General features: G+C 42.6%; 36 protein-coding genes and 3 long non-coding RNA genes across 82 annotated transcripts; 16 read left to right on the top strand and 23 right to left on the bottom strand.

Annotated features, from left to right (window-relative positions):
- Window positions 1-1,596: 1,596 nt before the first annotated feature.
- Window positions 1,597-12,780, bottom strand: LOC143344358 (uncharacterized). The gene is made up of 8 exons (XM_076770347.1): window positions 12,449-12,780; window positions 11,215-11,370; window positions 10,111-10,562; window positions 9,505-9,751; window positions 8,433-8,618; window positions 8,101-8,350; window positions 7,814-8,013; window positions 1,597-7,738 (listed from the first exon to the last, which is right to left on the bottom strand). The coding sequence occupies exons 1-8, from the start codon at window positions 12,584-12,586 to the stop codon at window positions 7,604-7,606; spliced, it is 1,764 nt and encodes a 587-aa protein (XP_076626462.1). The 5' UTR covers window positions 12,587-12,780; the 3' UTR covers window positions 1,597-7,603.
- Window positions 12,781-14,735: 1,955 nt separating this feature from the next.
- On the bottom strand, window positions 14,736-20,215 carry LOC143344675 (thioredoxin domain-containing protein 11). The gene is made up of 10 exons (XM_076770947.1): window positions 19,392-20,215; window positions 18,935-19,145; window positions 18,386-18,616; window positions 18,104-18,310; window positions 17,784-17,981; window positions 17,277-17,716; window positions 16,907-17,216; window positions 16,609-16,839; window positions 16,326-16,519; window positions 14,736-16,253 (listed from the first exon to the last, which is right to left on the bottom strand). Exons 1-10 carry the CDS (start codon window positions 19,601-19,603, stop codon window positions 15,755-15,757), a joined length of 2,733 nt encoding a protein of 910 aa, XP_076627062.1. The 5' UTR covers window positions 19,604-20,215; the 3' UTR covers window positions 14,736-15,754.
- Window positions 20,216-20,352: 137 nt separating this feature from the next.
- On the top strand, window positions 20,353-25,193 carry Pig-q (phosphatidylinositol glycan anchor biosynthesis class Q). The gene is made up of 8 exons (XM_076771199.1): window positions 20,353-21,685; window positions 21,773-22,053; window positions 22,110-22,302; window positions 22,366-22,480; window positions 22,549-22,716; window positions 24,063-24,324; window positions 24,388-24,568; window positions 24,651-25,193. The coding sequence occupies exons 1-8, from the start codon at window positions 20,888-20,890 to the stop codon at window positions 24,924-24,926; spliced, it is 2,274 nt and encodes a 757-aa protein (XP_076627314.1). The 5' UTR covers window positions 20,353-20,887; the 3' UTR covers window positions 24,927-25,193.
- Window positions 22,486-23,831, bottom strand: LOC143344791 (uncharacterized). 2 transcript variants are annotated; one of them, XM_076771197.1, is made up of 3 exons: window positions 23,335-23,831; window positions 22,988-23,149; window positions 22,486-22,924 (listed from the first exon to the last, which is right to left on the bottom strand). In XM_076771197.1, the coding sequence occupies exons 1-3, from the start codon at window positions 23,397-23,399 to the stop codon at window positions 22,807-22,809; spliced, it is 345 nt and encodes a 114-aa protein (XP_076627312.1). In that variant the 5' UTR covers window positions 23,400-23,831; the 3' UTR covers window positions 22,486-22,806. The 2 variants fall into 2 exon arrangements, with proteins under 2 accessions (XP_076627312.1, XP_076627311.1); XM_076771196.1 differs by having other exon boundaries at window positions 22,486-23,149; window positions 23,335-23,828.
- A 29-nt stretch (window positions 25,194-25,222) lies between the features above and the next one.
- LOC143344790 (thioredoxin, mitochondrial) lies at window positions 25,223-26,170 on the bottom strand. The gene is made up of 3 exons (XM_076771195.1): window positions 25,825-26,170; window positions 25,629-25,752; window positions 25,223-25,555 (listed from the first exon to the last, which is right to left on the bottom strand). The coding sequence occupies exons 1-3, from the start codon at window positions 25,995-25,997 to the stop codon at window positions 25,442-25,444; spliced, it is 411 nt and encodes a 136-aa protein (XP_076627310.1). The 5' UTR covers window positions 25,998-26,170; the 3' UTR covers window positions 25,223-25,441.
- A 349-nt stretch (window positions 26,171-26,519) lies between these two features.
- Kri (uracil phosphoribosyltransferase krishah) lies at window positions 26,520-33,549 on the top strand. Its single transcript, XM_076771189.1, has 7 exons — window positions 26,520-26,956; window positions 27,086-27,128; window positions 27,562-27,711; window positions 27,783-27,927; window positions 28,075-28,205; window positions 28,321-28,384; window positions 32,036-33,549. The coding sequence occupies exons 1-7, from the start codon at window positions 26,823-26,825 to the stop codon at window positions 32,089-32,091; spliced, it is 723 nt and encodes a 240-aa protein (XP_076627304.1). The 5' UTR covers window positions 26,520-26,822; the 3' UTR covers window positions 32,092-33,549.
- Window positions 33,550-33,685: 136 nt separating this feature from the next.
- On the bottom strand, window positions 33,686-36,695 carry LOC143344788 (SH3 domain-binding glutamic acid-rich protein homolog). 2 transcript variants are annotated; one of them, XM_076771191.1, is made up of 5 exons: window positions 36,141-36,695; window positions 35,210-35,392; window positions 34,922-35,068; window positions 34,708-34,748; window positions 33,686-34,527 (listed from the first exon to the last, which is right to left on the bottom strand). In XM_076771191.1, the coding sequence occupies exons 1-5, from the start codon at window positions 36,183-36,185 to the stop codon at window positions 34,359-34,361; spliced, it is 585 nt and encodes a 194-aa protein (XP_076627306.1). In that variant the 5' UTR covers window positions 36,186-36,695; the 3' UTR covers window positions 33,686-34,358. The 2 variants fall into 2 exon arrangements, with proteins under 2 accessions (XP_076627306.1, XP_076627308.1); XM_076771193.1 differs by lacking the exon at window positions 36,141-36,695 and adding an exon at window positions 35,616-36,071.
- A 56-nt stretch (window positions 36,696-36,751) lies between these two features.
- On the top strand, window positions 36,752-37,831 carry Rpl37a (ribosomal protein L37A). The gene is made up of 3 exons (XM_076771198.1): window positions 36,752-36,902; window positions 37,368-37,496; window positions 37,656-37,831. The coding sequence occupies exons 1-3, from the start codon at window positions 36,789-36,791 to the stop codon at window positions 37,800-37,802; spliced, it is 390 nt and encodes a 129-aa protein (XP_076627313.1). The 5' UTR covers window positions 36,752-36,788; the 3' UTR covers window positions 37,803-37,831.
- A 146-nt stretch (window positions 37,832-37,977) lies between these two features.
- On the bottom strand, window positions 37,978-64,056 carry Pgant5 (polypeptide N-acetylgalactosaminyltransferase 5). Of its 4 annotated transcripts, XM_076771187.1 has the most exons (9): window positions 63,743-64,054; window positions 63,203-63,326; window positions 44,867-45,652; window positions 44,429-44,747; window positions 44,033-44,210; window positions 43,228-43,408; window positions 41,055-41,293; window positions 40,806-40,940; window positions 37,978-40,674 (listed from the first exon to the last, which is right to left on the bottom strand). In XM_076771187.1, the coding sequence occupies exons 3-9, from the start codon at window positions 45,471-45,473 to the stop codon at window positions 40,525-40,527; spliced, it is 1,809 nt and encodes a 602-aa protein (XP_076627302.1). In that variant the 5' UTR covers window positions 45,474-45,652; window positions 63,203-63,326; window positions 63,743-64,054; the 3' UTR covers window positions 37,978-40,524. The 4 variants fall into 4 exon arrangements, with proteins under 4 accessions (XP_076627302.1, XP_076627303.1, XP_076627300.1 ...); XM_076771188.1 differs by lacking the exons at window positions 43,228-43,408; window positions 63,203-63,326 and adding an exon at window positions 41,917-42,097 and having other exon boundaries at window positions 63,743-64,056; XM_076771185.1 differs by lacking the exon at window positions 63,203-63,326.
- On the top strand, window positions 47,963-50,923 carry LOC143344711 (uncharacterized). Its single transcript, XR_013080128.1, has 3 exons — window positions 47,963-48,120; window positions 48,209-48,988; window positions 49,360-50,923. It is a non-coding gene; the product is annotated as an uncharacterized LOC143344711 (long non-coding RNA).
- A 10,798-nt stretch (window positions 64,057-74,854) lies between the features above and the next one.
- On the bottom strand, window positions 74,855-106,324 carry LOC143344282 (ras-related protein Rap-2a). Its single transcript, XM_076770168.1, has 4 exons — window positions 106,038-106,324; window positions 79,217-79,327; window positions 77,924-78,347; window positions 74,855-77,188 (listed from the first exon to the last, which is right to left on the bottom strand). Exons 2-4 carry the CDS (start codon window positions 79,309-79,311, stop codon window positions 76,889-76,891), a joined length of 819 nt encoding a protein of 272 aa, XP_076626283.1. The 5' UTR covers window positions 79,312-79,327; window positions 106,038-106,324; the 3' UTR covers window positions 74,855-76,888.
- Window positions 106,325-130,184: 23,860 nt separating this feature from the next.
- On the bottom strand, window positions 130,185-138,068 carry LOC143344797 (uncharacterized). The gene is made up of 3 exons (XM_076771231.1): window positions 137,950-138,068; window positions 135,228-135,410; window positions 130,185-130,376 (listed from the first exon to the last, which is right to left on the bottom strand). Exons 1-3 carry the CDS (start codon window positions 138,004-138,006, stop codon window positions 130,215-130,217), a joined length of 402 nt encoding a protein of 133 aa, XP_076627346.1. The 5' UTR covers window positions 138,007-138,068; the 3' UTR covers window positions 130,185-130,214.
- A 29,601-nt stretch (window positions 138,069-167,669) lies between these two features.
- On the top strand, window positions 167,670-310,645 carry Mthl1 (adhesion G-protein coupled receptor methuselah-like 1). The gene is made up of 7 exons (XM_076770940.1): window positions 167,670-168,509; window positions 171,968-172,240; window positions 174,833-175,068; window positions 222,158-222,236; window positions 281,269-281,453; window positions 301,721-301,859; window positions 310,219-310,645. The coding sequence occupies exons 1-7, from the start codon at window positions 167,986-167,988 to the stop codon at window positions 310,550-310,552; spliced, it is 1,770 nt and encodes a 589-aa protein (XP_076627055.1). The 5' UTR covers window positions 167,670-167,985; the 3' UTR covers window positions 310,553-310,645.
- A 6,418-nt stretch (window positions 310,646-317,063) lies between these two features.
- On the bottom strand, window positions 317,064-324,885 carry LOC143344264 (5-taurinomethyluridine-[tRNA] synthase subunit MTO1, mitochondrial). Of its 2 annotated transcripts, XM_076770134.1 has the most exons (10): window positions 324,493-324,884; window positions 320,081-320,361; window positions 319,474-319,917; window positions 319,218-319,394; window positions 318,732-319,139; window positions 318,485-318,657; window positions 317,959-318,411; window positions 317,398-317,501; window positions 317,264-317,324; window positions 317,064-317,202 (listed from the first exon to the last, which is right to left on the bottom strand). In XM_076770134.1, the coding sequence occupies exons 3-10, from the start codon at window positions 319,817-319,819 to the stop codon at window positions 317,107-317,109; spliced, it is 1,818 nt and encodes a 605-aa protein (XP_076626249.1). In that variant the 5' UTR covers window positions 319,820-319,917; window positions 320,081-320,361; window positions 324,493-324,884; the 3' UTR covers window positions 317,064-317,106. The 2 variants fall into 2 exon arrangements, with proteins under 2 accessions (XP_076626249.1, XP_076626247.1); XM_076770132.1 differs by having other exon boundaries at window positions 319,474-320,361; window positions 324,493-324,885.
- Window positions 324,886-325,951: 1,066 nt separating this feature from the next.
- Window positions 325,952-505,499, bottom strand: Tpst (tyrosylprotein sulfotransferase). Of its 2 annotated transcripts, XM_076771876.1 has the most exons (12): window positions 505,196-505,499; window positions 463,836-463,913; window positions 397,026-397,069; window positions 376,604-376,663; window positions 363,524-363,581; window positions 339,077-339,332; window positions 331,721-331,854; window positions 331,467-331,575; window positions 328,915-329,109; window positions 328,256-328,509; window positions 327,898-328,095; window positions 325,952-327,366 (listed from the first exon to the last, which is right to left on the bottom strand). In XM_076771876.1, exons 6-12 carry the CDS (start codon window positions 339,218-339,220, stop codon window positions 327,258-327,260), a joined length of 1,143 nt encoding a protein of 380 aa, XP_076627991.1. In that variant the 5' UTR covers window positions 339,221-339,332; window positions 363,524-363,581; window positions 376,604-376,663; window positions 397,026-397,069; window positions 463,836-463,913; window positions 505,196-505,499; the 3' UTR covers window positions 325,952-327,257. The 2 variants fall into 2 exon arrangements, with proteins under 2 accessions (XP_076627991.1, XP_076627992.1); XM_076771877.1 differs by lacking the exons at window positions 463,836-463,913; window positions 505,196-505,499 and adding an exon at window positions 459,781-459,802.
- A 697-nt stretch (window positions 505,500-506,196) lies between these two features.
- On the top strand, window positions 506,197-507,552 carry LOC143345095 (MKRN2 opposite strand protein-like). 2 transcript variants are annotated; one of them, XM_076771879.1, is made up of 2 exons: window positions 506,197-506,524; window positions 506,742-507,552. In XM_076771879.1, exon 2 carries the CDS (start codon window positions 506,749-506,751, stop codon window positions 507,349-507,351), a length of 603 nt encoding a protein of 200 aa, XP_076627994.1. In that variant the 5' UTR covers window positions 506,197-506,524; window positions 506,742-506,748; the 3' UTR covers window positions 507,352-507,552. The 2 variants fall into 2 exon arrangements, with proteins under 2 accessions (XP_076627994.1, XP_076627993.1); XM_076771878.1 differs by having other exon boundaries at window positions 506,202-506,524; window positions 506,607-507,552.
- A 581-nt stretch (window positions 507,553-508,133) lies between these two features.
- On the bottom strand, window positions 508,134-516,630 carry Lama (phospholipase B domain containing lamina ancestor). Its single transcript, XM_076771875.1, has 7 exons — window positions 516,431-516,630; window positions 512,187-512,449; window positions 510,263-510,412; window positions 509,932-510,178; window positions 509,610-509,857; window positions 509,102-509,342; window positions 508,134-509,014 (listed from the first exon to the last, which is right to left on the bottom strand). The coding sequence occupies exons 2-7, from the start codon at window positions 512,294-512,296 to the stop codon at window positions 508,364-508,366; spliced, it is 1,647 nt and encodes a 548-aa protein (XP_076627990.1). The 5' UTR covers window positions 512,297-512,449; window positions 516,431-516,630; the 3' UTR covers window positions 508,134-508,363.
- A 4,937-nt stretch (window positions 516,631-521,567) lies between these two features.
- Window positions 521,568-524,847, top strand: Tbh (tyramine beta hydroxylase). Its single transcript, XM_076771874.1, has 10 exons — window positions 521,568-522,194; window positions 522,257-522,410; window positions 522,492-522,638; window positions 522,710-522,957; window positions 523,039-523,192; window positions 523,355-523,618; window positions 523,699-523,929; window positions 524,001-524,129; window positions 524,254-524,428; window positions 524,490-524,847. The coding sequence occupies exons 1-10, from the start codon at window positions 522,019-522,021 to the stop codon at window positions 524,633-524,635; spliced, it is 1,824 nt and encodes a 607-aa protein (XP_076627989.1). The 5' UTR covers window positions 521,568-522,018; the 3' UTR covers window positions 524,636-524,847.
- A 398-nt stretch (window positions 524,848-525,245) lies between these two features.
- On the bottom strand, window positions 525,246-533,357 carry Rhogap1a (Rho GTPase activating protein at 1A). 3 transcript variants are annotated; one of them, XM_076771870.1, is made up of 13 exons: window positions 532,479-533,357; window positions 531,171-531,645; window positions 530,866-531,100; window positions 530,494-530,773; window positions 530,235-530,414; window positions 529,931-530,143; window positions 529,647-529,766; window positions 529,325-529,569; window positions 528,844-529,141; window positions 528,404-528,686; window positions 528,052-528,322; window positions 527,800-527,971; window positions 525,246-527,713 (listed from the first exon to the last, which is right to left on the bottom strand). In XM_076771870.1, the coding sequence occupies exons 1-13, from the start codon at window positions 532,590-532,592 to the stop codon at window positions 527,297-527,299; spliced, it is 3,303 nt and encodes a 1,100-aa protein (XP_076627985.1). In that variant the 5' UTR covers window positions 532,593-533,357; the 3' UTR covers window positions 525,246-527,296. The 3 variants fall into 3 exon arrangements, with proteins under 3 accessions (XP_076627985.1, XP_076627986.1, XP_076627987.1); XM_076771871.1 differs by having other exon boundaries at window positions 530,866-531,076; XM_076771872.1 differs by having other exon boundaries at window positions 528,880-529,141; window positions 532,479-533,356.
- A 968-nt stretch (window positions 533,358-534,325) lies between these two features.
- Window positions 534,326-537,427, top strand: Rnb (BTB/POZ domain-containing protein Rnb). The gene is made up of 6 exons (XM_076770418.1): window positions 534,326-534,688; window positions 534,844-535,064; window positions 535,151-535,861; window positions 535,931-536,106; window positions 536,187-536,436; window positions 536,497-537,427. Exons 1-6 carry the CDS (start codon window positions 534,434-534,436, stop codon window positions 537,425-537,427), a joined length of 2,544 nt encoding a protein of 847 aa, XP_076626533.1. The 5' UTR covers window positions 534,326-534,433.
- A 353-nt stretch (window positions 537,428-537,780) lies between these two features.
- Window positions 537,781-541,141, bottom strand: Sad (Cytochrome P450 family protein sad). Of its 2 annotated transcripts, XM_076770419.1 has the most exons (6): window positions 539,474-541,136; window positions 539,110-539,300; window positions 538,694-539,028; window positions 538,341-538,565; window positions 538,032-538,244; window positions 537,781-537,932 (listed from the first exon to the last, which is right to left on the bottom strand). In XM_076770419.1, the coding sequence occupies exons 1-6, from the start codon at window positions 540,001-540,003 to the stop codon at window positions 537,819-537,821; spliced, it is 1,608 nt and encodes a 535-aa protein (XP_076626534.1). In that variant the 5' UTR covers window positions 540,004-541,136; the 3' UTR covers window positions 537,781-537,818. The 2 variants fall into 2 exon arrangements, with proteins under 2 accessions (XP_076626534.1, XP_076626535.1); XM_076770420.1 differs by lacking the exon at window positions 537,781-537,932 and having other exon boundaries at window positions 538,058-538,244; window positions 538,364-538,565; window positions 539,474-541,141.
- A 2,315-nt stretch (window positions 541,142-543,456) lies between these two features.
- LOC143344882 (transmembrane protein 120 homolog) lies at window positions 543,457-546,233 on the top strand. 4 transcript variants are annotated; one of them, XM_076771440.1, is made up of 7 exons: window positions 543,457-543,620; window positions 544,256-544,503; window positions 544,826-544,944; window positions 545,018-545,176; window positions 545,261-545,353; window positions 545,440-545,657; window positions 545,759-546,233. In XM_076771440.1, exons 2-7 carry the CDS (start codon window positions 544,435-544,437, stop codon window positions 546,166-546,168), a joined length of 1,068 nt encoding a protein of 355 aa, XP_076627555.1. In that variant the 5' UTR covers window positions 543,457-543,620; window positions 544,256-544,434; the 3' UTR covers window positions 546,169-546,233. The 4 variants fall into 4 exon arrangements, with proteins under 4 accessions (XP_076627555.1, XP_076627553.1, XP_076627554.1 ...); XM_076771438.1 differs by lacking the exon at window positions 543,457-543,620 and adding an exon at window positions 543,809-543,935; XM_076771439.1 differs by lacking the exon at window positions 543,457-543,620 and adding an exon at window positions 544,001-544,149.
- A 155-nt stretch (window positions 546,234-546,388) lies between these two features.
- Window positions 546,389-549,325, top strand: Tspo (Translocator protein). Its single transcript, XM_076771454.1, has 3 exons — window positions 546,389-548,076; window positions 548,743-548,955; window positions 549,030-549,325. Exons 1-3 carry the CDS (start codon window positions 547,969-547,971, stop codon window positions 549,222-549,224), a joined length of 516 nt encoding a protein of 171 aa, XP_076627569.1. The 5' UTR covers window positions 546,389-547,968; the 3' UTR covers window positions 549,225-549,325.
- A 52-nt stretch (window positions 549,326-549,377) lies between these two features.
- Atg1 (serine/threonine-protein kinase unc-51-like protein Atg1) lies at window positions 549,378-553,781 on the bottom strand. 2 transcript variants are annotated; one of them, XM_076771434.1, is made up of 13 exons: window positions 553,647-553,781; window positions 553,444-553,536; window positions 552,962-553,012; window positions 552,788-552,857; window positions 552,504-552,680; window positions 552,176-552,410; window positions 551,761-552,075; window positions 551,420-551,689; window positions 551,092-551,345; window positions 550,427-550,795; window positions 550,214-550,341; window positions 549,995-550,130; window positions 549,378-549,890 (listed from the first exon to the last, which is right to left on the bottom strand). In XM_076771434.1, exons 1-13 carry the CDS (start codon window positions 553,734-553,736, stop codon window positions 549,817-549,819), a joined length of 2,262 nt encoding a protein of 753 aa, XP_076627549.1. In that variant the 5' UTR covers window positions 553,737-553,781; the 3' UTR covers window positions 549,378-549,816. The 2 variants fall into 2 exon arrangements, with proteins under 2 accessions (XP_076627549.1, XP_076627550.1); XM_076771435.1 differs by lacking the exon at window positions 552,962-553,012.
- A 95-nt stretch (window positions 553,782-553,876) lies between these two features.
- On the top strand, window positions 553,877-558,954 carry Crcp (CGRP receptor component). 5 transcript variants are annotated; one of them, XM_076771452.1, is made up of 4 exons: window positions 553,877-554,016; window positions 556,918-557,188; window positions 557,271-557,374; window positions 558,641-558,818. In XM_076771452.1, exons 2-4 carry the CDS (start codon window positions 557,000-557,002, stop codon window positions 558,807-558,809), a joined length of 462 nt encoding a protein of 153 aa, XP_076627567.1. In that variant the 5' UTR covers window positions 553,877-554,016; window positions 556,918-556,999; the 3' UTR covers window positions 558,810-558,818. The 5 variants fall into 5 exon arrangements, with proteins under 5 accessions (XP_076627567.1, XP_076627568.1, XP_076627565.1 ...); XM_076771453.1 differs by lacking the exon at window positions 553,877-554,016 and adding an exon at window positions 554,324-554,465; XM_076771450.1 differs by lacking the exon at window positions 553,877-554,016 and adding an exon at window positions 556,064-556,193.
- Window positions 557,407-558,697, bottom strand: Denr (density-regulated protein). 5 transcript variants are annotated; one of them, XM_076771444.1, is made up of 6 exons: window positions 558,569-558,697; window positions 558,309-558,434; window positions 558,114-558,198; window positions 557,854-558,033; window positions 557,621-557,760; window positions 557,407-557,552 (listed from the first exon to the last, which is right to left on the bottom strand). In XM_076771444.1, exons 2-6 carry the CDS (start codon window positions 558,408-558,410, stop codon window positions 557,508-557,510), a joined length of 552 nt encoding a protein of 183 aa, XP_076627559.1. In that variant the 5' UTR covers window positions 558,411-558,434; window positions 558,569-558,697; the 3' UTR covers window positions 557,407-557,507. The 5 variants fall into 5 exon arrangements, with proteins under 5 accessions (XP_076627559.1, XP_076627558.1, XP_076627557.1 ...); XM_076771443.1 differs by having other exon boundaries at window positions 558,497-558,622; XM_076771442.1 differs by having other exon boundaries at window positions 558,309-558,440; window positions 558,497-558,613.
- A 44-nt stretch (window positions 558,955-558,998) lies between the features above and the next one.
- Clu (clustered mitochondria protein homolog) lies at window positions 558,999-570,718 on the top strand. Its single transcript, XM_076771432.1, has 17 exons — window positions 558,999-559,136; window positions 563,255-563,538; window positions 563,748-564,170; window positions 564,245-564,611; window positions 564,690-564,826; window positions 564,894-565,174; window positions 565,309-565,435; window positions 565,517-565,691; window positions 565,929-566,131; window positions 566,209-566,350; window positions 566,420-566,625; window positions 566,716-566,925; window positions 567,003-567,101; window positions 567,186-567,530; window positions 567,663-567,935; window positions 568,036-568,161; window positions 568,244-570,718. The coding sequence occupies exons 1-17, from the start codon at window positions 559,046-559,048 to the stop codon at window positions 568,898-568,900; spliced, it is 4,146 nt and encodes a 1,381-aa protein (XP_076627547.1). The 5' UTR covers window positions 558,999-559,045; the 3' UTR covers window positions 568,901-570,718.
- Window positions 568,659-573,256, bottom strand: LOC143344881 (U6 small nuclear RNA (adenine-(43)-N(6))-methyltransferase). 3 transcript variants are annotated; one of them, XR_013080169.1, is made up of 7 exons: window positions 572,654-573,256; window positions 572,360-572,579; window positions 572,147-572,287; window positions 571,708-572,065; window positions 571,446-571,644; window positions 570,725-571,367; window positions 568,659-570,095 (listed from the first exon to the last, which is right to left on the bottom strand). XR_013080169.1 is itself a non-coding variant. In XM_076771437.1 (7 exons), exons 2-7 carry the CDS (start codon window positions 572,756-572,758, stop codon window positions 570,792-570,794), a joined length of 1,599 nt encoding a protein of 532 aa, XP_076627552.1. In that variant the 5' UTR covers window positions 572,759-572,806; window positions 572,888-573,256; the 3' UTR covers window positions 568,659-570,791. The 3 variants fall into 3 exon arrangements, 2 of the variants coding, with proteins under 2 accessions (XP_076627552.1, XP_076627551.1); XM_076771437.1 differs by having other exon boundaries at window positions 568,659-571,367; window positions 572,654-572,806; window positions 572,888-573,256; XM_076771436.1 differs by having other exon boundaries at window positions 568,659-571,367.
- Window positions 573,257-574,156: 900 nt separating this feature from the next.
- On the top strand, window positions 574,157-1,046,426 carry Evi5 (ecotropic viral integration site 5). Of its 11 annotated transcripts, XR_013080152.1 has the most exons (12): window positions 581,417-581,678; window positions 582,930-583,163; window positions 584,199-584,462; window positions 584,945-585,209; window positions 585,330-585,692; window positions 585,875-586,552; window positions 586,625-587,107; window positions 587,206-587,304; window positions 591,748-591,903; window positions 593,775-593,883; window positions 593,962-594,281; window positions 594,622-597,264. XR_013080152.1 is itself a non-coding variant. In XM_076771247.1 (10 exons), exons 1-10 carry the CDS (start codon window positions 581,614-581,616, stop codon window positions 591,752-591,754), a joined length of 2,508 nt encoding a protein of 835 aa, XP_076627362.1. In that variant the 5' UTR covers window positions 581,415-581,613; the 3' UTR covers window positions 591,755-591,890. The 11 variants fall into 11 exon arrangements, 3 of the variants coding, with proteins under 3 accessions (XP_076627362.1, XP_076627363.1, XP_076627361.1); XR_013080156.1 differs by lacking the exon at window positions 581,417-581,678 and adding an exon at window positions 574,157-574,316 and having other exon boundaries at window positions 593,962-597,264; XR_013080158.1 differs by lacking the exon at window positions 581,417-581,678 and adding an exon at window positions 575,170-575,256 and having other exon boundaries at window positions 593,962-597,264.
- Fax (failed axon connections) lies at window positions 598,531-628,831 on the top strand. 2 transcript variants are annotated; one of them, XM_076770162.1, is made up of 4 exons: window positions 598,531-599,171; window positions 625,794-626,132; window positions 626,340-626,492; window positions 626,766-628,831. In XM_076770162.1, the coding sequence occupies exons 1-4, from the start codon at window positions 598,830-598,832 to the stop codon at window positions 627,120-627,122; spliced, it is 1,191 nt and encodes a 396-aa protein (XP_076626277.1). In that variant the 5' UTR covers window positions 598,531-598,829; the 3' UTR covers window positions 627,123-628,831. The 2 variants fall into 2 exon arrangements, with proteins under 2 accessions (XP_076626277.1, XP_076626278.1); XM_076770163.1 differs by having other exon boundaries at window positions 598,542-599,171; window positions 626,355-626,492.
- LOC143344280 (uncharacterized) lies at window positions 630,254-636,656 on the bottom strand. 2 transcript variants are annotated; one of them, XM_076770165.1, is made up of 6 exons: window positions 635,855-636,319; window positions 634,804-635,035; window positions 634,338-634,499; window positions 633,347-633,554; window positions 633,072-633,267; window positions 630,254-632,979 (listed from the first exon to the last, which is right to left on the bottom strand). In XM_076770165.1, exons 1-6 carry the CDS (start codon window positions 635,887-635,889, stop codon window positions 632,787-632,789), a joined length of 1,026 nt encoding a protein of 341 aa, XP_076626280.1. In that variant the 5' UTR covers window positions 635,890-636,319; the 3' UTR covers window positions 630,254-632,786. The 2 variants fall into 2 exon arrangements, with proteins under 2 accessions (XP_076626280.1, XP_076626281.1); XM_076770166.1 differs by lacking the exon at window positions 635,855-636,319 and adding an exon at window positions 636,380-636,656 and having other exon boundaries at window positions 630,255-632,979.
- On the bottom strand, window positions 637,272-638,486 carry Sec61beta (Sec61 translocon subunit beta). The gene is made up of 3 exons (XM_076770167.1): window positions 638,187-638,486; window positions 637,898-638,094; window positions 637,272-637,765 (listed from the first exon to the last, which is right to left on the bottom strand). The coding sequence occupies exons 1-3, from the start codon at window positions 638,187-638,189 to the stop codon at window positions 637,678-637,680; spliced, it is 288 nt and encodes a 95-aa protein (XP_076626282.1). The 5' UTR covers window positions 638,190-638,486; the 3' UTR covers window positions 637,272-637,677.
- LOC143344660 (uncharacterized) lies at window positions 643,908-645,827 on the top strand. The gene is made up of 3 exons (XM_076770925.1): window positions 643,908-644,246; window positions 644,357-645,278; window positions 645,351-645,827. Exons 1-2 carry the CDS (start codon window positions 644,097-644,099, stop codon window positions 645,167-645,169), a joined length of 963 nt encoding a protein of 320 aa, XP_076627040.1. The 5' UTR covers window positions 643,908-644,096; the 3' UTR covers window positions 645,170-645,278; window positions 645,351-645,827.
- LOC143344661 (tax1-binding protein 3 homolog) lies at window positions 646,157-648,699 on the bottom strand. The gene is made up of 3 exons (XM_076770926.1): window positions 648,037-648,699; window positions 647,611-647,739; window positions 646,157-647,534 (listed from the first exon to the last, which is right to left on the bottom strand). The coding sequence occupies exons 1-3, from the start codon at window positions 648,091-648,093 to the stop codon at window positions 647,346-647,348; spliced, it is 375 nt and encodes a 124-aa protein (XP_076627041.1). The 5' UTR covers window positions 648,094-648,699; the 3' UTR covers window positions 646,157-647,345.
- On the bottom strand, window positions 652,043-832,101 carry Dscam3 (Down syndrome cell adhesion molecule 3). Of its 4 annotated transcripts, XM_076771880.1 has the most exons (35): window positions 831,981-832,101; window positions 831,385-831,497; window positions 783,189-783,251; window positions 741,460-741,549; window positions 690,466-690,652; window positions 685,405-685,547; window positions 677,562-677,726; window positions 666,747-666,893; window positions 666,449-666,589; window positions 666,027-666,217; window positions 665,352-665,592; window positions 664,778-664,931; window positions 664,564-664,715; window positions 663,659-663,928; window positions 662,781-662,926; window positions 662,108-662,543; window positions 661,438-661,731; window positions 660,765-660,995; window positions 659,858-660,013; window positions 659,699-659,769; window positions 659,388-659,631; window positions 659,161-659,307; window positions 658,901-659,062; window positions 658,567-658,783; window positions 658,408-658,496; window positions 658,159-658,338; window positions 657,895-658,083; window positions 657,516-657,701; window positions 656,996-657,443; window positions 656,699-656,922; window positions 656,459-656,627; window positions 656,154-656,317; window positions 655,978-656,080; window positions 655,184-655,390; window positions 652,043-654,062 (listed from the first exon to the last, which is right to left on the bottom strand). In XM_076771880.1, the coding sequence occupies exons 4-35, from the start codon at window positions 741,545-741,547 to the stop codon at window positions 654,011-654,013; spliced, it is 5,994 nt and encodes a 1,997-aa protein (XP_076627995.1). In that variant the 5' UTR covers window positions 741,548-741,549; window positions 783,189-783,251; window positions 831,385-831,497; window positions 831,981-832,101; the 3' UTR covers window positions 652,043-654,010. The 4 variants fall into 4 exon arrangements, with proteins under 4 accessions (XP_076627995.1, XP_076627998.1, XP_076627999.1 ...); XM_076771883.1 differs by lacking the exon at window positions 655,184-655,390 and having other exon boundaries at window positions 655,969-656,080; window positions 657,877-658,083; XM_076771884.1 differs by lacking the exons at window positions 652,043-654,062; window positions 655,184-655,390 and adding an exon at window positions 654,086-654,619 and having other exon boundaries at window positions 655,969-656,080; window positions 657,877-658,083.
- E23 (ABC transporter G family member E23) lies at window positions 839,258-1,010,890 on the bottom strand. Of its 3 annotated transcripts, none has more exons than XM_076771885.1 (13): window positions 1,009,943-1,010,890; window positions 1,003,138-1,003,874; window positions 867,141-867,301; window positions 864,156-864,325; window positions 860,696-860,801; window positions 859,111-859,211; window positions 858,575-858,830; window positions 857,914-858,084; window positions 856,270-856,391; window positions 852,759-852,966; window positions 850,640-850,854; window positions 849,316-849,524; window positions 839,258-847,897 (listed from the first exon to the last, which is right to left on the bottom strand). In XM_076771885.1, the coding sequence occupies exons 2-13, from the start codon at window positions 1,003,248-1,003,250 to the stop codon at window positions 847,702-847,704; spliced, it is 2,028 nt and encodes a 675-aa protein (XP_076628000.1). In that variant the 5' UTR covers window positions 1,003,251-1,003,874; window positions 1,009,943-1,010,890; the 3' UTR covers window positions 839,258-847,701. The 3 variants fall into 3 exon arrangements, with proteins under 3 accessions (XP_076628000.1, XP_076628001.1, XP_076628002.1); XM_076771886.1 differs by lacking the exon at window positions 1,009,943-1,010,890 and adding an exon at window positions 913,022-913,114 and having other exon boundaries at window positions 1,003,138-1,003,162; XM_076771887.1 differs by lacking the exons at window positions 1,003,138-1,003,874; window positions 1,009,943-1,010,890 and adding an exon at window positions 887,027-887,105.
- On the bottom strand, window positions 1,011,827-1,013,162 carry LOC143344443 (uncharacterized). 2 transcript variants are annotated; one of them, XR_013080103.1, is made up of 3 exons: window positions 1,012,546-1,013,162; window positions 1,012,278-1,012,459; window positions 1,011,827-1,012,095 (listed from the first exon to the last, which is right to left on the bottom strand). It is a non-coding gene; the product is annotated as an uncharacterized LOC143344443 (long non-coding RNA). The 2 variants fall into 2 exon arrangements; XR_013080104.1 differs by having other exon boundaries at window positions 1,011,827-1,012,084.
- Window positions 1,013,776-1,021,209, bottom strand: LOC143344807 (polycomb group protein Pc). Its single transcript, XM_076771249.1, has 5 exons — window positions 1,020,209-1,021,209; window positions 1,018,812-1,018,855; window positions 1,018,607-1,018,733; window positions 1,018,076-1,018,501; window positions 1,013,776-1,017,996 (listed from the first exon to the last, which is right to left on the bottom strand). The coding sequence occupies exons 1-5, from the start codon at window positions 1,020,266-1,020,268 to the stop codon at window positions 1,017,373-1,017,375; spliced, it is 1,281 nt and encodes a 426-aa protein (XP_076627364.1). The 5' UTR covers window positions 1,020,269-1,021,209; the 3' UTR covers window positions 1,013,776-1,017,372.
- LOC143344810 (uncharacterized) lies at window positions 1,021,312-1,096,276 on the top strand. The gene is made up of 5 exons (XR_013080159.1): window positions 1,021,312-1,021,442; window positions 1,024,136-1,024,375; window positions 1,040,808-1,040,930; window positions 1,061,620-1,061,719; window positions 1,092,503-1,096,276. It is a non-coding gene; the product is annotated as an uncharacterized LOC143344810 (long non-coding RNA).
- The last annotated feature ends 16,644 nt before the right edge of the window (window positions 1,096,277-1,112,920 follow it).

Raw genomic sequence — 1,112,920 nt, 5'->3', positions numbered from 1 at the left:
CATCTGTAGTATCACAACAATGCCCTTGCAATTAGATGCTCCCCAAAAAATAATCTGTCAACATCGCTTAAAAATCCTCGGACTTCCGATACATACTACAGCTTCGATCGTTTTATTACACGTTATAAAAACGAATCGGTACCAACCGTAAGAAAGGGCAAACGTAATTGTTGTACATTTTGGTCCTTTGCCCGCTGATCGCCCTGTGTCTGTCGCGTCGACATGTTCGCGCGAAAAATTGAAACAACATCTCGCGGTTTTCGTCTCGCAAACTGAAGATCGATCGTCGAAAATCAAAGGCAAACGCGCCAACAAACACAGTTCCGCGCAATACTCTTTGACTTAGCTAGGCGGTAGGCGCAAAATAAGAGACGTCGAGTGATCACAATTCTCTCTCTCTTTTCTTTTTTTTTTTTTACAATTTTTTTTTCTTACTTTTCATTCGAAATATTCGTCAACGAACCGCCGCTGCTGGCCTCTACGCGTAACGTGTCGTCTCGGAAATAGTAGAGAAAAAAGTTATCTCAAAATAATTTCCAACAAATCACATAGGAGCCCAATAAATAGCTTAAAATGTCTAACAGGCTTTCCGCTTATCGTTACAATACAAAAAGAGATTCGAAGTTAGTCTGAAGTAAGAAAGATAGAGCGGGACAAATAGGATAGAATTAGAGAAAGACACGATAGAAATTAAAATAACATCCGATGGTTTCAAGTTAGACTCGTAAGTTGATCGAAGTTAGGTACACCCGTCATGGGAGGTTCTGTGTAATGTGCTTCGATATTTATAAATTAAAACGTCTCAACGATTCCGTGTGTAAGACCCACGGTTCGTTATAGTACGATATTAAAATATGTATATATATACAGGGTGTTACATAACATGTGATATCTACTTCAGTAACGAACAGAGGATATAAAAATAATGAAAAAAGTTCATATAAATGCGCGCTCTATTTGACATTGTTCCCGAGTTATAATCATTTTTGTACTCCACTGATTCTTAGTTACAAACAAAACTAGTATAACTGATTCTACTAAACTATTTATATACAATGTTCAATAATTGCTTGTTGTTCTTATTGAAGAATTAATAAATCAATCTTACGTCAATTTCTTGAGTAATCAGTTACACGAGATATCGAAAGAAGCTCCATTAGATGTATATTATATGTAGTTTATGCACGACAGTGCACTGATACGTTTCCGCCGAATAAGCAGTTTTTAAATGAACGATTTCTAATAAGCAACTATATATTACCAAGGCACAAAGTGACTATAATTTAGAAACAAGTTCAAATAGTACATATGCTTATATGAACTTTTGTTCATTATTTTGATGTCTTCGTCCACCCCTGAATCAAGTACATGTTATGAAGCACTCTATATATTCGTGTGTATATATGTATGTACAGAGAGTCTTACAATTCAGAATGGAATAAAAAAAAAAAAAAAAAAAAAAAAATAGAGAGAGGCGATCTCTGACTCAAAAATAAGTCGTAAATATAGAACAAAATCGATTCGTACGAGGCTTTATTTTCAAACTTGAACCGTCGAATCTTTAGAGAATGGTGATTTGTACTGAAACAAGAGTCGAGAATCTTCAAAGCCGATTTATTTAAAAATAAAACCTCGTACGAAAAAATTTTATTCCACGTTCTTGATTTATCTTTGTACGAGAGACCGTTTCCTCTCCGATTGTATTACAAATTACGGACAGACTGTATAAAACACACGGACGAAGTAAACTCAGCAGGTCGATCGCACGGAGTAAACATTATCATTATTTATGAGGGGAAAAACAAGTCTGACATTTGAATACTTGAGACCGAACTTGGACGACGCGACGTCTCTTGGTTTATCCGTGGGCGCGGGACGTCGCCCCGTTCAAGCCACCGCTTACACTATTTACTATTCAACAATTCAAAATACTTATAATGATATACACAACCTTGAATAATCTCAACAGCTGCTGGCCTTAGCTCGAACTAACTTATGTCGTATAGATCGTGGATACAAAAGTAATTTTTCTTTCCCGCTATTGCTAACGACGCGTTTTCCGTGCCATCAGTATTAAGTTAGCTTCCGGCCAACCAAAAACTCCGCAACGCTCTACGAACTTTCGCATTATTACAATCTTCCGCGCTATAATATTCCTCTTTGTTGCTTCTAGTTTTTTACCTTTTTTTTTTGTATTTTCTTTTTTTCGTTTGCTTGCTTGGTTTTCACGGTTGTATACAAAATATGTAATCAGGGCACTCACAATCATCAGACACGTGCGTTCTTTTTTCTTTTTTTTTTTTGTTCATTCGGAACGGAATGGTCCACTGGTACGCTATATTATCGCATTCCGGTTCTTGTTCTTCTTATATAAAAAAAAAAAAAAAAAAACAAGAGAAAAAAACGCATCGTTACCACTGCTTTACTTAATTCTCTCAGGTTTCACCGTACGGTATAAACCATTCCGCCTCGCATTTAATTTATCCATTAATATTACGCTCGATATAAAAATAATACTCAGTCGATTAGTACAAATTTAATACTCAGTGTAGAACCGGGGAAGGGGTCTTGGCGTTTTCGGTTTGCGTGTTCTGCACAATGCGCGTTTACACGCGTGCAACCTCTTCTGCGTTATTGTTCCATTTTCTGTTACTTATGAGTTACGTTACATACATTGTGACTTAGGAGTCCCACTGGAGGAACCCGGGTGTGAAATCAGAACGCCCATGGGTCAAGCAGACGGACGGAACAGTGCTGCGAGTTGGGTTGCATTGAGATCACCAACGAATGCTTAATGCCAATTAATTTCATCGATACCGACTTTCACGAACATAAATAACGATCAACAACGCATGTTACAGTAGAACCTTATTCATCGTATTGCGCCAACAATGAGTCTTGTTTGTTTGAGACAAAAGCAGACTGTACCGTGACAAATCATTTGAATGGACAAACTTCGATAGCACTAAAAATAAGAGAAAGTTTACATAAACGGTAGGTTCGTGATCCTAGTTTTCAAAACACACGGTAGTTTACAGTAATTCGAGACGATCGTGTAATAAATCGGTAAAGACGAAGATTTTTTTAAGACACGAATGCGCGAATGTATCATTGAGAATACATTACGAGAAATACGTCGTCGGTGATTTCAATGCAACCCCGCGAGTTACTCTCTCGACGAGCAGGGCGTCGACGATGGCCCTCCCTTTATCGTTTCGCGAAAACCCCTTCTCTTTGTCGTGTACAATTATGCGTCGTTTTCATTTTGTTTTCTTTCTTCTCGTCCTCGAGGCTTTCGTATACATTTATTCATTATTGACATATCTCGAAGTTTTGTACGAGATACTTCGTAGCCACGGTCGCTTTTACAAAAAGACAAGCTCTCGTGCTATTACCGCGCGGTGGCGAAGCACCTCGAGTCGGTTTCGATCTATTTACAACCCACTAGCTTCGCGTTGGCTGCATCGCCCGAGTTTCTAACAATTAAGTTCGCGTCTGCGATTCCAACTGTCGACCATCGTGTATAGAAAATCAGATTTTTCGTGTCAGCGAAATACCGTAGAAGTACGTAAATTCTTAGAGACACGCTTATCAAGCCGATGGGTTGCAAGCAGAACTTTCCAATCTTGTTGGATCGAATCGCAACAGCGAACGACTCGGTGGAATTGTTCACGCGTTAATAGCGATTAGTCGTGTACACGCACGTTGTACACACTATTATTATTATTATTATTATTGTTGTTATTATTAGTAGTATTACTTGAACATTTGTATTCAACTAACATCTCCAGGTGGAAGGCACCTAAAGCATTGACCGTCCGCATCTCGTACAGCATATGTCGAGTGTCTCTGGAGGAAATGACCATATGCGCGCAGTGCCTGATCATACGAACTTATTACTTGTTTACAAAAAGAAAAAAAAAAGAAAGAGAGAAAAAAAAGAGTGAAACTCGTATATAAAGTACAATGTAGAAACAATAAATTAAGCCAGTCGTTGCCAAATGTCTTACGCAAACGTCGGTGCAAAAAACAGTGAATACAATAAATTATAGTTTAAATAATATTCAGGGATGGTCGCTTATGTAAAAATAGACGTACAAAAACAAGGAAGGGATTTGGGGAGAGGGGGGAGAGGGGGGGAGGTAATAGGGTAAGGGAACGGAGGAGATAACTAAATAATTTAATAATTAAGTAAGACAAATCTCGCCGTCGGGGATCATTTTAAGTAGTGTTGGTTAAAACTTCTTAACAGCTAAAGTCAAACGCGTAGAATACTGATACATAAAAAAAATCTATAAGAAGCCTCAGCTTTTTTTTTTTTTACCATTGTTAAAAACGAGCCATTCGAGTGGCGACCTTGCAACTAAATCTTACTTTGAAAAAAGGACATATTATCATTATAGTTTAATCAACTGATACTTCCATAATATAATAGCAATATTCGACTCCTCGTTTCTAATAATTATAAAAAATATCGTCTAGTTTTCAGAATTAGTAGAGAGCTCAAACCTATATTCTACTTACGCGCCTACGTTGGTAATAATAATAAAAAAAAATATATATATAAGAATAATAATAATTATGTTTCTATGTTGTTTAATATACTACTACGAGCCAATGTATAATTGAAAGAAAAAAAAATGCCTAACGAATCAACTGTCCATTTCTTTTTCTTCTTCTATCGATGTTATTCATAAATTAATTCATTCTCTTCGCGTATGGTACACTTAAAATGGTATGCTACACAATGTTTTGTCAACATAATTTAAAACTGGCGATCTAGGACTGACAAAGTATCAAATCCTACGTACTTGTAATACATGTTTACTTTCAGTTTCATTCCCTATTAAGGAGATGTTAAGCTTAAAAACGGTAAGTATCTTTTAAATAAGTGTCACGCTTAACACAGGAAAACGTTTGCAAATTAAATTTCATTTCTCACCAATTATTATAAATCAAAAAACTTTATAAATTATTTTTTATAACTGGCTAAATCGTTTAATTTACAATAATAAATCAGATGCAGGATGTTTGAAAAGCAGATGTAAAAAGACTGAAATAAATATCCTTTTTTTTCTTTTTTGTTAAACTCTTCCTGTAGCGAAAGCAAGAAAGACACAAAGATTGTGTTTTTCAAGACTTATTTAAAAGATGACACTCTTCGATCTACTTGTGAAACAAGAAATATATCGAATACGTACTAAATGGAAGAATCATTTCGACGCATGAGAGAAGTTTAGCGACCTGTAATTCGGATCGCACTAGTAAGAAATCTCATCATCGCTTATGTCTCTTCCTCCAATACTCGTGTTATTAATATTGGGATACCACATTCACAGTGCGTTTCTCGTTTAGAAATTAAATTCCAGTAGATTTGAAATACATTGCGTATATTATTATTCCTTAAATACATTATATACATACTATTCCCCATTAATTGAAACTAGAACATTACACAATGTAAATCATATAAACCAATCATTGATTTTCATATATACATTGTATATAAAAACTGACCTTTAAGTTTAAAAAAGATGAACGAACAAAAAAAGAAACTGCACTGATTTGTGGTATCGATTGAACTCGTATAATAATATATATAACATATATACATATACGAGTGCGTTTATAAGGCTCCTTTGATAATGACTAACACTAAGTTGCTCCACAAATTACTGTAAGCAAATTTAAAAGCTCTACAAAGCAGCTGACCAAGAGATATCACTGATAAGAAGACACACAAGAAGGGGAAAAATGAAGGAGAAATGTGTAAATATTGTGCATGACGTGAAAGAGAAAGATAAAACATTAATTTTTATCGTATGCCCTTAACTATACTCTATGTTACATAGACTAAATCTATTTTTGGCAAAGTTGTTTAGGTATACAATGTTAGATATAACGATACATGAGTAGATGCACTGGCCATCGTATTATGTGCTATTTAGGTTTGCTTACTACCTGTTTATTAACACAAGATCTGTACATTCTGGAAAAAAATAGATCAGTGATAGCCCTTAGGGAGATAATGGGTTAATCAATGACGGAAATCGAAAGTTTGATCCTATTATGCTCGATAACAAGCAACTCTATTTATCATCATCGAGGATATCGATTCCTGTTTTATAATAATACGAATAAAATAAGACTAACACGACATACAATAACATGAGAGTTAAGGAAGAAATTTTTAAAAAGATTGCGAGGTTTATGGATGCCTACAGTAGCTGTGGAGCAATAAAATTTGTTACTTTTAACATCCGGCATACAAGTGAATGTTATCTAAGTATTACTTCCTGAAATTCTTGTATGTTTGTTAATTGTCGTCGAGAGAGCATGTCAACGAGTATTGTATGACGACAATCTATCCTACGTACCATCGCGTTTCTTATTGCTTTCGGAGTCTTAGCTTACATGGTGGTGCGCTGCTTTGCCTATTAAGTACAAATTATTGATGACTGCGTCAACAGTCGAGAAGCCTTCCGAGACATAATGGGAAAGGGGGAGATAATACATAAAAGGTAGAAACAGTATTAAATGTGTTTACACCGGCAGTCTCGTGCTCATGTAAAAAAAGTACCTACATCGTCTAAATTAAGATTTTATCTGTAAGTAAATTATCTGCACTTACTATGCAAGATAAGAGCTAACAAGGAAGAGGAAAATGATAAATCGTTGAAAGGCCACTAGAATATGATGATACTGGCATAAACGTAATTTGACGAAGCTCAAATTACTGAGTACGTATCGGGTATTTTAGTAAACATTTGTCACATCATGCAACCGTTTTCTGTTCTGTTAGTTTTTTTCTGATTATTCTTTTCCTTCTTAACCCGAGAAACATTTACGTTCCTTATTAAAGCCGATTAAAAAATACATGTTTTCTGTTCACTAGTTGAGTTCAGCCGAGTCGTTTTTAGCTTAATATTACGCAAGACAACGAGAGTATTATGATTGTTACGTCACTGACAGCTAAAAGCCCGTGGAACAAAACGGTGAAATTTTGTTCGTTAATATCTTTTAGTGACTAATCCTTTTCTTTTCTTATTTTACTTCTAAACTTGACCGAACAGTAAATCTAGCACCGTTCTAGACACTTTCACTGGTGACGGATTTCCTTACGTCACTAAGAAAACAGACAACGACCACCATTTTTTCGACGCGAAAATACGTGCGACACCGAAAGAACAATTTGCGCGTGTATGTACAACGATCGCCCGTCGCTCTCTAGCTGCAAGCGTAGAAAATTTTGTATAAAAATATTCTTCGTATTCATGTATATATATGTACATAATTTGAATAACCACGTAATTAATACTGCGTATTTAATATCATCGTTCCTTCGTGCGCTCTGCACCACGGGCTTGGTAGCTCACGGGAAGTACATCCCAATATTCTACCACCTCAAATTCTCGAGACCGTGAAAGAGAGAAAAGAGAGAACAGAGAGCTGATAAGGGGTATTTATGGACGAGAACTGGTGGCAAAAAGGAGGAGAACAATCTCGTCTTCTACGCCCTGTGTATCACTGGACAGACTATTCTGTCTAGAGATTCTTTGTTATATATACCTAGCGAAGTCGTTCTGAAGCTGGCCAAAGTGTTTCAGTGTGTCTCTTCGGATAATGACGTCGCAACTAGATTCAGCGGTACATCCGAAACATTCTCTTCATCTCCCTCTTCTGTTTCTTCTGCCTCCGCAGATAAATGACACTGTTCTAGTCCTTCTGCTTTTACATGCTGCCATAAAAATTACATTAGATAGACAATTCTATGCTCCATCGATCATAGGCGATTGAATCGTTTGATACTTACGTGCATCATGTAACTAGGTAAAGGAAGGGAGTAATTAAGTTGAGCGGCGGAGGGCGGTGGATGGGCACCAGATAAACGCGGTGGCGTTAACGCAGCCATCATTAAATGAGGCTGGATTTGTCGTCGTAGGGCCGCTAACATGTCTGCACTTTCTGCATCCATTTGTTCTGATTGCGGTGCCAAAATTGTGTCTCCTTTTTCTAAAAAGTACAATAAAAACAGGTAACAAATATTATTACTATTATTATTATTATACACACTCGCGCACAAACAACTGTAATTCTTACTTCTATGCCTCGTTGGTTTTTCGCCCTTGGGTCTACGTCTACGCGTGTGTATCGTGTCCCTTCGCATGGTAACTGGACGATTTACTCCATGCAGTTTGTAATAAAGTCCACAAGCGTTACAAACCATTTCCCCTTTCATATTTCTTCTCCAAATAGTTGTAGTCATAGTACCGCAATTTGTGCAGGACATGTCAACCTTTTTTGCCATATTACCACTGTGTTGATCAAATTGTTGTTTTTGATCCTCTACCTACGAATGACGAAATTAAACGTAATATATTTAAATTAAACATGATGTTTCATGATCGGTATTTTTATATCATCAAACATACCTTAACCTTCATTTTGTTTGTCCATGCTGTAAAATCTTGTGCTTGTTCTTCGTTAGGTTCATGTTGGTAATTAACAATATCTGGACTCATAGGAGCTTTACTGGGATAACTTTGTTTTCTACGACCCTTGGTTTCTTTTCGTCCAATACTGGCGGGGCTAGATGGATTGCTATCCATGGAAGTACCCTAAATACAATAAAAAAAACATTTATTTATTATTGCATAAATTAAATATATATATTATAATTATTTAAATGTGAATTTCTAGTCGACTAAACTCAACTACAAATGCGGAACATTTGTAATTTGAAATTTGGTCGACACAGGTACTTTTCCAAGGATTTGGAAAAGTTGCAGTAATTCCTTACAGGTACTTGTTATCAGGACAAAAAGCCAATAGAATAGAAAGTGACACAAAGGATACTACCAGCCCTGTTTCTTATTATAGACAAAATTGAAGAATTCCTTGCGCGGAACAAAGCACGTTTTAAAATCTATAGAAACCAAACTTATCTGAACATCTGTTAACAGTGGGTCGACATGGTGGGCTTTGCGCTTATGGCCTATCACAAAGAACTTCTCAGTTATCTATTATCTACAAGGCCTACCACGTTTCTTACCTGCAAGCAGATGGGACCTGAATAGTCCCAAAGGGATCCCTTGACACCCAAGGGTCACCTGATCTGTCTTCTTTTCTATACCTGCAGATCTCTTCTGGTATTTGCATTGAATAAACTGCAAGGACTTCCCATGGAAAAACTTTATTTGCACGAAGATCAGGATCAAAAGGAAATGAACATAAACGAAAGCAAAGATTTCCCGTTTTTTTCATAAGTCGTAAAATTTTGCCTCAACTTATAACTTCGAAAAAAAGTCAGATTTTATTTCTATTTACATATACTAAGATTACAAATTACATTGATATCAATTTATTATTTTTATTTTAAAAATATATTTGGAAAGGCCAAGAGGGAAATACAGCATTCTTGAATTTTGTTTAGAACACCCACAACCATAAATATCGACACAATATAAAAATTTAATTATATATAATATTGTAATTTATACAAACCTTATTTTCTATACACGAGACATTAGTACGATTGCCGAGAATAGAACAGTCAGGTATGGTACGTTCGATTGTTGTCCCTTGAGTGTCCCTGTAAAACCTAATTTGTGGTGATACTTTGTCAGAATCGACAGCAGTAATACCAATTTGTCTATTGTTGATTAGAGAACGAAGAAGATTAGTTGCCTCGCCAGTAAATCCATTATTGAGTTTGTCACCATTTGTCCTTGTAATCTCCAAACTCCTGTTGCTATATGAAAAGTAAAACAAAAGATGTGTTGCTCCAATACTACATAGATGTAGTAATACAATGATGGAAAAGTATATACAACTATGGTAAACAGTTTTGTAGTTAATTAAATATTTAGTTTAATACCATAATGTGTTAGGCATACAAAAGCATGCTTGAATACCCTTAAGAAGTAATGGTATAGACTTGTAGTAAAAATCTATGTTTGGATTGTAAGATTACTCAAGTATGTATTTATTAAATAAATAAGAACACTCAACACTGATATATTATTTCTCTACATTCTTATTAACTCTACACAATACAAAATATTTTTGCAAATGCACACTATAGAAAGAATTTAAAAATGTATTACTTACTTTGCTAATGCTTGCCACAATTTTGTTGTTTCCTGATCGATATTTGTATCTGAGCAATTGCTCTCTGGTGTGTCCATTCTATTCACTGGACTGTGATTAGGGGTACTTGGTTTCGATTCTTCATAATTTGTTTCCACTTTCATTCTCTTATTAATGGTCATATCATAACCATTTTCTTCCCCTTCTGTATCCTGCTCATCCCGATCTTCTATTTCTAATCTGTCTGGATCGGAACTGTTCGAATACGTGTCATCCTCTGGTTCACACTTAACGTTGTCATGCTCAGGCATGTCATTGGTGCGTAATTCCAAATGATGCGTTTGCGTCTGAGGTATAATGTTTTGATTAATGCTGGCCGGAGAGTTAGGCTCCTCATTGAACAATGTTTTGTTCAATTGGAGAAATGACTGTAGTGGGCTTAAACCTGCTACTTTGGCAGTGGAGAAAGACTTCTGAAACAAAACAAATCAATATTGTTTTTCTAACATTTGCTAGCACTTTATAGAGTTTATATTTTCATCAAACTAGTACAATCAATGCGAGTGAAAACAATATTCTGCAATGTGAACAACAAATAATAAATGATTTAACAATAACAAGTAAATTCAGAGAAATACATATAAACACATGTTTATTGGTTTCATACAAGGTTTCATCTAACACAAACACTTAAAGATAACATCTTGACATTTGTACCTTGCACCTGTTCAGAACTAACTTGCAAGAAAATAATTAGCCATGTACAATTTTTTCTACAAGACAATCAGAATCAAACTGATAAGGTTAAAGTTGACTGCATCAAAGGAAACCTTGAAATGTCTTACATAATTAGTGTCATATCAGGGTACAGGAACAAACAAATGGTATCTTACATGTATTACAAATGTGTTTGGAATATATGGTATACAGATGTGCTGAAGCATTCTTATCTACAATCAGACATTGCACATTCACAATTACATCATTACTTGGAATCAAATGGCTACTACTACTGTTGGTATATTAGTCTAATTCTTATTTTTGATATAATGATCAAATGATTCCTCTTAACAAACATTGTAATATGTTTTCATTGTTTGCATGCAAAAACTATTTAACAAATACCTGATCATCGTGTGATGATAACTGCTTGGCATAATCCAGGTACTGTTTGAGTATGACATCAGATTTGTGTGACACTTCACGAAAATTGTGCAGTACATCCAATTTGTACACGCATCGGTGACAAATAATTGGTGGCAAAGAATCTCCATCTTTTACCTGAATAAATTGCCAGATTGATTTTACAATCAACCTAAATATTCTTGTATCTCTATTTCAAAGGTCTTAGATTGTTACAAGTTAAATAATTCTACGACTTAATATGTTACTAACACTAATAACAATAATGTTTTTATAATAAATTTAATTCAATTTATTATTCTTTCATTTACATGTAGTAGGCTTATTTTTAGAATTCAAACTAAACAAAAACTGATGATATAAAAATAAAGTGAAATTATTTACATAATAAACAATTGCATTTTTTCAAATGTATATAATATATATAGTAGAATGTATAATATAAACATTGTTTATATGACAAACAATTGCGTTTGTTTATCGATCATTTAGTCATAACTTATAATATTTGAACAATTCTCCAGATTCATTTAAAACGATAAATAATAATTTCTCAACTTTAAGGCCAATAAAATACGAACGTGCGTAATTCGGTACAGTTTCTACGCAGATTCACAGTAAAGACAGCAGTGCCGAATAGGAAGTATTTTTGTTTAAAGTAGGTTGGACGGAAGCAGAGCTTTCCTCCAGAAGAGTAGAGTGAACTGTGTACAAGAAGAAATCATGAAACACGGAGGGAGAAGAATAATAACACGCAGAGAGCAGAGTGAAATGTGACAGCGACTCGTGGAATCCGCGTGTGAAACCTGATAACAGGCCGACTAAATAAGGAGCTGCTCCCCTCTCCATGAGTTCTGCACAAGCGAGGAGCAGAGCTTATCACTGCCATTTTAAATGCCCCCGTGAGTAGTCGGCTTATCTCGCGGACACATCTCTTGCCAAACTTTCTCCCGTGGCACGCGCACACACACCACATATACACACACGTACACACGCTCACTCACACATACACATACGCACCCTTGAGAGACAGCAAGAGAAACAGAGACGATGACCAACGTAGACGAAGACAGACTGGTTAAGACGAAGCAAGAGACATAGGAGTACGCGTGAGAGAGAGGGAGACACATTACTAGTGCGAGAACCACAGATGGTCGCGTCTGATTTATCATCGTTACGGCACGAGGACCCGGTGAAAACTCTGAACAAGACTCACCGTAATCGAGAGGCACGTCAGTATCTTGTCGGCGAAGTTCCGCTGGGCGCCCTCCTCCTTGAATATGGACAATTTGACACCGTCCGACGATAAACAAAGACGACACAGCTCGTAAAACTTGGGCGGTACATCGAACATAATTGTGAGCTCCGGCTACGTTGCGCCCTACGTAAAGCGCGAGTCATCAAGAGGTAGACTCTTTCCTTGGCCGACGTACTATCTTTCTCCACTGCCACTACGCGTTTAGCGACGAGGAAGGGTACGCGATCACTTATCACAGTCACCGCCGCGGCTCATTGTCAGCGGCACAGTACACACAGTCATACAGTTACGATTCTACATAGAGGGGAGGCTCCGAAGGAGCCAAGGTTCTTTGGGTTCGTTTTGCGATCACTGCCGCTAGGAGGGGCTGACGATCGTAGTCGGGCAAATTTTATTTCAAATTGAACAAGAAATATTAAACCACTCGAAGTAATGCATCAATCTTTTATTTACGATAATGTTATTTGATATTGATTGAAATATCGATTTATTTGAAATAAGCTCTTTCGAGCAGTGGAAATGTTTCGTTCATTTTATTTTTTCAAATACCGATATGAAAATAATAGAAGAACAATCACGTTTAATACATATGTCTCATTTTCCTCAACGTAACGATGAATGAACTTATCTTTATCTTATAACTTGGCAATGTAAAATATACGGTAAGAATTCTAGTCGGGAGACAGTTTAATGTAAACATCTCAAATGTTTAAAATAGTATTTTAAAACAGTACTTTATTTTCGACGCTTTGAAAATAGAAATCCTCTTTTATTTAAAATAATTTATTGAAAATAAATAAATACGAACGTAAGTATGTATTTGAAATACTATTCCACCGGAGTACTTAATAATTTCAGATCAAGCATCGCGCCATCTTAATTCTGCCATTTTTATGGATCGTCTGATTTTCTTGTTACACTTGTTATGTAATTAAACTTGCGAAAAGTGCGAAATATTATCAGAATCTGCGAATACACGGTTAAAATGAAGAAATTTCTCAGTCATATCGTGAATTTGATTATTTAGATTTGTTATGATCTTTAATAATACTTTAGATTTTTCAATGAAAACCTATACGAGTTCCAGTTTTTTAATTACAGTTGTTTAACTCATTTATATTCACGTAATAGATACTCCTTTCTCATGTCTATGCATCTCGTAAAGCATAACTGTACTTTATTGCTAAGGCGGCAAAGTAGAAGTTCTTAAATATCAATCATCTTATTGCATAGAAAATTTTGAAAACTGTTCTAAATCGATCGACTATAATGTAATATGATATACATATATTATAAACAAAGAATTTTACAGCTAAATCAATAATACTGAATTAAAATGATATTCTGACACCATTGTAAATACTATGAAAACTATTAAGAATATACTTAACAATTTTTTGGTCCAATGTCATGCATTGATCAGGGATCAGCAAGTGAATCGATAGAAGGAACAGGTTTCTTATCACGCGTCATTTTACTAGGAATTTCATTACATCGAATAAGTAGCCCAACCCATAAATAAATCAGGCAAACGGGGGGAATGACTAACGCAAGATTACGCGACCCATCGGCCACTTTCGGCCCACGCTATTTTATCACGCGTTTAATCCGATCTTCGTACATATAAGGTTATGATACTACAATCTATAATTTTGACTAGTAGCATTATCAAAATAATCTAACACTCTTCTCCTTCAGATATGCTGTTGAGCACTAAAATCTATATAGAGATATATGTTTTTATTTGTATTTAATCTCAAATTTAAGGGATGAAACAGCCCTTCGAAAATTATTTTATCAACACAAATTTCAAATATCTTGCAGATAAAATATATTATAGTGGAAACATGTATTATAAAGCGAACGCGTATTAAAATTATTTATTTTAAAATAACGATCATTACTAAAATAACGTACCTTATCGCAAGTTATAGTTATATAAAACCTTATATAATTATTATGTAATACTACTATATACAAAGAATTTAAGATAACGTATCTTATCACAGGTTATAATTACAAAAATCTTATATAATTATTATATAATATTCTTATTATGTTTATCTTTTTATTTCACTTATCTGTCTGTATATCTATCTATATCACACAACTTATTTATAAACGAAAAATGATGTCCTGACGAAATAACCGATTTCATCCCTTCTACCGTTCGCGGTTTCCTTTACGAAGGGGGCTAATTCACCCCTAAAATTGGAGATTCAGTACAAATAAAAAAACGCGTATCTCTAAAGTTTTATTACTTAATAACATGTCTATTTTTATATATCAACATAGTTTTTATTATTATTGTGTATAACAATATTTACACAAATGTACAAGTAACACATATTTTAGTAAATGTATGCTAGAATTACATAACATACTAGGTGAAGATAGGGCACAGAAAAATTGAATTGTTATTTCACATTAGAGAGTCAGAAAGTAATAAGTTTTCTTTAAATTTTACACTTCAAAAAACAAGTTGTGAAAATTAAAGCTTATTACATATGTCATTTCTTGTTACCTTAGGTTTATGACAGTATGAGTTTTATTTCTCTATTCTAGCATTAAACATCATGAATATTAATCAATGATGAGTAATTCTACTGCATGTACACGCCCTGCATAAAACTATGATGCACTGAAATCCTCTGCAAGAATAGTAACTATAAATATCTTCCTTTTATACAAATTTTTACTAAAATTTTTTTAAATAAAATAAGAGAAAAATCATGTTTACTGTCATATATTTTTACAAGTATATAGCAGAAATTTTCTGCACCATATGTAATATAATAAGTGCACAAGTTTTTGCATTGTTCCATAATTGAAATTTATCTTCATTATCACTTTTGTCTTATAATCATTCAAATATTATAAATTTATCAATAAGAAACTAAAATCATTTTAATTAGCTTAATATAATAGCCTAAAGTAATTTATTTCGTATCATACAAAATTGAAGATCTTTCCAGACGTAGGTATACGTAAATATTCAATTTGAGTATTAGAAAGGAATGTTTTGTACCAAAATCACAAAAAAAATGTTCATCTGTTTTAAACATATACTCACGAAAGCAACACAGAATTGTTTAAATATATTATCATATTCATTTGCATGAGACACACAAACTTCAACAGGACACATTTTGCTTCTGCAGAATACAAAGTTTTGTGAGGTATAGACTGTACATTTAGTATGAGGTCATTAAAGAACTTAATTAACATAACATTTATCAGAAAATATCTATTATTAAATTGATATCACAATTCGCTTTTAATTGTTTTTCTTTCAAAAACATTTTTTTGTAGAATAGCTTTTTCAAATTGATGGCTATTCATTTTACTATCTAATTCGATTAACCTAATACTTTTATAATATTTTCTATATTTTTTCCTGATAACTTTTACTTTGTGTTGATCCTCTCTGAGATCGATAGTGGAACCTAATATCAAGTGTATATCCTTAATATGTGCCAGCTTTAGTAAAATGATTTTTCTCTTGTTCCTAACATTCTTTTTTCCTAATAAGTTTACGTGTCTTATTAGCTTTCGATAATCTCTAAGTAGTTGTTGAATGATATCTAGACACAGCCAACGTGTTCGAACAATACACGAATCTGATAATTCACCGGTTCCAGATTGACAAATATTTACAAGTGCCTCGACATGCGAATCTCCATCTAAATTCGCTAAAATGAAGTTAATGAAATTAGGAATGGTAATTGGTAGAGAAAACGGATACACCGTGCTATCCTCTTTTCTGAAATAAAGATATTTTTACTATAGGAAAACTGCTACAAAAATCAATTACAATCAACTTAATTTTAATTACCTTTTAGCAGGAAAAAAAAGAATAGATGGAAATCGATTCATATTATACTCCCATGGTAAATCATTGTTATCACCATCAACTCTTACAAATAAAAGATGATCCATTTCGCGCAAGTAATGAGCCACAGTTAAGTATATATAAGAAATTGCACTACAAAATGCACAATAAGGAGAGTAGTACATTACAATCACATCCTGTGAGAAAAATCATTAAGGTTAATATATTCCTTAATTATAGTTTTATTATATACCATTGCAGCGTGTTAAAATTTCTTTCAAATTACCTTTGTTGGATCTAAAATAGTACTTAAGAAGGTTTCTGTTGTTAATTCCGGTATACATATACTCTGATCATCTTTCGGTTCACAATTAATTTTGTTTTTAAACTTTTGTACAAAACGCCTTGAATTATTAGACCGTAGTGTACGTTGTAAAAAACCTTCAGTATAATTATTTATAAATTGTATAAGTGTATATCGATTAAAATCGCCTTGCATGACATATTGACTTTCATGCTACAATAAATAATTACACATTAATATACCGAATGATAGAGAGACAAAACAAAACTATAAAACTTACAGCAGAATCTAATATAACAACAGCAGTCTTATCTTTCTTTTTTAGAATATCTATTCCAAGACCTTCTGCAAAATGGAAATAATGCAAACTATCGATTGCTATCAATGCCAGTGTTTTATTAATTTTGCACACTGACTCAGTTAGAGTTATATTAGGATGTTCAGGGGAATCACGTGGAAATACAGGTTGATGATACTTGTTTCCAGTTATCCACCTTTTACAATCTTGTTTTAAATATGCTTGCTTTATTGCGTTTGCAGATCGTATATCGTATTCATTTGCTGTAAATAACGGTGTCTTGTATCTTTGGCTAAAAATAAAATAAAAATTATTAATTAAAGAATGACATTTAAGTTAAACATTTTTGTACCTTCTAAATTTAGATCCTTCTTGTAATTTTACTGTTACATGATCCTTATTACAACAGACATCGTGTTTCTCTTGCAGATCTTCCATGGTGGAAATTTTAAAAATATCTGCACCTTTACATACATGATTAAGTTTATTGGAAACAAGCTTACAAACGGACGCTTCTCTTTCTGCATTGCTTAATTCAAGTTTCTTACATACAGAACATTTATTTATGACAATATTAGCACAGCAACTATCATTGATCCACCGTTGAATGGAAACACTGACAGTCGATTCATTTAACTGATTTTTATTTTCCTTTAAGAGCTTAATACATTGTCTACTTTTCTCAAAATGCCTGGCAATAGCCGTGCGACGATTAAAGCTGAGATGTTCAATTATTTTCTTAGCCATCAGATTATCTACACAGACATAATCTTGCAGTCCAATTTCTCTGATCTAAAGGACCAATGTAATACTTATTACATATCCTTCGGATTGCATTTGTGCTTACTTTACTACGCACCAGATTGTAATTGTAATTTTCAGGGTGTAAAGGATTGCGAGGTGTGAAGAGAAAAAGTACAGGCCCTTCCTTCAAATATGGTGCTAATGTTAGTGCTTTTATCCCAGGAGGCTGAAGCCATAGTGCTGATTGATGAATGGAGTTGCTAATCCAATTTAATATGTTTTCGGAAGTCCATTCAGAGTCTTCTGGATACCTCTACACATTTCAATTCTCAAACTCATTTAATTGTGCTATATATGCAAATGTTTCTGCTTTATGTATCCCATGTATTTATACCATTGCATACATGTAAATATAAAATGGTTTCTTGTACTTACTAAAGATTCATTCCACATGAGCAAATTTGCAGATGGAAATTTATAAACATTATGGTCTCTTTCACTAGACAATGCACTGGTGATAATAGCAAACGCCAGCTCTCTATTAGGATCTCTTTCTAATACACGTATAGCAGCATTATAAAATTCTCTGTAACCTGGAGTTCTATCCAACCGTGTGAAATTAAAATAACCTACCACCACAGCCTACAATAACAATAATAAATTATTTTCTTTTTCTCTAAAGCAATCTAGAATTGTAAATTAGTTATTCATATTTACATCATAATTCACAAATAACTCTATCAACTGTTTTGTATGAGTTATTCTAACAATTGGATTCATGACTGCATTAAGAAAACGAATCATGTATGGTGAAGTACGAATACCCCTGTATTCAATGCCAGAGTCCCTTGATGGATAAAGCATTAACAATGGATAACTTTGAATTTTACTATATTGAGCTCTACACTCTGAGCTTGGATGCCAACAATTAATAGCAGCAAAAAATATCTAAAATTCAAACATTGTCTTTAATTTTACAATGTCTAATCTATATAACTAAATGCAGAATATTCTGCAAACATTGAATTACCTATATTATCAAATGTGAAACAATCTACAAATAATATAATAATCTAGAGAAAGTAAAATTATCAATGACACAAGTTAGTTGTCATCTGAGCATCGATATTATAGATAGCTTATAATATATATTTTATACAGAATCAAATTGAATTTTGAAGGGTCTGTTTCAAAGATTATACAATTTTGCTTGTAAATTACTCTGTATACAGTGATATGAGTCAATTTTATAAATATTTTTGATACCTGTGTGCGATAATACTGAGCAACATTTTCAAATTCCAGACGTACTGCTTGACTTTCTGCATCCCAAGGAGCATAATACATAACAAAACTAAAATCTGCTTCAGTAACTCTTTCTATCATAGCTCCTAGATGACCTTTATAAAAATCTAAGACAATCGAGCTCTGATTAAAAAATGGTTTAGCTGATGGTGGCTTTGATATCTTAGGAGGTCTAGAATAAAAATAATAAATGTACATAACATTTAAAAAAAATATATATGAAATGTAATTTACCAAGAACAACATAATCGACTTTTATTATTGAAAAATACTTGTATTTTATAATACTTTCAAGCCACAGAACATCTGTTCCACGGTGTCAAAAACTTGGATGTTACATTACTTTTAGCACAATACCAATGTCACGTTGAATCGCAATGAATTTTTAACCAGAGAATTGACATAACCTAAAACTTACGAGCTGTGAAGGGCAGTCAGGGCGGTAAAAGTGACTGCAAGGAAAAAACAGATTTCCCTGACGTACGGAAACATCTTTCTGGCCAATTTGTCTTCTATCGCAAGCCTCTGATTCGACTCCTTGGCCACGTCGTTACTTCCTGAGTCTGGTGTACTCGTGTACGAGTTATCAGCATTTCTCGGCGTGCGTGCTTCAAACTCTTGTTTCAACATTATCCGTAACAACCGAAAAGAAATTAAAGGAGGAAAATTTATCACGTGTTAAAATTTCATCACACACTCCTTATATACTCTGGTTTAGCAGACGAACTACCACTTATTTAATTAAACGTAATTAGCCGGGTTTTTCGTGGGTTTCTATTGAACCACCTGTATTTTCATAGACCGGAAACAGCTGACCGCTTGTCAACATATCGTCAATACACGATTGAAAAAAATAACATCGGATTGGACTTCCCTTGAACTGACAGAAACAGTTAGAAACAATGTGAAGTGACGAACACAAAGCTCCATTAATTTGTTCCGTTTAAGGAGAATATAATACGCCAAACGCATCCCCTTTTCCTTCTCGACAATCTTCTAATTGTCGCGCGACTGAAATGCTAGATGCAATGTCATTAGATAGAGACTATCTGACAGGCAAGGTTTTAGCGCATGCGCGTCGTAAAAGGCGTCAGGAAAGTGCTGTAATTGGGTGAAAAGAGAGCTAGCTACATGATCCCTTGTTTGGCTGTTTATGAAAATCATCAAAAATAAAATGCAATAAAAAACGTGAAATAAGATGAGATGAAATATGTACATGTTTCTATTTTAACATTACATGTACATTATTCTATAAATAAACTATTAGTAATATGTAATCTAAAATAAAAATTTTACTTGACAAAAATTACAAAAAATACATTTAAAAAATTTTATTTGACATTCTCATTTGTTGGGACCTGTCAAAACTTTGGGTAATGTCGCAGGTTAATGTACCTCCGTACTCCGTACGCGGTCACTGTTTAGCTGTCAATGGACCGCGCATGCGCAAAAAACCTGGCTTATCTAATACACGATACGCTGGTTGGTTTCGTGTATACAAGGCATGCATTGTACATTAATATGTCATCTATCCCCACTGTTTTCTTAGATAATATAGTAAATTCACCGTAATTTAAATTCCCAATGAGTTATTTGTAACTCCATTGTCTTAAATGGCAATAATTAATGAAGAAGTATACATTTTTCAACGCCTACCAAAAGCACGTAGTTGTTATTGGTGATCATCAATCGAAAATCAAACTTGTTCGAAAATAAAATTCATTTAAAAACTAATATTGTTTCATTGTCGAACTGAAGGTTTATACTAGTAATATTTCTATTACTTTCATTTCAATTTAGTTTATTCAACTATAAATGTTAATTTGAAGATCTCATTAAAATACAAACAAACATTGAGCTCCATTGTAACTTGTATCGTACAAGTAATGCATAATTCACTTTAAGAATACTATCATGAAAAGTCTATTGATTTTTGTACCTGATAGTCTTTGCAAAGAAAAGCCTGGGTATATGTTTGGTAAAGTAAAATATGATGATGACACAGGAGTAAAAAAATTTTATGTAATTGGAATATGTAGAATTGATAATTTTGAAACAATGAAATTCAACAGTAATATAATTGGATATTATTCTGCAACAGAACATAAACGTGGATATGTGGATAAAAAATATTTAGATTGGATTAATATATATTTACACCCGAGCTTGTCTTTTGGAGAAAATAATTATGATTATAGTATAAAAGGTATTATTATCAACAATAAAAAAATGTCAACTTTACATTGTCATGCAGTTATTACAGTATACGATCAAATAGTCCTTAGAGAAACAGAATTATTTAGTCAGAAAGCAGTATTGGGAAATCATTTTTATGAATTAATGGAAATGATACAAAACAAACAGGTTGAAGGAGAATTACGAAAGAAGGGAAAATTTACTTATATAAAAGAAACTCTATTAATCTATCATATGTTTTTGTATTTTTATCCAATTCTCCTACTTAGTAAAATAACAAGTAAATTATTACCAATATTTAAATATTCTTTCCTTGGTTTACACGTTCATGGATGGTTGAAAAATGTTAAATGGATGTTAATTACTATAATAAAAAACAAGCGATTTACATTAAAAACTGGCAATTATGTTTTTGCATTGATAATAGACATGTTATTGGGAATATTTATTTTGCAATTGTTATTGCACTACTTTGAATATACATTTCCCTCTCAAATACTTTTGAGTAATGCAGAGGTAAGTTGAGAATGCAAAGATATTAAAATAATATAATAATATTACCTAACATTCATTTTAATGTTTAAGTCCATATATGCTTTGCAGAAAGTGGTGACATTTTTAAAGGATTTAATACACTGGTTAATGGGTGTACCAGCTGGATTAAAATTAAATCATGCCCTAAACAATATGCTTGGAAAATTTTTTCTTTATCATATACATTTATGGTGGACATTCTTAATATTTATGAACTCTGTAATGGATTTTGCTTTTGAAGTATTAGTATTATTTGGAAGATTGGGTATCACATTTCAAATAGCAATTGCAGCTGACCTTTTAGCTCTTGTCAGTTTTCATGCATACTGTATTTATGTATATGCAGCAAGGTATCTATATATAACAATCAAAATATAATTAAAATATTAATTCAGTTTTTTATTAGGCTCTTCAATATTCAACTAAAGTGTATTACTGCTTTATTTCGATTATTTTTGGGCAAGAAAATGAATCCACTGCGAGAGAGAGTTGATTCTTGCCAATATCAACCAGACCAATTGTTTGTGGGGACATTATTATTTACGATTTTGCTTTTTCTTATGCCAACAACATGGGTGTATTATGCAGTTTTTACCACGGTATATTAAAGACAATGTATTAAGAATTTTGATAATTATTCAAAATATAATCATTTATTACAGCTTAGATTAGCATTGATTAGTTTTGGAGGTTTCTTAACAAGAATGAAATTTTATCTTCAAGTTATGCCTGTGTACACATTATTTAAATGGTTATTTCATTCTTATAATACACGTAGTAAGTAAAATATCTAACATTTAATTTATTAATTATTAAATTTACATGCATGACAATTTATGTCTTAGGTATTGTAAACATTAAAGTACATTCACACCATGCAGAAGGACCAGTAATATTAATAATGACCATGGTGGTAGCACCGTGGCATCAAACATGGGATAAGTGTATACCAGATACAATTGGTCGACATCCACCCATTGAATGGAATAAGATAATAAATAATATAATATGGGGTGAATTGCTATATCCACTATAAATATTTATTCATAATCTCTCTTAATAGTAAAATCATGTTTTTATAATACATTGCTGTAATAAATTATTTACATTTGTTTTTTCATTTCTCTATTTCTTTGGTCAGCAGCTTTAATGCCATATAAATATTCCTTCATCTCTGGAGACATTTCAGAAGTAAGCTTTTCATCAATGTCATTTTCTTCCCTTAATATACCAAAGTAAAGAAAGAAAGCAGCTAAGCTTAATGTTATCAATATTGTTTGATACCACGGTTCATTAGAGCGTCTGTGTGAGCCAGCTTCCCATGTTGCAGCTTTTGAAGTCGAATATTTTATAGGCGTATCGAACTCATCGTGTTTTTTGTCTCCTTTAATTGTTTTTGAACTAGTATTATGATTTGAAGCATAACACATGTGAGGAATAACACACCTATAACATGTTAATTTTTCCATTACATTAATCGAAGGTATTAAAAAAATAAAGTACATTACTTTTGTTCAAACACATAAGTTAATTAAATGTAGAAACACGGTTCTTTATAATACATAACCTTATTAATATAAATGTTTTAGTACAAAGAAAAACTATTTTTCAAATTATGTATTTTAATATACCTTTTTAATAGTATGTTTCCAATTTTAATTTGCGATTTAGTCTCGATAAATTTTAAACACAACATCTTCGTAAATAGTTTGCACCAACACCAATGAAACTACTTATTGCTAGTTCATAGCTTATACCAGCTCGTATTGAATGATAATCTATTCAGACTGTACATCTATACAATTTTTTTCCAAGGTTACTTAATAAACATATACAACTTAATAATAAATACACTCTTTTGTATTAAACTTGTCTTGAAATTGAATAAAAGTCAATAGTTGTGTCATGTGATTATAATTGTTAAAAGTATCCACATGCATGTGCAGCGGCAATCAATTTTGAAAGCGTGTGATATTTTCGTTAGTTTCTCACACTTCTTATTTAATTTTCATACCACATTAATATCAAGAATGTTATTATAACTTTGTAAATTTGATATTACGTTCATACGTAAAGTAAATAACTAATCGTTCGTTACGATGGGTTCCGATAGCACGTCAAAAGTTGAGGTTAAGAATCCAAAATCACGTAAAAGAACAAAAAAAAAAGAAAAACCGGAAGGTGAATATTCAGTAATTTAATAATTTTTTTTTCTTTTTTTTTTTTAAATATTTTATTAGTGACAGTAATGTTCTTTTGAATTTTTTTTCTAAATAAATTTTACTAAGGTTAAAATCTATCTAGCCGACTCGTAATATTTCTATTGTAGAACAGGAGTATTTTAATTGAATTTTTACAGATATTAATAATAAAAAAGATTGCAATACAAATGCATCGCAAGACGATGTTAATCAAATAAAGGAAATAAATGAACAGAACATGATATGCAAAAAAAGAAAGCAAAGAAAACAAACATCAAATATTAATCATAACTTAAATGGTATGTATAAAGAAACAATAAAGAATGATGAACAAGAAAATAATTTTTATGATATACAAGATCAGGACCAAAAGGAATCAAGTGACGAATCAACTTCTCCGAAAAAATGTCAAAGAACAAAGTAAGTTAATAGTTGCATTGTTACTTTAATTTTTTAGAATTTTGAAATAAAAAAATTTTTTAGTACTATGAATATGGATAATAATTTAGAAGGTACAACAGAAGCTCGTAAAAGCGATATAAAAAAGCCAAAACAACCTTCTAAACGGCAATTGAAGAGAGAAAAGGCTGAGAAAAAAGAGAATGAAAAGAAGGAGGCTAATAGACTGGATGCAATGAAAAAGGGTTTAACCTATGTTTCAAAGGTATTTTGAAGATTATGTCATCAATTGAGGTTAAATAAATATCAGTTTTCTAATTTCTTTATGCAATCTTTTTTATCTATAGTGGAAACATGCACAAAGCGAATGGAAATTTGAAAAACTAAGACAAATTTGGTTAATAGATAACTTATTAGACGAAACTTCCATTCCAGACGACATTTTTCCTACAGTTTTAGAATATTTTGAAGGATGTAAAGGAATGGCAAGAGAACAACTTTTAAAAAAAGGCATGGATGTTATAAAAAAAGTAGAAGAAAGCGAAGAAAATAAAGATGAATTGGAATCTGTTGCTTACCAAAGGGCAAGAAAACTTTTGCAAGCTTTACCCACTGAAACTTAATTGATTTAAAATATACAGAAGAAGCAACACATCATTTTGTTTCAAGACTGAAACTATAATGAATGTTAGATGTATTAGCAGATTAAATACTAGATATTGAATTACATCTGAAAATTTGATTATTACTTTGTTTGTAAATTTTTAATTTCACTGTTTTTAGCAAGATGTTTACATTTTAGGAGTTTAATTGTGAAAATGTAATTGAAATTATAGCATGTAATTATGTATTGTGTCATTCATAAAACATACATTAATAACTACAAATGTATGTACTTGTATTAAATATTTGTAAATAATTAAACAATAAAATTTATCTGTTTATTACACAAAAAATATTTATTTAACAATTTAACAATTCCCTAAAAGTTAGTATATATAAAGCTGGAGCTATACATTATTAAAAATTGTACTTTATACTTATTACACAAGGTAGCATCCTTGTACAAAATATTGTACAAAGTACCCCATTGACTACAGAGTTTTTTAATAGTAAGTTGTAATTAGAATAAATTACATTATTCTGAATACTTATCTACAAATTGTTTAATTTTATCTATATCTTGAAGACCAACAATTCTGTCTAAAACTTTTCCATCCTTCATAGCAATTAATACTGGAATAGATCCAACCTATGTATAAAGATAATTTGTATTATTCTGATAGAAACAAACTGTCAATGAACAATTAAATAACAAAACTAACCTGATAATCCAAAGCAAGATCGCTATTCTCGTCTATATCAACCTTTGCCAATAGAACCTTCCCTTGCTTTTCTGCAATTACTGACTCTACACGAGGAGTGAGCATACGACAAGGATTGCACCATCTATAAAATGAATTATACACGATAGTATCTTTTACTTCATAATTTGATGGTTTAAGATAAATATTTACATACGTTGCAAAAAAGTCAACGATCACAGGCACTTTAGAGTTTTTAACGCGGTCGTCGAAATCTTTTGGATCTTGAACTTTGAAAACAGTTGAAACTGCTTGCTCTTGGGCTGGAGCGTTTGCAAATGTTCTGTATCCCAAAGCATTACGGGCAGATCTGATGCCGACACGAAACATATTTTAATATTTCGTAAATACACAATACTCGCAATAAATTATTTTCAAAATAACAATGTATTAATACAGACTATGAAACGCAATACGCGATTCATTTAATCTTAACCTATACTTTTACTCTTAAGTCACACGACGGTAGACGGATATATACAGCAGATACGTCAATAAATAGTCTGTAGACTATATAGTGTGGCCAGATTTGGCATAATTGAATAAGTGTAAAATGGTCGAATGGCGGCAAAACATAGGACACAGACATATTTTACAAAGATATTTTCTTGACCTGTCCAAATGAAAAATATTTTTCTTCAAGTAGTTTTTTGTAGAAATATCTACAAAACCCGAAATGATATTGGGGGAAAAGAATATAGAGTCTATACTTCTGTGATTTTTCTCTTAGCTAATACAAATTCATGTTTCGAAATATTTCTCCAAGCTAGATGATTGGGGCATCTGGTGTCCAATTACGACGTAGTTTATGATATTTCTTCTTCTATGTGCAATTAAAAGTTTAATATATTTATGTTGATCGATGATATTGCGTAAAAGATACATTGATGCAATGTTTGTGGTAAAAACTGTACTGTTACGAAGTTGCATCTCTACCGAAGGCGCTAACAGTCAATTTCAATCTCTCGATGTTGCTAACATCTTTTCACCAAATCATTATATAGTTTTTCCGCGAAAGCATATTCTCTAGTAGTCAGTTTATCAGTGACAAAATTGTACTCGTCAGTTTTGTTGTACACGCTGCCGTGTATTGTTCGATTTAGTTTAATCGACGTCCGAAGAAGTGGTGTTTAAACACGTGAAGAATAATTTGAGATGGGTAGCACAGATATAGCAGCTATAAAGAAATCGAGCGAGAGCAATGGTACTAATGATTTGTACGGTCCACATTTAAAAATTCTTCCGTCTAACAATCAAGTGAAAGAATTGCAGACTATATTACGGGACAAGTAAGTAAATCAACCGTGAAAATCAGCGTATGTAGCATGTTTTTCTTTCTTTTTTTTAATATAAAAAAACGTTGACATAATGCCAGTCTATCATGTCGATTAAATGACACGTTGTATCATTCTTTACAGAAACACCACGAGGAGCGATTTTAAGTTCTACGCTGATCGATTGGTGAGCATGTTTGATTTTCGTTTAATAATACTATCCGGCGTTTTATCACGTAATTCGGAAAGAATTTTTATCATTTTAAAGTATTTTTAATCAAGAAGTCTCGTACTCTGTGAAAGCACATGTGTCTTGTAAGAAATGGAAAGTTATTCGTATTTGTCCCTTGTTTTTTACGAATCATATTTATAGTCTCATATCTTCGTATCATTGCACAATATTGTACGGTTAAATTTCTATGATTTATCCCCACTTTTCCTCCGCAATTCAGCGAAACTTGACTCAGCAAAGACGGAAAGAGAAAATTTAATAGAAAATTGTTCACCTTCTGTAATTTTCATCTTATATTTTTGGAAATGATACCAACGAATTCTTAATATAAATATTTATGATTTATTCGTACGATTATATCTCATTTATTGCAACTTCACATTTTTAGATAAGGCTAGTTATAGAAGAAAGTTTAAATCAACTACCATTTTCCAAATGTGTGGTAACTACACCAACAGGTGCCAAATACCATGGTTTGAAATACCAAAAAGGAAACTGTGGTGTGTCAATAGTAAGAAGTGGAGAAGCCATGGAACAGGTATAATGTAAATTCTACAATTATTGAGAATTTAAATTTATAGGTTGTATTAATTGCATTTTTTCTTTTAGGGTTTAAGGGATTGTTGTAGAAGTATAAGAATTGGGAAGATACTAGTTGAAAGTGATGTGGATACGCATGAAGCCAAGGTAGTTTATGCAAAATTTCCAGATGATATATCCGAGAGGAAAGTATTGTTAATGTATCCTATAATGAGTAAGTATAAAATTATATATCACAGTTATCAGCTAGAACTAATACATAATTTATATTTATAATTAAAACAATATCTCACTGTATTCATTATCAGTTAAAATAGGTATTTTGTATATTGTAAAATCATAATTTTATTTTGAATTAAAGGTACTGGGAATACTGTGATAAAGGCAATAGCTGTTCTAAAAGAACATAATGTACTTGAAGAAAATATTATTTTATCAAATTTATTTTGTACACCAATTGCAGCAAAATCTTTAGTTGCTGCCTTTCCCAAGGTATGTTCTGATTGCATAACACACATAGTTGTTTTCTATAAATTTTACCAAAATTGATTATCATTGCAACATTTGAAATTAACAAATGTTATTTAAGTTGTATTTCCTTTTACAGATGAAAATTTTGACGTCTGAGATTCATAGTATAGCCCCAAATCACTTTGGACAAAAATACTTTGGTACGGATTAACTAAATTTTACTAGTATACGGTATAATAAATTAGAATTTATTATAAGAAAATAACAGAAAATCAATAATGGAAGGTAACATGATGCATTAAAATACATTATAGAATGCAGAATAATACATTTTATGAAATGAAACATTATAAAATGATACCTGTTGACAATTTATCTGTAGCATTGCTGATACTGGTTTCTATCTGTTATTACACTCAGTACACAAAAGATAAAAACTTAACACAAATAATTTTCATTTAGAATTCATTGTTGTATTATTATTTTTTATGTTGTCTGTTAGTATAATTATGCATATTATTTAAAAAAATTAAATTCTGGTGATCTTCACCAATAGTATAATCTATATTTTGCATCGAAGTTGTGATTTCAGTGCTTAAATTTTTATTTTATTGCTAATTTCTTAAAACCTTTAATTAGATTACATTTACTTTAATTGAAATGTAATAATTATATAATAAGATTTAAATTATTATATTGCATAATAATATTTATTTATTTATATTTTCTTAATAAACGTGTATATTTACATTTGTGATCATTTTAATTTTAACATACTTATAGGAAAGTTAAATAAACTTTATAATTTTGTATTAGTACAAAATGCACGTATTTAAAGAGTTCTATGCAGCATTGGCAACACTGTATCATATTATTTGTTTCAAATTTCATAAAAGCATTTACTTTTGTATGTATTATATACTAATTTTTATAATACTTTATTCGAATTATGTGAAATGTGCCATTATAAATATTGACCCCAACATTTTATAACTACTTCTATCGTGCAATCTCATTTCATAATTTATTATAAATTTTCAAATGGTGGAAATTAATAACTTTTTACTTACTAACTTAATACTACCTTCTAATACAAGCCAAATAAGTAACGTTTTAACTTCTAATTTCAACGCTTGTACGAGTATGTATGATGTGAATGTAATTTCTTTTCACTTGCATATTGTAATACAGAACTGTGTTTGAGATAGTATTTTGAATATTTGTATTTACACAATCATGTAAACCTTCCATAGATTAATTTTCTGCACTTAGTGTAAGACTGGAAGTAACATAGTTTATTACTATTCAACCAAGGTAAATCAGTCGCATTTCGATTGATTACTCATTTCAGCATAATATGCCAGTTCAAATTTTTTTCCATTTTTTACTCTCCATATTGTAAACTGTGAATTTTAAATGCGATAAAGTAAGTATTCCCATTAAAAAAACATGCATTAAATCAAGCGAAAGATGTGACAATAGATTTTGCTTAAAATATGTATCACATATATTTATTTATTAAAGTCACAGTTCTACTAAAAAAAAATTTGAATAGCCTCAAGTAAATTTTATTCCAACATTTTTAATTTTAGTTATATATCTATAATCAGTATACATATGTATATGTGATATAAATATTATGAATCTCAAGACTTTTCATTTGTAAAGTTTGAGTTTGTAGAGTTATAAGGGTAATTAAGAATAGAGTTTCCAAATATTGCATGAATTCACAGTAATTTGGTCAATTTTTTTTTCTTTTTTTTTTTTGCATCGTTAGAAGTAAGATAATTCGTAAGCATACTATTACATAGATCTATATTATGAATTACAGTGCTCGAGAATTTTCATAACCAAGTATGCATAATATTTTGATGACTGTTAATTTTTTGGTATGATCATAACGAGAAACATAAAATATTGCAGAATATTTCATTGTCTGAATGGCAAAGCACAATTTTTATTCAACACTCAAAAATATAATCTGTTTGATTCAGCACTCCTTTTACAGGTGCAAATAGTATCTTAAAATAAATCTTTTTGTTAAAATTGTTATACAGATAATTAAACGAAACTAGTAATATTAAAAATTATACATCTGAATTTACACAAATATTTTATTTGTAAATACATATTCTATAATTTGTTTAATAAGTATTTAAGACCGTTTTTTTATGTTGGTAACTTGCAATCAAATCTTAAACTACCAATTTTCTATCTTACATATTCGTAAAAATATCAGTTTTTCTATAAAAAGAAATTGTTACAATATATTGAACAATATGAGAACATTCAACGTCTAGTTGCAATATCAAACATTATCTTCGGTGGTGGTTATAGTATTTTAATTTTTCTTCGAATTTTTATTGAATTAGTCATATATATTAATAGCTCGAATTATATTTGTTTTATACAAATAGAATAAGTACAAAATTTAGTGTAAAATGCAACACAGAATAAACCATAATTTTTCAAATGCATATATTGGAATGATGTCTAATTATGAGCAATGTATTTATTAATTGCTTTCATTTTCGATGAATAGTAACAGATTAAAACAGCAACAATTTCTGTTACAATGAAGATCATTTCATAAATGTTACATGTTATTAAAATGTATACTAATATACAAACTATGAAAAATGTTAAACCATAATTCGATGAAGCTTATTGCCATTTGTATTAATTAAATTTTTTGTGTGTTTGTTGAATGAAATCTAGAATTGATTATGCAGCTTTTACAAGTAGACAATTTTCGATTTGTGTAGAACGATAACATTTTGAAAATTATGTTTCTTATTATATATTTTATTTAAATTTCATTCTAACTTTTTCTTTCCATTTTTTATCGCAAAATATATAAAATTGGAATATTAAAATATCTACACCATTGTTAATTCACCTTGCAATGTGCCTATAAGAAAGCTGCATTACAGTATCTAGAACTGTGATTTTAGAAATCGTATATGAACTATGTGCATTATATTATGACATTTGAGTGTAGATAAATGTCTGTTATTACGAACAACATCTGTACACTTATTACACTGTAAGTTGTCCAAGAGTACTTTTTAATATTTAATAGTAGTTCTTGCATTCAAAATGAATGTGTACTTCGTAAAGATATTGTATTTATATACATTGAAAAATATGAATAAATATGCACATCAAGCACTAATTATCTAACACATGATCTAAAATAAATAGAATTTCATAAAACCAATATATGCTTTTTATTTTTTATTTATTTAAAAATAAATGTTTATCGTTTTTCCATTTCGAGCAATGCAATAACAATTTTTTACCATTTACACAGGGTGTTCTCGAATAACATGTAAAAGCGGGCTGGAGGCGATCCCTTATGAAAAAATAAGAAAAATATAAAGAATAAAATTTGTTCGATTTCGTCTTCGTTTTCAAGATAATTGAGTTTGAGAATTCGCTTTGTGTTCCCGCGCTTACGACTAAGATACGATTTACCCATTAACGTATATTGTTTATCGTGCTTGTAAATAATGTTTATGTGATATTTATGAGTTATTGTATCGTTCTCTGATCGGGAACCCCTACGATTAAGTAGGGACACCCTGTATATGTTACCATACTATTATAAAAATTTATTGAAAGAATTGGATTTCACTTCTACCTAAATTATCTATAAAATGATTTAAATATATTGTTTTTAATGTTCCTGAAATAAACAAAAAATACTTCTTGAATTATATAAAAAAAATTTGCTTCTTAATAACTAAGCATTTACTTTAAATTATTTCAAAGTTTGTATTTTATCGTAATTAATTATGTTATAGATTGTCTATGAGTATCAAAAACACTTTGAAAATTATTGTTTCCAGGCTGTTCTCGATTCATCGTAGGAGAGACTGCAAACATACAAGGGAAAGATATTTGAAGAATTTACGTTGTACAGACAACGTAGATCTCCGAATTTTGTTTTATTTCTGTGAACAAACAACTCTGAATTGATAATAGGTACACAAAAAACACTTTTCTTTAATTCAGACAGTCAATCGATGCTCGAAATTTGTACGAAGCCTAATCTTTGTACATTTACAAGTATGTTGTTCTTTCATGCGATATTACGAAAATACTCATAAACGTAGATATTTTATTTGTGTATGTATTAACATTAATCATAGTTCTTTAAATTATTATTGGTACAAAAAATAGATATTTATTTTAAAATAGTAAAATTAAATGTTAGCATATATGATCAGTTTATACATATAGATTATAGTGCTTTAAGAGTTAATGTATTTATAATATATTACTTACCACATTGTAAGACAAATATACCTGAAATGAAAATTTGTCGATCTTCGTATTTGCATAATTTCAATATTTAACAAATCACATTATCTTCCATATGAAATTTCTTCAAGTGCCAGTGTTACAAAATGTATGTCAGATTACAAAATTAATATATGTACAGGATTATTTAAACAGATTTTTAAACTTCTTTCATGATATTTATTAGTAAATTCTTATATGCATGTAACAATGATCGGCATGATTCATATACATCGTGTATAATGAATATTGTTCTCGCAAATATACATTTTGAATATATATCATGTTAAAATTTATTAACTGTAATGTTCATGTCCAACACCTATTATTTACGGATATAGTGTTCTATGATAACAACACGAAGGACAATCACGATTTACTTCGGTAAAGCTTTATAATTTTCTTCCTAATTCGTTTCTAGTAGCACAAAAAGCTTGCTGTACGCTATATTAAAATTAGTCAGGCTTATTATCTCATGTACAATTATCGTATCATGAAGTTCTCATATTATATTTCATTTTGCCTTATATCAAAACAGTTCATAACATTTGCATAAAGCTTCCATTTGTTCGTGATTAATACCCGCTTAGTATTTGATTAGCATTGAGCGGTATGTATAAAATAATTAAAATTATTTTAAGCTATTCCGACAAGTAACCAGGTCCGATAAAATACGTTTCATTGATACTAATTTTTATAGAAACGCTCATAAGTAGGCCTTCGATAACAGGGTTCAAGATTTTCAAAAATTCGGTAATTCACATTTAATCATACAATTATAAGTAAATATTTTTATCATCAAAAAAGGAAATTAGCTATTGCTATAGATTACTCTATGCATATTTTATTTTTAGTTCTGGAATATCTGTACGAATTATATTAATAATAACAAGAATAGGGTTGATACAAATGTAATTATAACAAATTAGTACGTAATTTTGTCAGATACATTATGCAAAACTAAGAAATCTGTTCTAAATTAATCCTAACTTTCTTAGAAATAATATGAAGAATCATTTCAGAATCTATGTATTCGGCAATAAAGAATTGTTAGTGCGTATGATATTGGTAAAATTGTAATATAACTAATTTTGTGTCGTCTTTTGTAATAATTGCACTTTATGCAAAACTGAGTGTTGTACTGTCCGAACTTATTTATCTTACACAACAGGAAGCAGTAATCTTAAAAACCTTGTATAAAACTAAAAGAATGGGACTAAAATTTTTTAGATGTCAATATGACCTACAGTTGATATTATGGAAGTCATTTTTCAGTACAAATGGTAAGCGAATAGTATATATCTTAGACCATGAAGAAACGCACGAAGACTTCTAGAAAACTCTTAAAGCAATTGAAATTGTAATTAGAAAATTAATAGTTCGGTATAACGTTTCAAACGAAACGATAAACATAATTTTAAAATACGATAAATTTACCTAATTTTGTCAGTATACTTTTAACAAGTAAAAGGACAGAAAGCAATCGCAATATTGCAAATTTATTACTCCTAGTACATTGTTAGAATTGCAATTAAATATAATAAAATATTAAAAACATTATATTAATTAACGATATGAAGAAAGATGAAATTAATTCATATCTTCTAGCCTGATCTATCAAAAATCTATTGGCGAAAACATATTCGGTCGCAATATAAAATAGTTCTATAAAAGTATCGCTTATATTTCATTTATACTGTTCATTCAATATATCTTCTGCAGAGCAGAAATATTATCTTGGCAGTACCTTCACTCAGCCTTAAAAATGTGATAAATATAGCTTTTTATAAAATACCCTTATTGGTGGAAAACTAAGGATGTCAAAAAAATATAAAATGTCCCAAAATCGTATGGATTTATTTTACACACCTACTCTTCTTTCTCTTGGTTGTCGGATTTTTCTTCGTTTTTTTCGACATTGTCCTTTGGATGTTCCGCGACTTCATCGGTCGCAATATTTGTCCCGCCATCGTGTTCTACTGGTTTAGATTCGGCCGGCTCTACACTTTCATTTGGCAGAGTCGTCCTTTCCTCTGTGCTAAGATGACAAAACCAGGAAGTGATTGAATTGTCCAATAAAATATTTTTATTTTTAAAGCAATAGTCATACATAAACGAAGCTAAATAATTTTGTTTAGATATATCTACAGTTATAGCTATTATCTAATTTAAATGAACGATTACAGAATTATGCAATAAGTATGTCTATAGTACTTACCTTTCTGCTTGCACTGCAGTTGCATCTTTGTCTGTGGAGGGCTAAAATAAATATGTAGTAGTTAGTATGTGTATAGTATAAATTTAGTGCCAAGGGCAAATCACAGATGAATGAACATAACTAAAACAATTAAAAATGGAAAAATCTTAAAGCTACTTAAATTAGACAACACAATTGTATTTAACATTTTGTTAAGGTATTATTAGACACTTACTTCTCGACTCGTAGTATTTCCATTTTCTTGGATGTTCTTACTCTGATTTGAGTCAAGAGCAGTTTCTGTTGCACTAGCAGGAGGTGCCACTCTCAAAAATTCTTCTAATTCATCCGTTTCATTTGCCAAATCGAAATCTTCATAATCCTGCAAGATGATTCATTATAAGCATTTATAGTGCATGTTTAAAAGTTTGGAAATTTAAAGCTTGTTCTAAAAATACTTTTTGTTGATAACATTATTGGTTATTATGCTTTAAATTATCAGAATTCATGTAATCATAATTACCCCACAATATTCCTCTTCATTAAATATTTGTGGAGGTAAAGGATATTTACTCTCTCTTGCAATACCATTGGTTTGCATAAATTCTTTCTCTAATTCTTTTCCTGGTTCTGTTATGTCAATGGTTTCATATTCTACATTTTTACTATCTAATATCATTAAAACACGTTGTTGCCTCTTTTTCACCTAAAAAAATGCAATGGTATTATAAAACATAAATTTCATTACAGTGGGACAAAATGATAACATATTAATGACCAGTTAGAGAAATGTGTAAGACATTAGGCAATAAAATAGTGAAATTAATATTGTTATTAATATTTAACACAATAATTATTTAAAACGTCCTATCATTCTATCGTATACTATGCTAGAACGAATATAAACATTCATCGAAAGGTTCAATTACCCAGGAACCGCGGCTCTATTTTCCATAAATATTGTTCCACTTCCTTTCTATGATACCTACGAACATTCCCGTCGACGTCCGGATACGTATCGCGTTCGATTTTACGTAAAACATATTGTTCGCTCGGGGCCTCGGTCGACGTCCGAGAGTTTAACATATCGTTTCCGCGGTACCGAGTGCATCTGATCGAATGAAAACTGCGTTCGAAAGATGCATGAATCATTATCACGGTGAGTCTCACCGTGAGACCGTAATGCGTGTGGTTGCATCGAATAACGATCCGCAGGGTCGGTGACAGCGTTGATTAACAATCGACGCTACGGTCGCGCAAAGAGTTCCCGACGTAACCCGATCCGAAGTAGCCGTGAAATATCGTAAGAATTCAGGTGCCCAGTAAATCTGGCATTCTCCTCGATTCGTGCACACACGCGCAATCACACGCACATATACACACACTCTCTCTATGTGCGCTCTCACAAAAAGTATCATTATGTTCGTTGGTCACCAAGGGTGTTTCGCACTCACTTCCTTGTTGCCGCTGATACCCGATATGTAGATTTTGACGACCATCGTTAGCCGGCGCCCTCGTATCAATCGACACGTTCGCACTCCTGTTCGGTATGTGTTCCACGATCAGCGGGTTCCGCGAAGTGATAAGCGATCAGTGAATCGCTATAGACTATTTATTAGTCCCGGATATCGCCGACGATGAGCAACACTGATTTAACGCGCACGGGTCTGGCTGGTCTGGGATCCACTGGCTACGTCATTTCAGGCCGGTTTAACGAGTGTTCTCATGCACGACTGCACGCGAATCCTTTCTACGTCGCGGCTATGATCAAACTGTGATCCTGATACCGACGTGCACCCTCGTTGAAAGCTAACGGTGCTGCATCGAGGTCAATACGCACGACTACCTGTCCGTGGAAATTTTTCGACGGTACCGCGATTGCATACTCGCCGTGGCCCGCGCGTTCTTCGTCTTGTATATGCGATTTTAACGCGTCGCGAATTTCAATTTGGTATCGACAACGACGTTCGATTGTTCGTCGGCGTTCGTGAGATAAATCACGAACAATTTTTTCGCGTTTACTTGTCGTTAATGACACGTGAATGAGAACGACGTGGGTTGCACTTTTTGTTTGATACGATTTGAATTCGCGCTTCCCGTGAATGCGCCATTGCATCGCGGCTTCCGGTTTCCTAGCGCGCGCGGTGAAGATCGGACTTTACAGTCTCTGTCCTTTTCCGGTTCTTTTGGAAAGTACCTTATATTTGTACAAAATGGTAAGAATTGTTATTGAGAAATATTTTGCAAATCTCATCGAAACATCGATAGAATTGAGTGTAATGTGTCGAAGATGATCTTTAACGAAACACTGCTATACATATTGTGCAATAATATTAGCTTTAAATAATACTTTACATCGAAATAGTGGCTTATGGTTATGTTTAATTTTTGCGAAAAAAATAAACATTTATCACTTATTTTATCGAATTAAATATCGCGATGCATTTAACTAGTTTTAAAGATTAAGAAAACCGAAACAATAGTGTCGTAATAATTTCAGCTGTCTTAATCTATACGTGACAACTAAGTGCACCAAATATTTTGCATTATTAGAAAAAGTGTATATTTTATAAGTACTAAATTTTGTTGTGAGATGTCTATCTGTTTCGTTACTTCAAACGACGTCATTACTTCACTGTTACATGTGCATTGAGTTTATGATTTTTATTTACGATTGTTAGGCGAAGCGCACGAAGAAGGTTGGAATCACAGGAAAGTATGGTACCCGATATGGTGCCTCACTTAGGAAAATGGTTAAGAAGATGGAAATTACCCAACACAGCAAATATACCTGTACATTCTGTGGCAAGGTAAAGATTACTGAATTTAAAAATGAACAAATTTTTCACAAAAAATGAAGTCATCAAATTTGTTTACTGAACTACTTTCTGCATCTGTACTTCATTTTTTGTGTTTATTAACATTGGGAAAAGATTACTGAGTTATATTTTTTTTTTCTTTTGCAACAGGATGCAATGAAACGAAGTGTTGTGGGTATCTGGTCATGTAAACGTTGTAAAAGGACAGTTGCAGGAGGTGCATGGGTTTATTCGACAACAGCTGCTGCATCTGTTAGGTCTGCTGTCAGGAGATTGCGCGAAGTTAAAGAACAATAAGTAAATATAATAAATATATTGTAATAATATTTCAGGACTTCACTTTATTTGAATCCCTAATTCATTGCTTAAAACTTTGTTAAACTGATAGCTGTTTAATTGGATGTCATTTAAATTTGCAATCAGTTAAACAAGAAATATACATAGACCTTTCAAGGATTATTTTAGTACAGGAGTGACATTAACACAATGTACAATTTTTTCTAAATTTAATAAGTTTCTGACAATTCAATATATGATACATCAGAATCATAGATTGTTTTAAGCAATATTTCATAGTATATATAAGTCAGAATTTTATTATTACCTTTGTTAGAAAGTATATTTAAAAATTATTCTGGAGGCACGTTGAAACCATAGCCAATGTATCTATTTACATTCACATTTTCTCAGAGTTCTGATGTATATATTAAATTTTACTAGGATTAGATACATGATCTCTTTCTTTACAATTTCGTATAGCGCGTTTCACTCTGTGAGAGAATTGGGTTAATAATGTATTACCTTGTATGCAAGTTTTATGAAACATGGACATATATCATTTTGTTTAAATTAATTAAGCTAACTAATGCTTAAAAATGTATTAAGATTTTAGAAAATATGTGAAAGTATTAATTTAATCATAAAGATTAAATACTATACATATACATTATTAATATGATTAGAGAAGAACCTAATGGAACATACATAGTTATTGTCTTTTAAGCTGTATTAATTTCGGAGTGAATTTTTTATTATGAAGGATGAAAAAAATTATTTCTTTATACCAAAATAGTATTTTGGTATATATACGTAAGTTTATGTATAAAATAAACATTTTAGGACTGCTTTCCAAATAATTTTTTATACACATTTTCTTTAAAAGAAATTTGCATCAGTAAGCGATTTATGTTTCAATAGAATGTTTGGATGTATTTTAATTAACGGTATAACGTTAATTTTATGAATAATTGGAGCAATATTCTGATAAAATAAATTAAAATGTAAATAGTAAAATAGTATGTATGTACTAATAACAAGTAGTTTCAATGGATAACTTTTGAGATTAAAGATGTGTTTACAAATTATTATTGACTTTATTTTTTTTCTATGTTTATGAACTTACTCTGAGTTTACTTAAACTTAACTTTATCAGTTTAAACAACTAACAACTATCTACAAATTTTGCTAATACAATTCTTAATTCAACGTACATTCAAATAATGTATTGATTTAATAAAAATCAAATAGTCCTGTACAAAAATAAATACTATAGCTTTGCATGAATAATTAAATATATAATTATGCTGTAAACGATAATCTGTTGCACCATCACCATTCCTTCAAGTAACATAAAATTGAGTATATTCTTTGCCATTAGAATTGTCCTAAATTGAAATTTTAGAATCGTGTATAATATACTTTAAATATTATAAATGTAGCTTTATGTTCGTATTGAAAGTTACAGAATCAGCTATGCTTTTTCTCAACTGCAAATGTGTTTAATTGTCAGTCAACATTTTCCAGGCAAAGTGTTTCACTTCGTCGATCGTCTTTTTTTTTTTTTTGGACTGTGAAAAAATTATTAACTCGAATCTACCGTAATATAAGGGAAGGGCGCCAGAATCTAATAACATTTTTACATTACTTACAGGAAACTGTTCTCTATGTATCTCACTCAACAAGTATATTGCACTCTAAACTTTCGGCATATTTCTAGTACGTAGAAGATAAAAAGAGTCTGAATCCATTAAGAATTGTAACTATGCAAGATAGTAGGAATATCATAAAAATATTTTGCATTTTTGTTGTAAGAATATACGGAAGACATTCTGTCTCGAATTTAAGAAAGTATTTAAAATATAACATTACATTGAATAACAGTCGATAGTTTTTCATATTCTTAAACAATATTTCGTAAATGTAATCTCATATTGCTATGGCGAATTCAAGTATAAGTACATTTCTCCTTCCAAACAAATAAGAAGAAAATAACAACTAAATCATACGAACGAGATGCAGCAAGGAACTGTTAGAAATATCAGTATAAAAAGATTCAGTGCTCTTCCCTAATTGCTAGAAACTTGTACAGTATAAGTCCTAAATCGTAACCAGTAGTGTCACAATAATTTCACTTGCATTCTAACATTCACTCCATCATAATGGTGACATTTATGTCACAAACATATCTGTGGTTTACCACACTGATATATCTTGCAGTCATCCGGCATTGCACTCATCCCATATTATCAAATATGTCTCTCTTCTTTTGTATTAATAATGATTTATTTATAACAGTGGTCTGATATGCTTTCCTCTCTACTGTTTACTAAAAAAAAAGTGTTCACATACATGTCTCTTCATATCACTTGTATACATTCACTCACAGTTGGAAATATTTTTTTCTTCAACACTCTTGTGTATTAGTAATCAAGGCATACCATGAAAACTGGCAGTAAATACACGATACTGCTATTAACAGTAAATAAATCTTATATAACTAAAAGCATTAACTTCGATTTCTCAGTTTTAAGGTATAAGTCAATTTTTGTCGCACTGCCGATACCATTGATATTTAATGGATCGACGAAAGATGATACTAGAGTTTATGGAATATAATACTATTTTCTGTCTTGATCTTGCATGTAGAGAAGTCTCTCTCGACTGTTAGCTCTTGATTGTAGTATATTAAATACGTCAACAAGTGTTACACACAGTTGTTGCATTTATTAGTTAGTTGGTATTAGCTGGCTTGCCATTTGAATTTACTACGCATAATCCATTTCTGACCAATGTTACGAGATTCGCATGGTAATAGAACAGGTTGTAAGACATCGTTCGGACGAGGTTTTGACAAACAATGTCCAGTATTAGTGTGTTTGATCATCTTCGTCTATAAAAAGATAAATGTGTTTATCAAAAGGACAACACTTACGTCGCCGTTATAATATGTTTTTATCCTTTTGCGAGCTCCAGTTTATGAAACGCTGATTTATTTAATCTAAATTTATATTTCTACTATACCTCTTCATTGTAAACCCATGCTTGATTTCCACCCATACCGTGGCATCGTACTATTTTGACAAAATCTTGGGGACTAGCTGCATCAAGGCACATATCATCGGACATAATTTGCTGCCGTTTAGTATAAGCAAATACCTAAAGGCAAAGACTTTCGTTAAAATTGATAAATATTTAACATTTCGGTCGAACGGATACATTTCTGTCACTAAACAATGATGAAAAATCATGTTTTCAAATTTCGTTACTGACCTGATTACCACCCAATCCATGACAATAGCTAATTCCAACATTTTCTCCTGTTCTTCTACCCATAGTGTCTAAACAAGATTGCGTGTCAACATTTTGTACATCTCCCAAATAGTAATAATCTAGTGGCATTGGAGATTCAGGGTAAATATTCTCCAAATACCACCTGAAGCTTTTACACTTGAGACGTTCTCTCAGTTTAACTCGTTCAGATACGTCGCCAACAGCTACATTTCGAGCTCCTATAAGTAAAACAATCATTTGAACATCACTTAATTTGTACACTTTTTAAATCTATGTGATGCAATAATGTGCTTGCATATATGAATGGTCACTGAAAGTAGAGTGTGTCGGAAATATGTGCCAAAATGAAGGAATTGCCATGTGTGGTGTATTAATGCTGTATGCTTGCCCTTGGAAATAACTGCTACTGTACTGCAACTTCTATTAAGTTGTCAAATTGGAAAGAAAAATTTTCATTTCTTTCGAAATTGACCATAAACTTTGAATTTAGTACATCAGTTTTTATTTCGCATATTCGTATCTCTTTTTTTTCGATATTACAATCCTCTTTCTTCGGGTTACGTCTATTAGTTGTGACACTTTCTCATTTAAAAAATACATGAAACAAATGGAGTATTTTTATCATTCTCCCATACATACAGTGGTTAACGGGTATCTGATATACATGTAGCTGGTACCCGGCTGCAGGAAGCTTATAGCGTTTGCAACTTATAAAAAGCATGCCAATCTCCCGACAGAAAAAAAACATGCTAGGTAGATAAGCTAAAGAATACATAAAGACACATAAGGACTCAGCGACATTGCAGTTTGTTCGTTTTCCAAATGCTGGTGTTAGTGCTACCTGGATTAATGTTGTAATAGAAGTACTTCCACTGGTCCAACCAGACCTCTGCGAGTCGCGCATTGTTGTGGTTCACTATCTTGCTCGTACCACCAGGAAACGTGTATGGTGTTGATTTACGGAATACATGACCGACGTGCGAGCACGTTGCGATTTCCAATGTCCCACCACACATCCATATCTAACCAACTCAGTTCTGTTAGTATGTTAGCAATTACAATTAAGAGTTCATAACATGACAAGAAAAAGAGCTAATGCATTAGATTTAGAATTGTTCAGACGGATCTCGCTCTCCTCTGCAGTACCTATAATATAGTTTATAAATGTATCAACTAAAAGCAAAGAAACTTATTTTGTTAGTCGGCTGGATGGATGAGTGGTTAAGACTATACTGTAGTGTATCAAAATGAAAAGAAATTAATTATATATTCCTGTAAATCAAATTTTACGGCTAAATATAACAACTACATCCCAGAATCCATGTTGCATGTATAAACGTATCGGTAAAAATATTTGGGAAAAGTATGTGATGTAGTAATAATAACATACTTATGTAGAAACACACGTGTTAATATCAAACTGTATGGTGGATGCACAAACAATATGGTTAATATCACAATAGTAAATATATTCAAAGTTAATCTTACAACCGAGTATAAATCGAACTACATAACTATGAGCGTTAATATTTTTAATGCTTAGTTTATTGTACGCATTGTCGACTATAATAGAAGTTATGGAAATTTGTTCATTGTGTATCTAATTTTACATAACATTTGTTATAAGAAAACATGTCAAATGCATATTTTTCTATAGTCAAAAGTAGACAAGTTATTCAGGTGGCCTCTTTTAAATGCTTCATCCTGCATATTGCAATGAATATAGTAACATAGTTATTACTGAAACCAAACAAACTAGGAAGAAATAAAAAGAAAGTAATGTGTTATAAGATGCTCTCTCTTTGTATCAATAATATTATATCATAGCTTGTATCAGATACCCGTCCAGTATGTATGCATATCTATAAATATTTTTAAATATATTCTAACACTATACAAATGTATTTTGTGTTAGAGTTTATTAACACTATATGAGCACAAGCATTAAACGACTAATCAATTTTACCTTATGCATTTTCTTTTGTAGAAAAGCCATTTTCTTATTATAAAATTGCAATAATCGCACACTTTTCTGAAGCAAAATTGAACGATTAAAAAGTAATTTCCTATTAAATAATTAACGTTGTTAGTTTATGGAATTCATGTAAGAGCAAAAGAAAAACAAATGAAATTAAACACGTTATTATCTAACCTGGATTCATGGCATAGTAAAAATCTCTCCACTCATCCATCCAGACTTCGGCCACCCTAGCCGCATTGTGTAGTACTACTTTGCTGACACCACCAGGGAATGTATATGGACTCTTGTCTCGGAATACATGTCCAACATGTGAACATGGACTGATTTCTAACGTCCCACCGCATTGCCATACCTACAAGGTACTTATGACTTCACAAATGAAGGTGAATGTATCCATAGTTAAACCCTCTAATTGGAATCAAACATTTAAATCTTGCTTTTGTTTTACACCATCCAGTATCCCAATACAAAATTATCCATTTAACACTAGAACCTCATAGATGCGTCCACATTTTAGTATTCTAAATACAAATTACTCTATGTATACATTACGAAAATTAATTTCAATTTTCAACCAGATAAAGCGCGCAGGCTAGAAGTTCTAGTATTAATTTTTAAACTACTATGTTAATGTTACATTACAGTATTAAATACATTAAAATCTCGACGTACAAAGAACTCAATGTAACTACAACTGAAAAACATTATTGTAAATAATCTTTCTATGAAGACAACGGCTGAAAAAGCAAACAAAAAAGGATGTTTACTCGAGCTTTCTCGAGTAATCAAAATTTATTTTTCCTGGGAATCACCTGTAAATTTTACAGCCACCATAATCTGTATTAAAAAAATAATAATCAAATACTATACAGTTTGCATTTATTGTTTCTCGCTTGCTTGCGTTTTCTTTGGAATTGCATTATTTGTTTAAGTAATTTCGATTAGAAACTAAACGTTATCGTTAATTAATACTCACCCGGAAACTCATTTCGAGATTTTCACCGCCCCAAATGTCCATGCCTTCGTCATACGCGCCCAACTCGTAAAAATAGTCCTTATCGATAGAAAATAATCCGCCAGCCATTGTCGGCGTTCGTAGGGGAGCAGTTCTATCTCCTAATCTTCTGTCCATTTCTCTTTGCGCTACTCTGTACCTTGAAAGTTCAAGACATTTGGTTTCGTTAGCGTTTCTGTATTATTCTAGTAATTGATCAAACTTAGTCTCGGTAACCGATTGTTCTAAATTCACCTAGAACCCTAACAATTAATGTTTTGATTGTAATTAAAATTGGACGAATTAGAAGACAATTAATTATCAGTAGACACAGTTGAATTTAGCTTTAGTTCTGGAAAATAATCAATAATTCCTTACCATCTGAAGTTTAGTTTCCAATTGAAACCACCCCATGTCATGTCGCTGGCTGGAATATATTCAAAAGTATCGTCGCTGATTACGTCAATGATGGGACAGACAACCGTGGTTCTGTCTTCAGCGATTCTCGAAAGCAGGGGTTCCAGCCAGCCTTCCGTGCACTCGCAATGCGCGTCCAAGAACGTTATAACTTGACCCTTGACGTGCTTTGCCCCGAGCAGTCTGGCTCTTATTAGGCCCGATCTTTTCTCGGTACGGTACACATACGTAGGGACGGGTAACGTTTTTACGTAGTCCTCCAAGTCTTGCTTCAAGTGATCTACGGGTCAAGCATTATGTAATTATTAAGTAACACGGACGAGGCTGAATTTTTCTTCTTCTAGTTAAATAAAAATATTATCTTATCGCGAATAGTTTACGCGTAAGGTAAAATTTCACCTTGTTCGCTTTTGTCGTCCACCAGAATGATCTCCTTGAGCAAAGTTCTGGGCGATCGGTTTATAACCGACCAAACGGTCCTCAGCAACGTGCTCCATGCCTCGTTGTGGAACACAACGACGATGCTGGTGTCCGGAAGGTACTTGTTGTGCTTCTTCGTCTTGCATCCCTCGAGTCTGATGTCTTTCAGGGACCGATTCAAGGATATCATGTCGCTGGCCATGATATTGAACTGATTCAGCTTGAAGAGCTCCTGTTGTCTGGCTTCGTCCTCCGGCGAAATGTGCACTGCTGCGCCCATCTCGCCAGGATTACCCTTGTTCTCGCGCACGGCCTTCGCCGGCCTCCAGAAATGAAGCTCGGACTGCTTGTAACGCCTCTTGCTCTGATGGCTGGTCGGCTGAACCTGTTCCTCCTTCAACGCTTTCGGATGCGGCAGGCTCTCCTCCGTCAACGTCTGCTGCTTGTTGTTCTCCGTGCAACCCCATCCGGACCCTCCGATACAGTCCGAATAGAGCATCAGCACCATCACGTCCACGAGGAACCATACCAGCGACGTGAGCAGTATCACTTGGCACGTGTGAATGCGAATCTTGAAACGGAACATTTTATGACGGGGCTTGTCACCTTGTACCCTGAGCTCATCACCCGATTTTCGCAGCCGGAAGTGCAGAGAGGTCTGACGGGGATTCTAACCGGGGGGGATTAATCACAACCAAATCTGAGAGATCGCCTTCTTTTTGTCGGGGGAATCACATGACTACGACCTGTGCCCAGGTTCGGTATCTGGAACAGAACAAGTCGAAGATTATTGCGTACACGCGATGCTATCGATGACTTTTAATTTCGACGGTGTGATCTTTTCTTTTATCGAGTATTCGACACCTCAAACGAGGCTTATTTCAGCTTACAAGCGCGATGTTATGTTTCTGTAATATAAAGTGTTACATCTAATGTAAATTACGATTGTGTGTGTAGATCCTTCTGGCAGAGTTCGGTAGCATCATCCTCCCAGGAAGAAAAGAATGCGTGAGTACGCTATCATTAATTATTTCATAAAAACTGTGTTCATTTTTTACTTTGAATTGTTGTAAATCTTTCTATTCCCTTGTATCCAAATTAATTTTTATTTCTAGATATTCTATTCCACAAAAAAGGTAACAAACTGAAAAAGAAGTATATATTGCAAGCACGTACTTTTCTGACAAAAGCTTGTTAAAGTTTCGACCAATTAGATCGCGTAGAATGGTTCCCGGAAGGCGGTTTCCCCCCCCTCTTGGTATCGCGCTATTAGCTCGCGCGATGCGCGCATGCTCCGTCCAAATACGTCGCGTAGAGTGGGGGAAACACTTCGATCTCGAGAGCTGTTACGCGCGATCTAATTGGTCAAAACTTTAACAGTCTTTTGTGAGAAAACGGTTCGTTTGGGGCATATAGTTCCTTTTGAACATTTTTACCTTTTCGTGAGGTAGAATACACGGAAGTAAACAAAAGTTGAATTTATTTTTTAAATATTCACGAAACCTGGCGACAAATATATTTGATCCTCGATATAAATCAAAACGATACATTTCCTCGTAGCAAGCTACGTTACCCAGAAAAATGAATTTGGAAATGGTATTCTTTTCCGTAGATGTGCTTGTTGCGTCGTATCATCGGTTCGTAAACACGGTGCATATTTGTTATTCTTTTCGCCCGGCTCGACGGAGCCCGGAAGTCACGCGAGAACCGACTGTTTATTTATCGGGTACGTAGTACATAAGACGATTTACCATTATCGATTCGTTTCTATTTGCTTTCGGTGTGCACGCGAGAGCAGTGTCAGTGTTCCCTTTTCCTGACGCGAGAATCCGAGTGCATGGCGTTGCAATTCTTGCATTCCGCGCGCTTCGATTCTCGCTCGGTGCAGATTTGATAACGACCGTCTCCCGCTGGGAAGTCGTTGATGCATTCAGCGGCAGAATATCGCGCGGAGTCGCAAGAGCGGAGCAGGAAATTCATTTGGCAGATCGTCATTTTCGAGAGAACAATGAACGTTCTATTCCGCGTTTTACGCCTTTTTGGTCAGCGAAGAACTGAAAGACCGACTCCCACTGGGTCGAACGGCTTCTTTCTTTTTTTTTTCTACGGGTGTGATAGCAGATAAGGGGAACAAGAAAGACTTTGACTTAATCAAATATTTTCCGTGGGGAGAGCTCCTCCTTGGTTTTAATTAAAAATTTTCCTTCCGGGCAAGGTGTTCCGCGACGCCGATCTAAATTGGTTTCTCGTCTTCGACCGTTTGACCGCATCTTTGTCGAAAATAATTTTCTGCTTGCGTATGCTGCAAAACCGCGCTTGATAAAGGCATCGTGGCAGCGAGTCGAACGAAATTTGCTGCAATTGCTGCTTGCGTTACAGTTCGTAAAGCTGCGCGAAGAAACCGGGACGAATAAAATGTAAAAGTAGAACGTTCGATCTCTGTGCTTGTTTTAGAATCTTCGAGAGGAACCGGTGGCACGAATTTTCTAAAAATTAGTTACCCGCTGTACCGAATACGAATTTATTATTTACAGACGTCGAGGTGAAATGAAGAATCAGAGGAATAGAATAAAATTAGCTACGGTTAAAGGCTTGTCCAGATAATAATAACCCAGATAATTATTTTTTTATAAGATTCATCCAGCGAATGTAGAACACGGGAACTGAAATAACTGAACCTTTGACGACAAAAAGGTCTCGATTCCTATTTTACAATCCATCTTCCAGGGAAGAAACTTCGTAGTTTGTTACAATTATTTTCAGAATAAACAGATCAAGACAGCTACTTTTAAACCTGATTCTGAATGTATAAAGTTTAGAAAGGACAGCAGGAAATTAATAATCAAATCTTTGCTGACAGAAACTCGATAGTCTTCCAGCAATTCACTCCCACAACACTCTCCAAAACTAATTTTTGAAACCGCTATCATTCCCAAAAATGATTCTCAGTACTCGGATAATGTGAGATAAGATAAATATACGCATGAAATGTTTTCAATTATACTATTGCTAAAGTATTCTTATTAAACAAGTATAACACAAGTATTCTTCATTCACAATCTGTCTTTCGAGGAATCGCTCTTACAACATCATGCTGACATAGCTCTTGATACTCCATATCATTCTTAGAAATGCTACTTTGTTCTTAAACGCTGCAGAATGTGATAAGTAGACTTAATGGGAACAGAAGAAAATTAATAGGAGCTGGTGCTTATGCAAGGATCGTTTGAAAAGTTTGCGGTTCGAGTTTTAAATTGCTTTTATTCTCCAACGTAATCTACTTCACTTTCAATATATTTCATACAGTTCTGTTTGTTGTAGGTCTTACGGTATCCATCGATTCATTCGATGAAAATTGTCGACCATCAAGAAATTTCTTCAATTTTGAAGATCAAGTATGTAAACGTGTTATAAGAAGCTTGCAAAATTTTTACTTGAGTTTCCAAAGATTCGTTGGAATTATTGGACTTTGCACAATCTTCCGAATGGACCAAACACAACTAGGACAACTAAAAACTTTTCTAACAAAGACAGAATAGTTCTTCGGAGACTGTCTATACAACCATTCGGAGACCGACTTCGACATTGCTCTTAAATTACTTCTTGATCCCAACATCACTCTCAGAAATAACTCTCCCTTTGCAAACATTGTAAAATAAGATAGAGAGTCGCAACGGGAACGGGAAAAAATTAATCAAAGTTACTATTATACAATTTTTACTTGTGAAGCGTAGAGACATGCTGTAAAGAGGGTAAAATTAACTGGCGCTATTAAAGATTCATCAGAGTTATCGGATCATTTTGTAAGATTAAAAGATTACCAGCTCTAAGTGATCCTCTGTTGAATTCTTAAAGCGTGGAGGTAATTTTGGCCCGAAATTTAGAGTAGCATTGGGTTTAATGATTACCTTTGTTTCAAAGATAGCTTTTCTCTTTTCAGACTTTATAAAATAAAATAAAGTAACACGGCAGGATCAGAAGAAAAGTAGCGCGAGTTGGAACTTGTGCAGTTTATAAACTTTGTGAATGGCCGGATATAAGTGAAAAATCTACTTGTAATTATTCAAGGAAGAATACATTCACAGGTGCAGGAAAACGGAGGTAAAAGATACCAGTAAAAATACATAAATATTTTCTAATGAAAGACACAATTTTTCAAAGACTCACCGCACGATATATCAAAGATCAAATCCTATTATTTCTTGATCTCGCTATAACTCATGCTCTCTTTTCGAATGCCACAAAGTAAAATAAAGAGACGCAGCTGGATCAGAAGAAAAATATTGCAAGCCATAACTTACAAATAAATTTTATGAATGGCTTAGTATGAGTGAAACATGGAATTGGCAAATAAAAACATACATTCAGCGATAACAATGTTTCTGATCGTACTATATTTCATGGAATAATACGTTTCTCGATGCTTGATCTCGGTTATCGCAGTCACTAAACGATTTTCTCTTTCTTCCCAGATGTTGCAAAGGAAGATAGAACGACGCAGAAGGACCAAAAGAAAAGCTGTTGTAACTTGTACAGTTCACAATGACTGGGAGTTACTCGGTACAAGTGAGACCGTGCAATTGTAATTCGTGAATGAAATTTTCCAAATGCTAAATATCTGAATATTCTTTGACAGTAGCTCTACAATCGAGTTACTATCACTTTTCCCCAGTGGCTGAAAAGTAAAATCAAGAAAAATATTGTGAACTACGACTGGTACGGCTCATAAATTTTATGAATGGCGCGGGCGAAACGTGAAGTGTAAGGAAACCATTTCGATAATAAAAATGTTCTTGATTATGCTACGTTTCACGGAAGAATATGTTCTTAAATGCTTGATTTAGCTATCGGTCTCGGAAACGACTCTCTTTCTCCGCGCGGACGTTGCAGAAGAAGATAAAGAGACGTAACGAGAACAGAACGAAAGTTTTACCTGCGTCTATTACTTATACAGTTCGTAAGCTTCTTAAGTCCCGCGGGTCGACGAAGGCCGTGCCGAAAGCGAGAAGCGCCGCCGGCGGTTAACAATGATTAAGCGATAGCGACAACGTGGAAGTGTTCCGTGGAAATTCTCCGGAAACGTCGCGAACAACGCACCGCTGGTCGTGACTTTAACGAGGACGTTCCAACGTCTGGGAAAATGATATCGCGGCGTGCCCGCAATGCCTCCGCCACCGATACTAATTAATTAGCGGCTGCTGAATAATTCACTTTCATCGCGATAGCTAGCAGACGGGTAATAGTACCAGATAATTGCACACCGCTCGGGGAATAACGAAAATGCCAGGCTACGGATACGCCGTGATGGAACTTTCCCGCTTTTAAACCATAGGAAGACGTCCAGGGTCTCCAATGACCCTGGAGAACTGATTTTAATAATTTTAGAAGTACGTGTTCGCTGCATACAAACGAAGCAATATTTTGTATCGATAAAAATGTTATTTTTAGAATCGTAGAATCGGTTTATATTTATCTTTCGAGTGTTTTGTTATTCGCTAATGATTCGCGTAAACGTGTGGCTCCACCAAAACGTAGGTAGTATGTAAGTGATACAAACTCTTATAATTAGCTTTGTAGACTGATCCGGCAGGACTATCAAGGCGAAATTCAATTTTTATCTTCCCGATCTTTTCTTTGAGGTATACCGAAACGTGGACTGGTTGGACAGATCCGGTCCAGAGTGGACGACCTCGGAAGTCAATCTCGATAGAAGTCATCCCATGGTTAATATCAACCTCTGCACCGAGCTCGCACGTTCCAGGCATCCGACATCGCCGCGCGTTTGCGCAAGTTTTGCCCAAGAGTCTGCCACTGGTCGCTGCGGGGCTGCTCGAAGTTTGATGAGCCTGGTTCGAGGACTCTGTTCGAGGCTCGAACGCAACCCGCCAGGCAATAAGCGAGGACGACCCGGGCAACTTCCACCCGGTCGACAGGGAACGTCAAACAAAATATGCCGGTGTCGACTTTCGACCGCGAGGATCGTAGCAAATTCGAGTTTGTGTTACATCGAGGTTGTCGGATAGGAAAATCGAGGCGCTTTCGTGGCATTTTTTGACGCTTTGAGGCGGTCGGAGATAGCATCAAAGCTTTCAAAAGTGTTTTGCAGCAATAAGATGCGAAACCAAGGCAGACGGTGGTGAATTTTCGCATAAATTGGCGTTCACCTCGGGCTCCGCGTGTTTTGAGCTCGACGAACTACAACCCTTGGTCTTTTACGCGATGGCTTGCGGTCGCTCGATCTTTCTAGGGTTAATAGGGGTCGGGGGCTAAAGTAATTTCGTACTTAGAAAGTAATTTTGTTATTTGAAATATGGGGAATTGTTGAGTCTCGGGCTTATCGAAGGCCGTCGAGTATCTGATTCTGTAAAAGAAAGATCATATAAATAAGATGGTAACTTTTATACGTTTCGAGGTTGGAAAGTTTAGATCTGCGCGACTTTCGAACAGAAACGACACGGCGGAACTTTTTAACGACACCACGAACAATAGGACAATTTTTACAACCCGGAGATATCGTTGTAACGGCAGAAATTGCGAGCGGTTAGAAAAGTTTCGCGTTTAATTCGAATTTAGAAGAGTCGAGGAGTACCTACGGTCTCCCGGAATTGTTAATTACGAACTCGAAGTCGCAGGTGTTCCGAGAGGCTCTCCGGCTAACCAAGCAAGTCATGCAAATTAATTACAACACTCGCCAATTTTTTCTTCCCTGCTCCTCCGCGGGTGACGCAAAATTTTTCGTAACTTTGCCGGCTTTTCGCAATCAGTTGTTGCACTACGGCGTAAGATCGCGAATTGCGACAGCGAAGATACTTGGATTTCAAGATTATTCCAGTTTTCACAATCCCACGCGTTAATGTATCGCACGGTTGCTAATTAAATATTCCGAATATTTTAACGAATCATAAGAAACATGTAAATGTATTAATCCGTTGTTACGCGAGTTCATCTGTATTTTAAATCGTGAAATGGACGTCTTTAGAGCTCTTCGGAACGATCTTGTGTTTTCGAGTTCTCGTAATAATCGGACGTTGCATCAGAGAGCGGGTAGTAGTTAACAATAAATTCGAAATCACGGCGAGTGCCGAATATCTCGTGGAAGGCATCGGCGATTTCGCAAGAATGAGCCCACGCGGAGGATAGGAAGGCAAATTAGCAGAATAATAACGAAGCTAGGATGTAATGCACTTGTGCAAACGAGATACGAAAATGGAAATTCCGGCGTTGCTCAATCGGGGGGCTCGGGTGTTTCGAGCTAAGGTTCTTCTCCCAAGACGGAGGACAGAATCGTAGTCGATGAAACGTTGATCGCACGCGGAATTTGCGGAAGTTGCGGAATCGCCGGGTTAATTGAAGACCCCGCGATTGCGAATCAACCTAAACGCATCGACGACCGCAAATCGCTATTCTTTCGTAGCCTCGCTACAATGTAAAACGACCTATAATATTCTAAGAAATAATTTACGGTTCGCTGCCTCGTACGAATATCGCTATCTGCGCTTGAATGAAACGCAAAGAAACGTAGTATTACAAATATTTTTTGCAACAATATCGAGGGACACTATCCGGTACCGTTTCAAGTTTCGTTTTCCTTGTGGTTTCCCTTGCGATTAAATTATATACACAAGGACGGTCCCAGTCGGAAAGATAACGATAATCGCCCGGGTTTCCTAAAAACATGAATCATCGAAAGGCTTGAAAGATACGTGAAGCAATAAAAAGTTTGTCGGAATTATCAAAAGAAACAGAGTATTTAGGCGGTTCGTTCGAACGTTTACCTCTATGTTTCTTTCCTTTGCATCGCGACTGTCCCCGCGGAGGAGTGGAAAGAGTCCAAAAGGTGGATAAAAATAGTTTTATCAGCAGCCTTGAAAATCGCGACGGTTTTACCTCTGTGAACACTGAATCACCGAACAATCGTAGCTCTCGTATCATCTTAACGTGTCGCGATAACGAAACGAGACGACGGCAGCGTTTAGTTGTATGCAATCAACGATTTTTCAAATTATGGGTGCTCGGTGGCCAGCTATTACGAGTCGAGCGTGGTAATATAACGACATGGAGAAATCTGTCGATATTACCGCCAAGTAATATCGTGAAATTCTATTCGTGGGAGGTGCAACGATGCGAGAAGTATTGCTTTGGAGTTCATGTCCTTTGACGATAACATCCACACACACACACACACGCGCGCGTGTACGTTTCCCGATATGCAAGTATCGGCGAAAAGAAGCCTTTCTCCCTCGATCGTCGATTGGCTGAGCGAGAATCGAACGTTCTACTAAATTTCTGGCCGAATTAATACGGGTCGTAGGATTCTCTGATGTCGGAGATCGCATTGCCCTATCGATTCTCACTCGATCGCGAGTGTTACTCCCGCCTGATTAACGAGAACCGATTCATGGGTTAATTTCGTTAAAACACGAATGACCTTCGTAATTTTTAACTACCGACGAACGTATGGAATTTGTCAGTGCTTCGGATATTTAGAAAATAAATTAAGAAACGTTTATATATTACAAGTTTTGTATTGCATTCGAGATCGATAATTTGTATCGTGAGTCATGCAACATCTCGTTTCCTTGGTCGAGAACAGAATTGCGAAACTGATGAGGATAGTTTTGCACAGAGTTGGGCAATATCTTATTCGATTTGTTGTGAAAGAATTGATTCTATCATTGAAACTACTGTCTTCATACTTTCAAGGGTGTTTATATTACGCTAGATTTTTTTTAAATGGACACTCAACTCGAACCAAAACGTCTGCCTCTGTTGTTATCGCGCTTTGCCCATCATGAGGAATTTATTATCCGTTCCATTTTACGTGTACATCGCGTCGAAGAGAACCTAAAAGTAAGGTCGAAACGTTTATGTTTAATAAACTAAACTATACTCGTGAAAGCTACTTTCTTCATTTATTTGTTTGCTCTGTTGGACACGACGCGATAAAGCGTTTCTCCAAATCGTGTTTACTTACATTTTCCAGAGCGTATAATAGTATAATGCGGATTAAAAGAATCTGTTATATACGACCCCTACTTTTAAGTCCTCTTCAAGACTAAAGCTTAGATTGAACTACAGTAAACGTAAAAAATGTTTTTGTATTAACAAACGATATAACAAATATCGTTGTAATTCTAGTTGAACTCTGCTTTAATTTTGTATTTCGAGCTAGCTGCTCTACGTCAATTATCACGTGACTGAAAGTCACGTTCAGTACATACGCGGCATCGGTGAGGCAAATACCATAGATCGTAATTACGATAGTCACTTGTTCAAACATCATGCCGAATCTTAATTTATTTGTTTCTCATTAGTGCGTTCAGTCCCCTGTATTTAACGAAATTACGTTACCAGTTACGTTTATCAGCCGGTATGTATTTTGGACGGTTTTTGCTAATTTAGACAATGTTTAATTATCCGGCATTATATTATACCAACTTGTTCGTTGAAAATCTCCACTTTCTTACGATATTTAAAAGTTAGTGTCCCTTAATTGGCTTGATTTGGAAAATGTTCATCTTTCGATAACTACTTCGACTTTGAGAACAACCGGAAGTCTAATGGTGCCGAATTAAGAACGTATCGCGTTAAAAAATCCATTGTTCGGTTGATTGTACCTAACTCCGAAGTCAAACTCGCGATACATGACACTGTTATGCAACGACGCTGCACAGGAAACTGAAAATTTGCACGTTTAGATTAAATACTCGAGGTTACCGAATGCAGGTTGTAATTTGTTTATATCTTCACTGTTCTCACAGCGGCGCTATTGGAGATTTTAGCTATTAATCGACGATATCTTTTCATTAATTCATTACAAATATTTCCACGGCACACGTGTTGATAAACAACGAACTAATTAATATTTCAGCTTGAATAAATTTGCCATACGAATAAATTCAACGACTCCTCTTTACTTAAAACGAAGAATAAGTATACCAGCGAGGTAATTAAATGCAAACATGGCAAAATTGATGAAAATATAACATACTACGGTCTACTTTATCGCCATCTTTCAGCGAAGCTTCTAAAATAACAATTATTTAATTTGTTCTCGCGAATGTTTGCCTTCCTCCCGGTATCGTTGCACTCTGGCTGTCAGTAAACGAACATTCTCCTAGTAAATTCTCGTTTGCGTTTCATTTGATCGATCTATCTAGCGCTCATTTGTAATTATAATCTCTTACGGTTCATGTTCGAGTTTGTACGAAGTTCCGATCGCAAACACGGGCCCCGCCAGAACTCGAGTTTAACAATGCAATTTCCATTTCCCTGTGCCGCGATGATGGATGCGGTGTACACCATTTTCGAGACATAAGTCTTCGGGCGGGAATCCGAGAGCGAGCCGCGAGTTTCTCGCGTATTTCTCTCCGGCGGCAATAACTTTTCCAGAAACACGTACAAAACGTTCGACCTGACGCGTTATGGATTTTACAAAGCGTTTCAACTTCGCGGCGACGTCGACGTCGCGCAATATATCGTCGAAACTATAACTCTCCGTCAATTTCGTGGCGCGATGCAACTTGAAATTCTCCACGGGCCAGACACACCCGACGAAAAACTTGTGCTCGAAACCAGTCCCCGGTAATCGTTTCCCCCGAAAATCGATATTAATGGGTCAACATCGAACAAAAGTATCAGTTTACGATTTTACGACATAAATCAGTATGGGTCGATGAACTCTGGGTAACGATGCTGCGGATAGGCCTTCGAAAGAAGCACTACACATCATTCCATGGTGCACTGTATCGATACCCTATCAAGACCACAAAAGGTTGATAACATCTCCTATCAAAGAACTTGAAATGAAACCCTGGGAAATTTTTTAAATCGAGTAACAGATGGTGGAAAGGTCCTCCCAATAGAAGAAATCAAGCCCTTCTAAATAGGATCTAGATTGTCTGCACTGTCAATATCCCCCGTCCCTCGAACATATATTGTTATTTTCTCCCACACTCGCCAAAAAGGGACACGTTCAACCTTTGGTTCTCGACTTTTTAACAAAGCCTCAATCAACAAATTGGTATTCTTGATTTTCGTCTTATTTTGGCCTCTAGAACCTCCCATTAAAATTTTTCCCAGAGGTGGTCGAACACCTCTAAAAATACGTCCGTTCCGACCGTCGAGTGTCCCGAAGGCAGGGCCCGTTAGGTTGCCTTACCGATGAGTCCCATTAGCAGGCCCCACACGAAACCTTTCCTTCCCTCCCTTTCAACCCTCGATATGTGTCAACGACGTCTATTCTCAGCTCGAATCGCATTGACGTTGAGGAACTTTAATAAAAATGCAGCACAAATAGCTCGTTTCGAAATGGAGGAGGTACCCCGTTCGCCAACATCTGAGTGCACTTACGAAAAGAGGCATCGGCCCGTTTTGTTTCCATAGAGCAATCAATTTTCTATCGATAGAATCGCGTTTCAATTGCGAACAGATGTGACTGGGGAATCAAACGCGCGTTGGTACTCGCACGTACGCGGAGCGCACATCGACTACGGTGCGATACCTGGTTCAAAAATGAATGAAAATTGCGGAATAAATTTCTGTCGCGCGAGGCTTTATTTTCGGGAGAATCGATTTTGAAGATCGACCGGTCGTGCGCGCGCATAACCGAGATTCTGCTGTGCTCCAGCAAGTGTCGCGTGTTTTATTCACGTTGTTGAAACAATGTTCGCGTCTTCTGTTAATTCAGGTGTTTTTTAACATACGTTCCCGAACAATTTCAGATTTTAAAAACTGGGACAATCCGGCCTCCGTGCGTGACCATCTTTTACAGAATTGTTTCGTTCGGCGCAACGGTGAATACGCGCTTGCATCGTTTCGCGTGTAAAAGTGTTAAGGCGAGAGTATTAAAAATGCAATATTTTACGAGATATATCGCGTTTTACGGTCGGGATGTTACTATATACCCAGCAGGTGTTCAAACGTTTCGCTATGAGCGCATAGACATTTTATTACTCGCTTCCTTACGTTTTTCATTACATTCTTAACACGTTCCCTGCCGAACCAATTTTCGACGACTTCACGTCCACGCGGCGTGGGCCGTACGCGTTCCACGTTGTCGAGAGTTTTGCTTATAATACTCGTAAGACTGCAGAAAACCATCGTTATCGAGAAAGAGGAAGTAGAACGAAGCAACAATTTTTATCTGAAATGTTTTCAAGAACGCACTTGTTTACGTAGATTACGAAGAAACTTGAAATTGTGCAAAGGAAGGTTTAAAAATATACTTTAGCATATTTGGTCTCAACTCGCTGAGCAAACCTGGATCCGCCCTTACTCATCTCGTTGGAAGTATTTTAAATTGCATCGTCGCTGAAGCGGGACGTCATCGAATAAAGGTGCATAGCGTGAATTCTAAGAAATTCCGATATCATCGACCATTTAAAATGCCATCTTGTTTCTTCGTTTCCCTTTTTACGTCAATTATTTTTAAAATTGTCGAAAAGTTCTATCCCCTGCTTTCTAGAGCTTAGTATCGTGTTAATTATATCTCACCGGCTCTCATTATTTTTCTTTCCGATCCGCGAGACCCAGAGCCTGCGACAATTTCTCAGGCAATATCGTATTCATCTATTCCGATTTATACAAACTCGATTAGTTGAATATATGCCCGACCGATTTTCTAAGCTGTTTCTCACGATAGCGAAAGGACGTAGAAAAAAAATTCCGTTCAACGTTTTCGAATAATTTGCGTTATTTGGTAAATCAAAGCAACAACTGTGGTACGTGTTTATAAACTTGTTTCGCATATCACCCAACCGGATAATAGGTGGCATGTCCAATTTCCGTGGGTGGTCCTGATATGGTCGAAGAAAGACATAACTGGAGCACAATTATTTGCTTCCATCAGTGAAATTACATGAATTTATTTTCATATTTTATCAATGGTCACCGGTGGGAGGAATTGTGCTCCAGTTATGTATTTCTTCGACCATATCAGGACCATCCACGACAATTGAACGTCTTAATAACTGCTATTTATTAGAGTAAAATATAAAAAATATAATTCGCCGAGACGCGAGTGCGATTAAAATGCATAGACTTATATGCCTAGAATGATGCGGAAAAAAAGGGAATTCCCCGAGTGTCCTATGTTGAGCGTGGAGTTAGAAAATTTCCCAAGATTTCGGGACAGTCGATACGGCTATTTAAAAACTTGAATACAAACGTTAAGTCAGCTATAAATACATTTATAGTCTGATTTACCAGAGAAGACATGAGAAAGGCCGGGGAACATGCGGCGTTGCCGATTGTTCGTTTACCACTTAGCCAATCGTGTTCGAGCACTGACTCGTGCTATTTTCCGTTCTTTGCACATGTTGCTATTCTTTTTTAAGGCGCCAAAATCCCCGTCATCTCCATGGTGACGACGGGTTGACCACCTAGCGATCTTACGAGGAGAGTTAAAGTTTCGCTATTCTATAAAAATACAATTTTAATTCTGAAACGTAACGTAAGAAAGACCTACCCGGCAGGTTCGAGTTCCTTGTAATTACGACACGTGACCGACGCAGAGTATTTCAAGTCTGCGCGTAATTTCGTTACGAAATCCAGAGCTTCTGACGATGATCGTCTCCGGAACGAACGAGGTGAAATTCATTTTTGATCGAGAAATTCAACAGAAATTATCCTATTTCCGGGCGTACCGCAGTCATGGCCGCGCCCCTGTGTAACATGCGGTGTCCGTGTCAATACTTGTTCCCGTGGTAAAACGAGCCATAAAGCGAGCCGATCCAATACAGCGGAATTCATTGCACTGTCATTCTCGCGCTATCGCGCCGCGAGTGTAATTAACACGCGCGACGATTTAAATTCTCGCGCCCCGATCCATTGTTTCCCCCTCCCCGTCGCCGGAAATTCCGACCGTTAAAAATCGCGCCCACTCGCGCCACTCTGCCCGCTGCAGTCTGCGATCACGATCACACCGTGATTTATTGGCCGAAGAAAACGTACCAGAGACCGTACGAAGGGACAAAAGTGACCCGTAGACACGGACCGAGTTTAGTTCTTTGTCTAGAGCTGACAGTATTATTGCTTTGCAATCTATATGGTCGTGGACACGATGGTCGCGAGGCGTTTAGCGTGGCAGGGATCGCAAACATACGAGACTCGCGTGAACAAATAAAATTCATTTGCACAGTACGCGATGAAAGCGTAGCGCGCCATTATTTGAATATTCATTTTTAGTTTGAATATAACCTCTGCTGAGATTATTAAGTCGATAGGTTTCTTGTTCTTCGAATTTTTTATAAATAAACGAGATCAGAGGGGGGAAAACTAATAATGATTTTAACCGTAAAACGTAATAATAGTATTTACGATAACGAATATACTTTTGGGGATGTCTTATCAGGAATAAAGTTTTACAAGCAGCTGTTACTGAATTGTTTATGTAAATCGATCTGACGTGACATATGTTCTATTTATACTTATCTATATTGGATCCTAAGGATTATTTGCAGGTATTATGCATACGCTGATGCAAGAATTAAATTTAATAATAAAACGTACGACAACCATCCACTGGTATTTTAACAACTCGAAGCTTCGTTAATTTGCATGAATTTTTAACCAAAAGCCATCCACACTCGACGATACTCCACTATCGCCATTAGCCCCGTTTCCAACATTTTATCTTACGTTTCAAGATTCGCAATACCGGTAGTACTTTCAATTATGCTGGCGAAGTTCCGACAATACCAGCGATACAATGTAGAGACCGCGGTATCGTACGAATACCGTTATTACGCACCGTTTTATACGGGTCACAAAACCGGCGTAAAGTTTTCCGGGTAATGGAGAATGGATTAACAATGGAACACGTACAGGAAATGCGCCGAATGATTGATACATTATTTCAGAATTGCCTCGTGAAAAACTGATGCCGTCATCGTGACGCTTTAATGCATATACTTCCCACTTTCGGAGGTGGAATCAATTAAAACCTTTATTCGACATCGATACGAGAATTCGCGATTATTTAAATGATAAATGGAACAATTAAACTTCATATTGCTGTAAGAGTTGCTGGAAATATGGCGCTGCTTTTGCTGCGGGTAGGAACTCGGGAAATTCGTAGGAGGACAGAAAAAGAAAGGAGGAGGCCTGTTAGTGGGCTCATCAGTAAGGCTTTCTAGCAGGTCCTGCCTTAAACGATTGGGATATTGGGAAGTCGGTCGAGCGCTTGTGAGAGCGCAAACCCCTCTGGTGGCGAGCATGAGAGGCGACGTCACAGTACTTTGGAAAGGCCAGCAAGATCTCCGAGCTCGACATTATTGAAAATTGTTGGGGGACAATTTCAAAATATTAACGATTAGAGTAGGAGAATATTAGCCAAAGAAGTATTAAACAATTGTATTGCATAATACACGCATAATACGCATACGTTAACGTGCTGTGAGAGTTCTGTTCGTTGGAATGATCCAGATATCGTGCAATTAGTAGACCTAACCCATCGATCCAGTTCAATGTATCAAGTATCCCGCATCTCACAACATGTATGCCGTAACGTTCGAGCATGTAGTGTTACAAATCGAATAACAAGAGGTCCGCGTGGTTCATTGAAAGCTGCGAGCAGTACGGGTCGAGTGTCGCGAACAATTCTCGTTTAAGCGCAACGAGCAGTCTTTAAAGGTTTCTCGAACGGGCGGCAATAACGGTGTTTCATAAAGCTCGCGAATAATGTGAGCGCGTGTGCGTCGATGAACGAACCAAAGGAGAAATAAAAAGAGATGTCAGACGCGTGAGACGTTGGGCATTGTGTCTAGATAATTGCGAACGCCACCGGCACGGTTTACGACGCGCTACCGGAGGCGTAGATTTCTACGAGACCTCCAGTGAAATCGCTCCTTTAGATAATGCTCGCGAGGACGCGTGAAAAGTAACAGCCAGGCCTCTTATCATTCAATTACCAATACAATCTACGACCTTGTGCCTTATCGGGAAGATGGAACGCAACTGTTTACCAGCGCTAGTTGTCTATGCAGTTTTCCTTATTCTCTACCATCTTGTTCTCGACTATTTCGTAACTTTCAACAAGCTCGATTAGGATGCATTTGGACGTCCAAACGAGGTCTCTGGAAAAACAGCATTTTTAAGTGATTTCAATCTAAAAATTTTGTATATTCTTTTCAAAATTGTTATAACGAAGTTGCTCAACGAAAAAGGGGGGAAAAAATCACGTAGCAGTTACATCTACGAAATGAACGTAGCTTTAAAAAAGTGATGTGCCTTTGAAGTTTCCTGGACGAAAAAAAAACTACGATTCGCGTGCACCAACGTAACACAAATTGCCCTTTTTACACGACCCCGTAGCTTGTTCAGTGTTTTATTTCGCTTTTCAAAGTCAGTTCGTGGACCGCCGTCTCGTTGCCCTCCGGCAGTTTATATATCCATCCTTTCCTAATGTCGTAATGGTTACGAGAGACGATAAGATCGCATTATATGTTATGACCGTTAACGCGTACGTTTAAAATTCCGTCGCGTGGAATTAATCGCGTAACAAAACGCGACATCGATGGAGGAAAAAAGGTCGTCGCTGAACCGACGAATTTGAAAACGCAGCGGATGTAGTGCATAAAATATGAGGCCGCTCGACATTCTACCGCTTCGCGCATAATTAACGCGAGACGAAGAAAAGAGCAATCCGTGGGGATACGTTTATGGCAACAGAAGTATATACATCCGCGACCACGTTGAAGCGCCTAATTCCATCTGTATAACGATACAAAAAAGTGGTTAATTGCCAATCGTTCAACAAGTATAATTCCTCGTTGCTAACAGGGGGGGAAGGAAAACAATATTTTAGAACCAATTATGCAGTCAAGTTGATTCATCTCGCACGTTCTACTTTCCAATTCACGACAACGTGATTATTACCTCGATGTGAATCACTCGAAGTAACCTTATCTGTTTTTTTTTTTTTAAACACGTTCTTCTAAAAAAAGTTCTCGGTCAATAGAAAATTAATTGCAGAATAAGATTCCTCTTCGTTGAGAATTCTATATTCTATAGGTATAGTATTTGCACAGTAATGCACACGTAAATGGATCTTTTAGTAAATATTTACCAGAGGAGTTGTCAGTCTGTGCGCGATCGAAAAAGTGGGGGTGTCATAATTCTATACAGTTATGTATACATAGGCGAAAATTTGACATTCAGCAGATAAAAATCTCCGATCCTCTTTTTGCAGGTTAACTCTATACATTTTCCCCGGTAAACGCGCGCGTAAATTGCGTTTAACCGTACAATTTCATCAACGGACGTACAAAATAATCGTATTAATTGTTGAAACGAACGGCCACGCTTTTCGTCTGAAAATGCGGACGCTATTACGCCGACCTCACGTTAATACTCAAGCATCGAAAATTCATTTACCGTGGTACTGTACGCTACATGCAATTTTCCCAAATTCCTGTACACTATGCTTTACGAGTAATGAAATTGTATCGCATTCCGATCAACCGTGCGCAGATCGTACGCGTATTTATCGTAAACGTTAAGCTAAATTTCCTAATCGCTCCATTATCGTTCCGATACGATTTCGCGAATATCGTCTTCGTAACGAGCAACAATAACTCGGCGAGTCTCACGCGTTTCACAGTAATTGCGTTTCCAAGCCTATTGTATCTATGCGAGCGCGGTGCAGCAATGAGAATAGTTGGTCTTAACTGCATAAGGAGAGGATCGAATCTGGGTACACGTGTCCTTGCAGGCCGAGCAACGCGTCGTCTTTAACCGGTCAATTCGCTCATCACCATGAACGAACTTCACGGCGAACCTTTCACTCGTATTCATCATTATCAAAGTATGCTGCGTTTGCCTATTTAACAGTCTGGACGAGGAAAGAAAAACTGGCCTCTCTTTGTGAATAATTTATCTTAACGAATCTTATTGGTATTCATCGGTTCGTTCTCGTTCTCGTTCGGTGTATCGTCGATCGAGAACGATTTCGAACGATGCTTTATAACGTTTCGTGGTTAGGGGGGCCGACTGCGGACCTTGGGAATACAGTAAAAGACGAGCAGGTGTGCCGCATTCCTTTAAACGGAACACCGACGTAGCCGGTGGAATAAGATTACTCGTTCGACGACTGGATCAGCAAGAAGAACGAAACGGAATTCGCGTGTACGGTGTTATCGAACGCGTAACGTACGCACTGTAATAACGTGCGTAGCGTGGCAAACCGAGAAACAATCTGGCCACACGTTAAGGTAGAAACGAGTAAGGCCGCGGATATATCGCGCATCACCGTTAAGTCGCACACCACATGGTCGACTATCGGTCGCGTGTCGCTCGGCTTAAAAAGACATTTACCCAGTTTTATCGTGGTCGTGAGCGCGCTCTTTCGATCGTCGCTCGGCCAGCCTCCGGTTCAGCCAACTGTCTTGTCCGTCTCGGCCACGACGTAATTACCACGAGCGTCCGACGTGTTTCGATTCTAAGATCCAGCACAGAAATCTGTTAGTAAACGCACACACTGTAGCCACCGGTGCGGAATTCGTTACAGGCATGTAACAGTTCTTGGCTCACTGGGGTACGTGCACAACGATCCCGGACACAAGAAACGTTTTATGATCGACGGTGCCGCGAAATCCGATACCGACGAAATGTTCGCGTAGCACGAGATTCACGGAACAGGACGAAAGGAAAGCAGGACGCAGAGTGCACACACGGAGCCGAGGGATCAGACTCGCGAGAGGCGCCAGGTGCGAGCGGACGATCGGTCAAACTTGAACGAGTGCACTTTTACGCGACGAGGGTGCTCGTTGTCGCACGCGGACCGCTCCCGTGACTGCGTGCGACTGCTTTCCACGGACGAACGGGTCGATTAGCACGAATTTCATTGATACACACCTCTTATGACCTAGTAACGAGAACGCCTCCAGGTGCACATCTCGTACGCAGCACATACGTATACATTCGACACTGCAGAGCCACTGAACATCGCCGAGGTTAGGGCATCGAAGTGGGGACACCTGTTCGACATTCGTAGTAGCACTTTCTACGCTCTCTGACGGCGGTGCGTGGCCGCCTATCGATAGCAGCTATGAACGCCGATGTACGCACAATCGAGAACCCCGTCGACACAGTCGAGATTTATCGGACGCGAAAGGATTGTTCCGTGTTCTTCATTCACGGTCGACTCACTCTCATTGATTCCGCAACGGCGACTGTCGCTCCGCGTGTGGTCGTTTCACGAATCATTTTCATGATTTGGCTTTGTTGTTAATGGAAGAAACCTTTCGATATGAATTCCAGTTATAAAATGTGGACTTTAACGATGTACAGAGTAAATCGATCATTCGGTATATTTTTCTGTCCACGATTTGAGGAATCCTATAACCCCGTTATTATTTCAGAGTCACGTACAACGTGACTGACAGAGTCCAGAAACAGATCGTAGCGCTGCACTTGGTACGGAATAGGAGTTAACATGGGCACATCTAGGTCACTCGAAACCCGCGATTTTTAAATGGGAAGTCCACAATAAAGATAAGTGATAAAAGAACTATTATATCTGTTAATTGTAATAATCAGTAATTTACATGAAGCAATTTAATCATCATTTTAATCATCATTTATTCCTGGCCACACATTATGTGGCCAGAAACGTTTTTGTAATTTCATTTTCTGTCTCATTTCCCCTTGTATTCATTTCTGTAATCTGTTGGTAATGTTGCGAGTGACATAAAAATAGTAATGGGGCTCTAGAGCCCCAGAAAAATGGGCCGGAAAAATACATTGGATGTAAGGTCTACTTGTATACCTCGTCTGTGGTTGTTTATAAATATATAAAGTTGAAAATATTAAACTTGTATCTTGACTTTAGAACCATACGATTGTGCAATGCGTAATTAATTTTTTATCAATACTTTTATCGATATTGCATGAGAAGTAAAATTCGTGAATTTGCTAACGTTACCGACGTCGATGAACGAGTTAAATATGATTCATGGAGTCATTGTCTTTAAGAACAGAGTGCGCTGTAACACCATTAGTTGTTTACGTGATCAGTATTTCGGTTCGTTCGAACCCAACCTCGCATTGAATCGGTGGTGCAAACAACAAGTAATTAGTCATTAAACTATTATTTATAATCGATCTATTTATTCCAAAACGTGTGAGTTAGATACGGTGAGTGCTACGGAACAGGAAGTGTCGACAGTTTCGCGATATTCTAACGTTACAATCGATTATCGATTGTAAACAACGACTGAATTTTCATAAAATACGTACCATATTACTTTTTGACAATTGTTGAATACTCTGCCGGAAGAAGAATCAATTTTTGATCAGATTCTGTATTAAACTGTCTTTGACAATCATTTTATTGTGTTTTGTTGGAAGAACAAAAATTCTTTGATCGATAATCGAATGGAAACGTTCGTCGTGTCACGTACGCACTCTATGCGTAAAAAATGTAACTTTGTGATTCGTAATTACTTAGGTATAATCGTCGAAGTGAATAATGTGAATCAATTCAAGAATCTTTTCATCCATCAATATGGTTCTACAGTCAAGGTATTTACTTTGTTCTAGGACGTAGGCTTATTTTCGTTCTTTTTCTTTTGTATCCGCGGTTTCTACCTAAGGCATCCGTTATTTCGTGAATTAACCAAGTTTCGAAATACAAGCTTCGGGAATCATCGGTGGCGCCCCCCCTTCTCCCAACTAATTCGCGAGTGATGCTGGGTACAGCGAGCAATCGCCATTACTATTGTAAAAATCGGCGGGGTAAGACGTGTCTGAACGTGTCGAGACTTGTTCCGCGACCGAGGTGAGCATTTCTAACCCGCTATTTCCTCTATTACTACTCGCGTTCACTTTTAACGATGCTTTCGTTTAAAATTAATACATTTCTACCATAAATCGAGTCGGAATTGTGAGAAAAGTTGAATCGTATTTCGCACGTTTCTTTCGATAGCCGACCGGCGTCGGTTCTTTATATTTCTCTAAACGAAATTACATATTCTATACATATTATTTCAAGTTCATTTATCATTTAATTATATTTACTGTAATGCATTTGCTTTTATTTTGTATTTTATTTCTGTTACTGTCTCTGAAATTCAAAGTCATGGAATTTCGTTTTAAAATGGAAGCTTCGGGAATCATCGGTGGCGCCCCCCCCTTCTCCCAACTAATTCGCGAGTGATGCTGGGTACAGCGAGCAGTCGCCATTACTATTGTAAAAATCGGCGGGGTAAGACGTGTCGAGACTTGTTCCGCGACCGAGGTGAGCATTTCTAACCCGCTATTTCCTCTATTACTACTCGCGTTCACTTTTAACGATGCTTGCGTTTAAAAGTAATACATTTCTACCATAAATCGAGTCGGAATTGTGAGAAAAGTTGAATCGTATTTCGCACGTTTCTTTCGATAGCTGACCGGCGTCGGTCCTTTATATTTCTCTAAACGAAATTACATATTCTATACATATTATTTCAAGTTCATTTATCATTTAATTATATTTACTGTAATGCATTTGCCTTTATTTTGTATTTTATTTCTGTTACTGTCTCTGAAATTCAAAGTCATGGAATTTCGTTTTAAAATGGAAGCTTCGGGAATCATCGGTGGCGCCCCCCCCTTCTCCCAACTAATTCGCGAGTGATGCTGGGTAGCGAGCGGTCGCCATTACGATTGTAAAAGTTAGCGGGGTAAGACGTGTCTGAACGTGTCGAGACTTTTTCCGCGACCGAGGTGAGCATTTCTAACCCGCTATTTCCTTTATTACTACTCACGTTCACTTTTAACGATGCTTTCGTTTAAAATTAATACATTTCTACCATAAATCGAGTCGGAATTGTGAGAAAAGTTGAATCGTATTTCGCACGTTTCTTTCGATAGCCGACCGGCGTCGGTTCTTTATATTTCTCTAAACGAAATTACATATTCTATACATATTATTTCAAGTTCATTTATCATTTAATTATATTTACTCTAATGCATTTGCCTTTAATTTGTATTTTATTTCTGTTACTGTCTCTGAAATTCGAAGTCATGGAATTTCGTTTTAAAATGGAAGCTTCGGGAATCATCGGTGGCGCCCCCCCCTTCTCCCAACTAATTCGCGAGTGATGCTGGGTAGCGAGCGGTCGCCATTACGATTGTAAAAGTTAACGGGGTGAAACGTGTCGGCGTCTCACGACCAACGAGGTACGTATTTCGAACTTTTTGATATCTCCCCATTATTATTACTCGCGTTTACTCTCTAACGGTGCTGCTTTTGTTTAGTCGTTTTGTTTATTAATACGTTTCTATAATAAATTAAGTTCGAATTATGAGAAAAAGTGAATCGTATTTCGAACGTTTTCTTCGATATTTAACTGGCGTCGATTTATTATATCTCTTTAAAAACTCTTCTATGTATTATTTCGAGTTTAATTATTGCTTAATTATGATTAGATATGTTTATTGTGATGCATTTGATCTTCATTTGTATTTTATTTCTGTCGCAGTCTCTCATTGAAATTCAAATACGAGGCAAGCTAACGACATGGAATCAACGCCATTACATTTGGAAATTTTCAAATGGCGTCATCTTCAAATGGTCTAATAAGTATTGGTATATACATTCTTTACATATTTTACATTCTTCATATATTTTTAACATTTTATCGAGTAATTATTTGTTGGAAGAATGATAATATCAGTGTTCAGATTAAATGATTGAGATTAAATAAATCATTTTTTAATTTGCTTTATAATCAATTTCGATGAAGTAGCAAATTAAATTGGAATTGATATTTATATACTTTTATCTATTTTTTACATTAACGGTAAATTTGAATGATTTATATTTAACTGTATTATGATCGCGAGTATTATTTATTTAATTGATTGTGTACAATTCTGTCTTTATGAATTGTTGTTAATTGCAATTTGCATACATATTTCAATGCAGGTTTTAAGAAAATGTAGAAACTACGTACTTGGAATATGCTATTCAAGCATAAATAGTCATTGAACTTTAATTTTTGTAAATTTCAGAATATATATAAAAATTACGAGGTATTCAAACATTCGATAAAATAAATATAATCATTCTTACAATTTTAACTGTGAAAGTTAGTGATATTACATTTATAAATTGAATAATTACTTTAAAGTAATTATTTTCTTGAATAATATTTTATATGTTGTCACGACAAACTATATACGCAATTCTAAATAAAGCAGTATTTCTGTTGATGAATATCGAATAAGGTAGAAGAAGATAAAACCAGTAGGAGAGGCACACGTGTGCTCATTGTATTTCTTGTATCCTATTTCACCTTTATTTTCAGCATTCTTTTCCAGCTTTGTTGGCCGCGCGCAAGGCGGCCGGTAGAATCAGTGTTTGCTGCGTAGCAACAGTTTGTTTTCCAGGGCAAAGTGACCCTGGTCGTTTACATGTTAGGCAAACGCGACAGTAGAAGCAGTGTTTCTGACGCAATTTTTAAGTATTTCCAGAGCATCGTGGCTCTCCTTGTTTTCTGAATCGCGAGAATAGATTCATTTGTTCGCCGTTTTCAATCCTCGGTCGTGATAAATTAATTTAATACCTTGTAATAAACACAATAATTTCTTTTCATTTGAAATTAAAACTCGTTTGCGGTATTAGAATCAGTGCATTACTGAATAGGAGTATTGGGCGGTGCTCCACAAGCAAACAATGTAAGTATAAATTTCAAAACATTCAAATTTTTAATTAAAAATCTCTACAGTTTTGACAATAGATTCAAATTGTTTTCTTACAGTTTTCTTACAGCCTCATCCTGGAAACCAGCAGGACTGACTTCTCTGATGACTTCCAGTGGCCAACATCGTCACCCGGGCATATTTACATTCTACAATTGAGTGAGTTGCATGCATTTATGTTCCTCTGGTCCCCAACCATGTTGTAGGATGAAAGATCCAAATCAACACGGGTGACCAGTTGTATATTTAATATTTTTGACGAGTCAAGTGACCACGGGTATGAAAAATACCCGTGAGTAGTAACAAAATTGTCATATTCTTTAGTGCAGGCTAGAGTCTTCTTGCACTCGCGTTTTTCAATGTTACAAATATATATTATATAATTTCATTATTATAAAATTTGTATAGAATTTGATTTTCATTAACTTTGTATGAATTATAGATTGAATAGAATATAAATTGATATATTATGAAAACATATTGATCATTTGATGGAAAATATAAATATTAATTACTATAACATATAGTAATTTTGATAACATTAATATAATTCTTAAATATTGTTCGTATTTAATGTATTTTATGTGCAAGAAGACATTTCGCGACTGATCGATTTTTGAGTCAAAGTAACATGTATTGTTTACTAGTTTCATCTTTTTAGAAATTTACTTTGACGACAGAATCGATTATGGATTGTTGAATTTTTTAAATAATTTTATTTATTAAATTTCAATTATTTCAATTTTCAAATAAATCAATTCAATTTTAAAGTAAATTATAAAATCTTAAAGTCTGTTGTCTCGCATAATTAAATTAGAAACATAATAATTTTCTTGAATAATAATATTTTTCAATATTAAAGTATTTTGTCCTTGATATATTTGATATAACAAGTCGAGTCACTTTGATTTAAAATTAAATAATAAATACCGTTTAGCCACATTTAATTAACCAATGTTTCTAGTTAGGATTTTCAGATTAATCTTTCCGTGTTCGTTGCCCAAGTTCATGCACACGCCCAGGTGCTACTTGCATGAGCGAAGGTAACGGGCACGATGACTTAGATTATAACAATTCATAATAAAAATTGACGATTGACATTGGCTAGTGAATCGTGCGCGACGTACTATCCACATTGTGTGTTGTGGTTAGGTTGTGGTAGTGCGTCGTTTCAGATGTTTTTATAATTGTAATTCACATGCAGAATTTTATAACATTAGATTTTTATCAATAATAACATGAAATTTCAATTTACCATTTATTTGAAAACTATTGATCTTAATGGATTTAAATCTTAATATTTTTCAATCTTGCATAATTATACATGCGTACAATATATTTTATTAAAGACTATATTCTTCAGATTCAAACACATAAAATGTTTTTCTATATAATAAAAATACGCAAAGATCACTAGTCCTTTGTCAGTCGGTTTCAGGAAATGGTACGTACATTTAGAGTATGAATGTAGTGTTATGTCCGGGTGTCGGAGGAACCCCGGGGAGTCCTCTCTAGTTTAGGTCGCGCCCGGACATTCAGAATGAGAACCGTGGAGTGTTTGTTTGCGAGAATGAGTTTTGCTATTTTTTAAATATAGGGTTAGGTAGGTAGGTAACTTCCTTTCTGGTATGTGTGTTAAATGTAAGTAGGTAGGGCCAGGGCAGGGCTGTCACATTAGTTATTCGGGTAGGCGCGTTTTCGCGTGGCAGTTCTGTTTCTGTAGTTACGATCTCGAGAGTAGAAATGTTGCTGATTCAAACGGTGTATGCTGTTTGTTTTAGCTTTAGTTTCGACTCCTCGAATCGCGCGACTCTTAAAGTCGCTCTCTCGCGCTCGCGGTCGCGATTAGGTCCCTTACGAAACGCTCGTCCCGCTCGAGATTCACCACGTATGCTCGACCAACAATTCGTATATTGTTGGAAGACTGCGTATTGCACGAAATCTCGAGCCCAGTCTTAAGTAAGTTTCAGACATCGGCAGGACCGCCGAAGAAAAGAAAAGACTCGATGGAGTTGAAGAGGCCCTGACAAATTGTTTTAAGAGTGGGCTGCAACAAATGGCTTTTCATCTTCATCCTCGGATGAGGATGGAAAGTCATTATTGTTACTACTTTGTCACTTTATCTCGTCAGTAGTTTTGTAGTTTGTTTCTTTCATTGGCTCACGTATGCATGTACTTTGTACATGATTGCACCATACATGCCAATCATCCCCTACATTCTGTTGGCTGGCTCATGTATGCATCTACTTTTTGTAGATGATTGCACCATACATGCCAGCCATCAGGGCAACTCGCGTTTTAAATATGAATATTAACACGTTCACTGTCATTTCAAACTTGTATTAATTCTTTAATAATACTTTAAACGAATTCTAATATTTTCAATATAATTATAAAATATCATCGAACATATTTAAACATGATAGTCAATGTGTTAATAACTTTTTTCGTTATATATTCATAGAGTTGCGAATATACGATAATCGCGTTGGCTTTAGAGTTGCGAATTCCTACTTTTCGCGTTTCCTTTTCAGGGTAGTGTCGCGAATAATTACCATCTCGCGATTGTTTTTGTGCAAACCTAGGTACCGGTAGTTTGCTTTAAAAATAGCGTAGCGAACAATTCATAAACGCGATTGATATCAGAGTTGCGAATCGCTATTTTTCGCGTTTGCTTTTCAGGGTAGTGTTGCGAACAATCACGACTCGCGTTGCTTTTTCACTCTTTTGTACATATAATGGACATCAACCGCGTTTGCAATTTTCACATTATAAATTAGCGTTGCGATACTGATTCATCGTGCGATATTTTACTTAGCGTTGCGATTCTTTCAATGCCAAAATTCTTCCCCGATTGTAGTATTAGAAGTAGTTAGTATATTTTGTGGCCAGTACATGTGCATTCACATGTACCATGATTCCCTTGATTAAAGTTAGAGTTGCGAATAATATAAAATATTCGCGTTTGTTCGTAGAGTTGCGAATAAACATTTATCGCGTTGACATGTTAGCGTTGCTTCTAAACACGATTCGCGTTTCTTTTATGCAAACTTAGGCACCGGGAGTTTGCTTTAAAGTAACGTTGCGAATTATTAGTAAACGCGATTGCAATTAGAGTTGCGTATTACTATTTTTCGCGTTTGCTTTTCAGGGTAGCGTTGCGATTAATTACCATTCGCGGTTGCTTTTATTGTTGCAAATCGCGTTTGAAATTTTTCTATTATAAATTAGCGTTGCGATTGTTGATTTATCGCGTTGTTTGCCCCGTAGTGTTGCGATATTTAAAACATCTAACTTTATCCCAACATCTGCCACTGTAGTTAATAGTAGTTTGCAGTAGATAGTTTATTTTATGCATGTGTATTTGCATCTATACGGAAGACACCAGCATCAAATCTAGCAGTTTTGGGCAAAACGCGATTTTTATTAGAGTTGCGAGATATAAGTATAATATTTTCACTAAAAATAGAGTTGCGAATGCACAATAATCGCGTTTGCTTATAGAGTTGCGACTTTCTATTTTTCGCGTTTCCTTTTCAGGGTAGTGTCGCGAATTCAATACGCGATTGCTTTTATTGTTATTTAAGAATAGTGTTGCGAATGATCGGTTTGCTCTTAGCGTTGCGAATTACTATTTTTCGCGCTTGCTTTTCAGGGTAGTGTTGCGAGCAATCACAATTCGCGGTTGTTTTTATTATTACAAATCGCGTTTGGAATTTTTCTATTATAAATTAGCGTTGCGATATTGATTTATCGCGTTTTTATTGATTAGAGTTGCGATTCATTGCCCAAAATTTGTCGCTGGCCACTGCCTCAAGATCATCACGAAGAAGCTGCTGTTCTACAAAGCCTCAGAAGGCTCAACGTTATTATCTAAATTAGTGTTGCGTATTATTTAACATGGGTGCACGCGATATAATTAATAAAGCAACCCTGTGTGGTTCATTTTTTCGAACAACAAGCACCACTCGCGTATACTTTTCTATTTTCTAAATTAGAGTTGCGAAAGAAACAATGGTCCACTCGCGGGTTGTTTTTTCAATTTATGAGTGGACGTTTAATTATGTGTAATATATCTTCTTTTTATCAATGGAAATACTGCTCGAAAAGATTGTTGTACATGAACGAAATGTTTTATTATTCGTAACGCGTAAATATCTGTACTTTTAACGAATACATTTTTGTCACAAATTTGCGATGCATGTAAAAATGATATATTATGATTAAATTGATCATAGATTTCATTCAACCGTAATATTTATTTATAAATAGTGAATTTTTTTTTATAAATATTCAGAATACTTTGCATAAATTAAAGTTTGTCCGCGATCATTGTTTGAATCGATGTAAAATAAAATGCTTGCATTAAAAGGGTATGCAAATTCCAGTTCGATATTTCATATTGAGAGATAATTTCCGCGTTGAATCGACATCTGTGTTCGTTATTGGTTTTTTTCTATGAATCTAATTTAGTTTTCGATACAGTAAAATATAATTATTGCACTACATACGTCTTATTATATCAGGAATGAAATTTATTCGGTATTTATCTTAACACTGAAATAAAATTAACTTTTCATTAAATTTCGATTACGTAATATTTATGTTTCCAAATTTTGTAACGTAAATTTTTGCTCGTGGAAAATCTGATTCAAATATTAATTTTATATCAATTGTACTAGTACATAATTATTGTTTTCGGGTCCGCTAATACATTTTTATTTCAGCTTACTAATCCTTTGAGCAAGTTCTTCTTACAGAGTATAGAAGCATAGATGAATGGAATACGAAGAGGAAGATTCAATATGAATTCGAAGTAATTAATGGTCAAAATTACTACAACGTATGGGATTCAAACTGGATCGTTCTTAGGGAAGCAACTATTTCATACAGTTATTTATTATCTGAATTTATGTTTCAGGAAAACATCGTGGGATCAACAAAGAGAAGAAACAGAAAATATCTTCTCGTATTTTTCTATTTTATGTGATTTCTATCTATTGTGTATGAGTGTATGTTTTAGCAAATCATCGTGGGATTAACGAAGACGCCAAGAAGAAAATATCTTCGTGTTTCTGCAGATTGCGTTGCGTTAGAATTAAGCACAAATGTATATAGATTGTAAAGTAAATATGCGATCGCTGGGGTATCGTAATAAGTAATACAGAAGTAAAAACGTACGTTTAGGTAGGAGCAATTGCTATTAAGGTGCACATTGGTATTCTACTAAACAAGGTTCATACGTGCAGTTGCACTTTCCTACTTCGTTTCCCAGTGTCTTGTGAGGCACTATCAACATATAATCCATCCATTTGAATTGGAGCAATTAATATCAAGATGCATATTGGTATTTTAATAGTCTGGTTTCCTACGTGTTGTTGCAACACTCATATTTCGTTTCCAGAAAACATGTGGTGGACTGTCTCACATGTATCGCGATTTTGTTAGGTTTTTTGGTCTGTTGATCAGACAACTCTTCAGTAAACTCTTCCTTTGTGATTCGAATTTAGATAGCTTTTCTCATAAAAGAAAATATCCAAATCTGTTAGTTAGGATTCCTCGCCAAAGGTTGGGTGGTTGGGGCGGGGCTAGGGTGGGTCTCCATTCGCAGCAACCTCCGCGTGGTGAGACCTGGGTCATATTATTTACTATGTAATTAATTTCATCGCTTGTTACTGTATAATATAATTATTTAATAATTAATTACATAGTAAATAATGTGAGCTAATGGCTGCGATATTCCTCGTGTAGTTTAGCTTCTTCATCTGATTCAGAGCGATCAATTCTTCGATCGTTTATCAAATCTTGGTTTTAATTCTCATAATTGATAGCGTTATAGTTTAGAAATCAATCGATCGATGCCCAACTCTGGATCGTACAGCTTTCGTTCCGTTAAAGAAAGAATTCTTGTAATTTCATTTCCCACCATAGAAAGCGCCATGATCGCTTTTTATGGCCTGTCGGTAATGTAGTGGGTGACACAGAAATAGGGTATTTTCCTTACCTTGTGTGGTTATATTATCTGACAGAGGTAAATAAGTTTGCGACTGACGTTGAAGAAGATATTCGAGCATAGATGGAGTGGGTATTTCATTTTGTGGGATTTGGTGTTATCAAAGACGAGATATATAGCCAAATATTGCAAACAATATTTTTTCCCTATTACTAAATTTGGAATTGAGAGAAACTATCGAAACAAATAATTATTTCTCAAATAGTCAAAATGAATCGTATCAGGATTTAGGTGAATAGGAGAGCGAAACGAGAGCAGTTTTCGTGGAAGTTGACTATGACACACGCCTTTTATTTAATTCCTGGTAATGCAATGATACAAAGTCGAGGGTCTTACACTACTTGTATTTTGTTACCACATATTTTTATCTGGAACTAAGCTAGAAATAGTTACAGTCGCGTTGTGTGTGGCTTGACAAGTTTCGTGTATGGTAAATTCTAATATTCGCGTGTTAAATTTTGGATTTGCATATTTGATTGTTTGTTGAATCTAAGTTGAATCATTAAATCTAAGTGACACCGATTAACGTGATTTGCAAGTTCAGGTAAATGCGTAATTCAGCAAAGATATCGGCTATACATGTAGATTTTCGAACAGTCGGGAAGTTTACGCTCGAACGCGGTTTTACATTCAGTTAGATTTGTTCTCTTATCGTGACGTACGATATTTCGTAATCATTAATTACGTAGATAACGGGACACGCCCGTGACTGTCATAGTTATATGTATATTTATGTAAAATTATACCCAATGTGGGTTTCGATTCGACGAGATACCCACATCACAATGTTCTGTTATTTACATAGACTTTCTATATTTATTCTAACGAAGTGTATATATATATATATATATTTTTTTTTTTTGTATGTATAACGAAGTATTTATATAGTATATATGTATAATAATACAAAGATGACACTCTTTTGAACTACATCGTTACATATCGTTTAATAAGTTTAAATAACACATTCTGCACCTAATCTTAAAATCAATAATCGTTGCACAAAGTTTTCTTGAAGTTCGTTTATAGATGCATTGCCATTACTACACATCGTGCGACAGTATTAACAGAAATTACAAAATACACGTCAGTTTATTTAAATATTTGCCACGCATAATAAACGCTATTTAAAAAGCTATCTGCGATCGAACAGAGTTAGTTTTTGCCCAAACGTTATTGTATTTACAGCAACTCAGGCTGGGGCAAGGCAATCGTGTACAATAATTTTACATTTGTATATATTGTAATTGACAAATAATTCGATATTTCGCTTAAACGGGAGAACCGTGTTTTATACATTGCAATACTTTCTCTTCAGAGATAGATTATTTTGTAATTAACGAATACAGTGGTTGTTACGACTCGTTTAAATAAATCGTATACGCAAGCAATCGTTTAATGCAAATTCAATCGACTGGTAAACGATACTTTACAAAACGTTTTTTGGACATTTGCTCGTAATGGATAATACGATAGTGACTGGGCAGTGGGAGACAACCCTGAAATAGGATATTTCCATAGGATACTTTGGAACACCTGTAAAAATGGGATTCTACGTTTCTATAATTCGGAATAATGTTGTCGAACCCGGTGAATACACCGTTTTCGGGTCGTTTACAATATGTCGGTATTAAATCAGTAGTTGGAATATAATCGTAACTCTTTTCGCGAGAGACAATTTAAATGGACTTTTATATATATAAAAAAAAAGGAAGAATTATATCCAAGGAGAAATTCGTCGTAGTCGTGAAATGTTTCTTTTTAGCCAAAGACGGAAACAGATACATCGAGTATCAAGTAGAACAACGAACATTAAGTTATCCTTCTTCGTTCGTGCTAATCCCTCGTGCGAAGTTCCTAGGGACAAATCGTTCCTTCTCGAATACAGGTGTACTCGTTCTACAAAACTTTATTGTACGCGAACGCCCGTAGGAAATGTTAAAATTCCTCGTGGATCGAATTGGAGGCCGCCTCTACGATGAAAGTTCCCCTAGAAGTTAAATCGTGGAATACCGATACGGTCGTAACGTCGAGTCTCCTCGTTTCTCGGAACAATCGAAGAAGAAATTACCGCGTTCCACGGAAAGTCGGCTTTATCGTTTCGCCTCGGACGTCTCTGGGTCGTCTAATTCCTTCGAGAAGAGCCGTTCGACGATCGATCGCTGTCGAACAGGGAACGTCGATCGATTCCTGTTGAATCGTCGACGGGCATAGTTCCCCTCCCCATTTTCCTCTCTTCGTTCCATCGACGCCGTTTCTCGTTGAAATCGGCAGAAACGTTGCATCGAGGGGGGGAGGTTCCTTTACGAGAGAATACAGGAATTCCTCTTGGACTCTGATCGCTTGCGGATCTGCTGCAAATGCTGCAGTTGCGCCGGCGACGGCACGTGGGCGCTGCTGCTGCGAGAATTTAAATGTTGCGGCGGCGGCAACGACTGTCGTCGACGGCGTTGCAGCGCCGGGCTCAAATTGTACTTGAGCTTCGCCTGGATCAGTAATTCTTTGAACACCAGAGACACGTTGGTGTTATCCTTCGCCGACACTTCGACGAATCCGTTTTTCCACTTCATCGTGACAAGCTCTCTGGTGCTCTCGGGGTCCACCTGCGATAGAAACTCAATTTATACCGGCGTTCACCAAAATGGCGCCCCTTAACGCGTCGACTGCCAGACCTAATCTCTAAAATTGTCCACGAAATCGAGACTTTGTTCTTAGACAATTAGAAACTATCGCAATTTGTCCCATCTGGATTTATTTTCTTTAACATATAATCTTGAGGATCAATTTTTTTACAGCTTGAGGGCTCGATGAAACTTTCGATGAATCCTTCGTAATAATAATTATTTGAACTATGTTTATCGTATAATTGAATTAGAAATTTATCGCGAGAATCAGTTTGTTTGGATTTCAATTCATACGACGCGTAGTACCATTATGAACAACAGATCAAAGGAAAGAAATGCTAGACTGCACGCCGATCAACAATCGTCGAATAACATTTATTATTTTATCACAAAGTCGATAAAACGTAACGAAAAGAAAAGTATTTGTATCTTGAAATGTCAAAGAATATACGTGGAAAGTGGCGGAAAGTTTCATCGAACCTTTATGCTGCAAAAAAATTGTCAAATATCGCTTCTCGTTTCACCATTTCACACGAGTCTCCCCTCTTAAGTCCAACACAGTCGGGCAAATTTTATTCGCGATCGATTCGTTCTAAAACTGGATATAGGTTTGAAACATTGATTTCTAGATTCTAATTTACGGATGTCTCTCCAATCGAAACGTAAATGGAAGTTAGTTTACGAGTGCTCAGTTTTGTTCTTCGCTGTATTTACCTCTTGCTTGGAGTCGACCAGGTCGACTTTGTTGCCGACGACGACGATCGGGACCGCGCCCTTCGTGCTGCAGATCTGCGTCTTGAGAGTCTCGACCTCGAGGAACGTGTTGGCGTCGTTTACGTCGTACACGAGTATAAAAGCGTCCGCGGACTTGATGGAGAGGTCTCTCATGGCGGGGAACTCGTACGAGCCGGACGTGTCCAGGATGTCCAGCGTCAGTTGTATCCCGGAAACGTTGAAATCGCCGTGATGCATTTCCTCCACCGTTCGCTTATACTTGGGCGTGAATGTGTTGTAAAGGAACTGATTTATGATGGCCGATTTCCCGACCTTCGCGGCGCCCATCACGACGATCTTGTGCCTGATGGAACTTTCCGCCGGTTTTCCGCCGCCGCTGTCCGATTCCGATAGTCCCTCGTTTCTGGGAACAGATCGATCGAAAATTGGAAAGTAAAGCTACGTTTCCACCGACGGGGCTCGCGGTTTAATCGGGCGCCGCGAACACGAGCCAAGTCTCTCGCGGCGACGTACCAAAATCGCGAACGGAAACGTAGGAAATCTTTTCGTATTGTTCCTCGATCCCCCTAAATCGTCGATTTTTCTCGAACGAGGCCAGACGGCAGAAATAAGAGAGCCCGCGAAGTGTCCTGCGTTTAAGAGGACAACAGCCCGACGAAGAGAATAGCGCCAATGAACGCTAACGATCTCTTTCACCGACGCCACGCGTTATTCAATACTCGTTTCGTGTGGGGGTGTCCTAAATTCGAGCCACCATTACTCCCTGGAATATCTCTTCCCTGTGCTCCTTCGCTTTTGCATGCACCAGATAACAACTGTTTCTAAGTATCTTCGTCTTCGTAATCATCCACGCTTATTACAAGAAGGAGTCAGCCACGGTTATTACCGGCTGCACAAAGGAGGAGCGCCGAGCTTCCCTTTTTGCGAAGACTCGCCGCAAAATTAAAGCTCGGGCCCGCCCTAAGAGCGAGTCAAGAGGAGGCCAGGGACGAGGAGGGTCGACCCGGAAAGAGAAAAGGCGAAAGAGAGAGTTAACGGTTGATGGCCGGAATGTGTTTCGCGTACCGCGAAACGATGCATTTTTTTTTCCTTTACCAGGCGTTTCGTTCGTTTCTCGGGGGTGGTTGACGCAACTTTCAAAGAATGGAAAACTCGCGATATTCTCCGACGAGAAAAAATTCTATCGAGTCCCGTTGAATTCGATTTACACTGGTAGAATTTCTACTATTCTAAAGATTCTTTAAAAACACTACAGAGTGTACGTTTCCTTACCTAGCGTGCTTCGTCGTTCCATCTTCTTGTCCCTCCTTCAAGGACGATGGTTGTAGACTGAAACGGCGACGGATCTGATGCCGACCTTTCATCATTTGTGCCCAGGTATTTCTATAAAACGGGAATTCGTGAAAGAGGACTTGTCGGTCGAACGTAAAAGAGAAAATCGAAAAGTAAAGGGCGGTAAAACGGTCCTCCGGTACCGTGAAGTATTCGTCGTTAAAACATCCCCTTTTCTCTCTTTTTTTTACAATTTTTACGAGGCGCGAACGGATCCTTTGGAAGCTGGTCGCGAGTAATGGCCGAAGAAGACGACAGTTATTACAGTGTCTGCGCGGGGTTACAGCTCTTTTGTGCGCGAAATATAAAAAGGTTATGAAAGAGGAGAGATGATACACCGTCCCTATCACGTTACAGGCGATCTCTTTTACTTTGTGCGTCACCGCCATTCGAGAACGCGTCCGCCTCGATACTACCCCAAGAAACGTTTCTCCGACAATAACAATTTTCCAACGCGTTAACGCGTCCATTGAATAGTTTGTTCTTGACTTTTTTATCCGTAACCATGCCCATTACGTTTCGGAACCAGTTTATCGATGCGATACGTTGAGTCTGTATGGAAAATAATTTTTCTTTTAAATTGCAAGGTATCGAGAGGATCGGGCGGTTTTAAGGACCGATGTACGAACGGGTCGTTAAAACTTTGGAACGTTTGACGCGAGACGAGTTTGCGGCGGATAACGGTGACCAACGAAACCGATTGATCCACCTACAGATAGACAGATAGATATTCGCGTTTCTACTGATAAAGCTGGACGAACCACACGCGTCGAATGTCGTATCGATCGGTCTGCCGAGCTTAATAGCGTTACTACATTGATACGAACAAAACTTTCTTGGCAGACTCTTCTGCTTCTTGAGCAAATCTCTATTTAAGGGATCTTTTGCCATTTGGAAACGATCAAAACATCGAATTTGTCTTTGTCCGCAGGTTCGGTGTCTTGAATATATATCTGCAGCGATGCTAGTACGTCTCGTAAGACTTGTTTTTCTTTTTACGGATGCTTAAACGCTAAAAATAATCCGACGAGCGAAGTTGTTGGAAAGAATTCCGAAAAATCCCTCTGTTTCGCGCTCTCGAAAGGCGAAAGCTACCGCAAGCGGGATTAAAGCAATGGAAGACTCTAATCTCGCGGTGCAACCGGGAATATTACTAGCTTAACGAAGAACTTTGCGGCCAAAGAAGTGTCGAATTAAAGGAATTATTTACTCGTCTCCAGCTGACGGTGACTCGTCCGCTTCGGCAACTTTCGCGAATTACATTTTGCAGTTCCGTCGAACGAGATTTATTTGGATCGATTAATATATTTGTAATCTCGCGTGGGCTAAGCCGGGATTAAAGCGCGAATGGCAGTTCTTTAGGGTAGACGATCGAGGAAATCGTATGAATTTACAAAGAGCGCAGAAAATTATTCACTACGTAAATCTCGGAAGAAACGGTCGTCCGTTCGCCGGGAAATTAACGACGAAAATAAAGTGCAAGGGAAACGTACGTTTCATTCTATAATTCGATCAACGTTACAAGTTTCGTTGGAAGAGTCTCGCGATAAATTGCAGTATGTCCAATTTCCAGTTTGGCTGCTCCATAGATCGTAACGCGTGAGAGTCGTTTAGCAGTTTCAGGTTCAATTAGGAAACAATCGGAAATTCGCAATCCTCGTAAGGAAGTTTCTCGTGGGTCTCGCTCGTCGCGAAGTCGCTGTTTTCGCTGTTTTCGGAGATCCAAATCGATTTAGGAAACGGGCGAATTCTGTAAAAAAGGGATCTCCTGGAAATTCATTAGACCGGGAAACAGGGCGAACTTTTTCCTCTCTTCGAACTAGTAAATCTGCCGCCAAAAAGAGACCCGAGTCGCGATTTATCGCGATTCTCGTCCTCGTTTGATTCTGGACGGATTCGCGGGGCCGCAATATCGCTTAATATCGAGCAAAAGCCGGAATCAGCGTCCGATGGGCGGTCTTTTGTTCTTGGTCGTAGGTGGTGACAGTCTCTAATCTTGGCCAACCGGGGGTTGTCGATGTTCCCCATGGATAAACACGTAAACTCGCTACCGCGAACGTTTTGCAGCGGGATCGATACGTCGACGCGTAACGCATTTTCCCATCGCGATAAGCGATACCGTGTGTTCCACATAGACCAACGGGACACCAGACGTACGCATTTCGAGAACAGAACTACGGAGATCGATAGCGCGACGTGATAATTGCCAAGCAACCGTGTGAAAACGGTGCCGATATCGTCCACGAATGTTTTGATCGAACCCTTCGAGCTAGGTGCAACGTCGGTTTCGATCTCACCTTCGATAGAAATAATTATTTTGCCATCGTGAAGGTTTCTTGGAATACTCATGGAGGTATATTTATTAGCAAGTTAGGTTTTTTTGATTGTATCTTTGGACTAGATAGAAGACTACTTTTTTATATAGCTATGTCTAGCCCACTGTGTTATAAAGATCATGCAAGAGAAGCTTTTTGCAAAAAATTGCCCCTCGAGACCCTTCTGTTTAAGTGCTTATAAATCGCGCAACAACATTAAAGCCATACCGTTTCTATGGACCCATAAATCTGTACGAGACATTACTATCTCCAGAAGAAATATGCGTTACACAAATTTTGCGTCAATGTACTGAAAAATGGGCTCGAACGTGAATTTGTCACTGAAGTTGAATTGGAAGCCACGGTAACAAAGTGTAAATTGTCGAGAGACATTTATTTATTATGTAGAGAGTCTCCATTTGAGAATACGTGGAAAATATCAAATTTCGTTGTATATTTTCCGCAAACTCCTGGACGGAGAAGACGTATCTCGGTTACGAATTACGAAATGCACGATTGTGTCTCGCGACGGAGGCGCGTGTTTCCGTTTCGCGTCAACGTCCGGTTTTATTTTCCGTCGACGGAAACGCTATTGTGCGTCGGTTAAAAATTTGACGCCGCGTGTATCGTGGCAACTCGTGCATTTAGAGTAACGCACTTTGAAGGAAAGTCAGAGAAAGTCGTCGAGAAGTTTCACGGTACGTTGGAGGATTAAAGAGCTTCGCGACGAATGGTGCGTGCCTCGCTTTTCCCCGGCCATTATGAATTACGCCTCGAGCCAGCCACTTGTTAATGTCCCCCTCCGCGTTTAATACTTAATGTTTGTCTTACGAATTCCCTGCCAGCGATAAGAACCGTACGTCCCGATTGTCGGAGAAACGTTCGCTATCGAAGCGTTTATCGGGGTTTCTGGATCGATCGGTACCAAAATAATAAAGTAAAATTTCACCGATTTCGCCAACACCGACAAGAACGTTTTAATCTCCGCGTTTATTGCCTCGTAAAGCCTCGAAGAACCTGCATCGATGCGGGTTATCGATCAACGGTTCCCCGGCGATATTGCTGCTATAAACTATCGAAACGCTTTGTCCGACTTTTAATCCAGTTCCTTGGAGAATTTATTTCCAACGGATTGTCGCGCGCATCGCGACGAAAATCGCGAATTTTTTAATCTCTCTACTCCCCTCCGGGTGGATCTTTTCCGCGGATTTTAAACGATTCAGATCCCTTCGCGCGATTCGATTAGAAAACGCGACGATCAAGCGCGCTAATAAATGCGTTATGATTCGCAATTAACTATAGGGGAACGGGTATCGTTCCCCCGGGAGGCTGGTAATTACTGTTCTACGGCTCTTTGGGAAACATGTCCAATAATGGCGAGCGTGATTATTATTAGCGACGCGGTTCGTGCAGTCCGCGACGCTTCGGGAAAAGGCAAAATATTTATATTATTACTATATATATTTAGCTATTTTTAAACCTTTTATCGAAATTACGTACATCGATGTGAGAAAGTGGAGGAAGAAAATGTGTAATCTCCCCGAAAGTTATCGTTACGATCCTCGTTTACGCGAAACGTGGGTAAATTTTGCCATCGATTAATCCTTTCTTATCCGCGGTACGATCAAAGATGTTCCACCCGTAAAAGGAGAGAAACGAATTCTGTACCGCGCTGTTCGGGATGGAAATTGAATGATCAGAAAATGGAAGGAAGTCTCGAGAGCGAAACTTATCAGGGGATGGTAGCGTTACGGCTTTGTTCGCGTAATCAGGTGCATCCCTAAACCCCCTGCCTTTCGAAATAATCCGTATTAAGCTAATTCGGGAACGAGTTCCTCTTCGGGATCCCGCTCTCGCTTCTTCCTGCAAATCTTTTCGTCTCGATGGCTTCGAGAAGTTTCTCAAAGGTGTGTATCCGGGAGTGGCTCAACGGATTACACGCTGTCCAATAGGAATTTCGATCCTAGAGTTTCTCGACCCAAACACGGAACCGCAAATAAAACTCGACCGCCCCCGGCGTTTAAAAATCGTGAAAATTAACCCTTAAGTGGACTCCCAAGGGAATTATTTTACTTAACAACTTTCCTTCGAAGCGTTTAAAAAATAATAAACCAATAGAGGATTACATATTGTCAGGAGTAACTAGACAGAATATAATCGTAAATCTCTCTTGTGTCTGATCACTTATCGATTACAAATCAACACGTGTATCAAACAATTATTAGTTTAGACTTGCGATGGCCTCAATAATCCACTTAAGGATTAAAATGCTAGGAATTTGAATTTAGTTTCGGAAGATCTTGAGAAATCAAACGCACGTTCTCCATCTTTTTCGTTTCAAATCGCGTTTTCTTTATAAATTGAAAACAACGAAATCGAAAAGAAAGATTTAAATTTATTTGGACAGTGTTGTTCGACGAAACGTTGTTTGTCAGGATTAGTAGACCCGTTGTTTATGCGGTGCGGGTATCGCCGGGGAGGCTAAAATTATGCGGAAGCGGGTGATATACTGCGGATCGATATTCAGATTATCCGAAAAAATGATGCGGGTGGGCGTTCCGTCCTATCGAGTGGCACACCGCGTAGCGATAACGTCTCCCCGCGATTTATAGTCAATTTGACGAAACGCGTTTCCTCGTATCCCGCCCTCTTTCTCGCCCGTCAATACGCGGAATATTTCGCGCAAGTATTATCGGTACGAATTCGCCAGGAGCGCGATAACGCGGGACTTGGACGTCGTTTCGAAATTTTTATGCATTTTGTAATTAATGGAGGGGAAAAGCTCGACAATTTGTACGGACCGTGCCTCGATCAAAATGACGCGCAGCCTTCGCGCGTCGTCGCTCGACGCGTTGTACTCTGACATTAATTAAATTCAACGACTGCGTTAATGCCGGCGTTAACGGGTCGCTGAAAAAGTCGCCCGATTGTTTTCCGATAAAGGACGTCACGGCGTGTTAACGTCGATTCGACGTCGAATCGATCCTACGTTCCATCTATCTCGACGAATTAGGTATTATTAGGAAAATACTCGGGGTTTCGGACTCGAGACGGATCTTTGTTTAGTAAAATTTTCGCTCGTTATTCGCGTATTGTCTTCAAAATATTATCGACGTAAAACAATTACACGTCCGGAGCCTGTAACAATTTAGCAGAGTGCAAAATGGCCCTCGGGTCAGAACGAGTTTGACATGCCTGCTGTACACAAACAAATATAGCTTGCGGTGGTCCGTAACTCGTGGTGCAAACTAGGTCAGTGGGATTCTGTAGCTCAAACCAAGACGAAAATCAAGAATAACGAAATTCCGACAGAAATTCTGATTTCACAACGACTGTGCTCGTTGCAAAGCCTCGTACATTTAAGGTCAATACATTTCGTATACGAATTCGAATAAAAGTAAATATCGTACGTATGAAAAGTTGTCTTATTTATAAAGATGAAAAGTATCTTACTTTGAGCTACAGAATTGTGAAAACGGGGAATTTTAAAGGAACCGTGTACAGCTTGAAACAATCGAACGTCGAGAAAAGTACGGTCGGCTGGATTTTTGCTGGAAAGAGAATTGAAAACGTTTGGGGGACCTCGAGGAGAACCACCGATTTTTCTTCTCGGGGATTTCATTCCACGGTATTCTCCCTATGCGTGATTTACGACGCCGCACAACAGGTCACGGGGGCATCAATGGCTTCCGGATGTCGAACCGTACGAGTAATTCCGATTGCTCTTCGGGGACTGTAAGAGTTCTACGAGTTAATTCCCCTACTCGATTTATCGTTTCTTTACGCGGCACGTGCCTCAACCATTGTCGTGGATCGGAATTTTTCAACCCTTTTATCGAAAGATTATGGAGCGTAAATGGGGTACTGTCAATTATAATTAATAACCATATATCTCGGTCGTGGTTTTTTTCTCGCGTCGGTGCCCTCAAAGCGAAAGGTCCCTTTTCGTTGGCAATTATTCTAATTGCTGGCTCTTGACACTTTCATCGCGGGTAACGGGAGCTTCTAAGGAATTCCTGATAATTTAAGATTTGACGAAGAAAGGACCCCGACTCTCATTACCAGCTTTTTGTCAAGAAATGAAAATAGCCTCCATTATCCCGCGTCGCTGCAGCCTCGGGCCAGCGTTTTTTTAATTAAGGAAATTGCAAACCGCCACGTGAATATTCACAGCATATTCATATAGGGGTAGCGTTCTGACGTAGTGGTATCGATACCGCTATTCCGTAATTAAGGAAAATTCAAATGATATTGTAGCTTTATGAGAATTCGAGATTTCAAGAACCCTGTCCTTAGAAATTAAATTTATTTTTTTTTTTTCGTATTCGTACACTTTCCCCAGAAAAATACAGAACATGGAGTTTTTTGTGTAACGCTTCGATGCACAATACGAATTAGGCTTTAAGTCCAGGGCGTTGTAGTAAATATTAATGGATGTACACGCGACACCAACCCTTCTATATTCAAGAGTATAACTAATACGAAAGGTACACGCTCGTAAAATCCCCTGTTAAAGCGTTCTTCTGCATCGCTGGAAATTGTTACGTAACGCGAAAGGGCTTCCCGTCCTATGAGCTTTCTCAAAATCTCGCGTTATTTGTCGTCGTAAAGGTGTTTGCCGGTAGTGGGTACATGTACACGGTATAAACGCCCGGCCCTAGCGGAAAATGCTTTTACGAACCTCGTTCAACCTCGTAAATTACGCGTCTAGGGTAGAGGCAACAAGTTCGCGACAGTTTCTCGGCTCTTCGCGCGACCCGACCGATAATCGATCGCCTTCAATTCGAGTCTACTTATCACCCTCACGCAACAATTGATTACACGAATCGCTACGCACCGTCGAAAGACCAGGGACGGGATTTTTCTACTCCTGAAACTGTGGGAATTTTAATATCACACGAGCAAAGATCGGATAAAGACGAGCAGGAAGTCAAAATATGATTCTTGTTTTTATCCGCCCCTTTAAAACGCTGAACATTTAACGTGGCTGAAATTGCTATCCAAGATAAGCTCCTATGCAAATGTTTGAGCCTTCCGGCACGTTCCGTTTGAGAGATACAAGCGAATTAAGATTTGAAACGCATCCTACGACCGAACGTGACTCGACCGCTTAATCAGCCATGCTCTTTATTCGCATATTTTTACGGAACATCCAACGTCTATTGTAAATTGTTAACTAACGACAGGCCACGTACGTCTTTGAAAGAAAGTTGCGAAACTTATCAAGCGTGCACCGCTCGGAAAGAAACTTCCGCCAAGTGCTGGCACAGTTGCAAACTTCCAAAACCCATCTCTCAATTAATCATGGCGGTGAAAAAGCGAGGATCGAAAAAGGTGAAATTGTAAGTCGATCCAACAGAAGGGGACGAAAGGGGCGGACAAGCAAGGGGACAGATTCGCGACGCGTTCGTTTTTCCGGGACGATATTTTTCTCCGGTTGCTGACTCGGCTGGCATATTCCGGGTCCGACGTCCAATTCAACCCTTCGTCGGACGTAACGCGTGGAGAAACCGGGGACGATCCCAAAGGTGACGTCTCCCCTATATCGATAACGCGCGGGTGGAGGGAGCGACGGGGTCGACGATGGGCGAAATAAGAAAGAGGGTAGAAAAAGGGGGCGTGAGTCGAGTTTCTTCCGCGACGGGACGTCGGGATCGTGACTGGCCGGGTAAGAGGGGAGAAAAGAAGAGGGAATCGCGTTCCCAGCACGTCGACGTCGGGCGTCGTCGTCGCCCTTGCTTCTGCTCGTATGAACTGGATCGGTGCAATACGACGAAACCCGACAGCATGGAGCCGCTCGGTTCCGACGACTGACTTCCGTCCCGGTCGTTGCTCCACTTTGCTCGCACACGCATTCCACCCACACGCCACCCGACCGATCCTAGTTCAACACTGGACTCGACCGGGGCGATCACACGCCCGCACCTCTAGTTACACGCACCGACGCGTAGAAATTTACTCGGTCATTTGTGTCCCATCGCTTTGAACTTACACGCGCGATGTTCGCGTGTCGACGCTTCGCACAGCCACGCGTTTCAGCGCAGGTTAAACCACCGGCCACCGTGTCGCTAAACCTCCTATCAAATTAATTTCGGATTTAACCCTACCCACGGATGTATGTAAACTCGTTTAACAAAATTCAGTCACCAGAAATACTAGGATCCTTAGAGACGTAGGAAGATTGAAATTTAATAATGAACGGGTACAGAGAGATTTAGGCAGAATCTGTCGATCGAGAACAGGGAAACACAGAGTAGGATTAAAGGTAACGTCCAGAGTCTCGTAACCGTTTCACAAATATTTTGAGCTAATGGACATTTACTAACGAGGTACTTAATGGGCTCCCTTTTCGCCCAGTTCGGTAAACGGGGGTTTTACCGTGCAATTGCACATCGTCGCGTGACTCACGCGATTGATTAGCATAGAAAGTGCGTGGTGTTCATAGATCAGGCACAGTTTTCCGTGTCCGATTCGATAGATTTCGAAGGCACCGAGTACAAACGTCGCAAACATTCAATTTAACCGATGAAATATTTCTTTGCGCGCGTGGTTGTCTCTGTATATTTGCCAGCAAACATTTTATTTTCGTCGGATTCGTTGATCACTGGGAATTCCTACGTTGGCTTTTTCCGGCAAATATTTACTTACCCAGATAGATTTTCTATGTTTTTGCAGCACGGGAAACAGTGACTATTTTTAGCGATAACTACTTAGGATTTCTAGTATATTTTTTTTCGATTACAATTATCGAACGGAGAGGGACGAAATGCGTGAGAACCGAAGCAGAAACTGCGGTTCTGTGCAGTGTGCAATGCGAAACGTGTTGCTGCACTGCGTCACCCTGAGTCACCCCGCGCTCAATATGCCTTTAGGCTAAATCTACAATCAATTTTCTGTCGACAACACTGCTTAATTTATACGATTCAAAGCACGAGCCTACACTGGGGATCAGAAAATATGCACGATCCCACGTTAGCTTATACCTTTTGTCGCATCGATTCAACGATCGTTTGACAGATAGTCGATGGTAGGCCTAATCAGGCTACTTTGTAATTTTCTGTGGTACTGATACACAAGTTCCGGTAATAGTTTCTGTTTTTTCGGCATATTAGTTTGCTATAGCAGAGGTGGAAACTCGACTGTTCTGACCCTTCTTCTCCTACAAGAGCAGCGAGGGAGGAAAACGAAGTTTTGCTCGATGCTTCCATAATGATTCAACTAAGACGTCTTCTAATACTATCGATACATTTGCGTTTGAGTCGTCCACGAAGAATTTAGAACTCGTTGATAATCCAAGTGCAAAATGTCGGATATAAAGAATTGCAATCTTTCCTATACAATAAGATATTTCATAGAATAATTGTTATCGATGCAGATTTTCGAAGCGTGGCGCTTAAAAGACCAACCCTCTGGGGAGATTTCTAGCAGCTCCGTGATATAGTAGTCCTCCTTAAGTCTTGTAGGATATCTTGTGAATTATGCGATCCCGTTGCCAGCAGGCTTGGCGAGCTTCCGAAACGCGACCGGTTTCGTTGACCTTAATGCGGAGGAGAACCGCGCACGTCGTTTACGGGGAATTTTTCGAGCAACGAATGGGGTTGTTGGCGAGGCCCAGGCGAGAATATAGGGTATTTTGGTCAATAGCTTTGGGGAAAAGTAATTTCGCTTATCGTTCTTCCATCCTTCCGTATCGTCGGTTCAGGATTACGGGTACCCGTGGCGTCGACCCTCGGAAAAGACCGCACCGCCATCTTCCAAGTCCTTTCCCGAGGGCTTGTTTCGCGGTAGTCAGAATTAAACGCGCACGCGGTCGTTTCGTAAAACCCTGTGGAACGAAACGATCCGACCCAAACGTAACTTTGCCGACCGACGCAGTTCGAAATGTCCTCCGCAGAAGGTAGGATTCGCGAGGGACCGGGCGAATGTGGTCGCGGGGACGCTCCCACGGTTATCCCACGTCGAAATTCTCGCCTCTCTATTAACCGTCGCAACCCAGATATTGTTTAGTTACGAAACACTACCCCTCGCTGTTGAGGGTATTTCGGTTATCGTTTAAATTAAACTCGTACTCGTCCACGTGGACGAAAATTTCTGACGATCGCGTAAGATTAAATTACGCAAATGCAGAATGTTCGAGGAAAGAATTAAACGCTTATACATTACCCAGGTCATCGTCGTATTTTATAAACTTTGTACGCGACCCGGAGTCGTATCTTCCGCGGGATTAGGGTCGAAAATCATCCCCGTCTAGACTACTCGAAAATGTAGGTTAAATGAAACGGTGGCCTGAGAATTTCGACTCGGTAGCGTGTGCGTGGTTGGCTACACGTACGAACAAGGACGTTTTCGGAGCAGCGATCCACAGTGGCCAAGCCATCTCCGTCGCCCTCTACCCCGGCGACGTCTTGACACGCAAGAAATTTACTATTACCTCCGACCGACTGCCGGGTCCAACTGGGACGTTCGGGGCATTACTCCAGTTACACACGATGTTTTGGGCGGTGGTAACCGTTGATCCCAACGTTAGGATGATCTTTTCTCTCGAACGAGAATAGCCAATTCTATCCCGCCAACGGCAACGCGTTCAATATGAGTTACGGCCGCTTTTTTCCTCGTTGCGTTCCTCGACGATCGTTGCTACGTTCGCCATCGCGACGCGTATTTATCGCTCGACATTTGTCACCGAGATTTCGGCCCGGATGGTCGAAGATCGCCGCCAGGTCTGCTTCTTGCGTTTCGCCGAAGTATTCTAATGAGATGGAAAGCCGTTGTTCCAGTTTCGCTGACCCGTTTCGACCTCTTCTCCGTTTCACGCTAATGACGTCGACCAGGTTTTAAGGCGTTCTTCGAGATCAGCGAAACACCTTCATTTTCGTAGATTCGAATTTCTGTACACGTTCCTCCGTGGAAACCCTTCGACTTCTAAACTCTGATCTGGTCGAATTACCCTAAAAGATCCTTCGTTCTCGACACTGACAAATAGAAGCAACGATGTATTCTCGCGATTCCGTGACAGGGTTCCACGCGATAGTAAATACCGTGCTACCACCCTATCGCTACCCTGGGAGAAGATCCCTTTTCACGGTGAGTAATTCGATGTTTTTTTTTTCTGGCCCGTGAAAGACGACATAATACAGATTCAGACGCGTCGGGATGGATAGGCGAACGAACAGAGGCGTAAAAGCGACGGTGGATGTTCATTCTTTATCACGATCCCTTAAGAAAGGACTTTGATGGCTCGTTGTGTAGGTTTGATGCGGTAGATATACGAGAAAGGGGATGCAAGTTCCCTAACGCGTATATTATAGTTGAAATATAAATAGGAATAGAATATGTCGACAGAAGATTAAAACAAGCGTTGTTTTTTTCGAAAAAATCGACGTATTCTAGGAGGGATACAGTTTCCGACGTCTTCACTAATAACATAAAACCTCTAAAGTGCATCGACACAGATAAGAACAAGATTTCTACGCCAGACGTTCGGGATACATGTAGACTAATCCCGATCTTGGAGAGTTTGAAGGAGGTCAGTGGCTTCCAGATTGTTAATACCCTCTTAATGTCTTTGTCGGGCTATACCGTACGTCTGCACTACTTGCCTCGTTTCGTATCAGCGATAGCGCTCGCGATTTCCATCCCCGTTTCCCGAGAACATAATTTCGAAACGTTTCGCCCAGAGAAATAATAAAAAGAAGACTTCGACTCGACCATCGAAGAACCAAAAATCTCCGGCTTCGTTCGGAATCTCCTTTCCAAATTGTTTTATCCCTCTCTTATCTCGTTCGGAGTTTTTGGCAAAGCCCCCACTGTGTCTTGTCCGGAGGTATTTTTATGGTCGCGTTAAGTGAAATAGAGAAGCAACTTTTTTTCGTAAGCTTCCACAAATTATCTCCCGCTGAATTGCTTTTACAGTTTCCCGTGGAATTTTATATTAAAATACACGTAACAAAAAGTAGAGAAAACTAGAGACAATTCTTCGGACTCGAACAAGTAACTTTGAAATTTCTAGAGGCGTCGATAGTAGCTCGTAGTAAAAAAGGAAGGTCGTCGGGGGAACACGTGGCCCTCGAAGAACAGACTGCTCACCTGTATTCGTGTCGCGGCACAAGGCGGATACACACGTGACACTTGTTACAGTATATTTGGGTTAAGCCGCGATAACGCACAGACGGCGCGACACACGATAAATACCGAGTGGATCGTTGCGACGCATAAATTTCTGGTATCATTAGCGGGGTCAGTCGAGCGCCTCTTTGTTCCCCAGCTCGACGACCTCTTCCGCGTTGTTTGGTACGGTGGGAAAAGAAAAAAATTATCATATTTCATCGACCGAAAGTGCACGGCGCCAGCCGCTCGTTAAGGCCGGCGACCTGTGAAATTTCGAAACGACCAAGAAATACAATCGAATACGATGACACGAAGGGCACGACTCGGCGACGATTTTTCACAGCCGAGTGGAACTCGCGTTCATTTCATTGAAATCGTAAAAATGCTCATGTTCTCGCGGAACGCTGCGTAAAATGTTTTTTCAGCGACCTACGCGACTCCGTCATTTTCATTGAGGCACTAAATCGAGTTAGAATACCAAAGGTCACCGAGCTTGAGTTTCATTAGTAACGTCTGTTATTAAGTTGCAAAGTTTTTCCGCGAGGTTCCTCGAAACTACGTGGGTTTTTCACGATCTTGGCATTTGTTTTCACAGACATTGTAAATTTACTATATATCGTAAATTAAGAATTGCCCACATCGAACTAGATTTAATTGTGATCCGTAATTCCGGTTAAGAAAAGGAAAATTGAGTTTCGAGAGGAGCGTTGGGGAGGATTACAAAATCATTTTCCCGGTTAACCGAGCAGCTCTCGGTGAACGAGGCTCGGAGGCGTCGCCTTATGCTGCTTTAATGTTTATGTACTACCGTACACGTCGAGGAGACTTTAATGCCACGGAACGAGAAGTTAAGACACTGCAGAGAATATTTTCTTCGCTGTCGTATCATAAATGGAGGGGGAGAGTCTAAAAGTCGTCTCGACTCGCGGCTGCGTTTAGCCTCGATTAAGGAACAAAGTTAACTTTAATTCATTTTTCCGGCACTCGTTAAACTTGGTCGCGAAAACATGAATCTTAATATCTGTTTTCCATAATCCATTTTTCCGAGGTTCAGTGCAAGTTCCACCGGAACCTTTCGATTCTCGCAACGCGTTCGATTCAATTTCCACGGTTTATTCGCCAACTTTGCGGTTGTTTCGGCCGAGTAGGAAAACGCGAGGGGTCGAGGTTGCCGAGGAGAAACTGGAAATGTAAACCAGATCGTGAGTCGGGACTGGAATATTCTGCAAGGATTGGAAAATGGAATAGACCGGTCTAAGATGCGACTAAAGACAAACGACTTTTCACGACGAAATCCACTCGGGAGAGTAAACAACGACGCGAACGCGAACCGAATACACAAGTCATGCCGCAGTCGTGGAATTTCGTAGAAGAATAGATTTTTTCACTCTGTATTTTCAAGATTTCGCTGAGAATCGGGTCGTCGATATTACTTTCCGCGTTTGCCAAACAGTGGCCGCGAGTTTGTCGAAAGAAAATCACATTTCTTTCTAATGTCATAATTTTTTAAGACGCGTATTTTCAAGATTTTCGTCTTTTAGCCGCGATTTTAATTAAACCAGTTCCACCCCTGTTCTGATAATATTTTTCGTCAGCCTAAACAATCCCTCATAAATTTTATATGGGGCTCGTGTCAAAACTGTTTCCATGCAATGGGGTTACATTTACATACTTCTCGTCCTAAAACTTTCTCGCTTATAACGAATATAGGTATCCTCCGTATAACACGGTAGTTTGGTTCTTAAGCAAAGCCCTGTTACGCGAACTCGCGTTATATGAAACAAAGAACTAGTTCAAAGATCGAGGTCATCTTTAAAAAAAATAATGGAAATCACACCTTTATTTTATCAAGCAAATAGAACGAAGCCAGGTGTAAAAATAAAGAGAAGCGTCTTCGTTGAATCGCAAATTAGGAAGCTTTTAAAAGATAGAAATTTCAAATCGAAGCTAAGCGACGTTGTAGAGCTAGGGAGTTTCGAAAGCGTTTGAAAATCTGTGCCAGAACTTCTTAAGCAAAAAGGAAGCACTTAGGTCCAATATGTCTTTAAAAATACATTTCATACATTCTTTATAAATTTTTTTTTTTTAGAAGATTCGAAGAAGGAACGGGCAAAGTAAAGAGAATAGTTTAGCACAGACTTCAAAGTAAAGTTTCATTACAGAAAAGTACGACTAACTCCTAGATTTAAATTTAAAGAAAAGTTGATTTCCATTTACCAATTTGGTAATAATCAACGTTAAGTAAAATAATTCAGTTAAGATTGAGTTCAGATTCAGTTCTCTTTCGCCGATTGGAAAAATATTAATTTCCCTGCGTCTGTCGCGAGAGACAATAGTCCCGAACGAGAACGTGTCCGAGGTAGCGAAGGAACACGACTGAAAATATATAAATGTGATCGTAAGAGGCGGGGAATATTTTTCGAGACATCGATAAAGATCGATCGGTAGCGTCGCGTCCCGCGAAGCGGGCATCGACAAACCGTGCAATTTCCTGCGACGCGTGAAATCCATTTTGAAAGAGAAATCGTCAAGCGTTGCATTCTCCGCGCGACCTGTGCAAATTCCCAGCCCGGGGGACGTCTTTTTCTCCTCGCGAGATTTATACGGGAACGTTCACGCTCGCCCCGAGGAATGCGAGAAAGAAATCGAGAATCGCGACGTCGCGAAAATTTCGTTCGAGGTGTATCGCGCGATAACGGATCTGTCGATTACTTTGTTCGAGGGTGCGACAGAGTTTGACAAACGATAAGAGCGCGAGAAAAATGCACGCGTTGCGTGCTGGGAACGCATTCGTCTCGAATTAAACATTTACAGTGTTTTTTTTTTTATAGATAAACAGCTTTGAATTCATCGTTGATCCGGTAATGGCAAAATGGCTCGGAAATGGTCGTCGAAAGTTTCATAAAAATAAATGGCGCGCTAGCGATCATTATTCAAACGAGTTTAATTGAAATGCTTTCGTTGAAAAATTGCTCGTTTAATTGGTCGCGGACAAAGCGTTTCGCGCGTTCGCTAGCGGGAATTAATTCGAAAAAAATTCAAAACGACCGATAAACGTTGCAAAGTTTTTGCTTTTCAAATTCGTTTAGTCGAGTTACTGTTACCAGCATGCCTCGCGGGCATTCGAAACGAATAATATTTCGAATTAAACCGATTAATTTCGACGGCCGCTAGCGGCGATTAAACTGTTGATAGATCGCTCCGGACGTTTTATCGCGTATCGCGTTTGATTAGGTAACCGGTGAATTTACGCGAAAGAGATTATCGTAATAGAAACAACAAACATCGAGGGGGCAAAAGATTATAAACGATGATTCGATTTGTCCGCATTGGTGATCGAGGTGCGGAATATTTACTACGTTACGGTGCTCGTTGTGTCGAAAATAAAGCAAGCGAAATTAACGTTGCGTTAAATTTTCGTCACGTTCGGTTACAAATTATTCGCCGATAAATTGCTCGGCGAGCGAATTCGCAGAGATTCGTTTTCGAAATTTTCGTATTAAGATTTCCCGTTTAGTACGATCTTATCTCTCGGGCGCGGAAATTCTCTGCTTTATTCGCAGACAGTCATGAACTCCTTAATTTGCATGGACGCTCTATCGCGCCTCGGAATCTTAACCCAGACAAGTTTCCACGCTATTACGCGACATCGTACTTTCCACGGTGTTATACAGGATAAAGCGGAAAGAGAATTCTTCGACGGATATCGGAATCGGTAAAAGTCGAACGGAAACGCGAAAAACTACGATTCAGCTCGGTTCTTTGCTACCATATTGTCGAAATTAATACGGATTAATACGCGAAACGAAGCACGTAGTAATATTTCGACTCGAGCGTTCGTCGATAAATACTAGAAACTTGAAAACTGGTTAGTTCGATTTTTTTTCAACGCAAGAGAACGCAATCAATTCTTCGTGATCCATTCGACACGTTCCATTAGCTTTTTTCCTCCGATTGGTAAACGTCTTAGAAATAGAAGGAAATGGAATTCTGTCCTATTTGTCGGGCTTGTACGGTCACTCCGCGTCATCGATGCGTTTTTAATCCCTGGCCATAGACAGCCGGTTTTCCAGGATATATCGTTCACCGCGCGAAACAGTAAGCCCCGGATACAAGCGACGCGAAAAAAGACGAGTTCTCTTCAAATGTCGAGTTGGTTATTTCACGGTATCAGAGAACACTTAATCCTTACGAGCCGTAGCATGAAATACCCCTCGCACCAGCGGGATTTAATCATTTTCCCGTTCGCTTCTTCCTCGTTTTTCTATTTTTTTTTTTTTTACCGAAGAGTTTTCTTTATGCAACTTCCGTTATCCAATTGCTCCGTCGAAACGCTTTACCATTCGATCGCTGTGGCCTTGCATAATAGAAGGTTCGAATCAATTCGGATAGTGTATAAAGCCTTTTCAGGAACAAGACAGAAATTAATATATTTGAAAGAACCGTAATGTCAACAAGAATGTATTAGAAAAACGAAGAAGAGGTAAAAGTAACGTTCCCTTGTGTTACTCTTTCATTGTTATGTTTCCATCGTTGTTGCAAGATCGTAGGAAACATGATTCCTGACCGGTATCATGTTAATACGTATAATGGGCTGTACGGTGTATTTTCTAGCAGTGTCTGGTTCTAGGAAAGCGCAAGCGCGATGCTCTCTTTCGCAAATGAAACATAGAACCCTCAGGATTGATTAAAAAGGTCTTGCGCACGAATTATTGGATTTCAGTGGAACTATCCGTTTCCGATTCGTCGGGAAACGAAACTCTCGATCGTATCATCGACGGTGTAATCGATTCGAGAGCAACGATGGAAATTCGTGCAACATTTCCGTCGAGTGGGAGTAATTGAAAAGTTGCACGCGATTCGGTAAACGTACGGAGCGCCGGCATTAGAAGTTGTTGCCTCGAAGACTATCGAGGAGTAATACGCGACGTGAACCGTGGAAAGCATTGAGAAATCCTTCGTATATTCAAAAATCCACGGAGTGGCGTTCGTTTCGGAAAGAACGTGATCGATCTGGGGTAGCTTTGCGGAATATACAACGGCTTTCCCCGTTGGCGTTGGCGTGCGTGGAACCGCCTCAGCGATAGAAAATGAAAAAAGTTTGCAGAAAACGTGTTTCGTTTGATATGATTCTGGCGTTACATCGAGTTCGGTGGAATAATTCCTCCGGAAGATGGACATTGTCGAGCTCGATACTCGACTTTGGGCCTTGCATTTTGTAAAAGTTTCCTCTTAGAATGCCTCTGACGTGTTTTCATACGAACATTTTACATTTACTTTTATGTAGAAAATCCATTGGTGAAGCGGTTCCCTCGGAGCACACACAGCGTATACCGTGTTTGCGCTTTAGAAACTTTACGTTGCAACGAGTTTCTCGGTTGTTTTTGCAGCTCGATCGGGTTTCGGCAATTGAAAAGCTACAACGAAGAACGTTTCTGGGTTAATTGCTCTTTAATCGAGAGCGTGGTTTCGACTCGAAACGATCTTTTCGTAGTGCACGGGAACTATCGCGAACTCGGTTGCAAGAAACGTTACTACGGCTCCGTATTCTCCGTGTATGCGTTTACGGGTTTTGCGGAAAGCTACGAAATTGAACGGTCCTCCTTTGCCGGTTGTTTCTTACGTTTCTATCCGCATGTGCAACAGACCGGAAGATCGAGGGGGGTGAAAGAAAGCAAACGAGGGGAGGGAATACCAGAGGGGAAGCAACGCGATCATTTTTCACTGACAAACTTTTAGCAGCTGGCGCACGACAAATCGCCACTGTCGCGTTGATTCAGAAGTGATTTCTCATTGCGTGAATTTCCGGCTGAAATTCCACACGGAGCATCTCGCGCGTTATAAAACGTCACCGTGACAGCGTATGAAAACGGCCGTGGTAATTGCGTGCAACGGGAATATTTCACGAAATATTCTCTTGGACCTTTTCCCTCGACCCGCGTCATTATCGTTCGTCTAATTTGCTGTTCGGTGTAAATAAATTAGTACAAGGCGATAGCATTACTGTGGAAACGTTTAACGTTTCGATCTGATCCTCTTCGGGAATAATGGAGAAATGCCTCGTGTAATCTAATCGGAAACGCGCGAAAGAACGAACGCGAGTTTATACAACGCGATAAAAAAGTTGAGACAAATAGTCGATGCGAGCATCATCATTATTTAGAATAATATACGTTATTAATTGGTTAGGTCATTCTCGATTTACAGAATTATATTCTTGGAATAGAGAGGGCAAAATAAAAATTTCTATGGTTTTCTCAGGCATCTCATATTTTTCTAATTCGTAAATTAAATTCCCCTATACAGGGTGTTCGGCCATCCTGGGGAAAATTTGAATGGGGGATTCTAGAGGCCAAAATAAGACGAAAATCAAGAACATCAATTTGTTGATGAAGGCTTCGTTAAACAGTTATTAACGTTCAAAGTTCCGCCCGTATTGAATTTTTTTCTAGAAAGTGAGTAGGATTTCGAGGGTATGTGTAATGATCAAAAATGATTGTATTTGACCCCCGCAACTGAAAATAATTTTTTTAGAACGATTCGAAAATTTTTTTTTTCGCCGAAAAATTTAGGCACCTACCCCCTGTCGATTTTTCTTAAAAATTCCTTTTTCATTTTTAGTAATATTGTTTAACGCCCTACAGAAAAGTTGTCTAATACTTTTTTGTAGGTACCCATGAGCTCTACTTCAGAAAAAAATTTCACTGAAATATATTCACAATTGTAGGAGTTATGGCTGTTTGAAAATTGGACCATTTTTTATGGGGTTTTTCTCATTTTGCGGGGTCAAGGACCAACTTTTCGAATATTTTTGCGATTTGTACATATTCTCCACCAAAATACGCGTAGTTTGCTTTTTTAAACATTAAAATCGTCCAATCCGTTCAGGAGTTATGATATTTTAAACATACGCATGAAATTTCAGTGAAACATATCAATGTATGGTCAGACATTGTATTTTCGGTAAGGAATTTTTTTCTCGAAACTGAGTAGGATTTCGGGGGTATGTTTATTGACCAAAAATGCTTGCAATTGACCCCTGCAACTAAAAATAATTTTTTCAAGACGATTCGAAAGACTTTTTTTTCACCCAAAACTTTCAGCACTTACTCGAATTTTCCCAGGGGTGGCCGAATACCCTGTATATTACTTTGCAAGGGTCCTAGCAAAAATTATATAGTAGAATTTTTTCCTACAAGAAAATCTATTTTCGTGAATCACTTTGAAAGGTTCTGCATTTTTGTTAAAATTTGAAGATTAAGATCGTCTTGGCGAACGTTAAATATAAGGTCTGATCAGTGGATCGTGAGTTTAGCGGCAATATAAACCAGTCTATACGGGGGACGATATAAATTACGGGCGTCCGTCGGCACTATAATTAAACGACAGATAAAAAAGGAGGAAAAACGAGCGCCCCATTATCGAGTGACTATTATAGCGGCCCGCGAAGAATCGCAATGTTTTTCAGCCCCGGCAAAGAACGCTGGTCGTTCGTCTTTCTCGAAAGGTGCCGTGCATTCGAACGGTCGATTTTTACGCGAACGGAAGCTGCGAACGAAAACAAAGCATTTTATCTCTGTGACTGACTTAATCGTTCGGTCTTTGTCACGCGAGAGAATTGCGCGGAAAGCTCGAGCCCGAGCTTTCGATCGACAGGGTTGAATCGAAAAGCCGCGCGCGTAGAAAGAACCGACGCCGACGCCGACGGGCGTCTGTTCGTTTTTCATCGGCAAAGTTTCGCGTGACAAATTGTCCCCGCTATCGAATCGCTACCGACAGAGAGATCTCTCGACGAAGGAATTCCACGGGAAAATGCATTTGCATAATGCGATAAAGTACACAGACCGCGTCGCGAGCCTGCTCCACCGATTCGACCACTTTACGAATTGCCCGGAACTTTGAAAACATTCCTCGGTTGGAGCTCGAGTGGCTTATAAGAGGCAGCCGTGTGACGTAATTCGAATCAAAGCGAGTCGGGTACTGTACAATAACGGAACTGTTGCCAGCCGTGTAGTTAAAACCAGCTACAATGGAAAGGAATAATGTACGTCGAAGCCATTATTCAGAGTACCAAACCTCGACGCTTTTGGATCGCGGCAGGAAGAGGCTTTGCTTGATTTTCCTGTATTATTTAACACCGTGACGATAGAACCCGTTGCTTTAACAGTATCACTCGTGTTCACGTATTAACAGGTTTATTGGGTAAGGAAATTCTCTGGGAATCTCGTAATCCCGGTCGTCGAAAATAACGAATAACAGCTTCTTCCACGCGTTTCTGAAAAATAGAAGACGAGAAAGACGTTTAAGTTGCTCGACTCTGAGAAAGTATTTTGTCCACGTAATTCCGTGGAATGGATTCATCGCGTTTCATTTGCATTGTAGGAAAATTCATTGAAATCGTCTCTCGCGTCTTCCGCGGTGGATCTAAATCCTCGAAACAGCGAGATCCCGGATTCGAGACACGCAGGCTATATCGGATTCGACTCGTGTCCGGAACGAAGCTCGACGAATCAATGCTCCCCCGGAAGATAGACTCGCGGGATTTATAAATCCCTTCGTACGCGACGAAGAGACGACGCGTAAAAATGGAAAACACGATACTGGGTATAATGTGCAACGTTAACGCGGCGAAATGTCCCCGCAAAGTCGATTTCTCCGTCGCGATTTCGCTTTAATGGTCGCCATTTCACTCGAAATTTACATTTTAATTCAAGAGTTAACTATTTGACTGGTATCGCGTATTTATCGAACGAATTTCAAGTATTTTTATATACTTTTTATTATAAAATAGAAAGGTAATAAAATACAAAGAATATATTTTACGATAGAATAATCTAAAGTGGACTAATTATTGCGTAAGTCAATTTATGGTTTCGAGCGGTAAATTGTTAAGAACCGAACAAAGGCAAGGTAACCGGGGGACAAAATGAAATTATCTTTCGCAACCGTCGGTCTTTTAAACATAGCGCGACGAAACAGAATTATTCTTCGTTCGCCCAGATATTATTTCACAAAAGCACTCGCCTCGTTCGATATATTATACAGAGTGTCATAACATGCTTTCAGTCTAGATCTTTTGGAAGACGTTCCATTAGATGTTGTTCCTCGCATGTGGTTTATGCACGACGGAGCATCGTTCCACGTTGTACAGTCATCCCAGCCAGACAGTTTACTAGTAAATTGGTTTTCCAATCTGGCCTGCTCATTTTTATTTGTTGTTACTTTACATTATTCTGTATTCAAACTCTCCCAATCGTCGTCTCCTCGCGTGTATAAAAATGTCTAGTAATAATAAACGAAGTAGAATGTTCGATCGTCGATTCTAGATCGAATTAGCTTGATCGATCGATGAAGATTGGTCCTTGATTCCAAGCTCTTGCCAGCTCGTCGGCAGTCCCTGTCCAAGTTCCGTCTTTTCGTCGCTGATAATCGATATCAGTGTCCGTGGCGCAGGGTGCAGGGAGTCAAACATTATCGATAACGTGTCTTTTGTCCCTCGTTTCGTTGCGTCTGCTGTGTGCAACGTTGATTGGACGTACTCGCGGATCCTGTGGGCGTACGGACGAAAAACCGTCCGCTCCTCCTCGTCCTTTACTCGCAGAGACGTTTCTCGTGACGCAATTGTTTTCTGGCCCTCGCAGCGTCCGTAACAAACCGCGTTTCAGGGACTTCATTGTTCCGGACTAATGCAGCCGGGAGCGTATTGCGATTAATCGTTACCGTCGCGCGAACAACGCTGCGCGAATTTGTATTCCACGGCCCGTTGTTATTGTTAACCGCGGTCGACGCTGCAAAGCGACGGTGGCGCGTTGCGGTTCGAAACTGGACTCCCACCCCTTCCCGCGATTCACGCGAATTTTACATACCGGACACGAGAAACGAGCGTCGAAGAATTTTTCATCCGATTTTAGTTTTCTTTAAATAACGACGAACGAATCGAAAATTGTGAGTCGAATGAGTTAAAGCCACGGTAATTAGAAGTAATCCAGAGACTTTTGGAGCACTGAAATAATAGAGATATATAAAAGTCCGGGGATCGTTGGGAACATCTCAAAACTCGTTGGAGAGAGTGCTGCACATCTGACCAGTGCTTTAATGGGTTCGACGTGTTTCCAGTGGTTCTGAACTTTTCAGTAATTCTATTTAACGTAGTATATGTATTAAACGTTAGCTTATTCCATAAGTCGTATCCAAGCGATGATTTAGAGCGATATTTTGTATAGAAAAAGGTCTAGAAAGTGTTAAAAGAGATTCTGAATAGAGCATCCTTCTCAGAAAATAAGAAAGTAAGAATCGTTCGGAGGCACGGATGTTTCCTACAATAACTTTTGATAAGTAGTATTGCGTATTAGGCGACGTCGTCGTCGGTAGATTGTAGAATGAGGAAGGCGTCGGTATAGCGTAAAGCGTTGTAGCGTCTACCGTTTACCGGAACGTTGTTCAGTCAGCGTTACAAACGCAATTTGCTGAAACGATCGTTCTGTAATATCGCTTGAAATGACCTATGTAGCACAATGACATTACCTGACCCGACCTAAACCTCGTTACAATTTACCTTGACGATCAGAGGGCCTCGTTTAGCATAGTCGCCGAACATAGACGCAACAGATGTCCGAATGAAAACCGAGCGTGCATCGTCCGTCGGCTCGATCCGATCGATTTTTGCGCGTTAATATCGAAGATTCGTACGATAATCGCCGAAGTTACGCAAACGGATTCCGCGAACGGGTTTCATGCATTACAACGCGTGTTATGCAATTGGGTTTAGTCGTACTTACAACGCGTGGGATGCTTTAACAAGTTCTAACGAAAAGTGCAATTACATACGAGGATAAAAAAACCGTGAGCTTTGTTATTTTACTATTTAACCGTTCCATTCTATCTCCGTTGAAACAGGATGTACGATTGTGTCGTGTAAACCTTATATGCAATTCAGATATAAGAGAACGATCAAGGTGGGACATTGATGAAGAAACTGCCGTAGGGAAACTAATTTTCTTTCTATTATTTATAGTCACGTATGCACCACGGGATTGCTCCAAAGGAAACCACTAATCATGGAACCGTTGTAATATCATTTCACAACGATATATCGAATTATTCGAATGGCCACTATAATCCCGTGGAACGCGTACGTGGTACGTTAAACAAATTACTGCAGAGGTGAATTCTTTACCTTGTTTAATCTATTCTCACGTGCCGGGGAAAACCGGGAATTTCGCGTTAAAAATTCCGTTTTAAAAAACATTTTCACCACGAACAACAGCGTCGAGAAATTAATTATTCAGCGGTTTTATAAATGAAACTTAAGCCGTTTAGCCATTACATTGGCCTTCCATGTTGTCGTCCCCCCTAATATGTCCAAACGACGCCCTGGAGCTTATTGTTACTTTAAACGCTTTTGAAGAAAGAATTTTGTGCCCCCTTGGGGGGGCGTTATCGCCCACGCTGCAAAACTGTACCGAGTCTTTCTGTGCTCTATCGCCGGGATATCAAATTTTAAACTCGTATTTTTATTGCTTTCGTAACGAAAAGTATCGCGCAAATAATATCACAGGCAAAGATATTTCAATTACGTAGGAAGTAACTGACGCGATAACGACTGATTTTGCCAGCGACAGCGAATCAGTGCGTATAATAAATTTAATTTCATCGAATTTTCCGCCAGTAGTTGCGAATTATGATCGCGAAACGGTCGAAAGCTTTGCAAAACAGCACACGTGCTCGTCGGTTAGGTGACTCGTGACACCCGAGCATCTCTTCCTCACAATGGGGGGTGTCGAAAGTTATTCGGTCTGACCATCGTTAAGCAAACGTAACGGGGTGAAACAACTTCGAGGAAATCGCCGGAAGTGAGTTAGACAAAGAGAAACACCGGTTTCCATAGGAGCGGTTCGACCGAGCGACGATGTTTTGCGCTAAGCTCGGCGAGCATTAAACCGGAAACTAATTAATTTGACAAGGAACAACGACACGTCGCGAACTATAATGTCGCGGGTAACGAGCGTCGTCGAGATTTTCCAGAAAGTAAAAGATCTATTAACCTTGTTTGCGTCGCGATACTCGACTTTTCTCGTATTCTTCTTATACGAATTTTTCCATTTCCATGCACCGTTTCAGGGAAACGATACTACCATGTTCGCACCCATATATTTACAGAGTAAACTTTTGGTAGTAAATCGTGGCCCGTAGAAGTTTCACCCACTGTCTATCGTATCAACGATCGAAAAGATTCGAGTTGGCAGCGTCGATCGGTGGTTGCAACGCGCGATAATCCGCGGATAAAGTCCGGCCAGCTCGCTAACTTTGAAAGCGCACGACGACCTGGACTCGACTGAAATAAGAAATACGAAAAATCTATTACGGAGTACTCGGTCCAAGTTCCGGGTCCAGGCTGCAGCGATGATTATATAAAAACTTCTCGAGGTACTTCCTGTTCGCGTTTTCATACACGCGAAACGAGCCGCGTCGCCTCTATTTAAACTTGTCGCGAAGTTCGTTCCAACTAATTATCGATGCCTCTGTGTCTTGAACCCGCGAGACAAACAGTTTTACAAACGGATCTCGAAATTAATCTCGTCCAAGTATACCTCGCGAATAATTTCCTCTCGGAGGCTATTTTGCACGTTGGGCGTCCGATGTTCTCAACGCGGTCATTTGCTTTCCGTTGCGTTATCGTCTCGAGCGTCGGTGGTGTCGGAAGGAAACGCGACTGGAAAAGAAACGCGCACTGTTTTGCTTCCATTAAAAATATACGAACACCGTCGTCCACGGGAGTCGCTAACTTCGAAAGAAAACACCCGCAGGAAATTGCGACGCGTTTCTTTGTAATAACAACGGGGCGCAGCTGCAGCCTCGCGTAACTAATATTTCTAATGCTTGATCCTGTCTCTGTCGCGTAACGGGACGCTCGATGAAAAATAATTTCCGTAAAGTTTTTTTTATAAATGCAATTCCTATTTAGGAAATTGCAGTTTCCACGCTTTAAAGCCTCTCTTCGATCGTTCTCAAGAAATTGTTATTCCATAGAGTCTAAAAAAAAAATGAAATTCGAGGGCCAGAATGCTTGAAAAGTCTCTGGATTTTCGATCGTACGTCAGAGTGTTTGGCAGGCGGTATTTCTTTCGAATCGTTACGCGTTGTCCGAAAGCCGATGGTCGAATCTGGAGTATCGAAATCGAACGCCATCGGGCGAGATGCACGGCCCGTTAAAAGTGGCGGCGAATATTGCGGCAAAGCAGCGATTCGAGAGAGCTTTGGGAGCCGTTTCCGACAGCTGACGGAACGGTTGCTCGGATAGGGCCAGAAGGAAATTAAGAAACATCGACGCGCAGACCCTCGCGATTGGAAACCGTAACGTTTCCTTCGGACGAGGAGTAGAAATCGTGGGTGGTTATTCTCTTAAAACGCGGATTACCCTTCAAAGACGAGACTCTGGGTCTGGAAAGACACCAGCTTTATGCAGGATTCTCGAGATTACCGTTTGCCGGCGTGCACTAGGTTTAATAACGGTGAAATTTGTTGCTGCCTTGTAGGCGATAAACGGAAGACGGAAGCAGGGGCGGAGTCCGTTATTAAAATAACTACAAAGCGCAGCTTCGCTCTCGCGGAAGCTATAGCAGGCTTGTAAACAAACTTTACGAGAGTAGACCAGTCGGGTGTTTACCATCTTGCTCGTTTTACATTAATTTTGTCGCTACGACGGGAAAATCAGTCCCTGGTTCGCGACTTCCTTTGCTCGCGTGGCGTCAATGAGAAACGAAAATTGAAGATGCTCGGCGAAGAAATTGCTATAAAATCGAATAATTATCTCCCCCTCCCCCTCCCGTGAGCTAGATCTACGAGGAACGTGCGAGTTTTATCGAAATACTCGAGGGGAACGTTCCTAACGCAGGTGTTCATCCACCTGGAAATCCGCGTGGGTAGATTAGAGGTTACGGTTGCGGTGGATAATGCAGCGAAAACGCATTCTCCACATTATCGGGTGTAATAGCATTAATATCCCATCAAACACGCGCGATAGTCCCGAGACTGGCAAATTACTTCCGTGTACGAGAACGATTTCGGTAACAAGTCACCGGTTACATCGAAAATTAATACCCTTAACCGTGAAAAGTGTCATCGTTGAATCTACGGAAACTTTTCGTCGACGAAGTTTTCGAGTCTTCGCTCTCGACTGTTCGTCGATCACCGGAAATTGATATTCGAAATCGAAAATCCGACGATTCCGAATCCGGGACTCTGGCACGAGGCATCGCGTAGTTTGTCACTGTCACTTTCGAGCACGATACTCGGAGGTCCGTTTGGAGAAAAATAGTAAAACTCGGTGCGGTACTTACCTGTACAAAGTCCTCCGAGAAGAAGAGTGCGACGGCTCGGTTAACAGGTGAAAACCGTAGTCGGAGTCGGAGCGCGGGAAAGGTTCGAGTGGCTCTTCGAATCCGCCGGTAACTCGCAACGGTGTGTGCGTGTAACGTCTCTCTCGACTGGTCGATTCACGGCGTGCTCGGGGGCGAAACTCGGTAGCGAATCACGACGTGGATCGCAGGTGAACGTGTGTTTAAAGAGTGTCCTGGTTGCCCTGAGTGTGCCTGTCGGACGAACACAGCGATGCGGACGAGCTAGCTCTGTCCGGTACTTCGGTACCGTGCCGGGTGCTATCCTCGATGCTTTCGGTCGGCGTCTGCGCTCTTGTAACCTTCCGACCTTCTCTTCCACCTGCACACCCCCGCCGTACGCCAGGCGTATTTTAGACCGCAACCGTCCTAGCTGCGGATCTCTTTCCCTCCATAGAGGTTCCCTCCACCTTCCACCTATCCTCTCTCTCTCTGTAGGTTGGTTCACCTGACTCCCTACTAACTCGAAAGCACCTGACGGTGCACCTGAGCCTAGGGTCAATGCTTCTGCTTGTACCTTACACGAGGAGCTGCTTTAAGAGGACGTCGAACGCCGTCGAATACCACCGACGTTGCTTCGAAGTAAATATTTTGTGGAACGCTTCGGACAACAATTGCAGGTGGTTGTTGATCGTTCATTTAAAAGTTATAATTCCGTTTTGACTCGACGAGTCGCCCCCGACCGGTATAAAACGCGGTCGAATAGGCGGTTGATGTCGAAGTAAATATTTTGTTCCTTCGAGCAACATTCGCGGGCGTTGATAATTTAATTAACGTTCGTTCGAGTGCCCGACATTTGCATTTGGATATTTTGTTTTCGGATCCGTAGCGCATGGAGCACGTATTTCGTTGCTCGTCGGTTAGTTTGGGTCACATTCAAGCGAGACGGTTCCGAGGGTACGACGATATATTAAGGAAATTCTGATTTCCAATACGTCGAGTATCTCAAATAATTTAATTACCCTCGTATAACTACGTTTAAACCGGGCGCCTCCGAGACAGGTTCAATGCTTTCGCTCGTATTTTCGATGTTGTTCCGGCAAGACGTCGAAGTGGTTGTTGATACTCGCGGAAGTAAATATTTTCGTTTGGAAAGCTCGATAAATTGCATTCGAAGACTTTTGTTTCGACAGTTTTCTTACTTGATATGATAAGAAGTATATTTAATTAGACGAAAGTGCGGTCGGTTGAAGCGAAATCGGATATTCGAGAGTGCACTCTGTGCACATACACAAAATATACACGAGGATACGTGGGGGAACATGATCGTATTTGATTACGCGTTGGCTAGTTTGATACTTTATTGAAGAGAAATAGTTCCTCTATAATCCAAAGATACATAACAATAGTAGGTAAACGGTGGCTAGCGAATTGTATGCGGCTCCTCTAAACCCTTACCGTGGCTCACATATTGCTGTACAATTCATTACTACTACTGTTTGCGATTAACAAATCAACAACCGAAGGAATTAGAACGGACTGCGATTACCAAGCACAAACTTAATTTTAAATTGTTTGAGAAACGAAAGATAAATGGTATGCATTCGTATACAAAGAAAAAGAATTAGTATATTAAAGTGATATATTTTAAAATACTGTTCCAATGTGGCTCCTACAGCGACGAGCTTTGGCTACCGCCGACGTGCAACGTTCAGAAAATTCTAATTTGAATTACACAGGGTATCTGAAATTGTTTAATTAGTTTCGTAGAACTATATCTACTGGCGCATCCGAAACACGTTTTGATGGCTTCTCTCGCGTCTTCGACGAGGAGTAGCTCCGAAAAGATATCGAACGGACTAGATTGCTAATCCTCGTGTGTGTAAATATTTTGTTTCGAAAGATTCAAACAACAATCGCAGGTGGTTGTTGATCGTTTAGTTAACGTTTGTTCGAAAGCTTTGCTTTTGGATTATAGTGTTGGATCAGTTTTACCCGTAAAAAAGTATATTTATATTAAAATATACTTTCAATTCTCGCATACTCGCTGTTTATATTTAATATGGCTCGAGTATTTGTCCAGAAGCGGATTTTATTAATAAGTGTACCATCGAATATTAGCGAATGAATGCCACGGTGAAGTACCTGCTAATAGACTTATTTTCAGTCTCTCTTGTCCAGTAAATTCATGTAATATCGAGGGCTGTGCTTGCCCATTGTCGTTATCATTTTCATTATTAGTATTTTCATAGCCATTATTATCGCTACTTTCAGACAAATCATATTTTTTCCTCGCTAATTACAAAAGATATTGAATTCGTATTTTCTTTATAATCGATTACATTTTTATCATCTATCCCTTATCAAAAGTTTATTATTATAATAATATCGACATTATATACTTGCCTTTATATTGTAGCTGCTTTACGACGATGACTTAAAATAACGCGATAAAAATTCCAGACCACGCACGTTGGTCGCGTATTAAACTAATACTAGGGTTACGAGATATTCGGCGTACATTTCGATTGTTTATAGGGTCGTCAAACAAAGGATCAATCGTGACTTGTACAAAATTTTTATTTCTAATAAGCAAGATATCCAACATATTTAAACTAACTTTGTATAAATATCTATTTAGCGCACTCGAGGTTCATTATTTTCGACATCATCTTCCAAGGGGATTTGTTGCGGAAAGACGATACGGGCAACGTTAAACAGATCATTGATGCTTCGTTGCGCCAAGTATCGAGGAGTAGCGAACACTTTATTTCGAAAGACGCCGATAATGAGAGTAAACTTCTTGATAAACTGTTTAATATTCATCCTCAAATTACCGTAGTTGTTCGCGAATCGGTAACCGTAGTTTAAATATTTCTACGTTTCCCGTGCGTATCGTATCGATTCCACGTACGTCCGGAAGAGTGTTTCGCGAACGAGCGAAATCTTATAATGTATTAAAAATTCTTATTTCCGATACGGAGAATATACGGAATAATTCAATACGGGAGATAAGGTTGTCGCGGTTTCCACTTCGTCCTTTACAGCCACGGCTGTAATACATATTCGGTACTCTGGCTGGAATTTTTTATAACATCCGACCGACGAAGGTTTCAATAACCCCTCTGACACACATTCAGCGTTTCGATCACCGGCGGTCGGTCAGGTTTTTTTCGGCTGAAATCCGACGAAGGTACCCCGAGATAGAGTGGACGCGTTTACCTTGTATTTTTCCGCCGTTATTTTGCTCGGGTAGCAAAGGCCAAACAAATATTACCGTAGTTCCGATGCAAACGCGCGTTATCGTTCGTCTCGAGGACCCGGCGAGTAAGACGCATCGCCCCGGGAAAATATTCCGAAGATCGGCGGAGAACGATCCGGCGTGGGTTGCTTTTCCGTGCAGTTTGCTCGTCGTCGAGGCTTCCTTTTTAAATAACGCGATCGACGGTGACCCGCGACACCGAATCTGAGTCCGTGGTCAACGGCCTCCGGGTTAAATTCTCCGACAAAGCTAATCAAACTTCGCCGGGAGACGAAAAAATGTCGGTCGACCGATCCTCGCGGAGATTTTTCACGATTTACGAGCGTGGATTCGGGCTTAAACCACGCGCCAGGTGTGCGTCGGACGCGTTATGCACTCGAACCGTGGAGTACCGTGGCTTGTGTAGTTACCGCGAGTTTCCTCCCTTGGTTCGTCCGGGATGAAAGCCTCGATGCACCTGAGATGGGGCCAATGCTTGCACGTGCAACTTCGATGAGATTGAACTTACCCTCTCGGACGGTATCTGGCGGATGCAAGGACTAGACGTATCGACCGCGACCAGGACCGAACGACACCAGTCATTTAATTTTATCCTGGAAAGTTTTCCAATTTCGCTGTGTGTTCCGTCACGTGTCCGCAAAGTTCCGTGTTCCTACAATTTTTCGAGCTCGTATATTTTTCATAAACATCGGTCACCGGGACACAGGCAGGGTGCTGTCGATCGCGCGGGGGATGATTCTTGTACGATTAAAAATGTGGTTTGCGAGCACTTCGAAAGGCGATCCCTCCAAACGAGCTCCGAGGGTTTTAATCACGGCGTTTTATTTCTGGCTTGGATGTTCGTGCATCTGGAAATGCGAGCAATAAATATATTTGATAATAATAACGTTTGGAGTCGAGGGAAAAAGAAAGGCACAAATTGGACTCGATCTGGGCACATCGGGATTGATGACAGTCGTTTTTGCAATGCGCCATCACCGAATCGCTTCTATTCCGGTCTTCTAGATTGGGTGTTCTCAATGGCGACCGTGTTTTCTAATTTTAGAAACAGGCGTTTCTTTTAATTTGAACATCGTGATTGCACATCGTGATCGTGTTAGTCTTGTTTCCATTATCTGAACAAGTTAGTTTGAAGTACAAGTACTTTGGAGAATGGTTACTATTAGCAAGTTTTGGATAAAACGAGAAACAGAAATACTGTGCCCATACTGTGTTTTATCGCATATTTCGTGTCAGGATATTTTGTTATGTATCGTAAATAAATTCGACGATAGATAACAATTGCAAGATTGAGAAACACTGTTCTTCTTCCTCCGGGTAAGAGGGTTCGATCCCACAATAATAAAAATAATTCCTTCCGGGGCTAATCTTTCTTTTTCCCCTACGTAAGAGGGGAACGTGGACAGCGTCGAGTAATTTTCGCTTAATTGCAGATCTTACGAAGACCGAAACATTTGATCCGATACGATTAGCAATTCCATCTTATCTTCTCCCTACAATACCGGTATCACAGTCGATGCTTCTAAACGGTAGATATTGTTTCTAATGGACAGATATAAATTAGAACAGTTAACTCCAGAATACCCGTTTGGGGTTAAATATGTTACGTTAGCCAAAGTATCGTTCTCGCTGAAAATTACGCGTGGAATCGTCGATTTTGTGTCAGCCATATCCGGAACTGTTGGCTCATCTATGTTTACGTCGAAGCAGGACAAAGCTCTGGAAGTTTGCCCTGTAACTTCAGCCCCGTCAATGAAAGAGCGCGGAAAGTTGGGAAAGGATCGTATAAGCGAGGAAAAGTTCTCGCGACGGTTCTTGGCAAACGTTTCGGGAGGCAACAGCCGAAACCATGGCGACTTGTTTCCTTCTAGCAATCCGTGGCGGAATCGGCGTCAGCAAATATCGGCGATCCACTTGACGGAGAATGGCCGGATTTCCTTTTGCGCTTTTGACCCGTTTCTTGCGTGACCGCCTCGTCACGGCGGACCGTGAATGCACCTTTTCTACTTGAAAGGAGAAAATGTCCAATCTGTGCAACAGACGCGACGATCACTGATCCGAAATATGGAGGAGATTCTGGGTCAATGGTGTCCCCCGATACGCGCAGTTAATCCCTTAAGAGGGGGGGAAAAAATTTTTGTTCGAACTGTTCGCTTCGGTGAAATAATCTAAAAATATTGTTTCGGAAAGTTAGACGATAGAAAGTGCTCGTCGCTGTTCTACACTGTCGAAGAACAGCATTGTTTCTAATTTGAAAAGAAAATTTCTTGAAATTTGGATTTATGGATCGCTTTCGTACGATTAATTAATTATCACGAAATTTCAATTAATTCGGCCTCGCGATTGGTTCCGGTGGTTATCGAGAAACGGAGGTATTAATTGCTAAATATACGATCGGTTATTGCCGCCAATTAGCCACAGCTGACATCATAAATTTCTGTTTTTACGAGGCTAATAGACAATAACAAACCAAATAGAAGAGACTCGATATTATTCTCGGTTTTCAAATGCAGCTTCACTGTCATCGAACAACATGACTGTTGGTTGTAGAATATGGGTCATCCTATGTTTCGTACTGGCCATAGTTGTCAATCCAATATTAATTAATTGGACGTTGACCATTTTTGGAATTAATTAAATTTTATGTTCCATCCAGGGTGTTTATAGCCATCGCAAAATTCACTTCGTTAAATATATAGAGAGATAAACGATAACGCAGATATTTTTTCATTGGTATCAGTCCTAAAATAAGTCGTGTTAGGGCCCAGCCAGTTCGTTCACGAACCACAACTTCTTTGTCTTTCGAAACGAAGTGTGAATAATACATTTCGAAGGGATTTACCGTGGTCCTCTTGGATTTTCCGATTTTATCGTCCTGCTACTCCGACTCCCTTTGGTGGAAAACGATTAGGAGCGGAGAGATACATCTAGAACTTTATTTCACGCGACCCACAGCTTTTATCCCATAATTTCGTCACGACAAAACGAAAAGTATCAAAGTCAGCGATAGCGGGACTATCTTCGAGGATCAAATGGGATCTACGGACTGTTAATTTTACGACCAGGGTTCAGGCAATCTACGATCTATTTGTGGCCGGACAAAGATCCTTGCGGATTTCTTCTTGCGAAATTCCACTGCCATTTTTTACTTTCGCGAACTGAGACCTTTTAGACGAAAAACGTCACAGTGTTTCTTCTCTAATATCAAAACGATTTCTTAACAGTAGTATTCATAAACATTTCCATTGTGCCAAGTTACAGGAGAAATTTAATATTGGGAAATTGTTCGACACGGATACACTTCGAAAATGCCGAAAACACGCGAGTATCGTTTTGCATTTGCTTAAAAATCGGAAAACTGTTGAGCAGCGTTTCACGTTTTTGGAAATAGGATCCGTTTCATTTTTCCGTCGCGATACTATACTAGCTATTTTTGTTCGAACAACTTGGCTATTTTTGACCTTTTAAAAAAACATGCAATATTAAAACATTAATATTTTCTGATCGAAAATTGTTTTTGTGTTAATCGCAACGTTGCTCCGTAATCAGTGTAGGAAATAATCCGACGATCGACTTTGACTCTCGAGTATTAGCACTGTAAACGGTGTAAACAAGAGCTATTAGCTTGCTATGCTTTGGAAGATATTGTTCAGTGGCGAGGGAAACATGCATGGAGATACGATGCTTTCTAAGCTGTTTATCATTTGCTCGACGCGTAAGAAGTTGTTTCAACGTAAGAGGATATCCTTTCACGCTCGCGAAGCTCACGCAAAAGCTTGATGGAAAACACGTAATAAATCGTTATTACCACCACGTCATGTTTATTATTAACTTACACCCATCTCGACGAGAGAACCTCGTGTACAATTACATGGCTCGCGAAGATACAATTTTAGATATTCTTCAAACGTTAAACTCGAGAACGTTAGCTACCAATTATTTTTTATCGTAATAGAAGACTGTTAGAAAAATTACGTTTCACTGGATGGACAATTTGGATAAACTCGAACTTCCGAATAATACTTGTAGAGGGTTGTTTCCACGAAATCAAGTTTCCACAGGTTCATTAAGCCGTTGTCTCTTATACAGGAGTCACGTTCAACCACGCATAAATTGCGTCTAACAAGGGAAACCCGTGAACTATGGTCGCAATTTTTTTATTCCTTTCTTTTTTTAGACGTAGAGGAGACTTTAAAAAATAAAAAAGGTTCGATGTTGGTATTCACAGACTTTGGAGGAATTTCGAGGGCTCGGGCGTCCCCATTCCTGGTTCCTAATAAATGCACAAGTTATGCAAGGCGTCGGAGTTCGATAGGAACGAAGCCCGCGCGCAACGAGAACGAGCAAGCAGTTACAGTTTGTCCGTCAGCAGGAAATAGAACTCAATGTGTGGCGGTATGCGTTTCATTCGAAGACACGACATTGAAACCGAAACGCGACAGAACGGAATTTCCAATCTCCTCTCATCCTCGAGCAAAATCAAGCGTCGAAAAGCCGCGATGGTATGCATCGGACTTGCAAGGTTGTCACTCCCTTCCATCCAATCGCTTCCGACGCTACGAATTCTCGCGTTCCCGCGTCCAACGCTGTTAAATATTCCACCACCTGGATAACCGATATTCCATTAAGTTGAAAGCCTAATTTGTCCCGAGAACCTTGTACGACCAGCTCGATATAATCTGTATCTCCTCCCGCTGGCATAATCTCATTTCCACCCACGCTTTCTTCGCGGTCCAAAGTAGTAGCGAGAGAAGGGAGATACTCTGCCCGATACAAATTAGATGCAAAACGAATTTAACCTGACCGCGACCTATAGACTTCGCCTTTCGCCAGTTCCATTTGCCAGCGTTTCGGAAATTTACTCGGAAGTAAGATACAAACGTTTATCGCCGGGAAAATCAGAGTCGAACGGTTTTTGTCCCCGTTTCCCAACCAACGACGAATGTTTATGGGTTTTCGAGAATCCTGCGTTTCCAGTTTACTCTCCAGTCTTTCAGCGTTCAACCCGGGACGCAAAAATATCGTTGAAATGCGTTCTCCGTTCCTGTGACGCGTTTAGGTCGCACCGTGGAACCAGGCTTCCTGTTTTCCGATAGATCGCGTTCATCGATGTATCGACGACCACGGTGAAAGGCACGCGGAAGTTGTGATATCCGCTATCAGTTGCCTTTGTAATTTGTTGAAAAGACGTCTGGTTCATCGGCCGTGGAAGATTTTGCTTCTAGAATACAAGGGGAAATTTGAAACACGCGTGTTCGTTTGTTTACCGAATTAATACGAAGCGAGGACAAATTTTTTCGTATTCTCGACAGTTATCAATCGCCTTTCAAGAATTTTTTAGACGACAAAAATCGAACAACGATTCACGGTTACGACGGGACTAGAAACCGACCAAATACTTGTAACGCGAAACCACTGCCGGACATCGAGTCGGGGATGCTTGAAATTCTTTCTCACGCGCGAACGCGCATAAAACGGGAGCTTTTCTCGTCGGGGTTAAAGGGGATGCAGTCCGTTCTTTCGTGGCTGTTCTTTTTGCCCACCGCCTTTGAGAGTTTCCGTTGCGACGACATGTTCGGAATCACCCTTTAACCGTTTCACGACGCTCGAAGATTTACTGGCCGCGCGATCTGCTTCCTCTAATACGCGATGATTCCTCGATCGTAGAGTCGCATATCGATTTAGCTCGACGAGCACGCGGCGCCACCGACAACAATAAAAACCGATACCCGTAGCGCGGACCAGTAAATAACGAAACGAATCGCAATTTTTACCGAACCTTTCACCGGTTTTCGCGAAAAACTATTAATCTTCGGGGCTCTTTCTCTCTCTCTCGGACCCGTACAAAGTGGCGGATACGCGGTAACGCGGGAGTCGGTTCATGACACCGGAGATCTTTATGCCGGAGCTCGGGGAGTTTATTTCGCGGGGAGAAAAGTAAATTTAGAACGGTGGATAAATCTTCCCTGCGCTACGCTTCGGTTTACTTAAACGAAATTCAGTGCCCTCGTTCGCATCGGCGACATTTTTTAACGAAAATTCGAACGCGGATCCGGTGCACGATTGCAATTTTATTTTATGGAATTATTTGGAAATTCGCCAAATAAGTTCAAATTAAATAGTACCCCCCGTTCTCAGTACGCGATTTAAAATCATTTTGGATCGTCGTAACGTGGTGGGGACGAAGAATCGCGACTTAAGCTTACGTTTTTAAGTCGCGCTCACCCGGGCTCCGCGAAATGGCGTAACGATCCTCGGATTTTTCTGTACGCGGAAGAACGTGCCTGCCCCAGACGAGCCTGGTGCTCGAATAAAATCCAGGAACATTACGAAATCGGCTCCATACACGCAAACCGTATCGCGGAGGCGTTGTGTAATTGCGAAGGGTCTTCGTTCCTCGATACGCGCGCTCCTCCGATGGAATTGCACGATCACTCGTTTCACACGTGAATTCCGTCGTAACAACGACAAGGGACGGCTCTTCCTCGCCAGGGTACGGAGACGAAGTATTTTTGAAACTCTGGCGAGTCTTCGCAAAGTGCTTCTCTACGTAACGGGAGACAGTATCCGTGGCCGATACTTGCTCGAACAATGGAATTCTATCGCTGGCGCGTCGCGACGCCTCGTTACATCGACTTTCCCTCGGCGTGTTGCTGAAATCTCGAATTTCAAATCGAATCTCCGAACTTCCGGAAGTTTCAATTTAAATCATCGTTTCGTATCATAGGGAAACAATTGGAATTCAATCTGGGAAATAATACGGTTTGTAAATGATTCAAGCGAGGTCTCTCTTTGCAACGATGTTCTTCGAGTATTTAAACTATTCTTCGGTCAAGACAGGTTCATTATTAATCCTCTTAAACATATTTCTTTGCGCGATAAAATTATGTCCTTAGCGAGGGGATTTCTTTTCGTCCGGGGGCTGCGTTTTAAACAACCGGTTGATGGCGTCCTCGAGGTCGGCGATAAAAATTTTACAGCGTCGAACGTACGTATAAGATCAACGAACCCTCGTTTCGATCAAGATACAACTTGTATACCATTAAGCCACGAGGATTTATGTTCCGCGGTAAATGCACCATCGAGGCATTCAGGTATTAATGTTAATGGTGTTTCGCCATTAATAACCGTACTGGGCGATGTTAACGGCCTGATTACGATCTTGAAAGTACCCTATAACACTGAATAAACAGACCTCGGATTGAAAGCGAATATCCACTCGCCCCGTTTCGGCTGAAATTACAATCTAACAAGTTCGATTTCATTAACCGGATATTTTTTCAAACACCGAGCGATATTGGCGCGCGACAGACACCAATTTTATTTAACGACTGTCCACGTTAAAAACATAAAAGCAAACACGTAGGAGTATAACGAGCCGAACTTAATCCTTATAATCTCGAACCCAAGACGACCAAGACGATCAAATGGATTCTTGATTCTTCCAAGTAAAAGAAAACGCGAATATAGACACCTGGTGAAGGTAGTAAATCAAGCATTTTTCAAACAAGGCAGTAGGCACAACAATTTGAATAGTTTTCCTACTTTCTGCGCGCGAGACGGAAGACGACCATAAATCACTTGGAAATAATCGAACGAGGGGACCACCAGGGACCGAGAAGTTTTAAGTTTAAGTTAATCGATTTCTCTCTATCGGAGACAAATTTCTTGACGTCTCTCGGTACAGAGTCGAGGAAAGTTTCGCGACGCAATTTCTCAGCCGGATGAGAGTTACGCGGAAGCAAATTCGAGTTCACTTTTATCCGATGCACATCGGCCTCATTTTTCGGTTTCTCCTTCTTCGCACGGCTTCATCGATCATTTGGAAAGCGACTCGATTTGATAAAGCAGAGGGTCCGTTGCGCTTAAATATTTTACGAGCACCGGTGGAAAAGCGTGCTCGACCTTCAGCGTTTGAATTTCATTTCACCTTTACGAGCGGCGGCGGATTTATTGTCGGCGCGCGTCGATGAAATTTCGAAGTCGCTCGAATATTGGATTTTCTCGAGAGCGACGCTTGTCCCGTTAGCGAAAAGTAATTTCCGGACGGGTGATTATTGGCCGGGCGAGAAACGATTTTAAAAAAAGGGACGGTAATCCCCGTCGACCAAGTTCTCCTTTTTTTTCGCCTTCATTTAGCTTCGTTGCGAATTTCCGTTTTGGCAGTTTGCGTAGTATCGGGGCACGGTTTGTTTTTTTTTATTCTTTTTTTTTTTTTATCTGGCTGGAACATAATTGCTCGTCTCTGTGACGTTTAACAAACTGCACAATAGAATCCGCGCCTCGACCACCGCCAGGCTGCATCGATCGTTTCAACGAGTTCTGAAACCTGTTGCGATGGGACGAAACGACCTAATGTCACCCTCGCGTCGAATCCGTTTGCTTTTCCGCCTCTTTCGCGCCACTGTCCGACTCCCCCGCTAAACACCCTCGCGTTCGAGACTCGATTCTCCGCGGAGGAACGAATTTTATTTGGCTTTTCTGTCCTTTCGGTGTCGCTCTAAATTTTACTACGCCCGGTACTTGACGCAAGCAAAACAGAATTAAATTACCGTTCGATCAATATACAATATTTTATGCGTGTTCTTGATCGGTGTGTTTGTAGCGATTTCACGAACCTCAACATCAAACTACACGAATTAATAGTTAAATGATTGTCGAAGCGAATTTCATACACCTGGTTTCGAGCGACGTTATTAGGCGATCAAGTAATATTTGGGAGTAATTATCGTTAAATACTGATCGATCGTTAATTAATATTATTTTGACAACGAGCGATATGGACCAACTTTTCGTCGATAGGAAATTTCATAGAGTATAATTTTACTCTATCGACGCGTTACCGTATAAAGTTTCTTAAACTGGGATCTACGATGTTCGCGAGCTTTTACAAGAAAACAAATTAATTATATCCTAGAGTAAAATTAGTTTAACGTAAAATTCGTGGGTTCGAGGAACTCTTATGGGATCGCATTGGACGAGGTCGAGGGTAAACCGAAGATCGAAGTAACCGAGAAAAATTTTAGCCGCGAAAATAGAATCTGCGAGAAAACGAGAACAAACGTCGCATTGCTTTGATCGCGTTGTCATCCGAGGTTACTTCGCCGTAGGAAATTCAACGCGAGTACGGACGGAAATGCTATTGACTCTCTAACTTCCGGGTACACATCCAAGACGGAAACAACTGTTCTTCCCAGGGAGCACTGCTCGCTTATTAGGGTCGCTCCCCCGCGAACAAAAGCTTCGCTGAAAACTTCCGCGCGAGCATCGCCGGGATACGTCGGATGAAATTTTCTCGAATTCTGCTTTTCTATAACAATTTTACGGCCCTCCTACACCGTCCTCCTGCACTTTATAAAAGACAGAGACACTGCAAGATCGCGTTTCTTTACTAAAAACATTCGTGTTTGAATTAAAATGTCACGAAGAAATGAAATAATATGGGAACAATACTTTTATTTATAAGAATTGGAATTATTCTCGTCGAAGTGTTAAATACAGCAGGGGGCGAATTTTAACCAATTTCTCTCAACACGGTTCCCGAAACCTAAAACAAGAACTACGCGTTACATTCGTTATATGGAACATTAAAATACATTAATCTAAAGTTGCTTAATTTCAGCATCCTCCCGGTGCAATTGCTCGAATAACGAGTAATTAGTACAAACGGTGCATAACACGGAACGATATCGCGAATGCTCGCGTACGGGTACGAAACGGTTTAACCGTGCTCGATCTTGAAACTTGCAATCAACATTGTTAAGTTGCTTATTCAGGCGTTAATAGAGTTCAGGTGAAACGCACGGGCTCAAAATTGATCGATTGTCCACTCTGCGAACGGAATTCGAATATCACGACACGGGGCTCATTGTCGATGCATTCTCGTTTACTTTGTCGATCGTGCTTCATTTACTCTTTCCACGAAGCTCCGTCTAATTACGCTCGCATAATTGGACAGAGGCAAGAGTAGCGAAAACTCGCAAGCTGATGTTTCGTTAAACGCGCGTTCGACAAACAAACAAATTTATCGGCGCTTTTGTGCCCTGGCTAACGATGCCGTTACATTCCATTGTGCCCTCGACTCGTTGCCATGAATTATTCCTATTCATTTGGTAGCGAAATCCACGAACACGAGGATTAATTCGCTGGAAGCGTAACCGATGCGATAAGAAATATTATTCGATATTATTTCGTGATATTTTCCGACTGATCAAAATATATTCCTTCCGCTGGATGCAGCAACACGCGTAATTCGAGGCTCATTAATATTCCCGTTGCTTTATGAAATTACGCGGATCCGTTCCCGGGCCACGTTTCCTTGCTTTTTCGAAAACATTTTCCGATGAAATTTTCACCGCAGTTGTTGGGTGTGCTGTTTTTTTTTGTAAAAAAAAAAATTCACGCTGACGGCCATAAGCGACACGCTAATTGCGCCGCGATGTAACGCAACGTTAATCGGCCAGCTGGTTTTTCAGGCAGAAATTTTACGAGTCGAAATAAATTGGAAATGTAAAATAAAATTTTTTAAAATTCGTCCCTTCGATTTAGATTTCTATTCACGAATATCGACTTACGTTAATCAGCTGCGATTAATTAAGATAGGTAGTAATTTACCAGCGTCGACGCAAGTAGAAACGGTGAGCAATGGTCAGACGTGTCGGCGAAATCGCACAGAATTACGATGAATTTTCAATGTTCATTTTCGAAATTGAATTTGTTTCTGGCTATGGAATCTCGTTCTTCTCTATTTACGTATATTTAACCTTATGTTTTTTGCGGATAACGCATATTGAAAAAAATCCCCCATCTGCGAACAGCAACGTTAAAAGTGAAACTTTCAACATATCCCATTATTAATTTCACGCAAATCGGAAAATATCGAGAGCGCGAAAAGGCGGTTGCAGTAAAAATAAATATTTTCTCTGGGGTTTCGGTCAGTTCGCGCGGTTAATTGAATTTTTATCGATTCTCGCAAAATTTCATGAATTTTTGTCGGTCGACCGCCAGAAAGACAGTGACCACATCCTTTTGCACGGGATTACGTCGACGGATCCGTCGTAATACCTTCGTAACACCGTCTGCGTTGTCCCCTGCTCGGAATTAAATAACCAGCGAGTTAACGCTCGAAACGACGTGCTTTTAATTACGAGCGAAACGTTGGTATGTCGCGCGAAATATTCTTGATTCTGACGGGCTGATGATAAACGACTCGAACCTCAGGAACCGTAAAAAAAGATCCCATACGCGAAATTCCACGAAAAGTTCCGCGAATTAAAGCCTCGAGCATTTTCTTAATTAAAGTTTACAAGTTGCGGTTCGAATTGTTTCGAGTCGATGGTTCGAGGTTCCCGGGGTTCCTTTTTACCATTTTTCGAGAACGGATCGGCCACGTAGCCGCGATATACGTGTCCGACATTTTCGATCGGATCATCTTGGACGCAGAAATTGTCGTTCGTTGGTAACCGGCGCACGTAAAGCGCGGAGGATATATTAATTGACACTTGGCGCGCTTGTAACGCAAGCTTTTCGAAAACTGCTCGTCGTTAACTCGAATATAAAGTCTTCTTTTCGTGGGAGAAAGGAAACAAAGCGTGGCTAAGCGATCCGCTTTGAGGGGGATGAGAAAAAGAAATACAGACGGATTCTTGGCACGGACGAAAGTTTATAGTTTATTGCCTCGTCGACGGAATCGATCTCGTTGTTCCGTGTCCCCGGGGCTCTCGAGCATCTTTCGAATAAAAATTGAATTTTAATTTCACAACGTTTCGTCGAGTCTATTTTGTGGGGAATCTGTTGCGTTCAAAGATGTCGATCCAGATTGATCAACGTCGAACGATATAGCGTATCATGGACTTTGGATCTCTTCCGAAGAAGCTTCATTTCCATTTTCAGAATATCCCGAACGCTCCACGGTGGCTAAATATAGATCTCTGTGACAGCAATTTGCATTCGATGAGTGGCTTAATTGCCAAACTTGCTTGAAATCAAGCCGCGGCGCCGACTTTGATAATACACACCTCGGATTGAATTTAAATGCGCTAATTTTCTGCGTGGCAGATTCTTATTTGCGTTTCCTATTGTCGAATGAATTTCGCGAGACTGCATTTTCGCTTTAAATCGTACATAGTCTAAATATAGTTTTTTATATTTAGTTTTGCTCGAACAAGATAGTTGACATTATCCAGTTAGAAACCGTAGTGGTTTACAAAAATCGGAGTACACTATGAAAATTGAAACTCGTAATAGCGCCGATAATTGGCTCTTGCATAATATATCTGTAATAGGGATAATAATGATGTTTAGGGTATCGTAAACAGGTTGTTTACCGGATTTTGCGTTGGCGAGCAATTAAATTTAATTCCTCGATGGAGATCGCTGCTGACGCGCGAGTGTATTCGGCCGATTGCTCCGGGCTACGGGCAAAGTCCCGCTCGAAATTTTCGTGCCAAGCTCCGACACGGGCCGCGGAAGGGAGGATTACGTTTAAATTTACGGACGCAATTATGGATTTGCGGCGCCTGCTCGGGATTCCCCAGTGGCCTCGCGGCAAATTATCCCCCGACGGTTCGATGCACCATTGTTTCAGGGCGGGCCTGTTCAACGCGGGCCACTTTCTACAATCGAAAAGTTGCTATCGCGTTATCGTGTAAACGACAGGTGGGAAAAAACAATCTCGTTTCGCTTTGTTCCATTTTCGAGCTCAAACTTCTGGCTAATTCGAACGCGTTGCAATCGTAGAAATATCAATATTTCTTTTTCTAATCTCGCGTGTGTTTTTCCACGATTTTACCCTTCGAACGAGTCTCCAAAGGTTTAAAGTTTCATTCGCCCGAGACGCTTTCTCTGCGAAATATTTTCCGCCCGGAGGTTCCGGCGTGCCACGTAGCTTGGCACATAGTATAAAAATAATGGAAGCTGTATCACCTTGGAAGAACTGATAGCGGGTGGCCGTGCTAATCGCGAGAACGTCGTCCCGTCGCGCGTTTCCGGGTCTCGTGTCACGATCCTGTTAGGAATTCATACGATGCTCGTATGCAAGCGCATGCATAAACGTCCTGGCGGTTATACATATGCATACGATTCGGCCTGTCGGATTTAGGATATCCACAGGTTGTCTCGCGACAGAAATCTCGCGGAAATTTCCGAATTCGATACGCTTCTTCGACTATTTTTCTCCCCGATGTTTCGCGGTCGTTGATCTCGATTCGCGCTGACCCGGTGAACTTTGTTCCGCGGTGTGTGTGTGTGTGTTTTTTCCTCTTCTTTTAATTAACAGTTGCTAGGAACAACATCTGCGGAATAACGCCGCGCAGAATCCTACAGATTGTTTATTTCCAACGCGTTGTTCGAAAGTAACAACTACTTCGCCTCTCTTGTCGAGAACACACTGGCCTACTTTGAACTTTATCTAGACGATACATGCCCCCGACCTGGCTGAAACAGTCTGCTGGCCGCTCTTCGAGCTTTCGGGGGGCTCGTTCCTCGTCGTTTAATTTACTCGGTTCATTACCATCAACGTGCACCACCGTGTACGCGTTTCGTATCAATTATAAAATTTTCCATCCTCTTCGTAATTTACAAACTTTCGGGGAGATCACGCTGAAATTTAAAAACAGTCTATCGAAGCGTCTGTGAGATTTTCGAAGCGACCTCGATCATGGTCTTATTTGCTCTTAAACGATCGTTAAAAATACATATTCCTCCATCTCCATCTTCATCGCGTTCCGCTGACCGCGATTCGTTGTTCTATGTACGTGTTTCTGCATTAATTACTTGGTGCGTACTACTCAGCAGAAAAGTCACTGAAAAGTTGGTTCATCGCCCTCTCGTTTTGTCAAAATTACGAAAGTTCGATGGAAATCCGGATCAGCTTCCCTGAACCAAGCTATCGCATTTCTCGGACGAACAAGCGTTCGTCTGCGTTCGTTAATTAATAATTAGCAGTTTGGAAATTTGCTCTCGTCGTGTCCGTAAGTGCGTTACCAGGCTGTGCGTCGACGACACGACGAACCCGTTAGCGTGTGCACGTTTGATAAACCGGTAAAACGACGCTTCACCGAATTAATAGATGGTACGATGCACGTCAGCCTATTAATGCGATGTATGCACCCGACGCGTGTCTGTCACTTTCGCGTTAAACTTTCGGCTCGATTGATATCGCAGCAGTCACCGTCCCAAACGAACCGTTTCAAACACGCTGGGTCTGTCGATAGTTTACGGGGAAAAATGTTCAAGAGCGTGCGTAGAGGAAATAGACTTTGGAAAGTCTGATTAGTAGTTCCTGGTGGTTCGTCGATGCTCAAATGAAATATTAAAAGTAAAAAGTGATACGAGGTGTACGTTTCGAGGAACGTGCAGCTTCTTCAAGGCACGATAAAGCGGTTCGTCCGTGGAAAAAAAAGAATACTTCGACGGGGGAACGTTGTTGTAATTTATCGAGGACATCGAAGGCTCCGATTAAACCCAGATTTCGTTCTAAGTGCGTCGTAAAACTGATGTATGTAGGTCTCGCGCAGAGAACGCGTTCTCGATATTTCTCGGGCCACCATCGCGAGATTTCCACGGAAAAACGGTATAACTCCTAGACGAACTTGGACCCCGGGGTGAAATCTTACGCCGGTACGACGTTTGTTCGGGATCTAAATGCGAACTAGAATTAAAGCTTCGCGTTCCGTAATCGCTCGCTCGATGCGCTGCACCGTCTCTGTAGACGTATTTTCATGAGAAGCGATTTAACCGTACTTCGCCGGGAGAATTTCATTAAGTACCGAGGACTTAACGCTTTGAGGACAACAACGTCCTATTATTATTTAAATACGAGCTCCCTGGTGGCGCGATATCGTTGTTACTCTTCTACGTGCATTCAAACATTGACTGAAATCTTAGTAGTTTGTCTGCGCAGCGAGGGAAATGTACGTTTACTGTTCTTGGAAAAATTCGTGACTCGAAAGTGTTCTTGCTTTTATTATTCAAGCGTTGTACGAACGTTACTTCAATTTCTTAGACATTTTATTCGCGACTACCGAACACCAAGTTTTTTATTCGTTCGTAAATAAATTTTCGTGCAAGTTTGTTCGTTATTTTTGAGTAAAATTTGTCCGATTCTGTCGTCGATTCTGGTGGGATTCTGTTATTGTTTATAACGTTAGCTGTAAGTGCGTGCAATAACGTACAACAAAAACGTCTCTGGGGCGCGAATCTAAGCGTCGATCGCCCGTCGCGAAGCAACGGGAGAAATAACGAACCCTGAGAGGTTTTTTTAATGTTCCACCGCCTGCTGTTCGTACGATGAATCAGGTGGAGTGCTTGTACCATCGATTTCCCAGAATAACACTCGGGATTCGTGAAACAGCCCCTTGAATCGGAATTACAAAGCAGCCTTTTCGTCCAACTTCTCTCAGGAAGTTGTTCAACGTCGAAGTCGTATCAATGGATCGCAGTCGCGGTCAAGATTCGAGCTCGGCGTCGAAGCCATTTCCTTTATCGAGAAGACTAACAAGCCCCGGTCGAAATTCCTCCTTATTTGTCCTTTCGAGACCTCGCGTCGACTTCTTCAGCCTCCTGGGTGTCAGGTCAAATTAATTAGCCTATCATCGATTTCTCGTCGATCTTGTTGGAAGGCGATCGGTAGCTTTTTGCAGAAGAAACGACACGTCGACCGTCTAGACGAGTTTTTCCTCGATCTTTATCGGTTCGCGGATCGTTTCTGATTTATAGTATTTGAAGCGTAGACTAAGAATTTCGACCAGTAGATCGCAAATTACAGCGAACCGACGGAAATTCAATGCTCATTAATCGTCGCGCGAGTAACATCAACAATCAGTATGCGAAATTTCGCGAGATAGACCGCCTGGAAGCTGTGACAATCAACGAGATTCAATCGATGAGATTTATTAGACTCAGGGTTGAATTCGTGGAAAGCATGCATCACGACGAACAATACCAGGTTTCGGTGCACGCTGTATACAGGGTGTTTGGCCAACCCTGAGATAAATTTTAATGGGAGATTCTAGAGGCTAAAATCAAGGATACTAATTTGACGATCGAAGCATCGTTAAAAAGTTATAGAAACACTTTCGGCCATACAGTATATTTTCGGTAAAGATCTTTTCCTCGAAAGTGTGTAGGAATTCGAGGATATGTCTATTGACCAAAAATTTTTCCAGAACGATTTGAAATTTTTTTTTAGGCACTTACCCCTGTCGATTTTTCTTAAAAATTCGTTTTTCATTTTTAATTCATTTGGTTGACGCTGTACGGAAAAGTTGTTTAATACTTCGTTGTAGGTATCTATGAGCTCTACTTCTATACTAAATTTCAATGCAATCCATTCACTATTGTAGGAATTATGGCCGTTTGAAAATTGGACTATTTTTATGGGGGTTTTTTCATTTTGCGGGGTCAAGGACCAATTTTTCGAATATTTTTGCGATTTGTACATATTCTCCACCAAAATACGCGTAGTTTGCTTTTTTAAACATTAAAATCGTCCAATCCGTTCAGGAGTTATGATATTTTAAACATACGCATGAAATTTCAGTGAAACATATCAATGTATGGTCAGACATTGTATTTTCGGTAAGGAATTTTTTTCTCAAAAATGGTTAGGATTTCGAGGGTATGTCTATCCACCAAAAATGATTGTAATTTACCCCTGCAACTAAAAATAATTTTTTCAGAATGATTTGAAATTTTTTAATTTAATTTTTTAATAACTTTTTAACGAAGCCTCAATCGACAAATTGATATTCTCAATTTTCGTCTTATTTTTACTTCTAGAATCTCCCATTAAAGTTTTTCCTAGGGGTGGCTGAACACCCTGTTTTGTGGATCTTGTCGTGCAACACAATGTCGCGTTGGCTACCGATAATGGATAATATATGCCTCTTTACCGCGACGATGTGCTTTGGACACTACGATTATCGTTAAAATTATCCATCAAATTCATTTTGGATGCGTCGAAATCCATTAAAAATTTTTCGTCGCACAAGACTTCGTGCAAAAACGATTCGTCTCTGCCAGTTCTGTCACGGTGATTTAAATTCGATTTCCCTGATCACGGTGCAACGCATTTTTAAACTAATTTCATTCTTCCCTATCGCGGATGGTTACAATTTTAGCATTCGAACGGGAACGAGAGGTTTTTGACAGACGTTAATGCTTTTCGACGTGACCGTAATGGAATGAACAGGCGAAATGCATTCGAATTTGACAAATGGTATCGCGTTGAAAAGTTTCGACCACGCTCGATTCGCGCGCGAAAGTACACTGGGCCGGATATGCAGTCGATTCAGATGCCTCTTTGTGGCGAGAATATTGCTTCTTTTCCGGAGGAAAGTCGAGAAACCAGACAGGCAGGAATACCTTCTTATCGAATCGTTCGTTTTTCCGCGTGCACGAACTGTATTTAAACGCATACGCCCGGAAGTAGACTGGAATATATGAGAAGCTGCATGAAACGTCGAAGGTGACGTTTGATCTTGACTCGTTCGATACAAGGTTCCACCTACGCGTGTCCAGGGGCGGATTCCAGAAGGCTCTTGCAACATTTGAAACACGCGTATAATTTATTTACGTTGGAAATGATCTAAAATTGTCTTTCGAGCCCCCAGATTGTTGCTTCTTCGCCGTGGATGCTAATTTTATCGAACGACGAAGTCAAAGTCAATATTTAGTCGATATATACAGATTCCGTAGGTGAGAATTTGAGCTCGGGTATGTTGTGAAATAATACTATTAAGTTCGGGGAATAACTCGCTCAGGTTTGAGCGAACTTTCCTCCCGCATACTTTGGAATTTCCGAGGACGAACAACTTCGCAGTATGTCCCGACAGCTTCTTGCAGGAATTTCCGAACCGGCAGCTGCCATTGTCAGCCATTACGTAGCGCGTGTACGTCAAAACTGCGACTCGTGACATTCGATTTATGGGATTCGACTTTTCCGATGCTGCACGCGTAACAGTAGAATTCCACGATGCGAAAGAAAGTCGTTATTACTTCTTTAGAAACTTACATAAGAATAATAGAAATATATTAGTTATCGATTTACGCGACAGAGAATCATGATCAGTAGCGGAATAAACTGTTGAGAAAATTTCGAAAAAATGCAAGATGCGTTGAAAATGAAGTAGAGTCTACTATTTAGTTAACAATTTCAAGGAAGAGATACAAACGCAGTACGGATAACGACGGTGTTCGCCTTTAACGAGCCAGTACGTCAGGCTGAAATACGCAAGTTTGGTTAGAACGAGCAAAGAAAACACGGGAGTCAGCGAATTTCTCTCCAAGAGGGTAATATCTTCGCGATAAATTACCCTCTTTACTCGTTAACTCCGAGTACAATGCTGTCGGGATCCCGGTATCCACGACTACGCCGCGCGTTCCTTTCGTACAAATCCGAACTTCCATCGCAGCAGACTGTTTAGCGTGCAGCCTCGCTTAAAGAAACCACCCTCCACCCTTTTCTCGCCCGTCGATTACCACAACAATACGAAAGTTCGTGTTTACCCCGGATTGGGCCAATTCAAACTCGACATCAACACCGCTTGTACCACTCCCGTCGATCGATAGTGTTCTCATCGGTGAGAAACCCCTTAACAATTCTTCCTACAACCCTCTGGGCGATACAGCAGATCCAAACTATACAATCTTTAGAAGCTTTTAGTCAACTCTATATTTTAAATAATCAAGCCACGGTTTTTTTAAACACATTTTCTTAACGTCTCGAGCGCGTGGAATATTTTAATATTGTAACTGCAGGGGTAGGAATACCAGGGTCATGGAAAAGGACGAGGTCCAACAATGCTTTGAAGGACTACGTCCACAAAAATCCTCTTCCGCGAGTCGAGGATGGCTCGATCGACGAGGAGTGGGCGAGCTTTTAAAATTCGATCGCGGAAAATTCCAACGGAAGCTTGAATTCCGTTACTCGGTCGACGGTTTTGAAAAATGTAACCGCGAACCAGGGTAGAAACAAGGAGTGCAAATCAGGTTACGAGTTGTCGATTAATTTTTGTGCCCGGGCCCTCCCGGATCCAACCGATATAATTAAATTCCAAGAGCAAGTTTGGAAAGTTTCGCGGTAATATCTCATGTTTGGCCGCGGGCCGCGAGATACAAATTTCGAGAGGCAGGATGATAGAGGAGAGAAAAGCGGCATTTAATCACCGTATCGGTTCGAACGTGTATTCGAACGGACGCGCTCCTTCCGCGTCGAAACCATCCGAAAGATGGATGCTGCGATCGCGTGCCCCTAGCTGGACGAATCTAATTAACCCGCCGAAATGGAATCTAGCTGAATTACGAGGCCACGTAATCCGCGAGGCACGATCGAATCGCGGTTTTCCGTGCCAAAAACGTCGTTCCGCCTCCCTCTCACCCCCCAGAATCGACATTAACCCCGTTGTTAATGAGACTGGGAGATTTTATTTCGTTCTTCCGTCCTCGGCCATCTTTGTTTCCACTTTCGTCCCCCGGATCGTTTAATTCACCGAGGAACAATCGAGAGATAAGAAAGGAACGGAGAAAACGTGCCAGCATCGCGACGAAAATGAATTGCGACTCCGAGGCTCGCTAATGAATTACACTGTCACTTTATACTTTTCCCTAATTAATGGACGCTGTCTATATTAAGCGCCTGGAACGTCGCTGAATCGCTTTTCTTCGTTCTTTTTTTTTTTGTCTTTTATCGTTACGTCTTGGAAGAATCTATTCTTGGAGCGTGTGCGACCCCCGTTAGAAATCCGCTTCTCTCGTCCTCGTTAGTCGAAGACGCGTCATAAAAGGGGGAGCTTTCGAAGGGTAGCTCCGGACACATGTTTGTAACGGTGAAAACGATTTCTGGAAGATCTGCCAGACGTTGCTGATCGCAATCACCCTCGCAGAACGCGACACCCTTCTTCGACGAGCGTGCTAAGGGGTGCTTCTCGTCGCGATTAGGCTCGCTGATTGGCTTTCCCAAATGTTGACGATTACCAATCGGCCAGTACTAGGACGATGCAAGGGTCAGCAATATAAATATTGGGCTGATCAAACAGTGTGAAAATTTGATCTATATTCACTGCACTGCACTAGTTAGACATTTTAATATTTACACTTATGAATTAATCGGATACAACAAAGTAACAATAAACACTCGAGATCCCTGAAGTTCAATTTCCACGAAAATGGAGCCCCGATGCTGATGCACGAAACAACGAAACAACGAGGTTCCCGGGGAAGAATCGCATTAAACGCGACCCGTATTTTACAAGTAATATTCCGCATAACTCTTTATAACCGCAAATTTACGCGCCGCCCGAGCAAGTAAATAAGAGATGACGAAGACGCCGCGGCTTTTAACGAACGCAACACCGAGTATACGTTAAGGTTTAACGAAAACGAATCGCTGTTTCTGGCGCGATAATGAATTCAAATCGATTCCCTTTCTTTACAGGGGCTCGCGAAGACCCGGAACGATCGCGATCTCGAGTGATCGATGCAACCCGCGAGAGATCTACGACGTACAACGGGCCAGCGTTGATTTACTCTGGCGGTCGCGTGGAATAAATTCCAAATACCGCGGGGCGTCGCTCGAATTTTACGATTTATCCCCGAGTTAAACAGATTTATTTGCAAAACACGCGAACGACCGGTGGTGTACGCGTATCGCGCAAATAAAAAGCGCACTACGCGCGCGTCGTATCGCCGGGATAAACAAATAATCCCGTTCCCGCGAATACCGATCGAGCAAATAATTTTATCCCATAAATCGTTCGCGCCTCGGCGAAGCCCCAACGAGCGATTTCAACGTGACTTTACGAACGCATGTTTACCGATATCGCGGTGTAAAAAAGGCACTAAATAGGAAAAGAGTTCTGGAGGGGCTGTTCGAAATAAAAACAGGGGGTCGAAGAACGCGCCGGATGAACGACGACCGTTCACGAGGACTCGTCCTTGGACGAGAAGGCATGATTCTCGCGGGATTCTTGAGCCTTTCGACGCTCCTTGGAGCTGGTATCGTCCTTGTTGATGGCGTCGTCGGATGTCGCCGGGACGCTGATCACTTCCGTTAGTTGCATCGCCGTAGCGAACCTCATCGCCTGAAAACAGAGTTGCAAATCGTCAGGATTCGACCCTCGATTTTTCTTTACTTAATTAGGAATTGTAGAAAATATATTTATATGGAGCAGAGGAATTTCGATGGGATTATAAAAATAGGGTTGCACAGCTGGGGAATCTAAATTTGCTCGAATGTTGGAATCGACAAGTTTACGAGTATAGATAACGAATGATACGGACGCTCGCGAGTACATTTAGACAAACTTTACCATCGTATTAAACTGCATTGAATTTATCGAACACTCGTCTAAATTATAATTCGCTGCGCGGGCGTTTCGATGCATAGGTAATCCGCGATTTTAGAAATTGGGACGTGCCCGGTAGTTCTCTAACCGAAGATTCAGAAAATTAACGCGGAGAGACTATCTCTCGACGATATAATTTTTGGAAGTAGTTAGTGAAATATGCGTCGTTTGCCTTCGAAGATAAATCATTGCTTTGTTTCTAAATTAATATAAATTGCGATGAACTCCTGAATTTCCGATCGATCGATTAATCGAGGGAAATTGGTCGATCGATGTCCAGCTCTGTCTCGTAGATCGAATTGGTCGATAGGAAGTATGCGGGCGGAACGTCGGCGCCGCTCGGACTTCAACCCAGATCAAAGTAATCGCTGGACGTCGATCCGAACAGACCGACGCGACGCTCCGTAGTCTTCCTTATAGATACGAAATATGCGTCGGGAACGTCGGCGCCGCGTGGACTTCGACCGAGATTGAGGAAAGTCGGATCGGTTCCCGTAAACTTGGTTTAAAACTTTTATTCGAACAAGGCTATTTCATGCCCACGAATATCGAAACAAACTATTATCCTCGCGAGTTATTCGATACAAATAATTCTATTCGCAAACTGATTCGAACAATTCCTATCCCCCAGCAACGGAGAAAGATTTTTGCGTTGTATAATATAATTTAAATAATTTATCTTTTGAATAAAAATTTCCAAAGTTCGTGCGAGTCTTCGTTCTTGAGATAATTTACGTGTCTGACCCGTCACTTGGTGTTTCTACTTATTTTTGGCACTTGGAAGAATCGACGTTGGAACTCCATTATTTGGTTCGATCGGTTAATTCTTAACAACGTCGATATAAGTAGAAATAACGTGCGAGTTTTCTCGAAAATCATCACTTTCTCGCGTAGAACAGTCACATCTCCATTTGGGATCGGTGGTTGATCGTACGCCATATATATTCAAGGATTTATTACCCCTTTGTAATCCCACGTCTAGACTCTCTGGATTTTCCTTTCAGCTAGTCCAGTGTCAAAACAGTCTGAGCGCGGAAATTTATGATAATTTATTTTTTATTTCTTAAAATCCCAAAGTACAGGAGAAATTTTATTAAAAATCACGCCGTCATATTTACCTACGCAAGATTGTTTCCTTTATCTCGCGCGTCCCAATATCAGATTACAACCGCAATAATTACATCTTCGTATTTACCCGTACTAACGTTTGAAAATTATTCTCAACTTTATTTTCCCCGGTTGGATAAACCCGAAAGGGCGGAATTAACCCGCGGGGCAGACTTTGCGTATCTCCCGATTTAAAAAGTCCGGGAAAAATTTTAATCTCCTCGGCGGTTCTATCCGAGAACGTTAATATAAATTTTGTATAAAAATTTCGCTACGTTTTGACGCGCTCGAGGCACCGTGCTCGGACGCAACAATTAAACTTGATTAAAGTTACAACGCGCGTAATTTGAATAGTTAATTAACCGATACAGGGAGAAAATACTCTGTAGGTTCATTAAAAAAATTACGTTTCCCGCGGTTCTTTTCGCGTTAGCAACAGATAGATCCCGCGAAGCTAGCTCCACTTTCAGTTCTCATAAATCACGAATCCTACCTGGAAGTAGATAACCTCGTTTTATGTTATCAACTAACCTTGTTCCAGTTTAGACTGACTTTCTGTACTCTGCTTACTTTAACCGTTTTTTTTTTTCTTTCGCCTCGTAAATTACTCCTTCTATTTTCCTGTCCCGCGTTGATGGTACACGTTTCCGATTAAGACTTCGCAGCGAGTTTGCTCCGTCGTAACGGCGCAACGTTCCGTTTCTTCTGCTCCAGATTCGTTTTCTGGCCACCTTGCGTCTCGACTCTGTAATTCCTCGTTCAAGTTTCGCAAAAATGAAACGCGACCCGTCGCGAAAAAAAAAAACTGAACCTGCTCGCGCAGAGGCTGTCGCGTGCGACAAAAACCAAAAAAGAAAAAAAAAAATAACTGGAAATTCGGTGCCGCGCGCGGACCGTTGGCTGCATTTCATTTTCCCATTCGTTGGTCGCGACAGACGCAATGTTTCGCGCAAATAAACACGCGCAACTAAAATTAGCTCCCGGGTGATTGTTCGTCGGTTATTAGCGAAAGTTCATGAAATATTAAATACCCTATGAAAACGGAATTAATATTCATTTCATTAGAGATGATTAATTTCGACGAAATTTAATTTTCTAATTACGACACGATAAATTTAGCCGTACCGGCGCGACGTTTTAAAGGATAACACCGCGCGTAGCGAAGATCAGAGATTTATTCAACTAATGAAACGCGTTCGCCCTTTGCGTTGTCGCCTCGACGACTCTGTTCCTTTTCCTGGCTGCCTGATAAATTCATATGCAAATGAAAATTGTTACTTAAAAAATGTCTAATCAACGCTCGTCGGGAATCTCGAGAATCCTCGTTAACGCGCGGCCATCGAACGAATTTCTCGCGTAATAGAATCGCCACCGGCTCTGGTTTTCAGCCAATTTAATTACTTTCTGCGCCATCGGACGCACCCGGACCCGAAACGAACATGTCGCTTATTACAAGATTAAAAGTGGCCCGACCGGGGGATAAAAACCGCCTCGCACGCTCTAATTTTCCACCCCTAACGGGCGTTGCTTTTTCCGATTTTGCGAAGCTGCGTTTATTTCCGAACTTCATCCCTGTTCAATTACTCGTTTCGACCTTTTCGAAACGGTTTCGAACACGTTCCAGCAAAAATTGAAGAGAAGTTAATCATTCTTTGAATTCTGAAGGCAATAAAAATGTAAACGACTCGTGGACTCGTTGTAAAAAGTATCTGAATCTTTTCGAGATATGTCTGCGTATTCTATGGAGAACGATTGAAAAAATTGATTGTAATATCGCGGGTGAAATAACGCGGAAGGAACCCACGAAGTTTCTTTAACAAATGAGCGTTAATGGAACATTCTGGCTCGACAGGGGATCGGTGAAGTTTAAGTTCCGTTGAAAAGGTGCTTCAGAATTCAATCGACTCACGATGGCCGTCGACGTCTTTATGAAAAACCGCCAAAGTTTTATCTCGAGAGACGAACAGCTACGAAGTACCTTCTCGCTTTTTTCTCACCCATATTGGAGGGCTTTTTCCCCCCCTTCGGGAACAGAAAAATTTAAGTACCTTGTTTCGCTTAATTTCGTCCGATGTTAGCCGCGGCTCCGGGGCGAATTCAGAAGCTTTTCTCGACAGTTCGTAATTGCAACCGCGGGTCGCGGTGTATTTCGAAACTTTAAAATACCCGAGACGAAAGCTTTCGAAAATTAGGTAGTCTGGATCTGGCTGTTTCAAAAGTGAAAAAACTATTGAGTTTTCCTTCGATATGTCCGGATGAATAAAATACGCAGGAAACTTAATAAATAAGCGTTTACGACGAAGAGGAAGATCGTGTTATTTTTTAGGGTCGTTTGACGAGAATATTAAAGCATCGTTGGAGTAATTAAGCGATGGACCAAGGGTGGAAAAGTTGTTTCACGAGCGTTCTAATTTCCTATCGAACCACGTGCACTTGTAGGGCCTTACTACATTGTCCTCGATAGCGATTGAATTATCATAAACGTGGCTCAGAGCTTGCACTTGGTGGCCTTGCCAGATACGCAACCCTCCTCGTCCAATTTTCCTACGTCCTATTAGGTTGCGGTCTAACAAACCCGCACACCGCAAGGTGGCCTAGAGTCCGAACATTTCGTAAGATACAAATCAAATTATTAATTCTCCTTCCCCATTAATTTCGCGCAATTGTATTTGCACTTTAGCGCATATATGCTTTGAAGCTCGTAGAAAGAGAACAGGGAACTCTGTATAATAATATATAACGACAAAACGATGTATGCGATTTTCAATCAGCCTCGAGTCTTTGAATTTTCGTTTCCGAAATCATGTAAGCTTTACTTTGCTCTCCTGTCGATCGAGCATAATAGATTGTGCTGTATCGTGTACTGTGACTTTTTGCTGTTTCTTTCGCTCTCTGTATCAATGTGTGCAATGAATCGCATTCGGAATACGGTTGGCCGTTTTCCATAAATTTCATATAATTTTCCCATGATTTTATTTTTATTTTACCCGCGCGTCTAAAAATGCGAGGAAACGCGCCACCGAATCGGGCGAGTTTTACAGATATTTGCGGAAACAAATTTCGATAAATCTGTTAATTTTGCAGCGCGCAAGGTTCGTAGAAAATTCGAAGGATGAAATTCAGCCACCGTTATCCGACCGTGTTTGGTTCTGAGCTTTATCCTGGAATTGTGTCAGTTCCATTTCGTGGGTCAAATATTTTCACGACGTTATCCTACTGGAAATTCACCGGAAACGCGGAAAAATTTAGCGCGGGAGCAGGGCTGTATTTAAATCGGCGAGAATAACGCGGTCGTCGGTTGATCGAGCTCGTTGCAAACTATAACACCCCGAGTTTCGTGCCCGGAAATTCCTGCCCGAATATTCTGTAAACATTTAACAAACCCATTGGCAATTTTCCAGTGTCTCTTCCGAACCCCTTGTCCCCGATTCGACCGTTTCCAGAAAGAGCAAGAGAGCGATGTGATTTAAAACTCGTTACCTTTCGCCTGTCCCGGTGGGCGGAATACAAAATCCAGACAATGTAGGACACCATTATTATGAGTGGTATGCAGACGCCAGTTATGGTCGATGTGTCCCGCAAAAGGACATGATGCAGAGCGAGCAACGTGACCGCGAGCAATGCTCCGCCAGCGATGTATCTTCCGGTGCGTCGTTGCTGCTCCTGCCAACAAATGACAAATATCCGGTTAGCGTTTCGACAGTTTCCATTCTGGTAAATTTTCGTCGATGTCGTCGATATTTTTAGGGTTTAGTTCAAGTTTCGTCGCTAAACAGATTCCGGTTCTTTTATTTACTCGAAAATAGGTGATTTAGTTTATCAGTTAAAAGTATCCAAGATTTCCAAAAAATTCGTACTTCATAGAAATCAGGCGCAGATTGGGATAAATGGGGTTATTTTTATTTTTCCAAGCCATTATTTTCCCGATCCGACGAACGGTCACGTTGTTTCAAGTTCAAAGGAGGCGCGTGCACGACCAGATCATAGATCACGAACGAGCATGTTCCTTGTATATTTGTTCAGAATTAAAAATAGCTTGTTTAAATCTTTTTGAATGTTCCGAAAACACAAGATTCAACGCGAATCGGTACTTTGTAGAAGCTGTTCTATTTATAAGGAAATCGCGCGAATCGCTATGCACTGTTTTTGAGGGAAATTCGAGGGCAAGCGGAAAAGCGAACCATATTTCGCCCAAATTTGGCCATTTACGTAGATATCGATCGTCGAGATGGACTAATTCGCCGTAGAATAGGATTCTACGAAGATTCATTGAGTTATTTACGGTTATTCGCGAATTCGTCTCCGCGTTCTGTTGTACGTTTCACTTAGAATTGATACACCGCTATGCTGTAAACACGGCGATAAACAAGCGAAACAAAGGGTAACGGTTCTATGTTTCATAGAAAATAGACGATATATATCAGCGGAGGAAGAGTAACGCGAATGTAACAGCGTGATGGACGGGGATTCGGTAAAAGTTGCTGCTATAAAATGTGATCCTGAAAGAGAAATACTCCGAGATTGAAAGGAAAATACCGTCTGGGATGGGCGACGTGTCACCGAAATTTTAAAGATACGCGATCAAGGAACAAGACGATCTTTCCAATTAATTTTTCCAATACCGTTTCCATAATCGAAAGGAGTAGATTTATAGACGGTGAACAAACAACAAAGTACCTGTTTGAATGAGGAATAAGGGTCGCAAATATGCAGTTTGGGGCACGGTTGAAGCAAAAGGAGGTCACGCGGGACAGCGAGACCAAAAAATCCAAGGAACACAGGAGGGGCGTGAACGAACCTCAGATCAATACGTTTCGGAAATTGCAGCAATTTTCAAACGTCATCCAAGTTTTAATGCAATTGAAACTAAAAGCTCTGTCGTTTCCTCTCCGCGTGGGCAAGAAAAACTTGAGAAACATCTTTAACAGACACCTTCAGCGCGAGAGCGAAAAAATAAAAAATTATTCCGCAGAAGCCAGTAACGAATCTGACGTCACGGAGGATGGTATTAAGACACAAAGAGCTGCGGAAATGCCAAGCGAGGAAGGAGCATCGAGTTTGTTTGTCCGATCGACGAGCGCGGGGAACGCAAGGATTTTTCGTTGGACGAGTTTTTCGCGGGCAACGAGAAAACGAGATATAAAAAAAAAACGTCCCAGCCGGCTCGGACGCCATTAAATTTTCGGGATAACGATCGCGAGCGAAGCGACAGCTCCATTTCCATTCGCGCGACGCCGATGCAATTTAACCTGTCGCGAGGCTATTTTGCATTCCGCGTCGGCGTACGTGTGCGCGTAAATACGTGTACGGGGGCGCGTACCGACGTTTTCCTATTATTATCATATTCAAATTGAACCGCCACCGGATGTAGATAGCCCCTATGCACGGAGGCGGGACGCTCGGCGATCTATTTCGCCGGTAAGCCGCGTAAGCAACGCCCGAGGCGCGCCTCGCAAATACGCGACTATCAGTACCGTGTGCAGAAACTCACGATTCCGATATCCGCTTCCAGAAACCTGCGACGAGCCGTTTTCACCCCCCACTTCTCCCTTTCCACGGAAAAATCGTACCACGACGCGTCAGTTTTTCGAACGTGTTTCGTTTCAGGGAAGCGCGACTAATTTTAAGAGAACTAGATCGCAGCTATTATGACAGTTGCTCTGGAATGCGCATTGAAACTTGTCGGAGACTCTGAAAGGGATCGTCGTTGGGGAAAGTTGAAGCGATCCGAGCGTAAAGCGAGCACCTCGGAACGGAAGTCGCGTCGAACTGTACTAAATTTTCAATAGCGAACGAGTACGAGTCGCTGGAAAACGGTTGTCTTCGAAGTTTAGTAAACCTTCGTAACCGATAGATTGAAATTATTGCGTTTCGAAACGGCGGTAATTGAAATCTTCAAGCCGAGATGAGACTCGAGAAAGCAATTATCGAGTTTTTAAGAAAGTCCTTAAAAACGGTTATAGAATCTTCGAAACTTTTGTTCTTTTTTTGAAATAACACGGTCTCCTTATAGAAGCTTGAAAAATAACGACAAATTTATTATTAATAATTTCGTATCAGACTATCGTCCTTTTATATTCCCAACGTCTCGAACAGACATCCGTAACGCGAGCGAGCAAAAAGCCAAACATAGAATCGACGTTATTTTATATAATGTACATCGTGTCACTGAAAGATAATTACGTTCTCTAATCGAACTAACCGTGGTCGTAACAGTGTCGAGGGTGTCCCTCGAGGAGCAGTGTTCCGACAGAGGCATGACCGTGGCAATGACACGAAGCACCTTTCGTCGACAGACTTAAATAATCCACTGCGATGAAAATATCCGGAGCGGTCTTTCTTCCTCCGCGAGCATAGATCACCAGAGTTGGCCCGCGATCGAATCTTCTGCATTCGAAACGAGACGTAGAAAACGTCGAAGCACCAGGCAGATTCTCGTCGCGCGCATTTTATCGTTGAATTCACTCTCGTCGGTCGGTGGAAAACGCGATACAAAATTCCTTGATAAAATTCGCGGGCACAGTCGGCGTGTCAAACGAAATGCCTCGTGTTCGCGAGAGGGACGCGGTTTAATTGGAAGACGCGACGACGCCGAGCCACCGCGGAGGCGGACGAGAAATTGAAATTACTGGCGTCGCGAAAGCGCCGATGGGAAACGTGATCGCTCGGGATGCTCGTTGGAAACTTTTCGGACAAGATCATCCCGCGGCTAGTGAACTTTCGAAGAATTATCGAATCCGACGACGCGACGGGAGCAGCGGGATACGCGAATTCGCGATCGATCCTCGAGCTCGCGCGACAGCGAGTAAAGTGAAATCGCGAGAGATCGAACGCGGTGGATGTGTATCGAACGCAGTTTCGAGAACAGCGCCAGCCCCGCGCGTTTACAACGCCCCGGCACAATATAAGCGAGCGAAACCGGCTAGGATAATAAACGAATAACAGGACGGAGCAACACACCCACGGAGATAGACACGGCACCAAGTCCCTCAAACATGGTGCGCCGCGGATCGAAGATCGAAGCTGTGGCCGCACACTTTGCCAAAATTAGACGATCCTTTCCCGCTTCGCGGAATCCGACCATTACCGATACGCAAGGAAAATTCCTTGGGTCGCTGAATTTTCCTTCCGCGGACTGTAACCGTACTCGGCGAATGAGAACAAAAATGTACGCGGAGGAATTAATAAAAATTAATCGTAAATTAATGAATCGAATGAAACGTAAGGGGAAACGAAAGGATTTTGCCAAGCAGAATAGTATAGCATTCTAGGAAATGGGGAAGAATAAAATAACTCATGTTTACTGGAGGTTTTACTACAGAACGGATATTAACTGGGAGCGAGTAATAATAGCAGACACGTAGGAAATGGAGGTTCGAAATTTATTATTGCGGCGAACAGGTGCATCATTCTTGCGGGATGATAGATCGGAAATCGGTGAACCAAGCAGAACGCACGGACTAATTTCTTTTATATTTTTCTATCGAATACCAGCCAGGGAAGCAATGACAGGATAAGAATGTTTGAACGAAATTCAAAGAATCGACAAAATTACGAGAGTTTGAAGAGGATGGCATGTTGCCGCGCATCCGGAAACTTTTTGAAACGGGTTTTCTCGAAACCATATTTTTCAAGTTTGCGAGAGTGAGATCTCGAAGCTAATACGATCCCCTAGTTGAAATTCTAACAGCTTACATCGAACATTGGAAATTGGATGGCTAACCATGCTTCTTGTATTAATACAACAGCCTTCCAAAATAATATTGAGTAACGTGCACGGATCTTTGAATATTTCTCGTTTTGAATTCCGTTGAACTAGAGACCATCTTGCGCCGCGGCGTTGATCCTGCTTAGACGCAATGCGTCGGAAAGACGAAGTAAAGATCGCGTTGACCGTGCTCGTTGAAACACAATTTCTTTCGTTTCTGCGGTTTGTTGAAGTCGGGAAGAATATTAAGCTCGTGGTATCCGATTGAAAATACCGCGCAAATTGAGTTTTATTTGTCTCTAAAGTTCTCCCGGTTCTCTTTCTTCGCTATCCCGCTCGGGGTTTATGCTTCCAGGATTTGTAAATCCTTCCAGAGGCTTTGGGCTCGGAGACCGAGAGAAATCAACGCGACGGTATTTACATTCTTACTCCATTTATTTAACAGTGAATTTAAAAAAAGAGTATATATCTAGAACTAAATAAATAACGAGAAGTAAACGAGAAGCATATACGTGGGCAAATAATGTACAGAAAAAGTTACAATGCGAGGTTTTGAACAACAGTTGCCCTGAATTGTTAATACGAAGCTCGAAGAAAAGAACGTTTATATGCATGGTATGAATCGCAAAAAAGGTCGACGGAATTATTAGCCAGCATGCTCACGCAATTTATGCAATTTTATTTCCCGTACAGAGTGCAACGCGGTTCTAAATAAAGTAAGTCATGCTGTCTCAGATTTGTTTATAATACAGACAGTTTGTACCGTTAAGTATAACCCCGGTTTCTAATTGGAGCTACGGTAAAAAAGAAGAAGAATAATATAAATTATTAAGTTACGGAAGAATTGTAATGCATTTAAATAAACTTTAGCAAAACAATATTTCACTGTAGGCTTCAAGATCAATATTCAATCATTCTTTCGAACAGACTTCGACAGTAATTAATTACTTCGGTGATCAATTGGTATCAAAACTTACGCGTACAATAAAGGAAGATAAATTTTGACAGTATTATCAAACTTTCTACTTATGGTTTCGATTCTACGACCATATATCGAACTCGAGAAGGCAATTTAAACTTGGAAAGATTTGGTAATGATTTATATAAATTACGTATTTGCGGGGTCGTTCGACAGATTTTCTCTGCCAACACATTCGGTTGCTAGGTCCAAGAAAAAGAACAGAATCGTCCAAGAACAATCAGATCCAATTTTGGCTGCTGTCCTTTCGAAAGAGCTTCCTTGGATCGACTGTCGGGCTTCGGTGTACGTCGCGACAGGTTTTGAATCAAAGAACGAGTATAATCGGACAAATTGAACGTCCTCGTGAAACAACCATAACGCGATCATTTCATGGAACCGCAGCTGGTTGGAATGCCCCGACGTTACGACTCAACGTTGTTACAGTTTCCGTCGAAACGTTCTAATGAAGAAATAAAAGCGTTCTATATCGGGCCGCCACAAAACGTTTCACGATCGAATAAAAGACTAGTCGAAGCCGTTCCATCGGGCCACGGCAATAAGGCCGTGGGATATTCGATCAGTTTCTTCCATTTCTGACACGGGGCTTACGACATCGTCTTAGGGCCGACGATTACGCGATGATGTTTCCGTGTATCCCGGTTCGTTGGCTTTTTTCCCCGCTGGGGGAAAGAAAAAAAAAAAAACGACGAGCCTGTCTTTTACGAGCGGACCGACCCTTAACGACGCCCAGAGCGTCGATTCTGTGCCAGGCATACAGATCGATCTTAACCGAGACAATCCTGGCGTGGAATTCCGTCCACGTAGGATCAGCTTTTCAATCATATATGAGCGACCGTGCCGTTTCGCGGAAAAATCACTGGTAAACCGGTCCGTTTATGCACGATCGAACGACGTCCGGGAATCCTCCGGGTTAAGTAACGTCCCGAGAAAGATGGCCGACCTCTGACCTTAATGGAGAGGGCACGGTTGACCGGCGGAATGATAACTGGCACACCAACGATCCTGGAGAACTTTTCGCTGCTTGTTCCCTTTTTTTGCCTGCTCTTTTTTGGCTTGCTCGCGATGCCACGACCCAGTTGCTACACGCGTCCAAGATCGAGACTAACGCGATCCATCTCCGGGACTCGCGTTCCTTCCCCGACGAGATTTCGCGCGCAAGTTATTTCTCGCGATATCGAGACTGAAACTGGTCCTGCGATACGTGGATGCGATACTGTTTGCTTATGAACGTGCACGAAATTTCTAAGCAGCGATGATATTGTTCACGAATCTTATTATAGCGTTTTGCATAGGCTTTTACTGCCAACCCTGTTATTTGTTTCCCAGAAGACAAGTTTCTGGCTTGACAATTTCCTCTATATTTTGTTTGCAGACTTATTTCCGTTTCCAATAAACCTTGTCCTTAATAACTTAAATAAATTCATAGAATAAGTCGTTCTTTTATGAACGAACTTTATTCGCAATCGTCGAGAAACGTTTGTTCCAGCGAAACGTTTCGTCGCTCGCGAACGATATTCAGTTTATTTTCAAATCTACAGAAACTTTATTTAAATGTTTATTTGATTAACGTTCTCATACATCTTTTAAACGGTTGTTTCGAACTTACGTTGTGAAAACGTGAAGTATCTCGAAAATTATCTCGGGAATAGTAACAGCAGAAAATTAAAACCGATATACCAATATTTTTCCTGATCATTATGAGATCACACCGATATTTTCACATCTCCACAGCGACGAGAATATAAATAGGGCAATGTTTATTTTTAAATTCGACTGTCTGTGATTTCACAGATCTTGTTTTTATTCGTTTATGTAAGATACAATTTCGAACTACGTTCTGTGTTATTTTAAATAATCATCGTTAAGAGACTTGGATATTTTATTTAGAACATCCAACTACGTATATTTACGCGTCATAGGGGAGACAAGAATTTCTCTTATTCGGATAGCAAAGTAATGACAATATCGGGAAATAAAACGCATACAGGGATCGATGCAGATTATATTTCATATTCATTAAATAATTTAAATCTATTTAAATTATTGACATCGAACGGAAGTAATATATCGACTTAAACATGTTGATCCACGGTTCTTTTTACTCGACACGTTAGGCCAGGGCCACGTTTATAGTCGTTTCTGTCCACACCATCAAAGGATCCACGCTTCCTTTGAGTTAATGGTTTCAGAAGCATTTCATTTAAGCTATCGCCTATTCAACGCTGAACGTTCGTGTTTCCCATCAGAACCAAAACGATTAAATTTTGATCCGTCGCTGAAAATGTCCCCGCCTCGTTTTGGTTTCCAATCATGGTACGGTTTAACGAAGCACATTCCTCCAATTTTATTCAATCAGGACTGAAGTTTCGCGAGCAACGCATTCTTCTTTCTGCCCACATTAACATCGATCGTACATAACCGAGAAACATTGATTTCCGACTGGGTGTATAATTAAATTTTGAAACGATCTACTTTTCTTGTTAGAAAAGTTTTCGCAAGCGCGTTTCGAAGCTAGAGATAAGATAGAGATATTTCAAACCTTTAAATTTGTCGTCTATTAAGAAAATATTACAAAAATACTCGGTTCCAGGCAAAATAAAAGAAATTCAAAATAACGACATTGTTACGATGGCCACGATACCGATATTTCCTGTTTCGATATAAATTTCTGCTTCCGTGCATCCAATGTTACAAGGGGGTGGATTTCGCGTACTTCGAGGGGTTATCGATGTAAATGGAGATTAGTAAACGTCTTCGTTCGGTTTACACATCGAGTATATCTTGCGTGCTGAGTTTCCCCCGAACGTTCGATCGAGATTTTGCTATAAAATTGGGTACGCGCGAGATGTTTGATTTATTTTTTGCGTAGGTGAGTCACCCGATTCGGCGAACGACTCATCGATGCGTTACGATAGGCGGTAGGTGTGTCTATAATAAGATAGCAGCGTAATATAGGCAGATACGAATTCAACGATCACCATCCAACCGCCTGTCGAGTTCCTAATCGATCGAAAAGAAAGAAAACGGCCATACCCTTCCACGGAGAGTAGCGAATTGTGCCAACAACGCTACTCGTATTCTGATAATTGGTCCCCGGACGACAAGCGAGGAAACATCATCGGAAACGTGGCCGACAGAGGAGCTCTAGAAACTTTTAATTGCACGCTCTTCGTCCGCGAACCCAGCCGAACCGAGCATCGGCGAATTAAAAACACAACACGCTAACATGTCTCGTCCATTTCTCCAAAGACGCCATTAACCCCTTTTCTCGCTAGTGGATTTAACGGAATAAAATAACATTCGAACTTTCGAAGGTATAAAGTAATATATTTCACTGCAACGTGGATATAAGATTTGTTTAAAAATAGTCTACCCCGGGAAATTTTATCAAGGTACCTTGCTTTTTATTAGTTCCCCAAGGTTGAAAAAATATACATTGATTTTGGATTTTATGCACAACCTGTTTTTACCATATGGTCCTCGTTGCACCGAGTTACACGAGTCTCGAGACGATCGTTTTTCAACCGGGTTTCTGGGTCTTATTTTTATTCGTGTTCGAAACTAACTTTTTTAGGTTTTAAGTTTTTCTCATTTTCCGAGGTCAAGGATCAACTTTTCGAATATTTTTGCGATTTGTACATATTTTCCATCAAAATACGCGTAGTTTGCTTTTTTAAACATCAAAATCGTCCAATCCGTTCAGAAGTTATGACGTTTTAAATATTCGCATGAAAATTCGGGCAGACATTCCTGGCGAGACATTAGATTTTCGGTAAGTAATTTTTTTCTCAAAACTGAGTAGGATTTCGGGGGTATGTGTATTCACCAAAAATACTTGCAATCGATCCCTGCAACTAAAAATAATTTTTTCAAGACGATTCGAATGACTTTTTTTCAACCAAAACTTTCAGCACTTACTCGAATTTTTTTTTCGAAGGTGGTAGGATTTCGGGGGTATGTGTATTCACCAAAAACCTTGATTGTGAATATAAGTGCCATCAGAGATGTTTGTTGAGGGAATATATGATCGAAAATATTTGTATAACGTCATTGCAATTGCACAAAGGGTGCAACGCAGGAACCGAACGAGGCTATATACAGGCTAGAGTTTGTTTCAATCCTCAATGCTCGCACAGTGGCGTTGCTGGAGACCTTAGTTATCAATCGACTCTCGTAATTATTTAATGACGTCGCGATCCTTTCGTTATTCTTCTGGTCGGAGTCCCGGCGGCACGGATTCGCAATTCCGCCTCTCGGCTGATTTCCATTTACGTTTTCTTGGACGTCGGTGAGAATGCATGAATATTAACTGGCCTTCTTGAAGTGGCGATAATTGATTTTCAGCGGGCGTTCTCTTGATAGCGAGGAAAAGAAGAAATGTAACGAGCGTAGGAGGAAGAGGGAGGGGGAAAAAACGGCTCTTTTATTTGCAGACGTTACACCTGAAGAAACGTAGGCGGACGTGGCTTTTCCGGTGATCTTTTCACCGCGTACGCGATCCTACGCGCCCGTAATAAATTTTAATGCTGCGGCTAACCGAGATTTAACCCCGCGGTGCAACGAAAAGAATTCCAAACGATGGAACATTATTTCGCTGGCAAAATAAGTACTTCTGTTTCAAAGGTCCGATCGAGAAGGGCTTCCTGAATTTGAGCGTCTCTTTCTTCGCGGATTCAAGATCTTTCTCAGGAATCAGGGCGGTAATTCGCGCGGAATACGCGAACAGGTATCTGCTTTTCGTCAGTCATCGCCTCGTAAACCAACGCGAAATCGCAGCTGTAAGCTGGATGTTCCGGAAATGGTGATTCCAGTCTCAAAATATGAATCACGATGCTTCTGGCTCCGTCATCGAGAGTTATTGTTACAAGGTTTGCGTGTTTCACTTCGTGTCTGTAAGAGCTTAACTGACGAGGTTGGAGGAAGACAAATATTTGCTTTTAGTGTAACTCTGTACAATTACTGCGGCTGGTACTCCAGCGTCGCTGTGCTTTTACAATTGAAGCTTCTACAACTGAAGATTTGACAGTAATTATATATAGAAAATTATTTCCTGCCAAATTAGATATAATTTTTTTAAATATTGCAGGCGTCTATCCGTGTAGATTGCGTTGATTTTATCCGTTGTGAGTCGTCGGAGCGTTGGTCGTAGCACAGACGAGGTCTACGAGCAGACCTTACACTTTATCGACTTTCGTGGTCCAATCTGACCGCCATACCAACCGGAAAATTTTTCTTCGAAATTAAAAAATTTCAAATCGTTCTAAAAAAATTATTTTCAGTTGCAGTGGTCAATTACAATCATTTTTGGTCATTACACATATCCCCGAAATCTTACGCGCTTTCGAGAAAAAAATTCTTTTCCGAAAATATAATTTCTGACCAGAAATGAAGTATTTTAATGTTTCAAAATGCAAACAATGCGTATTAATGGGGCTCTAGAGTCCTAGAAAAATTGATCGAAAAGATACATTGGATGTAAGATCTACTTGTATACCTTGTTTTAGCCGAGTTGATTGTGATCGTAGGAAGAAGTCTGCGCACTGTACAGTTGAGTGGCCAACAGTCGATAATTTTAAGTGAAACAATATATTTTCCGCTATTTTAATTTTGCGTAGAATTGTTCGAAGGCTGTCGTATGATTAAGAAGAAATAAATAGAAACATTAATACAATTTCGGTCTTCAAAGAATTCCATGTTACCGTGCAATGGTAAGATAGGATATCCTGGCAAAAAACTTCCTCAAATTTTCATTCATCCAAATGTAAATCGTTGCCACAGAAATATCGAAAACGAATTATATAAATTAGCATTCGTCCATTAAATGAAATAATATAGTATTATCAAAGACGAGGTATACGAGTAGACCTTTCACCCAATGTATTTTTTCGGCCCATTTTTCTGGGACTGTAGAGCCCTATTACCATTTTTGTGTCACTCGCAACATTACCAACAGATTTAGAAATGAATTTCAATCCCTTTTCAAACCCTTTTCCCCTTTACACTCTTCCAAAGTGGAATAAAATGTTAAAAAGATCATGCATCAAATTGTAAGAGGATCCTCGTAAGAAGGCTTTAATCTTCGTAATGGTTTTAATGAGTCGATGATCAACAATGATTAACTTATGGTCACTGGTGGTCAACAGTGAGATTGACATCAAGGTCAGCGGTCCAGTGAAGATCCAGAAATGGTCAAGAGGTGGGACCAATCGAAATAGCGTTGTTCATTAGACCAAGCGGTTCTTAACTCTTCACGTTGACACTGCCTCCCCACTCTTCGACTTCCCCACTTAAAGACTACCGCTGGACAAATTCTTCAGTACCCCTGGAGCATCCAGGGGGATCGGGTCTCGCGGGCCGAAGTCAGGCCATTCGTGGATCGCTGACCACTGGGGGGACCAGGAGTGACCAGGACTGACCAGGAGTGACCAGGACTGACCAGGACTGACCAGAAGTGACCACTACTGACCAGTGCAGATCCGAATACTGACCACTACTGACCACTACTGACCACTACTGACCAGTGCCGGACGGTGATGACCAACGGTAAGAACTGTTTAAAAATTCTCTCCCCTCTTCTATTCTATCGTCTCATACCAATTTCTCTTCAATAAACTGATTTTGCCTTGCTTGTCTAACTGATGTTGCTATAATATGAATATTTTCTTATTTTACAGTTGGCCCAGTGGCAACAGCGGCTTAGTGGTAACTATCCTATGTACTGACGACAAGTAGTAAGTCCACTCCGGTTATTTATATTTTATTATTTTTATTTGTTTGTTTGATGTGAATTCATCTCTATTTATCTATCTGATTTTATTTGATTATTATGGATGTTCCTTTTCTCTGTTTCCATTTTTACATTGTTTGTCGAATTTATGTTATTGCTTTGATATGTATAATATTGCAGGATATAATAATGTAACTTCAGGTATTTTTATTCCACTGATTAGAATAAGATTTTTGTGGTTACGTTCTTGTTCGAATTCTCGTAATAATCTGCGGAGGTACTTTGTTTGATTCTTTCGTTTCGTTTGATTGTTTGGTGTTGATTCAATTTGGGGCCTCGATCCAAGTTTCTTTCACTATTACGAATGTTCCTTTTGATATGTATAATATGGTGTCGATGCATATATCATATCTGTTTCGATGACACTGATTAATATAAGATTTTTATTTTTATGTTTCAGCTTAAATTCTTGTAATATGTTGCTTAATTTCCTTCCATATCTCATTAATGTAAATATTAATTTTGATTTCAGTTTAAATTTAGATTAATCGCAAGGACATCGAGGGAGTACGCCACAACCACCGAGGGACTTCTAATTCCAAGTTGATTAGTCTTAAGCTTCGTCGCGAATCTTAAAATTAACGTCGAAGATTTCTTTATTGTACATATTTTCGCGTTTTACCAAGCAATTATTCAATAAGTAGCTTCTCGTTCTCTCGTTCCCTCGTTCCTAGCTTCGGTCACCGCTGTTTCATCGATTGAAACATGTGATCGGCCGTGTATCTGGTCCGAAAGATCTAATCGCCTTCCCTTGGTAAGCTTGATTGAGGGAAAACGGCACTTCGCTGGAAGGTGTGGAGTTTCCGTATTCTGCGGAAACGCATACCTTCCAGCGGAAGTCGACTCTGTTTCAGGTACTCTCTCTTTGTCAGACAACCTAAGTCGGGTCCTTCGGGCTCCCGGCGGGTTGCGTTGGAGAAATGGAGACCTCGATTCGGAGTTGCAGTTCTCTGTTTTCTTGTTGAGATCGAGTTAGCAAGGGCAGTAGGTTCGATCCTCGGATCCGCTGCACGGTACAGCATCGCGTCGCGTCGTGTCGCGTATCCCACGATTTAGCTTCATCCCTCTTTTTAACCAAATAATTGCTTGGTACAACTAAGTCAAGGAACTCTGTTTCCTTCTATCGTCCGAATTTTAGCTTCAACTTGACTAGACTGTAGCTTCGACGTTAATTTTAAGTCTCTAGTGTATGCGTCTCCCAATATTGCCAAGTAATTATTTAACAAGTAGCTTCTCTCGACTCGTTCTCTCGTTTCTCGCTTCGGTCACCACTGTTTCGTCGAACGAAACATGTGATCGGCCGTCCAGTTTGTCCGAAAGATCTAGTCGCCTGCCCATGATAGATCGATTTCTAGAAATAGAAATCAATCTACCAAGGGTAGTGTTGATTCGATCCGAAGATCTGCTGCACGGTTCAGCATCGCGTCGCGTCGCGTCTCCAACAATTTAGCTTCATCCCTTTTTAAAGAAAATAATTACTTGGTATTTAGTCTTAAGCCCCTAGTGTAGTCGCGTGTCCTGCCAAGTAATTATGTAACAAGTAGCTTCTCTTTGACTCGTCCCTCGTCCCCTCCGATCACCACTGCTTCCATGTAGAAAGCAAGTGATCGGCCGATTAGCTGGCCCGAAGGGTCAGTTGCCGTCCTCTAGCGAGACGATCCAAGGGAAAGGGTATTTCGGCCTTAGAGGGGATCAGGGACTGTTCCTGTCTATGGTAGCCCCAACTCGGGATCCCTCTCTCTGTCAGACATCCCGAGTTGGGTCCATTTGGCTCCCAACAGGCTGCTTGGGGGAAATGGGGAACCCGTGTTGGGTGCGTCGATTCCCTTTCCCTTCGATCGGACTTGCCAAGAGGCAACGAGCTGACCCTTTTGACCTCGCTATTCGGTTCGCGTCTCTCGTTCCTTGCACTATTGCATGGTGCATCGCGTCGTATCGCGTCGCGTCGCGTCACCCACGATTTAGCTTCGTCCCTCTTTTAAACAAAATAATTACTTGGCACGACTAATCTAGTTTCTAAGGATGTAAAAGGGAGATCGATGGAACTTGGATTCCATCTATCTCCCTTCGGGTCTCCACTCGCAGCAACCTCCACGTGGTGAGACCTGGTAATCGGTGTCACCCACGATAGAAAAGTTATTCTTCGTGGGTGACACCGAGCTAATGGCTGCGAATTTAGAATTGTTTCTTGATATAATAAACGAATTTAGATTTATAGTTATGCAGGTGTTTGGTTGACCATTATGTTAAGCAGGTTATTTTTATTTGAAGAGAAATTCTTTTGAAAATTCTTTCAACTCTCTCCGTTGGTTGTGCATCTTTCATTGGTTGCACTTTCGTTTGTTTCTTCTTCGACCAACGATCGTTGGTCACAGATCTTTATTAATATAGGGTGGTTGGGAATCTGTTAGTGTGGGTCTCCTTTCGCAGCAACCTCCTCGTGGTGAGACCTGGGTAATAGTATTTAGCGTTTAATTAATAATCGTGTCACTCTTAGTCGGGTAATGCAATTATTAATTAAAAACTAAATAATATTAGCAAATTGGCTGCGATCCGCTTTGCATAGGTCATCATAAATATAGAGTTTCTTTGCTAGGTCAGTTTTGATTCTCATTGATTCATCAAAGATTCTAGAGTATTGTCACAGACGAGGTATACGAGTAGATCTTTCGCCCAATGTATTTTTTCGGCCCACTTTTATGGGGTCTCGAACCCCCATTACCATTTTCGTGTCATTCGCAACGTTACCAACAGATTCAGAAATGAATTTTAATTCCTTCCACAGTAACTCACATATATTTATGCACACACTACAGCTGGCTGCCCTGAATAGCAATTCAGTGAATAGTTTCTCAACTGACCGCCATCCATGAGAAGAGAACGCTAAACTCACCTCCGAATTTTCATGTCGGTATGGCAGTCAGATAGGACCACGAAAGCCCATAAGGTGAAAGGTTTACTCGTATTCCTCGTCTGTAGTATTAACACAGACGTCGATAAACTCATCGTACTGCTCTGCCACCATCTGGCTACAGTCAGAACCTTCTTACTCGATCCGTAAAAGCGTCGAAATTACAAATAGGTTTTCAAACGAAAAAACATGATTCTTTTATAATCTATTATCATTATCGTACCAGTGCTATTCACTTATCTTCTTTTCAACTTCGTTTATAAGCGTCCAAAACGCTTTAAGGCTTCCATGCATGCATCCCTTTGAATTGAAAATCAAGCGATCGCTTTCTAGCCCAATTTCTTCGTACAGATTTATCTGTTCCCCAACTTCCAATTACTTGCAGCGAGAATATTCGAAATAACTTTCGGAACGCAAAGACGAAGGACCACCATGGAAGTCGTAAAACGCGAGAAGAGTTTCCTCGTAAATAACGTATCTAAAAGTAAACGAAAATGATTTCGCGCGAAATGAATCGGTACTGCCCCGGGTCTTTATCCCGTCCGGGCTCTCCCACATTTCATCCGTTCCAATAAAACGACCTAGACCTTCGATACTTTCCTTACTTCGCGTCCGCGTGGAATCGAGGCCAGACGGTTCTTCGACTGTAATTTCTAAAATTCTCGTGGGCCGTTCAAAGCGCTAGGGACCGGTTAAAAGATTCCGAGCGATATATTCCGCGAAGGACGATTATCCGTTTGTCGAGGAGGAAGAAGGGCGCGAGGGCCAACGGCGAAACTTGGACTTACGTAAACCTTCGATCGGCGTGGCTCGAAAATCGGTGTCCCCGCAATGAAAACTCGATATCCTTGAAGCCTCTCTTTCATAGGCGGGGTATCATTATCCTTGCCGTTATAACGACGACAATTATTTTCTTATCCCTCCCTGTTCGACGGCTACGCGACGTGAAACCGATCCGCGGCGCGGATCAAAGACCACCGAGGATCAAAGCGACGTCCGCGTCATCGTTCGTTGATCACTTTCGCCCTCCGTCGTCGTCGAGTCTCCCCGGGAAAAACTTGGAAACTGTATTTCCTCCTCGAGATACGCAAAAAGGTCTTTGGATTCTTCTCGGTCGACGGCTCTCGAAACTTTTTTCCGACAATCCCCGTTTTAGTTCTCCGCTGGACAATTCGTACAATTTTTTATTCCTTGCTCGGGAAAGTGGTAAATGGTTTTATAAAATTTCATAGAATCCTCTGTAGAATTTCTGCGTATTTTTTAACCCTTTGCACTCTGAGACTTTTCAAGCAAACATATCCTTTTTTTTACATTCTTTGCTCATGTATTCCGTCCCGTATAATCACTTTAAAACAATAAAATATCGTTGTGTTTCCTTTCTTTTCGGAGAGGACAGCCGAGTGCAAAGGGTTAATATGTGATTATCACAGACCTAAAAGAGTACACGTTTTCCCGTAGAATATTTCTTAATCCCTTGACAAAAGTGATGGAATTACGGAAAATATGAACATTGAAATTTGAAACGTGCGGTCGTAGAGTAAAAGAAAAAAAAAGCGACAGAACTTTCCACGCTCGTTGATAAATGCGCTCGCAAGTCCGGGGAAGAAAAGAGTCACGGCGTGTTACGCCGCGGAGTTGTCCGATGGCGATCATCAGTCTTCCCCGGCGTCTTCGTGTGCAACCGTTGTGAAATATTATCGGGACGACAGAAGCTCGACACGAATTTGCGCTCTTCTCGTGTCTTTTTTTCGCCCGTTGGGCGCGTTCGCGTGGAAATGGCTAGCGCCGACCGAACGACGCGAGCTGTCGCCTTCGTTCCTCGTCCCCGACGCGCGCGTTTCCGAGTGTACTCGAAACTGTCAACGCGCATCCGTTCAATGGCCGGTTAACTCGTTCGTACAAGCCATAAAAAATTACGAGATTCCTCGTCGCCGCGGAGCGTGTTCCACTTGTCTGTCCCCGATCCTCCGCGTCTTCTTCGACCGCGGCGACCCACTTTGCCGGGACGAAATCATGCTCGGAGAATCGAGGTTCCTCGAGCAGTAACTGGGATGGGCGAAATTGGGTTCGAATAATAAACGACGAACGTACAGGTTCGGTCCATGGAACCTGGTTTTATTTTTAACGCGCAAATCGACGCGGAGACGTTCGATGGATGGGTATCCGGAGCACATTCGCGATATTTCCGTGGGGAATAGAGAACGATCTTGTGGATTATAGCCTGGGTAGATTAGAAAAAGAAAGCGAGAAGCATGGGGAATGGTAATCCTCGTTAACGTCCGCTAGCTTGGACGAGGGACGTACTATAAAATTGCTAATTCGCAATAATAATCTAATTTGCAGTAGATCGATTTAAAAATAGCCAAGCCAGCATTCACCAGCGATCATCGATCCATTTTGCATCGCATTTTTAATTGCTTCGTATGTTTTTAACGCGTTCAACATCTGGTCCATATTTTTAAACCTTGTTTTCCACGTTTTCGAGGAACCATGGTCTCGCGTATGAACATTTAACGAGCAGACTTGCAACGTCGAGACGATCTAAACAGAATTGTCTCTCGCACAGAGACGTACCGTGGTCGGATGAGCAAACGTTGCACGCGTCGATTCTCGCCCTTACCGCGAAATTCTTCGAACCGACTAGTCTGCTGGTACGCGTTCGTAGTTTGTCAGGGCGAAACAGGAGAAGAAACTGTTCCTGTCCGTGTTTCAAGTCAGGAACCAGGACCGCATCACGCGATCTTAATTAACAGTGTACTCCAATTTGCTGGTTAGGAAGGCAACATCGAACGGTCCCCGGGGCGGGCGGCGTAAATTTATAGGCCGTACGGGCTGCAACTTCAAAAGCCAGCTACTCGATATAAATCAGAAAGGGAGCGAGACGAGCGAGGTAGGGCGCGACGCGAAAGGAACGAAGCCAAGGCGGAACGAAGATGTACGGCCGTGATTGTTTCGGGCGTTGGTGGCTCGCGATGAATAGATCGGGGGTCCCCCTGAACGAAGGTTAATCCGTATTCATAATCGGGCACGCAACGCGCCGCGTATACGCGCGATCTTAAGGGACGCGTCTGGCGACCGTCGCGCCATTCACTCCGTTAATTCTCTCTTTCTTCTGCCTTTCTGATACCTGAATGCAACCGGAAGCCCTTTCACGCGTCCTGATTTCGCCGGCTGAATGAGAACACGGCCGTCGAGGGCCTCCCACCTTTTCGAATCGTCTCCTCAGCGACCGTTCGCCTGCAGCCTTCGATCGAAGGATCCAGAGATTTTCGAGGTACCCTAGGATTATTTCGAGAGCGGAACATTGATCGAACCTTGTACCTTTCGAGGGGCGGGTGGTTCTCTATTCTTTGAACAACCATTATCCGAACCCGAGGTTAGAGCATTTCGTTATATGCCTTTTCACGTACGACACGGTGCTCTCCTTTCGAAACGGAAACGCTCACACGCGTGATAGTATCGGGTCAGTCCGGTATTTATTGCTTACCAAGCGCCGATCCGTATTTCTTACCGGAACTTTTTCTCCGTCGCGATCTCTTTTAGTCGAACTATTAATTTTGCAAAAATTATCGACGACAAGAGGCGAGTTTACGTAATGCTGAAAGTATGCATCGTTCGCGAAGAGTCGAAGCGCGTTGTACGGTACTCTATAGAGATTGTAACGTTAGACGAGCGGGAATAACGATTCGAAAACTGCTTGGAAATACACAGAGACGATCTAGAAGGCACAACGAAACACATAGTTCAGCACTCTGCGAGCACGTAAGCCACGATTACCGCTCGGTTTACGTTTTGAGAACATGCAGGATGAACTACGTGTTTCTTGGATCGCTGCACTCAGCAGCAGCATAAACATTGGCCTGCAGCTGCAGCCTGTAATCCTTTCTTCGTAACCTCGTAACCGTATCGCCCGTTACGCCCTTGCATCTTTGTTCCGTTCAGAAATCTCCTTCGATTATAACCGAATACGAAAAGAATGTTTTAATTTTATCATTGATGAATTCCAGTCAGGCTCGAAAGTAACTCTGACGCATGGAGGAGCGATAACGTTTTTCCTAGCAGCACAAACGGCCCTATTGTCTCGCAGAAAACGCGTTTACCCGACGTAAATTACATCTTCGCGGCTTTAATTAACAGGTAATACGCGGAGTGGCGATTTTCAGTTTGAAACGAGTCGTTGTGAACACGACGGAATGACGCAGTTCGAGGCTAGCGCAGCATATTACTTAGAGACATCGAAGAAACGGATAAACAGTAGATTCGTGGTTTGCATTACCACGAGCTGATTAGAGTCAGAATCCAACAATAAAATGTCTGTTCCTTCGTATTCCACGAGCACGAATATCGTCTGCAAAAATCGTTCGATTTTATACGAAGCGTCCTATCGGGGCGGAAGATCCAATTCGTCGGGGATTAAATACCATTCGAGCATTTTCAATTTCGTCGCTTTTCCCATTTTTGTTCTCGGAAACGTTACGGGGGAGGTTTCTCGATTAATTAAACAGACTATTCCGAGTTATCGACGTCGGTCTGCCGCGGAGAAATCACTGTTGATCTATTCGTGGATCGCGATACGGCGGAACGATATCGGATACGATGCACGTGGTGTAAATAGATAATAAAATCGGGGGGAAAATATCCGGGGTTAGGCGACTGACCGGCGTCGAGTGTAACTGCATCGCTGTTTATCTTCTGTCAACTGCAGATAGCAAAGCTTGCACGGGGCTTCAAAGTCCCCCGACGAAGACCTCGAGGCGTCCAAGGCGCTTTCGACGCCCGTCGAAAAGTCTTCGATCGCTTTGAATATCGCTGGAAGTAAATTCCATCGCGTTCCAAGCCTTTCGAAATAAATCGCAAAGCCTCTGGAATTTTCTCGTTTCGTTTTATTCCGTTTCCTTTTCTCGAGGCAGTAGGCAAATCCGTGAGGTGTAGAAAAATTTTATCCTTCTTTCTAGTCGAGTATTTTTAAACAAATACATTTAAAATTTTAAAAATCAGGTAAAGAATCGAGTATGATGGTTCGTAAGGTCACTGACATCCAGTATCATACAGTTGTCCACAGATCGAGCGATACAAATTATTCGGGGAAATCTTGGTTCAATTATATCTTGTATACTTTTGATAAAGCGTAGGCTGACGCGTTGAACCTTGCGTCAATAACAAATTTTTTACCTCAAGATTCCCCATTAAAAATAATGGAAATATTCGAGTGGCTTGCTTTATCTTATATTTAACAATTTTCATTATTAGATGTTTAACGTAATGTCAGTGATAGAAATTTCTGGTAATTCCACTTAGCAATATTTATCGAACCCCGCTATCTCGTCGCGACGCCCACCGTGGTTATTTCCTTTCTCCCACGTGTCAATTAATGTTCTCGACGATTTTCGTTTGTTCCGATTTTTACGAAACTCACCGACGCTCGGTACTGTGCTCGAGGATGGACGTTTATGGTCATGCGCGAGGCCCACGTCTGAAATGGTCGTTAAGAAAAATTATACGTCGAGGAGGGTGGAATTAAGATTCCCGTGGCCGGAACGGTCAGAGGCGTATTATTCTCGCGTGGATCGCCAAGGATGCCACTTGTTCGTCGTGTCGCGCGTAATGGTCGGTTAATTAAGTGACGCGACGAAAGTGCCAACGCTTATTGTTGCTCGACGAGGCAAACAAAACACCAGGGGCCAGATTAGTCATCGAAAGAAAACAGATTTCGTGGGCGTCGAGACTCGCGATGAACGAAACGCACCCTGCTGTTTCCTGGATCCCTGTTTCGCTCCCTTTGGCATCGGATTTCCCATGGAGATCGTTACATAAGCCATGAGCGAGGAAATATATTGTTATACACAAAGATCGTATACAAAGTTATAAGTCTAAAAGATTTGATTGCAAGAGTCTAGGCACCCGAATAAAGCAAAAGTAAAACTAAAAATTGTGAGAGCGTCCCGCGACTCTTCGTTAAACAGTTTCTGGAACGCATCGACGATTCTTCTCGGTCCTATTCTCGTTCCGCATTTACGAAGTTTCTCGAAAACTGTAAAAATACCAGTCTAGTAAATTTTTTACGAGTCACAGGCGTAACAGCTTCGCCGCGTGATGCGTTGCACAACTTTCGATCGTACGGAACGTTCGAACGACAATCGTAAAGCTGCTGCAAAAACAGAGCAGGCGCGATTTTCGAGGGTGTTTCATTTTTCATAACTCGCGATTCCAATAACGCGGAAAGAAACATCCGGTCGATTTCGAATTAAATCGTCCGTAGTACAGCGGTCGTTTTTTCCCAGCGTCGAAACGCGCGTTTGATATCCTCCTCGATGTTCAAAAATTATTCCCCCGAGCTGTTCCGGGGCCGTGCCCCTTCGCCGCAGAATTTCCACGGCTGCAGCGACGAGGAAAGAAGTACATCGAACGAATTTCTCATCGCGAACGCGAACGCGAGTCGCCATCTGTTTCACGGCGTGTCGACGATCAACGTGGCCCAACCGAGGGTTAAACAGCCCCACGAGGTTCTCCCGTCAACCCCCGTGGCGACCTGAAATGCGTTCGCAACATTACTCGGGTCTCCCGTATCCAGCCGTGCCCCACGAATTGGCCCCCACCGGTTGGTCGTTCATCCCACGAAATTGCAAGAGTAATCCCCGACCGACGCCTCTGACGCTCGCCATTTACATAAAAATAATTAAACGGCCTGCGTACGCCCCCGTCCCTCGAAAGGACGATCGAACCGCGATCGAACCATGCAAATCCACTCCGACTTTTATACAATTGTAATCTATGCAGATACGCTGGTTCTGACATTTTGGCTTTTCCTGTCCATGAATTTTAATGCGACTTTTGTCCAAGACGAAGGGTGGCTATTGGTTTTCTTCGCTAAGAACTTTCCGATCGTACGATATTTCTTTTAACTTTGTCAACTCAAACGTCTATAACATTCTATGGAATGTTTCTCTTCGAAGATGCCTTAAAATGTGATGTCTCTCGAAATTTATTTTCTTCAACATTTCAACTAAGAGAATCAATTGTTTTAATTTCATTGTTAAAAGTTCTGTAACCAGGGTTATCAAAGTACCAAATTCCTAACATCGCCTATACCAAATCGATGGAAACTTTTGCATATCCCTAGCGTTTCCACGAACTCGCATCGCGGTTAGGCGAATCGATCCGCCCCGAAAGCAAGCAAGCAACGCCACAAAGGACCTCCGTATTTGACGTTTTATTCGGTCTCGTTCGGCCCCTAGTCATTACCCCCAAAGCCCCTGTAACGGGGGCGTCTCGATTGGAAACGATGACATCCAGACGAAGAGGGGGGCTTGTAGAAAGAATACGAAGAAGACCGTCCTTCTATGGGACTCGTCCCTTCGTCGCGTGTGACTCTTTATCAAAAACAAGCGGAGGAAGGGCTCGTTTCGAGGGGGAGAGACGGGAAGTTTGGATTCCTCGGGGCAGAGGGGCAGAGGATGGATAAAGACGGTCTCGAAGGAGGCTGTGCAGAGCGCAGCAGGGTGGCGTTTGGGATACCAGGGGCCCGCATAGACACGTGTTACGCGGAGGAGACGCGTGAAAGCATCCATCAGGACCAGCACGGTGCACCGCGAGAGCATGCTAGGCGGCAGCTGATCTCCGCTGTACCGTGTCGAAGCCCCGTTTCGCTGGATGGCCAGGCTGCCGGTGAATCCGACCTGGCCTACAAGAGGGTGGAGGGTTTCGAACGGGACGCGAGGGTGAGCCCGAAGACGAGGGACCGAAGGGACAGGAGCGACGGCATTCGAGTGGATAACGCTGGCTCGCATTCGGCGAACTCGATTGGGGTGCTTACGCAACCGGAAACGACCGGGATACTGCAAGCCTCTCCGTTATCCCTGCAAGACACTTTTCTCACCCCCCTCCGGCGCTCATGCGGGACCTTTGATCGATATCTTTAATTTTTGCTTACCGAGTCGTGGCTCTCGCTCCTCCACGGAAACGGATACCGTAGACGGCGCCATTATTCCTTAACTCTCACCCTATTATTCTCGAAAATAAAATCAATCGTTCACTGTTCCGTCCAGATCTTTGCAAAACATGGTCCGTGCTAAGAAAATTATTTTTTTCCGATTCATCGCGTCCACACTCTCATCGAACGGACTGTAAATCACGAATCAACGTAGAATGTGATTTACAGTCACTTCCTAACGTACACCCCACCCGATAGTAATCGAATCCCATTAAGAACCCACTGTGCTCCGTGGAAAAGAAAAAAGTGATGGAAAAAATTGAAAAGGGAGCAAATTGGAAGTTTGGCGGTCGGCCAACTTGGCTTACACATATGTCACGGGAACCAGCGCCTACTTTGGGGGAGGGGGGTGGTTGGAAACGTTCGGATAGCGAGACGACCGGGCGAAGGAATAAAGGGAGGCTCGTCGATTCGGATTTCGCGGCGGTGAATAATGCTCGCAATACTGAATTTCTACCTGACGCTCATGAATATGTCGCGCGAGCATGTTTGTACCAGCGATGCTCTTTACGGCGTCATTATGCGTATTCAAACGAGCACCGGAGCGAGTCAGCGAACCGGTGAAAATAATCCCGGTCCTCGTTGAATCGAGACATCGAATACTTTTTCGCCCGCGTAAATCAATGCGCATTTACGCTCGCGTTTTACTGCTCTTTTATGCGAGCGCGAGGCTACGTTCATCCTTGGCTGCTTTCTTTGTCGCGCTGTTTTACTTTGATTTTAATATTAACGAAGAACGGGGAGGCCTCGATCTTTCGGAGATATTTTTATCAGGGAAATATGGGGACCTTCCGTTTCCTGGACTCATTGGAAAGCAATGCAACAAAGCTAAAGCAACTTTGGAAGCGTTTCTCTTGAAGATGGTAATTTATTCGCATAGTGATGTTTGTTATGCTTTGTCGACCACAACTCTGATCGAGAAAGATTTTTCATAGGATGTTCAAGATATACTGCCTCCACAAGTTTCAAATAATAATTGTTCAATATATACCCATTTAGTTCATTGTTTTTTAAATGGTTTAAAGAAAGGTTGATTTCCATTCACCAATTTGATAAGAATCAAAGGGTTAAAATCTATTTCATATTTTGTTAGGATAGAAAGGACGCTCTAGATTGTTTTCAGCCAGCACAGACGATATCATATTATTATTTATGATGCTTTTCGATACCAGGCTCGTAAAAGTATTTGTATAAAAAGTGAGGAAGACTTGCGTTGAACGTTGGGAGCTGTAGGTTCGGGGGCACGCGAGATATTTGGGAAAATTCCGATGGCAGGGCAGAGTGCATCGGATAATCCGGCATCTGGTCGTCGTGCACCGAGCAAGGGTGCATTGCGCGCATCGTACACGAGGGTGTATTAAGTTCGCGTCCCTACATAGCTCATTCGCGATCGCAGATAAGGCCTGCCGCGATCACGATGGGGAGCGTCGTTCGCTTTCCTCCATTCGTTATACGTACGAACGCGAAGGTCCGGAAACTCGCTTAGAGTCTGTTCCGTCTTCGCGTCGGACGATGAAGAATCTCGACGAGCCAACAACGCTAGAAGGGAACCTCTTCGATGTGATTCATCCGCGATATCTGCGATTTATCTTGCACGGAATGGTTTCTCGACGCCGTTCAACGGTCCGAGATAAAGCCTCGATTAAATTGCAAACAGTTCCCGAACGATAACATTTGCGAGGCTTTTGACGCCCGGGTAACGTCAAAGCGACGGGCGTGGAATAATAAATGTAGTATCGCGCGTGGAAATATTTTTACTTTTGTCGAATAATAGTTTGTTCGGAACGAGAAGTGGAAGTAATTTAGAGCTGAAATACGGGGCTGTCGAATCGAGAGCCAATGCAGACGCGATATTAGTCCCGTTATTTAACGGTTAGCACTCTGATAGATTCTTCTGAAAATTAGAAACGTTTTTTAAAGAAGTTTCTTTCCCGCCCTCGAGCATTCTTCCGCCCTTCGCGCAGGAATAAGGCTATCGTTCATTTTCGATCCAACAATGACTCGTTCGTAACTCGTCAATTTCTCTCTCTCGTTCGCCACACGCGCGGCTCTCAATATCGAAAGCTCCGTCCCGACATCGACAAATGAAATTCATTCAGCGCCGAACGAGCTAATTCCCTCGAACCGGGACGAGCTTATCGACAAAGTAGTCGCCGGGGCCAAACGTTTTCGCCATTTTCGTACGCGAATGCCTCGCGCAGATAACGCCCTATAAAACACCCGTTTCCAAGAGATAAACTTGGACAAAAATAATTCTATAACTTTATTTCGATTGTAACGGTCACCGTGCACCGAAAGGTACAATCGATAGAGAGGCGATTATCATCGATTCCTCGGGGGAGCGTCGCTCGTTGGGCGATAAACTCGAAAGAGGCAAGGCGCCGGTTTCACGCGCGTAATAATACGCAAATGACGGGGCAGTCTAGTAGGACAATCGTACACAGGTTCCCGTCGGGTGTCGAAACGCGATTCATCATGTTGCACCGAGCAGGGAGGGAAAAGAGTCCAGATGGAGAGCCGCGGGGAAAATAGAGAAAGATGGCGTGGAACGCGCGGAGGTGGGAGCTCGATGCCCCTGCACGCACTCGACGCATCAATCTTCTTCGCCAACAATGTTCGCGTAAATTACCCTCATCGATATCAAAGTGACGAGGGTGGCGGTGCCAGCGACGATGGCGGAAGAGACCAGCCCTTATCTCGCGCCAGTCAGAAAATTGAGTTTGCAAAGATCCCTTCGCGAAGGAGGGCCTCGATACGCGCCCTACGGTGTCCAGAAAATCTCAGCGCGTCGAAACTTATTGTTAGGCGTTTCTAGGCCATTCTACTTTTATATTTAACACTTTTACCGTCACGTCATTCATATATGGGTGATAGAATTTAATATGGTACCGAAACAATCAATTCTCAGGTTGAAATGTTTAAGGAAATAAATTTGAATATATAAAGTCAAAGTTTTACGGTTTTGGTTTGGCAGACAACGTACTTTTTCTTCGATCGAAATTCTAGAGGAGAAATTGCGAAAAATATGCAAAGCAGGAAGTCCGTGGACGTCGTATCTTGAAGGAACGCTCGTGTGCACGTCTTGACCAGCGTAGTCTGAACGGCCGGTGCAATCGGGCCATAAATTAGCCGGGTGATAGCGAGGCTGGGTGGCTCGAGCGTGCTTCCGATGTGTAGGTACATCGGTGTCGGGACTGAAACACGGCCTTAAATTTTCTTCGGACGCGTTTAAACAAGACTGGAAGGAAGGAAAAGCATCGAGCCGTCCCGCTCCGGGAAGATTAGCCCGGCGAAACTTTCGACCGTCTACGATACTCGGCTTAATGTACCGTTATGATCTTTATGGGGGCCGTTTATAGGCCATTACGATTGAGTTTTCACGCCGGAACGACGCTCATGGCCGCGGAACAGTCTGCGCGAATATCCCCCTCGTAAAGTCGCGTCCTCTCGGCATTGATAAGTCAATCATCGGGAGTTTATTTTTCCGGGATTGATCGATAGAGTCGCGGAAACGTTCGTTAATCGTCCGGTTCCGCCGATGGTTCTCCACTTTTAATTACTTCGGGCGTAATTTTCACTTTCGTCCTTTCGCCGCGTGCCGAGTTCCCGGGCTCCGTAATGAAAATCTCGGGCTAACAGGATCATCAGAGACGAATTAAGCGAATTTGCAGTAATCGCCGGGGTGCTCATCACACCCCTCTCTGTGGACCTTTAATTAACGAAGCTTATTTTAATAATCTCCGATCGGCCGACTGCCGCCCTCGACTCCGTAATAATCGCGTTCCCTGGAAAAACGTCCGTTTTAGTCGCTCGAGCCTTTTACGGCTCCTTTTGGCGTAAATCGTCCTATACATTTTATTCGTCGTTTTGAAAAATAAAAAAACACAGAATTTCTCGATTATTGGAACTGTTTTGCAATGGTTGAACGTGAGGGTGGTGGTAAAAGATTAATGAAACAGGTAGTTTGGTTCTAGTATTGTTTTATTGGGTGCTTAGATTCTTGTATACAGATCTTTTACATTGTACATTGCTTCTTCCTATAGTCTCTTATCTTAAACTCAATATCTTCTATGCTAAGGTTAAACTATATTCTCCTTATGGCTACCCTTGCTTTTTTCGTATCGTGGTTTCTCTTTATTGCACTATTTACTGAAGTTTTACTCGAACAGGTAAATATGAGATTTCGAGGCAAGGAAGATTGCATCTTTCGTGTATTCGTAGGCGCCAGGAGCTTATAAGAGATAGGTATCTTCCATTTTCGTGAGTACGTCGTCGCGATGACGAAGATAAGGGTAAATTGCTATTAGAAAAAGTTCTGGCGGCCGGAACCTGGTCGTGCGTGCTTAAGTGCACGCGACAGAATGCGTAATGCAAGATGGCCGTCGATAAAGGGAACGCGACCGCGATCCTACGGAGCTTTCGAGGCTGGCGGCGATTATCTTAAAACGGTAACGACGAGCAGTTCTCCTTCGACAAGGACCGTGTTAATTTTCTTTCCCTCCAGCCCCCTCCCCTGTTTCGGATCGCTATGATCGACGACCATCCTCCCATGGGTCCTCGTATTTATGAGGCTCGAGATTAGCTCGAGCCAAACCCCGGTTGTAACCTTTTCGCCGACGACGAGAACGAGGACTTTTACGGCATCGCGACGTAATCGAAAAACCTTATCGTCGACTCTGCCGCACGAATAACTTTATTGGTACGGCGGTGCGTTTATTCGTTCTGTTTTACTTTTTTTTTTCGGACCCGTGGATCCCTCGCGCGGATCTCGGATTCGCGGGCAAATATTTAACAGGTTGTCCGAACGGCTGCCGATGTAAATTTAACCGGTCGCTGGAACTCGACGAAGAAAAAACAAACCAGTCCAGAGAGGAGGTAATCGTCTCTAAAACACGATTTCTTTCGCGAGGGAGCAGCGGTTGCTCAAAGTCTGCTTTTATCGAGCGACTCGGGGCTGGATGCGTGCTCGATCTTTCGTTAAAATATCCCTGGAATCGTTATTTTTAGGGGCACGAACAATGTAAATTAGTTTGGTTATCGCGAGGGAGGAAATTTTCATAAATTCGTCGTCTCGGCTTTGTAATTTTCTAAAGATTTAAACTTTTAAAGTATTTCCTGAAGCTGGTCGATTATTTTCTATTTTGCGCACCGCGTCTTGCGCGTCTCGTTTAATTATTTCGCCGTTCAATTAGTCGAACGAAACCGGATCCCGCGCTCGATTGCATTTTGCAATTCGTAAACCAACGAGGGTGTAGGGGACGTTGCATTATCGCGCGGGGCCCCAAAGCGCATTATTTTCGTAGATACGATCGCCGGGCACGAGCGATTCCCTTAATGAGTAACGGTTGATCGGGCAATGATTTCACCGGATTTCGAAATCGTACGAGCAACGTGGATCAAACCGTCTGGTCCCTTCGACCGGTAGACAACGCTTTGGGGTAGATAAAATCTGTATTACGCTTAGGGATACGCGCGTGCAAACCTATTAACGTGCGCGCGGGTTGCGTCGCGACGCACGGCGTCGGAGAGCGACCGTGGATCCACGTGATTTACGCGCGCCGGGGCTGCCTCGAATTCCGAAGCTTCCTATTAAACAACGTCGCGTACGTTCGCAACGAAATTTGAAAAACGATTTTATCGGCGAGACTCGATTGCGCCGTCCAGCGTTGGTTCCTACCCGCGATATATTTCAGCGACCGGGCCGACAGCCCCGTAATTGCGGCATACATCTCCCCCACCTACTAATTTCGCTATAAGTTTCGCATTAAGTCGCAAAAAATAAAAATGCCAACTAGCTGCGCTGTGACAAACAATTTTTCAAACTTCCTCCTTTTTCCTTCGCTGCACCGAGACGTTAAGGACACTTTAAAACGACGGTTTCCCAACTTTTTGCCCGGGACGCTAAAAATAAACAGAATTTCTCGAGATTCGTATATAAAATATATTTATTATTTTTACATAATTCTTACGATCGAATTCAATTGTAATTACAGAGGGTTTTTGCGGACGAATAAGAATTTCAGAGAAACTTTCGAGGTGAAAAAACGCACCGAAACACCGACACCCCCGCGACAAACAATTTTTCCGCCTGGTTTTCTCCCTCCAGGCTCGAAGACGTTAAGGACACTTTAATTGACAAAATTTTTCCCGAGACGCCTCGGCTCGAACATAAATTCTCAATTTTGCGCGACGGCGGCGATACGGCGAAGAAGTTTAATTGGCGCGGTCCGCAACTTTTAAACCGTTTCCGCTCATCGGACCGGAACAGGCGTCTTGTTCGTCGTTTCGTAGACGACGGGCACTGGCAAAAAGTAGTCTGCGAGGCGGTTTTTACCGCGCGAGAAAGCTTCTCGATGGCACGATGGTTCAAATCAATTTTCGACCATGGATTCCGGAACGCGCGACCAACTTTCGCGAGAAAGTTTCGAACAGACTCTGATCAACGATCGGAAAACGTTTTATTTACCGTGAATCATATCTCTTCGCAATTTCTTATCCCGTCCACTGCAAAAATTTACATTCTACACCCTTGAATTTATTTTGCATAACCTTCGGAAAACTGTTTCCCGACCGAGAGCTAAATCACGTTCCGTGAATCACTCGTGATTCCGTGAAACCGTTCATCAACGTTTCCCCCGAGCGATTAGAAAATAAGCGAGGCTCGTTTCTTCGTAATCCTTTTTCCAGAACTCTTTCGCGTGATCGCGTAAAATAGAAGAGTTCAGGCGGAAACAAAACGATTCGCGGGAACGGGGCGATAATGAGAGATCGAACGATGGTTTACAGAATGCCGTCAGCTGGTGGATCTGGGCCCCATTGAACGGGATCGCGGTGTGTTGTTAATCTCGCGAACGTAATGCGACTATAAATTATCGAAACGAGCGGCACACTCTACGCGGAAAGCAGCGTGTTCTGCCTAGCAGACTTTCGCGGTCGGCTCGAGGATGGTTTATGGACTTGAACTCGCGTACTGTTACCTTCGTTCGCGGTCATTATCGTCGTCGACTTTCGCGCGATCAGGAGCTATCTCGATGAACCGCGGCCGGCCCGTCCGAGGCCAGGAAGTTCTCTTTGAAAACACATAGGCGGAGATGGTAATTCCGCGATACCGGATCGTGCACCGCGCCGGGCCGTGTTTATTCCGTCAATAGTAACGAATGCAAGGGCGTCGTTGTATATTTTCCCATGGGCTCACGCTCGACCATTCTATCTTCCCGGAAGCCGCGCGAAACGCGCCGCCTTCGAATCTTACTTCGCGATCTTCTCGATCTTTGCTCCGTCGTGCTCGCGATTTCATTTTGTACCTTTTGCTTCTAACCTATGGAGAAAATTTAATTTTTATCCTGCGTAAATTTCCTTCGTCGCTTTACATTTCAACGTTCTTCCAACGGTTGATGTTTTATAAACGGTATCGTTCAATCCCAGTGTTTCTTTGACGCTTCTAAATTATCGACGTCGTCTCTGAGTCACTTTGTGCGCGGCGTAATTGCGTATTGTGCAAGGTTCTTTTGTCACCACGAATAATAAGTATGACGCGAGACGGTTTAGTTTTGTCCAGGAAGAGTCCGAATATAACCGTTTAATTTCCGAGAGATGTAATTGGGACAAAGCCGTTTTGAAAACGCACGTGATGTCGTTTGTCGCCAAGGAGATGCTCGTTGAACGATTATCCCAGCATGATAATGACTCGAAGCATTCGGCCAAGTTCGTTTAGGAATTCGTATGCTGGATCTTCCCGCTTGAATATCAATGTTTCGAAGCGGTTAGATCGGTCTCCTAATGTAAATTCCATAGTGCTACTACGAGATTACATAAAACGAGTCACGGATGTTTAAAAAAAAAGAAATTAATTAGTTAGGGAGATCACGAAGAATGTCAAGTTTTTATCGACCATAAATTAATATTGAAGCAAAGAATATAGAACTTTAATGTATTCGTTGCATTCGTAAACCTTTATTAGTATATTTCTCAGACTTCAAAAAATGGAACAAGTAATTGAAAATAAATAACCGTGTACACCGTGTGCAAAAAATCACGCTATATCTAGGAATACTAACTTGCAGAACTCGTTTCTTAACTTTTCTTCGTAAATGTCTATTATAAGGCCCACAGACGTAACGATTTATTGTTGTAGCACCTGTCGTACAGCATGTCCGTGTCGAATTGCAGCGTGTCACCTGCCATACGACATCGCTGCGACTCGAGACGTATAAAAGGCAATGAACGAAATGATTTTACGTACAACTAACTCGTTGCAATTGTTTGTAAGTTGCGAGGGGTTGTTATGATCGTCGGTGCAACCGGTACGACTCGTAGAATAAATTGTTATGTCTGTTGCCTTCTTGCAACAATTTATTACACGTTTCCTCGACGAAATTCTGCGAAATGCGTCTGACACGTGCCCTGGTCTTTGCATCTTCTGCACTTTACAAAAGAATGTCGCTGAGTCGTTTATTTCGACGCGATAATTCCTGCCGTTCGTGGCTGGTTTCACTCGAATAAAACGTCAATATGCAGAGAAATTGGCAAATTTTTAAAGAGGATCGCACAAAGTAGTCGAAATTTTTAGCCTTATAGAGCACGTTTCGATCGAGTATGCCAGATCCTATAGCCAGAGAGCTATTTTTAAAGAAACTGGTTTTTCATAGAGCTCTCTGTGACACATTTATACGACTCACGGACTGGGAATGGGTTAAAATGGTCGAAAACTTGTCATCCTTCGGTGACATGTTTCTTTTTATTTATTCGAGTTACTCAAACTTTTCACAAAAGTTTTATACATAGGTTCAGATCTCACTGGTTACGCACGATCGATTTTAACAAACTTGCATATCCGTTGAAGAACTCGAACGTTAAGCTCAGCGGGAAAAACTGCAATGTTGTAGTAATTCGAGCCATCTTGAAATACCTTCAATAAATTAATTACTTTGCCAAACGCTTCGTACTTCGGTATTCCAAAACGTCGTTTCAGGCTGAAAGTAAACGAAAATAAGTTTCGACATCGAGGTTGATGCGAGAGCAGACCAGCGAACAGTATTTTAAACAGTCGAAATTACTTTTCGTCTTCGCTGGACGCTCGTCGGTCTATTCAGAAATGCAGATTGCAGTCGAGAATTTCGACTCGACCGCGGTCCGCATATTCGGAAACGTAACAACGAAGGAATCGTGGATTTTCATTTGGCAAATGCCGGTGGAAACGGGATGCAAATCGGGTGCAGCGAGCAACGGGCAGTCGGCATCGAGAATGAAATGGAAAGACGCGCGCCGGTTTCCCACGGAACAACAGGGCAGAGCTCCACGCAAAGTACCGTTGCACTTCCGGGAAGGTGGCCGGGTAGTGGGATCGAGCACGTGGTCGCGAATTCACCCCGCGGGGCGAGCGGCGTCGCGACGAAGGTCGTCGCGAAGAAAGAAGAAAGCTAGGCGGTTGAATAAGGGCGGGAGTAGCGAACGGTTGCGCGCGCAGTTTGAAGCCACGCTTGCTGCCGGTGGCTCGAGAGGCGGCCGCGTGGTCGGGCCGCTTCAGTAACTCCGAAACCTTCGAACGGGTGAGTCACGTCCGATCTCCAACCCGACCAACGACCGAAACGCGCCAAAATCTACGCTCCGTCACCGTAATTACGGATCACGTCGATGCTCTCGCGTCGTGCTCGTCTCTGCACACGGAACTCTAGAAAATATCGAGAATCGAAATATCAGCGTGCCACCGTCCGCGAATCGTGTTTACGTAGATCCTGACGCGTCTAGAAAAGTGATCGAATCTCATCGATCATCCGGGTAATGTTCTTGGTTTGATCGAGCAGTGCTCCGTACCGCGTATCCTCGACCGTGCGTCCGCGTGTTCCCCGTCGAAAGGCGCCATGAAGGCGTTGTTCCGTTTAGCAGCGATCCTCGCCGCGCTCGCGGTCGTCGTCTTCGCCGAGCCGAGCGATTCCGCGCGATCGAAGCTGAGGATCCTCAAGTGCTGTCGTTACAAAGAGGAACTGGTGAAAGTGTCCGACGGCGATCTAGACACGGCGACCCGTTGCGAAGCCACCGCGAACGACTGGAAACCCTTCATCTTCTCGCCGTCCAGGCAGATCAACCTGCACGATCCGCCACCGGAATGGAACGTCGTCCAGGGTAAGAAGCCAGAGTGCGGCGAGAACTCGGTGCTTACGTTCGTGCCCTACAGAAGCTCGAATCCGTTCGTGCTTTTCGAGGACGGTCAAGCGATCCTCGACGTACACGACGACAATAAATTCGAACCGGACCAATACTGCGCGGACTCCAAGGCTCTGCTGGTGTGCGTGCAGAAAAAAATGGAGGGAAATCACGCGGCAGCGACCATGAGACCGCGTGTTCGACGCTGCTGCGACGAGGACGCAGCTTTCCACGAAGAAATGTAAGTTTACCCTGGTGAAATTTCCCAACGATACGTTGTGTTCCTTCTTGTACGGCGATCGTAGCCTTCCGGGACCCTCCCATATGTTTGGACGGTTTATTAACACCTCGGGGAAACCGTGTTCGGAAGGGTTCTAATCTAAAATCTCGACGTTATATCCCTGGCGACATGTGTTAGGTCGACTGACATACTTTGACCGGAATTACGAAAATCAAGCGATAGTTCTTAGAAAAATAGACAAATTTCTACACGATTTCACGAGTCCATGAGAGAAGTAGCTTGGAATTTTAAATCGCTTGCTATTCAGAATGTATCTTTAACCCGTCGTAATAGAATTTTGCTATTTATTGCTATCGCGAATGGAGGAGAATTCGAAGCATTCCGGGTAGAGGCTTTCTCTTATATTTGGGCAAACTTCATGCAGTCGTTTCAGTAATTTATTAACTATTGCAAAATCCATCGTTGGAACGGTACAGAGTTGTATAACGTGCTCGAAACTGCTGCTTTAAAATAGGTGTACGATAGGTAGCGCGTAGTGTTTATAAACACTTTCTGGACGTATCAAGCTCAAGTGCGTCCCGAAGTCAGGTAACACAAATTCCAAGGATCCCAATATTCCGTTGTTGCGAAATACCTTCGACCCAAGTCTCCGGCTACCTGAGATTCCAATTCGTGTTATTTAGTAAAAGTGCTTTTGTACCTCTATTAAGTAGCTCTTGAATACCTACCATTGTCGTGTTCAACGTTTTATTCGAGAATTAAATTTTTAACGAAAGCGTATCGAAGCAACGCTCGTTACAAGTACTTTGTTTAATTCGGACTTGTTTTAATGTCCCTCCTCCTGCAAAAAGGAAAGATTCATTGCAATTAAATCCTGGTAAACAAGTGGGGATGGAGTTTACAGGGCCATTCCACCCTAGCCAGTGAACCTCGAAAATGTTATTCAGTGCGGCTCAGCTTATTCTTGCGTTACAGAACATAATTGGGAGCCCATTTGTAAAGTTTCCGGTAGACTAGACAAATCGGTCAACAGAACGCAAGCATATCTTTGTCCATTTAATAATCCCTCTACGTAAGAGGGTCCGGTAAGACGTTAATGTTCCACTTGGCGAAGCGAATCCAGATTATATGCAATTCACTTTACCGTGATTTGCGAATGTAGCTTGATCGATTAACGAATAGATCTCCCGAAGTAAAAGTTTCACACGTCGTACGTCCACCTTGGTACGATGCAGTAGAAAAACATTTTATACGCGATTGTTGATTCTAAAAGCTACTTAATGTGGTAAAGTTAGGTGATTGACCCTGTATGTATTCGCGTGTCTTGTACCACAGGGAGTAGGTGAACAGGTTCGACTCGTTTCGAAGCAATATCAAAGGCGAAGAATACCTCCGATGTTTACGAATCCGTCTTTTTGTCCATATATTGCGTGTTTAAAAAATTCATTCAAAATGCAATAGACATGGGTTTAAAAATACCTAAGGAGAAACGTTAAGATTAAAAAACGAACTTTGTCAATTGATTCCATTCGTTTTTCCGAAATTTACGTATCGACGGAAATGTTTGAACGTATGTATCGTTAGACACGTAAGCACGTTTCGAAGCAGCACGAGCGCGATAATATAATGTAAACGATCGCGTTAGGAGTCAGGTACAAGATAACAATGAGCGTTGCTGCATGGTAGAAGCATATCTGTTTTTTACTATTTACACAATACGAAATAATCTACCGGTCGAGATAGCTTAATTGACGGAATAGTTTCTTGACTGACGATAGATCCGGGTCCGTATACCGGCTCAACGAATCTAACGCTCTTTTTATCCCTACAATCTGTAGGTAATAAGTCGAAACTCGTTTAGCGCGTTAGGCTCGTTTGTGCCTGTCAGGATTGGACCACGAGGCCTGACATTGCCCGTATCGTAGACGCTCGTCTGGACTGTAAAAAGGTTACGTCAATATTAAAGTGAATCGTCCGGATCCGTCGAGACACGACTTTATCCAATACACCTGTTCTCGACTGTCAAAAGTTTCTTAATTTCCGAGCAACTCTCTGTTTGCGTACACGATGCTCTGATCGTAAGCATGACGTGGTTCCATAATATTCTTAGCCACCTGTACAGCCATAGGCAAACTTAAAATACTGTTTAAGTATCAACCAGGAAACTATAGTTATTTAATCGACGAGCGATGGAAAAGTTAGAATAAACAAGCCTAAAGGTCGGAATGTTATAGCAGGCGGTGCAAACTCGACTAGTCTTCCACGATCGTCTATTTCCGGTGTGTTCGATAAAAGATCGAGGAATCGAGAAATCATAAAGCTGTTGGTACGCGAAAGCAACAACCGGTAATGCGTTCTCCATTTTTCAACATCGTACGCTGACGCATTCTTGGCACACGTTGTATCGGTTGTTGCTTTCCTGTATCAACAGACCGTTTTCTCCGTTTCGTTGGACCTTCCACAGACTTTCTGGTCGAATTCCCCGGATAAATACTTGGACAGATTGCACGGAATCCGAAGAAGACGAGGATGAAACGCATCGATCGGATGGAATCGTGCTTGCCACGCATTCCGATCTATCCGCATATTTATTACGGACTTTCCCATCGCATATCAATGAAATAACCAACGGCATCCTGATTCCACGGAGCGCTAAGATTGCGTAAAAACTTTTATCCTCGACGTACCGATACCAAACGTGGCCGTTTTCGATGCATTTTTCGATTACAGAAACTTTTACTCCTTGGACTCTCAATTTCTGAGTTTGTAATTTCGAGCGTGGGGAAACGTCGATTAGCCCCGAATAAAATTTCGGGGAAATTCATTGCTTTCATCCGGTGCAGTGTATTTCCGTTGAAAGTTGTCGTTTGACACCGGGGTGAAAAATAAATGATCGAACACGGTCGCACCCGGGGGCCGGGCGTTGCTCGAACGCGTTTTGTTTGCGATGCAAGCGTGACGTTGGCGCAAACAGAGAAACGTTGGGCTCCGTTTTAATCGCGTTTCCAATCGCTCATGCTTGGGCGTTCCGTGGACTTTGTTGGCATTCTGTGCAGCCAGCGAGCGCGTTTCCCTAGATAAATGCCTGCGATACGACCTTCTTTCGCGAACCGTGATACCACTGCCTTCCATTTGTGCGGTCAAACTCTATTCGACGAAAATTAGCTCGCCGTTCAAACTCCATCGCGGTTCGAGCATAGTTGACCAAATTCTACTCGCGAATAATTAACGAAGCTTTTACCATCGGTACGCCACGATACTCTCCAATATTATTAGCTTCGAGAAACGCGATAAACGGTGAAATTAAGAATATAGAAAATTTACGTTTGAAGAATCGGAATTCCGTCGGAATTTTACACTGTCCTTTTGTATTTACGGAGCTCGATGAACGAGGATCGCAAAGAAAGGTGTTTCCAGGGGCAAGACGGGAACTCAAAGGTTGCATGTATGTTTTGCAGACACACCTGCGCCGAGCTGAAGGAGCCCGCAGATGCTGCTCCATTGTTACCGAACGCATCCTCGGCGGTCGAGATCGTGTCGGGGTTTCCAACGTGTCCGCGTTCGGATAACTTCACGATTTTGGGGGATGCGAAGGATGCCATGTTGCTGCCAGACGGAGCCCTGGAAATAGATGGGATCACCTTACCTACAGGCCAGTTTTGCGTCGAGAGGATCAAGGAACTGAACCTGGTGGTGAAAGTGTTCGCGTGCTCGGAGCATGCGTCCCAGAGGTTTGTTCGAAGCTTTATTATCGTTCCACCCTTTAGCATTTGTTCGAAAACTTTGAAGAAAAACGAGCCCAGATAACGAAAATATCGTGAAGAATCTAGAGTATAATTACGTTTCCTCGACGCGTGACACCCCACATGCGCGGCCAAACTCTCCTCTAACGAGCTACAGAAAACCCAGACTATACACGTCATAATCATTCTCGTACCAGTGACGAGCTAAATTTATCCCCTAATTCTTCTTCTTTCAATTCGACCCAAAGATAGAGCAATTTCAAACTTTCGTGTCACTGATTTAAAAATAATTATCGCGATTCGACTCTTTTCTCAGCGTGAATGTTTTAGCTCAACGCGCGGAAACAGCTTCGTCCCAGTTTCTGGATACGTTTCGTTTCGCGCGGTTGTATTTCCGCAATCAACACGGACGGAAATTTTATTATTTTCCTTTCCGTTTCTCGGCGCTACGATTTTCAACCGTTAGTTTCGCGCTACCGAAACCAGCGCAACGAGCGTTCCACTTGGCGGTGAGCTCTGGCTTCTGAAATTAAAGCAACGAACGGAAACTGGCCGGCGTCGCGTGTTTCGAACTTGGACGAAAAACTAACGGCGTTGTCGGAAATGCGACCGCGAGATCGTGAATAATGGATAAACCGTCTGAAATAATAATCGCGCATACGATTACGACTCTCGCGTTCGGGATTCGCGGATGCAAATCGGGGTTACCGGTGGCCGAAACGTTGCTCAGCGTTCCGTTTCATTTATTTTCGATCGAGCTGGATCGATGGACGACCCACTTTGTGCAGCTCCGCAAGCACGAATCGACTTTTTGTTCGGTTAAAGATCGCCTGTCCCGATCTGGATTTATCATACGGTTTAATTGCATGCTCGATCGTATACCGTGGCCGATCGATGACACCTACGGGCTCGCTTTCGTTCCTCTCTCGAAACAAGAATTTCTAGGTCGCGTCGCGTCATCCGTAAAACTCGTTCCTCCTTCAGACGATATACGCGACACTCGAAACTTTTTTCGAGTCGATCGCCAAAGACACGAGGCACTTCGATACTCGAACTTGGTATTTGGTGAAACAACAGAATGCTTTACTTGCCTCACTGTGTGCTCAAGGCGTAACAGGTACTCGAGCCCGACAAAAAAAAAAAGTTTCCTCGTTTATTTTAATTCTTCGTCGCCCATTGCAATTTCGTCGTTGACTCGATAGAATTAATATTTGCTGTCACAAAACGATCTTTAACCCCTCGTCACGAGTTCTCGACGTCAAGTTTCACAATTACGAGGCTACTTCCATTCACGAGGTATTCGAAAACAAATCTATTCTTCTTCACGACCATTCCTTGCGCGCACAAGTTTAAACGAAATTAAATAGTATACGTTTGAAAAATTATCGAATCGTACGTGTTTCGAAATTCCATTTAACCAAGTACGTTCGACTACACATAAACGGATAAACGTCGATTTTGATCAAACGAGCCACGACGCAGGAGCGTTTAATTTATCCTTGGTCGAACGGGGAGCAGGGGATGATTGCGCGTACGAAAGGGAATATCGCGACAGAAATACGAGTCGTAGCCAAAACAGAAACGGAATTTCTTGAGCAACTTTCCAGCGATGCTGGTTCGTTCCGATATTATGGATTCCGTTTGCGAGGTACGCGTGTGTTCCTCGTCCAGTCTGGGCTCGGGATTGCCGGGAACGATGGGCGGTAATAGGGTCCGTGGCGCAAGAGTCCCGGAAATTACACAGAAAACGTGTATCGCGGGTTGCTCACGGGTTTCGCGTGCAATTTGCAAAGCAACGCTCGAAACTCAATTAACGCGACCGTGTACACGTGGCCCGTGGCCGAGGAGAAGAGGCGAGCTTTTCCAACGACCACACACGGGGAAACCATCGTGTCGTTTCGTTTCGTATCGAAGGTGTTCGCCGTAGGTTTGCACAGCGGTCAGCGATCGCTCGTGGAAAAGTTAACGACGACGATCGATCGACGAAAGAAAACAAATACCATCGCGTAGAAACGGTCACGCATCGTGAAACGCGCGACGCCCGGAGCGTTCGCGATGTCCGGTTGATTACTCGGAAAATAGTTATTTCTTCTTTTCTGAGTGTTTATTCATTCGACGCGAGACGCGCGTCGACGTGACTAAGCTGAAACCATCTCGTGGAATCGGAGAAACGATTTCTCCTCCCGGTACTTTCACTCGCCTGGATCGACGAGATCGTAGATCCGCGTTTGAAATTCAGGAACCGACGGATCCGCGTCGATTCGCTTTTATTCGATTCGTGATGGAGATCGATACGATTCCGAGACGGGAATCCGATTACGCGCGATGATCGTACGGCTGTTTACGTGTTTTCTTACTTTCGCTAATTAATACGGCGCATTAAATGATTCTGGAAGCATACAAAAAGTGTACGTGTAAATAAATTGCGATTTTTGGGGATGGTTTCGTTTTTAAAAATATCTGTAAATGTTCCAATCGGTTCCTTGAACCTTAAGCGTTAGCCTGGAGGATCGCAATAAGATGAGAAGTAAATTTTCCAATGAAAATAATTGAAATTAACCGACGTTGGGAACGTTGCAGACCGAGGATGAAGGCAGCGGACATCAGATTCACCTTGTACCCCGTGGGCTTCATCATCAGCTCGGTGTTCCTGATGGCTACGTTGGTCGCTGGTTGGCTGCTGCCTGCCTCTCATCACGTTCTGCATTGGCGCTGTCAGACTCATCATGTCGCCTGCCTGATGCTCGGTGAACTCCTCATGGCCATCATTCAGCTCACCGGACATTCCCTGCGTGGCGTAAGCTGCAAGGCGCTGGGTGAGTCGACGCATTTTATCGTTCTTTTCATTCCAACCATCGTGTCTCCCCCGCGGGTCCCCTCGTTTTTCACGACAATTAAATCGAAACCAATCGGGCGACTCTAGATCCGTCATACCAGTCGATTTCTCGATTTCTTATTCTTTAAAATAATTTTGGATTCCTTAGGACTCGCAGAATGCTATTTTACAAAACGCTTTCGTTGCTCGGCTGAAATTTGAAGATTTCTCTATCGTTCTGCCAAATTTCGACGTCCCAAATATTGTGCTTTCAGCGATCGAGTTAATTTAGCGAATTAATTAACCGGTCGGGATAAGTTCGGTTCGTGGGCTCGAATTTTTGCGATGAATCGCAGCGCGTCGAAGTTATGCGACCAAACGCACCGATGGAATTCGAATTCGCCGGCAGGCCGAGTCGAGCTTTATTTGCTGCTCCTCCCCCACCTCCCCGAAACTACGCGGCTAATTATTCGGATAATCGTAGTAATCCCTCGCAGAGCGTCGCTCGTTACGATCGCGAAAATCGATTATCCGCGCACCTGCGAGCGGTGCACCGTCTCACCGCTCAGGGATTCTCATTTGCATCTCGCCTCGTTTCCGCCATTATCGCTTTGTACCGTCCTATTTTTTTATTGTACGCCGTGTCCCTGCCCTCCTCGCGAACAGATTTACCTTGGTCCATTTCGCGGGGCAATTATGTTGTACCGGGAAACCGAGGGAATTTGCATGGAACGTATTTCTTTCTCCTCGCTTCGTAATCCCTTTGCGTTTGGAGCTTCGAGTCCGCGATGGATGTCCGCTCGAAAACAACCTTCTTTCCCCCCGCTCGACGAAATGGACGATTTTATTATACGCGTAGCAATGCACTCGCGCCGTTTTACGAAACGAGGAAAAACATAGGAATTCATATTTCGCGAATGGAATTTTATTTTCCAGTTACAATTATATTACCGCGTTTGGACTCGTCGTGTTTAGACGCAACGCTATTAATCGATCGTTTGAACAATCCGTTCGAGCTAATTGTCCGGTAACAAATTAATTGGAAACTGTTCCGAATAGTAGCGCCACACAATTATCGATAATCTAGGGTATCATATCAGGGACGAGACTAATATTGCCCTTCGTACCAAATATACACGTTAATTTTTACCGAAATTCAAAATCTACGCGAGATCAAGTCTATTTCTCGCAATGCTCGATACGCGTTTTGTAAAGATTTTATTTTTAGAAAGCGTATATTTTCAACCATTACGATCCCAGATAAATTCCGATGCAGTAGATACGTTGTCCCTCCGTGTAGCAAGTTTTACGATTCCCTCGTATCGCTAGACCTTCCTCAGACTCGCTGAACAATTTCCTGAATTATTACTACGAGTCCTCGAGTTATGTAGATTCGCAGATACGCCGGTTATGCCTCCGCTTACGTCCTTGTACACGCGTTTAATTTTTCTTTCCACAAAAGAAACACGTATGAATCCGTTCGACCGCAATTAAAGTTGCTTCGATGATGTACAATTTCAAATGGAAAATATATAAAACTTTCCTATCGTATTTTACGGCTACGCAGGACGTTGTATAAACAATTTCCCGTGCCCACGGGGCGCCAAGAATGCCCGTTCGCGAACAATGTCCTTTCAACGAGGCTTCTTTTATTTATCGCGACGCCACGATCGCGGCGCTTTTCGTCGCTTCTATTGCACAACGGTGATACGATCTACGCGTCCTGTGGACACGGCACAAGTTTTACAACTTCCTCGGAGGATCGTTTTACGCCGTGAAGAGGCGAAGGGTCGTGGGCCGTCCACGAAACCTGGGAAAAGGAGAAAGTGGAACGCCGTATGCCGAGTGACCCACAATCCCCGTAGTTCGGGTTACTTGTTCTTTTTACTCCGTCGTTTCTTCTTCTCCCGGAAAGCACGCGGAAACTTTTCTTTACCCGCTGCTTATCGGCGTGTCTCATCTGGACTCTTTTACGAGCAAACTTGGCCACGTTCGTACGACTCGAAAGATTTATACGTTTAACCGTACTCGCTGTTTACGCGTCGCCGCGTTAACTCTCCGCTCGTTTATTTTTTATTTTGATAAAAAATGCCAATCTTTTTAGCAAGATTTTCATACAAACAAATTGGGATTAATCTTTCGAATTAAATTTTAAACATGCTATTTTTAACGCTAGAACTACCTACAATTATAGCGTATTTATTTGTACCGAAAATTACGGTAAATTTTCTAAAAGCGAGTGGGTCATTTCGACTTCTTTGTTCTAGTGTGAACAAATTTTGTAATCACACGGTGAGTCTCGGAAAGAATAGTCGCAAAGAGGGCCGAAATCTGTCGAAAGAAGTTGTTAATTCCGAGCTAGCAGCCCGAGTAATATAAGATTTAGGCGAGAGACGGTTGGCCGAGGAATCGAACGAAGTAACGCGCGGCGAAAACTCATTTCGCCCGGGGAGGAAGTATTAAAATTCATGAACGTTTTTAATTCGATTAGTTCTGTCGTCTTTCAGGAACCGGTGGCAACAATCCCGGTTAAAAATTCAACTCGATTATGCTCGCCGTTGGGAATCCAGTTTCCCCAATGTTAACTTCTTGCTCGACGGTCGCGCGAGCGGAATAATTCGCGGGTAGGGAATTTACTACGCTTCTTAAATCGCGGGGCGTACGGAAATTCCATTTCCGGTCGAACCGCGCCGCCGACGAATAAATCGCCTTGGAAATCCGAAACAGCGTTTGACTTTGTCGAAAATTGAAATTCACTTTCCCTTCGGAAGCTCTTGGAACTTCGTTTTCCCCGTCGTTCGTGAAATTGCGCGTGGCCACTGTGTTTCTCGAGTTTGTATTTTGCTCGTCATCGACGATTTCTTTCAGACTAAACATTTCCATCGAGTTTCTTTCGCGGTTACTGTAAGTCGATCGACCAGTTCCAGAAGCGAGGTGTTAAACAGAAAGAAATCGAAAAGGAATACACTGTTACACGAGTAGCTTGTAAAATATTACGTTTGAACTCGCTCGATGAAACGATCGCGTACGTTTCGAGCGAAAGGAACGTGTAATATCATACGTAACGAGCTAATAAATAAATAAATAAATTAGCGTCGTGCGTGTCTAGTCTTGCGTAACGCGATCTCTGGCTTCTGGACGAGTCCTCGAGAACGATCTCGGAGTAAAAATGAATTTTTCTCAGACACCGAGGGAGACGATGCTCCGCGAACAGTCTGGTTTGTGCGGTTTTGTCTCGCGTCGCGAGGAGTGTTCGGTTACGATTCGTAGACGTAGCAGAATTTAGCGCTACCGTGGCAGTCGTTTGATCGCACGTGGAATTTCCATCGCCACGGGTAACGGTAACGCGATTCTTTTTGTCGCGAGGAAACGTCCTCGTCGTCGATTGATCGCAGAAGCGACACGCATCGACGTCCTTGCCGCGACGAACCATTGAATAACGGGTTAAACGTTCTGCTCGGCAATTACTGGACGTTTTTCCAGCGTTTCGGACGACAGTAACTGTCGGTATGCGGTCAAAGCAATTACTTGGTCGAGTTATGCTGTTTTTCTTTCCAACGACAGAGATTTACGATCTCGTGGCGCGACGTCTCCGCCGGGCGCCTTTCCCTCGATAATAGCGGATCTACCAAAAATTAGTTTCGTCGTTTAATTCCATCGCGCGAGAGTAGAAGAAAATACCGGATCTACGGTCCGATCGACTCTTTTTCCACGCGGGGAATGTCTTCGTTTCGCAACGCTTTAATTGCGCTCTCCCAGTAAACAGTACAACTTAGGCGTCTCCCCTCTTTCACCAGGCTTGATTCACTTTTAATTACTTTCACGACCTTGCGAGCAGTCCGACTCCACGGAAATTCTTCTTCCGTCGAGGCGCGACTCGACCTTCGCGACAAGCACGCTCTCGCAACGCCTCTCTAATCGATCCTACCCAGCATCGATATCTCTCGAACGACCGCGTCTCGCGTGTCGACGCGCAACGCCCAACCTTCCTCGTGTTTTCTCTCGTCTCGAGAAAATATGAAACGCGCCCTCCTCGTTTCGGTTCCTCGGGCCTTTCTTCCCACGGAGAAACCGTATTTCCTAAGAAAACACCCTGACCCCGAGATTACCTCAGCGCGACTTTGGCTTTGACCGAGGACTCGCTCGCCTCTCTCGGTCGATCGGCCCTTTTACGGGTAAATCTCGTCTCGATAGTCCCGGCCACGGGGAAATCGAGAGCACAGGTTTCTATTTCTGCGCCTCGATTGGTTCCTCCGCGACCACCGTGCGAATAAATCGCCACACGTTCCTTGGTTACCTTTCCGTAAGCTTGTGGAATTTCAGAAATAGCTAGATAAGTTCACTTTTTTAGATTCGACATTTTGAAACTCGTAGCCTTTAAATTCTAGCAGCGATCGTTAAAGAACGTATTAAAAAGAGAATTTCATAATCCCATCCTTCCGCAATTTCCCGTCTTATTTTAAAAAAATTCTCGAACGTGCATTTTGCAAATCCTTACTAACAAGTATATATTTTGACATTAATATTAACGATACATCTGACCAATCAGTCTTCGGGATTAAACGTAAACGATTTCGCTGCGTTTCCTCGAGATTTCATTATTCGATCGGACTTCAGGCACGCGCGTCCAGTGCAAATTTATTCGCCGTTCTGGCGTCGGTCCAACGCAGAATCTTCATTTGCTAGAAAGTCTCTGGGTTTCCTCTATTCATGATGGTCCGGCGAACGAGTCTCGAGACTCCGTGCAGCGGCCCTGTTTTTTCTTGGTTCGTTCGTCTGGAAGACGCGGATCCATAATCTCTGTTCGTCGTACGAGGAAAGAAAGCTACCCTCGTCGTGACGTCGACGATATCCCTAGAAATTAATGACAGCAAAAACGGGTGGCTCGCCCACCCATCCCTCTGACGAAAAGTCACGAATTTTTCTCCCGCGAGCCACGCCCGGCCGTATTTGTTCTCTCGTTCGTTCAGGGGTGGTTTCTTTGATTTTTCGCTCGCGATATTTATACGCGCCAGATGACGATTTTTCTGGAGCCGTGTCTCTCTCGGTTCCTTTGTTTACGCCGGGGAATTTTCTTCGCGGAATCTGGTTTTTACAGAATTAATCGCTATAATATGTCGCTTGCAAACAGCATGCGACGAGTCAAAGATATTTTGTTGTTTTCGAATTACGATAACGACGATTACGCAATCTCGAATTATTTTATTCAAAATTTTGTTCTCAGAATTTGATAAAATAATATTACAAGGGTGTGAAATTCCTCGTCTCCTTCCAGCCATAATTTCGATAAGTCGACCGCGAGGGCGGACACTGTGGAGCGTATTGTATCGCAACCTCCCGCTCCACCAGCCCACCCATAAACAACGAGCCCTTTTATAACTATAAATCGACTGGTCTTATGAAAAATACGGGCGTCTGGCTATCGGTCCTTTGCACTCGAGCGGCGTCGGTTCAAATTTTATTTACGACGTAAGAGACCGATAAATCAAATGTAAAATATAACCATCGGTGCCAATAACCACTTTAAAAGTTTCGAAAATTTCGTCGAATTGTCTGCAAGTTTTGTGGAGCTCAAAGGGTCAACAGGTGACGCGTCGTTTGCATTGTCGCGTCTTCGGGCGCGCAAAGTTATTTACGAACTCCGCGAGTAAAAAGGTTCAGCGTTTATTTCGGTCTCCGGCGATCGCGGCGTTCCGCTTAATTAAAAGATAAGATACGCGGAGAGGAGCTTGACGTCGCGTCGTTTTGCAGTAGGCCCCCGTTATCGTAGGTCACTTTCTTTCGATGTCAAGTTCGTTCACCGTGATTGATGGGTCGGCTAATTAGCCTAAAATAGCGCGACGCGCGTTTCACGGTTCTTTTTCGTCCCCTGTCCCGTTCACCTATACAACGCACGAGCAAACGACGCGAATTCGCTGGCGTTCACTTATCTCTCGTCCCCTTCGTGAAACGCGTTTGTCTGATAATTGTCGCTTGTCCCGAACACCGGTCGCGTTTCGGCCAGGAGTCACCGGTCTGGGACGATTCGAATAATTACGAGGAATAAATTGTCGACGACGTTCTTCTAGGGTTACGTGAGACTTTAAAAAATATACTCGAGTCGAATTAATTCGAACAGAATTCGAAGATTTGGGCCGAGTTACGAAATACCGCGACAGGATAATGGAGGATCTGTTCGTACGTTTCTGTCCTTCGAGACGCGCGACGTATTCGGGTCGAGAAATTACTTGGTGCGAGATTAGAGAGCTCGAGATTCCGCGTTTTCTTCGGGACGCGTGTAAAACGCGAGGTTTCGATTCGCCGGTTTAATACGGTTTTTACGACTCCGCGAAAATTGTCACGGTTTCGCGGTTTTATTATCCCCCGGACACACGGTGCACGCTCCGGTGGCTTCTGTTGCGCGCAAGCGGAACCGCGGACAGCAGAAATCCGTTGAAAGTAGAAAAATGAAGAGCGGAAAGGATTTAGGAAGGCGAGAGAGATTACGCGGTGCACAGAGGTTGAAACGTTTCGTAACATTTGCTCGCGGGATAAAACCTTTGTATTTGCAATTAACGCGGGCGTGTCGATACTCCGCAAGGGGGTTGCAATAACTTCGATAACTTGAATGACAGAATTTGGAGTTCGCGACTTGTAACGTTCAAACTGCGAGGGAATATTATTTACAAAAGGTTGACGAGGTCGTTAAATATCTGTATTTTTAATCTCGTCTACACGCGATGATTTTATCTCGTCTAATATGTTTAATGGAGTGTACGAGGGAGACTATTTTGCAAATATTAGTATTACAACGCTAACTAAAAATAATATAAAATCTATATACGACGCCCATTAGGAATTCGGGAAGCATCGAAGCGAATAGTTAAAAAAAAAAAGAAAAGAAAATAAATACTGAACTGCGGAATTTGTCCAACGCCAGTTCCAAGAGCGTGCACGAGCATTGGGAATTTTCTCGTCCGATCGAGTCTCTGTTTATTTGCTAGCTTTATGAAAACCGGTTGCGCGATTAACGATTCGTTTTAAAGACAGTGCGCCCAATGGGGGAACACGAGACCGTTTCGCGAACAACGCCGGGCGAAGCTCGCGCTCGTAAAAGCTTTGAATGCGAATCTATGAGCGCGGGGGATTTTCTCCAGTCTCCAGTCGTTTCGCGCGAAACGCCGAATAAAAGCGGCGGCGGAGTTTTGTCTGGCGGCGCGGCAAATCGCGGCGTGCCATTTTTATGTTCGTCGAGCGCCATAGGGAGCGAGAGAAAACGCGGTGATTAAAGAGCGCCACGGCGCTCGCGAGCAAGAACAAGCCCTCGAGAGCAAAAAACGAACGAATCGTATGTCATACGCGACCGGTGAGCCCCCGGAGTACGCGGAGAACGGTGCAATAGGAACCACATGCTCCTGTTTTGCATCTTCTTTCTCGTCTCGTCCTTGTCTTCCATTTCTTTGGGGGACTACTAATTTCTCGGTACCCTTCCTGTTTTAACTCATCTATTACGGGTGATTCTCATCGGTAGGAATGATCTCGTGAGTTATATATTTCGTAATTTCAAAGTCTATCCAAAGACCACTATCCAAACAATAAAATTAATTTTCTTAGTGTATTTTCAATATTTTCGAAGCAGTTGTACGATATTATTATTTGTCAGTATTTGTTAGCATTTCCCGCCAAGGATTCTTACACGGCATGAAAATCTTTGAACCGCAGAGACGAACCAGCGAATTTTGTCGCTTTTTGGTCCCGCGAGGACGCTGACGCGACGTTGGGCGCACCCGCGAGACAAGCTGTCGCGAGTATTTTTGCCGGTTTCCCTAGAAATTTCTGAAAACGAAGGAATGAAAAATGGATGACGGGAACGTGGAGAACTTTGCCACCGATGGACCGGGAATAACAGATCGTGAAACTTGGCGCGGGAACATGTTAAGCGCGATACGTACGGTCGCCGGTTTCATAAATTTCTGTCCATTGTTCGGCGGAGCGCGGACGTTTCGATCGGAGGATCGTTGATTCGAGAAGAATCAGCGAGCATTTTCCGGTTCGCGAAAATAAGGCTGAATATTTTCCCGATAGCGGTCCGGACGGGGCTTTATCTAAGGAACCGGCCGCGATTGTCTGGCACGGATAGTCTGCAAACGTCGGCAGCCTGGGACGACGATCGGGAAATAATTGAGCAATTTAAGGTTACGTGACTGGAACGTGTCTCGAGGAGAGGAGAGAAACGAAACGGTAGAACGACGAGGGAGAGAAAGCCCTGGTCCCATGGCGCCACAGACTCCCTCGCCCCCCTTTTTTCCTGGCCGATCCTTGTCGACAAGCAGATTACGTTCCTGTCGCGCCGTAAATATGATCGATGCGTTTCGTTTCGATTGTCGCGAAAAGGGTTGCTACTCGGAGATTGGATCGAAAGCCGCGTCGGGAGGATCCTATCGTACGAAATCAACTCTAGGATTTCGTAGTGTGCGTCCCACGATCGCGGAGAAGCCAGGATTTTGAATTTTAATCTACGCGGTGACGTTTCCAAGGGAAAGACCCTCCGATCGTAATTTACCTTTGTCGGATGCTGGATCATTCCTATCGCTACGCGCGAAATGTAGGGTGATTCCCCCTGTGTTTGAAGAGGCTCTTTTCCTCGAGTTACACCCATATTACAATTATCGAGTCGCCGTGTCTCCTATGTACAAATTATAAACGTTGGGAAACTTCTTATTTCTCTTTCGAAACATCGAAACGGAAGGGCACGCGGAGGAAGAGGGGGGTCACGGTAAAAAGTTGCGTGCACGGTCGAATTAATTGGACACATGTACCTGCGGACTGGCGCGGAACGGTTTCCAGATAGACCGTCTCCCGTGTTCGTTTCAGCGTGCTGTAAATGTGATAGATGAAGCTCGTTCATTTGCTCGTAAGGACTGGAAAATATGTTACGGCGGGACGTTCGGGGCTGATCGCGATATGAAAAATTGGCCGGTACCATCGGCATGGAAATTTCATCTGTGACGGGAGCCGGGCGACCATAAATCTGAGTAAACAGCGCTAAGGAATTTTTTTTTTCTCTTCCGGCGGCGTGTACACCGAACATATCGAGCGAAGCTTCGAACTACTAGCGAACAAACTCCTTTTCCACCAGAGTATCGATATCGACATCTCTGTGTAACGATAGATAATTTAAAATGTTTCGATATTTTTTAAATATTTCAATACCGTCGATTTCCAAGGATCGATGTCCATTTGACCATTCGACGCGTTCAACGACACGTTTCGGTCCCATCGCTAGTTCGAGTTGCACGCGTCGAAAGAACAAAATACGATCCCCCGTTTTCTCTTCTCCTTTGCGTCAGCTTTCGTACCCGTCGGTCGCAGCAAAACTTCGAGTTTTGTTCCGTGGCGTATAAAAGCGAGGGAGGGAGCTCCGGCACTGTGCGAAATCCGCGATAAATAAACCGTCCTTCTATATGAGCGATATAGCTCGCACGTAGGACAATTTACTTTTTACGGGGTAGGCAGAGGCCCCCTGCGTGGAAGCTTGCACCGATCCTTCCGTGAAAAAGGGGTTTCAGGTCCAGAGACAATTGGTCTGCAGGGGTTCTCTCGTTGAGACTCTCGGGGAATTCGTACATCCTCGGTCACTCGTAAAAATGCTTGACTATTTTTGTTCGTCGAAGATTAGTCTTTCGCGATGGGGGAAAAAATTTCCTTCCATAATATTTGGGTTCGAGGTACGAAAATAAGGGTAACTCCGCGGAGGCAGATGTTTTTCCTAGGAACAAGGTTCGATATAATACTCGGGACAACGAGCCATTATTTTTCCGTACGAGTGACGTAGTCTTAAAGAAGGTTCGTATCTGGAATAATCGATTCTTCGCAGTCTGGCGTACGTATACACGAAGAGGACAGAGCAAACAAATCGAATGTGCTCTTTTGAACCGAATGTTTACGTAAACCGCACGAAGAATTTGAAGGGAAGTGTCATGGCGATGGCGCTAAGATGAATACGCAAACATTCATACGTTATTCGGGCAAACAGCTTCGAACGGATACTTTCGTCGTTGTTATCGTAACAGTGAAATCAGTTTCAAATTTTCCGGACAGTAGATCTTTCTCCAACGCGGAAAGAATCCCTTGTAATTCAGAAAGATACACGACCCCAGCAAGTTGCTAAATCGACGAGGTGTTGGCTTTCCCCTTAAGGGAGTAAAAAACGCCGAGGGATAAAGAAATCACTGATTACGTTCCCTTTCCTCCGTTCACGCGAATACCTCCTGGAAACTCCTGAGGAGCTGATCCCCATCCCCGGAAAAAGCGTCGAGTAGTGGTTGTCCCGAACTACCCTCGACGCCCAGACACTTTATCGCGAAGTCTCTGCTCTTTCAAGTTTCTCGAATTTACCGCACGTTCACCTGGATGGTTCCATGGTGGTCGACGATAAATACACGCGGGGGCGACCTCGATGATTTAACGGGACGCATCAACGAAAGCGTCGCGTCGTAGATCGTGGCTCGCGAGAGCTATTCGCGGTACGTTAGCGCGGAATAAAAATAAATAACGCCGTGATTTCGTGGAAAGCCGGTGCAATCAGTCTCCCCGGGCTTTTCCAGTCGTGGGGGGTGGGCGTCCTGGCGGAAAAGGAAGCGCAAACTCTGGAGGGAAAAATTATTTCCGTCGGTTTCGGCGGTTCTTAACTTCGTTACGCGACGAGAAGAAAGCTTCGACGATCGCCTCGTCGCGGAAAAACGCTTTTCCACTTATCGTGCGTGTTTTTCCCCGATGGGGACGAAGCTCTACCGAGAAAATGCAGTTACACGCCCCGTTCCACACGGTTTACCCCTAGACGCGTCCCTTCTACGGTGACACGCGTCGCTGCTCGATGACAATTATTTTATTTCCCCTCGCGAATGCGGAGAAAAACAAGAAATCCTGGACGGGGAGCAATTCTATCATTTATTCGGGGCAGGGGGCGTCTTATTCGATGGTGGAAATTTGACAACTTTTTATGAGATACGTAGAACTCCATACATGGGTGACAGAATTTTTTACCATGGAACTGATGCAATTAATTCTCAGGTTAAAATGTTAAAGGAAACGAATTCGAATAAAATTCGTGAATTTTAGTTAGGTTACGAAATTTAAGTTATCTAGTTTACATCTAAAATGAAAGTTTTGACGTCGACTTAGGAAAGCAAGTTTTTTAACCAAGTCGGATAGATGGTCTGGGAATTGGTGGAAAAAGAGACCGGAGAGGTGTCTAGCTCCGTAAAAGGCGAAGCAACAAGGGAGGATTTCGAGGGATTTAAGTCGAGAGACCATGCGTTACGAGCTAATTTGATATTCCAGTCAAGACGCGGGAGACCGTGGTCCCCCGCTAATTTGATTATTTTACTGTTTTAATTTCCGGTGGAGAGGCGGGAAAGTTTGTACCGTGCGACTATGGCTCGAAAGGAGAGCTCGGTAGAGCGTCGGGCTATAAAGAAAACCGGAAGACCGATGGTACTCCCGTGTATTCCGAACGCGAGGAGGGAAACTGAAAGAACAATTGGCCGGGGGACAAAAACACCGAGCGCAAATTGAAAGCAAAAGAACGAGAAGCAACGAACGACGAGAATGGATGTGTCCGAACGACGAGACGCCACCGTCGCGACGCTTCTTCGATTCGTTGTTTCGGCATCGGGTTCTGGTGGAAAGTTGCCTGGGTGGTTTCCTTGGGAAAAATGGACGCATTCCAACGAGCCCCGAACTCCGCGACGTCGCGCGTATATGCTTTCTGGCTGCAGCGTGGCAATCCTGGCGCATTCGTAAGCTGGAAAAGCCGGCGAAAAGACGATCGAGCTTTCGGTTTTCCGCTCGGATTCGCGAGACTCTGCCGCTCCGCTGGACTCGAGAAGACGACGAAGCAATCCTCTCGAAAAATTGCCTCGTGTTTCTTGCGTTGAAACGTGATTCTTGCGCATCTCGTTTTCCAAAATTTATTCATTCACGGGATTAAATACAAGTATAGAAGATAATTACATAACAAATATAAAGAGAAATACAAAATTGAATGATACGAAGTATGAGAACTGAATAATTACAAGGAGAAGTAAAGAACATTTGAATAATAGAATTGAATGATTCTGAAACATCGATCGAACCGTGTACTTCCTCAAAGTATCGACATTTTAGGATTAATTAATTTTACTACTCGAGAAAATATCGCAAGCTTGTCCTTGCGTAGGATAGAAATTTATAAACAAGGGTTATTCGAAGAGTGCGCAAATAATTATAGGCGTAGATAAACTGTTTTAGACCCTAGACATTTTGACGAAACAGAGCATTCAGATTTTAACCTCGCCGAGTACGAATCATTTCTCAACGCATCGAATAAAAACGCAATTCGGAAACCCTCGTTATTTTCGCGTACCGAGTTCGCCGGTTCCCGAAACTCGCGCCATATTTCCCAAAGTACGGTTGCGTGCTGCGAAACGTAGTCGACGTCGAGACGAATGCTCGTCGCGAAGTAACTTTCCGGACAGGACGTACGTATTAATCTTGTCGTTGGTAAAGCATTCGACGATTTCTTTTCCCGACACTGGCTCCTATCGCGAACGAGTCTCAGACGTTGCGGATCGGTACGTTCGAACGACGATCTGCAATTATCGCGTTGGACGAATCGCCTGCATAGGCGATGCAGAAAAGAAAAAGATGATTTGGGCGTAGAATCGTTGGAAACGATAATCTCGTGGCGAACGTTGCTCGGTACCGAGTTAATTCACTTAAGGGTGGCACAGCGTGTGCCATAATCGACGTCGAAGCTGCCGCTATGCTCGCTCTAATAATAATAAGCGATCGGTCCTCCGAGCGGTTGTCCACCAATTTATTATAGTCATAATCATGAATATGGTCGACGCTGTCACGCCAACGACAATTTATCGCTGCTATCATTATTATCGCGACTTCAGAGGATATATACGTTGCTCGCCAGCGTTGGCCGTATTCCCATAATCATCGTTACGGCTCGTCCTACGGCCAATTGCAATCGGCACAGAAAGATCGTAAAAACGTTTGCAAAAGCGGCACCGTCTACGTCGAACCTTCCGCGACCGTAATTTCTCGTTTTTCCGATTGGGACGCGTTAATCTCCATACGCGCCGATAAATCACGGATTCTTTTCGTGGATCGTGATGATAATTCACCTGGGCCAACAGGAAGGAACGCTTCGAACGTTTTCCAGTCGAAAGGGTGCCCGGTTTTCGGGGTCGCGTTATTTATCGATTCGCGTTGCGCGGCCAGGAGGCAGGAAAAGTCATACGGAATCGGAATATCGGGGAATCGGCAAGCTTTCGCTTTCGTTTTCGCTTTCAGGGGCTACGCGTTGAAAAGGATGTTAAAAAATTGACAAGACACGCGAAAAATCTCGGGCGCGGAAGTCGCGTCGGGCTTTCACGTCCGTCAAAAAACACAGAGATTCGGGATTTGAAGCGGCGGTGCGGACAAAGAAGCCCGAAGCAACGGAACGGATGAATGTAGGCCCCGGCGAACGGAAAATGGAGGAAGAACGCGGACAAAGCTGGTGTGGCGCTTATTGTCTGATCCTGGGATTCGTTCGCCTCGTTTCCTACGTCGGAGAAAGAAAACATTTAACGCGTTGTTATCCCCCAAAATCGAAATGGGATCGTCACGACCAAGCAGACATCTTTGGCTTGAAAATTCATTTGTAAAAACTGTAAAGAGTTTGTTAAAAAGACGATCGAGGACCACCATAGCAAACAAGACGTTCATCTGTTATTTTCCGGTCGGTGTAGAGTATTTTTGAAAATTTTTATAAAAACGCATATAGAGCCCCACGCGTACGTTCTCGAGTTATTTATTTACTCTCTCGGTGCGCTACTGCATTGGACGCGACACAGACGCGGCGCTGTTATTAAAATTAGCTGCGCGACGGGGGTGGTTAGGTAACAGAATTTCCAAGCGGCTCCGCGGAAATATTTTTCGGCGCGACCGATTAAATTCGCGCGGCCGCGCCGCCGCGTAATAATTCACGGGTGCCGCGTCGCCAGATCCTCTTCCTCGTTTTTTCCGTTCTCCCTCCCCCGACCCTTTTTTGGCAACGTTTTTAAGGTTCCACGCGCGGCTAATAGGAAAAGATTGTGTCTCGCTAGGGTGACCGTACCGCGCGGCCCCCAGAGCTCGTAGTTCTCGCGCTCGATTTATCATCCGTGACGCGCGCTGCTCTCCGTTTCGGGGGCTGAATTTCTCTCTGTCCTCTTATTCCCTCGCCCACGCGTTCTCCCGTCTCGGCGAAATTAAGGCGAATCGCGAGAGTTTCGCGTTTCACTCGTTTGCGATTAAACTTCGTCGTTGCTCGATATAAATCCTTGGCGTTTCCCAGATCCATCGACATTACAAGCGCATCTTGGTCTATCAAGTCATACAACTCATATTTCAACCCTTTGCAGTTGGTTGGTCCCCCTAAGGGGATACAAAGATTACTACTTTAACAGTAGGTTCAGATTGTAACATTACAGAACTCATAAATATTATATGTCAGCAATGTTGAATTTAATTGATGCAATCATACGAATATATACCCCCATTGAAAGAAACACTGCATTTTAATGTAACTGTCAGCACAGTAAGTTACAATAAAAATATGCACGTGCCCGTAAACCTAGTGTTAAAATGACTATATAGGGCAAGATACGTGAGCGGAAAATTAAAAAAAAAAATATATTTCCTAAGAAAGCGTATTTGGAGTTAGATATCCAAGCGCAAAGGGTTAACTGATAAATTAGTATCGGAGAAAAAAAGTTTTCCATATACTCCCAAGCAATTTTCACCCCCAAGCCTCGTGCCGTTCTCATTCTTGATATTGGGTAGTAAAATAGATATAACGGAGATCGATATAAGAGTGGAAATGCGATATGCATTCCGATTGGACGCAGAACCGCAAAAGAGGGTTGGAGTCGGTGGCGCGAATCGAGCCCGGGTGTATCGTTCGAAAATAACCCGTTCGAAGGGAGCGAAAGAAGGGACAAGATCGGGCTCTTCTCCTGGTATCCCCTTCAATTATCGGCCGGGGGTGGTCGAGTGGCATGATGAAATTCGAATTCAACGAAATTTCAGCGTGCCCGGTGGTCCACGGTTCGGTGTTCCCCTCGATCGGGCGGGAAATTCGAAATAAAAGGAAGACCGAGACCGCGGCCAGGCTGGCGCGTACCTTCGGAAATTTATTCACCGCGACGAAGCGAAGTTAAGGGAGAGAGGAATCGGTCGTGGATGGTCGATGGTCCCGCGGCGCTACCCTCTGCGAAATAGTGCTGACCATGGTGTCCGACTGTATTCCGTTTTAATACATATTCAGTCCGGGCGAGAACTTGCTCCGGAGAAGATCTCCGAGCCTCTGCCATCCACGGACTTCCGGCCGTTTCGATCTCGCTTCTTCCGCCTCGAGTCCCACGTCGCGATCTCAGCGTTAGAAAACTCTTCCTTTTAGGATATTATGGTTATTTGGATTCTTCGATCATCTACTACCAATTCAACGCACATTTTTTTACGAAATAGATAGTAAATACTCCAAGTAAACGTACCCCTTTTTCAAATTTTGCCCTATATAATCGCTGTAAACGCAACAATGGCGTCATGAAACTAGGGATCGTTCCGTAATATCGCGTCCAATATTTCTCTCCCTTCGCGGGTTCACTTGATCATCGAGTCCCTCGTTACCCCTTTTCTCGTAGGTGAAAGGCTTCCTTTCCAACCCCTTGATTTCGTTACAAAGAGGGGTGGAAAAAAGGGCGTCGAAAGTTTCCTGTCCGTTCGAAAAATGTTCGTCGCGCAGCTACGGTGTTCTTTCCGACTGGCGCCGCGGTCCTAGACGCTGGGCGTCTCGTAAAAAGGCACCTTTATCCAGCGCGTGGAAGTCTCGCGCGAGTAGCCTGAGCGGTTTTGTCGCTGAAAAGCATCGTCGAGATTCCTGTTGGCACGGGGGATGGCCCGGTCCGTTGTTCCTTTTTGCGGTGGTCGTCGCTCGGATAACTCTGACTTTTCCCTTTCCTTTACTTTCCTCTCTTCTCCGTCTCTCCGTGCTCCTCCGCCCATGAATTTCCATCCCCCAAACCACTCCTTACCGCACGGTTTCTGCTGGCTTTATTTACGTGTTTTCGGCAGAGTACAAGTGTCCCCGACTTATCCGCGAAAGTTCGCCGGCAGTTTGCAACGAGAATCCCGGTTGCCCGATTCCCTGCGTCCAAATCCACCGTGGAAACTAATGAAATCTGGATTTTTCTCATCCCTTCGAAACCGTACCCACTGGATTAACGGATCCACGGAATCCCACTATTTGCCATCCAACTCTACCGTTCTATCGGAATATTCCATATTTTACGCGATCCATCTGGTTTACAGGCACGAGTTTAGAACGGATTTAGAAGCTTAGGGGCGGTTCGTTCGATTACACTTGTCTTTTGGTAATTCGGAATTCCGATTCAGCGAGTTCACACTTTCGATACTTGATCTCTGAATTTATTTCTTCGAGCTTTGTTTATTGTATATTTCGCCGTAATCAAAATTGATATTTGAATTGTTAAATTGAGGTATGGGGAAACGTTGGAGGGGGCACACGACGTTCGAAATTCGAAATTGGGACGGTCGAAAGGTGGGAATCGCGTCGTTGTCGGACCCCAGGAAATTGAAACCCATAAAACATAATGGTCGAGCGGCACTCGGAGGAATTTACGGGCATCCTCGTTTCCCATGACCACCTCATTATTTCTCGGCCGTGTCATTTCGCATTCGCGGGTCTAGATACGTGCCTGGAATGCCTCGAACGTAGTCGCCGACACACGATCATCGTCCTCGCAGACCAGAAACCAAAAGGACCAGCGCCAGGTGTTGCTCCTCGCTGTTTCCCCATGGCTACCTAGTGCCATATGGTCGCACCATGGCTCAGTGCCGTATTATCCATGCGAGAAACCCGTCCTTTAAACCTCCGTCTCTATCGATTATACCCGAACTTTCGATCGAAAATAATAGTAATTTGAAGCCCCTTCGAACGCAAGAAAATAATATACTGGGTGCTGTAGAAAAATTTCGGAGATCATTGTACAGGCTAAGGCGATCCAAAGGTACTAGACTGCAGACCTTTGTGCCAATTCATATTTTTATTAATAGAATTAATGGAATGGAATCTTCGTAGAGAGAATAATTCGTATCTTACTTTAAGTATTTCATGAATATCCGTAGTCTACCTGTTTAATCCCTGTTTACCCATCTCATGACTTATCCACACGTTTCAAGGCATTGTTTCTTGCATCAAGATGTAAATACGACCGCGGGCGGTATAATCGATACACCACAGTACAATCGATGTACTCCGTTTGGCTGTTCCGGGGTATCAGGTGTAGCTCGGAATATATATGTGTCATAATACGGTTTACAAATCGGCTAATAATCGCTCGATCGATGGCGTTCATTAACATAGGCGAGGCCCGAGGCTCCTCGGATCTATGGACAATAGCAATCATTGAATTCTTCGACGGATCGATTCATACCGATTGTGATTCGCGACCATTGTTACTCCCTTTCCACGCTTTGCACGGACAAATCGTGTAAACGAAGACTCGATATCCGTCTTTTTCATCGTTACACACTTCGATTAAAATTAAAAATCACACGATATTCGAGTGGATTCGAATAAAATGTTTCGAACGTCCAAATGGGATAGATCCAAAGCTATTGTTTCTCCGATCGATGGGATCGAACGAGTATTTACGAGAACGTGGTAACCTTGGAGCGTCCAGGGAGATGGTTTTGGAGAAAAGGGAGGCTTTTCACGGGTAGTCGCGACAAAGGATCCGGTCCGAGCGCGGTTCGGAAAAGGGAAATAAAAGCGACGTCGGAGAGCGACCTTCTGCGCGCGTGAGGTTAATCGCCGTAGCGAAAGTACACGGCCGTATGTTCCACGATGCACTTATCGTCGGTAGAACCGCCTTCGGAGGACTCCCTATATGTTCGCTGGGACTCGCCACTTACGAGCTGACCGACATACAAAGAAGCAAAGGCGGTTCTCAACCAGCCTGGCGAGGACGCGTTGGAATGCTCTGTCGGCGGCCAGGTGGACGAACTACCTGCGCGACAGAGACTCCGTCACGGTGTCGCTGTCACGTTGCATGCCTACGTGCTTAAAGTGCCCGTGGCGCACAATCCTAACCATTGTGTTTCTCCCCGAGGCACGAGAACAGTGGCTCTCGAAGACTCTGTCCCGACTGCGAATATCCTTTCCACCTAGCCTTTGTCTCCACTCGAATCACTCTCACCATAACCCTTTGTCCAAACTTGTATTCTCAGATTCGATCAATCTCGGTTCAATTTCATGGCGAGCGATAACACCGGGTGAGCATCGATGGATTAAATATTAAACCCCCCAATCTGGAGTTCTCTGGGTACGCTGCGAGAAAAGGAAGCATTATAACAAATTGTACGTCTCCAAACGAGCAAAAATTATTTTCAAACGTGTGAAACGGTTCGGTGAGAGACTTCTTGTATACCTTCAGGAAGGTTGTAGATAGGAGATCGGTTCAGATAAAATAGGTTGACGCAGACCCAAAAATATTTTCCAAAGTTCTGTTCGTGTCTCTAACGGGACTACGCCTGCTCGCGACTTTCAACCTTCAAAGTGTGCTAAATGATCTCACGAAGATCATCGACACTTAACGTTGATTAACGCAATAGCTTCGTCCTCTGCAACATGTCGCGCAATAAGAATAAATGGAACAGCGTGTTTTAATAGTTCTTTATCGAATGCATGATTTATAGTCCTGCGACGATCGCGGTAGTCGAACGGTTTATTCGTTTATTTCTGCTTAAGGCGAGGCGAAAGGGTGAGGTTTCAGCATATTATTTTGCAACCTAATCCTAACTCAATATTTGTAATACCGTTGTGCAACGAGACGGTGTTAACGAGAGAACGTTAAAAGATATTTATCGTCCTGTAATTTATTATTCCTCGTTACTTATACTTCGCTCCTGAAATATCATACATCGATCCTCGTAAATCGAGCAATTCGTAATCGTCAGATTTCATGCAAAATATCGTGAATGAGTAAATATTTTATACCGTCTAAATTTAGCGTACGATTTTTAAATTGCAACGATAGCGTAATTTCCTGGCCCGTGTCTGCTCGTAAAACGTGCAAGCGCGATTCTTTCGATAAAACACAAGACGGTTGTAAAAACGGAGTAAATATACGCGGCGACGTAATACAGTGGCTCCGGAGTCTTGACGTATCGGAGAGAGTTCGCTTCGAAATCGTTTGACGCGAATTATTGGAAACGACCGTTTTACAACCGCTCTTCCAAGAACGAAAACGTCGAGGGCCCTTCAAACGGATCGCGTTCGACTCTTTGCGCCGGTATTCCGATAAAAAAAACAAAAAAAAAAAAAAGGAAAAAATAAAATAAAATGAAGCGCATGGAAGCATCCCCTCAAACGCGTCACGGTTAGCCAATAAATTGATGCCGCTTCTGGAGCACTTTTGAGCGCGGCGCGTTCTGCGAATCGTTATACGTATAAAACGAACGAAATTGCGTTTGCACGCTATTTTCGGCGGCTGATAATGCCGGAACGCGGTTTCATCGCGTAAAAAGGGACGCCAGAAGCGGGCCTGGTCGACCAGACTCGTCGATTTTTCTGCGCTTTCCTGGTCCACTTAACATTCTCACGGAGAACGCATCGAACTTGGATCGTTCCTACTACCCGTAGGCGCGGGAAACGGCTGAATTTATTTTTGAATAAATCGACGAATACTATGTTTCGTAATGTTTTGGGACCGATGAAGTCATCCGGCGTGGTTTCGAACGCGACTAAAAATGGACGATGGTAAAATCTCTCCGTAAACGAGCTGGGTCGATTTTTTTTAATAAATTCTTCGGAACGATAAAATCGTCGGTTGACCGGTCTTCCTCGAATTCCTGCGCATAATTTCGCGACGGAGCGAGGCCGACGAGTGCTAAGATTGCGCGGATTCCTGACGTAACCGAGCCCGATCAAACCGCAAGGAAATATTTTAATAATCCTACTTCAATTAAATATCTCGGGGACGCTTCGTCTCGCGTGGGATATCTCGATCCGTAGTTTGCTTAAGTCTTGCAGGCTTTCCAATTTGGAAATTAGATTCAAACAAAAAACAATTCAGTTGTGATTGAGAGTCCACTTAAGAGTTAAAATCAACAGAATTTTACATTCACGAGGTATTCGTGAAACAAATCTATTCTTTTTCGTGGCCATTCGTTGCACGAGTAAATTTAAACAAAATTAAATATAATAGTATTTGAAAAATTACATTAAATCGTTAAGGGGTCCTCCCACGGTGCTGTCGTGTCAGGAATAAGTCGATGCTCGTTTTCCGGCAGGAAGAAAGCGTGACTACGGTTCGCCGTATCGTTGTGTCTCGAAACGAGTCCCAATCTCCGCTCGAAGGTTGCTCGGAAGGTGATCGTGGTTCAGCAGCCAACGATCGCGTTACTCTTTGGGACTCTGGGCTAATAGCGCGAACTGGAACGCGCAACAAAGCCACGCGAGAGAGCCGGGCAAGAGGGAACTCCGGTTCTCGCTAAGTAGAGCATGAAGCATAAGTAAGCAAAGCCGGCTCCGGAGAAAATGAAACGTTGCAACGCACGAAAACAGGACCGTAGCGTGCGCGTGCTCGCCCTTTCGGGGGTCACTTCCGGCCCGGAAACCGCTCGTTCTTGGCCTTCCAGATCGACGAGACGAAAGTGTGAAGGGAAATAGTAGATGGTAATGGAGTTCGAGTGAGACTTTCCGCTTAAAAAATATCTGTGATTCACGATGTCCTTCGCTTTCGTTATCAAGGGGGCCTCTAATCGTTTCTAATCCGTCCCGGGTCTCGAAAACCTTAATCCGGTCTTGAGTCGTACGATATTCCGAACCCAGGGTGGGGGAAAAATTGTCCAGATGGACGGGGAAGAAGGCTTCGTGGCAGACCTACTCGAGACACTCGAGGAACTTTGAACCGGCTGGGAAAAGTAGTCATCGATAGATTCGAAACATTGACACCCAAAAACAGTTTACTTATTATAGTTTGTATCTGCTGCTTCTGCAGACTCGAATCGATGAAAGCTCCGGTTCTTTTTCCCCCTCCCCAAGCGGGGTCGCAATCTCCTGCGTCCAATAAACGAGAAAATGGTCGATCGCGTCACCGTCGCGCATCGTGAGTCGTATCGGTTCGTGTGCATCACGGCAGTTTATCAATCATTAAAGCAGAAATTGGAGCGCGAACATCGGATTCCGTGGCGGGAACCGTTGGGCGCGGATTAAAAGCTATGGGAATCGATAATACGAGGCGCAGCATCCTTTGACGCGTTTTAACGTCGGGGATGCAGGTTTTTTGTATGGACGACGCATGAATAAAAAGCCGGTCGGTTACACGGACGGCGCGGGATTAAAGCCGGCAAAAAATCAAACGGCTGGGCGCATGTTCGCTTTGACATCGGCCCTGCCGATGGGTTCGTTGCGCGTTCGTCGTTCTAGTCTACTAAACCCCGCGGTTTGTTGGATTAATACGGCACGCTGGGTATCGGGTATCGGGACAACCGAGCCATTGCAGATCGAGGCGCATCGATACTTTCGCGGCTCGATGAAAAATGGCCGGTGCACCTCTTCACGAAGAACCGTTACCGCGACTAAGACCAGTCGCGCGAATCGGGTCTCTGTCGTTCCGTCGACGGAATGCGGTTTTCTGGACAGACTCGATCCCACCTGAACCAAAACGTCGTAATCGTTAACGGTACTACGCTTTGATTGCGATTCGTCCTCGAGCAACCTGCAAAGAGCAGGGAAAGTAGCCTAGCAGTGATTGTTCAAGGCCTATTTTATCCCTTAGGGGTCGAGGAATAGTAAAAATCAGCGACAGTAGAGTTAAATTAAAAAATTTCAAATCGTTCTAAAAAAATCGAGTAGGTGCTGAAATCCTTCAGCGAAATGCAAAACGATAAAAGATGATATTCATCAAGTAAAACTATCTCCATTCTTTAGCTTAAATTAACAGTACTCTTTGGTATATGATTGGCCTAAGATGAACTTGGCCTGCAAGGAACGTTTCCGTATGAGATTATTAATTATAAAAAAGTTTGCCCATCTCTACTTAATTTGGTTTATCTATAACGTTTCTCTGCGCTTGCCTCTCGCATTACCAATTACGACCGTAACGAACCTATCTTTAGAATGCTTTCATACGTTAATATTCTGTCCGCATAGATTTCTTCACTAGTTAACCTCGTTTATTTAAATCTACATTAAACTAGACCTCATTAGCGCAGTTTAATTCAGCAATACCGCGTTCGTTCACATCCTCCACGTAAACTGATTTTTCGATTCTTCGTCTCTCTTTCCCGGATCGCGGTAAAAATTTTCGAAACATCTCTTCCTCCACTTAGGTTAATGCGATTCTCTCATCTCCCTTGTCATACTTGCTCGAGCATGTAGATTAGTTCAGGATGCGTATAATTTCGCGATTGCACGTGTAATCTTAATAGTTTCTAGACGTTTTAGAAACAGTTTCAAATACGAATCTCTCCGAATCCACGAAAAAACGAGAGAAAAAAAGAATTGATTAAAAATCTCGTCGCTCTCGCTCCGTGTTTGTTGCCATTAATATCACGTGGGAATCATTAACCGGGAGAGGTCCGTGTCCACTCGACATGCGAGCGTCGTCGAAAAGCGACGAGTGAATCAGAAACGGCGGTCGTTCGCTTTTTTTGCGCGACGGTTCATTGGCATTCAACGGCGTTGTCGCTCTCGAAAATTAATACCGTCACGCCGATCGAGGGTTCTCCATTACTTTACGCGTCGTACGGTCGAAAGAATTTTTCGAATCCCTTCCTGATTGACTCGCGTCGTTCGCGAAATTTCCGGCCGATCGTCGTCGATAAACGAATATCCAGAGGAAATTGAACGCGTCGACGGATGTTTTGCTGGCTCGCACCGAGCCGGACTGTCGTCCAGAGTCACGGACTAATTGCATCCTATCGCGTTTCTTGCCTCTTATAGGCGATGCTTTTTACGAGACGTCGCTATTCAGACCGGTTAGTCGCTCGAGAAAATTAACCCTTTGGGGACGGTTTCAATACCAGACGGTGTTTACATCTGCCGGGTCAAGAATGTTATAATTAACGCGGATCTTTATGCAGATTCATATTTTTCTGAATAGAATTAACGAAATAGGGGCTTCGTAGAGGTTTGTCTCGACTCCCAAACATAATATTATAATTCGTATCATTAAGTATTAACATCCTTGGTCTAATAATCAACGAAACGAAGTCCAGTGGTTCTGGCGGGGCACGGAAATTAAGTATCGTTAGGAAACGAGGATCCTTCGAACGCAGATATATCCGGCATTCCAATTATCCGTCGGAGACCCTCGAAACTTCCTGCGGAGTCCTTGTAAATTTGCCTCCCAGATTGTATACCGATTAGTCGTGGACCGAGAAGCGAACGTAATTGCAGGCCCGCAAGCAAGGGCAAGGAAAATTAACGTGGCAGCTGGACGAGTGCCGAACGTGTTCGACAGCTGCCAAATCAGTGCGGGTCCGTGTCTCTGGGTTCTGTGTTGCGCGCCGTCGGCCCTTTTTACTCCAGTCAAAAGTCTAGGGGACCATCTGTTTCACGAAGGTGTTCGACATGTGCGTATCCGAGGATATACAGTGTCTCTCGCGACGGAACTCCGTCCTTGACCCTAAATTCCTCCCTCGATGCCTGTTTGCCCGAGCATTACGCGCCATTATCGCACCCCATTGCACCCAGAACCATCGATTTTTCACGAATCTTCTCACATTACATTTTAAATACATTTTATAATTATTTACGTTTGATTATTTTTACGATAAACGATATTTAGTAGGTGTACCACTCGAGTACAGAATAATTACATAAATATAGAAAATGTAAGTAAACTTATAAAGAACATTTCTAATAATTCTCAAGAAAAATAATAACAAACTAAAAAGACATATCGAGCTTCAATTTCCGTGCGAATAAACGGGGTAACGAGGGTCGCGATGTCTCTCCGTTATGTTTCCCGAGAACTTAAGCAAACGTGCAAATATTTTTATATTCGAGAAAGAAAATATTCGAATTACCGATTCGTGGATCGAGGTTTCTGTTTGAGGGACGGGCGAACCGGGGTCTTAAATTCCAGCTGGGAAATAGAAGAAGGCGTTAAGGGTAAAGTCCACGGAGCGGCGTTCGGGTCGATGGTGGGGAAAAAGGACGCTCGTAGAGAGAGAGAGATTTTTCCAAGAGGCGACGGATTGTGCTGGTTCATCGGGACGTGCAGGAGCTCCGGGCATTCTCTCGCGAAAACGTCGCGGTGGCTCGTTGGAGCTTGTTAAAAGAACGGGAAGAAAAACAATGGCGACGAAAGCGACGCGGCCGACCACCAACACCGCCGCGGATCCTCTTAAACGGAGACACTTGAACTTCCGGCCTCCTGCGGTCGCCTCGACTCGCGCCGTAATCACTTTAATGCGACTGCTTATTATTTTAATGCGCCCTGGCCACCGTCGACCGCCAAACCGTCTAACCGGTGTCTTGGAAACTCGCCTATCCCCGTTACTTTTCACCCTTTCGAGCAACGATATCAATCCCTCGATCTAATGCAAATTCGTGTTTTTAGAATTAATGAAATGGGAACTTTGCAGAGTGCATTCTGTAGTTTTTCGTGAATTAAAATTTCCCACAAATCCGCAGTATTCTTATACGATTTACTGTTTTCCATAAAATTCCATTATATGTTTAAAATATTGCTTCAAGTTATAGTACAAAACTCGAACATACTCCATAATAGAAACAGTGAAATTTCACGCACCTGTTGGCACCTGTCGTAAAACGAAACAGTTCTGGGGAAAGGGTCGATGAAAGAATTTTCGTGGAAAGTAAGTCGTCCCGGGCAATCGGAGAAAGCGTTTTCAAGAGGGGTCGATTCGGAACGGTAGAAAGCGAGAGTAAATAATATCGATGAATAGCGCAAACGGTCGCAGATTCACCGAGAACGCTTCCACCCCCGAGCGATTCGAGTCTACTCAAATTTCCGCGGAACGACCACTCGATGCACGTTTCCGTGGATCCCGGAAAATCGGGCGCGAAAGTAGTCTCGGGGTGTCTCCTCTGCCTAGTATTTTGGGATATTCGAAGGGTGCGTTTATCGTCGCGCGAGGATTCCAACGTTGGAGCCCAAGGAGGGTTTATTCGATATTCCACTCGCGAAGGAAGCTGTCCTCCCTCGCTCCGGAATCGGTCTGCTCTTCACCCCTTTACCTTGTACCCGTTTCATCCCCGTCTCGTCCTTCCTGGATCCTCCCGGAGGCCTGACTCGAATTTTTTATTAAATCCTCAGCCACTCGATAATGGCGACTTCTCGTGTGTATCGAGATGAAATGCAATTTTCATCGGGCGAACCGTACGCGCCTACAGGGGTTTATTTACCCCTTCCCGCGACGAAAACCTTCCAATTCAATGCCCGCTGCTTGCCCTCTCGCGCCAAGCCGTTCGCGCAACCCTCCGCGAATCGGAGATAAAATTATTTCGCTTCTTTCGCGCGCCGTGCACCGATCCTCCCCCGCTCCTTTTGTGCGAGCAGGTGTATCCTGTGCCGGCATTTGCACGGAACAATACACCCAGAGTTTCTCGTTTCATTTTAATTTTCTACCTTGCTCGTCTCCTTCGAACGTGTACGCCTACATTCCAGTCATTATTTGTTTACTGCAAATTAAAATATTTTCCGAGGGTAAAAGCATTAAACAACGTTTCCGTACAGCGCCAAACCACTTTATTAAAAATCAGAAACGAATTTAAAAGGAAAGAAATTTCTGAAAAATTCTGAGAAAAAGATTCTTTACCAAAAATACAATGTCTGACCATGTATGACATTTTTCCCTGAAATTTCATGCGTATGTTTAAAAAGTTCGTGCTATTATTATCTTTTCTTTCGGTAGATAAAGTCCATTGGTGTTTGTAAAAATGATGCGTCGAGGTAATTTTTACCTTTAAATGCAAGCGGATCTGTCTTGACTTCTCTTTTGAGTTATTTATTATTTAAATTTGAATTATTACACGAGAGATGGATAAGTGACCAACGAGAATTGCTTTTTTCTACGATTCCTCCGTAACGAGGGATTAATTTTTCTGATAAATGCGATCGAGAAACGCGTACGTGGATCGTGTAAGCAAAAAGGCGCAGTCTCGGAGAGAATTGAAGCGTCCGCGGCGATGTAGCGTTCATTTCCATAAATTATACGGGGATTGCACGTAATGAGGATCCGTGGTCTAAGCCCAGAAACCGGGTCTCCGTTGATGAATGTATTTTTCACGGATTATCATTCTGGAAATAATAGGCCGGTCCGATCGAGAAACGCGGTAATTCCAGGAAGGCCTCACCGGGATCCACAGTCGCACGAATTTGACCACGATCCTCCTGTGTACATCGTGCGGCTCTCACCTTGATTACTCACCTGGGGTTCAGGGCAGCAGGTATGCATACCCGCATGTTTGCTCGAATAATTGGGAGGCTATACGTGTGCCCCGGAATAACCCCAGCGCGCGCACAGCAATCCGGCACGAAATTCAATCTACCTCCGCGACCGATCGGCCTGATAAAGATCTCCGGCTGCCTATTTGTAGCTTGCGGCCGAAATCGTTTCGCGAAATCGTGCCGATTCCGGCGGCGTTATCGTTCCCCCGCGACGCGTCGCGACGCCCCGTCCACACCCGCGACAAACCCCGTTCGCGATCAAAAATAATCCCGCCGATTTTCGGACCGATAACTACGACGCAAAATCCATATTCGATACACGGTTTCTTCGGTTACATTTTCCTTGCCTAGCACTCGTATCAGTCTCTAATTTCGATTGGAATGTAATAAAATATTCCTGATCCTTGCGAATTTTATTTATTACGCTCTGAAATACTCTCAGCTACTGTTTAATGTATACAAAAATACAAAAACTTGGCTACCCTCGCGATCGATCGGAAAAGAATCGGAACGTTTCCACATCATTCATTATTTTTAGAGACGAAACATTTCGTTTGTTATCCTCTCCCTTTGATCTCTCGATTTTTAAAGAATCGAAACGTCGTTCCGTTCAAATAGCGCGCGCTTAACGAGCAAAGTTCCCGTGGATTAATATATCGGCTCTAGGGGAAATTGGTAGCGGACGACAGCGGCGTCTAGTAAACGGCGGAATGATTAACGATCATCGCGCTTGTAATTAATGATCGGGTCGCCGTGGCCGCGACGCTAATTTCGAACGCTGTCATAATTAAATACGCGCAGCTGTAATTTCGTCGGCGCGACTAATAACCGATCCGCGGGACGCGTTTCCCGAAAGCCTCGCGGAAAATATTTCGGATAACAGAGCCAGGCCGGAAAATTTTCGATTAATTTCCACGTTGGGACGAGAGGGCTGCACCGGGGGTAAAGGATTCGTTTCGTCGACAAATATCACCCGACGGGGCTGCGAAGCGGCGACAAAGAACCGCGCGCGGATTTCTCTCCTTTCCGGGGGAACTCCCGTAAAAGAGTTTTAAAACTCGAGCCGTTAAAACGAACGGGGCGGGATTGGTTTTCGCGGTAAAGCCCCCGAAGTGCTTTGCGATCCGCGGTCTTAGATGCCGTCGAGAGCTCTGGGCGAGTCTCTCCTTCTCTCTTTCTGTGCAATCTCTCTTTTCTCGGTATTACGGGCGCTTGTTTTCTTCCGTTCCCGCGTTCCAGAAATTTACTCTCGCTCTGGAGTCGCCTTAACGCGCGCCGTGCTCGGGAAAACGGCTCTATTCCAGCTGGGAAATTGAGCAATTAAAAGCGAGAATTTTTCCATCCAGTCTCCTTTTATCGAGATAAATTTGTAGAAATTTTTGTTCCAATCGCAGATATATTTAGAAAGGTGCATTTGTTTTAATAATGGTACAGTTAGAAAATTTTAGTTATTTTTTATTTCGTGCGATGTTTATTTACACATCGAGGCATACAATTAACCCTAGATTTCAAGATTATATTCGCGAAGAAGTCCCGAAAGAAAGTTCCAACGATTCAGGTTACCTTTTTCCAGACAAAGGCGATTTTCGAATTTCATTTTCGATTTTCTGCGGAGTTTTTCACGTCCAAACGACCAGAGAGAATAGTATATCGCGTAAGAATGCAATTGCTTTCATTCGGAATGAGGGACCGGAAACAATGGATCATCGTGGTTGAAATAGCACTTTATTCTAGTTATTTAATCGGCTCGATGCTTTCGAAGGTTTCGAAGTATATATCCAGTGGCCTCCAATATCCCTGCGATTCCATCGGGCCAGAAAATGAAAATTTCCTCGAGTTTTCTCGAGCTTGTTCGTAACTGGCGGCGACGATTGAAATTACGGACGCAATTTCGCCGCGGGAGGAAGGGGGGGAGGGGGTCGGATTAATCGAAGTTCTCATCAGGATCGCCAGGCGATCCGATCGAACCACGTACGCTGAGAGCTTGGATATCGCGTTTCTGGTAACGCGTCCGCGAGATATCGTGGGTAATTCGGTAACGAGCGAACGTGGCCGACAATTTAGTCGCGATAATGCGTCGCGAGGGTGGGTCGCGGGGGGCGGCGAATAGCAGGATACGCGTTTTGGACTTTCCGCATAGGTTGTGTAAACACGCGAGCCGCGTGTGTGGGCCCCGACGTATGTACACGCGTATTGTACGTGCGTCGGAAGCGGCTTTTCAGCCGTTGCCAAAGCCGAACAATACCCCAAGAACACATACAAGGTGTCTCGGAAAAGATTGGCTTTCCACCATGGTTCCAGCCAGCTTCGATCGGTCCTTTAAATCGAGGAAACTTTTCACTTTCGAATCCGAAAACGCCCTTCGTTCTCAAACGAGGAACTCTGAGTCCATTTTACCATTTCTCTAACCATCTAGGAGCGAAAAATTCTACATTCGTCACTCAAATATACTACAGAATGCACTCGATATGCAAAAATATAAGAAATACGTAAGATAGGAATTGTTATATTTAGGGGATGAGACAACCCTCTATAAAGTTCACATTTCATTCAAAGATCGACAATCTGTTCATTACCGTTATCATCGATATCCACACCCACAGAAGTGTTTCTTTTATTACGATGAAAATTTCCAGTTGATCGGATCTTTAAAAGGGTTGAAAATTTCATCCTGAGGAAATCAATTCCCTTAAATTGTGCTTTCAGACTCGACGACGTATCGATATTAGTTTAAAAAATCGAAACCTTAAGAAACGATGGATACGACACAGAGAGCAGAAGGAAAGATCGCCTCGTTTTCGAATCGGTTACAGGTAGAGAACGGTTGGTTCGTCGGACCACCCTGTGCGTCGCGGATAAAAAGCACGTCGAGAGAGATTTCGTCTATGTACGGGAGAGCCTATATACTCGGTGACGTCCGCCATACTAGCGGCTGTAAACCGTGCAAAACCGAACGCCACTCCGCAAAAAACGAGATGCGAAATCGATCGGCGGGGAATAAAAATATACACGAGCGTTCGCACCGGGGGAGGGGGAGGGGGGCTGCTTTTTCGGCGATTCACCGAAAGGAAAAAATCGCGAGCTGGCAGCGATTCGCATTCGGTTCGATTTTTCCCTCCCGTTTTACGTAATCTGCCTTCACGAAGCTTGCAAACGATTTTTTCTAACTATCAATCTGGCGCCGATTCCGTAATTTCGACGACGCGTTGTCACCTCGTCGCGCGAAACAAAACAAATCCCAGTCGGGATCTCGATCGATGCCCATTCCCGCGCTATTCAACGTCACTCTTGTTAATTATGTCTGGCCAATTAGCCGCGGTTTCGACCGCTCTCGCGTGTCCATCAGGAACGCTAAGGTCAACGCGACAAGTGCATGTTTCGTGGCCATCGACGTTAACGAAATTCGATGCACGACGCGGTTTTTTAATTAATCGTATCTCGCCGAAACGATTCTCAATCACGATCGTCTATCGATTACCCCGATTCTTTTTTTTTATCGTCTGTAAATTTGCACGACATATCGCGGATTATCGAACGTTTAAAAAAAATTTTTGACGTACACCACAATCCCGATTTCATCCCATCGACGCATTTTTTGTTGATTTAATCGTCGATTCGATTTCGCGCTAAATTGTTTCCCGGTTGCACGGTTATAACTGTGTGTTTTTTATTTTTCCAGCGATACTCGATACCGAGCGAATCTGCACGCGAACTAAAACAATGGAAATTTCATTTTATCTCGCGACGATTCGAGATTCTTCTCGTACGTTCGAAGCGTATTTCATTTTCAGAAATTCGGGATAATCTCGGTCGCGGTCATGTTCGTCGCGTGCAAGCTGGTCGAGCGATTGGCTCGCGTTGTAACGGAGTTTCGGGCGTCGCGTGTGTCAAGGCGCATCCGCATGTCGGTCGCATCCTTTGGCACGCGTAAATGCACAACGCGATGCACACGCAGCTACCCGCACGGCACGTTCGCGCGACAGATAATCGATACTCGGTCGAGCATCGATGATTCCTGTCATTAGCTTGCTCCGACTTCCGATCCCGAATGCGCACCAATTTGTACGCGACCGATCCTCGCCCTCCCGGCCGGTCAAATAATTAATTACGAACTTGTAAATAATCGATTGCACACTTGGAAAACGGTTGCTGGCTCGGAAAGCGTCGCGCCTCGATGCCTCTCGGAAAACTGAACGAAATTAATATCGATAGATTCTGATTCGCGTGGTGGTATCGTACGTAAATTTACAAATATTTAAAAAATTAAAATTAATTCGTTCCGAGTGTTAAGAGTTAAAAGTCTGTGCTGCATGAAGGTTGTTATATAATTATTTTTTTTTTAGTGTACGTTTGTTTAAAAGTTCTTTGGCGATAAATACGCCAGTCGGAGCAATCGATCTGTTACAAGCTCTCGCCAGGAATGTCTTGGAAAGTGTTACATGAAAGTAAGCGATGTTATTTCATCGCGAGGATTTACCTACTTCGTTCGATGAATGAAAACAGTCCGTAGAAAGTACAGTTTCTATTGGAAACTAGGTTCATTCTTGGACGATGTATTCTCTCCAGGGAGCGGCGTAGAATCGGAAACACTTGATTCGCGTTCCAACGTTCTAATCGGTATTCCGGCGGAACGTGACGCGAACAATTTCCACGGCAGTCTCGCATTAACGACGTTTAGCAACGGTGTGCGCCGAATAAGTCATCGTCAACTTCCGTAAACTAATTTTCCGTGTCATAGACTGCTCCTCCAAAGTTTCCAAGAGCGCCGTTTCGAAACAAATGGACCTCGTTTCGAATATACTCGAAACATTCGTCCTTCGTGCTCGAACACGATTTTAGTTAAAAATTAAAACTAACACGATTCTTTGCTTTTTGTTTCAGGTAAGTCACAGAACCTGCACTCGGCTGTATCCGCGACTATTTGCCAAAGAAATTGCTCGTCGCAGGTATTTACCATAATTTAACGCTAGAACTACCAAAGCAGTCGAAATGAGAATAATTTCCAAAAAAACTTGTAGGAAACCCGTAATTTTTTATAAGGAAATGAATAGACGCTTAATTCCATTCTTCGTGCATCTATCGACCTAATTTCTTTGGTGCAAATAAATAGACTGTAGTTCTAGTGTTAAAGAAGTATTAGGTTATTTAATTCTTTGATTAGTGAGATAAATGGTGGTCCATTCTCTACAGTTTCTCTCCTTTCTACTAGCTTTCTAATTACTTCTATCGATCCCTCGTTCAGAGATGGAGGATCTGTGCTCGTTTCCTAAACGATTCTCAACCGTCTTGTCGATGAAAATTACAAAACATCGGTTTATTATTATTTTTACCAAAACTGTCGACCCGTCGAAACGCCCCTCGACGTCGGGGGTTAATTATTATCGGAAAAAGTAAATCCACGCGCGGTGGGGGGGGGGGGACGTAGTAAAAACGCGTAGCCGGGGGAACATCTGGTAGGAAATCGAACGATTTCCGAAATTGAATCAAACCAAAGCGGAAATTGCGTAATCGCGCGAGTTCCCGGGGGAGAGGTCGACGGGACGTTTCTGCGGACGAGTATACACGAGCTTGGACGAAAAGCTCCATCGGGAGTGGTCCATCACCTCCCCCCCCTCGAACACCACCCTCTGACCGCCTCGTCCCTCGTCACTCTTCCAGCTGGCAGCCTCGGACCGGACACCGGGTTGGATTCGGTTTGCATTCGAAGCGTGTCCACGGGGCCAAACGCGACTCGAATTCGCGCCGATATAAACGCACGCTCAGGGGCCGAAGCGTCGTTCCGGAACGACGTCCACCGTCGACGCCGAACTCTGACCGTCGCGTCGCGGTTATTAGGGATCGTCGCGCCAACTTCACCGCCACGAATGGCCATTGTAAAATCGACGCTGTTTGCTTAGGACTTTGCTGACGCTCGCCACTTCCGCCCTACGCTCGCGTCTGCGGATTCTTTGACGATTTTCGAGGGGTTACCGGCGGTCCAGAACGGAGGAAATGTCGTTTCATGCTATTTCAAGATCATATTCTCTTCGAAAGGGAGCCAAGATTGGCTCAAACTGGTTCGAGAACGGTGAAAATAGGTCCACTTTCCTACCCTTATTTTCGATGCCTGGTAACGCGTTTCCGATCTCTCTCTCAGGACCGAATCAGTCAATTTATCAATTATTAAAAACTTGATATTCTCCCAAGTAACGCTCGATGTAATTTCAAACGATTTCTAAATGACGACTCGCTTCGACCACGTCCAATATCGTACGACAATAACGCAGCATCAGCTTCTGGAACGACGAAGCAGATTCGTAAACACCGGAGCGGACCGTTTTCGCTTTCCGCGATTTTAACGAGCCGTCGGGGGTGGAATTTTTTCCGCGAGTCCCTCGGTTTAATAGCCCCCGCTGTGTGCCCGGGGTGCTCGAGCAACATTGGAAAGCGGCTTAAGCCACGAGGGCCCTCGACTCTCGTTGCGATCGAGCGGCGTTCGACGCGCTCGCACAGGAGATCGGAATACGGGGCTTCGTAAACGCGACCAGCAGCCTAAATCCACTCGTATCCGGTCCGGCGGAGGTCTGGCGAGTCCGGGGAATACCTAAGGCGGGCGTACGCGAGCGTTATTATACCGCGGGCGCAACGAAAATTCGAACTTTACCCCGGTTTCTGGCCGGCTGCCAGAACGACAATCTTCGAAGCCCTCCGTAAGCCGTTGTGCAATCGTGCGTGCTCCGTGATACATATTTTTACCCCTCCTTTGCCTTTTGTCTTACACGCTATTTCGGTTCTTTCGAATTTTTCCGTGTCCGGAATTTTCGACTAATTACTTTTCGAGGACCATGCCCTCTCTGAGTTTAGCGGATGATTACGAGGGTCGTTAAATAAGTCCTTGGAGTATCCAAGACCTGGCGCTTGTAGCATCTAAAATGGTTTGTTTTTAGCGAGCATGATGTCTTACTAGACAACTTTCAGAATTTTTATTGTCGATCGAAGCAAAGAACTTCTTGCATCAAGACAATGCAGGGGTGCACACCTGTGCAGTTTCGATGACCAAAATCATGGAATTAAAGTTCGAATTATTACATCCACCGTATTTACCGGATTTGGCTAAGGGCAGAGAGTCAGAATGGAACTTTGTATCTTCCGTGGAGTTTCTGTTCGTGACACCAGGTTACACGTTCTCTGCTCGCGATTTTCCTTTCACTGGCGTTCGCCGAAACAAAAATCCTGCCCACGGCCGATAATTTCACGGGGAGAACCGCGGCTCGCTTATTTTCGTTTTACGGGCAGCCGATCGTTTGTCTTAATTTACGACGCCGACTCGTTTTCTGTCTCCGGGGTCGTCGTACCCTGTGCTTCTCGAACGAGACGCTCGAATCTTTTGCGGACATAAATTCGTCGATAAGGCGGTATATTTATATTTCGATCGGTCTCGATAGAATTTAGATTATTTTTAAAATTATATCGCGAATATGCGTTCGCGGCTAGAAGAAACTCGATGCGTTTTTGCAAAGATTCGGTATTGGAAATGGTACAGGAAAGTGTTGTAACTAACGTGGTTGTGACGTAAAAGAAACTGCACGCACCTGTTGATTCATACGGAAAACTATTCAGTTCACAGTGTTTACTCTGTGTATAATGCACGATCTTTATGTTTTTCCGTGCATACGTGGTTTACTTACGTAATAACCGTGTTGCAACACCTTCCTCTATCGATTCTTGCACATTATATCAGATTTACAAGTTTACGAGCATTTAAATGCACTCTCCATCTCGACTGAGTTATTGGTGGTAAATGGAAATCAACTTTTGGAGCAACGGTCCCAATAATCCACTTAAGGGTTAAATGTGGGATTCAGAAATTTTCCAAGACGTTTCCTCGAGGATCGTTCTGGAGAATCTCCCGAATTTTTCGACACGAAAGTCCTCGTTCGCTAATCAACGCGACACGCGACGTCTCAGAAATTCTTCGAGACTCCGAACCCTTCGTCGCAAAATCCCTCGGAAGGACGAAAAATGGAAAATCGGACGAGGAACCGGCTAATTGACGTCCCTCGGGTACCCCGAGCGTTGTTTCTCTTTGGTCCAGCCCGCGTCCGCCTTCGTTCGTTAATTATCTGGACTCGAAGAGGAGCCACGGCGTTGTAGCTCGGGAAGGAAAAACGAGGAAGCGTCCAAGTTCTCCAGGAAGCGGGAAATTAATTACGCGGGCGGGACGAGGGTGCCCATCGACGAAGAAGCTCGCTCTTGGTGCAATTCGTCACGTGGACGTTTACACGGGGTGGTTAATGGGTCAGAAATCTACCAAGTATTTATATCCATACAAACTTAATATTTAAAAATTCCCGAGCCTCCAATTTTCTCATCCAGCGTCCGTCTGACGCTCGAAAGAATAAAGGATCGCAATTAAAAATAAAAAAATAAAAATTCTTTTGATCGTCTAAACGAGAACAGCTCCTTAAGGGGGGCGTAGCAACCTCCTCGGGGGTTGACTGACGAGCTCCTCCAGGACACGAACTCCGACGTCATCCAGCGGCAATTTCAGCAACACTCGAGACAGACACAGAGCGTGTTGGTTGACGCTCTGGCGTCGCGCGGATCCTCTTCGTCGAGCAACCATAAGTGGAGATCTCGAGTGGCACCACGCGCGCAGGCAGCGTCTCTCGGTCGATTTGTTGCTCCCCTCGCGCCTCTTTTCCACGGTTTCTGGCTCTGGTCGATTGGCCTGCACTCGTTACGTCTAAATATAACAGAATTTCAGTCGAACCGGCCGCTGATTGCTCCTCGAGGACTCCGGGCGTCGATTAGAGGGCGCACTTGGAAAGGGGAGGGAAAAGTTGCCGCGATTTTCGGGGGCTAATCGGAAGCAATCGAGACTACGGGACCGAGAGGGATTCAAGGAGGTACCAGCGACGCTGGGAAACTCGTTTGCATACTGCTCGTTGGCTGCGCGAGGCCAGAACAATGGGAAAGTCGAAATTTATTAGCTGGGATTCTGCATTGTCCGCGTTACGCGGGGATTAAATAGGAAATTTCGACCGAGTTGTTCCGGGATTCGGACGATTCGATGAATTTTCGCTGATTCCGAATTGACGCTCGCGCCGAGACCGGGTTTATTTTTGTCGGGTTTCTTTCGCGATCCGTGTGCCAGGTTCCGGCGAAATTACGAAATCTTTCTACGCGCGCGAAAACAAGGAAGTCTACGTTGAATGATTTGTTGCCACCCACCTGCTTCGCGACGATAAATCGCGGACCATTTCCTTCGCGACAATTACTATGTATCTGAACATCGAGGAAATGAGAAATTTTATTGACAGAATTAATGAAATGCTTCGTAGAGAGTTGTGTTCGGCCACCCTTAGGAAAAATTTTAATGGGGAATTCTAGAGGCCAAAATAAGACGAAAATCAAGGGTACCAATTTGTCGATGGAGGCTTTGTTAAAAAGTTATTAACGTTTAAAGTTCCGCACGTACTGAATTTTTTTCTCGAAAATGCGTAAGATTTCGGGGGTAGATCTATTCACCAAAAATTATTGTAATTCACCCCCGCAACCGAAAATAATTTTTCCAGAATGATTTGAGATTTTTCAATTTAATTTTTTAATAACTTTTTCTAGAATCTCCTATTAAAATTTTTCCCAGGGGTGGCCGAACATCCTGTATAATAATTCGTACCTCACTTTAAGTATTTCTTATATTTTTGCGTGTTAAGTGCAGTACGTGGTTATAATTTTCCATAAATACTTGGACACGAGTAGTTTGGTTATCAAAGTTATATTATAAGTGTACGCCGAGCACTTGGATGTTTCGAGTACTGAGAAGACAAAAAAATTGCGTAGAAATGTGGCCCTCCTGGGATCGTTTGTTTCGAAAGCAAGAAACTCGCACGAGGCAGAGTAATGCACTGGTCGCGGTACAATGTATCGATTACGCGGAGCAGCGTCTCTTGGCATTGTGCACCGTGGATGCAAAAACAGATAAATTATGCTCGTTGGATGGCCCGTCCGGCGACGATTGTGTCACGAATTCGCATTGGGCGGTCTCGAGCGGCGCGTGTTCCGCGTAAACGAACCTAAGGGATAGTCCGTGTATATTTATACACCCGGTACGCTGATTCACCGTGCGTTTCGTTAGAACTGCATCGTGCGAACCTGCTCCATCCGAAAGTGTCCCGAATATGGGCCACTCAGGGATCCTCAACTCGATCGATCCTTTTCGATTCCTAAAAATTCACCCTTCTCTACAAATTAAGTTCTCCAGTGTCTTTTAATTGTCCAACAGTTAATTCTGAATTATATTTTGGAAGATATTTTTTCTCGAAGGCTGACTCGGACTTAACTAACGAAATTATTATTAACAAGCGACTAACTGCCATCGATCGATAATCTCGCATAATATATAACTGCACGCGTTGCAAACCTAAAGACTGCTTACAATGTAACTCTCCTTTCGGCCATTGTTTCTGCCCGTGGTCGTCGATTCGCCTTAAATTCGCGCGAAAGGAGAAACAAATACCGGTTCTCGCGTAAATTAGGGCAAATCCAGGCGGGGCAAATGCGGGAACGATGTAAGCGACGGTTTGTTTTCTTTGGAGTCGCATAGAAGGCGGCTGGAGCAGTTCGTATACACTTCGTAATACATTCTTTCAGCGAGAAACATTATCCATCGCCCTTCGAACGGCCACATCCGCCGAAATAACGATCGCTGGTTCGCGAGGCTCGAAAACTAAAATCTTACGAGCCTCTGAAATTCCAAATATTTTTTTCGAAACTTTTTTTTCATTATATTCAAGCAACGATTAAACGATTTTCCGCTAAACGTGTCGCGACTTTTGTTTTTTCTATTTCGTAGTCAACCGGGGGATTCCGCGCAGCCGTATTTCACGCGGGATTTATACTAGCAATCCATTTCGGAATCTAATATTCGTCGCATCAGTTTTATCGCGGGCTTGATTAAATTGGTTTACAGACGCGTGGCGCCGCTCGTTGTTTGTCGACGATACGCGGCTACGCGACGACGATTTGGCTCGAAACGAGCGGATCGAAAAACCAGTCGACGATAATCATTAACGACGACCGTGTTTGCGTTGGTATCGTAGCTTCTTGGGGGTGTGAACCGTCGAACAAACATAATTGGTCGCTTAAAAAATTCTTTACACAACGTAAACACGCTACTGTAACTCATAATTACTCGACAAACAAATTTTTACGAACGATCGAGAAGAAAAATAATCGATTCGTTATAATTATTAATTTCGTACCGAGTATCGTGGTCGCCGTCGAGTCTCCACGTCCCTTTTTCACCGGTGTTTGCAAATTCCCGCAGTTTAAAACGTCTAAACGTTCGCGTCGAGGTTGTTTCCTAAATTCATTAATTTCCGCGCTTCCGTTCCATAAATTTTTGCCCGCCCTCACCGTAACATCGCGTTTATTTATTCACGTTAATCGTTTACACGGCGTATCATCTACGGTCCCGTCGACGAAATGATTTTCGACGAGACCCGCGTACCGCGTCCACCAATTAATTCCGCGCGGAATTATGGATGTAAAGTACGCATCGGCGGAACGACTCGGTTCTCGAAATAACGCTATAAAACCGCGCGGACACCGCCAACGCGCGCCGATCGCTCGTAAAAATCGCCGATCGTAATTCCTGCGGAAAAGCACGCGACTTTTATTAATCCCCGGCGAATTTATCCGTTTGCTTACGCTTGTAATTCTCGATTCTCGACCAAGACGGACCCCTCGAGTATTTTTGCTCCGCGAAATCGCTTTCGTTAGAGTCGCGCTCGACGAGGATCGCGAAGACTGTCGCCTTTGAATCGTAGACGCTACGTTAATGTCGCGTTATTATGTTGCACTAACGGTCGACCAGTTGCGTCTATATCGAATCAACGCGATGACAAATCCATATTGCAAGTATTTGGTAGCGTGGTGAAACTTTATTGGTACAGAGTATACATATTTCGTTTGTCAAATATACTCACGAGTCGTATCTTCTGGTTGAACCAGTGTCTTTACATAGTTTATTTATTTATTTGTTCATTCTTTGATATAAAACAGTTACATAATATGTAAAGCACGATGCGTACAATTCTTTTTAACAGAATTTTATATTAGGGTTATATTTCATTGTCTCAAGACAATAGATGTCACGCGTACTACTTTATCGGGTTGATTCTCAGTTATTCTTAACAACCAGTGACTTATTTTTTCAAGTTCAATTGGCGCAATATTATTGCAAAACGTAGGCAGATGGTGGCAATAACACCCCGGAATATTGGACGGAAATATATTTCTCAGCCCCAAGCGTCAGTTTTCCTCGATGAACGAGTTCGTTACACGGGCCATAGCGATAAAACTTTCGGGGATCGGGTGTCGTTGTTCGCGCCGTGGCAATGTTTTTCATTATCGCGACGACTAATTTCGTCCCGGGTCGTTGAAACCGACCCCACGCCGGCCGGGAAACGGGAAACAGGGAACGCGTAACGGGTGTTGGCCCAGAAAGAGAAGTGGAGAACGGTCGAGGGGTTAATTTAAGTCACCGTAGAGAGACTCGAAGGAAGAGGCCCCGGTGTGTTACGCGCACGACCCCAACGCGTTGCCACGGAGGGCGAGTGTCAAGGGTTGAAACGTCAGCTAGTTAAGGGCCTCCGATTTGCATGGGGTCGGAATTGGATTGCGTTGCCTTGACCCGCCGTTTATCCTTTTCTTCGTTCGCGCGTTCCTCTCTAATTGCCCCTGGGGGGATATGTAACCCTTTCGGATCCACGCGTAAACATTATCGATCTCTCGTTGAGAAAGAAAACGATTCCCATTCTCGAGACGCTCCGACACTTGGGATATTCTGTTGTTTCGTTTTGAGAACCCCTGATTCCGGTGGAACTTTTTTAAGACGTCAGGAACTTTTCTTTCGCGCGATTCGTTGCAACCCTTCGCGAGATGGGCCGCGCAGTTGTTAACACTAAAGAACGCTTTCGAAACAACTAAATTAGACGACGCATCTAGAGACATAACAGACCCAACGGACCATAAATCAGATGCCGCGGCGGGCGCCGTTGGAAACTTACTTAGTCTTTACACAACCATTCTTCGTCTTTGTCCTCGACTTTCTCGCTTTCATCGGCTCTACCGTCGCTATTTATTCTACGTTCTGTCCCATCGTTTCCACTGTTCTCTACCGGTCCGGCCCTATCTCGATTCGATAGTTTTCTTCCACTTTGTTCGATCGACTTCCGAAAGCTGGACTGAGAATTTAACAGATTTTCTGGAACGAAGTACGTTTATAAATTATATTAGACACAGTAGCAGTATCTGACTAAGTATAAAATATAATTTGAGATATAATCTTGCTGTGTACATTGAACGAGAAAGGGTGCAACTATTTACGCACGTGACGCCAACATTGACATTTTGAATACTTAACTCACCCTTCTGTGGGATAAACACGTGGTCACAGGAAACACCAGTCAGCATGACTGGCTTCTTTCACATACTTTTCTCCCTTTTTATACGTTTCAAAATTCAGTTTCCTTCGCTCAGCATATGGAAATGTCTACTCGCAGAGAAAGAGAAGCTTTTCCCCGGAGACGACGCAAGGAATCGTTCGATTCCAATTTATTATCGAGCCTGTCTCGGCCATTGTTTACGCTGTCGATGCGTGTATTATCTCGTGTCCGCGTGGCGAGATTTACAGCCTCGCGAATACCCGTTGGAATTATATAATATACGCGGGCTTCACACACCGAAACACGGGAAGGAAATTCGATTTCGAGTTAAGAATACCCAACGAGTCTTTGGAAACTCCCGCAGATCAAACGAGTCCTACGGTATCCGTTGTTCCAGTTTTCGAACGCGCAACCGTGCCAAGGAATCGTGGCTGATGATATCTCCGTTTAACCTCTGAATGGAACGAATTGAACAGCGCGAACGCGAACAGCGAGTCTCTTTAATTGCAGCCTGCACTCTCGAAACAGCGTTTCATACGCGGAACGATACGGGGAATCGATTCGCGCGAGAGAAATCGTTTCGTTCCGTTCGAAATTGCGGCTCTGTGAATGCTCAAGAACAATAAAGTGTAGGCGGAACGTGTTTAATTTTGTCCTGAAAATCTTTTTCCCCCATCCAATGGTTGCCTAGGATGCGGGTAAAGATCGTTTGAGAAGCTCTGAAACGGTCGAAAGTTGTCGAAGCAGGTTCGATCTAGCGGAAGAAACCGATTAGATCGTTAGCCACGGAGCCAGCGGGAACTCGAGGGTTTAACGTCGCGGCATTAACATCCGTGATTTAGTTAAATACTTCGGAATGGCACCGCGACGAGTCGTAATTAAATCACGCGGGATTTATTACCGAGTCCCGATTTAGACGGGATTAGAGTCTGATTCAACGCGCGCGCGTTTCGTCGCGTCTACGTCGCTCTCCTCTGTCTCGCGTAAGCCCCGAAAGGGTTGCATGAATTATGAAAGTTAACGATACCCCCGGGGACCGACGATCGGTCAGTCGAAATATTAAGCCCGGAAAAGAACGACCCACCGGGGGGTGGTCGACGTTTTGCGACGGTTCGACAAACTTTGCTCCCACGAGCACCGAAATCGCGATGTTCCAGCTCTCCTGTCGTTTATCGTCTCGTAAGCGTTCGCGATGCCAGTATTTGAAGCACAAGGGTGGTTCTAGAAACTGGGCTAGGTCCTAGGTTATAGTTCCGTTCCTGGAAATAAAAAAACATTGTCGAAGAACGGTTGATCGACCTCTATTATCTTATGACACTTTTTACCGAGTGTACGGATAAACGTGTAAAGTTTTTTTTTTAAGGAAACTGTTTATTTTTTTTTAAATAAATTGTTTTCTTGGGGTATGGAAGGTCGATAGCTCGGTAGAAATATTTTATTTTCCTTGGAACATGGTCTGGGCATTTGTACTGGGATCGGTAAATAATTGAGAAGAAAAATGGAAATAAACTAGCTATTACAAGGAGTCGGTAAACCTTAGAAAAGTTTCTCCTATACTTCGCGAAGGGGAGTTATTTATACATCTCTAATAGATTTATAAATTCTGCTATGGCTCGTGTTTCTGACAAGTGGAGAAAGAATCGAAAGGGGAGGAAGAGTCCATGTAATTGTCCGTCTAATCTAATAGGTAGAAAAGTTTCTTCTATTTCGATCACTGGAGTCATACTTCGCAAAGGGGAGATCGTTTATACATCTTTAATAAATTTATAAATTTTGCCATGAATGGTGGGGAATGGTAGGGGAAAGTTAATTCTGTCTATAGTCCGTGTAATTGTCAGTTCGAGGGTGTCGGAAGTTTCGATTCGGTTCTTTGAATCGAAATCGTGTCGCGGTGTTAATCAGTCCCCAACGAACCCCGACCGGAGAAAATAAACCCGAAATGGGAATTGAATCGAATTGCTTGAACGCCGTAATCCACTTGCGCGGCGACGCGAGTTTTACTCGAAGAAAGCAAAGGCAGCCCCCACAGGTAGGGAAGGGAGCCATTACCATATCAAAGGAGCTGCGACATCGCGAAACTCTCGATTCTCAAGTTCTACTTTCCGTGTCACTTTTCACGCTCCCTTTCGTTTCTCCTTTCGTCGCCAACCCTCCCCCCTTGAAATCTTAATAGACTGCGCGCGATAATGGGGCTCGAGAAGAAAACCGAAATCCGTGATCAATTTATCAATTAACTTACCAGTACATAAGCCAGACTCGTGACAAGTTCTTGAAATCAAGTTTCACAATCATGGGGCTACTAGTCATCGAGCCTTGTACCTTTTTACATTCTTTGTAAAAACAAAATTAAATAGTATACGTTAAAAAAAATTACATTAAGTTACAAATTACAAAGTTACGTTGTAAAGAAAACTATATTTTCGATGTTATTTTCGATTTAAAAAAATTGCATTTTCGATGTTACTCGTCTGGCGGGGGTGAGAAATTTGATTTTATTCGTGGCAGTTTCTCTGGCGGTTTATGGAGAAGAGGGGTTAATCCCCGAGAAAAAGAGGCGTCGGAAAATGGGAAACAGACCGCCGGAGCAAACAGGGTGGCCAACCGGGGTCTCCTACGGTGTCCAAACGACACGCACCGCACGGATTTCGCTCGACGAGGGCTAGAAAGAAGGGTGGAAACGATTTCGACCACCCTACGGTTTAGCCGCGAGAACCGATGGGGGGGTGTGCGTTCACGGATGAATGTCGTCGGAGTTATAATTGCAACGAGGCGTAATTAGTTTTGGAAATTTAATTATTTCCGGGCGAACGGGCGGGATGCGCGATAAATGCCGTCGGCAGCCGGTCTATGCGAAAGCCTTCTCCGACAAAGAATTATCGGAGGACTTCCTCCCCCGTCTAGCAACCCGTTAATCCCGCTTCGAGCAACCTCGAGCCAATGGAAAATCCTCGTGTTTCGAAACGCGCGAACGCATTTCCTTCGTAACACGCGGTAATCCGACGACAACCGTCACTCGTTGGTTTGTTAATCAACCCCGAACGCCCTAAGGACACGACTAATGTGCAGGTGTCGCCAGGGCCTCGCACGCAACCCTCCTGTAACCCCAACGATCGATTTTTCATTTTTACTTTCCGAATTCTTTAATTAGCGTCCTGGAAACACGGTTGTCTTTTCTTCCATTCCTTTTTTAATCGATCTATACGAGACTTGGAATAAATTCAGAATTTGCAATTTTGTGACGTGACTTTTAAAAATAAAAAATATTCCTTTCTCCTAAATTTAATTTATGTTCATATAAATGTTATAGAGGCGTCAGAGAAGTGTAAAGGGTGGATCTAACAGGAATATTAACACTAAGACTGCCGAAAATTACGGTGTATTTAGTAGTGCCAAAGAAATTAATGTTTATTTATTCTCTCATAGAAGGGTACGATAAATTTTCGAAAATCGAGTCCAGTAAATATTTTAGAATGTTCGTTAGAAATTGATACCACTTCCGGTAGTTCTACCGTGAAATGTATTTAAAGTGAGCTGACTATCGAGCATCTAGTTTCGATTATCGAGATTTTCATATTTCATCCGATCTCGTGTTTGCAATTTAAAAGCGTCGTTCGTAAATATTATCGAAAGCAAAAGAGAGGTACATTACACGGAACGTTTCGATAAGAGTCCGGGAGTCGTAATTCGACGAAACGTTATTATATCATTCGGTTTCAATTATGAACGAAGCGATTCGCACTGCAATCGCGCAGTACTCTCGATTTTATCGTGTAGATTTTTAATTTGATTTCAACTTCATTTTGCTGACCGGATTGATTCCAGTTTGCGCGTATACGGTTTAAGCGGGTTCGAACGCGAATCGATACTTTCGAACGCGCGAATTATATTTTTCAATCGCGAAAAGTTCGCTTTTACTTAGATTATTCGCGAACGGAATACGATTGTTATCCGATTCTTTTATACAATGAATTCCTGCGGCGATCACTGGTAAATAAATCTTGCTTTCTACGGTCGTAGAGATTCTCAAAATAAATCCGACAGGAACGCGTAATATTCTCTTCGTTTGCATGTAACGACGAAGAACGTACCATTGTTTGATTCGAGTCGATTTGTTGTTATAGATCGAACCGATGTTTACAAGTTCTATCGAACGCTTGTATCCCTCGTCTGTGTTTGATCTACTATTATCCCCCAGGTTTCCGCAATCTTCGATAACTGGGCGTTACACCAAATAGAAAGGAGAATTAATTCCTTGCAATGAAATCGTTCCAAGGAATTGGCTAAATAGAATTTCTTAGTAATTTCTACAATGTGATTGATTTAAAACTAATTATTTCGTCGAATCTAATTAATTTCTACGAGACTATTCAAACTAAATAAATAAAATAGGAAAGTTTCGTTAGAATGGTGTTGTTCCCTAGTCGATGATCTCTAAAAAAAAAGATTCACAGAGACTCCCGTTAGCGAGGAATCCTGAATAACGCAATAGACGATGTTTCGTCGTAGATCGACGCCGCGACGCGAGATAAAAAATTGTCAACGACGGTCGGTTGCAACGGGTCGCGACGTAAGAGTTCGCGAGAGGAAAGGAAAAATCCCGTTCCCGGCGCGCTAACGGTGCTTCTCATCGCGTCCGATCTTAGATATCGCATAGTTCGCTGGCATGATACGCACGCGTCACGGCGGACGAGCGCAGAAACGTGCCTCGTTCAAGGAACGCCGGTGACGCATGAGAAACTTTTGTAACCGAGGCTCGTTCGCCGCGATTTGCATTCACTTCGTTATGCACCGCCGGTTACCAACGGCCAGGGAACTGTTTACAATCGCGGATTTTTCCCATATGGAAGCATGGCCGTTGCTAGACCGGAGGCGTGTCGTCGTGTAATTAACGCTCGTTTACTCGAGAATCGTTCCATTAAATGTACAAACCCGGGAGAAACGCAAGCGCGGCGAAGTGTGCTTCGAAACGCCTCGATCATTCTTTCCTGGATCGAGCATTTTAAATAGAGGAAAACTAAGAAATAAAATTTTCCTTCAATCTCAATTTGCGACTACATTATTATCCAGGAAAGAATGTTTGCCGAATGTTCGAGTTGGAAAATAGGGAAACGTAACTTTGCAGACCACCGTGCAGGGGTTGCACTTTGAAAACTGCCGTCGTATAGCAGAATGTGCGTGATCCAATAAAAACAATTCCTCGTAAGGTCCGCAGAGGACACTAACGGGATTTGCGCGTGCCTTCTTATGGAGACATCCAATAGCTGTCCAGGCTCGGCCATTAATCGTTCGACTAGATAAATTCCACCGTGCAGGGATTATGTTTTACAACCGGTTGCAAACGAGCGTTGCCAAACAAAAACTCCGGCATAGAAACTTATTTCTATCGTACAGTCGAATTACCCGTACATCATAATTCCCATTAAAATGCCATCTTACCTCGCTGAAATATATCTATATACAGGGTGTTCGGCCACCCCTGAGAAAAATTTTAATAGAGGATTCCAGAGGCCAAAATAAGACGAAAATCAAGAATACCAACTTATTGATGGAGGCTTCGTTAAAAAATTATTAACACTTAAATTGAAAAGTCTCAAATCATTCTGGAAAAATTATTTTCGGTTGTGGGAGTCAATTACAATCATTTTTGGTCATTAGATATACCTTCGAAATCCTATCCACTTTCAAGAAAAAAATTCGAGTAGGTACTGAAATTTTTAGACAAAATTAAAAAATTTCAAATCATGCTAAAAAAATTATATTTAGTTACAGGGGTCAATTACAATCATTTTTGGTCATTACACATACCCCCGAAATCCTACTCAGTTTCTAGAAAAAAATTCGAGATGGTGTGAAATTTTTCGACGGTAAAAATTATGTATTTAATTAATGTAGCGAAAATGCTGTTCTTAGCTTGACGGTTTTCTGCTAACCGAGGCTCGGAAAAAGATACAAGACGCTCAGGGGGTGCAACAGAGTGTCCTCCTCAGGTAGTACTGACCTTTGCAAGGGAGGAGACTGCAATGCATATTCTCAACAGGACTATTGTTTGTGTAACGCACACCGCGCGCGATTATTCGTAACGGGAACAAGCGTTTACAATAATGTATCAATAATATCGGGGACGACTGTAATTCTCTGTTGGTATCCAAACATCGTCGAACGCTGTTAATACACCCTCGATGGGGGCCGAGCTCGACAAACATCCCCCGATCGGAACGTCGGTTTTTGTCAACGCCCGGTTGCGTGTAAACACGTCGATTGGGTTTTCAGAAATTCATGACTGTGTCGACTGACCGGGGCTCCCCCCCAGGCTCTCGGATTCGTCGCGTTGAAAAATTCAAGCCAGGCGTTACTTAGCCACGATAGACAAACCGACCACGATTGCTAGACGTTTTTCAGGACCTCTCTTTCAATGAGTAAACGGAATCGCGGGCTCTTTGTGCGATCGACGCGTGCTTTGTGTCGCCCCTGGTACCTCCTCGGCGCGTGCACGCGTCCTCGGACGATTGCGTTTTCAGAAATTAATGGCTGCTCGCGGTTAAATCTCTTCTAAGAACGACGACTCGAACGGTGAAAAATTTATCGAAACCGTCGGGCTGCCCTCTCGCATCCTGTCATCTTTTCAAACGGATCTCCACAAAAGCTGTCGCCCTACCCGAAGCTTTGTCTGGTCCTCGACAAGCCGCAACCCTGAATACAGAGACCCCCTTGTCGTTCATGAATTTTTGAGAATTCCTCTCAAACCTGGGAATCGGCGTTGCCTCCTTTTGTTTCGACGGCTTTGGTGTTCCCTTGGACCGAATCGAATTGAGGAGGGTAGAAACGTCCATTGAAATCAAAGAATCGATGATCGAAGCGTTCTCGAGTGCCCAAGGTGGCCAAATGTGTCGATCGTTTATTTAATTTACCTTTAGAAATAACAGAGTTTGAACTGCACAGAAGGTATATCTGGAACCTCGAAGTATCTAAAAATTTTGCTAGCGTTGTTTAATTTTTAAGGCTAACGAACCGTAACTTTGGCGTTTCCTACCGAATAAAAGAAAGTCATTGTGCCCCCGAGAGACGAGAATAGCGGCAACAAATAGTAATCGACCGAACTATCGGCGAAGAAGTTTGCACCGAGGTCCTATTCTTTCCCTTTCTGTTTCAGCAATCATGGCGCACTTCTTCTTCCTGGCTGCGTTCTTCTGGCTGAACACGATGTGCTTCAACATCTGGTGGACGTTCAGGTGAGTCTTGGTGTCCCCTATTGTCCGTTGGTCTATGGGGGAACGGGGCTGGTTTCGTGGCAAAAGATTTAGCCACGTGCACTCTTTCGCGTCAACGACTTCGAATCGAAACCGGAGCGAATTTACGATCGATCGTCTCTAGTGAAGATTTATTTCGTCCGTGACTGTTTCTCTTTTCGCGTTTTCCCAACCGAGCATCTCGTCGCGTCGGAGGAGAAAATTGCCAGACCTCCGATCGTGTAGAACAGCTTCCATAGCACCGCGAAAAATTGTATATTTTTCAAGGATTTTCAACAAGAAAACTAAAGTCGTTTATTGCAACAGATATTCAAATTATCCATACTTTTGAAAATTCTCTTTCGTTGTTCATTCGAATAATAAATCTACTTTGAAAACGATTTAACGATTCGATACTGCCGGCAGATCGATCGCGAGCCTTTTAATCTCTCGTTCAAATATTTGACCATTAACTAACCTCGTCGCTGATTTCCAATTGCGAGTAATGGCCACCGGAACGAATCGATTACTTTCATCGTCTGTTTACTAGCCTAAGTAGGCGTTTCCAACGAAACAGGGACGAATTTGTCCTAAATCTCGAATTACAACGCGGCTAGAATCTGGATTACGGTCCAATTAAGGCAACTCTCTCTTATCCGAAGCAGAAACACGCGAGTCGTTAGAACATACAAAAAAAAAAAGAGACAGCGTTGCAATTAAACGTCCGTTTAATCAGCGTTCCGCGAACGGCCAGCGGGCGTCGCGGTGAAAATTTAAAAAATTCGTCGCTTAATTGCCGTAGAATATTCCGTGGCGAGCTCGGTGCTCGTAACGGGAACATCGAGGCTCGTCCCGAGGCGAGATGTTTATTTATTTATTTCGGTTTATGCGAATGACCCATTAGTGCACGCGAAATTACGAATATTACGTAACGATGTTTCAAAATAATGTTCGAAATTTACGCGCGGCAGTCGCGTTCGCGTGAGTGCCTCTGCGAACAGTAAATCCCCAGGGACTGGGGAATCCGTTAGAAAAGTACACTTTGCTGCGATATTTATTCGTATTAAATTTCTCTGTATAAGATACGAACACGAGTATCTAATTGCAACGCGTACAGAATGCTTCACATTGTCACATTATCTGTTTACGTATTTTCGAAGTTTTGAACTAGTTTGGATCGATTGGACAGCGTTTGAGCCAGTCTAGCAGAAACCCACGAATATCTATCAAGCCATCTTGATTAACAAACTATCGTGGTCCCCGGTTTCCGAGGGGTTTGTGGACGTTGCTTATGACCCCGGTTTGTGCAGGTCGATGATTAACACTGGTTAGCGGGTTATCGACCCGGCCGAGTTTCGCGCGGTCGTCTTCGATCGGAAGGCCACTCGTTACTTGGCAATTACGCAATTGCCGCGCAATTACGCGCGCGCTGACGCTCGCCAGCAATTAATTCGACCCGTTCGCGCGCGATTTGCTCGCGAACGCGACGACGATCGCGAGACAAGGGTTCCATTCGCGCGAAACGTCGATCAATTTTTTATCTCTCGTTCCGGTACGATCAATCGCGGGAAACGATTGTGCGAAATCGGCACGATCGACCGTGGAGCCTGTCGAATAACAACTATTAATGCTCGTTCGATTAATGCAATTCATCGTCGTCGAGTAATAACGGATAGTTACAGGACGATGGTCGTTTATTTTGCGGCTCGCCAGAATTGCGGGGAGTTTTAAACTACGGGAACGATTGCCAACCGAAGCTGCGTCCGCGAATGATCTTTGAATCTCGCTGACTTCCGGCGAGGAGGGTAACTTGGCCCGCCATCCGACTAAACAACGATCAAAGTTTCGTAAAATATTTATACGACGGGTCATCAAATTCTGGTTAGCTTTCAATGTAAATAGGAAATACATAGCAATATATGGCTGTCTTAGAACGGTGTAACAAGGCGTATTGGAAATAGTAAACGCGTGTTAGAAGCGGTAAAGCTTCCTCTTTGAAATGATTTTTGGTTTTTGTCGATCCGACTTTCCGTTTTCGAGATATCGTAATTTATGTAAAAGTGTATTTTTGACTGACTGACCGAGTGACGTCACGTTTACTATGCACTACGGTCACGTGAGTTTATTGATCTCGCGACGTAAACAAACTCTTTGAACCCTTCTATCTCCGAAACTAGCCACCGCATCGGCTTGAAACAAAAATGGTCATATCCCCGGAACTAATAACGCTATCGACTCGTGCAAACGCTCATTTTAAAGGGGGTTTCATCCTCTAAATCTCAAAGAATTAAATAGATGTTAACCCTCGATGGAAAGACGTTGAGATTCCTATCTTAGACGTTCATTAGAGGGGTGAAGATGGTCACAACCCTCGATCATCCCGTGATCAAGGCAATCTCCGAAGTTTTCTGAAAAAGCGAAAGCTTGTATTCTGAACACTGCAGCGACGGAGGAACAACCCCGAGAGGGTGATCCAAGAGAATCGTTCCGAATTGCGCGTAGAGGTTCGATGGATTTCGCGCAGGGGGATCGTGGAGCAATCGTTAGTGGCCGGATCACGTTCGAAACGACGGGGACGGTACCCGAAGGGGAAGAAGCAGGGCGCCGCTGTGAGAGATGGGATCAAGATCACTCGGTCGACTGGTTAATGCGATGCAACACGGTCGCCGTAACGGGTCCGCTCTTCTTTCTCCTTTTCATTCGCGTCTCCGTCGATTTCTTTCGTCCGCGCCACGTACCGACTCGTTTCTCACCTTTTTTTTTTTTTGTTCTCCGCGCCCCTCGGACGCCTCTGCAGCTTCTTTCCCCTCCCGGAACCCCACGTTCTTCGACGTCTTACTTTTCTCGCGCCACGGTTCCCTCTATTTTAACCTCTGTCGGTTCTTCTTCTCCGATCGCTGTTCGATCCTTTGCAGCGGGTACGCTTCCAGCTTTATAACCCTTTCGCTCGGATCGAATCGGATCCAATTAACCGTATCCACCGTCTGTATCTCGATAGAGACGATTATGCACGCTCGCGGCTTCGTTTGCCGGTTATTATGCTCGGCGGAAAATTAAATTCGCGCTTTCCCAGTCACCGGAAGTCGCGATCTTATTTTTCCCTTCTCGAACGAGCGATAATTAACTGCACCTCGATCACAATTATCCCGATCGGGCATCGATTTTTTGCCGGCTGACAATCGTTTCGTATTTATATTACGCGCCGGAAAAAAAACACATTCCGCGCGAGTAGTTAGGGTGTCGGGACGTTATGGTCGGCCTTCGCGAGACTCGTTCGACGCTCTCCACGTTCTACTTGCTCTTAGTGCCACTTCTCCCTTAATCGAGGTCTGGCTTTTTTTTTCTTCTCTGCTGTAGTATAATTAATCGCGTGGGAGTCTGGGTACAGAAACGATCAAAATTTTATTCGATCATACAGTCACGCAGATATCATAGTTCGTATCGCGCGATAACTGTGATTCGACCAATGAAGAAACAAGTTGTTCGTTTTCTATTCATCGTTCAAAATTTTCATTCGAATAAGAATTTTATTCTCAGTTTTACTAGCCTCGCAATTTTTTGAAACGTTTGTTATTAAGTACTTGTGAACAAATTCTAATGGTACAACAAAATATATTAACGATACACGAAAGAATTTACCACGAGGTCCTCAGAAAAAAGCGATACTTTCGTCCCATACGAAATGTCAACGACACGTGTGCGCTCGCGCGAGTTGTTTCCACTTGTTGAAGTGTCACCGACACGTTGCGTTCACGGTAACTGCGCGCCCCCCGCGATTTTCCAGCCGGAAAATTAGCCCGATGTCATTTGCGGCTGTGCACCAGCGTTTTCCACGGTCCACCGTCGTCGTCACCGCATGGAAACCCCTATCTCCGTCCGGCTCGTTCCCTTTCCAAGGCGAGCCGGAGTCCGACGCGAACGGAACTTTCGACAGACAAATGGCGCAACGCTCGAACAATAACTTATCAAATTTAATTAGCAACCTTACGAGCGTCTTAATAATTGTAACCGCGCCGCTACGGTTAAGCAACGACCAGACACGTGACGTTCAAGTCCTAGGAAAATTGCATCATCCGAGAAATACTTTGTTCCTCGAATGCTCGTTGTTTGAATCACGGAGACATTCGAGAATCAAACATATTCAAATTTGGTTCATTCTCGATAATGAACCCAGAAGAGTAGAATTCGATTCCTACTTTTTCAATATAATTTGAAGAGATTTCGATCATTCTCGACGATAGATCCAGAGGAGCGGAATTAAATTCTTATATTTTTAGTATAAACCCTCCCTTAATCCCCCGAGTGTGTCCCACTCTAGTTCAAAGTAAAAAATTATTTTCCAAGTAACCGTATCTACGTATCGGCAATTTGTATTTAATTTGCAACAGTTTGTTCTCGATGAAAAAGGTTTCGAGCCGAAAGTCGAGCGGGGGAAAAGCAGTCTCGGGACAATGGTTGCCATTGAGGCGATGTTCTCGCGAGCGAAGTGGTTGCGGTGGTTGGTAGCGCAATCGCGGCACCAATTAGCGGTGGCCGCGGTATCGAAGCGTCGATGAGAAGCCGATTCCATCACCGTTACGCTTAATTGCTCGACGAGCCGCCTCCTCGATCGTCCCGAGGAGACGAGCTTCTCGAGTAGTAGGCAAGCTCCTCGAACTTGCCGCGTCCGTTCGCCTCATCCTCGACTCGCGTGCCCATTTTCTGAGAAATTCTTCAATTACCTAACGTATCCAGCAGCTTCCCACGGTCACTGCAGTCGTTGCACATACGCTCGAGCGCACACTGTATCGCCGTGACCTCGTCGGTTGCAGTTCCTGACTGCTCGGTACATACTGCGTTTCTTCTTTGAACGAATTTGCATTCTAGGGATCGGCTACGTCGCGACGAGTCGTAGCATTTTTCTCCTTCTGGAGCTCGAGGATACACTTTCGAGCGATTTTGAACTTTCGTAGAATTGCGAGGCAATATTTTATGGGGCTTGGAAAACGTGATAGTCCTGTCGATCGAAACGATTCCGGGGGAACGATGAGGCGAGTGTCACGATCGGTCGTTGTCGGTGGCGAAGGGACCCTAATCGCGATGCTCCAAGAAACAATGGTCAGTCGACGAGACACGGAGGTGAACAAAGGCAGAATGTGTCGTCTGAGAATCGTTGCACTGTGTGGCAGAGCGTGTGTGCGCGGCTGTACACACGCCGGTCGTTAAGGTCCTCCACTGTTCTCGAAGAGTAGCTCATTAACTTCGTTTATCTCGTCCCCGATAGTTGCATCGGGGACTCGACTTCTTTGACAACGCGGGATCGGAGTCCTCGGCGAATTAATAGCGCCGCGAATAACCGGAATTTACGCTCGAGGAGACTCGAAACGGAACCCTAACCCGAGTGTCTCGAGGATCGCCAAAATTCACGCTCGAAAGCATTCCAAATGTGGTATCTCGACCCCTGTATGGGAATCTAACGATCTATCGTACGCGTTTCGTCTTGTCGAGTTGCATGAAAATACCTTGAATTTTTTTGTTCCCAGTCAGAAAATGCTTTCACGCTTTTGCTTCAGGGCGACAATTATTTCGTGTACGTTTCCAGCTAGCTGCTACGAGCAGTCGTTTAACAGAGGCTCTTTGTACAGGCGTGCATTACTCACTTATAGGGTAGACAGAAATTCTAATTTTGCTTGGTTCTTGAACAATTGACAATCAACTTTGTTTGCTTTTTACGAAGCTTTAGTGCTTCAGGCATTCCAAATTGCAGCACGTCGTATTGTCAACGCTAAGTTATACAACTTGAGTCGATGCGATCGTTTGAATAATAATTGTAAATTGCGTGTAGCTATTGTGCAAGCTGCTGCACTTGGTGGTCGCGTCAGATGTCAGTATGGCGCTACCATAAATTCTAATATAATGCAGATTCGATGAACAACAGGTTGCAGCGCGTGTGGTCGTCCAAGACCGTCTCAAAGTCGAAACGAACTGAAATGGTATCAATTTCGTACGAGAATGAATATTTCTTTTCGAAAACCAGTTTCGAGAGCCATCTGTCTCCCCCTTCTATCCAATACTAACACGGTTGCTAGAATTGCTACTGTCTTTATCGACGTTAACGAATCGCCTAGAGATGCGTTACATTTCCTTTTTTTCTTTTATACTATCGACAAGATTTATCGAACCGCAGCGCGCGAAAAATGACTGATCCCCTTCGTACGATAAATTGTTTCGTGAACGATCCCTATTACCTCGAATGCAGACGAACTCGTTCCGCGAAGATAGATGGTGCAGTATCGCGCGTTAGTAAAAAATCAGGAAATTAGAAAATAATTAACGATGGAAATCCTCGTTTTCGAACGACCTTGGCGTATCGAGATCTGGTTTAAATCTGGTTAAACACGGCTCGCCTCGTGTCTGAAACGTCGCGTAAGTTAGCGTCGGCTCAACGCGGATTAACACGAACCAAGGAATCCTTGGTCTAATGCACTCCCGGTTGCCCGACGAGATCTCGATCCTGCATAACTCGAGTTAAAGATCTGGCGCGGCATACGGTCGGCGTAACTTCGTCCAGATGTTAAATGAATACGCGCGGACGGAATCTGTAATCAGCAACTCCTCTGCCAAGTAACGTTCCATAACAAGAAAGTTTCCTTATGTCGGAAGAACGTCGTTGCCTTAAACGAGCACGCGATACTCGAAGTTGGCAAGAAAGGGCGAAAAGAAAAGGAAAAAAAGAGTCCCGTAGACGCTCGGAGACGTGATCAAGAACACCGGCCGGTCTGTCGTGGCGTGCATCCCAACGAAGCTTGATTAAGGTCCCTTCTGTTCTCGAACACAGTGGCTCATTAATTCCGTTATCTCATTTTCCCGACGGACCCCGGATCTCTTGACCGCTGTACGTTCGAAACGATCGGAGCGATCGGTCTCGGTGATCGAGAAGAAAAAAATTACCGGCTCGAAATTTCAATTTCCGTCGAGATTACGTAATCGTTGCATCTTTCGTCCCCGCGTCGTCGTCGATAGAAAAGCTGTGCTCCGCGGGATTATAAATAGACTGATTCTCATTCATCGAAAATTTGCTCGGGCACCTCGAGCCCGATGCCAAGAGGAGCGTGACCCACATCCCCGAAATCGAAATCGGGTACAACGTTCTCGTCGAATTTCGTAATACCGTAACGTCGGTGCTTTATCGTCGCGATATTCGCGAAATTATTCTTCGACCGAAACTCTCGGTGAGATTACGTCGATATATCAAATAAGTTTCGTAGTTTGAAGGTTGCAGATGTATTAGGATCGCGGATCGAGTAACTTGAAATTGAAATTCAGATAAAAAGAACAGCGGAGTTTTTGTACAATTACTTTTAACGATATACACAGAGAGAGTGAACCCGGAGCGGTATGTAAATATACAAGGACGACAATCTGACATCGTCGAAGTAATTATTAATAACGCGAAAATTATGATGCTAACAACTTCACGAGGCATATCTCACTTTTAAAGTATCAAACTCTTCAAATATTCGCTCTTTGTTAGAGCACGAGCCTCACGATTAATATTTTCCCTGGACCAAATTTACTTTCGAACGCAGTTAATTAAGAAGCACACACGCGGCGCGGTAAAGAGGAATGTTCGTCCCCCGGAAGTGTAATAGTTGCATCGAAACGGTGCACATCGGTGTCCACGTCTGGACGACGGTTCGAGTTCCCTTTGACGTTCGACTAATTAATCGAATTAACTAGTTTCTGCCGTCCCCCGTGGCATTCTCGTCCGAACGAAGGAGCGGTCTTCTTTTACGGGTTAGCTATCGTGTAACGCCGATGAATACCACGGATTACAGAGAGATCTTGAAGAGACTTCTGGTTCGATGGCCTTTCAAGGGGAACTCTCCCGGGCTCAGGTAAATTAGTTTAACTCCGCGAGCATAGTCCCCGATCCGGGAGGGGGGGAAACTTCTTGGAGGGATTCTCGAGACTAGGGACGTCGTGGCAAGCAGACATCTCCGCTGACCGTCGCCGTTTGCGGTCGTCGCTGTCGGTTCGCCTCGAAATGGCGCAAAGTCGCCCCGGTGAACCGGAGTTTCCGGCGGCCAAGTTTCACCTACGTACGCGCCATTGGACGCTACGAAGTCTGTTGACGCTTCTCGGGAGCCCGAATCGAATCCAAATATCGTCGATGAAACTCGAGATGCGTGCAAATATCAGAAAACGTTCGGTAATACAAATTAAGAATATAAGAAATACGAATTATTATGTTTGATCTTTCGACGTTTCGACCGTGGTCCTCTTGAGCGATAAAATTTGATAGATCGAAGCAGTTAGGACGATCGTAGCGATTCGATCGTAATCAGAAAATTTGCAACAGCCATACGAAACAATTCCCACACGCTCAGCATTATTTTCTCTTCGCCGATCGAGAACACGATTGCTTTTTATTTTTCTGCTGTGGTTCGCTGTCGAGTAAAATTAAAAGTAGGTGAACGGGGAGGTTGAGCCCGAGAATTAGTGGGGATCGAGGTGAAAGTGTTTACGATCCATCAACGGGTTAAGCCCGCCACTATTTCTGTGCGGACTCTCGCGTGGAAAAGTTTCTTGGCAGCGGTCGCGAGATAAGGCGGATCGGTATCGCGAAGCAGGGCGAATTATATTTAACCCTTTGCACCCGGAAGTATATTTCGATTTCGTTACCAGCGGCTTTTAAGTGTTTTATTTGAAATTCACGTTAACTAAAAAATAGGGGAATTTAAACAAATTCAACGAAATATCTGTTTCATTTACACTGTTGTACTTTGTAATTTTCAAGTGTATTTTAGCCCTCGTCTGTTATATACCCGCAAAAAATAATTCACACGAATAAATCGATGCGCTTCGTGTATCGAAAATTTATTCTCAACATTTTTTAAACGTTCAAGAGCGACGAATAGAGAATCTAGAAGCAGGGACGCGATCGCGTAGCGGGCGGGACGGTCAGCGAACGGGATCGTTTTCCTCGAAGCGACCAGAAGCTTCGAACCAGTCGAACTGGTCGTCTGCTGAAGGGAATTGATTCCCGCCGTAGAAAAAGGACTCGAAACGAAACGATCGCGATGCAAAGGGGAGACGATAGTCTGATTGGACGTCGATCTAAATAGAATCGTCCTGTACCGGTAACTTTGTTACGGAAATTATGAAAATTACCGCTCGTTATCCTCGGGAACCAGTCGGCGGACGCAAGAAAATCGAGAGTGTCGATCCTGCGAGAAAACGTCTTTGGCGAATCGATCGAACGCGACGAGGGCGTGACCGGATATCCATGGACGATCGCGTCGATCGGTGGCTTCTGGATCAGCCGGAGGTTAACGACTCTATCCGTTCCTTCTCCTTTCCTTGGTTCGCGGGACTCTGGCTCGTTACGCGTTAGATAATGCATGCAAATTGCGTTAACTCAACGTGACTACCGGTTTCACGGGAGAGGAGACCACGGTCAGCTGTCGCTAGTCCAACGACCTGTCCATGTAAAGATAGACGAATCGTCACCGTCGGTTTACCGCTGCGCTTTCCAGCCCGATCTATTATGCCACTGTCAGCAGGTGAGTGTATTATGGATGACAGCCCGGAGACCACCGGGTGAATCAGCCGCGACGTTTAGAAACTTATCGTTAGAGCGACCGTGTCTTCCTTTGAGCGGATCCGCCCCCGGGTTGCTCCTCGTCTCGCGGTTTCGTTGAATCTTGGCTCACCGACACGACGACGTCTTCTCTCGCCACGGTATAGTCCGCGGAACAAATATAGCAATCTGCTCAAAGAGATACTCTGCTCTACGGCGCGCAAATTTAGACTTGTGCGAGGCAATTAGATTGAAAACGGCATCAAACCTGTTGATTTCGAACTCACGAAGAATGAATACTGTCTATGATATTTCCAAATAATTATTTAGTCCATTATTCGGGTGGTGAATATACAGCGGCTGAATCTACGTGAAAAAATAAGTTAGAAATGTGGCATTTTTTCGTACGAGAGGTTCCAGTTTTATATAAATCGATATTAACTCTTTTGCACTTATTTTTCAACGTAAATTCACCAACTTTCCGTTAGTATCATATTTGCGATCGTAAACGCGTCAATATTTGCAGTAAATTTATTTTACGCGAAGCGTGGTTTTAATTACGTGCAAATCGAGGGTCCGTACACACGCGATTGAGACCGCGCAGTTTTTGCGAGATCCAGCGAGCAGTGTGTGCGACTCTCGGGATGTTTAATTATTCTCGAAGCAGAGATCGGTGTCCTCTCTCGACTTGACAAGAGCTGTCCCGCCTTAATGCACGGTAATTAGGGACGCTACGAAGCCCCGGTGAAAATAAATTGCCCGGTATTAGTAGATAAATTGCGCTATTTCGTTACAGTCTTGTAATAACGATGATTTGTCGTAATTGACATTCCCGAACGCGTGAGTTATCGCGCGATACAGCGAGTTCGTGGCTGCTCTCGCGTCGTCTCTTCGCTCCTCGAGGATCGGTATATCGTGCATGACTCACGTATCTATTTTAAGGAGATTATGTTCGGGTATCCTATACCGGTGTCACCTCAGAGGTGGCTGGTAAGAATAGACGATAAGAGGTAGCAATTACTCGCCGATTAGATTATCCTGTTTCACGAGCGAAAACTACCCTTTGTTACGTTTCACGATTACAAAAGTTCGTTCGGTGACTGTGATACATACTTGGTAGAGATTCTTGTACCGATAAAGATTTTGTCTGTGAATCTATGCGTTAAACAGTCAGCTGCCGTTAAATAATGTACTGTCGCGTCTATTTCGACCCCATTTTGGAACGAGTCAATTACACACGGATAGGTCACTGGACTAGTTCCCGTAGTCGAGACTGTGATATTCCCCGTGGAAGAGGCACGGTATACCGCTGACGGGATCATCGTGTTCCTAGAATCGAATCGAGGTTCGAACGACAGAGAGTATGCAACTTGCCTTTCAATGTTTAATTTTGTAATGCGTTTGAGAATTCAACGAAGGGAGACACCGTTTCGAAAATGCGTACGCTGTAAATAGAAGCAAGGATTAATAGGAACGATCAATTTTCAATCAAACGAGATTCTATATTTTAAAGAGAGAACCGGTCTTCTCGCGTTTTGCCAGTCGATGGTGGACGAGTGCAGCGATCGTAGCATGCTACTCTGTCACGCGCTGCTATTACCTGGCCTCCGTGTGATCGGAATTGCTCGAGTGAATCACGCACGGTGCCCGGACGTCAGGGAACCGGCTTCCTTCGGGCTGAACATCCCCCGCCTGGGTATCACTCGACGGATAGAATTTCAATTTCTCATCATTAATACGCGGCAATGCGATTTTCGTCCCCCTGAAGCTTATTTACATTTTAGCTGGAAAGACTCGATCCGCTGTGGACGATAGCCGACGATCGAGACGTTCTTCTTCTCGTAATTGCAGCCTCGACCGGTTAGTTCAACAGATACGAGCTTGATCTTTGTTCGATCTCACCCCCTTTGCGTAGTAAACTCTTTGCTCTTTGAATCTCTAGACAGAGCCGTGCGAATGTCTCTGTCGTTAACGGTCGCAGAGTAAATCATGAACGGTCGTTAGGATTTGGAGCATGGTTCCCCCGAGAGGAGACCACGAGTTTCTCAGGGATCGGTGCCAAGGAGTTGCACCCGAGTTCGTTGCAACCCCCAGGACTCTCTGTCTTCCCATACGCGATACGTCTCTGGCCTCGTTCGAGGACTACATAATGCAGCGTCTCCCTTCCAGATCCGCGTTTTCAGCCAAGATTTCTTGCCGGGTACGTTGTTGTTCTTTTTTATTGGCCTCTCGAAGTCCCTTTTAAGTGATGCGTACGTGCTCCGATTCATCGTTGGCCGTTTTACTGCCACTGTCGAGTCTACGATCCCTGGCGCGACGTAGGAGTTTTAAAGAAAAAAATTAATTTACCCCTGCAGATCGACATTCATCGTTGACGCAGACAGTACGGTGTTAATGCGTTCGATTTTTATTCCTGCTCCTTTTTCCCCCAGGTTCGTTTGCATATGCCCGACCGTCGGTTAATTAGCTTCTCACGCTTACAGAGTTTCGCCATTTCGAATTGACCCCGACGAACGCCCCTAAATTTCTCCTCGTTATCCTTTCCGCGCCTTTCACGTCGTTATTCCGACTGTACCCGTTCGTGCATAGGTCTCGTTACACGCATGATTTGCGCGACCGAGAAACTCGAGACGCGTCGCGCATCCTTGCTCTTATCTCTTCTAATAGCTGTCGTCCTTGGGACTGTGGTCTCGATTACGTCTAGATCCGAGCCAGACCTGACCTAGACCTACGTCTGGATCTACGTTGGATCTAGAGTCGACCCAGATATAACTCACTCGAGGCGGTTCTATCATCTTGGAGCTCCAGAAGCCTTCTCAACCTTTCGATATTTACGGCTAGTGAAAATAATCGAGCTGAATATTGGTAACTTCACCCTCAAACCCCACAAAGCTTCCCATCTCATAAATTTTCAATTCAATTACCATTCCGAAGCCTCCCGAAAAAGTTTCTTCCCTTTAAAAATAGCGACTTAAAGAAACGAACCAGTGTCTGGTGTACGCTAGTAAAAATAATCGAGCTAATTATTGCTCGCGTGCGTATCGCGAGCGGAATAAATCCAAGGCGGAGATTCGTTTGGATAAGAGAGAGAGAGAAAAGGGGACTGTCCGATGATGGGGAGGAGATAAGCGTGGAAATTAAACCCCGCGAAGAGTCGTGGAGCTCGACGGAGATCGAGGGAGGGAATTACGAGCTGGACGGTGTTTCTGTGACAGTGAACCACCCGGAGCGTGACATTGTCACGGATCGTATTGCACGATACTGGTCATCTTCCTGTAACCGTGGCTCTGGTGATTGCGCGGCTTACTCGGTCAGGCTCGGTTGAATTTAAACCGTCGCGATACGCTCGCCGATAGGGACGTCCAATTTTCTCTAACTGGCGATCAAGTGGTTTTTTACGGGCCCGCGCGATTGAAACCGACTCTATAAACCGGGAATTTCGCTCCATCTACCGAACCTTTTCGGACATCGAGCGACGCGGATTACGTTTCCGAGTACTCGGTACGCCTGTTGCCGCTAATTGCAACGCTGGCGAGCGTTCTTCTTCGAGAACTGGCGAGACTAATGGACGTCTCGCGCTCGACGAGACGCTTCGAGCACTCTTTTCAGAAGGTCCTCGGGGTTAACGAATCGCGACCGTCGACCGGAAGCCTCGCGTCTATTTCCACGGACACCTGTCGCCTCGTTCTACGGATTAAAGAAACATATTCGTGGACAAAAAGTCGCTTTAGCTTCGTCTTTAGTCTTCGAAATTCGCGTCTGATCGGATTATATATATTTTTGAAATTATTCTAAATTAAATTTATTGCGAAGCAAGATTAATTGAAAGTACCACTTTTCTCAAGTGTCTGGTTAAATGTCAGGATTTTATGAATATATGAGAAGGTGTTAGCGCGGAGGACCCTGCGAGACGAGTGTTTCCTCTGCGTTTCTACGTTGCCTTTGGAAACTACTCGAGCCTCGCACAGTCGAGGGTTTCGAACCCGGTGCTCGACAGTCTTCGTTAGGAAACAAACCATCAAGATCTTCCGTTTGACACTCACGATTCGGAACGTTCGTCCTTTGAAGGCACCACCAAAAACGCTTAGTCGCGAGACGCTGGGGAAACGCTTGTCTGACAGGACCCCTAACGATGGAGAACAGTGTCAACACGCAACCGACGAGTACATACGCTGGAAAGCCAACCTCTGCTTGGGAGGGAGACGAAATAACAAGGGCAATTTAAATATCCGTTATTTCTGCACTTGTTTAATGTCAGACGAGGATAAAATTTGTGATTTAATATTAATATTTTTCATTCGAGAAATTGTCTCTTGTCGTTGGTCTTCGAAACCTGCGAAAGTAATAATTCTGCGAAACTATTTTTGTCGACTACTTTTATTAAAAATAAAACTGAATCATAAAGTCTACCATACCGTCGAAGGTTAACAAAAAAACAGAATGGACGGTTCGGTAGATGTTTGTTGGCGTTTTGTGTGATCGTGCGTTAAAGGGGTCAACCGACTTCTTTTCGAGAGGTTCGCTTCTCGCGCGACGCGAACTCGGTAACACGGTAACGGCGCGTCACGAGGAAGCAGAAAGTGGAATGAAAGAGTACAGAGCCTGGGAGGGGGGTACGGAAAGAGAGAGGAGAATGTCGACGACCCCGCCTGTATAGTGCACCTGCATCACCCGAGGCCAGAGTCTCTCGTCGCTGCACCGACGGAAACGACGATCGTCGCCCGGTTCGACCGCGCGTTGAACTTGATCTTAGCCGTGAAAAAGTTGCCCCGGCCATCTGCGACGCCGAGGAAGAAGAATTCCAGCCTCGGAAGGAGGCCTGCGCGCGGAAGAAGGAAACGCAACGCGTCGGAATCCCGCGAATTCGCGTCTCGTTTCATCTCGCGTGTTCCACCATGGCGGACGTCTTCGACGCGGCTCATTAACCGGGTAGGGTTCGTCGGGGTCGAGGCTACGCGATCCTGTAAATTATTTACCCTCCGCGGCCCCTAAAGGCGTCGTTGTTTCCTCGTCGGGGTATAACGGTATCTCGAAGCGTGTGCAACCTGCGCCTAGGATCGTCCGTAGATCTTATCCTGGTCGAAGTCGTGCAAAAGCGGAGGCATGCTCGGCCGATCGTACCTTAGGTCTTCATTGTTCGCCGCGAAACGAAGCAAAGAAATCGCTGGGGTTCGTTCTACCGTTACAGATTGCCCTCGAAACTTTCGTATAGCGTCGACGACTCATTGTTCTCCGTTGTCTCTTCTGATAAATAATGAAAGTTGAAATGATACAGAAAATGTTCTTATTTGGCCGTCGAGAGTCCGGCTGGAAAAGGAGAAATCAACGTTGACTTTTTCCTTTATTTTATTTTAATTTTAAATCAGCCATCGGAATTATTGTTAGATATTCAGGAATAATCGTAATAAATGTAATGAGTATATTCGTTCTGATCGTTTGCACGTTTACAGACAGACATAGTAAAAGATTTGCATGCTTCGAAGCCGCGGAAAAAGCCGCGCTTTCACGAGGATCGCGAACTCGTTCGCGCGAAGGTTTCTTCGAGAAATTACACGCTGCTTAATTGTTCCAAGGGGTCGTCGCGATCCCACGTTTAGACGTTCCCCCATTTCCTCGCGGAAACGAGAAAGGACTGCTTTTCGCGTACTCGAACCTGCCGATTTGTTTACGCGCACCCGTTAATTAACCTCGATAATTGGCTGCGTGCTCCGCATTCATTACCCACTTTGGACGGTCTCGTTTCTTCGCGACCCCGCACGAACAATCAAGTTTATCGGCACGCGATCGACACCTATTTAGACCCCTGCACCGACTTTGAAATTTTACATTACATTTTTTCATGCAAACAAACTGAAATTAATTTCTCCAATAGAGAAAAGCAATCCGTATTTCCGATAGGCAGCTACCAATTTCAACCCTTTCTATTTTATCAAGAATCGTGTTTTCTTTTCTCGTGTTTTTTTGATTCAATCCCTTGACTCGTTACAAGTTCTCGATGTCAAGTTTCAATCAAACAAAATTAAATAGTATACGTTTGAAAAATTATTTGAAATTAGATCGTACGTCAAGGGGTTGACACAGTGGATCGTTTTTTCGGGTGGTCACAGCCCCTGGGAGAATCTTGGCAAGCGTCGTTCGGTACATTCCGCCCACGTAGGTGCGCTTCGTATGCAAGTTTCGTCCCTCGGGTCTTTATTTCGAAAATTCCGCATTCTTCGTCTGGAATAATGGCTCCACTCGTTCCGTCGATTCATCCGCGAGCAATCTTGCGCTCGTCGCGACGCGCTCGAGTCACGAGATGAAGGAACCACGCGAAGAATGCCCCATTCGCCTCGAGTCCGCCCCACATTTTAATAAACTCGACCCCCCCCCAACTTCCGTTCGTCCTTTGACCCTCGCCCACCCCCAAGGAACATGCTCAGCCAAAGGGACAGAAGCTTTTTCGCAGGACGGGTCAAAGGCCCGTGAGAATCGATCAAAGGACCGGATTGAACGTTAATTGATGCTAGCTGGTCCATCGTCGTACTCTATTAAATTAAATCGACGATTCTCAAAATGGAAATATGACCTATGACCTGCTATCCTGTAGTTTCCTTTTCGTGACAGAGTCGAAAGTCTATAAGATTCCATATTGTGAATCCCTCGAATTTCCAAAGCTCAGTTTCTCTAGGAAATCACAGTGGTGGAACGTTTTGTATCTTGGCTCATCAAAGACGATGCTTGCCACACTCTCGCGAAATAATTGAATAATTCAAGCGGAAGATCCCTGTGGCCAGGGGTTTTCGTCGCACAACAGGCTGTTTCGGTGTCGCTTTTCGCGTCCGCTTGATACCGAAACCCTTCTTCCTGACGGGAGCCAGGGGGACAGGTTTCCACGGTAAAAGGACACCCGATACGCGGAGGCTTGTTTAAAAGGACACTTAATACTTCGTTTCTTTCTGCGACAGCCGCGCTTTCGTAAACCGGGGGGGGTTAATTTCTCTCTGCGGATCGACTTCGTGAAAGCTGGCCACGCTCACAACTCCTCTCCCTCCCTTATACATATTATTTCAAGTACATATTAGTTCGGTTCGTATCAAATTTTCTCGTTTTCAACCCCTCGCGTTGCCTCGAGTCTCCCGGATACTCCGTTTTTAATTAATTTAATTATTGTGGAAATTTCATTTCGTTGCTGGCTACTTCGAGCATATCAAGCGGGTCTTCTTATGTTCCGTTTGGTATTTTTTTATTAAAAAAACTATGCAAGCTCTCCCGTCAAAACGTTTCAAATAGTATCTTCTTCGCCCGGTAAATGAATAATTAAAAATCGAATTATTCCCCCGCGTAAGATAATCGTTCGACGCGTAGACGTCGGAGAAAATGGATTCGACGAGGACTGGTGGAACGGATGGTATACGTCGGGTATGGCAATTAGCAACGCGAGCACAACTGCGTACCCTTGATTAGGTGGTTAGAGGTAGGGTGACGTAAAATTTGAATCGAGCGTCCCCGGAGTTTCGCCAGCGATCGCATATTAATTCGGTGGGATCGCGTGATCCCAGGACGCGAAACGGATCGTTGAACGATCGCGACGTCGGTTGTTGGGCTCCGTGGAAGCTAGCGTGGCACTTATCAAAGAGGGTGGTCCTAGCGCGGAGGACGTGTCACTCTCGCCCACCGCTCAAATCAGATTTTCTTCGCTTAACGCCCCCTGTCAGTTCTCGCTTTGCAAGCGCGTTGCTCGCTTCAGGAATCACGTCGGCGTCCGTCAGGCCGGTTTATTGCATTTCCAGCGGGTTTCGTCTCGTTTTCACGGTTTGTTTCGCCCTTCATTTCCCCGCGCTTCAACGACCGTCGACGACGTTTCTTCGTCGTCTGCTGCGCGCCCCGAAGACGCCGCTCTCGCAGCTTCTGACACTTTTCGTCGGGGTCCCGTCACCCTTGTATCTTTCCTCGGGCTTCTCCCCTTTGTCGTCTCTTCCTTCCTTCCTTCCGGCGCGTCAACTCTGATACAAAGAATTCGTCTCCCTCGAACTCCCCCTTTTTCATATTCAGCCCGACAATCGGATCAATCCACTCTGTAAGAAAATTTATAATATAACCGTGCAAAGTCGGTGTGCAGCGTCAGAACCGCCGGAGGGAATTCGGTTGTGTATTTAGTATTTAGCTATCGAACCAGATTACTCGGACTCGACTTAACAGATCGAACAGATTAATCGAACTTCAATATTTAAACGTATGAACATAGTCTTTATTATAAGCGTGAAAATATTTTATCAGAGATACTTTATATTTATATAAAAGATAAAAGATTTCTCCTCTTTTCTCCTGGCTGATTGGTTTTGTTCCCGAGGTCATGTGTTTATAATAAAAATCATCAAAGAAGAATAAAAGATTCGGTGGAGGTAACGATACACGGATCGGTCTCGAGGCTGTCTTTTCTCCGGCGAATCGAATCAGCCTCGCACGCGTGCACGAGAAGAATCCTCTTTTCTATCGCGGCCACGGAGCTCCTCCATCGCGCGTGCATATGAAATTCTCGCGTAGTCGAGCTTAGACGGGCGAAAAAAGGACGTCGACTGCGGCGGATGGAATGCGACGCCTGGTATGCAACGTTCGCGGGGATACCGCTTTATTTGCTTTATCGGCGCGCTTCGCTCTTAATTGCGTCTCACGATGCACGTAAAATTCTTCTGCAACGAGCCCCTGGGGTCACGGAAAAATTCCTCGTTGCAATTCGTAAAATTGTTCGTGGGAAAGTGATCCTTCTATTTTAGAAGAAAACCTCCATTAACACGTTGACTGCCAGTCTAACACCGTAAACTTGTTTACAAACCTAAAACTTTGATTTTAAATAATCGTAAACTACGTAACTTAATAATTATAAGCCTATTAAAATTGTTTTAATTCCACTGTCAAAAGTTCTGTCACCCACATATGGGTGACGTGGCAGTCAAAGTGTTAATTGAAATAGTTAAATAAGCTTACTTTTGCGGAGATTACGAATTAAATTGTCGAATCATTTTCGTGGAACCCCTCGATGTCATTTTTCATCCGTTTCCGTGTTGGAGGACCGAATCAGAAAGTTTGGAAAGTCCTTTGATAAATCGTAGGCGCGAGGCGCGCGAGTTTCGCGGCGGAAAGATTCCGAAAAGGAAGAAAGGAGGCTGGTAGACGGGGTCTCGTTTATTTCGAATTAGGGTCTGTCCCCGCAAGGTCCTTCCACGGGTTATGAATGGAGGCTGAAAAGCGTTATTCGAGGAAGGGCGCCCTTTTGGGCTCGACGAGCAAACATGCGGGATTATTAAACCGTCTACGCGCCGCGGAGACGTTTCATCTTTGATTGGCTCCGACGTAATGGGAATACCCGGTCGATTCGAAGTTTACGAAGGGTGATACGCGCCTCGACTTCCGAGTGTACACACCGAGAGGCCCCGGCTCTTTCCCTGCTCCGTTTCCCTTTAATAATACCGTTGTGCTCGATACCGACGAGAGGTTTAATTATGCAATTCGACGCACCGCGAACTTGCGATCGTCGACGGGGAAATGAAAACGGTGCGATAGGGTCCGGCCAAATACAATCTGACCGTGACCTGGAGTCGAAAATTAGTATTTTTGCGTCTTTGTTCGCGCTCAAATTATCCACATTAGAATTAGTTAGTTAGGGGGTAAAAGTAACCCTCGAGCGGACTCCCAATAGCAACTGATTTATTTCACTTAATGTTGATTTTTACCAAATTGGTAAATGGAAACCAATGGAGGATTACATGAATTATTATTACATATACTGCACTAAATTCTGGAATACGAGAAATGTCGATTTTCCTGTCCAAAGGAGCTTCTCTAGATAGATTTGCCCTGCCTCGGAAAAACCGATGTTTCGCCAATTAGCTGCGCGATGATTAAAGCGACCGCAATTACGAGGAGCTCTCGATTCGAGTAACCGAACTTGACGGTAAATTCGTTGCTGTTTGCGTTGAGACCCACCCCTCGCGGCCAGCAAATTATCCGGAATTCGTAATTGACCCACTGAGCGGTAGCCATAATCGATAACTGTAAACAAAGAGAGCCCGGAATTTCGAACGACGACGTCCCCGCGGCATCGCGAGACGCGGGACTTTTTCTCCGTGGAAACGAGCAGCGCGTGTAGCTCGTATGCAAATTGCAGGGGCTTCCGTGTATCCTGCTCGTAACCCGATACCAGCGTTTCCATTCAGCTCCGTCGCCGGGTTTGGTAGTCGTTCCCAGCAGGACTCAGCCACCGCGAGGATAGGCAAGAAAGAAGGCACGATACGAGGAGCGAAGAGGAATGTCGAGCTCCGCGGGGGTCGTGCAGAGCACGCTGGCGACCATTTCGCCCAGCCAGATTTATGTAGCAAATATTTGCAGGGCTGCCGGGTAGCTCGTGTTGTCTCATTCCTAATGGATTGGACCGGCTCTCTCGCTCGGTGACTTTTCGTTTTTCGCGACGCCCACGCCTCTCTATCGGTACCCCGCCTCGCAATCCCCTTGAAAGCTCCCTTGGTTTTTCCGTCGGGGGCCACCTTTGCTGCGTTTCGGTCAATCACGATGCTCCTTTCGCGCGTCAGGAGTTTCGTTCCTCTTTTCTTTACTGTGATATAAGAACTCACCCATATCTACGCCAGCAATTCGAAGATCTTCCTTCTCCTAAAATAGCCTTATTTACGGGCAAGTAAACCAGGAAGAAAGGACTCTCTCACGAGTACTCTAGTCGATGTTCAAGGTAGGGCCTGCTAAGGCTGCCTCATTGATGATGAGAGACAGGATATTCCATAATTGTTAGTTTGTGAAATAATTGACAAAATCACAATTGTATAAAGAAAGACATATTCGCTTTAAGTCGACAACAATGGTTAATATTAAAATTGTGTCGTAATTAGTAGGAAGAAAGAGTTTATCGACTATACGACGCAAAAGCGACGGTGAAAGGAGCGTCACGGAGGCGTTCCAAGCTGAAAATTTCCAGGGTAAACAACAGCCAGGATCGGGAATCGCGTGTACACACGCGGGTCGTAAGCGAAGAAGCTTTGGCAAAGGAAAAGAAAATCATTCGTCGCCCCTCCGTGTTCTCTCCGCTCGTTTCACCGGTGTTTCGTTCCCTCTGTTTCGCCCCCTCCGACGACGACGGGCCGACCTTCAATTTCCGGCGAACGAAGCCAGCCCCGCACGATACACGCCGAGGAAGGCACCGGGAGTCGCTTCCGAGCACGTTGCCTCTGTTGCCAACAGCTACAAAACACCGGCTAATTGCGCGAATCAGAAACGGCGAGGCGGCGATGTTCGACCGGAGTTAAATTAATTTCGAAATTAATTGCGCCCGTCCGTTTCTATGCCCGCCATTGGATACCTGACGGGCCGTTAATTGATTCCGCGATGATTCGTTATTTTTTACGCGTCGGGGAAATGGGAATATCGAACGTTCGAACCGAGAAATTAATTACGAGATCACACGTTCGTTCGTTAACGTCAATATGCTTGGAGGATGCTTCGAAGGCAAACATGTAGTCCGATATAGACTTCCAAAGGTTTCGTGGTTGGTAGTTCGTTGCTGAATCTCCTTTGGGTGCATAGTGTTAAAGTAAATGTAAAAATAAACATAGAAGGCAGAATAAATTACAATAGTTTTTAGATTCATAGGATAGAGGATGAAATGCCCTTTAAAATGAGCGTTTGTACGGGATGATAGCTTTATTAGTTCCGGAGATATGACGATTTTAATTTCAAGTCGATCGGATGAGACCGAAGGGTTTGTTTACGTTTGTTTACGTCGTGGCATCAATGAACTCACGTGACCGTAGTAAATAGTAAACGTGACGTCACTCGGTCACTCGGTTACTAGGTCAACGTGCGACAAGGAGGTACGACGCGACGCGTCAGACGAAGACAGAGACAGTCGAATTAAGAAAAATACACTTTTACATAAATTGCGATATCTCGAAAACGAAAAGTCGGATCGTCAAAAACCAAAAGCCATTTCAAAGAGGAGGCTTTGCCGCCGCTAACAATGCCTCAATAATGGAGAAAATTCTAATTATTTCGAAACTGCAAGTAATTAAAGTTTTAGTAATTTCAGTACGCGTTACCAGTCCGTTTTAACACGGGACGCGCCGTAAGAGAATTTTTTTAAATTACCTATTTACATAAATTGCGATATCTCGAAAACGGAAAGTCGGATCGTCAAAAACCAAAAACCACATTAAAGGGGAAGGTTTACCGCTTCTAACAACGGCTCAAAAATGGATAACGCGCCAGTAGTTTCGGAACTGCACGCGTCTAAAGTTTTACTATTTTTAATACGCGTTGTCTTCTAAACAAAATTTTAAAAGCAGTCGCTTAACCTTCGTGGTAGATTTAGCGATAATTCGTCGTGGTTCTTTCGAGTATTTTAGGAAGATAGATAGTTTGACGCTAAGATAACCAAGTACATCTAGGACTGAGTAGGTCCTTGAGGCGAACCATGCACCCTAATGGATGGGGATGTTGAAGGATGCCTGGCGACTTGCAGTCGCGCAGTCATCGAGTGTCGGGTAACATTGTTTAGACAACATTTAGGAGTTTCGAAAGATGGCTACCCTGTCGTACCTCTAAAAATGCATACAGTAAATTTTCTAAACATCCACTTGTACATTATTTATATTAATCTTCGAAGAAGTAATATCGGTTCGAGTAGTGAAAGAATTTAACTCTCCAGTCTTTTCTTCTAACCTGCCATTATCAAGGAACCTTTTCACAGAATGAATTACACCGAACCTGCATCGCGTTGCATCCGAATAGGTACAGACACAGTAGAATGCACGGGTGCATCACGACTATGCAAAGCCCGTGACGAATTACACGGTACAACTCCATCCGTTCGACCTTACAGGTACGAAATTTTACTAAATGCCCGATTAACTGAACTATCGCGTCCACTTATCCGAACGCGAGCTCGCGGTTGTTCGGGCGAAAAATCAATAGGGAGAATCAGCGAGCTCCTATTATACGATCGATCCCAGTTACGCGAACTGTTTGTCCCCCGGACGGGTTTATGTAAATGGAGCCCTGTCGTTTACAATCCCGATTCTTCGAAATCTATGACAATATCATGAATAATTAATAATGTTAATCAATTGGAAAGCATACGTCTGTGAACGGTAATTCGTCCGTAACTGCAATTACCAATATTGCGAACTAATGACCGGAACCAAACGAACGCTGTACCCGGGGAAACAATATCGTTATTCACGGTGGATGATCGGAGGCGTCTTCTTCGGTCCCTGTACGGAATATAAAAATTAAAAGTCCTCGAGGAGAGCTTTGAAAAGAGACTGGGGACGAGGCATTGACGGAAGAAGTCGAGGAGAAAGGTGCAAGAAATACGGTAAAAAGGAGAGTGGCGATAAGGGAAATGGAGGTTAAAGGGAGAGAGAAGGGTCGGCTTGTGCCTGGCAGTACGTCGAAAAAGAGGGTCGGGATAAATGAGTTAAGTTGGAGCGACAGAAAGGGGCCAATCTCTACCAGGCGCCGTGTCTGTCCAGATTGCAGACCCGCGCGTACGGAACAGGAACAGAGCGAAACGAATCACGGAACAATAATGCTTGGAGAGCTACGATTAAAGTATTTCCTTTTTACGCTCGGGATAAGTAAGACGCGACTCTTTCTTCCCTAGCATTCGCGGTAATTCGATTTTGAAAATGAAAAGACTCCGACACCGTGGCCAGAGAAGCCACCCGGGACCTTTCCACGATATCTTAAAGATAAATCCTGTTTGCGAATTGTATCCTCCATTCTCGACAAACGCTCTTGCTTTTATCCTTTCGAGCATACCTTGGGCAAATTAAATCACTCCCGTTGGATCAAAGAACGTTTCGACGTTCGATTAACAATTGCATGCATGTATTTTCAATGAAAATTTGTATCCGTCGGTGCAGTCCCCTCCCTCGCAGAGCACACTCGTTTATTGCAACCCCTGAGCGTCTCACAGCATTTCCGCTACATTAATTAAATACATACTTGGCTCGAAACTCTGTCGTATTTATTTAGCAAATAAATATACAACACAGCGACCGTGGATATATGTTTTGTCGAGGTATTTCCGTATTACTTGGAAGCACGTCAGTTACGAGAAAAGAACTTGCTTCGGTGCACGCGACAAACGACAGCGTTGGTTTCGGAAATCTGACTTTAAAATGAAGATGTTTCCCACCGGAACGGCCGTATACTTTTCGACGAATGATTGTAAAACAGGAAACACGGCAGACGCGGCCTCCGGACGACGCGCGTATTGTTTTACGAAAGATATTCGCGCCTAACTCGCCGACTTCCCGTTCCGTGGTTGGCTCTTCGCTTTCTAATCTGATTCGACGAAACTTTTCTCCTCGTCGAGGCATTTACCTCAGCTTTTCTATACGCCCGTGGATTCCGCGCGTGCCTTCGGATTCGCGTTCTTCATCGCCGTCTCGGCTGCCGCGCATTCCGCCTAGTCGACCAATTAATTACAGGCGTCGAGGCGTCGAGGCGTCGCGTGAACGCGAAAAAATTCCTCGCCCCATCGAGGGAAGATTTTTTCATTCGACGGAAATATATCCTTACGGTGCGTTTCTCGAAACCAATATTTACGATTCGTGTAAAAGGAGGAGCGAAAACAAGTGGTACACGTGTGGGTCAGGGGAGCACGATGACCCAAATTCGAGTCAAAGACACGATAAATATATCAGTTCCGAGCTTTCGTTACGGATCGAACTTTTTAGAAATTCTTCCAAAATATTTTAAACGGTGTAAATCGGGCTGAGGTTAACGGATCGCCAGATGTAGGTTTATTTGCGCTGGTTAATGGCTCGATGCCCCAAATCCGCGTAATTATTTTTCTTCGAATAACCGACTTCTCAGGGTCTAGCAATAAAACTATTCGAGTAAGCAACCGAGAGAGTCTAGCGGGAAATAGAGCTAGGAACTAAGCCAAGTGCATTCGAGGTTTAGTATCGCCTAAGTTTAGTCGAGCTAACCTTTGTCCAGCGCGGCAAACTAGAATAAACATAGAGTACGGGCATAAGCTAAGTTTAGTGTTATTTAGTCTGACAACGTTCAAGTTCAGCGGTCTGACCAGGTTCGCCACAGTTTGGGCGTAGGAGTTGGTGTTTACATTGAGAACAACCTAGGTTAGTGCAGTTCAGTCGAGGTCGATTCTTTCCCATAAACGTAAATATTTCGTAGATCGAGTACGGCGTTTATTAAACTCGGCAAAACATAAATTCGACGATTTCTACGCTCCAACGGATCCTCCATTCAGCGCGTTTGTACGCTAACCTATTCAGATGTAGCGTGCTCAATTCATTCCGTGGAAAGGTTCCTTAGAAACGACTGGGCTTAGTGGGAGCTATCAAGGTAAAGGAACATCGAGGATACAGAGAATATCTAGTAGGGAAGGAAAGAATGGGATTAAGATGCTGAACTAGGATCCATTGTCGACGATATTCGAGGGACGATTATCATCAACCCCCCAACTCCAGTCTTTAATCAAGCAAAAATCTGAGGAACGTCGAGTAAGCAGAAATCTGAAAATGAAAGAGTCACGTTGAATTACTAATCGCTAGATCCTCGGTAGATCTCTTCGAATTTCCCTCGAATCCATTACGAAGTATTTTAAAAGGAAAACAATCGAGGTTTCGAACGAAACTTTCCACGCCCAGTGGACTCTGTATTCCTCTGTACTCGAGGTTTCCTGCCCTATCATCACCTCCCAGATGCAACACACCCCCAATTCAAAGACCGTTTATGTTACACGCAACCGAGGTTTAACCCCTCGCGGGACAATTAAAGTTGTTTCACTGTAATCAAATCGATGATTAATATACAGGGTGTCGGTGGGCTTCCAGGCTCCCCATGTTGTAACTCTCGTAAAGGAACAGGCGCTGTTCGCCCTTCGCGCTTCCGGATACGGCCGTGACTCATCAAAAGGGATAGGTTCGCGCGTGTGCACGCACATTTTAATTCGACAACGGGTTTTGCTTCGTTACGCGCGCCAAAGAGACACCTTGCAGGCACTACGAAAAAAAAGAATAAGAGAACGTGACGATGACTCGATGTCACGCAATGCGGGAGAATAAGCAGAAAACTTGGGAAAACTTGACGTGATTGTGTGGTCTGCGTTGGGGTGGATCGGAATAGTAATTTGTGTCATTTTTCGTGGTCTTCGAAAGTTGCTGAAAGAGCTACTTCTCGTCGAACGATTTGACACTGTGTTTATTCACTCGATCGATCAAAACTTGTCCAACGTGAACGTTAATTAAAATTAGTTCTAGTAGAGCTTGTTTTCATTCGTGCAACGTGAAACGTATGGTTGCAGTCAGTTCAATTGTAAACAATTTTGTTTTGTAATGGGATTGAATTTATCTCGTTTCTGTCTCTAATCTTGTTGGAGAGCCAATTGAAATGGAAACATTTTTTCAAACATTGTCAAGTTTGTGTACACTCGGAATGCTTTTTAGTTTCTGCATACTCGATGACCGTATGGATTGGCAGTAGACTGTAACTACCGTCGAGACAAAGTCAATTGACCGTTAGAACCCATTTCCCCTAGCGTACACCAGTCGCGATTTCTATTTTAGAAAGACAGAACTTGCGTGCACGTGCACTCCAAACGAAACATCGTTTCAAACACGATAATATCAGATCTCTTGCAATCTAAAAGTGTATTTATAAATACGATAATAAAGTTTAGATGCCTGTAAACGAGCTAAGACTCTTAAATACACTTGAATTTTTCTACGATACCTGTTAAAATAGAACTCTTACAGCAAAATCAGAGTAATTTCTCTGTTTCACAAACCGTGTGTTTGATTTTTCTTCCATATCGGAATTAATTAATAGGACAGTTGGTTCCGTGGACGACTCTGTTTAATTTTTACCACCGATTGGTGCCACCGTGAGACTGATACGTCCCGTTGAAAGAAATCCGCGGTCTTTGGAAGCTGCACGGATATTACTCTGGATGATCCATCACGGACGAATGGGTTTTAGGAGGAGGACCCATTGGGCGAGCAAGATTGCGGACAGCCGGAATCCCGTGAAATCTCGCGTCTGCTTGTAAATATTGATGTAAACCTGGTAATACCGCGCCATCTCAATATTGCAATCGATCGATTGCACAACGGGACAAACATCGTCGTGTAAACACAGACTTTCCGCGCGTATACGCTGCAGGTATTAATCCCATAATGGAAAGACACGTAATTAATCCGGTGACTGTGGTCACTCGTGCACGAGGAAACAACTTGATACCGAAATCCGGTTATCCGTTAAAACGCTTCGGGCAAACAGCACTCGGCGCGATGAGACGCGATACTTTCGAGCAGAAGTCGCATCAACTATGTATCGAGTAGAAATGGAGTTAATTTAACTTTTTATCAGCGATGTTATTAATTGTTGCGCTGATCCTGAAATTGAATCACGCAAACACACCTTGGCGTATAAAATTGAATTACTTGTAGATTTCGAGTCGGTGAACTGACGTCGATGGAAAGTTTCTAGTTGGAAACAGACGAAACGATAACCACGGACGATTATTCTCGTCGCGTTGGACGTCTACGAAGGTGCCATAAACTCGATGCAAAAGGTGTTGCGCGTCGGAGTTGCATGATCGATCACCGGTCTAATCTATTTCCGGGATAAGCGTGTCTCCGGGCGATAATGATATTCTACTACGGAGTGTTTTATGGCCCCCGGCTGATCCTTTAATTGGTCTGTCGATATTCAGGACAAATTATTCCGGTTCCGACAAGCTGAAAAGAATCGCCGGGAATGGTTGCTGGCTATCTACCGTACTTATTAACCCGTCGCGTTAAAGACCAAGGGTCATTTGCATAAAAGCTGCGTGGACACATTGGACAGAAATAATTACAACTCGCGGCCCCAACTATACTGAAATACGTCATTATAAAATTCAACGAGTAAATTAAGCGCTATTTTATCGCGTTGATACTGAATAGGCTCGTTAATGATTATAAAATACACGGAATTCAACAATTCATATGATATATCATTTTTATAAAAATTATAAATTGATAATTAGAAAATTGCTCTTTGGGGGAGGGGGGTTCTATTTTTATACTAGACTGCGGATTTTCGTGCAAATTTATATTTTTATTGATAGAATTAACGAAATGGGAACTTCGTAGAGGACTGTCTCAACCCCTAAATATAATAATTCGTATTTTACTCTAATTGGCGAAACCTGCGTTCTCGATGATATCCCAGGGGGTGGATGAATTTTCGTATATCTCGTGTAACTTCTTCGGAGTAAATAAGTCGCGATTAAATTATTGCACGTTCGTTCTCCGTTTCTTTGTTAAAATCCTGTATATACAAAATTTCTATATAAAAACTCCAAGAGAACAGGAACATCTTAACTTTAATTAAAATTTCGCAATCTATCGTCCAGAAACGTGTCGTTTAAATTGATTTCCTTTGCATCGAATTATATGTATATTCAAATCCTCCGCAGGCAGATCGTTCAAACTTTGGAACGTAGTTATGGAGCTCTATATATTCGATTTGATTTTGCACGGAAGAATCGCCCGAGTACGCTCCCATATATCTCCCGTTTCGCGTATTTCGCGACAGCTAGCCGCCAATATTAAATATTAGTTTTGAATTGTAACCCCGGAAATTCGAAGTACACGTTCCCGATCGGGACGCGAGAGCAAACCCGCGAGAATCTCTCGACCGTGAGGACGGAATGCGATTTCAATCTCGATACTTCCGCGCGCGGCTTTCAACGTTGGGAAATTCAAGATTAAAATTATATTTACACGGCCCGGAGCGAGAACCTCGATGGATTCCCAGAGTCGCGCGCGACTTTTTCCGGGAAGGGGGTGGTGGGTCCTCTGTACACACGTTTCTCTCCACCCTCTCCGACGAATTCGTCGACGCTATCTCGCAGGGAATATCTGGGCGTCGTTCGAAAAGGAGATCGAATCGCCGAGCCCTTGCAACGCTTAAAATCCTGAAGGATCTCTCGAAGGGTCCATAAATCATGCGTTTCAGGTTCCGGAGGGTCGGGATAATTAGGGCCTCTCTCCTCCGACCCATCGTCCTATCCTTTTGTCCTTCCGCCTTAATCCTTCTGGAACCCGCGTTCGGAGAAAAATCCCTCGTAGAAAACAGAAACGTAAAGTGCCAGGTCTTGTCGACGCTTGGCATCCACGACAAGTTTCGTTCGCTTTTAAGGCTTTCTAAGCAGACTACGATAATATTATTATAATAGTTAACTGAAACTTTGGTTAAACTTTGTGGTATAAAATTTGAACAGATCGTTAGGTGTCCCATAGTACCGGACATAAGTTCAACGTATCTGCTCCTCGTATCTTTTGCTAGAAAGAGTTTCTCCAGACTTGTTGATCCAGAGCAGCGTTTTATAGAAATCGAGCAATGTCGTATTAGAAGCTTTAGCCAGTCGATCTATTCCGCTGGATGGGTTTAGATCCGCCGGAGGCGTCTTGGGAGTCTCTACGATAACGCGTTTGCACGGTAGAAAGCAGTGATTAACCGCCGGGGTCCTTTTGATGTGGGATAAACAAACACTGGCGGCTCGATCGCCGCAACATATTGGCCCGGCAGCTAATAAACAGCCACGTAGCAGCTTCCTTCCTTTTAAACCGACTGGGGCGATGCCTGGGCGCGGATTAATTAAACGTTACGCGAGTGGGTCGCGGGTCCAGCGTCCTGGGATCGATCGATGCCCCCGCGACCGGGAATTAATCGAATTCCATCGGTCTGCCACGGCGGCGACGACACCCAGGTGTTTGCTTGCCCCTTGGAACCAACAATGCACGCACGAGGGTGGGAGGAGTGTCGTTAACCCTTAACCGGTACGCTCGAAGCTACGAGCACTCGGCGAAATAACACTCGCTGCGCTAATAAACCTGATCGCCTCGATGGAATGCAGCGGATACGAGCATTGTGCGAAGACGGCGAACGAGAAAGGTCACGGGTGAACGCGTACGACGCGCGTAGATCATCCTTCGCGCGCTGCAAACTGTTGTATCCCTCTTGATAACGATTTATCGAACGTTGGAATAATTGGTTACGAAAACCAGCGGCGTACAAAATCAGAATCTGCGTCTGGGGACAAAACGTGGGATATAGGAGCAGGGTAGGAAAAGCCAAAGACTCTGAGAAGACTTCCAACCGAAACAAAATCAATAAAACTAGTCTTTTCTGCAATTTTAATTCGCATCGAGTGACCCGGAAGCCAAAAGTAATATTCGATGGTCCTCCAAGATCGTACTCGGAGGGTTGATACAGGCTCGAACCGGGGCTGTTTCGGCCACGTTTGACGTAACTTTCTTTTCTCGAAGGAAAGTTTGATCGATAGACCCTCGAAAGTTCGCAAAGATCAGCAGCGACCAGTTTCAGCGTCGAAACTGGATCGCTCCCCCGGTGAAAAATTAATTATCCACGGCGAGAGGCACCCGTGGCCGAAATAGTCGCGCGTCGAAAAGCCTTTCGGTAGCCGGTTCGTTAACCGGGTTCGCCTCCATTAATTAAAAATTATCCCCGGATTGCAATTAGCTCTGACCGAAGGGATCGATCGAGGAAATATAGTAAATTAATTAAAGCCGTGAGCGCGTACGGAGCAGGCGACAGCGTCCACTCGCAGCGTTTCTCGCTTGTAAATATAATAGTATCGTTGCTATCATTATTCATTATCGACGTGCTTGAAATATATCAGCGCGCGAGCACGGGGCGTGGATAGCAGAGCCACCCCTGGTCTCCGTGTTACGAGGGCGTTAAAAGTCGAAAGAAATTAATTACACGCGTGTCTTGTAATTCAAATTATATATATTTTCAAACAATTACATTTACATATATCGAATAATTATTAATTTAAACTTAACTTACAGTTCCTTTAAAACCTTTAAAGTGGAAGAAGTAGGAGACATTTGAAAAATTCTTTAGGAATCCTTCCACGAAGCCCAGACTTATTGGGAATATAATGGTTAAAAGTCGACAGAAATTAATTACGTGTTTTGTAATTCAAATTATATTGGTTCGTAGATTCTTTGAAAGTACATGGCGCGTTCGTTGCAGCTCCGCGAGCGTCTTAAAGTTCTTTTAAAACCCTTAAAGCAGAAAAGGTAGAAGACATTCGAGATATTCGTTAGGAATTCTTCCACGTAGCTCAGAGTTATTGGGAATATAATGGTCGGCAAAGAACGACGAATATATGTTCCCGTGGATTCGCTGGACCGATGAAAAATGCCTTTTGCTCGTTTCGCGAAGGAGGATTAAGGTATTTCGACGACGAATAACCTCCCGACGTCTCCGATGAACTGGTCTTGGGCGTCGGGTAATTATCCACCCCGTTCCTTCTCTCCTTCGTCTTCCGGCTTTTTATCGTAGATTTCCTCTACCTGCCTCGTTGTACCGTAAAAACTCATGACTCACCGGTAGATTTTCCCGCTCGATGAAACGTTATCGTTCGACGCGCCGTTGCCTTAACGGATCCTACGATCATCGAGCTTGGAGGGGGTCGAATCGAGAGGGTCTCCAGCGAGGGAAAAATACACTGAAACTGAGAAATTTACTGCTGTTTATTTAGACGACTCATCGAACAAGATTATCTTATGATAACTGTTGTGAAAGTAACAGTACGCAATAATGGTTTAATCTAAACACGTAATCTATTGATATAGGATTTGAATCGCAGAATTGTGTAAATAGACTGATTAGTCATGCAAATTTTGTACACGCTAAAACTGATATAATCGAACAATCATTAGAATGTCTAAAATTATCCTTGCAACGTAAATTAATTTATTTTGTTAAAATTTTATAAGCAATAACGTTTGACTAAAATCTACATTTGTAGTTCCTTATATGATACATCTTTTGTACTAAAGGGTTTATTCCCGTTGATAAATGAATAATAATAGCTAGTATATTCCTCGACCAGGATGGAAGGCGAGGTTCACAGCCCTGCAAATGGGAAGCTATTTTAATTCCAACGCGTCTTCCTCTGGTCCTAATTCGTCGCGCTATCGTTCACAAACGTTGTTACGTATTTCGTGCGCGTATCAAACGCTCCGTGCAAACTAGCTCGGTAAAGATAATAACGTTTGCGGCGACCAGTACCCGTTCGAGGCAATTAGAAGGAAAGGTAATCCCCCGACAGAATCGCTGAACCCCAATTTTAACCCGAGCCTTCCGTTTGTCGGACTATCTGGACTGTCCTAATTAAGCTGTTCAGATCGACGACAGAGATTCCTTCTCCCTTAATATTTCCACCGACGCTCGGGCTAGCTTGATAAACGAGCAACTCGGAACTCGAGAGAAGGGGAACATTTTTTCTAGATCAAATTTTTTTAATCATTTTAAGATGTACCAAATCCTCGATCTAGTAAAAAGAAATATTTCATACTGTAACTACTCATTTCTGATGTATCGAATAACCGAAATTAATCTTCGTGTACGGTAGCAAAGCTCGACAGGGGGCCTGAGGGGGGAGGGGGGCACGAATTTTTGCCCTGGACTATCGAGACGAGAATTCCCGGCCGAATTATTTTCGACCGATAAAGACTCGCGACGGAATATTCGTAGGGAATTGCATAAAGCGCGGCGTATTATAATTATGCCGTAATAAGTCTTCTGACACGTAATGAGTCTTTTGACGGGGGTCTGTAATTAGAGTTATCCGAGTGAACATCAAAGGAGCGCGAAGGGAGAGACTGCCGGCTGCTTTTCGGGTTAATGTTCGTCTCGCGTTGGCACTTGCCGCTGCAATTTGACGCCAACTGTCCTACCGGAAGTGGATTCGGAAACCGCGTCCGCGGAGGAGCGCGAACTTTCGAGGGCCAGCACCAGAGCCGCCCCCGCGACTCGTTCCGCTCCAACGACTCCCCCAAGTATCGAAATCGAGTTTAATCGATTCGTCGTTGGACGATAACGCGTTTAATCGATCTATCGAGCGACTCTTTTGAGCGCGTCCCCGCGGATTTATCGTTCCTCCGGGCCCTAATAATTGTAACTAATTTTAAATTCTGGATAAAATTGCAATGTGCAGTCGATACGTAAAAATATAAAATACATAAATAAGTCGTGCATATTTTTGACGAAAAGTTTAGGTCGTTCGAGGTGCCATAGGTTACAGGAACTTATTTGGTTCTCTTTCGTGGAAAGAAGGTCCCGGAAAAGGGACTCACGCGGACCATCCGGCGTAGCAGAAATTAGCGTAGGTGTGCCATAAATGCATTAAACGACGGCATCCTGATTACGCGGGACGTCACGGGTGCAATTAAGCAATTGGCCGCGGTTTCCATTTCGCCGACACCCGGAAACGCGTGTATGCGCGTCGCGACGAATTTGCCCCGTCGAGACGCCTCGTTCCGACGCGACGACCGATCTATCAAGCCCCCTCCACTCCGGACGTTTCTGTCCGCGGTGTTAATTTTCGTCATTAATTCGCCGATGCACGCATATCAATGTTGTCCCGTCGATCGCGAGGAAATATCGCGCCCCGGAAACGGACGACGGGGCTCGCTTGATTTCTGATTTCTGATTTCTGTCGCGGCGCGGCCCACGCTAACGCGATGATCTATCGGCTCGCGTTCGCGTAGTAATTTTCGGACATCCTGGCGCACGATTTGCGTTATAAATTTCGATTCTGATGAACGTACACGCTAGGAAGTTGCCTCGATCGTTCGTATCGAGTCGGGAATTTTTATTGGTTCAAAGAACCTCGTGCATCGTGCATATTTTAATTGATAGAATCAACGAAACAGGTCTATTAAAATTCTCTGACAGAAAATAAATTTTCATAGATTCAGTGAACTGTTTAGTTTCGTTAGAGTATATTCCAGCGTTAAAGAAAATTCGAGCGACGAAAGAAGGCTGCGGTGTCTCGCGACCACTTTAGATAGCTTAATTGGTTCGCGGCAAAATGGCCGTCTCTCCTCGGATTCCAGCAGTCTCTAACAAGAGACATTAAGAGGGCACGCGTAGTAGCGACAATGTCAAGAATTCGAACAGCCAGGCCAGACAGTAGGGAGTCCGAAAAGCGATATTTTCCCGAAACGAGGTCTTATTTCGGGAAGAACGGACGCCGTCTCGAGAATTCTTCGCTTATTCTTAGACAACCTTTCGCGAGTAGGACTCTCGAGGTGTTTCTCCCGTCTAGCCACCGGAACAAAGGCCGTGGAAGTCGATCGCTAAACGGCAGCGTGGAAATTGGGAGCCAGCGACGATCAAAGGAAACCGGAACGAAGTGGATTAAGTGTCGCTACGCGAACGTTAACGAGATCGATTAGAGCCGCGAACCCCGGGCTGGATTAATCGATCGCCTATTTCACCGTTTCCTGTGCGATTGGTCAAAATCAGAGAGGCACGTCGAGCAATCGACGAGGGCCAGTCGGTTCGCTAATGGATTTATGATTCCGCGTCGGTTTCGTCTGCCACAAAAAGTTTCTAAAAGCGAAACATTTCCTCCTGAACGGTTCGTTAGAGACATCGTGCTTAAAGATATTCAATAATGATCGCTAAATATTAATGTGGGTGCCTTACGATGTCGACGAAATTAAAATAAAAAATTGTTTTTCCTTACTAATTGGTCCCTTTTGCTCTCTGTTGCAGGTGAGTCACGCAGATTTAACGTAAGTGGATTTGCAGCCAAAGAAATTTTTATATACAGGTATTCGATTATTCGTTATTAATAAAGAGACGTCAGACTGTGTTTCTATGAGTTAATTCTCGAAAACTACAGAATCCACTTAATATGCAAAAATATTAGACACGACACTTTGACTCCCACGTCATCCATATAGGAAATAAATATCATTCGTGAGTTCACGACTGTATAGATCATAGTTTTGCTCTCACAGAAAGTTTTACAGTTCTGCAAAGCTCCAGTTTCGTGAATTCTATTAATAAAAATATGGATACAGGTTTGGAACTCTTGTTTATCGAATAAACAAATAATATCGCGACGATTGCAACGAGCAACGAAAACTCTGAACGCGTACGGTTAATTTTAACTAAAACGTAGGGCGGAAACTGAACGCATCGCGCTTTTCCTCGGTTTAATTCGTCGCGGTTGGCCTCCGGAATCCCTCCTTCACGCTTCGATAGGATTCCTGTTATTAAGAGATAACCAAGGGAGGAAAAAGCTCCGGTTCCGTGGAATTACTGGTATACGTCGGGATAGGTTACTTAGTTCCGTTGGCACGTGCCCGTAACTTCCTGTCGCGGCCAGCAACGGGAAAACGAGCCAATACCTTGCCGCTGACAGATCGAGCAGGCGCCGGAGCAATTGGCCGGCATCGGAAATCGGAGACTTCTCTACGCTGAAAAGACTCGATAACGCGTCGACGCGACACAAAAGAGGCACGGGGAGCTGGACGCGAGGTCAGTTGCGAAATCGTAAAGGGGAGGTCGTCGACGAACCTGTCCCGGCTGACATTTCTCTCGCGGAAAAACACGTGGAAAGGGGACGCGTTAACAATGTGTAATAGGCTGACGTGGGATAAACGAATCGCGCGCGTTTACACGCGCGAACGTGCGCTCGTTGCCTTTTCGACGCTGATGTTCTCGTTCGGGAAAATTAATCGTAATAAAAATATGTTTCGAAGAGAAACGTGACAGCGTTTTGCCTATTCACCTTGAAAAGTTCAGGGATGAAATTAATTCTTAAGTGGATTCTCAATCGCAACTAGATTTAAGATTTATCTGTAGTAACGCAAACCTAATTAACGTAGAAATTTTAAAATTTTAAAAGTTGCAGAGGACCACAGAAGTTTGCCAGGTTTAAATTATAGGAGACAGTTGAATTTTTCTCTAAAGCTCGTATTTTCTGGGATTCAGTGATCAAGAACTACGTCTAATTGTGGTACCTAATTGTTATTTTCGATTCGAAGTGCACTGATCGCGAGTTACAAGTGGAAATTAGGCAAATAACCGAGGGTGAGATTGGGGGAGCGATCGAGAAGAGGAACCCTGGTGGTTTCCCGTGGCTTCTCGTAGGAATCCACGAGGACGCGGTTGCGTCAACCGCCCACGCGTTGCTAGGGTTCGTTGGCGGTTTATTTACAACAAAGTCCCAGTCGCGCGGCCGAGGAACAGCCGAATGGTAGAATTATGCAAACGCTTCCGACGTAACGAAATACGCGTAGATGTCCGTGCGGCCCACTCTTCGAACCGATCGGAAACGACGCGAAATTACGCAATTTGCACGCGATCCACGTGGAAATACGACGAAATTGCAGGGATCTCGTCTCGAACGTATCCTTCGATGTACCAGGGATCGATCCTCGCGGCCAGATATCTCCGTAAGTCACGAAGACGCGATTACTCTAACGTCTTGTTCCCCAGTTAAACTCGTTGCGTTTAGGCCCACCGATGGCGCGATAACTATTCGATAACACGCTTTCCAACCGTCCGTATCGCGCAGTACTTCAGGCATTTCAGTAAATAAATATCATCTTTTATTTTTGGGATGCTGGAAAACAAAATAAATTGGAAATTCTGCTAGTTTTCGACGTTCGTATCGCGCAGTACTTCAGGCATTTCAGCGACCAGTACCATTTTTTATTTTTGGGCATTTACACTATCTCCCCCAAAATGTTGGAGAACAAAACAAATTGGAAATTTAGCTAGTTTTTAACGTTCGTATCGCGCAGTACGTTCAGGCATTCCAACGACCGATATCAGCTTTTATTTTTGGGTATTTACATCGACTCCAAAATGCAGGAGAACAAAACAAATTGGAAATTTAGCTAGTTTTCGACGGAACGGTTTATTCTGCCCCCTTTAGTTTTCTCCGACTACCGTTTAAAATTCGTTTCTCCACTGTTTTTGCAGTTTACACTGGCCACGGTTGCACGGACAACGGTACGTCGATGCAAGCCGTGTAAAGCGCGTGTCGCATAAAGTTCCAGGGGGTACTGTGCGCCGCGTGCATTTTTATTCGTTGCTCGAAACGACCCCCGGGTGATATATCGACCGTTGGACAATCGGCCCGGACGATCTACACGGCTTGAACCGGTCGAGCGACGCGATCGATTAAAAGGGAAACAAAAATAGAGAGAAGTAAGCGCGAAAACGTAGCGAAATTGCAGTAACCGCCGTTGCACACGTGGCTCTCTACTTCTCCCTGTTGCGTTTCGTCGTATCGGAGGACCTATTATACCTTTGCTAATAACCAGCTCGCTGCTCCCTGGACCGTAACGCGATACGTTTACGAAACCGTGAGCTGTAACGTCCGGTCGACGCGCACCGCGAACGAAACTACCGTCTGCTCACGCGTGCACACGCTATATTAGCATGTTCCGCGTGTACTCCGTCCTTCGTGCAGTTTTTACCCTACGATAATTGCCACGCCACTGTACAGACAGATTCCTCGCGAAAAAAAAACAAAATTTTTCATTCGGGAGTTTGGAATCACCACTCGAAATTCGCGTCAATAATTGCATGCACGATTTAGGCACGATTACACAAAATCTCGTTAGAATATATTGCTATTCATTTTTAGTCACGCTCGATTTAATCTTCCATACGTACAATTCAACTTAAATATTAAAGGGTAAGCATTTCATCCAGCTGCGTGTCTCCACCGACATTATGTCTTTGTACCGCTAATTGAGACTGAGCTTGTTTCCTGCCCAGCAAGAATAACGATACCTTTGTCCGAGTCGAACGAGTTAACTACGTTTAATGTTCTGTTAAACGTGTGCAATGATTTGGTACTTGGATAACAAACCCCACTCAAAACATTCCAGAACGCATCATCTACAAAGCAAAAAAAAATATTCAAAAATTCCTCTCGATGACAATGTTTATGATGAAAAATGTTTACACCACCCGGGGGAGGTGGGATTTACAATATTCCAGGGGGTGATCGACGCGTTCATTGCGAACGTGGAGGGATCGTAGGATCGAATAGTCGCCCCAGGTCTGATACGTCCGGGGTAAACAGTTGGAATAATTCGCGCGACGCGCAACGCGTTCGCCGTAGGAATGATCGCCGGTCGTATTTCTTGCCGCGGAACGATGCACATGGGGTCGTCGACACGCCGTAGAAAACATTGCACCGGCTGCAGTCGCAATTGGCAAGCTGCGCCGGGAACCCCGTAGGACAACGTCGGTTGATTACGGTCTTCGCGTGGGTCGTGCTTCTTTCGCGACGACGCTGCTAGACTTCAACAGCTTGAGAATAATGCGAGAACCGGGGGCCTCGATGACGATGACGATTACGGACGCTCGTGCCTCCAGTCCCATCTTCATCGATGCTTGAACAGGCAACGATTGTTGGTATTTAAGGGGCTGGTCAATTTTTGCAATTTTGGGTTGCAATTTTTCAGGCGCAAATGTGTGAGCGTGTGTTTTTCTAATAGCTTCTCCGATAACGGTATTATTTACGACAGTGGTGCATTTCTACACTTATTAATGTATTTCTGACAGTTGAATACGTCACAGTGGTTAATTTGAAAGCTTACTTTCGGCCCGAATGCATCACCTGTCGTATAGGAAAGTTTTTAATAAAAATGGCCCGGTCGTTAACGTGTTAAAATCCTGTATATCAAAATTTGTTCGCGACGAGGCGACAGTTTATAGCTCTGGACAAACTCCGGGAGAACCGTGGACGGGCAACGTGTGGCGAACTTTTTCCGTTAACGGAATAATCGTTTAACGATTAACGCGTGGAAAGTTTGCCTCTGACGCCCCCGCGAAACACGGGACGAGCATCGCGTCGCGCAGACACCTTTTTCTCGTAGGACGAGACGAGAAGTCTGACCATCTGTCACCAGACGGAGGATACAGACACGCGGGGTTGCTGATTTGAATATCGGGAAGGGAGGCCTGGTGCCCGTAGACCGCGGCCGTTTAATTAAAACCGCTGTTTCGACCCGGAGTGCCGCCACGCGTCGCGTCTAAATGAAAATCGAGGCATCGTCCAGCATCCTTGCTCTTTTCCGCTCGTCCTAGACCTCTCGTCCTACGAACCCCATCCATCTTCCGTCAAAATCGTACCGGGCGACCTGGCTGATCGGCCCCGATGGAGCCAACCGAGTTATTCGTCATTCGTGAAATTGGAAAGCTCTCTGCGAGCGGATATTGGATGAGAGAGAGAGAGGCTGGAGACTGATTTCGCCGAAAGGAGCAGCTCCCCGGGGCGGGGCTCGTACAGGGGTTATATTAGACGAGTATTTGGGTACCCTAGGAAAACGAACTGTCGCGTTCGAACATGTTTAATCCACCCTCTGTACGTACGTCCATGCTTGGCTCGTCAAGGGACGTTCAAACGGTTCAAAAACCAGAGATCGAGGCTCCAGACCACGATGCTTTTACATAACATTCTTCTTAAAAAACTGGTACACTAGTGTTCGAATTATCCGAATAACTATAATAGAAGGTGGACAAATTTTTCGGCGAAATTCAAAACTTGAAATCGTTCTAAAAAAATTATTTTCGGTTGCAGGGACCAATTACAATCACTTTTGGTGAAAAAGAATTCTTTACCGAAAATAGAATGTCTGACCAGAGACATGACTGATTCTCCTGAAATTTCGTGCGTATGTCTCCAGAGAAAAGAATTATGCGATTCCCTGTAGCTTCTTCGCAAGTCGGAATATTCATAGAGGACTTAATTACGCTCCAGCGAACCTGGCCCTTCCGAGGAATCACAGGTATCCGCAGGAACAGGGCGCGAATTCGTGGAACGAGAGGAGACGATCGTGCAGAAATTTATTGACCAACGTTAATCGCACGGGACATGGCGGGGGCGGGTCCAAAGAATTCGAAGACATCGGTCCCGCCCGTAGTTATTGGCTTTTCGAGGATGCTCGTTCGAGCCAAAAATAGGCGAACCTTTTTCTACGTGAAATCTAAGTGCTCTTAGAAATATCGACGTTTCCGTGGACGGGATGTTTCCGCGTCGTGAACATTTTTGCAGGTCTTGGGACAAAAAGTTGCCCGTAATTGTTAATGGGTTTCTTTAGTGGACTCGGAAAGTTTGTCGTCGATCGTACGGGGGCTACAATTCTCTCAACAATGGCGCGCGCTGGAGGATGTTTACTTCCTCGCGGAAGTTGAGCCCGGACGACGTTTTCTTTCCGGTGAAAAATATTTTCGCAGCGAACTGTAAGCAAACAATAAACCCAGCTTCGGTTGCAACGGGCGTCCGCCCACGCGATAGATTCATCATCCTAGTTTGTTCGTTTCCTTCTCACGTGTCGACCACATGTTCGGTTCTCCTATTCCTTCCTTCCTGTTTCCTTTCTTTTCCTACGCGCGACGAGCCTCCCTCTCCCCCCCGCGACACGACCAAAACCAGACCGATGGGACCTCGTTTCTTCCTCGATAAATGATCGCGCGCTTCTTCAGCGATTTTCATCCGGTCCGACGAACACTTTTCCACCCTCCCTTTTCTCTCCCCTTCGGCGAAAGAATCCTTGATAAACGATCGTGGCTATCCACCGTGCACTTTCCCCTGGTCCTGTATTCGATCTGTCCGGCCAGCACGGGTTTTGCCGCCCTTTGCAAGTAAATTAGTGCCTCGTTGCCCGCCCATCCATCGACGTCACGCTTCTTCGCTCTCCGTCGCCGGCTCCATAAATTTCACGACGGATCGTTTCGTTTCGTGTCCCTCGAACGAAACCGAAACACACGGCAAAGAATATCGTTGACCATTACTTTAAACGGTTCAGAATTCACGGGTTATCCCTCCAACGGGTCCACCTTGAATCCCAACTGCGAATGGCGGGTCTGTTTTGGCCCGAGTCTCAATATTCGTAAACCTAATATCTGAAAAGCTATTTTATTTAAATCGTGCTTCTATAGGATAAATTCGTATAGTTAATTCATTTATTTAGTCTGCTTAGTTTTAGTCGAACAATACACACGTCTCGTATTACATTTTTGGAACTTGCTTTTTAAAATAAAGACTTTTATAATGCATATATTCCAAAAAATTTCACGAAACGTTAGATAATTAATTCCAGTCTCCAGAGTAGCATGCTTAAGATGTATAAATTACGGGAGGACATATCTGAAATTCATTCGAAATCTCGTATTCGTGCTGTGACAACCCCCTGGGAGGATCGAAGGTTAAGCTCGTCGAACTCACAGGGACCTTTTTACGTTTAATCTCGAATTTATCGGCGTCCAAAGAAGGTACTCGACCCTAATTATGGCATGCTCGCGAGCACAATACGTTTTCCTCTCGTCTTTCGAGGCACGGATCTCTTTTACGGTACTCTTCGCAGCTTAATTAGTTCGTCGGTCATCGAAGCGATCTTAGAGGACTCATAAATCTACCCTACGAGTCCTAGTCAAGTTCCAAGGGCTTCACGACGCGTAGGAAACCCAGAATTCTTCTCGAGAAACGGAAATAGGGTTCCTCAGGCCCGACGTCGTTCAGTTAAAAATAACCAAAGTGAAAAAACCGAACGCGGACCGATAAAAGAAGATTTTTCTCCCGGTGCCTCGTGACTCAGACTCTTGTTTCTCGTTTCTCGTTTCGAGATTCCGCGTTCCTGCGTCCGCGGGAGAAAGTGACATTCGAGAACAATGGCTGACGCGTCTTCACAGCTGGGCATTTAACTTCCCCGTTATGGACACGGTTCTCGTCGTTTAAATTTATGCAATCGGTGTCTTCGATTTTCCACGCGAGCTATATATTTATTCCTGGAGGCGTCAAAGCGTTTCAAGTAAATCTTAATGATATTAACGTTATTAATTTGTCTACAGAAATGTAGAAATTAAAATAAGCAATAGACAGTGCGATAAGCCGACAAAACCAAAATAGATAAACGACAGACTACAGGAATAAAGATAGCTGCCAAAATAAAAAATATCTTTTAAACTAACTCAAAGGGTTAAGATGGACGCTTTCGCCTAGGAATTCTTCGACTATCGCCGGGGGGGGGGGGGGGAGGGACGAAGGCGAGAAAAGTAAATCGTAGAAAGGTTGACGGTGCCTCCGTGGTCGACGCACGAAAACCGGAAGAGGTAGAGGGCTGGTCGCGACGCAAGAATGGATCCTTTGTTGGGGGCTCGTGGGTGACCGAACTTCCGCGCGGCCATGGAAGAAGAGGCTTCCCCTTTTTCCAGCGTGGTTGCCGTCTTTCAGGCGACGGGATCATAATAGAAGTCGCATGAATGCGTAACGAGCGGGTTCTCGCGGCTCCTTCGATTTTGGAATAATTCTCCGTCGATAAATAATTCCGAGAGCCTCGGCTGGCTCGCTCGGAGCGGTTCCTCCGCCCCTGCGGGGGGGAGTAACTTGGCTCGAGAAGTCGTCGCTTAAGCCGGATTCAGGCCTAATGGGCCGAGCAGTTATTCCACTCGGAGGGACCGAACTGGCTCCGTCGACCAGCTTGAAGCTTTCATCCGGCCAGACGTTTCGCTAATGGCAGCCAAACTCCGCCGCGAGAGTTGCATCTGCGAAACGCAGCTGGACGTTAATCTCGTTCCTTCGCGTACCGGGGATCTTTTCGCGACGGGGGCGTGGGGGGACATCGCGATTAGCGACGGGAATCGTCTTTTTATCGCGTGGACCACCGTGCTCGAACGCGATACGATCATCCCCCGAGCAGAGACTCCAAACGCAGGCTTAAGCGGCCCCGAAACGAGCCTGCATTCATTGTTTTCCGCGGATCAAGGGGCGAGACTCGTGCAAAATGGTAAAACGAGAAGCGATATTTGACAATTTTTTTACAGCGTAAAGGTTCGATGAAACCTTTCGCCACTTTCCACATATATTCTTTTTAACATTTCAAGATGAAAATATTGTTTCTTCGTTACGTTCTATCGACTCTGGATGAAACGATAAATGTTAACTGCGTTTATCGCGTAATTAAATTAGAAGTTTATTGCAAGAATCATTCTTTGCGTCGAAAGATGGACGGGGGATCTCGAAGTGTATCGTCTGGAGCTTCGCGAGCCTCCAAAGATAGAAACAAGTTCGCGGTTCAAGGGTCAGAGCTGCCTGACGCGAGAGTTTTTACCACTCGTCTGTACACACTATCTGACGAGCACTGTAAAAATCGACACCATGCTTGTATCGGCATAAACGTTGTTCTTTTTATCGAGAACGCGTACATCCTTAAGAGGAACGCGAAAGAAAATTGTTAGTACAGAAAGATGCCTGTACGTCCCTTTTTATCGAGGGTAAAAACTTAGCGACCAGTGACGTGGAGCTTGTGAACTCACAAGGCATTCTCAATCCTCGAACACAGTCGTTTCGAATCGTTTCTCAAATATTTTTCGGATGGAATAATAATATATTTTAATATCTGCACTGGCTGCGCGAGACTCTCAAGTATATTTCTACGAGCGCAAAAATTTCCTCATTTTTGTTAAGTGTTGAAAAATGAATATGGAATAAGACATTCTCAACCTTCGAATACAGTCATTTTGAATCATTTCTTAAATATTAATAGCTGCACTGGCTGCGCGAGACTCTCAAGTGTATTTCTACGAGCGCAGTTTCTTCTTTATTTTGAAGGGGTGTCGAAAGATCGGGTGACGGAAGATGGAGCACGGTTGGTGCATTATGCGCGGCGTCATTATCGGAGTATTTCGTTTATCGAGTGCCTTGGTTAATGCGTTTCTTGCTAACGCGACTCGTTCTTCTTACGATGTCTCCGCGGATGCATCAGACCCTTTGTGCAGAGACGTCTGCTTCTCGTCTGCTCGAAGATCACAGAGGTTTACTGGTTTCCTCAATGCCGCTGTGTCCTCCGCGCGCCTGACACGAACGAATTAATCCGGAAATTTTTAATCGTGCCTACGCGATCTTCCCGACCGCTCTTAATCCTTTGTGCCGTCCCGTGGTACTCGAGGTTGAATACGATCTTTCATTTCGCGTCACGGCGGGCTCCGGTCGCGTACAGCGTTCGTCCTTTCTTTGTAAACGCACAGCCGACCAGGGAAAAGTATCCTTTTTCATGTTTCGTCGGGAGAATTCTGCGGGAAAAGTATCGCGTTGCTCGAAACATCGTAAAAGTTCGGATCTGAAGGCAGCAGCGCGCGGTATGTGCTGATTAAAGTGTAATCGTTTGCTCCGGGGAACTTTCGGAATTTCCAACATACTTGCGGGGAGAGCAAATTGACGACACAGCGTCTGCTGTTTGTTCAGCTTTCGAAACTTCCGGCGGGTACGTTTACGCCTTCGGAAGTCTCGGGTAATGATGTTGATTCGGATAGAAAATTCGCGAGAATTTTGCGACTGATCGCCATGGGCGAGAAAAACAATATAATTATGTCTCTGAAACGACTCGGGTTTAGATTGGACTAATTTTTAAAATGGACAACTAAATTACTGGGTTCCAATGATCGCTACTCCTTGCACTAAAGATGCTATTTTGCAAAGCGTTTCTCGATTTCAGAAAGGCACTAGTTAACCCTCTGCACTCGAAGAATTCAATTGTCCTTTTCCCCCATAGAAATTTATAGACGTTCATAATTAAAAATTTCTTCGTTTGTTTTGTTAATTTGTGTTGCTATAGATAAACCTTGTGTAGAGAAAAAGCCTTTCTTACCTTTCACTTTGCGTGCCACGTTTCTCTGTCGAAAGTTCGTCCTAGAAAACAGAATTAATCTGCACCGAGCATGTCAAACGCCTACCAAAACCCTGACCACAGTGATTCCTGGCCTTCCAGGTAAATAGTTTAGCTTTTGGAAACTTGCTCTTAGAAGCACCAGGAATCTCTGCTGTCCTCGGTACGCGTTTCAGCGATATTTTAGGAAAGTTTCGGCGAGGCTACTCGTCATCGATTCTTATAAATTGAAATTCATGAGATATTCTAAAATTCTTTTTCCTGGCCATTGTAAAAGCAAATTAAAACGAAATTAAATAGTGTACGTCAACGAACAGCCCGACACGAAACAGTTTGACACTGTGGGTGCGAACAGAGCGAAAGAATGTTTCGCCATCGGCGTTACAAAGTCGAAGGAACTATCTCCGCCGGTGTTTTATTATTCCGAGGCGAGAAATCCGAGCGGTCGAAGGCACCGGGTCACGGGAAACCGCAAAAAGGATTAAAAAGCCACGAAACGCGCGGTCCAAAGGCACCCGGGACCTCCTGTGCACGGTTTTATCGCTCGTAAAGCTCGAGTTCGCGCTGCTCCTATAAACCCCACCGTTTGGGATGGCTTTCTCGTTCGCGCTCGTAACTCCCGGGGATCGTCCTGGTCGCTGGCGATCCTTTCAAACAATCCCGTGACCCCGTTCAGGTGGTTAATACGACCGGACCTGAGGTTGATATCAGTCTTCGAGCCTGTCGAGTGCAGCGGGAAGCCCAGTCGACCGAACGAGCCACAGAAGACGACGAGGAACGCGATAAAAGAGATAAAGATCGTAAAACCGAGTCCGTAGGCAGTCGATGGAGTACGCGATTGCCGTTTCGGTTGTAAAATTCAGGAAGAATTCGTAGATAGTCCCCGGGAATCGATGACGAGATGGCAGAGATCGATAGTACGTAGGTTCTTTAGAGGATTTTTACGGCTCTATTCCGGGATAGATTCTGGCGAAATTTAAATTATTGAAAATTGCAAAGAAATTTATGTGCAGAGAGTTGTGATCTTTTAATTTTTGCAATATATTTTTTTGATCTATTTTATTTCGTAGTCTTTGGTAAAAAATAGCATGATAACGCGATTACGATCGCGGTGAGTTCGTTCACGGTTCGAACGGGACGTCAATAACGATTTTTCCGCGGTTGGAACTTGGTGTACGGGGGCTTAACCGTCGGGGAAAATCGGCTTCCGGTCTATCAATGGCACGCGTGCACTTCGGTTTTGTGGGTGAACATGGCGGACTAATGGCCATTTATCGACACTATCGGCTCGGTGAATGGTGTCGAGGGGTAGGTTGGACGTTGAATGCCGCTTCCGTACACAGTTCGACGTCAAAGAGCTTCCTTCGACGTCGCTCGTATCCAAACTGCCCAAGTCTTGCGGATTTGTGGTTTTCGTCCACCGCCTGCTGTCCGAAATTCGATCGACAGTTTCTCGCCAAGTATCGATTGCGGATAGTTTCGCCACGAGACCTCGTTTTCTGAAATTTACTCGAAATCTTTTCTACCAAAGGCTTTATTCCCGTTAATGAATGAATAATAATAAAAATACACAAGCAAAGAATGTAAAAATAATGTATTATCTATTTCGTAAGAAAGTGTGCTTGAGTTAGTAGCAAGTGATCGAAGAAAAGAGTTGAATAATAATCACTGCTAATTCGTGCACCTCAGATCGTCAAGATCGATAGAATCAGTTTCGAAAATGGCGACGCCATTTGTACAAAGGATTACCATGATAAATTCGCAAAGTTGTTAAGATGATAAATCGTCTTCGAAGATGGAGTGGATCCAGATCGCGGTCTGGCAGCTATGACGTATGGACTTTTGGCAACGAAGAAGCTTTTGTTTTGGCTACTCCTTCCTGGAACCTCGTGAAAAATGCAACGCGAGGGGTAAACGATCGCGAAAAATTCACGCGGTTTCGCGGATATTTATTCGATCGTGTCGTGTTTAGATCAGAGGGGGAGGGGATTCAAAGTTTCTGGCGCGACCGTGCAATCGCGTCGCTCGATCTGAATGAGAAATCTCTGTCTTCGCGGTTCCCCCGACGACTACGGAAATTTGTTACGTCCCGATACCGAGACTCGTTTCGAAAATTGGACGATTCACAGTACGCTCGAAAGTTTGATACCTCGTCTGAGTTTAACTGGACTTTCCTAAACTCTGTTTCGACCTACAGCAACGATCATTTATTACCCGTGAATCTATAGACCATAATATACGTCTTTTGCTTTCTTCTTTTATCGAGATTGAACGTTGCTGTAAAGCTACCGTTCGATATTTCGTTTCGAAGTTTAAAATCGAATTGATCGTCGTAATATAATACTTATTATACACTTGGCGAGAAACACACGTCTGTGTCCTCACATTTATCGATAGATGACACGAATAGTATAAAACGAGTACAGGCGACGGTTCAACGATAATAATCACAGAATTTATATTTCTTCCAATGAATGCAACGCGCGTACCCTGCGAAACGTATCGCGAATTTCCCAGCCGGATCCCCATCGATTCGTTCCATTTTTGCCCAGGCGGTGGATCTCGAAATAGATCGTTTGGTTTCACCGCCTCGCGTTCGAGAGACCCGGAAGAATGGGGGGCGCCATCAAACAGAGAAAACATTCGCTTCCTGCCGCGTCGTATCCTTATCCAACGAAGTCTCCGTTCGAAGGGAACAGAAACCAGACGGCCAATCCCGCGTAAGAAGTCTGTTAGGACAATAATTCCCCGCTGGTGATCGAATTATACGCGAACAAACTACTACCAGCCACCGTGGCGACTGCCGTTTCTGTCGTGCCGTCGTCGTTCTCCCTTTACACCCACTCCACTACCTCCCACCCTTCGTTCGCCACCCCCCCTTTCTCCTTTCTTCCAACATAAACTCCAGCATCCCTGCAATTTCTCCTGGCCAACCCCGCAGACTTCTCTACTGTTCCGCATTTGTGGCCCTTCATTTGCAGATAACCACTCGTGGAACCACCAAACAATCACCAGGACCCTCAAATGCAACCTACCATTCGTTTCCTTCCTTCCTTCCTTCCTTCCTGGCACCGGCGTTCCTTTTACAATCGGCGACGCGTTTAAACAGCTACACCTGCGAAAGGATTCCAAAGTACGGACAGCGTCGGAGAAACCACCCCTTCGATCATCGAATCGGTGTTATTTCTTAACGCGAACCAGCCTCGAGTCGTGCAAAAATCGAGACAACCGTGAACAAACTTTTCCATCGTGAATAAAAACTGACCAGAACATAGATGGTTGACAGTTTCAACGATGGTAATTAATTATCCCCGTGGCAAATCTCGACGAGCGTTCGCTTCGCGAATTTATTATTTACGTTCCTCCGATCCGGGGCTCCGCGAAATATTAAGTTTCCGGCCGCATCATCGTGTCCCACGTCCGCCTCTAATTTTCCGCGCACGCACTCGCGCGTCGCCATTCGCGGAAATTTGATTCAGAACGAGGCTGCTTTATTGAAAACTGCAACGGACACGCGGCACGATAAATATCGAAAACGCGCCGCGGGATTAATTAAATCCGCGCGCGTTGTTTATATGCCGCGCGGGATCCGTTAATGAATTAATTGAAATATCTACCCGCGGACCAGCTAGTAATCCGACAATTATCGGATAGCTGTCCAATTTTCATTAACGTGGAAAATACCGAAATATCGTTCTATTACGTCCCCGTTCTGTAAAAACGAAGACGAAAGGAATTGTTACGCGAAATTGATATCCACCAGTGATCCAGGACCCCGCGCAATCGATTTCTCCGGGATCGCCGGAACGACACCGAATACGATTCTCACCCTCGTTCGGGGGTTAACGGCGGATGACGTTTCTTTTTTGGCCCTTTCTCGTCTTCCCCACCCTTCTAAGTGGATCGATACCACCAGCGGTGTTTTGAATATCAACCCTTCCCATCCCTCGACCGCTAAACACCAGTAACACGTGTCGCCTCGTCGATCGAGGAAAAGCTCCTCGACCATAATCCATTCAGGAAGACACGCGAACTACGAACCAAGATGCACCGTTTGGCAAATCGTAAAACATACTATTTAACACATTACACTCCACGTAATACATACCATAAGCATGTATAAACACCGTTCATCGTACGCAAGAAATTCTACAAGAAAGCGTGAAGTAAATCGTAAAACAATTATTTTATCAGTCTAACCCAGACCAGTTATTACATTTTACCGTACAAATCTCCAATTAGCTTGACAGTATCAATCCCTCGGAGTGCAAAGGGTTAAAGTCAAAGTCTGAAGGAATTTGCCTCGCGGAAAGAAGTCTGAGTGTCAGCCCTTAAATTTTAGGCGAGACGACGTTTTCGACATCGTCGATAGAGGACGCTGGAAGAAGTAGAGAGTCGCAGTTCGTTACAGCTCGAGGGCCAGACTTTTCGAGAGCGCCGTCGCGATAGGTTGTCCTCCTCGTAACCCTCGTGTTTGTTTTCCTTCTGGTCCCTTCTGTTTTTCCTCCATTAGCGACGTTCGCCACCCTAGCGAACGTCGCGCGCCACACTTTCGCCTCCCCTTTCCCCCGTGTCTCCCGTCTCCCCGCAGTGTTTTCGTTCGGTTATCCGCGTCAACAAACACCTGATAACTTCTCACGACTATCTCTGGAAACGACTTGTCGGGGTCTTCCCGCGCTTACGTGGCCTTTCTCGATGCTTCTTACGCGACTTTGCCCGCGTTTTCCCTCCAGTTTATAATCTCGTGGCATCGAAGAGACCTCCTACTCGCAGAAAGAGAACGTGTTCCCATCGAGCCATGTATAAATATACACAAGGGGATTATCGCCACGTAAGTGTTTCTTGGTTCCGCGTTTCTTAGTCTCTCGACGAGGGTGATTTGCAACCGTTCTTCTGCTCGTCAATTATGCAACGGTATACAACCAGTTACAGCCAAGGACGCTGCATTCCTCCGCGAGCCGACTTATCGATCATCTCAGAATTGTGTAAGTAAAACTGATTTAATTGAACAATCATTAGAAACTAGAAAGACTACGTAAAATCCACATTTGCAGCTCCTTACATATTACGTCTGCTGTACTAAAGGGTTTATTACCGTTAATAAATGAATAACAGTAATGTTGCACGGCGGGTGTCGCGAGTAAGAGACACGCGTTACGCGCAATTTGCGTTCAAATTACGTGCATTCTTGGTCACTGGAATAATTTATGGACGCGTGTGTTTCATGGAGCATTCCTCCCGGTTAACGAGAGAGTTTTCGCGGCGATCGAGTTTCCGGGTACGTCTAACTCGCGGCGATCGCGCTCTAACTTAAAAAGAGATCGACAGTTTTTCTCCCCGCGCGAGAAAGGAGTTCGTGCCGCACGCGAGGCCGCCGAGAACGTCGCGTGAAACGCCGATAACGCGATACGCGTGTACCTTTGCAACGTTCTGCCAGAACCTGACAACCTTATCGCCGAGCTGACCAGATTCTGACACTTTCAATTTTCAAAGATAACATCAATTTGCAAACCTATTTCGAGCGACGAATAATTTTATACCTCTTAATTATACAACGTCTCTGAGATAACCAGTAACAATATTGACGACATTTAGCAGCACCGTCGCCATGAAATATCAAGTGACATCAAGAGTCGAGTTTCCCCAGCGGTGTCTGGCAGACGCGTAGAAACGCGCGTCGTCCGGGAAAAAGTTCTGCGTTAGACCATTTGCTATTGTCTAACCCCTTCGGGCGGGTAACTTCTCAAGAATGCCGTGCGAGAGGGGCCACGTGTGCGGCATGAATTATTTCCCGAGGCTTTTCCTTGGTCTACGCGCAGACGGAACCCCTTCGTCTCTAATTGCTGTAATCGTTTCGGCGACGTTACTCCCGGAATATTGAAAATTCTGCGCGAGCCAGGCGTCATTGCCCTCCCGGTTCGTCTTGAATTACTCCTCGCCAGGGTATGTTAAGCCCCGTTCGCGAAGGGGCGCGTGTTACGAGGGAGGGTGAGAGAGAGTGTTCCAGCAGCGACAACGGTGAAACTCGCTGGGTCATTATCTTCTCCCGCCCGTAGTGGTAATCGACGTCTAATTCCGGAAGTACGATATTGATTATGCGGAAACCGGACGACGACCGATGCTCGATGTTCCCTGGCAAGGAGCAAACCGCCGCGACGAGCCTGTAATTCCGCGGCAGACCGACGCGTCGATACCGGGAACTTATATTCTCGTCGACGATGGAAATGCAAGAACCGCGCGCGATCGGTACGCCCTGTAATTGTCACGATCGTCGGTTATCGCGGCTAATTAACTGTCCGTTCGTTAGCTGCTCTTTTCGCTTTAACCGTCGTCCTTCTGACGGTCTACTTGGTCTTCAAGCCGTGCCCTCTCGTGCCCCGAGAAGAGCTTGAAAACCATGATCACAAGGCGGAACGTTTAAACCGCTTACTTTCGACCGTCCCCTTTCTGCTTTCGAGCGAGAATATTTCTTTGCGTCGTTTATTTATATCGATGTTCGCGGAGGGTCAACGTCTTTAATTGCAGAAAGACTTCTACAATTATTATTTTATAAAAAAAAATTGAAAAATAAGTCTTCTGTTCGAACATTTATATACCATTTATCGAGTGTAAAGGATGAATGTTGAGGGAACAATGGCTATAGGAGAATTAGAATATAGCGGGGACGCGGTTGCGTCTGCGAAACTCTCGTCAGGAATTCCAGAAGCACAATCCCGCCTACGAGGTATTAATTAATTCATCGGATCGGTCCATGGTTCCGAGCCTCGAACATATTAACGTAGATCGCGTACTACCTTATCGATTTTCAGTTACTCTTAACACGGACATTTTGGTCTCGTTTCAATTAAATAAATAATTTATAATCCAGTCGTATAGTCAGTAGGAATTGCTGAAAGCCCTTTGAGTGCATAGAGTCAAAGTAAATGTGAAAATAAACATAGAAGGGAGCATAAATTATAGTATGTGGTATAGTCATTGGATAGAGGATGAAATGCCCTTTAAAATGAGCGTTTGTACGGGATGATAGCTTTATTAGTTCCGGAGATATGACGATTTTAATTTCAAGTCGATCGGATGAGACCGAAGGGTTTGTTTACGTTTGTTTACGTCGTGGCATCAATGAACTCACGTGACCGTAGTAAGTAGTAAACGTGACGTCACTCGGTCACTCGGTCAGTGGGTCAACGTGCGACAAGGAGGTACGACGCGACGCGTCAGACGAAGACAGAGATAGTCGAATTAAGAAAAATACACTTTTACATAAATTGCGATATCTCGAAAACGGAAAGTCGGTTCGTCAAAAACCAAAAGCCATTTCAAAGAGGAGGCTTTGCCGCCGCTAACAATGCCTCAATAATGGAGAAAATTCTAATTATTTCGAAACTGCAAGTAATTAAAGTTTTAGTAATTTCAGTACGCGTCACCAGTCCGTTTTAACACGGGACGCGCCGTAAGAGAATTTTTTTAAAATTACCTATTTACATAAATTGCGATAACTCGAAAACGGAAAGTCGGATCGTCAAAAACCAAAAACCACATTAAAGGGGAAGGTTTGCCGCTTCTAACAACGGCTCAAAAACGGATAACGCGCCAGTAGTTTCGGAACTGCAAGCGTTTAAAGTTTTAGTATTTTTAATACGCGTTGACGGACTGTTGTAAGACGGGTATCGCGTGAGCGAGAGAAAGAAAGAGAGGTCCGAGCGTACAATGGAGATAGAAACAGTCGAATAGGAGAAATTACGCCTTTTTATAAATCACGATATCTCGAAAACGAAAAGTCGGATCGACATAAACAAAAAACCATTTTAAAGAGGAAGCTTTACCGCTTCTAACAGTGGCTCAATTACAGATGAAACGTTAATTGTTTCGATACTGCACGCGTCCAAAGTTTTACTACTTTTAATACGCGTTATTCCAAACGAAATTGTTCAGCGTTAATGGCCCCTCGTAAGTAGAATTCGTTTATTGGTAACTAGAAGTCGCATGAAGGATAAATGGATAGTCGCGATGGATAGATCGAGTAGTGGAATCGATCGAGGTCGTCCCGGCGAGCAGGATAAACGGGCAAATAGAACTGCCGCGGATAGATAAATTGACAGGGGTAGGTTGGACGTAGTTCGGGAGTGAGAAATTCTCTCGCGGGTCGAGGCGAACTTTCTCCCGCACTTAACCGCCTCTCGGAAACTTTTCAATAAAGCGCGGCTCACTTTCCATACGTTCCGGGGGCGAGGGTGGCAAAGTTTCGTGCCACTATCGTTCCTACGCAACATTTGCTGGATTCCCCGCGTGACACCGCTTGGAAACGTCGGGGATTATCATTCTCGATCTTCTCTCCGCGGAAAGTTCGTTCGAGGCGAGCAGCGGCCCGGGAACCGCGACGAGATAAAATTAATTCGTCCAACGACGATGGATCTTAATTTCCTGCTTGTAATTTATGTTTCACGGGGCGCCGCGCGATTAATCGTTCGCAGATAATCATTCCGATCTTCGCAGACGGAAATTTATGCAACGTGAATTCGTAACTGTCTGAAGATCGCGGGAGCGCGTATTAACAGATACATTTTTAATACTTCCTTTTCATCCCCTGCGTTTCAGCCCCGTGCACCCTCGGCGAAGTCAATTATCCGTTAATTAGTTTCCGCCGCCACGAATGGGAAATGAAGTTCTCGTTACGAAATATTGCACGTTTAATCCCCCGAGGGTTTACAGACGTCGGACATTATTACCGATATTTATTTTTAAATATATATTTAGCCGTTACGTTGTAAAAAGAGACCGGATCCGAGCGTTTCTATAACTGTACGCGTCGTTATTTACGCAAAGGTTTCTCACTGAAAGTTGAAGAGCATTTATCGCTAAATTGTTTTTCGCGTATCGTAACGAACATAACCATTTGTCGATGTCGCTGCAATTACAACGTGCCGCAAATTCGTTCGAAAATAACTCGATCTGTCAGTTTATATCGCTCTGGTATATCAACCCGAAACGGTTCGTATTATTATCGAATAAATAAAGGAACGTTTCAGCCATCGGTTTCCGCGATGTACAGAAAATATTGACGATCCCGTTCATCTTGTTTACCGTGAAATTATCAATACGCTTTCTGCTATTAGTCAGTGGGAACGATTTTTAACAAAATACATCCGTTGTTATTATACATAATTTCTATAAACCTCGATCGTGGGATTTTACAAAGCGAAATTATGAATATCAAACTCGTTCGGAAAGGATAAAACACCATTCCGGGGAAATCATTCGTTCCGAATTTCTTTGAGAGATACAGAACTTTTTTATTTCGGATCCACATTGTCAAAGAATCTGTCGCGACTCCAGCATCAAAGAGGCTCGAGTCGCGATCGAATGAAGCGACCGGACATTTTATCGCGAACCAGTTCTTCAGCGTTTACGCAGCAAGACGAGATAAATAATATCTCCTCTGTCCATCTTGCTCCCCCGTAATGACCTATCCTTCCCGTTCCGTATTCTCTGCGAGCCGTAGAGCGATACCGTCGGCTAGAACGTACCTCTAACTGCCACCACTGCTAATTGCCGTCCGTATAATTACCATATCGGGGAGATAAATATAGGGCTCTTACCTTCTGCCTACAGAGACAGTCACCGACGTTCCGTCCGCCGCGTGCGTTCCGTAGATACAGCGGCGAGAGACGGAAAATGCCGGTCTCTAATTTGCGAATATCTTTTTCGCCGCGAGTTAAGTAAAGCTAACGGCCTTGGAATACGAGATTTCGATACGAAAAGACGCCACGACTACCCACTAGCGTCCGTTTCTCTCGCCTACCAACAGCCCGCAGCGAACCCTTTCAAAGTGTCGTTGACTTGGAACGATGAGTGTCCCGATACAGCAGAGTATAAAATTCTCTGAATGTCTTTTAAGCGTCATCTTCGCGTGTTAAACTTTTATAGAATGTTCTGGGCTCGCCCACGGCTGGAATATTGTTCAATTGTCCGATGTCCTTGCTTCGATGATCTCTCCATTGCTGGCCGGAACGTGTCCGGCATAAATTTTATTACGTATCTGTGCCTCATAAATCGCGTGTGTATCTCTCTTTCTCGTGATTAATAACACGAGGAAAACGTGGATTGTTGACTTGTTGTTCTTATATAAATTAATTGTTTACCGTGTGGCACGTTCATGACATTTGACGATATATGTTGTGGATACGTGCTGGTTAGAAATCGCAGTTGTCAGAAGATAGTGCATTAGCTTTGCGTTAGCTCGACTATTTCTTCGAACATGGTCAAATGTTCGCAACAATTGTCGAAATTATGAATTTCTACCTAGTAAACCTAATATTTCTAAAAACTCCTAAACATTTCCTAAACCGTTATTATATTTTAACCCTTAAGTGGATTATCGGGGCCTCTGTGGCCCTCTGCAAGTTTAAACTAACGATTATTTAATATACGTGAATGCAATTATTTGAAAATTTATGTTACGAGAGAAAAGAAACGACATTAACGTTTTTCAGCCGCGTAGAGGGTTGCCTTCGCCTTTGCTGGCTCCATCCCCCACCCATCCCGTTCGCAAATACGTCTGGTAACAGAACACAATTAAAAGAAACTATTGCGAGACGAGTCCTTTGTCGGGATTAAGCCGACTCGTTTTCTCTGGCTTTCTTCCGCGTCGTGTGTACGCTCCGCGATAATGGAACGCGTATACTTCATCGAGCGGGTAGGAGAAATGAAAAACCCTTGCCCGGGAAATTCATTATCATAAAAATAACCTTTGTCTTCTCCCGTGCCCCGACAACGAGTTACAATCTTAACATGCGCGTAATCCTCTTCGTCACGGAAGACGTCGTCGTTCGCAAATTGCCTCCGCCTACCCACCCCCTCGCGTGGAGATACGGGAACAGAAAAATATTCGCGATACACTCTGCGCGAACAGAACTCTTAACCCCTAATTTTCTACGCTACGATATTTTGCAACGCGTTTTCCCCTGATTCCTGGCAGCGGCCCGTGGCTCTCTGGCTCCGTTTCCAGCAGAGGGTGGAAAATTATCGTGGCGCCGTTCCGACATCGAAGCGAGACATCCTCCCCCGCGCCGGCGAAACTTTCCTCCGAGGACTAATCGCGCGCGTCGACCGCGGTGACGGCTAATTAGCGGCCCCGGAAACGAACCGTGCCGCCAGGAATTAATATCTACAGACCCATCGTCATTTTTATCGTTTTCAAAGCAAACGCGCGTGGAACTCCCGATACTTTTTATAAATATCCGATAATATATTGATATGACAACCAACTGCAATGTATTATCCATTTTTATTCTGGTTTTTATCGGGGAAAAGCTGAACCAAGTTTGATTTGATATCATAATTGCCAACGCTAATATTGTTTTACAGTTTTACGCGCCCGGAATATCCCTCGAAGCTTCTTCTAGAAATTACGGTTATTTCCAGAGTGGGAGTCTAATAAGTGACGTCATAATGAGTCGTCAAAGGCCACTGTGAGCCCTGTTACACACGCTCGGTTAATCATACGTCGTGCTGTGTTATTTGAGTCGAGTGTACAATCAGATTTTTAACCCTTTGCTCTACAATTTTTCTCCAATGTCGGCGACCAGCAATTTCGAGGCAATTTCATGGTGTCGTACGTGGAAATTAAAGAGACTGTCTCGCCCCTAAAATAAGATTCGCAGTGCAAGAATTTTCTCGTCATTTTGGAATGATTCGAACCAGCAAAACAATGACTCCCGTAACCTGCATCGTATTATACAATTTAACTCTTTGCACTACGAATTACATTTCAATTTTGTTATCAGCAGCCCCCTAAAGTGTTTCATTTGAACAAATTCAATTAAATATCTGTTTTATTTACACTATATCTCTTTGGTTTGGATTTGAAAAAACGTCAAATGTTAAATTACAACATCCCTTATATCGAGCACGAAGAGCAATCAATTTCAAACGGTCCCTCCTTTTTTCGAAAAAACACGCACTCCCCAGTGGGTCGCTGTTACGCGCCAGCTTTACGACCCCGAACCTCCTCGTAATTGACTCGGTGATTAAGAGAATAATTGCGGAGGGTAATTAGGGAAAGAACACGGACTCCTTCTCGCTGAACCACCCTTTTAACGTCGCGTTGACATACTCTCGTATCTCTCGTTGAACGTGTTCTCGACTTACGTTTACGGTGGACTCGCGACAGAGATTACGTTCCATTAGCTCTTTGCCTAATCGTCCGGCTATCGTCGCGAATCAGAAACGACAAAATCCCGGCTAGTGCAAGAGTAAGATAGCAGATTTAAATTCCAACTTGCTCGCGAGTGCTGATCAATCGTAGGAAATAAAATTTATTTATTCATATATGCGACGGGCGTAGAACCGTTATTATACGCGAGTCGTACGGCACCGTGCAATTATGATAAAACTCGCTGAAACCAGAAATTCATCATCGGATAATTTAGGAAAATTTATAACCGTGCGTGAGTTACATCCCACCGCGTCGAAGGAGCCCCGCGACGGCGCCACGGAAACGTTTTCTCTCGGGTTTTGCGTTAACTTTCGCTTTTTGACAATAGGTGGTCGACGTCTGCCATATCCGTAGCAACGTCGTTCGCGATAGGGCGCGATTTACGAGCAACAACCCTCCCCGTTGGAGCCAGAACGCGGTGCCACCAGACCCCCTTTCGCGGCGCAGTTGTTATAGCGACGTTAAACTAGCCAGACAATGACAAAGCTTTACGATTCCGCGGGCCAGTCGTTGGCCCATACACGGTGGGGTCGAAATTTAACGAATTCGAAGTCTCGTTAATAATCCGCGACGATAAATTCGTCGACGACGCGATCCCGAGTGACCCTATTATCCACGGACACCGTCGCGTTTCCCGTCGAGTCTACGCGGCTAACAACCTCCTTCCAAGCCTCCCTTCCGATGCAATTAAATGCAATTCGATTCCCATTATCCTTCCTCGACGCTGGAAAAACACTTTCGCCCGGTCGTCGCCGCGGAAAAGGAAAAGAAGACCGGCTCCCATCAGCAGATGGGAAATTAAGCTCGTTTTTATTTACTTGTTTCAATTACGAACGGAATTAACTCCCCCCGATATAAAATAACGAAGTTACGTACGCGTGCAATTTACGAAAATGTTTATTCGTTCGATCCGGAAACCAGAGACGAATTCTTATCAACTGGGGACGGTTCGTTCTCGGGAGTACAAAATTTGAATGATAAAATGAGAACGTATTTCACGTCGAACGAATAATGGCTTGTCCGAATAACTGTTCGATGGAACGAATTGTTGCAAATAAATCGTTGCAACGGTTCTGATCGTCGTCTATTATTCGAGCAAAGTTTCGTCCGTTTCCGCTGGGAACCATATCGTATTTCATCCTATTTTTAAACTAACCCTTGTACTAGATACATTTACGTAGATATTAAAAAATGTCTCTCCAAGTTAATCAAAGTGTTTCCTCGCGATTTTGGGCGCTTAATGTTCCCGGGCGACGTTTCCACAGCAATTAACGCATAGCAAGGTATCCATATCTGGCGTTATTGCTCGTCACGGTTAATTAGATCGTCAACCGCGGCGAATTCGCCCGCCATATTCGGGAGTCACGAACCCTCGTAGACAGGCAAATGGCCGTCATTCCCCGGTACTCGTGTCTGATATCGCTACCGGTCGCGACATCCTTTTTATTACGTCTCGTCATCTTGTGGAGTTTCATTTTTAACTGGAACGCTGCCAACTCTACGCTGCCTCTTATTGCGCTTCGTTTAGGATCGGGGGAATCGCGATTTCCATCCACGGGACGACAGCGTAAACGTTTGCACGTTCATCGAAATAAATAATTGCAAATATACGTACAAAAATCTTATATTCTTTACTCGTTCGATATTTCACAAACCATAAATAAAATACATCGTTGTCCACGCGTAGCCATAATTAAAATTAGTTTTCATGGGAAACGTAATGTTGTAATTCATGAACAACTGCCGAGGAAATTGGTCATTTGGATAACGAGCAACGATTGCTCGCCTCTATTTATTGACGTAAAAAGTAGCGCGTTCTATATTTATACTATTTACTTTTTCTCCATTTTTCAACGAGCAACGAGCAAAGAATTCCTTTTATTTGTTCGTCGTTTGGAATTTCTGATCTAAATTTTGCCCATCTCCGGTGCACGCGTTTACGTGTCTGGTCTGCCGTACGACCGTGCACAGTTATCGTAGGATTGTCACTCAGGAGCCACCTAGGCGAACCGAAAATAGAACATCAAGAGTGTCGTTTGCAATGCCTCGAAGTTGAAACACGAGCCGCGTCTGCGAGTTGCATAATAACATCGGGAGCACGGTTGCTGCTTTGGGGGGATGCAAATGCTCGCGAAACTTTCCGGGGTAAACTGTCGGGGGCCTTTCGAAAAAAACTCTCTGGTCCGTGCTCGATGAGGAATGCATTAATTGCGTCTAAGGTAATTGTTTCGCCCGTACGATTTTCACTTCACGGTTTTACCTCTTTCGAGCTTTCTTTCCGGGTCGTTAAATATTCCGATCACGTCGGAAGCGAAACGATTAATAGTTGAGAGAGCTTTCCTCCTATTCTCGTGCAGTTCGAGTTTCAAATTTCGCTCCTCCGTAATGTTTGCAATTTTAATCCGCGTATTTATCGAACGAAACGTTAATGAAAGTGCTTGTTTGTTCCCGAGGCCGGTGACGTAATTTGGAAAAGTAGGATTCATTAACTATCGTTGATTAAGCAAAACGGCGGGGCCATCAATCTCGAGGGGGTGGAACGGTCCGTGGAACTTTTATTCCCGCTCGTTCTAATGGAACTCTCCATACGGGAAGGAGAAACTCGACTATGGGATTGTCGGAGTGTTTTATCGTTCGCGTTCCAGGGGAACGTTTAAGTGCACAGAACGATTCTGTGTTTGGTGGTTTCCGCGCCCTCGCTGACCAGCTTTTTTCCATTTTTCGTTGCAGGGACCTGAGACCAGCCAGCTTGGAGAAAGGCCAAGAGACCCGCAGACTGAGAGTGTACTCGTGCTACGCTTGGGGTGGGCCGCTCTTAGTCGCTGGCTTGGCCGCCCTTCTGGATCATCTTCCGCCCCAACCTCAGTACACGTTCCTCCGGCCCCGTTTCGGCGAGAAACAGTGTTGGTTCTACGGTAAGTTCGCTTGCTACGTCCCTATGAAGTCCTGTTCGGGCTCGCGAAGCCGAGGGAACCTTTGAACTCGTTCGCGGAAAGTTTGCTCGGGCGAGAAAGAGTCGCCGAGAGTCTGCACAGGAACTCGACTTTAATCAAAGCCCTGAGCGCCCGGTATTCATCGGGAAGACTAATTCGTACAGAGCGCTCTTAAACGGCCGTTGCAAACGTCCGGAGCCGCGCGATGAATTCATCAAAGTTTATTTCTTTTATCTACCGAGTCTTTGCGATGTACAGAGAACACGCTCCGAATTATTTATCCAAGTTTTAGTTCAAAGAAGTAACTTGTTACGTGGCTCAAGCTTTGAATAACAAATTATTATACTAAATCTACCGAGACTTCAATGTTAGAGATTCTTTGGGTGCGTAGTGTCAAAGTAAATATGAAAATAAACATAGAAGGCAACGTAAATTAGAATAGTCGTTCGGTTCATAGGAGGGAGGATGAAATGCCCTTTAAAACGAGCGTTCGAACGAGTCGATAGCATTATTAGTTCCGGAGATATGACGATTTTGGTTTCAAGTCGATCGTGTGAGTTCGAAGGGCTTCTTTACGTTCCATTGTTGACATCTGCGCGAGGTCATTGACCACACGTGACCGTAGTAAATAGTGAGTTACCCCGCAACTAAAAATAATTATTTTAGAATGATTTGGAATTTTTTCTTTTGCCGAAAAATGTTCGTTAATAATTTTTTAACGAAGCCTCAATCGACAAATTGGTATTCTTGATTTTCGTTTTATCTCGGGCCCTGGAATCTCCCATTAAAATTTTTCCCAGAGGTGCCGAGAAGCTAACCAGAATTTGATACCTAATACTATCCGCTTTGAACGAAATTTTAAAAATCGTTTGACCAGTTGTGGTAGGTTTAGTGTTGAATAAATATTTAATCTTACTCTGGTTTCGAGTCGCCCGGAATAAAACGATCGATCCTCGGGGTAAATGGGTTCGATACAGTTTACGAGGCGAAAGCTATCGCCACGGTAATAATTCTCGTAGCAAACGGAAAGAGGTTCGCGCCGACGATAATTAATTCGCGGCTCGACGCGAACGCTTGCGAATTAATTCGATCGCGTCACACGCGACTTATCAGTGAATTAATTTCCCTGAATGTTCGAGGGCGGTGATCTGGTGTTCCGTTGTTAGGACGATAGTCGGGGCCGGACTTGCTGACATTAGTAACGGATCAGTTCCACAGACGGTAATGGAGCCTATTACCGAAAGTAATACACGGAGGTGGGGCTACGGTTAACACGTAATTCTCCGTGATCCGATTATTCCGCTAATTAATAGGACTGGTCAGTCGTGTTCGAGGCGCTGATTAAATCGGTTTCGTTAATCGATCGATCGACGTCAGAGCCGCGGATTAATTGCTAATCAAGGTCCGTTCGCGGTGGCTGCGTCCACCTAGGACCTTGGCCAAGGATTCTCTAGAAATTTTACCAAATAATTGAGATTCATCTATTAAAGGGAACTCATTAATTCCATTTACTTTACTATATCAGATAGCTTCCGGGAGACGGTATTTTATTTTAATCTTGATATATCCGCGCATCCCAAGCGTATGGCATTATATCATTCGAACGCAATCGATAAATTACATTTATATATCGCGACGCGTCATCCCTATATCAAATAGGTCCCCGTCGTTTATTACATTTCCCACCCATCGATTTTCTTTCTAATTAAAAAATACGACCGATACATCGACCCCCGTAAACTGTTATAAAAGAAAATCCGTGTCCACTGTAACTTAAAATTCTCCAGGATCTCGTTGCATCCGTGGGCTCGTTAGCAAAAATGAAGATGCAGGGCGCCTTATGGCGAATATTTCCGTTAATAGGATTACGTGGTCCCCAAAATATCTCGGTTAGGGCGTGTATACGCCCTCGTTTCTGGTCGTGTACGCACAGGCGTAATCATTCCGGATAAGAAACAACGCCACGCACTATCAGCATCCGCGTAGTGGCAGGCCCAGGAATACCAAGCCGTAAGAGGATTACACAGCTCCCGAAAGATTGTATTTAAGTATGACGCAGGGTGGCCGAATAAGAAGATCGATACCCACCCAAAGTACGCTTAATACCTCGAATCCCTAATAATAACCGATGCAAGCCCCTGGGTCTCCGGTCGGTTATGCGCGCGGGTTCGCTGAATGGGGATAATAAGGAGCCGAACGGTAATGTCGCGTCTTTATTCGTGGTCGTAGGCTCCCCAGCTACGGTTGCAGGCTATTTAACGAGCACTACCCCCCCTAATCCACATCCACTGCACCCCGTAATCCGGCGAGCAGTACCCTATCTCTCTCTCTCTGTCTGTGTTTTAACCGTGACTCCGGCGCTACAGTGTAAATACTCGTTTCAAACACTGCGTACTACCGGGGTATTAATTTCCAGCGGTCGCGATATTTATCGACGCCGAGGAACCCACCCACGGCGATTAATGTTTAGCTTTTATATATCCTTTGACAAATACAAACGTCCACGCGGCCCCCGCCTCTATTTTCGTTTCGCTTTCCGGACGATGGGGGACCGCGCGATGCTGGCATTTCCCGTCGATTCCGGACTCGTTCGTTCTCACTTTGACACAATATCCACTTGTTTCAAATTTCTATGAATTGTTATGTTACTATGCTTTAAATTTCGCTTGTCCCGTCGACTGACAAATTTTCTTCGTTTTCTATTAAGCTGTTGTAAAACGAGAACACTCGTTTCCCGTTTAAGTCGATAATGTCTTAAGGAGATATTTGCACGTAGCCCATTTTTCTCGATGTTGCAAAAAACCTGGACACGAAGTACGAGGCGCAACTAAAGTCTGCGGGAAATATTTGCCCCGTACCACCGAGTATGAGAGTCCAATATGGGGTATGTTTGACCCCCGCGGAATATTAAAACGGGGGGAAAACGCGGCCGCGTTACGACGAACGTTCGAGTTAGTTTTATGGCTTCGTTCGTCGAAACAGATTGAAAAAATTGTTCGAGACGCCATAGCTGGATTCACTCTCGATTAAAAACTGGCAAGTCGATTTATTTTAGCGCGTTCAGTTCTCGATGTTCCCTCGTAACCGTGGGAGTGTGCATCGGAGGAGCTTGTTAGGAGGACCATCGCGAACACGTCCGACGTGAACTGCTCTGGGACGACAATGCCTCGACTTGGTGTCACGTAATCGCATCGGAAGGAAACGTAACGAGAGCACCGGGGATGCACGACTACTCGAACGCGCCGATCGGGTCGGTCTTCCTCCCTTTTTCGCTGAAATAAAGCTAAGCCGGACAAAGGAAGACGCGCAAGCCGGGAATCGCGTAGGAAATAGAGTCGTAGCCGTGGCGCTAAATCAGGATAATGGTGTCCCATGGGAAGCCGTGTCGTACTATCGCGAGTTGTTACGTCCTGACACAATGCTTCTGCTCCGGGAGCAGATGAGGGGTTCAGAGGGACAACCGGACCCCTGTTACCCTCTCCTTTTTCTCTATCTTTCCATTCCCCGCCCTTTTATTAACCTTTCTATTCCCGCCGTCTCATATAAAAAATATATGTCCTACGTTCTCCGTGACGAGATAACTTTTACGAGTGCAATTCTTTCATTTTTGCCTCGCTAGCAACTCCATAATCAAAAGCAGAGTTTAAGGGGAGAGGATTATCGTGTAACAGCAGGTCGAAACTAAAGTTTCCCCTTTAATTTTTCTCGTAAAGAATTAGAAGTTCTATTGCAGTAGAACACGAAGAGTTTGTTGGTTTCAAGGAGAGTAAATTGACTCAGATTTCTTTTATTAAACAGTAGTCAAGTTTTTAATTTTTAATTAAACTAAATTTAATTTTAACGCTATTACGCGGGAAATTCGAATTGTAAAAGTGACGAGAGATACGAAACGAACGCATTATTGGACCCCGATTTCGAGTCGTTATTTTCGTGGTCTCGCGTCCCTCGTGTCTGTCTCCCCTGGCACTCGATGTCCCCCACTCTGTCACTCTCTGGCACACCCCGTAACAACATAGGCCGAGACGATGGGGTCGAGAGATAAACCTGGCGCCAGCCAGTCCAACCCCTACGCGCGAAACCGGCCGAAACTTCCAACGTTCCCCCTCGTTTCGGCCCCCTTTTGTGCCCCCCCGACAAAAAGCACCTACAGGTAATATCGACAGTAAGTGAATAGGGTACGCGAAACGTTCGTGTGCGTACGGTGTGTCGTTGAATGCATAATCAGGCTGGAAACAACTTCCTCCCGGAGCGGCAGGCACGCGTTCATGCCGCCAACCTTGTCTTCGATTTCTAATTCATCGCGTGGATGACGGCTTAGAGCGTACCCGAACCCCCTTATCGATATGCAATTTTCTGAACGAGAGGAAAGCACACACGCCCCGGCGCGTCTAATACGAAAACGGGGACGAAATTAAAGCGGGTGGTTCAAGGTGAACTACCCTTAACCTTGCCGTACTGTGCCTATTAATAATTTTATTAATTCTGTGCTCCCCCCCAACTGGATTTGGTATTGGATTTACTATTGCATAAGAAAAGTAATTTTCTACGCAAGCATTGGGGCACAAAGTGAAATAAATAAATCGACGACACCCTGTCTATCCTTACTCTTGCAATCCTACGCTTATTAATAATTTTATTAATTCTGTACCCCCATCTAAACGAAGGTACACAAGTCGTTTTATTCGTGAGCAAAAATAGAAATAAACGTACGATACTGTGCGCTACATTCGAATAGAGCTTTTGAAATTTTTTTTAAAGCTGTATGGGTTCGTAGTAAATGGTCCGTGCGCCTTAATTTCCGAACGCGTCTCGCAGTAATGAGAATAATGGCGGTAATAGCGACAAACGGGATCGTAATAAGAACTCGTTTGACAGAGGATCGGGAACGGTGCACGTAGCTGGGGGCTTGGTATTCGAAACTCCCCTAACCGGGCCTGTGCACTGGCATTCTGGCGTTCCGGTGTTCTGGCGCGCCCCATAACAACGCAGCCAGAAACGATGGGGTAGAGAGATAAATCTGGTGCCAGCCAGTTCCAACCCCCGGCGCGGTGGTTTCGCGCGGCCGGAACTCTTGTTCCTCTCCCTCCGAGCCCCGACTATAGGCCCACTAAACTGCGCGTAAACGCACACGGAGCGTTTAAGCAGCCTCGAAACGAGCCCCTTTTCCTTCGCGATCGTCGATCTCGCCCGCAAAAAGTTCCAGCCTCCCGTGATCGAGCAATTTTCTGGCAGGAAATCGCGTCGTTTAGAGGCTTCCAGGTCGGGAGCCGTTATACTCCCAGAGAAATCGTTGAGTGCCTTTTGTGGTTTTGCGGCGGAACAGTTCTGGGACACCCGATGGTTCTCCGATCGAAACATGAATATCGAAATATCGAACGCATCGAACAAAAATAAATGTTCTAGCTTTGTAACGGTAGTGTTAAAAGTCAGTAATTCTAATTTATTAATTTTAGAAGAGCTCACAATTTATTCACGCGTACCCATCGACCCAGTGAACTTTGCAAAACTCTTTTCAACGAGCTCCTGGTTAAAATTATTTAGATTCAACCTTTAGCGAGTAACCTTTTATTAATTTCCGGGAGTGTGTGTTAATTTTATATTGGGGGTTTTATTTTAGATGACTAACAAATTATTACAAATCACTTCGTTCTTTGGTCAGCGGCTCACGGAATTTTTTCCTCGAAACTGGGTAGGATTTCGAGGGTATGTGTAATGACCAAAAATGATTGTACTTGACCCCAGCAACCGAAAATAATTTTTTTAGAACGATTCGAAAATTTTTTTTTTCGCCGAAAAATTTAGGCACCTTGTCGATTTTTCTTAAAAATTCGTTTTTCATTTTTAGTAATTTTTTTTGACGCCCTACAGAAAAGTTGTCTAATACTTTTTTGTAGGTACCCATGAGCTCTACTTCGGAAGAAACTTTCATTGAAATATATTCACAATTGTAGGAGTTATGGCAGTTTGAAAATTGGACCATTTTTATGGGGTTTTTCTCATTTTGCGGGGATAAGGACCAACTTTTCGAATATTTTTGCAATTTGTACATATTCTCCACCAAAATACGCGTAGTTTGCTTTTTTAAACATCAAAATCGTCCAATCCGTTCAGAAGTTATGACGTTTTAAAGATTCGCATGAGATTTCAGGGAAGCATTTCTGGCCTCACATTAGATTTTCGGTAAGGAATTTTTTTCTCGAAACTGAGTAGGATTTCGGGGGTATATCTGTTGACCAAAAATGCTTGTATTTGACCCCCACAACCGAAAATAATTTTTTTAGCATGATTTGAAATTTTTTAATTTTGTCTAAAAATTTCAGTACCTACTCGAATTTTTTTCTCGAAACTGAGTAGGATTTCGGGGGTATATCTAATGACCAAAAATGCTTGCAATTGACCCCTGCAACTAAAAATAATTTTTCCAGAACGATTTGAAATTTTTAACGAAGCCTCCATCAACAAATTGTTATTCTTGATTTTCGTCTCATTTTGGCCTCTAGAATCATCCATTAAAATTTTTCCCAGGGGTGGCCAAACACCCTGTATACGTGGTAGATATATTCGTCTCAAGATAATAGATGTCACTTGTCTGTTTCTTTCGTAGATATTAACGTAGATCGCGTATTACCTTATCGGTGTTCAGTTATTCTTAACAGTAGGAATAACGGGGGGAAAATCGACGATAGGTGGAATATCGTGGATCGAGGGGTATAAGAACGAGGTTCTCGACTTTCCGCGGCAGAGCAGGGGCCGAAAAAGCTCCGGGAAAAAAGCGTGGGATCGGAGGAGCGAAAAGGGCTGGGAGTCTCGGTAGCAGTTGCTCGCCAGGAGTGGAATATTCAACTAACGTTCGCATACATTAGAATGGTAAATCTCCGGGACTATCCTCCGTATCTATGCAATCTCATGCCCCTGGAAGTTCGGCATACCCCGTGGAACAGCGTAGACCGAAACGATAGGATTAGAGAGATAACCTGTCCAACTCGGCCGTGCGAAACCGGCGAAACGCGCCGCCCCTATCTCCCTGGACCCACTAACACGCGTATTCCGCGCGAATCCGCTCGAGCGTATGTGTGCCGAGCCCATGGACGCGTGCACCCTTCTCAACGATATTTATTATCGCTTCGTTAAAGCCGCAAACTCTTATTGAATGATACGCGGGTTGCGGCGTATTGCTCCGGAAGTGGCTTCGCCCGAAACTCCGCGGCTACGGGGGCGGTTTAATCGACTTTGGGAAACGAGAAACGCTCGTCCATGGAACTTTCGTCTCTTCAGATCGCTTTTACACGTCGTTTCGGAGCTTAGTATATTTTTAAAAAAATTTATTTCCGTGATAGACGCAGGAATTGCATGTTGCATGAATTCTTTCGTGGCTAGGAGAGCAAGGTTGCGTCGTTGGAGAGTCAACGAACGGCGAACATCGAACGTCACGGAACGAGTCGCGTGAAATTAAAACGAAACGGCCTGGCGTGATGTAATTAATAGGCGTCGTTGGTCTCGAGGACGATTAAACGAATCGGCTCGGTTCGTTTAGCCCGTAACAACGACGCGAACGATCGAAAGATGGAGGGAGGAAGTCCTTGAAACCCGCTGACCGCGTCCACGGAAGAGTCGATTTTATAATTATGGAACCCTTCCATAAAACTGACCAGAATTTTTCAATGTCGTTTTATTAAGAGAATTTCACGTAACTGTTTTATTTTCTATTTAACACGTGGAATCGTTCACGTGCGCGAAACAAACGGTAGAAGGCCTGGATATGGGAAAATATTTGAAAAACTGCCGTACCGTGACTAATTAAAAATTATAAAGGGGCTGCCAGGCTCGAGCGGACCCGAGAATTATCGGATTTGCTCGGTCGATGAGCACGAGAGCTGCGTCGATGTCGACAGTCGTTGCACCTTTTAACGGAATTAATGGAATCGAACGTCCTTCGATCGCGGTAAGAAAACGGTTACGAGGAATAAGAAACGCCGGCGAACGGATCGAGATCGATATCAATTAATTAAAACAAATCGGCGTTTCGGGGAGCGTGAAATAGACAAGCTCGAATTCGAGGACCGAATCGATCGGGGACGATTAGGGCACACGAGTTAGTAATGGAACGCAGAAGAGGGGGAATTAGCGAATGCTAAAGAGCTCCGTGGAAAGTGCTACGAGCAAAACCCCAGCACGGTCCCCCCTCGATCCTGCCTTATTTATCGCGCACTCTCGTTTTATTGGCCGCGCTGGCAATGAATTGGAAACACGAGCTTCGAAAGGAATTCTCTTGTTGTCTTTGTCGAGTCTCCAGTCTCGCGAACACAGCGAAAATTGCCACTTTTCCTACTGGAAATAAACATTTTTTAACGATCCATTTAAACGGATTCCAAAATGACGCAATGAAATTTAATTTGCAACTAAAACGAAGCAAGAATTATGGAATTATTTCTCACGCAAACCTCCTAAAAATCAGACCAACCAGATTTACTGTACAAAGAAAAAAATACTCCATTCAGGGACGTCGTTGACTTTAGAGGACCGCAACAACTATCTGAGAGAACCTCGATTATAAAATTCGACGTTAAATCCCAAAGAAAAAAGAAAAAGATACCGTGTGAAATCGTCCAAGAGTTTGCTTTCATTGGTGCGTGGGATGCAGAAAATTCGTCCAAAATTTGTTGGCAGAATTCGCGGGCTCGTTGCCCGCCGCGTCGATACAAAACTCGCGCAATCACTTTCGATTATCTGAAAAACCGTCGGTGATCAAAATGACGCCGGGCGATAAATCTGTAGTGGAAAACGCTGCGAGGAGAAACTGGAATCGAGGCACCCGCGACGCGATCGGCTAATTATATTTGACAGCGATTTGTGCGCTGGAATTTCGCGCGTTTTTCAAATTCCCCGTTGATTTACGGTCGCGCGGGTCCGTTTCCGTCGCGTCGCGCGAACATTGTAATTGATAAAGCGAGGAAAGCTTGTTGTTGAGCCCGAAGCGTCGCTCGTAAATCGCGCGACGGTGCTCGATGATCCGGAAAAACAGCGACAATTACAACGTGGCTCGACGATAAATCTTCGGGGGCCGCCTTCTCGAAACGCTCGCCATTAACGAGAGACGCGAGAAACCGTTTCTCCGGCGAAAGTTGTCCCGTTCGTGAGACGTTCGCCGACGTTGATCGCGACTTCCGGTCGTCCCCGTTGCGTATTCCGATAGTTTCGCGCTCGATACAATTGCGACGGCGCGTTCATCTTCGCGCGTTTCCATAAATAAATTCACGGCCCGCGGCGCCACGGAGTTTCGGTTCCTATTCAACCGATTCCATTCAACGCGGACCATTGTTCGCGACCAGAGAGAAATCCAGGTCACCTATCTGTCGGAGCAGCGATTTTTTACTTCCCGAACTCGCGACACGGTTTGGAAAGATCCCCATTAGGAAGACGATTCTTTAAAAGGTTCCAAATATGAGTAGAAAAATGTTAAATCGAGTAGAAAACTCTGTCCTCTCCGATAAGTAATATTTATAACGCCAATACCAGTATCCGGAGTCTGCGATGATCGATAATGTATCGGATCATCTGACGGAATCTGAGCTCGGCATATATCTTGTATTTTATATTTGCATCGAAAGAATTTTTTCCAATCGTGCTAGGCAAGTTCCAAACAACGAGTAAAATTACAATCCGAAATGTAAACCGAATTTACACGTCGAGTCGAACGAGTTGAAGTTTACACTGTTTGATCAAATCAGCGCGACAAATAAATCGCTGTATGGTGTCGGTGTTCGTCATCTATTATTCATATAAAACTTCCATTCGTCTCTGTACCTAACAAATAATGCATGTCTGGCGTTCGGCCTAGTTACGAGAAGAGGCTTCCCGACGGTCCTTATTATTCCCACAACATTTCGATCAGCAATCAGTTCCTCCGTCGAGATATCGAATTCTCGCAAGTCTACCAGAGCCCGCGAGTTTCCTTGGCAGTCTGCCGAACCAGTCCTTAGGAAGTTTGGATCGGGAACTTCTCCCTTCGGCTTCCCCTTTCGCGAAGCTACTCGTAAAATTTGTCCCAACGTCGAATCGTTGCTAGCAACCGGACCTTGTATCGTCGATAATTAATTTGCATGGCGCTCGATAGCGACTCTATTAATGCCCAGAGTACTCTTGTTATCAGCCGCGATAGAACAACGATCGGTAACAACGTTACAACGGTGTTCTGGTAGTTAACATCGTGATAAAGTTAATAGGTCGTTAACCTAACGGTTCCAAGACTCTGTTCTCCCATTCGAAACGCGTTTACTATTGCTTTAGATAGCATCTCCATTAGGAGTGTTGCGAAATATACTTTGGCTAATCGATCTTTCAATGAAAAGTTGAAGGAATAAAAATGAAGACTTCCGTAAATATATTTAAAAAAAGGTCGAATAAAAAGAATATGATCGATTTCTTCGACGCGTCTAATGGAAATCCCGGGTTAACGATGTATCCCTTCTCGTCGAGTAATCGTTGAAAATCTCGGTTTACAGGGCGCCAAAAAACGAGGCCCCCGCTAAGTGGATAATGCGAAATAAATTGCCGTCGTTAAAACGAGATTTCGCGAGAAAGAGAGGGCGATAAAAAGAGAAGAGGACGGATGACGACACTCGCCGTACGCAATTGATCTCGCGAAACGTTTTCGACGCCGCATTAATCGGGTTTGACCGCGCCACCGTAAAGTATCGAGCGGCACGCGTCGACATAATTCACTTATGTTTGTTATGGGTTGCCATGGAGTGAGATATAACCTGGCCGAAACAGCTATTGTTGGCGCACCGCCAAAACTCAGCAAATATAGACGCCAGTTTGCTCTCTGTACTCCTAAGATTCGTTACTGTCGTTTCTTTTGTTCCCCTCGTGGCTTATCGAGAGACTGGTTGTAAAATTAAAAAGCGTTACGGTAAAAAGTAATAAAATTCGGAACACGTTCTAACAGAAATAAAAAGTCCCAAGGGCGAGGGGTAAGAATAAAAGGAAGCAAAGAGAGCTTAAAATCCCAGACTTTTCGATAGATCCTAATGCACCTTATCTTCTCTAACGCGGAAAAGTAGTTATCGCAAAGACTGAGCCGCCTATCTCCAGGTTCGTCCGAGCAAAGAAACTCCATTCGAACGTGTTTCGTTTCGGTCCACTGGTTCCCAGAAGCCGGAGGGCCGCAGGGGGTCAAAGTCTGATTAGAAACTCTGATTATCGCGTATCGGTATACGTAGCGGAGAAAATATTATTTCTCCTTTCGCCGCGACAAACAAAATCCATTTGGAGTTTCCAGCCGTTCGTGGGAAGATGATAACGGATATACCTAGGGCGTTTTCCCGCGAGTATTCGAGGGACCCAGCGCACGAAGTCAGGCGAGCCTTGATAGAAAAACTTTGGCCTCGACGAGGACGTTCCTCCGGTGGACGGGGAACTCCGTGACGAAAAAGTTGTTAAATTTTGGTTGGCGGACGACCGCGGAATTTTGAGTTGGTTCGACAGACAGCTTGGAATAAAAAGACGGACGGCAGACAGGGAAGGAGCAATTCTCTTCGAGAATAACGTCGCGGTAATTTAAATGAACAATTTATAATCCAGTTCCATCGCACATCAGTCGTATAGTCAATAGGAATTGCTGAAAGCCCTTTGAGTGCATAGAGTCAAAGTAAATGTGAAAATAAACATAGAAGGGAGCATAAATTATAGTAGGTGGTATAGTCATTGGATAGAGGATGAAATGCCCTTTAAAATGAGCGTTTGTACGGGATGATAGCTTTATTAGTTCCGGAGATATGACGATTTTAATTTCAAGTCGATCGGATGAGACCGAAGGGTTTGTTTACGTTTGTTTACGTCGTGGCATCAATGAACTCACGTGACCGTAGTAAGTAGTAAACGTGACGTCACTCGGTCAGTCGGTCAGTAGGTCAACGTGCGACAAGGAGGTACGACGCGACGCGTCAGACGAAGACAGAGACAGTCGAATTAAGAAAAATACACTTTTACATAAATTGCGATATCTCGAAAACGGAAAGTCGGATCGTCAAAAACCAAAAGCCATTTCAAAGAGGAAGCTTTGCCGCCGCTAACAATGCCTCAATAATGGAGAAAATTCTAATTATTTCGAAACTGCAAGTAATTAAAGTTTTAGTAATTTCAGTACGCGTCACCAGTCCGTTTTAACACGGGACGCGCCGTAAGAGAATTTTTTTTAAATTACCTATTTACATAAATTGCGATATCTCGAAAACGGAAAGTCGGATCGTCAAAAACCAAAAACCACATTAAAGGGGAAGGTTTGCCGCTTCTAACAACGGCTCAAAAATGGATAACGCGCCAGTAGTTTCGGAACTGCAAGCGTTTAAAGTTTTAGTATTTTTAATACGCGTTGACGGGCTGTTGTAAGACGGGTATCGCGTGAGCGAGAGAAAGAAAGAGAGGTCCGAGCGTACAATGGAGATAGAGACAGTCGAATAGGAGAAATTACGCCTTTATATAAATCACGATATCTCGAAAACGAAAAGTCGGATCGACATAAACAAAAAACCATTTTAAAGAGGAAGCTTTACCGCTTCTAACAGTGGCTCAATTACAGATGAAACGTTAATTGTTTCGATACTGCACGCGTCCAAAGTTTTACTCTTTTTAATACGCGTTGTTAGACTGTTCTAAGGTAAACTGAAGATTCTCTCCTTTCGTTTTCGAAGGAATGCAATTTTTTCTGTGAAATTACCAGGCGGATCCTTTAGTATTCCACGTCGTTCTTCGCGTAGGTCGCCGTCGTCGGGACGCAAGTTGCCTCGGTTATCCGACGTTTCGAAACTTTCCTGACGAGCTTCCGCGAAGTTGACGTCGACGTCGGCCGATTTTCGCGAAATTTCAAAGCAAAACGGGATCGTCGTCGCGATCGATGCACAGGACGAAGGAGTCGAATCACAAAAGAGCCGGAAACAATGGAGTCGTCGAATGGGGGAAAAAATCCAGGGAACAACGAGGTCGTCGAAGCGCGAAAGAACGTAGAGAAGAGTCAGATTCGACTAATTAAATTGAGATCACTGGGGAAGCCGGCGATCTCGACGATACGTGTTTCGAGAACTATCGCGGGTCACGATCGAACGAAGGAATCGATAGCGCGGGTCCGGGAAGAGGAAACGTCTCTGCGCCGCGTTTCGTTTAATATTCGAGCCGCAGTTTCTTGTTGGCCCTTTACACGCTTTACATACAATACCTACTTTCGGATTAACAGCGTGAAAGTCGTTGGGAAATTATGCGAGGGGCGGGAGGGGGGTGGAAAGTGCTCAAACTTAAACTTCGGCGACGGGAATAAATTTGAAAGAATGTATTAATCACGGCAGGGCGGACGAAATTAACGTTGTAATGAAATTCTGAAATAACTTACTAGGCGTTTTACATCGGTGAACCGGATTTAATTTACTAGAAATTTTCGTTCGTTTTTTTATTCTACTCGTACCACGTTTTGTTCATTTTTTTGCCTTTAAAACCTTTAGAAAATTAGAGTACATTCTAATATATTCTCCACAGCTATCGATAATTGTCTATTTTTTAATATTCGGTGTTCCCTTTCGCTATTAAAAAAAAGTCGTAACCTCGAGTGCAGCCGAAGATGGAAAAATTTCAGCAGAATTGTAACCCGTTGGATGTAATTACCGGAGCTCGTTTACCTGTCGCCTACATTATTCGTTTCGTTCATGCCCGGAATTCCGATTCTGGATCAGAGAACACGGTGACAGCCTTTCAGCGGGGAGAACGGGCGATTGGTCGACAAAAAAGGCGTTCATTTATTCACGCGTGTCGTTGACAGTTTCGAAATCCTCCGGGCTTCCCTTCCGCTCTGTCGGGATTAAAGTGGCAACTGGGTCATCTGCAGCTCGATATCGCCGTGCATCGCCATCCATGAAAGTTGCGGCGTAAGGATTTTATTTATGAGTTTGTTTGCGGCGGTGCGCGCTACCCTCTCGCCGATAAGTGGCTATGGGGGTCCTCGTGGAAGCGTGCTTCTGGCAGATTGCACGCGCGGTTACGGGGTTGAGAGCACCGACCAGTTAACGTAGGAATGGCGGGGAGGGGGGGGATTGTCCCGATAACTGGTACAAGCCTCGCACGGTTCTTTATTTACCATAAAATTCGCGCGGTGGCCTCGCGTAACCGGAATGGATTTCGACCGCGGCCAAAATTTTATTACCGCCCGTATGACAAACTGGCCGATTACTAACCACCGATACGCTAATAGTGTCTGCGTTTCGCCCGTAAATAAAAGAAAAAACTAGACAACGCGCGCCCGTTTATGGTTAAACGTTTTCAACCAATTCGTTGGCCGTGCACAGTCGGTCTTCAAATTATTTAAATCGCTAAATTGCGACTCTGTTTCGTAGCTGTCGATCTGTAACTTTGATGTTTCGCGATTTCAAATGACACTGCATGGAGTTACTTCCAAAAATAAAAATCGCTATCGAGATTCCACTAACGGTAAAAAGAAGAGAAAAAATTTGTTTATTCTTTATTTGACGAGAGTAACACGTGCCGGGTAACCGCAGCCGAGCGTCATTCGAGTTGGAAAACACGGGTCGATGGCATGCACCGATCGTCGCGATAAAAGCACGAATAAAGGACCGTTCAACCATCGAATCGAGGGGTTTTATCGTCGAAACAACAGGCAATAGGCCGTTAGGGAGAGCAGGATCGAGCGTTTCTTCGAATCGGAAATTCATCGTCCACGCGTTCTCCATTCGTCGAGTCCAAACGGATGGGAAACGAAGAAAGTGTTCGCGTTGCACGGGCCAGCTGCTCTCGCAAACCGCCTCAATTACTTATCGACCGGGTAATTGTCCCCGGGGGTGGATTATTACAATCAAGAAAGGAAAAAAAGAAAGGTCGGTTTCTCTCGACCCTCGCGCGAGACGCACGTGCATGAAAACATTCTAAAGGGGGGAGAGAGCAACGTATCAATTTGCTCGGAAACTAGTTATCCGCGCTTCCCTACGCGCGTATACTTAGCAGATTGCCTAGTCGAAACGAGTATTCACGAAAACTGGCCCCCCTCCGGTATTACATCGGGAACGAACGGTATTCATATTCATAGGTATTCCGCGAATTCCGGGGATTTCGCGATCTTGCACGGATCTAGACACGCACCCGTCCCTCGAACCCTGCCTTCCTCCGCCCACAGGACTCGATAAGTACACGCTGCCGTGATTCTACGTAATTTCGCCAAGAACGCGCCGAGGGATCGACGGATTCGCGTGTTCGACGCGAGAATTCCGTGCCCCCGCGAATCTCGTCCGAGCACCTACACGATCCCTGCCGCTTTCTCGCCTCGAGAAGAAACGAGATTCGAGGAGAAACGATCGTGATTAGGTTCCTTCTCAAACTTCTTATTTTTCGATCTCCGGCGCCTGGTAAAAAATCATTTTGATAGATATTTCCGATATAAAAGTAGCTGTCTATCACGTGAAAAGTATTTCTAATTAGTCACCGCCCCAAGTAATTTACGGAATAAAGCACGACGATGTTTAAACCCATTTTAATATCGAAATCCCCTGGCAAAAGGAACGAGAAAATCCCTTTGGATTCGCGATGGAAGCGGCTGGTAGTGGACACGGTGGTCGATTTTCGTGCAACGCAGACTGTTCTCGAAATCGTTTCGGATAACGAGAGCGAACGAAGAGCGTAACGAAACAATGGAAATTGCGGAGAATAATGACACAGGGGGGGGGGGGCCACGTAACCGCGAGAAATATCCGAAAACGCGAATCGGTTGTAATGGAATCTTGGAAAGGGGAACAAATGGATCCAATTAACGACGTCGAAGCGCGGAATATTGAAAATATCGGAGTAATTAAAATACACGCGTACCCGGGTCCTTTTAACGAAATCATTCCGACGTTATTCGCGCGCCGGGTCGAATCATCGAAAATAAATGTAACGCAACAACGAGACGGAAGTACAGAAACGACGCGACGTTTCGTGCTGCGCGACACGTGTACGTTTCGTTACGAAAACAAACTCCTCCTGCGAATTGTACGAAAACGATCCCCTTCCCTCGAATTTTTCTCCCGGAGCTTTCAATTATTTCGCAGGGCGAAACCAACAAAAAATTTACCAAGCATCTTTTTCGCTCGATGTATCCAAAAGAAACGCATACTCTTGGCCCAGAAGCAACCATTCGTTCGTAACGTGTTCTCTGTAGAAAATTCCAAAAAAATTGACTTGCAATTCATCGATCCTCCATCGATTCTTTCTCTGAACTTTCAGAATTATTTACATTCGGAGAAATCGCCTAGTTCGAAAATAGTTTCCCTGTAAATCTGGAAGCAGTTTGATTATTGTTAATCAAGAGTTATTCGAATTTCCCAAGCAGACGCGTAGGTGGTGATTCTCGTAGAATTCAAACAGTCCTTTAATTCCGGAGTCTCGCGTACCGCGAGAGATTTTATTTATGTTCGTAGAACCCGTCTATTTTCGGTAGATTTTGCAATCGGAACGTCCCGATTAGAAGCTGTAGATGGGGCAGCAATTCAGAATACGGTATTTATGTATGAACCGATTCTTGGATCCAGCGTCTTTAAACCTCGAACCCTCGAAACGGACACATCGGTACCGTGTTTACGTTCCCAGAAATCGTCAGCTGGCGACGTATTTTACCAACGACCGATAAAGTTTAGCAATTACAAACAGCGGGTATATATTCGGAGTCATCAAACGCCGGGGACTCGATCTTTTACTGCAAGCCTTATTACTCGGTCAGGGTAATAACACCGCGTTATAAATCGCCTTTGCATCCCTAATGTATATTTAATTTTAATTCCGTGCGTTTATTCTCGTTTTCTTTCGTTCTGGATTAAGTTTACTACGACGGAAGACGTGTTATTATATACTTAGTAACGTTTCAATAATGCGAGACGCGAGAAATAATGAATCAGCACGGACTGACGCATAAAAGTTACGCTTGAAAACCAATAAAACGCGAGATTAACTAATCAACGTCCATCTTCGGCGTAAGAAAGATCATTATAGCCGGCATGCTTAAGAATAATGATGTTCGAGTCAATTAATGGCTCTACCGGTAATGTCTCTTCGTTAAAATTGTTTATTACGATGCAACCGTGCCCGGCCGTGTGTTGTGCTTTTTTCTTAGATGTATACGTTAATGTACAGTTATATATAAACGATGCGTGCACGTAAATTAACCGCTGATAAAACAGGAGACGCAGAATAAGCGTGACGCAAGAGAGCAGGACAAGAAATAATCGAAATGTCGCGTCGTGATAAATGAATTTCAACGGGAGAAATATCATCGGCGGATCGAGTCGTTAATTAACCCGAACGACATTATGCCTTTCTTCGACGTTAAAAATAACGTCGGTACAGAAATTTCATGCCAAACGTCGACGCGTTGATATTTGAAAAGCGCTGCCAAATATCTGAACAAAAAGAACGAAGAAATAATAATACATTTCGGAAGAGAAATTTTTATTTACCGCGCCTACGCCGTCTTATAAATAAAAGTATTTCGCTTATTTACATGGAGATTGTTCTCCTCCCGCCTTTGGACCTTTGAATATTTTCGGGTTCCCGGCGCAAAATAATTGTAAATTGGCCCTCGAGCCAAACTTAGTTTGGCACGACCGGTATGGGTAAACATCGATCGGGTTTTGAGGTGAAATTTAAGGACGTATCGGCGCTAAAAGCGTATTCGATTTATTTTCGAATATGCAATTTATTCGAAAATTCCGCGGTTCGCGGTCTCGCGATTCCGCGAATAGAAAAGCCGAGAATCGGAAGGCGACCGAGCGGAACGGGACGATTTATCCTGTCGTTCGTATACAAAAGAGTTTCCAGTGTTTCCCGTGAGGTCGCGGGAACCGGTCGTCGTCAGCCGTCGCCAGATTTATTTGTCTGTCATCGATTATCGAGCCGCTTCTGCCCATCGTTATTCCACGATTCCCGACGTGGTCTCGAAAACTTCAGTTCGTTTTCCATTCACCGGGAAGCGGATCTATCACGGAAATATTTCCCTCCGTTCAGCCTGTACGTATTTTTTCTTTATTTTCGAAGGAATTTGTCCTTGAATTCCTCCTCGAACGCGCCTCCTACGCGCGCCAAACTCCTTTGCATTCGGAATTACACGACCACCCATTGTCGTATATTAGCTACCCGTGCAATTGCTACTTCGGTGCTTCCATTTCCTCCACGCCCCTCGATAAATACCCGATCTCCTCTCACTGGGTGAAATTCTTGGTCGAGCACAAGGGGAAGTGGGACAGAAAATAAAAATTACAGAAACATTTCCGATCACACGTTATACTTTCGGTTAGGAATTTTTTTCGCGAAAGTGCGTAGGAATTCGGGGATATGTCTATTCACCAAAAATGATTGCAATAGACCCCAGCAACTAAAAATAATTTTTTTAGAACGGTTCGAAAATTTTTTTTTCGCCGAAAAATTTAGGCACCTTACTCCTTTGTCGATTTTTCTTAAAAATTCGTTTTTCATTTTTAGTCATTTTTTTTGACGCCCTACAGAAAAGTTGTCTAATACTTTTTTGTAGGTACCCATGAGCTCTACTTCAGAAAAAAGTTTCATTGAAATATATTCACAATTGTAGGAGTTATGGCAGTTTGAAAATTGGACCATTTTTATGAGGTTTTTCTCATTTTGCGGGGTCAAGGACCAACTTTTCGAATATTTTTGCGATTTGTACATATTCTCCATTAAAATACGCGTAGTTTGCTTTTTTAAACATCAAAATCGTCCAATCCGTTCAGAAGTTATGACGTTTTAAAGATTCGCATGAAAATTCGGGCAGACATTCCTGGCCAGAAATTAGATTTTCGGTAAGGAATTTTTTTCTCGAAACTGGGTAGGATTTCGAGGGTATGTGTAATGACCAAAAATGATTGTACTTGACCCCCGCAACCGAAAATAATTTTTTTAGAACGATTTGAAATTTTTTAATTTCGTCGAAAAATTTGTCAATCTTCCTGAATTTTTTTCTCAAAAGTGCGTAGGATTTCGGGGGTATGTCTGTTCACCAAAAATGATTGCAATAGACCCCAGCAACTAAAAATAATTTTTTTAGAACGATTTAAAATTTTTTAATTTCGTCGAAAAATGTTTTGGACATTCCGGATAACCGAATGCCCCATAATCGAAATTCTATCGTACATTTTTTCATCCCTCCTCCTAGAAGACTAGCAACCGACTGCTAGTGTCAATAGAAATGTGTCTCTAGATTTCTCGCTATTTCTTTTCACGATTTTAATGATAAGAAGGGAAGGGAAATTATTTCTGTTAATAATATCGATTCCGCTGCAGTTATTTCGAAGTCTGCTATTAGGTGCAACCGTATCCGGCTTCTGGTATTAGGTTGGGCGTTGCACCGACGGTTCAAAGCAGATTTCCGCGTCTGGCAATAGCAAACAAGAAGTTCGAAATATAATAAGCAAAGCACGACAAATAGCGTGGCTGGTCGAAGTCGTTCACCCGGTAGCCAACATTTCGCGTAATAGTTTAATCGTCGAGGGTGTACCGGTGCTCCCTGCGCGGCCTCGACTTCCGGTTTACCTCGTCCTACGTTTCCTGCGTGCGATGAATCGCGCATCTGCGAACGGATCGTGTCGAATTACACGTCGTGAGGATAAACCGGCTCGCCATTCAGCCGATCGCCGCGTTTATTATTGAACACGCCACGCCATGGACTCGGAGGCAGCGAGGATCCAGATATTTAGAGCGTTTCCAGCTCTCGTTTCTTTTCTCGCGTCGTTCGAGCGTGCTTGTACGACCACGGAAAAGTTGCAATCTCGCTCGAAGGATAAATAAAATTCGTCTCCTCTTCTAAAATTCATTTATATTTTCAATATTTTCTATCACACGCGAATAGAGAATTTTGAATTATTTCAGAGAGGTCTCCAACTCGCTTGGCAAAGTTTAATATCTGTTTACTACTTCCTGCTAAATCGCAATATACATCGTAACTCTCGATAACACGTGTTTCGCCCGAGTCCCCGTGGAAGGTTCGCCTAAATCGGAAACAAGGTCGGATAGGACAAATGTTTATATTACCTTGTTTATCATTTTCGTGCGTTAAATTCGCCCCCGAAATTACACCCGTATTTTACGAACCGCCGTAGCCTTGTATCTGTTTTGCATCTCCGATACCCGGCGCAGATCTTCAGGAGGAAGCGTGCGTAGGTAATTTTTTGTTAAACTTTCGTTCAAGGCAAGCTTTCCTTTTCCCGTTTCAGGCGACATGGAGATCCTGGCGTACTTTTTCGGGCCCATCGGCGTCCTGCTCGCGGTGAATCTGCTGTTCTTCGCGGCGACTGCTCGCGAGCTGACGTGCGGCCTATGGAAGGGCGAATTCGTCAAGAGCACCACGGAAAGGTAAGCGAATTTTCCCGGGTTCCACGACGAAACCAAAAGAGAAACTCCCTTGGAAAACTCCCGTCGCGCTAAATTAAGTTCCGTACGCGGGTCGAGATTCGATCCAGCGCCCGGATACGCCTGTTCCTCCCCCCCGTGCATATCCGCGAGAGAAAAAGAAATATTTACCTGGAAGCCAGATCCGCAAACACGGTCTCTGCGTTTCTGCGCCTTTGTTTCCAGCAAATATTTACCGCAAATCTTTTTTCCACGAACGTTTAACAGTTCTTTTACAACGTTCGAAAAAAGAATCGTGCGCGCGTCCGGTGATTCGTCTCGAAATCGTTTCGCGAAATCGCTTATTCGTGGACGGCCAAATGAATGTTTACAGGGACGTTACGGTTTCTAGAATCGTCCCGCGGGATTAAAACTTTCGAGATCCGAAGTTAGAGGGGGAACTTTGGCCGAATCTTGGCCCGTTTTAAACCGACGGTGTTTTACGTCGCGGATCGAGCCAAGTCGCTGGAGGATATTTCAAGGGTTGCGGGGTTGTTCGTGTTCGTTTCGGGAACGATTAGCGGAGCTGGCGAGCCCGTGAAACCTTAAACCGCGTTGCGGCCGTGTTAAAGAAGCTCGTTTATTCGGTTCTCCAACGCGATATACAACGATTAACAGGAGCGAGCAACGGGAAACGCGATACGCTCGAGCTGCGAGGAGAATCGCTCGTTTTATTGCCTCCACCCCTGCCGACGATGCTTTATTTCGCCGCGAAGGACAACGCTCCGGGGCAGATAAACATCAGGGATAACTGGTTCGCGACGATATTCCCGCATATTATCGAGATCTTCCGCTCGAAGGGACACCGACAACCCTTTAAAGCGGGAGAAGCGATGTTTGACAATTTTTTTACAACATAAGGGTTCAATGAAACTTTTCGCCACTTTCCACGTATATTCTTTTCAACATTTGGATGAAATAATAAATGTTATTTCTTACGTCGACTAACATCCTTCGTAATGATAATTATTTAAACTACGTTTGTTACATAATTAAATTAGAAGTTTATTGCAGGAATCATGTTTTTGCGTTTTCTAAGGAAGATTTTAGACAAGGAATAACATTTGTTATTTCATCGAAACGTAATGGGGAAAAAAGAATATTTGTATCTTGAAATGTTAAAGAATACGCTGTAAAAAAAAAATTGTCGAATATCACTTCTCGTTTTACTCGGCGCTCAGATTTTTCAGAATTTTCTGTGCATCGTAAAATTCCTCGGCCACCCCGCGAGGACGGAAAATAAAAATTAACGAAGCATGGAGGACCGTGGAAAATGTCGAAGAAAATTGTCAGATCGAAGAGTATTGTCCCTGGGATCCGATGGCCGAAGTGTCGTTTGACGAGTCGCATTTTTCCGGATATTTATGCGAGCGTGCCGCGAGCCTTTTTATAGAGCAGACTCAAAGGAGAATTTATTTTATCACGGCCGCGCCGACAGATATCAGGCATCGAATCGTTATTTTCCATTCGTTCGACCGTTCTACGGGTCCCTTCGAACCACCTTTGCTCCCTCGTACCGCGCGAAATTGATATTGACGATCTCAATTTGCGATTCTCTTTCGGTCGAGTTTCCCCTGTCTCCCGCGTCCATAATGGCGGATACGGATTCTCCCGCGCGCGTACGTTTCCGCCCCGTTCGTAATTTCGAGAAGCTCGCTCTTTTTCATCGACCCGGCCGTTACGTTAATATACAAATATTCGGTACGGGTTCGAAACGCGCCGAGTGGTCGAACGAAATTATAGTCACCGAATTAATATTGCAGGCCAACGTCGATTTACAAGCTTGGCGATAGGGATTACGGAGGGCTGAAAGAGTTGTAGGAAACGGTGAAAAATATCACCTGTTACGCGCGCCTTCGTTTGTTTCTCCATTAGAAATTTATTCGATCTTTCCAAACAGACCCCTAAAACATTTCGCGCTGTAATTTAACATCGATACACGACGATGTTCGAGGTATTAAGTTTTCAACGACCGTTCAGCGTGATCTTGGAACGAACTTGAGCAATGGAATTGGCATCGACGGGAACAGAAACGTCGCTTAACGATTTTTAAAAAATCGTCCAACCGTTGAAATTTACGACTGGTCTTGTGCACGGGGAGGGAGAGTTTATTGATATTGGTGGCGATGCTTCGCGGTACTTGGACCAATCGTATCTTTCAACGGACATGTTATCCTGATGAATCGCTACGCTCGAACTTTATTCAGTTTAAAACAAACGAAAATTGATTCCATTTATTTGCTCTGCGTAATGGCTAGATCTTTCTGAATGGAGAAGCAACGCGTTCGTGCACGATGAAGTATTACACCGTTTCTCGGACCCTTTTCAAGGTTTCTTCAATATGGGGGTTTTCTAGAAGATCTTAAATAACAATCGTGATTTAACGATTTTCGATGAAACATGGAAAGTAAGAAAAGAAGCAATTTCTGTTTAAATCGTGGACTTTTAAACCACACTGTACGGGGGGGAAAAAAAGGAAGCAAATAAATTTAGCAAGTTCGTTTCTATATTTGCCAGAATCCTCTCGAGCGTTCTTTTACGAGATACACAAAGAGGTTCATTTATCCAAGGATGACTCAGAATGGCGAACGCGCGAGCGGTTGTTAAACAATACGACTCACGCCCGAGTATTTTTCAAAGCGCGATCGTGTACGACAAGGTCTGCGTTGCAACGCGAAACGGGCACCGTAGGATCTTTTTCGCGGATCAGAAATAAATATGGCGACTTAAAAATAGAAACCATTCTTGATCTCCGGCGAAGGTTGATTCGCGGATCTATGTTAACACGATGTTCTCCTACGTTCTTCGACAGCCGCGTCTGTTTGCGAGCATCCCGTTCGTGCAGTGGCGATACTTCGTAGAGTTTAGTTTAAAAAATCATGTGAATAATGTTGCGAAGTTCCTCCACCTGGTGTCTTTCGGAACGTTCGAAATAAATCTCCCCGGAGGATCGATGGCTCGCGGAAAGCCAAACATTTGTTAACACTGTCGGAACATAGAACGACGTGGAAAAGTTCTCCGGACGGGTCGGTTGTCTGACTTTGCTCCAGCGAGAGGGAACGAAAATGAATTTTGAATAACATTGAATACGAATATAATGAGGATAATGAGGTACGAAGCTGGAGCATGTAACAGGAACCCGGCATATTTCTCTCCGAGGGCACGTCAAACATGCTTTCGAGGTTTTTGATTGTACGAATAAAAATAGTGGCGTTAAAACATACATTCGGTAAACAGAAATCGTAAAACTTTTATTCGTTCGTGCAGCCGTGAAAGAAAAATTTATAGACAAGGAAGCGATCGTGTTTGAAATTTTGAAAATTACACCTGTCCAGGATTGTATATTAAATTTTGAATGGATGTTGGTTAGGAAAGCAAGGTTTGGAATAATTTCACAGCAGCAAATCGGCTGGAGGGAGCTTGTCAATTAAAAATATAATTGTCGGGGAAACTTTTAAACGCTATTGTACCTCGTATCGCGTTGCCAATGAGCCACACGCTAAAAATATACCTCGGTAATTTCCGCGCTGTTTTCATCAAACTTTGGGAAACTCTTCTTGTTTTCGTTGCATGATAACTCACGGATTGCAACGCGTTAATTGCTAGAATAATTCATGATAATACGGCGATAGTGGGGGGCCTGAAAGCACGCGAAGGTCGTAGAAAGTTCATTCACGAAGCTCCTCTGAATGGCATATTCTAGCTTCGCGATTTAAAAGGTCCCAGTGGCCGAAATAAACGCGGCGCGAATAAAACTCGGATCGCTCAAAGGAACCCCTTCTGAATTATGCTTGGACCCGTGTCGACAAGGTTGTCGGTCGAACGCGAACGTGATAAAACACGCGCTATAATCGTCGGCTGGATGACACAGGCCTTCTCAGATGCTGTCACCACTACTCACGAGGACGAATCTTCGAGACTGAAGCTCCAAAGCAGACTCAAAGAGTCTCCCTGGAAACAGTTAAAACTACTATCTCATCATTAGCAATTTTATTCATTTAATGTATAAATAAGTTTGCAAATTCTTAACCAGATCGATGGATTAAATTTTGGTGATTAGGCTCGTCCAAGTCAACGGAAAGCACGATTTAATTTCGAGTAAATTTTCGAATGTATTTCATTTCCTTTAGAATCGCAATGCAATGTGCAATGCTTGCGGGAACCGTCGTTTCGCGAGTTCAGCCTCGTCATCGTGATACTTGAATTTCTGACGAGCCAGGCTGTACAGCAGAGGGTCAAGAACACCGTCACAAGTAGAAACAGCAACTAATGGTCGGACGCATCGCGCGAACTTTTCTCGCAAAAGTCGACGAGCAAGCCCTAAAATTCGTATTCGTTGTCCGTAAATGAAATTTCTCCGACTTCCCGTAGAGAACCGTAGTTTCTTTGATTCGACGAGACGGAAGAGAAGTCGTGGAAAGAATGACCGCGGTTACTAACCTCGCGTAATATTTCAGTATTACGTCGAGCGTGTTATTTTCAGACCGTGACCGCTAATCCCTTCGGGTTAGAAACGTGCTCTGGGATTCTTTTTATCTTAATGGACGCCGCAGAGAAGTTGATACACCGTCTATAGTTGCAAACAAGGACGTTCGTTGTACAGCTGGACAAAGTGGTCGTGAAATAAACGTCCGTCGTATTATATCGGCGGTAACGAGCGATCGGAGCCGTATATCGATGGCCATTATGACAGCTTTCCCCCCCGATTCTGTTTTTTTTTCTCTCGTTTCTCGTTATTAATGTCATCGATATTTCCAGTCCTCGGCAGAGACGCTAACAATCCATATCCACCCTTCTATCTCGTTACGTCAATTAACTAGTCGGCGATCCTTCTTTCTTTCGAAACGCGCGGACTGGCATTAATTTGAAGCATCGAACAAAAACACGACCGGGCCGTCTACAGCGAATGATTTTCCCTCGTTTCTCGATTTCCTTCGATGCCCTGTCTCGCGCGTTTTTTGGCAGATTCGGCTCTCCCTGTTTCGAGTAACTCTTTGAAGCAGTTTACGGAAACTGCCGTCGAAAGGTCTCGTTAGACGGGAATGGAAACCGAATTTTGAATATTTAAAGACGACGGGATCCCGGCTCCTTTGTCGACAAAAGCCGATTTCACGGCTTTCGATCGGTCCTCCTCCGTTCTTCTCGTATTTGGTATTCTCTCGACAACTTTTATACACATCACGGGTCGCTTTGTAACCCGTTTTCGTAGGCCCGTGTCATTACCAGCCACAGCGGCTCGTAACCGTGACGAGTTTAAAACAACGTTGGCGAATCATCGCCACTGGAAAAGTAATAAATTACGAAATGTCGGAATATTAACGATTCGCTCGTACCAAACGCTTTTGCATCGTTTATAGTTACACGTAAACAATATTCCCATTAGTTTCCGTTTACACCGTCTCTGTTTGATTTCGATTTTATCATTCGCGCGTAGCGATCGCAGTTGCTCGGTATTATTGCGATACGAGCGAACTGTGAATAATATAACAGCGGCGTTTCCGTTTAAATTAATGGACCGGATGAATAAAATAGAGATAGAAAATTATACGCGCGATCGATCCTTTTAAACGTCCGTTAATTATTTCTCGAATTTTACTCCACGGAGGACAGGAATTTTCTTCGGTTGCGTTACGAATTTTTCTTCGTTTCTGCGGTTTCTCCTTGGAAAGTCCGAGATAGATCCGCCATCCTCGCTCGTCTACACGACCCTTAATACCCTTAACCTTTCGTACCACTTAGCTGATTCTCATCCCATTCGTTACCACAGTCACCTATTTCTACTTGGAAATTTCGAGTTTCATTTCTTTAATTATCTTCTCGTTGTTACGGACCTCCTTGGCTCGTAAATTTTCCGCTTTCGAGCATCGTACCATTTGTCCAATACTTCGTATCTTCCTGATCGTGACGGTAGGAAATTAAGAAACGTTGAGATTGTCTGTTTTCACTTTATATTGTTGCAAGATATAATTAGCGTAAGGGAGGAATGGAAGAGAGGGTTGAAATGCACCCACGCACCCTAATAAAGAAAAACTGAAACCGAAACTGAATCTTCTTGATCCATTAAGACGATACACTATAAATACCACGTACATTTTCTAAATTTTTCCAAGTCTCGTAGCTTTTTCTGAATCTCTCAATTTTACTAATACGATTTTTCTATATACCGTGAAAAATAATTACCAGAAGCTTACTATATACGTTCATAGAAATAAAATTCGCTTTGCATCGGTTTTGTCCGGATAATCGTGCGGTCCTTACCGATTAAAAAAATGTTTTTCTCTGGTCGAAACGCCCCTAAATGGCCCACCGATGCGACGCAACGTTTGTTCCCGGCGCAAAGCCTGCCTCGCGTTTAATAATAATAACAATAACACAGCTTGTCGATTGCAATTCAACATACGGAACAACAAGTATTATACAACACGCTTCACCGGCGACAATGCCAACCGTACGCCGAAAATCCATCATTTCGTTGTTCACCGTTGGGTCGATCGCCCACCCGGACGCGTAACAGCCCCCAGTCAAACTTTACGCGAATGTTCGCGTCGCTGATTTGACTTTCATAATCTGGTCCCCTCCACTGATGGACGCTACATTTAGAGAGCGTCCAAAGTTGCCTGGAACCCGTAATCGCGGACCGAGAAAAGGACAGAATTAGCGACCAACAAAATCGTAAAAATTTACGGTTTAAAAATCTGACTAGGGAACGTTCAGGGAAGAAGTTTCATTTGGTTCGCGTATCCAGGAGTTAATCAACGTAGTGGCTAAACTCGCGGGGGCTACTTTCCGTGATCAAATCCCATAAAATTCGACGAACAGAAATTGGAATTGAGGGTTAACAACGCGTCAACGACTGGTAGGATCTATAGCGTACCTACTCTTGGTATCGAAAGTTCTAACAGTATATCGTTAAACCGATGGTTAAGCGTTGCTGGAAATCTAGGAAAAGACTTTCTCTGTAAGCGTATAGAATCCTAGACACGCAGGTTTGCGTCCAATGACGTCCACCGACTGAACGAAGGTACTCAAAGCGAAAGATACCTAGTGCGACAATTTAATTTCCATTCGAAGCGGTATTGAAAGATGATACTGTCGAACGAATCGAGAAGAAACTTGTTGGAATCGTGGTATACAAGAGTATAAACGTCCGCGGGGAAAGTGTATCGCATTAATCAAAGAAAGGCAGGGGGTTGAGATATGGGACACCGGTTTCTGGCAAGTGGGTGTGGACGGGGTCGAAGGGAAAGAGGGTCCCGGAGCTTTGTAACTCGGCAATTCCGCGACACGACACCGTAACGAGCCGGGAATATTCTGCCGGAACGTATTAATAATGCTTTGACTTCGACCACAATGCGATGCATACATTACGCGGGCGGCGCAACGTGTCATGACGAACAAACGGATACGTTCGCGGGGCTGATTTATGCCCGTCGTAATTGAACGTCGCGCTAATTGAATCGGGAACGTTTTTGTCGCCCGGAAATTCGTTGCGTTTCCTGCGTTGCTCGATAACGGGACGCCGCCTCTGAATGAGACACATTTTTTTTTCGCGCTGAAAAGAATCCGTCGTTGCGGTCGGGTTCTCCTACCTCCATCGTCCGATCGAACCGATATAAATCACATTCAGCGGCTTTATTTGCTTTATCCGCGACTTTTTATTGTTCCCGGTTGAAACATTGCCGCACGACCATTCGCAGCTTCTCGACGATTTAATACTCGTTCTTTTCTATCTCCAGCGAGGTGCATATTTTTCAATATCTATTCAACCTCGATGGTTTTAATTTGTATATAAAGATCGTACCTTTTCCCGGGATTAAAGAATTTGTAGATGCTCCAACTTTGAAGGATAGAATGCGAATAAAGCGGGGAACGGTTTGCAACGAACAGTTTCCGGGTGCACTTTTTAAAGGGCTCGAAATAAAGTTCTGGAAAGCAGAGCAATTGGCCACGTGGTTTACCGAATTCCTACGGCCAATCAAGACCCGGACCTGGTTTACCGTTTCGCGAACTTTTTTAATCACGGAACATTTTTCATCCCGCGGTATATTTGCGGAACTCTAGCATTCCTTTAGAACGAGAAACATATACAGGGTGTTCGGCCACCCCTGGGAAGAATTTTAATGGGGGATTCTGGAGGCCAGAATACGACGAAAATCAAGAATATCAATTTGTCGATTGAGGCTTCGTTAAAAAGTTATTAAAAAATTTCAAATCATTCGAGAGAATGTACTGTGTGGCCGGAAATATTTCTATAACTTTTTAACGAAGAGACCGTTTCGAAGTCGGATCGTTCGACGAATGAAGGGGACTTTTCTCGTTTCAGAGCCGCTCTGGGTCGAGTCTGCATGAAGCTGGTGGTCGTGATGGGCGTCACCTGGGTGGCCGACGTGGTCTCGTGGGCAGTCGGCGGCCCCCAATACATCTGGTACTTCACGGACATGATAAACGCCTTTCAGGGCGTGCTGATCTTCGCGGTGGCTGGCTGCCAGCCGCAGGTACGCGCTGCGCTGAAGAGGATCTGCAACAGGAACCCGAGGACCAACGCCGGAAGGCAGGGGAACGGGCTGAGCACCACCAGCCACGGGATGCCCAGCATGGGCGACAGCGTCACTCAGAATCCGAGCACGAAGACCGCCCCGTTGGAGACCATCTGCTAAACGACCTCGACGATCCCGCGCGTTTCCACATCCTGCCGGAAGCCACGGTTTCTTTCGTCGTTGAACAAAGATCCGCGTACAATGGACGCACAGAATCGTCGAACTTTGCGGAGGAGCATCCCGAAGCACCGTACACTGGTTTTACCTCCAGTTTTCGCGTCCGCGAGAGAAACGATTCGAGAGACTTCCGGCTCGATCGCGGGACCACGGCGAACTTTGACCGACAAGGGGTGAACTTGGCGTGGTTTGGTCGCCGGGAGGTCGTCGACCTTGAAGGCAGAAAGTTCCCCGGGCAAGAATGCTCGCCGCAGACGAGCGTCCCCGTGGGCCAGCGGAGCAAACGGTACCAGCGCACCGAGGCTGACACTTTGAATAGTTCATTGTCTCGGTAGAACACAATGGAGAAGCAGAGAAAACAACGCGAAGCGACAAATATTCATAGAGACCGCGGTTACGAGGCCTCTCGTGGGAGGAGCCCCGTCGCGGTTCCGGTTCGAGCTCGAATCGTAATTTTTGTACATCGCGACGTCAAGTTGTCCGTCTTAATACTCCGCAGTCAGAGGTGGGCAGAACCTTGAACCCGTAGAAACGTTCTGCCAAAAAACGGGCCTTAACAGGTGCTCGTTTCTTTAGACTTCGTACTTTAATCGATTTTTATTCGTTCAACTTGTAATATCATTTCGTTCTTTTTTAACGTTTCTCTAAGCTGTGCGTTAACATTGTAAGATACGCTTAGTTAACGATAAACAGGAAACCAGTTTTTATTTAGTATGGTTGCATCGATTTTATACGTTCAACGTGGAATACGATTTAATTCTGTAATACGTTGCCTGAAACTTTTCTAAGGATGTCTCGCCCATCTCTGTCTAGGATCCATCCGGTGCACTTGTTGCAACGTGATACAGAACTGAACGATGACAAACGCAACCCGCAGTGAAACGCAGCTGCCCGATCGGTTATTTATAAACGCGAATTTAACGAGACGATCCGTGGCCGATACGAGACTTTGTTCGAATTGTTATTAATAAACGGCGCCAGCCAGCGACGAGGACCCTTCAGGCTATCGATTCTCGATCCTGAGACCACGCGATAGCTATTTCTATTCGTTTTTACGCAACGACGCGGCTCTTACACGCTGTGGTTCAGTGTGTGATTCGAGAAAATAGATTTTTAATATCTGGAAAATTGGTACACACACGGTCCATTCGATCTACTTAATACTTTTTCGAACGTTCGAGGCACGATAAAATTTAACTTTGAAATATATTAATACGCGTCTGTGGAGCGTGCCAGGATTTAAGAAGAAATCGATACGACCTTGACCCTCCGTTTACGATCATCGTCCAGGAAAGGACGAGCGATTAATTCATCGCATTCTTCCTCGCCTCGTCCCCGGCATTATTCATCGGGCGTTCCCGAAGCCGCGAGCGATCGCTCTTCAATTTCTCTTAGCATAAATTTGCATCGGCGTCAATTTTCTTTAGCATAAATTTCCCCGTGTGGCAATCGTGGCGCCCATTAGCGCGGCGCGTTACCAGTTTTAAATTTCGAAGATGATTGACCCGTAGGATGCAGATCCGATTTGGAACAATAGTTACAGTTTAGCGCGAGCGTGCGTTCAATTATTCACGTACCTTCCTTCTTCTCGTCGTCCTAATTTCGCGGATCGATCGACGACGAACGCTCGTGCTTCCACCACGCTGCACTATTGTTTCTATACCCACTCCTAAATCGGGATCGTTTCAAATTTCGATCGGGTGAACCTGCGTTTCGCTGCGCCGCGTTGGCCATCGGAAAGCCATTTTCGTGGAGAATGGAGAAATCAGAGGGAAAGTATATCCGCACTGCCAAAACCGATTTTGATAATCTAGATTTAAAACGATAGCAATAGACTTTCTTCGCGATCGTATCGGTTCTATCGCCGGGAAGTACAACGAAGTATCGTTCGCGTGTCTCTGTTAGGATCGGGGAGCCATCATTTTGTACTTTTAATACGACGCCAACGATGAAACGAACAGCGAGACGATTCTTCTTAGTATTTTTGTCTTTTGTGAAACTTTTTCTCGGGCGAGTCACGTTCTCGCGAAGTCATAACGTAGGTAGGTCAGGGCATAATCGACGACAACTCGTGACAATACACTCTAGGAATTCAATGCCTTCTGAAATGCCTTCCAAATGTGGTGTTCAACGTGCCGAATTGTATACAATGGGGAACCAGACGGAGACCCGGGTGAAATCTCCTCGGTTCTCGCAACGCGTGCGACCAACGCGCGCGAGATTACCATTTCTCCGCGCGATTTCCGGCGTAACTTCCGATGACGTTCGCCGACAGATTCATTTGCCCCGTGCCGATGAATTAATCACGGTTACCCGACCGCGAAACAACAATCGAATCACGCCGAAATCCTCGCAACGTTGATCGAAGAACCGTAAACTCGTCCTCCATTTTCGGTAACTTTTTTCAAAGACTGGTGGACAAACTACGAATGTGCATCATTGCATTGCTTTCGTACATATACAAATATACGTTATCATCTGATCTGAAATGCCTTTGATCCATGCAACTTACGATTCTTCGTTGATTTAAGCGAAATTACAATGTAATCGACGGTCACGTCATCGAAAGTCGCGGGTGTGATCGCACGCACCGCATAAAAAAACCGTCTTACGTCCACGTAGAGTTAGTACCTCGCACTCGAGTTTGATATTCGTAGGAACACACGTACGCGCGCGTAGTCGTCGACGCGTAAACAGGAGTAGAGTAATAATCGTCGTTGTTTCTTCAGGTGCATCCAAGAGACTGAGCCGCATACACATCGCTCATGGTAGCAGAAACCGTCAGACTTCCGCCCTAAGATCTACCTAATCGTTTCGACGATACAGCTCCCGTATAATATCAGAGCTGCAGAATGTTCACACGAAGAAGATTGTACCCATCAGTGGTCAGACTTGATCTGCTCTCGATTCGGTATTTAATTATCAAGATCTACCAAATCGTTTCGATAATACAGAGCTGCAGAATCTTCATACGAAGGAGATTGTATCCGTCACTGGTCAGACTCGACCTGTTCTCGATTCAGTATTTAATTCAGTATTAAAGGAAAGATGCGGATCAAGCGAGAAACATTGAATTCGAGGAATAAAACCATGGACTAGTATTTCTCAAAATAAGTTTGGTAGATATAATCACTCACCCTTAGGGAAGTCTTTGGGTCAACCAGCCCCATGGAAAGTTAAATTCGTATCAGGTCCAACGTGAGTTAGGTTCATAACGTATCATTTTTTGAAACGTAAAACAATCAACATCAGATGAATGAATATTCTATAAATCGAACAGTCTCTGGTGTGTCTGTAGAAATTGAAACGAAGGGAATCTTCGCGCGGGAGCAGACGGTTTCACATATATCTCGTTAGTTCCTTCCTTTCTGGTGTGAGTGTGAGTGGAACCGCAACGTCGAAGTTTCGATACGAAACGAGCAATTCTCGTTAACGACGGGGCTAATAACGAGTCGATACTGCCGTAATAAAGTAACAAAGTATAAATATTACAGTTAATAATCTTTTAAGATTCTTAAACATATTCCATAGATCGAGCGATCTATATTTTGAAACGCTAAAATTTCGATGCTTTTGTACGGGGTCGCTGGAATGTTATCAGCGCGATTAATGCAAGTCCCGTCGCTAATTGTTCGTTAAGCGTTCCCCTCCGTGGAGGGTCGTAAAGAAAAAGAAAGATCAAGAGGAATCGAACGAGACTTCGATGGCGGTCGCGTGTGCGGTGTGCCGGAGTCGCGTGTCGCGGGTAATCGCGTGACAATGCGAGCGTGCGAAAGGCACCATGTAATTAGTATATTAACGAGCGGTAACTTCGTTATAAATCCCCTCGCTGTGTATAATCGCGACCGAACAATGCGCGACGAGGCGCGGTGACAGTCGCGGGCGGATTTTCGGAGCTTTCGCGATCGTCCATGGATCAGAGACGGGCAGAATTTTATTCGAACAACAATTTTCATTTACGACGTTCATCGAACAGTTAAATTTGTTCTCGTTTGCTGTGATAAACACTCCATTCTCGAATCCTAATTTTTATTAGCAACGGATAAAAATCGTCCGTCTTTTGTTCGAAACTGGAATTCCGCTCGTCTCTGGCTCTGATCTACAGCCGCCGAACTGACACCGAGTCACGCGCATCGATCGTCGCGCGCCATCGTATCCTTGTAGATAACATTTTCCCGTCATTATTACGTGTAATTATAGCGAATGTTAGATCACGATTAACGAACGATAACGCTGCTCTAACCACTAGGCGTATAAGTTATTATAGTCCGTCGCGACAGGCTCGAGCAGGGTTGCCACGCGAGCCAGAGATTCTCTAAAAATTGAACTTTTTGTAAAGATTACTTCGAAATTAAAATTACGAGTGGCAATCCGATTCGAGGGGAAGGCGGATCTTCGAATCGTTCTTCGTTGGAAGCTGATCGCTGGACGGACCTCACTGTACATTAACTTTATAGTTGGTCGGATAGATAGCGTAATCTGATAAGCTAAGGAACACCCGTAGCCTTAAACTAATTTATTCGGAGTAGTTGGTGAACAATAAGAGAAACGTTGCGTATAGATTAGTGCTATCGATATCAGAGACACTCGAGTACCCGGCTCAAAAACGTCAAATAATTTTACAATAAGACAAAGCTGAATATTTGTTTTTTAATTAATTGATTAGAGCTTATAGATACCTTTCGATATCGAAGAAAAGAAAAAGAATACCAATTTGTATAAATTTGAGTTTTATCCCTCGTAAAGGGAAACGAAGCTTCCGAAATTAGAAAGGTTCGAAGTCTAACTGTGAGGATTCTGAAAGGTATCTCGAGTAACAGTATCGATAGCCCCCCAGTATAGAGTATACATAAGCGTATAAACGTATACGGTAGCTTGCCAGTATAGAGGCGTAGAGTTAAGAAACTCGTGAATTACGGGGGGCACGGCGCGCGAGCGTGTTCTGGGCGAGAAAAAGGCGATCGTTTCATGGGGGGGGGAGAGCCTCGCGTAACCGATTATCGGGGACCGCGTGCCTCCGCGTAATTTACGTGCGCAGCGGAAAATCCAACGTTGAATTTAACATTGTCGAACGTTCGCGATGGAATGTCGGTATGTCGAACCGCGGCCCCCGGATTCGTAAAAAAACGATGCCCCAAAGTCACAGAGAAATCCGGAATTCCAAAGCAAACATTACTTTCGAGCGATTCAACATTTTCTATTCGAAGACTGATTTCTTTTTTGCAAAATTTGCGTCCATCTTGTACTATCGACGAATGAATTAGGCTCGACGTTGGGTCCTTCGCGCGATAGGTTTTACCAGTTTGGCCAAAATCGCTCGTCACTTTTTGTATATTTTTTACACCCCCTCCTTGCATCCAGCGACCGCTGACTGTCGATGCAGAGGAGCAAACGCGAAAATTGTTATACCGAGATGAACGTCGGACTCTTCGGAGACGCCGGAGGCTATATACAGAGAGACAATAGTATTAACTACGTCGTGCATCGAGGACGAGCTCGACCACGGGCTCGTTGTCGTTCGAGCAAACCATGTAGAAAAGAACCGACGACTATGGTAGAGAATTTATGATTGCAACGACCCTGTACTACGGCCGATCGTACACCATTCCTGTACAATGTATCGTAACAGTATTTACTATGGTACTAATGGTAATAAATGGTAACTGTTAGTACGTCTCCTACCTACCTTCATTCAGGCTCCTCGTTAAAAATTAAAGAAAAATATTCTCAATGTTTTAAAAATAGTAATACAACAAATTCAGAGGTCTGAGTTAAGTTAAAATGAGACATTAAATAATCTAACTACCGATTCGCGTGCCGCCATAAAGTAAATTAATTATTCCAATAATCTCGTAACAACGTTTGCTCTAGGTATGCATCATCGATTTGGTAGCGAGAAGTTTGGGGTCGGACGAACCCTGACTAATTCGATCACGTAACTTCTCTACCACGGACTCCCGTTGTTAGTCGCGTCGAGCGAAACGGAAACTTCGACCGCGTCGTAAGTTAGGTACAATTAACTGGTCTTAATAAACGAACGAATTTTACAGGCGTCCCGCAATTAGACTTGTCCCTCGGTAACAAGCTCGTGGCACGCGAAGAATATTCGACGAAGCCAAGTACTTGCTCGTTTTACCGACGGTTCCCTGGTAACGTTTCGAAACGGTGGCAAACATCGAGTTTCGATAATTCTTGTCAAACACTAGACAAGCCTGTATTTAAAGAGGATCGATGAACACAGTGCATTTCAGTGGTTAAATCGAGAAGGGGGCAACGACCGTCTTGTTTACTTTGCTGGTAAGTCGAACGTTTACCGTTTATCGATGTTGGTCGAGCATCGAGAATTTAGGTCGATTGTTCGGTAAACGATCTCGCCGGTTATTTTTGGTAATGTCTAACCGGTTGCATTTATCGAAGGAAACGTGGGATGATGGATATCGAATTCAGGAGAAAGTTTTGCGAAAATCATCGTGTTAAAATTCTTTATTTAAAACGATTTACATGCTACTCGTGTTACACTTATACTTCACATAATGTATCAACCGCAAAATAGCCGCCGGTGTTACGCCTGAGATTCGACTGGCTGCAGCGATCTAGTAAGTAGAAACAATGATACACATATATCGTACGAAGAGCAATAATAATCAAACTTACCGTGTACGGTTGCAATTCAGAGAGCTTCTGCCTTTCTTCTATGGATAAGCACAAACGAGGCCTGCATCGATAGTAAAGTCAACTGTTATGGTCAATAGATATCGACGACTTCCATTCCGAATAATTACACTTACATGTTATAGTCGATGTCTGGAGGTATCGTCATCTGTTCGTTCTTGCGAATTTCATCGACCTCTTGCTGTTGTTCCGCGATGTAATACTCATAAGTCGCTTCTATCTAGAAGATCAATTGATTGGTCATAACAATCAACGACGAATCTGTACTGATTTACCGATATTACTCGTAATAAGATACGACTATGGTCTTATGCGTTTCTAACGGGAACGAACTTATTCATAGGGTTTAATACACTTAAAATCTTATATTGCTCTTTGACGAAACCTATTCTAGAATATGGCAGCATAATTTGGTCTCCTTATTACAAAACATACATTGAGAACATTGAGAGAGTTCAACACAAATTTCTTCGTCTTGTTGCTAGGCATAGTGAGAGTCCCATGTCTCTTGAATCACATAATTATGATGACATATTTTGTGTTGAACGACTACTCAATTGTTTCCTTAGTATGTACCATTTGACTATGTAAAACCCACATTTGTAGTTCCTTACATATTACATCTTTGTACTACAGGGTTTAATCCCGTTAATAAATGAATAATAATGTTTGCGAACCTGTAACCTCCGAGCGATGTTGGAGTCGTCGGCGAGGTAACCAAAACGATCGGGAAACGCCGAGATTAACGTATCAACGGTCACAGAATTATCCGCTAGACTCAACATGTCGAAGGCACTTTTCACGTTAATGTTTCTAGTCGGTCGAAGTTTTAGTAATTTTCGCCACTGACTGCTCGATCGTAATTCGCGTTTGCATAAATCTATGCTGTCTTTTAATTTTGATAAAACTTCCTCGGTCTTTGCCATTCTTTTCTCGGCTACGCAACCGGTTTCGTATCCCTTTCGTGTGAGCCTATCGTCGGCGTTGTCCGATCGCAGACTCATTCGAAATTCCGCTCGGCTAGTGAACATTCTGTAGGGCTCGTTCGTCCCTTGGGTAGTGAGATCGTCGATAAGGACACCGATATAGCCCTCGGTTCGGCTTATTATCAATGGTTTCCTTTTAAGAACCTAGGTGCTGAACGTTTTAAAAGACCCGTGCGAGTAACGTGTAAAATCGATGAATCGATCGGTCGATAAATACCTTAGCTGCAGCATTAGCGCCTGCCACGATACCCTGTGCAGCTGCCTCTTCGTAGCCGGTGGTACCATTTATCTGTCCAGCTAGAAACAATCCTGGAATCTTTTTTGTTTCCAATTTGACAGTCAGTTCTCTGGGATCTATATAATCGTACTCGACACCGTAGCCAGGCGTTACTGCACAGAAAATGATACAGATTCTACCAAAGTTGATTGAACGCTTCAGAGAAAATTATAGAAAAAATACTTACACATTTTAGCATTTTCTAATCCGGGGATACATCTAATAAGCTCCTCTTGTTTCTCGGCGGGAAGCGTACACGACAATCCGGATGGATATATTATAGGAGAGTCCAAGCCTTCTGGTTCTAGCCAAATATGGTGTCGAGTTGCCGCGAATTTTAAAACTTTGCTTTCTATGCTCGGACAGTACCGTGGACCTGTTAGTTCCTCCGTTACGTGCAAATTGCAATGCAAGTTATCCTTTACTATTTTCACGACCGCTTCGTTTGTTAATGTACTGTGACAATTTAGCTGTTTTTCTGCTGGTATCCAAACGGTGTCGTTCATAAACGAGAAAGGCGTAGGTACTTTGTCTGGCAACTGTACTGTACATTTAGAAAAATCTATAGTAGATCGCTCCAATCTCGGCGGTGTCCCTAAAATGATCCAGGGCAGTGTTATAAATTTGTTGTCACATCCAAGTACAAAAAGAGCTTAAAAAGTAACACAATTACCAGTCTTTAATCTTCCAATTCTAAATCCCACTCTTTCCAAGGTATTGGCTAGACCAATGCTTGGTTCGTCGCCTAGTCTACCAGCAGGCCTCTTCTCCAAGCCAATATTAATTTGACCCTTCAGAAAGGTACCTGTTGTTATAACAACTGCTTCACTGTGTATCTTTGTTCCATCCTCTGCAACACGATTCCTTCAAAAATTGTAATTTTTCCAAAATGATTATATAATTTAATTAGACAATAGAAACAGGCATACTTAGAATTATTCCATTGCAACTTGATGTATCTCCCTGTACAATTAGATCCTCGACAGACGATTCCCAAATTTGTAGACCAGGTGTGTTGAAAAGTTCTTCCTGAAGATGTCTTTTGTATAAACTACGATCGATCTGTGCTCTGTACCCCCATACAGCCGGTCCTTTGCACTTATTTAATACAAGATAATGAATTCCAGACAAGTCACATATACGGCAACAAACTCCATCCAAAGCATCAACTTCTCTCATGAGATGTCCTTTGCCAATTCCACCAAACGACGGATTACATGACATTTCTCCTATTGTACTTTTCTTGTGGGTAACCAATAAAGTCTTGGCACCCATTCTAGCAGCAGCTGTACAAGCTTCTGTGCCAGCATGACCACCGCCAACAACAATCACATCAAATTTGTGCTGATCAGTGTTAGACGATCCATTCCTTACTAACCAACGAAACTTTTGTCTATAATTTCTACCGATTCGTTTGAAACTCATTTTCACTTTTACAACGATTATAGGTTATATGTATTGAAAGTTATTTTTAAGAAGCAAATTGTACATACATCGTACAGAATAGTTTAATGCTTGGACTGACAATCTACTTACATAGAGACTGGACAGTAAAATAACACACCTACTTAGCAGTAACCGGATGGAGTAACACCATCATGTGGTTGCACCGTAGACACTTCACTCCACTTTCTCACACTATGTCAGATCACGCGTACGTGAGCTCGTAGAGTTTCGGAGAGCGACAAAGGCAAACTGACGCATGCCCTCTTTCTCGATTCACCGAAGCTGCCCGAAGTAATTTCGGACCGTCTCGTGGGAGTCGAGAGAGAAAGGCTCGCATTTGCCTTCTCGCTCTTGATCAACAGAAATCCGACCTTACGTCAACGACATAAAATTTTGTTTTATTATTCCTATGTATCAGCGTACATATGTATGTACATTATTAATACAATTGAGTAACAATAAATAACAGAATGAATTTAACTACAGGCCCACGACAATTACTGAACCCTGCAAATCACTCCTGGTTTCTATTTGCCTCTGATGGCCTCTGATGACCAGTGCTGACAAAAGTAGAGAACTCCTGACGACTTTTGAGACCATATAGCAACTATTACTGACTGCTCCTGATTACTGCTGGCCTCTGCTGACCACCGCTTTTATTTCTGACAACGCATAACGATTACAACTTGCTACTGCTTGCCCCTGCTGGTCTCTGCATGCCTCTGCATCCCTCTGCTGGCCTCTACTGACCACTGCTGATCAAGGCTGGTATTTCTGACAATGTATAACGATTAATACTTGCTTGTGCTTGCCCCTCTAAGTCTCTGCTTGCATTTATAGATCTCTGCTTGCTTCTGCATGCCTCTGCTGGTCTCTACTGACCACTGCTGACCGTCGCTTATATTTCTGACAACGTATAACGATTACAACTGTGTACTGCCAGCCTCTTCCACCCCCTTCCAGCCTCTGCTGGCCACCGCTTTTATTTCTGACAACGCATAACGATTGCAACTTGCTACTGCTTGCCCCTGCTGGTCTCTGCATGCCTCTGCATCCCTCTGCTGGCCTCTACTGACCACTGCTGATCAAGGCTGGTATTTCTGACAGTGTATAACGATTAATACTTGCTTGTGCTTGCCCCTCTAAGTCTCTGATTGCCTTTATAGATCTCTGCTTGCCTCTGCATGCCTCTGCTGGCCTCTACTGACCACTGCTGACCGTCGCTTATATTTCTGACAACGTATAACGATTACAACTGTGTACTGCCAGCCTCTTCCACCCCCTTCCAGCCTCTGCTGACCACCGCTTATATTTCTAACAACGCATAACGATTACTACTGACTTCTGTCTGCCTCTGCTGACCGCTGCTGACCACTCCTGATACTTCTGACAACGTATAACGATTACAACTGTGTACTAGCAGCCTCCCCAAGCCTCTCCCAGCCTCTGCTGACCACTCCTGATGCTTCTGACAACGTATAACGATTACAACTTGCTCCTGCCTGCCCCTGCTGGACTCTGCTAGCCTCTGCTGACCACAGCTGACCACCCCTGATGCCTCTGACAACGTATAACGATTACAACTTGCTACTGTTGTAAATCTATGGCAATAAATAATATAATTGCAAAGAATTGTACGTGTTCTCGTCACTTTTACCTTTCTTTTCCTCTCCCCATTATTCCCTTAGTTATAAGAAACCGTTTCTCTACTTAAAACTGGAATTCCAAAGTGACCGGAGCGTTTTTTGAAATGCCGGTGACCTTGACCCACTTTCGAAACTGGGTCAAGGCCAAATCCGGATTCCCAAAGCGCCCGGAATTTTTCTAAAATTTCGAATGGCCTTGACCTACTTTCGAAATTGGGTCAAGGCCATCCGGATTTCCAAAGCGCCCGGAATTTTTCTAAGATTCGAATGGCCTTGACCTACTTTCGAAATTGGGTCAAGGCCATCCGGATTTCCAAGTCGGCCCGAAGATTTCTAAAATTTCGAATGGCCTTGACCTACTTTCGAAATTGGGTCAAGGCCATCCGGATTTCCAAGTCGGCCGGAAGATTTCTGAAATTTCGAATGGCCTTGACCTACTTTCGAAATTGGGTCAAGGCCATCCGGATTTCCAAGTCGGCCGGAAGATTTCTGAAATTTCAAATGGCCTTGACCTACTTTCGAAATTGGGTCAAGGCCATCCAGATTTCCAAGTCGGCCCGAAAATTTCTAAAATTTCGAATGGCCTTGACCTACTTTCGAAATTGGGTCAAGGCCATCCGGATTTCCAAAGCGCCCGGAATTTTTCTAAGATTCGAATGGCCTTGACCCACTTTCGAAATTGGGTCAAGGCCATCCGGATTTTCGAAGCGGCCGGAATTTTTCTAAGATTCGAATGGCCTTGACCCACTTTCGAAACTGGGCCAAGGTCAAGGTCAAATTCAGATTTACAAAGTTTCCGGAACATTTCTAAAATGCTGGTGCACTTGCGAAGAAGGTGGTACGCATCTTATAGGTAAGAGAATGATTTGGAGAGGAAAAGGACGGTAAAAAATGATGAGAACACATAGAATACTTTAAAATTATATCATTTATTGTCATAGATTTACATTATACAAAACTTTAATACGTATAAACATATTATATTATATTACATCATGTCACAAGTTGTCAGTAACGGCCAGCAGTGGTCAGCAGCGGTCAGCAGCGGTCAGCAGAGGCCAACGGAGGTCAGCAGAGGCATGCAGAGGCATGCAGAAGCAAGTAGAGTCCAGCAGGGGCAAGCAGTAACAAGTAGAAATCGTTATACGTTGTCGGAAGCATTAGGGGTGGTCAGCTGTGGTCAGCAGAGGCTAGCAGAGTCCAGCAGGGGCAGGCAGGAGCAAGTTGTAATCGTTATACGTTGTCAGAAGCATCAGGGGTGGTCAGCAGAGGCTGGGAGAGGCTGGTTGTGCAGTTGTAATCGTTATACGTTGTCAGAAGTATCAGGAGTGGTCAGCAGCGGTCAGCAGAGGCAGACAGAAGTCAGTAGTAATCGTTATGCGTTGTTAGAAATATAAGCGGTGGCCAGCAGAGGCTGGAAGAGGGTGGAAGAGGCTGGCAGTACACAGTTGTAATCGTTATACGTTGTCAGAAATATAAGCGACGGTCAGCAGTGGTCAGTAGAGGCTAGCAGAGGCATGCAGAGGCAAGCAGAGATCTATAAATGCAAGCAGGGACTTAGAGGGGCAAGCACAAGCAAGTATTAATCGTTATACACTGTCAGAAATACCAGCCTTGATCAGCAGTGGTCAGTAGAGGCCAGCAGAGGCATGCAGAGGCAAGCAGAGTCCAGCAGGGGCAGGCAGTAGCAAGTTGTAATCGTTATGCGTTGTTAGAAATATAAGCGGTGGCCAGCAGAGGCTGGAAGAGGGTGGAAGAGGCTGGTAGTACACAGTTGTAATCGTTATACGTTGTCAAAAATATAAGCGACGGTCAGCAGTGGTCAGTAGGTGCCAGCAGAGGCAAGCAGAGATCTATAAATGCAAGCACAGACTTAGAGGGGCAAGCAGAGACTTGTAGGGGCATGCAGTAGTAAGTATTAATCGTTATACATTGTCGAAAATACCAGCAGTGGTCAGTAGAGACCAGCAGAGGGATGCAGAGGCATGCAGAAACCAGCAGGGGCAAGCAGTAGCAAGTTGTAATCGTTATGCGTTGTTAGAAATATAAGCGGTGGCCAGCAGAGGCTGGAAGAGGGTGGAAGAGGCTGGCAGTACACAGTTGTAATCGTTAAACGTTGTCAGAAATATAAGCGACGGTCAGCAGTGGTCAGTAGAGGCTAGCAGAGGCATGCAGAGATCTATAAATGCAAGCAGGGACTTAGAGGGGCAAGCACTAACAAGTATTAATCATTATACATTGTCAGAAATACCAGCAGTGGTCAGTAGAGGCCAGCAAAGGCATGCAGAGGCATGCAGAGGCATGCAGAGACCAGCAGGGGCAAGCAGTATCAAGTTGTAATCATTGTACATTGTCAGAAGCATCAGGGGTGGTCAGCAGTGGTCAGCAGAGGGTGGCAGAGACTGGCAGTAGCAAGTTGTAATTGCTATACATTGTCAGTAGTATATGGACTGGTCAGCAACGGTCAGGAGAGGCCAGCAAAGGCTGGCAGAAGTTAGTAATAATCATTATACGTTGTCAGAAATATAAGCAGCGGTCAGCAATGGTCAGTAGAGGCCAGCAGAGGCATGCAGAGGCAAGCAGAGATCTACAAAGGCAATGTGAGACTTAGATGGGCAAGCACTAGCAAGTATTAATTGTTATATATTGTCTAAAATACCAGCAGTGAACAGCAGTGAGCAGTAGAAGCTAGCCGAGGCATGCAGTTTTCCACTTTTGTCACCACTGGTCATCGGAGGCCAGCAGCGGCAAATAGAAACCACGAGTTGTGTGCACAGTTCATTAATTGCAGTGGTTAACTTTGATTACAGTTGCTTTCATGTGTCTGCAATTAAATTCATTCAGTTATTTACTTACACTCAATTGTATTAACGCCAAAGGACCAAACTTATCTAAAAACAGTCTTATTCCTGTCAGAACACACTGCTAACCTAACCTCGACACTACACTCTTATTCCTAGTCTCTACGTTTCTTCGAGCAAATACACGGTTTCACATCTCGTCAAGCGTAATACACATTAACATGAGATTATATGTACGTCAGTCTAATTAATAAACACTGTCTAATTATTCCTGAAGACACCGGTAACGCGTGCTTGACACTGCACCACGTATTCTTAGTTTCTACGTTTCCTTGAGTAAATACACGGTTTCACAACACGTCAAACATAATATACATTAACTTGAGACTATATGTACCTCAATCTAATTAATAAACAGCGTCTAAAGCTTCTTACCATTGTAATAACTGCAAGTAATGTCCACAGAAATGACAGCATCTTGCCCATTTGAAAGTGTGACCCATTGGTGGTACATGATTTGCAGGGTCATCTACGGCGAAACGTCCAAGTTTGTCGTGGAATAGTTCCCTATTTTCAACTATAGATGGCGCCTATTTTTCGACCTCAAACCCCCTGGTGCTAAAACGCCCAAGTTTGTCGTCGAATAATTCGTTACCCTCAACGCTAGATGGCGCTTATTTACCGACCTCACGCCCTCTGGTGCTAAAACGCCCAAGTTTGTCGTGGAATAGTTTCTCTTGTTCACGCTAGATGGATTTCTCGACAAACTTGGGCGTTTTAGCACCAGAGGGCTTGATGTCGGTAAATAAGCGCCATCTAGCGTTGAAGGTAACGAAGTATTCGACGACAAACTTGGGCGTTTTAGCACCAGGGGGTTTGAGGTCGAAAAATGAGCGCCATCTAGCGTTAAATATAACGAACTATTCCACGCAAAACTTCAGCGTTATGATGGGTCACCGATGGGTCACACTTTCTTTAACTTATGCAACTTGAAAATTGGATCATTTTTATGGTTTTTCTCACTTTACGTGATCAAGGAACAATTTTTGCAATATTTTTACAATGTCTACATATTCTTTACTAAAATACGCGTTGTTTGCCTTTTGAAACATTAAAATCCTCCAATCCGTTCAGAAGTTATGATGTTTTAAAGATACGCATGATCTTTCAGGGAAACATTATATTTTTGATAATGAATTTTTTTCTCGAGAGTGAGTAGGATTTTGGGGGTGTATGTATTCACCAAAAATGATTGTAATTGACCCTCGCAACCGAAAATAATTTTTTCAAAGTAATTAAAAATTTTTTTGTAAGGTTTACTCGTATATCTCGTCTATGGTTATATTAGCAGCAAAGTAACGCTACATATCTTCGCGATCGAACGAGATTTAGTGTCGAGAATAATGAACTATTTTTTGATAAACTTACCTCGTTCAGATAATATCTAGTACGATCGTTGAAACAGAAAAGACAGTTTCTTCGTGTCGGGTCAATGGAAGGGGTATTGCACAAGGTTTCGTAATATTAAAATAATTTAACTGTATAATTCGATAGACAGTAACATGGTTGACACGAATGACGTAATGCCACATCGAAGTTGTATTTGTATCGATTGCCGGTTGACGAAATCTAGTAACGATCGAGAACGACGTTGTTCCGTTGGAGTCGTAATGTTCGCGACAGACATCGCTGTCCGCCATTGTTCATAGACGATAACGAAAGTACGTGGTAAATTACAAACCAAGGGAACGATTAATCGGCTAAACGGTTCGTCCGCGAACATCAACCCGGCGCACTTTCACACGTTTCGGCGGCTTATAAATATTAATACGAACGGTACAACAAGAAACTTTCGCTGGTACTACATTTCAATAGCCTACACTCCGATATTTGATGGTCCTAGTCTACTTTATAAACGTAGAAAAAAAAAAGAAGAAAGAAACATACAGAACGAAAGGAACGCCAAGGGTTTCCTTTGGCTGGTGACCAGTAAGTACCACATGCGAAAAGTCATCGCTCCTCTTCACTCCAATGTAGAATACGACGAAAGTCATTTATCATAATACACGATACACTATAAAGATTCATTTTCCACGTTAATCTCGATTATTCGTTCGTTGCTGTTAACAATACGTAAACGAGTCGCGCGTCTTATCACGAAAAGGAGATTCCATCGCGCCTCGTCGTTTTCTTCTGCCTTCTTTTCACCGTTCACGGTTATCACACAACATGTAACTTCGTCATTCTACGTTCCTAACACTGGCCGTTGGTCGAAATTGTACAGAAATTGTTCATCGTGCCTTCGACGATTTCCATTTGGTCGCGAGCGATAAAAGGGAGAAACGAAACGGAATTAATTACGAACAGTTACATGGCGTTTCGACGAGGGCAACGTGGTTGCGTCCCGAAAGAGTAAAAGGCGAATCACGTGAAGTAACTAAGCCGTTATTTACACGGTCCCCGTTCGAGTTAAACGTCTACCGTTTAAAATATACAGCGACAGAGAGACAGAGACGAATAGATTAACGATTATCGCGGTGTTGCATCGGTTGCCACGTGGATCGAGATTCTGACGCGTACGCTCGACCGAGACTTAATCTTAAACTAGAAAGATCTTCGTATTCCCTGGTTCCGCGTTGGGTTACCGGTTCGCTGTCCTCGGAATTCACCCGGGAACAGTCGGAACCACAAGAAAGTACGTTCGCTTTGACGCTCGTCGGCTAGCATTCCGTTACGAACTGGCTTCCGAAAGCGTCGTTAGACGTTACAGAAATTGTACAGGTTCAAGGTCCGCGAGTCTAGGGATAGATGTAACCGTGGTCACGCGTTTGGGGTGTTGGTGGTTTCCTCCTCGTTGCTCAGTTCTATCAGCTTCTCCAGGGAGAACTGGCGCGCTCTGGCCGCCCACACTTCCCCGTTCGCCAGCACCCTGCAAGAACAACAAAGTCGGTTGGTCCGTGACGACACTGGCTTCTCTACAGGGGATTCAACGAGGGATAGTAAAATGACAACCCAACAAGCTACCCCACAATTATTAACCGTTTATTCGCGGGTGTGGGTCACACGTAGCCACGCAATAATTTGAACACGCGGCTACGTCTTCGCCAGACTGCCCTATTACACGGTCTCTTACGGTCATTTTGCTTAACGCTCTCTTCCTTATATACAGCCTTACCCTAATAGCAAAGGGAGAGAAAAAGAGGTAGGACAGAAAGACGGAAAAACGAAACTGGAAAAGTTTAGCTGGAGTGAAAGAGGATGATAAAAGTCAAGAGGAGGCGAAACCTCGGAGGAAAACAGGCGTCTCGTACGGCTCTGGTCGCCGAGTGTTTAACAGGACGACCAGGCACGAGACTCTGGAAAAACTGGAAAAATAGAAAGCCTTTCCATTCCCATTCATACTCTGGCAAGGGCTACATACGTATCCCTTTCTTGGTTGACCGACTGGCGAATAACGTACCGTCTCGTATTTTCGCTAACCAGCCTGTCCGGCGCTCCATAGATCGGCGGATTAGCATAAGGATCATAGCCGAGGACAGAAAGCATCGGCGCGATGTCAGGCATCTCTCTGACTACGTCGTCCGGAATGTGGCCAACCCACTTGGTCAGTGCCTCCAAGTTAACCGGCTTTATGATCTGGTCCGACGATCTCTCGACCCTGCAATTCCAAAAATGTAGTCGAATATTAGCCGTCTACGTGCACAAAACCTGTCTATTCGAGATTGTCTACTCTATAGCTAATTAACAAAGGCATGGAAGATACCAAGCGACCGGATCAACTCGAATTTCTAACTTTTAATCGACGGCTGCTTTCTTACTTGCTGAGTGGCACGCCGCCCGGTTTGTTAATGAATTCCTCGTGATGCATGACAGACTCGTTCCAAGGAACGTCCAGGAAGTTCAAGATTTTCTTCATCCACTGGCGCGGGTGCAGCACCAACTGCTCGTAAGGGACCATCAGACATTTCTCCGATCCTATTTCCTTGCACTGTCCGTACATTATGGATATCGCGTGATTCCACTTGATCAGCGATTGTCGATAGGACGACAAGTCGAACCCGGTTATGGTAACCTAAAAGACGATACAATATCAGTGGTTTTCAAATGTATCTATAAGCGGTAATATTCGTAGAATATACTTCCAAGGATTCGTACTTTCAATGAGTCTAATGGAAATATATCAACGTGCTGAATCTCTTCGTAAGGAATTATTAAGAGATCTCTAACAGGGGTAACATCGGTTACAAAATGGAGTCGATGTAGTCGAGGAAAGCGGTCGATTTACATAAATTTACACAATTCGCGTTTACGTTTCGATCCTTTCGAGAGAATCGTCCGATTCTCGCGTTCTTTTCTCTTCCCGTTCGTCCCGGACGTCGTTTTAATATTTGCGAACGAGGCGGGGATACATTTGCATGCATCAAAGCGGCGCAGCGGCGGCAGCCTCTGCTCGAATGCTTCGATCGGGCATACATACCTTTCTAGAGATAATGGAATGCACGGTGGCACGGCCGTCGCGGATCATGAAGATAAACTTGGCATTTGGAAAGAGATCGAGAATGTAAGAGCCCATCTTGAGAGTGAGGGGATCCTTGTTGCACAACCTCGGAGCAGGTTCCGCGTGTCGCGCGATGATCTCCAGGCAGAACGCAGCTATCGCGCTGTCCATCACCTGGGCAAATCGTTCATTTCTTCGTTAATATCGTCATCTTTCCATACGCACGCGATCAATGTTAACGATCGATCGATATCTGCGTTGCAAAACCCTGCTGAAAGCGAATAATTACGTTTACAGTTCCTCGATCGAAATTCATTACAAATGTCTCTGCAACGACAGAAAGATATTTATCAGCCTTACTGTGCACTGATACGTTTACGAAATGAAGCAAACGTGCTGACATAACCTTAAAATTAATGTTGCATCGACGGTGACACTAGTAACGACGAACTTCTTTAGCATCTAACGAAAGAAGGCGATTGCGAGCCTTTCGAGAACAAATTTTGGAGGGAAAATTAAAATATTCCAAATCTTTCTGGAAAAATTATTTTCAGTTGCAGGGATGGATTACAATAATTTTTGGTTAATAGACGTACCCCCGAAATCCTACGCATTTTCGAGAAAAAAATTCCAATAGGTGGAAAAATTTTGGAGGGAAAATAAAAATATTCCAAATCTTTCTGGAAAAATTATTTTCGGATGCGGGAGTCAATTATAACAATTTTTGGTCAATAGACATACCTCCGAAATCCTACGCATTTTCGAGAAAAAAATTCCAATAGGTGGAAAAATTTTGGAGGGAAAATAAAAATATTCCAAATCTTTCTGGAAAAATTATTTTCGGATGCGGGAGTCAATTATAACAATTTTTGGTCAATAGACATACCTCCGAAATCCTACGCATTTTCGAGAAAAAAATTCCAATAGGTAGACAAGTTTTAGAGGGAAAATTAAAATATTCCAAATCTTTCTGGAAAAATTATTTTCGGATGCGGGGGTCAATTATAACAATTTTTGGTCAATAGACATATCCCCGAAATCCTACGCGTTTTCGAGAAAAAAATTCCAATAGGTAGACAAGTTTTGGAGGGAAAATTAAAATATACCAAATCTTTCTGGAAAAATTATTTTCAGTTGCAGGGGTCGATTACAATCATTTTTGGTCAATAGACATACCCCCAAAATCCTACGCGTTTTCGAGAAAAAAATTCCAATAGGTAGACAAACTTTTCGACGAAAATTAAAATATTTCAAATCTTTCTGGAAAAAATATTTTCGGTTGCGGAGGTCAAATACAAACATTTTTGGTTAATAGACATACCCCCGAAATCCTATGCGTTTTCGAGAAAAAAATTCCAATAGGTAGACAAACTTTTCGACGAAAATTAAAATATTCCAAATCTTTCTGGAAAAAATATTTTCGGTTGCAGAGGTCAAATACAAACATTTTTGGTCAATAGACATACCCCCGAAATCCTATGCGTTTTCGAGAAAAAAATTCCAATAGGTAGAAAAATTTTGGCGGGAAAATTAAAATATTTCGAATCGTTCTAAAAAAAATATTTTCGGTTGCGGAGGTCAAATACAAACATTTTTGGTCAATAGACATACCCCCGAAAACCTACGCATTTTCGAGAAAAAAATTCCAATAGGTAGAAAAATTTTGGAGGGAAAATTAAAATATTTCAAATCTTTCTAGAAAAATTATTTTCGGTTGCAAGAGTCGATTACAATCATCTTTTGTCATTACACATACCCCCGAAATCCTACGCATTTTCGAGAAAAAAATTCTTTACCAAAAATATAACGTGAGGTTAGAAATGTTTCCCTGAAAGATCATGCTTATGTTTCAAATATCATAACTTCTGATCAAATCGAAGGATTTTAATGTTTCAAGAGGCAAACAACACGTATTTTGGTGTAGAATATGTAGAAATTTCAAGACTAATTGGGAAGTTATTCCTTAATTACGTGATGTGACAATAACCCCATGAAAATGGTCCAATTTTCAAACGGGCATAACTCATACAATAGTTAATGGATTTCATTTAAATTTAGTCTGGAAGTAGTGCCATAACTTCGTTAAACGCTAAGGAAATTCATCGTCACTAGTGTCACCGTCACTGCACTCAATTATGCCAAATCTGGCCACACTGCACACGGTTCCTACTGTGTCGAGCAATGTGAGGTTAGGTGATTTCACCTACGTGTCCACGTCAATTCTACTTTATATATCGTATTTTTGTTTTATGTGCAATTAAGAACGTTACAAATGGTTCGGTTTAATTTAAAAATATAATCTTAAACATGTTCTGTGATAAACTAAAATATAACCTACAAGATTTCGCAATGTATGTATTAAGAATTCAAATAAAAAATTAGGTTAGGTGCACGCGGAGATACAACGTGGCTGACAGAGGTGAAGAGTTTCGTTTCTACGAGCAAATATCGTGTTTCGTCTCGAGCATCGATTCTAATAATAATTAACCTTTTCAGGCTTGTTTAATCTACAGGTTCAAAGGTGAACTCGCCTCTTTGGAAATGCCAGCTTCGGATAGTCGCAGGTTCTCTCTTTCCGACTTGAGCCAATGCATCCTCATCTGAAGGATCCTCGGGATCACTCTGGTCTCTTGGCCGCACCTGTCCCGAAAAAAAAAAAAAACGATTCGCCAATGAGTTTCCCAGATATTCGATGGCCGGTATTTTACGCGGGATTGATCGATGATACTCGACCAGGAATCGTATCGGGCGATAATTGGCAATTTGTCCCGCGAATGGAACTCACCTGACATCGGGATGTGCATCGAGCATGGCGCGTACGAGAGTGGTGCCCGATCGTGGCACACCACCGATGAATATTAGCGGCATATAACGATCGTACGTGTACCTCTTGTGATCGAACGGGCCTACCACGTATTTCTGAAAATCAAAAATACGTCGTTCCATTAATAATTCGCTCTATCGTTGCATTTCTGGTCCTAGAAATCATACGTGAAACACGAGGGTCGTCTGACAAGTTTTGAGCCTAGCACAGACATATAAGTATTTTTCTGGTCAAATATAACTTTATAAGTAAGCTACTAAGCAAGCAATAAGCTAGTGAGCAAGCAAGTAAGCTACTAAGCAAGTAGTAAGCTAGTAAGCAAGCAATAAGCTACTAAGCAAGTAGTAAACTAGTAAGCAGTAAGTTAGCAAGCAAGCAGTAAGCTAATGAGCAAGCAATAAGCTACTAAAGCAAGCAAGCAATAAGCTAGTGAGCAAGCATGTAAGCTACTAAGCAAATAGTAAACTAGTAAGCAAACAGTAAGCTACTAAGCAAGTAGTAAGCTAGTAAGCAGTAAGCTAGCAAGCAAGCAGTAAGGTAGTAAGCAAGCAATAAGCTAGTGAGCAAGCAATAAGCTACTAAGCAAGTAGTAAACTAGTAAGCAAACAGTAAGCTAAGAAGCAGTAAGCTAGCAAGCAAGCAGTAAGCTAATGAGCAAGCAATAAGCTACTAAAGCAAGCAGTAAGGTAGTAAGCAAGCAAGCAATAAGCAAGGAATAAGCTAGTGAGCAAGCATGTAAGCTACTAAGCAAGCAATAAGCTAGTGAGCAAGCAGTAAGCTACTAAGCAAGTAATAAACTAGTAAGCAAACAGTAAGCTAAGAAGCAATAAGCTAGCAAGCGAGCAGTAAGCTAATGAGCAAGCAATAAACTACTAAAGCAAGCAGTAAGGTAGTAAGCAAGCAAGCAATAAGCAAGCAATAAGCTAGTGAGCAAGCATGTAAGCTACTAAGCAAATAGTAAACTAGTAAGCAAACAGTAAGCTACTAAGCAAGTAGTAAACTAAGAAGCAGTAAGCTATCAAGCAAGCAGTAAGCTAGCAAGCGAGCAGTAAGCTAATGAGCAAGCAATAAACTACTAAAGCAAGCAGTAAGGTAGTAAGCAAGCAAGCAATAAGCAAGCAATAAGCTAGTGAGCAAGCATGTAAGCTACTAAGCAAATAGTAAACTAGTAAGCAAACAGTAAGCAACAACTGAGCGTCCAAAATTGCTGAAATTTTCACAGACAATTGTCAAAGCATTACACTATCGTACTACCAAAATGGCTTTCGTATCGAGGCTCAAAACATTTCAGATGACTCTCGTCAAAGTGCAGTTCTTATATCCGATTCTGTCTGCAAGATCGATGGTAACAAAGTTGGGATCGTACACGTCGAAGAATAATGTAAACGTCGACGATCTATTTGTATTCCAGCAAGTTTCGCTCCTGTAATTTCGTTTTATGCAAAACGAGTTGCCTAGCTGGAAAAGTTTTATGAAGGATGTAATGGACAAAGAGACGAAAATCCGGGAAATTTCTACGCCGGGATGGCTGCTCGTTAATAACAACAATCGGTATTGGCGGAGTACTGACGAGGATCGAAAGTTTCCGCAAGCTACGTACGGGAGAACATTTTGTTGAACGATTCTTAGAAAATTATAGACTGCGTTACGAGCAACTTGTACCGTAGCGGTGATCCGGCTTGATTAAACTTCAATTACGAAGAAGTTTCCGCCCGTCCTATAATATCGCCTAACGAACGAACTCGGACGAAAATACTTGGGACGAGTCGAAAGGGTAGCGGGAGGATCGATAATGCTTTGGACTTTGTACGTTAAGATCGCGGCGTACCTTTCGATGATTCGATCGAAGGAAAGTTTTAAACAAGAAAAATTTTAAACAACTTCCTAGCAATTACAAACTTCTGCGAACGACGTTTCGTTGGGTTCCTTGGAATCGACTTTCTTTTCTCATCTGGCTCTCCTCCGTTTCGTGTTTAGTTTATACGGTCGGGTAAATTTCAATTGAATTATCACCCGTGGTTCTTGCCGTTAACTGCAAAAGAAACCGTAGAACTCGTTGCTATTATTTTCATCTCGGTGACTTTGGAATCGAACCGCCCCGCAATATTTTCTGTATAATGTAAATTTTAACGAACTCCCGTTGGTCTTGTTCGCGGAAACTTATTATGAGTTCAATTTAAAATGTTATAGAGACTTTCGGTGGAAGAAAAAAATCGGAATAGATGGGATGCCCGAGCGCATTGGCCTCGTCAAAGGCCACCCCCACGGGTCAAAGTTCTTATTCGAGCCAGTAACAGATATGGCGTATATTCCATCGCGGATTTGTATCTTTTTCATAGCGTTTATATTGGAATAATCGCCTCTGCTAGAACGCCTTACCTCTTCCACAGGACCCCCAAATAATTAAATCAGTGGAATTACAATATTTATAATTTTTCGGAGACAAAGTACTCTAAGGGAGATTCGTGTAAATAAAAGGGGAGCCCAGGGGTTGCACAGTGGTGGCGTCTAATAAGACGGAAACGCAAAAAATTTTCCGGTCTTGTTTCTGTTCAACCCCGATAGAAAAAGTGGGGAGCTTTCAGCGCGAAAAGGCAGTGAAATTAAACGCGCGTGCGACGTTCGGGGCAACACAGCCGTTGTAAAAAAAAATACGTCTCGTAATTAGCATTTTTTTTACGCGTGAAAATAATGCACGCCTCTCCGTGTCTGCCGCTTTTTTTTTTTATTCCTTTGTGCCCTTGCGCGCGCGCGCGGGCCAGCGAATAAACCCCCGGCGGCTGAAATTCTACTCTCGCGATTTATGCCGCGAGAATCCTAATAAAAACCGATAATTAACGTTCTAATTAGCGGGCTCTGTTGCTTTATTTGTTGCAACGTTCGGGGGCCCCCCCAAGACTGTGTAAAATTAATCAATCGCGATCGAGTTTGAAACTTCGGCGCGTTGCTTCTTTTTAGAGGTGGCGACTCGCCATTTTTTGGCCGAGAAATTTCAACCACCGGCGCGCGAAATGAGCCCTCGTTTCGAGAATAAAGGCCGCGTTGCCGGGGTAGACGTCGTCGTTGGCGACGAAGGTGGGGGATGTAAAAAAGAAAATACATTTCGCAATTAGCATTCCAACGTGTAACGCGACGGGGGTTGGCTTCGCCGCTCATGGTGGCTGGTCGCAGAGTCTACCCACCTCTTCGTTCTCTTTTGCTTTTAGTCAGAGGCGCGCGGAGAAAAGTACGCGTGAAAATCAACCGACGCGATTTATGTTGCTCGAAGGGGTGAACCTGACAGAAACTCGTTTCTCTTCCGCTCGCGCGTTGTCGACAGGACCCTGAGCAAATACAAGCTCCTGTTTCGAGCTTGCACGTATTCACGCGTGTCGTCTCGTCTTGTCTCTCGTTTGTTTTCCCCCCTGTAAGCTCCGTCGCTTCTCGTGCTCGCCGCCAGAGGGACCGTTCCTCTCGCAAGCACTCGACTAAGACAGGTGCTGCTGGGATACCTAGGATTCTATCTGATCCCCAATTGCTATGATTCCGGGACTTTCAGGTTTTTATAATTAATACCGATCTTATATTATTTTCGAATTATCGTCGTAGGTAAAGTCTCCGTTTCTGTAGACATTAAAAAATGACGCTCTCCATCATCCCAGGATCGGGGCACATCTGTTTTCCATCGCTGCCACTATCGCGACGGAAGAGAAACGAGAAAGCGATGAAATTCTCGGAAGAAAAATAGATCTTATCGTCGTAAACGTAATATTTCTCTTGCCATTTTCCCCCCTCCAAGACTCCGCCGTTTGTTCTTTGGACTACTCGAGACCTTTACGGCGGGAATTACGGACGAGGAATATCCACCGGAAGTGCTCTTCAATTTTAACGAAACTTCGAGGGAACCTTTTAAGAGATTACCGTCTAAATTACCCGCGAACCTTAGAAATTATTGCGTATATAGGGAAGTAGTTCAAACAAATTTCTGTTTGCAAGCTCTTTGAGAGTTTTCTGTGATGCACGAGTCCAACTACTTTTTTTCAAATCGATTATTCGACGTTTAATTTGGGACCAGAAGGGGTAAATCTGTGTTCGTGTCTAATTACTTCATCGATGGGGATATTAAGTAATCGAACAGAATGGGTCCAAAGAAACGAATTAAGAAAGATTTTTCGGTGGCTGAACATCTTCAGAGAGCTTTTTCAACCCTGCTAACCGTCCATTAAATCGAGGGGACGCGTCCTTCCGCGCGTCTCATCGATCACTCTACAGGCGTAAAAGTCACGGCGGGAGAAGTTTCGCACCGATAACCAGGGTCGATTAATCGGTCACGGAGGCGAATCAGGTCGCTCGAAAGTTAAGAACCCCGCAATTATGACAAAGCAATTGGTCGGATAAATCCGTGTCGCGATCTGATCGCGACTTCCCGACCGCGGAGCCAATTTTCTTCTCCGATTCCTGGTTAAAGCCTCGAGACAGACTTCTCCGGGCTCGTTTCGATGAAAAATCGACTATTTTCAGCGAGAGGAACGCTCGAGAATGAGAACGATAACTGAAATATCTGACTCGAAGGCGATGCCTATCCTTTCGCGGCTAATCCCGACGAACAAAAATCCAATTTCAAAGTTTCTAAAGAAATTCCTTGGTCTCCCACGCACTTGGAACGAGTTCCCAGCAAGCGTCCCGCGATTGTTCTCATAAGTTATGCATAGAGACGCGTGGCTGTCGAAGCTTGGACGACGGGAAATTAAAATGCATCGTCGATGGTTCTCTGTTTTGTTTCCGCCTCTTCCCGTTCGATCGATCTCGCGTCTCGTCATCGTGTCTCTCGTCCACGGTAATTAATCGTTTCCACAATGGCGCGCCGCTGAGTGGATGCGATTAAAACTTTTATGATTTTCACGAAGATCAAAGTTAGCTCGGTATAAATAGCAAAAATTATTTTTGGGCTCGGTTGTCCGAGTAATCGAGTTTCAAAATTCCATGTACAATGTACAAACTACACGCAGAAAGAATAAAAGGATGGAGTTTGTTATTAATTAAAGAACTGCCTCGTTCTCGTATCCACAACTGTGTTTGGCAAATGTGATTTCATCTTTCGAGAATCGATTCTGACAATGTTAATTTATAGTAAACGATTCTGAGGCGCAACGAGCGAACTTTGGTCCACTGAAGTCGATGTTTTTTTCCAGTTTGTTGAATCTTAAACATCTTCGACGCCCATAGAACGCCTTCTACACGCAGAGATTAAGGTATCCCCCTTGCCCCGCGTCGAAAAAGAAGAAAGTACCCGCGAAAGGATGCCGAGGAGGAAGTTTCTGAACCGGCGATAAGGAACTTTATACGAGCCTCGTCCGACGTCACTGAATCATAATGGAATTTTCCAACAAATAAAGCAAGCGGATAAAAACTTTCGTAAACTTAATTGTCGCCGTCGACGTTGAGGATGGTCAGACAAGGGAATAAGTAGAAAGGGAACAACTGGGGACGGCAGTTTGTTCGCGCGATAAAACGCCCGGTTTGCTCGGGCGTTGCTTTAATTGCGTCTCGCCTAATTCCGTACGGATCGCCATTGAAATTTTACCCGGAATCTCGCGAGACGTAGTTGGAACTACGCTTCCACGATCGAGCTAGTAGCTCGTTCCTCCGAGTTATCCGATAAGGGTCTTCTTGTTTCTTGCGTTATTCGCGTAGGCGCGAATTCTGCCCTCCCACGCGCTCCAGTAACAAAGTATTCAAACTTTAACGCGTTCACTGTCAAATAAAAATTTTAATTTTTAAAATTTGTCACGATACTCAATTTTTTAACCTTCCTAAAATCCACAAATCCTATCCGAATTTATTTCCCTCGACATCTCAACTTGAGAATTAATTTTTATTCGTATATGGATAACATAGCAGTCAAAGTGTCATCGTTCCAAGCTGGATTTTTTATTTCAGAAATCGACCAAAGAGTTGACCTTTTTTTTAAATTAAATCGCCTAGATCTGAATCTACTAAGAGGACTCGACTTCGATCCTGTGGATACTGTTATGTTCAACCCTTAAGTGGACTCTCAACTGAATTATTCAACTTAAATTGGTGAATGGAAATCAACCTTCCCTTAAAGCATTTAAAAAATATTGAACTAATGGAGGATTGCATAAATTTTGTAAAACTTGTAAACAGACTGCGAATCTTTATGCAAATAAATATTTTTATTGACAGAATTAATGGAATGGGAGTTTCGTAGAGTCGTCTCAACCCCTGTTGATGGACCATCAGAGTGCACCGTTAGGGTCAGGGGTGGTCTCATTATTTAATTCCTTGTTTCTAAAAATCTCCCAGTTTGAAATCGGGAGATTCGTAAATAACTGGCTCGATAAAATGCTCGCGACAGGACCGAGTAAATCGTCGCCAGACGCGTCGAGATTTAAAATCACACCCTTAAATTAGGAAACTATTTTCATCTCGCGACCGTGCCGCGCATTAATAACTTATTCTCACCCCTTTCGTTCACGGACTGTCGCCCGAAGCGGGGAAAGGGGGACGGACAAAACTAGTTGTAGTTTGTTCCGAAGCTCGCGTTCGCGTACAAATAGCTCATCGCGGACAGGGGGGAAAAAATTCTGATCTACGGTGGTCGGTCCAATTAATAGCGCGATAAAACTAGCCCAGGTTAAATTCCCTTGACAAACGCCGGCTTTTTTCGAAACGTCCAGCCTCGTATCTACGCTTATATTGCATAGTTCTGACATTCCTTGTATTTAACCCTTTTAACCCTTCCCTTCGATAACCTGCTATTAACTCGAGCACACTTTCTTACGAAACAGACAGTAAATACTCCAAGCAAACATATCTTTTTCATATTCTTTGCTTCTGTATTTTGCCCTATATAATCACTTTGAAATAATAATATCGTTATGCTTGCTCAGAGGGTACATCCAAATTCTTTGCAAAGGGTTACAAGCTTCGTGATTAATTTTTATTTCTTGGATACGTGAATCAAAGCAAACATATCTTTTTTTATATTCTTTGCTTCTGTATTTTGCCCTATACAATCACTTTTAAATAATAATATCGTTATGCTTGCTCAGAGGGTACATCCAAATTCTTTGCAAAGGGCTACAAGCTTCGTGATTAATTTTTATTTCTTGGATACGTGAATCAAAGCAAACATATCTTTTTTTATATTCTTTGCTTCTGTATTTTGCCCTATATAATCACTTTTAAATAATAATATCGTTATGCTTGCTCAGAGGGTACATCCAAATTCTTTGCAAAGGGCTACAAGCTTCGTGATTAATTTTTATTTCTCGGATACGTGAATCAAATTGTCCAAGAAGGACGAATGCTCACCTCTTTGGCGACCATCACGGCGGTGGGCACGTACTTCATGGATCCACAGATGATGCCCAGCTGGTAGAGGGCGAAGATCAGGAGAATCCCGACGAAGCAGATGATGGGCCCCTTCCGGCCGCCTCGAATCAACAGGAACGACATGTCGTCGTGACGAACGTCACTCGTGGTTAAGCGTTTCGGGGGGCCACGGGGATAACTCGAGGCCAAGGTTTCAGGGCCTCGTGTTTCCGGTTACGTCATTAGCTCATCGCACCTGTCCAACGAGAAAGAACTCAATTAAACGACAGGATCGATCGTAACGAGAGGTCTCAGATCTTTTAACCCCTTGTGTCTAATAACGCGTCTGACTCGTTACAACACATATTTACGTTCTTACATTTTCTCAAGACCATTCCTTGTACGCAGAAATTTAGACAAAATTAAATAGTACACGTTTGAAAAAATACCTTTGAAAATAAGGGGTTAAAGGACAGACGATTCTTGGAGTTAGAAATATGGATCGTTGGATTTTTTTTAATGAATATTTCACGGTCGTGCTTTCGAAGTGCAACGTCTGGTATGTTAAAAGTTTGGCGAGAACGTTTCAGGGAAATACCGAGTGTCTCGAACGATCGTAAAGCCGGGTGTACGCGAAGTAGGTAAAATAAGTATAAAACGCGGAAATTTAAAAGCGTAAAGCGACCCTCGGCGACATTTTAACGTCAAAGACACCGGAATATCTTGAATCTCGAGTATCGGTACCTAAGAGTAAATGGTAAATAAATCGATACACGTTCGCGGGGCTCTTGGAGGACTGTCGTTTTTATTTCCCCGCCGAAACCACTTCCAGGAGAGAAGATTCACCGGTCGTATCGATCCCCCCTAAATCAACGAGCTTCGGGCGGATCTCGCGCCGCGCGGACCGAACATTTTTAACGCGGTGAACTATTTTTCATACGCAACGACGGGCGTAAAAAATCCTCGCGCCGTTTGTCTCGATCAAAAGTACGGATGGCAAATTTAAAGGTGAAATCTCGATGCTCGAAACGAAAAAGTTCGTTTTAAACGACGCTAAAAACACTTAGAAAATCATGCTTTTTTCGACAAGCTTGGACTAAAAGCTATCCTAAAAGCGAATGATTATACAGGGTGTTCGGCCGGCGAAAATAAGACGAAAATCAAGAATATCAATTTCTTGACTGAGGCTACATTAAAAAGTAATTGGCAAATTAAATTAAAAAATTTCAAATAAGTCTGGAAAAATTATTTTTGGTTGCAGGGGTCAATTATAAGCATTTTAGGTGAATAGACATATCCCTGAAATCCTACCCATTTTCGAGAAAAAAATTCGGATAGGTGTCTAAATTTTTCGACGAAAAAAAAATTTTTCAAATCCTTCTAAAAAAATTATTTTCAGTTGCGGGGGTCAATTACAATAATTTTTGGTGAATAGACCTACCCCCGAAATCCTACCCATTTTCGAGAAAAAAATTCATTACTGGCGGAACTTCAAACTTTAATAACTTTTTAACGAAGCCTCCATCAACAAATTGGTATTCTTGATTTTCGTCTTATTTTGACCTCTAGAATCTCCCATTAAAATTTTTCCCAGGGATGGCTGAACACCTGTATTCTTTTAATAGTATACATTCGATAAAATTGTCGTGTATCTGTGCTTGACAAATATCAAGAAATTTGTACAATTTGACAGACTCATTTAAGGGCGGATTTTATTTCCTGAGCACAAAGTAGAAAGTTCAAACTTTCAAATGCTTTTTCTCTCGTCAAACTCCAACGAATATCAATGAAATTATGGGAGCTTGAAGATCGAGCTTTCATAACAAGCTCGTCCAACTTTCCAGGCCAAACACCCTACTGTAAATCGGTTTAATTTCGAATACGTTTATTAAAGCAGTTGGAAAAGTAGCTTTCGTCGAGCACAAAATACCAATCGTTTAGTTTTCGAAACTCTCAAACGAAATATATTATTTTGCTTTCCACCGGTCTGGTAATGGAAAATGTCACCCCCGATCAGCGATAGTTTGTCAGTTTTATTACGTTCCGCGGGCTCTGCTATTAATTAACGGTTCGTGGCCCGATCGGAGGAATCGTTATCACCCAGTTCGGCCCTCGATATTTATCTTGGAGCGTAAGTCCGCGCGGGGGCCATCGTAATTTTCGTTTCGATGGCACGGTGCCCGAACCGTTGAGTTCCTTAAGCGGGTTTTGATTTAGCTGCCCCTCTTCCGTTCCCGCGGCTTTGTTTGATGTAATTTATGGATCGACGCGGGACCGCTATATGCACTTTATACGTAAGAATCACCGATGCATTAGCGCGATAAATCTCACACGGATTACGGGACGCCGAACGATCCGCTGTTAACCGATAGCAAAAGAAAAAACAGCAATCCGTCGTCCAATATTTGATCGTGCATCGCAACGATCTGGCGCGTCGACGAAACGGGAACACGGGGAAACAGAATTCTCGAAATGACACGAAAAATCGTTCCTTGGAAATTATATTCCGTTGGTCGTTTAACCCTTTGGATGTACCTTCTAAGGAAACAACGATATTATCGTTTCGAAGTGATTATACAAGAGAAAATACATATGCGAAGAATGTAAAAAAAGAAAAAGATACGTTTGTTTGGATTATTTACTGTCTATCTCGTAAGAAGGGTTAATAAATTGAGATTTAAATATCGAGTAAATAAAAATAAAGTTCTATTTCCGTTTCATGTGTTTTAAGTCTCGTTACGGAATATTTCGCGAAGAGACAAGGCGTAGTTAGATCAGCAGATTTAATCCCTTTAGATTTCTTTGCACGGGGCTTTGCCAAATCCCGTGTCCATCAGACGAAGATTACGAGCGTGGAGAATTTACGCGAACGTGTAAGAACTGTTGGAGATAACGCGATGTGTGTTTAGACCGTGGACGGGCGAAATTCTTATTTAAATATGAATCTCGAACAAGGGGAGCAAGTAAAAGGAACGTCTCGTATGGAAATGTACATATTCGAGGGTCATTGTTGGCTGCCACAAGGTTCGTGAAGCCGATTTATGTAGCAAGTATATATTATAATAATTGTTTACAATCACGTTTATTTATTAACAAATATACAGGCTGTTCGGCCACCCCTGAGAAAAATTTTAATGGGAGATTCTAGAGGCCAGAATTGACTGAAGCTTCATTAACAAGTTATTAAAAAATTCCAAATCATTCTGAAAAAATTATTTTTGGCTGTGGGGGTCAATTACAATCATTTTTGGTCATTACATATACCTTCGAAATCCTATCCACTTTCAAGAAAAAAATTCGAGTAGGTACTGAAATATTTAGATGAAATTAAAAAATTTCAAATCATACTAAAAAAATTATATTTAGTTACAGGGGTCAATTACAAGCATTTTTGGTGAATAGACATATCCCCGAATTCCTACTCACTTTCGAGAAAAAAATTCATGACCGAAAATCTAATCTGCGGCCAGAAATGCTTCCCTGAAATTTCATGCGAATCTTTAAAATGTCATAACTTCTGAACGGATTGAAGGATTTTAATGTTTAAAAAAGCAAACTACGCGTATTTTGATGGAGAATATGTACAAATTGTAAAAATATTTGGAAAGTTGCTCCTTGACCCCGTAAAATGCGAAAAACCCCATAAAAGTGGTCCCATTTTCAAACAGCCATAACTCCTACAATAGTGAACGTATCTCAATGAAATTTAGTGTGGAAGTAGAACTTATGGGTACCTACAAAAAAGTATTGCACAACTTTTTTGTAGGGTGTCAAATAAAATTACTAGAAATCAAAAACGAATTTTTAAGAAATATCGACAGGGGTTAGGTGCCTAAATTTTTCGGAGAAAAAAAACATTTTCGAATCGTTCTAAAAAAATTATTTTCGGTTGTGGGGGTCAAATAGAATCATTTTTGGTGAATAGACATACCCTCGAAATCCTACGCACTTTCGAGAAAAAAATTCATGACCGAAAATATGATGTCTGACCATACCATTGAGATGTTTCACTGAAATTTTATGCAAATCTTTAAAACATCATAACTCCTGAACGGATTGGACGATTTTAATGTTTAAAAAAGCAAACTACGCGTATTTTGATGGAGAATATGTAGAAGTTCTAACAATATTGAAAAAGTTGTTCCTTGACCCCGCAAAATGAGAAAAACCCCATAAATATGGTCCAATTTTCAAACACCCACAACTCCTACAATAGTGAATATATTTCAATGAAACTTTTTTCTGAAGTAGAGCTCATGAGTACCTACAAAAAGGTATTGCACAACTTTTTTGTAGGGTGTCAAATAAAATTACTAGAAATCAAAAACGAATTTTTAAGAAATATCGACAGTAGGTAGGTGCCTAAATGTTTCGGCGAAATTGAAAAGTTTCAAATCACTCTGGAAAAATTATGTTTGGAATTCCAAGGGGTCGTATTCGCTTTTTCGTGGCATGCAAATGGTTTAAATAGAGAATACTGATCCTGAGATAGAGGAAGAGACGAAAAACGAAAGAATGGGTGATCCATTTCGGATGGTCCAGCGATTCGTGAAACGCAGGGTAAAGGAAACGAAGGATCAAAGGGGGGCAGCGAACGAAAGAAGGAAGCTCGTGCAGCTCCGCGTATAGCCGACCCTGTATCTATTTTCCGACGACAGCTTTCAACGCAAGCTTTCTATTTCACGCCTCGTCTTTTGACCTCTCTCCTCGAGGAGCAACCTTCCGCCCTCGCGATGAAAGATGAAGACAACCGCCACATATTGCTGTCCGATCCAACCCATACCCCTTGTTCTCTTCAACCTGTTTCCAAATAAAGCTTCGTTTCCTTGCGTCGACACTGCTCTCCGTTCGATTGGACGAAACTGATACGGATAACGAACTCTCCGGGACCAGGGATGAAATAAAACTGAATTATTCTCCGTCGAAAAAAGCTTCCTCGTGGGACAGTTTCATCTCTTAAAAAATACTTATAGTACAGTTTAGATTTTTAGTTTTTTTTTTCAAAAAACAGGATCCTCTTTTAATTTGTAAACTAAACGTAAACGCGAGTGTTCGTCGAGATACACGGAATTGCAACCCCGTGTGTTTCTCGTATCGATTTCTGAATTTGTTTTCAACTTCATTCACCCCGCGAGGTAAACTCGATGAAAAAGCAGAATTGATTGGCCCAGGGAAAAGTTCCTATCGGAAACCGTACCTTTTTCGATCTCTTCGACGCGGTGTTCGTCCAAACAACCGGTAGTGTCCCGTACGGTTGCAAATCGTAAACCTAATGCGATCCCGGAGGCGCGAAACGAATAAAATTCAGACGCGTCTGCGACACGGGGGCTGATCCCCGACGAACCGTAAATCGTAACGGAACAACCGAGCGCGCGCCAGGCTTTGTCTCAAAATTTCCATCGCGGCGTAAAACACAACCTGTTCCTTTTTATCTGCCAGACAATCGACCGGATCACCGGGATTTCACGCGCGAACATTTCCCATTACGCGACGCTCGTAAAACCGTTAAATTGATTGTAAACTCTCGACGTTACCGCGATTCTCGCGCCCCGTCGCGTAATCTCGATATCCGTTTTTATTTTTCCGTCCCGTTGTCGCGCGTTCGCAGCTTCGAAATTCCTGCGAGGCCTCCGCCCGATGTCCGGTCTCGCGCGTTCGTTCCAATTAGCGACGAAACTCCTCGCGCGATTTTCCGTGTTGCCGGAACGAGCTCGTAAATTTCACTCGATGCGTCTCTATTTATCCGTTTACACCCGCGGGGGTCGATTTCCACATTTCATCGCGCGAAACGCGGCACGAAATCATTGTTCGAAAATTATTGTTGCTAAATGAAATGATAACCAGAAGCACTGTCGAACCGAGCAACATTAAGAGACCAGAACTTCGACTTTAGACAATAGTGAACTGCATAACACAAAATTCGTCTTCGGTACTACGTTCTGTTCAAATTTATTTAACATTGTCAAAGTCTTGTCACCCGTATATGGGCAACGTGGCAGTCAAAGTGTTAGTTCGAATACCTTCGAGTGAAAAATACTCGAAAGTATTACGGTTCCAAGTATTTTTAAAACAGGGAGTCGCTAATAAGCCGATCGACGCTACTGCAAGCAACTAATTAAAGAGAAAGAAGTCTTTCCCCGGGACGTATCTGTGCAAGGTAAAGTAGAATTTAATAAAAAGTGCCAATTAACCGGAGCCCGTTGCGCAACGTTGAAACAACATTTCCTGATTATACGCGGCGGCAAAACAACGTCCGTCCGGCGTAATTATTACAAATGCATCCGCGCGGGTTACCTCCTCCTCCTCCTCCCCTCCCACGGTTCCCTGGGGCGCAGTTTTTTTTCTATCGTGCACGTATCAAAGACGAGCCATTGGCGGATTGGCGGAACAGGATGAATCCGTCGCCACACGAAACGTACGGTTCCAGGGGATGCATATTGCAGTGGTAATATGCGCGGATCGACCTCGTTTCTGCCTGAAAGCGCATCGCTCTTCGCGCGGCCGCTGCATTATACGTACGAATAAGCGCGGGGAGGGGGAGGGTTCGTCGATTAATTGGATTGCTATTACAGGAAGAAAGATCTACTGCACTCCCGCGTGTTACGACGCTTTTTAACGCTAAACCTATCGTCACTTTACGTGCACCCATTTCTCCCATTACAGGTCGATTTCTTTGTTTCTTTTACGAGGGCAATGCACTCTTAAAAATTTAGATTCATTTTCAATCGAACGTTCAGTTTACAGTGCAGTTGCATCGCGTACCAGTCGTATAAAATATAGTGTCAAAGCAAATGTGAAAATAAACATGGAAGGCAGAATAAATTAGAATGGTTTTCAGGTGCGTGGGATAGAGGATGAAATGCCCTTTAAAATGAAAAGACAGTGTTTCATTTTTGAGACACTATCTATTTAAGGGTTAAACTATGCATGTACGCGCCATTGGCTTCGGAAAAGTTCAAACATGGACTATCAAAAGGTCCGCGAAAAATATTCCAGGTTCCAAAATCCCACGACCAGAAATTTTGTCCCATTAAAACAAAGTTACGAAAAATTAGTACGGACTGTTCCAAGGCTCGATAATTTATTTTCGACTTTAACGCGCTACGTAGTAAATTTATATATTTTAAACAGCCTATTTTGCTCGGAGGAACGTTTGACCCTTGCACTACTGACACGCTTCATCGATCCCCTTCGCCAGAAAAACGAGGGAGAACCCAGTGGTTAACTCTTTTGCTTGCACTTCTGACCCCCGGGTCGTCAAATTTCAGATTCTCTTGTGCATCAGCCTGACTGGCCAGATAGAGGGAACTCGTGTATCAGAACATCAGTTTCAGCGTCCGGGTATCTCTACCCTTTTCGCCATGGTTCCATTTCCGTTTTGATCTCTACGTACGCCGCCGTCCCGTTGGTTTACACCGACCAACAATTTAATTGACTATCCTTCTCTCGTCCGGTGCTCCATCCAGCTCGTTGAGCTCCAAATTGAAACCTGGTCCGAGAGTTTCGTGCCTGGAACTATCCGAATTTTACCTCCGTTGAACTTTGTTTTCTTCCCAATGCGTCCAAACTGCCTTTCGTTTATCGAACTTTTATTTTATTCAAAGACTATAGTCGAACAAGCGAACTATAAATTTTCGAACTACCCAAATAATAGTGTCAGACGTTCGAAACTTTGCGAGAACTCTTCGAAAGTCCCATCGATCGGATCAAGTTCGATTTTATTCTTACAAAAATCTCTCTCTCCATCTTCCACGTTGTAAGGAGGAACATTTCCGATCCAAGGATTACAATTTGTAACGTCTATAGTCGCTTCCCCGACACTGTCATCCACCCTTTCATTCAGCCCGCAGAGATTACTGTTGGCTCGTTCCACTTTCGCCCCCGTAGTTCGTCGATTCTTACGCGCGGTACACCCCCGCATCCATTTCCCACCCGGTTTTCCGAACTTTGATTACCATTTCAAGACGCGACCCTTTGTTCCTGTATTTCGGCTTCTATCAGTATTACGTTTCAACAGCTGCCTTCGCGTGTTTCGGGATCCCGTTTCTCCCGTTTCCTCCGTTCTTATTCGAGCATCACGAATTCCCCGCGTCGATGTCTCGATCTGAATTCCCCGCGAAACGTGTCCGGGTGGACGAAGTAATTATCGTGACGCTTCGAACAACGGGGAAACGCGGTTCAGAGAACGTACGAACAACTTCCTCCTACGGAAACGAAATAGAACTTTCCGGGGACGACAGTGTTCGTTTCTGCGTTACGCGAATCGACTTCGCCGTAATCCGATTTGTATCGCGACAAGAAAGTCAGTCAAATCAATTTTTAACATACTATTATATACATATACATTTTAAACGCGATTATATATTCTCGTAAATCGAATAATTAATTGATCGTACACAAATCTATCTTTATAAATCATTGCATTGCACTTGTATACGGTTCGATATAGTTCTATATCGATTTTTTACTTAACCAGCTAACTGTTTCTGACGAGTGTTGAGAAATAAGAACTGGCAATTTGTCTGGCAAAATATATTCGTAAACTCATGAAAAAAGTGCAAAATTTATGCGACGCAATTTAGATATGTATTGTCCAAAGGGGTCGAAACTGGTTAAGAAAGGGATTGTGAAAATATCGTGGGAACGATTGAAAAATTCTGCGAAAGGGTTGAATCAGATCGCGTTGTCGCTGCGAGAGTGGAGCAAAGTTTATTGGGACGCTGTGCTGGAAGCGTTCTGATGTAATTAGAGACACGATGTAATTTCGATAAAAGAAACTCGTAATTTCTCGCCGGTGGACAGTTTAATAAAGCCGCCAGGCCAAGCGCCCTGTAATTATTGTTAAACAAAGAGCGCGTACTCGCTGCTTGCGATAACTCCGGGTGACTCGATGTTTACTTTAAACTCAGTTTACAGTGGACCCACGTAGAACAACTCTGTTTGAGTATTGCTGTTCTCGAAGAATTTTCGGAACTGTTGGTCGACACACACGCGTACACGATGGAGGAATTAATTAAATTCTGAAACAGATTGCATTTAATTTACTTGTCCCCTCGATGCTCGCTGACACTTGCAGTTTTTATTATCATTTTGAGAAAATGGTCCGAAATGAAAATCGATCAACCTCGAGGCGTGATTTTCTGCAAAAGTAGATCGAGCCGATAAAAGTGTAACCGGTCGAGGCTAAAAAAAGAACTTCGAGTATCGCTTGAAAGGTGTCGAATAGGAAAATCGATGCCCATAATTTCCTTGGAAACTCAACTGCCTCTCTAGAGGAATCGATTCGTTCTCGTTAGCGCCAGTTAAACGACCGTCGATTGGAATATCGGCTTAAAGTTCACCGTAGCCAAACTTCTTTCATTAAACTTACAAAAATTCGAGCTTTAAAAATGTCCAGCGAACGTCGAGTCGTATTAATACCGTCGTTATTGTCTGGTTCTGTTCCTTCTGTGGACGTCTTTGGAAACTCTTAAATTTTGCAAACACCTAACTCGTTACATATTTTTATCTAAAAGATTATCAATCGAAACCGAGAAACTTATCCCCGTCTTGCAAAACTGTGCAATTTTCAATGTTCGGTGCATTCTGTCTGATTTGGCCAATATTAATTTTGAAAAATAATATTGATGGATCGCGTTCGACCTATTTAATTCTGGGTCGTTCTTCGCGACGAGCCATCGGAATATCGAATCGGCGGTGTCGGTATCGAAGTTCTTTCATTAAACTTGCTAGGATTCGTACTTCCGTGGATCCCTCGAGGGTAGCAAAGTGGCCAACGTTGACAGGACGATCGATACGGTTCGGGGTGAAACAAAGAGGGCTTTGTGGCGCGTGCAACTTCCGACCCTGACGGTCAGGCCTCGATTTCACACGAAATCGCAACCCCTAACGTCGGAATTTTTACCCCGTCGCCGCCAGGCACGCAACTTCTTACCTGTTATCGTCTGCGCGAAACCATCGTTTTGTTTAATCAACACCCGCAGCTCCGGTTCGTTCTGAAACAGTTTATCTCCGGAGCTCTTGTTATTTTGCATTAATATATGCAGAACTATTCGGGAACTATTTCAGAATAAATAGAACTCTCTTCTAATCGAGCAACTTTCGCGTCCAGCACGATCGTACGATTCATTGGGGAGCAGTAATTCAAAAAATAATCGAACGACCGTTAAATTGCAATAATACGTGAACTGTTCCAGAATAAACACTGACCAAAAATATTTATAACTGACTCGAGCAAAAATTACGGAATACCAAAATATACGGATCGACGGTACATCATTACTCGATCGTACGATTAGTTGGCGAGCAGTGATTCAAAAAATAATCGAACGACCGTTAAATTGCAATAATACGTGAACTGTTCCAGAATAAACACTGACCAAAAATATTTACAATTGACTCGAGCGAAAATTACGAAATAATATATGGATCGACGGTACATCATTATTCGACTATTAACCAGTATTTGCTCCCATACGATACGAGCCAAAAATTGAAAAATTAATGGCTGGAGGTAGCGTGTAACACTCATCAAGAATTCCGGGATCAACGATGCCCCTAATAATTAAGGGTAGAGGAGTCAAAAGTTTCCAGCGAATAGAAATTAGAAAAATGTGAAACTCTCTTTCGAAAAGTCGAATTGGGAGGTGGGGGGAAAATTGATCGTTACGTTTCTGATTGAAATCCTCGGATTATCGATAATCTATCGACGTTATCTATGCCAGGGCAGGGATGCAGGACCGAGTCTAGAAAATTGCGCGAACATAAAGGCACCGTCGGTTAGGGGCGTGTTGAGCAGGGGATGTGGTTGTCGTTCAGAGCCGGGGCGAAAAGCAACAATATGTCTAGGTGCCAGCAGCCAAACGCTATCGTAAACATCGATCTGCCAGCCTCCAGCACGGGGGGACGACGGTGTTTCGAGCAGATAGCGAAATCCCCCGATATCAATTTTACACCGACAACTCAGCCGTCGTAGACAAATGTCGAATTTAAGAAAGGCGCGATATCGATACCGTTTCAGACGGGATACGTCCCCGGCAAACGAGCTGAAAGTTGCTGCTGGCGAAAAGACTTTCCCCGTCCGAGGGATGGAAAGGGTTTGATCAAACTATCTGGGAACACTGACGAGGGGGAGAGTTTCGTGGATTCTCGACGAAATTGCCACGGGGGTGGTACGACAGGCTTATTATTAAACTTCGTCGATCGTTTTCTGCTACATTTACTCGTTCGCGTTAATTGCAGTGTCACGTGAAATGAGAAACTACGTTTTGTTTAACCCCTTGACGTACGATTCGATGTAATTTTAAAGAAAAATTAGTTTTAGTTGCAGGGGTCGATTACAATCATTTTTGGCGAAGAGACGTACTTTCGAAATCCTACGTATTTTCGAGAAAAAAATTCAGGAGGGTGGACTTTCTCAGCGAAAATAAAAAATTTCAAATCATTCTGGGAAAAATATTTTTAGCTTCAGGGGTCAATTACGATCATTTTTGGTGAACAGACGTACCCCCGAAATCCTACGCATTTTTGAGAAAAAAATTCATGACCGAAAATATGATGTCTGACCATACCATTGAGATGTTTCACTGAAATTTTATGCAAATCTTTGAAACGTCATAACTCCTGAACGGATTGGACGATTTTAATGTTTAAAAAAGCAAACTACGCGTATTTTGATGGAGAATATGTACAAATTGTAAAAATATATGGAAAGTTGCTCCTTGACCCCGTAAAATGCGAAAAACCCCATAAAAGTGGTCCCATTTTCAAACAGCCATAACTCCTACAATAGTGAACGTATCTCAATGAAATTTAGTGTGGAAGTAGAACTTATGGGTACCTACAAAAAAGTATTAGACAACTTTTCTGTAGGACGTCAAATGAAATTACTAAAAATAAAAAACGAATTTTTAAGAAAAATCGACAGGGGTTAGGTGCCTAAATTTTTCGGAGAAAAAAAACATTTTCGAATCGTTCTAAAAAAATTATTTTCGGTTGTGGGGGTCAAATACAATCATTTTTGGTGAATAGACATACCCCCGAAATCCTACTCAGTTTCGAGAAAAAAATTCATGACCGAAAATATGATGTCTGACCATACCATTGAGATGTTTCACTGAAATTTTATGCAAATCTTTGAAACGTCATAACTCCTGAACGGATTGGACGATTTTAATGTTTAAAAATGCAAACTACGCGTATTTTGATGGAGAATATTTAGAGATTTAAGAACTATTCGAAGAGTTGTTCCTTAACCCCGTAAAATGAGAAAAACGGGGTTACGGTGTGGACAAAGTTGGGAAGCACTGGTTGGGGTGGGATAAAATTAATCTTTTCTTTTCCTGTTCGTCGAGTAATAGGAACGAGAAGGGAGACTACGCAAACACGAGCACCCGGAGAGATCAGGCGCGATGTATACAGGCGGAAGTCTCGCCTGCTAATTGAAACGAATGACCCAAACAGCCCGAGCCCAGTAGCCTTTTGTTTCACCAGCGCGAGGAGAGACCAGCGTCGAATCGGAAGTGAAATTTCGAATCTAATTTCAACCCTGTGACAGACTTTCCTTCCCTTTCTGAAACTAGCCATTGAAAAAGAAAAATATGTACAATGAACGGGTGTAATATTCTTTACGTACGATGGATAACGGTGAACCAAAAAAATTGAAAACGAAGCCGTGTAACGTGTCTTTTGTTCGGTTTTCCTTTTTCTAGAAATGTTACAGTTCGATGGAAGGTTCGTCGACGAATCAAACGTCGAAATGGTCGCGTGTTTGCTTTACAACAGGACAGCGTGTAAACGTTCCACTTTGCTGTTGATCTCTGCGAAATGTGAACGTCGATGGAACGTTTTCCGCGATGATAACTCGTCGAAAAATGTGTAACTGAAAGCTGATGGGGGAAAAAAGGGTCGACGAAGCGAGCCATCGAACCGTGTAAACCGGAGATTACTTTTTTAAATCGCGGATATCGGTCGGGCGTCATTTTTGGAGAGTCCTGGTCGTTCGAGCGAGTTTCGAGTTCTCATTGCGGAAGTTTATTATTATCATCGAGCCCAAACAAAGGGTACACAGCGTTCTTCGGTTCCAACAAACCCCCGAATGAAACAAGCAACCTTTTCTATTAGGAATATTATAATTTTTCAATCCAAGCATCGCGAACCCCCGTTTTGTCAGCCAGTGGCGAACCTATAAATTCTACCCAACGGACCAAATTGCCTATAATCGAATTTCCATCATGGTAACCGTTAAAATCCACATAAATTGTAACATAATCACATTATCGAAGCCCGAAGTAACTCGCGGCGCGCCGAAGAATATTTTTTCCCCCCCTCCAAGAGAAAAAAATTCTAAAAAAGGGACGAACGGGATAAATGGGCGACAGGATTAACGATGATGGAAGTACGGAAAAGTTTCCCTAACGATAAAGTATTGCAGAACCGTGGATGTGCATAGCGTGCACCTAAATAATCGTTAGCGTACCTGGTCGGAATTATTCCGTTAAAAATTTTCATTCGCAACAGATGCACGGAGGCGATTCGCATAAACGCGAGGATATCGGCGTCCAGCGCGAAGACCTAATCCGTTCGGTTTATTACCGCTGGCCGGAAGAACTTTCCGCGGAGTAGATTGCAAACCGCTTACCCCGAGTGACCGAACGGCCATTTGTATCAGTTTCCGGGACCGTTTCGAAAGTTGGATCTCGCGGGGAAACTTCGTCGTATTTTAGTTTTCAATTCCACCGACGATTCAACGAAACCACCCACCCCCTGTGCGCGTCGCGAACAATTAGAGCCTTCCTTAGGGTTCGTTTAACATCGATCTACCGGGGGAGGGAAGGTACGTTCGAAATATACCTACGAACTCCATTTACTCGCTTCGAAACAGTCTCGAAGACATTTTATTTCGAACAAAATAACACGACTGTTCTGTGTGGCATTTTAGACTCTACACGTAATCTTATCAAGTCATCGAGTCTTGTACTAGAGGCCAAAATAGAATACCAATTTCTCGACTGAGGCTTCGTCAAAAAGTTCAAATTATTTTTGGCCTTGTTTTGGCCCCTAGAATTTCCCGTTAAAATTTTCCCCAGGGGTGTTCGACCACCCTGTATGTAAAAATCAACACATTTTTACATTCACGAGGTACTCGTAAAACGAATCTATTCCTTTTCGTGACCATTCCTTGTACGAATAAATGAAAAAAAAATTGGATAGTATACGTTCGAAAAATTACATTACACCGTACGTAAAGGGGTTAATTTAGATTGCACGGAGTACAAGTCACTGCTAAAATTACTTCAGTTGCAATCAACGTATCGTGCAACGAAATTTCCGAGTTAAGGTAAAAGATCAAGCTTGTTATTTTCCATCAAAGGGCGAAGTAAAAGAAGCAAAATTGTCGAAAGAGCGTGAAATTCACACCGAACGTGGGGAAACGTTGGCCCCGAGGGGGGGACGAGAACGATGAAGCAAAGTTTCCCGGACGATTAGCGGAGGTCAGGTTCGTCGACTCGCGTTCTCGTCGTCCGAAAACGGGATTGTTGGCCTCGTTCTCGCCTCGTCTCCGTTTCCAAACGACGCTCGAAGCTGCTCTTTTTCGCGTATCCCGGCCGTGGAGGCGCCTCTTTGGACGACATATCGGGCAAAACGAAAAGCCTCCTCCTCGCGCCGGATGCATTCTCGCTGAATGAAGGCTTGATTACACGAATCTCAGGGTAGATTCGAGGGGCTGGCACTTCTCTCGCGGACGGAGAAACGAAGGACAGAAAATGCAGTCGGGGGTGGGGATTAGACTCGAAGAAAAGGGGGGAATTCTCGTTAGCGTTACGTTCGCGACGAGCGCCCTTAAATCTCGCCCGGAAGCGGATAAAAGCGCCGCGGCGTTTCGCGGATACTCGACACCGGCGCAAAAGTTATTATTGCGATCGTTCGCTATTTTTCGTTCGCCCCTCGAGTCGTTGGTTTTTCGTTTTATTCTCGTTTTCGAGGAGGTCTCGCGTGCACAGAGAAATTACTGGCGATAGCGAGACGCGCCCATTGTCGGAGATTCGAATGACGATTTACCGGGGAAAGTGACACGCGACGGAAGAAGAGCCCCGGAATGAATGGTGTATTGTTCTTGTTCTTTTTGTCGTACGCGCGGGCGGGTCATTTGCAACAGTTACAGCGCTCGACGCGGATAACGCGACCGTATTTCTGCAACTTTTTCCGCGAGCCTCGTAAATAATAACAAATATCGCGCGATCCGCGCGACAGGTCGCGTTAAGAGACGAGGGGGAAAATTGTTTTCCTTCTTTTTATCGCCGATGCTCGTTACGACTCTCGTTGTTTGCTCTGCAACTTCTTTTTCAGACCCAGAGAGATTTCGAATCAATCTCAATGGCCTCCCCGTGGTGTTCAATGTTACAATTTTTTTAATTCTATGCTCCAACGTTGCATCCTCAATCCAGATCTTCTTCCACAAAGTTATCACGATTGTTCTTCGTTCTTAAATTTGACTTGCAACGTCCAGTTAGTAAATTATGCCAGTTACACGGTCGTTGGGCATACTATGCACGGCGATACTTCATGATTAGAGTTTTCCAGCCAGGCGTGTATCGTTCCTATAAGAAGCAGGACGAAACAGGTGGCGGGTAACAAAAAGCGTCGTTTGTTCTTTGTTGTGTTAGCCGACTGGCTCGTTGATCTCTCGCTGAAACGCCCAGCTCGTTTCAGACTTGTATTTTTAACATTCAGAAGCGTTTTCTTTTTCCGTTCTCACCGTAACTCTCGAATCCTTGGCCTCTGTTTTTATCCTGTGCCTCCGGCCAACGATATCGCCCTCCATTTTTCCTGCTGGAATCGCCATCTTCGTCGCGCGTAATTTCTCTTCTCGTTCGATCATTTAAGTCGATAAATTCGAGAAATATAATTCTCACGAGCACGATATCATATTCATTTGATCCACTATCAGCATTGTTTTCACCGAATTCACAAAAATTACATTTCAGTTTCGCTATATTCTATGTTTTATAATTTTTTTCTTTTTTTCAAATTCAAGTGTTTCAAAAATGATACACCATGCAGTACAAACATAAATAATATCGTTCAATCGCTAAGAAAAATATATAAATATATTAATAAATTATAATATATAGTAAATTTTAATTCTTGTCTGTCCTATGGAGTCGTCACGGATTAAATTTAATTCTACATTTCCCTGCAACGAGAAATATTTTTAAAATCGTTCCTCGCTATTTTTTATGCCAGTGCCGATCCATCCAGCAAAAATTACATTCATACGATGCAAATCATATCCTATTATTATTAATAAATTATAATATATAGTAAATTTTAATTCTTGTCTGTCCTATGGAGTCGTCACGGATTAAATTTAATTCCACATTTCCCTGCAACGAGAAATATTTTTAAAATCATTCCTCGGTATTTTTTATATCAGTGTAGCCGATCCATCTAGCTTATGGCAGGCTCCTACGAGCATACGTAATCCTCCATCTTGCCTCTTTGTCTGTGAAATCCGAGTTCCCGCCATTCGATCCTCCTCGAACGTTTGTCGACCTACGGGTTTAACGTATTGTGCCACGATATTGGACGGAGTAATCCGTTTCGGTTAATAATTCAGTGGCGCGAAACATTCAACAATAGCAATTATGCATGGTAATACGTAAACGCGGCACGCGTTCGCACAATATCGTGATTAACGTTAAATTACAAGTAACTTGCTCCGCGCGCTCCGAATCCACAGTGGGTCGTGTTTACGTATGCGTTTATGCGATGTTTGGCTTGTTAGCGATTCTCTGCATTCGACGATTATATCGGTGCATTATTATTTTAACCCTTTCGATACTGTAAGCACTAATTACGCGCCCGAAACGAGTCTTTTGTCCCATATTAGCTCCGCAATTGTTCGAGACATCCTGAATATTATTGGAACTCGCCTTATTTAACCCTCGAGTGGATCATTGGACGAGTTTAAACTACTAATTGTTTGACATATGTAAATTGTAATTATTTGAAAATTTATGCAATTGAAGTCAAGTTTTCCATCTACCAATTTGAGATTGATAGTCCACTTAAGGGTTGTAAAAAGTAAAAATTGCGTGGAAAAGTAGACGTTAAACGGTGAAATAAATAATCAGGCCATATTTTCCAATCCTCCTCTCGAACTGACCGCACATATGGCGTTCTCCTCCGTCTTTTTAACTTCCGGTCCGCGTTTTTCTTTCTTCCACGGCGGGGGTGGCACGCGAAAACACACGGTCGTTCCGGCAAATTGGAATTCCGGAGGGATAACCGAGTTTCGGCTCTATTCGCGTCCCCCTTTCCATGCATATTCCTACCCTCGTCGAAGGCAGCTGCCACGCGAGGGCAGAGGGTTAAAACTTGGCGAAAAGAGGCGACGGGGGAGGGTTGGAGTCGTCGAGAGGAAACGACTAGACTCGCCACGGTTAACCGCCAAGAACGGCGAGCATCGATGGAGTGCTAAGCTTTTACTGCTCGACGATCCAGCTTTAACTTTCCGCTAGGATTATCATTCCCTCGTCCCGATCACGGTTATTATTATTTTTATTATCATTAAGATCGCTGTCGTTCGCGGAATTTCACGAGATCGTCCTCGTCGCTCCTTTTTCAACGCGAACTTATCCAACGTCTAAATTTGTTTCTGTTCACTTGTATCGGAGAAATTTAAACGATAGATACGCGAAGAAATGTATTTTAATGCATTGGAAATAGGTGTCTATTCTGTTATAGAAAGCCACAGTGCAATTTGCAAAGGAACTTTTATTAGAAACTACTTTTTGACCATTTTCTACCATATACCATATGTACTCCAAACCGTACCGTGGTTAATATTCGTCTTGCATAATTAACTCGTGGTTGAAAGTCGAAATAAATAAATCCTGTACCTTTGAAGGCCCCGTACAGAATTTTGCAACTGAAAGCATCTCTCTTGGCCCCTCTGTTCGATTCGATAATGCCCGCTAAAGTAAAATGTACACCGAATCTGTTTATCCACGAGGAATTGAGCGATGCAAATCGCCAGAAACGGGCGCAAGCACAAACAACTTCGTCAGAATTATGTTTATATCGGGGCTGATGCGAATTTATCGCGCTGACCGATCCCGTAGCGACGGGATTAAAATTGCAAGTGTATCGAGTCGATGGTTTACTTTAATCACGTGCCGGTAACTAATTTTCCCCGTCGTTTCGTTCCATTTGTTTTTAATTTCTTTTCCCGCGAATCATTTCGTATCGAAAAAGCTTTCTACTCGACATCGTAGAGAACTGACTGGTTTTCGAACTGGTTTTTGAACCCCCTCGGAATCCGTGTATCGTCATTTTAATTGACGATTGTTATTTGAATTGAATCGCCCGCAATTTCTCGCGCCCCCGTCGCTGGGAATAACAAGCGAACTCGGAAATATTGAACTACGTATCGAATCCATTGTTTCAAATTTCATTGACGGAGCCAGGCATAGAAGTTTTTGGACGAAACGATCGAAATCACAATTGAAAATATTAATTAACAGCGTAACAACGGGTTCGATATATATTTTGCGGAACGATTCTTTATTAACTCTTTCTTCGTTACTGTGTGAGACGCTTTCAGTTGCCAAATTGTGAAAAATTTATTAGCGAAATCTATTCCAAACGCCTGACTGTTAAATTTAACATTCTGCGCGTCTGAATTCGCCAAAATCGCCTGAATTTCCTGGATCCGTCAGGAATAGAAATCTGTTACCCGGCACGTTGATCGATTCGTGTTAATCTGCCCCATAAATCGATCGAATCCCTTTACCGGAACGTTCGAGGTATATTTATCCTAGGATTTCGTTTATTGCTGATCGCCGTTGAAACGTTCGTTAAAAAATATTTAACTCGTCGGTACGCTCGTTATCGGATAAAATACCAATTAAAAATCAAGCACTGGCCGTGCCATTTTTACCCAAATATCGTTTAACGGCCACCAAACCCCGCCTCCCTGTAAAATTGATTTCGTTTCATTGCCGCGATAACGCACGCACACGGATTAATTCCCGCGCTGTAATTTTGCACGTTCACGGCGAATAAAACACCCTACGTACCTTATACTCGGTGTCCCGTCCTGTTTTCATTCGAATCTTCGACAGTAAATTCATTTTTCCAGCTTTCATTTAAAATTATCACTTTACTCTCATTATCGTCGGTCGAACAAAAATATATACGTGTGCCAAAAAATCACGCAGAAAATTTTACTCGCGAACCAGATTGCACATCTGTTTGAGTATCGAGGCATCCAGGGACGTTTTGAGCCATTTTGCCAATCAGAGTCGTGAATTCAATTTCGAAACACGAAACGAGCAATAGTTTACCCGTTAGGGGTCCCTGGACCGTGAAATCTCCCTTTTCCCCGAGTCTCGGTACGCTCGAGGACTCACGGAGTACACGGGCGACCATGTCCATTTCCGGTTCTTGTCGCCAGACCGCCGGCGGTCTTGCAATCCACGCACGTTTCTAATATCCTGAAGTATCCAGCGAAGAACTCATCTTCTCGCGGAGATTCTATTATCCGTTATCTAGTGCTGCAACTCCGGGGAGCCATCGTCTTCCGTTCGATGGTTTCCGGTTAAAGAAGGCTCACGTTTCCACGTCCCGACTCGCCACGTACACCGAATCGCCGAACGATCGCCCGGGAATCGAAAACCATCGTCGAGTATTTCCCGTCGAGCGTCCGTTTTTTTTATTTTTATTTTTATTTTTATTTTTTAGAACGATCTTTTCGGTTTAAATTGACACTCGGTGAAAGAACGCTCGAATCCCCGAATCTGGTTATCTTTGGTGTTCGATTTTCTATTTTTTTTTTTAATCGAGACCACACTCCTGATTCAATAGAAGTGCACTCGATTTCAGCTGTGTTTTATTATGTTTCCTAGTGCACCACTAATTCAGTTATAACGTGGACTTTTTCGTTTTTCTAACAGTTATGGAAAGAAAGGGAATCCATTCGTGTTCTCCTATTTCAATAGAAGTGTTAACATTTGTTTTATTATGTTTCGCTATAGAATAACTGTGTTTTTGAATGTTTACAATAATCTAAACGTTATTATTGGGTGCACTTCTATGTATTTATACGTTTACAATGGATACGAGTGTCCGTGTCATTGTACAAATTATAATAAAAATTTGATTCCGTCAGGATTTTGTTTTCGAACGTTTCGACGACCAAGATATCAAATTTGGAGAGTCGGTAACATCGATTTCACGCCACTGTTTGGCAGCAAAACTCATTACAAGGGCCCCGTTAAAGTTCATCGGCGCGTAATCGATTGGATCCGGGCGTTGTTCGAAATTATGCAAGTTACCGGGGGATTTTTAAGCGTTCGAGCTGCTTTACGGTGTTAAAAACGCTGGGATAATGCCATTAACGAATAATAATCGGATCAGCGAGGAGAAATCCTCGGGTGGATATTAAAATCACACGATAAATCACGAACCAACGGAAACGAAACGCAACGAATCGGAGAAACGAGGACGAAATAAAATTACGGGCGTTCCGCGTTAATGAAATCACGGCGAATTCGAGGCCTTAATTAAACATCGCGCGCCTCGTGTTTCGAAGAATCGAATCTCCTGCGCGATTCACGCGAGTTTCGAGACGGCAGAAGAGTGCAACAACGATTGCAAGGTTCCTGGATCGACCATCTTGAATGTGACACGGATCCACGTTTGTACGAACATTCTATCCACGTTAACAGAGTAAATGCAAATAGAAATCCAAGTTTTATATCTTGAAAAATTGGTGGAACGCAATTTTTTAATTTTGTGAGCGTCTTTTAACTCGATCTTTGTTTTCGATTTTAAATAAAAATACAATTGGAGGTTTTAATTTTGAAAAATTGATGGAATCGAATTCCTTTAATTTTGTCAGAGTTTTTAACCCGATCTTTGTTTTCGATTTCAAATAAAAATAAAATTGAATGCCGGCAAATACTTCAATTCTCGAATACGATATTTCGAAAACATCAACATTAAACAAAGAGAAATTGGATGCTGCTTAACGTTTCGTCGATTTATTAAACCGTTTAAAATTATGCAATTTTCCCGATCGATGATCCTCCATTGTTATTAGCTAGCGTCGCAGCTGCTAATAGTTTTTACGTTGCAAGAGACTCTAGAGACAGACGATTCTCGTGAATTTCGATTAATTTTCTCGTCCGTAAAATATTCTCGAAACGTTTAGCATTAAAATAGGATAACCTCAACGAGTACCCCCCAATTTACCGAAAGAACTCGATTTTTATAATCAAATGCGATAGAATTCCCTCTCTCGTGTTTCGCGTTTGACGCAACGCTTCGTTAATGCGTTAAGAAATTCGGTCTGCGCTTTTTTACTGAAACGGGGGTTACTAATTCAACTGACCCGGGTCTTTCACCGTAAATCGTCTGAAAAATAAAGCATCGTTAGCGTCTTGTTACCTTTTGTCGGGGCTATTTGACGGGGCCTTTGACTCGCGGCACCGTCAAAGGAAAAAGAAAGAAAAAAAAAAACACAAAATAAGCTAGATAAAATGGGGGCGGCCACGCATACGTTTTACATCTCCGCGAGGCAAACGCGGGATCGAAAGCATAAAAGGAGGGTGGCTCGCTTAAAGCGGCCTCCTCTAACGACGTTTCTACCCCGTTTCGAAAAAGAATTGCACAATATCTCTTCACGTACATCTTTTTTCGTCTCGAATAACACAGAGACGTGCAACGGAGCTTACGAGCGATACAGAAATCAGTCAAATCACCCCTTTGAAAACCGTAGGTTCGTTTATTTGTTTTTCTCTGTTCGCAAGAAAAGGATTCACCGTCGTATCTTGCTAGTAACGGTGTAAATAACAGATTTCGAGTTTACAAGCGATAAAAAAAATCAGTTAAATCACCCCTTCGAAAAGCTTACGTTCTAATTGTTTTTCTCTGCTCACAAGAGAAAAAATTCAAATAACGACGGAGTAAATAACAGATTTCATCGTCCCTTCGTCGTAATCGAATCACGGATATCGTCGATACCCCTGTGCAGCTGCGATCGTTCGTTTAACTTTTTTTTTTTCGGGTGAAGCGGCTGCGTAATTGTAGCAATTACACGAGTCGGCGAAATGTTTGTATCGAGAATATTAAACGCGATACACGCATGGACGGAGAGCGCAATTTGCGTTTCGTCGAAAAATTGCAGCGGTGAGGGGCGGAGTGGAGAACAAATAGCCGGGAATTTTCGAAACGGAACGAAAAAAGCGCGGTTATGCATCGCGCTACGAAAGCGAAATCGTCGAATTACCGGGCCAATTAAACGCGAGACGTTTCGACGGAAATTATGCGCGACAAGGAAAGTGCATTACGATTCTAAAGATTCGTTCGTTTTTACTGTTACGCCGAAAAACGTTCATCGAAGTAAGCTATTAGTACGTTATAGAGGAGCTGTAAGGTGCTTTGAGGGTTTCTAAAAAATTTAATATACGATTAAACTTCAGGATTTATAAGTACTTCTATCGATAGAAATTGTAGAGCATTGTGGGGCAGTTGCCTCGAAAACGCGGTAATAAGTTTTTAAAAAGTATACCTATAATGATACATTTATTCGTACACATTTAAATGAGCATATGGGTCGTGATTTTAATCGTAATGTTTTAAATATCATAACTTCTGAACGGATTGGAGGATTTCAAAATTATTCTCAGTTGCGGGGGTCAAATACAATCATTTTTGGTGAGTAGACATACCCTCGAAATCCTGCGCATTTTTGAAAAAAAAATTCGAGAAGGTGAGAAATTTTTCGACAAAATTAAAAAATTTCAAATCGTTCTAAAAAAATTATTTTCAATTGCAGGGGTCAATTATAACCACTTTTGGTGAATAGACATACCCCTGAAATCCTACGTACTTTCGAGGAAAAAATTCTTTACCGAAAATACACTGTGTGGCCGGAAATGTTTCTGTAACTTTTTAACGAAGCCTCGATCAACAATTTACTATCCTTGATTTTCGTGTTACTTTGGCCTCTAGAATGTCCCATTAAAATTTTTCCCAGAGTTGGTCGAACACTCTGTATATCTAAACTTTCACCGCGTTTGGCATGCATTTGCCAAACTAATAAAATTCAGTTCGAGCGTCGTCGGTTCGATGCCATGTAACTTCGTCTCGCGACGTGTCTACAATCGTTTACGAAAATGTAGCCCCCCGCAAACGCGTGGGAGGACCTGTCCAGGCGTTGATATTTCCGGTGGCCCCGAAATCTCCCGAAAAATGTAGCAATCGATTCGGAATGGAGAGGCACGATAGAGAAAAGAGTCGTCGAGAGCGCGGGCGGTCGGTCCGAGGTCGGGTCAATTTTTCAATACCGCGACTGGCAAATATCGACTGTCGATTCTCTTTCTCTCGTATCATTCCAGCCAAACGGGCCGTGTTCCCTTTCCTCGTATCGAGGGCTCGACGTTGCACGTCGCTTTGTGCGCCCCGTTGCTCCGATTGTTTCAAACGGAATAAAAAAAAAAAGGAAGGAAGGAAAATAAAGAAGGGAAAGATTGTCGCGCAAAGCGACGAGTAATTAGAACGTCCGCCGATCGTCGGCTATATTCGATCGTCGTTTTCCACCGTATTCGGTTATCGAACTGGTGAAACAGGAAGACACGATACGACGGGATGGAGACGAAATGTTTTCCGCGAGAAATTCTCGTACGCCCTTTTTCATTACCCAACGTTCACGAATGCGCACGATCGTTCCTCGTTCATCGATTTCCATCGTTTCTTTTTCGAACAGCATCGTTCGCGATAAAACGATCAATTCGCCGTCGGATTTATCGGCTGCAAATATTCTAGCAAGGAAGATCTGCTCGCCCCTTTTCTCCTTTTCCTGTCTTCTGTTCCGCAACAGCGTCGTTTAATCTCGATCTCGACGCGTTCTTATCCGTACACGGAACGTTCGACGAATAAAAAAAGAAAAAATAAATTACGATATCGTTGGAATACGAAATTTAATCGATGCCAAAAGGGCCGTGCCCTCGGCTCGATTAATTATTTACCGCTCGGAGGATTATATTTTTCTAATCCGAGGATCACCCCAGTCGAATACGTGCCGCATCGAAATATATTTTAATCAATTTCACGGGCAAACGAACCGCGAGGGCTGCGAATTTTCAAATAAAATTCGGAACAAAGTTCAAAGGGAGGCCAAGCAAGTTACATCGCGCTCGCTGATTGGAATATCGACCGGAATAATCCGCGCGAATCGAATCGTACGCGTTCGATGGCCTTCCAGTACTTAACGTTTCTTCACGCTAAGTTTCGTTTACGGGAAATATTAAAATAGCTCGCGAGATGCTCTATCGTAAATCGAATCTGTTCACCGCTCTTTGGGAGCACTGCACGGACGAATTTAATTTAAATTATATACGAAGTCTCATAATTAAATCGTACGAGGATTATAAAACTCACATTCGTGCCCTTGTTGGCGGTCGGAAGTTTCTTTGGGATCCGTACGATGCAATCGAACCTGAAAACAGAAGGAATTAAATTTCCATGGGACGCCGAGTATTCGTGTTTCATCGTCGGCGAAAGCAATCCGTACTTGTGTTTGCATTTACGGTGGGGGGGCGTTTACAAGGATTAATTAGAGACTGCGTGTTAACTGCTGCGAGCGATTTGCTCGCCATCGAGGCTGCTCGTGAACGATACACGAAGGTCAATCCCGCGAATTGAAACTCGATTAAAGTCCAGCGTGCTACGATCGACGAATCTTCGAGACGAGAAACGATATTTCAGGTGAAAAAATAAGTTAACAAACACTGGTTGCGTGATGCTTCTTTGTCGAGATAAATAAACTCGAAAATTTGGCGATCGAGTAAAATTTGCTAGCGGCGTCTGACCATTACTAGTCGTTTCTACTTGCTCTGTACATTCGAGCTTATACTCGTTCATTTATACAATTATAAAAACGAAATTTGCAAAGTGGATCGAAACAAAGGACGCAGAGAAAAATGTTTTCCGCGTTTTTGTTATCCGAAACACTTATTAGAGACCGCGATAGATATAATTGAAATCAAAATTAAATAATTTGCTCCAACGATTCGCCTAAAAGCTTTGAAAATCCATTGTTGCGTTCACCCTCCACCGCGCGAATTCAATTTCATTTTTCTAAAGGGAAATGGCCTGTCCCGGTTATTTATACGTCCGTGAATTAATAAAGGCTCGAACTAAATAACGAGCGGTCGAACTCGCGGAATTATTATTGCGTTGAACGTTTTATTCGTCTTTCGAAACGCAATAACGATCCTTCCGCGCAAATAGACGATTTTTCCGTTTTATTAAAGGGGCAGATATATGTAACATGGTAAAACAAATTTTTCTAAAAAAATTATTTTTAATCGCGGGGGGCGATTGCAATCATTTTTGGTGAATAGCCATACCCCCGAAATCCTATGCAGTTTCGAGAAAAAAATTCTTTACCGAAAATGCAATGTCTGACCATATATGTTCGATTCCACTGAAATTTCATGCGTATGATTGAAACGTCATAAATTTTGAACGGATTGGAGGATTTCAATGTTTCGAAATTCAAACAACGCGTATTTTAGCGAAGAATAAAATGAAAAACCCCTATAAAAGTTTCATCAAACCTTAACGATGTAAAAAAATTGTCAAATATCGTTTCTCGTTTTACCATTTTACACGAGTCTCTTTAATTGTATCTTTTTAGACTTACGACTGCATTCTTGCAACGATAATTGATCGGATATCGACTTCCACGGACCAGAGTCTGGAGTCTGAGCGTTTTCTGACGTTTCGCGAGCAACGATATTTCTTTCCCCGAAGTAATACACTTCGCGTATCCTTTGCCTCTGTTTACCCGACGGAACTGAAGACACTTTTATTCACTTTCCCCCGTCTGTGATTTATCGAGTCCATTTTCGAGCAAAGGTGCGGCGCAGTAGAGTGTACCCGTGTTCTGTCAGACGGAGCAAACGTTCTCGGGTTTCCCCGTCGAACGGAGATAAGGAAAACGGAAACCAAACACGAGAGCAAACAGGCTACTCGTGGACTAATAAAAGGCCATAGAAATTCGCGTTGCGAAACAAAGGAACTCGAATTACGGGCGTCGAAGGGCCAGCGATCTCTTACCAGAATCTGACCACAGTTTCGTAACAAAAATGTTACTATAAAAATTGCTTGTAACTTATTTAAATTACCGAGTAGCCCGAGGCTCTAGACGTTCGTTATATTATTATAATTCGTCGAGGACCTGGAGTCCCTTTTACCTCAAGAATTCCATTAAAATTTATAACAAGTTCCAAAGAAATAATAACGCGAAACACAAACAGACACGGTGCGTTTCGTCGTTACGATTAAAGCCAGTATTCGTGTTTCCTCGTTATTATTTTACATAATATATTCTTTTCTGTATCGTTATTCCCGCAGTTATTATTCCTCGTCTATTATTCTTTCGGTTACCGCAAAGAATTGTTCGCGAAAATCGTTCTTTGCGGGGCAAATAGAGCAAGAGGAACACACGGTTCTCGGGAGAAGTTTTACGCGACGCTTTAAGGGTCGCTGTGCCGGGAAATCGGGGTGGAATTCGCGCGCGACCGCGTAGCTTCGAATCTCTCGCAGCGTACATCCGCGACGAGAGCCAGGATAACAGAATACTCGCGACCGGGAGCCGGCAGCTTCGCGAGAATTCTTTCCAGCGAAAACTTTCGAGGCGTAAATCCGTCCGCGGCGATAGGATAAGCGACAAGCCTAATCCCCGGGCGTCGTCGAGGATCTACTGTGCCCTCCGTGGCGCGATCGAGTCCCAGACTCATCGACAGTGCGCAGAAAACCGCGAGAAAAACCAGGAGGTGCTCGGGGAAACGAAAATAGTAGCGCAACTACTCGTTTTTTCTGTGCAATGGCGTATAATGTATCGACATCGATGCGTCAAACGACGTCAAAAAAAGAAATCTTCGTCTATTATTTTCAACTACGTCAAACGCTATCAAACCCAACTTCTTGACTATCAAACTCCTTCGTATTTGCTTCTTTCTATGAGATGCTACGTAATAACGTAGCAAACATGTTCCGTTTGCAACAAAACGAAGGCTGTTGGAACGTGTTTGAAGTCGAAAGATCCTTACTTACATTGTTAGTTTGAACTAAATTTAACTAGTAGATATAGACATCGAACATAGACTCGTGGAATCGTGACTGACCGATCAGAATGCTTTCGTCTGAATCTATTTGAACGGATAATATAAATTGGCATCACAAACAGCGTCAAATGGCTATTATTGTCAACCAGATCAAACTCCTTTGTGCTTGCTTCTTTCCATGCAATGGTACACAATGTATCGACATCGATGTGTCAAACATCGTCAAACGGTGTCAAACGCGCCGTGCGAGCGACGAGCCCGCTCCCACGCGAATCGGGAGATGAAATGATCGTTCGGGGGCGATGTTTGGCCCGTGTCGGGGGCACCCACGCGCTTATCCGTCTGTTGCGACCGAGAGATTCACTCGTAACGGCTGGATGGAGAAGTTTTTCGGGTAAACAGCGAGCGTCGCGAACCGTTATGGATTCCGGACGACATAAATTTCCAGCGAACCTGTCGGCTGTTCTTCCTGCCCTCGTTTCGCCCCGCCGCCAACGCGCTTATTTCCGTTCAACCGGGGGACTCGATCCATGGTTATTCCGGCCCGTTCGAGCCTCCCTTTTCCCGAAGAACTTTCCGTCCTCGGAGACTCATACTGTTCTTCTCATGCCCGTCGATCGTGCTGGTAAACGTTCCATGTTTACGCAAAGTAAAGCGACGCTCGACGCGTCTCGTAAATCACGGTACCCCGAACTTCGACGCCCACCCCTCGACGACTTCTCGAGAACCACTTAGTCTTGACCGTTTTTATTTCATCCGGATAGTCATCTATTTTCTCATTCAAACTTCTGTAAATCTAATAAAACACGGTGTGAAAATAGATACGAACGATGTTGAAAAGTTCTTCAATCGCGGACTTGGAATTAGGTAATATACACTTCGTCTGTCGCCTTTATTCATATTCAACGAGGAGATGTCACATCCAAACTTCTATAAATCTGTTAAAATATGATATAAAAATAGATATGGACGATTTTAAAATACACTTCGTCTTTATTTAGTTTCCAGGGAAAGAATCGTGATTTTAAAAAATGGAAGGAGTAAGAAAGTTTCTCAGGACTGATGTCTGGGGCGAAATTAACGTTGATCTCCATTCTGCCACGGTAATTTAATTATCGCTGCCTAAGCTGGCGCGGAATCATTCGCGAGTCGACTGCGTTTCGCTCGAATCCCGGTGGCACCGCGTCTCCGTTTAAGTTCAATGCTTAAATCTCCGCGATAGTCGAGTAATTGGAGAGAAAATATCCACGCAATATTCCTGAACGACAGACAGACAACAGTTCGTGGCGTACCAAAAGTTGTTAATTAGAGGGGCTGTTGCGCGCGACCCCGACGCGTTATCCAAAATTCTCCGGTTTCCTTTTTTTAGACCACACCTCGTCATTTTCGTCTTTATCGCGCGTTATTTATCTCGATCTCGGTGTTCTTTTCGTTCGATAAAACTTTTTTCCAGCCCAGTCGTTGGCGAAATTACGTTTCCGCAAAGTTTGATTATCTCTGGTACGAAGTTGCAATATTATTCTCGGTATTTTCTTCATCTCGAGCACACGATAATCCTATATTCCGATCTTGTTCTCGTTACGGTGGATTCTTCTGACTTCGGATGTTACCGGGTCGTTAACGTAAATCGAGGCCCGGCGTAACACCGAAACTTCGATGCACGTCCATTATTGTTTAGTACGATTGTTGAACATAGAATCCGTGGCGAGTGGATGAAATCACCGGCATGGCAAGAACAGCGTTCCCCTTTCGCCGGTAACAATTAGTACAGCAATTATTCCATAGATGGTGGAAACAATGGTCGATTAGACACGCGGTAAAATTACTAATGTTCCGAATATGATTATCGCGTACGGCAGAGGAGCGATGTTGTTCTGCACATAAAGCGTATAGTTATGCACAAACGAACCGTGTACATCAACTGGTAAAGAGGGATCTCGATGGTTTCGATTCGTACTGAAAAATTATCGAGTACCAAATTTTTTCTTTCACTCGCATAGATATTGCATTCGACCTATCCTTTTGTTTTACGACGTAAAACTCTATTATCGTGATCCTCTCCCGTTCAACGTGAATTCTTATTTAGAGGGGCACTTTCCAAGAAATTTAGCGGAGCATTCGATGGATGTCGACGTCGGTAACATTTACAAATATCGTTTGGGGAAACGGTTTCCCGAGCACCAAGAGGGGTCAGTGGAAAAATTTCAAATCCCATCGCAATAAAAACTTCGCCGAAGGATATCATCGAGGGGGAGAGATTCAAAGGGCACCGTTCCAAGTCTCATTATTAAGGTGCCCCTTTATTTGACAAAATAAGCCCGATCTATCGGCCCCGGCTATCGATTTCGCGTCCATCGAGGATTTCAATGTTTTATGGAGGAACGACGACACTCCGCGGAGAACACGCCGGGATATCTGGCGCACGTATGTCGAAATAGTTCCCATAAATAGGGATTCCGCGTCGTTGATCCCACCGGACTTCCATGCACTTCCAGTTGCGTTTCCTCCAACTTCCCGCGAAGACTATACCAGGATTAGTCGACAACCGACGGAATTTTCAGGGGAAAACGCGCGTAAAGAAATTTCATAGATCGCCTGTTACTTTAAACGAAAAGTTACCCAACACAGATTACTTAGATACCTTCTCAGAGAGACGAAGCAATTCTCAAGACTCCATTTCTTCTTTGTAAGTAACAAGCAACGATCAACTGAATCTTTAATAATAAACGTAGTCTTTTAACACATTCGCTACCTGACGACACCCACACATGGGTGACACAAAAAATCATTTGTCAAGATTAGACGTCGACGAAAATAAATCTTGACAGGACACTCAAATTTTAACGAGGCTGTAAAAGTAAGTTCTACGACAAATTGTGAATATGCTTGTTTTCGTAGACAATTTGAGGGGTTTGCCAGTCAACGTGTTAACTCTAATCGCGAGACCCAGGCAACCCGCGACTCTTTTACACCCCTTTTCCGGGGACCACGAAGCATCGACGAGCGTGTCCGGGGTTATTAACGCGCGTTCAATTTTCCCCTGGAACGGGGCGAACGACGTTTCGCCGCAATTATTCATAATTCATTGTTTATTCACGCGGAAACGGAACCACTTGTCCCAGGAATTTATTCAGCCCGAAAGAGGATTCAGGGCGACGGGTCGGCTCTCGTAGCGGAGAAGCGCTTAATTCGCGAGAGTTCGCCGGTTTTCCTCGAGACTTTTTTCGCGGGGCAAGGTAGCTGAATTTAATTAAGAACTTCACGGGGACGCGAGCAAAAAGAAGAGCTCGTTTTACCGCGGCGAGCCCCTTTCGTCGCCGTAATATCGCCCCCCCCCCCCTGGATTTCGTTGCTTCCCGCGTCGCTTTTTCTCCTTCTTCCCGCATTCCAATGGGGGGGGGGGGGGGGGGAGGAGCAATTTCGCGGCTCAAAGGAATGTCGTGCGCGAACAGGAGACCCTCCTTTCACCCCCGAAATGTCTTCGATCATTGTGACGAGCCTCGAACGCAAGAAGCTTCCTGGAGTTTACACCTTCCTCGTTCATCTGTTGATTGCCACCGATTTTCCCTCAGAGACCCCCCCAAAGACGGTAGATTTTTAATTGACACGGTATAGATCCCTTTCACGATTATTGAATTACTGCAAAAATGACCACGATTGCGAAGGAAAATATTTAAGGGGTAAAACCACTGTAAAAACCTGAAATAAATCGTTTTTTTTTACGAATGGAAAAGTAAGAGGATAATAATATTCGAGAATGTTATTAAACACGTCGTTAAGTATTAAAAAAAGAAATAGTGCAAAAGTAGGGGATTTTATCATTTGTCAACCACAAAACAAATTTCTGACCAAGGTGTTCATATTTTGATAAAAAGGGTAAACAGCCATTTTTCTTATACAAGAAAAATTACTATAAAATTTGTTGAAACCGACAATCAAGCATCATGTTTCATTACTAATCGCGATATACGCATTTTCTAATTAGTTTGGCGTTTCAAAGAATGCAATATTAATTTAAAGCCTCGTCTCTTGATCGAGTAAGTTTTCGCGGATCGTAAAATAAAAAAAAGAAAGAAATGTGATAGTAATTGACACGGTGTGGCGTTCGCTGGTATCTCCATTGTAAAGGATGAGAGCAGAAACACGTGAAACCGACGAGTGAGACGTCGCTGAAAATATTCTATCCGCGGATGTATCGTCGATCCTAACCGGGGAATAAAATGTATCGTTAAGGGAGCGATTTTCCGTGACGCGTTCGCCCCGGTTTCTCGTTAAATTGCTCGGAGCATACGCGTCGTTTAAAATTAACGCGAGGAGACAGCCACTTGTAATCTGCTTTGAGCGACAACGACACGAACTTCCTGGAGAACGGAGTGGGTGTCAGGTACGTCGGGAAAGATGAATCGCTTTCTACTCCGTAATAACGTTGGGCGTCATCTGGCTAAGTAATGCAGGAATAAAAATGTCGATTTCCTGCCAGGATCGTTCGCGCGTAAACTCGAGGACTCGACTCGAACGTTCGACGATACGCGATTTATTACAGGGTATTCGTGAACACCGAATAACGATAACGGGTGTCAGAGAAAGAATCTCTGAGAAACGCTTGCCAGATTTATTTGGCCCTTTCCAGCCAAACTAACGCCCCTAAGGTGCATCGAGGAGAGAGCTTTCCTAAATAACGAACGAAAAGTAGAGGCGACCAGTTCAAACAAAGGAAACCGAAGTTCCTCCGGGCCCCTTTCATCTCCGGTGATCTGCATCTGGCGGTAATCAACTAGTCAAACAAGAGCAACGCTCTATCATTCCCAAATTAACATCCGCGACCTAGTTCGACCAGAGAGGAGAGCCCCTGAAACGTTGAAAGGCTCGAAACGTTCCGTGATATCGATCCCCGGGGGAGGGCGGAGAGGGGTTGCCCGCGATAGAAACCCGTCGAAATAAGGGTGAAAGCTTCGAGGAGGAGGCCTTTAAACAGGCGGCACCGGGCGGCGTCGTTAATGAATTATTCAGAACGATGATTTGCATGAGCCAGTGCAAACGTCGGACTTCATTTTGGTTCCACGGGACGGCCGGTACTAATGGCCTGGTTTTTGCGCTCCGTCGACGGCGTGTCGCGTGTCGACCGGGCTTAAAACGAGCTTCCAGGCAGACTTTATTGCCTCCCCGGTGCCGGGGACCCAGGTACGCGGTCCGAGTCATCCGAGACGAAATGAATAAATAAGACGCGGGAATGGCCTGTTTTCATTGGTACCGCGCCGCTGGAATTCAATCCTGCGCCGTTCTCACGTATTACACCGCTCGAAACAGGCGCAAATGGCGTTGCAACAACTCCCGCGAGCGGTTTTTCCTTGCAATCGAATATGGAAACATTGGTCCCTCAAGGGGGAGGAGACTCGTGTAAAATGGTAAAACGAGAAGCTGATGAAACTACCCACTTCCGAGAAAAAAATTTATTACCGAAACTTTCACGCGTAAGTTCGTTTCGATCTCGAATTTAAATTCAACGTCACAGAGCTCGTGAACATTGTTAAAGAAAATGTTAGCTTGTCGTCTGCATCAATAAAAAGTGATATTCTTTGGAGAGTTTTCGAAAGAAACGTTCTTTGTCCCGCTATTCGTCACAGCGAGTTTGGCCGAGCCTGGACGCCATCCTTCGCCCGGTTTTCCCATTAAATATGCATTACGTTCGACAAACAAGTTAATCTGTGTCGTTCCTCTCCAAGCACAATTGGACATTTTTCCCCGCACGGTCCAACAAGCTGTGGACAGCGTGGCTCGTTGGGAATACTTTATGAGACGCGGGGCAGGCAACTCCACGAATTCGAAAACATAAATAGAAATACACGTTCGCCGTGCACATTTCGTATTTTCTTCAGGCATACAAACTCCCAATATTTCCTGGGCAGATGAAATAGCCCTTGTTTCGAAGCGTGGCCCTAACATAATATTGAAATCATAACGTGAAAATGTTATCTCTAAAACGATGAATTTTTTTTTATCAACGAATTATCGTAAAGCATCGTTCGATCAGTGTTCATTCCCCGCGAAATCGTGCAACGTTCATTGGATATTTTTACGAAACTCTGTCCCGTCGCGCTTTAATGGCGAAACGGTTCCCGTATTTCGTCATCCGTGAGCCTGGGGTCGGTGACAAAGCATCTGATCGACGAATCGTAAACGCGTCTCCGCAGGGCCATCGTGACGAGTCGAGCGGAAAACCGCGAGCAGCTCGACGGACCGGTCCCAACGCGATCGATCGATCTTCGTAGACGCGGAAGTCGATCGATCCCTCGAAACCCCGGCCGCGCAGAATCGGCGCGCTTGACGAGCCGTGGACAAATTCGATGCACCGAAAAAAACTGCAATTTTCTGCGCCAGGTCGCGAAAAACATTCTTTCTCCTCGGAACGACTGTTGACGCAACCGTATTGACGAAAATGTCCGCGTCGTCGAAGAGCAGACTTTCTTAACGTCGAGACGCAGTATTTTACAGAAAAGTATTCTGAATCATGCAGAATCGAAAGGAGTTTTAATCGCGATTATTTAAATTCTTATCGGAAGAAGGAAGCACCTACGTGTACACACCTTTGTACGAATAACATTAAAATACAGAGCAATTTATCGTTATACACTATATTCGTTAACCAAGTAAATACTATAACAATATATAACAATCAACACTTTCCATTACCTTTGTTTAACACTCGTAGTCGACGTTTACGCGTAATTTTCCACGAATCGTCTTTCCTTGTGCTTCCCTACCCTCAACTGAGTCGCACCTGTTGAGCTTATTAACAAAAGTGGCTTCTCGGTGGATCCGAGCCCTTTTAATTTCAAGCTCGTTCGCGTTCCTCAAGATTTTCGATGCTACGGCGCGCGCCGGGGATCTACCCCGACGAGAAAATTTGGAATTCTTATCGAACGAGCTCCCCACTCGAGGGATTTATTTAATAAGGGAATATTTGAACTCTACCGCGACCAAGAATTTCCACGCATTTAATTTAACGGGAGTCAATAACCTCGATTCGACTAAAACATCCAACATCAAACGGAACAACTTTTATATTAAAACGTTTAAAATTGTGCAAATCTATTGGAAAGAGAATGGGAGATTCTTGGTAGAGGAAGCAGGAGAAAACATACAAATAGACCATCTACGAATGTGGAAGATAGTACGTACAAAGACAAAAATACAAGATAACATTATCTATAGTCTTGATGCCACTGAAACGTATAGAAAATACCCTGAAATATTTCTAAAAGAAACCAACATCTAACGCAAAATATAACCACATCAAAGGAAGAGAACTAAAAAATAAATAACGGAGTCAATAACCTCGTATCGATTCGAAAACAGTGGCCAACATCGAAAACACTCAACGAATAAAAAAGAAATGGACTATGTTAAAAGATTTTAAATTGAGCAAATCTTTTAGAGAATGTAGAGAATTTAAAATATACTTTCTTACCCTGGATAAAATGAAGTCTCGAATGCTGGTATTTGAAAAGGCTCGCGTGCATACGGTTGATCGCTTATTAGAATTACAAACGAGGATGACGGGAAAGGGAATCGGGTCGGTGGAAAAAGAGGCTATCAACCGCGTGCACGCGTGAATGTCCAGAGCTTTTGTGTCGACGTTGGTTCCCAGCAACAGCCGGGCAAAGTCGATGCAGGGATTTAATTAGAGAGGACGAGAAGGATCTCTTTGAAGGAAACGCCGCGCTATAAAGCCCCGTCGCGTAAACTCGACAGCTGTTTCGCCCGGCCAAGTTCTGCCGGTGACGCTAACAATAAACGCAGCTCGTCCGAAAATCACGATTCGTGTACACCGAACGTAAAACGCGAGCTTAATTCGCGCTGGTTGCGTCGCGGGGGAGGGGCCAGGTAAGACAATCGCGTCGAAAAACGGTAATCTGACCTGAAATAACGCAAACTTTCGAGATAAAAAGTTCCGCGTTACAGGCGAACGGTCTAAGCTCCCGTTAAATTTCGAATGTTCTTTGTTACGTTCCGAACGCGTGGTTAATATCCAAAATTACAGAATTTGGCTAGAAATTAACGAGAACGTTCGAAAGCTGGTCACCATCCGGTAAACATCGCGGTCGACGGTGCGTTTAAGCGAATTTCGCGACCAACGATTCCGGAATTTCGTTCGAACGAATTTTTCATCATTCCTTGTTAGCTTTTTTCGCGTGAAATTTCGCCAGAAGCTGCACTTTACCACCTGTTATATAAAGCAACGTACAACTTGGGAAACTTGGCGAAATTTATTCGCGAATAACGAATACAAATTTTAGACGCGCTCGCGAACCAACGTTTACGTAAAAAGTAATAACTACGAAAGGGTACGCGAGCTAATGCAAGATGTATACGTAGTGTTCGTTAACTGGAAATTGTTCCACGGGAAAAGGCGAACCGAAAATGTAGAATAACATTTTACCGCACGAGTTTTTTACTTCGAGAAAATTGAGTTTGAAAATTTTTGAACACGCGCGGCGAACGCGTCTGACCATTATTGGTTATTTCTACTTGTATCGACGTTCGTAAGCATTGATTCTACTTTAGTACACGTCTATGTTTCTCTAAACATTTTCTAGTTAAAACTAGTTGAAACAAACAATGTATCAACGTTAATATTTACGAAATACCCAACGCAAGTAGAAATAACGAATATTCGTGGGACACGTGAATTCCATTTTTCGGAATCAATTTTTTCGAAAACAAAGCCTCGCGCGAAAAATTGTATTTCACATTTTTCATTCAACTTTCCGCGTAGAATAACCATACTGTTCCTTTTACCACGAATAATAGACGCTTTGGATGAATTATAATTAATAGCGCTTGATGAATTTTCGTCGATTATCTCGAAGTTGCAAACTCGCAGAAAATGCAGTATCGTATGTTTTCGTGAAATTGCAATATTTTTAATCGCCGTGAAAAGAGCTTTCCAGTAAGGCGCGAGTGGATATACTTCGCTGCGACGGACGACGATGAAAATAACCGGAATCGATTAAAATCGCGCAATATTTTCCGGGGCACTCTCGACGTAAAAGAGTGAAATTTCGCTGAAAATTTCGGGGCTGCAAACAAAACGGCGCCAGCAGCGAAATCGCCGATGCAATTCCTGGGAAGAGATTTAATTGGCCGTTAAGCGACTGTTCGCTTCGACTCGATAGGACACTCTCCTCATCCAATTAACGTTAATTACACTTAACTACGATAATGACGATGTACGCGCGGCGATCGTCGTCGAAAGTATCGACGAAGCCACGTACGGTACTGACCGCTCGACAAAGGACAAAAAAAGAATCGTGTATTCCACGAACGGACCACTCGGAGAAGAAAAATGGTATACGAAACCGTTTAATTACGTGCTCCTAATTAATCACTCGATTCTCGCGAGCAATCACTGTATAAAAACATAATTAACTTTCGTGCCGTTTATGGAGTCGAGAAAAGTAAACTCTGACACGCTATTTATTCAAAGCTCTCAGATTCAGATTCTCTTTTTATTCGACAAGTATAGCGAAACCTCTATTTTTATAGAGGAAGCATTTCTCTTGAAAAAGAATTTAATTACTTCGAAAGAAGAGGACATATATTAACAATTTCAACAAGTATCTTCCATGTATATATATTTGCTAGAAATTTGTAAATTATGCATTATTTATGGAGATGCCATTAGCGTCAACGTCACGTGTTAATGTAATAAATTGCAATTCTCTGTTCTTTGTCCCGTTTCCTCCCTTTGCTTTAAAACGAGGTCGCTAAAGAAATATATAAATCTCCGTAACGTCAACAAAAAATAAAGTCCACGTTAGAGAAACTATGGCGATCGCGTAGAGCTTCAATTCTTGTCAGAATTTAGCGACCACGCATCCAGTATGTTACGTCGTCGCTTCCTTAATGCGATATCGCGTAAAAGCGACCGAATGGAAATGGGATCGCTTTAATTCATCCTGTATCCGTTTAATCCCCAAAGTACAGATGACTACAACGCTGCATAATACATCCACGTTCGCATTAAAGCGATATCATCGCGTCACTTGGGGCATTAATGATATTTCCAAACGTATCGGCTTCCGAACCTCCCAGAAAATCGTTCGAACATTAAACAGTCGATACTCGTCGCTTCGTTGCAGCTGAACGTTTCGAATAATAAATTCAAGACGATTATAAATATTCTCGATCACGTGAGACAATTCACGAAAGTCCAGAAACTATTTCCTTCGGAAATATAATTCTTAGAAGCTATCGCCTCTTGGCTAAGAAGTTTCGAACGATTAATTCAAGACGATTATAAATATTCTCGTCAACGTTTGCCTTCAGAAATATAATTCTCGCGAGATAATCGATGGTTTCAGTTAAAAAATTACGATAAAATTACCTGTGACGGGCTTATTTCGGCAATCGGTCGCGGATTCGACTCAGCTTTCGCGCCACAGGCCTGAAACAGGAAAAGATTAAGTCAGCGACGGTGAAAGGGTAAACGAAAACGCAGAATGGAGGTTCCAAATAGTCGAAGATTGCTACTCGAGCGGGAGCACGATCGAAACGCGTGACATTTTCCCCGTTAATACTCGTTCGCGATGAGAATTCGCGGCGTCCGCGTAATGGTGTAATCAACCAATGAATATCAACAACTGGGCAAACGCGGCAAATATCATTTCGCCACGGCGTTTGCCGTTGGTACATTATTGTCCAAAATAAACAATGTTTTAACGCGGCGTGTTTGCCGGCCCGATACGTGAGATCGATCGAATGCTAACTAATTAACGTACCTCGCTGGGTGTCCCCTGCGATTCCGGACAATGCGCTGGCAATTAGGATACGCTTTATTCGCGAACAATATCCTGTTGTCGCTTGCCCGAAATAAAGGTTAATACTGTCGCGTTCGACTGAAATTGGCGCTATACTTGTCCCTGATTCGACGAAAATACGACAGGTTTCGCTAATGACGATCATCGCGTCGTACGAATGCCATTCATTTTTTATTCAGCGATTACTTAAGGGAGCCGTCTCGTGTAAACGGTGCAAAATTTAACCATATTTATTAATTTTTTTAAAGTAACTATCCTTTGGGAATGCAAAATAAAGTTTTTAATCATTTTGGCGTAGCTGATTGCAGCTCTCAAAGTTGACTAAATCGATTTTGTCATGTTTCCCCGCAACTTTTTCATTAACACTAAACCTACCGCGGCCGGGTTAATGACCGGTTGCATGATTTATTTTTTGTAAAAAAAACTAGACAAAATGTGGTACCAAATTCTGGTTAGATGTAAATAGGAAACATATGTATAGTAAAGACGAGAGAATCTTCAGTCTCCACCGTCTTAGAACAGTCCATCAAAGCGCATTAAAAATAGTAAAACTTTAGACGAGTGCAGTTCCGAAACTACTAGTGCTTTATCCATTTTTGAGCCACTGTTAGAAGCGGTAAAGCTTCCTCTTTAATGTGGTTTTTGGTTTTTGACGATCCGACTTTCCGTTTTCGAGATATCGCAATTTATGTAAAGAGGTAATTTTTTTAATTCGACGTTCCGCCTTACGGAAGCCTATTCACGCGTATTAAAAGTACAAAAACTTTAGACGCGTGTAGTTCCGAAAGTACTAGTGTTTTCTCTATTATTAAGCAATCATTAGCAGCGGTAAACCTTCCTCTTTAAAATGGTTTTTGGTTTTTGACGATCCGACTTTCCGTTTTCGAGATATCGTAATTTATGTAAAGAGGTAATTTTTTAAATTCGACGTTCCGCCTTACGGAAGCCTATTCACGCGTATTAAAAGTACGAAAACTTTAGATGCGTGTAGTTCCGAAAGTACTAGTGTTTTCTCTATTATTAAGCAATCATTAGCAGCGGTAAACCTTCCTCTTTAAAATGGTTTTTGGTTTTTGACGATCCGACTTTCCGTTTTCGAGATATCGCAATTTATGTAAAGTGGTATTTTTCTTAATTCGACTATCTCTGTCTCCGTCTGACGCGTCGGACCTCCTTGTCGCACGTTGACCCACTGACCGAGTGACCGAGTGACGTCACGTTTACTACTTACTACGGTCACGTGAGTTCATTCATGTCACGACGTAAACAAACGTAAATAAACCCTTCGGTCTCATCCGATCGACTTGAAATTGAAATCGTCATATCTCCGGAACTAATAAAGCTATCGACTCGTACAAACGCTCATTTTAAAGTGCATTTCATCCTCTATCCAATGACTATACCACCTACTATAATTTATGCTCCCTTCTATGTTTATTTTTAAATTAACTTTGGCGCTACATACCCAAAGAAGTTTTAGCAACCCCTACTGATCGTACGACTAGTGTACGATAAAACTGGACCATAAATTGTTTATTTATAGAAAAATTAGTATAAAAAAGAAGGTTCTACAATCCACAATACTTAACATTTTTCTTTACTTAACGTGATATTGGCACACTAATGACGGGGCATTTTTATTAAAACTTTCCTATACAATGGGTGATTCTAATGATATAGAATTCCTTCAACATGTATATACTAGAAATGTGATAAGTAATTTGGTAATTAAGATATTTCATTGAAATTTTCGGTAGTTATATGTGGATAATACAAGAATTTTTTTCTTGTGTTATTGAAGAAATTACTAGAGAAACATACATTTGTCGCAAAACGAGAATACTCGTTTCCAGTCGATAATGCGTTATATTGATTTTTTTGGGGGTATCACACGAGACTGTCCCCCTTAGAAGAGAAATTATTTTTCGTATTTTTTTTTTCTACGCAAGAACGGTTTGTTATGGCCGAGAATCAGCAACAAATTGATAGCTAGAAGGAAACGGCGAGGCTAGAAACACTTAACAGATCGGGGGAGCTTCATCAAAGTCGAGAGCGGCTAGCCCCGGGAATGTTTCCTTGCCAGCGCTGCAGAGTGCACATGACAAGTGTTAATATCTGGCGAAGGGGTCGAAATTTTCACCGGAAGCCGGGCATAAATCCTGCCTCGTGCTCGGGACGGTCTATTGTTTTTGTCGTTTCGCTCGCGTTAAGCGTCCTAGACGATATCCTGGGGCCCACGCTTCCACCGATATTACGAAAAAATTGCAACCCTCGATCCCACACGCCCTGTTCACCGCGAAACGACCAATTTTTCCAACGTCCAAAAATATTCGTGTCTTCCAAACGCCTGGTGATTACGATTCCCTAACGTTTCGTTCGAACTTTTGGACGCCCAAACGTGGATGTCCGGTCGTAAAAGGCTTCAACAGCGAAGTGACACGTTGCGTGGCTTGTAAATTGGAAGTTCAACGATCGGATCACGGTTAAATATCGCCCAACTTCCGATCTACCAGCCACGAAGCCTGTCACTTCACGGCGCATCGCGTGTTACGTAATTTTAATTAACCCTCTGTCATACGAGTTTCACAATCACGAGGCTGCTATAGTAAAATCAATACATTTTTACATTACATTTTCTCGTGACCATTCCTTGTGCGCGGAAAGTGATTAATGAACGCGTTTCCAATTTTCGCTCTTCGTAACTTCGAACCTAAAAGTTAATAATTGCGACAGAAAGGAGCAACCGGGGGGGCTGAAAGGTCGTTGACGGTGAATTTCGGTGGTCCCGCGGTACAGTTTTCGTCACGTTTCGCGGTAATCAGTAGAGTTTTCGCAAACGAGCGATCGCACTTTCGAAGTTTCGCCACCGCCACGCCCTTTCCGCGTACTTCCAAACACCCTCGCGCCTCGGATGAAAGCGTGCTTTTACGTAACCGTTTACCAACCGCCGTTCGTTCGAATCCCCTGTCCTGTACCGTTGCTTATTTCAAAATTGCTCGGAACCCACGCGTCCACCGCGTTTCAATTTTACCCCGGTCGCGATATATCCTCTAATACCGGGGGATTTCATTTCGAAACCTTTCTCTGTCCCCCTTCGCCCTTCGATTGTGTCTTTTTTCTCGTCCGGGGGTGTTTCTTCGCCCTTTGCGCGGCCAGGTTCCCGACGAGGCGTTTTAATTACGCGCCAGGGGAGGAGTCGAAACGTTAATCGAGGGTCATAACGAGCCCAGACACCCGACGATGTTTGATCAAACTGCTCGCGGAGTCAAGGAAATCTGTCGCGTGCATATTTCGCGCAGTCTACGGGCCTCCAACGATACCATTTCTTTCAAAGGGACGTAAATTAAAGCTAAATAACCGCTCGAGCTATCAACGACACCGTCGCCAGACTTTAATTAATAGGGGGCTCGGTAATAGTCTTTGCGTCGGGTAATTTAATTAATCGTCTTTCGGTTTTAGCGAACTTCGGTGAAACCGTTCCCGTGCGAGTACTGAAATCGTTCTGTCGAACGTACGCGTTCGAAGGCTGTGAAATTATTTTTGTAAACTGTTCTCGGGGCGACAGAGAGCTGGAAAAAATATTCTCGCGCATGGAAATTCAGTTCCTGGATCGGGCTGAGTGAAAATTTCAAGGATTCAAGGTGGATGGTTACGGAGAGTCGTGCCACTCTAATTTTTCTTCCCCCGGAGTAAAGTAAAAAAGGATAGTCAGGACGGTGTCCTTTCACGATTCTAATATTCTTTCAGCGTTCGTCTTCAAGTAGTAAAAACCGCGGAAGGAATGACGCCTCCGGGGTATAACGAACAGCTTCACCGAATACCTGACCCCCGAAAACACTGACTCTCTCCGGAGGAAATAATTAATCAACGACGAGAACGTTCTGCTCGTCGAATATCGAATAATCGTACGATTCTGGAAAGTTGCTTCTCCCGATGATAAAAATTTATTCGAATTGTTCACCGACGAGCGATTCTATACGTTATTCGACGCTTTACGAGAACCGTGCAATTTTCTGCAAGACTAAAATTTCGATTCTAAACCATCGTAGACTGCGTAACATAAAATTTTGATAAGTTCTATCCAAATTTATTTTCCTAGTTTCACAGTGTCTATTTTCCCACAAATTTCCGAAGGAAGACATTTATATAGTTTCGTTAGTTAGACACTTTCTCAACGCAGATGCCAAACGCACCGCGTTCGCGAAGCATCTAAAATTAAACGTGACAAGTGGTTCTGCTCTTGGCGTGCATTTAGGCCATCTAATCTTGGCGCTAGATACCTAAGGAAAACAATTATTTTCGATCGTGACAAAGCTTTTCTAAAATCATATTCCCTCTGCTTTCCTTTTCTCGTTTGCTCTTTTTCGACGGAGCATTTCGTTCGCGGCTTTTCTCGTTCGTCTTTTGTCTCCGAGCATCCTTTGATGGCTCCCTCTCTGGAAATACGCGTTTCGCGAGACCGATTCCGCAACAATTCCGGGACGAGTATCGATAACGGCCGTAGAACACGGGAATATAAAGAGACACACGTGTGCCCTGGTAAATACACACGACGGTCTTCGAGAGGAATTCTGCCCGCGAAAGGAGTTTATCGAGAACCCGGGACATCCGAACGACCATAAATTTTGCGACGAACCGTATTAACCGGCGACGTTCGAAAAATACACTTCTTCGGAAACGTCAAGCTTTTACTTAAACAAAAAACATTTCCCCAACTTGTGGGGAAAGCATTTCATTATTATTATTCATTTACTAACGGGAATAAAACCTTTAATAGAAAAGATGTAATATGTAAGGAACTAAAACTGTGGATAGTCGAAATCTTGACCGATGGTGAACTTCTGATGTCCAAATCCGTAAAATACGACCGAAGGAAACTTTAATTCGCCCTTGAGAATTCCAAGGATCCCGTCGTTTCGCGAATATAATTGCCTCCAATTACACGATCAAAGACAGCTGCCACGAAAGAATCCTCCTCCTCGCGGAACACGATGAAATCGTTTGGTTCACAGCCACCTGTCTTTGAGAGTCTCCGAACGAAAGTTTAAATTGTTCTATAATCGTTTCCGCGTGGGAGGAACCTGTCGACACGAGGGTAGAACTCCAAAGGAACGAGAAAATAAATTTGCCATTTTGGAAGGGGAAAGAGTCAAGCTTTCTATCGGGCTTTTTCTGAAAATTCTTCGATGACCGAGTCTGAATTCCATCCAGCGACAATCTCTCTCTGGCCACGAAAACGCAATGTAAAACCGACGCGACCGCGCGGACGGGGTGTAAAAAGAAAAAAAGGAATTTCATTTCTCGTGGGTCCGTTTAGGTGGGAGATTGAATGAAATCTGGGCGACGGTTCCCAGGTTGGCGGAAAAAGTCGTTGCAGCTGTAGCCGCAAAAGGCACCAAGGGGGGTTGGGGGGGACACGACCGCGGTCTTGCATACTCGAGCGGGAAACATAAAGTGGAGGACAAGGGGAATAATTCTCGCGGGTCGTCGACCAGGAAAAATATTTACGGCTCGGCTGTTCCCGTCGACGGGCCGTAAATTTTTTGGCAAGAAGTGCTTTACCTCCGGTTTCCCCTCCCTCCCGGGTATCTCTTTCCTCCTCTAATGTATCGTCGAATCTCTCGACGCGAGCTTCCCCAACTTTCCCAACCCTCCCACGGCCACCCCTCGGCTAAATTGAGCGTTTCGCGAACGTACAAACTTCGACGACGCGCCACCGGAGAAACGTGTTATCGAACGAAACCGTGTTTCGCGAAACAACACGCGTTTGGCTCGAATTTTAACAATTTTCTTCCTTTTTTACACCATTCGTGTCGCTCGACAGGTTGTCTATTTTTTCTATCGCGATGCAACGATCAGACTTGTCGTTCGCTGATCGTATCGGACACATTATTAGCTTGCAGGTCTCTTAGCTCCATTAAAAGAATGTCAACACACTATACTGTTCCCCTATTACCACACTCGCATAGACTCGATTTAAGGTTTACGTATAGTAACACAAATTAACGAAACAAACGAAGAAATTGTGAATTATTAACATTCCTAAATTTCTCTGGAAAAAAGGGACGATTTTAATATACACTTCTATCGAAATGGATTCTTAGAGTGCAAAGGGTATCTCGTCTCGTAAATGATATATCTTATTTACAGATCTTCGAACACCTTTGCATTTATATAAAAATAATCGCAAATTGTCCGATTCGAGAGTGTCTTTTCTACCCTAAGAAGGAAACGTTTGGCGTCGATAGATGTATCGATCGTGGTGGCGCGACAGTTTTCAAGCCGCAGGAATCGCGGTGGGAAAAAGAAATTCTACTCGATTCCGTTCGCTGGGAAAAAACTGCGTTCTGTCCGACGCTACGTCCCGAGGGAGAGCTCAGGGTTCGACGGGAAGTCCTCGTGAACCTCCGTCTTCGGCGAGAAAAAGGGCAATCAGAAGCCCGGAGCTCCACGAGGCGAATCGACTTTCGCGACAATTAGGATACACGGCGCAATCGGGCTCGAAGTCGCTGCAAAGTGTCAATTAGGACGGGCAGGGCCAAACAGACGCGGTAATTTGGTTTTAGAAGCAATTAGGCTTACGACTTACGGCGTTATTATTCAATTGCAAAACGTGAATCCAATAGTTGAGATTCGTTCGTAAATCGGAATCCATTTTTGTGTTTTATTCGTTCCAGAAAACACGTTAACGCGATACAAACGAGTCACAATTTAAATAAGCGTTTACTTATTCTCTTATAGAAAATTAAACTTTCGAAGTTACGAAGAGATCTAAAGATTTCCTTTGCCGTTTCTTTTCGTAAACAAGACCTGTGCATCGTACCGGGGCACGATCTCGTCCTTGTAACGAGGGAGTATAGTTCGAAGACGTTTGAAGTGGAACCCCAAGCGAAAGTATCCGCGAATAAAGTGAAAGAAACTCTCGTTTCGAAGAATAATATTTTCGGAAGGGACGAGAACCGGGAGAAATTTTATTAAATCCTCGATTGTAATATGTAAATACGGTTTTTCAGGACGTAGACGCGGCCTCTTGTTCGCGTTGCTTTTGTCCAGTCGTCCGTGAACACCTTTTCAACCTTTTCTTCAGCGAATCCGGCTTATCGCGCGTACTCTCGCCGGACGTAACACAACCAAAGAAACCAAAGCGAGTAACGACGGATTTAATTCCGGGACGCGTTCTCGTGCGTTTAATTGTTCGTTTCTCCGCGGTCGGTAGAAAACATCGTTTGTCCCTGTACGACCCTTCGCGGCGCAGAAGCAACACGCTAAATATTTCGTTGCGCTAAATTTCAGTTTCGTTAAGGGTTAATATTTCCAGAGTCCAGAATTTTCTAACGCGTCGAATATAAATATCGGTTAATTCCAACGTCGATGATCGATTTCCAACGTGGTCGCGTGAAATCTTGCGGCGTGATTTTATTTCTCGTCCATCGAGCGACAAAAATCCGGCTAGTTCCCCGGCAGACGATGATAAAGGGGCACGTGGGAGCCGGGAAATCGTGAATTAGGTATGACACGCGAAATGGAATTTCGTCGACAACGTAATACTCTCGATGCACCCGCGGGAGAAAGGGTACACGGTCGGCTAGAAATTCATGAAAACCGTAATACGAAAGGGATGAACCTACCCACGCATTCGGTACTCGAGTTAAGTAATACTCGCGAGCTACGAGTGACGCTTTAACTCCCCGGGCGACCATAAGCCCGGGCGTCCTTTATTTAATCCGGGATCAAAATCCATTAGGCTCCGCCGTAACGTTGCATTTTTAATATTTAAATCTCTCCCTGAATGTAAATACTTAAAATATCAAGCGTGCCATAGTCGAGGCAGGGAGAAGTCATACGGCCCAGATTCGTCATTTCCACTTGTTGAGCGCGTTACTACGTGTTTACGACACACGTCATAGTTACAAGCTAGAAATACACACGTCGTGTCGCGTAGACTGTTGAAACGAGACTGAAAATGTATATTTAAGTCCTGCACGAGACCCTCTTCGGATAATTCGAATTTAATCGCTTGCACGTTGGTGCAAAATTCTATATATGGAAAGGTTATTATATCAACTATGATCCTCCATCACAGCCTATTCCCACGGCTATAATAGAATTTCTGTAATTTCATTTTCTGTCTCACTTCCTCTTGTGTACACTTCTGTGACCTGTTAGAAATGCAGCAAATGACACGAGAAAATATTCTGCAGTGGATGACTAAATTTTTCGGTGAAATTAATAAATTTCAAATCGTTCTAAAAAAATTATTTTTAGTCGCAGGGGTCGATTACAATCATTTTTGGTGAATAGGCATACCCCCGAAATCCTACCCACTTTCGAGAAAAAAATTCATTACCGAAAATATAATGTCTGACCATACATTGATATGTTTCCCTGAAATTTCGTTTCAATCTTTAAAATATCATAACTCCTGGACAGATTGGAGGATTTTAATGTTTCGAAAGACAAACAACGCGTATTTTAGCGAAGAATGTGTAGAAATTCTAAAAATATTGGAAAAGTTGTTCCTTAACCCCGTAAAGTGAGAAAACCCCCATACAAGTGATGCTTAAATTTTTCGGTGAAAAAAAAATTTCAAATCGTTCTGAAAAAATTATTTTTGATTGCAGGGGTCGATTACAATCATTTTCGGTGAACAGACATACCCTTGAAATCCTACCCGCTTTCGAGAAAAAAAATGCCAAACTGCACGTCGATCGACGTCGTCGACATAAGGAATAACATTTATTATTTCGTCCAAAGTCGATGAAACGTAATGAAAAAAATATATTTGTACGTTGAAGTGTTAAGGAATATATGTTGGAAGTGACGAAAAGTTTCATGGAACCCTAATGCTGTAAAAAAATTATCAAATATCGCTTCTCGTTTTACTATGTTACACAAGTCTCCACCCTTAACGTTCCTTTTTCCTGCTTCGAATAAACGGGTATCTTTGAATATTTCAGACCCACTTTTCACCTCGGAGAATGTAGTCGTTGTTCCCCGGTCCAGCTCGTACTTTTCCTTTAATTTAGTTTAACAGCGATAACGAACTGCCGTGCGCCAACACCCAACTGGAGTTGGACTATGATAATTCGCCCGGCTCCGTGTCGCGGAGAAGAACGAGCCCCGAGACTGCTATTTTCCAACTTAATCCTGTAACGTAACACGTGCCACGCTGATACTCTGTCGTCGAGGCGATACCGCGTACTTAGCAGGGAACGTTCGCGGAATTTCGCCGGTTACTTAACCCGCCCACGCACCGTAATCACGATACTCGTCGAAAACGTTGCTCTCGAAACGCAATTGAAACGAGCAGACTGCGGATCTTCATGCAAATTCATTTTTTCATTAACCCCTTTGCACTCATATGTCGAGGAGACATTGTTTTCAAATCCAAATCAAACAGATACACTTGAAAGTTGCAAAATGCAACGATAGTGTAAATAAAACAGATATTTAATTACAGGAAAAATTAAGAGTTAAATGACTCACCCTGTGTAGAACAGGCTTCGTAGATACTTGTTACGAATAAAATATATATGATTAAAAATTTCAACAAATAGATTCACCGAAATGGGAATCGTCACAACCCCCAAAAACTAAATATAATAATTCGTATTTCAAGTGCATTCTATAGTTTCTTTTGGGTTAAAATTTTCCATAAATGTCTAGTAATCGGTTTTCAATCGAGAATAGAATCATCGAATAATTAAATTTTATTCTCGATCGATTCTCAAGCGAAACACATCGATCAAAAATATTTAATTCCGCGCGAAATAAACGAGTTAATGGGAAAGTCTAGTCGCGTGGGCCAATCAGCGATTCGGTAATCGGGGATTTTTTTTTTAACGCCGGATACTTTGTGCGCGGTTATCGGACCAATTAGTCGCGTTTACGGGACGGTCATCCGTAACGATCGGAGCTTTTTCCAATGTATTTTCGCTGTTCGTATATATAGGTTTATCCAAATCGAGTGTCGCATCTTCCAACAGATGAGACTGCTAAACGGTTTGATCGTTCTTTGTTATATTTCAAACGCGTTCAAACATAAACAAATCGTCACGGAACACTGTGCAACAACGTGTACAAATTGTCGAAAATTATTCCAATTCTGTTCGAGATTCTTCCGATGATTTCTCGAGGAGGAATTTAAAAGAATAATGGTAACGTGTACCACGACCCAATTCAAATTTCTGATAACAAAAATTTACGAAATACACGAATGAAATTTAAATTATAGGCATTCGTTAATTTACGCGGAAAGATCACTTTACTTTTAGAAGTTGAACTTCTTAAACTTAAACGCGAAAGACTACGTTGCTCTCTCAGAGATTACGAAAGTGCGAATGGAGTCGATATCGTTGGTATTTCTTTTTTTTTTCGTCGAAATCTCCTCGAGAGGATTCGATGACAGTGTATTTACCTTTGAACACTCCTGTCAGAAGACTGATAAGCCGACACGGGGGAACATCGTTTCGATGGAGTTGCTAACTTTCTTAATTGGTTTCGAAATCAATTGAAGGTTCCACCCTCGCTCCGTCGCTCGACGCGGCTTCTCGATAATATTTCAAGTGCTGCGCGTTTTCAGACGTTGTCTGAACGGCTTACGTTCCGCGAATAAAGACCGCCCACGAACGGCGAAAGGCATTTGCAGTTAAAATTACGAGAGTTTATTTCCAACGGCGTTGCCGGGAAACGCTCGAAAGAGGGTAATTGAATCAAATTAAACGCGAACTTCGTTCGACCGGAGGAGCCCACGTAATATTTCCGTGTCTTTCCGAACGATCCAGGAAATACGTTAACCCTCCCGATGACCGTGCCCACGGGAATCGGATTTTCCGGTTTGGTGCCCTTTAATTAATCACTTTTGTACGCGAGATTACATTCGACGTTGTATTCCTGTAATTTCTGAGAATTAAATTCGTTCCGTTAACGAACAAACTTTCGATACTCGCGATCGCTTTAAAGCCAAATTGTTTTTAACGGGTAATAAAAAAAAAACACCGTTCTCCACGGTTCGCGATTAATGTTGTTAAAGGGACGATTATTATTGGATTTTTGTTACGGTATCGGTGCATCCGCGTGTCCCATTTGTTATTCGTGCACCACGCGTATCGCGTGATCCGATTACAACGCGCGAGTACCACGTTATCGACGTCTATTAACGGTTCCCGCTTTTACGATACATAAAATATTCATTTCCGCATATTTTATTACTCGTGTATCTCCGATTTCGTTCCTACTAGACGTCGTCGACCGCGATAAACAACCCATCCGCGGCTTTCATTATTCTCATGGAACGATTATTAAACTTTTTCCACCGGGTTTTCGTAAAACTCTGGGCTCCTGGCGTGGACAAGTTGCTTAAAGGCATTTCCCCTGATTGGAAAACTTCTCCCTCTCTCCGCCCCGGAGAAAATATTCCGTGGCGTTCGAGAAACAAAACAGAGGGAGAGAAAAAAAAATGAAAATCTGTTGCTGACAAGTTCGAAAAGTACGAACGATCTAAAGTTTCATAACACGGTTTTGGTTCCTCGACGCCGTGAAATATTTGGTCGATGCGGCTCGTGTTCGATGAAGCTCCGCGACAGTTTTTATCAGAATTTAGAAAGACTCGTTCCCGATGAATGTATCTGATATATTTTTAGATGTACGTTCTCTGTTTCGTCCCCGAGAAATGGACGTTCCATTCAGCCGAGTCGTCTCGAACGGTCGACGGTCCGTATTTGTCCAACGAAACGAAAGAAAAATACAGACGGTGGAATTTCTGTCAGACGAAACTGTTTTCGGCGATCGATAGACAAAAGGCGAGACCGTTTAAAACGATGCAACTTGCCCCCGACGAGCAGAAGTCTGAAAAGGTCGCCAGAGTGTAACATCTTCAAATTGAAATAAAACCAAAACTATCCGAGATATTTCAGGTTTCCTTGTTTTGATATAAAGTCCACCTCGTAACGTTAATCGTGGAACGCAATGTCATTCGAATGACCGCCGGATGATAGTTAATTATTTGATAAAGGAATCGCCTTATTTCTCGAGCTAATGCAGCGGAATTAATTTAATTAACCGAAACTCTAATAATAAATAATAAAGCCAGAAACGCAACGCAATTGCAGTTAACTGCTTCCTACAAACGTCTTAATTACATACAATAACATTTCACGATCATAAAAGGCGGCAGTTTTTCGTAAAATTTATATAAATCGGAAATTGTCTGCCAGGGGTTGTAAGTTAACTTGTGCTTTATTTTACGTGTCTGTTACCGTTACGTTTTGAGAAAGGGAACGACTGAATGCGACTTGAAAAGCGTTCGAATCTAAAAATAGAGCAGAGATCGCTACTTTATTCGATGGCTGTTCGAAACTGGTGGATGAAGAATCTATTTTCAAAGGAGTTCGACGAAGTAAATTAGCGACAGCGACGATAATGGAGCGTCCACGTCGAGGCGACGGAGTTAAAATAAATGGGGGACATCGAGAAATAAATAGAGCTTTAAAAGTGTATGGCGACTGTTCGTTCTTGCGCGATACCCAAGGAACTGCTCGCATCTCGCATTCATCCATCATTCGCTGGTGCTATCCAATAAAAGTCGCGAGAAACGTATTCAGGAGGAAGAACGAGGTCTCCGTACAGGACGATTCTCCGTTTCGGAAAAATGATCTCCGACCGAGAAATACGTACGAACGCGTCCTTATCCGACAAACGTATCCCGACAAGCGAAATCATCCGCGGAAAAATGTATCAAATCACTCGAAACCGCCCCAGACGCTTCTTTACCCCATAACTGCACGAACGACCAAGAAAACGTTAATTACGAAAGGATTACTATTTCACGATTTTCCACGCGTTTGAAAACGTTGCAAAATGCCTGGTGTAAATCTACTAACGCCACGGTCGTCTCGTCGCGGGGGTGTTTTTACTGCATCATCTATCCATCCAGTGAATTACCGGCGAGAATAGTTTCTCGTTTGGAGGAAGATAAAGGCGTGGATGTTGCCGAGATAAAAATACAAGGAAATAGGGTGATCCATCTTAGCCGGAGTATAAGCTCGCGCACACCCCCCAACCCCCTCTTGCTTTCCCTTTGAACCTCTGAAACTGTTCCTCTGAAATACGTCCCTCTGGCTCTCGTACGGGCTACGGAAATAAGTTCGCGTCCGTCTTTGTCGTTCCTTTATATATATTTACTGTCCACTAACGGACGTCCGTGAGTCGTTTGTTTATTTATCGAAACGACGAAATCTAAATTCGAACCAACAGGAACCCCTTTCCACCCACCTTGTTTCTTATCACCATACGAAACCCTAATACGATCGACGATTATCGGTTCTCGCAAGAGACAGTTTTCAGTTTTTAATTTTTAAATTAGAAATTTTAATGGGAGATTACTAAGGCGAAAATAAGACGAAAATCAAGAATATCAATTTATTGACTGAAGCTTCGTTATAAAGTTATTAAAAAGTTAAATGAAAAAGTTTCAAATCGTTCTGAAAAAATTATTTTCGGTTGCAAGGGTCGTTTACAATTATTTTTGGTCAATAGACATACCCCCGAAATCCTACCAACTTTCTAGAGAAAAATTCGAGAAGTGAAATTTTTCGATAAAATTAAAAAATTTCAAATCGTTCTAAAAAAATTATTTTTGGTTGCAGGGGTCGATTACAATCATTTTTGGTCATTACACATACCCTCGAAATCCTACTCAGTTTCGAGAAAAAAATTCCTTACCGAAAATATAATATCTGGCCAGAAGTGTCAGCCCGAATTTTCATGCGAATCTTTAAAACGTCGTAACTCCTGAACGGATTGGACGATTTTGATGTTTAAAAAAGCAAACTACGCGTATTTTGATGGAGAATATGTACAAATTGCAAAAATATTCGAGAAGTTGGTCCTTGACCCCGCAAAATGAGAAAAACCTCATAAAAATGGTCCAATTTTCAAACTGCCATAACTCATACGATAGTGAATATATTTCAATGAAACTTTTTTCTGAAGTAGAGCTCATGGGTACCTACAAAAAAGTATTAGCCAACTTTTCTGTAGTACGTCAAACAAAAATACTACAAATGAAAAAGGAATTTTTAAGAAAAATCGAAAGGTGCCTAAATTCTTCGGCGAAAAAAAAAATTTTCGAATCGTTCTAAAAAAATTATTTTCAGTTGCAGAGGTCAAATACAATCATTTTTGGTCATTACACATACCCCCGAAATCCTACCCATTTTCTAGAAAAAAATTCATTACGGGCGGAACTTCAAACGTTAATAACTTTTTAACGAAGCCTCCATCAACAAATTAGTATTCTTGATTTTGGTCTTATTTTGGCCTCTAGAATCTTGCATTAAAATTTTTCCCAGAGGTGGCCCAACACCCTGTATCTTAAAACGATTAAATTTTACTGTTTGCACTCATATTTATATTTTAATTCTCAAGTTGAGACGTCGAGGGAAATAAATTTGGATAGAATTTGTGAATTTTAACAAGGTTACAAAAGCAAGTACTGAAACGAATGTTAGATTATGTAGCTTACAATGGTGTAAAATAACAATTTTACATTCTCAAGTATCATACTGTTTTGATCTGGCAGTGAACGTGTTAAGCAGAAGACATTGTTAACGAGGGTCTCCCTAAAATGAAATACTAATGTAAATGCACGTATATGGAAAGAGATAAATAAAAATAGATACAGATATCGATACCCAAATTAGTTGTGCGGCAAGTTTGAAATATTTACATCGTTCGAGGAACCATAAATTACTCGAAGGCTTACATTCAATTATTATTTCTTGGGCTGATTTATTGCAACTCAAGGGCTATCGTGCCCTGCACAGAAGAACATTAATTCTCCTTCAGGACAGGTGTCTTGGTCGGTGCTGGATAGTATCTGGTTTTCCCCAGTCCTTTCCACGTTCTTGAGATTCGGGATCGAAGAATCCCTTGACCCAAGGATTCTTCGATCGAATCATACAAAAAAAAGACACGTACATTTGACACGGATGGCTCCATTCGTCGCTGACTTGAGACAATCGAAGACGACTGGAATTCGAAGATATCGATCATTTCTTAATTTCTTTTCGGTTTATTCCAGGCTCCTTTAATTCGCGATTTCCGGGGGAGGGAAACTTGAGAAAATAACGTCGACGCCTGCACGGTGTTGCGTCGCTTATTCCACCGTGAAATTGAACGGTGATCTCGCGTCGAGCGTATGAATCTATCTTGCGATAAAAGTTTTACGGCGACGATCGATTTACCGGGGCCGCGATAAATATTCGAGGACTATTTCCCCGAGGATAATTGAAGAGAGGGGGAAAAAAACGGACAGCTCGGTTTTCGAAACGAGCGAGAACGTTCTATATTTGGGGGAAAAGTTCGCGTTCGAAGGTGAAAAATAGCGCGATAAAATCTTTTTAAATATACCCTGACAGGGCTTGTACGAATATGAAAAATTGATTATTTAACACGTGCATAGTTTCGCCTTTGATATCGTTTCGTGAAGCTCACGGATCGTTAAAAATTCATGGGAACGAAGTATTTACATACAAATGTGATTACGATATTCATGTAAATATTCGAATGCTCGATTAACGCATTGCCGACAAGTGTGCGTTTTAATATAACGGTATTATTTATGACAGTGATGCATTTTTACGCATTTTTTCTGGCAGTTGAACGCATCACAGTGGTTAATTTGAAAGCTTTGATAAAAATGCCCCCGGTAATAAGGTAAATTTGTTTCAAAGACGAGAGAGGTTGAACCCCGAATTAAATTGCATCAAAAACTATTATACGACGTATTCATCTCTGTTCACTTAGAGGCGTCATCGTCGAGCTCCGCGAAAAGGTCGACGAAAAGTTCGAAACTCCGCGGGAAGTTCCAAGTTCGCGTAAAACGTATGGAAATTTTGGTTCCGGTTTGCTTGAATTCGCAAAACGCGTCGCGCCCATTGGAGAATCGGCAAATAAATTTAGCAACTTTCGCACGACGTCGCGTTAAATCGATTTCGACGATTATCGTGGCGATGATAAATATAGTAATTGGCGTAGAAAATTTCGAATTACCGGCCCCGTTGCGATGGGATCGTGTCAGACAGTGCTCGACGTGCACCGCGGCACGCAAAATGCGTTTATCATTATCGTTGGTATCGCGTCCGATGCCCGTCAAAACGCAATCCGGGCGCGTGAGCTTTGAATAAATCGCATCGATAAAATCAGTCGTCGGTTATATCGACGATGGTTTTAATCTTTCGTTTGCAAATCGAAGTCAATTTCGTTTATCGTCGGCGAGGATCGAGTGGAGTCGCGCGTCGGAGCGTGAAACGCCGATAGGAAAGAATGACGACAACTACCCGACGCCGATATCGACGCCGCGCGTCGCGTACTTAAATTTTGTCAGAAATTTGCATTCGAGGCTGCAACAAACAATCGACCAAAAAAGAAAGAAAATTCATGAAAATTCTAGGAAAAAACGCGAGTTCTTGAAATTGAAATTTATCATTAACGCTGAAAGGTCTCGGGCAACTTTGCCAAGGTACGGGGATAAAACTATTCGATTCGGTTTTTTCATCTTTTTAATCTCTGCGTTAAAGTTTCACGTTAAATTCCCGCGAGGATTTTCTCTTCAATTTTTATCGATTACGAAGGTTCGAAGGAAAGGGCGTATTAGGCATCTTTGTGCACCTTTGCTCGAGTAATAACGCCCCCCCCATTGGGTTTCGCTCGATTTCCCCGGGCAGCGTAAAAGTCCCTTTGCCAGGTGTAACCGCACCATCGAGGCAGTGATAAAGTTTCGCTTCTTATCCCGACGCAAAGCCAGTTAAAAAATGGCCGAATGGCAATTCCGTTTCCCCGTTGAACGTGTGCTACCTTGATTGCTACTGCTACCTAAACGACTCGAACCGCGAACGCCGCCAAAGTGGTTCTAAAGTCGCCGCCGCGAACGGGGAATTTCGAGCAATGAAAATTGCAAATTCCTCCAAACGTGCAAATTGCACCGAAACACGCTGGAACGCTTCTTTCCGGTTCCAGGGGAATTTTCTAATCTGATACGACTAAATTCAACGCTAATGGCCCGACAACTTTCGACCATTATCTCCCTAAATAAACCACCAACGCACAGTGTTTCAAATCGTACGTTATAAATCATAACTTCTGAAGCAATTCATTTTCGAGACCCCGCGATATTTTTTTAAGGAGAACGTTGCATAAAAATATATACAGTTTCTAATAACTATTGCAATTTCTTTACGAGTGCTTACCGACTAACTTTTGCCTGAGACATTTTTTCATTGAATCAACGGAAATCCTAGAAAAATCGTAATAACTTTGTATTAATTCTCAATTTCCCTTTTAAAATCCACGCATTTGATAGAAGGGAGTCAAAATTTTCTATCACTGTCCTCGCGTAAAAATTACAAATTATAAGACGATCCTCCTTATGGAGTATCCACTGTACTTTACATTATAATTTCACGTGTACTTCCACGACGAAGACTCCGAAAGCAGGTCGGGTACATCGAAACGATTCGTTTCGAGTCGCCGGGGTCGACATTCATTTCTGACAACAGAGTGCACGAGAGCGGTTGGAGCGTTCAGATAACGGAGATTTGAATAATGGAGGCCTCATTGTACTTTTCACCCCCTCCCCCCGTAAATATTTCTTCGTCGCGACGTCTTCCCCGCGGTTATTTCTTTACGATTACTAACGACACGGTCGTATCGGCATTATTCGTTCCTGCTCGTTTCTAAGAGCATTAAAGAGGAACATCGAGGTATCGTAGAGCAGGATATTGCTCGGTAAAGCATCAACCACGCGATGAAACCCTATACGCGCATGTTTCCCGGCGCAATTACTAAATTATTCTTCGGGCAGCTTCTTTCTTCGTCGTTCCATCGTGCTCGCGGCTCGTTATCTTCTTGTAAACGTGCAACGTCTGGATATCTCGCGAAAAGCGGAGTGGTTCGAGCGAACGCGAATATTTTCAAACCATTCATTGCGGAAACGAAAAGAAAAATCATATTCGTCTACATTTAAATATCTTGACAGATTACGTAAAGATTACGATGACGAGACACTTTAGAATAACGCATAATACTATTTAAGTAAACAAGACGAAAGAATTACAATACTTTAGCATATACGATAGAAATGGTTATGTAAAAATCTAAGATATTAAATCTCAAGCGTTTCATTAATATACCAATAACATTTTTGTCATGTTTCCAGCAATTGGACTGTGTTTTCTTTCGTTTGCCTCTTTTATTTCGCGTCTTTAAGAGTCCAGAGTGTTATTCAACCCCCTGTGTGTGTTCTGCCCGTGATTCCAAGCGCGGCTGACGAACAGGTTAAAACTGAATTTTTCATTTCGTCCTATTTCCGTCCGTAATTAGACCCCCGACCGTTTCATTGTTATCGTTCGTTTCGGTTCAGCGACGCCATCTCTCCCAGCGATGTCGCGACCGATACTTGAACTTTCCCCCGTTTTGTACGAGAAAACTCCAATTAATTGCCGTAAAAATTGTTTCTTTAACGACGAAATTGTCCAGGATGCTTCAACGTCGAAGCGACCAACAATTTCAGTTATTCCCTTTTCGGGATCGCGAGTTGTTCCGTTTGGTGCTCCGTGAAAGATAGCACGGACGACCTCGAAGCTGCACTTTCTCGTTGCAGCCCCGGAAAACCGGAAACTAGGCCGAAGGCGCCAACAACTGGCGAACCCGTTCCAACCCCTTTTGCGCACCACTCACGAACGTTCTCCCCTCGCGTGCAGTGATTGGCCACTCGCCGCTCGTACGGAATAAATCACGAACGATGAATATTAATACGGTCGCTAGTCGATCCGCAGTTGAAATGCGCTTCCGCGAACGAAATAGAGCAAGAAAAGAGAAAGAGAACGCGACGACGTCCCGCGTCCGAAATTTTTAAATTAGCAATTGAGAAATATTATTTACAGCAGACAAGGAGACGTGTGTAATCGTGTTCGACGCATTTCTCGTGGTGGGTATCACCGGTGATTTTAGGTCGAAGTTAGCGAAGTTTATTAAGAAAAAAAAATACCGAGAAATGGACGAAACGTAAGACCGATTTTGCAAAGTGTGTAAAAGAATAAATTGTAATAATTGTGCTGGTTCGCCTACTTCTCTTTGCCAAGAGTGTTTCAATGTAATTTCTCATGTATCGATAGAGTTATTTTTGTACGTTCTATGTGGCATTCATTTCTTCGAACCATTACAGTAACAATGGTATTATTGAAAATTTTATATCGTCGGTCACCGGTGTCGAGATCGACTCGAAACGAAAGAAGGTTCCATCAAACGCTCTATCACGCGAAAAGAAAAGCTGATAACTCTTGCGAGTCGTTTTAATTAAATAATTTCTTTTCAGGATCGCTCGAGATCGTCCAACGTATTTCGGTTGGATTTCGCGGCGAGTAAAAATATTCCCCCGCAATTTTACGACGACGAATCTGAAAGCGCGGGTTTTGGACGAGGGAAGAACGTTGCGTAATTCCAGGGAAATTCGAAATATGTGGTAATTTAAAGATGCACAAGGTTCTTTCTGCACACCGGCCTCGCTGAGCGTACCACACCTAATTATAACGAGGAGCGTGTGCCAGGGGACTCAACAAGTGTTGAGAACTTTTCATCCCCGGCGAAACAGTCGCGAATCGTACGGATAAATATTAGAGCGACGGTTCTTTAATCTAACGCTCGGTGAAAAAAAAGTTACGCGAAAAGGATTCCGTAAAAGAGTGCATCGAGCATGCGTTTCTCGGGCTGCGAAGTTGTAAGGGTGTCGCGCGAGAATTTATGTAGCTTTGATTCGGGGTTAAATAATGTTTAATCGAATTAAGACGAACGAGAAAATAAGTTCGCGTAAAACGAGAATTTATGCACGCCTCGTGGAGGTGTTTCACCATTTTTATGGCTACCCGAGAATCACCTGCGCGTTTAACGGATCTCGGCAAAGATTGAATAACAAATCTCAATTCTACTTGCCGAAACGGGAGAAAGAAGATCGTCGTCGCGTTACGCCTTGAGACCTGAAACAGAAAACAACATTCTTAACCGTCTTTGTTGGATGAAAACACTAAAGTGTCATGGCGGTCACTGGTGATCGCCACTTCGAAACTATAACCTATCGCGAAATCGTCAAAACGTTACTAAAGTCTACGTATTTCGCTCACAGATTTGCGTGACGTTATAAATAGTAGATAAAATTTCTGCACGCTTACTACACTTGCACATATTCGATCACGCTAACACCCGATCGCTAAAAGTACCGAACGAGCAAATGTACGACATGTCCAGTCGACGTTTATCGAAAAGTAATCGCGAACGAGTATTCGTTTACTTACGATCGGGTCCTTGTAGTGACGACAAGCAGTACGGGGCATTGGTAGTCCATAGTATTGAATTATATTCGAAGCACAACGCACATTTCAATCACAACACTTTTGTAGGTTAAGTCCGGTGAGCTCCACGTGCTCGTGCCGTGCCCGACGTGCGAAACTGCGTCCAAGCAACGACGACGAGTCGAGTTACGCGCACCGAGCGTGCCCGACGACGGCCGACGATACCCGATCTCTCGATCCCCAACTCCACGATTAAATGTACCAAATTGCAAATAAACTTAACTACATATAAATAAAACGATTTTTCAACAAATTAACGCGAGAGGAATTTTATAAAATCCTTCCCCCCTCCCCTCAGTAATACATTAATCAAAAGAGTTAATATTTGCGTATCCATTAAATTTAATTGCAATCCGTACGCAGTTTGCAATCAGAGGGGCTAAGTTCATTTTATTTTTCAATTTTGCAAAATATAAATGTCCATGTGGTACAGGTTTATCGATCCACTTCGTTCGTTAAAATATCTAGCAAGTGAAGAAAGACGGAAATAATTTCAAATGTTACTCTTACTATTCCTGCAGTATTGTTCTCGTAAAAAGAAGAATATAACGATGGTCTTTTCTTGTCCCATCCGCGGGCAGTTTCCCTTCCTTATATAGCGCCTATAAAGCTGGCAATTTAATTACTCGTTGCTTCGAAAGGGATTTGCATGCGAGCGTAAAACATTTCTGTTGCTCGACGTAGCCGATAAGAGCTCGCCACGAGCTACTTCCTAAAGGCTATTTTCACGCGGATATACAACGTTGCAGCTAAAAGTATCCGTATAAACCCGGCTGAAGCTGAAAAGCGCGTGATAACGGGATATACGTGCATCCAGGGGCCCCTGGATGAAACACACGCGATGCGTACGCTGGACGGACGAATTTTCGGCGGAAACCTGATATATTCGTCGAGTCTCCGGCGAGAACTGACCGTAATGCATGCGAAAGTCGCCATTTTCTAGCTTATATTAATCCCAGGAAGACCAAGGGATACAGAACAATATTTAATCGCAGGATTACGTAGCTGTTATATTTTTTAGTTTCCGTTTCGAGCCTTTGTGCAAACGTTCACCAAAGACTGGCTCGTTTCAGAATCGCTGGACAATCTTACATTTCACGGTGAGCGTCGAACGTAGACGCGAGAATTTCGTTTCTAGCGGAACAGAAAGCGCGGCGCGTAATTACTCGAATCCGAAACAGGAGGATCCTCGAGTAATGAAGAGAGATGGTCGTCCCGGGGCGTTGCCCGCATCGAAAACAAGGCAAAAACAAGAGCTTCGACCTCTGTTCGACAAATCGTTCGACTTCTATGGGGGAAATGCAAGCGCTAAATTCGTCCCGGCCAGCGAAAGCGAAATAAATCGTTTTCAATTTGCCACCGCGTGGCAGCGATTTCGTCGAAACATCGACTGGCTCAATACGCCGAAACGCGTGAAAAGCTGTTCAAAACTCAATTTTACAAAGTAACCGAACGAGTTGCGAAATCATACTTCGGAGATTTAAATTTAATACCGTACGGATATACGAGGGTGGATAGTTATTATTATTTTTATGATCATACGCGAGCACGTCGAGAGTTTGAAAAGCACGAAATTGGGGGAAAAAGTTATTTCGACCAGCTTTCATGTTTAATAAAGAAACGGGAAACGCGCTGGTCTCGCATGGAAAATATTCCTCGGACATGTTTACAACAATATTAAAAGAGAAAAAAATTGCTCGTGTTGGTTCGGAAGAAAAAGTTTTGTACTTGAAATTAAAACTAGCCGGGATTGCGATAAAATAGCTTCGCGATAGTATGTTGTAGAAATGCAACGGATCCGGTTAATGAGTATACTTCAAACAGTACTGCCGGATGTACAAAATGTGTAAAAAGTACTGCATCGGGCACCGTGAAATTATTTGTTAATTTGTACCGTGCTTCCGTCCGTGGATACGATTTTAAAAAATTTTGGAAACAACGTGAAAGAATAGTATCTGAAATTTTGACTCTACCTACAGATGTATCAATAGAGAACCGTATTATAGTTTTTTAAAGTTCATTTTTTTGGTCCACCGTCTGGCGTTTCGTTGCACGAAATCCCGTCGAAATGTTATAGTCCTGCGCGCGCGTTATGCATTTCTACATTTCCAGCTGTTATTGAATACAACAGCCAGGAAGCACTGTTGTTGATCAAAAATTTGATCTCCACCCACAACCGTTTTTTTCTCTATATTCCATACGGCCCCAGGTGCCTCGAAAACAAAATTGCAAAGGATTCGGTTACAAAATGTTTCAGGGACGATTCAACAAAAAACTCGGATCTTTCTGTAGAGGTTATCCTCAAAGTTTTGTTAAAAAAGTGTTCGTTGCGACGCGGATTACGCTTCCACGGCTTCGAAAAGTAAGTTCTCAAGCCTCTTAAAGGCGGAGCATATTTTTATTTCGGCCGCCCGTGAGGAACGTGTTCCGTTTCTGGTAAACAGATCCCGTTGGGAATTAAACTTTCCGCGCGAACATACGGAACAAAAATACACTCGCCCTTTAAGAGAATTATGTCGGTAAATAGCCTGTAGATTTGCCTTGACGCGACGCCAAAAATACAGTTTAAAATTTATTTTTACTGGAACTCGAACTCCCTGGGAATCCACGTTACGTATTCGCTCGTTGTTTGCAACTTTTACGATCCGCGATACGTCACGTCGTACCTGAACTTCTCTTGCAAGAGAAATCTTAGCTTCGTCGAACGATGGTTTCGCGTGTACGATTTCGTTGGGCGAATTTTGGCTCGTTGCTTCCTCTCCTTTCTCGCGAGAAACCTTTACCCATTCTTCTCGCGTGAAATTACATTCGTCGATGCCGCGAACCTTAAATAGAACGCTTAATTCTCTCGGTTGTCTGCCCGATATTTCGTTACTTCTTCGCGCGCAGCGGAGAAAAGAAACTACACAGGGACCGCTTTCGCGCGATTTTCGTGGCTGTCCTTCGAATCGAAGTTCTTGCCGATTAAATCCGAAATTTACTCGGTTCCGGGACTCTCGTTCGCGGAGCAATGCGTTCGAAAATATATCGCCATTACCAGCGGAGGAACGTCGAAAGAAAAACGGACGAAAAGGAACGCAAACCGTTGCCTCGAAACTGCGATGTTAATGGCTCGAACGCCGCAACGATTCTACTAGTAGGACCGGGTAAACAATTTACGACGACGAAGTTTTTGCAACTTGTTTAGCGGCGATTCGGGGCGAGAGCTATTGTTACGAATTTCCTTCCGTTTCGGAAAACAGGTGTCTGGTGCAGGTATCTGGAGCACTCGAACCGTTTTCACCGAAACGAAGCATTACCTTCTCTGCTGAAACGTTTTCGGTTGCGAGTAACGATCGTCAAAAATTCTATTCTTGTAAGTTTATCCGGTTGTGGGGTAAAAGAGATTAATTTCAAAGATACGTAATTAAATTACAAAGTTTAACATCAATCCTCGAACTACCACAGTTAAGGAAATTGTTAAAAAGACCAAGAGATGAATTTTAGAGCATGTAAACTACGAGTCACAGAGATCAGATTGATTTCTCTTCATCCATGAAAGAATAACAACTCCCGAGATCGATCATCTGCGTGTGGTTGGATCAACCACGGATCCAGACCAGCTGAAATTCGATGCACGTCAGTCTTATTCTACAGACACGTTCTCGGGGGAAATTGCGTTCGTCGGCGTTGTGATTCGAGCACAAGGGGTTGCGGTCTCGGCGTCATTGTCTCCGAACGTTCCATCGGCGCTGTCTGTTTGTGCAAGCTGTCGAGGCAAGTAAACCGACACTGACGGGGCTGCCTCGACTCCGTTATAATGGAAGTAGGTGCTAACGACTGACAATTACTTTCGCTCGAGCGCGAAAGACGCAACGCGTCGCGCATAAGACGCTAACAACACGAATTAATTTACGCGGCTTGTTAATCCACGTCCCACGCGACGACTACGTTGACCATACTCTGCGACACGACCTCCGCGAAACTCGTTCGTTCTATAAAATATGAATCTTTCAGAGTCTTAGACCAGTCAAACAGCGTGTATTAAAAATAGTTAAACTTTAACCGCGTGCAGTTCCGAAACTACTAGTGCTTTATCCATTTTTGAGCCACTGTTAGAAGCGGTAAAGCTTCCCCTTTAATGTGGTTTTTGGTTTTTGACGATCCGACTTTCCGTTTTCGAGATATCGTAATTTATATGAAAGCGGAATTTTTAAAATTTCACTGTCTCTCGCTTGCCGTCTCAGAAAAGTCCATTAAAGCGCATTAAAAATAGTAAAACTTTAGACGAGTGCAGTTACGAAACTACTAGTGCTTTATCCATTTTTGAGCCACTGTTAGAAGCGGTAAAGCTTCCCCTTTAATGTGGCTTTTGGTTTTTGACGATCCGACTTTCCGTTTTCGAGATATCGTAATTTATGTAAAGAGGTAATTTTTTAAATTCGACGCCCCGCCTTACGAAAGCCTATTCACGCGTATTAAAAGTACGAAAACTTTAGACGCGTGTAGTTCCGGAAGTACTAGTGTTTTCTCTATTATTAAGCAATCATTAGCAGCGGTAAACCTTCCTCTTTAAAATGGTTTTTTGTTTTTGACGATCCGACTTTCCGTTTTCGAGATATCGCAATTTATGTAAAGTGGTATTTTTCTTAATTCGACTATCTCTGTCTCCGTCTGACGCGTCGGGCCTCCTTGTCGCACGTTGACCCACTGACCGACTGACCGAGTGACGTCACGTTTACTACTTACTACGGTCACGTGAGTTCATTCATGTCACGACGTAAACAAACGTAAACAAACCCTTCGGTCTCATCCGATCGACTTGAAATTAAAATCGTCATATCTCCGGAACTAATAAAGCTATCGACTCGCACAAACGCTCATTTTAAAGGGCATTTCATCCTCTATCCAATGACTATACCACATACTATAATTTATGCTGTCTTCCATGTTTATTTTGACATTTACTGTGACTCTATGCACTCAAAGAACTGGTGTGCGATAAAACTGGATTCTAAATCATTTATTCAATCGAAAATGAATTTAAATTTGTATACAAGATGTTTGCGTAATTACTAGACAGCACTTTTTCATAAATAATAACTTCCTTTGGAACTAATTAAGGTATCGAAGTGTCGGTGTGGTCATTAACTTTGTAGTACGATAAAATTAGATCTAGACAATGAATTCTAGGGAAGAATTTGAGCAAAGGGTAGTATGGATAAGTGGTATGTGGACGGCGTGCAATTTTCAGTCAGACACAGAGAAAACTGACTCGAATGACTGAGCCAGTAGGATTCGCTATTCATCCCGGGACTGAAGTTACTGTCCTCGTGCAACATTCGACTGCAAGGAACATTCACGAAGAACCCTGTAACTCGATTTTCAGGAAACTTGTTCGTCCTTCCAAATATCGCGTTACTTCTACAGTAGTATTTTATATTTCTATTTCCGGGGGAAGCAGAAAAATAAACTGGAGGGTGTTTAAAACTGCAATAAATCGTGCACAGGTGGAATAAGAACAGTCGATGGATAGATTCAAGCACAGAGGACTAATATTTTCGGTTTATAAATGTGAAACTAGTTTGTAGTTCGGTTTGCAATCGGAGTCGAGATGTTAATTGCACATGGGACTATTAAGATTATATATGTGCGTTAAAATTGATCGTATAAACGATCCGGTTCGGATCAATTTGACGGTCACATCAAAATTAATTATTCGAATATCAAAATAATTAACGACAATTTTAGTTGCACGCCAAAGGTTATTGCGATTCTCGCCGGAATATTCAAATTTAAATTAGTCATTTTGCAGACCTCCCCAAACGCGAACAAATTTGCATCGCAGTTAATTACAGAAGTTATTGTTGGATAGTCAGTATTAATTACTGTGCTTCGGGCACGTACTATCACGTAGAGCAACTCGAAGTGTCTGTATCGAAGGCCAAAACAGTTTGAAGATTTATTTTCCGTATACAATTCTCGTTCTTTTTTTTCCACATAATTGCAGAAAAGCACAGCCAAATTCGCGAGTCTTCTACTATCTTCACCGACTGCAAGGAGGAATTTGACAAGACGATTGCCATCATTTTCTCTCGTAGAACGTAATGAAAACCTGCTCTCTTGGTCGGGGAACCAATTTCCTTCCGTGGAAACCATCAAATTGTCAAGGTAGGAAGTTCCCATTAAATTCATATTACAATTAGGTATTTCCCAAGAGTTCCCTCGTGTCTCGTGTCCGCTTGAAAATTCTACTCTCGAGTGCCCTTATTGTAAGTTATGCAACGTGGAGAGAAAACAAATAACTGAGGGACGAGCACGAGGCTAGAAACTTATCGAGGCTTCCCAAATAAATTAATTATTTTGAAAATCATTTCCTCGACTGTTCCCCTGCGTCCTCCGCACAATCTATTGCAATTAAAAGAACAAATTCTCGCCGTTGTCCCTTTACTATTTCATCGCGAACGCTCGGGATGTTCGCTCTGGTGATCTGTTATTCGCACAAAGCACCCATCTCCGCTTATGGCGTCGCTGTTTGGGGTCTCGAGAGCAACTCTAAAGCGGCCAGGACCATCGAGACGGTCCTGCTCGAAGTTTCCTCCGTCTCGAGGAACCGTCACGTTCGAGTCGCATCCTGCTACCAATACCAAGGATGTCAGATGTATTACGAGGGGTCGCGTCGGCAATAATGAGAACAACGCCTGAACGGGGTTACACGTGGCCCGGGTCCAGGCTGCATTAACTAACAACGTATTTCCCCGGAGAGCAGCGAATGCCGGGCAGTCGCTCCGGGGAAATATGGAATTGAATTGTTAATGTCGAACAACGCCTGTGCCCCCTGTTATCGGAAAGCGATAAGGTCGATCGGCGACGTTCGACGAACTGCTCTCGATCCCCCCTGTCGTTTCGACGTTTAACTTCGCGATTCCTTAAAAGGAACGACGACGTCGAGTGAACCGGGGGCGAATCGATTCTCGTTACGCGTAACGACGCCCCTGATTTTTGTTCCCAAGCCCCGCGGTCCTTAAAAGGCGCGATAGCAAACACCTTTTACTATTAACGGCGGCTCGATCGTGTGCTCAGCGCGGCGCTCTTTCGCCGGGGAATATCAGAGAATCCGAGGGTGGGAATTTGTAACGCTGGAACAACGTGGTTGCATCGATGAAACGTGTTGAGAAACAATCGCCATTTTTTTTTTCACGTGCACGGAACGCTTCGATATCGAACGAAATTTTATTCGTGAAACTTTTTCCCATTTTGTTGCGATACGAGAGTCATAAATGAAATGGCTGGCTTTGATAAAGGGGCTCTTCCCCGAAAATTGAAAAATAACAGGAAATGACAGTAAAACGAATACGTGGATACGTTGTTGGCCCATTTGCGACATTCGTGGGAGAGTTTCGGGGGAATACTTGCCGGGAATGCTAGCTAATTCCATCGGACTGTTTAGCAACCGTGGTCTCGTCTAGCGAAATGAAACGAAAACCGATGAAGCGGATCGCCACTGGAATACAGGCGAATTAACGGGTTAGCAAAGAGAGGACGAGAGGTTTGCGTCCTTTCGCGATTCTACGGGCAGATCGATCCACGGTATGGAATTTCCACGGTGGAATCTCACGAATTATACTCCTCCCCACGGCCTGTGTCGGTTACTATCGAGGTTGGATGCTTATGTATTTGCAACTCTTATTAGGAGGCACGCCTGGCTTTGCGCCGCACGATTCAATTAGTACGAATTTACTATCGTGCAACCACTCGCGGCGGTCGACGACGACTTCGAGGCATCGCGACGTCCCGTGGAAAGAGAGAATCGAGCACACGGCTATGGGAACGGGACGGACTGATTTCCAAGGATATATTTGCAAGGATGTAGTACCACGGTTTGGCTGTTAATTAGCTACGCGACCTGGCGTCTTCTCCAGGGATCGTGTCCCCTTGCACCGCGTACAACACGTTTCGCCCATCGAAATATCGTCTTCTTCTCGAAATTATGAATATTCTTTCGCAATTAATTCCAGCCCTCATCGAGCCTCAGATTTTCAGGATTACTTAAAAGAAAAAAGCATTTCATTACGAAAATCATATATTATAACTTTCGATTGAAATTTTATATTTTTCGTATATTTCTATCTTGTCAAGGTACGATAAATGGATAGTACCACGCGCTGTATGAACTAACATCCTTCGTAATAATTCTTACTTGTTGCTCAGCATCCCCTCCAACTTGACTCGACGAAACGAACAAGGTTTCTATGTAATAATTGGGACTTCAGGCCGCCAATTTTGGACGTTTATTTAAACTTTAACGCGAAAGCACAGTGGAACCCATCGCTGTTTGCAGAGAAGAATCCTCCACAGAGGCGCGACATCGTTATAAAATAAATTTTTTCCAATTACCGATCAATTTGCGCGAACGGTGATTTTTTAACGAGCATTCGTTCCCTTCACGGAGCGTCGAGAGCTTCAAAGGGCAACCATTAATTGGAGGTGGCCGCCATCGAGTTACGTTTCCACGTAGCTAACGGTTCACGGTTTTTACAGGAATGTTCGTTAAATTATTACAATTCTTCGCTTTCGATTTCTACTTATCTCTTTTCAGAGGCAATATGAATAACAAAGTTTCGATTCAATTTTGGGGAATAAAATAATTCCAAGCTCCTGGGGGGCCAGTTTAAACGATAAAAATTTTCCAATTTTTCCAGAATCGAGTCCAGAACGTTCCGCTCGGTGGAGAGTATCGTTTCGAGAAAACAACCGGAACTCGAAGATGATCTCCACAGCGTCGCAAGTAGTCCCATAATTTGCTCCCTCGAATTTTACGGAACTACGAGTCACTTGGGCGAGACGAAGACCGACGTTTCGCGCAGTTTCTTTGGAGAAATTGCCAGCGACGAAGAATTTAGCCGCGTCGTTGCACCGATGTATCGGAAAACAATTACGCCCTCCCTAATTGCAGGAGAAGTTACGTTACGCGAGCCTCGATTGCTCGAATGGAAGAACGTCGACGGAGTGCTTCTTTGATGATACGAGAGAAGTCGAAATTGCGAATCCGCGCGAGAAAATTGCGGTTGAGAACAACATCGAAACATAATACAACAGAATTTTATTCTACGTTCTCCACTCGCCTTTCCATCTAGAATTACCCTTTTTGGGGGGGGAATTCTGACATCAGAGTCCATTTATATAATTGCATCCGACTACGTCTGTTTGCGTATCGTCCACGGAGCAGAATTTCAACGCGAAACGTAAGTTTATAGAGCGTTGTGTAACGCTGTTTACGAAGTAGTAAGCCAGATCAGTCGCGAGACACGAACCCGTGATTGTAAACACATTTCGATGGAATCGGTTCTACTAGCTTCGAAACTATTCGAACACAAATATGGCGGAATTGGACGGAGAAGATGCAACGGAGTGGGTGTGTGAGTTACATCCTGGGGATTTGTTAATGAACTCATCGCTGATGCTTGGACGGACGTTTGATGGGCTGCTCGAGGAAACGTGGATCAATGTTTGCCCAAGATTATTGCTTCAAAGTACAACGGAACGTTAAAACAACGAATCGCCTTAAAATAAAATTTAATCCGTGTCTCTTCGCGTGGGGCCTCGTTCGCGAAATTAACATGTCCAATTTAAATCGTTTAATTAATTTCCACGTTTCCTGACACGCGTTCCACGGCGCTGTACGGCGTAATGATTCCCTCCAGTGCTCGGGAGAGGTGCCTATCTCGGCGTGATTCCGTCACGGGTGTCTGCAAATCCGTGGACTTTTACCCCGGATCCCAAGACGAGCAGGATACTCTCATAATCTTCTGGAGAGACAACGTGTTACTTCCTTCCGGCGGAGGATCTGCATCGAGGGACAAATCCGGATGACGCTAGGGCCGGGGGAGATCCTGCTGATAGGAGAAACGGAAGCAGAAAAGAAAGGAGAAAGTAAAAAAAAAAAAGGGGGAAATGAGTGGAAGTCAACCGGATTCCACCTTCTTCCTAATCCAACTTGGAATCCCTAATTCCGCCGGATGCTTTCGCAGAGTCGAGGGAACAGGTTCTGAATTCTGAAGCGATCTTTTCGTTTCCCGATGCTTTTACTCTTCCTCGGGCTCTCGCGGTGCTCTCCGCGTAATCAGGATTATTCCTGAGGATCGTCGTGTTCCACGAGCTCGTATCCCGGCGACTCGACCCAACCCACGTCTAATTTAATATAAATGTTAACGAAGAACCGTGGACGAACATTTTTCCTACGATTTATTCTCGAATCTCCAAACATGCGAGCAATATCGATAAATGTGCAAATGGACCTTTATTTTCAGCGACTCTATGTTGTCTCTCCTCGTGGAAAATTGGAAAATTCGCCGATCTAATGTAACAATGAATGTTCAAAGCGAGCAGCGTTCTTCTCTATTCGAGGCTGACAATTGACCTGACGCGTCCATAAATTGATTCCCAGGGGACAGGCTCGTTCGAGGGTCTTGATTTCTGACGGTTTTCACGAGAATAAAAACGACGACGATGCCCATCTTTCACTAGACTCTGACAAAAGGGAAATAATAACTCTTTGTTTGTCAAGGATCACAAAGTCAATGCCTTTTCGCGAAATATAAATTCACCTTCCGCGATCTATTCTTGCGTTACGATCAACAAAATGTATTCCTTTTCGAAAAATTTGTATTCGATTCTTCGTTTGCAAGAAAACATTTATTGAAAGTCAAAGAGGGACTATTCGACCAAAGAAATTACTGTATCGTCGAACAATGCATGCAAAAAATAATCAAATGTAATCGTTATTGATTGTGCTCACTATATTGAGAATATTTTGTTTTTATTCGATTCTTCGTTTGCAAGAAAACATTTATTGAAAGTCAACTCGTTCAGAGACTATTGGACCAAAGAAATTACAGTATCATCGATCAGTGCATGCAAGAAAGGCTCGAACGAAATCGTTATTAATTGCACATTATATCGAGAATATTTTCTTCCAATATTTTATTTTTATTCGATTCCTCGTTTGCAAGGAAACATTTACTGAAAGTCAACTCGTTCGGAGACTATTTGACCAAAGAAATTACAGTATCATCGATCAGTGCATGCAAGAAAGGCTCGAACGAAATCGTTATTAATTGCACATTATATCGAGAATATTTTCTTCCAATATTTTGTTTTTATTCGATTCCTCGTTTGCAAGGAAACATTTACTGAAAGTCGACTCGTTCGGAGACTATTTGACCAAAGAAATTACTGTATCATCGACCAGTGCATGCAAGAAAAGCTCAAACGAAATCGTTATTAATTGCACATTATATCGAGAATATTTTCTTCCAATATTTTGTTTTTATTCGATTCCTCGTTTGCAAGGAAACATTTACTGAAAGTCAACTCGTTCGGAGACTATTTGACCAAAGAAATTACTGTATCATCGACTAGTGCATGCAAGAAAAGCTCAAACGAAATCGTTATTAATTGCACATTATATCGAGAATATTTTCTTCCAATATTTTGTTTTTATTCGATTCTTCGTTTGCAAGGAAACATTTACTGAAAGTCAACTCGTTCGGAGACTATTTGACCAAAGAAATTACTGTATCATCGACTAGTGCATGTCAGAAAAACACAAATTACACACTATATGGAGAATATTTAGTTCGAATTGAAAAAGTATCAAACTTGTATCCAGAAGGAGAAAATGCACGAGTATTCGTTCTCGTAGCGAGTGGCGTACGCCGATAAATAATTAGACGATATAATACCGTTTGAAACGGAAGCGTCGCGCCATAAATCTTTCCGCGTAGCCGCGTTTTGCGTAAGCACGGTTCTCGATAAAACGCGATGAATTATGCGTCGAGTCGTTATTTCGATGCGCCAGAAGAAATCGCGACAGTTCATAGCGGCTGAACGAAAGAAAAGCCCTACCCGGCGGCGTTATCTTCCTGGTGGAAAGAAGAGGAAACGAAATTCTGTGGCTCGTAACGCGTATTGTCCCCGCAGATGACGAAAAAAGATAGCCAATATTCTATCCTGCGGGATTCCATGGAAGCTCGGACGTAGCATTGTCGTGAAGAGGACGCGGGCGATAGCCAATAATCCCGCGCTTTCGAGATTCCAGCCACGAGAGAGGCGGGAAGAGAGACGTCCTTTTTCCACCCCCACGACTCCTTTATGACGGAGCGGGAAAACCGAGCGCCAATAATCCTTTCGTTTCAGGACGCCGCGATTGTACCGGTAACCTCGTTGCACCTGGAATATTGTGTCGCGTCTTCGTTTCCGGATCGATCACCCACGCCACACAATACCACTAGGAAACAGAGTCAATTACGTATCTAAAATTAATTTATCGCCCTTCCAAATTCGACGATTTTATCTCAAACACCCTTCTTTTTTCCGTGTCTCTCAACCCCCACCCAGTAAAACCTGGATACCATTCTATAACGTTTTTATAATATTTGATTTATTTTCTGTTTGGAGTTTCCATCCACGTCGGTTCAGAGAATTTACGTGCACGCGATAACAATTGTAAAAATCGAACGATCGTTAATTTTGCCTGGAATTTTCCTTGACGAAACGAAAGTTGTATTTAAATTTTTCTACTTGAGAGGCTCGTAGCTTTCACGGAATGGAACGGTTCGGACAATGGTATTAGTTAAAAAAGACCGATTTGTCAGAATGCTGGCTTCGCATGAACAACGAAATGAAAATCACCGTCGCGTTTTTGTTCCTCGATCGCGCGTCGTTCTCCGTCGTCCCCTGGATCTAGATTGAATATGCAAACGCATAGCAAATGGACGGAAAGAAAGAGCATCGGAATCCTCGCGAACAATGGAATTTTTTTTCCCCACCGCTGATGGAGACGACTGAAGGGATTCCCGGATTTTAAGATCTTAAGATCACGGGAGGGGATGCTTTTCAGCATCGTGATTTCATTTCTTTGCTTCGTCTTCCAATAAGCAATGCGGACTTTCTCGGGAGCTTATGCAAAAATAAGAATTCCTCTCCTGTCCCCTTTCACTGAAATTCCTTTGATTTCATTTCGAGTAATTCCTCTCTCTTCTTTCGTTAAAATAAATCGAAGATTCCATGAAGTTAAAAATGTGAAATAATAATCATTAAACGCGTAATATATCTTTATTCGAGTACCTTCGATTCACAGTAGCAATCAATTCCATTTTAATCCAGAGAAATTAAACGAAAATTCTCCGTTTAAACGGATGAAAAGAATCGATCTAAAGGTCGCCATTTGCACGGATATCTGCAAGAAAATCGCTCGCCGACTGTGACGGAACAATAGCAACGATCCATTCCGAATCACGAGAAGCAGCGTACGAAGAATGGAAGTTCGTTAAATTAAATAGCATCGACTTTGATCTCTTCCCAAATCCGTAAATAAATATTCATAAATCGCGGTGGAAATCGAACCAAACGGTCAGAGGGGCGTATTACGCTTTCGAACGACACTCCACCATCGAATACGAACGCGGTCACAGTGTTATTGGATCGTTTGTTTCACGTATCGAAGGAAATGAGAAATAAGAAGCTGTTCGGATCGCGGGATGCTCGCGTAAATCGCGATATATCGACTCGCAGGGGAGCTTTTCCTGTTTTCTATCGTCTAGTTTTGCATGGTCTGGAGTTCAAAACAGGATGCTGGCGATAGGTACGACGGAGGTTCCCGAACGAGGATCAACTGGAGCAATTCCTGTTCCCGAAAGAAGAAAAAAGTCGATTCTCGAGAGTGGCCGCGGGGGAACGGTTTGTACGAGTCGACGAAACAACGACAAAGACCCACCAAATAGAATCAATCCCTCCCCATCGTAACGGCGATTGCTTTCTGTCCGAGTACGGTAATCCCTCGCTTAAACGACGAATTTCGGCACGGGACTCAAGACACTGGACCTCCCTTTGCATCGATCGCCAAAAACCGTCGACAATTATGGAATATTTCAACTCAAATTTTAATATCACATTGTCGAGGAAAAATGGCTCTGAGTGAAAAAAAACCAGTCAAAATGACCCATTCGTAATTTCCAATAAAACTTGTAAAACATTTACTCGAATTAATTTTCTATAAGGGAACGAATAAACGCTTATTAAAGATAAAATTAAAATTTTAGGAGGCGTTTTGAAACCTAGGAACGAACTACTTTTTCTTTGAGAAGTTTAAAAGCCTTCACTGGACTATAATTGGAGCAATCGTCGAGGAAAAAATCGAGGAAGAATAATTTCCGGACCAGTTTAAGCGAGTTTTGCACCTAACGATCCGTTCAAGGATCACTGGGAGGCACCAAGGACGAACGACGACCGCACCTGGGGGATCCATTTGCTCTCGCCCTTCCATTTGTTCTACGGTTCGGTCCTCGTCAAATTTACGTACACGGCGGTTCCGGTGGGAAACGGGACAGGTCTAGCGTAAAAAGGCTAATCTTATTTCGAGGCAAGGATCTCTGTTCGAACACGCCTCTTAAAAGCATTCCTCGATCCTTCGCGATACGCGCGTGACCGGAAACAGAGTAACGTTCGATTTATCGGAGGGTGGGTTCGAGGCTGAATGGTGAGGAGCAAAGTCGATTTTGAATAAAAGATGATGAGCCCCGATAGCGGTTGCTTGATAAACCTTCATGGTCGACTTCGAACACACCCTCAATGACGCCTGAATTTATTCATGCGCGTGTCCTTCCTCTGGACTCATTTGAATGCGACTATTTTCAATATTACGCGTGAAACTGCCTACGTTTTTCAAAGTAAGATTCGCGAGGACTCTAAATAAAAATGCAGAGGAAAGATTCCAGCGAGTTCTGTTTCGCTTTCTATAAAAATGACGATGATGATACAGGATTTTGAAATTTCTTCTTTTAACCATTCCGTTGAATCTCGAGTTTAAAATGACCTAGTATCGAAATTATCGTCGAGAACGCGTCATCGAGATTTCAATATTGCGTGAGCTAGGACGCGGGCAAACTTTTCGGGATTCTGGTCCCTAGGGATGATTAATATTCCATGAACTTGAACGGGAAATCGGGGGGGGAGGACTCCTTAACTTGGCTAACGACCTAAAGGTATAGATCGTTCAAAAGTTTCCGCCCGCGTGTGTCGACGAAAATTTCAAGTAAGAATGCCGAGGGAAAATTTGAAAGGGGTGTTCGATTTCGCGGAGGGGTCGAAATTTTGATCGCGAATGCGGACGAGGGAATGAAATTCTTATCGTCGATCCTCGAAAGTTAGAGCAACCACTTGTCTGACATCGTATCGTCCTCCTCCATTTCCGACTCGACGGACTATGCGCTGACCTACATCACTGGCTCCGCTCTGAAAACTCGGTTTATACTACTGTCTACGCGGTGGGCTTTGGGATAAGGTTCCCTTGTTCGCGACAGCCTTGATAAATAGTTGAAATTCGTACAATAACGCTCGAAATTGCGTTAAATAATAATCCAATGAGTCTGACGCGATATTAAGCCCACAAAGTTTTCAGGTTTCTTGACTCGACTAATATATTTACTTGTACCGAAGGAATATACAATGCAATGAAAATAAATGTTTATTTTCTTATGCAAAGACCCGGTCATTTTGACCATTTTCGGTAGTTCTAGTGTGAATAATTACTTTTTATTATTCACTCCAAACCGTACCGTGATCAATATTCGTCTTGCATAATTGACTCGTGATTGATGCTTCTGATGGTGAAAATAAATAAATCAAACGCTGAAAGAAGTATTAAATAATTCTTTTCGGAAAATTCGACATTCCAGGGCCCGAGATTAAAGTTCTCGATCGATTTCGACGCGAATGTTCGAAAAATGATAAAGAAATATTTAAGAAACAAGAGTCTGGCGAAATACTGGGAGAAAATATTCCATCGAAAGAGAAGAGGCGCCGCCAGCGAAGTTAATAATATGCAAACGATGAGCTCTGCTCGTCGTGCAATCTTATTAAAGAACGCGATCTCGCGAGCGTCGCCTCGAGTATCTAATTTTCTAACAACGCGAAAATGTTCCCGGGAACTTCCTCGAGAACGAAAAAAGACACCAGCCGGGGACTTTCGATCGAGAACTTTACTGCAACACGCTGCTAATAAACCGTCGAACGCTAGAGCTTTGCAGGGGGGAATTAAAAGACCTCCAAAACAGAGGATAGAGAACACTCGACTTTGAGTTTCTCGCCAACAAAGTAGCAAACAAAGGGCTTACCCTGTTTCGACGTTCAAAATTAAGGGAAAGGGAGAAATTTGTGATCAGTCTTATCAGCGAGTAACCCATAGGGGTTGTTATTTATTTCGCTTCGAATTTTCCTCCGAACGGTTGAAAACTACAGAGAATCGAAAATTGTAGAGCAACCGAGGCGTTTGTTATGCGCGAGAAAATATGAAACAGAGTACTTTCCACTGGTTTTGGTTTACCCAGCCAGAAAATATCGAGGGCGGGGAAAAATGTTCGATAATTTTTTAAAGTTTGCTCGCCCTTTACGAGTGGATGGGAAACCGAGAGAAAAAATACGTGTCTAAAATCTGTGAAATCCAGGTTTGAAAGGGTCAAGTAGAAATAAAGGAGTCAAGTTTGACGGATCGGTCCCGTCCCCGTGGCCATTCGCAATCCGGCATAACGGACGGAGCTTTGTTCTCGAATCACGCGAGAACCGAGATTACGAATTCCGGGGATGTAATTTGCCCCCGGGGGCAAGAAAGGCCACGTTAATTCTTCCGTGCGGAAAAGCGCGAAGAAAGTCGTCGCCCGGGAAACAAGGGAAGGCAACCGGGGGAACGAAAATCGCGGAACAAAGGGGCGAATTTTCATTCGCGTCCGCGCCCGGAGCGGAACGAGCAAGACTCCGGGATTACAATTTGTAATCAGCGTCAATTTTCGACGACAACTTGACCGACTTTCCGGAGGAACCCAAGGGCCATCGATCCGCCTCTATTTATAAACATTTCTCATTATTCGGGTCAAGTCCATGCTTCCTCGGACGCTCGCGAACAAACAATCGTTTCGAAACGTTGCGTATTAATTTAAAATAAATCTCGAAGCCCTAAGACTACCTTACTGGGCACTGATTTGACCAATTTTTAAAATATGCGCTCGCTAATTTATGGTTGGCTGGAAATTTTTTACACACCGAAACTGATATAATTGAAAGTCTAAAATTATCCTTGCAACGTATTGTAAATTAATTTATTTTTTCTTTTAATTTTCTACGCGATAACGTTTGTACTGAAGTGTTTATTCTCGTTAATAAATAAAAATTGCATTAAATCGTACGTTAAGGGATTAATTCGAAGCAGAACATCCCCTGTGATTCGTCGTTATCGTCCCACAGTTCAACGCAAAGTTAGTTCGATCGCAGATAGCAAATATAATATAGTTAGATACTCTGATCTATCGAAAAATTGGTCGCTTTAAACTCTTGTCCGCCACTGTAAATATACATAACATATTTGGTAGGCCATTTTGACTCTAACAAAATGCAAATACTGTAAAATGTTTGGATAATCGAATGCAGTGTTTATGGAGAAAAGCGTTATTTAAATTTCTCGTGAAATCTACCGACGAAAGCTCGTGTCGATGTATATTCTGAGACGAAAGATCCGACCAAATCTCTCGTTTCTCTCGCAGAAAGCCACCCCCCCCCCCACCGGTGAATTAATGCAATTTATCCAGACACGGAGAGGGTTTAAAGTCGACCGCGCCTCGTCACGGTTAAACGCGAAGAGTCGTTATAATCTCGTTTCGACTCGTAGACAATGTTAAACCGCGCGTTCAGCCGTTGAAGAAGAGAATCTCGGCGTCTCCGAGACGAATTCAAACCGCGTGCCTGTATGCACTCGAGGTTTTATTCCTCTAGAGAGAGAGAGGAAGCGTAAAAGATCGCGGTGCCTTCGTGTATGGCCGCGAGCTCGTAAACTGTGGGTCTTTTTAAGTTTTCAGGGCCAGCGCGAACGTTAAATCGGCTTACGACGGTCGTGCTGCAACTCCGTTAGAAGCTAGTTCTAATTCGATCCATAATTCATAACGATTTCGCCGGGCCACTGGCCGTAAATTACCTTTGAAAGCTGCGAGAAGGCTATCAGCTTTGAAAACTGACGAAAAATTCTAACGAACTCTGCTCAGTCGAGTTACATTTCATGCGTGGGAAAGAAATTTTTTTTCTGTGACTTTCTTGCAGCCTGATCTTCTGGAAATGGGTTGGTGAAATTTTCTACCGAGAAAATATATTTATTATTCATTTTACACTTTACGAACGTTAATACCTGCGACAGCGTGTTCCAAATTATTCGCGATTTAAGGCAAGAGTTAACTCCAGGGTGTTTTAATACTAAGGGTAGTAAAGAGAGGTGTTTCACCTTGACCTAATACATTGCTTGTTTCGCAGGGAAGATTAAATCTCTATCTTGTTTCGCAGAAACCGATCGTTCCTGAACTCAGCAAACGAGGTAAATCAACAGCCAGACAATTTAAAAGGTAAGTAAATACACTTCGGGGTTTGTAAATAGCTCGCTTCTGTACACAATAGAGTGTCTACGGAGCTCTTCAGTCATCGTACCGGGGGAAGGAGCGCGCGTTCGCCACCCAGTAATAAGGGCGCGTAAATACCAGCGGAATTCCAGCGATTTTCCACGCAACCGAACTCTGGACCCGAAATCCTCCGAATCACGAGGTCAGTGAAATCGAACGACACAGTATAATAAATCCACGTTTCTTTGCGAGAGCGTTGTTGGTTGAATAAAATTTTAAAGGCTGATTTATTTACCCACGAAACCATTCCTCTCCTGTAAATAGGAACCTTAACAACTGACTATACTCACTACAATTATTTATAATTACGAAACGCCGGAAATTCTCTCATCGAGAAGCAGCCAGGTCACTGAGCCTACGAACTGCTCGATCCAATGATCGCGAGCATGATCGCCCCCCCCCCCCCTCTTCGATCCTCCGCGTTTGATATTGGATTCGAAATAACCAGCCTCCTCGTCGTTATCCTCATAAAGGAACGAGTCTAAGAGACCAAGCCAGACTCTAATTGGCGTAAGGAAGTTTCCCCTTGGGTCATTCTTACCGCTGAAGTCTAATACAACTCCCCCAGGGACGTGACCTACGCTGCAGATTAACAGACTGTTAACCTTTTAACTTCTGCCCTCGAGCATGCTCGGTAACAATATTATTCCAGACGCCAGGTCCAAGGAGAACTTCTTTGTTCTTCTGGACAACCGCTTAGAACTTTTTAATCCTACGGCGAATATATAAATTTACTTTGTCGGGCTGGAAATCCTCGTGTAACTATGATTTACGACAGGTCCGAAGACAGTGTAATTTTCTCGATTCCAAAATAAAATTTAAATAGAGAGAAACGAGAGTAACATTGGCACATTTACTGCGTTTCTCTTTGTTATCTAAAAAGTCCCGCGAAGAAGTTTCTCGTTAATGGACCGCTGGGTACGTAAATATCCTGTCGAAAGTTGGCGCGTACGGAGCCCCTCGAAAACACCGAATTACTGGGAGAAACGGAATTTTCCTAGGAACTCGGGGAATTCGAAAGAGCTTCTCTCTGGTCTCGCGACAGAATCTTCTACGAACGTCTCGGGGGAAAGCAAACTCCTTGGGCTCTTGGCATTTTGGCGTTCACGATCGATTCGAGGGATTGACGATCGAGATCCCGAGAATGTTTTCCCTGTTCGCCGATCGTCGAAGGCAAACGATACTCGCGAAAACACCGAGCGGCTCTGAACCGTGTAGAACGGCAGATTTAATCCGAATTAACCAATTGCGCCAGGAATCGATTCACCGACGCGTGTGATTCGAAAACACGAGCTTCCGATAGTATCGATAATTTTGTACAGAATTATGAATTTCGAGGCGACGCGATAACTTTTTTAATAATTTTTCGGATGAAATTTTGAAACTAAGATCGATTCCGTACTTCACGCGACAAATTAGGTCGCTGTCTCAGGCACTCAGCGTCCTGTGTAACCCAAAACGGATTTTGAACCGAGTGATCCGCAAACAGGAGGAAACACTGATCACAGGAAGTGTCCTTTCTTGTTCGAAAGTGTACGCTGCTCCTCGAAAGGGAACAACGTTTACATTAAACGCACCTGTACAGCGACCTAGGAGAATATCGATCTCGTGATTTAACCACGGTTTCTCCGTACACCCCGGTAAAAATCGGAAAGTTTGGATGGGAATCGTAAAACTGTTGTTTCAGGGGAACAACAAGCACGCAATAACGGAAAATGATTCTTTGGAAGGCAAACTTGTTGCGGGAACGCAGTATGTTTTGACTTTACGATAACTGAGAATGTCCATACTCGAGGTGCACCGCGGAGTAATATAATTCTCGTACACGCGTCGTGAAAGCATCTTTGGTAAACACAGTGCTTGCTACTGCACCCCTAAGACAACAGTTTTATGGCACAACCACCCTCCGACTTCGAGGACCACAGTTCCTTGCAGAGACTTTGTTGCGAAAATTATAGGATAACAATTCTATTTACAACTAACGTAAGACATTGAGCAAATAAACGGAAAAGACAAATTTGGATTCTGAGCTACTCTTTACGAAATTCATATTCGAATTAATGGTGTCAGGAGCAACAGGACAACTTCAGGGAAAAATGTCAATATATGGTCAGACATTACATTTTTGGTAAGGAATTTTTCCCTCGAAAGCGAGTAGGATTTCGAGGATATGTCTATTCGCCAAAAATGATTGTATTTGACCCCTGCAACTAAAAATAATTTTTCCAGAACGATTTGAAATTTTTTAATTTCGCCGGAAAATTTTATATAATTACAAACGTTAATAAGTGTTTAAGGAAGCCTCAATCAAAAGATTGGCGTTCTTGATTTTCGTCTTATTTTGGCCTCTAGAATCCCCCATTAAAATTTTTCCCAGAGTTGCCCGAACACCCTGTATACATGGAAAATTCCGAATGTGGAAATCATTGCTAATTGGATTTATTTTTCAATTTTGTCTCCGTGACCTCGGGGTTAAAGTTCGTAAAGAATTCCTATTGAAATTCCCGTTCGACCGCCGACCTCGTTGCAACACGAACTTTTATTGTACCTATCGAGAAAAGGATTGCGACTTTTCCTACGACGATCCCATTGGAGGTGCGCGTTCCAGAAATTGAATCTTTTGATCCTCCTTCTATTTCTACGATATTTTACGTCCCGTGCCGTGGACGGTGAAAAGAATGACTAGAAATTTTATATAGGATTCCCTGTGTTTTCCTTGCAACGAGCAGACGTAGTCTCCGCGGAACATCAACTTTTATTGCACCTATCGAGAAAAGAGTCGCGACTTCTCGAGCGGGGGAGGTACATCTTTCTTCGACTTTGGCGATCCTTTTTATTTCCGTCTGACTCTCGAATAGTCCTGGCAAAAACAGACGGAGTCCTAACATACGGGGATCCCTTGCAAAAACAATGGAGAAAGTTCGTGTCCTCGACGGTGATCTCGTTCTCGAGTTTCAGCCAGTTTTCTACCCTTGCTCGTTAACGAAACTGTCCCAAGAAAATTTCATCGTGCTCCTCGATCGAGACTACAGTGATTACCTGCTCGATGTTATCGGTAACTCGCCTTTTCATCGCATATTTTCTTTATTTATTTCGTAAATTTTTTCAAGATTCTGTCCTACGTAATCACTAGGAATTTCTTCGCGTATCCTTAAAAAGAACATTCGACAACAAGCTATCGTTAAAAGACACGTATCAGACACGATCGTTCGAGCCGATGAAATGGAAGACAAGGAGATTGGCTGTGTCGGTTCGTTGAAGAAATAAACGCGAGAAATCCTGCGTATGCGAGCGTCGAGGGCATTGTTCTCGGCCAGCATCCGTTGAACAAACGTGAAACGCGAACCTTGATGACGAGATCCTGGGAGGAGCGTTTTCCACGGGCTCGTGGGGCGCGTCAAAGATGGAAATTCGAAGACGCTTTCGGCGTCGAATTCTGCACGCTCGACGGGCGAGAAGCTTTGTCCCGCGGAACACACCGGTGTCGTGGCAGTTCAGATAACGGGCCAGAATGTCTCGTTTCCGCGCGAGTTTCGCGCCAAGTGGCAATTGAACCGAAAGCTGAATGCACCATCCGCGAAGTTTGCGCGTTCCGTGTCGCTGCGCGACCTCCTCGAGTGGGGAACCGAGCAACGATATTAATTAGGCTACGGTCAACTTCGTTCTTTCGCCTCGTGTTCCTTGAAAATTCTGCAATCGTTTCAATCCAATAGGAACATCGAATAAAGAATAAGGAATTCGATAGGATTAGCAACCTTCGATCGAATTTTCGAGATGCAATTATATCATATTTGGAATTTCAAAGTTTCAAGTTCTATGTATCATCAAAATAATTAGGTAAACAAAACACACAGTTTTCGAACGATGCAATAAATTTCGAGCGAAGGGGGGTCGAAATGGCCAGAATTGCAATTTGTTACAACTTGCACGGTGAAATATTATCTGTACTTATTTAAATTTTCGGTTAAAATGTGGATATCGATCGAAAATAATAACGCTAGGGGCATTTAATAAAAGAGTGTCCGATCGAGGGTGTCGGGCGAGCAAATACAGTGATTATGATGGACGGGAAGGGGAGGTTTCTCGCACGAAAATGTTTTCCACCGTCGACGTTTATCGAATTAACGTCAGTCAGTCAAATTCAGAAATACTTATACCGAGACGAGTTCGCGGGAACTTTCGACCATGAAACCTTTAATGGGACTCTATAAACCGAACCGAAGCTCTCGAAACTTTTTATCGGGACTGAATTCAAATTTCAGGATTCCTAACGAAGTTGTCTTAAATTTTCTCCCCCCCCCAGCGAACGAGTTTAGTCGAAAGTTTTAGTCAAGACATTGTGAACGATCAGTGAATGTTTAACATGCAATAAGCTTTATAATCGTTTGTTCATTCGCGCAAATACTGCACATGGTTCGATCGATGTTTTTAACCATTCAATTCTATCATTCTAATACTAATACTTCGTATCTTTCAATTTTGTATTTCATGTATCAATGTATCAATCCCGTAAATAAATAAATAAATAATACGGGGTTGAGGATCGCGTGGAAAGTCAATTTCTGTCGTTGTTAATGACTTCAACGTCTCGTTAAAAGTTTCAAGATTTTTCGACGGACACGTTGGATGGAAAAGGGGCACGTACGTTGAAACGTCATTTCCAGGAAATTAATTTCAAAGCTTCCGTTGGGGCATTATTAACGAATTTTCTAAAAATATAGTAGGTCATGTTCGAACTACGACAGGTAATTTTTGTAATATCGAAATTTCAAACATTTTGAAACATTATCCATACGGGGAATTCAAAAAATCATAAAAAACTTTTCTATATTACACGGACGGAAAAATGAAGAAAAAAAATATATTAAAATTACTAAACTCGATCGAAATTGTTGGAATATGGAAATTCTTATCGTACAATGAGAACACGTCTCTCTTTGTACATAAAGTGTCGTGAATACGCAACTGCGATCTTGTCAATTATTTCACAAACCAACAGTTTGGGTACTGAATAAAATCGAGCCCTTCGGGGAAACCTGCGCGGAACACGAAACGATCGACTCTAGAATCGAATGAAAATTTGCTGCGTACGAATGCCGTGGCCATTAATTTTCCGTCGTCGAATGTCAGCGTTACGGTGTTTCGTAACAGGCCGCAACGAAGGAAAACAGCGCGGTTAGCACTAGCTAAACCCTCGATCGACTGATTTGTGGTAATGGAAATTACCAGTATCGTAATGGAAATGCAAATGTCGCGTCTGTCGGAACCGCGCGAAAGATCAAACAACGCTCCATCCGTTTCTGACCGCAAAGGATCGAGAGCCGGCCGGCTCGATCTATTATTCGCCCCGTGCTTGGCTAGAACCTCTCAATTACCTTTCTGGCGTTTCTGGGTCGATCGACCTCGACGTTTGACGAGGCTATTTATACGGGCGGGGGTTTAATCGTCCATGCTTTCCCCGTATAATGCCACTCAAAACTCCGATGCAACCCGATTGCTCGGCACAAGACGTGCCAAAAAAAAAAAACAAACAAACATCTCGAACGTTTTCATTTTACGAACTTTTATCTTTCCTCGGGAAAGTGCAGCACACGGCCAGCAACCGTGATCGAAACTCCTTTCTCCTTTATAGTTAGAAAAGCGAGGTTTCGATCGCGTTAACTAACGCTCGAGCGTGGGTGGAAGCTTTGTCTAGCGAGAATGGGAGCGTTTCGTAGAAGCGCGACGAAGGGCAGCCTATTACTCGCTCGTCATCGATTAGAGGGGACTGCTTCCGGTGCATAGAGTACGGGATTTCAATTCTCTTTCCCTCCCCTCCCCCCAGGACGGTCCTCCACCCCCGCCACGCCTCTCATTATGCAGAAAGCATACTAGAACTGGACACACTGCAGGGAAATATACCTGGAGGCGGCTTTTGGTGCGCGAGTTTGCCGACTATAGAACCGGAAATTTCAACGACCCCTTTCACGACGACCTACCCCAAGAGAAAGCGACCGTTGCTCGACTCGCGACATATCCAGATGTAGACAGCCGTGTATGCACGCGCCCCCGGGTATAGGGCAGTTTGTAAACCTTCGCATGAATCACCGGAAATCGTACGTCGGGTCTCTTCTGCCTTGGATATCGACTGTCGACTATTCTGCCCTCGTTCAGGCCTACCACGAATTTCCTTTCTTTCTTTCATCCAACGATCCTCGATAATACGGACGCAGGATCTTTCGAAAGAAATCTTCGATAACCAGACTTAATTCTCAAATACTTTAGATAGGAATTATTTAGTTTTTGGGGTTGAGACAATCCTCTACGAAGCCCCCGTTTCAGTAATTCTATTTGTCGAGGCCCTTAATGCACAGTGTGTCTTTTAATTATATACGTTTCATTCCTCAAGTATCGTGGAAACGAATTAACTATCTAAGCTTGTTACATTACGGAGCAGTATATACTATATTGGATAAACGTGTTGAACTCGCGGAGAAGAGAATCTTTTATTTTTATTTCTCGTTTAAAATTAAGAAATCCCCAAGTTGGGGGTGTAGCTTGCAAGTTTTAAAAATGTACGGGAAAGTTTCGCCGCGGATGCAACGAAAGTGGTAAGTAAATTGATTTCGAGGGGATCAGACCTGGACGAAAGCTTTTAGGATCGTTAAAGAAACGTGGGAAATTTACAAAATAGCCGACGATACGGCCACGCGCGCCGCGCAAGTTCGATGGAGTTTCGAGAGGCAGTTTCGCTTCGTCCCGCGCGTAATTTCCCCTGTAATTTCGAGATGGTATCAACATAGTACGTGGCTGCCTCGATACGCCTCATTGTAGTTTGATGTAGGTCAATGGGGGGTCCGTCTCGAAATTTCAAGCTGCGAGTTCCGGACCGCGGTATTGACCTTAATCAACTTCGGGACGAGATTAACGGATCAGATTATCGTAATTCCGGTTAACAGGCAAAATGTTCTGAATTCTATTAACGGTTCCCATCTACCATCGATTTGGCGTAATCGCCTTACAGGACGGAATTTTACGAAGAAAACGCGTCCGATGGTAACATTAAACAAATATTACCTGTTTCTCCCCAACCTTCATCGGATCACGAGGAAAAAAAATACGAAACTTTAAATCGAAGTTACAATGAAACTATCAATGCTATCAAAAGATACAATCATTCGCTTTTAGGATAGTTTTAAGATAGCTTTTAATTCAAGCTTGTGTTTTTCTGTTTTGATCAGCGAATCCTAGTTTCAGTGAAGTTAATATAATGTAGTAAAATTTTTTTATCCATAATATTTCCTGTTCATAACATATCATATGTATGAACTTATTATCACCGACAAATTTATTACTAATATATAATATATAATACGGAACTCACCCTGAAGTCAAATAATCGTAAAGAACATCACTGAATTATTGGCTATTTTCAAACATTAATAACTATACAAATATATACGATGACAAAGTAAAAACCGTTCGAAAGTGTAGTATACAGGGTGTTCGGTCAAAATAAAACGAAAATCAAGAATACCAATTTGTTGATGGTGGCTTCGTTCAGAAGTTATTAACGTTTAAAGTTCCGCCAATACGGAATTTTTTTTCTCGAAAGTGGGTAAGAATTCGGGGGTATGTCTATTCACCAAAAATGATTGTATTTGACCCCCGCAACTGAAAATAATTTTTTTAGAACGATTCGAAAATTTTTTTTTTTCGCCGAAAAATTTAGGCACCTACCCCCTGTCGATTTTTCTTAAAAATTAGTTTTTCATTTTTAGTAATTTCATTTGACCTACAGAAAAATTGTGTAATACTTTTTTGTAGATACCCATGAGCTCTACTTCAGAAAAAAGTTTCATTGAAATATATTCACTATTGTAGAAATTATAGCTGTTTGAAAGTTGGACAATTTTTTTAGGGTTTTTCTCATTTTGCGGGGTCAAGGACCAACTTTTCGAATATTTTTGCGATTTGTACATATTCTCCATCAAAATACGCGTAGTTTGCTTTTTTAAACATTAAAATCGTCCAATCCGTTCAGGAGTTATGACGTTTTAAAGATTTGCATAAAATTTCAGTGAAACATCTCAATGGTATGGTCAGACATCATATTTTCGGTCATGAATTTTTTTCTCGAAAGTGGGTAAGAATTCGGGGGTATGTCTATTCACCAAAAATGATTGTATTTGACCCCCGCAACTGACAATAATTTTTTTAGAACGATTTGAAATTTTTTAATTTTGTCGAAAAATTTCACACCTTCTCGAATTTTTTTCTCGAAACCGAGTAGGATTTCGGGGGTATGTCTATTCACCAAAAATGATTATAATTGACCCCTGCAATCGAAAAGAATTTTTTTAGAACGGTTTGATATTTTTGAATTTAATTGTTAATAACTTTTTAACGAAGCTTCCATGTCCCTAGTATATTCGACTACCACAGGTAGCAAAAATATTGTGGTTTACGTAAAATTTTTAAAATCGTTTTACGCCCGACTTTTCGGGGCAAATACCCCACTGTGCGTCAAAACCGTGGAATTATAGGGACGGTAAAGGGCGGGAGTTTTTCCATAAAGGGCGAGGAACGTCTGAGTACGCGGTACTTAATCGCCATTGTGAGATTTCTCGAGTGCGCTTCACCGTGAGGATCCCTCTCTATCTAAGGTTGAAAGATACCCTCGTCGGTTTCTGGGCATTCTGCAACCCTTTGTGATCCGGTGACCTTTCTTCGAGGGCCGCGGGAACACAATGCAAAGCAACGTTAAAGGTACTTGAATAAAGAAAGCGCGGATTGTTTCGTCGGGTTGCATCCTGCCACGGAATATTTGCGGCTTTTCGAGCCCGAAGTAAGACGATTTCGCGAGACAACCATCCCCCCGACGACTTTTTACAACCCCCGGGGAACTCGGCGGTTACCCTTAAACTAACAGTTGCTTTGTCTTCGCCCGTCGAAACGAAATTTACATTATTCAAATTACTTTGTTCCACCGGCGCGCCGGTACGTCGAAACTCTTTACTTTGCGTTCGATTAATTACGAATTCCGCCAAAGTACCCTCGATTGAATTCTTCGAGGATTCCAAGATTGGAGGGGGGGGGGGCAATTGCAGGGGAAAAATGCGACTCTTAAATTGTATGTTTGGTTTTTCGAGAACTGCACTCGACGCATCGAACGTCCCTGGAGCACGGTCAATTTTGCGCGCGCTAAATAATCGAGCAGCTAATTTTCAGAGTTTCGAACCGTAGAGACCTTTTAAATTAAGTTACGCTCGGCGATGTTGGATATCCTCAACGTTTCTCGATCGATTTCGACGCGCGAAGAACGCAAAAAGATAGAAAAAAAGAGATAACTTTCAATATGGGCTAACAGAATCTCTAAATTTGAATCATTCTCTATAGACTACGATATTAACTGGATTTTCGATGGACGAATTGATCTAGATGGCAAAAACGAGAGGGAAACGCATGGAAAATTCATAAGAACGATCGACTTTCGTCCAAAGCGGAATACCGGAATACGGGGATGATCCTTTGCTTTTTCATTTTCTCCGCGGCCAGACAAAAGAGGGACGGACAGAACGAAGAGGTGAGGGAACTTTGTATTCCCGTTCTCTTCGAGTGGAATAAAAAGTTTTTGAGAAAAAAAAGGAGAGGGGGGAGGAAAAAGTTGAAAAGTATTCACGAAGGTGGTGTCTTACTGATTTCCCCGGGGGTGTAATCCATCTCGGTTCGTACCCCCTTCGCCCAGTGCTTGGAGTTCGTGATTCAACGAGGGATCGGAATTATAATCGTCCGCGTTCGCGATCCCGTACGGAAACGTAATTAACGACCGATGAAAGAGCGCCGAGCGTTTTCCATTTTCCGAAGAAAAACAGACCGAAAAGTTCCATTTCTCGACGGAACCGGCGATCCATAAATGGGATAACCAGACTTATCTTTCCAATTTATCTTCGAACCCGGTGATTATTTGTTGAAAATTATTCCCGTACGCATCGAACTCGAAAAATAATTTTACAAATATATATTAATCCAATTTAAACATGCAACGAATGGTTTTCCTATCAACAAAAATATCAGAAATCTACGAGAGTCTTCCGACCGATAATAGGCTACCAGTTTCTCGTACGGTTCTCCCCCGCAGTAGGTCGTCGTCTATTCGCAATTTATGCTAAAAGCAAAAGTGCATCGGGCGGCATAGACCGAGGGTAGCATTCGTTCCTCGCTTCTGTGCCGCAAGATTCAATTAAAAAGTGCTTGAATAAAATTCCCGGCGTTACCGAACGGCCATTAAGGATCGCCTTTTTCCACGGACTAGCTCCAAGAATCCCTTCCGATTCGCCGGCGAAACGTTCAATACAATTAGAGCGCTCGTTATTTGCCGAACGATTTAAAAAGGCTCCAATTACTTCGAAAAGGAAGCTCGATAAGTTATTCCGCAAGACATCTCACGACGAAGTCGTCCTCCCAATAAAGATCGTTCGGCGAGTGAACCTTTCGCGTTCAAATTCGCGAAAATGGGACGGTCATAAACAATGGACGCGGGTCGGAGGGTCGCCCTATTATTTTCTGGTGATCGATCTTCTTTCCGCGTGTTTCATGCCGACCGGATAAGGGCATGGGATATCGTGTTTTTAAAGACTCGAAGAACCTCCGGGACCCCTATGTTTCTCGCGACTAGATCCAAAGGACGAACGAACAATTCAAGCGACTCTGTTCTAGGAAATCTATATCTCTCAAAAGTTGAAAATCAAGCTATCGTGCTGTGTACGAAAGTATTACGTATTATTAGGTTCGATGAAAATGGAACAAGAAGAGTTCTGGTCAGCACTGTTCGTTTCTGTCACACTCTCCGTCTTGGAAAGGCCTATTAACGCGTATTAAAAATAGTAAAACTTTAGACGAGTGCAGATCCGAAACTACTAGTGCTTTATCCATTTTTGAGCCACTGTTAGAAGCGGTAAAGCTTCCCCTTTAATGTGGTTTTTTGTTTTTGGCGATCCGACTTTCCGTTTTCGAGATATCGTAATTTATGTAAAGAGGTAATTTTTTAAATTCGACGCCCCGCCTTACGGAAGCCTATTCACGCGTATTAAAAGTACAAAAACTTTAGACGCGTGTAGTTCCGAAAGTACTAGTGTTTTCTCTATTATTAAGCAATCATTAGCAGCGGTAAACCTTCCTCTTTAAAATGGTTTTTGGTTTTTGACGATCCGACTTTCCGTTTTCGAGATATCGCAATTTATGTAAAAGTGTATTTTTCTTAATTCGACTATCTCTGTCTCCGTCTGACGCGTCGGATCTCCTTGTCGCACGTTGACCTAGTAACCGAGTGACCGAGTGACGTCACGTTTACTACTTACTACGGTCACGTGAGTTCATTGATCTCGCGACGTAAACAAACGTAAACAGACCCTTCGGACTCACGCGATCGACTTGAAATTAAAATCGCCATATCTCCGGAACTAATAAAGCTATCGACTCGTACAAACGCTCATTTTAAAGGGCACTTCATCCTCTATCCAATGACTATACCACCTACTATAATTTATGCTCCCTTCTATGTTTATTTTCACATTTACTGTGACTTTATGCACCCAGAGAACTGATTTGCAATAAAACTAGATTGTAAATTGTCTATTTAATCGAAAATGATTTTAAATTTGTATACAGGATGTTTGCGTAATTACTGGCCAGCACTTTTTCTGAAATAGTTGTTTTCTCTAGAACTAACTGCTGAAGTGTACTATTCGCTTCACAGAGGAGAAGAAAGTCACGTTAAGTATATGTTCGAGATGCATATAAAATATATCAATTATTCGCGTGTCCATTTTTGTGGATCGTGTGTTCGTACATTAAACGAAGTTTTCTTTTCGTGAAGGGGCGTATATAGGGTTCCCGTTTGCTCGACTCTTTTTATTCAACGATTTTCGTCGCGCCAAACACCACGGTGCCCGCATTGTCGCGCATTATTATCGCCGCGAGCTGGCTCGAAAGCTCGCGCGCTGGATACGAGCAGAGGAAAGCTCTCCGGATAACTTTGGACGACACTGCCTATTGTTCCACCGTTGAGACTTAACGGAGGCACAACGGAAAGCCTCGCAGCTTGACGAGTCAAAGAAACACGGACGATGATTAAGGGAACACAAAGACCCGGGCCAAACGATTCACTGTCCATCCGTGCACGTTTGGAAATCATACAGAGTTCCCAAAATCAGGCCACTTAAAATACTGTATTTTGTGTGTATTAATTACATTAACTATTCCAGCAGATAACAGAAAAGTAAACGGTTGGAAAAGCCCGTGACGGGGATATTAAAAGCGGCTGGACGCGAATAAATTCTACGTAATTAAATGGTCGGCGTGTAGTCAGGATCTACGAAGGAGCCGGGGCCCCGAAAGAAACGCATTAATTAATCACGGGGTAGACGAAAAGGAGACGACCGGCGAAAGCCACCGGGGCTAAGTGAAAAGTAAACGGAAAGCACAGTTCATTCGACTCGCAGTTGACGAGTATTTGCGAAAGACAATAAAGGAGAATCGAGTGAAACGGGAGCGCCACAAGTGCCTTTCTTCGAGTGCCCGGTGTACCTGAGGATTTCGGTTCGAGCCGGGGACTTAGCAAAGAAAGAATAAGAATCGAAAGAAACCAGACGCCCGTGGAAACCGTCTGTCGGGCTGTTCTTCCCGAGAAACCGGGAAAAAAGATTTCACGTACGATGTTACTCTTTCTATTTCCCTTTGGGGGGACGAAAATTTCGCTGAAACGCGACGCATCGACCATTGGAAAATTATTAGGTCTATTTTTCAAGCGTCGCTCTCTGATTTTATTGATTTCACGTACGCTGAAAAATTAAACAACTTATCGCATATATTCTCGAACGCTAAAAATAGAATAAGACTGTGCAAGTCGTTGTTTTCCAGGCAACTGCTTAAATAACGTTCCATTAACCGTTCGCAGCTCAAATCGTCGTAAATTGGAGTTACTGCATCAACAAACGGTCCATACAACGATGAACGTAAAAAATTCAAGACCAATGAAAGCAGCGTCGAAACGTACTAGAACGGTTTACTGTCGAGCAACTTTTATTCCCGAATAACGAATAAAAATTTTAGATTCCGTACGTCGGTTTGAAAACACCCGTTAACGGGTTTTAATTTACGTGATTGAATCTGAAATCTTTATTCGTTGTTTCGTAATGAAATTTTATAATCGCTAGGAAATACCAATGTTTTAAAATTAACAAGACGCGAGGTTCGAAATTATTTCCGGGGGAAAGTCGAGTCGTAAGAATATGTGAAAATAAAAGATGTCGATTTTGTTTCTTTTAACCCGTCAAGGTGGTAGTCCCTCTTAACGCGAGGCACGCGCGAGTCCCCGAAGCGCGGCAATTTAATTGCAACGTTTCTCTCGACGGTGATTACCCGCCGAAAGGATTTACCGAGACGAACGGTACCAGGGGTTAATTGACCCAGTGCGTTTGTTAATATCGCGAACGCGGGGGCGAAGAGAGAAAAAAGAAAACGGGAGGCTGCAGTCCCGGGCGGAAAACCAAAGAATACGTCCCCTAAGAGGACGAGTTACTTCCGTTTTACGATCACTGATACCCCGTCATGGGATCCCCTGGAAACGGAATAAAATTTCCAAAATACGAACGGACTCGAGGAACCAATGAGGCGAACGTTTAGCGACTGTTTTCATAGAAGAGTCGCGTAGCTCCGTCGTTTCGTTTATTTCGGTGAATAAAAGAATGTTCTTGCGATTTACCGAGGCGTAATTTTCTAAAATACAAACCCAGACCCGAAATAAACGATTGCATCACAGTGCTACTATAATATTACGAGTTTCTAGCCAGAACTAACCAACGAATGGATTGTTTCTGACACGATGAGTCTCTGTTTAAACGAAAAAAGAAAGATAAGTTGGTCGAAACGGTTGGAAAAAATTATTATCAGACGAGGTGTTTTAAATCTGAGAAGTTAAATGAATCTAGGAGACCACGCTCGATCCGATGTTTACCAACGTGTCGAGACAACAAATACAAGGGTAGACTGGCTTTGTACGACCGAAAAGGAGCAGGAAAATTTAATTGGCCCGCGGGAGGGCGTTTCACGCGGAGGCAACTCGTGTCGGCGATTAAAACTTTCGCAGCGCGGAACGCTGCAGCTTTAATTCCTCGAAAATCATCCGCGAGAAACCAAAAACTAGTCCATGTTATCAGGTCGTTTCGCAAGTCTCTGCATTTTGCGTGTTGAGGGTCGGGCTGCCTCGATGCGTTCGAAAAATCCCACATTTTTAACCATTTAAAACCCAATATGTTCATTTGAGACCAATAAAACATTGTAATAAAATCCCAGACCAGCCTTAACTGTGATTTGTCCATTGGGGAAAATTTACGTACTATTTCTCTAGCCTCCACTCGTTGGAAGTATTTAAATTGCGAATGTTTGATATCGCAAAGATTGATTTAGATTCCGTTTAAATATCCCTGTGGATTTCGGTCCCAATCTCCTCGTTGTTCGGAACGATTTAAATCCGATAGATGGTTGTAATTGGTTAATCAGCGCAGAGGGGAATTTCCTGGGAATTAGAGACATTTTTCATCCTTCGTCGGACAATCGAGCCAGGTTCAATCGCTCCTCGAACCGATCGATCGACCAAGGACAAATGACAGGTCCTCGGCAGCCGGACACTCGAAACATCTCGTGTTTGTCCAGGAGGCAATGGTTAGGTTTACATTAGGACCACTTCCGCCCAATTGATTAGTCTCAATCGGTTTACCCCCGACATTGGCCATCCCCGATGACCGCTTTTATCGATCTCGCCGTTGGAAAACGGTTCGCGCCAGTTCCATCGGTTGGAAACGTCGAAACGAAAGTGACTTCTGCCCGCACGTTTCGCGCGTTCGATTCCCAATTATTTTAATTTACCAGAAACGAAACGCCGTGCTCTCTGAAATTTGGAATCGAAGCTGATCAAATTTTTTGTTTGCGTTTGTTCAAATCGAAGCCACCAAGGGGGCATCGTGTTCCCAAACCATTTGCAATTTTTCTCGATACGTTTCCATCATACATTGTGTCACAGTCCGGGCGTTACAATCTGAAGTTATGGTTGAGTACAAACATAAAATAGGAAATATCTCGTAAAGTGCAACGTTTTCAATGGCCATACCTTACCAATTTCACACGCAGAACGATGAGAAAAATCCATTCGTATGGAAAAAAAAAAACTCTAACAAAATTGTCATCGAGAGACATCAATTTTTCGTCGTTAAACAAGGGACTATTTCGGCTAACACTATTTGCGTGTACATTAAACTCCGTGGAGAGTCGATCAGGGCGGACGCGCGTGAAATTTACCGATAGCAGCTACGAAAATTAATTACCGCGTTCGATGCTTCTATCCGTAACAGCCTGGCGTCGTGTATGTTAATTACAATAACACCGCTTATAAATTCGCGTTCGTCATCGATCTTGCCGTGCAACCGGGATCCATTGCCTCCGCCTACGCTTATCCCACAACATTTTACACAGTCGTTCCAACGAAGATGCAAATATTCGTTGAAACAACGCTCTCGATTGCTATCGATTCTTCTGCAAACATTTTAACGTTTCTGCCAATATACAGGGCCAGTCCGTGCAACTGTTTCAGGTCATTCTGTATTCTCAATTTTTAGGGCCAGAAGTTCGTCAAAATTCCAAGTTCGCCCGGACCTGCTATCGCTACGTTTTCTGGTCTCGATGTTTCATTGTTCCTACAAAGTTCTCGATGTTTGCTCCGTTGAAACTCGACCAGCTTTCCTTATCAACCCGTTTCTCCCGTGGCAGATCCGGGACGCGTGCACGTACCGGTCCCCGGAAAATTCATAAAGTTTACCCGGCCGCCGTATCCTATTAATATACAGGCATGCACGCGGCGCAACCACTTCGATCGTCCCTCTCGTAACTTCGACCTCTGAACTCCCGGGCAAAGTGCATTAACCAGATGAAACGGAATTCGCGAGCATAACCCTTCAATCTATCCGGGCTCTTGCCCTTATCGCGTTCGTTGGCGCGCAAACGCCCCCGGTTCCAGCCCGCTGCAATGCATTTTCCGCTCGTCCCCGCTGTCTTTCTCGACTTGGCGCAAAATTAAATTTACCCTCGCCGGTAGACATAATCGCGGCACTCGAAACAAGCAGATCAGATTTACAGAGCCTCGAGGAATCCTATTTAGAGCGAACCCAAAGTCCGGAATTGTGAAGTTGTATCCGAGCTCATTTGGTTCCCCCAGTGTTCGGAGGATCGTGCTTGGAATTTATATGTTTTGATCGGGTAACTATAATTTTACGGTCGGCCCGGTTCGTCGCGGATTTATTGCGTTTTCGATGGAAAATTGAATACGGAACTGCGCGGGGGCGGATACGGGGCGGCTCGAACCGCGGAAAATAGAACAAAGTTCCAAACTCTCGGTGCCTCGTCGCCACCAGCAACATCGCCGCAATAAGTCAACCCCTGGATTCTTCGATGCAAATTTTTAAACGGGATAATAAATATCCCCGGGCGTCTACGTGACCCGTCTGCGAAACGAGCAGCCGTCCAACAAGCGGGCGACCGTCCTTCGACCAATCTTGTCACTCGTTCGTTCCCATCTTTTGTCCTACCCTCTTCCTTTCGCCGTTTTCCGTGTCCCGCTGACTCTCTTTTCCCCCCCCCTTTCCTCCCTTTTTATTCCCGCCGCCTCCTGGGTTTTCTTCGTCTCCACCGACCAACCCGCGACACTCGCTGAATTTTAATCCCCCCGGCGCGCGATTGTTAAATTATCGCGACTTTTCTCGCGGTTATTTCCTACCAGAATTCTCGACTCGCGAATTGTACTTCTTTCCGCGATTCTTATTACTCTTTTAAAATTAACACACGGTCGAGGGAAACTCTACGCTCCTATTGTCAGCGTGTTACAGAACTTACTTGCCTCTCCGTTGAAAATTTTTTCTGAGATGTTGCTTTTAAATTCATACACTTTATCATTCACCTCGTCGTCCCCGCTTTCACGGTACGTCCGATAAAAAATTCACCGTAGAATATATAGAATTCAAAACGGAAATAAACCTTTACGAGAATCAATCGAACCGTCAAAATTATTTAGTCGCGTCCCGTGCGTCCAATATTTTTCTTTCGGCCAATTGTTTATAGAAAAAATACGTTTCTCGTTTCCTGTACGCGGGATTAAATTAACCTTCTTGAATTTCAGCAAGCACGATCGCGGCCACCGTCTGGCAAAGTTTCCCTCGCGTTTCTTTTTCCTCCCTTCCCGGCGAGAATAACGAGGCGAATGTTAATCCGAAAATTGCCGATCTCGACACCTTCTTCTCTTTGCTTTTCCACGGTAGCGTTCGCGTTCCTCGCGTCAGCTTTATTTCTCGCGAGGACATTCGAGGATCTCGAATATTTTCCTTTCCACGAACGATTGAATATGGATTCCGTCCGCTGAATATTCGATTGGATTTTGCGTAACTCGCAAGATATACTCGTGATCTCTTCTAGTTTGTTCGTCGTCCGCGATCACGACAGGCGTTCATCGGTATTCATGAAACAGCGAATCGAATTAACCCCGTACCCACGTTCTTCTTTTCGCCGTGTCGTTGCCTCCTCTCCGCGTTCATTTTTCCTTTTTTTTTTTTCGAAACAGCGAAACGTTAATCCCCCCGGGGATTATATGGTTCGTTTCAAAATGCATTTTACATACTTTGTTAAGCGAGCGAATCCCGGGGACTTACGTGGCTAATTCGTTCACGGAGTTCCGCGCGTTAATCCAAACGTATAGAGTGTCTACCCGTAAATATCCGCCTTGTTTACGAAAACATTCTGCGCAACGAAATTATAATATTTCCCAGGTTACGTATAACGAGTGGAATAAATTACTTCTCGAGCTTACTTTTTAACGAACGGCTAATTTTTTTTAATGGAATTCTATACGGTAGAATTATAAAAATTAATTTAACAGCTTTAATAACCGTAACTGAAACGTCTGACCCAATATGACTGAATCTCCTTCGTCGCGAAATCGATGCTCATTCGTAGAAAGAAAATATTGCAAAAAGTTTCATTCGACTGCATCGACAGTTGGAATACGTGAATATATTTCTTGTGTGATTTTTAACCTTTCGAAGATTCGAAATCCCTCTCCCAGGAAGAAGTTTCCTCCCACCACGATTACCGCGTACAACCGTTGCATAGAAAATTTTTAATCTGCTTCTTCCCCCGGGATTTCTACTTTTATTCCTTCCTCAAACAACTTTACCGATGTTTCAGCGCGCGCCTCCCCTCGTCGTTTGAATTTTTATCGTCTCGTCCGTGCCTCGTCGAGTTCGCAAACAAAGTTCCATTATATTAAAGGCGCGACGCGAACAAAAAATTACTTTAACCGTTCCATTATTTTTCTATTTCGCCGTGGTCTTTTTCGCCGTTGAAACTAAGAAACATTCCTTATCTCGGTTCCTATTACGTCGCTGCGTTTCGAGTTAATCCCGCCCCTTATCTTTTAATTGCCCGGATCGCAACGATGAATCTTAATTACCATCGCTAACTATTTAATCGCTAGAATTTCCCCGTGTACGAAACTACGCAGGGAATTTCCGTTATATTGTTTCTCGTTAGGAAAACCCCCCATTAACACCCTCCAACGATCGACGCGCAAAAATGTCGCTTCGAGATCCACGTTTCGACGAAGGCTGGACGCTAAATGGAGGCTCTGTGTCGGATCTAAGTTAATTCTAGCTCTATTATCCGTCGGCTTTAGAGACTGTATTGCGATCCCGGGCAAAGCTTTGCTTTCCCGTAGCCCGAGCGACTCTTTGTATTAAGCTGGACTTAGAGCCAAATATTGTCTTGCTCGTCGATACATCCGGAATCACGAAATTGCTGTTTCGGTCTCCGTTAAGCGCTATTAATACGTACGATCGCGCTTGCGTGGATCAACCCCCTTGGTCGCGTGGACATTCTCGAAACAATTAAAATACGACGACGAGCAGGCGAGAAAATACATCTGGTACGATGGAAATCTAACGATAAGTTACGCATGATGCGTTGAATAGCAGAGAAAACCGTGAGATTACAAATTTCTAAGATTAGTGTAAACGCAAGACGAGGCGTCAACTAAGTAGTCTTTCATTCAATGAACAAGTAAGACAGAAGTGTAAATTGCACTCCCCAAGGAGGGAAACGCACGGTGTAGTCAAAGTACCATTACTGCTTTAATAAGAAAATACGACGAAACAGTCAGCGTTTCTAAGAGTTGTGGTCGTCCTCGTGAAACTACTAAAATTATGAAGAATGTGAGAGGAGCCACCTTCTACGTTATCTTTGAAAATAAATGAAAGTTTGTGTTATTTTTTACATTTCGTAATCGTATGTATCAATGTGTATGATCGTAAACTTTCTGCCAGGGGTTGCAGCTAGCGAATATTCCAAACCTCCGTGTTCCTTCCGTTTCGTTTTAATCGCTCGATCCCACCTGTTTGCAAAGACGTAGGTTAAGGGACGTCTCGTTGCAAAGGCGAGGAAATAATCGGATCTCGAGCGCCAACGGGGACGGGATTTCGTCAGCGCTGCTCCCTTTAGTTGACGTTTATTCGCGAAGGAATATTTTTAGCTGGCAGGGACGGCAAACGTGACGGGCAGCCGCTAGTCCGCCCGACGTTCTGCCGGTTAATAACCCCTTCTTCAACTTTTTTCCCCCCGGCCTCTTTCGACGTACTCTCTTTTCCGCGTGCTCTCGACGCGGCTGTCGTCGGTTCCCCCGGCAATATTTCCGTCCGCCGCGAGCCTGGCGGTCGGAAAGCACGAAAAAAAAACGCGGAACAGGCGAGGCTCGTCGGTATCCGGACGACCCCTTTGACGGCGAGACGAGCCGTCGATGGATCGCGCGAATCAACGAGTTCGATGGGTCGCGAAAATTCTCCGTCAGCGATAGAGCGTCGCGAGAAACCGACGATCGAGGGCCACTCCTAAAACGCGTTTACACAGAGGCTTTGAACGTAAGCAGGCAATCGGTTAAGGGAGGGATACCCACGCGACGCGATACCAAAGAATTTTTACTCTTTCGAGGACGTGAGAACGCGTCTTTTTGACCGAAACTATCTTATATGATGGTTGGATAATTTCTTTTAAGATAACAGAATTCAGAAGTCACGATTTAACTATTAACGGAGAAACGTCGGGGACGAAACGAAACTTTTTTCAATTCTAAGGGGATATCGACGCCAGAGTTATTTTAAAGGAGATAAAACGAGCATCGTGGCTCCTTTCCTCCGGTCCATCTAATCGTATTAATGGAACCTTAACGTCGCGATTCGCGAGGCTTTCGTAGTGTGTAAAAAGTTGGAACAAAAGGTCTCTGTCGGTGCAGAAAATCAAGGAACAATGACGACAGGCGGCGGATAATAAAATCCCAACGAACCAGAGCAGCTTTTGTACGTTTTTCTATCGGGTCCCCGTCGCAGACGCTACCGGTGCAGATGTAACCCATTTCCATCAGGACGCTGATCCGCGCGAGTTCTTTCTCCGCGCATATCGCGACGAATCGCGAAATAATTCGCGTTTATGGGCGCGCTTAGAATGACGGATATCGATGGATTTAACGTTCGGTTAAACGAGAACACCAGGCTTCGTGGCTTCGAAATAAAAAAAATAATTGCGACGCTATTTTTTATCTTATTGATTTAACATAGTCGTAATTTAAGACATCAGTAGAGCTTCGTAGAGGGTCGTCTCAACCCCTAAATATAATAATTCCTAAACATTCCGAGTCTATTAATTAGTTACACAAGTTCCCGAGTTTCTAAAATCGTAGTAATAATATATATACTTCGAGATTGACGATTCTCAATATTAATTTGAATGAAAATCGTATCCACGTATTTCCTAAACAAAGGCATTCAAATGGAATCTTCCTAATGGGAATTATAATTGCAGATACTGGCTCGCATCTGAGGACGCGAAACGTTTAATTAAAGCTCGCAATGAACAATTTATTAGGTTGGTCGAATCGACAATTAACAACAATATCAAACATTTCTGAAGCTACGTCAAATAGAGGCATGGTATAGACAACCCCCGCTAACCTCAATGAAACATGGAGATAAACTGGTTAATTTGGACGCCGAAATTGCTGACTTGTTTGCTGACCATTTGGAATCAGTTTATCAACCCTATATTAATTTATCAACACGACCACAGCGGAGTAACGTAACAGGGGATAACCATGATCGCTGAAATTGCTTTTGGTCGAATATATTGCTCGTCGTTATATTTGGAAGTTTTTGAGGTACTCGCTAACTAAATACGTAAAAGAGATCCAATGATAATAGAGTATTCTAGATAATAATGAAATAAGGTGTAACATGAAAAATTATACTTAAAGTGTTCTTCTAATTAAGAGATCATTTTGCAATGATCTGCAAACTGTAAGCTCCCGAGAGAACTTTCGTTTGACGTAAGCAAATGTAATCTAATTAAAAGCTCAAGGAGCATTTATATTTCACGACAGAATCAACGGAACACCGTAATCCATAGCGAATTCAGTGCGAAGTCTACGAGTTATTTACAACCTTGCTCAGCTCCAAGGAGCAGTATAGTGGCATTGTGCAAAAGGCTCTTAAAATGCTAAGTTTCATTCGAAATCCTTGGAGCGTTTAGAATATTTAAATGCCGCTATCTTACTCCCAAATTCTATCCCATTTAAAATCATGCAACTGTGCAGCCACAGTCTGAATCCCGCAAACTCCAAAACATTCTGAATCCACTTTAGAAATATTCCTCATCGGTCCTCAAAACGTCCTGAATTAAATTCCAACTTCGCCCGTAAGATCCGTGTCTGACAAACAGTTCCTCGACGTCCACATTCTACTTACTGTCGAGACTAGCGTTCCTTTCTCTCTGCGATACGTTAAATTCTGTACAAGTTTAAATACAAAAATCTAACAAAAAAAAATGCTCGTTTCCAATTTCTCATTATCGAATAAATTCCAATAATGTCTATGAATTTTTTCTCCCGATAAGTTGTGTACATTAATAGGAAAAAATCAAGAAAATCGTAAAAATCGTAGTTTCATCGAATAATTTGTCCCGGAAAAATGGGTTGACCCGAACGACGAGGTTCCCCGGCCGCGTTTTCGATGACAAAAGTTGTTTGCCGGCGGCCTTAGTGCCCTCCCCCGCCCAGTTTCGTCGCGGAACAACAGGACATCGCCGGCAACGTTGTTCCTCTCATGCATAATGTATTCATTCGCCGGGCGTCGGCGTGCACGATAAAGCCGTATCATTGTTTACGAATCATTGAATCGACTGAATGAAATTACAGCGATACGACCGGCTGTGCCCGCGGAAACTTTCGATTCGCGTATGTTTCGCGACGACCGCACTTGGAACGCGTTATTTACAGCCGGATGCTGCACGGAGTTTACCAGATTTCCACGAGCATACGTTCTCCGTTCGATATCTCGCAACGAACCCAACCATTTCTTTCTTACGCTCCGTCGCGAAGATTAAAGCTGTTTTCGTTTCGTGACTCGCGGTAAAGAAAAGTTCCGAACAATGGAATTTTTAGCTTCACTGCCATCAACAAGTGCCTCTCACGGTTACTATTGCAATCATTGGGATCACGAAGACTTTAATCGAGAGAATTTAGATCGATGATGCCTAGATTTTCAGTACAAAATTCAGGGAGACTTTTCGTAAGATTCCAGAATACAAGACCCCTTATATTATACTAACATCGATAGAACGTGGCCAGTCATGGCCCTCGCGAAGACAGAAACGCCTGACCCAACGTGACTTCGCAAAAAAGCAACCAAGATTGCTTTTGAACCTCTCCTTAACGAATAATACGAAATTAATTTAACTTAGTCTGTCATGAGAGCGGAGTGCTTGGTTGTTCGAGGAACACAACTTGTGGCTTTTCGACCGAAATTCGCTAGAGGATTCGTCGATAAGGCTTCCCCTAGCGAACTCTGCCTCGATCGCGTCTTCGAGATGAAAACCATCTTCTATAAGAGGAGACTTTAGATTAAACTCACCGATGAGAAAGATCCGCCGTTTAATGTCTAGGTTGCTGATCAAAGTTTCAAACAGTCTCTCGCGAAGAGGATAATTCTGATCAAACATTGCCAATCCGATTCTCAAAGTGACTTCAGGACTCATTGCAATTTCAACATTTTCCGAATTCAAATTCCATCTTGAAAATTTATTCTTGCTGTTATTCACGGGTTAAAAAAGACTCCCAAACATTCAAAAATTCACAAGCACTCACGATTCTCGGTAGATGTCCCGGACGGGTGGTTAAAAATGAAATAAGGTTAATTTTGTCTCCGTCGAATATTCGAAACGCGATCCACGGGTTGTCTCGAACCAACACAGATTCCTCAGACTTCCGAATCGAAAACTTTCCAGCACGCTCGCCTTTTTAGAATGCCTGGAACCAGGCTCGACTACTTTCAAAGCTATCTGTGGACTCACGGCGGTCCGCGCGGAGAATACCAAATACTGCAGGCGTCGGTGAACACGTGTAACAGCGAAACAGAAACTAGAATCTGCTTTCGGTTTTACGAATCGTTGCCTCTGGAACTAAATTTTTTAACTCGACTCTTATCGCGAGAATTGAAAGAAAGAAAAAATAATCGTGCTATCCGCTTAATCGTCGTCTTCGTTTCGAGCTGTCGGAGTCGCCCTGTGAAATACGGACCACGGGGTGGGGAAAAAAGAACGAAAACTCGCGAGAAGCTTCTCCCCGAACTTAAAGGCGGGCCTGGATCGGGCGTGAAATCCGGGATCACCCATTTGTCACAGGATTCTTTCGAACTTCCCCGAGTTCTGCCGTTCTGTCGCCATTTTTGTAACCCCAGTGATTCCGCGGATCTTGAACCTACCACTTCCTCGGCTAAGTTACCTTTCTCCGAGTCGAAATCCAAAATTCGAGGCGCGAAAGCCGGTATTACCGTCACAAAGCTTGGCTCGAAAACGTAACGCGAGCGTCTCCGGCCCGGGAATGGTCTATCCAGGTTCGCGAAATTAACGTTGGCATGATACACGGGCTACTCGACACGTGGAACGAACTTTTAATTAATTGTAATTACGCGGGTCGTCCTTGTCCCGTGATTTACTCGAAAGAGCCAAGAGAAACGTTTCACGAATTTCACGGATTCGGTAAAGCGATTAATTTAAAGCACGGAAAATTTATAACGAGCTCTTTGTTCCATGACTCACGGTATTCCCTTGACGGAAACGACCAATTTGTTTTGTCGCAATGCACGCCGTGCACCTCAGAATTTCTGTTTAATAATCTCGCGCCCTGCCGTGTTTAACGCGCGAACGTCTGTCGCCCGTCCCCCTGTTGCAGCTCCATTTCATCCGTGTACATAAAACGCGATTAAAATTTAAATATATCGCCAGAAAAAATGCCAACGAACCCGTAAACCCCGGAGAAGAACACGTTCGAGCGATCGGTGGAAAAATAACGGGTCGGGACGGAAACTTCTCAGAAAAATAAAAGTGACGACGCGAATTCACCCGGAATCGCGCGTAAATCTTCCAAAGGACATAAACGAGTTCTCGTAGCAAAGTTCGCGTTGAAAGTGGACGGATCGCGCACGAAACTGGTTTAACGATTAAGGGAGAACACGTTGCCAGTCTCGTAACCTGGCAGCCCATCTCTCAAAGAATAATGCCAATTATGGTCGGAGAGAGCTTAAACGCGAGGAAGCTTCGCGCTAGTAAAATTAACATTGAAAGTGAACCGGCGGCGATAAACGTTTCCGAGCGCCGTTTTGCGTCGAGGAACAAGCCATCTCGGTAACTAATATATTTTTAACGACTTACGACGATCCCAAACAAATCTCGGTCTTTCAGAGCGGGCACGAAAGTCTTTTCTTTTCTTGATATTCTGTCTCTTCGTTTTTCGACCATCAAACGCGAATGAGTGATTCAGTCTAGCCCCTGTAGATGCTCGAGAAGGTTAAGATACACTGTTTTCATCGAGAAACGAAAGAAACGCCCGATACCGTGAACCCAATTCCCGCGATTGGACAAAACGATAAATCACCGTTGCAAAGTTTCTTCGTCCGTGGTTCTTGTTGCCGTGATTTCTTTCGATTAATCAAAGACGGGCATCCGACTCTCGGATTACCATTAATTCTCTCCGCTTCGACGAGGAGGCGTTCACCGAATTAATCTACTTTTTTAACAAGAGAAAACACACCGAGGAAAAGGAACTTTTCAACGGTTTAAACTCTTCGGAATTCAACGAAAGACCAGGAGAGTCCGAGTCGCAGCTGGGACGACGAGAAGCGCCCGGAAGGGAGCTAGAGTTCTTTGGCTGTCTTTCGTATGCAACGAAAAATTTGCGTCGGAAGGGAAATCTAGCGTACGCGCGAAAGAAATCGTTTGCAAAATAAATGAGAGGAAAATTTACGCTTGAAATTAATATTTACGGTTGCTATAAAAATTCACGGTGGTCTGTTTTCGATTGTCCAGAATTTTATTTGCGAGAAAGATGGCTTTCGAAGGGATCGTTGGTTGTGGTAGGACCTGTACGCGGGTGGCAAGTTTTCTTACAGGTGCTGTACGTCGCCCTCCGGGCCGTAAAGATACAACGTGACAGAAAGAAATCTCACGGGGACGCCTGAAACTGCTACTTTACGAGGCAAAGAAGCGCTTGTTCGTGAGTCGCGTAGCATACATCGATGCATTCGTGTCCCCCGTACGAGTCTCAAGGGGTAGGAGGTCACGCTTTGTAAAAGAAAAATATTCTCGCGTGTTTTTACAGCCCTCCAAGAATTGAAAGCGTTACGTTCGTCACGAAGCGAGTGCTCCTTTTCTTGTCTTTCGCGTGAAAACCGTGCAAAGAGCGAACCTGGTAAGAGGCACGCGATATCTCGGTATCGGTACTCGTCAAATATGAGTGGATCGACCGAATTTGCATACGTATCCGCGTAAAAGGTGCAAAGTGCATATAGAATGGATCGATCCTTCTATGAGAGAGACAAGGTTCAGACAGGGGTCGTTGTAACTTAATTCGCGAAATTTTGTCGAAGACTCCAGATTATTTATTACGTAAGAGAAACGACGGAGAGTAAATTGGAACCCAGATAAACAGTCTGAGGTTAATATTAATACCAGCAGCCTGATCGACGTTATAAATAGACCCACCGGCAGTTATTTTGGTCGTAGCTTCGACAGCTAACTCAGACCTGTATTATTGCCAGGAATAATTAAACGCGCCGGAGGCACGTTCGTGGATTCACGGAAACGTCTTAGCATTCGCTAGACGCCCGGAGGGCGCGATCGTGAAAGGGTTTAGGCTGCGTTCTTACGAAAGAATCTCGCTGGAAGTTCGAAGGGATATTGGAAATGGAGTTTGGATAATGCTTCGTCTTCGTAATTTCGATGCTAATTAGAAGGCTCATTCACGAGCCATAATTCACCGTCTTCGTCTTGGACTCGCGATGATTCTCGTTTATTACAATTTCTAGACCTCTTTGGGAAGGTGCAAACAATTTGTATCACTTTTATCATTTTTAAATATTTCTCGACTACGCGTCAATTAATAATAAGGCAAATAATTCGAAGAAAATAACACGTCTGAAGCGAAGACTCGGCGTGTTCTTCTGTTTCGAGCGGCGGGGATCTATTTCAGACAAGGTCGCGGTTCTCTATTTCGAGCGGAACTGTATTTCCTTCGGGCTGAAAGCCTCCGAGCAAGGTGCAAAGGCATCGCAGAGTGGTCTGAAACTTCCACGTGGAAGATACGTATCGCGCGAAAGCGTGACCATCGATGAACGCTCGCGTTTCGAGCTGGCCGCGTATCGGTCCGGAGATCCACGCCATCGAAACGAGCTTAATGGTTCGTGAAATTGAAACTTCCGGAGTTCGCGACCTTGCACCCTGGGGGAGGTGAATGTCGCCACTATCGGAGGGGCTCGTACGCGTGCTGAAAAATAGCACGTTTCGCCAATCTTCTTCAAGCCCCCGGTTTCAAGTAATCAGTAGTTTCGATCCTCCTTCGACCCCTGTTATTTTATTATTTTTCTGAACTACTTGTTGCTTCCTCAAAAAATCCTGAATCCAGTTTTTAATCGATTCAAAAGAAAATAGAGAACAGTATTAATCTATTTTCCGAAGTTGAATAAATGTTATTCGACCAAATTCGAACAGAATCCGTGAGTTTTCGGTCTAGAACACCGCAGGACTGCTCTCTCGTTAATGCAGGCGGCGATTTACTTACCCAGGGCGAGAACCAACCCCCTCGAACGAGCTATCGAACTCAAACAAAACAGAGTCGAAGATCTCGAAAACAAGTATCAGTACTTGGCCGCTTGTTTACGAACATGCAACCGCGTATAATTGCATGGAACAATCCGAGCGTGGCGGTGGTAATAATGCCTTCGGGTCTGGGAAGTCAAAAGCGGGCAACTTTGGGAGGACGGAGACGCGCGCACGGCGGTTCCGCAACTGTAAACTTACCGCGCCGCGGAAGCTCCTTTGGTATCGAAGAATCCAAAACAGCCACGGTGAACTTTCTCGCGTCGAAAACTCCCGCAGACCCCGCCTCGTCGCTCTACGACGCAACTTTAGGGGCCATTCTACTCTGGACACGGAAAAACGACACGTAAAGACTACTTGAAACGCTTCTGCTGCAATTTTTACGTATCTCGAAACGTTAAATTTCATTCGAAACGCTCGCCATTTCATGATAATTAAACTTATATTCTTTATTGGGAAATAAAATTTGGCCAAATGAATGCATACGAGCTTCCATCTCGAATTCCCTCATTTTGTATAATTTTTCTGCATGGCGCGAGCAACGAATAACACCGTTTTAAAGTATCGAAGATAGAAGAGAAATTTTTAAGAAAAAGGAGCTACGGATGAAAAACAGAGGAACGGTGTCTGTGACAAACGGAGACGTCGATGGCGGACGTCAACGCGGTTAATTTCGATTCATCGACCGTGGCCGGGAGCGATCGAGGCGAAAGAAGAAACGGGGGAAACGCGGGTAGGGGTACGCGGAGGGGGGTGTAAGAAAGAAAATTGCCCGGTCGAAAAACATCGTGAAAAGTGAAGCCGCCGGGAGAAAGCAGCGCGATCGAATCATCGCCTCCGCCACGCGTCGCTGGATGCATTCGAATGCACTTGCACCGACGGTCGCCGATTCGTCTGATAAGAGAATCGAGTGAAAATAGTAGTTCGAGCGCGAATTGCAATCGAGTATCCCGTGGAAGCTCGTGTTCCTCGATTCGAGTCAAACGTGATAGCGTTGCTTTATGTTTACCCATCTGCACCATCGATAGATACGACGGACGCAAAGAACAGACCGAATATTAGTGGAACGAGGAGGCAAAACCGGAGACGCTAACTGCATTTGCCTGAGTACTACTGAAACGCGAATACATATACCGTTTCGACGATCTGTCCACGAAGGTCAGTTCTGACCCTGTATTCTGTCATCGAACGATGATTTATTTTTATTATCTACGTTGAAGATACTTGCTTCAGTGTGAGTCTATAAAAAAAATATTTCAAAGATTCCGTATTGCGTAAATTAACGTTCAATATTGCGGTGAAAACGCACCGTACGGGTGGAAAGACCGATTTCCTTGGCACGGTAAACCTGGTACGAGATAATCTTTATGGCTCTGTGCAATAGCTTCCATTCGGGATCCGTTTTAATGCTTACGAGGGAACAATGGCTACGAAACAGGCGGGATTAAATATAAAAACGCGTTCTGAAATAGTTACTCCGTCAAAAAGAGACTATTCCCTTACAGGGATCGTGTAAAAGGCGAGATTGTAGTATGAAAAGGTTTGTTGCCACGGCCAGTCGTGCGCCAAAGACATCGTCAGGGCGAAAAATAGTAAAGACGCGAATTTCTGAATAATAATCCGAATTTTCATCCGAAAATGTTACATTCGTTCGTAAATAAAAATCCGCGAACATATTTCTACGGTGAACGAAACCGGATTTGCGAGAATTAATTTACGAACGAACGGTCGAATTTTATAACGTCGGGTGTTACGAGCCAATACAACGGATAAAAGTCGAAAAAAATCATCGCGTATTCGAATCGGAGGGTCCAATTTGCACCAGATTTGCGAGAACAGCGTTTCGAATTTGTCCTGAAGCTAAAACTGAAATTCCGCGCGACGAGAAGAAAGACAACGGGATAGGGAAATAATAAAATAGGCAACAAACAGTCGCCGGGGAATGAAAATCAACGTCGACGAGGCCCTGACGTTCACAAAGGAACGGCTGGATGGGCGGCCTAAATTTTCCGCGAGATTTTTCCGCCCGGGAGAATTTTCAGCGAGAGATCCCTTTCTCTTCATTTGCACTTTCATCCCGCCACGGCGAAATGTGGGATCGGCCAGCGTGCACGGTGGAAAGTGAAAATTACGAGGCGCGGAAGCCTGCCGGTTGCAGCCTTTTGTCTTTTAACGATGAAAATCGGTGTAACGGGAGCGTGATCGCGGCCGCGACGGCACGGCTTTGAATTACGAACGACCGCGGTTAACCTGGACACGTATTGGCCAACCGATGAGACCTGGTGAACACCAGCTCACGACGATCGACCCAAACGATTCCATCGAAAACAATTTTTTTCGTAATCAAATCCAGCGTTCGGATCACGTTCACTGCACTCCAAAAATATAATATTCTGCAGGTCTAAAATTTCGATCTTAGAGCACTGTAAGCTACAAAACCTAAAATTTCTTTCAATACTCATTTTTGAAACCTCGATATAATTCAATCCAAATTTATTTCCCTCTACATCTCAACAGATATAAACCATCCTTTGCATATTTATCTTCGATCAAACATTATTGTTATCCATGTTTTCGAATCTAAGAAACTTTCTGAGTAGTTTAGGATTTTTATTTTAAGATACGAGAGACAATTATATAAACCTTCCGTTTCCATAGACTCTTTCTCCCTAACAAATATAATCGTTGGATCGTGGAACAAGGGGAATAATTTCGCGCGATTTAAAAAAATTTCTAACGGCGAATGAAATTTTTGATAATTCGGGAAATGTTGTCTCTGAATTTCGAGTCGCTACCACCCGTCGAAAGTTGTGCTTTTTGTTCCGTCAGTGGAACAGCAGAAAGTTGAATACGGAACTTTTAATTGGTACTGAAATTGACTCGCGAACGCAACGATGTAAAAACTTCCGGCTAAACGGAAGCGAAAGAAATTTACTTAAGAAATTCACTTAGGAAAGTTTGAGGAGTACCCGGGAGTTAGTCGTACGCGACTACAATGATTCCCGCGCACGGCGCCGGAAACTTTAATCGAGAATTTGGAATAGACCGATCGAGTAAAATTACGATTATCAGGAGCGAGGCTTGTAATATCGAACGGGATGATAATGGATGCAGGCGAACCAGTTATTACGGGCGCTGAACGTTTCCAAACGACCCTTCAATTACAATATTAAGTTTCTCTCGGGTACCGTAGCTTCGCTGTACTTAATTTAATTCGAGATTACATCTATTTCGTTCTCGGGTGTAATAATTCGTACAATTTGTAGCCGCGGCTCCTTGCATACCGGAAAAGTGAAACTTTCGGATTGTTGAACGCGAAACGCGATTCTCGAAACGTGTTCTTTCGCGATACGATAATGTTATCGTTACTTTCTACATACTCGCGGGCTAAGTTCATTTTCATTCACGACGGAAAGTTAATCAAAATCCGATGGAAGTAATACTCTGGAACTCGACAACGAGGCTCTGACTCGGCGAAACTTGCTCGAACCGACTCTTCCCGATAATACTGAAAAGGAATAAACACACTCTCCAGAATTATGGTCTAAATTTGATTCCGTTGGCCATTCGTGATTACATTGAGACGTATGTACACTTTCGACACGCGACATGTAACGCTATGACCCATTTGTAATTTTTAATAAAAATTGCGAAAACTTTACACGACCGGATTTCTGTAATTCTAGCGTTGAAGAAAGGCGAGTTTCGCCAATACTTTTACCGAGTTTCGATAAGTAAAATTACGTTTCACGCGAAGACGTGGGATCACTGACGGAGCATAGAGCGAAGACCGATAGGTCATCTTTCTCGACACGAGGAAAATCATGTTTCCGTTCCCTTATTAGAGCGTCATGAATACGTTGTTCTCCGGTCGAAGTTGGGCGTTACGATCGCCATCGATCATCGAGGAGCATGCATCAGGACGCGCCAACGATTACAACGCATCCAGGAAATAGGCGAAACGGGGAATGCGCGGCAGTGCATAAAATCCAGCTATCCGTGGCTTGCATGACGGATCCTCCGTCAAACCCCGTCGTTCGATGTGCACGGGAGACCGAGTCGAACCATCAGGATACCTAACCCCGGCTCTATTGCCAGGCTCTATCGATAGTTAACCTCGAGTCGCATGGACGTACTGTATCCGAAACCCATTGTCGAGCCCGACGACTGATTTTCGATCGTAAAATCGCGATACCAATCACAAAGGAAATACTGTCAAACCGGATAGTGCCTGCATGTCCGCTGTTCAAACTAATCAAACCAAGTCGACCGCGAGATTCGTCCTTTTCCTATTAGAAATTCTATTCCGATCAGTTCAAATCCACTCTGACGGAGTGACTCCTCTCCGTTTCAGTCGCATAAACTTTACCCTGAAATTTCTTTTATTTCGTCGCTCGAAGCGGCAAACTCTATAAAGAGTTTGGAAATGTTTACGTTTTGTAAGCCCCCTTTGTCGCTGCTTCTTTCACGATTTCTTCGCGTGGACGTTTCCCCGTCGAGAGGAAACGTAGATTTTTGGCCCAAGGAACGTATATCACGTGGTTGACCACGATAAATCACCGCCGGGAACACGAATAGAACGAAAGGTTCCTACACGAAACCCGAATTTCATCCGCAGGTTGCGGCGACCACGTCTCTCTTCAAAGTTCGCCATTCGTGTCGAACGGTCTTGATATATCGACGAGCAAAACTCACTGTTGCATTGCCTGTTTATTCGTGCCAGCAACAATAGCTCCCCCCCTTCGCAACTTTACATTTTCTTTTTACGAACAGATATACATTCGAGTAGCCTCAAGCGTTATAATAAAGAGAAATTATACAAAATAAATACCCTTCGTAAAGTTCGATTATACCAATGGCTTTACATCGTTTCATATTTTATACATTTATGAAAAATATTTCGTTCGAACCGAGCGTTATCGATAATACGTCGAGAACGTTTATAAATAAATTAATTGCTTCCTCTGTCAATGAATAAACGATCTCTCGTTCGACCGCAAAAATCATCGTTTATTTTCGCGCAACGACTCACCGACGGATGCGGAACAGCGTTTCTGTGCCTTTGTGAAATATCTTTCGAAAAAAAAGCGATCGGTGCAGCGTAACACGGTAAAAATTAATAATTTCCTGCCGTGAAAATTTTCAAATAAAGTCCCGCCCCGCCGTCAAAACGATCCATTAACTAACATTTTTGCCCGACCGCATCGCAACGCGTGCACTTTCGTCCCGCAATAAAAAAGCTTTCATTACAAACGATTGCTCTTCAAATGAAAAAGAAGAAAAAAAAAATACTCGTGTCGAAACAGCTATCGCGTTTTTAATAAAATATCAACTGGAACGATTTTCAACGAGGGAAACTTCTACCTTTGTTTAGCGGAGTAACGTGTTTTTCCATCGAGTAACGTATTTGTTATTGTTACTCCGTTTTGTCCACGGGCGCGCAATGATTTGTGAAAAATATTTTTCAACGATTTTCAATAAGAAAGTCAACCTCAGGTTGTTTACCGAAGAATTAAAGCTTCTTTGTTAAATTCTGTGAAAATGAATAAAATTCGAAGGAAATGTTTGCAATCACGTTATAAAACCATTATTAATCGTGCAAAAGTTATTACTAAATGTAAATTTACCTTTCGTAATTTTGTTAATTGGTATTTGCAAGAATCGCTCGCGGAAAAATTAATACAGAATATTATGGTTTAATCGTCTGAGTGCCCAATAATTTATATTTAACGCGTGTTATCGTTTCCTGTAATGATCGAAGCGTTTTACCGTCTCTAATTGCTCGTTCTACTGCGTTACTGGCGTACGTCTCACATTTTCATCATGAAACTAATAAGCTATTTTAATAATAATAATAAAGTACTTCATGGAAAGTATATTACGAGTAATAATATGAAATAAGCTTTTCAATTTATCGATGTTACTCGGAAAGAGGAATGCTCTGAAATGGTTGATCGAACGAGCTCCCGGAAAATATTGTTCATAAACGTCACGATCTTTTTATACCTTGCTACCAAAATTCAACAAAAACCAATACGCTTAATAGATTGTAACATCAATTGCTATTTTCAATAACTTTACAACAGGACCAAAACTAAAGGATCGAAAACCATATTATTATAACGATTGCGCAAACGTAAGCTCGCTAAAAGCGTCAAAGCTCTCGAGCATCGCGAGCGTTGCTATAACAGCCAAGACTGGCTCTTAGATAATCAGCCCAAAACTAATTTTCAGCCGCTTTGCGACGCTGATTGGATTTCGCACTCTCGATTAGCTACTCCGTGCGCTCTCCGGAGCAGGATTAAACGATGGTCCATGAAATTCGCGGGACGAGATCTTCGCCAGCAGCCCTGGATCCGCAAAAATCTAGCCAACGGAGTCGCCGAGTACGCAGGATTACCGTTCTCCGTTGATCCTTCGCGAAATTAACGCCTCGAACGAGCGTTAAAAGTAAATCCCCGATCAATTTTATTAAATCTGTACCCATTATTATCGGTTTAATACGCGACTTGGAAACCTAACCATCGAAGAACGATCGTTATTTGGCCCGCGTGTGATGGGAAAGTTGTAATAAACACACCTAAAGGTCGGAATGCCGTGGCAAGTATTGTTACGAGAAAGATCAGGCCCGAGTAGAGGAGTGTTCAGACTCGTAATTTTTATGACAAACCAGATTACAATAAAAGAAAAAAAAATATATTAACAGAGAAAAACAGAAGATCTGTTCTTGATAATTATTTGATTTTTCATCTCGAAATGGGATCGTTAGAAGTCGGAAGAATACCAGGTTTATTGTTTGGAGTAAAGTTAATCGTTACCCCTGTCGTCTCCATTTGCGGCATCTGCTCCGCAAAATATCGTAACATGCAGACAATTAAATTAGGCGAATGAGCGCGGTGCACTCGTGGCTGCGGTGAGCTTTCAGCGTGGGATTAATGCTCTTCTCGCACGCTGGTGATTTCTTCGAGTTCCCCGAGTAACGATCAGGCGACGACACAGTTTTGTTTTCGCTCAAAATTACATTGAAATTGGATGCGATTGGATTCGTGACGCTTTTAGACGCTTGACAAAAATTTATTAGACAAGACAGAGAAACAGATTATTCGATACGAATGAAAAGTAAAGGTTCGTTCTCGTCTCGCGTAGAAAAAAGATTTTAATGGTTGGAAATCGGATGTTCGAAGCAAGAAGAGACGCGATTGTTCTTTCGTATCGAACTGTACGTTTTTTATGACGTCGGACATTCGTCATCGCGGTCGTATTCCGCTTATGGGTCATCTCCTATCGATCCGCTTTCCAACTGTTATTACCGCTATCGCGCAGATGAAGATTAACGCGTATCCGTGATTGACAGGAACTTCGTATTATTTAAGGAACAACTATTCAAACATTCTTGAAATCTCTACATATTCTTCGCTAAAATACGCGTTATTTGCTTTTTTAAAAATTAAAATCCTCCAATCCGTTCAGGAGTTACGATGTTATAAACATACGCATGAAATTTCAGTGAAACATCTCAACGTATGGTCAGACATTATTTTTTCGGTAAGGAATTTTTTTCTCGAAAATGGTTAGGATTTCGAGGGTATGTCTATTCACCAAAAATGATTGTAATTGACCCCTGCGACTAAAAATAATTTTTCCAGAATGATTTGAAATTTTTTAATTCCGTCGAAAAATTTCGGTACCCATCTATCGATTTTTTTTTATGGAAATGTCGTTTAATACTTTTTTGTAAGTATCCATGAGCTCTACTTTAAAAATAAATTTCAACGAAGTACACTCACTATTGTAGGAGTTGTGGTCGCTTGAAAATTGGACCACATTATGGGATTTTTCTCAGTTTACGAGGTTAATAGCTGGGATCACTGCGTCGTGTGATTACCACTGTTATTAAAGCTAGAAGCTCTGATTTCCAGCGCGAATTTCCACCGCGATTTTGGAATAATGCGACTTTGCACCTACGGCTCGACGAGTTCGATAAAATCCCCAAGGTGGTGACCCGAATGCAGAAAAGTAAGGGAACGCAACAAGACAAGTAGAATATCGCTTGAGCGTGTGTAGTTTGGCAAATTTTTTATGTCAAAAATTCGTTACACGTGCAACAAAAAATTACCATTTGAAATCTGATTCTGAAACTGAATGCAGTTCGATAATATTTTATTTCGTGATTTGATATTTTATTACTTTCTGGTAGAATTGCAATTTCCTCCGAACAAATAACGAATAAAAAAAATAAAGCAACTTTCGGGGCCAGTTATTTGCTCGACAGAGATTACGGTACGAATTGTGAAACGAAATTATATTTGACGTTAAACGAAAAAGCGCTTATCTGGATAACCATTCGGTGGATTAAATATTGGGAATAAATCGATTTCCATTCGTTATCTATCGTCCGACAAAAATTTACTCGTTTCAGTTAGCCGACGAGTCTCGTGCTATTTTGCCATATAATTCGTTTCGAGTATCTGTTGCGTATAGTCGCTTCGTCGGGATCCAGTATTATGTGGATTGTAGCAGTGATTACCACGTTTTATTTGAAATATGGTATTCACATCTCTGATTGGGGTATTTGTAAAACAAATGCAGTTATCGTAACACTATTGTCTCACGTTTATTCGTGCACATATTGACTCGATTCTCGTTTTATTAGATTACATTTATTTATGGCACATGCTCCGGATTCGAACACGCGTTTTCCAAGCACACGGATCTATTGTTTTCAATTTTTCGCTATTTAGAGACTCCTGGAGAGAACGAATATCGTTGGATCTCGATTTTCGCGTTGTACTGAATCGCGTATCGTTAATGGCCGTGATTACAAACGACGGGCACAAATAATACGATTCATAAACACATTTCTCCCGGTTCATAATAAGTCTGACTCTGATGGATGTGCGCCTGTTTTACAAATTTCGCTTATTAAACGCGTTAGATTTAATCAATGAGAAACAAGTCGTAACGTGTGTTACTGATAATGACAAAGTAGACGCGTTCAATAGGGTTCGCAAAGTGCGATATAAATTCACCGAACGCTGTAAAAACTATATAAAATCGTATGTTTACCGATGGTGGAGAACGAGGTTTTTAAATAAGGGCGAGAATCGATTTATTTCTGCAAAATAAATTGCAAAAGCGTGGGAAAAAAAAATTCTCATCATTGAAAGACAGTCCGAATCGCCGGGATTCGATATTTTCCGATATCAATATTCCGTATCTTCGCTTACAAAGGAGCTCTACAGCTTGGCCCAGTTTCTAGAATCACCCTGTATAGACGTGTTATCGTGCTCATCGATAAGCTTATCGAATATATACCCTTATCGATCCGTTCCTGACAGACGTATAGATAGACATAACCAGCCAGCGGTTCGGTTATTTTAACGAGGCGTCCGATGACACGCGAGACACGTAATAATTATCCGGCTCAATGTTATTTGATTTCAGCGAATTGTCATCGAGTCGTTCGTATGCAAAATTCACGTTTTAATAATTAATTTAATAATTAAAAAAGCACCGGGCGCAACCGAAAGGAATGTTCGAAATTGAAATTCGCGATTTTTACGGACAAAAGGGATAAAATAAAACGATCGACCGAATTTCAAGACCGAGATTCGAATCGAATTAGCTCCTATCTGTGGGAAAGGATCTCTGATCTCAATCTCCTGCGAGACGAATCGGTTTTTACGCATACTTTAACGCACAGACAAGTGCATCGACGAGATTCGATCACCCTCGTTATAGACGCTCCTTGAAAACACAGTCTACCCTAGATCTATTTGACGCACGCATGACCACAAACCTACACGCTATAACGACCTATTATGGAAGTTAATTGCTAATTATCGAGTGCAGCCGACGAGGTGCTATCGAAAGTCACGCTCGCGCAAAGTAACAGTTCCCGACTAAAAAACAGGACAGATATTATGTTTCGCGTGTTTATTAAATATTTATTTTTATTTCGTTAATTTCGCCGAGGAATTACACGATTTTCCAGACGCGGTTGCCTCGAAAAATGATGATTAACCTCGTCGCGACGGTTACTAATTATCTCGAGCGATTAAACCGTCGTGACGTAAGGACGCTAGGCCCTCGAAGGGCTATGGACTTAAACTGTCACGATGGAGAACACGCATAAACTCGAGCGCATCCTTTAGCCGTCCAATAGACCGGCTAATCAAGAGAATTAACTATAATCGAGGCTTTATGCAGCCTCGTATTACGAATGGATCTCGTTGGAAGCTCGATATCGTGATCGTTCGACGCGCTTTGTATCTAGGGATTACAATCGACTCTGGATATGGTAATTTTCATCACGGAAATGTAACTCGTAGTACAAATTATAATTACGGTCCTTTGAAACTAGTTCGTCGTTGCATCGACGTTGAATATCGAACATTCTCCGGGCGAAGATCTCGCCTTGTATTCCACTTTATTTGTTATACACAAATGTTTTATTTTAAAACAGCTCGACAGGTCGCGGTCAACGCGATAAAATTTAATAAAATTCTATGCTCAAACTGGGTCACTGTATTTGCTTGCACGCGACTCTAATAAATTTTTTGTTCAAATTCCGTGTTATCCGTTCCCACGAAAATATTTCGATGTAACAATGCTTTCTGCGAGCATGCAAACGTTCGATCGAGGACTGATACCTAGCTTTGGAATCATGTTCCCTTTATGCAAAACTCAAACAGTACGCACGGTTACTCGGTACTTACAATGCGGTGAAACCTTGGCGTTACGAATTCTATTGATCGACGAAGACCGTGCATTACGAGCGCACGATAACAACGCGTCCAGGAAATATGCGAATTAGATAGTGCAATTTGCTTTAATAATTTAATAACGTTTTCATTGTGCAACGTGTACAAAGAGAGATGCACAATGCAAACGATGATTACAGGTTGTCCTGCTGGAAACTGAATTTAATTACTTCTATTATTTTAGAGCGTATGTAAATAATTTCGGTAAATTAATGCACATATTCGCTTTGCTAGATAATTTTGTTACATCAAATAAACAATATAATTATTCTAATGCACGGTTATTACACGTACACGCGCACTTTTACGTAACTTTTCTATTTACGGTTTCATCGAATCGCACGAACTAAATTTTCTCGAAAACGAAGCCTCCTACGAATTGATTTTAGTCTTTCCCTCGGGGACGTAGACTTTATTTTTTTTTTAATATCTGATCCTGTACCGAAGGGAGTTTTCTGTTATTAAATAAGTTTCTCACGGGCGAAAGTCCTTCGGGAAGTCCTCTTTGTTGCGTATTTTTCAGTTCCTGGCATCGCCGATAGTCTTTCGCGCGAACGGATACACGGTGCCCGTTAATTAAGCGTTAATTAAAAATTTCCAATCGATTCAGTTCCGCGGCGATTTTAGAAACAAGCATAGACGAGGCGGAAGCTTCTCCGAGCGGTTCGTTATCGCGACACCGGTGAAAACAGGACGTTTAAGCGAGTCAAGGGCAGAACATGGTGTTCGACGAGCTGGATTCATGTCTCAATCCAATCCCGGTATATCTTGCACACGGTACCATAAACTCATTATCCGAGTTAACTCGTTACGGGACTTCGTGTCGTGTACTTTCGGCGTGTGTAGGTCGCGTGGCCTTATCTATGCGAAAGTGTGCCCTCGCAGGCACGTTATAGCGCTCAACGGAAGCTCATTATGTCTGCGCCAAGTTCGAGAACACGCGAGATAACCCTTTGGCGCGCACGTCGTTCGGACAATGAGCAATTTACGCTGATCTCGAGGATTATGCTTCACGACCGGTTACCGTTTTCGTTTTCGTACGAATTTCGTGCTCCAACGAGCCGACGTGTCGCCATCGCCCAAGATATTAAACCCGATCGTCCGTTAATTAATCGACACGCAATTACAAAAGTACAAGGCTACAATTTAGACGGGAAAAACTTGCACGACGGAAAAGATAAATGGGCGGGGACGGGAGTCAGGGCAAGAATGTAATCTGATTACACCCGCCACGATTCTGCTGCGTGTAACCACAAGGTAATTACGCGTAATCGCGATCGTAAATCTTCAAAATGTACGATAACTGTTTAATTATCCTGTAATTAGGGTACGATTGCTTGTAATCGTATCGCGGGCGAATGTAATCAAACTACGTTTCAGCATTCCCACGTCAAGTTTGTTTAAATTCTCCTAATCGCAACATTGTTCATAGCGTGCTATTTTAGGATAACATCTATGGTATTCTAGTATACGAGGGAACCTCACGAATTTACAGAATTATATTCACATTTTTATCGCTAAAATCGTGAGCGACGCGAAGGGTACTCGATCCTCTGTATCGTCGGAGTTTTCGAGCAGGTCGATGGTGCACCAATTATGGCAACGTACACTCCTAATTCGCCGTGACAAATGATAGCTGAGAGTAATAACGTTCTGCCTAGGGGATCGCGTCGCGAGATAATTACGGCTCCGTGCGCGGGTAACTGAAATCCCGGCGCAGGAGTCGCTCTGATAAGAAGTATCGCGTAGATTGCGATTTCGGGATGTAGTTTGCAGTTCAGAAATATGTCAACGCGACACCTTTCCCGCCGGGTAACGCTCGCGGGAAATTGCGTCGCGCTTTGAAACGAATCTGCGTTAATTATGCGCCGCGACGAGAATTTTTCCATTTCTCGGTTCGCTTCTCCATTGTTCATCCTTTCTACCGTTTTTTTTTTTTCTTTTTTATAATGGCCTTCGCAATACGGAGAACGAATTTGTTTAATTGCAATTATAGCAAGTGAAAGATACATCGGAGAATAATTTGGTTACGAAATTGCTGAAATTTGAAACCGTAACTTATTTGTTACGAACTATGAAACTCACGGGTAAGAATGCAAGGCTCTTCGGGGCTCTGAAAGAGGCAGAACCGCGAAACAAAACCTGATGGAGGAACGACGGAGTCCGTTGAAAAGGTGTAATCAGCGCGGGGGGGCGAGAGGCAAGGCGTGGAAGCGCATAAATCATTCCACGCCGGAGGACGCGTTCTCGCGAGCATCAGTCAGCTCCGACTTTCCGGTTGCTTTATTGTAAGACCCACGGAATGCGGATCATCCGTTACGCGCCCCTAAACGCGCACCGGAGGCGTCGTATTCACCTATCGTGTACGGTAATTTCACTGCTCGATTAATCTGCAATCGTCCCGCGCCGCGGCGCATACAAAACGCGCGCTGATGCACTCCGACGGAAAGAGGATGAAATTGCGACCTGGGGAACGTGGCGCGACTGCAAAACCCCTGACACGCCGGAGACATCGGCCGAGAGCCCCATCGTTCGAGCCACGGTTACGACATCGCGTCCGCGGACGATAATCCGCCACCTACACACTGTCCTTTGATTTTTTACGGGTTCGAGACGTCGAATTTCCTCGCACAATTTATAATCCAATTTTATCGCGCATCGGTCGTACAATCGGTGGGAAGGGCTGAAACTTCTTTGGGTGTATAGCGTCGAAGTAAATGTGAAAATAAACGTAGAAGACAGCATAAAATATAGTAGTTAGTATAGTCATCGGATGGAGGATGAAATGCCCTTTAAAACGAGCGTTCGTACGAGTCGATAGCTTTATTAGTTCCGGAGATATGAGGATTTTAATTTCAAGTCGATCGGATGAGACCGAAGGGTCTGTTTACGTTTGTTTACGTCGTGAGATCAATGAATTCACGTGACCGTAGTAAATAGTAAACGTGACGTCACTCGGTCACTCGGTCAGTGGGTCAACGTGCGACAAGGAGGTCCGACGCGTCAGACGGAGACAGAGATAGTCGAATTAAGAAAAATACACTTTTACATAAATTGCGATATCTCGAAAACGGAAAGTCGGATCGCCAAAAACCAAAAACCACATTAAAGGGGAAGGTTTGCCGTTTCTAACAGTGGTCCAATTATTGATAAAACACTAGTAGTTTCGGAACTGCACGCGTCTAAAGTTTTTGTACTTTTAATACGCGTGAATAGGCTTCCGTAAGGCGGAACGTCGAATTAAGAAAATTATCTCTTTACATAAATTGCGATATCTCGAAAACGGAAAGTCGTATCGACAAAAACCAAAAACCACATTAAAGGGGAAGGTTTGCCGCTTCTAACAGTGGTCCAATTATTGATAAAACACTAGTAGTTTCGGAACTGCACGCGTCTAAAGTTTTAGTACTTTTAATACGCGTGTATAGGCTTTCGTAAGGCGGAACGTCGAATTAAGAAAATTACCTTTTTACATAAATTGCGATATCTCGAAAACGGAAAGTCGTATCGACAAAAACCAAAAGCCATTTTAAAGGGGAAGGTTCACCGCCGCCAACAGTGGCTCAATTATTAAAAAAACATTAGTAATTTCGGAACTGTTCGTGTGCAAATTTTAACTATTTTTAATACGCGCTGTTAGATTGTCCTAAGATTCAGTAATTTTGCTAAGCTTCCAAACACGATAAACAGACGTGGGTCGCTGGCGACCCGATTTCGACTGGACATCGGTAAATAGCTCGTGGCTGGTTACGTCCAATTCGACGGCAAACTTCGTTTCGTCCTGCCTAACTTGGAGGACCGTTCGGAAGCATCGGTCCTCCATTTCCTCGATCGTTTACCAGGGCCGCTTATCTGCTCGACCGTTATTGCGATCATTACGCGAGCATAGAATTCAATCTCCTTATCGGCAGCGTCGTTGCATTCGCTTTCGAGAAACGGGAGCGGGAACAGGACGGTTCGCCACGGCCACGAAGAGGACGCGGACACGTAGTTCGGACGCGGGGGCGGCGAGATAGGAAAGAGACGTTCTCGGTGAGAAACAGAGAGAGAGAGAGAGAGGAACCGACGAGTCGGGGTTTAGCCGAAATTGCTTTTGGCCGGGTTCTCCGCTCGGTTGTCGCGAGAAGCGTGTCCCCTTTAGCCCTCGTAAACGAGATTTCACGGGGACGTGTGTGCACACACGTCCTCTTTTCATCGCGAGTTGCCAGTGTGCACGCGACGCGACGTGGAAACGCGCGCGCATTCCAACGAACGGGGCGACGATTGTCCAGAAACTGTCGGCGGTTTAACTGAATTTCAGAGCGGAGGCGGCAGTCGAAGGCGCGAATTGAAACGCGGGCCGGTTAATGGCTCGCAAAGTGCTCTGAATAATGCGAGGGAAAATGCGATGGGTGTTTAGCGGGTGGAACGTTTCGCGATTCCAACGCGAGAGCGCCCCGGGACGTCCCACCAGCTTGCCAGGTTGTTTGACGAGATCTTACCTCGTCGCGTTTCCCTCGATATCAGGGATTTCCACGTTTTCGCGAAAATGGTCACCGAACACCACGCGATCCACTTTCTTCGAGTAATTCGGTCACTTCGAAGGGAAGACCATTATCTATTGAGTCGACAAAGCAATTACAGTACTGGCAAAGTTATTCTCTCAAAAATTCATGAAAGGAAAAACCCAACGATCGATGTCTCCAAATCTAGCGTTAAATAAATTCTGATGCTTCGTAAGACTTTCTGGACTGTCCGTGCGGTTATTAAAATTATGAGAGGGCACGCAGAGGCCTCGTGGATCCTGCGAAATTCCCTTCCGAAAATGCAAGTTGGCCGGCGCGTGCGACCGGACAATATATCGCTGTTGATTACGCGCGCGTAATGATGTATCGCGCGGACGCGCTGGCGAGTGTATGCACTTTGCGGCAGGTGCATCCGGATCCGGGGACAAACAGAGCGTCGACTAGATAGGCCACGTATACGCGAGGCCGTGCTGCCAGCACACGTAGGAACGACGATACGTGGGTCAAATTGTTCGTAACGCGACCGATTCGACCGCGAACGACCATTTGCCTGGCCGAGCTGAACGAGAGATCGATATGGGATCCTAAGACACGGACGACGTTAATTAAACTCCAACGATCGCGAGGGTCCAACTTACGGAGACCACGAGACGCCGCGGCGCTTCTAGACAGAGGGGGACACACACGATTAATTAAATACCCCGCCATTTAAGGCGCGTCGATCCTTTTAATTGGCCGACCGATTCGCGGAACTCGTGATCAACGCGTCGGTAAAAATAAACGGAGATTTCTTAACCCTTGCAAAGACAGTTTGCAATTTAAACAAATTTTAAAGAATTTAATTCTCTGGATATTTACCCGATCGTACGCGATCCAACGAAATTAAAATGCGATGCTTGTTTATACGTATAATACTGCGCCGCGCGCAGCAAGCGGGCGGAAAAGAGTTCGTTATGGAACGTCAATTACACGCAACGATAAAACAACGCAATTAGATCGGGAATATTCGGCAGTCCGGCGATATTCAATTAACGGGTTTTAATTACGACGTTGTTATCGCGAAAACAAATTTGAACAGCGTAGTAAAACGTGCTCCCGCGGACTCTGCGATTCTGTCTTGTACCGTGGATTTTAATTTCAACGACTACGCGCGTTGTATTTCGTTCGTTCCTCTGTTCCCTTGTAACGCGCGTAACTTCAGATGTAATTTAATTGCACGCCGTGATTATCTGCGAGATCGTTCGCGGTTCTGCTATTTAAACATCTACGAACGTATTAAATTTCGTATTTCATCGGATCGGTCAAGTATAGCAATTTATTCCACTTACATAAATGATCGCCGTACCACCTTCGGTATGCAAAACTGTATCGATCGTACGTGTAGGCCGGCGAATGCCGTTAGCAATTCCGTTGACTTTTTCCAACGCTCCTCGCCGCATTCATTCCAAAAGATCCGTGCATTCGTTAATGCGTTCGAATAACCTTGCAACCTATAACGATAATAGGATGCGAAACAGCGATTCGGTATAAAAACTGATGCAATTTGACTGAAACGATACATCAAGAGATAAGAAGCATTCTGAACCTCGTACAAGAAAAATAAGGCTATAATTATATGAGATGGAACGACTTGAAAATTTCACCAGCGGTCTTCCCCGCGATCGAAGAACGTTAAATCGTGTTTTATTGTCCGATCCGCCGACAATGGGCGAGCATTTATTTTCGATGAAACGCCCTCGAACGAGATGAAATGCGACGAGCTCGATAATAGAAATATATTCGTGAGAATTGTTCGCGACAAAACATTTTCACCTAATATCGGGTACGAACGAAAAATCCCCCGCGTTTCCCTCGCATTAGACATCTGTTGAATCGATACGATTCTCTGCTCTTTATTACTTTTTCCCCCGACAGGACAATTCATTAGTCGATTTTAAATTTATTTCATAGCTTCCGAGTTCTCTTTCGTTTCGATGATTTCGCAATCAACGGTAATCAAATAGAGATAAATCGGGCGAAAACAGAGAACGTTTTATAATTTCACCATTTAATTCTATAGGTTCGTTTTATATTCAAACGAACTCGAACGCTCTAGAGCGGAAGATAAAAATTCTATATAACCGTTTCTATTTCCTTCTTTGCTTACGAAACTTTGTTTCTCGATAACTATATCGAAAAAGCCTAACGATCGAAACGCGTATTATTAAAATACGTTCGTCGTTTTTATTCTAGCTTTGTTACAAGTTTCCCGTTCGAGCTAGTATAATCGCCGCGGCACAAACGTTGCTCGTTATCGTGAACCGTAATTACACCGCGTAACCTACTCGAACGAATTAACCGACATACTGACTTATCGTCCTTTATTGGTTGTTCGTGCTGTAAAGTGCATCGTTTGCACGTTGCACAACCTTGTTTTCCAGCCACGCGGAAAATACTCGCGAGATAATTAATTCGGAAAAGTTGCTCTCAAGGTGAATGTTTTATCGGTCGCGGTTTCAAATTGACAATTCATAGACGAGCCTTTCCAAGCAAACAGCCAATTATAGGGCAAAGAACTCATTCGATCGACCAGTTCCTCTCGCCGTAAACTCTCGAAACAGATTAATATTCATTTTTATATGCTTGCAATTACGCGGAATAAAAATAAAATAAAAACTTTCCATCGAAAAAATCTGAGCGCCTCTCTTTGTAATTTTTAACTTTCGTCTCGGTTCCAGCCACGGAATAAAATGTTTATTTCGACGATGCACGAATGAAAATAACTGTTCTGACGCGGTTTGAGGCTACTATGCGGATTACTATGCGCGAAACGACGCATTCTCGTGTGCATCGTGTCCTTTCCTGTCCGTGGCACGTCGTAGACACCGCTCGGGAATTCGGGTCACCCGTTAGAGACTCTCGTTGAAACGACGCGCAATCGTACGCAGAGTTTCCCAACCGCGACTAATTCTCACGAAAAACTATGCTAATTGTAATTGCGCTAGCGCTACGGGCGTCCCTTTTCCTCTTCGACGATACGCGACATCGTCCGCGTTTCTCTCGTCAGTTTTTCGTATTCGCGGTCGACCTCTGTCACGGTTTCCCGCCTCTCTGGCCGATCAATCGCGACGTAGTCTAGCCCGTACAGGTGGCTGGATAATTGTGAGTGTTAATTGGAGCTGGTTCGCCTCCGTTCACTTCGGTGAACGGCGACAGGGAGCGTTCGAAAATCAAATTCTGCCTCTCGCGGCGCTCCAAGACGCGTGACGGTCATTTCAAACGGAAGCGCGCGAATCTGTCTTCGTCGAACCCGAGAGAAACTGAAGTCTTTCATTAACCGAGACCGAACGTTCGTCGAAAGATGGAAAAAGAACCAACTTTCTTCAGGAACAACTTCCCTGATATTTAAACGTTCAAAATATCTTTTTAAGATTTTCTGATCGAAATTTTCTCATCGAATCTGTTCAAAAATTTAAGAGGATCGTAGCTCGATTTATAGAAGACATTATTGTCGATATTGTGAATGATTATATGATTAATATTAAATACTAATATAATGATAGAAATGATTCGAGTACCAGTTGGCGTTTCAACGAAATTTGAACTTCCTGATCGCGCGAAGAAACATCAGGTGCGCGTTCCTGGGAATAAGAACGAACATTTAACGTTTCTCGAGCTCCAGTTGCTACAAATTTCCACCAGTTATAAAAACCTATGATGCGATTAACGGTTAGGAGCGCTAAACGTGTACATGGAACTATACAACTATATCCGAGCGCGTAAAACGTCGAGGAGAGCCAACGTTGTACCATTTACGATAATTTATCTTATATTTCTTGCGCAGTGCTAACTCGTACAAGACTTAATATTGAAAATTACAGCTCCGTCTTGCGGATCGTCTGTTATTACAGTTCGTTTTACCGGGAGCAAATGAATTCGTTACAAACTGTGTCGTAACGTGCTGCAAAAACTACGATTTAAGCAACTGGCTCGTTGAATCTTGGAACTTGTGAATTTGTAAAGACTAATTATTTCATCGAGACATATTTTAATGGAAATAACCAATCTGTAATAATGATCAAAAATTATCCAAGGCTAGACAATGTACTGGACTTTAATCTCGCTTTCGAAAATCGTGACCAAAATTCCGATCTCCAATTTTACACGTTCGTTCCTCGCGAACGTAGAGAGCCCTGACGAATTTTTTAACTCCACTTTTGTATTTGTTCGATTGCAAAAAAAAAAAAAAGAATTCTATGATACGCGAGCAATGAGAATCGAAATTCACGTAGCTGCCACTTTTAGTTGGATGATTTTAATTAAAACGAGCCAGAACAATCGCGATTGCTGTGAACGCGCGCATAAAGCAAAATCGTCCGCGCAAATTGGTACAGCGACGATAGATTTTATAATCTTCCGATATTAAACATTACTTTGGTCCTACGATACGGGTAACTAGTTCGAATGAATTTTAATGCCGGGCAAAGAAAATGTCGCCTAAATGAAACACTGTTAAGGTAAGCAACTGGTTCGAAGCGGGATTAAACGGGCACAGTCGAATGGATTTTCGGTAGGTGTTGCGTGTACGGTATTATTTTCACGAACGCGTCGATCGGTATGCTCGCCATAAGTTTTTAATCCTGTTCCACTCTTCGCGACGTACCTCATTCTCGATCCATTACGAAATTCGCGCGAAACGAGCTGTGATGCAAATTTCCTGTCGGTTCGTGCAACGCGGATATTCCACTGTATGCTAATATTCGCCTGTATTTTTTTTTTTTTTTTTCGTTGTCAATCGTCTCCCAAAACGGTCACTCTCGCGAGTCGAAAATCAACGGAGATCGTCGTTCGAGAAAAATGTCGCGGACAAATGAAAATTAATGCGTATAAATCGCCGGTAAACGCATCGATTCTCGTGTCCGTGCTACAACGGGAAATCTCGTTTCGGGACTCTGGCTGTTGGGATTGCAGCTCGTTTATAATTCGCGGGACTGAAACGGGAGCTCTTTAACGATACCTCTGTACGTTCGATGCGATTAATAACCATTAAACTCTCTCTATTAACCCCGTGGTTTAGAACACGCGATCGCTTTTTGCAATTACGTCGCGTTCGCTATCCCCGGACACGAGTGATTTCGTTCGTTATCCTATCAATTACGCGTTCCACGACGACCGAACTCGAGAGCCGCTCGCTTTGTTACGCCATCCAGGTTCGCCAGGAAAATTTATAAAAAGTTACGGTCCCCGTACGGTTATTAGGTTATCGATACTTCCGAGAAAGATGGTTCGATCCTTTTCTGTATTTTCTGCGTTTTAATACTCTTTGAACAAATTCGTTGATTTTTAGGAGCCGTTGACCGCGATCGTTTGTTTCGATAACTTGTTTGTTTTATCAGTTTCCTACCTGTGGAACCGGACACCGATCGGGTCGATGGCAGAAGCAGCTTTGTTTGGGCACTGGATGCGACACAGCTTGCGACACCTAGAAATTTATCACGAGTTATACAAAATTCCAGTCACTGTAAAAAGTCGTAAACAAGATTAATAAAAGTAAATAAGTAAATGTCAAACTTCGTACGTGTACGAAATTAACAAAGAACTCCGTTTATTTTGTCACTGTTTATTAGTACAGGACAATTTTTCGAATTCCGTCATAATTTCGACGCGCGGGTTTCAAAGCTCGAAATGGAAGGAACGCGAAGAGGCATAACCAGCGCATTTTATCCCCCAAACTAGAGAGGGCCCTCAAACTCGAGCGGACGCCATAAACCCGGAAGTGGAAGCCACGTCGTCGGACTTGGAACTAAACGCTTTTCCCATAACCCTCGTCGACACTTCCACTTCCTCTTCTTTGGCCCCCCTCCCCTGCCGTCGCGATAAAAGGTTTAAGAAGCAATTAGCCGCGATAACGTGTAATTAACGCCGGCGCACGTGCGCATACGAATACAGACATTAATTAAAATGTATACCGCGCCGACGCTAATGGAACGATAAAGGGGCGCACCCTTAACGATCATCCCTGTTAATACGCGGTTAGAAACGTTAAACGAATCGGAGAACCATTGCAAACCACTCGTTCTCGTTTGGTGAAATTTGTTTAACCGTTTAACTGCATTATTCGACGACTCGTTCGCCAATTTAACCGTACACGTCACTTTTGTTTTTAATTATTTCTCTTTTCTTATTAGACTGTTTTAAACTATTTCGAGTAGAAAGGATTCTTTTAGATTCTCAGTAAGTTTGTCTATTGTCTTTTAGATAATCTTGCATCGAGAAAAGGAATTGTCACTCGACACTTTTTCAAGTCCAAACCAAAGAGATTACCATAGAGCAATTTGATTAAATCGTTGGGAGCCGCTGGCAACGAAATTGAAGTATAATTCGGAGCGCAAAGGGTTAATGATACTTGCGACAACGCGAAACGAACAATTTCGAAACGATAATGGAGGTTGATTTCGTCGATACTACGTAGGCGTTTGAGTTTCGCGCGACGAAAGTGGGCGTTAGGTTCGCTTATCAGCGACGAGGAGGGTTCATCGAGGTCTGGCGACATCAAACGGGGCTCTCGTTTCACCGCGACTCCTCGCCTTTTATCCCCGCGCGCAGACCACGATGATTCGACTTTGACGAATCACCCTCCGTGAGCTCGTGACGCTTCCGTGTGACCTACTACCTTTGGAACTCGACGTACGCGTAACCCCACGGCGATACAGAGGGGTTGTTGCTGGAAGCCTAACCTCAAAAGGGACGCTCCGGGGGCTGCTTTTCTCTACCCGTTCCTACGATTCGAGCCACCCTGCGTCCGAGTCTCTCTCCACGCTTCCATCGCTCATCCAACTTCCTCCTGCTCCGCCATTTTTCATTCTTCCTTCGACCCTGACTCTCCCCTCCTCTCTGGTTCGAACAATTTTTTTTGCCCAGTCCCATTGTTCAAACGCCCCCGGAAGGAACTTTCTTTCCTGCACCAATGTCTTCTTATTTTTCAAAATAAAATATTCCGAGTCACAAACTACCCCGAAACCAGCGATATTTTTAGTTAAAATTTATGTTATAGGAAGAATTTTTTAATCCCTATTATTCTTTCTTCCTTCACGATATGGCGGGTTTACAGCCATGATGGTGTAAGAACAAATTCTTCAAATTTGAGTTAACACTGGATTTGAAACCTTCGAGCTGTCTTCTATTTATCATCAGAGTATGTCCATCTCAATAGTTACTCCACTCCAGAATTTAAAAACATTCTTCCATCGTTTCTGAGCGTGTAGAAGCGTTTTAAACAACGAACACAAAACATCATTTTACGCGGAATAGCTAAAATGTTACTTACACCGCATACTTGAGAGAATAATGGCTTGTAATTTGAAAAAAAAATCGAGTGCCCGGATACGTGGCCGGCATTTTCACCCGCTGGGATTTTTCGGATTTTTCTTGTTGTCGATTCGTAGACCGCGTGCAGGCGGCAGCTTTCGGGGCGCGTTAAAACTACCCGTTTTTTTTTTTTTTTTGCACACCATTCTTGGAGAGAAAAACTGAGGTCGCGGCGGTGGAATTTGTTTTCCCCTTTTTTATCTAATCCCTCGCGTGGGAACGTTGATTCTGGCTCGCGATAAAAAGTGTCAGTCGCTCGGGGGCTGCGTAAAGTCGCGCGTTTGCGATTTTAATGAACACATCCCGCGTTCTGGGAACTACCCTCGATTCTCCGAATTCCTCGAATACAATACGATGGAATAATTTGCGCGCGAAAATATCTCCGTTCCGTTTGCAGGTTCGATGGATTAGTCGAAAACAAAGGTCCCGGAAAGCGACTGAAAATTTCTCCAGAGACACGTACAATATAAAATAAATGAAATTTTTATATGGAACAAATAGGTTTCACCCCTCGTAGTTATTTTTAATTGCTCTAAAAATACGAGCTGTGGTTCGTACAAAATCAGAGTTTCCAGTCCTTTAAGCACGACTGGTCGAGAAATAAATTGTAAAAGGGACGCTCTAGGGGTTGCTTCCCCGCGAGACTATAGGTATCCTGAATAGATAGAAAGGCGCGCGCAGTCTAATCCGTTTCGCTGAAATTCTATGGGTGGGGGGGAAGAAAAAAAAATCTCTTTCCCGATGAAAAATGCATCCGACGTCGACGTCGCCCCGACCAGACGCTCTTTTGCTCCGGGCAACGGACCTCTTTGTTCGACGTCCTTCGTTCAACGAAAAGTATCAAACTGTCGGATTAAAGACGCTCTCTTCCCGATGAATCATCCGCTTTATCGCGATGTATTTCAAACAATACGATGAACCGTTCGCTAGAAAACGATCCTCCATCCTCGTTTCCCGCTGGCGATTTTGAAACGCTTCCCGGCGATTCGACGGAGATACAACGCTTCGTAATAATCGAAAAGAACGTTGGTAATCGGCCAGGACTTGGCCAGCGAGCGAGTATCCAGATTGTTATTCGATCCGGCCGCTGATCTGCGATACGATCGTTTGCAAACGATTTTGCTTGCGATCGCAGTTCGATTCGCGTACTCGCGTTACGCGTAACGGCGCCAATCGAGCGAAATGAGTCAGCGTTCCTGTCGCCGCGAGAACAGCAATTAACGGATAACGTCTTTCGATCAATGCCCGTCGTTACCGGAGAATCGAACTCGCGAATAACGAAAACCGTGAATCCTCTAGAAGGATAATTTCAAAATTAAAGAATAATTCTTTGGAACGGAAAATGTACAAATATTAACAGATCCGTTAAAAATGAAAGGAACTTGATAAAATTCCCGCCCATCGTAATCTTCGAAATACTGCCAAAGTTTTGTCCATCTATCGCAAACGTGAAACGTCATTACTGCTGGGGAACGGATGAACGTAAAATTGTGTCTGGAGCAGCTATTAAAATTATCCCCGTGGACGAGGAAATCCCAAAGAATTCTGCAAAGACAATGAACGACAACCCTGTTCGTTGACGTTTTGTTTGCAGCTGGAAACCGGACCGAGGATTCCTCCTTTTTCATTTCCACCAGGCTGCGCGCACATGCCAGCGCGGATATGCACGAAGCAGTCAGAAAAATATCGTACCATTATGCTACCGCGGTGAAACCGCTTATCATACGTGTACCTCGAGATCCTTGTGCTGTTTACAAAACCAGGGATCCGCTCTTCTTATTCTTTGATTCGAGATTCTTTGATGCAAGAAGTATAGTAACTGGAGTATAACTTTGTTAATATTTCTGGAAATATTCTGGATGTTCTCGAACGCTCTAAATGCGTACGAGCCATCGAAATCTAGGAACTCGAGGGCGAAATAAAGGTGGAATGCCTTACGATAGACTCCCACGCGTCAGAACTGTCTATTTATCATCGTCGGAAGAGAGACACGCGGAACACGGTTGGGGCTCGAAAGACGAACTATAATTAGTCAAGACGAAGTTCGGAGACAACCCGATGAAGGTCTGCGCCGATTGTCGCGTGTAAACCGACTGTCGCGACTGAATATACGAGGAAAAGACTAATGGGTGCCGTCTGAAAGATGGTTTCTGTTATCGTCGTACACATCGACGATCTGCTCCAGCGAAGCCGCGTGTTTGCTACGAAACAATAACGTCAAGAATCGCTAATCAAGAGGAATAATTTGGACTACCGCGAAGCTCAACGAATGAAAAACTCTATCTGAAAGCGTCATCGATCCTAAATTGCTGGTCGAGCAGGAGTTTGAGCAACTCGGTGGCAACTAATAACCTACGAGCGAGTATTCGTCGCAGGTGCATTCGGAATTTCGGGTTCAACGTGCTCACGGCGAAGAGTGTTGTATCCGGCCAACCATAATTCAGATTACCCTGTGGTAACGCGAAGCTCTAGCCGCGAAAGCCACGGGGGACCCAACCCAGCAGTCGTATTTTAATGCACTGGTAATTTAATTTCCCCGCGTTCTACGACTACCGATGGTCGAGTTCCGTTGATTTTGAAATAAGGGTGTTCCGCTGACAGGAAATCGATGGAAAGTTACCCGGGTCGCGAAATAATTGATACGCGCCGACGGAGGGAATCCATTTCCCTCCCCCCTCCTCCCCCTCCTTCCCCCAATCGTTGGGAAATTAAACATCCAGCGACGGATAGTCGACCCCGACCGATTCGATCCGGACGTTTTCATTCAAATCGTCTCGACTGGCGAAACGGTCCGGCTCTGCTCACGACGTATCTTGATCGGTTAAAAGTTTCGAGAAAGGTCGTGTTCACCCTGGAAGAGTTTCCGTTCTACGGGACCGCTTTATCCCGCGTACCAAGGCATCCGATTCAACCTGGCAAGAAAATTAAGATCTTTCTCGAACTTTGGTAAATAGCGGGGGCGTGTTCAAATATGCCACCGTTCCGGCAGCTTCTTGTTCCTACGGCTATCGCGGTTAATATAACGCCGAAAACTTTCCGTGCGTGGGTGAATATCGATATCGAACCGAACTTGCGAAGCCAACTGTCCGATTCTACGATAACACGCATTTTCTATGGCAATAATTCTCCGGAGTTTGCGATTCTGTCCGGGATTTTATTTTATATGTTCGGTTTCGAATGTTTCTCTATTTCACGGTAGAAATACCAGTAAATTTCTTCTATTTTAAAATGCAACCTGTTGAATTTCCTATTTGACTCGTCATGATACAAAAATCATCTCCACTAACGATGTTTACTGTTTCTTTCCTGTTTTGTATTAAACTTTTGTCCTCCAATAGTAACAAGTTCAAACAAGCTCATACCGAACAGATCTCTAAGATACATCTTCACGTTTGGAATAAAAACTAAATATTCACACAGTTAAATATTGAAGTTTGATTTAATCGCACAACCCATAGCCCTACAATTCCAATATTACCCTAAGTACCTCGGTAGTCTGCGATATTTCTCGCTTATTTCGCCATTCTGTGATTTCAAGAATGAAAGCTGGTCTTTGGATTCTAGTAAGATCGCAACAGTAGACTCACGGAGCGTAAGATCGAGCCATAGGGCAGAGGACACGTCCGATCGTTCAACCCCTCGGTCCATCGTGCGCACGGCGATAACGAGGTTAATTAGCTCACGACGCCTGTCGGCGGTTCGTCCTGCTCCTGAATAATTTATCGACTTGTGGCAGCCACGTGTGTACACGTACTACCTCCGTCGCCTAAGAGGCCCGTTCGACGTCGACTGGCTGTGCATACAACGCTGTCGGCCCTCCTGTGCCCTCTCCACCTTATATCCGTAGAAAATTGTTCCGTCTAATTAATTAACCCGACCGCCTTACGTGTTTCCCGATAAACTCGTTAGCGTCGGGGCGGAGTCTTGCGAGCAAAAGCTGCCCTGTTCCTCCCTTGATTAGAGGGTGGTGGCTCCAATTTATCGGGGATCGAAACGAATTGTTTCTGATTAACTTTACTGGCAGTCTCCTGTCGTCGACCGAGCGAGATTTAGACGCGACCGCTTCACCGTTCGGGCGTTAATTAACGGAGTAAACATTTCGAATACGGAGTAAACATTTCGACGTCGATCCCGCGGAGAAACGCGTGTAATTGGATCGACAATGATCGATCCCCCTCCCTGTGCTCGATTCTTTCCGCGACGATCGAAACCTTCGATACGAGGCTGCACAATGGACTCCGAAATTCAACGATTTTTAATCGTAAAATTAACGGTGAACATCTATTAACGATTGGGTTAACGACTAGGGCATTTTTATTAAAACTTTTCTACACGACGTCTGATTGTAATGATATTCCTTCATCGTGTGTATATAAAAAATGTGATAAGTGTTTTGTATGTGGATGATATTAGAATTTTTTTTCTTGTGTTGTTGGAGAAATCACTAGACTCTAGGCTATCGTAATTTTAATCGATGATATTCTCTATTGTGTTTGCTTCGTTGCTTCGTTGTTCTTTCTTTCGTCTACGTTTTTTTTCAACGAAACTTTCTCGTTACTCAGACCTTTAATCTATCTTCTGTCTTATCAGTAGCTAAACCCCAAGATTGTCTCCATTTTTGCCCCCATTCTACTCTCTCAGTTTTCTTACTCGGGTCGTTAGCCCAATTTTTACCTCTCCGCATTCTATTTGCCCTTTGTTTTCCTTCATCCACCTTTTGACGATTACTCTGCTCTTGGTACTGTAAGAAAACATTAAAGCGTACATTCGCTTGCTTTTCTACTTATATTGCACCAGCAAGGTAGAATGAAAATCAAAGAAATAAATAGAATCAGAAAACTCTTGCTTCTAAAAAAAAAACGGTAACCCTAATCCTTTAATAAACTCCAGTCGGAGAACGCGGAACCTTCGTAACGATTGAACGACTGGTCGATACTGTACAAGGACAGCAAAATGTAACAGTCATCTATAATCTAAGCGCACATCGTCTTCCCTACGAGGTTCTAAACCCGGAACGAATTACATAACAGAGAATTATGTAACTCGGAGGCAAGATTGTGCTCGCGAAGTTCCTACGTTGGAATTATGGTGCCATAGCCGTGTCACCGAGCGAAATGCTCTTTGGAAACCGTTCCTTTACCGTTTCGAATAAATAAAGCAAACTACTGTAATCGAGGCTCCGAATCTTTAGGAAACGAAATTCACGGTCCAATGTAAACTCATACGACTGGTTTGAGAAACTGTTTAATATCCTAAGATTTAAAATAAGCAAATCTACGCGCGCCTAAGTTCGTCGACCCAACGAGCCAGGATCCACGGAATATTTCGACGACGAAGTTACAGATTGGTAACGGAACGGTAATAGGATTCACAGTCGACGACGTTAATAGAAGGATTTCGACTAGACGTTCCACGTGCGCTAATTAGCCTCGTTATTTCGATCGTCCTGACAGGACATTGTCCCTCCGCCAGGAACGCTAAAGCTGCAGCCGATATGGACCTAATGAAAGACAGCTCCGTTTACAAGCTTCACCGGTAATAATCGACGGACATCGAGTTCGATGACTCTCGTGTTCTGGTTCGCCGCGTTCGCGTTAATGATCTCTGGTGTTCCTAACCGCGAACTGACCACTATTTCCTCGATCGAAATCCGATCGACGGATCCTTCCTTTTCTCGAACCTGGCGGACAAAGAATTTTTTGCCGAGTCCTTCGGGAAGCATTCGATAAATACAACTAAAGAAACGAGGAGAAATTTTGTACAATAATAACGGGAGAAACGAAAAAGTGAAACGGAATCTCCTGATCGCGTACCTTTCGAAGCAACACGGAATTAATATCGTTCTCGCGGAATGTTGTAACCGTTCGTTGTACGTCTAGAATCGAGGCTTGGAAACCGGAAGTGGAACGCGAAACGGTCCAGCGAGGGGAAAAAGAATCCGCGAGTACCCAGGAGCGAAGAGGAACGCAACAGTCAATACTGGAAGTTTGACGTTTAAATAGAAGTTAGACCCGAGTATCCGAGAAACGGGATTTTCAAACTAGCATTCCCTGGTTCTTTGAAGAGTATTCGAGGCTGGGAACCGAAAGCACCGGTGGTCTTGCCGCTTTCCTCCGAGCGAAATAACCCAAACACCGTCACGGCGGTCAGTTTTCACGGATGCTTTCGCAATACCCGTGCATTTCTCTCGTTTCACCGCGACACCGACAGAGACGGGTCCCTCTCGTCTTTACGATCTCGAGGATACCAACGTGCGTCACGGTGGGTCGCGAAATCGTCTGACCGTACCGAAACCAAACGAAAATTCCGCCCGGGAAACCAACTTCCACGACCCACCAGCGTGATTTCGCCAGCATTTGATAAATTGCACTGCGAAATACACGCACGGGTAGAGAGCCGTGGACTGTCGTAACTAATGGGAAGACGGAACGTTTACGGAGAGAATCGATCCACCGAAAAGTAAAATAAAATTTATGCGATAGAGAAATTATTATTATTCATTCACAGGAGTGAAGCCTTTATGTCAAACATTATTGCTTAGAAAATTTAAACCTTGTGGAACACTAGATGTAACGTTAATTTCTCATGAGTAATTATTATTGAATTTAACTATTCAAACTCTGTATGATAAAAAACTGAATAGCCAAGAAACCAAACAATTCCTAATGCCTTTAGAAAAGTCAGTGTAAATAGTATCAATCTGCAGGACTTTATCCATACAGTTGGTCAAATAACGACGAACTCCATAAAGTTAGTCACAGTCGATCTATCGATAACGAAACCAAACTATCCAAGAATTTTAGACCGATTCTAATCTCGACCTCGTTAAAATTTACGTTATATTCTTAACAGAGGCGAGTCGATTCCGTTACGTAGGGATTCTCTTGGGAATAGTCTCGCGATTCTTGCTTTTGAGAATCGTAGACGTGCAGTCAGATAAAGCGGAATTTACGCGGCACCGTATCGGATCGCGTACAAAACGAAACGGAACATCGAAAGAGCGTTAAATCAAACGCGAACTGTTCTTCTCGACGCCTTCGAACGAGAATCGAGACCCAAACGTGAAGGACGTCGATCAATGTCCATTTTTACCGTGATTAATTTGTAGTCATTTATTATGATAAATACCACTTTGAATATCTCATTTATGCTCGATCGAGGGACTGGTTAAATATTTGGAGGAAGCAAACGTTCGATAGAATCGATCTTTACGTTAACAAGAACCCGGAAAATCAAAGGAGTACAGACGTAATTGCAAGTCGATAAAATCGAACCATTCCAGGTGCGAGAAAGCGACCCAAATGTTGACGTTCCTGTTCAGCCACCCTCGAGGAGTGGATCCCAGATTAAGGTTCACGTTGCCACAATATCGAAGAAACGTCGAATTACTGGGCAACAGCCGTGACTCACCGAGTAATTAGAGGATAATTGTGACTGAATCGCAATTAACACCGGATACACCGGAAATCCGTTTAATTGGTCGCATGCCCACGAGCGACGACGTCTTCCTTTTCTCTATAAATTTCTTCAAAGGATTACGTGCAACGATGTGCTAACAAATCCTCGTCCTTTTTCAACGGTCGTTTCGACCTCGATTTTCGAGAAATCTTCGCTCTCAATCGGAAACTCGCTAATCTTCCAAGGACTTTTACAAATTGCAAATAAAAAAGATTTTCCTATCTACACAAAAATCGTAAGCCTTTTATCCTCGAATAAGAAGTATTTTATACTAGTTTTCGAACATCGAATGAAAGGTATCTGATTCACGAATGTGATTAAAAAATTTGAAAACTCCGACTATCGGTATCTTTCTAGCGCTCGTCGAGAAACTACGGCGAAAAGTTGAGCCATTACGTGCTTCGAACAATCGATGGTAAAAATGTCCAGTATTTCATCGAAATGTTTTAATTTGCTCGACGAAACAATAAAAATAACAGGCCTCGATCTCCAGAATGCTTTCTTTCGCCGTACCATTTATTATTGCGTTGATTTCGCGAGGACGGAAAGACAGTTTTCCGCGTCCTCCCCCGCATACCGTGCATTCTATCGATAACCCAGCTATGCCAGGGAAATTCCTTTCACGTAGTCAAAGCATCGCGACGCGAGGGAGGTTCTCTGTGTACACGACGTAAGAGCCCCATCGTGCCGCCCTGGCAGCAGCCCCGGGTTGCTACGAGGGATATCACGACTGCGTGGGAGTCGCTGTGTTGCTGGATTTGCATCCCTTGCAGCTTGGTTGACTCGCGGGCTAATGACGGAGGCGCGATTCAGAGCGTCGGGACGCTACATAAAACACGAATTAGCGAGCTATGATAACAGGGCGGTAGCTCCGGAATCGTCAACAAATCTGTTTGGTCCTCGCCGCGAGCAACGAGGAACGAAATTACGCCCCGAAGGTGTTGCAAACGGGATATTGATGAAAGACTGTGCGCGAAAACTGATCAGATTTCCTCTCGAAAGGGATTCACCTCCCTCGGTAAATTCTTTTTCCCTCGGAAGAGCTGCTCGGGGGGATCGAATCCCGGCTAGGAAATCAGCAAAACGACTAATTGGAAACCCCGGGTGTCGATGATATTATATCTCCAAGCGTTTCGTTTCTTTCTGCCCTTTCGAACCCTTCGCGTCCTGTCTCTCCCCCGTCTTTCCGCTCGGAAAAGCTTAATTCAATTTCGTCCGGGTTGGGATCGATAAGTAACGAATGACGCGAGACGGTCGTAGACGACTGCTCGCGCGCAAGAAAAGCCTTTTTTTTTTGTGTTTCAACCGTGAGGGGGGTTTAATGCCGCCTTCGCCCTATGCTTGACCCACATTCGTCGCCCCTGCACGGAGAGCATCTCGTTAAAACGCGAGGGTGAAAACGCGAGGGGGCTCGACGGCGTAAATTCGTCGCTCAAGGTCGGTCACCCTTGTGTTTTACGTTCCTTTGAAAAGGACCACGCTCGAAAATAGCCCTTTCTTGCTACGTCGAATACTAATCTTGTATTTTTCTACGAAGTAGCTATCGCGAAAAACGTTAAGGAAGTCTGTAGAAGATCTAGCGGATCCTAGAAACGATAAAACTGTTACGGATAAGTTCGACAAGTATTTAAAGCAGCCATTTTTCATCCGAACGGAGCGTTACTCGGTATTCCTCCGTAACGCGGCAGTTTAATGATTTCTTCGTTTTGCTAGACCCGACACAGACCTCCCGAACGGTTTCCTGAATAATTTCTTGGGAGAGAGATTACGTGACTGTTATTTAACTGTTTCGTAAGAAACGGATTATCGTGCCGAGAAAACTAGGTCACCAGAGTATCAATCGAACGATCTGCATTGTGGAGAGAAATATCTTCAAAGGAATACGAGCACGTACTGGGTCGGACGTTTTGGTCAAGCGAGGCTCGTGGCTGACTAAAAATTAATCGACGTCCGCGTTCTACTTGCTACGGTCCAAAGGTTCATCGCTATTGTATTTTTCTACTATATTTGTGAGGCGTTCCGTAAAAACAAAACACGACACAATTTGGACCACATTCGCTTATTTGGTGAGCGATAATAACTCCTTGTCCAAACTATGTCGAGATCTAGATTAAACTTGAACCGTTTGGAGAAGCCTTCGAGCAAATAGAAGTTTGTAACATCGATAAAATGGCCCATTCGTGATTTCTAACAAAACATGTAAATAATTTACTCGACTTAATTTTCTATACGACAATAAATAAACACTTATTTTCGCGATAAATACACTATAATCGTAGTTCAAGTGTTAAAGATAGAATTAAGATTTTTCGAGGCGTTTCGAAACTTACGAACAAAGTACTTTTTCTTTGAGAAGAAGTTTCGAAACCTTTATTGGTGCTTTTTCCTTAACTGGAGCAATCGACGAGGAGTCAGAGTTGCCAAACCAATAGCTTTCTCGCTCGAGGGGCGATCGATCCCTTAAGATTTTTTTAAATAGACTTTCCATCTTTCCGGGACATTTTAATAACGACGGGAAAGGTCGGTAGACTCGTAGGCGTTCGTTTCCGGATATCGTATCCGTTTCGCGGCGGGACTCGTCAATTTTCCGCGCGTCCAGATTAAGTTCGCCGGAACATAGATTACGGTGACGCTCTCGCGCGTTGCTGCAGCTTCCGCGTCCGGGTGTTCGAGGCCGACGAACCGTAACGTAATCCTATCTCGCAGCCCGTGGCTCGATTCGTCGCCGACACGGCTCGCCGTCCCGTTTCTGTCGGCGCGCATAAAACACGACGCTCTTGACGCGATTACAGCCGCCGCGTCACCGGAATTCGTCCTCGATACCGTGTCGCATTATGCACGCTCCTGTCGCTCGAATTACTGCCTTCGAACGTCAAATTGCTGATCCGCGGTCGATTCCGTTTTCGAACCAGAGACCAACCATCCGGACTGTTTCGCTGCTTCCCGCGACGTTATCCACGTTAACGCGATCACGTTTGGAAAGGTCTTTTTTTTTCAATGTTACATGTACACGCATAATTATCCTGAACGTAGAGAAATTAAAAGCCTCAAGGAGGATACAATGGTCTATTGGAGTACAACGCCACGTAACAACGAAGCCATCTACTGGGTACTGGGTGGAGAACGAAAGCTGATATCGTTACGTTAAATTGGCTATTTCAGTACGCTGATACTAATAATGTGCTTCGCGATATCGTCGAGTCTTCCCATTTTGTCGACGTTTGCAGACACTTAGCCATGCATTACAGACTCCATTTGTCTCACGAAAAATGTTTCAATCGATACCAGTGCACGTAGACGAGTCTCAAAAAAATGTTAAAATTCCTCCTTACGTTTGCTAACAACTTTGGAGCAAAGTGTCTATAGTAGCTATGTATAATTAGTAAGGGTGCTACGACACCTCAAAAGTATCTCTCGAGAATCTGAGATACAGAATGACGGAATCATCATTTAACATTTATAGCTTGTCTTTTCAACCTATGCTATTATCGAGCAACATAGAAAAATGTTTTCACGTAAACTCCAAATAAAATATTATATAGTTAATTACACACCTGACATTTATTTCTTATATTGGATTCTCGATATTCCTGATCGACAAGGTACTATCGAGGACTCGTCTATCAATAATTAGAAACGAAATAGTTTGTGAAAAATATAAACATCTCGTGTAATACCATCCATTACGCTTTAATGAAAACCCCGTCGTCTGGTCTTATGCTTCCCAGAAGAAAGGACTCTATTCATTATCCGAATAGCCTACCCGGACGAAGCAGTCGTTTAGCAAAGAGATCCGAGTTCGAATCACGGTTCGGTAAGCCTCGTGAACAATTTCTTTTCTCGTTACGGCACGGAACTCGAAGCAGAGTCTAACTAGTCAACGTACAGTGCTGCTCAAAAGTCTCGAGCACGATTGCCACGTAGACTGCTGTTCCACAAAGCAAAGTAAATTAAACAGTAGCTAACATGCTGACAGACGAAGATTGCTCTGGTCTACTTCGACGCCGATCTCCTCTGCGTCTGAACGGTACCCAAAGGAGAGCAATAAATCGAGAAACAGTTCAATTTAACGACTAGGAATAGATTCTATCGTATAACCTGACAATTTCTTTTCTCGATAGAGGCAAACGGAGACCTCGCTGGCGGTCGATGGCCACAAACAATAACAGAGGAACCCGTTCGCTCGTTTGCCAAGTCGACCGAGGGTTTCCTGGCGGGGAAAAAACAATTAAAATCCGAGCAACTCGTCCGCGAGGCGGAAGAGAAAGCAACGCCTCCTCGTCTCTATATGCTTAAACGCCGCGAAGCAAAAAGCAATTCGAGCGGGAAACCGATTCCCAAGGAACAGGAGCGAACCCGGGGTAATCTCGAGGCACCTAATACTCCCGAAGTCTGAACGCGCCGACTTAACGGCACCTAACTTCGCCTCGGACGGCGGCTTTGCGCCCGGCGAAATTAAAAGCGAGTTCCCTCCACTGTTTTTACGGTCCGGTGGCCATACCTCGGGCAACAGGAACTCTTTGAAGATACTACGGGAAGCCTTTCACCGAATCAAAAGGATCCGCCAAGTAGCCCCGGCCTCCTCCGGACTTTCGTTCTCGTTGCCCGTTTCATTTCGCTCCGACGAACTGAGGAATTCATTTCCAAAGGATCCTCCTCGATACTCCCGCCCGTCCCGAAACTCGAGCAAAGTTTAAGTTCTACCACCCCCCTCCCATTCTGGAATGCATCGACGAGTCTCCATCCACCGCGTTAACGAACTCCTCATCTTCTACTCCCGATCGATCATTCGCTCGCGTTCCACCGACGGTTTTCAACTCGAAACAATTTTTAATGGAACACATTTTACAACCGAACAAATGTTCGAAACATTGTTTACGTTCGAATCTGAATTTCAACGCGCCCAGAGCAGCGAGGCTGCATCAGCAATAGCCGTAATTTCATTCCGGAGCAGCGACTTCAAAGTTTCGAGTTCGACGCGATTTCGAGGGGAGCTCTGACGCTCCTGACTAATGCTCTTTGACTTCGACTCGCGCTTTTGCTTAGCCTCGCGGGGCTGCGAGCCCACGGAATTAACTTCCGTCAGGGGCCTCCCGACAGGGAATAAATCCGAAAGAGACTTCATAATCGCGGCGTTCTTTTTTCAAGGCTGTCCCGTCGCTCGATTCGACGCGTCATAAATCTACGCCCCGACGGGATGAAAGAGTCCCCAGAATTTTCTGTCGAAGAATCCCATTTCGAGACGTCTCTTGGAATTTTCGGTGGAATTATCGTCAGAAGCGTCGACCGATAATCTGCTCCCGAAGACAAGAACTAATCGGAAAGCGCTTAATTAGTAGTCCCGATCGATTGAAATTAATTCCCGGGGAACCGGTGCTGCCTAATTCCCGGCAATAAAACCCAATTTGCACACCTGTGCACAATAGGGCATCGAACACCCTGCGTCAGGGACCTTTGGACTTTGTTCGTAGACGATGGGAGTTTCCTACTCTTAGAATTACCTGGCTACGGAGCAACGGGCTCCAAGTTTCAGATTCAAAGTCTAAATATCGTAACGTTGTTTTACAGTAAATAAGTATCCGCTACGACGGATTAGCGATTTAAAATATCGTTAGATCGAAAACTACTTTCATTGGACAAATAAATACGATTAATATTGATGGATTAATGAAATTAACCTATCATGATAATTGGCGACTCGCCAATGCCCGGCGTTGATTAAATGAATATTTCATATTCGACGGTTAGTAACGCAAATTATCAAATTGAACAATATTTATTTATTTTCCTATTACGAGCGGAAATAATTTAATTACCTCTCTAAAACGAGAGTTTTCCATCGCGATTCGGACGACTGATTAAAAACTATATTGTACGAGGAGATTTAATCGGGCAAACAATAACGCAGCGTGCGAAAATTTTAGCGCGAATCAATTAAATAGATAACATCTGCATCATTAGTCGAGTAGGATTAATGACGAGCTCAATTAACGATCGTCGCTGGCGAATAAAGTTTACTTTAATCTTGATCGCGATGAACGATTGCCGCAACCGTCGTATCCGCGAACAATTAACCATTAATTCGTTTATCAATCATAAATCGTCCACGACAACTAACCATCAACCACCTTGATCGTAATCGTCAATCATTACTTTGATTAATATCCGCCACGACGATGATATTTCGTACTCGAACACAGCCGCGATGTTTAGGCAACTGATCGCCTGGCAATCGATCATGTCACTCGCTCGAAGCCCGCGTGTACACTTTGAACAATTTCAGACGAAGAGATCATCCTTTCAATATTACCATCGACACTGTTTTATGTTAATAAAGCATCGTAACGTATTAACTATCTTCTTCCACGGTAACAATAACCCCCGAGAAATCGTTTTATTCGAAAGAACTAACTGCCGTCGTCCCAAAAGAAAGAGCACACCGATGCACTTAGGGACAAAATCGCATTACAGGATAATAGGGATCCCGAACGACAGCGTCTCCCCCCTCCCCCCGGACATTTTCTTAGCAAGTTGGGAGAAAAAGCGAGTCGACCCGTCCTCTCTCGTAATTCTTCTAAAAGGAGGGTCTCGCGGTACAAAAGGAGGATCGCGAGAACGAAGATTTCCGAACCGTGTCGATCTTCGGAAGTTAACGAGCCCGAAAGACCATAGCGCCCGTTCATTGTTCAATTTCCGTACCGCGGATAAAAAAGACGGATAAGGTTTTTCCAAAGCCATGATCGACGACTGCCAGATCTCAGGATATCCCGAACCGCGCGTTGCCAGCTCGAAATGATAATGACGACCGTCGAATTCTGGCCAGTCGAGCGTACGGGTTGGGGAGGGGGGGACGGAAGTGGCTGGAAATTTGCCAGATCGTTCCACGAACTCGCTACCGGGATATCTGGAGGGCAAACGGTACGCCCTGGGTACAGACAAACCGAATTTAGTTTCCGTGCAAGATCCTTCGGGGTTGCTCGATCGACGTTCCACGGGACGATATCCCGCCACCTGCTGACCCGTCATTTCGACAAACTTCATTTTCCTTCGGGTAGACGTTGACTCGACAAGACGTCCGCGATATTAATCCAACGCGACGGAGGAAACGTCCAAAACGCAATATTGTTTTAGTACTCGAGAATCTGCTCGAAGAGAATATTTAGGAAACGAACGTCTTCCTCGACGAAATTAGTAGAATGCGCTCGACTGTGAACGACGTTAATAATTCTGTCAACCGTGAAAGCCGCGACCCCATTCGATAATTCGATTTTAGAGGATCTGCACAAATGCATTTCCGCTGCGCGGGAGCAGTAATTATTTTCTCACGTGGTGCGCGCGATACATCGAATATCAAAGAGTAAATAAATTAATTATCGTCGAGTTTCGGAGTATTCAGCGGTATCGCCGTTTTTACCAGAAAAATTCATAGATGCAGTTTTGTTATCGCGCTGGGTTCGCGTAAAAGAATTTAAATCACGAGCTTGCGTACAAAGATCCGAGTGTTTGCAACATTTATCTCGCCAAAAAGGAGGAGATATTAAGGAGAATTATTCGGAACCGTGGCTCCGCCAATGGGAAACGCGACGCCTCACGCGAGTTTCCCTGTACAATTGCCCCTAGCACGCAAACAAATCATTGCTAATGTCGTCCCTGGTGACCGTGGCGCAGTGATTCCCCACAAGAATTACGCACAAAATACATCGTTGCTCCGCGCCACGCCACGCCGCACCCAGGAACAATAAATAAACACGTCTACCGCGTGTTGGCGAACTCGCTGGCAAAGTTGCTTGCCAGCCCGAAGGGTTTTACAAGCGAAACTTCGCGCGAATTAAAGGCAACTACCGAGAACGCCAGCATCAATCAAAAGAAACGTTATCACGGACAATTATTATATTCGTAAAACAAGATGGACAATGGTTGGACAAAATTACTACGTTGTTGCATACGAAATTATACTATATGAATTTGTAAATATTCGAGATACCCAATTTAATCGAAGTTGCTCTAACCCTACATCCAGCAACCTAATTCTTAAATCCCACCAGTCATCGACCAGTCGAGTCGTAGAAACACGAAATAATCCGTTGCAAGTATCCCTAACGCAGATTGTCGCAAGTAGCGAGGCAGTACGGTGATCCACTCGGTTTCCGTGCTTTGTGCGCGCAATTCCCCCCATCATCTTTTCCAGCAGCCGCTGTAAAGCCCAGCAACGCCCCTGAACCGCGAAATTACAGCGACCAGCGGCGTCGTCTTGAAGAGAAACACGTTCGCGTGCCAATTTGCGACGCGGTGACGATTGCGACTCCCGAACGAGAGTTCGTCTGCAAACGAGAGAACTGCACCGGATTCCCCAGCCTCTATTATTAGCGTCGCTCCACCAAGTTCAACGAGTCGAGGCGTACCCCCGGTCCCCGCTGGAAGAGTCATTAGCAGCGGGAAGGTTTAAGCCGAGATAAAGGAAGTTGCTCCAGAAGTAGTTGAGCGGGGAGATATGACTACGACAGGATATACCGGGGGCTTCGTTTCATTAGAAACACAACGATGCATAATTTCATTAAACGGGGACCAACTCAGGAAGCAAATCCTCCCGCGCTAATGTTCCTCGGGTTGACGCAAACTTATCCCAGATGGGGGACATTTTGGTTCTTACAAATCTTAGGCCTTGGAAGAAGAGATTTTGTTCTCGCGACGGGATTTCGGGCGATTTTTAATCCGTTTCAGCAATAGTAATTATGCAAACATCCAGTGTACAAATTTAAATTAATTTTTAATTAAATAAACAATTTATAATCCAGTATTATCGCACACCAGTCGTATGATCGATAGGAATTGCTAAAACTGCTTTGAGTATATAGCGTCAAAGTAAATGTCAAAATAAACATAGAAGGGAGCATAAATTATAGTAGGTGATATAGTCATTGGATAGAGGATGAAATGCCCTTTAAAATGAGCGTTTGTACGAGTCGATAGCTTTATTAGTTCCGGAGATATAGCGATTTTAATTTCAAGTCGATGCGGTGGCTAGTTTCGGAGATAGGAGGGTCCGAAGCGTTTGTTTACGTTTCAGTGATGATGAATGAACTCGCGCGCGCGTAAATAGTAGCGCGTAGTAAATTCTTGGAAACACTACGCGAAACTGGGTCACGACAGTCACGTACGCGGGGTAGGTCAGCACCACGCACGTGCGACAAGGAGGTCCGACTCCGCTAGACGAAGACAAAGATAGTCGAATTAAGAAAAATTACCTTTTACATAAATTACGATATCTCGAAAACGGAAAGTCGGATCGTCAAAAACAAAAAACCACATTAAAGGGGAAGGTTTGCCGCTTCTAACAGTGGTCCAATTATTGATAAAACACTAGTAGTTTCGGAACTGCACGCGTCTAAAGTTTTAGTACCTTTAACACGCGTGAATAGGCTTTCGTAAGGCGGGACGTCGAATTTGAAAAATTACCTCTTTACATAAATTGCGATATCTCGAAAATGGAAAGTCGTATCGTCAAAAACCAAAAGCCACTTTAAAGAGGAAGCTTCACCGCTTCTAACAGTGGCTAAAAAATGGATAAAGCACTGGTAGTTTCGGAACTGCACGCTTCTAAAGTTTAACTATTTTTAATACGCTTTGTTAGACTGTTCTAAGACTGTGGAAACTGGAGATCCTCTCTTTTCGCCTTTACTATACATGTATTTCTTATTTACATGGAAAGCTAACAAGAATTTGGTACCAAATTTTATTTTTTACAAAAAAAATATGAATCAGATGACCGGTTGTGGTAGTTTTGGACAAGTAATTTACATCAAAAGCGTTGTAATTCTACTCAATTTAGGCCATGTAATTTTTAAATATTAGTTATTACGTTAAAATGCATAATAATTTCAATTTTATAACATTGCAAACGCGTTATAGTGTCCTAAAAGTCCACTAAATTATTAGCCTAGAAATATCACGTACCCTTTCAGAGAGTTTAGTATCGAGTTTGGGGCTTTTTTATTCTCCTGTAAGCGTCGATAGCGTCGCTTTCGGGCCCGGTAAAGGGTTAAAAGCGTAGAATTTGCTGATCCCTTCAAAGAATTTTGAAAACACGACAGAGAGGGCGGGGTTCGACGATACGCGGCGTCAAAGTAAGCTTTTAAACGTATCGCGTACGAACGCGAATCGCTATAGTTTTTGCCCCTTGCTGCGTTAAACGTTTGCAGCCGATAGCGAATTGCGGTCCCCGCAACGGAACGGTTTTGCCGCGTGTTACGCGGCTTCTGTGGCGGTCCACAAACCGACGCCGACAAGCGGACGAACAACCGCTAACGACGGTTAACGATCTTCAATGAAACAATGAACAACGATGCGGAACACTGCCATCCAACAGGCCGCTTGCAAATTTACCCTCACCCCTCGATCGTTCTTCTCCTAGCTAGCAACCGATTCGTTACACGTGTGTTCGCCACTCGACGCTACAATATTGCTCCATTATTACAGATTCGCCAAACGCCAGCGCGGAAACCCTTCGTTGCCAAGTATTTTGCTCGTTTATGCCAGAGCATGGAACACCGCTATGTATCTCGAACACTGGAAGAGCCGAGCGTATAATTACTATTAATTGGATCGTGGAATATTCGATACGAATAAACCAGACGTTTTGGAACGACGGACAGCTCGATGTCGTCGCGTCGACGAATCATCTACGTTCTATAATTTAATTCGACGCGTTTGGGTGTCCGGCGGGAACGTCGATCTATCTTGAATCGACATTGACGTTTCGCGTCGATTCGTCCAATCGAACGGAACGCGCGTAAACGTTAACTCCTCGGGGAATCGCGGACGAACGCCGGCCAATTGCCGAGAAATAATTCGCGCCAGTTGCTCCAATCGGTATTCGGACCCGTTCGTATCGAGGCTCGAAAACTTCGAAACACCGTTTTCAAATTACAAAAATCGACGGGAACGTAACCGAAAGTTTTTAATAAAGTTTCGACGATATTTAAAATTCTAAGGCTCAACTATCCCCCTAGGATCGTGTCCGCGTCGGGCGCTCCGATGCGAGATAGTTCCAAACAATTCGGACAATTACGCTACATTAATTTAGTCCAACTATTCCGAGCGAGTTAACTAAACGTATTTCGAGCAACACGTGGAATAATTCATGCATCTATGAATTACGGAGAGGTTAATGGGCGCCGGCAATTCCGGAGTTTCGTGCGGAGCATTATCGAAATGCCTCGAAACGATCGTTATTTAGCGAATAGCGAAACAAAACGTCCATGCATCGTTGAGGGGGTGGAAGAAAAAACGTAAATTTCGCCGCGACCAGGGACGCGCCCAGTTGTCGGATAAGTTCTATCTGGAAACGCGATTCCCTGGACGAAACGTCGATCGTTTCCCGAGATTTACGGCGGCCTAAAATCCAAGTCGATCGCGCCCAAACTAGCGTGCTCGACTTACGTAATTACCGTCGGTCGTTCTTCCAACGACAGCTAACCCGAACTGGCGCCACGGCTAGCGTGTTCCTTCGCGATTTGTACGACGTAGCCATCCGCTACGCGATCACGCTTCGGATCCTCGATAAATAATTCCTGCGCTCGAATTGAATTTCAGTCGAGATTAATTTCAACGCTGCATCGGCTCTAGAACCCGGGGGAAACGAGAGTCACGAACCCAGTTCTCTCTGTTCGGTGTCTTTTTATTCTCGCCTGCACCTAGGCATTACAAAATTCTGGATTTTTTGGAGTATCAATTTTTGCGGGACGCCTAAACTATTGAGAGATTGTTAATTTTCCTTAGCTGGGCCCTCTTGAACGCTCGATCCGCGAAATTTACCCCAGTTCTTTTGAGGCTTTAGCAATTTTCCTATACTTTCTGCTTCGTTCGTCGCTAAAGGCAGATTTCGGGCTCTCTTGGACACCGTCTCTTCGCGATGAGACATTCGATGCATGATAATGCGACGTAACACGTGAGAAAAGAGACTCTATAACGGTTCCCAATGTCCCGGAAAACAGAGTCCTCCGCAAAGAGAAACAGAAGAAAATCCAAGTCCTAAATCTACTTTCGATTTGTTTTCGAATAAAATCCCTTTGCGTTTACCCAATTTCTGCTGCTTATCGCCTCGCCCAGCCCCCAGGTATGACGTAAAACCGATAACTTACAGTGACCCGGGTAATCGGAAGTCGCGGCGAGAACTCGACAACGATACCGTACGTGCTCGGAACGCCTGGTTCCCGAATAAATAGAAAATATAAGCGTTTTTCGGGACACGCCTTCTCCGGAGGGCTCACAGGCGAACGCTTTGAAATCAAAACAACCGTGGATCGAGATTCCAATCCGCGTCGCGAATTCCGCTCACGGAACGCCGCTTGTAACGAGCCCCGCAACTTCTTTGGCGTCTGAATCGAGACGCACGAGAACGTTCGCGGAGTGGCGGCGTACTTGGTTCCCTCCATCATTGTGGAGCATGGACGCGGGGGCGGTTTGTTGCACAATGTCGTGCTCGCCTTTGTGACGGGGAACGCGACACGAGGGTAACGTTGCACGCTGACATCCGTTCTCGAACGTGGTCTCGCCACTCGACGGGGCCCCTCTGTGTGCACGCATCGCACGCTCGTCACGTACCAGAGATCTTCGAGGGTTATGAAAGCTGCGACTAACGACGAGAGGGAAGATCGAGAAGGGAAGAAGGCAGAGGAATCCATAGACACACGGGTAAACTCAATTCGATGAAACGATTTCTCCTGAATTTATTCGGTATCGAATTCTCTGCACTTCCGAGGGAGCCTTCTGGGTTCAACCCTTTAACAGGATAATACATTTAGGAAAAGATTGAAGATCAGAAATTAAATCGTGAGAAGGTTCGAGGGAGGCTCTTTTTTTAGTAAATTTTGCTATTCCACGACCGAAACAGATATTAATTTTGTTTAAACTTGTTCGTACAAGGAACAGCCACGAAAAAGAATAGATTTGTTTTACGAATATCTCGAGAATGTAAAAATGTAAGACTTGGTGACGAGTGAGTAACCTCATGATTGTAAAACTTGACATGGAGAACTTGTCAAGGGGTTAAATCCATATTAAAACTGTTTACAGCTTTTTCTATCTATAATAGACAACAGGTAAATTCGATTCGATGGGACAATATCTCATTAACCCTTGTATCAACCCCTTAACGAACCACTAAAATGAAACAGTTTCTCCTGACAAGGGTTGACAAGGTTCGAAAGAGACTGTTTTTCGTAATTTTTTTATTCCACGGCCAAAATAGATATTAAATCACAATGGAACCCAGTTGTCAATGGGCACTAAAGTTCGCTAGGAGACTCGAGCATTAATATACTCGCAGAGAGGTACACTAGAAAGCCGTATCGCGTTCGAGTAATTAAAAACAGCGTCGAATCTCGTTCGCTTCGTTGGCCCGTTGCTTTTTTATCGCCGTGCGGTATCGTTCCGCTTACATAAACTTTATTATCGCGCGTTAAAACGTCAGCGTGGTGGTTTTTGTTTCCCCTCGATAATCGGCCTCGTGTAACGCATTATTACACAACGTATCACGGGCCCTACCCGACGATGTAACGATGCTTTCAATTATTTCGAGTAACCGTGCGAACTACAGCCGACTAATCTCACGCCTGCTTAAGTTTAATCGATTCCTTCTCGCCCGGGTATCCCAAAGCGCGCATAATTGCGATACCGCGCGAATCGAGCGCACCTGTTACGAGCACAGTTTCTTCTGCGTACCACCTCCGCGCTACAATTTTAATCCTTTCGTTCTAAAATTACCCGAAAAATCCGGGAAAAAGTACACCGTGCGCGAGAATGAGATTGCAACTGCGGTCTCGGTTGGCCTCGAAAGGGCTAAAAGCCACTTTTGAATAATCCAGAGACCCGCGGAGGAGGAGAGAGAGAGTAGATTGCAAAATAAATTCCCTATTCTTCCATCGTATGCTACTCCGACGATAAAAGAAGCGCCCGCGAGGGCAGAGGGAACGGAGCCACGAATTTCCAAGCACACCTCGCTTAGAGGAGCATTTATAATTTATGGTATCGAATGGGTTCGGAGCCAACCGCCATTTCCGGCCCCTGGCGTCGTCCTGCGATGCAGGCGGCGTACACGCGGATGCTTTTCCGCGATGCCTTGCACTTTGCACGGATTCGCGCGAACGCCTCTGCGTCTGCAACTGTTGCTTCCCTTCGAGAACGACGATTCCGTGGAAGCTGCAATACCCGATATCGCGTTTAATGCGAACGCCGGAAACCACACGCGTTCCCCGTACGACGTAGGCGAACCATAAGCTTCGCAGACAAGCGCGTAACGAATCGGTGTACGGCTGCGATATTAATAACAGCGTGAAAATTAGAATCTATCGAAGACGCAGAGACAAGAACGAGGAATCCGATGTCTCTTGGTTGAGAAATTAAAATTATCTCCCGCGGCTGTTATAATTTCGAGGACGCCCGGGGGCGGTAATTGTTATTGTTCCATCCCGTTGCATTAGCTCGCTTCGACCCATCCCGGCGATGAAACATTTTACGATTTGCATACAGTGTAACGCGTTTCTTTTTACGGAACGATAAATGTTTCGGGCGAAAAAAAAGAAAGAAGCTATTTACTTAGAAAACATTTACCTAGAAAATGGATGGCGAGACGTACAAAATGTTCCGTCGCGACAATTTATTCCGCCCGGTTCTCGCGAAAGCGCGGCTCTAACTGGCGAACTCATTTTTTGTACAGTCATATCGTGCATCAGTTTAAAGGGACTCGTTATACTGGAAAAACGCTTCGTTTCATCAGACGAGCGAGCGTATATGTTTCGTCGTTTAACGGGGGAAAAAGATGGCGGTTGTTCCGTTCGCCGTTCGCCTTACAAAGGACGCTCGAGAGCTCGCGAAAACTCGATCCTAGAGAATTTATAAATATTCTACGGCAACTGGAATGACTCAAATGACCTAACCCAGACCCTTGGATCGAACTTTATTCCCCAGAAACACGATAATTCGAATGATTGATCATTTTTCGAATGCCGGGGACTCGAGGAGAAGTCAGGGCAGAGGTTGATCCATCGGATTAACCTTCGAAAAACGGTTAAACGTACGTCAAAAGGATCGCCCTGGCCGCCATTGGATTATGCTCGATCGGGTGAATGGACAAAGAAAATCGAATTACAGTTCCGGCGACGTCGGCGTCGGCGTCGATCGATCGGCTCGATTCACGGACCATGTGCCATTCGATTCGCGACTGCCTCTGTTTATCGTGGCCTTTACACGGAAATCCACTGGAAAGGAACCCCCGAGTATCTCGCAAACTTCTAACTTCGAGCAGGAAGTCAATCAGAACGAAGAACTCGAGAAGCGTAGTCCGTAAATTGGACGTCAAACAGAGCATACCCAGCAATTAGGTTCTGAGAGAATACAAGTGACGATTAGGGTGGCTAAAAAATTGTCCCGTTGTCTCGAGCAAACAATTTTTCCATTCTTTTAAATCTAATTTTCGCGTAAAAACGAGGAGGAGAAATTTGTAATCGTTATTCGTATTTCTATTTCGTTTTGAAAATGTTTTTTTCACTCGGATATTGAAACATGATTCACGCAATCGCGTTCGCGATAGTTCGCAAACGAATACTGGGAAAAGCAATCTCGCGATTCCGCGAAATTTGTTTAAAACATTATTCCTACTCCGCGGGCAGATATAATAACAGACAACGAGTCGAAACGCTATTATTAAAAAAGTTGCCAACAGACTCTGCGAGAATTTATATCGATGCAATAAATTTCACGACTAATTTAAATAGCAACATTTTTCGAAGTCGCGAACGAAAGTTACGGTGCATAAAAGTTTCCTGGCAACTTCGAGCACCGATCACCGCGAAACCGGAAGCAAGCATTAACACTTAAACGCAAGAGCGTTCCGTTTGGCGACGTTCCAAACGCTTCCTAATGCAGCGGAAAAATAACCTTCGCCGCGCAGTATTTTCGAACACGATCGGGAATATTTTATTGCTAAAAAAACGAATGGATTTTTGATCATAGTTGGGGTCCGTGGTTTTACGAGATACGAAATCGCTGTCGTTGGCTTCTAAATAAGCTACGGCAAACGTACGATGAAGTCGTAAAGGGGACTCATTGGCGATCATTTAGACGCGCGACACGCGGGAACTGGGCTTTAACGAGCATATTCCGACCGCGCGATCATCGTCCCCCGCGACTTTATTATCGAGTGTATGGTCGATGCGCGTATCTTGGCGGGAACTGCGAGATAACTGGAATTTCTCGAGCAGACGGTTCCTCGTAACGCGACGATAAAGAGCCCCGCGGATCGATCCGAAAAGAGGGACTCCCTCGCGTGTTCGCGAACCCATGCAACTGCTTCCACGGCTCGATTCGAGTGCGGAATCATGCTCGTTCCATCTGGCAATAACGACTACTAAACCAACCTCGACGGACGATCTTCGAAATTTCGACGAACCGAATCTGGAATACCAAAGAGATCCGCCAAGAGACTTTCAGTCTCGCTAATTAAATATACTTTTTGCTATTGATCCCGATAAACTGCTGGATCTCGGATTATGTTTTCGAAGTAACGTTGGTAATAATTACACGTTTTCCTCGAGTCCACCAGTGACTCGCTTTCAGGACGAACGAAACTCGCACGACCGTCAGATTTATTCGAAACCGACAAACTGTGAACTTCCAAGCTGCTTTACGACTCGTTTTTAAACATTAAGCCGCTCGAATTTACGAGTCGAATGCCCCTGTTCTGCGAAACGACCGTGAAACGACCCGAATCCCGAACATTTTCTACGTGACCGAGAAAACTGATTTCGTAGTCACCGGTTCTACGAAAGGGGACGATCTATATTCGAACAGCAAGAAAGAATAGGTTTCCTAACAGGTCACAGCGATCCGCCTGCACCTGTTAGACGGTGCCTCGAGTGCAATGCCATGATGTATGTCGCGGCTGCCTGTGCTTGACGTAACTCGTGAACGAAGCAGCTTCAATTTGGTAAGACAGGCGTGCAAGTCGATTTCCTTCGTGCTACGTGCGCCCAGATACAACGCGCGATACGTTGATGCATGGCTTCCCGTATTACCGATACCGTATTGGAAAATGGAGATCGCAACGGTTCACGAATTACGTAATTCGTCGTTGGAGAGGAGAAAACTTGCAGCTTCGCCGGGAGAATGTTGTCAGACCCTGTCCGGGCGACGCGTCGCTTCCAAGATTTACTATCGAACCCGTGGAATCCGATGTTACCAGGATCCCGAGTATAGATCCAACATCGAGTCGCGGATCGACTCCGGAGACTAGCAAATATCGATGTACAGTCTTTCGAATCTTTACAAACTTTCTTCCTTGCATAGTTATAAAGTTCTGTCTGTTCCTTTTATTCGATTGTTCAGTGTGAATTGAACTTTGTCTATCTACTCGGTTTTATTTCATTATTACGGATGTGTCTTTTGTCTCTTTCTACTTTTGCATTATTAATTCGAGTCAGTATGATTGGTTTGACATGTGAAAATGGTAATATCGTGTTGATTCATTATCATATTTGCTTCCATAATATTTCTTAAATTTTGATGATACGAATCGGAGTAAGATTTTTATTCTTGTGTTTGGTACTTGACATTATCTGTGAAATTGTTTTGGCGGTTTTACTAAACACGTAATAACAGAATTTTACCAAATTTCTCTTTCTCTTAATTTTTAAATCAGTAGGACGGTCAGTTTGGGCCACGAAAGTCTATAAAGCGTCCGTGGTCGTATTAAGAATTGTCCAGACGGGTCAATTAAACGTTCCTAGAAGAAGCGTTTAGGAGAAAATACGATTACATGGCGCTGGCACGATCGCGAAACTGAAGACGGAACTGGAAGCTGCCATTACCATACTTCTGGCGCAACGCAACGCTAAATAAGCGAACTCCGTTTCGCCGTTAACTCGTTGGCAGAAACGACGAGCCACACGCATAATGAGCATTATACACCATTGCTCCCCGGTGCCTTGTAGACCTTCCATCCTACGCGGCCCGTAATCCTGTGACGTCCCGTTAAGGACCGTTTCGTGTTACCGACGAACGAGCCACGGTATCCCCGGGGAAACAACAGAACCGTAATTGTACCACAGACAAGGTATACGAGTAGATCTTTCACCCAATGTATTCTTTCCGTCCATTTTTCGGGGGCCATAAAGCCCCACTAATACGTATTGTCTGCATTTTGAAACATTAAAATCCTCCAAATCCAGAAGTTACGATTTTTTAAACACACGCATGAAATTTCAGGGAAACATCTCAATGTATGATCAGACATGATTTTTTCGGTAAGGAATTTTTTTCTCGAAACTGAGTAGGATTTCGAGGGTATGTCTATCCACCAAAAATGATTGTACTTGACCCCTGCAACGGAAAATATTTTTTTTAGCGTGATTTGAAATTTTTTTTTTCCGTCTAAAAATTTCACATCTCGAATTTTTTTCTCGAAAGTCGGTAGGATTTCGAGGGTAGGTCTAATGACCAAAAATGCTTGTAATTGATCCCTGTAACAAAATATAATTTTTTCAGAATGATTTGAAATTTTTTAATAATTTTTTAAAGAAGCCTCAGTCAAGAAATTGATATTCTCGATTTTCGTCTTATTTTGGCCTCTAGAATCCCCCATAAAGTTTTTCCCAGGGGTGACCGAACACCCTGTATACCTCATTTGTGGCTATAGTACTATTACTTGTACTACTTGATCTACAATGAAGACAAAATTATTATTGGTTTTGCAGTAGAAGACCCCCTTAAGAAGCTTTCATTGTCTCAACTAACACACGTAGAAACGCGACACGATTAAAACGCGAAAGCGGATAATAAAGAGGGCGAAAAGATGTCGTTTTCAGGGTCGCCCATCGGGGCTTCGAACGGGGGAGGACGTTGAATCGTCGTTGTAAATTATTTGTTCGTTCCGTGGACTAATAGGCGACCGAAAATTACGCAGCGCGCCGCTCACAAAGCGGCCGCGGTCCATTGTAACGGACAAAGGGAATCGAGATACCGTCGGGCAAGGAGCGAAAATTGGACGCGTTCCAGCGCTTTTTGCGGAACCACCCCTTGTCGCGACTTACATACGTGCGCGCGACAAGCTGCTCTTTATTTTCGACGCTGTCGATACACGTCGGTTTATCGCCGGAAACCGTATGTACGTCCCGTGCGCCAGCGTCTCTCATATTCGGGACAGAATTCGCGAAACAGGGAAACGAAAGATCCTCTGATTTTATATTTTGGAAAATCGTCGAAATTAGGACCGGAGAAAATATTGTTATTACTGTCTGACAAATATCCGTCTCTACCGGTCTCGTTTCTGCGTGGGAGGATGAATCGAGTCGGTGGAAAAACATAGGAAATATGGAGACTCCCACGCTCGGGGGTTAATTTCCTAGTTTTCTTGTTATTCTTCCTTTTTGCTGTTTCAACCTCGCGTGTTTTAACCGCAACGAGATATTTTTCGCCCGAAAATCCCTCCGTTTTTAATCGTCATCGAAGAAATCGACTTGCTTATCGGCAATATAATTAGATAGTATTTGGGTGAGACTATGTGTTAGTAGAACGAATGAACAGTCGTCAGTTGTTTCAGGAGAGAAATCTTGACGGAAATTTTAGTTGTAAAATCTTAAAATTTGATTTTTGTCCCTCGATTTAAAACACCCCCGGAAAATTGGTAAATCGAATTCGATCTGCAGTACCGGATGATAATAGTTAATTATTTGATAAAGGAATTGCATTATTTCTCGTCGAGCTAATGCAGCGGAATTAATCTAATTCTTTACTGGCGCGACGGGTTACGGAGGTCGTATCGTATGATACGAACTTCATATTCTAATAGTAAGTAATAAAATCAAGCTAGTGGTAAGAGCGAATCTAGCTTGGTTTTATTATTTACTATTAAAATTTCAAGTTCGTATTTTATTATTTTATAGTTCGTAGCAATTCGACAATAATCGTTCGAATTGCTACGCCAGTCTGTTTCGATCTCCAGTATCCAGGAAGCTCGTCGATTACTAGCGTTGGAAAAAGGTTTACGATTAACAGGCTGGCCAACTCGTTCGTTCACGGTACACGAGGGGATTTCTCGCGGCATGAAGGGACGAGGGGGTTGAAAAGGGGCGGCTTGGAAGTTCGCGAAAAGGGAGAGATCGTCGTCGAAGAGCGGGGAACACGGGACGTGAGTGCAACTCGTCGTTGTTAAGGGAACGTAAAAGCGAAACATCGTCGTGGAACCTAGGCGAATAGCGAAACGGGACGCGGAGGGAAAACCGACGTCGCGCGAACTCGGGAACGACGGTTCTTTCGCCAGGTTTCGCTTGTATAGCGAGCACGAGTCGATGTTTGTACCCGAGCTACGGTGTATTTCAGAACTGCGGCGCACGGTTACAGCCACTTTGTCGACCGTGTACTTTGGGAAATTTCAACTCGAACGCCTCACGGCCGAGCGGAACGGGTTCGAATTGGCTTCGACGATTCCCAGGAAATTTACCCCCGCGTTCGAAACAATTTTCACCGTTTCGACGCGTCGCGAAGATAACTTTGGGATCGACAGATCGAAGATACGAGTATTTTTCCGTTTCGTAATTCGATTTACAATTTTGTTCGACGACACCCTCGTAAAGTACATGATTTTAGCTATTAAAATGCCTGACAGACTCCAGAGGTGTTTTGAGGATATAATTTTACAGGGAGCTTGTCAAAATTAACACGTTCACTGTCTATGACCTGGACAGTGAACAAGGAACTTCGTATAGGAAAGAATAAAATTCAGGTTTGGATCGAAATGTACCCCCAGAGTCTGTAGTTCGAGATAATTTAGAAACATGGAGGGAATATTAATTTCATTAAACTTTATTAAAGTGTCCTCCGATGAACGATCGTTCGATTAAATAGCGAAATACTATTTTCAGCGACTAAAGTAGTATTCGCTACCGTTAGCAACGCGCTGGACCGATTTCGTCGTATTTGCATGACATCGATAATTTCCTATTTTACGTCCGCATAATTAAATGGAGTATGAAATACAGGGTAGCGTCACGCGTATTAGCTGGCCTATTTAATATACATTTAAGTTGCGCATACCTGAAAGCATGCACTGCATAAAATTCAATTATAATCCGTTGGAAATAGCCGCGTACGTAGAATCGCCGAGCGGGATGAACGCAGGATACAAATGCAAATGGGAATAAACTTTATTATCCAACGTTTTCACACTGGTTGCAGTCTCTCTTCAAGAGAGTACAATGTTACCACAATGAGAGCGAGGGATTAGCTAGATGTGCTTTGTTCTTACATTTATTAGCGTGTTAAATTTCCATGTACAGCTTCCGGATACAGTTTCATCCAGCGATTACTACGTTTCGAACGTCGTTCGACAAACACGATGTACCTTGCCTCGATTTCGATCGTCTTCTTTTCGCAGCGAAATTACGGATATTGCAAGTATCGCGATAAAAAAAAAAAAGCTTCCGTTGCGACGTAAATCGATTTCCAGAGGGCAAACACAAAATCCAAGCAACGATCATGCCGGGACGGGGATCGATAGCGGATGTAGCACAATGATACGCTCGCATAAAGCAAGCATATTAGCACACATCCGCTATCGATCCGCGTTCCGGACGGATCAACGCTCGGGGTTTTGTTTGTCCTCCGAAATTGGTTTGCATCTTACGGATAACGAAAGAGTTTCACCGTGATATCGTCTCCGAACCAGTAATACAAACACACGAAACCATCCCTGCAAACTGAACCTCTGTTTTAATTGAGTGGATTATTAGAACGTAGCTCGTTATTTTTCTTAATTTGGTAAAAATCAATCAATTCTGTTGAGATTTAGAGTCCACTGAAGTTAAAGATCACGTTGTTTATTCATCGTAGAAGAATTTTGAAGTCTGGTTCTCGAAACGAATCGTGAATCTCCACGCTCGAAACGCGTAAAATAAATTTCCCCAGATTGCTACTAGAGGATCCATTCACCGTGCTTCGGAATTTCGGAAAGTAGCGGCCAAAGTTCCGCCAATGTTCGGAATCATGGACTCGATATTCAGTGTCCGATGTGCATCGAGGCGACGGTAAAATTCCGTGCGAGTAAATCGACCGGTCCACGAGTAAGGAACGTGCAACGACACGAAAACATCGAGTCCCACGACCGGCCATTCGAATCAGAAGGCCGTTTCCGGCCTGGGAGCCACGGGAAATTGAAGGCAATTCAGAAGTGGGTGCTTTCGTACGCGCCATGGGTTCGATATGGTCGTTCTTTTCCCTCGAAACGCACGGTTTCCTCCTCGATCGCGAACCACCGTGCAACGAAACCAACCCCCGCCGCCGTTTAATATTTCACGAACATCTTAAGGCGAAGTCGAGGCACGGAGTTACTAAAAATTTATGTAAACGCATAAACTCGTAACAAAGCCAATAAGAACGGCTATGAATTTTCGAACGTCATAAATGATTCCTCGACCCACGGAGCTTCTTCCATTCTCCTCGCGACTTCCAAACTTATCGTACAAATTACCAGCGACTACCAGTTGAAATTAATCCTCCACGATTGTAATTTTCTTTTCGTTTATCGAGAACGTATTTTATCGTTTAGGAATCTTTAATATAGTAGGGTCAGTTGCCCTCATATGGAATACTATATTTATGTATATTTATACATCAATATTGTAAGCAGCCTTTACAGCCTCTAACCTTATTACGTATAATATTAGGTAAAAGATTACCTTGAAAAAATCACGATTCTTTAATGTTGCAATGTTCCATATTAGGGCAACTGACTCTATATTATTCTTTGATGCACGCTGAGGCGTACAGTTTGTAAATAAATATTTTAGACGCTCAGAGACGTAACGATCGGGTCAAACTGTATCACGGTTCCGGAAAATGGTGGAAAACGGAACTAAGCGTGGGCGTAAGTCAGAGAGTCGATCGCGAGTTTTGTGCAGGTCGCGTCCGCGGATACGAATCGCGTTCCAGGGACAAATAGACGCCGGATAGACCAAACCGAGTTAAAAGGGGCATCCACCAGACGGATTCCCCTCAAAAGGGACCGCGATCCAATTACCTCGTTGTCCGCGTTTCTTGCCCGTCTCTTTCCCGCCCACGCGTCGCGTCTCTCTCGGCCGAATATTCGCGTCAGCTCCCGCGGCCAGCTACGCCCCCGCGCGAACGCCACTTCGGATTACCTCGCGCTCGCTAATCCATCGTCACGCTGTTTGAGCTATTATTCAAGCGGTTTTAGTCCACCCAGAATAAATATGCTTCCAAGAACAAGGAAGATTCGATGACTGACGACGCTCGTATCTCATCGGGAGGATCACCTTACAACCTGGAAAAGTCTCTCCGATTTCCAATTGGAAATGTTTCGTTGGATATACCTAGCTAATATCGAGAAATTTATTGCGCCTGGAATATCGAGGGAAACTCAGATGTTCGGATTCACAAATGAAAATATCGAGTTTCCGTGACAAACATTGCGAGAAGTCAAAGGAAGGTATGACTTTTAATTCGCAATAATATCCTATCGTGACGCGAAATACGGCTGCGAGGATATACCTTTGGCTCGGCAATATTTCCGTCGCAAATCACAATATCTCGATGGTTATCTCGAGCAGAGATTTTTAAGAGCTAATAATGCACCGTTTCGCGAGCATATTACGTTCTCCGAAATGCAATATTCTGAAAGCCGATTTAAACAGACAACGAAAGAGTCTTTTTTTTTCTGTTTGTTCCGAGCTTCGCGTACCTTCCGAATGAAACTCCAAAGTACACCGTGAGATTAATCCGTCCAAAGCAGCGGATTTATTTAGAGAAAAAAAAGGCGCGAACGAACTCCCCGAAGAAAAATTCGCACGGTAAAATCACGGTTCGCGTCTTCGAGGCGAGAAAGGAGGTTGTTTAGTTCTTTCCAGAAGCAAATTGCGAACGATACCGTGAACGGTAATAAAATACATATTATCGTTTAGAAACTCGTGATTCAGGGTCTCGATACAGAGCTTCAAGAATTGCAGGGAATCAATTTATTAAGATCTAACGAACCTGATCCGACTGCTCCGGATCCATCAGCAGATTCTTTCGTCCTAGATTTAATACTCAAATAGCTACCACTCAGGGGATTGAACCCATCTGTACGAAAGGCACTTCCTGAAGAGTGCCATCCGAAGTCTCGTTACTCTTTTTCCCCCCTCTTCTCTCGACGACAATATTTCACATCGCGAAACTTGCTCTAATCGACTAAATTGCGTACCCGTTTATTTATATATTTATTCACGTGATTAAATATCCACTAATACAGAAATAAACACAAGTATAGAAGATAGTTACGTAACAAAGATAAACAAAAATACAAAATTGAATGATATGTAGTATGAGACTGACTGTGAATAATTACAAGAAGTAAAGAACGTTTAAATAATAGAATTGAATGATTAAACACATCGATCGAACCACGTGCAGTAGAATGAATAAACGAATAAGGGTTATAAGGAAATAAGAGTAACATTATGAATGCACATCGGCCTGTAACGTTGTACGAAGGATCGGAGGTTTTACGGATCGATCTGACTAGATCGAGGGAGAGAGAATTCGTCGAATCGAAATCGAAATCGGTCGACTGGCGGTTGATATCTGTCCAAAGGTTAATATCACCGAAACTGTGTCACCGGCTATCGCGAAAGTTATTGATAACACTGGAACGGTGGTTACATCAGACTTGTTTACGTCCTGTCCAAGGCGAAAAAGACAGAACGCTAAGCGATTGGAACGGAAGTCGCGGCCGATCGAGCAACATTTCTGGACGAAAACCTGTCCAGGACTTTCGCGTCACGGTTTAATCGAGTGTGGAACGGCGGACTGGTTTCGACGCATCGTGTAATTCGAAGCACGCGAGCACGGTCACGCGAAACTCGTATCCGCGGCTGCAGAGAGATATTAACCGCTTCTACGCGGCGTTCTTTTTTAATATTCCCGCGAAAAACACGCAACATTCGGCAAATAACCTTTTTCCATTGCTTTCCGGTCGTTACGATCGATTTCGTTTACCGATCGGTACACGTTTATCGCGTGCTCAGATTTTTTTCGAGTAAAACCGTAAAAATCCGATATTTAACGGCGTAATCGCGCAAAGAATTTCTCGCCATTTCCCTTCCCACGAGTATTTTCCAAGCACGCGAGCAACAAACACGCGTTTTACGCGCACGACCCATTTAATAATCGCGCGAGCCGACGATTGGTTAATGAGTTTAACAACGACCAGCTTGTTTCGCCCTGGAATAGAGTTCCCCTATTACGAACGAGATCTTTCGTGCAAGCGTGAACACGAAACCGAGGAGCTAGACGTTCCAAGAAATTAAAAGATCGAAGGAATTCGAGAACACCGTAATCTGGACAATTATGATTCCTAATTGAATCTTAAATTCTTTCGAAACTGCGATTCTACTCTTCAGTTTTATCGAGACTTCAAAGTCACTTACGCTGAAGATTTTTATAAACTTGAAGCACGATAGAACTGGTGTTTAATAATTTCTTTCCTCTGAACCAGCTATAAAATTAATTTCCACCCGACAAAGAGATATTGTTGGAGTCTTAATCAGCGAGACTGCGACCTACATAAATCTAACACAGCGTGCAGAGAACGACAAAGTCGCCCGAGAGAATCATGGATGACGTTAGTGAACAAATCGCGTCACGCTTATAAGCGTACTTGCTCTAATTGGCCGAAATTGCGATAATCTGTCGCGAGAAAACGTATCTAGCTTTCGTAGAATCGAATACACGCACGTTAAAAGCTTCGACTCCGAGTCGTAAGGATAAAACGAGTTTTGTAATAGATTTTTTAAAAGAAATCTCGATCGATCCAGGCGCGTATAGCTCCCATCCTTCGAGCGCCGAGACGAATATTCTAGTCACGGCTCGCGTTTCAAATATGCGAGAATTCCTACACTTTCGTAGTCGTGGACTATGAAAATATTATGTTTAGGAATTTTTTGCGCGAAAAATCGCGATCTCTTCAAGTATTCTGCGAGGCAAAACAGAGAAAAGGGCGTGTCTTCGTTTTTGTGCGCGGACAATCGTACGTTGACGTACGAAAGAGACGAAACGGAAGCAAATCCAGCTGGTTGGAACGTTCCAGGGCCGTTCAAATAGGGGAATTTCAATGGCCGTAGGAACGGTTCCGGGTAATCGGAACGGGCGATGATTTTAATTGAAATTTCGATAGTCGAATGAACATTCCGGGATTGAAAAGGCAATTAAGATCGAAGCGGCGATATATCGGTGCCTGTGACGCAAATTCGTAATCGAACTCGGTTTTGCACGGTCTGTGTTCGATCTGGTGAAATAGAGATTGGTCCTTCGTGCGAGCGATTCGCCAAAGAAAACACCGCGATCGCGCGAGCTCGATCAAGCCCGAAACGTCCGATTTTCGCGCGAACCGATACGAACACTGAACAAACTCGATAATAAAAAAAAAGAAGAGAATGGTAACTTTTAAAAAATAAACCATTTCTAACAGTTCAAACGTGCTTTTTGCGTCGAATACTTTGCTTCCTTGTCGGAATGTAGAAATAACGGAGGTTCCGAGTGGAACGGGACGTTTATTATGTTTTTAAAGACTCGAACGCGAAAACCTTTGTCTCGTATTTTATGGACGCTGCAAAACCATCGATGCTATCGTTAACGGAGACGCTGATCCGTTCTTTGGCCGCGGAGGACATTTAAATGCCCTTTGCATCCTCTGGAAAAGGACGTTTAAATGTCCCCTGGCAGGCCTTTTAAATCAAGCGAGCTCTAAGTGCGGGAAATTTCATTAGTTTTTGAAACGCGAACGCGCCGTACGAACCGTTAATTCCCACCTTTCGGTGTCAAGGTGGAATTAAATTAACAAGAATCAAAGGGAACGGTGGCTAGGAAACAATACCTCGAAGCATGTTTAGCGGGCAGGAATATTTTTGTTTTAAATTTTATTCACGCGAGAAGTTACAACTAACCAGAATAATGAAATCTCGTGAAATCGTGAAAAGAGTAGGCGCGTAAAAGGTGCATAATAGAAGAGCGAGAAGCAGCAACCGATAAAATAGCGTAAATAATAAATGGCCTCAATAACGCATCGCGCTGTAAATGGAGCACGAGATCCATTGTTTCATACGAACATTCTCTTTAATTATTTACTATTAGAAAGTATTTTCCTTTCCTTAATATACGTGTTTGATTTAATACTCCCCTGTTCTACGGAAAATTATTAAATAATTCCATGTACCAAATCCATCGAACCCAGGTATATTAACCCATAAGTGGACCCGACTAAATTGTTTTACTTAATTTTATTTTACAAATTGATGAGCGAAAATCAACTTTACAGGATGAAGGATTACATACAGGGTGTTCGGCCAACCCTGAGAAAAATTTTAATGGGAGATTTTAGAGGCCAAAATAAGACGAAAATCGAGAATATCAATTTCTTGACTGAGGCTTCTTTAAAAAATTATTAAAAAGTTTCGAATCATTCTGAAAAAATTATATTTTGTTACAGGGATCAATTACAAGCATTTTTGGTCATTAGACCTACCCTCGAAATCCTACCCACTTTCGAGAAAAAAATTCGAGTAGGTATTGAAATTTTTAGACGAAATTAAAAAATTTCAAATCAAACTAAAAAAATTATATTTAGTTACAGGGGACAATTACAAGCATTTTTGGTCATTAGACCTACCCTCGAAATCCTACCCACTTTCGAGAAAAAAATTCGAGTAGGTATTGAAATTTTTAGACGAAATTAAAAAATTTCAAATCATACTAAAAAAATTATATTTAGTTACAGGGGTCAATTACAAGCATTTTTGGTGAATAGACATACCTCTGAATTTCTACCCAGTTTCGAGAAAAAAATTCGAGAAGATGTGAAATTTTTCGACGAAATTAAAAAATTTCAAATCATACTAAAAAAATTATATTTAGTTACAGGGGTCAATTACAAGCATTTTTGGTGAATAGACATATCCCTGAATTCCTACCCACTTTCGAGAAAAAAATTCGAGAAGATGTGAAATTTTTCGACGAAATTAACAAATTTCAAATCATACTAAAAAAATATATTTAGTTACAGGGGTCAATTACAAGCATTTTTGGTGAATAGACATACCCCTGAATTCCTACCCACTTTCGAGAAAAAAATTCTTTACCGAAAATATACTGTGTGGCCGGAAATGTTTCTATAACTTTTTAACGAAGCCTCGATCAACAAATTGGTATTCTTGATTTTCGTCTTATTTTGGCCTCTGGAATCTCCCATTAAAATTGTTCCCATGGTTGGCCGAACGTCCTGTATAATAATTATTAGTTTAAACTTGCGTACGCGATTTATGTGAATTTTTTGTCTATTCCACTACAAACATAAATGGCCAATATCGTTGCAAGTCGACGCACGACTTACCCAGTAAAATAAACGGCTATAGATCCTATTAGAAGCGACAGTAGTCGTTACAAAGTTGGCTAAAACACTGGACGGGCAGAATTTTTCAAGCTTGTGTCGCTATTGGAGGTCGTGTAACCACCCCCTAGCGTGCTCTTCCTGATTTATGGACAAGCTCGTCGACCGCGGCGGGTGTATCGCGTTCAAATATCGGAAATCGGTTCATTGTGCGCAGTCGGAAACGCGTTGATGATTCGAAATGCGGGCGGCGGGCTCGCCGGACGCATTATTTACGATATAATTATTTACGAAAAACGAACCGCGGCACCGATTTCCCAGCGACAAACGCGACCGCAACGACGTTCTTGAAATACGACGCTTTCCATCGCGCGGTCGACGCCTAATTGGACACGACGCGGTCCAATAAAAAAATATACGAACCATCCAAGTTTCAAACGCGATGACGTGTGAAAATACCAACGACTGGCACGCGAACACAGCGATTCTTCCGAGATATTTCCTGAATCAAATCCCCACTAAAGTTCGAAAGATGGAAAGTTCCCTCGACTTTGAAAGAACCTTAATCTGGCAAATGTTTTAATTAATATCGCGTTTCCCCGAACCGATCCACGTAGATAAATAAAACGATAAACGAAATCGGAAGCTCGTAGCGTGAAATACGCTCGTGATCGAGGAGCGTTCTCGAATCGTTGCTCTGATAATCAAACGAAATCGGAAATTCCACGCGAACGATCGAAACGTTCGTTTAACATCAACTAAAAATATTACGAACGCGAAAGTAAAAGATGCAACGATAGTTGAAGATCGTTAAAAGATTCTACGTTCGGAATTTGTGTTTCTGTAAGAAAGTCGTTCGGAATTCTCGTTGCAATATGCGGGAACACGTGCGTTACAAAATAAGGCACGAGTTCCGAGGAGTTAATCTCTCTTCGCTTAACCTGCTTTTCTCGCTCGCTGTTTCCTTTTGTGGGACAAAATTTCATCGTAAATTGCACGGTATTTTTCCACCTTTCGACGCGCGTCGCGTTTATGGGCGTCGCGAGCAACAATCGCAAACCGGGGACGCCAAAATCGGAAGGATCGAGATTTTTCCATAAATAAGCGTCGAGTATCATTGACAATAAACTTGAGGAAAAAGCAACGTATCGATCGAAAAGACGCTAAATACCTAAATATGCTTCGAATAAATCGTTGGAAACGGCGAAACACGTTACTCGAGGATCTCTATCTTCCACGACGCGTTATCAACGCATTAAAAATGCAACGTCCAAGGTTTTTGGTCTCACCGACGTGACGCTCTTCGTATTTCGATTACCATAGCATTTTTAATAATTTTTATTTCTGTACAAGGTAACGTTTAATTCTTGATCATTTTCGTCGACCCAAAATAAATAATTAGCAAACTATTAGTCGGTGCATAGTCTGTACGATGAGTCCACTTGGTAATTGTTGTCTCTAATTCGCTCGTTAGGCGAAGGAGTAAGTTTCGAGGGACCAGTCGTTGGAAACGAGAGACAATGATATTTAAACGAAGCGTGCGGAATTTCCATAAAGTTACGCGGCGAAAATCGTCGCAGAAGCGACGGGGGTTAAATATTTTTGCGCGCGAAGCAGCGAAAAATTTGTCGCTGGAAATAATTGCGGATTCACGAGTGCCGCCGCGTTGCGTTTATTCTTTTTCTTTTTCTCTTTTTCTGGTCGTAAGTATCCGGGCTTTTTATTACGGTCAACAAACAACGTCCCTTTCGCGACTACGCCATCATTAAAACGTCGATAACAAAAGGGTGAATGTACCGGACGCGAAAACATCCGCGTTACAAAAAAAAAGAAAAATATTGCTCGAAATATTTGAGATACCGGTGTTTGAAAAGTATAGAAACAAGAGAACAGTGTAAATAAATAGGTTAACCGGGATATTGTTGCGAGAGTTAAATTGTACAGCGAGTATGGAAAACGTGGGAAAGCAACCGGAAAATCCTGTTCGAGTTGATAACTGTGCAGCTAGTACTATACAACAACACTAATTGCATACACTGGACGTGACATCATGAATGATAACTGGTTTCACTCTGTTTCATTAACCGTTCGATTAAAAAATTACAAATTAACGCTGGTTCGAACGAAAATGAAAATAAAAAAATAATTATCCTTCCATCGCAGAGTACATTATTTTCTAAGTAAAAGATCTATGAAATTGGAACGAGCCCATTCCTTTCGAATGTGTTATTGAACCTCAGCGTCGACGGGAGAAACAGGAAATGCTCTTTATTCGTCGTGGCGTGAAATATTGACAGCCCAAATACATCGATGGAAAACTACAAGAAAAATACATTAGTGGAAAAAGTAATCGGAATTATTCATGAATAGGGATTCGTGAATAACAGTTTCAATTAGTTTTAAATTGTTAATTATACTACTAATTAACAGGGTCCTGTATACGTAATATATAAACGTTTACACATTTATTTACGGTTAATGTTGATTGCGCGATCTCTCTCGAATCTACAATGGGTAATTGCGATTCGTATGTTTCAATGCTCCTGATCCATATGAATTTCTCTTTCTTCCCACAGAATATTTTTATTACTCCTCGATTATATTACTCGTTGCATAACCATTAACGAGTATATTTTTAATACGCGTGTAAATTTATTTTTGTATTTCTACACGCGATCCTAACCTATCAACCGTCAAACCTAACCTAAAGACCGTCAATTTGTCTTCCTTATTATAGCCAGTTCAACTACCAAGAACGTTCGATATCCTCTGCGGTTTGTTGGCGCATTAGGAATGCACAGACGATGCCCTCCTGACCTTTACGTAGGCGGTTTTAAGGAAACAACGCCGAGCGTCCGCGATGCTTTTAAAGAGGAAGATCCTCGACGAGCCAATATCATACGTGGAACGCTGTTTCTGCGACAGCTGTGACCTTGAACGTGCATCGCGCGCGCGACAGCCATAGAAACGAGACAAATCTCGCGGAGGAAAGCTAAAAATACAGCATGAGCACCACTGGATTGTACACCGATGATTTAAGGACGCGTTCCGTTAACTGCGTACGTACGTATTAGGAGAATGTCTATCGTGGGATGAGACCCGCCACTCCCACGAATCCCACGACTGAAAAACACACAGCCTAGCGTCTACGCGACATAACCTATCGTCCTACTACGTTTGGCGATACGCTGCGTTCGTACGCGAACGACCAAGTTACGCGACGCAGATTAAATGCACGCGTAGCTGGCCACGGTTAGTCTTTAAAATCACACAATTGCGATCGTGCAAGACGAGGTGCACGCGACTGGTACGCGTGGTATGGTCATTGACGCATCAGGTGTCAGTCACCTCCAAAGAGTACGCGAGTCTCACGTGTGCGCCTTATACATCGATCCTCGAGAGCGATCTCGAAGCACGTGCCTGCGGTTCCAGCGATTTTACGCGATTTCGTTTTTTCACGGTGCTCGGCGTGCACGCGTACACCGTGGAACGTGGAACGAAACACTCACCCAGTTTTTTCGCGTCGGACGCCCCGGTAACTGATTCCCGCTGCTCTTCCCTCGTCGTCTTCGATCTCGCCTGGTCCGTCCTCTTTACCTTTCACTGTTTCGCAACGTGTCAGCGGTGGAATCGGTCGGATAGCACGTCCCGGGGCAGTCACTTGTCACGAGTGCCAGGCATCGAGAATCACTACGATGAAAATCACCAAGGCGAGGAGAAACGTCGGTTACGCGTACCGGTACGAACACACTTCGAAACGCGGCACGGACACGACTGCTCCACACTGCACCATGGATCAGCTGCTACTATCGCAGCGCTGCCGCGCGATACGGCACGCGTGCGAACTAAATGGTGGGGGAAGGACGGGAACAAGATAGCCAAGCATAACTATTGGTAGCGATGGGAATAATACGATATTTATCAATAACGTTCGAGCAATTCGAAACCAAAGTATCGAATATATTCACTTGGCATGAATCAATTGGAAAATTGCCCGTCATATACCATGATATATTTATTATAATACTACGTTGTTATTGATCAATATCGTATACGACCGAACAGACACCGAAACAACCGAAAGTCTATGAACAATGAGAAACTAAATCTAATCGATACGAAACGAATTGCGATACAAACACATATAAAATATAATAGAAAAATGCTTGCCGGAAGTTGTTTGCAACTGCTCATTTCGTGTAAATTAGATTTCGTTTCTTTCGATACCTACTCGGTATTACATTAACTAATTAATACGTATCGATGCTTTCGTACTAACTAATGGTTCAATTTACGAACGAGATCATGATCGAAAACCGCGAATGTCCTTCGATCGAAAGGCAAAAATCAACAAATATCGATGCTCGAGAAACCGCGAAATTTTTATGAGATTTGGACCCAATAATGTAGAAATGTAGAATAGTACTTACGTTACAGTAGTTATTTTCTGTTTTTTCTTGATTTGCAGCTAGTAAAATCGATTCCAAGTTTGCACGTTACCGATGGTCCATTGCGATATATTCTGTAATTAAACAAATTGATTATTGCATCGTAAGCTTCCATATCATTGTTATATGCAGAAAAATTCCTACTCTAAATTACCCTGAATAATCGAAAATAGTTATGATCGTAAGAAATATCAACAAACAGTTATATACCGACATTTCTTGATGCACGAAACTGTATAGAAAATGCACGCTTGATGGCTACTTATTTAACATGCGAATGACATTTGCTTTAATAATTTAAAGATTAATTGTTGAAAAACGAAATTAGTACATATAAAAAATTGTACGTATATTTATTTTACAAAGCAACTGTAACGTATATTTATATAGGTAAGCATATTTGAGTTAATTTCTACATTATTAACATCAGTTATGCATCAATAATCGATTAATGGCATTATTTTGTTTGTAGCTCTTATCACTTTACTCGTCTGAACATTAATGCGAAAAAATTAACTGAAGTTTACTCCGTTACTTCACTCAACATAACCTCAAATTTTCGAGAAACATGTTATTCGTTGTACAGTACCATTAAAATTTTTCAAAGACAGATTATGTCTCGTGATCCTGGAATAATATGTTTCCGACACTGTTGCAACAAAACCATATTTTGCAAAAGTGTTCCAGAGATATGTCCAATTTGTAGATTGTGTATTGTAAATTATAATGTAGAACCATTCCTTATTCCCTACCCATATACAAATGCAGCATACCAGCCAGCTTCTATAATTGTTAGACCATCCCAAGGCAATTTCCTAAACGAGTACTCTATTCTGGATGACTTGCACATAGGAATAACAAATTCCAAAGGAATGGTTTTCGAGTACGATAAACAAGGTGTAATAATAAATGATTATTCCAAATGGACAGATTGTATTGCGTTAAAGATAACTCCTATATCTTGGGATAATCACTGGGACGAAACATTGCAAGCATTATTGAAAGATAATAAATGGAAATCTGACAATTATGACAAAGCTACGATGAATTGTTTTAATTTTGTCATAGAGTTTATAAATAACTTGAAATATATGAATGCAATGTTTACAAGTAAAGAGAACATATGCGACAAATTGTTACTGTCAAAGATTCAAGAAGCTGTTAAATATAATTCTGTATTTAAAAACTTAAAAACTAATGATTATTTCATTACATAAGGAATCTTTTCATTTTTAAATTTATGTTTATGCATTTCTTACATTTCCTATCTTTTCCTTCCCCGAAAACATCAAAAATGTATTTTGTACGTTTGTATTTATACATTATTGCACAAAATTCAAAAGTTATATTTATTTTTGTTCACCTGATCCAACTCCTTCACTTACATAGTACGCTTCTACGTTATTCTTGAAACGTAATCATAAGTGTTTAATATGTAAGAGTTAAATCCCTGAATTGATAATCTATTTGTAGAAAGAAATTATTCTTACGTATTTTGAATGTAAGCAGTTGATCGAGTAAAGAAAATTGTGTAAGTGGGGCCCTCTATGGAAAAAGCCCCCATATAAAAAGATAGTTCCACATGGGTCACTAGATAACGCCACTTCCTGGGTTGTAGTAATAACCAACAAAACTTTATTAAAACTCAAATCAATATTTGTTAATTGCTCGGAAGCTATGCAAGGAATTAATACAAACGGTTACTGAGGGAACAAAAGATATAGGTTTTAAAATGAACGTTCACTGTGCCGACACAGGTGTTCCATGATTCGAAACTTTCTTTTATTTTTGAATAAAGATCAAAAACATTTCCATTACCAACAACTACTAACGATTTTACTAAGGCCTTTCACCCAATGTATTTTTTCGGCCCATTTTTGCTCTAAAGATCACCGTTATCCAGTACTCCATGCAACATCCTTTCTCACATTTACGAAATAAAGTGACATTTTTAGAATAACAATGCCATGGTAGTGCTTACATAATAAAATAAACTGCGGTATTTTCATTTTATTTTATTAAATTTCACCATAGGTGGCTAACATATGAGCCAGCTTAGAAAAAAATAAGATTACATTTAAATATCGATATTTAATATTTCGTCTAAAAACATGTAAAATCCAACTGCAAAGAATTGACTGGATATCGCGTCGATTCTTTAAGTATCGATATATGGTTTACAAGACTACAAGTACAGTTTAATAATATATTAATCGTTAGTTACGTTAATTAAAACCAAACCCATCTAGGGGTGATACTTTCAAAATTGAATGCGTCTGGGTGTCCTACATGCGAAATATTGGGAAACCTTTCGAACCATTTAAAGGGTTTTCGCGATTGCGACGTAGCTGGCCCTGAAGTTACTTCGAATGTTTCGAAACCATTAGAATCGACGGCTAAAATTTTCGTGTCTATAATACCGTATGTTAACGGCTCGTCTTCCAAATCTCCGCGATAGGTCAATTCTTGCAGTGGATCCAGTTTTGAATTTTGATTTTCGGCAGTGCAATCTTCCTGGCTGCACCCACGCATCATCTTTCGAAATTGCTCGAACGTGGTGACGTTCTCTTGAGCACGCGCTAAACTTGCTCTCCAGGCGTTTACGTTCTTTTTGGCAGATTGTACGACATCGTTGATACTTCGAAAATTCGATATACCTACGTAAGATATGTAACCGGCTTTCTTGAATTCCTTCGTGTAATTCATGGCGAAGGTGATGCTTGGTAATTGTTCTACTAATACCATAGTCGTAGAACGTGGCTCGAATGTAATCCACTGTACCGCGGAAGCGCCACCATTTTGATTAGATATAGTATCGAACCACGATTGGCCGTTCGTTGCCAAGCGATTTGCCGTCATCAATCTCACAGATAGCATAACCTAGTCATCGTCGTTTAATTATTTTTTTGTTTAAACAGTAAAATACGTATCTACGTTTTCGATCGTTAATGTAACGTTTAATCATACATGATCTTTTGGGTGTAAGAAGCTCCATTCGCTCCGATTTGTTGCTAATAACGATGTTCCAGTAACAACCAATTCACGATTTTTACTACGCATTAAATAAAATTCATCCCCAGATGACAATGCCCCCGGATAGGACGACATTACTATCGATCGACTTGGAGTTAATGCCGCAGTTTTCAAGCCAGGCAGTACATGATAACCGAACGTGTACTTTTTTACGAGCCTTAACATTTTAGTGTATCTATACAACGAATACACGAAGATATTTATAATTGAATAAACTTAGAATTTTATAATATACGTATTTCTATTCTGATCTTATCGGCTAACAATATATTCGGTATCCTATTATACCCACGTGTTTTGTAGCCATCCTTGCTGCTTAGAAATGTAAAACTTATCAGTTTGCACACAACATTTTTAAAATTAATCACGTTAAGGGAAAAATTATACGGAACGATGACGATCGGTGTGAATCGAATAATGTAAATAATGAATGTTTACTTACGATGCAGCAGTGTTATGACCAATTGCGATTAAAGGTTCGGAATTGTCTCTTGGAAGCGATTTGAAATAGATCATGGAACTCATAGGAATGTCTGAAACATTAAACACTTGTTGAAAGCCGGGTATGTCGGAAGCCAGAGCGAGCCAAAGGAAATCCTCCGATTCCAGTGACACCGAGACACGGCTCCGACGTACAGCGAATTTCCAACCAGCTTCCAAGCCATCCAATTGCGTGTAAAATAATCGTACCTGAAGAAAACATTAGCAGTTAGCATCGTTTATCGAACAATCTCATTGATTATGAATATCATTTGATCATGTACCATATGCCAAAAAGGATCCGTAGAATCCAATAGTTCAGCGCGTTCACGGATAACGGCAGTGTTGTCTCGAAGATATCGCGTTAACTTTTGGCACTCGACAGGTTTTGCTTCGCACTCGGGTCTGATGGTGTTGTGCCAATGATGATGAATTAATTGCCAAGTGAGGCTACCTTCTAAAAGCCCGGCGGCGTAAGCTTGTACAGTGTCCGGGTATTTTGATGACGTTTCTATTTCAATGAAAGACCATCTGTAACAATTGACGATTTCTTAAAGAGATTCCATAACGATACACTCGGTTCTTGTGACCAACATTAACGTAACGTTTACCTACCCGTTCTCGAAAATTCCAGTTTTATAATAAGCGCGAGCAGCGTGCAATGGCACGGCCATTAGATCATTACCTTGGCCCCAAAAGTCAATACGGTATCCTCCTTTGTGGTTCCATGTCACGGTTGCTGAATAAGTACCATCTTGTTCAACACTGTTAACGTATAACAATAAATAATTAGAAATTTTAAGTAGCAACTACCATATTTATTTACTTGGTAGAAACAGTGTTTTTCTGCTTTCGTGCATATGTAACCCGACACGCGGGGTGCTCGTGGACACCCAATGAAAATTGAAATACCAAATGATGATACTGTATCTAGAATCCAAACTGAAGGCTATTTGTATTGCTAAAGAGGTGAAAGAAGGTCATGAGACTTCCTAGAAGTGGGGATCTATCAGGGGTTAATGATGGAGTAAGATCTCTATTATTTAATAATGCAGACATTGAACCGTGGAATGGCTGGGCCTACTAGTGGACCCATTACTAAGGCAATCTTAGCAAACTCTGCCTCAGACTCTAGGACATTGGATGGTCAGTCGAGGAGTGTATAGGAACGGAAGGTGTTGCCACGGAACATCTAAATTGGACCAACGACCGTAGAATATTGCACGATAGGAAATTCTATAAAAACGGATAACAGTTATTGTCGTTAAAGAAGCTGCATCTGCATCATTATATGACTCTAAACCAGATGAGTCGAGAGCGAGGTGTTCTCGGGTAGGAGCCTGGGTGGCCGTGATAGGTCCATCGATTTTGTTGCGACTATAGCAGGTTGCAGTGTCTAGTGGCATCAACATTTTAGCGGTAGGAGCTCGTTGAGACCGGTCGCGACTCGAGTATCGGGTAACGCGATGTCTGGCTTCTCGGATTCGTGCTCGAGTTTTACATGTCGCGAGCCGGTTCGCAACACACATGACACCGCTCGAAGGTGTGAGCATCGTTTCGCGTGCTCGAAAACAATTTATCTCGTGTGCCCTACGCGTGTGCGTACAGACCTCCGAGGGGCACAGTTTCGTCAAAGAGATAACGCGACGTGTCAGTCATCGTTGTTTGTGCTGGCCATTATCGTTCGCGCATGGTCGGCGCTGCTAGTCGACGGCGGAACTACACAGGCCACTTAAATGGTGTTTGGTATTTGGTTCATTCGATACCCCTATGGGTCAAACCCGCGAGTTATTCGTTATGGAAATATTCGAACGTTCAATTGCACTTTATCAAACACTACAAGTTAGCGCGAAGTGGCATCAAATGACCGATTGATTTTGTTGGAACTGTAGAGCACGCATCTTAGGCGTGTCAAGCGTACAGAAAGTAATCGTGCTCCAACACAGTTGCGATGCAGACTGTTGCGGACGCATCGATCAGAAAAAGTCTCGTTCTTCCGTTGCAGTCGCTGAACCGCATTATCAAAAATATTGTTCAGGTTTTATTAGTAATAACGCAAGCCTGTTCTCGGAAGAATGAAACTTGATTCGAGCAATCGATCACTCTTGATGTACAATGATTCACAGATTTGTTCGAATAAGACCATTGTACTCGCGCGCAGATTACTTAATCTTATTCTCCATATTACAATTGACAAAAATAACTGACAAGCGATAAGTAAATGCATATAGGCTTTCACGCTCCAAGATACAGTTCGTTGATCCTCGAGAGAAACATGCGAAGAATTTATGAATATTCAAATAGAAAACTTAGTAGCCTAGTTCGCACACGCAAATGACAATTATATTTATAATATACTACCCCTGGGTGTCTTGAGCTAACCAGTTATCGATACATTTCCTTTCCCTAAAGCCTGTTAAAAAATCTCTGAGTCATCGTGACTGTTATTTCAGTATATCGAAAGATAAAGTTGTAAGATACAGTATACGCATCGTATAGTACTTGAACGGTGTCAGCGATGAATCAACAATCAACTTACTGTCCGAACTCGCCGAGAATAATAGCTCCGATTCCCAGCAGAGCTACGGCGATCAGGATGTAAGTAGAAATGCGTGTCTGCAGCCAGGAGGCTCCTACTACCTTCAGCATGGCTCATCGGTAAGCTAAAACACCTTGGTTACGAGAAAAGAAGAAAGCTGAAAAGCACGAATTTCGCGTTCTCAACCCATCGATTACAGAAGCCTGGTCCTCGGCCTCTTCAGGCGCTTTAAAAACAGCTGATATGCGCTTGTCCCGTGGTCACTGCAAACAGACAAACAAACGGTCGTTAACAGATAGGATTCAATTTAAAATATCAATTGTTACGTTAATTATTATGCAACAGTCTGCTGAATCTGATTCGAACAACGTACACTAAAGACATAGCTACATGATTGTGCTAAAAATAGCTAGATAATCTATACAAATAACACTATAGCTCAACAACGTGCCCAATTCTTTAAAAGCTTTAACGTGTTAGGCTAATTAAACCTCTGGAAAAATATATTAAAACATATTCCTTCCGTTCCTGATTTTACTTTCTAAAATCGTATGTACAGCGACACCAAATTGTCTTGAACAATGTCCATTTTGGCACTACTTCGGTGCTTAAATCCTTTCTCTATATGATGCAACGTATTATACATTTATCTTTTGAGACGTAAAGGTATTGTTAAGGTGAGAATTATCGAGAAACAGACGTGACAATTGCAGACGACATTGTATATTCATAGACCGTCCGAAACAATTAGATTTAATGATCACCTACTTAACGCACGAAGTATATAGTATTTCATTCTGCTTCTAATAACTCGTTCATTGTTCAGTGATTCAATCTTCAGCCTTAATTTGCAATAAAATTTTATTTTGTTGCATCGATAATAACGTTCTAATTTATTGCTAGAAGGTTTCAATTCCAGTTGCGTGCAACCTTGTTCGTTCTAGTGTTTATTTTCTTACAGAACGATTGCAAGTAATACGTATTAAATTACTGAACAAATCAAGGACGAACTCCTGGTATTTCCACCATTGAAAAATCGAGCTTGATCGCGTAACAACTGGATAGCGTTCGTTCCCCACAAAATGCCCTATTTGTTTCATCTGTAATTTCCTTTCTAACTCGTCTGCAGTTAATTGTATTCTTCGGGAACAAGATTATCTATCGCCTACTAGCGTGAAACAGGAACGAGACGAAGGTTGAGGTCGAATTCTCTGCAAGCATGATATTTGGCACTCGCGAGTACACGCGTAAGCAGACCGGCAAACCTACAAAAGACGAGGCTACTATTAATGTCGAGAGCAATTACTCACTCGACATATTTTTAGAAGATCGTTGAAAGCACAAGAATGGCAAGGAATTACTATTACTATTATTAGTAATAAGCATTATAGCAATCATCATAGGTAAAAGGATTTAATGCGGGTACTATAAAACTTTTCTAAGCAACCACTATGACACAGATATCTTTAGAGATGAATGGAGAACAGGGCGACGCTATTAGAAACTTGCGAATCACCGACGAAGGTTAAGGTTAGCACATTCGCAACTTCTCTGTTGATATTTGCAATTAGATACATTTAGCTACTTTTATTATCGATGCTAAATTGCGCAACTACGAAGAACTCATTTATAAGTACTAATCAGAAAAACTGTTATCAAGTAGTTTTCGCACCCTATTACAATGCTACGACCAAATTAAAATTAACATTAATTGTGAAGCAAATGAGACGTCGTAGATAAAAAATTGAACGAAGGGCGATTGTTATAAACAATAAATTAAACTTGTTATGCAAATATAAATACTAAAAGTATAACATTATTTACTGTAGTTAAATTTTAATACTTCAACGACTATTATTTTCAAGGAATGACTACCACGGAGAAATGAATTCCGTGACTTCGCAGTAACGTGTAACAACGATGTAGAAAGCGTTGAAAATCAGTGGAAACCTAATTATAGAACCGCGACCGCTAATTTAGCCTTTATACAATAGCATTAGAATACTTGTACTTACAAATTTATTATATTTATAAATGAAACTTGTCTAACTCCGATTAGTACTAATTGCAAGCGTACTAGACTCGTTAACATTACTTTCGTCGCTCGGAGCAGATTCGCAGTAACTGAGTCAACTGAAGCTTCCTCATAATCGCCACAGTTTATTTGTACATGACACAGCTAATCTTCTAGTTGTATATCGAATAGTTGTATTGTTTTCTAGAAGCGTTTTAAGTAAGGCATTAAATTTATTATTGTCGTGAGCAGTATCATTGTGTAAAGAACGCTTTCACGAGACGCTTAAGGAACACCTTGCAAATGGACGAATTAATTTAACGCATTAACTCTTCCGGTGTTAAGCCTTCAAGATTTACAAGAGGAATTTACGACCCGTACAGACTTGTACAAGAAATTGCGATACATTAGTCGGGTAACATATCTGCCTAAAAATATTTTTATCTCGAAACGTATACATTCCTCTCAGGTATTTCTTAAAAGGACATTTATCCCTCCGCGCGAAGACGCTAGAATAGCACGGGGTGTAACGTGTCTAGCGACGATCTAAAAATAATTTCCCACGCACTCGTAGTATCCCGAGACGACCAAATCTTCTGTACGAATTTAGAAAAATGCACAAACCTGCCATAAGAAAATTGCTCAAAGTGGAGAACACGTTACGGCGCGATATGTATAAATTTAAAACAAACGAGCACGGGAAGCTTGTCGTCGATGTGAAAGATAATAAGCGATATTTTCGAAAACAGCCGATATTTGTTGCACGAACGTGATAACGTGATCAATTTACAAGCACGTTCCTATAAAACCGGAAACGAATAGGAATTTTTCCATGCAATTGGGTGCGCCCTCCGAGAAAACAAGTTTGGTGCTCTTGATGCATACAGATCGCGCGATAGTAAATCCTGGCGCGTGTCATTATACAGTGTAATTACACGTTCAATTTGTATTTAATTATTCCCATGTTTTAAAAAAGATGATGTTTTGAAAAAAATATCATCGTAAGTTTATCACTCGTCTTATGGATAAATTGCGCGGCAGATAATAGGTAGACATGATACATGTATGTATAAAGCCACTGGTTTAATTAGCAATTACAAGTGCTCGTGCTCGTTATAAATTTCAATTTAATTACCCTAGTAATATCTCTGTTGTGCGTGGTGGCCATAAATCGGTGCAGCGATACTCGCTATGCTTTGGCTCATGTTGCCTATTATCATTGTGTTCAAAATTACGACCATTTTTCAGCCAAAGATAAAACAATTTTATCAGCTATAGTATTATTTGTTATGATTAATATCCTGTGACCAAAGTAAAAACGAGGACGTGGTCAGAATACAACATTTTTTCTTATATTTCCTATAGTCTGCTTTCTCGGCTCTATTGTTGCCTTTATGACATTTTTATGTTAATAACTTTCCACTGTTATCACAAAAAGCGCCAATTTATATATAAGTAACATTGTTACATATGTACTTTCCTTGACGAGGAAAGTACGTTGTTGCCTCGTGGCTCTAAATATTCCCGCCGGAAATGCACCACGTGGTCGCCAATTCGTTCGATCAAAACCAATGCACAGCGATCTAAGGCTAGTAAATGGTTTATATAAAAATCATATTGGAACGTGAATACTAAATGTTTAATTTGCAGTACGCTTTTTCGAAGAAGCAAAGTCGGAAGAGTTACAAAACGAACTCTAATCTAAAATATAATGATAATAGTGTATACAAAGTATAATTGGGCATCATTAACTACATTATCTTCTATTCGACTTTCCGCAAACCGACAATGTTCGTAGCAGATAAGTGCAACTTCGCCAGTTTGTGAAAAATGAAACAAGACATAATTATAGTTTGCGAAGTGACATGAATTTATCGAATATCGAAACTTCCTCTTAGACTTGAATAGAATATTTCCTTCCTCTGTGTTTGCGTACAATATAGTATAACAGAGGAAAAATAATAACATATAATGATAACAAGCAAGGCAGAAACGAGCCGGAACCACGTGCAGAGCCAACAGAACCACGTGCGTTTACCAAGGAGGAAAATGAACTACAACTGAAATCCAGCCGATTGCATGGTGCCAGACAGTCCCATGGATCGTGATCGATTCGAGAATCGTTTGACGCGGTCGCCTCGGAACGCTTGTAATCCCGCGTGCGCGTAGGCCACATGGACGCGCGCGATTCGATGAATTTTTCATTGACGGAGAATCGGCTGTTACTCACCGTGGGCAATCAACAGTCTGTATTGGAGCGCGTCGTAAACGGGTAGAGAATCGGTCATTCGTATGGAGATTACATTCCTTTAGTAAACTTTTTTGCCGCGGTTTTACGACGTGGACCAGTTGCTCCGACACTGAAGTCCAAGCGCGAGCACTAGCTGCTTCCCGACTGTCGCGACCCGTTCCATCCATACAATTTCGAGCGGTTGTACAGTTCCCTTTCCACTTTCCTACTCGCCAACCGGCGTCGACGTCCTTTATTGTGTGACGACGCCAGTGCCGAGACGCCACAATGTGGCACCCCGCATACACGCTCATTATTAGCAGCAACGCACAGTGGCGCAACCAGAGGGTGTGAAATTTTAGATTCGTCGGTTAACTTTTGCTCACAGATTCGCTCACCTGGACATCTGTTTAACAAAAATTTATTGATGGATTCTAACGTGCAAATTAATTTCAAATACTATAGTTAGAATAGAAACTCCGTATACTTACTCGCTGACACACGCTCCCCGTTAATCTGGTTCCACTGCTCTCGACGATGTTTCTCAAAGTTTCTGAACGCCGCTGTCTGCAAAACGATCAATAATTAGTATTCTATCGTTAATACGTAATAGCATCGAATTACAATTTGGGGAAGATCTATTTATAAACAATTATAACAGCTTTTATGTCATCTCAATCGCTTCAAATATGTTTGTGTTACGCGTAGATTATTTGTGCATTGAAATAAACTACTATGAAACAATGTAGTTTATCGTGATAATAATGTTTGTCCAAATATTTTCATGAGTGACTTGGACACAGATGAATAATACACTGCTCAAGATAGAGGATTAACTACCTTGCAACCCTCCACACGATTTTGAAGAACGAAAAAAATATCATCGATGAACACACAGCGGTGTGTATTTAACGGAGTCATGTATTGACTGATTATTCAATTTACCTGGTATAAGCAGTTTTTAAAGTGTCGGGTTATCAATTGAGTTATTAGAGATTAGATACCTTCTTGGTAGCGATTAAACTGAGCGATCTAATTGATTTTGGCCGGTTTATGCACTCGACATATCGTTATTGATTTTAAGAGTTCACCAATTAATATTTTGCGTCGAATCTTTAACTCTTTAAACATGCTTGAAGGTTTCATAAGATGATATTGGGCTTTATCGCCGCGACAGACACGTTTATTTGAGTTAACGATCTCTGATTATTTCCAGTAGTACACGAACATTCTATACAAATATTGATTTCGCACTATCTTATCAATATTTTTGTAATTTAATATGTGCAACAGTTCATTATAGTACAAAGTACTTTGAAAGAAGTATCCAGGGAAATATTCACTTAAGATAATACAGAACCAAGTTTCTGGATAGTAAGTAATAGATAGTTAAACAAGGGACATAATTATTTCATATATTATCCGTTCGAATCTAAATATAATTAAATCATTGATTATTTAAAAATTAAAAAATGCATGAGCAAATGAAATATATTTCTGTCGTAGGGAACGAACGATTGCTTGCTATGCAGTTCTTTAAGAAGACTGCCGTCGTCGCTCCAACTTAATGAGTTTTAATTGGATCTAATTGAAAATTTTAGCCACTTAGTAACTGTGACTGACCGGATAAAAACATGGATGCATTTCGTTTAACAAAACTGTAAGAAAAAGGAAAGCCAAGGCGAAAATCAAGAATACCAATTTGTTGATTGAGGCTTCGTTAAAAAGTTATTAAAAAATTAAATTGAAAAATCTCAAATCATTCTGAAAAAATTATTTTCGGTTATGGGGGTCAATTACAATCACTTTTGGTCATTAGACATACCCTCGAAATCCTACCGACTTTCGAGAAAAAAATTCAGTACGGGCGGAACTTTAAACGTTAATAACTTTTTAACGAAGCCTCCATCAACAAATTAGTATTCTTGATTTTTGTACCATTAAAATTTTTCCCAGAGGTGGCCGAACACCCTGTATACTCGCAGTAGACACGTTCTGTAACGCAAGTTTCGTTGGACAGCGCGTAATTCGATTCGTACGTTGCTAGAATGATTGATAAAGTTGGTCGTTGAATTCTCTAACGTCACAATGAATTTCATAGATTGCGTAGACACTCGAGGATACTTTCGAGGTACTTAAGAATACACGAAATGCTTGATCCGTCCACTACAATCATGCGCGGTGTCGTCGACCTTTTGTCATTCGAAGATCATCCTCGAGTTTCGGTTTGAAGAATTTTTATTCCGATTTGCGCGCGAGTTTATCACCGTCGTTCGATTTTTATTTCAGCGTTTAATCACATGCGGTGCACTGTAATAAATCGGTTTTATATTAAGCTCGCTGTCCTTTATTGTTTTTAATTTTATATTTATCATGATGGTCACTGGTGACCGGCAACTCAAACTTACAATGTGTTGCTATTCCGCGAAATTTGATAAGAAGATAAGGCACGCGATTTTCAGTGAATCACTGGATTAATACCGGTTCGCGCGATGGCGCCTATAAAAACAGCTTGCTATCAGTTTAACGATGCAATTGCGTAATAGGAGTGCCTAGACGCCTCGAGCGAGCCGTTCATGAAGCGATTAAAATTTTCAATTAAGTTCAATCCAGCTTCATCAACCTCCAGAAGTCTCTTTTTTCCGAGCAACTGTGGTTGCTTCCTGATGACTACCGATAACGGAAAAGCTTGTTTGTTTGTTTTAATGCGTGTCGTAATCATAAAAGCTATACAAATATTTGCGAAAGAAAGTATCCGGACACTTGTTAAGAATGTCAAATAAACGGTCTGCGAGACGATGTACAAGTATTTCGCAATACGCGGCTGTTCTTTCGCAACATTGCATAATCGACGGCTAGCATGCAATAATGTAAACCACAAATATATTCTGTATTGCTCAAAACAATTAGAGGGCTATCTCTTCGCATAATTTTGACTCTGAATAAGATGTTCGATATTTTAAAACCTGATCAGAGTGTGTTAAATCTACAGTGCTTCTTTCATTGTTCGTATTGGTTTACTCTTTAAAATAACTTACAGGCATAATTCTATAATTATTTTGAGCAGAATATACTTTCTCTGGCACATCTTTAGTTCATTGTGTACGACAAACTTATCACATTTGAATTGCAAATTTATCAATGGGTTAAAAATAACTTCAATCGATATGCAATATTCGTACACTGCTTCGAACAATTAGTAGGTTGGCTGTTCCGAAATGTTGATCTTAGAATGATGTATTGCATTGATATTTAATTGACAAATCGAAATATACTAATATCACGTACAATGAGAAATCGAAAAGTTCTTTACCACTGTGTAACTCGAAGCTTCGATTTCGAGATATCAGCAGTTAAAATCTACCGACGTGCGTAATTTATATCTTAGTCGTTTGATCGCAAAATCGCACATGCACGCACTGGCACGTGAGAAACGCGTGTTCGTGAACTCCGTAAACGAAAAAAAAAAAAGCTAACTGCTTATGTCTCAGAAAAAAGGTCTCAGATTGCAAAATGGCTTCTCTTTCAAACTCTAATCGCGTGAGAATTACACGAATTACTACTGAGAATTTGAAATACAATTTATTAAGCTTCCTGTGATATTATGCAATTTTATTTGTTCCCCTACTGTTATTTTATATTCGTCCTAAACAAAGTGCTATTCCAAAAACATTACAATGCTACTTGCTAATACGATTGCTTGTTCCGTTCGTTCTTTAAGGTTATCTAGAAACGTGATCCTCTACTATCAACAGCTCATTATTTGCACGAGAAGAAAAAGGTGCAAATCATCGGAGAAAGCGTCAGATTTATTTTATATACTTCGCAGACTGTGCACCTGCCGTTTAATTGCAGATTGTGCGGCCGTAGCAACTATCCGGAAGTCAAGGTCTCAGACGAGATCGTCTACCTGGGCGTCTTGCGTCGGTACGTTTGTCAATCCGTGAGACCAGGCGGACCATTGTGTTTCACACGACCGGCCCCTAGCCACGATCGACGCATTCATTGATCCTAAGGGCCGAAGCTTGCCCAACTCTTCCTTTTCTTTAGGACTGGACCAGCACACAATGAGTTACCGCTTCTTTCAACCCCCATCGTCTGGATCTTTGTTTCTGTAAAAGAGACGCAATCTTGAAGCCATCATCGCGATTTAATAATAACTTCCACGATGATAAATAATAATGCGCAGGATGTCCATAAAATAATTGCTAAAGGAAAGCAATAAGAAATACGAAGAAACTCAATAGGACTTGTTCTCGACCCCTGTCTTAAAGAGGTTAATGTAAAGTCGTTAGATGAGGAAACGAACCTAGTTTAACAAAAACGTTGTAAATAAATGGAGAATCGTATCGACGATCGAATCAATTTCGAAATTGGTGTCGTGTGATTCATGTAATTCGCTGCTGTTAAATAAAGCCTTTCGCGAAAATTCTACTCGCAATAAAAGCCGATGGAATTTCTTGATTGCGGTCGGGACGACGAGGCACGCGTCATAAATGGAATGCAATATGCGCCCTCTGGTATTCAATTATCAAGACATTTTCTCGAAGTTTCAGCATTTTTACCTCGCCCGCGTACGTTATACGTACGATCGGTGCTAATATATCGTGATATGCCACGATAGACGCTTTTCTGCGTAAATGAAAACGTTATGCTAAAATTAATCACGTTCGATGACAAAGATACGTGATCGTTCGTTAGCGTCAATACTGATGTAATTACATTTCACGCGTCACGCAAATTTCCCGAAAGACATATCTCACTTCGACGAATTTCGATAGCAAAATATTGGAAAATTACTAGAACACCTGAACAATACTGTGAATTTTATCGCCTATAATCAAAACGATCTCTCGCTTATTGGATGTTGATAACCCCGATAATCTACTTTCGAGTAAACGACGACAATGAAATTGAGCGAGAGGATGAATTCGTTTAGAAGGACGAGGCAAATTAGGGGAAAATTCCACGTAACAATCAAATTATGCGTGAAAACTAAATCGTCAACTAGTCATTATCCAAATTAATTTTTAATTCTTGCACTCTATGTTACGAGCTGTAGGTACGAAGGGATTTATAGAGTTAGAATGAATAAATAATTTTGCTTACTTTTATTTCATTGTAACCTTTTGTTAACTACTTCTCACTGTTATCTCTTGCTTCTCGCGGCTTATTGTAATGCATGAGACCCACTTTGAAGTATGCGTACCTTTCCGCATGCGCGTAAGACTAATAACTTCTCTCATCTACGCTCTGTAATATAAACTTTGCGATCCAAAATCTGCAGAATTATAAAAAGTAAATAAATTGATATACCTTTCGATAGTTCTTTGTCAGTCTCAAATATCCCTTTTTTGTAAATTATAATTTCTTTTTGTATTTTTCCCCAATACAAAATCGTATCTTCACGACAGCGGCAGTTAGTTCTGCGTGTGCGCGCCGCCCCTATTCGGCGGCAAACCGCCGTCGTATGAAATCTTCGTCCTTCCAAATCGTCCTGGCCCTGCCAGTAGCAATCGACGACGAGATAGTGAAACACTGCAAAAATACCTGTGACAGAGACACAAACGAGAATAAACAATTTTTAAATGTTATTTTTTAAATTGAAGATGTTCTCGATAATACTGCAACTGATTTTACTTTCAATTCTGAGTACCGTCTCGTGTTTATCTTGGCACAATCATCAGCAAAGCAGAGAAGATAGTTCAGAGAAAACCAATGTACACGCAATACCGCTTGGTTCGGAAGCTATGTTTCATTGGAGGTATATCTTCGAAACAGTGTCAATATACCATTTGAAGTTTTGACAAACATACAATTTTTTAGGGTTGATTTTATGAGCGAATTGATAGTCGCGGAAGTTCACTATATAGGCGTTGAGAATACCTGGTTTGCTATTGGTTTCTCTAATTATGGAGAATTACAACCCGCCGATTATTGTGTCCTGTGGATCGATTGGCATCGTCAAATTCAGTTACAAGTATGTACGATATCTTATGACATTTTACATATTCTTTATACGTAATTTTATGATTTCTTACACATAGTTTTTTAATCGTAGGATGCATGGGCGGACGACGAAGGAAAATTGAATCTTGATTCGCAACAGGACTGTGAAAATTTCGCGTGGAGAAGGAGAGGAAACGTAACGAAGTTCACTTTCTCTAGAAAATTTGATACTTGCGATGAAAATGATTATATTATGGAGGTGAATAAAATTACCGAGATATTTAACTAATTTTCAAGTACTTCCAAGTACTTTATTGCGAGCATTTTCAGAGAGGTACCACGCACTTGGTGTGGCTCCGAGGACTCGGGCCATTGTCGTCTCTGGCTGGTCTGCAAATTTCGGACGCGGAAGTCACCGGTATGTCACGAACAGAGCTCGTCAGAGTGCTCCACAGAAAGCCAACGTTTCCTTCAAATGCTTGGCACTTGGAAATGTTGGCACATCGAGTAAAGGTACCGAACAAGGAAACGACTTACTGGTGTCGCGTACAGAAATTGCCGTCAATATTGTCTCAGAAGTGAGTCGCTACTATTGCAACAATGTTAATTGTAATTGATAAATTCCAATTAATTTACTTTTCAATGCAACTCGTCCGTAGGCATCACATTCTTCAGTTTGGTCCAGTCATTCAAGCAGGTAATGAACATCTGGTTCATCACATGGAAATCTTCCATTGTGCTGGGCCCGTGGAACTCGAAATCCCGATGTACGATGGCCCTTGCGATGGAGCTGACAGACCAGAAAAGACCCAAGTGCGTTACTTAACATTTCTTTTTTATAACGAAAGATAATTTAATTTTTTTTTAGGATATAAAGTTTAGGGCATACGTACGCGAATACTTTTTTTGTAGAGATTGAAAACTACATCGAATTGTATGAAAATCAGTTTGTTAATATTCTCAATTTTTGTTCAGATTTGTAAAAAGGTCTTGGCAGCATGGGCAATGGGAGCGGATGCTTTCGTCTACCCCGAGGAAGCCGGCCTCTCGATCGGTGGTAACGATTTTAATCCTTACGTTATGTTGGAGGTCCATTACAACAATCCCGAGCTTCAGGATGGAAATATCGATTCTTCGGGGATTCGTTTCATCCTCACGAAGAGTCTCCGTAAATACGATGCTGGCGTGATCGAGTTAGGGCTAGAGTATACAGATAAAATGGCGATACCACCTCAGCAAGTAATAAATTAATGTAATAGAATTAAAGTAAAGAACATGCAGGTGTAATGAAACCAATATTGCGTTTGTTACTGTCTCAGGAAGCTTTCACTTTGTCGGGGCATTGTATACAGGAGTGTACGGGAGTTGGTCTTCCCCAGCATGGCATTCATATTTTCGCGTCTCAACTTCACACGCACCTGACAGGCATAAAAGTTATCACTCGTCACGTTAGAGACGGAGAAGAATTGCCTATGCTGAACTACGATAATCATTACTCCACTCACTTCCAAGAAATCAGACTTTTACCGAAACATGTCACCGTCTTGCCTGTAAAAATTGTTTAATATTTTGTACACTTTGTTCAAGATGTACGGTGAATTCTTTTATCGATTATTTCCAGGGCGATTCTTTAATAACAACTTGCACGTACAATACAATGGATAGGAAAAATATTACCCTTGGAGGATTCGCCATTTCCGATGAAATGTGCGTGAATTACATACATTATTACCCCAACGCTCGTTTAGAGGTACGAGATTCTTGTATTTATTTTCAAGAGAAACGCACGTTTCTACAGAATATTTTGCACCTACATCCTTCAAACCATATTTCTCAAGAAAATGTAAAAAAAATCATTAAACAATGTCCTACAGGTTTGCAAGAGCGCTATAAGTGACGATGCTTTGAGAACATATTTTCGGTACATGAGAGAATGGGAAAATCAACCGACCAGCAACGATAAAGGAATTTCGTCGAATTACGAAAGTATCGAATGGACCAAAATTCGCGTACAAGCTCTTTACGATCTTTACGAAGCTGCTCCATTAGGTTCTCGATTTACTATCCCATCCTTATCTGTTTATAAGTTGCTAATTACACGTTTAATTAGGAATGCAATGCAATGGTTCGGATGGGTCTCGACTTCCGGGACTTTGGGACAACATAGCTGCTTCTCCTGTTAAACTGCCATTACCTCCGCCGGCTCGAAGTTGTCCTGATTTGTCGCTGAAGCAAGACACAATAAATTCAATTTGAATCTTATTTTTTCTCGTTACATAATGTTATCTACATTCGGAAACGCTAATAACATAAAAATCTGTATCCTTAAGACACACATGCACACAAATTTGAAAGTTAACCTGAAACAAAATATACTAAAATGTAATCTACTTAAGTTATGTTTATTTCCGTCGAAATTAAAAAATTACCTGCTTTCACAATTATAAATAAAATACTTAGTTATTGAAACACTTTTTCAATCTATCTTCTCTTTATTACCTGTAGCCTTTCAAGATCACCTCGAAAGAATACAGCTCTCTAAAATAAAACAACAACTCTGGTTACAATACAACGTGCTCCGGCTTAAAATTAACTTTCTACATACAAAAAAAAAAAAAAAAAAAAAAAAAAAAAAATAAAAAGAAACGAAGACTACTAAACGTACCCTTGGGCGACGATAAATATTTCCGATTTATAAGTTTATAAACCGTCAGTATATTTATGTGTTTCGTGGGTTTGTTTTTTTGGCAGTACATCATCTTGCTGCGGATAAGCTAGCTTGATTGAACTTCGTAACAAATACTTGATTTGTGATTATCGGGTAATGGTAAAATGCGGAGTAATAAAAATAATAATAATCATAATATTAATAATAATAATAATAAATTGTAATAGCGGAAACTTTGTCTTTACACGTTTCATGAATGTACAAAAGAGGGACGCATCTTATGCTAAATGCGATATAAAAATTAAAGATATCCAATATTTACGATATAATACACAAGGGCGGGTTACACATACATACGCACACACGCTGAAACCACGCATACGATAGTTGCCTTCGTTCTAGCACAAAGATCACCCCCGGAAAAGTACCTCGGCGTAATATTTTTTCATTCCTTCTTTTCTTTTGTTGTTTAATACTTATATACTATTCCGTTTATCGAACACTCGTCAGACTTGTTTTTTTCTTTTTCGACCTTGATTACAAAGTAGCTCACAAACGTCCTAGCATGCAATGCGGGGATTCTATAAAGTGTTAAATTTGTACTGCCAAATGTGCTTTTCTTTCCTTCAACCCTTTGAAGCATATACCGCGGAACGTCGATTATCAGAAAACATAAACGAGACATATACTAGTTCGTATAAACGACGTTCAACAGTATTTTGAAAAATACGAGTACAGATTTAATAGAGAGCAATTTATCTGACGACGCAACTAATGCAAAGATATAGAATTAATTAGTTCTGTTATACAGAAATAGCAAAATATAATGGATGATATTATAGGGTAAGTATGTAGTAGATATTAGACTATAAATATTGCAATACTTCAAAGGGTTAACCATGGTTCTCTATTGAAGGTATGAGAGAGAATCTTTTCTCTTTGGTGCTCTATTAAGCTGTATTTAGACTTTAACAAACTCGAAGAACTGAAAAATAAATGTTAAGGATAATTTGTAAATATCCTTTTATCTCAGTAATAAGCTGACAGAGGAATGTACGCATATAATAAAATACATTTTACAATTACATATATAAAATATTTTCAACCGTGTGCTAGCAATGCTTAACGTTTAATTGCTATATAATTTATTAAACATACACTTTAAAAGTATTTAAAATATTATATTTAGAAATGTTTCTAATCATAGAAACCACTTCCAGTAGTTGGTCCAACTGAAATAAAATTAACGGCCAGGCAGTGCGAGTAAAAAACAAATACGAGTCTAATTACAGCTTAAATATTAAAAACCTGGTTTTACATTGCTTTGAAATGTTCTTTCGAAAACACTCCAGAGCAGAGATTTATTTCAAAATATTTTTATAAAGAATAGAACGGCTCACAAGTGGCGAGAAACGCGACTTCCTTTTAAAAACAGCAGCCTGTATATTACACGTTACTATTAAGCTTCAATTCGCACATCTCGAGGAACGTGCTTTCTGAAATCTTCTGTAGGAATACTTAGAAACGTTATTGTTTCGAATACGTGGACATTTTCATGGACATAGTAAAATGTATGTCACGTTGTTGCGTAAAAAAATGTAGGCTCTCTGCTAGGAACACGCCCCATTGGAAAAAATACTTATTTTCTAAAGCGTGGATACATAGCGAACCGGACTGCTTTGTGTCTCCTTTTCTCTCTCATAGGAGAAATTTTCGTTCAAAATATCTCTGAAAATGCTTCGCGTGTAAACACGCGCACAAGATCGTGGCTAGGACTTCGCGGGAATACAAGTATAAAATATATCACGGACTTTGAAGCAGGGACGATACGTTGCCGCTCCGAAGTCCACTTTGCTGCGTTACTCGTATGCGTAACAATGCAAAAGAGGAATTTCATCGATCTGGGTTTCGTCGAAGCCTGTCTACTACTTAATGCGTCTAATTCAGCGTTGTATAAACGATACGTCACAAAACTAACAGGTCAACTTACCGAAGTTTTACACAATGACTGATCCGCATGATTTTTAAGCAACCTTTTGCTTAAAATATCGCCGTCAACGACATATTTAAAAAATCATGCGGTTCAGCTATTATATAGAACCTCGGCAAGTTCGCCAACTAACGAAATATATTATAAAAAATTGTTAAATTTTTACATTCCAGCGTTAGTCGCCGCCGAGTCTCTGCCCCGTTGCGCGAAATCCCCGGTGAACAACTGACGCCACGATGAATCAACAAGAACCTCTCGACTAGAGTGACTGATTGTTCTGTTGCATATGCATCTGCAAAAAACAGTATAATATACCGGCCTGCGCCATCACGTCCACAGTGCCCGCCGCCAATGGGTCGCGGCTCTTCGCGTCAGATCGCGAATTCGTGCCAGGTCTGAGAAGCGTTGGCCCGAACACCGTCGCCAAATTGTGCAAAGACATCTTATTTTGCGTCTCGTGTTTGTTAACGCGTATCAAATGAGCGAGCAAAAAGTCAATGACTGCTTTATTTACGATTGGCAAACTTTCGTAGACTCGTCGTAAGGCGACGCTCTTCGACAACTCGCTGTTCTGAAAGGCTTCCAGGAACGCCGGGTAAAGGGCATCCGTGAAAAGAGCTTCCGGCATTTCTCGAAGGTATAACTTAAGAACACCTGTTACAGAGTGGACATCCACCTACATATAGAAACATAAAAAATCTTTCATAAATAATCTTCACATATGCAACGACTATTGGAAGGAAAAGGTTCTGTAATAATTACCTCTTTAAGTAACTGCTCTGCTTCGTACGAATTACTTTCAAACGATTTACGCAATTTCGTTAAATCTGAAGCCGAACCAGAAACGCGGTATAAACCCACTTCTCCGACGCCTCGCCTTTCCACTTCCCTAACGCATGCCGTTATTATAAAAGGAACGTCACGTTTCTCGCGTCTGTAGAACAAATGTATTTGTAAAAAATTTTAACCGAATTCGACTGTATCTGTGTTTCGCTTAAAAAGAATAAAACATACTTGCACACTTGTTGAATTTTAGCTCCGAATAAACCTTGAGGCTTAGCGGATGGTACCCGTCTTAATGTTACTTCGCTTGGAACGAAACGAAGAGCTACATCTAGAGTAGCTGGTCCCAAATTTAACGATCTCTCCACTTGATCCGACTGAAGCCAAGACCTGCTCAATCTTTGTACGCATTTACCTCGTAATACCGAACGCGTTCCACATTCCTCGTACAATAAAATCCTAACGTTTTGACTTCCTTCCAATTCAACAACAAACGTTTCACCTTAATAAAATTAAAGATAATTAATTTAAATATATTTGTATTGATAACTTTACAATTACTTTTTATTAAATAATATTTTACCCCACGTTGGCGCTTGACCCCTTGCGACACGACTTTTTGCTCGTTTAAAATAGTGCCCGTAACTGTCAACCTCAACGATAATGTAAAGATCTCCCACTCTATCTAAACCTGGTGGTATTAAACCAAGTAAAGTCAAATGAAGATCACCTAGTAATAAACTCTCATCGCGACCTGATCTTAATAAATAGCTGCCCATATCTGTTTGGAGATAGGTACGACAGGCTGTAACCCATGCCTGCAATTCGTACATTGATAACGGTAACGGTCCTGGAGGTTGTCCACCCTAAAAAATGAAAACAGACCTAACCTATTTGTTTGCGTTCGCTTTAATTATTTTCACGAGTACATTGTTACTTGGATCCTTGTGTTGAATTTAAATAAAAAATATTATTTAATATATTTAGAATATTTATATATTCGTAATCGTAAAAATTACGCACCTTTGACTTATCTAGGTACATATGGGAACGCATTACCTGTTGCAATGCCTCCACTGCTTCAACCCATTGAGAACGTTCAAATTCACTGGATAGAAAAAACGTGTACGAGTTTTGTACTCGATGTTGACTTTTATGCACAACGCGTAATACTAAATTTGGTGACGCTAATACTAGTTGAGCCTCGAGCTCAGCAAGCTTTTTCCTATTCTTTTCTGAACCTCTACCACCAAGCCTAATTCGTTTCTCATCATTTCGCTCTTCCCACAAAATTTGATCACGTACAGTACATGCTTGTGACCTATGTATTAATAATGTATTTTCATTACGAACCGATAAAAGTAAATAATACATTTTTATCAATTATCATAGTATATGTAAGTAGAAAAATGTTAATTGTTAACATCTAAAAATATAAAAGTTTATATGACCTAAAGAATCGATATAAATCGATATAAATCGATTCTTAAATATAAATACGTACCTCAGAGCTACGACATTAGCTGGACTAGTCTCACGCGGCTCAATACCATCTTCTGTCACTACCGCTTCTGCCACTGGTACATACCACTTTAACTCAAATGTAAATTTGTCTCTACCAGAAGCTTTGTATTTTGCACAGGCAATAACGTCATTAAAGAGAAACAAATGTCTCAACTTTCTATGGCCGTCAGATAACTCTACCACAAATGAATTTTTCACTAATCTTCGTTGCGCTCTGTCATGACTCTGAAAAAACTGATTTTCTTTTCTACGCGTCACAATAAATTTATACAAATTTTAAATGTTATAACACTTATTCTCACCGGAAACATTGATTTCGTTTGAATAATATTGAATTCGTCTAGAAAATTTCTAGTCATAGCAAGAGCTTCTGAAAGTGGTGCATGATCTGCGTGATTCACTGGTGTATGTTTAAGGAGATCCTACAATCGAATGAAAAAGATTTATCAATGCGAACTTCGAGATAAGATAGTATATTTCCAACTGACTGTATCGACTTAACCAATCAGCATTCATTTAACAATGGTACAGATCGGATATTCTTAAGTAACAATAGTTCAATAACTACATATAAATAGATACTTACATGTAATACTAATGCATTTTTTTGTACTCGTGCTACTGGCTTGTGTAACAGATCTTCTAGTGATAAACCTGGACCTTTGGGAAATCCTCTGAGTCTTATATCCCTTGTAATTTCACCGAATTGAGTAGAATGTGCCGAACACCTGCGTACTGTATCGGTAGCGCGAGCGTAATTGTGTAAAAAAGCTCCGTATAATCCAATGTTGCTGGCCATCTACAGTTAATATAAATATAACATCGATAAGAAAGTACAATACATTTTCTGTTCTTTAGATCCATATACTTTGTGGACATTCAATTCTTACTTTAAACTGTTCACCTATAGTAGTTTTAGTGTCCCATTTTTCTAATTTCTTCCTAAGACCGTCCAAAAATGTTTGATGTAACGCATGTAACTCGGGAATCTTGTAAAACATAGTGCCAAACTCGTCTTCGGAAATAACGGGTTGAGACGTGGTCAATGTTGCTCTGATAGCTTTCATGTACTGGAAGTAGATATTTTTGTTAGAATTGATAAAATAATATTTATTATGTATCACTTAAATCGAAAGGTAGACTACATACTTGCAACATTACGTTTAGACATTCGACATATATAGTTTCACTTTCTACTACCGAGTTTACAATACATTTAATCATAGACGTTCTATCGTCCTCACGGTCTTTACTTTTCTCTTGTCGGCGCGGTGTAGTCGGTGTCGGCGATTCTAAGCTACCTTCGCTTAAGCTTAAAGGTTCTGCGTCGCTACTACCCGTTTCATTATCGGTACTAAGAGCGCGTAGTAAAATCGGTGGCGCAGGACTTGCACCTTCTTCGTCTTCACTGTCCATTGCTGCTTTGTGCCTAAAAATAATATCAGTTCTATACAGAGTGATTTTAGGAAAGTGGGACAAGCTATACTTCTATGACATCTTGCTATGTCACAATTGACTTACTGTATAAAATAGTCGATGTTGACATAGTTACTCTGGTTCCCTGGCGAATCCGGAAGGGAAGGCGGTCTTCTTGGCGGTGGTCTATTGCCATTATTATTTCCAACGGGTGGAACACGTGCGTCGATATATACATATTCTCCAGTTTGATCTAAAGCTACAGAATCATAGTATGGTTCTTCCTCCGATGCCTCCGCATCACCGTCTTCTCCATCTTCGTTAATCGCATTTTCCAAATCTGTTCATTAAGTACGAGCATAAATGAAAGTGAATTTAATTATGAAAATATCATTTAACAAGAACAACACCTTTCTCGTCCTCTTCTTTAAGAGATTCTTCATTTTTATCTTTTTTTGAGCTCCCTGTCACTTCAATTACAGTGACATAATTACTTGGCACATCTGGGTCACTGTTTCTTCTAAGTTCAGGCACTTTATCAGGACTCCTTGGTATCTCACTTTTGGGTCTCTTACTCGTATTAAGAGTAGAACTCAATTCAGAAACACACTTATCCTGGAATTTACTTATATCTTCGCGCACAGGAAGGGGCGGGGCTGATGGCTCCACGTGTTGAGTATGAGACGTGTTTGTAGAATCTGGTAAACTGTTTTCTAGTGTTTGACACGTATGCTGATTTTGAAATTCTGTGAGCTGCTGTTTTTCAGGAGTTGTTGTAGCATTACTATTTGCCAATTGCTTATGGCGCTCAACATCAGCTAATAATCTTTCTAAATATTCAACATAAAATTCTTCTTTTTCAAGTTCTTCCCTCAAAGCTGTTACCTGTGAAAACATTAATATTTGATTAATACTCAGCTAGCTGCAATTATTTGTTCGTGTGGATATATCAGTAAAAGTAAATATAATATAAATATGTCTTTTTAGTTCATGATAACAGGTTTCAGATAAGCAAGCAATGATTCAATAAGACAGAACCACACAAAGAATTTTATAAACAAAAATTAATGTTTCTAAAACAAAAAAAATGATCCAACTTTCACCAAAGATTAAATATATTATTACATAATGATTTTATGAATGGCCCCTAATCAATGTATTTAACAAACATAAAATAAACATGTTATGCAAACTGTTAACCATGCACAACTATAAATTAAGTTAATTTCTCAATTAACTAAGAAATTAATACGATGACTCATGAAATGAGGCCCACCATTACTTCAAGAACAAGGAAAATTTTAGCAATAAGAAATTGGAAGTGTTATTACGTGAATTTCTTGAAAAAGTACTTCTAAATAAATTTTTGACAAAGGGAACTGTGATAATTTCCTAAAAATAATAAATAGTAAAGTCAACTCACTGTATTAAGATGATTCATGAATTTAAGCCAAAGCATAAAAAATTTTTATTCCGTATTCTGACCGCGAATAAGTGATTACCGATTACGATATAATGTATTTCGTAATAACTAAAGTCAAAACACAAGGGACCGTATCATACGATGTTCCACCGTGCTCGAAAAACGGTACGATCGGTGATTCGATGAAAATTGACAGGAAACGCTTGAATGAATCGTTAAAAATTCTATTCGTACAAATCCTTCGCTATAGAAATTAAACAAGAAAAGATTACAATTTCTGATTCTGAGTTATTACCTTCTGTTTATGCTTGACTAGGTTGGCCCTGACGTCCTCTTCCCAGGCCGCCGGCAAGGCGCTGTCCGGGAATCTTTGTACCCAGACACGCTGGAAATCTCCGAAAACGCTCATTACTCCACTCCAGACCGTTGAAGATAAGGACTCCTCGGGAACGGTGACGATTTCGAGCACGATTCAAGCCGCTGTGTACATTGCACGGGCGCGGCGGTCACGGCTCTTACCCGAATTTGCCCGATCACAATCTCGTTTCGAGGCAGAGTATCCACTGAGACGCGCGTACTACCGTAACGAGTCATAAGTCGTTCTTTTTATCCACGAACGATTCTTCTTCCTGGTACACGGGCAAACCTATAGCCAAGAATTAACGTAACGAGCGTCACACAGCCGCTGTCATCTTGTCGACATCTCCTGCGTAGCTCACGATCCGATCCCCATGCCCTCTCCTATCATTTTGACGCCTCTGCTATACTCTATTCGCGGACACTGCCCCTTGCCAGCAGGTGCGCTTCACGGACGATACTCTTCACGGCGTGCGCTTACGCAAAATAGAAATTCGTATTTCTTGCGAAACGCGCAACAAAATCCTGCCTCTTACTTTGGAACGATATAATTTATGTTCACCTTGATGATGCGAATTCGGTTGCGTTCGATTCGAATGTTAGATAGGAGTAGATTTAATTTTAAGCGCTTCGCCGTGAGGAAATTGCCGTGTAACGCAACGATGAACGTTGAGATTTTTATTTTACGTAATTGTTCGTAATTGCTATACTTTTTAACAACGTTCAGAAATATTTATACTCTTAATGGCATCGAAATTTTGCTATCCGTACGAATATCGTAGTAAGAAGCTTGAACTTTTATTGTACCGAAAAACATTAAAGGTAACTCATTAAAATTGAATATACATATTTTATATAATAATACAGAATACAGAACGCATATTTTATCTTTTCGATTCGACTTCGGATACTCTTGTACATTTAAAAACGAACTGAAAATACTTACATTCTAAGTCAATGCTAATTTATGATAAAATATATAAGTAACGGTGATTACCAGTGGTGTACAATGTACTTGCTATTAGTAATAACAGTTACGGATAATTATTATACTTAAATACCTTGCATGCGTCATTAATATGCTCTACAATTGTTTCAATTATGTTCCCTGATCTATGTATACAGTATCTCTACTAACTCTATCGAAATTATTATGGCGCTAGTGCGTATTTTGTGTATACACACTGTAAATTAAAATTCGACAGCGGGATATTTAAAAAACAATTGTACAAAATAATTAATTAATTATATATACACGATTATGAATTTAAACGCGAAACTATTGTAGGATATGCTATACAATAAACAGTAATATATATTTAAATTGTGGAAGACTATCAATTAAACTATTTTTCTTTCTAAATTATTTTTATACGTTACTGTACAGGCAGGGTTGCCATTTTAATAGACAAAGATACTCAATTATACATATTCTTTCTACCTAGTGCAAAATCGGACTCTCATAATGTTGCTATTTATCGTTCAACATTGCTAGTACCTACTAAAGTCGATTGTCGTTTGTTAGTTTTTAGTTATATCTATTTAACAAGATTGTAAACGATATTACTGCATTTAAATGCAATGAAATAATGTCCTTTATGTAACTTATTTTCTTGAATAACCGATTTGTACTCGTTAAGTGATTGCACTTTTATAAGTAGTAATAAATTTGTAGCTCCTCCTTTATACACTGTACTCCATATCTATATAATTACTTAGTTTATGGTTTAGCTTTTTTTTGACTTTATTTTTTGTACTACCTGGCTTGTGATAAATCTGGCAATCTGGCAACCCTGTGTACAGGTGTAGCTGTCAATTTTGTTGGCAGCGCAATTGGTTGTTTCGATTAAAAAACTAACGAATTTTCGTTAATTTCTTTATTTATTTAAAGAAATGTCAACTGTAGTTGAGAAAAAGGAGTATCTGATATTGCAAGAATTAATGAAACATTTGAAATCAGAATCCAAAGACGGAATTTCATCGTGTTTAGAACGGTTAAAAAATGAACCAAAATGCTGGAAGCAATTCGCAAAAGATGGAGGAATGGGCATCTTAGTAAATTTGCTTCGTTTTCATGATTTGAAAATATTAAACATGACACTAAGTATTTTAGCAAATGCATGTATGACTTCAGATGCAAGGCAAAAGGTATAAATGCACATAATGTTTCTACATATTTTAAATCTGTTGATATCCTTCGACTGGTTCAGTTGGATAAAGATAGATTAATTTTTGTATAAACATTATTCACTTATAATTATGCAGTGTTAATTCATAGTAATGTTAAATGTATTGTATTCTAGGTCAGAGGTTCTAAAATAGCAAGTAATGTAGTTTCTATAATAAAGCATATTAAATTAGAAAATACTTTACACTGCCGTGCGTGTAGATTAATTGGAAATTTATCAGAATGCGATTGGCATGCTAAATCATTATGCCAGGCTGGTGCAATCGAAGCTTTAGTTAATCTTTTACAATTAGATTTAAATATGCAAACCTATTTAATGGGTGTTAGAGCCATAAGGTATTTAAAAATAATAATTATTTATATACCAATGATACTTATGTACTGCAGAATATTTTTTACTAATTTACAAATTTCTTTTATAGAAATATTTGGAGTATGCACGAAGGTAGTAGAGAAAAAATTATAGAATCAGAAGTTATATTTAGAATTACATGTTTGCTGGTAAGAGCAAAGGAAAAATCAGAAACAGACTCAAAATATGTAGAATTAGTAGAAACTTGTTTAAAAGCACTGTGTGCTTTTTTGATTACACTTGATCTTCGAGTAGGACAACAAATACGAGGAGAAAAAGATATACAAGGCTATAAATGCATTGTAGAATGTTGTGATAAAAATAATAAGATGGCTACTAAGTGTTTGTATCTTCTTTGCCATATAGCAGTATGTCGTCCTATTTTGGGAAATCTTGGTGCTGTTGAAACTTGTATTGCACTCATTAACGATCGCTCGAGACGGTGTACAGAAATATTAGTCAGTTTATGTCTACTTTGTCGAGAAGCTATTAATCGTGCAAGAATTAGAATGGGATCTGGTTTAGAATTAATGTTATCTTTATTACAAGAAAGTGAAAGATATCATGACACGATATTACATGCCCTCGCACAATTTGTTTACGATGGCCCAAGCATTGCAATATTGGTGAAAAATGGTTTACTCGATGTTTTAGTACTCAGGTTAAGAAGAATGGTAACTCAAATAAGGAATGAAGAAATTGTTGCTTCTAAAAAGAGGGGGAATGATTCACCTCCGAACAGACAAACGGAATTAAAATATAATAAAATTAATTACGGACGGTATGTTCATCAAATTATTTTAAATTTAATGTTGCAAAAAACGTGGACGAGACTATTTCTATTTTACAGATTTAGTTCCGATTACTATCGTGATGATTGGAGTCCAGGTAGTGCTACCAGCGTTTCCAGTTCACCTCCTAGTACACCACCTTTACCTTTTTATGATTCTACAGAAAATGATGAGAATGCGGAAGGCAATTATAGTCCAGTTTGTAGCGATACAGAATTTATGGACAACGAAGACGGTATATTAAACTACATGCATAATTATCATAAAAATTTAATACGTACAAAAGTAAAATTCACAAATTTTACTTTATTCTAGAACCTCAAGAAGAGGTAGAATCGCTAAAAAGTTGTAAATCGGTAACTGTAGATGTAGAAGATGTTCAAAATTGGGAACATGGTTGTAAATCGTACACTTGCGTGTGGACACTAGTATTGTTAAATCGATTAAGTCAGTCGAATCGACCAATCGAAAAACTGGCCGATCGTACAACCATCGAAGCTCTAACAAATTACATTAAATATGTCAAAGATCCAGAAGCGCCTAGAATTTTAATTAAAATTACAAGGTAAGTGTAAAAAACTCATTGTAGAAATGAAATTTGTATTAATTAAATCTTTTTGTACAGGAATAGAGCATATTTAATGCCGTTATTAAAGCAGGGCTTCATTTTCGAGGCGCAAACGTTATATGATTCGGAACAGTACACAAGGCATTTATGCACGCTAGCACAAACAGCAATAAGAGAACTTAAATCTATACTAGTATTTGGAGAAGAAACTCATAAATTAGTAATTGCAATTTCGATACCATTCTTAATTAAATCTCGGCACAGTCTGGTATATCTGTTGAACGATTACGATGGTATACCGTTAATATTTCGCGTGCTTTCCGATCGGCAACATAACCTTCACGAGCAGGCTATTTGGTCGATCTGTCGACTGGCAGATACTTTGCAGGTGCAGCCTGGTTTTATAGATAAGCTTCAAATTTCACACATCACTTCGACTGATTTTCCAAGAGTGTACGATAGTCATCCGAAACTTACGACGGTCACATTCGAATTGGACGATGGCACAACCATAGATGCATGTAGGCACACATTGTGTCAAAAGTCTGATGCATTTTCCGCTATGCTTGAAGGAAACTTTTCAGAATCTGGCAAAAAACGTGTCAAACTACGAAACACGTCGAAGGAAAGCCTAAACACGTTACTATTGGCTATAAATGGAGCGAGTTTCGAAAATAGGACCATCGAATCGTTACTAGATGCCGCGTTATTGGCTGACAAATTTCTTATGGACGATATATCGGACATCCTAACGAAAACTTCGGTCTCCAAACTGAACTATACAAATTACAGTAGAGCCTGGAATTGGGCGAGAATTAACTCTTGCCACGAATTTAAATCCTGCTGCGTAGAGAGCTTTCTTAAAGCTCCAATGACACAGTCTGAACGAGTGCAAGCATTTCATGACTTTTCTACCAGTGAAAGTTTCCATGAATTTTTAAACGACGTAAGAGCAATTATTAACAACGTTTTGTTAACAATAAATTAATCCGATATAGTTGTGATATTAATAGTAGCGACATAGATGAATATTTGATCGTATAACCCACATTCTTACATGGGAGGCACTTAATAAGACTCTTTTATTATAAAACCTTTTATTCATTATGTATTCCTATTATACTTACTGTGAATATATTTTAAAATATGGAATTGATGTATATTGATGATTATACACTTTATAGGTGTAATTTGATTAAAAAAATATATATTAAAACACTAATTATTGCGTATACCGTGGCGAAAGTATTTGTAATTAATTTGTTCGTTTTAAATGTATACGAGTAAAATATAATAACAATCGAAGGAACAACAGAAATAATACGAATAAAATATTTACTTTCCTGTCAGTATACCTTTCGTGTTCTGTTTATTCCCGTTTATTCTCTTCGAGTTAATTTCAACTTCAACGACTCCGACGGGACGGAAATCATGTGCAAAATTAGTTTCACCCGATCTCTATTTACGCATTCTATCTTGAACGATTTGACCAGCTAGAACATTTTACATAAAAATGTATCGGCGATTAGTTAGAATATCTTACATTAAAACATATCAATAATTAATGTATCCCTTGTTCAAATTGTTTATACCTCTGTCAAGGCGAGCGATATCTGTGTTTCTGCGAGTTTTCGTCCAATACAACTTCTTGCTCCGAAAGCGAACGGCAGACTTGCGTGTGGGTTCAATACACCTTGGTAAGTGCCTTTTTCCGTTCTGATCCACCTTTCCGGTAGGAACTCATTTGGTCGTGAAAAATTTGCAGTGTCACGACCGCTCGAATAAATTGACAGCACGAGCAACTCCTACAACAAAAATTTGTGCAACTTATTAATATGACATTTTTTTTTCTATTTATACGATATGCTTATTTCGAATAGCGTAGTAACAAGTTCATTTACCCCTTTTGGCACAAAGTAATTACCGATCACGCTGTCTTCCGGTAAATATCGTGAAATAAATGGAGCAATGGGATATAATCTCAGCGATTCTTTGATTATGCTTTTCAATAGGGGATCACGCAGTAATTCATTCTGTGGAAGCTCCTTCAGATGTCGAAACAATTCCTCTTGTCTCTCGGGGTGATTACATATCAGCAACAATATCCATTGCAAAGTGGTCGCCGTCTATAATCCAGAATAAATAATCGATTAATTATTCTTAACTAATTGATCAATTAATTAAACGTTCACGACGATTAACGATGTTCCGAGCATCATTAATTAAATTAATCGTTATTTTTCCTATCTCGTACCGTATCGCCAGCTGCTAAGATAAAATCAGTGATGATGCAAATTGCGTTCTCCTCCTGAATTCCTTCGTCGATCATTTTTTTCAACAGGCCATCGCCGCCTAATCGAATCATTTCTGGTACCAGAATCCGAACGATTTCGAAAGCTGTATCAGTACAGGTGATGAATTTCGTCCAAACTGGTAATCGTAAATTCATCGCTATTTTAGCTGGCATTATGGACAATTTAGCCGAATACTCGAATATTTTGTGTAACATTTTCGCTAATTTCTCGAAATCCCGTGATAATTGTTGCTTATAAAAACACCAGGAAGGACCCATCAAAGCGGCCATCATTGCTGTCGATTAAAAATTATTTTTCATTTTTCTACGTTTTACAGTTCGTTATCGAACAATTTCGAGGTATAATTTATTTTTACCCTCGATAGACCATTGATAAAGTTGAACCTGTAAGTTTGATATAATGGCATCGGTCTCGATTTGCTTCTGCCATTTCAATCTAAGACCCTTAGCAACCTCTTGACACGGTTCGGCCATTAAATTCGTTGCATCCGGTACCAACATCACTTTATTTAATATTTTACGAAAATGAATCCATTCCTCTCCGTCCCTGTTCGAACGTAAGAATGCAGTCAAAATGCAATTTCCATTTTCGTTTCATCGAAGTATTAGAAATTTAACTATGCACAAACTATTTACGATGTAAAAATGTTATTTTATATCATACATAAATAACATCCCTGTTCCTTCCCCATAAGCAATAAATACTTGAAAATTATTTACATGAAAAATAAACCGCGTCGACACTTCCGTATTTCGTTGTAAAGAGTCCAAGCTTCCGGTAAAAAGTGTTTGGGCGCCGATCCCTCTAGACGGAATATTCTATGAAATTCATGGGGCGAATTGACGAACACCGCCGAGACTGGCCCGATCCGTTCCCTGTAAACCGGACCCAGCTCCTTGTGCCTTCTGTTCACATATTCGTGCTGTTGTTTCACGCCACCGGAAAACAGAAACGAGAAAAGCGTCCCGATGACAGGAAGTCCGCGCGGTTTCGGTGCTTCCTGTGCTATACTTCCGTTCGTTGCTGTCGCTGCTGTGCCGTAATTTCTCTCGCGCGATATCTCGCTGATCTCTATCTTCGATCGAGATGCACCGTCAGAGGGTTTCGAGATATCGGGCAGATCGTCGATTCTCGGTGAACTTGACGCGCCTGCATAACCGCAACCGAACACGTGACGGTCCAACGACGTGACGTTGTTGCAGTGGCCGTTTGATTTGATGTTTTTTAAAACGTTTCGCGCTACGTTCATCTTTGTGCACGCGATTGGCCCGATGGATCTGTTTTACCTACTTTTGATCAGCACGAACGATCGAAGCGATAGCGTCGATTCGTTGGCTGGCCGGGTTGTCTTACATCGACCGCACGTGTTGAATTCGAAACTTCTATTTGCGGACGTATCGCTTTCTTTTTTTTTTTTCAGAAGATGAACGTGACTTCATTCGAAGCGAAATCGCTGCGATCCTCGCGGGAACTTTCTGTTTTTATTCCCTCCCGCCATGCTTGGTACCCACACACTGGAGACCGATGACAGAGCTGGTGACAGTCTCGAGTACAAGTAGCCTGGATAATTCGTGCCTGTATGATTTAAATAATACGGTATAGCACATTGTATTTAAACGTTTTCAAATACAATGGTCCCAGATATAACGTGTTTCAGATACAACTGTCCCTATCGGAGTATTAAATGACAACCATTAGGGGATTGTCCATCTACCGAAATTAATTCGTAACAACGAGTCGCAGCCGCAACCGGAAACAGAAACGGTGACAGGAAGTATCAAATTATACGAATTTTAAAATTCACTGAAAATCACGGTTCAAGTTATACACTGATTTCAGGACGGTTTACACGTGAGAATGATCGAATACCGTTTACTATGCCGTTATCTAGAAGCCGTTTACCCCTCCGCTGGAGATTTCCACTTTCTTCCACCGAGGATTCCTTTGCTTCTTGATTCACTGCGTTCTTATTTTCTACCGATTACAGTGGCGTCGCAATTAACATAATTACGATGCACCTTGCTGTGTAAATTTTACGCGAAATTTATGTATTTGCTTACGTTCACTGCCTTACTTTGTACATTCGTGTACCTATTCATCAACGCTGTAAGTGAATTACAAATAGTATACAACAATTGTAACGATAACCATCGACACGTTGACAGCCATGCCATGCATATATGTATGATACAGCATTCAAATCCAAGTAACATTATACAAAGAACGAATAGGTGTTTGAGATTATACTCTCGGTAAAAATTTTTGAATAGATCGATCGAAACAAAAGTATCGAATTAAGAGCGTAAATAATAAAAATATAGAACAGCAATTAAATCGGTTTGGCGGTGAACGTGTTGAGGGAATTTGTAAAAATCGATAATTTAACCATTGTGCATCATTCGTATTCACAAAATCGGTGTCCTTTGAAACGCAAATTACCGATACTATAGCGTAACGTTATCTTTGTTGCAGCCGCTGCGTACGCGTTTAAAAATATTGTATATCGTTAAGGAATCGTGAAAAACAACGCACCGTGGTTATCAACGCCTCAACCAACAAATACACTAAATCATCGGATCGCAGGGATTACTCGAACCGCGCGAAACGCGTCGCTCAGCTGTTTAATTGTCGGCGAACACTGATACTTTCTCACGGTCTGATCGTGGGTATTCCGGGACTAAAGCGTCGACCACTGCACACTGTTTAACAGTTTCGAAGATATTTAAATCTCCAGCTGAAACTTCTTACACCGTGGTGGGGACCACACTAGAGATTCCAGGAATAAAGTATTACGAGGTGTATAAAACGTCGTTTGAACACGAAGACGATCCTGAGACTGGCAATTTTACGCGCGTTATACCTGTTTTTACAACTACAACAGGATATTCGTTCGTAATATATAACGGTGGACGAAACGTATTACCACGATATACGATTCGGTATACAAACATTTATAAATGCTGAAATAATTATTCTTATACATCCTTGTCTGTACGGATATTTACTCGCAATATCTTATCCATATACAAAAATAGAATAGATAAGATAAAATTTGTAAAAACGTGTTTTACAACAATAATAACGGTATAATTAAGTATCTTTTGGAGAATCCGTTTCGTTTATATCTTGTAGTCCATATTAATATTATTCCATTCTTTCAAAAGTTATCCTCCGCAGTTATTATTTAACTCAGAACTCTGTGGCAATGTTTTCAAATATTCCGCGCGATGTGCCGGAGCACAGTTTTGTTGAAAATAGAAATCAGGCGGTAAATTTAACTTTTCTCTGCTCGTTACTGTTGACTGTTTCATATACGACTATCAATGTTTGATTTGTTGTTGTATCTTCTAATACTTTGGGTTCCACCTGTGTCGCTGCGGCGACATAAACAATATGCACAACTCTGAGAAAGATATGCAAGAAGCATTTGCATAAAAAAAATTATAAACGATTCTTTTGTGCGTGCTGTTGCTCGTAAACATCTCCCGGTATCTCGGTCTTATTTACCAATCCTAAAAAGCCTCCTTTTGAAACACAAATAGTTGCAATTTGCGTAGATAAAAGGACGAGATACTCTACTTGCAAAGTTGAATATAGACAGAAGACTTTGAACAACCCGATAGCATTTATAAATAATGCAGCTGATACTCTGGTCAGGGATAAATCTGATTTTGAATAACGTACTAGACACGGTTTACTTTGAAAACTAGAACCGTCGATAAAAACCGGTATATCTTATTCTTACATTGAATAAAGATTTATTCGAATAACGAATAAATAAAACTTGTATACCGAACAAAATGCTTGTACGGAAAAATGAATATTTATCGCGTTGTACCATTCTCATCACCGACGAGAGATATCTGCTTAAGTTTATTTTCGTAACTACCTATATATAATTATGCATAACAAATTATTCATGATAAAAAGTAAAATACGTTTCTCGTTGTTGCCAGAAGCTGAAACATTTTTTTTTCATACATTTCTGACTGTGCCATTCCTTATCACAAACGAACGATACCCGAAGAATTTCTCAACGCAAGGGATCGAAATCTTAACCTCTAGGCCAGTGTTTCTCAACTATCTTCGTCTCGTAGCCCCTTACGAGTTTTATTTATTCTCGTGTTCTCTCCAATTTTTGTTAATTTCGTTAATATTTTTCGTGATCCGCTCAGAACTTTGTATGGTTCTTGATCCTTCGAATACAAAATGGCACGCTACAAAATAAGGACGTGGTAGTTGTAAAATTTTGAGTAAAATTGCGATACTCGTAGCGGTAGTTGAACTTGTCAAGATAATCGTATACTTCCGAGTTTATAACCTTGCACAGAGAAAACGTCTACAAAGTTATCGTGGGAGTTTGTAAATACAATAACGCGATTGGACGGATCGCAAGAATAGAGGCTATCGACGAATCTAAAATGTTTATTCGTTATTCGTGAATAAAATTTGCCTCGGTCTGCTGAGCACATTGTGAATCATGAGGTCAAGGGATCGTCGCTAAAAGAATCGTGAAATGTAGTACGATGGGTTGAATATAAAGCAACTTGTTTACCAGAGACTGCAAAGCACTTTTGTCTCTGTGGTTCGGTGGGAGCTCTCTCTCTTTCTCTCTCTCTCTCTCTCTGGTCAACGACCGTAAAAAAATTCGCGTGTTCAACGCGTTGCGACAGGACGCAGCGTTAAATTGGCGGACTGTATTGTGCTCCTCGGAAGCGGAGAGATTCTATGATAGTTTGCGCGTTCTGTAACGCGATCGGTTCGCGTCAGCGTGAATGTGAATAACTAGAAAGAACGAAACAAGTGCGTCTCGATTTGAGAAGTCGTTGATCGCGAGGAACTTGGAATTGGAACGAGGTCGTAATGGTACAGCAGCGAACGTTGCAATATTTGAATGTCAAGGGAAACTCACACTTCTGGGAAAAAAGATAGTACACGTGTCCTGTTTCAATGCTAATCATTTAGAATGTATTTTTTGTTCATCGACTGCTAGATAGCTTTTTTTATAGTTTATGCTTATATAATATAAGATAATCTTTCGTTTGCCGCCTTCGCAAAGTCAATCGTTAGTGTTAAGCTTCGAGGTTAACACGTCTACGTACGAATCACATTGACAACCGACTTTAACAGAATCATAATTCTATATTTGATTTATTCGAACAAAGCATTCTGGGTACCCAGGTAAATATGTCTCATTATGCTCGAATGTACCTAATTTGCGTACGATTAATTGCGATTATGGCAACGAATTGCTAATTCGTAATAACGTGTTTTGAAATATCGCTTATCGGATTCGTGTAAGAAGCAAAAGGAACGTAAAATTACGTATTCGGTATTGACATGCATTTTGCGTTCTATTCGTCATCAATTAATATTTTTCAAAGCTGTTGTATAGGTACGCATTTGTTAGGTCATCAAGTTCTGAAAGAAAGAACCACTTTTTTAATGTATTTTATTTGAAACGTCGCTTTAAATCTCTGACAAATATGTTTCCCCCACAGATATTCGAAATACGCTCTTATCATATGTCGGCCCTGAAGATCGCGATAATCGGGACGCGGCTTCTAGAGCACTCTGTCGCCAGATCCACGAGAAACTGGTCAGCCCCAGGAATACGATAGATTGTAGCGTACCTAAATTCCTAGCGAGGTCTTGACCATCATCCCTTTTTCTCGCTACGATGGACACCGATGTCGAGTCTTGTTTGAAAGATTGGAACGATTTAGCGAAAGATTACAAGGAATTAGAAGTAAGATAATTTTTCGTTAAACCTGGGTACTAATGTTGTCGGTGATTAACGTGTTGGATCATTTTATTCGAGGTTAAGTGTACTTTTTATTTATCCACAGCGATACTCGAAACCGGTATTCGAAAAATTTTCGGTGTAATACTTTGCATGCTGAAGAATGTATTCGAAAAATGTTATCGTATAAACTTTTCTTTATATGTTTTTAACTGTTCGTTGTGTGTGCAACTCTTTTCCTGGATATTTCTTCCATATTGCGAAAAACGCAAATAATGTTATACAATTTTTAAGCTAAGCAACAACGATATTTTAATTATGTTGACAGGTATTAAACAAAGAGTACCTTGTAAAATTAGACGAAATAAGCGAACTTCAAGCAAAATGTTTAAAAGGTATTTCTCATCAAAGGTACAGAATGGGTGTAATATCAAAATCCCTCAAACAGTAAGTATTCGATTCTGATAATTATGTTGTAATTATTCTCTTTAAATAACGAGAAACATTGAATCAACTTTAGATTGCATGCAGGAGATGCAAGGAAAAGTTTAAATAAAGATATGGCCAGAAGAGAACAGCAATTACACGAAATAGAACAAACATTGCCAAAACAGAATGGCACATACCTTCAAATTATTTTAGGCAGTGTTAATGTTTCCATATTAAACAAAAGTGATAAGTGAGTAAAAATTGGATTTTGATGTGACTTTGTCTAAATAAAAAGTATATTTGAAAAATTACTATTCTATTATTGTTTTGTTAGGTTCAAGTACAAAGATGAGTACGAAAAGTTTAAATTAATCCTCTCTGTAATTGGCTTTATTTTATCTGTATTAAATCTAGTAACTAATGTCAGGTAAGATATGATTTATTTTTTATTAAAAATTTAAGAAGCTATTGCAATTGTCCCAATAAAACATCCTATGGCAATTTATGTTTCAGAACTTTGGAACTTAGCTTTATGTTCCTTTTAGTCTGGTATTATTGTACCTTGACAATAAGAGAAAGTATATTAAAGGTGAATGGTTCAAAAATCAAAGGTTGGTGGAGATTTCATCATTTCCTCTCGACCGTAGTATCTGGTGTTTTATTAGTGTGGCCTAACACAGGGCCATGGTACGCATTTCGACAGCAATTTATGTGGTTCAATGTGTACATTAGTAAGTTACACTAAATAATTTCAATTGTTTGTAATACTAGACGAAATATTTTTCTTACAATTAATTACTAAAAATTGAAATTTTACTATTTCTATTTATAGGTGTAGTGCAGTATTTGCAATTTTGTTATCAGCGCGGTGTTTTATACCGTTTGAAAGCATTGGGCGAACGACATAATATGGATATTACTATCGAAGGTTTTCATTCGTGGATGTGGCGTGGACTATCATTTTTGTTGCCATTCCTTTTTGTTGGATACCTGTTTCAATTATATAATGCATATGTATTGTACACATTAACATCCCATCCAGAAGCTACGTGGCATGTTCCAGTCCTTAGTAGCATGTTTTTAGTACTATTCCTGGGTAATTTAATAACGACCATAATGGTAATTCCTCAAAAATTGAGACAACGTGTAAGAGATCATCTCCCGGGGGTATTTTCTTCTAAACCCGAGCGTAAAAGAGAGGTAAACGGTGAGAAAGATATTAAAAATCAAAAATGTGAGTGAAAGGGCACTAGTATACACCAAATAAAATTGTTTAATTAGGCGAGTATGAAAAATGATTAAATAAAGTACAGAGTACACAATTGATGAGTGCGTGAAAAAAAAAAAAATCTGTGGGGAAATATCGTTAACAGTATCCTGAAAAAGCAAGTAGTTAGATATTTTAGTTCAGTATAGAGAATTACACAGCATACCAAAAAGTAGACGAAGCATCTTAAACGATTCTTTCCTCTACGTGCCGACGTCTTTCTACGTGTATCGCCCAGCATAAAATTACGTACCAGCTTGTCGTAATGTAGAAACGATTTCTTTGAAAATATCCCCTTTTGTACGCCCTTTCATAATATTTCAAGACACTCAACTTTTTTGGCTGTATCATTTAATATTCATTTTTGTGGGTACTAATATAATATATAAAAATCGATGCATAAATAGTATATTGTTTATCTCGAATACATATCTCAAGATTTTATTAATGTATTTAAATATATTAATTCTTTTTATTATTTTTATAAATTTTTAACAATTTGGAAGATTTCATCGTTCAAAGTTTTAGCAAATGATTTTATATTGTATTATTTTTGACATTTTATTGACCTTTTACTTGCACTCAAGTAAATTTATATAACTATTTCGATTCTCCGAAATTTCACCGAATTAAATGAATTTTAATTGTTCTAAAACATAATTATATTTACAGACAGTAAAACAAAGCAGTTCTGTATGTAAAATTAATTTTACATAACCGCGTGCAGTGTCTTTTTTTTTTCTAATTCTAATGCTTTCAATTTGTGTACATGTATATATATTCCATTACGATAATTTAATGAAAAAACGAAAACCATGTACTCCACGCACACGTTTGGATGTTCAATACTCACTCTGTTACTATAATAATAGTCAGTTATGAATTGTGTATATGCATGACACTCCAAAAATGTATGTAATATAAATATATTTATTAAATTATATGTATAAATAAAAGTGATACCGTTCGCCTAATATTGAAATGGAATAACAAATTCCCATTAATATTGCATACGTTCGGTTCAACGTTCTGCCAAACTATACAATGGATGAACAAAAAGTGCGATGGTGGTATGGTTTTCGATTGGTAAAATATAATGGTTAAATTTTATCCTGCCAATCGAAAACTTGCGCCTTGCATGCATTGCATTAGTCGGTAGTACGTTTGAATCGAATTTACACATGTACCTACACGTACGTGTTCTACTTATCCCTTCTTTACGAATCTATAACCCAGAAAGACGTGAAATGCTAACGCAATGAAAACGAATCATTTTTATGTTTCAAGTATCTTCTAATATATGTAACATTTACTGTACGATATGTTATAATTCCAGTATAGCTCTATCAAATAGTGAACTATACATGCATTAATTTCACGAGACAATGGCTGTAATTTGCGCAAGTATGTATCATCGAAAGGTATTCAATTCTCAACTTGGCAAACTGTTTTCGACGTTTGTCTACAATGGTAGCAAAACGAATGATTTTTAACAGCGGCTTTTATAATTGGGAATTTATTAATTTTAACTTCTGCATTAAATAAACGCCACGGACATTGCAAATTGCGTTAGTCATGATTACGAGTACAGATAACGAACACGCGAATAAAAATGCCCAGTTAGTGCGTTCATCCTTTGAAATAGTTACATCACTGGAAAGCGTCAGTCATAGTTATAATACGTAGTGTCGTATTTTGTCGCGCATACGTTCTGCCATCGACATTCGATAAGTACGTTGTTAAGGAAGGCAAGGTAGCTTCTCTTTGTAAGTAAAATGCCTGTAAAAACAAATTGCCCGCTTGCAATAGCTGTTATCCATCCAAATATTGGTGGCTGGATCGGTGGATATATCACCAGAAAAAATATCAAACCCTGGTATGAGGTAATTAAATCGATCAATTCGTAAAATTATTCAAATTCAGTCGCATAAACGAGAACCAGAGTCGATACATTTCAAACGATACGTGTAAAGTAGTTTGTAGTTAAAATTTTCGTATTAATTATAACAATGAATTATATAATATTAGTTCGCGTACGAGTGCATGTGAAGAATGTGAAAATGAAATATAATGAATCTTTGAAAATTAAAATTTATTTAATATTCCTATCGTGTTTCTAGGAGGAAGTACGATGTTCTATTAGGACGTTGAGTCGTATTTCTTCTCTATTTAGAAAGTTTTACTTTGAATAATATTTTAAAAAATTTATTATTAAACTAATCAAACTTTATTCAGTCGAACGTAATTATTGTCAACTAATAATTATTTTTAGACAATTTTCTCAGAGATGATAAATCTTAAAAAAAAAAGACTTAACTATATACTAGAAATTCTAAGATAAGATAACTGTGCCAATGTATTTTGAATTAAGAGAACATAACATATAAGTGTACATGTAATGTTATCTTTTGTTTTAACTATAAACTACTTATTCCTCGTGTATTTTTCATTTTTAAATCTGCAATTCAAAATATTGTCAATATTTTAAACGTTTTATTGAAATTAATTTAATAAATAAATTAATCAACTACTTGTTTGATGTCCAACAGTCTTTAAAAAAGCCTGCTTGGACACCACCAAACTGGATGTTTGCTCCAGTATGGACAACTCTATATTGTACAATGGGATATTCTTCATATTTAGTATGGAGAGATGCTGGTAGTTGCAGAGGGGCTGCAATACCACTTTCTATTTATGGAGCTAATTTAATACTAAATTGGTCATGGACTCCACTGTTCTTTGGATCACACAACCTGAAATTGGTATCTTAATAGAAATAATCATGTTATCCTGATTCAATGATGATTCTAGTCAGTTACAATCCTTGTACTTTTAGGCTTTGTATGAAATCGCAGTATTGTGGGGAAGCACTGTAGCAATGGGCATTGCATTTTACAATGTAAATCCAATTGCTGGCTGTTTGGTAATTCCATATTTAGCATGGAATTCTCTAGCTGCAGCATTGAACTATGTAATTTATAGAGACAACAAGCCAAAGATAGAAGATATTACAGAAGAAAAAAAGGAATAATATCTTGTAACACACATATATATATTTTTTTTTAGCAAAATGCATTAGTGTATAATGTCACCCAATGAAACAATGCTTCATAAATTACCTCTTTTTTACAATTGTTGTATCACCAGCATTTAATAAGAAATGTGTCTTGCATTGAACGCACAATGCTGTTAGTATACGTTTTTATTATTTGATATGAAATAAAGGTTAGTTAATCAACCATACGTACATTACAATATATATATATATATATTATATACTTTATAATATATATATTATACATATATTATATAATATATATATTACATATATAATCATAATTCGCATCATTAATAAAATCATATAAAGAAACCTGTAAAGAATCACTTTCGTACTCTCATGGGGTTAATCTACCCTATTCTGTGTAGATCTAACAAAATTTACTTACTATATTACGCTTAAATCTTAGTTTTGCTTTTTATTTCTACAATGTCATCTTCGTAGTATGATCAATGAATTAACATCTTTTATACAGAATAGGGCAGAATATCTTACACAAGAGAGGAATTGAATACGGTACGGGCTTGGGCGGGTCGCTGCACTCTGCTGTTGTTTTTCACAAGCGCTATGTAGGATCTGTTGCGTAAATGTAACCTTGTTGTTGAAGAACGTACAAACGTTTTTCAACAGCATCTTTGTCTGAAATAAAGCCAAACATTATCCTTTTAGTATGTTTTTAGACAAAATATCGCATTAAAAAAAAAAAAAAAAAAAATGATAATTATTAAAGAAAAATAAATTACATTTAATAAGGAGAGCTCTATCTTGACTGTGACTGACATGCTGCGATAAAGAGTGCAACAATATCTGCGCTGTATGATATCGCTGGAAACATTCTGCAGGATTGCCAAATAATTCGTCGAGCGCCGCCGACTGACACTGTTAAAAAGAGAATATATACGCATAAGTACATATGTATTATATATTCATATAATTACGAATTAAATTAATTAAATGTATACCATTTGTATGGCATGGTTGTAGAGGATTTTGTCTGCTGTAGCTCCTGTCTGATGAAGAAGCCCAGCACTGTTGAGCTGCTTACATTCTGAGAGGCATGATTTGAATTTCTCATTCATTATATTCACAACTGAAACGATGAAATTTCAATAACGTTGACTTTTAAATACATGTTTAATTATAATTATAATTAATGTCACCGCATAAAGATTTACCTTCTTTAACAGTAGCGGTTGGTTGTAATCTGCCAGCCTTCAGTTGTTGAATTGCAAGACTCAATCCGGAACTAAGCCACTGAAGAGCTCTAACAAGTAGAATTACTTGTTCGGCTCTTCTTCTTGTCGCGGCATTACTCGCTTGTTCAATGCCGCCTAAAGGCGCGCCCAGAGGTCCTGCTCTCGTTCTTGCTACCTCACATACACATTCACACAATGCAACAACAAAGTTTAACTTCGCTAATATTTCGTTGTGTTCACGTTCCAAAAGTGTTTCCTCTGGGAGCTCGGGTGCAATGAATGTCAATGGACGATCATCTGTTATCGTAGGATTTATATCTGGTAGAAGATTTTGGAAACTTCCTGCTTCTGTAAATTCAATATAAAGTGAGATGAGATCGTTTAATAAACTCTTTCTTATTATAGTAATAAAAATGAGTTCAACACAATATATAGCATAGTTGACCGTTATTCAAATACTTTCAAATAAATCTTTACCCAGATAAAACATTTTTTCCATTTTTAATATTCGAATAACGAATAGGGAATAGTAAATGACGTTTTATTTGCTACGCGCAAATAAAAATTTACCTAGATAAAGCGTTATTCGTTATCTAGATAAAAATGTGCGTCACTCTGCTGTAAAGGTGATCGAAATTAAATACCAGATATTTCAGGAAGAGTGACAGCCCTTGTACCAAAGGGAATAACGGGTGAATGCCTTAATGTGTTGTTGTTATCTTGAAATGCTCTCGATGTAGGTGAACCCAATACCGCCAAGGGCCCTGTTAGTAATGGCGAAGATGCACTATTGTTTCCAGTTGAACGTCGTAATGGCGACGTTCCACTAGAAGTGTGCGAATGTCTTGCAACAGGACTCACTTGCCATGTATTTGGGGGTGGAGGTGTTTCACTTAATCTAGAAATTATCCCAATGGAATAATGCTACTTACAAAACGAATAAAATAATTGGAGCATGAAAAATTTACATACCTTCTGCTGGGTGGTGTACCAATGACAAATTGAACACTAGGTGGACTAAGGGAGCCAATATCGGGAGCATGACTTCTATGAGAATCTACGCCGCGTTTCATACTAATAGGTTGAGAACGTGGAACAACACTACTTCCAGACCTTGTATTGGTAGAAGGAGATGGCGGCTGTGCAATACTTCTCTGAGACGGAACAGGAATTGGTTCCGATATCGGAAGAAAGCACGGTCTTGGTGGACTCACTGCTTCTCTGCTTGTTTGTTTAACATACCTGGGTAATTCGCAATAAAATAATATCGCGAATTATAAAAAATGTTTAAAGAGTAAAATTAAATTACTTACTTAACTTGTTGCGTGTTAGGATTATTGTCTGTGTCACTGCTGAGATCACTTGGCACAAGCACAAAGTCATCTTCAGGACTGGAACACGGACTAGTTGTCTCTGGTTCTGATCTTGTAACAGCTGTTGCTCCTTCTTGAATTACTAATGTTCCTGGAGAAGCAGGTAGTTCAGCAGGAACTGGACTGGGGCTTTCTCTAGAACCTTGGAGGAAAGGATGTCCAAAAAATTCATCGAAAGGCATACGATCTCTGGCATTTCGCCGTAAAAGACCCATTAAAAGATCTGATAGTTCAGGCGACGTTCCGGGTGGAATCCTAATGCAAAAGAAATTTAAATATGTAAAACGTCACACATGTACTACCACTTAATTTGATTTCTTACTTGTAACGACAATATTTTATGTATTACACATACTTAGGTCCAAGATTTGCATTTTTCTCATAAAACAATTTCAAAGCTTGAGGTGTGTGAGCTTGAAACGGCGCTTTTCCAGTTAGACACTGAAAAACTATTGTTCCTAGTGACCAGAGATCTGCTTTTGCATCATACTGAAGTGACATTATAACTTCGGGTGCCATATACATTGGTGATCCACATAAAGTGGCAGCCATAACTCCATCTTGTAAAAATCTAGCAAAACCAAAATCCGCTGAAACATATAAGAAACATATATTGCTTGAATTTCTTTTAAATTAGAAACCTTATGTTGAATTTTTATAACATATCGTTGGTAAATACTTACCAATTTTTAATGTTATTTGATGTGGCTGTGGACAAGCTTTACCACAATTATGACTGAGCAAAATATTTTGTGGCTTAAGATCCCTGTGGACTACACCTTTGGCATGTAGTGCTTTCATTGCACCTGCTAATTGCTTCAAAAACACTCTGATAGTATCTTCAGAAAGAGTGCCTTTTGCTAATGAAAGCAATAAAGATGAAATAATAGAATCAATTCATTTGATCTTTTTGTTTTTATAAATATCATTCCAATGATCTAATATGAAACTTGTATACAAAACATACCACTTAAATAATCAGCTAAGTCCCCACCATTACAATACTCCATAACCAGGAAGACATTATGATTAGACTCCTAAAAAATAAATTTGCAATTGTAGTAACATGTAAACATTATTATATAAACTGTATAAATATATTAAATCTTTTCCACATTTAATAGCAAAGCATTGTACTAACCTTACAATCCAATAATGCTACAACATTTTCATGATGCAATTCTGTTAGTTCCTGAAATGTAATGTATTAGTCAACAATGAAAATCAATATATAGCTGTTATTAAAACACAGAATATATACGTTTTTCTTTTCTAAACAATCCAAATTAATCTTAAATGATATTGTATTAAAAAAATAAATAATAATTCTTATCTCAGTTATAAAATTCTTTTCATAACAAATACTGTACTCTTCTAAATAATTAATTCATGAAATATGGAGGAAGGATTATACTTGTATGATTCACTGTTTTAGTTAAATACATTGAAATGAATTCATTGCAAGTTAAATAGAGGCAATGTATTCGTAACATAATTTCAATAAAAACAATAAATGCAGTATGGATGCAAAATCATTCACTTCTGAAATAAGAATTCAAATGTAAAGAAATTAAACTGAAAGCCACTGCATGCATTGCGACTTTAATTATTGCAACGACAAACCTTCAGAATTTTAATCTCCTTCCCAAGCAAATTCTGTGACTTTGCCAGACTTTTTTTAGTGATACTTTTGATTGCCACTACAAAATTTGGTTTCTGCAAAGAATAGAACACGCATCAGGTTTGTAGCTGATCGAAATAAAAATCGTTTTCGTACTTTATTTACCAATCGTGTCTTAAAAATAAGAAAATTTGAGAAAACTCACTTTACGATGTCTACCCCTAAAGACCACGGCGAATGCGCCGTGGCCTATCAGATCTTTTGTGTTGTACTCGTAGTCGCCGACGATTTCCATTCTTGATCGTAATAATTCGGCGATCAAGAATGTTTCACCGATCTTTTTCAGGCAAGGTCAACAGTTTACAAACATAGAACGACAACCAAGAGAGATGCATCGCCTGTGAAAAGATCGATATGCGTTGTAAGAAAAGTCGCGGCCCGTACTATTCCCTCATGTGGATTCGTTCCTCTTCACCGACAATGTCTTCAACAGTAAAAACGATGTCGGTCTACATCTTGCCCACCCTCATGAGGTCACATTAATCACGAAGTTGTATCACCACACTGACGATTGGGTATACTCGAAAATACAAAACACAACGAATTACCCACTATGTCGTACAGTTGCCGTCGCAAAATGTCAGACGATCGCGCATAGAGGTCGTGTCCGATGTGGCTAGATTTGGCATAATTGAGTACATCGACGGCAACACTAGTAACGACGAACATCCTTAGCGTCTAACGGAGTGGTAGGGAAAGCCGACATATTCTACTGCACGAGCCATGTTACGTGGTTCAACACTTCGCACAACTTCGGGAAATCGAGAAAGAAGGCGAGTGTGAGGCCTTCTTTCTTCATACGATGAAACACACGTTTTGTATATTTGTATTTGTTGTGAGAAAGATAGTTTTGTCGTAATCGTTTGAGGTTGAGTCGGTGAATAGTTCCTCCTGCGTATCTCAGGGTCGTTGTTAGGATCTAAGGATGATAAGATTCTTGGAAGAGACAACTTGTCAATAACGTGTGAGTATACTTCGTCAAGAAGGCTTTGAAGAATACCACCAGCACGCTAAGGAGCATCTATTCTCTTACTCGCTAGGGTTTCGGCTCATAAAAACGATAATCGTTGCGGGGGTCAATTGCAATCATTTTTGGTCAATAGACATACCCCCGAAATCTTACGCACTTTCGAGAAAAAAATTCTTTACCGAAAATATAATGTGAGGTTAGAAATGTTGTCCTGAAATTTCATGCTTAAAAAAAGTTATACATAAAGTTTAATGAAAACCTAGAAATGAAACAAAATAAACATAATTCCAGTGGGCAGCACTGATCGGCAGCGATCAGCTGTTCACTGAAACAAAAAATCAATACTCCTGGCAGTTCGTGCGATCTCTAGTGGAGAGATGCAAAATACTGTTCAGTCTATGAAAGGACTAATAATAAACATTCTTTGTTATAAAATTAAAGAATTATTATTTGGAATAATACAATATTTTTAATTTTATAACAGAAATTCTTCGTCTCTCTTGTCGGTTCGTCTCGCTTGGCGGTTGAGTAATATCTCCCGCGGGCGCGCCAGGGGGCTCAGTTTTTATACAATTTATTGGGACGACTATCGACCAATCGAGACCTAACTGGCTGCTGATTGGCTCGGAGGTCGAATAATAAAATTTCTTTTTTTCAATGGTTAAAACATAATCTGTAAAGTTGTTCAAGAGCAAGAAGGAGAGGCTCCCATTCACGTTCTTAACCATATCCCGAAGTTGCATGAAGCGCTGACCTGGCGTAAGATGTGGCTCGTGCGGTAGGATATGTCGACTTTCCCCCGCCATTCCGTTAAAAGCTAAGGAACTTCGTCGTTAGTAGTGTCGTCGTCGATGCACTCAATTATGCTAAATCTAGCCACACTGGTCGTGTTAACGTCGACAGGCACGTGTTAAAATACGCAAGGCCCGTAATCTAAAATTTCAATAAATTCATACGCAAAAGAAATTACAGGCTTCTGTATAATTTTGACGAACATTATTAGTTACGTTTTTCGTGATTTTATCTTTCTCGTATCTCAAAAGGATCGTTAAACGATACTTTAATTAAAATAGAAATGATATTCTTGATTAGATTCTATGTATATGGTGTGCACTGTATGGTATGCCGATGCTAATAATAAATGAAACCATATGTCTGTTCCGGACAATAAGATACTTAACGTACATATTCTACGTCGAGACATAAAAGTAATGATTATAGAGTATCTCAATAATAAACATAGAGTATTTGAAATATTTTTTATAAATAAATTCCATGCGTCGTTCGTTGTGAAGTAGCGAATAGATCAACATTTATATTGTCTTAATTTTGAATTTGAATGGAATAACAATATTTACATCGTGCTGATTCGATTATTTAAAATATCTTTTATAAAATTAAACATCAATTTTTGTTAAAATTTTGCTTGAAAGTAATTTGAGAAAGTTATGATGTAGTACGCATTAATGTCTGATCAATAATACTATGCACTTTATCTGTATATATAATTTTCTATTTGATTTATTATTAAAGTATTTTAAGAGGATTACAATTTCTGAATATACAGCCCTGCAAGTACTAAAATATAACTACAGTCAGCTGGGATCATAGAGAGCATTCATGCACGCGTGTTATACATACATAAACTCAAATAGATCAACGTTATCTTCTTATACTTAGATATTCTACTATTCCGTAAATATTAATATAATAAATACATATGTACGTAGATCATTTCAACGGCTTCTCAATCGATTACAAAACTTTCCGAGTAGCAAATTTCAATAAGATATTGAATACTAAAACCAGTTAATCCTTCTCATTCGAGTTGGGATGATAATTCTTTGTTCATTGTTGCGAAATGTACATTTTATAACAATAACATTCTACTAAAACATAATACGCGAAATCTAGACTATTGAGATATACATATTTATGTTACATTATATAGTCAACTTCAATCTTAATTGATAGTTTTGTTATGACAAATATAAATTAAATATACTTTTGATATTAATCACGCAAGAAAACCAGTGACGATAATTAAGTACAAAATTTAAATCTTGCGCTCTTCGTACATTAATATTCGAGCAATTGTATTAGACTGCACGCCATCTAAACTGTAGTTTTCGTAGATCGAATTTTATATTTATATTTCTATTAAAAAGTGATACCACGCATATTTTTCATTGTGTATGTCGTTATCTTGCAATGCACTTAACAACAGTTTAATAAATTTTCGTGGTTATTTAATATTAAAATAGTTGCAATGCTTATGAACACATAACCTTACATTGAGATGTATGTTTGATTTTTAGTCTGTAAACAATTACAGTACAATTAAATTTTATTTGTATATTTAATATGGAAGTGTGAGTGACTAATTACTTTATTAATTGCACGATTATTTAAGATTCTAGATTCGTGATCCTAATTTTATTTTCAGGCTCAAAGATTGTTCAGCATATTTAAGCAATTATGAAGTTTTGGATATTCTGCAAAATATAAAAGCAAACAAGAAGCAAAAAATGAAACAAAATCAGTTAGCAACTATAACTTATCAGACCATAAGATATTTAGAAGAGACTCCATGTAAAAGACAATCACCTGAAAAAATTAAAGAGTTTTTGAAAGCAATAGAATCATTCAAGTTAACAAAATGTGAGAAATTAACTCTCTTAAATGTGTGCCCTAAAACAGCTCTTGAAATACAACTGGTATTATACATTGTTATTACAAAATAATGCATATAATATGTGTATCATTCAAAGCTGTACATACACTGTTGTATTTGTATAGATCGTGGAAGATAGTGAAGATCGTTTAAATGATGAAGAAGTAGAATCTTTACTTCAAGTGATAACAAGTTATCTAGGCGAGGATGAGCAAGCTGATAAAGATGGGTAATATGTTTCTACTATTTTAGCTTTATAAATTTTTTAAAAATATTTTGCATTATGTACATTTTATTCATAATAAACATGGAAATAGTATAATATTAAATACAATTGTGCATGTAAGATTTTAGTTGTCCCATTATCTTTTTTGATCTCCAAGATCATCTATTGAATCTTCATCAATCTGAAAATTCATTTAGTGATGCAAATTATACATTTTCTATTTCTATATAAGGCAATAACTGTTCTTACCTGTGGCCATTTTTCTGGAATCACCTCAAATAAATCATCCTTCACATCTCCTTGTATAACTATTTCATCATCTCCTGTTACACTGGACCCACATGCAAATTTGCTACCAAAAAATTTTGCAGCTACTTTCAAATCTATGTCTAAAAATTTTTTAAAAAAGTTGTAGGATTGTTTAAAAATTACTTTCTGTAAAAGAATTAAACATATGTATATAGATAAGTATTTTCCATTACCAAAAGTACTAAGACCAGTCACAACTGTGACAGATTTCTTTTTTCCTCTAGGTGCTCTAGACACAGTTACTAACTTTGGAACATCCTCTTTCTTTTTTGTCTTAAGCATACCTTTACCACCACGTTTTTGACGTTTCTTTTCATCTTCACCTCCACCAGCTTCTGTAGTATTATCTTCTACTATTCATTAATAAATAAAGTAATCTAAAACTACTTTAAATTAACCAAAAGTATATTTCATATATCAAAATTATAATTACCCAGTTTAACTTTTTCAAATTCTGTTGGCAAGTTTCTCTCTAGCCATTGCTTACATTTTTCATATTCTGGATAATATTCACAGTACTGTTATACAAGAGAAAAGGAAATTAAATTTTCAAACAATTTGAACATTGACACTTTGCAATGCGATATAAATTTTAAACGTTGATAGTGCAGGATCAATGTTTTCTCACCTCGATAGGAAGGGAGCAGTTCCCACAGTACTGTACTTTAATCGGATAAGTAATATTCGGATCGGGTCCTAAACGCAAATTTGACTGTTCTTCTGCCGACATTCTTAGACGCTTAACCTCACTATTCTATAACCGATCAATGTTACGTTTAAGAAAATGTTAACGATTCTGCAATTGGTCCGACTTACTCTTATGGTTTTTGGAGAATACTTTTCTATTACTCTGTAATAATTTCTGAAAAATAAAGTAGGAACTATTACCTATTCAAATGGACACCACGTAAGGTTAGAAATCCGTAATCTAGTGATATTAATTCCGTCCTATTCCGAAAGTCACCATATTCAACAATTGCTACCAATCAAAGAACGCTCCAGAAAGTTCAACTGCAGAAGGAACTGCATCCGTTTGATACACCGGCAGCAACAAATAATAAACGCCGATAAGGATATTAGGGGTGGATCACGTGACAGAACGGTCCAATCGGAGCGATTTGTTCGATAAGCCGCAAGGCTAGAAGACCAATCGCGCACATTAGACTTTGTACTTCGTTCGAAACGCACGTGCAGTAGAGAAAAGCGGCTCAGTGTGCTCCAGAGTTAGTGTGCTGCCTCGTGAAAGGAGACGAACCTCGTTTCGAGGCAAATTTTGAAAGGTGTGTGTGCGTGTTACCGTCAGATACGAGCGTGTCAAGTTAATAAAGAGTTGTGTAAAAATTCGGGAAGAATTGTCAAAGGGAAATGACACTGGGAGCACAAATCGAGCCCTCCACAGAAAACGGGAGCATGAAAATCCCTTTACTGAACGGCAATGAGGATCAAACGACTACTGGTTAGTATATGATAATTTTCTAATCTATGTCCTTCGATTTTTGTGATTTTCGAGGTTAAACGACGTCGCTGATAACGTTATGTAATGATTTGGGTGTCGTCAGGTTACCGTGTTCCGTTCACTTTAATGTGTGCCTTAACGATGCCGCCTCGGCCAAAAGCCGGGCCCTCGGTGTTATGTAACGCGCGAATTGCGCGAATCTCTATGTACCGCGGGGTCATGTGAGCCACGAGTTCGAGATGAAGGAAGCTAGCAGAAGACGCGATTCCCTGCTAGCAGACGAATTTTCATTTTCTCGTGGTTCCTATTATTACCAGTGACCATGCTCTCTTTATTCCTCGACATTCTTGCCGTTCGTTTTGCAAGCAGTTGCACAAGAACGCATGAACGTATCATTTGACGTGCTTTATCCTCCGAAGACACCATCGAATCGATGCGCAATTTTAAATTAAGCTTGCGCGAAATTTGAAGCGTTGTCACGATATTTCTATATCACGAAGGAAATTAATTCCACGGTAGCACGTGATTAGTTTCTCTTAAAATGATGAAACTGAGCGGCATGGTTTCTATCATTCGTTTCGATACGTTTTTTCCTTTTGATTGACAATTTTAATTATCTCCGAAGTGTCGTGCAGTATCTACGTTTTGTTAATTTATTTTTATTACATATTTTCGATACATCTATCGATACATGTACTATTTCGAATACTTTTCAGTCACAAATCTTATTGAACGGAAGATAATAACTAAATTAACTCATCTCTTTCATGTCTGTATGTAATAAAAAATATATACGTTAAGTTATAGAATCGCGTCTATTTATTTCGAGTGAAACGATAGTTGAGTTTGTAACAGGAGAGCACATGTTTAGTTTGTTTTTTTCATTACTAACAGTCGGCGGAAAACAAACATCGGAATTTGAAAGGAACCAGTCGTTTTTAAGGGTCTGTAATGTTATTCGTCAATGTTAATTGATATTGGGCCTGTTCTGTTGATTTGCTCTTCATTTAGAACCGTTTTTTCCCGAAAAAAGAGGCGAAGGAAAACACGTGCATGTTAATGACCTCGTACGCATAGGCGTAGCTACGAAGAAATTAGTCTTTGTAAAAATAATTTAATGGTATCGGAAAAGTGTGTTATCAAATCGTAATCGTTTTAAAACTCTGATATAAGATTCTACAATGAAATTCAAATATATTTATAACCATGTCGAAATTATTTATCGAAAAATGGAATTCATAGTTCTGTAGAGATATCATTTTTTGTTTCGACATTTTTTATGAGCATCCTCAACGATTATTACGTTAATTTAAATATTTTAAATGGTAACATATGCATGGACAAAGGTAACAAAAAGTAAAAGGTGTTTACATTTAAATTATAATGGAACAGTGGGGTTTTGCAAAAAGGTCATATGTTTTGAAAGAACAATGGTGAATTGCTGAGATTATCGATAACAGAGGTTATCGATCTCCTGTCTGACGTTGTTCCTTACTTTGAATCCAAGAGAATGAAACAATATTTTGCTGCTGTATATTGTCCGTTTTTGGTATCTAGTTAAATTACATAAGTTGCATTGCAAATTATTATAATTATTGTATAACAATATAAATACCGTTACGTCTCTATATTTATATAATCAATTTTTTAACAATTTTAAACAGTCAATAAAACTTTAAACATAATTTCATGTTTACTTTAGAAGGTGTAAAAATATAATGTTTAAACCCAAATTTGTATATATTTACTTTTAATGAACCATTATCTAAAAAAATGTTTGTTATTGATATTTGTATTTCATACAATTTTCCTATAATGTTCTACCATGTTGTAAAATCATTTATTCAAAAAACAAGTACTATCGAACTAGAAATTTATTGATCGATTTGAATATCTTTGGTTACTTCTACTTCGCCTATCAACTGCAAGATCGCGCTTCTGTTATTGCACAATCTTACTTAACCGGCAAATAAGCTAATTTTTTAAAATAGTATAAACGCAACAATGTTTGCATAACTTTTAGTTCAACATGATTGAAAGGTTATTATATCATTTACTTGATAACAATTAGCTTGAAATGGCACAAAATATAGGTTACGTTGACAATTTAACGAAACGAAGATATCGGAATGTAAATCGATTCATGTTAACTTGATTGCTTCCGGTATTTGTAAATTACGATTTATCGTTAATGAATAAATTCTATGCTTCTAATATTACACCAGATTCCTGCTTAGGCTTTTCGTTCGTCTAATTTTTTCCACAAGAAGTTCAGCGTTGGCGCTTTATTAGATATTTGAAAAAAATAATCTAAGGGAAACTAGAGAAGTAAGATAACGGGCTCTTAAACGGTTTCGTGTATGCTTTTTTCTACACGATCTTATCTTCGAGTTTCTTTTACGACTTTGTTCCTTATCTGTTTCCCGATAAAGTAGAAGTCTCAAATTTTTAGAAAGTAGAAGACTAACTGTAGAGTGAAACAGAAAAATGTGACACGATGATACAGCAGTCGGTTTGCAAAATAAACTTATGCAGACCTCGGAACATGAATATGTTTCCACACTCATGTAACTAAAAAATTTAGTTATTACGATAAGAAATTTTTATATTATAATGGTAAAATGGAACTATTTGATACAGAATGTGATTTCAATAGGGGTCACAGTGGTCAATGTGTATTTAAGCATACGCATACATATTCACGCATGTAGTTAATATATCCCTATAACTATTTAATACGCAGATGCACGGTTATTGAAATGCACACATACTCGTCAATGTTGGGCGTTATGTGGTGGAACACTAGAATTTCGATGTATAATTAATAACCATTACAAAGATCGAATGAACAAAAAGTACATATTTTTTTTATTCAAGCACAAAAATGTTTTTAATAAAATTGATTATGCTATCCGCAGTGATAATGCAGTCGTTTTAATTACACTTTGTACAGACAAAATTTTTGTATATTCTTATCAGACGTGCCTAGTCGTGTATATCATTCACGCCACTATCGAACACTAGGCAATAGTGTAAGCTTACAATATTTTAGATAACTGTTAGAAGAGTGAATCTGAGGCAATAGATATTTTAAATTTGATGGATGTTCTAAGAGATTGTACGTTAGATCGACGTGTTCGAGGTGATCTTATAAATGTCCAAATTATATTATTTTATTGATCAATTTTAGTATCAAATAAATAAACAATAATTTCTGTTACAAAAGATTTAGTTGATTAAACTGAGTCGAATGAATTGTACACGATGAACATATAATTTCAGACTTTTACAGAACATTTTTTTTTTATGGAAAAGTGATCGTAGTAAACAATTAGAAAGGATAATAGAGATTTGCAAATTGGTAGAAACTGTTTTCGCGAAGGCCGCTGAAGATCAAGGTCTCGTAAGTCTGTGAATAATTCGAAATATCTTAGCCAACAAACATCGGCGTGGAATCACGGAAGAATAATGAAAACAGATCGCCAACTTGATCGCAATTGATAATGTTATGTACTATGAAAATTAACGCACGCTAGAAATGGATGTATATCGCAAACATGGTATCGATAAAAATAGTACGGCATTTGAGTACGGACTATTTACATTGCCGTTTATTTATAAATGCATTGGTGAATGTAAGTGGTAGCCGTACGAATACCCACTGCCGTCTCTATCGAATCTGCACCCTGTTTCCAGAAGCATGGCACATGGAATTACTTATTTATATTTCTGTTATCATCAATGTACTCTAGAAAAAAAAACATTACAACGTTCAAAGCAAATAAATGATTATATACTCAAATGACTTCATCCCTTGATCCCATAATTACTTTATAGGATGTATATTTTCTATGGTATCTTTTTAATACTCAAACACTTTCTCTATATTATAAACGTACATTTTTCAATTGAAAAAGTAAAATCAAAGTTAGTGTCTGTATGATATGTTGTTAAAAATAATTAGACCATCTACTCAAGTGACTATCTCTTCTTGAAGTATCTTAAGCTTTAGTATTATCAACATTCTGTGTAAGTCATATATTTAATAAAAGTCTTACTATCTTATGTATACTGATCATTGAAATAAGCTATACTGAAGTGAGCTATGCTTATTTCAGGTATGAAACAACCCATGGAGGAAACTGGAAGCATAAGCACAATCGTGAAGACTGTTGTAGAGAAAGGTGAAGTTGAGGCCACAAAAGAGGAAGGAAGCAAGAAAGAAAAGGAAAAAGAGAAAAAGAATGAGAAAAGCGAGAAAGAAGTGGATGGTGATAAGGATAAAGATGCTGCGAATGAGCAAGAAGTTGTTTTCATTCAAGATATGGGATTCATTGTTAGAATTGTTAGTCCAGGTGCAGAACCTTTTGATATTCAAGTCTCAAGTATGGAACTGGTACAGGTAACTGATACTTTCTTAAATAATTCTTTCAATACTTATACATAATGGTGATTCTGGTAACTGTGAAACACACAATTTGAACAAAGTACAATTTTTGTTCTATCTTCGCTTAGAATTATACCTGGGCCCAGTTACTAGAAGTACTCTGTATAATGGCAAAAATAAACATCAATTTTTTTGTACATATATATTCTTATTGTTTTATTCAGGAAATCCATCAGTTGCTCATGGATCGCGAAGACACCTGCCACCGCACTTGTTTCTCTCTTCAGCTCGATGGTAATACATTGGATAACTTTGCCGAGCTGAAGAACATCGAAGGTCTAAAAGACGGTTCGATGATTAAGGTCGTAGAGGAGCCGTACACGATGCGAGAGGCCCGCATACACGTTCGACATGTACGAGATTTATTGAAGTCCGTAGATCCTGCAGATGCTTACAATGGTGTCGAATGTAGCAGTTTATCGTTTCTGAACGTAGTTACTAATGGTGACATTCTCGAGAAAAAGAAGAGCAGGGCAGATTCGGTTGACTGTACTCCACCGGATTATATTATACCCGGATGTAAAGACAGGCCTTTATTACCTCTACAACCGCAAGCTAAGGAGCAGAAATGTCCTCCATGCTTAAAAGTAAGATTTGAAGATACATACGATTTCTTTGCTACTTAGCTTATTCTTTATATCATTTATTCAATTTGTTACAGGTCCTAACAACGTCTGGATGGAATCCTCCACCTGGCCACAGGAAGCTTCACGGTGACTTGTTATACTTACACGTGGTAACCTTAGAGGACAAGCAATATTATTTAACCGCGTGTGCTAGGGGGTTTTTCGTCAATCAGTCGACGAAAGAAATGTTTAATCCAAAACCGGCGACCCCGAGTCATCTGTGTCATAGTTTAATCGAGCTACTGAATCAACTCAGTCCAACATTTAAACGGGGTTTCGCTGCTATGCAACGAAGGAGAACACAGAGACATCCTTTTGAAAGAGTTGCTACCCCTTATCAGCTTTACGCGTGGAGTGCACCTCAAATTGAACATACGATCGATGCAATACGCGCCGAAGACAGTACGTTTTATTTTAAGTAATTAAATCAGGATATACAAAATATCCATTTAATTCTATGAAATAATGTTTTTGCATTAGCTTTCTCTTCTAAATTGGGCTACGAAGAACACATCCCGGGGCAAACTCGAGATTGGAACGAGGAGTTACAAACAACGAGAGAGTTACCTCGCAAAAATTTACCAGAAAGACTGCTTAGAGAACGTGCTATTTTTAAAGTACGTTAACTCTTCTAGATTTAAATATACGGGATAAGGTACCTGTATAATTCATTTATTAATTTAGGTTCATAGTGATTTCGTCGCTGCTGCAACTCGGGGGGCAGTAGCTGTAATAGATGGTAATGTGATGGCAATAAATCCGGGAGAGGAAGCAAAAATGCAGATGTTTATTTGGAACAATATATTCTTCTCCCTTGGATTCGACGTGAGAGATCATTACAAAGAACTGGGCGGTGATGCTGCAGCTTTTGTCGCGCCTCGGAACGATTTACAAGGTGTCAGAGTTTACGCTGCAGTCGATTTACCCGGCCTTTACACTCTTGGTACCGTTGTAATCGACTATAGGTTTGTACGAATTACGTACACACATTTTGTTTCGTCGCACTATTTGTACGACGTGGGTATTTTGTAATAGCTCATTTGCACATACTAGTTCGATGGTAAGTTTTCGTGGTAATCACTTGTATTCCTCTACATAGAGGATATCGTGTCACGGCTCAGTCAATCATCCCAGGAATCTTGGAACGTGAGCAAGAGCAATCTGTTGTTTATGGTTCTATAGATTTTGGGAAAACTGTTTTAACGCACCCTAAATATCTCGAATTGGTAAGTCACTTAAGCAATAATGTTGTGCAGTTGGAAAAAATAACTTTTAAAATATCTTGTACAATGCGTCGTATTTTACAGTTAAATAAAGCCGGTCAACAATTAAAAATCCTTCCCCATAAAGTAATCAATGATGCCGGAGAAGAAGTCGAACTTTGTAGCAGCGTAGAATGCAAGGGTATCATTGGAAATGATTCTCGACATTACGTACTCGATTTATTACGGACTTTTCCTCCTGATGTCAACTTCCTTAAATGTAGGTTAATACATACAATCAACAATACAATTATTCCCCAAAGTATACGAAATGTAGTTTTGAGACTCCCATCCCCACCCTTCTCTTCAAAGCTTTGTTAACCGGAAACGATAATACAAGGATTAAGGTTAATAGTATTATTCGAGAAGTTACGAGAAAGGACAAGAATATGTCAGAAAGAATGGTGATGTATTCATCTCTGTTAATTTATTCTTTTTTTTATACCTACTTTCCTAGTGGAAGGCGTCGAACTGAGCAAAGAAGCTAGAGCATTAGGTTTTCCAATTGAACACAAGCATAGATTAGCTTGTCTTCGTCAGGAATTGATCGACTCCTTTGTCGAGGCTAGATATGTTCAATTTATTAAACATGCCGCTGCTCATCTTCAGCAGCTCACGTCTGCAAGACGAGTGCAGAAAGAAAAAGAGACCACTGCTAAGGTCAAGATTAGTCTTCTTTCCACTCTTAATGTATATCATTGAAAACAGTGCTATAATATAGTATTGCACAATTTCAGGAAGGTAAAAAGGAAGAGTCGAACGCCATCATAGTGGATAGCAACAAAGAAGATTCTACTCAATCGCTTATCGAAGCAGACGAAGCAAAGAAAATTGTAGAGAGTATTACAGACTCTATTACTGGCGGAGAGAAACAAGAACGTAAATAATATTTTTCCATTAATATCTTGACAATTATGGACTTTTGGGAATTCTTCTATCATTTTTCAGTGGAAGAAAGTACAAAAGAAATCGTTCGAAGAGCAGCATCGGCAGTGGGTAGTTTACGAGAAGCAGAATTTGACGTTAGATTTAACCCAGACGTATTTTCGCCGGGTGTACAGCATCCTGATCTAAATGGTCCTGCCTTAAAGAAACAAAAGCAATTAGTGCAAGATGCTGCTGACTTTTTATTGACCGTACAAATTCCTACGTTTGTACGTATGAAATTTTCCGTGCTGAAACTTGACCTTTACGAAATTAATATCTATTAACCATATTTAATTACAATCTTGTTTTCATTATAGATCCGTGAATGCTTGGATCACACAGCCGCAGCAATGGACGGCAGTACATTAGTAGAAGCTTTGCATGGTAGAGGTATCAATGTGCGTTATCTTGGTAAATTAGCGACTATGTTAGCAGCTACGGTGCCGCAATTGCAATATCTTCACCGTATTGCCGTTTCGGAGCTTGTTTTGCGCTCGGCAAAACACATTTTCACATTTTATATGCAGGTATGTTAATTAAAAATAAAATTACACCATTAACCTTTTAAGTTTGAGATGAAAAATTCTGACATTTATTTCTTCAGGGTACAGAATTGATGAGTCTTTCCGCCGCGATTAGTCACTTCTTGAATTGCTTATTGTCCTCGGCACAAATTATTCATCCACAGCAGAATCTGGAAGAGGTACGATGTTGTTAATACGTTAGCTAGAGTATCGTCAAGTGAACCATTTTCCTAACTGAACATTTGCGTAATTGTCTGTTTCAGCTTCAGAGTAAAACTGCAAAGCGACGCAATAAAAGGAAAGGTCGAAATAATGGTCCGCAACAGTCCGAGGTGGAATGGGCGTCATTGACGCCTAGGTCTCTGTGGCAACAAATTAAAGCTGATCTGAAAGCCTATTACGATTGGGAAACACCGAGTCCAGAGTCATTAGACGCCACAATAGATCATTTTCATTTGCAAAAGATCTCCTTGCTCCGTGGTTTCTGTATAAAGACTGGCATCCAAATATTATTGCGCGAATACAACTTTGAAAATAAAAATAGGGCTACGTTCTTTGAAGAAGATATACTCAACATATTCCCTGTCGTGAAGCATATCAATCCTAGAGTGAGTAATAAATTTCAAATTAATAATAATCATTACTCGCTACGTATATTTATATACTTAACGTTCAACTAAATTCACTTAAAACCACGAAATCTGTTGATAATAAAATTATTTAACTATTTTTGTTGTCAGGCTAGTGATGCATATAACTTTTATACAACGGGTCAAAGTAAAATTCAGCAAGGTTACTTGAAAGACGGATACGAATTGATTAGCGAAGCACTAAATCTTTTGAACAACGTTTATGGTGCTATGCATCCTGAAATCGCACAATGTCTCAGAATGCTCGCACGGTTAAATTATATAATGGGCGATCACGGTGAGGCTCTTGCTACTCAACAAAAAGCTGTTCTTATGTCGGAAAGGGTTAACGGCATCGATCATCCATATACCATTACCGAATACGTAAGTATCGGATCAAGAAATTTAATCCATCGTTTAAAATTATAGTGAGTCATATGATATTCATTACAGTTTTAATATTATTCTGTATATTTTTTTCAAGATTCATCTTGCACTTTACTCCTTCGCAAATGGTCAAGTTTCCGTGTCGCTGAGGTTACTGTATAGAGCGCGTTATTTGGCCTTATTAGTTTGCGGCGAAGATCATCCAGAAGTAGCACTCCTCGATGTAAGTGTTACTATAAATCTTGAATATTGATTTAATCTTCGACAAAGGTTGCTAATATTATCCATGTTAATTGTTCGTTCAGAGTAATATTTCGTTGATACTTCATGCTGTTGGGGAATACGAATTGTCGCTCCGCTTTTTGGAGCATGCTTTGGCCCTAAACCTTCGATACCACGGTCTACGGTCATTGAAGGTCGCTGTTTCCTACCACCTTGTCGCGAGGACTCAGTCCTGCATGGGTGATTTCCGTGCGGCTTTGAACAACGAAAAAGAAACTTATGCTATATATAAACAACAGTTGGGCGAGGACCACGAAAAGACCAAAGAAAGCAGCGACTGCCTAAGACACCTTACACAGCAGGCTGTTGTCCTGCAGAAAAAAATGAATGAAATTTACACGGGCAAGTCAGGTGTCAGCCTGCCTCCTATTCAGGTGCAACCACCCAGTATGGGGTCCGTTCTAGACATGTTGAATGTAATTAATGGCATACTGTTCGTTCAAATTAGCCAGCAGGATATAGAGAACTTCAAAGCGGAAATAGAGAAACGGCAGAAGGAACAGACACCTGACGGTGATATAAAGGCGATCCAAAATGAGAATAAGAAAAATGAAAAAGAGAATAAGAAAGACGAGAAAGAAAATAAGAAATTAGAAAAGAATATCGAAGCGCAGCAAGTAGAGTCGAAAAAACTGGAGGAAAGCAAAACTACATTAGAACCAGTAGTTGCGGAGAGCTGAGCTCGTTTCAACGCGTCAATGATGATACTTAGTAGTTTTTTTTTTCCTCCGAGTCCTAGTCTTTCCCTACCCGCGTCCGGTCTTTTCAAGGGTAACGCGAGTATGGCATATATAATTGATTGGGATACAATGAAAATAGCAGCGTTTGCTCGATGAAGCACCGTTATTATTCGGTGTATTGTACACATTTACGAAGTGCTATCATGTTTGAACTTTTACAGTGTGGTGGCGATAATCTGGGTGCTTGCGGTGCTCAGTTCATGCCAAATCACAGAATTTATTTGACTGATTTATGACTGCATACAACAAATATAAAACTGGTTCTTCACTTGTGTAAATAATTCAAGCGAAAAGGTATCATTGCCTTAGTGTGCATGCTTGAGATCATAACATTCATTATTCGATTAGTTTGCAGATCTAACGAATCATCATGAAATAAAATCGCGTTTTTGTTAAAAGTCTACGTCGCAGACAAAGGCTATCGATATTACATACGCTACACTTCTAGTAATCGAAAAAATCGAAATAATCGAAATAATCGAAATAATCGAAATAATTAGTGTTCGTTCCAGTGTATTACACAGGTGTTGCTGAACTAAAACGGAACGCGAAGTACCGAAAAAACCAAGCGGTACAACGAGTGTCTATAGAACAAATAATGGACGTTTATTATCGTAGAATGTAAGTCAATCGGTTTTCACGTTTTCGATTTGTTTTTTTCTTTTTTCTTTTTTTTGTACGTCTTTGATAACCTATTTTATTAGTACATATTTGAGTTCATTTGTTTTGTGCCATCTAGGCATCGCTGTCATTTTCCCATCCTAGCTGCCATCGATAAATTTATTGCGTATTAAATACATGAGAATATTTAGTATTTTTAGACTATTAATTTATGGTTGGCCTTGTTGGGGGTTCACTACAAATACTATAAATGATTGAACATTCTTGTCGAATACATATCTTTGTTAAATTCTGAATAACTGGGATGCTTTTAGAGTACAAAACTATTTACAAAGAATTTGAACATTTAAAAATATCAATAAATGGAGACAAAGTATCTGTATTACATTCAACAAGAACAATGCATACAGCTTTATCATTCAGTTTATTTTACCACATACATCACTTTAGAAAGCTTTCTTTCATCTTTCGATCGTTATGATTTTATCATGTTACGCTATGCGAGGGTTTGAATCTGAAAAAGATGTTGAATTTTAAAGATGTTTCTTTACTATTCCTACGAAAAATGAAATACTTTGTAAAGATTGGTAACAGCAAAAGCATGGTATAAATACGTTGTTGCATTAATGATCGTTGATAACAGTTATCGGAAACAGCTCATTAGTCAAGTTATTATAAAAGTAGTGTCAATTTAATATTACTACTAGAAATACCGCAGTTAGTCCTAGAGTTATAAGAACGAGAATCGACTGTTACCAAAATGTTAATCTACATCTTTTCGTTACTCGACCATACTTCTTCAGATCGAATTGCATCCGTTGTTAAACGAATGTTAAGAACAATATCCCATATTAAACATTAATTTTACAATCAAATCGAATTCAGTTAAAAAAAAGGAGATCGATCATGATCGATTGAAATGTTTTTTAAATAAAACATTTGTGTTCTATGTCAGTTATGTTTATACTGATAATGAAGGGCGAATGAGTGGACATGCCGTGTAGTTTCTGTTTAACAAGTTCGTACACTTTACAATATGGAATATTATATTGCACTTGTTAGTCAAAATGTACGGTAAGGAATACTAGTTAATAAGAACTATTGATTATAAATAAAGTTAAATACTTGATTTACATATATTACCTGTTACATAACTTCATAAAATCTGCGTGTGAAATAAATCATTTTGTATAGAACGCGAACTAACGTTCTAAAAAGGCTTCATATTATTTTCGAACGATGAACACTCGCCCTGTTCTAAATTGACGTTAGTTTCGTGTATATCGCTTTCAGTTTTCTTTAATCGTTTTCTTTTCTTTTTAGTTGGCCTCGCGTGTTGTGTTTGTAAATATTCTCTGACGTTTAATTTGTTTATCAAATACTGTCTGAACGTTTCTAAAGCATTCTTACCACCGCTTCCTTTCTCAAAGACCATAGATATTTTTGCATTGTCACATTCAAAGTCTTCGTCGTGCTCTATTACTTCGACAAAGAAGCTACATACTAGCAAAGGATCTTTATTAACAGATTCTTGCACTGAAATTTCAACTTGCTTTCGTTTATCTGTATTTTCTGAATTACTTTCTATTAGTTTTTCTACAGGCTTCTCTATAACATCATGTGCTATGTTTGCACAATTTGTACTCTCAGTTCCCGGTTGATCCATTTGTCGTCGAGCTAATCGACGCTTTCTACGTGCGTAAGACCACGTATCGTTTTCCGCAATTAGTTGACACGACCAGCCGTGAAAATCGTCAATTGGTAAATTCAGTTCCTTGATTTGTATCTACATATAAAATAGGATATATATCAATATCTTATGGACGCAATGTATTATAGAAACATAAATAAATTATAATATTACATTTAATTCTTCCATGGACTCTTCTAAGAAATTGATCAGGTTGTCAAGGGAAGAAAATTTATCTTTCATAGGCATCTGTATTTCTGTTGGACGTTGCTCTTTTAACAGTTTTGCAATGTAATCTCCACTTTTTCTAACAACAGGTGCATTTGTTAAATTAATAACATCCATTGGCAGAAAAGACCAAGCCAATCCCCAGCTGTGGTGAACATATAATATTATAAATGAAAGAATTCTCTAAAGAAGAAAAAATCGGTTTTACCGTTTAGTATGTCCCTGACAAAATTCCGTCCATATTTTATTTTCTATGTTTCTTTTCTTAAGTAATTTTAACAAGAACAATAAGTTACTTCTTTGGCCAAGCATTGTAGTGTAAATTTTTACTTTCTCTTTCATCACTAGGCTCTCATCGATCATTTTCATTACAAATGCTCTTTCACCACCCTGAACTGTGAGTTCATCTTTATTTCCAGTTAATGCATTTCTAGGCGGTAATCGCTTTATTACTTTTTCTTGTGATCCTCCCACTTCAAAAAAGGGTGGATTACACATTGTAAAGTGGTAAATTTTACCTTCTTCTATGATGTCTTTCAAAATTGTTTCTTTATTTACTTTAATCACTGCAAAATGTGAATTATAAATGTGGAATTAAATAAATTATATGCAATTCAATAATATCAAAGTAAATAGTCAATAATTGCCTTTTATTAAATGTTGTAAGTTATTATTTTCAACATGTTGAATGGCTGTTTCTACACTTGCTTCATCAATTTCTGTGCCAATCATTTGACTTCCATACATTTTTGCAAACAGTAAAGGATATATGCAAACTGCACCTATACCTGCAAAAAGAACCAATGTTTAAATTTTTAGTATTACTAACAGAGACATTAAAATTCATTAATTTCTGGTACCAATGTCTATGCCAAGAATTTGTTCCATTTCATTGTACGAAGCATGTTTCATTAAGTCTTCAATCCACAAAATATAATTTAAACGTAATGGCAATGTTGGTACTAATTTATTTGGAGGTATTTTAACATCAAGATCAAAGTCATGTTTTAATAATACTTCTGTAAGCACTCGTAAACTGTCTTGATTTTTAAAGTCAATCTTTACTTTGCCTGTCAAATCCTGAAAATATGAAATTAAATAAAACAGATTAAATCACGTATTTAAGGAATATTACCTTAGATATGCTTACTTACAGTAATCGCAATATTTCGAAATTCGGGATACAGTAATGCAAGTTGTTTAAAATCTGGTGCTTTTTTATATTTATTTTTTGGGTGCATAAATTTTCTTAATGACATTGTTAAAACTTCGTTCTATGTAACCACGTTAGTATGTAATTTACGACACTACAAAGTATATATCCGCAATAGTCTCGGTACGATATACAGTTTCTATTTATTTACAAGTCATACATCATTTTAACAAACATGTGCGTTGTTTATGATGAATTTTCATACAAGTCGTAGTTTCATTCTTTCTTTCAGCTGATAAAATCATCGCCGTTGAATTTGTGTACATTGAAAGTAATGTTCATAGTTACGTTGTCATGTATTAATCGTTAAAGGCATGAAATCAAAAATCATTTTCATTTTAGTTTGTGTTATTTCACAAAGAAATTGGAAAGTTTCCAATTCGATTACTAAAAATTACAACGCAATGACTTTTTTTTCACATTTGTACATCTGATGAAATAATATTTAATGTAGCTAATTAATTTCTAACGTTAACCTAATGCATTAGGCAACACGCAGAATATTATTATAATATTCTAAATACTGTAACATTTCTTGGACAAAAATATTTTCATAATATAAACCCAAAGAAACAAATGACCGATAACATAGATTTATGCCGAGGTTGGGGAAAATCACCAACCTAGATAAATAATTAGAAGATCAAACTACTATGTATTAAACATATAATATATGCCATAAGAGTATAATACATGTAATTTTAATTCATCTGTCTTATAATGCATACGATCAGTAGTGTGAATTATTGTCGAACATTATGTTCGAAGTTTACATAAATCAATGATCGAAAGATTAAACAATTTATCAAGTATATATCTTTGTATTTTAAGAATGACTTTCGGTATGTGCAATATAGATACAGTAAATAGTATGGAAAAAGAATTGACAGCAGGTTTCTAATATTATAATTTTGTAATAAGTTATCAATCCCACGAATAAATCTTTATGGAATACGTATCATTTTGTATATTCCATTTAAATAATATATGAATGATTATTAATATACAATACTACTTATTTAATAAATATTAATCTGTTCATTCGATTGGTAGTCAATTATAAAGTTTAAATATTGTTGTGGGACAATTAGAAGGAAAGGAGAGGAAACGTTATTTAGTAATTTTCTCCTGACGTGGTACAAATTCGTGTCACCCATTGATCTAGTTACTTAAAGTTCGTTATAGCAATGTAAACACGCTTAATGTAGAAACTTAACGTTAAAGAATATTTCTGATCGTAAATGCGAATACTTTGACAATTCTTTCTGCAAAATCAAGAAGCATGGACAATCGTTGTTTCCGAACTTTTTTAATTCTGTGGGACTTAAAATCAGAGATATCGGTGAAAACCGTATGCCGTACGGGAATCTTGAAAACGCGGCAAAAATAATTCTCTTGATGCTTCCGTAACGATTGTAATGTTGGTAACAGTGCGCGTGGACAATCTATCGTGATGACAATTTAAGTGGTGACAGCCGCGTATGTGCCTGTTCGTTGCTCTGATGGTAGCGTTGTATCCGATTTAGCTGACGGGAAACTTAATTTTTTGACTTAATGCGTGATTCATTTGTCGAGTAGCCTATGGAGTATTAGTCACGTCGTAGGTAAGTGTTTCACAACGGTTTTAGTCCATATCAGAAACAGATGGCCACGGTTGATTCGGCTGCCTGACAGTTTGTTAATATGGACAAGTGCCACTCTGACAGTTTTCTTTTTTCGTCGTCGTATTGTTAGTCACCTGTTACCGAACATTTGTCCTTCGTATTATGCACAGTTGATTTTCGGCACGTTGTTGTTGATTTTTGTTTCATCTGCTTAAAGAGCGACGCTCTATTAGCAAATTATATGCTAAATTAGATTTAATGATGTCACGTTGAAAATATTTATTTTTTTCTATCATAAATTCTAGCTTGAATCTAGCGAATTTGATTTATTCTTACGACGATTTAGAATAGACCTACGAATTAACATAATGTCATTTATAATTACATAAACGTTTATGAGGAATAAACATAAGATTTTATTAAAGCAAAATAAGAAAACAATCAAGAACTATGTATGATATTTTGTATATTCCAAGGCACATTTTCATTTCTTTCTTCATAGTTTCTTATAATGTATAGATTTTTAAAATTTACTTTCAAATATTGGGAAACCATCTGTCTTTAATTTGAAATAGATTTAAGAACAAATGATTTACTATAGAATAACATAATGTTCTGACATATTTTAATTATTTAGATATAAAAACTGTTTCAAGGTGTTTTTCTAGGATCTATGAAAAATTTGTAGTTTCATTTAGTCTGTCCTAATAAAGTCTATGTTAAAATAAAATTTCTATATCACTGTGGGATGGTTTCAGACGCATGAAATTTTAAATACACTAGTAGAATTAACAAAAGTAATTGTGACAATGAAGCAATTATACTATTAGTAGGAGTGAATGTAGCAATGCAGATGAAATAAAATTCAACTGTACTTATGTTGGCTAAAAAGAATTTATTTACTGCTGGCTTATTGTGATGCCAGACATACCACTTACAGGTGGATAGATATTTGTAAATGATCTTGCAGACCACTTCAAAGACATACATTTGTTGTTTTAATGTTGAAATTGAATATTGATATGTATCAACCTTTGTCATAGATCTTTATTAAGAATTTTTTCCAACTAATTATACTTATAACCCAACCTCTTTAAACCCGGATTTTGGGCGCAATTTTCGATCAAAATTTTGTTAATCAATAATTTGTTTCAAAATAGTTTTGAACAAACTGTAAATGTACAGTATAAAATATGATGTGAAAAAATCACTGTACTATTTCGTACATCCTAATATCTTCGTTATTTTTACGAATACGAGAAAACGTATAACCAATAAATTTACTTATTTTACGATAAATGAACAAAATGGTGTCCATCAGCACAGTCTGTTTCATTCTCATGTTGATACATAAAAAATAAAGTTTACAATGAAATTTTTATCGTACCGAAAAACACGAAGGAAAGAATCGTACATGCTTGCAATAACATTCCATCCGGCGCCTGAAAATGCTTGAAACCAATGGAGACCATTTTGAACGTTTACCACAAAATAATTAAGAAAAATGTAGAATTTTTCGATCGCCTTTAAACTAGCAAGATTATTTGAAGGCCATTAATATGGTCATTAAATACGTCTCATTATCTTTAAAACCTTTTTAATGTAAAATTTCATGTAGTAACGGTCGTGTAATAACGGAAAACGTTAGTAGTTACATCAGGATTATGAATTCAAGCACGGATCACGTTTCGGTGGGCGTCGAATTTGTGGTAATATCTAGCAACGTAGTAAAATGAACGGTGGAAAAAGAAACAACATACGGTGCGTTCCCCTCGAAATTCTGTTGCGGAAATCGCGAAACGTTTTAGAATCATCGCGTTCCGCGACACGGTGCACAGCTCACTCTTTCATTTCGATCGCTTTGTTCGCACACGCATTTGGACGATTGCTTTCCATGTACACGCGTGATATACGTGGTGCCGCGCGTTTTGCAACTGTAACGGTAAAGCGATCCGTCATTCATCGTCACGGAACAATTTAAAAAAAAACCATTTTGTAACGCGGACGAAAAAGTCGCGTATACACGCATTTGTAATCTTGAACAGGGCTGGGCCTATTTATCACAGTTTTCTACAGCGTAATCGGCCACCCCTGGGAAAAATTTTAATGGGAGATTCTAGAGGCCAAAATAAGACGAAAATCAAGAATACCAATTTGTTGATGGAGGCTTCGTTAAAAAGTTATTAACGTTTAAACTTCCGACCGTTCTGAATTTTTTTCTCAAAAATGAGCAGGATTTCGGGGGTATGTGTAATGACCAAAAATGATTGTAATTGACCCCTGCAACCGAAAATAATTTTTCCAAAACGATTTGAAATTTTTTTTTTCCGTCGAAAAATTTCACACCTCGAATTTTTTTCTAGAAAGTGGGTAGGATTTCGGGGGTATGTCTATTCACCAAAAATGGTTGTAATTGACCCCCGCAACCGAAAATAATTTTTTTAGAACGATTTGAAAATTTTTGAATTTAATTGTTAATAACTTTTTAACGAAGCCTCCATCAACGAATTGGTATTCTTGATTTTAGTCTTATTTTGGCCTCTAGAATCCCCCATTAAAATTTTTCCCAGGGATAGCCGAACACCCTGTATATCAGAGTTGGGCAAATATTTTTATTCGGGCCACGAATAACGGATACGAAGTTATTTCGTGCTATTCGAAGAACCGTAAAAATATTCCAATAGTCTCGACTCTAGTCTAGAAGCTAACGTAACAATATTTTTTTTTCGGTAAACGCATCGGTGAAAGGTTCGTAATTCCTGCATTCGTTGATTCTAGTTAAAACGACATGCACTTTCTGCAATTCGCTGTGCAGTTTTGCGTCGAATCAGCCTCGACGCGATACTTTATCGCGTGCGGTTTTTACTTTTTTTTCCCCCCCCCTTCCTCACGCAACACGGGAATTTTCAAAGTTAAATTGTATAATTAAAGTTAAACGCTTCGTTAGTCTTAACGAGCATGTTCAGTGACCGGACCACAATATTTTGGTTCTCTTCTGTGATATATAAAAATATATCGTAAAACGATGGAACAACATTATTTCTTGTTTACGTTCAAATTAATTTTATATTTATTGTTATATTATCGTGGTTTATACAGGCCAATATTGTCGTGTCGAAAGAGTCGTAAGAAGCGATAAAACATTTGAAGTATTAAGATAGTAGGAATATAGAGGTAATTAAATTTTCCAAACTACTTTTTTACTTAGCTATGCTCGTTCTTGAATGTCTCGTTAAATTGTATCGAATTATGTTGTCGATTAGATTTGAAGTAGAAAGGAATGTAATAAAGGGAAATTGAATGGTTTCAGATATTTCAACAATTTGCAGAATGCGTTACAGTCTGTATATTGTGCATTTATGTGCATCCGTGCGTTTGATAAGTGCAATTTCATTTTTTTAATTAAACGCCATTCTTGGTACAATAGTCACGTAAAATATAAAAAGTCGGCAAAAGTAACCCTTTCTTTACTACAAAAAACACTAGAGCCAATATTTTGATTTAATGTTACAGGTACTGGAATTGATTGCTTGGATGAGCAATACATATTTATCATTGGTCAGTGTTATCGAGAAAAATGAATCGAATGTACAGGGTGTTCCAAAGAATTGCTACCAGCCGTTGCAATCGGTTGGGTTTGATTCGTTGCACGGAAGACGTTTTAATCTCGTGCATCATGAATGTTTCTCCGTCGAACTACGGTCGAGTTCCGTTTATCAGGAACGAAGACACGTTCTCTCGGACGAGTCCTTTTATTTACTTGTTACGAAAGAGAGGTCGGTGCGCATGTGGAGTGTTCTGGCCTGCGCGGGCTCCATCGACCCTCAAACCATTTTGTACTTTCCAGTACGTGTTTGGCGATCCTACTGTGCCAGTTAATCAAAAAAGGGAACGATAAAATCAACGTCGATTGGCCAATTAATCGGTGGCCCTTGCCGGACAATCGCGCGGCCAGACTATCCAAGATCGATCGTTATCAGTGATACCGTGATTCCCGATTAAACAATTTTCCGACACCGGCCGCGAACCTTAATCCAGGAACTTATTACCGTGCTCGATAAACTCGTTTATCATCGTTAATAGTTCACCGTTTCTAACAGAAAAATAACAACAATATTAATATCAGAAACGATGCCAGAACCAATTACGCCAATGGACCGCGAAATTGTTTTTTCTTTTTTTTTAAATCGTGCCACGGTTGTATTATCTTAAGACGAATTTAAAAAAAAAAAACAATTGTTATCTTAACGAACCAACCGTATCAAAGTGTTTAGCACTCGAACGAAGGTATTCTCGATATTTTGCATGAAGTTTCAGGGTTGAGAATGAGGCGGATTCTAAAAAGGCGTTTTCCATAGATTCGTGACCTGTAAGGAACTCTTTTAGAAATTTCAGACTGATTTTACGAATTTTATTTGAAATTAAGATATATGCAACTAATGATATTATACAGAACGCGGTATACAGGGTGTTCGGCCACCCCCGGGGAAAAATTTTAATGGGGGATTCTAGAGGCTAAAATAAGACGAAGATCAAGAATACTAATTTGTCGATCGAGACTTCGTTAAAAAGTTCTCTGGCCACACAGTATATTTTCGGTCAAGAATTTTTTTCTCGAAAGTGGGTAGGATTTTTGAAAAACGATTGTAATTGATACGTACAACTGAAAATAATTTTTCCAGAACGATTTGAAATTTTTCAACTTACCATTAAAATTTTTCCCAAGGATGGTCGAACACCCTGTATAGTACAACGAGGCTGGTGTTGATTCCTCGGAAAAAAATAAGTCGAAACTGCGTGATGCTTTTTTTTCGTAGGACGTTTACTTTTCGAAACATTTAGCTTTGAAAATTGCTGCGCGTACTCTCTGTTGGTCTTCGCGCGCACCGTTATCAGAGTCTGACGCAAACACGATAGTATACGCCTTATTTTCAACTTAATTTAGAAACGGACGTGGGAAAAACAAATTAATTAACTGTCTAAATGTCGCAATAAAACATTTTCATTGAAACTCGTCATGTTGAGATTGTAAATCTAACGTCGAATGAAAATTTAAAACTACTGATTTTTACTGGTTCGGTAGTTCTGTCGTTAAGCGTAGGAAATAAAATTGCAAACGAATAATTGTCCGACCAGGGTACAGTTTGGGTTTTGTTGGAACAATTGTGGGGCTATTATACGAACTACTTGCTTCGAAAAGCGAATATGGAGCGCGAGATCTTTCAACATCGACGATTCGGTTCGGGAGTTTGGGTGTACCCGCATTGAAACGGAATATGAATTGATATCACGGTTCGGTGGCCGGCCGATTTTCGTCTGGTTCGGTTGAGAATCATCCCGAGACAAATTAGGTTGTTAGGGGAAGTCCCTTTGCGCTGCGGTTTGTCTACTAATGAGATACCGATGCTTGATCGTGGCTCGTCGAGGCTTCGATGACTTTTTAAAAGCGTCGACGCGAAACTCGACGACATTTGCGGGAGTTCAGTGAATCGTAGTCGACGGAAATTAACTTCGATTCGAACGAGCAGGAGGAAGAGAAACCGGCAAATTACGTTTCGATTAAATTTTTACAGAAACCTGGCTTAAAATGGGCGTTTCTCGTACAGTCGACGGTTTTCTTTTCAATTTTATTACCACGGATCTTGATATTAAATTTGTTGGCAAGAGTCGGATGGAATCGATCGGTTACAGTCGTTACGAGCCGTTTATTATTTATTTTTTCGACGGTTTGTAATCATTTTCTGAGTTACCGCAAAAGATTATTCACGGCTTCCGCTCTTTTGTAATCTAAATTTTTCTTTGGTAGTTTGAAAATGTCAATGGAAAATTTAAAGATTTATTTCGTGTAATGTATTTTCCCTTATATGTTTCTTTTGAAAATGACCATCGATAATGATATACAATGGTTTATTTAACCGATGAAATTTCGGTCACTAAGTGACGTGACCCACTGCAGAAAGAATTCGAGATACTATTCGTGTAAAATAAATATTACTATCGTAGCCTTGAAGTACAGTATGACGTAACTAGGATAAAAACTAAGCTATAGTTCGACGATTGACACGTTCCTTGTGTGTTGTAAAATGTCTTGTAATAAAGTATGAATCTTGACTTAGTTATAACGCTTTAATATCGACTAATATCCGTTCCAGGATTTTACGATTACAAATTCAACTCGAACGTTATCGATTCTACCGTTCTACTTCAGGACAAATCGCAAACAATTTTGTTTGTACCATCAAATCTCACACAAAGCTGTCTAATAATATTTGTTTTGCATAAATTACAAGTATATTTCCCTGTCGAGCATGATGGACGACTAAGATTTGCAACGATGTATTTGCATAGACAAAGTATCGTTTTTTAAAATACATTTCTTAAAAAATATAATTGTTTCGTTCGATAACGGTGCACGTGGACGTTTTTTTCAGCAGAACCATGTATCCTTCTAGTCGTTTTAAAAGCCCCAGTACTTGGCCTAGTTTTTAAATCCCGTCTGTACGTCTGTTCGTGAGTAGAAATAATAAAATACTCGATCATATATTCTGCGATTATGTAATTACGCGCGTAACGCTGTTTTCAATCGACTCCCGCGGATTATTAAGCGTTATCGTTCGCGTGTGGATGTTCGTACGCGCTTTAAATTCCACGGCGTCGCAGAGTATGCGCCGAGAAACGTGAATTATCCTATCTCGTGGCCAGAGCATTGCCACCGAGTGTTTCGCGCTTGTACTCGTTCGCCTGCTCTTTCGTTGGCTAATTCATTCGCACGCGCTAATTGCCTGGCTTTCTTCTCGACCTTTCGTCGTTTGTTGCGCGACTCCGTCGGACCGAAACGACGATCGAAAATTGAAAATCTCGTACGCTCCGTGTCTGTGCAAATACTTGGAATGGAAATTAAAAAAACAATTGTTTAACACGGTGATCGCGACACTAGATCGACATGACTCGTTTCCAATAATAATCTATTTCTTGAAATGTTTTATTACTCTTATTGACGCGCATGATCACTTTTATAAGATTTTTTCCCCCGATTTCTCTACACGTAGAGAACAATTATCGACTGTTTACCAAACGCAAAAATTGAAAATGATGTTTGTAGAGGAGGTCAGCGTCGAGATGTGTCCGTACCTCGAACCCGAAATAGCTTCGCGGAAAATCGTTGGAGAATTGTATACCGCAACGAACGACCGCGGTTCGCGGAAAAATCGAAAGTAATCGCTGGGAGAGCGAGACGGCCGTACCTGGACAGTTTTCGGATCGCGAGTTTCTTAAGCGAGGAACAAAAAATTCCCCGATGGTTCTTCGTGGTCTGTTGGCACCGGCGGCGGCGCGATGGGCACGAAATAAAACGTCGAAAAGGTAGACTTTAACGCGTTAACGCGTACCGTGCGTACCTCGAAACGCAAGAAAATCGAAAGAAATCGATCGCTAGGACAAATTGTAAATCAAGCACTATACGATTGTCTGGAAACAAAACGTTGATATCGTTGAAAGTTTCACGAATTTGGTTCGGCAGCCAACGCGTTAATTGAAGTTTAACGAACTTCGAACAGCATTAAGAGCGAAAGGGGAGAGAGAGGTCTATAATGAACCGTTCAACGGAACCTTCGCGTGGGGAATCGTAGGGGTTGAAAAGCTCGCGAGTTCGAGCTTTAATTGGGCTTCGATGGGCCTTCGACGCCACTCGAACCTATTAATATTTTGCATAAATAATCATTCGTTCATTAACGAATCGATGGCGGTTACATGATATCGAGTTTGTAAACGCAACGCTGGTAAAAGTAATTACTCGGTGAAATTTTTTTATCGGGTGAAGCGCATTAAAGTCGAGGACCCCGATTCGTTTATTGTGTGTAACTTTCTTATTATTCGCCTCTCAGTAAATATTAAAATTATATTGTAGTTTTAGAACAAATAAATTCGAAACGGTTCGATGCATGGGACGAAGACAAATTTTATTCATATCTTCCGGGCAGACACACATTGTGTATTTGTTTAAGATTACGGTTCTAGGAACTCGGTGCACTGTTATAGTGTTTAGGTTGCGCCAAAAAAGTTTGTTTAGACTGTCTCGATAAATAAATCTTACGTATCCTGCTATCTCTATATGAATAATAAATCTTTTTTGAAGTAAACGATATTTAGAATTTCATTTTTGTTTTTTTTATTTCGTCGAGTCCTCAGAAGGGAAAAATGTCAATGGCTTTTGAGAAAACAGCTGGTAACGCTTTGGTTGGACCGCATAGTATATGATAAAAGTATAGTTATTAAATTGTACCGAGTAGCTTATCTGCAATCATAAGATTCATATAGTAGCGTCTATACTCTTCAAGGTTGGCGAACACTGACATAAGATATTGAAGAGGCAGAAGGAATATAGACACGCGAACGTTATCATTGATCTTTTCCGTTGTATAGAGAATAATTTAATTGGCATAGAAGAAGTGGTCGTTTGTGATTATACATTTTACTTTCCACTGTAATGTACTTGCGAGTCAGAGAAAGTAACGAAACGTACACGAATATACGAGGATCTGTAACATGGAAAAAAATCAACAGATTATTTTGTGCTCGCGAATGATCTACAACTATGAATTCTTTTTTTTACAGGGGTCAAGAGAGTCAGGTAGCTGGTCAATTAGGATTATCGCGTTATGGACCGCAGGTGATGAGCGTGTTGTGTTTATGCACCTCAGTACATCAGACCGCTCAAAACAACAACCAGACTAGCAAAATACTTCAGAGCTCGCCGCCAGTTTCATCCGAGGAAGAGAGTATAAACTCGTCGCAGGAAATACCCACCGACGAGCTGGCTCTATTAGCTAAGCTGGAGGAAGCCAATAGGTGAATTAATCCTACTGACCAACGTTTACAATCGTCGTTGCATGTGCAAATGAACTACGCTTTAAATATATTAGTGCTTCGTTATTGTATTACGTGTACCACATGGCTCAAATTAATTAGGAGATCGCCAGGTCAACCGAACAAGGCTATACAGGTTGTAATTTGCACGAGTTTCATGCAAATTAACTATCCAGAAATGGTCCTTCAAGAGATATTTGTTTGCGATATTGCAATACACAAGGAGACATCTAATTACTTTGAGCACTATATTTTTATATTAAATTGTCAGTCCTGCTTATTTTTTTGTACGTATTCGTAGCTATAGGTATAACAAAAGGACCATGAGCTGTTCCATCAGAGATTTTTATGATATTTAGTAACGAAAAACATCATCAAAATCTCTGTTGGGACAACTGTAGATTCCCCTTGTAAGGTAGACAATGTTAACCCACACATCTGAGGAAAACTATACAGAGTCTTACAATATACAATTATATCTATATTAGCTGTTAGTTGTCTTCAAGACATTAGTATAATATTGGGTTGTAACATATGAAGATAGTCCTGTGAAGATCGTATATGTAGACAAAACTTTTATTTGCTTCTAATTAATTTGAATCGTTGCGGAGTTTCATTGTTGTAGAATGTTAATTTTATCGCGAGAAAGACAAAATTCTATATAGCATAACAATGTTTAGTCGTATGTTTAAAAGTGAATGACCTCAGATATAGGATCCATTATATTCACCATAGTCAGCAGATTTATATTGCATCGATTTTAACCACTCGCGGAAACGAAAAATTATAATACACGCCTTTTTAGTGATCATTGTGATTCAAAGCCTAGTAACTAGTTGAAGAAATGTCTTTATTTGTGCACCGTATATCTTATTTTGTTAAGAAAACGAAGTGCTTTTATCTCGATATATAGAAAACAAACATCTCATATGTTACAAATCAACAGTTTTGTAATACAGACAGCGATTGGATTAAGTTGAAGGAAGTGTCTCAAGAGTTTGGTGTAATCAATAACAGGCTTATCGAATCGGATGCAAAGTCGTTGAACTCGCTCCAAAGCAATCACAGTAGGAAAGGTTCCGACACATCTCAGGTGTCGGTGGCGTCGGGGGGCAGCGGAGGGAACGGCGATGCTGCGCCCCGACGCCACAATGCAGCTGATGGTGAAGAAAATACATGGACCCTGTGGGGTCATATCGTCGCTGATTGGGATTATCATTGGAAGAAGAGGAAAGAGTTCGTCAAAGAATTAGTACGTCAAGGAATACCTCACCATTTTAGGTAATAAATATTTCCGAGGGCTTCTCGAGTTAACTTGCAACACGGGAAGACTTTAAAGCAGCAGTTTCCGGTTTCCGGTTTCTTTTTTGAGAGATGTACACTTAGAAAAGAAAAAGAAGTTTTAAGGAAGGAGAGGACACTTTGTTCTTCTGTTATTTGGAACATTATAACATGAAGATTACCACTACAACTGTGAATAAATATTTGCAATTAAACAATTAAATTTCCCAATAGTGTAACATGGCAACATTGTAGTTTATACAAAGCAATACACCCCTGAAGAAGTTAAAACGAAACAAAAAAAATATCCTTTTAAATTGTTAAAGACTGATGATTAATAGAAACAGATATTGAAGTCAACATTTGCTCCACCTAAGAGTCGCGTCCTCTATTTTAGAAAAACACTTCTTTAAAGTCTTCTTAATTGTTCGGATTGAGAAACGAGTTCCAAGCGAAGCACTGATTCACGTTCATTATTGCAGAGGTATTGTTTGGCAACTACTATGTGGTGCTCACGACTCTCCTGTTAAAAAGCAATTTGCCGAATATATCAAAGCCACGTCCGCATGCGAAAGGATAATCAGAAGGGATATAGCCAGAACGTATCCTGAGCATGATTTCTTTAAGGAGAAAGACGGGCTTGGTCAGGAGAGTTTGTTTAACGTTATGAAAGCGTATAGCCTTCACGATCGTGAAGTGGGATACTGTCAAGGTTCGGGATTTATTGTAGGATTGCTCCTTATGCAGGTACACTTTATTATTTCACATGAGAAAGGGATATCGAATGATCAAGAAACATTTAAGAAATCGGTCCTGGTTACGTTGAACACTGTACAGTATTAAATAGGTATCAATCTATTGTTACAGCAAATGCCAGAAGAAGAAGCTTTCGCTGTACTGGTAGCGCTTATGCAAGAATATCGTTTGCGAGACATGTTCAAGCCAAGTATGGCTGAATTAGGGGTGTGCATGTATCAGCTAGAACATTTAGTTGCTGACACGCATCCCGAGTTACACGCTCATTTTACGGCTCAAGGTTTTCACACCTCAATGTACGCATCGTCTTGGTTTCTTACGCTTTTCACCACAGCGCTGAGCCTTCCGCTGGCCTGCCGCATTTTTGACGTATTTCTGTCCGAAGGCATGGAAATTATTTTCAAAGTTGCGCTGGCCATGTTACACTTAGGCAAGGAAGACTTACTGAGCTTGGACATGGAAGGCATGTTGAAGGTAATGTTCATCATCCACACATATGTCGTAACCATTAATAGATCCTATTATTGTATCGGCTTTCAAAGAACCGTCCGGCATTGCAAAATCAAAAACTTTAAAGAAACAATGTTTTCCCACACGCGGGTTTACGTTGGATTTTATATCGGTCTAATAATATTTATTAGTTCTTTTCAATACAGTTTTTCCAGAAACAGCTACCCGGAAAAGCTGAAAAAGACCCCGATGGCCTCATGAATCTTGCTTATGGCATGAAAATCAATCCAAGAAGAATGAAGAAACTAGAGAAAGATTATACCGTATTAAAAATGAAAGAGCAAGAGGAAATGGTAGAGCTTCGTAGACTTAGGGCGGAAAATAGGTTACTTAGACAAAGAACTGAACTGCTCGAGGCTGAGTCCGCGGAACTGGCGGATAGATTAGTTAGGGGTCAAGTTTCTCGCGCGGAGGAAGAGGAAACTGCTTTCGTTGTACAAAGGGAACTAGCAGCACTTCGACATACGCATCTCGAAACTAGCCATCAGTTAGAGCAGGCTCATGAAGAATTAAGATCCCTGTCAGTCCTGTTAGAGGAGAACGTAACATCGAAACAATCGTCTCTGGATGAAATTCTGTCAAAGCAAGAAGCGTTGTCGCAGAAAGAAGAGATGATACAGTGTTTGCAAGAGGAATTGGTTAGGGTTCGATTACACGAGGCAGAGAACGATGCAACGATAAGGGAACTTAGAGCAAGAATACAAGAATTAGAGGAAGATAAAAAAACGTTACGCGAAACCACGCCAGATAATTCCGTCGCTCACTTGCAAGAAGAATTAATCGCCGTTAAACTCCGAGAGGCGGAAGCTAACCTTTCCTTAAAGGTAAGTTTTTCTATCACGCGTCTGCAAAAAAAAAAAAGAATACTCGCTGTATTAACACGTACAATTTACTAGGATTTGCGGCAAAGAGTGGTGGAATTGAGTTCTGCCTGGCAAAGGCACTTACAAGAGCATCGTTCCGCTCAGACAGCACCTGCAAGTGATTCCACGCCGAAGAAGCTTCTATTTTGGGAAAACAGGGGCCACGAAGTGCAGAAATTCGAAGAAGATTTAATGACTACTAGGATTCGAGAGATGGAAGCTTTGACCGAAGTAAAGGAGCTTAGACTTAAAGTTATGGAGCTTGAAACTCAAGTGCAGGTCGCCACGAATCAGCTCCGTCGGCAAGACGAAGGAGGCAAACAAGTTAAAGAAGAATTGGAAGCTGCCTTAGACAGAGAGAAGGAGCTTACTGCCAAATTGCGGGAGCAACAACACAAGTATTCTGACCTGGAGTCAAAGATGAAAGACGAAGCTATGATGGCCAGGATACGTGACGCTGAACACGCGCAGCAAGTTGCGGAACTCACGCAAAAGATATCCCTTCTCAAGTTAAAAGTACTATTCTTCATTATCCATGGAATCTTTTCTAATGCCAGCATGCAGTTGCTCGCCTACGAAACGCTGAAATCACTAACTACTCTTATTTGTTACAGAATGAGGAGATGCATGCGGAGGGTGAACTTAGGAATAATTTAGACGACAGTGAGAGAGTAAGAGAATTACAGGATAAAGTTGCTGAACTGAAAGCTGAGGTATGTGGAAACTCTAAAGCTCGTTTAAGCTGCATTAATGAAAGCATTGATTTAAAAAATTGCAGTAAGGGGTGAATGGAGGGAATAATTACTGAAAAACAAATAAGCTTTGATTTTCTCGGAGTAAAGGAATCATTCGATGTCTTGTGTTTTTGTACGTACTAATAATTAGTTATCCAAGATAATTATCGGACAGTCTTAAATTTTTTAAAAACGAAATATTGTTCAGTTTTTGTTTAATTCATATTAACCTTAAAAAGCCATTAGCGTTATTCATAGTAGACGTTCTAGTATTGCAAGTTAATTATTTAAGAATGCTTTCAATTATGCACAAGTGTAATTATTTTCATATATGTTTTTAATTGTTGACGATCCTGATTAAGTTTCTTCCATTAAAATTGAAATTCATATCTTTGTTTAGTGTTTCACAACATTATATACGTATTAAGTACAAAGTATTGTCGATAGAAGTAATGGCGGTAGGTTATAAAGACGTAGAGTTATGATCATTTCACAATAGCAATATTGAATCTGCTATTGGGCTGCAATTTAGTAAATTCCGAAGCTTGTAGATTAACGAGATTTTCGTACATTTGGGAATAGAAGTAATTCCAGTTGATAGCTCATTCTATATAGCTAGGATCTTGATTTATTATTTGAATTCCTGCATATTCATACGACTCATAAACGATTATCCACATAATTTATATACTATTCTTGCAGTCTACACGGACACATTTAACGTAACTTGATTTTTAATATTTTCGTAGGGTACATATCGATAACATTTTAGGATTATATTTAGGATTTACGATCGTGATAGTTCACATTTATTTGTGGCTAATTTGTACATTCTGCTGTGTAATATAAAGTTTTCCTCATCGTGTTTATACATATATCTGTGATATTGCACCTGATATTTTTATGACACTGTTTTGTGAAGTACTTATGATTTATGAACACTTGTTTATTTCTCATCGTGAAGGTCATATGCTATTGGAGACAGGGCAATTTTCTTGTTGTTTTTGTTGCATCATTAATTCACGTGTTACCAAGGATTAAGTCTTTAATGTGTTACTAAAATATGTTTTTTTAACTAACTTCCCTAAAACCTCTTAACTAAAAAGTATGTTAAAAAAAAAAATATGTACATAATATGTATTGTTATTTTTGTTCTATTTGTGTTTATTGGGTGCGCACAATTACAACTATCGTAATTACATGTAAATTATGTGAAAATGTAATTTACGCTTCTGTATTAATGTGACTCACAAAACTGTTACGCACAAATTGCACCTCTTACTGCAATGTAATGCTGTCACGCTGACGAACGGTACTTTTCTTTTAATTAAAATGAACGCTATATAAAAAATTTCGTGTTGAGAAAAAAGAAATTGAAGATTTTTATCAGTATTTAAATGAAATTTATTTTTCGATTTCGATACTAAGATAAATATTTTATTAGATTTTCATTATTAATAAGTTAACAAAATACAACACTAACCGATACAGTACATATTTTGAATGTTTGTTATTAACAATTAACTGTTCTAGTGCCAAACAAAACACAACCTTCTCACTTGTCATATAGACAAATAACTTATTCCTGCAGAGGTACCTGTACACATTAAGAATTCATCGCGTTTCATCATCTCCAATATATTCTCAATTGTTTTTATTCGCTCATAAACTTTTCGTGCTCATGTAATTTGTATAAATTATAATTCACGTAAAAAAAAGTTGTTTACATATCAGAGCTTCGACAATAGGATGCATTCACAGCTTGTTATGTCTATGCTGCAATGCAATATAAATTATAATTGTCAAATCGCTTTATACTTAACGTTGATCGTGATTATGGTACCCGCTCATTTAATATTATTTTTGCACTGGTGGAGATGTGCTAATAATCATCATTATTTTAAGTATAAAAAACCGTATATCTTTGAGGGAACTAATATTAGCAATGTCGTTTTGAACAAAATATTTGTCTTTTTCTTTTAATTCATTATACATTGAAAATTTGCAGTAAATCTTCCATTTTCGATATGGTACCAAGATTCATTGTTTGAAATACTTCTTTAATTAGTGATTATTTTTTAATGTAATTGCCAAATTTTCAATGTCTTGGCATCAACATTCAAACTGTTCTACATGGACACATATTAAAATCATTTTATGATAAGTCAAGCTCGCTATTTATTATACTGATTGTGCTTTAATAACATTTTATTAGACATTGAGAGTTAGCACAGCACGGAGTAACAACTAATTCAAATTTCACGAATGGAATAATAATCTAATTCAACTTCTACACAAAGGAAAGAACCAGGAGATTATTCTAAGAAAATACACCTTCAAAGATATTATTCATTTGATTGAATCTTTTATGTGTATAAGCTACTCAGAAAAAATTGTATTGTAATATATCATTGAACAAAGCACTGCACAAGCAGAATTAGAAGAAAGAAATGACAATGCAGTGATACCTGAACTTAATTGTAATTACAAATGGAATTCTTATTGTGTGAAGGTACCAGACACTAACACAATGAAACTAATGGTTTTTTTTGTAAAACTAACCCTCTATTGCTGTGTTATCTCTGTCTCCCTAGTTCCCTACGCCAATCACCAGCCCGGACACTGAGCCTTGGCGTTGGCTCGAGTAAGTCTTTACCCATCTGTAAGCATTATTTTTATCCATTTCATATACGTAGCATGACGTTAATGTGAAATTTACAAATGAAACGTTTTTCCTGTGTGTAGTTTCATGTATTGTTTAATAGTATGGTCATCGTTATTATTCAATAATTGTTCATAAATTCTCTGACGTAATATCTCGAATAACTTGAACTTCGACTTTAAAGAACGTTTAGAAAAGCTTGCCCTTGCACTCGAACATAAATTTTTAATCAGAATTTATTGTATTTTGTACATTATACTTCGTGTCTTGTTATTTTCGCAAGATAAAGATATTTTCTTCATGTACGATATGTAAATAGAATTTCACGTATGTGCACGTAGAAGTGCACTCGATGGAATTGCAGGAAAAATTCATGAACACGATATGTGCTAACGATTCGTCAGTGTTAAGCTTCTCAATGGAAGATTGAAATTAGTACATGCTATATTACAGTACGGGACACTATTTAAAGAAAAATGTGAAACGAACGATAATCTTGTCCCGTGCTATAGCTACTCTTCTTACGCTAACACATCATAACATGTGTAACGATACACTGGTTGAATTTCCTCATCACGTATGATGTATGCTTTGCAGTTTTAATTGCTACGTGCTTTGCAATTATTGTACATATTGCTTTATTTAATTTCATTTCGTTTCGTCCTGTTCTTTTATTATAGGTTAGAATTGAAACTTATTACTGTACAAAGGAACGAGATACGCATTTTAACACATTGCTTACTAATGAAACGAACTTTCTAAGCAAAGTTACATGGTAATCAATGTGTTAGTGCATATTATGAATTATAATCTTCGGTATAACATTCTGATGAATATTTTCTATGCAGAAACGATACTGTAATTGGCATAAGAACAGTTTAGTAATCGTTTTAGAACCGACATAGAACCGTTTCAGAATCGATATAGAAATGTGTACATCGGTTATGGTTACGGTTGTACAGAGCCGATATAATAACGGTTCCGTACAACCATAACCATAATCAGTATGCAACAGAACCTTTTTTATTCGTAACTGTTACACTATCATTTCGGTTCTAATAACTGTTTTCAATCTTTGTTAGTAGGAGAAATATTTAGAATATCTTGTTTGTTTAAGCATTCTCTTTTTCTTTTATATAGAACTTATAGATAAAGCATAATCAAATATGAAAGTATGATTTGGTTTAACATATTAATGAACGTATAACTATGGTTTAATTTTGCATTCCTTTTTCCAAAATAACTAGTTGTTATTTGCATTTATCCGAAAAGCCATCGAATCGTTACAGAAATAGAACTCTGTGATTTTGCTCTTTGCTGCGTATTGCTAGATTTTAGGTTAAAATGCATGACATTCGCTTCGTTCGTTTCGCTACATATTTCAAGGCATATTATTTCGTTCGATATTAAACAATAAGTTTAATAAATTTCATAAACATCATCTATTGAAATTGTATTCAGCTGTGTACATATAACGTGAAAATAATTTTCGATCCAGTTGTTTCATTATTTATTTCATGATTCTCACTGTTAATAATTGAACGAACTATACTAATTAGAATGTACTATACAAAATTGCTATACAAATTACGAAGTAGTTGAATTGTACAGATTTCGATCTTGTTTTCAGAGACGGCAGCATAAAGTGTACTTTTTTTTAAAAAATTCAACAGCGACACAGAGAGTGTACCAGAACTTTCCAGGAACGATCGTTTCGTTCGATTCAACAAATATTATTGTGTATTATATGTGTGTCACAGGTCATGAGGCTAGAAAGTTGGAAGCAACGTTGGACGGGCCATGGTGGCCAAAACGTAAGAACCTTCAGTGTTGACACTGAAAGCGAACTAGACGAGCGGGATCTCAGAATTTGTTTACAGGATCATATCAACGCAACCACGCCAAACTCACCAGAGGTATAGAATTCCACGTATACAAGACATTAGGCAGCTAATTATCGTTAAACACAAGTACTCCATTGTCAGATCCAAAGTGGATCCTTTTGTTCATAACCAATGCTTTCGCCGTAGAAAGAATGACGAGTACGCACATAGAATATAAATCGAAAAAAGAAAAAACATATAGAGAATAATTATTATTATTGTTTTTTAGTTACGTGTATTACCACTAGCTCGTGATGTATTAACAGCATTTAGCGATTAACTAGGTGTAATCTGGTGGTCATTAATAGCGCAATATAAAATTGTCGACCGAGTCGATTTTTTTATTTTAATCAGGCTTCGAAGTGTTCACAAATAACTTTTAACGTTTCGAGGCACGGAATAGCGTCCAGAATATTCTACATTAGGATCCATGAAATTAGGACAAAGGCATTTTAATCGTTATTTACTACTGTCTCTGTTTTAACAGGTCAGTGTTCATCGCAATCAACGATAGTGGGTTTCACTTCGAAGTCTGATTACGATCGACGAACTCTATAGATTAGTATAACTATATGACACATACAACAGTTTTTATACGTATTACGCATTCTGTGTATTTTTTGTAATTTAAACCAAATGTAATTCCATTTAAGGAATTGTATATTGAATAGAGGTGAAGTCCGTCGACGGGGAAATCTACGATTTTCGTAGTCGTCTTTTACCAGTAAAGAGAAAACGCGTTTTTCCTCCTGAAACGACGGAATCTACGTAGAGTCTCGTTTAACGAATTGTAGCAGCGTATTGCTTCGGTTAGAATTTCGCGAAAAAAAAGAGAGAAAAAAATAGAAAAAAAAGAGAAACATATACGCTACGTCTGAATTAATCCGCAGTATTCTTCTTGTGTATTTATGCGTCCGAGAAATAAACGCGACGTTGATTTCAATACTCCGAGTCGACAGAACTTGCGCACAAAATCACAAGATATTTATTATCATTTGAATTATAATGCATGCTCGTGTGAGTGATAAATAGTAGACAAGATTAATCGTAGCGAACAAAATTAAAACAATAATTTTTATTTTCTATCTCTAGTTTTAGCTTCTTGTTAGAAAATTAGCTTTATTTACAGCATAAGTTATTAGAACGAGATACATATGTGTGATTTGATGTTGGATAATAACATTGTATTTTATGAACAAGTTTATAGTGACGATTATTAGATTAATTACATACGTTAATTTAATATTAATTATAGAAACTTCTATTAATGTATTCTATGAATATAAATCGTAATTAACGTTTCTGCTTTACAGAGGAATGGGGAACAACGTTTAGTTAAATAATATAATGAAGGATAGACAAACTTCAAATGCAAATCACTAGAATGTTGTTCATAAACTACGTCTATTTTATTCAACATGAAGGGGGTATTCTACTGTAATCTTTTGATAATTTTTTAACAAGAAACACACATATTTATTGATATTTAATGAAATATTACTACGTAGTAAAAAAAAGTCTTATGGTTTCCATAGTTTCAGCTATTCTACGCATTAGATTCTTTCAAAGGTCGTAGTATAAATAATACAATGGAATACTTGCTTGAGTTACACATGTGATGTTCATATATTTATTCGAATGGATCATTCTACTAATTTGTACCACGATTAAAACTAATTTCCTGACAGGAATCCAAAGATAGCTATTGAAACGTTGAATCATTGTTTTTGTCTTGTTTGTTAGCTACTTCTTTTTTTACTATTTACCAAATATTTACCGTTTGAACAAAGTGAACGTAAAGAAAAGATCGTTTCGGCGATTAAGAGAGAACTTCTAATTGGATCTAGCAGCTCCTGAGCGGTGGGGGTGAAGCGGTGTTCTTTAAATAAATTTACTAATTGCAGATTATTGAAACCGAAACCGAACGAGATAATCGGGAGTACTTGTAAAAGTTAATACCCGGATAGCTCGTTCCTTATAGCGACTTCCTAGGACGTGATAATTACTTCCAACGTAAGTAGTTGCGCAGATCAACATCACTGCTTTGTTCTCGACTTTTATTTTTGTTTCTTCTTAATTTTTTGTTTCCAGCTTACTTGAACCCTTAACGATCCACCTCTTGATTCTACTGTTGCATTCGTGGCGATTGTATTTGAATATACAATGCGTTAAAAATTACACTAACCGAAATGTATTTGCTTTTACGATAAGACGAACCGATGGCCGATAAGGAATGTTTTTTTTTTTATCGTCTGGGGCGATAAGCGCTAATTTCCGAACGCTTTGCGTTCGTTTTTTATTACCTTTGTTCGAGTGTAATCGGAGCACCGTTTATTTCGCAAAGAGATACCTGGAGATTCATCTTTCGATGATGAGTTGCGATACGTATTCTCGATAAATAGTGCAAATAGGTAAATTTTATCTATGATGAATTTTGTTAACTAATTTTTTTTTATACGTATATTGCTTTCAAGCGATTTTTTTTTTTTTTTTTTTGTTTATTTATAAAAGAGAGTATTTGCGAGGAAGAGTCATTTATCGTTATCGTACGAAGGTATCGTACAATTCGTAGAAAATATAAAAGTAATAATTTGTCCCGTAATGTTTATAAAAATATTCAAGAAAGCAATATTTAATTATATGTGAAATCTGTAAATGTGTATTTAATATCGACTGTAATTACGAATCGTGAGTGTTCTAGGTTTAAATTGTTTTATGTGTAACGCGTGTTTTTTTTCTTTTTGCTTACAGATAACAATTACGTTCGATACTCTTTTTACCAATCGGTAAGAATTAATCAACAATTTATAATATCCGTTTAAATACGTTTCTGTCGTTGGATCGCGGTTACAGTTGTTTATTTATATTTTTATTTCTTATTTTTCAAGACACATAGCAAGATTATTTATGGTAACTTGTGTCTCACGTGAAATATTCTCACGTAACGTTGGAACGTTAAGGGTTGCACGCGTTTACAGTGTTCTCGCTTTGGCCTAAATTGTATCTGTACACTTTTATTTTGTCACGTACAATTGGCATACACGCGCGAATATAAACGATCGCTATCGAGAAAAACGCATTTTCGCACCAATCACGCGAAAGTTTTTACGGAGGAGTGAACTTTTCCGCTTTCGTGCACGTACGATCAAGGAAAAAAAAAGCATGTACCCTTTGCAAAGTAGTGGGATAAACCCTTTTCATTGGGATAAAACGAGAAAAATTGTTTCGTTAAAGGGAAGTTCCGAAAAAAAAGATTAAATCGTCGCTTTTTCGGTCGACTGTTCTGGAAAAGTATTTTCCTACAAACCAAAAGTTTCTTATGTTAGGTATTCTTATGGAAACCCTCTGATATAGTATTTCTGTATTAAATTTACAGTATTTTTCTGTTCGAATCAAATAAAAATCAAAATATTAATAAAACGCTTTATACAGAATTTCATAACGATCCTCGTGGAAGATTACTATTCCCGATCAGTCGACAAGAAAGTCGAAACACGTATAGCTTTTACACATTGTATGGAAAAAAAAAGTTTTTATATGTCGTTACGCAATAACTTACCCAATTTTGTGAACATAGAAATTACGCTAAGGCAACGCTTACTGGCACAAGCTAAATAATTACAACTAAGAGAGGCTTAGTTTCTAACCATTTTCAGATATTTCGGCAGCGATTGAACATGTTTTTCCGTCTATGCATAAGAAGAATAATGAAATAATTTCAATACTGTCTGATAATATACCTGCCTGGATTAAGTGCAATTTGTAACGACTAAAGAAATTATCTACGAAAAGTATCGAGAAATTGCTTCTTGTCGTTTCTGCGACTGTAGATGCACGATTATCACAAAATTAGGTATGTTTTCTCAAGGCGAATCGACGGGAAATTTAACACGGTCTATCGTACTTGATTTACAGTATGTATTTCGTTTAACAATTAACAAAAGAGTGATCGATGCATAAGGCAGAAGAGAAATAACAATTTGTTGCGTTTTACTTGAGAACCATCGAAGTGCAATCTTACGTATAGAAAACGCATGCTCCCCTACTAAAAATTGTGATATACGGGTATACGCCAGTATTTCTGATTTAAACAAGAAATGATATTGATTAACAAATACATTTAGGACACCTTGACCTATTGCAAATAAGACTTTTCCTTAATATGTGCTGAATTTCATTGTTCTTCGCGGACAATGATTAAAATAAATGCGAAGCAATTTGCGAAGAAACTGAAACTTATTAATATGGATCAATCGATCTCTTGTAACTTCGAATGTTTTAATTACGAGAAAAAAGTTTAGTACGGGGAACCATATAGTTTTAAAGTGATATTTTATCTTTCCTTTTTTTTTTTCTACAAAATATATTATGAATTATCAGACTCATTTGCATTTAACGAAACCATTCCAGAAGTGCATTCTCGCAGTTATTATTTATCAGAGTGGCAAATAACTTCCTAAGCTATTTTTAATCGTAAGAATATTTAAAAGACTTAATAAGATATTTGTATCTAATTAATTATAGTCATCTCCATGTTCAATCATACTTGGACAAATTTACACTAATTGATATACTTCATTACTAATTGTTACAATTTTATTTTTTAAGAATTAGACTTTTTTGCATTTTATTCTGTTAAAAATAATCCTTGGAATTATTTTTCTAGAAGATTTTGCTTTACAGGCTTTTATAACAATTGTTTTTTTGGTCACTGAAAAGAAAAACAATCGCTTGATTCCATTAGCGCTTCGTATTGATTATACCACGGTTCATGGCATAACTTTTTATTTGAAACAATTTTTAACTCCCGTAATTTGTGTATGTATTAACATCGATGGTCCGAAAACTATTAAAGTTCAAAGTTGCCCGGGAATTTGTTGGCCACCTCCTGTCACGAAGTATGTAGTAGCACTTGATATCGATATTGTTTGTTTCGTCTCCGACAATTGTCGTTTTCAGTCGAAAGAAGTAGTTAATCGTTTAGACGTACGAAACTTTTTTCTTAACACGAAAGTATGCAAGCCCACGAGTATATTGTATTACATTGTTTGCCCCTTTCTACGCATTTCTATTTTAAGAAACTACCGCCAAACTCTTAAGGCAGATTCGTTTAAAGACTTTTCAAAGCAACGATGGTATATCTGAATATTTCAGTATCTTGTTATTCGAATCATTTCGAAGTAACTATACATATTGTATGTACGCGTTCGGCGCATTTATTATATTCCAAGCGTAAGAATTCGTAGACAGATTATTTGTTAGCGATTTCTGATTGTTGTATACAAGATTTTTCGACGGATAACGCGCACACTATGGACAACGATATAAATTTGTCATGAACATTGTGGGGAATATTATAACATCAGGAGTAAATAAATTTTTATTCACTTTTAAGGCATTTATCTTCTTCCCGTGTGTGAGAGAGCAAAATCGAAATATTTCATACGATTAAATGTACGTGCAATCATACGTATTTTCATTCATTTTTTTAATTCGTTTTCTCGAAATGACATGTATCATAAACAATGAGACACCAAGATGTTCATACGTAGTGAAAAGATAATGCTCTCGAATGACGATTTCTTAAGCAAATATTATGTCCTTTTGGTATCTCCGCAGAATGTAAATATTCTATTCTTATCGTAATCTCCGCAGAATTATTGACATTTCTGAAGAGGACATTACAATGTACTTCGTCACTTTCATTCGAAGAAGATAGCTTTGAGAATGTGACTCATAATATTTATAACGAACCATAAATATGTAAGACGTAGAAATGGAATATAAATAATACACGGTATTCATGACATTTATTGTTTTTTTCGTTGTCTTTTTACGCCTATCGCTAAATCCCGAGCAAAGCATAGCCCGCACGAAAGTGTAATCCCTCTTACAGACTTAATCTTGGAACGATATTCCAAAGGAGCAACAAGAACGGAAAGGACGAAAAGTTGGAGGAAGCGAGACCGTGTAACGTAAAGACAAAAGTAAAGAACGGGACTATCGAGTGATTCGGGGAGAGTTTGCGCCCATGGGCGGCGCAAGTTGCAGCAGGTAGTTTTCCAAATGGAGTCCATCGGCTAGAGAGTGGAAAAAAGTAATCCGTGAAAAGGGGTTCGTTGTTACGCCGGTCTGGTGCGACGTTGCCAATATGGCACGAGTGAGTGAGAAGAGCAGCTGGCCGGGTTGTCCAGTACCGAAACTAGGATGTCATAGGGCCCCGTCTATGGAGCTTTCACGCAGGGGCGTCATAATCAAAATTTATACACATTCTAAATGTCTAAGCAACAGCATCGAAACATGAATTATTCGTGAAAGTAATATTCGACGTTATACGAACGCCGAAAACAATACTGCCAGTAGCAGACTGCATTTTACGTTAATAGACGTTACAAAACTGAACAAATTTTAATAACAAAATGGTCACTATGAGATCTTTTGTACTTCGCCCCGGGGTACCTAAATACATAGTTGCGAGTTTGTCGGCCCTCTTGAGGTGGCGGTGGCGGCAGTGTTGCCAGGCGAGACTAACCACGACGAAGTGGAAGGACCCCGGTTATGGGGGTTCGTGGGAGGAAAAGGGAGAGCAAATGGGAATAAGAGGGAGAAAGAAAAGCAGAACCATAGACAGAGAGAACGAGCGGCACGCGGACCGGGCAGGGGTGGTGGACCAATTAAATATGGCGACGGCAGTGGGGTGTGGCGCTTGCGCATGCGCAAAGTTGCATTCGACTGGGGGGACAGGAGCTGCGAACAGAACGGGGCAACGTCGAGAAGGAACCGGCCGGCGAGTAGAGGGATCAACGAGTACCCGGCGTACGTTTGTGTGGTGCGCGCTGTCTTCGAGATAGGCTCCCAGTGTCGCTCGAGAAGTTGTCCCTCGACGTTTGTTTGCTCGCACGAGGAAACGTTCTGTTTTTGACTGAAACCCGGTCGAGCCTGTGCAAAAAGTAGTCAAGATGACGATGGCAACGGAGACGGAGAACACCGGGCCGGAGAGCAAGGAGATTAAGGACGTGAAAGAGAAGGAGGCGCTGAAGAACGAGATGCCGCCGGACAATAAGCAAGAGGAGAAGGATGCGGCGAAAAAGGAAGAAAGTGAGAAAAAGGAGGAGATCGCCGACGCCGCGGCCGCTACGGCATCCTCTGCACCGACGAAGGCTATCAGCGTGCATAAGACCAACTACGAGAAGGACATTGTTTATCTGTATCAGTTCTCTCGAACGCCGCTTCTGCCCTCCCTCTCGGCTTATTGTCTCAAGGTGGAGACATGGTTGCGACTCAACGGCATCAAATACGAGGTAAGTCTTCGTTTATGGTTTCCATTTGCTCGCGGGGCGTACGAATTTTCAAACTCGTAGTAGGGAGAAAATGGGAGATCGATGTGTACAATGCTCCCGAGATTGTACCCTAGGCGTCGCGTTTCTTCCGGGTAACCGACCGCGTCCCTTTAGCTATATGTTACCATATAACTTCTAATCAAAATCTAGTCTTCCCGCTATGCCAAGAATCAGGCATACGCGATCCTATCGAGTCTCCGAGCGTGATATATTCAAAGAAAGGCACAGAAGGTGGATCCTTTGCCGATTATTTCAAAATGGCGACTCTTGTCAACCTTTGTGCGCCCGGAGTAATGTTTAAATGCGCTTCCAACGTCGCCTCGAGTTGCTTTACGTTACTTGGTATGCGAATAAAATTTCGTTTCGATCGCGGATTCGCTTTACGATAGTATCGACCTCTCGTCCTCGCACGACGAAAGATTTTCACGGGAATTTTAATATACCTTCTGGTACGATATCGATTTCTGTTAAACTGCATGTTTTTGAATCGTGGCAGTATGGTATGCATGAATGTTTTCTATTTTCAGTTTATCGTTTGCGAACGTATTCGTAATTGTAATTAGACTATAATTATACCTGTGCATCTCATTTTTCTCGTTGCATACGCTCGTATCGGTAGCTTATCACAAATTTTAGACGCAAATATTTATAGAAACGTGGTGTTTACATCCGTGGTTTTTAGACAAGCGGTGATAACGTACCCACGGTTCTTTTGATGGGGCGAAGCTTAAGCGCGTAATCGCTCACACATAATAGCTAAACATGCTCGTATCTCAGCCTATTATGCGATATGTGGGCTCTCAACAATAATCCCGGACACATCAAACCTGTTACGCTTTCTCCTGTAGCCGTAACGGATTTTACCGAAACATCGATACGTAGATCGTATTCGTAATTACTGTCGGGTAGGACGTTATTATCACGTTGATTTCGTAAAAAGAAAATGGATAAGAAATTGACAGATTTTTCTTCGCGATGGCGGCGAATTTTGTAGCGTTAAATTTGATATCCGGTCGGAACGCCGTGAGCAAAGGCGCCCGGATGACGGGCACGCGATCGAAAAGCATGAAAATACATTTTCTCGCGAAAGAGGTGAAAGGCCCGGCGGCGGCACGCATTCCTACGGACTTTTAAAACGGGTTCCCAGTGGTGTCGCGTGGGGAGCGAGCAAGGGAAGCCCATTGGAGGGTTTCCAAGTTGAACAGAGCAAAATGCCCTCGTGAGCCTTGATCCTGCGCGTTCCGTTTTTGGGGGGATGGAAGGACGTACAGACCCCTACGGGCTTCAGACACACCGGGACTCGCTCGACGGGATTCACGCGTCAACCGAGAGTTGGCGTTCAGCTTAACCATGTGCTGCTGCTGGCTCGGGAAACAATGCCTCTCAATCGATATCGCGACGAAAAATGAACGCGCCTCTATGCGACAGAAAGGATCATTTACCCTTCTCCCTTCGTGAGAAATTGGCGTCGTTAGTGGTATTTTTAGTGACACGGCGCCACTCGTACGTTCCGCGAATGCTATTATTCTTTTCTGCGAGATACATGTACTTTTCTTTGCTTTACGAGACGCCACGGCCAATCGTATTTCTTCACGGCCGTTTACGCGCCTTTTCGCATCCATTTATTTATACATTTCCGAGCGAAGAGACGATATTCGACGCGAAAAAACATCGCGAGTCTTTATTACGAAATTCGTAGAACAAAGCGGTACGACCGATAATGTTATTATGCAAATACGTCTTTTTTATTGCGGTAAATGCAGTACAATACGATAACGAGGAAATAAAAAGAGACCATTGCACGTTAGTTAGAGTTACAGTTATGGTTTGAAAGACTAGATTACGGTCAAGTGCGAACTCATTTTTAATGTAAAATGAGATCAAATTTTTTATGGAGCATACGGAATACTCATAAATTCAGTTTCCTACGAATATTTCAACAAAGGAAATGCTCGCCAGTGCACAGCCCTACCGTGAGCCTCCCCCAACTACAAATTTGGGGAAAGTTGCTCAGCTCGTTGACCAACAACGGCAACTTTCTCCAACGTCCTCGAATGACGTCTTCGCTCCGACGTGACACGCACCCCCTTTCAAGGGCATGCTTACAAGGATGCTTGGAAGGGAGGAAACTGCATCGGAGTTGTTCCAACATTCGAACCACAAAACATCATTCTCGCTACATTCTAAAACATCAAACATCTTACTTAAGTGTGCAGTAAACATTAGAAAACTGAAATCAAATCTCACAAAACTCTTTTATCTTCCATCCGGAATATTTATTATCGGAATACGCGAGCTAAAAATAAGATTAATATTACAAGGAAATTGGAATGAATGGAATTTATTCCCATGGTGGTCTCCGCAATTTTTTCAACATTTTCGGGAACCTCTCGACCAACCGTCACTAGCGGCGTTCTTTTTCATCTGGCCGCCTCTTTGTCGTGGGTTCTTCCCAACGACATCTGTTGAACATAACGCTTTTCCCCCGACAGGGAACCAGATAATATTTGTAGAGGGTTCGAAAAACAGATTTTGGGAGCCTGATATTTTCTACCTAATTTTCTCTGTCTGCATGTTAGTTTTCGATCGCGCGACAGTTATAGCGTTCAGCTGTGACGGTTAATACGTATAACCATCTGTAGAAACAGTAAAAATTTTTTATCTAGATAACAATTTCGAGTAAAGAATATAAAAGACGTGCATTCGTTACTCTTCGAATAGCAATGAAAAATTTTCTCGTCTCTAATTATGCTTGTATTCTAGGAGAATCCTTGCTTTTTACTTTGGATCGTTTTTTCGATGGTTCTCATAAATTTGGGTCCTCCGTTGTCTTCGCTTTTCAGTCTTCGGGGGCTGTTAATGCTTCTTCGGTTATTTTTAGACATCCCCACGGGACGATTGCACTTTATGTAATTTATCAGTTGCGATTGTCAAGTGTTACCGACGCCCCCACTTCCGGTACCCGCTTCTGGATTCCTCGTTCGTAGCTTCGAATAAGTATATACCCCTAAACGATCGTGAAACTAATTTCTTCGTTCGACGTACATTTTTAATGTGTTTTCTATGGAGTCACAGAAATGTAAAGCATAATGTACTTGTAATCTAAGTTTGGAATATATATTTGCATTGTCAATTAATACAAGGCCAGTGAACGTAATTATTCTTTAAGCGATGAACTTACGAGATGAAAAGTGAACGTACTCTGCGTAGCGTCCCATTTAAGGGGGAATCGATTTTTTAATCGCTCGAAGAAATAGCGTGTCGTGCAATAGTATCATTTTGCGTATCGGTACGTTGTTTCGCGACGTTGAGCACGGTTAAAGGATGCTATTTACAGGATGGAAAGATCGAAAAATCTTTCCTTTGTTCTCGTGCAAACGACGGTGCGAATCGAGCGGTCTCGAACGATTATAGATTGTATTCCCATATAAAGAATCGTGGTAAACTCTTTCGTAATGAGCGCTGGTTCCGATAGTAAAACGGCAGAACTGGAACAAAAGAGGTCACAGGTAATACGGAGGAAGTCCCTATTGAACTAATCATTACTAAGATAGGTATAAATAACACGCGGAGTGGCCCGAATCAATTGATCGACTTGACCAATTTTGCTTCGGAACAAACGGTGAACGTAATTTCCAAGAAATGCTTTCCATCGTTGTGTCCAAATTCATCGCTATTCGCCTCGTTTTATCTCCATCTGTTTCGCATACGAGACGTTTATTTCCACGAGAAACCATTCTAACGTTCCTCGACGAGAAGGCCAGGGCAGCGAATAAAATTCTTTCTCTATACTACGATACTTGAAATGTTTGCAAATGTTGTTCATTCGAAAAAATTGTTTGCAAAATTTCGATACACTTCGAACGACATATGCACGCCGAAAAAATAATCCGAATTAAACTACAAATGTTGCAATTACCGACAGCTTTCCAGGTCACGTTTCATTAAAATGTTCCGGCACTCGGCGTGTTAATTGTTAAAGGTGCGCGTTTTCTCTTTTCCGACGTTTAAGGTTAGCGATTCGTACATCGAAGAATATAAAAATGGGGTATTGTATTAGAAATTGAACACAGCGAACTGAGATACTGAGTTCTACTCGTTTATTCCTTTTATTTTCATTTCTTCGTTTACGCAAACACGGATAATGGAGGTTCCACTGTACTAGAATTCTAAACAAGGATTTTGCCGTTATCCGATGCAATTCTCGGGGAAAGAGTTTGTAACAGTTTTGCGGCTGAACCCGCATTTACCAACTACCTCGCTAATTTCTTCCGAGAGTGCTCGGTAGTCCTTGAAACGGTGCATAGTTTGCATACCATTACGAAACAAAGAGAAGGAAGACGGTCGCTTTCGAAGGTGAAGACGTCGGCGAACGAAGAACCGCCTAATAGATAAATGTGGGTTATGAAAAAATCTCAAACAAGAATTCTCTGTTTCACGTATATGCTTCTCACGCTTTCTTGGCAAGACGCCGCGCTTTTCGGCGCGAAAGTTTAGCGGGACACGGGAACTGGAGAAATTGTGCTAATTTATCAAATACTTCTCTCTTTTCCTCCTCGGTATTTTAAGAGGAACAGAGCATGCGATCGCGTTGTACTTTATTTTCGAGAGGATTATTATTTTGGGGCCCTAAAAGTTCTACCGAATTCCCAGCTCTCAATATTTTCTAACAGGGTAAAATAACACTAGAAGCAAACGTAGATTATATTTTTTATCTTTCTTAATGCGCGAGAAATGTTCGTTATCAAAATACGTTCGCTGCCAGATGAAAGCTGCATAATATTCTGCAAGATAAAAATTTTGATTTTACACCATTGTAAGCTACGTGTATTAAAATCTGTTTCGGTACTTATTTTCGTAACGTTGTTAAAATTCACAAATTCCATCCAAATTTGTTTTCCCCGACGTCTTAACTTGAGAATGAATATTTTTAGTATCATAGTGGTACATTCTGTCAGCCATGTATGGTTGACGTGGCAGTCAAAGTGTTAAATCCGCGGTCTGTATTTGCACGATGCACAAGTCGATCGAAAAGGAGAAGTATTCGATATTAACGAGGCCATCGACGAGGTAGTTTTTGGCGAACGAAACCGGAGAAGGGGGAAATTAGTTGTCGTAGAGCGCGCGTACGTGGCGCGCATGCCCTCACGAAGTTCGTCGGTTGAGCCATTTGTGCCCCGGGACAATTGATTGTTTCCGACGTTTCTCCAGCACGCTAAACTCGTTTCCGGTCCGATTTACTCGCGACCGGTATCCGCGATACATACCGAACACGAAAACTCGACTACGAAAGCGATACGTTATAATTGCATCGCTCGCGAACACGTAGAGGGTTGAGAAAGGGGGGCGGCTGGTTCGGTGGAGGGGGGGATTACATTTGCACTTTTGCAATAACCAACCGGGCTCGTACGAGGATCTCTCGGTGCTCCATCGAGCATAAGTATTATACTTTCATGACGGCGTAATGAGAGAAAGCAGATCTCGTTGCAGAAAACGCTGGTAAATTCGATCGAGGTCGCGCCGCATCTCTCTCGCTTGGCACAACCTTGCGCCGCGTCCTATCGAAAATCAAATTGAAGGGGAATTACGAAATTTCTATATACGATAGAATCCAAATGTAATTGTGAATTATACGTGGGTTCGAGTCAAAGTAACTAATATATTTATTCAGCGCGTGACGATGGGCCATTTCATTTTTCCAAGCACAACAGGCGTTTCGAAAGCGCAGCCAAAAGTCACGTTTGGCGGCATTCCAACGCTGACACGCATTACAGATGCTTGCGAATCGTACGAACCACGTACACGCGCACCAGGACGACTCGGGTACAGTTTATTTATTAATAATATAGCGGACGGAAGGTTTTTTTCTGCTGTTCTGGTAGAGAACGTTAGGCTGCACAAGTATTATATAGGCGAAAGTAGTCGTTAACGTGTCAGTTTTCGAGTTATTAACGAAAAACGGATGCGAGCGATCGGTCCGACCGTCGACGCGTGAAATTTTCTATCGCTTACGATAATAAACGATTTCGAATATTTTAGTATTTCTGTTTTACAAATAACGTTAAATAAGCCATAAATTGTGCGAAAACGACTGCATGGCTGACCAGGAATGATTAGAAGTCGTCGAGCGCAAAGCATGGAAGAGAACGTTGGAATTCTTTCTCGGAAGACGTTTTAAAAGAAATAATCTAAACTTTCCCGGTTATGGCTTGGGTTGGGTCGGGATTTAACGAGCCGTGGAATGGGCTGAGTCACGGGGTTCGAGAACGTAGTTCGCAATGGAAAACAAAGTGTTGGCATTCAGGTTGAGGGAACCGGCCACGGACACCTTTTGCGATATTTATTATCTATTCGTTTCAACTGTTCTTGATTAGGCTATCATTGCAGTTCAGTTAAGTAACTAAATTGTATGATTGATCGGTCGTTCGAATCGTTGAGCCTATTTAGATACCATAAATCATGGAACTGACCTTCGTGCTTGCAGAAGCAACGATGGTCACCATTCATTGAAAGTACACCCTTTCGAGCCCCGCCATTGCGATCAATTGTTACTAAAAATAGTACCGAGGGAAAAAAACTTTGAATCGATGAAACTTCTGAAACGCCGATAGTAGGGAAAGTTACCGTTGATCCTGGCTTTGTATGGTGACTCAAGTGTAAAATAATTTATTTAAAAGAATTTGACGTGTAGCGAGGAATTTAACTTGTTTTTATCCTAGAACGTGCATAGGATATTGGGCATAGTGGACAGTATTAACGGCGGCAATCAACTTGAGTAATCGACGGGCAAAGTTATTTCATGTCCGCGATAATTTCACAATATTATCCACCTCCATTAGTTCCAATTGGCAAGCGTGTTAATTCAGCAATTATATCAGGCTATAGTACGTGAAATTGCGTTAATAAGACTTTCATTCTGGATACCACGGTTGGCCTACTGCGACGCTGATCGGCCAGCGAAACGCTGGTAGGGGGAAATGCGCGGCTACTTCACGCTTGAGGCAGGTCGGGCTCTTTAAATCACCGGAAATGTGCAGGTAGAGAAGATGTGGGTAAACCGTGTATCCCCCCCTATCTACCTCTGTTGTCGTCGTTGCCTTTTAAAACAGTTTCGTAGAAGGTACCCCACCGAAAACCCCTGTATACGTGTAACGGTACACCTTGGAAAATTAGTCGTGGGAATTTCCAAATGGGTTCGCCATGGGAGGTCAGAAATTTCGACAACAGTTATTGCTTCCGATGCTATTAGCCGTTCAAACTTACAACCAGGGGTCGAATGAAGCAGTAAACATTTATAACTAAAATTATTTAGTTTGATATAATTGTATTACCATACTCTATGTTTTAAGAGTATTACATTTTAGATTGCACGTTTTGATAAAATTATGTGGAGAATTTTCGTGGTTATTCGTTCGTAAATAAATATATTGCACTTTCTATCAATTTTCCATCATATAACAGTTAAAATTATCTGTGACTAGACATTTTTTTAACCACGATTCCAGTCAGGAAGATAAGATAATTTTAAGTATAGGGAACTTACGCAAGTACAGAGTTCGTTTGTGGGAAACAAATTGTCGTTGCTAGACAAGAGGATTTATTTTCCAAAAAGATAATTAATAGAAAACTATCTATATCTCTGCATTAACGATTCTCTTCCACGTCTCTCTTTCGATTGCAAGATGCCCCTCCCCCTCCCACTTTGGAAAACACTGCTGTAACGTGAACAAATGTTGACGACCCTAGGAACGTCTAAGGAAAGACATGGAAAACTCGCACGACGGCGAACGTGATCGGAAATTTAACGATCCTGCCGCAATAAATCTTTGTTGCACACGGCGATTAGCATATGGCACTGTTTAGCCTCGTTAAAATTTTGAGGAATGGTGTTTAAGACGTCGATGAAAGTTTGACCGTACGCTACGCACGTAATGTGTTCTCACATTATGGATGTCTGGAACATTTCTTAGGGGAGATATTAGACGAGGGAAAGTTTTATTTTTCTTTATTTGATATATACGATAGGTTAAATCAATTTTTATAATTTTTACATCGTAACAAAATATATTCAATATATTAGTACGAGTCGATTCCAGAGAATTTGTTATTGAATTCTAGTTATTATAATATTATACAGGACCGAGAACTGTGCCAGATTCTTCTGTCTCTAAACCGTGCAAGAGATTAAAAAGGTTAAGAAAAAACCGTCGCTGTAGAGAGTACACGAAGGAACATAAGTGGCGTATCTTTTCGGGTGACTTACTGCGTGTAAACAGGGTTATAAATCATCTCCTTTCAAATCAGTAAGCATATCGTCTGAGTGGTCCATTAAAATCATAAATGCTCGTGTAAACATCTTGACCTTTGATCTATCCAAGCACGGATTACTTAAAATAAAATACAAAGAATTTATCCGTGGCGCTTGAATATCCTTGGATGGTTAAATTTGCATGCATTGAGCAAGTGCATTTTTCCCATGCCTATGCGTGCACGACGATTGCCTTGCGCAGACAGCGACGTGCCTCGCGACACGTTTCTATTCTGCGCGTTCTTCGTCCTTCTTTGTTCTTCGCGGAGACATACTTTTGTTTTAATAATCAGAGAAGAATTCCAATGTTTTTGTCTCACCGTTCGTAACGATTCTTTTTTGTATTATTTATTCAATTTCACGTTTTACAAACTGTGGTAAACAGCAAAATATTGCGCCATAACGAATAACTATCGAAGAGCGTAGTTCCGAGACGACCTCTGTTCAATACCGGAGCATTCTTTCGTCCGTCTTGGTTTTGTTCTCAACATTATTTTTACGCGTCTTCTTTTTACGGTCACGGTGTTTCGACAGGTTATCGTCGTTACGACTTTTTACAGACTTTTTATTTTTTTCAACGTGTTTCGTTTCAGCTGCCGTTCGCTCGACCGAGTCTCGGTTACTTTCGAATTACGTCGAATTGCATCACGGCACGAATTTGTTTAAAAACGAAAATCAAACGAAGCTGTAAATTAATATGCTTATCATAAATAGAATAACATTTTCACAGTATAGAAGAATAAGGGATTGTAAAACGTTCCTTTGTACATTCATGCCTTAAACTATTCTGTAAAAATTTTAGCCACTATTTTGGAAAAATTATTTTCAGTTGCGGGGGTCATTTACGATCATTTTTGGTCATTAGACATATCCCCGAAATCCTACTCACTTTCGAGAAAAAAATTCGAGTAGGTGTGAAATTTTTCGTCGAAAAAAAAAATTTCAAATCGTTCTAAAAAAATTATTTTCAGTTGTAGGGGTCAATTACACTCATTTTTGGTCATTATACATACCCCCGAAATCCTACGCACTTTCGAGAAAAAAAATCCAATAGGTAGACAAATTTTGGAGGGAAAATTAAAAAACTTCAAATCGTTCTGGAAAAATTATTTTCAGTTGCGGGGGTCAATTACTATCATTTTTGGTCATTAGACATACCCCCGAAATCCTACGCACTTTCGAGAAAAAAAATCCAATAGGTAAACAAATTTTGGAGGGAAAATTAAAAAACTTCAAATCGTTCTGGAAAAATTATTTTTGGTTGTAGGGGTCAATTACACTCATTTTTGGTCATTAGACATACCCCCGAAATCCTACGCATTTTCGAGAAAAAAATTCTTTACCGAAAATATACTGTGTGGCCGGCAATGTTTCTATAACTTTTTAACGAAGCCTAGATCAACAAATTGGTATTCTTGATTTTCGTCTTATTTTGGCCTCTAGAAGCTCCCATTAAAATTTTTCCCAAGTGTGGTCGAACACCCTGCATACGAATTATTTGTGTTGCTTCTGAACTACTTTTTTACGCGCGTTTCGGGTAACATCGAACGTTCGAGCAACTGGGATTGTCGAGTAGATAGACAGTGGACTCGATGCGATAGTTAGATCTTGGGAGTCGATACGTTTGTTCCGGTTACTCGAACGGCACTACCAGGAACTCGTCTCGCATTCGCAGCTAACTTCCGCACGGAATCGAACGCGTTTCTCCACGGCGCGTGTGTAGGCACGGGTGAATTCGAGGCGAGCATCGTGCAAGCGACAAGTAAATCTGTATTCATAGAAGGACACGGAGCGAATGAATAGAGACCGAGCCACGAACGCATCGAACGGGAGGGTGCTTTATATAGTGATGGAAGGAACGCGTATATCGCGTATTGCGTCTTCGAATGGACAGTTCTCGGGCGGAAACCGCGTCGCGTCGCTATAATGCGATACCTATTGACCGCCGTCCATGGAAAAGAAACGTGCATGCGAGGCGTAACTGTTGGGGCATTTGCTGCGTGTCGCGCACCATCTAGCTTCGACCGAATGATTTATCGAAATTGGTTCTACCGCGTTGTCGATACAACGACGCAAATAATTAGACACGTTGTCCCTCTGCGTCGAACAGGAACGATTATTATCATCGTTCGCTTTAACGCGAGGTTCCCTGTCTACGCGCTATTTGAGGTTATGTCGGTTTTACCGACTCCTAATTTTTCCCTTTTCCAAGGAACTTATTACACGCTTTGTTCGTGATAAAAAATTTAGTTTGCAAATATACCCTCCGATTATTCGCCGCCAAGGTGTCGTAACCCTTGTGCACCTGATTCTACGCCAGACTTTTTATAACGTTGCAGTGAAACCGACTTGCACGCCCTAGTTCCTGTCGTTCCGATACTAAATAACGGTGAACGCTGTAAATACTACATTATACGATTCTCAGAAATCTAGTTTACGCGCGCACGAAACTACTTTTCCGTCGAACATCGATATGGCTCTATCGTCGAGTCTCTTTTATCGTAATATCAATATTTTCCCCCCTACGAGGAAAGTAAGAAATTTTTCGCCCGATCGACCGAGCAGTTCGTTTCGTACGGCGCATTCAGGTTATTAAAGCAGCTTTGCGATTATCGGCCATGAATGGATTCATCTATGGATGATAAACGCCTTATTCTAACGAGTCAGTTACAAATTAGCGAATTCTAACGTAAGGCCATTAAGCTTGGTACGCGCGTTTCTTATCGACTCCAACGATCGGAAAACTCTACGGTAATTATTCATGCCGAGTGATTCACTGGAATGGTATATCCTGGAGTTGAAATCAGTGAAGCCTCAATTGTCGTTGCGCTAGATAATAACACTTCCGTCTAGAAAATACTGCACTTGGAGCTTCGTATTTAGGTCGTCTATATTACGGTTAGTAAAACTTGGTCAAATTGAAAATGGCGAGTCACTGAAATTGAAAGTTTTTAATGCTCCTCTTTATCTCGAGTCATTTTATCCTAGTTGCAGTGTCTCTCAAACTCCAGCTTCCGGTGGACCGTTCGACGATAATTGTCGGATTTTTTGTAATACAGATGGAATTAGTATTTTATCTTCAAAATTTTAAATGACAACTCGAGAAAAACTCTTTCACAATAAATAAAATCTTAATTTCTTTGTTTTTGTGGCTCGGGTTACTTTCGTAATAACCGGCTGGTATGCTGTTGAATAATCTTGTTTGTTTGGAGTCGCTTTCTTACTGCATCGGAAAGGCAGATGAAGTTCCAGCTGTAGGAAAACATATACGTATAGTACACCTTATTCGTAATCTGTAACGCGATGCTACACTGGTATTACTGATCCCGTTACACGGTATTACTACAGTCGAAGCTGGCCTGTGGTAGTCGTTCAGCATTTAAACGCGCAGAAGTTGTGTGTGCCACCTGGTGCATCGTCGACGATGCTGTAAATAGCGAGCAATCAAGCTGCTTGAAAAACCTGCTCGAGCAAAGTACGAGAGCGTGGAATTAATATCACGATTTTTTTCTGAATTGTTTTCTTCTTTCGATATATTGATGGATCGTTAAAAGCTATTTGATTTAATCGTATAATTTACAGGTTATATAAATATTTTAAAGGCAGCTTTAAAGACATAGGTTATGTGTTCATATTAAAAATTGTAAACAATATGGAGGTTAACAACTTAAATAAGTTAATGTATCGGCTGATAATTGTACGGTTGAATTGCACGCAGTATGGTATTCTCAATGCCATAATCGCCACGCTTGAGAAGCAAGCTGACTCACCTGGCATTTAAATTCATAACAAAAATGTCGCACCAGGTGCGACGCGTCGTCATCGCGATTTGCCCACGCCACGATACGTTCTATATATAAATATATTTACATATTTTCGAACATTCTCGTTCGTGAGAGGTACAGTACGCAGAACGCAATACGAGAAACAGTATAATATACTGGTACACCGGTCGTTTGTTTCAAGTATACAACCTATTTTCATTTTTAAACGATCGATGGTATCGATCCTTTTTTTTCTTTCGTTTTAAAGCTTCAATTATTCTCGCTCTCGAACGTATGAAAACATACAGAATGTTCGGCTGGGAAAAATTTTAATAGAAGATTCTAGAGGTTAAAATGAGACGAAAATCAAGAATATCAATTTGTTGATTTAGGCTTCATTAAAACGTTATTAACAATTAAATTCAAAAATTTCAAATCGTTCTAAAAAAATTATTTTCGGTTGCGGGGTGCAATTACAATCATTTTTGGTCATTAGACGTATCCTAAAAATCCTACCCACTTTCGAGAAAAAAAATCGGGTAGGTGCTGAAATTTTTCGGCGAAAAAAAAATTTTTCATATCATTCTAAAAAAATTATTTTCGATTGCGGGGGTCAAGTACAATCATTTTTGGTCATTACACATACCCTCGAAATCCTACCCAGTTTCGTGGAAAAAATTCCTTACCGAAAATCTAATGTGAGGTCAGAAATGTTTCTATAACTTGTTAACGAAGCCTCAATCAACAAATTAGTATCCTTGATTTTTGTCTTATTTTGGCCTCTAGAGTCATTAAAATTTTTCCCAGGAGTGATCGAACGCCCTGTATATTTCGAGAACGGTGTGAACATTTTGTAGCGTTAGTTATAGTAATTAGACGTTGTTGTTTAGTAATGTTTGCTTTCTTGTGTTTTTCTTTTGTTCTTCTTCCGCTATCTTCAGAAGCGATCGCCCAGTAGAATTAGTTTTCCATTTTGTTGATTTCAAGCACGTTCATGTAAATTACGTCTCCCGAGTACATGAACAATTAGAGTTTGCATTGTTTAGCTTTCATTGTGGTACGAACGCATAAACTATTAATGCCGGCGATCCCCTAGAATCTCTTTATTTCAACGAAGGCTGTTCTAGAATAGATACGCCTGTGACAAGTGCCTTGAGCACATCGGGCTGAGTATCCACTTTCCGCATACACGCTGGAATATACTGGAAGCTATATCGTTGAGAGAGGATTTCGGGAGTCTGAAGCTCGAAAGTTTCCGAGCTTAATGGATCTGCAGAGCTTCCAGGAGAATATATCCGATGCCCTGCTTAAGGTATTATAAGTCGGTGCACGGGATAAGGGAATTGAGAAAGGTATTCAATTTCGAACGATGATACGACTGTCTTGAATAACATGTTTGCACATATTCGTCCTCTTATCGCGGAATTGCTTTCCGCGCGTGCACGGGGTGTCCGGAATGTATTCTCGTACTGTGCTTGACCTGCACTAAAATACATCGCCGCGAAACAGGAACATACGACTCTCGAACGATCGAACAAAAAGTGGTAGAAATTCGACCATTCGTTTTCGAGGTCAGAAAATATTTTTTACGCGGTACTTTCCCATCGTGTTCGTCGGTTTCGCGGCATTAGTTTCGGAGACACCGGCTTCGTTAATCGGCCGCGACACATGACGCAGATCCGAGACCGTCTTGCGCGGTCCGACGCGTCCGGGTGTATCTCTGCGGTTTATATCGTGGCAGAAAATAAAGTCGACGGAACGAATGCGGGGGCAGCGAGTTCTTAAAATAGCCCCGAGACCTCTGGAGTCGCGATTGTGCGTATATCTCTCAGCTCGGGGAACAAAGACGGCCGATCGTCGCGAGCGACGCGATGGAAGAGAACGACGAACGAGAATGCCCAACAGCGACGCGTAGAAGAAAGAAAGAAACGAACAAAAAGAATAGAACGGCGGTCACTTTGTCCCAAGGAGCTTGATTAGCGACCGCCCAATCGACGATCCTCCACGGGTCCGCATCCGTCCCCTTTTTCGCCCTGTAGAGACGCTCCCACAATGTGGGCTAATTCGAGTCGGGTTTCCTTCACGGATGATGCTCGTTTCGGGAATGTAGGGGTCGTTTAACCTTTGACTCGTTGGGTACACCCGGAATCTCGTGGAAAACATACGAGGGATTTTGAGCATCCTGGGCCTTGGAGGCTGTTTGAATCATCGGTCCTATTCATCCGACTGTTTACTTATTGATCGTGGCTAACGAGCGCCTCGATGTCGCCACTCGAAGACTCCATGGCTCTTTCTGATTAGGGTAAATCTATGCTTGCTATTATGTATCGTCGAGACGAACGGTTAAGATTCGCTGGTGACTTTAAACTTACAATGTGGTTGCATTATCGAAGAAGCGATGTAAACGTTCCAAGAAGTAATAATTAGTTGGCGACAGGTGCGGTAAATTGGGTGAGCGCGGAAGAGTTTCGTACTAGAGCTGGTTAATTTTCTGGACCGATAGACGCGCCAACATGCGGGCAGCCATTGTTATGTCACAGTATTATGCAATGTCGTTCGACCAACACCGGTTGCTCGATGCATAATTCTTCACATCGACAAACAAACAAATTTAACACACTTCTTTAACTATCTGTTTGTTTTAAGAGCTAGATTCTAATAGCGTATGGCAACATAAAAACATGCTATAAAATAATCTTTCGTTCTTTCGAAATAACATTTTCACCCCGGGGCTATTCAAATGAACACCGGCTATTAGCAGATTGCGGATATAGCGATCGACACTATTTATGGCGGCAACCATACGGTTATCTATCCAGTCTGTATAATTATATCTCTTGCCGGGGCTATTATTGTTTTATTGGTTTTCTTTTTTTAGATTGATAACCTATTTGCAGCGCGGTTCTTCACCTCCCTCGATTAAGATTAATTTTCGAGATGTTTATGGCGTCTCGATTTAATCTCGGTTTCTAAACAATCTTTTCGATAGCGGAAACGCCTGGTTAATTTATTTTTGTTTCGATAGCCCGGATAACGGAGAATTTATTATAATAGCGCGCGATACTGGTAAATATAAAAACACCGGGTGGTTTCTGTCGGTTAAATGGCAGAGAAAAGTTTCAGCATCGCGATCTAAGGGGAAGCATGACAAAGTGCATTCAACCGCGCCGCAGAAATTCCTCAGTGGCCAGATCACGCCACGAATCTCACAGGGCAATCTATTTCTATGTATCGCGGAGCAAACCGCGCATAAGTTACTCTAATGGAATTACATAACTCCAGCCGACGAGGGAAATTGATCGGTACCGTTAGCGCAGCCGCTATAATCGGACCCCGCCCATAATTAAATTACCCTTTAATTGGATTACAATGCCGACCATAGACCGGGGCCCCATTTTATGCGATCCATCGGGGGGCCCCGATACTTCTTGAATCAGCCCTGTTCGTTAATATAACCGCCACATCTGCTTGGGCTCCTCCTCCTCTTCAGTCGGCATATAAATCCTCCTTCTGCTGGCCAAATGTTCCTTCCTCCGTGATTTACTTGTTCCTCATTATCTTCGGGCTTCTATTACCGTTCCAAGGCACGTCACACGATCGACAACTTCCAGTTCCAGTTGGTGTTCCTCTACGTATATCTGAACTTAAATTATTTTCAGCCAAAGCGAAATAAAGTGTCTCTAAAAGAAGTATTTCATCCGTAACCGCGAAGTTTTCAACTTTCGTAAAAGGAAAGCGTTTAATAATTTTCAACGGTGGCGAGTCTCATAGAAATCCGTCGTAAAGTTTTCTATTTGCACTCTTCGCCACTGTCGTCGCTGTCGTCGACTTATCCCGGTCTAACCTTTTTACTTTGCAATTTTCTGTCAACAGCCGACGAGATTTCTGTGTCAAGTATTGTTTTCTTTCCCTTTTTTTTTTTACATTATATTTGTACGGTCCAGGTTTCGTTGAAAGTTCCATTTAAGCTCTCTCTCTCTCTCTCTCTCTCTGTCTGGTGAGTTCTGCATTCTCATTCTTTCCGAGTTACAGCGAAGACCTGCTCGCCAAGTTTGCTAGCATACACGCGCATCGTGCCGGCATACCGATGCAATGTACCCAATTTATCCCCTTTGCCGCGGGCCTTAATTAATTAATCTTCCAATTGAACCTCATTACTGCTTATCTTATCGCGGTGGAACGCTTGAAAGACGCCACGGACAACGCTGGCATTCCTCGACCGCGAGAAATTCGTTTTGTCGCGGGGGTTCATTGCACTGTTTCAAGAATGGATGTTGCAACGCGTGTTCGCGTGCGCGGTACGGTTCATATCGACGCACACGTTTATGTGGGACGTGTCGAATATACCCTCATCCGATAAACCTATCGATCAATTATCACGGAACTCGGAAAACTCGGGCTTATCGGAAATCAGCATTACGTTTTCGCAAATTAGTTTCGTTCGACGTTAAATTTTTCAAAGCAATATTTTTTTTGAGGTTAGGACGCGTCCATGAGTCGAACTACGAAATCTAGGACTCCACGACGACACGTGGAGGACGCGTGGAATTCGTTCGAAGAAGTTCTGCGTTTTAAATCCGAAGCAGTTAGTGCTTATCGCGTTTCTATCTGTGAAACGAGAGATTCGTGCGTCGCGTCCTCTCGAGAGTTTCGTTCCATGGTGATTCCTTATCGATGACACACGATGCCATAATCGTATTCGGTTGCGGTTCGTCAGCTACGGCTTTTTTTTTGCTACGATAATGGCGTCCACCTCGGGACTCGATGAATTAATGGTCCGTTAATATTAAACGTGGAAGATAACGATTAATTCTTCCGTCGCGAATAAATATATACGTTAAGAAAATTACGATCGTCTCGATATTAAAGTGTTTGGTTCGAGCAAATAAAAGGATTGGTCGCAGCAAATTTGCACAGCGCGCTAAGGTGTATGACGGTCCCCGTTTAAAGAGGCCATATTGTGCGGATATCAACAGAATTATCTTCGCGTTTCGTAAGATGCTTCGCGCTGCATGAAGGAAGTTCATTGTTCGATGGCTGACGATCTATCGGGAGGCAACCAGAAAAATGGTAGTTTTCAGACAATTCCGTGCGCGATGGGAAAGGAGGATCTTATCTGTTCGATTGGCTGGAAGTTGTACGCGTTTCGTTTCCCCTCGGAGTCGGTTAACGCGGTGTCGGTGTGTATGTATCACAACTTTTGCTCTAACGAGTAATTCGGTTAACAAAGATTGATATCCACGGTATTGTACCTAACTTTAATTGTACTTCTGAAATTATCGAGTTGCGACGTGCAACGTTTCGTACATAGCAACTGGGACGCGCAAGCATCCTGCACAAGTGAATTAAAGTCAAAGGCGGACAAGTTTGGTCCCTCCATTGTTCGAGCAGCCATACTGAAAATGGCGAGCAACGTGGGACTCTCGGGGTGGGTTAGCACGTCGGACCGATGCGTCTGGACTGTGACGATCAATTTTCTTGAAAACTTACGCCGCAACCTAACGTTTATTTCTCTTATGATTAAAACTAAATTTGTTTGCAGACCCGACAGGCCCCCCTATAACGTGTTATATTTAACACGTGACGATCCAGACGTGTAATCTGGCATGTTGGAAAAGTGGATTAAAATCAAAGGCCGGGCAAGTTCGGTCGTTCCCTTGTGAGTCGTGCGCGCGAGGCCTAGCAATGTCGAGTGGAGGCCACTAGCCTGGAACGTTTACACTGTTGCACATTGACGCGGAAACGCGACGAAGAAGGTGAACTATATGGACAACACACGTGTTAAACTGCTGGCCGACATGTGCCGCGGCATCGGGTATCGATACGTTGAGGTAGGCCGGCCACCGACCTCTCTACGAGTTCTCGACACGTTGGAGGCAACTTGTTCTCTGCTCGGCAAGTGTCTCGGGCCGGGGAACTGGATTTTTATCGCGCTGACCCGGCGTGTTCTCCATAACCGTAATCAGAACAGAATTCACCCACTAAATATTCGTAAAAGATCCAGCGACCACTTTTTTCACGCTACGAAATTCGACGGTCGCTGGAGACTCTTTGTGGACGAAACGATTCCAAACGATGAGGATTTTTCTTTTTAACGTGTCAAATTTGCCGATCAAAATTGAAATACGTGAAATATTTTTGATTCCTTCTATCTCCATAGGATGTAGCTACGAAGTTAACGTGGATGTAACTTTGCATAGGAACTTCTAATTGATAGTCAGGATTGCAAAAATAGCGTTGGCAAACGTGGAGTTTTCTCAAATGATTCGTGTTCGCATAATTTCCTACTTCCATCTAAACACGGTGTTTCCATCGGCATCAGAACTATTGATCGTTCGTTAAGTAGGCGTTTAGGAATAAATGTAGCTGGGATCTTCATTCCGCGTGCGTGGCTTTATATTACAACGAGGAAACCGTTGTCCTCCATAAGTAATACGACGTTGCATAAATTTTCAAATAATTACATTGTCATATATCAAACAATTATTAGTTTAAACTTGCGGAAGGCCACAGCGGCTCCAATAATCCACTTAAGGGTTAAAATTAAATTTATCTCGATAATAGTACTTTTTAATAGATGATCGTGAATTTAATCTAACAGTAGTCAGATCGACTATAATGGCGGATGAAACGTCTTGGAGAACAGTTATTGGTCGTTGCATACCACCCATGGAGCATAGTTTTATGCACATTGTACCCGCTCGACGTTAAAATCTAATTGCATGATTGTAGATCGGAATTTCTAGCTGGGGGTTGGGACAACGAGTAGGAAATTAGGCGCTGTTACGGACGAGTCGAGACGAGAGGACATCGAACGAATAGAACCGTCTTTTGTAATTCAGGCTCATAGGCTTTTCAGATTCATCGTAAGTGATACAGAGTGGCTCGTCCTACGTTGCTATTACGTACGATTTCCTTGCGGCGTTGATGGGGGGTAATTGCAAACGCAAGCTCGAGATTCATTCAAAACCAACTCGACACGAAAATTGTCTACGGTTATGAATTTTTATTCACAACAGTGGCATTATATAATCTTCGATTCTCCTCATACTTTGTTAGCCTACCCTTTTATCTCTTTCAAGTCATAGAATTGTTTTCTTCCTACGACCATGCTTCTTTCATAACTGACCACAGTCACGAGTGCCTGCGATCGATTCTTTCAAAACGCCAGGAACCCAATAAGCGCAAAAGATAACGCGACGGCGATTTATCTCAACCCTCATTGTCAGCGCCTAGTTTTGCCCGTGGTATTCGAGTCTCGGGACCCGGGGTTTTACGATCTCGTGAAATTAATCAAAAGAGGAACCGACAACCACCGAGAAGAGTGGTTCAGGGAGCGAAGAAGGACCACTCATTTTACAGCTTCTGAACATCACGACGGGGCGCCCATTACGAATATTTATGGGGTACACGATTCTGTCACGTCCAGTTGAAGATCTCTCCCTCTACCTCTCCCTGGGTTATCTGTCTTTCTCTCTTTCGTGGACGTAATCGAGCGATAGGGTCGTTTGTTAACGGTTAGATAGGCCGGGCAGCGCGCTGCTACAGACGGATGAGAATGGGGACCACTTTCAGTTCTCTCTATTACAAGGTGTACGGGGCGATCCGTGGGCGCTCGAAAGGTCGAGGCACGTCAAAGCAAACTGAGGCCAATGCGGCTGCTTTACGCAACGAGACTCCTTGGCTCATTGTTCGCGATATACGCGAAAACCTCGGTTGATTTTTTTCTGCACCGCATTATCGTCCATTCTGCTCGAAAGTATCGTCGTGGATCTATTGTCGGCTTAAGGCTGGCAATTTCGCGTTTCCGTCGCGTTTCGTGCTCTTTCTTGCGCGATGGTTAACAACGGGAACGAGCCCTTTCACGTTAACCAGCCATATCTTAAAACCGTCCATCTCCGTTTCTTTGGTCCTTGGTTATTACTCTTATTTCCTGAGGCTACGACTTACCCACGATCCTCTGTTCCGAGATTTTAATGCTTTTCTAAGTGTCCATAGACATCTTTCCTGCCGTTAACCGCCGTCGGTTGTTCGGTGAAAATTAGATCTCAAAGCGGATAGAGTTGGTCATTTCTGCGAATGACTAACGTTGATTCAACTAAAAAGAAAAAGGTTGAGAAGCACTGATCGAAGAAGTTCCGCGCGTTCTACGTCCATAAATCAAAAGACGTTCGAATCGTTTGGTGTCGGCGATAGTAAAGTGGGACACGTACTTTAACAAAAATGGTCGTTACAGTTACACCATGAATTACATTATGCCGCGGTGCTATCTATCTTCCCCCGTGAGTCACACGCGCGTGACTCATCATTGTGCATCAAATAATAATTTCGAGGTCTACGCGATACGACGTTCGATTAGAATAAGCCTCTACAGCGTGTTTCATAAATTAGTCCGCAGCAGACAATTTGTAAGGCTCTGGGCGAACAGGATTCATTAGGGTAATTACCTGACTCATCGAGTGCTGAGTAATCAGCGTTTTAATATGATCAGATGTAATTGCGCTTATTAAAAGTAGCCCGATCCGTATCGCGTTTAGGCTCGTTTTAATCTCCCGTTTCTATAAAAGAATTTCGCTGACGAATTCGATGAAATTTAACCGTGCATGGCTGTACTTGTTGCCTGACGGAATGAATTCACCTCCGTACGTGTACGGCTCGCTACCGTCTGTGTGTGTACGTGTGTACAGCAGTGTGCCAAGTCGTAAGTTCGTTGGACTTGGCAGTCGGCGCGCGTTTGCTTTCGTTTTCGGCCGATTGGTTCTCGTCGGTCATTTACGACTCCGGTAGCCTTGTAGTGAAACTATTTTCACGTGCAACCATTCACCTCGCCGGTATTTTCATCGTGCAACGTTCCCCACCATTGATGCCAAGCTGTAAGACAGCGGAAAACGATCTTTTGTGGGCACGCCAGGCGCGACATACTTATGCGAGCAAAAGCCCCGCGCGAGCGTAGGTGTTAAAACGCGCGCTTTCCTCGATTTGCGAACAATAGAAACATTATTCCACGCGTATTTATGCCCGCCTTTATTCTTCGCGTTTTCTAATCACAGCCCAGGTCGTTCGCAGCGGGAAACCGCGTTCGAATTGCTCGCTCCATATTTTTACGCGTATCATTTTGCAAGTAACTCGTTACAAACGTTTATCAAAGTGGAGCATGAACGAAATCGTTTCACCGTAGATTGTGACGAATCGTAAATATGCAGGGTGAAAAAAAAACACGCTTACGAGCGTTCACAATGGTAGGGATACTTGAATAAGAAGCCCGTTTCATCGTTTGTACCACTTCTGAGAGAACGGTTATTATGCCACCGGGAACTATTACAAACGACGGGATTTAGTGTCGTACTTTAATCAGTGTAATGTGACCAGATTTACGGACGTGAAACGCAACCCCTCTAGGAAAACTCTAATTGAAGAGTGGAAAAACGATCGTAGTCGCGAAAAGTAATGTTAAGGTATCTATCTTTTAGACATTTGCGTATGGCACCACTCTTCGCGTTGCTGTAAAATCTCAATAATATATTCGGGTCAACCATGTGCACGTAATTGCCAGCCATCTAACGTCTAGAAAAGCGATTAGTGCAGGGAGGATATGGCAAATCCGGGACTGTCACGGGCAATCCCGAACGTCTGGTTACATCGAGTCAGTATAATAAGGCCCACAGACATAACCATTTTTTTAATTGCGAAGCGTGTGGAAGCCGTTGCACAACTTGTACGTCAAGATTTAATCGACTAAAATGTCATACTGGTATCGACTGGAGATGTTGCTATCGATAATATCATTAAGATATCGATAACTTATCGATAATCGATAGCAACGCATCTGACTCTGACCAACAGGTACAAACATTTTAACAGACCTGTGAGTCATGCAACGTCACGCTTCGATAGCCAGTGGACGCAGCATGTGGGTCAGAAGAGAATTGCGAAAAATGTTGACTACCGGTGATAGTCTTCGAATAATGCATCGGTTCGAACGTGTTAAACGGAACAAACAACGCGTTAAATGCGCCAGTCATCCGTACGGTTGCGAAGCTACGCGTGTATATAATCCTCTTCCAATATCGCAGATGAACATTTACAACCGAGTTAACGGTAAAAAGTTCGTTCTACTGGCTAACAGAGCGAGGAAGAAAGATAGCGGTAGTCAGCCCCGTTTGCTTTCGTTTTTGGGCGTCGATCGCAGCGAGCAAGCCAAGTAGAAAGCCAAGGGGGTCCTATTGGCCCTTTGTAGGGCTGTGGCTAAAGCTCGCAGTTGGCCGGCGCTGAAGCAGCCAGCAACCGGCAGCATCCCGTACGATCAATACGCAGCGCAAGCTGCGTGCCACGACTACGTGGAAATACGGCAACGACTACCATGATCGTCGTCGACGAAGACGATGACACGACTACTACGTCCATGACGAGGACTGCCTACGTACGATACCACGACATAACGGCTTGGGAGCCTCAGGGTGAGGAGGAGGAAAAGGGAGGAGGTGGCGGAGGAGTAGGAGGAGGTGGTGGTGGAGGAGGAGGAGGACGTTGCCAGGCGACGGAAGCTGCCTACCGCCAGAGTTCATCGTCCTCCAGCTTGTTTCTTCTCCCTTCCACCCACCCATTCACCCTCCGTTTATCCTTCTCGGTCTCCTCGCTCGACGTTTCTCGTTTTTCATGCTCTCCCTCTAACCCCACGCGTTCCCCCCTACCCTTTACGCCGTTATACCACTCCCTGATTCCCTCTCTGGCTTCTCTTCTGCGTTCTCCCCCCCCTTTCAATCTGTTCTCTCCTTTCTCCTCCCTCTCTATTCGGGCTTCGTACTTTCCTCGCTGTTGCTCCCCCTGTGTTTCGCTCGCCTCGGTGTTCCCCGTTTTTTCTAGTTTCTCTTCTCGCTCCCTTTTTCCCTCGCGGTCTTCTCGATAGCTTCGTTTCGTCATCTTTTTTCAAACTTCCCTTGCCGCTGCGTGCGGTTTTCGTCTCCCCGTGGCATCTTCGGGACTCCTAGGATCTTTTCCTCCATTGAATCTGTCTTATCGATTCACTTAACCCTTCTCCCATCTCGTTACTCGCGTTACACAAGCTATCCAACGATGCAACCAGAGATTATTTCTTGCTAGAAGATGGAAAGTAAACTCGAAGAAGTACCATACGTACATTTACTTTTCAACAATAAATCACTCGCCTTTCGTATAGTTTGAATTATCGGGCATCCCCGAATTTGTCTATTGTATTCTCCTTTCAACCCTTGCCCCTTGCCCCTCGCTTTGCAAGTAAACATACATAAGCGCAAGCGCATAGTCGTGCGTGCATTTGACTCGGCTGAAATGGCAAGCGTAAGGCAACTGCCCCGCAGTAATTTTTACTCCGCCTACCGTCTGCCTCCACTCAACTTTTCATCTCTTCGAATTGATACGCGCGTCTCCGCGAGAGAGATCCCTGCGCGATTCTACGATTATTATGCACTTTCGAGCGGGCGCGCGGAGGTTTTAACGATCGTCGGCTCGGCGAAACGATGGCAGCACCATCCGCAGACGCGTGGGCACTTGCGAATTAATCAGTACCGACCGCTTCATCGATTTTACGCCGAAGGATATTTAATTTCCGGCGTATCGGATTTTCGCGCTCTGGTCAAGCCCGTTGCCCGTGTTCAAGTACGGCTTCGTCGTAGCCGACTGCGCCTCCGCGTCGTCCCTCGTTTTTTCCCCCTTTCTTTCTTCTGTTTGCTTTTCCACTGTCGTCGGACGAGCACCGATATTGTTTCCAACTTAACGAGTTCAACGTTCGGACTAATGCACGTTTCCTATATTTTAGCGAGACACCGTCCCTCTTTCTCTTCCGACTACTGTTGCGCGCGTCGTTTTTTTCTCGGTCCTCCGTTTAAGCTCCTCTTTTTTTCTGTTTGCTCTCTCCCCTCGATTGTTCGTCCGTTTTTTCTCGTTTTCTCTGCCCTCTTCGTTCCGTCTCTGTTTCTCGTTCGAGCATTTCTCTCTCCGGACTCTTTCTCGTCCCTGGAATTCACATTGGCATACATCCTCTGCCGCTCTCCGCTTCCCCTCGTTCTCCTCCCGCATCCACTTCCACATCCCCTTGTACCACCCGTTCGTTACTCACCATTATCACCGACGCACTCGCATTGCAAAACAGGCGTGTTGCACCTCCGTCGTCATCGTTGTCGTCGTCAACGACGACGTCGTCGCATCCATCGTCGCTATTATCACTTACACCGAGATACATACCGTGTGCTTGTACGCTCTGGGATCTTTCTGCTCGACTTATTTTCGTTTATTTTTCGACCAAGTCGCAGCTGCATTCGACACTCGCTGATTAACGGCGATGATGAGCTCTTTCCGAAGAGGTGTTCCCACGTATATCGCGACATTGTTCCCCTTTTCGTGAGACCGGGTTCGATGCTCCGGTCTCTCCGTCGTCCGTATTGTATGGTTAATTCAGGTGATTTGTATAGACGACGCCGGTGATACGGCATTCTTCCACTTGTCGATTGTGATTGACGTAAAGAAATGTTTCTCGGCATTTCTTTGATTGCGTCCGTCTTTCGCGACGTTTCGGGTCGATAACCGTCAGCGACGCCAAGCCGGTGATTGTATACAATTACATATGCCATACATTTGGGCTGTTTCGACGAGCGGCTTTGCCCGAAAGAGGAGTGGTTAAGAATTTTATGTCGAAGATTGTAGTTTCGTAGGGATTCGTGCTGCGAAGGCAGAATCCCGCATTAACGTGAAAGCTCTTATACAAATTGTAAGGTATTCGAATGCTTCTTCCATCTTTATTGCGAGCAAGGTTGGGCAAATCTTTATATCTACGGAAAACGTATATGAGATATGAAAAATGCTAGTAACTTAAATATTTACTCGTGGACCCGCGTCCACGAATATGTAACGACGTGATGCAGATTTAAATTCCACTGTGTATCTCTGAGGTCATAATTGGACACCTACTTAAAGTGGATTCTAGAACCCCGTGGATTCGCAACGAAATGTGTTAACAGATGGCTACCGAGGAGCGCCTAGAAAGTTTCTTATTATGTGCTTTGGTGAAATCTAGGCAATGGAGATATTCTCATTGACACTGTTTTAAGTCGCTATTGTAAACTATATAGCTTGAAGAAAGTGGAGTACGTCCGTATTGATTTGAATGTTTGTTAAAACTCCATTGTTACAATATTAATGAGGGCCGCTGAATCCGGAGAATGTACCTTGTTATCCTATTTTTCTACGAGCATTAATTATTATTTTCAAGGTACACGTACATTTATCACGTTTCATTGAATTGATAGATATAGGAACGATACGCGCGAAATCTTCTCGTAAGGGGTATATCACTAGCGACGCAACTTGATCCACCTGTAAAGGACACCAGATATCTTATTGACTTATGATGCACTCGGTGTGTGGCATCGACGCGTATAAATAGAACACACGTCTGTTGCAGGTGCGATTCTTATGCTTCCTGTGCACCGATTAAAAATACATACTGCTTGAAAATAAACCGTTCGCGATTAATCTTTTTTCGTTTCTCGTTTGCCCCCATTTAAGAGTAAATTCTCATTAACGGGAGAAAACATTTTCAGCAAGTGCCTGCTGCTCTGGAAAAATATAAAAGATCCGCTTCGGGGATTCGAACACGATGCTGCAGGCACAGCGAAGCTCAGAAGGCAAACGCGCTGCCCGTCGCGCCATCGAAACCTCTTGGTGTTTCTTTGCTTTTTTCTGTCTTTTTTTCCGCAACTGCAGACTCGTACAGCGGGGGCTTCCGATCCCACACGTATAATACGTGCTTTTGAGCGTTGTATGGTAAATATTCAATGCAAATTACATCCATTCGGCAAAGGATACTTTGCATTGAATACGAGTACACCCTATAATGCTCTAATGTATATATATACGTACATACAACTTTCTACAAGTTTTACTTTTCAAAATTGTTTAAAAGGAAACAATTTTCGCGTTCGCTAATTAGGATAAACTTAATATCGACGCTGATTTTTAAGAGGGTTGAATGTTATGAATTTCGAGAAATCGTAGGAAATTTTATTTGCTGCTCGGGTTATATTGGAAGGCAAGAATAACGGGCAGTAAAAGAAAGAAAAGCTGAAGTGACTCTTCGATAACCCTAACACGACCCTTAAGGTCAAGGATGCTTGACGTCAGGGTAAAAAGGGTCTATCCCGAGAAACCGATACGATGTATAGGAATCGTTACGAAAGACTTGTAAAAATGGGGATTGCTGGGAAGCCGTCTGCTGGCAAATGCAGGAAACGATATCGTATTTATTGCACCCGTTGATTCTTTCGCCTGGGGAGACGGGTGGTTAACACTTTGACGGCCGCTATCACGTGTACGTGATTTTACTGTCTCTGTCACCATATATCATCGCCTGTTCCACTTATTATGTTTGTTCAGGCTTAAGTTTTATCTCGTATGCTTATAACTCCTTATAATAATATTTCTATAACGCCTGAAAGGAGGGTCGGATGCATATTAATTTTCGTTCGTTCGTTCTTTTAGAATGTGGACCACAAAATGAAATTCCGTTCCAAGAAGGGCGTATTACCGTTCATCGAGCTGAACGGCGAGGAGATCGCGGACAGCACGATCATCCTTCGTGAACTGAGCCAGAAATTCGGCAAGGACCTGGACGCTGGCCTCACGTCCGAACAACGAAGCGTCTCGCACGCGATGATATCGATGATCGAGAATCACCTGGTTTGGGTGGTGATGTGCTGGCGTACCAAGAATCTTGATCAGGTTTTGAAGGGTTACAAAGTGAACCTTCAGCACGTCCTTGGAACCCGCATCCCCAACGGAATTCTAAACTTCTTCTTCAAGCTTACATTCGGTCGCAAGGTAAATTTCAAAAAGAATCCAACACGGGTTCGATCAGGTTTCTTTGCACAACCATCTCTTTAACGAAAATGAAATTTCTCGTCGACTTTTTTTTTTTTTATAAACATCGAATAAATTTTATTCACGAACAACTCTGCGTAGTGGTTATTGCAAGAAGAAATTGCATGTATAGAACAGAGTGTTGCGACCATCCGTAGTGAAATATAGTGGGATTTGTTACAGAGCGCGAAAAAGGTGAAGGCGCAGGGCATGGGAGTGCATACCCCTGAAGAAGTGTCCCAATTTGGTTGCGATGATCTCAAGGTTCTCTCCGACATGCTTGCGGACAAACCTTTCTTCTTTGGAGACGAGCCAACTACGGTAGGGTATATTTTACATTTCATTCGATAATTATTGTAAGAGTTCAACGTTAACCTTTCTAATTAGAGTTAATTAATCAAACTTGTTAAAGTAAAGAGTCATCGAGGATACGAAAGTAGTTTCTCCAATCGCCATCGTTGCTTATTGGTCGACTTGACCCTGACTGTTACAGGGTAGATTGTACACTTACAGAGACTTCAAGCTTACACAAAAAAAAAAAAAATATACTGACCCGGAAAGTGGTTTTATAATTGTATTTTGTATATTCAACAGTTGGACGTTGTAGCGTTCGCGCACCTCGCCCAGATTCTTTATATTGACAAAGACACGCCGTACAGTCTGAGAGATTACATGCAGGAGAACTGTCCGAACCTGGTCGGGCACAGCTCGCGTATGAAGGAACGATGCTTCCCTGATTGGGACGAAATCTGCTCCACGCTCGACATGAACACGCATTTACCGAAGCCGGAAAAGCAAGAAGAGAAGGAGGGCAAAGAAGAAGCGAAGGAGTCTAAAGAATCGAAGGAGGAGAAGGAGGGCGACAAGGAGAAGGCGGACAAGGAAGAGAAAGAACTGGAGAAAGACAAAGAAGTTGACGAGAACAAAGAAAAGGAAAAAGAGGGGAAATAAGCTGTCGCGCGGCGACAGGAAAACAAATAAATCGTTCAAAGGAAAAAGAAGATTTAACTGTGGAAAATTGAGGGTGTGATCTGGATACGGTGGGGGGAGAAAGGAGAGATGCGGAAAGGGTGGGTAAGGATGCATGTATGTTGAGCGTATGTGTGTATGAATGCGTGTGTGCATGTTTTGCGCGAATGACCGACGAAAATGGAGAAAACGAGAGACGGTGTAGAGAGCATGAGAGTGATAGATGGGGGGAAGGGGGAGAATGCACGAGAGGAGGTAGATCCGACGAGAGTGCAAGAAAGGGGAGGGGATTCAAGTCTAGAGCTCTCTACTTATACGTATAGATATTAATAGACTCATAATGTTAAATACTTCGTTTATATACGTTCAACACGTTACGCCATTTCTCATCGACACCCCAGCACACCCGAATCGAACAACTATTTCCGACCCAGGGCCCTTTTTCCTCCCCCCCGGCATAAAACATAAAAAGAAAAAAAGCAACAGAACGGGGCTATCACATAAGTCATTAGAATTGTAGGTTTGCAATATATCAAATGCAATAGCCTGACGCAGGTGTGAGATCTTTATGAACAGTGGCCAAAACGCGGAATCGTACCGCTGCAAAGGCGGTGTGTACGGTGTGGTAGTAGTTTACGAAGAAGAGCGAGATCGTTTATGGTTGCGATACACGAAATAGCCGCCCCTGATTCCGATTCAGGGAGAAAAGCGCGTCTTGCGGTCGCTTCTACCATTGGCTCTTACTGTGCAAAATGAGTTATGTACCTAGCGTTCCAAGCAACGTACCGTATATCACATTATGATGATCTTCGTTTGGTCGTGCTTTTTTTTTTTAATTTTTATTCGCGTTTCGAATCGCCGTTCGATGGAGGGGCCCTTTTAATATCATCCTTTCAACACACGTCGATTCGAGTCACCACTCATACGCGTTCATACACGCAAAACACATTCCTTTCTGATACATTGGTGCTCGAATAATTTCTAGGGAATCGCTTTCCGCGGCGATTATCGGAGATTTAGAGTCCTCGAGTCGATGCATCAGATTGGCGAAGAAATATTTAGATAAAAAGAAAGAAGGTGGGCGGTCGTTGCTTTGTAATTTGTCTTTCTATACGGCCACTGCTTCGATCGCTATCAACCTCGAAGCAAAACGTATATTTTAACTTCACGACTCTCATCGAGTACTCATTCCCACGCGCATAGCGCGCTATCGGGTCGACTGCTTTTACGATTTTATTGACAACGTCCTGACGAGCGAAGACTCATTTGCGATTACGGATCGACGGCAAATATTATATTTACGATTAATTTGTATATTATTATATAGATATTTTGTATTACATATACGCGGATGCGATTCGAGTAAAAGCGTCGTTGCAGAGGCGATGCTCGCGCGTCGACGTCCCCCGAGCGGATACGACTGTCTTTATTTCTACTTTTTCTTTCCACAAAAACGAAAAGAAAGAGACAGGAAAAGAGGCACAGGCAAACATCGATCTCCTCTGTCTGGGTTTCCTTTCGGTATATTTGAAGAAAAAATAAAAAAAATAATAAAAGAAGAACGCTGTGCTGCCCCGTGATTAGTTCACTATTATTAGACGACTTTTTCCTCGGACCTGTGAGAAATTTTACATTACGTAATTATACAAAGTGTCTTTCACACATCGAAAAAAAAAGGAAACAAAATGAAACTGACATTTTGATGTATAATGTTATCGAACGGGAATTGAAGTTTTTTGTACGAGGCCGCGCACCAAAGCGGCCGCAAAATATTCCACGAAGACACGAGGATATATATTAATATTTAAGTAGCTTACTATTATTAATGATGATATTACGATTACATAAAGAACAAAAAGATGGAAAAAGTAACAATTAGTGTGTGGAAGCTGTTTATACTTAGGACATCGCATACGTTTACACCCGTGGTTACATTATTATTACGGATTATTACGAAGTACGAGTAAATAATAATAAATTAGTGACGAAAAACACTTGGACAAGACCATAAACGTTGCAAGCACAGTAGGTAGGAACATCCAGTACAGTAAGATTATTATAAGAGGAATATTAATAATAATTATAATATGACTGCTCGTTTTATGCTCGGCGCTATACATTTCATTGTCATTATTATATCACCATTTATTAACGATATACATACGAACAAATAAAATGTGTTTATAAATATAATGTGATCTTTACGAAATTTATCGATCTTTATTGATTGACCCAGTTTGGTGAGCATTGTTTAAATACTTTTTATTATCACATTACATTTGAGTTAATTCCTATGTTTCCATTTTATTTCGTTCTGTTTCACTCTGAATAACAGGTAATGTATACCAGTGTTCCCCCAGCTTTCTCTGACTCATGATCTTCTGAATTTTATTTATCTTAACAAAGTAGTTATGATTTAATATTTTCATTATTCGATTGAATTTTTCGAAGTCAGATCTCTCTTCATAATGTGTAGTTCGAGAGTGCAACATTTTGATAGTAAACGAAAACTATACTTTCCTCAATTTTACTACTATTCCAAAAATGTTCTTTTATCAAGACGTTTGGAAACGATAATCCTTTAAATAATTACATAACCTATTTGATTCGAAATAATATTGGACACTAACTTTCTGAATTATTGTTAGAAATACAATTATTGTCAATAGGAGTATATAATGATGATGGAGGTCATTAATAGTAGCTAGAGAGAGACGCGAACACTGTGTAATGACGATAGAAAATAGTGCTTCTATACTAACACAGAATTAAAGTAGAGGTAGGTCTAAATTTCTGTCAATTTGAGCAAATGGGACGCTTGATTGAAAATTAATAAATTCTTTTACATATATTTTGTTATAAGATCAATAGATACGAAATATTTTTGAGTAGTTGATTTGATCAATAATTTATATGTTTTTTATACTTGCGTTGTGATGTATAAGTCCATAACAGCACTCAAGGATCACTTTTGCTAAGATTTTCATTAAAATTAATTATTTATCAATAATTTTTGGAAACGATACATCAATTATTAATCACACATAACCTATATTCTATGCAATTCAAGTAATATCGTGCCACTAGTTTTCTAAATCGCGGTAAAAATGCTCTGATATTAGTAGGAATTTACAATAATAATGAAGCTCGCTATCAAGAAATTAGTAGAATAGGAATATTGTGCAATGATAGACAGCTCAAATATTAACAAAAGCATCGAATGATAATAAGTATTTCCAAATAAAGACGGTCTATTCAATCGACAGAGATTTATATAATTTTAATAAATTGGACCACCGATCGAAAAATACTAAAATCATTCATTCGTGAACTTAAATGCAGATACTAACAAGTATAGATACATAGTATAATTGCAAACTTTTACGACAAACACAATGGTATTAATTGGCTTGGAGGGTGAATTTCTCGGATTAAATAAAAGCACAATTGGACCAACTGTTGTTTATTATCTAAAATCTGAAGGTTTACATAACAACAAACGGTCGAAACGATTCCTGAGGATCGTTCGTAATGCAACATTTTACGTCTAATTTGGCGCAATTTTCAACTATAGCTGTATTCTTTCTCAAACGTTAAAATTGGTAACAGCTAACTAATTTGACATCTTTTTTTTACGACGAAGAGTTAAAAGCAACTCTTGTAGTGACTTACTTTTAAAAGAATACAGCTAATAATACTCTTTGTTTATTAATTATCGCTGAACCCTTTTAACAACGTACTACTCGGCACTGGGATATGTTTTATATTGCTATAATTTATGTTATATACAAGAGCGGATTCGGTAAGATGTAATAAAGGTGTGCAATTTTCGTCTGGAAATCAGTAGAATGGAATGTGTATCAAAATTAGTGTAAGACTTACTATGATAATAAAGATGTTTGTATATTAAGAGATCAATATTCGATTTTCGTAAAACATCGATTTGCTTTCTATACACAGTAAGCTTCTTCTAAATTTTCTTCCAGCCATATTATTTTGAAGTGATATTTAATTTTGTATTGTAATATCTATAGAAAATATGTCAACAGACTTATAAGTGAACATTAAGTAACTTTAGTTGTTGGGAAGTTAGTTTCCTGAAATCAAGTTACTAGATATGTAAAAGTAGACATAAGCATTCTACAATACATGGTCCCTATTGGTCCAAAAATATTTTCAATTATATTTTGCAATTATTAAGGTGTTAATAACCTCTTTCTCGCAGAAATTGAATTTTGTCTTACGCAGAAAAAAGTACGTTGCATTAACAATTATTAATTAAGAGAAAACACGTAGAAGTTAAAATTATAACAATTAGTGCGTATTACATACTATTTTCTAATATTTTCGTTGGAAGTTTTCGTGTAAACTATAAAGCTTTTAGTTTTTAAGTGTATCGCATATTTACTTCTGTAATATTTATTAATCTATGCTATTAGTCTAAACATTGTGATGATCTCGGTTTCAAATCGAGAGTATCATACCCGAGGTAGTGTAATTACGAACCTAATTCCTTAGGTAATTCAAACTTTTTATTTATTCCCTAGCATCTTTTAAAATTCTCTTCTTGAGATATTATAAATTTTAATCGTTTATTAATTTCTTTCGGTTCAGTAAAAAGCATCAAATAATTTTATTCGTAATTAAATTTAATTCAATGTAAAAATCTAAAATTTTCTCAGTTTGTCACCTTTGATTTTTTCTTTATATATTCAAAATATTGTAATACACACAGCTGTTGTAATTATTTTACTTCTATTTTTCTACTTGACAAAATGTTCTGTATTTTCTGCATTGCCTTAACTTACCATTTATTAGTAATTGCTTTTTGAATTGTAAGAAATTCTATTGCAATTTATACGACCAATGAACTAATTACAACTATAGTGATGAGAATCATAAATAATACCTTAGGTTAAAAATGCAAACAACTCTATGTCATTGGAGCTGACTATCTCTCAAATGCAAAAATACATAATAAAAATACACATTTCTTTATTTCTTTCGGTAAATCAACATTTAAAAGGGGAAGACTACAAAAATAAAACGTAAATAAATAATTTCAATGCTTAAGGATAATATTTCAATGAAGGGCATCTTAAATCCACTCGAATTATTATTCAACGAGTCAAGAACTATGGTTTAGAACAACAAGATTTAAATTTTTTCCGTATAATCAAACAGTTTTATCAGTGGTTTCCAAATTTTATTTGGATGGCGCCCTCTCATTTTTAAGCGATTTAAGGTTTGAAACACATCCTAAGATCGATGCGACTTAAAGGAAAATGTTTAAATTATCTATACTTTTTGTAACAAACATATTGCGGCCCCACCCTGTACTTTGGAAAACATTGATGTAAATTGTGTCACCTCTGCAACTCAGTAAGTTTGAATATTCAGGTCTCTATCAACACGATAGACACACAGTGTCATAAAACTTGATACATACTTCGATTTTTGACTAGAATTCCACAGCTTCTGTTCGAATAATCTCACTCTCAAGCGAGAGGGATAATTCTAAAGAATCGTTCGAGCGGTGAGATGCGAATAGTCGAATCAACCTCTTTAAAAGGCCGTGCTGGCCGTGGCCGTTGTATTCGACTGCACGCCGGACTCCGAGTTTGGACGTCCGGCGTGTGGCTATAGCTACGTGGACGCGGCAAGGCTTATCGATGTCGATTCGGTGACAGCAGCTCGTGGTTTTACGTTCAGTGAATCGTAAAGTGGGAATTCGCAACAGAAGAGACATTTCAAGAAATGTGGCACCTCGACGTAGATGGATGGCGGTATTGGTATCAGCGGTGACGTAGACTGTTTATAATAACGATACTCTGCATTGCTGGAAAACAACCAAACAATGAAGATATTAACAGTCTGAACATTTAAAGATTCTACCGGGAAATCTGTATATGCTGCACACTCGACACGTACTCTCGATAGCGTTCGTCGGAAGCTCTTTCCAACAGAGGCATTCCGGACAAGAATAGAATGATGAAAGTTGTAAAAATCGGAGAAGCTATAGCGACCCACTCGGCGCCTTCAATTACATTCAACGATATCACGAAAATGCCCCACCATACTACTATCTCTCCAAAGTAATTCGGATGCCTGGACAATCGCCATAAACCTACAACAAAATGTAACAATTGATCAACAACGAGATCGAATGATCGAATACTGTCGGACTTGTATATAAAAATATATACCATCGTTGCACCATTTGCCGTTATTCACTGGATCCTGTTTGAATGAAAATTTTTGCAAATCGGCATACGTCTCAGCTAATAACCCGGTGATGAAGAGACCAGTGCCGGCGCTGTCTAACGATGTCATAGTTTTGGGAGCCGGGGGAATTTTGTGTCGCGGTGAATTGATGATGATCACTGGTAGACTCACGACGTACACCCATACCGCCTGTGAACACGTTTCTAATTAGCTGAAAATAATTCAATACAGTATCGCCAATGGATAACTTCATTATTGAATGTGCTGCATCTTCAGATTGTGATATCTAAGTTTCATAGTTTCAATACTACTAGGTACATCCATTAATAATTATTCTTCGGACGATTCAAGCAGCTTTTAGATTTTCAATATATTGTTTATTCAGAACGATTGCAATCGCTATTTTAGTTTTATTCAAATGGCTTGAATCGACTGAATCATTATTAATTTCGTCATTCCACGAGCTATATTTAATTTTGATACTGCATTCAGGTCGTGAAGCCTAATCTTATTGGAATGTCTGCATATTGGGATACATATATTCCTATTTGGCAACCTCAATCTAAATCAATAGAATAGCAGCATATTTGGCAGTGAGTACTGCATCATAAGTAACATTGTTTCTGACAAATGGTTCTGGATGTTACATAAATCGAACAGCAGATATTAAAGATCATCTAGTGAGACTAGGGAATTGCTCTGTACATTTTCATTTAAAGTATATATTTATTTGTGTCACATCAACTACACCTAGGTGATTCTTAACGATGATAGTTTAATACTTTTATACTTTAGGCCAGGTGTTTCCCTATTTTTTGGAGGGCACTCTCCTAGAAAAAAAAAATAGTGTTCCTTTTCATTTCTATTACGTAAAAATTAAGAGATCTCCCCAGGAGATCGAACCTATAGCTTAAAACATGGACAAAGTGATCAAATTCCAAGAGAAAATTTATAATAACCGATCGCTATTACCTGAAACGTCCAAAATACAGCAAAACGAATCACGTTGCTACGGCGATCCTCGAACCTTTTATCGCGGCCAATCTTGATGATCCGATATAAAAGATAACCGGACAGACGTACACCCCATAAGCAGACGAATACGGTGACCATAAGCTGCCGACTGTCGTAAGGCTAAGAGACAGAAGATAAAAATGGGTAGGGTCGTATAAAAAAAATAGTACATTAGAATTTAAAGGGGGACATTTTCAGTTACGAATTTATGGGAATGTCTGTACCATTGTTATAGACGCAACAATGTGTTCCGATTGTCTCTTAGAAACAAACGATGTTACAGAAATAAACGATCGCGATAGACACGGCACGTTTCACGATAGAACTTGTACCTATCGAGCTTCTCATTGTAGGTTCGTGATTTATGCAATTCGCGCGTGCATTTAATGCCCACGTGTGCAGAACCAGTTTATAATTAGAGTACCTTGCCCACTTGGCCGAGAAAGAATGTGAGAAGGGCGAGGATGATAAAGTTCGTGCCGCCGGCGAAGTCCGTTAATTTGTCCAGCTGGAAGGTCGCCGCGATCGTGAAAAATATAATCTGCATACCGACGGTGACGATCGCGCTAACCGCGAAGTGGTCCTCGTCCAAAATATCGACCGCCATTGATCCTCTTTGATTACCCTCCCCTCCGCCGGATGAACTATTTTCGAATCTGGAATAGTTAATTACGCCGTCACATTAGATTACATTATGTTATAAATTTATATTCCTTGCGTTATTCCGGAAAATGTTTTCCATAAGATTCAACGATATTTTACAAGGACAAAATAATTAGTCGTCAGGGACGGTCTTGGAGCTTCTATTTTTTAATTTTATCAATCGTGAAATAAATAGGCAACAGCACCGTATTATTTGATTTTAATCCTATTTTTATATTCATCTGTTATTTTCCTTTTATATCGCTTATTTAAAAACAATTTCTGTTCGTTTTAAATGATATTTTTATTCCGCGTTAAATTCGACCATGGCTTGCCGTTTTAATTGACAGTTCGTGTTTATAATTTGTGTTGCTAGTAGTATAGATAGGACTTTGATCAGACACCGGAGATAGTATACTGACAAAGAAACACGACGCCCGATACTTTTGCAATTCCTTTTTATTTCATAAACGACAGGTCTTGACACTTCTAGATCATAATATACAAACAAATTTAAATAGTTTATTACTACTATTTTAAATAATGGAGACTTCTTGCACGAATAATTTCGAGTTATAGCGAATCCCTTGATCTTTTCGAATAGATTCTAATCAGTATTATTTGAGTTGCTGCTTCCGCAACGCTGACCGTCGCAATGCAGTTCATTTCGTTCACTATCTTCTCGACCAAACGAGAAGTTATCGGAAATGAGATCGTATTGTTGATATCACTTGAAACACCTTCATATTTTATACATTAATAGATTATCGAATGCTTACAGCGATAAAAATAATTATCAATATCGGTGAAAATCATAATTCTCTACTACTCACCGTTCTTTGAAACTTGCGATTCGAAATTTTTGCATCGTGCGATCACGAAGCGATAAACTTTATTAGATTTTAAACTAACAATACAATAGACGAGTCCTCTCGAAAGCTTCACCAATATACGTATTACGAAAATAATTAATTCAAACAATATTCTTTACAAAATATCGTATATATTATTGTATAGTCAATATCCAGCGATTTTGTTAATTTTTAACATGAACATCGTCGAACAACGAGTTCTTCGGTGTTTCCGACAACAGACAATGTCAGCACTGTTCACAACCTCGACCGTAGGCGGCTTCGCTAAAAAACGAAAGCGCCGATATATTCATCGTTAAACAAACAACCGTCACTGGCAGCTACCACGTCGAAGTAAAATACAAATCACATCTCGATCGGATCACTCCCAAACGATAGTAACGCGGTCATTTCGTTAGGTGACAGTGTGACTCCCGAAGCGTCGAGTTTCATGCCAACACCGTGCGAGGGGCGCAAGATGCATTGTCAAGAGGAAACAACGATTACCTCGAGAGAAACGAGCCTCATCCTAGCAATTATCAGAGCGAGCGGATCTCACCGACGTTCCACCTTGACGCGGCGACAGGCAGCGGCAGGACTACGAGGGGACATTCAATGTCGAGTCTAAAACGAGAAACCCATGATCACGTGCCTACGAGCCGACGGTCGAACTGCGAGCGCATCGTCGTGCGGACACTCTTCTCTAGCTCGATCCTTTTCTCGTTAGAAGCAGTCTCCCTCTGGTCGGTAGCTTATGGTGTCGATCCACTAGGTCTCTGATTTGCGTATCTTCGACCTACAAGGGTTTGCAAAAATGCCCTTTCCCTCATGGTCCATGCTATCCGTATTTTACATTACGACTTTGATCGATTCGATGCATTCAAATTTTATTCAAGTATTTTATTGCATATTTTACTTTGGAGAAAGTACATTATTTAGTACACTTTAAGTAAGAAGCAAAATTAGAGCAAATTTTAAAGCTCGAATCCCTTTTCTATGAGTAAATGAGACGAATTTTAGAAATAAAGAACGTTACCATTGATTTTATTTTAAATTTAGTCTAATGCAATTTTCATTATACCGTTACAGACGATTATACAGATCACGCAAGGTCTTTTCTCTTTATAGTTGCCCGTTTCATAAAACAATACAAGATTTCTCAACCTCGTTCGATTGATTTATCACGATCGCTTCTATTTTCGCAGCGTGCGCTGCAATCCGCGCCCATTCGGCGAGGAATCAATACGTATACGCGAGCGCGAATGAATTTCCGGTCAAATGGAACATGGCGCACTATGGAACCGCCGGTGATCGAACATAATTTAATAATACTCATCGTGTTATTTATTATAATCAAGCAGGAACAAATATAGAAAACGATCGATATATTATCTTACACTTTTTAGTCGAATTAGGAATAATTTATTATAATATTGTACATTATATTATTAATAGTAACATTACAAACAATAACGAGTATGTCTTATCTCCGTCACATATTATGCATAAATACAATTAGCTCTGAGAAATCTTACAAATGTTACAAAATTCGGTTTGATGGAAGTAAACAATTACAGTGGAACTGTAGAAGATCCATTGTACGAAAATGCAACTTATGAGAAGTAGTTGATTCCATTTAAATGAACTAAGAAATGATATTAAAAGTATAGTAAGTCTTCTTGAATCACGCTTGAACTCCCCCTTCCCATCAGTGAATTAGAAACTTAGATTTTTGTAGATTTTCCTAAATATACCATACATTTTTCTGTGGTTACTCCAATTCTATATGGAGTTCACAATTCAACTTAAGATCTAGTGTATTTGCCCCAAATGTGAAGCATGAATACAGAAGCAATGAAGAGGAGAGACATCACAAGTACGGGCACTGGTCCTCTGTAACCAAATATATTATTAATAAAGATTTTAATAGATTTTGGGATTTGGAAATTGACTGGTCTATGGTTTAGGATTAAAAGCAACTTTCTGTAGATGCGACAGATGCCACTGAACGTTATATTTACTTACACTTTGATACCAGGGGAGTCATCTGTGTAGAACCTCCACATACCACCAGAACCAGCTCCAGTATTCCTATTTCTGGTTGAAGTGGACGAAGTAGTTTTCCTCTGCCTAACAGTTCCGCTACCACCTGTTCTAGGTGCTATAGCTTTGCTAGGCGAGCGACCAGCGGCTCCGACCGAAGTGGAACTAGGTGCAGGAGGCTTGAAAAAATTAAACAAAACACAGCAATAAGCGTTTTCGCGTTAACAAATCTGCATCAAACCCAATAATTATGTCCCGTCGAATTCCTCACCATTGTGTTTATGTATTTGTTGACGTTAGTACGTAGACAAGTTCCAGATGATTGCGATTGAGTTTGTTCAGCGACAATCTGTAGTCACCTCTAAGTCTACCGATTAATAAGAAACCTTAATTTATTTCGTTTTCTTAACACGCGTTCTTTTATATCGAAGAAATATCGAAGCAAGCTTCGTGTTAAGCAACACAGTTACAAGTGCACTTCCCTCCAATGCTTAGTTCGAACGTTTATCGGCAGTGTGAGATAGAATAAGAAATGACGTGTCATTTACGTTCCATTCACGTGGTATACTGTAGACACGTCATCATGCGTTGTAAATTCAGTGACGCGTCGTTCAATCAATATGCCGCGTTTTCATGACGCGTAATAGCAGTGTGTTATATTAAAAATTTGTTTAACACGAATATCTTTTCTATAATTAAGACTACAGAACGAATGAAACATGATAATGATACAACTTTATATAATATTTGTTCTGAACTTTGATTGGCTAGTGGCTAAGAATATTATTCTAAATTTCGAATCGCTTCATGGGAGTCGAGAGAGAAAGGCTCACATTTGCCTCCTCGCTCTTGAACAACTGACATCCGACCTCCCGTCAACAGTAATTTTTACTTTACGACCTATCTAGGCATACAGTGTCTAAAGCTTATTGATATTATAATAACTATGTAATTCACTGTATATCTATATATATCAAGACGACATCTACGATAAAACGCCCAAGTTTGCTGAGAAATAATTCACCTTTTTGCCCACTAGATGGTGCTCCAATTATTTACGATCGAAATCTAACTTTAATTTATTTATTAATGTAACAATAGAGTACTCAATAATTTATATTACTTGTAAATGCTTCACTATTAACGCCAAAGGGCTAAACTTGTCTAGAAACAGTCTTATTCTTGTCAGAAGATATCGCTAACCTAAGACACAGGTTAACAGGTGTCTTCTGACAAGAATAGTGGCTAAAGCTTATTATTATTATAATAATAAAGTAATGCACTGTTATATATATATATACGTCCTCCCCAGAACTAAAATAAATTTATATACTTGGAATTTATATACACAGAATGTTTGTTATCCCTATTTTAATAACTTGTTACTAGAAAGAGTCATTAGATCCCTTAGAATACAAAGTAACTGCGAGACAATCATACGTTAGCTAGTCTCTTTGGGATTATGGGAATTGAACAGGACTTCTATACGTAGCATGAGGAATCCCATATGATTTTAACAATGGCCAGTGGCTTAGCTAGATCATAGTATTTTGATGTTGTTTTGTTGGTTCAAATAATTAGATTTCGAGGCAATATATTGCATTGTATTTATTAAACAAATAGAGATCTTAGGCTCACAAAGAAAGACATATTTGTAGTTTGCATGTTTCTTTCGACAAGTACATGGTTTCACATCGCGTCAAGCATAATACATATTAACTTGAGATTATATGTACTTCATTCTAATTAATAGTGTCTAAATCTTCTTGCTATTATACTAACTACAGTAGTATCTACATAAGAGACTGCATTCTTGCCCACTTGAGTGTCCGTTTAGTTTGTCCGCGATTCTTCCTATGCATAAGTTAAAGAAAGTGTGACCCACCGGTGACCCATCAAAACGCTCAAGTTTGCGTGGAATAGTTCGTTACCTTCAACGCTAGATGGCGCTTATTTCTCGACCTCGAACCCTCTGGTGCTAAAACGCCCAAGTTTGTCGTGGAATAGTTCTTATCATTAACGCTAGATGGATTTCTCGACAAGCTTGGGCGTTTTAGCACCAGAGGGTTTGAGGTCGAGAAATAAGCGCCATCTAGCGTTGATGGTAACGAACTATTCCACGACAAACTTGGACGTTTTAACACCAGAGGGTTTGAGGTCCAAAAACGAGCGCCATCTAGCGTTAAAAATAACGAACTATGCCACGCAACTTGAGCGTTTTGATGGGTCATCGATGGGTCACACTTTCTTTAGCTTATGCATAGGAAGCATCACGGGCAAACTAAATGGACACAGTCAGAGATGCCAGAAAGGTACCGAAGGTGCTCTCTCACACTATGTCAGATCACGCGTACATGAGCGCGTGGAGTTTCCGAAACCCGACAAAGACAAAATGACATATGCCTTCTCTCTCGATTCACCGAAGCTGCCCAAAGTAATTTCGGACCACCTCGTGGGAGTCGAGAGAGAAGGGCTCACACTGCAGGTATTTCTGATAATGTATAACGATTAATACTTACTACTGCATGCCCCTACAAGTCTCTGCTTGCCTTTGCAGGTTTCTGCTTGCCTGTGCATGCCTTTGCTGGACTTTGCTGAACACTGCTGACCACCCCTGATGCTTCTGACATCGTATAACAATTACTACATGCTACTGTTCGCCTCTGCTGATCTCTGTTTGCCACTGCATGCCTCTGCTCGTCTCTGCTGACCGCCACTGCCCATTCCTGTTACTTCTGACAACGTATAACGATTACTATTTGCTACTATTCGCCCCTGGTGATCTCTGCTTGCCACTGCTGGCCTCTGCTGACCACCGCTTATATTTCTGGCAACATCCAACGATTACTACGACTTCTGCCTTCCTCTGTTAACCCCTGCCAGCGTCTCCTGACCTAAGCTGGCCTCTGCTGATCGCTGCTGACCACTGCTGACCACCCTTTATATTTCTGACAACCTATAACGATTACTACTGACTTCTGCTACACTCTGTTGGTCTTTGCTGATCTCTGTCAGCGTGTGCTTGTCTCTGCTGAGCTTTCCTGGCCTCTGCCGTACGCTACTGACCACTGCAGGTATTTCTGATAATCTATAACGATTAATACTTACTACTGCATGCCCCTACAAATCTCTGCTTGCCTTTGCAGGTTTCTGCTTGCCTGTGCATGCCTTTGCTGGACTCTGCTGAACACTGCTGACCACCCCTGATGCTTCTGACATCGTATAACAATTACTACATGCTACTGTTCGCCCCTGCTGATCTCTGCTTGCCACTGCATGCCTCTGCTCGTCTCTGCTGACCGCCACTGACCACTCCTGTTACTTCTGACAACGTATAACGATTACGACTGGCTACTGTTAGTCTCTCCCAGCCTCTGCTGACCACCGCTTATATTTCAAACAACGTACAATGATTACTATTGACGTCTGCCAGCCTCCGCTGGCCTCTGCTGACCGCTGCTGACCACTCCTGTTACTTCTGACAACGTATAACGATTACTACTGACTTCTGCCTGCCTCCGCTGGACTCTGCTGACCGCTACTAACCACTCCTGATATTTCTGACAACGTATAACGATTACAACTTGCTTCTGCCTGCCTCCGCTGGACTCTGCTTGCTTCTGCATGCCTCTGCTGGCCTCCGTTGGCCTCTGCTAGCCTCTGCTGACCACAGCTGACCACCCCTAATGCTTCCGACAACGTATAACGATTTCTACTTGTTACTGCTTGCCCCTGCTGGACTCTACTTGCTTCTGCATGCCTCTGCATGCCTCTGCTGACCTCCGTTGGCCTCTGCTGACCGCTGCTGACCACTGCTGACCACTGCTGGCCGTTGCTGACAACTTGTGACATGATGTAATATAATATAATATGTTTATACGTATTAAAGTTTTGTATAATGTAAATCTATGACAATAAATGATATAATTTTAAAGTATTCTATGTGTTCTTATCATTTTTTACCGTCCTTTTCCTCTCCAAACATTCTCTTACCTATAAGATGCGTACCACCTTCTTTGCAAGTGCACCAGCATTTTAGAAATGTTCCGGGAACTTTGGAAATCCGAATTTGACCTTGACCTTGGCCCAGTTTCGAAAGTGGGTCAAGGCCATTCGAATCTTAGAAAAATTCCGGGCGCTTCGAAAATCCGGATGGCCTTGACCCAATTTCGAAAGTGGGTCAAGGCCATTCGAAATTTCAGAAATCTTCCGGCCGACTTGGAAACCCGGATGGCCTTGACCCAATTTCGAAAGTAGGTCAAGGCCATTCGAAATTTTAGAAATCTTCCGGCCGACTTGGAAATCCGGATGGCCTTGACCCAATTTCGAAAGTAGGTCAAGGCCATTCGAAATTTTAGAAATCTCCGGGCCAACTTGGAAATCCGGATGGCCTTGACCCAATTTCGAAAGTAGGTCAAGGCCATTCGAAATTTTAGAAATCTTCGGGCGCTTTGGGAATCAGGATTTGGCCTTGACCCAGTTTCGAAAGTGGGTCAAGGTCACCGGCATTTCAGAAAACGCTCCGGGCACTTAGGAATTCCAGTTTTAAGTAGGGAAACGGTTTCTTATAACTAAGGGAATAATGGGAAGAGGAAAAGAAAGGTAAAAGTGACGAGAACACATAGAATTCTTTGCAATTATATCATTTATTGTCATAGATTTACATTATACAAAACTTTAATACATATAAACATATTATATTATATTACATCATGTCACAAGTTATCAGCAACGGTCAGCAGTGGTCAGCAGCGGTCAGCAGAGGCCAACGGAGGTCAGCAGAGGCATGCAGAGGCATGCAGGGGCAAGTAGAGTCCAGCAGGGGCAAGCAGGAACAAGTAGTAATCGTTATACGTTGTCAGAAGTATCAGGAGTGGTCAGTAGCGGTCAGCAGAGTCCAGCGGAGGCAGGCAGAAGTCAGTAGTAATCGTTATACGTTGTCAGAAATATAAGCGGTGGTCAGCAGAGGCCAGCAGAGGCTGGGAGAGGCTAACAGTAGCCAGTCGTAATCGTTATACGTTGTCAGAAGTAACAGGAGTGGTCAGCAGCGGTCAGCAGAGGCCAGCGGAGGCTGGCAGACGTCAATAGTAATCGTTGTACGTTGTTTGAAATATAAGCGGTGGTCAGCAGAGACTGGGAGAGACTAACAGTAGCCAGTCGTAATAGTTATACGTTGTCAGAAGTAACAGGAGTGGTCAGTGGCGGTCAGCAGAGACGAGCAGAGGCATGCAGTGGCAAGCAGAGATCAGCAGGGGCGAACAGTAGCATGTAGTAATTGTTATACGATGTCAGAAGCATCAAGGGTGGTCAGCAGTGTTCAGCAGAGTCCAGCAAAGGCATGCACAGGCAAGCAGAAACCTGCAAAGGCAAGCAGAGATTTGTAGGGGCATGCAGTAGTAAGTATTAATCGTTATGCATTATCAGAAATACCTGCAGTGGTCAGTAGCGTACGGCAGAGGCCAGGAAAGCTCAGCAGAGACAAGCACACGCTGACAGAGATCAGCAAAGACCAACAGAGGGTAGCAGAAGTCAGTAGTAATCGTTATAAGTTGTCAGAAATATAAGCGATGGTCAGCAGAGTCCAGCAGAGGTAAGCAGTAATCAGGAGCAGTCAGTAACAGTCGCTGTATGGTGTCAAAAGTTGTCGGGAGTTCCGCACTTTTGTCAGCACTGGTCATCAGGAGTCATCTGAGGCAAATAGAAACCAGGAGTAATTTGCAGAGTTCAGTTATGAACTCTAGGAAAGGCAAGTTAAAATACCTGGGCAGTCGAGATTCCGAATCGTATGCCGTAGACGGGAGGTCGGATATTAGTTGTTCAAGAGCGAGGAGGCAAATGTGAGCCTTTCTCTCTCGACTCCCACGAGGCGGTCCGAAATTACTTCGGAATAATCGAGAAAGAGGGCATGTGTCAGTTTGCCTTTGTCGACTTTCCGAAACTCTACGAGCTCACGTACGCGTGATATGTCATAGTGTGAATAGTGCACCCGGTGCTCAATCTGGTATCTCTGCCGTAGGGCATCAAACCGTAATTGCGTATGCTATGAATTTCTCTCTACAGTATTTTAGTTTGTTCTTCATTTTTTAATTTCGTGGGGGAGTGAGCAATTGTTTAAATTCTCCGGTGGGGTTTGTCGTAATGACGTAATACTTGAAAATCTGTTTACTAGTGTTGTATTGATATGACGCTGTGCTGTGCTACGAACTGTCCGAATCGTTCTTTTCAGAAAGTTATGAAAAGAATTCCGAAAGACAAGGAGTTACGGGCAAAGTGGATACATCAAATTAATAGGCCAAATTTCAAGTTTGGCCCGAACCATTTCATTTGCGAGGTAATCGATCGATGCTCTTTCCATTAACTTTTAACTAACCAAAATGTGATAACTAGAAGCTATCATTTCGTGAAAAGTATTTATTTATTTGTATTATTAAATATTTACAGCTTCATTTTGCACCTACGCAATGGGAAAACAGAGCTGCCCGGCGGCTGAAAAAAAATGCAGTGCCTACACTTTTTTGCCACTGTTCCAAAAAACGATTGCATGGCAAGTTATTCGAAAAATTAATCGATGACCACCGCTATTCGTCGTCTCCTCTTCCAGCTACAAGAGTGTTTTCACCTGCAAGAACAGTTACAGAATTAAATCACTTGTGTTATAACGAGAAAGAAAATCAAAAACATAAGAACCTAAAGAAAATAGGTAGACCATCGAAAGGAAGTGGACTTGAACATGAAGTTGGTTGTCCTATGAAGCTTCGTGTAATAGATCATGATTACACAATGATGTTACCCATTCATACTGTCAGAAATGGAATTGTACCTATCACAAACAAAACTGAAACTGTAAAATTACCAGTTTCAGAAGAGAGTACAATACAGAAGTCAAGCATGGAAAATACTCATGTTAATGCATCAGTAAAAATGCCTTTCAATAATTCATCGATAAAAGAATCTCCTGGTAATACAATGGCAAAACTGTCTTCCCTTCCCCCTGAAAAAAGTCTTACAGAGCATTTATCTAACAATGGAAGCACGGACTTTGATCCTTTAGATGAACATTCTGTTGGTACAATAGAAATTTCATGTTCAACATCTGATGTAGTAAAATGTGGAAAAAATGATGATATCACGAATAAGTTAAGAAATGAAGTTATCAGGTTGAAGAGGGAAAAAGCTGTATTTAGAGTTCGACTTTCCAGGCTTCAAAAGAAATATGACAGTCTTACTAAATTGTTGAGTGGAAAATTTGGATAAGATTAGATAGATGCTTTACACGTAGAATGTATCAAAAGGAATATACTGATACTTATTGCAAAAATTCAATTGATGATGCATGACACTTAAAAAATAATTCTTGCTGATGGTAGGTATATTTTTGTTGAAACTGTCTAATGTAATGTTATTCGTCCATGTAACAAACTCATTTTTATTGCAGTTACGTAAGATGCGATATCGGGATTCCCCAAATTTCAGCTCTAGTGGAGTCACGTTATATTACTGTAGCCAGGGCTGTAGGAAAGGACAATTTTTAGAAACGGCAATGTAGATACTAAACGTCCCTTCTATGTGATGGAAGAGCGGCATTCGCGTGTGTGAAAATATGTATGAAAGAGTATCCGATCGGGCGGCAATGTATAAACATTATGTTCTATCCATGGATTGTGGCTATCCTAACATGTTAGTATTGTGCAATTTATACAATTCATTACCCTTTTAAAATATGCAAAAAGAAATAGATAATGAAAGTTTTCTATTGGAATAATTTGGGGATTAATTGTTTTAAATTTAAATGCCCTCAGTAATTCTTGGATTCTTGCACACCTTAAATAAGGAAAAATATTTAAGTTACACAATATACAATAATTTTTTCATATGTTTCTATATTAATCATGTTTTTGGCAATAAATAACATATAATTTTCATATAAATGTAGATCTGTGTATTGATCAAATTAATGCATGTAATTTGTCACACTGAGGCTCTATACAAAAAAACCTTAACTTACTACATACATGCACACATAATAATTTATGCTCTACGGTTTCTTTTTAACTTTCATGTTAGCAGACTAGTTACAAAATTGTGACAACATATTACATTTTTTTATAAAACAATTTGATGTTTCGATCGTGATTATGGTAAAAACTTCGGGATACAAAAGAAAGTTGTACGTATAACAGGAACTTTTCCTTTTGTTTCACTTATTGTACATTGAAGCCAATAAAAAAAAAAAAGAATGCGAAATACAAAGTGTTGTTTCTCTTATTTGTAAAAACACACACGAAGATACATTGAACCATTCATTATTGGTCAAAGTAACAAATTTACAAAATAGAAAATTCAATATTTCTATTGGTCTCAAAATTTACAATCTTAATTATTTTCTGTACATTTCAATAAGTAGCAGAAAATGTTTTATAAATGCTTATAAATGCAATAGTTGCATGTATCTTCACTTATTCACGTAAGTTACGTGCGTACTAAATGTAATACTTATTAAATTAAAACAATGTGTATTGTATGATTGTTTCGGTCATTGAAGAATGTTTTAAATGCATAAATTTGAAGTATTTCGTTTGAGTCTTACAATACTATACTGACATACAAAATTTTGTAAAAAGTATGTGTGTATTTAAACTAGTGTAACTCCATTATGCTTTGGCATTTTTGTTATACTTTACAATATAGAAATACTTAAAGAATTAAAATATCATGACTTTCATCCATACAACTATTTCTGTCATTTAAATCGATCGGGAAGTTTTTTTTTTCAACCTTTTGTTCAAATAAATTTCATCCTATGAAATCTGTTTTGTATACCAATATATACATGACAGTGAGAAATATTCATACGGATCTCATGTAGTAGTTACTGTTTGGCACACGAAATATTGTAAATTTTGATATAGAATAAACATTATACAGTATGATTTTTAAGCAGGCACATGTAAAATTATGTTCTTCAAGCATAATTCTACACGATCGTAAGCATCATTAACTGTTGTACGACATTACCAAGAAAACACTTCCATACAATTATTCTTTTTAACAACAATAACGAACCATAACAGGATTTTTATACATATATATCAATCTATTGCTCTAATGCTCTAATTCTACTGTAATGGAAGATGAATAATGTAATGCCTGCAAAGTAAATATCTCAACGAATATCGAGTATGCGCGAATTAACATTATGACCCTATTTCAACTGGAATCTTCGCCACTCGGTACCGATAGTTTATAAAAAAAAAAAAAAATAAAATAGCAAATATTTGATTCTTTTATTTTTGTGTAAATTCGAGGTAATCTTACTATTGATTATAAACTAATCTGATATTTGGCAGACATGTAGCTCAAATAAGTTGACTCTGTGTATTAGAGTGAAATAAATACTTTTCTTATATCGTGTAGATTTTTCATTTGGTATTTAAGTACTGGTCACACCTTTGCGAGCTACTAATAAATTTAATACTGGATGTTTTCTGATGTACGATACTGCTTTTTTATGAGTGACCATCGTAAAATCATACCCGTTGCACTGCAAAATTTTATCATGCATTCTGAGACCACTTTTTGCTGCTGGTGATCCTTCGTGTACTTCAGTGACGTATATACCCTAAAATCAAACAAAATTAAATAGAAAACAATATAGATTATGTTTACAATATCTATGTTACGTTAATTTTCCTTACATTATCTGTATATCCCTGTGGACTTTTCCTAAAATCTTGATCAATTCCACCGCCTATTTTGAAACCACATTTCATTACTTCTTCCCCGTTTTCATTAATTTCTGTTTCCTTGTGTAGAGTGATCGGTATCTAAAGAACGTAAGACATATACAATATTAAATCAACTTGCTATCAATTGCTGACTAATCTTTTGATAACAATTTCCTTGGACAATATATCTGTCGCAGAATGGACGTTAAATTTCATTTAATAATTTGTAATTTCCAAAGAAAATTTTGCTTTTATTCGTACACGTTATGTGTCAATAAAATATATAAACAAATAACAGTACTCAGGAAAAATGAACGTCCAAAGAAGATACGACAATTGTCGATAGAACGTGCATGAAGTGTCGAAGGATTAAATGCAAATAATCGAGATACGTACGCTTAAACATTCCATAGCGGTGCCAGCCTGATGCTGAAAAGCCATTTTCGCACACATAATGCCGAATCTTGTGGCTTTAATAAGTTCAAATTGACAATTACTTTCAATAATTTGACGTGATCGCCGGTCGTACACACACAATAGATATCGATGTAACAATGTCAGGATTAACGTAAATTTATAAATGCAATCGAGAACGTGATAGAAAATATTGTAAAAATGATCACGTTCACTTCAAATACGTGATTAGATAGCTGATTAACGACGATCAAGCTCTGCGTTGTTGAGGATCAGTTAAGATAATTTCGTCTTCGCATTGACAGCCATACGTACTGGTGAACGTAGACAGGAAAGCATCTTTGCGATATATGCACCGTAAATAGTGCAGTAGCGTTCAGAACTCAGTAACACCGCCAAAATTTGAACTGTCAAACGCTTACGATTATATTAATAAAAAATTGAAAGTCACAGTACACATTTTCCATGCATTTTGTTTACATTCTCTTCTAACCTTCCCATTAATTCCTTAATTTTTATAAATTCTAAACTTCCATAATTCCTTATAACAACACCGAATATTATTCGAACCTGTTTAACATCTAATTAAGTTCCTTAAACATTTTTCTACACATTCTTTCATGCGATTAAATGGTTATAAACGATTACTGGATGCGATAATTACCTTACCTTCACGTCAAAAAGTGACAAAAATATGTGTCGCCATCTAATATCAGGGATTCGAACTGCTAAAATCGTGCCAGGATCACAGAATGTGTAAGGAGGTATCCGGAGTACAGGTTCCCCCACTCCTGCTACTCTTGTTACGCAGTACCTTGATTATTCGCTAATAACTCTTTTTCTGAGATTAAAATATGAACTTTTAGAATTGAAGAATGTAGTATGGACCCTTGACAACATTCAAGGATACTTTTTACAACCCTTCCGCCCGTAATTAAATAGTTATTAACAAATATCGGAAGCCGAAATAATTACGGCTGTATTACTGTCTGCTTTAATCGATGAATTCTCAACTTTTCAACAATAACACACGTATTTCCGCTATTAGAGAACCAAGTAGACATCCCTGGGAACATTCAAGGACCGATTTTGCAACGCTCCTCGCTCTAATTAATTAGTTATTAGCGATAGATCCCTAAGGTGTCGCGTTAAAAGGTTAGAAACTGTGTGCCGACTTCCGATATTCGTTAATAACTATTTAATGAGGCATGACATGGTTACAACAGGTATCCTTGAATCTTGCCAAGGGTTTATACTATATTCTTAAACTCTAAAAGTTCATAAATTAATCCCAGAAAAAGCGTAATTAGTAAATTACCGAGCAGTGGTTCGTTACAAGCAGCGATTTATTACGATATGTATGGTGGCGCCATCTAGTGATGACAACAGCGAACTATGTACTTCTTCATATACAATGAATCACTGCTCGATGATTTACTAATTACGCTTCTCCTGGGATTAATTTATGAACTTTTAGAGTTTAAGAATATAGTATAAACCCTTGGCAAGATTCAAGGATACCTGCTGCAACCCTCATATGCGTTATTAAATAGTTATTAATTGATATAGGAAGTCGGCACACAGTTTCTAACCTTCTAACGTGACACCTTAGGGATCTATCGCTAATAACTAATTAATTAGAGCGAGGAGCGTTGCAAAATCGGTCCTTGAATGTTCCCAGGGATGTCTACTTGGTTCTCTAATAGCGGAAATACGTGTGTTATTGTTGAAAAGTTGAGAATTCATCGATTAAAGCAGACAGTAATACGGCCGTAATTATTTCGGCTTCCGATATTTGTTAATAACTATTTAATTACGGGCGGAAGGGTTGTAAAAAGTATCCTTGAATGTTGTCAAGGGTTCATACTACATTCTTCAATTCTAAAAGTTCATATTGTAATCTCAGAAAAAGAGTTATTAGCGAATAATCAAGGTACTGCACAACAGGAGTAGGAGTGGGGGAACCTGTACTTCGGATACCTCCATACACATTCTGTGATCCTGGGACGATTTTTTTAGTTCGAAACCCGTTCTTAGATGGCGATACTATACGTTAGCACCAATTCGTGGGGGGCAAGGGGAACTGTCCTCAGGATATCTACTATAACATTCTGTGATCCTGGCACGAAATTCTTAGTTCGAAACCCGTTCTTAGATGGCGATACTATACGTTAGCACCAATTCGTGGGGGGCAAGGGGAACTGTACTCCCCGTACCTCCTATATAGCTAATGCATTAATTACATGAAATAATGTATAGAGAAATGATTGTAGAACTTGGAATAATATTTGTAGTGGTTATAAGGTAAAAATTAAGGAATTAATGGGAAAGGTAGAGGAGAATGTAAATAAAAAGAATGGAAAATACGTGCTATGGCTTTTTATTAATTTCTGTAATTTCTATAATAAGCTTGAGTGGCTCTGTGCATATCGAGTAAGATTTGGGTGGTCCAGATAGGCATTTCCATTGTCAAGCGTTCAACAGAAAGAAACGTAAGCATGGTTTACAGGAAAAAGAAATTTTTTTCGCTACTCCTACGATGAGCGTACAAAAGTGAGCCTTCAACTGCCGTTAATCCTTTGAAGAATTTCCCCTCGTTCTCTTTCGCTAATAAACAGGCGAACCCAAACGAAATGCTTTCTTTCGATACGTTTATTTTTTTTTTTTTTATCTATCTACTCATCGAGAAGTACAGTACATGGCAGCAAGTTTTTCAACTTTCAAGTTTTTTGAGCATAAAATTAGTGTTCGTGTGCAGCGTGAGACGTACGGGTCGATCCTCTCGAATAGCGTTGAAACTGTTTTTTTTTTTTTTAATATAATCAAGAGTTTCGAAGCGAATCGAGGGGATCGATTTGAGCTGGTCCTGCACATCGACGATAACCGTTTTAAAAAGTACATCAGCCTTCGAAGGCGCGACACAGGGATACAAAATTGAATTTCACGCAATAAATGTCTGTCGTTCTTTATTAACACGCTGAGTTTAGTATATCTTGTGAAAGTTCGACGCTTCGATGAGACATTCGATCGATTTATTTATTTTTTTTTTTCATGTTAACCATAACGGACGATGATTAAATTCATCTAGTTCGCTCACGGATACTTATACGAGGATATGATACATAAAGCCTAAGTTTTCACGGTTCTCATGTACAATAGTACGCTGTGGCTGGGCCACGCGACGAGTTCCTGTATATCACACGCATTCTTCATGCACTCTCTCTCGAAAAACATCATTTCCCTAATTTCTCGTCCGAATTTCATCTAACTACGGATCACGATTTCCGACTACGACGAAGACTCGCTATAAATCATACGATCGCTGCTCTCGTGCTTAGGTTGGTGCATGGATTCGATTTTGCCCATCGCGTCTGTACAAATCAAGCACGTAGTTACATGTGTGACAAATCGATATCATCATTAGAGGGCATACTCTGCATATTTCGTGTCTAAATTCGGAATTCAGCGTGTTCGTTACGGGGTCCGTTTAATTGGTAAATTAGCGTACGTACGTTTCGCGCCCCAATAACGAGGCGCGCCATAAAAAAGTCCGTATAAATTTGAACAGCGTTGGAAGAACATTCGGTATACACCGTGTACACGTTAGTATTATTAATTATAGCGAAGGGAGGAACTTGGAGAATCGAAGGTGTAATCTAGCAAACTTTCGTAAGACGTTTAAACGAAGTTGATTTGGCAGTTTGTCGGTTAACATTAAATTAAGGTACCGATACGAATAGTGAGCGGTAGCCTCGTATAGTTTATAGCATCGAACGCTTCGATGCAATTGAGATTTTCGTCAATGGTTAATACGAGTGTTTAGTCCCTAAAAAGTGTGATCCAGTCTGTTCGATATTATCGATAGAAACATACAGAGTATTCGGCTAATCCTGGGAAAAATTTTAATGAGAGATTCTAGGGGCCAAAATAAGATGAAAATCAAGAATACCAATTTGTTGATTTTCATCTTATTTTGGCCCCTAGAATCTCCCATTAAAATTTTATTTAGGGGTGGCCGAACACCCTTTATCTCCGTTATAAAAGAATGAACTTCGATTGAAAACGAATGTCGATTACGCTTGGACGAGTCTTTCTCTCTCTCTTTCCGAGAAAATAGACGAAGTATGCCCTCGTTTCCGTAAAATCAGTTTTGGCAGAAATCAGCGTAAGCGTAGTTAATTAGCCTCGAGAGCCACCGTTTCGAAAACGATGCTCGAGGATCGGACTAACACGATACTGGCGTTGCACGAGTCCCATATCGGTCCGCGAAACGGACAAATTTTGAAAATTCGATAGATCGATTGTCGTGAAATCGACCCGAGTTTCGCCCCCGGAAGGGGCGATGTTTTACCTTTTGCTATTTCATGCATTTCCAGAAAAATAACAATCGATCGATATTAATATTCTATCTATCGTTCGATATTAATTGTAACGTTGATAATTCCTCGGCTACCTTTTATTCGAAACCTTTTTTCTTTTGAAATTCTTCGATGCGGGCGTAGCAAAAGGTTAAACATTAATATATTTATATAGGCTATTTTACAAAACGGCTCCGCGTGCCGTTGCGCGAATGGAAACAACGCGTTGCTTAAAACTTATCTTTGGCATTAATTGGATGATCGAGGTCGTTCTATGTCAATAAATTGTTCGCCCCTCTAAATATGATGCGTACATGTATATACACCCTTAAAACGTACTGTTATAATCTGTTTCGATCACACGTCACGATCCCTGATCGAGACCGCGCGCCTCGACGCGATCGTTCGATCCTCCAAACAAGTTTTATTAACAAAATCGGTTCGAAACAAACGTCGAAGCGCGCGGTCGCGTCTCGTTAATGCCGATAATTAGGAATATTGTTACAATTGGCTCCGTCCTAAGCAGAAACATCGTTGCAATACGCTTCCTCGACCATTTTGAAACGATTCTGCGAAAAATTTGTTCATCGATTCAATACGGATCGCGAAGCTATCGTGAATGGGAACGCGATCGTCAGAATTATTAAAACGATCAAATCAAACTGCTGGACTCTTATTATTTATATAATTCCAAAATTTTCGAGGTTCGATCTCATAGGGACTTTAAATTGATAAATAGCAAATCCGTGGCATTATTTATCTTGTAATCTCAGTACAATTTGGTATAAATAATTCACTATCTGTAAAGTGATTAACTAAAAAAACGTTCCCTCAATGATCGTTTAAAAATCTAAACGATGCTTCTCGACGATGGCAGTAAACGATTCTCGATGTTCGTTTTTCGATTGTACAATAGGGCTGGGACTATTCGAAAATGTTAATACACTATCGTTGATCGAAAATTACTATTATTTTTCCCTTGAAACGAAATTAAACGTGGACAAGTTTCCTCTCAAATCAAAATTAACGTTCTCCCGGATATCTACATTCAATATTCAATATTTCTGTTGAAATAGTCTTTTCTGATTAATTTTTTTTTTATCAAAGTACAAATGTATAGAATATCGTTCATAGTAGCCAAAGTATTCGATTAATATTCGACCAGTCCCAACTCTGCTATACAATTTCCGGTGCAGCGTTACTAACGGTACGCAAGACCTATACTATACAGTAGACGATTATAATCGAGTGTAGTTCATTATCCATCGGTAAATTGACTTGTTTTCCTTGTGTTTCCAACCGTTAGCGCAGAGTTATCCCGTGGATTTGTTCAAGTCGTGCATTTTTTCTAAGACACCTAAGCGTTTGTCGTACTTTCATGTATGGTCGTTTCCTATCGTTTCGTTTGTCGTGTCTCTTCGAGAATAGTCTAGGAAATTTCGCGAATAAAGTGGACATTATTCCTCGGAGTACTGTCGCCACAGTACGAATCGTACACGCAATTTGGCATTCCGTAAGACGCTTAGGCGATCGACAAAAGTTTACTATTCCATTTACATCGTCCAGCGAAGATTCCCACTAGAATTGCTAAGTCTCGATCATACGTGTATAGTGAACTCTTGCCTCTCTTGTTCCTTCCTTTGCTGATATCTGAAACGAAGTCCGTGCAACAAACATCGTTAACATTCGGATTTTATCGTTGCTAAGAAAAAATATATATATATATATATATATTATTTGTAAAGGAAACGCTAATCTTAGAACCAGAGAAATGTTGTACCATTCGAGTGTCAAAAGTCTCACAGCTAGTGTTCTAGTCAGTAGTTAAAACTTCTAGGTGGATTCTAGGTGGTTAGTATATGGTGTAAAAACTAGTATTTCATTTCCGTGAGTTATTGAATATATTTGGTGTGGCTTCTTGTAATCCTAGGATGACTTCTGTCGAGTTTGACTATCCGGTGTGTCTTCGAATTTAATACTTTAATCGAATTTGTCGTGTCCATGGGGAGAAACGTAACGCAATTAAGGAGAAATCTTTGTTTTCTAATCTGGTCGGGCATCGGAATTAATTGGCATCTCAAGGCCACTGAAGAGGAGCCATCCCATCATACTGTTTGGCTACCCCCACCACTCCATCTCGAGTCTCTTTCCTCCACCCATAGCGTTTGACGGAAAGCGCCAAACCTGCAGACACGCGTTCTCTGCCTCTGAAAGTAGACATCGTACCTGGTATGATTCATGGCTGGAACAGTGACCTTGAACAGCCAATATTTTCTGTCTCGAACATTGAGCATTCGTTTCGTCGATCTTACGATTTTTATCGTAACGTATTCTCGCGAGCACGAGTGCCGTCTTAACCCATCAAGTGCCAAAGTCAATTGTCAATTGTAAAATGAATTATTTGGAGGTCCTGTTGGTGAGATGGAAGGAAAAGGATAGGGAGAGCGTTTCGTCACGGGTCTCCTAGCAGACACCACACTAATTTTGGCATTTTGAATCTTTGACACCCCCGATCGAGGCACGTTTGGACTTTTAATTGGGACGCTGGTACTTAATGGATTAAGCGTACGGAACAGACCCAGTGTTTGACGTCGGGATTCGCAAATTAATAAGTCTAATGGAAGTCGAATGGAAAATAAGCGAGAGAGATAGAGAGAGAGAAGTGAACAGGATTGTTCGAGACTCCAGAAGTCCTCCTAGGTTTAAAGATCAATAGAAAATGGATCTCAACGTGTCAGCTTACTACGGTCTACGGAGGTTCGTGTCGATACCTAGCGAGCATAGATTCGACGGCCTCGATCGGCAGTCTACCCAAGCTGCCGCCGTGGCGGGTCCCGGCTGACAGACCTTGCCAGTCGCGATCACGGTCACGGTCACGCTCACGGTCACGATCACGATCACGGTCACATTCTACGTCGCTCAATTCGCGGCTGTCGCTAAACCCGCTTGGCGGCAACAACGTCATGTCCTCCACCGAACTACGCACAATAAGATCAGAGAAAAACGTCTTAGGGGGTTGATTGATTAACGGAAAGACGTGAAAGATTCGCCGTTATCGGACCCAATCGAGCTTGTAAATTAATTTGAACTGATTCTAAACCAAATCATCGTTCGTTTTGCACAATGGAAGCTTATCGTTGCGCTGGTTAATCGTCGCTCAGTCCAAATTAATTTGCTGGAATCAAATTTTTTTTACAGCTACGCTATTCAATTCTTTTCACACTGGTTAACGAAGAAACGTTTTTAATGCAACTATTTTGTAAAATCTAGTGTATATACAGGGGTGTTCGGCCACGCCTGGGAAAAATTTTAATGGGAGATTCTAGAGGACAAAATAAGACGAAAATCAGGGTGGCCAAACACCCTGTACATATGCAATAATTAATAGTCAATGTCTAGAATGAACACGGTCCGCTTCTTTAGAGTCGTTCTCGTTTCTTCAGAGTTCACTATTTTTCCCCATTACTCATTCTGCATCGGCACGAGACCGATAAGACCGTGATAGTATTAATATTGTATAAAATCAGGACTGAGTGCTATGTGGAAACAAACAAACCTTGGCTACCTGCGAGTGGACCGGCTCGGCTGTCGGCTTCGTCGTCTCGCAAGCGAAGGCGATCCTTCGTTGTTGGATTCTGTACTCGACTCCACGCCTCGTGAGAACACATCTGCGAAACGAAATTCTCAATCAATCACCGATGCAGTCGACGTGGGATGACCGTTGTAAAAATTCGAAAGTACCTCTGCAAGGTTTCACTGGGACCCTGTAACTAGGTCCAGCGCATTCTCCGCAAGGACTTCCGGACGTGTCGCTTCCGGAACCTTGTCGACTGGAGCGCAACTTGCTTTCGGCTTCCGCGATGCTCGGGAAGTATCGTTGCTTGTGCCACCTTGGCGTTTTAGACCTGCGCGTGAAAGAACACCAGAAAGAGGCAGAGAAAAGGGTACGGAGCGGGACGTAAACGTTCGAGCAGGAGGCTTGGACTTCGTCGAACTCGAGACATGCACGCGATGCAAATGCGAAAGGGTCGAAAGAAAACAGTTACCTTTCGAAGTCTACGCTGGACCTCTCGTAGTCGATCGTATTGATGTCTTCGTTCTCCAAATGCCCGAACGTTTTGAACTGCATCGTGTAGTCGAGGGTGGCGGTCGTCACTGAACGATTTTCCCTCCCCGGGACGCTAAACGTCGCGTACGGACTTATTTCGTACATTTCTGCCGGAAATAGACGTGTTTGACGATACACTAGACACTTGTAATCGACCATACGAATAACAATATGGTACCTGATCCATGATCATTGGACTTGTGATTCTCCTGCTTCACCGGGGAACTAGTATAAACTTGATGGTTTCGCCTGTTGTCGCGTTCCGCCGTCGATTTCAACTGCACGGTCGACATGCAGCTCGACAGATGATGATGTTGCTGATGTTGCTGTTGCTGGACGAGCCCCAGTCCCGACTGTTGGTTCTGTTGCTGTCCAGGAAGCATCTCCCCCAAGTAATTCGTCCTGAAAATAGAAATTTACCTCATGTACACTTTTGATCGCGAAAGAATTAACGTTACTTAGGATGCGTGCACACCTTCCACTGCGTTTCAGCATCACGTATCCTAAAATGGCGGCCGAAACGACGAGGACGATCGCGCAGACGACAGGTACAACGACGTACAGCACCTTCTGATTTGGTATAGTCTTCTTCACGTCGTCCTCCATGATCAGGTCGTTTGGAGGACCTATGCTGACGCCGCTCAGCGTGGTCGTCGCGAACTCCATTTGCGTCTGCGTCGATCCGGCGTCGTTGTGGGCTGTCAGACGCAAACTGTACCACGAGGCGGTCTTCAAGTCTCGTATGATCAGGTTTTCCGTTGCGCGACTCGCCACCAAGATCCACGGTTCCGTGCTTATGCGTTTACGATACTCCACCGTGTAATATTGAATGGGACATCCGCCGTTTGGCCAGGACAACAGGTTCAGCTTCACGGTGGTGCCATTTGCGGAGATGATGTCCCGTTCTTTCGGCAATAGAGGTGCTGCAAATAGAATTTACCGATACACTGGTCCATAGTAACTTATTTAAGTTTTAAATCGTGATCTAGAATTACCAGTTCCTTTGGTCGTCGCGCTTATCAGAGGACTCGGATCTCCAGTACCCACGCGATTGTGGGCCGTCAAGTGCGCCAAATACGAGGACCCGCACTTTAACCCTGATAAAATGAACTCTGTCTGTTCGGGTGACAACGCGATTTCCTCCCAGCCACCTTGGTCCCTTTTGTAACTCAATACGTAACCTAACGGGACCCAACAATCATATTGTTAATCGAAATTATTTTATTTCATTTCTCGTTACCTCACTTAATTCGAAAATATGAAATATAGTAGCAGAGAGGGTGAAGTTCGGGAAATTGATCTGCAACCTAACCCTATTATAGTTCTATTCTACGATAAAAGAACCAGTTACAGTACCTAAATTCTTTCGTGTACCTTGAATAGTAGCACCGCCGTTGTTAGGGTGATTCCATCGAAGCCTTATGCTATTCGTTGTAGTATACTGCAGTTCTAGCGTCGGTGCTTTAGGCGGCATCACCACGACTAGCGTGTAAGTTATGGAATCGTCGCCAAACAAATTGCTGGCCGAGCAAGTATAATTTCCCGCCACCGACTGTTCTAATCCTGAAGAAACGATGATTCTCTGTATAATATTTGTTATCTGTATAATAGTTTGTACTAATTATTTATCGAACCAACCACGAATATTGAGGTGACCCTCGGAAGTCAGCTCGTAATGTCGACCAGTGGAGACCTGTCCATTTCGATAGGTCCACGTAGGTCTTGGCGTAGGATTCCCGACCACCAGACACGACAATGTGATGGATGATTTAATTGCCCTTCTTAGCAATTGCGAGAAAGAGGCCACTCTGGCTGGAGCTAAAGAATTTTCAAAATTTTATTTAACGAGGACTGGACGATTAGACGAGCTTTAGAAAGTTATCGGACCTTTGGTATTCGTAGTTTGGGTCACTATAGTGGTCGATTCACCTTCGCCTAGTCCAGTCGTCGCGGACACCCAAAACTCGTACAGTTGTCTGGGAAGGCGGCGCGTTTCGTTATCAACATTTTCTATATTTATTTCGTAAAATTATAATTATTAATCACCTTTCGACTAAACCTCGCAGTTCCATAGTGAGAGTATCGGTGGGCGACGACGGTGGCTCGTGCATCGTGTGCGTGTTATGGTTGCTGGAGCCGGCTTCTCTGCTGTAAACCGTGTACTTGGAGACGTTCCCATTCGGTTGTAGGGGCGGTAACCACGAAACTAATATACTCTCGGCCGTTAATGCCAAGGCCTTGATACCAGCTGGAGGACCTGGTACTGAAAAAGAACACCAGTAAATCTACCACGCGATTCGAATAGAGTTTCACGCGTTGCTTTCCCGTAAACTTCTTGCAACAGAGACGATAAAAATTGATAGGTTTAAGTAATTCTTACCATCTTCTTCCGTGGTGCAAAAGATCGGCGGGCTGAGGACTCCGTCGCCTGCTCCCGTGTAAGCCAGTACCCTGATCGAGTAATTCGTGTATTTGTACAGGGTGTGCAGATAGGTTTCCACGCTTGTGGTCTTTTTCACTTCGCCGACCGTCGATATGTCCACTGAAACAACGTTCGTCGGTTGTTAATACGCGTTATTAGCTCCTATTTTTAAATACAGAGTCGTCAAATTTTTTTCTGATCTCGGTTGGATCGCTTACTGTTGTCGGTTGGCACTGGCCTGTAGTATACTTTGTAACCCTGAATAATTCCACCGTGTTGGTGGGGTGGTGGTGCGCTCCAGGACACTCTCACGCTTTGAGAAGACAGGGCAACGCACGACACGTTGGTCGGTGGAGTCTCTGGAACTGAAATATTAAATATAATTATTATTAATCGGTCAAATAGGAACGTTACTCTCTTTTTAACGAGGAAAAGTTTACTGTACCCCCTTCTTGAGTTGTCCCAACAATAGGAACGCTAACTGGACCGCTGGCTATACTGTTGAAAGCTCTGATCGATATATCGTACTTCGTGAATTTTCTGAGGCCCGTAAGTTGCACCTTTGTTGTCGCCCATCCGTTCACAGTTAAACTTTTGCTTTGGTTTACACCAGAAGTTGAGGAAGAATGCTCCGACCACGTCACTATGTAGCCCAATAGGTCTCCGTTGCAGGATTCTTTAGGGGGTGGCTGTGAACGGAATCGAGATCATCTTAAAAATTACCAAATTAATTTAATTTAGAAACAATATATTTACCTGCCAGCTAACCATAAGTTCCCCGGGCCCCGCGGATTGTACTTTGATGTTTTGGGGCGGTTCTGTCGGCGCTGTTGTTAAGATACAAAGTCACAAAGTTTGCAATAAAATGACGAGCGCTGTAAGACGTTCGAAGAAAAGGCGAATACTATTCTTTACCTTCTTCTTGGGTCTTCGCCACCACGGGATCAGTGGGTGCACTCACGTCTATTGAATTTATAGCAAATATACGAAACGTATAAGTCACGGCTGGATGAAGTCCGCCCACCAAAGCCACCTCCTGGTCCTCGCTCGTCGTTTCGAAAGGGGATAAACCTGCAAACGCGAATAGCAATACTTTAAAACGCGTTGTCACGCATGAATTCGATATATTATTTATGAAGATTTAAGGATACTTCAAGATCGCCAATATTCTTTAAAAAATTTTTAGTAACTCATTTTTCAAGGAAACCCAAAAGGAAAGTCCAAAAATATTTTTTTATTTAGTGAGACAAAGGTCAGTAACAAAAAAGAAATGTTATACAGGGTGTTCGGCCACCCCTGGGAAAAATTTTAATGGGGGGTTCTAGAGGCCAAAATAAGACAAAAATCAAGAATAGCAATTTGTTGATGAAGGCTCCGTTAAACAGTTATTAACGTTTAAAGTTCCGCTCGTACTGAATTTTTTTCTCGAAACTGAGTAGGATTTCGTGGGTATGAGTATTCACCAAAAATGATTGTAATTGACCCCCGCAACCGAAAATAATTTTTCCAGAACGATTTGAAATTTTTGAATTTAATTGTTAATAACTTTTTAACGAAGCCTTCATCAACAAATTGCTATTCTTGATTTTTGTTTTATTTTGGCCTCTAGAATCCTTTATTAAAATTTTTCCCAGGGATGGCCAAACACTCTGTATGTGATATACAGTTCCATACTGCTCCGATTGTTCGAAACGATGGCTCGAGTTGCACCGTTTCAAGTTAAAACTTTTAACAGCGTGGCAGTGTCTGTCCGCTTAGATTCGAATGAATGCAAATTTTTGAAAAATCGACCACGCCTGTCGGTTTCAATATGTCTACGTACCGTTTTGCGTTGGATGTATCGTGTTCCCGCTATTAGAACTTCCCGGTGAATAGGTGACATTGTGCGTTTTTGCGGGGTTCCAATCGTCCACCGAAACGTGATTCAGGGACCGATACTGAATAACGTAATTCCGTATTGGGCTGTTTCCGTCGAAAGCTCTTTTCCACAGCAATCGTATTGATCGCGAGCCGATTTCTATGACTTCCAGCGAAGCTGGTGGATCCGGCCTCTCTGTATTCACAAAGCGAAGCATAATGAATTCTTTGACTAGTGGGGCAAAAAATCAATTTATTCGAAAATGCTGATTAATCTTCCTTAAACAAGATATTCATACTCGTTAACGCCGATCGGTACATGTTTAATAACGTTTAAGTCGAAATCTCGCGTTATTAACCCTTAAGTGGACTTTTTGCCAAATTGGTAAATGGAAATCAATTTTCCTTTAAAGCATTTAAAAAATAACGACCTAATGGAGGATAATATAAATTTTCAAATAATTACATTTACATGTATTAAATAATTATTAGTTTAACTTAACGGTTTAAAGGCGCTGAAAATTTTAATCCAGGACTCAATTGCTACGAACGTACGAAGAACTCACGAATGTTAAAAAACTACGCCATATGTTCGATAACTGGGGGATAATGTATTAGCAATTGTAGAAGATTTGTACCTTGAACAGCCAGGTAAATAAGATGTTCGGCCCTCCCGTACGCATTGTCAGCCGTGCATCGATAGACCCCAGAGTCCTGACGATCGCTGGTCCCTATAGACAGCTGCGACTTGAGACCGTGCTCCGTTTTCATTTGACTTATGCTCAGCCTGTGGCTGTTCGTGTCTAACCGGTTGCTGTTGTGCATCCACAGCACTTCTATGGGATTATCCCCGATGACGGTGCAATCCAGAGTCACGGACTCTCCACGGCGGATCGTCACGTTTTTGCTTTGGAACTCGAACCTCGCCGGCTCTGGAAACGAACGGATTTTGGCCCTTGATAAAAACTCTTCAATTTTTCAACTACAATTTGACTGTCAAGCAATCTCCTGATTCAATACAAGTGTCACCATTTGATGTTCAGCTGAATTATGTATGTTTACATGCATCTAAACGCTAATCATGTCGTATTTCTACGCATCTATACGACATTAATTCAGCTATAATTCGTATGCTCCTAATTCAATAGAAGTGTTTGTATATCATGTTCAGTAGAATTATAAGTAGCACACAAGATAAGTGGTCACAACATTCAAAGCTATGTTTCTAAATAAGGGGAGGTTTTAGAGACTAGGGACACTTGCTAAAAAGTTTGCAGAAGCTACCAATATTTATCTTTTAATACCGACCGTGAACAGACACGTAAATCACTTTGCTGAGGCCAGGTCCTATCCCGTTGGTGGCTCTACAGAGGTAGTGACCCTCGTTTTGGGGTCCAGCGGACGCTGTCCACAGAGATCCGTTGGGCAAGATGGTTAGTCTGCCGTCGGAGCCGTCTACCAGGGGATGATAGTCATTGGCTGTTCGACTTTTGGAACGTAGCCAGGTGACACGCGGCGGCGGGAACCCCTTCGCCTCGCAGTGAACGTTCAACGGGTTACCGAGAAGGGTGGCGACGTCTTGCGGCTCGAAGATCCATTGCGGCGGCACTTTGACCAAAAGTTCCGCGGTGTGGTTGACTTTGGCCGCGCTGTTGGTCGCCACGCAAGTGTACTTGCCGCTGTGACGGGACGAGAGTTCCTTGAAAACGAGCAGACTGAAGAACTCGGCTACTCTGTCTTCGATCTGTAACGCAAACGTACGGACGCGAGTCAGGGTTTACCCGGTAATAGAAACTTGTTCGTCTTTGTGGCTTTCGACGCCGATCGCGCGACACGATATCGCTTTGCTCGAACATTTGCTTAATTAGAAACTCTGGTGGATCTCAGGAAACAAGAAACTAGAGGTGGTTGTAAAATAGCCAAAAGTGCGGAATTAAAATAATTGCATAGTAAAGTAATTGATCGGGGGAGGGAAACGTACGCGCAAGGAGGACGGCAGCGGTTCGCCGTCCTTGAGCCACGAGAAGTATATCGGAAGATCGCCGGATGTGACGCTGCACGTGACCTGGGCGCGGCTTCCTTCCTGCAGATTCGGCGGGAAATTGAATGGACTCATAACCGGAGGACCTGAAATAGAAATTTTGATTGTCTTTTTTTCTGAAAAGTAGCCAAAAAATCGAGTAAAGATTTCTTGAATATTTAATATCCTTTTACTCAAAGGACGATAAATCTTCATTTTATCGCAACAGTGCTTGATAGACGAACGAGTTTCATAGAAGTATTTTGTTCGAGAGTAATTTAAGAGCCGCGAACAAAAAGCGAGAAACTATTTCCTGGCCAGAAACTCACTATCTTCCAGCCACGTATTCTTTCGCCAACCCTATTTTCTTCCCGGCTTGACAAACGAGGGAAGCTTAAAAACTAACGCTACATGGATTCTTGCTGGTGTGTAATTTACTTCTTCCATTGAGCTTCGTGACTTCTTCGCGAACGCGAGCGAGAAAACCACGAGGAAGGGAGAAACGAAGCCGCGTTTCTTGTTAACGCGAGTCCACCTACGATTACTTGCTGCTTCAACTTTTCCAAGAATAGTCTGTCGTTAAAATAACGCTAAAAATAGAATTCTTGTTCTAATAAATAAATCGTCAAGAATTAATATATAATTGAATGTATTTGTTTTAAGTATTGCGACTCAAGGAACTTCTCTAACTCATCGTTCGAGAGTAAATGTTTGTGAAACGAAGCAATTTTACTAGATTCGTCTTCCTAGTTCGTTTTTCTAGGATATTAATTTTCCTCCTGCACGGAGATTGCTCTTAACCTGTTTCTTGTAAAATTTTCTATGGGTAAAGTACTCACTGCTGACGGTGAGTCGTATGTCCCTGCTCGCCGTTTCCCCTGTCCTCGACTTCACTATGCAGGTGTAGATGCCAGCGTCGTTTGGGTCCACGTTCCCGATCGTCAGGTGACCCTCGCTGTCGACACGGTGCCTTATGTCAAAGGGTAAATCCACGCCGCCGTGGGACCACTCGACCAACGTGATCGGGTAACCCGAGTAAGGACAGGCTATGGTGGTGTCGGCGCCAGCTATCGCACGGACCGGCCCTATCGATCGTATGTATGGTGGCCCTGAAATTATTAATCGACGTGAAGTGCCTCCTAATACGCTTAATTCGATCATACCTATTCGGATCTAATACGACTGACGATAATTGAAATTGTTGTGGCTCCGCAGCTCGATTCGGAATATCGAACGCGAGTACTTTCGTCATCGCCATTTAGAACAAAGGTATCATTCGGTATTCAATGATTAGAAATAGAATTCCTCCAAAAATAGAATTGCAAGACCGAGCGATCGCTAGAAATTATCCTCTCTCGGCGTGCAATGAACGCATTAAATTGGAACAAGCCAACGGTTTTGGCTACCTTCGGTAGACTTTGCTCTATTAACTCTAAGTGCTTTTTCCGAGTGCATTAAAAACTTTGCGCCGCGTTTTCTTCTCGATCAATTTACTATTGCGCGGCGGCAGACAGTTCCAAGAATATAACGGTTATTCCGGGAAAAATATTAACTGGAGAAATCTACAGGCATTTTCCTTTGGCGAGCAATTAAGATAGTGCAAAACTGTATTTCTAAAGTTCCATATTATATTCGAAAAAATTACAGTGCCCTTTGTCCGAAGAATCTTAGATACTAGTGACTGGTTGATACAAATTAGCCACGGATCAAGTGATTGCTCGACGCCAATCGCCGTTTCAATTACCGTAGATGTTCAATCTCGATTTATGCTCGACCGTGGCCAGAGTATTGGACGCAACGCAGGCGTACAGGCCGCCATCCTCCGCGCCGGCCGATGATATGTTCAAATGACTGATCACGTCCCCGGACTGATCGACGTACTGTCCTATCGCGTACCTGCGTAGACATTGTTTTCAGTTAAGAAGCGGAATATTGATCGATGGGATCTAGATGCGCACCTGTGCCCAGTCGCGATCTCGCTCAGAGGTTCTCCATCTAGGAGCCAAGTGAAGGATGGGGGCGGGGATCCTGTCGCCGAGCACCTCAACGACACCGGCGGTCCTGGTCGCAGAGCTTGCTTGATGAACGTGTACTGCAGCTCTGGCACAGTGTCTGAAACGATCGAACAAACATTACTGCCACTCTCGCGATAATATTTTCTTTATTCCCCTGCTGCACCCTCCGTCCTCGAAAACGTCGTTACGTCACTGTGGATGGAAGAAAGAACAATCATTGGGCGTGTTGGTCTTCGAAATGGGTTGGAACTAACCAAAGGATTAAAAGTAAGTCGAATAAAAGGAATTTTTTCGAGATAATTTATCGAATATACGTTTCGTCCGACCATCGGTCGATATTTCTACTTGCGTTAAAATTCGACTCGCGTTTTATTAATGGCGGGAGGAAAATGATGTAAATATACAAACGTACGTTGCCAAGTAAGGGGAAATAAAGATACTGGTGTACATTTCAATGGCGGTGCTCGAGGACCTAATCAAGAAAGGGAGCGAACGCTCGTAATTATCGGTAGCATACCTCCCAGTTTCAATTCCGCGGTGGCTTGAGCGTTTTCCTTGTCGCTTCTAACGAGGCACTGATACATCCCCTTGTCCTTTCGGCCCACCGAGCCTATCACGAGGACCAGAGGAGCCAGCAATTTGATCCTCGTGTCCTGCGCGGTCAATACTGGCATACCGTCGTGCAACCACTCGACGCTCTCGACCGGATAACCCTCCACCGTGCAATTCATAGTGGCAGACTCTCCGGAATTGATGATCTGTAAATACCGGGAAACGGTTAACGATTCGTGCACGAAAGTTAATGCCCGCGTCACGATTCCACGCAGCTGTGCGTCACTACGCCCCCACGCTACGTACCGATGGCTTTCGACGGGTCTAATGACACGACGCAATTTGTCGGGGATCGCGTCGATGATCACGAGTTCTGAAACTCGCTATTTGTTACGTGCCCAAGAGCGCGACTCGAGTTTTGTAATTTTCGACGAGCCTCGAAAGAGCGATTCGCGAGCCGTCGAAATCGATTTTCGGAGTCGAGTTCCAACGTTTAGGGGCATCGTCGCGATTTTCGAGGCGATCGTCGAAGTTTCGCGTACCGTCGGAATTATTCGAGCGTCTCGAGAACGTTGATACTGGATTTCTGACAGGCAGAATAATTTAGTAATAATTTAGTAACGATCACGTTGCGTCGTACCTGAACGCGGGGCTGTATTCGCGCGTTGAGCTTCGACGTGACCGAGAGGTGTGTTTCTGCTCGTTGCTCGCCGACCTGATTGCTGGCCCGGCAAATGTACCTTCCTGCGTCCTGAGCGTCCACACGACGGATTTGCATCAAATCGCCCCACAGTTGAATCCTGCCGAAGGACTCAACCGGTATCGAGTGTCCTGCGCAAACAGACCGATTTATTATGCTCGACAAATGTTATTTTTCCCCATCGGATCGCTCGAGTTAAAAATAATCGTCGGTTTGCCAGGCGGGATTTAGCGTAACGTTCGATTGTGGTCTAATTCGAAAGCAACGTTCGTACGATGTCGGTATCACGGGCATCGTGTTGTGTTATACGGCGCACGGTGCGTTCCAGATTATACAGTAAACAATCTTCTAATTAAACCAACCGTTAACATCGCGGTACCAGGTAAATTGCGGGGGCGGGCTTCCTTGTGCGGAGCAAGTGAGGTGAACGTCCGAGCCGCTTTCAGCGGAGATGGCGATCTGCGATCTTTGCATCAGCTTTGGTGGCTTGGATCCGCTCGGCTCTGAAAGGTGAATGGAACCGTGAAAAGAGAAATAAATACAGGGACGGTGTGTGTCGAAAACGCGCTACTTTTATCTTCGATGTATTAAACAGTAATCTAAGATAGTGTAAAACGATCCACTACGTTGTTTAAATTTTAAAAAATGGTGTCGACGTGCCTGTGACTGTTAACGTTGCAGGTTCGCTTCTTCTTCTTTCGCTAGTCAACGCGTGAAGGGTTAAACACGAGTAGGTGGCCCTACCGTCTTCCGGTCTGGCGGCTCTAATGTGCAGGTCGCCTTGGGACGTGACTACGAACCTTCCGCCTGCAACGAAACGGAGATCGCTGGATCAGGAAAAAATAATCTTCCCCAGACAAATATAAAATAATTCAGGAAACACCTAGTTGAATATTGCTCTGCCTTTCGATAAATCACGCTCTCGCGGGACAGACTGTACACCCCGTACGCGAACTGAAACCTATTAAATCGATTTTTCGATAAAAGTAACCCGTGAGTCAGCCTTTATCCGAGAGCGTTCTCATATTTCGACGACATTCTAAGGACATATACCGGATCAGATCCATTCTTTCAAACGTAACTACCTCTCGTTGAAAGAGGCTTTGCCCCCGATGTTCCGGGGAATCGTCGAAGCCGCTCGAATCGAAAACAAAAGCTCCATAACGGATTTCGCCCAGTCCGGGAAAATATAGCGTTTTCACGGCGTCGCGATACCCCCAATATTTTCGCTTCGATTCCAATCCGCGGGAGCGAAAGGTTATGCAAAATCCTCGGCATCTGTCGATGAAATCCCGTCGAATCACCGACGGACATACCGTCAGGCGTGAAATTTTCAATTTAGTCGAGCCAACAGGCAGACCACGGAGCCGTGGATTCGCTGGACCAGCCATACCATCCGCTGGGAAGTTCTTTCGTATCGTGGAACGAACGTCAAAACCGTGGAGCAACGGACGTCACTGCTTGCCTCGAGATTTTTTCGAAACTTTGTCCAAACAAATCTCTAACAATTTTTTTGATCGACAAAATTATCGACGTTCACCAGCGTCCCCACGGAGCCACGCTATAAATTTTTCACCCCCGGGCGATATTTATTGTGCTCGCTTCGAGGCCGTTTCTTATTTCCTGGACACGGTGTTTTCTCTTTCCTCGATTCCGCGGTATCCAGCGATGCTCGCCGTAGACGCGTCCAAAGAAATAGGAAATAAGGCTGGCAGTCAGCTCGCTGGCCGCGGCCAGACGAGGGTGAGCGTTCCCGGATGCGAGCGTGGGCGTAGGGGTTGGCGGACGCCACGAAAGAAGCAATTTAATATCGCTCGACCCGCCGGAATAAAAATACGGAGATAAATAGCCTGTAACTTCGGTCGACGGCTCGGTTAACGTCTTCCTCGAGCACACGTACGATCCCACGCTTATGCGAAACTTATCGAAAAACACGATCCCACGAAATTCGTGGTTCATTGCTCAAATATTTCGTCTGTATAAATATGGAGCATCTCTGGAGTATCTCTTTGATTGCGGGATCTCTTGTCCACCGAATTTCATTGGAGGAAAATAAATATATGATCCAGAAAAATAGTTGGAAAACTCTGTATCGCGGTCTTTGAAACGCACTATCAAATAACGATTGCCTCGGCTCGAAAGAGAAACGAGAGACAATGTAAAAATGACAGCCACTCGCGATACGGGTGGTTGAATGCGCGTCTGTTTCTTTAAGCAGCGAGGAGAAACGCGATCTCGCGAAAGAAAGAGTCGAAGCGACGTTCGTTGGGGACACAACTATAGTTTGGGTGAATGCTTCCATTACGAAGGTGCTTTATGCGTTTGAGACGGGGTCGTATCCGATGTTGGGTGAATTTCGCACCCTCGCGAGCACCGTCATCGTCGTCGCGTGTCCTGGACGGGAGGACGAAGAGAAAAGGGTGGCCCCGGGTTTATCGATTCTTTTCCAAGTTTTTCTTCTTCTTCGCCGGGGTCGCGAGCGCGCGGTGCTCGCGTCAAACGGCTCTCGCCAGCTTTGTCGTTTTTCTTGCCGGCTGTCTGTCCCGCGGAAGACACATTTTCATTATCCCGCGCGAGACTTTTGCTGCGTCACGACGCCGTTCCCGACACTCGAGAAACATCGAGACACGCGATCCATTCAGCACTTTTGCGGTCGCGGACCCGACTCTTTGAGACGGTGATTAAGAGGGTCTTCGATTTCTTCCCTTTTCTTACAGCTTCTCTGAAAATATGTTTTCGCAACGCCTTCAACGAATGCGAATTCTTGGCGAACTTGTTATTTCTATCGGGGTCCAGAAAAATATTTTACTAGAAACTGAGAAACGATTTTCGATGTTTGCACTATGCCTGAACAGCGAAATATAGGATTGACCGAACGTAGTTGGTCATTTTTCACGAAGACTCTAAGCAGGAGTGATTCCAGTTTCCTAGGTCCGACCAAAAACGGTCCTCTTCTACTAGTTATTCGCGGGACGTCTTTGCCACATTTATCTGGCTAAGGCTACTTTATTTGTCCGACTCTGGTGGTATCTATTCTACTTATCTGTCCGTGGAACGTCCTTATAGCATTTATCATTTGCTCAACAAAGATAGCCTCCATTGTATTCGTCTGACCAACCGTGAACCTGTTTCACTCGTCCGAACAGATTCGCTGTATTTCACTTTTTACTTTAACATGGTTTCAACCTCTAATGGAGATTATTCTGCATCGTAACGTATTCTAAATTACACTCTTTCATTACTTTTTAAATGCTTTAAAGAAAAGTTGATTCCCATTTACCAATTTAACAATCAACATTAAGCAAAATAATTCAGTTGAGATCGAGAGTCCACTTAAGGGTTAAAATAGAATATTTCCCACGATATCTCAAGTTTCTCAGTGTTTCTATCGTCCGTGCTAGAATTTTCAAAATGTTTTTACCAAATAGCTCTCATCGAGAGACTTCCAGAACGAGAAAATCACGACTACCAATTTTCCCCAATTATTTGCAACTCGTCGAGCCCCTCGAGAGGAACATATATGTTTCCCAGAGGTGTCGAATCAGGCCTGAGAACACACATCTCGTTTCCGCGGGTGCACGACACCCGCAATTGTCGCGACTGCATCGCGGACACGATCTGGCCGCAATGCACCGAAGCTACGAGAGTCCTTTCAGACGTCGAAAGTCTATCGTTCCATCGATTCCCCCTGGGGGAGGGGGGTTGAAACAGGGGGCTGGGGTTCCGTAGATTGAAGACCGTGCGCGGTCGGGGAGGCGACGTGTAAACGACAGAAGGCTGCCGTGCGTCGTGGCTCGATATGCCCCCGTCGAAGGCCTCTGTTCCTCGGTCAGGATAGCAGCCGATGATAACCGTTCGTGCACGATGACGAAGAGGACCGGGCTACAGCAGCCCGGTCCACGACGTGCAGGTGTTTCCATGCGACGTGTACAGGGCACAATGTTACCCGCCTAGTTACGAAACAAACGTATCACACCCCGACACGTCGTGATGTTCTCCATGATATCCTGCCACCCGCAGACCTCCGGCCTACTATACCTGTATATAGAACGGCGTACCTGTTACGTGCACCCGACCGGCATAAATATGTATGGGACATGAATGCCTGAGCGTGTACAGGACGATCCGAACCGGGGAGTTAGCGCACGTACCTGCCCGCCCCGGATGCGAGAGGGAATCGTAACGCGAACGACCCCTCGACGCTTTTCCCTTCCCCTTCTCTTTTATGGACACCGCGACCGGAAATGTATCGCGTAACCTTGTTCCACTCGTATAAGTAGATAGGCCCGCAACAAGCTTTTTACCCTCGAGGATCCCCTAAAGTACCTTCGTTCGCATTTATGGTGTACCTCCGCTGTTCGTATGCTTAGAAAGAAGCAACCCAGGAATATATACATATACATGATCGAGAACTTGCGAGAAAAGTGAAAGTTGAGCGTAGCCCTCTGCCGGCGATCGCGGGAAGTGTCGCCACGAGTCTCTGCAACCCAGTCCTTTCATTAAACAGATATCTTCCAACCTGTGAAAATTTGTATCCGTCTCGTTCTCGTCAACGTGCGTTGCAACTTCTGTCGCTGCTTCTCTCGTTTTCTGCTCCAAAAATTCTCATCGTCGACGTTTGATTCGCTTTTATTCGAAAGCCAGAGGGGCAAATGGATACTTTCGCGAGCGAACGAACCGTTCGATTGAAATACGTGCTCCGGAGAATCTGTCGCGAACGTGCGTCCGTCGGGCGTTCGAAGATTTTACAAAGTAGGGTGGAAGCTTTTACGTAAACGCGCTCCGTCTCAGTTACCAGGGGCTCCACTTTCTTTGTTAAGACCCCTTTCGTCCGATCTGATCCGAAATGCAGGTCTCAGCTATGCGCGAACTGAAAAATATTCGCCTCCGTTTCTTTCACCATAATTGTCGGACTTTTTGCTCATCGTATAATAGAAAATAAAGCCCAACAAAGTCGATTTGACGCGTTTTGCAAACTAGATTATCGTGGGAAAGCAAAGAACCTCGATACAACGATAAATAAAACGTCCAAGAATTTGGGTCGATGTTCATTTTCGATTTACAAGAATTTTCTTCTCTTTTAATTTGAATTAAGCCCCGAGAATTACTCACGGATTCCAAAAGGTTGATAATTATTTTTACAGCCCTGTAATATATACTGTAGAATAACAATAGCAAGTATTAGATATAACTATGGCCCGTAGGAGAACTTTAATATTAGAAGTTCCAGAGCAATTTTAACGAACTCAGACTACCAGAACTTCACTACCAAAATTACGAGTTCGAAGTTCCCGAGTTCAAGAGTTTAACTAGTCCCTTAACAAGTGCCCATTTCAGGTGCCAATCTCAATCTCAAAGCCAGTCGTAATATCCAAAGTAACCTAAGAGTTCTACAACGTTCTTCGAAGGGTAGGTAAATCCAAGTGACTGTAGGGCATTTGCGAGTCCTCGAGAGCAAGTGTTTTTAAAATAAAAATAAACTATTACGTTTATGGAGAATCGTTTAAATATGTATCTATAATTTTGACATTTACCCCGTTAACTTTCGAAGTAAGTCTCGCTCGCACGTTTGTAAATCGAAGGTGGAGAGTCTGAAAGTTTCAGCATCGTCGACTGAACGTCTTCATTGACCGGAGTAGGCTGAATCATTCAGAAGTTTATCTTCTGTCAGCCCGGTAATTGGTACCCCTTCGCGAGAGAGCGAGTAATGTTGACATCTCATTCCCTGGTTAAAACTAGCTCCTGGTGTCCTGGGCACAGTCGTCTCGCCTGAAAATCCCTCTTCTGTGCCCAGCGGATGACGTCCTCCGACAGCAGCGAGCTCATACGAGTGTCTGCACACATTTGCAAAGCGACTTGGCCCTCCTCCTACCTCATCCCTATCTCTTGTTCTCATCCTCATTTTCCGTTCCCTTTGCACCTCGTGTTATGATTACAGTTTTATCCCTTTTTCTCTTTTTTTTTTTTAACGTCGACATGGCTCAAAGTTGTTTCTTCTCTTCAATTTCTACGTCAGCGTTTAACGGGAAGAGATACTTTTCCCGCGCGATCTCCTTCCGCCGAGTGTTTACCGCTTTCTTTATTTAACGTCGTTCCACGGTAAATATTAGAAACGGCGAAACGATGCCCGCGACTGAAGCTCTTTCGCTTTCTAAAGATACACATCGGTACCGTTTGGAAGTGTAGCCGAGTGTAACCGCGTTTGAGACCAATGTTGCAATAACGCCGGTAGAAAAATATTTTACTAGAAACTGAGAAATGATTTGAACTGAGAAATATCGGATCGACCGAACGTAGTTGGCCATTTTTCACGAAGACTCGAAGCAGGAGTGATTCCAGTTTCCCAGGTCTGACCAGAAACAGTCCTCTTCTACTAGTTATCGCTATTTTATTTGCTCGAAATCGATGGACTCTGTTCTACTTATCTGTCCGTGGAACGTCCTTGTCGCATTTATCATTTGCTCGACAAAGATGGCCTCTTCTCGTCTGACCAACCATGGACCTGTTTCACTTTTTGTTTTAACACAGTTTCAACCTCTAATGGAGTTTATTCTGCACCGTAACATACTCCAAATTCCACCTCTTTTAGCAAGGAATATATTACACACAATTGCTGCAGGCTTTTGACACGAAATTTCAAGGTTCCTTTAACGGTATTGAGTATGTTCGAAGCGAAATTAGCCGTGTATTTTTCCCTCCAGTTTTTTCCCGATTTTTCGAGATGTTTCAAAATTCTTGTGTCGCCACGGCCGCGGGAAGATCGTCGTGCTCTTCCATTTAATTCCCGCTCGCTGTTGCAGTGCGCGGAAGTGGCTTTATACTTTTAATAATGGCCCGCTACGCCCCTCCCCCCGCCCGTCCCCGCACCGGAAATAGGTGCTCGACCCTTTTTCCGGTTTTTCAGGCAACGGAACACGCACGTGCATGCAGTCATTCAGGAGATTCAGTCGCGAATGCGTTCAGCCCCGTTGCGAGCCGCTGAAGCATTCCTCTCCGGCTTTATACCTTTGTACAATCCCTCGTCTGTTTTTCATCGTCGCTGCCGTCGACGATGACGACGTCGACGAGGCGCACGGGCCCGTCCTCGTCCGGGAGCTGACGGTCGTTAAGTTCGAATCGGGATAATTGACAAAGCTGGGGGAGCTTCGCGTGCCCGATCTGTCGGCTTTCGCGAGTTTTCTTTTCCGTTTCGTCGGCGCTCCTTCAACTCTTTTCCCGTCGGCAGACTCGCTGGATGCTTTTTAGACACCCCCTCGCCCCTCCCTCTGAAGAGAATCAAAGTTAGTCGTCTGGTAATAAAACGCGAAGTTCGAGTTCTCGCGAGCTGAAGCACCGATACGAGGAATGTTTCAATATAGCGGGAGTATTCGTTGAAAGAACGGAACATGCACGGTGCTTTCACGTCGAGAATGTTCTTCTTTGGGGAAGAAACGTACGGACGGCGATATTTTATGCGAAACGGTTACCGTTCGAATCGACGCAGTAGAGTAGACGCCGCGAGAGTCAGACACCGGCCTGACTAATGGTACGGTTCTACTACTGCTACGCTGCGGAACAGTATTCCATGTTGCTCACGATTTTATTTGCATAATTGCGTTATGTATCCTTTATCTGTGAACAATTTGTGTTCGCTATACAGTGTGCGTTAAAAGAAATTCGAAGACTATATAACGAATCGAGAAATTAAAAAACAAAAGTTCTCTAAACATCTCCTCACGAATTGTCGTTGGAAAGTAAACATAACACTGGAAAGAGTTTATAACAGTATATATTTCGTCTCTTAGGTAAAAAAATCAGCGATTAAACTGTAATTTAAACGTTCTGGTTCGCGGTCGCGGGAGACACTTTAATTTCGATTAAAAAAAAACCCCCGGGCCGCGCGCGAATTCGCCGACCGTCTGAGAGAAGTTTAAACGTTTATTCCCGACGCGTGGAACTTTTTCATCGACGGGTCCCGCGTAAACAATCCCCGAAACAGTCTCGGAAAAAAAGAGTAGACCGGTCTTCAAACTTCATTTTCTATGGCGCGAGACTTTCGTCGGTGCCTTTCCATAAACAGCCCTCGAAGCACCCTCGAGGGAAACATGCCGCCACCCTCACCCGCGGCCGGGTTTATTCGCCGATTCCAGGCGCGCTTACGAATTAAAACCTCGGACAAAAATTCGATTATTCGACTGGCCGCGCCCTGCGTTATCCAAATAGTTTCAGTATTAAAAAAAAAAACATTTGTTCGTCGAGCAACGAGGGCTAAAATTATAATATTCAGTTAGAATTAATAAAGGTGTACGTACAAGTAAGAAGTTGTATTCTAATAAAAATTCCCGTGTCAATGCTCGAAGAAATACGGATCGTGAACTATTGCACGACGCAAAGATCTGCCCTAAATTGTACGTAAGACGTTTTCAATAAAAGCAACCGAGATGGAACCATCTTTCGATGCGCATTGGAGAAACTTCGAGTCGGTGGATCTTCGTGAATTGAGAGATAGTCGGAATATCGAATCGCCAATATGGAATACCGCCGCCTCTCGGTGCAAGGATCGCGACATCTGCTGGATACGTTCCTTTCCGGTTCCGTAAGAAATCGGCCGCCAGTCCCGCAGGAGTCGCGACAATAACGTGGAAATCGAAGGGCACAGAGAGACACCGGAGCCAGCAGAGCGGCAGGAACGTAGGTCGCGCCACTCGAGCGTTTTAATATCGGGAAATGGCGAAAACAAACATGGAAACGCTAGAAGAAATATGGAAATCCCGGGGCAACACGAGGGAATATTCAGAGGCGGGCATCGGCATGGACACGACGACGAGATAGTAATATACGGTCGTACACGATACGAGGGCTCCCAACTGCAAACACCGGATCGCTGGTTACGGGCTGAGGTTGCGCGGATCCGCGTCCTGCGCGACAAAAAACCGGGAAAAAGAGAGAGACAGAGAGGGTGGAAGGGATTTATTATACGGAACGAGGGTGTACTCGTCGCAAAATAACTTTGGAGTTGCCCGAACTATGCGAAAGTAGTAGTAAGTGCGCGGTAATTAAATTTCCTTGGACGACGTGGATTTTCAAGACTTTTCGCCCAGACTGCAGGAAACATTTCTGTCGCCCTTATTCCCGAATAAAAGGGATTAAACAGCCCTCGTTCTGCTTCTCCCAGGGAACTTGCTCTACTTGTATAACAAACATTATCACCATACTTGTTTTAGTATGAATGATTTTTTATTCTGCCTTCCCCAATGGCAAAGGGCTATTTGGAGTGTCATATTGTCATTTTTCCGTTTTTCTTTGTTCGTTTCAGCGTCGATCTCCTAAGTCGAGGAACAGCGATCGAACGTCATCGCGAAACCCTCCGCTTCCCTCTAGGGTGGCTCTCCGTATCGGAACGAATGTTTTCGTGCTTTCTTTCGGCTCCGGTTCTATCGTATTTAGTATTTTGCAGCACGGAGGAGCGATTTATCACCGTGTCCCAACAGATAAATTCGCGAAGCTGGTAGAACCAGTACCGCGGACTCGTCGAAAGATTCTTATTTACTTTCGTCGTTGCTTTTTCCGTTACCCTATTTTTGCGAGATCCTTCTACAGCGAAGGAAACGCGGTTCCCCATTTATTTCCAGGCTGTTCGGTAATAATTTAAAGACAAAGAAAGGCGACTTCGTTCTCGTGACCGCAAGAATTCATTATAATACATACGAATAATGAATAAAAAAAATGTACATCCGTTGCTTGTTGAATAAAACTGAAAATTACAGCTATGGAACAAAATATTTCCCAACGATCGGATGAAAATTTAATTGTTCGATAGAGTGGACGTCGCTAATAAAGAGCTGTACGTTGCCTTTATTAGTTATTTATTTTTCAAATAACATTTCGCCCGTTTCGGACGTACAGCGGGGGAGGTTAAAATTTAACTATTCATTTTTTTTTTACAACTGCCACGATTCATACCCGTGCCACAGAGGAGCGAGTTTTCGTGACATTTTTCGCGAGACCTCATTTTCTCGGGCAACGACACGAAAGAAGAAATTTCTGACGCGGCATCCGGATAAACCAGGGGGGGGGGGCAATCTAATTATCGACGCCGGCAGCAGCTCATTCACCATCCAGATGCACGCGTATTGTACCATCAATATTGCATTTTCCGCGTGCGCGTGACTTGTTTACGATTATCATTGCAACATAATGCATCCCCGTGTCGAGCAAATACGGGCCACTCCGGCAAGATTATAAATGATGCTCGCGATGCCAGCATTCACGGCGTTCGCTGAATTTCCGTTCGCGTTCTTGATGAGAATTTACGTAATTGTTGCGCGAAGGAGAAGAAAATTAATACGCGACTACTGCCTGGACTAATAAATGAACCAAGTTCCGCGTTCTCGGCGTCCAGGAAATACCATTCCCCACGATTCTATCGTCTCGATATCAAACTCCACGCTAACCACCGAATTAGGAAAAAAGAAAAATAAGAAATTCTAAGGTGAACATTGGAATAAAAGCGTCTCGTTGCAGTGCACAGTTTGCGCAAGCTCTAACGAATACTTATTTCACGGGTCTGCTGATTTCTATACAACGGGGCGAGAATAAAAAACACTAAACGCGTTATAAAAGTTACCGAAAAGCCGCCAAGTTTTTTGATGTATGTATATTAAACGCCGTCGCGATATTAAAATTTTAATATCAGAACCGCGTTCCAGTTTTTCAGCAGTTAAAGTCAACTATTCCTCGGGCGCAAAAAGATGGCGCTTCAAAGGGGTTTATTTCTCAGGTGTAGCTCGAGAGTACTTGGTCGCGCGCTTTATGAAATACTTTGTAGAATGCCACGCTTAAGGGGTGTTTCAATAATTTCGCTCTGTATATTTACAAATGCCGGAGAACGTTTTCCACAGACGAATGTAAATATCGTTACTTCGGCATGCCGTATTAAAACCGTACAATGGTATACAATTATTGTTGTCACGCACAGTTTAATCCTTTGCAAACCGAATTATTGTTTCCAAAAGAAATTATGCAACAATACTTTGACGTATCTAAATAATGGGACGTGAATTGAAAGGCGAATTTTAATGAGAATAACCTTCGATGCGAAATAAATTACTTGGCGACTGTACTACTGGTTTGAAGCCACAATAAAATAAAAATACCTTTACTATTAGTCGCAGGGTGAAACGTAAGTTTAAACTCCGTTTCTACAGTTCTATTGTAAATATTTAATTATCGAAGAATTTAATTTTATTAAACGCGTTGGAAAGCGTTGTTTGTCCAGGTGTCGGTTCGACGCCATCGCTGGGGGGGAAAAGAATTCTCTGTATTGGGACGAGTGGTTCTCCCAGATCGATTTCTTCGGGACGACTATAGCCGATATTCACAGCCCCGCGCATTTCCTCTATTCCGCCGTATTACGGGGAGTTTTCTCTCATTTTATTCGCCATCGGTAGCTGAACAAGAACACGCGTTTCACTGGCAAACTATTTCCATGCTTACCGGTGTCCGTGCTTCCAGGTAAAAGAATGGCGTCGTCGCGGAACCAGGATGTGACTGTCAGATGTTCTTTGACGTCTTCCAGCGCCGTGCAAGATAAAACAGCGTTGCATCCCTCCATCACGGGGGATCTATTCACCCACACGTCGTAGCCGGGCACCGTCAGCACTGAAATCCGAAAAGAAAATCTCGGTTAAACTCGAACTTCAGAACAACCAGCCCTGCCGGAGCATAATTACGCCAGTTCTATCTTGTTTGAGGTTTTACAATTTTAAACGATCCCTGACGATCGTCGAATTGTCCGTTCAGCCTCTGCAGGCGTTGATATTCTTCGAGTTCTCTGGAACCCACAGTCGCTCTCGATTCGCGATCTTATCGTCGATAAATAACCGGTATATTTAACAATATCAAGCAATTTGCGCCAATCAAAGGAGACGAACGTTTCTGGAAGTCAATTTTGACATTATGAAAATTTATTCTCGTCCGTATAGTTTGATTTTTCTTGCACCAGACCGTCGTAGGTGGGTCCACGATACAATTTACCATCGTTACTCGCCAATTCTCGAACGGCGTGGAATCGCGACGGAATTCAGACGATCGCGTAGGGGCGGGGAACAGAGACTGAGAATTGATTAATCTTCCCAGGGATTCATAAATCACCGCCGTAAGGAAAAACGCCGCCGTTGGAACGCGCCCGGCGACGAGTATTTGTTTAACGATAAAATCGAATCGCGACGACAGAGAACGGGACGGGCAGTCGCTCCGCCGCGTTTCGTTTGCATAAAATTCCCTCTTCCGGCCAGGAGATTTTTCACGGATCCCGACGTTGTTTACCAACACCTTCGAGGGCGGGTTGGCCGATGCAGAAGTTATAAATCACGCGCCGCGACGTGACATCCGTTCCCCGATTCCGACGCGGGAAATTCTCACGGGGTAAAAATCGACGGGACGATGCCACGACGTTCCACCGATCGTTATGCTCGCGATTCCAGAGTAAATCGAGAATGTAATGGCTCCAAGTTTCTACTTAGCTTCGGAATCTGTCTAAAGAATCACGATCGCGATTATAGCGGCTGTTTCACAGCACGAAGAACTCGATTTGTTACGTGCGCTATAATTGCCTTCGCGCACGTTCGAATCGTTAATCGTATTGGGATTATACTTGGCGTGTTTATTACCGAAACTATCAGGAAGCTTTCAGAATACACTTCTAACACCGTGGGTTAGTGGCTCGAAAGTTACTAAAATAGAACTAAAATAGAAATAGAATATTTTTAGCTTTATTAATTATTTGAATGTTTCCGTTTCGAATTAGAGATACGGGTCGAAGTAAATTGCGAAGATTACCAGGGTATTCTCGAAATATATTCTGAAGGTTGTTAATGAAACTAGGGGACGCTAATAAATTTTTCTCCTGAAACGAGATCACGAGTGAAAATAGTTTAGAAGACACTGGTATATAGTACATAGGATGTTCTCGGTTTTAGTAGTACTTTCGGAATCTTGACTGACTCTCGTAACACTTTCAATATATTTGCTCGGACATAAAATCTTTTATTATTCTTCACGACGATGGCGCCTTCGAATCGATACGTTTTTCGTATTATTATCGATGTACGCAGATTAGGGTCACTGAAATACGTTTTATCAATTTCTACGTATTCGTTACTATCGTTAACTACAGAAGACGCGCCTAAACCGTGTCTATTTGCGATTGTTGTTCCTTTTATTGCCACGTTGTAGATTCACTTGGTCTTCGAGGGAAAGAAAGCGATCGTCGAGATAAATTCTCCGACGGAGATAAGATTAGCGCTGCATCCGGAAATTCATTTTCAGCTCGAGCAGTTCCGTCGCTGCTCCATTTATTCCCAGATCTGACAGGTAGGTACGATATTGCTCTTAATAGCACTGTCAAGTTGGTCGTCACGCCGTTACGCTGTCTCATTTCGCAGACACAATTTAAATATTACACGTAACCCGCTCAAGGCATTCCTTTTCTGCTCTCGACATCCTAACGTTCGCGATAACCCACTATATTCCATGGTCCTTACAGACCGTTACAAACGATACTTAATAAATACTTTCACGACTGATAATAAGTCAGTTTTTACTTCTTATTTTCTTAAAATGGAATCGTTTTACGTAAGGCATAAGGCAAAGAATATTTCACGTTTTTTGAAAAGAAAGGATCAGGATTGAAAAATAAATATTAAAGATATGCAGGAAACATTAAACACGATCGAAATTCCAATAATCCCCGTGAGTCTCGGACAATATCCTAAACTCTGAATCTGTATTTCACAGAATCGTTGATAAGATCGAAAGAAGTGGCTCGTTACCACTCTGTTTCGCGTCTGTAGCCGTTTCTCCGACTACCCCCGCCCCAGCAGCTCGACGGGCGGAACACGAACTTTCGACTTGGCTTTCCAAACGTCTCCACTCCGCTTTTCTAAAGTCTCGGACCGGAGTCGTCGCTTGGTCGACGACTCCCGACGCTCTTCTCTCGAGGTTCTTCCAGAGTTGGGACGCGGCGTTGCCTGACGGATGGAAACGGAAAGGGGGGGTGGTACCGTGGAAAAGGCACCGTTCATTAAAATGTGTTCCAGCCGGCGGTAATTACGCGTTTAATTATTTAAACGAGTGACCCGGCATTCACCAAGATTTCATCCTCTCCCTTCAGCCCCTACCCACTCCCTCCATCTTTTTTTCCCCCACCGACCGAGTCCGATTCGCCCTCCGTGACTATATTCTCCCTTTTGCGTCTCGGTTTCCCCTCTCTGTCACTCTGGTTACCAACGTTCCTTCGTTTCTTACTTCTGTCTTTCCCAATTCTCCTCTTTATCTCGCAATCTTCTTTCCTCCACCGTAACCCTTTCTGTTTGGTCTCTTCTCCGGCGTCTCTTTTCACCCCCACCGATATCTCGTGCTCGCCATCTTCATCTAATCGTCTTCGTCTCTCGCTCGTTCCACTCCCCCTTCGTCGTACTCGCAATTTCGTTTCCTTTTTTCGTTTCCGGGGGCCGTCCCCTTTCAGCCAGACGCTCTTTCAACGGGCGACCGTCGTGTCTCTGTTCCTCGTCGCGTCTCTGTCGCATTCGTCGCCGGGCACTTGAGAACGTCCGGGGCTAACGCACCCTCTGTGCCCGTGTGTGTCTCTCTGCTAGCCAGATCCACCAGATACCCTGAATGAGACAGTTAATTGGTCGTGAGGATAGGGAGCCCGCGTATCTATTCATCGGCCCGTTTGCATTTCCAGTCACGGCCGCGTTGCTTATCCGCGCGTTAATTGTCGCTGTTTAAAAGATACCTGGGGCCTGATAACGCGAGCAACACTTTTGTTCTTATTTTTCTACCTTCTCATGATCATTCTCCGTTGGGGTTCTCTTCATCAACAACGAGGACTCTTATGTATCTTCAGGATTATTACTCATCATGGACGTGTTTTGGTAATCTCTTTTCGTATGGAAGGTTCTCTTGAGAAGGAGAAAGGAACGTCTTGCCCTGAGTCGAGCACTTGTGAGAGAGACAAGAGCGTAGCCCTCTGGCGGTGATCGTACATAAATATATACTCCACGCGATCACTGGTGGCGTCTAGTAAAGCAATGGAAACTATCGCGACGTGGTTGCACCCCTTTTGCTGAGTTTCGCGGGACACGAAAAGGAACACTCGATTACGCGCGGCGTAAATTTCTCTGATTCCTGGGCTTTCGGGCTCTGGTGGACTCTCCGGTGGACGGTACCGGGACTGAAAAGGAGAGGCTCGAGACCCGTCGTCGGGCCGGACAAGGCTGAAAAGCAACGAGGAATTTATCTGAAATGACATCGGCTCGACCCTCGTCTCCGCCAAAGAACTTATTCCCAAAGAGAAAGAGGAAGGGAGTTCCGAGAGTGAGAGTGGTATTGTCTAAAAGGGGAACTCCGCACCCCTTTTCCCGGGCACCTTTCCCGTAGCGGGCTGCCAGCTTCGCCGAGATGCCGAGGGACTCTGGGAATATTCATCGAGCCGTGGCACTTTCGATGATGATCTCCGACAGAAACCGTTGAAACGTCGCCGAGAACAGTCTCTATTTCATTGTTTTTCAGAGTTCGGTAATTAATTAACTCTTACCCGGTCCCCGGTGGCAATTCCCTGGAATCCAGCGGGGTAATTAAACTCCGCGATGTTTATACGCCGCTTGTAAACCTTCCGGGAATCGAAAAGATTTGTAATTAATTGCCGTTGTTATGGAATCGAAAGTGGCTGGCTCTGGATTGCACGACAGGCGTTTATGTACTTAAACTCCGTTCATCGGATTTGGGAGCTATCGTATCAGCTTCGCCCAGTCACGGGTGGCCAATATATGCACGTTTTGTAAACGCATTTCGAAGCCGATTAAAATTATTCTAAGTTAAAATACAAAGGGGTAGTTATTGGAGAATTAAATCAAATGGTTCTTTGTGTTTTGAAATAATTTAAAAATTTCGTTTAGAATATTTACAAGAAATAGCAAAGTGGATGGCCCCCTAAGTGGCTGATCTCGTCACGGGGGATCGAACCGATCTAGCCCAGAGGAATCGACGGAATCACGGGGAAATAGACGCCGACGGATACGCTGTGTCGAAGAAACTTAATCCCGACGATGGCTGCGGATCCACGGAAATGTCATTGGCCGCTTGGCTGGAGATCTGCGCATATTGGCTTCATTTGCACGTTTCGTTTCATCCGGGCCCTCCCCCGCGTCCCCGAAATTTTATCATCGCCCTTCGTGCTTTTCCCATCGTCGTACCCGAACGTCGGGGCGCGCTCCCGTCGTCGTAACTCGGCTTCCTAATTTTTCAAGTCGACTTGACGTGTCGATACCGTCCAACGAACGTAAATACGATGTATTTTTGAAATACTAAGAAGCGTTTCTCTCAAAGTACGACTTCGAATTTGTTTGGAACGTACTGCTGGGGAATTTCCGCCATGGGGAAAAGAATGTAACCGACGAACGTAACTCGAAGAAGCCTGAAGAGGCCACAGAGGACTCGATCGATTGGTCCTTGCTTCTTTCGGTGCACGAAAGTTCTTAAGTCGGGACCCGACAGAAATTCTTCGTCTGGTTTTCGCCAAGTCATCTTGGAGATGTCGTCGCGGAAAGTTTCTTGGACGAAGGAAGCCAATTTAAGCCGAAAAGAAGAATTCGAAAGTCGAATTTAACCGCGACGCTCGTGTCCATACACGTTTCTCTTCGCGAAAGAACTTGATCGCGACGCGGAGGGTCCTCGAACGTTGCATCCAAAATGGCCGACTTCAATTTATCTTCCTCTGTGTCCTTCGGTTACTGCTACACCTACGAATCGGATGAGTCGAGTTCCTAACAGGAAATTTTCCTAATTCTTTTATAAAATATGATCTTGATTCCAAAAAAATAATTGTGCTCCCATTATAAAACGGCAAACTGCAAATTGGTTCTCGAGTTTCCGAGGGGAGCTATAAAATCGCGATAATTATCGAGTTCGCTTAATCGACTGTTTCTCTCTTCCGAATCTTCCGTACATCTCTCGAGAAGCCCCCATAAACATTTAAGAAGTCCGTAATGGAGCGTTTAACAGCCACGTAATAAACGTTGTTCCATCTTCTCCGGTGCAATAAATATTCCCGGCGCGCAACGAGCGCCAGGAAAGAATCGCCGGACGACCATTGGAGGATCGAGGCGAACGCGCCGCGAACTTAAATGGAAGGATTCCGAATTCCCTTTTAATTTCGGTTTCCCTCTGTGCAGCCCGTTATCCAGGGAAGGCCCCTGGCAGCTTTGTATGCGCCGGCGGCGTCGGTCGGCTTAAAATCGGCCATTTAAATGGTGGCTCACGTAAACCCGCCGCCCGGACGAAGTTTTGTCTCGTCGCGATGCCGCGTTTAGCGTCCTCCTCTTTGCACCGTCTGCCTCGAATCGAACTTCCTCCGATACAATTTAAGGGCTTTCAACGCCATTCTACCCGTCCGGTATTTACTCGTCGAACGTCTCGCGGACTGTTACAACGCTTCCGGCATAATGGGATCTCAGGGAACTTTTAACTACGCGTCCAGTCACGTTCCCCGACCCACCTTTCGTCTTTAATTGACGTTTATTGTACGAACCCAACACGCTCCTCCCTATCGATGGATAAATAAATCTCCTCCCTTTCGTTCTAGCTCGATTGCAATGGACGAGTTATGGCGTGAGAGATAGGTTTTATTAACTGCAGACTGTATCAGTTGCTTTGTTGTTGTCCAATATAAATTATTATTTGAAGTGTAGCAATGTAGGACAGTGCTTTGTTACACAGAGAGTAGCCTGCAGTTTGTGGGAACAGTGTGTAATTTGGTCATAGGGAAGTACGTGGCTAGACGAGTAGTAGAGATCAATGCTTGTTCAGACCACTAGCGAGGGTTCGGTCTTTATCGAACAGCAATCAATTGGCTATTCTGCGGTACTGTTTGATGGATTCGTTTGCAATTTAATTCAATCGTCTTTACATGAACGAAAAGTAGACGAGTTAGAAAGAATCGAGTATTCCGCTGGCCGAGCAGTGGAGAGTCAAGTAATTGGAACATGAACAGGTGTAACCGTGCCAGTAACGTGAATCGAGTAACGTGGCGTGTAATCAGGCAAGTGGTACAAGAAAGCACATGATCAGGCGAGTAGCACAGTCTACGGTTGGGATCGAAAAAAGTAGTAGGATATAGCGATGGTCGGACAAGAATTCCACGAGACCTGCTAATTTCTGACGGTTCAGCGACGCGAGACAAATTTTTATCGCGCTATAAACGCGCATAACTCTCGAAACGTACAAACTGCTATAATCAAGGCAATCAACGCTACGGTACCTAATGGCATAATCAGGTTTCACGGAGAAGAATTTAATCCTATAATTTGAATCGCGCTGCCTTTGCTTCGGTTTAACGAAGCATTGATATACCGAACGAAAATATATTTCTTTTTCGTTGCCTGCCATTAAAATTATCATCTACGATGCACTAAAAAATACGAAATTTATTCCGTGGAACCTACGCTAATAAAAGTTCCGTGGGTTGTTTCGGAACTTTTATTACTAGAGTCCTAAAATATCTGTTTTGCAAGGACAGTTAAAAAATAAGGTTCTGAAAGCTTTTTTCCATAAAAGAGACATAAGAGAATTTTTTTTTTTGAGAAAGAATTAAACAAAATTAGAAGCAAATGTTCCGTCCAGTCTCAAGGTAAATAGATAAAGCATTTATGTCTTTCACGGATCACGGGAAATGTTTATTAGCGACCGCTGTCCGTCGCGTTCGTCCCAGAATCGAAAAAGTAATTACTTTGTTAATATGGCGTGTCGTCGCGGGGTACAGGCAGTCCGTGCTTGTGACACGGTTATTTCCTTCCCAATGTCGACGGAAATTGAGAAAAAAAAAATCATAGTAATTAACGAGTGCCGTGCTGGGACACGATAATGAGTCTCACGTCTGTATGCACCAGGATACGTGACGACCAGGCAAAGCGTAACGCTTTTCCGACGTAATATTTTGCACTGTTTTTTTTATGTTGCTAACGCGCCGCAACGACCGCGCTAAAAAAACTCGATAAAGCGCGCCGCGCTCCCCACAGAGGTTTCTTTAATTATTTGTCCGCGTTAGGATCTCGTTTGTTAGCGTTCGACGCGACCAAATACTGCTTAGCGTGGTCGTTAACGATGGGGACGATTATATAGTTGCAATTTCGTATTGTTGCGTCGTTAAAATGTACAACATTTCATTTCGTATTGCAAGTATTCTGGTGTGTGCAATCTGTATGAAAATCTGTGTAACCCCTCGAAGGATTAAGTTGCACTTGGGGGAAATTTTCAATATGCTGTATTTCAGACTTACCAGCACGAAGAGTGACCTCGCGAGAAAGAACCGTTCCCACGGAGCTGGTGGCGCGGCATCTGTATCTCGCGTTGTGGACTTCGGCGCGAAAATCTTGCTCGAGGAAGGGCGGAAAATAGAGGGTGCCATTCCCAAGTAATTGTCTGAAAACAAGAGAAGAGTATGGCGTTGGTGGTCGACCGTATTGCGTGCATTCTCATTTTCTTTGTACTATTATTCGGGACGTGAAAACGTAATGAACGCTTTTCCGGCTCTGCGAACATGGGATAATGTATTTTAAAAAAAAATCCCGCGTATTAAGTTACTTGGCAGCGAATAAAAAAATAGACTCGTCAACTTTGAGCAGCTGTATAAACTGTAATCCAAGAATCGAGACTCTGAAGTATTTTATATTAATATCTTTGAAACCGTTATTTATAGTTAGGATCTGTCCGCAAATTATGTATCGGAGTATCAATCTTTAAACATGCCTGAAATAGCAGTGTAAAATTCATGCTCCGCGTCACGACGAACCGACTAAAAATATCGTCGCGGAGTATCGACCGCTCGAGAGGCGAGACTTTTCAGAATCGCGTTCGATTATCTGCAAAGCCACAACGTTTACGCTTCAAGTAAAGCGATTCGTGCTTCGTATCGCATCTGGGCGAATCGTCTTCTCTACTTATATTACACCGCGTGGCTCGTCGATGCAATTGCATTCCCCATTCTTGTCCCGTGTTCGAGGAACGAGTCAATCGATTCAGACAAATTTATCTTGCGCGAGACGCGGTGTAATTCCTGCGAGAAGGGGCTCTAAGCATCGAGCTGTTTACGTAACCAAGATGGCGGAGCAAACACGTATGTAATTACCGGAATAATTACGGACTGTTGTTTCCCTGGAAATTACAATACGGATCCACCTACAGTTCTCGATTCGATCTTCAGCACTTTTAACGTTTCGATTCGCGCGATTGTACGACACTGTCTGGTCCCCGAGGGAAAGTTTATTTATCCGTTTCCCTCGATTTTACTATCAATTAGCGAATACCGACCCGAGCGCCGGATATTCCGCGGGGTGACGTTCACAAACAGCGTTGTAGAACGCATTAAGCGTTAATGTAAATCATTCTCACGGCAAACATCGAGTGCCGCGTTTAATCCGCGGGGCATATTTATTGCACGCGTCGGAGGAGGGTAACGTACGCGTGACACGTTGTCGATAATCGAAACCGAAAATTCCATTATTCCACGCGCTCGGGAACAAACTTATTCTCTTCTGTTTTAGTTTCAAAACAAAATTCGTCGCGATTTTTCCTTCGCGGGACCGGTGTATCCGTGCACACAGGATGAACGGTCATCTCCTGCCAGGAAATTAAACGCAAAACCCTGGGAAAATTGAAAACTCGATAAACGTCGGAAGCGTTTAGAGTCTTAAAGAAAATTTAATTACGACGAAGCACGATTGTTGCAACTTAGACGGTCTGGGAATATTTTGTTCGATTTGTGGAAATAAATATGAGGGTTGTGCTGGTCAGGTTAGAGCATTGAGGTTTCCAGTGGAAGGGGAAATAATTTTTGGAGTATATTAAATGGAGAACAGTCTTAACGCGTGGTTGTCGAATCTATTTTGTAAAATTTCTTATTTGTACGCAGCGTGTTATCGGTAACAGGCAGTGCACGGTTGTCGCGTTTTTCAGCTTGTCAGGCGTCATCAACAGATTTCCACTCGGTTCCCGCGTATTCGGTTCATCCGGCCGCAAATGCTGGCGTCCCATTTCGCGCGGCTCGTGAACGCGTGCGTTAACCAACTCTCGGTCATACATCATCCGCCTGAAGTCTGGCTGGCCACTGTAAAATATAATAATCCTCTGACGTGGATTAAATGGGCGGCCTCCTGGGGAACCTGAACGCGGCGAAGACGAATTCAGGAGACGACGCACAGCAACCCATTTTACCGATTTTTACGAGAATTGGTATTCTATGGTTTTCTATTAAAAATAGCGATGTCCCCCAACACACGCAAATAGAAAGCAAAGAAGAACATCCAAACAGACGTTTTGAAAATAGTTAAAATAAATTTTCCAATAAAAAATTAGTTCCCAAGTTCCACGAAGTAAATGAAAAATAATGATACCGAACCCGATAATAAAAATAATCCTCATCGACTTATTTCTTATCACTCGTTCAACGTTCCTCCAGTTCTTCCTGCTTTACATTCGCAGTATCTTTTTCATTCCTTTGTGCGCGATTAATCCATCATTCTTCAACCCCTCTTCCCTCTTCCATTCAGCGATTTCCGGTCCCCGACCCACCCCATTGTCCCCTTTCACCCTTTCACACTACCCTTTGTCCGTTCGTGTTCCGTATCCCCCATTTCATTTGCATTTATTTCTGCAGCCATCAGCATCGCGGTTCCTTTTGCTCGCAACGCTCATCCAACCGGTTCTCAACCACCCCCCCGCGGCGTTCGTCGTCCCCTCGATCGGCCATCGAAGGGTTCCCACGCGTCTTCGATCGATCGACGTATGGGATTAACTAGCAGCCAATTTCGCGAGATGCAAACGAAGACCAGGCGATGGCTGAATGGCCGTGGCCGCGGATCGAACGTCAAAGAGAGCTGTTTGCCGGATGAAGAGCGCAAAAGGGGTTGCTGTAACGTCGGTGGTTGCTTTCCGCTCGGGTTCGCCGACTTCTTTGCGGCTTCGAACTCCTCCTGCATCGACGTCTACGCGAAGAATGGGGCCCCGGCGTTTCGAACCGGCTCCGAGAGATCCAATCTTCCTCGCGGTTGATGACTAGGACCCCCCAGGAGATGGATTCGCGGCTGGAAGTACCGTTTTCAGAAACTCCTCGCCGGTGATTGAATTGCACGTCGACGCCGTAAAAGCTGCTGCATCCTGGCAAAAAGGTCCTCGGAGATGTTCGAACCCGTATCAGCCGCGTACGTGTTATGATAACAATTTTTACGATGCTTCTTTGGCCGGAAGCTTCAAACGCGTGGCGAGTTTACGTTTGGAAACGCTGCTCGTAATGGTGTTGTCGAAAGTTTCTCGAAGCAAATCAGAAGTTTGCTTTTCGAGAAATATATTGGAAATTTTTGTCTTCCCTTCTGGAGGCGATTATTGCGCGATGCACGTGTATCGAAGGAACCGGGGCGAGTTTACGCTTTCCTGCGGGACGTCCAACCGCGGACAAACTTACGGGACGGCCATTGGATAAGGAACATTTCAATTACCGGGAGGAAATGGTTTCCCCAGGTGCCACGGTCACGATATTGCCGAGCGTACAGCTTCATATTTCCAATAATACGAATCTTCCACGATCTCCGGGACTTTGCTCGCAGCATCCCTGGGATGGACGCGGAAAGGCTTCCTCTGTTTCGCGATCGAAACTGTCCGCTTATCGCCACGTCCTTTAAAATTTTGTCTTTCAACGCGTTTTGTACCGGTAGAATATGCTCTCGTCGAATAATAATCGAATCGTTTTCGAGCAAAGGCGAACAAATGATTTTAGACAAATATAACGTCAAGAAAGGATCGTGATATTAAAATAAGTAGCCTGTTTCTGGTTTTTGTTTTAGATCTTGTGAATTTTGTTTGGCGATAGTTGGTGAAAACGAGTTTATGATCCTCGCGAACAAAACATCGCGTGAACGAGCGATGCAAAAAGGCGTGCCCTGTAATTGCGTTTCTGGTGGGAGGACGAAATTAATTAGTTGAACGAAGTTGGTCGATAATTACGGGAACGGCGCGATACCGTGACCGGATTTTTCCACGGGACAATGTAAGTCCGATCGCGGGGAGCACGTTAGAAACTCCCGGGCAATTTACAGCGGCTTCGAAAGTTCTAAATCCCGGGACACGCTAATCCGCTTACCCCTTTTCTATCGTACACTCTTGCGAGTAACGGACGCGAATTTTCTGGCTGAAAAAGCGGATCTTACAAAGGCCGTTCGATAACTGAAACGGGAATTACGGGAAGCCGCGTCGGGACGAAACCCGTCGCCGTTGGATCTTTTCTCGCCAACGATTTCACGTCAAAATGTCCTCCCGCGGGAGCGACGTTGTTACGAAAAAGTAATCGCTGCTGGAATGACAAACTGTTTTTTTTTTCCTTCAGCTGGAATTGGAAACGAAACGAAATTATATTTCGGAATTTACGTTGATATTCGATGCCAAATATTGTGTCAGTTTCCTTTCGGTGAACAATGTGGAATGCTTGAAACGTTTGGTCTTTGTTTTGGTATGGACTAGTTCGTTAATTATGATTTTCTACATCGTGTCTTGCAATTTTAACATTTTTAAATATCCAGATAAGTGTAATAGAAATATATTACATTGTTTAATAAGTAATTAAAGTGTTTGTTTTCTCAGACAAAGTTTGTAGGAATGGACAGTACTCAGTCCCAAGTAGTAAGGGTCAGTGCTTGATCAGCCAAATACAGAAGTAGTTGAATTTACTGTGATTCATCCACAAACAAATATTATAGAAATATACACTACGAGGCAAGTAGAGGTACGTGATATCTCAGACAAAAATGAGATCATATATAAAAAGTCAAGTAGTAAAGATCAATGCTCGATCAGCCGAATAGTGTAAGAATTTATGTCACCAGAGAAGTGGTAGAACTTGTCGTTAGGAATTGGTCCTGAAAACTGTCAAAAGAAGATATATCTAAGCAAGTAGAACAAGTAGTTGCATGGTCGGACCAATCGCGCCCGATTACATGCACGTTCAGGGGAAGTGGTGCAAGTCAGTATTTGATCGGGCAACCGTTGTAGAAAAGTATGCAGAAGAGGTGTATGTTTGCTCAGACAAAACACGTAGTATAGTCGGTGTATGATCGGACACCTGTTGTAGAAACTTATTCATGCAGCATGGCTGTGTAGGAGATTTTATTAAGTGATATATGAGCGTAGTATGCGTCGTTGTTCGCAGAAATTGTTAGAAAAAGGTGGATCCGTGTTGTTTCTATAAATAAATCTGTTTCCTTAGGGTTTTAAAAATGAATTTACTCTACGGAAATCAGTGTTGTTTTTGGGGCTAATCTTCCAGCATACGACAGTTATGTTAATTACTTACCGTAGTCCGGGAACTGCGGTGACTGATCTCTGATCCGGACTAGTTATCCAGGTGACGTGCGGCGTTGGACTCCCATGGGCAGAGCAGCTTAGCTGGGAGCCCGTGGTATTGGAAAAGACCAGAGTGCTCGGTGGCTCGAGAACAAAAACCGGCCCTTGCTGGCCAAGCACAAGTTCCAAAATACACGCTGAAACATTAAGAAAAATTTCTCGATTAATCTTACCTGAACATATTGTAACCTTTGCAAAAACTAGCACGAGAATACTTCGTAAATGTAAAATTATTTAGGTAGTTCTATAATTTAAATGCAGCTTTTTGAAGAAACACTCTCGGATACGTATCAAAATATCGAGTCGAATTTATTATGTATTTCGAGCGAAACATCCCCTGGTTTTCTTTAAAGTAGGGCAGGATGTCTTGTTAAAAAAATAGTTCAGAAATAACGAGCTCCAAAATTTCTTGCGCTTGTACACTTCTTTATATTCACTGTTACTATCGAATCTAAAATAACGATCGTCTACAGACGAGTTAAGTTCACATTAAATTCCCCCTTGAACTATCGAACTCGTGACATTCCCATTCTATTTCTATCATAGTTTCGTGTTATTTAAGGTATCGTTGACTGCCCGTATAAAAATTCATTTTCAATAACGGACGATGAATAACGGTGAGAGTAAAGTTGAACGACGTCTTTCCGTCGTATTTTCGACCGGCAACAATAGCGTTCAGGATTAGTTTCCAAACGGAGGAGTCGCGACAAACGATTGGACAATGAACGCTTTGATACGGCTATGGGTATCATGCGTCCGGAGAGAACGATAGAGGTGGGTGCAATGGGGGTGGAGAGTGCCACACAGTCCAGTGCACGCGCACTACAACAATAATTCAGAAACCGGAGAAATCAATTCCGGTAAGCCGAATTCGACCTACATTCCACATCGATTTGACACTACGGCCAGCCTGAGATTAAACGGCCTGGGAACGAACGACCGCGTCACCGGCCCGCTGAAATATTTAATTCGAAATCCGGGGATTAAAAAGCGCTCTCGAGAGTGGTCCTCGATTTATAGGGAAATCATTCCGCGCTCCGTCCCGTGAACGGTTATACGCTTTCCTATTTTTTTTCTTTTTTTTTTCGTTACGTTTCTGTCCGGTGTTTTTATATCCGTCGGACTCGCTGTTATGTTATCTTTAAAGAATTTTTTATTTCACTTTTCCTACCCTAGAACGGGAATGGAAATAAGCTTGCTCCTTGAAACGTTCGAACGTATCAACTCTCCTCACGTTCTCCGTGTTCGAAACTTTGTTTCGTTCGGAGAAACTGTTCGATGAAGTTATTTTTTTAAAAAGGATTTTTTAATACTCGACCTTTGCAATTTTTTAATAGAATCGAAGTTAAACGTTGGTCGTTAATTTACCATTGTCGCTTTTAATTTTTTTGGGACGAGGTGATGGGGTACGTTGTCCGAGTTTAACCGATCGTTAAATAAGTAATGTGCTAGAAAAGATGTTGCACGACCACATGGTTTTCATGCTGCAGAGTTTTGATTCACAAACGCAGAAATACGCTGCAAACCGTCGACTGTCAACCGAGGTTTGTGGGTCGGGATATTATACGGTCACCAAGCTCGAATGTTTAAGTTCAGAAAAGCATCTACGTTATTCGTTTAAAATCTAGTTTAAACTTCAGAATTCGCTGTGGAATTATCTAAGTGAGTTTGGCAAAGGATACTAAGTTGTATCGGTTATTTTTCACCGTTGTTCTTGCATTAAAAATATTATATTATTCCCTTTGAATTGTTCCCTTAAATATTTAAACATACTAGTTTCAATTTATTTGATATATTCTACCTAGAGTTTCGGTCCGAGAAATTATTGTAAAAACATTGAAATCTGGATTAAATTTTAGGATCTGTCCTTGTTTAAATAAGTATGACAGGGAACATGTGATCGTAACGTTCACTTTGCATAGTCTTTTGAGTCAACAGTCCCATTATTATATTATCTTTAACGAACTTTTATTTCAGTTTGTGTCTCTCGAAAGTGGAAAAAGAAATAGCTTCTCTTAATATTTTAGTATATAGCTTGTGCCTCTTGAAAATGGACGAAAATAAGCTGTTCCTCTAAATATTCGAGCACACTATTTTCGTTCGGAAACTATTTAGGATAATGTAAGTTTATAGAAGCATCTATGTATTCCATTCAGTCTGGTAATCGATGTTCGTTTTAAACGGTCGATCATTTTCGCAGTGCTTCGACGATGTTCTAACGCGATTTCGATATAAAAGTTTCCTATTCGGAGGCAGAGCAGATGGTCCACAGATTGTTCCTTCAGACAGTCGAAAATGGAGATTCAATTCGAGCATTTAAATACAGACATCGCGATCGATAACTCTATCGTGTTCTTTCGCACGTGACTCTTCCGCGCGTGATTTCAGATTGTTCCTTCGAACGTTTCGAAACTCCGCTAACAATATTTTCCATTCTAAACGTCGGAATCAACGATTCAAATATCCCTATATCGACTGTACTCGCGTTTTTTTTTCGATAGAACTCACGTTCAAAGGCTCGAAAACGCTGTATCTTTCGAAATTAAAATAATAAATCGAAATTAATATGGAAAATTACTGTTTGATTTCACCGTTCGTTGTAACCCAGTTTGTTTTTATTAAATTCGTATATAATTATATTTGCCTACAGCCTGCTCGATATCTTCGTTTGTCACGGAAAATACGGCGTTGATTAAACAGCTAAATAAATATCAGGTTCCCGAACGTTAAATATTTTACTCGTTTCCGTGCAATATTTTTCTTCCCGTATACTTTGCGATACGTTAGGTTTTCCAGTCAACGTACGAGTCGGTTCCGCGTCCAGCCGCGAGCGGGAATAAATATTTATTAAACAAGGTTTCCATTTACATTTCCAACGCGTAGGAAAAACCGAGCTACCATCCTCGAGCCTGGTTTCTCCCTGTACACTCGACCGTTAACGATTTCCATTCGTCGGACCGCGATGTTTCAGAAAGAAAGAAGCCTCCTCGAGGAAGTCGCGTTATACGCACGCGACCTCTCATCCTTATCTTCGCCCATTACCCCTACGACAACGCGGTCCCGCAGGGAGAAACGTTTTCACGGCTGTCTGCGTGGCGGCGAAAAACGCTTCTCTTTGCATTTCCCGTGTTTCCCTCAGCGGTACACGCTAACCTTGCCAGTGGATCTCACTTGAATTTCTGCTAAATGTGCACCGCGTCGGGGCTCGCGTCGCGGCTCGAAAATTGGACGATACGTCCTCCCGGAACGAGTCCAAATATCCTCTTTATTAAATTTCAGGCTACGGTTCACGAAATTAGACTTTCGGATAATATTCGCGGGGGAGTTACGAAAACTGTAAATATTTCAACTATTTCTGGCGGGTTTCATTACTGTACGAATACGCATTTTAATAAAAAAAACAATGCGTCTTAATGTACCCTAATGTACATGTTTGTGCATGTAGCGTTGAAAAACTCGATGCTAGTTGCACGAGATTTCGCTGTCAACCGTTTCGAAATGCGAGTGGTAAGTGGCGATAAGTGGAATCGGGGCAGAATTTGCCCAGATAAATTGAATGGGGATCGTAACTTGTCAGACCCGTGGAATGGAGCCAGTAACTTGTCAGGGAAGTGCCACTGTATTTAGTCGGACAAGGGAAACAGGCACTGCGTGCAGTCAGACGTGTGGAATAGTGGCGATATGTAAGTCAGCCAAGTGAAACAACAACGATATGTAGTCAGTTACGATATACAGTCAGACTAGTGGAGCAACTACGATATGCAGTCAGACAAGTGAAACAACTACGATATGCAGTCAGACAAGTGACGTAGTGTAATATGTAGGGGAAACTGGAACAGTTTATGCTCAGTCAGACAAGCAATTATGATATGTAGTCACGATATATAGTCAGGCAAGTGAAGCAACTATGATATGCAGTCAGACCAGTGGAGTAATTTCGATATGTAGGAACAATTGGAACAGTCTATGGTTAGTCAGACAAGCAATTATGATACATAGTCAGCACGTGAATCAACTACGATATGCAGTCAGACGAGTGAAGCACTTTCGATATGTAGTTTGAAGTGGAACAGTCTATACTCAGTTAAACAACCGATTACATATATTCGTACATAGAAAATAGTCGCTACGTGTAGTGAAACAAAGGGACTAGTTACTATACGCAGTCAGACAAGACAAATGGTTCCTGTGTACAATCGAACAAGGAGAACGGATATCCCGATGGTCAGACGTACAGCATCGCTACTATTTGCATCCACACGAAGGAGCCAGATTATTGTACGTAGTGCAAACACGAGGAGTGGCGCCTGTAACGAAACAAGATTAATGGCGATCGTATGCAGTCGCACAAAAGGGATATTATCCGTATCTAGTCAGACACGTTGAACGTACTATTCCCGTCAGCGATGTAGGTCATCGTTCGGAAAGACGAGTCGTTGGATTTTCGTCGCCTCGACCAACAATCGAACCTCGCGCGTTTAGCGGCCGCGTTGACGAATAGTTTCGTTGATTAATGCGGTCGTGATTTATCCCGCAACGCGGGAATAGACGCGGTAACGCGAGCACGAAGATTGATCATTATTATAATCTGAGGGGGCATACGGCCGTTCCACGACCATGCGAAACATCTGCTACTGCAAACTCCTCTCATCTATCTCCATCACGCAGCCACGGTTTCGGAATACGCATAGTCCTTAGCCTCCGCTCGGGGAAGATCCGTTTCTCGGTTCGTTCAAGATTTGTACCGAGAACGTAGCTCGATACGCAATACAATACGATCGCGGACGTTGAGCAAGCACCGTGGAACTCGTGGCGAAATTTACATTCTTTATTCATATTCCTATTTAAAATAAAAATTTACAGTGTATTTGGTAACGTTAAAATTCGAAGTCGAGACTGTGCTAAAAACGAGACTACTGATCGAATTCATTTATGGAGATTTGTTAATGTTCTCCGGAAGTAAGCGTGAGATACTTTGAAACGATAACGCAGAAAATATCAGGTTGGGAACGAAGTCGAGCAGACGACCAGTCTCGTAAGTTCATTAAACCGCGGATCGTGGGGTCAGCGTTTTATTAATAACACGAAACGGCTCCGGTGTTTCGAGTAGTTGCGCTTCGAGGGCCCCGATCGATCCGCGTTCGATTCGCTCGCGAGATCGCGCGATCACCGCGGGACGGAAAGGACCCGATACAACCTACATCCGTTTTATTAATTCAATTCAATCTCCCCCCCGATATTCATCGGGCCGCGATTCCTCTGAGGAGCGAAGGCATTCGAGTAAATAAAAGCGTCCGAGGCTTTCATTAAATTTACGATAAAAGTTGGAGAAAATACCTTGAAAATGGCCGCCCAGTCCCGCCTCTATGCGGCTCTATTATCGCCCGAATCAATTGTCACTTCGAGCGCGATGGATCCCTCCACCCCCTCGGAGCTTCGAATCGCGGAGAAGTAATAATCGAAACGGAGAATAAGGAGGAAGACGGATTTCCTCTGTTCCCCGCTGATTCACGGATTCTTGACGTTCATTGGGAACATCGTTCGCAATAAATCCGCTCTTTGGAACGTTTCATTTATACTCCCTGTCACGGCGTGTCGGCAACCATACTACCAAATCGATCGATATAGTCGTGTCATAGCGTGATCCAAGATTAACGTCATAAAATTGCGGAGCGTTTGAAATTATGTAACTCTCAAGTGGACTCTCAATCTCAACTGAATTACTTCATTTAATGTTAATTTTCACGAAACTGCTAAATGGAAATCAACTTTCCTTTATAGTATTTAAAAATTGACGAAGTAATGGAGGATTACATAAATTTTCAAATAATTATTAAGGGTTAAAATAAAACTGTTCCTTTCAAAATGGATTCCTCGAGTTTACTTCTGATGAGAACGATTTTTTAATCCTTTGATTGCTCTTTAAACGTTGATACAATTTGCCTAGCAACTTGTCCTTTGGTGGCGCTAGATCTTTGGTCTACTCTGTATCCATTCGATCGCGTCACCTCGATCGTAACTCTTTCGCGAAACTTGAACGCGACCGCTGAACGTCGCTTAACGTGTCCCTGACTGGTAATTCAGGGCTCGCTGGGAAATGGAATTTCAATTTCCTGCCCCGAGGAACCGGTTTGTAGCTCCTAACGAGGGATGCAAATTTCATCCCTCGTCGCGGCGCTCAGACGTAGACGCGCGTACGCTCCGAAACCCGACCGCGTCAAAACGTATTTTAAGCCGCGTCGTAGACCTGGCACGGGGCTAAATAATTCATCCGATGAATTATTTCCGCGCGTGCACCGCTCGTTAACGAGGATCAATCCGGGCCGATCGTCTTCTGCGTTTCCGTGTCCCCATGCCCGATCTAATTCCGTCTCCAATCTCTACCCACCGTACCTGTCGACGATCGAACTTCGCCCTTTCGATTTCCTATCGACGCAAATTGTCGCGCGATAAAAAACTTCGAAAAAATCCGAGTTAAACGGGCAAACTTGAAACCGCGAACGGGGGTCCTCGAGACAAAGAAAACTTCCTGGATGCGTGGAAAGACGTCGAAGGTTGTAAAACTAGAGGAAAGCATAGGAATACAATAATGTAGGTTTATTTCTATTATTGTAAGAAGAATATAAATTTTTCTTTGCTTTGAGATCCTTAATTTGGACGTGATCAAAGAGCCACCAGACAAAGAAGACTTATCTCCGGTAATATGGGAAGTTATTGACGTCGAAAGTTATTTATTTCCTTTGTCGTTTTGCAAGAATTTTATTTTTCTTTCCTTTGAGATCCTTAATTTAAACGCGAACGAAGAGTCACGAAACAAAGAAGACTTATCTCCGGAAATATGGGAAGATGTCGATCTCGAAAGTTGCAAGACTAGAGGGACGAATGGTATTAAAATAATCTATTTCCGGGGTTCGCAGTTCACCTACATGTCCATTCAGTGTACCTATTTTGGTCCCCCGTCCAGGGACACTTCGAATTAAACCAGTCGTGTTTCTATTATTCGTGTCTGGTGTCGTCGATATTTTACTCGACTATAGAGACAGTGTTTCTATTCTAGTAATCTGTTCCTAGCCCACTTGCTCGCCCAGATACCGTCCTATTACCACTCGTCCGACCAGCTACGGCCACCAGCTACTTCGAAACTCTCCAGATTCCATATTAACTCTGAAACTGGTCCTCAATTTTACTATAATCGGAACAAAAGTGATATAAATGAATATTAAATCGTCCCGAACGACCAGAATCATCCAAACTCTCGGTACTTCTTCCCTTTAATTTACTCAAACTTCCCATTTCGCTTGTCCGACCAGAAACCACTTGTTACTACTTCCGAATAGTTGGATTTATGCCACAAAAGACTGGCCTTATGCCGCCAATTTTGACAAATTGTTTCAGGATCGATCGACTGGCTATCGCGTCCATATAGCATCGTTCATTTTTCACGATCGTACGAAGTATATTTTTAAAACCTAGTGTACTATTTCATTATTTTTATTATCTACTTAGCACAATGCCGAAAGAAAATATCGCGTACCATGAGAACTGTGCTTATTTGTGCCCGGTGCGTTTGGTTTCCATTATTTTACGTATTCATGAGTCTTGTTGTTTCGAACGCGAGCACCGTGACCTAACATTGCAGCGGCGATCTAGGATGCATAGATCTCGCGGTTCGATTCTACCCGCTCGAACAATGAAACGTTCGCGTTAATTTATATCGTTGCTGGACAATAACTCGATCAGTTCATCCGTTACGATACGTTACCACTGATTTATCGAGCGTATATTTCGAAGTCTGAAAAATTGTGCGACCGAAAATGCACGAATTAAATACAGATGTTAATTAAACGTTTTGTCCTGATGTTAACTAGATCCGAGACCCTGGAGCTTTAAACGTTAATCAAGAAACTGTCGCCACTGTAGATATAAATATCACGAAATTGTAGAAAATCATTGTTACCGGGTCCCGCGAGTGCAACAACGCATCTGCAAAATTTATATACGAGGATAGTACAAATTGCAGCTTAACAAAGCTCAAATATTTATATTTAAAGATGTCGAAGTTACTATCTGGTAAACAAGTATTATTTCAATAATAATTCTGCATCAATTCCCGGCCGTACTGCGATTGAAACAAATAATCTCTTTGAGCTCAACAATTCCTTGTTTTATTTAGAAGAAATTGTATTCGTTATTCCGCTGATCGAATCGAAAGTGGAATCTTTAAATACTTTACCAATTTCACGATAATGAATATTAAATAAGAAATGCTGCCGTTATAAAAATTGTTTCCCAAGCGATCTTTCAGTAAAAATCAGAGAAGACGCGAAATAATTAATTTTTTCTCCCCCGAGTACGCGATTGCGTCGTGAATTTTTTAAATCGACGCGGTCGGGATCGAAACGGTGCGAATTTCAATCGCGGCGTTCCAGAGTTTCGTTTCCAACGCGCGTGTGCCGCGCCATCGGGCCAATACGTGAATAATTTGTGTATCCGATTCGGTCTGCGAACCGAACAGCTGGCTACGTCTTCCAAATAATCTGATCGATAATCTGGCCCCCTCTCGAATCGCTCCCCTCGACGCTGGCCATCGCGCGGACCAATTTCGGGGCCATCGTCAAATAATCGGTTCACCCACCGAGCTTTGCCCGCGTGTTTCGTTCCGAATGATTTGTAGGTCGACGCTCGCCGAAAACGTACCCGGCGTAACACATTCGGAATAATTATACGGAAATTGAACGACGAGCATAACACGGAACCTTGATCTGTCGCGACGGGCTCGCGTAATTATTTTCTGTATATATTTCCTATTATCGAATCTACGTTCGTTTTTTAAAACACCGCATAGATTTTGCTCGGTAAAAATGAATTTTTTTTTAATTTAACCATCGATAAGTAATTCACTTTTGTGGCAGAAATATCGTCGAGTTTTTAAAATGGTAATTTATATGGGGAAGCGTAAATTTTAATTAAAAATTTGCTGGACTCGATTCGTTGAAATTAATCGTATGAACGCCGAAGGTGTTTTCGTACAGATCGATCTTCGGACACGAATGAAGTTCGTGTAAAACGACATAAAATTAAATGCTAGCGTTCCATCAATCCCGAAAGTCGTGTGTCAAAGGGTATAACCCCGTCCCGCTATCGAAATCCATCGATCGATTGACAGGAAACCTCATTCGTAAGCTCGGAAAATCTCCTGGAATAGTGTGCCCGTACGCGGGCACGTGTGAGTGTGGAACGTGAGATCCGACAGTTGCAATTTTACCGCATCTTGTCACCATCCAATCTACAATGCCCGCCCTCCGTCCCTTTCGACCCTTCGCCACGCTGCCTCTCGCCTCTTTTTTTCCATCACGTTGTTTCGCCAATTTTCCCGGCTGTCCCTTTTCTCATTCGTATCGGGTACCATCGATTCCTTTTTTTTTCTCTTTTTTTTTTCATCAAAGTATCGTATTTGTTTACGTGATTCCGTTTGTACGTTCAGGATTTCGATGATCTTTTTATGCTTGTATAGCTTCTGGTACAACAGTATAGTTTCTGGTTTTACAGTCGGGCGACTTTGAAGCAGTCTCGTAGACTAAGTAGTAACGGTACGCGTTGGCTCAGACGGGAATCAAAATTTCGATAAGTTCTTATGATTAGCATAAATCTGCAATAATCAGAGGAAATACACGCCAGTTGGTTAAGTAGTATTGGTCTGTACCTAGTCAAGCAAGTAGCGCGAGTCAACGCACAGTCAGACATTCTATCTACATAAACGCGTCGATTTAAAAACTCAGATAACAGAAATAATTCCAAATATGTAGCTACGTCGGATTCAACGAGTTCAACGTGTAATTTGATCCATCATTACGGAACAACAATGATTGTCCGTTTAAACAACGAACTGTTAACGATGCTATTTAATTTGTTCGTTTCTGTTGCGTCAGTATCGAGCGCTTCATTTTGCCGGAAACGAAGCGCGCCGAAAGCGGAAGAGGTAAACAAAAACCACGGTTCCCCGGGCCAAAAATCGCGCATTCAAAACCCGTTTCCCGTCGGACACGTTTTCATTTTTATTTTCCCCGTGCAATTTGCGTCGTTCCCGAGGTAAACGTTCGTTAACGTTGTTTCTTAGGTTTGCCTTTTGTTCGCGGACGCTTTTTCATCGTTTCCGCGTTGTTGGCTGCTTTCAGCGGCGGCCGCGAGGTCTTGTCTTTCGTTAGATTTAATTTCGTCTTGCGTCGAGCGAAACTGCGCGAGCGTCACCGTCGCTGAAGGAACCGGCTGTGCAAATACCGTGACGGCGAAGGGCGAGGGACGAAGGGAGGGCCGCGGAGTTTACTTTGCTTTTTAAAAACGGAGAGATCGCGCTTGAACGTCGGAATACCAATGACTCGGAATTTGTCGTTGACAACTTTTAATTAATGCGGCGCATTAATGCGGAAGTTTGCGCGAAACTTTAATCAAATATTGCGCCCAGAGATTTTAAACTTCGCTTCCTAAAGACCCGGGGAACATTGAATAAAACATTTATATAGATATCGGAAATATTATTCCCCCGTTTCACTGCGGCGAATTTTTAAGTATTTCACGAAGAAAGGAGAGGAGGAAATTTGCTATAACTAAAACTAATTAAGTAAAATAATGTTTAATTATCGTTTACGATGCATGGTGCACTGTGAAACGTTTAGTCGGAAGATTGCTGGTTTAAAAATTGATTTTGAAGGTAGATGAGTTTCCAAGAAAAGCGATAGCCAATAAATAGGACCGTCGCGTCGGCCACCAAAGGAGCCGTAATAGCGTTTCAACCGCGTTTCGTATTGGATTCTGCAATTAATGCGCGGTAATAATTGTTCGCGCCGCAAGCAATCGAAAACACGCGGTTAATTGCTGGACACGTGTGGAAAATTGCTGCGCGAAGGATTTTGTATTTTCAGCGACCGGTTCGAAATAGCCGGGCGAACTTGAGCGTAAAAAAAAAAAGATAAAAGGGAAAAGAATAATACGTTCATCGTTCGGTTCAATTAGCGACTCGTTACGCGGTCGGTTTGTATGATCAGTTTTCTCGCGCTATTCTGCGGAATTTTTCGAATTATACCGCTACTGATCGTCGCCAAACTGTGCATCGATTTACAATACACTGAAACTATTGTATATCGCAACACTAAAGACATTATTTAACTAACAAAGTGTCGGCTGTTTAGTATAGAACAGTACACAACCACGCGACAAACCTAATTTCGCATTAAGAATAGCAAACAAGTGATATAGAGTTGTGTATGGTCAGACTCGCGGTATTTGTGTTTACGCAATGAATACACTTCGCCTGGCTACGGTGAACTGATGAGTAATATTCGCTAGTGGGCAATTAATACACTCATACAGGGTGTGCAAGTAAGTCTATAACAATTAATAAGAATTGTCAGCCTATTTAAAAGAAATATAGATTTCATAAAAACAAAAGCAAAGTGTTTTGTTTCGAGTCTGAATATATATTTGCCCGATACCGTATATCGAATGACAATTGCTGTTGACTTATCCTGTGTGTGCAATTCGTGGCCAAACATGAAACAGTGAAACCAATGATAGTCGTGTAAATCTACAATCAAGTAAATCTCAGTTATTTGTACTGCGTCTAACAGAACTGGCCGTGCATGTAGAATTAGGTCGGATCGTGTATGATGGATTTATTTATGTTCGCTGCACGAAATAACTTGTTAAATAAAAAAATTTATTTTATTATTTATTTAAAAATTATTTTTCGATGGAACGTATTTTCCAGCCACGGATTTCCAGGTAACTTTTGCGTATGGCGACGCGTCTGCTGCAGCCAGCGAAAAAACCAGTCATTGTAAATCGTGTTCGCGACGCGTAACGCACGGAAGCGGAGAAAGGGGGGCAAAAAAAAAACTCGTATAACTATGTCATACATTCAGGATCCTTCGATACGTTCTAAATTACGTCGACTACAGCCAGCAAACGTAAAAACCACGCAGCCATCGAACGCGTTTTTATTTTCTTTCTGTTTCCTCTTTCTCTTTTTCTCCGGCTGTTTGCGTTTCACGCGACAGGCTACGCGCACTTTTCGACATTTATCGATTCTGTTTTATGACATTTTCAATAAATGATTGATGCGCCTCTGTTATAACACCCTCCTGACTGCAGACAGCTTCGCTGTCATATTACATCATGCCGTTCTGTTTTATTTATTTTTTTCCCCCTCCACTCTTCGAAGTATTCATTCGTTGCTGGCTGTCGAAACGAAGCATCGACGCACCCTTTACAGAGTAAACAAAATTTAATAGCTTTAATTTTGTATCAGTGGTTCGTACGCGAAAATTGGAACCTCGACGGTTCGTCCATTTACGGGTTTCCATCGAACCACGGTTTTGCTTCCTTTGCGTATAATTCTATGGAAACGAGCAGAGAAGTTTTTTGAATATATAAAACAGCGTATGAAAGTATACAGTGTCTGCTCGTAAATGGTAAACGTACAGGGAACATTGAAAAGACGAAAATTTTTCTACATTTTACAACTGACGTGAAACGGTACGTTTTACGTTTGCAATATTTTTCGAGACACGAAAGAAATACTTTGAATACAATATTCCAAGTATTCGAAATAAAAACAATTGACGTAAGCAATTGTAATTTCGTGACCACCCTGCACATCTGTACAAAATTTTAAGTATTAATCGAATGGTGGAAAGGTTCCAATTTCCATTTGTAAATTGCTGCCACAATTAAAACCGTTACGTTTTGTTTATACGGGCGTTACGTTGATTTGATTACGATTGATGTAATTTCTTCATGCAACGATGAGTTGCTTCCGGTACAAATAAATTCGCGTATAAAAACGATGATTTCCGGCGTGTGGTATTACGGGTTTTAAAAGCTAAATACCCCTTCGGGTGGCAGAGAACGCGAAAGGATTTGCAGATTTTATACGTGAAATTCTGCTCGAACCGCGAAACAAGAGTTTACAAGGATCGAATTTTACTTTAAAAACGTATTAACATTAGGTGATATTAAAATACGGCCTTACCCGTTTTGTCGTCGTATCGGATAGTTTACGCATCGACGCTGTTGCGTTTCTGCAAAAACTTTGGCACGAAACGCGAAGATACTATTTTTTAGAAGAAAATAAATGCGGTCTTATACAGTAAAGGCAAATGATTATAGGAAAGAAATTAAATAAATACGAAATTGAATTTGCAGGAAAGTCAAGAGGCTATAACAAATTGGATAGATGCATAGATATAAATTTTTCCACGTTGAAATTGAGTTAATAATTAGGAAATCGTAGTAGAGAATTTATTTATCGAGATATTTGAGGTTCGTATTCATTTCCGGCGAAAGAGGATCTCGCGGAGAGCCTGCAAGTGAAAAATATCGAGTGCACGCGAGACTTCCTATAGGAGTCCACGTTATAATGCGTCATAGCGGAATAAAAAGTGAATTTCCGGTACCGAGTTCGACAAACCTAATAGCCTTCCAGAAAGTTTCGCAGTCCCGAGTGCATCTGACTTAATACACACCTGTCAGCGCAAGAATTTAAGGAGCCGAGCGTACGACGACACGCGAGGAAACGACAATGCGAACTATTCTATTTTCCTCGTTCTCCTTTTTTCGAGAGGAAGCACGAGTGCAGTTATTCCACGATGCGCAAGAAGGTTGACGCGAACATTGCAGTCGAAAAGTGGGAAAAGTTTGGTCGGTATAAAGCACGAAATCTACTTTCCTTCGAAAATTAAAAAATTAGTACTCGAGTCGTACTAATATATTATCGCGTTATGATTGTTAGCCAAGTTCGGTTTCCCAACCGATTTTATGTATTTCTACGTCCTCTTGAATTATACCCTGGAACGTTTCACATTTTTCTGTTTTATTTCCAGGGTTTTTATAATTTAATAATTTCCTTGTGTTCTTTCCTTTGACCTCATTTTTATTTCACAGTTGTCTTTGAAGTTGCTATTACGTTCGAAGGGAACCATACAATCTCGAGCTAATAAAGAATTCAATTAACTCAGCAGTGTTTGCTCGAAAGAACCAAATAATATACAATTTCGTACCCTAGTTTGTCGTGCAAACTCGTATCCGTAAAATAACGAAAAAAATACTTCAGTTAATTGCTGGTATGTTTAATAATTCCTATAAATTTTCAAACTTAAATGCAAAGAATAACTTAATTTTTCTCGTTTCAAAGGAAAATTTCTCTTGCCAGAGAATACAAGGAATTATAATTTTAATTACGGTTATTCTTGTTCGCGTAAATATACAAGATAAAAGCATTCCATATTACTCACGTTTTATGTAATAATAAAAATTACAAACATGGACTCGGATTTATATTTTTCCATATAACACGGTTTATTATATATAGTTTCAGGATATTCGCATTCTTCAATTATTCTGTTTATAATTCCACATTTGTCATCGTTAAGCGTAAAGTTAATGAAAAATTGAATTAATTACACAGTGTTTGCACTGCCGGAGCAGGGAGTACGCGATTCCCCAGCTAAGTTTATTCTGCAGGAAGAAAACAAACACCGGTTGAATATCGTAGTATCGCCGAGGACGAAAAATTTAGCGAACCGGCGGCGAAGAAAAAGCGGAACCGGAAGATCGATAAACGTAAGCGGTTGCGTTTCATATATTTTGCCGACGTATTATTGGACACGTACGGGATGCGGGGGTGTGCGTGCCAAAGCGGCCGGGACGTGACTTAAATATAAATGAAAGTACGCAGCGGCGGAATAGAGGAGAGGAGAAACATCAACGCGGAATATTTTATTTCTTTTTTTTTACCCGCTCCCGTCCTCCCCACCTTTGACGGGGAACGTATGCGTGATTTTTAGGGTTGCATTTTTTATGAGCCGGAGCACAGAACTCGACCATCCGGGCTCGAACAACCGAACGCTGTCGTCGTTTCGGCGGAATCGATACCATCGAAACGCGAAAAGCAACAAATTCTGCCGTTCGTTGCACTCCGAACGTTTAATCGATCACCCGGAACTAATATTAGACTGATCAAGGGCTACCGATGCCTGCTCAAAATTAGCACTCGTCGTCCACGAGAATTTAAAATTAATTCACTTTATATTTCGCGAAAGAAATCGTCGTTGAGCAATTATATCGCGAAAAGTTAAACTTGCGCTGATTTTGCGAAGATTTTTAAGAGGAATTGTTTCTTGTTTATTTGTTCGTCCGTGAGTTATTTAAAGCAGAAATATTTTATTAACGAATCACTTGGAGAATTTTTGTAGCACCTCCTGTAGATGTATTATAAAAAGCAAAATTATAAATTACAAAGAAGGATTAGAAAGCGTATGCCGAAAATGTGGTGCACGCGAACGAGTAGTATAGGTCAACGCGCGGGCGTACCGGTAATATGGGATCATATGCGACCAGGCTAGTAGCACGGGAACGTATGTTGTCAGGCGAGTAGCACGTGGCTGTGTGTGATCAGACAGCTAGTATTAGATCGCATATAATCAGGGAAGTAGTGTCAGATCGTGTGTAATCCGACAAGCGGCACGACGCCTCGCTTGGGAAGCAAGTAGTATACGACAGTGATTGTCAGGCAAGGGATACGAGATCGTTTATGACCCGACAAGTAGTATAAGCCGATAATTTGCAAGAAAGTCACGGCAAGGTGCAAATAATAGTCGACCTGTGCCATTTTCACATCGAACGAACATCGGTTGTGTTCTGTTTATGTTAAAATTTGCTGAATCGACAAGGTGAGTTTGTTTATTGTTCCACTCGGTGTATGTGATTTTACCAGGGACAGTTGAATAATAATTTGAAATATATTGTGATATAATTTAAAGAAAAGATATATTTGAATAGAGAGAAAGACCTTCCTCCAAACGATCGAATATACTTTGAAGATTCGTGACAATGAGAAGACTGATCGTCGCGAACCTGAATCCCTCGACGTGGTGGGAGTTTCTCAGCAGAAAATTTCGGAAAAAATAGTATTGAAAATAATTTCTGGGGAATTCTCGGCTACGGTTGTTCGCGAGGAACGTTCCAAAGGCCAATTCGCGAATTCTTCTAGGCAGGCGTCGCGGTAGCGAGCCGACTGATTGTCGGGGAAGAAGATCTCGAGCGGTGCGCGAGCGTCAAGTGCCACGACCGAGCCTAAGGCGATTATGGCAGCGCCTCTGGATCTCGAAAATCTCATTACTGTCTCGACGGGCTGTGTTCTCGAGAAGACCCAGGCGCGCTACGTCTCCGAGGAAGAACTCAAAGAAAAGAGGCACGGCCCGGGTCGAAAGACTCGAGAAGAGAGCGGAAAAGATCAACGGCTGAAGGAAATGTCGGGGCCAAAGGGGCAGGGGGAGACGAAGGGTAGGTGTTGGTAAAGAGTGGGCGGCGTAGACTGGAGGGGCACTCGTGTGTCGGAGGAATCTAAATCCTGAAAAGCGTTGCAAACCCTCAAAAGACGGCGAGCAGTCATCCAGGTGGGGATTCGAGCTGTCTAGGAATCAAAGTTAGCCACCCTGCCTCGTTTATTGCATCGATCGTTAGGGATACTTGCAATGGAACCGTTTCCACGTCTGTCTATGCTCCTTCGGTTGAATAAAAAGTGAGTAGGCATCAAGATGGGGGATATGAGATGTTTAAGAATGGGAATCAGCGATCCTGCCTCTTTTATTGCACCGATCTGCGTTAGGGATACTTGCAACGGACCTGTACCGCAGTTGGACAGTATTCAACTACGTTTTGACGAACAATTCATTAATGAAATTAATCGTAATAATCAAGTAACTACCATGGAACGTAATTAAACAATTCTATACAACATTTGTAATCATTATTCAGTGATTTGCAACTATGCAATGAATAATTAACGTGTGCATATTCACCGTTCAATATTCTAAATTAATATCGAACGAACTTTCTACATTTTTCTCTAATGTATATTATTTTGGACAAATATTCGTCCAAAGAGCGTATAGAAATGGAAAGATAAGAACGTAAAACGACGCGGACCGAATTCAAAGTCAGGGTTAAATATTGGGAAAGTAAACGGAGAGAACGTTTCGCAGACAAGTTACTAAAAAAGAAAATGGACTCGACAGGGAAGTGGTCGAACGAGGAGGAGCCTCCTTCCTGCGGAAAACGCTGGAACGGATGATTCTAGAAATTATAGGAAGATAAGGGCGAGGGTGTCGAGCATGGGTGGTAAAAGTATACTCATCGAAGGGGTACGATAGTAATCGAAGGGGTAGAGTGGGGGTAGAGGAGAGACGAAGAAAGCTCTCGGGGAAGAGTCAACAGCCGAAGGAAAGACGGGAAACGCGAGAAAATCGAGGGAAAAAAGACGACACGGACGAAAGGAAGGCGCGGATGAGGGGCAGCCAGGCGGGCAGGAATATCGTACGGGATTCCAAAGTCGACGAGAGAGTAGGTAGTCACGTCGACGTGAAAGATCGTAATTGCGAATTCGTTGACCCGCGAGTCGAGTGAGCTTCTCCACGAAGTCGCAATAGAGGGACGACGGGGTTGAAGAGGGGTCGACCGGGGCGCGGAGGGTTCCCGGCGAAGGGCGGAAGGGCGACCAACGGGGGATCCAGAGAGCGGGAGACACCGGGAGAAAAAGGGAGAGTCGCGAAGGGATGAAGAAAAAAAAAAAAAAAGGAGACGCGGAACGGGGACGTGGGGTGGCAGGTTACACAGAGAAAAAGCAACGGGGTAGAGGATTCCGGTAGGCGGGGGGGAAGGGGTTGAAACGGGGCGGGCGAGGCGCGAGCAAACAGACTTTGCAATCGTTTATTTTTCTGGCAATTATATTCTTCCGTGAAAAGAACCCGAGCCCCTTTCACTCCGTATTTATTTCTGTCGTGAATGCGTCGTGAAACGTCCGACCTTCAGTGGTGCTCAAGACGCGGAGATCGCGGATCTACAGAATTTTATTAGCGCGGGCGGAGGAAACGCGCTTCAGAGCGTCTTCGAGACTATTTGAAGGTAGAAGAATTTTCTATCTCGAGATAATAGTTATAATTCTGACACACGGTGCTCCAAAATGGTCGAGCATTAACGTTATTTCTACCAAAGGTGTCGAAGGCAATTTTCAAACTGGCTTTCTATATTTTGTTTGCTCGCGAAAGCGGGATTCCCCGGTGAAAAATCTGTCGTACGACCACGTGCAAGCCGTGTATCCTACAAATCCACTGATACGCGAGGATATATCTCGACAATACGACGCGAAATCCGGCAGGGTCACTTTTTCGTTTAAAAAGCACCTACGTCAGTACTCCATTCAACGCGACGCGACGGGTCAATTCTGTCGTAAAACGGCTACGAGTGATTCTTGAAACGCTCCCCTAGGAGAACTTAAAGAAGCTCTCTATTGGAAATGTCTGCTTTATCCTCCCCTTTCCAGATACCCTCGAGAGTTACCTTTTAGTTTAAGTCATGCACGCTCCGAAGCGAAGATGCAACTATGAACGACTTCTGGGAAAATATCTTGGAAAGTTACAGAGAACTGTTCGTCGCTGTAATTAATCGCGTATTTTACTTGCTCGCGTTACTTTCGCCAAAAAGAACGAGAAGACAATCGGCACAATCACGGTATTCATTATAATTAGTCCGCGAACGGTTGTGCGCGCACGATACGCGGAGAACGTAATATATGCATATATGCACGAAAAATATCCACAATGTACGAAAAATATGCAAAACGTGCCGTTAATATGTATGATATAACGCGTGGAAAATTATTCGAAACGGTGCAACATTCTATTCAATTTGAAAAAATGGTTTATCCAAATTTGGGAAATTCAGCAATTTAACGGATCAAAGGGGGAAGGCCCCAAGTGTTCATTCGATAATATTTTATTATTTACACATAATAATTATACGTCAATTTATGTTAATGCGATTAAGTAAAAGGGCGAAACAAAATAGTTTAAAGTAACTATAAAAATACAACTTCGAAATCAGATGCACAGGAAAACGTGCGTTATTATGAATACGAGCATACAAAATTAATTTTGTGATCTCCTTTTCTGTCGAATAATAACGAATGGAATCGATAAACGAATCGAATTAACGAGCTCATTAAACGCATACATGTGCGGATAATAATATGGAATATATAGAATCGTATAAAATAATATAGAAATCAAGAACGTTTATTATAAATAGCAACGTGGTTATATAAACATTTACTCGAATTTCCCGTTCCAGTTAATTGAAACTTTGTTCGAAGCTCGATTTGCTTATTAAATTACAAATAAATTAATATCTTCAGAAATTTCGGTTAACGATATTTACTCCCGCATTTTACATCGCGTTTCCCGCTTTTAACGCTGTTTTCTTCTGTTGTATCTGCATCTCTTAAATTTAATACGGCGTCTCGTTAGCGAACGGAATCATGGCAGAACCATATAAAAATGGGATGGTTTCTTACCTTCATTTGCTTTGTATTTTTGAGTACCTTCCTCGTTCTTAACAATTCCGCGTCGCGAGAAGGCTTCAAAGACACGTTTTACATTTTTCTGCCTCGATTATTAGCTCGGTCTCTTGTGAAAATATACGACATCCGAAGACGTCCAATCAGACAACGCGGGAGGCTTGTTAAAATTTAGTAGACGAGCCAGCCGACCGGAACGGAAAAGACAAAAGGGCTCTGCTCGAAGGAGCAGCACGACGCCATCCCCGCAACTTCCAGGGTGATCGATAGGCAATAATTCTTAATTACCGTCGTGGCCCCCTAATTATTGGTTTTCGAGTTCGCCTCGGTGACTTTCACGATTCGAGCGAGTCGATAACGAGGAACTTGGATTGATCAGCACGCAGTTCTCCACTCTGACGAACAAACGGGAACTTTTGCGCGACAGAAAAGTGTCCACGGGAACTTAAGCCGTCTCCGCTCGAATGCGCGTAATTGCTCCAACGGGTGCTCGCGTGATCACATATTTATTTAAATATACCGTAAAAATGCAACTTTAGGGGGGGGAGACATTCTTTACAAATTCGTTTAAACTCGAAAACAACATCGTCACTCTTCATCGTCCGGACACGTGCCCATAAATTGATATTTTTAATCACTCGATAACTCTACAAGTTACACGCAGCTCTCGTGCCTTCGCGATCGATACCCAATTGAGATTAATGATCGTCGAGTTTACTAGTTACAACGAGCACCGAGTTGCCAAAATAATAAATAATGCGCCCTCCAGCGCCTAAATGATCTCGATGTTCATAAATATGAACGATTAAAATGTACCTAGCTAATTATATAATTCAATTTACTCGTTCAAACTTCCCTTGCATACGGTATACTAAAAATCGTTCAATTTTCGTTGCGAACGATTGGAACGACTCGATACGTATTTAAGGAAATTAATTAATCGTATCGCGAGGTTTTCATTGGCAGCGTCTTGAAGAGAATCGGTTTTGAAAAATGATGAAAGGGCGACGAAACAAAGAGGGACGCGTAAGTGTGCTCAATTTACGAGACGCTGCTTCCGGTTGGGAGGGTCCCACAAACAAAACACTTTTGAAAAGTCACAGGCGGACCGAAGTGTGCCCCGAGGCCGTTCGGAGCCCCCCCGAAAAGGGTCGAGCGCTTAATTAATCGAAACGAGGGACGCGGGGGGGTTTAAACAATATTCAGGGAGGCTGGCGCGTTCGCCATACGCGGTTTCTAACTTCCGCTCGCGGGCTCGTTTTCTTTTTTCTTTTCCCTCCAGCTCGTCGTGAAATATTCGAGATTATATTGGATTATAATGACCGGCGCTGAATATGCATAGCCTGTTTGCGATTCGTACGCGACGGAATATATTTTCCAGCAAATCCTAGATGCATCTCCCAATAGGTGGGAGGGGACTAATTATTTATTAACGTCGCAATTTTCTTCGATTCTTCGATTTCGAACTGTTTTATCTCGTCGATGGTCGTTTGCAGCACGAATAATTTTGAAAAATTAAAAGGAAGAATACCGATTTAATACAATTTTAAAAATCAGTTCATGTATAGATTTTCGGAATTAATCAGATCGTTTTTCCTTCCTACGAGATTTTTTAAAGCCATGGAACACAAATTCTTCATTTTACCATAAGCAACACATCCCTTTTGGGACTGGCTTTTACACGTTGTTACCTGACACGTAACTGGCGCGTGGAAAGAGAATCGAATGTATCGTTTTCTGCTCTTTTGTGTCAAACGAAACGATCGTATTGCGAAAATTTACACACCGGACAACGTTGATCGTCGTAAATTTGTTTTCATATCGGGAATTTATCGCGAAATCCTTTAAATTGATACTGTACGATATTCTAAATAAAATTCTACGAATCGAGGACCGTAAAGCATCGACGCTGGTTCCTCTAACGGCATGGGCGATCGTATAGATAGATACGCGAACACCATAAAATACCACGCGATAGCTAATGGCGCGTTAATTAGTTGCACGTGCTGATCGTTATAATCACCGATAACGGCAACATTTTAATCGGACCCGTTTAAATAGCGGCGGTGAAATTTGTGGCGGTTGTTTACGATCGCGTACGCGCGTTGCTTTTTCGTATTAATTTCTCCTGCCCGCGAAAATTGCTTCTATAAATTCGGCATCGTTTGGCTAACGCTCGACGCAATTCGAAACCGTGACCTCGATAATTTACCAAATTAATATCGCCTCGTAAGTCTGTACGGCTATCTCCGCGCGCATTTCTATTTATTCGATTGAAATATAGACGAGGTATTTTTGCACTTTCGAATAAAAATTATTCAGGATCCTCGAAAATCAACCATCATCGCGAGAACGAAACAAGAAATTTTTTCGACTTCTTTTCCACCCGCGACGTGTGCCACCGTAAAAAATGAATGCAGAAAAAATGGTTTCTCTCGTTTGGGGGAGGGGGGATGCTTTCAGTAACGCGTTACAAGGTAACGAGACAGAAATACAAATCACGTCGTTGGCCCTGTCCCAAATGCCTGGGACCACAATAGGCATCCTTGCCACCAGACGGCCAGATAATTTCCACCCACCCGTTACCCAACCCTCGTTGCATGCGCGCGTGTACACACACACACACGTGCGCGTCTCAGTTACGCGATGCATGGGAAGGATAGTCGTCCAGTGGAGAGACATCGATGACACTATACATATTGACAAGACACTCGAGACCGCCTGCCTGGGTCCTCGCCCTCCAGGTCCTCATCACCCTCCGGCGTACCCTTTCCTCGTTCCACCCTCTGCCTCCTAGCGCGACCAGTCGCGTACCGGAGGAACCCCGTGCCCTGGACAGATCGTTACTTTGTCGATTCGATCCCAACAACGCTCGAAACGCGGCTGCGTCGATCTTCGAACGCGCTAAACTCGAGCTTAAACTGTCACCGACTGTCGATATCGGCGATCCTTTTTTTTCCGCGATGTCTGTGAATGTTTGGACACCGCGTTCGACGTCGGTGGATTTTCTTCTGGTCTTTTTACCCGGTCAGACCTCGAAACGCTGCAATTTTTTCAACCGTTCCGCTCCTCTTTTTCCACGGTCCCGTTTGAGGAGCGCAGGGGTGGGTTTCCGTTTCGACGTTTCGACGTTCCGATCGATATCGTTGATCGGGAATTCGAGAAGGTTGATACATTTGACGTTTCGAAAAATACGATAGGAATTTAAACATTTCACGACATGGGAAAATTTGGACAAGATTTCGATAAAAGATCGACTGATTTTTCGACACGGAAAAATTCAGGGGGAATGTTTATCAGGATATGTTAACGAAAAAACGAAGAGCCTCGGGTAATTTTTCTAGCGACGAGCGAGTTCCCCGGAAGCCATCGGCTTTGAACGAGTCGCAGATAACGCGACGCGTCAGATGGTGCACCGTGCGTCTGGTTGAATGCGACGCAGCGTGGCGTCGCGACGTTTGCCAACGATCCAGGACGCGTAAGTACGAATCGACCGAACTAACGAGCCTCAATCCCCGCGCGCGGCTACCGATAAACCACGGGACAATGGCACGCGTTTATTCCACAATGCCACTCGAAACTGCGAGCGCGACGATAGGGAGTCCCCGTCCAAACAATACGTCTCTAAACAATAGCCGATATCTTTCTACCGATTCAGATTTGAAACCAATGATGGAACAGCGATTGTTTGGTCGCGCCAAGGGGGGAGTCTTCCTGCTGATTCACGTAAGAATGTCGCTTCGATCAGCAAATTAATTTTTTTTAAAGTTGCATCGATCGTTTGTTGTACAATCTGGGCCATCTTAGGCATTGCAATAGGTTCTGAATTGCCACGTTGTCCCTCAGAGATTCTCCACGATCCTCGAGATCACAATTTGATCATATGGTGGGATTGCGTTTCTCTCGAAAAAGTTGTGAATTTTCTATCGAAATTACGAGAGAAAGACGAAGAGTCTTTGTAGAGAAGAGGCATCTAATTTTGCAGGATGAAGAGAAAACATCCCTGACTGTAGATTGTTAAAAATGTTTGGTCTAGGTCTTATAAATATCGTTTGTGGATGCGGAAATGTTCAGAGAACGCAATCGTCCGGTTCGAAAGTGGAATCGTTCGGTTTGGCTTCCGAGTGGCTCCACGTTTGGTATGAATAACAAGTGTTTAGAACGGGGCGGAAGAGATCGCGCGAAAATTTGGGTTAGAGGACCGGTCGCGAGCAGTATTGGTTCCTCGGAGCGCACGTGGAGCTTTTAGGTACGGGGAGACACGTGACGCGAATGCACGATGGGGATGCATTACGTAAACGCGACAGAGTTCAAAGTTAAAGTGTTTATAGCTCAAGAGTTATAGAACGCGCTGAGAGTGTTGGGCAGATTTAGAGTTACGGGTATTTATCATACTGAACGCTCGAACAATTTAAAACGCGGAGTGATTTCAGAAATGGGGAAAATTTTAACTTCCTTTTACTCTAAAGGATTGGGGGGTGTGAATGAATCTATAATTTTGATGAGGAATACTTTTGGACAAATTGTAAATGCACTTGAGTTTCCAGAAAAATCTTCAAGCGATGTTTATTATTGTGATTCGAGACGAACGGGGAAAGCAGGAAGATATGACAGGGACTGGAGGACGCGAGCTTGATATTTCTGAAGATACCGAGAAAATCGACGAGATAAAACGGTTGACAGGCAAAAGCCACGGGATCGGGAATAATGGATGGGGTAGAAGACCAGGTAGGGTATTAATAAGCCCAGGAGAGGCAATAGCACTCGGAAGAGAATCGATAAAATGGTTGTCAATAATCACACGTTGGAGCACAATTCAGAAATATCTATGTGTTCCACACTCGTTTAGAGAAATAATTTAGACAGTAAATCTCTGTTTCTCACGATCTAAAGTAACTCATCAAGTGTCAACTCTTAAAATATCCCAATGATTTGACAATCTGTCTTGTCAGTTCAAAATAATACAAAATCAATTCCTAAATATTACATAGAAATAAATGAATTTAATTGAGAATCAAACGATCTACGAAAATCAACAAATTGCAAAACCACCCAAATGACACACGATTCGATTATCAGGGCGCGATAGTTTGAATCCACCGTCCAAGTAACTTTTCTTCTAAGATTCTTGGAATACTCGTAGCAAGACGAAGGCCACTGGAAGGGGTGGCGAAGGGTTAGTTTCCTCATAACGCGGCGGCCGGTCTAAAGACGGGTCAAATATTTACTGGGACTCGGTCCCTACCCTTTTAATAAGTTTTTCATTGCGGTTCTCTTCTTTGTTTCCGAGGGGGAGGGGGTGCCAGCCGCGTATTTGCGCGTGCCCGATCGCGCTCGTCTGCCCCGGAGAACGCTTCCAGAGCCCGCTCTTCGCCACCCTCCTACGTTTCAAGAAGCTGACAATGAACTTGCCGGGCGCGGTTGCGCGGCGTTTCTGAATCGTTCTCGAGACGGCCGCCGTAAGGAGAGCCCGCACTCCACGGGGCCGGGGAATGCGAATTGACGTTGATTGCCCGGAGAACCATCCCCAGGATTCCGCGTTTACCCGACGATAAAGTAAACAACCGTGGCGAACCATCGATCCTCCGCTCGTGGAATCCTCGTCGGGCCCGTGAATGGACGGTGTCGTTTCTTTCGTCGCGCTTTGTGTTTGCTGAACCGTCGGGCAGCAAATTCTTCTTGTTCTTCACGGAGAGATTGGTTGGCTGTTGCGTCTCCTGATATAGTTAGCCGTTTACTCCTTCAGAGGGGTAGCTAAAGGAAGGGAAATAAATTAGAGAAGGTAAACGGTTTGCTTAAATGTGGAAGTCTAAATGGCAGAGTTGTTATAAACGAAGGCATCATCTCTAGAGGCCTAGAGAAGTTGAAACGTAGGTAAATATGGGTTTCGTGTTATAGATATCTATTTATATTATAAGTTGGTATCTGTAAAGGTGTGAAATTTGAAGGGTAGAGCTCTCCATGGTACGAGAATCTAGAGAATTTAGGTGAAAAGAGAGATCTAGAGCTGAAAGGAGATCTCGAAAGAATCTAGATTAAACCAGTGTTGGATATTGGAAATTCGACTCGACAATTCTTCTCGAGAGATCGTTGGCTTTCGTGACTGTTGTTGCAGTTGAGGAGGTGGAAAATTAGTAGAAAAGATCACGGCAAGAGGGAAAGAAAAATCAACAACACGTAGAAAAATTGCGGAATTAGGGTAACCGTGAAAGGTAAACTCGTCGGGAAGGGACCGTAAAACACGGAAAAATCCTAGGAAAACACTGTCAACGTTCGTCGACGAGCTCCACCGCCGAATAGAAGCCATCTTTCAATCACTCGGTCGCAATATTCGCGGTTTCCACTTACTTACGGTCTTCGTGTGCGACTATCGTCCGATCAGCGGCGAACCTAAACGGGCATCGCGGTCCCGGGATTGCGAGATCAAAGGCGTTTCGACGGCGAACGCATTAACCGCGCTCCCGGGCGCTGGGAAAAATCGGGCGTCGACGATCGACAATGCGAGGGCGAGCCGGAATGATCCGCGTAACGGAGCCTGAAGTGATATTAATCCCGGGCTGAAAGACAGCTGGGGAAGCGAGAGAGCGTAGAAAAAGAGGATGAAGGGGGTGGTCGGGGGTTGGGAAAAAGCCCTGGAAGGGGTAAGAGTACAACACGGCAGCGGGCGTGTCTTTGAACGAAGACTCTTGGCGCGGATCGCCCGGAGAGGGAGGTAGAGAGGGGTCTTTGTAGCTCGTACATCTCGCTAATTAAATAAAAAAAATGTCCCCTTTCTCCGTTTCCTCTTCCCTTGCTGTCGGGGCTGCTATTCTTCTGGGTGTCGGCCCGCAGGCGCCCGTCACGCGGTGTCTCTGACTTCGTCGGGCGAAGAGGGGGAGGTGCAGAGTGGTCGGGATCGAGAAGGGTAGCACGGAGAAAAGGGATAAAGCGAGGCGCGCGCTCCCCCGCAACTATTGTCTCCGCCATTGTTACCGCGTGTTTGCATTGTTCGACGCGATACGTCGCGCTCGAATTTACTCGCGCACTTAATTTTATTAATACAGGCCTACCCCGATAACGGGGCTCTTAATCGGAACGCAATTAAAATTAGAAAAGCTTTACATATTATGAATACTCAAACGTCGACGAACCCAATTTTCAATAACTCCGACAGATAATTTATCGAGAACGTTTTAAATAAATTCTAATCGGGAATCCATTTCCAGCCGGTGGGAATTAAAAGCGCAGTCGAGGCTCCGAATACCGAGTTCCAGACATTAATTTCACCGAATCTCGTCACCCCGTTCACCCCTTGAATATCAAACACCTTCCCAGACGCTAATTTCATTAAAACTCGATAACGCAAACTTCGCTTTCCGGGTAACTTCGTTCAAACGTTACGAACTCTTTCCGACGTGGCGCAACGAGATCATCGAAGACCCTCGCGACTTTCGTTTAGCCCTTTCCGACTCACATGAAAATCTGTTTAAATAATACAGGAGATTTGAAGAACAGATGTGATTTTTATGTAATATTAATTTATGTAGAAAAATTGTGTGCTCAGTGTGCTTTAAATTCATATTTGTTTCAAATGCAATTTTGTTCTTTAAATTCTACAATAAAGAAGCAAAATACTCGTACGCGATTAAAGGTGCATGAAATTCGCGATGCTCGAATTCACAGGGACAGAAAATTTGTACACGCTGAATTGGAAGTTTGAAGAATCGTGAAAGCGTAGAAGATCCTTAACGCGCGGAATTTTTCGTACGAGCAGACGATGACGACGGAACGAGGAGAAATCACAACGGGGGAACAAAAGGAGAACGCGGGACAGACGTTGATAAGAGATGGCGTGAAACTCGAAAGAAGGAGGCCATCTAGCTTTTTGCGGCTGGGTGTCCTCCGGAACGCGAAACAGAAGACACTCTCGCTTTGATCGGCGACGATAGGGCGTCGAGGAGGTCGGGGACGTATTGGAACGTTCGACGTGTGCGTTGCCGCGTCGCCGTGGGCGACACAACGAAACGAAACGCTAGATTGGCCGTGGATTACAGTCGCCCGCGGCCGCCATTGTTTCACCGGTGTAAAAGCACGGGTGCAGGTATTATTTGTACGCGTTCGGTACGAATATCCGGCCTTTCTTCTCGATGACGAACGATTAGCGTCCGTTGTCCACGTTTAATTGGATCCGTCGAAGGAGTTTTTAACGATTTTCGCAGCCGGTACGTTTATAGACGTGTCCATTAAATAAAATTTACGCAGCTAATCTAAACAAATATTTCGATACGTTTAAAAAACCATTTCGTACGCAATGTTCCAAAAATTCTAGAGTGGAATCTAGGTCAAAACGTTCGGAATCGTCGACCGCGGGGACAGGAAGCACGTCATCCGCCGGCGATACGGAAGGGTTAAAAGAGTCCGTGGATCGTCAAAGAGCACCAGAAAGTCCCAGACGCCCTCGTTTCTCCGACTGCTCGGTCTCGCGTTTCGCCCCGAAAACCTGCGAAAGCCGGGGCGTACCTATCGTCGGAACACGCCACGCTTTTCTTCGTGGTGCAGGGGCGTCGTTGAGAGGGGGGAGGGGTGGGTTGCACGGGACGACGGATGAACAAGGACGCTGGCTACACACCGGTATAATCGGCTTACACCAACGCGGACCAACGAGCCCGTGAACGGACGGGCAGACTTGATCCCAAAAGCCTCGATACCTCCAAAGCCCCGATATAACTTCCCCCCTCCTACCTCCTCGTCGCTCCTAAAGCCACCCGCGCCGAGTCTCCGGCGAACAGAATGGAATAGGTAGAGGGGGTTGATCCGTTCGTATTTCCCGCGAAACGTTGGACCACGGGTTCGATGCACCCGCGGCTGTCGATGCGCCGCGAAGGAAATTAATGACGATTCGATGGGAATCGAGCGCCGCGATCCGTGCAACTTGTTCCCATCGTGTCGATGACAACGCGTCGCGTGCCTTCGGGACGCTGATAAATTTCCTTTGACAAGCGTCACCGAGCCCGACGGTAAATCCACGAAGCCCGGTACGGGCTAGGGAAATTCGATAATTTCGTTTGGAATCTAACGGGTAACTTTTCAACGACGTTGGAACGCTGATAGAAGGCGAGAGAATTTTTAATAAAACTCGAAACGTTTGGAAGCGTTGATAAATTCATCACGGGGAACCTTAACAAGAAACTAATTGCGTTTCGATTCACCCTGGAACCTGTCATCGAATAATGGATACAAGGGACCCGCGTTTGGTATTCTATGTTTAACATGGGAATAGATCGTAACAAGAATCTTGTCTCTGGTTTCGACTCCACCTGAGATCTTCCGTCCCGCGGTGGATAAATTATGGTTATCGAACGCTGAGATTATTTGTCGAAAATGGGGAAGCACGGTTAATTATATTCTGATACGATCGACGAGCAAAAGTTGTTCGATCCGTCGCGTGGCATCGAATAAAAATAAAAGGCTACATAAGTAATCGAAGGGCTTCGGGACTTAATTCTCGGAGCACCGTTGGCAGAAATCTCTTTTCCGCCAGAAAAAGTGTTAATTGCATTTAAATTCAGGCTGAAATCCTCCATCGTACAATGGATACCATACGGTTACTCTCGAGGGTTAGCCGGGCAATCGAGGGCCTCGGCGTCGAATCGAGGAGGGATTTAGAGAGGTGGGAGGGACGACGGGTGGCAGGGGTCGTCAATAAATTCGAGGGAAATGCAGGGTCCACTCGTAGGGCAGGCTTCGTGTTTTCAAAGCGCTTTCGAGAAGCGTGATGCCGCGTTCCACAGGGTAATCGTACTGTTTTTGACCTGGTTTCTGATGCGCTGGTGTCTTCTACCCCTCCTGTGCAATCGATGCCGGCCGTACAGGGTGTACTTTAGCTGAAACGCTTCGTGCTAGGATATTCGATACGTTTGGAAACTGGTATTGCATATTCTCGTTCCCGAGATATCGCAATCGACACTTGCACGTTTTTCCTTGTTGACGTTCCCTGCATGACTGGTATTTTGTACACTTGGGGTCGAACTTCTCTTTTTCATAGAAATTGATACCTTAACATCAAATATTTTGAATTGGAATTCGTATAGTAATCATAACGAATTTAATACGAATACGTAGCGTCAAGAATTTTTTTTTGAAAAAGAAGAACCGAGTGTCTTCATTTTCACCCAATTTTTTCTTTCGTTTAACATTTTATAGAATTTCTAAAGAGGATCCAAAGCAAAAGAAATATTCCTCCATTTTAAGATCGATCGACTCCACGCAGAAAGAACGAAAGATATTGATAAAAAATTTAGATAAAATTGAGAAACTTACAGAAAGTGGATCGGTTTAACGCGCATTAAAAGTACCGAAACTTTAGACGCGTGCAGTTCCGAAACTAGTAGTGCTTTATCCATTTTTGAGCCACTGTTAGAAGCGGTAAAGCTTCCTCTTTGAAATGGCTTTTGGTTTTTAACGATCCGACTTTCCGTTTTCGAGATATCGTAATTTATGTAAAAGGTAATTTTTTAAATTCCACTGTCCACGCGCTCTCCGTCTTGGAAAGGCCTATTAACGCGTATTAAAAATACTAAAAGTTTAGACGCGTGCAGTTCCAAAACTACTAGTGTTTTATTAATTATTGAGGCATTGTTAGCAGCGGCAAAGCCTCCCCTTTAAAATGGTTTTTGGTTTTTGACGATCGGACTTTCCGTTTCGGAGATATCGCAATTTATGTAAAAGTGAATTTTTCTTAATTCGACTATCGCTGTCTTCGTCTGACGCGTCGCGCCGGACGTCCTTGTCGCGCGTGAGTCGAGACAGTCACGTGACCAGGAAGTCGTAGTATTTCCAAGAATTTACTACGCACTGTCTACTACGAGCACGTACGTCGTCAATGAAATGTAAACAAACGCTTCGAACCCTTCTATCTCCGGAACTAGCCACCGCATCGACTTGAAACGAAAATTGCAATATCTCCGGAACTAATAAAGCTATCGACTCGTACAAACGCTCACTTTAAAGGACATTTCATCCTCTACCCGATGACTATACTAACTACTATATTTTATGCTGTCTTCCATGTTTATTTTGACATTTACTTTGACTCTACATACCTAAATAAGTTTCAGCAATTCCTATTGATCATACAACTAGTGTACGATAAAACTGGATCATAAATTATTTATTTAATTGAAAATGAATTTAAATCTGTCTACAGGATGTGTACATAATTGGTATGCCATTTTTTCGTAAATAATTCTTTTCTCTGGAATTAAAAAACTAAAAAATTTCAAAGTAGTTTGTAAATTTTCTGTACGAAGTTAAAGTACTAAGTATGCACGTTTCTATATATATTATGTCAAAATTAGAGGTACGTTGCCTCGCAGAAGGGAAAGGGAAAGTCATTTAACCGGTGTTACTAGAAATGGGTATACACGAAGTGTCGGTAGGTCTAGTGTTAAGGACGGTGTTCTTCGTCGCAAAAATACGGCAATTTTTTTAACGACAGCAACACGCCGGCGACAATAAATAATCCCAATCTCGAACGAGCAAGCTTTGTGTTTCGGAAACGCTTTCCAGCCGCGCTACAGGGTGGTCCTAGCGGGTAACAGAATTGCTCTTGACCCAGTTTCCGATATATTGCTGTCATCTCGTTGCGCGGGAAAACCACGCCACGGATCAAAGCGCTCCGCGACGAGAATGCCCGTTATATTTTGATTGTTTTGTCGCTGGTTCCCTTTACAAATTGCCTCTCATGTATGGCTCTGCGCCAACGGAATTATTCATTTATATTTCTTCGAGGAGGGCTCTCCAATTCGTTCCAACCCCGGAATTTCAACCACGCATCGAGATTTCGACGGTTCAACATTTTCACGTGGAACAAATAACAAATTTGCACAATGTAACTCTAACGATCAAACTTGAAATACAGCAAAAAAAGTTAAATAAAAATATTACAAATACAGAAAACATTCCTATTCATTGCTTTCCAAGGGTTCACGGTTTTTCGTCATTTTTCACGGACGAAATTCGAAGTCTAATAATCCTCGATCTCTCACGTTAAGCTGATTAAGTCCGCTGGGGATCGGGGACGTGTGTGCAAATAAAAGTTCGCGGTAATAGTCCGTAATTGGACGCTTGTACGCGCACACGTGGTGGCTCGAAAACGCTCGGTAACAAATATGGCGAACGTCTCTTACGAACGTGTTCGTGGAGAAGTGCAGCCAGTTACGTTTAATGCCTTTTGGCTCGCGCGTGAATCCACCCCCCTCACAGTCCTCGAAGATGAAGGTTATCGAGGCTCCAGGGGGTGGAAAAACGAGTCCAAAGCGATTTGACCGACTCCTCACATTTCATGAGCCCGGTCGCAGGTGCTTTCGACTGTCAAAAGAATGGAAAGCGTTCGCGGAAACTGCTCGAAAAGAAGTAACTTTCGATTTCACGACCGTTAAACAGAAATGAAAAATTTTCCTTCCATGCACCACTCACAAGAAAAATCGATAGATCTGAATATTTTATTTCGCCAACTTCTAAGACACTACTCCCGATGGGGGCAGTCACTTTGAACGAGAATCGACTTCCGGACAAAAATAAAGATATTTTTGCACTCTGGAAATATTGCACGTTCATTCGTCGCGAGCTGAAAATTTTTTGAGCGTGTAATTACGTCGCAGTTAATTCGTGAAGAATTTTTACGACGCCCGAGAGAAACTTTATTAAGGTTTTAATTTATTTATGAACAGAAAGATCGTATCTACGTTAATTAGAATTAGAAATTAAGCGAAATAGTCCCCAGAGTGTAAACTATCTTTGCTTTCCGAAGTTCCTCGTAATTTTCCCACGCTGCGTCTGCTGGATCTCGTTATTCGGTCCGGAAAATTTGTCATCGTCTCTGATTTCGATCTCGGCAGAGAGCGTTCTCGATGACAATCGAAAACGAGAAGGCGGGCCACGTTTTCGAAAACAACGCCGTAGGAAACTGTTCGCGAATTCGAATGTTTGCCGGTGGTATTGTTGCGCGGTGATTCGTGAACTCGCGACGGAGCTCGTAATTCCGAATTGTTTGCATTGCGTGTTTCCGGTAGCTTTTGTGCGACGATGCAATTGACGCAGCTGATAATTAATGACAAATTAGTTCGTCCAGACAGATTACGTTATCGCCGACCGAGTTTCACGTCCAAGTCCCACCACCGCGCTACGATCCTTCAAGAAATTAATTAAAATACAATAAAAGACCTACTGCGTTCACGACGGTAGACGCAGATAATATTTATACATGCTCTTGTCTAATAAACGATATAAAACTTTGAAAAATTGAGGGCATTTACGTACACGAGAGCAAACGTTGCAATTATTTTTCCACCACACGCGCGACTTTGATTTTACCCATTTTCCCGTAAGGTTGGTTTTAATGTCGAAGGGGAGGAAAGCTTCTGTTACGTCTGGAATTACGTTATTCGCGTTTAAATGCACGTGTGCGCAACAGGAGGTAGAAATTTTAAATCACGCAGCCGGATATTGCAGCGAGAACCCCGGTTTTCCGTAATGTCTGATATATTCCGGAAATAAGAAGTTTAAGAAAACTGTTTGAACGCTGTTCCGAGCGGCTGCCGACCTGGGAGTTCCGCGGAAATTGCTCAACGTTCTATTTCATCATTGAAAAGTATTAATCTCGACGCTGGATATTACCATTAGTATATTTTAAGAACTCTTACGTTATCACGATTTGCATCTGAAATGTAAAAGAAGAGATGGAAGTCGTTCGATTCATGATATCGATAATTAACGACGACGAATTCAAAATCGAGAAACCTTTTCGAGAATGATTTATTCAGTCTTCACTTCATAGGTCATGTTTTTTTAAAATCGTACCTAACTCTTCGAGGCGTTACTTCTTAAAATAATTAACCAGTGATTTATATTATCGATAACTGCCCTAAATACTAAGGAATATTCGATCAATTCGACAAGTTTCGTTCGTCTGTTGATTTTCGAACTGGATGGATTAAAACGAATCGTAGCAATTTTCTCGGAGGAGGGGAGGGGGGGGGGATACATTTCTGTAATCGTTCGTCGGCAATTTGATTTTACGCGAGCTTAAGTTCACCGCCGGTCATCGATCTGCAGGATCTCATTAACAGACTAGCAATTAATTAAATCTCTTCTTATATCAGGATCGCGTGAAATGAAGTCGGTCGTCGGCCGAGGCTGGTTGCGACGGGGCTTACATCCTCGAGCGCTGACTATCTAATGTAATTTGCTTCCCGTTTAACGTAATTAAAGTGTACTTTGAGGTGTGGCAGGACGAGAAATTAGCAGTGAACTTCGGTTTACCGGGAAACTTACCCGACGAAATCGACACCCGCCGTGATCCCGCTTATCTTCCGTAAATTTCAACCAGAATATCGTCGTTAGCAGCGATTTGCAACCCTTGCACGTTCCAGGAAACGTTGTCGAGGTCCTTCGTCGCCGTTTCGAGCAATTAGTCCCGCCCTTCGAAGAAAATGTTGCTTAACCGTGCCGTTTACAGAACCACGAGATCGAATTTAAACTTTTGCTGGGTCCATTAAAACATGTTAACGAAACGCTTGACAATTGGAAAAACTAGAAAGAAATTAAATCGATCCCATTTCAGCCTGAACGAGTCATTTAATTATAAATTGCACGCGTGGTCGAGTCTTTCGATATTCCAGTATCCAACTAAATAATATTAGTTCCAATTTGATTCCGTTTATTTTAATCAATGTTCCCATCATTTTTTCAATCGATCGTGCACGAATCGTTGGTGCGTTTAATAGTCTGTTAAAAATTGCTTTTTAATTGACACGAAATCTCGTGTGCTCGTAAACGATAAATTTATATCGACGGAGAGCCGAAGGAAGTTGCATTATCCAAACCTCAGACCGAAAACGTTGCTTGCAAAGACGTTTCAGGTTGAGAACCGTCGACTTTATTTCATAGGAAACTCGTACTTAATTAACGCGTTCATTGCGGTAACTTTTTTTTTTACGCGGGACTTTCGTGTTTCAAAGTACAGGACGGGATGTTTATTTCGCTAAAATTTCACTGAGCTTTTGACTTTAATTTCGTCGTAACTGTAGCAAATTATGGAAATCGCTCTTCCGGGGATTTCTTTTCGTTTTCGCTGCTGGATTAACGACTACCCGGAAGTTCGACTTCAAAGGAGTGTTCGTGGACAGCCTCGATTTTACGAACACTACCGACGCGTAGCGATTTGTTCCATCGATCGTGTAATTGTTTACCTGAGAAAAACGGTGTACGTGTAGATGGAAATATTTCAGTTGCTATGTATCATTGTAACCTGTATGTATTTATTTAACTGTATGTACAGAGGGATAAACAAGCAAACAGTAACCGAGCGAGTGATGTATGATATGATATCGATATGGAACAGATCAATCACAAGTGGTGGTAAGTGGGAATAAATATTTGGTTTTGGTGGATGGTGCTGAAATTTAGATTTCTTGGTTTTATATTTACCATATACTTGAATATTTCAATGCTTCTGAAATTAATATATAATTTGTATAGAGAATGACACGAAGCGAAATTGTGATTGTTGTTAATTTAATTTAAATCTGTCGCGTTTGCATCTATTCGCGATTTACATCCCTGTTATAAGAGTTTATGAATAAAAGTAGAGAAATGGCGGAGGTGTCGTGTTGCATGTAATAAAGGTTCAATGAAATGTGACACACGTGGGACGATATACGGTGTTACATACATGTCCTGCATGTTACCGAACGTGTTAAGTTATTTATTTACGTTTATATCGTAAGGTAGTAAGATACTCCTCAGGCACGATATATCTTCGAGCGATCAAATTGCGAAGAAAAATGTAGTATCCGTGAAGAAACGACAGGATACTAAAAATGATAATAGAAAAACTAAATAACAAGTTTTAACCCCATGGAAATTCTTGAGTGAAACAAATGCATCTAGAAAATAGTATTAATAGAGAAATTTTAATAATGAGATGAGATCCATAACTCCGTATTTACCAAGACTTCAAACAACAAAAACTCTAATGTTTGGCTATAAAAGCTATTTCGAAATATCTTAATAATTTCGAAAAGGCCACTAGAGGGTTCGTAATTTCTCAATATCGATGGGTTTGCGACTCGATCGTTCGAGGGAAGAATGGGACAGTTTCTTGGAAAACCGTAGGAAAACTCGCCCTATCCGGGCGGATCTCTAAAAAGGGTTCTGCGATTGAATTCAGTCCGTCGGCAAGAGGTCTCGGTTTATCCAAGGGTCTCCATTTCGCAGCGCGTGGCGCTCATATTTGTACATTATCCAAGGGGGTTTGAGGGCGTGAAGGAAGGGTAAGAGGGGGAGTTTGGCACGAAGGGATAGAAACGCTGAGCGGGCTTTTGACGCCGGACGCCAAAGCTTCGGAAAAGCGTGGAATACGCGAGAGCTTTGATATACGAGCATAGACCGCTTACAATCTACCCCTCCAGCCTGCATCCCTCCCCAGCCCGTGACTACCAATAATCGAACGTTATTGCGTTACGGGGGTTGAGACCAACCCTGTAGTCGTACCACGTGCACGACGAAATGGAGAACGGCTGTTGCTCCAAGAAAAAAACGAGAGAGATTCGATTTTAATGTCGCGTCCTGCGACGAATTTTTACGTTTTGTTACCGTTCGTTTCTGGCTTCCATCGAATATCAATTTTAACCTATTATCTTTTCGATGGTGAATGCGTGAGATCTGGAATTTTTTCACCTTGTTTCACCATGTAATCGAAGGAGACAAAAACGTTGTCGCGAGAACTGCACTTTAGCTACAAAGGTTGTGTTTTGTCGAACGTTTTTAGCGAATTAAGTGTGGCGCGCAAAGAACCCACAACTTCGAGTTTAATAGATTATTCCCTAGACGAACTACTACAGTTTCACAGCGTTTGGGGTCGCGGGGTTAATAATTGGTCGCATGACGCTTGCCTTTTTATCGAGCGTGTTTCCAGGCGATGTCGAACATTAGGTTAAAGACCTGGGTTGGGCCTGCGAATGACTGGAAGATTTGGTTCAATGCATTATTTATCAGCCGACCCCACTTCTGTCGCTATTACCAGGGTGATATTTAAACGAGTCAACGAACCCATCTAAAAGCCGTGAACTTTTATCTATAAAATAAACACGTTTAATTTGATATATTAACCCTCATTTGATAGAAATGCTTAGATAGAGTTTATGAACTTTAGAAATTTTAGAAAAAACACGAGACTCGAGTGTTTTGTAATTTTAATCTTCGACTAATGAAATTACTTATTAAAGCTATGCTACACGTGTTCGCATGTTAATACGAGACGCGTTGCATATAAAATGAAAATTTGCTGCGAGATCGACAACGTCGTTCCCATGAATGATTCCACAAGAGGGAAAAATGGGATTATTGTCCCATCTAAATGAATTATTTCATTACTCAGCCCTGGAAATTCAATTTTTACAAACGCTAACTCGATCCTGCTTCGAACATTCCAAGAATAATACGTAACTAGTTTGTCCATTAGCAACTTTAATCCGCAGAAATGAAAGAGCATGACAAGACATTATTACCCACGAATTATAAATTTCGCTGAATTATTTAACCGCGGACCGATCCATTTGCGATTGATTCTACAAGTATTATACCAGCGCAAAGTTTCAGACATTTTTAGAAACACCGTTCCTCGAAGAAGATAAAGATGAGAGGAGAATCAACTTCGTTCGCCTGTAACTGGCTCTCACAACTTCGAGAACGTCAAAAGGGGTTCGAAGAATAGGATATCAGGCACGAGAGAGGAATCTTCGGAGTTTAAATTTGGAATTGTTCAAAGATCGACGCGAAACTGGAGCGCCCGGGTCGACCATATTTTATTCAGGCAGCACCGTTTCGCGATTGCTTTCCTTCTATATTTTCGATATGCTCAACAGAGTCTTATTTCGAACTCCGTTTGAAAAGCAAAATGTACCACTGCGATTGTCATTCACAAGCCCTAAATTCTCGACAAATTTTCTCCCAATTTTTCAAGTCATACCGCGACAAAGAATTTAACCCAGTATTATACTCTATCTCCCGTCGCGTCAGGGGATTTTTTACCCCGATTGAAATAATGAATGGCGGAGAAATTCGAATCGATAGACACACGGTGGCGAAACAACAACGGGCGAACGATCGAGCCGAAGTAGAACTCGAACGAATAAATTGTTCCCCTTCGGAACATAGAACACGCGGAATACAGTCGCTATATCGATTGCTCGGACGTACAATCAGCGTCCAACGAATGAAAAACAAATTTCCAAAAATTCGGTAAACACGAGGGCGTTCTTTATTCCCGTCGCTGTAACGTGCCGCGAGCTTTTCGAACCGAGAATCGCATGAATGTAGTATACGACTGCAAAAAAAGAAGAGAACAAAAAAAACGATCCTACCCTTTGACGACCGCGTACCGGGGGTGCATTAAAGGAAAACGAAAAAAAGACTTTTTCTATTCGACGGTTCCCCGGATGCTTCGTTACGATCCTCGAGCTCGCGTCGAGTGGACGCAGAAATCGAAAATGGCCTCTCGAACACCTCCGCCCCGAAGAGCTCCGGCGTCTATCGATTGTCAATTTCTTGAAAGCTCTGTAACCTAGCTAGCGATGGGACTAACACGATTAGGTATTAATATCAGCCTCGTATCGAGCACCAGTCGACGCCATTACGCCTTTTATTTATGTAAAAATTTGCGTTCTTCCGTCTCCTCGGGTGCAAATTTGAACAAATTTATATTTAACGTGGATAACTTTATTTTAACCCAAGGGTCGACTTTTGTCTGTTCATATTGAGGAAATTCTTTAGAGACTGTCGGAAGGCAAACCCCTTAGATTTTTAATAATATTCTCGCTCTTGTGAAGCAATATTCAACCCTTAAAATTGTCACGAAGGAACAATAATAGTCCGTAAGATTAACGTACTCGTTTTTAGGCGAACGTGATATCGATAAATATTCGACGTTTAGCAGAGGTACGGGGCGCGTAATCGATAGCGTTCTCGTGAAATTTTACAGTTGTAAAAGGAAAAGTTGCGGTCTGCGTACGGGGGAAATATGGTCGAGTGGCACTCGAAAGCTCCTTCTGCTCTCGCGTTCTTGTAGCCACGAACGGTAATAATAGCAGAACGTTATTGCATTATTCTGTCCGTTACGGACTCTTCTCCGCCTCCCTGGTTCCCAACCGACCGGGAGAGAAAGATATTGCTGTGTGCACACTTCACGTTCGCAGTTCCATTATGCCATGATTACGTCAAGTATCGCGGAAACGAAGGTCCGTCGCTTTTTAACGAGGAATCGACGCGGTAAAATGGAGACTCCGCCACTCGACGATGCATCCTTGTACGTTTACATCTCGATTGCTAGCAAGACAATGCCCTCCAACGGGAGAAATTGCACGATTCGATGATAATTCCAACGACGAGAGATGCACGGGAGATTCCGCGTTGCAATTACTTAATGCCGCGTTGTCGCACGGAGACGCGTCGTCGTCGAAGATTGATCTACGTCGGATCGATCCCGTCGATGATACGAGAAAATTAACGATTCGAGAATTAAGGAATCGTCTGGGAAGCTACCAGTCGTCGGGGAAACGTGTCCTGAGAATGAATTATGTCGCGGAACGTCGTAACGAGCTCCTTAAGAAACGTCCTCCGTCGGGAGACAAATTATTATTAAATTTATCCTCCGCCTCTGCTGTATTTATAACAAACGTAAAGTACAATTTTCCTTTCGTGGATAGAGTGTACATTATTTTTCAATTTTAATTTATAGGAACGAGACGTCGTATTCTTTCAATCTCGAAAGTTTGCAAGGTTCCTCGAGAAAATGATCGATATCTATTAACGATATTCGGTCACTTATTTGTAGCCTGTATGATAGAGAGGTGCTGTCATCCGAAGAGAAAGACACCAATTTCTGTTTTATTTCGGCAGCGTTGGTGAAACCCCGTATAAATAGAGCTTTTTAAATTCGTCGTTCCTTTTTAAACTTCTGACCTGGCGTCGTCGCGTTATCGGCGCCCTCGGCGACACCGATAACAGAGGCGGTGGACGAGGAGGGATCGAACGAGACCGCGAAAGAAAAGAGGGAGAACTGGCCGCGAACGAAGAAGGGTGTTTCCGGGGTGCCCTTTTTAGTCCACTTACCGCCGAAGCACTCGACTACGATGGCTATATTTAATTCAGCGCTTAGGCGGTGAACCGGGCCACTTGACTTTCTTTTTCCCCCGTGGTTCGATGGACTTTCCGGCTAATCCCGACGTATCCGGAGCGTCTGTCGGGAGCAGTCACACCGCGACATTACAATGATCGTTGAACCAGCGAAACATCCATCGACCCTCGTTGCAGATTAACATCGATAATCGTATTGCATCGACAAATACCGACAAACACATATGGTATATATAAATAAAATTGTTACGATGAATTTTAAATTACTCGACACGTTACAATTGTCTCTTGACAACAATGTACGAATAAAATTCGAGATACAAATGAGACACATTCCGGAGTTCCATTTTTACTTTTCCCAGGAGGGGAGTGGGTGGATGGGATCCCTGAAACCGAAGATCGAATCGCCCGTAACGGTCGAGATGGGGGAGGAACAGTCGGATGAAACAGTATCGAATCACGGAATCCTCGAAGCCTCGAATCCGCCAATTCCCAGACTCCAATATCTCTCCGATTACAAGGCTGGTACGTTCGCGACGCGTAAACCCGATTTGTTGCGTCGAGCTGACAGCGGAGACGAACTCTAACGCGCAATAACGACGCGCCGAGCGTCGACGCGGCGGCGTCGCGGTGCCTAACGCCGTCGCCGTTGCGCGTGATGGATTAGACGCGAAAACGGCGTATGACGGATACGAAATGAAAATCTGATACGAAACGTGCAAACCGTGAGCCCGTTTCGTCGAACGTTTCGAAAGAGAGCCTGCGCGTGTTTCGAACGCTTTCCGTCATTATTCGGATTCCTTGCGTGTACAACGGAATTCGAGCGAAAGCGCGCGTGCACTGTGCACACACTCAATCCCGAAATCGTTGCAATTTTCAAACCGATCCGACGGGTTTATTTTATTCATGGAATTTCGATTTTTTCGTACGCGTCCTTTCTCTATCGATTTTTTTTTTGCGAAAAATACGCGCCACTCGATACTGGGCGCTCCATTGTTTCCTCTTTGAAATCGCCAATGCATTTCCCCACCCCTACCCGGATCTTTTATTCGCACGCGATCTGGATTTGATCAAATTTTTATTTTTCACATTCCATTACTCTTGTTGCGAAAGCTTTATGATTTGGAATATCCGGCTTCGTTGTATTCTATTTGTGATTCGTTTTTTCTCTACTCTTTTTTTTTTGCCCATGTTGGATTAATAATAACACACGCGTGGTTTTTCCTGGATATTTTTTAAAAAATAGCGACGAAATTTGCGTTAATCGATTGTGCGATGAATACAAAGCTGATATTACACTACAGTTGATACGTTGATGAAAATACAGTTTTATTCAAAGGATTATTTTCTTCTGAAAATGTTCCGACGTACTCGTATCTGTTAATTAATTGTATCGACAAACTCGAGTCGCATGATTTTATTTTATTCCTGGCAATTGTTAATTCTTTAGCAATTTTATTTACTATAAGAAAATATTCCAATTGCAGAATTTGCACGAACAATGATACAGGTTTGAAATTAATGATTATTCAACAGATCCAACAACCTCTTTATTCCGGGTATACTCGTTTCGATTGTTTAAAATAATTTCATATATTCTTTTGTATATTACTAAATAATGTAGTCGAAAATAAAGGTCGACGATATTCTGAACGGACATAACCAGAATATATTGCTCGGATCGTTCGAATGATTATTAATTTTCCCATTCGATTGTCTGTATTTAATATTTATTCGCTGTCTCTATACAAATATATAATCTATCGTATATTATACGAAATTGTATACGTCGTCCGGAATTCAGGTTCTTTCGAAACGTAATTCTTTTCTCCAGACGCGTGCAAATATTGCACTGTTTTTCGCCTTTCGAAACTTTTTAATGGCCTTTTTTCGCCACGCTTCAGGACGTCAAAGTGTCAAGATGTCAGTAGAAGTTTGCGTTTCAAACTGTAGCCCGTTCCTCGGAGCTAGGACGGCTTGTAAACCTTATTAAGCCCTGTTAATGAATACCGAACTTTTCTTTCGCTTGACCAGCAACCGCGTGTTCCTGCATTTTTGAAAATGTATTCGCAGACCTCATTAATGTAAATTAAATCTCGAACCCGCCGTCCGTGCAAGTGAAAATATCGGATCATTTGCAACTGGAAAACCAGATTATTCTGGCTTCGACGAGTTTACGTATGGATCCATGAACTATGCTAATTCTTTCATCTCGTAATGCTAATTATTTCCAATGAAAGGCCAAAATTTTCCATCCATCCCTTATCGAACGCCTCAATTATGCACAGAAAAAATTCACTCTCCCTAGCATGAATATCTCTAATTTATTTTTTCAATTGTACGTTATTAGTGTTTTAATAACTTATTTAAGTGAATATCGTCATGACGAATTTGTTTTTTTTTCGATGTTTTAAAATAAATCATAACGAAAATTAAATTTCACGATCAAAGAGTGAAAGGAACCTCTATATTCTATTGCACGAAATACAATAAAATCGTATTCGTCGCGTTAAAAACTTAATCACGTTAAAAACTGCGTTCGAAATTCTCGCGGCACGTTCGTCTCTAATTAATGAGATACAAATAAAGAACCGTATATTATATCTCTCGGAGGATAATCCGATGAAAATTCATTCGTCGCGCAAGCGCGTCGCGAAATGGAATTCCGTGGAACTCGATCTATCGTTTTTCCGGCGCTTTGAAGTGCACGCCTCGATTCAATCCGGGAAAATGGCGAAAAAAAAAAAAATACTGCTGGAAGGGTCGGAAAGAAACGAAAAGTGCATAATAACGCGGGATCAAAATCGAATCCAGCGCGGAATTGTGCGCGGCGTGAAATTACTTCTCGCCGTGTTGTCCCGTAATGGAATAAATATTAATCGATTTTCCGCGACGGGGGCAAGCGCGAAAAATTCCTCGTCGATCGACGCTATCGATCTCGTAACTCGCGATTATTAGTTAGATTTAAGATACGACCGACGTGATTCAAGTTAACGGGTGAAAATCACGACTTTTACGGTGGACTTTCGTTCCAATGAAAATTTTTATCAGCAATCCCGCGAACTCAGGGCTTTAGAAGTATCAGGAGACGATCTAACGGGACTGTACGAATTCAAACTACGGATTAGATTTACGCAACGGTCGCGTAAACATAACCGAGGGAAATGATCGTGACCGGGTTTCATCGACGGTCTGCTGTTTGAGCGGCGATATTGTTAATGAAATTTGCGATACCTGCCAGCGATGCGTTCCGCTTTGCGGTCCGGAGTAAATATTAAGCGCGCATTTTAGCGCCTCTGGCAACACGCCCTCTGCGGTCGCGCAACGCCATGGAAACGTCCAGCGAGACCGTAATACCATCGACGAAATCGATTTTGACAAAATCGACGGCTCGAATTACGACGCCCTCCGCTCTCGCGGATGCGTCGATACGCTCTAATCGACTTTCGCTGAGACGGAAAACGAGCACGGTAAATCTTTTTCCCCGCCACCAGGCTCGAATTTCAGTGAAATCGATAGCTTCATTGTCTTTTCTCATCGGCCATTCAACGACTCTCGTTAATCACTGGACATTATTAGAAATAAACAATCCACCATGTTTCAGATTTCATGTATAATTTAAAACAAATTTTTTTAATTCTTCTCTCTCTTTAAGTTCTCTTCTTTCGGTGTGATTATATTTTGTGGTAGATGTTGGTTTCTTTTAGATATTTCAGGGTATTTTCTACGTATTTCTGTGACATCGAGGCTACAGGTGATGTTATCTTGTATCTTCTACATTCGTATAGTAGATGGTTGGTCGCTTTGATTTTGTTGCATAGGTTACAGGTTGAAATACACACGTCGTATCGCATCGTCCTTTTATCACTTTCACTCACAATTGTACTGTGCGTTCGCGAGAAGTTGGCTAGTGAAACGAACGCGGTACGCTATTGGCCATAATAACAAGAGTGGGGATGGGTGGAGCGAACAAAGTCCCTTCCCTGTTCCCAGTACCGCCCCCACTAGCCAACTTTTCGCGAATGCGCAGTACATTAAATCTCTTACCCTGACTATAAAGTTCTCAAACTAAAAAGGAGCCTTTCCACGCAATTATTCGACGAATAAAAAATGAAAAATGAGCACGAAAGCCTCTTTTATTCAGTTTGATGGACCGATGCGTGGTTTTAGAGTCTGGCCACGACTTTCTTGCATATACAGCCGCTCTCGAGATTCCCATCGTCGGGATCGAATTCGGTTTATCGTCGCGGGGCTGGATGTACGCGCGATTGCTCGACTAGGGGCCAATTTCCTGACACGGGTATTCTTTCCCGTGGATGGAAAAGGGGTGAGACGGCGGTACAGTAAGGGCGAGACGTCGTAGGTTCATTCGCTGACAATGCTTACGCCGCCATAACTTCGACTGGGCCTCGCCTGTTCTGAACTGCCGAAACGTGACCGTGTTCCCAGATCGAACCGTTTAGTTTACGAGATAGCGTTGGGTATCTGGTAACACGAGCAATCCACATCAGACCGGCGCCGCGGCGTGTGTAATCCCATTATCATTTTCGGTCGGGGGATCCGTCGATTAGTCGATTCGGATTGTCCGTACAGAATCGGTAACTCGTCGTTTCTAGCTAAGGTTCCCTAAATTGCACCATTATCGACACACGAATTCGCGACGGTAGAAATTGAATATGAAAATATTCGTTTGAAAGACGATTAAAAAATTTACGAAGTCCGTGGAAGTCCATTGCGGATCGTATACCGTTATACACATATATAATTAGTGAACTTTTCCCGCGGTGTAAGAAACCGAGTAATGATACAGGAAACAAGGCTGACCTGAATATTTCGTATTCAATCCGCGGTGGAAATTACTTTCATTCTCGTTCCACGAAAATACTGCTGACGATGAATCGACGGTTCTCAGTCGTTCGGATAAAATGCAACAATAAAGCGACGATTAAAAAGAATGGAGTCGAAAAAGACAGCTTTCCGTCGCGTGTCCGGGTGTCGCGCCTCATTAAAAACGTATTCTTCGCGAAACGTAAACGAGCAGGACGGAATTAATGGAAACAGAAACCTGCAACGTCGCTTGGAAAATGACATCTAACCGTTTCTCTGAATTAAAATTTCTATAAATATCTTCGCGAAACGGGTCGATCGTCGCGACACTTAAACGTAGTTGGAATTCTTTTCAGGTATGTTCTATAATATATCCGATAAAATTCTCAAGAAATTATTTTGTCAGCAGTTTCAACGAATATAATTGTAAAAAGAAACGCCTGACCATCGTTCCGCGGAATAATTTCGATGGGAGCCTGGTAGCAACTTTCCGTGTCTCGATAGAAAGTCCTCGCTTGGAAGGAATATTCGGAAGTTGGTCCGGTCGGGCTCGAGACACCGGGAAAATCGTCCATTTTCGAGTGGACACGTACCTTCGCTTAATGTCAGTTCACGGTATCGGGGATCGTTGATGCTCGGGACACGCGTGTAGGTGTAGCGAAAGAAAAAAAAAAAGAGGCACGAGTCACAAAGAATGGCGATCGGCGGCGGGGGTGGTGGTCGGGGAGACGTAGGAGAGAGCGAGTATCGCGATACTCCATCGGCCAGAAATCGATACGGGGATGGCCACGGGGATAGGGACAAGGGGGTGGTGGTGGTTCGCTATCTGTATTTTTCGCGAAAGCATTACGTACACGGATATTCGCGTTGCACATGGCTCTCAGCTGTGCTCGGAAATTTGCGACCATCGCTCTTCTGCGTATAGGCCCACTGCACCTCGGAATAAAAGAAAGTGTTACGAGAGGAAGTTGAACTGCGTTTAACACGACCGAGAAACGATTTATGGAATTTACAGAACGAACGGGTGATCGTCAGTTTCAATGTTCATTTCAGAAGAATCGGGCCACGAGTGGTATATGCAGTAAGGATCTATGCGTAAGTTTATCGAAACTTGAGTTTTCATTTTGCAACGTTAAAAACGTCTGTTCTGATCAGTCAGATATCACTCGATAATTGTTTCCACGGTAACACGAGAGCAATATTATTACGAATATCATGAATGTATAATTAAAGTTACAAAACGAGAGAAATATTCTTTTATCCCATGTCTTTGTCCATTTACATAAATCAATTTTCCACGATGTTTCGCGTAGAAATAACCCAGGATACGATGTTGGAGAAATGAATAATTTACGAGGTATGTCAAACGAAAGATATAAAGAAATTAAGGTGAGTTTCGTTTCCTGGATTCCACCCCCGAGGCATCGACGCACGACTAAGGATCACCCTCCTCGTCCGTAGAATAAGAATTTATTCTTGGGGATGAGCAAAACTTATTTTGGAACCTTTGGTAAATAGCGGAAAGCAACTTTGCTCGGAGATTTTACCCGTGAGTGTGTTTCCAGCTGCTCGAGCAACGATATTTTAAATTTTTATTAAAGCGGATGGACGGAGTGACGTTTCAAAATTACGAAAGGGAATTTTTTCACAAATCCGTACGTTCGTTAGTTTATATCAGTGAAGTTCTTAAACCTCTATTAATTTTCAGTAACATATCTCTATCTACAGTCATAAAATAGAAAAACAAGTGATAGGGATCAGCCTATGGTCAGACGCAATTCGTAATTCCTTCACTCGTAGCTTCTAATTTATTTTTGAACGATTAATACAAACTACGTGCAAATATTTACCACCAGATAATGCAATATTATCGTAACATTTTTCTACAATGCGTTTGGATAATTGTATAGTTGGAATAAGAGATCTCACGCTCGTTTCACAAGGATAAAGAAAATAAGGAAACAAAGATATTTAAGCTACCGGATCTGAAAATAATGTATACAGAAGTACTGGCAGTTTTTGCGAAAATGGCTTCTGTAATGTTTCCGGAAAACAGGTTTTCCTTTACAGTGGCGTTGCGTTGTTCGAGAACGAAACAAAAGTGAGAAAATAACGTACTCTGTAAAAAGGTGAAGCACCGTTGTTTCATTCAGTTGATTTTGTCTCGAGAAGTGCTCGGTTATTAGTATTTCGCGGTAATTCAGCTTAATTGTCTGTTAATTAACTGCGTGAAATTAATTAATACTTCATTGAGCCCGTTACGAAGTTGTTAATCCGGAGAAGTTGTTCGAACTGCATTCTAGTTAGCGAAGTGTACATACGATACGTAAACGCTGGTGCTAATCGAACCTCATCGATTATCAGAATCTTAAGTAAACTAAATCATCGTCAACTAACGAACAAACGGTTCTAGCTTAAAGAATTTCCACAAAAATTTTTACAATTGTTGTTAGTATCAAAACGAAACTGTTTTGTTCGTTAAAATTAAGAATACTCTACGTTAGAAACTGCTAAGTCATTTTCTGTTTCTCCTTTTTACGCGATAAAAGTCTGATAGTAAGTAGTTTATTCCTCGGGTTGAAGTACGTCTACAGGTGTACCGTAGTATTTGTTCGAAATACGTTTAGCCATTTTCGAATTGTGGCAAACATTCGGACAGACGGGGAAATAAAAGTTCTGAAAACATATTTTTCGACTTTGGTATTGTCGAGCAGGACGAAAAATATCGAAAATTCACTGGAAAAGCAATATTACAACACACACTTTGTAGATTTATTTATACGGTCCGAAAGTTTAATTTTCGTTGCATGCAAAAATTAAAACTGTTGTGTTGTTGATTATTGTAAAAATATTTGCTCTGTAAATATAAAGATAAACTCGAAGGCAGTCCGGAACATTATTTACATATTTGTTGTTTTTACATAAATAAATACCCAAAATCTACAAACACCATAAAAAAAGCACACACCCAAAATGCATGGTGAACATTGATTTCCCCTTGGGCCTATTAATTACACGGTTGTTTCAGAAATAATTCTGATTTATCCAAAGATAATTGGGAACCGAATTCCCCATCGAACTTTTAATCGACGTACCCCCCCCCTTCCTTCCCCAAAAAAAAGGAAAAATCGTCGATTCGAAATTCCGTTAGCCTGTACACCGGCATAATTAGCGAATAGCACGCCCGTCAGCGTTTTCTACGCCGATGATTCGCTGACTTTCCCGTTCGTCGAAATTAACGATAAAGGCAACTCATCGTTCCCGCGAAGTCTGCTTAAATATTTGAAGAAGTGCTTGGGCGAAATTCTTCCCATCGAGGAACGCTCGAATCAAGGGGGGAGGAGGAGATCGAGAGACTCCGTCCCTTTTCTCCTTCGTCCTTCTCCCCCCTCCTCATCAGTCGATTTTTCCTGTCGTTTACTCGTCAATACTCCGACGCAGGATATCTCTCTGTCCCGTAATGGATAATTTCCCCCTGCCTCGAAACTTTGTACGCTTAAAAAGCCTGTCCGATATGGCAGTTGGCATCGCCGATTGCCTCAATCAGAAATCAATAGGCACCGTCTAGCAACGACCAATACGCAACCGGTGCACGTGTCAATGTATTTTACGTCTGTTGATTGTCGTGTCTGTGCCCTGGATGTTGCATCGCCCCCACAATCACGGTTTGACGACCTTTCGAGCGTTTACGCGTATCTTAAGCGTGTCGAATGAACGATTCGTCGGACGATCGTTCATCCTGCCAAGTACCGTAATTCGTTTCAAGACTCCGTGATACGTTCCTAACGAAGTCCCTCCATTTATGGTTGCTCTGCCAAACGTTCCAGACAGTTAAAATAAATTTTTAATCAGAATCTTTTACAGCTGACATTAACGTCTTTGTCGATCTTACGGTCTTCTTGAAGTGGTTAGCTTTGGAGACCCGAATGTTAACAATTTATTTTACTAAACGTAAAACCTTGACGAATAAATCTCAGTTCCTATCTCTCCACTTTCAATATTGACTCAATCCCAAGATTACGAACAAAAGGGATGGCAATTCGAACCCGAAAGTCGCCCAAAATATTCAATAGGAACTTCGGGGCGAGCTTCCTAAAAAATAAAGCGATCCACTCCCCAAAAATTCGCGAGCACTCGATTCGAGGGATCGTAAATCGTGGCGATTTTCGAATGGTCGACCACCCGGCGACATCGATAAACCAGAAAATGAGAATCACTGAGCTCTTCGGTACGGAGTGTTGGCACAGTGCTCGTGATCGATTACTCGTCATCCGCGCGCGATGTCCCGAGTTCGACGCCCACCGCCCGCTGCCAAACCAAACGTACTTCTTCCTCTTTTTTCCACCCCCCCGTTCCACAGTCTACCCTCTCCCCCTCGCCCGTGACCGTCCTCTTTTTCACCCGTTCCGTTTCCCCTGTTCCTCTTTTTCCGCGCTGCATCGACCGTAGGCTCTACACGTAGATGGCCGTTGCACGATGGACGTGTACGAGACGCTCTTCCTCTTTCGCCGTGTGTCTGGCTTTGTGCAAGGTGCGAGGCGCCCCGACTACCCACGAGGAAGAGAGGGAGAAACGAAAAAAAGTAGACTTCCTGAGCCCGCGGAGTCGATCTCTGCCAAATCAAACTTAAATCCCCCACCCTTGGGACCCCTAGTCGCGGGCTTCTTCGTTCTTTCCGGTTATCGATTTCGCGCGACGAGTGGTCACCCCGTCAACGACGTCATTCTTCCGGTTCGTTCCTCTTTTTCAAAGTCTCCGCGGACCGGTCGATTCGATCAAAGACGGTGGTCCATCGGTGTCTGGGAGTTTGAGATTCAGGAGTCTTCGTTAACCCCTTGGCATACAATTTAATTTCAAATAATTTTTGCTACTTTGCTTACTTTATATCAATCTATGAAGTTTTTAAGCCTCTATTAATTTTCGTAGTAATATATTTCTGTTTACAGCCATAAAATGCTCGTTACTGTATGGCAAGGGGTTAAGCTTCTTCTGATGTTTCGAGTTTGTTTAATTTCCAGGGGTTATATATTCGTTTAAAGAATGTTATTGAATGAACTAGCCCTTAAGGGGTATCTCGCAAAATCATTAGTTAATCAATGCTATTAAAAGAAAATAATGGCTAGATTCTACGGCGATGCTTCTTCATTTGAGACGACCGGAAGAGTTGGTCGGAACGTCACGCGATAAACGTTTAAATGAAGAAACATCGCCGTAGAACCTAGTCGCTATTTTACTTCAGGGACGAATTATTCTGTTCGTTCCGAACAGAAGTTTTACTCGAAATCGATCGCATTTATCAATCTTGCAACGATCCTGTCGCGTTATATTTGAAAATCAAACGGCTTGATTAGTTCGGAAGTAAAATAAATCGCTTTCTATTTTATATATAAAAGCCTCGAAAGCGATACTCCTTAACAAAAGTGTGTAGTGAAATTTAAAAAACTGCCAAGATTGTAGTAGTTTGGATTAAACTTTCCACTTACTTCAACATTGAATATCGAAACTTTAAATTCGTTTTTAAAACGACATTTTTCAACCTGCGTGACAACTAATTGACCGATTCCATCGAAACTCGACACGTATATAAAGTAAACGTCCCTTCAATTTCCAGAGAAAAATCAACTTTAACAATTTCATAAATAAACGACACAGTTTTAAGCCAATGCGTCTACGAATTTCCGCGAAAGTAAGTTTGAAATACCACGAAATCTTTGGGGTCTTCAAAGTAGCCAGACCACGTAGCTCGACGAAGAACGAACCATTCAACCCTCCCCGCCCCAAAAAGAAACAATTTTCTGCCTCCTCGTAATCAATGTTTCAATAAACCAATCAACGAGCTACACAGTACAGATGCCCTCCTCTCCCTCCCCCTTTTACGACGTCATCGATGTTATCGTCGTCGCCGGTGCTCCACGTGAAACAGAATCCAAATTACTCTTCGTTCAAGCCTCGGGAAAAAGATCGCAGATTGCCGAGTCCATTGTCTTAAGGAGGCCCCATATAATAAGAACGTTATCTATCCATTAATCTGCACAGAGTTCAACCCCTGAACATGTCCCCCAGGATACACAGACCCCTTTCTGTCCCTCGTGTCGACTATTATCGAGGTGAAACGGGAACGGCGGAGCTGGGTCACAGAGGGATGCGTCTGGAAGAGGGAATAAGGGTGTCCTGGACACAAGTCACACCTCGATTGCTGCCAATTCTCTATTGTCGTTGGCAGCCGTCCATTTTTCGCTTTTTACCTGGCTCCTTCGTTCGGCGTCCCGCTACCCAACGAGGGATGAAGAATTCATTTGCCGTCGGGACGTCGAATTTTCTCGACGACGACGGTTCGAGAGAGTCCTGGGGCACCTTTGATTGCCGGGGGAAAGGGTTAGGGGAGGATCTTATGATTTTATGATAACGATTAAGGCAATTTTGATAGTTCGATTGATTTTCCAGTGCTATCATTAGTCGTCAATATTTGAAGCACATATCTTTAAATCCATTTTGTCGTGCTCGACGATAAATTTAACAGAAGCCAAAACTCACCAGTCAGAAGGAACAGCAGCACGGTCGAATTCATTCCCGAAGCCAAAATTCGTAGAAGCGGAATCAATTCAGCGCATTCTCGGCACATACCTGCAACAAAGAACGGGCTGGTATCAGATAAAAGCCGAAACATCCGAACAGAGGAGTAAAAATCAATTTTCCACGGTCAGAAATACGATTTTACAGTCCATAATAATCACATAATTAACGAGAAAATTGTGCAATGACGTTAATTTCAATTATGAATTAATAAACGTTATTCGATACACAAGTCAAATACTGGAAATTGTACGTCACTGAGTGTTATTAAATGTCAATGAACTATTATACTATCGCTGCTTCAAACGCGAATAATTGTTGTACACATTGAATAATTTACAACGTTCCATTCATTCGATCGTTCTACCGGGTTTGTTCAAAATGAAATCGTTGGGTAATTTAATAGAATACTCTCTCGGTAACGCGAGCATTCGATAGGGAAACCGTACATTGAACAGAATTTGTTAATCAATGGTTAATCAAAGAATTGTTTCAGAAGGGAGTAAATGTTACGCCGACAAGACCGAATATTTTTTATTGTTTCGTTTCCTTTGTGATCTCGTCGGACACGCAACCAAAAATTTCAATCTAAAATCAATTTCTATGTAAACTTGTAATAAACGCCAGGAATAAATTTCTAGGAATTTATCGAGTCATCGAAGTTCACGATCGATCGACGTGGAAACAGTAAATTTGTTGCACAGGCGTCGAACGCGAAAATGGCAACGGAAGTCGAATGGTTGACGGTCAATAAGAGCAGCCATTGTTTTAGAAGCGAATAAGTGTCCCATAGTCCGGTTCGTATAACTCATGCGACAACGTTAATTCAATAAATTCAAGCGAATAGCTCGGGACCGTAATGCTTATTACGACGGCGCGTTTAACAGATTTTACGGGGTGTGTTAACAGCCACGGCGTGTACGTGGTCCCGAGAATCGGGGCAAATTAGCATGGTGCCTCTACATCTGTTGACCATTAATCAATTAGCGCGACTCCGCGCGCACGGGGCTACCGTGTAACGACTGTTAGGGCAATAGAGCATCCCCTCCCTCCCCCTCCTTTCGTAAAATTTTGGTCGAGCGCCCCTATTAAATGTTTACGATCAAAAACCGCTGACCAACCAGCGGCAAGACTGTGTTTTATAACGCATTAATCGATTGGGCGTGAAACAGATACGGGTGAAACTCTGCTTTGGATACAAACTTTAAATAATGGATCGAACAAAAAATATCCCTTTACTTGTTGGAGTGATGCTTCGAATAAAATTTTACGCCTCTCTGACAGAGAGTAAAAGATTATCATTTCGTGCGTTGTTCAGATACGAAGTTATTCAAATTGCTTGAGATTTATTTCTATTTTAAGGGATCAGCAGAAAATATTTAGAATCAATTTAAAGGAGATAGTAGTTCTACCAGTATTCGAAAACGTAAGTAGAAATAGCGAGGATTGGTCGGACAGAAACTTATCGAACCCTATGGTACGCGTATTTGGAAAAATTTGAAAATTAATTTCCTCGAAAACGAACTCCAGCATACTAAAATTTTCACTACGTCCTCCATTTATCGTGTTCACGAAGTATCATCCTCTGGTGCTATTACCACACTTTTCGAGGCACTCCGTACAAAATAAATTGCTGGAAAAGGAAATACAAAAATGAGAATGGAAGCAGGGGATGAATTTATACCTCCTAACTAATGAACGAGAGAAAATTTGTCCAATCGCAGCGGAGAAATTTAAATAAGATCAAAAAGAGGTGGAATAAAATCTTGAGAAATAGCAGAGAATAAGTAACGAAAATAAGAAATTCATACATAAATTCTTGGTTAGTGAAAGAAGGGGTATCGTTAAGACTGCAATTATTCAATTTGCATTTGTTGGGTTTGCATACACGAGCCAGCATAAAGAATCGAATCCTTGCTCGTCCGCGGTACGAATCGACGAAGTACTTCGTGAATTACTAAAAGAGTTCAACTTGTCTGGACAGAAGTGGCATGCATGCGTGAATATTTAAACGAATCCTCTGGATGATTCGCGACAATCGATTGCGTATTACAATCGCTTCTTTGTGGAAAATATCAAAGTATAATTCCATACGTTTGATCGAGCCTCGGGGAATTTTTGAATTTTCTATCGGTTATGAAAGAGATCTCTAGGGGAGAACCTTGAATATTCATTATAAAATTCAGTTTGAGCACCGAACGAATTTATAACGAACAACGATTAACCGGGAGTCTTGCAATCGTTTCTTGGGAAAACGAGTTCGATTATAATTTTATGTACACGCAAAATTAAATGCAAAATTTACATATATGTATACAGGGTGTTCGACCACCTCTGGGAAAAATTTTAATGGGCGATTCTAGGGGTCAAAATAAGACGAAAATCAAGAATACCAATTTGTTGATGGTGGCTTCTATCAACAAATTGGTATTCTTGATTTTTTCCCAGGGGTGGTCGAACACCCTGTATGTAATCTACGCACGATGCAACGAACTTTTTCATCGAATAAACATATACGTAAATGCGTTTAAAAGTAGTCTACGTTTATCGATCGTCGCAAAAGTTTACTCCAAAGTGGATACGCAGAATAAAACCGGAAGCGACGTATCGGTCCCGGTGATCGAATTGAAACGTATTAGTCTCGGCGTAGGTACACGTATAAACCGGTCGATGAGCAATAAGATTGATGGTTCCGCGGCCAAGATATTCATTTATTTCTGAAGAGTGACGCGCTATTTTTCAAACCGTTCTTCGACGACGCACGGATACATTTATCTTAATCTCTCACGCTGCCCGAAAACGTGAGAAAGTATATATTAATATAATAAAACGAGGAAAAGGGAAACGAAACCGGGGAATAAAAATCCGATCTTCGATCTTCCCCTATTGAATTCGAACTGCGATAATTTCCTCTCTCGTTTAACCGTACCTTTTACTTTCTTTCATTTGGCGAACACAGTTTATTCGACTGACAAATTTAAACCACGCATCTAATATGGCTACGAATTAAACTGAACGTCAAGAATAGATGTTCCAACGTCGCGAGGACACCATTTCCCACCCGGAAGTTTCCATCTCCAAAAATTTAAAAACTGCATTAATTTTTTGATCAAACCTCGCGAGTTTCAAGAAGTCCAACGAAAGTTTTTCCACTTGACGTTGAAGTTTGAGGTTCCAGAAAACCTTTCCACCCCTTTGTTTCGGGGCTCCTGTTCCTCCTCGTCCCGCACATATTTCCTTTGCCATTTTTGTTTGTATTTCGCGACGATCGCGGACCGGAAACGGACGTCCGCGCCGTGAAGAATGACCGTCGTCGCGCATCCGGTCTCCAGCACAACCGCCGTACCATTCGACCTTTCCTCCCACGGCCAACGAAATGTGTTTTTGGTGGCCCTTCGCGTCTCACCACTTATTTACGGGCCTTTCGAGCCCTTGAAACTGTTCCTCGACGCGACCATAACCGGACCATCGTTCCACGGGGATCGAGGAAACAGCATACAAAATTAAAACCTGATAATCTGTGCCATTTTCTTATAGAATTTAAATTACTTTCTTTCAGACTAGAATTCTACAATATTACTATTCTGATATCGTGTTAGTTCTCTTCTGGAAAGTTCCAGCTTAATTAAATGACAGACATAAACAGAACAAAACAGATAGAAAGATTTAATAAATCTGTTGCGTAGAAGGTAAAATTTAATTAAAGCAAATTATTAAAGTCTGCCCATATCGCTGTTGAGAATAATAAGAAGTATTTTTATATTCAGTTGTACACAACTTCAGTTTAATTAAATGACAAATACAGGAAGAACGATTTAATAATTCGCTTCAACAGTCAAATCTAATACAAACAAATTATTAAATTCTGCTGCCTGTTTTACTCCAAAGTCCAATAACGCATTTATTTCTAATGCTGCTGGTATGTTTCTCCATTTAATTTGTCACCTCCGATAATCTATTGCTGCTCTTCCAGGAAGTACCACTTTAATTAAACCACAGATAGACGAACGCTTGCACAACAAAACGATTTAATGATTCACTCGAATCGTCAAATCTGGTCGAAGAAAATTATTAAATTTCGCTCTCGTAATCGAATAAGAAACGGATTTATTTTTAATACCGTTGAAACGTTGCCCTCCATTTGTCTTTTGTACAACGCCGTGACTTTTCTTTCGCGTAAAGTCTCGCGTTTAATGAAACGATAGCACGTGATTTTACTCACGATCGTAACGCGGTTCGCGCTAAAAAGCGAAGAAAGTTCCGACAGCCACGGAAACCTTTCATACTTATTCTCCGAGACCGACTTACCGCGCTCGATGACAAATACCGCGTTCTCCCAGGCTGATCGTATTTTTTCCCGCTTTATGGCGCTTGTACGAGGATTTACTGTTAAGGTCCTGTCGCGTCCTGGCTCGGAACAAGAAGTCAGCCTCGAAACGATGATTTATGGGGCTGACCAGGCGCGCGCGAATTTTTCCTCTCTTAGGGAAATTGTTTTACGATCGGGAAACGCGATTATAATGTATCGGGTTCGAAGTAAAAAGTCCAACTTTCCATCCGAAGAAAGCCCACTGCCTGAAAACTTACCGAAACGACACAAAACCGGGACTCACGGCTCGAACCCATCAATTTTCTGTCCTCGAGTGACAAATCTACCTTCGACTTCGAGGTTCTTCTCAGAAACGCCACAATATTCTTTTAAAACTTAATTTAAAATTAAAAAAGAAGGAGACATATTTGTCTTATTTTTAATGGGGCGTCGAAATATCTCACTAGTCTTTAATTAAAAAAATTTCTAATAATTACAAGGCACATCAGCGAAGCAATGGCGAAAATTCAAAGTACAGTGATGATAATTTCTTTTTAGTAACCACGTAGCCATGGCAAGCGTCTATCAGAATTTTTCCAGCGTTTCGAAAATGCGTTTCATCACGGGGCAACAGTTGCATCGATGATGGGGGTGGAAAGTAGAATTGTCAAAGGTCTCGACGAGAACATTACGCACCAGGCATCAAGCATTCCGCATCGCATGAACGCATTATTCGCTGAAAAACGGAAAACGCGCGACACGGTGAGTAACCATAGACCGCGGTGAACAGATTTCGTTCGATCACGCGGCGGGAAAAGGTTTTCCAGCCTTGCCCCCGACGCTGTCACTTTGCCGCGAACCGTTTGATGCTTTTACTCGCATCATGGTCGACTCGACTGCTCTCAAAGCTTTTTGCGGAAGTCGCTGTGAAAGAAGTCACGACGACCCGTTCGTCGTGCGTCGGGAATCATATCATCATTCCGTCGGTTTTTTGCGGATAGCGACTCAAGAGGCTGCTGGGGGGCTTCGCGTCTCCACCCCCTCGCCTACGCGATGCACAAACATAACTGACGAATGGCTATACGTTCGTTACTCTTCCCTTTCGACGATAGGCAAACGCAAAGGATAAAACATCGAGTCTCGGAAAATTCGATTCTTGTTGCGGGGGTGAAACGAAACTTTTCTGTTATTTGGAAAATCTGGGCAAGAAACGAGCTTGGACACTCGACATTTACGTGACATGGATTAATCGACCATCGTAGTCTTTTTGAAATTATTCCCACAGAAACGAATGCTACAACAAAGTTTGGATCAAGTTTCCAACTATCCAAAGATGCACTACGATTAAGAATCAACTTCTCTCGGCTGCATCGCGATTACTCATATAAAAACGGTCCTGGCGACGTGATAGATTAGGCTGACGCTCGTAACGCCATTAAACGGCTCGATGATCGTCGATCGCGGGAGCATAGCGACTTACAAGGAACCTCTGACGTTCTTTCGAACGTGAAATTACACGTCGCGATACGTTTCCACGGCGCTCGTTTCAAGGATCTGGCCCGTCCCGCGGTAATGGAAACCATTATTGCAGCGAATATCGAAAGGATTTGCGGCGAATTCGGGGGTCGGGCCGGTTTAATCGGCGGAAAATCTACTTTGCCAGAAAATTACGATATTGAGTTCGTTGGCACTTTAACAAGTTCTCTCCGCCCTCTCCGGGCCACGGTTATTCAATCGATCGCGGGAAGTCTGGCCCCGCCTTTTGTCCGCCGTAGGATATGTCTAAATCGCTTATCCGACCGTCTGAGCTCACCTGTTGAATACGAAAGAAATTTTAACGTCGATTCCGGGGCCACGCGGTGCGAACGAAATAATGAAAAGGGGTCTCGCGGCTCGCTGCGCGTGAATAATGGATCAAAACCGGTCACGAGCTGCGTCTCGTCAACCTACGGGCCCTTTCCTCTTCGCGTTTCAATACCTTCGAACGACGCAAGTGCGTTCCAACCCCTTGCAATCCTTCGAATTTTTAAAGATGAATTTAATATATTTGGATCCAAACGTATTAGATTATCTATATTAGGAAAATTATTAAACAATATTTAGAGTTTATCCTTCCACTCTAATTTGCCTTTCATTAAAAATTTGAGAAAAAGAAAGGGAGTTTTAGGTCCCAATAAAATATGAAGAATTTATATGGTTATTTCTAAGTCCCAATATGCGTCGTCTAAAGTAATTAACTTCAAAGAAACAAGCAAACAGGACCGACTACAGATCACGGGTATGCAAACTTGCCCGAATGCAAACACAATAAGCTCCCGGCGGGAGTCTGCGTCACGTAACGCCGCGTAAACAACCTGTAACGCTGGTGGCGGGCTATTATGGAATCCAATAACGCAACTTAAGACGTCGTTATACGCGGAGAGCGAACCGAGCCTCGGTACTTCGTTACAACGCTTACGTAATCATCGCTCAGCTTGAAAGTCGACGGAAGAGTAAGCGACGAGCCCGACGCGACGCCCTCGGTGACATCGATGCCCGAAGTGGGCCAATTAAAACCAATACGACCCCGGGACTCGACGTTTCAGACTCCGTACTTAAAGTCTCTTGAATTTCGTCGATTCAAATATACGGTCGAAAAATTATACAATTGGAATTACAACTTTCGTTCCTTTATTATATTTGCATTTTTTAAAATCGTGTACACACGTACCTCGTTTTTACATTTGGGGATATTCACGGTCGTTTCCAATGTTTCGTTAACTTTTATTTGAAATAGAAGAAGTTCAACGATTCCGGTGGAATTTCGAGGGTTCAAGGAGAGATACGTCGAGCGTCGGCGTCGTTTCTGATTGATTAAACTTCCCTTTCGCGCGACGTGTCTCCTGTCGCGTCTGGTCGAAATTAAGGGGACGCAATTTACGTCGCGGCTGAGGGATGGTTTATCACGCGCGCGGCAAAGGATACAAACGGGGATCATTTTTAAGCGTAACGCAAACTACCGGCAAACCTTATCTAAATTCCGCGCCCTCTTTATCAGGGGAAACGATTACAGCTGTCAGTCCGCGGTCGCTTTTTCCCCGGTACCCGAACAGCCAGAGAAATTTCCACCCTTCTGCCAGTCGGGGAAAAGGAAGGGCCGTCGACTTCGAAGGCGTCGGAGTTGAGGTACGTGAAAACATTCGGAGATAAGTAAAGTCGAACGGGGATCAGAGGGAACCTCGGTTTCCGGATGGAAACGAAACGAGAAGAAAATTTTCCTCTCGACGTTACGAGGAGAAAAATGGTTTCGTTATTATTGTGAATAAATACTCTACAATGACGAGTCTGACTCGTTACAAGTTCTAACAAAAGTATCGTATTGCATGTAATAAAGGTTCAATGAAATGTGAAACACATGTTAAGACTTGGTTCGAAACCATGAGTCCCCGGTATTTTTAAAATTGAAGAAGGGTCGCCTAATCCGTATTTTCCAGACGATTTCTTTGATGGAACAGAAAGTTTCTCGTTTCGTGGTATTTTTATTAGTTGATTACGTATAAAATTCCAAGTTAAAATGGAACGATCGATCGCGGAACGGGTAGTATTGAAAAACGACGAAAAATGTACGGAAATGGAGTGGTCGTAGTCGCGGGGAGAATACGTTTATGAACCGCGAAATCGAATTTACACGGTCGGTTTTTAACACCGTGGAATGTGCCGTGGAGAGTGGAATTAAATAACAGTAGGTTAGGACGAAACGGATAAAGAGAGGAGACCTGGAAAAGAGGAGACTGGAGGGCCTCGTTAAAGTGGTCGAAGCGACACTCCGTTCCCGCTCTCGAGCCCTGTCGCCTGTCGCTATATACGGAGGCGGTGGTCGCTAAATTGGAAAGAGGCGACGACGAAAAAAGCTTGATCTACCCGACGAGGGCACTCGTGGCATCTGATAAGGCCGGGGGTATTCAATTAGTATACCGCGAACCCTCGTCGATCGATCCGCGAAACTCCCCTGTAAACATTCGCGGGGATTAAAGAAACGGAGGAAAACGAATAATTATATTCGAACGCCGTGAAAAATAACGCTGAAGACACCTGGGATCGCGGAAACACAATATTTGTCGATCATTATTGCTCTCGAGGGCGTAACGACGTATTGTAAATTTATTTATTTTGTTAAAATTTTGTAAGCGACAACGTTTGACTAAAATCCACATTTGTAGTTCCTTACATATTACATCTTTTCTACTGAAGGGTTTATTCCTGTTAATAAATGAATAATAATAATGATAATATATTCATTGAAAGGTTCCTAATAAAGGCAATTTTTCTCCCTTTAAAAAACTTACAAAATGTCTAAAAACGTCGCGTTCGTAATTATTTGGGACACTCCATTCGGGTCGAGTGGAGATTTATTTTGAAATATAAGGTATCATTTTGTCCAACGTCCCGGGGATCGCAAGACGTAGCACGACGTCGGAAAATGGCGTCGTATTATTACAAATCGACGAGGAAATCGTCGCGCGTCCCCCGTAAAGCCGCGAGAGATAAAACAACGGTCGTCAGGCGTAATAAATTACAGTCTGCGGATATAAGCTCGCCACCTATCCCGGCCAAAGAACACCTGGCAGCGTCGACAATCTCCGGAGCTCCCTCCGTTCTCAATTTCCAGCGGTTCCTCGCGCATAATAAAGCGTCTTTGTCTTTCCCGCGGTCGGACGAAGAATTTATTTTCCTCGGTGGTTCATCTTCGATTCAGCCGATTATCATACTGGCTGAGAGAGGACACTCCGGGGGACGAGGGCGAACGAATCCGCCTTAATGAGAACCCTACCTCGGTGCAAATGTTCCTCGAGGGGACCACGAACTATGCTCTCCCATCTCCGACACCGACACAGATTTTCATTTTCTACGATTCATTGTAAATATTGTGAAGTCTTAGAGAGAGAGAATAAAGAGTTGTGTGAGAATCTACTAATCGAAGATTATTATCTTTCTATTGACATTCAATGTGAGTAATTTTTTGCGCTATCCGCTATCGATCAACGACAGAACCCAGTTCGAATTTCTCTACCGAGTCAAATAATTGTGCGTTCCGTTGAACGATAAATCGAGTAATAAATAGGGTGGCCACGAGAATGGAGAGTCCTATAGTTGTCGTTGGAGAACTTTGGGCAACTTATCGTGGAACAGCGTACGCGGCACGCGACTTGGACTTCTTCGAGGCGGAAATTCCTGGCGGGACGAGTCGCGGTCGCATAATACGGCGCGAGTAACGGCTTAAGAATCGATCTACAGCTTCCGTTTCCCGGCGAAATCTCGGTCGGGCGTCGAGTAACCCGCTGGAAGTTGAATAGCCGCGCCGGAGGGGTAAGACAAGGACGGCCAAGAGTTATGCATTATGATTCGCCGTTCGCGAGGCCCCCCGTTTTCACCCTCCACCGCCAACCTAATAACATCACTTGTTGCACAGGCCGAGCCCCCGTGACCCCGCCCCGACCCTTCACGGTTGCTCTCAACCCTTGGCCCCCCTGCCTCCGACCTCCAGCAAAACTATTGCCCCCCAACCTCCTCCTTCACTTCCTCTGTGGAAGGGGAGAGTCCCGTCTGGAGGATACCACCCCGCCGTCTTATGAATTTCATTTATCTCCGCTGAGCATCTCGCACGCGAACGGCGTCGCGGCGCGCCTCGCGACGCCTGTCTACGGAATGTCGACCCACGGACCTAGCCGTGAACTGCTCGTCCAACTTTTCTTTATTCGAATATACCCTTCGACGATTTAAAGATGGTTTATTTTATTTCTTCGTGTGACATTTGCAATCAGAAATCATTTAGAAAATTGGTTCCCAGAGAACACTGTAATTGTTTACACGATTCGATCTATATACATATGAAGTTACACACTGTATCGAACGCATTGAACTATTCGATTCGATGCAGGAATTTTTAATTAATTTCTTTTTCAAGGGATCCATTGTGCGGACGTTATCGATTTACTCGAGACCGGTCGACAAAAGGCGCACGTTTGCAGCCTATTAAGAATACAAATCAGTTCCGCTTGCTTTTCGCGCAATTTCCGCTAAACAATAAACCGTGAAAATTAAATCGATCCATTACTTTCTTAGTGTCGTTTCGATTTTGCATTGAAATACTCTCTGTACACTCCCGTTGAAAAGACACATTTCCCGTGGCATTGTGCTCGCACGAGTATACAAATCTAATAATACAACGCAGAAAAAGGAACTTTGTCCTCCGTCGTTTAAATTATTTTATTCATCCAAGTATCGTACCATACTATTTTTCGAAAGAGGAATTTTATAAATATTAAAATGCTACATAAATTTTATCCTCATCGATTCAAATCCTTTTCTACTCCGAACATTGTGGATTATCCGATCCGAAAAATTGAATTCCACTCCATCGTCGTCCACAAGGAAAAACATTCATCCTCGCGTTGAACAGCCATCGATCTATCGCTGGTCGAGTTTCCGGTCCGTTCGACTCTCCAACATCGTTAACGATTCCTCGTCGGAATTTCCCAACAGCATTCCTCGCGATGATCATCGTATATCACGACGCCAAAATATCAAACTGACACGCTCGGTCGTTAGCGGAAGAACGTTCTCAGACGCGCCTCTCCAGATCTCTTTTGACCGAAAGATTTATGAGATTTGCAACCCGAACGATGCTCGATCAAACGCCACGGGCTTCCCCGGCAAATAATATCAATTTTTCTCCCTCCCCTGTCCCCCGTTGCAACGCGGTTTATAAAACCGATATCGGCGTGTTGTGCGTGCAACGACGAGAAGCCACTTTCGGAACGGATCGACAAATTCCGGAGATCGAAAAACGATGATACCGCGGATACCGTAAATTTATCGAGACGGTACAGTAATCATTTTTGATTTTTACCTCTCCTCGATTTTGTAATAGATTTTTGTTTCGTTTTTTGTTCGAGTTGATCGGTCGCCTCGTTATGTTTTTTCGCGGTTTAAACGGGGTTCGAAATTCCGCGCGACAAATTGCTTTTCCGTGGATCGAAAACAATTGCTGGCGGTTGTAACCGGGTGTCTGCGGTAATTTTTTTGGGGTGGAATCTAATCGATCAAATTGATTCGTGGCGGTTGGCAAACTAGGTAACTCGAATTTTTAAATTCTTGGTTGCGTTAGATACTTAAATCCAAAATTAAACCTCATCCTTTGTACAATTTAATATATAACTGTTATACTAGCTGTGTAAAAATATTTTAGAAGTGGTTTCAATTCCAATCAATGAGATTTTTATTTTCCACGAAGACATATAATATAATTTAAACCGTGTCCCATCGTTATTCACAATTTTTACAATTGACACACGTACACTGAAAAGTCTAAAATATTCCCGGGAATAAAACCACAAACTAGATTTATTTTTACATCCACCAGTTGGATAGAATTATAAATATCCATACACGCGTAAACAAAATTCCTAATGGATTCATAATTTACCGTTCTATCGGCAACAAGTGTTTCGAAAAATAACCACAATTTTTATGTGTCATTTATAGGCGAATATTTCCCGATGAAATTAGATTTTTGAAGCGTCGTCGATATCTCGCGGTTTAGTGGCGACGGATCGATCCGATAATCGATGAAAGCTCGATGGTCGGTTACGCGTGAACGTTAATCGATGGAGCGACGTGGTTCGGGATTTTTCGACGATTGTCCGCGTAAATTGAAAATTCGGCAGCTGTTTAACAAACGGTCGTCGCGTCGCCGATTACGAGAAATACCAGGAAACGAATGTCCGACCGAGTGGGAATAATCGACTTCCCCTACCACGTCATCGTGGCTAGTAATGGCCGCGTCCGCGCGCAAAATTAAAACCGCCACGATCGAGTCATGAAACGCGGGATCGCGCCTGAATATTTCAACGAATCCTCCCCCTTTCGAATCGAAGTACACCACGGACAAACAACATCGACTTTCGCAACGTCGTTCGCGATATAAAAGTGCCTCGTCGAATCGATCCTATCGGACGTCGATAGCACCCGCGTCGCGACGTCCAACGTTTCCGTATCGATCGAACGTGAAAACGCATCCGGCTGATTCGGATTATCAGATTTCGATTAGAGCAATTTACATCGTATCGATAAACGATAAACGATGTTAGGGCGCGGAGGTACAAACAATATATCCGAATCTTCGTCCGAGAATAAATCGAGAATGGAAATCGACGTTCCCTGCAGTGTCTAAATCAAGACAGTCCATTTGGAGGAAACTTTGTAGGTTTGTAGAATGCCCAAAAATAGCAAGTATTTATCACTTTTCGTGATTCATCGAGTTGTCTGGTATCGACATAATTACTCACGAGTTTTAAATTCTGCCCATTGGTGATGGAACGGAATTTGCAGGGCAAAGCTCGAAGCATGATATTTCCATCTGGATATGACGGATTGTCGTGTGTAATCATCTGTGTCTTCGATATTTTGCGATTTAGCTCGCACAAAACGAAATGGTTCACCCTGTAGAGCGATACTGGCGATCGTTCGTAGAAAGATAAGTCGAAAGTGAGGAACGATGCTTCTTCGTAAGTGGCTTCTTTGTCGAGGAAAACGAGGTTGGAAATTCTTGGGCGAGTCTGACTGGGCTGACGCGTCCGACCATTATTCATTATTTCCACTCGCGAAGGCGTTTGCAACTTACGACAGAGGCATTATCTGCTTCAACTGGTTATTACTACTTAGAAAATAGTAAGAACGATGAAGTACTACTATGACAGTAAGAATGAGATGGTATTATAATGCAGTCGATGCTTGAAAACACAAACGTAAGTAGTAATCAAGAGTAATGGTCAGACACGCCAGACGATATTCAAAGTCGATTCTCTTCGAAACGAAGCCTCGTACGGGAAAAGTTTATTCCTCCTTCTTTATTCACTTTCACATAAAAAATCATTACACACTCATATATTTACATATTGATACCAAAAAATTGTGTGACGCTCCTCGTTGCAAAATAATACTTCACGAAATACTGTATTCGGTGGGCTACTGATTGAAATTAATTTCAAATCGAATTATAATGTGGTCATTCGAGTACAAAGAAATAAACGTGTATATTATAGTTGGAAACGGTCTATTGGGACCTATTCGCGCGTGTCGCGAAACGCAGGAAACTCTTTAAGGCTAATTCCCTGAGCCGCTGAATTATCGCGGCGGATTTCCACTTGAGAAATGGCCGGCGACGTTTTCTTACACTCCGCGACCGCCAGCCATTCGTTTCTCTAGCCTCCTCAGTTTACGGATTGCAGTCGTTTTCGTCGGGGACTCGTTGATTCTGTTCACGATTCCTTCATTCACGGACGGAGCTTTGTCAAACTTGGTCTATCATCTTTTAAACCGATTTCTAGATCTGTGTCTTTTAAAGAGACTATAATAATTGGAAATAACTACATTTAAAAAAAAAAACCCCAGAGCACCTTTAAATCTCGTCGATGTCGCGAAGCTATACAAAATTTTGCCTCCGCGATTCCTTTTCGAGCCAAGGCAATATCCTGGCCTGATTGCAAAGATCGCCGCGCATAATTAGAACCACGGTTCGATTCTTCCGAATCGCTCTGTATTTGTTTCCCTCCTTTCAATTAGCAACATCGTTCGCCTGACGTTTCCTTTGCTCGGCGTATCCCCGACGGGAGTAACGAATAGAAAAAAAAAACTGCATCTCTCGAACGGCATTACCAATTCAAAAAAGATGATTCACGGATCCGTGAAAGCGATCCGATCGATCGAGGCTTGAAAGGATTTAGCGGGAAAACGGGGGGGTAAAACGTAGGAAACTTCGTCCGAGCGAATTGATTGCGGAGCTCGAACGCGACTCTCGTCGATGGAGTCGGGAACCGGGGTAACAAACAGCGCGAAGATGTTATCGAGATTAAACGCGGGGAAGTGAAAATTAACGATCGGGGTCCGTTGGCGACGCCGTGAAACACCCAGTGTTGCACAAAAGCCTCCTCAGACTGAGCGTTGTTTATTCGCTCGCATCGATAACGAAATAAATAAAGAAGAGGCGGAAGAAGGGAAGGAAAGAAAGAAACAAAGCAGGACTCGCGGACAAAGAGGGCTGAAGGATCCCTTTGATCTATCGATGGCTCTCCCGGCTACGCTACATCGTAATAAATGTTTTTATATCCCCGTTCCCTTTGTTGCCCGCCGTTAGAAAGCTCTCTCGACGCTTTCGACGCGAGCGTCGAGAATTCCGATTGTTATTGATGCGAATAGTTTTTGGCCCAAAGTTCGCCCGACCGAGACACGCCCGCAAGAACGGGAACGTTAGGCAAGTTTTCGAAACTTGTTGGAGTTGGATTTCGATGGCCCAGGTACCCGGAAAACGCGTGGGGAAAAGATTCCTCGAGAACATGTTAAAATGAAAGAAAAATTAAATAATGTAAGCCCTCCCCCCTTTAAGAGACCTCAAGTTCTGGTAACAGCAAAGATAATGGAGGTCCCAGAGTCTTATGGCTACCCAGTAAGTTCACCAGGAAGTTACAGGAGATCCTCGGTCACCGTAAACCGGAACACAGGGAACAAAAAGCGAGGGGTTTCCCAGCGATTCACCGATATAGCTACCGATTACCTGTCGTAATGTTCCCGGGGCCCCTAACTTCGTTGCATCGTATCCCGACAAAGACCCAGGGAGTTCACGGAGCTCGTCATTCTGGAAAGGATCTTCGTTATCGTTCTCCAATTGCCTAATTCACGGAAACGGGCGCCTCCTTGGATCTCCCTTGGGGGCGTAGGATCCCACGCGATCCCTTATTCCCCGCACGCTTAACCCTTCTCCCCCGATCGATCGTTGGTCCCCGCTAAAAAAATGAGATAAAAGGAGAGGCAGACAGGCAGCAGGAAATAGAGAGAAGGAAAGGGGTTTGGGTAGACGGGACCGTGCGCGGGTGGTAAGAAACGACAGCGGGTTTGGAAGGACTCCGTTGGAGTGGGGGCGGCAAGGAGGATGTGCTGTCGTTCTGAAAGGATAGATTGTTAAGCTACGGCTGAATGGGAACGTCTCCTTTTTACCTCTCGTTCGGTCTTTTCTTTCGCCCGTCTCGCAGCCGACTTTTCGATTTTCTACGTCGTCGCGAAGAAAGGATATTGTTCGGCCGACAGGGGCAACCCGGAGACAGACCCGATGGAGAGAAATAGAGAAAGACGGACGCCACTCGACGCTACGAGGATTTTTCATCAGCGTTTGCTCAGTCAAAGTGCTGATTAGCGGAACCGCGACGACCAAATTGTTTCCTGCCCCCGTCTCTTGTGGAATCCTGGCCAGGATCGCGTAAAAATCCTTGTCGAGATTTTTTTTCTTTCTCGTTTATTAAGCTGCAGTTGGGGTTCGTTTACTTTCATCGGTGGCGAACATAACAGGTTGCAGGGAGTCCCGGAGGTCACGGACAATACGACACTACGAAGTCCCGTTGAACCGTTGGTATTTCTAGAGCAACCGGGTTTATGACCAGGACGTGACTCGCACGCCACTCGCGGGCTTCGAGGGGTTACTTTCGCTGTCGCTTCCGGTACAATAAACCGGAAAGTTTACTCGTTATTGCATGCAGGTACGCGTCAAAATATTTGGTCGAACATGGAGCGTAAAACAATGGAGAGCAAGTATAAATGATAACGAATCCTTAGCGTGAAGTGTACGAGATTCGGCGACGAGCAGTTATTAAATCCAACCCAATGATTTACGGTTATGTATACCGTGTAATTACCGTGATTGCCTCGTAATCGTATATCACAGTTAGGATTAAATTTTGCCCAGTGATCGCGCGGAACGATAAAGTATCCTGATATTCGTAACACTCGAATGGTATGATTGCATTTTACGTCCGTCGTATAGTTTCAAGCTTCGTTTTTAATTAAAATATTCTTTGCAACGTTCCCGTTTTTATGAATCAAATATAATACGTTCGCATTTTCTCTCTCGATGGAAAAATAAATACAATCGCGCGAATCGAATTTTCAAATATTCGAGTATTCCAATAATTTCAAAGTAGACACTGAATTAATTTAAAATATTTGTCCCATATTCTTAGAGTCTTCCGCCAAACTCGCGTTAACGTTATTCTAGGATACAAACGCAAAATCGTATTCATCGTCCAGCTGAAAAATTCGAATAATCCGGGGGGAATCGACGATATCGCGATCCTGTTTAGCCGGTCCAGATCGATCGTACCGCGGAAAGAAGATCGCCCCGACCAAGACAGCGTAGCGTGACGGAGGAAGATGGAAAGATCGAACGAACAGCAGGTTTAATTTCCGGTTGGATAAATGTTGAAGCGCCGGAGAACCCGATCCCCGTCGATTCGGTTGGATCGCGAGAAAGAAGGGGCTGGTAGGGCGATAAAAAGTAAACCGCGCCGCGTCTCGTTGCCACCCCTCCCGTAGGAATGGAATCTTTTATGCGGTCGAAATGCAATCAACTTGTACTGCATCCACTCCCTGGGCTAACGCTAAAATATCGCCACTCGGAGAATATAACGATCCGTGGACCGACCGAGCCGTGTTTGCGATTCCAGGAATTCGACGTCGAATTCTATTTTCAGGCGAAATTATTAGAAACGAAGCGTCGGTTGTACAAACGACGCTGGAGGTCGTGTTTCATCGAACGACTGGCATCAAAGACCAACGACGGAGAGGTACACCGTGATTCGAAACGTCGAATGGAGGACGAAAATCATTTATAATAAATACCGCGTCCGTTCTGACGATTTTATTGTGTTTCGCTGGCGCAAATTTAATTACATCGTATCGGACGCGTTCAAAAATTGTTTTATTTTGTGGACAATAATTTGATCGATGTTACGTTTAATTAATATCGGAAATCACGACGGTGAAACACGGGGATTTTTAAATATAAGTATCAACGACAGAAAGTTTGTAGAAACAGCCACCGTCGTAAACAATAATTGATAGTTCGTTGCCTTCTGTGCAAAGAATTTCGATAGACTGTTGATATTTCTAAATGATTAGGAAAGGTTCTACGGATAAGACCGACTAATTTCTCAAGAAACGTATCGATATACCCGTCACTCTATCGATCAGCGATATCGACATATCAATATAACGATACAGATAATCGGTATCGTTGATAGAATCCATGTATCGACATTGCTCTATTGATGTGCCAACGTATCTATCACCGACACACTAAGCCCGATAATATCTGAATTATAGCAAAATTTCAAATTGCACGATTATCGATGACTCGATGTCAGCGAAATAAACGCGCGTAAAAATTGAAAGAACTCGGTGCTCGAATCTCCTATAATTAATCACCGGGTTGCAAATGGACGACTCCTAGGAAGAATATATTTTCCTCCCCTCCCGTGAACCGTGAATTTAAACTAAACAAAATAAATCCGCCGGGGAAAAATTTATAGCCGTACGCGTTGTAACAAAAATTAGTCGCGGCGTGTATGCGTGGCCGGGCGACCGAACAATAAACAATGTCAACGGAACGGTGTGCAAAAGTGGTGCACGAGAATTTTACAAACCCGGCGCCGCTCGGAGAAACAACTGGCATAGAAACAGCGATCGTAAATCAAGGATAAAATCAGACGCCGTGCAACGAGCACGCGAGAAAAATCCAGTACGTCAAAAATTGAGAAACCGCCGCGTTAAAAATGAAATCAAACAAACACGAGACCGGAAACGATATTCAACGTAACAAAGGGGATAAAAATTCGTAACGAATATAATTCAATCCACATTTTAATTTCTTAGTAACGTACAGTTGATTGTCAAAAATGGGACGAATAGATAATTCTCGTACAACTGCACCAGGAGTGGGAAGGTTAAATATTAGAAGAGCAAATTATTTGAAAAAAATATCCACTTTTTCTCGTAAACGGTCCACTCAACTAATATCCTATTTATCATGAATTTCTTCCTTTTTCCCACGCAGAAATCAACGTTCTGCCTCGCGACTCACCGGCAATTTCGAGATCAGGATGACAATTTTCGTCCTCGAGATAGCCCGGAAGTGGAGCGCGCCAGTTAAGGAAACGTTTCCCGAGTTTCCGGGAGTTTCGACCGACATATTTCAGGATCGGGCGAGCCCGCCAAGAAACCAAGATCGTTCCATTAACCAAGAAATTCAATTACCACGGCAAGATATCCTTCGATAATCGAGGTTTCACCGTCGGTCGGGCGTTTTATTAGCGGGGTTCGAGAGCGTGGGAAATCGGCTATTAAGAATATGCGCGACAGTCGAGGCTGATAAGATAAGGGGTGGAAACGAGGCGGATGTAACTCGCCCGGGCTCGGGACAACCCTTAATGTATTCGAATGTTACGATTAAGGGAAGTTTATTCCGTGCTTAAACAGAAAGTTCCATCGGATATTCCGGGCTCTCTTGGAGTTCATCTTCGCCAAATTTGCGGCTCGTCCGTGTTCTGTCGCCCTAGATTGGCCGACGATCTTTCGAAATAATTTGTCGAAAGACCCAGGAGCTTAAATTACAGGCTCTACGTTCGCAAGAATATTAAAACTAAAACGAGTTTAAATTGACCGTCGATTGTTCCCAAGGTTTAACGCTCACGTATAATTTAATTATAAATGCATAATTCTTCGTACGCTTGTCTTTTCTACCGAGTAACAGCTTCGTGCAGCAATATTTCGATCCATTTTCCTCGTAATGAACACAATGTCAAGTGCTCCGCGCGAAATACGCTCCTCAATGCCCTCTTCGGGCAACAAAAGTGACCCGTATTCGAAGGAAAAGCTACCGTCTCGAAAGATCAACGAGCAATAATTACCCGAACAAAGGAACAATACTGTCCATTCAGAAAAGCGCCTTAAACATTCACCGAGTGCATCGTATTTCATACCTTCCTCTCGTGCAATCGTCGGTATCGGACGCGAACAATACGATTTCCGTGTACTATTAAGAGCCGACGTAAAGCCCCATCGCGCTTCGAACATTTGTGAATAAGAGTTATTAAGGTAAAGAGATCTAGAAAGATGAATCATCGATTTGGGTAATTTTTAAATATTTTACTGGATGTCATCGAATAATGAAAAGGGATTCTTTCTTATCACTGGAGATGGTTGTATTCGTGCTATTGCAATACTAGTTTATAAGTCGAAATAAATCGAAAATTTAGAATAGAATATTTTAAAAATTCAAGCACGATTTTCCTAACACGTTCGTTAATTAATTTCTACTAGACAAAGGGTTTCACACGCCTCGTTCTTACACAAAACAACCGAGACCACCATTGTTTTCCACGAAAGATTGAATGAAAATTTCAAGAAATCTTGCTGGTGCACAAAAGAAGTTTATACCCGATGTTTCTCTTAACTGTAGCATTTAGAATAATATCGTTACCCGAAACGGCGCAGTTAAATGGTTAACGGAGAAACGGGAACACCGGGGAGGAGTCGTTTTAATTGCGCGAACTTAACTCGCTGTTCTTTCGAGCTCCCGAACAATGGCGGGCGCGTCGAAATTCATCCAGCCCTCGAACGAAGAAAACAAAGGCTCGTTTCGACGGCTACGCGGCCCGTGAAACGGATAACAGCGACTGTTTTTCCCCGTTAATACAAACATCTGTTACCTGAGAGACGCGCTCGAGATATATGTTTGCTCTCGAGACGCAGTGGTTGGACGATAATCGGCAAAGATTCCGAAGCTTTGATCCCACGGACTCCTCGAGCACCCGCGGAACAGAACGATTTACGAGTGTTTGTCATCGTAGGGCACTTTCGCGGGCAAAGGAAGAACGGAAAAGGAGGCACGAGTGTTTTCCTTTACCGCAAGAGCGGAAGGACGCGTTGCTTTTGATCGTCCGCCTTTCTGATTTCATCGGAAGCTGACGATCCCGAAAACACACCGCGTCGTTTGTGATTCCTCTTTAAATCTGCAATATTTATTTACCTCGACAAATATAGGTCACAAGTCCCTCTAAGAATTAACTTCCGTTACAGATAAAATTGTCAGTTGTCATCTGTGAAACTAACGCAACATTGATGACAGTAAAAACATGTTTTCGTACAGCAAGCAATATACAAGTTATTCGAAGCTATGGCGAAACTCTGCACAAAAAGGTGTCTTTTACCTAAAAACCGACATTTAGCGAAACGTTTCATCGGGTGCAAAGGGGCTAATAAAAGGGCTGCCCCCGTTTTTCACGGGCGTGAGGAGAAAAGATTCCTCCCGGTGAGAAGATAGTAGGTTACGGGAGACAATTCCGTGTTGAGAAAAATGGTTCGCGGTACGTATTCTTGCCACGGTCTAACCGAGGGATCGAAATATCGCGTGGGAGACGAGCAAATGAAATCGAGCCTCGCATTCTGCGGTCGTCGTCCGGCCAATAAGCGGGATCGACGAAGAACTTTCGCCCTCGACAACCGCGGAGAGATTATCGGACCATTGTGCCGTGGTACGCGTCTCGCATTAGCTGAGAATGCGAAAAAACAAGCAGGAAGAAAAAACGAGAAAGAGATCGACGTTGGGGGCGTAAAGGAAGAGAGACTGAGGGTGGGGGCGAAAGATGCGAATAGCGTATCGGTGATTGGAAATGCCCTTTGTGTTTTGTGTTTCCAGGGTACCGATGATGGAATCGCAAGGCAGGGAACGGATGATGACGGAGGAAACAATACGCTCCATTGTTGATCATATGCCCATTGTTGTGTTTAGATGTGATTCACCGCAAACGATTTTCTGCCGTCGTGGAACCGTGAAAATCAATGATTAGGATTGCCTTTGTTCCCACGCCCGACGGAATCGGAGTTATGGCATTACGTAGGAGCGTTCCGGCCAAATGAAAAACCCCCTGACTCGTGACGTCGTCGGCGGGGATGAAAAAAAGATATATACAGGGGGAGACCGGACCAAAAATCAAAAAAAAAAGAAAATATTTTCGCGCGACCGATGATTACGAATTTCTTTGATTCTTTCCGCGCATTGTGCGCGTTTGAAACGTGATACGACCAGAGTCAGCCAATCGAAGCGAGTCACGCGGGTGCAAACAAATTTTGATACACCAGCCAAAAAAAAAACGTACGCGTGGTCGGCGAACTGCGTTGATGAACTTTTTCGAGGTTATGCTCGTACCTCCGAAACCGTATATTTATCTCTGACTCCGAATATCGTGTTCTGGTTCCATCGATTCGCGGTGAATATGACTTTCGGGGTTGTAAAGGTATACCGTTGTTATTGTGGCTTGAATTCCAGTGCCTCGTGCGTTTTAATATGGCCGGTGATTTATTAAGGTGTACGTGTCGGTCGAGTTGCCGCGCAAGGGATGGAACTGTATCGCGAGAAGAAACTGAAAGACAGTAATAGAATTTTGAATGTTCATCTATTCTTTTTTTCTTTGCCAAACCAGAAGACATTAACTACTAAACAAATTTCTTATGCTACTTCCAACTGTGATAAAAATAACTATAATGTTTAGTTTTTAATATTCCCTTACACTGTTAGAAATAAATAATTCATTTATGTTACTTACAAACGTAACCTTTAGTCGCAACGAGGAAACTAATATCCGCTCGACGATCAAAAAAATAGAGTAAGACGGCCACGAATCGTCGCAATTTTGACAAAAACGTGACGTGGTCGTCGCGGAACGGCGGCAATGAATAAACGTTATCGTTGCCAGCGCGAAACGATTAAACTGAGCGGCAATAAACATACGTTGTTTCCGCGCGCAACGAGGACCGCCCATCGCCGTTCCCCATTGCGGAATTCCCTCCACTTGTTACGAATACAATCGCGCTGTTGGAAACGTTTCTTTGGACGGGGTAGGATTTATCGAACGGAAAAAAACTCGCGCGCATTACTTCTTCGCGGAAGCGGAAGAACGTGAATTCTCGGGCGGTTCCTCGACGACCGCCCTCCCTCCCCCTCCGGCGGTGAAAATGTCACGGGCACACCGACGTATTTACACGAGACGAAATTTATGTTCTATTCATAGCGCGACGACGCATCGGCGCGGGCTGAAATTTCAAATGGATTTTGATCCGTCCATTACGAGCCGACCAGCGTCTGAACGGAAACGACGGGACCGCTTTGTGTGCTCCCGCGATACAGAGTGGCGTTCGCGATATCTGCACGGTTGGAAATTTTCAGTTAATTGTGCAGCGTCCAGCCCCAGCGACCAAATCTTTTCTCCGGCGTTTCCGGTGTAGCGGTGGACGCGCCGGAAACGAGGGGAACTCGTCTTCGTCCCGCGGTTTCCGGAGCCCGATCGAACACGACGGGGAATTTTTTTACATTACGGCAATAACAGTTTTCGAAGAAAGAATTTTTGCCGAGATTTATAGAAAATATACTCATTTTATAAAGCTTGGGTTATAAATCATAGGAAGAATTTTAACGAATTTATCGCACTAAACTTTCTTTTACATTTAATCCTCTCAATCTCAATATTTAGTGAAACATTTTAAAAGTATCCTGACAGACGTTTGTTAAATCTTCACGCAGCGCAAATTTACTTAATATCCCATTCCGTAGCGAAGTTCTTTTTTCGATTCTCGAAGCCCCGAAGGAACGGTTTTTTTTTTTAATATCGCGACGGGTTCGCCAGAGGTGGCCATTAACAGAATCTTCCGGCGCGTCTAAAATTCATGTTTCCATTACCAGTTTCGAGTGGGTATCGACGCTGGCGATGTGGGGGGCGGGGGATGGAAAAAAGAAGAGATAACCAAAATCCCCACAGAATCGCGAACCGGGGCGGCACGCCGGATGCGGCCGGATCGCACATTTCATCTGGTCGTCGCGGTAAAATTTATGTTCGCCAGTGGTAACCCGTTTTATCAGAAATGGGAAAAACCACGCGATATTTTATATCTTTTTACGAGTAACGGGGGAGGGATCTCGCGTTTTCCGTCTAGCGTCGTTAACAGCGGGGCGTCTCCTATCGCGTCCGGCAAACGAGACACTTTTGAGCTGAAAATAAACGAACGCGACTCTCCGAGTACCGAGCGAAGAAACTATCCATTACCGAAATGATCGCTGATAAACGACCCCATCCGATAATAGTCATCAAACACTTACGACGGACTATAGGCGTTAGCCAAACGAGTAGAATTTTATTTGAATAATAGATACGCGATAAATTCATTCGTGACGTTATCTGGCGTACCGACGAAATATTTCCTCCCTAAATTGAAACTATGTCGTTTTAAAAAAAATGTCTAAATCAATTTAAATAACTATAGTCGACGTTGCTGGAGGTTTAAAATAGAAAGCATGAATTTTCTTGCTTTCTTCCTTGAAGAGGAGAGTGTTGTGGCTCTCCTGGCACGCAGCGTTAAATATTTGATATCGGTCGATTTACGAGAGGAAAAGTTCGCAAATCTTAACAAACCTGCCGGAATAGGGCGCTTCCTTCCCTCGATCGAGGAAGGGTGAGCCGGTAATGCGGTTCTCCGAAAACCTGGGTGGTAGGAGGCACAATGCTATCGATTTCTCGCTATCGAGTGATCCGATATCCCGATAACACACGCCCGGCTTCTGTCGCTCGTCGCGAAGGCGGGGGTGGATTTCTGACGCGCGATAAAAGTTCTTCAGAAGGCGGTTACGAGCGCCGAAGGAAGAAGAGTTACGCGCGAAATTCTTCGGCCTCGTCGCGAGGATCATCCGCGCGGAAAATCTGTTTTCTATACGCCATTCGATCGTCGATTCTTCGACGAAACTATATATTTTCACGAAATTCTGTTACCGTACGCTGAAGATGGCAATTATCGGTCGTAATGTTTCCGCGTGGAAAATTTATTTTCTGATATACGCTGTTTCCGTATCCTCTTTTTCACGAACATTATCGTGGCGGAGAATCTCGAACAGAAATAGTAAATGGCTCCCATCGTTACTGATGTTGATACATGTTCTTGTGGATGTAACGAGGAAAATAATATTGTCCCCGTACTTGTTACGCGATAAGCAAAACAAAAAAATAGTATAGAGTTCTATGTGGGAATCCGAAGGCTCTGTAATTTTATTGGAAATTGGAAGAAATGTTCGCGGACCGATGTGACTGGAAAGTGAAACCGACTCGACCGGGAATTTTAGCTTGCACGTGATCCGAGGGAACCTCAGAAAATGTTATGTCAGCTACCGAGGAAAGAAATTAAAATTAAATTCAATCCATGATCAGTAACACGGAAGAAATTAAGACGTAGTAAATAAGTAGTTAGCCATCTTGGATTTAAAGATGAAAATCCTCCTTGAAAGATGATTACCAAAGCTGGGAAAATTCCCGTATCGAAAAAATTTAGAAAAATGCATATTTTTCCGTTTACTATGGTAGAAGACGCGTTCAATTCAACGAGCGGGTTGAATTACAATAACCCCGTGCAGCGTTAATGGGATACCCCGGATTCCTTCACAATGGACGTTGCAATTTCGAGCGTCGCGTCGCCATAGTGGACGACATCGCGCGTGAAAGGCGCGTGCAGCCATATCAAACGCGTTTCACCGCGAATCCCGTTGGCGTCCACCGGATGCCCGGTTAAATAGTCGTGGACGGCCGTGGTGGTAGCGACGCCACGTTCATTTACCGCGACGTCCGAACGAAACTGCCGTCATCGCGAGTACGCAACAGAGGATCACACGCGGCGCCGTGTTACGTCCACAAAGAGCGTCCCGTAGGCCGCTTGCGTGTACGACCCGCCAAAGAGAAATCGCCGGAGCGGAATACTCGTGGCGGGCTTGATGCAGCACGTTTCCATCGTAACTCCGGCGAGAATGGTCGGAGCCATCAAACGCGACGATACTGTGGTCGTCAGGCTTGGACGACCAGATGTGGACAAGGTTCGCCTCCCCTTCCCCTTCGAAACGCACCCCCTGCAAAGCACTTTGCCTGCAAAGCGCTTTACCTGTTCTCGTACCCACGCAGCTACTAATTCAATATGTCGTTTAACAATCTCCCATAAAATCCTCGAAGTGCTACGATATCGCCCAGGTATCTAAAATCGAAATCGAAGAACAATTTAGAGAAAATTTCAGGGGAATGATTCCTGGTCAGACATTGTACTTTCGGTAAAGAATTTTTTTCTCGAAAGTGGGTAGGATTTCGGGGGTATGTCTATTCACAAAAAATGATTGTAATTCACCCCTGCAACTAAAAATAATTTTTTTTTAACGATTTGAAATTTTTTAATTTCGCCGAATAATTTTCCGGTAACCCTACAATATCCTTCCATCTTCAAAACGGAGACACTTAAATATCTATTCCTCAGCCTCCATAATTTGAAAAATCTTATTTTCCACGTTTCTATCTCAAGTTTGAACATTTAATCCGGGAATAACTTGTATAAATAAGAGGTACAGTGGTCAAGTTCATAGTAACCTCACAGCTGGGAGGTTAACGACGATTGAGGGGTCTAGAAACACGGGTGGCTTTTACCCTAACGAAGAAAGTCCGACGTCCTCGTATCCGCGACGTCTAGCGTCCGGCTGTCATTAATGTATCGTCGCGTAACGGTGCCGCGGGTAGCGTCCCGGCGAACAAACATCGGTTCGCAGGACGGTAAACACACTAGTACCAGCAGATGCAGTCGCGGGATCGATGAGCACGCCGTGCTGCACCGGACTCTACGTGCATTTGCGGCCGTGACGCCCGCGTCGCTGTGTCGCTACGTAATGAATAGGACATAAATCCAACCGGCCTCCTGTCGGTAGCCAGCTAGGGCTTCCAAAGCGCTATCTCTGCGAACGCCGCCCGTGGGTGTCGCAGTGTGCGATATCCGTCCCACGGAACGGAAAACCCGGCGTTCTTCGATGGTATTCCCCTGTTCGCGCCACGACACGACACGAGGGGGTCTGTAAACGACCGCTCGGGCTGTCCGTCCCCAAATTTGTAACCGTTGTTACGTACCGAATGGGCTGCAGTTAAGCACTGCTCCCTATTTATTCAACTAATGCTATTTGAAACGGGCCACCGGGGGAGTCCATAGACGTTGTCGGCGATAAAAAGTCAAGGGGAGACCTACTAGTCACATGGATCATCCGTTGGAGTGATAAGAAGGCTAGTGTTCAATAACCCTCTGGTAGTGGGAGGACCAAGGGGTTGACTACATTTATAGGATTCGTTCAGATCAGGATACACTCACTGTAATGTCTGTTTGTCTGGGTCCTGTCCCTAGATGAGTCGATTAGAATCTTCGATGCCTTTTCCTTGATGGCTCAAGCAACGAAGGGAGGTCTAGTTGTAGAGATTCCAAGCTTAAAACTGCAGACACAGGTTTCTAGCCTAGGTTCAAGTCAGGACGATTACAAAAAATTCCTTATGCCAACCGGAATCTGGCAGGCCTCCCAGACCCCCGGTCCTTTATGACTCGGATAACGAAGGGTTGGTTATTCCGAGTCCAGTATCCCCCCCGACAGCGGCGTGCCAGGGGTTAGATCACGTTCGTAATCTTCGGATCAAAGAGGCTGTAGGCGGAACCGCCACGCCGTGGAACTAACACTCCCTGTAATGTCCTCCAAGCGTCACGTCCCCGGCTGAGTCCGTATTAGACTCCGCCAGCGAGAACGTCCAAAGAGAAAATTCTTTCCCAACGCCACCTAAAATCTGGCGAGTCTCCTGAATTCGGTCCTTTGTGACTCGAATAGCGATGAGAGGGACAGTTACTCCCGAGTCCAATATCCCTTCTAGCGGTGCAGCAGGACTGGGTGAGAGGGGACTCGTGTTCCTGATCTTTGGAAGGAAGAGGGAGTATGTGCAGAGCGCTACGACGTAGAATTTTGATGAAAAATTCAATTTCCGAGTTTGGAACCGGTTGGAACATAGAGGTTGAGACTCGAGTGGAACCTGGAGTCGCGATCTGAGAGACAGGTGAAATGAAATTTTCGTTTTTTTCTTAGCCAGGACGGAACTGTGTTTATATTTGGAAAGATCTCGAGGAAAGGCTCCAGACGTGGCTGTGACCAATTTTAATAAAGTTTGACAGGATGGTGGGATTTATACGTACGCCTGAAATTGCAACCGAGGGAGAGGTGGAGGGGCAGATAGATGAAATTTAATATTTTCTCTCGGTCAGGATAGCTCAAACTATGTTTATATTTGGGAAGATAATGTCAAACTGACGAGGAAAGACTCGGACGTGGCTGTGACCGATTTTAATAAAGTTTGACAGGGCGGTGGGATTTATATGTACGTCTGGAATCGCAATCTGAGAGACAGGTAGATGGAATTCAATATTTTCTCGCAATTAGGAGAGTTAGAACCGTATTTATATTTGGGAAGATAATGTGAAACAGTGAGAACCGACGAGGAAAGTGGCTGTGACTGATTTTAATGAAGTTTGACAGATCTATATCTTCCAGTAAACGTAACCACAATTGTAAACGTTCGAGCACTCCTCTAAGCTACGACAGGTGAATTAAGAACGACAATACAAACATTTTACAAGGATACTTTTAGAAGTCTAATGAATTCGACTCAGCTACGACGTAAGGCTCGTTCCCAATGAGATATACCGAGCGTCGTCGAATGGCTTTGACAAGATTGCCTCCGGTAAACCGCGTGATCGTTCCCTTGGAGGGAACATCCGCTTCGTTGGAGTTCGTTACGATTTAATGAGCTCGGTTTTTCTTCTCTGGAACATTGGGTAAAGCTCGAAGTTCACGCGGCGAACGTATTCTCCTGGTCGATCCTACGGACACTCTCTTTATTTTCGCGCCGATCGATTCGTCTTTGAACGTTTGCCTCCAATGAATCGGAATTAAGCCGTCACCGGCGTTCGATGAATCGCCCGTCGGTTTGATAAATTATGTTAATGCGTGGAAGGTAGCTTGTTCCGACGAAGAAACGCTGGGGAATCAGGGACGAAAATAACTACGCTGTAAAATAAAAACACTATTCCCATTTATGGTATGATCGAGGAGAATGGACTCGAATCGACGAAAGTAAATTCCGAAAAATAGGAATCCGTTTTTGCATACGAATTATGAAGGCAAGGAGAGTTATGCGCTATCCCGGAAATACGAATATAAAAGAGAATCGAGCTCCGTATCTTTAAATATGTTCTCGAGCTATCCGCTGTTCCGATATCGACGTATTTTAAGGGACGGGCTCGAGGATTCGAATTTCCCTGGGATCCACCGCCGGATTAAAAACCGTTGTCCCAATGCAGTAAATTCTCCGTGTACCTCACCCGCGAGACAGCGTTTAAATTCACCGTGAAAAGTCGTGCAATTCGGATCGAGTTCCATCTACGTGTTTCCGGTGACTGTAAACGAACTCGAAAAAGCGGACGCGTTCGCCCGATCCCGGGAAACGTCGTTCCCGTTCGACGGTACGGCGACTGTAACGTACATACTTGTATCGATAAGCTCGTAAAAAGAGAGAGAAACGTACGATTCTTTCGTTTTTCCATCCCCCTCCTCCTTTTACGCTTCAAAGTGGCCTTTGGTCGAGCACGCTGTCGAACATTAGGGGCAACACGACGCTAACAGAGAGCCCCTTTTTTAATGCGCCAGCGAGCCGGAGCGAAGGCATACGATGAATAATTTACAGGCTGAAAGCTTTTCGGGCAAACATCCGAGGCTGCGTCGATTTAAAATTCCGATTGACCTGTCCGGCTCTCGGCTGGAAAATGCCCGCGAGACCCTTCACGGGACGGGGCATATCTGACCGCTTCCGGTACTCGCGACTGATCACCTCCTTCTTGGGAACGCCATGAACTCGTCCGGAATTTAAATCGTCCCCGTGAAGCTGGGTACGTTCGCTGAATAACCGCTTTCAAGTTTCGAAACTGCATTGCGATCACCCTTCTTGCGCGAAACGATTGAAACACGCGCGCGTTAAATCGTCGACTAAAAGTTGAAGACTTCTATGAATTTGCGTCGTATAAGTTGAGAATTTGCTTCTTTAAAAAATTAATCAAAGGATAAGAATCTACGGCACGACAACTTTGTTTACATTTAGCACTATACACTGGATGATACAACATTAATACAATAATTCGATTCGTACAAAGTTGACCAAAGAGGAGTGAAACTATGGATTGCCCGTAAAGAAACTAGTCTCGAAGCAATCGGTCGTTTACGGTGGACAAAAAAAAATGGGGAACGAGGTTGAAAGGGATACACGGAGGGAAGAAAAGGCAGGAGGGAAAGTGGCGTTTCTCGGTGGACGTTCAATTCCGTATCGACCGTAATCGCGCACAATCGAATTTTCGACGTTGCTCGGCGCCACGGCGAGATTAACGACACTCGTTCACTTTTCCTTTAAGGTAATTTATATTTATGAAGCTCACTTTTGTATTTATGATCGGGACTCATGGGGGGAGGTCTGAGAAAATTACATACCCCCGGGCACATTCAAACTTCCGGTAAAAAAACTGCTTACCATGCAAATGGCGCTCTAGTGTTTTAAATTGTTCCTTTGAAAGACACAATCTTCCGGAAAGAGATGTCCCCGTTGCTGCAGTCGCACGATAATATAAATCTTCTCTATGGATTCTCTTCACGGCGCGTAAACTTTTACGCAAACACTGCAAAATGGTCCTTTTTCAAGAGCGTGAACGCGCTCGACTACGTTTTATTTCGCTCGTAAGAGAGTTTATCGGTTTTATTCTTATTCCTTTACCGAAAAGCAATGTTAAAGTTTTTTCTGGAAACTCACCGAACCCTGTTTTGGCTTGCGGTGATCGAATTATCGAACTTTCGCACGCGACGTCTCGAAGGACCAAGTTTGTTGCGTCGCGCGTAATGTCCTGCCAAAAATGAAACGAACCGAGGTGTTGTTCCCGAGGCTTTATTCGTAATTGTCCTATTTATCGAATCAAACAATTTTTTGTCGAAGGTTAATATACAATAGTATATCTTAAAATCTCAAAAATATCGAGAAAAGTATGTTGCATAATATTTGCTCCCTCCAAACAAAATAAATGGAACATTTAAGGTGCTTGTATGAAACACGAATGACGTTTCTGTATGGGTAAAAGACCACCCCAGCTGTCGAGGGTTAATGGACGACACGAGTACAGGTATCCATTGTCGCCGGTGTAGGTGTAATCAGATATATCGGGCGCGAAGGGCCTAATCCGCACAATTGCTATTCAGCAACGATAAATAGCCGTTACGGTAGGGCGTACACCGCGGATAAGCATCTAAATACCCAGTGTCCTGCGCGCCCTCGATCACGACGTTCCCAATGCGCCGACGATTAGTTCCCTACAGCCGTTGCGTGGCGTGACGCAATATAAACACCTTATGATTGCCCTTAGGGGATTTCCAACCCTAGCCAAACGATAAACCCGGCCTATTTATAGAAGCGGTTAGGGTAGGGTGGTACGCAACGAGGGTCGGCTGTGATTCGCGGTTCGACGGGGGACAAGTATTTCGACGATTTAACGCGATCATTGGCATATCAGCGACTCGAAACGCGTGGGAGGAACAGGTGGCACCGTGCCAGTTCGAAAGCAAGCTAGTTTCAAAAGTGCACGCCCCGTTTGGCGCGAAACGATCCGAACTTTGTTCTCTTTCTCTTCTTTATCGAGAACGAAGAAATTGGATAATTTGGGTTCGAGGGGTCAACCCCTGTACAAGCAAGAATTTTGCTCTCGACTGATACATCAGAGTCTGTAGTTTGTGTTACGATAAAAAGTGTCGCGTTAATTTTCTAAACGAATATACATGTCAATGTCAATACGAAAATAAAGTTGGACAATTACAAGTCGAATCGATCACTTGCGTACCTCGAGGTCGAAAAGTTTTTAAATAATTACGAGCAACCCTAATTTCATATGGTGACTCTCTAATCTCGGGGTAGAAAAGTGATCGATTTCAGTTTTCCGAGTTTTATCATCGATGAAAAGTCAAAGTTACGCTAGGGATTCGTTGTAAGTTTTTTAATGAAATAATCACTTCTCTCCGGGGTATTTTTATCCAACCTGAATTATGCTATTTTGCATTCGAGCGCAGAGTTTTTAATTGAATTTAATACTCCTATTTACCGAGAACCGGAACTACGAAACTCTGAAATAAACAGTTTGACCCGGATTTCGTCAGACAAAGGTTAATACGAATCGAATGTAAAAATTTGTTCAAGTATCAGTGAATTAGTAAATATTGTAGAGCGTTTCTGTGGGACGCGACTAGTTAGTAACGCGGAGTCGACGTCATAAAAGCCGAGATTTAGCAAACCGCAAATTTCCACGTCGTCCAATTCGCGGCGCGCAGGAAATGACGAGTTAAAATTTCACGGTTCCGTCCAGTGTCAGAAATAAAATGCTTCGGTTTGTTACGTCGAGAAATTCCCATTGTACGTTTACGCAATTACAAACTCCGGCCAGCGTTACGTTCTTTTACTGGCTTAATTACGCGGACGAAACAATCTTCCTCGCGGCGCGAAAATTCGAGACTCTCGGCCAGAATTTCATTTGGTAAACTCCGTGTCTCCAACTTATTCCAGCTTCTTCGTTCCGTTCGATAATGATAAGCAAATATAGTATTCGAAAATTCCCAATTACTTACGGTGGTAAAATATTCGTTTAGAAATGTTTTCATTATCGGCGGAAGTTATTATTCCGATAAGTAATTGTTTCCTAAGCTCCTCCAGTGTTCCCACAGAATCCGGAAGAGGGAAAACTAACATCGGTATTCGGAATATCGGGCAAAGGAACCAGCAAACTGAACCGAAAGCCTTTCAAACACGAGCAGATGCTTGAAAAGCGACAAAGGCCACTTTCAAGAAACTGTGCTGGGGGAAAAAAAAGACAACGCAAACTTTGTCTGAAACGTGCCCTGGCTCCCTTTGGCCACCTCTTCCCTTTCTCTCTCGTAGGGTGCTTTTCGTAAATGAGAGTACCTCCGACCATTGTCTTCTCGTTGCTGTTCTAAACTGTGTCACGGCATTACGGGCCGTGCAATCGCAGATTTCCCCGGTAATTGTCGCGCAAATTGCGCGCGAACGCAAATTACACGGGCGTACACAATTAAAAACAGCTCGCGATTCGAAAGGAAACCGAGAACAGGCGTATCGCGTCTGTTAATGGAGAGACTGGAGGGGAAGGGAAATTGCTTTGTTCGCGAATCACGAGAATGGAGCAGCACGGAGATCGTAGGAGCCTCCTAGCAATCGTCGTCGATAATTAGGTTCGAACGCTGACTACGAAATGCAACAATTTTCCAAAATTTCCATGCAAATCTACGGAAACGTGAAAAACTGAATCGAAGAATTTTATGGCAGACCGAGTGGTACCTGTACGATCGCTAAAAATATACTCGATAACGCAAAATTCAACGTCTGTGTGTTTGTGATTTCTTCATAAATCCTGCAATATTTGTTCGATCTAAATAATATTTTGTATAATATTCAGAGGGAAAGTTTAGGTTGTTTAATTTGTGGAAATATAACGATTTACACTGGCAATCTCGACGTTTAATTATTTAAATACCCATCCGAGGGATCCCGAAGCGAACGTGAAATAATTCGTACGTTGGTACGCGACCATTAAATATTAAATTTGATTTTGTGTAAAAAAATTGTATCGTAACGCGCGCAGCAGGTTAAAAATAGGAAACAAACGCGTTCATACGTTACGAGAATGTGCAAATTTTGCTTGGAAACGATGTTTATGGTACGGTATGAAAAAGATTCGACGAGAAAACAGCGAAGCGTTCTGAAATATGCAGGAAACTTAAAAAGGTGCGTCGACGATACACGTTCTCCCCTCCTTAAAAATACATTTTCCCTCGTCGCTTCTGTCGACAGTTGTTTAAAAAAAGCTCGAGTAAAAAAGGCGGCAGAGGTCTGTTTTTAGGGTCGTAGGCTCCTATGGCGGTTAAAGTAGGGTTCTCGAATTTGCCCGTAAATTCGTATCACTCTTCCTTTTCATAAACTCACCCTCGCGCGCGATATATTACAGACGGTCGCGAGAATTTTGGCGCCGGTTTTAAATAAACGTTCCGTTTTCCGGTCCTCGTTACGAGTTTATTAAAGCACGTTTCGTCCATAAATATCGCGGATAAGGAAAATTTATAAGCCGATTTATTATAATAAATACTATGAAGATATCGTGCATCAAGTTATATTTGGGAGAAACGAAAATTAATTTCAGGGAAACTTTTAAACCGATCGACTTCACGTTTTGTACGCGTATTTAAGCACACTTTGGTTAGTTGTATGAATTTTTTCAATCATTAATGATCGTTCATTCTTGACTTATTTATTGTTATGTATTGAAGAATATAAAAAGATGTTCAGACGGTGTTCCTGAATTTTTCCGGAATATAGAAATCTCCGACAGTTATATTTGTGATTTCCGAGGGGTCAAAGCGTACGGTTTAATGGCAGATACAGCAGTGCATCGAACTCCGGTTAAGAAACATTGGAACGCAGCGAGAATTTTAATGGTGGGCGGTAGAAAGATTTCTCTAAGCGGCGTCGCGTTTCCGTGCGAACGTTCCGAATACGTAACGAGCGAGACACTTATAAATTATCGCGGTGGGCCGAATGCGCGAAACACGTGACTCCGAGAGACTCGCTGTTTATTATTTCACGCTATTCCGGGGGGATTTGCCCGGATTTGTAAGCGAAAAAAAAGAAGCATAAACGAGAATATGAATAATACACGGCGTTCCATCCCCAGCGATGCGTTTGTTGGTCCTCGACCATAGGAGTTTAAAGTTTTCCACAACTTCCTCTCTACGAATTGTTTAAAATTGTTACTTCACCGATTTCAATGAAATTTGGCAATTTCATAACTCCATCTCATTTGCAAAACTGAAAGTTAAATGTCTTAATTTGATTCCAAAAGGGAGGTAATATACAGGGTGTTCGGCTACCCCTGGGAAAAATTTTAATGAGAAATTCTAGTGGCCAAAATAAGACGAAAATCACGAATATCAATTTCTCGATTGAGGCTTCGTTAAAGAATTATTAAAAAATTTCAAATCATTCTGAAAAAATTATTTTTGGTTGCGGGGGTTAATTACAATCATTTTTGGTCAATAGACATACCCCCGAAATCCTACGCACTAACGAGAAAAAAAATTCCCTACCGAAAATCTAATGTCTGACCATATACGATATTTTTCCCTGAAATTGCATACGTATGTTTAAAACATCATAACTTCTGAACGGATTGGAGGATTTTAATGTTTCAAAATGCAAACAATGCGTATTAATGGAGCTCTAGAGTCCCGGAATAGTGGGCCAAAAAAATACATTCACTGCTCGTATAATAACTTTTCAATGAAGCCTCAATCAAGAAATTAGTATTCTTGATTTTCGTCTTATTTTGGCCTCAAGAATCTCCCATTAAAATTTTTCCCAGGGATGGCCGAACACCCTGTATAGATCTCTGATTATAGATAAACCTAATCTCTTTATTCGGAGATGACCGAGGTTCTCGTGATAGGTATGCAGCGTCGCCACCCACGCTCGCCGCTAGAATGCTATGTATCCAATCCCCTTTCCCACAAGTTCTCGATCCATTATTCCTATATATATAGATATATATATGTATATATGGTAGTCTACCAAGAACAAACCACTTCAGAATATTCTCACCATTTTATACAGTTGGAAGAAATAAATTTTCTGTATTAACACAAAGAATTGTCAATCAAGCGTTACGCTCCTAATCGGATAACATTTTCCAGCCAGATAGAGCGCTTAAAAAGCTTTCCAAGCGAACGGAACCAAAGTCGAGATCCAGAGGAGGAGAAGAAAGGGTGAAAAGGTGTGCGGAAGGCTCAATTTAAAATAATGAAAAGCGCCTGGGCAACGGTATCGCGCTTTACTCAAGCCCGACGTCGGGGATAAACAGAAAATACTTTTGAAATGATAATTGCAGGCGTATAGGGGATTACTACGCAGAGGATCCAACAGAAAGTGCACGATTACGTAAATCCTTCAGCGGGTGGGTAATAATTCTACGTATTATACGGAGGATAAATCTGAATTCTCCGGCGAGATAAAGTGCACGCCGGAAGAATGTATCATAGAATTCCACCCGGCGAAGTTCGCGAACAGAAATAGCTTAAGTGCCCTATCCGGAAACGTCGCTCACGAATATCAAGACGGATGCATGAAAAGTGCAATGGAGGAATGTCAGACATTTTTAGAGTCCTGCTAACCGTTTCATCGTCTCGCGAATTTCGGCTCGATTGTCGTCACTGACTCGAAAAACACTCTATAGACAGTATTATGTAATTTCAGTGTGAAATTAGAAAATTTGCGTCACTGCGCTATTGGAGCAGACGTTTACTCTCGTAAACTAGGCTGCTGTAACACGGAGATATAATTCTAACGTGCAACGATGATATTGAAGCCAACTGCAATGGCGTTGATAGATGGTCCTTCCATTCCATTCTATTCAGGATGGATGGACCACACACTCGGTAGCGATGACCATCTCAGCTATACATAGTGCAATTACTCTAATTTTCATCGAACGTGATCGTAGTTATTTTCATTACCCCTCGCGAAAAACAAATTTCCAAAATTATCAGGGGGAAAAATAATAGAATCCTCTCCAATTCTGAAGTGAACAATGCTTTTCTTCCCCTCACAAAAATTATATTCTCGATGCCTAGCTTTTCGACGAAGACCTTTCTATGAATTAAAATAAAAATGTTCTATTTGCAGAATTTCTAATTCTCTCCGTTTCCTGGGAAGCTTAATCTATTCTAAATAACTCGCACGGCTACAATGGGAACTGTTACTCGCGTGTAAGCTCTTTCTCGCGAACAAAAGGCTCGGAAGTAGGCGACGCGTCGAACGAAAGGAACAATAAATTACAAAGTCGACGCGGCCGATAAGAACCTGCGAGCATGAACGCTTCGTGGCCCATAGTCTCCGGATTCTTCCATCGCGCGAATCGCGAGAAGAAAGAAGAGGAGAAAGAGGGGGCCGGGAATCACGCGATCGAGGATCGACGGACGGGATCGTGCCTCGGATTCTTCGATCGGTCGCGCTGTATTTGCCGTGGAATCGGGCGCAGGACGACCGTGGAGAGGTATTTGCCCTGATGAAAGGCCCTTTCAGACCGAGACAAAAGCGCCGCCGGGTTTCGCATGCGATCGATCCGCGCCTATGAAGGGACGGACGGAACCTGTGAGCGGACTAATTCGCGGTGCGGTTCTCGAATCGACGCGTCGCGACGCGCTGAAGCCCGACGCCGATGATCGGCCTGGCAAAAGGACGTCTACGATCGACGACGAGTCGACTGGAAGGAGATCGAATGGAACCTCGAGAGGGCCAGTTTCGTTGCTCTCTCCAAGGTCCACTCCATGGTTTCAATATTTTCACTATCAAACCCACGCTTATGGAAATTTATGGACAATTTACATGGTTGCATTAAGGGGGGAAACCACTGTGACGGATTGAAACATCGAAATTTTTTTTTTATCTCTTTTCAATGCTTGGGGGTTTTAAGAACGACAAAACATTAAAGTAAAATTCGGAAAAATGACAAAGTTACAGTGATTTCCCCTCTTAGTCAAATTTAATATGAATTGGTGAAAAATGATATGAGTTCTATAATTGTAATGGAATCTGAAACTCGTCGAAGTATTCTAAGTAATTAATATAGTTTGAAAGTTCAGTATGTGAATTTTATCACGTATCTATTTTTCGCGCCTCAAATGATTCAGCCCTGGACAATTCAGTAACGGTTGCGCTGGAAATCGAACAGTGAGAAAATGTTTGGAACTCTTTCCCGTGTTTCGCGGGAAATATGGGATTAAACAAGCGGACAGCAATTCGTCGAAATTTTCCGTAAATTTAATAAACTCGGCGCGCGACGCGTGCGGCGTCTAACCCGATTCTGACGGGATATCCGGTAAATCGTGGCCATCCGGAAGGAGAAAATCTAATTGCGAAATTCGACGTACGTTCGTCAGCGTGTTCTCGGCCCGTAGAAGCATAAATTACCAAATGGAAAGTGGATAAAACGACCCCGGGGGGCTTAATCGGTGTTCGAAATTGGAAACATTAAAACGGTATGGCATAGGGGACGCGTTCGAATTAACGACGGTCCACGCATGTGTAACGTCAAAGCTTCTCGAGTGGCTCGGTGTTCCTCGAGCTTAACGTTCAACGGAAAATTGATCCGTAAATCAAAGCCAGATCGTACCTGAACGTTCCACCGTGGTCGCGATACGATCGAACGATGATCACGTACTTGTGCAGGGTTCACCCAACGTTTACTGATTCTACTTAATTGGTCATTTTTTGCAAGGCTTACGTTCTCGACACTTTCTATCAATTTCCTAGCATCCAGTATTGGGGAATATATTTTGTTTTATATTTCGTATGCAGAATGTTTCTGGGGTTTCGTGGTTAAATTAATTAGATTAAAATTAAATAAATGCAGTCTATTTTTATTATAGAGATCGAGAAATCAAATATTGCAAAAATACGATTTCAATATTTAACAGAACATAACACGAAACACTATATTTAAGATAGTTTCAATTTCCATCAAGCGTTCATATGCTAGAAATAAAAAATGGACGCCAATCGCCCTTCTAAAACGCGAGTAAATACTCTCACTCGCGAAGCTAACGAAGAGATAACGAAATCTTTCGGAACATTGTCAAGGATCGACCGTGTCGAGTTTGTGTTTTCCATTTTCTCTGTTCGTCTGTTAATCGAACGCGGATGACGAGGTCTAGGGTCGCGTTGAAAACGACTCGTTTGATCGTGGCGCGGAATAGCCGACCGCAATTTCTGCGACGCTACAAAGGGATCTAATTCGCGCGGTAAATTTTTCTTCGTGCGATCGCGAGGCGGCCGTTTTCCCCGCTAATTACGCGTACGGAGAGATACACGTAGCCGCAGGTGGATGGCTCGCATAGATCAAAGGTTGTCCTAACAATGACGAGCGAGCTCGACCTCTGTCTCTCTGCCCTTTAACCGGGCTTTCGACCTCGCCTGCGTTGGATACGAGCCGTCGTTATCGGTCCCGTGTGACCCTGTGCGAGCTCTGTCCCAGGATTTATTATGCAAAAATTCGACGGTCAACGCGAAATTGATATTTTATTGCCCCACAACGCCCTTCTAACGTTCCAACAGCGAGCGTTTTTGGAGAAAAAGGCAAATTAAATTGGAAGTTCATCGAGCACTTATACTTTTTTTTTTCAAACCACATTGGGAATGTTTTCGGAATTCTCAAAGGAATTTGTTCAATCGAATGTAGAAATATCGTTTAATTAAGAATCTTAGAAATGGAATTTGTTTGATGCAAAACGTTAATAAGTAACGAGGTATTTAGATCCATCGGAATAATGGAAAATGATTATGGATTCATGGTCGCTCGAGACGAATCTGCATATATGCATACATCTGACTAAAAGTTACTAGACATTTCTATATCCATGCTCGTCCGTCAGAGCATTTATTATGCAAAAATTTGACAGTCAACGGAAAATTAATAATTCGTTTCTCTGTAAAACGTTTACAACGTTGGAACATACGTCCATCCATATGACGCGTATGACCTAATTATTCACTTTGTCGTCAATCGATAGGGGGACACTATTCGAACCAAAAATCAAATTAAATCGAGTTCATCGGGAACCTGGAATACCCATATTTTCTATCACGCGAGATCAGCTTGTCAAATTAAATTCACGATACGTGGCATAAAAGTCATAGGCATTTGCATTGAATCTAATTTGATTTTATAGAACTAAGAATACGCGATGCTTTGACTTTGCTTATGTTTGCGAAACGGAGTCGAGAAGATAATAACTGTAAAGTAGATTTGACGAGTGTGAAGTGCGAATTGAAACAGCGAACGAGTGGAATCGAGTAATTGAAAAAACAAACCAAAGGGAAGAGGTCTGATATTTCAACGAATGTAACGCGAGAAGAGTTGGTAATTAGAGCTGAATAACAAGCAGAGGCGTGTGTATTTTGTGAGTAGACTCGGTTACTGTAATCAATTTCCTCTTTAGTATTTATAGATACGTATATACTGTTCCACGTCTGGTTTTTCTCCGATATTTTCCAAATCCTACCAGAACAACGCATTTATGAATCCTAAGAAAAATACTCCGCCGAACGCTACAAATATTACAATATTAAATACGAAATAAAATATTCTCAATTCCCATCAGTCTTCGACAAACAAAACTCGTTAACTCCTAGGAAAATTAGTTTAAAAAAATTCTTTGGCTGTGTCAGTCCATTACTCGTTCTTTCTACTTGCACCGGTGTTCTCGAATGTTGATTTATCATTCCACGTTTCAAATTACAGTAATAACGCATCGTTCCACATTTCTAACTGTTTCGTTTATAAAATTTTTCGATTTCCAATTTAAAACATATTTTCTTCCTAGCAATAATAATAATAAAAAAAAACATACGTATCTTCTAAAGTCACAGAATAGTTAAAGGAGTACGATTAGGGTTACTCGGTGCTGAATATTAATTGTTCGTACGATCACAGCAGAGTAAAATCGTTTCGTTGACGGAAGGGGACGGTAAATTAATTCGGTCGTTTCTCGATCGACGGACAACGGCTGCGATCGACTTTAGAAACACCCTGTACAAACGCGTATATATACGTCCTGTATGTGTACATGCATAGGGTACATGGCCATGTGAAAGGGCCTTGTGTATCGCAGTGTATGGATGTCCAATGGGCAAATACACGCTAGGTCGAGCACGAAGGCACCAGAAACTGTCGTGTCATTACTCTGTCGCGACTCTCCGTGCTCGTGGACGAGATCGTGAACGGCATTCGCGTCGTTATCGAAGGGCGTGGTATCCTGATCGATTTTAATGCCATCCGGTCAATGACAGTGCGATACGCGTGTTTTCGATAACGAAGTTCGCCAACCGTTCGCTTGTTATTAGAGCCAGATCCGATAAAATCTGTTTGATTTACCAGTTGATATTTGTTCGCGCGTTCGCGGTAATAACGCGATCATTGTTCGGAGAATCGACGATTATTATAAAAGGGACAAGACGCTGATTCAATTTCGAATCGCGCTCCGAAAATTGGAAATTTTTGTTCGGCGAGAAAGGTATCGATCGTCGCGAGGGAAAATCGTATCCAACAATTTTTAACAATATTATTTTACTAGTGTTTTTTGCCCAGAAATGCTCGGAGTGAGTTTTTACCTCGTAATAAATTTGCTCCGTAATTTTGGTCAGCCGTGAATGGCGCTATTCTTGCGAGGATAATTGCGAAACGAAGCCGTGTGCGTCCAAGTCCCGGTTCGGAATGATCGTGCAATAAACTATCCCAGTGTACTTTATCCGCGTTGTTAGTGAAATAGTTGTTGGTAATTCGAGCGATGTTCCGAAAGCAAACGAACGTGTCACGGTACGTGCAAAACCGGTGCAAGTAGTCGACGTTGAAAATTGAAACGCTCTGTCTGACCATACCCGGTCTTATACTACTGGACGACTTTTAATACATTACAGCGTCGAATTTCGTAAAACCATAATTCCGTACGCTTCGTAAACCTGATTGTTGACAATCGTGTAACAATTCTACAACGTAAACAGATGCGTAACTGGTAAATATTTCATTCAGCAAAACATAAATTAAATACTCGTGTGTACATTAACTGCAATTTGTATAATTAAACCCGGTTTAATTCGTGCCGTGGACTGATAGAATTACTTCAATTAAGTATGGAGGAATTTATGTTCCAACACTTTCAAACAAAATGAATTTCATTTAACTATTCCATCAGACTCTGGTACGTAAACTTTCGTTCTTTTATGGTTTTCATTTTTCAATGTTTTAGCCTGAAGCATTGGGTCATTTTGAATAAAAAACAGAACATCACGAGCTATAGACAATTTTGATATATTTATATATTTGTTTACCCAATCGTTTTGCACCATATTTAGGGAGGAATATCTTTTGCAAATATATTTAAAATTCCCAGAGACTGTGGAAGCATCGTGTGAGTATTATTCGAATTTGACAGTCTTTGAACATAGGTTGAAAAACACTCTATTTGCACGAGGCTGATTAAAGGGTCGATACTTTTGTTTCATCGCGTAATTAAGTAACGATGAAGTGCACAATACCGATATCCCATCGCGCTTCTCTACTGAAATCGTGGTAATTTAATAGCACGCAGGTTTCACTGACGAATCACCGGTTGGTAATAACTTAAAAGCATTCGTTGGCGTCATGGACGTTGTCTGGTATCGGTAACGAATTAACCTTAAACACGCAACTAATTTCAGACGTCCCATTAAACGCATTTGTTGCCGGTGATTCGGACGAAACAAATTTCGTGGATCGAACAGCAATTTACAACTCGCGAATTTCCAAACGATAATGTTGAACATCGATTCTGGCTCGAATAACGTTCCGTTTCTGATCGCCGAGTCCACTCGTATTAACAGAATTTTATTCGATCCAGCCACGAATCGTAAAATGGACAAAGTAATCGAAATTAACTAGACGCTTTGAAATGTCTGTGCAAACTTACGTCGGAGAACTTTGATCGTTCAGGCCTGACATCAAGATTGACTTCCAAACTGCAACTCCCACGCTGAAAAAAATCGACAGTTAATCGTTAGTAGAATTTCACTTGTTTAAATTATATTTTATAGAATCTTTATTTTGCGTGCCTTTGTAAAAGTATCTTTCGTACTGATTAAATTAAAAAGAGGCTTGTTAAAAAGAAAGAATAGTACATCTCTAGTTTTTCGGTTCTAGGATCGTATAAATTTAAAAAATTGATTCTACGATGCTTAGAAATTACACGGAGTTTAAAATGCAAATAATTGCTAGAATATCGATACTCGAGGTAAAGCTTGAGGTCGAAAGCATTTCAATAAATCATATTGAGCTCTCTAGGACCGTGTCTTCGATGATGGATCGCGATCGATGTCGCCGGGGAACTTCGAATTGGAGATTCGCGAATCTTTCCGTAGTCCGCGAAAGGTGAGACGATTTGAAATTTAAATTCGTCCCGGGCAAAGGTGCTGGACGGACTTGCAGTTAATAGACCCGACAGCGGTACGCTAATACGGTCGTGTATCGGGCGTCGTATATTAATTAGAATAATAATTCCGGTGTAACGTTCGACGAATCGATTGCGTCGGACAAGAATCGGAAACCCTGTAAACCGATCACGGTACACTTTTAATTCGCGTTTACACTTTGCCCGGAATTGATTAAACTAAACCTCGTACGATGAATTTTCCGTGGAAACTCGATTATAACGTATCGAGCGCACCGGACGTTTCTGCAAATGCGTTTAAACGTACAGGGTGGCGCGATTTACGCGTCCATCCCCAGCAGAATCTGAACCTTCTATTTGGACATTTATTTGTTAAATGTGTAATTAATCTCAGAATTAGATAGAAATTTGCCTGAATTAAATAGTTTGAGGAAGAACGGAATCCAATGGTCGAAGTAATAGTCGAAGAATAGTGAATAATAATCGCGACATGGAATAATTGACGATCGAAAAGGGGATCGAGGAGGGATAGAATTACGCTCCGACACGCCGAAAATCATAGGACTGCGTCGATCTTTTTGCTAATTCCCCTGAGAAACCAAGAGAAATCCTCTCTTCATCCAGTGTTCTGGTTTCTACCTTTAACCGGAACTTCCTAGCTCGACCCACCTCCTCTGCCCACCCCCTGGTAGAACGAAATCGTAAGCCGCTTAGCGACTTAACAGACCCGACGAAAATTCTACCCGTTCGCGGCAGTCCGTACGGAATCCTCTGGCCTGCTTCGCTCTGCTCCGATACGACTGGGGAATAAACAAAAAAAACAACGGTCTGTCGCGCGGAGATAGGAGGGGGAAATTTTTATTACACCCAAAAGACAGGGATGAAGGGATTATTCGGTGGGATAAGGTCTATAGTCGAGGCTCTTCAAACTATCCTGAGCCACGCTGGGCGGATTGGTCTTTCGAATTATAGTAAATGTAAATTTAGGTGTTTAGGACTCTCTTCTCCCTAACAGGGTGTTCGGCCACCTCTGAGAAAAATTTTAACAGAGGATTCTAGAGGCCAAAATAAGGCTTCGTTAAAAAGTTATTAACAATTAAATTCAAAAATTTCAAATCGTTCTGGAAATATTATTTTCGGTTGCGAGGGTTAATTACAATCATTTTTGGTAAATACACATACCCTCGAAATCCTGCGCATTTTCGAAAAAAAAATTCAGTACGGTCGGAACTTTAAACGTTAATAACTGTTTAACGAAGCCTAAAAATGTATGAAGATATCGACTCCACTTTATCTAAATTAAACGATTCAACATATCTGGGGAGGGGAAATGACCGAAGAGGGCGTCCTAGATTTTTTTTTTAAGCGGCTATCTTTACGTTAAAAATTTATTCCGGAGAGAAACTTCGGAACATTGTTACTTTGTTAAATGTCTATTAATAATATTCTCCAGGCGAGGAAAATTAGCGAATACCGAAGCAGTCTGCTCTTGTCTGAAGGGAATTATGGATCGTATTTGGTCAGACTTTGCTCAGCCATTGTGAAGCTGGGGGAACGAGAAAGCAAATTTCGACCCTCTGCTCATGGTGCCCCATTATCTTCGACTTGGGGGTGATTTTTCTTTCATCCTGCATATGCCAGTGATACGCAAAGGCCATCGATGGGAAAATCCGATGGAAAAACACTGTAAGAAGATTACCAGAATCTCCGGGAGTCACAGTGCTGATAAAAACTCCGAAGTTTACTTTCAATATGTCCCCATATTATAGTACTAACTTTATACCTTCTTCAACGTTAGTTTCAGGAGGAATGTTTCAGCCCTCGAACAGTTAATTCAAAATCGTACAGCCATGAAAAATAATAAGGTGGTTCGGGAAGGTGGATCGATCCCCTGAATGTCGTCGAGCGTCTCAGCGTAGACGCAAAAGTATTTTGACGTTGACGACGGGGAATTTCAAGCGTGGGGACGCCGAGCGTCTACTATCGAGTTCCACGACGGAAGAATGGAAATTCTCTTTATTCGTCCGCGATGTCACCAGCGCGCATCAAACGTTCACCGACCGCGTTTTCACATAATAAAGCCGGCGCAGGAAACGTTCCGTGACATTCGAGAGTCTCCTGTTTCAACGCCGTTATTTGCGCCCTGAAAATGCGGAAACCGTCGCGTCCTATCGAGTTTCGCATTCCATAAAGCACTTTTCCCGGGGCTGTCTGGATTCTCGAAACACTGGAGCGAACTAGCGACACGGGATCAATCCAATGACGTACTCATTAACGCCGATACCTATCAATTCCCAAGGATTTCGTACCGGTATCGATCCGGGGTATCAATTCTTGTCGCCTCGATGCAACTTAAACATATCCAATATCGTTAAAACATAAACGAAACGTTGCTGGATCGATATCACGGTTTAATACTATTTGTTTATTTTAGAAGTGACAGTATTAAAAGAACTACGCGTGTACTCACCCTGCAACAAAGTTTTGGTCTTGTAAACGATTTTAAGATTTTAGACTGGCAGTCGACGTCTTACAGATAGCCAAAAATCGGTGATCGAAAGGGTTAACGAGTCATTGGATGATTCTGGGTGGCTGAGAAAGATGGGACACCGTGGCGAAAGAATGCCAAGAATTCCGAGGCCCCCGGGAAACTTTCGCGTCCGCGATACAAGCGTGACAACGTTATTCTTGGGGCGAAACTTCCCCCGTATTTGAATTTCAAAACTTCCGAGTCGGGCCGCGCGTAGAGAATATACCCCCCGGAGGAAAAAGTTCGTGGAACGAGCTGCGTCGGATGGCTCGAATTGAAACGCGCGCACCAAGCCACGGGATACAGTGGCCCGGAATACTTTGTTGGGATTCCAGCGACTTCTGGCGGATCCTTTCGTCCCGAATACCTCCCCCACCGTAACTTCGACGATGAAATTTGTCTCATATTTCGCCAGATGTACTTGTTGTGCGGCGGAAAAGTCTCATCGAAGGGAGAACTCCTTCGAAACGAAACGTTTCGATACAGTGGCTTTGCGCCCCGGCGATCGATCCGCTCGAAAATGCGATTACCAAGTATTTGATATTGGATCGCTTTGTTTCAACGAGCACCGATTACTTCGCTGAGAGCCCCGAGAGTCTTCAATCTCCTTTTTAACACCCTCTATAGTACAAACCGTTTGCGAGACGATTCGAATGCCAATAGACGAATATATTGTATATCAAAGAAAAATTCTCGACAACTATTATGTAATCAATTACCAAAGGCAAGCAATTCCGCGCGAAAAAACGATCCGAAAACGTGGAACGAGTTTCCCTCCCAGCGGGACTCCATTTTCGAGAAAATCGACTTTAAATCTGCCCGGGGCGCGCGTCCACTCGTGCGTACGCCGAGTATTTTCGAAATTGATTTTTCTCGGGAACGAGGTCCCGTAACAAAAACTTGTATACCACCTTTTCGATGCATTTTTATATATCGAATCGCCTGCCGCTCGCATCTTTCGCTCGTTAAGCTTCCCCGATAAATAAAAGCCGATTCGCGGCAATAATTCCTTCCGTTTTGTTTTTTTCTTTTTTTATAAAGCACGTTTCCAGCGTTTCAGGATCTATTTACAGTTCCATTCGAAGGAAATCTCGTCGTCTGGTAACGGAGCACCCTCGTAGTGCACATTTTTCGGATTCCAAGTTTATTACTTCGCCTTTATGAAACCGCGCGTAACGCACGATGCTTCTACTCTCACTTCCTGCAATTCTTCAATTCCCTTTTCTGTTCACTCCTCCCTTGAAATTCCTGCTGTTTCACCCCCTTGTGAATTATACGTTTTGTCGGAGACGATCAAGTTCGTCGTTCTCGCGACACGGGAACGCGAACCGACGTCTTGTTTCCCTTCACGCACGAAATCGAAACCTCCCTTGGCGAAAGTGTAGCGAATATACGACTTTTCCACGGGACCTGATATTCACTAAGAATGGAAGAAATAGTCGATCCAACGCTGACTTTATTCGGCACGCTCGACCGTGATCTCGCGAAATATTGCTACTCCTTTATTCGTTTATAAATGTCTCGTAAAATATTGAAGGAAACGCGTATTATATTTTAAGAACAATGTTTACGAATTTACAATACAAACGCGCGTATTCTAAATTAATTTTAATTTAATTTTTAGCCAGACAGTAGTCCCGATTCTTTATCTCGAACGTTCGTCGTCCGTTATTGTATAATTTATTTCCGATGGTTAAATTTTCACGGCGTCGTCGACATTAATTCTGCCCGGCAGTTTTAATCGTCGGATGAGCGCGGAAACTGGCCATCGATACATCGTAGAAAAATATTTCATTTGTTTGCCGGTCGTTCGCCGAAAACGCTCGGCCGTTTGTCCGGCTACCGAATAATGTCGTGTTAGTTCTGCTCGACAAACCGTAAGCTCTGCGATTAGTTTCCGCAGCCGTTTAAATTATTCAAAGTGCGAGCGCGATGAAATCATGCGTTGGTCACAATCAACCGTAACGCAATGAAACAAAAGAACACGCTCATCGAACGGTAAGAAAATGAAAATCGATGTTAAAAAAAAAAAAAAAAAAAAAAAAAATGATCACCGACTCGTCAAAGTATTGTTACCGTATTTACTCATGCACGTTATATTCGCCATTTGACGCTTTGTAACGAAAACAGACAGACCTTTTAAATCGGATACAGTTCGAAATTTTTAATTTCGGTAACGGTCAGCTTCTATTAATTAATTCTGAAATTTCGAAACAAGTTAAACTTTTAAGAATTCGCTCGCCGTTTTCGCCGAAGGAGTCAAAGAGACTCGTCGCATTTGTGGCTGAAAGATTTGTAGGCTAAAATGCAATCTGAATTCCAGCCACGCCACAAAAGAGCACGTGAAACTTTGAAATATTTCAACGGGAAAAGCGCAAGTGCTAAACAAGATCCAAAGAGATTCCCGGGCGCATCAAAAAGTCGGCGCCGCTTTAAAAAATGCATTTTCTCTGTACACCTGGCCGCGACTTTCCTCCGCTATTTTTGCGAGAAGGCTTTTCCCGTCGGGGTCTCCAGTTGAATTCGTTATGAGATACAATGCATAACATTTTATTAAATTACGTTATGTGCAGGGACTTCGACAACAATTTTCTGCAACCTTCCACGCGTTCGATTCATCCATTCTGCGCGCCAAAAGTTTTATTTTTTGAACCTCTTTTCACCCTACTCGATACGATACAATTTCTACATATACATTTTGTTTTTATATTTTTATTTTATTTTAAAGGATAAAAGGAATTATATTTGCCTGGATCAAGACGTCTGCGTCGAATTAATTTCACTATTTACGTTGTACATTTGCTCGAAGATACCAAAATGCGTGGGTGGAATAATCAACGGAGAGCCAATATTGTTATTAAATTAATCCACTTATTTGCGTTGCATGGAACGTCGGCACAGCGAAGATACGTTATTATTATTAAGTGTATCGGTAAATCAATGATCGACGATCTTCCGTTGGGCGTGTCTATGCCAGTGTGAAGCAATTCGGGTCGCGGCGCGATCATGATTCGCTAATTACAAATTATTAAGTAAACTCTGCCGGAAATCGGGACGCGGTATTAACGCGGAACAGCAAACAGATGAGTGGACGGCGACAATTATTGACGATAAATTTAGCTGGGCCGTCCGGTTGTCGCGCACCGTGACCGTTATCGGTCCTCGGAGTCGGATAACAGATTTTGCATATGGTTCCCGATACCCAGCGCGCCGCGAAATACCGGATGTCCCAGTAATTGTCGTTAACTGTTTATAATACTTTCCCATACCCGCGTCGTCGACCCCGAAAGATACGATCTTCGTGCTCAGCGCGCGAGCGTTGCGGGGAAAATTGAGCGAATTGAAAATAAAACTATCGATAAACGATTAGCACACGACGACCAAAAAGTTCAAACAATACTAGGGACATCAGATATTCCGATTTAACGAGCGAATTAAAAATTGGAAGCAACGGTTAATAGCTTTCCGGAATTTTCGGAACAGCAGTTTTATTTCTACTTTAATTGTTAGGATAATTAAAACTGGGCTTTGAAAATTCAAAATATTGAAGTCTTTTTTTTCCTTTCGAGACGAGTTCGAGTTCTCGACTTTGGGGACTCGAGAATATAGGTCGAGTCAAAAAACAATATTTAGGCGGAGTTTGAGAGAGACGTAAAGAAGAAAAACACTGGGAGTCAACGTTGAAAATGGAGGTAAGAAGGTACCGCGAAAGGACCCCAAAAATTAAAGACCCACTTGATAACGGAATACGAAATCTGGATAAATCGTAGAAACAAGGAATCAATATTACACTATAAACGAATTTTATGTGTAACTGGAGATGATCGCGCGTTCTTTTATTGATTACAAAATGTAGTCATTTTCGACGTCGATACAGCGAACTCGACACGTTTGTTTATTTTATCTGAGCAAAACACGCGACGCATACAATATTGGACAATGCATTAATAAACAATATGAAAGCGTATAATAATAATTAGTGAAATGAATATTCGTCGCGAAAATGAGATACGAATATTAACGACAATGCATCGCGCGGTATGAGGTGGTTTTCAAATTAATGAATCAGTATATTTAACACGATTATTTTTGCTATAAAATCACCTAGATCTCAGGTCTTTTTTTTAGGAAGAAACGAACGCAGACAAACAAGTTTACGAAAGCCTGAAATTTTCCTCTCCTCGTCTTCGTTCGTCGGAGCGGAAGTACGCGAGCTTCTCAAAATCGCGGAATCGAACCTTCGATAAGGTCGATAATAAACACGGCGACGATAACGGAAAAAGAATGAAAAAGAACATGCAGAAATGTCGCGACTGCACGTCGATGAAACGCGTCGCGAGGAAGAACTGTAGATTTGCAAGGAACAATAAAATATTTCTCGTCGAGTCATCGGCACGGAAATTTATGTAAAATTTTCAGTGACGCGGAAGAGACGCTCGTACGCTCGTACAGAGGAACAGTGATGCCTGAAAAAGGCTTAAAGTGACTCTTGGAATAATTATAGCGACAATAACAATGCAACCTTCTACTCTAAAAATTGGAGAAAATCGTATTTACAAATTCTTCTCATTTTCAACAAGCTTGAATCGATTCCATTACTTGTCATAATCGTTCCAAACAGCGGGTATTCAAATATTAGGATACCAATTACGATCTACCAACGTCCAGAGAACTCTTTCCGCTAAAAAAACTCAAATTAACGATGGTCGACAGAGAGCACGAATGCCAGCAAAAGTTTCGTAAATGAAGGAGGACAAACTTCGAATTGACAAGTATCGTTTTAACGGTTCTGTAACGGGGATACTTTTAACGAGGATATCGCGATTCTGATCGTGAATACGAAAATATTTCCACGGATTGAATCGCCTTTAATAGCGTCTAGCAAAATGAATTATTAACGGTAAAGATAATCCGCGAGCCTTTGCTACGCGGAAGATGTTTAAAAGTTGCCACTAAGTTTCCCGCGAATCAAAGTTCTCTTTAAGACTTCTTTGAAAGGGCCAGCGGGAAAATAAAAAGACGTCCACCGGACATAAATATTTACTGTTCGTAAGCCGGCGCGGCTCCACGGCGTTTATATTGCGTTATAATTCAGAAATTGCTATAACAAAATCCTCTGGCTAAGCTGATCTACGTTTTTCCCTTCGAATCTCAAAATTAACTCGAATCTTTACTTTAAAACGAGATCCCCGGGCAAACCGGAAAATTAAAATTCGCTGCGAAAGCAGAGTTTATCGTGTAGCTGCTTCTTTTCCTGACCGTTGGAAAAACGAATCTTGTAAGGAAATTCGTTCGTAATTCGCGTGCGTGATCCGAGCGAGCATATTCAGCGTGTTCTGAAAAGATTACTTTGATTTTGTTTGCTTAGGATATAATATAGAGTAGTGACACTATTACGTGACAGTTCATACGAAGTTTTTATAATTTTTAAAAGTTACCTTTAACGTGGATATCTTGCAACTGATAGAAAAATATTTATTACGATTGATTTTAATTATTTTCCAAAGAATGGGCAAGAAGCAAATCACCAATTTAATTAACCGAATGGGGGTGTAGAAGATGCAAATTATGCTACAAGAGTTTCAGCTGTAGGCTAGTAATCCGCCCACATACATTACGTAGTACATAACGCTGCAGGATCGAGTTCGACTTGGTAAACGTGCCTGACCATTACTGGCTATTTATATTTACGATGGTGTTTGTAAACGTTTACTACGATATGACACTATCCACCACTGTCTACGTAATAAAATGCAAACGCAAGTAGAAATATCAACCACTGGTCAGACACGGGATTTTAAAATCGATTTTCCTATAAACAGAGCCCCGTATGGGAGAAATTTTATTCCACATTTTCGATTTACTTCGAAAGGCGACATTACACGTGAAAATTCGCCTCAGATGGAACTTTCGCAGAATATTCTCCGCTTTGTACAGAATAAAATAACCAAAGATTCTCCGGGTCAATTCCAACTTTCTCGCCCGTTTCCAGGAAAACAAACGCGACGGTGAATCCAGCGTGAAATTAACAATAACTCGGCCTAAAACGCGTCGTCCTTTATCGTCGCGACCACAATCGTGGACTGTGAATTGTCATTCATGAACTCGCCCGAAGAATCGCGGGAACCTACTTTCCCGGTTATTCCTACGGAAAGAAGTATCCAGCTTTTTTCCCCTGTCGGAAGTTCCACGCGGAAAGATTAATTAAAAGCTGGGGACGACGGGAAAACAGTTTACTCTCGGCGAGAGCGACACTGAAGTTCTCAACTGCATCGCGATTTGCGTATTCTTCGTTCCCGTTTCGGCCTCTGTCGACGCGCGTTCCTTCGTTCCCTTCGTTTGGCCGTTGCACGCGAGCGTTCCACGAACTTCGTAGCTCGAACCTGCTACCTTTTAAAGTAAATACGAACGTCCACGTTTCCCGTCCGCCCTCCACGTTCGACTTGCTTCCGAAAGTTTCGTCGCGACTTCCTAATCTTTTCTCGTTTTTGGCCCCCTCCGTTTTGGTCGTTTCGCGATCTGCGTTCGCCCGTTCCCGTCGATAATTAGAGAAAAACGAAAGGCGAGAATTCGGTCTCTGGTAACGAACGTATAAATACACGGTCGTTTCCGTTGACTTCCTCTTGTTTTCTTTCCCCTGCTTCGTTTCGTTCGCCTTCCTTTCTCGCGCGAACTTTTAACGAAGGAACTTCGTACCTCGCCCTTGTTAACGATTTCTAATCGATTTCGAAGAGCCTTGTGAATTTCCAACTGCTGGGCGTCTTTTTCGCGTGTAATTTTCTTCTTCCATCGAATATATGAGAATCTCTTGCGTACATCGAGTATTTGAAAATATCCGTTATTTACGCGATACAAAATTTGTTTTTAATTCGCGCAGAGAAGCGCCTAAAACAATTTTCGTTTTAACACCACGCGTTTTCCCGACGTAATTCTATCTCGGAAGATTTTTAAAACGAAATGTACAATTTACATTTTTACGTACTCTAGTTACTCGTAACAAAGACGTTTAATTATTATAAAGGTATTTAATAATAGAGATCACTAAAGGGAGGTACGAAATACGAATATCAAGAATGAATAGGAATCAAAAACAATAGAAATCGAGAGAGCAAAAATATTCAGAAAACAAAGCCCAGAAAGGTTTCAATGTTCCTGTATATTATTTTATACAGATTGAAAACTACGATGTATCCGTCCATCTCCAGAATTAACTGTATTTATGTGGCATCAACGGAGCCAGAGATTGGCAGAGATTTTCAATAAAAATGCAAACGATCGCGTTTTTCGAAATTAGCATGAAACTTCGTTTCGAAAAGATAATCGTTCCCTCTGCTCTGTACGCAAAAATAGAATCTGCATCGCGTACGCGTACCACGATGGACGAACGAACCATTCATAATCTCCACGCAGAATCCTATAAAGTTGTTCCAGATCTGCAATTGATTGATTCGAAAATGTTGTGGCTTATGCAGATGACAGCTCAATAATGAGTCTGCCAGCGAACGACAGATTCGTGTTCGTCGTGACTCGGTATTGGCAAATTATTTTTCCTACCGACAATGGCTATAATTTATTAGACCCAACTGAGGCCAAGAAAATTTTCCTATAGGATCCTCGAAGGAAATTTCGAAAATAAACTGTCTTTTTTCGAAATTTTTATGCGTCACGATCTCGTATATTAAAAAGCTCGATGTTTTTTGTTCGTCGCGCCTTTCGTTTAGTCTCCGCGTTGGCATTCCCTTAACACGTGTCCTGTGTTTCGTATATTTCGAACGAAGCATTTAAATGATGAAAAAATTTTATGCGACAACAATGTGCTGGGAAAATATCTCTTATTTTATTCTCGACGTGGACGAAACAATGGATCAACATTATTTTGATTATAACAGTCCGGGGATACATGAAACTATCGTTGGTAAAAATGTGTTGAGAAAAATTAAAATTCTATGTGTATACTGTTTATTCTGAACCAATACACACCGGTGAAATAATAAATAAAAATATCTGATTTATCTGAAGTGACTCGAGTTACTTGCAGACGTAGTTGACGCAAATATGGGTCAAACAAATCCCATAAATCGATGATGAAGAGTATTTAAGTTCGTTTAAATGTTATCTTGCGTAATTTATTTGCGAAATCTGTTTCGTTCTATATTCGGAGGGCGTAAAAAGTCCAACGAAAGCGGACTAGGTAAAGTAGGCTCTCGGATTACGGGAGATTATTCGAAGTAGAGACATTTCCAGAATGCAACGTCGATGCGCAGGATCTAGCAATAAACTGTGAAGCCGCCCGCTGGAAACGATTCGATTTTGCGCTCGCACGAGCATGGTTTTCGCGCCGCTATAGGGACGTCACCATAACACGCGTCAATTATGTCTGCAAGATATTCTCGACGAGAATCATGCAGGCTCTGTGAACTTTCAAAGCTAGGCAACCGTCGACGAAGACAAACATTTGTTCGCCGAGTAATTGTCGTTCCGTCTACATTTGCCGTTCACAAAAGAATTCAATCAAAAATACATTCCGAAGCAAATTTTCGATTCTCTTCTGTACTTTATTCCGAAACGACGATAAACCTCCCATTTTTAATTGTCGAATAAAAATTACTTCGATCAATCGATAATTTGGGATCAGGAAAGACCCCAGTGTGCCGTTTCAGGATTAATAAAATACAGTATATTGATTCAAAGGATGATAAAGAGAGAAACTTGGATCGCGTAAAATAATGCATTAAATTAATAACATTTCAAAGTAATTTTTAATATTAATTCAAACGTATGTGTTTCGAGCAGAAAGACCCAAATTTCGCCGAGGATTTGACGGATTATGGAGGATGGGGATTCACGGGTATTCTTTCGATTCGTAGAGCCACGGTAATGAGGCTTCATTATCTTTTCGTTATCACATGTAAACGATATTATTCGCAGCGAGCAAGGGAAGCTTTAAATTAAATCAGTTACCGAGAAAGCCGTCGACGAATCCTTTTGAATTAACACGTTTTTCAATTCGATGCTACGCCGCGTTTCAATCTAATAATTATCAAGCATCGATAATGCATATTCTCGTGCAAATTGTTGGCTCGCGAACGAAAATATTCGAGCACGCGCGACCAGGACACGGGGAGAAAAATAAAAAGGACTCATTTTCGACGAAAAATTGCCGAGACACATTTTATTTCGCTGCTTCGTCCTTTCCTGGGTAACAAAAGCATGGAAAAAAATCCTTTCTGTGTTCTTTGTTCAAAGAATCCGGCTAGCTTTCAGCGTACACGTTCCAGCGATAACGCGTATGGGCGTTCATTAGTCTTTTTTGCGTTCGCGGCTAAATCATCCGCGAGTCCCCCAAATGAAACATTCTGATTCGCTCTTTAAATGGGAAGCAAAAAATCTTGACGTCGCGTATGTCTGACTAATGTAAAATAAAATCAGTATTTAAAAAATAAGTATCAGAGGCAATTTAATTTTTCTCGCATCAAATGAATTTTCTTCAAAGTACAGAGAATACGACAAGAGGAACGAAGCTAGTGGAAGTTTCTACTTTACAATTCTGATTTTCAAGTTTTACGATGCGTTGCAGGTTTCACCAAAGTGTACATGGCCGCCCTTTTCAACCGAAATGTTATCACCGTAGTACCAACAAGGTAATTGAATTCCTCTTGCATCGTAGCATCTGAGACGTTCTTGTTGACTATTCAGAGACTGATGTGAACGAATTAACCGAGTCGATGGGGACGGGTACAATCCTACAGACGTCTCGGGTACTCTATTACAGACAGCTGTTCGATGAACATGAGCAGCCTGCTTGCAATAATACCTCTGTGATTATTCAAACAGATTCCTGTACAAAAACCCTTTCGAACGATGCTTCTCGATATACAGCGTTCTAATTGCCGACGAAAGAAACCGCAATTCCGATAAAAGTTTCAGTAAATTAATCTGTATTCCTGGCTGTCAAGAATAAAGCTTGTATACAAAAAATTTCTCTCGAAGAGCCCTCCAGGAATTTCTACACAATTTCAATAAACATTTCAGTGAATGCTCCGCGATAATAGTTCTCGAAGTGCACTTTGCTGGAAGCCTTGAAAGTCTTTCTTGGAAAATCAAAGATATCGTTGTCTAAGTTTCATAGTCCGTCGCGAAAGGAAAATCGAATTTTTACAATGAAAATTGAGCCGTTGGAAATCGTCACGCACTGATTTTATGCGTCGCCAGTTATTCGAGCGAATGTTGCTTGTATTCAAACCGCGCATATGGCAAACAAAATCGATGGACGAAATTCTCGCTGCGCTCGACGATCGACGTATTAACGGTGGCCGCAAGAGAATCGCAATCGGCCGTTCACCGGGGCTGTTAAGTAGGCCGATCGCTAATTCAACGGGATTGGGAAGGGTGGCTCGGTTGCTTTGCCAGTATGTAGGTCGAACGGCGAGCCGACCACTGGCCACGACCATTGAAATAATTACGCTCACTGTCCGTTAATTTCGAGACACGCCATGGTATACGTGAGCGACGGTTACGCAAACTCCATTACTGAACAAAATTCGAAACATCCTGAATTTCGCTTTTTTCTACCGTCTAGAATCTGGTCGTCGAGTTCCACGATCAAATTCTCGAGAATTCAGTTTGTGAATTTACGTTAATCCAAATAGTTTCTTACTTTTTTAGTTGCAGGCGTATCCTAATCGCGACCCACCTGGTTTATCCGACACCTATTCTCGTTTGCCATCGGGGAACGAGTCGTGTACGAATCCGTTATCGGAAAAGATGATAAAGGTGGTGCACGCGGAACGCGTTTCCTGTTTCCAGCCTTAATTAAAAGTGCCCGACACATCTGAGTAACGCCGTAATAAAGGTCGCGCGATAGCTTGCACCTGCGAACATTTAAATAACTGCTATTTCAACGGCACCGGAACACGTGGAGGGACGAAAGGAATTAAGCTATTCGTCTAAATACCGGCCGCGAAGGAAAAAGGAACGACGCGGGAGCACTTAGTGCCGACGCTCGAAGAAGAAGCTCAGAATTCTTACGGAGCGGTCCGTTTCCGCGTTATTTAAATCTTAGAAACGCTGGATTGCATTGAAACGTACCTTTCCCCGCGCTTATCATTCGCGAGGTGAGGGGGTTGAATTTGCATTGCGAAGAGAAGTCGTTCAAAGTGACACTAACGCGTACCGGCACGGGGAGCAAGCAAAGAAACGAAAAAAAAAGAGGGAAGAAAAGTTAAAACCATTCAGAATCGCGTCCCGAGCAGATACCATCGCCGTTCCCCGTTCTTTCAACCGATATCGCGTATTTCTCGATTTAATTTTTTCACGCGATGTCGTTCACTGTAATGACTCTTATCTGGGTCAGTTTTTATTAAAGCACAAAGTCTCGATATTTTTGTTTTTTATTTTTTTTCGCTCCGAGATCGCTATTTCCGGTATCGTGTGTTTTCGTTTCAGAGAGACTTCCTGCGCTGTCGCAGAGCGGCAACATCGGCCCTTTGAGTGCACCGTACGCGTTCACGGTGATTTTAAAAAATTCAACGTGACCGAAAATAACGTCAAGTTTCCGACTGCGGTCATTCGAACGCGCGTACACGAGAATGAACACAGAAATGCTATAAAATCATGGGCTTGAATTAGGTAAAAAAATATAGGTAAAAAAATGACTTAAAACACTGTTTGACTCCTATATATAAATTCAGAATACAATTACAAAGCTTTCGTGCTTTATCGAGAAGAGAAACATCAAGAACAGAAGGTTCCACAGTCGCAAGAATATCATAGTGTTTCCTTCTGTTCGTTTAGCTGTGAAAAATGTGTCGATACTTTGAAGCACGCTCCAAGAAACGTTATACAGAGGTATCAGGAAATACAGACCGACCATTGGGAACCTCAACGAGCCAGGATCATCTTAATAGAACAGCAAGGCCACATTGTGGGCCAAGTGTGCTAGAGGCATTCGGTTGTCCACACTCAAAGGCAATGGAGACCTGAATATGGCAGGTCAGGTACCTGTACCTCGGTACCCATTGATAGGACGCTCCCAAACGGACGGCTGGTAATCTATACGGCTCGTTTCCTCGAAAGCAGGAATGACACTTGGCACTGGCACAATGGACTACAATTGACATGCCGCGCGAGCCTTGCAGATGTGGAACATTTCCATCGCGGAAAGACCATTTTCGAAACTCTCTTCCACTATCGCGGGAATAAATGAAAATATTCCGACAGTGTCCAACCCCCTCGGATGGATATTAAAGGTTAAAACTATAATTATTTCATTTTATCTACCGAGGGTAAATAAATAAATACGAAAATTTAAAGATCGACAAACTTTTCGTTAATATTCTCTATTATAATTTTTCTATTAGAAGTGCAAATAAAAGCACTTCCGTAAAACCAAAATTTTACGCCGATGGCTATAAAAATTTGCTCTCGAAAACGAGCCAAAAAACTTTGTAAATATCATCGCAGCGATCGTAGTACACACGTCAAAAAATATTTCATTATGTCAGTTTATCGATCCCACTGCAAATAACCGCGAAAACAAATAATCCTCGAGTAATTTCGCAACAATTCGATGGTCGTTACTCTCTGGAAAGCGTTTTTCTATTACACCTGTATAAACGGTTCTCGTAAACACGGTATACGAATTCTTGCTGCGACGCCCCCATTCGGTATTGTTCAAATTAATCACGAATGGAATTTTCTACCAACGAAATATAACGGTACGCTATAAAATTTGTTATGTGTGACAAAGAAGTATCATTATCGCGGTATTTATTAAGTTTCGAACGCATGCGAGTTGAACGAACTTTTCAAGCGGGTGTATCGAGCGACTGCAGGCGGGAATGACGAGTGTTTGGAATGGCACGTGAGAAGATGTTTACCTTTGGATATCAGTTTCAAGAGAAGAGTGAATGAGCTCTTGGACTGAGCTTTGGGCGCTTGGCGACGCGTGACGCGAGTGTGGAATGTACATATAGAAAGATCACATTCACAAAAATGTTAGATCTTTCCCAGAATCAATTCCCCATTAAAAATAAATCAGAAAAGTTCTTTGGATACTAGAAGTTAAAGTTTACACATCAATCAGCTGATTTAAACATACGCAGCGTGACCCAAAAATTACAATAGTAAACTTTAACTGGTAAGATAAACGCGTAGATTCTGCATACGTTGTCACATTTGTAAAAACATTCTATCTAAGGATAATAATTCACAATTGAAAAAATTTCTGTTACTGGATTCACTTTTCCAATCGACGTCGATGTCCATCGATAATTCTTTCCAGAAGCCAACAATAATTTTGCTTATACGCAACTCTTCTACAATAGACTTCATTGATAACGAAGAGTATCTCAATTATTTACTCTCCGCGATCCATTATCTTGCGTTATTATTACCCCGGAAGCTTTCCTCGTTCCATCGAGGAGTTTCCGTGCGCGAACAATGCGTTCCAGCAACAAAGGAAAAAACGAAAACCGGGTGGACAGCGCGAACTAAAAATAAAAAACGGAATACTTCGAATGCGTATCACGGGAACAAGAATAAAGCGCTGAGAATGGGTAGGAGGGGGCGGTGTGTGTCGCTGTTGCTAGACCCGGGTCGCAGCTTCTTTCGGGCCGCGGAACACCGCGAAAAACTGACGTTATTATTAAAAAAGTTGAGGTTGTTATCTCGCTGGTATTCATCCATTAATTGCGCCGCTGCTCTCGCGGGGGCTTGTCCGCGTTCACGAGCCGTTCGGAGGGCGCGACGTAGGGCAGAGGGTGCGAGGGACAGAGGACAGAGTCGGAGGATGCCGAACGTGCGACGACCCGAATCCTCCTGATGCGCGCTGGTGCAAACGAATTAATAATTTCGCAGTTATCGCGATATTGCGATGCCACTGCCCCCCACTCGGTCCTCCCCCAGTGACAGCTGTTCCGTGCCACTAGGTCAACGAACGTCCTTCGACCCCAATGCATCCCGACCATCGAGACAAATTGTGTCTTTGCAATTATTACTCGGGAATAATTGGTACTGGTACGCGGAAAATCTTGAATCTTGCAAGTACGAATTCGGACAATGAAACAATCTTTTAATAGTACTCAATTTTCTTTAAATTTGTTCGTGCAAGGAACGGCTAGGAAAGAGAATAGATTGTTTTACAAATACCTCGTGAATGGAAAAATGTGTTGATATTGACATATGTATAAAGTTTGAGTAGCCTCATGATTGTGAAACTTGACATCAAGAAATAAATTTCGTTCTCTATCTGTAAGAATATTCTATTTTCACACGAATCGCAGATTATTCGATTTGAGAAATAGTTGACAATTTTAAGGGTGTTCCATTTATTTTGTCGCGGAGTGTATACGCGGGGATTACAGAGAATTCGTCCTTCTCTCGGTCGGTCTCCCAGCGGGATCTGGTGGCGACCGAATCGAATTTAATTACCGATGTGCAGATATTTACCCCGTACACCGGCTACCACCGTCGGCCGGGGGTTGAAAGGGTGGAGGCGTCGAGCGACGAGCTCGTTAAAAATTTAATTTTCCACGACGACGGTCGAGCCGCGTTGCCTCGCACGCCACCGCCAAAGGTCATCCAAGATGTGTACCGACCGGATGGAATTTATTTAACGGCCGTACCGATTCGCGAACTTTCCATCGATCGCAAACACTCCACCCACGCCCTCTGTCTACTTTCTTTCGGCGTCGTTTCCATCCACTTCGTCACGATTGCCCGAGATACGGTTATTCTTCGTTCTTTCGTTCCCCCCTTTTGGTTCGTCGGAGTTTTCGAAGTTGGACGCTGAATCGACGAAAGTACTCGTAAGATGCAATCCGCGATATTGATTGGGTTAACGAATTTTACACGCGGACGGCCTTAACTCGTAGACGCGCGAAAAATTCGCAAGCGTATACCAGTTACCGGACCGAGCTAACTTTTAAATATATTTGTTTCTACGGAAGAAATCTTTCAACTTTTGAATAACCTTGGTTATTTGTACCTCGTTAAGAACAGGCACTCCGCGTAAGAAGTTTCTATCGTACTTGTAATTACCTTTGTGAATTCATTTTTAATCTCTGCAACGCCTCGTTAAAAATTTTATTTGAAACGTAGATTCGAGGGTGAGATAATAAATATTATTTTAGTTAAAATAAACTAGAATTAAATAAGAGCCCAAGTCAGTATTTGATACGAAGGAAACTCCTTATTCTCGAGGTCAATTTTCAGCCCTTATCGCGGAAAACAAACGTCATTTCGCATTCTTCGACCCTCGTTAAACCGTTCATAAAGTCCCGCGAACTTTCGAACTGCTGACTACAATCGTTTACGAAAACTTTCGAGAGACGTTGACCCGACGTTCACTATTTTCAGTAATCTTATAATTTTCGACGAAAGTACGGGGTGGGGAACACAGTTCCAGTATATTCACAAATTTGATCTCCGAACTTTTTCGGAGACCTGCAACTTTCTCCATAGTAGTTACATCCTCGTTTTACGCTGGACGGACGTCGTGGAACTTTGGTAAAAGATCCGGACATTGATTTCATTTTATTGCTTCTAACCATTATTTTATACTTTCGGGTTATAAAAAAGTTGCAGTACACAAACTTAATTAGCATTAAAAATAGGAGAGTCCAAGGTTTGTGAATCGACTAGATTCGCACACGTAGCGTCACGGGGTAGCAACGGCTGCCATTAATTTCATTAAGTTGTAACCAGCAGGTAACGAGTGCTTATAAGTAACGAGATCCCCTCGAGTTCACCGGCAGCACGTCGGATTTACATTTCTGCCCTGCCGCGATTTCATTTGCATTCCGCCGCGTTCCTATTACCGATTTCGTAACGACCGAAAAACGAGGACCGTCACCGGGTGTCCTTTTTTCCTCCCCCCTTTGGCCCTCTTCATCGAGCCAGACCGTAATCACAATTATCCGGGCACGGTCGCGCGGAGAACCGGAAAAATCGAAGGGTTTCATCCCCCCTTTCGTCTTCACTCGTTAACCCCCTCCTGATTAAGTACGTGGACTGGAGTAAACCAGACTACCGAAGACTCTACGCTTTTGTTCCGAGGCAAATTTGTCGCAAGATCTTGTCAAACGATTACTAGGAAGCAAACAGCCTCTGGGGTTTTAAATTTATATACGTACAATCTTATTTTACTGGAAATTCTAGTTAGAAATTAAATCGAGTCTCAGTTATTCCTTTCGTCTGACTCGACGTAGGTTATTACTACTTGCAAATATATTTATTCTATTTATTCTGCAAAATTGACACAGAAGACTTGTTAATATAATACAGATTTTCCTTTCCTGTAGTAGATCTTTTATTTTAACTACGTTGTACTCAAAGAACACACCTTACCTTCTCATGTCCGACTTGTCGTGGACCATTACTACTGGCACATCGACTTCTGAAAAGGTACTTCTATCTACTCTGAAATTATTTGTACGGGCAAATATCGTAAGGGGAATGAAAATTAAAGTATTTTTGAAGATTGTATACCTTCCTGCAAACGAGTTTACGAAACGCAGTAGAATTTTGGGCACAGACAAATGACTTTTTGTTGGGAAGTCACGTTCCTTGATTATAAAGTAATTTTATACGCTAGGTTGCGAAGGAAAACGCATCATCTCCGGCTACGTTGGAATTCTGTTTGAATATTCCCGGCAGAATATGTCAGTGAATCGCTTTCGAATCAATTACATCAAGATTTCCCAGAGCTTCCGTGCAAACAAGGCATCGCATGAAAACTTGAAAAGTATTTCACCTCATGGAACTCGACCGCTAAGGCGAGTAATGAAGTACCCGGAATCCCCCGGGAGTCAACAAAGTTTCATTAAAGCGGAAGTAGCTCAACCTGGTACGTTCCCTCATAAATGAGTATCTTCATGTATGCAACTTAAATCGATTTCCGTCGAGTTACCGCTGCTACATCCACAAAGTTTAATTCCCTTCGTCTCTAATTATTCTGATGCGCCGCGGGACACTTTTGTTTAACTTTACTTGAACGCAGCGTACGTATAGAATCACTTCTCGCGCCAACGTTCGAACGCCAACTATCTTACACCGACTACCGTTTCATTTTCGTTTCGAATTCCGCTACTTCTTACACGCATTTAACCATATTACGTTTCCTGTACAATTGTCAAATATCACTTTTCGTTTTACCATTTTACACGAGTCACCTCCTTTAAAACTTGAACTCGAAATTATTTTCCGAAAATTCATTTTTCCACGGTTATTTGGAATGCAAAGGTGTCAAAAGACGGGAGGTATCCGTTGGCGGGGGCGACGACGTTCGTGAGCATCATCGACGAGGCTTGCACGCGAACAACAGGGAAACCCGATATAGCGGCACCGTCGGTGAACGCGATCGAAGAAAATCCTGCGTGACTGGGCGAGAGGATTTAACGACCCCCAGCCCCCTTCGCCGTTTATATCGTGCCTCCGTTAGCTGGCTAGGGCACAATCCAATTTTTTTCACCCCTCGCCCCTTGATCCCCGCGCGTCCACCGTAATGCAGGCCGCCCACCCTTTCATTCCGTCTCTTGCCACCTTGATCCTCCGGCGGAGGCAATTACCTATGCAAAGAGGCGAAAAAGTAACGACCGACTAGACGCATCGACGCGATCCACCGCCACCTGGGAACGCCCGTCAGAACGACGCCAACCGGCAGTTTAAGCTCGTTGTCTTCCCCCGTCCTCCCATTGGCGAGGACTCGCGGGGGCAACGAGAAGAAGAAAAAAAAAAATGGAGAAAAATATCGACCAACCGGGCGGAGGGGGGACCCGTCTCTGATAAGCTTTCGCGTTAATGCCGGTAATCCCGGACTTCTTGGAGGGAACCGGTCTTCGCCGCGTTTTAAAAGGGATTTTCGTTCGGAAATGAATTATTCCGTCGAGTTCGCTGGATGCGGCCGCCACTCGTTTTATTTCCTTTTATTTCCCTTTTTGCCGTGTCGCCGATTTCGGAGAACCGTCGCGGAGATTTTCGCGGACGCCGGAAATATTTACGAGCCCCCGGCGAGGATCTCGCGCGACGTATGTGCGCCACCGCGATAAGATGGCGGCGGAGTAGAAAGAGTTATGGCGATAATCGTTGACTGCGGGCCGACGTTCCGATATACGGCCGCGAATTTGTCCGAGTATATGACCGCGATCCATACCCACCAATTGGCTCTGGTGGCTCGAGAACTCCCCTTTCTCATTTTTCAGACGACGTCGATCGCGATGGATCAAACAAATCCAGCACCATTGGAAACTTCTCTTATACTTTCAAGAGTGCAGAATAACAACTTGCAAAAGTCGGGGTCGTACGAATTTTCTTTTCCCATTATTATCGTGTTTGGAAAAAAGATCAAATAAAAATGGGGAAAATAATAATTCTCGGGAATAAATCACATTTCGTTTTGTTATACCATCGAGAAATATTATGATAAGGTGAATCTCCGGACGCGAGGTTCGCGGATAAAGTTCCTCGTAAAATAGACGCATTAAGAAGTTCGAGCAGTGGAACCATTAAAGTTCGCCGAAGAGAGCAGGGGTTGAGGTACTCTTAAGGTTTCTTCTTACTTTTCTATTGCACACAAGGGTGGCATAAGCTAACGGCCATTGTAATCCGTGTTTGCCCGTACATCGGCCCGTGGTTCGAATGTCTTACTATTCCGTAGCCGGGTTTAAACTCAAAGGACCCGTAGGGAGCACCGAGTGCCCGATGTTTCTCCGACTTCCAATCGAATACGCTCGCCGACCACCGGTAATCCTAATGGCTGATTTTCGAATCCCCCGCGATACACGAATTGGATATCGATGCTCGGAATAAAACGGAATGGACGTCCACGGAAACGAACAGGAATATTATTGCCTCTCCCGATATTCCGTCGCCCCTTTAATCCCCCACGATCAACGGGCTGTTCCAATCGTCGGATTTTAATAACGCGAAGTGGATTCGCATTAGGGCAGTTCGAAATCGAACATCGCGCCCTGGAAGACTGGAGCTAATACACCGAGGCGAGAGTAATATTTTCCACTGTCCTTCGAGGATCTAACTTACAGAACGTTTCAACGTGCGGAATTTTGAATGGATACTCGCGAGAAGGAAACCTCTTTAATGAGTTGTAACTTGAATTACAGGTCTCCGCGGACCGATTAAGAGAGAGTTTGTCTTATGAAACTGCGCAATCGAATCTCGAACGATGAATCTTCCGTCATGCTTCACGACGTTTTTCTTATTAATCCTTATTTTACTTTACGTTAACATTTACAGGGACAAAAAGTTATTCGATACAGCCACGGCGATGAATTGCCACGGTTAAAGTTTCCAATGAATTTGATATTCGATGAAAAAAAATCGAGGTCGCTTCGAGGGATATTATTTTATTTAATATAAATTCTCGACTCCAAAACCTATCGATCCGGACGGCGGGGTCGCCGGTGGAATTGGAATTTCTTCGAAACTAGTTCACGTCACCTGTTTGTTCGTTCTTTGAGAGGATGACAGGGGGAAAAAGGGCGGAACAAGGACGGCGGGGGTTGGATCGGGAGTAGGAAAGAAACCGCGGAAACGGAATCGAATCTGGCCGGGGCCCTTCGTCGCGGAGAGAGTCGTCGTTCGATCCCTCGAGGCGATGCTTAATTGGATCGAATCGGGTCGAAGCAACGACCGGAGGTGGAGGCGGAGGACAGAATCGTCGCCGATGTGCTCGTTTCGCGTCTTAAATTTCAATTACTCCGAGGCATCGGCCGAAGGCGAGGGGTCAAAACGTCGAGCAATTTACCGCTGATAGGACGGCGACGTCGTTTCCGCTGACTGACCGCAATTAATTAATGTCGCCACCAACGGGGCGAACCCGCGTGTACGGAACACGTTTATTGGCCGACCTTGTTCTGTTTACTGTATTTCGTATCCCTCAATGGAAACGTTCCTGGGAGTTTGTTGTCGTTGCCTTCGGCGCGTCAGGTGGCGACCTTTCGCGACGTATTCTCGCAGAATCGCGGAAACCACTGTGTGCCGTAAAATCATGGCGTCGTTCGAATGACAGTAATCGAAAATGGTCAAATATCTTTCCTCGATCTTGGAAGTTATGTATGGAAGCTATGGAGACTCGAATCGAATGTAACTTTTGTAATATTTATTGATAACCCTTCCCTAAAGGTGGATAAATGTAGTGGAAAAATTAGGAGTTGAAATATTTAATACTTTCGTCAAAAATAAATTTCAGGTGGAGATTTCAATGCCTCGCGATTCCCGTAACGACATCCGCGAAAGGGAGCGTTCAATCTCGACAAGGGTCCGTGCTATAGAAACGACTCGTAAGACGCCGGAGCCCACTTTTCGTTTCTAATCAAGGAATTACATCGTCTTCCGCGATCGCCTCGTTCGGAGCTAATGTCGGCGAACGTTGCCGAACATTCCATTGCTTTAATTCCACCTCGTTCCGGGCCAGGCACTTGCTACGATCTTGTTCCTTAAAGGAACGAACAGGAATAGACGAGTTACATAAACGGCTCCTCCATTAATCTCTCGGGCCATCGAATTAGATTAAATCTGCGGGGCACTTGATCCTCGCTATCGGAATTGGACGAACGATCTCTTCTCGTCACAGAACGATCACGGATAATTCGAGAAACAGGCCTCGTCGTCTAAGGAACGACAGCCAATCAAAAATCAGAGCACTTGCTCTAAGTATCAAGAAATACGTTCCAACTTTGATCGCTTCCCGATCACTAATGGAACTGAAGATATTCAAGTTTCAAATTACTATACAATTTCCTCGAGTTTCTGACAATTTTTTTAAATAAAGCTGCTTTAAGGCGTCATTTCAAACAGCTCGAGAAGCTACGAACTCGAACCATGACTCAAGATGGAACTTCCGTAACTCGAAATGGATTTCCAACGGAGTTTGAAGGGAAAAGTTAGTTTTCAAATATCCATCGAGCATCGAGGGGTGAACGCGTCGCGCGAGGCAAAGCAAGAATGAAGACTCGCGCCTACCCGGGGCGCTCGATCGCGGCTAGAAACGACGGAGAAAACGCGAACGCGCCACCCGGAGGGATGTTTAGTTTACTACCCCGAGAGGAAACTAATGAAACGTCATAGACAACTACGTCGTTCAGCCCCAGCGTCGTGCATCCCCCGCTCGTTTCCTGACCTAGCCCGTCGCGGGAGAGCATTTTAATTGGACTCGTTGAAACCGACGCGACACAATGCTTCGACGGTATCTATTATTCTTTATTGTTCAATTGTCGGCTATTAGACCAGCGCACGGCTCTTTTTCTTCCGACCGTGTTGCCGCGAATTAAACGATACTGCGGAATTTCTGGCGAACCGGGCTGAGAATAAATTCTATAGCGAGCGGACCGCCGCGGCGAGTCGCTTCCATATTTCAAACGCTCGCTACGACCGGAATTAGCAGGTAACTTGGAAAGATTGTTAAAAAATTTCACGACGCCGTGACATATTAAGAACGTACATCTTGCTCCAAATTTATACCCGACGTGTACTATTTAAGGAATAAATTAGAGACTATAAGACTCGAGTACGGTTTAATCCTTAAGCGGATTTTATTGAGTCCTCCGCAAGTTTAAACTAATATTGTATAATATATGTTTTGAAGGAAAGTTGATTTAAGTAAACTAATTGAGATTGAGAGTCCACTTAAGGCTTAATCTAGGCTACTGGAATAACTACATTGCATATTTCTATCTTTTTTTTCCTTAGTTATCGTTTGTGTGAAATAATACAATCTCTAACGTAGAAGAAAAGATTGGACAAGCTTGCAACGAGACTTTTACCAAATGGCGACGACGTTTCCATAACCGATCGTCGAGGATTCCTTTGTTTTTTGGACGATCGTTAATTATTCCGCGTTCCTCGAGCGCCGTGGCAAAATTCCGAGCGATGAAACAGCAAGACGGGACCTCGCAGGACAGCGCGGACGCGAGAGGAAACCACGGAAAACGAGTCATTAGGGGAACAATGCCTATCGCAAATTTCTTTTTTCCACGGGTTATTGTCCGGCTGACGCAAACACTTTTTCCACCCCGGGTACACGATTATATCCAGACCCCTATTTATAGAAGCGGCTCGCTTAGCCGCAAAAAGTGTTCGCAAGACGACGGCCGAGGCCAGGGATCGTTTATCCCGGCGTTTGCGATTAAAATGCAAATAATATCGGACGATCCTGGCCCCGGAAAAGAATTTCTCATCGCGGCTTTCGCGGGAGACGGGATCGATACACGGGGATGGCGAAACGGGGCGAAAAGGGAGAAATTGAATTAGAAACGAGAGGCAAAGAAAGGGAAGCCGCCGGGGAAACTGCACTTCCGGCGAACGGAAGATAATATAATTACCAGGGACTGAAATCGCGTTTCGGGGAATCGAGTTTGCGACCCGACGAATCAGCCCAACGATTCGCGATTCTCAGGTAAATATAAAAATTTTTGCCCTCTGATAATCGCCCCGATAATTCGCCCCCCACTTCAAATATTCGCCATCAATCGCTCCTACTGATAAAGTATTTATTATCAGGGGTGTGTAATTCTCTATTTTTGCTGCTTCTTTCCGCATCAATTGATTACATCTTGCGATCCGGAGAAGAAACACTTTAAAACAGTGAATTGAAACGAATAAAAATAGTAAGTACCTTCCCAGAACGTTTTTCCCGAAGTAACGCTTCCGCTAACCTACATCCAAAAGACAAACATTCCGTGCTCTATAATTCAACCGTAAACGTTCATCTCGCGGCGTACCTGGAGTCGAAATGCGAGGAAACGAAAAACTAACGAAACGACTGGCCGCGATTATTTCGTAAATTAACGCAGTCGTCGGTGATTCGCGCGTATGCCAGCGTCGACGAAACGGCGAAAAGAAATCAATTCGCTGGCTCGTCGAACCGCGGAACGCCGACCGAATTTCCGAACGAATCATCGGCCGGATCCCGCGAGTTTGCCGCTGCCAAACACCGAGGCTGTCTCATTCCTGGCTGCATAGCGATCCTTCTCGAGATATCAAAGTGAGGAACGTATGTACGCGGCGCATACGGTTCGAGGTAACTCGGTGTCCCGTGTATGTATTATGCAATGAAGCTGGAGTGCTCCTCGACTTGGTCCCTCGTACTCGCGCGCCACGCGAAGAGGACGAAAAGGCAGGGCGCGTACCAGCGACGGAGAGAAAGGGACAGGGAATAAGGGTTGGTGTGTTTGAACAGACACGCGACACTCGTGTTTGCCCTCTCTCTGTCCCTCTCCCTTTGGCCCGCGTGCTGTCTTTCCGCCTTTCTCTCTCTCTCGCCGTCCGTTTCGACACTCCTGAATCTCCGCTACGTTCTTTCGCTTTGTCCTTCTTCTTTGTATCATTTTACAATGGGAGCCCGGGCACAGGCGGCGGAGATTTCCCGCCCCTGACCCCTCGTCCTGCCCCCGAGGATTGAAGTGCCATTCATTTTCGAGTTGCGCGAGATTCCGCGCGCGCGCCAAAAGAGTCAAGGCGTCCTTTTTTTTTCCATCCTCTCCGCGCCCGAGTAATTCCCGCTCCGTCAACGGGACCGGCGAGCTTCCGGCGTCCTCCGGAAACTCGATCTGAATTTTTTCCACGCCGAAACAATTAGGAATCCAGAGTCGAGCTAATCGATCTTCGACGATTTCGCGCGATGCTATTGAATTAACAGTAACTCGTTTCAGAGACGAAAACATTTGGAACAGAACTAACAAACTTAACGATAGAATTAAAATGGCTATTCCTAAAATATGCATTCGTCGAAAACTCGATCGCAAAGCGGAGGAAAAATAAGAGTAATCTTCTTTTCTATATTTCCATGACTCGTATCGTTGAAAATACATTTTATATTTTATCAGTCCTCCTAGTGTCGAGAAGCAAGGCACACGAGGCGTTCGCGATTTCCATAAAACGCGGGATAGCGAAAGACGTTTCGAGGACTGTATAGATAGCTTATTAATTATGGTGACTTTTACGACGGCGGGGCAGCAAATTAATCTGCGCCGGGAAACGCTCGTAATGTGATCTTTACGAGCCGTAATTATGTGGGAAATACGATACAAGCATTTCGCGGAAGACAATAACCCGCGTAATGTTAGCGAAAGCGTTAACGTGGCATTTCATTAACGTTTACAAGAGTATTCGCGTTTCGTGGAAACGTAATTTATAGCCGGGCGTCCGTCGACGTTGATATCCAACGATTCGAATCTTCCGACAAAGCATCGCGCGACCATGTTGCAGCGTAAAAGTCATTCTTAAAGGGTCGCGTCGTAAATTGTGTCACTGGCTGTCCTAAGGGCTGACCTCTCAGACGTATTTCACGCTTGAAATTTGAGGGGGACGACGTTCGCGCGCTTGGGAAAACCAACCGAGCGAGAAATAACGAAAATTTCTGCCTCCGGAGGGTGGAATCGGGGAACAAACTTTGGGGGGAAAATAATCGAACGACATCTTAAAAAATTCTATCGCTGCACGATAAAAACGAAACAATTTCATAAATCTCGATAATCAGAGTTCAGTTCGATAAGAATTCTCGTTCGAGAATCGTTTTCGATAAGTTAGAAAATTTCTAAGGTTTTATTTAGGTCCGAAACGTCTCTTGTATAAACCGAAACGTCTTATAGCTCTCGTAAACCAGCGAACGGAACGATGGTTAGCGGTAACTCGGGGCAACGTTAGCGAAACATTGCTGCGCCAGGCACAACAATAAGAAACTGGGAGGAAAGTGTCCGTGGAAGGACGAGAAATTACAGGGGTGGCGTAAAAATGCACCGCTGGACGATTTTACGCTTCGAATAGAGACGCCAAATCCCCCTGCAGCTGTTCGTACGTATATCTGTGCCCAGTGACGTACTTCCTCTACTAGACATTGGCGAACGAGGGCTCCTCGTGCTTGGTAAAATAAAATGAAATTTATTTTAAAAATTTCATCCCCTTCGAAGGACGAACAAAATTATTTCCCTTAGGTTTCTACCAACCTCTACCAAAGTTTAGTCTCCAAACTAGTATACAAAATAACTTTTCATCCCCTTCAAGAATTCTTAAAAACAAACTTCTATGATTCCTATATAAATCACGAATATCTAGACAATTGAAATTTCGATTCACGGTCTCGAAATTGTTAGAAACGCGAAACCCTCGATTATCCACGACGGAGAACGTCTTCGAAAGCACAAGCATCGGTCACTATCCGTGCGGAACTCGAACCCCAGGGGAAACGTAACGGAGCTCGAAGCAATTATTCGTACGAGGTGAATTAAGCAACGTCTAAGGATTTCAAGAGGACCGTAAAAATGCTCGCAACATCCGGGGCCTCGGGCGCACGGACACAGGGGGTGTGCATCCCTTTCGAACCGTGCGGAACACCAGTGGAACGGGCGCACGGGAAACGAACTGCTTCGCCGTGGAAACATTTTTAACCTGCGCGCTCGTTTCTCTCTTTAAATCGCTCGATGCCGCCACGATACGTTACGGAGATCCATGACCACGGGCTCGCAGGCGATACGACTCGTTTCTTCTTTCCACCAGCGGGGATCAGTCGACGTCGCGGTCACCCTTATCCTTTCCGGATAATCGTGCCGCGATCTTTGCTCATCCGTCTTCCTCTAGTTTTTCTCCGCCCCCGCGTTTCTATCTCTCTCGCCCGCTTAATCGTGCTTAGCGATAGCGACGAGCCCCTCGCGAGCCCCAAAGCTCGCTAATCACATACTCGTTTCAACCTTGAAACAGCTAAAATTTTTCGGCTAACGCTAATTTCAATAATTATTCGATCCTCGAGAGGTCTCTCGGTTTCCATAAGACAGGCTTCGATCGAATGCTTTGAGACGATAATCGAATTAGTCCCGCTGTTAATCGCATTACGGTGTTTTCCGACGACACGATGGCGTCGAGTCAGGGAAGCAACGGCGAATAATAAGATATATTTTTAAGAGGAGCACTCGAGACACTGTTGCGGATCCGGAATTGTCTTCCAAACCGGGCGGCCCCCGAGATTCTATTAAATCTGGCGTTTCGTTGCTACCTCCCCCCTCGGATCGAACCGTGTCTCGATCGTTGTACCTTGAAGCGTACAGGCAATCGGATTTGCCGGGCTCCTATTTACTTAGTTGTTAGGTACTTTCGGACAGAGGAAAGAGCAGCCAAAGTGCTCGAGAAACGCTCGTACCGCGAAGAAAGGAATCTTTGAGAGTATCGTCTTCAACAACTATCGAGCAAGTATTTTTTAAGAGGATTAGAGCTCGTTAACGAGCTGCGATTCGAATGCCGGTCCATCGTGGAGTTTACTTTCATATTGTCTTAAGATGCTGGTCTCTGATAGACGTTCGTATCCGTAGGACGCTTTGAGCGTAGCTTCTTCGATTATGAACGATAACGGAGACAAAGTATTCTGGAACAACATCCTTTCGAACCCGGGTGCTCGAAATTTATCAATGAAAAGTTTGCATTGAATTCGAACGATCGGGATACCGTAATTATCGGGAAACGTGAAGTTTGTGATAATACCTCCCGTTTCGATAACACCCGACAACATTAACGCGGCACGCAATAACATTCGAATAAATATTCTGACGCAGTCACGGTGATATCGATCTCCCGTGATAAAACCGGGCGGACCAGTTTTAAAATAAATACGACGACCGGCGGTGATTCCTGGCGCTCCTCTGATCAAATTTTCATTTTCCTGGCCGCGGATCGAGGTCCTGGATCCGTTCGATCTCCGTCCGCGATCCCTTTTTTTTTACGCAGGATTTATTTTTTCCTCACCCTCGGTTGTCCTGTCGTCGCTAATGAAAATTCAGCCGCCTCGAGTATATATTTCTGCTTATCGGCGACATTTTTGCGTCCCGTTGCTAATTATCCCGATGAAGTTCCGCGAGAATTAGCCGGCCGTCGCTTTCCAATTAGTCTGATCATGACTTCTCTTCGTTAGAGCGGGGTCTGATAAAAAAAAAATCGTCTCTATCTGGTGAACGCCGGCTGATTAAAATCCTGCGTATCCACTGAATGTCTGACGAGTGCGTGACGTTTACTATTTCGACGCTTGTCGCGTACTTCCGCCGGCTTGCATTCATGCGAACGAACCCATTCAATGGCGGACACCGGACGACGATAGTCGGGAGAACCTTTCTACGACGGGGCTTTTTAATTCGCGAATAAACGCCGCGGAATTTGATAAAGATACTTATTTTAATATCGATCGAATCAATGGCTAGAGACTGGGCAATTTTGATATAATTTCAAATTTGTCCCTTTTTCTTGTAGACGTGTAAATTGAAAGAAAGACCATTATTGAATTCCACAGATATTGAATGTTTTCACAGCAGTCTAATAACTATATTACCATTAAATTAATCGGTACTCGGTGGATCATAAAGTCCGGAGTTCTCTCGCGGTGGGATAACGCTCGCCAACTTCGCCCGTAAACCGATCTTTTCTTTTAACGAAGCAAGTTTACAGGCGCGGTCTTCCTGAAATCTGTTTCTCTAAAAGATGTATAACCCGGTATCGCGTAAAAGATTGCGGCACAAGGGGCGAGATCGTAAATGTTCTCGCGGCGTTTACAAAATTCCACGAAGATACATGTCTCGTCCCGGCGGCGCTGAACTTTTATCGTGGCTTCTTTACTCCGACGAAACAGTTTATAAATTGCGAGCAACGAACGACGAGTCTGCGGACGGTGCCGGTTAATCTGTACAAAAATGAAATCTTCGACAAATTCTTCGAATTCGAAATAAGCTCTTTGAAACGAGCCATGCGTAAAATTGCAGGTATTGGCGAGCTTCTGGGACTAATTTCTAATAAAATAATTTACTAAGTTTCAAGAAACGTCGAATAAATTTATATAATTAACCGTCTGTTTCTTGGTCATTTAATTCCCGGAAATACGCTGTCATAATCGAAACTGTTCCAACAAGAAGGGACCCTCGACCGTTCGAGCGTGGCTTGACCCCCGTTGACCGAACGGAAGCCCACGAGATGCAGCGAATGTTCCCAACGACCGGAAGCGATCTTAAGTGTTTATTAATACATTCACGAAGCCACTCGACGTGCACGTAACCTGTTTGATTATGCGCCGGTTTGCGTTGTAATTAGCGGCAGCCTGTTTGGCCAGACCGGCCAGATACTCACGGAACTGTAACTCATGTGACCCGGTTGCGAGCACTGAATTACATAATACACCGCCCCGACGCACGTATGCGAACGCTGCAAATGACATTTCCGTGACGTATGCCCCGGCTAAATGAACGGGGGCCCTTGTCGTGGCCTGCCACGTCGCGAAAACACGTTTTAATCCGACCAAAACGAGCCCCTCGACAAAAATTACCGCCACCCTTTCCAACTAAATACTTTCAGAAATACTTCGCGGGGACGCTAACGACGCGATTTATCGACGCCGACAGGGGGTGGCAAAGATCGATCGAGGGATTACAATTATTTCGAAATAAATTACTGGACCCTTTTGGGAGGCTAGAAGTCTTGGACTCGTTAACCCTTCGTTGAGAAGAAATTCTAGAAAAATTGCGTACTAGCGTCTAGAAGTAACAAATTTAATCCATTTTTCAGGATGCAATTTTTTTTTATATCCATGTACCTGAACCCAATTTCTAAAATTCCTCTGTATAATGTACGTAACGCGATGCTTCCGTAACGATTTCTCGCTATTCAGTGCTTCGAGTAGTAACTCGTGGGAAACGTTTCGAGCGTTCAAACTCCGTTCGCTCGTAAGTTCGAGACGCGTAGCGAGTTCTCGAAACTCCGAAAGACGTATCGCGAATATCGTATGCATACTTGCATGAACTTCTTTTTTATAGAGAGACGAAGGGAAGGATACCAGGCGGCGGTGAAATTTAAATATGAACAATGGCTGGTAGATTAGCATAAGCACATCGATCTTCGCGCGTCGCCCGTGGATTTCACGAGGAAAAGTGGGCTAATATTTCGCTCCTTATTTCCTTGGGCGTCGAATAGTTCGTTCCGCGTTCCCAGTACGCTACGGTATGTAAATCTCTGGAAATTAAATTCAACCTTGACGGCAGGAGGGAGGAGGGGAAGACGAATTTCAGAGACAATTTAAGATCTCGATGCCTTTTGTGCGGGTGCGCCGAGCCGAGCGTAAAAGGCATATCGACGATTACGCAGTTAAATGGCTCGGAAGTGGTAAGTCGATTTTACCTTGCGACAAAGTGGATTACGGATGTACCATAATCCCCGTTCTGCCGCGGAGTCGTAAAATTTTCGTGGAATATTTTCACCGGCGAACGTACTACATTGGATGCTCTTAAAAATCCATAAATTTTCGATCTATCTCAACTCTGGAAAGATAAGACACTTCGAACACACTCTCGTTAATCATATTATTATATAAATATTTAATTTCAAACGGAAGTAACGTATTTCATTCGTTGGGATAAGCTTTTAAAATTCTATTTTAAAATACTCAGGCAATGTTATATTCATTTTAATTCGTTTAAATTCTAAGCTTAAAAACTGACATTTTATTTTTTAAATGAAAATTAATTTAAAACATTTTCTAAATGGCGCGTTCATTGGGGCTCACAGACTCAAAGAGACTAAAGATTAAAGAATGGAAACGAAGAAAAATAAATTAGAGGGCACGGAATGAAGAATAAAAATTAAAAGAGCGTCCGTTGCGACGTTGCGATAAATTTTAACGATCAGATTTAGTTTCTACCGCCTTGGGAAAAATATATCGGTAGAAGGTGGTGATGTTTTACAATATGGTCGTTCGAATGGTATTGTATATAACGGTGTCTCGGATAATGGATATTCTACTGCGCGTTGGAACCAAGTTTCCATCTACTTCGAACATTGCGGTTCGCAAAGTAGCTTCGGTTACGACTCGGCCGAGTTTAAGGCCGTGTAGCCGGCAAGTTACAACGCGCGAAATAAACCTGGAATGTCGTCGTTTCGAGGCGGCCATTACAGGATCGCGTTAATTACACCGACACTTAAAGCGCTGCCGTGGAAATTAACGCGAGCTCTCCGCGATACGTTCTTTTCATTGAGCGATGTTCTTACTTTCGTCAAAAGCTCGACCCCTTTCTCGCATGATTTCTTTTCCCCCCTGGATCATCTGTTAACCGAAAACCGAACGATACGAGAATTCATACAACGTTTCTACAATGTTTTTTTCCACGAATAAGCAGAATTTATTTGAATATCTCTGTTATAGCCATCTGGATTTCTATATCGAGGAGGACTCGTTTATTTAAACTAAACCCGCTCGTTTATGTTGGCCAGAGTCGGTGCTCGATACTGGAAAACGGTCAACGATTAACAATTCACGAATATTGACGAAATTCGCGATCCACGTGACCCGTACAGCGGCCTGATTTGATTGGCCAGGGCGTGCATCGCCGCCATCGAACGCGTTATTTCGATATTCCGACTAACTGGATTTTACCACAAAATGTATATACCTCGAAAATGTTTCGTAGCGTTTGATTTAAAAAATTCGAGGCAAAGGAAACGAAAGTATAGCAAACGCGTCTTACAGTCGAGGGACTAAAATGGAAACAGAGTGCATAGGCACACCCGATTGGAGAAGATGTCCTCCCCGTGTTTCCTAAGCACACGACCTATGCAATGACAAGGTTGTAATAACACGATGCTTCGTATGAAGTTTTACATTCTCTTTGATCTCGTGGAGGGTTTTTTTTTTATCTACCTATCAGCTCGTAGTTTCTCGCGATACAGCAGAGACAAGCATCATGGAAATGATTCCACGTCGGGGCGGAGCAATCCATACGTATTCCGCTGAAAAGAAACGTTGCGTCGCGATTCAAGTTTGAAAAAAGGAGCACGTTTCCGAGATGAAGTCACCTTTGACGTGCCGCGCGGGCACAGCGCAGAAAAGCCGGCCGCGTTTCCTGCGAGAAATCTAATTCCTGTCATCCATTCCCCACTCCATCGTTGACTCTGCTCATGAATATGACGTTGCAGGCCAGCGTGCAAATATTTCGGTGGAAAATGTATTCTCGTAAAAAGCGATATGTTCGCGCGAACCCGTGGCGACGCACTTAATTAATTATATTTCCGTTAATACGCTTTTGCAACATTCTCCGTGTAACCATTACAGACCGTCGAATCTCGGATTTTTAATTCTCATTCCCCTCTACTTCTATTTATTTTTGCTGCACGAGAGGAAAACAATCAGAGTTCGCGCGTTTCATCGAATTTTTCACGAGAATTTATTAGTCCATACCCTACTATTTTAGTATCTTGTCAAGGCATTTCTGCTTCGTAGAAAAATGCTAAAAAGATTCCAGAAATATTTCTGAATTTCTAACTGTACTCGTTGAGAATATTCTCAAAATTTTAGTACCTACATTCTCCTGCTATGCAGGATGTTCGGCCACCCCTGGGAAAAATTTTAATGGGAGATTCTAGAGGCCAAAATAAGACGAAAATTATGAATATCAATTTGTTGATCGTGCCTTCGTTAAAAAGTTAGTAAAAAATTAAATTAAAAAATTTCAAATCATTCTGAAAAAATTATTTTCGGTTGCGGGGGTCAATTACAAGCATTTTTGGTGAATAGACATACCCCCGAAATCCTAAGCAGTTTCGAGAAAAAAATTCATTACCGAAAATATCATGTCTGACCAGTCGTTTAGACGTTCTACTGAAATTTCATGCGTATCTTTAAAACATCATAACTTCCGAATGGATTGGAGGATTTTAATGTTTCAAGATGCAAATTACGCGTATTTTAATGGAGAATATGTAGAAATTCTAAGAATATTGGAAAAGTTGTTCTTTAACCCCGTAAAGTTAGAAAACCCCCATAAAAATGATCCAATTTTCAAACGGCCATAACTCCTACAATAGTCAATGGATCTCATTGAAATTTAGTGTGGAAGTAGAGCTCATGGATATCTAAAAAAAAGTATTAGACAACATTTCTGTAAAGCGTCAAATAAAGTTATTAAAATTAAAAAACCCATTTTTAAGGAAAATCGACATGAATTTCACCGACAGGTGGATCCATGGTCGGTGGTTTTCGCCCTCGCAAAGCGAGCCACCCTTTCGAACGAGCAGAGAGAAATTCGGGGGGCGTGAACGATCGTAAATTTTTACACTCTAGATTACTCGGCGCGGCGGCAGCGAACGCCGCGTTTTAACGGCTCGTAAATTTTTTCACGCCCCCTTTTTATACACGCACTACACTATATTTATATTGTTTCGTCGCATCTCGGGTGGCTCGTTAATTCCGTTAATAAACTCGAATTTGCTTCGTGAAACGATGATCTCGAATACGTCGATTTCGCGTGGAGTCGCGAAAATAGCGACCCGAAAGCATCGACGTTGACAAATTTCGCGAACCCCCGGAATTCGGGTCCGATAAAAGTTTGAAATATAATTTGACGCCGCGACGGGGCAAAGATACGTCCGAAAATTCGACGAAGAGAGGTATCCCCGTGGCTAGGAAAAATGTTGTACGCCACGACCCGGAAACCTAAGCACCCACTGCGCCGAATTAAAATTGCAAATTTACTCGCCGGGGCTCGCGATAAACTCGCGCCGAAATTCGACCGTTCGGCTTTTTAATATTTTAGACATTCCCTGCGCGAATGCTATAAATTATTATACTAGCATTTACATCGATCGCTACTCAGGCTCGATTCGACGAATATATTGATTAGGTTTTTATCTTGAACCCCAATGATAATCTATTATAGGCGTTATTATTAAGCGAACAGCGATTGTACGGAAACTCCTCGATGCATTAGGGTAATGTATTACCTCGTTAAACTTTCACAGGTTTAAAGAGCGAGTCCATAGAACTGGAACGAGTCATATTTCTTTTCTGATTGTAATTAGGATGAAATTGTAAGAGAAGGAGAGAGAGGGCGAATGGGTCAAGAGAAAATTACATTTTCGGGGCCACACTTTTTCCATAATTGCAACTATGCGCGTGCATTTCACAGTTGTAACATTTAAAAATGAAAAAAAAAACGTTTCTTCGAAACGAGCGCGCGGTGTTCGACAATTTATGTTCACCATAAATTTTTCACGCGTCAAGGGGTTAAATATCCAACGCGATTCGCGCTTATGTCAACTCGCTAATATATTATAATGGCGGGCAATTACCGCGGTAATGAAGAGCGTGTTATGAATACGCTGGAACGAAAGTACGAGGAGAAAAAATAATCGGAAAAAATTGAACTCGACCCGCGCGAGCATCGAGGCGGAAAAGTTGATAGTTTCGGCGCGGGAAGGATTATTAAAATGGCGCGATCGACAAATAAATCAGGAATTTTCACGGAGTATAATAATACGAACTCAGCAGAACGGACCGTGAACGCGGCGTCAGCGAAAACGTTTCGGTGGCCCGGGCCAGGCAACAACGCGAAACGATTTTATTAACGAAAAACGTCCACGGTAGACTGCGCCGCTGACTTACATTTTAAAACGTCGGTTCGGCCGACCGACCGTGCACTGTAAACCAACGATATCCCGTCAGCGTTTAATCGAATATCGAAACAACCTCTGCGCGAAGATTATTACAAATCGTACTTTAAAACAGGGCCACCGATTAAAACGATTACTGACAATAAAGAAAATTGGTCTGACGTTTCACTGTAAATGCAGCGCATTAATATCTTGGATGCAATCAGAATTTAACATAATCTTGACACAGTAGACATTTAGGTATTAAAGACGTTCTTAACTTTTGTTTGAAAATTTAGAAATAGTAAGTTACGAATTAAGTACCACTAACAATTAAATATTAATGGTCGATGAGAATTGCAATAGAAAATCTCTGGAGAGAAGATTCGACCCTCTTAACTAATTAAAATGCTTTCAGCTTCTTATGTAGAAGTTACTACGTAGAAATACTTAGAAAATTATAAAAAAATATATATTAAGAAGATGAGGAGACATGGTTTTAGGTCGTTGCTGTTCGAAACTTTGATTAATTATAATACTAGATTTCACGTTGTACTGTGTAAAATCAATCCCTGGAATATTTCTCATCCACAATAATCGTTGCATATCAACATTTATGATAATACAGACAAGTTTCTAACCCCGGTACGTTCATCCATTTCTGCTTATCCTTTAATCGTCTTAGTTTCCGTGCATTACTTTCGCCAATCGCTCAGCGAGAAGGATTACCGTATAACAGAGGCCGCGATTCATTGTTCCCCGCGATTAACGAGAGGAAAACCGCCACCGTCGGCGGTCCGCGTTTCCGATCTATCGATCGCGGCCGCTGCTCAGACCGTGGAAGATTAATCAGCCGTCAGAACCTCGCGGATTAATTTATCAAAACGAATTAATGAATGAGAGCTATGTGCCAGGTTTACACTCGTAGGAACGTTAATCGCCATAAAACATGTGCTCGTTCCAAGGAGCGAAAGGGAGAACGCTTGTACGCGCGGAACAACAATACGCCGGGCAATAAAAACAGACGGATGACTGGCGTGTAAAACGGGGGTGGAATGAAAACGCGCGGCGTTCACACGACTCGGGAAATCCGAGGCTCGCCCAAACGAGGCTTTCGAGCATCACGGCGAGTCTCTGTCCGCCGTAAACGCGTCTTGAAAGGAATCCGAACTTACGCACCGCGTTGATTACGCTAATGGAGGCTAATGGAGGCGAATTGAACTTTCCCAACGAACGATTGAAAGTGGGACCATCGGCTACCAGCGAAACTACACCTGGTAAACTCTGTTCCAGTGCTATTTTCGGAGCAATCTGTTTTTGAGAAAAGAAAATTTCAGGGCCTCCAGTTGCTCGAACTCTACATATGATCCAGAGTCAGAGTCTGCTGGAATTGGGGTTGATTCGATCGGATAATTGTTCTATTCTCGTCGATATTCCTAAATAATTCTAAAGACTGAGAAGGGAGAAGAGAATTTTTCGAATCTTTCGCCGTCGCGTAGGTGGGGGTATTATTTCGACGCAGAAACAACACCCGGCGTCATCGACGCCGCATTAAAGCAGTCGAAGGAAGGAAGAAAGTAATTATGGAACGCAGAGCAGGTCCCTCGGAAACTGTGGGAAAAGGACGTGGTCGTGGAAGACGCGTGTGGTGAAAATCCAGCAATATTCGAAAGCGGCGTTTCCGCTCGTTACGTAGCCGGAAAAGCTTGGTCGCGATAAAAGTACAGTAAAAGGAATCCGAGCTTGGTCGACGAGCGTACCGACGTCTCCGGCGCGTTAATTGTAATGGTATTAATTACGATAATGGAGCCCCCCTTTCCGCGGCGACCGGTTTCTCTACCACTTACTCTCATACCCCTTTATCGCTTTTCCTTCTCCCTGCCCCCTCTTTCCAACCCCTGTGTCCGCCTTATTCTCATCCCCTCGCAACGGAGTCAATTAAGTGGATATCTCAAACGAAAAATTCTAATAAGCTCGCGAGAAGCGTCTCGACTACGGCAGAGATCATTATTTCTCCGTTCCCGTCGTTTTAAAACAGTTACGTTAATTCCTCGCCGGTTAGTTTTATGCTGAATTTAATGCGGCCCGACCGGTTTACGGGCGTTATTAGGCCGCCATATCGGCGACTTTCAAACGCGCTTCCTCCACGAACCGTTAATTTCCCGCAGCGTTTCCCATTTCCGGATCTCCTCTTGCCACTGTGTTCAATTCATCGCGACTCAAGAATTTAACCAATTCTCCCAACTGTATCGCGTTCCGCTCGTTCCGTATGCATTTTAAATTCATGGATAGCCTTTGTACACGACGATGCAATAAAATTGCAGGCAAACAGGACTTCGATCGTGAAATCAATGTGCATTTCATTAGGCTCTCACGCTGCGTGCATAATACCGTAAAATCGCACGTATTCTTTTCTAATAGTAAATAGTCATTAAAAACGGGGGTTCGCTGCTTTTTGTGTCCCGTAAATATGCAGCTTATTAATTTTCGTTGAAAACAGAGGAACGTTCGACGAGAATCTCCGAGTGACTCGTAAATTCGAAAAAACCGCCAACTACGGAGGAATGCTCGGCGCATTGGTATTCGATACTCTCGATAAAATCGTTCCCGCTATGTAAAGATACTTCCGGCATCGATCACCCTCCTGGCGGCATTGTATTCGGCATGGTTATCACGGTGATCTTTCGTATCAATCTCGTCCTGGCACCCATCGACTCGATACGTACCGAGTGCCACTCGAGTACATTCCGTCGCCGGTGAATTCCCATCGGTACGACCTGAGAGGACGAGGGAGAGAAAGAAAAGAGGGACTTCCGAGAATTCCAGCCTCCCCCGACGGGGATCCCCCTTTCGACGGAAGAATGAAAAGAAGGGAATCAGGACGAGGGAAGGGGGGGGGGCCGAGTGGCTGAAAGTATTTCCGAAAAGGCAAGTGGGAGGCTTTTGTCCGCGCCGAGAGCACGAAAAACTTTTGTTTTAACCCTCCGACGTTGGCAGCCTGGCTTCAGTCGGTGTCAATCGACGTGTGATCCCCCAACGTGCGGGAACAATCCAACAACGATTGTGATTCTCATTAATCTCCACCTTAATTCCCCGCACCTACGCTCGACGAACGTTCGACGAGCATTTTCCGCGAATTTACTTTGTTTCGTTTTACTCTCCCGGCTAAGTGAAACGATTTTTCCCCCGACAGTCGAAGCTACCAATTTCAAAATATGTTCGAGATTGCTTAACGCTGGTTACGACGAGTGGTTACTTCGCGATGGAGGCTCTCCGAACGACGGACTTTCGAATTTCTTAATTGACAGAAATTATACGCGTGTGGATACGCTCGAGAGATATTTCACCGGGAGGACGGTTAGGAGCATTAATTTTCGCGACTGCTTCAATTACACGAAGGGCTCGAGCGAATTTGTAGAATCCGAGTCTGTAAGTGGATGCGTTAATCGTGGACACGAGGTTCGTTCGGAATCTTAATTAACAAGTTGCAGGCTTTCAGATTCGGTAAATGTTACAGACCCAAAGAAAACGCAAGAAAATACGTAATTGCGAGCAGTTCATAAGGAAAATTCGAGTCTTGTAATTAAACATTCAAGTCTTATTCGTTTTTATTTATTTAATTTTTAGAATTCGCGATACAAAACGACCATTTTTCAAGTGCTGAGTGAGTTGGTAAACGCATAATATTTATGCCCAGCAATAAATAATCATTGAAATTTGAATTTGCCCCGCTTCTCGATAAATAATATGTTCCGGCGATACAAGTAACCTAATTCTATTCAGAATTCATCGCTGAATATCTGATGAATTACTGTATTCCGATATCTAAAACCAACAAAAGACGATGAAACTACAGTCGGCCGCATAAACAACGAAACAACAGTCGGGTTATGAATGCGTATAAACAGAGATGCGATTGTACATTCCGCGATTGGACGATAAAATAAATTTCCAATTATTTCCCAATGTAACGTCGCACCCGATTGAATTAACGCAAAAGTATGAATTACTGATTAACGCGTTCCGTTCCAGGCTTCCCTCGTCGTGATTTATAGTAGCGTGCCACCGCGTTAATTCGCAACTATACCGAGAAATTAATTAATCCGGTCAAGTTACAAATGTTCAGCGAAATTGTGTCGTTCCTTTCGCGACGAGGTTTATCGATGGATCAGTATTACGCGATCGTTAAGAGCCAAGAACGACTGAGATTTAACCTGCTTCGAGGATCGATTTCGTAATAAATGAACCGTTAATAGAGAAATTAACGTCTCGAACTATATGGCGCGTAACTATTTGCCAATTATGGAACTGTATACGTGATACGTTGCAACCCGGAAGTATTGAAAAGGATTTGCACGAGTTTGATTAGGTATAGACTGACGAAAGCATTGATTAAGCCAATTTAGAGCCAATTACAGAGGTTTCGAATCACTCGTTAAATGGCAATGATTATATGAAAGGATTGCTATAGGATTTCTTCAAGCTTGAAGCTGTTTTATTGGATTTTTATTGTTTCGTCGAGCTTGTAAAATATTAGCTCTCGGGGCTGCAAAATTATTTTAAGCAATATTTATTACCGAAGTCTTTCTTTGCGAATTAACGGTGATCACGGATATCTGCGACAAAGGTGGAATATTTAAATAATAAATTAATGTATTTGTGGGATTAACGAACCGAGGAAACCTAATACTAACATAAAAACACGAGACCGTGGTATTATTCTGTGTAAATTAATCATTAACGCGTATCGATAACAGGATCATTATTTGCGTACGACTCAATATCGTGTTTAATATTTCAACTCGCCGGGCTTAATGCATGCATCGAACGCGACTCCCGACCATGCCACGTTCGCAGGACGTGTCTTTCGTGACATAATAACCGATAATGTCGCGCGTTGCGCGATAAATTTCATTCTATGCGGAAACCGAGCGGTGTATTGACCGTCGCGATGCACCAGCGTTCGTTGGAAAACATTATATAAACGCGAAAAGTTTTTCAGGAATGAGACTCGGTTACTTTTAATGCGTTTTAACGGTCTTGCCGCGATCGAAACGACGACGGGGAAAAACGTTGCCGTGGAAAACCGCTCGAGGCACAGCTTTTCTTCGCGAATCTATCTCCCATCGAGAAATAATTACGGTTCGTAGAAAATTTTCGAAACGTTTCCTCAAACATTTCGACCAGTTTTAATAATAACTTCAACTGAAATTTTAGTACGTTTGACTCACGAGTTGATGAAACTTTGTTACAGTTTTTTTAAATCTGATTTTGACTTTGCTTCACGGGGAAAAATTCGACGAAAGGACCGTACTTTTATACACGACTGATATTCGTATAGGGCGATTCTTCGGACGCAAACGTTCGCGAAACGAGTAAAATATTTATCGGAAAGACATTATGAATATGTCATAAAAAGAAGGATCGAATAAAAAGAGTGGTTGCCGAGGGTGAAACGGAGGGGACGCGCGAAACAGCGGATACGAGACACATAGAGCGAGTTTACGATCGCGTACGACCATCCTCCAGATACGCCTAACCGAAATCACATACAAATTCTATCAGGATTTTACTGTCGTCGTTAAAATTTATTACGTTGTAGCGCGTCTTTCCGAACGAAAACCGAAATAACAGGGAAAAGTGGAGCGCGCGTTTCGAGCGTCGAATCGACGGAATAATTATACAAAAATAAGATAGTGTTTACGCGCGGCGAAACGATTGTCGGGTAAATAGATTGAGTTCTCGTTATCGGGGAAAAACGAGCCGCGATTGGTTCGCCGGAATTGGTTAACTCTTGGTCAACGAAGAGAGAAGAGAAAAAAAAACGGTACGAAACGCGGGAAATGTAAAACCGATAGCTTGGACCGATTTTTGATACGACCATGATGAAAAATTTAACAAACTTCCCAATTACTGGCGTAAGAATCGACCCGAGAGCCTCGAACATTTTCGACGGGAATTTATAATGTCAAACTTCGTTGACTCTTGGATTCATCGATTATTATATTTTATTTCGAACTGCGTAAAACATTGTTCTCAACTTTATTCAATTGCAAAGTTCAAATTACATTTTGTTAAACTCGTTTTGTTTGACATCCGCATTGTTAAACTCTTTTCTCAAGATTCCACTAGACCACCATTTTTATTTCTCTATCAATGGGACCCAAAGTGAGTCGTGGAACAGAAAATAATTTATATGGCGTGTGTCCTCTATCCTACAACTCTTTTTTAACCCCTAAGTGGATTATTGGGGCCGCAGCCCTCTGCAAATTTAATTATTTGAAAATTTATGTAATCCTCCATTAGTTTATTATTTTTTAAATCCTGTAAATCAAAGTTGATTCCCATTTACCAATTTGGTAAAAGTCAAGAGAGTACACTTGAGGGTTAAACGTCCCCTATATCAGTATACCTAAATCTAACGCGTACAGTTGAAAATGTAAACAAAGGCAGATGTTCTTTTGGCGGAATTTTATTAAAAACGACCCCGATTTTGGTCCATCGTGGGGTTAATCGGCGGGACATCGAGAACAGTTGTTGATCAAAGGGGCAATTCGTTGTGGCGGGCGCCGACAAACGTTGGACGTAACAAAAATACGAGGGGTGGTTCGCCGCGCGAGAAAGGAAGCCCATTAGCGCTCGCGCGAAAGCGAAGTGGTCGTTCATTCATGAACTCGCCGAGACATTGCGTTGTACCTGCTATCGTACTACTATTACTACCACCACCCCGTTACTACGGCCACGATACGGCCACCACCACTTTTACGCCGCTCAGGGTGCGCGCCAGTGTGGGTTGCGTGTTCCACCGCAAACCCAGCACCACCGACGCTCGTACCACCCGCGTTCCTGGCGTTCTTACCGGAGGAGTTTCGAATACTCTTGCCCCGACCCCAACCCCTTCCGATGTGCGTTCCACCCGCCGGCCACCTTGACACTGAAAGTGCCGTCGCGGCTCGAACGCTCGCATAAATTAATTGTGATAACTTGCCCGAGATTCATCGCCCCCGCGAGTCACGAACCCTCCAAGTTCAAAACCGAGCCGTCCTCCTCCCCTGTTAACCCGCCATCAAAATTACTCCTTACGCAACCAAGGAACTCTGACTTTCGACGTCGTGGAAACTTAAAGGGCTGCAAACTTCTCGACGCGTTGGAAAAATATTTTTGGGGAATTTCGAACGACGATGGAATATTTCTTTATCGAAATTTTCCGAAGATATAGACATCTTTAAGTTTACAGGGTGTGTATAGTAACATAGACTTAAACACACTTTTGGAAAGTATTGTTCCACCCTATGAGAGACAATTTTATCTTCGATAAGAATAGAGTCAAAGTTCATTCTGTGTCTAAGTAGGAAGTAATCGAAGAGTCCATCTTTTAAGAGATATCCAATTCTGTTTTCCAATAATCCATTTCAATTCCAAATAGTAAAGAATCGAAAACCAGAGTAAATTAAATTATTGTATTTTTGCGTACGAAAAATTGCTTGCAGCTAAATCGTGCATCGAGTTTAATGGCCGTTTTTGGGGATTCGGGTAAAACGGTAATACGAGGAGCATATGACAATACGAAAACGAAAATTTGAAATACTTTTTTACGCCCGGTACGTGACGGTTTATGCCCGTTTTATAGACACCTCGGCCGCGAATAAAGTTGTTACAGCTTGAAATAAAAACAGCCGCGATGTACCTTTTTACGAGAAATTCCAAAAACCATTCTTCCCGAGGAAACTCGACCGGCACGAATCTCTGAATTATTGATCCACCGTATCCACCGTATTGGATCCAGTAAAATATTCCATAAAATGGAAATGCGCTCGCCTCTTAATCCTACGGCCGCAGAAAAATCATTATAACAGTCTCACCGGGGGATTGTTCGAATTTCATTATTACTCATTAACGCCTCCTCTTCGCGCGATTAAAATTTTATCGACGGCATAATTGCGCGAAACAATGTACATCGACTGCGGAATCCTCGACATAAAGAATTATCGTGATTAACAAAACTTTTCGTCGAATGTACAGCCTAGAAAAAAATATATAATCTCGCAGATTTAAAATATCTCTAACGTTTCGACGATGCAAATTTTTCCACGAGCCACTTTTCGATTTAGTCTCTGATACCCACGGATAATCACGGTTACTTAAAAATCGTCGCATTGAAGCGTCTTCTCGCGGAAAATCGTTCGTTCGAGTCCGCAAATTGAAAAGAAGATCGTCCCCGAATGGAGCGTGAACCTTTTTTTTCCACCCGACAACAGCGTCAAACGATTACTACGTACTGCGAATTTTCGCGCGAGAGACAGCCCCTTGAAAACAGTTCGGTTGACCTATTTCCTTCGTTCCAAATGACAGATTGGAATCAAACGTTTTCGTGAAAAATCCTCGCGAAAATACTCTTCGCCGACCTAAACCGTAAAAAGATCGATGCCACGAAACTCCGGAGATTTTTCCACCGAACGTTACGAACGAACTATCCCGCCGATACAAATTTCACTCCACGGGAAATTTAAATCGAGAAATACCGTGACCGGGTTAAATATCGCGAACGAACCGCGTTAAAGGGATCTTGGGGTCCCCGATATCGACACCCTGACCCTGAAAAGCCACTGAACTTCATAACTTTCGAACAACTTCTCCGTGACTTTCTCCATAACGACAAGAAGTAGCGAGAATAAGCGAACACAACGAACCATTCACGGTGAAACGCTTACAAACGTTCCTCTGGGTCGACACGGACCGTAAAATATAACGTTTAAAATTGGAAGACGACTCTTGTACTAGGAATTAAATCACTCGTAAAATATAGTGACGATAGCGCCGGTGAATTAAATTTTTAAAATGAAATCGAGTGCTGGAACGAACCAAGTCCGGTTCTTTGTAAATTTTCCACGTGCTCGGCGTGCAACAATGATTTTCGCTCATTCCCCTCGAAATCTTTCGTATTTATCCGCAGACGCGATGATGCTGAAATTATTGGGATAGACTTTTCGAAAAAAATCAATTTTTCATTTTTATTCCTCCGTGATTTACATTTAAACAAACAACCACGTACACCGAGCAAGATTTATATTCAAGATCGAATTACATAAACTTTGCATCAACGTGGGTTATTGCCATTAAAAATACACTCATCGAATTCACCGTTCGTCATCGAAACAGTCCCCTACTGATCTCACTCTGCACTCGACTTGGTTCGTTCCACACGGACATCATCGCACTGAATGATCAAACTATCACCAGAATCGGAATCTGTAACGAACGTTGGATGCAACCGGCGTCGAGAACACGTGGCGATCGAACGCGTTCCAGGAAACCAGCTTCCCTCGCTATCTGGCCGCCCCTGAGTCCTCTCGAGTATCACGATACACTTATCACGAGTTTGACAGCGATTTTTAACGATCGCGCGACCGAACGCGGACCGATCGTCCCGCGAGAAATCGTCGGCGCGATCGACGACGGACGTGGGTGGTCGGTGAGGACGATCGAAAAGACGAGGAAATAAATTTAATTCTCACCCCCCGCAGCAGCCAGGCCTCGCAGCTTCCGCTGGAGCTCCGACCGTAAACGCACGTCGGCGGTTGATCGCGCACTGAAGTTTCCACCGCGGATCCGGCATCCGACTAGGATCCCACACCGACGAGCACCGATCCCCTCCGCGAGGCCATCCGCTTCAGACCCCCACCAACCCCAACCAGCCACCCACCAACGGCGAACAACCCCCTTTTTAACCCTCCCGCCTGGCCGACACTCGAAAACCGTCACCTACGCACGCCACCCTCGTTCGGACCGACACCTAGCCAACTGCTGGCGCGCGACAGGAGAACGCGAGCCACGGATCAACCAGCTTCTTCTTATCTCCGGCGAACGTACATCGATCTACGCGCGATGGAAAAGTCTCAGAACGGCCTAACAAAACCTGCCATACGTCTCGAAACGATCGCCAAACACGAGACGATGGTCGAAGATGGGTCCCTTCGGAGTTGGGCAAAGTGGAATTTCATTACATTTCCGAGGATAACATTTTCACACGCTTCGAAGATTTAATATTGTATGTTTACGATATTTTCTTTGCCAAATGCCGCTATCTAAACATCGTGTACGTTTATTAACATTTTTACACGCTTCGAAGATTCACCATTGTGTGATTACGATATTTTACTTGCCAAATTGTGCTATAGGGCGATTCTCCAGTAACTAGACTCGAAAGGAATGCCTATTTGTAAGACAGAAACGAATTTCTTCAATTTTCAAATTGAAACGAAGTTTTTGGAGACTGGAGTTGATCAGGCATCTCGAATTTGATCATACCAAGAAATACAAGCAAGCAGACACTGTTCAACGAAGGAAAAAATTCTTTAAGTCGTTGAAATATTGTTTTACGAGTTTCTTTTATGATAGGAAGGATGTTGCAGTCGTAAGGCGAGTGCTTAAATTCTCGAGCGGACTATCAGAAACACACGTTGGATACGCTGGAACTAATTATCCCGCATTCTGGCGGCGTGGATGATTTTAACGCGACCACGTAAGAGGCTGGTGCGCAAGGGAAGGTTAACCATCACGGCTAACCACGAGATCACCGCGAACCTCGAAGCTTCCGAAGCTCACCGCGCAGGTTTAGTCGCTTACTGCACTTACTGAATCTGGAGCGATTAGTAGCTATTATGCGTTGCAAGAACGAAACATAATCTTGCCCGTAAAACGGAGAAAATTTGCGAACGATAATTTAACTACTGTTCCGAAAATAAACGATGAGGTTATTGTTCTCAAAGTAAACATTACACGTTGCGTATTAATCGATCCATTAGTGGTACTAATGGAATCATTAGCTAATAGTACTCTCTATGTTATTAACATGTATGTGTTAATCTTATTGATTGGACTTATATGTATATTGATCAGTATGATATAAGTCAGAGGACAAGGCATCGTCAAATGTTTGTATACTAGCATTATTATTAAAGTAAAAGGGATGAATTGTTTGGAACTACTCGATTGGTTACTTTAATTATTGCAGCAACTCTGAATTTTGTACACATTTTCAGTCTCGATTTTTTGCAATAGTGGAGATTCTATCGTATTGTATGCAGTATGTAGGTGGCCAAGGTGACAAGTTTCAGGAATCGCATTCACGATCTGCAATTCGCTAAAAGCCGTATCGAATTTTCCAACAGATAAAAATCGATATTTTATCTGCCGATGAGAAAGTAATTCTGTCTGACTTTTTACGGAGGCTATGCAATAAATAGATTTCAACGTTTAATGTAATAACGTCTGTCACGATATTTTTGTTTATATTAAAATGACGAAATGGTTGCTGGAATAACTATTAATATAACTGGGGCCAAATGGGCAATGCTTTTAATAAGAACGAAGTGTGTCTCACGAAAATTAAATTAGAAAAATCTGAAAATAGTTACTCCATTTATAATATTGCGAACTTAAAGTAAAAGCAATTGGAAGAGCAGAATTCTATCGAAATAATAAATAACGAATAGGAACTGTATATAATAATTTACTAGCAGTTCGATTGAACATTCACACATATAAACTATTATTCATTGAACGTGAAACATAATTTGATCGAATAAATAAACAAAGGTTATTTATCATTCATTAATTTTGGAATTAGTCGTGTATGGACCAGCTATGTAGAAATTTATTCTAAAAATACAATAGAATATATTTAATAAATAATAGTTTAATCTTTAGTTTGTATTGTGTTCATTGTATTAGGAACTTAACAACTGCTAATTATTTCAGATAGAAAATTATTAATCTAGTATTTCCACTCACCAATTCAGCTTATTCATAGAAGCTTCGTCCTCAACAGCAAAACGTCCAAGTTAGTCAAGAAATAGTTTCTGCTCCTGTCGTTATACGGCACCGCCAACTTCTGCATTCCGACACTGTAACACGTATTCCTAATTACTACTTTCCTTTGAGAAAGTACATAGTTCCACATCGTGTTAAGCGTAATATACATTAACTTGAGGTTATGTATGACCTGAGGGTATGTATACGTCGGTTAATCTAATGAACTTTGTTCAAAGGTTATTCGTTATAAGAGAAAAGAATACACTACTATTGAAAAATTGTACCGCCATCTTCGGCACAACGTCCAAGTTTGTCGAGAAATAGTTTCTATTGTTATCATTACAAGCACTGCCACCTTCTGATGAAGGTTCATTTCTCTGTGGCTCTAAAAAGACCCATTATCGTTTGGGCGTTATTCGCAATATTACCAACAAGCTATAGAAAGCGATTATAGCGCTTATTTCGGTAGGAAATGAAACTACAGAAATTCTTTTGTTCACTAACAAAGTGAAAATGATTCATTGGTGTAATCACTTTAATTCTGAATTAAATACTAAATCGATAAAAATACTCACTTGATATAATGAAGTAGATCTGACGAATGTTCGATTCCAAATTCCTTCGACTCGTTGTTTGTGGTCACCATGGCAACGATTCCGTTCCATGTGTTCCTTCCATTCAAACTGTAGCAACCAGTCTGTAAAAGAAATAAAACACAAATTTCGATTAATTCATTAAAATAGATGTACCTATATCTTAATTAAGCTTCTACTGAACACGATGTATGTTCTATGAGATGATGATTTCGTTTGAAGATATGTTGATTGATGTCGATTAGCTATGGAAAAAGCGCGAAACTGATGCAACTATTTTCGCGATTCCGATTGAATTTGTAATCGACACGTGTTAATACTAAACGAAAATACCATCAGACAGTGACGAAACGTACTAGTAGCAATTAGGAACGTTTACATGATAATAAGTAAAAAGTACGTACTTAATTAGACGCAGAGCTATCGACACGTCTCGCCACACCAATGCCTACCGAACGAATGACGAACTCCGAACAGAATAGCACTCTGTGGCTCTAAAAAGCCCCATTATCGTTTGGGCGTTTCTCGCAATATTACCAACAAGCTATAGAAAGCGATTATAGCGCTTATTTCGGTAGGAAATGAAACTACAGAAATTCTATTGTTCACTAACGATGTGAAAATCATTCATTGGTGTAATCACTTTAATTCTGAATTAAATACTAAATCGATAAAAATACTCACTTGATATAATGAAGTAGATCTGACGAATGTTCGATTCCAAATTCCTTCGACTCGTTGTTTGTGGTCACCATGGCGACGATTCCGTTCCATGTGTTCCTTCCATTCAAACTGTAGCAACCAGTCTTGTAAAAGAAATGAAACACAAATTTCGATTAATTCATTAAAATAGATGTACCTATATCTTAATTAAGCTTCTACTGAACACGATGTATGTTCTATGAGATGATGATTTCGTTTGAAGATATGTTGATTGATGTCGATTAGCTATGGAAAATGCGCGAAACTGATGCAAATATTTTCGCGATTCCGATTGAATTTGTAATCGACACGTGTTAATACTAAACGAAAACACCATCAGATAGTGACGAAACGTACTAGTAGCAATTAGGAACGTTTACATGATAATAAGTAAAAAGTACGTACTTAATTAGACGCATAGCTATCGACACGTCTTGCTACACCAATGCCTACCGAACGAATGACGAACTCCGAACAGAATAGCACTCTGTGGCTCTAAAAAGCCCCATTATCGTTTGGGCGTTACTCGCAATATTACCAACCAGCTATAGAAAGCGATTATAGCGCTTATTTCGGTAGGAAATGAAACTACAGAAATTCTTTTGTTCACTAACGAAGTAAAAATGATTCATTGATGCAATCACTTTAATTCTGAATTAAATACTAAATCGATAAAAATACTCACTTGATATAATGAAGTAGATCTGACGAATGTTCGATTCCAAATTCCTTCGACTCGTTGTTTGTGGTCACCATGGCGACGATTCCGTTCCATGTGATCCTTCCATTCAAACTGTAGCAACCAGTCTGTAAAAGAAATAAAACACAAATTTCGATTAATTCATTAAAATAGATGTACCTATATCTTAATTAAGCTTCTACTGAACACGATGTATGTTCTATGAGATGATGATTTCGTTTGAAGATATGTTGATTGATGTCGATTAGCTATGGAAAAAGCGCGAAACTGATGCAACTATTTTCGCGATTCCGATTGAATTTGTAATCGACATGTGTTAATACTAAACGAAAACACCATCAGATAGTGATGGAACGTACTAGTAGCAATTAGGAACGTTTACATGATAATAAGTAAAAAGTATGTACTTAATTAGACGCATAGTTGTCGACACGTCTCGCCATACCAATGCCTACCGAACGAATGACGAACACCGAACAGAATAGCCGTTAACCGCTGCGAAGCAATGGTTAAGGAGTGGGGCGAGATAGTCAGGTAGTCGAATGTCTCGAGTCCCGATGTGCGGTGTGAAAGAGAGGTTAAATCTTATTTCTCGAAACGTGTTGTTATTGTACGTGCTTGACGACGTCCTTCGTGGAATGTGTAGCTGTAAAATAAATACGTAAACGTTTCAGACAAACTATTAAGTGTGGAATGTTCTATCGTCGTTACATTTACGTGGCGTCACAATGTGAAGCATGTGGTCTGTGATATATCCTGAACATCGAATATCGATCTGATACGTGATACGTAAGTACCTAGATCGAACGAAATATATTAATTCTAAGCATGCAAACATATACTGTGTAAATATTAATTTTCAATCGAAATTTCAATCGGTTTCTCATATAAATTATTGTCAACGTGACAGCAAACGAAATACTGCATACAAAAATTTAGATTGTTTGCTGCTGTGTTTTACAAAGCTAGAATACGTTGCAAAACATTAATCTTTTATAATTTTTCCATTTGTAAGATACAAACTTTCACGTATCGAGTCTGCTGTGATCTATAACCCGTTTGTGCATGTACTTTTCGTGTATAGCTTATTTTGTAATGTTATTTGGTATAATTCGTGCCACCACACGAGAAACATAAAAATATTATTGGAACGATGAAAGTCATTGGCATGCATTTGTTGTTAGAAGAATTATTTTACATATATCGTTTATCAAAGCGTAATTCTCGCCACATTTAGTTTTAATTGAAAGCCTTTATCCGGCAAATACTTCTGAGAACCTTGCTCCTTCGTTGGTTGCACTTTCGTTTGTTGCTTGTTCGACCAACGATCTAAAATCTTTATTAATGGAGGGTGGTTGGGATTCGGTTAGGGCAAGTCTTCATTCAAAGTAACCTCTACATGGCGAGACCTGGGTAATGCTATATAACGTTTAATTAATAATCGTATCACTCTTAGCTGGGCAATACAATTATTAATTAAAAACTAAATAATATGAGCAAATTGGCTGCGATACGCGTTGCATAGGTTATTAAATTAGTGTTGATTCTCATAGTGGGTAGCGCTGTAGTCTTATTCCATTTTGAATCGATAATGCTGGACTCGACTCTGAAATGGTAAGAAGGTTCAAGAGTATTGACACAGATGAGGTATGCGAGTAGATCTTTTACCCAGGTGTATTTTTTCGTGTCACTTACAACATTACCAACAGATTTAGAAATGAATTTCGATCTTTTCCATAGTCAATTCGCACGTATTTACGTACACACTACAACTGCCTGCTGCCCATCAATACTAACTCAGTGAATAGTTTCTCAACTGACTGCCATCCATGAGAAGAGAACGCTAAAACCACCTCCGAATTTTCAGGTCGGTATGGCAGTCAGATTGGCCACGAAAGTTCACAAGGTGAAAAGGTCTAATATAGTCAAAATCTAATTCTAGCGACGAAAAAAAATACTCGAAACACGCATTGGTATTATAACATCATTTTATTAGATTTAAATTGAAATCGGTTATAAATTATGGTGACGAGTTTGAATACTAGGACTAGGACAAATGGTTCTCGCTGCGCTGCTCTGTATACTCAATTTCATATTGCATGTAGTTGGTAAAGGGTAAACGTCATCGTTTGAATCCTCTCATTCTCTCTCTTTCTGTCTTGCGATCATACATGCTAAAAGCTCTCTTTAATTCTTACTCTGTTTCGCTTTCATAAGTGCACGCACACCTTGTTTTCTCTTTCGTACTCAATGGTTCCCTAATTGTTGGTTCTATTTCCATTTTCTAAGACAATTATGGTAACGCCCGCTTCATTACTACAAACCGAACGTATACCAAACTCAAGTAATTCGTGGGCGTACGGATCGCGAGACGAAAGAAAATCTTTCCCCCTAAACTGGTTGGTTACGTATCACGCGATATAATCCGAACTTTATTTTACACAATAGTTCGAATACGTTACCATGCTACGGTTGATAACATAAAATCGTAGTGGATAAAAACAGAATGCCTAGGGTAGAATAAAAGGGGCTTAAAAAAAATGTTTCTGTAACTGCTATACATGGAATATTACAGTAAACTATTATAGTCTACGAAAAATTCTACCACGGTGGACGTGTTAAATTTGAGGGAATTAAACTGGGATAAACAAATCGAGAGTTTGCATTAGACTAGCTGCGTCGAACGGTCGCCATTGTTCGCGCTGATAGAGGGAAAGCCCCGTTCACCACAGAATAATGAGATATACAGAAGTTTCGCTTTGTGCCACTTTTCAAAAAATTGCTGTATGCAATTTCCCACTATTTATGCTTCGATATTGTGGTTCAACCTCGTTTGAACGCTCACCGTACGCGAGTTAGATGCCTTCCTAGTAAAAGTACTGCCTCAAAATGAAATTTCTGTATATTATTAGTCATTATTTTGTGCGTTCATCCTTTCTTCCGACGCACTCGAGTCACTCGAGCTCGATGCACACCGTAGGAATTAGCTACGGACAAACAAATAGGCCAGTCCCCGGAGACAGAGTGGCCCGGCACCTCATCGTCACGATGCACTCGCGGTTCGAAGGGCAAGGTCGAAGGGAGGCACGATATTGGCGAATTTGTCGATTCGCCGAGTTGCCAGCAACTCTTCGACAGTCCAGAGCTCTGTCCACGGCACGACGGGCCTCGTGGAAGTGGCTCGGCTTCGAGCACTTCGGAGGATCGATCTGGAGTCCTTTTTTCACGGACACTCGGTCGAAATTGGCGCGTTTTGATTGACCAGAAACGCAAGATCCTTCCGGACGTGGAACGTTTCTTCGAACGTTCGCGGGACGCGTTTATATCATAACAGAGTTGGGCTAGTATTATTCACGAATAACGCATACAAATTTTAGGTTCACTGTTACAAATAAAAGTTTACTAACGAATCTGATATTTTCTATTCGCTGTTCGCGAATAAAATTTGCCTAACTCTGCGCGAAACAACGCGCGTATGCGTACTTAATTACTTTTGATGTTTTAAACGAATGATAAAGAAGGAATTTCAGTTGTTTGTTCTTCGAAGCTACAATTGAGGATAAAATCAAACTTTGAAACGAGGTAACTAGTCGAAGGATAGAGATTCTATTTGAATAATTAAAATGACGCGTCGCTTCGCGGTAACATTAAGAAATTTTTCTATTCTGAATCATTGTCGCTTATCGACCTTGAGCCAGCAAAATGGCAGTGATTATAGCGATAGGTAAAAGTGTCGATTGCTACGACTGTACAAATTGAAGCTTGGCACGCCTCGCGCAGTGAGAGACGTTCGAACTGAATCTGAACAAAATGAATTGGCTGCTCAAGGTTACCGATGAGCTACCTCCACCACACTATAAATTATCCCCTTCCTTTCTATCTCACAATTCTATGTGTTCGGATATGATTCATGGTGGGTAATATTACGAATAAACATCGAATATTTGAGTATTCCATCATTGTTCGTACAATTAGAAATACAGTGATTGAAAAGTGTTCAATTAGTATTGGAATAGTCAAGTACACGAATGACAGAAGCGTTTGAAGATACGAATAGAGAAAAGATCGAGTAGTCCGAGCCTCCGAGGGCGGGGGCGGAGTCTCGCATATCGTAAAAAATACCGACGGAAAAAGAAAACAAAACTCGTTTGTGTTAATGTTGAGTAAATCGTGATTTATTTACAAATTAAATAAACCGAGAAACTGTAAGTCTAAGGCGTCTATAAACTGCGAACAAAGAATCGTCGATAGATTACATGATAAAAGTCGATTCGCAGACAAGTCCGCCACGAGGATGCGCAACGGTTAATGTCCCCCCGGCAGTATTTCCTGCGATATGCAAAACAACATCCAACGACCTCTCGGCGCTCGATTCGCATTACGAATTATCGTCGCTCGGGTATTTCAGCGATGCAAAAGAAAAAAAAACAAAAAACGAGATTTTTTTTCCCACGTCGGAATCGATATCGATCGTTCGATCCGATTCGAACGCATTGCTCTCACCGCGCATAACGCAGCGCGTACATATCACGCCTCTCACCGAGCACACACGCACACGCACGCCTCAAAGTAACGGGAATAGAGGGACAACGAAGGACGATAACACCGATAACAGGATTTTCGCGCTTCCTCCGACGCAAATTCGACGTCGAACGTGCTATTCGTCTCTCAATGTTCCCTGAATTTTATTCCTAATCAGTCTAAGTTAATCAACAACTCTTACGAACGAGGCACGGACGCGCCACACGCGCTGAAGACCCTTTCTGAGAGAAGAAGAGACAAACGGATCGGCGAGCTTTGCCTTTTCTTTCTAGAAACGATACCCTCGTCGTATAGGGGTGCCTTCTACATACAGTCACGGTTCGTACAATGCCTCTAGAAAAATGAAAAACGCGCGGAAGGGACCAATATACGTTCTCCAGGCGCGTGACGCGTTTACGACCTCTTCGAGAAACAATGTCAGCTTGTCCCGAACGTTGCGTTACAATTGCTCTTCAACCTGGGAAGTCTCGTCCGGGGTAGAAAATATTGGCCGCTGGAGGCCATCGAGCCGATGCCCCCACCACGTTCTGTTTCCCAAATGGTACGATAGCGGGGCTCGTCGAACGATTCGTGGTGGAGGAACTGACCCTGAGCGGCCAATATCTTCCGCCGCGAGCGTAAAGCCATCGTCTCAACGAGTTTTCGAATTTCGCGAGCATCGACGAAGCACTGTCAAAGTCCAAAGGACACTGAGCGGTCGCGAATAGCGTTGAATCCGTGGATCGTCTATCGATCGAGATCGATCTTGCGGAGAAGCAGCGGCGAAGGAAGAAGGTTGGCGAGAAAAATGATCGTGGAAGGCGAATGACTGCACGCAGCCTCGAGGGGACAGAGAAAGAAGAAAAGGGGGCGGGGGAGTATCTGAAACGGTGGAAAATTCGCGAAGAAAAACGGGGTAGGGGAGGATGTAAGAAATCGAAGATTGGGTTCGGAACGATGAGGAATAGTTTCGCGACGATGAACGATGTAGGTCGACAATGACGACAACGACGATGACAACGACGATGCTGACGATAATAATATTAATGATAATACAATATAATATAATATAATATAATATTAATAATAATAATAATCCTTATCGTTATACCAATGACGATTATTTAACGATTTATCGGTAAACTCAAAGTGTGATAACGGTAGATAACGATTTCTTCTTTTTTTCTTTTTCTCAATTTTCCTCCTAAGGGGGGGGTGGGGGGGAGGGGTCAAAGGTAGTAGGTAGTAGTACGCTACTGGGACAACAGGTATAATACTATCAGTTAATTAATATCATCTCATGTAATAATAGGGGTAATTCTGTTAGTGCTAAGTGTCTTATTATCCGTTTTAATATAATATATATTTATATATGTATATGTATACGTATGTATATTTTTTATATGATTCGTATATACAATAGTAGTGGGTGTACACAGTCTGAAGGTTTGTTATTTTTTTCTTTTTTGCGTGTTTTCTTCACGAAATATCGGCAGACAAAAGGGACGATTCGGTGTGTAATTACGATTCGATGTGCGAGGGAAAGAAAAAATGGTGCTGCGTATCGGTGTGCTCTCCGCGTTCGCATTTGCGTGTGGTTTGTACCGCGTGCGTGTACGCATACTCGCCCACGTACACGCACACGGAGAGGTATATATACATATATGTATATACACACACCTATATATACATATACATATACACATACATACTTATATATATACATATATGGGTAAATATACATATATATATATATAACCATAATTAGAGTTATATATTAACCTCTTTTTTTTTTTTTCTTCTTTCATCATCTTTAGCACAATTCTACAATTCGATTATTATTTGTAATTTCATTCGGTTTACGGTAGGTACTAATTGGGGATCCACGGCGGCATTGATTAGTGGAACACTTTTTGGCATTTTTTTTTTTTTTTTTTTCGTTAGTCTCGCGGTACATTTTTCTCTTTTCTCGCGAGAAACGCACCCCTCGTTGCTCCCCTGCTCACATTTCTCCTCTTTCCTTTGCCATTCACCCACGCTTTGTCTCTATCCTCGTTCTCTCTCATCCTCATTCTCTCTCTTTCTCTCTCCCTCGCTCTCTTTCTCAGTATACCGTGGTCGTGTGTATGTTCGTGTGTTTGTGCGTGCATTTTCTTCTCCCCCGAGTGTCTCGTCTGTGCTGCCGTCGTGCTCGGTTGCCTTTGCCACCCGAAAACTTTCCCTCTTCCCAATTTTTCTTACAATCGTATTTCACAGTATCCAGATCCTCGTACGCTCTTGATCGACGGAGAAACAATGGGAAATCCATCGATAGATAAAACCTCGAGGCACAAAGCAGCCTGTACGGAAAGACTGCGGTAGCGTTTCGGAATCTGTACGAGATTCTCGGGATATGTTACGACGTTCTTTCGCGTTTATTCTTCCTAATTACATAATAGTTACATTGGCGTTCGTTCGGAACGGTGGATCCCGAATCGTATTATATCCAAAACGTATAGGGCTGGGACCATTCTGATATTATACAGAAAATATTTCAAATATTTTAGTATTCGAGTTTCACCAATTTGTTGATGAAAGCTTCGTTAAACAGTTATTAACGTTTAAAGTTCCGACCGTACTGAATTTTTTTTTCGAAAATGCGTAGGATTTCGGGGGTATGTCTATTCACCAAAAATGCTTACAATTGACCCCTGCAACTAAAAATAATTTTTTCAAAACGATTTGAAATTTTTGAATTTAATTGTTAATAACTTTTTAACGAAGCCTCCATCAACAAATTGGTATTCTTGATTTTCGTCTTATTTTGGCCTCTAGAATCCTCTATTAAAATTTTTCCCAGGGGTGGCCGAACACCCTGTACACGAGGATATGTTTTTTCTATAGCTGGGAACATAGTGTGTTAACGAAATAGCTTGTATGAAAATCAGGTTTCAAAAAGAACGAGATCCCGAGTATTCATCGAGTAGTCCCAACCCTAAATTCGTAACATTTGTCGAACCGCGCGAAACAGAACAAACAATTTGGCTAACTAGAGACACTTTGGATCCGTCCAAATGTTAATTCACCTAAGTTAATAATGTTCTAACGCTTCGAGATGGAAATTCCCATCGAGTCCGCCATCGATCCTCGATATTAGAACACCGGAGACCCACTTTCGTCCTAGATTCCTCGTCGTTCCACTCTCAGTCTCTCCGCGAATACCTCAAGCTCACTTTTACTATGTCTCTCTCACTCTTTCCTCTCGCTCTCGTTTCCCTTTAAATCTATTTCTCCCCCCCCCCCCTCGTTTCTTTCTCTCCCGTTTCTTCACCCTGTAAATATACGTCTACGTGTGTACGTGTGTGTCCGTGTGTGACGCGCAGGCGCGCGAGTGTACGCATTCGCATCCGTTGAATTCGACTTGGCACAAACAACAGAGTCTTTGTAAAAAAGGCACTATTTTTGTAAAGCGAAACAGTCACGTGTTATTACGTCTTGTCACCCTAATTTCCCCCCTCCCCCCACTCTTCTTCGTTTTCTTTTTCTTACTCGGTTCCGAGACGCGAAACGAGAGAAATCGGTTCGTCGAACGAACCGAGACCTCCCCTTTCTGAACTTCCAGCGGCTGAGCTAATCGAGCACTTCGCGCCTGTCGTCGCTCGCCATTACGTCCCATCATCCAATTTCTGTTCCTCGGTTTCCTTCATGAGACGTCAGTTCAGTGAACCCGAGGACCACTGACCTTTCGAACACCAAAGACTCTAGCTTTCGAATTCTCAAAGTCATCGATGGTTTTTTCAGGGTGATTCCGGTTGATAGATTTGCTTCTCATGCCTGTAATTTAGCGAAACAATATTCCCTTCCCTTCTTCCTCGAATTCACCGATCTTTCGCGAGCCAAAAATCACATTTTCCAATTTCAAACTTTCTTCGCGTCTAAAATTTCCTCCAGCAGTCACGTGAAGCTACATCGTTAATTATTCCCTCGTCTCTTCCTCGAAATACTAAGTTTCGCCCGTCTCGAATTTCCAAAGCAGCATCAATTTATCTATCAAAGCACGCGTTCCCGACCTCGTCTAGCAAAGAAGTCACGCGACACTCCGTCGTATCACCCAATTTGTTCCTTTTCTCCGCCAAACCTAACGAAGAAGAAGCTAATTCAGCGAATCACGGATCCCTCAAACACCAGAGACCGCGTATCCCGTTCTAAATTTCCAATTAACTAGTTTCCGAGTAACGTCAGCCGGTCGAGTTATTATACATACTCTTCTCACACATCATTTACTCAAACAGTCACGTGACGCAAGGTCCTATCGCTCGATTTGTTCTAATTCCCCCGAAATGCGTCGTAGAAAAAGCTAGTTCAGTAGGCCAACGGCTAACTTTCGGACTTTTGATTTCCAAAAAGAAAGCAGTCGACCAAGTCGTGGACCACTGGTCTATCGAGGCCCAACGATCAACGTTTCCAGGATCAGAGATCCGTACGTCCCCTTTCGATTGCCCACAGCGAGACTGTTTGCCTCTCGTTAGTCGATCGACTCGCGCTCGCGAAGAAGAAGCCAGAGCTAGAAAAACGTGAAAAATATCGTCAGGAGAGAGTTTGGCTGTGTTAATTCCACCTCAAGCCCAGTCGACGACGAGCTCGCGTCCGCGGACGTCGGTTTTTCGTCGTCGTCGGAACGCCAACGACGCTGTTCGCGGAGACCGCGATCCCGGCGTCGTTCGATCACATCAACATGTATAAAAAACGTCAGTCTTATTGTATTTTAGTGCAAAAAGCGTGTGTAGACATCCAAGTGGTCTCGAGTGCTGGTTCGCGACCAACGATTAGCGACTTCTCGTCGTGAGACGTGGTGCGATCGCTGTCTGCCAACCGATGTATCGACGAGAGTCGTTCGATTTTTTTTTTTATTTTTCTTTTTTTATTTATCGATCACGCGAACTCGACGCGTCGAGAAACGATCGCGTTGTATCTGTGTGTATGCAAATGCTGGTCGTCCATCGAGAATCCGTCGCTGCGTCGTCTCGTGGATTGTTTTTTAAGCGGACAAGTATCGTCAGGAATGTGATTGTGCACAAGTTCTTTCAAATTCTGAGACACTTTTCTACGTTCGATTTCAGCTATTTTATTATGTACAATCTAATTGTTCGAGAAAATCTCGTGCCCTGTTGTTGCGACTCGACCAGTTTTCATTTTTTTTTTCTTTTTGTTCGCCCTTTGTGAAACCATTTCCTATCGAGAGATTTTCCAGCTTGCGATCGTACGAGAAACGCAAGTTCGTCGATATCGGCGCTCGATTCTACTCGAGTTACGGGGGTTCTACCTCTCGGTCGAACCGGTGGATTTGTAAACGGTATACAAATGTCGGAACGCTGTGTACAGTGTATACAATATCAATACGAGTATCAAAATTTTGAAAAGACACCTAACGCGACTCGAAATCGTCGTTTCTCGTCCCCTTCGCACAGGGGGGGGGGGGGGGGAAGGTGCATCGAAGGCGAAAGGAAAAACAGAAGCGGATAGAGTCTCTCGATCGGCCACCTTCGACGCCAAGGATCGATGGAGTTTACGAAAGATTGCGGGTCCATCGATCGAAGGGCAGGGATAAGAGGAAAAACGTTCGTCGAGGTAGAGATTCTCCGCGGTGGAAATCTCTGCTCCGTCTCGGAGTGTACAAATGGTAGAAAAAGCGACGAATTTCCTTCTTTACTGCGTTTGCAATCGGATATATTCGAGTAATACGTTCGTTTCTGTTTATAAACCAAATTAATACCTAACGACAACATAACATATTTGCGAGTAAGCTTCGAAATATCGATGTCCCGTTTCTAAAAAAGTAACGAGAAGTCGTTATAAAGTTTACAGAATAAGAGACTCGATATTTCAACGGCGTCGTGTTAAAAATCTCGAAAGGTGGCGACAGGAAAAAAGGAAACTCGCGACAATGGGGAAAAATGGGACGTTCGGTCGTTCGGTGAACGGCGACGGTGAACGACTTTCAAACGCGGAATCCTCTCGTATTCTTTTTCCTAATTGGTGTGCGCTGCTCCTTTCGTTCCCCATCGCACACGTACGCACCCCCTCGCGCTGAACCCCGTTCTCCATCGACTTCTTTTCTGCATTCTCTCACTCTCGCATACAGTCTAAACGTTTAAGTAGAAAAAAGAAAGCGATACAAACGAATTAGTTACAGACGTTGACACAGCCAAATCTTTGTTTAAACATCTTTTCCCCCGTGTTGTTTGTCCCGATACGAGCAAGCGCGTGCACTCGTCCTCCCTCCTCGCAAATTCATCCCCCTCCCCTTTATTAAATCCTACTATTGGGAAGCAACTCGTTCGCCGGTAGAGAAAGGATGGTCACCGAGATCACAAAAATCATTCGACGTTGACTCTGTTCCTCTCACATTTAATTTCATCACGGTATTGAATAGACAACATAATCAATGTATTTTGTTTGAACGCTGTGAGCTATGAGAATCAAATCTTCCATGATAGAAACATATGTGGGGACGAAATTTTGGTAAAATCACTCGAGTATTTTTCACGAAACGCTTGTTACTCGTCCTTTCCCTACCGTTTATCACTTACTCTAGCCTGTACCATAATTCAACTCCGTCTCTGAACACCCCCGTTTCCCCCTCTTTCGCCCACGTTCTCCTCACCGAACTCGGTTGAACACTTGGTGGATATTGCGTTGTGCGGTGCACCGGACGAATCCCATCGCGCGTCCGTAGCAGAGCCAAAAAGGGTCGCTCGATCAGCGCCAGCGTATTCTGATCTCGATGCCCTCGCTCCGAGACCGGAAATGGAGCCGTGAATCCGTGATTTCGCGCGAGAATCGCACGAAACGAGACTGTCGTTCGACCCAACGAGGATATGCAAGGCTCCCCGACGCGCGACGGTTTCCCGAATTTTTCCTAGCATCGCGAAGGAAAGCTGCGGATCCTGTCCGCGGACCGGTCCACGCGGATCCTCTGCGAGTCATCCGGTTTTTCGCACAATGTATCGTAACGTTGCCCGTCGGCCGACTAAAAACACACAGCGTTCCACTCGCGACCGACCTAACTATTTACTTCCTACTATAACGAACACTGGCTTTCCTGGTATGAATTCTGCGTGTCTGTATGCGTCTGTACACTGTAGCTTGCAAGTAACAGGCCAGGGGTCGACTTCTTATAACGTAAACATGGCAGGTTTATTTAACCTACTACGTGTTTATCAGTACTGTTTTATTCTTGGTCGGAATTCGTTATTCTGCAGTGAATATGTCGAGGTGTCCTAGAAAATATTTTACGCTTTTGTGTTTCGTGTATTTTTGGTATGAGATGCGAATAAATTGAATGTTTCTTGTGACATTATTGCTAATATAATTCGAAATATTTCGTGCTATTATAATTGCTATTAGACTTTTTAGATTTTCGAATTTCTTAAACTTTCCACCTCGTATAATATTAGATATAATTTTTGAATTTAGTGTGAGAATTAGTCGAAACACAAACAAAATATCCAAGTATGAAAAGACAATTATCAGCAACAGTGTACACATGTGTACGTGTGTATGTGTGTGATTCAGGAGGGGAAAGGATATTAATTATCCCGTCGTAACGGAGTTTTGGATGAGTCGTTTGGTAATGTCGATCGCACGGATCAGCGTGTGTGTACGTGTGTTTATCGTTTCCGTGTCGGTGAACAAGAATGAAAAAGAGAAAAGAAAAACGTCGCGTGCCTTCTCGTTCAGTTCGTAAATTCACATGTACATGCGATAGTGATAATAAAAATAATAATAATAATTAATAATAATAATATTAATAATATTAATAATAATAATAAAAATAATAATGATAATAATTATTATAGTTATATATAATATTTGTATGTATATATATACTTGTAAATATATATATATATATATATATAATTTTCTATGTACACAAGGTAGCCAACGAATTATTACACCGCTCGTTAAAGGTTCGTCTGGATCCCCGTTCGTAACGTATCGAGCTTCTAGAAAACATCACATAGATACGTCACAGACCAACAAGTTCTAAAATCGCAAATCGCGTTTCTCGAGCCTTTAAATCGCGCGTATCCGCTCAGCGCGTGCGACGCGTAAAAAACGATTTAACTATAAACTTTCCCCTCCGTATCGCATATTTCCACCACTCCGTTCGACTCTCTCAAATTCGCATCGTACACGGTTCCCTTTCGCTTGCTCCCGAATTCCCTACGGTCGATCGATTATCGTGCTCTCTTCTCGCGTTCGAAAAGAATTGGTAGCCTATTTGGAACAAAAAAAAGAAAAAAAAAAAAAAAAAATATGTAATGTTCGTCTCGCCACGTCCCTTAGCTTACAGCGTCGCTAATAAAAAGTACTAAGTGTAACGGTAGTAATGAATAGTAGCAGTTCACCTTACCAGCTAGGGCGAATATTTTGTAAAATCGTAGCAATTGCTCTTTGCGGTAATAAAAAGTAAAAAGAAACGCGTGGATAGTCGCTAAAACGTTAAGGGCTCTTTTCGACCCTTAACGTGTCCTCTAAGTCTAGTTGATTCCGTCGATGTGTGTGTGTGTGTGTGTATGTATGTATGTATGTTTGTATATACCGTGTCCTTTTCATTTCTATTTCAACCATTTAACGGCTTTAGAAACGATTCGTCGTCTTTGCGTCTCTTTATATATATGTGTGTTCGTTTTTATATGAGTATGTACGTGTTCGAAGGTGTTTGTATTTCTTCTTCTTTTTTTTTCCTTTTTTTTTTTTTTTTTTGTTTTCAGTCGGTTTCGCGGCGCCCCGACGCCGCACATTGATTTTCCCAAAAAGCTCTCGCGCGCGCTACTCACCCTTTATCGTGCATTTTCTTCCATTCATCCTGGCTCGCTCTCTCGCTCTCTCCCACGCAGTCTCTCCTCTCTTTCTTCGTGTTTTCGTTTCTACTATTTATACCCTTCTTGCCGCAAGAAATTTAAACAAAGGAGTATTCACCAGTCGCACGTTGCTTTCTCGTTTCCTCGCACTCTCTCTCTTTCTCTTCCCCTCTTTTTCTCTCTCTTTCTCTCTCACGTTCTCCCTCGTTCGCTCGTTCCATTTGCTTCTATCCTCGTACCCCGTCAGCATGATATAAAGTCGCTACGTGTACGATCCTACGCATAGTAATCGCCAAAGTCTCGCAGCGGCGCGTTCGCGCGCATATTTTCGGTCGCCGTGCCGGTTAAGGGTTTCGTCGATCAACCCCCTCCTCGCGGCTCTTAACCCTTCGTTTCGTGAGATTACTGGTTCCCTGTTCTAGATGAGGTATACTATTCTGCGAGATGCATGTATAATTAATAAAAATATTCGCTAATCGTTCGGTAATTAAAATAGTGCTGCCAGCGGTTGAACGGATGGCTCTGAAAAGCGAAGAAAATCGCTCTCGATTGCTCTTCGATCGGAGATTACGTTTCTTGCGATCCACTCGACGGATCCTTATGCAAATAACGATAGACTCCGATCGCGACGCGCGTTCTCTGAAGATCGATCCACAAATTCTTTAGCCTGTCCGTCTTTCCAGCGCCATCGTCAACCCTCTGGTTAGTCCCAAGCTGAACCCTATTCTCCTGGAAAAATAAACTTTCGCGCTCAGTTTCGTTCTCAGTTCTGCGAGCTACGTTCCGTTTCGCGGGCCACGAAACGAAGGGTCAATGCTCGACGGCGTTTCCCGTCAGCGTGGCGGCGGGCGGGGCCCGCCCGACGTCCGTCGATCCGTCGATCAGCATCCGATCGCAGATGATGTGGCAACAGGTCCTGGTTCCCGGCACCGGCTCACTTCGGCACGCGGTAGTACCGCAGCACCAGGTAGCCAAGAGTGCGGAATACCACCAGGAACGCCAACAGAACGGCCGTGTTTGCCCAGAGTGGAAGACCGGAACCCCTGGCGCCACCCTGGCTCTCCAGGATCGCGCTCACGGGTATCGTCGTGGCGTTCCTACACTCCGGGAACTTGCTAGGCTGCGAGCATCTGTCGTTAAAAACAAGATCAAATTAATCGAAATTCTACCGGACGAAACAATCTTAAATTTTGATAAAGTCGCGTCTGGGTTAGATCTCCTCAATCTCGAGTCGGACTTGATCTATCTACGTTCTGTGGCATATGCATTCAAGACTTGAAAGTGTGCAGGTTTGATTAGGATCTATTAAAAGTTTCATTCCCTGTTGGTAATAGTAAATAAATAAAAAAATAAAGTAAACAGTACTGGATAATCATGATAAAAACAGCAAAGAACAAAGGTCTAAAATTTGGTAACTCGTAGTAAAAATTATTGCATAAAAGTGATCAAGTTTATAAAAACGACGTCGACCTTGGCGTCGAACGAAGATAAATTTGAAATGCTTCTGGTTGATATCGATCCGAGATATGCGTTATTATTCCCCATTATCGAGCGTCCCGTTTATAACCCTGATCGCGTAATCGAGGTATTCAGTTTTTTACGCTTCTGGCTCCGTTTCCCCCGCCCAGACCGTCTCGTTTTCGCCTCTGGATTCGAGCAGTTAAACGGATCAGCCTTGGCTAACCCGATTAACGCGTCGTCGCGGATCATTGGTCGGGATCTCGCGCGAGACTCGGGAATTTCACGATCTCGAGTCGGACGGGTTGAAGCGGCTAAGAGAAACGGGGGGAGGAAATTGAATAATGCACGAGGGTTGTCCCGGTTGAAGTTCATCTATTATTTAAACACGACGTTCCTCCGTTGCAATTAGCGGCTCTTCGAGGGTGTTCGCCAACTTCCGTCACGGTTTTTATTTAATAAGCCTCCCCCCTCCCACTCTCCGATCGATTTCGAAGAATCGGCGCCAGCGAAACGCGCTCCATGAATCGCACTCTACTAATTGGGAGACTTCGTAACTGCAAAATCAGTGTAAACTGTTCAAATTTTACAGCTGGGTATGAACATATGCGTCAAGAGAATTTGTAACTACGTGGACTATAGATGTTGACGGTAGAATACCAAATGGTGTAAATTCTCAAGTACAAAACTACGGTTAAGGGTTGTTGATGGAAGATATATTCAGCTATCGCAGTTAGATGCAAATAGTGATTTTGGCTAAGTAAATTATAATGTTTACTCTGGAATAACCAAGTTGAGGGACTTTCAACTACAAAGTCGGTATGCAAAGTTGTGGATTAGCTGTGGATTATCCTACAAAATGAACGATTTTATCAACATTAGCGTCAGAATATCCACTTGGGGAACCTTGCAACCATTAAAAAGTTGTCGACGAAGGATAAATCCAAGTACCGCGATGGAACATGGTTAGACGCAATAAAGAATCTCAGATTGCAAGGAGAGATTCTTGGGACACGTTTGGTTCCAGGTAGAATTGTCGAAGAAGTGGCAAGGACGCACGCGAGGAGATAGATATCTTTTATCTACTTACGTGATCGGCTCGCCGACGCCGAATTCCAGGATTTGCATGTTCTGATAGGCGTAGTGCACCATGCTCGCGTATCTGGCCCACGCGAGCCACGGTGGAACCGCCGTCGCCAAATAGCCGCCCAACAGCTGCGTCGCGAGCGTGTAAAGCGCGGACGCGGTTATGCTAACCTGGAGGTCCAAACAGCAGGCGCCAACGAAGAATCCCACGCTCTGAAATCAGACGGTGCATGACCCTTTAGAGTTTGTTACATTCTTACGTTTCAAACGTCGTTTCTGTACAGCTTCGTACAACATTCGACTGGGGACTAGCCAATTCGACGACGATTATGATTCGAACACTCGAGTATTAGAATATCTTGCATTAAGTCCATTCTAATTTTTCTACTGAAAAGGAATTTTCAAGAATAATTTTCAATAAACGCAGGACGCCTCTGTTCGAAGTATCGAACGTGCTTTGAAAATTTTAATCGAATTTGCCGACGGATTCGAATTTCTAAGCTCGACTGTACACGTCGGTGCGCATTGTGAAACACGAGAGTTACTCATTTCCGTCAATAGGTAGGTGGTTTTGAAAGTAAATCGCGACCGCCTTTCATGCTACAATGACTTAGTATTGACCGTAGGTGGACAGTGTCGAGGGCTGACAGGGAGGAGGGGGAGAACGAAAAAAAAAAAGGAAACCGCGAAATTCTTGCTGTTTATGTTTCGCGTCGAGCAAAAAGTTCGATTGCGTCAGAGTAGCGCGACAAGCTTCTGCCACTTTTTCTTAGTATCGTTCCACTAACCCTAAACGCTTCTTTCGATTTAAAATTACTTCGAAAGCTGTTAAAAATATCTGTCGTTTATCGTTTAACGTCATATCATTTCAATATCGAAGCTTATTCAATATCGACAGCTTATGTCGCGATAAATCAGTTTCTATCTAAACGTTTAATAGTTAAGTTCTCATTAAAACGGCTTATGCTAATACCGCGTGGGTAGGCTCTTTATTGGCAGACCTTTCCTTTCCGCGAGTGACAATATTCGTAACACACCAGGAATTTGTAAACATCTTCGACAGCCTTTGGAAATCTACTATCGCAGAAGGAAATCATTTTCAACTATATTTTTTTTTTTTTTAAAGCGTTTCTAGAATAATTTTAGCAAAGTCCATTCAAAAAAATTCGCGAGCGAAGTCTACGAACGAATGTAACATTTCGTGAATGGAGTTTGTCGAACTCGTTTCGACAGATAGCGTACGAGAGCGCAGTCGAGCGTTCACCCCGCACGCTATACTCACCCCGTTGCGGTTTTTATTTTTCGCGAAGAAGGTGAATGAAACGTACCTGCGCTACAACGGTGTTGAGTAACAGGAACGCCAGCAGAGTGACGAAAACTGCCGGACTGTGGAAGCCCAACATCGGGTAACTAATGATATGGTAGACCGCGGGCAGTGTAATCGTAAGCGGCAGCTCGCCGACCATTTTCGCCAGGTAATAGGCCGAGAGCCGATACGATCCTGACAACCGCTCCTTGTTGATAACCTCGCGTTCCGGAGGAACTGAAAGAAACATTTCGTATTCACGTTATTACAAATAAACGCCCCCATTTCGTCTCGCTGAGTCGGATAGAATCTTCTCACGTAGATTTTAATATTAGGGACAACGCTTTGAAAGCTTCGTTAAAAAGATTCAAGGTTGTCAAGATAGGGTAGTTTTCGAAAATGTACTACAATTTCTTCCTTCTAAATTGCTCTATACGACCAATTTAATATTTATGTCGATGTGGAGTGGAGCAGTGTGAATGACGAGTAAGGGGATGAAGAAGAAAGGTAGGGGAGAGAAGAATCAAAGACGATGCTAAAATCAGTTTTACAGCTGGACGGGAACTGGCGTCCTTTTCGAGCTCGCTTTTAGCGTCTGGCCGGGCCGTTTCGCTTTCTACGGGGGGGATAAGTGACGACGATTGTAAAACGCCACACGGACGTCGAGGGAGTCGCGGCTAGAACCGTGGCGGACTCTATGCCTAAGTTATGCGGCTCCTAAAATAGTCGGGGAATAGCCGTGCGCCTATTAACTTTTCCGTTTTATCGTTTACTACCCTTTGTTCCCGACGATTTGTCACCTTTATCCGGCCGGGTCTCGGTTATCTGTCGACGCTGTCTGCTCGCTCGCCGAGCGTGAATCTTTATTGCACTTTCTTCTCGGAGGACGCGTCAGTGAAATCGCCCGGAGATGGATTCAGCTAATTTTCATCTCCGATGAATTTAAAAGTAGCTCTTCGCTATTTTCATCCGCGCCTCGCCCCGGCGCGTCTGGCTCTTCGAACAAACATTCGCTATAGATACTCGATACATTATTCTATTACAATTAATACATTTTTAACCCTTTCCACTCGGAGACTTTTCTTCGATCACCTACTACTAACTCAAGCACATTTTCTTACAAAACAATCACTTTAAAACAATAATATCGTTGTGTTTCCGTAGAGGGTGCATTAAAATTCTTCGCTGGATGTCCCTTCAGAGGGGACAACCGAGTTCAAAAATTTTTCTATGATACAACACTGCAATGTCCTCGTGAAATTTATGTTACAGGTTATTATTTGCTTCGAGTTCCATTTATTTCAAATAAAATTAGTCAGCATAGTATTTTTACGATTAAATAGTCTTCGATCTTCCACCCTACTGCTATTGACTCGAATGAGATGTTGGTTCCCTCTACTGTCAAAATAAAGGCACACGTAAAGTAATTGGAACGAAGAGGAAATAATTGAGATCGAAGTTCTTGGAAAATCTTGTCGACGACCATTTAAAAATTTCTTCCGAGTCTCCGTTTCCGCGTAATCGAGCTCCCCCCTTTGGAACGATGACTCCGTCGTTCGTGGAAGTTGTTCGACTCGATTTGGTACGAAGAAAGGAAAAAAGCGGCAGGAAGAGTTTCCTCGCGAACGAATCTCTAATTTGCCACCGAGTCGAGCGTCATTTTACAGTCTGATTCCCCGTCTGAAATTCGTCACGCTCGTTTTGCACGGCATCGTCGACAAAAGGGCCTCAATTACCAGGCGCGCGCCCAGTGGGTCACGGCGCGACCTACATGACTAACATTCTTGATTGACCCGTTCTCTGGTCCTTTGCAAATCTTTGCTATAAAAAAAAACGGGCATCGCTGAATGGCTGATTGAGCACGTTGCATCGTCGTGGCTCAATTAACCAATCTGCTCCATCTGCTTCTGCGCGTTACGCAATGGCTACCTGAGAACTTTCCGTTCCGCGAGCTTTTATCTCCCGCGTTCGTTACGACGAATGAAAGTACTTCGCTTCTTTTACGAAGCAAATAAACTTCTGGTAAAAATTCGATTTTTAATTACGTAACGAGACGTTTCGAAATATAATTTCCTGTCGTTTATTATGAATTGTCCAGAACGATGAAAGGATCGTAAAAAAGAAACAACGTGTAAACTTACAACTGGAGAGTGCACCGAAGTGTGCAAAGAGCATCCAGTACGTGGTGCTGAAGAACATCCAGCCCTGGATGTCGTGCAGAGCTGCTTCGGTTCTGGGAAGCCTCAGCCACAGCAGCCCGGCGAGCAAACCGAGGGCTATCGTTTGCAGCCAATTCAAACGAGACAGCATCCGTGGCCGTGCCTCTTGAAAGTTTCTTTCTGATAATACCTGCAATCACCAAACAACGCAATTTCGCGTGTAAACTTGACGTACGATCATTATTACACCCATTGACGGGCGCACAAATTTAATTTCACCGCGACGTCGAGAACGCAATTACGATGATTATCCTCTCGCATTGAAATCACCAAGCGAACACGTCGAATCGGACAAAATTTCTTTCGGTATCCGTCGAAATGGCGGACTTTCGAAAGGGTTGAGCAGAATCGTTGATAATTCGTTGTAGAATCGCGAAGCGAACTGGTAGTTAAAGGCGCGTTCTGCTAATTGCGTGTTTATAATGATAGAAATGTTGCCCCCGTGCGCGCGACAATGTCACGATTGCAAGGTTGCTCCGCTACACCTCTTTGGTGGAGTTCAATTATATCGACGGCCGTGAGGAAATAGAACGCAAAGTTGCACAATGCTGGTTCCGAAGGCCTCTTTAAATTACAACTATATACGCACGTCATTTAACCGTGAAAGAACGGAGAGGAACTTGACATCGTTAATTACTCAATTACCGGCGACGATCGGGGGTGGGGCAGGGGGTGTCCAACGATTCGTAATGCGTAGAGCCACGACTTTTTAACCCCGCGATACCGCACCTATGCATAATTTAAGATTATACTCGAAACTATTAAACGTGGTAAATCATTTTTCTAGATTGCATAAAATTCTTAGTAGCAAGTACCGAGCACAGTTTTCTATTTTACAATATCGTATTTTCAATATTTGCTTGAACACGGCGGTAAAGATTTATGGTATTATCATTTCGAAAGAGTTATTGAGAGAAGCTTTATATTTGTTTGGTATTATTTGCGAGCGATTACAATCGTTTGAAGATGTTGAGGATTCTGTTCGGTGGAAGTGCAGAAAGGGTGAAACACTCTCGGCGTTTGTCGAGCTGAAACGCAACTAGAAGAATGGTTCCGCCGGGTAAAAGTGATGCAAGTGGCGAGGTGCGTTCGTACAAAGAGCGGCATCATCAGGAACGGGCATACCGGTCCGGGTAATTATCCGGATATGGCGAACCGTGTAAACGCGACCTAGTTCCCCTTTCTGCGCGGTCGGTCCTCTTTTGCGACGCGTCGCGCGAGCACTTTTCATTCTTCGATTCGGGGACCACTCTGTACCTCGAATGTCTACCAATTAAATCGATTCGAGCCCCCAAATACTGCAAAACGAGTGATAAACAGCGATACAAATCCCATACGATGCCTACGATAGTCCCAAGATTTTCAATCGTAATAATAATTTCAAGCTTCTTAGATCTGTATAATTTATCAACGCTTGTAACTACATCTTTCAGTAGCAGATTCGTGTCACGGATTCTGTTTAATACGTCTGAAAGCTGTGCTCGAAATCAGCTATAGGAAATCAATGCCATCGCTGGACAGCTTCGACACATGATAAAATTTTACTGTCACGCGCGTAAAATTTTATAGCGGATTTTTATTATGTCTATTCTTATACCAATTTTCACGAATTTAAAATTCGTCCCTACGTATTTGGCCACCTGCACGTTCCTTCTTTTCTCTCGCCAAAGATCGCGAAACACAGGTCGCCATATTTATATTTTCAACCGTTCGATAAAAAAACACGTGAAATAAAAGTGCACCCATAAAATATTCGAGTATCGTAAATCTCGGTTCTAATGCATACTCGATTCAGCCATTGGCTATAACGATCCGTTTCAATTCAAAAGCGAGATTAAATATTTCTTAGGCGTCTACGCGTCGAGGTGCACCCAGCAGAATGTGAATTACGCGACCAATATTAGAGAATCTGACGTTAGAAGCAGCTTCTCGCGGTTTAATTCAGCACGCCATGGTTTTTAATTCGATCCAGTTAATTTCTAACGCGGCGGGATTACTCGGTTTCACTCTTGCGCGCGGGAAAATTGCCCGATCAAATTTTCAACGAGGGGAAATTGCTCCAGCCGATTTCGCGAGCCATGAAAATTACATTTTTGCTGTGAAAATAACAACTACGAAACGTCTTGAGAAAATAAGTTTCAATTTTCAATAGTCTCGAGAAGAATCCATTAAATACGAGCGTAAGAATATTCTGTAAATATTGTGACTTTCAATTCACTGACACGTATAATATTATTAACTGAGAGAGATCCAGCTAGAAATATTTTCCTTCGTCGTAATTTCCTGTGCGTTTATTGCTCGAATAGAATTTTTGTTGATTTCTGTTGGAAAGTTACCTGGAATGCGTCAGCCGTCTCCTGGCGAAATAGCCGAAGATTAATATGAATTTAATGCGAGCATTACACTTGAATTCTGATGTCATTTCCATTTCCCGCGGTATTATCTGTCGCATACCAGGTCACTCATCTAAATTTTCACATTACCGTTCCATGCTCTATTAATTTCTTGCGTGCAATCGAACTTTTCGATCTCGCCTTCGGCCAGCTTCCAATACTGCTCTCCTCGTGTTTCGCTCGCGCGCGCAGAAACACGAAACGTCGATGAAACTGCGCCGTTGCCCTACATAATTGTCTCGCTATTCGTTTATATTCGGTTGCACAGCGATTATTTGCAATTTTTTCAAATCGAATAATTTTCAATCCACACTACGAACACTGTAAGATGATTTCAAAATAGAAATTGCAAACTAAAACTCCTCATACAATACTGCAATACCTTGATCGTTACTTTCCCATGCATTTGAACGCATGTTCTTTTAATTGAATCCGTGTTTGGAGAGTAGACAAACGCGGAAAGAAACTCTAACATCTTACGATACTGAGCAAACACGGTCTACGTGTTTATCAGAATAATATTTTCAGAGCGTTCATCATCCTAGAGCCGTAGATCAGCCTAGAGTCAACATTTTAAGCAGGGAGATTATTCTGCTTAAAGTCTTCGCTGTGTTACTACATCTTTCTGCCCGGGGAGATCCACCTGTTACATCCTTCGTTTTGTTCAGTAAATATGGTACAATTTTTGAACAAACCATTTTGTGACGTTCGTACAATTACTCGAAAATACTCTGCGTTATTAAAAATCTAATCATTTTTAAGTGTACGTCGAGGTAAAAAATTCTTTAAAATATTGTACATCCCCTGCGTGAATTTTACGAAGGTGAAATCAGATTTTGAAAAAATAGGTTTATGGCATTGTGGAGGGCTGTTTCGTCGAGGAATCGATGGAACGCGCGCCAAAAACGTTCTTCCGCGTCCCCGTTTCGGCGAAAAGCTTCGTTCTGCCCTCTTATTCGGTTTTATGTGGAATAATAAAGCCCCGGTGCGCGGCAGTTTCGACTCCTATTACGGAAAACATTCGCAGAAACGGTACTCACTTTGAATTGCGACCAGAAACTGGTGGGCCACTGCCAGGAATAGTCATCGTCCGCGGAACTGGCGCTGCTGCTGGCGTGGCTTTGTGTGTCCAACCACAGCGTACGACCTTCGTCTTCCTTCACTGTAAATCATCCGCACAATGAAGGGTTGAAGGTTGCTTCGAAGATCGTCTCTCGACGTTCGCGCGGGAAATTATTGCCCGGGAAAATTTGAAAGAGCACCCGATAATCCATCGAGCACCACCAGGGTACCATTTTGGTACCAGAACCGGGGAAACTTTATTCGAAATAATATTAAATCGCGAGTATCTAGTTTTCGCGAGAAACTTTTGGGTCGAACAGTTATTTTAGAGCGTCGACGTTAGAAAACGAGAGTGTATGCAAATTCTGTTTTTAATCCCCGATCGATGGAACGATAACAATCTTCGAAGCCTTACATAACCCGTTATAGGAATAATCAATCCGAAACTGCGGGTCCTGTGTCAAATTTATTAACGTATTATATCATATAAATTTATACGTTGGCTCTAATATTAATTTCAGCTTTAACAGAAAGTGTAGAAATCTTGTAACGTGCAATTTCATAACAGGTTAATCTAAGCATCGACGTAATTACAGGCATTCGGGCGGGTAAAGTGTATATTCCAAACTAATCCCAACCTATCTCAATTACGTAACAAGAATTCCACTCCGTCGGTCGAGATTCTATGCTTTGACGATTAAATTAATGCTCACGCTACTTTGTTAACGTCCTGTTTAACCGAACTCTGCATGATCAAATTAACTATGATATTCTAGCTAATGTTCGCTAGCTTATACCGATTCTTTCAAACCGAAACTAATAGACGCAATAAGAAATTTATGATGCATGAATTTGATACAATTGCAATTGTGTTTGGCTCTCGAAATCATTTTGGTATACAGGGTGTTCGGCCACCCCTGCTTGGGTCCTATCTAGTTGCAATTTTATGATTTCAATGGGGTTTGGTCCAGCAATCGAAACACAGTTCCTACAATCGTCGAGTTACGACCCAGCCTACCGATCGAGGATTAAAACCACCTTTCTTTCACCGAACTATTCGCTCCGAAATGTCATCGAGCCACCATCGTCGATAATCCGGCTCGATCAGCGTTCGATATCCCAAAAATCGTCGCGTGTAAACGGATACGTCGACCTAGAAAGACCGACACGGTTCGTGTCGACACTCGATCTTCGAGATTTAAGCTGGCGAACCCGAACCGCAACGATTCCAAACGCGGTCTGAGTGGCTCCAGTGCGTACACAGTCTGTCCGATAAATAACCAGTCTAAACTACTGGCGGTATAAGCACCGTCCGTCGCGCATTTTGCAAACAATTCAAGTTAAAATTCTCGAAATTTCGGGTATTATATTTTTCCATTGGAACTTAAAATATTTTATTTTCCTCGTACCCTCCAATAGTAAATCAACGATTCATTTTTTAAAATTCAGAAGTACGAGTCGCTTTTAGAGTCGTTGTACGAGAAATCCTTGTTAACGACGCACGACTGACGATACTACGTCATTTTGTTTCGCGTTTTACAGCCCGGGTGCACGGTTATTTATCGGACAGAGTGTGCGAACGCAGGGCTAACGAACACCGCGGGTTGCATGCTATGTTATACCGTTGTGGCTGATGTGGTGCTCGTGGTAATGGATGAGATGGTCGCAGAGCGGATGTTGGCTGGGATTATATTCCGGACGAAGTTCCGGCGGGCAGTCGGGTCCCTGTCTTGCGTTCCTAGCAGCGGCCACGATGCGCTCCCGAACCTCTTCTGGCCCCTTTATTTGTTCCACTGAAACAATCCACGGTCTAACCGTTACATTCAGGAATCGTAAAACGCGACGAGGTCTTTTTAATTATCCGACTGGGTCCGCTCGTTAATCATTATTGCACTTTGTGGCTTTGTAATTGCACTCTGCTACTTTTTATTATTTAAAAACCGAGAGGTGGACGTTATTCCGGGCGTTTAATTTCGTTTTTAATTCTACGACGCCTCGCGGAAATATAAAGGAGGCTTTATTCGTTCGGATTAACGCTTTCGTTCCTCGAGTTATTAAAATTTCACAGGGAAAATATCACGCGAACGGTGAATTAAATTGGTAGAATTCAGTTTAATTACAGGCCAGGAATGCATATTTTATTTTCTTCCCCTTACTTAAGCTTCGGAAAGAAAATCGAATTATTTGTTTGCGTCGACCGCGAGCTGAGCCGGAGCTTTGACGCGTTAAATAACCAGATAAATGCTTTCTGGTTCGTCGTTTGTATGAGCGTGGAGTACTCACGTATGAAGTCAGCGGGGTTATATTGCGGAAGCAACGTCAGTCCTATCGTGGAGAAAAACCTGCCAATATTCGACGTCGAGCCGTAGTACGCCACCTGGCCCCGGCTCAGCAGAAGAAGTTTGCTGAAGCTGTGGAACATCCTGGAACTGGGTTGATGCACTGTCACCACGATGCTCTTGCCCTCCTGCTCCGCGTATTTCTTCAGTCGTGAAATAAGCGCCTGTGCTGAATGCGAGTCCAGCCCGCTGGTTGGTTCCTGGGAGGAACGACAGCGGAAAAATTAATCTCACTTTGTCTCGTCTTCTTAGCGCCACTTTTACTAAAAACTATCCCTCGGAGTGGAATTTTTCAGAGCACGAACTATTTTTTTATGAAATAAAACATTGCAAAGTTTTGGGTAAATCAACGCTTAACGAATTTACAATAAAAGTACCACGTCTGGTAATTTCTAAATTTTTTACTCGAAGTGTTTCCAAGTTGAACTATCGCGGAGAAACGGTAATCTGAAAAGCTGTCGGTGCAATTAAGTGGCTTACATCGAGCAGCATTAGCGACGGATTGGTGAGCAGCTCGCAAGCTATGCTCGTCCTCTTCTTCTCGCCTCCGGAGAGTCCTCTTTTCGTGTAATCCCCGATAACTGTAAACAAAACGCGATTGCAGCACAAGTAGCATCGAAAAAACGAGCAAACGTTCTCGTTATACCATATTCCCAATTAATTAAAACTAATTGCCTGAGCGGATCTTATTGGTCTGCCGTTTTGTCGCGAAGAGGTGTTTCTCGATGTCAGAAGGAATTGCAAACTGTCAATGCGAAAGTGGGACGACAGTTTCATAAAAATTGCTTGGAAAATGATTATTTTTGTTCGTATTTCCAACAATTTAGAATACGAAGGTGTTACCTCGATAATTGCACGAATTTCGATACTTGCAAGAACTTTCGACCCAATTTGAACATTTATACAAGGTGTTTAAGGGTTTCACGCTTTCGAAAGTTGGAATTCCAGTCGCAGGATCTGTTTCTCGGGAAAGGACGTCGCTGGGTGGGAGTCTGAAGGACGCGTCAAGATCGGAACAGCGTTTTTATTTAAATGGAAATAAGCAACGACGACCAGTATCGTCTGGGACCGGGTTTACGGGCGAAAGGTGGATGAGTTACGATCGCGGAAATCGTCAATCAAAATCGCGGGAACAGCGACGCTCCGTCCACTGAAAGCCAGGATCGTTTCTTACCGGTGGAAGTCGTAAATTGTTACGGGGTTCTCGGTTCGCGTACATAAACAAATTACGGCGGATTTACGCGCAGGCGTCCCGCGAACGAAGAAAGTGGGACAATTTTGTGTACTGGAAGACTTTGATCTCCTGGATCACGAGAATAGAAAATCGATCACGATTCGACGTCCTTAAAAATAAATTTACTTACGATCGATGGGTGCACGCAATGTATTTATCGAAATTAAAATTAAATTTTGTGCATGTAACCATAAACGGGTCATTTTCAAGAGAAATATACATTGTACTATAATTTTGGTACGGTTTATTACAGTGTATATTATTGTAAAATAATTTTGTACGTGTAATATCGTAGATTACTTTGTGTTTGAAGATGACCTACATGGGATCGGATAAGGTCTTGCAAGATCTATATTTAGTAAAAGGAAAGAATCGAGCAATTATTCTTAGAATTGGAGAGTTCCTTTTAAAAAATGTGCAATGGCGTCTACTTTCTTAACGCTTTCACCGAGCGTTTACCACAGAAACAAGAAGTGTCAACTGCTGTCGCTTTCGTTCTTTTTAACGCATCTACCGCGGAAACAGTCTTCGGATTTAGGCAAAAAGTAGACATTTCTTTGTCCTATTTTTGTGTGGCGCGAGGACTTAAGACAAAAATCCCACGGGAAGCAGAGACAAATCTAGTAGCTTTCCAAGGCGATATTATTGGAAAATAATGAAATTCGTGACAAGAATAAACAAACAAGCTAATATTCTGAGAAAGTTGCAACTCGGAAGCAAGAGTTTTCGATCTTTTCATTTCCTGTTATGACTCAAAAAACTACGGTCACGAGGCAGATAGGGAAAAAGTGGGCTTGGTAAGATCGGTAGATCGGTCGGATCTATACTCACTGGTGTCTTGGCAGGCGGCGAGGTCGAGGACCTCGATGATATGATCCACGCACTGCATCTTCTGGGAGTGCGAGAACGTGTCCGGAAGCCTCAGCCTGGCCTGGTACTGTAACCCACGAAAAAGATCGCGTGATTATGTCGGCGGAGAGGAGCCCAGGATAGATCGGTATCGTTCGGCGCCGTCCGCCTTCGACCTGGCCGGCCCCGTTTACGCATTAAACAGTAATGTAAGCAACAGCCGCCGGCGTGGACGTGCATTTCCGTTTCGTAACATTCAGGCCACTTTGTGTCTATTATTATCATCTGACACGCACCCCCCGGGGATGCACCGCTCGTAATCGCGATCGTTAAATCAATTACGATAACGCCCCGGCGACCTCTTCCTCGATTACACCCTTTCCTGGCAGCGCGTTCAATTTTTTGGCCACCTTTCGTCCTTTTCTTCGACCTACTTTCAACCTCCAGGTCGAGGGAGCTTCGTTCCCGACCAACGAATCGAAATTTCAGACTTATTTGTGAAAAATCCGATTTCAATTTGCGGGTATAGAGTTTTTCACAACTCCGAGACGCGATTAAAAAGAATTCTTTACCGAACGAAGAGCACGGAACGAGCGATGATTCAACCGAAAGGTAGATCGATTGGGAAACGTCTCGCGCGTTTCCAAGGAACGCTTCGAATTCTTCTCGATTGTGAAATAAAGATACAGCGATCGACGCGATCCAGCGGCTGGAAATCCTCGAGCGAAAGAGGAAACTCGAAATCGCCGGTGCAACGAGTGCCACACCTTTGTCGTTCGACGGCCGGGATAGGAGCCTCCATCGACTGCGCGCGATTCTGCACGTAGTGCACGGACTTTCCTCGACGACGACGCGATAATTCGGGCGAACACGGAGCCAGCCTCGTCGCTACCGCGAAATCGAAGGAAAACACGAGCCGCCTCGAGGCAGGGCTTTAGAATTCGTAGGCTTTGTCTACCGGTTCGGTCAGAGTTTAACTGGGGAAAGCCACTGCAATCCGGTCGAGAACCGCCACGTATCGAAAGAAAACACGCCCTAACGAGGAAAAGTTTTTCAAACTAATCGCGCCCAGCTTATATATTTTTTTTAACGAAAATTGCTATCGATCATTTTACTCGACGATACGGTGAAATAGACGCTATGTTCAAGGGTTAGTCAGTAACGGAACATAATTTAACGAGATACTCGTATTTTTTTAAATATTCGTTGTTCACTGATTATCTACCAAGAGAATGCTAATATCCGTATACCCATAAAATATTGCAATAATCTCAATGGAGATTGCAAATGTTGCATTAAGAATTCAAAGTGCAAAGTCAGAGAAGGTAAAAGAGTTTCTCCTGGGTGGTCCCGTAATTCTATGCCCGATTAATGGATCCGTTTAATCGTTCGACAGTAGAACGCGACTATACGAATGCTAGAAAACAGCATTTCGATATGGTAGGACTCGCTTAAATCAATGGAAAACAGGCGATCAAACGGTTGATTGCTTCCGGCATTCTTAGGCGTCGATTTGAAATTCTGCCGCGCGTAACCATTAAATAGTGCAACGAAAGGAAACCCTGCTAACGTGGGAGTAAGAGTCATTGAATTCGTACGTTTGCACGCGCGGTAGGTTCGTCGACCCGCGGACGTAACAATCTAAATTGTAATTAAACAAAATTCAAATCTACGAATTTCAATCATAAATAAATACGATTTGGCATGCAAATAAATTCAATTTAAGTCGCGTTTGAGTACGTTTTTAATCGCATGCGTGATTTCGAATGAATAAAACCGATCTCGCGTCACGCTCGACCGGTGCACATTATTCGAATGACCAAGTATTCGAACAGTCGAGTACACCGGTGGTACCCGAAGTATTCTATCGTAATTTGAGTTTGAAAATTCGACGCGTAGTTTCATCCTTAGTGGTCAGACCGTCGTCGCGAGAGATTCGCGGCAAGTGTGCACGCGGCTTTAAAGGATCGACGGGACCGTGGGTCGACACACCCTGCGCTGCCAACCAACGCGGACGGACGTGCCATTTTCTCGACGCCCGAGTCCGTTACACAAGAGGATCCGTTATGCGGAGAGAGAAAGTGGCGGCCGATGATATTTCGCCGCGTGCGCGGTCGTCTCTCGGCCACAGAGAAACTGGACTACGGACGGCGTCTCTATAACTGTCGCAGCCTCGAAATCGAACGGCGACTCTTAGACAGGGAGGCGGGCGACTCAGAAATTTTTCAGTTTCCTACAATCCATTCGTCCCTCGTACGATAGAGTTCGACGACCAAAGCTACTCCAAGGAATTAAAGTTCACAGAAATTTTTAAGGCGCGGTGGAAAAGCCTGAATGGAGCGTACGACCGCGTCGCGTTTAAATCCTCGAAACGCAACAACGCCCGTTGGCTTTTGGCCCGCATTCCGTGCGATCCCACGTCGCGAGGTGTCCTCCTAATTTTCGGTCGCGAGCCTTCGTAAATTTCGCGCGATAAACTTGGCACGGTTGCCGCGCGATTTTCCCGGAAAACGAGGAAAGTCTGCCGCCCCGTACGCGAATCTCGAAATTCCCTTGGCTTCCTATTCTGCTCGCGGCTATAGAAATACTCGATCAACCCGAAAACGTAAATAGGCTGGTGTGCTCAATGAAATCAGTTTCGTTACTCGATACGTGCTACTACTTTATCGGGAACCTATTAAAATAATGTTTGTCAGCGTATATCGCAATTTTGTGCAGCTTACAGCGTTGAATTTATATTATATTTTTACACGCGTGGCCCAGTTTCGCAAAATTAATTGAAAAAATAATTTTAAGCCTCTTGGCTCGCGGACTGTACCGACAGCGATGGTGTTAAATTGGCTACAAAGATACCGATATAAATACACAAATTCTAGTGTTCCCGTCAGAACATTGACTGCCGTGTCATTTATGATGAGGTTTTATAATAGCATTTTCAGTTGCAGCTCGTCTATTACGCGCTCCGGGGGACAGGTGCCAACATCACACCACTTAAGATATTTGATGTTGTATTTCCTGTTTGGTATTAATTTACACGCGAATAGACATGGTTTGATCTTTCGAACGGTTACGAATTAATTTTCAACCGTCCATTGACGCCGAATCTGTCCGACCGTTGTTTCCATTTTTCACTCGTTTCCACTGGCGCGGCGAAGTATTGTATCCGGCGCTGTCTGGCCATGCTCGTCCGTTTCTACTTGCTCGTCCGAGCGAACTAACGCGTTCGACGATTTCTGTCGCTATTTGTTTCAAGTTCCACGACGCGGAACGGGCATTAGATCTTCCGAGACATTGCCCTTTATGGAATCGAGCAATTTTCTTTCCCTTTTAATGCATTTCGTAAATCTGATAAATTATTAAATACGCCACGTTCACGTAGGGAAAGACTTCCATCGAGATATATACAAGCTTTCAGTCCCGGGAGAATATTTTGAAGACTCACCTCGAGGGTCTGCCGCAACGTGAGATCGGGGAAGAAAACGTCCTGCTGTTGCACGTAGCAGATTCTTCTGCGCCATCTTTTTGTCAGCCTCTCGCGATTTAGCCAGATTTCACCACCGTCCAAGCCCACCCGACCAGACAGACAGTTCAGCAATGTGGTTTTGCCGCAACCTGCACGTAAAATCGAACCAACCATTAGCGATAAATTGGAAAACAAACTTACGATTATTGTATGTGCGAAATTAACCCCTTGACGTACGATTTAATTTCAAATAATGTTTCAAACGTACATTATTTAATTTTGTTTCGATTTATTCGTACAAGGAATGGTCACGAAAAGAAATAGATTTGTTTTACGAATATCTTATGAATGTAAAAATATGTTGATTTTAATATGTAATGAAACTTTAATTCTGGCTGGGTCTGCATAAACAGGGTCAATTTTTGATCCCAATATCGTCTTCGTAAATTATTTATTTAATTGCATAGATGTCAGCAACTCAGTTAAAAAAGCAATAGAGTCTCCCAATGTAAGTCACAATGGCGAATCGAGGCCATTAAATTCGAAAATGTATTTTAGTCCGGTCTATCTGTACAAGTACCGGTGTTTCTAACCCAGACCACTGACTTATCCATATGTTTGTGTCTGTTCGCTGTGGATTTTCGACAGATTTATGCCCAGTCGAAATAAAAATAAAGCATTGTAGCGACGTCGGTTGCATCCAAGTTATTCAACGACTATTCCGCGACTGTCAATTACCCAGAAAGCCGCGCGTGCATAGTTCGGGCCTCAAGGTCTAAGTCATCCCGGCGTTGCAGCGTTGCTGGTTCACCTATTCGGTACCAAAGACGTTAAAACCATGTTTCAACGGCGCCCTCCGAGCGAACGTTGCACTGAAACGCGCGCTGCAATGGTACATTTTATTCCTAGAATCGTTTCGCGCGCGAGATATACAGCGGCGAATGCACCTCGTGGCTCGTTGGACGCGACATTAACGACAAACCGTGAAACAGCAAAGCACCGGATGATTTGTACCCGCGTCCTCGCAGGGGTTGCGAGCTGGCTTGTTAAACGAGTATCGAGGGGAACGAGGAATCTCGCGATAAATATCGCTCGGAGGGACGCAATCGTCTCGTTACCGCGCGAACAGCGCCTCGGTTAAAGATAGAAATGGCGAATTTTCGCGCCGATACCGACGCCATCACGATCGAGTCCTTCCTCTTTATTCGTTACGAGACCTAGGCCCGTTTACAATACATAAACTATTACTCGCGAAGTTCATCTAACAATTTATTTCGATAACGTGAATGGGGGTTTTCTCACTTTACGAGGTTAAAGAACAATTTTTCCAATATTCTTAGAATTTCTACATATTCTCCATTAAAATACGCGTAATTTGCATTTTGAAACATTAAAATCGTCCAATCCCTTCAGGAGTCATGACGTTTTAAACATACGCATGAAATTTCAGGGGAATCATTCCTGTCTGTGGTCAGACATTGTACTTTCGGTAAAGATTTTTTTTCCTCGAAAATGCGTAGGATTTTGGAGGTATGTCTATTCACCAAAAATGATTGTAATTGACCCCCACAACTAAAAATAATTTTTTTAGAACGATTTGAAATTTTTTAATTTCGCCGAAAAATGTTCCGGTTGATATGGAATTTTAAACGTTAATAACTTTTTAACGAAGCCTCAATCAACAAATTGATATTCTTGATTTTCGTCCTATTTTGGCCTCTAGAATCTTCCATTCAAATTTTTCCCGGACATTGAATTTTCTCGTTACGTCTGACGAGGATTGGCGTTGAAGAAGAGGATAAATAGAAATAGAGAAAAAACTGTTCCATGATCGTAAGTCTATAAATGCTTTATTAACCTTTTCATCTATGTTGCGATGGTATAGCCGTCACAATTAAAATGCTATATTGACCTTTCACTGTGGTTCGTAAAGCGATTACGGGTCTACTGTTCTTGTGGTAGTATTTTCTCTTATTTCTATTCGCACGATTTACAGAATTTTGATTTACGGAATAATCAAACGATCGTAGTTTATTAGCAATATTCTCGCTTATAAAATCGGATCGACGAGTAGCCCCAGCCCTAATTTCTACGTCCGCCAGTAGGTCAAGATTCGCGGTCGTTGACCCGTTGGACGTCGAGTCCGGTGGCCAGCGTTTTCAAACTATGCCGTGTATCGCGTTGCAAAACGTGAGTCGCCGCGCAACGACGGGGTGAATAAACTTTTCTCGCGTCGCGTATGAACGATAAGTGTTTAGGATAGAGATCGAGTGACTGGGATGCGAGGATCGGTTTCCAAGCGAGGTACGTGTCTGAGCTTCGGGTGCGAACTGATACGCGAGCTCTCGCATCTGTGTACGATATATTCACCGGTGTGATTTAAGAGTACCGCGCTATCGTAGTTTAACCTTTTCATTCCCGATGCACCTATACAACGCGCGCGCGCGTAGAATTATGAAACAAAATATTTCTGCGATTTTCGCTCCAGTGTCCGCGAATATTTTATCTACGTTCGAGACCGTCGTTTAATACGCACAAAAATATAAATATCGTTTCTTGTTATGCTTAAATAATTAATTAGCGGCACGCGGTCCGGCTGAAAAACACTCGTCAATATTCCTTTAAAAAATTCGCTCCTCCCCGTGTCACGAGTCTTCTTGGAAAATCAATTTGCCCGAGCTTCTCCAAACACGGGGTCCGTCCATGTACGAATCGCCACCGAAGCAAAACGTAAATCCCCGACAAATAAAATTCACCGGGATAAGCGTTCCCCATCGACGCGAGCTTATACCCCGGGACATCGAGACTCGAATCGATTCGACCGAGAATCGACTGGGAACCCCCCCGCCCCGTCGATAGCCAATCTGTCTCGAAATTGGAGGATTACCGTGGGCCGAGAAACCAAACAGACGGGAGGAAGAAAAAAAGGGGGAAAGGATTCTTAATCTATCGTTGGTGTCGTACCTGAAGGTCCCATGACGGCCAAGAGCTCGCCGGGCTTAACGACGCCCGAGACATCTCGGAGAAGGGCTCGTTTCTCCTTGACCACCTGCAACCCCCGGAAGATTAGCTGCACCGGACGAGAATCCAGCGGGTACACCAACTGCAACGCTGAGCTTTCCACTCTGCAACAGACAAAAGACGGAACACGCTGAATTGGCCGGTTCAATCAACGTCTTCTTCGGTATCGGGCTAATCTACACCCTACCAACCCTTCGAAAATTGGTACGAAGTCTCTTTGACGGGATTGCTGTACGATCTTAACGACGAAATCCTTCTATGGACAAAGGGGACGGATTTGGAGAGGGCTCCGCAGCTTTTAATTAGAACATCGTCATATTTTCTATGAGAAAACTTCTCTATTCGTGATCAATAATATGTTAAAAATTATTCAAGCTACTAGAAATTCACGTTTCGCGTACTATTATCTGATTCGATACTGTTTGTCATGGATAATTGTTGTTGGTCGAAGCTAGATTTTAATTTTACACGTGTTTCTACCCATTTCGTTTCGTCGTGCAACAGAAATGCAGAACAATTGCCTTCATAATAACAATGACGTCTCATCGGAGGTATTTCATGACAGCAATTAAGACAGACACGCGTTGCGCCTGGAATCAGTCCGCGTCAAAGAAGATCTGGCTCGATTTCAAATGAAATTTTCAAGCTAGCCGCGACCATTACGCGGAGACGAAAAAAACATCTCCGATTGGACTTATTTTCGTCATTTCCATATCTCGTCGACCGGATTCATTAGCGTCAATTTAGTCAAACGCTAATAGGAGTCTCGAGTCATGGTGTCGAGGCTTTCATCGACTATGCTCTCCCAGACGTTCTCGAATCGTTCTCGAATCGTTCTCGCGTTAAACGCGACACTAACATCGGTATACCATCCGATATTCTCGAAAACTAACGAGCTTGAATCCCGAATAAATTGCCGCGGTCGAGGGGGGAGGGAAAAAACATCGTGCAAAAAATGAATTTCGAAAGACGTCTCAATTCTCGGAGAAGAATTCGCATCGAGTTTTATGGGACACGATCGTTGCGGCAAAAGGACAAATTTTAATTACTTCAGGCCCGTCTTAAGTGTTCTGAAATGGCCCGGCGAAACAAAAACCTAATCTAAACGACTCCGATACGCAGAATATTACTGGCGAGGAAAATAATTCTCCTTGTAAAAGACAGATAAGAACAGAGATGAGAAAAAAAAATAGTCGACTACTCGTCTTGGCTTTCCCTGATGAAAAATTCTCGAAACAAAAGGGATGAAATTCCCTTTGCCATCCGCCTCGATGGCTCCAAGACGATCCTTTGTCAAAATTATCGAACGCTTGGCCAGCTACGTTCGACTCGAGTAATAAATAACTCTTCGCGACTGTATTAAACGTCTTAAAAATATTTTCATTACCTGGCACCTCGAGGCAACGTTAAGTTACAATTTTCCGAATCGTTAATTTGGCCTTTTCAAAGTACGAAAATAATCAAGTAAATTTGAAACGAATAACTTCTCCTTCCGAGTAAGGGTTTTTAAATAAGGTCCGAGAGAAATATTTTCCGCGAAACGACGACGAACGCGGAGAAACGCGATTAGATTGACCGCGTCACCTTTGAGTTGCATCGCTGACGCGGCTGCATTCGATTGCATCCGACCGACAACAACAACAGCAACCGCTGGGATGTTTGGCGAGTCGATCAGGGACGGGAAAACGGTTTCTGCAAGGCCGTTCGAAAGCTGCCGGAGCGCAAGGAATAACCCGATCCGTCGATTAAGGCGACATCGTGGAACATCTTCACTCGCGCGAGCCCATATAAGCGGAATCAATCTTGCAACTTTCCAATGGGTTTCCAAGGAGAATAGAAAACCCGCCTCGTAAGAGGGAAGTGAATTTCTGGTTGGACGACGTCGCAGTTCGGACTCGCTTGGGAAAACGTCGAAGACGACATTTAAACCGGAATCGAGCACTATCGAAACGATCAGGGGATTCGGGGATGGAACACAGAATGTCTTGTTTCTGTTTTCTCGATCGAAAGCTGATTATTTTTAGGCCTATACGTAAATTCGATTACTAGGATCGTTTCTCGATAGAATAGTTTGTCCAAAATTATTAGATACCACGTCTGGAAAAGTTGGAAGAATCTTTTGTCTGAATTTTTTGGCACCGGATGATTGTAATCGAAATATTAAATTAATAATTAAAATTGTTCAGGATATCTGTAAAGCGTCTAACGTCAGTTCATAAAGGAATGTTTTGCATATTAATAACCGACAGATAAACGTACGGAATACGACGCTCCTAGCGATAGTAAAAAGCTGTCCGCACGTAACGCGAGTGGTTCCTGGTAAACAAAGACAATGTTCTACACCTGCGTTAGATGAAATTTCAGTCGCGAATTTTTGAGATTACAGTTGCCGTAATCTTCCTACGTATACGCGTTAATGACCTGAGAAGGAATTTAGTCTCTAACAAAGTAATTGTTTCTGGCTTCAACTTGATATTCAAAATTAGATCGGTGAAATGTGAAGTACGAACGAAAGCTGTCTTGAAAATTCTACTTTGGTCCTGTCAAACTCCCAGTAATTTCATTAGCACGCTTAGATCAATCTTACTTGGGTTTGTTAAGTAATTGGAACTGAAAACTATTAATTTATTATATAAAAAGCTCGAAATTTGATACACACAGTGAAAGAAGAATTCAATCGTGTTTTTACGAAACAAAATTTCATTGCAATAATCAGTATTTTAAAGCTTTCATCGCAGATCACGTAGTACTACGTCCTAAGAACCATTCCATTGGTTCACACAATACGTTACTAAATCGATGACCTACCAAGATATCTACAAATCACGTAGTATTACGTGACATACGCGTTTCACGTGGTAAAACACCGTACGAAATTCCCGTAAATCATGCATGTTAACCAGTTGCACAACGTGTCACAGAACGGATGATCTAACACACATCACACAGTACTACGTGCTATCTAAATGTATTTCACATGATATCTTATGATATTCTCGCGTACCGTAACGTATCGATTCACGTAATATATCACAAAACCGACTACGCGTCGCGTAGTACTACGTCTTATCTTCGTTTCACGTGGTATTAAATCCTACGATATTTTCACCACCGCGCGTCCATTCACTCAACGCGTCGAAAAGTCGGTGTAATAGCCTGTTAACGGATCACGTGGTACCATGTTTTATCTAGGTCCTACGATATTCTGAGCGTCGCGCGTCAGAAAATCGACGGATCACGTAGTACTACGTGCTCCACAAGCGTCGCGCGCTACTATCTTTCACGACTTTCCTCGAAAGCCCGCGCGCGGGGACGTTTAACCTTTACGAGCAACGCTCGTAGAGTACAAAACGTTCGACCTCTATATTTGACCTCCACCTGCCCGAATTCCATCGAATTCCTTCGAACCAGCTCGCAGCCGGGGCCCGTTGGTTGCAACCGTGAAGATCCACGCCGACGGACGGCCGCCACGTGACGGCGCGTGCTAAGTAACCGATTCTCCCCCCGTTGAAATCGGAAAGGAACTAACCCGGAGCGGCCTGGATGCGTCGCGATACACAAAAAGCGGGGGTCGTTGGACAACGGAGTCAGATAATAAATTCCCAACATGGCAGTATCACGTCATCCCGGGGTTCGTTGAACTCGACGTTACACGACAGACCCGAGGGGGAGGAAAGACGGGACACGACCGAGAACAGACCGAAGGGAACGGGGATTCCGGGCGTGAATGAGAGAGACAGAAGGGAGAAGGAGGGACCCCGACTTCGTTTTGCGATATTTATCGGCGCGTTTCGTTTCTGGGGATCACACGCCATCTTCGGGACCACGAACACCTCGCTGGGTCGATTTCTGGAAATTGGTTATTGGGGATGGAACCTGTTCTTGAGAGCAGACGTCTTTTCCCGACGAATAAACATTTATATCGCTGGTTCTTTGTTCGTAAACGTCTAATCTATGCATGTGACTTCTTTGTCGCAAGTGTCGATCGCTGCTCTGTGAACCCTGCGTCACCCTGAACTTCTATGTCCTCCGTAATTATTTCTAAACTTTCCTCTATAATACATCAGCAGTTATACTTTTTCGAGTCAACTTCGAATTTCCTGGATTCACTTCATCATTTTCCTCGCTCGTATTTTAAGAGGTATTCCCATGCGTCATCCTGTCGATTCTAACGAAATTACTGAGTCATACAACCGCATCAGCGAACAATTAAAGGCACGTGCGCGACATTTGTCGTTCGTGTATTACAAATTAATATGCCACGCAGAACTTCGCTGTAAGAGAGTCTAATGACACCATATAAGCGTAGTACTACGTTTCTCAACTGTTCGATCGAAATCGTCCATCTTATAATTCCGTGTTCCGACCAATCGTCGATGTGACACTGATCACGTAGCACCCACGTTCCTCATAGCACGAAATTACAATTCCCATCCACTTTCTCTTTCGCGTGCGTCAACTATAAATTGATAGGTCGCACAGAAGTATTCTGTGAGCATATTTAACGACACTATATCGTTCGTCGCGAACACGAAACCACGTAGTACTACGTTGTTCGTCGTAATAATGTACCAGTGTTCTTCAACGATAATACATTCAACTTCGACGAGATACCGTAGTACTACGTTTACCAGCGATTCAAGTGAACATTCCGTGAAACGTGGAAGCAGTATCGGAGCAAACTTGTTCGAAATATCATAGTGTCGCGTTTATTACCGATTCAAGTTGAATTTCATGGCGAACGAACGCAGAAGCTACCTCGTACTTTCTGGCAAATCGACACTCGTGTATCAGCGATGTGACTTTGATCACGTAGCACTGGGTTTCGTACACCGAGAAATTATAATTTTCACTTTCCCGTCGTTGGTTCCGTGACGCAATTCGGCCCAATTCCCTGCGAACCTCTCAGGACAATGGCGCTGTTCATTAAACCGTTAACCCAAGTTTGACGTCGGTTCGCTCGGTGTTTTTGCGCGTCGCAGAATTCGGCCGATGCGTAAGCGCCGGCGTCCAAACGCGACGGTTCTATCCTCCTCCTCTTTTTTTTCTCCCCCTTAATCATTTTCGTAATTCATTGCCTCAATGTCGGGTCGAGGTTTCGCGGGGTTAGGTCTCGTTGAAGGAAGTTCCAGGGCCCGCTCCGAATTGACCCCTGCTCGGGTTCGTTGAACCGGCTCCCGCATGCAAATGGGTGCGACGAATTTCAAGACGAATTCGCCCGTTCCCTCGGTGAACGCCCAAATAGCAATCGTTGCTCCGCGCTTCTTTCTTCCACCATTTTTTAATTAACTACGGCCCTTCAATCGAGCAAACTTTCGGCTAGATTTCGTGAAACAACCTCGTTCGCCCACACTAGGTACACTTCCTATAAAAGTTGTTTACACTTTCAAATATTGCATATTTGTCTTCTGCAAGAACCTACGAGTCTCGTATCAAGATTCAAATATCGACGTTGTTTTTAGAAACAAGAATTTCGTACACTTTAACCCCTGTGTACTTAATCTTTAATTTTTTTACGTTTTCGTTTGACTTTGGTTTATCTCAGAATTGAAGTTCAGATTGTGAGCTATCTTATTACATAAGTTTCCTGTGTCGTTAGAGAAGTACAAAATAAATGCGATATCTTATCAACGCATTAATATTTTCAATCCAACTCGAAAGTAGCATTCAATTGCTCTCGAAACGGTCGAGCTACGATAGAGCACGCGTTTCAACCATCGTTCGAAGGCCTAAACTTTTCGAAACGCGCGATTCCCAATCGGCGAGTTACGAAGGAAACGATTATCGACCTTCGCAGAGGAGTCAATCACCCCAATAAAAAAGAAGCCCGCCCCGAAACTGCGCATCGTGGAGTGACAATTGAATTACGGTCGACCACTGTGCGAAACGAATCGTTTGGTATCAATTTATCGGCCAAATCTTCTTTGTGACCCGATCGAACGAACCGATCCGTTGATCCGCCAAGGGAAGAAGAAGCTTCGAGGCCATGTGACCAACCGGAGAAAATCCCGATGGCCAACGAAACCGATTCGAAACGCTAGAATATCGCGAGTCGTCCTCTTTTCGACGTCGTAAACAAACGCTGGTGACGCGCGCCGTAAACGAGCGATGAACGACGCTCAAACTGCATAAAACGGGACGGACGGACATTTCAGCGAACACACACTGCTGGAAAGTTTATCGTAAAAGTTCCAACGAAACGTTTGATCGAGAATCTTGCGAAGTGGAGCTTTCAAACGGACTCGAGATTCGTGGACATGTTGAAAAACGTAGCACTATGAATGAACGCCCCAAAGTGCAGTGATCCCATAGTAGACTCATGAATCGAGAAATATCTGCTTATCGATGCTCTTATCGGTCGATAGACGCGGTCCAGGACCGAATTCCGAAAGACGGATGTCGACAGTGTCTATAGAGTGTCCCAGAAATCACCGCAAAATATGTACGATCGACGAACAGTCCCCACCGGGGCATTTTTTTATTTCGAACAGGTTTCAAACATTAGACATTACATGTTTTTCTCATTGTTATTGCTAGAAAATACTTCGTTTCGAATATCACGTTCTCGTAGACGTCTCGAGTGTCGTCTAGCGTCGTCCCTACTCCTCCACTTCCGGTGATGCAACCGACGTTACCGGAACACGTACCACGCCACGTCCATGACATCCACTTTTATTCGAGTTTCCGCTATCTTTCATAGAAAACGCGAAATGCATTTCGAAGGTTGTGAATTTCGTTCGTGTTCGGTTCGTCGAACGTTCCCTCTTATCAGGTGAATGGACCAAAACGATTAGGGCTCGTGGCGTCCGCTCGTTTCTCGGGTATCGGTTCAACGAACTCCGTAGCGCGAGTCATCCCGTATCACCGAGGTTAATTGGGGTTGTAACTTTCTCCGATCTGATTTATAAACGCGAAACATTGTCGTCCGATCTCGGCTTTCTTCTCGCGCGCGCGTGCGTGCTTTCGAGGGAATTGCGACCGTGACGAAACTCCACCGCCACAATTGCCACGATTAGAGCAGGTTAACGAATTCTTGGTCAACCGCGCTCGCCGACCGTACAACTCGACTCGGTGCCCGAACAAGGTTCCCGATCCGACTAAATATAGCGTTCCACCGCGGAGGACGCTAGATCAGCGTTCAATTGCACTTTCAAGTTCCAATTGGAGTCCATAGCGTCTTCTGACATCGGAGACCTGCGTTCAATTGTACTCCAAGGTCACCCGTTCCGCGTCCCCGATGGCCTATTTTTAATTGATCGAAACGTTGGGAACAGTCGATACTGAATATTATAGATTCTTCATCTTCACCGCTGAGTGGCGTCGATCATTAGGCTGGGAACGATCACCGAAGAGGAACAGCTACGCGATACTTCGGTTGTTTTATAGCAATTGTAGCAAAGCCTTCATGAGGCGTCGAGGTTTATTAGAACCGTTCCTGACCTTAGTGTTATTTTACGTTAACCTCACCCTTCCCTTACGCAATCGACTGTATTTTAATGTACGATGTTACCAACGAGAAAATCTAACGTCCCATAGTATGTGTCTCATCCATCTTGACAGGATCCAACGGTGGATCAGTTCCCGCTTTCGCGTTGCTTTTCGTCCATCGACCGAAGTCGTCGTATAGGTTTCCCAGATCCGAGCCAAAACGTAAATTAGCCGGGGTATTTACGCTGATATATCAGCAGGAACGAGCCAGAAGGTTGCAGTTGCCGCAACATTCTCAATAAGCAATCGCGACAGATTATTTACAGCTTGCGGGCAACAATGTTGGCTCAGCCGCCGCGTGTCGGATGATCGATTCTGCGTCGAAGTTCATAAATATCCGCGTCGATATGCAGATATCGGCCGCGTATCGCGCGGAATGCAACACCCGTTGCAACGATCGATCCCTCCTTCCTTCGCGGCATGAATAATTACGTCGCGGAGCGACTTCGAAACCGACCGGTCGCGGAACAGAAGTCCGGAATCGGTCGATCCTTCCGCGCTAAGCGGCAGATCGTAAATTTGCAAACGGCGATATGCAAATGTTTAAACGCGTAACGGGCGCGTGCTGCTGCTGCTGCTGCCGCCTCGAAACGGGACGCTTATCGTATCGCGCCGCTAACCGTATCGCAATCGCGTAATTGACGGTAAATTGAGTTATCGGTATCCCGTGCCGCCGGTACGCTCCGAGAAACTCGCCAAAGAATCGCCAAACCCATTGACTTTGGACTGTGAACCGCAAAGGGTTGCTGAAAGGTAGAATCTTTTCGTTCGAATACCGCGAATAGACTTTGGAGCAAGAGAGTATTATCGTTTGGGTATCGTTACTCGAATATCTGAGCCTTCGAATGTTATTCTTTAAACGAGATGTGAAATGGGGTGTGAGACTATTCGAGTCGAACGAGTATCGTTAGAAAAGCATTTTTCGTAGCGTGTAAATACCTGAACGAGCCAAAAACATAGGGAATGGCGTCTACCGAGTGTATTTTAAGAAAAGTTCTGATCAAGTGCGATTGGAAATCGCCGGGGAGAATCGTCCGTACGAAATTGGCGACGACGTTCGTTGCAGAGGGAGAAACGGGAAAGCAAAAGCGCGATAAAATGGCCGTCGTACGCGTACACCGGCCTCCGCTATCTGATCGTGAAAGCTGAAATACAACCGCCAAATGCTCGTACTTTCTACCGCCGCTGCTTATTGCGAGCTACGCGCGATAGCAAAGTGATAAAACGCCGCGCGTACTTCAGAGAGAAAGAAAGAGAAAGAGAGAAAAGAGCTGGACGAAGCGGCGTTCCACTTTCCAGGCAAAAGATACCCGCGAAGATAGCTTGCACGGTCCCCGGACGCTTTCCAGCTAGGCGAAAAAATCGAAATGTGCTCGATAGCTCGATTTACGGGCCGATACCACTCGCTGCCACTGTTTGCCCACGGCCTCGCGTCCAAGTTACCCCGACATCGATACTCTCTGCCTCCTCGACTTCTTCTTCGCGTCGGAGAAACTGAGATCGCATTTTTATCAACCTTTTTAACGAAACTTTTCGCCAAACTACGCGATTACCCTGTTTACAGAAGCGTTCAAATATTTTCGGAATATAGTTCGAATAGTCGACTAGCCCAGACTCCTGAAAATCTCTGTACAAACTATCGAGGAACGTACGAGGGATTTGAACAAATTTCTTTTAGGGCCTATTACTATTTTTTGCAGCCTTAAGGGTGGCATCCCCCACGATAATTGCAATAATTGGGATTGTAGAGATCGACCCTTTCTAGGTTTAAACGCAAGTGGAGTTCGAGATGGAGATCGAAGGCGAGGATCGATTGGGGGTGGGAGTCGAACGGTGGTCGATGAAGTCGACGTGCCAGAAATCGAGCAGAATATTGAAATTACGCGCGTGCGCGCTCGCGATTCGGCGAGAATCGAGATAACCTCGTTTTGGGCGCAACGAACGAAACGGGTTTCCTGCAGCCGGCTTTCGTCGCGAGAGATTCGCTGCACGCAGGACTCGCCGATAGAATCGCGATCCAAACGGTTTCCACACCCAATCATCCGCGAAATTGATTTACGATCGACGGGGATATCGAAATTTTCTCTAAGTTTCTCTCCCCTACGCCGATGAACAACGGAAGTTTAGAGTAAGTATACCAAATAAATCAGTTTATACTTGAACCATAAGTAAGTCAGAATATTTTCAATTAAAAAAGTTTGTTATTATCGCGACGTTAATTAAGAAAACACAATCGTGCCTTTCCTTTCTTCCGAACTATCGTAATACTTACGAAATTACTGTTAACTCTAATCCTAACGGTGATGGGACTTTGGGTTACATACTCAAGTCCGAGCATCTGTGGGACTAGTAAATTTTTGCAGTAGTATTTTATGTACTTCATAAATTAGTATTAGAAAATCGTTACGCGGCTAGATAAAATTAATTCTGCAGTTTTAATTCTCACATTTGTAAAGGCTGCTCATTCAAGACTGCCTAAGTGGTTTCCTGATATCTGTAGATACAAGTCTATCCATTTTTCTTAAGCATTATAGTAATACCCGATGGAATGTTCCGCGGTAATAACATTTATCAGTTTCATTAAATAAAGTCGAAACGGAAGGATTTAAATGCATATATATTTTTATTTGCGATGCGAGTGGAATTGCATCGTAACAAAAAAAAAAATGAGGGATCGTATTCTAAACGCAATTTCGTAATTTCCCCAAAAATTCACAAAACTTTCCGTAGCTCCGAACCGACGATAAATGTTTTTCGTGCCTCCGACAAAGAATTCTTTAATTAATTGCAACGGTTCACGGTTCGACGATCGCGAAAACATTTCCGGCTCAAAATTCCCTCTTACTGCGGACGAAATGTTCACCCAAAATTTTGGGCGCAACTGCACGAAAACGCGAGCTCTCGAAAAAAATTCCCAACGAGACGAAGCGAGCTTTCCCCGCGACGTCGACAAACGAGTTCGAACGATCAAATCAAAACCTCGTCGCCCGAACCGACGCCGTGTGCAAGGAAACGGGCAAAAAAAACAAGAGAGAGAATTGCACGAAACGGCTGCATATACAGAAGAGGAAAAAAAAGGAACGAGTGCAGCGTACTCGACCAGAAAAAAAAGAGAAATAGCTGCTGGCGCACAGAAACAGGGACGCGAAAACAAAGCGTCGTAATTTTTGGGCAACGACGAGCGCACACACGGGTCCCGATGCTCGTCGAGCCTCCGTTTTCCTCGCTGTTCCGACGCTCGATCGCGATCGAGATCCATCGAGCAAGCGAGGGCTTCGAAACGCCGAATAAGCTCTGGAATTCGATATAAATTCGATTGGAGACTTAAATTCTATTCGAGAGCAAAGATGCAGGAAAGGCACCGAAGGTGCTCTCTCACACTATGTCAGATCACGCGTACGTGAGCTGGTGGAGTTTTGGAAACCCGACAAAGGCAAAATGACGCATGCCCTCTTTCTCGATTCTCCGAAGTTGTCCGAAGTAATTTCGAACCGTCTCGTGGGAATCGAGAGAGAAAGGTTCACACTTCCCTCCTCGATCTTGAACAACTAATATCCGACCTCTCGTCAACAGGTCTCCACTGGCCTCTGCTGACAGCTGCTGACCACTCCTGGAATTTCTGACAACGTATAACGATGACGACTGACTACTGTTAGTCTCTCCCAGCCTCTGCTGACCGCTGCTGACCACTCCTGTTACTTCTGACAACGTATAACGATTACGACTGGCTACTGTTAGCCTCTCCCAGCCTCTGCTGGCCTCTGCTGACCACCGCTTATATTTCTGACAACGTATAACGATTACTACTGACTTCTGCCTGCCTCCGCTGGACTCTGCGGACCGCTACTGACCACTCCTGATACTTCTGACAACGTATAACGATTACAACTTGCTACTGCCTGCCCCTGCTGGACTCTGCTTGCCACTGCTTCCCACTGCTAGCCTCTGCTGACCACAGCTGACCACCCCTGATGCCTCCGACAACGTATAACGATTACTACTTGTTACTGCTTGGCCCTGCTGGACTCTACTTGCCTCTGCATGCCTCTGCTGGCCTCCGTTGGCCTCTGCTCACCGCTGCTGACCACTGCTGACCACCGCTTATATTTCTGGCAACGTACAACGATTACTACTGGCTACTGCCACCCTCTGCTGACCTCTGCCAGCATCTCCCGACCTAAGCTGACCATCGCTGACCACTGCTGACCGTTGCTGACAACTTGTGACATGATATAATGTAATATAATATATTTATATGTATTAAAATGTTTTATAATGTAAATCTATGGCAATAAATGATATAATTTCAAAGAATTCTATGTATTCTAATCATTTTTTACCCCTCTTTCCCTCTCCAAATAGAAATGACGCCATTTCTAAGATTTCCTGAAAATTCTCGGATCCCTGAAACTTACCGGCGTCCCTGAAACTTCTCAGAATCCCTGAAATTTCCAAGAAGTTTCAGGAAGCGGCTAAAATTCCGGCCTGAATTTTTCGGCAAAAATTTTTAAAAGCCGTTACGTAATATTACGTAACATTACGTAACATTACGTAACATTACGTAATAGCTCTTGAAAATTTCTCGCGGCCGGAATTTTTCGGCAAAAATTACGTAATATTACGTAACATTATGTAATATTACGTAACATTACGTAATAGCTCTTGAAAATTTCTCGCGGCCGGAATTTTTCGGCAAAAATTACGTAATGTTACGTAATATTACGTAATATTACGTAACGGCTTTTTAAAATTTTTGCCGAAAAATTCAGGCCGGATTTTAGCCGCTGCCTGAAACTTCTTGGAAATTTCAGGGATTCCGAGAAGTTTCAGGGCCGCCGGTAAGTTTCAGGAAATCGCAAAAATTCCTGGCGGCGGGAAATTTGAAATCTTTCCGAGGAACTTAGAAAATTTTAAAAGATTCGGAGTGTCTTATAACTAAGGGAATGATTTCGATAGGAAAAGAAGGGTAAAAATGATGAGAACACATAGAATTCTTTGAAATTATATCATTTATTGCCATAGATTTACATTATACAACACTTTAATACATATATACATATTATATTATATTACATCGTGTCAGCAACGGTCAGCAGTGGTCAGCGATGGTCAGCTGACGTCGGGAGATGTTGGCAGAGGCCAGGTTAGGTCGGGAGATGTTGGCTGAGGTCAGCAGAGGGTGGCAGGAGTCGTAGTAATCGTTGTACGTAGCCAGAAATATAAGCGGTGGTCAGCAGAGGCCAGCAGTGGCAAGCAGAGATCACCAGGGGCGAATAGTAGCAAGTAGTAAGCGTTATATGTTGTCAGAAGCATTAGAGGTGGTCAGCAGCGGTCAGCAGAGACCAGCAGAGGCATGCAGTGGCAAGCAAAGATCAGTAGGGGCGAACAGTAGTATGTAATAATTGTTATACGATGTCAGGAGCATCAGGGGTGGTCAGCAGTGTTCAGCAGAGGCCAGCAAAGGCATGCACAGGCAAGCAGAAACCTGCAGAGGCAAGCAGAGACTTGTAGGGGTATGCAGTAGTAAGTATTAATCGTTATACGTTATCAGAAATACCTGCAGTGGTCAGTAGCGTTCGGCAGAGGCCAGGAAAGTTTAGCAGAGACAAGCACACGCTGACAGAGATCAGCAAAGACCAACAGAGGTTAGCAGAAGTCAGTAGTAATCGTTATAGGTTGTCAGAAATATAAGCGGTGGTCAGCAGAGGCCAGCAGTGGCAAGCAGAGATCACCAGGGGCGAATAGTAGCAAGTAGTAAGCGTTATACGTTGTCAGAAGCATCAGAGGTGGTCAGCAGCGGTCAGCAGAGACGAGCAGAGGCATGCAGTGGCAAGCAGAGATCAGTAGGGACAAACAGTAGCATGTAATAATTGTTATACGATGTCAGGAGCATCAGGGGTGGTCAGCAGTGTTCAGCAGAGGCCAGCAAAGGCATGCACAGGCAAGCAGAAACCTGCAAAGGCAAGCAGAGACTTGTAGGGGCATGCAGTAGCAAGTATTAATCGTTATACATTATCAGAAATACCTGCAGTGGTCAGTAGCGTTCGGCAGAGGCCAGGAAAGTTCAGCAGAGACGAGCATACGCTGACAGAGATCAGCAAAGACCAACAGAGGTTAGTAGAAGTCAGTAGAAATCGTTATAGGTTGTCAGAAATATAAGCGATGGTCAGCAGAGTCCAGCAGAGGCAAGCAGTAATCAGGAGCAGTCGGTAACAGTCGTTGTATGGTGTCAAAAGTTGTCTGGAGTTCTGTAGTTTTGTCAGCAGTGGTCATCAGAGGTCATCAGAGGCAAATAGAAATCAGGAGTAATTTGCAGAGTTCAGTAATGAAAGGCAAGTAAAAATACCTGGGCAGTCGAGATGCCGAATCGTATGCCGTTGATGTGAGGTCGGATTTCAGTTGTTCAAGAGCGAGAAGGCAAATGTGAGCCTTTCTCTATCGACTCCCACGAGGCGGTCCGAAATTACAGTTTAACGCCCGATGGTGATCGAATTGCTCGAAAACTTGCGACGAAGAGAATCGCGCCCATCGCTGGATGCAGCGGTGCAATGCACGGAGGACGGCCGAGTGCAACCAAGTATACGCGTTTCTGAGTGTACGTGAGTTTGCGTGTATGTTGTGTGTACGTGTAGTGGTAGGTGCACCGGCGCGGAGGAGAGTAAACGCAATAACTGTATCTCTGGTCCAGGGGGTCACTGTTCCACGACTACGAGAGTCCGCTCGACTGTTCTCGGCTTCTTGCCGCACCGTATATACACGGTGTCTCTATAGAATCTTGCGGTTAGCCTCCCCTCTCGCGTTCGAACGTTCGCGATATTTCGACGCTGGCTCGGCTGATTTGTCCCAGTTCTCTCGATCACGACACTAATAATAAAACCGAGATCGGCAGAATTCTTATCTGGATACCCGTTTCGAGTAACGAGTAAAAGATACGCGACCGTCCATTGCTCGTCGAATAAAAATTGGAAATTGAATAATTTGTCCGTACGAATTGTTTTCGAATAAAATGTATGGTCTTAAACGAGAGTCTAGTACATTTTTACTGTCACGAGTACGCTTAAAGGCGAGACAGAGTTGATTTGTCAGCGCCATTAGTCCCAGGGAAACCATTCCGCAATTCCAATCATTCTCAAGTTCTAATTACAATTTAGACGATTACAAAAAACCCGATCATAAACGCACAAACTGGAATAACGAGTATAATTCCGTTCTCGGAGAACGTAATTACAAAATATCGCCCGAAAGGTAGTAAACTATGAATAAAATTTAAATCGCGAGAGGATCAAATTTCGCGAATTAACATGTTAAGTGATGAATTATTTTTTATTTCAAATTTGGTGCTCACTTTCTATCAAAAAAAAAAATAAATAAAATACCATCGTATGTAATAATTCTTTTTTAATCACAGTGCATTTTATTTGAGTCTCAAATTCGTATTACGATATTTGGATAAATTTTAGCGAAAAGTGTTGCTTTCGAAAGTCTTTTAAAGAGAATATTGGCGTTTAAGGGGTCAATCGGCGGGAGCAGTCTTCTCGATTCAAAATTATTTTTTTTACTCACAGGAACGATCCTCTTAGGCATCGATCGATACTCGTTTGCCCTAGTTCGGCCACCCTTGCTTCTCGAAAAGTGAAAACAATCGGATGTCCACGTGTCCCTGGGCACGCCGTTTCCCTTTCACTTCTTACCACGAGACCCATATTACCCCTAGGAAACGCCACCCTTTCCCTTTCGTTTTCCCCGGCGGTTTTCCGCCAGACTGAACGGACGCGCGTCAGAAAAGGGAGTGGAACGCGCGAGCAGGAAACCTCTCGTCTCTCTTCTTTTTTTCCGCGATCGGTTTCACGGTGAATTTTTATTACCTCCTACGGGGCGATTCGAAAAGTATTCGTGCGAGAAAACTGGCACGAGCCACGAGAGGACGACCAAAAAATTAATATAACAAAAATCCCTGTAAACTTCGTTGGGAAAATTCGGAATTTCTATTCGATGGTTTCGTACGAAGGCATCTGGTGGAAGACAGTGGCAGGTTCAACAATTGACGAAAATAAAAATTTTCATCTAGCTAACGCAGAATGGAATTTAATAATCAACGATGATACGGCCTTGGAACCGATCAAACCTGAATATTCGCATCGAAAAACCGGTGTATCGGTCGAGGTCAGCCGGATCACCTGATTCGACACTTGACGAGACGTTCTTTTTTTCTTCCTTTGTCACACTAACAACGAAACAGTCAAATCAGGACGCCTCGGACTGCACAATTATCTCCGAACTCGCTGAAACCAACCAGCAAGCCTTGGAGATTCGTAAAAATTCCAGAAAGGGAGAAAAAACCGTGAAAAATGTCAGTAACAGAGGTGCAGTTGGTCCTCGATTTAGGGGGTTGATTCTTTCCACAGCTTCTTCGGTAAATTAAATTTTATAGAAGCGATGTTTCCACCTAAAAATTATTTCTTTCACTATAAAAACGAAATCAACCCCTACGTGAGACTAACTCATTTTATCGTATAACTTTTAAATTACAAAAGCTATTGAAAACTGTTTTAAACAAAAATTGCCCGCTTTTAGGAGGCCTGTGAATCGGTACTCCTCTAAAATTGTCCTTCGAAACTTCTTCGATAATTTCTGCATTTCGATAGTGAAATATTCCATAGTTGAAATTCAACACGTAGCGAATCGTTAATTTTTCACTCGTTGTTCGAGAATTTAATCTGGACGAGGATTCTCACCGTCAGCGTCCGGGGTGAAAATTTTCGCCCGTTTTGCGCAAATCGACGTGCTCGAGCGTAACAAATTCGCTCGCGTGAATTCGCGCGAACGTTTTCCCTGTCGCTTCTCGCCCCACCCTCGTGTCCCGCGCGTTTTCTAACCCCCGGTGGGGTAACCATTCCCTCTTTTTCTTCTTCCTCATTTTTTTTTTTTTTCGCTTCCCCACGGTTTACCCGGAATAATGACCCAATAACACAGCTGACCGGGATTTACGTTTACAGCCCGTGAACTGGATCCACACGACGCGCGCGTTAACGAGTTGCCGCGAACAATGTAAAAAGAAAATTAAATTATGCTTGCGCTGACCCTTCTTCTCATTATCCTATCGAATTTTAGCGTGCTGCGAGGGACGGACTGAATATTCCGGGCAGAAACGAATAAAACGTGCGCAAAATAAAAACCAGTCGCTAATCGTTATTCTTCGGCTGCCGGTTCGGAGCAATCTCAGCCACTTTTTATTCGAGATTTCGAACAATTACCGTTGATTGAAATATAAATACTATGCAAATTGAATTGAAAAAGTTAAAAGTTTCTGTATTCGAAGTTGGAACGTAGAAAATTTATAATACTATTTCGAAACGTTCGGTAACCGGTAGTCTATGATTACGTGTTTACAAATACTATTATTATCAATTATTATCAATGCACTTAACGTACGTGTAATAATAATGTTAGGTTCGTACAATGGAGAACGAGTAAGTAGAAATTATGGATAATGAGGCAGATAGTGTAGTAACGAGTAGATTAGATTAAATTAACTTGAAATTTTAATAATGGTCATTCTGTGAATCTAGTCTCGAGGTAGACTAGATAGTTCGCGATCGGCTCTAGAACGGAACGACCTAACCGATCGCGGTATGGTAATTTCTATTGCGACAGGAGGCAGTGCGTCACTGCAAAGGGGCACCTGATTTGTCCATGGGGAACGGCGTGTATCTTTTAACCCACCGGGAAATTCGACGTTTGCATAAACACGTGGGTTTCGCGTAAGCGCGTGGGAGGCTGCAGTGGGCAGCGACCACGGTGTTCGATGATGCGTCATCCTTATCCGCGTCGAATATTTAATCCCCTTTAGAACGGAACCGATTCGAACGGAATCGGTCGTCGAACCTTGCACGAAATTCCCACTGTTTCACGCTGATTTTTCGTCCTTACGATTATTTTCAAGATTACATCACCGTCCAAAGAGAACTAAACAAAAACAATTGATAAAGAATCGAACTAAGCCCGTTCGAATTAAATGTAAATCTCAATCCAGACATTTTTTAGAATCTTCCCGAAGAACATTGAACATCCGAACAAAGAGAACGCAAAGTGAAATTATTTTTCTTGTTCTACGGCAATCGCTCGAATGATAATTGTAGCGTTATCTCGGCCCAAAGTGAGTCGCGTCGAACAAAGCGGCCTGGCGGATATTCTTAGCCTCGATAAAAAAAAAAAGGAAAGAAAAGACGAGGTGAAAAGTTACGAGTGTCACTACAAATAAATCGCAACAGCGAGACTCATATTTTCTCGCGTCGCGGCTCTTTTTTTTTCTTGCGAGACGATCGAGGCGCGCTAACGATACCGCGACGCATTGTTTTATCGACCATGCGAAAGAATAAGCGACGAACAATCGCGAGATTTTCTAAAAGCGATCGAACGCTAATATTAACTCTGTACTATAGAATTAAAAAATTTGAATCTGTTCGAAAGTATACAATGAATTTTTTTCGTACGTGCCCTCGTTTTCAAGAAAATCGGATTTAAAATTTCACTGGCGCGACTCGTGCGTTTAAATCTCGCGTGCCCCAGGAAATTTCGAAGTCCATTTTTCCGAAAACGAAGCCACGTATCACAAAACCTTATCCCTCCTTTTCGACGTACTTTTGCATCCACGATTACATGCCTGCTCGATATTACTTACGCTTTTAACACCGTGGAGAATTTTGCATATACCGTGAATTATTTCCTGCAAAATTCAAGCAACGTCCAACGTAGCCGAACTTTTACGATTCCCTGTATCTCCTCCCGCGACTATACGCGATAATGCCCGACTATTAGGAGTCGATCGACCAGGAGGGGGTCGCGGGGAGGGCGAGAAAGAGCAGCGGAAGAGAAGAAGTCTCGAGCCGGACGAGAGGGAAGACGAGATACCGAGGGGAGCGAATGAGTCTCTCGGGAGGGTCGTCGAAGGGGGAGGGAGGTACAGAAGGAAAGAAAAGGACCGAGAAGGAGGGAGAACGAGCGAAAAACGGGGTGGGAGGGGCGAGGGAGAAAGAGGAAAGGAGAGAGAATTGCCAAGAATATCTGAGGGCCGATGACCCGTGACACAGTCGTATATATACTTGATATCATTACTCAACGTCCGACTTGCACGCACGCGAGTACACGTGTGGTGGTTCTGGTGGTTGCACCGCGTCGAATGCACCGCCAAACGCAATCAAAAAGCTCCCCCCCCGTCATCCCTTTTTCTCTTTCGCGGGGTGGATCGTGTCGAAATCGACTAGAAACAGAACCCCGAAATTTCCAGCGCGTCGAAACACCGTGCAAATGGAAAAACAATTATTTCTCGCGGGGGTTGCGACCAACCCTCGAACGAAACCTCGCTAGGCGAATGAAATATCAAATTTAGAGCAAACAATTTTTAATATAGCTTCGTAACTGCTTCTGTATATTTACGATGATATAAGGGAACTTGGAGATTACTTTCTATCGGATATTTCGTATATTTTATCGTACAATGTGAGTCATCGAAGGAGAAACGTCAAACGCGAAAAAAAGTAAGACGAAAAAGAGGGACGTCGGGACGCTGGAAACGATCCGTCGGTATGGCAATTAGGCGAAAATGTTTAATGACGCAATTACGATTACGACGCGAACCGTTGGCAGGTCGGCCATCAAAGCTGAATATCATGGAACCGGGTGGAACTCATCGTGTTCGACGGACGAAAGTCGACCTTGACTGCGAGGCCATACCCGCCAAAGCAAATATGCTCCCGCGACGCAGACGTCGTTTTATCGTCACAATGTTGCGTCTTTCTCTTACCAACGTCGTAGACGAGCCTTGGGAATTCGTCGAACCACCCCCGGTGTCACGAGCTCGTAAAACCTTCGCTGTTACGACAAGATTAATCGTTAAACGGTCACCCCTTTGTACATTAATGGTAAAAAATGCCATAAAGATGGGGTAAAGTTTCAGTCATCGACAAGATTCACAATATGGAAGTTTGTGAAAACATTTTAACTGAATTTAAATAAATACCCATGATTGAAAGTCTAAGAATATCTAAGAATCGTGGCGTTTTCCAAAATAATTTTCTTTGAGACTCCAACTGTCGAAAATAACGGAGATTCCTCGAATAATAACTTTCGGTTTACCAGCCCTCGTTTCGACCTTAAATGGACAAAACCACCCTCGAAAGTTTCGGTAATTCTAACTTTCCAATTCTATAAGAAGTTTGAAAGTTAAAAGGTCAGACAGTATGGCGGAACAGCTTCTTAACCGTATTTAAGAAGACTTCACGAGGGTTTTCGGCCCCCCCTCAGCATTTTTACAAGAAGAATAAATGTCAGAGAAGTCGTACCTTCGAACAACGGCGAGAAGTAGGGAGACTGTCGAGGACGAAGCGTAAAAAGTTTTCGTTCGTTTCGCTCCGTCGACGATTCTTACCTGCAATCAGAAAAGGGATCACGAAATTAGGGGATTTGATTCAATTAAATCGCAAAAAAGCGAAATATTTCGTAAAGCGAGCGACGCGATTCTATGCGCGGAACGCTGCAAATGCGAATAAAAATCATGACAATAAAAGCTAAAAATAACAAACGTTCTGACGATAAAAGCTCCGTTCTCTCCCCTTGTGCCGAGACATTTTTTTTAAGTTCGCTTTTCGAACGCGAGCTTTGTATTTAGAGAACAGCGAAAACTGTACGCCCGTCGTACTTTAATTAACGAGCACAGAGACGAAACGACGTTTCCCGTGAATCGAAACGACCGTGGTCCAGTCTCATGGAATTAATTGCGTGTCTAGTTTTTTAATTACGTTCCGACGTTCGTTTCGTGCGCTCAAGAAACTTTCAATTTGTTCGTGTATCTGGTATTCGGAACGCCGTGGATAAACGACGGGGAAATAATTTTTTCGTCGACGAGCGATTACGATAAATTAAGTATTTTCAAATATTCAAATATCCGAGTACCTTTTATGCGAGTCAGCCTTAAGAAATCGTGCGCTTCGTTCGTCGCCTCAAAAATTGAGCGCGAAAGATGAATACCAGAGACGGAAAACTAGAAGAGAAAGTCGTTAGGGACGATCGTGCACAGGCGTCCAAGATTCATAACGCGAAATAACGCAGAAAAACAGAAACGAAAGGCATCAGTTATGCCCGACAACGAGCGGCCATTAAAATCGCGGCGCGTTCGCGCAGCTTCGTCACAGTCATCGTGATAGATCGCGAAGAAGAATCATCGTATCTAGGCTGAAAACTAGCCCATCGTTTACAGGCTGTTTCAAGTTGCGTGGAAAAATTATTTCGTATTGTTAGAAAATAATGGGAAAACTTTAACCCCCACGGAAAATTATTTTTAATCTTACGATTATGTGTGCTGCATCATTAGTAGCTTTAATTGCCGCGCGGTATTAGATAATGTGGAGTGATTCAATATGTGTAACAGGAACGTCGTGATTATTAATTACGGTTGGATAAGAGACGTAAAAAGATTCACGAAAAATAAAAGGCAATTGTGTAATTATCGAAGTCGATGTATCGTATCGCGTTATTTTTATTTTCTTAAAAATACTGTTCGTAAGAAAAAAATGATAGATGGGACGGTAGTGGGATAATAAGTTCTTTGTAGGGTCAACGAATGTATTTTTGAAATTTCTATTGGTCATTTTGAAGCGTCCTGTATACGTGTTCCCGATGGGCGCAGTCTCTGATTGCTGTCGCCTTTTCCGTAGTTTTATTCTACTGGCTTTCGAGCATCGTTACGATTCCCGGTACGAAAAATGCTCGACACTCGTCACTGTCGTATCGAGCTCATCGCTCTCCCGTTTTCCTTTCCTCGTAGCGTTTCCCTCGCCCCTGAAGAATCTTCGCCTCCATATTCCATGAACTGGGCGTATTCAACAAGGATATTGATTTTCTTCAATTTTAGAAAATCAGTTTTAGGTCGGAAATTGCACGTCAAACGAAAGTGTAGTAGAAGTCCCTTTGCTCGAACGATTTATCGACGGATCAACGTATTCCCCCCAACACTGTGTCTCCTTCTACGCCTAAAGGAGACTTAAAATACTCGCCAATGACGTCCCTAACAAGATTTATAGATTCAGGGACTCCCACAAATTTCTATAAATATTTCTAGAAATCACGCTTATCGGGTGTTGTAGTATTAATTTAAAGAAATCATTCGTCATAAATGTCATCCAAAAGGGAGGGTACGAGTCTTTGTAAAAGACTCCATTTCATTTAACTCCATTTTACCCCTGATCCTATCGACGATCGCGCAAAATGTCGCCGCCGGACAATCGGTTCTTATCGTTGTTTTCGTCCCGTCCTTTTCGTTCCGATCGTCGCGTCGGGGCAAACACGATTCCAGTTTAAGCAGCACGCGATACTCCGTGTCTCGAGAATCGATTCTCGATAAGGGAGCATCGACGAATAAACCGTTCGAGCGACGTTCGATTCTATCGCTGTCCGGCGGGTCGTCGCACGGAAAGTCGATCGCAGGACAGTTTCACCGTCCGGGAAAAATCCTCTTCCTCTCTCTCTCTTTCTCTCTCTCCTCTAACCCTCCCCACCCTCGTGAAAATCTCTCTTCGCCCTCCTCCAATTTCCCCTTTCATCAGCCAGCGTGCGCCCGCCTACTCCGACTCGTTTGATGCTCTTTTTGCGGGTCTACGTACAGGAGATCGTCGGGAAGAATGTAAATAAGTGTAGGAAGAGCAACGAACGTGAAACCGTAAGATGGAACTATACTACACTCGAAAAACTCTGTCCTCTGAGCGTGTGGGTGTCTCATTGGTTAAAATAGCTGCAACAGGATTTTCAGTCTGTAACGCCTCCATTAAAATATTCTGTACATTAATTTCTTCGAGGATATTAGCATATATAGCTCGACTAGTTGATAAAAACCCCTGTGGTGGGAAAACCTTGGTCCAGTTTCACAGAATCTCCATCGGCTTCCTGATCGTTCTTTTATTATTTTAATTCAAATCCCAGAACCTCGTATTCTTCTTTTTTATCTAATTTATGGCCTCCATTAACGACGTCGAAGAAGCAAAGGATAGAAAACATCGGCCTTTCAATTCAAACAATTTTCAAGATACTAAAACGCTCGAGTCCCTATTCTTTCGCAATCGAACGTCAGTTCTTGTCATCCGTTTATAGTCTTACTTTTTTTAAACAGTATCAAATGGCACACGATAACTACGCAATTCTGCGTCTCGTTGCTCGAACCCCACCCCGTCGTTCGCTTCACCTCGTTCGGACCACTCCCACAGACAATGGTGGGGGATATTTCCTATCTTGAGCTACGTACATGCACAATTCATAACTTATTTTATACATTGCAATTTATATAAGATCACCAGGGTCGAGAAAATTTTATTCGCGAATAACTTCGTTTCGGTTCGATCTAAAAATATCGTAAAACAATAGTCCCAAATACTAAATATCGATAACTTCCAGTTGTGTCAAAAAAAAAAAAAAAAAAGAAAACCGATGGAATAAAGTGGAATCTAAAAAATCGTTTTGTAGGGTCGAGCTCTCGATGTATGGAATAATAGTTCTCCCGAGACGGATAGAGAAATAACCCGTTGAAAACAAGCTCTGTCCGATAAACGTTCCAATAAAGAGCCGCTCGAAGCAAACAGTGCCATAAATAAAAACGGACTTGCCGGCGACTGCAACAATCTCTTCGTCTCTTTCGCTCGAGACGCAGCTCGGTTTTCCCGCGGCGAACAAAGGACACGCGCCAAGGGGTTAAAAAAAGGAAGCAAATCGAAATCGCCCTGATAATACTGGACGACCGCGCGACACGCACACGAACGCGTGATGCAACGCGTGCTCACGTACGTGCACTCGTATGCAACGAGTCTGCAACGCTGCACCGTCGGTTGTTTTCCAACGTGCCGTTGACCCCGTCGCGCGTGCATCCGTTCAATTGTATGAGTGTAACGCGTTCGTCGGTGTGTGTAAACAACAATGGTTACTTCCTCGATGGAGAAAACGAATTGTTAACGGATATACGGCTGCGCGACGCCGATAAGAGCTACAGAGACACGACGCTCGATCGACTGTCGTGGAAATCTGCCCTTTTCCTTTCCGAATTCGCGATTAGAAAAACGCAGCCCGAGTCACTGTAGTTAGTATAATATTAAAAATGGGAGTATGTTCGTCGAATTCGTCTGTAGTTGAATATTCAAGATTATTTAAGCGCTATCCGAATAAAATATTCGATTCGTCGAGTAACACTTTTATTCGCATCGGCGATATCGTTACAGATAGCGCCACAACCTTACGACCCTATTTTTCAATACAGGTCCTCGTTAGATGTAACAAACATTTCTATCGCGTTCAACGCCGCGCGATACAGAAAGATTTATTATATAAAAGAAAAAGTTAAACGTGTACCGTGTATCTATTGTTCGAATAAAAGTAGCTTGTCGCGTCGTGTATCGACAGGAAGGAGACAGTGATTGACGCGAACATAATTTAAATAATGATAGAAACCTGGGATCTTGGAGTAAGAATAGCAGATAAAAATGAAAATTTCGATGAGCTAATGCGAACACAATTCTTGGAGATTTCAATGCGTGGGAATAGTGCCACAGACTTGAGCGCATATTTCAACTATAATGAATTCTATGATGCGAATAAAAACACTGGAAGACGATTAAAATAATAAATAATAAAAACTATTACAAGTTGGCGAAATCAAACTGAGAATTTCAGGTCACAAAATCATTGATACAAAAATAAGGAAAAGCCGTTGATAGAAAAATCGTGAGAGTAACTTGGCGTGCGAGTCCAACTAATTTTAAGATATGAAATCGGGAAAGTAATGGTCGAGCAACAAGGCGTGGTGCTTAATTAAACGAAACTCTTCTTGGAGGGGAGAAAATTCAATCTGGAACGCGTACTTCGAATCACTATGCTCTACGATCCGTGCATAAGTGTGTCTCGCGAGTCGGTTCAATTAAAGCGATGATAAACAAGTCCGCGGGTTTACAATGTGAAAGGAAGCATCCGCGAAGTTTCTCTCCGGCCTTAATAGCCAGGATAATTGGAAATTAAGGACACTGTCTTATCGAGCGGAGCTGCAGGCGCCGCGCATCGCCGAACCGATAAACTGCGCCCCGATCGGCCAAATAAACACCACGCGGGGATGGCTTTTTAAGAAGTTCCATTTATTCAAATTTAAGGATACTTCGATGTTTCGTTCCAGAATATTTTCAGCGCTTCCTCCAAGAAATTTCTTGATAATATTCTTAAGAGAATCCACCATTCTTTCGAGAACATTTTTTAACAAAATATTGAGTCTACAATGCATAGAAATCGAAAATTTCAATATGTTTGAATGTATTTGGAGAAATATTCTGTTCCACTTTCGATCAGAATTGAGTGAGCCTATATTTGTTACAATATTTCTATGTGACAACACGCGTAGTTATGCTACTTTACAACGTTGAAAATATTCTGAGATTCGTCGACTACACTGCATCGAACTCATTAATTTCCAGACGCGTAATTGCAGTTCTGGATGTCGATTATATACAATGCACGGGGGTCGTTAAATCGAGGATTGACGTCTAGTTGCGCGTACTCGTATTCTGGTGTTCCTGGAAACGCATAAATTAGGGGTAAAGACGCATTTTTCGACGGACAGCGAACCGTGGAAATCGATTATCCGGTTGTTTTAATTCTAGAACCGGTTCCGACGACGCGGTTCGCTGAATGTTAAAATGTGCTTCGTGCCTGAAGGTGAAACGAGGAAAATGACGGAAAAAGCTCCCTGACGATTAGCGTGAAAACGAACGAGGGGGGAAAAGGAAACCGAGAAACGATTTTCTAAATTTAATCGCACGAATCTTTACTCCCGAACCTCCGATGCATTATCGATTCGAACTCTGATGTTTCTCTAATTTTATTTTCGTTACCTTTTCTCTTAATTAACGTGCTTACGTTACTGTAAATAGTTTTACTTCGACAAAGAAATACCCAACGTCTTGTGGAAACTTTTGACTAGCACAGATCGCCGGTTACGGCATAATAAATCGATAATAAACGGTCAACCATTAAAATGTATTTATAAATTGCTTGCACTGTTGCGACGAACTTTCTACCGCGATAAAACCGACGAGAAATTTCACTCGCGGGCGTCGATACGTCAAACTCGATTGAAAAAATTGAGGATTTTTAAAGCGCTCTGGGGGAAAACAGCGAAAAGTTCCCGCGCAATTTATTGGAAAACAAACGAGTTTCATATAAAATTGTCCGTACCCGGCGTCGATCCAAGTTTGCATCGCCGATAGGTCGACGACCAACCGCCTCGCGAAATGCGGAGAAAATATCTGAACGCGTGAAAGTTTGTTTCTAATCGCGGACGCTCGCGGAGATGCAGTTTTTAAGCGCGATTCGCGATGCAGCGCTTTCTATCGTTTTCCTGTTAGAATTCGCAGAAGCGACGCTGATGGAAAACAGGGTTTCGCGACCGTTTAACCCTTTTCCCCGAGCTTTTTCCACGTTTAAGCTCCTGACAAACGAATGTCTTTAAAAGCACTCTGAACCAGAACTCGAAATACTCGTCAAACTTTTTTTAAGATGAATATTCGAACGTTCGGTTCGTCATTTTCTTAAGTTTTCCTCCGTTTAAAATATTCCTATTTTTATAACCGAGGTATAATCTGAGTAAAACCAACTATTTTTCACTGTTTCCAGCTGGAAAAAAAATTCTTTCGATCGAAGAAATCTGTTTTATTTTTTATAGAAACCCTGAAGAAATCGATGGAGTAAATTTTTTAGAATTTTGATTAGAGATTACGAATCGTTTTGACCACTGGATAGCTCTAGCATTGAATCGAATATCCCAGGATTACAGTGTTTGATAAATTGCGATTCGAGTCACGCGGTGCACCGTTTACGATCGACGAAGAATAACTACTTTCAGCTTTTCTTGGCAGACCGATGCATCAACATCGTCGACAAATCCACGGTCTCTATTGCACCGCGATCGTAGAAATGGAATTCAGCAACCGCTAAAGCAATCCAGATCCACGGACAGCTCCGTTTGATAACAATATCTCGTTTCCGGTCGGCGCCTCAATTACGTCGCAACATTGTGCGCTGCGTTTCAAGTTTATAGAACAGAGAACATTGTTTTAAGCACAGAGACCCCGTCGAACGTTCCTGTTGCTGATATAATTATTATCGAACTATCGTTCGCTGTCATTCAACTCGCTCGATACTCGTAACGCAATTATCAAAGATATAATGGAACGAATAAAAATATCCCGTATCGGTCGCCAGCGATCGAATCAATAAACTCGAGCGTCAGAAATTAACCGATATTAATTGGCAATTCCCCAAGAACGTTCATGGCAAAATTTCTCGAATCTAAATCAAGAATATTCTACGAGCTTATCTATCATTCAGCGAAACTTCGCAAGCTTGTACTTGGCGAATCGAGGACGATCGTTGGACAATTTTATTTGATTTATTCTTGTAAATTTTTTTAAGGTTTTCGTCGTGAAGCTTTCAAATCATCGGATTACTGTCCGTACTTATTTTCTTCTATGGTGCAGGATTAATTTCAAATTTAAATGAGACCTAGACTTGGCCTAGGTCGAGCACAGACTTAACATAGACTTAGCATAGACCCAACACAGACGTTACTTAGATGTAATCCAGATCTAGCACAGATCTAACCGAGACCTAGCGCGGATTAAACTCAGACGTGATCCAATTTGTTCCCCAAGTCTCAATCCTCGAATCAAATTCCACAGATTCATCTTCTCCGCGAAATTCTGCATACCGTTACTCTCATTCGTATTACTCGATCGTCAATTATCTATATTTTGCACTACATAGAATTTTATTGTTCCATTACTCGAGGACTCGAAAATAGTGTAAACCGTCGTAGTATCAAATTGCGTAAAACTAAACTTTGAATTTCTACGTGCCAAAGATTAACTTTTACCAATAAGTTCAAGAGTAACGAATATTACCGCCTAATCTCTGAATATTTTAGTGCCGTGTCTCGTGGTGGGTCCTCGCAAAATTGCAAAATTCAATCAATAAATGGAACGTCTACGAAGTCTGTTAACTGAACGATTCTAGCGAAATTACAGGTCGTCGACGAAGCATTAGAGAGGTTCTCGTGGCTACTCTGAATCATCGAGGCAGACAACGAGCCTGCCCACCACCGACGGAATCATTTTCAAAATAATACGTTGGCGAAGGGTTCGTTACTTCCAATTGACCGACTGGCCCAATTTCTACCGATTTCTCTCGCTTAGCCGAGGCGCCAGAGATGCACTCCGTTGCAACTTGCACTTTGCGTGCACTTCCACGGACTGTTTCATCGATCGAGCGTAGAATTTGGCCCCTAGCTCGTTTGCACCTGTTGCACCGTCGCACCAGCAATTTTTATTCGTCGAAGTTCCGTCAGAATGAAAAATTACTGCCCTGGTTTTATTTACTAAACGACAATAATGCACTCGTTTCTGTCCTTCGCTTCGAAAATCAAAACCGAGTCTCGACGCGCACTCCCGAGCCAAAGATATCTATTATTCGAACTTTAATCGCCTCGAAACTATTTCTCGAACTATTCGATAATTGATACGTATCGATTTCAATTTTAAAAGTAATTGGAATGTACTCACTCGATCGCAGTATCCGCTCGTCAGTATAAAATAAAGAAAACATGCAATCTCATCTTTCACGAAAGAAAACCACACTTTCACGACGTTGAAACACAATTTCTCAAACATATTATCACGGAGATTGGTTATTTTATTAAAAGAAAATGTATTTTCTAACTTGTCCTATATTCCGTGACTTAGCACCGACGCTAAGAAGTTAATATCAAGCGCCAAAGTAACAATCACGACCTGAACTCGAAAGTTAATCTGATCGCTGTAGGAGAATCCTTGAGACTACTTTTATATTCCTGACTTTTCCTCGTTTCGATCGGGAGTGTCGCATGATTTCGGTCGTTTATTCTACCTGCAAGGCCACGGGTTGGACCGGTCACGCCTCATTCCTCCTCGGAAAAAAAGGAACTACGTGCCTCCATTTTTCTCTTGTAAATTTTACAATCGAGGGAAAACGAAAAGCTTAATAAGAACGGTTATCTTTGCGGCAATCACCTAATTTCTCGTCTGACCTCTTAGCACGTTGACTGCCAAACCGATTTCATCGTACCGTTTTAGATTCTTACATAATTTATACTTTCAATCCAATACCTTTGACTCGATCAATCCGATCAAAAATTCCTGTTAGATTGTTTCAAATATCTGTAGAATATCTACATTTTACGTAATTCTGAATTTTAATCCCTTGAATACTTGTAAAGAATCATCGTACGAAGGTAAACAAAGATTTATAGACCCAATGGAACTATGGATGTTCCATCGATATTCGAATTATATTCGCCAAATATTCGTGTCGCTGAAGTGTTGGAATACTCGTGTGCAGAAAGTCGACAAGTGGTCGCAACCCTAATTGCAGGTTGCGTCGAGATAAGCGTGGTCTAACAAAACGCAATCGAACTCGCCGGACGCGTCCGATGAAGTCATTCCGCGTCAAACCGAAAAAAGTCCCGACAACCCCCTTCTCTCCCCATCGCCAGGAACAATTAATCCACGTCAGTTCCCGATACACCCTTTGGGTTCAACGACTGTCTCCCTCCTAACACGTAGTAGCTCCTGCACCGGCCAATAGGTGCTGCTAACGATCACGTTGTTGCATCGCAATCCAATTTTCTGCACCTTCTCTTATCAACGGAAGCTAAGTCACGCTCTGCCATCCCGTAGGGGTGGAATTTCAAAGTGAAAAATCGCTCCAGTTTAACCCTCCTCCGCGTCAATTACCGAAAAAGGGAACTTCAGTATTTCTCTCTCTCCCGAGAAAACTTTCAAGTTATTATTCGAACATTATTCAACCCTATGGTGATTGGGGAAGGACATTTTTCGAAATTTATATTAGTATCGACTTCATTTATATTGGAATCGTCCTTCACAATATTTCCTTACGTCTCCTACAACTTTCCAATTGACATAAAATTTTATTTCGATGAAAAGTAAAGGGTATATCTAGATAAAATTGAAAAATTCTGATTGGTTCAACGTTTCGGAAGAAGATGTGGCTTTCGAGCAGATTATAATAAGTGTAGAGCACGGGGTTCCAGGTTAGTTCGATTAACTTAAAATCCCGCGGAGATCCTCGCGAACAATAAACTTGATTAATCTTTCTATCTAAATGGAAACACAAAAGACTCATAAATTAATCCCCCGTACGAAGTTCTCCACCCTTTCATAGTCCAGGATCCACCAGCTTCTCGCTAGAACGCCGCGGAACAATGCAATCAGACCAAGCAGCGGCTTCCTGTCTTACCAATAATTAATCGCATCCTCCATCGCGAACAAAGAAGCAATATTTTCAACAACGTTCGCGCGCCGAGGAATCGAATCCGTCCCGATATCCGTTCGAGTTAATCGTTTCCCGGCGAAACGAAAATAAACGACCGTAGGAAACGAAGGAAAAGTGGAACGACGATCGAGAAACTTTTCTACGATCCGTCACCGGGTCGCTGGTAAAACCGATCTTCTTAACGATCGTTAAATGATTTCTTACGGAGCTCTCGCGCCTCTCGTAACTCCCTTCACGGACAATCAACGGGAATTGGGTCGGTTTTGATCGCTCCGGCGAAAGATCGCTCCAACGTCCAGTTGCGTAATTTTGATGGGAAGCGACGGCGTTGAAAATTTGTTCGCTGGCAACTCGTTCGGCCGGGAAACACTTTAGTTTAATATATTCCATCTCTACTGGCGTCCGTTGGGAAATACGTACGCGCTGGAAAATATTCTTTCCATCGAAGGCCACTCCGGGCTTCGAAACATTCCCAATTTACTCGCGTTCTTACTTCACCTTTGGTCGATTTTGTTCGCCGGTTATACGGAAAATTGGAGTTTAAATAACAGAAATTTCGCCTGCTCGGTGGAATACACGTTGCAAATTGGTAAAAGTTCGCGGCGAACGAGGGGATTTCATTTTTCCGTGGATCCATCTTCTGGTTTTAATTTATAAAACACGCTGTTCCGTTCAGAGACACGATTAATCTCGAGGTGACCAGCGGCAGGAAACCGCGCCTTCTTAATCGCTCGCGTTTAGCAAACGTCAGGCTCGTCATATTAGCGTGAGCCCGGGTGTCGTCGTCGCGGAATATTCCCGCGTTATTCGCGTAACCAGAGGGCAGCTAATGATTAATGACCGCGCGATCGAACGCGAGGCACCAGAATTTCTGAATATCGCGCTGAATATCGATTAGAACCTCTGAGAAATTTTTCTTCGATTGCTCGCAGAGGAACGACGAGTTAAACACTATAGCAATTAAACGACACGGGAATCAAAGCACGATTTCACGACGGACAGGTTCTGCGGCTTCAGCGGACGGGAATTTAACTCTTGTTTTATCGAATCGGTTCCCTTTCCCTTTTACGTCTACGATTTCTTGATAATCGGAATATACATTAGGTTGATCGCGAATGAAAATCACTTGTCGCGTGTGAAATTGGGGCTCGTGGCCCAATGTCTTCGTAGCACTACGAAACAGTCGATTCTGAATCGTTACACTTGTCAAATTTTTCGAACACTTGAGTGATTTTCTTGAACGAGTATTTGAATGTTTGAATAAAATATTCTCTGTCGAAGGAATCGCAACTTCGTCTAAATGTGGCGAAATACTTTCTCGAGCAAGGAATGGAAGAAAAGAAAACGCAGGCGTAATTCTGTCTGGAAGAGCAAATGAAACGCTGGGAAATACCTGTGGACCAAAAGGAGGATCTTATACGAGTTCTCGTCCAGGCAGGCTGCCACCATGATTGACAGAAATCCGGTGCAGGATCCTCGTGGCTGGTACCCCGTTGGTCACTGATCCTCGCGGCGGTAATTAACAAGGCAGATTAGAAAACGCGCTTCGCTGACCGAGTTCGAGCGACTTGCTGGCGAGAAACGGCGTCCGCGATATCCGAATTGATGTAAATACGCGCGAGCAAAGGTCTGCCCACGCGACGGTGGACTGGGAAAACCTGTAGGCGTCCCGCCAGGTACGGATCGCTTACTACGCTACTGCATCTGGTGACCATCAACCGATCGATGCACCGTGTGCACGGTGCATTCCTCGCGTTATGCATTTCCACCGCGAAATCGATTTTTCCTCGGGACGATCGCGCGCGATCGGCACACTTTCCTCTCTCCCTCCTTTCCTGAATCTGACTCGCGAAATTCTTCGTCTCTTGGCCCTTTGGAGCACCGCCTACGTTAGCCCTTTCGTTCATTTAGGCTTACAAAATTCCACGTTCTATTTCATGGGTTTCTAAAGAGAGTGGAAAGTATTTTGAACGCGCTAAGTAAAGTATTTCTTGGCCAAGCAAAAGATTTTTATTTCGAAATATGAATATGAATAAGTGAAATCGACGATTCTTGGAAAATTATCAATAATCTGAGCGTATATAAACATATATATATATTAATAGAATCGTAAGCTCGTTAGACTTGATAAATACCCAACATCTTTACTTTAGTGAACAATACTCGGACAGTACTCGAATAGTTGAATATTGAATAGTATTTGAAATCTGAAATATTCCACTACGATACTTACGAATGATACAAAAATTGAACATTTACGAACAGTCCCAAATTCGAATATTCGAAAACGGTGAAGTTAGAGGATAAGCTCGAGCAATAGTTTGGTCCCATCGCTAGCTGGCGGTTCAGCAGGACTCGGAATGGTCTCTCTCCGGCGCACACAGAGAACCAGAGGATCGTCGGTGCAGTTTGCAGCTGCAACGGCTTACCTGTTCACGTGGTGGCCGCGAAGGTGACCGTGCCTCCTAGCCGCGGGAGTGCATCGAACGAGGTATCCAGGCTGACACCCACGCCGGAACGTTTTCTGGGCCGAAAAATCGTCGGAGAGCGCCGTTCACTTCCGCGTGGCCTGCTGCGGAGCGGGCCCGCCGCGGTCCCAAGGCGCGCACGCTCCAGCCAGGCCGACGGAGACGGGTTCCGGGTCGGTTTTTCGCCCTGAAAACGTCGCGATTGTCGAGGCCCAACCTGGGCGAGCCGGGCGTGACCAGTTCCACTATTTTTTTCTCTCTTTCCCCCGCGCGCTCTCCTTCCCCTCTTTTCTCTGTCGCGCGCCAGTCCTCTCCCCGACCCCTTCGACACCCCTCGCCTAACGCGCGACCATCTTTCTCCATACACTTCCACTCTTTCCTTATGCGTCGCCTTTGCCCAGTTTCCACCTGGGTTTCCCTCTTTCTCGTTCCTTCGGGTCTCCCTCGACCCTTACTTTAGTTTCCATGGGGTAATAAAATGTACGACTCGTCGAAATTTCTTATATTTCGACACTCCAGGTATTTAAATACTCGACGAATACGAGTACCATCCGAATATCATTCGAGTACTTGAATTTGTGCGCTGATTTACAGCGGACTGGAACCTCGATTACTGCAGGAATTCTCAGCCTTCGTTTCTTGCACTAATCGAGATAACGAATTTGAGAGTTTGGTAAGGGTGTTTTCTTGTAGAAAATGGAGCTCGACACCAATTTACGAGTAATGTTCGAACTATTGATTTGAATTTGACTGTACGTGTTCGACTTGATCCCATCGCTAGCGCGAGTGCTTTCTCGCGACCGGGACAGACGGATGCAGAGAGAGAGAGGACATTTCTTGAATATCGGGCAACGATAGCCGACTTGGAGATTCATAGGCAGATTTAGGTGGATATTGTTTCCGACGCTGATGTGGGACGTTGCACGGTTAGAGTCCGGGTTCTCGACTCCTGGCAATTTTTACACCGACTGTTTCTGACGGAATTTCTCTCCGATCGAGGATCGCGACGGGTTAATTATACGACCGGGACTATTTCAATAATTTAATATTCAAATATTTCATCGAAACTTATATTTCTACGATTCAATTTATGCGATATACAATACCCCTCGTAACGATGATCGAAACTTTCCGACTATCCAAGAATCACTAATTTGAAAACGAACTAGTCAATTTAAAATTATTACAGTCGACGACCAGGAGTATCTACGAGCAGCTGAAACAGAATTAATGAAACAAATTTGATGTTTCAATATTCACGTAGACCAATGGAAGCATCAAAGACTACTTCATGCTCTATAAATAAGTAACAAAGTTAATTAACGGACGCATTAAAATATTCACTCCCGGGATCATAATCTAGGATACTGTGCCGTTAGCAACGAATAAATCCATTTCGTTCCTCGTTCCAATAACGCCCAGGACCCAAAAAATAGTTAAATTGCCCGTAAATCCATTAGACTGGAATATTAAAACAGTTTTGGGGGCTGTAAATGATCAACGTTTCTCGAGTCATCGAACATCCGGTTAAATAACGGACCCGAAGCTCCAATATTTGCCCTCCCAATCGGAGAAACTTTCGTTCATCGCGAGTCCACATTCAGTCTCGCGAAAATCGCGCTTGCACGGAACTTGCGAAACTCCGGAAACTCCTGAACTCCGAACTCCCAACTACTCCATCAGACATTGGAAGTCGGAGATCGAAGAGAGTCGATTTTAAGAGGCTTAATTAGAGTCGCTGGAATTGCGGGCGAACTTTCCTCGCGTTACGAGCCACGGACATACACACACACACACACCGGAGCTTTTCTTCTCTCTCAAACTTCTTTTCATTTATTTTTTTCCCCCTTTCCTTTTTGCGGTCCCTCGGAACAGCGACGAACTCGAGTAACTGTGCCGCGGAAATTTTTTAGCCCCCCCCTCGTCGAATGATTTCGCAACGAGGCGACAGGGTCGACGTGCCCGGGAGGACGAAAAAAATTAATTTGCAAACGCGTTCGCCTATTTCTCAAACCCCGTTGACGACGATTACGAGTAAGTGGCCGAAGAGTGGCGATTTTTTTCTTCTCCCGCCGGGCAGAAAAACGTCCCCGTAAAACCCAACCGATAAAGGAGCACTTTCTAGCTATCGGGCTTCATTAGCGATTGGCTATTTAAACGAATCGTTTCCATCTTCCGTCGAAAGTCCGTGGCATCGTTCCATTCGGAGAGAATCGGTCGCGTGCAATTTTCTCCCTTAATCCATTAACTTTCTTCTCGAAATTTCTATACAATTTCACAGGACTTTAGTTACTCGACGGATTTTTGAAAGTGTTCTCTACTAGTACACGTTAGTAAAAATCGTTTTATAGAAGTTGTGTTTCTTTAGAATAATGTCACAGTTTATACGTTTCCCGAGAAATCTTTCACGCATGTTATATAATGCGAGTTTAATAAGATAATCTTAAACTGCGGTAATATCATACTATATAGCACATTTCAGGGAACCTTTCGCGAAGATCGGCGCACCAAACTTACCAATAAAGTACGAAGACACGCCGAAATGGACTCCGAAGTTGCGTATAATCTCGACAAAGTTCCCTAATGAGACTCGACCGCGGTACAAAACGAAGCGGCGGGCAGCAAAGTAGCGGCACGCAAACTCGACGAGAATAACATAAACATCTCGCGGAACATGTAGCAGGAACGCGCCAATTAGCCGCCAGCTGGTAATTATCATAGCTCGTGGAACGCAGACGAGCACAGTCAATATCCGCAATACTATAAAATAGCACCTAGCAACCTAAGTCTTAGCCATACATACATAAGTATGGTGTCAGTTATAGTTCTATACCAAACGAAGACAGCGGAAAATCATAAAGAAAAATGGTATATAGCTAGTTCCACGCTGTGTCAAAAAAATAAAAAGATTCTTGTACTCTAGAAACAGTGTCTATCACACTGCGTCAAGAGACTTCAACGAAAATTCCATTCCACTCAAAATAAAATAATTTCAACCAGTTCGAAAGACACTTGCGAACTACCGAACGAGCTTCCGGAGTGGTTGCAGCGGGACCACCAGCCGCCATCTTTCTTTTTTGCTGTTCGTTCGCTTAGAGGAGAGCTTCGACCAGGGCCCGGTTACTAGAATCACCCTGTACGAAGGTTGGCAGAGTAAGGGTGAGGGAAGGGGAGGGGGATGGCAAAAAACCGGCAGGACCGACGAAACAGGTTCCCGCGCGCCCGGTTGCGCATTTGCGCATTGCCACCAGCGCTCATTCCGGCGCACGTGAGCTGGAAAGTGGTAAAAGCCGCGACGGAATGCGCGCCGCAGCCTTGAACGCGGTTGCAGCCGCATCGACGCGTTCGTCCCGCGTTGTTGCTCGCGTTAACAGCCCCATCGACGATCAAGGCTCGAACGTGGTCGCGATACGTCGATACACGGTACAAGAATTTCTGTGATCGGCCGCGATCTTCGTCGCGGAAGCGGAAGACCGGTGGTCGCGCGTGGTTCCGTCCCGCTTCCGGCCCCGGGAACCTTCGAACGGAGCCCCTAAATCGAGTTCGAGTACACAGGGCATCTCGTAACGTCGACTAATTAATAGGAGTGTGAGGATTATTTTTTTAAATAAATTCGAAGACGGGAAAACTTCTTCCGCTCCTAGTCGTTTGTAGGTGTTATTTTGAAACACTTTGGACGCAAGACATATGGGTGATTTGGTTGCGAGGCACCAAGTGTTCTGTAGGAGTTCTATGTGTGTTTAGTTTAGTTTTTCAAAGTATCAACCTCGATAATATGTTTTAAAATAGCTGAGATGGTTGTCGAGGCCCCCATTTCCAGTAATTGACGGATTTTTGCAGTACGAATTGTCACGAAGGAAGTTTTCTAGCACGGCAATTCCAAGAAACCTAGGGATGCAAGGCCAGCATCGTTAGAAAGTACGTATCGAGAGAGGAAAGTGCGCAAAGTTCAGTTCTTGCGGAGCAGAGAGCAATGGAAACGTCTAACGCGTTGGCTGTCCGTATCTGGAATTGTAAATACGACTTAAACGTCCACGCGGACGATGAAATATTCATAGCAATAAATAGTCTAGTGTATTTTCTAAGCACCATGCATCACTGCCCTCGCGACGTTGGTATAATTATATGGAACGCACATTTCATTCAGAACTCACGCAGAACCGCTTAGAATTCATACAGAACTCGAATAAATAATCAAAAGTCGCATAGAATGCGAGAACGTTCGACGAATTAGTTGTTGAAAAGAAACTTTATGTTTGTAATACTTATTCTTGACCTCTGTCAGTTTTGAAAAATGATTGGAAACTCGTCGGGAACTTATTCCTGCGATACGAAAGCGAAGTTTTTCGCGATGGCGTCGCCCAGACTCGGCGACGGTACAGCGAAGACATTGTGAAAAAGGTAAAAGTTTCTTTCATCGTATGTGAAACCACTTGACCCAATTAGAAAGTAATAAGACAGAACGTATACATCTACCCATGACCATTGCTCCAATTTCACCGATCTTATTTGTAAGTATATTCTCGTTCGATTAAGCGATCGTAATAATTTTACAATTTACCGTAGCCGATCGAAGTTACACGTGTTCTATAATAAACGACTATACATTGTTCGTTGTTTTTGTAACTCAACAAGCAACATTTGTATCCCCGTCGCGAAGTGGTTTACCGAGGCTGTTTAGAAACATGTCCCATAATAAATTATCAGGAGCAATTAATCGTCGAGTGGATCGCTTTATTGAATCCTGAATCGTCTTTTTAGATCGGCGAGCCGGCTCGTCGAGTTTTGCTCCCTCCTCTGGTCACCTTTTTTTGCTCGTTTCTCGGTTAGATAACTCTTCGAGATAAGCAAAATGAGAAGACCGCGTCTCCATCGACACGGTGTCACTATTCAAAACAGAATTAACGTTCCCGTTGTTATTACATAGTAATGCCACGTTGCGAGCTCTTACTATGATGTAGCACCAGTGTCAATTAAAACGACTGAAGGGTGTAGACCATTTAATAAGGCCAATTACGCCTCTGCTATCGTCACGTACTTTAATAAGAGACAATTTTTAAAGAACAAAAGCATAACTATTTTTACATACAGTACCTTTTAACAAACTTTTCTAATCGATCGATAACACCTCGATCGCCGGTGAATCATGAAAACGAAGAGAATTTCCAAGGACCAGCCGGTCCCACTGACCCAAAGAATGTCTCAAACGGAGCCCTTCGGTTCCATTTTCCAGCGATCATCGCCGCGTCGACGTAATCACCCTGGATGCAACCCTCCAGGCTCCCTTCGTCGAAAATCACGCACGTTCTCGAACGAAAACTCGACGCGGTGTCTCGCCTCGGGGTTCGTTATAAATATCGACGCGAACTAGGTTGCAGGTGGGAGTGTCGACGATGTTGTTCCAAGCCAGCCACACGATACAAAACGGTGGGATGCACGCGACTACTTTCCTGCGAGCGTGGAAACGAGAAACGACGGCCGGCCTATCCGGGATAGGAGAATTTATGCGCGACCAACGAGATACCGATCGTGAATCTCGCGGCCCGATCGCGGATCAACGGTAATTGCCGGTTCTAATATCGGGAACCGGCATCCTCTTGCACCAGGCGACTTTCTAATTTCACGGGGAAAACCGCGAGCTAGTCGTGAAGAAGAATCACGCGGAATCACGGTCCCGGGGAATCTCCGTAACGGAGGACGCCGACTCTCGTCGAACGATCTCTTCCTTATTTTTCTTCGGTCAACTGGTTGTTGGTTCTCGTTCTGGCGAACATGGCAGTTTTCTAATTAATTTCTAGAAATCGGACCACGGTACGCTGCTCCATTATTATTCGAATACTCAAATCGAACCCTAACTCTGTCGTAAATGCCTTCAAATCGACATCGAACGACCTCAAACGACTCCAAACGTCTTCGAACAGCTCCAAACCGGAGCAAACCCGCAGCGCCGCGACGGTTTCTCGCGAACCTCCCGGCCAGTCCCGATATTTGCTCGCGCGCGGCCCTATTTCTGGCTCGGTAGGGCTCGCGTAACGGCAATAGTAGCTGCGGTAGTCGCGACCAAGTGCATTTCACCGAGATTACGGGTGTATTGACCCCGCCGTCACCCCCTCGTCGCCCTTCCGCCACTTTCCTCCGACCGCGTCTCCTCCCCGCTCGTTCTCCGTCGCCCCTCTCGTCCTCTCCGGAGGTCGCCGACGACGCCCCGCCTCCCACCCCTCTACCGCCAGACTCCGACGCTCTCCGTCTCTTTCTCCCGCGTCCCTCCCCCCGTCGTTCCCTGCACCCGTTAAGTGCACCGAACGCAACGTGCAACGCCGCTAGCAATCGACACCGCGACTCTCCGCTCGAGGAGTTCCATCTCCGAGGGGTGGATCGCCAGGGGGCTGATACTCAAACCGAATTGGTCTGGGGTTAGTTAGGATTCATCGATCGTATCGCTGTTTCGTGATCTTTCCGATTGAACGTTTGGAGATCCCGGAATCCTCGGACTCGGAGGCTCCTTCGAAACGGGCCTGTCGTCGTATTCGTTGGGGTGAAAGAGAACTAGATATTTGGTCGGGGGTGTTGGAAATTACAAGTGTGGATAGTGATTGGGATCCTTCAGTTACAATTATTAAACAAACGTAATATCCAACAAAATCATAATAAAATTGAACGAGTAAAATAGTTGCCCTCGTTGGGTGGACGATTAATAATTTGGGAGGCGCTCGACAATAAAAGTTGGGAGAGGCGAACTTGACGCCTTGTTTGGCGTCTTCTCGAGAATTTATGCGAACGACGCGCGACGCATTTGGGGCCAGCTTTATCGCGGAATCGGTGAAAGGTTCCACGGGACGTCACGCTGAGGGGGTTTTGCAGGCGGCGAGCGAGGGTCAAGGTATTTACTCGCGCAGGTACATACGTTTCGAGAGGGTTGGTATTTGTCGTGCTGATGGGATTGATTGTGAAACTTGGAAGAAGGGTGAGCCCCTAGAAAGAGTCCGTCGAAGAGGGGTCGGTTTCGGTTCGGTGTCGTTGGAGAAGGTCAGGGCGCTCGGGATTCTCCGATTCAAAGGGGTGCCGATGTTTGTCAGCCCGGGTGGGAGTATTGTGAAATCCGCCAGGAGGGTGTTTTCGAGTAGCTCGGTAGGCGAAGGGTTCGCTGAAAAGAGCCCTGGCATCCAAGTAATTGGAAAAGGTCAAGACACTTGATGCGTATCTTCGAAAGGGTTGCTGTTTGTCAGACTGCTGCTGCCGTTTCGAAAAATTCCCATCAAAATCACAGTTTTCTTCCCTTTTTATCAACGAAATAACAGCTAATAGTACTCAAAATACCACTGGATAGTGTTAACACAATCACTAAACGAGTTTACAGGTCCTTCGTTTCAAACTCAGCGTAATTTTGCAGACGTATACTAATTAATTTTGTTTAAATTTGTTCATACAATGGTCACGAAAAAGAATAAATTTACGAAAACCTCGTGAATGTAAAAATGTGAGGATTTTAATGCATAAGACTCAATAACGATTGTGAAACTTGATGTCAAGAATTTGCGACGAGTCAGACTCGGGGTTAAATTTAAAAACCGAGTGTACTTTATACCACACAATATAGAAAACAGAAGTACCAAAACTCCGACGTCGAATATCTTCCGAACGATTAAGGGCGGATGAAGAAACGAGGATCGCGTGAATAAACGAAGGGACATCGGGCGCGAAGAAATAACGATTTCCTTCGTCGATCCGACGCCGTATCCTGGCGATATCACGAACGTGTTCCTTGACGGGGAACACGTGTCAGTGGTTGAATAGTGGCGCGGCGCGGCGTACGTGTGCGCACACAGGTGCAGCGCGATGCATTTTTCCGGGCGGTGCAGCGTGATGCCGCATCACGTGTCTAGAATGTTACTTTCACTTCGCGCTGCGTGCGACTGCACCGACGACCGAGGATCGTTCCAGGCGCAATACGTTTTGCAACCAAGCGTTATAAATCCGTAGATCCGCGGCGCGCAGGGGATCGCCCGCGGAAATCTCGCGGATTCCAGGCTGTCGTCGGCGTTAGACGACTTCCATCAACCCGGCCGTTTATGCGTTAACCGCGTGAATGCACTTTACGCGATGGAATCGGAGGAGGAGATCTTCGAAAGGTCGACGGAAGATTACGCGCGAATTCCTCGCGGAATTTTACGCCAAGCATTTTTTAACGAACCAACGCTCTCGAGGAAGAAACGTAGTAGAGGAAACGATATAAAAGAGAACTCCTACTATACCTGGGAAATATTAGAAAATTTTAGTTCTTAGTGTATACAAGGGTGGTCGTAACTCTGTTACTAATGCATTTACGAAAGAATGCCAAAGGAGAAAGGTAAGTGTCTCTTTAGAAGATCCATTCTGTCGATTTATCGATGGAAATGCTCGAACGCTTCGTGACTATGAGAGAACGGTACGCAGTGGAAAGTCTAACGATAAATACAGACATTTTAAACGCAGTGTGATAAATGTTTACAATGTAATGAAAGGAGATTCTTCTTCAATAAAGATTGCATCGAAGGAGTAAAGAAACGCGAGAAGGAGACGCAAGTATAAATAAAGTAACGAATTGATAAAGCAAAAGGAGCGTGGACTGAAGATAGCCACCGAGTAGGTTCGTTGCGCAACAGCGTACGTAAATCTGAGAAACGCGATGTTACGATACGAGTGCGTACAGAGGGTTCCTACAGCGCGAAGTAATTTCGCTTTTGGGTTAGATCGGGCACATTTAGCGCGCACAATGGTCGTTTCACGTTCCGCGAAACAGACTAAAATCTTCCTAGTTTCGTCGGTGGACGCGTTCAAAGAGAAACATAGTCCACGCTGGGCTGAGAAAAGAACGGTTCGCGTTACGCGACCGAATATGTACCGAGATCGTTCCCAACGCTTCCGGTTAGTTTGTCATCGGCTGGAACGGGCCACCTCCGCGTCCAGCGGGCGCAGTAATTTTCTAACGAACCGCGAACGCGATTCATTCCTCGTCAAACGGTCTGATTTATAGCGGCTTCGTCGCGTTTATGGACAACGACGAAGATAGAAGGAGGTTGGCCGGCGCAACCGAGGCGTTTCGTTCAGAATCCGAGCTGGATGGGCACAAGGACCCCGGAGCCAGAGAGTCCTGGCGGCAAACGGAGCTCGAGGACGCAGGAAGGGGCTAAAGGCCTTACACGACCGAGCTCGCGCGCCAGACAGACCCATAAAACGCTTTATATTCCTGCTCGAGGAGTACGAAGCCCTTGCGCCAGGGCTCTACATGCGAGTTTTCTAACCGATGCTCCAATGGGAATAATACAAGCGTCTGTTCGATCGTTGTGTGTGCCCTCGGTGTCGAAGATTTCCTCGCCGGAGCGGAAGAAACTCGTAAACTTTGGGACTTTGAATACTTCGTTGCTCTCGAGATTGTTTTTCGTTCGAATCGTCAGTCAGTGGTCTTAGAATATTTAGGTATATTTTGAGCCGGTTCGACGCGATCTTCTCGAGCCACGGAAGAGTCTGGTGCTCGTCTCCGTCGTCGTCAGAAAAGAAACAACTCAGCGTTCCACGATATTTCGCTCCCGCGAGTTTTCACCTCGCAGACGAACGCGTGCTTGAAAATGCAACTGTAGACTATTCTCTCTCGCCGCGCCAGTCGCTTCTGTCTTTCTCCTTCTGCCCGTTCTCCTCTTCCTAGTCCAAGGTGGAGGAGGTTGTTGCACCCTCCGCGAGCATTGTGCATGCGTGCGGGAGGGTGCCTAGCCCCCTCATCCTGTACTCTGTATGCAACCCGTTTCTCCTCTCCGTTGGTGCAATGACACAGCGCCGTGGAAAGGCATCATAACGGAAGAATTCAGGATTATCGATTGCCGCGTACGAAACGCTCGATCCTGGTCTTCCTTCGATCGATCTTTATCGTACGGATCGACGACGCGGAACCGAACGCTACTCATCCAATTAACTTCCTTAGGTTACGTTCTGGTTTCCAATCGATTTCAATTTTCCACGGATAAAACTTGTAGGGGATCTTCTATTGTAAAACGCGTAATTTAATGTTCTCTTTGGCATTTTTTTTTATAAAAAAAATTATGTAAGTAATATTCACAAATTTTTAGAACGAGAAATAGTGAAAATTGGTGACAGTACAGAACCTCGAAAAAGTGTTCTAACGGCTTCCATTATTCCAACCGTTCTGTTTGTCTAAGCCAACAAAATGAAAATTATTAATTACGATACATTTTTCTATAGCCGGTACTAACAGGGCAGGACGAAATTCATAATTAAAACAATGGCAACATTTTGAAGTTCAAATATCGATTTTTTTCTTGCTTTTAACTTTAGCAGACTAAAAAAAAAAGAAAATAGAAAGAATAATGATTATGAATTCATTCTAGTACGGGCTGTAGCGTCACATCTACTGAAGGTACACGCCTAATTTGAGCAAAATAGAAGCGTCGATAGATCGTTGGAGAACACAAACACGAGCGCAAAATTTAACGATTGAGAAATATTCATCGACTTCCATTAGGAACGCGACAATAATTGATAGGAATCGCGGGTATAATTATCGACGTTTAATTGCGACGCGGCTTTTACCATGCAGATCAGACGCCGGTCGGATACGGTGTCGGATTCTGACGCGGCTTAATTAAGACGCCGATCGATACGATGACGGGTCACCGACACCGATTCTAATCGCGACTTGTACGCCCGCGACCGGGGAATGCAACCAGCAGAAAGAAAGCGACGGAGTCTCGCGACGAGGACTTCCTACGATCCTCGGTTATGCGCGTCGCATATTTATCGACCGGCTCTCTACGAGACCTTAATGTGAATCGTGTCCTGGCCATTCACGCGGGGAACCGAGCCGGGGATACTTCGATCTCCAGTCGATCGAGATTAGAACCGTTTTGTTCAATTCTACTTCGAGCTATCCAGACCATTCGACTATTTTTGGTCTCGTCTTAAACGCCTGACTAATTCCAAGATCCTTGACCTAAGGAGTTGCAAACGATGCAAGAAAAATATACAGGGTGTTCGGCCATCCCTGGGAAAAATTTTAATGGGAGATTCTAGAGGCCAAAATAAGACGAAAATCAAGAATACCAATTTGTTGATGGTGGATTCGTTAAGAAGTTATTAACGTTTAAAGTTCCGCCAATACTGAATTTTTTTCTCGAAAGTGCGTAGGATTTCGGGGGTATGTCTATCCACCAAAAATGATTGTAATTGACCCCCGCAACCTAAAATAATTTTTTTAGAATTAATTAAAAATTTTTTTTTTCGTCGAAAAATTTAGGCACCTAGTCGATTTTTCTTAAAAATTCCTTTTTCATTTTTAGTAATTTTGTTTGACGCCCTACAGAAAAGTTGTCTAATACTTTTTTGTAGGTACCCATGAGCACTACTTCAGAAAAAAGTTTCATTGAAATATATTCACAATTGTAGGAGTTATGGCTGTTTGAAAATTAGACCATTTTTATGGGATTTTTCTCATTTTGTGGGGTCAAGGACCAACTTTTCGAATATTTTTGCGATTTGTACATATTCTCCATCAAAATACGCGTAGTTTGCTTTTTTAAACATTAGAATCGTCCAATCTGTTCAGAAGTTATAACGTTTTAAAGATTCGTATGAAAATTTGGGCAGAGATTTCTGGCCAGAAATTATATTTTTGGTAAGGAATTTTTTTCTCGAAACTGAGTAGGATTTCGGGGGTATGTGTAATGACCAAAAATGATTGCAATCGACCCTTGTAACCGAAAATAATTTTTTTAAAACGATTTGAAATTTTTTTTTTCCGTCGAAAAATTTCACACCTTCTCGAATTTTTTCCTCGAAACTGAGTAGGATTTCGGGTGTATGTCTATTGACCAAAAATGATTGTAATTGACCCCTGCAACCGAAAATAATTTTTTTAGAACGATTTGAAATTTTTTAATTTCGTCAAAAAATTTCACACTTCCTTGAATTTTTTTCTCGAAACTGAGTAGGATTTCGAGGGTATGTGTAATGACCAAAAATGATTATAATTGACCCTTGCAATCGGAAATAATTTTTTAGAACGATTTGAAATTTTTTAATTTAATTGTTAATAACTTTTTAACGAAGCCTCCATCAACAAATTGGTATTCTTGATTTTCGTCTTATTTTGGCCTCTAGAATCTCCCATTAAAATTTTTCCAAGGGGTTACCGAACACCCTGTATTCTTACAGATATCAAGCTTCGATTATTAATCGAATACATTAACCCTTTGCACTCCTATGTCTAGTGTAACTCGATATTTTTTCAAGTCCAAACCAATAATTTTGTGGACGCTTCGTTTTCATGAACAATTAGAGGGGTTTGGTCTGGCAATCGACGTGTTAAACAATATTGAATACGTTTGAAATAGCATGTGAATCGTACAATCGAGGTGTTTCTATATTAGAACACTTTGACAATGCAACTGTTCCAATATTTCAGCAACCCCCGTCGCGCAAACTTTTCACACTCCCCATCGAATCCCCTCCCCTGAATGCCTGGTACCGTTTCGCGGAACAACAACCAGCATTCCCGGCACAGATTCCTGGCGAGCACGGTGAAAATTCCAACGACGGAAAGCCGAAGAAGTTTCTACCGGCGAACTTTGCGATTATGCTTGTTAGTGGCGGTGAAAGAGTAAGAAAAAAAAAAACACCACCCAGGTGGAAGGGGATAGAAAGACGCGACGGGGACCAACGACCTCGCATTGGGTCGCGGCCTTGACATCGTTCCGAGGAAACCTCTCGGTACGACACGCTACTAATCGCTGACAACCAGCCTAGACCACGTGTGCACGTCGCTCGCATAAGCTGCAGATTCATTGGCGGGGTTCGCCGAACTCCGATGCACCGTTGCGATCGAAGATTAGATCTCTGCGCTTGGAGGGGAAGGAAGACGTCGCAGGAACGAAATTTGACCCTCGAAAAGACACTCCGAAGCGTCTTTGACAATTTTCAGGGACGTTCGTAGGTGGAATTTTGTGGACATTTGCCCCCATATTTCTATTAATTTAATCCAATAGTCATGTAGTCCAAAGCTTAACATTTTGACAGTTATTGTTATTCAGTTCCAAACGAAAGTGCAAAGTCTAAAGTTTAAAGCCTAGAATCTCAGTAATTTATTACGTCTAAATTTATATTGAACTCCTCTAGTTTTGTGTTCAAATATCGATACTCGTTCCGTAACAAATTCAATTAGCCACTCAGGACTATTTATAAGATGGCCCGAAAATTGTTAAGTGCCCGGCCATCTTGGTACTTTTCGTGGAAACCCGCGGACATACGTCGTTAATATTTCAAACACGAAAGTACGTAACGATGATGTAAGAAGAAGAGAGATAGCGACATTATTCGCATTAGCGAATGAGTTGGATCGGTTCAATTTGGGTCACCCAGGTACAGAAATATTCGCAAAATGAATAGTAATTAGGATGAAGTATAATTTGATAACTTTACCTCCAACGGTTAAATATTCCCAAACTCTCGACTGATTATATTTGTATCTCCGGTGTGTATTGTCTATTTTAGGGTAGTTTGCGTGGTCCTTACCTGAAAGCACAAACAAAGATAATTAACATGTGTAACTATGCGATATAGATTAAACTATCAACCGGTATAGGTTCGTCTAAGATTTAAATTAAATGCAAACATGCTAATTTTGTAAATGTCTAAATTTATTTAAGTCTAAAATCTAACTTTCATTTTTCTGAAACGTCATCAAATAAATACCAGCAAAGATCAAACAATTTTTCCACTGGGGAAACCTGATGTTTCCTTAACAAGAGAGCCCTCTGCCCTGTCGTGCTCGATGAAGACCAATTACCTCGTCAGAGACAGATGCTCTTGATTGATTGCTGAAGATTAACTTATCCTAAGCCAAACCCTCGACTTAAGCTCATGTTCTCCCATCAAGCTACCCCGTGAGGGAATATAATTAAGCGTAGGTGGATTTTGGAAACGCTGGAATACTCCCGCAGTAGTATGAGACATTCGAGACATTGGTTCAGACAGTAAAAGGTTCTGGTTTCCTCTGGGTAAAGTGTACTAAATTATTTGATTCGAACTTTAAAACCATGAAGATTACGTGGACGTATCATATGAGTCAGAATTTTTTCAATATTGCAATCGTTAAGGTCCTGATGGGTCATCTTCTTGCAAAGACATCGTTCTTCTCCCCTAAATGAGGTGTTCAATCGGCCACCGGTGGTTTTTGGGAGAAATATCTTCCAATTTTCGATTCGCGGAGGGATACCAATCACGTTAGCCCTGAATGCGTTTAGGTTGTGCCAGGCTCCGAAACGCGGGCGCCGGTGCATTGGAGGCGCGCGACGCGGCATGAAATTCATCTTTACGGGCGCGATAAACCGGCTCCCCGGAGAGATCGGCCGGCGATTCCAGATAAACATCGTTGGCGCGAGCCTATTCCGCGCATAAATCGACGCCAGAACGGTCACGCGTTCGACACAAATTATCCTGTTCGCGGTACACGTGATACGCGAGCCACGCAGACGGAAACGCGGTAATGCCTCGATTTCCCAATCTCCGCCGCCTAGCCGGCGGTAAAGGCTATCGAGAGCCATAGCCAGTGACTCATTGCTGGTTATCACGAAACCGCCGCTCGCGCCAATGATCCATTGGCTAGGTTCAACGCACCCGACCGTTGTTTTCACGAGCCTGTAAACAGCCGCGGAGCGAACGGCGGTTTCTTTCGCCTCGTTCCTTGGGAAACGCCGCCAACCGTGATCGATGGCGACCGGTCTCCTTCTCACCGGCTCCCGTTTTCTCGTACGCCACCTACCGCGCGCCAATTCCTTTTTTCTACCGCCATATTGCTTCCCACCAGCGCTGGACTGTCACTTTTTAACGTACTGTACCGTTTTTAGATGATAGTAAAAAAAGATTTAGTAATCGAATTACTCTGTAACCACTGTCTTAGACTAAAATTTACTCCAAAAATACACCGAAATCCTGAGACCATTCTCGTTATTTCCAAATATCCGCCCCGTAAGTCGGGAAAGGGACCCCGTTGCAACGAGTCGACTTGGTTTTCCTCTCGTTTTCACCGGCGCTCGAGCACGAAGGGCCGCGTTACAGTACGTGACGCGGGAATCACGTTACGACCGTATAACACACGTAGCAGACCGCTAACGATCACGGTTAAACGAGCCTGCTACGTGACTGAATCACGAGCCACGTAAGCACAGAGTCATGAGCGGCCCTGCGTCGCCTAGATCGCCGATCCTTTTGCCGCGCCGCTGGCGAAAACCGCTCGTTACCGTTCCCGATCTGCCTGGGAACCCACGGTGATCGAATCTGGAACCTTGGAGGGTGGTTGAGAGCTTGGAGTTTCGATGTACCCCTCCAGGAGTGCGGCAAAGTAACTTTGGATCAACGATGTCGAAGCCACATTGGTCAGACCACGGACACTATTTTTCTTTTCATCGGGATGTATCGTTGCATCGATCAAGTTTAATGTAAGTGAATCTCAAGAAATAGAGACAGTTTGAACTAGGATGGTGCACCGTTTGGGAATGTCAGCCCTCAAATTTTGATGCGTTACAGACCTCAACCCGTGGACGTTGAGTCTGCCTTCGATTTCAGATTTTGCGAAATAATACGAGTGTCGTTTCCCTGCGCAAGATTCCGTTGTACGATTTCGAACGCGCACGAGAGCTTGCAGAAACTTTTCCCAACGACCAAAATGAGTTTGCTCTGGCTATAATTGACAAGTACAACGGGTAAACAGTGCGAGAGATTCGATCAGATTCGCGACCGTGTAAGCAGAGATTGTTACAGTTGTACGGCTACATAATTGAACAAATTACAGTCACGCAGATTGCAACCGCACAATTTGCAATCCAAGCGTGTTATAGTTCGAGGAATTTCGGTCGTGCGAGTCGCGATTGCGTAAGTTTCGGTTGCACGAGTCGCGATCATGCGAACCGCGATCGCCGAGCAGCTGCGCGGACTACGGTCGCACGAATCGACGTCGAAAGAATTCTCGGTGCCCAAACGCGACCACGATCGCGATCATGGACGTTCTTGAGAATCTCTATCCTCTATAAAGATACTATTCGGAGAGTATGTGGATCTTTTTCGCGAGGATTAGAGCTGCAGGGAGAAGATTCACAAGTTTCAAAGTACGGTCATGACGAGAATTCTAAAAAATGATGTATCAACAACGATTAGAAAAATTGAAAAAATTATAATTGCAAGAGGTTCGTATCGCAGATTGCAACCATTGCAATTATCGGAGTTCCAATCGATTAATTGGTATTGCAGAGAATACGAATAGGTGCTCAGCTTGCAGCAGAACGTTTCGAAAAGAAGGTACGTGTTTCGAGACGGAGATTGCACGAATCACCCGGTATAGTGTTCAGCGATTTGGAGCGACGCACAAGCCAGTTGCGACTCAACCGCGCGAATACCAAGGACGAATCGCAGCACTGCCCCACATTTTAACCGGCCGATGCGCATTCGACCCCTTGGCAATGTTCAACGAGCCTGCTCGAAGGAACACACGGACCACGCTTGAATCGCGACCCGGTGATCGTTCGACCCGAGGGTCGGCTCTCGAATAAAGCTGAACGATTTCCGTGGTCCTGGGAACAAAATCGATCCACGCGTTTCTCTTCTTGAATAATTTCACACCAATTTGAATGTTTCTGCGCCCCTGGTGAAAGAAAACCAAACTCTGAGAACGTGAAACGATCCACGAGAGAATCTGGAGAATTTCGAACGATTTTTCACCCGTTCCACTTCTCGAGAATCCGTGTGAATTATTTTTATTCGATATCTCAGCGAGAATTTTTAATTTTGCAATTAAAAAGAAGCGTACGATCGAGGTTTTCATACGTAGTTACGCAAAGAAGACTCGATGCTTGATGTGCAATCGCAAGTAGAAGCGTAAACGAGAAATTAGTGTCGCAAAGGTAAAAGTGATTGCAACCGGCGCGCGCGAAGTTGTAGGACACGAAGAATGGAAGATAACAGGCGGCGTTTCTCTGTTTCCGTTCTTTGTTGAGTCCCATTCTGAAAGAAACGGGTGTGAAACGTTGATTTAAAATTCGCAATACTATAAACAATGGGTTCGTACAACGATTGCACATTGAGTTTTCCGATTTCTGTAAATATAAATATTATTCTCGCATGGAACGATAGTCTCGACCCCCGAAAATAGTTTAAAAAATGTGTACAGAAATTTCGTGAAATTTTGAAAGAAGCTGTGTCGGTGAAAATGTTGTCTGTGCAACCTCTGGTAGGCGATAACAGAGTTCCGAGCCGCGAACAGACGTCATTGGCCGAACAATGCACCGGCGAGGCCGGTGTCAATGACTCAAAAACCCCCTTTGAGCGTTCTGCGCTAATAGATACTATATTATAGCCATAACGAGAGGGGAATCGTGGCCGCGAGACCGTTTGAATTTTACGACCGTCCCTATTCTTCACGGCTATCGTATTTATGGTGCACCATAAGAGAAATACAGTTCAAAGAAGGCCTGTGTGTCCGATCGGGCCAGCCATAAATAATCCCCGTCGCCTGAATTCGCTCTGATTTATAGTTAATTCAACTACATCTTCGTTCTAGCAGTATACTTCCCGCGGGACCGGTCAGAGAAACTCCCCGGCTGTCTAGCGATTCTTTCGATGCTGCTTTGATAACGTCGTCGGAGCGAGTTGCTCTAAAAAATCACTGCCCCCTGCTTCTCGATCTCCCACACTTCGAATTAGATCTCCAACGTCTCCAAATTCAATTCTATCGAATTAGGATTTGCCAGTAGTTTATTTCGTGGACATGATTATTAGAATAATCAGAATTCTTAGAATATTGCAATTGTTAAGGCCCTGATGGGTCATCTTCTTACAGAGACATGGTTACTCCCTCAAACGTGGTTCTAATTTTCCGAAAGCACGAGATTCGAAAGAGTGCTTTTCATCGAGCTTTTCCGGTTAATATGATCGAAGAATCCGTGGACCATTCTTCGCGAGTACAACCCGAGATCGATCGAACAGTTTGATCGATTGTGACACGTTGTAAGAAAGGGCAGGTGCTAAAAAATGGGAGGGAAAATGGGTGATTTTCGAGTTCTGGTCGACGGGAAGAAAGGCAGCCAGGCGCGATCGGCGTTTTTCTTTGGTGGCTGTCGGTTAGAACGTTCGAAAATCTTACGGCGGGCGGGTGCAACGGTTGATTTATCGGCGGACCCGGCGAAAAAGAGCGAGGTACCGGTAGGCACGAGCCGACCGATCGCGTATCAGCATCTAGAAGCCGGTGAATAGAGGCCAGCCAGCCGTGTATTTTCTGTACGCGTGTAGCGCCGCGTTTTTACATATATACGACGGGAGGTATGTGGACAGCCGGCTCTCTCGCCAGCCACCAGATAGATAGATAGCACGCGGAGAGATTGTATCTGGGAGTTCAGAGACCCCGTGGACTTCTTGCGCCACACCGCCTGCTATAATACATTCACGAGTGATAAGCTGGCACGCGGACGACGCGTCTCGCGTTATATCACCAGCCAATAATAACGCTGATCGGCCAACTGCTGCCCGGACACAATATAACCCATTGTAATTGCCCGTCTCCCATACAAGCCCCGCGAAATTTAATAACCATCACGCGCTTCGAACAACTTACCCGAAACATCGTCGAAATTCATCGATTAATACCCCGTCCCCGTCGCTCGACGTTATTAATTATCGAAGGAAGCAACCATACGTATGAAATGGACGAGAGGATACGGGTGAAAATGACTACTGTAAATAAAAGTGTCCGATGCTTTGACAATTAAAATTCCATTTTTGCGCCCAACGAGTTGGAAAAATTACTCCGAAATCTTCTTCGACGTTTAACGGAACCGTGAATCGTAGAAACGATTTGTAAGGATGGTCTGACGCGCTGTAGAAGCGAACAGTTTGCCCTGAGAATAACTCCGAGGTCTCTCAACTGTAAAAGCTGTAACGAGTCGAAGCTTTCAGCAGAAGGTTTCGAGTCCGAGCAACTTTCTTTTAAAAAAAAAAAAAAAATAAATACAGTAGGAAGTTGCTTGATAACGATCGCGTCTGCAAACAATTATCTTTTCGAGCGTTAGAATTTTATAGATTTCGCGCGAAAGATCCACGAAAACCCGTGTCTCGTGTGTCCCGTTGAAATTAAAACGACGGTTGGGTCGACCGGTGCCCGACGGGCTCGGTGTATCGATATTTTTAGCGACGTTCCGGACTGAATTGGAAGCTGAGACAGCAGGGGAGGAAGAGTTTAAACGCGCTCCATGGAGGAAATTACGCGCGGCGGGGGCAGAGACGAAGGGCAACCCGAGGAGAGTGGGAGGGCTGTCGACAAAGATTTATTCTTACAATTACCGATAATGAAACGTAATGCCGCGACGGGACAAGGTGCGCTCCGAGGTCGATGGCTGTGGACGGAACGAGGGTCTTCTAGATTTTCGCGGAGACGTCACCCGGTCTCCGGGAGGTTGGGAAAGTTGTCTGGAGAGTCGGTCGGTTCGATCGCGTGGGCGTACCGTGCGCGTCCGCTGTCCAAATAGTCTATTTGCTCGCGAAACTTTCTCCGCGAATCCTGTGTCGTTCTAGTTTCTTCGATTCTAGCCTTTCGAACCCGAACGATCGTTAAACTCGTCCTGTCGCGGCTGTAGAAATACGAGACAGTAATACCTCGATATATCAATCGATTCCTCCCTCGATATAAGGATACGAACTTGATAAGATACTCTGGTGGGCTCGGATTTAAGATCAAAATGTGGGTTACACGGATAAAGTTCGACAGATTCGAGTATTTCTCTGCAACTCGGAACCTTTGTCTCCAACTTTGATATACGTCGTTGTATCTTCGTGAAAGTGCTGTCAATGGAACGGTGAGTTCCTCCCGATGAGAATGAGTACACACACGACCTTATTCGGACGACTTTTATTTCCGCTCGATTTTAATAATGCTCCAAAAAATTTGAATCGCCCGAATACCGTCGTGTTTGGACTCGTTTTCATCGGGAAAGTCTCACCGATCCATTGATACTACTCTTATGAAGGCACGACGAATATAAAAATCTAATAAAAATGCATGACACGCGAATCATATCAATCTGTATCTCTGAGAAGTGCACGTACCGGTGTACTTTTCCAACGTTTCAATTTCAGTGGGCGGAGCAGAGAGCCCGGAGGCGGAGTTACGGGATTTAAGGCTGTAGCGGGGATAGCGACTCGGTGTCCTTGGACGGTCAATATTTACCACTGCGACTACAGCGAGCCTAAAGCGTCTTCTTCTTTTTCGAATTCTTTCTAACGGAATAATCTCGCGGAGTACGAGCTAAATTGAAGGAAACCATTCGGTAAGCTACTTAAATCTATGAATAGACAGCGATAAGGACGAATAAACGTTTAAATATGTGGTTAGAAAGACGAGATCGGTATTACAAAATGTCCACAGACGATTTAAACGAAAATAGGGCAGATACGCGAATGGGAAACGAGAGCAATTCGAGATCTTTGGCTCGCGAAATAACATTCCATCTTATTCAAACTTAGACTGTTTGCTCGCGACTTTATCGTTTATACTCGCATAAAGACCGCGTTATCAGAAGTTAGATACAGTCCTAAGTATATTTAGAAACCGTACAATTTTTTTTTCGAATCGTTTTATCTGTGCCGTTTTCTGTCACTCGCGCGGAAGAAAAATTGGCTTCTGCAAATAACAGTCGATAGCTCCGGACCGTGATGGTATCTAACTCGAAGAGACAAGGTATGGAAAGAATTCCACTAAACAATCCGAATACGAACGAGACGTAAGGCAACGTTGAAAGATCGATGACTCTTTTAATTATTTCACGAGCTTCCGACAGCTAGCGAACGTTTTCTCTCCCTCAAAACTACGCGCGTTTACAGTAATCCACGGACAGATGCACGTGTGCGTGCGTGTATGAAGTTTAATCGTAGAGGATCAGCCAGATCAGCTGGTGGGAACACGAGGGCTTAAAGCGAACCCGGCACGCTAATCCAATCGAGGGAAATGCAACGCGTGAGTAATGCATAAATACGATGAAAGTTAATCAGCGAGGGCGAAATTATGACTTATCCGCGGTCAGGAAATATATTTCGACGTCGTTCAATTTTGTCAAAATTATAAGAGTTTACGGGGAAATGCTAATTCCTCGAGTTTTCACGTGTTTCGACGTTGCATTATCTATCCAAATACGACAAATCCAATAAAAATTCAGATCTAAAGATTGAAAGATTGAAAGAACAAACTCCCGCGACCACAGACTCGAAACGCCCCCTAACTCGGGAATTCTTTTCAAGACTATCGACGGGAAGATTCCCACGGCGCGAAGCTCGAGGACCGCGCATAAAGCGTCGAAATGTCCTCGCGATCGGAATAAAATGTCCGAAAGTTCCGAAAAGGGGATCGTTAAAACCGGAGAAAAGGAAAAAGCGCGGTCTAAAAGCAATCGTCGGTACCAGCGGCGCGGCGCGCAAGTTCGAAACCCCTTCACGGTCTGGAAACCCTAAAAAGAAAGGATAAAGAAATCAAAGAGAAACGAACGGGCTGGCAAAATGTCACCGGAGACACGTGGCTCGATTTAGCCGTGGACAAGGACGTGGCGCGCGGTTGCCGGAAAGAAAAAACGTATACCTCCGCGCAATTTAATCGGGGAGATCAGGTAGATCAGCTGGCGGAGGCAGGGAGTCTGGGGTGGATGTTAGGTTGGTCGGTCGCAGCGCGGATATCGACCCTGGGTTCACCGACCTTTCTCCGCCACCATCGACCCCTCCACCTGAACCTCTCACCATCCCCCGGCGGCCAGTCCTCCCTCCATCCGGCCCCGCCGCCAATCCTCCCTCTCCCAGCCTTCTTCTTTCACTCTCTGCCACCCTGGCCTGCCAGCAGCTCTCAACCCTGCCAGATGTCCTCAACCCTGGCACCCTTGATCGATCCCCGGGTTCGACGTTAATTCAACTTTAACTCTTTAAAGCCGAGATTTACCTGCAACCACTAAAAATTAGCCACTCCAGAAATACCAAACTCGAAACTTTCCAATTACAACCCATGGACCCATCGAGACACGAGTTGTAAACATTGTCCATCGATAATCGATCGAGAGCTTGCATTTTCAGTGATGATTACACCGAAGTGTAGTTGGTGAATAATCGAAAACAAGAATACGAGTACGAGGAACGTGGGTGTTTATGAATGAATGCGTTGCAGGTGTGGTGCAGTGAATCCTCCCTGCAACTTAATTGGACTTGTCCAAGTTGCGCTTCCAACGGTCGCGTAGAAGGTAGAAATTAATGAAAATGATACCTCGACGCGAATAGAACTAGGAACGTACCGATTAATATGATAAAGGCGTGTTTTAATCGTTAGTTTCGCGAAAATCTTCCCGGCTGTTGAATCGAACTTGTTAAACTCGTTTCGTGTGGACTTCCAACGAACGTGTGCAACGTAGACGTGGTTGAAAATGGGAACGTGATGGCCTGATTTAGGTAGAAAGTGTGGTTTATGGACTGGTGCATCGGAGGCGTGGTTCTGATCAAATTTAAGCTTTCCTAAAAATTTTCCATCGCGTCGAAATACAATTGGCCAAGTCGAGTTTTACACGGATTTCCAATGACCGTGTTCTAAAGATGACAGGAAATGAGAAGATGATGGAACGAAGGCGTGGTCTAATAAAGTAGTAACTTTCTAATAGTCTTCCTTGCTATTTAATCGAACTTGTTAAAATTGCGTTTTATGTAGATTTTCCAGTGGCTCGATTAAAGATGACTGAAAACGCAATGTTGAGAGGCTGATCTAAGTCGAACGTGGGATTTATGGATGCATATGTTAGAGGCATAGTCTAATAAACCAGTAACGTTCTAATGGTCTTCCTTGATACTTAAGTGAACTTGTAAAGGCTGCATTTTGTGTATATTGCGTAGATGATGACCCGTTACAGATAAGAACATGAAATTTATGAATCGGTGGTCTAATAAAACTGCAGCTTTCTGACAATTTTCCTTGCTACCTAATTGATCTTATAGAAGCTGCATTTTATGGAAATTTTCAATGAGTGAAAGTGGGAAGATGATAGTCTGGCAAAGGTTGCAAATTGGTACAGCCGGAACGTGCAATTTATGGATTAGAGGCGTGGTCCAATAAACCAGTAGCTTTCTGAAAATTAAGTAGCTTCCTTGATAGTTAATCGAACTGGTTAAACTTGCATTTCATGTAAATTTCTAATGGTTCCACAGATTGCAAGGAAGAATGTGCACGCTAGGATCGTAGCAGGTCGAAAGGGATACGCGAAATTCTATGACTCGACGCGTTAAATTGGAAGAGTAATTTTCCGAAAGTCCTTTCGGATACTTAATTTCACCGTAATTCGTTGAACACGCATTTCAAGCGAATTTCTAATGGTTCCATAAATCGTAGAAATGCCTGGAAGTGCGAAGATGATGGCCTCGTTTAGGTAGAATGTGAAATTCGTGTCTAGATGCTGCGGAGGCGTGGCCTAGTAAAGGACTACTTTCCTCGATTGATCTTCCAATTTGTAAGAAGTTGACTTTTCCTTTTTTATTCTTTTTGGGTAGCTTATCGATTATACAGGGATTATGGTAAATTGGTACAATATCGACGTTATACTTTTAACAAAGAATTATCATTTTATCGAGCAATTATGAATAATAAAGAAACATAATGGAAATGCATTATTTCTCTCCATTAACTGACAGTCGAAGCGTGTCGTGCGCAAATTAGAACGCTGCGTTTTCTACGCACGATTAACTATATTCCAAATAGCCAAAGTATCAGGTTGGAACGAGAGTTCTGTTCGTTTCTTTTCGACCGCGATGGAAACAAGTTTCCGCGAGTGGGAAGCAATTAATCACGAAGATAATTCTCCCGTTTGCGTAAACGTTCCACGGCTTTTCACCAATATTTCAGCTTGCAGAAAATCTAACAGCTCTGACCCGAGAAAGGAAAAGAAAGGAAACAAACGATCGGAAGAAGGTTTTATTTCAGCGTTCGAGAAGCACGAGTTCAACGTTGCCAAGAATCCCTTCTGCCAAGAGATTCGAAACACTTTGCTGATAAATTTGGGTCGTCGTTAATTATGCATGCGATTAGACCGCGCACCGATAAAAGTTTCGGGAAGTATTTAATCATTCTATTGCTATTTGGTTTTGTTACACTTTTTGCGGTTGACGCCTATACGCGTTCGTCGGGAACGTATTCCGCGAGCGTGGAACAGTCTTCCACACACCGTGCTATCAGAATCTAAAAATGATCGTCACAGTCTTGAAAAGAGTCGATAGGTCTTCTCAATAGTGTTTTGCATCGCTAAACAAGTGGGATCACGGCTTAAGAATTTCCATAACTGCCCCTCTTTTACCATCGAAAGTTTATCGAATAGTTGAAACGTAGGAAAATAAACAGACAAGACATTTAACGGTAAATCCACATTTGCAAAGATAACCAGTAGCCGTTTCCCTTTTTTTCAATAGCGAATGCCCAACGAACCAAATACAGAGAATTACAATATTCAATGGCCCGATCAACCATCGGACCTAACCTACTTCTCGCTAAATTTCTACATAACTGCAGTCGGTTAACACACATTTTGAAATCCGTAATTAAATACCAGCAGTTCTGTTATTCTCGTAAATTCTGCCCGGACGGAGTCGGCGCTGATTAAGAGCATTTCCAAAGCGGTATTAGCGGAACCATTAGGCGCGGAGAAAGGATTCGGCGACTCGATTCGAAAGCACGATCCTCGATCGGTCGAAGCTGAGGGGAAATGAAAAATATTTCCAGCATTAAAACTTTCAACACGTCTGTACGCGTATTTATTAATTCGAGATAGCACGCCCTAAGTTAGGTGATTTATTTTTTACAGAAATCTCTTCGAACAATTTTCAAATTTTCAGCGAATCTTTGCAGAGATATTTTTATACGAACTTAGCACGGTGAGCATCTGAAATGAGAAGATTTCTAATCTATATAAGTGCCTTTCGCGGCCGCGTCGTGACAAGAGAAATTTTTTAAAAAGCACGCCAAAATTGTAAGGATCTCTTAAGGCTCGAGAACGTCTCGCGAGCGTCTATCGAGGACGCGCAACTTTCGAAGCGGATCGCCGGAAGCCGCGGGGAACATCAAGAAACTTTACAGGGAGAACAGTTAATATTCCCTTGTCCCAGAAACGCGGTTTGCCGTGTATCTTCCGTAAAGTACGTCAAGCTTCGGACAGAACGGATTAAAAGGGTCCTCGGAAGACGTGGTCCTAATTCATCGTTGTTCGAGCAATCTCATTGAAACTCAAAACGTTTATATAGAATATAATAGTACAAGTTCACAATTTTAATTATTAAGAAGCACCGATACAACTCCAACGTCTACTTTGAATATTTATAACGACCTTTATCACCTATTTTAACGTACGTTATCGGGTGAATAGGTACGACGATAATAGGGCAACTCGTCACCCGTGATTTCTAACGTGCGACATATATGTCTCGAAAATTATAATAATAAAATTCAGTGCATACATAAAATTGCTAATTCGAAAGGTACTGATACGACAGGGGCAAAATTTAAATATCGTTCACGGAACCTCGACATTTGAATAATTTTGAAAATACCTTTGCGAAGCTAAGATCAAAGGTGTAAGAACTTCTTAACAAATGGCTCTTTAATCGACGAGAACTAATCGAGTGTTCGAATAGAGAAGAGTTGTAGGAGCAATGGCAGACTTAATCGAGGTAGCGGTTGCAGAACGTAGGATGATAACCGTACGGTTTGGCTTTCGTAACAGTGTCCCATCTCGCGTTTGGCAAGTGGATACGCGCGCTCGTAAAACTTTATTGCGCGACGCGAGCTTTAAAAGATGCGAACCCGGTAAATGAAACGGACACGCCCCGGTAACGATTTCGCTTTTACGTATTTCGCCGGCGGCCGCGCCGAGAGAGCCCCGGCTATTAGCACTTAAACGCGAGCCAGGAGCGTGTTTGGCCCGAGTGCTCGTGAGCATTTGCAAACTGCTGTCCTAACGAGTGGCGAAACAATCCGCGAAGGGGCGATTACCGTAAACCGACTCCTTAAAATTCGACTGACCGGTAGTTTGCCTTCCGTTGGGCCGGCCGTTGCTCCACGAGGCCCACGTTTCGTGGTCGAAGCCGATCACTGGCCTAGGATAACCCTTCTCTAACACCACCTACCTGTTCTTAACAGTGACGCGATCTTGTTATTACTTTCCGTCAATTGGGGTTTTAGTCCCCCGACAATCTGTTTACTGTTCCGAAATTTCTCGTACAGGGGTGGAGTTCTCGATCAACGTCTTGTAGTGGCAAAAAATAACTACCGTGAATTATGGAAATTTTTGCAAAATACGGTAGATCTGTTATCGTTGGACGAGATACTCCCAGATAGAGGAATTGTTGGGCAGCAAATGTTCTCTGACCTTTCCGTTTTCCCTTGACGTAACACGGTCTGTACAAAGATACAAATTGCGGGAATTCTTGAAACGCTTCATGTAACGGACGATACAAATTATTACAAATTGCCAGGCTTATCGGTGGTCGTTCGCAGCCCGCGGAATTGCGAGAAACTCCGGCGCGCCAACGTATGAAAAACTGCGAGGAAATAGTCGAGTTCGGGGCAGACGTCGACAGGTAATTAAAATACACCGTCGATATCGCACGACGGGTAATATTATCGAGCGCATGTAAATTGAAACACGATATCAGTTAGCGATACTGTCTGCGACGCATATGCATTCTCATTACAGCTGCATTAAGCTTGATTCAATTATACGATACGCCGGGTTGCGCAACGAATCGGCGCGCACCGCTCGAAAATCGAAGATAATACACTTTTCACTTTAGACTACACGGTCGTTGGAATTAGAGGCAATTAAGTAAGATAGAAAGTACAAATAGGACAGATATGATGTTTTCGACCCTAAACCACCGTCTTCCAACATGGTTTACCTAATCCAACTATTCTTAACTATCACATTAAGATTACACTGTCCCTTTGCTCGAATCCAAACTATACACCCTCGATATATGGAGATATCGAACCCTCCGTCCAAGTAAGATCGTCCAGATTTTTCCCAAGACAACTTTTAAATAATATAATCCTTTAAATATATTGCATCGCAAGGAATTATCCCATAAAATAAACCTATAGAAAACAAAATACACGACTTCGTGAGCCGATCGTCCCATTCATGAGATACAGCTGCTTACCGTCGAGGTTTTTCCTGAATCACTTTCCGATACAACCAATAACAAAAGAGTCGCTCGCGGCGTTAAGTGGTGCACCCTATATATTAGCATGTAAATATATGTAAATACCAGAGGCGCGCGCGTTTTAAAGGAGAACCAGGGTTGCCAATGCTGGTTCGCCGGTCGTGTTACGTAATTGTTCGTTGCACCGCAGCCGCGGCAAACGTGAGAAACATTGAGACGTTTCGTAACGAGCTTAACCTCTAATAAGCCGCGAATTTCGCGCGGTCTCTCCCTCTCTCTCTCTCTCTTCCTCCCTGTCCCTTCCCCTCGACGAACAGGCTACGAAATCGACGTTCCCTTTCCGCGGCACGAGACTATCTCGTGCTCGTTGCGAGATATTTTAATCGGTTGGTCGAGAACGATTCGCGGGAATGTTCCTCCGACCCTAACCGCGCAGCTGCGCGCGCAACCGAGGGAATTAACGTGCCCGCGATTACGATACTGCTCGCGAGTTAAAGGGGTATCCTAGCGTGACGCGACATTTTTTTTCGAGGGGGGATTTCTTTTGCCAGAAAGTTGTAAAACTTTTTCCCAGGCATATTTACGCGCGTCTTGATAACAACTGCAATATTTTTCGTGCCCAGAAAACACGAAAACTGTGGTCCCGACAAAATGGCGGCTGGCAAAGTGGCTCTCCTGTCCTCCTGACGCGATCGAGTCGAGATTATGTCTTATCGCATCGGTTAATTTTCGTCGTACGAACGGAATGTTACGAGCAATTGGGATAGAGCCAACAGAATAAATACAGAAAAGAAAAAAGGTAGCAAGAGCTACCAGTGCTCAAAGTCTCAATGAGATCCTTGTGAGCCTATCCACCAACATATTGGGTCTACAGTAAATTGCATCGTGTACGAACGATTCGAAAATTCTGACGTATCGCTCGGTTACGTAAGTTTGCCGTTTCTGCGATTCGAAGCTAACGATACCGGGCGAAGATCCGGTGCGTTACAGTCACGTCGATCCCAAGATAATCTACCGGTTCGCGTGAGAACCGGCGTCCAAAAGCGAGCCACGGCCCCTTCCCTCCCCCTATAATAATATGACCGCAACCGTGCAACATTACCGGCAAATACGGTAATTTACCGAAAGGCAGACTCACCGGATGACCACAACAATGTGGTTAGCCGTGCAAAAAAGTTGGCCCGAAACCGTTCACGTCGCTCCGAGCGGCTCTCTGCCAGTCAATCGTTCGCGCCGCACGCTCTTTGTCAGCCGACGCTTAAAACCGCCGCACCCTCCGACTACCACACCCACTCCCACGGTCCCGATTATTGTTTAACCCGTTCGCGGACGATCCATCGACGGACCGTAACCGTTCCCGGCTTTTAAAACTGACCGAACCACGTGAAAGCTTGGGATTCGTGGAAAGTCGGCGCCCGACGAGTGTCAATCTTCTCTCGGGAGTTTCTCTTCGGTTTACACCGTTGATTGACGGTACTGTAACTCTGCACGCGGCCAGCAACGGAGAACGGTTTTCCTTTATGTCGCAAATCGTGCGGCTCTTCAAATTATATGTGTCAAACGGATGCGGAAATCGTACCACGCCGGCCGATCCTTCGTTCGTCTCGCGTACGCCCCCCTCCCCCTCCCCCCGAGCAGAACCCACAGCGTACGGTGACCCGTAGTTATAAATTTGAGAAATCTCAAAATTTCGATCCAAACGCGCCACCGACGAGGATCCCCCGGGCGTACGAAATTTCCGGCGATCAGATCGATTCCAATCTCCGCGATCGGACAAATTGGACCCGGGGCCATTGGCCGTACACGGCGTTCTTAAATTTTTCAGGGCAATCTCGCGACGCTGACCTACGATTTCCCAATGGGAGGCGCGTCTCGTCCTGCGCCCGTGTAGGAGAGCTCGACGCTAGAGCACCGGAGAGAGGGTCGACTCGGACACCGGTGCGGTGCTATAGACGTCGGGACGCTATCCGGTCGATACAGGCAACCAGACTAGGAAGTAAACCCGGGCATCAACCTCTGCCTACCACCCATCACCCTTCTCCGCAACCTCGGCGGACGCCGGCGGAACCCCCCTCGATCTCTCGAATTCGCTCATCGCTTCGACCGCGGGTGCAACGACCCCGCGGGGCCAGAAATTCGGATCTGGAGCGTGACTGGCTGAGTGCAACTTATGCCATGCATTTTGTAATTATCGATGTCTGGGAACCGCGGTTCCGTGCCGATAGGGTGGAGCCCTCCGTGTTCGGGGATCGCCGCGATCATCTTTCGGGACGATCGTGCCCTTGCGGGAAAGTTAGGGTCGCTGGAAACGCGGCCAATTATAGAGCAGACGCGAATTAACTCGTCGTTGGTTCCTAGAGGACCTCGGAACAACGCGTTTCCTCGATTTTTGCTCAAGTGAACTCTCAATGTTAACAAAATTATTTTACTTGATGTTGATTCATTTCCTTTGATGTTTTTTTCTGTATTTTTGCATAAACCTATATAATAATCTATAAAAGAAACAAGAAACAAGAGAATCTCCAGTTTCCACTGTCTTAGAACAGTCTACAACGCGTATTAAAAATAGTTAAACTTTAGACGCGTGCAGTTACGAAGCTACTAATGTTTTATTAATTATTGAGCTATTGTTAGAAGCGGTAAAGCCTCCCCTTTAATGTGGTTTTTGGTTTTTGTCGATCCGACTTTCCGTTTCGGAGATATCGTAATTTATATAAAGGGGTAATTTTTCAATTTCCGCTATCTCTTCGTCCGCCGTATGTACAATAGCCTATTCACGCGTATTAAAAATACTAAAACTTTAGACGCGTGCAGTTCCGAAACTACTAGTGTTTTGTTAATTATTAAGCCACTGTTAGCAGCGGCAAACCTTCCTCTTTAAAATGGCTTTTGGTTTTTGTCGATCCGACTTTCCGTTTCGGAGATATCGTAATTTATGTAAAAGATAATTTTTTTAATTCGACTGTCTCACTGCCCGGCTCGCGTACAATAGCCTATTCACGCGTATTAAAAATACTAAAACTTTAGAAGCGTGCAGTTCCGAAACTACTAGTGTTTTATTAATTATTGAACCACTGTTAGCAGCGGCAAAGCCTCCCCTTTAAAATGGCTTTTGGTTTTTGTCGATCCGACTTTCCGTTTTCGAGATATCGCAATTTATGTAAAAGGGTATTTTTCTTAATTTGACTATCGCTGTCTTCGTCTGACGCGTCGCGTCTGGCCTCCTTGTCGCGCGTGAGTCGAGACAGTCACGTGACCAGGAACTCGTAGTATTTCCAAGAATTTACTACGCACTGTTTACTATCTACGCGCGCGGGGGATGAATGAACTCGCGCGAGCGCAACAAAACCGTAAACAAACTTCGGACCCTTATATTTCCGGAACTAACCATCGGATCGACTTGAAACTAAAATCGCTATATCTCCGGAACTAATAAAGCTATCGAGTCTCACAAACGCTCATTTTAAAGGGCATTTCATCCTCTATCCAATGACTATACCACCTACTATAATTTATGCTATCTTCTATGTTTATTTTGACATTTACTTTGACTCTACATACCTAAATAAGTTTCAGCAATTCCTATTGATCATACGACTAGTGTACGATAAAACTGGATCATAAATTACTTATTCAATTGAAAATGAATTTAAATTTGTATACAGGATGTCTGCATAATTAGTATGCCATTTTTTCGTAAATAACGAGGGTTCGGGAAACGATCATGGACGTAAATTACGAAGTTTCGAAAGCTAGAAATCGAGGAACCCGCGAATGAGTCACCGATGTACGAGGCGCCCGCCGTCTCCGCATAATAAAATCGTAATGTCCCGTAAAAGCAAGCGTCCTCGTGAGCGGCTCGTTAATCAGCGGGCAACAATTTGGGACAAAATGTTGCATCCATTAAAACCGACTGCTGAGTTACGGTGCAGCGCGAGATTACGCGTAATATTTATACTTCAAAGAAGGTCCGGCTAATCGCGACGAACGAGCGAAATGTTTACGAGGCTGGTCGAGTGTAGAATCGCTTCAGTAAAAAAATATTATAGATTCGTTTAATAACATTTTTGTTTACATCTGCGAAAATAATTTTAAAGTTTATTTCCTCGAGAACGAAGCGTCGTAAGTAAAAATAATATACGTTTTCGAGTCGTTTTTTGCCTGTAGAGTAATATTTGACAAGATGACGTCACACGTTACGAGCCATTTTGTGAAAAGTTCTTTTTTCGGAACGCTCGACGAAGAAAAATAACGTCGAACGTTATTCCGTGCGAAACGACGAAAATTTCCATTGATCGGGAGCATTAGACGGGATCAACGAGTTACTGACCTTTAAGAATGCGTTGCGCCTTTTATTTATGCATAACCGAGTTCGCGCACGAGGTAAATTTTAATACGATGCGACAGTCTGGCCAGTGATTCCGAAGAAAGGATCTGTGCCAAGGTAATCGAAATGGAATGTCACCCAACTGATCCTTTTTTTTTTATTCTATATTCTCCTACTCGACGACTCGAAGGAGACTGCGAACTGGTCCGAGTTAAAGAAGAGACTCTCGGTGTTATACAACGATCTTTATCCACGACTTTTCCATAATTTTGGGGAGAACAGCTTTACGCGGCAAATTTCCTTTCGTTTTCTAAAATTAGGTTGTACCGTGAATTTCAAATGGCTATTATAATATTCAACATTTAAATATTCTTCTGAAACAACGGAAGTTTTTTCTATCGACGTTTACCATTAAATTATCGCGATACTACGATTAAATTCGAAAATTCGAAGAAAAGACTGACTTTCCACGAGCAAAGGACTGGAAGTTTCAGCACTGGGTCAGGATTGCCCGTGTACAGCATACTTAATTTCCTGGAAAAACCGCACGACCGCATTTTTCTTAATTCATCTAAACTGCACGTCAAACCTCGATCCTATAAGAAAAACTCTTATTATACGAACGATTCACGGAACCCGAGATACAGTAATTTCAACGTTGGGTCAGTGTCTTCTGATCACATTCAATTCTAATTAATAACATTATTAATATAATTAGTTATGTAGTTAAATATTTTCAAAAAGTTGAGTCCACTTTCAAAAGTAAAATTCTATTCGATCGAGCAAAATATGTTTATTGTCCGTTGTATTCACTCGTATTTTCTCTTTCTTTTGTACTGAACTTCCTATCATACTGATTACCTCTTCATTCCATTATCTTTATTACTATATTATTACATTTCTTATGCTCTGATTCTCGTAATATTTATTACGTTTAACCTCCATTCCCAAGTTTCCTTTCCAATTTTCTCACTGTACTTTATTCACTTACATTCTAATTTAGGTTAATAACAGTACCCAGCCGTACCACGTGTCTTTGTATCCTAGCTGTATATTTATCTCCACTTCCATGTATTATATTATAGCTTACATATTTATTCGATTTGTATCGTCTGCAATTCCAGCGTTATAAACTCGTATTATTATCACGTCTCTTGACAACCCAACTATTAGCAGTTATCACTTAATTATTATCTTACTTTATTAAGTGATTACTATAACAAAAAATAACTTCAACCATAACGATCTATGATCTTCTGACATCGTTCTGAAAGCAATTACATTCCATTGGAATACTATGTCTTCGAACGCCAACTATTCCTTATATTAATTTTTAATTTAATTTACTTTAAAAGTAACTGTATTAATTCCTAACGAAAGACCATAATAATCCAAAGTTTTTTCTATTATTGTATGGGATAGTCTAACGCGTTGCGCTAATTCGGTTTCTGCGTTCTATGGCCACTGGATCGAAGACACAGACTCGAAATGATCAACCCACCAATTATCTCTGTCAGTGGCATATCCGCGTCTCGCGACAAAGGTTGCCCGTTTCGCAGCCTCCTGACATTTCCAGCTTTGGAAAGTCTGGGAATTCGCAGGTCGAATCGCCGCGTCGCGGCTCGAATTCGATTGGTCCCCCAGAGACGAATCAAATGTCACGCTTCGATCTCTTATCCAATCAATGCAACGGATGAAATTAGCTTAGACGCGAGCGCAACTTTCGTCTGGGTACCAATTTCGCGTAACGAATAAAAAATCACTGAACGTTTATGGTAAATGCAACCGTGACTCGTTAAATGCAAATTAAAATTTCGACTATATCGAACTTTCAATCTTCTTATCCCGGGATTTCTTTTTTTATATGTATAGCAGTGTTTACGTAACACAGTACCCCTTTTCGAAGTAGAATAGCATGAAATAAATCATACGCACGCAGACACCAAGTACACAACGCGCGATCGAACACTTTGAATCCTCGCTGTGCGTACTTTAATCAGTAAAACCCAGCAATAGGTCAATTATGAAGCTAATTACTTTTTCAACAAATTATCCCCAACAGATATAACGCGGTGCAACCGCAAAGTGAATCAAGACAATTACAGACGAGGCGAATCAATATTTCGATCCACCCACGTACCGCATCCAACTTGGGATTTCAAATACAAAGCACCGGAGCGTATCCGTTCGAAACGTGTAATTAAAAACGCCAACGCCCCGTGGCAAATCAATAATCCCAGCATCGCCATAACGGACGCGACCGTCTCATTAGACTGTCAGATTCAAAACAGCAACGTAGATTCCCCCCGTCGCGGACGCGATTCGCGATAAATCATCCGTCGACTGGAAAATCAGGTACGACTCCGCGATTCGAGGGAACAGGTATCCGCCCGGGCTCGATATCGGGATTATGAGGAAAGGTAATTAAATTATATCGCGGTACCGTTTTAATCCGCTCGTAGAAACACGCTTTCAATGCGCCATTAACCGCGGAAGTTATTCACCAGCAATGCAAGAGCGTTTTAACGCCGAAGACGAAAGTTACTAAATCATCGATGCGTAATGACACTCGGGCGACATCGACGCCCGACTAAAAGCTGATCGTTTCTCCATCTCGTTACGGAGATCGAGTGCTCTGAGCTCGAAACATCCGGATTCTCGTCGAATCGATCGCGTTTAATTCACTCGCGAAATACTGTTCTCGACAACGACTAAATTTCTCCGATTAAATATCGCGATTGGGATTCTGTATTCAAATAGTCGAACTATTCGGTAAGCATCGTTGGAATATTATTCGAATACTTGAGTACCTGAATGCTCGACTATCACAAATTTTCCGAGTACCGATCGAGTACACGAGTAGTGTATCACTAGTTGAGTAGTATTCGAGCGACGATACTCGAGTTCTCGAATATTCGAACAACGATATTCGAAGCATTCGGTACTCATAGAATATTCGAGTAGTCCCAGCCCTAGTTCTCTACTTGACAGTTGGCCAATTGCTGCAAAATGTATACGCGCACGCCTATGACGCAATTAACTAGGATACCGTCTCAGACCAGAATTTCTCTGCATAATATATGCGATGCAGTTAACTAGACAAATTCTGGAACGCGCGGACTTTCTTGACCCATCGATCACCGAAACGTATTGGATCGCACATCGCCTCGGCTATCGATCATCCAAACGTCTCCCGCGAATAATCAACGAACCATCTGTATTTAGCTGAATGAAACGTTCCAGTTACACGTTGATCTCTACTCGCTAATTATCCAATTATTAAAGGAAAAACGTGCCAATCGCGACTCGTTCGATCCGGTGTATATATTATCGGTTTAATACGGTGCGTTTCATTTATCTTGGTCACATTGTAACGCGGCCGTTACTTTTTAGGAGCGCAAAAAGAAACATACTCGCAAGAAATTATTTAATTCGAAAGGTTAAATATAATGAATAACGACAGTTTCTTCCGAAGGACATTTTCTCGAGAAATTCAAGGTCGTCGGCATGTTCTTACTCGTAATGACACATTTTTATTATCGCAGTGTTGCGGCTGACAGGAACACGAATTTAACTGTGTACGATGCGTTGACTTTCAGATGACCTTGGACGATAAAATCCCTGTCGTCACGGCTAAAAACGCGCTCGCGACCCTGAAACCTCGGCGAAATGGCCTTCGAAAGGTAAAACTGTTCGCCACAATAGTTATCCGTTTCAAATAGTCTTTAAACGACAATTTAAATGACAGTGATTACATGTTTTTAAGATTTTGCAACTTCGAGTATTGTAATTACGTTTTCAACGATTACGATGAGCGCTTCGTCGTCGAGCGTCTTCGATGGGGCGTACAGGGGCGTCGTGTGTCGCGTGTTGCGTTTCACCGCAAATAGTGTGTCGGCGTGCGGCAAAGTTCACTCAGTTTACCGTATCAAGGGGACGCGACATACCGTCTCCGAGACTCGGTGTCTCACCTCTGCGCGCAAAAGGCCGCGAATAAAATTCCGACCGCGAAGAAAAGTAGGACGCGCGCCGCTGTCCGGCGATCGGCCGCAGAAACTGCACATTTGCATCTCTCAATAACCATACGTCACCCATGCCGATGCGTGCGCCACTAACGCGTCCAACGATTGCTATAGTCTCTCTCAAAATTTCAGTTACCATTCAGAAATCCACTGACAAACTCAGAAATCGGTTTTCGAGATCGCCATTCTTCGAGCCACCATTCTTATTGTGACTACTAGGGGCTAAAAGAGTCCTCCACTATGGTTATGACTCGGAATTAATAGTCTTGTACAGTATGGATTATCAAAGAAGACTCCAAGTATTCTTGTGCAGTATGGATCATCGAAGAAGGAACTTAAGCGACACTATATTGACTTCAAGTGCATTTGATTGCAAGAATGTGGATCTCTTGTCACTTAGAAACAAGACAGTATCTTCTATCCTCAACAGCCAGCTGATTTTGAACTAGTTTACATTTTTCCTATAAAAATGTTTGATCCCATAGACTACCAAGAGACCAGACAGGGACCAGACGAAGTTCGAGCTACTAGATTTAGCAAAAAGAGGATTGTCAAGGCTGCAAACGCATCGGAATGTTCCTCCGTTGCTCCTAAATTTAGTAGAAGGAGAATTATTGGGGCTCTGGGGCATCGTGGACACGATCGGAATATTCTTCTATCGTTGACCCGCGTTTCTCTTGCCAGAGTTTCTAATGATGCACTTAACTAGTCTCCCGACGATGACCTTTCTCTTCTGGGAGGTGCTTCTGACCCTACGATGGTATCGAGTATCCTGCTAATGTTGACCTAGGCTGTTATTATAGAAGCTGTCTATGAACATAGTCAAGTGCTTCTCCGACGCTGATCTACGTGTCTACCATAGAAGTTGCCTCCCGACCCCGTCGAGCTATCAAGTATTCCACTAATATTGGCCCGGATCCGCCATTACAAAAGATGTCGAGTAATTTCTCTAACGCTGTCTGCGTTTACAAGGCGATAGCTATTTATAACGATTGTATATATTCAAACGAACCAAAGTAATGCACATAATTTGATATTAGTATTTTTATTTTTGTTGCGTAAAAACCAGGACGAACCGCTTCTGAATGACGATACCAGAACCATGGAACGCGTCGAGGTTGTCTACGGAAAAATTGATAGAGGCAATAATACGATTAACAGGTTCCCCGGTAGATTAGCAAGCAGGGGAATAAATTATCAATAATTCTCTGACGCGTCTGTGTAATACTTACAAATGGAGGAACAGCAATTTGTTTTACCATTAATGATCCTGAACAAGGTCAGTTACCATTCTGCATTTCGCCAAGACGAGGCTCCCTGCTCGAGCATAATTATCACCGAACAGCCTACGTACACGCAACGCGTACCCCACAAATTATACAACTCCGCGTAGCTTTCTCAAAGTACTCTATTAAACAGAAAAAAAACCAACGGAGCAAATGATATCTACGATCTCCGTCGCTCCAAGCCGAAAGGGCTGAATGTCGCTCTTTTGCCTGCGAGACAGTTGGAACTTTTATCTTTTACACGTTCTCATAGCGAAACGCTTTATATTCGAAGGTAGCGACGACTGAGTCGTTTCGATCCGTGAATAATCGATGATCGAAAGAAAACTCGAGCGATTCGGATACAAAAAAAACGAGGATTCCGGAGATACTCATTTTTGAGTTAGGATCTGACGGTCGTCGTTGTCCAGCGTTCTACCCACAAGAAAATTCTCGCGTTCGCGAATCTCCTTGATCAGCCCGCGACGGTTTCTCCGTCCATGTTTTTCCCCGCTCGTCGTAGCCGCCTCCAAGTCGCCGGAAAGCCGATTCCGAAGGCGTTATCGCGCAAAAGAGCCAAGAGTGACATAAAGGGGCGCGAACGCGCGCCGCGGTGTGGGTGTAGACGATTCTATCTAAGTACGAGGGCAATGCACCGTGCATGCACGACGAACGGGGAGAGACTTGCATCACTTAGCTCGCTCCTTAAGGCTCCCCCGGTCTTCTTCGGTATGCTGACGCCGTACGCGGCGTCGCTAAATTGACGTCCGCACCTGCGCCGATCCGCGAGCGTCGCGCTTCCCGTCCTCCCAACGTCGACAATCTTTTCCCACAGTTACGAATCACGCGTTAGAACGATTACCAAATACGGGGAAATTGAAATTTGGGAGAGGAAACCCCGACGATTCGAATACGCCATTGAACGATATATCCCTATGCAGCTTGGCCGAGCAAACCGAACGTACATTTCTGGAAACCCTCCAAAAGATCCCAGCTGGCGTTCCAACACCCTCTCCATCCGTAACCCTCGAAGAATACCTATCAAGAAAGGAATTAGGACATCGGTGTCCTCGGTCAAACGTGTTTCCGGCTCCCACCGATCGACTAAACTTTCTGACAGAACTATTCCAAGCCCTAGTCAACTCCCTGAGTCCGACCTAATCAAACTCTCGAGTTCAATCGACTCGCTTTCAATCCTATCAAAATTTCGAGTGTTTGACGTTTGCCGAGTGTGTGCAATCTGTTTTTAATGGCGAGAGCTCGAACACGCTATAAACCATCGTGGCAACTATTATGTGGTACATAAACTTTGACTCTATCCTAAAGATGTATCGATCTTTCTTGAGGGAACAAACCTGGAAAAAATTACTTTCGAGAAGTAAACCTTGATGAAATTGCTTCTAACTAGCAACAACTACTATATGTACCTTTAAGTTATCTTAGAGAACAAACATCAATCTTCTTTGATATATCAAACCTAGCAAAACCCACTTTGGGCCATAAACTTAAGCACGATTAATCGCAATGTCTAAATCTACCCTCCAGGTGTCTCGAAAGAGTTTCCAAAAAATTTTGTCTAATTTCCTCACTGAACTTCCGAGGTTCCCCTTTGGTTTTCGATATTAATATCGCTGATCCTAATTGACCAGGACATTGTTCGTGTCATATTCGTTCGTGGCCGTGTCGCAGAAATCACCGACATCGGTCAGAAACGGGAAGGGCAGCTGTTTCGTATAATTCTCCCCCGAATATCCGCGAAACCGCGACCGCGTAATTTAGAACAGCTTATGCGTCAGTGGGACAGGTTACGCTCCGGAGCAATATAACTCGTTACAGCGGCAACTTTTGTAGCGTGGCTTTATGGGGCTGAAACGGCTGCCAAGAACTTCCCCGTCGTTACACGGACCGGCCTCGCAGGAATCTCGCTGATCGATAACCGGATATTAATATTTCGGCACGGCACCGAGCATCCGGAAGGGCAAAACTGAAAGGGATCGAGGTCAGGTGGATGAAATCGCGCGTGGGTGGTTCACCCTCTAGCGAGAGTTATGCAAATTCTGCGAAAGCTGTTGTTCTTACATTATAAGGAACGGTTCCCCGGACCAGGAAACTCGCTGCATCCGGTCTTCCCTCTGTGGGAATCCAGGAACGCAGGAAGCTGCTCTTCAAAATGCGGGAAAACATTTTCGACAGAAGCGGATAAAGGAAAACATTCGTTCGAGAATAGAGATGAATTTACAACTTTCTAAAAAAAATATACAACAGCGAGAATTAAGTTTCTCCTACGAAACGTGAAAAGTTTACAATGGTATATTGATACAATGGTCAGCTTCCGTTTATCGGCGACGATTCCTATCTGACGCTTTCCAACTATTTCCACGCGAAGGTTCAACGTACGTCGGCACGGACCGCGACAAGATCAAGATAGGCAATAGTTGAAAAAGATCGTCGCACTTTCGCACGTTTTGCTTGCACGGCCGCAGTCTGCAAAAGTCTTATCTGAGGGGGCTTCAATATTTGCCGCGCGACGAGGAGAGAAAAGTTGAGCAACCGATCGAGGAATAAGCCATTCATTGTGTTACTCGATAAAACGTCTCGGTTCACGGCTTCTGCCACGATCGCGGAAAAATTCGGCACGTTAGACATCTTGCCAAGAACAAACGAGACTCCCGTTCCACTATACTTCTACGCTGAGAACAAATTAATTCGATCCCCTGATAATTTTGTGTTGAATCTGGATTCGAAACCTTAAACTCCAGGTCTATTTCTAATCTCTCAGATGCGTCTGTTTTGACCTTTTAGAGGAATTTGATCCCTAACACTACGCCAATAAATTCAATGTATCCCTCAGTGGACTCGTTGGACGCGTCTCGAAGAAGCTCCTTTTTCCCAAAGTCAATTGGAAACGTTGAAAGTAGACTCGTTGAATTGGCAATTGTCTGCATTCTTCGCAGGCCACTTTACTTCGTCGTATCGGCTACCTCGACCTTTCGCAACGATAAAGAACGCATCGCCGTATCTTTCACAATTCTCGGTGCAGCGATCGGACGTTTTTTCACCTGTAGCCGCGTTATCGTTTCGACGTACGAGCTTTCGCGGATTAAAACGAGACGCACGGGGACAGAGCGCCGACCATCGTTGCGATTCTCTCGATGTTGACGCGCCGGAGAGATCCTTGGGATCAAGCACGATAACCTTCCTTCCTTGGCTGCTCTGCCTATTGGACGTTCCTCGTATGGAACGTCATGTCGAGACCGGGCTTGGCCGTCGCGATCGAGCCGCTACCGCACGGAGGACTCCGGATTGGTCGTACGCCCGGAATTACAGACATTGCTCTACGATCCTCCTCCGTGGAGTAGGAAACATGGAGTTTCCAGTGGCAGAGTTTAGAGCAAGGCTGGGTATATTCGAATAGTTTATAGGCAATTCGAGTTGCTACGAGTTAATAAAAATTCCTTAGCAACGATCCAGAGGATACCTGCTCCTAGCATACTCAACGAGTTGGCTACTTGATCCTTAAAATAAGGAATTTTTATTCATTTTGTTTCGTGCAACTGTCGATTAGTAGTATGCCTCTTGCGAAACATACATTGTGTGTAAATCAATGTACTTTCCAAAACTAATACCACGAGGGGTCTGTTGATTTAATTCAACGTCTGGACCAACGCTGTGGCGGAGTCTACAAATAACTCAATTTGGCGAAAATTTGGCGAATTTTTGCGAGTGGTGGGGGGTGGGAGGGGTGACACGAGTACGGGAGGGGAAAATGGAGGAGAGGCGACGCAACGAGCGTCGTTCGTGAGAGGCGTAGCGCGCTCGAGAGGAGAGCCCGTCAGCGAGCGAGCGTTGGTATCTTCGGTTCAAACCAGGAGTGGTTGGCCACCCCTGGCCTGGATACCGCGGCGTGTTGTTCACCTCCATGTGAAAGTACTCGCGGCACGCACACGCAGCCTCGTGCATCGGTTCGCCACACGCGTGCAGCTTCTATCTCGCGCCGTTCCTCCCTCTCCTCCGCTCGCTCTATCCTTATTTCGCTCTTTTTGTCTACACCACCTCTTGTCTCTCCGTGTTTGCGCTAGGGCTGAGACTATTCAACGTTTCCAATGAGGCTCAGACGCCACGAAAATTCGAATACCCAAGTACCACGATGTCGCCATTCGAATACACACGGTATTCGACAGACGAATTCGGGACTTGCAGGGCCGATGGTACTCGCCAAACGGTGGGATACGGTCCTAATGAACGTGGGTCGAGTCTGTTTGTGTCTGAATACAAATTGCGTTACTATTTCTAACAGGGCCTTTCAAGATTCCTGCAGGTACTCGACAAATTTGAAAATAAATTCAGTAGACTAACAGTCTACAGACGCAGCATAATAAAAGAGCAAAAGAATTCCATAAATGACCAAATACCCAACTGATATTCGAATAGCGAATTATTCAAAAGTCCCCAGTACCAGTTTACTCGCGTCGGAAATTTGTTTCTTGCCTGGGCACGTCGCGTTTGCAGAATTCGTCAGCATCCGAAGGATTCGAAAATGATTAACGCTTCCGGGGGAGGGGAACTGGCCCGCGAAAATATTTTTGGACACTCGATATTACTGAACGACGCCAAACACGCGTGTTTGGTTTCCGATCGTTTTACCAAGAACCGTGCTTAGGAGGTTTTCTGGTCTGTTTTCGCGACGCAGGCACGTAGTCGGCGACCAGTCGAGATCTCCAGCCGCTGTATTGGCTGCTGCGTCGGATTTACGATCGATTCTTGAAACCGGGGAACCGAGAATGAAAGTGACGCGGATTTCGCGAGCGTTGGGTGGCAATTTACCGACTGTTTGCTCCGACGGATGTTTATTAGAAGCATTTGCCTCTATACGGACTTTCCTGCTCCATGGCTGCTTCTTGGTTGCTGTCCATATTCTGGAGAATAGACTTCATCTTTCTGGTTGCAAAATTATCACCATTTCTTGGAACTGATTAAAATTCTAGAATCTAATATATTTTCTTGACTCTCGTATCTAATGTATTTGCTCTAGAATGCTACTTAGGCATTAGTGTTACAAGCAGACTGCTCGGTAGTGGCACCATAACAGCAACACTACTTTTCCCTCTTTTCTCATTCTTCTAGCATTACCTTCTTATCGCTCGTTTTTTGTCCCTACTCTCTCTACTCTCTCCTAGCTTGAGTCCCCTCCCTCGCCCTCCACTCTCTACTCGTTGCTCTGCTATCACTTTCCTCTACTTTGCTCACGTGCTTCTCCATATCTCCCGTCTACTCTCTCTTTCCTCTTTTCCTTCGACCGCCGTCCCGATTTCTGCTCTCCTACTCCGGCTCTACTCACTAATCTAGTATTCTCCACGACCTACTCTGACGGCTCCTTTTTCGCATTACGCTTCTACTTTCTTGAGTTGTCGTTTACTTCTATTTTCGTTGCGTTTTTACTTCTCCTACTCGTCTCTACTCTCTCAAATTATCCCAGTGTACCGATCATAGTAACTAAGGCTAGTCATAAGGAGAATAATGACATATATTTTTGTATAATAAAGTGAAAGAAATTCTATAAAATAAAGCAATAAAGCAATACTAAAGCCAAAACAACTACTTTTTCTCTGACCCGTCCCCGACACTTTTTCTTACGTCTTTCCTACTTCGTTCCTACTCCGATGCACTTTTATCCATCGTTCCTCGTCCACCGCTTTCTCCAGCTTTCTTTCGTCTCTTCCGTCTGCTCTCTCTCTCTCTCTCTCCCTTCGGTCTCGTGCTTATTTTTGCCACTTCTCTCGCTCTCTAAATCCTCCCCCCCTTGAACGCCGAGGCCGTGTTCGCGCATGCACACGCGTGCCGTCGCCCCGCACGGGAGGCACGCAGCACCGACGCGGTGCAACGTCCGCGAAGTGTGGGCAGTTGTGTCGTGTGGTACGTCATAACGCGACACAAACACCGACGCGCTCGCGCGAACACCGATCTCCCGCCAGTCGAGCGTAATAAGGGACACGTAAGAACCAGATGGAAAGATACCAGAGACATTTGCTGTGCCCCGCTTCGATGGCTCCCCTCCCGTCACCCCTTCTCAACCCCCTCGCGCGACTACTCACCATCAGTCGATTTTTTTTTAAAATTCGTTTTTGATTTTTAATAAATTTCATTGCCGTTGTATGGGAAACTAGTTTAATACTCTTTCGTAGGTATCTATGAGCTCTACTTCAGAAAAAAATTTCATTGAAATATATTCGCTATTGCAGGAGTTATGGTCGTTTGAAAATTGGACGATATGGAATAAGAATACAAGAAAATTTTTAAGAACGACGTAGATTTTGAAAGTGTATCCTGGGGCCCAAAGGCGGACAAGTTGGGTCCTTCTGTTATTAGAGATCGAACGGCCGGACCTCCGGTCGAGCAGCACCGTTAATTACCGGTCTCGGATCGATTCCGTGTCGGTTACGAAATTTCGTCCGGGCGATTTGACGTAAGCGGCGGGGCCGTTCTCCAGGATTCCGGATGGTCGTCGCGGCCAGTTCCCCGGGTTCTGGCGCGGGTTTTCGTGGCCGTTCTCCGCGACCGAAAGGATCGCATAGGAACGAACTGATGTACCGTTACGAGGCAGAATGGCGGCTGTTAGTGTGGCAGTGTGTTAGCCGGGCAGGATCACGTAGGTAGGTTGGCGGGTAGGCAGCTCGTGGCTGCGGGTGTAGGTGTACGGTGAACGTGCCCGGGGAACGAGGAACGCGCGACGAAGACGACGACGACGAGCACAACGAGGACGAAGAAGAGGACCGCGGAGGAGAAGATCTACTGCAATCTCCTTCTAGCTAGGTCCGCGGACGCAACAGCTGCTCGTAGGTAGTCGGAAACCTGTCCCTACAAATCTTTATAACTGCTACTGCCACCCTCTCTGTCTGTCTCTGTCTTCCTCTCTATCGTCCAGCCTCAACCACCTCGACCGGCGTCCGTAATATATCAGAACGCCACTCTTCCTAGTCCACGCGTTATGATATTACGGCGACCTGGAAGGACCTGAGGAGTTCCGGCTGGAGCTGATCGATCGCCTTCCCACACGTTCCTCCGCCAGGGCTAGGGATACATCAATGATTCAACGTTTCCATATTTTATACTCGAATGGTAAACTTTGTTTCTAGCACTGTTCGGGGGTGTATTATCAACGTCTAAGTACAGGGGTACTCGAATATTGGGAGGGTTAATAATATTTGGACTAGTGGGATAGGAAGCGTGTAGGAAACTTAACTATCGAGCCTGTCCAGAAGATTAAAATTTTTTGTTTAGCTGGTGGACGGGCGCGCGATTAATAAATTTCGGCTCGGATCAGCCAAGCTCGGATATCGGCGTCGCGCGAGCCGAAAAGTGGGTCAGACGTGTCCACCGCGCAGGAATGTCAAAAATCAGCATTTGCAATTCGACCGCGACCGTTACTTCGCTTTGATTCATTAAATTACGTACACCGTGTCCCTCGCGACGCGTGGAAATCGTTCTGCAACGTCGCGAAACCGCCGCGAGGTTCCGGGTGTTCTCGAAAACTGGATCGATCGGTCAGATCGTGAGTCGGCATGTTTTACGATCCAATACAGAGTCAGCGAATAGTTGTCTAGCTAACTATATCCTGTCTGTGTCGCTAAAAATATAATTTGTATTTCTTGCTATTCTGGATCGCTGCAAAAATTGTTTCCCTAAAAACCAGCAATTGTGCTGGTCCCGGCATGTACGTCTTGACACTCGCCATAATCCTGTATTTAGAGCTTAGAATGTTAGCAGTTTCCCTAGTTGAGGATGTTCAAAGCCTAAAATCCTAGCAGTTGTCCTAGACCCTCGAGTCTTGACACTCGCGCTAATTCAACGTCTAAAGCTCTTCTAGTCCCATATTTAAGTCTTGACACGTATCTTGGCCCTGTGTTTCGAGTTCTATTAGCCTAACAGTTATCCTGGTTCTATGTACAAATCTTGACGTCTACTTTAATCTCGTGTTCGAAGTTATATCCAACTCTTCTAGTTTTAGGTTCGAGTATCGACACTTGTTCTATGGCAGACGTAAGTTCGATTGGCCACTCGAGGCTATCGAGAAGATGACCCCAAAATATTTAAGTCCTCGGCCCCGCCATCTTGCGTCTTTTCGTGGAAGCTCGCAAACACACGCCGCGAGAGGGGGGCTTGTGACATCGTTCGCAGCGGAGGTAGTAGGTTTAGTTAAATTTGGGTCAACGAACGTTCAAATTATACTTAAAATTATGGAGCTGATACCTCAAATTGTATACTTTACCTCCAGTCACTGAGCATCCCCAAAATTCATACTAGTTTAGCTTACGCGATCCTTACCTGAAAGGAGAAAAAAAACCAGAATTAATAAGGCCAATAATTATATTACTCCGAATATTACTCGAGACCTGTACAATTGAAAATACATCTATTATACGAAACTCGAAGAAAGAAACTTAGCATTCCTCAACGAAACAAATTTATTCGGAGTAGTTGAAGAATAAAGTTGACGAAACATTAAACTCAAGAGAATATTTTATTCTTTGATACTGTAAAATATTCTGTTTTACGTATTCCACGCTGCAGAATTCTCAAAGAAAATTTCAACTTTCACGGTTTCCTTAACTTTCGAGCCGGTACAATATCCGAACTAGCGTACTCGACGAACCGTAAAATCCTCATTACGCAATCAAATGTTATTGTTCGGTAAATAAACGACCCCGGTGAACTCTGGCGAGAGTCTTAACGTCGTTCCAACCTGGTACCTCCGCTTTCACCCTCCGAAAGCTCCCTCGAGCATCGTTAAAGGCCAGAACGTCTTTCGTTTCCTCGCTCCAACGCGCTAATTCGCCTTTTCAATTGTTCGACCGACGAGGAAAAATAATCGACGCCTAGCGATGCGACCCATCGACGTTTCCCTCGTCGGAGAGTATTTGAATTGGATAGAAGGAGAATTCGGTCCCATCGCTATCGCGCAAAGGAGGGTCAAAAACCCGGACCCGTGGACCATAAATATCGCCGATTGCGAAACGGATCGCGTTTTCTCACAGCATCAGTCGCGATGGTTGCCCAATCGCGGTTTTATCCTTGCTGGTCGATGCTTCCTCAATAGCCACGACAGATCCGAATGAAAATAAACGAGTCGCGGCTAGGAGCAGAGAGAGGGCGAAGCCGCGGACGTTCAAGCGTTGACACCGTGACTGGCATTGTCCCGCTGGTACCGGCCCGTTTCAGCGTGGATGACGTTAAAAGACAATTAATCTGAATAACTCAGCCTAGACCCGAGTGTCCCACATTTCGCGACGCAAACTGCGCGCTCGCGCACGCCTCCGCCGACCGGAGAATCGCCGCGAGCCACGAATAACCGGCTGCAATCGGACCGCGAACCCGCTGGCTAGAATTCGTTAACGAGCCTATCAATGAAGATGGATCCTCGCCGCGGAAGTGTTTTTTCCTCCTATCGATTGACCAGATCCGCGCTCATAGATCGAAATGGGTCCGCGACATGCAGCTGCCCCCGGGAGGAAAGTAATGGCTGCACAAGGTCACTCTAGCGACCGCCCCCACCATATTATTGAGTCGAACAGCAATGCCATCTCTCATCGAGTCGAAATACCTCTCGAGAACTGTACGACCTCTTGGAAAAGTAAATTCACTCCAATTTCATATAGGACAGTGACGGCGAACCTTTTTGAGAAGTGGGTCAAATTTTATTTATTTGACCCACTGTAGTTAAAGATTACTTTTTCTTTGGTTCACACTTTTAAAATCCTTTACAAAGTTTACGTTTCCTTTTTATTTTACAACTTTTACTTCTGCAAATGAAGAGAGGAAGATTCTCGGATGAATAATAAATAATATACAATTTGACTACACACCTTTTTCTTAACCGAGGAACAAGAAGTCTGGTTTAGGATAAATTTTGAAACGATCTTTTGCCAATTAGAAAAATCAAGGGTCGACGGAACGCAACGAAAGGATCAACGAAGACGAATTCCCCGCGGAAGTGTTTGATCCAGCCCGCCCAGAGGCCGATGGACTGTCGTCATCGATGGAAATACGCCGCGTTCCAACGATAGGAGGATGGTCGACGATTTTCCTTTTCGTCATTGTTTCGCGCCGATTCGATGAGATAAGTGTTAACGACTGGGATCGGTTTTAGCGTCGCGTTGCGAAACGTTCTGGCAGCTCGAGACGGCCTTTTCCCGAGAAACCTACGAAAGGATTCCTGGCGATGATCTGCTCCGGAGACAGATCGTCTGGCGAGTTCTACGTGGGAAAGGTCGCGGCAAGTATTAGAAAGTTGCACGAATTAAACGAAACTGGCGATCACGCTGTTTTCGGTTATGTCACTGTAAACGAGGTGAACGCTCTATTCCAAGACTATTGCTAGATTTTGTGAATCGAAAACGAATGTCGCGATCTATGGATCGTTCGTACGGCGTTCCTTGCCGCTGGTAATTCGTGCTTCCGAAAATTCGTCACGCGCGAGCCACTAACGAGCCAAAATCATCGATGTCCGGACGGCGGCTAATTTTAGAGGCGCGTTCGCGGATCGATTCGCCGACAAATTATTCCTTTCACGTAACGAGGAACGCGGGGAAACAATCTGCGCCCGGGCTAGCGTAAACACCGACGCGTGATTTGCATAACCGCGGCACGCACGGTTCGCCAAACATTCGGACCTCGTCTTCGCGATTTCGGCGACGACACGTTTCTCGAAACGTCAGGAAAATTCTACAAGCGACCAAAAGGATGGCAAATCGATCGAGAACCTGGAATCAAATTTATCTCTACTTTGAAAATTGATTCGCGAAACGATGTTGGACGCTCCTCGAGTCTATTAGCGATTCCCTCTAACGAATTCGATATCCTCCTTTCGTGATTTAAGCGCGAGCCATCGTCTCTATCTTTAGAAACCGAGTGTTAACGGAGACGCGTTAGAAAATTTCGAAACGATCGTTCGCACACGGTGTGTGGGCTCATCCACTTTGTTGACACCGACATTGTTTAGGTCGCCGACCACTTGGAAGGCGACGTTCAGCCAGGAACAAGAACTTGGGTTGACTTTTTGGCACGGATCCACGAACGTGGCCGGACTAGCCAAGCGGACTAGTCCGTTCGGATCCACAAACGCCCACGCAGCTACGCTGCTGTTATCGAACTCAAAGTTCCTCCGTTGTTTTCGCTATTTTATTTTCGGTCCTTCGCGATGAATTCACCTAGGACCGATTCGTAAAACTTCTCCAACTTTGGAGAACATTGGACTTTGATAAACATATAAACAATTCAGAGCATCATATTCCTGTTCTTTGGATTTTACGTCCATTAAGATTACATATTCTAATATCACGTTTTCTAGAGATTCAATGATGTTTAACGCGTTTTAATCCCGAAGAGTCCTTTCAAAGAATGTTCAGGTATTCGTAACTAGCGAATATCGAAAAAATATTTGCAAATTAAACGATTGAGATTGTCCTGAACTAGCTCTATCAAGGTCCTTGGGAAGTATCAAGTTGATCGAGGATCGGAGTCGCGATCGCGGTACGGCTTCGCCCACCCGTCCCCTGGAATCTCGGATAGATTTTCTTATTTTTTCCCTTTCCCTATTTTTCGTTCTTTACGACGCTCGTTATGCGTCCTTCGGCGCCTATCCGATCGACTAACAGCGTTTTACAACCGTGTCCTCTTTTTATGCCCCACCCGATCTTAGAGTTTAAGGCTATCGGCTATCGGCGAATAAAAACGTCCGCTTTCGCGCGAATCCTTTTTTTCGTCGCTTTTCGCTGCGCCGCGTTTCCCTCGCTTTTTCTCCGCGAGTATCAAATTACGCCCGAGAAGAGAGAAGAAACGAACAGAGTTATTAATTCCCCGGAGACGTCTTTGCGCTCGCGAAGCTGACGCTCGAGAAAGACGCGATCTTCTTTTGACGAAACTAGCTCGAAAGACACCGTAAATCGTGGCAACGTGTACCCAAAATGTTCTCACTCCCCGACGACGCGACAAAATTTAAATTATTATTCTGAAAAATAAAATTTTTATTTCAAACTATTGCTTTTACGAATCGACTTTTTGCCCCGACGGGATTCGTCGTGGACGTTCGCGGCGGTTCGAGTTCGTTTCATCGACGATGGACAGCGTTTCCTGACGGATCATCGTCGAGTTGTAAACTCGAGAACGGACCTCCGATTTTCTAAGCTAGTTTTCAGACGCGATGACGGACACTTGACTCTTAACACAATCGTCTTGGAAGATGAAGCAATTGATCCGCTCCAAAGCCATCCTTGATCAATCCTGATTTAGTATCTACATTGTTTACAGCCGTCGAAGTACTTGGAAAATTCCGTTCAATGAAACGACAATCCTGGGTCAATAGATGCATTCGGATGTCCTTCGATCAAATTCTTCGGGTGGAAGATGGTTAACGCTAGAAGTCACTTAGCAATCTTGAACTACAATCAAGACACTTTAAAAACTCTGACACGTTTAACTGCGAATGATCTTGGGTAATTTGAGCGTCTTTTATAATCTTGACGAGGAATATGCTACTCGTAAAACGTGATACATCGTCTTAAATTCAACGTCAACAATGAAAAGTCTTCATTAGAAAGATATAAATATTCCTAAAATTTAGATTGGAAAAGGAAGAAGAGTCAAACCAGAAAATTCTTCGCTATTGAAACTATAGAATTTTTTACTATTAAAAATTTTAATAAACGTAAAATTCTAGCTCTATCAATCCTACAAAAAATTGTCAAATGTATCGTACAGGCTTTGCGATAAGCCAAATACGATTCAGGTTATACAAGGTTGAATTGAACTCCTGAAACTCGAGGAAACCACGAACCATTTCCCCGAGCCTCCCCCTGCGTTGTCGCGAGCCTAATGACCGTTCTTCAGATTAATCTCGAAAGAAGGAAAATCCTGTCTGGCTCGAAAAGAGGCCTCTTTCTCTTTCCTTTGACTCCGGGGGGGGGGGGGCGTAAGGACACTCGACGAATCTCTGGAAGAGGGAATTATGAAACTCCGCGAGCCCTGGGCCAGGGTGCAAGGGACGCGCCGCGTATTTTTCGCACAACTTCTAGCCGGGGTCTCTTTTCTCAAACGAAATTAAGGAAGCAAAAAAAAAGGAAGAAAAGAAGAAAGAAACAGACGAACAGGGCGGCGAAGGTGCATTCTCCGACGAACGTTGAACGACGCCTCACAATGCCGTCCGAGATAGCCTGATGAGGTTATTTGTTACATTGTTCGGGTATAATGGAGAGGGCCTTGCAATGGATCGCCCTGATCCCCCTTTCTGGTGCTCGAAGGTGTTTCCAGCGCGGGTCCAGCTTTGATGATGCTCGCACCAGGGTCGTCGGTGAATTTTTGGCGCGCGGCCGCTGCAGCCTCGTAATAGAGTAACCGAGGCAAATCCTTTTCACTTCGGGATATAAATCCTTCCCAGGAAAGTCACTGCCACCCCCCAAACCAGCCACCACCGTCAACTGAAACGATATTATCCCTCCTCTACAGCGGGGTTCCAACGATTTTCGACCCTCGTACCCTATTACCTTCATTTTTTAAGTCTGTACGGACCAATTGACAATCGACGAGTTAGGAATCTCGACCTGGGGGACGATTTCATCCAGAACAGAAATCCTCGCAAGGACCGACACCCTAAAAACTTCTCCCCCGTGCGTACCTCGTTTCAGTACAATTTCTCGACTATAATTCCGTCATAAATAAACTCCCCGATGAGCCTCTAGCGCAACGCTTTGCGCGTATCCTCGGAAGGATTAAACTTCATTACCGTCGTTACTATTATTCCTCGCGCTCCCGGAATATTCAGTGTCATAATTTATGGACTTCCGCTTCGGACGTAATGAAATTTCTCCCTAACAATTCTCGAATTATTCGTCAGACTATTACCTTGAGATATTTTTGACTAACGCGAAATCCTAGATTGACGCGTAAAACTCTTTTCGGAGAGGAGGCCAAGTCACGGCGATCGCTCGCGACCGGGTCCAATAGGAACGTGTAGCCTCCTCTATTCCTTATTTCTCGTTCCATCGGCCGTTCCATAAATTTCTCGAGGCACCGGGGACGTTTACGATCATTCCTCAGACCCCCGATGGGCCCGTCGCTTCCACCGCCACTTCTGTCCGTCTGGATCCCCGTGCCCCGGGCGCGGGACGAGGCTCGATTTCCCCGGGAACCCCCGAGCGAGATCCATCGATATTCCGCAAACTCGGCCGCGTAGCGCCGTGAGCGGAGGCACACCGCGCGTGCATTCCTGCACCCGATGAACCCACACTCGGACGCGGCACGCATGCTGATACGGGAAGCACGTCCAGGCGAACAAAGAGGATCGGCCCCACGGTGCGTCCGTGAGGAGCGCCAAGGACTCGGGCGCAATTAATTCTTCGTCACTGGCTCTCGCGATAGGTGAACGCTGCTGAATGACCGACGAGGAGGCGGAGAGGCCGCCGAGAAGGAGAGAAGAGCGGAACATCCGGACCCCTGGAGACGGATGAACGTGCATGCACACGTCGAACAACTGGTCGAGCATAATTGAGTGCTCGTTCGATGTGTGTACGCGTGTAACCGAGCGATCGTGTGCGTGTGCAGATACCGGTGCGTGTGTTGCCGGCACGTTCATGGACCGCGGTCAGACTCGGGGGAGACTCCGCGTCGTTGACTCGGCCGTGTAATCACCACCTCCCATGTAAACGTCCTGGCAATGGTAATAGCTCGTTTAGAGCACTTGCATGCAGTTAATTTCGCCCTCCCGGAGAGTCTCCGTCGGACCAACAAGACTGGAACGCTTCTTTCCGATCCCGTGACACGACGATCCCCCCATTTGGGTTTGCAGCCTCCGCTGCGTCTGGAAGGACGAGGGAGGAACGCCGCCGCGCCTCGTCCTGCCGTTCTATTTCGGAACCGACGCGTGACGTCGCCGTCAAACACGGAATCAAGCATCGTCGATCATTTCTGCCTGGTGTTTCGCAACCAACGACTCCGCACAGGGCCTCCACGGTGGCTGTCTCGATCATGGGACAGGCTAGACTCTCGTAGGACGAAGGCTCGTCTGAGTTAGGTCTGGGTTAGACGAGGGGAAATTCAATGTCAGGTGTAATATTGTTTGAGGCGTTTGGAGTAGCTTAATAGGTAATTATAGGATCCTCGTTGATAGGACAAAAATTGGACTTTGATTCGGGATATAATATTGGAAGATTTAAGCAGCCCTCCAAGAGCTCCTTTGTCGAGTTTTTTTTTCACAAAACCAGTTTGCGTTGTGGAACGTGCGAAAGAAAACCAGAATTGCATCCTGGAAATTGTTTCAAGACATCATACACTTGAAAATTACAAAATACAGGAATGAAACAGATATTTAATTGAATTTGTTTGTTCCTCTATTTGTTTAAATTGCCCTATTTTTTAGTTAACATACGATTTGAAGACACAGTTTCCTTGGGAAGATTGACCTTTCGATTGAGATACGATACTCCCGACTACGATAGCGCATATTCAAGAACGTTTTGTATCTCAGATGGCATCGAAAGATTGTGTTTTGTAGAATTGTATTTCACGAGTTAATAAGAAACTGATAGGTAATTCGACACGACCTCGGTATAATTCTTGTGTGACGGAAGTCTTTGGTTTGGAATACGATAAGAGGAAATGGGATGTCAGGTTGAAGTATCTAGTTCGACAGAGTTAGTTTTGATTTGTAGACAACATCAAAAAAATAAATATCAAACGTAGGTAATCATTTCTATGATTTCAGTTTGCGTGCCAAAAATTAAAATGATAAGTTACCAGGTAATTGTGACCCCAATCCGTTACGATCTTGTAAGACAAGTACTTATCTTTCGTCTGGCACGAGTTATTGGAAAACGGGATGTCAAACGTAGTCTTCGTAAAATGAAGTCTCTGGAATCTCATGCAGTTTGAAGAGACTGTGTCTTTTCTCGTATAAACGTGCATCGCGAGTTGGAAAGTATAATGTCATAGATAATTCAATATGGTATTTGTTAATAAAGTAGACACGTTCGTAGATAATTACTCGCACATTCCATCGAACGATCGATGTCACTGACAGAGCGAAACGATTGTGTGCGTGAAGATTGGCTGCGCAAGAGAAGTCTCGCTCGAGACTTTACTTTTTAAAATCTTGCACTTGATATTCGAAAGTCTAGACAAATTAACCTTTAACGTATCTTAAATGCTGAATTTTACGAACAGACTCTGCGCAAAATACAATAATAACGATCCGTCTGAGAAACGTATCTTCCAGCTATTAGACTAACTGGGCTAGTAATTAGGCAATCGAGGACACGTCGATGATTATGTAGCTGTATCGGAATGAAGCACACGATACGTCACTGAGACATCATCATAAAATAATCGCCAGCAAGTAGTCACTTTCAATGCAGTCAGAGGCCGATTGTCTCGGCTTTAATCATCACCTTGTCTGCCATAAAGGGCAACATAAGTCAGGTGGTCTCATACTTTTGTACGTGTGCATTACAGCGAGGGATCGGTTACGGAATACATTTGAGGAAACGTTCGATCGAGATCTGGTAGAACCAGTACCCATCGAAAAATCGAAATGCGCGCAAAGAAGAAGAGAGAACCACGGATGCGCTAACGTCGTTATCTCATAGTCGCTCTCGTAACAGTTAACATCGTTAGTATCTTGTCTCTAGATGATTCGAGAAACTGAAAGGAACGTTGCAATATTTTTCATGTTCGAAGAGTTAATATCGATTCTCTCGAATGTTAACAAATACTTCAGATCCAGGTCGGTCGTATTAACTCTGAATCAGACCAACATAATTTTCCGGTCCTAGACTTCCAAGATCTTACGAATTCCTTACAGCACGTCGAGGCCCCGAGATCTCGTACATTCTGATCAGCAATCTCGTCGTTGGCGAAATATTAACGAATACCTTAGATCCAGGTTGGTCGGATTAACTCCCACGATCGACAGCAATTTCCCGTCCGCGTGTGGTCGGTACGTATTAGAAAGAATTCGAGGCGCGTAGAAAAAGCTGGCAATCTGGCACGTCGCGAATCGGCTTTAGCCAGAACGGAACAGGTCGTTCGAGGAAAAAGGGAAACAAACGCTCGGACAAGGGACTCCGTGACTGACTCGCGATTGCACGTAATTGGCCCTCCGCGACGACGCGGCACGTACGCTTCATTTCGTGACGCTGTTAGAAACACATCGTAATGTCGCGTACGGATTAGAATTCCTGGCCGGAAGTAGGTCGCCGAGGACGAAGAAACATTGTGCCGGTGCCAAGTCGTTCCGCTGACGCTGCGCGGCTCAACGGTTCTTCTATTATTTACCGCCTTCCACATCTTACGTCCGCCACTGTGGCAAATGTTCCTTCCGGTTCATTCAAGACCTGCATCCGTGAGTGGCTACGGCACAGTTGGCGAACATAACGCCTCCTCACGGACGGGACGTTGCCAACTACGGCCTTTCCCCTTTCATCGAGCACCCAGGGGTCGATCGAGGTCTCTAATTTTTCTCCTCCATCGATCGTGCTTATTGTTTTCTCTCGGTTATTGCTCGGTTACGTACGCGACCAACACCTTTCTCGGTTTCCGATCTCTCTTCTGGGTTGGTACTAGGTAATAATATACAGGGTGTTCGGCCATCCCTGGGAAAAATTTTAATAGAGGCTTCTAGAGGCCAAAATAAGACGAAAATGAAGAATACCAATTTGTCGACGGAGGCTTCGTTAAAAAGTTAGAAACAATTAAATTCAAAAATTTCAAATCGTTCCAAAAAAATTATTTTCGGTAGTGGGAGTTAATTACAATCATTTTTGGTGAATAGACATACCCTCGAAATCTTGCGCATTTTTGAGAAAAAAATTCAGTACGGTCGGAACTTTAAATGTTAATAACTGTTTAACGAAGCCTTCATCAACAAATTGGTATTCTTGATTTTCGTCTTATTTTGGCCTCTAGAATTTCCCATTCAAATTTGTCCCATAGGTGGCCAAACACCCTGTATATGACAAACGATTAACAGCTCGAGTTATTTGGGCACTGACGACTATACCGATTAACACTTTCAACGTTGATCATTTGGAGGCCTTCAGACACTTTTGGTCACCTCTGGATCATATTTATCGAACAGTAGAAAACCTGAAGACTGCACCTTCTATGACATTTACACCTTCGAGTAATCTAAAGACTATGTAAATGGACGTACAAAGGATCGGTGGTCCTTCAAAGAGAATTTTCGTACCCTGATCAGTATTCGGAGCGGACAATTAACAGATTTAAATAACCACGGACTACGAGAGAAAAATACTTGAAACGTCTGGCCCCTCGAAGATCTCTTTCCTTCGACAACGTCTCATCGGGCGACTCGAGCGTCCGGCCGCGCCGCGAAACAAGTAGCAGCAAGACGTCCAACAATAAACGCGCCTATTTTTAAATCGATGCACGATTTAGGGACCCGGCGGAGGTTTACACGCAATGCTTGGTGCAATCGTGACGCGTCAACGCAAAAACAAGAACTGGAGCCCACGCGATACGACGTAGATCGGGAACGAGAGACGACGCTGAAACGGCAGAAATTAGATTCACCTGATTCGCGGATGGATCGAGGCTCCATCGTTCGATGAAAAATAAATCGCGGTATCGAGCCTCCTCGTTCTTTCGTTTCCCGGCCACGGAGACGTCGGCGAAAATCTTCGCGCTCGAGGCGGGGCGGACCAAGCATTGTTATTTTAAAATGCCTGCGTTGTTCGTGGCTTCAGAAATAGAATACTATCGGAGATTGGCTTTTCGGCGTGTTCGGTCGATCTCGAATCCTCGAGCGTCGCGCGTTATCGAGGAGATTTTTGTTTTTGAAAAAAAGTAGAACCGCGCGGAATTATATTCTTCGAGAGGAACTGTTTTAATTCTTCCTTTCCCGAACAAACATTCGTCGAGAGTTTCGTGCAGAAGCGGTTCGAATTTCATCCTTCGGGAAGTTTTCGAAGAATTCTTTGAAAGACAAATAGACTTTGCCGGGGGATCTAAACAAGGATAGCCTGTGTGTTGATTAATAACGACAATGCTTCTCCGGTAACTTGATTATCCAACTTCGCGCGCTCGTACGGTTCTTGTTCTTCGACTTGGTGGAATTAGGGGAGACTAGAGGTAGTTTTGAGGATTAATTGAATTCGTTGGTGATTAAATAATTCATCGTGATTGCAGCGATCGAAGATTGTGACGTCAGATTTTTAGATACCGTTCGTTAGGCAGGAATCTCGTGAAACTTTGCTCGAAGCATCGTCGAGGGGGTGTAAAATCGATTTCTGTTTTCGCGGGGAGAACCGCGAACACGTTTAAAATTTAACTAACGACGCTTAGTCGGCGAAAACTTCAAACTGCCCGCCGCGAGTGTACTGATATACTCGTTCGGATAATTAGCAAGTTAAATCTATTTATCGGAGCCGGTATTGACGTTACGAGTCGTAAATTTCGACACTTTACGACGCGTCGAACCACCCTATCTGGCTGAAACGCCATTCAAGTAAAGATATCAACGATCCTTCGCTGTTTTATACTGCCACGAAGCGAACGTGGACGTGAAACGTGACAGGAGCGAAAAGAAAAAAACCCGCGTCCCCAAAGAAATCGCGCCAGTTTATGCATTGAGAATTACCTTTTGATGCGATTCGATAAGATCGCGCGCGCATATTTAAGATTCAACGGAACGGAGCAGTAAAATCTCGTGATCACGACTGGGCGGGCTGAAAGTTTCAGATTCCACGGCGCCGGTTGTTTCGACCGTTGGCGACGAGCTAAACAATCTACCCTTTAAAAAATTCAATTCGTCCGTAAGAATAAGAATTCTATTTTTATCGTGTTCTACTCGACGAATAGAGAAAAAGTTCAAAAGGAACCGTGCGTCGCAAATGCTTAGTTTTCTTGCAGTGGATCGTTGAAGTTTCCACCAATGGGACCGCGGAGGAGAATTAACGACGCGGGAGTGGGGGACTGGGTTACGCCTAAAGGCAATTGCATGCGCGATAATTGGCTGAAACTTCAGCAACGTTTTGCAAAAGAACCAGTAGCGATCGGCGCATGGTTTCTTTTGAATATGTTATCCTCTCGTCGAGTAAAATAGTTTAAAAACGTTCGATATTGTTTTTTAAAAATAAGACGACAGTTCGAGGAATCTCTCTGAAGTTACAGAAAGTACGAAGAGGTATCGAGAAGCAAATATATCGACTGGATGATAATAATAGACTCCTCGAGAAGGATAACTGTTCTATTATAGATTAAAGCTACTCGGGTTTGGAGAATCTTCGAAGATTGGATCCGAATGCGAAGGAGGAAAAAATAGAAAGGACAAACAAAGATTCCGTGCGAATCGGTACCGACGAATTCCCTGAAGTATCAATGACGCACAGATAATTTTACTCTCGCGGAGCAATAGGATCTGAAACGTAAAGCAGCATCGGGGTATGCCGGCTGACGCGTTAAGTGCCATCAATAACAGTTCATTCGTCTTTGTCCTGATATAAAGTTGACCGCTCCTTTGACACGTTTGTTAAAGTAGTTACCGGCGACTTACTAATTATCCGTATGCGTCCAATTGCACCGGCCGCTGCGCTGTTTGCCATGGTGAGACGCTCGCGTATTGTTCGCTCGACGCGGGATTTGCATAAGCAAACCGACGCTAGGAGTTACGAAACAACGAGAACGTTTTCTACGATTCGCGGCGTCCATCTTCGTCTACGTTTCACTCCAGATTCGCGGATCAATTTTAATAAAATCGGCGACGAATTACTTTCAGTGTGGAGTCTCGAGTTAAATGAGTTTAAAATGTATAAAATGGAGTCTGACTCCAGCGATAGATATGCTTTAGATAGAGATGCAACATCGTTAAGTAACCCAGAGACAAATCCAATAAAGGAACCATTGGGGGGTTGGTGGAAACTCGCTTGTCCGAGATTTTCTCATGGTAAGGAGTTTCGTCGACCGTCTCCGTGGACGATGGTTTTTTTCAGGGACCAGAAAAGAGGAGAGCTCTCTTCCAACAATAGAAACGAAGTCCACATGGCCCCTCGGGGTAGTAGACGGTCGCGGTCGCGAGGAACCACGGTGCATCGCGCGGATATATATCCTGTCGGCTCGTCCGTGCAAATATTGGACGGACGTGGAATTTCGGGTATATTTTAAGAGATTCATCTGGCTGGGCCGGCACGTTCCGAGAAGCAATTTCGATCTTTACGATGCTTATTCTCGAGCGGTGTGCACCGACTCGTCCGAAAAAACAAGGGAACCCGATCTATCTCTCTCTTTTCCCCCCTCTGCGTGTCTTATCTGGCGCGTTCCGCGAAAAAAATTGCAAGTAATCCCATCCGAAGAATCCTTAGTTCGCCACTTCTTCCCCTCAAGGTCGGAAATCGGGCTGCGTCTCGCTCCTTTTCTCGCGTCGATCTTGCTTACGCCGTTCGCTCTTTTGCTTTCCTGTCCAGCCAGCATCGACGACGACCTTTGCTTTCCTCCTCCTTTTCTCCTTTCCCTTTGTTCTCCTCCTCCTCCGTCCGGCGTCCTCTCGCTCTTTTTCCAAAGCCGACGACGACTCTCGCGCGGCCGAATGTCAATGACGAGCCGGCTCTCCTGGACGCGTGTTTATCCGAGCAACGGAGTTCCAGGCAGCCTTGGTAGGCGCTAAAATTCTCACTTTCGGTCTCGTTCGGCTACGACACAGTCTGCCAGCCGAAATTCTGCCCGCTGATTCACCTGAAATCGGGACCCCGCGGTCCCAACGCCCGGGGACCACCCTGTCGCGACGCTTTCGCTGGCGACCCACCGATTGCCTGGATGCAGGGTTCGAAAGGGTTCTGAAAACAACTGCCTCGACTGTTACGTGAGGCTCCTTTACTCGCGATAAAATGAGGTGTAAACGTTTAATGAAATTTAAGGAGATAATTGTATTTGAAAATTTGGGGAAATCGATTCCCGTAAATTAAAATTCACTGAGGGAAGTCGATCGGGGCAAAAGGTACCGTACAAATGAATTTAATCGTTGAATGTCGTAAAATAATTTGGTACCCGATTGTTCGCGCGATGGCAAAAAGAACTAGTGGAATAAAACAGTCGTCGTCAGACAGTTCGAGACGTGTGTATTTTGGCGGACCCGCGCCAGCGCGCCGTTTACCCAACTATTCGGTAGAAAGGCTCGAACCTAGGCGATAAACGAACGGTTTGGGATAGGTCAATCAAGACACCAGGCGCTGTTTCGTCGCGAGATTTTATCGACGAGAACTTTGCGCCACGTTCGAAAATAAACCGTACGATACATCCCGCGCGCCAGAACCTCGCAACAGACACCGACGTTTCTGCTTTAATCGTCTCACCGGGCGCGTTTCGATCGCTATCGCGTCGATCATCGTTTAGAATTTGTATAAAATTAACGATCAAATAGGTCAATTTTTCTACATGTCGAAACGTTTCGATCGCATCTTCTGTGATTTTTATATTGTATTCTTAGGAACTACACCAATTATTGTAAGATGGAAGAATTCAAAGGTTGGAATGTTTAGATTTATCAATCGAAAATTTTATTCTAGTTCTTGGTTTCAGGAATATCGACAATTTCAGTTTCATTTTCTCGATTAATGTGCACTGTTTGTTATAATTCGCAGGCACGCATATTTTTCTCTTTTTATCAAGCGTAAACGTTTCCTTCGAAGGTCAGATAAAGCGTACGGCGTTTAAATGGCCATCAAATAATGAAACTTAAGCACGTAGCTGATACGCTATCGGCAACCAAAAGGAGTAGATAACTCAATGCGAAGGTTGCAGATAGCACAAGTTTGAAACAAACTGTTTACATGTACGTTCTACCCTATAAAGAATACCTAAATAATTGCAGTATTTTGAGAACTGATTATTCAAAATATAGAAGATCGAAATGAGCAGCTTCGAATGGGAATGAACGAGGAGGCATAACGTTTTCGAAATGATCCGCCAGGAGCGATCGATGGTAAAGATCGAGATAACCCGTCGTACGAGCCGAGATCACTAGAGTTGGAGCGTAAGATAATCTTCGTGAAGATTCCCCGACGCATCTAGAGAAACATTAACACAACGGGCAGCATGGAATTATCAATGACCGGCTTCTAAATTATACCGTCCCTATAACTCTCATCGCCCTCAATAGCCGCTTAGCCCGATTATTGGTGAGTTTCCTACCAATTACGCGAACGAACGCGACCGTTCGTGGCTCGCGTTTTCAAAGACGCGAATACGACCGAACCGAGTCGAGAAGAATCCGCGGAATCCCGGCGCGTTTCAAAGATAGCAACCAGCAATACAAGTATGCAATTACCGGAACGATCTTGAATTGTACCACCCCCGTAACTCGCGGCTTTAAATAGCCCCTTTACAACGATTACTGCCTAACGCTCGCTACCAGCTTCGCCGCTGTTTTGTCGATTCCACGGCGATAGCCCGTCGACGAATCGTTGGAACACCGTCCAAGATTATCCTAATGTTCGAAAAAGCAACTCCAGACGCAGGATCGTAAGGTAAATTCAACCTGAACGAACGCCGAGAGGACAGAAGAGATTTCGGTCGTTCGAGAAGTCGAGAAAAATGAAAGACGAGCACCGATAAATATTGTATCCGAATCGATATGTTCGAATATTGAACGAACGAATGGTTCAACGAGTAGTCTGAACCGATTTGGTGGAGACAAAGGATCCGTAGATCTGGAGGATTCGAACAAAAGTTGAGAGGACGAGGAAGATGCAAATTGTTGTCAGAGGTGGGACAATAGGAATGTGATAGAAAGCAATGAGTAAGCGTCGATAATTCGCAAATATTGAGAAACACTGGCGAAGTTTATCGCGATGACTAAACCAGTTGAATACGAGAGGTTTTCGCGAGTCGATAGACGTTCCGAAGACAAAGAAGATTTAGAAACTGAAATATAAATAAAAGCTTATGAAAGATTATTTTAGATTAAACGTAATAGATTTCGAAGATTTGCTGAACTAGGGCCATCGAATAGATGCTGACCGAGCAAAGTGTTAAAAATTTGCAACAGTTGCAAAACACAGTTAAAAATCACGGTGATTTCTCGACGAACAAAGTTCAGACGAAGATTCGAAGGTTTCCGGCGAAGGCTACGATGATGTACATTTAAATTACACCATAGTCGAGGCAATTAAAACGCGATATAAATAGAATCGAGTAAGCAAAGTGTCGAACATGGACAAACGTTGTTACCCAGTTCAGATTATCAGTAAATTAGGTATCAGCCTTGAGGGAGAGAATGCAACTATGAACAAGAAGGCTATATTATAGGAGCAAGAAATGGTCAGAGTGAATGGCTGGTTGGTTTTATACCGATCTTCTTAGTTACGACTGGTAGTTTATAGATCTTTCGTTGAAACGCTGGGAATGAATTAGATTTATGAGATAATTGAAATATGATTGGGACATGTGAATCACGTTCCTAAGTCAGTGTTTCTTTTTATGAAATTTTAAATATTTCAAATTATACCAGCAACATTTTTGAAGAAAAAGTTTGGGAAACACTGTCTTAGACTTATTCCCTGACGGGCAGATTTTTCTAAAAAATTCTTGGAAAAGCGTCTGGGGATCAAGAAAGTCTCACAGTAAGAATTAAGCTGCCTAAAAAGTTTTCTGAGAAAGGTACCGAAAGGTCTTCGTCGCGGGGTCCAACGAACCCTCATCAGAATTCCATCACAACACAGAAGATACAAAAGCAACTACCTACCGATCTATCGGTTTCGGTAAGATTTATGGGGAGGTCTTCGCGGAACGGATTCCATAGATCCCCGAAAAAATCCTCACGGTGGGAACGCCAATCTGTCTTCGAAAGTACATTCTTGGACTTCTCGACAACCAACTAGGAATTCAAACGATCGATCTTTCTTAGAAACTCATCGAAGTTCTTGATGTTTAGAACGATGTATGATTTTTAAAATTGCAACTAGATCTTTCAACAACTATCTACAGTTCTTAAGAATTAGCAAAAGATTCACTGTATATCTCACCTTTAATGGCGATACGATCCTCCTAGCAATTATTCACGAAATCCTTTGGACCTGCAACCCTCCCTAAAAATGCATCGGTATCTGAGGGATGAAATAACCTCCACTTTCGAAGACCATCGATCTTCAGGATTTTGGGGATCAACGAGCAGAATGCAGCATCCTTGCCGAAGATCTCGACTCCGAGGAAATCGCACCGCGGCCGGATATACGACGATAAAACCGAAAGTGGCGTGACGTGGCCCGTCGTCCCCCACCCTTGCTCCTTCTTTCTCTCTCTCTCTCTTTCTCTCCCTCCTCTCGCGGTGCGTTCGTTTATGCTCTGGCCAAGGTTGTGTTCCGTGTGACCATGCCCAAAGCCATGTCGTATATATGCAAAGCAAATGCAAGGTCGGCCGCGCGTGTCTCTGCCGTGTCTATAGCGACCATAGTCGTGTGTTTGTGCGTGCACACATTTGCCTCTTTGCACGCGAACACCGACGAAACCCGGGCTCCAACACGGCCGTGCATGTAACCAGGCAATGACGTGGCCCGAAACGGTGGCTCCGTAAAAATCCTCGACGCCTCCGCGGTGATCTCGGCTCCTCTCGGGCCCCGGGGTGAACGACGATACCCGGAGACCTTGAAGTCCCATCAACGGCGTGGCCCAGCGTCCTCCTGGCCAAATTTCGCGGCTCCACTCTTCCTTTTGCAACAGGAAAATTTAAGAGGGGGCCAAAATCACTTTCAATTAGAGGATGTTTCATCGATGAACCTAGATGCCTTCGTGTGTACTACTCTTTGATCTAAAACTCGCTAGCGTGTAAGCTATCTCTTGGATGCACTACAAGAAACCTAGGATTAGTGAAACTCTCAATGTTCTCTCATTTGTATCACTCAACGCGTTGAAATTGTTAAAATTTATTCGAACTTTTGGGTTAGGTTGAGTCTAGCAATATAGCCTCTAAGATGTTTCGTAAAGATTATCCTATGCAATGATCCTCTAAAATCTTTAGATCAAATCTGATAATGATTACTCCAATGTCCTGCATGTTTCGAAACAGTATCTCCGCAACTTTGAACGATTAGGAATTTATTCGAGCCCACGGTACCGATATATCGTAGGAGCCCACAGATCATCCTGGCGACCCGATGGAAACAATTGCTCCCCAATGGCATTTGTCATCGTCGAATGAATAATTCAGGTCTCGAAATTCGTACGAAAGATAACTATCCCGAACGTTAGATCGCATCCTGACGGGAGGAGGCACGGTGGAAGCGGGACTATTTTTCGCGCTGATGCTGGGCGTCGAAACTTCAAAGCGACCAAACCGCAATTCATAACGCTTTGTTTACGTCATTAATCCCCCGCGATTCTCTATGCCTCGGGCCTCAATGTCAGTAGCTCGGTAACAGAAATGGATTTCATCGGATTCGACGGGTCGGCGATGGTCTGAAAATACGCTCCAGCGTAAAACGAAATTTATTTCGCGGCCTCCGGACGCGGGCCCGAGACGAAACTCGCGGAACCTCGCCGGAGGAATCTTTTTATGCGGGCTATGGCCACGATTGAGTTTTTTTCGACGAGCATCATCGTGTGCACTCGACAGAGAGAGAAAGAGAGGGCCAGGATTCTGAGCCGACGTTTCTGTACGTTTCGGTTTGAAACGCAGACGACGAGAAGCTTCGAGCACCTTGCGTTCCAAGCCCGCGACTGTAAATGCTCAACCTTGAACGGTATTTATTGACCCGTTCTGCATACTAGATTCGCGAATGGCTGATTCATTATAAGCCACGATCACGCGGTTTCGTTCGTTTAGGGTACCGCGGTCGGCTGAGCCGCGAAAATCCAATTGTCCCGCGTTTCCCGCGCTTTTCGATCTAATTCGATTCACCGCGAGCACGTGACAGTTGCGCGCGAATTTTTAAAAAATTCAGAAAAATAGTATTGGTATTAAAAATTGGTTTAAATATCAGGTGATATTTCAAGTACACACTATAAACTAGAAAAATAACATTACAGTTCTAGAAAATAAAGACCTCGACGCAGTGGAAATCTTTACTTTTTAAATAATGGAATATGAACGTGCGATTTTTAAATTTCTTTGAAATTTATCCCGTCTGTGGACGTGGTTTCTCCTAATTCGAGCATCTGGAATATCTCCGCGAGAAATTTCAAAGGAGAAGATCGTTTGTTCCGATGGCGAGGAAAAATTTCTTTTCAAGGGTTTTACGGCGTTCCAAGGTCACGGTATTTTTATTAACGCGCAGCGACATAGCTCATAAAAGCCAAATTCGGTGGCATAAAATGCGTCGACCTTTGGGTAACCTTGAACGACAAAAATCGCTTTTATAGACGAGGGAAAAAGACGCCGCAGAAAATGTTCGTGTTTCGGCGTAAATATGGACCTACTTTATTTCGGAAGGCGTTCGAAAAACGATTACCGTTAACTTACACGCATTCACGAGCACGATAAACGAATTATCGCACTTTTGTCAGCGTTAGGTGTGAATGCTTCTTAATATACTTTTAAAACACTTAATTTTTCGCGCATGTGTGCGTACGCGTGACCTCAAAGTGGCAAACGTAAGAGATGTTAGAGCTAACTGTGCTTCCTCGTAGATCTATCGGAGTTACGAGTCGCTAGGTCGGAACTAGAACTCGGACTTAATTGACGAATGATTCAAATATTCCGTGAATATAATTCGTACGTCGTATCTGAATATTCATAAAACTATAATTGAATATTGCGGTAATATGCATTGATCACATTCTTTAAATTCATTGTTCTTTGTTTCTATTTATTATCGTTCGAATAATCAGGACAGGAGACTATTTAACCCAATTTTTCAAGAGATAAATCAACGAGTCTCCTCTGGGATTTAGCTATCGTCTCTTAAATATTCGATAGAGCTCAAAGCAGGCAGACACGACGTTACAAATTAATTTCACAGACTCCTGGATGTCAATAAATGCTTTGGCAAACTTCTCGTAAAAAAAACGGCGAGTGGATTCCTCCGAGACGTTAAAAACTGTACGAAATTACGTTCCTTCGTCTGGATGACGTCTCGTCCAGCCGCGACAACACCTAAACTTTAATTTACACGGGGAGTTACGTTACTCTCGCATAACATCTGAATTTCAATTTGTAGAAACGTTGAGTTTCAAAATATAAAAACACGCGATGTGAAATACTGTTCCGTTGATTAAAACGATGTAAATCGTAGGAGAGGACTCGAGAGTTGCCCCCGGGGGCATTTTTCTAAAATCGTGTTCTGATGCGTTAAGTACCCGCGCGACACGCGTGTTTCACGGCCAATTAATTCATCGTTCCTTATTCTAATTTAAATAAATTAATTTACTGTTTCGTGGACTTACTCGTCACCGTTGAAAATTTTGATTCTCACCTGAAACATAAAGAGAGAATTCGTTAAAACGCTTCGATCGTTGCAGGACGAATAGAAATAAAAAAGAAAAAGGTAAAAACCATACGTGCACTTTATTCGCTTAGGGTTTTTTGCAGCCGTGCTAAGCAAACATCGGCTACTAACTATTTTTAATCTCGTTATGTAAAAGCGTGCTCGCGCACTTCTTTTCGGAGTCGACGGTGTACCGAAATTTTTTTTCCCTCAAAATGGAATATCATCGATTCGATCTCGTAACTTCTCGCATTATTGCAAAACGCCTCGCGCTGTATCGACCAATTACTCAACCATCCAACGATCGCCTACGTAATTAATCGCTTATCTCGTTATGCATCGTCTAATAATTTATTCTCGCATCAGATTTCTAGATAAATCTTTCTCTTGGGACGCGAGAATCCTATCGTTTGGTAAGAACGTTCAGCTGCAAATTCCTGTAGATTAGAAACACCGTGCTCGAGTATTAGATAACTCGACTCGTAAATAACAAACGATCGTGTGAAAATTTATGCAAGTGGAGGACACCGCCTTTTCATTTAGTATCGGACGATTTAAATAAAAAAAATAATAAAGTTAGTTCTGGTAATAGGAATTGTATGCAAACGATAATCAATTGAAAGGAAAATTTACGGTCTGGTTTAGTTCTTGCACAGAAACTTCGAACGAAAGTAGAAAGAAAGGCACGATTTGGCAACTTGGGGGTGCGTCCGTTGGAAATTTTTGATTTTTGTGGATTGGTCGTAACGCGAGGAAGCGAATCGAGCGAAATGACGGGTACGTACGACCGCGAATCCTCTTTCTCCAGGCCACGGCGATAATTAAGCCCGGAGAAAGAGCAGGTGCGGTGCAACGGAGTTACACACGCCGAAGGAGCACGAGGTCCTTTTATCTCGGTTTGTCGGCCCGAGAGTAACGGAGGGAGACGTGTGGGTCCACGTACACACGTGATCGGGCCCACCGGTGGCGTGCACGTGCACGCACGGGGCACACTGGGACTACCTGGATGTACCTGGACCCCAGTGGTCCGCATTCCAAAAGTCAAGGACTCTCTCGAACTAATCCGAACGTCGGAGGCGCCTCTCTTTTCGCCACGTGCCTCTCTCGCTCCTCTTTCCAGAGGTCTCGTCTCTGGATCGTCGCGCCGGAGCCTTCCAGAAAATGCTCGTAGATCATCGTCGTCGTGCCCCGATCCCGTACGATGGAAATCACCCAGGGGATCCGGACATCGATCGCTCCCCACCGATCCTAGCCTCTTTTTTTGCGGTGCAACCGGTGAATCCTACCGCTTGGAATTCTCCTCGAATTTTCATGCATTTGAATAGCCGGTGATTCACATACGGGGCGAATATATCTCGAATATCGTTCGAACACTTCATTGCGCGATGCTCCTTTCGATCTGGTCATTGCAATTATTTTTGTGTTCAAATATCAGAGCAGCTTTTTTAATTCATGATATTCTGTAGTACGTTTCTATTCTGACGGAGGAAAGCTAATGTGTTTACATTTTTCGGCTGGTAAGAGCATACGCAATGTCTTACCACATACCAACATACCACATTAATAAACTTACGTATACGTAAATTATTGATCATTAGAATCATCGATTTCATCGACAAGATATGAAATTCAAATATGATATCCAGTATTCTACAAACGTATGAATACTTTGTTGATTGATACAATAATATTCAAATAATCGGTACTCGAGTGGCTGTAAAATGTTCGAATAGTTTCAGGGCCGCGACAGAATTCGGTTGGCGAAAAGGTGGCCGCTCGAAGGACCGTTTTCTTTCATCGATTTACGTAACGGGCGGGGAAAAAGTCAGTTCACTTTGGCGGGAGATCGGGTCGAAACGATCTGCATCGTCATGAACCGTCTGCGAGTCGCTGCACATCGGCCTCGGATGCGAAATCGCTGGTTCGAGGCGGTCGTTTTACTTTTTTGTTGCAGGAACGTGAAATCTTGCGACGTAACTCGCCGATCTGACGACGAACCTGAATTTTGCCACCGAAAATCGCACGCACACTCTTCTATCCTAACTTTTTCTGCATTTACAACTTGCGCATGGATAGAAAATAAAATACACAAATAAATCTCGATACCACTGATCGAATACTAATCTGGAAATAACGAGTTAAGGTCCCGCGAAAAAATTTTTAAGAATAATTTAGTTCGACGATCGAAATTGCCCGGTCATTTGGAGCAACGAACCGTAAATGTTTCTATGAAGTTGCGGCGGAAACGTTACCGCGCGTTTTATCGCTTTTTGCGGCGTTTCCAACGAGATCTACGGTTGCAGTGGCGGTATGCAAATTTCTGGAGACGCGTAATTATTCAAATTTTAATGAAAAGGATGAAGCATTTTGAGAAGCCACTTAGTAGAGCTAATTTCACGGCTGCTCGATGGAAGGTCGACGAAATTACTTAAATTCTGTACATAGTTTACATAACGATAATTCTCTGGATAAATTTTTTATCCTTTCCGTGCAGGATGTATCTTAACGCGTGAACATTATTGACGTGTTTTCGCGTTACACCCTTCATTACGCTCTAAAAATATCGTCCTTCTACTGTTCGTTCGAGGCAATAGCTGCAGTTTTCAATGAAATGCGTTTCCAACGATTCAACATCCCGGATGACACTAATGTTGGAACGTATTATTGCAATTTTTCAAAGATTTATGTAAACCGTTTTCATGTTTAAGGTCTTTTAATTAATCTATAAAAAGTGTTCCAATTTCGTTGGAACAACCGATGGTAATTTTACATGTAAAATAAACAAGACTTGAATAGAGTACGACTTGGACGTCAGCATAAGTAGAAACAGTGATTAATGGGCAGACGCGTCAGACAACTTCAATTATCTCGAAAACGAAGCCTCGAATGAAACAATTTTGTTCCCTATTTTCGAACACCCTGTGTCAATACTTAACGTCGCATATTATGGGTAGAATCTATTTCGTACCGCCATTCTCGCCCTTTAAATAAGAAATGTTTAACAAGAATAATAACAGGCTCGCTCGGGCAGCATCCAGCGTCGTTAAAGAAATTTTTTTCGCGTCTAAATTAAACAAACCCTTCAATTACATAATGGTATTCAAATTTATTCCATTGACGAGCAAATTTTCGCTGTCCTTGGACGCTCATACGTGCATGCGTTTCAATTCGAGCGACCTAGGCGAAGGTTGAGCGTAAACGATGCCTGCAGGCAGAACGGGATACGGCTATTCTCTTTCGGCCAACTATGCCGCTTCCGACTATGACATCGAAGGTCAACAGAAGAAATATCGAGGACCCGTTAGCCACTCTACTAACTCACTGTACCCCTATTCGTACGCCATTTCGTTACTAGCCACCTTGCACATTCGGTTAATTCACTTTTCGATCGACTCGACTATGAGACGAATCGATCAGATTGGCTTGAAATTGTTTAAAATTTTATAGAAAATTAACGGCAACAAATATCGATTGCTGACTTTTTTATCGTATCATTTGTATTTATAATTGTAAGGTTCATTGGGTATTTTAAACGAAACAGTAAATTGGCGAGAATAAATGGGTGCTTCACTTTAATTGTTTCCTAAGTAGCGTTGGGCAAATCTACGAAGTAAATTATATGCATTTATAACTAATAAACGTGTACATAAAATGCATTCAGAATTTATATTAGGCGTACAAGAATTACCGACTTTAAGGGGTTGAATTAATATTGTTATGTTAATATTTGTTAAATCGAAGCAATCGAAATTGGACTTCCTGTACCGTTTAGTACATTGCAGCCGCGTTCTCTAAACGATCTGGCTAAACGCCGACCAGACCGATGCTTGTTTTCGTACTCTGTTATCCTTGGCTCACCCACTTCGACCGCTCTGCGCCATTGTAGCACCGGTTTTGCGTCCGTCAAGGTACGATTCCCTTATTAAGGTATATCCGTCGAGACCTCTGATTTTCATCAACGTTCCCCACGCTACATAGTCTGAATTCGTTCGCGGATCCTGTCGCGCTCTCTGGCGCTGCTCCAAAAGGGAAACATCCGGTTAGAACATCCGCCATATTACCTAGACGCGAAACTCCAATCTCTCCTGGTTTCTACCTTTTATTAAAATATTATGTAAATCTTTTATATTTTTCACAAATACTAAGGACTTCGATGCCTCGAGTTGTTACAATTGTCGAATTATTTCTCCTTCGCGTTCCATACACGTTCTGTTTTCTTTCCATTCCTTCCGCGGGTCATTTTCTTCCGTGAATTATTCTTCGATATAATTTTAACGAGAAAAAAGCCTGAATTTTATTTAACGAGCTACCTGTTTCTGATACAGGAAAGATACACAGAAACGTGCGTTTCATTTTCAATGTAGCTCGAGTATAATAACATGGAAGTTACCATCATAAAATTGCGAATACTCGTGTCGATCATCAAAATATATATTCGAGTATTGACATGGGAGCAGAAGGATTCGAGTAACGAAATGCAAATAACGAGTACTCGAGGAATAATGTTCGAGTACAGAGACGGTTGGAGGTTCGTAGGAAGGAAAGCTTACGTAATACCGTAATACGAAATTATGCGAACGATTGCAACCCTGGTGGAAAGCAAAGGGAAGGAGTCACGGGCGGCAACTCGTGGCCCATTTCGCTTGGCGGAAAATCGCTATCGACGCGGCCCCGCACTTTTGTCACTGTCTCTAATCCAGTATCTCCGGTCGCGCGGAAAAATCGGCGTTCGTTCAACGACCGAGTTCGAGCCATTAAAGAGCAACAGGTTTCGCTGCTCTCTAAAGACTTCGAGAATCAAGAGAGCCGTGACGTACAACCAACTCTCTATACGGTCCCGTGTATCTTTCTCTGTTCTTGAAGGCCCACGAAGGCGGATAAAGGCGAGAATAAAGTCGAAAGGCATTCACCCTTGGTGAAAGTAGTTCTCCGATCGATGTCGCCGCCACGTCGCGCGTGTGTAAGAGCCCCCAGCATGACAGAGACAAGCTCGTCGAAGCTTACGCGCGCCGGCTTTCACACGCTCGCGATTCGCCGTCAATTTTCCGCGCCTCGATACCTTTCTGCTACCATTAAAGTCGCCTCGATCCTACAAATTATTCCCACACGTTTCATTTACGATCAAATGCTTTTCACAATGGCCAATTTTGCAAAATAAGTATTCGAATCAAACATTAGAAGCCTCGACCAAACTTGAAGGAGCAGTTCTTTTGAAAAAATTTACGTTTACGCGTAAAAGACTCTTAGGTGGGGAAAAAATTAAATGGAAGCTGTTGGTATGACTAACGTTCGTAGTGCGACCATTAGACAGGAAAACGGGGACCTCTAAGAGTCCAACGAGGTCGCTGACCTGTCGTATAAGTTCGTATATTAACGTTCGTTTCGTAAACCCGACCTCCTATCGAATTCTATTCCTTCTGTCTTCGATACCCATTATCAACGTTCTATAAATATACGATAAATCAATGGAGAACTCGTATCGCTGCCGCGATGCCAGGCAAATGGTGCGTCAAAGTTTAATAGGGAACATACATTACGAATAACTTCGTGGACAGAGGATTCCACGGTACGTCGAAATTCCCGCGTTAGTAAAAATGACAATTGTTTTTTTTTTTGGTGTTGTGACAAAGAGACTCTTGAAGTTTTTATTTTGAACGAGGTTTGGTTTGGTTTCCCGAATGACGCCAAGCGCCGGTTTATTCAGATTCCGGAATTCAGATTGATTCGGTCGGTTGTAACAATGCAAGCGTGGCTAACTGCGTCGTGTCCAACACCAATGACTATAGCAGTGCACACAACACACACACGTCGTCCACTGCGGTCTAAACTCTAACGGGTCACTGACCTGCCGCGACGAAGTTGCAGTCGCAACGTTCATTTCATTAGGCGCCGGATACTTAGTGAAATTAGTATTAACACTCGAACGAGCCGACCGCTCTCACTCTCGTAGACATTGTGGCCGACACTTTCCGGAAAGAAAGCTCTTCGCGCTGTCTCGCGAAAACCGAGGTAACTCGCTTGCACTCTGCTCGACGGCGTCGCGAATCCGTACGCGTCTCTAAAAATTCCTCTTCCACGTCGCGTATCTCGGCAAATACCTTCGTAGAAAAGTGGAGCACATACTTTGTAAAATTCGTAGCGTCTCTTAATCGTTTACGATTACTCGATATTTGCGTGTATCGTCAATTTTTGATTTTGGAGTTATAAAATGACTATCGATTAGAGAAACGTAAATGGAAATTTCAGTGAAAATATTCCGAGAAACTTTCCAACTGCAATTAGCTATTTTAATATTTATTCCATTATCGCATATTTTAGAGAATTTTATTAACGATTCGATGTTTCCTTGTCTATTTTAACACTATATTGCGGTGTTCCTCGCGGGGGTTCGCATACCACTGCTGCTAAGCACCTGAAAGCCGACTCGGAAGAAAGAAACGTACAAGGTTATTAAAAAATTCAGGAACGCACGATCCGAATCGTTTTCGAAATAACGATCCTCCATTACTTAACGACTCGAACGATGAATTAAAAATCCTGTTGGTTATTTCTGTGCCGGCGTTGCAACTCGTAAAAACCGTTGCGAAACACAATACCGAGCAATAAATGTTTTCCACTCGTTATCGTTCCGAACTAAGCGCGAATAGATCGCGGGTAATTGTTTTACTGCTTCCCTTGGTCGTGATTTAATTGCCCCGGGGCCCGTAATTGATCCCATCGCGGTAATTTCCATTTCCAGCGATCATGCGGTGCCTTCGAGTGTTTGAAAGGGTCACTGACCTTCCGCAGCTGGTTTCGTTAGCAGGCATTTGTATCGTTAGGTACACATACCAGTCGGGCAAGGATTACGCTAAGCTTCTGTTCGCTCGCGTCGTTCTCGCCAACCCGACGCGCACTTTTTTTTTTCCTTTATTCGATCTTGATTATCGCCAGCGGCAAGACAAATCGATCCTTAACCGACCGTTTACTTTCCATCAGATTTACTGCTTCCGATTCGACGCCTGGTTTTCCGTCGTCGAGCTACCAGCGATCGATGTTTTGATCGGTGCTCGAATAATTTACCGTTTAATTATATCGCTATTTAAATCATACGAGCAAACGTTCGAGTATTTCAATTCTTGGTTAATATCTAGAAAAGATAATTCAGTTTCTTTTTTCTATTTTTACACGTTCAGAATGAATTTTTTAAATTGATGTACGTGGACACATTTTTGAGGTACTCAATAAAGATAAAAAATTTAATTTTGAAGACGCAAAGTTCCTCGATTATTTCGAGCGATTTACGGACCGAATAGTTGACGTCGTCTGTCTGGCTTGTACCGTTCGAGTTTCTAAACGAAATACTCGTCGGATGAAATTGCTGTTTATAGTTGCGCGCAGCGTTGATCGATGTTGCTATTCGCGCGATGCAGCCGGTTTCCCTTAAAGATTATCGAGGCGCGCTCATTTCGCCATAGACCGTCTAACGAACCCTTCTGCTCGAATATTCCAAGGAAGGTGATCGACCTCTGTGATACTTGGACACTACGACGACCCGTTCTTCCGTCTAACAGTCACGCCGAGGTTACTGTTACTCCGTCAAATTCGAACGTTGCCCAAATCGCTCGGCCAAGGTTTACAAACGAAACCGTAAATCCTCGTCCAGCGACGAAAACATACGACAGTCGAGTAGAAAAATTTCTATCGCGACGTACTTATTTGTTAGAAATCAATGACATTGCAATAATGTGTACTTCTGACAGCATTTAAAATTTTCTAATGACCTTAATAAAACCACGAAGCTTTAGAAAAATATAATTTTTTGTAATCGAATGGGGTGGAAAAAAATGGATTCGAACGAGAGTTTCGAGGAACGCGATGCTCTTTGGTATTTTCATGGTCGCGCAAAATGGCGGGAAAGCTAATGTCGCTGGAGGAAGAAGCGTAGAAACAAGCGCCGAGAGGAATCCGGCGTAGCCTGGCTCGGAAAGTTTATTCACAAGCGTCCGCTATAAATTCCCAATGAAACGTACTACGACGTGAATCGAGTTGTACAGTCCGCGGTTACGGTTGTACCAGTAAGCTAATTAACCACGTTAATGAACCGTGATATAAGAGGCAAACGTACGCGCGGCGGTTGCACACGCTCGATATGTATCGCGTGCCCGAGGGGGGTAATGCGTACCTTGTATCGTTAATGCGTCGGGGAAACGGACAGAAAACCTTTGGCAAGAAACCCCGTCGATTTTTCATGCCGGCGCGATGACGACGTTCAATTACGTCTAACGGTACCCATTTACCGAGATAACACGTTACGCACTAATTGCACAAAAACATTGCGCCGCGGCGCGACGAGTTTCGTGGCATTCGAAACTAGGCCTGACACGACCTTTTCCAACTTTTCTATATTTAAACCGAACACCGTCACAACCGGCACAAAGAAAACCTCGATCGCGATTTACTTTCTCGATCAAAATGTTCCGGGTTACGCGAACTCTCACTTCTTTCGTGCTTGTTTTTGGGGACACTGGTATTTTTTGGTCCCCCGTGTTAACGATACGTTTGAGTAGAACCGGAAGTAACTAAAAAACTATCGACGAAGAAATTTCGAAGGGTACTTTTCGTGGAAAAAATTCGAAAATTGCGCCGCGAGGAGGTCGTTTTTCCAGCGGTAACGCAACGTCTTTGGACGAAGGAAAAGATTGCGTTACGAGCTGCGTGTAATTTGTCGTCTCGTTTTACATAAGAGACAATTACGATCCTCGTTTCTTCAACGACCCTCGACGACGATTTCGACGCAACGTCGACCCGCTAACAACCAACGACATCGACTTACGACCATCGTCGTCGGTTTTCTTGCCAAAAGACCCGTGCAGTTCGAAATATCCCGCTCGAAGTGTCTCGAGTTTGGATGCGGTTTCTTGGACGGTGACGTTCGTTCGCCTCTTTAAATTCGATCGGTTCCGACCCCCCAAACTTCTGTCTCGACGACAGGGATTGAAACACACGGAGGAAATCGTTGAATTCTTTTTCTGAACGGTCTACTCCATCGGATAGGGTAAATCTGGATAGAAGATTTCGAATGATGAGTATAAGTTAAAGTTTGAATTACAGGAGTAAATGATGTTATGAATGAATCTCAAAATCTCTTCGAGAGAGAAGTAAACACAACATTATCTGTGATATTAACAACTAAATAGCAAACGATAATGTACTTCAAATCGACGCTTTAGATTGCTCTAGATTATATCTGGGTTAGGTTTCGATTAGACGAAGCCGCGTCCGCTAAGTTGTTTTCTTAGTTAATTTCGGTGGACATTATCCACTTCGTTGCGATCCGAATTAAGGCTCCAGGCGGGTCGGATATTATCCTAAGTCAACCGTCGGCGAGTCCAAAATTCTCAGTTTTCCGACTCCGAACATCGCAACCTCAATAGCCCACTACAGCAGACGGTCACTTAACTGATGAGAGTTAACTCTTGAAACCTTCTCCTTCGAGCAATCTGCCTACTTCGACGAACAGTACTTCAGAGCTAGTTCGCAGAAACCTCCCATTCTATTCCAAAGCGTCATCATAACAGTGAAAGTTAGACGCATCTAGATTCCAAATCAACGGTAACGTGCTTCGATGCCTATCTTAAAATTGCTCAGTTTTGGAACTCATGATTCGTCGAGTCATAGATATTTAAATAATTTCTCTCCACTAGGCGAGTCAGACACAGTTCGTCTGCTTCTAAACCCCCATCTCTCTATTTTATATATACAATACATCTTCCTACGTTACTATTGTACGAATCCAATCGATGAAAAATTGATACCCTAGGCTATCGTTGTCCCCTACTGTGGGGTTTGAGTTAGGTTAACACCTCTGGAAGCATCAGTCTCCAAAATTCTTTGTCTGAGACGATACGTCCAAAGTGATCCGAGTGACAGTCAGACACGAGGGTTCACCATCAGAAACTCGCGGCTCTGTCGCAACATCGCAGCCCCAATAACCCGAAGCATCAGACATCACCGACGCTCTAAGCCTGAATTCATGGAAGACATCCAACCTAATCCGCGACATCGTCCTGACTAGACATGTCAGACACGGTTCACCTACTTCGAAAGCCAGAACTCTCGGATCTCCTATTACATCGCGACCCCAATAATAACCGAACACATCGTACCGGGATCCTCGTGGGGATTCTGTTGGTCGATCCACGGGAAAGACCGGTGCCAAACCTCGAAACACCGTGGAGGATCGTCCGCTGCTCGATTTCTCCGGGTCCGCTCGGGCCCCGCGTCTCGTTCTCGCAGGTGCATCGCGGGTCCCGGGGGCAAAAATACGCGCTTATATCGGCTGGATCGATACGCCAATGGAATATTGGCCGTACTATTGAGTCAGAGCCACCATGCATTAACATATTTAATGCGGCGAGGCGTTCGCTCGCGCGCTCCGTTCCTCGTCGTTTGCACATACACGACGTCACGGACGCCGATATGCACACGCACACAGGAACGCGCATGCGCAAACTATGCACTCGACGAGTCATTGACCCACGTATAAAACACTCACACGTACGTGTTAGCACCTACACACGGTTGCAACGCGCGCAAGCCGTTCGGTCGGTCGGTCGGGGCCGGAGCGGAGCGGAGCGGACGGGCGGACGGGCGGCGGCGGCGGCGGCGGCGGTGGCGGCGGTGCAGTGCACTGCAGTTGCAGCATTGCACAACGCGTGGATCGTGTGTTCGCGGGGATTGTGTTCCTCGCCAGTTATTATTATTACGGTAGAGACGCGGAGAGAGACGCGAAAAGCGCGCCGGGGTTGGGAAACTCTGCCCAGCCACGAGGATGAAGTTTAAAGACTTGGGGACAGGTCGTGCACCCGCTCGCCTTCTTCTTCTTCTTCTTCTACGTTTCTCCTCCTCCTCCTCCTCCTCTTCGCGATCGATATTTTAACCTTCGAATCGAATTATTTCATTCGCTCCCCGTCCGAGGCCTGGCCACCGTTCCCTCAAGCGCCGGGACGATCATTTTTAACGCGTCGCTGCGATCATCGACGGCGATCCTCGGTTTTCACCGGTCCGGAGCTGCTAAACCGTATTGCTGCGACTCGAGGATCACGCGGTCGGAAAAGTGGAACGAGTTGGTCACCGGTGACCGGCGCTTTCGATTTGTTTCGATCATTTTCGCGACGAAGGGCTTTCGATGTTTGAACGATTTTAGGTAACTGCTAATGTTCGAAGAACATTAAAGTTTGCATGTATGTACGAAATTAAAAAATAGAAAATAGTAACCACCAAGGTGGTTGAAACGCGTAGGGTTAAATTATCGAAGCAAGCGGTGCTGATCACTGCGCTCGAACGAACGTTTTCCAGGTGACCATCCGACTGGCAAAGAGTTGAAAGAAAGGAAGACTCTGTTTAAGGAAAGATCAGTGAAAGGTAAGAAAAGGTAAGTAAGAATCTCCTCGATCTAGTTCAACTCCCATGCGTCTCATTCTTTCAATTTAACACTCTTCGAATGGAGACACGGTAATTTCCACTTTCAGGTTACACAACTGGGATCGATTCGCTTGTACGTTCACGTTTTCCTAATATTTGTATGAATGTTTAAATATATAAATGTGTCATCTAAGGATATATGTGCATGCTTTATATTAAAATATAGGATGGTCGTTCGAGTACGCGATTCTTTAATTATTTTGAATCGCTCGCCAGTCGAGGGTAGTTCGAAGCAGCGGTTATGTGTGGGTTTGTAACGGCTCTCACTAGGGGATCGACAGCCATAACGTATAAATTGTCATCGTGAATGTACCATGTGTCCCATTTGCGAAAACGTGGCCGATTAAGGAATCGCGCGTCGGGGTTAACCACGGCGACTCAGCTTTAATTGGTGGTGAACGTAACGCTTCTGTAGTGCTCTAACTCTATTATTTCGATATCTATTACGCGCCACGGAACACTGCCAAGGCGTACGCCTCCGACAACAAGACTCTCGGCTATCCAAACCTGACACGAATCCCATAGAGGAAAAATCCAGAGAAATCCTAAAATGTTTTGACGAATCTTCTTGTATTTCGTCCGTTTAATTCTAGCCAAAGACGTCTAATCATGGCGTTGATTCGTACAGGATTTGTAACAAGATACGCTTCGTTCTCTTTCCCTGGAAATGCGACACGCCTCCTATCAAATCCTGTAAGAAACGAAGAATCCCGGGTCTAAAAAAGCTCCTCTAACGAGCTAGACAGCCGCCAATCGCGCTGTCCAAACGCCCCGACGCCGTCAACTGTCGTCGAGACTCGTCGCGTGAACAATTTCTAGTCGCTGGTCACGCGAAATTATTATTATTAAGGGGATATCATACTGCAAAATATTTAAGTCATTTTTGATCATTCTTTTCGCAAAGAATCGTATTGTTTTGTTATATAATGTTATCGCAGACCTCCTTCTATTTGTATTTACACATTTTTATATTTACTATTACAATCTGTTTTCGTTATCGATCCAGCGTTCTGAAAACGGAAACAATCCGAGCCACTGGTAACGTTAAATGTACGTTCGTTCGACGAGACTATTGTTTACCAATTTATTAATTACAGGCGAACAGATAACCCACTATTGTTAACTCTCTCTAATCAGTCATGTTCATTGGATTTTGCGACCCGTTGACCCTTCTATTATAAGCGTTATTATTTACTCGGAGGGATAATCTTTTAATTATACGGTACATATTTAATAAAACGTTTAAAAGAAAATGCTCGTTTCGTGTGTTAGTGATCGTACAGTTGCGAGGTTCCGTTTATTTAAACTCTGATACAGTTCTTTCCGAAAGTTGAATCTGTGGTTAAATTACCAAAGTATGCCAAACGTTTCCTAAAAAAAAAAAAGAAACACATTTTCCATTGCGCAACGAAAGGCGTCGTGCGAGAGCAGCGAGAAACCGCGGCCCGTGTGCCTCGAGACTCGGACCCCGGGGAGTGACAATGCCCGTCACGATTTTCGAGAGATTTGCGGTCCACGGGACCGTACGGCGAAGGGGCCGAACAGGGGCAAAGTGGTGGGGGGATAGGGGCGCGGGTAAAAAGCCCGGGGACCGCAGGGACCCACACGAAACGGCCGCGAAATAGCGTAGTTGTTGACTCGCTGACTGACTAAACTAATGACATCGTTACTGACTGGCCTGGCCTTATGCTGCCCTCTCGCTCTCGCGGCCTCGCTCACTCTCTCTCTCTCTCATTCTCTCTCTTGGTCTCTCTCTCTCCCTCTCCCCCTGTCTCTCTCTTTTAGCCAGCTCGTTCACCACGGAGCTCGGTGCAGCGTACACGGACGTGCGTTCGGCCAACGCGCACACCGATGCACTTTCGCGCGCGCACATTCACGCAGCCGCGCATTGAGCACAGGCTGCGATCACTGCCGAGTTCAACGATCCCTCGACTCGTCCCTCTCTCGACACCACCCCTCTAGTCGGACGGTACCCCTCCCGGCGCCTCTATCGCGAACGCGAGCTCTCTCCCTCTCGCGGACTTTTCGTACCTCTTTCGGTTTCTCTCCTTCTCCCACCACCGACCCTACCGTCCCCCTTTCTCTTTCTATCGCCTGGATATATCTCCTCCGTCCATCCCCCTACCCCCCCTTCTTTTCGCTGTTCCTCTAGACTCGTCACTCCTTCCTTCTTTTGGCACACAGCTTCTCCCTCCCCGCCGATATCTCATTCTGTCTCTTCCTGCCTCTCGTCCTTTCCTTCTGGCCTCCTTCCCCCTCCGCTCGTCGCCTCGTCGCACAACGTCGACTATTCCCCCCACCCGTCGCGTCGGAGCGACCGTTCGCCGCGCTGTGGCTACTCTCGTTCCTTTCCTTCTTCTTTCACCATCTTTCACGCGAGCGCGCAACGCTCGGTGCAGTCAAACGGGAGTGCATTCGGAGAGTGCAACGTCTGAGAACCGGCAAGACACCCGCCACCCCTCCCCGTCGAACCCCCCTCCCCATTCTCGATCCGCGGGTCTTTAGTCGTAACACGGAATGGGATATCGAGGACCGATAACACGGTCCTGCAAAAAAATCTCATCTTTTTCCCCCTCAATGAAATATATCGTTTCCGATGAATTTTTGCTCGCTGAAAACGAATCTGGCCGTAAAAATCGCGTGGCTCGTGAGGATTTTTAGAACGAGACAGAACATTTTGGAAAGGTCCCTTTTAGGCAATGCATCGAGAGAACGATCCTATCTAAATATATTTGCATTTATGTGCATTCTTCGTTGCATCGTACAGCATTGTTTTCTTAGCTTTATTTTACGTACTCAACAAAATCAGAATAACTGTTTGGAACGTTAAAAACGCACGAGTATGACTTTATCTTATAGTAATTGCTTTCTCGTAATCTTTATTGCGTTCAGATTGCGGATTACTTTTTTTTACTACGAGCGACTCGTGCAAAGAAAATCGAAATATTCTGAAACTATTACTCTTTTTAATACACTTAAACGTTAACGTCAAAATCGTTAATGCCTTATCGTCTGCTTAACTTCAAAATCCTGACAAAATTTACTCAAAAGATTACTCATAATTTGATCTGTCTCCTACCGATGCCATCAGCTCTTACAAACTGATGAAGTATCTAAGGAAACTTGGGAAAACTTTGACAACAGTTGGGAAGAAGGATCTCTTACACGTGCTCCTAATTCCGTCAGACCCTATCACAAGTAGTTGCCCGATCTCTCAATTTTCTGTTCATAATTTCTAGGAGGTGGGATTCTCCAATTTTTTCGTGATTTATTGTTAAAACAGCAACGCATTGATTGTTTCAGTTTCGACCTCGTGTCGGAAAATCGGTTGCAACGCGAACAATCGTTCAGGCCACGATTTCTCTTGGCTGCAACTAGCTCAGCAACGAAGCTCCTGTATTTTCGAGCGAGATAAGAGCCACTGCGACTTATCTGTCCGAACGTCCTCATTCCGTTTCACGAGCCACGTTCGATAGACTCCGTATGCTAATCATCTTAACGACTAATAAAATATTATTCGAAGGAGTCAAAGCCCGAGCCTTATGCCCTCTGTCCACTCGAAACTTTTACTCTTCAACCTCGGTATCGAGAATAAGATTTCACCTGTGCAAACGGGACAACCATCATGCTGGAAGTTGCCTCGTTCTTAAGGCGTAGTCTTAGCCATTAGTTAAAAACACAGTTACAAATATTTGGCAGCAAAAAAAAAGTAGGTTTTCAAGGAAAAATTGTAATATTAGTAATCTTATTCGCAAGGCAAGGTTTGTTATCGAACGAACGTTCACCGTCAATTTTCCTTTTACAACAAATTTGTCAACCGATGGTGAAACTCGTACTCAGAGCCAATCGTACTCGTCGCTGCAAAATCCGATAAATTACCAAAAACCATGTTTCCCAGGGGAAAACTATAACGCGTAGGAGGAACGATAACAGCGCGATAACGAAATTAAAAATGGAAAAGATAATCGATATTTTCGAGGCAAGAAACCAGAATGCCCTCTTTAATGCGACGGCATGTTCGCCATAAATGCGAGGCGTGCGCGCGTGTGGTCGCACGAACACCGTCGAAAGTGAGAGTTCGAGACGAGATACAGTACTCCACACGCTTCGTGCACACGAAGAAAAGACGACGTCGTTCTGTGTGCACCGATTTTAACGCACGAGTGTGTCGGTGTACGCGCGCGCAACACCGTACGGGACATGTGGGTGCACACGTACGCAATCGACCGACTGTATATCCACGACGGAGGAGGCGGCGCGGATGCGACCGATGCATCGATGCAGTTTCACCGGCTGGAATGTACGGTGCAACTTTATCGCAGCTGATCGTGTATCAGATTCGAAACGACGTGGGAGTTACCGGTATGCTAAGCGCTGTCACGCTGTCCTAGTAACGCTAGACCTGTCGTTGCTCCCTTTCCCACCAGTCGCGCGCTTTTTTGGAAACCGACGCCTGGTTTCCGTTTTCAATTTCGAATTCGATTTCGTTTCCCAACGCAAACACACCATAAATATCCCGAATTTCGTTTCTATTTACCGTTTCTCAAATTTTGTTAAATGCTGGAACTCTTCTGGATCCGCCATTGGATGTTCGACGATATTTTAAGTGTTTGCGTCTGTAATGTATTATTACTCCTAGTGATGTTAGATTTAAAGAATTTGTCGATTCGAAGTGTTTAAATGAACTCATAAATATTGTTTGTTGGTAATTTGTGTTGTATTCGATAACGATACGAATATCTATCCTAATTAAAAGAAAAACCGCATTTTAATATAAATGCCAGCTCGACGGGTTTCGATGGAAATACGTGTAATCGATGTCCGTAAATCTTCCATGCAATTATCGAGGTAATACTGTATCTCTAACGCAGATAGACGTAGAAAAACAAGACATTGCTTGTATCCAAGTTTTCCATTCCGACTAAGGAACGTTTCTATACTTATAGGTAATATACGATTACTTGAGATTTATTCTTGTCTGATAATGACATTTAATTGAGAAATATCGTACGATACGAAAGCTACGTTTCAGCTAACACAGTCCTCTTCAAACATAAAAATTCTAAGTCTTTTTAAATTAATCCAGTTCGACAATTTAGAAGACCACGGTCCAGAACGTTATCGCGTGAAATTGAGTAACGACCATAAATTCATTATTGTGCAAATTCGTTTGCCTTCGGTGCCTCGAAAAAAATTAATACAGACCCGTAATAAATTGTGCGTACTGTAACACCTTGTACAATCCGGTAAGTTGGTTTCGAGAAAGTCGCGTTGCACGCGATGGATTATTTTCCCTTTTTTGCTTTATTTTATTAAAGTTACGCATTACGCTCGAAGCCTGTCGGGAGATCGAAAATCGCGACGGGCGAAAGTGTGACGGAATTGAGGCAGGCGCGTCAATTGCCGCGCGTTATGAGAAAATAACTATGTTTGTACGTGACACGGCCCGGAGGAACAGCCAGAATTGACCCCCGCGCTTAAAGGTCAGCGCGACGCGATGGTAACGACTCGATAACCACCATGATTGTACATATATTGCCCATCTTATCAAACGGCGCGTCGCTGACATTAAATTCCATCGCTTTCCCCCTTGGGTCCTCGGGGTCTTTCGCTGCGCAGTCGACTGCGTCCCAACTAGGGCTGGGACTATTCGAATATTTCTCTAATACTCCAATACTTTGCATACAATTCGAATACCTAAGCATTTCGATGCCCAAGCGTTTGAATATTTAAATTTGAATATTTAAAAATTCGAATATCGCACGATTGATACTTTTAGTCAATGTACAGACTATTGACGTTGATAATAAGCAAGCCCTGACATTGTACATCGCGAAATCCAATACGCCAGGTGTTACTCGCCAGTATGTGAACTCGGCCGATTTAAAAATTAATACTCCTATGATTTCGACTTACTTTTCGACGTTTGAGTATTCGAGAAACAAATACGGTCGAGGCGATCGGTTTTCAAAGTCGATTTTTTCGTCGAAACGGAATATAAAATCGAAGAAATCGGACGAGAGAGTCGCCTCGTAAAAGGCGAACATCGAAGGGAAAAAAGTGGCCCGAATGAGCCGCTTCTTTGAAATAATATCAACCGTCGCCAGAGAAGCGTTTTTACGAGTTCGATGCACCCCGAGGACGGCTTTCGTTAAGTAAGCCAATCGACGCTGAAACTCGTAAGATCGTACTTTGGCTTTTTATAGTAAGGCCCCTCTCCCCCGTTATCGCGGAAGTTAGGCTCAGCGATGAACAATTTGGGAGTTTTGGCGGCGTTTCCAGCAACCGAGTATTGCGTTTGGTGACTCGAGCTGCAACCATGGCCCTAAATTCGGCTATAAAAGCTCGTGGCTCGTCGAGATCGTTCGAAATCTGATTAATACAGAATCCTAAGAATATGGACGCGTGAATGGATCCAAAAATATCCAGCAACCGAGTCGAACGAAAATGTTAAATAAATGCAAATTAGCGCTCCGCGGCCACTTCCTTCGCACGAACGCCTTCGCGGGCCAATGCAGCGTGAAATATTAAATTGCAGCTTAGGTCTGGGACTATTTCAATAATTACTGTTCGAATATTCGAGCATTTAAATATCGTTGGAACAGTTAAGTACTCGAATATGATTATTTGAATATCCTTCGACTGGAAAAGCGATTCTGCAATTTCTTCTTTCATCGAAGAAGCCTTTCTACGGCTGCAATAGTGATGTTGTATAGAATGTCGTCGATAAAAACTGACCTTCAACCCGATAGGAAGAAAAATAGTATCTCTATCTATGCACAGGTATATTACAGGACTATCTTCGAGCGGATATTTCGCGCGTTACAACCTAATAAAATTGCAACACCGTGCTGCTTCGAAGTTATTTCCATTTTTCGCGTACGTTTTTCGTCCCACATCGTGGCAAGGTGTGGCCTTGTGTGCAGAATTTTAACCGGGCGATAAATCGAGCGGGCGATAACCGGAATGAAAATTCCTCCTGGAGCGCCGCGCCCGTTCCTCGTCACGCGTCCTCTCGAAGGAACCCCTAACGGTCCTTGTTCAAACTTCTTCCCTCCGTGGACCTACTTTACATTTATTTATTCGCTTCGCTGATAAACAGGATGATAGTATATACAAAGAACGTAATAGTGTCATTGGAAACGCTATAAAATGACGAGTGCACCGTTAAAATCTTGAGGACGCTTCTAAATATAGGGAATATGCAGTCAACGCTGTTCGTAACGCTCACACGGACCTACGAACGCGCGAAATTTGGAGAAAAACATTCGCGTAGTGTGGGAAAATTTCGTCAATTTTTAATAAGGTTCGATGGTTTGTAACAGTCTCGTACATCGTTCGATCGAAAACAATTGCAGGACTGGGAGAATCGGTGGGTCCTGGCGGCTGAGTTGCGGCCCCACACGATCGCGTCGAGCTTGATGTATCAAGGTGTTACTATAAATAATTAGCGGCGCGTTGACAGCGTTCGCTACTTTCTAATTCCGTGCCTGCGACCGACATTTATCCCGTCAGACTTTTCCCTGGTTGCAGCAAAAAGAAGATATATCGCTCGAGCAAAGTCCGAGCGCTGCTAATTGACTCGTTAGGAAGGCTATGTAGCAATAGAGATGTATGAAGATTAGAGAAATTCAAACCGGTACGCTTCTGTGAGAAATATCGCTTCGCGACGTGATCGATACTCAGGCCCAAAACATTATTATTCCTTAATGGATACGAGGGCTATTAGACCTTAATAGACTTCGAAAACTAGTCAACTGTTTTATGTGACTTGGTCATCAATCAAGTTCGATATATGAGGCCCGTCGAAACCAATTGCATAACTACTTTAACAGAAATAGAAATAAGTCGTATGCAAGGTCCATTTATACTATAATTATAACGAAAGAACTCAACCTAATATACGATTGAATGATCGTTTGGCGGCCACCAGCGAGAAGCAAAGGTCCCAACGTGGCGGTGGAAGCCCTCTGGCGACGGGCGCGTGAGGTTACCGGGAAATAATGGCCGCCCCAGACTTCTCGATTCGAATCGAACATCCCGGAAACTCGGGGCACAAACGAGACTATGGACGACTCGTGGAGGAATTATCGGGCCTTTATTGCCTCCCGATCGATTACGGACGATCGTTTATCCGTGAGAGATAAATCGTCGGGCTCGAACGAGGCGTAGCTCCGTCGGGCCTAATGAGTCTGGGATCGCGGGAACATCGCATCTTCGCTCTCGTAAACAAACGTTTTACGATCACGCCGGGCGCATGCATCACGGACGGAACTTTTAATAGTTGCTCGTCGGCGTCGTCGCAATAATCGTGTCAGCGGGAACGTTTATTGCCTCCAGCTGGGCAGCGTTTGGAAACTGGTCAGGAGTTCAGCGCCACATGGAGACGTCTGTCACGACGCTGCGAACCGACCGGCGGCGGCTCGTTTTCGGTCGATCGGACCGCGCTGACGCGACCGTCTTTTCCTCCGGACGTTTCGAAACGCGGTTTTACGCGCTGCCATTGCGCCTCCCGAGCTCGTTTCGACGCTAACGAGCAGCGCGCCGACGGATCGACGATTTTCAGAGTCTCGCGAACACGGCGAGAGACCGAAACCGAATTCTGAAAATTTGTTCCGCAACTCGGCCGAGTTTTCGAAATGATTTACGGGCTGGCTGAAATCTCTGCTCGGTTTCCGGGCGCGCCAAAGGATCCAGATGCCCCGGATCGCTGCTCGGAGCTCGTTTATGGGCGTATTTTGAAAACAAATTGAAAACGAATTAAGCAAACCTACTCGAAACTGCGTTATTCTGATCGATTCTGTCTAATGTGGATAAAACGCTGTTCATATTCCACCGTGTTGTTCTTAACTAAAACTTAAGTACAGGAACGACTGTATCTAGTATAGAATAACTCCTGGAGTAGACTGCTTTACTACAGTTGTATCTAAAATGGCGGAATCGGACTTTGAGGATCACGATGAATCGTACCAAATTGAAGATTTTGAAAAAGAATTGAAATTCGGAGTAGTAACAGGACGTAGGAAGGTAACGACCCAGCGATTAGAGTGATGAATCAGGATTTGGATGACGTAGGATTTCGATGACGTAGGTTTTCGATGACGCAGGGAAGAATCTAGACGAAATAAAAACGTCGGGGACCACGGAGATTCGTGCATCTCACACACACGGTGGAACGTTTATCCACTTTCCTGCGCCCGCAACGGATCTATAGTTCTTTCGGGGCAGACGAGACACTTGGCTGCTGCCGTGCCACGTTTATATACCTATATAGAGGCTCTTACATGCCGGAGACCGCCTCGCGCCCGTACAGAAATAGCCTTAGAGCTCGATGCCGAGACGTGTTATGCGGTGTATCGCCGTGCCTCTGCTCGACAGAGCGCGCTTGCTTTTCCCGCGATCCTGCATCCTCGTGCACGATCTTCCCGCGGACACGTGCGCACGCCTACGTCGTGTTCACGAGCACCCAAACGTTTACACGATCGCGACCCATCAACGATCACCGACGAACTAAATTTCCACATATTAAAAAAAAAAAGTTCCACACGTTACGATAGAGTATCAAAAATAATTTTTGCTAAAGAAGAATCAGAATCTACCCCCATATTAATCTAGGATCGTTCGAGTTATTAAATTCTATTTATTTAACGAGTGCAAGGATCCTCGTACTTTAACGGATGGTAGATTTGAAGCTGCTCGATTATTTCAGCCAGTAATTGCTATCAAACTAATTTATATTTTCGAATAAAATTTGACCGTCCGTGACGACGACCAATGCAGAAAAGGTTGAGAACGAAAAGCCTTTCCGCTTGGCGCTCGGGTCCGTGGATTCTGTTTAATTTCGGATAAGATAACGAGCACGGTGGAGAACGTTAAGCGAGGTGGAACTCGATAAGCGAGGTGGGAGTTTATGGCCCGCGAAATACGTTGCAACGCACGGTGAGGTCCACGATCGGAGCAGATTAGATCTGGGATCGAGAGAATTCGAGCTGCGTTTGGTACACCTATCTTTATTTCCGTGCCTAAGTTGCTCGACTGAAATTAGATGCGATTAGAGACGGAACGAAATTTTATCCAACAAATTTAAACGGTGTTTCTGTTAATTTTATGCTTCTTCGAGCATCGATGCACTAGTACTGTACTCGTAAATTTTTCCTTTCGATTCCTTTCGAATCGCTTGTGTTCGTATACTTCGAACGGCCATTACAGGGCATAAAAAAACGTTTAAACTATGATGGTCGAACACCTGTTAAAGCAAAACATAGAAGATCCATTAATATCGATGTATAAAAAAAGAAATGGATGACTCCATTCGAGAGACAAATGTATAGAAGTGCACGTTGCACCTGTGACGTCTTATAAAAATATAGTACATCGTCAGAAGATAGTCTTTGTCGCGGGATTACATTTTTTTATATCAATTTTGAATACATCCGCTCGTAGCAGGGTTACAGCTCGTCCCAGTTTCTAGGATCGCTCTGTACAAGGATGAAATACGACCAGTGTACGTATGTGCGTAAGAGACTGTTATAAAACTTAACCCAGAGTACCCGTAACCTTATAAAAGTCCAAGTTCCTTCGAACAACTCAAAATATCGCCGCGAACCACGCCTACCTCTCGTTTCTATCGTACATTATGCAAACAAAAACATACCTAACAACCGTGCAAAATTACTACGCGCTCCATCGGTCTATGCACGTCCGCTCGAGTCCGCGCAAAAAGTGTGAAACTCTACGACCGATTTCGTACGCTCTTTTTCCTCCGTCGAGCACGAGAAAAAATGATCGTGAAACACCGTCAAACGTCCTACGACGACTCAGCAACTTGCTACGCGAGTCGAATGGTACTTTGCGACAACGTTCGACAAAATTTTGTCTGTTTTTTACTTTTCATTTCCCACGCTGTTATTGAAAACGAAGAAGGAAAGTCGAGGAACGAAAAGATACTAAAGCAATAGCGGAAATGAAATGGCACGAGGGTAACTTGGCGAGGGATTGGACGAGTTAAATAGCCAGAAAATGAGATTGTTCCCATTATCAAAAAATTTCAGGCTCTGGCATAGAAACTTTTACACCGGAATGCAACGCGTTATCTTTGGAAAAGCGAGTGCTCGTTGCCCAAAAGAGAATCTCCATTTTTTAGCAACCTATGAAACGCTACCTTTTGTACGAAGTAATAAAGACGTCATTATTACTGTTATTATTATTACCAGCAGCCTGTATATTTAATACATACATCCGTGCATAAAATATGGTTGCACGCGCGTGTTGCAGCGGCTTCTTTGTTATCGCTGTTGTTGCCGTCCCAGTTTCTTCGGTCCGATACACGCGGTGCGTTTCAGTACGAAGCGCGGCGCACAATGCTTGTCGCTTCGAGTCGCGCCCGTTGAAACAATGACACGATTTGTTCGTCGATTCCCCGTCGCTGTTAAACCGATTAGGTTACGTTTTTTTGCTTCTGGCTTCCTTTTCTTTCTTTTTTTTTTTTTTTTTAATTTTTGTTTGCGGATTCATAACGTTCGCCGAATTGGGCCAACAATACAACAGTAGTGAATCTTATTCTATTCCACTGCGAAAGGGTTAAGTATTGGAAAAAGAATTTAGTAACATGGATGATTTGTATATTTTAATTTCAAAGGATGCACCGAACTTTTGTACCGTACTGTACGTTCTAAAATTGATAGTACTTATTCAGACATAGGAGGCTCTATGTTGTCTTAGCAACAGGTGTTCTATGTGATTTCCACCTATTTCAATGCAAATTTCAATTATTCGTCGCCAAGAAAGAAGCAGTCAATTGCTATTGTCCACAAGCTCGATAGTGTTTATTCAAGAAGATATTGATGTACCTTTGAAGACATACCTCCGATAGAATTGCCAGAAGCATAATCCCCCTCATTAATATTTCCGATTCTTTTCCTTAGTTTCCTTGCTAACGAGTATTTTATTTCTAAATCCAACAAAATTTAAAGTCTTAAATTAAGTTACAAAATATGCGAAGAAAAGCACCACTATATTAATTAAAATACTGTTACAAAGCAGAGAACCGCCTCAAAGGGGTGGAACCAAGGAAAAAGACTAGAAATTTTTTTATAGGAAAAGCACAAGCACGAATACTTTGAGACCTCAACGCAAGACTGAATTGCGAGCTGCGAGAAAAATAACTGAAACGCAAAAGTTCCAAAAAAAATTCTATTTTTCAGTTTTACATCTATCGTTGTCTAAACAAAAAAATTTTGGATACATAATCTTCCTACGCTCGCCTGTGATATCAGTTTTGGGATCGAATGAAAATTGAAGAACCGGAAGCGAGATCGTGACAGTTTCCAAGGCCCCGTAGCAACGCCTAAAGGGTAACGCACCCCGCGCGCGCACTTGTCGCGCCCTCTTCTTGGTAAGGTCGCGGAGCAACACGCCCAGAGACGCAACGATCGTCGAGGGCAGAGTTCCTAATCCCGGGGCTAAGTTACGGGGCATAAAAGTCACCGGGGGAAATATCCGTGGGCTCGTATCCTCGAGGAAACGAGCGGCGCCCGTATCTCGGTCGTCCGCGAAAAGAACTCCGACGTTTTAGGAGGAACTGCACGGTCACGCGGTATATATCACGAACGAGGGAGAAAGTTTCCATTCCTCGTTTCGTAGCACTCGGCCAGAGAGAGGCCGAACGTCGCGAGACGAACCGGCGAGAGAGGGAGAGACCGACGGTCGCGCGGCGCCGGTCATTGGCCCGTTGACGCAGGTATATACACCAACGCCTAACGGAGTGTACACGTCCGTGTTATGTACTTGCATTCGCCGAGTCAAGGATGCGATTTGCATACGGTCATCGGATGTCTCTACGTTCGCACCAGAGCCGCGCTGACGTCTGGTATTCGCTCTCTGTCGTTGGCCCGTTCATACGAATACGCACGCGGAATATAAGAAACCACCCGAGCCAATACCGATCGTAGATTTACTCCCTCCTGTTCGCGCTACGCGTAATCGTAATGAGTTAAGCCCCGAACGCGCATTATTCTTCGCATCGCGTAGCCCCGACTCCTCTTTTTATTCCTTTGCCTCGCATTCGTCGATCGCTTTCTTCATTTTTGCGCGGGAACCCGCCCCGCCCCCTCGGTGGTTGGCGGCGATCGCTCGATTCGGAACTTTGAACGGACGCCATCTTCCGCGGTCTTCGATTTTGATAAAACCTCGGGGATATTTGGGTAAAACGCGAGTGATCGATTGGAAATCCGGGACCAAAATGGTGGTTTCACCTTGTGAGTTACCCTGTTGCAAGATAACCTTAAAGAAACTGTGCAACTTCTTGAAAGTGTATTTTGAAATACATATCGTGTTAAAAGTGTAGAGTTTAGCGTCTAAGCGTTTCCTAAAGAATCTCAATTAAAACGGCCCACCAAAATGCGTCGTTCGTACGAAACAAGCAGGAGAGATCACGCAAAGTATCGTACGAAATATTAACAAGCAGACTTCCCCTGCGCGACATTAATCGTCATTAGCAATTGAAAGCAGCGTCAAACGAGCGTAATGCGCATCATCTGGCCGTAGTGTGAAGTTTGAAGGCACGTCGCGAATCGTGTGGGACGCGGACGAGACAATTTTAGACGCGAGACCGAATTTAACGGCGCCGTATGATGATATCGTAAATCGTTTCGGGAGCTGCACGAGTTCGCCGTCATAATTTCATTCTCATTCCGCCCTCGATGCGATACGAGCGACGCGTCAGGACCCGCGACAACTAGCTCGTAAATAATTATACGAGACCGAAATTATTAGAGAGTCGATCGCGTTACGCAGAAGCACGAATCTCTAAGCTTGAAAATCTTCGAACTTTCTGTTCGAATATTAGAGCTTCTCTATTTACCCTTAAGTGAATTATTAGGGATTCAATTGAGATTGAGAGTTCATTTGAGGGTTAACTTCCTTGTCAACAAAATTTTAGATATCTTAACAAATTTTTGTTTTACAATCCCCGCTTCAAAGAGTTCGAACCAGAAACCTCTCGTATCGTCTATCGATTCCCCAAATTATTAAATTCCATTCACCGAGGAGCATCGAAAATTCTATTATTGCTTGGAAACTTGGATCTCGGAGACGAAAATCGTACGATTTCGTGAGCCAAATCGTTTTCACTGTGTACTCGGTCGCCTATACGCTCCGTTTCGTGAGAATTGCTCCGGGTACCCGACGCGAGAGATTTTCTAACCGAGGTTCGTTCACGGATCTCGCGGCAAGCGAAGAGCAGCGGAACCCCCGAACGGATCGGGTGTCTCGTTTAAAATACTTCGAACGACACACGTCAACGATCGACGACGGGACGACTGACTGCACACGTCGATAGCGTCCGAGTGCCAATCGCCGACTAAATTCGGCGGAGTTACACTTTCGAATTTGGCAGCCGATGGAGCGTGACTTCCGTTTTCCTCCGTGACAGGCCGCGCGGGGGACGCGTCCTTGGGCTGATCCTCGTGTACTCGAAACGGAAGGCGTACCGCCGCACACGCCCGGTCGTGTAACAACCGGCGATAGATAACTATAATAAACTTGCCTCGAGAGTGGCAATGCGTGCCTCGCGTGAGGTAGGTCACCGTCTCCACGCTCGACCAAGGAATCCCTGGCACACTCCTATTTCTTTCCGCGGTGCTCCTCGTCCAACAATTCACCGAAAAATAACCCTCCCCGGCAACCGGTTAACCGAATAACTATAATAGAAGGTGGACAAATTACCCGTCGAAATTAAAAAATTTCAAATCGTTCTAAAAAAAATTATTTTCGGTTGCGGTGGTTAATTACAATCATTTTTTATGAACAGACATACCCCTAACATTCTACGCATTGTCGAGAAAAAAATTCATTACTGAAAATATAATGTTTGACCAGAAATATTTTACTGACATTTTTCGGCGAAAAAAGAAAATTTCAAATCGTTCTGAAAAAATTATTTTCGGTTGCGGGGGTTAATTAAAATTATTTTTGGTGAATAGACATACCCCCGAAATCCTACGCATTTTCGAGGAAAAAATTCATTACCGAAAATACAATGTCTGACCAGAGACACGAATGATTACCCTGAAATTTCATACGTATGTTTAAAGCGTCGTAACTTTTAAACGGATCGGAGGATTTTAATGTTTCAACGTGCAAACGACGCGTATTTTAGTGAAGAATATGTACAAATTCTAAAAATATTTGAAAATTTGTTTCTTGACCCCGTAAATCTCGAAAATCCTCAAAGTTGCGAATGTTTTGGCTACCAATGCAATTTATTCACACCCGAAGACCATGAAATTTCTACAAGAATCATATGATATTTAGAATTCTCGTTCAAGTCTGATAAAACTAGGAGAATCGTAAACAGTCTCGAAAGTCAGGAACGTTCACGAGGTGTTTGGTCGAGCAAACGTCGGTCGTCGATCAACCTTCCGCATAATTTCTCCATTTCCACGGAACCTACGCAGAACTCGTTCGCACGAAAAACAGAAAGGAAAGTCGCGCACGTTAAAAAGAAACTCGATTTTCTCCGACAAATCGAGCCATGGCTCCGCGAGATGAGACGTCGGAGCGAAACGGTTTCCAGGAGCGCGCACGGTACGAATTTCGCTGGAATTTCTTCGTAGCAATTCCGCGCTAGGCGTACTCGTCGACTCGTCGCTCGTAGGAACGTCTCCCGACCGGACGAGTTATTAACCATAAATTTGTTCCACGGCTACGGGAGAGAGAGGACTCGCGTCTTGCCCCCTGAATAAGAAGCGGCTCGAACAAAAGACAAACTCTCCCGTCCATTGTTCGGGACGGTGTACCTTGTGATTTTCTGGCGACCGGGGCCCTCTCTCGTTCGTGCTACTCGTCGTGACGTGATTCGTCTTAAACGAGGCATTCGCATTCCTCCCCTTGGCCCGAGCTCCGTCTGATTTAAGAAGGGAATATGCCTCTGTGCCGCCTCCTCTGTCCCTCGTTCGCTTTCCACCGTAGGAACGAGTCTTTCGGACAGTAGAACGAGTCGCGTGAGGCAGGTCAGGCGTCCTCGGACAGGGGAATGATTCATTTTCGGAATGGGCTTCATCGAGTCTTTTGCATGCGCCGCGTGGCTCCTACGTTCGCCCTCGGATTGTCTGCAAACTGTGTCGCGAAACCAGAAGAATTTCGAGGCTCGTGTAATCTCAAAGCAACGACATTCGAGTCTTCGAGGATCGCAGAAATCTTGAAAATTATGAATGTCTTGGGTACCGATGCAATCAACAACTTCAAGTCATGATATTTTAAATTTTCGTCAAAGTCTGGAGAATCGTAACAATTTCAATCTTTTTGATTCCCGAAGCCGGTCAATTTTATAATACTTCGAAGGGTGTACGTTCCGTAGAATATTTCCAAGCAATTAAGACGACGGAGCTTTTCTAGCGTCGGCGCTCGCGACTCGTTCGTGTCGATCGAGTCGCATTCTCGCGTTCTTTAAATTAGAATAATCTGTCGCGCGCTTGCGTGGCGTATTCTGCGAAGAAAATCATTCTCTAACGGAACGAATTACGCGAAGCAGGTCAGTGTCACTCTCACGAGAGAAATCATTCTTTATACCCTTCACTCGCACCACGCTTGACAAAACTATTAAAATTCCGCGTGATCGCGCGAGTGTCATCCTCGCTGACCATCGGAGAAACGAATCCAAGGTGCGGCCTTCTCCGTTCCACGGCCGCATCACCAGAAACGAGCTTTTCTATCGACGAACCTGCTATTTTCCTCGCGAGAACACTCGGTATTCACCGTAAATCAAAAAGTAAGAAGAATCGAGACGACTCCTGAATTAATTTACTTAACATTTATTTTCAATAATCGTGACTTCAGCTTCGCTTACCTAAACGCGTCTCGTTAGAATTTTTATGGGCGAACCGTACGATTAGAGGGTCGTCGAGGTTCAAAGGTATTTCGTTTAATCGAAGAAGCAGAAACTGATATGTCCCCAGAGTTTGTCCGATGAATCTCTCCCGTGGAGTTGAGTATCCAAGACACGGTGGATCATCGGAATAAGGTAGGTCACTGACGTCCCCGGTAGCCCTTGGAGTCGATCGGACGGGTTGTTCGCCTGATTGGGCCCGACGAACCGAACGAACCAACCGGGTTTAACTTAAAGACGCTGACCAAGGAAAGAACGGGCTATTATACGGGCTCGCATGCGGCTTGGTCAGCTCACCCGTTCATTATTTCGCGCGGCCGAAAGCCCCGACCTTCTTGCCTCCATTTTCTACCCATCGAATGCAAATTCTACCCTCCGATATACCGTAACTGTCCCAATAACAATACTCGTTTCAGGCTTCAACGACGATCTCACTCTTGACAACAATTAAGAGACAAATCGAGCATCTAAATAGTCCCATTGCGAATCGGTATTAATTTTTATTTAAAATCGAAGACGGAGCCCTTTGACCCTGAAGGGGACTGTTTCGCGGAGAAAATAATTGTCCGGAGCCACGGGGCGAGAATCCCCGGCGTTCCAGGCGCGTCGAAGGCCTGGAAGAAGCGTCGGGGGAGGGATTATCTTGATCGAAAACTGGATCTTCGATAATAGTTGCGGCGTTGTAAGGCAAGGTCCTTGAAAATAACGCCGCCCGCGGTCGAGTTACATTGTACGAACGCGAGTGGGCTCGAGATTATAAGGCTGGATACGCCGCGGGTAAATAGAAATGGACTCGGTGATGCAGGTTCAAGAACAGACCGCGATTACATCGAATTTATATGCATTAACGCGGCAGCCATGAATGGGTTAGGCGTAAACAAAGCGCCGAAGACACCGGGCGTCGATCGCGAATCCGTTTCCAGAAGAAACCGAACGAAAAGGAGCAGCTGTTCCGTTCACGGTTCATCGTCTGCTCGCATGTTCGCCGGTGACTATAATCGCTTAGAAGACTAATTACCCGAACGCTAGAAGCGAGATTCTTGCGTGAGTATTAGTGGTTAGACGAAAGTGGAGTAGGTCAATAATAGATCGATGGCCGTTTACTACCTATTTTTCATATTTTCGATCGTTGGAAATTACGGTGCACGAGACAAAGAACGCGACTTAATCCGCGTAGCGGATCTGGTCGAAGCATGGTTTTGCACCCCAAATTTACGTAAGACTAGGAGTGCCCTGTCTGTCGAGTCCAACGCTGAATGCCGGTTGAAACATGGAAAAGATAGCAGTTTGCTACCGATTTTTCATATTTTTGGTCCGAGAAAGTCTGCATTACGCAAAGGCCAAAGCTTTCTAACAGACCCGATACTGTGGATCAAGGAAACGAAACATGAGCTGTAATCGTTTGCTAGCATCTGATTTGAATAACGATCTTGCGAGATTCACGAGTGTTGGGCAAAAAGGTAGAGATCTCTGATAAATTTAATCCTATATATCGGGTACGTTACGAGAGCAGAGTCTGCAATCGTTCTGTACTTCTGTACAAAAATGCGCTAAGAACCTAACAACGGAATAAATTAATATTTTAGAACCTGAGAAAGTCCTCTGTATTAGAGTAGAACTTTCTAACGGACTTGATATTTCAGCAGAAAAATCTGAAATATACGATACGGAGGAAACCATTTGCTATCTCCCGATTTGAATAATTTTCATCCTGTGAGATTCTACGTATCAAAGCAATACAGTTTTCTGATAGTAATGCTATGTGTAACATTTAATTATGGAACAAATTTAAGTAATCATTTGTCTGTTTGGTATACTTCGAATCTTGATAAATCCTTTACATAAGACTAGAGGTATCCTGTCTGCTGAACCTAATGTTGAATACCAAACATGCAATAAATCGATAGTCGTTTGCTACCTATAGTCTTACGTATTAAGCAAAGACCAGAACTTTCTAAAAGAACAAATACATACTGTGGATCGAGGAAACGAAACATGGGAGCTGTAATTATTTCCTACCGCCTGATCCCATAGATGCGTGTTGAACAAAGAATAGAGCTTGGAACTTTTCGACAGCTCCAGCTGTCGCATCCCTCGTTTGCGACACTTGGAGAAGTCAAACGCTCGGAACAGAGACAATTACGAAACACGGTCGCGTAAAATCCAGCCTCTTCGAAGGCGGAACGAAACAATGCGTCTGCGGAGTTTTGCGATCGCGCGACGACAGACAATATATGTCGCGACACAGAATCGATTTCCGATGGGAACATAGAAACCATTTAGCAGATATTTTCGGTCCGCGTGTATCGACTGCACGTACTGGATGTCTCTGTGAAGAGTAGAGTTCGTGACTGACGGCTCGGAAATGGTTGATCGACCGATGGCGAGACTCTGGCCTTACGTCTGTCGTTCGCTACGAAGACAAAAAGGCCACGAGGAACGCCGTTTCTCTGGTAATTGCACCCAAACTATGCCCGACGATTCCTGTTCGATCGAACCTGATCGGGCAAACGTGATTTTAACGCGCGACAGTGGAACAGTAAACCGAACGATCGCGTTTACTGGAACAGAAACTAGTTGCCGAGGAGCTCGCTGGCCGTCTCAGAGGCCGCAATTGCCAACATGTAACTCGAAATATTTATAACGGGGAAAATTATAGGCCGACCAGCATTTATTATTCATAAATCATTCAATTACTTTTCCGTTTGCCATTCGCGCGCGATCAACCGCTCTTGTTTGCATTCCTGAGAGGCGTCGACTTAGAAGGGAACTTCCCAGAGCACGTACATTCGTTTCGACTAAACAGGTTGAGAAGAAGTGTCTCTGGATGTAAAAATAGTGAAAATTCGAAAAATCGTCTCAAACGAACCGATTGACTATGAAATTTTGATTACTACTCCCAAATACTCCCAAATACTCCCAAATACTCCCAAAATTGTCGACTCGACGAACGCGAGGATCGACTTTCGCGATCCGAGAGCAAACAGTTCGTCGACTTTAACGGTGGAATCGATACGCTCCGAAATAGGTTCTCGTCGAGGCACACTAAAAAATTAACGGTCGGAACGAAGAAGACGGTTCATCGATCCTCGGATGAAACTCGCGGTGCTACGGAACTCCGAAAAAAAATAGCAGGTCGGAGAAACCGGAGTCCAAGTAAACTTGCTAAATTGCGGAGGACAAATCCTTATAAAGAATTCGTGTAACGGAAAATAGGGCGATTCCTCGCCTAAAAATAAACAGAGAACGTGGAATAAAATTTTTGTACCGATGGCTCTCGTATCGAGATAATCGATTCTGTAAATATGTGGGGCGCGTGGTAATTTGAATAAAACTCATTTCAATAGACTTGTTACCGATAGGCGTTGTACGCTTTATAAAGGCAATTAGTAAGCAAAAGCTAGTTTTGTAATCTCGGATACAACCTATAAAATTAGCAGCAAGAATGTTAACTTTGTCAATTGAATTGCACGTGTGCCCCGAACATGTTTAAAATCGATTATCTCCGGAACGAGACCTTGTACGAAAAATTTCATTTCACACATTTGTATTGTTTTCGGTACCTCTCAGAGTATAATGATAAACAACGAAGATCTAGGATTGGAGATCACGGCGCAAAAGGCAACAATCGAAAGCATCTCAAACGACGTAACTCGAAACGACGGAGCACACATAAGCGAGTCGTCATTCCGCGGTAAATTAGACGCGAAGCTGATAGGTGATTCAAGGACGCACCAGCCGCGAAGGAGAATAGTGCATTTTTCTAGGCTATTGATTGCATCTACCGAATATAGGGTAATATTCAATCTACTTAATGGCACGGTTGCCTGCGTGCACCGTCCTCGATTTCATCTCACCGTCAGCCGCTGGAATACCGGGCCTCGTCGGTCTTTTTTTCGTTCCACTTTTGCGCCTAAGCAAAATACTCTCGTTGTATCTCGCGAGCGCGGCTGCTCGTTATTTTAACCCCCCGCCCCACCTCTGCTCCCGTCCACTCGATGAGCGAAAATGCATTTTTCGCGACAATGATCTTCGTTGCGTTCCCTGCGAGGGAAGATACGAAACTTGCCTATTTCTTGCCTCTCGATTTATTTCTAAGCATTATTTTTTTCTGTATAACTATTTCAGTTCAAAATACGAATGATTAAATATCTTGAAAATTAAGTTCCATTCAAGTAGGTAACGAGTGAGTAAGTTAAGATAAAATGTACGTGGGTAAAATAATGTTTGTATTGGGAAGAAAATTAATAAGTAGCGTCGAAATTACATTGGGAGCACGTTCCAAACGCCCGAAAAGTCTGCTCAACTTCGACCATATGCGACGAAATTGCATAAAACGTGCACGATGGGTCCTGGCGTGCTTCTGAGAATGCGAAAAAGAAAGGAGATCGTGTTTTGAATGCGACGCCGCAAGAAGTAACGCCGAGAGAAACCCAGTTATCGAGAGACTTTTATGGAGAGGTCGCGGCTTCTCCGGCGAAACGCAAGGTGTCTTTCCAAGTACGTGAATTCCTCGTTCGTGTACACCGTGAAAAGCCTGCTTTCCTCTGAGCCTTATCTCCTCGACTAATAAACCGATCGTTTCGAACAAATTGACTCTCTCAATTTAAGTACTAGTTTACGACTCTAAAAAACGGTGCAACTTCATCAATTTATTTCTCGTACACCATGATCGACAGGTTTTTCAAACTTTGCACATTTGTTTATCGACGTTTTAAGAAGACACGTGTTTTTTTTTTCATAAAGAAATATCAGAAAACAAAGAAACTCTGATTTTTTAAATTGTGTTAATCCAAGATAACGAAAGAAACGACTCAGTTTCCTAAAAAACAAATAGTTTGAAAATGGTGCAATCGATAATCGAAGCATTTTTATGAAACGTAAATTGTAAAGCTGGCGGTGATCTTAACGTTTCTATTTCGAATCGGATTATATTTTCGGTGGACGCGTATCGATAAAAGTGCGTTCGAATTCACGCAGAAAAATTCTCGTGGAAAAAAGTGCGATCAACGTTTCCAGTGATCGAACGATCTCGACTCTGACTAATTCCGTCGAATGAATCATTTTATCCGCTCTCGAAAGAACACGGCCAAAGTGCATCGCACCGCATCGAATTGAACTTGAATCTGGACGATACTAATACCAGAATTTCTTCGATTCTTGCATCAGAATTTGAAAATCGAAGTGTACAAGTTCAGTAATCGATACGTGAATTTAAAACTATTCAAACACGCTCGAGTTTATCTATTGACGAATCGAAAACACAAGATTGCTCGTGCGAAAGCGTTCGAATCGTGGCATTAAAAATAAAGGGAACAGACTCGTGTTTATTAAATATATGCATCAAGGAGGATAGGAAACCGCTTTTCTTCCTTCTGGACGCGTCCACGCCCGAGCGAGACGATAAGGAGAACGCGCGTTCAACGAGTCCCTTCCACTGGGTCACGCATGGGAAACTGGAACGGTTTCATCTCCAAGCGGAAGACTCGATTTTTCTCCGGAGGAGAAACCACCGATTTTTCTTTCGATCGACCGTTTCTAGGTTAGAGATGTATCGCTCGTCTATACCACTTACCCGCGATAGTTGCGCGAGTAATGGGAATGGAATAGATGCTATCCGCCGCGCTATTAGAAATCCTCTCGCGGACGTTTCTGCGGCTTCGATCTTCGTTTTGTCGCCGGAGACGTTCCGCCACGGTAATTTCGAGCACGGGAAACCCGGATGGACCCCGTTCCGTCTAATTATTATTTATTTTGGCCTTTTTCGTTCGGCGAATAGAAAGTCCCATAAACGAACCGTACTCGAAACTTTTTAGGCGTTCGTGTTGGGTACTCTGCTGGTACAATACTTCGTTTTCGAGGTAATTAAATTTAAACGTTGAGCATGCAATGAATAAGGAAAGTGCAGTGTATTTGGAGAATTTAAATTTACTTTTAATAGAATTAACCCTATTTTTGTTGAATTGGTTTTGGTTCGATAGTTTGACTTGGCTGAATTTAATTACGAAAAGAAAAACATCCACGAGCCGTTTCTATAATATAAAGGAGCAATGACTGAACGCTACCGAAAATAGAACATCGTGTGTTCAATTTAACGCGAAGTCTGGTTGCGAAGAACCAATAATACCTACGCGGGGTAAGATAAATAACGTCTCGCGATAAGAAACAGAAAATTTATAAATATGGAGCGCCTAATGACACATAGAAGTAGCGATTTTATAGCCTTTATCTGAGACAACCAACCACATCCGAGTATTTATTTAGACTTAGCAGCTTTCAAAGCACGATCTCGTATTCACGAGCCTTCGACGTCCCTAATTAAAATTATTTTGATACTCTTATTTACGATCTCCGTATAGCTCGCTAAGTATTTTACAACCATCCACTAACCCTCCGAGAATTCAATTTTCTCCCACTCGCGGTAAAACTTTATAGTCTTTTTACATTAAACGGGCAACGAAAGCAATTTTAGCGACCTTCTTTTACAACCATTGAAATATAAAAAACACTGTATAAGTATTATACTATCCTCAGTGTTTAAATTCACCTGAAATAAATTGTGAATCGAATGTCCGAACTATTGTCGGATTAAAAAAGACATTTAAAAGATTTTTAAATGCAAATTTAGCGAATATCGATATGAAAAAGTAAACTTTCTGGCAAAGTGCCAGTGAATTCTTCTGTTCGGACCAGTGGCGCAAGCTCCATGTGTTTGGCAAGTTCGGATATCGAATGGAGCGGGTCGCGGCGACGATAACGGCAAGAGCTTACATTCGTTTTATTTACAGTTCGCCAAGAGACAGTCTATATCAGGAATTCTGAAGCGTCGTGGCGTTGACACCGATAAAGAATTCAACCGTTTAATCCCGATCGTTTCTCGCATTTCGGGCGCGCGAACGTGTACGGTGCGACACTGGAGCTTTTCAAAATTTTCAAAACAGATAAATATTACAGGAAGAGTTCGCAAACGAATATGAATTTTTATCGAATCGAAATACACTGGTTTGCGATCGAAGTTGCCACCTGTCTCATAAATGGGGCACTGGCACCTAGAGGTATCTAATAATATCCAGACATTTGTATGACATACAGTGTAAAATAACGCAAAACAGTCGCGTAAGCTTCGACAAATATTTTTTAACAAAAGTCTGGAACAAATCTCACAATATTAAAATTTTTAAATCATTCGATAATACTTTTTAACCCTAATCGTGCCCGAATGCGACTTTTGGTCACGTACCAAGTTTGAGGAACTATAGGGTCACCGAATAAATTCATATAGTAACGACGTATTAAATTTATAATGCTCGAAGACGGTCGATCTTCGTATCCTGGTAGGATCGTGGTAAAGAGGAACAAACTATTTCCATTCGATGTGGAAACCCAGCAGAAAAAGTACGAAAAAATTCTTCTGGCTCGTTTCTGGGCGCCAATTTGCGCCAGGGCACGGTTCCGTAAAGGCGAACCGGGTTTCGAAACGCGTGGAAAGGTAATCGATACCTCGAAACGCTTTCGAAACGAAGATCTGAGGAAAGACGCACACGCGCGGCCAGCTTGACGCGGAATGCACTCTCATCAAAATACGATTTATCATTTCCGCGAACCGCGACGATATCCGGCAACAAATTCTACAGCTCGTCTCTGTCGAAAACCCGCAAACTTTACAACCGTGTCGTTAACCCATTAAACAGCAACGTCCCACTTGCGGAAAACCGCGAGATCGATACAAAGATCTGCAGAAATATCGCTGCATAAATTGGACAATCGTTATTAAAAATTATAGAAACCAGAATAATCGTTACGCGTGGAAAATTCTAAAATATCCATTCGTGGTGAACTCTAGAAACAACAAAACCGCTGTTTGAAGCTAGAAAAACATGACTGATCGTTAGCAAGCGTACACGGGTACCTACGATGTTCGCGACGAAAATCTTCGGAATAAACATTACGAAAGATAAAAAAAATAGGAGAAAAAACGCCACGTCAGCTGTTCTAACGCAAAAATCACGTTCATGGCAATATATTCGTCAAGGAACGACAGCGTTTCGCTTGGAGCTTAACGAAGCAGCACGTCATTGTTTGGCCACCGATGAAGACGAGCGCAAACAAACACGTGCGCAAACAGCTCGAGACGCGTTCGTCGAATCTGGTCGGGAATAAACAACTGCGAACGGTATAAATAAATTTTGTCCAACGGGGGCGATAAAACGGAGACGCAGGGTGCAACGACCGACCATCGATTGATAATATTTAAGGCGCGAAGCGACGATGCAGGCAAATGGAGAACCGTAGCGAACAATCGACTATCCCCGATGACACGACGAAGGTCGACGGGATTTTACGACCGCGAACTCGCGTGGATTCGTTTAGCGACGCGCATTACACGGTGAGATATTTTTTTTACAACACCGAACGATAAGGTACCCGTCCACCGTCGTCGCCTCGGGCTTCTTTCGAAAGAGATCATCGACTATCAGTCGCGATAAGGAATTTAACAGTCATACGCGCGCCTGGACAACGTTAATTACCGTCACGCCTCGATGTCTTCTTTTGTTTTTATTCCCCTCTCTTTGTTCCCGTGTACGTAACGAACAAACAAGACAGGGAACAATACCGTCGAGCAACACAAACGCTGTTATCGTCGAGCAAAATGGAGATCGCGTGAATAATTTAAAAAAAAATTCAACAAGTAGCCTGGTCGTGGAGAAAAATCTAATTCCGCGCCAGGACTGCGTGAGAATCGAACGTTCGTGGGGATTCTTATCCCGCTAAATACCGAATTATATTTTTGTCAAGATCGACGTTCGTTATCTAGAAAAATCACGCGATGCTTCGCTAACTTTAATGCACGAAACAATTTCTTTTAATAATCTGTAATTACAACGCCCGATATGTATGGAAATGGGTTACACGTGAATTTTGTACAACTTTTAACGCCAGCAAGCACGTTTTTGCATCGGAAGTTAATTTTCTAAATTAGTACCAAAATTAGTCGAAAGAATGCAATTTACGTTGATACTGGTACAGGAAATCGAACGTCTATTTGATCGAATGTAGAACTCGACAAAATAGAGTAATAACCTGTACGCCAACAGAATTTATTTCGCTGCCTTGTTTCTCAATTTTGGTTTAATCGCGTCTCCGTTCGCGCGTGCAATTTGTCAAACTGACTGTCTATATGTCTCCCGTTTAATGATGCAAATTGTCAAGCTAGAAGAAGATTTATGCTACTTCGTAATGACATTGTACGCGCGTGTGTAAGACAGGAAGTTCGCACAGAAGTTGAAGAAATCATTAATCGAATTCGTATTTTCTTCTTGTTATAAATCCGCGACGCAGAACAACTTCTATTTACAATATTTATGTCTCGTAAACTTGTCCCACTTTTATAACGATGAATGACTAATTCCCGCATTGCAATTCGCGTTTCCTTGCCTTTTTTTTTGCTCGTTTTGCCAACAAAACCTTGCATGTCTAGCGTAGTCGTTGATTCTCCGATATTCGAAAAAGGAACTCCAAAAACCATTAATACCTGTTCCAGATATCTGACAAGCTATACTCGCAATCTATAATTAATTATAGTATCGAGAATTCTAATATAAAATACTGTTTTTTACGCTACTTGTTTCAAACGCATAAAAAATATAAAGGTATCGAGAATTCTTCAACTTGTACGCGATATGTGCTTTCTGATTCAGACGGTAGGATTAAATGGAGTTCCTAAAACCATCGAGCCTGACTCGAGCACGATCATTAAGACGTATAAAGAGTCGAAGATACGAGCGAAACGTTTGGTAAAAATAATTAGTATAAAACAGACGATTGCTTATCTCGTGGAATAAATAGAGGCTGTATCCTCTAAATATTCCAAGCTAGAAAACCCGTGGTGCAACGTCTCTCCGTGCGACGGAGGACAGGTGATCATGCATGAAACTCGTGAAAGGCACTCACCTGGGAGCATTGATGATCGGTCGGCCCATTGCCCGTTGCTGGCGCTTCTCGTTACTGGGAAGGCGCAGGTAATCTTGGTCGCCAAAGAGGAACAGATCCTTTGAAATAATCATGTCCACCGTGTGGTTGCCGGTTATAGCTGCCCGCCTCTCCCTCTTATCTTTCTCTCACTGCCGAACACCACTGGCTGAACAACAACGCACGACGACGACAACCACGACGCCAAACGCGGAGCGAATATTCTCACTGTCCCGCCACCTAAATACGTCCACCGACGCGACCCGAAACGACGAAGATGATGCACCGCGACGACAACGACGCTCACTCTGCTGACTGGCGTCAGCAACGGAACATTTTCGCACGCGACTGCCGCGACTCGACGTCGACGATGACTCGCGATCCTCGTACTTGTTCGCGAGCATCAAATCCCACCGAGACGATGGATGCTATCCCGGGGACCCGTTAATCCCTGTCTTCCGGGGGATCGAAAGATCGAACAAGATACGGAAGAACTTCACGAGTGTTGCTCGATTGGTCAAACGTCGGAACGATTTAAAGTCTCTAAAGTTCTCTTTGGCGCGATCATCTGGACACGGTGACGATTCGACGTGTGAGAGGATTGGTACGGATCGAGAGTTTCCACGAGTGAAATTGCACGACAAAGTTCGCGGGGGAATCGCGTCAGAAACGTAGCGTGGAGACTTTTTCTTTCTTCTCGGAACTTCGGTTGAGGTCGTCTGAAAAATAAGAAAACGCAAGATGATTTTTGCGAGCTAGGTCTCGATCGGGGAGGAAATGGAACTTGCAAAGTTTTCAACGGGAATGTCGACACGGTAATGTTTGAACGATTGTCTCCTCGAGACTGATGCTGTTTGATACGGAGCTCGAGCATAGGGCAAGATGGACGCACGGTCGAGTTTTCCTCGATATTGAGGAAAATAGGGCATTCGGTATTTTATTAATTCGGTACGTGACCACCGATTCCAAACATTTTTATCATCGATAGCATAAGTGCTTCGGTTTAAAGCGCGTTATCTAAGCGTTATCGAAACAAGTTTAGTAACTTCTACAGTTTCTTAGCTTTAATCCCACTTTTACTTAAGTGGGTTACATTTTTTTCTCGTGGGCTTCAATTTCCAGTCGTACGGTTAACAATTTTCAGTAAAAGAAATATACTAAACAAACGTACCAACAGAGTTTGCTTTTCGAATTCGATAAAGGAGAATGTGCTACGCAACTGTTGCGATTATCTACAAAATTTATGGCGGCATTCTTTCCCGAGCCGAGAGACTGCTCTTTGACAAGAATCTTATCTACGTATAAAATTTTGATTTATCCGCTACTCTTTAAATAAGAACGCAAATTTCAATAATGAAGGGAAGCGTTTCACAATCGGTAAATAAAAGTTCAATTTGAAAACGGGTCAAGGTTCGATCAAAGTCCCTATCTACAAGCGGAACCTCCATTGTCTCTACTAGTAGGAAGATACGACCGATCGAATGAAGAAACAAACCCAGAAATAATAGACGTCTGAAAATAATACTAGATTAAATGATTTAGCATAATTCGTAGATATGTTAACGGAGGCTGGTCGACGAACGAACCTGAAGCTTCTAATCGTTATTCGTGAATGAAAGTCGAGGATCAAAGTTCCGTGAAAAAGGAATACGCGAAGGATCGTCGCGAGAAGCAATGTCAAGTGTCTCTATTTCGAAGCGGGATAGAGCAAATCCTCGAGCACGTTCTCGCCTCCTGCGCACCGAGAGACAATTTTAATGCGGTCTATGGGTTGTAAGTTTAGAATTACGAGCAGTTCATTCCGCCGCGGCGTATCTGATATTCACGTAGAATGCCACACGTTGCAACGAATGCCTCGGATACGTGCTCGCGAGTAGCCGCAGCATCGCGCTCGCGCGTTCATTCATGATCGTCTATTACTACTGCCGAAGGTAATCGTGTCTGGGTAGGTAATTCGTTACCACTGACGAGGCCAGTAAAAACAAAACGAAGTTTTCCCATCGCGAAAATACCAGCTGCAAGATGTAACAGCGCTCGCCTAAAAAACACAGTGTTATTCTCAACGCTACGATATGTAAATAGCGAAAGGATCGATAATAACGTCTTCGATCACTATAATGTATGTTCCGTTCGATGAAACTGACATTAAAACAAAGTAACTTTATTATACTTTAAATGTACATATTCATGTTTACTCACCATTCATCAAGAAATGTTCTTACAGAAAATATTGACTTTCCGATTGTTTTTTGTTCTTTAAAAATTCTATCAACGTCGGCATTATAAGTAGCACTGTTGTGCAACGATGCTACACGAACGACTGAAAGTCTCTTTAGACTAAGCACTCGACGTTATCCAATGCAAGTTCAAATTTGTACGTATAATTATATACTATTAATTTTATTGGACATTAGAGCAATTACTAGAACTCCCTTCGCGCTCAACTTGCATCGCGCCGTTTTGTTCCGAAGAGAGAAACGTATGTTTGTTATTGTTCCGTACAAATGTAATTCACGCGGCGCGAAAAAAAATCGAAGCGTAAAACTCGTACGTCGAAGCATTCTACCGTGCTCGAAGATATTCCAAACAAACGTTCGCGAACGTAAATAAAAAAGTACTGCCAGCATTCTTCCGAAGCGCGACTACAAAGAGCCGTCTCGAAAACTTCGATTTCATTTCGCGAAACAGAAATGCATGTAAACGCTTAAAGAGACGAAACTACACGCTAAAATAAGCAAACATTGACTCGATGTTTACTTTTTGCGCCATTTAAAATCGAATTTTTCAAACATATTCTATAGTCGTACGTAATTCGAGAAGCAAGGTACGCAGAACGTTCGTTCGAACGACATTTTTTACCTCGGTGCATAGATCCGACTCATTAAGTATTTACATGTATTTCTGAAACACGCTGTATATATGGGTCACCTATTTCCGTCCAAGCAGCGTATCCGAGCTGCAGGCTCGCGTCGATCAGCTTCCGAATTCTTCGCATAATCGCTCGACTATCGCGCGTTAGATCGCCGTTATGTATCAAGCGGGATTTGTTTAACGCGGTTCGCGCGCGCGCGCGCGAGTAACGAAGACGAAAATGGCGGGCTGGGTGGTTAAAGAGTAGTGGGAGGGAACAGCGAGTGCAACGGTCGTACGTTGCGTTTGAAGCTGACGAAGTAAATCGAGCGGATATACGCCGCGCTCATGAGAACTCGTCCCATATTTACATCGCGCCAATTTTCACCCGCCAACTGTTAGGCATTAGTCACGGATGAGTGGCTTGTATACGACACGGGGCATCTCGACGCAGGATTTCGACGAGTGTCCCTAATTAGTTGATTGGTATTAGCTCGTTCGTGGGGCAACGCAATTTTAATTTCACGGCCGCGAGCTCGAAACGAGCGCCATACCGATCGCCGGTTAAACAGCGTTTTCCATTTCCGTTCGGGCGGCGATTTCGTCAAGCGTGTCAACCTTCGAACGTGAAATTAGTACCAATGCGACTAGAAGCTAGGTGCGCGCGACGACGGTGCTCTGCGTATCGACGCTCGAACGTCTCGTAGCGCTGTGATCGAAATCGAGAACGTTGTGGAAGGTTATGGCACGCTCGTTGCGAAAATAGTACCGTTAATTCCGTGTCTCTCTCGAGCGACGATCGACGACACGTAATGACGAGAAGTGGATAAACGAATTTAGCTTGGACCGATGTTTCGTCGTTGTTGTTGCGAGGTTTATAGTCACCATGATCGATCCAGATTTCGCGTTTCCGTGTGTTTTCCGCGTGGTTTGTTTACATATCGCAGCGGGAGGGGGAGGAAAGTTACAAGACACGCCGAGGTATTTTAGAGTCTTAACGTACGGATCGATACGTTACAGGAAGCGTACGGTGTACACGGTATCTTTTGAATTTGTTAATAAGCCTAGGAGGATATCTGCAGCGATGTGTATTTTATCAATGACAATATACGATAATTTAGCACAATTATCTCATCGCGAGTTGTACGTCTCGTATCGCGAGTTGAACGATCTCGTCCATTAAACCGTAAGATCAATGAACACCAACGGCTCGATAGCCGCAAACGAGATTACGACTTCGAATTTCGATGACCGTCCACTCGACGATTACCACCGCTTACATCTGGTATTTATAAATACGCTTCGAGGAATACCACGACACCTCATCTAAACGCGCGCCATTCAAACGAGACATTCTTCTGCGTTCTAATAATGTTTTTACGGTTTGTAAACTGTTTACTGTCTATGAAAACACGCGTTGCCGTTTCAGTTTACACCGCTCTACGGAATTAAATGATCGACCACTCTAAATGATTTTATCGCTCCATAAAGTACTCGATGCTTTAAAAGCTCCAACATAATATGCACGCTGGCCTATTTTAACCTAATAAATGGATGTGTCTCGGAAAATACGTTGAATCGAACGAGCGTTAAACGGTATCGACAGACCCGCGCTCCGATTTCACAGAGAAAAATCAATAAGTGATTTCATCAAGAACGTTTCATGGTCACTTGCGTTTTCTTTTCGAACGAGATCTCTATTCTTTCGTTTGTTCCAAGTATTTTTAGTTAATTCTTCCAGACGATTAAAAAATGTACCCCGTTTCTATTCAGCTGTATGTGATCATCTCGATTCGTTTTTCCGCTGACATTGTTCCCGGTCAGCAAAAAACGATTGTTTTTTTCCGTTGGATAAACTAATCGTCGTACAATTAAGTGCTTTAGAAAGAGCGTGTGCACGAGCAAGAGAAACAACGAACGACAATGCAGGGGGAGAAACTAATTTGGTACGGACAAAGGAAACGTTACATAAACAATGCAAACGACCGTTTGCAGTGCGACTACGGCCGTGTGACTTAATTTTTCTGCTTCCTCGCCGACTAATTACCTCGCAATCGTACGCGTGAGCGGGGCAAAAACACGTACTTATCCTGATTTACTTGATTAGAATACACAAGTCAGCCGGTTGGATTTGTTCCAAAACGAAGTTGTTCCTTTCAACGCTACAATCGTCCGGCCTAATCGGTGTTTTCGACCATCAGAAATCAAACACACACCTAATTGAAATAGCCCGCCGTCGAATAGACGTGTCATAACATTTTGAAGCGATTGCTACTCGCATCGGTTAAACGTCGTCTCGCGTGCATCGTCGCTTTCAGTTGTCACCGATTTGAATACAACTAATAATATAATTAATATACTGCTCTGTAAACGTTCACGATCGAAATATCCTTCTATCTTGCGACGAACAAATTTTGATAAATAAAAGCAAATATAATAGCTTGTATATTTTTTTAAATACAATGATTTTTGTAGAATATAATAAACTTGTTAGAAACCGATTTTTAGTTGCTACTCTTTATTTTTAATGATTATTTTCTCTTGTTAAATTTGCAGGTCCAGTCCTACCAATAAGAAAATCTAAAACTTATAGTCTCTAATGCCACGTTGTGTAATCTTTATCCTAGTTCCTTCCTATCAATCTGTCCCTGTTTAAGTAGTTTATCCGAATTTCGAGAAGCGAACCATAGCAATAGCGGGAGCACAAAGATAAGGTATTGTCGACTCGTGGCAAAGTCTGCCATTCATTGATTAGATATGGAATTAGAATTTTAACGAGCAAAGTACCAAAATGGCTCTACTTTTAAGACGATAATACCGACAACCTGTAATGCTCGTCCTATTTTTTTAAATGTTTGCTGCGCTTCGTCATTGACCAAATTTTTGAAACAGAAAGATTGGCTGTACCAGGGCAAGCGCTCAATTAAGTGTTATTATTAAAATTCAATGCAAATAATACCTACGGTAGGTAAGGCTCACATATTGGCGATAAGGCTATTACAAGAGGGCGAACGTGTCCTTCGTTTCTTCGTCCTCGAACGTAAAAGAATTCATTTTTACAACGAGAAAATATCTGGCTCCGATAATATCGTCGAATCTCGCGTGAAATATTTTCGATAACGCTTTCGATGGAAAATCATACGCTTCCACGGCGAACACTTGACAAATTTGTTCAAATATTGAACTTGGTTTCCAGATATTTTCGACCGATAAACTTGCTCGCAAATCCTATGGTAATACATTTAGAACATCGACCTATCGACTGCGGAGAAAACTAGCGTACTTTCATTATCGACTAAAATATCGAAGTTATTATATCTCGCATGTCGCAAGAATCCAAAAAAAAAAAAATAGGTTTATTATCTAACCTAGAAAAATGAACGGGCACAGTTAAAAGAGAAAAACACGTCGAACGGCGTTAAATATCCTTCGAATCACAATCGAAATATTTTCCTAGAACGAGACACTGACGTACGAACAACCTTCGAACGAGAAAACACCGGTCGCAGTGAATGACCCTACGCCCTTGATATCCGCCAAATGCGCTTACTCCATTTAAAACTAAAATTTAAAACGACCGTGCACGGCCGAACGAAAGTGGAACGTATTATTAAATACCGTGGAAGTGAAAAATTAGGTCGGTTTGATGCTGCCCATGATGCATCGGTACGATCTTGCGAACGAGAATTCTTAAAGAGGCGCGTACGTGTAGCGACATACGTCAAGCGTTCTCGAGAATCGAAATTATCGCGGTTCGAAGGTGTATTTCGGAGATTTGTGATACCGTGTGTGTCCTCTCGATCGATTCGTGTCGATCCACCCGGGACACGAACATCGGTGGAGGTTCGATCCTCGGTAGTTTACGAATCGCGGAATAAAATGTAAAACTAAATATAACCTATGAAACCGGCGTACTCGATTTGAGAGATTCACTCACCTAAAAACGACCAGCGATCCCGGTGTTCCTCGTTCTTATCGCAGCTTCGATCGAGGCGCGTCCTCGATCGCACAGATGCCCGAAGAGTACTTCAGTAGGTCTCGAGTTCGATGTCGGCTGTAGCCGGTATCTTCGGTCTCGTCGTCCTCGGCGTCGTCCTCCTCGTAGCTCCTGTCACACATGCACTGTGCACCGGCCACGAACATGCGGCCATTGCGCGGCACGCAGTCAATGAACCCGCATTGCTTTTCACCCGGAGTCTTTGCGTTTTTTTTCCCTTCTTAAAGCCCCGCACGCACTATCGCGCCGGCCTCTATCCGCGGATCTTCGGCCGCACACTCACGACATATATTCCGGTGGCGGTTTTGCACGAGGAACACCCGACCCTCCCGGTGTCACTGGCTCTCTTGCCTCTTCCTGCACAGTGTCGTCGCCGTCTGTCTCTCTCTCTCTCTCACACACACTCGTTCACTCTCTCAGTCTCTTTCTCTCTGTCTCTCACCCTCTGGGGCTTTACGGTGTGTGTACGTGTATGTGATACGCGGGTGCGCACGCGCGTGTTCACGTCTCTCCTCTGGCTTTCGCACGTGTATATATACGTGTGTGTACGTCGCGACGAGAATCCCTTTCTGTCTCTCTTTTATTTTTCTTACTCCCTCTTCCTACCTTCGTACGGTCGTTCAGTGACCCGCTATCTCTCTCTCTCCCTCTAACACCGATACACCCCGGCTCCGATTTTTCGCCGGCTTTTCTCTCCCGACTGGTGATTATGACCCGGCTGAAAGAGCGAGATACTAAATAAACAGGGGTTGAACGCTAGATACGGAATAAGGGACCGCGGTGTCGTATCACGCGCACTCGCTCGCACGCACGACTGACTCGTACCGGAGTCTCGTGTCCCCCCGAGTTTCGACCACAGCTTCGCGACGCGACACTCGCGGCGGTCGGATGCAGACTGAATCGGACGCTACGTGTCCCGCTCGTGTATTGCCGGAACGTCCCTCCTGTCCACCCTCCCTCTTTCTCGTTCGTTCTCTTTCGCTTCCCCCTATTTACTTCTATCCGCGGTGGCTATCAGCTCGTGTCAGACCCCAGGCTCATTTTTACTGACGACGCGCGAATGCATAGCTAGAACGGAAGGGAGGCTTATTCTCTCGAAAATCACCGAGGATCGTTTATCGAGATAACTTTCTCATTATGGTTTTCGTAAACAGGCCCGGGAAACGTATGTAACGTCGATGAAATAATACTTCGAACGGGACGCGGGAAGTTAACTTTAGACCGAGCAATGTTTCGATCGTGTATGCTCGCGTCCGCGTAATTAGAAATTAATTAGCCACACAACAAATGCGAATATAACATATATTCAATGCAAGATTAACGAGAAGCAATGAAAATTATTATTTCCATTAATGGGATACTTAGTTATGAACTAGTTGTTTAGCTACCTACATACGAATTTTCCCCTGCTCTAGGTCTAAGCAACCCGTTTTACATTCTAGTGTAAAAGGCCAGACAAATATTTCATACATCTATAGAATACTTCTATTTCAATGTTACCTAATTTTGTTAAATTTATGTGTTATTCGTCAAATAAAAGCCAAAAGAAAAATGTTTCGTATATTTCAAGTTTAAAAATAAAATACTGCGATAGATCGATATTAAAGTACAAATATATCATAAAAGAGACGTGAAGCCGTACAACTAAGCTTTATTTTTACCAAAAAGAACTAAAAAACATCAGAAATACTGATCACGGCATTTCTTCTGCTGATCATTGTCTTTTAATCGATAATTTGCATATTAGTGAAGCATAATATTTAGTTGGTTGATTTTGTATACATTTGATGTAACTAATGGGAGATTATAGGTATTTTTCAAAAATTTATTTTCTAATTGTATTACAAAGTTCACGATACTTCTGTTTGCATTTACTTGTACTTACAATCATTACTATAATGCAGAGAAAACTAACGAATTATATTATTTAAACATATTTAGTGATTTATTCTACAGGGATAATTACATTATTTGTAAAATAAATTACTAAATTATATTTTACTGTAGTCTTAGAAATCATCTTTCCCCTCTTTGTTTAGAGTGGGAAAATCTCATTTCCTCATTTTTTTTGGCAGACAAAATCTGTAATCATACTATAATCAACAAATAGTATTATAATAGTATTAATACAATAGTATTAATATATATCACATTTATTACAGATGTATTTTGAAATAAATATTATTTACCTGTTGGACTCTGAGCTCTTTCACTATACTATAATTGCACACTATAGAAGACAAAATTTATACGAAATATATTTGAAGGCACTTACTTCTTCCATCATTCCTTTTGCCAATATGCCATTAGTAGTTTTAACTGCAATCATGCAACCAAAGACAGTTGTAGGTACGATGGTACTTGTACGCAATGGCTTAAGAAAAGTTGTCACTTTGGATTCAGGTTCCATTGTCAACAATTCCTATATACAAACCTAAGTGTATTATATACATTATTCTGTAACAATATAAATTGTTTAGTGAAATAACAGTAAAACTACACTAAGATCTCAAGATTCTTGTATTTGTTAAATTAATACTCACTCTCCATCATGAGAAAGGCGTGGTCGTTGATCAATTATATTACCTCCAACTTTTCTCGTAAGAACTAAATCTGTTACTTTGATATTTGTAGACTGTCGATGTGCACTTAATTTCATCTGCATCTTGTCGTTCGACTCGCGAAGGTTTAATAATTCTGACAATTACACGAGGTATGATACACCACATACATCAATGACACATGAACGCACAAATTGTACGTAAAAAGAATTATATTACGACAATAACATGTATTACACTTTAAATAATCAAACTAAACGCAACCACATAATTTGCTCTTGCGTTTAACGCATGGATGAACAGGACGAACTTCACGTAGCAAGTATGCAATCGTACCAAAAAAAATACCCAACCTGAATACAACTTCATGTAAGAAAGTTACTGCACGTTTCGTTATATTGCAATAAAACCCTTTCCTTTTGTATACTTAGAGTATAATTAAAGATTAAGTTTAGATAAAATTCGGTATTCATTTAATGTACCGGTTGGATGCAATGCTTTTTTCTGTTATACGGATTGGAGGTTCGCCAACTTCCAACGTTATCGGTTCGTACAGGAATTCGAATTTAGCACTTCCAGTGTTAGGAATTTAGACTAAATATTGGGAGAACTTAATTTTGCAAGTAATCCAAATTAAATCTCAGGAGCAGTACATTTCTACTTAACAAACAATTTATAAATTATCGTAAGGAAACACGTAAGTTCTCTTGCCATTTCCGTATAATCGTAGACCAGGTATACCTTGTGCGGTATAATCACAGACGAGGTATACCTCGTCGGTGGTATAATTACTAAGTTATCGGTTCAGACTAGAATACGACTTTTGCACTCTTAGCGTTTGGAATTTAGATTAAATATTGAAGGCAGTAATTATTTCCAAAGCAATTAAAATCAAATAACAGAAGTGGTTCCAAGTGAACTCGAGCATATAGGCCACATTCTACTTTTAAAATTAGTTTCTTATTTTTCTTTTAAATTTGTTCTGTTATATTCTATTCGAAAAGCAAGCAAAGAAATTTATACAAGGTTATTATTCCGTTTAACGTGTAACATTTCAAAATATGTGCATTTAATCAAGAATGTGTATAAACGGAAAATGTGTATCGGAAATCCATTATTTTGTAGGTTCCTCGAAGGCGAACCTGACAGATTGTAAACTTTACAACAAAAATCCATAAACACATAGATTTGGAAAGCTAGTAAGCGGATAAATTGGTGAGTACGTTGTTGAAATAGGTGCTTACTTGATATTCATAATCTTCGAATAGTATGATGTGGTTTGTAAATGAAGTTTTGTAAATCCATCATTCTTTTTTATATTTTCTTTTTATTCAAGATATTTTACTAATGATATTCTATACAACATTTCTATTTTGATAGAGGAAAACTAATATATTTACATATTTTGGCTGTAAGCATTTAGGTTTTATTTTGTAGTTACACGCAATGTTTTTTGTTGTTGAAAACAGTCTTTTCACGGAAGATGTAGTGATAATATTTAGAAAGCATTTTCTCTTTACTTTACTCAGAGAAACAAACTGATTTATTACGAAATTCAAGTATTGCAGAATTAATCTTGTTTTCAGTACTTGTGTCTAGGTTATATCGATCGAAATGTATTCTCAAAACGTAATGCAAATTTAACAAATAATAATTTAATCCTTAAATTGATAATTTAGTTACAAAAGAATAGACAGAAAAATATTTACATCAATTAATCGTTTCTTTATAAATTTGGACGTTTTGCCGCCAAAAGAGTCTGTACTAAATTAGGTTATAAAAACCTTGACGACATTATGCATTTTTGAAAGGTCCTAACATAAGTGATCTTAAGATTATACAAGAATTTTGCGATGGTCGTAATATTCAACAATAACTATCATCTGTATTAGATGTATGATACGTTTTGTACGTATGTATAAGTACTCTGTTTTACATATGAGTAATAAGATAAAGGATAATACTTATAATTTAAACAATTACATACCGATGAGTCTAAAGGCCCGGTTTTTTTGATCGGTTCATCGCTAAATAGTTATTCGATTTTTTTTTATAAATAAATTAAATTTAATTAAAAAATTGAATCATTTATTTTATACATTCCATTCAGTTTTGAGAATGAATTCCGACACGTATAATCTAGATCTGTCGAGTGTTACGAAATAAGAACTGTCAACAGCTCCATTATATTTTAACTTTGATTGCGTTACGACGTCTCAATCGATCGTCAAAGGCCAATGTGAAATTTTAATGAAAATTATACACATTAACGTTAATCGTAACACATGTTCGATAAAAACTTTTAGAATAACTGTTATTTTATTCTCCTTTAACTTTACACATTAGATAATAACATAAATTGAAACTTAAAAAAGAGTCAGGTTTCGAGGCTTCAGTAAATAAAACATACGTTCGGCTTCAAATGGATGGAAAACAAGTACTGCACGCGGGCAAAGTTCAAGTAAAGGTTTTATTGAAATATAAGGAATCTGTACCAGACAGAACTAAAATTACCGTTGAATTTGGTACTACCGGGGTTCACATATCGTATATGCCTGCGTAATCGCTGGGTTATCAGTTTTTTCCCATGTGTATCGTATAAGTAGTCTGAATATTCTATAAGTACAGAAACAATATCGAAGGTACGCGCACAGTCTATCTCAAATTCTAAAGCTAAAAAGGATCTCCTCTAGACCTGCAGTTGCGATTTACATTTACAACTTAAAGGGGTTTTCGCTTCGTCTATTTACAATCAATAACTGAAAGGTCTAAAGCTAACGCATTTTTCTCGCTCCTTTATCATAGTGTGTAAGTTTCTGCCTATTTACACTTTTTACAGAATTCCATTTCTCAATGTACAATATTACATTACAACAATTTAAATGTATATTTGATCCCATGCAACTTGCATTGCAAGGAATTGCGACCTAATTGTACACAAATAGCCCCATTTTTAAAAAGATAAATCGCTATTTTAGATTGTACAGTCTATACAAAATATTAAGCGGTTTTAGGAACACTTTGTCCACGATAGTGTTTCCAATGCTTTAAATTATAAGAAGGCTTCTTCTTCCTAATGTACCACAGAAAAGTTTAATTGATTCAGGCTTCGTTAAAGGGACGCATTGCGTACACAGTCTAATAATACTATACTAAAAACGTAAAAACCTAAAAACTTTTATATTAGTTACAATAAATAAGCAACATATATGTTTTAAGTTTTATACTTATATTATTTAACTATATCACGGATTTACTGGTTCTGAAAGTGTACGCGAACTGTACGGTGCGAAATCGTTAAAATTAAATGATGCTCGAATAGCGTGTAAGTTCGATAAGATTAGAATTTGGTTGTTGTACTCAATTTATGTTCGAGATGACCGTTCGAGGTAGGAACATCTATTTGGTGACATACTCGACAATACATCTAGAAATAAAATTACGCTCACAGGATATGCGTAAAGATTCTTCGATACCGTTGGAATTGAATCGCTCTCTGCGTTCTCATTATTTTTATCTCATCGAATACTTCATGCGCAGTCAGTCCTTAAATAGAAATGAAAAACATTTGACGGTATAAAAAAAATGCAACAGCTAACATTAAATAACACGAAATCAATTCATAACAAAATTAGAAACTGATGAAACACGTTACAGGTTACAAAGTCATTGCGTGCTATGCCGTCGACAAACATGCATTGCTTTTTGCTTTCTGTGCATTAAAATCTGTGATGTTACAACAATTTGAAGAAATCAATGTGTTTATGCCTCTAGATGAATCTAACACCTACTAATGAATGACATAACCTCTCTTTTGTGACACGATATTATTTGCTAAAAGAACGGAAAAACAAATTAAATATTAGGGGTGTGCGAGAACCCGATGGTCGGGACGAATAGAGAAGAGGTCGAATCAGGTCGGGTCGAGCTCCCGAAAATTTGAGAATCTCGAAAGTTTCGGGTACTCGCCCCGATTTCGAAAAAATTTCATGTTCCCGATCCGACCCGATATTTCGGGTTCTCGCACACCCCTATTAAATATGTATCAGTAAATACAATATAATATCATAATGCTGAGAAATACGTTATCAAGATAACAACATTAGTTTTCTTATACTCGAAAAATTTTTCGCTTCAAACTCGCTTCTACAAAGCTGCTTCCATATTCTAAAAACGAATTAGAAAAATATTTCTTTCCAGATCTGTACTATTTATCATAGTAAAATTCGAAATTAACTAATTTCACAATTTCCTCTGCAAAATTCTAATAGAAGCGGAAATGCAATCAATGAGAAAATGTATTATCCTCTAACGTTGTTTCAGATCTTTAGTACAGTTAAGGTCTATCAAGCGTTTTAAAATGTATATGTGTACATCGTATAACGCGACAGTAATCCATAAAGTTATCGTTCCTCGCGTATAATCATTGTACGATGACGGTCTTACTATCTTTGTCGTTGATTTACACGTATTCCCTTGCAATACTGAAGCTGACTATTAAATTTTCAGTTTTAATAAAATCCACGAATATCGCGTAACGATGAATCGAATTTCAGGCTCACGTTTCTATTTTTCTGTTGGCTTTTGGAACTTCGCTCGGAACGGTACAGTACCGGAAACTGAGCGGCGAGTTATCTTTCGAATCACTCCCCCTTCGATCCTCGACGATCCGCGAAGTCCGTTACTTAGAAAAGTTTTAATCGCTTGGTACAGTCAATATATTCTCGGCTTACCACTCGACATGTGAAAATAATTTATATTTACAGTAGTTCGATAAAATTCACAGTAAAGGTCTCTATTCGTAGTACGTTAATAGATATCGCTTTTCGGATCCCTCTCCCGGAAGAATCCTTTCTCAGTCTTACACTCCCTGATGGTAACGGTTTTAAGGTTCACCGTGACGTCTGTAATGAACACCTGATCGGCGACTGGATTCCTCGCGTGCCAGTAATCCGTACCAGGACTGGAGAGAGGGACGTACACGTCTGTCTTCGTGATTTCAGTTTGTTTTATACTCGACGTATTATTATTGTTAGTATTGTTATTATTATTATTATGGTTGTTGTTATTGTTATGACTATGATGCCCGTTCACGACAGTCGGTAACCTATTGTTGTTCGTATAAGAGTCCGTAGGGCTGGGCGATTTATGACCGTTCGCGTCTACAGTCACGGCTCCGTTCGATTTCTCTTGTTTTTGTTCCGACAAATGCCTCTTTTTGGTAGGCTGCTCCAAAGGTGTATCTATCTGCGGAGATAGGGGTGCCGGCGGTGCACGCGGTAGCGAGGGTGGAGGACCGTGTGGTACGTCCGCCTCAGGACGTTTTTTGTCCTGCGCCGCTGGTGCTGGCGTCGTTGGTACCGCTGGCAACGGTTCCTCCGGCGTGGACTTCACACTGGACGATGACGGCCTTCTACCATTAATTTTGTGACTCTGTAATAAACGAAAGCCGTCAAATAAATTATTCTTTTCCTTTAGGAAATCCTAATTCGGAAGATAAATCGACACTTACATGATAAGGAGGAGATGAAGGATTAGTCTTTAGAGGTAATAACCGAGGAATTTTATTTGGCGGCGGACTTCCACTACCGCTGCTTGGACTGCTCGTGGTAATGGTAACACCGATTTTCCCCGATTCTTTGCTGAGAACCTCAGCCTTTCTTTTTGTACCCGTTGGTTCTCTCCTTGGTAGCAGAGGACTGTCCACGCTACTATTGGAGCTATCTGAATCGACGTTAAACGAGGATGCCAATAATTCCGGAACCGTGGGTGATTCGTGCCCATCGAGGGAACTTGGAAGCGTATCTTCGTCAGGTGCAACGGGATTCAAGCGGGCAGCTGATGTACTACCGGTAGTCGACTCGTCTTGACTATCTTCGCCGACTCTTTCGTCTCCACCAGGTTCTTCTTCGACGACTAAATTGGCCAGAACTTGTTCCTGTAAGTACGAAAATACATGCATTAATATGAAAAGTTAATTCATTATAAACTGAGAGATAACAATAACCGCTATTGGTTTATAACGTATTGATAATCTACTTACATTGTATCTGGCATCCCTCCGCCTAGGTCTTCTTGTAACAACCACTTCCCCGCCTCTTAGACTTTCTTCGTATAATTCGATTAACCTGACGTCTAAAATATTCTCTTCCGGTTCCCACGTGTTGTATCTAAAAAGAGGAAGAAAGTTACATTCGCAACTTCTTTGAATGAACCTATTAATGATTCAATCGCTTCTGTCGACTTACTTTTTACTCCATCCTTTCCATTTCACAAAATACTCCACTTTGCCCTGCAAACAGAAAATAACTTGCTTACACAATGTAATTATATAAATAATTACAAAATGAAACAAATTATGGCCAATAGTATCGCGCGTCACGTTTCTCCAATAATTTAATTCTACTCGATTCGTGAGATATTTATTTATGTTTCGTCGTTTTTACAGATCAAATATATGATTTATCGCAATGTATTTATAAAAAGACTGATTTAGATACGGGGAACTGTCAGTTCCTCTTTTGCGCGCCAAAAGAGTTGGAAGAACAATTTGGAATCCACTTTGATCTCTGTCTATTGAACTAACAAATCGTTCTAGCCCTTTTAAATTTGATAGATTGCATCGTACGTATGTGCACACGGATTTTACAGTGAATTAAATAAAAATGCACAAATATGTGGATTCGAATTCTAACGTATTAAGAAATCTGAATGGAGAATAAATCTACTCCTAGTCGAATTGTCGAATATGCATAGTCTATCAACCGGCGAGAAAAAACCTTGGCGTCAATCGTCGTTAGGGTATATACAACGTCGGAATCGAGCCGATCGCAAAGATCTGTTTCGCGCGTCTGCGTCAAAGAGCAGCAGATCTTCGAATCCATCTCATAGCGTACGGTCGATAAAACGGGCGGCGTTGACTTCCACGAGAGCCGCTCATACTGCTCACCTATTGGCCGTCGGCCAACGAACGAAAGCATGCCGACCGGTCGTGGTGCGCAGCCAGTGTGACAGTTGGAAAACAATGACATAACTGTGCAGGTATAGGACACGTCGGTTTATCGCGCATGAGCCGGTCGCAGCTGAGAAGTCTCTCGCGTGTTTTATGTCGATTTACAACGTTGCCAGTCTTGACGCGTCGTTAGTGTACTTCAAAGATCGCCGGTACACGATAGAAACATCAATTTTTGCGCAAATCACGACAGTTTAAAAATCCCATACGTCAATACCAAACACCCGTGCAATGTATTGAACTGTTGGATGCGTAACGTATGATTTTTTTGAGAATTTTTTGTCCACAGGAAAGAGTAACGCACCTTGTCAATGAATTTTACGAAGAATTGTTACCAATTTTATACTCCTGGACGTATATTTTTGTCAAAAGATGCGTGCACTTGAAGGAAGTAAAATGTCTCTTATAAAAAATGAGTATACATTGGTAAAAACGTGTCTATTAAGGTTCAACGAGAGATATCGGGAAGCATCGTGCAAGATAGAAATCGCTACGGGAGGGGCAGAATTGTCGGGACGATAGTGGAAAAGAGAAAGAGATCGTGAGAGGGGAGGAAGTGGCAACGGCGCATAGACAAACAGATTCCATGTTGTGGCGCTATCTGCCGGTGACGGTTCGCAGTTCCTTACTTACCCGCTTTAACCTCTTCTTCGTAATCCGTTCCGCAGCGTAAACTCTGTCACCCAGATCCATGATGTTTTAATCCTTGTACTTTATACGTGTATGGGAGTTGCTGCTATATCCAATAGAAGAGCGATGTGCGTCACTAATAAACCACACCGAGTAATGTAACACCATATGTACCGAAACTAGATCGGACACAACACGACACTCTTAATTCAATTTGGATGACACACGTAAACACGATAAAACGACCCCAGACAATTGTCGTTTTAACAAGGCAAACGTTGCGTTAATTTCAATGAGTGCTCCGAATTCTCCGTTGGCGTTTTGGAGCAGACGTTACACAACATGAAATACGATGACCACGTGTTTCCGAAGGGCGATCAATTCGATCGCATCTTCGACGTGTTAAACATTTTCAATGAGAATCGTGTGAAGCAAGATGCGGCACGTGTTGTCTCGAATACGAGAACACTCGGCATTGCTCGATGTTTTCCGCACTGATCGGAGTCGACCGTGGTGATTAGAGTGGCTGCTATTTCAGCGGCGAGGCGGCAATGCGCCCGATGTTTTTTGAAAGGCCAGTAGTCGCGGTAAGACCGGCGAACACGAGCGAAGTCGGCGTACACGCACGTCCCATCGAGAAGGGAATTTCAGGCGGCACAGTTTGCGCACCGTGAGTTTCTTCTTCGTGTGTTCAACGCACAATAATCTCGCGTACGATATTCGTCGAGCAATCGGGCCACTCGACTGCGTTTCGTCTTTTTTCAAGTCGTGTACGGACTTGGTGTCTGTGTTGGCCGGCAACACGTTTTCTGCTTCTGCTGGTGCTGCTGCTCCCTTCGTGCAAGATCGGGGCTCGTGACGTCAGCGATTTCCCCTCACCTCGTAAACACCAAACATGGCCGTCGTACGGATATACGCTGGTCGAGTGCGTCCCAAGCTGATGGTGAAAATTGACGTCGATATAGGCACTAGCGACTTATGGATCCGCGAATGAAACGCGGAAAGACGTTTGGAAGCCCTGTGAACACCGGACAGGCTTCCTATATGCGAATATTCGAAAACTGGAGCGATCGACTCACAGCGTCTAGCACATTCTGCAGATCGAGGCCGACTAGAGCCGAGGTCTGCCGAACTCCCCTCGCAAGCTTAGTGGACTCGCCCGACCCGCTCGAGGTTAGGAGGGGAGGGGGTAACGGTAGAGAAAGACTACCGAAGGAGGAGGGAGAAGCTCTCAACGGTACGTGCGCCGCATACGAGTAAGAGCGAGAGAGAAAGTAAAACAAGGAGAGTGTGATTGAGTGACCGAGGACGAGAGGGGAAGGGAGAAGAGGGAGAGAAGAGCAAGCGCAATGGAGGTAGAAAAGAGAGACGGCGCGACCAGGAGCGCCGTCCTCGGAACAAGAAAGCTGCCTGCCTGCCTGCCTGCTTGCTTGCCTGCCTGCCTGCCTGCCTGCCGCCTGCCTGCTAGCCAGCCACCCCAAGTTCCCTTCTAGGTACGTGTATGCGTGTATTTGTGTGTGAGAGCAGTCGATGCGACGTTGCCAACTCTATTTCGTCGATAGCACCGCACCAAATGTCACTGGCGTACTACCGATAAACTCCGGAATTCACTGTGTCGTCGTAACGGTCACTATTTTCCGTTATCGTTGAAATAAATTAATCCTTGTATCCCTCCATAAATGCACTCGCGATCGTATCATAAACGTTTATGAATCAAAGTACCGCTCTTGCTGTGTATTCGCGCCCACGATGTGGCAACACTGTATCCTCTTGTGACGTACTGTCACACACTACATAACACTACCGCACGGCATCGGTCGCCGCATACGATGCTTTTTACAGTAAACAGACGCTTGAAACAGATTATTCGACGTAATCGCGAATACGAGAATGCTCCGTTTCGAGTAAGAACAACGTAGAATGGAGCGCGTCACAATACACGAGCGGCGCTCCTCTCGTGAAACGTGTGCAACCTCAACGGATCCCGAAACGAGAGTGTCCTCTCCCGTGCCGACGAACACACAGGGAGAGCGGCCGAGCAATGGAAAAGGAGAGGGATACAAAAAGAGCGAGAGAGTTAGATGGGGAGCTTGCTCCTCTCCGTCCTTCGGCGTAAATAGCAGGATAAAAAAGCCACGACGGTGGCGCTCGATTGGTGAGATTCTCGAGGCGCCACCAACGCTCCGAACCCCGCACGACGGGTCGACCAATCGGAGAGTGGCACAGCCCACGTCGGTTCCCCTCGACTCGTCGAGAAGGCGGGATCACGGACAATCGTCGGTCGACGGTTCAGTTCGAGGTCCCCATCGCCGCGCCGCGCGCGTCCCCGCAGTACCACAGACACCAGTCTTTCCGTTTTGCCGCAACTTTCCCCCTCTGTATGTTAAAACAGAGACAGACTCTTTCTCCCTCCCCATCGCTCTTCCCCTCGTGCAGGAAACCCGAATAGCGGAGCGCTACTGTGCCACTGGTCTTCGTCACGTCTGTTTCTCTCTCTTTCTTTCTCTTTAACGCCCACGGGTGTGTAAAGTCGTATATATTGTATGTGCAAGCGTAGGGCGGGCACGTGGGTGAGGGGTACGAGGGGAAAGTACATATATACATTTACATATATACGAGCGCACATCGTCACAACCATTTCCCCTCTCTGTGCCCGCGTCGGCGGTGGCCGACCACCGTCGGTATTGAAATATCCTGGCCCTGGAGAGCCAAGTAGCCGTGCGGCGATGCCGCTTCTCTTTATAACCACTACGTTCTGCACCGAGACCGATCTTCCTCTCCTGTGCTCTTCCCCACCCTTTCTCCGTGCATGCACCTTTCCCCTTTCTTCGTCTCTTTGTCTACGTTTTCCGCCCTTCTCCTTCCATCCTTCACCTTTCTCCGTTCACCCTATGGTTGTAACGCTCGTAATTCGTCTGTGTTGCCTGATGTGCCCTTGCTCGAATGGATCGTAGCGGGATGGGAGTTGCGTACCCTCTTTCACGAGTTCGCTTTCCCCTTCCCTGTTTTCCATCCGATTCGAGGTTTGCCTCCCTTTGAAGCTCAATCAATCGTCGTATGAAGTGCTGCGCAACCCTGTGGCCGATGCACAAAAGTAAAAATGCAAGCGTGCGTCGCGCGTCGGATTTTCTCGAGTCGCGCACATTGCGCAACCATGGAATATACAAAGCCAACGTAGATGGCGTGCCGCGGGTACGCAGCTTATGGCTCGTCCCCTCCTTTTCCTTCTTTCCCCGACGTAAGCAATGCTCTCCTTTGTTCTTCGTCATCATCTCTGCTGTATTTCGCGCCTTTAAAGTAACATCCTCGATCTTAGTAAGTACCTTTGCAGTACGTTCTTAATATTCTATTCGGTTCAAGTAATCTTGAAATACACAATTTGTAAATTCAGATTTTAAATTTACTACAATGACATAACGCAATTATGATGCGTGGTCAGTTTTAAACATGCTTAAACTTTCAGTCCAAGTTCAATAACGTTAGTTTGAAACCATAGTCATGCTACAGTGCACACAGTAAGCATCGATAAATACCGGATGAGAGCTGTTTTAATTTTAGAATATGATATCGATTACGTAATGAGTTAGTTGCATACGTATTATCTCCTGTTCCTGTAATTGAAATGCCGATCGTATCACTAACGAGCATACGAGTAAGATTCTAATTTAATTACACTATATTATCGACTACTAACTACTTATCGACAAAGTTGTTGATCTTTGGGTATATTTAGTATGATAGATCGGAATCGATATGGTAAATTACGAAAACATGAATTGCATAGATGGCGGGACACGCGCATATCTAGAAAAAGTGTGTTCTATGGTGCTCGTCGCTCCATGCATGGTTAGTGGCAGTAAGCTGTACCAGAGATCAACAAGTCTGTTTCTATGGCTTAAACGAGGAGATATGATTCTATAAAATAAACAGAAAGAGCGAAAGTGCTTAGAAGCAGCGTAGTGACCAAGAGATGGCGGCGAGCTAATTAAAGCTGCGCAAGAACGTGATAAGCAAGGGCAAACGCGCACGAAGCCGCAGCGCACGCGACCAAAGATACGGGAGAACGATGAGGCCACTGATTCGCGTTTCTCATTATGCGGGCCGTCCATCGCGCACACGGCAACGTCGAAGGCAGGGCGTGGCGCGTTCTTCGTGGATCTAAATCGAATGGTACGTCGTATGTCTTTCTAAAAAATCTGTTATCGAACATCGAAACCGCTCCCGTGGTGCATGACATTCTCTCATGGATTGCTAGGATGCCACGCATCTGTACTGCGCTAGGTCCGTGAACTATTCGATTCCTTGTATGCATCTGTCTACCGCGTTTAAGGTTAAAAAGATGCAAAGTGTATAGGTTAAGAAGTAACGACTGTAATACATCGGTCGGTAATTGGTAATGCGAAGCACGAATAAGCTTTCGATTGTAAATACAGCATCTACATTGTCTGAAACATCATGTCGACGCATATCGATTGCAAATGTCACGAAATTATTCCAAGTACAACAGATTTCAATAACCATGTAACACGAACAATACATGGCAACGTTGCGTCGTTTCGTTGTCGTGAATGTCGTCAGATCGAATGTTTCATATTTACGATCATCCTTTTTACCATTTTAATGGCATATAATTATCTGCCAGGGTTGCAAACTGTTCAGTGCTGCAAGCACGTACGATCGATATGTTCAACATATGTATATCGATATATCGCTCCTAGATCTCACTTCATGTTGTAGCAACATTCGCGTAATGGAAGGAGATCGAAGATGTATCGACTAACTGCAAGTGGAATCTTCCGTGCAACGGTCGTTCTGTATTCATTTGAATAGTTTATGTAGTAACTCGTAACCGCGATCGACCGTTGACAGATTAATTCGCGTGTTGAAAAAGTATGTAGTGAAAATGGTGTCCTTAGTGATTCAGTCGTGTAAGAAACTGATGCAAAGATCGTTCGAGCGGTTTTAACGACGTGCGTGGTGCTTCGAGAGAGAGTGGGAGAACCGAGTTCAAGCAACAGCCAGGTTGGAAAAAGTGACCATTTAATATCTCAGAATCCGCTAACGATATCGGGATGAAACCTTTTGCATATCATTCTCTGCCGTGTTTCATGTTTAGTTATATAACCTTTATCTTCGATCGATGTGTAGTTTTCGAGAAAACTGATATTATAGCTTAGACCGGTGGAGACATCTTCAGTCGGGTGTCGAAGGTACGGACCCTGACTTTTTTCCATGTCGTTTACCGAAATGTTCCCAGATCGAGAAGACGCTTGTCGTGCGTGCATAATAATTATGGTGATTAGTTTTATACAAATGTTCGAATGACGTCCAATTAAACAAATTCGTTAGAATTATTTCGATGGCCTGTTCCTGCGACGTTATTGGTGGACTCTTGATGCATCCTTATAATTTCATCAATCGAAAGGATAAGAAAGAGGTTAGGACATGAATTACTTATGACTTCTCAATTGTCGTTTATCGCTTCACTTAAACGTTTCGTTTCGTGCAAAACCGCGTTATCGATTTACTTCGCGGCCATATGCATTCTGTAATTCATAACTGTTAAAGGATTAATCGCGTGTCAACCACCGATAACCACAATGATCCCATTACGTACGAGAAGAAACGTTTCTAAAATTGGTTATTATTTCCGAACGTTTCTACATTTTTCATTTTATCCTCGAAACTCGAACACGCAAATTCGATAAATTGTACGAAATTAACGAAACGCGTATTATGAATTTACAAACTTTTGTCATCGACCAGGATTTTCAATCGATATGTGCTATTTTAACGTTTTCCACGATCGCTATGGCAATTTTATAGTACGAACGATAACATTCTGATTCATGGATAAACTTTGTTCAATTCGTGTAGGTTAACATCCTCCTCCGCGACCGAGTGTAGTATGTAACCGGGTGAAGTGGTACTTGCGCGTAGTAATTTGCAACTATTTGCGCGTTAAACGAACGATACTTGTTCAGAGATTTGTACGGTTACCGCAGCTTTTCAAGTATTCGTGTATCTTTAAATATCATGGATGTGGAATACGTTTAACCTGGATATTCGGCTCGACTTTACTTGGCTTGAACTGATTTCCTATAGCCATAAATATAATATTTAAACAATCATTTTATTTATGGTTTTCTGCATTTACTTAATCTAATTTTGTATTAGATCGTCAATTTTGTTCTCAATGTATCTTCATCGAGATTCATTAAGAATTGAAGATTCTTATTCGAAGGGTTTTAAAATACAAATATTCGCAGCTAACGTCATGATAATAAGTCAGGTACAATTAAATTTCCATTAGCCGCGGTTTATCTTCGAACGAAGTATATTCGAACGAAGTGTATTCGTTCTACGAAACTTTTTCATTTACACAGAGAACAGACATGGCCCTTGGAAATGATTCTTCCTCTTTCCGAAAGCGTCAAACGCTCCGTGAAATGAAGCACTTGTATAGAATTGATACGAACAAATTGTAGACACGTATATAACAATTTCACATTAATTTCTCCTTGAGTCTCGATTATCTGCTGGATCTCGATTCAACCAATTCGCCTCGGTCGCGATTAAGTCGGTTAATCGAGCTCCAGCTGTACATGCTTCTATCGAAACAATACTACACACGCGCGCATTTTGCAGTCAAAGGGAACCTCATTAAATCTCTTCCTGCCGTATCGTACAAAGCGTACTGAACTTTTTTGTTTCGTTCTCTCCCCGCCATAGCGTATTAAAATGTTTCAATGATACCGTCTGGTACAAACACCCGAGCCATTGTTGGAAATGCTATATTTTTGGCAGTATCGTAATAGCGAAAGCGTAAATAAAGAAGTAGTTAGATTTCTTTTCCCCCCATTGTTCGAGGTTTCACGTTCCTTTGTGTCTGTATTATACATTTTCCATTACATCCCCTGGTATTTAAACCTCCTACGCTAGATTGTGGATTTTAAATATTTATGGCGCATGTAAGTGTGAAAAGTGTATGTAAAATGTATGCAAAATAATTTGTTAATATTGTTACATTAATTAACGAAACATATTGTGCATTCAATTTACATATGTTTTAAAACATTAACGATACGATACATTCGTCAATTACGCGCAAGGTTCGCAACAAATCGATAAAGATTATTAACGTCAAATTTCATTGAAATCGGCCATGTCGGCTTGATGTTCGGTTATATTAATTTTCAAAACCGTGTAAAAGTAACAAATTCGCGAAAAAAATATAACAGAATCGATTCTCTCGTTCCGTATCGTGTTAAATTTAAACCGTGTAAAAAGAGAATCGAGCGTATCTCTGGCAGATTAGTTAGCGTATGCAGGCTCATGTAGAACGGACATGTTTTTTTTCGATTTGTTCAACATTTTTGTTTACCATCCAGTTCCCTCACCCACACCGACGAGATAGCACGACGATACACGGTGGACTCACGAAATTGATCGCACGATAACATTGTTTCAAATCTGTTTGTATTAACTACAATTTAGTTAATAACTATTCTTTTCATTAACTGCAAATATACATCTTCGACAAGTAAATTATTATACTTTTCTCGGGTTTAAATTAAGAATATTACTACGAGTACAACTTACTTTTTTTTTCGTTCTGTTATCGAACTAAAGAAGCGTAACATTTGTTACATCCCTTCAAATGCATTGCATTTAAATATTTGTTTAGGATACCCTTCCTGCCCGCCCTTATCCTGTTAAAAATATTACGTATAGAAAATTATGCGTTTTCTAAATTTCCGTTGAAAGGGGTTGGAGGGTTGAACACGGTGGTTGATGGTCGTCTTTGCCGCTAACACGATTTCCCTTTGCATTTTCAGGGAACGTTCTCCCATCGCGATAACGTGTACCAGTCCGTGGTGTGATCGAGTGGTTCTCGTAATCGCGGGCGATTCGTCAAGTACGCGGGCAGACACCCGGTAGACGAACACCTACCCACGTAAGTTCGATTATTAATTCAGCGGCGGGAGCGCGCGGCGCAGAGGCTTGGCGCAATGCACCGCTCTTTATACGGAGCGACGCACCGCGCCTTGTGTACGAGTCACGTACAGCCGCCTGGCGTCTGCGTGTTCGCGCGCACGTACACGCCGCAAACTCGCGCTCGCCACGATGTTACAATCATGAAGCGAGTGTATACGTCCGTCGCGTTATCGGGCCCGTGTTATCGCGCGAACTCCTCTCACGGCGCTTAAGTGCGCTCCGCTGCCTCGCGCGGAACGCCGCTGCTCCCACGTACATACACACACACACACATACCAACGAAACCGACTAAAAAATCTCGCCGCGCTCGAGGCCCTGTACCGATTAACCGGCCGAAAGAACATCTCTTCCAGACGAGTTCTTCTCTGAATTGACTAGAATATCGAGCCTTTCGAGGCGACTTTTCAGTTTTTTCAATAATTTTCGGCATAAAAGTGATATCGTAGCGACGTAATCGGGGAGATGTTCTTACAAACATATACGAATACTAGTTAACCCTTTGCACAGGTTCGACCACCTACTGCTAACTCAAACACACTTTCTTACGAAATGGATAGTAAATATCCAAGTAAACATATCTTTGTTTACATTCTTCGCTTATGTATTTTGTTCTATGTATTCACTTTAAAATAATAATATCGTTGCATTCCCTTAGATTCGTAGGTCGAAAGATTACGTTGCGTAAATCGCAATGGTGGATCGTACGCGAAATTTCATTTACAAGGAAACAATGAAATCTCATATTACGACGTACACATTGCCTAAACACTTCTAAATAAACAACATACATCTACAGGACACGAATTTATGCATTTGAGTTACAAGTTAGGAAACTATCCGACCATGAAGGGGTTAATGCACCGAAATGTTTGCATTTTTGAGTGGATGTTTTGCCCCCATCGGGAACTGGTCTGTACAGGCCCGTGGTTTTTTGGCAAAAGGGCGGTTCTCGGCGAGAAAGTCGATAGAAGTCCGAAAGATCGACCGTGTCGGAGCACGGCTCGTGGTTTCGGACGGCGACGACCGAAATTTACGAACGTCGAGGACGACTGCTGGCTGGCAGCCTCGCGCGATAACGCGTGGGAAGAAGACGAGGACGTTCCTTTTTGTCGCGCGAGGAATGTCGCGGTGCACGCACGTGGTAGCCTCGCGACACGCCGTGCGCGCGACAGATAACGTGAAGCATCGCGCGATAAACACCGACGACGGGCGTCGTATCAGCGTCGAAGCGTCGCGCTTACTCGATTTTCAAGTGGCTTTCTCTCGACGGTAGGAGGGGAGAAGTCGCGTCGCTGATAATAATCGCGATAGCCCGCGGTTTGGTAACCTGCCACAGGGAAACTGTCCACCGTGGATTAGTGGATTCATCGACGCTGATAAGAACTGCCTTTCGAGTTGCTCGCGTATCGTTTTGGGCAGATCGACATGGTAATTCCGCGGCGATTTCGAAGCAATGAGCGAAACCATCGAGGGGGGGCCAAGTGCCAAAATCTCAGAGATTGGGATTCTTTCATGATTAGGTGTTACGGTGTCATTGCCAATTACTGCAGGGAAGAGATATGTCTTGGCAGTTAAACAGAAAGTGTTTAACGTTGCTCTCTTGTTCGATGTTGTGTAACAGAGACGTAAATAATATGTCTTCTTTTCGTAATTTACCATGGCACTTGGCCATGGTGATACTTACGCTACACGATTCTAAACGTCGCAAGTTTTTCATGCCTTTCGAACTAGTGGCCATTTTATACTTGTACAATACTCGAAACGTCTGGCGTTAAAGTTAGGTGTAATAAAAATCCCGAAAAACTATCAGACCCAATATTATTGCGTATCAAAGAGATAGTCCCGTTTCTTTGAATAAATAAATAAATATCGAAGTTTGTATAACCGAAAAGATACGGACGTAATATCGGTGTTGCGCGTTTCGGTAAAAGTCCCAGATTTCGCGTACACCCTATAGGAGCCAGAGGCGGCCAGGGTCTTGTTGCTCGATTTTGACCCTGGCGCGGTGGGTCCTACCATTTTGTTAGCTCGGCAGGTTCCAGGGGCCTTCCCTCGAAACACGTCCCGGCAGACCAGCTTCGAGCTGGAGCTACATTCCCCGACGCCTCGATTTGCTCTATTCTCCACCCCCATTTTCTAGATCTCGTTTCTGACGCGTCCAACGTGCTCTTCTGATTTTTCTCCGCGGAACCGTAATTCTTTTATCCCTCCGTTACGTAAATTTTATTTTATCTCCCAAAAAGGAATTATTCCCTTCTGAATCATCGAATTAATTAGCATTCGAACGAAACAACAAGCAAGGCAAGTGGATGTTTCTATAGGAAAACATAGAAACATACATACATCGAGTGCAAATTTTTACGCGGTATGCAACGTCTACGTTTCGTGTGTTCCCTATTAATTAGTTTTTAACTTTAACCGTCGATCGTCGAAAAAGCTTCGGCTACCGGTCGTTGGCGCGAAATTAATTTCATTCCAGCGGCGAAGCGGTGTGATTATGGGCTGTTGCTTTCGACACTTCGCGTTCGGCCATTAAAATGCTTAGTGCGTCAAAGAAATGATGTCGACACTGCGTCTGACTCAAACCTGGATAGATCGTGCGTCAATATCCATTCTCGGATTTAACGCTTTCCATTATTCTAACGTAGAAGGAATTATGGGCTGAAATCGTGTCGAGTCGAGCTGATTTCCGAGTTTCGCGATCGTTTGGAAGATCATCGTCGTGGCTTCGGTATCTTGCAAAGTGTATCGATGCACGTTTTCAAGATCCAACCGTAGATCCGTGGTAGGCGGATAGTTTGGAACGGAACGCAACGGTTGCACCAAGAAAATTGGTCCTCTAACGTTGCTTCGTTTTTATGTGAACGAAAAACAGAGTCAACTTGCTCCATACAATCGTTACAAAAATCGAAAGGTAAAAGAGCGTTCCCGTTTCACGCTCAAAGTATATAAATCATCCCGTATAAATCTTATTCCAATTATAATAAAATATACGCACACGATACATAGCAACGTACACCTGTATCCATACATATAAGAATTTATCGTACATATCTCCGATCTCCAGGAAACTAATTCCCTCTATCGTTTGCAAGATTTCCACACGGAACAATAGACGGAAACGTACTCTTCCGCCTTATCCGCTCCATCTCCGTATTTATTACAATTTACAATAACTTTCGGTTCGTTTACGTGCATCGGGTCGTTTCAGGAGTCAGCTGTTCCTTAATCCAGTAAATTTCATTCTATAAAAATGTAATCGCATTCGCAGACATAATTAATCATGTATGCCGTGGCGCACCGCTCCGCGTACAACCGATGAATTTCAATCTCGGCGCGATAACTCGAACACCGGCCCGGTTAAACGTAACTTTTGTATATTTATCTCGACTCGATACGGTTATACTGTTCCTCGATGATTTTCTAAACTCTCCTCCGGCGATAGTAGCCTCGAAAATGAAGACCGTAGCCATGTTTGGCTCGTAATCCGTATCGCGAGTCTCGCTCGATGTTACAACGCGCACGGGGTTAAACCAGTGTTTTCCAAAGTGAAGGGTGCAACCCCTAGGGAGGGGGTGGGGACGTTTTACAATCCCAGAAGGGCGCGAACAAAAATTTCGAACGTAGAAACATGTGAAAAACTTAAACATCTGTTTTATTCTCGATCTTTAGCTCAAAATGTATCACAAAATTAAGTAATAGTCGCGAAAAGAAATGCTGTCGCTCATCTCGAGCGTAGAAATTTTCCTTTCTTCTTAGGAAGGCGGTTCCCAAAAAGTTTGTAAACGACTAGGAGTCCACTTGGTTTGGTGATATCTTGACCGAAGAGCAAGTAATTTCTACGTGGAGCGGTGGAAGTGGTCAAACGGGAGCCGATGTCGAGCAGTTTCACGCGCGAAACCGTTCGTGATTGATAAACTCGCGGACTTTCTACGTCTTAAATTTCACGTATCCTAGCAGCCGCCGACCGTGGCGGCCTTTACGGGGCCGTTCTATTTTAGATTTCGAGCCGTAAACTCGCGTAAATTCGCCACACCCTCCTTTTGTTCGCGGACAGAAAACGCGGCGCGCTGTTGATTTACATCCTCCTTAAAATCCGAACTAGCCCCCGTTAAGCGCGATTAATCGTTCGAACGGCTCGTTAAAATTTACCAAGGATCGTCTAGACCATGAAAATCGAGCATCGATGGCCGTGGAAACGCTTCTGTCTTCGTTACGCTCGTTTTTCTTCGTTACGATTCTAGTTTCGATGATATCTTCGATCTGGTCCGTTGTCGATCGTCGAGGAATCGTTCCCGAGTTGAAGGTATCGATACTTTCCGAGAAAAGTCGATATCATTACCGGGCACGACCCGTTACTCGGCTTTCCAGAAATTCGTCGTAGCGTCTTTGTTTCTCGGCCGATCGCGACGAAACTCGAAACTTAGATCGGCGAAATTGTGTAAAATCGACGGCAAAAAGAATTATCCGGATATCTCGTTTAGGAGCCGAGATATTAATTGGCAGTATTTCGCCTGCGCGCGGACGTACGAAATCTCGGACCGTTTCTGCGCAAGTTGCCTGCCTCTCTCGAGCCAAGTGGAACTTTCCACAGCACGGGACCCGACGACCTCGACGTTAGTATCGATATCTCGAGGTGAGATCATCGGGTTCGATCGTTTCGCGAGACCACCCGCTTTTTTGCAAATTCGATCGTTTATTGTTCCGGGATCGATCGATCCATTCCATGTGCGTCAGAGTCGTCGAGACGGATAATCTTTTCGTTTCAAACGCGCGTTTTTCGCTCGAGCGTTCGCGACAGCTAGCGATCTCTCGATCTTAGAACCGAGTACCAAAGGTTCGTCGGTCTTATCTGAACGAATAATCACTCGGTAGTTTTGTTTCCTTCTTAAAAACGAATGAAACGACGAATGAAAAATCCGTGAATATATGAGTAATTATACACAGTTGTAGATACTTGTTTAAAAAATCTGTTAGCCAAATTTATTAGACTATACTTAAAAATCTCATTTCGTTTCCCGCTATTCCAAACATCATCGCGTTTTTGCACCTCGAAAGAGACGCGCGTATTTACTCGTATAAATCGTTGCGTACACGTGTATTTACTTGGATAAATGCAGGTGCTAAACAAAAATTACACGGATACAGTTGCAGAGCGTGTAGTTTCGCAAAAAAGGTATTGGAAGACACGGCCATTACAAACGACGGGTGGATTCGTTTTCCAATGCTCGCGGGAGTCTATCAAACTCGCAATTTGTTTCTTTTCTGTTATCAACAAACAACATTTTCTACTTTTGTCGTGCAAATAGCGTGTTCGATTGGTTTTATATCAGGCTTCCCTACAGAATTAAATTCTATTAAACTCCCGAGAACTTGAGAATTCTCGTGGCGATTCCACGCACAGCCGCCACCTGCAAAATAGCTCGTTACTTATATTACTTTTTTACGAATAAATATTCAGTATTTTAATGCATACTGATTTTTGTTATTCTTCCAAACTCGTACACGTGTATTCGAGTATACGCGAAATAAAGGTTTGCTTCCAGCCGAGGCTGCATCAACCTCCGCAGCTCTTTGCTCTTCTCTTTCCCCCGTTTCGCGGATGCGTTTACGAGACCGGCGATGATTCCGTCGTGCTCGTTTCTTTGCCCGCGTACAGGGAGAACCTGTTTCGAACGCGTTACCGACGCACAGTGGTCGGAAATCCCAAAAAGCTGGTCAAATCTTTCATTTTTGAACTTCAGAACTTCGAAACAACGCCCGGATAACAGTTCAAGCTATCGCGTACAGTTTTTACACATAATTTTCGTTGCTTCCATCATGGTTTAACATTTCAACAGCTTCAATACTCTCATTAGATACATCTACGACTAAAATAAACTCTTGATCAATCACCGAACAACATAAAATAGAAAAATGTGTCAGCTTTTCCTTCGAACCGTAAGAACTTCTTCGTCGAAGCGAGCGATTGATTTCCTTCAGTTAATCGGCACAAAGACTTTGCTGTCGAAGAAAAAGTTCCTTAGAAATCTTCGATAACATGAGTACTGTTACAGAAAACTTTTTAATTGACTCTTGCTTTTAAGAAGAGGCTATTCCGATTACGGAATAACTTCGTTGAAGAGATACGTCCGATATAGGCGACTTCTTGTTTAAAGAAGAAACCTTTTTCGAATTCGTAACGAGACTTGCTTTCTTACTTTTCGTAAGACATGATATTAAATATTGTCCAACTATAACGAACGTTTCCTCCATAGAAGATTTCGAAGAACCTCTTTCACGAGTCGCTGAAACGTAGCAAGAACATTACAAAGACCAAATGGCATAACGCGAAACCACAAACCAGTATTCACGGAAAAGGCAGTCTTCTCACGATCTTCTTCAGCCATGAACAATTGCCAGTATTCACGCTGCAGGGGGGTCTCTGTGGAAATCCATGGTGATTTAGTAATTCCATCTAAAGTGTCGTTTATTCTCTGTAATGGATAAGAGTCTTTCTTTGTAACGCTTATTTTATCGTCGATATCGTATAATTCAGATTTAGCAAGCGGAATTTTTGGGAAGTTTTACTATTGATTAAAATTTCGAAGCACGTAGACTAATGATTAATAGCATCCCTATCATGAACACGCATTTTATGGGCGAAAAAATGGATTCCTCTCACATCGTGAACGTCACGCTCGAGGAAAGAACCCCAATCTGCCCCCTTGATATTTCAGTGTTTCCGTTGCAATGCTTGGAACATTAGGTGCAGACACTCGATAATTGTATAGATATGTTATGTAATATATCTGTTTCGCAGAACTCATGGCGAAAATGGCGTCTGTAAGTACACGGTTATATTATTTTTCCCTTTCATTTGTAAATGTAACACGTTCCTCATTCAACCAGAGGTACTTATGTGTAACCCAAGGTATACAACTTCAATCACTTATATCTCTAAAATTATTGAGTATGTATATCCAATATTCTGCATATTTCTACATAAATATGAGCTCTATCATTCTGCAAAAGAACGTTAAAATCTGAGGGGGCCAGATCGAACCCTTCCCCCGTCAGATGCAATCTTCGCAGCTTCGTGCAATACACGATCATCGATATGGTAGATAGAATCGGAGAGTAGACTTCTAACTAACGATATTAGTATTTTGGGAGTCGAGACAGGCCGATTCCCGCGAAGAATTCATCGTCTTGGCCGGTCGTTGGTCGCCGAGTTCTCCGAGACGCGTCGCCGCGTCCCCGACGCCCGCGAGAATTTCGATTCCGGTGAAACCAGCGGCGTTCACCGACGTTCTTCCTGCTCTTCGACCCTCCTCCTCCCCCGCGGGTGGTCGAAATAGCAACCCTTTGGAGAGCGTGGCTGAAAATCAGAAGTTCGGAAGAAAGGAAGGGCGCATCGCGTCGAAGGGAGACCCGCGGTTACGATCCGTAGGCTAGAGAAAGCGAGAGAGAGGGTTGGAGACCCTACACCCACCTCGAACGATAATTCCCGTCGCCATGGAAACACCCCCGAGGCGTCCCTGTGTCAGTCCACCCCCGCACCCCACGAACACCGCTGCCTATCCCTCCGCCGCCTCTTCTTCCACCGCGGACCCCCTCCTGAAGCCCCCCTTTCGCGAGTCCACCAGGAACTGGTATCGATCCACGGACGAGTTCGAGGTCCTACGTATTCTACGGGGAGTGTTACTGACAACAGGATCGTCCGTTTCGCGTCTCTCTTTCGCGTCCAGCCGCGGTCCTTTTTTATCCTGTCGTTCCCGTCCCGCGCGAAACGAACCGTTCTCTCCCCCTTCCGATCGACCATCCCTCCGTTTTCGCTATCAGGAATCGCGCGTTATTGGACCTCGGTTTGTTCCCTCGGCCGTGTCTCGATGTTTGCACGCGGCTCGAGCGGCCGTCGATCTTGCCCGCGCCAAAGGCACGCGGGACGACGATTCCCGATGTCTCGCGTACTGGGCTCTGCCTTTTCGATCGAACGGGACGAACGCTCGTCGGTATTTTTAGAGTTCGTCCCTCGCGCGCCGTCTCTTCAACCCTGGAGTAGCACTAAATTTGAATGGCACGTTGAGTAATCTGGGGTAATACGACACTACGAACGTATTCTATCTATTCCGCGCCCGAGAGTCGCATCCAACGTACACCGCAATGGTAATTACGATCCGTTAAACTCGTTTACGTTTCTGAAACGAACGAAACGTAAATCTGAGAATTAATAAACGCGTTTTCTGTTCCATGCGTGACTCTATCGAATGTAGAGCAAGAGCAACTCTTCGTTGCATTTCGAGTCACGTGCAAAGTTTGAGTAACTGTAGGGTTCAGTACTAACCGCATCTCGGTGGGCTTAGGGTTAACGAAGAATCGAACTATTTGTACACTGTTTGTTCGATGGAATCAAATACTGTACAGTTCCCCTACCAAGGGATCAGAGACTCTGTTAAGCTGTATTCGATACTATCCAATTATTTAGACATATATGTCAACGTTTCTACTATTTTCTCTTCTTTTCGGAGCACTTTAGAAATACGAGTTAGAAAAATATGTTCGTTGGTCGTGCAAACGTGGTAATTGCACGATGAATCGTAAACGAAGGATCAGACCCAGCGTGTTTGTTAGGAAAAACTGCAGGATGTCCCGATGCCTACCGGTGCAGAATTAATTAAAAAATCAAATTCTTCGGGGTCCATGGGGACTACTCATCCAATTCCGGCGCGTTTCGCTCGGGGACGTCGAGGAATTTCTGGACGAGATATCGAACGCGGGAAAGGAATCTGTATCGACGTTGGGGATCGACCGGCGAAGGTTCGTGGAATTAGGTGTCCTCGAAAACAACCTCGTCTCGGAAGGTAGCTCTCGGCTCTCGATGGAAAGCCACGCGGCCCGCCGCGTAACAAGATCTAACCCCTACCTCTCATTTTTCCTCCTCTCCGACGGATCACCCTCCCCCCCTGCCGGCTGGTGCCCCCTTCCGATTACTCTCTTTCCGTTCATCTTTCTATCTTTACCCGAGTAGCGGGATTCTAGCACAGCCTCGTCGTTCTCGGTTGCTTCTGTCGCGAAGCATAGAGCAACCTTACGAAAAATCAGAAACTGATTAATGATTATTACTCGGATCTAGAAATTGGTAATTATTGTCAACCAATAATATAAATAGCCAATAACCTCGGTCTTAATAATGGAGCCGGTAAAGGCTAAACCGATCCTCGACCGAAGGTTACTTAAAATCGCAGGTTACAAGCGTTACATGATTAATCGATCAATGGTTATCAATATCATTGTTACGTTTATTAATTAGTTGGAAAGTCAGGAAATAATGACTGACCGTGTCTGATATAGAACGGCGTCCGGGCAAAACGTAATTTGATTAATGATTACATCGAGTAATCGATAGTTATGATTAATGAACAACGGAAATAATCAAAGGAGACGCAATCATCAGGCACAATTAACTCGCTAATAATTAATAACGGAATGGTTAGTTTTGATTCCGATCGATAAGTTAATAGCAAAGGAGCCGAGCGCGAACCTGGTCAAACTTAAAAGTAATTCTCCATACGATCGCTGATCAATCTCATCGACGGCTCAACGATTAATGATTATTATCATTATTATCGTTGCATCTGTCGATCGATTACGAATTGTTACCCAATCTGCTGTTATAGAAGCTTTCTGCATCGCCTCTTAAATTCGACAGGGATACTATTTTGACCTTGTCACACTATAGGTCTATAGCAAGGAACGTGTATCGTTTTTATCGTGTAAAGATCGTCGATTCTTCAAGCTCCTCGTTATCGTAGATCGTAGCACGGTCGATCGACGCGTGGAATCGATCTCGATCCGTGGCCGTAGATCCAGATATCGGGCGAAGCAGACGCTGGTGAACCGGCATCGTCCGGTTTATCCAGGCTGTTCGTGCCGTACCGAGCGCCGCTAGAAAGTTTAGGAAACAGTACACCGGCGCGGTGCATCGCGGCGCGCGTCTGGCCTCCGGGCGTCGCAAAAAGAACTCAAGCTTTACGACGCTCTCGCGAGGAGAGCCGTTCCGCGGATACGTCGCGGCGAGAGACACGACGACGCTCACCAACACGCTTCCCTGTGTGCGCGAGCCTGTTATCCGTCTGCATCGAGAGAGCACGAGACCTTCGGCTCTTTTGCCAGCCCTCTCGGCTCTCTCGCGTTTACGTTCTCTCCTCCGTTTTACTTTGAACGCTCTCCCTCTCTCTCCCGCCAATGGCGTTGCTCGTCGAGTAACGCGCGCGGTTCATCGCCGCGCTCCTCTGCTTTCGTTCGTTTCGCCGTGCGCTGCCTTTATCAGCTTATCTCTGTCCAACTGGTAGGGCTGTTCCACTCCACCCACGAATGTCTCATTCTAATTCGTAACTCTGAAACCGTGCACCTCTCTCGTAACTCTGTCTCTTTCCTAACTCGCGTATCTCGCTTTGATAGGCGAGACTCTCTCCTTATCCGTGAGTCTCTACCTGTACGCCTCTCTAATTTGTACTGTCCCCTTTCGATTTGAGAGCGTTAACTCTTGACGAGTTAGATCGTTTTGTTCCGATTCGCGAGGCTGTCTCTTTTTAATTCGTGAGCCTGGCTCTAATTTGTCAGTCTATATCTATGTATCTCTCTAGCTCCGGATGGCTATCTCACGCTGATGAGTGAGATTATCTGCTTCTAATTTCTAAGCCTGTATCTATTTATGTATCTCTTTGACTTGTTAAGGTTGTTTCACCGTGACACGTGAAACTGTTTCATTCTGATTCGTAAAACTGTCCGTGTCTTTTTAATTCGTCGTTTCCCAACGTGGCTGGCAGCATCCCCCTTTTCTTAGCGGGCGCTAGAGTCCCTCAGGAGGGTGGTGTTAATGTAATAACTTTAGGTGGGCGTTTAGGCACATTAGGAGGGCGTTAACATATAATGTTAACTAAAATATATATCAGAAAAAATCTGATAGGGTTAGTGACAATGATGACAACGATCGTGAAGTGAAACTGTTTATATTTTTCAACGGTTAAACCGTTAAAAAAATTGTTGTGCCCGAGCAGCGTGTCCCTCCTAAAGTGCATAATAGAATTGGCGCGTTGGTGGTGGGGCGTTGGCCTGAAAAAGATTTCGTAAAGGGGCGTTCAGCCGAAAATGGTTGGGAAACGCTGCTCTAACTTGTAACGCTGTCTCTGTTTGGCTCGCGAGCCTATCTCGCTCCACCTCGTAACACTGTCTCTGCTCTAACTCGTAACGCTGTCTTTTTCCGACTTCGAAGACAGTCTCTCCTCTCCGTCTGGTTCGCGCGGTCGCTTTGGCCGCGATAAAGAAACCTCCTTCTCCGTCTCGCTCGCTTTCACCGTGCGCGATGAGCTCCGTTCTGTTGGGATCTACAGCGCCGACGTGTAGCCTAACGCTATTGCACACGCATCTCGCATCGCGTACGACCAACAGGTCGGATTTATCGGTGACTTCGGAGCCCTGCACCGTGGAACCGTTTCTCGTAAACGTGGTCGAAATCCAAATAACGAATTAACGCGTTCACCGCCACGCCATTTTGCCATAGAGATGCCCTCGACGTTTGTACGAATCATAATGGAAAAATAGATACGTAATTTTTATTTTAGAGCATTCCAAATGGCTAACGTTATTATTTTGTATAGCGTCGTCTGTCCCTACACAATGGCTTCGTAAAACAGTAAAACAATTCATTGGAATAAACGCTGTTGCATGGTAAAAGCGAAATGTTCGGCTGGTAACGCGAGTCACTTTTTAATTCGTTCAAAATGAAAGTGCGTTAACGCGTGTAACACGCATAACAACATGGTAAAAGCGTCGGGCGCTGGTAACATATTTTTAATAACCGTGGCAGTTTTTACGACGTTTCCCCTTTCCAGCGGGATCTACGATATTAAAAAACAGCGTGAAAATTCAGCGATCGCGTAAGCGCGGATGGAAAACGCGAATCACGGAAAAGAGATACAACGTGGCTTCGATATTATTACGTTAACTGCCAAGTCGATTTCATAAAAGTTTTACCGGGTATCGGCTTCGGGTTCTCCATAATTCATACTTTTGCTCCGATACCCCTATTTTCGCTAAAAGTTTCCGCGGAAACTGTCAAACGCCCATTGGATATCTGCATAACGTTATGCGCGTTTCTATACATTGGCTCTCAAAACTGCAGTAACCGAGATACGATAACTTAATACGATACGTACAAGGTAGTCTGTTATTCGTAGTAACAGCTAATAATATTTTGAAGGAAATTTTCCATGCACCTGAATTCTTTCAGGCAAAACTTCAGCCATCCACTCGTTTCCACTGAATTCATACCATTCATAACTAAAACCCAATCCACCATACGTTCAAATTTCTTGCCTCCTTCTCCTACAAGTCTGCATTCTACAATTCCTTCCATTCCTATATACCAGGTATGTCAAACGTATGTTGACTCACAGGTATCTAGGACTCATAGGTATCTAAGATTAAAGAGAATACAATACCATGGAATAAAATTAAAAAAAAACTAATATTCAATTTTTATTTTGTAAAAAAGACACGAAGTCACGAATTTATAATTCTGTGCCCGGATAAAAAAACAAATTCAATGTTCTGATTACAGTTCCGACGAAAAGGGTGAAATGCGGAAAAAAGTGGCGCAGCACTGGAACTGAAAAATATGAGTTCAGCGGTGAAACATGGAGATGGATCGGTGACGGTTTGGTGATCAATGGCAGCAGTCGAGGTAGGAAACTTACTTTTTATACACGCTATCATAGATCGGTGGATATATTCGGAATCATTAAAAAACCATTTGAAGAGAAATTATTTGATCCGTCAACAAGTTCAGGAATGATTATCGTAATAACAAACAACTTTTTGTTTCCACCTCAGTCCACAAATATCTCGCTTCTATAGTATCCGTTGATTAAATAAATTGCAGAGTGAAAACCCGTGAAGTTGTATAGGATTTAGGATGCCTCAGCAAATATCGCTGCAGAATTTCGAAAATTTCCTGTTTATTCCCTATATTTGGACTTTGTTGATTGGGCTGCACTGTCTGGAAGCAGTTGACGATTCGCGAGGCCTTCGTTTTTCGGTCGTATCTTGGAATTTTTCGACGGAAACGTCTCGCCGAACGTTTTCTGTTGTTCTCGTTGGTCCTGCGTGCTCTTTTCTCAGTTTTCCTGTTTCACCCGTCCGCTCGTCATTTTTCTCTCTTTTTTCTTTGGATACAAAATACCGATTCCAGTTTGCCCGGCGTTTTCGTTTTTCACGGCTCGACAGCGAGCATTTCCCCTCGTTCGTTGCATATTTAAAGGAATTAGAGATAAGAAAAGCGAGCCGCCCGGCCCCGAGGAATGTATCACTGCCGGAACGATCAACGAGTGAATCGCTTTACATCTAATGCATCTTAATAAATTCACCGGCATTTCGAGATTCAGGTTACGAATCGAGGCTTCTGGCTGCCGGTAACGCGAATAGTAATAAAATGGAAATCGTCGCGAATCGAGACGTACGCGTGCAAAGTCCAGGTTTTAATTATCGACGTGTCGCGTGCACGCTCGCAATATTGTCGTTGCGATTGAAAGCTGCCCGACGTTCGAAAGTTTACTGCCAACAATCTGGAAACGTTATTACACTGCGTTATTACATTAAATCCATTGGTACTTATGGTCTACTCAAATCAATATTCAATACTCTACTGCTTTAAATAAAATATATGTTTCGTAGAGACAAGTTCAAAGAGTATCGTCATAGTTTTTATTACACTTTAATATTTCATATTTGCTCTTTAACCGCGTCTGAGTTAACTTGATCGATATATCTACGAATGAAACCATGCTTAGCGATTAGAATAATAACGAGTACTCTAAAGACACTCTCGTGACTGCTTGTAGACATTCGAAAAGTGAAATAAGGAAGTTTTGGATCGACTAGCGAGAAAAAGACGGAGAAGCGGTTAGATTTCATAACTCGCGTTTGTTCGAGATTCTCGGAATCTTTGGACTATCGAAGTATCGAATCGAAACGGCTTCGAGACATATCGAGAGCAACCCTCGTTGCTGAATGCCGCTAATCCCACGGGGAACGATTCGTCATGATCGTCAGTCGGTCGTCTGGTTGGTTGAGCCGGCATGGAAAGCCATTGTTACGCTCCTATGAGTGGCACTTGCTGTCTCTCTCTCTTCCGTTCGTGGCGCCACCATGAACCTACCGTGAGAGCGAGAGAAAGGAAGGGAGAGCGAAACAAGGAGAACGATAGGCAGCGAAAAAGAAGGAAGAGAGACGATTGTAATTACCCTTTCGTGTTAGCGTCAAGAGGTCGTTTCTTTCTCTCTCGTTCTCTCGTCTTGTCCCTCCGACCCCTCGTCGTTGATTTTTCCCCCCCCCGTTTTCTCACCTTCAATAAATTCCCTTCCCTTCACGTTTAACAAATTCTCTGCCCCTTCTCGCTCATTAATTTCTTGCTACTTTCTTTTTCCAGTCTTGTCGGGTTTTTAATCGATTCCGAGGCTACGCTGTTCCCTTTCAGCGCATTCACGTTGCATTTATTTCCAAGTTCAACGAATTTTGTGCCTCTGCCTTCCACTGTTTAGGATCGTTTAAAACAATTCTTCAAAGAGGAATTGTTTCGTCTGAACCGAATCAGCAATATTTACTGAATGAATAAGTATTGTATATAATGTCAGATTATAACGAGTATGGTATAGAAACCTTCCAGTTTATTTTGTGTGTTTATTTATTTACGGAATAATTCCTTGATAGAAGCCAGGTTTAGATGCCAGTACGAAAATAGTCTTATAAAATATACATATTACGTGTACAGTATGAAGAGAACGGATATGTGGTTTAAAAATCTACACCGTGAATGCATCGTTCAGTTTTAAGAGAGTAGCTCGAAAACTGAGCAGCTTAAATGAAACTCGATTATCAGCCGGTTAGTTTAAGCAGTCACGAAGAAACCTCGAGTAATTTCAAACATTTCGATCTTCGACTTCGTGCGTTCGAACTGAAAGTAAACCGAGTACGTTGAACTCGGTCGTTTGAATAATAGTTCGAGTAAAAGCATCCAGGAATCAGAAAGGATTCCTATCTTCGAGCAACGAATGTCTCTGAAGAACGTACAGCCGAAGATACATTCTGTTTTTATTTTCCAGCCAGGATTTATTTGATTTTAGCAATAGTAATAGCTTTAAAAAAAATGCTGTTAGCTTGGAACTGCTTGGTCGACCGTCGAGTTCCGATATTCGAACTGTACAGAACTCGCAACAGCTCCGTTCCACGGACGTGAAACAATGCAGAATAACCGAACGACTCGTAAAGATAAGTTCAAGAAGCGGATAAGGCAGAGCTGGAAATTCACGTAACGATAAAGAACAAGCCTCGACTAGTTGCCTCGAAAATGTCACTGAAAATCAAACTCGATTACATTTCGCGACATTGCGGTCGTTGCAACGGTGATTGCAACGCGGTTTTCAACTTTCACGATTACCAGTTCGGTGACATTCGTTGTCGAGGATCTTGATTCTTTTACTGTGTGTTTTCTAAAACTGTGAATTTTCAGTTGAAACGCGAGGTGTAATTTCATTTAATCTACCGCTACTTAACCGTTCCAACCTTGTTTCTCAGCATGTATATAAATTTGAACCGATTGGAGATGCTCGAAATACCCGATCTACCGGTTGGTCCATCGCGCGATAAAGGTTTTGGGGCTCCGTTTTCCGGACGAAAGTCGTCAAGTTTACGGCTGTCGCGTCTCCCGTGGAAACTCGACGAGCCAATAACAGGCAGTTAAGATTATTTCACGGTGTCCCGAGGGATCGGGCCCGTTGGTACCGACGTGTCAGCGAGCCTGGTGTCCGTTTAATGGAATGATGAGACAGACGGTTTGTCTGCGGTTTCGCCGACAGACAGAGACGCTCGCGGTCACAGTCCGACTGACTTGGCTTGCGAGTCGTGTACCGGGACCACCGGAAGTGGCCCATCACCGCCCCACATTCTCGACTTCCGCTCTCGCGCTCTTGCCCGCTCGAGACTCGGTGTTTTCGTTCTCTCGCAGGATTCCCGTCTGTTCCTCCCCGCGTCGCTGGCTTCTCGTTGACAGGAGAGCCGAAAAAATAGCCTCCCGTGACACGAGAATGGAAATTACACCCGTGTCCGCGCCCAGAGCCGGATGCCGATTTTCGCGAACAAAAGCTGCCCGCCGGCTAATGCGACGTTTTGCTCTTCCGCAGCTATTCCAGAATTCGCGGATGGAATTACGGGGGGCTTCGACGATTCGTTGTTCCTTTCTTCACGCACGATCGCTGTCGTAATAACGGCTGGAAGCTAGAACTGCCTGCGGTCTGATTATCGGTGCCCCCTTGCTGCTCGTTGGCTTATCTTTGTAGGAGTCGTCGGCTCGAGGCACGGGGAATGACCTGCTCCGTGTGCTTCGCGATTACCTGAACACCTGTGGCAACCGCGATCTTTTAACCCTTTCATTACCCGTAGAACATTTTTCGTTTTATTCCCAAGCCCCCGCGAAAAAGCAACGATCGATAAAATAGGCGCGAAAACCACTTTAGTTGTTTCCAAAAGTAAGATTTTCGAGTTAGTTATACTATTTTGACGCTGTAGGCTTGTTCTTGTCTTGCAGGATTCTCAACACTGATTTCACTAATATTTAGGGGTTCGTTGATAAGAAAAAGGTTAAGAACCACTATATTAGACGATCGACAGCGCGGAATAATTTTATGCGACAGTTTACCGAGAGATATCGCTCGAATATTATTGAAATCTCCCGCGATCGTCGCCAGCGCGCGATGACGATCGTCGCGTTTTAATTGTTTCGTATTATCTCGTCTCGTAGCTAACATCCGTCGCTATCACACGCTTCCCATGCGTCGATAAACATACGTAGTCAGCAAAGTTGCAGGAGGAACCGCATTCCAGCTACGTACCTACGTTCCAACGGCTCTTGGTTCTTTTTAATTTTCCTCACGAGCAGGTGCGTCTTCCGATTCCACGTCGAGGAAAACGTATATTCCTCTGGAATATTTTAACATTTTCACGTTGCAAAATTACTGTATCCGAGAGAAAGAAACGTGTGGAATACGAAAAGCCTCGGGAAAACAACGTTTGACTAAAATTTTCTATCGGTGGCGTTGAATGGAAACACTTCCTCTCCGTGTCATTACAACCGGATCGAAACGCGAAAATACGACGGCGATCCGTCTGCGTGCGATCGTCTATTTTGATCGCGTCTGGTTAAAAGTGGCGACGTACTCCACGGAGGAACACCGATCGCGTTAATTATTAATTGAGCCGCTGGAACTCGTGCGTTATTTGTTCCCTCGTCGCAAAGCGAACGAGCCCACTCGAAGTTAATTAACTTCGTCTGTCGTTTCCTTACTCTTTTCCAGTAATTGCGATTATTAATATCCATTCGCATCGACGAGTTCAACCAACGATTATGGAGTTATCGTAAAAATATCCGGGAAAGCGCGTAGTACGTAAATTGTAGTCTGAGAAAACATGGTGAAAACTATTCTATAATAGAAGTACTCTCTGCTACTTTTACTCGTGCTTGTAATGGCGGAACAGACGTTAGAAATCATTTTCAAATTAATCAAGGTGCCCCACTCGAGAGATTAGATAAATGACCACGCACGAGGAAGAGCGAAGATTGCTTTTGCTCAACAACCAAGTAATTATAGAAATCTGTTCGATATTTTTACGAGACCGTGAGAGGACGCTTTTGTTCCTCGAGAATAAAGTCGTCTGGCGGAATGTTTGTCCAAACGTAAAATTAACGACGCCGTACACCCACGATCGCGACCAGCGAACAACGTAAATCCGTCGAAACTCGCCTCGAGAAAATTTATTCGTCGCGATGGTTGGCGCGAATCGCGGCCTAGCGTCAGTCCTTTGTGGCGCACCTCGGTTAATTCTACTTCGATTGAGTCAGAAACTGCACCGCGTGCCGACCGAAATGGTATTGCAGTGAAATCATCGTTTGATCCAAAGCGCGCGCGCGCATGCCGATCGTGCATTGTCACGATGATCCGAGACGATCTCGTTGTTCCGTGGAAACCGTCGTCGCGGCGAGCACCTGTAATTTATTACCGTCTGGTTCAATTAGATTCTGATCCGATCGAATCACGTCTCGCAATCTCGGCGTTCCTGGAATAAAGACAATGCGTTCGCGTCGGGAGATTAGATCTCGAACAAACGATCCGCGACAGCTTACTCGAACCAGTTACCTGAAATTAGTTTCAGTAACGACTGAATCGCGGCGATCCGTTTTATGTTAATAACAAACTGCTCGAGCGTCGGGCAATTATCACCGATTATTAGTCGTGAATGGTGCGGCCGATCGAAACAGATGCCGAGAATCAATTTTAGTTTGGGGGAGAATGCTCCGATGATCTTGATCGACAACTTTTTCCTCTGGAAGAAGACTCGAAATAAAAAAATCAGAACATAATTTTTATTCGAATAAAATTTCATAACTCTTGAGAAGAGGGGACTTCCAACGCCCCTCCCCCAGATCCGCCTATGCTTCTGGATTTCTTTCGAATCTCGCATATTCGTGGATGTATGTAATCATTATCCAAACAAAAGTCACTCTATCGATAGTGAAGTTCGGTTTGTCGAAAGACTTACTAAAAGATAAGGCTATAATTAAACTCTCTGCTCGCTTGGCTCGGCGAAAGGAACTCCGTTCACTGGTTTGCTACTTCGAATCCATTCACGAGTCTTCTACAGGCTTCTCCGATCGGAGAGGCAACCTGAATCATCGAATCGGCGCAAAGCACACGCGCTCGAAAAAACGGCGAGCAAAAAGTCCCGAAATTCCTGGCCGCGGTTTCGTCCTGGACACGTTCCGGACGTTCGTTAGCGCGGATACCCGACGGACCAAATAAAAGGTATCGGGCCATGGTTCAAGCTGTCTGCGCTTTTTTCATTTCACCTTGGCGTTGACAGCGTCAGGCGATTTTGGCGCGCAAACGAATGTCTTTTGGAACGTCTCCAGGTGCGTCCTCACCGGGATCCTCCTCGCAGACCAGCGACGAACCGAGGTGGATAAGAAACGGATTCTAATTTGGGAGCACTACGTTCCGTGCACGCACCGCCTTCGAGAATAATAAGGCATTCTTGGCTGCGAGCGTAATTTTTGTTCAGAGCCTCTGTTTTCCACCAAACGTCTGTCGCTGTTCGAGACGCTGCTTTACTCGCATTGAGGTCGATGAACTCTTACTCTGCTCGGAACACTTACTTACATTCCTCAGATTTTCAAAACAGTATTCATCTTGAATCTGTAACCACGTATTTTTATTTTTTGCTGACACACGTAATAAGTAATTCTAATATATTTTACAATTTTCGAGATCTGATAGTCTATTCCTCCGCGCGTTTCTCGCCCTCTGATCTAGTTTTTTAACGTTGACCTATGGAAACAACAACAGCGAATGAACCTTTTAATTCTTCCCTAAACGTACTGCATAATTTACTACAAGCTCACACTGTATCATTCGTCGCATACCGAATTGTTGCGTTCTTCAATTTCTTATTATGTACTTAAATTCACGTTCGTTATATTACTACTTAGAAAACAATCCTGGCCGTATGCTGGGCTCTACTTTGTCCACAGTTTGACTTGTGAAATAGTATGGTCGTAAATCGTAACCTTTCAATTATCGCGATAGTGTCCGCGTTTGTTTTGCTTCGGAGAAGGCGACGCTCTTGTTGCTCAGACAATAATAACCAATCGCGTTTGCGAAGTCCCCTAAAATTCGTACTTGAACTCGCGATACGATCGTCACGAAAACTTTGGTCTTCAGTTTTCCTTAGAACATCGCTACGTGTCGACGGGTCGTCGATTGTAAATACGGTTGCTATCCAAGATACGGCGTAGAGAATTCATTAACGCGTTGGCTGCAACGCTAGTTTTTCAAATTTTAACACGAAAAATCGATATATTCGGCGATTCAATGCTTCATAATACGTTCTAAGTTTAAAATGCCGGTCATTAGTGGCCACCGTGGCTGTTATCTATCGCGAGACGTTGCCATAAATCGTATCGTGTACTCGAACTGTACAGTTTTATTAGAACAAATCTCGAAAAGAGAGAATAACGCGAGTCGAAATCATGTTAGTTTCGAATGTTTTCCAAGATTAGTGTCCGGAAGTTGTTTCTACGTTCTACGATCTTCTGGGACTCCATGATGATACCAGGTATCAATTATTTTTCATTCATACTTCTCCTCTATTGTTTATGATGTTAATGTATACATTATTATTCGATATTATAAAGCTAAATACATAAATATTTCAACAGATAAAGGTACGAGTCTACGCTCAAGTTGTCCCGCTCCACTCAAATGCTATTTCATCGATGATTCAGTGAGTCAAAGTGTAAAGTCAAGGTGACGAATTCACTAATTCCTTTTAAAAAAAAACATGGTATTTCCTGTTTTGCCAAGAGTACCGCGTTCGATGATGTAACCCATCAGTTTACTCCGTATTTCTTAGAATTCGAATCCAAATCATTCGTTGAACATTTCGCTACTATAAGGTAACAATTAGTGTTGCGTTGTGTAATTATTAAATCGTTTGTTTCAAACGTGAATTTTCTGTTAGCCGAATCATTTTTATAGACAGCTATCGGCGCCATTAGACTTCTCCCTGACGCAACCATTTCGAACGACTGGAGATCAGAACATTCGCATCTTTGTTTGTCAACTTTGCGACGAAGTTTCGCCACAGCTGCAGACTCCATTCTGCAAATATTCGCGACAGACATCTTGACGTGATCAGCGAGTTAAATTTTGTTTTCGCGATATCACCTGCCGGGACATTTGCATATGAAAAATATACTATGACTCATTTGATGGATCTCCGGTGCCAGTCTGAGCGTCGCTATTTTGTATGTTAATCAGGAAAATCTGATTCGATTGCTCGATACTGAATAAACGTGACTATCACTTTGAGCAAGATCCATGGGATTTTTTTCCTTGAGTTTCGTGTTTGTGTACCGTAGGACAACCGAGTCTATCTTTTCCACGCCTCTAGAAGGAAATAAACGCATCTTATTCATACGTTGAAGTCTTAGAAACGAACAATTGGAGGAAACTCCAGGTAACTAAGTCGCCATTCTAAAAAATCAGCATTTCTTGTCTTTCTCTAAACACTTACGAATCCCTACCTTGAAGTATCGTTTGCTCCAGCGTCAAATCTCGCAAATTTGAATACCCAATCGACGACGAGCGATAAAATGGCCGCGACGATATCGTTGTTTCGGATTTCTACCAGATCTCCGTACGAATTTCTCGTCGAACGATCGATTTTCGAGCATCGTTTGTTGTTCGATCGCGCGAGAGCTGTACCGAGCAATAGCGCATTATCGCGAGTTTTCTCGTATCGACCACGATCTGGCCGGCTACCGCCGTAAAGATGGCGATGTCGGCGTGGCGAGATTAACAAGGTGGCCCTGGGCGAAATTCCTATAGGGGCGAGAGAGCGAGGGCGAGAGAGAAAGAGAGACAGTGGTCGTAAACGAGAGAGAGAAAGAGAGAGTGGCTAGGAACTGGCGAAGAGAGAGAAGGGAGATGAAGAGGGGGGAGAAGTGGTGGCAACAACGGGCACAGGGAAAGCCTTGCACGCGGGCAGGTGTATCTGGTGGTAACCGATCGATACTCCGCTCCGATTATAGAGGAGCGGCCGACACTGAATTCTGCATGATGCTTTTGTTCCGCTCTCTTTCGCACCGGCCAATCGGATTTTCTATTTTCGCACCCTGCTTACGGAGAGACGATCATTTATCCATCAGGGTTTCCCGCTGTCGCGCGGGATCACTCGTCTCCGGGCTCGAAATTGTCCCGGTTACGTCTCCTGGTCGTTCTTTTTTCCTTGCACGCGGTTTTCCCCCATCGAACCGACAGAACTTTCGATTATCGTCGCCGCCATATTTATTGCTCGCTCGAGTCGCGTGTCATTCGCGTTCGGTAGCGCTCAGTCGTCGTGGCGATTAAAATTCGTTATCAAAATTCTTGGAAATAATAATACTCACATTTGATAATAGAACGTATAATTGAGAAAAGAACAACGCGTACAAACCAAGGCTCACCGAAACAGAAGACAAACTATGTATCGCGAGATAGTTTGATCTATGGTCAATGGAACTCACGTATTGGTGGGAAAATTCTGGAGCCACTGATTCGGAAAATATTGCTACGTTTTAAAGAATTAGGCATTCCTCAGACTTCTACATAGCGAATTCTGCATAAACACTTCTTGGCCCTTCAAGAGTAATCTTACGAGAGAAAACGAGCTTCCTCCAAAGATAGTTGCTCTTCGTCCTTCATGGTCTTTACGACTTCTACAACATATTGTCACGATCCTTTCAGGACAAATTCCCTAACCCAGAATATCCGGTATACACAATACTAATTTTTACACAATACTAGACTAGAATATCCATCGAACATGCAGTTTTGGCTGATCGGAGGATCTGCGTCGCGACGCGGATTTTCCGATCGGAGGCGCGCCTTTCCGAGGGACTTCGATACCTTCCGCGTCGCTCGAGACAAAGGAGGATGTCGTCGACGATCGGCCGACGCGATACAACGGTGGACTTCGGCGAGCAAACACTTTCGAATACCGGCAATCAGTGACGTAATCAGATAGTGCGATGAATATTCATGAGACCCGGGGCGCATGCGTTCTGGCGAGCGTTTGCACGCTTATTAGCATAACTCGTCTGCTTTATCCATTAGCCATTGGGCCAGGACTAAGTGAGCGTGCTACTGCTCGCTTGGCCGCCGGTTAACTGCGCTGTCCAATTAATATAACCGCGGGGAATGAACGGGAGGAAAAAAAGAAGGTCGCCGGGTTTAATCGTATCGGGTTCTACTGGCTCCATGCGTCTCGTAACAAGTATCGAGACTCCGGTTGAAAATGCCACTGGATAAGAACGAATTAATCGAGCCGCGATCTATCGATCGAACAGATTTTCCCATTGTCTTCGCCACAAATAACATTTCTCGTTCCTTAAGACCCGCAGAAACATATCGTTCTACCCTCTTACGAGTCAAAGTTTACCTCTGTGACTTTCCTTTTTGCAGTTATAATTGTCTCGAATGCTGGGAACCATAATTGGTTTACCAAGTAGCAGATACATTAAAATCTATATCGGTTTTCTCTGTTACAGAGTACGCGCGCAATTACAAAGCGCGCCTTGTTTTAGCAGGTTAAAGCGAGTTAAAATTGTACATATTATACTGTAGATTGCACGATACGCATTTTTTACTCGGTTTGGCGAATACTCTACGCTTTGCGGGCTCCGAGTCTTTTCTTAACACCCTCCGTACACGGTGATTTCTTGTTCCACCGGCTGCAGTATTCTTCTGTAATTGTGTTACAATCGAGGAGCACGAAGCTGGCGATTAAATACGATGTGATCGACATTAAGATGATTGAGATATAACTGCCGCGCAATCGGGGCCCTTTATTAAGCTGCGCGAAGTGTGCGCAACAGGATCGGTAGGCCGTAAAGGATAAAAACAAGAAAGTCGGTTTCATTTTCTGATTAATCGAACCCTGTCGGCGGAACCTAACATTGTAATTACATAATCGCGCGCTGCGATGCGGGATAATGGTACGCTTGCTGCGCACGAGTCCATTCCTCCTCTCGTAATTCGTCGGACGTTCAAGATCCTGCTTAGGCCAAAAGTAAAGACTGATCGTCTCTGCTCGGACGTATCTGTGCCCTGATAAAAGATACCTCTGAATTTTTCTCGACTGCGTGGCACTTTGCCAAAAATACTCCGCTCGTTGGCTGGTTAGCGTGCAAGAACCACGCTTTCAAATTGGCAAAAGACTGGGAACGCGAGTAATTGCATGGTAACTCGTAACTATCTGGTACGAGAAGAAATCGTACTCGTCGACGTTGCTCCGATTTTTCCCTAACATCGGATTAAGTTTCCAGAATGGAGCTAATTTCCTTCGTTCGTAAATTATTCCACGACTTCGTCTGGTTGCTAAGTTAATCTTCGAGCGGTCATCTTTGTTCTACCTTCTTTATTTGTTTATGAATTTTATAAGCTTGCAATCGAATGCAATCTGTTCTGATATCACTTTTGTTGACAAGCTTTTAGTAATATCATTCCTTTTTGTATGCAACCCTGCTGCAATAAATACACGTTACAATTATTTACATGCTCAACCTTAGCCCCGATTGGTCGATTACTCTAATATCAATTATGAAGAGGTGTTTTCCAAGTAATACATAATTAGTTACGCGAGGATGTTAAACTGCAATGACGAGGTTCGGTAATAGCATGCAATGTTCATACACCCATCGATGAATATTACAGCAATTTATTAGAATAACTCGTACATTTATTTACTTTAACTTTAGTAGAATTACAAATTCGATGACCCAAGCTTCAGATCGATGAAATTAATTATCTCGTAGTATCGATCGTGGTTTTGGTTACGAACGTGGGCACAAATTATAATTGATTGATAGAATTGCAAATTTCTCACGACTCGATCGTTGCTCCGATCGCGAACGTTCACCATTTTGTAAAAAGATTAATCCACTGTCGTATAATAAATACACGAATAACAGTATTTTAGTTCAGTTAGAAAGTAAGAGTAATAAGACTCGTTGATCCAAGGATGCATGACCAATTATTGCCCTCGTCCGGGTGAAACTTATCGTCAGGTTCGAAGTTATTGCTGACAAATGACTAGAAACGAGTTCGTTGAAGGGGTGGTCGCGGGACTAACAAGCCTGTTGCGAATGTTTCGGGCGAGACGAGGCGCCAAAGACGAATCACTGGTAGTTTGGTTGATTTTTCTTTGGGCCGAGGGAGAGTGAGAAGGAGTGAGGAGCAGTAGAGAACGAGGCGTGGCTTCGACTGCGACCCCATGGTATTTCACCATACCCCTTTAATTCGGCGTATAACGCGGCTCGATAACGACTTCTACTACTCCCCCATGGGATTCGTTTCCGCGGTTCCGCGTTTTCCTTCGAGAGTACGCCAGGAACTACAGAGTGTTTCAAATCACAAGCTTAACCCTTTGATGCTCCCAACCCTTCATCTGGATCCACGCAAACTATCCCTTTCAGAATGGTGAAGTCTTGTTTTCTGATAAATAGTTTTATAGTTTAGCGAAATAGCAAAATTCAGATTTGTACGAGGTAGGTAAATTTAATATTTATAGGTACTTTAACCAATTTGTTTGGAAAGATTTTTATGACAAGGACACTTTAGAATGGACTCTGTTAATAATGTACCTGCATGTCGGAAAAATCCCTGTCGGATACGTAGCAGTAAACTGAATTTTCCATTGGGCCGCTAGTTTCCCCTGTTTCTTGATTGTCTCATTAAATATCGACGAGTGTCGAAGGGCGAGCACCTAGGGGTTGACGGTGCCACTTGCTGTTCCAACCCTCGTTCGTTTCGACACTGATTTTCGTAGGATTTGATAATATTTTAACGTTCAGAAATCAGGTTACACGAGGGTTAAATTGAACGGAAGTGCGTTTACGGAACTTAAAGACCATCTTCTTGTAGCCTTCCTCGGAATAGTGTACTTTAATCTAGCTAATACAATATATATTCTAGATCGAACAATGTTATACCGAAGACGATAGCTTATCACTTCCTTTAGTTAATTTAATTAATGATTTTTAATCGGTAATTTCTTAGATTTTTAGTCTAGTCTCTTCCGCGAGGACAATATCTAATGCAAGAAAATGCTGTATTTCCGGTTGCAAACGACGAAACCGTCGGTGCCTTCGTCGAAGAACGTCCTTGAGCATTCGTTTCGCTCCGACTGGAGACGTTTTCGATCTTAATGAGAGGCCAGGTTCGAATCCGAAGGTGAAGTCGGTCCCGTAGCACGTGTTTCCCACATGCCAACGACGACGTCCCGTTTGCCTACTTTTCCCGGTCGATTAGGCGGTCGTTTCCTCGAAAGGGAGCCGTTTATTAACGCGTTGCTTTAACAACTTTCGGTGGAGACCACAGATAGCGAGAGAGAACGGAGCACGTCGACAGTTCCCTACGTACATTATTGATACCTCGCTCGGATATGTACTAAATTTAAATTCCACGTAGGACCACGGCGTTGCTAATGATCACGATCAAAGAGCGATCGCTTCGTTGTCAACAGATTATTTACCGAGTAGGATCACGGAGTCGCCGCGTTGCTCCACGTTACGCGTCGACGTTCCTCGTCTAAAATTAGCCGGAGAATTCGCTAGAAAAATATCGGTACTTCCTTCCGCGTCACCGTGTATAAAACGCATCGAAGCGAAAAAGAACGTCCCGATAGAGAGACGAGAGAATCGCAAGAGTCACGTGAAGAGAGGGTACGTGCGCGTGAACGCGCGTGTCCCGACATATATACGCACCGTGAGGCACGCACGGCCGCGTATCCTCGCTCTCGCTACGTTCACGCTACGCTTCCTCCCCTCCCTGCCCACTGCTACCCACCCCTTCCCCTCCCTCGCTAGCCAGAGCGCTCTCTCTTTCTCTCTCACGCTCGTCCGTGCCTCCCTCCCTCCTCCACCCACCCCTCTACCATCCCGTTGGCCCCCCTCTTGTCTCCGCCTCCTCAGCTCCGTCCGTCCCGAAGGCAGCGTCGGACAATTTATGCCCAATTACACCCTAATTACCGTAATGGCACGACTCCGGTACAGATGGTGCACGGAGTTAAGTAACTGTCACGGGCCACGGGAGCACGGGCACCGTTCGACCCTGGTCGTTACGATGCGACGGTTATCTGTTCCGTGTTATCGGTCGCGGCTCGCAACGTGGAAACATTCGCGATTGCGACAATCGGGGATCCTTACGCCGTATCTGAAACTGCGAAACGAATGGAAGATTCCTTCGCCTACGTCTCGTCCGCGGGCTCTCTACTCCCTGGTGCGTTCCTCTTCCATTCAGGTTGATGCGGGTATCCGGTAAGGGAACCCGGATATCTGTAACATTCAGATACCCGAATCTAGACTCGTAGATACGGGCGATTATTCACATTTGGCTTTTCAAACTTATTAACCCTTAAACGCACAGTGTCTTGGATATTTATTCTTGCTAAAAAAGATAATTCATAGGTGAGCACCCAAGGAGAAAACGTCCTTGAAATAGCACATCCTCAGTGATATGGAAACCATCGAGAGGATTGATAATCCTTGGTTATGGCCCATGTAGATTCGCTGCAATATTTAGTTCCCAACATCCAGGAACGATCCGATGTCAACGTCCATGTCCATTAACAGAAAAGAATCTCATCTTTCTTCGCGTTTCATGCTACACGACTGAACGGGCCTCGTTCGGTATACACCACACATTTTGCCATATTCGTCTTTACATTTATCTTCCAAAGATTACTTTTCCGCGACAATCATCTGAGACATTCCTCCTTTCGATCAAGGAGCCATAGAAAATGCCTTCTTAAGATTCTTAGCATCTAGCACACAGGGGGGGAATCCTATACAAATAGAATTCAAAGCGTTGTACTTCGTCGATGGAAATGTTTTCACGAAAACGACGAACTTTGTTCGAACGGGGCTTTAATGAACTCTGCTATGCGGATGTATTTGACCGGAAATAATTTTCATTCGGCCGCGAATAAAGCAATACGCGGCAGTAAGTGCTTTTGGAAACAAAAGCGAGGCAAAGGGGGACGTAGTCACGCGAGCGAACCATTTTGGATCGGGCAGACCTGAATAGTTCACCGCGACTAACGCGTTAACTGCCGCCTACGAGTAAATAATGGACAACGGGCATTTGGAAGAATAAAAATCAGTATGCATTAGGGCGGCCCTTTCCTGCATCTTTCTTTCCCCTGACCTTCTTTCTTGAAGCGAAATTATTAACGATCTTTCGGTTCTATAAATTCCGTAGACAATTTTACCGACTACGTAAGTTCCAATTCTTCGTTCGAGCCCACGTACATACAATTAATCGTAAAGGCACACGTCAAAGTATTTACGTGACTCGCTGTGCACGAAGAAGTCGCATAATGGATATAACGCGGGAAAAGGTCAAACATCTCAAAAGGCCGGTGGTTTCCGTTCTCTAGTTTAGTTTCACCCCCGATCGATGTCTACTTGTTAACCGAATGCGATTCATATTTCACCTCTATAGATTTTTCCGTTCAATAGACACGACAGTTCGCGCCAACGTTGAAGTCTATTATTTCGCACGCTGGCCCGAGCGATACAAATTGTTCCATTCGATTGACTTCCCCATTAAGAAGCTCAGCTTTAGAGTCGCGGGATCATTGTTACCACGCCACTCTGGCAGCCCCTTCTGTCCGCTCTTTCCATCGTGACAACATGTAATTTCCAGGGAAATGCGCGAAGCGTGTTTCGCGAAGCGGTTGAATTCAACAGGTGACACCTCGTCGAGGCGCTGCCGCGCGCCCAGATTCTATAGAATTTCCACGTTTTTCCACTTACAACAAGTAATTTCTATCGATCCTCGTCGGAAACCCTCGATCGGCGTTGTTTATGCTTTAGAAAAGACTGGTTACTCTTTGTTTCTTCAAACGATTCCAAAGAACACGAAGTGACACAACATTTGAAATAAACTAATTTTGGTAGACACTTTCGGGTTTTTTTTTTGATAATTTTTTGTCAAAGAACCGTACCTATCTTTCTTTGTCAGAATTATTTGCACGTATTTATTAATGTAAACAGAAATAGAGAGATCGTGAAACTTAGCTTCGTCTATAGACATTTAATGCATACATTACCGTATCTCTCTTCGTATTATTCGAAGAAATCAGCTTTTATATTCTTGTATTAGAAATTTCCTATTTCTGTCTCTGTAGATCGACTATCGGAAAATTTGTATATCGAGAGTGCTTTGGCTGCCTATTATTTCTGACTATCGACGTTCTACTGTGTACGTATAGTGCTAACGAACTCAAACTGAAAATAGATACTAAATTTGACAGAAGAAGACCTTTTATTCTAGTCTTCGTAATACTTCTCCGATATCGAAGAAATATTACTATCGCTCGTGCGTGTGAAATCCCCAAAAAGTGTGTCATGGTTTTATCAAGTATTAAAGCGAGATTTTACCTTAATAATAATATCGAGATTAAGTACTGCACTAAAAATAAAAATACGAACGAACGTCAACTTGACAGCTGTTATAAAATTTCTTGATACCTATTTCAAATTACGGAAAAAAGTCTGTAACGACAAAAAACACATCATTAAATTAATTATGTAAAATCTAATGACCGCTGTAAGTATGCCTATAAAGGTGATCGTTTCGCAGGTACGTTTTACGACGCGTTTGAACGTCGTTTGAACACTGCAATGAGAATTATGTTTCATAGTCTGGTTCTTAACGTTCCTTGACTTCTATACCGTTTCCTAATGTTTGTACTTTAAGATACAGAAAAATATTCATACTCGATCGTAAACACGTTTTTGAGCGATTATAAACGTCCACAACAAATCTGTGGAGAGCGACAAAGTACTTCAACTTTACCTAACTTTATAAAATTTAGTCGACGAGTGATGTTAATTTTTAAAACCGACGAGTTTCAGCTGCCACATTAGAACAACTTGCGTTAATCGAATCTCATTAGTTGTGTTTTAACATAGCATTCTACATATTCCGAATACTTCTTTTGTCTTTAACATAAAAATCTCCAGACCCAACCCAATTTAACAGTTTCGTCGACGTGCATCGAATTCGCGGTCGATTAATTTTCTCTTTCGTCGAAGTGTCCCGAAACTCTTCAATTTCCAGCGGGACTGTTTGTCGCGTGGCACGACGAAGGGAGGGAGAATTTAAACGAGCGAAATAAATCTCGCGGCCCCTTTCGCGCCGCGGGTTTTACGAGTCTCCGACCGGCCTGTGTACGCCCGTTGTTACTATGATAATGAGCACTATCAATTTGCATCTGGGTTATTAGCACTTGCTGGCTGTTCCTTGAAGTCAACGACAATTCTACCCGTAATTTAAGCCGCCTTATCGATTACTTCCGGCCGAACAGGCGACGCAGGTAGCTGCTACCGGAGAATTTACAGTCCCTCTCGGATCATCTTTTCTCCTGGACGACGCCTGGCTTGAACATTCACCTCTACGGTCGGGTTCGCCTGGGTGTCGTGTCGCGACGCCGTTACATCGTGCACCCTTTGACTTCGAACGCCGCGAAGTTCCCTTAAAACGTTCCCGGGTTCGCGTTCCATGCGTGCTTGTCTCGCGTAAAAATGCTCGAGATAACGACGCGAGATAGCTCGCGTTAGACGTACTATCGACTTTTCGTCGCACGAAAGTCGATACGGTCAAGGCGACGCCAATCCTTTTCGAACCGTTCGATGTTCCTCGGCGCTCGATACGATTCGTTTTCGGCCGAACTTTTCGACTAAAGCCCAGCTCGAACGGATCTCAGACCACGGTCCGGGATTTTGGGCGGCGGTGACCGGAGCTTTCACGTCACCGCCGCGTAAAACGAATTACCAGGCGGGATAATCGGGTAATAAACTTCCGGGACCGCGTGGGCGGCCACGTGGGTCGTCCCTGGTTGCGGTATTACGGCGTCGACGTCGGTGTAAATATATTTATTACGATCAGCCCTGCTCGTCATAATTCTCGTTCGACAGGTACGGAGCCCGCGACTCTGTCTCTCTCGTTGAAAATCCTCCGGGCTTAAGTCCGGGGTCGGGGATCGTCTTCCTTCCTTTTCATCGAGGAACCTTTGCACCGACGAGTTTCCCAAGCTGGTCGAGGTGGAAGGACGCGTGACAATAATTTACGACCGACGAGCTTTCCTTTCGGAAGGCTTTATCCCACCCGGATCCCCTGTAGAGATTTTTTTTATAATTGTTTACATATCCTGTTTCACCCCTTTGTTGAAGCAGCGTTTACGAGTTGTTTTTGCAAATTATTTTCCCAGTGCATCGGTGGGCAACGCTCGGGGTAGCAGTTTCGAGGTAACGTTGCTTTATTGGTCGTAAACGACGCCGCGTATTGTGTAGCTAAATCTTTCGTTATCGTGGCCTAAAATCGGTTGGCGCGAGGGTCGCTAACACGGTTGAATCGCTGACCCACATGTAGGTCAGGACGATTTTGACCGAGGAAAATATTGGTAATTATTCTGAACAATTTTTTTGCTCCTCAATAGATGCTGTAAAATTTATCTCATATACTTCTCAACGGGCATACAAGAAGGAATCTTACGTTTTGACCCCTGTACTTCATTATAAAGTGAGAGTATTTTGCGAGAGGTTAAGGATCATCGCTGAAAAATGATTCGTAATAATGTTCGCGGATGGTTCCAAGAGGATAAGACGCGAGCGATAAACAAGTTTACTGCGACTTCTCGCCTCGGTCAACCCGGACGAGATGAACTCGTTATTTGCGAACTTATTATCGTCCTGTGGCCAGGTACCTGCGCCGATGACGCGGGTCGGGGCACAGTTGTGAAAGAACGCTCCGAAAGCAAGGGATCTCGTTCGCTAAAACCTTCTTCGTCCCCGTTTCCCTTGCAACGCGATTCGGATCGTCGTACCATGGCTGCACAATAGACCTCTCGAATCGGCTTGGTAAAGCGGAGTTATTAGTTCCTTCGTTGAAGTTGGGACGGGGTAAATTCCAAGGTGAATCGACGACGAAACACAGGCTGGGCGAACATTTTTCTCCGCGTTGCGTGCCTGTAATGCACTGAGCAAAATGGAAAGATAAGTTCGGTAGAATTTAAGTTCACGAGTGACCGAAACGTCCCAAACATCTCATTGTTATTTCATCGGTGTTCCTTGTTGAACCAAGTTGCCTAAACATTTGCATCGGTTTGTCTAATCTGTGTCGGTGTGTTCGAATTAACCAGTTCGAGACGTGCATTCATCGGTCGTGCGTGGTTTCAATTGTGTAGTGCCGTATCTAAAGCGTCCATGTTACAATCGAACGGTACGATTAGGGTATGCGAGGGACGCGATGGAAATACACATAGGACGCATTGAAACTCCGCATTAACTCTAGAATGACGATTAACATTCACCTCTGTAATAGTTTCACGCTATCGACACGACACGGAGATGTCTTTTATTTATTTCATAAATTTAAGTACACGTTTGTACTAGAAAAAGAAGAACTCTAACTGTTCTAAGGCCATAGTTATTGATAGATATCGTTTAAATCAGATTAAAAGAACGTGGGTGACTTTAGAAAGTCAAGGCATTTTTACGTAAACATTTCAGATTTCTAGAAAAAGTATTCGATACCATCGGTCTATTGTTTTTATCCGGTGCAAATATTTTTATCCGGAGCGAGCGGGGACATCGATACGTCTAGCACAGGGATAGCAAACAAACAGATTGTTGAAAAAAAGATACAGAATCCCTCTTAAATATTCATTTCACGTTCGTCCACAGGTATTTGCTCCCGATCATTCTCCCCAGTATCGTGCATTCTGTCGTGTCGCCGATGCACCAGCCACGATTACGCAAATCCGCGCAATATTCCTGAGCGATATCTTGATGAAAGCATGATATGATGTACGGTCGTCAAACGTCCATTCGAGAATAAAATTCCAGTCGGGGATTTCCGGGATATGTTTCTTCACCAAAAATAATTGTAATTGACCCCCGCAATCGAAAACAATTTTTTCAGAATGATTTGAAATTTTTTAATGTCAATAAATTTTGAAGGAAGTGCAATATGCCAAGATAAGCCTAGAACAAAGGTCGAGAAGGAAATAATTGGAGTAAAAGTTATCGTTAATTATCTAGAGTTCCACTTCTCTGGTATCCTTCCGATTACATAGTCCGCTACAAGGGTCATCGTATCTCACGAAATGCAATCTTGAATGCTATAGAGTCCAGGGATTCATGCTGCACGTTCTATAGCAATACTGCACGCTTGTGATAATAACTTGTCCAGATTATGGCCACGTATTCCAGATGCGATATTCTGCGAGCAACTAGGTCGCACTCCGGACTAGGCGTCAATCATTTCGTGAATTTCATCTATTCACGCTGTGAAAAGCGCCGGTGGAAGCGTCGGTATCAGTAATCTCTGGTGGAATCAGCGGAAGAACCCAGAACCACGGCTCTCAAAGATGCACAACCGAGATGATCCGATATAATCTCAAGCTTTTCATCAGAATCTCGTACGTACCGGAGTGGCGGGAACAATCGGGTCATCGTCGTAGATAGGTTTCGGTCATTCCTCGAATTTTATTGGTTCACCCTCCGAAACTCTGGTGGAATTTCGGAAATTAGCAACGGGGTCGCGATGGCGCAGAATCTTCGAGCGTCCAGGAAACAAAAGGCTGCGGGAACGCTTCGTCTTTAAGATTAGACGAAGTTCCACAGTTAGGGACCCATTTTTTAAAAGACCTTTTCTTTCAATCGATTCGAACTTAACATTGAAGGTGGTCGAGTGCAGAAAATATATATTTTGTTGCAGAATGGACACCTCTTCAAGAACACTCCTAAAACTGAGGGAAGATGCGCTGTCCATCTAAGCTGAAAAACATTTAGGACGTCCAAACATCTGCAGAAACGAGGTACCATTTTGTCACTAACAATAAGTGTTTTTTTACATAGATTTTTTATTTTTTCGTAAGATGCAAGTGAGTTAGATCCGTGGAGCATTTACCCCTGTACGTTTTGATTTTTTCGCGGGTTTTGTTCCACTGTCGGTGGTCGCGTTTCGATCGTTTCGCGGAGTCGCGGTACCGACAATCGCTATTAGAATCGGTGAAGAAAATCGGCGTCGGTCACGGGGAAAGGGTACGGTAGCGAGAGGCGGAAGAGCAACGAGGGAGAGACAGTGACGGAGAAGGGGTCTGTAGTTATGGGAGTCGCTGGTGGAGTGGAGTAAGCATTGTAAATCAATACCCTGACGGCTGCCGGCGCTTCGAACGCGCCCCGTATTTCAGCATGCCAATACACTGGAACTATCCTCCATCGCTGGCTGGATAGCGGAATATAACGCTTAATAGAGGTCGCGGACGGAAGGGATCGAGAGGATGAGCGCGTTGGGGGAGAGGGATGATCGAGGCATAAGGGTACAACCAGAGACGGGCAAAAATTCTTATCCAGATACATATCTCCAGTAAAAAATGACTATTCAACAGTTACAGAATTAAATATCTCAAATTCGGACAAATTTTATTTTAAACTAGCTTTTGACTACTCATCCGTATGTAGGTGAGAGGATTTTTCATCGAGGAGCTGAAAGTTTAACTCCGAAGGGATAATATCGATAAAAATAAATTTGGGTCTGCAAATTTCCATGTTACAAAATTGTTACAGTTTAAGCTTGTTTGAAAGTAGAATGTTTGCCTCGTAGAAAATTTTACGAATAAAACAAACGCGTTCTAATTTAATAAATTTCCAACAACAGAGAAATGATTATTGACAGACGAAGGATCATTCTTCGAGTTTGTGGAGCTGGGACGCGATCGCGTGCATCGTCGCGAAAATTTCACAACGTAATTGGGTCGTCGAGTGTGCGCGCGACGATGCATCGGGAAACGCGGTTGATCGTTTCCTTTCTTTCGCTCGCAGTTCACGAGCTTCGAAAAAGCTCAAATTTCGCTTCGATTTACATCCTTCCAAACGTTTAATTCTGTAACGACCGATTCGCTTCGAAATTTTAATCTTGAAATAAACAGTGTCTTCCGAAGTATAAAAGCTGCAACTACTAGGGGGTGGTACAATCTTAAAGACTGCATAAGAACATTTAAAAAGTAGAGAATTCTAGGTTAAATATCTTTTCTTAATTCAGAACTACCAATTTCCTTTTCGACGAAATGAAAGATTCTCGCACGCGTTCGTCGGGTTTATCGCGCTTTTTTCCCGTTTTCTGGGACACTCAGAGTTACCCGTCTCTCATTGTGCCGCCCTTTTTTCCCCTCGTTATACGTTCAATCCGCCGTCGAGTTTCGCGACGAATTAATAAATCACTGCTCGTTCGCTCCCGAGTCCGTTCGACGCGAATGTAAAAAAATAAAGAAGCATGCTCGGAGACGAAATGGGGCAAAAATTTGTTACGTAAAGAGGAAACCTGGTGGATCGAAACGGGTCAACGTACCAATTTCGCGCGAAGAGACTGTGTCTCGTTCTCAACGACGTCCAACTTTGACCCAGTGACATGGTCCTAATGAAAACGTCTATAGCAGAATCTTTTTTAATTATCTCGATGGCTCGGAGTGCAACACCTTTGACCCGAAATAATAATAAAAATCATTCGCCCAATTCACGAGTCAACACTTCCCCAGCCTGGAAACTTTCGTCTACTGCATTTTACTTCCTTGTTTCGTTCTTTAAGCTCTAAGTAAATTGGGGTAACTTGCAAAGTGTCCTCAAAATGCTTGCAATAATTACTCGTCAATTTTTTAATTCCGTCTTGACATTTGGAATACTAAAACAAATAACGCTTCGAAATACTCGTTTTCTAAATGATCGACGCGTTCTATTTTCCGCTATACCGTGTCTCGAATCTCCAGTAAATAATCCCCGTTTGAATCTCGATCGGAGTTTTCGGGACTCCTCGCGGGTAATCCTTCTCTCGTTCCGAATCGCGGGTCTCGAGGTTCTCAGGAAGAAGACCGCTTCCGGGGCCAGGTGTGGGCCTCACGGGATCCTCCCGCCGTTCCAGGCTGAGGCCTACGATCACGTCGCGACGATTACTCGTGAACCACGGGTCAAAAACTCGCCGCTTAATCGGTAGTCGTCGGGATGAGCAGAGCGTTGGCATCGCGAGAGCAGGTGGAGCTATTTGGAGAACAGCCCACTCGAGAGGCCACCGTGTTCCTCTCTTTCTCCGGCCGTTCTCTCCCTCGGTCGGGTCCCTTCCTCTTCCCCTGCACGCTCTGTCGTCCTTTCTCTGTTGCACCAACAACCTCCTTGGCAACCCGCAAGCTTGGCAATGTTGCGACCGAGGAACGACCAGATGGTCCTGTATATCCTTGCGGCAGCTGCGACGGGACCCGTCGACGTCTCTCGAAGACGCACGAACCGCGCGGCACGATCGCGCCGAAAAATAAAGAAGGGTGCCCGCTCGAAACTGGAAGATCGATTTCGACGAAGGGTGAATCGCGATGCCTTTAGATTTTTCACGTTGTTGGCCAAACCACGGTACGAATCGGACAAGCTTGACCGATCAGGACGAATCGTTTTCCTAAATATTCGACGCGTGCAAAAGCTTCGAGAAGGTCGTGTTACTATATAGAAAATAATGTATTTAATGGATTTCATTAACATCAGAGCGAGGGTTGTCTTAGAGATCAAATTCACAGGTTAGAAACGATCCAGGGGACTCACCAAACAAACCACACATGTTTCTCGCAGTATTTTTAATATTAGTACCCCAAGAAAGTAAGATTCGTAGGACATCTATTCGTCAAGGACATTGTTTAGTTATCTTAGGAGTTTTCTGAAATACCCTGTAGGTTTTCAAGCTACTCGACATCCATACCAACCATGAATATCAGTTAACACGAAGACTCGAAGGAGTTTTCATCGAAGATACTCGGGAACACGATATGCTAATTAATATAATTCATGATTCAAAGTGAACCCCGGTTCAAGGGAACCGCGCGTCAGCGAATAAAAGCGAGCGCTGGATAAAAATTGAGTTCCGGGACAGGGTTATTTATGCGTATTATCAATTTTCGCGCAGCAGCTGCCACGATTGCATCTGAAATTCTATTTACGACGCGCGCGGAACGACAGAATTTTTTAAGGCCAACCGAGCCTTTGGCACGACGATACGATCGCTGCGTTGCATTTTTCGCGTGTATACTCGCCTTTCGTTCATCTTCCCCTCCTCCTACCCCATCCGTCATTCTTCTCGCGTTTAATGAAATTCGACGGCGACAGAGCGTGTAATTACGCCATTCGTGGGCCGCGTCGCTTGTTTAGCGCTCAATTCATTAACCCTGGTGAATTCGTAATTATCTGAAAAGAGACTCGTACTCCTTGCGGTCCAATTTAGCGTCGACGGTTTCACGTTGCTCCGCGAAGTGTACCCGTCTCATTTTCCTCGCCCGAATCGCGTCTTGCTTTAAATTAGAGGGAATATAGGGGTCGAGCGAACGACACGGCGAATTCTTCGTTCAAAAGCGCGAAGCAAGATTTTTTCGCGCGATTCTTCTTTCACGGGGGTAGAAAAGGCTTTCAGAATTATTGAGTGTGCACACGCTCGCTTGACAATGGAACTGTAGCGCAAACTTTTCCAATACATAGTACCGTTAGGTTGTTTCGACGCTACATCTCAGAAATAGCAAACTTTTTCAATGGGCCATATTCGATACTCTTCGACCTAATTTAATTCGTAAATTATTATTTGCTATTTCATTCGCTATTCGCGAAAAGAATTTGGTGTCTGGAATTTTTAGAGAGATTTATGGTATAAAGTACGAGTCATTGACAACAAGGGAGTCAATAAAATTGAAACCTTTATAGAGTTCTTTCAAATGGTCAACCGACCATAGCCGCGCGTGGGACGGTTACATTTTATTTGTATACCTGAAACGAGCCTTTAACAAGCTCATTAAAGCGTCGATTAAAATACGACTATCGTTACGTAACGTTACTTTGTGAAGGAAGCTTTCAGAGATACGTTAGTATTGTTTTATTTGAAAATAAAAAAGAAAAAGGAAATTCGATGTTTTCGGGCGTCGTTTTCGCGAAACGCGCGAGTCTAAAATCGTCCAGCGGTGCGAATTGCGTGGCGAAAGTAAAATTTCGACGATAAAACGAAAGCAGGTGGCCCGACATAAAAGCGAGGCGAGGGAAACTACGATGCAATATTGCGATACGTGTCGTCTACTGGCTCGTTCGGAGATCCATTCGCGAGGGCATGACCCGAGGGTCGTCCATTTTGAAAGGCACGCGCTTTATCTGCGGACTCATGTCACCATCGGCTTGTATTTTGTCGCAGATAAGAGCGCGCGGTTACGTTACGACGTCGGTGACAGTACCGCGAAAATATGGTGGCCTAAAATGGTCCTGCGAATCATAAACGTTCCTCTCATTTAAATTTTCTTCTTTATTAACCCTCACGACCAAGAGCTTTATTAACTCTCAGGCGATTACACAATCTTTGCAGCAAAAAAATTCAATTTTTATTGTAATACTACTTTAAAAATACTGTAGAACTGGTTCCAATGAAAATATTTTAGTAATAATAAAAATTGCTCGATGTTCACCTTTTCTCGAAATCATTCAGTTTTGTAAATAACAAGTACTCCAAGCAAGCTATTGTATATTTTAATTTATCATGGTATAATTTAACGAAAATATCGAGGATCTTTACAAAAATCACTTTGCAATAATTCATTGTAAGCCTTCGAAAGGAGAGTCATAGCACCTGGTCGCTAATGGCCACCATGGCAGTCGGAGCGGTGAATACTCTGCTCACAGTCGTATTATACGCGAGAAAAGTAATACTTATCGGTTGCAATTAAAGGTTTAAAGCTCTTTCGTTTTATTTTTCGCTGAATTTGTACACGACTTCCTTTCTATTCGTTCCTTTCACTTTCTACCTGTTTCCTACTGCTATCCACTTTTCTCGGTTCAAGGCGCGATAAGGCGCAGCGGTTGGAGGATAACAGAAAATTGTTCGTAAGTTATGGCACCCTTCCAAGCCACCGTGGCTGGATAACGCGGAGCACCGCCGCCATGGAGTTGATCGTAGGAGAAAATTGTCAGTAACTTATGACATCCTTTCTAGACACCACTCCTGCGCCGAGGATACGCCGCAGTGCGTCGTTGCAGCTGCAACTCGCGGCGTGTTGTAACTGATAGATGTCTTTTTTACCGAGCTGCAACTGTTGTTTTCTTTCGTCTCTGTTCTTCGCGCGAACCCTAGAAAGAACGCCACGAACAGTTACGTTCGAGATTAAGGAGGAGGCTCAGTGTGCCCATATATACACTTTCCATATTTTTTTACCGTAAAACGGTCTTTACAAACTACTACTTTAATTTTATCGAAGCCCTACCGATTTTCTTTTTAGCCAATCTTTCAAAATATGAATTCACATGTTTTTAAACTGAAAAGAAATAAATATGATTTGCAGATATTAAGGGTGACTCGAATCTGTGTCGAAACACGTATAAGTAATGCTTGTTCGCGAGAAAAGTTTCAGTTTCTTGATTTTTTTGAACTAAAAGTGGAAGTTCCGCATAACCCATACTTATTTCAATTTGTTCGAAATTGAATAGACTTGTATTACAGAATTATCAGTGACCAAGGACGCGTCTTGTTTCGATCGGCAAATAAGCTTCTTCGAGCGATAAAACGGAGTCATTTAGCAGTGGTTGTGTTACCTTTGGACCTCGTTATCAATAACGATATGCGTATTCATCGATTCGACGAATCGAGACGCACGATGCCGTCGCAAATAGTGGCATTAAATCATTATATATCGTTGCGATAACGACGAATCGTTCGACGAATTTCTCGATTTTCACATTCGATCGAAAAGCGAATTATTTCTGTTTTAATAAATACACGAATGTCCGTAAGACAAATATTTGTTTTATTTTTTGGGAAATGGTTTGCTTCGGAGTAACCATCTCCGCGCAGAAAAATATGCAGCAGTAATTGTCAGGCCGTTCGATGAAAATAAACGCGTGCCAGGAATATAAATTGCATTTTTCACGACATCGTGTATCGGGACAACGCAGTTTATTTATTTGTCGTGTCCGCGAGTATCGATCTGCACCGTTCGAAACATTTCAATCTCTATTTGCCATTCGTTTCGTCGTTCTTTTCGTTCAAACGGGAGTTGGTCGAGTTGACACACGATAAATTCGCTCCTTTCTTCAACCGCATCCACTAATTACTCTTCGTGGAAGTTGGTCTCGAGAGTCCTTGAAAGCAGCCTTATTTCCGATAGGCACGCAACTGCAGCGTCAGCCTTTAGATGGAACGTGGTAACGATTATCAGACAGCAAGGGTGGAAATTGGGGAGGACGTCGTCTTCTAATTCTGCGAATCGATTTCTTCGCTTCCGAAGCGAACCAGAAAATTTCACTCGTGACTATTAAATTAATATAAATTTTTTATATACATATCGAAGAATATTTTACATCTTCAGGTTGCAATATATGTTTTACATATAAATTTTTTACTTTTTCTACAAGAAACAATTCACAGAAATCACCAGAAATTCGAAATGGAAAATTTCGCTAATTTTGCATCGCAAATTCTACTTTTCTAATGCACAGTCGTCGAGAAAATTTGCACGTTTGCGTTCGCGCTCGATGTTTCGACGAAAATCGGCGGAGAATTTATTTCGAACGTCCACGCAAGAACACCAGCTACCAATTAACCGGTGGTCGTTGCGACACCAGGTCTCTCATTAACATACGCGGACAATCGCGCGATAGTCACGGACCGACGAGCCTGACGGTTCATTGCGGACGAAACAATTACTCGAACCGCGAATCCGCGCGCGGAAAAAGCGACCTCCCTTAATCTCCTTTCGTGCGTAACTTTTGGTCGATTGTGCAACAGGTGGTGAGCTCGACCTTCGGCCCTCGGCTCGTTCCTACGCGCCATTCGAAAGTCGTTGTCTCCTTTTCCGCCTGCTCGAGCTACGACGACTGGCCAGCCACCAAAATATACGCCGGATATCGCACGCATTTCCCACTTTGCTCAAACCGAAAGCAAAGGCACGCTGCTGCGAATAATTAGAATTTTTCGATAATTCCAAGATTGTGCCAAGATGCGTTCATGGTTGAATAATAAGAAATGTTGTTTTCAAAACGAGGCTAATAAGACTGTGAATGCTTTTAAACTCAGTTGCTGTTCGTGAAGTGCTTTCGTTAAGATTTGTGAATAAACAATACAATTTTTCTTTCCTTCGTTTCTTTAATGGCTAATAACGAGCATAGACCATTTCCTTTCGCTCCGTTTTCAGTTTCTCGCGAAACGAGTTTTACCCCGAAAGGGTTACACGACCTCTGGACTCCGGAAAGATCTATACAGGCGACCCTTTTACCCACGGACGTCGCAGTCGGTCGCGTTGCGTCGCAGTTGCGATCTATGTTATTTCCCGGTTATCCGTAGCCAATAATCACGTGGTTCGGTCGTAGGGTCAGACCGTAGACGCAGTTTTCCAGGAAACCATTACGGATCTACATATACAGCGAGCACCTTAGCCTAAATTGGCCGTGTTCGTGGGTCCAGAGGCGATCGATTCGTATCTGTGGCGCGGCACGCCGCTCTGCGGCCTTGCTCGAGTGTATTACACTCTCGAATCTTGTGGAGAGACGGACACAGAGAGAGGGAGAGAGAAAGAGGAGGAAAGAGAATATGGTATCGAAAGACTACGAGAGAGAGGGAGGATAAAAGTGAGAGGGAGGTTGGCACGTGCCTCGTCGCCAGGTTTGACTTTCCGCGCGTATACTAATTACGGGATTCCGGTTGCGCGTTCAATTTTGTACCCTAACTAGCTTGGATAACGCGTTACGATTAAGGTTTCGAGGGGGACTCTAAAGAGACAGAATTACTTCACGTGTTCCTGTCTAAACGTGAAAGGTGCATTTGTATAAATTAGAGTAAATAACCATTGGTCAGAAAACCAATATACCAACAAGGTCTTAAGCGCGATTCGCCAATTTACTCTGGAGACCATCACTGAATTAGCTTGCTTCTGTTTGCCAGCCCAAGAAAATGACGAAGTTCAACGATGATGCGTCATCCACTGTTCGTTGTTATTTTGGCACCGCGGCCAAGACTGACTATTACTGGTCCAAAATTTCAATAGCAAAACGATTCGATAGAATTGGAAAGAATCGCTCTTGGCGTTTTGTAGATGAAAATAGAAATGAAAGAAGAATCTCTGGAAGACGGAAACGTCGTGATTGTCGGCCGACATCTAAGCGCGCAAGCAGGAACATAATTTTCCATGGCTCTTAAGTTTTTGTTACACTGGCCTGAAGAAGGCCATCAACATAGGCCGAAACGTCGACGAATAAATCTACGTTGGCAGAAATTGCTCTTACTACCAAAAAAGGAGTCTCCAGTTATTATTATTCTCCTCGTCCTTGTGAATCGACGCACCTGGACTCTCGTAGTCCTCGTCAAAATCGTCGAGTCGGTAATATATTGGATCAGAAGGAAAATTTAAGACACTGGAAACAAAGTTTCTACCAATATCTTCAACGCTCGAGACATCCAAGAGTCGGGAGCTTTGAATCTGCATAATTTTATGAACTTGGAGCCATGTCGAAGCCAACCCATGGTTCGTACGGGCTTCCCGCGTTCAGGAAAGCTGGGTCGCAGGTATCGGTCGAATCATCCGGATTCTTCCGGGGCTGTTTGCGACTCCAGCGAAGAGACATCCGCCGCGCAACGGGGAGGAAGACGAACGCTAGCGGGACAGAGGGCAGAAAGAGAGAAAATCGAGCGACGAGCACGGCGCGGCCACGGCCGTTAGTCAAAGAGACGACTCCGCGTTGATTTACAGCTTACTAAATAGACGGCTCTTACGGTCCTGATGTTCTCGACGCGGAATGCACACGGAGGACCAAGCGGAAAGACCCGTAGGAGGACGCGGCGGAAACCGACGAAGAAAGAAGGACGCGTGTTCGTCGCCCTCTCGAGGGGAGACACGGGCCCACGGGACAGAACGAGAGGGAACGAGCTATCGAGCGATTGGTTAAGTAGGGTCCGCGGATACACGTAAGCGAGGTCACGCACGTTTCGAGTATGCTACGAGCGCCACAAAATCCTCCGACAGGAATGCTAGCCGATCGGTCGGAATTGCGTCGCAGGTTCTTCTAGCCTCGTGCTTCCGCGTCTCTCTCGAGGCTCCCATAACCCTTTAAAATAAGTTTTCGTCCACGTAAATTGCGTACCAGGTGCTCCAAAATCGTAACTCTGACACAACGACTCAATAACCGGAGTGAACTCTATTTGCTGAATTCCTAGTTGCGGAGTTCAACGCCTAAAATGTAAACAGTTGCCCCTAGCCTCGGTATTTATGGAGCAATGGCGAAACTATAAGAAATTCGAGCGTTTTGCGGCACCCTCCTCTCGCGAGTGCATCGTTGGGAAGTCGAAGCAGACGCGAAGTCTCCAAGGAACCGTCGTCAGCGATCGAGAATCGTGACCTCGAGGAATTGTTTACTCCCGACGAAGTGTGGCGCAATTCAGCGAGCTCGGCGACACGCAATCGTCACGGTTCTTCTTGATACCGGATTTAAAGGCCTTATGCTCGGTTTTCACGAGTCTCCGGTGTCGCTGAGTAATCCTATCCTCGGACACATCTAGCCAGCATATAATGTCGCTTGACCGGTAGCGCAAGAAGCCCGGCCGCTTGTTCCTCGTAATAATTTTAATACAGCGGTCCGCGTCTAATGACTTCGTCGTTCTTGCGTTCGTTTCGCGGACATTCCGCGGCAAAGTGTAAACGTGACGTCGCGGAAACGTCGTTAAAAATTATGCTCACGCGGCGCATTTGCAAATAACTTGGCCCCGAGGCTCTCTCGGGATTGTTGGATTTTAAGAACAGTCCGCGCCTCCATTATGCAAATATTCGTTATCCGAACGTTACGCTGTTTAGACCAGGGATTCTTAACACGTTCGTTGCAGAGGAGGTCGATTTACCTCGCCCATTACGCGCCTGCTCAGGGACGCGCACAGGTATTTTCGTGCCCGGTGCAGCAACCTTACACCACTCCCTTTTCGTCTATTTTTTACAAGATTCATATTCTTTCACTACTCCAATAACTGGCCTAGCATTTATGCACAAATGTCTCGTTAACAGGTGTCTTATCCTTGGCATAAACGCGTATCTATATTTTAATAATAATAATTTATTGTACGGTTAACCCCATTAATCGCAGATAGTATTTTCTGAATCGATTCGATGAATTTGAAAAAACAATCCGAAGGTTTCCCAGTTAAATTTGGCGAATACGTCTCCAAAAGAGACTATCCGTCCCCGCCGATCCAAATAAGTGCAAGAAAATGGAATCCCACGAGCTTCCCCTCGATTAAAACGTTTAATGTCGGCGTCGAAGTGCAACATTAAATATTTCAACTTCCATGAATGGACGGACAATTATTTACGGCACCCAGCGAATCTCTTCTGGTTTCCTTATTTTCTTCGCAGAGCGGCTCGCGAAGAGGGGAGACGCTCTCGAGCGGGCCGAAGATTCATTCGGTCGGTTTTTGCGCAACTCGTCGCTTCGGTAACCCTCTTCTTCTCTTCGTTCGGACCCTCTTCCTGAGACAAGGCTCTCAGCCGGTCATTGATTCGACGTAGATCTCAAGATCAGATCCTCTCGTGCGAAGCGTCCTTTGAGTCTTCATTGAAATGCCTTCTCTTCTCCCTCATTGCTCGTCTCTCTCTCTCCCTCTCTCTCTCTCTCTCAACTCCTTTTATTTTTCCGTTCCTCCCCCTCCTCTTCGATAATTCTCGTTCTGTGAGCACGTTCCGAGTTGCCTTCGGTAAAAAACAGCGATAATTGCGCTCGTTGTATGCGTGCAACGTGGCGTATCGCGATTTTATCGTCGTTTATCATAGCAGTATATCATAGTCGATGGATCCTGCAATAACTTGGTCAACGACGGTCCAATTTCAGCGCGTAAAATAAAATTAATGGGGAAATTATACAATTCGACGGACACTGTCGACGCGTATGAACTGTGGAAGATGTACAAAGTAGAATTTTTGGAAATATCTCTTCTGGAAAAAATAGTTGTCAGCGAAATTAAAGACTATAAGCTTCGCATCTCTGACTCCTTTTTATCCTAGTTTTATTAATCATCGATTACTTGAATTTTTACCACGTTTCGGGAACTGTCCCAGCGTGCAGCTCGAGGGAATCTCGACTGATTTTCTACCCAGGCACGATCCGTGGATTTTTGGTTGTTTCGTTTTGGACCCTCCCGGGTTGCGTGCCGAGTGATAACCGGTCGACGGATTTACCGTTTCCTATCTCGTTGGCCGATCGTGCCTCCCGGTTGGACGTTGTTTATGACACGACGATTGTTACAACTCCGTTTCGTTCGCGGGGATGAGGAAATTATTGAAACGTTACGCTCCGCGGCGTGGCGAAAAAAAACCGAAGTATTCAAACGCCCTCCTATCTCTGGATCCTCGTATCACGCATGGTAAAATCTTTATTAATCGAACAGCTATCGTTTTAAACGGTAAAATGTTTATATATTGAGTGCAAGAAGAAAATCATTATCGTAACTGTTAAATTTTGTTCAATTTTTATTCATCGTCTGTTCGAATATTTTTGTCCAAAATATTAATCAGGCGGAGAGCAGCTTTCAAATTCCAGGTTCGGGGAAGTTAATAATAATGTGTATTCGACTGAATTTCTAAGCAGCTTTAAAGGCAATACCGCGTTAAAAGCAATAATAGATGGCCGGGTTAAAAATAACGCGAAACGAATGCCCGTCTACGTTAAGGATAATTAAAAAAAACATATACTTTATATCCCACATGCGAGCTACGAATTATTAGCGTTTGATTCATCTTTGAATTTCGAAAATATTTAACTTAAATTTACCATGCACTCGGTTCCATGATTAATTAGTATGTTCATTATTCGTAGACTGATATATCAAGATGTTGATGGCTTGATAATCGTTAAGAAATTCTATGTCCCTACTAATTTCCAGTAAAATTTTCATTCGTTCGTTGTGAAATATTTAATACTACAATTAAAATTTGAACCCTGAACCGGTATCGAGGGGTGGTTTGACCGCTCTGTGCATCGATCTGCATAAAATGAAGGCAGTTGTGCAAGGAAGTTGGGTGCTTTCTATTTCTTAATAGTTCATTTTGAAGTGTAAAAACGTTCCACGATACCTGTTAAGGGTTAATTTCAATTCGCGATTCGAAAATCGTATCTAGATGAGAGTGTTGCCTATCTTTCCGTATAGTATATCTAAGATTTGACGGAGCTGGTGGTACAAGGAAAAGCCCGGATTGCGTGAGAAGGACGGCACGCACAAGCTGCGTTCGTGCGGCGTGCTGGCGCGTGTCGCAAGAGGCAGCTGTCCGTTCATTGTGAAAGGAAAAAGGAGGGAAAACGGTCCCTCGGGAGGGTGGCCGTAGGGTTGCCCGGATATATCGCGTATAATGGCCCGAAATGGCCAAATTATAGAGAGAATCTCGAGTACGTCGACCCTATTATACGTACACACACACACACACCGCTTCGAATGCCTCTCGTTGGATCATCGTGTTTTAAATCGTCGAATGACGAGCTCACCGGGGCTTATTGGCAGCTGATTATACGCGAACAAGTAGGAATTTGTAACTAACATATCCTGGTGACCCGTGTTCTTTCAACGAATGCATAAAATTAATTGAAAGATTGGTGACACGATCTATATTTATTAATTTTTTTTATAAAAGTCTGAAAGATGTTCGTTCGAGACTTTTTTACCATTACTTATATCGAAGTAGGAAATTTTCTTAAAGTTACAAGACTCGTAAATATTGTCTTATCGATATATTCGAATTTAAAGAAAAATCCCGTATATTTAGCGTTGAGTAACTATTGGAATTTTCTTTTAACGAGGAATTTAATTACAGGTCCGATAATTCCTAATGTCGTTTTATTTCAATTACCGTCATTATAGGCCCGTTATCCCTTCTTATTATCGTTATCGCGTTCCTTTGGTCGGTCGTTTGCGTCTGTTGCGCAAAGGCGATACCGCATCGATTACAACGACAGGTGCGAACCGCTCACCGTGGCCCACGATTATCCCCAAACAGGAAAAAGGATTCCTTATTGACAACTAATTAACCGACTGGCACGCTCGCGTTCGAAGACTGCATCCTTCTTGGAATAATAAATATTTTCTTACCCAGATAGCATCCTAACGATCCCAGGATATACACCCTTCATGAATATAAAATATCTCTGTACACGAAGTAACTTCGTATATACCAAAAAAAGACTGTAAATCAATAACGTTAATTTGGTACGGAGTTTATTTTAACGAGTCAACGGTATTTAATTTTATCGTAAATTCAAACTGTACTTTAAACGTTTTTATAAATCAACTGTGCCATAAATAGCGTTATATAATTTTCGTTTTTTTCGCGAGCATCACTTATAAATACGATTTCTTTAACAAGATAACATAGAAATAGTTCTCATTCAGATAAAAACGTAGAACAAAATTTAGAATTTAAATTATAGAGTTAAATATTTCTCAATAAGCGAAGAGTATAATTGTTGACCCGTAGCTTATCCCTGGTAAAAAGACCTCTAAAGTTTGCCTTTGGAGGCATCGTAAATATTTGCACTATGAATGCGGCGTACCTCGAAGAGGTGTATCGTCACACCTGACTGAAACACTGACCATCCATGTACAACGGAATCGAGAAGCTCGATCCCCCTTATCCGCTCATCTGGGGTGGAACCACTCTCGGTCTTCCCTCCAGCAGCCGGGTCCGTCGAACAAAAACAAACTTCAGACTCCGCTGCCTTTTATCGGGATTTCCATTTTTTACGTGCTGCTTACTCTGACGTATTTCTGCTGAGTCCGAACCCGAGCGAGTCGGTTCCACCTGCCAAGCTGCTCGTCGGAAATCCCGACACGGTGCCCGTCTATTTTAATTAACCACACGACGAGATTTTACGAAAGGTTGCTTCTCGAAACCATTATATTTGCGCGTTGAATTTATTTCGAACGCTTTCATGTTCTACAAACACGTGAACGCTCGAAGAGATGGGAAGCTCCGACAGGACGGGATCACAAAATTGTGCGTGAAGGTCTTCGCGCCAGCCTTTTCGCCATTATCATAAAAATGTGGACATCATCGTGGCCTTTGTGACGTCACGTTGGGAAAACCGATAAGACAGGACCACGCCACAATGGCCACGATGACGACGCAGAAAACGATTTCACCCGGGCGATTCTTAATCTCGATCGAAGCAGCTTTTCCACCAGCGGGTCGTCGTTCTCTCTTCTTCCTGCGGTTTCTATCGCGAACGCCGTTGGCAACCGCTAATTAGACACATGCCCGGCCATTGTGCCTATGAGAACGACGCGATGATGCAGTGGGATTCAGCCGACGCGCAGAAAGAGGAAACGAGAGGGAGAATCGTGATTGTTCCGCCGAACGATACCGAAAGTTCAAGAGTTTTTCTACGGAAACGATGATTCTAATTAACGACGCCGCGTATCGAAGATGCACAACGACACGTTCCAGTCTTCTCGACTATCGTTTAATAGTGCAGGGCGTCCATGTTTCTCTTTGTACGAAGCTTCCCCGTAAAAAGGAACCCCGTCTCGATTTCTGTCGACTCGTAATTTTGATTCGCGCGACGCCCGGTGTCGGGACACCCCGTATACTACGCACGAACATACCAAAACAAACAGAAGCAAAACTACACGCTACATTAGACCGACGTACGCGCGGAGCATACGGTTCCCTGCGAGGAAAAGGGATCGAACGAGGACAAATCGAGTTCTCCACGGTTCGATTCCTCGGTTCCCTCCCCGGTAGTAACGCGACTCTCGGAAGAGATTCGGAGTCGCAAAGCCGTGGAAATCCGTCTCGCGAGAGATGGACTCCTCCGCAGGTCGGAATATATTTCGAGCGGCCAGGGGACAATAATAGGGGGAGGTCGAAGAAAAGCACCGAGCACCGTGCGAGAAAACGGGAACGATGGACCGTTATTCCCCATCTGGCGAACGACGGACTGCACGGCACGTAGCTCGTGCTCGTGTTGCAGTCGCGACTAGGATTATGACGCCATTCCGTCACGCTCCATCAAGCATCACAGTCGCCAACGAGATTACGCTTCCTTCTTCGTCGGTAGACGCGACGAACGAATGCCACGACTGTGACGGCTTCTTTATCCAGCCGGAAGATTTACTACGTCGAGAATCACGGAATTAGTATCCCCCCATCGTTTTCCTACTCTTACTCTTCCTTACCCGTCTCGTTGCAAGACGAAAGTAACGAAAGACCTGATGCACTGTCGCGATCGAAAGATACGGCGAAGTAGAGGCGATGAGTTTTTCCCTCCCAAGGTTAGCGGGTGGCTGCCCCCTCTTCTCGGTTTCTGGTTCCATTGTAATAGGAAAATCGGCGAAAGAAACGGTAGTTGCAAAGGATTTTTGGGTATCTCTGTTATTCGTCATCTCTTTACAATACGAACTCGTAAGGTATTTTGTTACTTTTACTCTTCCTTTCTCGTAGTTTTACAACATAGAACCACTCAAAGTCGTTTGACAACCCCTATTCTTGATTTTCGATAGTTTTACAATATAGAAGAAGAATTAGTTACCTATCTCTACTCACTTTTCATCCCTTTGCAATACGAGCATAGCACAAGACTATATAGAGACACTATTCCCAATCGAACGAGCTCGAAGTGTAGACGCAAACGAGTTTCTTCTCTCAAGGTCACCGAGAGCCTATCACCCACCATACGAAACAAGATTCCTCTTAAGACAACGACCAACTGCGAACTCGTATTACTACCAGTGATTCTAATTAACTTTCGCCGACTAGGAGCTAGTTCATTTCTGCATATTTATCGCTGATCGATGCACAGGGTGCCTCAGAAATATATTAGGCGAGTCTTCACGTTACAAATACATTAATAACTCGAAAACTAAGATTGTTGATCTCTGTTGCATCGAGGACTCGTTGACTTCATCGACTCGTAGATTTCCCAGATTATCAGAGTAGCATCGAATTGTTGAAAGCGTTGTTCAATGGAGGACTGTGCTCTTCCTTAATACGAGAATCACGTCTGTCCACGGGCACGTCTTTTCCCAGCCTCGTTTCTTCTTCATCGGCCGTCGATCTCGGAACGCGAATAGCTCGGTGGAGATTCAGCAGCTCGGTCGAGAGACGCTGAAGGCTTCGGCTTCTTTCTAAAAGGACGAGGACCAAGGACAAGGAACGGGAGAGCATTTAGCTAAGCATGCGACTAGTTTTTGTCGCGTAACTGCGAAAGGAAGAGAAACGTAGGGGAGGGCGAAGATACTTCGCCAGCCAGGTGGCAAGTATGCTCTTGAAACCTGCCGTACGTGCTGAAGATCTTCCCGAGATACGAGTTTAACAAGGTCAGGAGGATTACGGATTTATAGCATGAAAGGTCTTTTCGTCCGTATTTATGCCCGCTTTCTTTGCGTCGATGACGATCCAGGTTCCGCTTGATCGAGATCGATTACCGTGGCGATTCGGTCAGAAATCCTTAACGCTTCGCGATACGTCGAACTTACGCCATTTTCCAAGACTATGGCTTATAATGGCTACAAGGCTTCATACGAGATATTCATAGAAGCAAGTATCCGAATTCACCAATTTATATTTTAGCAAAGCTCGAATTTGTTTTTAAGACAAATGAGAAAACTGTTTTTTAAATCAAAAGATTATTTTGCTAAGGAGGTAACAAAATTAATTTTCAATATTACGTGTCAAAGAAAATAAATCTAGATAGATCTTCTAACGAGGCTCCAAAACTAACTTCAATGACAAATTCTGTGTTAGAGAAGAATTAGTGCTCCGTCCAGTTAATAAAATCGCGTACAACTTTTTCCTTCGTCGCGTTACATATTAATAAGAGACTTCTTGCGTTTCCAGCGTAATCGGTGTCTGAAATTACGGTAAACAGTGATTCTATTTGCGAAGCGTTGGAGTGGAAACCTGTTGTCTTCGGCGGACAAGTTTCTTTTCTGGCACGTGACAGCCAAGAGCGTCCTCGTCTTGAACGCGATTCGAGCATGCAACCGACGTCACTTCGGATTCGCAGAAAACGGCTTAATTATCTTTTCAGCAGGGGCTTAATTCATCCTTGCGTTTCTTTCCGAGCCGAGTTCGGGCAAGTGCCGCCGCGTTGGTCCGCGACATACGCCGGTTTCGAGCATCATCAATCATGGGGCTCGTTCCAGTCTTTGTTTCACGTCGGTCCATTGTGATCCGGTATACTCGTTGTTTCAATTTAATTTCACCGAATAGATTTGGTAAATAATACAAATTCGACATAACACACGGAGGAAATAATTCAAAAGTTAATTCGAACAAATGTCATCGAAGGTAAAAACTCGTATCCAAGTTAATAATTCGAAGCGTTGCAACGAAAAGCATTCGGTTTCGCGTAGATCCACCCTATAGCGTTGCATTTTCCATAGTGTCTTCCTTGCACTTTGCGGAAGTCTACGGCAATGGCTTCTCAGAAGCGATAAGCTTCTCGCTTCGCGTTCGACGAGAAGTCCACAAACAGAAGTTACGTGGCAGCCTAATGATTGCGCAATCGCGGATCGATACTCGCGGGATCGTACGTTTCTGTCTTGGATCCTGGGTGATCCATGCTCGACGATCTTGCTGCCTGGATACGACACACACGACACACGCGTCCGCGTCCTCGTTAACCGGCTAACGATATTTCAACGTCGAGCCACCGACGACGATTAACGTCCCTGCAAAATTGTGACGCAGAAACCGCGCGAATTTACGATCGACCCGCTGTAATGTCCGCTTTTGGTCGACCGTTATGCTGAAAAATGAGCTCCTCGTCGACTTGTTCAACTTTATTCGAAGAACACGAAGCTTTGACTCCCGGTTCGAGGTCTTCGAATCTTCGCGTTCATATTGCAGCGTTCAGAACGAAAGAAAAACAGCGATACGTGTTCTATTTAGAGAATAATAATTTTAGACTCGTTGATCCCAAACATTATAAACGATGGAAGTGTTAGAAATTATATTACCCCACGTACCGTAACTGTAATCTGAAAACAGTGAACATGGCGGTTCTTCCGTATTTTTCGCGAATTAAAACTCGGTGGAAATCGATAATCGCGAGTCCGTTGCCGCTCAACATTTTCACCAGTCGCGTTTTTTGTCCGATCTTTTTCAATCGTGGTCGTCGATCCGCGTTTCGACACGGTCTCTGAATTTCGCGACGGATCGTCGTGATCGCGCGATCATTATCGCCGCGCGGCGAATGTAATTATCGGACCGATCACGCCGCGAGAGTTGTTTGTATTTATCGGGGGGGCTTAATCAGAATTATCTCTACCGCATCGTTTGCGATTCGAATTGATAGTAGCAAACGTTAACCGGAAGTGAATTGCGTGGCTGCGAACGCTCGCCGCAAAATACCCTATTCCGGGCAGCGAAGAGATCCGAAATACACGATCAACAAGTACTGTTTGCTTTATTGATCCGTCGATTTTGAATTTCTCCTTTTTATTTAACAAATTGATCGTTGTGGTGGTCACTGGGGATCTTTGAGTAGTTTTTAAAGGCTTATAGCGCTATTTTATGCAAACATTACAGAGAAAAAAGTCGATTTTGGTAGAAATAGGGTAGTAGAACAATTATGAACAGTGCTGTACGTCATTAATACTCGATCGACTGTATGTGTTGTTCGAATAAACGCATTATTTGATCAACTCGTTCGTAAATAATTAAATGAAATAAGCGGAACAAGGGAATTTTCACGATACAACCCAATAACGTGTATTCACTTTCCCTGCCCTTCGTCGAACGACCCTGAATCTGTTAACAACGATAGTTGCCCTATTCTGGCACAGGTTCAAATTCACTTATCGAACTCGGCCAAATCGTGACCAAACATATTTCAACCACGGCAAATTGCCCTTCGTCACCCTGTTCTGCGTAGAAAATTCATTAAACGCTTATGATTTCTTGTCGTAGGAGTGGATACACGAAAAATAGTATTAAACCATTTGAGATTTGTACTATCTTAATACTTGCAATATAACAGCAATATAAAATCGAATAGTTTGAGTAAAAAATTTTTAAAACTCGTTCAAACAAAATGCTTGGGGGAAGGCTTAGAACCGGTATCAAAGCGTCGAGGCAAAAATCGCGACATTATGATACGAAAGTGTTATTTTTGTTCGAAATAAAATTGGTCCAAGTCCGAACGAGAATGGTTATAAAAAGCTTCCGTCCCGCGGATGGGAATCGTTGCGTTTCCTGTTGGGCGAGCCACGGACGCGTCGAACAATAGCCTCGATCGTCGACTTCGAACGGAAAAGAAACCGCGACCCACCCACGTGGTGTGTCTCGCCTAGAGCGAGAACGGGAATAGAGTGGACTCGGGTCGTCGCAGCAGTTCGCGTATTAAAAGGACCTCAGCGTCTCTCCCTTCCTCCTTCGGGGTGCAAACGATTTCAAGGGTCGTTACGTTCCCCTCGAGTCTGCGGTGCAGCGAAATGCAGCAAAGTGAAGCAGACCGAAGGACACGGACGGGGCCCCGCGCGCGCTCTCCGTCTTTCTCGGCTCGTTATTCCGGTCAGGGACCACCTCCTGGCGTGGCGGCGGTCCTCATTGTAGGACAAGTAGTCGACGACTCTCTTTTGCCTCGGAGGGTCGGGAAAAGCAACACCGACAACGCCGAAGGTCGTTATGAAGCGAAACGAGGCGCCTGTCGATCCTCTTCTTCTCGCTCTCCGTCTCCGTTCCTCGCCATTGTCTCGTCCCCTCTCGCCGGGACACCGAGGAGGTCCTCTTCGCCGTTCGCGTCCATTTCACCTAATCTCACCCTCGTGTCGGCCCTTTGTGACTTTTCGATGCTGACCGCGTGACCGGCCCTTGTTTTTCTCCCGTGGATTTCCCGTCCTCCCCGATCCTCGTCGACCCGCCACAAAAATCATCTTTCTTCGATTTTGTTCCTTTCGAAAGTTCGGTAACCCTTCTTTCACTGTCGCGCGTACGTGACTCTACCGTTTCAGTTTCATTTGTTAAGTTTGTTCGGATCTTTATACATTTATCTCAAGCTGATAAAATTGTGTAGCCAACGAAATAAACCTCGACGTTAATTTAATTGAAATAGACGCCCACCTCGATTCCCAAACAGTGGGAGTATTTTAAAACGAGGAATTAAGTTTTAGTGGATTCTTTAACGTTTTAATTTTCCACGGAAACAATTATTTCCCGAAGTCCTGCCGAAAGATTCGATTATACTTCCCGATGGCTGGGTTCTATTTACGATGGTGGGGATGCTATGAATTTTTAAGGTCCTCGTAAAGAATTCTGAATCCCTAATTATACTGTCCCCGTCCCTAATTATGATAGTAAAGGACCTGCGTGGTTCTTCGACCTTTTGTGGTGTATCTGCCTTCCGCCGTCTGGCACCACCTACTCGGTCTCGCTCACGCACACCACGACACGACCGTGGCGGCCACCACCAAGAAGGACGACCAGAGATTTATGTCCCCCGCCATGTTGACCCTTCCGACGCCCTTTCCACGCTCGACTTTACGAGTCTTTAACCCCTTTGGGTGTTGGGTTCTTCCGTCACGAGGCGAGAACTGGCGGTTTCGCGTTGTCCCTTGCGAGACACTGAAAATAAAAGAGCAACATTGTTAAAATACGGTAGGACCTCGATAAAGTAAACCATTTGTTTTGTTCTTTAATGGAAAAAGAAACCTTCGAAGCTACGATATTCGTTTTAAGAAACTCCGTTATACAGGAAGTTCAACTCTGATTAGCGGTTCGAGTATTCGATTAATTATATAATTTTAGTTCTCTACGCACCGATCCAGTCTCATTAGATACAGATATTTGATTCAGCGATGCTCCAGATTACGCTATCGCGTTGCGTTGTAAAGTAGCGCAATGACGTTGGCAGAAAGCTAGTTGAGTACTCTTTTTACGCCCTTTTTTTGGATCATTTGGTTCTGATGAATCGGGAACCGATTAGTCACGCGTTTCGCTCGAGATGGTTTGTTCGAAGCCCATAGAACCCGCGTCGCTGCACATGTAGGCCACACAGATTTAATTCGAAGGACTCTGTTTTACCTTATCAACAATAATACTCGCGTTTAATAACTAATTCAGCGCATCGAAACCTCTTAAATCTTTATTTTATCGTTTTGAACCTACTGTCTGTCTTTCCTTTCTTTCCCAGTTTGTCTTCCAGAACGTTTAGAGATCGATGATCAAACCGAGCTCGTTCAAATCGAGAAATAGCAAAAGCATTGCTCGTGTAAATGTTCACCGAGACTCATGTTCAACGTTCCTGAAATCAACCGAGATGACACTATCTGGTTGATTCGCATGAGCGCGCGCGGAAACGACGCGTGCGATACATTCGCGTGTTTGAAAGCGCGGCGCGCTGTTTATCCAGCCCGTTTCTATCTCGAATCTTTCGCCGGATAAAATGCCCCATTGTGGGGCGATACTTTGCGCCGGAGTTGGTCGAAATTCGAATAATAGATAATCGATGAAACCAACGCATTGCAATTTATTTCCGACGAACGATGAAACTTTTATCCGTTTGTTGCGAAACGTTTCCAACTGCCTAAGCAAACGGTAATAGTCGAAAAATACGCTTTACCAGGACGTACGCTTTTCGAGGCTTCCGGGTATAAGTCGTGTGTTATTTTAGGAACATGTTCAGACCTTTTGCAAGCATTTCAGTTAGCTTCTTTAGGGGTCAAATGACACACCGATATCGGCCTGTGGCCTGTGCCCGTATTATGGATCGCTGGTTACCAATAACCGAGCTCATGTCATGGGTCACTGGTCGCCAATCATAGGTGTTTTTAATTGTTCAGCCAAAGCAGGCTCACGGAAACCCAAACCAGTATCAATTATCAGAACCTAGATCCGTGAAAGTCTCAGATATCTTACGATAATGAAGCTTTTACTATATTAGATTGAAATTCAATTTTTTATAACATCGATAACCAAAGTTTGTTTTCCAAGTTGAGAATAATAATTGTTATTCAACAATCTCTTCGTTAGTTTGGTTACAACAGGTAATACAAAGCAGCACGGTTTATTGTTTCGCGTTCCTATTTTCATTCAACGTAACGCGATTAAGTTAATCATTGAATTTTAATGGCGAGCTTAATTACGGTAAACACAAATGCTCGCGCGAACGGGGGCGTCGCACAATGGGTCGAAATCGAGGGATCCTGGGCAAAATTTCAAACTGCGAAGTCATAGAATATGCCCTTTACACCCCGTCAGCATTTTTGTTACCTGGCCTGCGAACACCGTCAGAGCCAGGTAAGTTTGCCGCCATTCCTTGCAGCTCATTTTAAAGTCGACCCTTGTCGGAGCAGTACTCTCTTGGTGAAATTTCAATTTATTAGTTGTTTCGCTCCCTGGTGCAAATATGAATAAATATCGATGGGGACGCGGAAAAATGCGAACGTATTCGGGCGACGGGACTGCCTATGGAGTTTACGTGTCACCCATATCCGGGTGACATGGCAGTCAACGTGTTAATCGGGGACCCCGATACGCACCACTGTGGTTTAAAATATCGGACGATCGCTCAACCGTAGTCCCCGGAGCGAAACGTGTCGTTTAGCGTGTAGAAAAGGAAACGATCGATGATGCTTCTTAATAAAATTACACGGCTCGCGCGGAAAATTCGAATTCCGTTTCCAATATTTTCTTCTTGCCAAAAGAAACTGTCAGTTGCTTTCCAACGCGGGGAATTCCGCGATTACGCAAAAAAAAAGAAGAGAATTATAGAAATTCCGAGCTCCAACGCAAGGTATGGTTTGATTTATCGCAATCGACTCTTAATCGCAGAGACGAGCGCGTATGGGTTCGTAGGGCTCTGAAATTGTCGACGACATCGCGGCGAGCAACAGTTCGCCGACGATAAATCACAATCTTCGAGCGTGTCGAGCGAACTATCGGTTCTAGAAACGGTACTTCGATCGATCCGTGCGTCGCGAATACGGTGTCATCGACTCGTTGTTACGAAATCGAGCGTCGTCGACGTCGAAATGAATTCGAAACGCGATAATTATTGCCAAAATAATTATATTCCCATCGACCGCACTCAGAACATTCGTAGAGCATTCGTCGAATTTTATTAATGAATATCAGGGGTCAAATTTCATTGGACATAGTTTCTAAACAAAAATAATAGAAACAGAGTGGTAGAAAAAATTCTAAAATACTTTATAATGCAGATTTTTTACGGTAACGTTCTATGTGTCTGCTTTCAAGACGGAAATATTCCTACAGGCGAATTCGGTTACAGGTTCAGGGCGAAACACACTACTGTCTACCTTTCTTCTTGCTTCACCTGTGTACCATTCTTCGCGTACTCGTAAATTATGCTTCGTACGTGCCGCATTGCCCCGAAATAGGTTGCACCTGCTCTCTGGTAGCTTATGCTTCGGACAGATGAACCGCCAAGGGTTCAAACTCTAATGCGCCGTTCCCAAATGATTAATCATCTCTTTTAAGTAGAAGGACTCGCGAACAAGTACTATATCTCTCTAATTTCCCTTTGATCCACCCTCTGATTCGTCATACTTTAACCAAAACAACCCTCCGTCGAATCTCTGCTCCCCTTCTCGCCGAGGTGCTTTAAAATCTCGATGCAATTTACCGTTCGACTCTTTTGAAAACAAATCGGAAATATAACACGCATATTGTATCTTTAAACATCACAGTCATTAAAATCTTATCTTTAAGCTACTCCGAAAACTACTAAGTTCTTAAATGTCTGGTAGAGTCAACTTGACATTTTTAATAATTAGCAGAATTAAAAACTCGAGAATAAAGATTCCAAAGCCATCAGGTTCGTAAAATTATATAAGTTCAGTGACGTCAAAGTAGAAATCTATTCCCAGAATTGCTTGAAATTCGAGGTTCGAGGAACTCAACGAGGAAGAAATTATCCAATTCCTCTTAAAATCTGCTATCTCTGAGTTTGTCTCAGAAATTTGTAAATTCTTAAATTTTAAATCACTCGCGGTGACAAACCAGGTGGTAGACTTCTCTCGGTCTAATTGGACGTAAGATTATCAATTACCCTTCGGTCGATAACGATTCGAATTTTAGTAGATGGAATTAGGCGCAGTTAGGCGGTTAGGTAGCGGCCGGCGAACGCGTGTTTCGGGTTCGTCGGACGCAACGATTACGGAAAAATGCCGAAATCCGTGCAGAATCTCGACAATTCGGCGAACGAGCGGTACGCGAGCGTTTCACGGGCGAAACGTTCGCCGGTCGAGAGAACACGCGTTCCGAAAATACATACTCGGCGCGCTTTTTATTATTCATAAACCCATCGGGTCTCGACGGCGAGAGCATTTTTGACCCGGTGTACGCGGCGCGAATCGTCACGTACGGGCGACACGTAGACAGGGTATGCGTTCGCGCACGCACGTTCGCTCTCCAGGGAACAGGAGCGTCGCACAATGCCTCGAAATCCCAAAAACACCACGGAAAATAGCAGTTTTCAGGCTCGCGCTAAAATTGGTACACACAGGTTCCCGAATGCGCTTATTACAAGCTCAAAAAAAAGAAAAAAAAAATGACAGACCTCGTAACAACGATTATGTTAGACTCGACCGATAACGTCGAGTTTCCAAGGGTTATCTAGAATTGCTCGAACGATTCCCGGACTCCGGTAACAACTTGGACATTACCGGTGCTGGAGAACGAGCGAGGAAAGAAAAAAACGGCCGCGAGGGAACAAAAAACACCCAGCGAACTGCGCGCGTACAACGGTAAAAAAAGAGCAAGAAACAGGGACGCGTTCATAGAGTCGCGAGAAACGGGGGAAAAAGTGCAATCCCAGTCGATGCAGTTAACCGGACGAGGAACAAAGAGCGACAGAGAACGCGAGAGGACGGAAAGAGAGAGCCCCTGTGCGGGACTGTTGCGGAAAGAGGATGAAAAGAGTCTCTGGTTCTCGAAGGAGGTAACCGGCCGGACGGGAGTGGAACTCCGAGGCACGACCCTCGTTCCCGAACGGAACGAACGCGCTGGAACGAGGATAGCTGCTGGCACCGGGTCCGCGAGGGTGTCGAGCCGACGCTCGCGGAGACACCAGGCACCGAACAAACACCGGGCATCCGTTTTCTTCTCCTCCTATCGACTGAGCAGGCTCTAGCAATCCGAGAATTACAATTGCAATTAGTAAATTGGACGACCGACTCCGTCTTGGAGAAACGAGTCTTCCATAGTATTGTCTTTTGACAGAAACTTCCACTGAACGAGCGTCCTCCAGGCGTGGACAGTTCGGCCATTTTGGATTTTGTCTTGCAACGAAACGATCGTAGGATTCTTGGTAGATACAGTAAAGAGCTGAACATACGACATTTTAACAAAAATAATTTTTCACTCGATATTTGCATGTTGAATACTAAAGAAACAAAGTACTTGGTATTGTCTACAATCTTTTGGCTTTTCGAAACAAAAATGGTTCGCTTATAGTGTGGGGGTGGTGGGTTAGGTCTGGGTTGATAGATGGCGGAATTTGGCTCGCGAAGTGGCTGGGTGACTAGGTTGTTACCTCTCGGAGCAACCGTGAAGCGAAGGTGGCGGACACGACGGTACGAGGAGAGTCGATCGCTGGAGAGACAAGGAGGAAACGAGGCGTTCGCGTTTTATGGGTGTGCGGTGAGGTCGTGGAGGAGGCACGACGAACGCGTGAGGGATCGCTGGGCTCGGGAGGAGCCTGCCAGAGGGGCCAGGGAGGGTTCGTTATCGAATCCTAGGATCGCCAGGCTCGCACGTACGGCAACCGCAACCGGGGGAACCACAGTAGACGCAAAACTCGAACGCTTTGGGTCCTCGCGTGCATTCGTGCGGCACGGCTGTTTTCTCGCACGATTCGAGCCACCGCTCCTCCCACCATTTCTTTGCCACTTGTTCCTATCCGACGCTGAGCCAGCCGCGTCGCGCGCATCTAATTAGAGCCACGATGAATTTCAATCAATTAGAGAACGCGCCGCGCGGAATGTCCGATTTGTGGTATGGGTTACGTAAACGCGAGCCTAGGTTAGCAACCACGTCGACTGTGGAACTGGAGTGGATTTGGTAGGTCAAAGGGACAAACGATGTTATCCAAGATGTCATCGATACGGCGCGATTATAGATTACGTATTGTATCTTTTAATTAACAAGGAATCGTCGGGTCTCGTAATCGCGACTGTGGATTTGGTAGTTTAAAGGGATGCACGATGTTATTTATATGGAGTGATTATGGATTACGTGCACTATCTTCTAATTAACAAGGTCGATTTCGTAATCGTGAGACTAGGTTTGCAAGCACGTTCGTTGCAGACTAAAATGGCATACAAACTCTTTGTATACGTGGCTCGATAACGCCTTGCTATTTCTTGACACTGTTCTGCGAATCAGTATAGTGTATTGTTTTGAGAACAGCGCTCGATAATTCATTAATTTGTTGCGCGTCGGAAGAAATAACGAATAAGTATTCAGATCAGGGAATGGTAATGCATTTGATGTATGGACTTGGTGAATGCAATCAGGCGAAGCAAGACGTCTGTATGCGAAGCGTTTCCTCGATAGACGTCTGCCAGACGAGAGAACATTTCAGAGAATACTCGAACGCCTCTTGGGGCACAGGTTCGATTAAAAAACGAGTGTCACGCAGCGGTAGACAGAATCAAAATTGTTAATGTCGAAGAAATAATGGCGTCGGTACTCGGAAAGATACAGCAATGGAGAATGGACAGAGTGGAAATCTTCAGTATAGGCCAAGAGTTAACTTTTGTACTTGGTTACTGTAAATATCCATCGATGAACATTTTGTATTCGTTCTATCGTTTACCAGGATTCACAACTCACGTTAGCGGGCTGTAGAAACTCCATATATTGTTCTTTAATTCAGTGTAAATATATGAATAGGAATAACTAGCGATAATCATCAAGTGAAATTAAGATGTTACTTTCGGTAGAAGTTTCCCATGGAGATGGAAAGATACAGAGACGCGGATCTATAACTCAACGTGTAATGATCTAACCACCAAGTTTCTTTTATAATAAATCTTACAAGCTGCGTATCTATGAAACTGTGAAATTGATTTCCTAAAAAAAAAACCTGGCTTCTGGCGATGACTAGAAGACAGTACGAAAGCTCGAGAGGCAAAGATTCTAAAGCTACGAAGGTGCTGTTCAAGTTATGCAGCTTCTATAGAACGACACCAAAGTTTCTACGCATTCTAAAGTCGCTCGTTGAAGTTCCTCGTGGCGAGGAGTAAACCTAAAACTTCCAGGTTCAAGGAACTCGAAACTAACCAACGCGAATCTTCTAAATCTGATAGATCGAGACTCTGCTCATTCCTAATCGTACTTGACTACCTTCTGCATCAATTTCCTTTTTTAACACGTTGATTGCCAAACTCTTCAAATTGTCCACGAAAACGAAACTTTGTTTTCAGACAACTGGAAACTAGCATACTCATAATTCGTTATTGAACTTATTTTTACAGGCTTGTTAAAATTCAAGAGCCCTACCAATGTGTTAAAATGATGCAAATACTTTCCAACGTAGCTGGATGACAGAGACGACAGTTTGATCGAATAAAAAGCATAGTAAAATGATCGTCCAGTCCAGAGGTTCGAAGCCTAGCGGAGGTTGTTCACTCGCGACGTCCACTATATAGCGAAAGGGTAAAGATCGCGAACGGTACTCGAAGTTCGCGTCCCTCGGAAGGAACCCGCCTCTAATTCCGCGGGTTCGCGAATTACCGTCGCTGATGGGGGGAAAAAAGAAAGAAATCGCGACAAGTCTGCTCAGGGAATCCCGTTATTTTCGCGTGGGGGAGGGGGTGAGCTCGCGGGCGCGGGTGTAGCTGCCAATAAATCAACAAGTACGCATCGCGTAGGTCTTCACAGTCTGTTGCTCTCGCATTGGCGGATACCTCTATCGGCTTGGTCGGTACACACACCGGCGCGCGCGGACACGTGGACAGAAACGGGTCGAAAGAGAGCTAAAAAGGGAGGCTGAGAGGCTCATGATTTATCTCGTCGACGGCTCGAAGGCTTCGGGGGCCCCTTGGAATTTCTGGTGGCGGGCCGATCCGCCGGCAGTGTGGACGGACGTGGTTGGATCCTGCTCGACGAAAGGGAAGTCGATCGACCGGAATACGTCGACGGAACGAACCGATTCTTGTTGGTCCTCGTCGGGCCATTTATCGCCCTGACAGATGTTTTCGTAGCGCGGTGAAAACCGTGAGCAATTCGTGGCCCGCCCTTCGACGCGTTCGCTGTCACGTTTCTTTACGGAAGCCCGGTGGCAGCTACTTTGGTCGTTAGGACACTCGCGACAGACACCACGGTCACTATTCTACTCTTGAACCCCTATTTTTACCTCCTTCTCTGTTAATTTTTTGACTGAGAACTGTAGAATCTTTTCTGACGGAATTCCTTATGCGTTTACGAGGTTAGAGAATACTGGGATGATATTCTGAATATCAGACCTTAATAGCTTTTGAATAAAACGGAGTCTATTTCATAATCTCAGCCAATCTACACATTTGGAAGGGAGATTCTTAATTAAGGTGTTTGGAACTTGATGTTCTCGCGAACAACGTTCGAAGAGGTAAACGAAAGCCCCAGAGCTATTTCAATCTCGACGAAGCTTCTTTGTTACTTAAGAAATGTTTTATTTTAGTCGAATCCGATAAAACGGAAGCGGTCGTTGATATCGGTATTTACGATAAATAAAGCCGTTCTCGTCGACGTCGTCCGGAACCGATCAAGACGTCCGCGTTTTATTTTCGCGTTATTGTAACCCTCCAGTTCGTCGAAACGTCGTTTCGACCGATATTCAACTGGTCACCTGTTGATCGCGGCCGTACGACTTTGCAGCACGCCGGAAACAAAAACAAATTCGACGTTTCCGGCTGTAGGACCGGTCCTGCCTACCGTCCGGTTCGCGCTATTCCTCTTTCCTTCTGACATATGATTCGCCGTACTAATTGGACCTTTATTATGCAAATGCCGGTTTGTTACGATCGTCGTATGCAAGGACTGCAGATATCGCCCAAGATATATTAGCGATTTTACGTTGCAAGTGAGTCGAAACGAAAACTAAATTACGTTGTCAAGTTATAATCATATTAAATTGACACGGTTAAATTGACGGAGTCCATATCTCAAACAATTTTCCACTGTGAGAATCTTCAAGAGAGCTCTAGTCCCCCAAAAAATGTAAAAAATATAATTATAAGTTTACGTGACTTCAGAGACCTTCTGAATAAGTTCTATAAAATGTTACGAAACGATAGTGAAAATCGGAATTGAAGAATCGTGGATCTCTCTTAATCGCTTTGGAAATTCGACGAGTCGAGGTCCTTCCAATCCTGGGAATTAAGAACGTCGTAAGAAAGTCTCGCACGCTTTAATTACCATTCAAGCCGGAGGGCCAGAGGGAGGCCTGGCTCATGCAAGTATAATTCTCTCTCGAATCGCTCTCTTCCTCTCTCCTTCGCCTGGCCAGTGTTACGCGACTCTCTGTACGCTTTGATCCCGAGCTGGCGTGACGTGCACGCAAAAACAGAGGAAAACTCGCTGGGGAAATGCGTTCGCCTATCGCGTCGTTTCTCCCCTGTTCATCTTTCACGCCTTGTTTTCCCTCGTACGAGCTTTTTCTCTCTTTTGTTCCTCGAGGGTGGCCCAGAGGATACCAACGGTTAAAAAGAAATTAATAGCTCGAAAACGCAAAGAGATATTCTCCATTTCAAGCATAATGGTCGAAGTATCCATCGTATTCAACTATCAAGATTGTAGATTTGAGGATGCACCTATAAAAAATGGCGTCTAATTCGTGTCTCCCTATAACTTTCGATTTAAGTTTCGAGAACATAACAGATCAATTTTCTTAATTTCCCCAACGAGAGAAGCTTCTGCAACCGTCGAATATCGCGACATCTTAGCAATTCGGACGACATACAATCTAGGGGGCCTGAAAATAGTATTTTTCATTTCCGTGTAAGTTGCTCGTTAAAAAAAGGAGTACTTGTTCCTGCTGAAACTTTGGACGTAACTTTTTGACGAGCACGATAGAACGTCGTGCACGCGAGGACGACGAATCCACGGACGCTGGTGCAGACCAGCATTACGAGTACTTTTCTCGCGATAACGAGAGTCGGTTATGCGGATGTCCGTGAAACAGATTGTTGGCCACCGCACGCGAATCTGCGCATGCGACGCAGCGGCGAACGAGCTCACACGAGCGTCGCGGACGACCCATTTAATGCACACGTATATCCGCTGCACGTAGAACAGCCGGTTCGCTATTTAGCCCGACGACTAAACTGGAATCTCGAGATAAACGACATTCCCCGGGGCTTATCTGACCCTAACCGTGGACCGAACCGCCAACACGACTGATGACCCCGCCGTCACCGGAACGATACGCTTCTATAGATGACATAACCCGGTGGTTTGCATACTTTTCGGTAGCAGCCGTAATCTTGATCACGTACGGACATAAAGCAGAAGTCGCTGCCTGCACGAGGCCAATATTTTTACTCCTGAAACTCTGTGAAATCGTAATTTAATTCGAGGCCATCTTTCAACAAAATTATGGCCAGATATTAACTGTGTCTTCTTTTTGTGTTTCAGATGCAATCGTGGGACGTCCAGCCGAGCTCCGGTCTATCTTCCACAAAAATATACGAATAAAAGAAATCCCTACACCCACTTAAATCGCACGTACGTTTGTTCGTTTACTTTAAAAAGAATTCTTGAAAATTTGCCGCGAGGTCGAAAGCGTCTCCAACGCAGACTCCTGAAAGCATCAATCCGTTTCAATTGAAACACTTGAAATACGACTAACGTTTTAAATCCAGCAATCAGCATACATAATGAATATTGAAGCGCGCGTTCGTACTTACCGTTCGATGGATAACTTTAGAATTCCCTTTACAATATTAATCGGTGCGTTATTTTAACATTTATCGCCGGGACGAGAACAAATTGGATAAATTATTTAGCAGGACACGAAAACGGAGATTCAAAACTTGTCTCGTTACGTTAATCTGAATTTTATCGACGATGTCGTGTTACTTTCTGTGCAACAAGTTTTAAATTCACGCTTCGTTTATAATTAGCGAGTAAATCACGCGTTCCAGAAATTTAAGAACACTTCGACACGACGTAAAATTGAAATCTTCCAGCAGACTCAGGCTACAAGATGGTGGAAGTCGAGGGTTAAGGGTGGTAAACCAAGCAAATTGAGCGTCGAAATTAGGCGCCCTTAGCGCCGTATCGTCCTGAATCGGAATAGTTTCGCGGATAAGTCCCCCGGATTGCGTCCCGTATTAGCACCAGCGGCGGTGCTTAGAAGTTGATCCGCAACTCGGTCGAAACAGGGCTGTGGCTGGCGATTTAAAGTACCAAGGCGATCTTTATTACGCGTGAACGACGAAAGTACACGATGACGATGCGGACCGTGGCTGGCTCGGTGCCAGCGAGAGATCTCGCAGGGCTCAGCCTCTTCATCCTCTTCCTCGTCGTCGGTATTCACCGCCCCCGTTCTCCCCTTCCAGCCCCGATTTCCCCATTCTTTCGTCGCCCATTCTTCCGCGAGTCGATATCGAGATGTCGCGCGACTCCACACCGAACCACCGTCTTCTTTCGACAGAATTTTGGCAATTTTTATCAACGTTCCGGCGGGTCCAACGTCCCTTCTTAAAATGGCGATCCGGGCAAACGTCGACAACCAATCGTCCATGATGGAAACAACTTTGTCGTTCGATTCGTGAATTTACTGCAAAATACCTCGCGAAAATGTGTCGATTTTGATATAGGAGACTTTATGACGAGACTGATTCGTCACTGTACGGCAAAAAGTCAATATAACGTGGTACAATCGCATAATTTTGGTACTTGACTCGGACATTAGAGCTCGTGTTTACATATTGTGTGTAGGTGGAGCGATTTCATTAGACTTATTTGAGTTATGACTGATTGGGTGACCTTTTGGTTCGCCTTTTCTGGGGGCGTTTACCGGGACGCTGTACGGAAATGGCGGAAGGGTTATTAAACTTCTAAAGCCTGCGCCTTCTTGAGTCACCGGGTCCAAAAACCAGAGTCACTCGATTTTGAAATGAAAATTTAGTTGAAAAACCTGTTAATTCCAGTAACACAATTATTTCTATTCAACATAATATTTAGATATCCATAATCATTTGTGCAGAGTTTCATTGAGATCAACGACCGATAGTCGGTCGCGTTTCTTTGTTAGTAGAAGTAAAGACGTTACTCGAGAATGAACGAAGTTTAAGAAACATTCCGACGTAGAAACGGTTAAAACGGAAGAGGCACGAACCATCAAGGATTCAAAGCGTACGCCGGATCGAATCGGGCTACATGGAATTGGCGGTGATTTAAATTGGCTGCCCTCTCGACCCGCTGTTTAACCTATTTACCACCGCGCCTCTGAATACGCTCTCTTCCTCCTTTTTTCCTCTCCTCTTTGCTCCGTTCGTCAGCCGTTCCCCGAACTTCGTTGCCTGTCAGTCGCATTTATCCTCTTTGTGGAGCGATCCCAGCTTTTTAAGCTCCGGGACACGGGAAACGATCGGTAGCCTCTGCCATTTTCCTCCGAAAAGCGTTCGAACAGACTTTTACGCGATGTCGAACGAACTTCCTGGCTTTTCTTGCTCGCAAATACTTGAAACTAGTATATCTTCCGGTCGACTACGTATTCCTAAAGTTTGGAAAACGATTTCTGTGCTTCAAATTATATTAAAATTTCTGATTATCGAATCTTCTTTCGAACTACTTTCTGAGCAAAAATTGCAAAAGTTGTATTAAACGTTACGTGATTTCGATTTATTAATTGTAAATAAAATGGGTCGACTAGTGTCGAATTGCAAATGGCGTGACGAATAAAAGCTTTCAGGTATCGTCGCTTTAAGTAGAAAATGAAATTTCGTTTCGCCGTAAAACGAAGCGCGGGGAACGAAAAATGACCGCTGCGATAATCGGCGCGCCGGGAATTGTTAATTATAGTGATCCGTGTAGTTGCGATTATTTATTATGCGTCGGTAATCTCTGTAATTACTGCCGTTAAAACTGTCATTAAAGTCGAGTCACATCATTAAGTTTATCTTCTGTTCACCGATGTTTTGTTGATTGCTATCAAGATTGCCCCGATGGGGATAAATGGGATTAAAAATGAAGACGGTAGCGTGCCTTTGACGTGATAAATTGAGACGAAGAAATATCCTTGCAACTCGTGCTATCCTCGTAAGCTTCCATCGTTTTACTCAATTTCAATTTCCATTTTATTATAGAATATTTCAAATCGTTATTTATAGGATGTACATCTTGTTCTTGAAGATTGAAAGATAAGATTGAAGATAATTGGCATAAATCTTCTCAGTTTAACAGTCCCAAGATTTCATTATTACTAAAATTATACATTCAATTTCATGTATTTCTCAAGCTAAATAGATGACATCTTGGTTCTTCCTAATTAAAATAATTTCTTGAAATAGAAGGATATTGGAGTTCATTTATTTTAATTATATTTAGAAAATAGTGAGATTTGGGTTGTCACATACGAATAGTAACACCCTAATTTTACTCGGTTTCTTTTCAATATTTACAAGCGCTTGGTCTCGACTGTACGCCATATTGGATTCTGTCTTTCGAGAATCGAGAATCGAACGCAGTCGATTTAGGAGTATTCCGCGATCGATCGTATTCGTACGTATCGATCGAGTGATACTGCAAGTTCGGCGTTAATTGACTTCGCATCCGTGGGGCCCGGTGGCAATTAACCGGAGACGTTCGGAATCGGTTTTTGCGAAAATTTCTTAATCGCACTTGTCTCATGAAAGACGCGGGACGCGCCCACTGATTTATTGGCGGCCCGTCGGGACAGGTTGCGGAAGAGTAGAAAGGGAAAGAGCGCTCGCCACGCATCGAACAATCGATCCTCGGACGATGTCATTACGCCGCGATGGCCAATTAAGCCGCGACGCGTCAATTATGGAAGGTAACGGGAAATCGACTTTTACTGTTGAGACGAAGCCGATTAAAGCTCGCTTTTAACGCGCCGATTGTTGGCCTCTGTTCCTCGCGATGATCCTGATAGATAAACGTCCACCGCCGCGTCGCGTCTTTCGTTTGGTTTCCTCGTTCCTTTCAAAATTCTGCTTTTATTAGATTACGTTCGTAGATCCACAGATTTCGATCTTTAAAGAATATCGTGCAAATATGTTTACAAAAATGTTTGCATCTCAGAAACTTCTATCTATCAAATCGTATTTTATAGTAGTTGGAATATCAGCTTCCGGAGCTTGAGTCCATGCTTTTATTAAGTGAAAAACCCTGACAGCTGACCGCCGTAAGGGCAAACTGCGGACGTTCCGGCGTCGTTGGGGTTCGTACCGATACGCGAATCAAAGAGAGCACGAAAAAAGAAGCGCTCGAACGAACAGAGAAACGTTTGTCCGAGGCATGGGCGATCGCGATCGTTGCGCAACGGCTCGGCCGACATCGCGTCAGCGCGATCCATCGCTCCGGGTACACGCGTCGATGATTAACCGCGTATCCCCATTTGCATGCGGTGTTTACACGACCGGCTAATTATGCGCGATACACGGCCGATTATTAAGATATTACGCAACCGAGCGTGACAGGAAAGCGACGGAAACAACTCGGGGGATGCGATCGAATAAAAAAATGGCCGATCGAGGAGCATTAATCGCGTCCACTTGGAGGATCGCGTGACCGACGCGTGAGAATCTTCGTCCAACGTACTGGAAAATGGGACGATTCGAAAAAGCTCGATGACTGCTCAAAACCATATTTAGCTAACCCAGAATGGAACAAATGTTTAGATAATTACTTATCAGGGTATAATCTTTTATAACAGTACTTTGAGGCGGCAGGGAAACGTAAATAACTGCAAAGAAGATCGTCTAGATCTTTCATTCGTCTCTTTCAATTTGAAATTTTGTTACTTCGAAAGAATTGAGATATTCGGTAAATATAAATTGACAATTTCTTTGTGCCTCGATAGTTTGTCCCTTTTTAGTTGTTTTCAAAGCAACTGGTACGTTACTTTTTGATGAGTATCATTTACGGGCGGTGGAAGTAGGGTGCAAGTGGCTCGATGATCCGAGCTATGGAAGATCACGGTAAACGTTACCTGAAAGTTACACCGGGTTATGCAGGGTTAACTGGTAAAGTGGTTATAATGCTCCAGTGCGTCATGCGTCGGCCTCGATGCGCTGCATATGACGCTCGCGATGCACCGCACGAAAACTTTCCAGCAGCCGTTGTTGCGATCTTTCTGAGCCGAAACCTGCATTTATCCACGCCTATTCGATTCGATTTAATTAAATTTTAGTTTTCTTATAAACCTCCATTGAGGAAAAGAAAGTGTATGAATAGTTCAGTAGAAGTTACGCTAGCTAAATTCGTGAGCAGAAAGATGGCTGCAACTTGGGATTAAGTTCATAACTGTGTTATGGAACAGCCTGTACGTCTCGACGAGCTGTTTAACAAATATACTTCCCTTTTTACGAGGTAACTAGCTTCTCGTTTTCGAGATAAATGAGGTTCTCATAGGGTCACGATGATCGATGCACATCCGACTTGGTAAGAATCGCGAGTACCTTTTGTCATGAGCAGAAAGTCGTTGATAGAATGCTAGAAGAAGCGTCGTACGTAGAAGATAGATTATGATTAAGACATGGTCTAAAGATAGTCTGTTAACTCTGCGTGCTCGATCGATAGCTGAGAACTTTTTACAGAATTTGTGCATTATGCTTTGTGAGTTCTTATAAACATAATTTAGACACAACTTGAATGTAAACCCTTTTTTTAATATTGAAAAAATAGTAAAATGTATATAATTTGAAGTAATTTACAGTAAGAGTCTTGATTGATAAAATAAATTAAATAGACCTTTATGGAACTTCAAATTATATACCTTGCTATGTAATGATAATTAGACTGCAGATGTGATGCATTTATGGAATATTATTATTATGTTGCTTTATGAGATATATTCTGCATACGTTTTGCATGTATTTTCTCTTTGAAGATTATAGTTTTTCGGTCCTCCACGGTAATGCAAGGATAATTAATTGCACGATAAGGCGGAAAATATTTTCAGAAACGTTACATTTAAGGTGTGCGATCTTTTCCGTGCCGTCTGAGACATTTACGCAACCAGAAATGTCCTCACATACTATTCATACGAATCGTTCCATTTGTAACGTTTGTGAATTGATAAACATACACAGAATGTTACTGTACATATCTAAATATAGTTCTATCGTTACTAAAATCGAACAATTCAATTTTCTCCATTATCTCAGTCCAAGGATGCAAAGATTCTTCTGCAGAAAATGGCATACATAATGCAAGCAAAATAACATAAGTCAAGAAATAAAAAATGGAGTTACCCGTTAAACGTCGTGCACGAAGTTTACAGTAACATTTTAATATGTATTTATCAAGCGTTTCGCGAACGTTACGAATAGAACGTTCCATGTGAATAGCAAATGCGTGAGGATATTTCTGGTAGCGGCGACGTTGCATAAATATCTTCAGCGCGACACGGAAAAGGTCGCGCAGCTTAACTTGTTAACTGTCAACTTTTTCCCCTGAAATTTTTATAAAACTCAAAATATATTTTTAATCGCCATAAACGAGACAAAAACGAGGCAGTTAAAAATTCAATCGGTTAACCCTTTCGATGTTAACACTAGTCGCTACATTTACTAACAAGTTTTTACATATTAGCCCGATACAACCGGAATAAATGTCCATGTTTTTGACAAACATTACGTTCCTTAGGGAGCTTCTTGAGGCTCGAGAGTCTTGTTTAACTTGTTGAGCAGCCCCACCCGCGATCAAAGTTTCGGCTCAGTCGTCGTCGAACGTACCCCCCTCCGAAACAATACTCACCTACGGCGGAACGAACGAAAATAAATATTTGATCGCGACATTCGCAGCGTTTCTTGCGCGCTAGAGACTCGGGGAATTCCATCGATGTACCGGTAAATATTATTATTCCGTAGCCCGTGCTTGGACACGCGTCGGCCTCTGTATCGCAGAAATAATCGCACGCTAATTAGACTGTCACGTGTCGGAGGTACGGAAGGTCGGGACGGACATTTAATCGAATTAGTAAGGCACTCGAGCGTGCTGGAGGGTGCTCGAATAGAAACCCGCCCCGAGCGTGGATGGCGTTTCGATCTGTTTTGTCTCTGCGTCGTCCCCGACCCTCCATACGTTCCTGTTGGTAATCAATCTTGTCTTCCGTTTGACTTCGACCTCGTTCCGCGGCTCCGCTTTTCCATTCCTCTCTCGCTTTTCGCGGGTTTGCTATTTTTTTCATCGTCGGGACGATTTCCACGGAAAACGCGGAAATCTGTCCGACAAAACGTTCGATGGGACTCGTACGGTACACTGGGGCTTCAGAAATTAAGTATAATTATGTGGACACAATTATTTAAACGAAGCAATATTTTTGTAAATTTATGGTATGCACCATGGATATTCTACTACTTGAATTTTTCGGCGAAAAAAAAAATTTTCAAATCGTTCTGAAAAAATTATTTTCGATTGCGGGGGTCAATTACAAGCATTTTTGGTCAATAGACATACCCCCGAAATCCTACTCAGTTTCGAGAAAAAAATTCCTTACCGATAATCCACATGGAATTGAAAATTCCATGTGTATCTTCAAAACATCATAACTCCTGAACGGATTGAACGATTTTAATTTTTCAAAATGCAAACTACGCGTATTTTAGTGAAGAATATGTAGCAATTCAAACAATATTGAGGCGGTGCCAAATGTTAAGGAGAATAGGTTTGATACGAACAGTCCAATTCTACTAGAATTACTCTCGATCTTCTTACAGCTATATGTATACCTTCCAGATTGGAAAGCAACACTAGTATTAATATTCTAAATAGAGTTTTTACAAAGTGCAATCACTGAAATGATTCCGTTGTCTGGTAGTTTATGCAACTAAGAATTTCTATTGCAAGACAGCGCAGTAGGTCTCGAGTATGCCCTTGACTCGCGCCAAAAATAGCAATGCAATAATCATCGATAACTAAAAATTTACATTCAATGGCTCAGAATGATATACTACATTAATACATGTGGCGTACGCGACATTTGCATCCTCCGGATCTACATATCGCTATAGAAACGATGCTTCCGTGAACAAGATCCGACATTTTGCTCCAGTCTAACCGCAATACAATATTGACGATTGTTTGGGGTACCACCGAGGTTGAAAGAGGCCTTAGGAACGAGATTTTTGTGTTATTTTACAGAACTGGCGAGTTAAAATCAGTTGCAGTTTTGGAAATCATGGCTTCAATTATTTTACTGTTCGAAGCTGGTGCACGTGCGCCAAGTATCGATCCTAATTTTTTCCCGCCTCCGCATAAACCTGGTTAACACCAAAAATAACTGCAAAATGAACGGTCAGATTGATAAACTTCGATTACAAATTTACAATTAGAACATAGCCGATGCACTTGCGCCAGATTTTCGAGTATCGATCCAATTGTCTTCGTCTCTGGACGAACATGTTCAAACTCGTAGATGACTGCAACAATCATAAATTTCCAACTTGACCAAAACTGTATCCTCATAGTTCTGTCTTTATCTCACCACCGTTTGCGTTTGTTTGTCTAGTCTCGTTGGACAAAGTGTAGGAGTTCCACGACTATAAATTTATGGGCAAACCTGATACAAACTAAACGCGATTTTAACAACGATGGGGCAGATACCTGTCTGCGACAATTACCGAATTACAATTTGATCAAAGCTGGCGCACGCTAGCGCTTGTTCGCGATCGATCGTAACGATCGGGGCCTCGCGTGACGATTTTTCGCCCGATAGGCGGCTAGTTCGTCGATGACACGGATGGAACGATAAACGGCAGCGAAATCTAGAGCGGCTCTTTCAATCGCGTTTCGCTCCGTACAACGACGCTCCGCGTATCTGGGTCAGCCGCGCGACCCAACTTGCACCCGTGTGTTGCACGCTCTCACTTACACCACCAATGATATACGGGAACGCGCGTGCATGCCCGCGTTTTGACCAAGAGCTGCTCTATTGCCGACCAGGTGCGCCAATGATCGTAAATCGACGTACGCGGGACCATTTCGCGGAGAGCATCCTCTCGTGGCTTTCGACGCTGGTTTCCAACGTTTATCTTTCCCGGGACGCGACCGTGCTTCGAAATCCACCGAACAGAGTAGTATAGATCGATGCGAGAAGCGAGTTAGCAGGGTTGAACCTCGATTATTGCAAGAGATTCTCGATCCTATCATGGCGTCGACAGATTGAGATGGTTGCTAAGCAACAAGTGAGGTTGGATGGGCCCGTGAGTGGGGAGGGACGCCGTGTGTGAGGATCCATTGGATTGGCCTGTGTGGTGCAAGGAACTTTCGAGCACGATTTTTTTGCAATAATCGAGGTTCTATAGTAACCTGGCACAGCCAACGATCTCAAGATCTTACGAGTCAGCAGTTTCGAGAATTGCATTGTCAGATGTTCGAATCACGATATTACGTAGGAAAAGAAAGATATACCACTGCACTTGATTCAACAACAATCGACAAGAGCTATAGACAAAGACCCAAACAATGGTCGACGATCTAATTTATCTAATTTATCGATATGAGATAAGATCTCGACAGAAACGCGAAGGGTTGATAATGTGGATTTTTTTCTCGATCATCCTAGCAATGGGACGTTTACCTTAGTGTCCGGCACGAACGTGCGCATAAGTGCACGGTGGAATGCTCGACGTAGCAGCGTTGCATACTTAGCGGTGCATACGTGCACCGCGACACACGGACGATGCAGATGCGCGCACGCGCTCGAACCTGGAACCACGATACAGAAGCGGGAGATCCACGGAGGACAGCGTTGTGTGCAGGCATGTGCGAGCGCAAGGTCGCGTCGGGGTTGGGAATTCGGACCGCCAAGGGTTCCCACCCCTTCGTATCGCGCCAGAATTCTGACACTACCTGAACACCGGAGTGGCAGCCACAGAGCGTATGTACGCGCGCGTGTTTGCGTGTCTGCTGTATCTGTGTGGGGGAACAGGGAGAGAGAGAGAGAGAGGGAGCAAAGTGGGAGGTTGAGGGGGAGAAAATGAGTGGGGGAACTACCGTCTCGTTTCATTCCGAGGTATCCTTCGGGAATACCTACCGGGTGACTCCGTAGGAATTCGTGTCCTCGGGGTTCTCGATGGAAACGAGTTTCCTACCGGGGAGTTTGTCGCGATTTTTTTCTTTCCTCCCCGTTTACTTCTACCGGCTGTTATTTAACACTTTCCCGTTTCGGTACGTACGAATGTACGGAGTGTCGTGGTATGTGGGAATCGTTGCGTATGCTTGGAAACGAATCGAAACATTTGGAGAAATATCTATTTTTAACGATTTGGGGATGAAAGGGTTAATCCTCGCGATATTGAGCCTTTCATTGTTCGAGATCTATAATGTCTAACACCTTTGTAGAAACTTTATATTTTAAATGCATCTAGAAATAGTGGATTCAAAATTAAGGTGAACAAAATGGCAGCTAAACTCTGTTACAAGTAATTCCTCGAACACGTTCGGTGTTGGAATTTTTGCAAAAGCCTTTGTAATGTGACATGTTTATGATCGAGTCGATTGTTCTGCAAAATTTCGAGACATATATAGATCTCGCACCGGACGTGTCAAGAATATACTCGATTCTATTTCGTTTTACCAGAATCCTTTGCTTCGACACGGTTTCAGGGATTGATTTTTTAAAAATATGTATTATACGTGATCGATAGTTCTATTCAGAACATTGGTAGTACTCGTAATTCAATCTTGAATCGAACGTCGCGTAAGGATTCGAATCGAACGCGAAGAATTAGATAAGTAACGATCCTGAAGAGTCGATCGAAGCGCAATTACTAATTAATGCCCCAAGTGTTATCGATCAATGTTCCGACACAGCTACAAATTAATTAAAACAATAGCTCCCTAATTGAGATGCTTGAGGCTTTCACGGCCTCCGCACTTGCAATTGATACCGCTCGAAGTTTCCGAATATAAACCGTGTCCTCTTGCGAAAGCGACCAACGTTTCGACAGCATTACACAGCCCGTTTCATCCTGGATCGGGTGACAGTGACAGCACTGGTACGTGTCTTGTGATTATCATCGACTTAAGATATCGGTTTCGAGCTACCACCGATTTGTTTTACGTTGATCGATCGATCCCTTAAAAATCTGTGGTTGCTGGCAAATGATCCGTGACGCCAAGATCGAGTGACTGCAACAGTCTTTTCTGTGTCTTAAAAAATTAAGATTGTGAGAATCTGAGTCAAAAGAGCAACGAAGACTAGTCTCTAACACAGTAAAATTATACGCATGCTCTACAAATCTTTGACATAGTTTTATTCCAAGATGGAGCTTCGTACGAAAAAATATCACTGTACATTTTCGATTTATTTTTCCACGTAGACAAATAGAAAAAATAATTTACATAGTTGAAGGCTTAGGCTCTCGACTCTAACCCTTCCAGAAGTCGCGCTGGATGATTGAGAGTAGGTTGAGAGCCACCGAGCGCGTTCACAAAGGAACCAAGATCGGGTCAATATCGCGAGGATCACCCGTTACATACCCAGGCCGATCTGTTCGCGCAATATTATAGTTCGGTGAGCAGTAATCTGGGTTACGCCCTCCCCTCGATTTATAAGAACCACGCGTTAAAATGGGAGAGAGCGTGATTTCTCTGTGTCTAGCTTCTTCTATCGTCTTCCTTCCTTCTACATACTTCTATCCCTTTCGCCCCTTTCGATAGCTTCTTTCTCGCCCTTTTGTTCTTGCCCTCTGCGTCGTCCCTTCTTCCTTTTATCGTCCATTGTCATCTCCTTTTCTATCCGTTTTCCACTTCTTACTTCTTTACAAGAAACCCAATCGAACGAGACTAATCGAGGGGCTTCGCCGGAGAAGCGCATTTGTTCTAAAAACGGGACAAACGCAGGAAACGATACTAAAACCCCTATTTGTATAGTGGAAAAATGGTGCAAAATAGGCATCGATATCGTTTACATTTTTCATTATAATACCAATTTATTATTCATACTATTGCTATATAATTTCCCATTGCAAATCTCTGATAAAAATATCAAGCATTGCCCAAATTTATCGCGAGCAAAGCTTCGTAGTACTTTCTTATTAGAAATTTGATCCTTTCTCGTCAAACGCGTTAAATGTTCTGCCATTTGTATTCTTTTCTTTTTGGAGATCCAATCCTTCCTCGAGTCAGGCTCCTAAACGTTCCTTAAAGCGAATTTTTCCACGGCTATTTGGCGCATTCCTCGACTCCTGCGCGGTTGCAACATCCTGTTTCAGCGAGCATTTACATTTACCTGTCGGAGAAGCGAATTTTTTTCCTAAACCGTTCTACTTCACTCTACTTTTTCACGGTGTTCCACTTTCACGCATTAATTCTGGGATTTACGAGCGTTCGCCTGTGAACTTACCGTGCCGCGCCACACCGCAAATATTTATAAATACTTTAGCCTCTTTATCGCCAATTATCGAACCGCCATTCAGAAACGGGACGTTGTTTCCATTGTCTTCCTCGTTCGATTATCCTCCACCAGTCGATCACTCGGGTAAAATGGCGAGCAACTTGATCCTAGCAACCGATAATTTGCACACCAATTTAATTATTTATTTATTTTACGATAAATTTTAAAGTATCTATCAAGAGAATCATTTATGTCGCAAGATAAATTAAATAACAAGTCGGATGTTGTTTTTGTAGAGCTGGAAGGATGATTAATGGGGCGGTGCGAGGACGAGGAGCCCTTAGTCATCATCATTTAGCCCTTGGTGACATACTCTGACATAGAAATAGAACCAGAAACCCCAAAGATCAAACCCTCCAGGTCAGTTAACATTCCACCCTACTGTATTATAATTCCTAGCGATACTAGTGGCGTTTAGGGTTAGATCAAATGTTTTTAGAACGCTCGTTGATCTTGCGCGATACTGTATTGAAAAATAATTCCGTTCAACGTGAATAAAACCGAAACGCGAGTCAATGGTACTCTGATTTTTTTCTCTCGTCTTTTTTCTTTTCATGGATGACAGCCGACTCCGGTGAATTTATTGAATAAATGAAGGTCAAGCGAATTAAGAGGGACGATTGCGCGCGGCCGATGGAATGCTGCCGTGACGCAGAAAAATCAAATTAAACAGCCGCTTTCAAGTCGAATTAAAACGAATGCGCTTAATTAAAGCGGTTCGGCCTCTGAACCGAAGTAGTTTTATTGACGGCGAGGAAGTCGTTGTCGGTATTACGCGTTCCCTGTCATTAACTTAAGGGATACCTTTTTTCAACCGATGATAAATATTGTAACAGCTTCTTGTTCCATTAAAACCGCCTTGAAATTTTAACGAATACGTTATGAAATTTACTTCTCTCTCGCATTTATCATTTGCAACGTTAATTTATCTGTTTCTTATCGTGAAAGCCTTTGCAAACTGGCGCGGGAAATATTAATTTAATTAGCAGATGCTGGCAAACATTTCTGTAAATTAAATGAGATATTTGATTGTGCTGTACAGCCGATAAATTATATTATTGCGATTTTTATAAAAGTACACACCGAGGTATAATATTTTGAGAATTAGCGGTATCCAGTTTATAAAAGATTTTGAAAAACAGAAACAGGCTATACGTCGGTGGCTTTAAATCGCGATACGTCCGGCTGATAAAGTCGTTCGGAGTGAGCGATCATCTAATTATTTCGACCAGTGCATTTTCTTGGATACAAAAGGCACACCTTTCGGTGTCGAATAATCTCGTTATCCATTATTTACCGATAAAGAAACGAGAAAGGAGAGTACCTGTCACGAAAGAAGCTAACGGAACTCCCAGCGTTCGCCAGACAAAGATGAACGTTAACGGTGTCCGCTGTCGGAGGTTTCACCGCGCTAAATACACACCCGACACGTTTCCCACCTTGCTCGTCGCGCGTTAACGTTGTTACTCGGTTCGCTCGAACGGCCAAGAAATCGCTGAGAGGCTCGATTCGTATCCGTGCAAGAAATAGACTGACGATTCGACGCGATCGCGAAACTCGATCCATTTGAAATTTAGCAATTTTAATTAATTTTCGAATTTAATCTATCATTCAAAAATTTTACGAGCTCACGAGCATTTTAAGAAGCTGTGACACCGTTTCAAAAAATAAATATTTGGTTTCTTAGGAAATCCTTAAACTCTATAAAATTCTATGGACTAGATATCATCATACTTTTACAATTTTGTTCGTGCGTCAGGGAGTTGGTGTTCCAAAAAATTCGCAAAGGGTTTCTAATCAGCCTTGGTAAAGCAGACTACCCCCCTAAAAGTCGCGTCTCGGTGTCGCAGGAAAGCGGGCCCTCGACGCTGTTTACAGCTTCACGGACGCGGCGGCGATCGACCCTCTTTCTTTCTCCGACGCCGTCCGCCTTGAAAAGAATCAACCACCTCGAGGAGAGAGAGAGGTCGTCGTTGGAACGTAGAAAGAGGATCGAGGGAGTCGACAGAGGGGCGAACCCTGCGCCGTTCACTGTGGGAATTTGTAATTGCGCGACAATATCCCGGCCGCAGCAGGGGGGGCTCTCTTTGGGGGGCAGGGAGGTTGATTGTCTATTTAGGAAACGCCGTCGACGCGTGGAACGAGGAATCAAACTTTCTTCCAAGCAGATTGGTTATCGAGCAGCGTGATAAGTCGCGATGAGCTCGTTTCGAGTGGATCCATCAGGAAATGGATTTACCTTAATGGGATTCCTCGGTGTCACGGTGGCTGAACGACGACGCCTTCCGTGGCGAGTTTCTTTTCCGAATACTTGGGTGCTACGTTTGTTACGTACAGAATCTCTTGCAAACGAATTTTTTAACGATAGGGGACACTAGTTAAATTCTAGATGCTCTTTGATCAAAGTGTTTAAATGCATTTTTGAAACTGTGCATTAACGGGAATTATCAACCCCTTGTCTGAACGAGTCTGACTAGTCACAAGTTCTAGATACCAAAAAGTTATTTGGAATTAAATCGTACGTCAATACTAGTTTTTCTTTTAATTGGGACGTAGACTCGTATCGTTGCATTGATAAAATTTCCATGCATTTAAATTGCTAACAAATAATATTTACGAGGGTTAATTCTCTTCCTTTTCCCGTTTGGTAGTACGGGGGTTAATTTCGCGTCTTTGTCGAGTGGTCGGTGTCCCGTTTCGGGAAGGAGCCGATGACGGGTTCGTCGAGGGTCGCGAAAAGCGGTCGGTCCGGTGATTTAACGTCGTCCTGGGCGAACAATGAGACGGCCACGTCGAAAACGCGGTTATTTAATACAGATATTTTTCATAAGTCGCATTGTGTGCAAAACAGGCGCTGGGTGATGGGTTCTCGCGCGGCGCACGGGATGCGCCCGTAATTCGCAACGCGTGTATCCCCGCGAGGCGCGCCGCGTGTTAATAAATCTCGTCGCGAGAGGAAGAGAGAGGCCGGGACAGGAGGGAAAAAGAAAAGATACGCCGTGGAAGATACGAGCGAAGGAGAGGAGGCTCCACCGAGCGGACGCCGCACACGAAGGGCGCGCGAAACGGCCGGCGTCGTTTGCGTTTTGCTCGATATCGGTTCATTAATGTCCGACGTAATTTCAATGGTACGAGGCACTCGACTCGACGCGAATGATACCTCTATCGCGCGTTGCCAACTACGTTGTCTCTATCACGGCCGTACCAACCCTTGGCAATCTCTCGTCTAGCAACATCTTGGTAATCTCTTGGCGATCTTTCTCCGTAAACATAAATTCACTCGTCAAAGATTTCATACAAATGTACGGAAGAGCTCTTAGAAGCTTGGATGCGCCATATTTTTATTTTACTATTGAGCTAGCTTTTTAACACGTTGACTGAACCCCGAACCAAAGTTTTCAAATTGTCCACAAAATCGAAACTTTCTTTATTCTATCTATCCAAGATTCATTTTTCCCCCTCCTTAGTGAAACCCATATATGGGTGACGTGGCGGTCAGTGTGTTAAATCCAAACAATTAGTTATTTCTTACTATATGTAGGGTGGTTTTCTATTAAACATCATTTTATTCTTGCAAAGGAAGCATTGTAACGTAACTAGACTCTGTTGCACCCCCTAGATGGGTTTCCTGGTGCAGCCAGCGGGGCCACCGAAGCCAAAGGAATTAGAAAACGCAAAGCGTAAGCAATTTCGAGGACGAAAAATGTCCGTAGCGGATAGTCGTTCGCGAACTGGGTCGTCGCTCGATAACGTTTATCCTATAAATTCACGAATCATGGGAAACGGCCAATTCTCAGCATCCGGTGACTTCCAATTACGTCGCATTGTGTCCCGGAATCCTCTCCGTTCCCGCTTTCGTACGTCGACGAAGAAAAAGAATTCGTCCGTGCACGCTCCGTATTAGAAGAGTACAATGAACAGGGGGGCAACTATTCCACCGTGGTGTGTGCGTCTGCGTGCGTGTATGGGGTTCCGGAGTGGGCTAACTTTTGACGCGTCTTCGAACAAGGGTTCGACGCACCTTGTGACACATGTCACTCACGCGCGAGTTTGCGAATCATCGTGCGACGGGTTTAAAGACAAAACGGAACCAGGGAGAGGGCGAACTTTTCTCACGACGAGTCGCTCCGTGCAGGTGCTTCTTCCGTTTGGAAAATAACAAACTACCCCCAATGATACAAACTACATGGTACCACCATAAAGAGCCAACAAATTGCATTTTTAATACACCATTAAAATTGAAAAAAATAGAGAAAAGCAAATGGTGAACTCTTTGACGAGGAAGAATTCTACGCAGGTGCTGCTTCCGTTTAGAAAATAATGAACTGTCCTCAATGATACAAACTTCATCGTACCACCGTAAATTTGAGCCAACGAAGAACTGTAACTTCAAACCTTCCACGTTTCCGAAAAATTCCAGAAAACGTATCTTTATGATTGTTTATTGGGTGATTGTATCGCCGTAGTTGGTTAATTGCTTCGTGCTCGTTGGTCTTTCGTATTTATGGAATAGCATCTTTTTAGTTACGAATATTAAATTTCTAGTTTAAATTTTGATCTATCTACGGTTTAATTATAGACCGCAGAGGGTTAACAATTAAGGAGAGACCGATGTGCATCGAAAAGAAAACCGTGAAGGGGTTAATTCAATGACGAGGAAGCAATTATGCGTCGAGCGCACCTTGCTTCGAGGGACATTTTTGTGCGACGCAACCCCTGATTTTTCCAACGAAATATTACAACGACGAGCCCATTACAGGGGTCGAACAAGTGCCTTTCGGAGTGGCGTCGTAAATCCTGTCGGCCCTCGCGAAACCCTCGATGGCGACAAATAAACACGCGCGAAACAGGGAAACGAGCAAAGGACCGCCAGATATCCGATTTATCCGGAGGGCAACGGAAGTCGTTCTTACTAAGGGCTCGAGTTTCCGGCAGAGGAAATGGGACCAAAATTTGTTGCTAATATCTCGAAGGCTCTCTCCACCTGTTATTATAAATACCGAAAAAGATTATTCGAATTACCGTCTATCGAGGAGGATAGTGCAAGTCCACGGGGACGCATCTTTTCAATAATTTACCTCGAAACGACGTCCGTTTTTATGCTTTTTCTTGTCTTATAATTGATAACAATCAAGACAGACGCAGGAACGTCGGTCTTATCTGTCTTCGTTGTTTTCCATTGCAAGATAAGGAAGAACATAGAAACTAGTGGTCCTAGCCTTAGCTCGCTTTTGACGTTTTCCTCGTCGAACCGCGATGGATAAACCTGTAACGATCTCCGCAATTTTTTACACGTTAAATTAATTCTCGCGAAGACATCGCGGATTCCCCCGGCGAGTTGGATTCTGGTTTTTCAGGCCAACGAGTGTCGGAGCGATCGTAAAACCTTGAGCGTCGCGAGAGCCACGTGAGCCATTATTTCGCTCGACGCGACCGTCACGCGGCTGCCGTGGGTCACCCGGTACATTCTCGTTCTCATGTCGATACTGTTATCGGCTACTAAAAGATAATCGACCACTCGACGCATCGACTCGAGTGGGCGTGCGACCGGCTGCATTGCCACGGAATTTATTCAGCTGTCCCCAATTGCGATGGAATTCTATCGGTTGAATCGCGGCTCGAACGACGTCTTGCGACGATTATGCTCGCAGTACGCGTATCATACCTCTCGGTAAGCGTGGATAATTACTCGTTACTTCGCTGGAACGAAACTGTCGGGTGTTCTGATCGAACCGTAAGTACGTTTTCACGACTTCTAACATTTACTGTTGCCATTATTTAACCCTTAAGTGGACTATCAATCTCAATTATTTTACTTAATCTTGATTTTTACCAAATTGAACTAATAACTAATAATCAACTGAATATTTGGAATATTTTAGATAATATAGTAATGGTTGGTAGTTGATTTATTTATGGGAATATAAAATCGATCATTGCTGTCACATATGTGTTAATCAATTACAAGTTTATATGTTCGAGTATCTTGACAAACTATCGATTCATAAATATAATTTCGAACTATCGAACGTTATTCTAACCCAATTTTCCACCTCCACGAGAGGTAGGTGGATGGTGTGGAAAGGCGAGGGGAGCCCCACCCGTTGACGTAATCGCGATTACGCGTGTCCTTGTTGGAGACGCGTGGATTCCTCGCGGGTGTATCTCTCGTCGGGACGTCACGCAGCCCACGTTCGCCATTACTTTGAAAATATCCAGCACCGTTCTCCGCGCGCATAACGCGTCTCTGTTAGGATAAAAATACCGGTTTCGGCGGCGCTCGTAAGTGGCGTCGTGAAAAATATCGACGATACGCGTCACGCTGTCCCGGCATTCGGATGCTTCGACCTGTTCTTCCGCATTTCGTAGGACACGGGACAGGGTAGTCAATAATAGACACACGGAGGATTATAGGGGTTCGATCCTCCTCTATGACCCACGAATCTATCGAAAATTATTCTATTAGGAATTGGTCCAAGATCCATCAAACTATGATAATTTTTAGCACTAAACCTACCGCGAATTTTACAATATTCGCTTGTATTCTTATTGCTTATTTTCTGAGAAAAATATGTAGTCTGTCTTGCCTACCACGATCGGTTGAATGATTTATATTTTTTTGTAAAAAACTGGACAAAATTTGGTACCAAATTCTGGTTAGCTTCCTATGTTAATAGGCAATATATGTATAGCATAGACGAAAGAAGAGAATCAACAGTTTCCACTGTCTTAGAACAGTCTGAAAACGAGTATTAAAAATAGTTAAACTTTAGACGCGTGCAGTTATGAAGTTACTAGTGTTTTATTAATTATTGAGCTATTGTTAGAAGCGGTAAAGCCTCCCCTTTAATGTGGTTTTTGGTTTTTGTCGATCCGACTTTCCGTTTCGGAGATATCGTAATTTATATAAAGGGGTAATTTTTCAGTTTCCGCTATCTCTCCGTTCGCCGTATGTACAGTAGCCTATTAACGCGTATTAAAAATACTAAAAGTTTAGACGTGTGCAGTTCCGAAACTACTAGTGTTTTATTAATTATTAAGCCACTGTTAGCAGCGGCAAACCTTCCTCTTTAAAATGGCTTTTGGTTTTTGTCGATCCGACTTTCCGTTTCGGAGATATCGTAATTTATGTAAAAGATAATTTTTTTAATTCGACTGTCTCACTGCCCGGCTCGCGTACAATAGCCTATTCACGCGTATTAAAAATACTAAAAGTTTAGACGCGTGCAGTTCCGAAACTACTAGTGTTTTATTAATTATTGAACCACTGTTAGCAGCGGCAAACCTTCCTCTTTAAAATGGCTTTTGGTTTTTGTCGATCGGACTTTCCGTTTTCGAGATATCGTAATTTATGTAAAAGGTAATTTTTTTAATTTGGACTATCGCTGTCTTCGTCTGACGCGTCGCGCCGGGCCTCCTTGTCGCGCGTGAGTCGAGACAGTCACGTGACCAGGAACTCGTAGTATTTCCAAGAATTTACTACGCACTGTTTACTATCTACGCGCGCGGGGGATGAATGAACTCGCGCGAGCGCAACAAAACCGTAAACAAACTTCGGACCCTTATATTTCCGGAACTAACCATCGGATCGACTTGAAACTAAAATCGCTATATCTCCGGAACTAATAAAGCTATCGAGTCTCACAAACGCTCATTTTAAAGGGCATTTTATCCTCCATCCGATGACTATACCACCTACTATAATTTATGCTATCTTCTATGTTTATTTTGACATTTACTTTGACTCTACATACCTAAATAAGTTTCAGCAATTCCTATTGATCATACGACTAGCGTATGATAAAACTGGATCATAAATTGTTTATTTAATTGAAAATGAGGTAGATCCGTAAGCCATTTTCTGTTTACTCTTCGGAATGTAGTCGAAACTTAACTCGACGGATCCCAACTAGATCTTCTCTTAACGTTAATGGAATTTAATCCTTGAACTTGACGAATTAATAACCTGATGGTGATATATCCTCGCGTGAAATAGATCGAGGGGGCCGTCACGGTGGTAAAGCTGCAACGTTTTAGGAGGCCTCGATCCGTAGAGCAACTGCCAAGAATCCCTAGTTGCGACGAGAAAATGAACGGGGCCAGAAATTGCACTTAGGATCTCGCGATACCACCGGATATAGTTGCATGGTCGCATGCCGGGGCGCAAACGCCAGCCAGCCGTAGACCGATTTCCTTGGCCGGCTGCCAGAGGATAATGTATTCCTTCTTTTGATGTCGGCGGAGTCCTTTCCGTTCCCTATATATCGGGTGAACTGGGGGGAACGTGGAAAAACTCGCGACTCGCGAACGTAAACACGTACGGACGACCGAATAATTCTTGTCGCAGCCACGAAGAACACTGACAAACTTTTAAGACACACAGGATGTATCCCAACGTGTGGGGAACCTCGCTTCGACGCTGCTCGAGCACGCAAAAACAACCAAAACGGTTCGTTTGGATT

The sequence above is a fragment of the Colletes latitarsis genome, chromosome 8 (genome assembly GCF_051014445.1).
Source record: "Colletes latitarsis isolate SP2378_abdomen chromosome 8, iyColLati1, whole genome shotgun sequence".
In the NCBI taxonomy this organism is placed as follows: Eukaryota; Metazoa; Arthropoda; class Insecta; order Hymenoptera; family Colletidae; genus Colletes; species Colletes latitarsis.
This window is presented reverse-complemented; position numbering and strand designations above follow the sequence as displayed.

What these genes read in the sequence shown, in the direction of transcription:
- Lama (XM_076771875.1), bottom strand. Translation starts at nt 512,296, where the DNA reads ATGCTGAAGGTAGTAGGAGCCTCCTGGCTGCAGACACGCATTTCTACT. An exon ending in ATTCTCGGCGAGTTCGGACA is followed by an intron (nt 510,413 to 512,186) that starts GTAAGTTGATTG and finishes ATACGTTAACAG; the next exon opens with TGTTGAACAAGATGGTACTT. An exon ending in TCTTACACCCAAAAGATCAT is followed by an intron (nt 509,015 to 509,101) that starts GTATGATTAAAC and finishes GACGATGACTAG; the next exon opens with GTTATGCTATCTGTGAGATT.
- Tpst (XM_076771876.1), bottom strand. Translation starts at nt 339,220, where the DNA reads ATGTCGTTCCTGTTGATTCGAGGCGGCCGGAAGGGGCCCATCATCTGC. An exon ending in CCGTGATGGTCGCCAAAGAG is followed by an intron (nt 331,855 to 339,076) that starts GTGAGCATTCGT and finishes TTTGATTTTCAG; the next exon opens with AAATACGTGGTAGGCCCGTT. An exon ending in ATTCCATTATCTCTAGAAAG is followed by an intron (nt 328,510 to 328,914) that starts GTATGTATGCCC and finishes ATCGTCTTTTAG; the next exon opens with GTTACCATAACCGGGTTCGA.
- LOC143344675 (XM_076770947.1), bottom strand. Translation starts at nt 19,603, where the DNA reads ATGTTGAAACAAGAGTTTGAAGCACGCACGCCGAGAAATGCTGATAAC. An exon ending in CTATTTTAGATCCAACAAAG is followed by an intron (nt 16,520 to 16,608) that starts GTAATTTGAAAG and finishes TTTTTCTCACAG; the next exon opens with GATGTGATTGTAATGTACTA. An exon ending in CTTTTTTTTCCTGCTAAAAG is followed by an intron (nt 16,254 to 16,325) that starts GTAATTAAAATT and finishes TCTTTATTTCAG; the next exon opens with AAAAGAGGATAGCACGGTGT.
- LOC143344661 (XM_076770926.1), bottom strand. Translation starts at nt 648,093, where the DNA reads ATGTGTGCGAAAATGGCTTTTCAGCATCAGGCTGGCACCGCTATGGAA. An exon ending in CCGCTATGGAATGTTTAAGC is followed by an intron (nt 647,740 to 648,036) that starts GTACGTATCTCG and finishes TACGTTCTTTAG; the next exon opens with ATACCGATCACTCTACACAA. An exon ending in CACAGGGATATACAGATAAT is followed by an intron (nt 647,535 to 647,610) that starts GTAAGGAAAATT and finishes GTTTGATTTTAG; the next exon opens with GGTATATACGTCACTGAAGT.
- Sec61beta (XM_076770167.1), bottom strand. An exon ending in GACTCCCCTGGTATCAAAGT is followed by an intron (nt 637,766 to 637,897) that starts GTAAGTAAATAT and finishes ATTTGGTTACAG; the next exon opens with AGGACCAGTGCCCGTACTTG.
- Rhogap1a (XM_076771870.1), bottom strand. Translation starts at nt 532,592, where the DNA reads ATGAGCGTTTTCGGAGATTTCCAGCGTGTCTGGGTACAAAGATTCCCG. An exon ending in GCTAATGTCGTAGCTCTGAG is followed by an intron (nt 529,142 to 529,324) that starts GTACGTATTTAT and finishes ATTAATACATAG; the next exon opens with GTCACAAGCATGTACTGTAC. An exon ending in AAAATTCAACAAGTGTGCAA is followed by an intron (nt 527,972 to 528,051) that starts GTATGTTTTATT and finishes TTTGTTCTACAG; the next exon opens with ACGCGAGAAACGTGACGTTC.
- Fax (XM_076770162.1), top strand. Translation starts at nt 598,830, where the DNA reads ATGACGATGGCAACGGAGACGGAGAACACCGGGCCGGAGAGCAAGGAG. An exon ending in TCAACGGCATCAAATACGAG is followed by an intron (nt 599,172 to 625,793) that starts GTAAGTCTTCGT and finishes TCGTTCTTTTAG; the next exon opens with AATGTGGACCACAAAATGAA. An exon ending in TTGGAGACGAGCCAACTACG is followed by an intron (nt 626,493 to 626,765) that starts GTAGGGTATATT and finishes TATATTCAACAG; the next exon opens with TTGGACGTTGTAGCGTTCGC.
- LOC143344280 (XM_076770165.1), bottom strand. Translation starts at nt 635,889, where the DNA reads ATGCAAAAATTTCGAATCGCAAGTTTCAAAGAACG. An exon ending in TTCTCGGCCAAGTGGGCAAG is followed by an intron (nt 634,500 to 634,803) that starts GTACTCTAATTA and finishes TCTGTCTCTTAG; the next exon opens with CCTTACGACAGTCGGCAGCT. An exon ending in TCCGACGAACGCTATCGAGA is followed by an intron (nt 632,980 to 633,071) that starts GTACGTGTCGAG and finishes GTTGTTTTCCAG; the next exon opens with CAATGCAGAGTATCGTTATT.
- LOC143344791 (XM_076771196.1), bottom strand. Translation starts at nt 23,399, where the DNA reads ATGTTGTGTTTAAAATTTATCGAGACTAAATCGCAAATTAAAATTGGA. An exon ending in GGAAACATACTATTAAAAAG is followed by an intron (nt 23,150 to 23,334) that starts GTATATTAAAAT and finishes AACATGTTATAG; the next exon opens with GTGTGTTATTCCTCACATGT.
- LOC143344881 (XM_076771436.1), bottom strand. Translation starts at nt 572,758, where the DNA reads ATGTCATTAAGAAAATTTATGCACCCAAAAAATAAATATAAAAAAGCA. An exon ending in TTCGAAATATTGCGATTACT is followed by an intron (nt 572,580 to 572,653) that starts GTAAGTAAGCAT and finishes TCATATTTTCAG; the next exon opens with GATTTGACAGGCAAAGTAAA. An exon ending in TGTCAGGGACATACTAAACG is followed by an intron (nt 571,645 to 571,707) that starts GTAAAACCGATT and finishes TGTTCACCACAG; the next exon opens with CTGGGGATTGGCTTGGTCTT.
- Rpl37a (XM_076771198.1), top strand. Translation starts at nt 36,789, where the DNA reads ATGCGCCATTGCATCGCGGCTTCCGGTTTCCTAGCGCGCGCGGTGAAG. An exon ending in CCTTATATTTGTACAAAATG is followed by an intron (nt 36,903 to 37,367) that starts GTAAGAATTGTT and finishes TACGATTGTTAG; the next exon opens with GCGAAGCGCACGAAGAAGGT. An exon ending in CCTGTACATTCTGTGGCAAG is followed by an intron (nt 37,497 to 37,655) that starts GTAAAGATTACT and finishes CTTTTGCAACAG; the next exon opens with GATGCAATGAAACGAAGTGT.
- LOC143344790 (XM_076771195.1), bottom strand. Translation starts at nt 25,997, where the DNA reads ATGTTTCGTGTCGGCATCAGATCTGCCCGTAATGCTTTGGGATACAGA. An exon ending in ATCGTTGACTTTTTTGCAAC is followed by an intron (nt 25,753 to 25,824) that starts GTATGTAAATAT and finishes TTCATTTTATAG; the next exon opens with ATGGTGCAATCCTTGTCGTA. An exon ending in ATCTTGCTTTGGATTATCAG is followed by an intron (nt 25,556 to 25,628) that starts GTTAGTTTTGTT and finishes CTTTATACATAG; the next exon opens with GTTGGATCTATTCCAGTATT.
- Tbh (XM_076771874.1), top strand. Translation starts at nt 522,019, where the DNA reads ATGTTATTTTTTAAATTGAAGATGTTCTCGATAATACTGCAACTGATT. An exon ending in GAAGCTATGTTTCATTGGAG is followed by an intron (nt 522,195 to 522,256) that starts GTATATCTTCGA and finishes ACAATTTTTTAG; the next exon opens with GGTTGATTTTATGAGCGAAT. An exon ending in ATCGTCAAATTCAGTTACAA is followed by an intron (nt 522,411 to 522,491) that starts GTATGTACGATA and finishes TTTTAATCGTAG; the next exon opens with GATGCATGGGCGGACGACGA.
- LOC143344358 (XM_076770347.1), bottom strand. Translation starts at nt 12,586, where the DNA reads ATGTTCGATGTACCGCCCAAGTTTTACGAGCTGTGTCGTCTTTGTTTA. An exon ending in TCTCGTGTATAGAAAATAAG is followed by an intron (nt 8,619 to 9,504) that starts GTTTGTATAAAT and finishes TATTGTATTTAG; the next exon opens with GGTACTTCCATGGATAGCAA. An exon ending in AAAACCAACGAGGCATAGAA is followed by an intron (nt 8,014 to 8,100) that starts GTAAGAATTACA and finishes TGTACTTTTTAG; the next exon opens with AAAAAGGAGACACAATTTTG.
- LOC143345095 (XM_076771879.1), top strand. Translation starts at nt 506,749, where the DNA reads ATGTCTCGTGATCCTGGAATAATATGTTTCCGACACTGTTGCAACAAA.
- LOC143344807 (XM_076771249.1), bottom strand. Translation starts at nt 1,020,268, where the DNA reads ATGGATCTGGGTGACAGAGTTTACGCTGCGGAACGGATTACGAAGAAG. An exon ending in TGGAAAGGATGGAGTAAAAA is followed by an intron (nt 1,018,734 to 1,018,811) that starts GTAAGTCGACAG and finishes TCCTCTTTTTAG; the next exon opens with ATACAACACGTGGGAACCGG. An exon ending in CTTCATCTCCTCCTTATCAT is followed by an intron (nt 1,017,997 to 1,018,075) that starts GTAAGTGTCGAT and finishes CGTTTATTACAG; the next exon opens with AGTCACAAAATTAATGGTAG.
- Crcp (XM_076771449.1), top strand. An exon ending in CAGCTCTTGAAATACAACTG is followed by an intron (nt 557,189 to 557,270) that starts GTATTATACATT and finishes GTATTTGTATAG; the next exon opens with ATCGTGGAAGATAGTGAAGA. An exon ending in GAGCAAGCTGATAAAGATGG is followed by an intron (nt 557,375 to 558,640) that starts GTAATATGTTTC and finishes CTATTCCGAAAG; the next exon opens with TCACCATATTCAACAATTGC.
- Mthl1 (XM_076770940.1), top strand. Translation starts at nt 167,986, where the DNA reads ATGAAGGCGTTGTTCCGTTTAGCAGCGATCCTCGCCGCGCTCGCGGTC. An exon ending in GCAGCTTTCCACGAAGAAAT is followed by an intron (nt 168,510 to 171,967) that starts GTAAGTTTACCC and finishes TATGTTTTGCAG; the next exon opens with ACACACCTGCGCCGAGCTGA. An exon ending in CGTAAGCTGCAAGGCGCTGG is followed by an intron (nt 175,069 to 222,157) that starts GTGAGTCGACGC and finishes TTTCTGTTTCAG; the next exon opens with CAATCATGGCGCACTTCTTC.
- Pig-q (XM_076771199.1), top strand. Translation starts at nt 20,888, where the DNA reads ATGAAAAGTCTATTGATTTTTGTACCTGATAGTCTTTGCAAAGAAAAG. An exon ending in TCATTCTTATAATACACGTA is followed by an intron (nt 22,481 to 22,548) that starts GTAAGTAAAATA and finishes TTTATGTCTTAG; the next exon opens with GTATTGTAAACATTAAAGTA. An exon ending in AATAAATAATATAATATGGG is followed by an intron (nt 22,717 to 24,062) that starts GTGAATTGCTAT and finishes GAATTTTTACAG; the next exon opens with ATATTAATAATAAAAAAGAT.
- Rnb (XM_076770418.1), top strand. Translation starts at nt 534,434, where the DNA reads ATGTCAACTGTAGTTGAGAAAAAGGAGTATCTGATATTGCAAGAATTA. An exon ending in CTTCAGATGCAAGGCAAAAG is followed by an intron (nt 534,689 to 534,843) that starts GTATAAATGCAC and finishes ATTGTATTCTAG; the next exon opens with GTCAGAGGTTCTAAAATAGC. An exon ending in ATTTATGGACAACGAAGACG is followed by an intron (nt 536,107 to 536,186) that starts GTATATTAAACT and finishes ACTTTATTCTAG; the next exon opens with AACCTCAAGAAGAGGTAGAA.
- LOC143344797 (XM_076771231.1), bottom strand. Translation starts at nt 138,006, where the DNA reads ATGCCTCTGTCGGAACACTGCTCCTCGAGGGACACCCTCGACACTGTT. An exon ending in TCGACACTGTTACGACCACG is followed by an intron (nt 135,411 to 137,949) that starts GTTAGTTCGATT and finishes ATTTGTTGGCAG; the next exon opens with GAGCAGCAACGACGCACCGG. An exon ending in CCCACCGGGACAGGCGAAAG is followed by an intron (nt 130,377 to 135,227) that starts GTAACGAGTTTT and finishes CTCTGTTTTCAG; the next exon opens with GCGATGAGGTTCGCTACGGC.
- LOC143344264 (XM_076770132.1), bottom strand. Translation starts at nt 319,969, where the DNA reads ATGAGTTTCAAACGAATCGGTAGAAATTATAGACAAAAGTTTCGTTGG. An exon ending in TTGCAATGGAATAATTCTAA is followed by an intron (nt 319,395 to 319,473) that starts GTATGCCTGTTT and finishes ATCGTGTTGCAG; the next exon opens with AGGATGGAACAAAGATACAC. An exon ending in ACATCGCTCGGAGGTTACAG is followed by an intron (nt 317,502 to 317,958) that starts GTTCGCAAACAT and finishes TTGATCTTCTAG; the next exon opens with ATAGAAGCGACTTATGAGTA.
- Clu (XM_076771432.1), top strand. Translation starts at nt 559,046, where the DNA reads ATGACACTGGGAGCACAAATCGAGCCCTCCACAGAAAACGGGAGCATG. An exon ending in GAGAACGTGCTATTTTTAAA is followed by an intron (nt 564,827 to 564,893) that starts GTACGTTAACTC and finishes TTATTAATTTAG; the next exon opens with GTTCATAGTGATTTCGTCGC. An exon ending in CAGAAGTAGCACTCCTCGAT is followed by an intron (nt 568,162 to 568,243) that starts GTAAGTGTTACT and finishes TTGTTCGTTCAG; the next exon opens with AGTAATATTTCGTTGATACT.
- Atg1 (XM_076771434.1), bottom strand. Translation starts at nt 553,736, where the DNA reads ATGGAAATCGTCGGCGACTACGAGTACAACACAAAAGATCTGATAGGC. An exon ending in TTAGGGGTAGACATCGTAAA is followed by an intron (nt 553,537 to 553,646) that starts GTGAGTTTTCTC and finishes TATTCTTTGCAG; the next exon opens with AAACCAAATTTTGTAGTGGC. An exon ending in TCAAATAACATTAAAAATTG is followed by an intron (nt 552,411 to 552,503) that starts GTAAGTATTTAC and finishes TATATGTTTCAG; the next exon opens with CGGATTTTGGTTTTGCTAGA.
- Kri (XM_076771189.1), top strand. Translation starts at nt 26,823, where the DNA reads ATGGGTAGCACAGATATAGCAGCTATAAAGAAATCGAGCGAGAGCAAT. An exon ending in CAGACTATATTACGGGACAA is followed by an intron (nt 26,957 to 27,085) that starts GTAAGTAAATCA and finishes CATTCTTTACAG; the next exon opens with AAACACCACGAGGAGCGATT. An exon ending in CTTTGGACAAAAATACTTTG is followed by an intron (nt 28,385 to 32,035) that starts GTACGGATTAAC and finishes TATTGTTTCCAG; the next exon opens with GCTGTTCTCGATTCATCGTA.
- Dscam3 (XM_076771880.1), bottom strand. Translation starts at nt 741,547, where the DNA reads ATGTGCCGAGAATGCGCTGAATTGATTCCGCTTCTACGAATTTTGGCT. An exon ending in CATACGACTCACCGTCAGCA is followed by an intron (nt 662,927 to 663,658) that starts GTGAGTACTTTA and finishes TTTCTATTTCAG; the next exon opens with GTCCTCCGGTTATGAGTCCA. An exon ending in GGCGAAGACCCAAGAAGAAG is followed by an intron (nt 659,770 to 659,857) that starts GTAAAGAATAGT and finishes TCTTAACAACAG; the next exon opens with CGCCGACAGAACCGCCCCAA.
- LOC143344882 (XM_076771440.1), top strand. Translation starts at nt 544,435, where the DNA reads ATGGACACCGATGTCGAGTCTTGTTTGAAAGATTGGAACGATTTAGCG. An exon ending in ATATCAAAATCCCTCAAACA is followed by an intron (nt 544,945 to 545,017) that starts GTAAGTATTCGA and finishes AATCAACTTTAG; the next exon opens with ATTGCATGCAGGAGATGCAA. An exon ending in ATATTAAACAAAAGTGATAA is followed by an intron (nt 545,177 to 545,260) that starts GTGAGTAAAAAT and finishes TTGTTTTGTTAG; the next exon opens with GTTCAAGTACAAAGATGAGT.
- LOC143344788 (XM_076771191.1), bottom strand. Translation starts at nt 36,185, where the DNA reads ATGGTCGTCAAAATCTACATATCGGGTATCAGCGGCAACAAGGAA. An exon ending in GTATCAGCGGCAACAAGGAA is followed by an intron (nt 35,393 to 36,140) that starts GTGAGTGCGAAA and finishes GCATTTTTTTAG; the next exon opens with GTGAAAAAGAGGCAACAACG. An exon ending in GAAATACTACGAGTCGAGAA is followed by an intron (nt 34,749 to 34,921) that starts GTAAGTGTCTAA and finishes TATTTATTTTAG; the next exon opens with CCCTCCACAGACAAAGATGC.
- LOC143344282 (XM_076770168.1), bottom strand. Translation starts at nt 79,311, where the DNA reads ATGATGAAAGGTCGGCATCAGATCCGTCGCCGTTTCAGTCTACAACCA. An exon ending in GGAACGACGAAGCACGCTAG is followed by an intron (nt 78,348 to 79,216) that starts GTAAGGAAACGT and finishes ATCTGTTCCCAG; the next exon opens with AAACGAGGGACTATCGGAAT. An exon ending in TGGTCGACTCCAAGCAAGAG is followed by an intron (nt 77,189 to 77,923) that starts GTAAATACAGCG and finishes TTTCTATCGCAG; the next exon opens with GTGGACCCCGAGAGCACCAG.
- Sad (XM_076770419.1), bottom strand. Translation starts at nt 540,003, where the DNA reads ATGAACGTAGCGCGAAACGTTTTAAAAAACATCAAATCAAACGGCCAC. An exon ending in TTATCAATGGTCTATCGAGG is followed by an intron (nt 539,029 to 539,109) that starts GTAAAAATAAAT and finishes TTTAATCGACAG; the next exon opens with CAATGATGGCCGCTTTGATG. An exon ending in TCTTAGCAGCTGGCGATACG is followed by an intron (nt 538,566 to 538,693) that starts GTACGAGATAGG and finishes TCTGGATTATAG; the next exon opens with ACGGCGACCACTTTGCAATG.
- Denr (XM_076771444.1), bottom strand. Translation starts at nt 558,410, where the DNA reads ATGTCGGCAGAAGAACAGTCAAATTTGCGTTTAGGACCCGATCCGAAT. An exon ending in ACTGCTCCCTTCCTATCGAG is followed by an intron (nt 558,199 to 558,308) that starts GTGAGAAAACAT and finishes CTTGTATAACAG; the next exon opens with TACTGTGAATATTATCCAGA. An exon ending in GACTGGTCTTAGTACTTTTG is followed by an intron (nt 557,761 to 557,853) that starts GTAATGGAAAAT and finishes AAAAATTTTTAG; the next exon opens with ACATAGATTTGAAAGTAGCT.
- LOC143344660 (XM_076770925.1), top strand. Translation starts at nt 644,097, where the DNA reads ATGACGCTGTGCTGTGCTACGAACTGTCCGAATCGTTCTTTTCAGAAA. An exon ending in CGAACCATTTCATTTGCGAG is followed by an intron (nt 644,247 to 644,356) that starts GTAATCGATCGA and finishes AAATATTTACAG; the next exon opens with CTTCATTTTGCACCTACGCA.
- Tspo (XM_076771454.1), top strand. Translation starts at nt 547,969, where the DNA reads ATGCCTGTAAAAACAAATTGCCCGCTTGCAATAGCTGTTATCCATCCA. An exon ending in ATATCAAACCCTGGTATGAG is followed by an intron (nt 548,077 to 548,742) that starts GTAATTAAATCG and finishes GATGTCCAACAG; the next exon opens with TCTTTAAAAAAGCCTGCTTG. An exon ending in GATCACACAACCTGAAATTG is followed by an intron (nt 548,956 to 549,029) that starts GTATCTTAATAG and finishes TTGTACTTTTAG; the next exon opens with GCTTTGTATGAAATCGCAGT.
- Evi5 (XM_076771246.1), top strand. Translation starts at nt 581,614, where the DNA reads ATGGTTCTTCGTGGTCTGTTGGCACCGGCGGCGGCGCGATGGGCACGA. An exon ending in CGAAATAAAACGTCGAAAAG is followed by an intron (nt 581,679 to 582,929) that starts GTAGACTTTAAC and finishes TTTTTTTTACAG; the next exon opens with GGGTCAAGAGAGTCAGGTAG. An exon ending in ACATGGAAGGCATGTTGAAG is followed by an intron (nt 585,693 to 585,874) that starts GTAATGTTCATC and finishes TTTTCAATACAG; the next exon opens with TTTTTCCAGAAACAGCTACC.
- E23 (XM_076771885.1), bottom strand. Translation starts at nt 1,003,250, where the DNA reads ATGATTATTTCAAAGGATCTGTTCCTCTTTGGCGACCAAGATTACCTG. An exon ending in CGCCGCCTGCCAAGACACCA is followed by an intron (nt 859,212 to 860,695) that starts GTGAGTATAGAT and finishes TTTTGTTTACAG; the next exon opens with TTATCGGGGATTACACGAAA. An exon ending in TAACCCCGCTGACTTCATAC is followed by an intron (nt 858,085 to 858,574) that starts GTGAGTACTCCA and finishes GGATTGTTTCAG; the next exon opens with TGGAACAAATAAAGGGGCCA.
- Pgant5 (XM_076771188.1), bottom strand. Translation starts at nt 45,473, where the DNA reads ATGTTCCGTTTCAAGATTCGCATTCACACGTGCCAAGTGATACTGCTC. An exon ending in ATCTCGAAATGAGTTTCCGG is followed by an intron (nt 42,098 to 44,032) that starts GTGAGTATTAAT and finishes TGAGTTGGTTAG; the next exon opens with ATATGGATGTGTGGTGGGAC. An exon ending in CTATTACAACATTAATCCAG is followed by an intron (nt 41,294 to 41,916) that starts GTAGCACTAACA and finishes TTTTACTTATAG; the next exon opens with GAGCTCGAAATGTAGCTGTT.